The sequence below is a fragment of the Gavia stellata genome, chromosome 23 (assembly GCF_030936135.1).
Source record: "Gavia stellata isolate bGavSte3 chromosome 23, bGavSte3.hap2, whole genome shotgun sequence".
NCBI lineage: Eukaryota > Metazoa > Chordata > Aves > Gaviiformes > Gaviidae > Gavia > Gavia stellata.
The window spans coordinates 4812986-5955166 of NC_082616.1; the positions used below are offsets into that span (position 1 = coordinate 4812986).

At 39.7% G+C, this 1142181-nt stretch overlaps 5 protein-coding genes and 1 non-coding gene across 10 annotated transcripts; 3 read left to right on the forward strand and 3 right to left on the reverse strand.

Moving 5' to 3' along the window:
- Positions 1-41753: 41753 nt before the first annotated feature.
- MACROD2 (mono-ADP ribosylhydrolase 2) lies at positions 41754-926157 on the reverse strand. 4 transcript variants are annotated; one of them, XM_059828570.1, is made up of 20 exons: positions 926018-926157; positions 921665-921781; positions 902251-902358; positions 737531-737560; positions 658923-659039; positions 413482-413603; positions 332925-332955; positions 304606-304679; positions 127341-127422; positions 113265-113306; positions 105817-105897; positions 93374-93436; positions 89886-89954; positions 80356-80433; positions 79656-79730; positions 79024-79121; positions 67001-67016; positions 49630-49713; positions 43797-43865; positions 41754-41842 (listed from the first exon to the last, which is right to left on the reverse strand). In XM_059828570.1, exons 1-19 carry the CDS (start codon positions 926061-926063, stop codon positions 43804-43806), a joined length of 1395 nt encoding a protein of 464 aa, XP_059684553.1. In that variant the 5' UTR covers positions 926064-926157; the 3' UTR covers positions 41754-41842; positions 43797-43803. The 4 variants fall into 4 exon arrangements, with proteins under 4 accessions (XP_059684553.1, XP_059684552.1, XP_059684551.1 ...); XM_059828569.1 differs by lacking the exon at positions 67001-67016 and having other exon boundaries at positions 79029-79121; XM_059828568.1 differs by lacking the exon at positions 67001-67016 and having other exon boundaries at positions 41754-41838; positions 79029-79121; positions 105817-105900.
- Positions 526200-526389, reverse strand: LOC132319061 (U2 spliceosomal RNA). The gene has a single exon (XR_009484441.1). It is a non-coding gene; the product is annotated as a U2 spliceosomal RNA (small nuclear RNA).
- On the forward strand, positions 821194-823145 carry FLRT3 (fibronectin leucine rich transmembrane protein 3). The gene has a single exon (XM_009816952.2). The coding sequence runs from the start codon at positions 821194-821196 to the stop codon at positions 823141-823143; it is 1950 nt and encodes a 649-aa protein (XP_009815254.1). The 3' UTR covers positions 823144-823145.
- A 48582-nt stretch (positions 926158-974739) lies between the features above and the next one.
- NDUFAF5 (NADH:ubiquinone oxidoreductase complex assembly factor 5) lies at positions 974740-981668 on the reverse strand. The gene is made up of 9 exons (XM_009808990.2): positions 981581-981668; positions 980881-980928; positions 980678-980781; positions 980160-980199; positions 978181-978378; positions 977595-977655; positions 976227-976310; positions 975816-975898; positions 974740-975687 (listed from the first exon to the last, which is right to left on the reverse strand). The coding sequence occupies exons 1-9, from the start codon at positions 981665-981667 to the stop codon at positions 975601-975603; spliced, it is 792 nt and encodes a 263-aa protein (XP_009807292.2). The 5' UTR covers position 981668; the 3' UTR covers positions 974740-975600.
- An 898-nt stretch (positions 981669-982566) lies between these two features.
- On the forward strand, positions 982567-1013333 carry ESF1 (ESF1 nucleolar pre-rRNA processing protein homolog). The gene is made up of 14 exons (XM_059828537.1): positions 982567-982596; positions 983260-983956; positions 984729-985081; positions 985881-985994; positions 986789-986889; positions 988435-988587; positions 990063-990177; positions 991165-991303; positions 996156-996317; positions 1004415-1004536; positions 1005923-1006013; positions 1010944-1011011; positions 1011857-1012003; positions 1012589-1013333. The coding sequence occupies exons 2-14, from the start codon at positions 983287-983289 to the stop codon at positions 1012886-1012888; spliced, it is 2535 nt and encodes an 844-aa protein (XP_059684520.1). The 5' UTR covers positions 982567-982596; positions 983260-983286; the 3' UTR covers positions 1012889-1013333.
- A 13796-nt stretch (positions 1013334-1027129) lies between these two features.
- Positions 1027130-1107803, forward strand: TASP1 (taspase 1). Of its 2 annotated transcripts, XM_009808933.2 has the most exons (13): positions 1027130-1027274; positions 1029021-1029088; positions 1030668-1030736; positions 1039021-1039141; positions 1040611-1040695; positions 1046907-1046986; positions 1059367-1059473; positions 1064623-1064742; positions 1065650-1065728; positions 1081769-1081879; positions 1091123-1091233; positions 1096083-1096156; positions 1107577-1107803. In XM_009808933.2, exons 1-13 carry the CDS (start codon positions 1027130-1027132, stop codon positions 1107667-1107669), a joined length of 1263 nt encoding a protein of 420 aa, XP_009807235.1. In that variant the 3' UTR covers positions 1107670-1107803. The 2 variants fall into 2 exon arrangements, with proteins under 2 accessions (XP_009807235.1, XP_059684542.1); XM_059828559.1 differs by lacking the exons at positions 1039021-1039141; positions 1040611-1040695; positions 1046907-1046986; positions 1059367-1059473.
- The last annotated feature ends 34378 nt before the right edge of the window (positions 1107804-1142181 follow it).

The window sequence follows — 1142181 nt, forward strand, 5'->3', positions numbered from 1 at the left end:
CCAGTGCGAGGCAAAAAGCACCAAACTGCTCTGGATTGAAGGGCAGTTCAGTGAATCACTGCAGGATTCAGTCTGCCTTGCATAATCGCAAGGAAACCCCCCCATGTCATTTTGGTTTGTGCCCAGGATGTTGTTAGGTAATACTTACATCTTACATAATATTTGTATTTTATTACCTTTTATACATGTATCTGTTTAGCCTATCACGTAGCTACGTATTTCATCATTTAGCAGTAATTATGTCATGAGCAGTAGCAAAGTGGAGGTTGATAAATGCGCTGGAGTTGATGTGGGGGAATACTGCAGGTTGGATCTAATTCAGGCATCTAACTTGTGATTTGAAGTACCTGTTGGAGAGACACCTTGGTGTTTTGAAGGTGTGTAGAGGGAGAGCCTAATTTAGGCATTTAACCTAAAGGGGACAGGCTGTCCCTTTCAGGTCCGTATTTCTCTCCGTTGACTACCGAAGGTCCTGCTTCTCTACACCAAAGGAGTTTTTTCTTCGTTGACGTGGCACTTCTCATCACCGGCTCTTCCACTTGCCGCTACAGCTGGCTGGAAGATTTGTAAACCATTTGAAAAAATGAAGAAATCAGGCTCTGCTGAAGATCCCTGTTGGCCAGGTGCTCCAGGCATCTCCCAGTCCAGGTCAGGGGCAGATGCTCCTAGAGATGCCAGGATGTCTTAGATCCCTCTGCAAGCAGCCCTTGTAATTATAGAAGGTTCACTAAGTTCATTTTGTTTAAATAAAGCATTGGGCATCTGATCATAGAATTGGAAAACCTGTACAGAAGAAGACGAGGAAAATAACCCAACTTGCTTCTTCGGGATTGTTGCCATGTTTCAAACATACCTTTATTTATCTCCTGACTCAGGTACTCTCTTCCTGGTGAGGCTTCTCTTTTGTGTGTCGGCGTCTGCAAGATGTCGAAGACACCTCTGGGCATATCTGAGCAGTCCTTTCATTAGCAAAGGGGGATCCTGAGGGCCACAGAGCTGTAGGTGTAAACTTACATTATGACATGTTGCAAAGGAGACATCCCAAGAGCATCACATAGCAGTTTCACCCTCCCTGGAATGCGTGACTTGCAGCAGGCTTGTTATCGCAAGCGCAGCCTGCCACCGCACGCGGCCTGCTGTGGACGGCGTTACGGAAAAGCATTATTTACACAACCTTTTCCACTCTCTCAATTCAAGCTCTGTTGCAGTGTTTCCAAATAGCGTGCATACAATATTAATATCAGTTACTGACTTGGCTCACGAGTGCCTCAGGTTTCCCATTTGTAGAATTTAGGGCATTTTGCCACTGCTCGTGGAAAAGCTTTGGGACGCAGAGTCCTTTCCAGAGCTGTTCCCTCAGGTTCTCCGAGAGAATTACAAAATTATTATTGCATTGATGACTCCTGGGCCACATTTTCAACTTTTTTTGCTTTAGCGCAGTAAAGCCTGGAAAGCCATTTTCTTTAACACTTCATCGAGTCTCCCTGACATTTTCTTTAGCGCGATGTAATTATTACGGCTGCATGTGTTCGGCTGGCATTCATCCTTTCCCATAGCTGTTGTACACCTTGATGTTCATCTGCATGCAGCCATCGTCATCGTAGGACGACTGGGCATGTCGCTGGCAACAACAGCTTTGCACATCCAGTTATTCACAGGCTTTTTTCAGAAGACGAAACCTGAAAGCGCTCTCAGATACACTCGAAAAGCCGAACGGGGTCCTCTATTTCCAGGCTCTGAGAGCAGGCAGGGCTGTCTTTAAATCCTTATGAATAAGCTGGGAGCAAACAAACAATTAGCAAGACGGTGACGTGCATGTGAGTGCGGCGCTGAGCAGGCTGTGCTGGGGCAGAGCGCGGCACCGGGGCTGATGGCAAGGAAGGCTCTGGAGGAATGAAAGACCCTCGGAGGTGCAGGCTGCTGCCAGCAGCCTTCGCTAGACCAGGCGTTGGGGTGAAACCGCTCAGAGCAGTCGTACTGCAAGAGCCCACGGGAACTTCTACAAAGTGCATCTTCTACCCACCACCAAACGGAAACCTAAAGCAACCAAACCAGGTGAAACGGGAGCTGAGGGTATTCTGCCTCCACTGAATCCGGCCCGTCAATGAATACCGAGTGATGGAGACCGGGGTTAGAGATCGCCAGTCTAAGTGTGTGCTTGATAGGGTGCTTCCCACAGACTGCTTTCTGCAGGCCTGCAGATAGTCCCTTGGCTTATCTGAAATGGAGAAAAGCTTTGGAAAAATAAATGGCTCCTCTTCACAGCGCCTGAGCTGGCCTGTCTCCAGCGAGCATTTAAAGAGCAGCCTGGGTGCTGCTGGTGGCCTTGCTGCAGGCAGAGGGCATGGGTTCGGTGTTGCCATCACGGAGCATCTCGCTTATGTGAAAAAACAGTCTGGAAAACTTCCCAGATTTTGCATCTCCTCTTCTAACAGAGGTGATCGGCTGAAACAGGAGGAAGGGTGGCAGAGAAATGTCTTCAAACCCCTAGAAAAGAGTGGCTAGCTCGCCCCACAAAAGCCTGACTATTGTCAACATCTGGCCAACAAAAAGTGCCCACCTCTCCTGCACTTCCCAGGTTTGTACCCTTCATGTTTGCAGGGAAAAGCTTGGAAACATCACTGAAATAAATCCTAAAATGCAGAAACCATGTGGCAACCTGGCCCCTGTTGCCTTTCTTTAAAAATTGTTTTTAACTCTTTTTAGCTAGTCTTACGATGGTTTAAATGTCTGACTTGTGGGGTTTTGTGTGTGTTTGGGATTGGCAGTACGCCGCTGGACACAATGTAAAAGCAAGTCACACAGAACTGATCAGACTTTTCTTCTGCAGAAAATATTTGTGAAAAAACATACCATAAAAATACCCGCTAATTTGTTTTCAAATAAAATTTCACTGGGGAATGCTGATATTTTTTATCCAAATTTAAGGCACAATTTTCCCTCACCTACAAAGTTTTTTCATGAACTGAGAACATCCTTCTGAAAACTAGATAAACCCATACCGTGTTCCAGCATATTTTGGTTTAAAAGAAAAAAACAGCTTATCTCATGCTGACCTTGGGGAAATATGGCAAATTCTCTCAGGAATCTGGAAACTTCCTTTCCAATGATTTTTTAAAATGGGGTATGTGTTATTGAAGGTTCTCGCTTAAATTCACTGTCATCTTCACCTTTTCCGTGGCTCAATGCTGGAGAGACTTCGCAGGGGCATAGAATAAGAGGCTGTGACGGTGGCAGATGTCTCTGAAGAAAAGGGGAGCCAGGTAAGAAGCCCCAGGAGAACAAGGAGCAGCATCCGCTGCCCCAAACACTGGTGTAATGAGCTTGCTGACACCCGTTTTCTTGGGCTGCCAGTGTGCACAGCCTTTCATGGAGCACCCTTGGAGCCTGGCTGGACCACCGCTCCGGTCCCACCTGCACAGGGCACTGCTGCAGCCGCCTCCGCACGGTCAGGGTTACATTTCACTTGTAGTTTCCTCAATGAGCTGCCACTGTTGCTATGACAATGCTTCTGTAGCTTATTAATAAGGGAAGAGTAGCAATTAATTCAGGGAAAATGAAAACATGAAATATTTACAGCTGACTTCTGTTTTGTTATTGCTAGTTTTCTTTTTTTTTTTTTTTTTATTTCCGTATAAGCAGCAAAAAGAATGCCCAGTTTGTGAAAGGACAGATTGGATTTCTGTTTCAGGACTGCTTTATGTAATTAATTCATAGTCATAAACCAACAACAACAACAAAAATCCAACCCCCCAAAAAAGAACACAGAGGATCAGCTGAAGCCAAACTTATATGATGTTTTTCATTACGTAACCGTAAAATGCTCCTACTGAAAGGGTTTATTGATCACCCAATAATGAAGGAACAAGACTAAGCTTCCAGAAACGCAGCACCCAATCTATATGGACTGATAGACATAATTGATTCCTTTCAGCGTTGAGGTGTTAGCGCAGGAAAAGATTAGGTTATCTGAGAGGAGCAGCCTGAATGTTTAGATTGCTATTCAATAAAGGCTTTGTATGGTACCAGCACATCAAGGGGGCTGTTTCATATTTTCAGTCTTATCTGTCAACAGCTGTGCATAATCCGCCACGGGTGGATCAATACGAGCCAAAGATACTGCGTTACAGGGTGGTAATTCCTCAGAAAAGAGAGCGTGCATTTAGGCTTCTTTGATAGTATTGATGTCAATGGGCAAGCTAAAAGCTGGTAATTATCCCTCCCTCAAACATTGATTATTTAAAAGTTCCCATGGATTGGCAACATGCGGAGCACAGATCGTGCGGAGGCAAGCGGCAGAGGAGCGGGCGCCTGGCACGGTCCCCTTGCATCCGACGTGCCCTGTCACAGCCAAAGCCACCTCTGATGTTCATCGCGTCACAGGTCCATGAGCCGGTGGAAGAAACCTCACCCTGCACATCGCAACGCCCAACACCAAGGGGTTTCAGCTGTGTGACCTGCATCCTCCGGGCTCTCTTACTTCAGACCCAGCGCAGCAGTGCCTAATAGAGGAGATGGTTTCGATGCTTGGCCTCTCTTGCATGAGCGCTTCCGTGGGCCAGGAAACACCGCTGCCAGAGCTTCGCCCTCTGCCCAATGGAGCGATTCAACCCCGAAAAGGGCGACGTGTCAACCCTGCTGCCAGGCAAAGGAGGAGAAAGCAGCACTATTTGCATGCTGACTCTGAACCAGCTGTGGCTGAACTTGTCCTCCTGTGACCATCAAGACCAGTGAAGACAACCCAGAAATGAATTTTGAATCCTCTCCTCTGCAAATCCTCGCTCCAGCTACCTCTGGCAGTACCCTGGATCCCCCTCCCCAGCAGTCAGGGCACCATGAGTCGAGGTGGATGATGCTTTGTGGCTGTGGCAGAGGTAAAATACTGACTTGCATTGATCCAGCTATTGATTTTTTAGGCTTGTCTCAAGCATTCATGTGTCCAATCCACCCATGAGGAACCGTGTAATCCACAGGCTCACTCAGGAGCTGCAGTGTGCTGTAGTGTAAAGCACCGAGTTCACTGCTAAATTATAGATATCGTGTATAAAGAGGAATCACATGTGAATGCGTGTGTTTATTTTACACCATGAGGTTTTATTTGTAAGAATTGTGGGGTTTTCCCCCTCTCTTTATATAAGCAAAGGAGGCAGATTCCAAATGAAAATCCCTTTTTCAACGGTGACCATAAACCGTAATGAAATAACAGCAAAGCTAGTGGCTAAATCTTTCAAACTGGGGCTCCAAAGTGGATCAGAGCAAGAGCACCCTTTTCAGAGAGCAGCAAAGAAAGGGCAGCAAAAGTGCTGGTGCCAAATGCCACAACGTTGCCCAGAAAAGCCCGGGGACAGAATTACACAATCTGAAGAGAGCTGAGCTGTGCTGTCTGAAAGGAGACAGTCTTAAAAAAAAAAATCTGTTTCTGCAAGCTCCAAAATCCAAGACGGCATGATTCTGGCTCCTTGCTCCCGGCCAGGGGCAAGACAGCACCGAAAGCCCTGGCCATCAGCCAGCGCCGGAGTAATGAGAGGCAAGCCGGCTGCCTGGCCGTGCTGCGCTCCCTCTCCCAGCCCCGAGCAGGGATCCCTTCTGGCAACCCGCTTTCTCATCCATCAGCTGGCGTGGGATCTTTTGCATCCTAAGTCAGCTCTTTGGGGGGATTAGGAGCCGGGCCTTCTGCAACGGCGGGGAGAGGAGGGCGTCCCTGGTGAGATGTCAGGTGAGGGTTTATGGTAATAACTCATTGGCACCATGCATTTTTTGTCCAATTTTTTGCAATGTTATTCTGCAAGCTGCTTAGTTTAATTAAAGCTCCCCAGCATGGGCTTCTCCCTGCATGTACTAAGTGCTGCCTTTAGGTCTTTCAGCGAGCTAACTATTAATTTCTGTAAGTTAATCTGCGCGCCTGCCTGCTCTTTTGCCTCAGGGGACGGGAGGTTTCTGTGCTCCCCACCGTCCTGTCAAGCTACTCAGTGTCCCTCTGCGGATGGCCATGGCATCATCAGACCTTCATCTGTTACTTGGTGCCCGAGGGGTGCACCCAGCTTTGCCCAGAGGTGCTGGTAGAGAAGCTACAACCAAGTTTTCCTATGGAGACAAGAGACTTTAATGTGCAAATCTCTTTCTAAGGAGTCATGAGGTGGCCAAACACCCGAACGATAATTTGGTTTGCCTACCCGGTGTTCTAAAAAGCAAACGCATAAAGGAAAAGCCTTGCCCTGGTTATGTACATCTATTTACAGATTTAATACACCCAGCAAAGCGAGCGCGTACCCGCCCCGAGGTCAGAGCCAGCCTGTTCGCCTCTCCCCGCCTCTTGTTTCTGAAGTTTCCCTCATATCCCTGTTTATAAGTCCCACTGAAGAAGAACAGAGCTGTCTCCTTCTGTCATCAAGATGCCAGGAAGAGCCTCTTCAAAACCTAAAACCGATATGCTGGGATTGTTTCCCTCCCCGTCCTTCCTCGACAGCACATTAAACAGATGTCACAGCGTGCACCAGCGAGACGCACGTGGATAAGCAGCAACTGTCTGGAGTTTAACAAAACTGAAGGAGAAGGAAAAAGAAACGTATGGAGGAGCTAGTCAAAATCGGATTACCAGGATCTGGTGGGGACGCCTGCCGTCTCAACAGCAAAATGAACCGAAGCCTCAGAGGCACTGGATTCATTTCTGCTCACTGAGAGGTACATGCCCGCAGGAGCAGCTGCACCTCCAGTGCACAGTAATGCCTGTGTGTCTCTTTGGGAAATGCTGGGTACGGACGCGTCTCCAGGCTCTCCACTACTGCATTTCCCTTATGGCACCATTTTCCTTATACTTCTGCCCAAAGCCCACTGTGGCTTTGTTTCATGCCATGTCTGTGAGCAGCTGAAGCAGCAGAAATGGACTGAAAATACATCAGGTGAGGGCCCTACGCTCAGCGCTCCTCCTACTGCAGCGCAGGGTCTTGAATTTAATCTTGGAAGCAAGCTGGACCATGGCTTCCCTGATGCCTGAGGAATTCACCCTCTCCGGGGCGGGAGGGATGGCACCAGCTTGTTGAATTGCAGAAAGGTGCTGGGTGAGTGCCTCTTCTGGGAAATCAGTATGCATGGATCATGTTCAAAACTCGACAGAGACCTCATCTCCCTCTGGCCTTCACCCAGAGGATCTCAAAGCAACAAGTCTAGCAAAAGGAGGTGATAGATGAATGAGTGAGTGTATAATCAGGTTGCACCCTTGGCTAGAACGTACATAGAGGTGTTGATTAGGGGTTCATAGTTTGATTTGAGATACCGTGATTGTGATCTGATTGAGAGTTTGGGAATAAGACGTATTTTTGGCCAAGAGAAGAAGTCTTTCTCCTAAATGGCATCCATGCTGTTTGTGCCCATGTGAGGCTATGGATTTGATGTGATAAAGCTATAATATCGTAGGTCTAATCTGCTCTGTAGGTACATTGCATTTAGCACTTACCATTTCTGGGACATCTGTTCATGAATTCAAGCTCATCTGGAGAAAGCCAGAGGTGTGAGCGGCTGCGGCACTGAACTAATAGCAGCAAGGCTATTGTCCTGATGAGATACCAAATCAAAGTCTTTCAAGCTGCTTCAGGTGACCAGGCTATAGTGGTGTCCCAGAAGGCAGAAATAATTTACTGCTAGGGTTCCATGCTTGGCAAGGGAAGGCTCTTCTGGCTGACAGTGAGCTCCTGGTGCCCAGATAAAACCAAGCATCATCGTGCTTGGTGGACTCTTTTTCTGTTTAAGGACTTGGGCATTCACGTAGGGTTTCACCAAAGGGTTTCACCAGGAAAGCAAGGGTTTGCTAGAAGCTGTCTCCTCCTTCAGCTGTAGCATTTTGCTCTTGTGTCCGCACAATGCAAAATCCTCAACAGTCCCGAATATGGCTTTTTCTGAAGACATGATACGTAGCATCATTGTTGACAGGCCATTACTGTTTCCTCTAAGACATTTACTGGTTCTTCTGCCATTTAAAGAAAGGTTTGTGGTTATGCTTACCAGCCTCAAGGATGATTTGCCCAGCCCACCGGCACCTGCTAACTGGAGCAGTCTGTCTCCATGCTTTGCTTACTCTTAAATTTCTTTTTTGGCCTAATTTAGACTGATGGCCCAAGTAATGAGCTTTCTCAGAAAGACTCGAAAAGCTCTGGAAGCAATGTCAGTGCCAGGGAGAGATACCAAAAGAAAGGTACATACTACAGGCAATCTGAGAGCGAGAAGTGACACAACTCTGCCTCTTTATAATGAAGAAAATTTTAATTAAAATCCTTGTAAGCCTAGAAAGAGTGGTTTCAAAAATTAAGTACCTATTTTGTCATATAATTGAGGGACATGAAGCAATACTTTGCAAAGGCTGAAGAGCTGTTTCGGAATCTGCTTGCTGGGTTTGTGGCAGTCTCTTTTTGAAAACAGAACACCGATTCCTCTAATTCCCCTTGAATGAGAGAGCTTTCTGGGTTTTTTTTATTTGCCGCTGCTGCTGGACTGCCATTACTTTTAACGTGTCCTGAGGTGAGGGAAAGAATGGCTCAGGTTTGTCAAGGCAGCGATGGGAAAGCCTAACGTGGCCGTGCTGCAGCCTATTTATGCTCTTTAACGTTTCGGAGGCTTGCACACGGAGTGAATCACGCCAGAATAATAATGCCACATCTTGCAATTCATTCTCATCAGTTTTAATGAAGATAAAGGGGCTCACTTTATGAATCCACTTGGGCTTAACAAATTAAACATGCTGCTGAAAGGGTACATGTGAACAGAATATTTGTCCTTATAATGTTCATTTAGGCGGACAAAGTTAACTAACCTTATTCCATATATTTTTGTTTTCTTCTTGCTGCCTAAAGAAGGCCTCACAGCTACACAGCCGGCTCTGATCTTGTTCCCTGCTCATTAAAAACATTGTTTAATTATCATTTTACCACCATTCCCGATGATGTAGCATCGTTTTGCTTTGAAAAAGTATTTTGGGTGTCTGGCAGTCGAAGAGCGGCGGGGAGCAGGGGAGGGTGGGCAGCAGCACTAGGAAATCTCTCTTGCTTTCAGCAGCAGCAAAATCAACCACCAACCAACTGGTCCCACCTGCAGGCAGTTCTCCAGCTCCTCTGCAAAGCTTCATTTCATGGCCCCGTGTCTATCGATTGCTGTCAGGCTGCAGCAGCCACCTGGAAGGGAGGGAGAAACCCTCCCGCCTTGCTGAGGAGGTTGGCTTCAGTCTGCAAGTCCCTCAGGTTAGTTACGAGCAGATGCTATGGGGAACGCTTAAGGAACGCTCCAGAAACTCGGGGGCAAAGTAAGCGATATCCATCACCTCGAACACCTTCTTTCTGTAAACAGCAGAGAAGAATAAGATAATAAACATTGGAAAGGAGGTCAATTAACACCCTGACAAGATTTATTTTCAGCAATAAACAATCTCCTGCAAATAACCAGAGAAGAGTTGCAAATACTCATTCGCCTGGAGCTGTGACCTTGGATAAAACACAGAGAAAAGTGGACATGCCGACGGGAAATGATGCTGGGCCGTGCTGGGGATTAGCACTTATTACCGCAGTCTGGGCGGCAAGGCAGGCTGCGCACAGGCGGAACCAGGAGCAACGTCAGGATGGGTCCCTAGCGAAGCTGTGGCGTGGACCAGGTACAGCCGCACCCTGCCCGCAGCCTGCTTAAAGCTGCAGTGATGCCATTCACAACTTGTTTTTTCTGCCTGGTTAATGGTAGGGGATAAATAGTTACAGGGAGTCGCAGGTGATAACTTGACTTTGACACTAAGCAATGCCATGTAGCTAAACAAGATCTGTGATTGGCCGTGGCCTCTCGTAGACACTCACTGGCAGTAAAAATGTTATTTTACCTTTCTTTTTCTTTTAAGAAAAGGAGATGCTCCCGGTTCAGTAGTCTGTTGAGATGAAGAGGGGGCCCGAATATCTCCTGGGAGGACAGGAGGGCCAAGAGGGGAAGTTACCTGAGCTCTTGCTTTTGTTACGAAGAGCGGATCCTGTTTTCTTGAAGACAAAACAGTATATGCAAAGACTGAACAGGGGAGATGAGAACACCCACTCCAGAAAATGCAGCTCTCCTCTCTGCTGTTGTCTTTTCCTTGCAGCTTGATTGCTGAAGGAAGATAAGCACAGTATGTGGTATTATCAGTCACTCGAAACCTCAGTCAACATGTACCAGCATCTGTCTGTTCAAAATATATCAAGCTTTGTTTTTGGTCACGGACTCACAGCAGTTGTTAGGAAAAAACCTTGGCTTGGCCGGTGGCGTTGGGCTGTTACTGGCAGGAGGCAGAGAGGGAGGAAGAAGAGGAGAAAGAAAAGGACATGCAGGGCAGCAGCAGGACCACAAGTGTCCCACAAACCAACTTCAAAGGTCAAAATGGATTCAGTGGTGCTGACTTACACCAACTTACACTTATTTATAGGGGCTGCCTTGAAACACCGTCCGTCGCCAGCACAGGCAGCATCTGCAATGAGGATGCAGAGGTGGGCACCCCAGCCCCACAGGGTGAATTACCTTAAGATTTTCCAAAATAAAATCATACCCCTACAGAGCACGGGCAGATTTGTGTGGCCACAACACTCAAGGCAATGGTATTAAAGCTGGTAGCTCATAAAGGAGCAACTAGACCAAAAGTTAAAGTACTTATTAGCCTAGTAGTTATTTAGCTCAATGGTTTTCTCCTAGAAAGGAGCAAAGATTTTGAGGCCATTATTTAAGAAAACCTGTCTGCAGCTTTTAAGAAGCAACATTTGAGAAGAGACGATGGTGATTATTTCTGAAGGATCTGTAATAACGATTTCCTACCAGTCATCCACTCGTAAGGAAGAACAAAATTTTCATCTTTTATTGTTGCCAGTCTTGACTTTTCAATGATAAAATACTTCTTTTTTTTCTTTCTTTTTTTTTTTTTTTGTGTGTGTGTGCGGTGAAAAGCCTTTGTCGGCAAGAATTCCTCATTAACCTGATAAGACAGCTGTCCCTTTCCTGAACCATTTCAAATGTCCCCCTGCCTGGTTCTGAGGTGGCTTCAATCTCTAGGTCACGCCACAGCATTTCATCTTGTAGGCAAGACCATCCAATTTAGGAATAATAAAATAAAAAATAACGAATAATAATAATAAAAAAAGTCTGACTGAAGCCAGAAAAAAGCCCCAAGCATCTCTGCCTGGTGGGGTTAATCACAGTGCAGATCAACCTGACCAGCGTTGCACCTTCCTTTTCATTTCCCTTTCTCCAGCATTATCTCTGAAAGTACATCAGAAAAATACAGCACGGTTGTGTGCTTGCTGTGTGCTCTGGCTATCTTAGCTTTGCTTAACCGTCTTTGACCTTTCAGTCCCTTGTGACTGTGTCCGAATAGATTTTGCTCCGTGAACCATTGTGGAAAGGAATCGGCTCGCGCAGCCCCTCCGACATTTCTGAGCCAGGATGGAGGCGCTCTTATTGCCCTCCGTGGGGTGATAACACATTAAAAACCCTCTTTTGCCATCTCATTTATTACCTGAAATTGCACTGCACTGAAACATTAGAAGATCCAGCATCCACCGAGATAGGCTAATTTTAATGATTAACTGAGGAACTGTTAAATTTTACTTCAGTGCTCCACTGTCATTTATGGAATTAGTATTAACAGCCATGTACTGTGAGAGCTGTAATGAGGCTGGCTGGAAGTGACAGTGCCAGGGAGCTGGAGCTCTATAAATATAAACTTAGCACATATCATTAAAAAAGAAAAAAAATTAGGAAAAAACCCTCAAGAGCCTCACTTTGTTGCCAGATTGTGCTTGGGTCCCTGGAATGTGAAGTCCAATAACTTTATTTTTTCCCCCCTCTCCTCCTCCCTCTGTCTCTCTTGCTGTCTCTAGTTGCTTTTAATTAAGCCTGGATGAAATTAGTGGACAGAAAACCAACACTTGTAAAAACGTCTCATTACAGGATGATGGCGGAGCAGCTTCCTGAAAACTCCAGCAGTTTTTCACTACAGAGGCCGTAAAGCCTGTAGTGACGCCAGGCCTCCTAGTACGCCTGCCGCGGCCGCTTGGGCAAGCAGGTGAACAGAAGAGGCAAGTAGATATTAAATTCAAGACTTCTGGTGTCGCGCTTTCAGCCTTTCTGGCTGTACGTTGATCCTTTAAACTTTGCCGCTGGTCAGATGGTCTATTTTATCGCTGCTGCTCCGAGGCCTGCGTTCCCTCCGGTCTCTGCTCATATTTGCCTTTTGTTAATGATCAGCCTGAATTCGCTGCCAGCAGAAGTACCCACTGCCCTGTGGACGTGGACAAGCCACTGCTGCACCCCTTGCTTTGGTGGTGCTTCCCACTGCTACACACGAAACGTGGGCTCCCTTTGGTCTCTGCCAGCGCCGTGCTTTGTGTCATTTGTCTTTGGCCCCTGACTTCATCTCTGTCTCCTTCCCACTTGCTCCCCACCCCTTTTCAAATACCTTCCTGACTGTATCCTTTGCTTCAAAGCATCTCAGTCCTCCAGAGAATAGCCTGGCACTCTTTGAAGATCTAAGCTCCCCCTTCATCACTTGTTTTGGCTGTTTTCACTTTTCTGTCATGAGCATCTGATCCACCCACTGGAGCTTCCTATTCTCTGACAGCCATTTATGCCTCATTATCTCCTTGACGGTTGCATTTTTCACTCTGTCTTCTCTACTTGATCTTCCCAATCTTTTTCAAACATTTGTTCTCAAAGTTATTTCAACTTTCTCCGTTTGTTTGCATGTGCTAATGTCTCATGTCCTTACACCATCTTCAGGGCGATGCTCACCTTGACAGTCCTCCCTTCGTTTGTGGATAATCTACCTCTCATCTAAAGTCCTGAAGAACCTCCCATCAGTCTCTTGCACACCCGATAGCCAAGGAAGTGACCCTCTGGACAGATTAATCAAGCAGGAATGAAATTTCCATGGTGAGTCCTTGTCCTTTTCTGCCAGGAGGAAAGAAATCCTCTTGATGGCAGAGGGTATAAAATGGAGGCTCTTCCAGTACGAAGAGACATCTCAGGGCTTTTTGCTGTTCTCTCCAATTCCTTTCCCCAGGAAGATGCACAAACGCAGTTCTTGTTGTTACCATCAGTTTGTAGTACCCAGAGGGGCTTGATATGCAAGGCTGTCCACTTTCTGTGCAGAATTTCATTTTATCTGTAGTCCTGAATGGTTTTTGTTATCTTAAACACAAGAGTTATTTATCACTGACCTTGAATAGCAGCTTTTGCACCATAAAAAGTCTGCTGTTCCTTCCTGCAACCTTGTTTAAATTTCAGGGTTTTTTTCTTTGGTACTAATACAGTGCAAACACCTTCTGTTTACCACAAAACCAATTTTTTTTAAACACTTTTCCTTCTGCAGGGTGCAGCCCATGCACTGCTCCGTTACCTGCGGGGGATGCCTTTGTGATGCTCTCCCGTTCCTAGCTGCGCTCTCTAACATTTATGACAACCATGTCTGATACTGTTTTAAGGTATTCTTTTTCAGCTGAAAACATGGGACGGTGCTTAGCTCCAAAAGTTTTATCAAGTTCTCTTCTGTGTCTACTCTTTATGGAGAGGAGATCTCTTCTGGGTGGATAGTGTCTATAATGCATGCAGGAAAAGATGGCCTGAGACGTCCCAGAGCTTGCAGGAGATGCCACTGTGCAGCTTTAAAGCTGATTTCTGGAGATGTCATTCAGTGCCCACATCGGCAGAGTTGTTGAAGGGAGGGCTGGGGAGCTGGCAGCAAACCACTGCTCCGAACGATGTAGCCAAAACATGTTAAATGTTAGAGTGTGATCCACAAGAAATTAGTTATCTGAAGGGGTTTCTATTGCCAGGAGGTACCAAGCCAGCAAAACAAAGGAGAAAAAGTGGTTTATGTTGAAACCCCACCTCTAAAAAAAGAAAACAAGGCAAAGCCATTTAACCCAATGGCTTCCAGTCTGACTTTAAACCATCAGGGTACGCCACATCCCACATAACAAAATTGTAAGGTATTTTTGTAGCACAGCTGGAAGCCCTGATCCCCTCTTTCCTTAACAGTACGCCATAATGTAGTGCTTTACCATGCCGGGGATTTGTTTAGACCCAACCAAGTTGCAGGCTGTGGTTGATAGCTGGTCAGCACAGGTTTTTGTACCTTCTTTCTGTCGGTACTCGTATTAGCATGGAGAGGCCGCTCAGAAGCAGGGTCCCGCTTTCTTAAGTATGTTACGGACAAATACTTGGAGGTAGCGCTGCCCTCCTGGAGAGCCTGCAGTGTAAACAGAGAGGAGAGCTTAGCTGGAGAAGAAAGGCAGCGTTGCGGCCCCTGCTCTGTAGATGGGGAAAATCAACCTCACGGCGTTCGCGAGGTGACACTTGACCCTCCAGGATGGGCAGTGACAAATATCCCATGGCTTCAGTGGCAGCAGGATGTTTTCCAAAGCAGTCTGCCCAGCTGCACTTACTCTGCTCATGATAAGCAGAAACATCCTTCTTTCTTTTTTTTTTTTCTTTTTAATTATTATTAATGTTTCTGTAACTCTTGCAGAACCTCTGAATCAAAACAGAGCGGAGAACTGCACATGGCGAGGTGGTTAAATAGCTGTGTACTTTATCTCTTGAGTAAGAATGGATTGACAGTCTTTCTTTAGATAAATCTGACCCATGCCTCATCAGAGACAAAATTATGACAATTTTTTTCAAGTCAAATAGCTTCAGAACTTAAAATAGTTAATTGCCAATGGTATTCTAATCACAGCGCAAAGCCCCACAAGGACAGAAAAGGGTATTGGGCTTCATGAATTTGCGCCCCTCCTCCCTTTTACCTAAAAACTACTTCCTTACATAGAAAAAAAAAGAAAATTATACCTCTTTACTCTTTTCATAGAGATTCATTTGCTATCAAATACATCTTAGATTTGCCCTATTCCTGTGGTTCCTTGTAGAACCAGGGTATCACTACGTTAATTCTTTAAACACTGCAATTCAACAGAAGCTGAGGATTCAAATGCCTTAAAAAAACCCTTTAAAACTAATTTGAAAACCCAGCTTTAGGTCACAGGCATTTATTGATTTTTTTTCCTACATACCCTCCCTCTTGTGTTCCTTGCCGTTAGAAGAATTTTTCTGAAACAGTAATATCTTGCTGCCGTAATTTAAGCAGGCCTTTAAATTTCTGCAGGTATTGCAAACTTTCAAACCAATCTCACGATAATCATTTATCTTAATAACCTGCTAACTTTCCAGAGTATTGATCTGGCGTCGCATCCTCATGGGGCCTCGTGCATCCATACGTTTCTGCAGCACTTCTGCTGTCTCTTTGACTTGCGTTGGCGTGCTTGCCTAAACGTGACACTGTCAAAACTGACTTTATAAAAACAATACAAACGTTGAAACCAAGAAAAAGAGAAGAAAAATACACTCCTACACCCCCAAGCCTTGAGCTTCCTGTTGGGAACGTGAAGCAACTCAATTTGCCCAATTTTTACCTTCAGACATCTCCCTTTGGCTGCGGCCCTTACCTCCCAACCTACAACAATCACAACAGTCGATAAAACTTGGAGGTTTGCTTTTTATGTCATCTTTCGTTCACGAGATCTGCAGGAAAGTGGGCTTATTGCAGTCCTTGGGAACTTCCTCCCCCTGCCTTTCTGGAGTGATTTCATCTCCCGGTGCTGCCTCTGCCTGCCAGAAGCACTGCGTTGTGTCCCTCTGAAGTTTCTCCTGTGCAATTTTTCATACTAAAGGTGGTCCAAGACAAAATAAGCTGCCTGTGTTATTTCCTGGAATGTCCTGTATTTTCCAAAAATCAGAATTCTGTTTATAAGCGCATTGGAAATGGGTGTACTTTAGTAAAATATGTTCATTAAAAGCCCTTCCCTTCAGAAAACTGTCACGCTAGTGGATGCACTGCACCATTTTCCTTCTGAAGGTAGTGGCTATTAGGTACCATCAGGCATTGCCCTAGCACTTCAGGATAAATTAGCCAGTTGAAAGGATGTGGGAAAGTTGTGGAAAAAAAAGAGCTAGGACCTCATTTGAGATTTTACTGAGTCACTAGAAAACTTTTATCCATGTGCAACCATGACATAGTTTATGACAACACGCTTCCAAGATCCAGCTTATTTATTTTACTGACAAGGTGGCACCTCACCCAAAGGTGAGTCTGTGAGAATTGGCTTCGTGTTGATGAGCAGCGACAGTCTGAGCAAGGGACAGTGTTTGGGCTGCAATTACCATTTTATGGATTATTTTGTTTGCTCATTGAGCTCTCCAAAATCAGTTCAACTGGGGTCCAACCCTCCCAAATGCTTCCTGTGTGATTTACCAGGTCGGTTATGCAGCGATCAATAATGTCAGCTAGAGTGAAGAAAAGTCCAGATCATTACGATCTAGAGCTCAATATCCACAGGAGAGAAAAGAAAGAGAGGCAGATGTTTAGCTGTCATACTTTGAGCTGCAAAAGAAAGTGCGGAGGAACGGAAGGGTGTCTTAGGAGTGATGTCTGCATCCTTAAGCATTGCACTGTAGACAGATCGTGTGGGTCAGAAAGGAGCACGGTGGGAATAAAAAGATACATCCGTGTGAATGAAATAAGACATTGACTATTTTTTGTGTAGCAATTAAGAAAAAAAGAAAGAAGCGGGCCAGAGATATAAAACATCATAGCAGAGTGGAAATGATGAAATGGTCTGCAGCGGGGAAATAAAGAATGTTTGATAAGGATTACTGAAGAAGGGGATGGAACAAAGGCAGAGGGATAAATCAAGGTAAAAGAAGATCTGAGCTCCTAAAGCATGCAAGAAACGGGAACCCAGGCAACGTGTCTCTGGGGCTGTTGAAGAGCTGAGCAGAAGTGAGTGACAAATGAGCCCCAGGCAAATCAGCAGCTGTCAAATACAAGAAGGTCCTGAGAAATGGCTAATAGAGTGGTTGTATGTCCCATAAGACTCCAAAAATCCAGGGATCTCCTACAGGACATGTGGCCTCACTGATGTCAGGGGTTGCTTTGCCTTCAGCGTCAACTGAGCCAGGACTTCTCCTCTGGACTTTGAGTGGCGTGTACCTGAAGCAGGTACTTTCTAGACCAAATTGTTTATCCTCAGACATCTTGGCTCAATAACCAAATCTGGAGGAAAACATCATGACTCTATCATTGGTTGGTGTGTATTGGCTTGAACGCTTGCTGTCTCCAAAGGACCTGTATCAATTCAGGCCAGCCAAAGGGTCTACTTTGTCAGATCTGATGTACTTTGCACAGAAGACAGCAGTAGAGATAAGATTCAATTACTATAATAGATCCAAATTGGATCACCAGACAGTTATTGTAATGTTTCGACAGCTTTCTGTAGAACCAGAAGAGACAGTTTCTAGTCTGAGGATTGACACCTTTGTAATAAGGAATGTGGTGATGTCTTTGGGGTTCAGAGGAAGTCAAAACTCCCATTAGGGAAGGCTCCACAAGCCTTTCACCAACATTAACAATTAAGTGTGTTTTCTTGTGTGGCAAGTTATTATAGCTTGTCCAAAATCAGGTGGTTAATGGAAGGGTCAGAAATGAAATGGGAATCTCTTTGTAAGGGCCATGAAAAACAAAGCCTATTTCTCAATATTTTAAATACAAACCTTACTTTTTCTTACTGTTTCATATTTTTATTTGAAGATTGACTTTTCCAGCAGGAAATTCGTTAAATCATTGCAGGGTGTCTCATTTCAGCACACAATAGCTTCTCGATTTTCCAAAGGAAACGTCTAGAGGGGCTTTCTCAGAACTCAGAAGTTTTCTGGAACTAAGTGACATTTTCAAGAAGTTTTCTCAGGGGCTTTATCCAGAATGGGTGAAGTCCAGATAAGTCTGTCAGTTGCTTTTAAGATGCTCTGAATTAGGTCTGTCTTGCAGGATAGCTTCCAGTGCATCTCAAGCTTGGTGAGAATTTCTGGTCTGTGCAGGCAATGCATGCAAGAGCTTTCTTCCAAACTAAGCAAATTTATCCAAATTCTGTTTCCTGTAGGTTTCTTGAATGCACATCGCTTGGATCTCATGCTTGGTTAGCATGGAGGGCCTCTGGTCTCTTCACTCCCCACTTCTCCAGCCATCAGCTTTGCCCCCTGCAGATGCTCGCTAATGCAAGCAGAAGGGTTCTTTAGAGAGGAGCCTCTTTGGGGAGCTGCCATTTCACCATTTGGCCTTCTCGCTTCCTTGTTCTGCTGCAGGCTTGCACGCCAAGTATTTAAGGACCAGCTTTGGCTGAAAACGCAAGGCTTAAAAGTTAAAGAAAGTTGAGAACGCGTCCAATTTGCACCAGAGGGAGCCTATGTAATTCGTTTTGTTGGACGATGGCATCCAATCAGCAGTACACATATGGCGTAAGTGTTTGAAAAGTTTGTAGCCTGGCAAGCGGAGCCGCGCCGGTCTCGTCCAAGCTAGCGGCAAAGAGACCGGCCCATCTGTGAGCAAAGTCCTTGGGCTGGGGGCTGTTCTTCCCTTCCCTTTCTTTTTTCTTTGGTTGGTTTTTTCCTCCCCCCTCCTTCATTGTCATTTTTTAAAGGAAGTAACAGCATTTCAGGAAGATGGTGCAGACAGCACAATCGGATTTATAGCATTTCCACTATCTGCTTCTCATTAATATTGATTTTTTTATATTTCATCTCTGACAGCAAACATGACTTTAACAAAAAAAAAAAAAAATCCTCTCTTCAGTTCGCAGCTTTTCATGAATGGGAGATAACATGCCTTACTCACTCCGAGCAAAACATTTACTGCTTCTCTACATGGTTAATTACAATTTTTCGCTTTATTGTCTGGCACTCCTAAACAATTGCTGCAAGTTTTTCAGTGAAGTCTGCAACTGAGAAAATAATTTTTTGAGAGAGAACTGTATTCACTAAGTTAAATCGTAACATGCCGCTCATTTTTCTAGGCTTCCAGTCTTGTGTAATTCTGGGGCATTATAACATGCTCTTGTAATTAATAAGATTGCAGATTCCTGGGAAATGAGCTAGAAAGAAGTTTCAAATGGTAAATGATTTCTTGATGCCAGAAGGTGATTTTTTTTTTTGTTATTACCACTCCCATGTGTTCAGACTTAGGAGTTAATTCCCCTCCCCACCAAATTAAAGCAACTGGCCTCAAATGGTAAAGAAAGTTATGAGAGCATTTGGCTTTTTATTTTTTTCCCCATCTGATATCTGCAGAGCTGGAACAGTTTGAAGCACAAAGGAAACACCTTTTTGTCCACCAGCATGGGCAACAAAAGCTCTTCTGAAAGCTCAAAGCTGCTGTTCCTGCCTAGCAGACCACAGACTTGGGCGGCGTGAAGACTGTGCCAGCCTGTAGCTGCTTTGGACCCCACACCAGGTCAACTGGGTTTGACCATCACATGCAGCATGACCTCTTCTAGCCTACGTCCAAGAAATGCTGTGATCTGCCCTCTTATTTAAACTTGAGCTGGAAGGGAAAGGGTATGTGTGTGCCATCTCTTTAACCCCTCGTATATGTTTTTTAAAGAATGGAGTTTTGAGGAGGAAGGGGGAAATCTGTTAGATGGGAAACGCTGAGCTTATCAGCCTGTTTTTTTCCCCACACCAGGGCAGATGCATGTGTGTCTGGAGAAGTACGAGGAGTCTGAGATCATAGCTCTCCAGGAAATAAGGCCCAACGGATTGAAATGGGAACTCACTTTTACTGACTACTTAAGACTCTTCTTTGTTTTCCTGAAGGCAACTTGCTTGTCACAGGCAAAACGAAATAAGGACTAGGCCACCGTCAGCAAGAGAGCCAGTCCTCTTCTTGCTCCAAAAAAATCCCCGACCCGCCCAAATTAGCCAAATTGAGCAAGGTCAAGCCTTCTTCACAGGCTACCCTATGCCCGTAAGCCGGGGTGTCCTCCAGGGATGCTCTGTGCCCCTGCTCTGCTTGAGGGCTGGGGATGAGGAGGTGCGCACTGCACAAAGCAGATGATTAAAAAATAAATAAATCCCCTTCTGAGAGCTGATCCACTGCTTACAGCTGTAGTTTTTCTTCCAATATTGAAAAACGCATTTAAGTGCCATTGAAGCAACCACACACAGCCCAGCAGTCATACTTGGGTTTTCTCACCACATTTCAGGCTGATTTAGCATTGGGTGCATTGCAAATCCCCCAAAATAAGGGGAGTGAGGAGGACTGGAAGAGAGATGGGGAAACTGGAAGGAGCACGTGGCGATGGAGGACTGGAATGATGGGATCGACACCTTTTTGGTTGCTGGGTGTTTGAAAGGGGTTCAAAACTGGGTGTGAAGTTATCAATAGCTGTCAGGAAGCATTGCTCGTGTTTGCTGCTTCACTCGCAGGTCGGTACTTAAAATGGAAAGATTGATTGGTTTCAGAGCACGCCGTAATCAATACGGCATGTTTGGATGAATATTGCAGCTTTCCACTTAATTAGAGGTGACTCGGTTGTTCAGTATTTCAAATCAGTAAAATGATCGTGTCAATGCTGTAATTTTCTAAGAAGGGAAATTATTTTCTGGTCTTTGCTTTGTTTTATGCATATGCATCCTTATTTGTGCATTTACTTATGCTGTTTGCTTTAGTGAATATGCTTTAGTGTTTTTTTGCAGGCCAAGACTGAGCAGAATTTGTCTTTGAGCAGAGCTTGACATAAAAGCTTAATCTGAAGCCAAAACACTTATTTTTCTTTTTTCGCACAGGGATGTAAAAGGAGAACAGAGTAATTGCATGGTCATCGTACTCCAGCGCTCAAGCACCAGCGGTCAGCGAGGCGGGCTGCAAGCTGTCTTTTGGCAGCATCTTCACAAGGGGCTGGCAAGGGTCCGGCACTTGCACCGGCTGTCTCCATCCACAGCGTTACGGAGACGACATGTCAAAAATCAGGCTAACCCTTACTTAGGGCTTCATTTGTTCCATGATGTTTTAATGCCACTATAAAATGTGACGCAATGCCCTACAGCAATGTGATCGATGAGCGCACGCCTTGTGCCCCAAGCGGCCCTGGCACTCCCGGGGCTGCGAGGTGAGCTAAGGGGGTCTCACAGCCTCTCCAATTAGCCGTCTCTTGAGCACACACTGTGGGTGCCCGAAGGGGATTTGCCACTAAGGCCATCAGCTGTCCCTGCAGGGAGGTGTGCTAATGAATTAATCACTCAGGACTGAAGTACATGGGTACGAGGGAGGAGCAAAGGACCCTGCTGTCACAGGTACTTTCAAGGTTAGGGGCAGACTTAGGTGCCCCAAACCAGAACTTTAACAAATTTCAGGTGTCTAAACCCCATAAAATCCAGATTGGTACAATGTGATCCAGAATCAGGACAACGCAGTGTCTCTGACCTTCCCAACTGCCCACCAAAAATATTGGGTCCTTCCTAAGTGTCATCTGCTTTTAAAAATGCGATTGTCAGAGAAAGGGGCAGACCCGCCTCTCTTGTAGGTGTAGAAACCGAGAGGCCAGAGTTCACGTGGGGGGAGAGTGAGACCTGGCTCGTAGGCTTCACCGAGGCCATGCACGGCCACGCTTGCGCTCTCTCCTTGCCATCCCTAATCAGGTTATCATCTACCCCGTGGGAGCGAGGGGACAGGGAGGATGATCCCTGTCTTGCAGAGCTGAAACCGGAGGGCCGTGCAGCGCGGAGAGGGTGTAGATGCCCGAGCGGAGCTTTGCTGCCACACTGAGATGAAGGTGCCTAAAAATTCATCCTGGAGGCACCCACGTCACCACGTGGATGAGCCCGTAGGTCCTGTCCTTTCACACTTACCGGCAACCGGTGGGTCCTGGCATGGCCAGCGGTCATCTCGCCCAGGTGCCGAGATGGATACGGCTTTGCCCTGCTCGAGTGCAGGGAACATTTGCAGAGACACTGTCTGCAAGAGAGCAACTGATGAATGGACCCAGGGAGGCATGCAAAGATAAATGAGCTCCATAACCTTTGGCTTTGTCCACTCTTCTAGTCTTTAATAACACCCCAGACGAGGTTAATCTGCATCAAATGCCTCCAGCAGCAACCCGAGCATGCTGAGACAGCCTATCGCATAGGCTTTTAACACACCTCGTCGCGGTTTTTTTCCTGTCACAAGGCTATTTAAGCTTGATGCCTGGCAATTAGCTGCCAGTCTGCTGCCTGGAGAAGCAGTTCAAAACGGGACATTTGGTTGGAGGTCGAAGGAGCCTATTTTTATATATTTGGTTGGTGGTCAAAGGAGCCTTTTTTTATATATAAGGGTGTGTGTGTATATATGTATATGTCTGTATATATATATATATATAAATAAAAACCCTAAATATGCCCTTACCCCCTCCCAGCAGCTGGATCTGTCCAGCCGTCCCCTGTCTGCGAGTGCTCGCAGGGTCTCCCCCAGTGTCATCAGACCCCTGCAAAGGCATATTTCCTCCGAAGAGCATAAAAAAGGGCAATAATCCATAGCTAAGCTGTAACAGGAACCTGCCTGGGGGCACTCAGCAGCAGCCAGCACAAAATGCCTAAGCAAGCAGCCTGAGCTGCCTGCTGACTTCTGCCTTTAGTTTCACAGCTGAAGCTTCCAGTCCTCCCCAAATTGTACTTGTGCCTGCAAGAAGACATGGAAAGGGAAAAGGGAAAGTAGGAAACAACAGAACAAAAAGCTTTTGCCCATTTTGGGCTGGTTTTAATTGCTGATGTGTCAAAATGTGAAACACTCGAATTATCTCTCAGCAGCAGGTTGGAGATTCCGAGTGGCTCCTGCTGGTATTTAAATGTGCGTCAGGGTGGTGGGGGATCTAATTAGGGGCTGCCTAATTGTGATGATGTTGTCCCGAGAAGCAGCAGTCTCTCAGAGACCAGAACAATCTTTGAGGTAAGGAAGGAGAGAGGCTTGCTGTCAGAAAGGGGCTGCCATCGTTCCTCGAGAAGAGGTTAAATTAGACCATCCCTTGTTTCAAAATGGGATTCCTTCACCCGCAGGTTACCAGGACCGAGCCTGAAAGCGGTGAGCAGAGGAGGTGGGTGATGATGAGACGATGGCGACTTCGAAATGGTTCTTTCATTATAATGGCTTGAAAATCCTGTGGAGCTGCGAAAGCTTTTTTTTTTCCTGACTGATTTGGACTTCAAACCAGCCTTTTCTAAGAGGTTTTTTTATACAATTGTCCTCTTTTTCATCCCTTCTTCTCCTCTGTCTCTTTTCCCCTCTATAACCTCTCTCCTCTGTCTGTATTATCCACCAGCGTGTTGTATTTCCCCCACCGCGTGCTGCCTGCAAGGCAACGGGGAGGAGAGAGCACGGGTCTTTTCGAGGGCAGGGCTTGCCAGGCATTGCCCACCGGCACGACCAGACCTCTCTGGCTGTCCCTCAGGAGACCGTCAGAGCAGGTTCCACAGCTCCCAGGGCACAGCTCCCGCCGAGGCTGGAGGAAATCACACAAAGTCAAATGAAATTCAATTTTTTTGGTAGGTCTGCTCGCCTCCCCCAAGCCCTAAGACCTAAGCTGCCATCGACGAAAGCCAGGTGTAAAAACATCACGAAACATCCCTCCGGAGTGCGGCAGGTGGGCTGGTGCTGGGCTTTCCTCTCGAGGTCTTTCTGATACCGGTGGCGTTGGTAAGAATTAGATCATCTAAATTCCCTAGCGGTTTTATTTGCATGTATCGATTCCCAGAGAGACAGGAAGTTTAAATTGGAGTGATTGATCTGCACAGCGTTAGTTCTGATCAATATGGCACCTTTAAATGAATACAGTCATCTTGCACTTAATTAGAGATGACTTGGTTATTTCGCTGAGCATTTCATGTCAGGACAGGTACTCAATGCAGCTCTTCAGCTCGGTGCAAGGGGGAACGTGGCCAGAGGGTGGTTCTGGTTTGCCCATAGACGTATAAAAGCAAATGGAAAGAGAGCAGCAGAAATCTAGAAGGGAGGCATTAACCCAGCACTCGCTACTTTCACTGAGAGATGGCAAAAACGAAAAGCAAATTACCTTCTGCGCGACTAACTCGTGCATGCAGCGGCGAGGTGGAGCACTGCATCCCTGCTTCGTGCTGCGGTGAATATTCAAGCACCCACAGCGGAACGGCCTCCCCGGCAGCAGGGGATGCAGCTTGGCCCCCCAAAACCTCTAGGACATAGTTGAGGGCCTTAGGCAGGAGAGGAGAGCGGGTGTGAGAAGGGTACTGGATCACAGCCTCCGTGCTACGGTTGGTTAGCGGGGCAATCGCCAAGTGGACCTCCGCCTAGTTTGTCACGGTGAACAGCTGCAAAAGAAGATAGTGTGTTTTTCAATGAAACAAAAATTTATTTGACCCGTAGGAAAATCACTTTTTTAAGTGAAAAAAACCCCTAAAAAAAAGATAAAATAAAGTTAAGATGCCCATTTGTTTATTTATTTCCACTTGGTCTATTTGACAGCATTTATGAATGGTCCGTTTCCTCATCCTTGTGCTCTGAGGATTATTTATGTTGGGAGAATAAGTCTATGAGCTGCATCCCAGCATAAAGCTGGACACCATGAGAGATACCCCCAGCGCCCTTAAGCACGATGGTCCCTGGGGCAGAGGGATGTGGGGGACCTCGGGGCAGCCGTCCCCTCTCCGAGCGAGGGACGGGGTTCCCCATCCATCCCTGCCCCGGCACAGGCGCCTGCTGGTCCCTGCTTCCAGAGGAGCTTCCCGGGTGCTGGCATCCCCATTTCAGGGGTTTGCCCGAGGTGACGGGAGGAAAGGCCGGGTCCAAGCCCAGTGCCCAGGTCTGCCGGTGCTCTGCCCTGCTCGAGCCGGTTAAATTCCTGCGCTGCTTAGCACTGGGCGTTTAGTCACAGATTCCCCAGTTGCGCACAGGCAAAGCACAGCTGAGCACTCATCAGGCATCATTATTAAAATTTTATTATGTAAATTAATTGCATACATAAGCACTGGCATAGCGCACTGGCATGCAGGCTTTGCAGCCCCAGAAAATGCCTGCAACTTCTCTGGATTTCCACAGTTTGAAAACATTTCCTTTCCCTTCCAGAAACACCAAAGCACACAAATGGGTTTTTCTTACCCCGGGGCAAGGAGATCAGTCATCCAGCACAGAAAAAGGGCATCCGACGTAAGGAAGGAAGGATGCAGGGAGGCAGCCTGCCGCGCACACAGCTCCTTGGCGCAGCGGCGCTAAGTACCACCACGGCATCGCATCGCCAGTGTGCTTTCTGAGGCGTGTTCCCCCATTTTAGCACATAGCTAAAGGTTTCCCCAGATCCTTATTAACTGTTTTGAAACAAATGCTCAGTGTAGCTTGGCTGTGTTTATTAACTTTAAAATGTTTCTCCCCTCCCCATTTGCTTGTTGCCATTGGTCTTCAGCTATCGTCACCCCTGCGGTGGCTTGGGAGCTCTTTCTCTGCTGGCGTTTTGTTCTTCCTCCTGGACCACGTGTTGCGGGAAAAGGCTCAATCTCTATACCTGTTGGACTGAAAAATTCTCAGAAACGAGCTCCACAACATTTTTTTTCCTCTGCAGATGCAATCCCGTGCCAGGTGGAAACGGAGTCCAACTGCGCCACAGCGTCTCCCATGTAATGTCACTTTGATGCTCATTTAACTCCCCGGGAGCCTTTCGCAGACGTGGGGCGTGTGCGATGATACAGACCCTCGAGTGGAGTAACTCTTAACGTGTCTTCATCTTCCTCGTGCTCTGTGTCAGAAAAATAATTGCAGTTGGAGCATTCCTCATCAGTTCATGGAATTAATGAAGACTGGCATCTGCTAAGCTGATGTATGTAAAAAAAAAAAAGGTGGGTGCAGAGGGCGAGCCTGGGTATCAGGGGATGGGAGATGAGCTGAGGAGATGAGGGCTTGCGGGTGATGAATGAGCCCCTGGGTGGGTTTCCCCACTCACCTGCCTCATGCGCATCCCACCTTGGTGGGGAGCTGGTCTGGAGGTAGGAAATGGGGGACCAGTGTGTGCCAAGGAACCGGTTGGTTGATAAATTACCAGGCAAATTAAAACAATTAGACCACACTGCCTATCAGCTGCTTTCAGTAATGAAGTTTGACGCTAATGAAATTAGCCACTCAATTTTTTCCCCGCCCTGTCCTGGAGGAAAAGCTGCGGGAAGGCGCGAGGAGCGAACCAGGGTCAAAACTGACTCCGTGCACAGCTTTGTCCCGTGGCGCCGAATTCCCCTCTCAGCATTTGGGGTGGGTTTTTTTACTTTCTATTTAATACACACATGTTTTGTCATGGTGCCACCCACTTTGCCCTCGTGCAACTCAGACACAGCAAAAAAAAAGGAGCACATGCTCCCCATCTGTTGGGAATTTGGGATAAATAAATTTGGGATTTTGGAAAACTGTGATAAACGTAGGAATGTATGCGGCGCATTGTTGTTGGGGGACATCTTGCAAAGCCATGTAGCTGTTACTGGCAACTCTGTGGTGCCGTAGAGGATGGCAGAGGGCAAACTGGTGCAAGACCTGTTTCCTCTGTGCTTCAGGCAAAAAATTGAAAGATTAAATGAAAATTGTGAGATTAAAAAAAAAAAAAAGCAAAGGGTGTCCAGAGCCAGGCAGTAAATAAACCACCAACTCATGCATTGCTCCCGAGAGCTGGCATACGTATGCAGGGACGTGAAAAATGTGCCTGCACCGCTCCTTGCACACCCTCATCCCTCAAGGTCAAGTATTCCTTGTTGGAGCTATGAAATACTCAGACACACACATGCATGAGAAATGTATAGACACTGTCAGCTTTCATAAGTGATACAATTTTTGGACAGGTAAGAGGGACTCTGATACCATCATCCTCATGAACAAGGAGTTGCTCACTGCTCTGGGTCAGTGATTTTAGGTTCACTTCCGAACATCTTCCATGTGCTCTTCTGTCCCATCAGCTGAAATCCTCTCCCTCAGCAACAAAATCTGGTTCAAAGGATGGGTCTGATGGATGCCCGTGTCCTCTGATGGGCTGGGCTCCTGCTGCCCCTGTCCCGGAGCGGGACCAGAGGAGGTTTAGCTGCAGGTGGAGGCTGGTGTAAACCGAGGGGACCCAAAGCAAAGCCGAGCAGATGCTCCTGGGACGGAGGCGATGCTCAGGATATTGGCCCCACGGTGTGACCTCTGGTCACCTGAGGCTGCTTGTGGACAGAGACCCGATGTAGTGAGTGGCCTGAGTCAAGGTAAAGCACAAACCATGCAAACATTAAGAAACAAAGCACCTGGAAGGAGTCCCTTTCAGCACGCATGAAACAAAGCGTTTGGGATTTCTCTGCAGAAGGTTAACAGAGTTTCCTATTGAAACTGCTTGATTTTGGATAAATATAGCTTTTCATTCTAAAGATGTATTTAAATGCCTTCAGTGTGAGACTCGGAAGCCATGGCGGAGAGGGAGGCAGGAGCAGGAGGGGCAGCCAGGAATGCTGTGGGGCCGTCAGGTCCGTCTTTGGGAAGAGAAAGCCGTCCCGTCACGCTCATCGAGTAATCCCCTGCAGCAGCACCGCCACCACGGCTCCCCTGCACATGTCAGGGTGTGTTAAGTAAGCAGCAGATGGGCTCTAACAGAGGTTAGAGTCAAGAGGATTTTTTTTCAATATGCCTTTTTTTTAATGTCCTCTTAAGAGACCCACTCAAAGAAAGCTGTAATTATTTTAATCTTTTTTTTTTCCCTCCTTCCTACTCTGCAAATGCACTTGGCTTTGCAAGTCCTCAGAGGCAATTTTATGGAAGAAAACATGTGCCTTTTTTATATTTATTTTAGATACATTCCTAACAACATACTTGCGAGGGAGCAGGGGTTTTTGCTTTTATCCTTTTTTCTTCCGAGAGACAAAAATGCCACCACAGGCCATGATGGATCAATGAGATCTGGCATATAATTATGGCAGGCATGCTCTCGACCGCACACCAAACTCTCAGCTCTGTCTGCCCTCGGCCCCATATGGCGGCCATCTGGACCGAGATCCGTGTCCGTCAGTCCTGCTTCCCTCCTCCCTCGCACCTTTGATGGCGGCAGCTCCCTGTAATTGCAGACCAAGCGGTGCTGCCAGGCAGCAGGGACAGAGCGCAGGGTGCCCTTGGGGATGGCAAGGCAGGACTTGCTTTGGGATTTGCATGAAAGCCATGCTAGCAAACACTCCCCTTGTGCTTGGGGTTTTTTTTTAATTTTTTTTTCATTTTCCCCTTGTGTAGTTACAAGTCAAACCTTTCAGCCCCATCCTCCTGTGGGTTCCCTTTTATTAAAACCTAGAGGAGGGTTTCCTCAGGGCTCTTGCAGGAGTTCATGCCCTTTCCAGAGCAACGTGCTGTTTGTGGAGGAGCCTGAGGTCTCTCAGCCCTGAAGGACGCACTTGCAGTGTGCACTGCCAGAGGTGTTTGCAGCAGATTTTTCCAGATGCTGCCGGGTAATGCTGTAAAGGGAAGCTCTGCCTCCCAGAATAGAGAAAAAAAACCAAACCAAAACCACATTTTGGCTGGGAGAGCTCATGCCCCTCAGGTGCAAGGGGTTCTACCAAACAAGGTAGCACCGGGCGAGGCGGTGTGAGGCCAAATGGCCACAGCTGAGGGAGATTTCGCACCAGGCACATTGCACCTCCGGCAGCCTTAAAAGGCCGGTGGGGTGAGCACAGAGCATGCTCTCCTGCGGTGGGGGAGCTGGGGCTGTGTGTGCTCCCCTAGCAAGAGGCTCAGGGGAGGAGATGAACCTGGACCTGGGAGTCCAGGTTTGCTTGGGAATCCAAGGAGCGGGTGTGGAAACTGTATTTAGGATGGGAGCTGCAATGCTATGTTTCCTGCCAGCCTCAGGTAAGTGGCATCTGGCTGCTTCTTAGTGGGTTATGAGTGTTAAAACTATTTTGGTTTTGATTAAGAATATAGAAAGTACCTCTGTGTGTGCAGAGAATTTCTGCAGCTTTGCATGTCTATAGGTCCATGTTAGATTTTTACTGAGGCTTTTAAAGAAAAGGGCTGCAAACCCCTTCCTTAAAAAACTTGATTTCTCTGAGAACATCTTTTGAACTTGTGTCTTCCTCCCTTCCCCAGCTGTAGGAAAGGAGACAAGAGTCTATCTGAGGGTGAGAAAGTTGTGGTCCTGGGCACCTAAGCTGTGTATTTATTACTCTACCAGGGATCAGATGCAAAGGTTCACCGGTTACTAGCAGAGCTGTTGGCTGGTGGTTGCTGGAAATGACGGAGCAGGCATAGGGAAGGAGAAGGGACTCCATGGAGTAGCTCTAGGAGACACCTGGCTGTTTGCATCGCAGCTCATGCAGGCTGATACAGGGAGAGGTCGTTGCAGGAGCCCTGCGTGACTGATGGGAGAACTAGCAATAGTCTCTGCAGCCAGCTCTCCTCCCAGCTCATGTGAGCGTGGTCCGGAGCAGCCTGGCCCTCTGGAAGTCCAAAACGGGGCTTGGTGGGGTTGGAGGCCATCTGCCCTGCCTCATTTGTGAGTAATTTTCACACTGCATTGATGGTGTTCTTGTAAAAATGCCTGCTAAACACTTAGTGCAGTTTACTGATGGGAAGCTGGTTTCAGTGGTGTGACCCTCAGCTGTGGGGAATTTGTTAAAGCCAAGGCACAAGTGCTTTCCCCTCTGCTCCCACTTGCCTTTGTTGTTCTGCAGCTTGCCCTGACGAAGGGCAGTGGCAGTGACTGTCTGCGCTGCTGCAGCCCTGATGGCACTACAAACCTGGCCAGAAATTGTTGCCATGTTTCAAACACTTAATAAACTCTGCCCTCAGTGTATGACCTTACCCAAGGGCAGCTTGTCACAGTCATAAAGCTGATGCTGTAATTAAAGCAGAAGCGGCTCCAGATGAAGGAGCCCAACCCCAAGGCTGCCTTGGGGCAGGCAGACCCTGCAAAGACCAGCTCAGATGCTTGGTTACATCTTCAAACCCTGGGAGGAGAATACGCTTTTGTACCATGGGGAAGAAAAATGACCACCAGCCAAGCCCTTCTCCAGTTTCACCTCTCTTGCTAACTATATACTTTTTTTTTTTGGCAGCTAGTCCCTTTACGCTTTTCATATCCAAGGGCATGTGGCAGACCTGTTTCACAGACCGCAGCTCTTTTTTGTGCACAGTACCATTGATCTAAGCACCTGCTCATGCTCAGCCTGTCCATAACAAGGGTGTCTTTGAGTGGTTTGTTTAACAGTCATGATGCTGCTTGAACAATCTTTGTTTATGGCTTTTCAGGACTAAGGAGTGCTCCTGATTGCTCTTATGTCTCCTGGATATTTCATGCCCTTGAACTATGCTGCATTACAGAAAGGATGTAAAGGCACTATCAGGTAAATCAAAACCATGGAGCTGGGTCTTATTTTGGTGTAAAGCTGCAGCTTTACTGAGAGCAAGGGGTTTGTGTTTGAGCTGACTGTAGTCAGCAAGTATTAGGATGTGTCAACTGAGTGTCTGCAAGACCCACTTTTCTTTCTTTTCACGCTGGCTTAAATGAGACAATACCCACCCCTTCAACCTTGCTGCCTTCAACCCCTTCCTAACTCTCCTTGGGAGGTGCTGAGAGCTGCTGCTTTCCTGTGACACTAATGTCTTTTTAGACACTTTTGTAATTCCATGGGGCCAGAACTTCAGTAGCTGGTTGGTCTGCTAAGCATGTTTGGGTAGAAGTGGGTGGTATAACCTAACGCAAGCTGGTGAAAGACATACAGCTCCCAAAACTTTGGCTGTAGTTTTGGGTCTAGTGGTGGTAAAATAGCAGCAGAGCTGCACAGCAGCTGTGTGGGAAGGGCACAGGAGGCCTCCCGATTTTTGGGCAGGCTGGAGTCACCCATGGCTTGGGCACCAGGCCTGGAAACAACCCATCTCTATAAGTCGCCCTTTCCCAGGGGTTCAGCAATGCAAGTTGGAGCGTTAGCAAAAATAACTTCAATTATGGCATTGCCCTTGCTTGGCACAAGGGGTCAGCGGTTGTGGGGAGGGTCTGGCAGGTTGTCTCCCCCAGCAGAACTTGCTGCTGAGCTGGGTACTTTCCTTGCAAGAAAGGAAGCAACGATTCATCTCAGTCCTATTTTCTCCAACCACAGCGAGGCTAAAACAGCAGGAGGCATTTTCATTGCTCACAGCTCCAAATCCCTTTTCGGCTAATAGCTATTGAAAAGCACTCTGCTTTATCTTGGGGTCACGCTGCTGGGGCTGCCATGCGATCTCCAAGGCTGGAGCTGTCTGTTGCTGTCACATTTCCACTGTCCCCTCTCCTTCCCAGGCACACAGCCATCCACATCTGCCTCACACTCTAATTCTCCAGCCTCCTGATGGGCCTTTGGCCTGAATTTTGGGCAAGGGCTGCTGTTTCGGAGCCCTTGCCTCTGTGATGGGATTAGTGGTTGGCTGGCTTGAGCTCAAGGGCTGCTGTGGTACCCACCAGTCTAAATAGGTTTTTTGCTGTCCCGAAGTTTAATTGTGTATTAACTAACACAGCCTGGGGGGGGGGGAAAAAGAACACTCCAGGGTTTCCCCTTTGCAGCAGGAGAAGAAAGAGGTGTACAGCTTTGCCAGACAATTATTTCCTCTGTATAGCAGGTTTTGTCATACTCGCTCTGTATGACAGGTAAAAGCAGAGGGGGGTGCAGCATTTTTTAATTTTTTTGTTTTTAAATTAAGCTCTACTTTTATCTTTTACAGTTGTCAGTAGGTTTGACTGGAAACTAAAATCCTCAAAAAAATGCTTCTCGTTATCAAGGTTTTTAAAACTTTGGTTTCTGTCTTTCTTTATGTCATGGTACAAATCAACTTAGCCACTCAGAGGCAGACACAGGTCTCACTTCCAGAGACGTAAAGCAACAAACCCACTATGCCTGCTAGCTTTATTCAGCTCAAATACCCACTGTTCAAGTCCGTCTTGGGGCAATGACCATCAGCTGGGGGCTGGAGTTCATCTGCTGGTCCAGCTCCAGCCAGAGCAATGCACTTGATGAGCTTACAGGTCTTTTCCAACCTTAGTGATTCTGTGATTCTTGCAGGGCTGGCCAGGGCTCTATGAGGACTGGGGGAGACGCACAGTAGCAGCAGGGAGCAGTGCTCAGAGATGAAATGGTGGGTTTTGCGGTTTGAGGCAGGGGAGGAGGGATTTGCTACTGCACCAACTCCCCCCCCCACCCCTGCATGGCTGGGGGTGGCTGGTGAAGCACCAGGATTGTAGGGATGGTTTCCCTCTGGGCTGATGTGAGGCTGAGGAGTAAGTTTCTTTCGGGTTGTAAGCGGCAGCCTTGCTTACAACTTGTGCGGTAGGAAGGTTGTTGCACTATGCAGCTTATTTCTGCATCTGGCAGTGGAGCAGCTGGACGGTGTTGTGGTTGGTCAGGTCCTGGTGTGTGGACAGGGAGGACCACGCGCCCTGATGGGCTTCTCAGGAGTGGTTCTGCAGATGCACCTGGGTGGGTGCACATTCTCTCCAGCGGGTGCTGGATACGAATTAAGGACTTCACCATGGTGGCCAGCCAGTGGTGCTGTCTGATGGCTTTTCAGACAAATGCATGCCAGGCGGTGGGGTGGGGCTGTGTGATGTGGTGGGGCCTCTAGTCAGTCCCTCCCTTTGATCGAGGGGAATATGTCAGCTGAGCTGCTTGGGCAAAAGTCCTCTGCCTCCCTGCTCTCAGCTGAGGGGCCTCTTGTGCTGCTCCCAAAAGCCACTTGGCTTCATTACCCCCTGCATAGTATGCAGGATGGGGCTGCCTTGTGCCTGGCTCTTGTCACCTTGCCCAGCTGCTAGTGCATGGTGCAGGCTGAGGGTCTGCCACCACTGCCCGTGCTATTATTATTTTTTCTTTTTTTTTTTTAGCAGACATGTCACTGGAGGAATGAAATGGAGCAGCTCTGGGCCACAGCAAGAGATCGCTCTCCCTGTTCCAGTTGAGCCTGTGATGTGGACAAGCATGGATTCAGAGGTAGACTTTAATTGTTGATTTCTGCAAGTGCTTTGTGAAGAGGTTGCTGAAACGCAGCAGCAGAGCCTTCCTTCCACTCAGTTCAGTGCGAAGAACTGACTGTTCTGTTCGCAAGGTGGCTTGTTTCTTTTTTTTTCTCCCCCCCCCCCCCCCCCCCCCCTTAGACCATGCAATTGCTGTACAGCCCAAAGCTCTCCTCTGGATCAGTGTTACATGAATCTTGGACTATTTGTAGGATCCTTTTTCTTCCTATTGTTACCATGTAACTACTCTGCATGGTGCTGTCTTGCTTCCCACTGTATTATGTCTGCGGGTGGATGGAAAGGGATGGCATAGAGTCATTGGGGCATCCAGCAAACTGGACCTGTGACCCATCAGCCCCCAGGCAAGAAGGAAAACACTGTTGTGTCAAACTCTTGGAGTTTTTTGGTTTTGGAGTGGGGTTTTTCTGTGTGTTTTTAAGTAGAAAGTATTTTTGGGCAATGAAAGCGGCTTTATTTTGGAAATTGTGCTCAAGTTGTAATCAAAAGTTAATTGTACGTGGCAGCTAATGCATTGTCTGACTTTGAAAAGTTTCCTTAAGTGCATGCCCAACTTTACAGAGGGACCAGGCACAGAGAGAGAAGAGGCACCACATGTAAGCCCTGGGCCTTCTGATGGGGGCAGGTGCTGGTGCAGGAGGAACCTGGCAGGGTCCAGGGCTCTCGCCTCCTGCCAGAGTCCTTCAAACCTCCAGGGCAGAGTAGAGTAGGCGCTGGGATTTTGTCAGTGTTGGTTCTGTAAAACGTGGTTATGTAGGATGTGACACCTCTCAGGTTTTTCCATTTATTGGAAACTCATAATGAAAGATCATGAGATGATGTCCTTTGTGAAAGGAACCCTTGTCTTGCTGCAGTTTGCAGCAGTACTGAAGAACCAAGAAGCTGCTGATTGTCACATCAGTGACTCCTGTAAAAGGGTACAATTAGTTGCTCCAAAATGTTAGTGTTGTGTTTTGTACTGTTAAGTATTTCTCGAGTGGTACTGATGGAGTAATTGTAACACCATGAAAAACTTTATTGCTAAAGTACAGGTTCAAGTAGCTCATCTCCCGGAGAGCAATGGAGGTGAGAAAATAAACAGGATCTCTAAACAAAATGCATTTCCACACCCTCACTCTGACTGTCTCTGGGTCATCAGAAGATACTGACTCAACCACCCCTTCAGTACAATAGCACTGTGTAATTCAGTCCTAAGTTGCTGTTAATGATGCTAATAAGGGTAATAATGAACTGTAAAACCATACAGTGAAATCTGGGCTGAATGTTTAGATTACTGAAGGCTGTTGGGGGGGAGGTGTTAGGGAACAAAACCCCCTCCACTAATGGAGAAAATAAAGTACTAACAGTGCGTGAAGAGCAGGTGGGGGGAGGCTGGCCCTGCCCTTCCCTTCCAACCTTTCCCTTCCCCTCCATTGCAGGGGAAAAAAAAGCTCTCTCTCCCCCCCAAGTGTGAGCTGGATACCGGGATAACAGGAGGGATACTCTTGGGGCAATATCCCTCCCCACCCTCCTATAGATATGTACAATATATGTATATGCTGTGTTTATGCATCCAGTGTGGGCTGTATGTGTTCAGTATAGACTACATATGTATGTGTATAGTGCATACATATAAGCCATGTACAGTATGCACTCTATGTATAGTGTATAGCATTTATGCTCTATGTATATGGAGTATAAACCACAGACTAATTATTAAAATATCAACAGTGTATCCTATATGTACTACATTATCTGTACTATGTAACATATCATGTGCTGTATAATCTATACTACATATCATCTAGCAACTACCGTTATAGAAATTTCCTCAATAACATCTAGTATATGTTGCATATATGTGTGGATTGCATATATATGGGAGTATTCTTTAAGAGATGATAGTTGCTACGTAAAATATATTTTTTTTATTTTATTAAACAGATATACTACCTACAAAATGTCTACAACAACATAATATATGTGCCATAGATAGTATATGCAATACAGACCATATTGCATATAAGACAATTATATAATTACTGTATAATATGTCAACATAACATGTAATGGGTTTATACTAAATACTATGCATAGTGTAAGCTTTTATTTAAATGTCATGTATTATACCTCATTATATGACATATTACCTATTATGTTATGTATCTTGCTAATGACACACACTATACAGAGACTATAGTATGATAATTGCTATGTAGTATGATACCAATATAATATATTATGTATAGGAATAGTACACCTATCAGAATATTATAGGCTAGAGATTATATACTACATAATATACTGTTAGTAGCATTTTTATGTCATAGAATATATTTTGTTACATATGATACAATGGCTATTAAACAGTATAGAGTATATATGTTATCTATAATACGTGCTAGTATATTATGTTATAGAATATATTTTGTTACATATGATACAGTGGCTGTTAAACAGTATAGAGTATATATGTTATCTATAATATGTGCTCTGTAACACAATATTTGTAGTAGATAGCTGGTATACAGTCTCCATACTAGACAGTAGCTGTAGGGTATAGGTTACATAACATTTACATAAAGGTATTACATATTTACTTTATATTACAGCCTTTACTTGTATTGTTTACAGGGTGTATAATAACAAGTTTGTTCTAAAATGTTTTCTATAAATGATGTACTCTAATTGAATTAGACACAGTATATGTACAGTACATAATATACACTATACCATCTAAAATATATTAACTACACATTATCTAATATATAGTAAATACAGAATATATACCCTATTATGTAGTATATAACATACATGCTACATATACTGCATACTATATATACTACATCTAATATTCTATATTAGAGCATGTACTATCTAAATCATGTATTTTAGACAAATTGTCTTTTTTATATATATATATAAAAATATATTAAAAAAATGCATAAAAAAGGCCAGAAGTGATAGCACAACCAAGCACACACACGTATTCTCTTCTATCAAGGAGAGGGTGGTGCTTGACAGATTTAAACCTGGGGGAACCTCACCTGACTCACGCAATCAGAAGTGCCCCCCAAGCGACAAGCCCTGAGCTGCCACCAGACAGAGCAGCCTCCCCCACCAGCTGTGTTTTCATCAGGACTATTTTTTTCTTTTCTTTTTTCTACAAGAATTCATTAGGATAAATGTTTTATCGGTGAATTCCGAAGGACTTAACAGTGATTTGCCACTTACTTCAAGGGGTTGCTGATAATTCTAATGGAACAAGAAATTAGGGTATTTAAATGTCTCCCAACACTTTTATTTCAAGGAAAAAAAAAAAGCTCAACCCAAAACCCCAAGGCTAATTAAAATCCCAAAGCACAGTTTTCACCTTATGAGATAGATCAAGGTCATAAAGACCCCTTCAGAAGCTTCTGTGCAAGAGGAGAGGGAGGCGAGGTGTCAAAGCCAATTTAAAGTGTGCACAGAGCCCTCTGAGGAGTGGCAGGGTTCACATGCCGAAAGACAGCCCGATTCCTCTGGGAGAAGCTCTCCAAGAAGGCTGAGCAGGAAAAGTGGTAACTGGGCCACTGTTTCCACAGACTTACAGTGACCTCCGATGTTATCAGCTCAGCAAAAGGCTTCCCCAGGCACAAATCTACCACTTTTCCAAACGAGATCTGGAAAAGGAGGTGTCAATCTGGCCAGCAGCAACAGGAATATAATTAAGGATAGTTTATTGCTCATCTCATCCTAGCAGACTCACTCTCTCTTTGTCTAATCCACATCACCTGGACAAACACCCATCGCCACAAGGGTCTGAGCAGCCTCAAACATGTGCCCTTCTTCATCCTCCAAAACCCCAGAGGTTTTCTTCTCAACCCTGGGCTATTCAAAAAGGGTGGGGTGGACAGTACGTGCTCTTAGATGAGAGTTGAACTTATTTTTCTCCTTTTAAACACCTGCCGTAGAGAAAAATGTTTCCTTGCAGCAGAAACAGGCTACAGGATGGGGAAAACGGGCACCTCCTTCTAGGCTGTACCGTTCTTAAGACACAGGGAAAACAGAGTTCTTGATGATCTGAATCCAAGGAGATGCTGTGTTACAGACACTGCTGATATTTCTCTCTCTCAGGTTAGCTCGCTGCTACCAAGACCGTACATGACAGCCGGTCCTGCATCCAGCAAAAAAGCAGGCATTCCCCACTGCCGCACGTCTCCTGTGCCTTGTCCTCTTCCATTCGGCTGTCAAAGGCCTGCAGGCAAGGAAAGGTCAAATTTCAGAGAAGGAATCCATTCATCGGAGAGCTTTGAACACACAGAGCCAGCCCCCTAACTTCGGTTATCAACAATTAAATCCTTGGCCTCGGATAAGAAGAGTAAGGCAGGGTCAGTACAAATGTTTTCATCTATACCGGTGCCATGGGAATTAAAAAACCACCTTCCTGATCCTTGCAGTATCTTCTACCCATTCAGTCTTGAAATAAGTGACGGCAGGAAAGGCAGATAACATCTAGCATAGACTGCGTTTCTCTATTATACCTGTGGATTGCATATATATGGGCATATTCTTTGACAGATGGTAGATGCCGGGGATTTAGTACTGGTACAACTGCCGGGACCGATTTTGGAACATCGCTGGTGCAGCGATGGGAACAACCGAGCGACCTTTTCCCCTCCGAGCTGCAAAGTCCCTGTTCTTTCTTACCTTTCAGTGCTGCTGGCCAAAAATCCCTCCGAGGTACCCGTTTCTCGCAAGACTCCGCCATGAAGTGAACGATAAATTTAAACGAGGACCCGGCTGCGCGCGCTGGTGAGCGCGTGTCCAAACTGAAACGTTGACAACCGAAACAACTGCTGTGCGATCAGCACGGTTAGGAGGGAATAAACACACATGTGGCATTGCCTCGTCTTCAGGACGAGCTTTATTAATGTTTTGCTTTAACGAACATTGTAGCATGAAGGCATTGGTTCTTTAAGTTAAGTTTTCCAACGCGTGGCACAGACAGAAGGAAAAAATAACAGACTCGGAAGCAAATTCAGCATGTAAATGACAGAGTAACAGAAGAGGCATGTGTTAACTGATAGAGCTGCTAGACCATCTATTAGAAGACATTTTGCAAGCAACAGTCTGCACATCTTTGCATTGAAGTAAAAACATATTTTTTGGATCAAGAAAATTACCTTTTCTAATATTTAGTTTTTTTTTTTTTTTTAAACTTTCCTTTATATCACAAATGTCAGGGTAAGGCAAATCCTGGATGAATCATATGATAAAAAACCCCTATGCCCCGAGAAAATGGATCCACATACTCCGTTAAGTTTGTCATTTTAAAAGCAAAGCCAGCATGCACTGCATATAGAGAAAAGTTTTTTGTGGGTTTTTTTTTTTTTAATAATATATTTTTACTGAAGTGCCTAAAGCAGAACAGTGTTAATTCACAGAGAGGCTTTCTCAGTGCTGTATAGAAAGATTGACAATTAGCTGCAGCGAACGTGTGACCCACTATTACAGACTGTCTCAAACATCCCCTTTGGATATCTGTATGGAAGGAAACCCATTCGTCATTGGAGCAGTCACCAGCCTGAGGAATATCGTGCCTAATGGTAGGGATGAGTGCTTTCAGACATAGGAGAAACAATGATCGAGCAGAGCCTCATACTTTGTATGCAAACATCAGCACCAAAGGGCTGCTATTCCCTTTACGCCACCTACTGCAAACACATTCCGGGTTTAAACCAAAATCCTTGACATAAATCCCTGTGGGGTGATCCTCAGCCTGATCCTTGCTTTTCTACAAAACCAGCTCCCTGCATTTCTGCAGCTCCAGCAGGAGCAGCAGAGACTGCATCGAGAGGCGCGGGTCCAGCCTCGACTGCTAACTCAGCTGAAGAACTCACTCTGCCAAACTATACTCACTTCACGACTAGTGAAAAACCCCAACAACTCAAACCAAAACCCACCTGACAGAAGATAGATATAGATGCGGCTACAAATTGTCTTGTAAGGACTTAATCGACTCCTACGTTCCCTTGCTTTACACCTCCTACCTGGGCTTCACGCTCTGCCGCCGCATCCTCGGGCAAACGGTTCACGGTTTCAAAGACGCGCTGCTGTACAAGGACCAAGGTTAAATGAGAAGTGCAATGAAATTACTGTCGGGGTTAGAGAGCGTCTAATGTGACTCATCTTTGCAGTTAATTTTTTTTTTAACTATCGGTCAATCTTCACAAGGAGTTTAAGGAGTCTTTGTCTCCTTGCTGAACAGTCACAGCTCGGCAGCCAGCCTCCCGCAGGGCTCTCCCTTTGGCTCCCTCGCTAAAACCGAGGCTGGCAATGGCGAGAGGGACATCCGATACGCCGCTAATGGCAGCCTAATGTTGCCCATGGGCGAGCACAATGGAAACAAGAGCAGGACTACGTTCAGGGGACCGGATACTCCGTTGGCTGAAGTTATCGCAGCTCTGTGGAGCTCAGCTCACCCCGGCTGAGGACCTCGCCGCCTCGGATCTCCTTGATATTTTGCACGGCTCAGCATCGAGCTTGCCGAGTTCATTCCCGGCCCTGCGGGACCGGTTCCCTCATTTATCTAAGATGGAGGGAGCCCTTCAATCCCGGTCTTTTCACAGACACCACACAAAAGAGGAATTGAGAGGAGAGACACCTAATGTGTTTATTCCCCTTCCTCCCGAGCCATTTATCCACTCCTCCCCCATCTATTACGACAGGCCATTTCAATCAAAATCAGCGGGTACGGAAACCACGCAGAAACACACGGGATGCGCACCACGCAGAGGGACTACCCGCAAGGCCTCCCACTGCAAAACTGCAATCGGATGGAAACAAGGTGAAGGAACAGCAGGGGAAAAAAAAACATCCGCATTCCAAAAGACACGGTCTGTCAAGCATGACCCCAGGGATGGGAAAGAAAAGCAGCAGAGACACCTCAAAGGAAACAAGGAGTCCCTTCAAGGGGACAAGGGTGCTCCAAGGGGAACAAGAGCTAGAGGAGTCTAGCAAATTTAGGTAAACCTACCAATACTATAAACCCAATTCATAGGCTTACATCAGCTCATTTGCTCCTTCCGCAGTCCATCCAGTTCAGAGTTTTGCATCCACCGATCTCCGGGAGAAACGAGTGATGAAGAAGCTCCTCAAAATCTTCTCTGGCACTCGCATCACCCGGGTTGAAACACCACAGGAGCCGGCACACAGAAATACTCTCCTGATCCCACCAGAAGCAAACATGCTGAAGCTGCACATAGGGAGACAGGGTCCTGTCTTTCTAGGGGCTGTACCCTCTGGGTGAAATCTGGGGCTTTTCTTATTTTCCTTTCTAATCCTTGTTTGTCCTGACACCCTTTCAAATTAACCTGTGGCTGACGCCAGCCATCAACTGCCCTAGCCAGTGCTAGGGCTACGCATGACTTGCTGTTACACCAGCAGATGATTTATCACCAAACCTAGCTGGGATAAACCCAGACCCGAGGAGGATAGAGATATGTCTTACCTTGTTTTCTACTTTTTTTTTTTCCTTTTCTTTTGTTTTTTGGCCAGCTAGTAAATAACTATTTTGGGATTCATGCATATTTTTTTTTTGGGGAAAAAAAAGAACAGAATCAATTACTTTGCTTAAAATGATCAAATCATTATCAGCAGCATTTTAAAATACAGTTTGCAGCACATCACACCCTGGGCACAGGTTGCGTGCTTTTCCATCGAGTGTATCGTCTATTGGTTTTGGTTACAGCACAGTTGGGAAATGTATGTGAAACCCTTTTGTTTCTTTTCTAAAAATTTCAGGGCAGCATTTGCTGGCAGAACAATTGACATATGGTGAGACATTCTTATCCAAATAACTGTTAATTGCATTTTTTTTTTTAAATTAGAAAAAAAAGAAATCATGCATATGCAGTAGAAAATACAAGGAGGGCTCACACAAGATGCGGTGTGAATTTGTTGAAGCCGGGAGCTGTATTTAAAGATACCTTGAATGCAGAACGCCTGTTATCCTCCATCACCTGCAGGCTCGAGGAAATACCTGTTGCCTACCTGCACCCGAAGGTCATACTTACGGCATGGATTGTGAGGTGTGTGGAGCTAACCGCAAAAGAGCAGGACTGATTAGGGGCGCCGGCTGTTCGAGGCCATGCACGTTATCGGTGTATAGGACCCACAGCGGGACATGGCGCAGCATAGGCTGGTCTCGGTTTAGCTTTCTCATGCCGGCCCTGTGAAGGGCAGAGCTATGGGCAATCCCGAGGCACTGGGATCACAGAGTTAATGCGCAAACTCTGCTTCCAGCATGGACTCAAGGGAATCCGGCCAGCGCCTCTTCTAGCAGCCAGGGTTTGCGCACTACGACCGCCCTGTGCCGGCGGGTCCCGGCAGGAGCTGCTGATCGACAAGCCTGGAGGCGGGCAACGTGCAGGGCTGTCTCTATCAATATTTCTGAGATTGTGGAGCATCTAGTCTTTCAAATCCCTAGCACAAGGAGGGCGGTTGTTATATTAGTGTGTGCGGATTATAATCCTTTGTGGCAGTTCATGTTCTCGAAGAAAATCTCTATTTATATCCTAGGGAACAGTTTAAAAAAAAAAAAAAAGGGAGGAGAATCAGCTGGTTCCCACAGGTTGCCTGCAGACAGTACCATAACTGGGAAAGGAGATAAAGATGCTAGAAAAGGGGTGGGCCTGGAAACAGGCTACTGATGCTACGATGCAGGAGGAAGAGAGACCCAATATAAGACAGGGACACTCAGTTCAGAAGAAACTGTTGTAATTGCAGGGATAATTGCAAAACATTGTTAGAACTGGGAAGTTATGTTTCTTTCCAACAGGCTTACAGAACGAAATGCAATGAAGAACAAACAGAAATTAAAACAAAGAGTCATTTCCCCAAAGCTCCCTCCCCTCCCAACCCGCTGAGCTTCTCTGCGTGCTCTTTTCTGCCAAGAATGATGCTGTAGAATGTCAGCCCCTGCCCGTCGGGTTTCCTCGGGTCTCGTCTCTCCTGCATCCTTCCTTTGCCGCAGCGGGGGAGAGAAAAGAAAAAAAAAAAAAAAAAGGCAAAATTTCAAATGTCTGCACAGAACCCAGGTCTCATCTTTCTAGCACAGACGCCTATGGTTTCTCTTTCCGTCACATGCGCAGCACGTGCGTGCGTCACACGGTTTATATATAACAGCCATGATTATCTCTATAGCAAATTGGCTGTGCTCATTAGGGTTTCTTGGTTTTCCATAGCACCGTGCTACCTAGCTGGGTATCAGAGGCCCCCAGCTCTGGTGGGTGCTTCGGTGCTAGACCACAGAACATATGTTAAAAACAACACCTTAAAATACTAAACATAGTAAGCAAAGGGATCTCCTTGGCTCTGAAAGACCCTAGCGAGACCCTCTGAAGTTTAACAGGCTGATCAATCCTCCCCGGGGACTCGCTCCTTGCAATTAAAACAGTGGCAACAGCGTCGGGAGGACTTGGATAGAGAGCTGTGAATGATTTAATACCTGCTTCTAATCACGTGCATGCCATTAAAATGCTGCGCAAGACATGCTGCGCCCCAGCTCGGGCCCCTTTGCTTCAGAAAGGTGCTGGCAGAGCCAGGTCTTGCAGTGGGATTAAAGAGATTTATTAATTGACTGCTAGTTATAGTATTATTCCTGTGAACTCTGCCTTCGTAAAGCAAAAACGACTCCAGCCCAAAACATTCACAGATACTCATTTCCATGGGAAAATGCAGCATGAAACGCAGACTTCCTACAGGCCACGTGAAAGCAGTGATAACCGTCAGATATATTTTTTTAAACTGAGGAAGGGTATTAACCTTGCCGTGTATTTTTAACAGTGAGGATTTCATTAGTTCCTCTTCCTTTTTTGACTGAACAGAATATACAACCAGAAGCTAGGGAAGGAGGAAGGAAGAGCTCTGGAAGCCGTATTTTAATGGCGAGGGTGCCTTCTAGTTTTGCTTCAGTACTTCTTACCAGGGACCCCATCAGGCCTATTTCTCACTCCAGCAGTACGGCAGCACATCGTCTATATGCTGACAAGGACAAAGGGCTACGCTCAGTTATAAGACCTTGTATTTTAAATCTCTGTGATACAGCTGCCGCCGTTGTAAAGCCGCTGTATTTGGTCTTGAGCTACATGAAATCCCAATACAAGCATAAATAACGCATCTTGCTGTATATGATATTGGCATCCCACAATAACCCTAGGCCAAAGGAAGCAGTGCGCATTAATGCTTAAAAACTACTTTTAAGGGAGAAATGGCAACCAGTTCTTATAATTGGAGATGAGCCTCGGACTTCTGTCTTCCTACCAAATTATTGATTTTTATCTAGGGGAGAGGCTGTTGATGCCTATGACAAACTCTGTGGCACAACCACCATTGCACGTTCCTGCCATAGCACTATCATTTAGCGTATGAAGCCACAAAAAGCTGCAAAAGGTGGCAGAGCTCCAGAAGGCAGCTCGCTGACTTTGCCTTGTTTTTCAGTGGCATCGCTACAAGTGACGTTAGGCATCGGAGAGCCAAGGGCAATAAACCCCTTGTGACGTGAACCTGTTGTTCCCAGAATACAGATTGTACAGAACTGAGCTCAGTTCCAACCGGTATAAATTGCCTGTCATTTTCCTAAGCAATGCCAAAAATTGTTCACTCGGTTACTCTTCTGTTCCTTATCTCGGTGCTGTCTTGCCTTCTGATGATCTAAGACCGTGCACTGTCTAAATCCATTACAGCTGCAGACTGCTGCTATAATATTTACTTGACAAATCAAGTCTACTGGATATTTTCATTTTTTGGTGTTATACGGGCTGTATTAGGCAATTTCTTTTCCTTTATAGTCTGTCTTCCTTTTTTTTTTTTTTTTTTTGGTAAATTCTATCTTTAATTAAGGTCATTTTAAACGCAAGTTTTCAAACAGAAACTGAATAGAAAATGGGGAGGAAAAAATAGCCATAAAGGTCTCACCTGTTACTTAAGCTTCCCGCTCTGTTTCCGTAGGATCATTTACGCTTTCAACTTGACTATTCATTTCAGCTGAAAACAAAACAAGACAGTCATCAAATCCTATTCGTGATACTTGTTAAGTTTATCGCGTCGAGTAATAACCGCTTCTAACCCAAAGGGGACATCTATTGCATTAAAAATCCTACGCCGTAAATCCACAAAAAGGTCTCTCAGGCCAGCCACCCTAACCTGCGGTTCCACGGCGACCCTGACGAGCGGTCCTGCCAGGGTGGAGGCTTCAGCATCGCTAGAGATGCAAGCCTCTGGATCTAGATTTTCCCTTTGGCCCGCATCCTTCCAGTTTGACTTTGGCACCCAGCCCAAGAGCTCAGTGACCCTCCTCTGTCTCTGCAGGCCACAGGCAGAGATACAGGTATCTCCAAAGGGTGATTTAGAGTTTCGCTGGGCTAAGCGGTCTTGACCCTGCGATTTGAACATCCGCAGGCTTCTGACAAAGTCCCCGGCAGGACCCGGGGCTGAGCTGCGGGCTGAACGCGGATCCATCTCCAGTTAGAGAGATGCTGCCCCTGCCTCTGGGTGTCCTTGAGCTGCAAATTGCTGGAGCCTGGGAGAGGGTTCAGGGGCAACAGCACTATACTCCTACACATACTAGTTCGCTCGTGTACTATCCATTTACAAAACCAATCCTACTTTTTTCATTTAAAATTACTAAGAAATAAGAAATAATTTAAATGGAAGGCTTAAACTCATTTTAGCATGACCTTTGTCAAAGACACCATCTCAACTATGGCAGCTGTGATTGGTCCTATCTAGGCTAAATATAAAAGGGTTACTTCAGCACATGCACTTTTAAGATTAGTATTTAGTATTTGTTTGGCAATGAATTTGAATGAAGCCATTTATATTAAGACTTTTTTTCCTTTCTTTAACCTTGGCTTTATGTTGTGGTGTCAACTGCAGATGACGAGTCATTTGACACGGGTGATGGGAAAAAACCTCAAACCTGAATGGGAGATTTGGAAACTAAGGTAAGATGGGAGGGAGGAAGGAAAAAAAAAAAAAGCCCCAAATCAATAACTATGCTACTTCCAGCCAGGCGGTATGATCTCTTTCTGAGTCAATACCATGTCAATACACCTGTTAGGGTTTTGATGGATTATTTGTAAATTACTCATCATCCATATGCAGAACAGATGCTGTAATGGCTTCCTGAATGTATGCAATGAATAATAAGAAAAGTCTCCGCTCCTGATTACAGAGCTCTGATGCACATCGCATTTAGCGATGTGTTCTTTACGCACATTTGCATAGCAAAGGCAGGATGCTTAATAAAAAATCATTAAGGGGAGGCTGCTGCGCACTGACGACAGCAGCCCTTCTCAGCCTCATTATGCCGGCCAGTTTCACCGGCTGGGTTTTCTGAAAATATCGTAAGGCTTCGCTCCCATTTTACAGAGACCTCCTGCAAAAATAAAGCTTGATTTGAAACCTCAGGTTAGGCTCTGTCAGCATCCCAGATGAGTACGCCTCCTTCCCCTTCCTTTTTTTTATGGCTACGAGCAATCGACCCCTGTCATGCTGATAGCATGTCACATAGAGGGGGGCAAATTGCAGACTGCCCGGGAATGCTTTAAGGACAACGCAAAACCACGGGGGAGCCCCAGGACCTGGAGCTCCCACCAGCGGGGAAGCAAGACGAATCACCGAGTCCCACTGTTCTGCAGTGGAAACGGCAACCAGGCATCCTGCATCACCGGTGCTAAAAGCATCCGCCGCGCACGCCGCAGCAGGGAGATGGCTCGCAAGCGCTAAGGCACCGGTGGGTTTTGTTATTAGCTTTTTCCTATGTGTTTGTGACTGAACTCGGCTCTTTGCATTAACGCTGGTAGGGACAGGGAGGTCTAATTGAAGGATAAGCTTCTGCAGACCACTGGGTGAACCCCAACAACAGATGTCACTAGGAGGCCACCTACACAATCCTCTATATTTAGCTGGAAAATAACACGGCAGCGAAGCACCTACTGCAAGAGCAGATGGAAGAGCTGCCACCGAGTACGGTGAGGATGTGACTCACAGCCCTCGCTGCCTCCCAGCACGAGTTAGTGTCAGAACGATGCTGTTAGCCCTGGGCACGCTACGTCCAATCTCATCACAAGCCAAAACTGGCCTTCTCCCTGCTAAACAATGTTTTTAGAGGTGTTAAACTGCTAACTTACGTTACTGGTCGTTTTGCACCGACCATAACACGCTATAGCAGTCAGCAGCTCAGCAAAGCACCTGAAGGAGGCTGAACAACTCCTAAATTCAGTTTTAACTGCTCGCCCTTCTGCAGCTTCCCACGGGGCTTTTTATGCCAGAAATGGACATTTCTGTGCAATGGAAACGGATATTCCTCTGCACTCTCCCTGTGTGTTTTCCCTTAAATTCTGGCCCGTTGGGGATGACCCATCTGCACCTCCTCTCTCAATCTGCGAGCTGCTTAGCAGCTCTCAAATTATGACCGGGGAAGGATTTTCCCCCCAAAAGCAAGCAAGTTCCCCGCAAGAGGAGAAGAAATAACCCAGCATGTAGTTCACATCCGTCAAAGCACTGCAGTTGCAGCTGAGTCGGTGGATGTGCGTCGGCTGCAAGAAAGCTACGTGCTTAAAGGTCAGGTAGCCAAGAGTCACAGCATAGCATCTAAGTAGAGAAGACAGGCAAACGGGAGACTGGAAAACCAAGTTCAGAGTCATCTGCGAGAGAGCGAGTGCATTTCCCCACCCCAGGATATTATGCTGTAGACCTGGATGGCAGATGAAACCAAAATATTACTGTCTTGATTTAAACAGGAGCTCGGTCAGACACTTACTTGCAAACATAACCTATTTCTTCAGCCACTTCCTAAACAATGTTTCCCCCTTGCCTCTACACAACTTGACGATAGCACATTCAGCTATAACACCAGACTGCCTAGAAAGTAACCCATCTATCTTGAATTCAACCCGCTGTGCGGTGATGAAACACATGCACCCGTTTACTTGGTAGTTACTTGTTTCTCGGATATTACGTCAACACCATAAAAAGCATGAGGGTGTTAGCTGTTGAGATCTTGCTTTTATATTGCTTTGGTGAATCGCGTGAAGGTCAGGTTGCTGATGGCACATTCATCAGCCTGCACAAGCTTATAAAAAAAAAATGGGAAATTTCAGGTTTGACACTGCCTTCATCTTTTTATTTTCTCCTATTTTGTCAGCAAGTGAGGATGCAGCTTTCCACAGGCTTGAAATAAAAAAGGTGAATGAGTAACCCCATTATGAAAGGAGTGAAGAGTTTGATCCGCCTAATACCAGCTGGAAACTAACATCTACCATCTTTAAAGCTTTGGTGGCGTAAGAAAAAGAAAAAGGGGGAAAAAAAAAGAAGAATAAAATAAAGCTGCCAGCAGGGAAACACCGTCTAGGAAACCAATCAGCAAAGGTGGGGTTTGTCATCATTAAAAAATACTAATAAGCAAATCTGTGCTGGATACGAAAAATTTCGGTTCAGGTGGCCGATGGAGGTTGCCAGCAGCAACCTGTATCTCTGTACACGAGGTCCTTATTTCAGGCTTACGCACTCACCCTCTGACAGCTTTCCTGATTGAGGATCACGCCCAGCTTTCAAATAACAGTAATTTCTGAAATATATCATATTACGGCCCTGCCCACTAGATGAACCAATATCGAGATTCAGCTAAGCTGTCTAAACTCTCCGCATTTCTAAAGCACTTTTTGCTGTGACATGGTACATGAAATTAAAACACAAGAGCTGGGCTGCCAAGGGGTACCTGGTGATATATGCTTGTGCTTTCAGCTGTGAAGCGATGAGCTCTCCTGGGGCGGAAGGAAGGGGACCAGAGAAAAAATAGGCAATTTACATAAAAATTACTGTCAAAGGGAACCTTTTTCTTTTTTTTTTTTTTAAATCTCAACTAGTACCCAGTACATTTAAAAATTTTAGGGCTTTTTTTCAGCAAAACTTAACCCTTCAGATGAAATAAAGCATGGGGAGTTTGATCCGTCCTCTGTTCTGATTTTTTTAAACACATAATACATGTCCACAAGAAAAAACACCCTGTAATATAAACCCAATAGCAACTTAACCTGTAGAGAAAGGAAGACTTCCCTGAACAGCAGAGTACTTTTCTGCAGCCTTAGCAAACACCCTTTTCCTATCCTTTCATGTAACTTAGAAAGTTCACAGAGAAGGAAGTTACAAGATGAGTTATATGTAGAAGACCTTATAAGATAAGCAAGATTTGAAACAAAGAAACCTATTCAAGATCATCATTTCAGAAGCTGTCAGCTGATGCAGCTGTGCTGCGCTAAGGCAAACATTACAAGAGCTATACGATCGCTTTTCTTTCCAGCGGGAAATCCCTCAAGATATTCTTTTAGTAAATTCGGATTTTTTTTCACCACATAACCCAGACCATTCCAGGGATTCGAAATTCAAATATTTTAATGTGACTACGACTTTTTGGTTTGTTTGTTCAGGGGATGAGGAGAGAAGGCTGTTTTGGGTTTATTCTGCACACTTTGTAGTAATAGCATAATCTCCAGTATTTTTTAAAAAACAAAATCCATTATGCACGCGTTCTTTTCCTATGCTTGCAAAAACTTCCCTACAGGCCAGTATCTAAATCAGCAGCCAATTCAAACACTGCAGCACAATCTGACATCAGAGAAAGGAAATCAGCGTTAGATTCTTTGTGTAACTAATATCAAAAAGAATTGTTTTGCCTTTGCAATGTAAAAAATTATGCCTTGAATATATATTATGTCAATGCTGAAGAGGTTAAAGGAGGAGTTAAAAATCGGCCTTTGCTACAGAGAGCAGTCCATGATAATAAAATGAGGACTGGAACCCCAATTCCAAACCCACTGCTGTTTGCAGCAGTAAAGAGGACCCTTTGTGTGAAAACCAAGAAAACCCCTTATGTAGCTGTGTTAAGCTATAAGAGCCAATGTAGAGGAGTCATAAAGGGTCTGCTTCACCAAAACCTAAGCACAAGGATGCTGATCCCATCCATTATTTCTTTACACACAGGAAGAGCTTAGAAGGACAAATTTTTTTGATATCAAATATGTAACGCGCTGCAGAGCTCCAGCAGCATCCTGGTACTCAGCCCTTGCTGGGACTTTGCCAGACAGCTGGGTCATCTGCTCACTGAGGTCAATGTCAAAAAAATTCATTTCCAAGTCAGGAGATTTGGGTTGATAGGATCCGCAAACCTGACCAGAACTGCTGTTGGGTCACCAAATTGTGTTTTATCAATAGCATCACCAGTTTTATCAATAGTAAACGTCCTAGGGAGAGAACTTCCATCTGCTACCGGACTGAGCTACGCATGGACTCCAAAGGAGGAGGAGAAAGGGAAATCAGCTCCGAGCTAGAAGGAGGCCAACATACGAGTTCAGAGTGGTTATACAGCCAACGCTTGTCGCACAATGGAGTCAGGCACTAGCACAGAAATTTTCAGAAATATCTTCCGACTCCTGTGTGAGACCACACACACCTTGGACAATTCACTATCCAGACAGTGGGCCTAAAACATTGTTTAGTTAAAAGGCAGGTGGATTCAACATACCAACTGAACACATAAACCCAGTCAACTAGAAAAGCAGGGCTATGGCATTGAAAGGTACTTCCACCAGACTTCCAAGACAGTAGAGGTTGTGTAAGCTCTCAAGAAGACTCAGTTGAAGAGATTATAAATATAAGTCCTATTTTTTTGGAGGAAGTGTACTAATAAACCCCAGAAAGGCATGCTATGTATCCACTTCAGGACAATTAAAATATTAGAACAACATACCATCCTTATTTGAAACGCCTGCTGCTTCACATGCAAGGTCAACTTTCATAGGCTCTGCAGAAGTTTCCTCTTTCCCTTGCATCCCTGTAAGACAAGCCAAAGAAGGAGAAAAATCAATACTTACAGTACCTGATTAATGTACAGTTCTCACACTCCGTATGCCTGTTTTTTTTCTTTTCCTTCTGGCATGCTCTTACCTTTATAGACTGTGCTGCTGTACAGTGGCAGCCATTAGAGAAAAGGGCAGAGGATATAGGGGGAGGAACAGGGTTTGAAAATAATTGCTTGAATATTTGTAGCGATCTGCACTCTTTTCTAACTAGGATTGTTAAAACTGCATCATGGTGTGTGCTTCTGCCTCCCTGCCACTCTTTTCTCATAATTTTTGAAGAATCCCTTCTGCTCATAAAATGCAATATATGATAGGGACCTAATCACACTTACAAAGTTTCTTTAGCTAGCAGAATAAAAATAGCTACAGTGAGAGTTCAAATATACCAGGTAGTCAGACACAAACTAAGAATTTGAATTTAGGAAAATGCATTTTATCGCTGTAACTCAACATTTTTATCTCTTCTGCCTCAGACTTGTCTGGAAGCTGAGATTCAATCTCCTAACAACATCTGAAATGAAAAAAAAAAAGTGGTTTTGCTGTTTCGTACACAGTTCTCCTAATATTCTGCCATTTAGAGTGCTGAGAAGCTGATTTTTAGTTCATTTCCATCACGCTACTTCTCTACTTTTGTGGCCACTCTAAAACCTGTTGCACCTATCCTGCGGTTGAACTACAGGATGTCAGGCTACTGGTTGCTAAGTGATCCAGACATTTGGGTGGTTATTATGAGACAGCAAAGTGCAGCAAGGACCGAGACACTGCAAAACCAGTTTACTCTTAAGCTGAAATAATTTACCTCTTCGGCAACAGAGATGAAACGTTCACCATCCTACAAACACCTCCTTCCCATTTCTGTGGAAGTCTAGAGCGTTTTTTTTAAAGTGCTCTTGAGTGCACTACATTTATTGTGTCCATAAACATGTATCTACCACTGAAGTTTTCAACCAGTCATGGAGATTTTAGTTTTCTCTGTGCTCGCTATGTTGGCAATGCTATTCTCACAGGCAACTTCCAGCGCACTACCTATGGTCCTACCAAGCATCAAAATGCTAAAACAAGGACCCAGCCCATACAGAAACCAACAAAAAATAGCCACCGGAAAGCTCAATTGGCCATCTCGGCGAACGTGGGGTAAAGTGCGATGGATGACTTTACAGTGATGGAGATGTCACTCATCATTTTCATACATCTTACTTCTACTGCAGAAATCCTTCAGTGGATCGTCGTATCACCAGTGTCACCTCTTCCTCACCGGTTTAAAATCATCTCCACGTACAAACAAACAAAATGCCTGTAAACATCTGTGACTGTAAACCCCACGTGTCAGCGAATGCATGAGATGGCCCCTTCACGGGTGCGCGTCAAATCCCTGATGCTTCTCCAGGGAATTCAGGAGAGCGAGCGTGGTTTTCTCCCGAGGTTTCTTATGCACCAACAGACCTAAGCTTTCCCAGCACTCGCCCACAGCTCTTTTTTGCTCACGCAAAGGATAAACCCAGGTCACCCCACCGGAGAAGCGTGCGCATGTGGCAGGAACTTGTCAAGTACAAGGCTGAGGAGGTACTTTCAAAATCCCTGCCTGACTTCTCCTAGAAAAATCAATAAGAAATTTGGGTGACTATGAAAGCACTGATTAATCAAGGAAAATACACTGAAATTCAGGTTGTGCTACATTTGATTAGCTGGGGGAAGCAGCTCTACGAAACCCAAAATATTGGAAAATCAACTGTCCCACCACGAGTGCAGCCTGCAGTGGACGCAGCCCTCCCCACCAAGACATTCAGACGTCTGATGTAGGGATCTGGGATCCCTGCTAAATACCAACGCACTCTGACTGGCAGCTGACGCCTCTGAATCTGACTTTGCTTCCTCTAAAACACCGTCTATTAACCAAATAAAGCAGATACAGTATGACAGGTTACGTCTTGGCTCCCAGTTTCCCTAACAGCTAGAGATACCTAGTCGCTCTCCTGTTGTCAGCTCCTGAAGACGACCGTGTGAAGTTCCCAGGCCCTATCCCAAGATCTCCCATGAACTAGCCGGGATGCCTGGCTTCACCACGCTGCTGAAAGGTTTCTCGCTTTCAATTTCGGAAATCTCTCAGGCAGCTGACATGTGCAAAGGATTATTGGCACTGCGCTCGGTGAAGACAGAGCCTAATTAAAGAGAAGACATTTTGTGCATACGCGTGAGTGTGCACACGTGTGCACACGTGCTAATTAGGGCTGCCGTTGCAGGGACGAAAGCAGAAGGTGTTGAGGGCCCTCAATACCAAAAGCTACAGGTTCACCTCTTGGGGTAGGCAGCCCTAGAGAGAGGCTGAAAAGAGTAACAATAGCAGCAGCAAATCTGCAAAATTACTTTTTGAGAGGTTTAGGGCCATGAGCATTGTCAGAAGAGCACTAACGCGTATTCTGCATATTCACCTTCTTCCCAAGTCTGAATAGCTGACTCCCTATCCCTGCTAGGAGGGGATTATGGCCATATTGGGGTTTTTTTATAGCATATGTTGATTGCTGGATATTGTCAGCAAGAAAATAATAGTGGGAAACAATGTTCAGGGACAAACAAGGCAGAAGATATTTTAAACCTTAACAAAGCTGAGCACCACCGCAAACCTTGGCAGGAGGCTTGCACATTATATCATCCAATTTTTGGGAAGACTTTCAAACTCAGTTAATATAAATCTTCATTCCTTCCCTCACTATTATTGTGGGTGGGGGACCAGAGCATTCACTATACTGCCATGCACGTGGAAAGGGTATTATCCAAAAAGCTTCTTCGCCGCCGTGTGGTAAAAGCGAGTGCCACACAGAAATGAGCCCATTTCACATAAACAGCAGCACTCGATCTATACCAGAACCGCCTTGATAACCAATTTGTTCTAGAGGCCTCCCCTCACCCCCTTGTTTTGATTCCTTCAGGTTAGAGCACAAACAAGCGAGGTATTTTGGGTCTCCAAGCAGGAGCTGAGAGTTACCCGGAAGGGAGGGAGCCTGGGAGATACCACTTGCAATTTCAATTACCATTTCCAATTGCGCTCCTAGCAGAGCTCGTTACCTGAACCTGAACCCTTTGCGGGCTGGTTACACCACCAGCCTAGCACTAAGTGACAACAGGCTTCCCGCGCAGGCAAGGATGGCTCCCCAGCCTTTTGAAATGCGTAAGACAAGTATATACCAACAAGATAGAAATCTCTGTACTGTTATTTCACCTTTTTTTCTCCTTTATAGTCACAATCTGTCAATAGTTCCACTTGATTACAGCTAATACACTGTTCTTTCCCTAGAGAAACGTGGTTCCAGATTCACGTACGATTCACAAGATTAACATGAAGACGTGTTGGTTGTTGGTACATTAGCATCAGTTTTAAAAGTGCCCGAGTACAGAGGTCAGATGTCTCTTCTCCATATCCCTGCTAAATCCTAATAAGTAAAAAGTGTAACCCTCCTCCTGCTCCTCCCTTTGCACAAGATTTACACCTATTTCAAGTGATAAAAGCAGGCAACTATGCAGGCTTAGAAGCCGTAACACAGCAATCTTTGCTGTGTACTGAAGAGCGCCTTCGTAACCAGGAGAGAGAGGCAGGCTCCTCTCCCAGGTAATTCAAAGCAAAATCCCAACATAGTCTCCCTAGAATCGACAAATCATTCCTGGAAGGCACCTGAACTGGGTTTCTGTACTGAGGTGCCCACCCTTAGAGAGTTTCTTTCTCTTTGCTGACTATGGAGGGAGCCTGGGAGACTGGACTCTCTCAGCAGAGCCTGGCCTTCGAGACCAGCCTTGGCAGAATCCTCGCACCGGGTGTGGGTAAGGGATTGTCAAGTGGGCTCTGAATCAGGAATCTGGATTTCTGCTATTAGTTCCTAGCTTGTTATAAGGTCGTAGACTAGCTTTAAGACAAATGGAAAAACAGATTTCATGCATACATGAGTTCCGTCAGTGCGGGCAACACCGAGAGAACTTAAATTTTAAAAATTCCCCGATTTTAGAAGTCTTGCAACTAAGTGGAAAATCCTGGCCCTAAGATCATTCTGAATATTTGAGGAAGAAAAGGGTTATCAATAACACAGCAGTCCAGACAACTACTTCTATTTTTACAGGCAAAATGGCAAGGTCATTACTCCCGTAACATGTCTGCCCAGCAATTTTGGGTGTTGCCACAGGAATTCCAATAATATACCATCCTGCCCATGGACAATTTGCAACCAGGGGAAATTCATTAGCCGTAAATTATTTGTAGAGCAGTTGCTTCTACTCATGTTATATACTTTGAAAAAATCATTATGCAATATGAATACCACATTTCAGCTATTCTGAACGATCCAGATTTCCCTGATTCACACCCACTGAATAAAATTTATTATTTTGAGTTTAGCTGTACATACGCTTCCCCTAATTGGGAGACTCTGAGAGATGGAGGCTCGTTAAAATCCAAATTTCTCTGGTTAAAATTTGAAGGCACCATTTTTCATCTGTAGTAACATAAAAGACAGACAAAACTCTTCCGACCCACAGCTGCATTGTCTTATCTGTCAAAACCAGTACCGTTTTTCTTGCTCTGCAAATAGCCGGAGCTGTTTTTTCCTTCTTCCCAGTCATTCCACTGTAGCTCTTTGCTAATGTGACTGTCAAGCCTTCATGTACTTTATTTACCGCTGTATTTTAGTAGCATTATAAATGCTGCTTCACTTAGAAACTGAAGCTGTCTGTGACACAAGGGCTCAGTTTGACTCCTGTTCGACACCTCCATCTGGGATGACTGACCCTTTTAACCAGACCAGATTCTACCACATAAAAGATTTATGCTGTCGTCTTGTATGGCTCTACATGCAAAACCACCTAACCTGCTGCTCTTGGGGCTCTAAAACAAACACAGCAATCACGGTCCATCTGTACTTTGCTATGTTCAAGGCAGCGGGCAGTTTTCCCCCTCACCATCCTTCTGCAACGCACAGGTCGAGCACGACAGTGCCGAGTCTGCAGGAATGGCGCTGCTGCAAAGGTGCCTCTCGCTATTCAGCGTGGCTTCGTTAACAACAAACGTCTCCATCCATTAAATCAGGAATATTCTACTTCTATCAAAAAAAGCCCCAGCAATTAGGCACCACAGAGATGAAAAGAAAACTGAAGGATGCAGATTTCAGAGGAGGGTGTGCCGGCCGGGGCGCTAGCTTTGCCGGGCTTTTGAAGGCGTTGAGCATCATTTCTTAATGCCACGCGTGGGCTGTCAGGATTCACGTTGCGGCCCCTTCATTGTTAAACGGAGTGTTTACCCTCCCTTTTGGCATTTTGGCTTTGTCTCCCAGAGTGACCCAGCGCAATGAGGCTCCCCGTCCCTCCAGTGTAGTGTGCATCATGTCAGCTCTCTGTGTTTGCGCACGCAACTGTACCTAAAGGCATCGCACTGCTTCCAGCCACTGTTATTTCCAGCTCAAGCTGAACTGCAATTTTTTTTAATGCGATTTAAAAGTGTCTAAGATCCGCTTATCCCTATCCCCTTCCAGCCCTTTATTAAACATACTCTTAGTAAATCTCATTATGCCTCCTTTTCCCTAAAGGTGGGAATAGGAGTGCAGTGAGGATTGTCTCGCAGCAATACAGTCCATAAGACCCATACAAATTGGGCGTCTCTAAAATCGCTAATGCCCATCAGGAGCTCTTTGTATCTTTTGTCTCTCTGTAACAACAGGATAAACCTGCACACAGCAGGCTCTTGATGAATACAAGGGCATATCGTTTTAAGGAAAGCCCTTTTTGAATTTTTTTTGTTCTGACAAAGCCTTAGCTGCGTAAGAGGTTGCTGTTTTCCAGACGCTCTTTCTGTGAAACCTCTCATCAGAGAAGCAGCCTGCACCAGGGATTGTCCGAAATGGAGCACCCAGAAGCTTTCATCGCATTCCTCAATCGCTGGCTGTTAACACAACTAAAACGGTGCCTGGCTGTATTCAAACTAGTAGATGATCTGTCCCGAATGGCTTCCAAAGCTCTTGTGCTCCATTTCCCTGCCTACAAATAAGGCAGATAGCATGCTCAGCGGTATTCTGAAAAGTGAAGGGTTTCTGAATGAATAGAAACGGCACGATTATTTACCTTCCTTTCCCATTCCGTCATTTTCCCTGCCACCTTCAACCGTTTATTAAACTCGTAAGAGATTTGGTTCAGTTCCTGATCACTAGCTTCCTGATCTTAAAAAGCTGCGTACACGTGAGGAATTGCAGCACTGGAGGACCCTTCTGAGTAAGCTGCAGGCAACCTCCAGGTCTCCTAAGGCTCAGCTTTCGCCCGGGGGAATGATGTTGGGCACTCAGAAATGTTCTTCTGATTCCGCGGCCATGGGAGCAAGCCTGCTGAACGACCACCGGCTGCCAGAATGGTACCTGCACCTCCGCTCCCATCGCAACATCATTTTCTCCGCGCACTCACCATGCTCATTACCATGTACCTAGCCTGTCTCCGGCTGTCCTTGTACAAGTTTAATTCCTCTTCGCACCACTAATCTGGGGTGAGGACTCGGTCCTGAATTTTGAAGAACTGATCCAGGAGCCCAATGGCTTTAACAGGCCTTGCTTTCCCCTCCAACACGAACAACTTAATAGCGCGTGCTGCTGCTGGATTTTCCATCAGCACATGCTGTCCCCCTATTCCATTTCAATCTTGCATTCACTGTATTTTCTGAGCATTTCAAATGATCTTGAGGCAACCGCAGCAAAGCAATAGACTGTGAAAGCAAAGAGGTCCTGGATCTCCTAAGTAGGCCAGATTTATCAGAACGCCACACTATTTATTTCAGAAAAGGGAAGGAAACTTCCCGTTTCCCTCCAAAGGAGCCACTCCAAACAGAAGAGAGCATGCCAGTCCGCAGCCCTGAGCAGCTGCACCAGAACTAGGTGGGTGCTGGGAGTGACCAGAAACAATAATTATAAAAGAAATGACAAGGAAAGGGTGGGGAGGGAGAGGGTAAGAACGTGAAAGGACATAAATAGCGAATTCCCCAAGAACTGGAAGTTAGAGAAGTTCCTTTCAGACAAGCGCCCTCATCTTTCACAAAGCCCCCGCTGCCCGGCTACAGCAGAGAGGACGATGGGGTGAAAAAGCGTGCCATCCGCGTAGGACAAAAGGAGGCTTTGCCTGAGTTTCTGATAACGTACAGGCGGGGCTGCTCACCCTTATGGCTGCAACCATTTATTTCTGGGGTCACTGCTTCTGAAAGAGATTACTGCTGAGTCAAAGAGTAGCCTTGGAAAATATTCTGTTCAATTCCTTTTCAAGGAGACTATTGCCAAGTATATGAAGAATGAGCTTCAAAGTAGCTCAGAAGGGTAAATAAGGAGGGTGTACGGATCTACCTGAAAGGCAATAACAATATACAGTGTGGGAAAAAGACTCTTCCCTGTTATTTACCCAGAGACCCCAACCTAAATTTTGCAGCTTAAAATAAAACAGAATATTCCCAACAAGGAGAGGCACATAAAGCTCAACAAAGTTCTGCTAACAGATGTAACCTTACAGGTACGCTGTCATTTTCAAACATTTTGTGATATAACGATACAACAGCCAGCATGAAAGATAAATATTAATTAAAAAACCAAACCTCAATAAAAACTGGGATAACGAGAGGTAGAGTATACAACACACTCGGCTGAAATATCTTGCTCTTTGGAAAGAGTACTTGCTTTTCTAAAGGCTCATCACCTCCTGACCGAGCACTCTGTTTTGATTTTTAGAAACCTCTTAGCTTCTGAAAACCAAGCTGAACATAATATGAAACTAATTTGCTTGAAAATAAGTGGTAATTGGCAGCACTCAATAACAAAGACCTTACAGATGATACTTACCATATTTTTCCCCTACCAAGACACATGTTCAATAATGATCATTTTTCAAAAACACTTAAAGAAATGTACCTTTTTTTTTTTTTTACTGAGCTCCGCTCTGACTCCTTCAAAGCCAAAATTTTACAGTCAGCTTTAACTATATGGTGATAAACACAAATCTGCTATAAAGGACTAATTTTGCTACTGAGCTCCTCACCTATTCCCATTCTCAGGGCTGTTGTTTCAGACCTGGATGGTGACTCCTCAAAATATAACAGATGTTTAAATAAAACACACACACAGGCACACCTGCGTGCGCATATTTACGTTCAAGGGCAGTAAGCAATTTTTCATAAATAAATGGCTGGGGGTTGTCTTCCCTCTGTAAAGAAGGGAATAGCCGAATGATAGATGGCGATGCTGGATGTATTACCCAAGGTGATGCTCCCCATTCTGCTCAGGAAGCACCACGTGCCCCGTGGAGAGAAGCCATTGCCAAAATCTGGCTTCTGGAGAGTTGTGTGGCTTTTGCTGCCAGAGGATGTCATTAACGCTGATTGCTGCCCCCATTTCTCCGGTGAAAGCCTGGCATCCTCCTCTGCAGCAGTGAGTGAGCCAACACCAGCCCGCCTCAAAGGAACGGGAGGGAAAGCAAACATATTGCAAGTGCTATATGACCTCCTGAGTGTGGATGCCATTTCTAATTTCTACTGATAACTGGATGAATATACGAGCAAAATTTCACAACGATGACGTGGAGTAAGATGTTTCTCCAGGAAATAACAGAACTACATCAGAGCAAGGGGTGGTCTAACCTCCGGCTGCCCTATGCCAGCAGGCAATAACCACATCCTCCTCTCACACCGAGCAGATAGAAATAAACCATAAGAGAACCAAAATCCCACATCACAGCGCTGCCAGAGGGAATCGCATGCCACCTACTCCCAAACTGAGACAAGCCTAAAAGAACAACCTAGCTACTCCCACGGGTGTTTCACCTCCGTGGTGGCAATCACGCTCTCCACACATTTCAGTGGCATGTCTTAAAAGTCAGCTTTTACCACTGACATTTTGGGGAGTAAGGGAGGTGGAGAGCCAGACAGCGAGAGCGTAGCTGGTGTTTAACGCCTGAAATACCCACCCATCCTCCTGACATTCACCCTCCTCCCACGAAGCCAGGAGTATTTCCAAAACACTGAAAAGCACAACAGAAAAGATGACTCCTGTGGGCTGCTTTTAGAAAAAAATTCATCCACCAGTCTGGGTGTTCTCATCTGCACCTTAGGAGCCTATCGCTACATGATGATTGGCTTGGCCGGTATTTCCCGGCAAGGCTAAAGACAGGATTTAGATTACCAAATCAGTGAGGTTCATCTGCTCTGTTTCCTGGAGAAAATTTTAAGGCCAAATTCAAAATTCACAGTGTGGGGCAGAAAAATTTTGCCCACAACAGAGCTTTAGAAAAGCAATTTTGCAGGCCAGGAAAAAGCAAGTGTCAGTACTGGCAGTCATGCGCTTGCTTCTCTTCCTTGCGGAGAGCCATTATGCAGTGTTTTCTAAAATTGTAAATGTTCTTTCTGGCTCACAATGGGAAACAACACTAATATGCATCACAGGGTGTGAGATAAAATGTGCGGCGCTATTGTTGCCTTTGATTTGTCTTCCGTTTATATCAGCTCTCAGTAACAATTACACAAAGACAGAGCTGCAGATTTTTCTTCTCAACTTTTTCACATTTCATCCTTTGTTTGGTTCATAAATTCTAGGGTCTAACTAGGATGTTACATCAGAGACAGGAATTTACATTTAGATAACATAATGCAAAGAATACTAACAACCATGATCCTCCCCCCTTCCAAACAGCTCCAGAGTACTTCCCAACTGACCTCAGCTTTGTAAAACAGGGATCTGGCTTATTTGCTTTAAGCTGAACATTTCTTTTGCTCCAGTAACCTAACATTCAGGGTTTTTTTGGTTGGGTTTTTTTTTTTATTTCCCCCTTTTATTTTTTTCCACCCTTTTTCTTGATTTTAGCGAGTCTCGCTCCCTGTGCTGCCCCTGACTTAGTCTCTAGCTATGGAGATGGCTCCAGTGTCTATTCTGGGAAAAAGCCTGGGAAAAGACCCTGAGCACGGTGGGGGAGTGTGATAACTACAAGAGGAAGGCCACTTGTTACCTTAAAAATAGGTAGCAGACACCCCCAAAGAACAGCTTTCTGATTGCAGGAGGCTTAAGAGAGACAGCTTTTCTTCTTCAGGACCCAACACAAGGACTCACTAGTCATGGGCAAGCAAAAAGTCAGCAACATGCATTAGAGCTACAGTAAATCACTCTGGAGAAGTCCTCACTCAGGTTCATCAGCTCCGACATTACCAACGTTGACACCCAGGTCCAGCGATTTACCAGATTTGCAGCTCAGCCTAGGTGAAGGGGGCAAGTACTGGGGGCTTTTTTGTCTCCCAAACAGCTTTATTCCTAGTAACACTTCCCCTTACACGAGCTTGTTCCCACTGTTTGAAGAGGTCTATCCTGCTGTTAAGGGTCACTCTGGCAACTTTATAAGCAGCAGAACAAGGGAGTCAGAAATTTACTCTAGGTTTCACACCTACCAGAGACTTATTTGTATCAAAAGAAAGTAAATTCAAATATCAAGTTAGACCAAGGCTGCCTAGGCTGGCTTATGACTAGACCATTACTGTTACATTGGGTAAAAATTGGAGCAACTCATTTGGAAAGCTTAAGCACATCTTTTCCTCAATGATCTTGCCTATACTCCAAATTATGGAAGATTCCTCCAAGTCCTGTTATATCACCACACAGAAACCAGAGGCCAAAAATACAAACCACATAACACACAGTCTGAACAAAAGTCTTTAAGAAAAAAAAGGGGGGGGGGGGGGCGGGGGGGAGAAACTTTCAGTTTTGTCTCAACGTGTTTCTTACCAGAGAATGTGTTTTCAAAAAGACCAGGATTTTTCCCTTTAGCACTGGAGGATCATATCCCCTCGCTCCATCAAATGCTTTTTAACACAGAAGTTGTTCTCGATGCCAGCAGACATAGGTCAGTATTTTCAAAAACAGGTGACTAATATTAGGAGCTCTTTAAAACGGAGTTTAGATCACGATTTTCAAAAGCTCCAAGTGCCCAGCAGCTCCAGCTGGCTTCAAAGGGTCTCACTTCATAAGGTGTTTGGGACGTGCTCAGCATTTTTGAAAATCAGGCCACCTATTTGGGATCCTCTCTATCCCATGCTTAGAAAGCTCAGTGACATTATAACTAACAACATGGCTTTTGTCTTTTTTCCCCAAAACAGAATTTACAGTACTGCTACTAAACCAGCATCTATCATGAAAACTGGCAGATTCTTTGGTCTAACAAGATAACTATAATTTCCCTTGAAGCTATTGAGCAAGTCTGTAACATCTCCCCAAATCCTCTTAATAACTGACGGCTAACAAGGGTTCCTCACAATGAGGTGTCCTGAAGGTCGGCCAGAATACAGCAGCCAGTGCTGTGGGATACTCAGAAATGCCACAAGCCACATAAAAGTACTGAAACCCAGGCTGGCACGCTGCAGTACTTAGCCCTTCCCGGAATGCCATCCCCCTGCTACGGGGTGCCAGAAAACATAAAGGCTTATACTTGGGATCTTAGCACCAAAGTCAAGACCTCTACCAATTAAGCCAGAAGAGAATAATTTTATTAGCAATTGATAGCAGCAGACTTTTGTCCTGCTAAAGAAGGATGACATGCACACATTAAACACATTTCCTCAAGCTAAACTCCCTCAGATTGCTGGATTTGGACCACGTTTTATGATTTATTCATAATGAAGAGCTTAGCTTGTGAACTTGCAGATGCCCAAAGCCTTTTCATAATACAGTTTTCAACTATTCCAGGCTGTAAAAAAAAAAAAAAAGAAATTCATATAGCAGTTCCAACCCTTCGGTCAACCAGCAGCCACATCTCCATGCTTCTCCTCCCCTTGAGTACCCACAGCTGGGGAACAACACAGAGCTTTTGCCAGCACCTAGCACGAGGGTCAGAATTAGAGGCTACAGACGTGCACTATTTCTCATGGCCAGGTCTGAAAGAATTTGTACGCCAGCGTGAGGATTGCCACTGCCCAGAGTCTCCGCAGATGCCTCAGTGTCTGGTACTTTCATGGGAACTACTGAAGCTTTCAAAAGAATGCAAAAATTGCTAATCCCCTGGTGCAAGTGACTTCAGCCTTGACAGACCGTTTCCCAGAGTCACAGATAAAACTGAAGGATTCAGCCATAAAGGATTAGGAGTCGTGTCACCTAGAATTAAGTCACTGGCCTTGAACCATGTTTATGTTCAGCCCTGTCAATAGCAAATTTCACAATCTTAAAAACAAGGTTTATTGAGTTTCTTTAAATATATATATCTTGATTTCCTGAGTAGGTTTAAAGGTCTAGACAATTCATGTTACATTGTTTTATAGTTTCCATTTTTTAGTACACTTCAGTGCACTAAAAACCATCAATCTGACAAGCCTGAAGAGACTCAAACAACTTCTTTTCACAACTGTGCACAGGATGTGTCTTATGTATCCAATGAAAGCAAGAAAATAAACACCTTGCATAGCTCTCTTCACGCAGAATCTATTTTAAATACTACAGATCCTAAAAGGAAAGGGCCTGTTGCAGAGAAAATAGGTGCTCTTTGCCTAGAGAGTTTACAGGTCACAGCAAATCTAGACAAGTATCTTCCCTACTTAGCTACCCTGTTACTCTGATGTAAGCACCTAAAAGAGGTCCCTACATGAGATGTGCTTTAAGTTAGAAGTCTGTGGCCTTTCAGTTATCAGGTGCAGAGATTATTCGGGGTGGTGGGGGAGAAATAAGCCTTGTGCCTTAATGAGTTGTTTCAGTTCACACTGAATATCCGTGACAATGCCGAGCCCTGATTGAAAATCTTACGAGGGTCCTAAGCACGGAGTACCGCTGATCCTCAGCCTGGTAAATCCTCCTGAAATTTGGGAGTATCACGCAAAGCTGACTTGGATTTAAGCACCGTGCAGTACAAGTTGAAGAGGAATTTGCACGGCAGAAGCTAACCTGCATTTATACACGACAGCCACAGGTTTTAGGTTTGTTCAAGGAATACGGTCTTGCAAAAATGCAACGGCTGAATAAAACGAAACCTTACCTAAGCCTCAGATGTACCTCAAGCATGGGGAAGGAGGAGGAGAGGGAAAGTCTCCATGTCATGCCACATCGTGCGGCACCTTGCAGAAGTTTTGGCTGCTTTGCCTCCCACCATCAATGCTTGCGAAAGCACCTGGCTCAGGCTGGAGATCGGCCGGGCAGACCCGACACCGCGCCAAAGCCACCGCAGCTACTGCATCCCACAGGCAGCGAGCGGGTGGTCCTGCTGCACGGGGAACCGACTGGAAAGGCACATGTGGAGTTGATCAAAATATTTCTAACAAAACCTTTTCCTGAATCAAATTACTTTTTTTTTTTTTCTTTTAAAAGAACAGATAGTTTTATGGGAAATGTCATGTTTTCAGGGAGTCATACAAACGTAGCCTGAGAAGCCCAAGATTTCCAGAGAAATGTTGCTGGCTCTTGCCAAAACTATGAACTGAAGCTATCAGATTTCTGTTAAAAAAAAAAAAAAGTAAAAAACCTCCCAAATTTAAAAGGTAATGAGTATTTTCTGATTTCATAAGAAATTTTCATGGAGGGAGGAAGAAGAGGGAAGTGCTTCTGACTAGCTAGCGGGAAGCACCTATGAGCCTGTGTATTGGTCATTCACGCAACAAGTATTTCTGGCAGAGCTAAGCGAGCTATTTGTTAACCAGCAGGAGCTGGAGGAAGCCTGTTGGTCACAGATGATACATGTATAAGACAGCAGCACAACTGTGTTGGAAATCCATGAAAGGGATGCTCCAAGTAGGCTGATAAGCATGCAAAGCCATGATATTCAGGCTGCGCACTCCTTGGGTAGAGACAGCCGTGTACGGCACCTTGCACGATATTACCAGTTCAAGTTTAGGAACTGTGTTGCATGGCTATATGGCAGTAATGATTAATGATGATAGCAACAATACTAATGGTTAAAAAGATCCTGCGTATGCTTCTGCATGTTCCCTCGCAGCAAAATTCTTCACTTAAGTTTCATTTCCTTAACACAGTAGTAATTCATAACCCAAGAGACGACTTAATAGCGTACCAATCATGGTACAATAGAAAGTATAATGAAAACAGACCCAAATTAAAGCTCGCTAAGTTCAGTTTACCAACTCTTCACTCTCATGGCGTGTGGCTTGCTATAGCAAGCTTAACAGTTCAGATTCATTTTATTTTTGCCTGTCCTCCGGTTTACTATCTCTGAATTAATGCAGCTCCTTCCGCAGCCCAAACACAAGAGAACTCTGCAAATAGCTGAAAGAAACGATAAGGACTCCAGGTGACATAGATCACGTACTGTACACAGAATTACTTTCCCCAGAGCGAGCCCATGTAGCAGCGTTTTGTGACATTCATCATTAAAGTTCAGTCCTTGGAGTGCTGCCATTGTGGTCATGCGCAGCCGGCTCTCCGCTGATAGAGCAGAGCTTACAACCAAAGGCCACCCCTCCCGAGGGCAGCGCAAAAGTGATTTGAATATCAGGCCTCGGGAAAGGTGGGTTTATATCCTTAGCTGGTTTTATTTCAAACAGTATTTCAAGGGCTGCTAGTAGGCCAATCAGTTTAAGTGCATGACTGTTCATAGCAACAAAACTGTGAAGTCTCCGGAAACTAGAAACCGGTGAAATGTGGAAAAAGAGTTGCCTTCTTGCCAAAACAAAATTCCTGGTGATATACAGTGTTGGATGAAAGCCAAAGTATTTTGTAGAAACGCAGAACTTGCACAAACCTTGTCATGAAGGCTTTGGGGGCTGCTGGGTGGCAGCCTCTCTGGTGTCCTCGGCCACCCTGGCTGAGCACAGCCAAGGCTGGACCAGCCTCCTGTCCCTTCCTCCACCTCTCTACGGACATCCCCTCCCAGCTCTGCTCTATTCCCACGTGAGGACACACAGCACCGGCAGCGGGGCTGCTCAGTGAGCGACTGGGAAGCCCCTGCTGCTCCAGGCAACGCCGCCTCAGCAACTCCCAGCGGCAACACAGCGAGAGGACAAGCGACGCAGTAATTGCGAAGTGCACCCAGCGATTTGTACCTGCCGCAGTTGCTCTCGAAGGGTTAGAGCTGACTTCATTTCCGAAGCCTGCAGCAGGCCTGACTACTTCAAGCTATCAGACAGGACAGGGATACAGCAAAGCAGGGAGCAACTTCAAGTGGTGCAATTTCATTCTGCATACTTGTCCTTTGGGTCCTGGGGTCTTTGCCTAAACACTCTTCCACACCCCACTCAATTAAGAGAATCTGCAAAATACCAGAGAACTGGCATTTCCTAGCAATTGTGATAAACAAAGAATATAACCAGCTACTTTAAAAGCAGACTTTGAAATGCCACTGTCTTGTTTCGTTCTGAGCACATTCCCAGGGAGAATGTCAGGTCGCATAACTCACTTGTTATCTTTACACAGAGGAGCTCCACTAAGCACCAGCCGTCATAAAAATACTAACATTCCTTTTTGTGGAAAACAAATATAAAAGAAAAACGCAGCATCTCTCTTAAAAAAAGCCAGTTAGCACTTCAAAGATTACCACATGCTCTGTAAATAGCAATGTCAATACACCGGGGAGCTGCACTCCTCTTTGTTTAACGACAGCCTGAGTTACTCAAATGGAGGTAGCAATGTTACAGGCCTTCCCCGTGACACAGAACTACATCGTGCATTCATTTAGACACTCTCTTTGCATTTTATTTCCCTTGGTGGCTTAAAAAATACCAAGAATTGGAAAAGCGTAAGAACAGCATTTCAATCTAGCCTTATACAAAGCGCTGCTCTCCTCTGGGCAGCGTGCACCCAGCAACATCTACTTTATATATACCGTGAAGGGGAGTGCCAGGGAGAAAACTGCAGTAATTGAGGTCACGTCCTCTGTGTTTGTGAAGAAACCCCCTCCCACGTTTTTCCGTCATCCATGGACACCTTCAGGTACTTACGGCTAGCCATTTTAATTATATCTAAATATTTATCTCCAGAGTGGCTAAATTAGTAGGTATTTAATTCTAGTGATGCAAACACCTGATGGCTGGGTGCTCTCATTTGCCTGTAAACGCGAAACACAAGCCACTGAATTCAATTATGTGGCAAATGTCCACAGGTACCTCTGAGGTATCCGACATCCCACACAAAATCTGTGCTTCCCATGCCTAAACAGCTTGCTCTCGTGCTTTATAGGGAAGGAGGGAAGAAGGGAAAGAGTTGTTTTGGTTTTTTAAAATATCTCATTTGCAGTCGTACAGCTAAAGCTCGGAGATTAATAATAAAAGTGCGTATGTGACAATGCAGAAACAATGCTGTTCAATGTCAAATACAAAGCAAGATGCAAATGTATTTTTCGGTTAATTAATCAAGCTTTCATCTCAACTGCTCTGATCTGTAAATAAAGCTCACAAGCTAGTTTCAAACAAGTCTGGGAATTAAGCAAACAACAACAAAACCTAAACCAAAATACCCCAAACCCAACAGTATCCTAGCACTAGTTAGCTAATTATGTTTGCCATTTTTTATTCAGGAGGACCTAAACAGATTAAAACACGTTAAAAGCAACAGCACTCTGGTGCTGGCCTGAGGGCAACAGCCCTCCTCTGAATACCACCAGCCATCAGACGCTGCCAAACACTGCCAAGAACCAAGGGGCATCCCTAAATATTGTGAGAAATAAGAATGGGAAAGGAAAGATGGACAGAAGGATGGATTGGAGGACAGACAGACAGAAGGAAGGGAGAGAAGAAAGAACAAAGGACTGCTCCCCAACACTAAATAACATTACATTCTCCTGCAGCTATGCCTAGCCCCTAAGGATTTGCTTTCCAAGCTCTTTATTGAAATTGTTCAGGTCCTTAACTGATCTCCTGGGGGGGAGATTCGGGGGGGGACGGGGGGGACTGAAAAGCCTTAAGCTAATTAAGCATGGCTAAGACATGCTTGATGAGATGGGAAAAACACGAAGCTTTTGAAAGGGTGAAAAAGCTCCGACCATCTGGTAGTGGCGTTGTAGAGAGAAGAAAGAGGAAGGACAAAGGGGCAGCTCTCCACAGCGAGGAGGTACAGGACTCCTTTAATTACTGGGTCACTGAGACCATTACCGCTCCAAATGCCTGTGAAAGCCTGCGAAACAAGCTTAGGAGGCTCAGCAAAAACAACAGCTCTTAGCAAGAAAAGCATTTGCAAGAAAGCGAATCGGAGCAGCTTTCCCCAGGATACATCCACTAATTAGAAACGATAGGTAATAAATGTGGGCAGCGAGGCCCCCGGATCAGAACGAGACTTTTTCCGGTGCCCTCTCTACCTCCCTCCTCCGATTGCTGTTCTCCAAGGCCCTGCAGATGGTCCTCTCTTTAAATTAATACCACCCCGCCAGCCAGAAGGAAGCTTCTGTTGTACTTGGCAATCCAGGTGAACAGCCTGCATTTAGGTTTCAAAATGAATGCCCCAGGTGTTTCATCAATATGGCAAGCAGCTGATGTGCTCCAGCCTCTTCAGGCCTGGTTAAGGCTCATCTGTGTTTTCCCGTCTCTAAGACTGGCTAGAGAAAATCACAGCGTTCAGAGGGCAAACTTCGCACAGCGGAGCAAAATCTGAGCTATCTTTGCGCTAAATGGCTTTGTCAGCCATGAGCTGCAAACGTGCCAGTGTGATCCAACTGAAGAGCCCTCCCCTGCCTTCTCCTCTCAAATGCGCTGGATAGGGCTGTGGCTGACTACAGGTGCAGGCTAGCGAAGAGCAAGCTGGTTTCGACACCAGAAGCTGTGACCAAACCCCTGCCAAAAAGCAGCGCTATGCTAACTCTGGCTTCGGGATGCGTATACTTGCAGCTGATTTCCTTCCCTCCCAAACGCAGATTCTTCTCCAATTATTTCGGCTGTGTGCTGGGATCCAGTCAGATTCACAAGCTGCGCAAGAGCAGGCTATATCCGTCCTCGGATGGGAGGCCTCACCAAAAGAAGGATGTGGTATCGGCGATCTAACACATTGCACTGCACTGCTGTCTCCAGGATCGGGCATAAAACCCAGGCCTTGACTACTTGTGGTCGTTAAATATCCCGTAGCAGTCGTGATAAAAACAAATAGCATTAACCCTATTCTTCAGCCAAATCTCAACATGAATTTCTCTCCACGAGGCTCCCCTTGAAGGTTCATTTGGAAAGAGTTCCTGTGTCTTAAACTATCACACTTTTAATTCAGCACTGTTAAACATTGGCTGCATTTAATGCCAGAGAGAACAGTTTCACAAGCAGATTCTGTGATCTCTGTATATATTAGTTTCGAAGATAACTTGGGTTCCTTTAGATAGGTACCGGATATGTATGTATTTCTTATCATCTGCTTTTCATGCTCACACACTTCAAGAGCCAGCTGGATCTGCAAGTAGAACTGCATCCAGAAAATCTATTCCCTTCCACATCCTACGTAATGCTGGAAGCAGGCAATATTAGAAATATTGTTTAAGGACTTTTTCCTTTTTTGTTTCTTCTCTTTTTTAAGCAAACTTGCCCATGTTGCAGGGCCAGGAAATTCAAAACCAAACTAAAAAAGCATCCAAACTTTTGGACACTTACCTGAAAAGCAGCTCTGCTCCAGCTGGCCCCTGATGCTGGGGGGGGCTGCAGTACCACCATGACTCATCCCGGGCGGACCATGCAGTTCAAGACTCAGGTTTGTATGTGCAAGCAGATTTATGGTGAGACAGGCATTAAAAAAATTGACAATTGTCTAAAGTGACCACAATAGCTGTACTCACTACACACTGAGCAGTTACTACTTTGGAAGACAGAGAGATAAGACAAACAAAACCACAGAGGATGCCAGTTTTGCCACTCCGAGACCGGTGTGGGAGTTGTTAGCTACACTCATGTAAGAGGAACTGTGAAATATCTGCTGTCCCAGGGAGGAGGGCCCAGAAAATGAGAGCACAATTCTGGTCTCCTTTGGAGATCCAGCTTCACAGAGCAACGCAACCACCAGAGAGGAGCTCCTGATATCCAAAGGAAGGACTGAGTGTGCTGGCAGGAACCGCCCCAAGACACTGTGAACGCACGAGATGAGATAACAAAAGCCAGGGCGAGCGACTGAACGGAGACGCGATTGCAGCAGCCGCGAGTGTCCAAACCCAAGTGAGGGAGAGGGGCCATGCCAGTGCTTACCATTGGCCTCACACCTGGCTGATCAGAGCACACTGGAAATAAAATCGAGTTCAAGTCCCTCTCCATGCTGGAAGGGGTCAAATCCTTACCCTCATGTCCTAGACATCCCATGCAAGGCAGCCGTGAGGGAAAGCCCCTTCCATGCATGCTGGGCTACCACCAACAAAAATGTGTGACCTGTGGAGCCCTTTCAACGCTCAGAAATAAGCAAAACAAAAGGCAGTGTAGCTGCTGTACACTCAAAAGAGCAAGTCCTGCTCAGTTTTCCATCCTCTCTGGACCATCCGGGTCCTGGGCTGACGGAGGTGCCACACTTGGGTACCGGCTCCCTGTAGAGGGGAAGATGCTGAGACACAGCCCTGCGGACTACCTCCCTGTTTAGTCTGTGAGCTTTTCTCCTAATCTTCCCTGTTGCCTCGACAGCTGGAAGAATCAGCCAATTTAATTTCCTTGAATCGAGCTGCTGGAGTTAGGCACTGATTTTTCAGCACAGTGACATCTTATTTTGAAGCACCTGAGGTATCTCCATTTGTGCTCATTTGATGCTTTTGTGCTACATTTCAGGCTGACAGATCGTACAAACACATCCAGCGAACGTGTTTTAACTGATGAAACACCTTGTAACCATGATAGCATTTAGCCACAAATTGGGAATCTCAATTTTTTCCAGCCACTGAGACAGTGACTTTGCCACCCTGACCCCCTAACTATACACCATTTTTAGCTGTAACCAGGGGGCAATGGAGAAAAGGTTATTGACTTTTTCTTTTCAGAATCCAGAACACAGTTTAACTGATTTTCTGTCCAGGTAAGAATGGTATAGCCTGTAAGCGACTGCTTATTTCCTCCACAGAGAAAATGCTGAACGTGTAAACATGCTGTCTTTCAAGGGCTGTCAAGTAGTGTAGGTATTGAGTGTTTTTTGACAGGATGCTGTAAATGGAATAAGGGCCTTTTTGGCCTCTGCGGTAGCTATGATTACTGGCAGAGCTATGCCCTTCACACTAGCGATGGGGGAACAAACAAACAAACAAACAAGGCTGCACAGCTGCAAAGGGGAATAATGAGACAAAAGGCTTACGTGTCCCGACATTTCAGGGTAAAGACCCTGCACCAGTGAAACAATAACGAAGGGCATTTTGTGGTTGAAATTTGCTGGCTGAGGAAAGCTACGGATTCCAAAACTCTGGAAAGAAGTCACAAGTAAATTCTGAATTTGGGAGAAAAATCCTTAATAACTGCTTGAGCAAAGAACAGTGTTGATCAGGTATGAACAATTACGCTATGAGCATCCCAGCACGTACACGGGTAAGCAAGAGACAATGCCATTCTGTACTCTTCGTATCTCTCTTGGATCTCTCAAACAAAACCAAATGTTTGTGCAGTTGCCCAAAGACTGTCCATAGCTGCAACACAAAGAGCATCCTCCAGAGCACCTGCTCTGCTGCACTGGTGTAATTGCAGCTACGAAGACATTCACAGCACACTGGAGCGCTCCAGGAAAGGACCTCCAGAGCTCATGCAAGACTCCAAAAAGGAGACATTGAACTTTTTGTTAAATAACAGGAAGTCCCAAAGAGCTGCACTCCTGCACCAATATGTTGAGATACCACTACTGCATGATTAAGATACAGGTGCAGTCACAGAGATGTAAGAGGCGCGATTAAACGCTAGCTTCCTCTCTGCCAAATAATTCAGGGGGACTAGAGACAGGGGTCAGCTTGGGCTGTTGGGCTAACACTATGGGCCAGGTATACTGGTGGTGACCTCACACGCTCATCTGGAGGTGAATGTGATGAAAGCCAACCAAGCAGAGGAAAACTGTTCCAGATGGCAAGATCTGCTCGAGAGAACACTCACCTGTCAACTGCATTAGGAAAAGGTGAGGGGACAGAAAACCTTCTGCCAAAAAATTATGGGCAACGGGCAGAAAAAAGGAAGAGAAGATCCAGAGGTATGAGGAAAGGGTAATGCTTCAAAGATCTGAATGAGATTGGGTGGGATTTTTCCTGCTCAGGTTCTGCAGTAGTAAGAAGCAGATTTAATCTCAGTCAGGGTCATGCCCTATCAAGGCAACCTCTGCTTTACAAGTTGTAGACACATCTTTCCCCTCCCTGTGTAATAGTCCCTCCTTCTACAGCACTGGCCTTGCCCTCCAAGCGCCAGGAGCAAGGACACCTATGAAGCCACGGTGTACCTCCTCGGCAGAGCCAACACCGTGGGGATGCGCAGAAGAGAAAACAGAACAGAGCTGAAGCAAAAAGTGTGCCTCCTGACCCACCTGCTAGCAGGGTGAGTAAATGCCACCCTTCTCATATGAGAACAAAGTTAACCACTCACCCACACCACCGGGCACAACTACAGCAATAAAGCTACTGACAGAGAAGCGACAATGTCGTTCCCCCACTCCCACGAAGGAACAACTGAGGGAACCTTTTGATCCTAGGACATACATCGCTTTGATTTTCTTCCTGTTCTGTACTTGAAATAAAAGACAGCTCTCCCAAATCACACCCTCCTCCCCACTCCCACTGCTTGTGGGTTTTTCCAGACTTAGTTACGACTGCGCTCCACTCACTCTGTGTCAGGAAAATCACTGGCTAAGTGCAGTTTCTTTCCCCGCTGCCCTAAGCATCTGGCAATTTGCGTTTATGAAATAGCTATAAAACAGCGCAACAACCCGGGCAGCATGGCACGTTCTGCTTGCTGTACACCACCATACATAACATAAAGCAAGGGGGAGCACAGAATTCCAAATTCCCAAAGCCAAATCAGTTGGCTCTGTGCATATCCCGTCATAAACAAACTTTATTAAAGGAGTTAAGATTCCAAAATTAGCCAGTGCGTAACAAAATGAAGCCTCCTTTTGCAGCACACAGGGCACAAGAACATAAGATTTGTCCCCGAGAGATCAAATTCTCTCCTTGGGTAGCTCCCCACACTCCATCCGTCTGCTGGACCTTTTCTAATTTAAGACAGAAGTTCCTACTGTCGCAAACAGGAGTTAAGCCCACTGTTCAAACAGACGCCTCTGTAGCTGTATAGCATGTTTAAAAATGGTGCCGCTTCTCTGGAGGTGCTAAAGCTAATTTCCAGATATACTGTTAAGTATGATGCCATCTGCAGCAGCGCAGTCCTTGGCCAGTGAGCCCTACTTTTTCAATATGTTACAGGAAGAAGTTTCTAAGATATCGGTGTCTCTCCCATGTTCCTCGGGTGCCATTTGAGATGATGTGAAAGAGGTACGCGTTCCCTTTGCATAAGACACTGCTGCTTCTTCGGAGATTTGAGCTAAAACCAAAGCCTAGTAGACTTGGACACCACCACATGAAATATGGGTTCCATTATCTTTCCAGTTTTCACATGCTAAAAGGGCATTATCAGTATCTTAAAGCTCTTTAAGCCTTGTAGCTCACAAGTACAAAACATGTAGCGTCATGTAATACTATTATAAACATATGAGGACTTAGAATGACTTCACAGCATCTGCTTTTCAGTGGGATTTCATGACTTTATACTTTTTGGCATTCCTACCACGGAAAATAAAAATGAAAATGGCACTTCAAAACATTCCATTAAAAATATCCAGTTTCTTCTCCAGCTTCTCAGAAGATTTAATTTTTTTTTGTTTCTTTTTATTTTCTGGATATGGAAAAGAGTTCTAAAAATTATTTTATTTGATTTAATGCTGAGTGTGTTTCAATTCAGTACTGTAACATGAGTTAATTAAACTAAACAAAGGCTGCATTGTCAACACTTTCAGCAAGAACAAAGATGATTTTTTAAATGAAATAAAAATTGCCAATTCATAAGAGTATCTCTATTCTGCTTACTGAAAATGAAATGAAGAAAGCAATCAAATACACACAATAAACCTTAAACACTATCATTGTTAAAGTATTCCCTTTTCTTGTTTCTTTTTTTCTTTCCTTTTGGCATTTTGTCTTGTACCCTACCATCAAGCCTGAAAACATAAAGTGACTGTGACAGCGGGCAAAATGTTTAAGCTGAAAAATTTCTTATGTTTTCTACTTTTTATTAGAAAAGCACACAGAAAAAATATATCGTTTGTCATTGAAAGAGATGAAAAATAATTAAAACTTAAAATTGATCTTGCACCACCTATTCTTTACATACATTCAGGCTACAATCTGATATACGGAGAGTAATGAAAAGAAACAGATTCCTTCTGTGGCAGGAAAAAAATATGACTTTTTTCCCCCAGGAGATTGAAATCAATATCTGGAGCAGACTACTGACGGTATAACAACCACCCTGTCCTGCCAATGCACAGTGCTGCTCAGCATGGCCCCGGCAGCACCCTTAGGGAAGGCCTGCAGGGGGTCTGCATCCCATTTGCCGCCTCTCTCCGAGCCGGGGAGCAACATCATTTTGGGCAGCGTGTGCTGCCTGATGTGGGATGATTTCTGCACCGGCCCGTGCTTAGAAAATGAACGAACCCCATCACCTCCATGGTCCTGCTGGCACATACGGTCATGACAGCCCACAAGTGGTCATGGATCAGCAAAGCTGGTCCACAGAAGCGACGCTCCTTCCTAATGATCTTGCTGATCCTTCACCATCAGTGAAGGAATTGCTGATAGCAACCACTCTTTGCTGGTATAAGAGCCTGGAGACCTCCCAGTTCAGAACTGACAAAGCCACCACAAATATAACCACAGACACTGGGACCAAAACACCCAACTCCTCTTCCACAAGCTGCAACATCCAAGCGGAGCACAGAATACGCTCACAGAGAGCCACTCACAGGCTGGTCAGCCTGGCCTGTCTTCAGCTTTTAACAGAGCTACCCCAATTCCATACCTGTGCAGGACATTTCAAATGCATTCACAAAATTCAACGTACCGTTTGCAAACTTGGAAAAAAATGCCGCTGCCCCTTCCAGAAGTAACCCTTTGCTAGGCTAAAAGGTTTCTTTTCCCTGTCTACAGTTATGGCCTTTGCTACTTCCACAGAGCACAGAAATTACCTGGATATACTTTTCTGCCACAGCTATGATGCCTTCAGAAGAGCCAAGTGCTTTGCACTGGGAGGTACGGACCAAACTAGCCCTTGGCCCACCACAGATCGACCACAGCAGGCCGGCGAGCAGAACCCAGTCACACCAGCTCCTCACCTGGCTGATACTGCCGCTGCAAAGTTTGCTTGAGTGTCGTCAAGCTCTTGAGAAAATAAAGGCATGTAAAGTGAGGCTTCTTAACACCCAAAGGTATCCCCTGGAAAAAGGCACTTTTTTGGCTTTCCAGTGATAATCTTGTTACCGCGTACCTCCAACTAATTCCAGCTAGTTGCCGTGCAACAGTTCACCCCTCTGCGTAGCTTAGCGCTTTAGACATGCGCGTTTAAATACCCATTTGCAATTTTCTGGTTCCACAGCACTTCCAGCATTTCTGCAAAAGGTCCAAAGGTGCACCTTTTTTTTTCCTTTGCCAAATATCAATACCTGTCAAAAGCAGATTTTAAAGATATATTTCATATTTAGGGCCAGACTATTCCGTAACAGCCTAAAAAATCTCATCTAATCCATTCAGAATGGGTTGTTATCAAAGACCAAACACACTGTATCTGATTCGAGATATGTATCCCTTTCTTCTTTGGGTAACTGAATAAAAGAATTTGGAGCCTTTATACTAGCTCCTCAGAAGCCACAACGCTCCAAAATATCTTCGTATTCTTTTCTTTCCAAACAAAAAGAAAATATCTTTTTAAAGATCTATAAGGAAGACTTTTAAAATCTCTTTTTTTCCAAAATGTCTCATCCACCTCCATTTGAAGCTGAAAAGAAATTTGGTTAAGAAATAAAAGGTAGTTACATTTGCCATGACTCAAGAATAAAGATGTCAGATTTGTCCAAAAAGATCTTTCTCAAGTATTTAATTTCTCTATAGCCACAATGTCATAGCAAAGAAAGTTATTACTTTGATAATATTTACGACTGTACCAACACATGTAAAAAATTCTACAAATGCCTGAGACTGAAACTGTAAAAAAAATTGAGAGCTCTTTTCCTCTGGGTTTTAGAATATTTAATTCTCTCCAAGATTACGCCATAAAATTACCTCTCTTGCTAAAGTAGAGATGGGTAAATGACCTGAAAATCCAGCTGCTTAAGTGAAGAATGGATGAAATGATGGCTATGGAGTTACGCAGCTATTCATGTAACAAAGACTGGGCTTAGCTAGAACAGAAGTTAGGCAGAATTCAAATTTACAGTAAACAGGCACTGCCCAGAACACCAGGAAAGGCAATCACGTATACTGCAAATGATTTAAACTGTGAAACCTGCCCCAGCCTGTTCCCAACTCTGCCTTAACACTGCGTGGTTCATACAGAAAAAAAGACAGTTCATACAGTTCCCTAAACATGGCAATCAAACAGGCTAAGACGCAACTGCACAGAAATACTAATTGTAAGGGCTGTGTCCTGCTCTTAAGCTAAATCCCCGGACACTTTAGTATTACTTTTATGGGCATTAATTATGGCATTTTGCTCCTTGAGTGTGCTTCAGCAACAATCTGCTTCTGCATTTCTGCACTCTAAATTTGTTTCTTGGGTGGAGAAACATCCCAGGTCGAGCTCGAATCATGTTCCAAACAGCACAATAAACCAAAATATTTTAGCCTGAATACAGAAGAGAGCCAACAGAGAAATAATGGCTACTTCTGTTCATATTCCAGTGCTCTGACAGAAATCCTGTCCTCCAAAGAGTTAAGCAACTTCCAGAGATGATCAGTGAGGGAAACCATCATATCTAATGTCTTTACGAAGAGAGATAGAAAGAGGTGGGAAATAAGAAGACAGAGGGGAGAGCGGGCTCAGAGGAGGAAACGGCTACATATTCACACAAATAAACATGAGTTTTATTTCCATGTGCTGCAAATTGTGTTGTGGAAAAACTGTGCTGATTAAAACTACAACTAAATGCTGTCGTTACAACACGACAGGACTATTTCCAAGGGTACATATAAAGGGACTGCCAAACGGTCTATTAAAAGCGTGTACACTTACCTAGTCAGCAAATAGGTCAGTGATCACCACTTACTCTGCTTTTTAATAAAGGGATTTGAGAATATTCCCTAATCTTATAAGAAACACAGATTTTCATTATTCTTTTGTGAACTAGAATGAGTGCATTATAGTAGCTGGAAAAAAACCTAAAAAGGCATCTTAGTTTGTCTTTCTTCAGTTGCTCCCTGGTAATAAATAACTTGAAGTTACGGTAGGAAAAAAGGGAATAAATTGGCCCGTGCTATATTTTATTACTGATTTTGGAAAAAGCAACAGCAGGTTTTTATGAAACACACACAGTGCCTTACATTGTTAAATTCTTCAGGGTAATCTGGCTTGTTTCTTACTGCTGGCAATGGGAAACAGTAGTGAGATTGCCAAGACTTTGATTCTTCGCTCCTCTGGGCTCCCGACGCCCCAGAACCTCGAAAGCGCCAGGATCCACGACTCCTTGGTAATACGCACTATGGCGTGACCCTGGAGCTGTGAAGCCAAATGAGCTATATAGAAAGGATCCTGCAAGCCCTAAAACCCCCCAAAACGCATAGATGAGCTGGTAGTAAATCCTACAGAATTAGATCAGAAGCTTTACCTACGGTTTGTCAGAAGTCTGCAAAAACTGAGACACATCTTGAAACCAGCAAGAAACATTTTTCCCCAGAAAACCAGATCACTGAAAAAATTCCTAGCACGCTTCAAAGCCACAATCAGTAACTAAGCAGAAATGTAGCTTTAGGTTGGAAAAGGGACTTTAATCTTTATTGGTCATTTAGTGGCTTCCACAGCTCCAGTGCTGGGGACAGCACAGGTCACAGATGACTCCCATTAATCTAATGGCTCCGGTGAGAGCGAGGGAGAGGAGAGAGGCAGCTATGTGCTACCCTTTGCTCCAGGATGAGCTTGGTAACACAAAAAAAGTACCAGATGTCGAACAGAAAGATCAGGTAGTTTGCAGTTTAGTAGTTGCTATGTTTGGCTATGCATATCGATCTAGTACAGGTCAAAACCACTTAAGATCGGTGTACTTCTATTTAATGGGAACTAGCAGTCCCACGTTAGCTTTTTTCCACGTGTTCTTAGACAAAAATATGCCATTTCATTGTATGTCAAATGTATTGTGGATGCTGCTGGAAAACTATTTAACTGAATTAGTTTATGAGGTAACACTTGGGTTACATAAAATAATGTTACATATTAAATCTCTGGTTTATGCCAGGTAATCTCTTTCCATTAAGAGGAGTCTCTCTTTGGGGAATATATCTTATTTTATCAGCCTGAACTTCAGCTGATGTTCTTTTTTTACCTCTCTTTGCCCAGATCCACCTTGCTTTGTGGCAAACCTTCAAAACTCGCGTGGCACAGTATGTGCCCACCGGAACTGGAAGCACCTAGCAAGACGAGCGCTGAAGGTGCTCTACATGTTCTTATACCCATTAAGAATGAAACAAAGCAAGGGAAAGCCTTAATTTCCTCCCCGTCTCAAAACCCTGAAAAAGCACCCATTTATTTTCCCTAAGCCAAAGACCGTATCTTTGGAAGAAGCTAAACAGAGTACCTATGCAGTTACCTAAGTGCTGTTATCCTGCTTGCAGACTCAGCACATCACCTCCTCTTGTCATGGAGCTGACCGAAAGCTCACTTAAATCAATGAGAGTCCTTCTATGAACTTCAACGAGCTTTGGATCGGACCTGAGCCCCCAGGTAGGAACACGTTCCAAAATGTTTGGAAAGAACCTTTTACTGACTTAGTACTTGAACCTTTTAAATCAGGGGCAGGAAAAGGAAAAGTGCCAAGAACAACCCATTTCTGACATTACCTTCTTTTCCTTAATGTTGCATATTTTAATAGTAGGTAGAACAGATGGTGAAATATAATCTCTCCACTGAGAACTAAATGACAGTCACTAGCTGTAGGGGACACTGAAGTATTAAAGAGAAGGAAATGTACACATAATGAAAGTACATTTCGTCCAACTTGCTTTTGATGAGGCGTAAAATAAAATGTAAATAATTTCTATTAGGAGAAAATTAACATAACTACTTTGGTATTTGCAATCAGAGTGAGCTTGTATTATATAACCTGGATTTGCAACCGAGGTAGCGCAATACCATTTACCTGGATTTGAAGTAAGGATTAGATCAATTCTATTTTCACAATCAGTAATAAAGCACAAAACCGATACTGTTAACATGACTGATAATAAAGAGATGTGATTAGTCTCAACTTGGATAGGCAATTAAAAAAAAAAAAGAAAGGAAATGTTGTTTAGCTGTATACGAACAAAGCAGTTCTATTAACCTGGGTTTGCAGTGAAGAAAAGTGTCAATATTGCTAACACAGGTTTGCAATTAAGTTGGTGTCAATGTGGCTGGGAAAAGGAGTTCATAATTAGGACAACACAGTATTGAGCTGAATTTTCAATAAAAATCATGTCTGCATTTTAATTTGGAACTGTAAAATTCATCCATGTGCTCTACAAATGACCATATAATTATTAACTTGCAGTTACTTTACAATTAGAAAATTATTTACATAATATGGGGTTTTTTTATATAACCATCTGCCTGTTACAAATAGCAAGCTGAATGTAGGGTTCCCAGAAGTGTCTGACACAAACTTCTACATTTCTTTGCAAAAGCATTCCTAAGGATTTAAATACTTCGCTCCCCCCAAAAAATTACTGCTTCAGCAAGACTCTGTGTTCCTGCTCCAAATATTGGTTTCTTTATCAGAATTACTAGTTTTAGTTAATTACTAGTTAATCTCTATTAATGACCTCACAAATAATTATCATACCCATTTATTGTAAATAACTCTCAATGCTTCTAGTGAACATGATCAAGAGGGTACTTAAATGGACATAAATTGGTTGTTTAATCAGCCTTATGCACTTTAATGCCGAAAACCAACAATGAGAAGAATATTTTAAAGTCACTTTAGAACCTAAGTGTGCACTTTTTTGCATTTATTTTCCTATGTAAATCCAACTCCCATATATCAAAACAACACTCAAGAATATGCAAAAAAGGATTTTTCTTAGGAAAAAAACCCAACGCACTTGTTCCGTGTTTCTTCACAATAAAAAAGGAGAACATGAGCCCAGCAGCATTCTCTGTCTCAATCTATTTTATAAGTAGCCTCACCTCCTCCTTCTTCTTTCTCTCCTTCTTTTTCCTCTGCACCGTGAATCAAAGGTATCTCAACTTCTGTTGTGTCTTCTTGGTTCAACAATGGCTCTGAATAAAGTTGATAAAAAGAAGAACAGTAAGGCTTTTCAAAATGGACATAAAAGGATTAACATACACTAGTGAGATTACCATTAAAAACACTGTCAGAGGGAGAGGATCCTTTTCCCCAAGAGTACAGATACAAAAGCTGTCTCAGGGAAATCCAAGGGGCTGTAGTTGAGAGAAAGGCCTTGATCCTCCAAGATGCTGAGCTTTCTGGGATTTAGCACAAAACCCCACGTGCCTAGCTCCGAGCACGGGCCTTCACCGGGACTTGCGGCAAGCCCAGAGACACACATACTCGAGTGTTTTGCTGCACCGGGGACAGAACATTCAGTGCTCCGAACGTACGAGGTTGAAGTGCTTGTCAGCAGCTTTTATCACCGAGAATCCAGGGTTGAATTTAGAGTTACCGGCTCCCCAGATTTAGCTTAGTAGGTATGGAGAAAGAAAAGGAATTTAAACACTACTGATAATATCTGAGCAATAACTAGTGGTTTTGCCTGTTAATCTTGCTCTTTCGTTTCAAGGCACGTGCAGTACCTTCTATTTCCATGCAGGAGCTTTGGGAATCTGCCCCAGTTTTCATCTCCTCCTCTGCAGAAACATCCTGTTGTCCTGTTAACGTGACAAATTGAAAATGACATCAGCACGATGGCTGCATGCAGGCAATGGCAAGTTCGTCAGAACAGGACACAAACCTAACATATTGCACGGTCCTTTTCAGCCAAGTACTGCTTTTTTTCTATTAAACCAACAATGTTGGAATTATTTTTATACACAAAAATGTCATTTAACAAACTCTAAGCATTAAGTATGTTAAATGGGTGGTCAAAACTGACCCGGAATCAACAACTTTTTTTTTTTTCTTCTTTTGTAGCTCAGCCTTGACATACCGATTTGCACAGGAGCTGTCGCAAAGTGCTCGCACTTCGCAGAAGGAACAGAATAACCCCACAGGCTTTTAGAACAACAACAACAACAACAAAAGGACAATAATAACAATGCTATGCACACAAGATCAATATGGTTAAACTCACATATTTGGAGACGTGTGTCTTTTCCAGCAACACCAGAGATTACCGCACCACAACTGGTTGGCACACAACCTCTACTAGCCAACAGCGTTTTCTTAAGGCACCAGAGGTCAGGCTGAAAACCACTGGATGCTGGAACTGGAGGAACTAAGGTTCCCAACTGGTTCATTATCTCTGTCTTAAAGAATTTTGATACAAAACTTTACCTTCGGCTTGATCTTGTTCACATCCCACAGGATGCACTGGGTCACTCTCCCGTGCGCCTTTGGAGTCTTTCAGGGAGTCTGAGGAAACAGTAAACAAACAAACAAATCCTGCAGCGGTTTTCGTGCTGGAAAAGTCTGGTAGTTACTTCAGACACAGGTAGCCCTTAGGTGTTAGCTTCATAGCTGGCGTTCTGATACGCTGACAGATTTTTCCATCTGTTTAACTACAGACTTATATACTACAATAGTATACTCATGGGTTTCAATTATTCAAATTGTTTTCAAAATCTGTACCCTTACTGAGCAGTTTTTTGCCTGCAGTACAAACCTTAAACAAGGAGCTGGCAAGAAAGGATGTGTAAGAATAATCAGCAGCGCTGCTGAGAATTTTATTTCTAATGAACGGAGTGGCACAAAACTATGAGAAACAGCATGAACCACCTACTTGAGAAATAGATTTATTTAGAACAACGCCAGCACTTTTCATGGTTGAACTTCCACAAGCTTGACAAACATGAAGTCCTGTAAATCCCTGTGCAAATCCTAGCCTCATTTCGCTTGATGACAGAACTCCCAAGGTCGTTATAGTGGCCAAGACTGCTTTTCCTTTTGGGGGAGACCAGCAAAATGAACTGGCCAAAGCTGTACCCTGAACCAGTGGCACAGCGAGGTTTAAATTAGACGACGTAACTCCAATCGCTACGCTATCCGCAGTCGTCATAAACGCAGGGCATTATTTTGTTGTGTCGAACGACATTTTATGACAACAGCCACTCCTTAGTTTTTGCATGTGGATGGAGAAATGCATCATTCCATCGCAGTCAGGAAATCACAGCAACACATCCACCCGTTTTAGCTCTGCTCATCCACATAACAGACAGCTTTCAGTGGATAAAGAGCTCTCTTTGAGCCTTGTTAAAAAACACTGCTGATCTAAGCGGACGTTTCTGCAAACTACAGTGGTAAGTACACTTGAGGTCGTAACAACAGTAACAGATAATCACTATTTTTGTTCCAGAGTGAAACACTTTCTAAAATGCTGCTAGGTGGAAAACTTAAGTAACAGTGCCTAAAGATCTACGGTGCATGATAATAAATTATGCTACGACAGTCTTGTTACGGCTCTGCTTCTGGAACATCCCTTTCTACAATATAGAAGAGCAAATCTTACAATGTACGAAAGGACGCCCCTGTAAAAGTCTGTTCCTCAAACTTCCCGAGAATAATCTTTGATGCATAAGCGAGAAAGCTGGGTTGTTAATGTCTGATCCTAACTTAATAATCTGTAGAAAAGGTATGCAGTGAAAGTGTGTGGCTTTAATTAACTGCAAATAATCCCCCAAGGCAAATATTTAATTACCTGCACAGCTTCTTACTTCTTTTGTGGCATGACAATAAGTTTATAAATCCAAGTTTGAAAGCAGAATATCTCACTGATGTACCATTTGCTAAAATTTGCCCTTGCCGCACTTTTTTTCACCCCACTGTGGACTTGAAACGCTGCTCACTGCTACCAGTTGGACCACTGCGCTGGCCTTTCGTACTAGGATGCCACGTTGTGCTATGAGTTACATGGGATTACCCTATCAGCCCAAATTAGAGGAAAAATAAATTAGAATTTCATCAAATCCCAAGTTTAATCAAAAAATGAGTTGAAGAACCTCTTGGTATAAATGGGAATGGCACTAAAAATCTGTAGGGAATTTTTCAAGCAAATTTTAAACCCATTAAGTGAAATTCTGGCTTTCCTGAAGTTTTTGACAAAGCTTTCGGGATATCAAACAAGCCAAGATTTGTACCACCTGTAGCCCCATACCCTTAATTAATATAATCTTTTTCTGCATGATTTAGTTGCATGCTTGTAAAAGGAACCGTACTGACAAAGCTGGAATCAGAAGTCCTCTGCCTTACGGACCGTGCAGCCAGGGCTCAAACACAGCCCTTCAAACAGCCAAAAGTAATGATAAAGTGTGATATTACCTGCTACAGGCAGGAGAGATGCATGCGGCTCTGTCCCATCAGAGCCTTAGAGCTACCTTATCCTACACTTATTGCACAGTACTTCATGCTGCCAGACATGTGCCTTTAATCTCAGTTCACAGGTGCCACCTTTTCTCCTAGAATGAGGAATGACTCCAATTTCATGCAAAAATCAATCCCCAGCATCAGAGGAACAATTATGCGCTTTGGTCAATAATAACAAATGGAGTTTAAGGAGCCCCGTGCTTGGCTGATATATGTGCCCCATCACGCTGCTGTTTGTCGCGGAGCATCGCATAGCTTATGGCAAACTACGGTTACTGCACAGCGTGGAGAGTTGCGTCTACTCCCACCCTTTGGCACAGCTGGCAGTCTGATCCCGCAGCTGTGCTGGGCGCCAGCATTAGGCACCACAGCTAGAGACCACCTATGCTATTTGGCACATCTTCACACATTCCCATAGCTGGCTCCGCACAGTTTATTCTTACAGGATTGTAATTTTGTGTTAAACTTTCATTTTCATCATAAACAGTTTTCAAGAAAGCAATTTAAAAATTGCACAGGATTCCAAATTATCCCAGGCAATAGACAATGATAATTTTGCACAAGTTATTTTCTGTAAAGTGTGTTTCTGAAAAGAGCAGAACATGGACAGGAGTTACTGCCTAGCTGTAAGAGTCTGCGACTCTTATTTCAGCAGTAGAAATCAGTCGTTGCATTAGTATTCAGATTCTGAGGTTCAAAATCTTTAAGGTCAAGACCATATCAAAGATTTCTTCTTTGCAAATGCAAATATTAGATCAAATATGCAAGCCAAAAGGTACAAAGACAGATTTACTTTTAGGATTAACAAGAATAAAATAAAGCAAAGGAATAAACCCAGATTTATGTAGAAAATCTCAGCCAAGCAAGAGTAAAAGTGTAAGACCAAATGCACAGGTCAATAAAAGCTGTTCCCAAACTGGGTATGAGGCAAGAGTGCTACCTCCATTTCAGTTGGCAAGCAGTGATGGGAATCCCACAAATGCTGATGACATACTACTTTCTCTATGCAAGTTTTCAGCAGGGTAGTGGTATTCCTCGGGCACAGCTGGTTCTCTGTGCTGGCTTAGCCCTTTAAAGCCTTACGCAACCAGGCATAAGCCAGTACAATAGTCCTAAATGATTCCAGCATCTACAAAAGCTCTGGCCATCCCTAAAGCCTTCATCCATCTCTAAGTGGTGAGGGAAATAACTCTGATTTTTTAAGTGGCATAAAGCAGTGTTAGTCTTCTCCTAGCACAACTACTTATCTGTGAAGTCGTGCCGGAGAATCCAAGTCAGGATATTATCTCACAGCAGAGTATGCTTAGTATTTTGATAGCACATGCTGGGCACCATTTGTCTCGGGCAATCACAAACTGGTACTGTAGGAGTTAACATTCCTCCAGGCAGGACCAAAAATCACCAGTGTTTCTGATACTACACTGTAGCACAGTTCTTAATGTCATCATTGATCGCACATGAAGGAACCAAACATGACATTTAATGACATAAATGAACCAAAGATAGGCCACTTTTATCTACTGCACATTAAGCACCGAAGTGCTCACTGAAGTCTGAGCACCCCTTAGTTCCTTCAAACCTGCTTTTACTTGGTGGCTGCAGTGACAGTGTCCACGTCAGGAGCGCGTGGCTCTGCACCCCTCCATTGTATTGAAACAACTGTCTCGTGGGGCAGCATGGTTGAATGTACCTGGGAATTAGCCCCAACCTTTAACAACCCCTGAAGAAAATATCTGGACTTTAAGCAAGCCGATCAGAATACTCCCCATGTATACTCACTGTTCCAATAGATCAACTGCATGTTGAATTCAGCTCCAAGAAAACCGTGTAGCTTGCAATAAACCAGCAATCCTACCCTTCCTGCCAATAATCAGACACTATTTTGTCTAAATGCTGCATAAACTCCCATGCTTTTCCATGCCATTCATATTTTTTTTTGACGGTATAAAGCAACGCTGCTCAAACAAAATTTTGCAAATGCTAAGGAAGAGGAGAAATGGTAAGATCTGAATGTTAAGTGGTTTTAATGATCTTTTAAAATTCACTTCCCCAGCTACTCTCTGTACGGCTTATTTACTGAGTCGTTTCTAATGTGCAACACACCTGGGTCCCACATAGAGCATAGATAAATCACTGTGTTTTAGGGAGCTGTAAGAAGATTAAAGAGGGAAAAAGATGGTCATTATGAAAGAAACAGGTTCAGTGCATTTTATTTTTTAAGCATGATACTGTGAAAAATGACTGGAATATTTCCAGAGTGAAAGAAATCAAGCAGGCGTCTAAAATTACAGGTAATGGTGTGCACGGAGGCTGCCACATGATTAGGGTATTCTTCTGCCTCATAAACCGAGGAAAATGTGTTAAAATGAAGTACTATAAAATGGTGATTTATGAGAAGTTAGGGAGATATTCTTGAGCTTTGACTTTAAAATGTTATTTTTATATCCACCAAGATTTCATTTTAATCTATCTTTATGACAGATTAGATTTATTGGAGTCCAAGTTTATACGGCTTGGTAAAACAGACCTTTTTAGGTGCAACAACCTGTAGAGATATTTTTGCAAGTGTTCGAGTAATAGACCAGGCAGTTCATCTCTGCAGGTGGGGTCCGCCGAGTAACGCTCCCACCCGCTCGTGCTTCGAGCTGTCAGAAGGGCATCTCCTCTAACCTTCCGTCCACAAGAGAAATTCCAGGCGCAGCTGGTGAGATAACCGTGGGCATCCTGCTGCTGCCATAAGGGGCAGGGCTCGGGGAAAGGAAAAAGCTGAGAAAAACCTGACCACCTGGGTTAGACCCTTCCCAGGAGAAGATGCCCCACAGCTGAAGGTAAGGGTTGAGGGGGGGAGATGGAAGGAGTAGGCACTCGCATCGGACTGACGGGAGCGCAGCTGGATGGCTCCAGGTCAGCTAATATTTAAAAATAAGTAGGATCTAAATAAACCAGCTAAGTAGATTAGTGTTAGCTCTTGCAGCTGCCTGTACTGGCGAAGGGCAGAGCAGAAATACCTCGAGTAGTTTATGGGCTGGACCCTGTCTGGATGTGCAATGCTACAGATGCGTCAGATTAAAAGGAAAAGCGAATAACCCACATTACCTACAGCTTGAAGTGCCCATTATGGAGGGTGTTAGGAGAACAGGCACTTGGCTGGATGGTGATGGTTATGTACCTGGTTTAAAAAAACCACCCAAACCACACTATTTAGCTTGTGTTAGCCAATTTGCTTTCATAGAAGTCCTTCTAACCAAGGGAGAGAAAAATGTTATCGCTGTAGCTGGCATGCAGAGCCACAGCTACGGTTGGGGGTGTTGAAACTCTTCCATTAAAAAGGTTCTTTTTCCGTTACCTATAATTGAAATTTTTCAGGCTGAAATTTTCCAGGTCTAATCATAGCCCAAGGGTGAAGTAAAAACATTTCATTGGTAGCTGCCGAGCGCTCAGCACTTCTGAAAATCAGGTCATTCATTTAGATGTCTTAATATATACTTAAGAGTATATTGGCTTTTCAGTCAATCTTTTTCACCCACTTATCAATGTCTCATTTACGTTGATTTGCACAGCTCCCCTGCATTTGAAATGCTCTATCTTTCAGTTTATCCCTTCTCAATCATTTATGTCTTTATGACATCAAGATTTTTCCATGGTGAGAACTACAGCTGGCCAAACAGGAATTTTATATCCATTATGTATTACAGGCAGGATACTTGCAGGCTTCTGGGTTGCACGAAGTGAGTTTTTAGGGCAAACCCCTAGCCAAGGCATATACCTAATTCTGTTTCTGACAACATAAGCCCTCCAGCTGACTGAATCTGACTCCATTTCAGAGAATGTAGAAAAATAGTGACTTGCTTTAAATGGCACTCCCGCAGGAGCACAGACTTTGGTGAACACCTGGAAATAATTAATCGCTACTTTATTTTTAAAATTAATTAGCGTATGATTTAATTTAGTTGACCTTCAAATGAAAATTCAGTTCTTATTAAGTGCTAATGAATTAAAATCAGCGTATTGTGCACAGAAACTTTGCCATGATTGCATAATGGGGAGTTAATTCTTCACCTGTACTAAATCCAGTTCCTTTTTTCATTTTTCTTCCAGAAAGCCCTATCATTAAATTAGGTTAAATAGTAGTTGGTAGGTCAGGTAACTGAGACGAAGCTGCAGAACACTCTTTCTCTCTCACACACACATGCATGTGCACAATCTTTTGGAAAAAAAAAAAATAATCACAGGTTCAAACCAATCCACAGCTATATACAATATAGACCATTTAAAATGAGTCTGTCGTCTCAGCACAATCTTGTATGGACAGGCATAGCGGACTGAGTGTAGCCTGTCTGATACGTGTTTTATCTGCTGCATAAACATTAATGGCTTTAATCACTTTGTTCTGCCCTTACACTTCATAAAAAGAAGCGTCTCTAACTTGAAATACGCTGTGTATAAAGGATCTACTTCCATATGCACAGTAATGAAACGCTACGAAGGTGCTGCCTAGAGATGCCAGCTCTCCTCCCAAGAGCTAATAGTTATGCATGCAAGTTTTCAAGGGTAAAATTGCAACATTTCTTTGCGGTATTTCCAGACGGTGGAAATAGGAACTTGGCACAGACTGGAATAAGAGGATACCTCCACAGCATAACATCAAACATCTTGATATTCTTGGAATATGACTGTTCTGCTCTTTTTTTTTTTTTTTTCTGAGGACAGACAGAGCACTCAAAAAATTTGGTCCACTCAAAGGCCACATGCAAACAGGGCCCATGGGGACTTTGTTTCCTGGACAGTATCTCTTCTGTTGTGAATCACAGAAGAGATATACTTTCACATGAATATGAGATTTGTCATCTCACAGAAGGTTTTAATTTTAATCAGAGCCCCTCAAAACACAATTCCTGCACTGTTGCATGCACTTATCACAAAACATCTCCTTTCATGCTCCCATCCTTCCCCTTTTCCTTTAAAAAAACACCCAAACTGATAAAGATGACTCAGGTAAGACAAAAATACTAAAACTTCACGGTAGCGGAGGTGGCATGTGCTCCGTTTTGAGTATCACCCCATTTTAGAGCGAAAAATAACTATTTCAATGTGTTTGCTATATTCTAATCCCAGAAATATGGGAAAAAATAAGCTGAAAAACCACTAGTCAACTCTAATTGGAGTCAAAATACTTGTTTTGGTGCGCTCACCAGAACTGATGTTTGAAAGACTGCTATACTGCCACAGTAGGCTTGGAAACCTCCTATTCCGAGTGGTTTAAACTATGCATTTTGGGAATATGTAGCCTAGACTTATTTGCTGCAAATCTCCTTTCACAGTAATTAGGTGGAAGGACTGGAAAACCGTAATTTCTTTCAATGCTTTACATCCAGTTCATTTAGTTGAAGATAAACTACAGAAATTAGTATGTTCCAGAACCTGGCAGGTTTTAGCTGTGTTAACTCAGTGGGCAAACAATTTGAAGGCTGAAATTTATTTTGGGAGCAGCAGGTGTTTTCAGAAATGCCAGGATTTTGTAAAAGTGCCATTTCCCAAGCAGTAGCAAGTTTTTTGTAACACTAATATTCCTTTTAAAACAACTCAAAATCTAAAATCTGAAAAGTTGAAAATCTACTAATGGAAATAAGGATTAAAACCATGGCCTGAGGGATGCGGCAGCCTCATCATTCAAAATTCTTGGTTACATTAAAAAAAACTAGCAAGCAAATCCGAAAACATGTTCTTTTCCCCACCCTTCCTTTTTTCTACTTGTACGACTTTACAAACAAAATATATGGAGGAGAGTCTGTCTCGCTCCTTTCTCCCTAACCAGATGCTTTCCGTCTTACTTTTGAGGAGAGGTAGGACATCGAAGAGAAACTACCCTTTGGATTTCTCAGGGCACTATCTCTTCTGTCAACCTCTCAAGAGAAGAGGGGAAAACACTATACTTTTAGCATATTATAGGAAAAGACATACAGTACCAAGATGGTTGCTTTCCTGAGAAGAGACAACTAATACAGTGGGTCAAAAAACTGGAGTGGTCGCACATTGAGATGGTCACTGAAAAGTGTATCAGAAGACACTGGCTTCATAGTCAGAACAAGCACTCAAAGCAATAGCAGAATGTTGGGATCTTCAGTAAGACTGCAGACAGCCAAAAAAAAATCCCCAACCCAACCCAAAGCCTCACCGTGACCCTCACATTACGAAACATAAAACCCACATCTGATGGGGGATCTTACAGATACAGGATTCATAAACAGGCCAAATGTCAGCAAAAAAAAGAGAAATGAATGACAGGCAATCACCAACTGTGCTGGAGCTGAATCTATCACTATTTTGCCTTCCACTAGCCTTGCCACGACCTTAATCTGTGAAGATATCAAAAGCAAAAGCCAGTGCTCCAGCAAGGGTTTGTGGTCTTTTTCTCCCTGCAGGATCAATCAATCAGTTACGAGAGCACTTAAATCAACCTGCACAAGGCTTTGAACTCATAATCAGGTAAGTATGTGGGCTCTCTAGCATGTGTCTTTGGAACAAAAGGGCAAGATCTCACACCCCGTCACACTTATCTAGAAAAATGAGAAGAGAGTCAAGCAGCGATGCTGAATTAAACATTAAATCTTTTAAAATAAATAAGTTAATGGATGTTAATAATTATGTTATCTCAGTAAAATGCATTAAAATTTTCTATTAGTCTTTCTTGAAGGCTGTACTGATGGACTGTATTTATTATAGATAGCATAACTCCTGTTTTGAATTACCAGTAGCGAACATTTTATAAATCACCCAGGCTTTTTCCTGACGTACCCCCACAAAAATGCCAAAAACCGTAGACCGGCACAAGCAATTAATAGCGTGATATCATAAGAGTATCAAAAACAGTATGTCTGTTCACTGGTTCCTCTCTGTAAACCAACAACTCCACAGGAAAAATCTCAGCTTGAAACATTTAAATTAGATCATCTTTCTTTCTTGTTTCCTAAACTCCCTGTCATTTGGCCCTGTGACACTTTAAAATATTTATCACAAACTAAATGATCTGAGTGCCCAGCACAGTCTGCACAAGATAAACATTACTTTCTCCCTCTCAATTATGACTTCATCTCCTCCTGTCTCCTCTTGATGTGTTTATAGCTATTGTGTTTTTCTTTTTGCCCATCAGGAGAGCACCAAATAGGGAGCTAATATTGCCGAGATAGATATGCACGCTTAACTTTACGCCTGTGAGTCACCCCAGGGAGCCCAAGCTTTGGGCTTATTTCTGATATGTCATGTATGATATTTTAGTATTACCTCTATAACAAGGGGACTTAGGAATTCATGGCGTCTCTCCTACCAGCACAACAGCTGGTGCCAAGTACTTCATTACAAAGACTTTTGTAAATGAAAACCCAAGCATTTACCTATTTCTATATTGTTTAACTGTGATTTTGGCAATTTCCAGACAAAGGAAATTAAGGCTTTACAAAACGTCCTCTTGGGATTGGATATTTTGAAACGCAATTTACAATCTGTACCTTTATCCTCACTCAGCTCTCTTTCTTCTGATGATGATGGGCTGGCTACAGCTGAATGTTTCACCTCATCTATAAGAACGAAGGAAATGAAAGAGAAGTTATTCATTAGATAGCAAACTGATGAACCACTTTACTGAAAAAAAGTGTTACGCCTTATTGAGGCAAGATACTAGACCTGAATTTGATTTTCTGGGCTTCCATCCATTCACATTGCACTCACCGGCCATTACTGGTCTGATTGTCTTCCCTAAGCCAGGGGTAAACTTCCATTACAATACTGCCAGATCAAGTCTATATTTCTATTTCTCATAATACAGAGAGAGGAACAGCTATTAGTTTCATGGGTAGGCTGCTGTTGCTATTGCTTTGAGATTCCTTTTTTCATTTAATCCATCTATTTTGAGAAAAAACAATTAAGCCATTCTTAACTTTAATCATGTCCATGAATCCCATTGGAATCAAAATGATTACATGCAAATGCTTTCCTGAAAATAGAAGCTTTCATGAATCAGGCCTGAAATTTAGCAAGTCCCTGAAAATCTGCGGCTTGGAGTTTTTTAATGGTAGAGCATGCAGGGAAAACTGTTGTAGTTAATAGATAAAACTAGTACCCAAATGTAATAGAATTTTGAAACTTTCACTGTTGCTTTCTTTTGTCAATTTTTATAGTTCTAAAACCTTTATAAGCCTTTGTTTTCATTTCTAGCCTTTCATTTCTTCCAAAAGACTTGCCTCTGATGGTTCTGACAGAATTTTTTTCCTAATATAGTCATCGAGTATTTTTAACTAGCTTGAAACAAGAGCTCTGAACCACCTGCCATTTTGTTTTTCCACGTGTTAACTGTGGAGTTCACCGATGATAGACTGGAGGCCAGACTTTAAAAAAACCACACAGTAATAGCTGAAAAATTTCAGGACAGTCTTTGTACACTATAACTGGCTTTTTTACTACTGTCTAATAAGAACATATAAATCTTTATGTAATGGACTGGGTAAGAATAGAGTGTCTATTTTTTCTCCTACATTTTCTTTCACAATATCAAAGTACACGATTTGTGGTTTGTCACACTCAGATGAAGGTTATGCCTTTTGGTTTACAAAATACAAATAAGAACTTTAACATTTGATGGGATTGCTCCTTACAGTGATCATTCATAGTGATTAGAAATGTTTTAGGCATACAACTGCGTATCTTAGAAAGTCAGGTCATTTCCTACTGTCAAGAAAGGGCACAGAAGCAGCAATCTAAAAGTTCCTGATGATGTTTTGTCTCCACGATGAGCAGAGTGGAAAGCAGCAGCAACTCATTAGCTGAATGTAACTAACTCGAGGTAATTGTATACCTCTCTGCTCTTGTCACTATGTGAACCAGCAGGGATAAATGTTAAGCCAAATAATTTTTTCCTGTAACACTGTGTGCCCGTGGCCGAGGAGGTGATTCACGGACTATGCGTAGGCACAGCGCTATCTTTAGGCATGTACCTAAAATGCGTTCCTGAAGTATGACATTTTCGAGATGTGGGACCTAAAACGTCTGGATCTTTTCTCTGACGCTCTTCACGAGAGTAACAAAATACAACTACCAATACGAGATAGCAAAAGAATGTACATCGTGGCTCTGATAAACCAGCTCTGACAGCTCGTAATGTAACAAGTCATAATGATGGTTTTGGGAAAAACACAATGCATTTAAGACACCTCCAGTAGCAAAGTAATAATTTAGAGAGGTACATATTCCTTAATTCTCTTGGGAAAAATGAAATGTATCTCATTCAACCGAACTGTTTTGCAAATCAAAATACCAGGGAAATACACACTCCATCAGAGTGAATATAGCTGACAAGCACAATGGGCTGTATTTGGCATCTGTTGACAGTAGTACAACCGGGTTTAACAGGAACCTCTGCAGTTGGAACTAGGAGCTCCTAGCAGTACTAGCTCTTAGGCGAGCTAGCAGCCAAGCAGTACTTGGTACAGTTAAAAGCTCAATATTGCTTGGGCAAAGATACGCCCCTGCCTAGTCAGAGATTCAAAACAGAGTCTAGATTCAGATAGAGCAACTCATTCTTCCCTTCTCCCTGGTCCCCTTCACCTGTTTAAAATATGAGTAGCATAAAAGTGAAAAACCCAGGAAACAAAACGTGGTTGTCCTCCAGCACTTACTAAATACCACTGCGTGCCTATCTTAGGGAGGATAAAGGGCCTAAGTCCAAAGTTTGCTGAAGTCCATAGGAATCTTTTTTATTCTATAATACTGTGTGTCTGTGGCTTCACCTCCCACTGCTCGCCCTGTGTGAGGACAGAAAGAAGAGGTGATAAAGAGGCCATGAAACATAGAAGGACTTCAAGCACTTGCGGACAGCATCAGCTGTTAACACCTAGTTGCAGAAGACTGACCTGTGGAGTGCCGGGAGAAATTCCAAATACACAGTGCCCAGTGCATAAGACAAAAAGAAGGACCTCATCAAACACATTCCTCATCTGGTAATAGCCACAATGCAGTAAGCAAACCAGATAAGTCAAGAATCTAGGCCTTCCAAATTTTTTTGCTGCATTTACTGGCTGGCTTTCTTCAGCTCAACCTTCCACATATTGAAAACAACCTTCAATTCTGATTAAAAAAAAAAAAGTTCTGAAGAAAACCGCTTCATGCTCTCTGGATTAAGTACGTGTAGGCAACATCCTCCACTACAATGAGAAAAACCCCAACCAAACAAGAAAAGCATTGTGTTACATGTAATACTACACTAAAAGAAATCCTTAAGAAATAAGGGGATTTACAGACATTTTGATTGTCACTTCAGCTCTTTTGATAACCGATTAATTCTACCTGTCTTTTGCATTGAACAGAGTTGGGTAGGATGAAAAATACAACCATAAACAGAAAAAAGTAATAGAAAATCTATTGTGAACACAGAGTGACATTGTATTTTAAAATACTGAACTCACGACAATTTATAAGCATGCCATCTGCAAAACCCACTGCTCGTGAACTCTAACATTCATTGCAGTATATGCAATGTCTTTCTGTATGGATTTAAATCTTCGTAACCCCTGAGACTTGTGTAGACAATTCATTAAAACTTGAAAATACCCTTTAAAGTCTTCAGAAGAACAGTTTTCATCAAAAGAAGCCTGCTTCCTCCTTCTCCAAATTTCCTTTTCCCCCATTTCTATTCTATGCAGAGGGCTATTCTGTTCTAGACAGAGGGAAAATGATTTCTTTCTAGTTAGAGGATTAGCTAGAGGTAGTCCACCTTAAAGGGGGAATGTAGAGCTGGTAAGCTAAAGAGGGAAGTCTGCATTCCTGCATTGCAATACATTCATTCATAATGAATGGAGTTGGTCTCTAATGGGAGAATTGCTCCAGACCTGAGCTAATCTGGTGAAAACGTACAAACATTCTCAGTCAATAGCATTGACTAAGGTTATTGTTCACCAAGGTGGATAAAAATCTAAGAAAGTCCTTTAAGGAACTTAGCACAAACCTGCTTCTCGGCTCTGGGCCTCGGTTTCTTCGGTGTTTTGCTTCTCTTCTGTGCCGTTACCACCTATCGAGGAAAACACATAAAAATTATTCATGGTATCTCTTTTTATTGGTAACAGCAGCAGCAATATTAATTGTAACCAGTTCAGCACACACTGCTAATTTACAGCAAGGCGCCATGATAAAAGAGGAGAGATATAAAGGTAAACTGAAAAAGCCTGCAATCATAACCAGTTACTTTCAAAACAGTCACATTTTCACATCTCAAGCTGAGGAAGGGCGTTAGATTAAAGATTTTACCTCAATAGGCACACTGGAAATATCTGTATACCAAATAAAGGTATGTCCCCTAAACACTGCCTGCAATAGATGAAATTGTTGCTTGATCTTAGTCTACGTATTTTATGAAGATTTTTTTCTAAGATTATTTTCCTCCAGCAACATTTCCACAAGATCCTTGAAGCAGCTGTGTTTCTGACTTGCAGAACCTACTTTAACGCCTATGGAAGGTAAGAATAGGAGGGGGAGAATTGCCCAAATTTTATTTTAAAGCAAAAGGTACAACATCACTTAGCATGAAGTATAAAAATGCATCACAAACAACTGCAAAGAAGAGAGCAAAATAAACCATAGCAAGATTGCTAGGTTTGAATGTATTTTCCCCCTTTTTATGTTCACATTCATTCCCAATTTTCTCCACTACTTTGCATTCACATTCATTATCCATTTTCTTCCCTCCAGCTCCCTTTCTGAAGGCAGGTACCAAACGACGAATTACCACTGAGAAAAGTAATACCCTGGGGAACGTCTACGGACAGGAGATCAAGCTCTCTTAACCTTTGCTTGGCCCGATCAGAAATATATCGGGAAGTCTGTATTTTCAACGATGGAGACGTCTCTTTTAGCTTCATAACAACATTAGAGGCTGCAGTGCAGCATGCTGGATCAGATGCGATGGCTTCGCTCCCCCTTTTCCAGCATGGTGAGAAAGACGGTGAGAACAGCTGAGCACCAGCCTTAATGAGGCATCTGAAAAACTGACTGCTGAGCTTATACACCGGGAGAAAGGAAATTCATTCCCAGGCCTGTAAATGGCTTGATAATGATACACATATTTTTTGCTGTGATCTTTTCTGGCTCCTGGGTTTTTCTGATTACAGCTTCTCTAAAGCAACACGGTTCCTCGCGCCGCCACCTTGCTTTTACTTAACACATGCAGTCTGTTGAAGAGAACAGCAGCAGCCCAAATGCAATTAGGTGGATGGAAGGAAAACAGAGACAGCGCGTGGTTTTCGGAAGCAAATGTACATCTGGTGGCACGCCGCATTCAGCTAACGTTTAAAGGCTGAGGTGTGATGCTCTCCCTCTTTCCAGCAGGCAATACATCCTGGTATCCAGCAGATGGGACTAGCGGAGAAGTATTTCCAGGCTGACCCTGCACAGAGCTGCTCTCAGGAGGAGAGGAGATGGAGCAGGAGTTTGACACCCCACCTGAGAGGGGAGAGGTGGGCAGGGAGCGGCTGATGGCCATCAGCGGGGACTCGGGCCTCCTGCCTGCTTGGTAACTCTTTGTACCGATTTTAACCAGCCTGAATGGATGACTAGCTATAGGGATTTCTTAGCACAATCAGTGAGCTCTAACCTGTAAAAAATTGCATGACATGGATGACCAAAATGGCTTGATAAAACCAGATGGGTTTTTCCTTCCCCCGCTTGAAATCAAAAAGTATTCTTTTCAAAATCAGCGTTCTGTCTGTCCACACACAATAGGACTGTACGCAAAACAGAAAGTTAACTGTACTAGAAGATAAACTTTTCTCTCCCCCTCCCTTTTCTTTTAAAACATGGGCATGGGACTTTGCAAGCTTTGCAGCAAGCAATTAATAAATAAGGAAAAAAACGCTTTGCATCACCAGGATACGTTTCAAAGGGATAAAGTCACCTAGCTCAGGAGCTGCAGAAAGGAACAGTACGTTCAAGACAATCCTGTAACACAACAGTGTAGTGACACTTGAAAAATCTTTACCACGAGGTCAGCTCCAAAGAGAATATTGCATCACTGAGAAACAAACGGTGCCAAAGCATAAAAGATTTCATTATGGCCAAGTGCAACATGATTCGCTTTGCACAGAAAGACTTTACATTCAGAAAAAGCAGGTCAGGCATAAATGGTAACTACCAATAGATCACTGAAAATCATTTCAGCAATTACTGCATTCACAAGGTAAAACTACATTTCTGGCCGATACTTGTTTCTACATCCATTATAACAAGTATTACTATAACAGTGAGTTATTTGGCTAAAACCAGGTGTTTCAAGGATTCATTCATGTTTATTGCCAAGGGACTACATCTCTTGTTAAAGTCACTTACTCAGAGCAAAATAAACTACAAAAGAAAATTTAAATGATCATCTGGTTCATCAGATTATCAGATAAAGCACATATTCAGAGTACATTTTGTCAACCCTAAGTCTATTATTTCACTGGAGATCCACTGTTTAAAACTGGTACAATAGAACGATAATTACAGCATGATATATTGGATTCTCAACATGTTTTCCATCTAACACTTCATTTTGTTCCTTTAGAAAGAAAAATGTAAAAGACTTTAAACAGAAGCTTCACCTCTTGTACTCTGACCCAGTCCAACAGACTGACTGGATCGTGACATGAAAATTAATCTCGATCAGCATATTGAAAGTATGTGTTACACATGCGAAATGACTTCGATAGAATGAGAGAAAAGGAAATAGTAAAAAATTGAGAGTGGGCAAGTGATCCTCAAGTAAATGACTTGCAGAAGGAAGGGTTAAGCTCTGCTTGGCCTGGAAAAATCTCTTCATCTCAGGAGAAAGGGAGGAAGCAGAGTACGAATATACCAATAAGAAACCAAACTATAGGGTGAAGTGACTAATCCCAAAGCATCTGACAAACGGTTCTTTCTGTTTTTTGAAAACCCTTTTAATGAGCCTCTCACCAAGTGTCTTCTACTGATGAAGAGTCTTTCTGTAATTATTGCTCTCCATTGGAGCTGGGTGCAGAGCAAATGGAAAGGCTTTAAGCAGCACATGCTCAAGGCAAAGTGCTGAAAATATATTTTACAAGAGTAGCAAGCCAGTTTTTCACTATCTTTTTATTCACCCCTGGCTCTCCTTTTCTCCAGGCAGAAAAGCCAGATCCAGTGCATCTCCCTTGAGTCTTCCCCATGACATTATTAATAACAAAAACGTCTTTTCCACTGGATGGCTTCTACAGTATCTGCCATCCTTCTCTTTCCACTACTGCAGCAACTGGCAATTGCATTTCTTTCAGGTGAAAGCTGTCTTCACAATATCTGCTTTTCTATTATACTAGTAATTGAACAGCAATCTGTCACTCACTCCAAAGGAGATAGAAAAAGTGGCGAACGACATGTCGTGTCATTTTAGGCCAGCAAATGTAAATGATTTTGAGCCACATCAAAAGACAAATGGGAACATCTGTTTCTCTTCCCCAGCATGGCAGTCAGTTGAAAAAAAAGGAGTTTGAGAATTACAGTAGCACCGTACAAACAAAATAAGCACATCAGACACTGAAATACCTTCTTCTGGCCATATATTTTGCTTTCCCTTGCCAAGCTGACTACTGCCTGATAGGCACTTGCTCTCACTTCTTGGCCTTTTTCTTTGAGATCAGCAAGAAAATTTCCCCCCAAATGATATATACCCTCATTTATATTTGGTAGAAAACAGGCTAAACAGTGATCAATCAGCACACTCAGCAAGCTGGCAGTGCAAGCGGCACTTCTAACTGAGCTAGAAAACCGGATACTCTGCGAATGCCTGCCCACTTTATGTCAAGGAGAGGTATTTAGCATGCACAGTGATATGCCAGCTGCAGTAGCAGCCCCAAAACGAAGCAGATGATATGATAAATAATAAGCCGGCAGTCAGATGGGAGAGGGCTGGGACGAGATCCCTACGGAAGTCCGGAGGACAAACTCTCAGCAGCAGCAGCACCAGAGCAGGTTTTAGTATTCTTCCCATTTTCTTTGCGAGAGCCTGGAGGCACGTGGCTTTTTACATCTTTCACTGCTCTTGCGACAAACATGGCAAGTCAAAAATATTAATAGCCTGCTGGCCTCTTGGCTCTTCCCATTTCAGAGCTCAGTAAGTGCCAGGTTCGCTCATACACCTACTCCCCTTCAGCAGTACCTTTCTTCACAAGCAGTCAGCGACATACTTGGAGCTGAGGCTAAAGTCAGTGTCTCAAAAAACAGTGCAAAAAGACGTCTCAAAAACTGGTGCAAAAAAGACATTTTCCAGAAGAAAAGAGAATTGCAGATAACGTATTTTTAGTTAAAGGAAGAAATTCTGCATAACCAGTACAAACCAGTCTACTTCTACCCCTCCAACATAGACGTTATTAATAATAAAAATTGTTTTCACTACTGAGAAAGCTGTACTTCTATCACCCACAGTGTGTCAACAGTCAGAGTAAGGTTCCTTCAAACAACCTCCTCCTTCCTGGAGAAGAAATAAGAGAGACAGAGGGCCAGCGCCTCAGGCTCACGTCTTGTTTGCCACTCTCACATACCTGTCTATGTTACCACATCCCCGAGCACCAGGTTTGACCCTGTTACATCCCCGCATGGCTCTTGCCACGCAAGCGTGGGTGCATCCTCTGGCTCTCCGGCTGGCCAGCCACCGTGCATCCCTCCTGCGGTGTGGCCTGCCAGTCTCTCTTCAAGCTGGGCCACGCTTCTATGACAAATGCAAATACAAACCAAGATCTGGCAGATAATGGATGCCAGTTTTGAATTATCTTTTTTACAACACAAAAATATTGCCACGGTAATCATACTAATGATATGAAGGTCCTTCTAGGATAACAGGGATATTAATTAATGAGAAAATTAAAAATATAGGCCTTGATCTTACAGCTGTTACATTCTGCACACATGAGTAAACATGCTGACCTCAGTGAAACTCCTGAAACGCAAGAAGAAACCACACGTATATCCATATATACACTCAAGATCACACAGCCTGCAACCATTTTCAGACTATTCCAGTGGCAAAATGGTATCAGATATAAACCAAGAAGCACATACACACAAAGGCCATTATTGTAGAACTACAAACACATTAAAATGAATCATTAGGGTGGTGGCCTGAGGTTACTGAACATTTTCAGTTTGCATTTTAATTTCTTTTAATTAAATTATGATTTAGGTCAGTTTTAATCACTACTTGTATATAACCCCTTTGGGGTAAATTTTAAGAAGGGTTAGTAGAGAGTTATCTGCAGTAATTGTTTAATGGAGTTATGACACTTCTTCCCTCTGCGCTGCTTCAACAATTTACCTCACCGTAGACGCAGACCTGAATGTGCTGCTGTCAACGCACCCAGCCTAGCCAAGTTGTCAGCGGAATAAATAACAGGTTTTCATTTTCATGCAGCATTTTGTCAAGAATTGTCGAGGAGTGTGGGAAAAGAATGAGAAAACTGTAGCTCATGGGGATTATCTCAGAGGTTAAAAATAACATTATTGTATTTCACCTATTTAACGTCCTGAGGAATATAGGAGCCTAATCTACAGCCCACTGAAGTCACTAGGCGTGTTCCCCTTGCCTCACTCCCCCGTGGATCACAAGGCAAGTAACTCAGCTTCATTATACCTTTCCTGGCTAGGGAGGAACCAGGGGACAACAGCTACAGCATCAAATTACGTGCTTGGAAGGCATGAGCACTCAGATTTGTCCCAACCCACTTCGTACATAACAATGCTGGGAATGTTGTGCTAGGCTAGTTTTTCACTGCGTGTAATTCTTCTGTCTGACATACAGTGTGACTCAGATTTTGCAATACAGGTGCTTGACAAGAGACATCTAAAATTTCATTGCCAAAGATGCTGATCATTGCTATTTCTGACAATCTGCAATTGTGACTGTTCAAAATGAAAGCTGACATCTCCTGGAAGCTTGAGCTGTCCAACATAACCAGAATGTGGCCATCACAGCCTACACGTCATACACACCCCGTACAGAGGACAAAGATACAATTGGCATTTTGATGCAAAAAATACACACACTGTGCTGCGCAAGTAGTATCACTGTTATCATGCTTTACACAAGTGGACAGAAATCGCTCGTGTGAGTTGATACATGTTGAAGAGCAGGCGGAGGCAGAGCTCAGAGCAGAAGGGAGGAGCTCTGACTCCTAGCCCTACAGGCAGTCCTACCTAAGAGACAGAGAAGAAAAGGGACCCCATATGTGAAGGTGCACAATACTATCACAAATTTTATCGTTACTATGTCAATTTACTATTCGTTCATACTTTCCTGGTGTGCCTAAGGGACTAGGTTAACTGCACACCGTTAAGGACTGCAGCACAGCTTCTTTTCCAAGCCACAGTCAAAGTAAAACATGAGACCTCCTTCAATTTTTTTGCATACAGGTCACAAAATCACATGGTGCGGCAATGTAACGAAGTGAAGAAATGGATAGAGAAGCCACACAGGAGATCACACTTGTTAAAACCAGCATAAAACACGAACCAGAACATGTGCTATTTTGCATTAATATTTCAGAATTAAGGGACTAGCCCTGTCTTCTACACTGGACCTGAACAATCACAACGGTTTACTGTTATTCACGTCATGGTTAGAAATGAGAAATGAATTCTCTGACAGATGAGTCCCCTGCAGGTACGCTGGTTTGTCACTGTGTATAATTCTTCTCTGACAACATTGCATTAGTCACTTTAGTAACTTAGTATTTTGCACCTTAGCTCATCTCAGGAGAAAGAAAATCTACTCTGAAGCGTCTAGTGTGAAAACAGGAATTGCAACTGTTTGCCTGATACGGTTTACACACACGTACGTTTGCCTGCTAAAAGAAACCCAAACGGGTAAGTGGTCAAAGCAACAGAACTGCACGTCACCTGCGGAGGCCAAAATGAGCTGCATACTCAAAACTGTCTTGTGCGGCCACTGCACGGCAATTTAATGAAACAGTAGAAGCCACTTCAGCAAAGAAAAGAATCTTCTAAGAAGAGTTTGCTCGGAGAGCAAATACAAATAAAAATACAGATAACGTCCAGGTTTTCCCCTGGCTAAGTGGAAAGTGATGACCCGATATTCTGAGAGCTGTAATCAGTCAAGACAGATGGCGGACTTCAAAACAGAAAGGAAAAAAGAAACTATCAACTGAAGTGGAGAGGGGTTAATAGCATCACTTTAAATATAACCAATCTGCATTAAGGTGAAACATTTTACAGACATGTTTGATACACATGCTTCCCAGGGAAATTCTTCGTTAGTACTTTATCTCAATTTAAAATTTTATTTAAGGATTTGGTTTGGTGGCAAAAAGAATACAGTAACTTCTAAGCTATCTTAATAAGTAGCAGCACTTTTAAGGCTGAATAAGAGAGCATGTGTTTTTGAAGTATAATTATGTGTCTAGATGGTCATTTTTAGTAGATTATGAGTGGAGCGGAAATTTATTGAAGGATATTACTGCCTTGTGGGATGCAAAGAAGAAACGAAGCTACAATTTCTCAAATGATAAAAGAATTGCTTGCTATAAACTGAGGAACGTTTTAAAACTAATCGGAAGTCGAGTCTGGTTAATATTAATCCATACCTTAAAGAGAGAGACAATCAGCTCTGCACAGTATTAGCAGGCCCTTAGAAAAGACGCTTTGAACATTGCTGTGTAATGGTAACGTGGTAACACAGAGCTGCTGTTGTACGCACCCCCCAGACCCAGGGAGGCTCAAGCCCACCTCAGAGGAAAGTGGCACAAGACAAACACCGTTGACTTTTGTGGGTGCGTACACTATATCCCTCTCCCTGAAGCTAGGGAGTGAGCAGCAAAGCTGCAAAAATTGTGCTCTATAAAGGACAACCAGGAAGGGGAAGCCTTACGTTAATCTCACCATTAAAGGACTAAGCTGTAAAATAAAGCTTATTTTCTAGTCCCAAGACTATGTGCTTTTTGTCATTGGACAAAAATGTTCTGGGAGAAAGGATGAGAAGCCAGGGCGTCTCCCTCTCAGTGAGCATCCTACCTATTCACCGTGACCTGCTGAACCAATGAGTTGTCGAGAGAAGATGCAACTCCGTTTTGCCTCATTTCTACTAGGTACTCCAATCATTAGACTGACATCTCTCGCGGACAGAGCACAACCGATTCTGAGTGAGGCAGGAGCCTGCTGGTGAGTCTCGACTCCTAACACTGCCGAGCAAGATTTCAGACATTTGATGTTGCCCTTGAAAGCTAAGGGGTCGATAGTGCGATGACCCCATCAGGCAAAGGAACCAACTCTACCCAACTATCTTAAAGGTGATTTGTGTTCATTTTGACCTCCCTGGCTTGGCTTATCCATCAAACTGTTCTCCTTCCCACCAAGTGAACAGAAAGCGGACAAAGTTCATCCTGGATGAGCAATTCCAACAGACCAGCTCCTCGTACGTACAGTGGCCTCAGCTAAGATGATCGCGTGAGACCAATCTATCAGGAAGAATCTGGTCATTAGTTTTGGAAGAAGCTTATGAGAAGAGCTGGAGCAAGACAACTTGCAGAGCTCCAGTTCTGTCTTCGCATCCCTTGAGGGAGGGAAAGGAGGATCCTGACCTCAAAAGGCACAGAAACAGCTTTTGCTGCATGGATTGATTATCCTTCTCCTGGAGGAGGAGAAAGATCAAGCATTTATGCTGCTGTTATTAGATGTATTAGTCATCTTTGATACAATATTGATCTCCTGCAGACCATGGTGGGAATGGATGGGGCAGCTCTTGGGCAGGCTCCGTCTTATATCTTGCTGAGAAATCCCGTAAGGAAGGAAAGGGCAAATGGTTTTGTTTCTCCCAGTATCAAGAAAATCTATTGCACACACCTCGCCGTGCAGCACATATAGGAGCACATTTGGGGAGCATTTTAAATTTTTGTTTTGTTAGACTTTTGTAAACAGTTTGCTTTTGCTTGGTGACAATCAGCAAGGATGACAACAGGTGACGTGTGGCATTTGTGCTAACTCATGGCTGCTATGCTGTGACAAGTACTGCCATTTTGTCTATGTAATTACTTTAGGATGGTGCTATGAAGCTACTGAACTAAGACGTGCTAAGTTTTGTTTAGAGCCAAACATTTTTTTCTCACCTGAGACTTTACAATCACTCAATCACTGAGTGCACCTGACGAGGGCAAAGGCAAAATTATCACTGGCTGATTTTACTCTCCCAGGACCCAGGAAAGGGGGGTAAGAAAATTACACTGTATGTTTGCACGTGTCAAACATGAAATACTGCAGGGAACGTGGGAGTAAAGAATGTTTCTCCATGTATCCAGTCTATTCATTTCCCCAGACAATAACCTGCGCTACAATGAAAAACTACTGAATACAACCATTGACAGGAGAATCTGCTATGCAGTTTGCACTTGCTTTTCTCTATCAACGGTCTGAAGGCAGAGAACAATATATCTAATAGCATAATAACAGACACCATTAATACTTCAGAGGTTCAGTATAAAATTGCTTTCATTAGCATGTCAAGTGTTTATTTTAGCTTACTGCAAAACAAGCTCCTTACATACAGCCACTTACTCGACTTTACTTGATTGCAGAGAGGGTAATAATGAAGGAGCCTACTTTCCGTGATCTTCTGTGGAGATTTTTACATGCACTGAAAAGATATTGCTCCATTACCTCGAGCCAATGAACTAGCTTGGTGTGCTGGAGAAAAATATTACAGCAGAAATATCACTGAACTCAGTGGAATAGTTTTTACAGACTGCCACAAGGGCATGCATGAGGCTGTTAAAACAGCAAGTTGTATTCCCATCTTCACTCTAAAAGGACATTGACAACTAAGCAGAGGAAAAAATATCTGGTTCTTCCCAGGCCTCAGTGTACAGTTGTTAAATATTTTATATCTGGTCATGTTACCAAAGGGGAAAATAATACCTTATGTTAAATATAAGTATCTTTGGACTTGCTTTTATTGCTGAAAGCTATGGGTTGGTATTTTTTTGTTTGCTGGTGGCTTGTTTGGTTGGTTTTTTTGAAATTTGGGGTACCTAAAGCATGCAAACTATCCCAAAGTTAGAACATGCCGAACACAAAGTACTTCAGTTTTACCATGAGGAAAATTCAACGAAATTGACCTCAGGCAGAATTCGGCTTTACTGTGTTTTATTTGAGACTGTTTATATACATTTGCTACTTAGAAGTTCTTTTTAAAAGAAAAAAGGCACTTCTTTGGAAGTGAAGACAAACTCCTACCTAAATAAAATTACTCAGATATGTAGTTCTGGTTCATGTCACATATTCACAGCTTTCATATTCTTCAAGGTTCCCCATTAAAAGTTCTTTTAATTAATCAAAACCAACAGCTAATAATTAGAACAGTAGAAACTAAATCCTGTTCTCAGACGACTGTGTGCAAATCCCATTTACTTAAATGGAAATGGCTCACATGTGTGTTACATTAGACTCCAGCCACTCAGCAACTTCATAGGAATTCAGTGTCTGGAGCCCAACGGTTTGACTCCTCTTCAAAACTGAGGCACAGGTAATGCCACAGAAATCTGATCCAGGTTTCTTCCCCAGTCCCCCTCAGCAAACACTTTAATTACCTTCCCCCCCCCATCACAACCACTCTCAAGTCTAAATTTAGACTTTCAATCCTAAACATTACAGGCCTGATTCCTGCCTAAGGAGAAGAGGACTCCGTCACCAGCCAGATTAAATTCTGCAGCAGTGATTATGTGTTTCAGGCCTCAATTCTGCATCAGCAAAATCTCCCGTACGGCATCAAATTCAAGGAGTTCAGGCATTTTACAGCTCGAGGGTAATGCAATCATTCTATTGCCATGCTATTTACTTTACCCTTCCAATGCATTTGTTTGTGCTCCACAAAGTGAACTGTAGGTCACCAGGAAACGTTGACAGGCATAGTAAACTAGGAAACCGTATCTAGTAAGCCGCAGAAATAGTGGAACATCAGTTACTTTTCCAGTGGAAGGAAAACCTTACAGTTTTGAAACACTTTTTTTTCCCCCCCTCTTTTTTTGACACTGATACAATGAAAGGTTTTATCCACACTCCAAATAAAAATATATCGTAAAAACCCATTACTGTTTCGCCTATTTAGGAATATGGAAAATGACACCGCCATCCCGCATGCGGTTTAGCCTGCATACAAATCGACATGTGGTTTGTCATCACTGAATTCTCTAATCCAAACATAAAATTGGTATTTTAATTTCAGCTGGGTTTAGTGCAGCATAAAAGGAAAGAAGACCAGTCAGGATGAGATTTCTTGGGTCCTCCCACACCTTCCAGGCGATGACAGCTATTGCTTTAAGTACTTGCCATTAACAACCAGTCACAATGTTAGTGACAGGATGTTACTAGCAGTTACTTAAAGTGATAGATGTTAACATTTTTCTGCTCTTTATGACTCACGCTATACCCCAGTCAGAATATTTTAGGAGCTGAATGCACACTGCTGGGTCAAAACAATGAAGATCGTGGAGCCACTGGTTGAGGTGCGGAATGAGACGTGTCATTTGAGAAACATTAGGTCAAAGAGAATCCATGATAAGGAACTGTCATGGATTAAAGATTAGGGTTCATCCTTTTAACTATTTCACATAAGGGGAATTCTCCAGCGTTGGGGCATTTTGCTCTTCCACACATACAAGAATGTGAAACCCCGCACTCTGAAAGTAAGTCTCTGATGTTAACATCTTTTAACAACTCTCCCAATGAGATACAGATTAAGAAAAGATACACTGATCCAATTTTAGAACAACACAGACCACATTTACCTCTGAACACATGGACAAGCTGCCCTGTGAAGACTCAAGTGCAGGAAAGCACTCTTAGAGGAACACCACTATAGGTATAATGTTAAGCACCTGTGACTTCTGACCAAGGGTAGATGTAATGCACTGCATAAGGTCTAAAGCCATAAACACCGTAACCGGAGTGGAAAAGGATACAGCAAAAAAGCAAAAATTTCTTGTAGAAAAGGAAAGCAAGGATTTTATTGCTCCGTGTTTTGCAGCAGGTAGCTGATTTATCTGGCCAACTTAACCAACCAGACTATGACCCAAGCCCTGCACAACATGCATTACATTTTGTATTATTAATTACGTAAAGTCAGAACAGGTTAGAGATAAAACAGCAACAATTTCTTATTACGTATCAGCAATAATCAGTAGCCCATCACATAGAAATAGCATTTGTAATTCTGATTCTACCTTGAGATGAAATACTCTTCAGAAGTATTACAATCTCATGATCTAGGCCAAAAGGAACTTTCCAAATGTGTGAGAACAACATTCTTAAATGAACATTTTCCAGTTCTTTCCCAAGAATTCAGAGTAAATCTTTCCCCCCAAAATGCAAAATTGATAAATAGCTCTGAAAAGCTGTCAGACCACCTACCTTCAGCATCATCTTGCAGGTCCTCAGGCTGCTCTGCTTTGCTCTTTGTGGGAGATGGAGGCTGGCCTTTTTGTTCCAATCCTTCTTTAAACATAAAAAAAATTTACATGTATTATTTTGAAATTGTTCTGCTGTATCAAATATTACTATGTATGATACCACAGCTGTGAGGACATTTTATCTCAGCACTCCATTCGGTACCCGATGCCTATCTTTCTATTATTAAAATTAATTACTGCATCATCTGTTCTAAAAGTCATAATAGGTATCTTTCAGCTTGGACTGGACTTTCCCTAACATTCACATGAGAGCAGTGAAGAAAGCTCATACTAAAATAATGTACTTCTTCACAAGCTCTTAATCTCTTCAGAAATAAAAAATTCATAATGTTTTAATTTGTAGTTTTTAACATAATATATATTATACTGCATTATGGAACTGTGGAGAAATAATCTGAATGGAATGATTTTTCTCTCTCAGCTCAATTCTCCATTCAGTGTTATAACACAGTAGCAAATGAATATTGACTGAAATTAGTACTGAAATGAAAGGTAGGGAAGCAAGTTTGATTGTGAAGTAAAGGTAAGGACATGAAAGCTTTACGAGATAGAAATGTTCTGGGTGAAAAAATCCATCCAATCTTTTAGCCAGAAAGCAACAGGAAGATGGAGGAAAAGGAAAACCTCCTAAGTAAAATAATTTACTGAGGCCAGTTAAGTTTAAGACCTCCCCTATTTGTAGGGACTGAAGTTCACAGTGTTTAATATCAGTTGGTTAAACTTAAGAAATCATGAACTTTTTCTACAACATTTTCAAAATATCCTGTCATCTTAACATAAAGGATGAAATTACTGTTTGTTTGCTATGATAGACCTCAAGGCACAAACTGGTAGCACAGAAACCCTGTTAGTACAAAAAGGAGGCCAAGCTGGAAATTAATCATAAAAGGTATTTGTAAATTAAGACATTTAATGAAAGCAGGTTCACTAATTAAAACATTCTTCAAACATTGTTGTTTAACCACAAAAGCAGAGAATGGCAGACAATTAAAACTCAATTCATTGCACCTATTGAATCTATTCAACCGTGATGGGAAAATGACTTTCTGTCACTTAACTTTCCATCAAACCTCTCGATTCCCTGTGGCCAACTGAGGGCTTAGGTGAAGGAGAAGCCTAAAGAAAACATACTTTCATGCGTGCTGGAAAGAAACCTTGACCGCTTGTAACGAGGAAACTCAGGAAGACATGTGCCCTTGCTTAATTTACCCCTATTGGGTGCTGTGAGAAAATAAGAATCATGGTATTACCTCAAACTGATTAGCTAATTAGCAATTGGGAAAAAAGCTATCTACGTGTGTATTATAAATTGCTTAAGTGTTCTGAAAACTCCCGTCTCTTCTGCTGTCATACATACCCCACACAATCATCTACTCTGTATGTTGCTGGATTTTTAAAAAGCTCTCGGCAATCAGATGCCCAGTTGTCATAAAGGACTTGGCTTTGCTAAGAGCTGTAGGTACTATCCTTTCTCTTCTACCCTTCCACAACTACATATATCTACAACCAAAATGCTGAAAGTTTCCAAACAGGAAGTATGAAGAAGTAAGTGAGGATGTGGGAAGGGAACTTGCAGGGTCAAGGGAATATTGCGTTTGTTCAAGAGACAAAAAGGGAGAGAATTGTTGGCTTTGCATGGAGCCCAGGAAACTCAGAAACATTCCCTGCCTGCCCCCTTGGGAAACTGGTTATTCTACTGTACTTACATCCAAAAAAAAAAAAAAAAAAAAGCCACAGATTGGGAAACTGGCAGGGATTTACATGAAGCAACAGCTCAAAATGTCAACAAAAATTCCAAAATGGAGATCTGTGAGTCATCAAATTCCATCTCACTTGCTTAATTTTAAGGAATGAGCATTACCCAGAAAAGTCAAACTGAATATTGTTCTTAAAAATTTCCTCTAGAATGGAAGTTCTGTTTCATTATAGAATTGCACATAGTTCAGAGCATGAAGGGCCCTTAGCAATCAGTAAATAAAGCTAGTTACTGCAAAGTAGGGCATGCTTTGAGGTTTGGCTTGGTATCAGGAGGTAGCTTTCCCAACAGCACTTAACATAGCACATGTCGTGCGTCATGTCATCACATTTGCTCATCTGAGCTTGAAATTCAAATATAATATTTTGAGGAAAACAAGAGTTTTCGAGTGCTAAGATGAATGTATTTCTGGAGCAGTGAGAACGTAGGAGTAACCACAAGAAATACTGTGGGGAAAAATCAAGGCAAAAACTGCCAAATAAAGACACACTTTGTCAACCCTTTAAAGGGGTTACTCAAGAGCAATGGTGATAGAGCTCCACAAGAACTTCAATACAAAAGAGAGATCCTGAAAATAACCAGGCTTTTCAAGACTGATTCCTGCCAACACTCTCCCATTCTTTTAAAAAATAACTTGAATATTTATAGTGGACCATATCGACGTACGTCTTCTTCGGTTCTAATGACACTCTGAACTACCTGCTACGTCGCCTTTTTTTGGTTGACAATGATTCACATGAGGGGACCGAATCAATAGGAGTGTTTCAATCAACACTCACCCCTCTAGTGACAAATTTTATCCTCTAACCAATCTGCAAGGCTTCCTCCAGTCCCACAAGACAAATGTCAATCAAGTTTAAGTGCAAATGTCCAGCCAGGTCCTTCAAGAGTATCTGAATACATTAGATAATATAACCAACACCTTAACTGACAGCACAAAGACGGAGAGGGAGGAGGCTTACATTCAGAGAAGTCAGAACTGTTACTATCTCAAAAGAAATTATCTTTTTGCACTCTGTAAAGAACCTTAAAATGCTCACAAAAGGATGTAGAGGCACTGCCCCAGGAGAACAAGATTTCAATCACAATTTCACTGCTTTTTAGCAGTTTCTCCTTATTCCAGAGCCAGAAAAGGATTTGTGCAGGCTTCGAAACAATGTCTTTTTATTATGGTCAAAATACAACTCTTAACCCTTTCTGCTCTCCAGCAGTATGTCTGTCTTTCAGAATAGTTAGCCAAATATTACAGAAACTTTGCCTGCAAATTTCTTTTTAAAAACAGCACACCTAGACAGGTGTCTGAACTGATCGTACTAAAAGCTTTTCTAATCGTGATCATCTGTGCATAAAAGTTTCTGAGCTCTAACACTGGGAGAAATTATTCTTCTTTATAGGCTAATTCAGAGGGTCAACAACCCATTTAAATCTCACAGTCTGTCTCCAAATAAGCTGTTCCCCAAATCCCTCAAAACTTCCAAATCTCCCTGGTTACAAGTGATTGCTATTTTCATCTCAGAAAAAAAAGAGAAAGTCTCCCTCCAAAAAAAAGTATCCAAGTATAAGAGTGGGCACACAGTGGAACATACAAAGAAATTCTATATTTATACAGCATTGTTTATACGAGGGCTTCCCTTGTTAGTGTGAATGAGATCCGTCGTCCTGCCATTCTAGCTGGTTGTGGCTTCTGAGGCAATGAATAGGTGGTGCATTAGGATGCTCAGGATAGAAACAGGATAACCAGCAGGGCATTTATTACGAACAACAGTTAGATGGGAACTGAGAGACAGTAGTGTGGCAACACTCATACAGGTGAGGTCAAAAGGTTTTGGTAGGTGGTGGAGAGTGAAGCTGACCAGGTTGAGGGAGAATACAGATTCAGAACTGAACTTCTTTTCTACGTGTTTCAGGTTTTTTGGTTTTGGGGGGTTTTTTTTGGTTTTTTGGGGTTTTTTTTGTGTGGTGTTTTTTTTTTTTTTTTTTGAATGGTAAGAGAACTAACTTATGTCAGTGCATAATAATGCGATACTATTGTGTAGGAATCTGGACCGTGCTTCTCACAATAGCACGTGCTTCTATAATTCCCACATGCAATCACTGCAATTACGGCAGTATTAGGGCTTATTTTGCACGCTTCTGTGCGTGGATATGTGAATCTACGGGTATAAAAGCAAAGTCCTTCAGAAGTTAAAGTTTAGAATAATCTTCCCTTAATGGAGCTTAAAACATTAAGCATCATGACTCTGCAGTGTTAAATCACTGAAGTTAAAGGTAGACAAGACTTTTAGGTCATCTGGTCCTTCTCTTTGCTTATGCAGGAAATCATTCACAAAGGAAAGCTGAGATGTAGAACTGCACAGGTCTGTACCCGCTATTACTCTATCTGCCCTTTTGACTCAAGCCATTCTAACAGCAAACTGTATGACATACAATAACACCAAAGCGCTTCGAATTAAATGGTGCTGTTAAGTCAGCAGCTGCTACAAGATACAGCATCCAGAATAACAAACCGATGGGTTAAAATCCCGTGAGTCAAACACCATTAAAAGAGTGGTCTTGAGTGTGTGTATTTAATAAGACTAGGTTATTTTTATTTTTAAATGTTTTTCTTATTCTGGTACATCCAATATATACAGTGACGTTATGTGATTCACTCGCTAAAATGATCATTCATGCTTGTTGATTTTATAGCATTAATGTAGGTATTAATGGCCATTATCTGGCAGATGTAATTAAGATATTTCCTTTTTTATTTTGAGAAGAAATCACAGAAAGAAAGGTCTTTCTGCCTGTAATGAGTTATTTGCACTTCAGGGAGGCAGAAACACAAGACAGATTACTTTCATAATGTATCCATCACTCAATAACACACACATTTGGTCATCTGTTATTCCTTACTCCCAGTTAATTCTCTAGCTGTTCTCAAGGCTTAATCTGGCATGCGCTGAAGTCAATGGACATATTCCCACTGACTTCAGCTGACACCAGAGCAGGATCAGGATTTTTTCCTCTAATTCTTGCCACCAGGTTTAAATTAGGACCGATTCTGTAACCTCCACCTCATTCTGCTACATTCTTCAAATGGAAATTGGTACAGATACCATGAGTCTACATCTTATTTGTGTCCCTGTACTTCTCCGTGTTTTCTCTTGGTTTGATATCGGCCCTCAGAAACACCTAGCCAATAGGAACCTGGAGGCACAGGAATTTAGGTGAAATTTAGAATATTTGAATCTTTGCCAAAGGTCCTACACATGTGTGTAGTCTGCAACATATGCTCTCCAGGAGTCCAACATTTCTTTTTTCTTTTTTTCCTTAAGCACAGGAATTGGAGCAATAACCCCAAAGCAGATTGGATATAGACAGCTCAAAAAACTAGGGTCATCAATATTGGTGCCAACTGCTGACTCCATCTGCTGGAGTCATGACCCATGAAGTCAAGTGGAATGAAGAATGATTATTCAATTAGTATTTTGAAGTGGTGACTAGAAGTCGCTACTCTATTTTTCTCTTAGAACAGTAAAAAGCAGGTATCCTTCAAACTGATAAAAATCTGAGTATAAAAATGAAAACTCTCCTCAATGCAGAAACTATGTATGTATTTATAGTTCCTGCAAATGCATCCTACAATCGTTAAAAAGTCCATACACAAATAGGTCAAAAGGGCATAACTTCTGTATATCTGCCCCACTACTGGGGTAGATATACAAAAGATGCTTCTCTTTATCCATGTAGCTGTTGATTGCTGACAATCAATGCACTGATTCCCAAAATAGCTCCAAGGGATAAAGAAATAACCAAGTACCTGCTGTTGAAGCTCATAGCACCCTACAGGCAAACCTGTGAGGGAAGCTATGATCTCATATGCACAAAGAAACAGACAGGTAGGGAAATAGCTTAATTTAGTCATAATTTCCCAGAGCAGCTATGTAGCTTCACCTAAATTAATAAAGCTATGAAGGATACAAAGCAAGAAAGAAGAGACCGGCAATTAAGTGGAAATGTACTTCCTTTTAATTCTAATTTAAAATGCTTAAAAAAAAATCAATGTAATTTGCATAATCTCCATAAAAGCAACAAGACAAAAAATGCAAAATAATTCGGCTTATAAAAGTATACAAGCCATGATAACTGTAAAAAATGAAATTGGAAGTGTTAGATGAATACTGCAAATTCAACTGTAGGATAATCTTTGGCAAATGTTTGTTGTATAATGACGGTCTTTATTTTTCTACTTTTATGTATGTGTGTACAACTATATCAATCACACTAATTGTATTAAAATTTCTAAAAGTTCCTATCCAGTAATCCTGACACCAAAATGTAATTATAATTATATGTAATAAAATCAACAGGCCAGAACAGCCATAAAAGAATGTGCTAATCCATCAGTGTAACACATATCTATCTGTGTATATCCATGTTTTCACATCTATGCATATATACCATTCTTCAAGTATTTCTAATTTCTAAGCTAATTAACTGGTGGCATAAATCATCATAATCCATTTGTCTTTAGGATAATCTTGCAAATTTCAGCAGCCAACATACTGCTTCAAAAGCTTATACCTCTGTTTTCTGGTTGGTATATATCTGCCTTTCTCCCTGTGGGTCTCCCTTCTGATCCCGTACCTCTTTGCAAAGAGAAGAACTGGAAGTTCCTGCACAGTCACTGGGCTACAACAGGATCAGGGTCACAGAGCCCTGGGGGACAGCGCACATGCCTGGTGCACTGTCACAGATGGGTGCTATCTGGCTAGCAAGGAGAGGCAGAGAAGAAGAGTAGGGGGAGCTACGCTGCAAATAAAAGGCGGTCCTTCTTCCCTGCACAGAATTCTCTTACGGAACAGGAGACGTCCACTGAGAACCTGTAGATGAAGGTCAGCAGGGAAAGTAACACAGGGTGCTGTGGTGGAAGCCTGTTACAAAAAGCCTGGTCAAGAAGATTAAGTGGATGAAGCTCTCTACAAAAAACTAGCAGAAGTCTTCTGACTGGAAGCTTCTGTCCTCACGGGAGATATCTAATCCTCTGCCCTCTCCTTTTCTTGTTCCTCAGGCCTTTCTTTCCTTTATACCTATCCATCATTTCCATTTCAAGTCTATCCACATCCACAAATCCTAAACATTGACACTTCTTTTAAACAGCAAACTAGGAGGACCAGGAAAAAAGTCCTCTGAAATATTGCCCGATCAAGTTCAACGTATTTAAGAGTTTGCAGGAGAATTTTTCTACCGTTTTCATTGCAAATAAATCATGGCCACTAATCAGAATTGCAAATGACTCAAGAATCGCTGTATCCACACCTTTTTACAGACAAAGAGACTGCAGAATTTTAATTATTTCCCATTCATGTTCAAACTAGTTATTAATAAAAAAGCAACTGAGTACCACCCAGAGGCTCATAGCAGATGATGACATTAAAAAGGTAGTGTCAGACATTCTTACCGTGTACTATTTATTACCAGGGATGGTTTACCCTATGGTATGTTAAAAACCAGAGATGACTGTTGTAACATTGGCGATAAACGATTGGCACTGCTTATCACAACCAAGGCAAATAGTTTCAAGAATTCTTTCAGTTTGGTTGATGCTTTGGAGAAGTGATATGTTTTAGTGTAAATTATTGTTTACTCACCTGTCTCTTCACTCAGCTCAGTCCCTTCTTCATTAGCATCATCTGTCAAAAAAATTGAAAGAAAATGATTAATAAGAATACCAGGAAACATCTAAAATGAAATATTCCATGTTTCAAATTGTCCATATCTTGGTTTGCCTCCTCTCATTTAACATTTTGCAGTGAGATCTGGAGGTGGATAGGAAAACAAGCATTTGATACCAGACTGTTACTACCAGATAGAAGAAATACAGGGAATAAAGACAGGGAATAAAATTCTGCATAATTTACACAATTCTGCAAATTATGACTTGTATAAAATGAAACTGCATTCTCTTTTCTAGCAGAGTTTTTTGTTTACTTGTCAAGTTTCAGTTTGCTTTGTTTCCCGGGAACAGCTGGCTATGTTAAGGAGAGAACTAGTTATCCAGAAATCATACCGCATAAAGAAGCTACTATAAATTTGCCAGACAGGACTTTGGCTTAAGACCAAACTTGGGCTAGCCAGGAATTGAACACCTGTAATTATTAAGAATATATATGAAGAATGTAGATTCCTTTTGCAAAAGGCTGCATTTTGGTAACAAAGGAATTTCTTACCGCAAGTTGTTTTGATGAGGAAAAAAAATAATTATTAGCCTTAGTTAACATCTAGGTAATTCAATGTTCCAGAGCCTTTATCATCTAATGGAGAGCTCACTGACCACAGAAGTTTAATATCAACTATATTCCTCATTCATATAGACTCCATTCATACACTTTTAAATGGACTTGGGCACGTGCAAATTCTGTAGCAAGCCTACAATTTCTGTCTAAAGCTTAACATCTTTCAAACTTGCATACGTGCATATTATGACCACCACTTGAACCCAAAGGAGTTTTACAATACTATGATCAATGGTAATGGACATTAACAGTAGTATTTAGTTCCTAATTTACAGGGTCAGATCTTTACACTATAAACTCCGCTGAGATCCAATGCTGTGACACACGCTGAGGGTTAAGCTCTGCTTTCACCAAGATTTGGAGCCTGAAATGTTATTTTGAGTAGCATGAGAACAGAACAATTTGTTAATAATAGAGGCCTCCACTGGGAATTATGTTTGCTATAAGCATTAAAATCATGAGCGTAAGAATTTTCATGGATGCTTGTGAACGTATAGTAGATGGATCTATATCCATCCTTCTCCCCATTCCATCTCATTCAGACATGATCTGGAGGGCAGGACTTTCAGAAGCCACTAAACGACAACAGGTTACGTTTCGCATGAGTACGCTTTAGTCCAGCCCAAGGGATCAGGACTGGAAAAAGTCACTGCACATTTTGCTTCCTTTCTCCTGCAAACAATCGTTTTGGAGGTCAAAAAGGCACATGGACCCCTACTGTACAAATATAAATTTATACACAGAAACTTTAAGGAGCTTTGACAAGTAATTTTTGAGATAAGAAAATGAAAAATCTTGTTAAAGCCAATGGGAATTCTGTCATTGACTTCAACAGAGCCAGGATATTCAACTGGAGTCCTGACATTTTTCAACAAACCTCTCAGAACACATTTGGTTAACACAGAGATTATTAATTATTCAGTTTCCAATAACATGTTCTTTCCATGGAAGTGTTTATAATGAAACCAGCATGATAAAATTTCAAATTAATCTAAGACTTGACACTAAATCAGCAGAATATAATATCTTAACATACATATATCACCTGGTCTTCTGCGGAAGCTCTTAGAGTTCTGTAAGTGACCTGGAATACAAAATTCCCAAAGCAACAGAATAGCTTCTAAGCTGGTGATAATGGACACAGATAAGAAATCTGATGTTATTAAAAAGTAGTGAAGTCATTATGCAATATAATTATGAAGAGGCAAAGACTGCTTTTGCGAACTGCTTGTGAATTAAAGGCTGTTTTTTCTGGGAAAAGGAACCTAAGCCTCACTGAAAAGAAGTGAAGTCCTTACGTCACTTCTGAAAACGGGAGTTGGGCTCCCAACCGCTTGGTGATGTGATCTCTAGGTCATTGTGGTGCCTTTGAAACTTCTACTCCAATCGAGATCTGAATCTGAGTTTCACTTTGGCACACAGAACCCCCCCAGTCACTTCATGTGTCTATAATTCTTACTCTCACACTATTAATGCATCAGGTGGAAGTGCTTCCCCGTCAAATATAAAGCGGTTTCTTTCACTGACCTTGGTGTGGCTGGCTGAAGTGATAAACACCACGTTTAGTTGCCAGAGCTTTGTGCCAAAACCAATTATTTGAGATAAAAACCAGTGTTTTAGAAATCTATATCCGAAATTCATTCACTTTCCCCCCAAAAGAATAATATTACATGCAGTTTCTTGATTGCTTTTGCTTCTTTAGAACCAGTAAGTAAAAATATTTTTTACTAAAGCTCTACATGCCTAACATAAAGCAAAATCAATGCCAAGATTGCTGTAAATTAGATTTGTAATAGTTTTTTGGGGTTTTTTTTGTGGTCCCTATACATTTTTTTACCCCATCTAGAGGAAGCCTTCTAGAGGTTTGCTTTGGTTTGAACTATGCACCACAGACAGTCAATCCCAAAGCAAAATTGAGTAAAACCACAGAAGAACACCCAAGGGTGAATTTTTGACACCAATAAACATTTCCTGAACAACATATCGTCAATATTTCTCGCCCAAACTCCCCCATTTGAAAGACCAGAGGTGACGTCCTCTGTAACCCTCACCCCTACTCAAGAGCTGTTGAAAAATAATTGACCAGGAAAACATGCTATAGTGTGTGCACACATGTACCCACTCTTAGTTACTCTTTTGTCCGGCGAAGCAGAACAGCGACCTTTCATGCTGCTTCCCCATTAAAGCCCTGGATTCTGGAAGCTCTACCAAGATGAGCTTGCTGGAAAAGGAATGACTGACCTTGCAGCCTGGAGTGAGAGGAAAACTGACAGTGATCCCCTGCGAGGGTCAGCCCACCCCCAAGAGAACTCACATCAGTATTTAGAAGGCTTAGGTTACAAGGAAGCTATCTAATCCAAAATGTGTCATATGGCTGAGAGCGCAAAATTTTCCAGCTTATAAATTGGGCTATAGTATATAAAATTAAGGTATTAGATGAGTGATGTATGGGAGAACAGTTTCCAGTCAAGTATAAAATAATTTACAGTTGACAGTCAACCTATGATTGAAACTCTTCCTCTAACTCTCATGCTATCTGGGGTAACTACATCTCTAAAGATCACAGACCTTTGCATTTGGGAGCAAGTTGCTCAGAGCATACACATAAGTCACAGGCTTGCTGGTAGAGTCATGTACCAAGTGATGCCTGTTACTCTTTCGTTCCCCTCTCCCTTGTTACCTGCTGAGCTCTGTGAAACAGAATAATTGCACCATACCTGCTCTTACTGACACTGGAGAAGAAGATGCCTTCTTCTGTCATATACTTTTTTTTTTCTTTTGCTTTGCTGGTCAGGATCTTTCTCTGTCTCGCCAGTCGTTGCATACAAGCAAACACAAGCCAGATGGCTAAAACCATCAATCTGTGTTAAGATTTATGTTAGGAACAGAGAGGTGAAAGGCTCTAAATACCGCTGCTAATCCCCAAAGCCATTAAACCGCCTCCTCCTTGTTGCTCACACTTCTATTTGCATTCTTCTTCACGTTAGCACGCCGAGAGTCAACGCTATACAAACACCTTTTATTTTTAACTGTGCATGCATTGAAGAGCTCTTACACAAGAGCCAGCTCCCCGCTGCAGGAGGCTGCATTCAGGGCCTGCACCCTGGGCTGCCGCGCTCCCCCAACAGCACTGCGTGCTTCTAGCTCCTCCCTGCCTTCCTCTAACCTTTCCTCAGCTGCCTCGTCTCATCCTTCAGGATTTGTTCCTTTTCTCAGCACTTTCTGCTGTTTCCCGATTTTCAGATATTTCCTTATTTCCAGCCAACCCACGTGTCTCAGTCTGCTCCTCCTTGCAAGTGCGGCTCCACGTACTGAACATAACCACGGGAGGGGCTGGGAGCGCACTGTGGGGCCGGACCAAACTCCCCTCTGCAGCCTGTATATCCACACACTGGCAAACAGAGCAATGAGATGGGCAGAGCTGTACAGGAGGTTGAAGATGGTGATCATACTGCTGATGCGGTATGATAAAAAAAAAAATCAAAACAAAAAAAAACCACCTAAAACCTTTTAGCACTGACAGCTGCAGCCATCCCGCTGAGCTTATTTGCTCTATAAAAACAGCTGAAAAAGTTCCTGCCCTCAAGCATTTGCCTAGCAGGTAATTCATGATTTGCCTGTACAGTTTCCACTACAACAACAGAGGATGTGCGGCACAACAGTCTCACAACATTGTGGAAAACGGATCCCATTTGGGGGCAGTCTCTGCTTACGCAAATGAAAAGCTTCTCGTGTCCAATCTTGGAGTGGGCAGCAGTGTGGGCCATGGCACCCGCTTGATGCAAACTGTCTAAACCATGATAATATCAGGTTAGCAGCAGCTCAAAAGACCACGTGGGTTCTCCCTCTCCGTATTTCTCTCCACCACACTTGTCTTTCCGAAACTTTGTCCCAAAGCGTCACCCACCTATCCATGTAATCACCTTAACCTCCTTAGGAAGCTTTCTAATCATGTGTCTCATGTCTATTTTCAATCCTTAGTAATTTAAAAATCACTTTTTGATTGCTTATGACCCCTGCTGCTACCCAACAGGAGCTTCACCACAGAGTACAGGCTCTCCGTCCATCTCAGCCTAAAAGTCTTGACATTTTTGTAGCATAGTAAACCACAGAAGAACACCCTAGGGTTTGATGAAGCCCAAACATACGCATGAGGCTCACAATAACCTAGGAGCTCATGACCATTTTGGGTTGTTATGATCCTTCCAACTCAGTTCTCCACTGGGACAATACAACAGACTAACCAATAGCACAGAAAAAGGGAACGTTTTCTTTGAGGAAAAGCAGATTTGGAAATCTCTGCCAGATGAGATCAACTAAACCCAGGCCTGACTCTTTTCACATCTACTTGTAAAAAAATTGTATTTTCCATAAAGCTTTCTCTCATCTTCAGTGCTCATAAGAGGAAGAAGAAAAAAAGAAAAAGGTAAACCAAAAAGATCCTTAACAAAAAAGCACATTCTTCTGCTTTGAAAGAAGAAATAGGACTTCTTTTGGTTCTGAACATTTGTATCCTTTAATCATACAATCCTGCATACAGAGCAATAAGCACTATATAAACCTCCACCTGTCACTAAGCAAGTTTAATCAAATTTTTTAGTCTGATTATAAAGAAACTTCCACTGACACACTCTGTACATCCTGGCCTTACTGCAGCACTGGTGCAGATTTTCTTCCCGTGTTGCTTAGTTACACCAGTCCCACAACACCAGAGTCTCACTGAATGTAAAATGTGTTCGTAGCTTTTGAAGCCATATCAAATAAAAATCCTCAGTACCAACCTCCTAAGAAGTTAGGCACTGTTTTTTTTGTCACCACATAGATGGCTTCTTTTATGTACCGTATCACTTGATCTGCTATAAAATACATATACTCATATGAGCCTTAGCTGCATATAAAGCTACGCAGTAGCTGCTGCTCCCACTGCGAGTGAACTGGACAACATTGTTCCAGTGCAGGAAATGGTGCTCACAGCCAGGATCAGATTTGGATTTCTATTTCCCAGATGCTTCTACCTTACACAAAAGGAATGAGGCACTTCTTGGGAAAATATACATCATTTTTTAAAAAAGAACCTATTGCAAAACTTCCTTATTTCCTCCCTGCCCTAAAATACTGAAAACAACTGAGTTTTGTTTACACAAGTGCTAAAGTGGATTTCTCACCCACATGTATGCTAATGCAGCAGTCACACACAAAATGGTACGTTTTGCATGTGGCAACACATTTCTAAATACAAGCTTCTAAGAAAATCTCATCAGTAACCTAAAGCAGAGGGAGTCAAACGAGACAAACACAAATTTAACTGCATCCTTTGCAACTAGAAGCCCTCCAGCACGTGAAGTGATTCAGTGTCAGTGACCAGAGAGGACAGGTTCTTTTTGAGCGTGACACAAAATGCATTGGGAATGCTTTACATGGGATGCCACAATATGCAACACGGCAAGAAGAAAAGATCCCTGATCAAAGATGTATTCACGTAAGGTATTATACAGAAAAAGATTCTGTTTGTTCACCTTCTGGTGCCAGGCATCTGTGTGTGAAGGACTGAGTGCAGAACAGAACAGCAATACATTTCCCTCCCCTACCAGCCTCTCCCTGAGCCTAAGGTTACATGTAGACCGTGGTGATTAATAGCCACTGTTGGACCAGTCCTTTGTTGGTTGAGCTAATCCTCGTTTTAACTATATTTAAGACCTAGAGGCTCCGTGGCACTTCATAGCAAGCGTTCTTATACTCTAACTATGTGTCAGATGAAAAACTACTTCCTTTTGCTTCTTTTCATCCTGACCCATCATTTCCTGGGACACCTTGCACTTCTTGCGTTCCATATTCACCTTTCTAATTTCCGCACTCGTCACCTTCCCTGTGCGCTCCCACTCAGTTAACACATGCAGCAGCCTGGTCCTTGCAACTGCATGACCCCCGTGCCTTCAAGGGCATCCTCATCGCCTGCCACTTCGCTCTTTCACCGCAGTCTATCCAAGTGTCTCCCAGGAGCTGGGGAGCTCAGGGATTTGGAGTGAGTGGACAAATACATAGAAACAGCCATTTCCCCTGACTTCTGGACTGATCGCAGGCTCCATCATCAGTCTTACAAAAGGATACAAAGAAAATGTCTACAAGATGCTATTGGAGCAAAGAAGAGGAGGCTCCACTTAGCAAAGCAAAAGCTCCTGACAACAGCACTGAAGTAGGTTATGGTCCCATCGTCTGTCCATACCCTGCTCCAAGCAGTGCCATTGCTGCTATCAGGAATGAGAAGGCAAACAATTTTCCAGACCATATAGCAGACAGTATCTCAAGCCTCTGTCAAACCATGTACAACCAGAAGATCCAAGCCCCGGGTTTGAGGCGACCAACAGTTGTAATACACAGAAAAAGTCTAGAGCAGCATTCTGTCAGCAGTCAGCCAGGAAATAATTCAGAAGGGATCATACCGGGAAGTTTTATTGTGATTCAAACTGAAGCAGGAAACTGTGCATTAACATTCCATTAGATACTGGAAACCCACTGCCATGTTAGAAGGTGCTAGGAACCTCTCTTGCTCTGTATATCTCTTATGCTGAAAATAGTAGCTGAGCCATCAATTACATACTCTGCCTCCCAAGCACTGCTTCTGAGCTGCCTTTTGTTCATCCTCCTGCACTACAGACCATCCTGAGGACTGAGGCACTGGCAAAAGGGGCTAAGAGAGACAACCCCAATGAGTGGTAGGACCAGCACAGTCATTGCCATGGCAAATGAAGACAAAAAGCTATAGAAAAATTTAGTTTCACAGTTTTACGAACACCTTTAGCTTTTACTTAGCTTGAGATTTTATGAGGTAAGTTGTTTCAGACACATTTTGAAATGGACAGATATTTTAAGCATTATGGCTACATGAAACTTTTGGATTGAGAACAATTTTTACAGCACCCTATTTATGTTGGAGTGTGCTTTATCAGGATCTGCAGGTGCTGTGAGAGAGAACTAGAGCAAAGCCAGCATCCTATTCTGGTGCGCAGGCTCCTCCAGCTCCCCCGTATGGGTAGCGCTTCCTTCAAAGCCTCCGCTACTGAGGGACAAGGAACCATCATGGGAAACAGCGGGGCTGTGCTTCTCCCCAGCTGTTCTGAATTAAGTTCTTCAGCAAAGGGTCTTGCAGAAGCCATCTGAGGATGACATCCTCCAACATAAAGACAGCTCAAAGGGGTGCAGAGAGCATTTCGCACCCATGTGAAATTGTCAGTGTGCCACAGCTTCTCCAAAACCACTGCTGCCTTCCACCCACCAAAATCCTCACTCATCTCTGCCTGAACACAAGACTCCCCCCTAGATTTCCAATCTGGGGTGAACATTAAATGCTGGCATGGAGTCCAGAGCAGGCCAGATGGCTGTGAATGCATAAATAACGAGTGGTGCCCTGCTAGGCTCTCAATGCCTTGATACATAGCCCTGGAAAGGCAAGGGATGCATGGTCATGCACCACCTCATCGCACATTCACCATTTGAAAAGCCAAGCAGGATCTCCAAGTGACAAGTCAAAAGTTTCACAAGCCAGAGAAACCAGAGAGTCCCCTGAGTGCCCCAATACAACAGCAGGGATTGCAGCTCCATCAGAGCTGTGGGATCAGGGAAGCGAGACTCGTTTCGCTCCTTCCAGCAAACAGGCCTGGGTTGCAGGTGATCCTGCCCACAGCCAGGGCACAGGCCAAAGACTGTGACACCACGTCCCAATCGGCTGCTGCTGTGGCCGGTCACTCCGGCTCTGTCCCAGCTTCTGCTCAGCCCCAGACTTGTTCATGTACCCACAGCAGGTGTCTGGGCACAAATTTAGGCTCCCTGTCATCGGCAGGGACCCAGCCCATCCACAGTGCCTCAAAAGCTTTGTGAGGGAAAGCGGTGAAGAATGGGAGATGACAATCTGACTGCCTCTAGTTTAAACCTGTGAAAGCACCAGTGGTTATCAGCTGTGAACATGACAACCTGAAAACTCTGCACAGAGACAGGAAAAGCAGCTGCAACCAAAACCTTCAGGATAGCCCTCACTGATCAGGAGGAGAAGGCCAAAGGGATTTCAAACTCACCCAAATCTTAATCCCTAACGTCCATTTCTGGGGGGCTCCAAATCCCCGTGGCCTTTGCACGCCTGCCCGAACCAGTCAGAAAAAACAGAGCCTCGTGACTTACGAGGCAAATCACTACCCAGGTGAAATCTCAGATAAAGGATATCGGGTACTTCCAGTAAACTGCTTGGCATCTGTCCACATAGTAAAATAAAGCCCATGAAAAATATTTTGTGGAATACATTCAGGTGATGAATTAAGGAAACGAATCGGCTCACGAACACTGCAAATGCAAACAGAGAGGCTAAATTTATCAAATGAATTACCCATTTGATACAGGATTACTTACTAAGGGCTAACTTATGATTCCTTTGCTTACACTGAGGACCGCTTCAGCCCCAGTGAAGTCTGCCATATTAAGTGGAGAGGGCGATGCTTCTCAATACCAGTACAGAAATTACAATCTCTGCTTAAGAGTTCACTCACGTATGAGTGCAGGGATCTGCCTTGTTAATACAAAGCCCTTCATTCAGCCATTTAGACAGTTTCCAATTTGATTCCAAGCCTGGTAGATCTCTAACAATGAATTTCCTCCGTAATTGTAATATATTTGCACATTTATGCACAACTAGGATGCTGTGCATCCTCCTGAAGTAACAGGAGGATTAATATAAGACAGTAGCTCTTATCCATATGCTTTGGGTAGGGGGGACAGTGTTTTCGTTGACCAGGATAAAAGCAGAAAATGCACTAAATGTCATAACCTGGAATAGAGGGGAGAGAAAGTTTTTTCAAGATGAAGCAATTTCTCTCTCTTTTTCTTAAAACCAACTGATATGGTTTAAAAAAAAAATGAACAAGCTCTTAGGCTCAGCATCCTTTCATTAACTCTGAAAGGACACGGAGTCTAAAAGCTTGCATCTTCCATCTATCAATTGGTCTAATAAAAGTGCAAACCTGTCCCCTCTCTAACAATTTTAGTGATGCTTTAGTGAAGTAATTTTGTTACTCTGTTTAAAGTATTAAGAATGTAATGTAACCTTGAATGCTGCAGCTTCACAGTCCCTACCCTTTATAACATTATTTTTGTCTAAAGAACATTTTCAGAAAAAATGACTCCCCTCTCCAATCCACTGATAACAGGTGGTAGATTTAGAAATACTTTCAGCATTACAATTTAAGATAAACCTTTCATAATATACAACAGCCACCATGAAAAATAAGCATTTACCAAAGGTCCTTACAAGATTATTTATCTGACATATTAAATAGCTAGGTATACACAGTATACAGGAGGGAAAATAAAAAGTACCTCTGCCTACAGCTGGCAACTGTTTACACATACTCTTAATTTTACTCCTATGAATGGCATCCTAGAAGTGCGTATCACTGTAAGATAAATGTTGGTAAATCTAGCTTTTCAAGGGGGACTGTTTCTATAGCATTTCCTGGTCAGTCTTATAAATACATATATTTAGGAATAAAAGTAATGCCTAGTATCTAGGCTCCATGTAGAATGGAGAAACAATGAATTCCAAGAGAAAAAATGGTACAAGTATCAGCTCCTTTCCCGGAAAGCTCACTCATAATACTAGTAGCAATGAATGCAGCGACGTAAAAACTACACATCTGAGCCAGAACTGCAGGCAAAGATATTTTATTTGCCTGAAAGATATGTAGGCAAGACATTCTCTCAGATTAAGCAGAGAAGATTTAACAACACAGCTGAAGGGAGAATGGGTGGGCTATCTCATTCCACTAGGAGACAGGACTCAACTGGTAAAAAGAAAAAAACCCCATCACTGTTTGTTGCACCTAATAGGTTAAAACAGTGATCCATCTTAAGCACAGAAGGTTGGTTGTTCTACAGAAACAGTCTTCCACCTTTGCACTTTTTCTACCAGGACACACAAAAACTTCTCAGCAAAACCCCAGAGGTTCAACAGAAAATTCTGCGTGGACCAGGACACTTTACCTTCTAAACCAGGGCTTTTCTGGAGAACCGCTAGGATGAGATCCTAAGTCTGAGTTAACGACTAAGTGGCGCTCCCCCTCGGAGCACGCTGGCTTTGGCTCGGGTTCTGTACAGGCTACTGATTATTGAGATTACATGAGAAATGCTGAGACTGTGACAACTGGTCTGTTACTGAACAGATTTGCTACACTCCTAAGATATGAAATTACTTAGAAGTCTGCCTCTTAGCCCTATATATTTAAAGTTTGCAAATGACAAGGCTCTTGGCAGTTGTCTTAATATCAGTACTATTACTCGACTAATTTCCTTGGCATTCCACTTGCAAAATAGGCCTAATGATATGTTCAACTAATGGAACCATTTCCCTGTATCTATATTCCACTCACTCTAATGCACTGAGGTGTAACTCTAGCTTCATTTCATTATCACTTGACTAGCTCAAGCACTTGGATGTCTTTTTGGATTTATTAATGCACCGGGCTTAAAGTAATAACTATTTATGTATATAACTTCATGAATATATTCTTCTTTCTAAGTATTTTTGTCCACTTCTATTAAAGTAGATATATTTCATAATGTTTCTGAATGTGAGACACACTTTCAGAATGTCTCGATGTTTTTTCTCTAAGCTTACAGTAATATCTCAGTGTTATTCTCTCCTGTGAGTGTTCAGATAGTGTCCTATCAATTCAAATTTAGAGCAAGTCTATCCTTAAAGACTTTCATTTCACTACATTAATAGATTAACTTAAAAACAAAACCAAACCACCAGAGTTTTGGCAATTCCTTCCACAGTCTAAATATCAGGAATTTATTGCCAAAGGTAGAGACAGTTGCTAATTCCTTGACACAGAGCCATGTTGACTAAGTCCTCTGTGCAAGAAACCAGTCCTGCAGAGATGGAATATTCCTACAGTAGCAGCGTCTGCTGATAACTCATCAAAGTCTGCTACGTTAAATGCAGATGGCAATTCACAAGAGACCAGAAAAAAGGAACAAACAGCAGACATGATGGTAATCTGGTGATCACCATCCAGACCTTCAGCTGATGTTCTCACCAGCAGGCTATAGGCAATTTAGGATGGGGCTGACTTCAGGTGACATCTGTTGAAGCGGCAGTACCCTGCAGAAAAGTACCAATTCAAGACGGCAAAGAAAGCCTAAGACTGTACATTAATCGTTAGGCACTCCTCCAGGAGAGAGACCCAGATACTGATGATTTCTCCAGGGACACTAATGGAGAGTCATTTGGGTAGCATGTATCTTTCCTGGCTCCTCACAAGTTGAAGATCTAAGTTACTCCTATAAGGGCATACCAAACATCTGCGGTGATACATTAAAATCAGATCTCCTGAATCACTGACTACTGATCTAACCTCAGGAAATCCTTCACTGAGTCAGGGATAAAGTTTTAGATGTTAAGCTGGTTCCTTCTAAAGCTCCAGCTCACCAGCCAGTAGGTGCTCAGGTCCTTCTGGAAACCAGCATCATTAAGGCATAGCAAAACTGGTATTCAGAATCATTAATTATGAGAAAATTGCAGCGGGGAGCCTATGAAAATGAGTCCCAAGATCTTTTAGCAATCTATACCATGTTGTGGCTGCTCAGACCTAAAACACCTTTCTCTGGACAGCTGGCCGCGTAAGCATTGGATCAACCTTTGCTGCACCTTAGAGGGTCCCCACCACGACCACCTCTCTATGGTCACGTATCAAATTCCCAATTTTAGTTCAAGCAAAAAAAACTGTAAAAACTTTCCATGCATGAGAATAAACATACTTTTAAAACTATGGTATGAGTGATCATCTATATAATGTGGCGTAATGCAATTACAAGTCTTTATACAACATGACACCCAACCACACAGGTTCTCTGTAGACAGGCGTTCAACAAGGTCAGATTTTGAAAACCCCAAAAAAGAAATAAATCTCCCATCTTCCTCTCTTCTCCCCTTTGGGCTTGCCATGCTTCAGCTCTGAAAGCATCTTCTTGTCTCTCAGGCTTTCAAACCCAAGTGAGCTTTACATTTGTAACAACAATACCAGGCTTTAATCCATGACCTTAATGATGAAGGTGAGTATTAATACTCTAATTTGTTGACAAATTGACACTGTAGTCTACTCTCGCTCAATCTGAAGGGCAGGGACAGAGCCAGCAACAGTAGGCAGGGTACTGCCACTTTATCCTGTATGTTGGGGTACACTGCCAAAAAAAATAAAATCGTACCATGAATGGATTAGACATGAATGCCGTCTTTGAAACGCATGTTCAATGTGCTCCAGACAAAAATATTATTAAGCAGTTAGAGACCATTCTATGCTACCTGAATTATTCAATAGGTCTTTAAGTTTCAGCTGCCAATCATTGCAAACTGGAGATTACAAAGTTGTCCACAAAAAGCTTTGTTCTAGCGAGGTGAGACAGAAACACCACAATTTCCATACTACAGCCAAAGCGAAAGGAAAAAAACACTGCGACAACACAGTCCTGTAGAATTAATGGAGGCACACAACACACCAAAGCTCTGCTTCCTTTTACTCAAAGGCCCTTTCCACCAGACAGACAGACAGCGTGGGGATTATTTAAGTGACTGCCGCTTCTGAAATGGGTGATAAAACAAAATACTAAAATCTGGATCTTGTCACATATAGTAGGACTGATGTCATAGAAAACAAAATAAAATGGGAGAAGGTTAGGGTTGATTAAAAAAATGGAACATAGATTTCTAATGATATACCACAAAAATAAATCACAGGCATATGGAGAGGGAAGCGGGATTAACAAATTTACTATCCACCAGGTTTTCTTAAATTCTAGAAAGTAACCTCCCGTGTGAAATGTAAGATGAATGGCTAACATTTCCCAAGTGCTCCGGCGAGAGCCATCTTTCTCCCATTCATTCTTGCACAGGGACAGCTCAAGTTTAAAGTTCTCGTTCAGACGCAGTTGGGCTCTAACCCCTGCGGTATCTTTTCAGACCCAGAGAAACCCTACCAGCATCATTAATGAAAGAGCAAAGCATGTACAAAGTGCATGGAAAAGCAATATACACTAGGAGCTATATACATTAGTGCAAATCATTTTCTTCTCGGAGTCAAGACAGCCGGTGCCATGCACCAGGTTTCAGGAGGAGATACGGATAGAGCAGAGAATGACGAAACTAGCTGTACTGAGCATACAAAAGCAGGCCTTGATTTTGAAAAAGCAGTATCACAAGTAGTTTTACCGGTTCACAAATTTTAAATGTCTGCATTTGTCCAGGATCAGAGCCTCTATGTGCAGCTGATCTTTAAAGAAAGTTCACATTTTAATATTTGGCTTAGGCAGGGAAAGAAGAAAGGATGCCAACTGTTGTCTTTTTGCTGCATCATTTTTTGAAGTCAGATGGCACTCAATTACTATACCTACCTAGAGGGAAAAACTCGCCCATTTTCTTCTTGAAAATTTTGTAGTCAACCTCCAAAAAGACGCAGAAGATGATACGATCCACCTGTAAGAAACAAAATTATTCACAGTGAAATGATCGCAACCATAAACATTGGCAATAATAGCTAATAAAAGCAAAGACACTTTTAAGCCAACATGCTTTTATGCTCCAGGCAAGCAAGAAAACATCATAGGGATGCATGTTTTGACTTTATTGTGCATCTGTGTTGTAATTTATAAAATAACATTTGCAATCACAGCTCACAACTGTATTCTTTGTTAACTGCCTCCTGTTTATGCAAACCACTCTTGAGCATAGTATAAATGACTTTTGGCATTCTAGATGAGTACCGGGATGCAATGTTTGATGGAAGAGTCACATGGGGGGCTTCTAATAAGCATACAAAAGAGTAAATGGGTAAGCAAAGAGCTCTTTTTCCAATCTTTGTCCGACAAACCTATTTGCAAAACCATTTAGTATTTTAAAATGGCTTTAAAAGGTTTCATGCGGTTTTAATTTACATGAAACCACTTACTCTTGCTATAATACAAGCAGAATGCAGCAAAAACAAAAGCTGATTAGATGACAGGTAGCACACGGGGTAAATAAAACATTTAATATGCCATCTACTTAGTGAGGCTGAGCATACCAATGAAACCACAACCCATAATGTATGCGCCACCCACCAATGTTTTCAAATAAATTGTTTGGGAGATCATTGTATGTGAAAGGCTTTTCTAAAAGAGACCAAAAAAAAGCCAAACAAAATAAAAAAGAAACAGAATTCCAAAGCCTTTAAGATTGAAAAACACCCACACTGGACTTTACTCTAGCCTTGCTATTTCTTTGTTTTATCTGTTTACAGAGCCCAGCACAAATTGCCTCTGCAGCCAAAACCCAGCTCCAGGAGGGAGCTGTGGAAGTCAAAAAGACTCTCCCACGGCTGAGCTGAGGGACCCGCAACCCCATAATCAAGTTTTTCTCTGAAGTGCATGAGAGCTTAACCAGAAAGGGATGAAGCCCAAGCAATAGGAAATTCAGTATCTTGGCTGGCATTATGCTGTCCTCGTGTCTCCACGGGCAATAAGCCGATCTGTCGTAGCAGAGCTCCTCACGAGTGCCTTTGCACATGCTAGAAACAGCACCAGCCTCCCCCCCCGCAGGGAAACCGGTGGGAGGAACGCTCTCAAAAAAAAAAATGCCTTCTTCTCTTTATCTTCGGTAGAAAATGCTGTCCTTTTGCTAGAGCTGCTCTTCGAAGCAAAGTACAGGTCTTGGCTTCAAAGATAGCATTACGCTGAGCAGCTCAGGACTTGGTTTTAGAGCTCATTTTGGAGCAGCCTGGTAGAATACAGAAGGGAACGAGAGCAGGCAATGATCAGTTATGACGGAAAAATGCTAGTAGTTGCTAACAAGGACATCTCAGAATCACAGCTGACTACAAAACCTGAAAGAGCAAACTAGATAGGAAATATGAGACTGAAGGTACAGGTCATGTGGGCATTAAGGAATAAAGAGGCTTGTGAGCAGGAGAGAAAGCAGCGGGGCAGAGCTTGGGTGGACACTGCTTGCCGAGGAAGCATATCGGCAGATTTGTGAGCAAGAAAACTGCCTGTTGCTGTCTGCTCATATGACGTTCACAGAAACAAGCTGTTCTGTGCATCCCTCGTAAACAAACCAGGCTAGACCTTAAAAATATGCTGGACTGTATCATCAGCTACTCTTCACAAGGGATATAATAAAGAATACTGGTTAAGTGCTCAAGCCAAAAAGCCATACTCATCTCTGTACTCACAGATTTATAATGTAAAACACCGGCAGCAAGTGGTGCCACATTTTACCCGTACAAGAGTTTCAGCCTTAGTAAAGTTGTGTGTTTTCAGGAGGGAAGCTTTAGACAGTGAATGCTTAAATTCCATTTACTGTGAAAATTCGTTTAGGATAGTTCTGGGGTGATGCTAGATTGTCATCTTCTATCTCCGCCTCCCGAGCGAAGCAGATATTCCCGCATTCCAGTGATAGGCCCAATATGTGAACCAGGACAGAGAAAAGAGCAAGGATGGAAACTTATAAACCAGAGGAGGGATGACATTCCCACGCAGAGAAGTTCTGAGTCATCTTGCTCTTTATATAGTCTCATATCCTCTGCTGCAAATACTACAGATATTTCCCTCTTTTTACAGAGTTCAACTTCTCAAGGTGTTCCCTTTGCTTTTATTTATTCTGTGCAGTTGACGATGATAAAACTTCTGCAATCCTGAGAATTTCTACTACTTCTAATATAATTCCTTAATTTAAAGATAGGGAATCTCTCTAGAAACGGCAGACTATTTCAAAATTTCTAGCCTCCTGACTGTATACTTCCTATATATAAAAGTGTTCAACTTCTTGGTGTGCAAAAAAGTGCTCTATTTTTAAGTATGCATAAGATATTGTGATGACAGCTGAAATCCTGTGTTTATCTGATTGAATGACATGTGTTGGCAGATAGTAAATCTCAAATTAAACCATATTCTACCACCCTGCCAGTCATTGACTATTTTATCTAACATCCCCAGCTAAAATAACTCGAAATTAGGTATGGAAAGTAACCCTTGTCCTCACTGTTTCCGTTCCAGCTACAATACGGAAAGGTTTAATCCAAGTGACTCCAAACCTGCCTTGCCTGCTGGCTCACAAAAGCTCAGCAGGCCTTTTGGGATGCACAGTTATGAAAGCCGCTCCTTATTCAAAGAGGAAATCTCTCCTCTCATGTGGCTAGGAAATGCCAACTTGATTAGACGTTTCATGCCGCCCCTTTACAGAGGGCAGGGAGCAGCCCCCAGGCACTCCCCCTGAGCGTGCCCGAGGAGCCCCCGGCGCCTTTTGTAGGTGCCTGGCTCCTCCACAGCTGACCAAGCACCACTCAACTGCAGCAGAAGTTTAAAGGAGTTGCAAGCTGAAGGTATTAAAGCTCATCCTTGATTGACAGCTCTTTTTTGGAGGCCGGTATTAAAATCAACCATCCCCTGTCAGAGCCTGATTAAATTCTGCTCGCTTCACAGCTATGAATAGGTGGATCAAAGAACCCCAAAATTAAGAGTGCCGCAACACAGGAAGAAGGGAGTTAAATTGCATGAGCTGTTCACTTAGTAGGCAGCTTCACAGCTCAAGGCTGTGAGTACATTGATTTTTAAATACATATACACACATATTTTTCTTGGGCCCTGCTCTCCTTGCCAGGTTCCATTTAATTTTGAAGGGGATACCTTCCCAGCGGTTTTGTTATCTGCACCTGATAAGGATCAGCAAACTTCTGGGGCTCTGCCTGGCTCACAAGGCTCAAGCTCTTTTGCAGTGGAATGGACCCAGCGTCAGTCATTAACGCCAGGATTTTAGAAGGATACAGTCAAATCTCATGAACTGAAAACCCCTCCAATGGGTATAAAAGCACTGCTAGTCTTAATAGCAGCAGCGTTGATCTTTCAATACAAAGAAGCTAGCAAAAATATTTCCTCCTATTTTTTGTTCAGTGGGGTTTTGTTTGTTTGTTTTTTCCCCAGTGAATTTGAGAGCACTTTCCATCTAGCGAGTTTTAAGTTTATTGGTGGGTTAATGCACCTTGGGTTAGTTCACTCATAGACCACTAATGGTCTAGAAGAGCTCCACAGGAGGCTGGGGCGGGCGGGTGGATGCTCAGGGACTGCACTGTCACCGCAGCGCAGGAACGATGAAAAGCTGCCGAGGGTCCCACAAACCACACGGCAGAGCTGGGAGCTGCACCCCTCCGCGGCAGCCGAGCTCCACTGACACGCAGCCACCGCCGACCAGAGACAGCTCTGCCCACAGAAGGCAGATGGAGCAAGAAGATGGATATGCATCACTTGGCGAAATGACCACAAGCCTCGCCACATTCAAAGCCACAATAAAACAAGAGTCTGCTGATGCTTTCTGGCAACTTGACACCCTTTTTTATGGATTCTTTGAGAAGGAAAAAAGCCCTGCCTTTCCAGCAAGCTAAAAGTACACACCAAGTTCCCTAACGGACCCTTCCCTCTACTGCAGCGTGGGGAAGACGCTGCGTGTGTATGCGCACATCTGCACGTGCAGCCACTGATACAGGAGGAGTTTATACCCTACAGCTGTACCTATATACATTTTAGGATTGAAAATGTCTCTGTTTTTATCTCAGCTCTTTTGCTGTGGCCTCTGGCAGGTCGTCCGATTCCTCTGACTTAATTTCCTTATCTGTTTAGGGGACAGGAATACTTAGTTGTCCACCTCTGCATTGCTACAAAGAGGTATTGCCAAGCACAATCCACAGGACATGCCAAATGTTGTCATACGTATAGCTGTATGTATACCCAGGTGCCAAGCTACATATATCAAGTGCAGATTTGAAGCAGAAAACTGATCAAAAGATATTCTAGACTATTTTATCTAAGGAGTGTTTCCACGTCATTGCCACCTTGTGTCCTAACAAAATAACAACTCGCAATGAAAATAAACCCAACTGCATTTCAGCACTCCCAAGTATTTCATGTGTATCCCCCGTACCAAGACATTTACCCAGCAGGCAGTGACTGCTTTTTATTATACGTGACAACAAGTTTCATCATAATTTAAATCTTACCAGAAAATACACAATAGAAAAACAACGCTAACTTGTAAAAAATGTTTCCCAATCCCAAATGAAATTAATGGTAACAAACAACAAAGAGAATGAAGCAGCTTTCTGCTCTTTGTACATGTAGCAAACCCCTTTTGTGAAACGCCCCTGCCCGATTCCACCAGGACCTATTGTCATAAGGCAATGGCGAACACCAGAAGCTTGCTGTAACATTTTTAGTTTATCAAACATTCTGTGGACTTAATTCAAAACTCAGTGAAGCCAAACGGAGGCTTTTTATTGACTTCAGCGTGCTTGGATAGGTGCCTATACTCCGTAACGCCAGAAATAATATTTGCCTCCTTCAGAACTAAAGTTCTTCTGATATTCAAATTTCATTACCCTAAATCTTCAGATACTTTCTCAAACATACCCTTAACAGTCACAGTTCAGAGCTGCTTGTACCCATTAAGACCCCTTGACTACAGTGCCCGTAAGGAAGAAGCCCTGAACCTTCAACCATGCCGCATTCTCGCGTTTTCCCTCTGTTCAGACCACGGTTGCTTGGACAGCCCCGTTGGCTTTCACTGCCCGACAAGACTTCCCTTATAGAGACCAGTGGAAACAAAGCTACCTAAGTCAGGTTTCCAAGGTATGCTCTTGAGGAACTGAAATCTCAATTGTGGGAAGCAAAGAGGAAGGAGGAAAAGATTTTGATGCACCACAGAAGCAGGCTTCGAGTGTCCTAGCTGGTCTCTGCACACTGTGTAGAATTTCTTCTATTTCTGTGGCCACATCTCTCTCTCTTGCTTGTCTTCAAGGACCTCACTTTCCAACTCTCTCTTTTCTGGTTTTCTGACAGAGTTCCTCCCTGTCCGGAACCGAGCCGACACATTGAATTGACAACATGCAGAGGTACGCTTCAAAGAGACCGACATCTGTTTCTGCCCCCTTAAAGTACCGGTAAATGATGCTCTTGATGCTCACAGTCGCCCCTTCAGCCTACCCTCTGCCCAGCCTGATCCTCTGGTAATCCTGTTGCAACCAACTAACAGATGGAAATACCAGCTTTGTAAAATAACACAGGCATCTGCCATATCCCTCGCAGCAGCTGTGATCCACTTCGCCAGAGGCGCTGCCTTTCCTGAGCACCATGCACATCTGGCCAGCTGTCCAGATAGCAGTCTGCCTGACCGAAAAGAAAGAGCAAAGAGGACTGCATCCCACTTGGAAATGAGCCGTGGTTGAGGCCAGAAGTTTTCACACACTCCTTCCAAAGGTGAATGCCCCAGGCCCTATAAAAACTACTCATTTCATAGCACTGTAAATTAAAATTCAGCCTCCTAATATTATTACTAATTTCACAGAAACCATTAAAGCATAGAGCCTAGCTGACTGTCTGCTCCTTTCAGCATGACATCATGGTCTATAATTGCAGAATTACTCTCAAAAAGAACTTCAGTCGAATATTTATGGCAAGTGCAAAGCTTTGGTGCTGCTTCCATCCTCATAACAAGATTTAAGCGGGGCAGAGGTGTCAGACTGGTGATACGGTGAATTTGACAATCAACGAACTGCGTGATGATGTTCACAAAGCAATTCACCTAGCCTTAAGATCTTTACACCTGGCCCAGCTTCAAGTCTACTGCAGACCTGAGCTAAAACACACCCCCGTTTAGTTGAACTTGCAGGCACCCCAATGAGCCCAGCTTCAGGCCAACAGGCAATCTCTAGATCATCTTTTGGTCCCGCTAGTGGAAGGAGAAAGACATAGTCTCTCTCAGGACAAAGCTCTTGGGTTTTTATGGACTTGAGTTTTGAGATTCTTTGAATCCGAAGTAAAAATCTAAATAAAAATCCACATTACTGTAAGCCTCCTGCAAGTAATGGTATTAATGGAGCATTATGATATCACATCAAGAGCAAATACCCGTTGAGGACTAGCTGTGAGGAAGCAACTCTTACTTACACCAGTATATTACTTAGGCAGTCATTGAAAGGAAAAATAATACAAAACACATGAATTATAAAATGATTTATGCTTATCACAAATACAGTGGAATGCTTTCTATGTGGTCCTACTGAAGTTCAAAAACAGAAAGTTATTATTAGTGCTTTAATATCCTACTTTATAACGGAAAGCATACTTTGCTTGGAGTGAAAGATAATTAAAAGTCCAAAGGCAATTTAAAAAACAAAACCGAACCAAACCCCCAAAAAACAAAAAAACCCATCAGCAATTTATTACAAGTTTAAAATATTAACACAAACAACATCCCAAAGGAATGGTAACTAAGGCTTTGCAGCAATCCCTGCCTCTAAAACAAAATGCAGTAGCAACACACTTAGCAATGAAACTCAAGATAAATTTAAAACACGGTCAGAACGCCTCTCCCTGTCTATCGTGCCTGTTCTGACAGCTCTGCTTGTATTCTACAGATGAGGGCAAATTCCTCCCTGTGCCACATGGCTGCCAGACACACCACTGCAGTTATCACTGTGGCATAAGCCTATCTCCATACTACTGAAACACATTAGAAACCATAATACTTTCCAGTGGAGAAGCACTTTTACCCACAGATCTCAAAGGCAAGTAAGCATTACAGTTCTGTGGTAGTTCTCATAGATCTCTGCCTCCAGGTGGAGATTTGATGTGCCCAAGGTCACAGGGAACAAGAGCAGCAGAACAAGAGTAGCAGAACTAGACCAGGACCCTGGGATTTTTTTTTCCTGTTCTCTCTCAAGCAAAGATGCTACAGAAAAAAAAATAAATCCTATCAATGGTCACAAGCTTCACTGCACACCACCAGTTTTCCCTGGCATACCCTTTCAATGTACCCATGTACTGTGAGAATCGATAATGATAACTCTTTTTCCCTAATACACTGGTTGTTTTTTAAAGGTTACTTACTCTCCTTGGGAGAATCCACTCTCTGCTTTCAATACCTTTTTAAGGCAGTGTATTATTCAAGGACAGGTAGAGCTTTCCCTTTTGGACCCGGTGCCTCTTTGTGCTGAGCTGTTACTTTTTCGTATGAACAAAGCACCTGCCAGACAAGCAGAGTGGCTGTCCCAAAGAACCGATTTGGATCTAAAATAGGAAATTATGACAACATTTTCTGAGGAATTTACAAATCCTCAGCAACAAAACCGTACATGTCCTAGTTACTTATATATTGCATGATTATATGACAAATAAGACATGATAATCCTGTAGCGCTAATATAAACACAGACTCTAAAATAACCAGTAGTTAATAGTCCACATGTGGTTTTTTTGCTCAACAACAGAAAGTTTTTCAGTTTCCTAAAGGTGAAAAAAACTGTAAAATCAGCCTAGGATTTAAGGCAACGTCTCAGTGTATTTCTTTTGATGGTCACTACAACTTGTCAGGAAAGGGGCAAGAGAGTAGTTTAAAAATGCATTTGTTTTTACCAAGATATCCATCAATCTGCACAATTCACTTTTATGCCACACAAACACGATGACATAAAGCCCATTAATCTTTTCCAGCTTAATACCTACTGTCCTTTGAAGATACATGTTTGGAATATCTGAAGGCGACCTCCATTTTTCACAGTTACCAGTCATAGGGCAGCTGACACAGCCAAGATAATCCTGTATTCAGCGAAACCGGGGGAATGAATGGATTCTGATGAATGTAATTTGCTATCTCAGTGACAAATGGCAAATGTGAAGAGAGGGTATGCATGCAAATATAACTGCGTTAAATAAGGGCTTGTGAAGGATAGTACTCTGAAAATATCTGATAGGCAGTTTTACAACAACCATGCGTTTTTGAGGAGATAAATCATCAGCTTACTTAAAGTTATCATTATATCCTCGTTGTGGATCTCTGCTGAATAAGATGGTATTGTGGCATACAATCAAGCAGGGCGTTGTAATCCCATAGGCCAACTTTTTGCACCACATTTTACCTTACAACATAAATTTGTCAGCATCATCTTAGTACAATTTGGACTTAAATACCCCAAAGTTCCCAGTAATTATGAGCATCCTAAGCCCGTTTGGGCGTCCAATCTGTGGTAGACTAATTCCCAGAAGATGTCATGTTCCACCAACACCAAAAGCTCTTTGCTGGATCCCCTGAGGCTGAGATGCCACTTTGGAAAATTCTTGTATTCTTCACATTTTTACCGGTTTTGTCGTAGCACCACATAATATCTACCAATGCAATTTCCACTCCTTCCCAGGGCCAGCAGGAGAATCAGCACTACTTGCTCAGAGTCCGCCACTCAAGAAAAAAGAATATGCTTGAAAACAGAAATGCAATCTCCTCCTTGCCATCATCTTTGTGGCTGCTGCAAGATTCTGAATATAAAACAGCCCCAGGTTTTAAAACCACACAGAGAGACCAAGTGATGGTACCTCCTACCCTTCAGACAGGTACGAGTAATTTAGGTTTGGATGCTAAAGCCAGCACCAGGAGGAGGCAGAGCTGCCTGAGGCTGGGAACCAGCGGGGAGAGCAATGGAGAGTCATGCCCTGGAAAGCAAAGCTCCCTACTGCTGTGCTGCCGAGGCAGGGGAGGGCAGTGCCTTCGAGGCATTCTGAGAAGTCACCAGGCCCCTGAGCAGTGGGAACCACATGCCTGTCAGTCCCCAACAGCTCTGCCTCCCGCGCTCTTCCCTGTGGCAGGGGTGGGCGTCCCCTCCTGCTGCAGCAATAGAAGCACGCTGGCGTCTCGCGGCTGGGACAGAAATGTTTGTTTCTGGCTGCGCTGCTGAGAAGCCCTGAGCAGGCTCCTGAGGATGCACAATAAACACTTGAGCTGCAGAAAAAAAAGCAGGAGAAACAGCTCCTAAAAGCAGCAGATGATGGCTTAAATAACTTTTTAAGTGTGCTGTTACAGGCAGGGTAAATTTGCAGTCATGATAAACTCAGCAACAATTTTCTCACTGAGGTCGAGCAAAGGTTTCACCTTACCTCAGGGGCTCGGGTACTTTACAACTGTTGACTGCTGTCACTTGAGCTTTTCACGTTATTTTCTAAATTACTGACAGAGGAAAAAATTCTGACTTGATCTTACAAAGGTGGCTTCAAATTCAACTTATTTAAGTATTTCAATCAAAAGAGGCCAGATGACCCCCACATACAAAATTATACACACACCTAGAACCTGGAAGGTTTCACCTTAGAAACCTTTGCAAAATACATGATTTGATGTAGAAGTCCCTCAAACCTAATGCAATTGAGAGCAGTCCCTGAAGGAAGCTCGCACGGGGTCTTTCCCTTGTTTGCTATCGCCCCTTTAATCATTCTCACCTTCATCCTACATTAACGTTCATGTTAGTTCCTCTTTATCGAAAAGCCGTTGACTTCAAAGGCGTTTTGGATCAGCATACCTAAGCGTTTCCCGCCCTGGTGGGAAGACAACAGCAGCACTTTGAACAGCAAGTTTGTCTGACTACAGCTAGGATTCCAAAAACTCAACAAGTGTCATAAAACCTGCACTTTTAGGGGTCAAGAGTGCTCACTTAACCTGTATTAGGCAGCACTACCACTGTGATCGCCTCCAGTGTATTGCAAGTTCTCCTCCCCAGCACCTCCGTATATTCTCTATTCTTTATTTGAGGGAGAACATGGGTAGAGATATCAGCGGTGTGGAAAGTTAGTAATTACTCCCCATTGAAGGGATTACAACTCCTGTAGTAGAAGCAAAGTGAAGGGGTAACATACCTGCTACCCAGGTTATAAAGGAACAATATACACACAGAGTTTGCAAAACTCTTAGTGAAAAAGTTTGTTATAGATAAAAAAGAGCCCTTCTAAAACAAAAAAATAAATAAATTGCTTTCCCAAGAATGTAGGCCACATCGCATAACTTGGAACACTCTGAAATCGTTGCTCTTACTAAAACCTGGACGGAATCTCATTTATGTAAATATTACCTTATCTCTCTCTTTGAAGAAAATGTTTTATGATTAAGTTATCTGTCATTTATAGATCAAATTAAACTCATTAATGCAAGCTGTTAAAGACCCCTTTTAAAGGACAAAGGCTGATTTTCTCAAAGACTGTACATCTCTCGTTCTAATGCTAGAGATAAATCTTTTTGCCACCAGAAAAAGACAGAACCAGGCAGAAGAGGAGTCTATTAAATTTCCAGTACTGCTAGAAAAAACACTTCCATTCCCAGGATGGTCACTCCAGTGTCTCTTCCGAAAAGGAGATCAACTAAGGATCACTTGCTTACTGTGTGTCAGATAGATGCCAGGTAAAGTATATGTAATTTTTTTTAAAAAAAAAAAAGTCTATTTATCTCTTTCCTACACAAAAGTTCTTTTTTCTTTTTGTAGAAAGTCACTTCTAACAGTCACAATTACAAGCCTATTCATGCCTGAGATGCTTAGGTAGGTACAACAAAATAATGTGTGTCTTTGTTAAATAAGAATGACTGTAGAGTGATGAGTTATTTTCACAAGATTTCGCAATGGTGGATACCCAGCATCCTGAAAGAAACCAAGTCAGGAGTCTGTATGATCTAAATGCAACCTCTGCACATTTCTTGCTACTCAGAAGGGAGATCAGGAGGAACAATGAGCAGCGAGACAAGAAAATTTGATGTAAAATACTTACTCCCCAAGAACTCAAGAACTTGAGCTGGCGGCTGGGTCAGCTCGGGGAATGGCTGCACTTCAGAGCCTGCTTTTGGGATATTTGCACCTGTGAGAGTCTGGGACCGGTAAGGAAGATCTATGCTTAAGAGCAGACGTGATTATAGATTTGGCATATGAGCTCGGTCTGCGACTCAGCCAAAATGTCCTCATGTGAAAGGTCATTAAGCCAGCTTGATACAATTGACGAATGTCTTCCACAGAGGATATTGCAAGTTTAATACAGGTTGTTCAGGAAAAAAATATCTGCCGGGATATAAATGTCAACTGTATGCCAACATTTTTCACAAGGATCGGGAAAGGAAAAGAGATTCATCTTTAAGGGATCACTTTTAAATGAATTTTAATAGATGGTAATAGGCTGACAGTTCTCTGAAAATAGCCAGCAGATGTTCCAGCGCTTTACCAAGCCCCGATGTCTAACCTTGGGTACACCAATTCCACAAAATCCATCTTTTGGATGGAGCTCTGTTTCCGCAGCTGGAATGCTAATGATGGCTCTTAGCGGTTTCTGACTTCTAGCAGCGTGTTTATTTCTGCGGCAGTTCACAGCGCACAAGCCACAGAGGCGAGTAAGCGCTGATTTATGTTTTATTAGAAAGGACAAGAACATACCTTATTTATGGTACATTGCTATCTACAGATAACCTTCGGTCTATCTATCTGCTCATCATAAGATAAAAAGCATCTAAATTACTAAGATGTTGTTCAAATACAATTGAGAACATTAGCACAATTTATATGAGCCGCTCAAACGCACTGATGCATATAAAGTCTCCAAAACCAGTTATTGTCAAAATGTCAATGCTAAATGCACAAAAATGTAACTTACTTTATGCCATTAATTAACTAATGTTTGCACAGCACTTTGAAAATGTAAAAGCACTTTGAACACTGAGAGCTAAGCAGTATTATTTTTACTCGTGTGGACTCTACTGTATGAATCATACATAATAATCACCTCTTGTGGAAAGTATTTTTGGTCCACAGCCAAAATCTAACCTAAGATTTGGCACTTCTGTTCAGTAAAGCATCTGTAAATGGTCCTGTTCGGGTTTCAGCTGGAAATTTTCTGCAACACATTCATTACTGAGTTCTTCACAATATATACCAGGCATAAGGTGCCTTCACAACTCTGTAATTAATGTTGTGTAGCGAGACAGCAAACATTTTATGGTATTCTCATCTGCCCAAAACATTTAAGAATAGCGTCTCACTAGTGTTAGCTGTGACTTAACTCCTTCTCTTTGATCTGTACAAGATGCAACAGGCTTAATGGATATAACACAGGATTGGGATTCCCTTTCACCTTTGTGAGAGCTGTAGCTCTCTATTTTGTGATTTGGTGAAAAGCATTACATAAGAACTAGACGGTATCATCATTCTCTCTCTCCACACTGTGATTTCCTCCCCTCTGATCACCCTCTGTCTGAGCTTTTTTTTCCCCCCTCACCCTTTGTGACTGAAGAGATGCCATGACCGTGAGTTTTCCTTCCCAAGTGAGAGCGCAGAGAGCTTTCTCAAGGTCACATGTTGTACCTACAAGCACATCTGTTGCATCAGTCTTTGAAAAAATACGCTTGGCTATCCCATCCTTGCACAAAATTGCTTCTCTGTGATCGCATTCATGGGGGAAATTTAAGTCTAAAATAACCAGAAACCAACGAAACTTCGCCATTCTCCCATACTGATTAGTTAACAAGAATGGTGATGACTTACAGCTGGCCTGAGTACCACCTGCACTCAGGTCAGCCCAGTGTTTCCAAAGGTTTTGGCTTCCTGGCTGACCTGGTGGTGATATGCTCCATCATTGTTATAACTCTCAAATCAGGAGATATTTTATGCATGCCTTGTATTTGTTTAAACACATGTCTATCCATAATATAAATTAGTCTGTGTGGGATTAACCTAGCCAAGAATTTATCTTCTACAAATCTGTCCGGATGTTCAGATTTAAAGAGTTTTAAAGAACCTTGTCTGTAATACACCACACCCATCTCCTATTAACAACTACCCTACTATACCCTTGATAGCTGGTAAGTATATTTATTCAGCATCGGTTTTTATTCTTGAACTAATGGAGAAAGAAAAACAAGAATGGGAAATATCTGATGTGGTTAACATTGATCTATAAAGCTTGGACCTATTTTCTCCCCTTGAAATAGAGAAACTAATTCAGAGATTTTAAAAAGAAAGAAAAGAAAGAAAGGATATTTGAACCGACTGACTTTGAACAGATGAAACATTTTACAGTGTTTACAGTGTAAGTTTACAAACCACTCCTGGGGCAGCTACATTGCATATCTTATCCATAAGGTAAACACAGCGAGATCATATACTGGCTCCCAGCTTTGTGCGGCCTTACAGGACTAGCACTCAATTCGGCGCAGCTGCCAAGCTGGGCTCTGGAGGGGCCCCATGCTCAAAAGCGAGGGGTGCACCGAGCCCATCGAGAGGGAGCTGAACTGCTGGAAACGCTGCTCAGCACCTGCTCTTATTCTGCCTGGCTCCGTGGTGAGCTCTCGGTCTTTCCCGCTCACAAAGCAACATCTTTATCTCATTTTAGCTAGACAGAAAAATGGAAAACGCAGGGAGGGCAGGGGAGAGTTGGCTGCTGTGAATGGAGCGAGCTTGGCCCTGGTGTAAGTCAGTGTAGCTGCCAGGGGGCTACAGCGATTTACAACAGCAAAGACTCATCTGGCACCTTGCTTTCATGCAGTTGCTCTCCAGGTTCAGTAATTCTTGGTGTTAGAAATCTGTATGGTACAGTCAGGATTCCAGATATATACATTATTCAACAATAATAAGCTACAGACTTAGGTAACACTCTCCACTGCCTTTTAATCTGTTGTAGGTGGAGGAGGAACAAAAGAATAAAAGCACATCTCATGCAAGTATTGTAAATAAACCATTTCAGCTCAAACAACCAACTCCCATAACAGACATGAGTCTACCAGGCACCTCTTTTCAATAACTCCTACCGATTCCCAGTTCTCTGCAACCTTGAGCACCAAGAGGATGGGGAGTCCTTGATCTCATAGCCGAGGTAATTTGTGGCACTTTTCCCCATTACACAGCCAGGACCGGAGTATAACGCCTAGAGAGATGAGCGGCTCTATTCAGATTCGTTACTAGTGACTTCATCTGCAAGAACTCATGGAGTGCCTGCAAAGCTGATCTTGGAGAAGACTCCAACTGATTTAGCTTCTGACTCTAACGTTCAGTAGTCCTGTGTTAAAATCCACATGGCTTGTCCCTGTAATTTGCATTATTCATGATTATCAAACCCAAATTATTACTTGCTGCAGATCACGTTAACACGCACCCAAAGCTCCATGTTCTTCTATCTGGTAACTCACCAACAAATTTTGCTTCTGTAAGTCTAACATGCTGAGTGACAACTTGAACACGTCTAAATCTCTGAAAAGCCAAATCAATTTTCTCACGTATTTTCTCTTATAAAAGTATCTGCTCCAGGGCTGTGATTTTTATGCCAAGTTTCAAAGCAGAATGACTGTATACAGTTAAATTACAACCCTCTAAAATGTGGATTTATAATACATATAATGGAAGTCCTATAACTATAACACTTCAAATGTGACATTCCTACAAATGCCAGTTTTCAAGGGATGTTATATGATGGTTTGAACTGCCTCTTGATCCATGGCAAGATGATGCTTTCTTGGGGGAGGAAGACTTTCATTATTTTCCAATTATTGTGCAGAACAAAGATGACATCTTCTTCCTTAGAAGGCAACTGTCTACTAATAAGAGATCCCATTGGAGTGATAGATGATTGAGCTTCTGTGGGACTAAAGCAGCTTTCAGTTAGTACCTGCCTCATTCTGTCTGCAGAACTGAAAACATACTGCTGCTGTAAACACCGTATTTACATCCTTAATCATCCAAAATCATGACAACAGCTTAAAAATTATGGCATTTCACAAACTAATAATTGCATATATCTCTTCTGCCTTATCATTTCTGAGCTTTTAGGAACTCAGGTCACTTTTTCACCTGTTTTTTCCAACTACAAAGACTAAAAACATATTAAAAGCACACACATGCAATAGCTTAAAAAAAAAAATCTGCATCTTGTATGCCTCCAAAGCTCAGTCTTTGAGAAAAACATCAAATATCACAAGAGTTGGCAACAATGTAGACTGCGCTACCCATTCTTCAGAAGTACAGGAAAATGAGACAGCCACCAAAGCAGAGGCATATGACCTAGTTGAAACTCCCTGATATGATCTGCAAGGTTGCTCTGGCTCTGACCTGTTCATACAAGTTGGTCTCCTCTCCCATGTAACTAGCGATAGAACGAGAGGAAATGTCCTCAAGTTGTGCCAGGGGAGGTTTAGATTGGATATTAGGAAAAATGTCTTTACTGAGAGAGTGGTGAGGCACTGGAATAAGCTGCCCAGGGAGGTGGTGGAGTCACCATCACTGGAGGTGTTCAAGGAACGTGTGGAAGTGGCACTGTGGGACATGTTTTAGTGGGCATGGTGGTGTTGGGTTGATGGTTGGACTTGATGATCTTACAGGTCTTTTCCAATCTTAACAATTCTGTGATACTGAACTCAGTCAGGCTCCTTTGGTTATGAGGGGACTTGGGTCAGGCTTTCCGTGACAGTCCTTGAACACTTCTGCCTCCATGGAAGAGAACAATGGGTCACATCCCTCCTGCTATCATCTGTATATAAGTGTCTCTGCATGGATATTTTCTCTTTAATGTGCTGAAAAGGGAGCTGGCATTTTTTTTGTAGAGTGGGTCGTTTTCTCCTGAACCATCCAAGAAGGGGCTCTGAGGATTTGAAGCAGCAGCAGAAGGAACAGCTCCGGGAATGAGCTTTTTCTCTGCTGCACTTTTTCTTACCACGTGCCCCAGGACATACTGCCACTTGGATCTGTATTTCTAGGCTTCACTTCCCTGCAGAGCTCTTCCACTGGAGCCTGTAATGCGGCACTAGGGAATAACACCAATGATATGGAGGACCTGCTGCAGCAATGCTGCCAGGCATAGAGTGAGCAACATAGCAGCAATCGGCTGTAGCTCACACTCAAAAAGCTACTGCTATCCTAACCCTTCCTTCGCTAAGAAGAAAGTGGCAAGAAAACGCCAAAATAATCTTGAGAGGATCCTGCCTTTGGCCTTGGAAGCCTTCTGTGGCACTGTCTGTACGAGGTTTTAACCTGACCTATTAAGTTTACCTGGAAAGCTGATGACTTCAATAATATTGCCTGTTGCAAACTCGTGTGAGTGCATGTTGCTTGATTTGAGAGTCCATGATTCGAGGTGGTGAGGGGGGAAGTGCTGCAGACAGGATTCCTTCAGTTAGTATCAGTACAACTCGAAACGAAAAGGCTTGCTTTACAGTAAACAGTATAGCCACGGACAGGTTTTAAAGCCTGCTACTAAACACGTTCTGGCAACAGAAAGTAGCCATTAAAAATATTTTCAATCAGAGGAACTGAAACATGCTCTCTGTTGAAATGAGACAAGTATACAAATCACTGTTGTTAGGAGGTTTTTTGCGTTTTTTACCCCATCGTAACATTCAGAACCGTCTACTTCCCTCTTATTCATGTTGTGTTTATTTAAAAGGTTCAGTCTGCCTTAATTCAGAGCAATTTTGATTGCAAAATGGTTTTTTTTCTCATTCTTTCATGTGCTATTCTTTTTCTTTTCTTTTCTTTTTTCCTCCTGTGAAGCCAGACTACAGCAGCTCATCAAAAGGAAGCGAGGCGGCCTGAATTTTATCTTACTGTTATTGTGATATAGCTGCAGTGGGCAATCTGATCTCATCAAGAAACAATTGCAGTAAAGATATCTAAGTGGATGTCACAGCTCTGCTGAAAGATAATAAAGTGAAATGAACCAAAAAACCAATCTTTCCAATACAAATCACATAGTTAAGTTGTAGTGATTTGCAAGCAGAATATGAGTGCGGGAGGTATAGCCAGAAATGCCCAACTAACACTTTTAAATGATTTTTAACACATTTGGTGAGTGCATAATTAAGGGACTTACAACATTAAAACCTGGAGCTGTTGTGCAGTACTACACTAAGTGAGACAATCAGCAACAAGGGAAAGGGTGAATTACACCACCTTCCACTGCAGTTTGAACTACTGTCTCCTAAGATAAACACTATTGATTGCTTTTAAGCCTCCTCTCTATTAGAAAGAGACTTCTAATTTTGGGAAATCAATAATAAAAGATAGCAGAAAAACCCTGATTCTCTCCACATAAGCCTGCAAACAGGAAAGGGCAGAACCTCACATTAAATTGGAAGATCATCCCTGATTTGCAGGGTGGAAGATTTGCCCCTTGGGCCATGTTCTTCTTCAGTGCTGAATCTGCATCAACATCCACAAACTATTGTTTTAATTTCCTGACAGAACAAAAATGTCTGGCCACACGTATTTTAACATTATTTTTTTCTTTTTTTTTAATGACAACTCTGCCCTCAGTGCCTGAAAATTAACTCCTTAAGTAGTTTAACAAATATCTTTTCTTTTCCAAAGCAAAGACTTTTGTTAGAGACCAAAATAGCATCAGCTTTCAAGCTGTGGGGTCCTTTCTACTTCTTTTGTCTATTTAACAGCAAAGGAATGGCATGGTGGTATTGAATTACCAATGCTGATGTGTTGGGAGACTGTTTGGGTCTCTGCCTTCTGGTGGGGTTTTTTGGGGAGGGCTGTTTTGAAAGGCACATACTATATAAGCCCAATAGACAATGCCAAATCTCTAAGAACAGATATACACAGAACACTTCATAAACCACATTAGACATTGTGTATTATATACCGTGCGAGATGCCCAACACGCCTTCCAAGAAAAACACCAACACCGACTGAACACAGGCCAAGGATTTTTCTCATTAGCATGAATAGAGGTTAGGCAGACACACAGCGTTTCCCCCTTCTGTTTTCCATTTACAGAGGCAACCACTCCCAGGCATATTATACCTAATACACAGCTGGATCTTCTACAAAGAAATAGTTGTGGTTTTTGCCTGACTTTTGCTGCTGAACCCCTGTCTGCTTGGAATTCACATGATTTCCTCTGAAACTGGTGAGGTTTACCATAATATGACACTGCTTTTCCTACAATCTAGCAGGGAATGGTCATCCCAGGCTGGTATTAAACCAGCAATTTCACTGGTGACTCCCTTGTTAAAGCAATTACCTGTAGCCATTATCGAAATGCATCACTTAGTCTTTGATGGCAAATTGTTTAAATAAATAAGAGGGAACAAAACCAGCTAGCAAATACCAAGAGATAATTGGGTGGTTAACCCTATAAATGACACTCTTACGAGAACAGCGGAGGAATTTTTAATAAAGTAATCACAAACAGATTAATAGCTTGGAAAGCAACAGGGGATTTTCTTTTCCACAGCAATGGGATTTTCAGCAGACCCAAACCAGTTCTCGTCTAAGTAGAAATGTGCTTATCTATATCCATCTCCCCTGATCGCCTCACTTCTCACCATAAAGGGAAATCAATATGAGGACTTGTTATTCAGAAGAGTCTCAAGAGTCAGGCACTGTGATTGCACCTCTAATCCTGCAGGAATCTATTTCCAACATCTCCATCAAATCAAATGCAACAAGCACATTGTTTACAGCTGCTTTGCAAAGCCTGCAATATAGGGAAGCAAATAAAACCAGATATGGGGTATCCAAGCTGACCTCCTACCTCTGGGTCTGACTCTTAGTACTAACAGTAGTTGCGCTAAAATAATCCTTTTGACTACATGCATTTCTAGGACTGAGACCTCCGTTGTTAGAGAAAATAGTTTGATTCTCTGCCCAGTGCCTATGTGTGGATTTCTCTTGCACTCATTTGGCTGACCGATTAGGAAAAGAAGGGCAGCGCAAGGGTTAAACATCGATCTCCGGGTTCCCTTGCCATGCTATGGGGCTGCCGCTAATAACAGGGGTGGCAGTTTCCTGAGCTGTAACTCACAGCGTGATGAGAACAACTTCTGATCTGATGAAAATTCCTCCCTCACTGCAGAAAAACACCCAATCGTTTAAAGTTTTGAACGTGCTAACAGCTAATTTATGAAAGGAACTCCTGCAGTGTCCATGTTTACTGGGCTCAGGCTGCATACAAAGGCAAGGCCTATTCGATGCACATAAGGGGAGCAGAATCGAGCTGTACTTTTGGAAAGGCAACACAGTGTGCCAGAAGAAGGGCTGGACTGATGAAAGGAACAGCTATGATGTTGTGCTGAGACTTCTTTCAGCCTCGACTAAAAAGAGCACAATTATGGATTGGAAAAGAGGAACAAATAAGAATAAGTTGTATTTTACAAATGTCGAAATAAAGTGAAACGAGTTCAGGCCAGATTACAAGTACTGAGAAATATAAAATTTTCCTAGCTGCTCAGATATGGTAACAAAGGGAAACATACATGAGGGCAGACAGACATTTTAACTGATTCCTTGTTGTAGAGTGTCTTGTCTCCCTAGGAAGCTTTATACTTTTCCCTATAAATCCCAAGCTAAAATTTCTCAGCCCAAAAACTAGTCTCTGCCCCCAAACAAGGGACATAAAAGGGATGGCGGGGGAGGGAGGCTGCATTTTCCAAAGAATTTTCCTTTTAAGCAAGAAAATAAGATACCTTCCACAAATTTTAAATGAGACAAATCCCCCTATCTTCTGCACAAAAAACGCTGTAACAGACATTTTCAGCCATCTCCAATAACAATCACATTCCAGATGTCTCTCTCTGACAAGCTGTTAGACTGCCAAAGCCTGAAAATGGAAGAAGTCCAAGAAAGAATTAGGTGTCCTCTACATCTAACAACATTACCTCATTACCTGCAAGTAAATATTAGGCATAGCCTGAGTTTAGAAAATAAGGCTAAGTGCAAGGAGCACCTGGTTAACAAGCTAATGGGCTAAATAATTCTGTATCATTTTCAGACGCTAACACTTATGTGTTAGATTTCCTCCTCCCAGCTGTGTCGCTTTACTGAGAAGTATTCATAAAATAATCTTAACAACTTTGCAGTTTCATTTAAATTAATAATAATTATGAAATGAAACGCATTCATTTAAATTAAATACATACACTTCAGCTTTCACTAAAATAGCATTGTTAGAACTCAACCACTTGATGTGTTGTCAAGTGACACTCTAATGAGTATGATATTTAATGGGCTTTAAGTAGCTGAGGGGAAAGAAGTAAAACCATGGATCGAACACCATGCCGAAGGTATGTGTGTCTGTTTGAGGTACTGCATTGTCCCTGTATACTGTATGAAAATACATGTTTCTATAACACGTATGCATAAATAAATATGTTGACACTACCTTTTCCTTAATTCATTCAGCCTATTTTTAAAGTATCCACTTAAAATATAGTCACAATATTTTTGGCTCTGTGAACAAATTTACATATTAAGTTACACTCATTCTAAGAAGCAATGTTCTGCTCCTTGCTACGCACAGTCCATACAATCCACATGTGTCTAGATTAACAACTTCCTTGCCTTGGTGGGGCCCCAAAACAAAAGGCATGGGGCGCTTCCAGCACAGCACAGTCATATGTACAGTGGGCTGGCCTGCGCACAATCTCTCCCTCGCTCAACTTTACCTTTTACCTATCCCTTACTATTTTTAGCTCCTCAAATCTCCTTAAAAGAAAAAACAATGCTCCTAAATCCTTTAGTGTTTACTATGTTTAATCCTTTCTAACTTCAAAGAAAGCTGTTGGCTGTTAACCACCCTTCCTCCCAGGCAGCACCACTCCATCCACTGAAGTCTTGTTAACACCCTACTTACCCGAGCTGCTACCCTACCGCTGTCTCGTGGTTCCCCCAACCTTTCAGAGCAGTCATGCCACAGTGTGTTGGCTAGTTTTATCATCTGAATTACTGTTAATCTCAAAAAGCGTAACAGTCGTCATCCACCTGCAATTTTCCTATGAACAGGGTATTTCTGTGCCTCTGGCCCAGCCCGTGTCTCTGTGTGGCTGGCTAGTTCCACCTCACATGCCCTGTAAATATTATATCCAACCTCTCCACCAAGGACTCATTAATCTCCTGAAGCTGGTAAGCAGCTTTTTTAGTGCTTTTGCTCCCTGCACCAGAAAGGCACCTAAACAACATTTTCTGCCACCATTCTTCTCAGGGAGGCACAGAGGGAGAGTTTTAAGATGACCTTAATGCCCCGCTTTGGATGTCCTGCTTGCTAAGCTTCATTAGTGCCTGGCATGATCGACCATCACCACGGGCAGATGTGGCTCCACGTTGCTATCAGGAAAACCAAGTGGTGATGCCTCACAGTGGGGACATTGAAAAAAAAAAACCACCAAGCCAGGTACAAGAAAAAGCGACAAGAAAAAATTAGTCTGGGGGAATGCACAGAGAGCCCACAGAAGAGGATTAAACCTCGGGTTTTAATTGGTATGAGATCAGTATGCTCTCTACAGTAGTGCCAGGGCTGTGAAGTAACTTGAGGGGTTATTTTCATGCCAGTGGCTGCTCAGCCTATGGATCAGTGTGCATTTGCAGCTATGGATGCACGTATATCTCTCACCTCGCCCGCAGCTCATACACTGTGATATTGGCTGGTAGTGCTATTGGGCTCATCATCTCCTTCAGTCATCACATTACTGTCTCTGTTAAAAAGCATCCTTTATCACCTTTCTGAGGCTTCTCAGATTGCTCAAAATATTTTGCTTATAAACAAGTCTGTGACATTTGACATGAAGTCATCCATAATTATAAGGCACTGAAAAGACATTAAAAATAACCCAGCATGGTTTTTTGTGTATTTACTCCTGCAGTGGTGATAATATGCATGCACAAGGCTGAGAGGCCAAAAATATTTTAATATCCATTTGCAAGAGGCCAGAAAACTTCCCTTCTGAAGGTTAGGTTTTAAATTAAATTAAGACAAATTCCTTATTTATGGATGACAGTCCCATAAAAGTCACCACAAGGCCAGAGGAAGAAGGAAAAAATATTTTATATATTGCTCTTCTTGAGAGTAACAAGGAAAAAAGTCTTGAAGCCAGAAAGGACAATTTCCTTGCAGAGTTAACCATCCTGTTGAAACACGCACATCTAAGCATGTGATCCAGTCTGAGGTCTCTCAGGAGCGCAGCAGGAGTGTCAGCGTACGTTAAAAAGACTCGCAAGCTGTGATTCACAGAGGGGTTATGAAAGCGCCCCAGTCCTAAAAGCACACGGCAGGAGTGGGGGGGGGCCCAAAGGCAGCTATGGTGTTTCTGAGCTGCGGGTCTGGCTATGGGAAGTTGGGGGGGGGTTTCAAAGAGCACTACAGAAATTCTGCTGTCCCCTCCTACTGCATCACCTCTGAGGACTATCGTAATTTTACCTGATAATGCATGCGCCAGTCTGAGATATTCAAAAGAGTCTGAATTATTTCAGAGTACATATCTGATACGCTTTCAGAAACTCTGGTACTAACAAGCTGCTTCCTTTGATGCTTTTGATTATTTTTCTGAAGCTGCTGGAGGTTTTGATGGCAGTTATGAACCAGATTCCACAACAGATTTCAGTCCATAAAACCAAATTAGGCAGAGAAAAATTCTCTCTACTTATTTGTACTACATTTCCCTGTTTGTCCCATATATTCCAGGAAATCCTGGTCATCATATGGATCATAAAGGCTAAGCCAGTCACCATGTAAGGACATAGACATCAGCCTCCAAAGCTGATTAGGAGCCATAATACCGAATCCAAGTTGATTAAAGGATGCCAGTGGGGTTTGGGGGTGTTGGGGTTTTTGTTTGGGTTTCTTTAAGTTCTACCTTTTGTTGACCAAAAAAAGGAAAGCTCCAGCAGAGATCAGTTATTTCTAGGTCTATTTAAGTTCAAAAGTCAAAGCACTGATTTTTGACAGTCTCAAAAAATGATACTGCTGCAGGATTTGCAAACAGAAACAGCAGAACCAATAAAGAACCAATATCCAGGGCAGCGTCTCTGAAGAGACATGTCAAATTTGTTCGCTGGCTAAGTCCAGCAAGTTCTGTCATCATTTGGTACCACAGAAATGTCTGTCAGAAAACAAAGAAAAGCCTTCTCACAACAGTTAAAGGATATTTAAAGATTTGTTACTTATGCTCTCTCTAATCATCTGCTCTGAGCCTGTGGCTGGGGACTAATTACAGTAAATACTGAAAAAACCAAAACATATATTATGCTGTGTATTTTACTGAAAGTATACTATAATGAATTTCAGTGGGAGAAGAAAAACAGGGTATTTAAATCTCCTAGCAGAAATGTGTATTTATGAAAATCAGCCCCTAGGATGAGGCGATGAGAAGAAAGTATTGGTACCTATATGCTAACAAGATTTCTGAGATATATATCCCTGTAGGTCAAATAACAGACAAAAAAACCTCCATCCTTGGGACTAAACGTGCCCTTTAACATCCAACGAATTGCAGACTAATTCCAACCTGACAAGTACAAGCTGGACAGGACAATCATTCTCAGAGAACAAACAGTAATTATGAAACTTAACACTGCTTTAAAGGACCCACGTGCAGATGAGATGGGGGTTTCTAAGATTTTCTCTATTTTTTTTTTCATTCCTTTTTCTTTTCCATTAAATAAAAGCAGGACCTATTCCTCCCTATTCCTCTGTTTTTAGACAGCCATAGCTTTGTTTTGGACATGATCGAAGGAAGAGCACTTCTAATTCGTAACATATTGTTGTCAAAATCTTTATGCCATACCTGGCAGATGGCTAGATAAATAATCTAGGAGCATCAGTAAACACAGCAAAGAGATGTTCTTTAAAGCGGAAAGTATGGTCCCAATCCTTGCTAATGTACACAGTGCAGCTCTGGCATATGCAGAGGACACCCGTGAGATGCTCTTGCTTGCCCCAGCAAGGAGCTTGGCTCGCTCTTGGCTTCCTTCGCTCGGATCAGCCGAGCTGCTCCCAGTGCAGGCAAGGAGAAAACTGCCACGAGAGCGGGAGTCCTGGGGCGCTTTGAATCCCTCTCTTTCTGCATAGGGATGTGTTCGTCAGGTACCGGGTCACGCGTGGCTCCCTGAAAGCGCCTTGCTCCAGAGGCTGGGGACTCACTGATGTGACCCGCACCACCCCTATTTCCCCATTGCATGGGGCAGCTTCTCTGCATAACCATGGTTTCTTTGCCTCTCTTCAGGCACCAAAACGGCCCCAGCCTGTAACGCACTTTGGCCATGCAAACTGGGAAAAGCTTTTCCTTAGCTTCTGTGCCGACCTGCATGGAAAGGAAGGAGAATCTGCTGATGTGTCAGCTGGACACGAACGTGAAAAGACCAGGCGATTCTGAAGTGAGGAATTACAAACAGAAAAGTCTCTCCTTTTATCTAACACATTTGAGAAAAAGAAAAAGAGAAAACCCGAGAATAAAGAAGGAATCATTTCAACTTTCCTGCATAGAAGGGCAAAAAGCAGCTTCAGCTACCAACTTCATTATTTTTGCAGTCTTATAACTTACAGCTCAAACAAACTGCTCTCAGTTCTAACATTTGTTTCTGGTTTCAGACTAGTAGAAATCTAATTTCCTTCTCCCCAAGAGCAAATGTCAGCACAAGCGGGATATGAAATTTGTTGCTTGACACCTGCAGCAAAGAGCTAAATTGAGAGTAATATTTCAAAGAGGTACTTGGGAGGTATGCGCTTAAATTTGGTTAACAGACAAGCAGACTTATGCATGTTCCTCCTGCATACTGCCTCGAAAACGTATCCCCCATCACTCTGGATTGACGTAAGGCAAGGGAAAGGGAACTGCTAGAACCACTCTGACTGGAACCATGCAGGCCAAATTCAGCATTTTAGGAAACTTTTTAAGTCTGGCTTCAGAAATGAGAATCATGATTTTACGCTTCTAAATGCACCAGCCAATAGAGCCTGCCTAGCTTTTACATCATTTGCTGAGTTAACAGTAAAAACAGTCTACAAATAAAAAGAATGTCTGATAGTTGCAATTCAGGCTAATTCCAGATTAAAAACCTGATGACTATAGACAATCAGCACCCTCTCTCCTCCTGCCCTTGCTTTGGTGTCTAGATTTCTACACCACTGCGGGCAATCTGCCTATGAGTTTTGCAAGAAGAAAGCAGCAACCGGTACTGACTGTGAGCTACTAACTGCAACCCAGGGATTTCTGGAGAGTTTATGACACTCAGTGTGCTGTGAATAGGTATTCAGAAATTCAATATTTAAATGTAGCAAATCAGCACATTTCTGTAATGTTATTTATTGATTCCAATAAATAACTATTCCAACACAACAGTTAGGTAGTGCGGCACGTGAGCTACCTCTAGTTTGGTAACTCACTCCAGGCTGAGAAACCAGGCTAACTCCTACCCTATCCAGGCCTGATTCCATGTAGCAGAAGCTCGCAAATTCACTATATTTTACTGCTTAACTGGTGCACCTTGTATAAACCTTTTGGTAGAATTGCATGGCACAAGTCCAAAATTCACAGTGCAGATTTCTCTTTTTGGGAATGGGTCCCTGAGCGGGAAATTGATAATGCTTTAAACTACGCTGGCAACGTCTGTTTGAAGATGTCAAAGTGCATTTTGAGTTGTCACATCAGCCTGAATAGACGCATCTCTTATTTATATATAAACAAACGCACACACAGAGCAACACAACTCAGCCACAGAAATGTAAGCAGGGAACCACGTAAGATTAAAAATCAAATTGCCTGCCTTTTTGTCCTCTGCTACCAACACAGGAGTACAAGAACATATATGGCATTTCAATTTAATAGAGCATAAATGATGTAAATTAACACTGCTTCCACAATGCAAAAGAACAAAGCAAAACTAAAAGGATGCAACAGATCTTAAATCGATCTAAATTGGCATAGCTCCATTAAAGTCATAGGGACCGAGGTTGTAATCCATTCATCTTCAATACAGAAATAGTAATATTTGGATAGGCCAACACTTATTAGAAATTCTACTGGCATGGAGTTTCTTTAATCTTAAAATCAAGCAATGTCTCAAAGGCGCTAACTGGAAGATTGCCATTACTTTCAGCGCTCTCTTCTAAAGCTGCTACAGAACCAATAATTAATGCAAAGGGCAGATTATGCACATGCAGTAGTACAAATATATTAAAAGTTCTGATTTAAGTAAGAAAAAAGATTGCCTGTAGCCTGCCACCCACAGGGACCATTCTACTATTTTTAAGTCAATTAGTTCAACTTGTCTCAAAAGTGAGCCCTCTCTATCCTCGTTAGCAGTGACAAACACAGTTTACTGCACTTATTATTCCTTTAGCAGCTCATTAGAACTGGAATATATTAGTGCCAAAGGATCTAAAGGTCATTTATAAGCAATTTCTTTAAATACAAAAGACGAAAGCCATCTAAAATCTCCAGAAGGATTGCAATTACTGTAAATAGGATAACTTAGAAAACTGAAACAAAAACCCAGCAACATCTGTATTTGTTGATCATTACTTCAGAATTAAAAGGAAGTGGGAATCACTGTTTCCTAGCTCCTACTGAAAAAAAAAAAAAGAAAGAGGTTATTGTATTTTCTTAACTTTCAAAAGTAGAAACACACTCAAAACCCAACAGGACGATTCTCAGACACTGCACTGACGAGGAGCACTGATGTAGCAAGAGCAGGAAGAGTCTCACCGACCGGTACTATCAAATGCAGTATCTTCTTACAAGAGGCATCATTCAGAATGTGCCATATTCACCATTAAATCTGGTTGTTTTCCAGGATAGCGACTGTACGGATCTAGTAAATGTCCACAGAAACCATGCATTTCATTATTACTCACTTGTATTGGGCTTTTCCAGAATTGTTGTATTATGATAAAAATCATCAGATGCATTTTAGGAAAAATAGTTAAGCTTTCTGCATGAAAAATTAATCATTATGTACAATTATGACATAATAATAGGAATTACCAGATAAACAGTCTCATCAATTCCTATAAGGAAAATGCCTCTAGATGCCTTTAGCTGAAACTAATTGAGTTGAACAGGAAAATAGTCTGAAAAGCTGAAGAATTTATCAGAAAATGACAAGCTCTTTATATATTTTTGAACCATCGTATGATTTCTATCCCATGGGCATAACACTGTGTGCTTCATTTTTTAAAAAAAAACCTTCACAGAAATATTATCATTACCTCTTAAAATTTACAGTAATTTTTCATAAGGGAAACACTTTTCACATTTGGGGAAATCTTTAGTACATAACAAGGACTTAAATGTGTATGCATTAGTCTGGGGGAAAAAAAAAATGAAACACATATTTAAAAACAGGAGAATCAAAACAAACGGAACTTCTTAAAGCCACAGTGCAACAAAAACCCTACCTAAAATGGATCAAGGAAAATTGTTTATAGTCTACACCTGAAAGACTGTTAAAAATATAGATATAAAAAAAGACTGAATAAAGACCCTTCTAGACACCCATGCAGACTAGCTCTAGCATGGCTTTGCGTCATGAGTCCTGCCAAGGTCAGAAGTGAGAGCCAAGAGAGGAATCCCAAATGCCAGTCCTAAAGAGCGTCGAGTGCCCTCTCCCCTTGGTTAGCAGGAGCAGAGGGTAGCTCAAGGTTCACAGCCAGCGGGTGAAAAGCTGGCAGAGGGCTGAAGTGAAGCTGAGAGATGTCCTTCAAGAATTTGGGGATCTCAGAGAGCATCGCTGTATCCTGCTGAAAGCATCCTCTGCAGGCGGGAGGAGGCTGACAGGCAAGACACGATTTACTACCAGGTTCCTTTCAGTCATAAAACACAATGCTTTTTGCCGAGGCTGGGATTTTACATTTGAAATTTTAGGTTAGAAGCAAAGAAAGGCGATCAAGTTAATGTAAGTTATCAATTTACAGCTCCTCACCCGAGCACAGTAACCTATCACTCCCAGCACTAAGCATTTATAAGTGAAACACTTGCAGCACAATACTTTAACCCCATAACTTTATTTCACACAGACTTTTTAAGCAGCATCATAAGCCATTTAAGATGGAGCATTACGGAAACACTCGCAATTTTTTCCTATATGGACAAATTAGAGCCATTGACGGTAGCTTCTAATTTTACCCAAACCTATGCAGGTCAAAAAGACAGTTTTATAAAAGCATTAATGCTTTAATGCTCTGAATTAATGTAGAGAAGCCTCAATTAGTCAACTTCTTTCCTTAGGGAGAATCTCTCCTCTCTATGTTCATTTTAATTAAATACGAAAACAATGTCACTAAAACACATCCCCGGCACCGTGCAGGAAACAAGGTAGTTAATCCAATCGTTTTTCTTTTTGAGGATATAAAGACAAATGCATTCAGAGAAAGGGATAACTGCTTTTAAAATGCAGAATTGATATTCCCTACCTAACATAATAAATTGAAAAACACAAATGTATCTAATGCATATTTATGAAAGGCAGCATTTAACTGCTCTATAATATCCAGACTAAATCCCTGTAGAAGGTGTGTGCAGCTTATTCTGGAGGCGGTCTCACATGTACGCAAGAGCAAAGGTGCAGACACCGCAGGTCAGGTGTCGGGCGCAAACCAACAAACCTCTTTGCTCGCCATCGAGTAATGACGAAGGATGGCGAAGGTCTCTGCGTGGGCACCCGCTCCTGCACCCACCTGCGCACAGCTTCTCAGTGCTCAACGCCGCATGCAGGCGAGACAGTAACAGGTACACTATGTTTTACAGTTCTTATCTCAAGTATTCACTTTAACTTCATAAAAAAAGGAGTTTGTTGTTCTCCAAAACAGTTTGAAAAGTGCACTTTTCAAGACAAGTAGTCCGAGACATTTTACAGGGCCCGAGTGTTCAGCATTATTAATGCTCTATAAGCTTTTTCATCATGTCATTACTAAATAAAGCATCAGCTGAACCCTTCTAAAGTTTTACAAATATATGAGGCAGTTGTTAACTATATTTATATGGGACATTTCTGCCTTGCTGCTATAAACTATGCTTACTGCAGTAGATTGTGATTCAGCACTTCCCTTTCAGATGTAAAATTCATGCAAAAAGGAGAAAGTCTGTTTTGTTCATTTTCTATAGAAATGCTAAGGAAAGTCACACTTAATTAACTTAGGTGCAAACACATTAATATAGTAAGAGTATGCATCCATACCTGATAAATAGCTGCACGTGATACCGGCCAATGTAAGGGAAAAAAATAATCTCTTTTCAAAACGAGTGTAATTAGTAATAAGGGGTCCCCTGTAGTTAAGCCAAATTACTGAAAGCGTTGCAGACAGGTACCATTTTTCCCCTGTGCTCAGCCCGTTCAGCCACGGCTAGACACCGCATGTGCTCAGGGAAATGAAGGCAATGCCTCCATGCCATAGATACTCTGCAGCAGCAGCTTTTGCTGGAGGAGAGGGATGTATAGGGTCTAATCTACAGAGCTGGTGGCTGGGGACAGGATGCAGCTCCCATCTGGCTCATGCCTTCTGTGCAAGGGCATCCAGGAAGAATTTCCTTCCCTTCCGCTTCCCTTTCCCAAAAGTATAACCCACAGGAGGACAGAGATGATGGGTGTATCAAAATTAAATGCTTGCCACCGATTTCAAAGGAGTGAGAGGGCCAAAAGGAAAATAAATATAGATCAAAAGAGAGATGAAAAAGAAAATAGAGCAGCTGAAAGAACAAAAAAGAACAGCTATGATGGTAAGGAGAAATATTTCTTATTTATATATGCTAAAGACCATTTTCAATAGCAAATAGAGAAAGCCATCCTGGGTTATAATTTCTCCCCTCCAAATACACGGGAGCCCAAGGGGCTTCCCATCGCATTCTCTGATCTGGCCAACCAGCCACAGGGCTCTCCACTCTGCCCGACCGCTGAAGAAAGCGGGGAGGAATTTTTTTTCTCTTGTAGACTGCAGGTTTGGAGTAGAGACGGAAGACAAAAGGCAATGTTAGCAAATGCTAGATGGAAGGTGAGATGTCATAAGCTAATAAATTCAGAATTAAGGCTTTTTGCTTGTTTCGGATCGTATTTGCAGAGCTTTGTGCAGTGGGAAATCTCCCGAGACACACCTAAACGTGGCTTTGCAATTAGGCATATATGTACGAGTTAACGGCAGTGAAATCCCAAACTCTGAATTCTTAAAATGTCCTGAGTTTAGTTCAAACCAATTTTTAAACTAAAGCATTTTTGCATTTAGCAGTAATCTTGCTAATAGATGGCCACTGACCATGGGCTCACATCCAAAGTACGTTAACTTCGCTTCAGCTCTGAAACACAGGAACATAATTCTATGTTAGAATAGACTGAGGGTCCAGTATCCTTGTCAGTGCCAGATGCTTCAAAACAAGTTAGATTAAATTTTGCTGCTAGCAAGATTAATTCACATACTAATCAACTCAGCTGAAACCAAGATAGTGGTGAGCCCTAGACCAGATTTTGACCCTTACTGTACAATTTGCAGCATGGGAAAATAAGAAAGATTTCTTCTGACCACAACAGATGATGCCCTGGAGCAAAGTGACTGATAAAAGATTGGCACGCAGTGGTAATTTCATTTAAGCTAGTGTATCCAATTTGGTGTTTTGATCTTTGAGGATAATGTTACAGGATAACATTTTCAGAAAAGCCCAAGCAACCTTACCCTTCGGCTCCACTCGCTTTCGGGGGGGTTTATACACTAAATCACTCAGGGACATTTGAAAACTTTGACAATACACTTGAAGCTCTAGACATAAACCAACAGAGGTAGCCAGGCTTTCTACTGTGAGCTCTACGGGGCTTTTTTTGATGGAATAGAAGTAGCTTTTTTTTCCATCCCTGGTCCGCACTGATTTTTTACAGTCAGCAGAGCAGCAGTTGTCACGCCTCTGTGGCTTCACCCCACTACATCAGGAAAAACATGAGAAATGTCAGTCCTTTCCCCGGCTGACTCCCAAGTCCCCAGTTTGTGCTCATCTGGCCAGTTCCAGAACAGAGCAAACATGCTCCCACTTCCCAAAAGTTAGTGGCAACTTTCCCTAGGGCAGCCTGGCTTTTGTTTTTCTGTCCCCTCTCCTGGCATGAAGAGCTTTTAACAGGCACACTGCAAAGAGGCAAAGTATTTCGTGCTGAGTGCAAGGGTAAGAAATGCATCAGAAATGCAGGTCAGTTAATTTTGAACACTGTTTTTAATTACAGAAACTTCATTATTTATTTTGTACTCTGAACAGCTTATCAGGATGGTCCATTCCTTGTATCATTAATTAAATTCTGTTGGCCTAATACAACATTTCAAACCTCTCCTTCTGCTCACAGTGTGGCCATATATATCACCTCATCTCTTTGAATCTTCATTTCCTTGGAATTATAGGCTGTTTTCTTTAAATCTCCTCTGAGTTTTCTTTTTACACTGCATTCATCCCAGGATGTTAAAATGACATACCCAGAACACCGCAGTGCATGTCACTGATGTAATCCTGGTTTGGAAAGTATGCTCCCACTTTGATGGATGGGGTGAAGCTCTCTTTTTCAGGTGGGAATGTACTCCTAAGTCTATGCAGATGGACTATTTTTTCTGTGGTAGAACAACATGAATATGGATATCCAGCTGTAGTGCTTAGGTGTAATCAGGGAGGGAGATGCAAAAACACAATGACAAGAAGGTCAATATGTTTTGGTCTAATAACAAATGCTACTGTTGGTGCAGCTGAAGGGAAAGGCAGGCATTAAGAGAAATATATTTCAATAATTATTTCATTCCAGGAAATGTGATAATTGTGTATGCACAGAGTAGCCACCAGGGACCAACTGCAGAAGGTATGTTGATTGGAAATGCATTAAACAACAGATAAATACACAGTAAACACTGAAAAGATACATTAAATGATGCATCACTTAAAAGAAATACATAACTTATGTGCATCTAAGTGTTCTTAAGATAGGGAAAAGCCTGTCACGTTCATACGCGCACACACCTCTGGTTGCAAGTATACTCACAGCCAGCCTGTGTGTGTGTAGACGTGTTAAATATAAACTGAGGCACCAGAGCAGGCTCAGCACAGGAAGACTCAGCTGTGAACAGCCAAGTCTTGGGGTTGTGTGGCCAATGCCATGGTGTGGCCATTGCCATGAATGGCAGCAGTCCTGGGAACAGCCCCATCTTCTCACCGCCTTCGCTGAGACGCCGTCAGCCAAGTCTGTGGCCCATGGTGGACACAAGGAGGTCAGTCCTATGTCCTTCTCTTTGGGCCATCATATCCAACCCTGCAGTTCCCTGCACGGCACCACCGGGCAGATGCGGCAGCAATCCCCTGTTACAACCGCCTGCATGTCCACCAGATGCGGAGGTGTAGGGTCCTTATGTTGCACCCCTGGTGAATACAGCTCTTCGCATCAGCACTGAACAGCACTGTGACCACAGGGGAAGAACGGGAGGCTTGAAAGCAAGCAAACATCTTTATTTGCCTGTTCCCATGCCTACTGCCACAAGACAAATAAAAACTGAGGCACTCCAAAGTACAAAAAAGCCACGCTTTCTAAACTATTATTTGGTTTGGAGAGTTTTCTTGGTTACTACTTTCGGTAACACTTTTGCCTGCAAAATCTCTTCTCCAGGCCTGCAGGGCCAATGAGAATGATAGCACAACAGCATAAGCCACCACATTCCTCATTTTACCATTTCTATGCCATATCTGAATCCTGATAACCAAGAAATATGGAAAGATGACACGAAAAGCAGAATCTGTTTTAAAACACTGAGAGAATTAGCAGCATAACTAGCCCATGTGAATCTCCAGCGTTCATGCAGGCACCGCTACACGTAAACTGTGCCTGCTAAGTGCTGCAAAAGGCTAAATTGTTGACAGCAATTTACAATAAATCAATTCATTGATCCTTCCACTGTTGAACCAATATATATTTCCACACAACTTCAATTAGCCCTGTGAACAAACTGACACCTGGCAAACAGAACCATAAATTACCCTTTGATGTTACCACATCCTAAGGCGAAGCACACAGGGTTGTTTATTTTACTAGCTGGTCAACATTCCTGAGCATACTTTTGAAGAAAAAAGGAACGAAATGCACTATTAACACCTTTGTCTAAGGGACACTTCTGTAGCTGTTAAAGTCCCTAGTTGTTTCTTCCTTAGAAAGGAAGAGAGCAATAAGGAGGTGTCTGAAAAGACTGGAAGAGATGTGACAAATATTACTACATCATAAAATAACAGCAAATAGAAAATGCTGAGGTGTTTTCTCAGCACCCCTTCTAGTCAGCAAATGCGTAATGAAATGCAAAAGTGAAAATACAAAACCAAAATGCTGACCGGGGAGCATTTGAAATGATGAAAGGCAACAAAGCATGCGGTTCAGAGCCCACAGCCAGGAGAGTCCTGGATTCTGGCACTAAATCTTTCTTGGGGAAAACAGTCCTTAAGCGTCCATCTCTTTATCTGCAAACTCTCATAACAGCAATTCGATTGAGTTTGGAGTAAATCACTTAATATTCAAGTGATATAAAGTCCTTTAATAGCGTGAAGTAATACTATAAAATATCACGGTTGCACAAACAAATCGTTAACCTGAATAAGGAAGAACAGCCAAAGACTATATCAGGGAGATGGCAGTCCAACACAATGAAACAATCAAAATGTGCTATTGATATTTCTGAAGTTCTTATGTTCTGACAAACAAAGGTCCAGAAGGTCTAAAAGTTTGGAGTTGACATTTGAGGCTTTCACACTGAATGCTAAGTGAGCAAATAAGTTATGAAGCTGTAACTCAGCTTTTACAATGATGGAAAGTTTCATCTATGTTGAGCACTCTCAAAGCTGCTTCCTAAATCATCCACGGTGATTGCTCCCTAACCAACATTTTGAACAATTGTTGTTTAAAAAAAATAAAGTTATTCAGAACAATTTTTTAAAAGCATTTAAGTGTTAGAAATTCTTGACCTACATCCAGGATTTTGTCTCTTTCTGCTTTGTTTTGTCAAGTTCACTGTCAAGGAGCCTGAGACATCAAGGATCCCCATCAGAGACCGAGATGCCCTGGCTAGATATTGCAGGTTTTCTCTCTCAATCAAATCAGCTTCTGGCATAGTTTAGCATTAGATTAAGTGTGTCTTGCAAGATAAATGTAATACACTCAATAATTGATAGCATGTTATGCTAAATTTGTTAAAAGAGAAACAAGCAACTAAAGCATTAAAACTCACAATATACATTGAAGGTGAATAAATAGAGAAAGTAATTAACAGCATACTCTGCTAGATATATTCCAAATCTAATCGACCTAGAGGACAAAATGGCAGACAGACACAGTACTTCACCAGCACTTCACAATCAGAATTTCTCCTCCAGGACAGGGTGTTCTGCAAAAGTCAGTGCCAATGAAAAGTACAACCTTTCTGACTTTAAAGACTTACCTCAACTATACAATACCCTTGGTTTTTAAAAGCCCAACTCTCTTTTAGCTTCCAGCTGAAACAGTGCAGGCCAGACCCTCATCTGCAGTTAATCAGTGTGGCTCCACCAAAATCAACAAATCTGTGCTATTTAACACCAGTCCAAGAACTGACCCTACGTTATTTCCCAGCGTATTGTCTTCAGTTGGGACTGCAGATGTAATTATTTTGATTCCAGCATCTGAAATATTTGATCAAGAGTGAGTTAATTAGGTTACTGCCAGTAGAGTGTCTTAAACTCCCATCATTTTTGATGTTCGCTAAAACAATACATATTCTGCAGCTGAGTAAATATTTCTTTGGGGAACGTAACGTATGAATTAGTTCTCACTCCAGATGTAGATCACATTTATACAAATTTGCACTATGGCTTTGATGTGAACCCTATCATCCTCTGGTCTGTAATAACTGAATGCCTGTAGACTCGCAGCTACATCAATAGTGATATTCTAAACTTCTGTAGTGCCTTTTTCTATTTAGTGCTTTATACACATTAATGAACTAAGCCACAAGGATCCCTGCGGGTAAGAATTATTCTATTCATTTTACATATGGAAAATTTATGATAGAGAAAGATAAAGCCACTTGCCAAGGTTGTGTGAGAATTCTGGAGCAAAGCTAGAGAGAACTGCAATCAATGCGTAAGAAAAGTTCCAGCCTTATTGAACAATGAGAAATGTTTGCAGAATTCAAGCGACATTTTAAAATGTTGTTAGGTAGACAAGTGTCATTCTATATAAGAGCAAGAAAGAAAAACTTGTTATGTTATTTTGCGGAATGAGAATTAAATGCAGTGCATATTTATTGAATATGAGAAGTTTTTTTCTCCCCAGCAAATCATTTTCCCAGAAGACTTCAACTTAGATGTATTGGAATTTCCTTTGCTGGGGAAAAAGTCTCCCTTAGTGCATCCAGTAATAAAATAGCACAAGGAATAACTATTCTGGGTGGAACTTGCTGGCATTCATTAACAGTATTGGCTCAGATGTGTGGCATTTCTGGAAGTGCTTGAAAAAAAAGGGGCGTTTCATCACTAACAGCAAAGGTAGACCAATCCTGCGCTATTTTTAAAATCCTGCCCTCTGCCATGATATGTTGAAGTACAACAAAAGCGTTATTCCCTGATTGCCCCATAAGAAATCCAATTTTGATACATAGATTGCATTTTCAGGTTAAATAGCGGAAAAGGATTGTAAACAGATATTTAAGAAGATACTACAGATCGTACAGCTCAAGTCAGACAATATTTTCAAATAATAATGGTTAACTTGACAGTCAGTAAGACAAATAACTCTCCGTGGCATTAATGGCTGCGGCAGCAGAATGAAATGCTTGGGGACCAAACAACTCTTGACTCCAGAATGGCTCTGACTGTAGAGGTGAGTACAACAGTATGTCTGAGAATTACTTTAGGAAGGACTACCCTATCATTAGCCATATAGGCTTCGGCTCAGCGGTTATAAGGACGGCAATGCAAGTGCTGATTCAGGAAAGCTTCCTCCATCAGGAGGAGAAAAAAAAACAAGTCACACCTAGCTGAAGGCAACAGACTTCGTCTTGTGCCTTTGAAGAGCTTTTGGTGGGGGATGTACTAAGTGCCTATGTCAGTGTTCTAACAATACAGAAGAAAATGACAACATCATTTGTTCAAGGAACAATAAGATTAAGCAAAATAGACTTTCTAACAAATATCTTGCTCTACCATATATAAAAAAACCCAGCCTGTATATCAGATTGAAGTAAAAAACTATTGAACATTTTAATTACTAGATAATATTCTCTCTTTAGTATGGAACTGTCTTTTCCTGGCTAATGTTCTGTATTTCCAGCGGAAATATGACAATTTATTAAAAATGAGACTCTGGTTTTGTACATTTTCCTATTTCAGAGGTCAATTTGCATAATAATCATGCACCTCTTCTATATTCCACAATACAAACTAGTTCATTCGCAATATGTGGTACAAATTGACAAGGCATAATAGTTTCTGTTAAAAATACAAATACACGAACACTGTTGAGTTACAGCTTAAAGCAGATCTTTCTTTTTGGCAATGTTAATTTGCAAATAGGGTAGTCACAGAACTGCTGGAATTCATGGTACAGGCAGGTTTCAGAAGAGGAAAAAAATTAAAAAGTGGAGAAATAAAGATGCTGGGCAACACTAAAAAGCAGGAAATGGCACAGAGAGAAAAAGATGGAAAAAAAAAAGAAGTGGAAGGATACCCGTGCTAAGAAGAGGGTGACAAATGAAGGGGAAATGGTAATAGAAACAAGGCTGATATTCAGCACAGAAGTAAGGATCTCGGAAATAGAAGCTCTTTCTTGACCGCTAAATTTTGCTGTTAGATAGAACCAAATAATTCACTAACATTGCCTGCTCCGTAAATAACTACTTGCAAATGTGTGCTTTCATTTTATTTAATTTTTTTTTACCAACTCTTCTGCTGGTGATAAACATTGGGTAGACCTGGTTTTTCTAATGCTCTTTTCTGACAAAAAAACATAGAAAAAGAAAATTTGGAGTTTTTTCTTTACTCATTCTTCAGTGACACACAAAAACACTAACTGCTCATAAAACACTAAAAAGAAAGCATCGCAGGAGAGTTCTTGCATGGCTGAAAATAAAACCTAAAATCACATCAAAAGTGTTGGCCCAAAGTCATTTTCAGTGAACCACAACTGTTATTTCTTATGCCAGCTGGGAACATAAAGACATTTTATTAATGCATGATTTCTGCGTTTACCTCATATTTCTAAGTTGGAATAAATTAGAAACAGACTTAAAGGCCCCATTCCACAGCATGAAGTAAACAAATGTGTTTTACTATATATGCTTTTCAGAATGAATTAAATTCGCACAGCATTTGTTCTACTTGCTCACAGCAGACAGCTTTCATTCTGTACAAGTTTGTAAGAACAACAGACACCACAGTGAAGGCTGGCACTTAACCTTCAAACAAGAACAGTCCCATCTACTTCTGCCTTGTTCCCACCACTGCTGGGTCACTGCACTGAACGGCAATGGAACTAACTATATTTTTTAAACAGTAAATACATTTCTGTGACTGCCAACTGAAAAGATAACTTCTATTCAGCATTGTGTTATCAGGCAAGAACACCAATAACTCAAAATGTAACAATACTTTAATGCGGGAAGAAACATGGGAATTAAACTTCCTGCTCATCCCCACCAAAAGCGGAGCAGTAAACAGACGCAGTACGAGACAGGATGGGGCGGCTCTGGAAGGCTGCCTGCTGCCCGGAACTGGTTACATCTCATCCTTAACAGTTTCATCTCATGGGTCTCTCAGAGAAGGACTGTCCCACAGGTCAACACATGTGATCTGTTAACAATACCTAACCAGAAGAGCTTCCACTTTTATAAGCAAGCTGAAATTGGTCTTGACCTTTTTGGGGGTCTTTTGTAAGTTGAAGAAAAAAAAAGAGCACTAGTGTTCCCAAACTTCAAAACACCAGATTCTTTTTAATTTGTTCAAAGGGGAGCACCAAATTCTGCTCCAAATTCAGCCTCACGGATCTGAGGTTGAAGTGAACTGAATGAAAGTCGGGTCAGGAACAGGTTGAAGCTTCTGCCTTCTCTCTGAAGAGAAGTGCCCAAAGAATCACTGAACATGCTCCTCAGGCCACTTTTAGCAGCCTCTAGATCCACCACCAGGACAAGTGCTGCATGAAAATATAGTTTAAAAATGCAATAACTACCTTATAATAACATCTGAATTGCTTCTGTGAATGACAAAAGCAGGTTATGCTACATCAACTACATTTTTCCCAACCTAGATTTTCAAAACTTATTTCTAGCAAAGAGACTAACTGATGATGCCAACCTCTCACTGTAATCGAAAGCAACCACTGCAGTTCATATGCATAGGATGTCTAGCTATCAATCAGGTAAATAACTTTAAAAAAACTTCACCACTGGAATGGAGTTTGGATTAAACCTTTAAAAGGGAGCTAGCAAGTCATTATTATGCACACCATTTTGGTATTTTTGCTGAGCAGCACTTCACTCTTCCAAAAGACCCTCAAAAGTCAATAAAGTTGAACTAAACAAATTTTAAAAATATACTTATAATCTTACACCTGGGCCAAACCCGCTAAGGCCAAGTAACATCTCTGGAACATCGTTTACTTGAAAAGGGAGGCTAAAAGCACCATCAATGCTCAATTCTTTTCTCATTTGGTGTGGTGAATACCTAAAAAGTCTTGGTGTCTATCCAATGGAAATAAAAGTGAACTCTTACTTAAGCTAAGCATGAGAATTAGCTTAAATTCAGAATTTTCCCACTAATTATGGTTTACAGTGAGACCTTAAGAACATATGCAATGAACAATATGTTGCTTATATGGCAGTTACTATTAAGGAAAAATTGTACGGAAGAATTAATAAATATGAGAAACAGAGGTGTTTGAAGTTAAATACACAAGCAGTCCTTAGAAAATATATTTTCCAAGCTGTTTTTATGACAATTTTTACAGACATATGGGAGTTTTAGTAGCATAAGCACAGATTTCCATAAAGAAGTTCTTAATCAGATTTACCACGCCTTCATTTCTGTTTCATATCAGTTTTTAACATCAACGAAAATAATCCAGCTGTACTGGTGAAAGACTGGATTCATATACTGGTTTGTCTCAAAGCGAGTTATTAATTTACTGACAGCAATTTATGTTCCAAAGGAGATGCAAAACACATAATAAACATAACATGAAATAAAATAAGACAAAATACTAAATCTTGAGTTAGCCCCTCTGGGATAAATATATTCAGACATTCTGAACGATTAATGAATCGGGTCATCTATACAAATCTCTCATTTCTTAAGTGAAGTGTCTGTTTAGGTCCCATGTATGCTGCATTTATGAATAATGGAAAGGATTGTATATCTTGTCCCTTCATGCTGTGTCTGACCTCGTGTTTTCACTGACAGGGATTCTAGCTGTAGTGCAAATAAGATACATCCCAAATGCAAAAGCAAACACATAATAGAACTCCATCTATAAGCACAAATCGGAAAGAAAGATAATCACATTTTTAGCAGGCACATCTTAAGGTCACTGAATTCAGGTGTTAAGCAAACATTTTAAACAACCTTTCATTATTACCGTGTTACACATATCCCTCCTAATCATCACTGGCATTGGCAAGCTCCTAAGAAGGTTAACTAATCTGCTCGTCACTGTTAGAAGTATTGTGAAAGTCTAACGCCACTCATTCAAATCAATATCAGGTTACTGTACATTTCGAAGGCAGCGCTATTTTTCTTGGAGGAAAGGAGGTGGCATCTTTCAGGTGTACGTAACCTTTTACCGCTACGTATGTTCAACCAACATGCTCAGCAATACAATTAAATTAGTGAAATACTGTCAGTCAGAGAACATTTCTATATACAACCTAGGGGCAAAAAGAACAAGGGTGTTTGGGTACAAATTCTGGCTCCAGTTCAGAAAAGCACTTTAGCATACTCCTGAGCTAAGCACTGACGGTCTTCAAAGCCACTGGACTGTAAGCAAATACTTAATTACAGAATTAACTATTTTCAGAATTCAGTCCAAACAGCTTGATCCTGCAGTAGATAAACACTCTCAGCTGCCATGATATTGAGAGTTGGTAATGCTCGGTGCTAAAATGACTGAAAAGTTTGGGTGTGCGTGCGCTAGCTGGAAACCATGTCTCCAACATTACGGGAGAGAGGCAGAGCTGTGCTAAGGCTGAAGATCGGTCACTGTTCTTCCCTTACAACAAATTCAGCACCTTGAAATGTGGTACACCCCCTTTTTTTCCCCGTGAATATAAGAAATACAAATAACCTCCAGGGTAAACCTAAGGAAGGATGAAAAACTCAGACAGAAATCCAAAAAGAGAAAAAAAAGTTTAAGATTGTAAAGTAGGTTTGAAAACATCATCCTCTGTGGCCACGGGAGTTTGTTTGGGGCGACTTCTGCGAGCCGAAATGGATTGTAAGTGTTTTAAGTGAATTCTAATGAAAGACTCCTTTTCAGCCCTACCTTGCTTTTAGCAGCATTATTTCATTATTATTAGCATTCAAATTTATTAATTGTCCATTGTATGCCTAGAAGTACTTTTGGGGAGCTATAATAGCAGCACTTTCTGTGATGGAGGGAAGACTTTGTTAGCACTTAGGCACTTGAAATGTGTTAAGTGGTTTGAGAGTGGTGCAACTTGAGCCCGGGGTGAAAGTGTAAGTAGATTCCAGAATATCTGACAAGCGGGATTTAGATACACAAGTTTAACAAGTGTACACTAATGCAGATGAATGTCAAAACAGAAAGGAAATCTGTCGCCCTAAAAACAGCAGATTTTTTTAAACTGCTTGAAACTTTAAGAATGCACATTTGATTGCTCATTAAAGTGATTATTGTCATAGAGTTTCTTAAGTGCTCTGCCTCTTCGCAAGATTTTCTATCCAAACCATTCAACTGTCTTTGTTTTCTGTTTAAATAACATTTAAATTATTTAACAGAAAACTGGTGCAGTCTGGGGACCAAAAGTTCAAAAAACCAAGCAAAACTTCTAATGAATAAATTGCAGGAGCAATTTGAAAATTGTAGGGCTTAAAGAACATTACAAGTCTCATTTGAGGAAAAAAAAAATCTCCTCAAAGTATACTATTTATCATTTCAAACACATTTCTTTGCCTGCTGAGAAAGGAAGGAAGAATTCCGAGATCTTTAAGACTGAGCAAGTGGATGAGATTTTATTATGAGAATAGATTGCACAATTGCAGTAGCCCCAGTCTCAGCCTTCAAAGCTCCAATGTTTCCTGTTGACAATTTATGTACATCAGAAAGGCCAAAAACTTAGTATACAACAGCAAAAACTAGGAACAGAAATCCAAATTTTTAAGATTACGTATACATCTTTCTCTCCTTCTTCATACATATCCATTGTGTCAGAAATGTGTTAGCCTATAAGATGATACAGTCTCTAGCCTAACTAAAAAATAATTTTATCCTCCATAGCTTGCCTAAATAGGAATTTTTTTAAAAAACTGCCTTTAACCATGGAAACCAAACTGTGAGAATCTGGCCCTTCATGCCTGTTAAATCACTGGCACCAAGACAGGTCAAGGAAAAGGTAAGGAACAACTGAAAACAATCTGAGGATACTAATCTACAGAAGGTGGTTTCTATATATTTTCTCTCATGGATTTCTTGTTAATAACTTACAGGAACTACAGCTAAAGTTCAGTATGCAACATATTACATGCAAGCGTACAGCATTACAAAATCTGCTTCCATTCTAGGAAACGTCAATGAGTCCAGCAAGGGTCGCTCATTTTAAATGCAAAGATTAGTTACTAGAAAGTTTCAAAATAGAGGAAATTTTTGCAATATGTTTACATCTTCCTCCTAAAAAAGTAGAATTAGTCCTCCACAAAAGCGTAGTATCTCGAGTACCACTGAAATTCAGCCGTGGCACTGACATAGCTTTCCTAGCCAAGTAAAGGTTATAATTTTTCAAAAACCAGCATTCATACAGATGGCAAGAAAGAAGATATTTACTTTCAGATCTCTAGTTTCTCAATTACTTTGAATACCACAGACTTGGATTCACAAAGAGTAAGACACTTGGCTTTTCCTCGTATTTCCCAAGTACATACAAAACAGGTGGTTATATTACTACACTACCTGTCAAGTTCCTTGCAATGATAAAATTTACTGTTCCTCTACTTGTAAAAACTAACATTACTCCAAAGACATGTTTATTCAAAACATTTATGTTCTTCATGGAGATACATTTTTTATTTTTGTAATCATACAGCTTTTCAATTTAGGTTGCACGGAAATTAGAGGGAATTTTGTTAAGTGGTGTCTATAGTCCCATAAGCTGACCAACAGCCACACGCTGAGCTTGAATCCAGTGGACTATAGTATCTTATTTAGCCCTTATTATCAGCAGACCTGTATGGATACAGCTTTAGGCAGATTTGTAGCAGCTAAGGATTTGTTGTTTACAAAGTAATACTTACATTAAGTTTCTGCAATTTTTACTAAATCATATTTTATAGGTTGGAAAACAAATCATCAGCTAATTAAACCTAGAGACCAAAGTCACCACTCTAGCAGTGTCACTACGGCACCCAGAATGGCATCGTCACATTGTTAGTAAAAGCACAATATGGAATCTTCATTGTAATTATTTTAAAATATTCACGACTAGAAAGAGAAGGATATGGATAAAACTCCTCTGTGTGCGTGCGATATCCAGGGCGTTACTGTTTGTCAGTTTGCTGTTGACAAGCCAGGACAGTGACAAGACAGGCCCCTGACTTGCAGCATACGTGTAATGGCGCCGAGTCCCTGTCCTCCTTGGTTTTAAGCTTCATTATCCACAAGACAGCCATGCCATTAGCATCAGTCTTTCAGGAGGCTGCCGACTATTTGACTTTGTGTCTTACAGGGGTTATTTCTGAGCTATGCGCTGTTTTGGTCACGTACTGGACTTACCGAAACACTCGGGCGTGGGGCCTAGAGGACAAGGCCTAGCCTTGCACAGCCACGCCACGTGAGTTTAGCACTTGGAGCAGGTTACTTTGCAAGGCAAGCCTAACACAAAGTACAGTGAAATGATACGAATGTGCATTAAATGAGACAAAACATCTTTTCCTTTAAGGAGTTTTCCTGAGGAAAACAAATAGATTTAATGACACTTCCCACTAGTCGGGGAAACAAAAAGGACCAACAGCCTGAACATCCCTAAGGCAGGCCGAGGGTGGCAGCAACAGAAGCACCGCTTTCACTGATTCTCCCCCTCAGCCACCACGATGACCTCCACGCTTGCAGGGCCGCGTGCGGGCTGCGGCTTACGCCGAGGCAGGCCGTAGGGAGAGGTGCAGCTCCGGGCCCGCCTGCCCGCAGCACTCGAAGCTCACAGGGACACATTCGAGCTCGGTCCCAAATCCCGGCTCTGCTGAAAGGCTGTTTTTCACATTTGGTGGCAGTGTTTCGCAAGTCTCTCACCATCCGCCTCCCAGCCCTGCCCTGCACCACCCTCCGCAGCGAGCCCAGACGCTGAGCACAGCGAATGGCATCAGGGAACAGATCCATCACAAGACAGACACAGGGAAAAACTATGCTTTTCCAGCTGTCGGGCATGCAAATCGTCTGTCACAAGAGGCTGTGCTGGCCAAATAGGTTCTCCCTTTCATTCAAAAGGTGAGATCTCCATCCAAAGTGGAGACCTTCTGCAGGGTATTCCCTGCAGAGTGCTGGCTACAAACGGCACGGCAGCTGCACGCAGCCTGCTCTTTCCCTTGGTAGTATGTACAATCTGGGTAGCTGGCTTTGAAGGAATAAAGAAAAACTTGCCTAGCTACAATCTGGCCTTTTATTTCTTTATACCATGCACCATACAATAATAGTGGTTTTCACTATCACCTTCCCTCAGTCAGGGCTTAAACCTTTGCAGATGCCAGCAAATCTTCCGTTCCACTTCCACGTGAACCGCAGAAGCCGGCAGTCCTACCGTAGCTTGTTACACATTTCCCAATGTTAACCTACACGGTTTTGAACACCAGCAGAAATTGTACATGTGTGTTTGAAAGGAGGCTGCAACCCACCACCAGCTCCCCATTCGGCTGAAGGCAGCATGGTCTGTCCCCACGAGGACCTCTGCACACGCAAACCCACGCTCAGATACCGACCTGACACACAGAAGATGGGTCAGAAATACCACCTAAACACCAGTTGTCTTTATTTCTCTATTATCCACTGTGACTTCCTTTGCCTCTGTGCAGCCTGTTTTCTTTTCCTAGCTGTAAAATTCAAGCGAGGGACAGGCTTACTGAAATCTCAGGCCTCTCTGTCAAACAAACCATTTAAAGACTTGTTACTGTACGGCACGATATCAATTCAGTAACGTTCCTTCAGCTCCTAGAGCTTACCTACTTTGGGTAAATGAGACAGACTACCCACAGGTTCCCAACACAAAATCCAAACTCTTTCAAAGCCTAGTGCTGCCATGATAAAATGCACATGATGTAGGCACTGTTCAGTAAGGGGGAAAGCCCCGTAGCCCCAGTCATGTGGAGGAACTTCTATTTTAGAACCAGGCAATAATCAACAGTTACCAGAAGTGATGTCTCCTTGTTATTGTGCTTTGCTTTTTTTTTGCAGGCACCTCGGTTTGCCTTTTATATGATACCATCAGCTGTAGAGGATGTCACAATAGTTACAGGCATCTTTGTTCTCCCTGGACATGAATACTTCCTAATAGTTTAAAAATTCTCAAATCCTAGATAAACCTTAGCCCTCGGAGCATCCTTCTGTGCTCTTATCTATGGCCTATCACATGACTAAAACCTGCTTCAAAGCAAGTACAACACTCCTCCTTAACAACACACTCCTGCTGCTTTTAAAAGTGGTTTACATGAATTTGGGACCATGCTGGAGCCTGTGTGACGAGCCCCCACGCCTGGGTGTAGGGGGATGCTGGGGCTGTGGCAGCTCAGCTCCTTCCCTGTGCAGAGACTGGAGCTGACCCGGGTTGTGCTGCGGCTGCAGGCTTCACGGGCCCTGCGGGCTGGGCCTGCGTTAGGGAAATCGGCTCTGCTATAACTGCACGTCAAGAAATGGAAAGTAACAAAAATGTATTAAAGAAACGAGGAAAAAGCGGCCTCTGCAGCAATTCAAGTTCTCCTTAATGGTGACCTCAGTTAATAGTCCCAGGATGTTCACATACAGAGATATAGGACTCTCCGGCACAGGAAAGTCTTCATTCTGTGTTCGTTTCTGGGTTTGATGCACTGCTGTTCTCCCAAGAGAAAGGGCAGTTATTTTTTATCTCGTCCAGGAGAGCTGTGGCTGAATTACTGAACTACAATACAGGCACTTGCGTGAAAAGAGAGAGCTCGCCAGCCCCCAAAGCAAGTTTAAAATGGCTGGGGATCCCTGGAATCACTCACTCGAACCCCAGCAGGGCTGCCTCAAGCCTCCAGCCTTTCTAGGCAAAGTAAATTGCAGAGGGTGCGTTTTAGGGCATGGGGTCTCCCTCGCCGAGATGAAAGAGAGGAGAAAGGCGGGGGGCTGCCAGCCGCTTCGGACAGAGCCGTGTCAGACCAGCTGCATCCCCCCACCCCCTGCTCTCCAACTAGGAGCAAAGTCGATTCCTTTTCTCCTGGGTAATCCAAAAGGAGATGGAAAAATCATTAAAAGATGAGAGGGATGGGGGGGAAGTAAATACGTGTTATTACCAAACTCTATTTAGTGGTAAAGAAAAAAGATGAGTAAATCTGAAGGTTTTACGCATCTTTAAAGCCAACACTGGTGTCCTCCAGACTCTCATAAGCCAACCCTGGTGTTTTAAACAGTCATAATACACCTATACATTACCTCTCTGTCACTTCATCTGCATCATTAATGTCACGATGAAGAAAACAGTCTTACTTCCTAGGTAATTACTGTATATCTACTAAAATGAATTAAGTCTCTATTGAAAATGCTTGTTTGTTCCGTATCCATCCTGTTAATGTACATCTTCTCCTTCATTATATCTGCTAAAATGTCAGGCCCGCTATGTTGGGGCAATCAATAATTAAATAGCTTTACAGTAATTACTCCAATAACACACATTCTTGCCACTTAACAATACAAATTAAATCCACTAAATTAAAATTTACACTAACAGACAAAGATGGGCATGTCAAGCGCTAGCCCTCAAAGAGTGTCTCTAGCGGTCAGAAAGTCATTACACCGAGTGACAAGTCTCCTGCAGAATATTTTACGGAGTATTTTATTTGCTCATTTGTCTTTATCGTCAGCTTGTTTCAAGGTATGAGAAGCGAGTCAATACAAAAACATGGCAAGAGCAGCTGTAAGGAAGAGAGCGTGCTTTTCTTATACGGCACAAACAAATCGAAATCATTTGCAAATAATTTCAGTGCAGCTGACCTCCCTGCACCTGATCCAGTATTTACAGTAAATGTCTACATAGAGACATATGGAATATAAATATAATTTTTAATATAGACATACAAGTAAAATATTTTCATATATTTATTTATAAGCATACATTCACTGCTTTGATAACATGTAATCAGATGCATAAGATACTAGGCATTTTTCTTATTTCAGGAGTTTTTTAAAAAAATGAACCGAACACTGCTCAATTTCATTATTTACCTGAGAATTAATATTTTGGCATATTCTAACCGAAGAATACCAATGTGTGCAAACAGGTGTAGCTGCAGACATGTAGGCACATTCATTCCGGATTACACCAAATGCTTAAATTGCAATAGCTCACTCCACCATTATTAATCCCAACCCGTAGGGGAGATCGATGGCAAATTTTTAATACCAGAGTTGCACAGCTAAAATAAGGACGCCTGTCCTCTCCTGCCCACCCTGACTGCTTCCTTACTCCTACCCTGATGCAGCCTCACAGTAAAATTGATTTGGGATCGGAAAGGCTAATTTTTATCTCCATTATAGCCATTCTCCATTTCCCTGGGGCTGGAGCGAGCAGAAGGGTGGGCAGGAGCCAGGAGCATCAAACTGCTGCTTTGCAGGGTGGTGGAGACAGAAATTATGATCTGGCAATCCAAAAGCTGAGGTATCTGGAGTCTTGCTGAAGGACCAGCTACAGACACTGTGTTTTCCTTTAGGCCAAATTCTCTATCCAAGAAGTAATTTTAATGGCCTAGTCATATCTGCTGAGATATGAACATTTTCAGATTCTCATTTTAGAATAACCAATATTTTGGCCTTGCCTGCCTCAGGGAAAATGCTTCTTTTTTCTACAAGAAGAAAAAAATAAATAACCCAAACCCCCGACTGAAGTCATGGCATAGGCACAAATCCTGCAATTAATTTAAAAAAAAAAATCTGACGTGAGTAGGCTGTATTCAAACCTACTCTCATTTTAACTATCACTTCTTCATAGATTGCAATAGGTATCTGTGCCCCACACGTGGAGTTAACCAGCAAACCCAAATTTCCCAGTTGCACTGCAGTATGTATTAACATTATTTTGGTTTTAATATTATCATATATATGGAACAATTTCGTTTATTGAACATCATTACCCAGGCTTGAGCACTGAGCACAGATGGATGCAGGGGTGACTTCAAGCTCTCTGTTCAGCGCAGTGCTGCTCGCAGGGAAGCTTTGTGACGTGCTTCTACAATGAATTGGAGATCTGGGCCCACAGAGTTATTTAGGGCTTTTCTCTCATTAATGGCAAAAATTACATTCTCCCATTTTTTAGTTCAGCTAAGCCACTGATATTCAATTTTTGCTGAGAAGTTTACAAAATAATCACTTGACATTTCACAAAATATCACAGTATTCTTCCTTATAAAAAAAGCCTCGCTCAAGCCTTAGGTAAAGGAAATGGATGTACTAGACCAGTGCTGCCTAAAGACCAAAGCCTTCAACCCACACACCCTTTGGGGAGCCAACCACAATTCCTTCTAATCTTATTGACCGAACCTTCACCAACAACCACCGAGTTAAATTGCAAGGCCACTGGTTCATGCAAGCATATACAAGATTATTTTAGATGTCGACATGCAAAAATCTTTAGGTGAGATCGAGTGGGACATAGAGGAAGCAGGCAGAGCTGCTGTCTTTTCTCTACCACCAGCCTCGCTATCCCGGACGTTTCTGTTTTCACTCCACACAGGACTGCTACTCAACCTTAAAAAGTCTGTTTTGGCAGCAGGGAAGCAATTCTCTAGAGGAGTCTGAGAAACAGCTCTGCTGTCATTGAACCTGAAGAAAGTGCTCTGCATTAGGGTGACTGATCCTCGAGATGAGGGCGTTTCAGATGCTAAGTGTAATTTCAATATCACACGGGTCAGGAAAGGCTAAGAGGTGTGGAAAAGACGAGAGAGGGAGTAAAGTGTAATCACAGGGAGAAAGGGGGGAAAAAAGAAGCAAAAAGATCAGAGATATCTACTGTGAAAAGTGCTGCGTTATCTACTGATGCTTAACACAGCTATCACACAGAGCACTGCTCATATCTTTCTTATAATACATATCTTTTTTTCTTTGTATGCTCCAATTTATATTTAACAAGACCTTTCATTCACCCTCTCTGCACCCAAATAATAAAAATAAAAAAAATGAGAAAGCAAGCCCCACTGGGACTCAAATAAGCTAACACTTATATACTTTTGATGTTAGGGTAAAGAGACCAACAAAATCATGGTCTCTTGACCTACATGGGAAGCACTGCTATTACGCTGAGGCAGCATAGGAAAAAGGATAAAATGCTTTCCCTTAAAACAGCTATGAAATAATGCAGACTTTGCTGTGTGCTAAGTGTACAGCTACTGTTGCTCTGGCAAATGCTGGCATGTTTTTTTCCCCACATATTGCTTCGCGAGATAAAGATTAAAAAATCCAGGAAAACACTTGAAATGAAGCTGAAGTTGAATTTTTTCTGCCTTTTGAGTTTTGTTGCTAGATAGATGTTTGACATCTCCCTTGACTGCATCTGTGTTCATCTAATCCATTATTCTCACCCAGATTTTAAATTGTACATTAATTAAGAGGATATGGCAGCAGCTTCTGAACTGGTGCCCTGATTGTATTACAACTGGGAAATGGGATTGTATCAGCCTTCAAAAAATATAAATAGTGTGTGAGATTTGTGAGTCATGAATTATCCACGGATACTAAATGAACAACAGATAACCGAAATGTACCCTTTTCATCATATTAATCCAAAACAGGAAAAAAAAAAGAGTGTCAAACTGCCATCAGTTGCATGATTTTCAAAACAAAAACAGACTTTCTGGATGTCTGATATTTGTGTCACATCATGCTACTTGTAAGCTATCTGTCATTTTGGGCCATGCTCTCCCCAGACTGCAACACCCTCTGCCCTCTCCAGATAAAGCAGCCCTCTCTGCACATACACGCTTATTCTCAATAGAATGGTCATTACTTAGGAGGGCGAGAATGTCTTCTTGAATGTTGTTCTCGCCAAAATAACAGAAGTAGTTGTGGGTAAGCATCTATGCTAGCAGAGAGATGATAGTAAAGACTGCCATTACTTGATATGCATGTACAGGACAGACTGATAGGTTTTTTCCCTTGCAGGATTATTGAGACTCCTGGAATCATTATTTAGCCAACTTGAGAACAGAAGAACTATTCACAGAAGAACTATTTAATATTTATGGAAGTAATGGACAAAGACAACAATTGCATCTCATTAACTCTTTAGATAATGTTTATTCCAGAGCTGGGAATAACCATATGTTATTGTCCCGCAAATGAGATGCAAACCCAAAACGCTGAGTGTAAATTCCCTGGCTGTTTAACTGAGCCAGTTTCCAAATCCTGCCCCAGGGAGCCCTCCTGACATGTGGCTGACAGGCCCATGTCCTCAACTATAGCTCGATGGGCTGGAGCATGGCATCAAAGTAAGTGGCAGGAAGCCGGCTCAGCCTTCCTTGGAATTTGGCGTAGTCGGCCTGCTACCTAAAGTAAGGATCTCCTGAGCACATCCCTGCGCTGGCATCTGCTCTAGCACATGCATGTAAAACATGAGGTCAGTCATATCAACCCATTTCCCAGCTTGGTACCCAAATCTCAACCACTATCACTGAGCGCTAGACACCACAGCGCAGCTCCTTGCTTTGGCTGAAAAGAAAATTTTCCAGCTCTTTTTTGAAAAATTAGGAAAGTTATACCAAAAATGAATATGCCTAGAAATATGGAGCATATTAGTGAATATTAAACTTCTTTAAAAAAAAAAAGATAGGAAAAAGCAATTTTTCCATATTTTCTGTGCATTTATTTAGGGTATCCATTTTCCATGTATCACAACAAATACCAAATATAATTAAACCCTGTGATAGTCCTGCAAGACATAACAAACACCTAACATGGCATGCTCTCAGTTTTTATACTGGTAAAGAATAAGTTCATTTTTTAACTACACCATGTTATTTATTTCAGAGGCAAAAGAAGCAAAGAATAACATGTGCTCACAAAAGCACACCAAATCTATACATTTTCAGTCCCTGAGTTGGTGGTTATGGCAGGTTCCCAATAAAGGGGATTTGTGGGGTGATAGCCTCCCTAGCCACAATGTAGAGCTACAAAGACCAATGAAAGAGATTCTTTGTTCAAGCCAGTTCTTAAAAGTAACGATTACAGAAAATGCAATCTTGCTTTTTATATTATTAAGTGGTCCCTTCGAGCAGTGGGATAGAGCTGTAATTTTTTTCTAATTAAAATATCATTATTACCCTATGCATACTGTTTAAAGGAGCTTGAAAATTTCAAGGCTTCTGAAGAGAATCCCTTATTCTTTCTGCCTACTAACTGACAGCAAACTACACATAACTTATATTGCCAGCGAACACCTAGGATTCATTCAGTCCTAGTGAGCAGCAGGCTTATACCGACTGTCCAATTTTTATAGTTAGATGAATATTTGGGTAATAGAGTTTGTCTGAAGCCAAATTAGAAATCAAATAAATGATAATATTACATGTAATCATTTTCTGTGGCTGATAGCTTAATAATACGGACCCATTTTAATGCTATGCCAACTCCATAATCTCACAAAATTGAATACATTGAAACGCATACCTCCTCTATTATATTTAGTTAGCAACTTGCTAACACTGTTCATCTGTTCCAGTATTTTCCCAAAATCCTCTGCTTGGAACAGGGCATTATTTTACGACTCAAAAATCAGCAAAAATAAAAGGAGCAGCTGTTAACCTCCGCAATCACAGACCAGATGCAACTATAAACGCATTAAGTACTCATTTTTTAAAAATCACTTTTTTTCATTTCTCTCTATTGAAATCCAAGTTTGGATACACCAAGATGTTGCCAATTAATCTAACACACACAGCAGAATGATCACTTAGCTTTAAGCAAATTATTCATATTACACATTACAACCCCATTCATATTTACTCTACAGCTTTACATTTGGACATAGCCAATAACCTCCTCGGTAACATTAACTGCTCTGATATTTATAAATCCAGATCAAACAGGATGGACTGCAGTGGGAATCCACTGAACCATCAAAACACCACCAGGCTTCACACTTCTACTGTGCTCGGTGGTTTTATCAAATCTCTGCCAAAAACATTACTTCTAAATGTCGATTACTGAAGAAGGTTTATCTGGTGTCAGAGTCACCGGCACATAAGTCATTCTAAAATAGCTATTTGCCTCTCATTTTAAACAGTGTTAAAAAAAAAATGCTGATGAGAAACTAAAATGGCATGTGGAAAATGAGTCTGTGAAAGAGGAGGGGAGGAGGTGGGATCTGCCAGGGCGGCAGGTGAACTTGCTCCACATAAATGGGTAAACCCTCCATGGGTAAATGTAAGCTGGGAGAGGAGAAAACAAACAGGTGAGACGGACTGGTATCACATTAAAACTGGGTGAAGGCAGCGGCTACAACAATGAGGCTGGAGAGCAAGACTAGGATTGAGTCTGAGTACAAAGACCATGAAGAGAGTTGAGAGCCTCACAAGCAAAGGCTTGTCTTGAAGTAGGCAGCGGGAAAGCCAACGGGGAAGGAATAATTAGGGGACACCAAGAAAGCCCACGTTAGGGGACCAGGCAGTTTCTGCTGCAGGGTGCCTGGAGGAGGAGTCACGGTGGCATCTTGCCGTGCTCGTCTACCGGCAAATATCCCTGCGAGGCTCTACGGTGCCTCTGTAGTGCTGCATCACGTCAAGGCTAACATCGACTTCTGCCACCAGCTCCTCTCTTAGAGAAGTACAGAGGGCCCTGATGAGTAGCAAAAGGCATCAAGCAGATGCCTCAACAGGGTTTCTTCTTTTAAAACCCTAGGCAGCTGCATTTAAAGACCTACACAAAACAACACCAGAAAGGCTGTCATTACTAAAAAGTTACGCAAAGCGTGATGTAAATGGCCCGTACAACCTTCCTTCAGCTCCTTTCTTCATATACACATGCTGTGGCAACCCAGAACATGAGCAACACAAGGCAGCTGGATTCATACTCTTAATGTTGGCATTTCTTAATTTTTGACTGCTTTGCAACCCTAATAAAGCTTGCTTCTTTTAAACATTGAGTGCCATTTTTATGTTCTTTAGTAGGGGGCTGCTGAATGCCATAATTACAGTGTGGCATGCGCAATACCACATTCGTTGTACCTGCTTCTCTGAGGCTTGGTATTGAAATTGAAGCCCCTCGAGATCTTCAGCCTTTTTGTTCAATGTATGTAATCTTTTCTAATATGAACTTATATGTAGGTTTTGTAGCATGAAATTCCTTCAGGCACACACTAATGCTTTTTCCTGCTGGACTAAATTGTTGGAATGAGCTGCTTTGAAAGCTGTCACAATGACATAAAACACTTACTCTATCTGCCTCTTCCTTCACCGCCAGTGGGCAATATTATTTCATAAACAGTCTACTTCCCAGCCGATGTTGCCCACAGTAAAAAAAAAAAAGCCACAAAGCCAAAAGGCAGTCTTTTCAAAACATACATTTTAAGCATCCCATAAGGTCTAACCACATGTACAGTGTCACATAAAAATAAATGGGAGTATTTTTACAGTACAAATTAAGTAGCTGGTGGAAGCAGAGGAGAAACAGTGGCAGAAGACTTATGGCATCTTGCTAGAGACGCAGAGGGTTTTTCCAGACTCATGGCAAAAATATCCCCCCTACCGACACAGCTGTGATAGGCACACGTGTCCACGGCCTCACAGAAGTCATAGTTTAACCAAGTGAGATGGTCTACTGCCACCTCAGAGGCTTTGACCTTCTGATCATGAATGCAGTGTGGGAGTATTTATATTTCAGACTGGACTCATCCTTGAATATGAAAAGTAGTTTTCTGCCAAGTCAATGATTCTCCAAAAGTAACCATTTTGTAGATATGCTCCACTTTTTGTGAAAAAGACTGTCCTTCTGAGAGTGGAAAGCATCAACCCAAACCAGCCATGGAGCATCCACAACTCCAGCGCCTTAGGGGAGGAGCTGCTCATCATCTCCTGCTCTCATTCTTTGTGCTCTGGACTCCCAACCCAGAGTGCAGCAGCCCTGGCTCTTCAGAGTATTCCCTTTTTTCTAGCACACTATGAAAATCATGGGGCCATAGCATAAAGAGGCATCTGAAGGAAACTTGTTATGAAGAGCATCACTGACTTTTCTGACACAAAGCCTTTTTCCCTGAGCTGTTGCCTTTTTCCCCAGAGAAAAGGAACAAAAAAAGAACAGAAACAAAAACAAATAATACATATTTTCTCAGTAACTGCTACAGATGGATCTTTAACCAGATCATCTGAAATAGTAAATCACAGCTGAACTTTGAAAATATTTTTCCTTTACGATAATATACCTATCTTCACGCTCTTGCTCATGAATGTATTATCTACCTGCAACGGCACAGAAACAACTTTAAAAGCCAGCCATACCTTGATCCTGCTTTACACAAATGACTGCTGCAATCAAAAGGAAAGCCAGAAGTAGATGAAAACCTATTTTCACTAATGCAATAACGATAATTCTATAAACATATTAACAATTTCCTGCCTCACTCTTAATTTTATTTTCTCTCCGTTATATTCATTTAGAAGGATAATTATATCATTTGTTATTCTGTCTAATCTTTGTTGAGCATACAGGCTAGGAGAAAGACAAATGAGATTGTTGGCATTTAGACAAAAAGGCAGAAACTGTGGGACATAATTTGGGTATAACAAATTATTAGGCAGGTAGATACTTGTAATTGGTACTTAGTTCTGCAAGTTTATTACAAATGTGGTTGCATTTGTAATGGGTCCACAATGTGCTTCCAGCTATGACTCGAGAGAGTAAATATTACTCAGCTAAGTTCAACAGAATTCAAGGCAACCTCTTCCATGATGAAAGTTTGCCAGTGCTGCATGAGTTGGGACTGATCAATATGTTCGGTGCCATTTATGGGGTTTTGGTTTGGTTTTGATGGGTGTTTGTTTTGGTTTGGTTTTTGTTTTTACTTTATTACTTCAAATTAAATTTATCTGTAATTTCATTTGTAGAAAGTGGAGACAAAACATTAAAACAGCATGCTTTCAAATAAATCCTAATTACTAACAAATGCAAATGCATCAACTAAGCTTGGACATGCAATTAGATAGCTAATTATTATAAAAAAAGACAATTACAGATTGTAATACATGCTGTCAGGTCTTGCGTTCACAAAATATAATATCATCTTCCAGTGGCCTGGGAAGAAGCTTTTGCTATTTTTCACAGGATGTAAATGATGGATGGAGTCACCGGGGGGATCGATGAAAGCCTGCCACGGTGGGAGGTGGTGATGTGTCACCTCGCGCTTTCCCTGGCGGGAGCTTACAAGAGAAACGGCAGGACTGGGGGGCTAGTTAGAAACATTTCTAAGTTGTGGCCTTCTCCTGGGCACTGCCAGCTGCACCCGGGCTCCCACGTGAGCAACGGAGAGGTTGTAAGAAACGGGCAAGAAGCACATTTGCCAGTTCCACAATTTCAGTATTCTCTTTGCTTGGGGATTTTGAAAAAGGAGTTCCACAGAAATGAATATATTTTTACAATTCTGCTTGTCTGCAAAGAAACTTCTCTGTGAAATCTTTCCTGTATAACAGCCTTATTCAGATCACAGGCCTACCACCCGTAATCCTTCGAAGGCCTCACGTCTCTTCTTACAGACACGTAGCCCGACCCCGCAATGCCACTCCAACAACCACCCGCCGTGAGCAAAGCTAGGAAAAGGGGAAACCAAAGCTCTCCAGACTAAATTTCCATTCCTAGGCTGCTAAAAGAGCATAGAGCTGACACAAAGGTAATAAAGAAGAAACCTTCTCTGCGTGAGCCACCAATCAGCAGAATATGATTAGGCTGAGATCATGATAAAAATGGATTTGCCCAAAAAAATATTTCCTCAGATGCAATAACTTGCTAATGATACACCTCACGAGCTGCTCACTTGCTGATGTAAGAGAGATCTTAATCCTCCTAGAAAAATCACCAGAGATAAATAAAAAGCTGTGTTCATTTCATATGTTATTTTCAAGCATTTTCCTGTTGATAAAGTCTCCACATTTCCAGATGCTTTTGAGACTTCATATATCATGGCTCTGATAGCAATTAAGAGAATGCTACACAAATCCATCTGACATAAGTTATCTTTTTGTGCCAGGATTTTGCCATGTAATATTTCCAGCTGCATTCTTTTTGAAATGCTATTACTGCTTACAGAAATGTAAAACAAATCTGTCATTTACCTTTTTTTTTGACTGTACCAAACACACAAAAAGTATAAAAACACTGAAAGCATTTTAAAGCATTCCCAATTCGCTTTGCCTACAAGAAGCTAAAACAGTTTTCCAGATCAGCCCGTGAATCGAGCAGCGATATCAAATGCAGATGGCAGTGCTATTCAGCGTGCATCCGCACCAGCCAACTTCCCCGTTGGACCACTCCTTTCACTGAGTATTTTGTAGCCTGTGGCACTGGCATGAGATTGCTTCAACTGATTGATTCAGCTCATTCCTAGAGTTACACATTAGACATGGCAACAATGGTAAAAATCATGAGCAGAGACGGGGTGGGAGAAGACGGGAGCCAGACGGTGAGCCTTGGTATAAGAGTAGGTTTAGCCCAGCGATCTCAGCAGAGGCAACTGTGGCAAGATGGGATTTGTCATAAATCCCTTCAGATCCCGAACAGCCGGTGTGAGCGCATTCAGGAGAGAGAAACGCTAACGTCATCTGCACGACCCAGGTTGCACTCAATGTACCTGACTCTGTTTCTGCCCTTTGGGATATTTTTTGAATCGCTCTCAGGGATTTCTCTGTGTATAAACCCTGTGCTTTGAAGCAGCTACTCAAAATAGGTAATATCCTACTGAGTAGACCCGTTATAAGTGAGAAGACCATACTTAAGGTGTATGTTTAATTACAATACCATTGTGATTAAAGGATTGCAGCACTTTTTCCTTCATCAGCAATTCACGGTCCCTTTTCTTTTCAGGTGTAAAGTACCATGGCTACTGTAACTGCAGCGTGAGATACTTTTCCTCTCAACAGCTCCTTTACTTCTGGTTCCCCTTTTTTCTCACTCACATGCTTTCATATTATTTGTATTTTCACAAAGCTCAACTTGGCTATGAGACTAACTTCTGTTCTTAGTCCAATATTCTGGGGTGTCATATGATTTTTTTGTTTTTTCAAGATAGAAGCAAAGTCAAGTCGTACCAATTCCAGCCACCACAAACATAGAGGAAAACGCTTACAGTTAGGAGCCACGGCAAAAAACCCATGCTTGAAATGCTATATAGACAGGATATATACACTGTGCCCTATCCCTGCTGAAATCTTTGATAGTTTAGGCAGCAGTCTATGTCAAAATCCATTTCAATAATATCCTAACTGGCTCAGCAGCCTCCTCTCATTTAGTAGATTCAATCATTTCTTGCTGATGGAAGGCAGAAATCACAACTAAAAGATGCCATTTACAGTACATTTCTCCCATGACTGTAATGTTTTATCCCTTACAATCTGTTGGACAAGATTCCATATCTTGCTCAATGTGTCATGAAAAGGGAAAACAAACATGAGGCAGCAGCAGCGGCAGCTTTGTCACATCTTTACTGAACTCATTAATCAATGTTTGTACCGTTAGTGAACCAAAAACCAGACAAGACAGCAAAGGCCCAGAATGCTGCCTGCAGCCTTGGGGGTTCCCCACCCCCCGCCCCCCCAAACAATTTGCCTGTATTTCATACTGCTAAGAAGTCACATCTATTATTCAATTATTCAAAATACTTCAGCATAATTCATACTTTATGAGCCCAGAGTAAAACCAGGTTAATTGGTTTGTGTCAGATTATGAGTCTAATCCAGGAACTCCAAGCAGTCAGGTCAGATTAGCAGTACTTCATTCCTTTCTCAGAAAAATCCCTTACAGTGACAGGTCCTGATCCTGTACAGTTGAAAAGTGTGGGAAAACTGTCATTAAACCGAACAAGAACACTTCCAAATAATAAAAACCATTCAATCTTTGTTGTAGTAGGATAGAAATATACCTAATCAAAAGTAATTTAAAATGTTTCACACATCTCGCTTCCTAAACCCACCCCCCACCCCCCCCAAAAAAAAAAAAAAAAAAAAACACCAAACCAAACCAAACAAAAAGAACCCCATAAAATATTTGGAAAACACTCATTTATAACAGAAAACATTGATTTTCCGAGTCCTTTGGGGCTATATATATTTCCGTCTGGATAAGTAGATCATTGGAACTAATTTTCTTTCCCTGCACATTCCGTACGCTAAATTGAGGGGAAGGGAGATCTGGTGTGTTTTTGCAGCAAGAAGCATTCATTCAAGGAATGCCCTCTGATGTGTTTATGGCAACATCAGCTGATGATTATTCATTACATCAAGTGAACACCTTTACAACTTGCTCCCCAGGTTTGCTGAAAAGAGCAACAACAAAGTCATTAGGAAGAGTCTGAAAATCATGCAAGTATACCCCCTCTGGAAAGCCCCGAATGATGTAGTCTTCCCAGATGGTTGCCTCATTTCTCACAGGGAAAGGCCCTGGTTGTCAGAGGTGTTGAGCACCTATAATTCAGTCATTAAAATTTCTGCTGTAGGCTCAAAACTGAGAACTGATTTTGTAAAACTATTTAAACCCCGTAATATTCACTTTGCAAAGATTGCTTTTCTTGTTACCATGTTATATCTTCAATTTCCATGACAAAAATGCATACAAGACATAAAGGACGCAATGGATTTAGACCATATCTTCCAAGGACAGTACCTGGCAATAAAACGCAGAGCTGGATATTGCTTATTCATTGAGTGTGCACAGTGGCTTGAGCTGGCTATGTTCGACCTCCCCTTTCCGACTTCACCCCAGCTCTGCTTTGCCCTTTTTGTAGCTCGTTTCTTGCTTACCTATTATACTACCTATGTCCTTTGAACTAGGTTGTAAAGCCAAAAAAGGGGTGTTTTAAAGGAATTGACTTCAACTTTTTCTTGCAAGAAAGTTATGAGAACTCCCTATTCACCCCGCATAAAGACTGTGAGTACTTACTCTGTGAGGGATTGGAAAGACGTTGAAAACTCACAAGAAAATATCAGATTCCTAGTACTGCTGTGAACATTATTCAAGCTCAGATTTAGACAAGTAAAGAAACTAGAAATAGCAATTATAGTCATCAATTTTTCTACTCACACCTAAGGCAAAAGCGTTTGGATCACGGATGGTCCTCAGTATCCCCCCACTTCTTAGCCTCACTCTTTCAATGACTAATTCTATTTGTTCACATCATCAGAAGTCTCAGGGAACATTATTTACTACTATTTCATCAATTGCACCTGAATTCTTATCATCTTCATACATCAGGTAAATCAAATAATAAGTAATCAAAACTCAGCAAAGGCTGATGGGTCATGAAAGGACAGCCATTTCTGAACAGAATCTTTCAGCATCATTTATATTGTTAATTGACATAAATGAAGACAAGACCGAATGCTTGAGAAACAGCCACTCTTTCAGAAGGGAAACAAAATGAGGATCTTCTCACCTTTACGTTTTGGTGATGCCAGATGAAAGGGGACATACGCCCAATAATAGCCAACTACACACCCTATATTTGCTGTAAGCGAATAATTGACCTGCAAATGTGACACACTGAAATCAATAAGTCCACCTGGAGGGATTCTGTAATTTACCCTGCTGCGAGACAGGGAGTACAGGGCAACTGGTTATCCACAGAGGGTATGATTACCCAGCATGAAAAGGAATTTAATGACCTTGCAATGCCCTCTCTTTGATAGCCACTTGCTCTGTGTGATCAGAAGTATGAAGCTGCATACCACACCATAGAGTTAATAAACAGTTTCTCCAGGAAACCTTTTTCTGAGCACCAAGAGACTACAGATTTCTACAAATACAGTTGACCTTTATATAACACTTAATTCCCAGGTGGCATCCGAAAATGATGGACCCATCTGTAAAGTCATTCTTTCATCAAATTAAATGTTTGACAGCATCCAGCAGATTTAACTTTCATCTAAGCAGAGATATAGTAACTTGCCCTGTTTTCAACAGCCTGAAATTTGAAGGTGAACACACTGATTAATTATCTCTCTTCTTAAACCATTGCCATTTTTAAGATAGAGCTTCAGCTATCTAGTGGGGAATATGCCTATAAAGTAAGGATTAAAAAAACCTCAGAATTGAGTAGACGCTTTATTTGCGATCAAAAGATAGGCAGGTGTCAAAATTCATCTTTGATAACACACCATCCATCAGCTTTGAGTCTCTTCCTAAAGTTTACATTTTTCTTTCCACTGCTACAGTAATGACATTTTGCACAACACATCATGCTACACTTTATATTCTCCTATAAAAGCGATTTTCATTCTTGTTTCTAAGTCTGTATCCAAGCTTAACTTAAGCTTTGCATTTTTGATAAAGTCATATAAAAGGTAACACAATTGGCAAAAATGCATTCTTTCCTATTTTAAACTCCCCTGTGATTACTAACAAAAGCCAGCACATACCCCATTAAGAAGTGTTATGCTTCTACATACAAACTTTACTCCTGATGACTTGTTCTTTCAGAATAAGATTACCTCATTAGCATGGTGGAATGAGTTTGGGTAAATGAATGGTACCTACATTGTCAGTAAAGCTGAACTACTATTACATACATACTTCCCTAGGGAGATTCAAGTAAGATTTAAATCAATTCACAGCACATTTTTTATGATATTAAAAGGGGGAAGAAAACTGGTACATCTGGTGTGAACTGACCTTCCCTTGGGACACAAAACTATTGATCCCATTTTCTCCCAGCATCTGTTAGATGTCATAGTAAATGCAATTAAATATGTGGTATGCTGTAATTCTCATTTGTCATGCTTTCCTGTAGGCAGAAAGCACCTTTCCAAATTCTAATACTTAACCCTTATAATATCTGTCCCCACTGTCAAGTAATAACAGCTGGACTTCACTAATCAGGAGGAAAGTTCACTTCACATTCCCTTCTGAACTCAGACCTCTGATGTTTCTCTAATAAAGAGATGACAAATTCCTCTCTTCTTCATCTTCCGATTTCTTTAGCATCTATAGGGCACTGACCTGCTCAACAGTCAAATTCACAGGTGCTAAATGAACAAGCTCTAATTAAACCATTTACCACATAGGTAACATCAGAACAGGGTAATTTAAATAAACTGAGTATACTGACACAGAGAAAAAACCATTGTTAATATGTTGGAAGAATACCTGCATTCACTTACGTTTCACATGATGCCTTTCCACAGTTTTAAAATAGACTTGGTATCACAGATCCAAAGGATTTTAAATGCAAACTTTGTTTCACTAGCCAGTTCAATGATGTGTGCATTATACATGTAATACTCGGTCTTTTATTGTGTTCCAAACAGAGATCATGCTCCAGATAACTTCTTCATTATTAGCCAACAATACTCACACTGAGCTTTCTAATTTTCATACACAAATGAAAGACTGAGACCTGTGCTACATACCCATGGCATTCAGAGACCATAACCTCATTTTAATCTAGCAAAACCCCACACACTTCTTAATATTCAGTAGCCACCCAGTCCTGAACGGACTGAAAATCAACCTATACTTTTCCTATACCAGCCACTTCATCACCAATGAATAAGTCTTTTATTAAAATTTACAAAATATTATTTTTTGGTGCAATTTTGAAGTCATTCACATAACTCTGTAGAAAATCAAGTCAATAGGAGGAAGCTTTAAAAGGATCAGAATTTGGCCAGTTTTTGAAAGAGTTGTTGGTCATTGTGAAGAACCAGAGCTTAGAAAAAGTCTGACCACTTGTTTTCAAATTAAAAAAAAAAAAGCTTTTTTGTCTATGTAATATACATATCACTTGCACGAGGGTTTTAGCTAAATCTTCATTGAATTTTGACTGCAGTAATTACAAACCAATTGATTTTACAGGTGACTTGCTTAAGATTCATGACTCAAAAAAACTCCAAACAACTCCTCCTGCAAGCCCCCAGCCTCAAAATCTTCTTTACAGGTCTATCATTTGGTGCCACCATGCACCACAGCATTACAAGCTGAAAAGCAAACTCCACACCACGAAACCAAACCACCCCCCCTCTGACATTTCAGCAGGAACCTCAGCCTGCATTTCTGTGAGCACTGGAACAAAGGTAGAAAAGACTGGCCACATAGGTGGCATAAGGAATCTTCCAAAATACATTGACCCGCTCTAGGGCAACCTCTGAGTAAAACAATAATTCTCTCTTAGCAATAGCCGTTATTCACAACAGCTTTGTTCAGCTTCAGGATGAACTTTCAGAGAGATTTACCTATAGAGAAAATCTGAAGGTTGAAAGAACTCAGACTTCAACATAAAAATTCCAGTTTCCAAAGATGCCAAATTTTAAGATGCACTGTTCCTTCATATTTTAATAGGACCTCAGATTTAATAAATCTCAAATAGATTTCTGAATGAAGTAGAGCACCACACAGCAGGAATAAAGCTCTGACACAGAGTGACCTGTAATGTAAAAAACTGTCAGACTTTGCAGGTTTTTACTAAATCTTCAGCCTAAATTACTTTATTAGTCAGAGCTACAGAGAGATTAACATGGTCTTAGAGCCACAAAGTCAAGTTAATTTGGTACTATCATCTGTACTGGCTAGTTAAATGTTTTTGTGTAGTTCTTTTTCTTTCCCCAGCTCTTTCAGATGCTCAGACCATTATGGGAACCTGAGCAAGATTACTACTTCTATCAACCCAAAGTGCAGAAGGCCTTTGTGTTTCATTTGGTGGACATTAAAATCTGAATTTGTCGTTTAAGAAAACGCCTCCGTCACCCCGACCAGCGCTTGCCCCATTTCCCATTGTTTTTGGGACAAAGACACAAAAGAAGTGGGGTGAAATTACTCCTTTTGGAGAGGGGTTGCAAGTAAACAATTTTGGCGCAGGGGCAGCTGATTTTATCCATCTGACCAGTACAATGCAATGACCATACATTTAATATATGTGCTATAACTAATTTTCTCATATAAAGAGACATCCTTCCTTCCTCTCTGCTTTTGCAGCAAAGAGGTTTGAGAACTTGGCACATTTGGAGCACACATTTGAACAACTTCTTGGCAGTCACGCAGGTTTTGAGATCCAATTTGAACATGATGGAGGAGTCCCTGACCTAGGAAAGCACTTAAATGTATGCTTTACTTTCCAGTAGTAATCCTAGCAGTTCAGTTTTAGTGAGCTAAGACTTCACTACTAAACCCCATCTATTTCTGAGTATGCAAAAACAGAGAAGGTGCGTTCACGAATCTGGGTTTTGCTCTGCAAGGGTTTGGGGAGTTTTTCCCTTTGCTGATTTCACAGCTCAGAAGTAGAGGAACAACTTTGCCTCTTGACTGAAGAAGATGACTGTCAACTTTGCAAATAGAAACACACGATTTTCTCTTTGCTGCTGAAAAATAGTTTTCAAAAGAAGTGGAAAGACTGGAAAAAGCTGGTTTGGTATAAAACATTAAGGCTTTATTCTCAATCACCAACTTGAGTTTTTGACAGGAGAGGAAAAGGGTAGACTAGCAGCCCCAAAAGTGATAAACAAGTGGGAAACTCCTCAGGACAGCTGACTTTATGTTTAAGTGGAAACACAGGCTTGACTGTAAACTCTGGGGACCCTGATCAAAGCAGGTCACCCGCCTTTGCATAACAGACCATCTGATCTCCATTTTATATCAACAATAGATGAACTGACGAACTAGCCACAAGTCTGACATAATAAAGGCAAAAAGCTTTCAGCCTACAATAAACTTACCTTAAGGCTACAAGAATGTTGTCTTTGAATGTTTTCTGGCATTACTTGATCTGTCTCACCCAATTAATACCAATACGCTAATACACTACCCAGCTAATACAAGGACTTCAAGGATTTGTTGCCCATCATCATGATGGTAATGAAGCACTCAGCACAAGATAAGAGTTGTAAGGGGGTTTTGTTCTGTTTTAAAAATGTATTCCGTGAAGTAAAATTCCAATATTATCCTGCAATACACTTCTATTATGTGGAGGTTTATAAATTCTTCTCCAGCATCCTGTGGCTCAAAGCTTCTTAAAACTGTTATTTAAAAACCTTAAAAATTCACCTGCCATTCACTCTCAGTGTCTTTTCTTTTTTAGGATACTCATTTTTAGATAAACACACAAAAGTATGTATATATAACAACATATAGCTATAAAGATACATTCAAAAGCATGGTTTCTAATTCCCAATATTTCTATCAGCACTATCACAAGTTAAACATTCTGAACAGTTTCATTCCTGAAAGAAAAGCATCCATATTTCGTCTGTATGGGAGAATGTGAGATTTTAAAATTTCTTCCAGAAACATGCAAGAGCTAGCAGTCCCAGCTACATTGGCATAAAGGTTCATTTACCTTGATGAAAACCAGGGTAAGGGAATCTAAGCAGAGCCTCCACACACTTCCAGGGCTAAATAGCTCCTCTAAAGCTTTTATCTACACTGAACTCCCACTGGGAGTGTCAACATACCTTGATCTCTTTGTACTCTATTCCCCATCTATAAAATGGGGATATTAGTCAATGCCAAAAAGGAGCTCTGTAATATATTAAAGAGTGTCAGGTTCTTCAGTCACATGAACCACAAATTCCTAAGTACCACTGCACAAATAAGCTCACTTCTGATTCCAGTGCAAAAAGTTTTGGGCTTTCATTCAGTATTATATTTTAACATCTCTTTTTAAAACACAAAACCTACCTCTTTTGCAGAATCTGAACAAAAATAATCTCCTGAGATAGCTGCAATCTCAGCAGAGTAATTACTGCATCTTTTACTATGCTGATTTTAAAAGGCACACTTACTGAGAGAGAAACTATGTGATCCCCTATGTTCGGCAATACCATAAACTAAAAAATAGTGATAAGTCGTCTACAAATGCATTTTATGGGTGGAGAGCAACATATTCCATAAAAATTGATCTTATTATTTTGCATATCTCTAGACACTGGATCCCCTCTGTCACAAACGCTTTTACTGCCAGTTAACCTTCGATTTTAACAGGCAGCCCATGCCTGACATTTAATTAGTGACCCAATTAAATCTTTTGCTGTTCTCAGCTTATTTTATCATTTAGAAGCAAAAGAAAGAAATCAAGACAGACTTCCATGAGAAAGAAATTACAACTGCCTTTATTAGCTGTTAGAATAGTCATTCTGGCAGTATAATGAGATAAGGACTTTGACCATTTCCTTAATATTGGTATGTTTGTCTTAGATCCTCAAAACCATTCCCAGGGATTCTTTCAGAAGTTTTATGGGAATAAGGCAATTGTAAGAAAAAAGAAGTATCAATGTGTTATGCACTGGCTATACTGACACAAACAACACTAACACACAGTTCACCCACCAAGGTACGATAGAAAGATGTCCATGGGGACAATGGGCTGCCGTGAATGGATAATGAGTACCTAAATGCTGATCTGTGGAGTTCTGTGTCCTCTCTTCAGTTTCATTTTACTCACGCTAAAAAGTTTTCGCTATTAGCTAGCTATACATTGTGAAGTTCTTATGGCATCTGCTCAGGGTGGTTTCATTAGGTTTCTACAGCACAGTTAACAAGTAATCCTGCATAGCTGCAACAATACTAAGCTCCTTTCCCTCTTCCCAGCCCAGGAGAGGAAGGATTTTGTCCAACTGTTCCCTTTTTGGATACCTTTCCTCTGATGTTTTGTTTCTGGTAAGATGCTCCCACAGAGGAAAAGTTTTCTGGAAGTTACAGCTTTTACTAAGAAGTCATTAGGAAAGGGTGGTGCAACGTCCGTGCTAGCAGCAACGTCCCTAGCTGGCTGCCTGCCGCCTGCCTGAACGAGCTCCTGTGACAGTCTCGGGACTTACTCCATGCAAATGAACCAATTGAAGCCTAATGCCATGAAATCTCTCCAACTGTTACTGTTCTTGTCCCTTCGATGTACATCATATCCTTCATCTAGATCCCATCACGTATGCCTGGCATTACAGTGGTACCACAGGGTCGGCCCAAAATGCAACAGACATCGAAGATCTCCAAGAACTGGACCCCTCTGCATCGTCAGACTAATGGAGGCAAACTGAAGTCCCCCAAGTTAACTTACAAAATCCAGCAGGCCACATCACACAATTGCACTCTTAGTGCGCATCAAGTGTGTTCACATGAGAGTTAAAGCAGAGTAGCTAATGTTCTGTTAAATCCCACCTTGAATTACTGCACACAACCATCCCACGCAGGCGAACCCAATTAAGGGCAACCGAAATCAACCATTCCTCTCTTGCTAGCGGGGATCGGGGATCTGAGACTGGTGTTCATCTTTAGCGCGGAGGGAATCAATCTTTGTACCCAATCCCACTAACTTCAGGTTTTATTTATGCCACTGCATTTGTTTAGAAATCAAAGACAGTTTTCTGGTTTTAATAATTAATTACGGAATTGTTGAGGCAACAGCCAGAAATGTCATCAGTAAAAGTCTGTGCTAAGGGTGTCTTATTAGAAGATCTGTTTATAGATTTTTTGAAATTTATTTATCTTTCTTTAAATCAATTTGAAAGTGACTAGCGACACACAATTTTCTATTTTTACTAATTACAACTAAAGAGCAATATTAGGATGAGACAATTATAAATAAAGCTTGTTGAGCAGCATGTTTTCATTATTTTATAAAGCTTAAGTTGTGCCAAGTTAATAGATGGAACTTAGAACACATGTGGAAAAACCAGATTGTGTTAACCCTTGCTGTGCTAATAGCTGAAGACCATTGTTATTTCATTAAAAAATGCTGTGCTACATCAATATTTACATCATGCTTTTGATGGTAGTCACGGAGTTCACAAACATCTGGAATGTGCCTTTTTAAAGATCATGAACACATTCAAACTACTTTTATCTTGGAAGTGATTTGGTGCATCTGATCTACTGTGGTATAAAACTGGAGGAGCTGTCACATACAGTAACTGAACGGTTTGAAGGGAAAAACATTTCCAGCTGTAACATACAACAGTTTCCACATAACTTGGAATACATTTAGTAAATTATCTTTTTCAGGAGAAAGGGGCTAAGCTGTATCACAGAATTGAAGGACAGCCAATGAATATACACTAAAACTAGGATTTTAAATTTATTATTGAGGATTTGACAACTGGATTTTCTGAATTATGAGCTCCGTCCTCCAATTACTGAACTAACCCTTTTTCCTTTCTGTATCATGAGCAGTAATAAAGTTTTGGGTTTGAGTGGAAGAGTTTTGTTCGATTAATTTTTCTGTTGCCAACACCACCTGTATTTAATATGCTTGGGCAGGTTCCAAGAGGCAAGCAGCTAGATGATGGTAAATTCACAAACCTACACAGGTTAGTGAGACCTGACAGAAGAACAAGGGGTCCAGCACTGAAACGAGTTGTATGATGCAGAAATACATCTGTAGACTCACAGCACTGAAGATCCCTTGAATCACACCCCGGTGAAGTTCTGGCTGTCAGCTTCCACGTGGTTAAACATTGCAGTCTTTGACAGAGTGTCAATGAATTTTGACTACGTATTAGTCTGTGCACATGCTCTCCTTTGCCTACCAGGCAGATCTACAATCTGCAGTTGAGTTGCAAAACCATTAAATGATGTTGGAGTATAAGAAGATAGTCCTGTTGCTTAGGGTTGAAGTAGTAACAAGCCGACCACCGGGACAATGGGAAATCTTTGCCAATATGTGGTCATGGGCTAAAGCAGCTAGCGATAAGTGTATGCTTTGGCGTGGAAACACTGGGGTCTTCTAGCTATGTGCTTGGTGGGGAAGAGGGGTGACCCACTTGGAGGGCCTATCTTACAGCAGGGTATCTCTGCATCGGCTGTTCACAATTAATTTACAAATAATTAATATTTGTGACATTCTACAATGTACTAAGGAAATAGTTTTCTACTGAACTTGGTCATTTTTTCTATTCTGTATTTCAGAATGTAAGAACAAATACACTGCACCAAAATTAAACTGTAAATAAACTGAATGCCCAGATGAGACACACATGGCCAGAAAAGCTGTGTCTGCTTTAATTTCTTAATATTGAGGAATACAACCTCTACAACACAATACTCTTACCTGAAGCTAATCTACTTTATCCTCCTGGATAACAAGTACATATTATTTCCTCCCAAATATTTTGGAACTGCTTACTTGGTCATACAGGCTTATGTCCTACCTGGAACTAGCAGGTTGGACAGTCCTCTTCCACTCAGTTTTCAAGATAGGAAAGTAGATATTCTTGAAAAGCATTTCACCACCCTGATCCAATATTAGGCAACTGATGCATTTGAGTATATCCTCAATGGATAAAGAATATTAACCTGTGGAGCTTTCAGTACGAAAACTACATGTCACCTATTAAGAGGTTTTTGCAATATGGCTTCTTTTGTAACCCACTTTCCTCTCCCATACTGTGTGATGTTACCTACTGCAAGAGTCCTAACGTATACTAATGTATACTATTGCAATTGACTATGTCATATTTCTGCTTATTGATTCTCAGTTTTGTGCAGTTGATGAAACATGTCCATCTACCGTGACAAAACAGCTTTTTTCTAATACTTTGTCTATGTGAGGAAAAAAATGCATGACTTTGTCACTAAAGACTCCCTCATAATATTCCTTAAGACTAATCAGTCTGTATTTTCTCCCATTCTTTATCTTTATTATACGCCAAATTATTCCATTATACGTAACTTTTTCTTTCTCTCTAGAATCTCCTCCCCTTGATTCGCCATATTCTTTCTTTTCATTGTTCCCTCCTCCCTTCAAATCGCTGCTTGTCTGCCTATTCAAAAATTCCTATTGTTCCTTTGTTCTCATCATTTAGTCTCTCACATCTGCACAGTGACATGCATCTGCCAGTCCCAGCCCTGCCCCTCGCTCCAGTGTTGCTGTCCAAATTTTCCTCCCTTTCTCAGATACTTCCTGCAGACTAGCAGACTTACAGCTCCAACCCTCAGAGGAAAGATGTCTTCAATTCAAAACTAAGGCATCTATTACCCAAGTTAAATAATTTGCTTCTAGCTATCAGCAGCAGCACGCTCCCTGCCTGCACACAGGCCAGCTGATAGACAGCAATATTGCTCATTTTTCTCAAGCTAGCAGGGCCTGTATTGAGCCCCAAGTTATACCCTTCCAAACTCTACCTGTCTTACTGTACTCCCAGAACCCGGAAAATATAGTCACTGATTTCCTAGAGCTTTACTTCATCCTCCTTTTCCTTACTGCAAGACTACTTCATCCTTCCCTGAAAGGGGAGCAGGGTCAGGTTGTCGGTCCACACACGCTGGGAAATAGTCAGCCACATGCATTTATGCATTGATGGTTCCTGGAGCTTCGCTCAGCAAATCAGGCACAGAGGAAGCTATGAAAAACCAACTTGGCATCTGCCATACCTAGAGAACATCCTTCTCTAGCAGACATGTAAGACAAGCTGCCAAGTCCACTGGAACACAAAAAAGATGTTGAGCAAGTTTTGGCCCATGTCCTCTAGTAATTAAAGCCGCTGTGCAGCTTACCATTTGCCCTCCACAATTACTAAGAAAGAAGCAGTATCATTTGCTGCTCCACAGGCTGCAAGACGCACAGAGAGGAAATAGCAATTCCAGCCTACCTGAAAGCAGTGTTTTTACCCTTTATTCCTCGGTACAGGTATTAGCCTATTCTTTTAAATAGGAGCTCTTTGCGCTCTGCACACACAGAATTGACACAGAAATGAGGTTCCAATGCACTCGAGGTTGGCATAGCAAAGAGGTGGCCTCTGGTCCCCCCAGCATGCCAGCACTGCGAAGAGCAGTGTATCTGCCTACATGGTTCAGAGACTCTTCAGTGTTTTAATTTTAAATAAAAGCTTAAAACAGTCCACACTATTCTTCCAAATGTCTTCTAAAGAAGAATGAAATTTATCTTTTAAAGACTATTTGTTTTCATGTCATTCTATAATAACAAAAAGTAATTTTTAATCTATGCATGAAATTAAATTTCCCTGACAAAGGAAAGAAAAAGAAATAGTTAATCTTCTTTTAAAACATTCCCATTTCTGGTTGCCCTGATTTCTAAATGGTGCTTGTACCACAAATGCACTTCACTATTTGAATTCAGGCACAAAAAGCACTCTCGCTCTTTCCAGGAACCAGCTGGCTAACAGGGCCTGTACTGCTCAATCACACAACTCCCTTTTACAACCTTGAGAAACATTTCTCCCCCCAGTAGCAGCAGCCAGGTCGCTCCCTTTTCTTCCCAATTATCATGAAGATACCAGCGCTAAGCTGAGGTCCTTCTAACGCTAAGGATCCATTTGCTACTGGGTACACTTCCTCCTCCTTAAGGTTATTATCTGCCACGATAACAAAACAATTGGTGAGGAAGCAATAATGCTGTCACAAATGGACAGCTTTAATTACATTTGGAACAATTTACAGGTACCGAGGAACTTAAAATTAAATGCAGACAGCCTAAAAATAAGAACAGAAATGAAAGTAAATGAATATCCAACATAAAATGGATACAAGATTTACCCAGCACATGCCTATACTGCAGTTCTTTAGGTCAATTTTGCACCTATATACTATTCACACCATTAAAATGGAAAACCAGGCAAGATAAAAATAAGAAACATTAACCTGCATTTTAAAAAAAGAACAAATTGAAGGATTTGCATTAAAATAGCAATTTCTAAGCACTTGCTTGTAAGGATTGATCAAAAAAATATACCACTTTAAGGCAGACGGTGACAAAAAATACCGACTGTTAGTCCCTTTTGGGAAATAGTTGATATATAACTTGTCAGATGTCACAATCAATAAGATATCTTTTATTTTAACATGTTACGCACTAGTGTTTACAAATGTAATCTTTTGCTGTCTCTTTGGAAAAAGACTCAACAGAGAGCGCGTTACACTGTAATGCAGAAACCGGTATAAACTAGGTCTTCTGATCCAGCTGAAATGAAAACATTGGCAAAAATATCCTTTAAAAAAATAGCAGTGTGCAAGTCCACCCACAAAATAAATACTCTAATGCCTTATTGTCTGAGAGGAACAGAAAGTCTACATATATAAAGCTAATGAAAGGATTGCTCAATTTATCCGAGCAGAAGTGCTTTTAAAACCTTGATAGAACGTGCAGATACTCATTAAACATTGCAAGTAGCTCACAGGCAAATGGGCATAACTTTCTCCCATGGGAATATGCAGCAGATGATCAAAGACAAGCAATGAAGAATAAAACTGGCTAATATGACAGTCAAGGCTGGAAGGATTTGCTGAGATAAGAAATGGTTCTCAGCGCTCTGGCAAGTGTATTGTTGTCAGGCGTTCAGCGCTTTCCATTTACAGAGAGTTTCATTGCTCTTTTTTATTTCAAGAATTAGCATATCAGAAGATGAAGCCTGGAGCTTTGTGGTTTTTGCTTATTAGCTAATCAAAAGCATGTGTTGCTATACCTTTTAATTTAGAGTACAAAGAAAAAATGAAGAAAATAATTCTATCCATCTTTCAAATTTCTTGCTTCCCTGAAAATACTTACAGGCTACCTTGGCTGAGGAAACGACATAAACCCTGCTCAGGTAATCAGAAAATGCATAATGCTGAGCACTAGATGAATGTAATTTCACAACTAATATTACACAGTCAATTTGTGATAATTTTTTCAATACAGCCATAAATTGTAGGGACAATTTCCTCCAGTATTTCCAAGACCTGCAGGTGAAAATTCTGAGTGTCTATACAAAGATAAGTTCAGCATTAGATATCATCTTGAAAAATAAAAATAGACTGACCACATTTGAAAGTCATGAGTGCCTTCATGGAAATGATCAAGAAGTGTTTATTTTTATTGTACAAAGAAAATAATCTGTAACGGTTTGAGGCTTTTTAAGGAGAGTGATTTCACCAAAACCAAAAAAGTTTATGTACCAAGAAACAAAAATAAGGAGTCTGAGTAAGAAATGTGTCAGATAATTAAAAACTGTTTAAATACATGTCACCAACTGCCTCATAACTTGCAATCAAGAAAGAAGGCTATCTAGATGCAGAAAAAAAAAATTGGCACAAGGAAGAGAGAAACAGCCTACCATGAACAAACAGGCACACATACTCAGAATGGTTTAAACAGGGGAAAAAGCAATGGCTATTAAAAACATGGAGGAAAAAAAAGATTCAGTCTATGGATATATACAGGCCCTGCATCAACCTGCAATGTAAACATGTGTAGAGATATGCATATAAATAAATTCTATTACTTTTGTTACATGATATATCAGTAAGGCACTTAACAGAGGTGACGATGCACTGCATTCCACTGCAAGCAGGAATGAAAGGAAAAGTCAGAGGAGACAGAAGAAATTGGCAACTATTGGAGATGGGAATGAAAGGGTTTTTTTAAAAAACTGCGTTAGGAACAAAGGGAGTCACAGCAATTTTCTTGTTGATTAGCAAATGAAAATGATTAGTTGTCAATACTGATGTAAAAGGGTATAAGCATTCAATAAATTTCTCTCTGCTGTATCTGGAAAATAAGGCAGAAGAAAGTCATACCATTTAATGATGATGACATTTACTTTTTATTCTAAAAGTAACTGAGGGTGATGTTGAAGAGAAGCTTCTGAAGTTAGAGCTTTTTAAAGCAGCAGGCCAGCATAAGTTTCAGGCCAACACCTTCAAAGAATATTTGTCAAGGAGCAATTTTTACCATCAACATCAATTTTGAATAACTCTTTGAACACTAAGGAAACTCGAAGAGGTTTGGAAGAAAGTAAACATACTAATATAGCAAAAAGAGTACTTGGTGATGTAAGTAGGCAGAGACCTGCCACCTGAAATCAGTCCTGGGCAAAATTACAGAACAAGCAACACAGATGTTTTCAGTAAGTAATTAAAGAAGGACTATATCAATCAAAAGTGTTTATGGTCTGGCCAATCTAACTCAAGATGTGTGCTTATGACATAATACACTATAGGGTTAATAAAGTTAAAGGTGCTGAGATGATAAACTTCCCTGAGGTATGCAATTCGGTGCTGTGTAATATTTTGTTTAAGAAATAAGAACACTACAAATTTAATGTAATACATTATATATATGAAAGATCAGCTAACTGACAGGTTTTAAAATTGAATTGGATGTTTTCCAAGCAGAGGCCAAAAAGTACCAAACCTCTATTCTACTGCTACTGAACATAAATCCAGAAACAAAGAATAAAGACTGTATTTAAGGAGTAAGGACTTTGTACTAGAAAGCAGCAGGTGAAAAGGACATGCTGGTCACGATGACTAAGGGTGCTGGGCAGCCACCTGATGCCACTGCAACATCATCTTCAAAAACTTATGACAAGTGTGCCCACGTCCAACAAGGAAGAGGAGGAGGATACAAAAAACTATAGGCCAGTCAGCCTCACCTCATTTCCTGGGGAAATCACGGAGCAAATCCTCCCAAAGCCATCTCCAAGCACATGAAGGACAAGAAGGTGACTGGAGAAACCATCAGGGAAGCAACCAAGGGCAAATCTTGCCTGACATACCTGATTGCTTTCTGTGCCTCAGAGGACAAAGGAGGACTAGGCAGATATTGGTGACCTTCATTTCAGCAAAGCTTTCATCACTGTCACTCACTATAGTATCCTGTAGCCAAATTCTTGTGATGTGGTTTCGATAAATGGTCTATAACATCAGATCTTGATCCTTGGAGAGATTCAAAACTCAACTGGACACAGCTCAGAGCAGAGCTTTGAGCAGGGAACTTGGACAGGGTGTCTCCAGAGCTCCTTTCCACTCTGAATGACTCTTTGATTCTGACTCTATAATCAACCAAACATGAGCTCCTAATACAACATTAGAGAGTCTTTAACCTTGCAGAATAAAGAAAATGGATAGAAAAATAAGATAAATTTAGGCTAGAATTAAGGTGCAAAAGTTAACAGCAATGTAACTGGAAATTTAGTGACACAGTGATGGATTTTCTAAGACGTATTCCAGTTCAAAATTAAGACATTAAAATCAGAGGACTTCTATATTTGTCTCTTCCAGGAGGCCTATGAGTCCATCACAGTCCTCTTCTCCAGTCTTATAATCCATGCATATCTGACAAGAAAACAAGATTGTTTTTTTCCCCATTCTAATTCTTAAGAGAATTATATTCTATTATCCCAGTGATGGAAGGAAGAAATAAGAGGAGGTGAAACAAATGCAGCACAAATAAACCAAGAGTAATGTTCCAGCATTCAAGAATCCAAACATTGAAAGTAGTCCCGGCAGAACATTAAATCACGGCTCCAGGATGCCATCAGAAGTATAAAGCTGGGTAAACTATTAGGAACTCTACAATTGCAAGTATCACTTGGGGAGAAATTCTGACAAAGAGAAGTGATAGATACATCATGTTGTGAATATACAGCATTACTTCTTTAATGCTTATATGCCCACAGTGTTTTGAAACCAAATGCCTTGTGCATAAAGAGACATAATAAAAATTCTTACTATTTCACAAGATCTCATTTTTTGTGAAAATATTTTTTCCTATAAACATTTGATGTACACATCTGCTAGAGCTAAAAAAGTTAGAAACTTTTTTAAAAAGAAGAAAATAAAAATCACTAGTAATAAAGTCTGCAAAACACACATATCTTAGTCAGGGACTAAAACTTTGCCTGTTACGTTTCTATACACCCAAAAGTAAAAGATTTACAGAATTCCTTTTCTAACCTTCTCCACTGAAAACAGTATTTTGAAAATTTTGGTTTTAATTGTGCAATATCTATGATGTTATTCAATGCACTAAAGTCCATGGATGCAATATTCAAAATAAAATTAATTATAATTGGTCATAGTTTCATAGGCAATTTGAAGAAGTTAATTACACATTCAAAGTCCTTCTTCCTCCTTTCAAATTAAAAACAGAACTGACACCAGCATTACTTAACAGCTTATATAACATAATTATATCCTTTTATTCATGCATAGGCTACATTTTTATATCACTGATTTTATCCAGTGTGTAAGTTAGTTCCTGTGATCAAGACAGTTCCATCGTAAAATTCTGCTGGGTTTTTTTTTCCAAATAGCGAAAGCAAATCTGAATGGATTTCAGGTATGAAACTCCAAGAAATTGCCAGATTTTCAGAAAAGAGTGCTATGAAAGCTGATGCAGCTTCACCAGTTCACCCCTATTTGGATCTGCCCTCTCCTACACTCGACACTTAGGAATACAGTTTCCACTTTAAATATAGTTAAAAACTCAACTGTCATTTACACTTATCTTTTATCCTCTCTCTGCAATCGGATCATTCTTTCATCTCTGACCACCCACACAGCCTGATGGTTTGGATTTCAATGGAACAGACATTCTGTAATGTCCACAATATATATAGGTTTTGCCATATGCACTTCTCTTACCGCTTCCTTTTTAAGGACTTTTCGAATGTCACTTTCTGACAACAGGCCAAATGTTTCCCCTTCCATGGAGAAAAACAAAGAGGAGACGGGAGAAAAACAAAGCCAAAGTACCCTTCCTAAATAAAATGGAGATGATTTCCCTGTAACAAGTAGCAAATTGGCAAACTGAAAGGGTGACGAACCCAAAGCAAGGGTGGAAATGGCAGCCCAGAGATGTCAACACCTGAAATGCCAGAGAAAAACACACATGGAATTATGCTCCAGGTCCTCAAAACGTGCAGAGCTTGATCCAAGAGTAACACTGCCCAAATTGCAAGTTTAGAAACATATTTCCCTCCTTTTTAGTGCATTTATTTTCTAGCATACTTGTAGGCCAGAAAAAACACCAAGCCAACAAATAACAGAGAGGTAGAGAGCATCTTCTATGTGTCTTTTTCAGATTTGCCTAACTGTCATGCAGAATAAACAACAGCTACTGTTTGGTTACAGTTACTGAACTAACGGGTTATTAGCCTGACAGTGATTTTTACAACATTCTGGTGTGAGGATCTAAAATGCTGCAAGAAAAGATGCAGTAAGAAAAGAGCTTGTAAATACATTAGGAGCAATAAAAATGAAGGAAAGGTAAGGTCCTTTACTTATGAATGCTAAAGTAATGGACAAATGGAGATGACTGATGCCTTTGATGCCTTTTTGCTTTGCTCTTCACAAAAATGTTCCATTGTGATCAAACCCTTAACATAATTAATTTCAACAACAAAGAAAAGGGATGAAAAAACTGAGAAAGAATACATTTGAACATATTTAGGTAAAAGAATTGTCTGTGGAGCCTGATGAAATCACTTCAGAGAGTCCAGGGAAATATTGACCATTCTGAAGAATTCATGGATGATGAGAGAAATCCCAAAGCACAGGTAGGAAGCAAGAAAAGGAAAAATCAAGAGAATGAGGATTTAGGAAATTACAGAGCAATAAAATAAATTAGAAAGGTTCTAATCTAGAAAAAACATGTAACCATCCCTAAGCAAACATCTAGAGGATAATGAAACGCCTGAGGATGGCCAGCATAGAACTGCTAAAAACAAACGCTGTCAAACCAATCTGATTTCCTATAGTCATCTACAGTGGGCTAAAGAGAAAGCATCGGATGGGATCTACCTTGACTTCAGTCATGCTCTTGACATATCCCACATGACATGCTCCTAAGCAAACTGCAGGAATGTAGGTTAGCACGAAACCGCAACAGAACAGTCAGAGGGCTACCTGAAAAACTACTCTCGGAGACAATTACCAGTGACTTCCTGGCAAAACTAGAAAACATATCAACACAGGCATCAGTATCTCTGTTCTGGGCTCTGATGCTTGACTGTTGATACCATCCATGACGGAATGAATACACGTAAAAAACTGGCCAATAAAAAAACCGAGAGGAAGGGTAATTACTTTAAAGGATGAAATTAGAAAACAAATCTTGCTGAATTGGAGAAGCAGTCTGAATCAAAGGCAAGTGAGAAGCACTTCACCTACAATACACAGGTCATAAATACAAATGGTTAGCGCCAGACTATGAAAACAGGATTTGAGGAATTTGATGTGCATCACAGGATAAGCAAATAAACAATATGATGCAGAATTTGCCACAAAGGACGAAAACATTATTCTAGGAATGCACTAACAGAAGTGTCATTTGCAATACCCCAGAGCAGTTAGTCCATTGCTATCACTAGTCCAACAATGATGAGGTCTCAGGTGGATTACAAAAAAGGTAACATCAGGCAAACTGGTGACAGTCCAGAGAAGAACACAGAGGAAAGGTTTAGAAATGTGCTTTTAGAAAGGCTTAGAGAAATACGTGTGTGTGTGTGTGTACACATGTGTGTTCAGCCTGCAAAAAGATGACTGAGGAACATCGACAGCCGGCTGATCGACAGCCGGCTGAATATGAGCCAGCAGTGTGCCCAGGTGGCCAAGAAGGCCAACGGCATCCTGGCTTGTATCAGAAATGGTGTGGCCAGCAGGAGCAGGGAGGTGATCATGCCTCTGTACTCGGCTCTGGTGAGGCCGCACCTCGAATACTGTGTTCAGTTTTGGGCCCCTCACTACAAGAAGGACATTGAGGTGCTGGAGCATGTCCAGAGAAGGGCGACGAAGCTGGTGAGGGGTCTGGAACACAAGTCTTATGAGGAGCGGCTGAGGGAGCTGGGGTTGTTTAGCCTGGAGAAGAGGAGGCTGAGGGGAGACCTTATCGCTCTCTACAACTACCTGAAAGGGGGTTGCAGAGAGGTGGGTGTTGGTCTCTTCTCCCAAGTGACTAGTGACAGGACTAGAGGAAATGGCCTCAAGTTGCGACAGGGGAGGTTCAGGCTAGACATTAGGAAAAAGTTCTTCACTGAGAGAGTGGTGAAACACTGGAATAGGCTGCCCAGGGAGGTGGTAGAGTCACCCTCCCTGGAGGTATTCAAGGAGCGTGTGGATGTGGCATTGTGGGATGTAGCTTGATGGACATGGTGCTGTGTGGTGTTGGGTGGGTTGTGGCTTGTTATTGTTGTTGTGTGGCGTGGGTTTTGTGGTGTTTTTTTTTTTTTTGTGGGTTTTTTTGATGTTGTGTGGGTTTTTTTTTTTTTTTTTTTTTTTTCCCCCCCCAGGTTGGACTCGATGATCTTACAGGTCTTTTCCAACCGTACTGATTCTGTGATTCTGTGATTCTATGTTCCAGCAACATGCTCAAACATGGTTGAGTGGACAGTGATCATCAAATGCTCCATGCATCTGGTCTGCGGAAATCAGATCTCATCAGCTGAACCTACAGCAACATAAATCTAAGGTACTAGATCAAATTACCTCACTGCACATTCACTTAAGCATTGGAACAGAACAACCTGAAGAAATAGCCAAATCCACATTATTGGAGGGTTGTTTCAAGACACAGGTTAGACACATCTCCCGAAGACATAAGGATACTCAGTACCAACTCAGATCGAGAGGATTCACTAGACACCTTTGTGAAGGTCTTCACAGTCCTGTCTGTAATCTGCCTTTACATTTTCTTATTGCCCATCCACACATTTCTGAATTGCCAGCTGCTTTAATACTCACATTACTCAGTAACAACTACATTAGTTGGATGAACTTGAATCTAGCTTTAAGAACAGTTCAAACTGAGTGACCAAGAATCCTAATTATTCACTTTTTTTCAGCTGAACTATATTTTGTTGCATTGTGGCATGTATAAGCCTTCAATAACTATGTAAAAGTGTTTGCACACCCACCTACCATCTCCTCTGACAAAATTACAATGAGATACAGCCATACAACACATGAAGTGGCATGCTTTAATGGGGCTCCCTATCAGACCAGCTCACTCTCATGAAACGGTAAGTCCAAAACCTGTCCTTTTCCTTGCCCCTTCAGACTAAAGAGAAACTCAGATCTGAGTCTCATGATTAAGTGCCATTTCTGAAGAATAGCTCGGACTCAGTATTTACTAATACTGCACTTTCTGCTTGAAGCACTGTTACAGATACAGCGGCTGGTGTGTTTGAGTTTATTCCCTACTTCAATGGGACAAACACATTAATCACAAAACATACCTGGCAAGAGCTCAACATCAACAAGGCTGACACAAAGCAAAAGTCTGAAAATAAGATGTGGGGCTGTCAGCGTGAACGTGTGGCACCTTAGGTAACTATTGGATGCTTGAATTTTTTCAGCTTGAGTCACAAGTTCAGCCAGCAAAATCTGCGTACGGATCTTAGCCTGTCTCCTAAGGGTGAGAGCTGTTAACTGTGCCTTTTTGGGCAAAAGGCAGTAATATAAAGCAATGGTTATTTTTGCTCAAAACTTTCTAAGGCTGCTTTTTTTTTTTTTCATAAGACTGCAGAACTAGGAAGCTAAAATGAGCATGTGTCTAAAGCAAGTACAGAAATAGGATCTCTCAACCAGTAATTTATACCATACCAGTCTTCTGCAAGGGATGTAAACAAAATACAAAGTGCTATTTTAGCATACATGCAGCCTCTAGGGTTTGTTTGTAAAACGTTCTGGATCAGATTTTCAGTATCAGATGCGTACGTTATGCCAGGAAAAAGAAAACTGAGTGCAAAGCAGACTTCACTGCATGTAGTTGTCCCTTCCAGGCACAAAGCAGATCCTGCCTCATGCAGCGACCTGTCTTCAGTGTGTCATTCTCTGCTTCTCGCAATTAGCAGGGCATCAGGCCAGAAAAGCACAAAAACGTGTACTTCATCCCATCGCCTTTGTATTTTTGTATATTGGGCTGGTGAATTTGAAAATATGCATGCTCAATTCTAAATATATGCTGCCATAGATAAATTCGCCAAAGAATAAAATGCAAAGTGAAAAAACCATAAACCCCAGAAATGACAGAAAATATGCATGCTTACTTTAGCTTTCAAAAAGAAGAGCAATTGTAATCAGCCTTTTCCCTTGTTCTTCCTCCATGAAAAAACGTGTTTTAACAGATCTTAAACATCAACCAGCCGATCCTCACAGTAAATTGCGAGACAGGTGAGTATCCCATTTCTTTTTATAGAAGCAAGCAGAGACAGATCAAGGTCCAGGCTGTAAGCATTTACTCACCAGAGTCATCACATTGTTTCAGTACTAATTCTGTGAAATAGCTGCTCCAATATGGAAGTAAAGGTTCACAGGTGGGCTTTAAATGATTCTCTTAAGTTCACAGTGCAAATCATTATCAGAAATTCAATTTAATCACAGGAGTTCCCAGGAGTGTTTTATATGCTCAGTCCATTATAGTAAGCTACCACTAGGAACAATGATAAGGTAATAAAGTGGCTCCTGAAAAACTTATAAAATGTGCTTTTTGTATTACCGATACCCATGGAGATGACTGAGTTTTTCAAAATCATCATGCCATTCTACAGATTGCTTTACACAGAAAGGGTCACAAATCCACTTCAGCTCTTTAGCTTTGTGTCTATAAAAATTTGAAAGTGGAAAGTTTCCTTCTCGTATTATGGTCATCAGGGACAGGGCTATATAGAATGAATATCAGGTCTCCAGAAAGCAAATGATGAAGAAAATGTCATGTGTGAGGGGCACAAGCTAAAAATATAAGGGGAAAGGGCTGGTTCATAGAGACCACATTATGTGCGTGCCCCATATGTAATCCATTTGGAAAACAGAGTAGGCTAAAGTCAGGCCAAATTGCAGCAGATGTGGAAAGACACAAGAGAAGACTTCTGGCCCAAAGAAAGTTCAGACATAATTCTGGTGCTAGCATTTAGATGAAATGCAATGGTTCCTTCTGAGCCAGAAAGCCCTAAAGAGCTTATATGTGCAAAATAGAAAGACCCGCTGTATATACAAGCGATTGCTCCACATTTTCGTAGCCTTCAGAGATGCACGTGCCTAACACTATCCCCAGACTTCATTGCTTCCACTGGGGAGAGGCAGCCTCCCTTCTCCTCTCTCTTCAGCTGCCTTCCTCATTTCTAACACCATCCTCACATTCATTTCAGCTAATTGCACTCTGGCCTGTGTTCAAAACCACGAGCTTGGGTAAGCAGGCAAGGTAATGGCTCCTAAGCGACACCTGAATTCCTGAGTATATATACATATATCTTTTTCCGCTCGGAAACCTGCTAGTTCTTTGGATGTAGCTCTTGGCAATTCTCTTTCCAACATTGCTGCACCTGAGAACGGAGGCTTCATCAGACTGTGTTACACTACACAAATGAAAAAAGCTGCCAACAGTTTACCCAATTTGCACACCTAACAAAAATATTGCTTAAAATAATTAGTTACAAAGTTATTAAAAAAATTATCACTACAACTCAGGCATACTATCATTGCAGTAGTAAGTACAGTATGTCGTTGTCAGGACTCTATGTGTTTTAAATTAGGCCTGCTCTCTACAGGAAACCTAGCAGAAAATGAGTTAGGACAGTAGTTTACAACATGCTATTTCACGCCAATCTCAGTATGGCTATTTTCTGTCTCCACAACGAGCATCTTTCACAGGTGTAGCTTAATGTGTTTGAGAACAGGTCAAGCATTGGAAGTACCTGAATCTACACAGGTAATAGGGTCTCAGGAGCTGATTTTAGGCACCTGAAGTCTCTTTCAGCAACCTGTACCCAGATGGGATAGTCCCTTGCAGAGAAGGCATCCACTGGAGAGCTGAGGGCAGGTCCTTGCTCTCCACCACCACAAAAGTCTCTCCACGTGCTAAAAAAAGCACCTAGGCAAGCAGGTCCACACCACAAGGCAACAGAGAGCTGCTAGCAATCTATAAATCCACATTCCCAATCCTACCCTCTTTTACACCCTTGAGGAGAAAAGTCCATTAGAATAAACCAGCTTTCAGGCAAATAAAAGTCGCTCACAGGGTGACTATTCGTATAAAGAATTTTCCCAGTGACTGATGTCCTACTTCTTTCATGCTGTCTTGTCTGTGCTGCCTATACCCTATCTAAAGGCACCCATAATATTTAAGTCTTGTAATAAAAGTTGTGAAATGGGGATTCTAGACGCTATTATTTCTTAAATCCTGGATAGCATACTCCCCCAAACCATTTGAACAATTCATTCCCAAGTTAGGTATGCCCTAAAACAACTTAAGACTGTTGTCAACAATTACAATACAAAATTACTCTCCAAGAAGCTCTGCACTCTATGATAAATGCTGAAAGGAGATTAAGTATCTGTGCTGCAGCATCACTCCTGCCTGAAAAATCATGGAGAAAACCATTCATTTATTCTTGGCATTCTAACAAATATTTATCCCTGGTGTTCAAATAAATTCAATACTAGTTTTCAAGGCAAGCAAAGCCAGTGACTTCTAAATATTATACAAGCTATGACTGTTCATTAAAGATGAGTTTTATTATTAGACTCCAAAGAACACTGATTATTGTCTCCACTGGTCACTTTCAGAAGGAAAGATGCAGTAAGTTAGTAATAGGGCATCAAGATGATGACAAGAAAGCTCTGACTTATGGCTTTAAATAAGATGAATAATGTGAATTAGCACCAGGATTTAAAACAGTTGGCAACGACAGAGTTTGCAAAATTTAATACCTTTCATTTTAGATGTGCTTATTATAAAATAATGATCTCTTTTGAAAACTTACCTAGATACAAGTGCCAGTAAGCCCTCCACTACACACCGCTGTAACACAAACAGGAAAGGCTACAGGAAGAAAGGTTTCTGACAGTAAAATAAGACAGGCAAATTTTTCAGCATGTTGTTTACAGTAACTCAAAACTGTCACAGACAGTGAAGTCCCAGGAGGAATTAATGAGGCGTCAGTCCTTGGACTGCAAATGGTAAATGTCAGATAGGCACTCGCAATTTCTTACAAATCTGTTACAGGTAAAGCAGACATCTTATGGACAGGTGGCAGAGCTTAGACAACTCCTTTAACTGTGTTGCTACTAGCAACACTATATATCTATATCTATATGTTCTTGAATCTTGTCCCATCTGAATACAGAAGACTTAGTCAATAAATTTTTATGATTCCGAAAGTGTTATGCTCTACGTGATAGAACTAAATCTTAAGTTGCTCCCTAAACCAGACTATGAGATGCTGTAGTAACTGTTGGGAATGCCAAGCTGATAAAATAACACACTTTTTGTTGCTAAAATGTCAAAACCCCAAAACAGACAACATTCCCCTCTGTCATTAATCTAATCAGTCTGCACGAATCACACAAAATGAGATTTTATTCATTTTCCCTATTTCTGACCCTCCCTCCAACAAAACTAGTACATTTACATGCCTGCAAAAAGTTCATTGTTTGTATCAATTCCAGATTATTTTGTACTTTTCTGTATTCACTCATCTTTATTTAAAACAAAGTAAAGGCGTAGTTTCCAGTCATTACACCCTGGAAACCTCAGGGTGGGAAACATCGGTTGGAAACACTATTTTCATGACACAAATCATCGCTGCAAACTATTGTCAGTTATTTTCCCTCTCCTCCCTTTCTTCAAACTGCAGTTAATCCTCCACACTATTTCTTACATCCACCCATTCCCTCTTCCTGCCCTAAGGATAAGTCTCTCAATCTGCTTCTAATCATCCATCATCAAACTCCTTCACTTGGCTATTTTGTACCAAACCGTTCCCTACCCAAAATGATTTTATCAACATTTTCTCTCTTACTCAACACTTCGTTGACATCAATCTCTATTTCTCTATCTATATTTTATAGATCCAAGCAAAGCTATGGGCACATAAAAATTAAATTCTGCTTTGTTCTCTGAATTTACTACCCAAAATGGTAAGCATAACTTTGAAGTAAGTGAACTCAATGGTTTGGGGTTTTTTTCCTCCATCTCTAAAATCTCTGCTGGTGTCAGAAATGGTGGCAGACACCCACGTATGGGGAAATCAGGCAAAAATACAAATCATGCATTTCTAGAGAGACTGATAAGTGATGGTGAAATGAGATCAAAAGGGCTTCCGCTGAGATCCTAAAATTGCACTAAGGTCCCACTGACCTTTTGTGCACCGAAGTCAACCGCGGATTGCTGAGGGTAAAGGATGAACTCTGCACCCATTTCACAAACGCCCTCCTGTCAGCTAAATGGCAGCAGTGGCAAAGTCATTTCACTTCTCTCAATCTGCCATGTCTATCAACAAGCACTTTAGTAAATTCACCTCCAGTTACATTTTTTCTCTCTTTCAGATACTCAAAAATTATGAATCAACTTTAGCCAGCAGAGTGTTTTCCATATAAACTGTATCCATGACCACTTCACAGAATTAATACAACCCAATGACCAATCCACGGCCCTGCACAAATTGCAGAAAACAGTAAAAAGACACATGGCCATATCATGCCATTGATTTTTAAAATGAACTCCCAATTGGAGTCAATAATGAAATATGCTTAAAAATCAATGACATGCCTACTGGGTGGTGATTAAATCTGCAAAATGAAGAAAATCCATTACAACTTTGATACTTAAATGCTCCCAAGTCAGTAACATCCCTGTTTCTGAAATTCGTCTTGACTGCATGTCAAGACAATATATTTGACTCAACTGCAGCAGTAAGAATTAATATTACAACTCTCAAAAAATCCCAAAAAGCAATTTTTTCCAAAAGCTGCAACATAGAAAGGCAGTGTATAAGTGGCCTCAAAGTGCCTCAAGGTCACTATTTGTACTTAGAACCAAAACTCTTGTTGCAATATCAAAATGCAAACGCAGATGATGTCTGCAATGATTTCTCAGGATGAAACTGTTAACTGAGTAATAGTAGTTGCAGCTCTCTGTCTTAACACCCATATCTGATTCCATCATAACAAAAATTCACAGCAATCTTCAGCCCTCCCCTAGGAGGTTGTTAGTACAAATTGTTGACGTTATACTGAAATGGCACACAAAAATCTTGGCATTGCCACTGAGATAAAACCAGGTCCTGCAGGATACACCACCTGCAGAGGAAGCAGCACTGGAAAACACTGAATATTAGCCAAAATTAGGGATGGAGCGATTAGTTTGCATTGATGTCCCCATGCTTAAAAAGAGAAACAATCTTTAGTTTCAGGTTCTGCAGCTGTCAGGGATGAAAGTGAGATAAGCTGGACTACAAGTTTGGTCCAGATGGCAGTCTCTGTCCCTGTGGTTTTTGGAACGTCACTGAAAATAATACTGCGTTGTTTTCTTGTTAACAAAAATGCAGGTAAAAAGCATGGCATAACTGTGATTTACTGTACACATGCATACAGCAACCATTAATTACCATTATCTCTGGTTGTTCCAGGTGCAGTCAGTAGCAAGAAGAGCCATTTTCAATTATCCAGGGATTCCTCCTTAAAAGTTAAATACCACCACTCAAGTCCCCACCCAGAAATGTGGGAAAAGTTGCTAACTTCCCTTAAGCAATCTTTACAGGTAATGCTACTTTACTGAATTGTAGGGTTGCTTTAATGAATTGCAGGGTTTAAAACACAGAGAATTCTGCTGGTAGGTGGGAAACATCAGAAGAAACATCAGGAAAAAGTTGGAAAATTAGTAAGTAAGTAATAAATCAGCGTAGGTCTTTCAAGTGAGATTCTAATCCCCAAGGGCATCTGGCAATTGTCTTAGCTTCAGCTCTCCTCCCACGATTTTGGGTGGTTAATGATGCTAAACTTGTCAGTGTTAGCTGCTTTTCACCACTCTTCCATGCGCAGGTGCATTTACAGGTTGGCAGAAGCCAACTGTTGGAGGAGCCCAGAATTCCAGCAGGTAACTCTGGCCTTAAGGGGTCTGCAGCTCCTTTACCACCTCACCTAGGGAAGCAGCTACAGGATTAAGCAGCCCATACCAGAACAGTTCAGATACACACATCTATTTGTAGCTCTAGTCTCATACTTCGGAGAATACTTCAATATTTTACTGTACTTCACCCTAAGCTCAAAGCTACCTAGCCACTTTGCCCTCCCCTGCCAGGGCTGAAAAAACAGCAGTTTCTGGAAAAAAATGTCAGTGACAGCACTGACAGTGGGAACCTTTGCCACCATGGCAACCATCTCAAAAAAAAAAAAAAAGTATGTGCACTGTTAGTCATTTTCTTGCCATCTTTCTGGCTTGCAATGGTTATAGTCATGGACATCCAATCTTGGCTGTCTCTCATCTTCACCTACACGCACTACTTACTCTCTAGGGTTTGATACCCTCAGCTGACCTTCTGTCCACTTGATCAAGAACACCAGAAACTGATTCTTCACTTACAAAGCCAACGGACACACTGGATCCTTTCCGGGTCATACACAATTGAAGACAGACAGAAAATTAAGCCCTGGGTTAATTTTCATTCAAATGCAACAGATTTGTGTATTGCTATAGACATCACATTCTTAACCAACAGACATCAGAGCCCAATCACTGAAAATATTGCCACTATAGAGCATGATTCGACTTGGCTACAATGGTTTCTTTGCATGTTGCTTAAAAAAAAAAAGAACCCGTATTTTACAGACTATTTCTATGCCTTCGCAGTTATCTGCTGGCTGATCTTTCTTTCACAGCTTTAAAGTCACAGAAAAGGGTAGTTTTTCCTCAAGTTTACCACGAAGCAACACGGCAGGAAATGAAAGTTTACCTCTTGAATTGATTTTATTCCAGTGCTTACATGTATGCATCATAACCATCTAAAAGCATGCATATAAACTGCAACAACAATTCTGATGCTGTTTCAAGAAACACTAGAGAACGTGCTTAAATCCAGGCCCTGTAACTAATAGCATGCATAAAGCTAAGCAGTGTTGAAGTGTTTGTGAAAGAGCACCATGTACAGGTACAGACAAAAGACTCGCATCCTCCTCTTCCAGTCAGAAGACACATCTACTTACCACCAGTGGCCCTAAAAAGAAATGAGCCTTTGCAATGTGCCCCGAAGGTCAATGCAGCAGATAACAGCAGGAGTATTTTAAACAACATGCTTTACAGTGAGCTATTAAAGCACCTGTTCAGCATTCGCTTCTTCTAACTTAGTTTAAATGATTTGTCAGGTCTCTAATGTTTTCAGTATATATATTCAAAACTCGGTTAACATCAAACTTTGGGGATGGTACTGATACTGTGCTTTTCTCTTTGACCGCTCCAAAAGCTTGGGACAAATTAATAGTTCAATTATATAAATACTGAGTGGAGCTTTGGTATTTAAGGTATTTTACCCCTGATCTTTGTAAGACAGATTTATATTTGGGATGCATCATCTGACTTAGAAAACATCCAGAGTTAGGCAGTTTTGTCGGCATTAACCAAAAGATTGGGTAAATTATGGAACCAATAAAATTGCCAAGATTTGTACTTTTCAAAACTAGTTGCTGCATTCCTGATTTATTAGCTAGAACTTCAAAGGTTTGTCATAAAGATAAATAAAAGAACATGGATGGGAGCATAAATACACAGACTCGACAGCTCTAAAATACACTGTTTACAGTGAACTGGGAGAGAGCAGCATTTCAGGTCATATTTTATATCTAGCAGAGCGAAACATCAGAACTGATATAACTGATAACTGCTGTAGAGAGTGCAAAACCGTTTTCCCAGAAATGGAAAACCTTTAGATATAGTTGACCACTGTCCAGCTTTAAAAACTGAAAACAGCCAAAGTGTTAGAAACAGACTCATGTTTGCTATGATCCCAGACCCTTCTCAACAAAAATTTATAGCCCTTTGGGAAGAGGAAGAAAGCAAGCTATCTCTCTCGCATATGATAAACAGAATGTAAAAATGCAAAAAGTAGCACAGTTAATTGATTATGAAGATTTATGCATCAGAAAAAAAATGCCCCTTGTCCACCACCTCGATAAATACAGGACAACAAAAATGATGATACTTTATCCTTCAAAACTCTCTGTATTTGATTCATATGCTGTAACAGATAGTACTTACAGAGCCATGTGAGCGGGTAACAGACATATGAAACAAGAGAAGCAGTTCAGCCAATTTTACTCCACAGAGAAAAGAATCAAAGCAGACAGTGGCTCACAAATGACGTCCTGGTACTCTGGTAAGGTCAATGCCAATTCTGCCATTCAATTTGCTGAGGCCAGGCTTTCGCAATGTCCCATCACATTGTTTCTTGGCCACACATGCCAAATACTTTTTCACTTTGAGGACCGAGCTGTCATTTTTCACTTTGTTACCCTGCCCTTTAACTGTCACTGAAGTGACACTGATGTATATCCCAGGAAACAGAAGGACCATTTTTTAAATTATTACGAGCCAGGAACTCATTCCCTTTTAAATATTACAGTTGCTGAGCTGCTATTGCCTTGTACCTTATTAAGGCTAACATTTACAATGTTGGCATGTACACAGCACACTCATTAACTGGTTTTGCAGCAACTGAGTCTGAAGTTAGTATTGTCTGGAAACACTGTTTTTTTAAATTCAAGTTCTTCTCTAGTCATACTAGTCCTCTAAAAAATGAGTATGTTTGGTATATATATCCAGTTTCACAAACGTGAGGTTTGTTGGTTTTTTTTTTTTAAAGTAACTATAAGCAATTAACTGGGAATATATAAACTAATACTGAATTTTCAAATTACTGATTAAAAGTGAAACTTTCCCAATCTTAAAAAAAAAAAAGGCATCTCAAGAAATACATCTGTGATTTAACAGAAAAACTCTAGCTAAACATATTTAAGCCTTGGCACAGCACAATTCATTTCTGGACAGAAATAAAAAAGAATAATCCTAAAATAATGAAAGTCATTGGCTGAAAAAATACATATCAATGAATTCAGTGAAGGTTTACACTTAAAGGGATCAGATTCCAACCAGGGACAATCTTGTCTTGGGACATGAGAGCACCGCAAGGCTCTTGCGGGCAGCCCAGCCGGGGTCAGGTTGGCGAACACAGCAGATGTGTTGGTGGCTGCAGGGCATGCTCTTCTGCAGCAACTGCACAGCGCTTCCGATTTGCATCCGCACAAACCAAGACTTTCTCCAACTCTTTAAGAACAATCCCCAGTTAGCCATTCCCTGCCAGGTGTGAGACACTGTTAATGAAGTTTTTAATAAGGCAGCAAAGGTCAGTTCCCAGAATTCACGCTCTAGGGGATCCAACCTCTAAACTCCTTGGCGCCACACTAGATATTTTCTTTGAGAGAGGCGCTCCCTACCCGCTTTTATGCATCAGCAAAGCCTCCTATACCTTTCACAGAAGGATGAACAGCTGTCAACTTGGTGGTGTTTCAAACAACATTTTCATTTTCTCTAAAGTCTTTCTGTGCACCTAGTTTTCAAATCGGTACTTGCCCTTCTTTCTTAATCTAAAGACATCCCCTCAATACTTCATGCATGGAGAATTTTTACATCTGTTATTGCCATACACCAGCAAAAAATCTGGTACAGTGGGTTGCTCTCACAGTGGCCACAGAGCTCCTGTGCATGGCATGGACCTCCAGCGTCACATGGCACAGCAAAGAGAGGCCCCTGCCACGCAGAAAAACGTGCTCCTAAGCCCTGCTCCTGGGAGGGCCAGTTTCTTTCAGCTCCTCCAGTCAGAGCCACGGGATTAGGGAGCGCCCACAGGAATTGGGAATATTCCTGGGGAAATTCAGTCCCTCCCCATACTTCAGGCACCGAGGACTCACCGAAGAGTGACACTCCCTCAGGCTCCCTCCTAATTTCCCCCTTATATCAAGAACATTTTGGCCTCTAGAAAGGAAAACTGACTTCCTGGCTCCGACGTATGTTCTAACAGTTCATTTCAACATGAGTTTTGACAATTCACAAGATGTGGAATCTGCTTCTGCACACTTCTTATATTCTCCATATTTCAGTTTAATGGGGACTTTTTTTTTTTTAGGAAAAAGAAGGTTTCAATGGCTCTTTTATCTGAATAATGATGGAAATGGCATGTTATCATTCTGGCCAACATTTGGAATGAACAATGGTGCATTTACTTGGCCAGAGCCTCACTGTAACCCAGTGAGCTGATGTTTTCAAACTTCAGAGTCCATAAATATGTGTGGATGTTCTCAGAGGCTGCTAGTGTAGCCAGGCTGAGCTCATGATGCAAACCAAGTGAGCAAAAAAACCCAATGCTTAAAAAGAAGTTTTAAGTAACTGTTCAGAGACTAAAAGCTATATAAAAACTCCCAAACTCATTTTAGAGTAAGGACTCAAACTGAAAAGTTTAACTGATGACAAATTCAGTGAAAACTAAACCAAACTCTTCTAGCTGTCTTAGCCTTGCTTTTTTTCCTCCTTTTCCTAAATAGTTTTAAAATGTCACTGCTCAGAAAAGCCAAATTAATGGCCCCAGATCCTGAAATCCTCTGCCCAAACTTTCTAACAATGCCACTGCATTTCAGAGCAAATAAGGTTATCAGATTTTCCACCCATTTCACCACTGACCTCTGTCAAACCTGTACAGAAGGGAAACACAGAAGAGCAGAAAAAACCACGTGCCCACTCTCCAACAGACTGTTCACTTCACAAAATTGGCCATCCAACAATATCACAATTTTCTCTAATTACCTGCCTGCACTCAAGTTAAAGTGGTTGAGTCTAAAGCCTCTAAAATTTTAGTATTTCTCTTGCATGTCTAAGACCAAATATACAATTTAAACCAAAATTTTAGTATCGAAAGCTGAAGTTAATCTTTGGCTGTGATTAATAAAATAAAAAAATATTTTCTGAACGACCTGATATAGTAAGTGTAACAATCCCAACTGAAGTTTTAATTAAAAAATCCGAAATCTCTTTGTACTTTTTTCCATAACAGTGCAAACCTCAATGACCAGTTCTTTGTTACAATAAAATTAATGCTCTCCAGAAACATAACAATTTTGCTCAACTTCTGACAGTGTTCTCACCAGCCTGAGGTGTTCTGTGACACAGAAACAGTACATTGCTCCCACCTGAACACTGTACAGAGGACCACAGATATTTTAGAAAAAGCAGAAAAGGAACTGAACTAAACAACAAGACATACTCTAATTTGAAAACTTGTAATTTCACATTTGATTAAACGAAAGGATAGAAGTAGGTAGTGAGAGAAAATGCAGTGTTTGGAAACTAGAATGAGCAATACCAAATTTGCCGTCACATCTGAACTTTTAATAGAACTTATAATACTTTATCTCTTGATATGTAGTCCTATATTCTGTAGCTTATAATTGACACAATTCCACTCAAAAAGCCAGACACAGAAGAAAAAAAAATCTGATTGCATAGAAGCACCATATAGTTTTCTCTTGTGCTCAGGTAATGAAGTGGGATGACACCACGATGATTTTCTGCCTGCCAGTATTGCTGAGCAACACATTGTCTTCTAATGGCTAATGTGCCTGTGTCCTTAAAGCAAGGGAATATACTGACACTCATTGCAGAAATACATATTTTCTTGAAATTGAGCCATTTTGCTGTCTCTCAACCTTACAAGCTATATCATTAGTTATTTTCAAAGCCACAGGATTTAGGGATTTATGTAACTTGGAGAAACTTGAACTCTAGGTGATGCATATTTCTAGGGAATTGCACGCCGCGCTGTTCTCCTCTCAGTAAGCAATACCCATAAAAGTTCTATTTCATGACATCTCAAACACATTCCCTCTAGTAGGTTGGAAGATTGAAATCTTCCTAAATATCCAATTCTCAGCAAAAAATTATATCCTGCCTCAAAGTTAAATGCAGTAAAAATATGATATGAAGAAGTTGCAAACATTTATGAATGTATTCTCAGTTACATACGCCAAAGACACTTTGACTTCGGATCAGCTAAATCCATCTGACAATGCAGTAAGGTTTTCTTGTTGCTTCCTCAGGCAGCAATCCTACTGCAGTCTCTAACAATGCTACACAGCCAAGTTGCCTATGCAAATTAGCACATCCTAATTGGCAGCAGCTGAGCTTGACTTCTAATGAGCCAATCCAATTGTATATGTAAATGTCTTCTGGGATTGATTATTGGAGCTAACAGCATTTGGAGTTTGGGCAACTTGTTTGCCTCCCCCTGCCCACAGACTTTTAAGATAGCCTCGAAGTAAGCAACATCATCTCAATGTGGCTACAAGCTATTTGGTCATGAACCATGAATCTAGAAATTTTTATTTCAACAGTTCTGAATTCTGATCTAAGTGCACACGAAATAAGATAGCCATGCGGTAGCACTGTACAATCACATTTGTAAAATATACCAATGCCCTTCTCAAGAATCACTCATTCTTACAACCAAATTGACTATCTGTCCTTGTTCATGATCTATCTCATTTTTTCTGAAACAGATTAAAGAAAGCAGCAGAATTTCTGTCCTCTATTTACAGAGCCCACAGTCTAGCCTGGCCTAGAGCACGCAGCTTCTGTACCCAATGGCACTGCAGTGAATAATGCAATCACTACCCTCCATGTCAGCTTTGGCCTCTCAGCCTGTATTGGCCAGGTAGCTATCAATACCCAGCTCAGAGTGGGGTCAGCCTTCAGCACAAACTGACAACTGCTTTTTCAGGGTGCCCTAAACCAGGAGCTGTTTATGTAAAAAAGGCTTTTATATATCCATTTATATTTGTATATGTGCTCTTTTTTACATATAAAAATAAGACTGATATAAACACTGCAGCATTTTGAACTTGCACCTTACCCATTTTGGCAAGATCCTGCCCTGAAGTCTTTGCAAATAAACCCACAATTCCAACGTAAGAGCAGTTACACTGGAGCAAGACAAAGGTCTACCTGGGATCCAATTAATTGCCTTTATCACCAGCTAATAATGGATGCTCACATAAGAGAGGATGACCTGGGCATGCAAATAGTGGTACCTCCCCTGAACGCCGTTTCATTGTCAGGGAGAAAGTGTTTCCAAAGGCCAACAACTCTCAAGGTAAAACCACTCTGCACCAAGACCTCGAGGTGACTTGGCAGCAGCAGCTGAATATGCAGACAGTCAAAGTGGTGATGACTTATCCGTGGAAATGTTCCTCATCTGTAATCACATCTTGAGGCCACCAAACCTTGACCACTTCTTTCTAGGATACACCGCATGCCGCAATCTGCACTCGAATCTTTCCACTAAATAGCATTTCACTGCCTCCCCAGGACCCAAAATGAACCTGTTCCTACGCACTTCCCCACAAGCGGGAAGGATTTTGCTATCTGCTGGGCAGCATAGCATCAATCCAGATAATGTCATCTACACAGCACTTGTAAGCTGAACAGTGAAATGAGTCATTCATTCTTTCAGGAAAGAATTTCACAGTCTGTAAGTAAAAAGCTCTGTTTGTTATGAGCATTTGCTTTCTGATGCTAAGAATTTGGAATTATGGAAAATTCAGATTGACTGGTCCCTGGAAGAGGAAAATGTCTAATGTAACACTGGTAAATGGACCATGGGTAGGGGGAGAAACATCTGTTATTGAGCAACTTGGGCTTTATTTTTCTTTCAACATGGTAATGTGAAGCGCCAAAGAGAAACGACATCTGGCACAGAATATTTCATTGTCAGCTAGACCTTTTGTGACTTGTAAATGCACTTAAACTGCGGATGCAGAAAACAAAACTAACAAATAATTTCTGGAGCAAAAGCATTGAGAGGAAAACAGATTAAGAAATAGGTATATGTATTTTATTTTTCCCCTTTAAAAAGAAGAATGTCTTTCTCCTTTCATAATCCAAATGAAAACATAAAAATGTTCTGGAAATCAAAACATTCCTGATGAATTTGTTTGTGTAAGTAGAGTAGGCAAACCTCAAGTGACAGCTGGCACCTGAAATTTTGTAGGAAATACCAATACTATCACTCTTCTGTATTGTTACTTACCAGATGGTTATTTATGGGCCTTTTGACCTCAATTTCTTTTAAACTGGGAGTAGTAGAGTTGAACAGAATATAAGATAAGGGTAATTATTTTTAAAGAACTGCAATGTAAAACCAGAGCATTATTTTTTTCCAGACTGACATCAACTTCAATACAGACCAAAGGCAAATTGTCTGGCAGGAAATGAGACCATTTCAGCTGCTGATTCCAACTTTTACTTCACATTTTTTATTTCCCTAGGTAGAGTATATCAACTATAGAAATCATCACCAAATTTTGCTAGAAATTACCCCAGAGAGTACTCCGTCTATATAGAGAAGTAAAAGATTTATCTTGATATCATTTTGAAACCACATGGAAGTGATATGTTTTAAATGCAACTTCTGTTAAAGGTGGGGTTTTAAGTCACATCCATGCAATAGATATTCAAATAACAGAGCGTGAGTAACTATGTTTTCTCTTTAAACAAAGGCAGCATGGAGGTTGTAATCTTTCTAAACCCACCTTTTCAGACCCAAAGCCTGGTGCATTTAAAAAAAAAAAAAAAAAGTTCAAAACAGATCGCAACAGAGCTAGATAATAAAGCCCGCCTGGATATCTTACCTTTTTAAGCAAGAGAGGAAAAAATGGTCCTGAACACACAATGCCACTACCAATTACAAATATGAACACCTACACAGCTACAGCTCCACTAAAATCATGCATATTTTTACTAGAAGTAAATGTAGTTTATGATATTTCACCTTTCCTTTTGAAGAATTCCAGACTTCACTGTATCCCCTACAGCCTTATCCCAGAGTCTTTTCAGTTTTGTCTACAATGGTATTTTGTTATTTGTTCTGTAAATCCAGCACAGAAGACCTGTTAGCTCCGAGCTCCCTGCAGGCATCGCTTTGGACAATGATATTCTTAAAAAGCTGATATTCATTTATACTGCGACATGCCCATTTTAAAGGAGGCCAAAACTGTCATTTCTGGTTCATTCTGAGAGAGGAGGGGCTGAAACTGTTTTAATGGTCTCTTATTCTGAAATTTAATTGTAAGAATTTAGTATTAAGCCCTTTAAAGATGTATAGAAACAAAAGCTTGATGGAGGAAGGTATCAGTAATGTGCTATCTGGACTCTGCAGAAGGCAGGGATGCAGTACACTTTCTCACGTACCTTTATAGGTCACATACATTTTATGCTTTCTGTTTGAAAGTGACAGTGTACAACAGTATCCAAAGAGCGTGTATAATTGGTATGGCACTACGCCCCTACAGCCTGCCTTATGAGCAGAGATAGACAGATGTGGGAAAAGTTACCCAGTATTTCACTCGCAGAGGTAACAGCGAAAGAGCTAAGGAATGGATAACACCAGATGTGCTACACATTGCCCATGTCCACGGAGCAATTTGTTGTGAGAACTGGTGCACTGTAGCTGGAACGGCAATTACAACAAACACACATCCACTGAAACAATCTGGGCCTGTTAGTCTGCTTTATGGTGGCTCCATTCCCTACATTGTTAGTGAGGAAAAAAGTACTCCATCTGACATGCCATAAAGAGGAGCACACAATATGAGGAAATAACGCACTGTGTGCCTTATAAATAGGTGCCCTTCAAGATTTTGTCAGTATTGAAAAACCCTACTGAAAGCAAACATAAAATAAAGTGGAGGACATGGAATCACAGAGAGGCATGGATAAAACAAGGGAAACTTGTTTGTATGACAAGTAATGAAACCAACCTCCAGAGACAGAAAGGATAGCCATGAAAGAAAGACAGCAACAAAAAAATGCACAATATAAGACCACAAATACTTGCTCCCCCATAAAAGTTCCATAGCTAACTTTATCATGTTTACATGGGATGTTGGCTTGAGTTTAAAGGAAACACTCACTATACTATATATAGTTGGCAAGAAAAAAAGGTTCTCTCCAAAGCTTCTGGGAGTGTATGTTTTTCTGAATACATGGAATAAAAGTAGCGATTTGTGCCGTTAGAACATATATTATTCTAAAATGTGTCTGCATGGCTCAATCAGATTTCTTCATTTAAAAATATAATGCAATGTAATTTTATTCAACTTTTTAGAAGTGAAATACAACCCATGAATAACCTCTTTCAAATCTCTGCCATGAGAGCAAGTTCTCTAAATGTTATTCTGAAGCACCAGATAATGACTCCCAGCATCTAAACCCCAAACCACTTGTGAAAATTCAGCTTTTCAAAGTGCTCTAACTCTATTACTTCCAGCTGCTTGCATCTGCCCAAATGTACTGAATCTCACACACAAAGCCAGTAAATCAAAGGAGGAAAGCGGAGGAGAACGAGAGTAACAGAACTCTAAAAGACACGTACTAAAAAATAATTTGCTGCTATTAGGGTCTACTGAATTCTACATATTTTCAAAAACACCACCAGCACTGAAGTTCCTAGACAGCTCTTTCCACAAAAGAAGCCATTTCGATCTTAAACGTGCCTTATATTTCAAAGTAATTTTTCCTCTAAAACTGCCCATTACCACAGTCAAGAAAGATTCTCAGCGAAATCTCACAGTAAACATATATCCTAGCGCATGACGTTTTAAATATCTGCATATATATAGCAAGTAGCATAAGACAGCTGAAATTGTCTTTTAAACTACAAAGACAATACATTTTATAGAGGAAGCCTAAATACATGTATAGCCAGTTCAAGTAACCTGCACATTCCTCATCAGATGCAAAGGGGTCAGTAAAAATTAATGTCAGATTTCAGTAACTTTGAAGAAAAACAGCTTAACAAATGGATACAATTTCTGATGCTGTATGATTTTAAGTATCAGACAGCAGACTGGCAAATGCTCTTGATTCTGTTAAAACACTTAATGTTTTTTTGAAATGTTAGAGCACTTTTCATTTTTTTAAAAATACTTTTCTAGCCTTCCTGCTTATTTGGAATGCAAGAAATTGTGATTGCAGTATTTCTTTGCTCCCTTTGGTTAGGTTGATTTTTAAGAAATACGTAACTGAGATAAAGCTTATATGCAAATGCACTCACTAACAAAGTCACCAGTACTGGACACTCTATCCTTTATCTCTAAAACATTTGTCCTTCCACCACCAGAGCTAAAAGACACTTGTTCTGTTTGGTAATAACAACAGTACTCTCTCATCCTTGCCTTTTTACTTGGCCACTGGAGAACAACCTCTCTCACACACGTGTAAAAGATCAACATTTGACCTGCCCCTCCCTACCATAAAATGGTACAGTCCTTCCTGTACTGCTTTCAGTTTTTCAATGGAACTTCATCTTCTACTTCAGTCGAAGGAAAACCTCAAATACAGCAAAATGCAAGGCTGGAAACATCTTTTTAAGATAAAGATCTTCATAGGTCTAGTTTAAAAAAATCTTAATTGTACCTTTTATTAGCCAAAATTAATTAGTCATTTTAATTATATAACTGTCTTCAGGTGGGAGGCATGTATGTCCATTATCTAGATAAATCATACAGATGACCTGGTTTCCCTTTAATTTCCCTGTATTTTGCCAAATCTGGCAAAACACTTTGAAGTACAGCTAAACACAGGAAATAAAACCACAGTTTCACTGAAAGCAAAGAATTCACTATAAAATCCAATGGGAATAAGACCTCTGTTTAAGGGCAGGCCTTGAACTGAGAACAAATTAAAAGCACAGAGAGATTTAAGACTGAACCAAGTTGAGAACAGAACAGAATACCCCTAAGATGACCAACTTGCTTTGAAAATATACCAGCAGACCTTACCAGACCTCATCGCTAGCTCCTGTGCCTCAATACACTGTGTGTATACATGAGCAAAAACTCATTCTTACAGATGCTCATCCCAGTTAGAAATGGGATCATTTCACACAAAAGGTGGTTGGTGAGGAGCTCAGACCTGACATATTCCTCACCTTACTCTTAACTGTTGCAGATTTTCCCAACTACTAACACACCCAGGTAGAGATGCTCCATACAATCTATTATCTTGGAATCTAAACAGTAGGTAATGACAAAACCACTGAGTCTTAGGACACACAATTATTAAACATTTGTGCTGATTCCTTCCTTGTTAAAATTGAATATATCAACGGAGTTGTGGTTACAGAATCCATTTCAACCTGAAGTGAGATTGTAATCTATGAGAATCTAACTCAATGAAATAATTGGACTCAGTGAATCAGCATCAGAAATACAGGTTCCTCTCCAAGCTGCTTGCACATACCAGCCACAGGCCCTACGGCAATGATCCATCCTTCCCTTCACTTCTGAATGGTCTTTCCACATCTTTCCACAAGAGGACCATTTTAAAAACCTGTGCACTTGAAGAAAGTAAAATACAGAAATGACTTAGACCATTTGCCCTTTTTTCCCCTCACGTTAATATTTTAGGTTGTTTTTCACATGAAGTAATTACTGTTTCTCTAGTTAAAAAATAAAAAAATCCCTGTCATCCCTATCCCAAGCATTACATATTTTGTTTAACAGCTTTGAACTGTGGTAGAAAGTAGGGCTCCATTATCTTACTAGTCCCATTAGTAAGGGCTAGTAGTTACAGTAATTAGGAGACTAAAATACTGGGGAAGAGAAAAATCATCAATTTCACCCTGTTACACCACTGAAACTCTTAGACTTTCCTGCCAATAGCTCTGTCGAAGAAATCTGTATGTCTTTGAGCCTTGGAAGGAACTTTGAGTGAATAAAGAAGGTACATCACAATCTTTCCCAAATCCATTACTATGTGCAGAGCCATACAAACTCGCGTCTGGGGCTTCAGGAGGCTCTCAGTAGAGCACAGCTAAGGTCCGCCAGCGAGGCTGATGATTTGTATCAAACATGGTCAAAATTTCAGTGACTCACACTGATGGAACTGCAGAATGAGCTGAATCCTCAGCACAGTTGAGCTGATGGGATGTGACCTGTCTCTTTGATGGCTTGATCCTGGTGTTGAATTGGCATGACTGCTCCCACGTGCTTCCTATCCGGGCAGGACGAAGAGCAGATATCACACAGCCAGTATGCTCGGTGTGCGTGCTGCTCGTGAGAAGACTCTTTGGTAGCCACATTAGGTATACTAACCATGAATTGTGCTTTATTACAGACACTTTCCAATAAATATTCATGTGGTGTAAAGCAAGTACTTAGAGAAGTGGAGGAGAATAGCATCTTTAGAGGCCAGCCCAAATGGCATCCACAACAAATTGCTCAACATTGAACAAAAGACACACTAAAATAAAAGTAACATATCTCAAAAATTATCAGGCCAATGGGTTAAATTTGAAATTTTATGGGGGGATTCGTAATAGAAAAATAAGTAAAGTATCTTGCCTAGGTAAACTAGACTAGGAGGTAAAAAGAAAGTTCCAAAGACACAGATGAATGATGTAGACAATATAAGAGATGAAGATTTTAACTAGAAACTCTGAGAAAGGGTAATGCTGATGCAAAAATTGACTTTCAGAGTCATTCCATAGAAATGGCTGTGGTCCACAGTGTTCAAGACTGTGCTGAAAGAGGGAAGGATAAATATTTGCAGGGATCGCTGATTGACAGAAAATGGAGAAATCATTTTTCATGCTGATAGAAGTATTCAGACGGGAGGTATCGGGAAAGGTGAAATGGATGAGGGATGCAGTGTGTGCTAAAATGGTTGAAAAAGCAAGGCCTTCTTCAGGACTTGGCTAAGAAAGCACGCGTTAGAGTTCCTGGGAGTATGAAAAAAAAAAAGAAAGGGTTTCCTCGAAGATATAATAGTTTAAACATTTTACCTAATATTGAACTTGAATCATTACTATTGTGTGCAACAAACGTCAGCTTAAATAATGAAATCAGCACTTGACTGGTTTTGAAAAAAGTTGATGTACTTAAGCTTAAATCTTTTTTTCTCTTCTCATGCTCTCTGACCTTCATATTACTTGCAGTGTTGTTACTTAGTAGATAGGTCATCCTTTTCTTCTCCACTCACTTTTTTTTTAACATTCCAAGTGAGATATATAAAAGGTGCACTTTGTCTTGTCAGTTTGTGTCTTATCCTTGCTAACATTCAAAAACTAGAGAAGTCCTGTCTAAAAGAAAAAACAAATGGCATCAAGTGAAGCCTAAAATGTCAGCATGAAACATGAAGGCAACTTCTTTTTCACACAACTTTGACCATAAGACATCAACACTTCCAAAGCTTGCCATTTCAAATAGAAAAGGAAGGATTAGAGCCACAAGATAGCCAACTGAATTCATTCACTTGCAATCTGCTTCCGTGTTCAAGATCTCAGGCTTTGAGAGTCTATGTGGGCAACATAAATGAGCTCCTGCAGGGAAAAGCCCACATTGGACTGCAGAGGGTGATAAGACAACGTTCTTTATTTAGCTTCAAATGTAAGGCAGATAAATATTTACAAGATTAGCTCAATACAGTTAACACAAGACTTCTGGGAATTTTGTAAATTTAAAGTTACAGTTGTCACTCTGGACAAACAAGTCCTCAAGTGGAGGCAAATTAAGAGAGTCTTTTCACTCTGTATTAGCAAATTTCATGGTGTGCTCATGGCACGCTTGCTTGATGTTTCAGAGCTGCTCTAAGAGTTAAACTACTGCTTTATTCAGACTTACTTACAGCCTCTTTCAAAATACTAAATCCTTTTCAACCATATACATATGCAGCCAAACATCTAATTATATTTTGCCAAACAAAGTAGTATGAAATAAACATTCACTTTAAATATCATTATCTTAATTATGGTAATGGCTTCAGGAGAAACCCACAGAATTATGGCTGATGATATTAGCCTGCTCAGTCTTAGAAAATAATACACACCCAACAGCTACGTAAATCTAATAAAAATGAGAAACAGCAGAGCAGAAAAGTAACTATAGCTGAAACCATCCTGACACATAAAGATGCCCTGTTTTCAAAGGAATCCAAGTTCAGCCTAGCTTTTTAAGTTTAGTCAAGAGAAGAAGAATTCTTACTTTTATCCTGATAATATATATGTTGGTTTCCTAGCTAGTACATGCTCCCTGCCTGATTGGGATAGCTCATTACTGAATGAGGTAGACTCCCATAGACTAGAAATCCAGGGATACTTTGCAAGAGTCTTCCAGCCTGTATGCAATAGGCTACACTCCACCATGAAAAATGATGGAAGAAAAAACAAAAAGAGGAGAGCGAGATGAAAAAATATGGCATACGGATAACATAAAGGATCCATAACTAGAGGAAAGATGGGGGGAAAGAGAATTAGGAATGCCTTTACTCCATGTAGATGATGTTACTTTGTCCCTAATCTAGTACCATTGTACCATGTCTCTGGCAAATGCCACTGTGGGATAATAAAGCATAAACACCATGAATGATGCAACCACATCTCATTTATTTCAGACTGCAGTTTAAGACTTGACTTCTTTTCTTGTAATAACTACAACAGAATTGGCTGCAGTAGGTCTTAACAAATAAGTATCACTTCAGTTCATGTTAAATTCATGATGGTTTCTTTGCTCCAGCAATACAGGTACAGGACCACTGTCTGTGCACTACTGAGGAACATGCACTGGACAACCAGTGCATGCCTAGCCCGGCTGTCCCACGCTTACAGAGTAAATCTGATGTTCTCAGGATGCCTCAGAGGAACTGTACTGTTCATACAAAACTCCCTCGACCGTGTGCTGTTACTGGCAGTTAATGAAAAGACGCAGATGTGACTCTTGCTGGTAAAGGGAAGAGGCCTTTGATCATACTGTACAAATGGATGGCACTGTTGTCACTTACATTTCAGACAAAGAGATCAGCAGTTTTCATGCCATGTGGTTTTCTGAATCTGAGAGAATCACCACCACTCTGTAAACACCTCAATTTTGGTGTCACCTGCAACTGACAAACGCCTGCTTATTATAATAAGGGCACAATAGCTGCTAGCTAATAATAAATTTTTTTGGTTTGTTTTGTTTACTTAATGATGAATATCCACCAAGAACAGACTTCTTCCTTCTCTTCCTTCCAAGGACTTGCACTGAATTGCAGAAAGTAGACTAGACTGTGCCTCATACAGATAATGATGAGATTTTACGCTTCTAGCAGCAAATCTCAGCCTGTTGTTCTTAGAACGAAGAACAGCTGGTTATCCATGAGGTGTATTTTCTAGATTGCCAGGGATGTTATGTATAGTATACTTCAGCAAAGCATAAGGAGATACAGAGTCTTCTCACCATCTGGGAACATCCCCCTAGTGTCATGTAAAAATAGGTTATACAAAGGGGATGCTAATAGCAAAGACTGTGATAATAACACACAGGCAGAAACCCCCTCAGTTATCAACAGCCTGTCTGGCCCTGACAACAATAGCTGCTGCAGTATTTCAGAGGTCATTGGCATGGGCAAGGCTCACTTAAGAAATATTGTGTGAACATGAAAAAAAATAGTCCTGAATTTAACAGCCTCGTTATAAGATAAGAGACAACAGATGGATGCAGAGAGATGTCAACTATTTTGCGAGTATTATGCCAAAGGATATTTTAAGGAAGGACTTCAAGGGTTTAAACAAACTTTAACAAATGTTTTCAGGAAGGACAAGGGGAATAATTTGCAGGACGCATAAAAGGTCTTATCTCAGAATATAACAGAGAGGCTGGCCCAGCTGAGGAGCTGACTTCTCAGTGTGGAATCACAAGGAAAAAAAGGCCACGGAAGTGAACACATCCATCTGTTGTGACAGAAAAAGGCAGTGCAAAAAAAGGAGTAAGATGGTTAAGGCAAGACAAAGACCTTTACAGCAGCATCCCAAACAGACAGGAAGAGGCCACAATTGAATTTGGGAGAGCCAGAGAGAAAAATAAAGATAGCTGGAAACAAAATGTGAGATGATGTTTGGACCAGAGTTTCAGTTCTGTGGCTAGCTAAAAACAACAAAAAAAAAGTGTTTATCTTAAAAATTTTCCAGCCTTAGACACAGAATGGATATGAGGCCCTACAGAGAAGTAGCAGTGGCCCCTCCTTACAGGATGAGGGGCAGCAATTTAGGTTGCAGTGACCAATGAAGGAGACAGAGAGAATTATTCTGGGAAATGTGACTGTTGAGGAGCTGAAGCAAGGATTGAAAACAGTAAACCTCATGCTTGGGTAAGAAAGAGCTCACCCTCACTTTAAACAGGTTTCTGAATAGCAGACAAAAAAACCCCACACCAGTTTAAAACCATTGTTCCCTCTCTCTCAAAAAATAATTGGGGTAGCAGCAGTGGTGCAGTTTTCTAACTACACAGAATTGTAGTACTTTATTCTTATGAGAAATGGTTTCCTGAAAGAAACTCCCTTAATGCATTAAGCCTTAGGTGCTTCAATCATAAAGATGCACAAAGGAAGTGAGGGGAGAGCGATGTATTTCAGGCAATTAGATACAAGATGACATAGCTGTCATTGCTCATTGACTTCCTTTGACAATATCTACTGCAAATGGCACAGATCCCTATGGAAGTCTTTCAAAAGCTCACACTATTTAATCTGCAGGCATTTTAATTAGAAATAAAAGTGATATTTTCTTCAAACAGGCTGAGAACAGGATGAACAACAATGATCCAGACAGTCTTGAAGCACTTGAGGATAAGGCTTTCCACAAGTGATATGCCTTGCGCACGCTCACAAGCCATGTATGTAGCTTGGCACTTCAGAACACTGAATGGCAAAGTTAGGAATATGTTTTCAATGGCATGAGAAGTGGGTGTGGTTTGATTCATTCTCCAAAGAATCTGAATATCTTGTTTAGCTCAGAGGCAAAAACTAGAGGTGAGGAAAAAAAAAAATAACCCACAAAAAAAAAATTACCAACAAAAAAGCCCTGTTCCAGGATGCGTCTAGACCATAAAATCCTGCCTGGCATGTGTTATGGCATGTCATTGAACAGAAACATGCTGTGGCCACCTGCAGCTTACAAAGAGATGACCCTACCAGTAATTTTGTGAGAATGCCTCTTCTACCATCCCGTGGAAGAGCTCCGAAAAATCAGCTTTGGGAAAACATCTATTAGGAGGTGAGGATAAAACCAGCAGCAAAAAGCTCTAACCTACAGCACTCAGTAATCAGCAAGAGGGTTTTCCAGGCTGAGGATGAAACAAGTCCCCATCTTCCTCCCACACTGGTAGCCACGGTTCAGCATTGTGGTGTTTACGATACAGAGCACGTGCCTCGGGCATTCAGCCACGGTCCTGCCTTTCTGCTCAAGTCAGCCCTCATGCCTGCAGAAATCAGCTGCCAGTATTTTAAAGGAGTATGTACTGACTGTGTTCAATTTACATGTCTATCCAGGTTTTGCTTTATCCAGGCTACCCCATCCTGCCAACACTCCTGGAGAGCCCAGAGTTGTCTTAGGCAGATTCTCCCAGCAACTCGCAGCTTCGACAGCAGCTGGCCATTGCCAGCCCAGGCAGCAAACAGAGAGAGTGCTAGTCTGCCAAACTGAGGCATTAGCCCTTTATCATTATTTGCCACTTTTCTCCCATTTTGTAAGAAATTCCAGACAATCAAAAACATATTAAGCAGAGACAAAATTTACACAAGTCACTATGTTTATTCCAGCTGTGTGCCTCCTCTAGGAGACGAACTACCTCACTTCTGAGCAAGGCGTCAAGCGAACACAGAGCTACTGACAGTGCTATGGCTATGGAAGTAAACAACATCAATGCACGAAAACGAGGGTAGGAAGGTAACGTAGTATTGATTTTGCACCAAAATTCCATCTGGAATCAACTGTGCGCTGCAAGATGAACCAAGGGAACCACGTAGTTTTCATAAAAAGGTGATTTTCAATAAAGCCACAAGGCTGCTGCTCCTTCTCTGGTTTGGGGCTCCAAGATACAACCTCTGACACAGGCTTTTAATAGTTAAGCAATTATTTTATAACTTAAATATTGAGAAAGTGGCACAGATAGATAAGCCAAAGTCCAAGCAGCTGAGAAGTTTTGTGGCCGACTAAAACTTAAATCAAAAAATGACCAGGTTGTTCCCATAACAGGCCCAGTTGTAAAAGTTTTGCAGACTCCACTTCTAGCCCAGCAGAATATTCATTTCTAACAGAAAAACGCTCCAGAGAGGGATGCAGGCTGAACAGAAGAATTACAGCTGCAGCAGAATGCTCTGGGATCTGTTTTTGTCTTAAGCTCAGTATAGGTTCTGGTTCTTCAACAATTTTCAGTTTGCCACTCTATGCCATGTTTCTCAGCAGTGTGAGTCTCAAGATTTTTCCTCTGGAGAAATCTTGCACAGATTGCTTGTACCAGTCCAGCCACAGGCTGAGCAATCTGTTCCTCGTTTTTTTTTTTTGTTTGTTTTGTTTTTTTCCCCTTCTTGGCTTTACCCCAATGAGCTCTTCAAAGGTACAGCAAGCCATTTCCTTCTATACCAGAAAACAAAAAATTGTCCTGAAATTTTAAGTTCACCCTTTGAATTTTTATGTTTCCCACCAAGAAGTACATGCGCTAAGTGGATGTTTAGCTGAGCAGGAATACAATAGTGGACATAGATTGCTACCAGCTATTTGAGCATTTATCAATTTTTGACACAAGACCTTGCAAAAGTTACAGCCATACAGGAGTATAATTTTGATAATAAATTGCAAAGTGACTTTCTAAAAACATCTTTTCCTCTGTTATAGACCCCAGACTTTTTAGGAGTTTTAGGTACTTGTACCAGGCATCTTCATGCAATCCAATGACAAGCATGCTTAGCTCATGTATTTTCTTAGATCTACCAACAGAAGTCTGGTAGCTTCTTGGTACTACTGATCAACAAAGAGGTTTGCCCTGCTGTAGCAGTCCAAACCACCGACCCATTGCATTACATGTGATGCAGAGAACCTCCCATTCATTCCCATAAAAGAGACAAAAAAGGCTGTCAAAAATTGCCTCAGAAGCTTCTAGAAAAAAAGACCTGAAACTCGATGTATCCCCGTTTTCTAATGGACAATCGACACAACATTGTCAAGATATGAAAGAGTTTTGATCACCTTTGGCTTGTGTAAGTCTATACTATTTCCATTTTACAGACAACAATGAAGCAGTGATTATCTGATTTAGAAACCCCAACAAATCTGGGAGAGAGCCAGAAAGGACCTCAGCCTGCCGGAGCCACAGCTCCACACACTTGCCATGAAACTTCTCCTTTTATCGTCTGCTGTCTCTCAGAACTGAGCTCTTAATACACAGTCACAGAATCTTGTTTCATGCCCAATAAAAAGTATATTGTTGTTGCCAGGGATTAACTGCTCTTGAAAAATGGAAGGATGAAAAACTAGGTAGCAAGAGAACAAACAACATTTCTAAGTATAGATGGCTTGTTCCTAATCCCGCGCACCTTAGGACATCTAACTGTCTTTACTGATCTGTGTCAAAAATGGGGAGGAAGCTGCTCCAATATTGCTGACAATAAGCACGAGCTGGTTTTTAATGTAGAATCACAGAAAAAAACCAGTTGTCTTGACTAAATTACATTAACTTCAGATAACAACATGTGCTCATCAGGCAATCCTCAAAGCCACAAATAATGCTCTTTTTTAACTCTTCCTATGTACATTGATACATCTCTGAGCATACAGTTAAAGCACTTTTTACGCTGTACATTTGTAAATGGCAGATTCCTTCACAAGACAAAATTTATTTCTTTCTCTCCTGTAAGAGGGAAGGGTCAGTGATTAAGCATTCTTCCAGAACAGAAGGGTAAGTTATAAAGCTTACTTGTTCATGGGGTTTTTCTTGGTGGGCTTTTTTTGGTGGTGTTTTTTCTTTTTGTTCCCTCCTTGGGGCAGAAAAATATATGCTTTTAATGGAAACGAAATGGAACATGGATTTAATAATATGAGAGAATGCATAGGGAGAAATTCACATAATTCAAAACTCATTTTGTGATATCCAAAACGTTTGGAAAATGTTTTATCTGCATTACAGAACTTCAAGCTGTACTAAGTTCCCCTATCCCTAACTTCCATTGTTAGCTCACTAAATATTTTCCCAGAAGGAATATGAATTAAACATGAAAGGAAAAATTCCACTAAATACAGCCTAGAGAAAGCAGGTGCAGCTCTTAGAGAAGTGCCTGGCCCTAGTTCAATTTGATGGTGTAAATTACATCTCCAACGTCCATGTTGTTGGCATTAGATTAAATTAGGAGTGGATCCTATGAAATCCAAAAAGTTATGCTAATGTAAAAATATGATAAAAGAAGGGAGAGCTGGGAGTGGGGAAAGAATGATGAGAAAAAGTGAGTGAGCATGGCAGAGTAATGTAATGTATACGAACAAACAAAACCAGTATGAGTTATAGTCTCCCTTGATTCCTCTCCTTCCTATATTTACTTTTTTGCCTAGAGGGAATGTAACATAAAGGAGAATTCCTTGTTTTAGATTATGCTTCTACTATCAAAAAAAAAATTTCCAGAACCAACATGATGAGTCTGGAGACTTCAGTAATTGGACCCATACATCACAGCAGGCTGTCAAAATAAACTTCTATTCTGCTTTGCAGAGCTGGTTATTTCATAAGTGAAGACCTAGGAAGGGACCAATGCTAAACAGGGCTGTATGCCCCCTGCAAGGTGCTAAGTGCCTTGAATGTCCATTAAAGTGAGTGAGAATTGAGAGCAGCCAGCACTTCACAAGAGATGCTAAAATGCTTTGCAACACTGAGCTATAGATATGTCAGATCATGAACACCCCCCCCCCCTTTTTTTTTTCTTTTTAACAAGGTCTGTGTGATGCCACTTTCATTCGTGTTCTTTAGAGGTGAAGACAGCACTTTGCCGTCTTATAATCCCCTCTGGCTTTGTTCTAACTGGCACATACTGATGTGAAGGAGCAGGGCTCCTGCACCACTGATCGGCACCATGGGAACCTGCTGAGCCCCGACAGCAGCCGAAACAGTCAGGAACCTCTGTCCTCCCCAGCAGCAGTATTCGGCCTTTTAGAGGAGCAAGGGCTCCCACTGAGCTGAGGCACGTTTCTTTGCTCCCAAATGCCGGCGTGTGCAGCAGGCACCCTGCGGGAGCCAGGCTGGAGCCAAGCACACCCTCCACGCTGCAAACGGCACCTGCGACGCACACTCTCCCTCTCCCTGCAGAAGCCGCGAGTTGGCGACAGCCCGCTTCATCCATCATCAGTGCCAGGCCGGGGGGAACTTTATTTGAACACATCTGGGACATATCTATCCTATTTACACAATGGCAAACAGCATGGGAAGGGTGCTCTGCATTAAAAGGCCAGATATCCAGGCACTTCCAACACGGGAATAAGTCCCTATTTGGGACATGGTACAACTTCAGTGGCTGGACAGTGGTTCCTTACCAGTCCAAACATACAAATTGGCAAACAAATGAATTTACTCTGAGAGTTATAAATGCCTGGCTATAATGGAGTGGGGGATTCTTACAAAGAGATGCAGAAACAGACATTGGCTGTACTGGACAGCAAGGCACTTTCATCTCGTATTATCACAGCTTGTCACATTAACAGAAGTACTTATTTCAATTTCCATGGTTTGGAGCAGCCAAAGGGAAACTTGCAGCTGATATAAAACCATGAAGCAGTCTGAGTAGCTTTAGAGCAGGCACAGTATTTTCACAAAGCAAGCACAAGTGCTTTCTGTGAATATAAAAAATACTGCCATGACATGACAGACCTCATCTTTAATTACCTCTATTCAGTACACGAGCACTTGTCTGACATAACGAACATCAGGAATAAAGCAAAGAGGAGATCCTGTGAAACAAGGGGTATACACAAAAACTATTTCAATGTGAATAAATTGACTCTGAACAATTTCTTGTCCACTGCTATTTTAACAATCAATTATACATTTCCTGTAGGATGCTGTAATACACAAAACAAAGGCAGCAGCAGTCAGACTCCCTAAGAGAAACAGACCTTTAAAAAAAGAAGTGACACAATCCATTCCCTGAAAACACAGGAGGAGGAAGGGGAAGGAAGAGAAAGGACAGGGGCAAAAAAAAAAAAAGAATCATCTCTCCAATTTGACAACATTTCATTCATATAAAGTTAGAGCTAAGCAAAATGTAGGATGGTATGATTTCAGCCTATGATTCAAAATCACAGGCTGCCTGATATAAAGTGATGAGGCATTGAAAATATCCCTTTCTGAAGCACTGGTTCTAATTAATTGATTTTCATTTAGTGCTTGCCAATATAAAGCTTTGTTAAATCTCTTCCCCCCTCAAATATCTGCCAAGGAACAGAAAACTGCTCCTATGCTTTTGTTCCTCTTTAGAAAACATCCAACTTCGAGTGGTAAATGGGAATTGGTGAGACAAGTGCAAAAATAATTGGGACCTGCATGATCTCTGTCGGTATGAACATCCCAAATCACAACCCAGCCATTAATAATGTAAACTGCAAGGCTTTGGGAGGCCGAGAGCATCTCCTAGGATACATCCCGGCATCCAATCACGGCCATTTTGGAGACGAGCACCACCGGGAACGTGTGGATTTGGGAGGCGTATGAGTGCTGAGGCCGCATGAGTCTGCTTGCGATTTTGAGTGACATCAGGCAAGTGCAAACTTGCAAATAGAAGAGACGGTGCAAACAGAGAGAAGCTGAACATGATCAGATGGGAATGGGTTTATAATGCTTGACTGCCATAATGAAAAGACATGCCAGAAAAAGGATTTGTTAAAACATATAAGGAGAAGGACTACGTTTCCAACACCAAAACACAGTCCTAACCTCTTTTAGATTAAAAACAAAAACAGTGGTGACATCGCCCTTCGAGCAAGACCCTAATCCAGGAAAGCAATTCAAATGTGCCATAGCTGTTCTGCGTGTTCACAGCCTAAGACAGACATAACCAATTTAAATAGTCAGAACGTAATAGCCTACAACACACGAGCCCTAACAGTTTACCTACAATACTTTAATAAAAGTCCTAGGGTGCTTTTAGAAACCTTTAGCTACTAAAATCAATTCCCTGATTCTCTTTAAGTCAGAATCTGATACCTGGCATCGCACCTGTAATTGCCCACAAACCCTCAAAAAGCACGCTCACTCTGCGGCACCAAGAGCACAGCTCGGCTGTTACTTCTTTCTCCCCTGCAGCTAAGGAAGGATAGGCATAGCTCTCCGTAAACCTACATTATCAGATTTAATTAAAGCTCTAGAGGGCAATTCCGCAGCCAGATCCTGACTAAGTGGTTGGAGACCAATGGATGATGGGAAAAAGAAGGCCCCAACCTTACTGCTTTACTTTCTCCACTAACCCAAAGTAGGATGTGGAGAGTTCTGATAAATAAAATAAAAATGAGAGAAAAATAATCTAGCTGCATGGGTTTAAAAATTGTATTTTTCAGAGCGCTCAGACTGCTTTACCAGGCACTGACCTTCAGCACTGGGAGCTAAAAAAACAGGAAGGATTTATAGGACTAAATACACTGCAGTGCTGTGGAAGAGGAGGAGGTGTTCTGAAAAACTGACGGCATTAGCTATGGTTTTAAGGACAAGTATTAGGAGCTGCCTAAACAGGGGCTCGTATCCCATCACAACACAGCACAAGAAAGAAAACCTCTCTCAGACTCCAGAGATGAACTAATACAAATGAAAGCACCAGCACCATTTTCTCCTTTGTGATTTTTTTTTTTTAATTATTTTAAAGGCAAGTCACCTCCAAATGCATGAAAATAAAATCCAGGTATAAGACACACTGAATACAGGATGAATGTCAGGAACTCTCAAAACACTAGGTCTGTTTATGATGAGTGGCATAAGAAAAAAGTGTTTTAGCGATTGCTACCACATCCAAATACACAAATCAATCAGAGACTGTGTTTACTATCATGCGGCAAGTGTCCTCATATCAGCATGGGAGATATAAGTTATGACCTTACATGTACACATTTCTACACATTGGTATAGTGTTATTGAGATTACACTGGTAATCAGAGGTTCTACAACACAGGATGCTATTTGTCGAGACAACAAAAATAGTAAAGGTTACGAAGTAAATCCTGACCTACAGGAGCCAATGACACAATCCCCACTGGAGTCGACAGAACTGGAGTCAGCCTACAGTCCCTGCTGCAAAACCCTTGTGAATTAGACTCTTATCAACAGCGTAGATGGAGTGGCATAAAAATGGTTGGACAGTAGGATGAGTTGAATGTAAAATGTCTGCATAATAAGTGGGAATCTAAATAGACTAAACTAGCAATTTTCAGAGTACTAGTATTTTATAAATCTTCTAGGTGAGTTGAGTTCAATGGGTGTATTTTACCTCCTAAGCAATGAAAGATAAGTAATGGATTATGAAGATATAAAAATTTTTCAATTCACTTAAGTTCTTCATGTGATAAGGTTAAAGAAAGAGTTCAATTACAGTGCAACATTCAAGTTAACATGGAGATAACAATGGGCAGGTACTTGTTACCTGATTAGCTGAACAGAAGAAAAATGAATATTTGCAAGAAAAAAAAAAAGGCTAAAAAGTAATTAATCTTGAGTACCTATGCAAGTGTAGGTGACACTTGATAAGCTCATTCATTAGAACTGCAGAAGCATTCATTTTTAAGGAATTTATTTCACTGGGATTTCTAGACTCACACATCCCTTATTCTCCCTTTCCCTTAAAGAAATGTGAGATTTTTCACAACAATCTACTCGCTAATGAGAATTTAACAATTTAATACTATTTGTTGCTTGAGACCGCTCTAGTAAAGCGAAGGATAGCAGTGAATCTAATGCAGAAAATAAGAGTGATAAATTCCTTTGCATGTTACTTGTCAGTCTTTTTACTTTGGTTAGTAGAAAGTAAGAAAGTTAATTAATTCTCACCATCTATACCCACATATAAATGACATATTGCCTAGGGCAAATAGAGAATTTATCAGTGGTGTTCGTATTTCTCTGTTCACGCAAAAGGCAGATGTCTCTTTTCAGAATGGCTATGCAGCAGCAAAACAGAGTAATCACTATTATTTATCACAAATACTAGAAATACCTCTTACACAGAATTACACTGTTCCTAATGAACAGTAGTTTCATTTCTCGAGTAAGTGCGGGAGCGTGTTACATTCTTCTGGATATTGACAGAAATGTATGTTACCTGCAAACAAAAACATTGTTGCTAAATACGCTTCCACAGGAAAAGATATTTCTAGGAAAATGTTTTACTCAAACTATTGTTTCTGCCACTGTAAACCTGAATGGGAGATAATAATGATAACACAGTAACGATAAGCTTTTTAGCTGAGATGAATGCTGCAGAAGCAGTACAGTAGCATACGATCTCCCAGTAAAGCACGTAAAGCCGGGCTGTCGCTCTAGTACTTGGGTTCTTTCCAAGCTCTACATATTTCCACACTTACAAGTTGCTAGATTCTTAAAATCACATGCTCTTGTCAGGTGACTTATGTTATGAACAGGTAGGGCTGGAGGGAAGGCAACTATGCAAACTATTGGGTTATCATCAGAGAGAAAGTCCTGTGTGTTCTGCTTACAGCAAAGCCATATTCACTATTGCCTGCACAGGCTTCTGTCTGGCTTAAAAACTGTTACAGATTTTCAGTGTTCACTTACAGTAGTCTTATTCCTCTTCTTAAAAAGCAGGGCAATTATTTTCTAGCATCAGACTCCTCACTCAACACACCTGATAAAATGACGATTTCGGGAGCTGCTATTTCTGGGGATAACGCCAAAGAGCAAAACCACCTGAAATATCTTGGGATTTTCCATACTCTGTGCTTTGGGTGTTGGAGTGCCACATTTCAGAAGCCCAGTGGCTGGAGAGTCTCTGACCACCTACTAGTTATTAAAACCTCTGCTTCTGTGTGTTTCAACTTCATTTGCTAAGTTTTGGGGTAGAACAACGAGAATAGAATATCAATCACGTTTAGTGTTGCTTCCCCTCATCAGGAATGGAAAAATCAGCTAGTAAAAGGTGGTCATTTCTAACGGCTTGACTTGGGAGAAATTTCCTCAAGGTTAGTGGCCCTATACTGGTGTAAAATATTTTAAACATTAAGGGTCACTCCTGAGTAAATATTCCATCTTAGATGATATGCCAATCAGCTGAAAAGTATTTGGTATCACCTTCTCAGTTCTTGGTGCTGCTACGTGTGCCTGTGACAGGAGCTGCTGAGCTAACTCAGCATACAAAATTAACTGATAATTCTAAAGACGGGTAGGATAGAGAGCTAATTGGAAGGTCCCCTAGCATTAAATAATTCCCATCTGTCTTCAAAAGCATAGTATCAGTCACAACGACTGTTGCACTGGTCTTCCTTTTCTGGCATTTTCAAAGAGGAAATGGGAAAAGTACAGAACGTATAAATCATTTTGATATAAAAAGAAAGTGCTTAGGCAGCCATGTAATGAATCCCCAGCACTGTCATCTAGGTTAAAGGCCATGAAAAGTTTTGTAAGGTCCTGAGTATGAACAGCATGGCATAATGGAAACCTGGTTTACAGCCTCACACAGCAATATGAAACTATCTTAAACACACAGGCTAAATTCTAAGTAATCCCATAAACCAATAACCATAGTAAGATAAGGACTAAGCTGTATGTCCTACTCTGAATCTTGCTTTGGTTTTTGCATTTTAGCAGCAAATATCGGATTGCCAATTAGATTAGCTGCTTGCAATTATTTCGATATTGTGAAAAATGTCAGGATTGTTTACAAACAGTCCTCCTTCCTTTCCCACTTAGAAAGTAGGAGCTCAAGCCTTCAGTGGAACTCAAGATCCAAAGGTGATGCTATCTCACACAGTACAGAAAGGCTGCAGGTTAGCATTAGTCATGAAAACCATACAGAACAATTATCAGATAAAGAATAAAATGGCTTGTGCCTTGTTCAGAAGAGAACCATGTTCCCCTCTGTTAAAAAAAAACCAAAACAGGTAGGACTATTTTTAGAAATGAACAGGTTTTCTCCATCCTACTCAACACATGCCATCCTGGACAACTTAAGTCATGTCAGCAAATGTTTGCTGTGGACTCTGCAATACACTGTGTCTGCAATTGCATTCTGATTATTTGTATATTTGCATTTTGTATGCTTACGTTTATCTAGAACCAGCAGCTTTTAATGTGAACTTGGAGAGAACAGATACACTAAAATACACATGCACTTGCTTGAGGTTTTTGTAAAGAGAGAGAGTTGATGTCAAACGAGATTCTGAAGAGATCTGCAGATCGGAGGTGGGCTGTGCCCTCCCATCCACGGCCCTTCGCTGCTATGCCTGCCCCGCAAGGGAGGGAAGGAATGGCTGACCTGGGTGTTTGGACTCACTGCCAAGATCAGCCTCTCCTTTTTACATCTAAGTGGGCATCTGAAACAGCTCAGTCTGGTCGTTTAACCCTGTATGCACCAAGCTGGATATAATGAGATAGCTACATCTATATGCATGTATGATGTCCTCAGTAATAACGGTTTGATATTTGCCAATGAAAATTAAAATATAAAGTTTGCATATTATTAAAAAGTAATATAATAATTGGATGTTGGCTTGTAGGATCCTTGGCCAAAGTATGATGCAGAACAATAGACAATTTCAATAAGCATGAATATATTGAAGAGAGCATTTTAAAAGATACAAGAATTTGACTTTACATAAAATTATCATGAGACTAAGTACTGATTAATTTTTTAAAGTTAATTAATATAATGACACTGATTTCTAATATACTTTCTATCAAGCTGATAAATATTCATGTTACTTTAACGCTGTCACACAGCGACAAATGAACATGACATACAGCTCACCAAGAAGCAAAATCTGAGCATTAAATGTATGCATTAGAGAAAGGATATTCAACTACGACTATATAACTCTAAGCTCCATTTAGTGTGGTTTAAGAAGAGATAGGCAAAAAGCCAAGGATATTTAATAACAACATTAACAGGGGCAACAAATTTTATTTCCATTTTGTGCAACCCAGCAGCCAATTCCATATTTTAGAAGTTATAAAGATTCCTCTGTCTAAGCTGCGGACATCAATATAGTGCTTACAAATCTGCAGATTACTCATATTAGCTTGTAAAATTTACCTTACACTTTCACCAGGCACCATTAGTTCTTCTGAAACTTTAGATATTTTTATGTACCTAATCTTCTCTCCTGATTCCTCCCTGTAGGATTTTCAGTAATTTACCTTTAGTATACCATGAAAGTGAATATGCTAAGTAGATTTCCCAAGCTTTTCAGGAACTTCTTTTCTCCTTTGTCAGACAAGTGAGAAAAGACTTAAAGCACTTCTGCTACTGATGAAATGGTGACATTCAAAAATGGGACTACCTAATTCAGATCTTAGGATACAAATGAAAATAATGCTAGTAATGAGGGATTAAAAATTGAACTAAATTAGTATTTTTACTTAGCAAGTTTGCAATCTACAAAAAAATTAGGGCAAAACCAAATAAATATTGATAAAGCAGAAAAACCTCAAGGTATTTCAATTAATGAAAAAAACCCCAGTTCTGTTTATTTGGTTTTGAATTTGCAGCAACTTTTCCTGCATGCAGACAGCAGAAATGGATGATTTCGTCATTCTCACTAATGCTCTCCACAGTAGTAATGCTACATGTCTGTTTGTCTAAGCCTTTTTGCACTCCTAATAAACCTAAAAATCTCAGTACCTCCCTTACTATAGCACTCGAAGCCCACATTTGCTTCCTTTAATGCAAATGTGCAGTTATATGGCACAATTCTACCAAATGCGGTGGGGTGGGGTGTCACCTTCGACTAAATATTACGTGTAGATCTTGTCCCAAGATAGACAGCCCTGCAACAGAGCCCATCTGACAATGAGTTTGGGGAGACAGATCCCCGAGAGCTGTGGGATAAATAATACATTAAGTTAAGAAAGTCTCCAATTCCATGATGTAAAGATTGACTGAAATAAATTTACTCTACAAGATCACCCTAGTCAAAAATTGTTTTGATGGATTAACAGTCCCACAGAAGGCATTAAGCCATGTTGGGAATTATCTGTGTTTTCACCCTCATTCCTAATAATACAAGCTATAATAAGCTTCATATCACATGCTTCAGGAAATTTGATCATACATCTACATCAGATCAGATAAAATCTGTACTTCTATTTGATGCAACAATGCATAGATCTAATATTTATAGGCATAAAATTGTGGTCTAAATTTTTAGTTCCAATTGTTATATACCCAGCCACCAATTTCTCTTGTCTTTTCCTTATTTCTTCAGAAAATCATTGATAATTTCCATCCACATCAGCAGTAACGATTCTGAACTCCATCAGACACTCATTTAATGCAAATGTCCGCATAGTCAGTCTAAAAATGGCTCAGCGTCAGGTAATGCTTCCATATGGAGAGACAGGTCCACATATAATTCCTGTTCTAAACTCTCAGGCTGAGGGTCACTGAACTAAATGCACATAAGTACATGGAAGAAATGGGTATTTATGATAATTTTAAGTCAGGTGGGTTTAAACCTGACACACTGCATGCCTTTCAAAGTCATAGGCTAAAAATACTGTATCTCACTTGGAGGGGACTTTCTGAAGAATAAGCAGTAACTTTTACTATTAAATAAAACCTTTAGTCTATAAAGCTTTTGTTATACCTTTCAAGATCTAATTTTTCCATGAGCGTACTGCATCAGTAGTTACCCATTGTTGTGGTTTCTTTTATTTAGCTGAAAGTGGTACGGGCCTTCTCTGCCAGTATTAAAGGCACCACAGTAATCGCTGTAGCTATGTAGGATAAACATGAGAATTGTCCTCAATTTTCAGTGCCTCTTACTTGCATTCACCTTTAAATTTGGCTTTTGATAGGAGCATCGCTAACTACACTTTCCACTATTGCTGGAAACTTTTAAAATAACTATATTTTCTTTTATTTTCATTCTGATTTTCACTATGAATTTAAATTTTGCCATTGATGAGTCTTAAAAAGAAGCAGTCCCAATCCTGGAATTGCCAGATTGAGATGAACAGAACTGTTAACATGCTTTAAGTCAGGGACACGTTTCAGTACGTACATGGCTGTGGGCTGTGATGATTTCGCCAACTGGGACATTTGACTGTTCAGGAAGGAAACACAGATTTCAGATTGTCACAGGGTGAGTTGTTATTCTCCCTCTGACACTCAGGATCCCAGAAAAGAGGTGACCAGTGAAAGGAGACAAGCAGAAGGGCTTGTAACTCACCTGGAGACTAACTGAGCAATCATCAGTCTTTTGTCTGTTCTTGACAATGTTGAGGGAAAACTGGAGACTGCAACTGGCTGTCTGCAGTTGCAGAGCCGATGAAGAATTTTTCCAAAAAAAAGCTGTCTTGCCCCAAAGCAAGGCAGGTATTTCACATTTTTCTTATAACAAAGGCAAGAGATACCACACGGGGAAAGCAAGCTTCTTGTGCACTCACAGCTCAAGAGGAAAGGCGAAACTATGGGAACAGGGCTCAGGGCAGCCAGACAGCTAAGAGTCAAATGACAGAGGTAAGAGAGAGCAGTAGCAGCTTGGTGGCCCCTGAGCCAGGGCCGGAGACCAGCCTGCCACAACACTGCTGGGCTCTTGTCCTGTCCGAGACCTACCGATCCATCTGAAGGATTGTCTAACTCTTTCCTAAAGGGTCCTAAAGGGACCAGAGAATTTGGTTTCTCTCTGTTATGGAGCATGTACTAAGGCCTTCTAAGCCCTGCGGTGGACAAAGCTTATGCCAAGTTATGGGCACGTAATATACAGTCTAACCTGACATTTAATCCCATATGAGATACTCATATAGGCCTCTACCCGAGCACCCAAACCAATGGTCTCGTAACATCTGGCTGCAGTCTGGCTTCTGTTATCACAGTCCACACAAACAAGAGCAAAGCTTATTTCATTTGGATGATGGGGTCACTGGCATTTGGCAAATGCTAGGCTAAGAGTTACTGATCGTATGCAAGGAAAGTGGTAGAAAACTGCTACAGTCAATAGGGTGACACCTCAAACTTTTTGGCAACTGGACAAATGCACTGCTTTTTTTTGTTGGACCCCTCATCCATAGGTGACATCTACACACACCAATACCTGAAGATATGGATTTTGACAAGATGGCAACAATCTTGTAAAGAATACTACCGGTATTTTTGCCTCATCTTTTCTTTCTCAAAAACCGTATCAAACATACAAGTGATCCTGAAACAACAACTGCATTAAAAGTCTGCTTCTACAAATTCCTATTGCATACAGCCTTTCTCACCATTTCTCATCTTTTATCCATTAGTTTAACTCATTTATAACTCCATGTTTTAAAATATTCTGAAATAGGCAAGCAGCACTATGCATTTCAGATGTCCAACCGAATGTGTTACTTGAAGAATGTCTTCCTACTTATATTGTTCATTTTTGTAGTAGCTGTGAGAAACAACCAGTCTTAACGGTTTATTTTAAGATTTAGATGTTTGGTGTTAAAAGATGCTGGGTTTAGAAAGTGAGAAGGTTATTGAAGAAGTTTATAAAATATGTGTTTGCAATTATTAGGCAAAAAATTTCTGTTTACTATAGTACTTCTGATAATAATAAAGAATAGGGGAAAACCTCCTGAAACCACAAAAAGTCATTAAATTGTCATCTTGCTAAAAATCCCCATTCTCAAGTATGTTTTTCATTTGCCAGCTTTGCCAAGTGGAAGTCATATTATTTGTTCATACAGCTGGATTAGAGAGCTATATCAAAACACTTATTTTCTGTGGGTTTTCTTATCCACATTCTTTTACTGTACCTTAAAATATTAGTTTATACCAAGTGATTGTTGCTTAAAACTAAGTTAATGGGTGTCATGACAATTTCAGGTTTCTTGTTGCGAGCTGGAAATTCAGATCCTGTTAGTGTAAACATACAGACATACTGCAAATGTTTAGATAAATCAGAATCATTAAAAACAAGCTTGGAAATGAGGAGGAGCATTCACCATTTCATGAATCTTCTTTGGTTTGGGATCTACAAGGGAAGAATTACCAAAGACTCATTTTGCATGTGTAGCGCTTAAAGACTGGTGGGATATACACAGGGCTGAGAACCGTATATACCCCAAGGCACTCCTAGATGCTTACGCAGTCACTGAATAGAGAAATATGAGTCCATATGCTCACCCTAGAGATCGAGCCATTCATAACAGAAGCAATGTTCTAGCTGTCTTACAACCATTTTACCAAGCGCACTTCAGTAAGAGCTTTTTAAAAATCTTAGTGCCTCTCACTGGACTTCTGACAGTCCTTTGATAGTCAGTGGGAAAATGTAGGTGCTTAGCCCCTCTGAAAAGTAGGCTGTTCCTATAGGTGTCCAACTTCAGACACCCACGTCAAAAAAACACCTATAATCTCTCCCAAAGAGAGAGCAAAAATGTTTATCATAAATCTTCTATTAACATGTTACGTATTCTCTAAAAGTTAGAACTATTTTAAATTCGCACAAATGCTCAGAAAGATGTTTAAATTTTGTCACGTATCTCCATTGAACAAGATTAGTAGCTTCATACAAGCTTTTATTGCAAAGAACATGATTACAAGGATATTTTTAAGTCAAAATTTCACTACTGTGCCTAAAATTCTTACAGCACTACATTAGCTCTGTGATCCTGAAGAGATGCACATATTTCTATGCTACATCTGTCACCCAAGTGTAGCTTTAAGTCCTTTGATCTTCCACAGAGTTACGGTCATGCGAATGACTTAGGGAAGCCCTGGCAGGTGTAACAAGGCTTCAGTGCCTGAGGGTCAGCCTGCCCCACTGTTGCCCTTGGTACTCGGATTTCTTGGCCATAAATGTAATCCTCTGGCCTTCAGCAAGGTGTGAGAATGGGTTCCCTGCGCTGCCTTCCCAGGCTGGTAGCAGTGGACAGTGCTCACTGTAGGCTCACGGTCCTTAACAGCATAGAAACAACTGTGCTGCCACTTGCAGCAAGGCAATAAAACAGCTGAAGAGGCACAACTATTTCATTAAACCTGACTGGAGGAAAAGGGGGAAGGTTTTCTTCTCTGCTTCATTGAGAGCAACTTGCACTTTTGTTCCTCCACTTGACTCTTGACATGACAGAGAAAGTGTTATGAGAGGAACAGCACATAAGAAGTGCTTTCTATCAACAAAGGAGAAACAGCAAACACTTCCTGAAGAAAAACGCTTTTCTTCTCAGTAATGAAGATGATGACACAACTACTGCAACTTAGCTTGGTGGCTTCTCTAGAGTAGCTTCGCTTGTCCTGCTGCCACAGGAATCACGGCACAAATCAATCTTGTGAATGACAGGACAAAAGTCTCATCAGGACACGTATTTAATAACGGCTGTAAATATCAGAGATTCTCTTTCTAACACAGTGAAGATTAAAACAAGCCTATGTTATCCATCTGCCTGGAGAGACCCAATGTGAGAGAATTAGGTGGTGCAGTCTCACTGTGTGAGATGATGATAATGTGCAAAGACAACCTGGACATCAATATTGAAAAAAAAAAAAGCAGCCAATCGCTTCCCCTTGTCTCATAGATAGGGTGATGAGCAACACCGGACTAATCCCACGACGAACTCAAGTTACTTGGCGCTGCCCTTGTACCCTGCCCTACAGGAAAGACAGACGGACCCACACTCCCTGCACTGGGACACAGGAAACCCCACTGCAGCTCCCAAATCCCTCCCTGAGCTCACCAGAGCTGCTCCTCTTTTCTCATCCTATTTCTTTCCTTTCTTAAGCTTGAGACCTCCAGAACAGGGTTTATGCTATAAAGGGTGTCCATGCAGCGTCCGACGCTTTTGGTAGGGAGGGCAGGTACTACTGTAAACTGAATAATAAGCAACTACACAAACGTACCCTTAGAAATCCCATAGCCTGGCTTGCTGATTTGGCCCTGAGGATCCAAGTCCATTACAAAACTTCTTCCTCTTTTGCCTTGCAAGCACCCATTTAATAGTAGTCACAATCTATTTTTTACTGCAAAAATAGAACAGAAAAATTTGTCACGGATTCAACTGAAAACTACGTTTTAATATGAATCATACATTTTCTAATCCCCCCTACATTAAATTATTCTCTGGATAACGAATCAGATATTCTTTTATTAGCATATTTCATTTCTAAGCCTTTCAATACATAGAAATAATATTTTTTAGTAAGAGACAGCTCTTAGACAATGAAAAGATATTAAATCATAGGTTTAAAAATTTCCTTTCTACTGGAAGTCCACATATATTGAGAGGGTAAAAGAACAATTGTGCTACCTTGAGATTCATTAACTGCTGATCTCACTAACAGACGGGCAAGAGAGAAAACGAGGAAAGGAACCTTTTGAATATTTCATTAACTCCAATATTCAATTATTATAACAATGCCACGCAGGAGGGTTTGCACTGAATATCTGTTAGAGATTGTTATTTTAAGAAAATGATAACTGATCAATTTGAAGACTCACAAAATTGTTTTTCAGTTTCATTAATAACATATATTACTCATCCTCCGTTCGGAAACAGGAAAAACCTGTTTAATTGCACCAAGATTTTTGTAATTTGAAGCAAAGTCACTTAACAAAATTTGAAACTTACATATTTTTACATGAATAATGACAGATGTATATACAATTTCTGTGTTTTACGTAATGGAACATATACAGCAAGAGGACTAATATTATTTTCTTTCTTTAACCTCACCAGAGCCTACTTATATGATATAGTGGCTTTTTTCAAATTATTCCAGTTTTTCACAGTCCTATATTTCTTCTCAAGATTTTCAACATTTCTCAACTGTTCTCCTGTAGATTTTGGTAGCTTGCAGCAAGTCTTTTCATGTTAATTATTTAATAGGCACATTTTTATTTTTCATTAACTAGACACCTACAACATAAACGGGTCCTATGAAATACTTGCCACGTCATTAAAAGCCCTCTGCAGAAGTTATCTTTAAAAGGCTCTTGTATGAAAGAGATGTGGCATTGTTTTGCCCACTCTACTTCTCACCCTCCTTAGATATCTAGAACTGCAAAGGAAAAAATCTTGTTTTAATGCCTTTCCATTAAGCTAATTAGAAGTAGAACTGCTTCTGAAGGTAAATTAGTAATAACATCTCAACAATAGACCGAAGGAAAGAAATCCTGTATCTCAGCTGATAGAAAACCACTTGCCAGTTGGAGGCATGGCAACTGAGTAGGAAAAAATTTACACATTTATTTCTGAAACTGGTAAGCAAAAACCAGTAAGATGTTTTCAAAGCATGTACGTGCCTAAGATCCACGGGAATCAGCAACTGTTTGGCACTTTGTTCCCTGCAAAGGAGGAGGTGGAGCTGCCCTTAGTATCTCGCTTTAAGCACCAGTGAGACTCTCCCATCTCTGCAGGTGACGCGACAGCCTGTGCGCCACTTTGCATTTCACTGTTCAAACAATGGAAACTTGGCACATGCGTCACCTGAAAAATTCTCGCTTTGGGAACTGTTTTACTGAAATCAGTACTAAGATATGATTCACGGATTAATTTTGAGAGTCATTTGTAATATCAGAATACTCTATAGCTTGTCACAATTACATTTCCACAGTTATATTCAGAGTTCAATACGCATATGAGAAAAGACAGGAGGTTGCTGTTCTGCACATTAATCTTTACTTTTAAAATGCTAATTATTTTGCAGTCTCATATTGCATCTTTGATATAAAGATTAGATGTCACAGCCACAAGTGCTGGTTATCCAATTACACACAAAGCACATCTCTCTATATTTTGAAAAACACAGTTAATGCACACATTTCTCTTGCTGAAAGCCAATTTCCTTTAATTTCATTGACTTCAGCAATAGTGGATGAGCAAAACTGTCCCTAAAACACAAGCAGACAAAACCATCCCAAGACAATCCTTTTATCTGCAGCTAACAATTATGTGCCATTAACATTCTCTGAAAAAAATTCACACAAAACCCACACTGAAGCTAACAGAAGACATCAATTATGTTCAGCAGAAGGTAATCCACATATGAAAAATGCGTCTTTCCTGCACATAGCTCTAGCCCCAATCCAAGCTGTTGCAGTGTGGTCATACAGATAGCCATTTGTAAAACTATTGCTAATGTTTAAAAGGTTTTAGAAGAAGATTTATTCCAAGATTCAGAAATCCTGGTAATACTTTCGACGTCTGTCAAAAAAACCACCTCAAACCAAAAAACCAAGCACATGGGAGTTCATATGCTCAGTTAGCTTTAATGTTACGTTCCCCATTTGTAAAACTAAGATGATAATACAATGTCACCTACCAGGGCTGTCAGAAATTTATTGGCTAATATTTGTGAAGAGCCAAGTGCCAAAGCTGCTCTTGGATGCTGACTTTGTCAAGATTCTTACTGTCCAAGGCCACAGTCAAATAAGGCTTGAAAACCAGCTGACCGCTACCAGATAGGCCACAATACGATAGACTGCACTTGAAAAATAGTTTTAAGAAACAATTATGTTTGCAGTTAACAGGATTTCTCTATATAGAATAGTTATGATTAATTACTGTTAAATATAATACACGTATACAGAGAAAATTAAACACGTTTAACTTCAGCTGCTTTTATCACAGGAAAGGACTTTGTTCATATAACATTGAGAAAGACTATTTTCTTATTTTCCTCAACACCATTTATTGGAAAAGATATTTAGTGTGAAAATTAGATACACGTTCAAATTTTTTTCTCTCAATAGATAAAACTGACACAAACATATAAATTCCCTTTATTTTCAATATAACTATTTTACTTCAGCTAAAAACATGTTTATTAGCGGTTCAATGATCAAAGATAAACTAGTCTTTAACTACTGTTGACAAACGATTGCTTGGGGACTCCTGCTCATCTGATAAAGTGAATCTGTGCTCCCCACAATTCTCCTTGCTATCACACCATAAACTATTTTTATAGCATCTTCTATGCAATGCATCACCAGGCACTTTACATTGTAAGACTAATCAGCAGATAAAACACCACTGGAGCTTATAACACTGACATAAAATTCAACATCTAGTAAAGTCTAAATCAAAAAGATAAGTTTTCTGCATTGATTTGCAAACTGAGCGAAACACACACTCCCTGCACTTGAGGATGGGAGAGAAGTCCAGTGATGTGGAGCAGAGTAATTCAAAGCTTACATTTAATAAAGCTTGCACGCAAACCTTAGAAGTTACTTTGGGAGATTTCAAAGAGCCTAACACACACAGAATGAAAATGTCAGATGCTAAACCCATGTAATGCACATCCAGTTTTCTAAGAACACAGGTTTTAAATGTGCGTTAGAGTCTTGGCCAAAAGCAATTCCAATTCTTTCAAAATTGTCTGATGATCGCTTGTATTATCTCCATTTTGGAAAGTAATAAGCAGCTGTTTCTCTCACTACAGAAGCGGTCAAATTATTTTATTGAACCACTGAGAAGGTAGAGAGGTAAAAATAGTTTGGAAGGTAAACTAACTCACCCAAAACCTGATGAGAAACACAATGATTCAACACTTAAGATATTTTGAAAATAACAATCTAATCTAACAGTTTAATTCAGAGATATTTGTCGGGAATCCAGTACTCTGACCCTCACTTATCAGGATTTGTGTATATAATTACACAAAGTCAAACCAATCATAGATATCAATGAAGTATATATAAAAAAAAACCCCTGTGTTAACACAGTTGAAAGATTGCAATACTTATCTCAGTATTAGTAAAAATACTCATCTATAGGAGCAGCACTCCTGCAATAGTGATTATCAACCAGATTATATGGGCAGAATTCAAAACTCATATAAATCAATCTTCAGTGTATTTCAGGGAAGAAGGAGCTTTAAGAGGCTGAAAAAAAATCAGCAGTGAAATAGAAGTCAGGACTTGTGAAAGTCCAGAGCTTAGATGCAAAACAACTCTATTTCATAGTGAGCTGATAAAAGAAGGGACCTTTAGCTAAAATGCCCTGAACTATACATTTTAAAATAAACAGTAGCAAAAGACACACTTCATGTTCAAAAACAACAGTGTAGCAAGTTCTCCAGTGTGGGATGAGGATACATCACAAGCATCATCATAGGACTTTATATAGAGAAAACACCATTAGGTGAGCTGTACGTGTTAACAAAACCAGCCTGACGAGTTTTCATACAAGTTGTTGCATGGAAGTATTTTAACTTGCAAAATCAAATTAAAAGACTTCCCCATAGGAACAACTAATAAAGGATCAGAGAGGGAAATGGGGTTTGAGACGGTGCAGCTAACAAGGCCAAAGGATGGCCAAGCCTATTAGCAATGCTAGAGCCTGTAATAATAAAACAAGGTCTTCTGAGATCCACGTACAATTCTATGTATTATAACCGGATTTGCCACTCAACAGTCAACATCTATTCAGTCATACACTATGAAAAGGAGACCCCCTTATAATTTTATTCTTCTAAATCCAACTAACATATTAGCAGGTACCAGTTAAGTCCCAGTGCAGTAAGAGTTTGTTATTGCTGCAGTCACTGTAGTGCTTGGCTTTTATTAAAACCCCAAACCCTGTTACTTGCAACAAAACCAAAATGTATTAGCCCACCTGATATATATCACTTAGATTTAAAAAACACGAATTTTTGCACTCAACAAAAGGAGTTACATATCCATTGTGGTTCACAAGCCCTAACCCCACCTGGAGCACTTGCGTCCTGGCAGAGGTCGCATTAACACTAGCTCATATGGGGTACCAGCACATCGCTGCACTGGTAGCTGCTGCTCACTGTAGTGAGACCAGGTATTATATATGCCTGCAACAACATAAATAGGCATAGAGAACAGTCTGCCTTGCCCATGCTTCCCTTTCCTCTGGCGGAAAGAGGTGACACAGTAATAAACAGCAGTCTGCGAGGAGCAAGGGAGGATGACACCCAAGATTAATGTTTGAGCATTTGACTGGAAGACAGAGAATCTGACTCTATTCTGGGCAGCTGCTCCATAAATACACTCAGAAATGAAAAACAAGAAAGCATTAAAAAAGTATACCTTGGTATGTGGCTTAAAATCCTTGCAAAATAATCTCCAATCCTCTTATATTTCCTAGTCCTAATCCACACAAATCATCAAGACAATAACACAGAGGGAGTAACCTTGGATATGGCCAAATGACCTTTCAAGATACAGCAACGATATTCACACTATTGCTTATGACCTCGCAAGGTCAAAAATGAAGTGCTTCAAGGTGCTCACATGGCTCCTCACTGATCCTAAACCATCGGGGCAGCAGACATAGCAACTGCAGTATCATCTGCAACAGATGCGGTATACTGTATACTCGGACAAATTCCCTCACAAAGAGCCAAAATAGGGCTGTGAATAATTATAGGGGAAGAAGTAACTATTACAGGGAGCGTGGCCTGCAAGTTGAACACCAGTAACAAAGAGCTAGATTGCAAGGCTTTGTGATGAAAACCCCTGCTCAGTGGATTGTGGTTTGAAAAGCTCTGCCTGAATTGGCCAGAAATTTACATGATGATCAAAGGTAAAATAAGTTTAGCTGAAGAATAGCAGAAACGCACTTCCATTTTTATAGGCAGGATGGGAGATGGCACACTGCAGGCAAAAAGATGGAAAGTAGCCTATGTGTTGCAAATCAAGGTTGAGACATTTGTCAAAAATTCAGCTGCACTTAAGATTTTTACTGATATGCAGGTGTTCGGTCACTGTCACATTAAGATGCCAAGTAACGTGCATCCCCAATGGTCTGACAGGACAGAATTGTCATCATGACCCTTGTTTACAGAGGATATAGGGTGCAGAGGCAGCAGAAACAATGAACTGAAGATCCCAGTTACAGAACTGGAGGGCAACAGGTCCTGAGAGTATTTCTGCTTCATAACTCTCTGTATTATCACTGCCACAAAAATTGACCTAATCGGGGCCTAAACAGCATAAATACAGATAGCTGCACGTATGTGCATATACATGTGAATGTGAAGAGTCTAAAACAGAGCTGCTCAAACATCAGCCACACACATCCCACTCCTCTCTGCATTCAGGACTTGCCTTGGTGTATTAGTAGGCCATTTCTAATAATACGCAGATATATCACATTCAAGAATTCCCTGTACCTTTCATCAAACAAATAGACAAGAATTTTAATACCTTAGGGACAGCCTCAATCTTAAGTACCTCTCTGGTAACGTAGAATGAAAATAAGAATCTGTTGCTGACACAGAGCTGGTTGTCTTTTACATATTCCAGATCCTAAGTTCACTAATTAATTAAGCACTGAACTTTCAATAAAGCTGGTGTTCAACTGTGTCAGGTTAACTAGTAAGAGGAAGTCACTTAGCTCACCTGTGCTCAATAAACTGAAGTCCAGCAAAAGACAGAATAGATATATGCAACCACATGGCAAGAATATGATGGAAGGCATTAATGGTGCTATTGAGAGGCGCAGAGGATACCAAAAGATTAACAGATTGTCATAAACTTAGTGTCCTTGAGCAGCTTACAATTAGAAGGCCTTAGGCAAGTTTACAAGTGCAAATAGTAAATCATTACTTATCTGAGCAGCATAAGTAACTAAACACACTCGCTTCCTGACTTAATTACAATCTAGTCAGAGAAGTACATTTTTATATATCAAAAAAGTCTATAATCAGTAGAATCATTATCTGGAAGTACACTGTTAAGTGGGAGATGGCAGCCAATAGCTATATACATAATTCAAATAGTGAGCAGGGATTACTCACTGGTTCACATCCTCCTGGGCCTGAAACATTAGCTCCAACAGTCATCAAAACAGCGATGCAACAATACAAGTTGATGAACTCACAAAGGAAAATCATCTCACAACTGTGAATAGACGTTTACTAATAATAAAACATAAAGAAATGAAAACTCAGGACACTGTTAAGACTAAAATTTGCAGGGAACATAGATAGGGGAGAGGAAGCATCTCCAACAATTCTACTTCTCACAGAAGAAAAATTTCCTGATATAGGTTGTTTCTAATTTCAGCTGCTACCTTGTTCCCAGTATTTGACACACTCTGAGCAGACGATGAGGAACAGACACTCAGCCCTAGTTCAGTACTGGAGAATTCAGCAGTTGCAAAAAAACGCACGTTCTCTGCAAAAACACTTATTCCTGCTTGCAAACCTGCAAAATTTTTGACAGAGTGAAAAAATGTCTTTCCAGTGTAGACAGATGAGCTCTGACCTATGACTACCAAACATAACATTTCTCTACTCTGATGAAGACAGCAGAGTGGAAAAAGTGAGATCAGATTCTGATTTCAGTCACAGGAGTACAATCAGAACAACCCCACTGAGGTACTCTATACAGCTAGTGTTCGGTCCTTTGAGTCCAGAAATAAAACCTGACAACAGTCTCAATCATCCTTCTGGAAATTATAGTCTCAGTGTCTTCGAATGAGCCAATGCTGACCAAAGCATGGGGCCAAAGACAAACACCAGTGGTTTGACAGTGGTTACATCAGATTTTCTGATGGAAGGTGATGGAAACGTGATGCACCTAACGGAAAGTCCTCTACCTGCATGCAGCATTCATATAGACAGCAACATGCTGTGAGAGGCATTTGGGTTCTCAAAATTACCTAGGAATATGAGAAAGAATACTAGAAAGTTGTAAAAGAACACATGGAAAACAAAGTTTAATCTTAATGAAAGAACAGAAGCAACATTTAAAGCAATCAACGGTGAGCAGTTACACAAAAAAAGCTGGAGAGAAATGCAAACTAAAGCCTTCAGTGCAATGTGAGCTGCCTCTCAGCTGGATTAGCAGACTATAAAGAAGAGGAATCAACTTCCAAATTACAATGCAATTATTTCACCAGGTTCTTCCTCAGAAAAGATAATTATACTCTTGAAAATACTGAAGGGACACACAAAAAAATCTGAACTTTGGTTTTTCAAGAGACATTTCATAGTCCAGAAAATCAACAGGCAATTCTACCTTCATCTGAAGTCAGAAAAATATTGACAAGCAAAGTAAAGGAAAAAAATAATTTAAAAATCTCATATTAGCAAAACCCTGATTCAACCAACATTTCATTTTACAAGCATGGAGTTTAATTACATGCTAGGCTGAAGAAAGTTTAAAATAAGTTACTATATGAACTTAATGAAGAAAACAAGCCTGGTTCAATGAGGAGATGGAAATCGGGAAGGTTGGCTAACAGTTGTACCATGAACAACTAAATTCTTCCATGCCTTTTAGCTGCATTTGCCAGCAATAAAAATAATCTTATTCCAGATTTTAAGCATGACATCCTGGAGAGCTTGGCCTATCCCTCACAAGAAGTTAGGTTCTACTAACTGCATCATGTATGCAACATTAGGCAAAACGCAGAGGGGGGAAAAAAAAATGTAGACTTAGGGTAGTTCACAACTCCTTCAGCTTCAGATGCTTCCAAGCAGAAATGATGCAAATAATAGAAAAAGTCCCCTGTAGATTTTTAGGATATTTTTAAAGTCATGTCTTTCGCTCTTTCCATGACTTCAGGCATATGCCGATAAGTTCCTGTGAAATCCACTTAAAAATCCATGCTCTGCACCTAAAACCTGCCAGAGGTTGGGGAAAATAATCTTCAAAAAATAGATAATAATTTAAAAAATAAGCTCCCTCTGTATAACTCTTCATAAAAGAAAACAGACTGAAAAATGAATTTCTGAGATTTCCTTAAGAAAGGGAAATTAGGGTCTTTCATTACTTCAGCCTTTGCTACTTCACAGGTTTTCCACACTGTTTGTCTTTGCTGCCTTGGGGAACAGTAACTATGATTATACAGTGCAAAATAAGCAGCATTAGCCCTAGGGTTGGATGAAACACCTAAAAATTTCTGACTCCTTTCCGGGTTATGAAAATGTACACTGACTTTCCCCCTCCTCCCTTAATAAGATGAGTAAGTTGTGCCTGAGGCCAGATGAGTTCCAAGCAGCTTAACTAATGAGCCTTAGTATGAATGTGATTACCCATGGGTTTCTTCCCGATGACCATTTCGAGTTCCTCTGTACATATCAAATATGCCTTAAAAATGTACACCTATGTTTTTTCTTCCAATAAACTTGCCTTTAAGGTAACATTGCAACAGTGCAGGTGCAAATTTACCAGACCACATCACGTTATTCGGGAAAAACTGACCTTTTATATTCTTCCAAACTTCCCCAATATCCTCCAGTAAGAATAAAAAAAAGAAAATAAAAAAAGCTGTCTTCCCTTCCCCAACTAGCAGTGTGCATCTATGTAATAATGAATGCCGACTGTCCTTTTTAAAAACAAAATATGGAGAAAAGCAAAAAGACTCAATAAAATGTTTGGCTGCACAGGTTGATAAAAGATTAATATTATAAAGAAACAATAATATTATAAAGAAACAATCCTAAATGCTTAGGATTTATAGCTGAGCACGTATCGATTTAGATAAGTGGGTTTGGCAAGCATTAACAAAAGAATAGCGCTATTGTCTCCTCCTACAACTTAATGACACACTGCAGTGAATACCTGCATGGTGGAAGCCCACATCCCTATCTGTTTTACTGCCATAAAAGACAGTTTTAGCTGAAGAGATGTTTACGATGTTATCCCATACATATCTGTTACAACCCTAGGGATGCATGGTGCAATGAGGACAATAGATATTTGCAAGTCCCATCACAGGTTTACCGTATCCACAGGCACCTAATAACATTGCTCACTATCTTTGGATATTGTACTTTATCATCCTAGGCATCAAAACAAATATGTAAGGACAGTCCACAGCATATACCTAATGCTGCATGTAAAGCAGTATTTATTGTTTCAGAGATCCGCTATTTTACTTTAAATTAAGCGTTGGTTTCAGTGATCCTGCTGTTTGCCCTAGGGAGGAAACTTGCAGCATTTTTAAGAGGTTATCAGAAGAACTAAAAATGAAATGTTAGGGTTTGACAGGCAATTAGCACAAACACCTTTTCCAATAAAACGAAAAATGCCCTTTAAGTAAAGAAGAAAACATACCTTATTACGTTAATTCTTACAGCTTCATAAGGTAATACTCAAATCAAAGCAACAAAAGTGTAAATTACAGCTAATACTGACAAAACTAGGAAAGGACAGTTGTTTTTGGCAAATCTGGGAAACCAAGGCTTGCAAATCCTAAAATCTTTTAACAGAATGACATTGCACACATGCAAAGTGAGGTTTGACAAGGCAGACTAGAAAACAATCAGCAGCTTGTCTCAGCATTTCTAGGCTGAATGAATTCAAACAGAAAACAGCATGATAAGATTCTACCCATGTAGATATTTTTCACTTCAAGGTCCTACCAACCACTTTCTAACAAACTGTGAATTGTAGGTTATGGCTCTCCCCGCATAACAGGGCTCGTAGGTAAAAGCAGAGCTTGCCTTTTACTACATTCAATTCAAACTTCTGTAATGAAACTATAATAGAATCAGGCCAAAAGCTCAGTCCATTTAATCATCTTTAAGTCACACTTGCTGGAACCAAATCCAGATAAACCACAGAATATCCCCCAGCTCAGTGGTTTGGCCACACTGTGCTCCTAAAGTACAAGAAAAAGATGAGTAAAATAATGTTTAGACTAGCAGCATGTGCAGCAGGCTCCCTGAAGACTTTGGTTTCATGCAGGCACCCTGATATTTTACAAACATGTGCCTGGCTCATTGTACGACACTCCTTCCTCTCCTGACCCCCCTGGTGCCAAGCTTTCCATCTGTCTCACGTAGCTGAAACAGTGCTACAGCTTAATGCCAATTTAAGATGAACAAAAATAAAAGCATTTTATTTGGAATATCCAAAATAAGCAGCACAGTTACACAACTTTATAGAAGACATAGGTGAAGAAATCAAAGGAAACCAATACTTCAATTATACTGTCTCCTTTATACATCTCTTTGCTCATTGCACAGTTTCACTTCCTGTGCATAGTTTCTGCCTGGGGTTGTATCTGTTAGACAGTGCCTACATCTGAGTTTTGTCAGAAAATTTCCCTGTAAGGGAGAGTTTCCCCATGGAGAGCTTCCAATAAAAGAAAACCCTTGGAAGTACCTGTCAGAACTCACCCTCACATGGCTCCACCTTCCCTGGGCATGCCAGCTTTTATAGCTAATCTCTCCTTTGAAGCTTCCCAGGTGTCCAGACAGATCTGATCTTCCATTCCAAAATGCATTCTAATCTGTCCTTATCCAGAAGATAGTCTTACTATTTTTTTTCTAAAAAATCATCATTGCTTTTCTCCCTTAGAGATACAAATATCTCTGTAAGACACAATGCCAGTACTGAGCAACTTTCCTTGCTTTCACAAAGGAAGGAAACCTCTCCCTTCTTCCCTTCTGTGACTTACTGCAGTGCTCCTGTATCAATCACTACAACTACATTAGATATCAACATCTAACAGGTACATAAACATGTGTAACTCCTAACTTGACTCTGGACAAACACAATGCTAATAAATTTCTCTGGGGTTATAAAGGGCTTGTAGTGACTCTTTTTTTTTTTTTTTTAAATACTACATGATATCTTTATTTTCATATGTAGAATCATGCTGGTGTAATGCCCACATGGTCAGAAGTGTATTCTCCCACATCCTACTTTGTATCCCCCATTGCCTTTCTCAAATTTTGGGAACAGCACTAAAATATTTCCCACCTGTCCCAGGAGTCATCTGCTTGGCTTCTTCTGAACAGAACACACTTTTGAAGTAAACACCCCGCAAATTCATCACGTCTTTCAGACACTTCTCCAAGTGTTTCCAGAGACTGAATACAAGAAGTTTCAGTGTAGATACCTGGTGGGTACGGATGTTTAACTAACCGCATGGGCAATGCTGATCTGATGGGCAGTAAGGTACATAAAGCATGATACTTGCTTCATTCTACCTCCCTCATATCAGATCAGTCCTTTCCCTGTAGCTTGGGAAATAGGACTCAATGCTCATTCAGTATCCAGGAAAACATTTTTGTAGTTGAATAGGCAAAAGATAATTGGAGCCATTCAGAACTCAGATCAGGAAAAGTGACAATAGGCACTAAATGCACAAATCCCTTTCTATTGTCCTTGTGTGTAAGCACAAGCTTTGCCATGCTGTTAAATTCCCGCATGTCATATGGACTCTCCCTAAGGTGAGTGAATTAATTTCTCATTCTTGTACCCAATCATTTCAATAGCCTGGAAGTTTTAATGCAGCCACACGGTTCTTGCATATGTCCCATCATTCAGCAAGACCATAACATTTATTTGGCAGCCCAGATAATCCACGCCTTGCCTGCAAGAAAGCACCTACACAAACCTTTGGTAACTTGCTCTTGACATTGTCCTCCATATGCTACAATCCCACGCAGGGAACGTAAAGTTTCCTGCTTGCTCTGTTCGCTGCCTTAAACACACACAAAGTCTGCTAAAGCACTCAGATGGAAAGAGCTAAATAAGTTGAATCATACAAGTATATGATCATATAGTATATTTTTCCACATTGTTCGTTCTTTAACCAGTACACAGAATACTAACGTTCACAAAACAAGCACAGGTTTAATATTTTGTACCTCTGAGCAAAAGGAGGAACTAAAGAGGTACGTACTCTTTCCCCACATCCCCATCTCCTAACTACATGCTATTAAAAATATTCTTAAACAATGTTAACTTTTCCCTAGTATCCAAGTATGGTGTTTCTCCAAGCTGTACAGACATTCATGGATTTAAGCCAGCAGGGTGAACAAGCAATGCTGCAATACAACTTACAGACAGGGAACTGGGGCCAACAGGAAGGATGAGCTAAAGAAACGTCCACTATTTCTGAGCATCCTATTTGAGGTAACTTAGCTTTCTCACTAATGCTGACTCTAGTCATTTAGCTGCTGAAAGCCAGATCTTAGTATTACTCCTCAGACACGTGAAGAAGTTCTGTTAAAGTCATGCAGGATGACTCATTCACAGGCCCAGACAGGCACTAGTTCTCAAGGCAGCTTTCTTGGCCACCATATGATCCTTCCTCTCTTTTACAAGCATCCATCATTTTTTTCATCTTCTCAGTTCTGCTACATATGGTATGACACAACATCCTTATGAATCTCCTTGAAACAACAGCATCTTTTTTCTACTTAGCTGTGATTTGTCCAAAGCACATGCCATCTGTGCATCCTGAAGAAAAAAAAAAACCTGTAGCTAGTGAATTCTTGGCAAACTTTTAAGCAAGGAAAGCAGGTCATAAAATGGGACATAATGGGCTACATCAACTACAGATATATGAAATCAGTCCTCCCTAAATTATACGTGCTAGGACATTATATGTTAATCTTGCTGTTGCATATTGATGTGATGCACGAATCGAAACCACAGATCTAGACAACAAGCCACCACCATCACTACTAGATTTGGCTCTGTTGGACATTTGGAGAGGCATGAGAGCAAACTCCAATGCCTTTCACAACACAGCAAACACCCAAAACATCTACCACAGATCTAGATGACCTGGCCCTTCTTCCTTAATGGGTACAGAGGGACTTCTATGTAAAAGCACAAGTAATTTCACTCACTGAGAATAGAGAAGGGGGAAAAAAAGAATCCCCTTAATGCTGAAAGTTAGAGACAGGCTTTCAGGATGCAAATGGACCCCGGTTAACACTTACTAAAGCTTTCTCAAGGTTTTTATTTTCTATGCATTTTAAAAAATTACAATAACTAAAATAAATGACAAAAGCCTGGAGAGGAAATACTGTTCATCCACTTTTATGACATGGAGCTTAATGCTCTGCCAATATGCCTCTCCACAGAGACCTCAAGGGGTGACCATTCCCCCCACCCCATTCAATCCTTCACATCTCCTGTGAGGCTGCTGACAAGCACACTAATTACTGCCAACGACGATAACACTTTCAGCGTTGTGAAATGGATACCTGGCACTGGACTATTCGACTAATTTCACAGAGGCAAACAGTTGTCAAATCACAATGACTTCTGGCCACTACAGAAAAAGCCTCTGTGGGAAACTCTAGAAAAAAAGTCGTAAGACAACGACACAGAAGGAGAGAGAATAACATAAGATGTGACATCATCTTGTCACAATGTTATGTCTCTTTTCTCCTTTCCTCTTTTAAATGTGTAGCACCAGCAAAACCCAAGTGCTCTAATCATTTTGCTCTGCTGCTCCCTAGGGCTTGCAAGAGCACAGCTGGTTGTGCTGCCACCTCAGCTGAAAGTAGAGGTCCTGGAAGGAGCAGCCTTGAGACCCTCCCACACCCCTGCCAGTCTCTACTTGTTTTCCTGATGCCAGTCCTGAGAGTGAAATGGGAAGGGATGGGAGAACATAGCTCAGAAAATTAACTGTAAGACCTGTGAGGATTTTAAGAATAACTGTGGTCCTCTCTGTAGCTTTTTTCTTGATTATATTGAAGTATTTTATTTGGGATGGGTCCATAAGAACCAAGGAACAGAGTAGAGCATATGTCTGTAAGGTGAAGTGTGCTGCATTTTTACCACCAGACTGAAGGAATTCAGTCTTTTCCAACTTTTTTTATTTTAAATGAAAATGGTTTAAACACAATGCCTTCTCAAATTTTTACTTTATCAAAAAGCCCTGCATATGAGCAAAGTTCATTCTCATTATTGCTGCTTAAGTGTACATATGTCCTTGACATTTTGCCATATCTGTGCAATAACATTTATTTTTTATTAAAGTCCCGATGCCATTTTTCAAATACTTGAGCCAGTTCTGTTCAGATTCACAAGAAAGCCCTTTTCAGCATTATCATGCAAGATGATTCACTTACAACACTGCCTTCTGTTAAAATTATTCAATTCTTCCAAAACAAAACAAGCAAATAAAATCCCTCTAGAACACCACCCAAGCTATTAGCTTACATAATAGAAACATTTTAATGAGAACATCTCCATTTTTCTCATGAAAGAGTTGATTATAGTAACTGTATGTGGGATTCTATAGCATTTAGCAGATTTACAAGTTGTCCTCGGAAGCATCTTTTACCATTGTTTCAGTTTTCACCTATAGGCAACCTCTCTCAGGAATTCTGAAAGGAAATTTGCATTTGTTAAGCCTTCTGCTCAGAAACCTTTATTAAGGAGGTTACAGGTTAACCAACAGGTTAAGTGGAGCTGCTGACAATTGGAAAACATTGAATCATTTACAAAAAGAACTGTAAAAATACTATGTGTAAATAAAGATTTTATTACAGACTACAGAGCAATCTACTCTCTGTTCTCTTGATCTGTAGCTCTGCTAACCAAGGATTATGGTACCATCTCCCAGCTTTTTACCAGCTATATCAATGGTACAACATCCTCAACAGGACATGAAGCAGTTTAGAGCTTTGTTCTGTGGAATGCTACAGCATGATGCACGCAATCAGCCGCTGCAGGAGTAGAAGGAAGTCTAAAATAAAAATACAGTTCAATATGCAGAGGGCGAAACGATACTGGGGAAAAGGCAGCAGACTCATTCATATTCCCTCATGGGATAAGATACATCCTTTTCATCATTTCTAATTTTTTTACATATTCTACAGCCTGTAACAAAAGATGACCTGCAGGCACTTTCTGTCAAATGCCTGTCAAAGTTCTGTTGTGTATAACAACCTAGAAGGATAGCAACTAAAACGTGCTAACGTTTCTTAATGCATTATTTGAAACTGTTACTGGTTTGGGGCTGTATTGTAATATACTTACTGAACAGCTTTATTGCTACTATTTAAAGTGATAGCAACTGACAGAGCAACTGGTTTAGCAAATACCCGTTCAGTGTCACTCGCCATTGACACTAAACTGGGAACACATAAACCATCTGGAATAAATGTACGCACAAGGAAGTTTAGGGGAATCTAGTCCAAGCACAAGTTTTGGCTGATTTAAATGAACTTATCCAAATCTCCTTTTTAATACCAAGAAATAATGCAGAAACAAAAGGAAAGAGGAAAAAAATGCTGTCCTTTGTTTCAGCAATGATCAAACCTGACCATGTGAGTGGAAGACAGCATAAACTTCTGCTCTTGCCACATTCAGCCCAGGAGGACAGACATGGCAGTGCACCCTTTTTCTAGCTAACTACCATCTGAATAGCTGATTGAGATTCTGTTCCAGTCCAGTACAATGTTTATTTTTAAACTCTGGAAAATGATAAAGTATATTACCTTATCTGTATAATCACTTCCTTATTTCTTCCACTCTGGGAAGAAAACTTCTATTTCTGGGAGTTGGTTTTTACGGTTTTTTTGCGCATTTTCATTTTTTTGGGGAGGGAGGTGTGTGTTTGTTCTTTATAGAAAGAGATGGGGGAGTGATGAAAAATATTTTTATTTGTTTATCACACTTAGGTATTATTTTACTGTTGGGGCAGATTTTACAGTGGTGTCTTGTAAACTTGCTTGAAATACATTTCTGAATATTTCTAAAGCATGTCAGCCTCACCCATTACATGCGTTTAAAAAACCACAAATACTGAGAATGTGGAATATGGACATTCAGAAATGTCAATGTATACTTAAAACCGGTCCCTCTGAAAATTACAACCTTGTGCCAGTATCCTGTGCAGATGGGAACAACATAGGGAAACTGACATACCTATTTTAGTAACTGTATACAGACCCTAGAAATGCAATTATTTATAAATATTAACTAAAGAAACAACAGAGTAGATAGAACATTTTTATTTCTATTAAAACACCGAGGTCAGATTCTGAAAACTCACATCTGGCTTCTGTATATTTCTGATGTTTAAATATTTTGCTGCTGCAGCAGCTCTTCTTGGTGTTAAACTCCTCGATGTGTTTAAATACTGAGGTAACTATGTGAAAGTCCAAGTTCTACAGATAATCTTACAAGCAGATGGCAGTACTTCCTGGAGAAAGCAAATCCAAAAACCCTAGACTATTTTTGTTTGGTTGATTAAATACAGAATTAACACTGTAGCATTAGGTGTTCCCGTTTGAAAATTTAGACAAGGAACAACTTGGACTCTACAACTCTACCTCTCTGAGCTCAGCCTCCTTTGTCACCGGCAACCAAGTCATGAACCCCCTTCCATAAAGCGATTAAGCTCTGTCTTAAAACTAATGAAGCCATTTTGTCCACTGCTGGACAGGTTGCTCACCATCTCTCCACTCTGACAGTTAAACACCTTCTTGTCACCTTCAACTCACTTGTGGCCAGTTTATCTCCATTTTCTCCCGTGCCAGCATTACCCTCCAACTTCAGCAGCTGCTCTTGCTGTTTACCTGCCTGATGGATTTAGAGAAAGCAATGATATCCCCTCTCTCAGCTTACTTCTGCTAGGTTTAACAAGCAGACTTTTTTTATCCTCCTCTCAGTAAGCTCTTCCTGCTTTTTTTCCAGTTCCAGTCTGTGTTCATCCTTCTTAAACACAAGCGATCACAATGGTACACGGATTTCAAGACCAGGTTTCTCCAGTGTCTTTCACATCATGACTGTGTCCCTATTTTTACTAGAATATTTCATACCATACCTAAGACTGCATTTGCCTTGGCCACGGCTTCACCGCATTGCTCATTCTCAGCCATTATGTGATTTAATAATCCCAAGTCTTTTTCCTCTGACATTTCTAGCTGATGAACCTACATGATATAGCAGAAGTTTTTACTAACCACAATGTCTATTACCTTATAACAGCCCTGCAAATTTAATCATGTTTCTGCTACTCAGTCTTCAACATTATCCATTATTATTATGGCTAGCAAAAGCCCCGCAACTTTCATCAACAAATTCCATCAGTTTCATCTAACTCTCATACTGAAGCCATCAGTGGAAATAACAAAGAAAATCAAAACCACGGCCAAAGTTTGTGAACTGTGACTTTTCTCTAGCCCACTACTTGTTGTAGGCATCTCATCACCTCCACAACCTTGGCCAGTCATCATACAATTTTCTACAGATCTCCACCTTCTTCAGCTAATGAAAATTTCCTACATAATACTGCATCATGTGCTTTATCAAAATGCAGGTAAGATCTAATGTTTTCCCTTCAAATAGGAAGTCAAGCCCATTATCAAAGAAAGGTATTAGGCAATATCTGAAACAGTGTCTTTGGCAAAGTCACGGTTGCATTTTATCCCAGTTCTCCATTAACCTCAGTGCCTTTAATTATTCTTTATTTCCTTTCTTGCTCAAAAAATCTGCATATTGTTCAGAAAAGATTAACAAGTTTGTAGTGGGCTAGATCACTTTGTCTTCCTCTTTTGATTGGTCATCCTTGATTTGAACGATTTATCACTAACCCTTGCTATTAGAGAAGTTATTTCATATTATCACGTCTTTCCGAATTCTGGAAAGGAGATTATGTTGGCTCCCATGACTTCAGGGCATTTATGTAAGGACTTTAGAACTTGGCTTCCACCTTCATTATGATAATATTCCTTTCCATATACTAATTCCTGTGAGGCATGCTGTCTCTGCTCTACCTTCTCAGTGAATGTCTTTATTTGAACCGTATCTGTGCTAGCTTTAATTTTTCAGAGAAGCATATTTCCATGATGTAGTCAATATTAATGAGTGCAATGATGCTATGCATGTGCACACTGAGAATGTATTACTTTGAAAGTGATGCGGAAATTGGTGGGGTTTCTCACAGAAAAGAAATTACTTAGTATGAATGGAGATGGCATAAGGCTTTTAAGACTTACTCTAAGCAACAGACCAACTGAAGAGCATCTGTAGGATTAACCTAGAAGGAAAAAAATTCAGTCGCTGGGAGAAAAAAAAAAAAGCAGAAGTGTAATTGCCTCCACACCTCTGAGACAAGCGCAAGCAGAAACGGGGAGCCTTCTACCAGATTATTTGAAGAACGGGTCAGGACAGGAGACACTTAACTAAATCAAGGCCTGCACCTCTCAGAGATAGGAAATAGCACAGGGCAACTGTCAGACTGCGTTGCTCAGGGGGAAAAAAAAGCAGCATCTCCAACACTGCCTTGGCTTTGCCTTCTCATGGTCACCCGTTTTTCTCCCAGGAGAGAGGAGAACAGAGAGTACGACAGCAGCCGAGGACAGGCAGCGTCTTGCTGGGTCAGAAATATGAAACTAATCTACACTAAGCTGAGAATCTGAAACTAATCTATACCAGGAGAGCTGACGACTTGGGCAGCTAAAATTGACAGTGTGAGATAGCTTCTGAATGTGTGAACTAAGCCGGGATGAGAACCACTTTTATAGTGAAAGGTGTGATCAGCCATTGCTGGGAAAGGAAGGTTGAATTGAGAAACAGGAAACACCAACCCATTATGGCAAGAAAAAGCTGTTTAAGATGTAGGAGGGCTCTGAGCTACTGCTACCTGAGTAGGAGTGCAAAGCCTGGCGATAGCAGCGAGGATGGAGTGAGAGGAAAAAAGTGAAGTAACAAAGGCAGAAAGTCAGGAAGTTGCTCCTACTAAATAAAGCAATATTTCCACATCTAGCTACAGTGTTGTGAGATGAAGCCTATCTGGAACACAACAGGATAGTCAAATGAAACAAATTCCTGAAGAGGGTTTATTATCCTGGCCTTGGTCAATAAGTAGCCCTCCCCAGGGACAATGATGTCCATACCACAGGAAATCCAAAGTACTTTTCCCAATTTGCTATCATAGTTTCATATGTCAAAGACATACAAAAAGATAATTGCATCAGTATTCCAACCTACTGTCCCAGCATGCAGCAAATAGTGATGCCATGGTCCAGCACAGGCCTCCTTTCAAAGCATTGCTGGCCAGAATAGAAAACTGCCTCTGAACTGAATCAAGCTGCACTACCTCTCTCCCACTTCAGATGCGTCCTCAAGATTCACCTCTACTTTGAAGCCAGAAAAAAAACCAGCTAACCAATTATGTCTAAGTAGCAGCTAGGGATAACTAATTAAAAAAATAAGCTTTTTGCAAACTATCATGCAACAAATAGCCAGAGTAGCAGTGCAATTTTAGTTTGCACTATTCTGTTTTCCTTTTCTCTTCCTTTCGTTTGTTTCACTTCAAATTAGACTGTTACCTCTTTAGAACAGGAACGTCTAGCTATACGGCACAATGATCTAAATGGTGATCACACTAAAATAATACATAATAATACATGCTCAGGGCATTAAACAGGTACTTGTTTAACATAAAGATGTCAGGAAGAGATTCTGCAGTATCTCTTACAATATCATGGTTTGTCTTGATATTTCTTTTAATCCCCTCATCCTCTCCCCTAGGTTTATATTGTTACAAAGAAAAAAGCATCTCAAAGCTACTGTATGTGCCAGTTTAATGATAAGTACTGCTAAATAATTTACTGCAAATAACAAAGGCTAAAGAGTTATCTGAAGATGCCACGGGAGCATTCTGTGCACTTTCACCATCTTAATTTCAGTGCCAAATGATTTTGTGCGATTTTTATCCAAAGGCAAAACCCTGTCACTGACAAAGAGGTGCAAAAAGTGCTGATTTCAGAAAACAAAGCAATCATGGTGATGACAGCATTTAGCTTTGGTCTACTGGTGGCAGATATGTCACTTTTATGAAACTTCATATAGAATACACTAATAAAACATGATAAAAGTCTGCTCTACTTACAGAGAAATGCAGCTGATGATAACCCACAGTGGAAAGCTAATTTTAAAAAGTCAGCATTTTAATTCTGCTAGCAATTTTTAATTCTCCATTTTAAAAAGTACATCTTCAGAAAAATATATTTGATTAGTAAAACTATATACTCTGTGTTGTTATTTGGGTTGAGGTTCTAAAATATGCTGTCATTGAAAGCCAAGCACTCTGAAATTACAACCTTCTGAACATTAACAAGTGTACTAAGATTTATTTTTGAAAGCACTAGTTTTTGAAAAAGCAGCATACACTGAAATAACACCGTTGAAGGGAAAGTTTGTGTTTGAATACAGTTTAGCATATCGTGCCTGACACAATCTATAGGCACCAAAACATTCCAAACTTCTTCAAAGAAAATGCCCAGAAGTTGTAACTTATACTATTTTCTGAAGTGAACGGATATCTCGCTAGAATAGCTCTTCTTATGTAGTTTGTCCCTCCTGCTTTGAGCTCTAGCCGGATCCCAGAAATTAAGAAATTCAAGACATGTAGGATAATGACATACTTTGAAAGTGAGATTGACTGCATGTTTTTCTGTTCCCCTGATGTTCCTTCTTATTTCAGGAATTAAATTTAAAGACTATTCTTATGCAATGTGAATCACATCTCTAACGTTTGCCTATCTGCAGGAGGAAAAAAAAGGTAACATCTAGTAGTTTGGGGACGACTATCTATCTGGCAGAAATCTCTAGCTGGCAGAATACTGGCAATCAAAAGTGGATCACGCACGCTACATCTTATATAAAAGAGCCCACATGCCTCTTCGCACTAAAGTAACAGCTACACTATACTAAGTGCAGTGTTCGTCGTTTTCTTCAGCAAAGCCACAACTGCAGAAGAAAGCTGAGCGTGGCGTGCTTTTATTGATTTATATGGAGTAAACATGTTTTCGGTCACAGCATCAGAGAAAACTTGCTTCTAATACATCTGGGCAAATGCTTTAAACAAATAAATAGCTTGCCAAAGCCTTTAGAGCACCACAAATATCAACTCTGACCTGAAAACAATGGAACAAACTGCAGATTTCTTCAAGGTGAACGGGTATTTGTGATCACTATAAATACAGCATTTAATATTTTTCATTCATTTCTGTCTTGTTTTTTCTTTCCCTAGATCTAATCCAATTTCCCAGAAAAGTTCTTCTTTTTCTGTCTCATTCATGATCCACACTCCAACACTCAGAAGCTAGGAACATATAGTATACGCAGCATATGCTGACACTTGCAAATACCAGCATTGAAAGCAGTGTACTACACTGCATGTCTCTGAAAAGAGGCTACAATGAATCATTTCAGCATGCTGATTAGCATTTTTACTACTTTTAAATTACAACTTTTTTTTTTTTTTACTGCATCTTAATGCACTGTTCTTTCCCTCTTTGGCTGCCTGCAACTCACTGTTTGTAACGAAAGAACTCTTTTTCTGGTTTATCTCTGACTGTAAAGTAGTTTACGATGTTCTACATGGTGAGCAGCATATATAAGAAAAATTGTATGCTGAATATGCTCAGAAGATAATATGATAGCAAATCAAGAAACAGGAAGATTTAAACCTCCCTTGCTGCCCAAAAGACAAACAGCTTAGCAGAGATGAGGGATATCAGCTTTGGTTCAATATTCTGCTTCACCTGTAGAATAAATATTTATATTACATATATGGATATTACGTTTTATAACAATAAATAGTGTTTCACGCCACTCCAGAATACCAAATAAGGTAAAAGGCTGGACAGGGAGCTGAATTTCAATTCTCCATACAAAACTACTGCATTTGATTTCAGCTTTTACTGCCATCCAACATCTAAAGGAACGATGCAAGCCTGAAATTACATTGTGCAATGTACTCTATCACATGCTCAGAGGGGTTAGCAAGGCATCCAGGCATGTGCTAGAAGCTATACACATGCTTTAGTACTTTGCTGGGTGGGGGACATAACTGTGGAGCAATGCCACTGTAAACACCGACTTTCCAATAGTTATTCCTGGTGCACGTACAGCTTCATGAGTGCTCACTGGAGCAAAGTGCTCTCCCCACACTGCCCTACCCTCTCCCAAAACCAAACAACTGAAGGAACTCTCTCCACCCCTCAGAAATAACTTTCAAGAGGGCATAATATATATTCCAAAAGGTTATGAAGTGTTTGTATATCTGTATACATACTATTTATCAAATTAATTACATTAAGAAAAAAGAGCTTTAACTTTAAACCAGGTCTTCAGAAGTTGAAAATAGCTATTACACTGTGCTACACACTTTACTACTCAAGATCACTGAGGAGGAAACATGTAACCATAAATAACATACTACATCTAATAGGAAAACTATAAGAGGGCAGTATATCAAAACCTGCTATTTACTTGACACAACTCACACAGTAAGCTCATTTTTGTTGTAAGTAAATCACCTCAATATAAACAAGGACTTCAGAAAAACAAGCAAGAATTCATAGTCTAACTCAGGAGAACCATAAATCTGAATGTTTCCATATGACAAAAAAAATGACACAAATCCACTACTTGCATCACAGCTTCAGCATCCAAGAAATTTATCTTGTTAGCATGCATCATATCATTACAGCACTATTCATTGAGAAGCCAGAACTGAAGACTCCCCAAACAGTCTGAAATGGACAGATGGGTAAAGCTTTTATGATGTTCCCAGAATGGCTGTTTTCATGACATGCCTGAAAGAAAACACAGACATATATGACCCTTTTTAATTTTCCTCCTCTGAGTCAGTATGCTTCGCTGAACAAGACATAGTTCAGTAGCAGGTCTCAAACAGTGACGAAAGCGAGTGCTCCGTTGATGACTCCTGAGAAATAAAGATCAGGGCACTGGATCCCAAGTAAACTACCTCCAGTCAGAAACAGATACTTGTTCTCCATCTGAAGACTCTGCAGAGCTGTAAATATCACGCTTGTACACCCAAATTAATTTGCAGAATTGCTTCGGGTGAAGAATCCCCATTGAACAAGATAAGCATAGGCCATAAACCTAAAATGTCATCAGTCTCATCAGCATCTCACCAGACTTTCAATGCTCACAGTAATTTATTTTTAGCTAACTAAGAGCAAACCTCCCTGGTTATGATACCATCTTCATACCACCATCCAGTAGGCTACTTCACTGCAATGACTTTTAGATTAAATTGTATTGATAAAACACGGAATTGTTAATAGGATCACACAATGAATTTATATTTTGAATAGCTGAAACTACAGAAGCAGAAAACTAACTATAAATCTGCATTACACGATTTTACTTCTCTTTCTACAGTTGGAAATGTTAATCAGAGCGATCCAACACAAATTCTTATAGCCCAAGTAGGAAATAAGTAATGGTGGAAAACATTCTCTGCAAATATTCATTCCACGATACATTTCTGAACATCTATTTTGTGCTCATTACCCACAAAAATCCAAGGCACATGTGTTTACTCACAGTGCTACTCACCAACAGCACATTTTGGTCTTACTTACTAATTCAGAAGAAAATTATCTACAGTATGTTCACGTGCTGACTTTCTGATTCATGCTGAGATGGCTGTTCATTCAACCCTGTAACATCGACATCACCATGTGACTTCTAAGTCTAATTAGCACTCCACAAATTATGAATGGCAGATATTCCCAGTGAACCGTTCCTAAATACTCTGAAGACTGAGAAAAAAATACAGGACAAGTTTTTTACGACTTTTCATATTTAAGGAATTTGTCATTTCAATATCAGGGGGAAAAAGTACTCTCTGCTATTTATCAATGGAGCAATAGACCTGACTACATCAACAAGTACAAAAATAAGTAATAAGCAACAAGAGGAAGCGACTTCTGTTTAGCTTTGTGACTGTTTCTCACTTTGCCTTCACAGCTAGTAAGAGCTTAGCGTCCTGTTGGGCATCAAAGAAAGGCATGTCAGAGGAGTAAGACTTAGAGTTGAAGGTTTTACAATGTCTAAGGAATTAGGAAACTATATAAGAGCATCTGCTTCCCATGCAGAAGAACTCCATATGTAACCGCCATTCCCCAGACTAGCTGGCTGATGGGATTAGCATTTTTTTTTTACTTAAATTGTATCAGCCCTTGCTCTCTCCTCTTGCCATCAGGGCTCCTTAAGCAAAGCTTTAAAGAATGAAACTTGAAGGGTAAGAAATTTGTGTGAGGACTGTTCTTTCAATGCTGAATCAGCTGATACATAACTAAAAGTCCAGTTCTTGGGAGTGAACTGTGAGCAGCTTCAGTGAGGCATTTAATCATTTCCTAACACTAAACAAACAAAAATTAACATATTGAGTAAACCAGAATAAAATTCTATTTACTCATCATGTAAGTGCAAAAAGTCATATACAGATCCTGTTGAGGTTGGAGGATCTATTAGTGTGAAGAGCTGTTTGTGAAAATAAACAAACATTTGTAGTCAGATGCTCTTTGCACTACTCAGTATTCACTGAGTAAAATCCCCTACAATTAGAGTAAGGAATAGCAGGAGACCCTCAGTTACACAATGTGTGAAGTGTTTATTTACCGGTGCTCATCTAAGCTCACATCTAACTTGCCTATGTCAAAACTCTGATTGCTCTGGCACATACACAAATAAATACTTAATATTCTGTTTACAGCAAAGAAGCTTCATTAGTGGCACTGATCAGCAACAAATAAATTTCACGCTGCCAACACAATACAAATACATATCAATCTGATTTTTGCAGGCAGGACTGCGCCATGACAAAAGACTCAAGGACAATCTTAAACCTAACATGGCACATCTAGTGCTTTCCTAAAAGTTAATTATCATGTGATGCCAGTCCAACAAAAATAAATCTGAGAAAGTACAGAAAATAATGACTGCTAGAATCTGGCAGAAAAGGACAGGGAGGTGGGGGAGAACACTTTGTATTTAGCCTATTATTTCTCCTTCTTTCCCAACCCCCCCACCCCCTGCTTCTCAAAGCGTCTAGCATTGGTTGCTCGGAGAAACAGAACAGGGCCAGCATGACACTTGGTTTTAGTCATTGTGACCATTTCTACATTCTTATGTCACGTTTTTACAAGACGGGTTTCTTTCTCTGTCTCCAGGTTTGTTAGCCTTTTAGATTGAGTCTTCAAAGTTTCCTCTATAGCAACCAGAAAAGGAAAACTCTTTCCTTTTCCAATGAAAGCTAAGATTCTTGTGTGATCACATGATGCCAGGACCTGAGGCTTTAAGGCAAGCAAGCAAGGCAAAAGTCGTAATAAAATTGTGTTAGCAAAAAGCAAAATTATCAGAAGCAACAATTACAAAGTATTTTTCCTGAGGCATCAAGGTCATTTGGCATATATCTTCTGTGTGTGCATACTGGGTAAAATTCATTCCTGTGCAGAGGGACGGCATAAAACCTGTGAACCACTTCAATCTCATTTAAGACTTTAAATCAGGACTTAAGTGATGCATACGCCTTCAACTGGATGCTAGCATGGAAATGAATTTTATCCACAATGGATATTGATCTCATCACAACTGGTGCTGCTCTTACATTAGGTGTCAATTCATGCATAATTCATTTTAGATAAACAAAATGATTCTACAGCTACCAGGCATTAACTCTCTTGCCGAATAAGCCACATGAAAATTTCATAAAAAAATGAAACCAATTTTTCAAACCCATCCTCATATAGAGAAAACAAAGCACTCTGTACTACATTAGTTTCATCTTGTGATTCCTTAAAAATACCTGCCTATTAGCACATGCTAAGGCAATAAACCCAGAATTAGAATTTAGTAAAAGAGTAAGATATTTCCCATTGATACGCCTATAACAACTAAGCAAGCATTTCATAACAGAAAGCCTTTGCTGCCACAACTAACACTGTTGTGTGTATTACCAAGGTTAGTTAGGGATATCAAATGGAGTAGTTCAAGACCCCTTGCACGTATTATACAGCAGTAGGTCACTTCAGGGTTTATTTGGGGCAGCAGAGGAAAAAGTACTGTTTTTATCAGGAAGTAACACCATGTAAAAGCAATGCAGAAATTCTGACAGCGTTCCCATGGTTCTGAAGAGATCTTTCCATATACTTTGCACAAGAACATGTGACCTGAACTCCATGTGGGATAGCAGTGTGATAGGTAAAAAGAGAGGATCCTCCTGAAAGTTAGACTCTCAAAACCTCACAATACGGAGACTAGAATTTACTGCAAATTTAAAGGTTGCCTTTGGAAACTGCCAACCAAGTGCACAGCAGTTGAGAAGACTAATGGAAGATAGCCACATGTTAACTGTGTGATATATACAGAGGCAAGTTCAAAGCTGCAAATATAGTGCCTGAGGAGAGTGGCGAAGAGCCAGATGCTGCTTCTGGCAAAATGTCTAGGAATCATTGCACTGACGTCCATCAGAAGAGGACAGCATGTCAGGAGATGGCAAGTGTATACTGCACTTCCTCACATCAAACACCTAAAGCTGATTCTGCATTCAGAAAGATTAATTAAGGGAAGGCTGATATTTGGACAAAGAAAAAGACAGGCAGAGAAAAACGTGATATCAAATTCAACAAAAAGGCACTGTAAACAATGGCGCAGGGACTGCTCATGGCAATGGATCCCACCAGTATACCTTGTGGTGGCCCACCCCACCTGAGGAGTGAAGACCAGCTTCATAAAACCAGCTAACCAGATAACACCTGCAGAGATATTGGAACACCACAGTTGCTTACCACTGAATTAGGATTCATCAAAGAAATAGCCAGGAGGGCATGGAGGAGAGCTCACACATTATCATGACACAGAAAGGAGTTGCACTGTATTATTCAGAGATTTTGCTGTAAACAGATACATCCTAATGGGCTCCTGATCCAAAGTATCTGGTTATTTCCTTTCTGGGTCCAGGATTGTATTTCCATTGACACATCCTTTTTCTTGCTTGCAATGGGTAGGAGGGAAGCTAACAACGTTGCTGATCCCCTTCAGCAACAGGAGGTGGGCAGGAAAAGGCATCATGGTGCTAATGCCTTGTGGTGCAGCTCTGCTAGTTGACTCTGCAGGGGACTGGGGATTGCAGGGTGTTGAGCTGAAATGTTAGTGGGATAGATTTTGCATTTATTCTGAAAAGGATGGGGACATTTAAAAAGTCTTTTTCTGGCTCAAGCTAAGAATTTCTGGGTTCTTCCACCCAAGAATCTGACTCATTTTGCAGTCTGGGGAAAGACAGAAGTAAGAACATTTGTAGCTCCTTTCTCTGTGACACGATCCGCAGTTGAGTCTTCTTAGTGGCAAGAAACATTTGGCTGGAAGTCTGCCTGGGAGAAAGGAAGTGAACATTATCTAGCCAGAGCTTTCTGTACCATGCCTTAAAAGCAGCATCTAGACAGAAGAAGAAAAAAACATCCAGGGTTGGTTCAAGACCCTAGAAGCCAATTTAATGCTGTGGATTTTTGTTTTTATGCCATAACTTAAATTCGGTTCAAGATCTGCAATGGATTAGAGGTAGCAAAGGAAAAGGAACTTAATACCAAAATATAAGATCTACTCTGAAAATGTCCAGATAAAAAAAAAACAGAGCTAGAGAAAGAACCTTAGATGAAGACAGGAATGCAGCTACCCTAACACAGAAAATTCAGTATCAAAAAGTCATTTACTGAATAGGACAGATAGAATAGAACAGAACACCTTCTAAGAAACAATACTCAGAAACAGAGGAAGAAGGGAGGAAGAAACTTGGAGGATAACGTCTAATGCAACAATCTATATCATCAGATTTTACAGATGGTCATTTATGTAACTGCTACGGATGTTACTGGATTATATATTCCAAGACAGAGAACATAAAGAGTACTAATAAATTCATGAGAAACGGGAAGCCTATATCAAGTATTTAGGTCCAGCAGTAGCATACAGCTTTGATAAGAACCCTCAGAAAGAAAAAGGAACTGTCTCTGACAGATTGTTAACAGCAAAATGCAGGAGATGGCCGTGCTTTGGCACAGAAACTGTTAGAGCAGCTATTACACTTACAGAGCTCTAAGAAACGCTACAGCTTATTTAGCTCCCAAGGCAGCTTTCATAATTTCACTTCTACTGATAATGTTTAAGACTGTGGACATTTCTTTAACAAAGCATTCACTAAAAAAAATATAACTTTGCCTTTTACTTTGTACGTTAACATTTCTGAACTGGTGTTAAATGCTAAAGAATCAGTTACTCAGTGTGAATCTTTATGACAGTGGCATCACAAATCAATCAAATCCTTCTTTCTATGCCAAATCCATAGAACCTATCAGCTTGAAAGCACAGATAATATACAGATATAATCCAAATATTTGACAAACACACATCGCAAAGTTACAAGCACATTTACAAAGACTTGCTAACTATTTTTTTTTTTACTTTAGCGTAGCCAATAAGGCACAGATTGCTAAATCATGATTTTTCATCATTTCCTTTGTTGCTAATTCCCAAAAGAGGGCCAATCCACATTTATTATCAAATAACTTTATAAAATGTTTATCCATCTATGCACGCACACTTTTCTCTCCTCTGTGAAGCACATTCAGCAGATGGCTTCATCTAAGCTTAAAGGACCACTGCAGAGTGATGGACTTAAATAAAAAATTAGAGAAGAGTTAAACAGATGTAAAAGGCTGGCCACTTCTGCCTGCCTGAAGGCTTGATCCTGCTGAGAAAAAGCGACAAGTGCTCCATGGATTCATAAAGGCAAGAGATTTATTCCCGCAAGCTGCTGTGCATGTGCCCAGCAATCCTGAAGGGTCAATCCTCTGAGCAACCAAACTCAGGAAAACAAAAAAATAACTTATTATTTTATTTCTTCTTAAAACTCAGGAAAAAGAGGAGCTTGGATGACAGTCTAGGAGAGAGATCTGCTTACAAAACAGAACTAAACAGTTTATCAGGATTACATTAGATGATCAACAGGGGTCTCATGTAGCCGATTTACAGCTTAATATTTACCTTGTACCACTGATTTACAGGCACAAAGGTATTAACTGGACTGGGGACATACCATGCAATTCTTTCATCTTTCAATGTGCTTCTTGTACCTTTGCCAAAAGTCATAATTTTCCAGCATCCTGGATAGTTGCATAGCCAAATGATAAATGCTTTCTCAATGAAAAGAACACCATTTGATTGGATTTCTCCTTAAGCTCAAGCCTCCCTAATAATAAATACATTGATTAAAATTCTGCCTGCTTGGAAACAAAGGACAAATTGAATAACTGCTTCACTGTGAGAATATATGTTTGTGGGAATCTCCATTTCTATACACAGCTTCATTGAATTTGGTGAGACTTCGTTATAGAAAAAATTACAACATCCATAGACTCATGCCTCTGCAATTCAGGAAACCATAAATCAAGTAAAGAAACCTGGAAGAGGCACAGTGCAATGGCAATACACTGTAGTCGGTTAAAAAGCGTATCAGCTGTCAAATATTTTGCATGTATTCTGCTGAAGAGATGCTGTTTAACTGTAAGGTTTTTAGATATAGCTCTGTAAGCTGTCCTGCTCTGTAAGTCATATAAACAATTCATTTTGGTTGAGTCAAATCTCCAGTTGCGTTGCATTGTTATGCACAAAAAGATACAATATACTACTTCAGGGGGTCTTTACTTTTAAAATAAAACATATTTGAATGAGTTGCTTCATATAAACAACGTTGATTGTTCCAGTACTGGAAATGGGCTGTGGGTAACCTGAGAACAAACCTGACACAACAGATTTACACCAGGGATGCCACTGAGACCATCCATGATCCAGTCACAGCTGTTAGCCCAGCCTTATCTGCTAATGCAAGCAGTCAAAAACGGTGATACAATACCAGCTTCATGCCACCCCAAAGCACTCACCCATGCCAAGGGACCTGACAGTTACCATCTATGGATGTCAACCACTGCGATGGCCCAACGGGGCACTGTGTACCTGTCACCACAAAACCTCCTCTACAAGTTACAACCATTTTAGGAAAAGCACTTACTAAACTCAAACCTAAGAAGAAAGATTTGGAAAAATCTGCCTTTAGGGCACCACAAAATAATGACTTCCAACTTGTCTTTAGTCGAAGGCCTGAATTTCTGACTCTCATGGTTTCATAATATCAGGTCTTAAATGTCACTGATCCTACAGAAAAGCACTGATGTGCTTTGGCATTGGTTCAGTTCTGTATGGGTATGTACCAGGCCTCACACTGGTTTAGTTTTCATTACCTGAAATGTCATTTTGAAGGGATCCCCATTTAATATATAAATGCCAGATGCCAAAAAGATGTTCAGTGACCTTCTAAAATAATAGCACTATCATTTTGCTTTAAGGTACGCTGATTTTCTCCTAGGCACAGTGCCCACAAACCAGCCTACAACATAGTAGCACCATCATAGGATGATATTGGTGGAAGCAACCTTAGACTAGAAGTGACAGTGGACATATGGCGACAATTGCTCTGAGGCACAGTCTTGGCAGTTCAGGATTATTTGTATTTCCATGCAAGGTATCTGAGTCCAACTGAAGTAAAAGTGTCAGAAGTACTACACTGCCTATGAGCTTCGGTTACATTTCCAAAGGTTATTTAGTCATTCAAGATACTAACTGTCATGGAAAGCTTTTGAGATTTCTCACTGAAAGTTAATGAGATTTTGGCTCCTAGGTGTATGAGATATGCTTGACATAAGACTTAAAAATTTGAGTAACATAGGCATATGTAAAATATCTACCTGTATGCACCGCATTCATCCTGAACTTAGGGACTAATGGCAAAGTTTCAAAACCACTGGTAATAAATCTGAATTTTGGTAAGTTTTATTGCGTCACTGAATCACTGTGTTTTTATAGATGTTACTCCCTATCCCTTGCATCCTGGAAGATAACAGTATTATAAAAGCATCTCAAACTGATAAGAGAATGAGAACATAGAGTAAAACCAGCAGGGATTTTACTAAGCATACTGAGGATAGTGTTGACTCTAGATGCTACCTGAATCTCTACCTGAGAGACTCCTCTCTGACTGAGATGCTTCTAGAGTTCATGTTAGTCTCAACATGGGGATGATAAAAGCGTGAAAAAGAAAAACCCAACAACCAACCATCTGGCAAGGGAAGAAAACAGACAGTATTTTCAAGTAAATCATCCCACGGCAAGATAACCTAACACATTGCTTCTAAACAGAAGTGAAAGGTGGCACTGCAGGAACACTTTTATTTGATTATCCTCCAACAGCTTGCATGCCCATCTCATGTAGCTCAGTTCAGGAAAATGTCTACAGTGGCCACAGTCTTGCAGTTCGCCTGTTCACAAAAAAGGGAGTCTCTCCTGAACACTGCAATCCAATACAATCCTCCCCAGCAATAGGGAATGCTCTGAGGCACAAGTGAAAATCGAACCCTCTGCAACAGACTATTTGATGTGTGAACTGATACAAAATGTCAGCTGCAACTTTCTCCTCAGACATGGGCAATCACCCCTTCTGCTGTTCCACATGTGCAAAAAGTGTCTTTGGCTGCAGGAAAGGGAGATGTGTGTACATGTGGCCAACACTAATAAAAAGGCAACTGAGTGAGTGTTTGGGGGAAGATCTTGAACTAGTGGGGAAAAAATTAACACTGAAATAGCTATTTGTTTCAACCAAACTTTGCCTATTAAAACCATCCTCTATCTTTGGAGCATCATGCCTATACACGTATATTCTAAGAAGAATAGACAATTTTCAGAGTTACCAAAACATATACACAACACACTCAGATCCACAGAGACTTTCAGCATAGAAAAATAAACTATTTTTAAACAAAGAACTGAAACCACAACATCCTCTGCCCCATACAATCCAGATGTAACTTTTATCTATTTTTCAGATAGCGTTACAAGCTGTATCCGCCTAAACCAATGCAGAAAAAAAGGATAGAAAACTATCCCAAAACTTCAGCAGTTTCCTCTAGGTCTCAAGGGACGTTTTAATAATCCTTCAGGAGATTATAAAAATAGTGTGACATACTTGAAGCTAAAAGAGAATAATTCACTCATGACTCCACTCTATTGTCCGTTTATGACCTTTTGTTACGCTGCAGGGATATAAGTACCAAGAGGAAGAAAATACTCGCAGACAACATCCTTACCATTAGCCTAGTAGTGCAAAATGTCTTGCCCGCCTTGTCTGGAAGCATGGAGAGCTTCCTACAATATAGCAGTAATAGCTAAAATACAAGTAAAGTTGGCAAATTTGTCAGTGTTACGTCCAGATTCAAAGGGTTCTCTCCCAAAACCATGGTCTTAAACAACGTTCACCACCATCACCAAAAACAAGAGAAAATGTGCTAAGCTGTATAAATATGCATCTTTTTTATTTACTCAGCTGTTTATTAGCTTAAAATAGAAGCTATGTTGCTTTTGAACTCTGACCTTTTGATTGGGCAAATTCATTAAGGAAGATAAAATTAATCAGATGAAATTCATAAACCTTATTCAAGAATGGCCCTGAACACCTAAATATGTCTCTTGTCACAAATAAAAGGAAAAATTTTACAAGATTATAAAAAGAAAAAATACTTAGACCGTTCATTCAAGTTGTATACTCTGAGAAGTGAAATCCTAAATTATCTGTGCCTGAGCTGAGATGGTTAAACTGAAAAAAAAAAAAAAGAAAAAACTGGGAAAAATAGCAAAGCCCCATGTACTTGTTAAAGGAAATTTACTTTCCAAGACAAAACCCAACAACACACCAACATGGTCCAGTTCTCTCAAGAAATTTAGTGGTATACAGTTCTATAACGGGAATCTGCAGAGATATAGACACTACCATACTCTGATAGGGGATAAGAGCCTCTAGCTGTATGTATGGGCTATATATTAGATGACACATAAGGCCAGGTCTTCACATACGATAAACTGTCCAAGCTTCAATAACAGGAGTTGGGAAATGGCACTGTTGTTGTAATCATACTTCAGTGGTGAGAAACTTTCTTCACTTGTGTATTGTCTCCATATATTTTTTTAAAAACTATTCTTTCATATATTTTATTCTATAGTTAAAATTTGAAGTCAAATCCTTCCACTGTTTGGAAAACCTACTTTTCTATTACAAGTAGACTGGGTACATCTAGATTTAAATAGCTTCCCTGTCAACATATCTCTAGAGATCTTTGATGTTACTCAAAAAGACATATCCAACATCATGTGTTTTCACAGAAAAGCTTAGTTTCTAGGTATGATTTTAAATTGGCATCTGCTAAAAATATTTTCTGTGTCGCTTCTGAAAGAATCGGTATGTGAATTAAATTCTAAATCTGCCTGGACAAGTAATTATCAGTTTGTTGTAGCATCCTTCCATAAAAATGACAGTACGGGAGGACTTCATTTAGGATTTCTTCAGAAGGGAGATTGTGTTTAGGTTCCTTACAACTAACACATTTGTTAAAGCTTTTATTATGCAAGTGTTGCTGCTGTAAAATGTTGAAGGTATCTTTTATATATCTATAAAAAATTGGAATTATACAGAATCAATAAGCTAACTCATTACTTTGCACTACATGAATCACAGTTTGTTCCCCAAAATAACTTTTAATTCATGACTGAAAAGATTTTGCCTTGCCTAGGCAAGAAAAGGAGGTTTTGAGATAAAGACCTAGCCACTACACGCTCCCCAGATATATTTACCCACAAGTAATTAAAGAGTGCTTTATGAAATAAAATACTTATTCCAAAATCAAATGAACACTCTTGATGTGTACTTCCCCTCACTTGCTGACCCAGTACTCCTACTTAACCATATCAATAATGAACCATTTTCAAAAAGCCAAAATGGTTAATACATTCCTCATAATCTCCTAGTCCTGGAAGCCAAAGATAGTAGTATAATTAATGTTCATGATGAATGTCAGAAAGCTGCTGCTTTGTTTCTTTACTTACATGGGGTGAAACGGGAGAGGAGGGAGGTATAGAAAAACACTGAAGAAAAGCCATTGAGCCCTTTAATATGTAGTCATTTTCTTCTTTTTCAAGTATTCTTACAGAAGACCAGCCCCTGAAGCATTGGAAATAATTGACTCTTTTTGGTGTTTCACAAAATGAGAAACGAGCGCCCAGTCTTGCAGTGTTGTCATTGTACAGCAAAGACAACCCATGTGGAAGAGATAAAAAGCCTACACATTGCCAGTTCACCTCCACGTGGATGAGGAAGAACAAAACCAGAGGGTGATGCATCTTTATCAACAACTGCCAGTCACTACTGGTTTTGCCGTATGCAAATACATTAGCGTTCATTTGCTGAATTTGTTCATCAAAGCAAAATGTTTCTGGAAACAGAACTGCTGACAAATATAAGGAGCTGTCACATAGAGCACTTGGGCAGACCTGCCTTAAACTTGTTCTCTATTGTCATTTTTATTGTGCTTATAATTGCAATAATAAACAATACCTCATGTTCTTCCACTTTCATCCTGAAGATGCAAATTGTTATTAAAATCTTGAATTCCAGAGAATAGCTTTGATTTCATTTTCTAGGGCTGCCTTCTCTTAAGCATTAAAGTTCTTGCCATATTGTGCCCATGATAAATTGTATTTTTAAATTTTTTTTCCATTTAAGATGCAAAATTTGTAGGTATTTTGGCCACAATCAGACATAAAATCTCAAAACCATCACCGAGAGGCTTAGTACAACAAAAAGTTACCTATGTCTGCATCTTTGTCCAAATCCACCCAAAACTGCAGGCTTCTGATTCCCTCTCCAAAAGGCTTTACCAAATGCAATCGCCAATGCTCCGTAGTGAACATGCCTATGACCTCTCTGTTGACGTATTTTCCTTGGAAGTAAAGCTAATCTATATCTACTGTATTCTAAAGAACAGCTGAATATCACTGACCTCAGAAAACAGATAAAGAAGTTCACAGAAAAAAAAGCCATAGAAATAAGTACCTTTCAATATTATATTATTTATAGTCTCCTCTGTTTGCCACTGTCACTTCTCTAATCATTCAAACATACATCTAGAACTGGTACTTGCAGACTAATCAGTTAGCACTGCTTGACTGATTATTATTGCCCCAGAAACAATATAATCTGTAAAATTTATTGACAAATATTCTATAGAGTCACCAACCTCGCACATGACTGGTACTACAATGATGGAGTGTAAGTTTACATCATTACTGAGAACTGGGTCAGTTTAGTCCAAAAGGTATTACTGAAGTCATGTAGATAAATCAGATTGCGTTTAGTGAACCCATAAATCACAAAAAAAGCTAATTTAACATAACAGGTGTACGTGGCAACTGTTTCAGTCTTGCTAGGGCTGAGATGAGCTGCAGTTTTTACTGTGGTGTATGCAAGTCTCTCAAACCACCTCAGTCATACAATCATTTGTATACATGAACCAGCATGGTTTTCACTGGAAAACTCTAAATTTGTTCCCTTCTGAAGTTTGCACAACCTCCTCACACTCCTTCTCCCACATGACAAGCTCAGTCAACAACTGAAACACCCGTGTGCCCACCAGAAAGGTGAAATATGTTTAACTGTGCTTGCAATGGAAGTTACAGATGGCTGATTGTTCATAATCATCCCGAACATGTTTAGGTCACTTTTTTTTGTTTGTTTTCTTGATACAACTCCAAGTTTTGTAACTTTTTTTCTTTATCAGCACCCACAAATAAACAACATAATTTGGCTTTTTTCTTCTTTTTGAGAAAACCCTTTTCTACACTTTTGTGAAATAGGAAGAGTCTATTAGGGGTTGAGACACAAAAGACCCAAACATCCATACAACACCTTTACACAAGCAGTGGGATGGACCGTCACAGAGAACATAGGTCTGACACTAACCGAGAGTGCAACACCCTATGCCCAACAAATTAATTTCCCTCTTGGCATAGTACAAAATCATAATTTCAGTATTCCCTCGCCTCAAAGACCTGTGTCGTACAACACAGACTTAGCAAGTACTTGGGGATAAAATACTGTTAAGGTTCCTGAAATTTTAATTGGTATTTGAGGGTAAAGAGGGATCATGCTTGACATATTTAAAAGTCATCAATTTTAACTCTTTACATATAAGCACAAAACATACATAGATGTCTATCAAGTATTAACAACTCTTCCCTCATTTTTAATACAGTGTATGTAGTAAAAATTAAAAGAGAGGAAATGAGGACCTTCTTCACCCAAACTTTGTATATAGTGTGTGGGTATATGGAAGGCAGCTAAGCTAGGGAGAGGCAGGAAAAAAAGCAATAATACATACATAGCAAAGAATTAACCATAACCTGGAGGCCTGGTAATGCTTCCCTACCTTCAGGACACAGCGCTGTTACCCTTGCAGCAGCAGCCGCCTCTTGGGAAACTCAGCTCTAACACCTTGCCTTAAGCCTGAAGGTTTACCATGTCTTACAGGGACACAGATTCCCTGTGCAGGGGACCACATGGGCCAGGATCCTCACAGAGAGCTGGCAAACTGTCTGCAAGGCACGGATGGTTGTAAAGAGGGCAACCTCATTTTCACTTGGCAAGCAAATGTCTACATTGGACTATCTGAACCAAATCCTTATTTGAGGTGTCAAGTATCATTCATCTAGGGAAAGGAGGATCGCAGCTTGCTTTTATTCAGTAATACGCAGAGCATCTTTCCACAAATCTCCCAGACCTTCTAAGCAGGCAATGTCTCGTACGAGACAGTCAGACATCAACAACCATATTTTACAAATACTTCAACTGAGAGGTTGCATACAATCCTTTCCAAACAAAACAAAAGATGCATTTCTAATACAGCACAACACAGACTCATCTATACTGCCTTTCAGAGTGAATCTAGCAAAGTAACTAGGTTGCCAGAAGACACTTCTGTACACCACTGCAAAACCCTGCCTTTGTCCAGTACTTTAGCTATCTCAGTAGCACATGGCCCCAGGCTAGCGATCCACAACTCTCAAGCACAGTACTTCAAAGCTAAACTAGAAACAGGGAGCAGGAGAAGAGCACGCTGTTGCTGAAACACAGAACTATGATCTCAGCTTATAATTTTACATCCAGCTTTTCAATTACAGAAACGATTAGCAAAGAGATAAGACATAAACGAAAGACTTAGATGAAGAACAGATTTCAACCTGGATCTTCTCCTGAACTTTTGAAGGTTAAACAAAATGTCCTGAAGACATTGTTTTAAACCCAACTTGATATGATTTGAAGCAAAATGACAAGAAATAGAACCAGCCAAGGCACCAAGCTAGACAACCAATTTTTTTTACATGCCACTTCCTGTATTGCTTTTGTTTTTAACTAAAACGTGACCCGCCAGTAAATGAACAGCCAAGAGTTTATTGTCACCAGGTCTCTGAAGTGACAAGTCTTTAATGAGACTGCCTTCTGCAATAAACCTTTTTTGTAAGAAGAGATGAAAATTGTCCCTCAAAACATATTAGTTAGACTGGATTGATTTATATAACAGCACAATAGAGTAGCAAGTCATGAAGGATAAAATAATTATCTTAATAACGTCCACTACAATGATGAACTGAAGCAGTTTGTACATTAGTAGGCTATTTATGCACACTTTGATTGCATTAGGTTTCTCTCCCTACAGTCACCTCAGAAGCGCACCAACAGCTCTCTGATTCACATCACTTTGTGGTTTATTACTGAGAGTGCAGCAACTAACATTTCACTTTCTTCCCAATTTTTAAAGCAAACATTTTTGCCTTTTTAGTAGCTGCCAGTGGAAGTATGACAGAAGGAAGACGGTAACATATACCATTTTTTGTATAGTATTTTGGCATTTATGACAAAATAATTTTTGTTGTTTGTTTAACCTTTCCCAGATGGGTCGCTTCCAGACACAGCTGTATCACATCCTCTTTCTTTTGTCAAAAAATAAAATCCAAAAGTAATTCCTGGCAAACAGAGACCATGTTTGGACTCACAGCATTACTGAAACAAGGAAATGCCATATTGTCCACTCTCCAAACAACTTCTTATGTCCGAACTTAGCCTGGCGGGCCAAGAATCTGAAATAAGGGGAACACTGTCAAAATCCTACAGCAAAGGCTATTTCCCAATTGAATGATTCCTCTAGCACTGATAACAGCTGAATAGAGGCAGCAAAGACAATCAGTGCTTTCCATTCAAAAAATCACACCTCAGCAAGAGAAGAGCAGAAATAATTGTTTCCTCTCTTGGCCTATCTGCAGCATAAGAACAGCAGAAAACGACCAGAGAAATGTACTGAGGTCCTCAGAATGAGGGATAAGGAAAGATGTGCATGAGGAACTGTTGGATTCACACAGGCTTTTGGTGGGGTTATTTTTGGGTTAGTGATTTGTGTTTTTTGTTGTGGTTGTTTGTTTGTTGGGGTTTTTTTAATTAAGAAAGGCATTGCCATCCAAAACCGCAAACGGTCCTGCATGCCAGTGCAGATTATGCATATGGAGCAGTTTAAAAAAGTGGAGCTATTATGAAGGTATAATCAGGTTACACTGAAACCACTGGATGTATTTATCAGTGGTCATTCAAGATTGCCTGTTGCAACTTCAGTTTTTCCAGTGTATTTCATTCTGCATCCAAAATGAACAGTCTCTCTTTACAGACTACAAATAAACCTCAACATGTGGGAGTCTCCCGTATTTAGCAAGGCATTTAAGGTACATCTAGTAGTACAACATTTTTTATATATTTATCATGTTATCTTGTATTGCCTTGACACTGCAAAAAAACAAATTGATATGTTTTGTTTAAAATACACATACCTTGTTTGTCATGGTTTTATGATGATTTCTACCTCTGTTTTCATTTAAATACTATTAAATGTGTTTGGTTTTAAACAGCCTTTGTGAAATGATTAGTGATAAAAACATTTAGATAACGGTTCATCTATTTTTGTTCACACTGACATATCAGATATGCCATTCTGTGCTGGATTCTGAAAGGATGGAAGCAGTGTTACACAATATCCACCACCCCCCTAGTCTTTTTGTTAATCATCCCAAATCAGCTGTTGCTTCACAAATCAAATTTTTAGTCCTTTCAGGCATGCGGCGTGATGCTAATGTGTGGCAACAGAATGTTGATTATAGACCACTGGGTAGCACTAGCTGCCCCATTAGTGGCATCCAGCTGTCCAGATTCATGCATGAGCAAGAAGGATTTAATAAGTTAAGATGAAGAGCAGCGAAATGCCTGTGATGCAAATAAGGACAATACAGAAATAATCAGTGTGAGGCAAACCATCTTTTCAAAGCAGAATTAGTTCTGAGGTAAATGACTGTTACCTCATTAATCACTAGGCGTATTGTAAACTTTTAAACTAAACGGCTTTGACACCACAGAGAAGGTAGGATATTACAGAATCCCCATACATAATTATGGAAAGTGAAATTAAATTATTTCAGAAGTTGTATGAACAATTCCTATCCAGTGCATGAGAATACAATTCTGACAATCGTGTGACTATTCTGAGATTATTTAAAAGCATCAGCATTTAAGAACTAACAAAAAATTGACTATTTATGCCATAAGGAATGATATTTCTTCTTACTCTGAATGGAATGAAATGAGCACAGCCATTATTTGTGGATGCATTAACCTCACCACACAGTGCCAGACCCAAGCACTGACCACAGTCTGCAGTTCTTGTCCTGCCCAGAAAAGCAGCAACTCATCGGGTGTAGAGTGCTAAGAAAACAATCACACATTCTCCACAGAAACACGACCTCGTGTATATTGATGACAAAGTGTCTCAGCCGAAGGAAGTCTGCAATTCTTGAATTAAAGTCTCTCCAAGACAGGACAGCCACGTTTGTTTCAGTTCAACAAAACAGGACTTTCACTCCCAGTGATTTAGACATTGGTATTTTCTAAAATATTTTTAATGTTTCTGTTAGCCCTGTTTCTAGCAACAATGAACATAAAAACATAATGCAAGAAACTAGGCATTCCAAGACCTACAGTGCTAAAAATATCCATGAACAGAGCTTGAGCACAATTTGAAGTATTAGCTGTTTCAAAATCATTTAATTAATACAGAAGACTGCTACTCTTTTGGGATCCCTGTGTTTTCAGCTATAGGAAGCATCAGAGTATTGCTGGCCTCATACTTAAATTCTGATAACACGGGAAAATTGTTATTTTTAGTGTCACCTTTTAAAATCAGAATCTGGAAGCTTGCATATGGGGAGTTTCTGTATTTTTCAAATGTAAAAGGCATTTACACAAAAGAAAACAGAAAACAGGAGCATCCAGAGCGCTGTTATTGTACCCTGGCTGCCCATTATCAACTACCATTTCTTCATTTACTATTTTGTTCTTCTGTTGCTCAGTGATAAAGGCTTTTCTAGAGGTCAGTCTTTTTGTGGTTGTTTTTGTTTGGTTTTTTTTTTCCTCCTGACAAACTTTTCCATGCCTGCTATTTTTTGCCTTCTGATCATAGCCTACAAAGACCAAAATCCCCCACCACAAGTTTCTTTCCAAATTGCAAGTACATCCCCAAAACATCATGGTAGTTCTTTACTTCTATATCCAATTGCTGTAAGTTCTAACAAGCTTCAAATAAAAGTGCTGAAGGTGGAGATTAGCCCACCATTACTTTAAAAATGAACACAGTACCAGTTTTCTTACTTTATACATCTTAGCCTAAATTTCCTTAGGGTACAGAACTTGGCTGTGTGTTACTCGGGTATAATAAACAGCCAATAGTTCCATAAATACCAGGGTCCAGCTTCTCAGTTGATGCAAATTGACTTAAATAGAGCTTAGCAGACTGACACTAGCTGAGGAAACAGCTCTGTATATCTAATTATACACCCAGCAAAAAAGTCACTAAGAGCTCTATCTCAGTTCAGCCTATTTTACGTAATTAACTGTACGGTAAAATGTTCCATGATCAAATAGCTCAGTTCCTTTGAAGTACTCACTTTCCATTTCCTTCCGTAAGCACATCTAAGAAGAAATTCCTTTATACGTCCATGAACATTTGAAACCATCAGCACTAGAGGCTGCCGTTCTCTATCTTGTGCCTAATCCTAGCTACTCTGGAGAGAAAAGCAAAATTTCCAGCTGGGTGCCGTGTCTGCAGATCAGACTCTTTAAATACATAATGTTCATCAGTACAACTAGAGTCACGTCAGATGTGATAGGGACCAAAGCCACGTTCTCCATTTCATTCTACACAGCGAAGGCTGAAAAGCTCTCAGACACGAACAAAAAAAAATGGTCTGGATTTGAATCGATGACCTGGGGGTGAAAAGCTTGCTAAGTAACCTCCCTGGCTTCCCTCTGGCTCTCTTCTTTAGTCCTCATTCTAAAAGCGAAGATGCATTCATTTTAAGCTCTGTTAACTTTGGGGGAGGAGAGTAATTAGCATGCCTCAGTTACATATATGGTTCATTTCTTAAACTCCTTGTCAATTCATTAGTTCAATTTTTGACGAAGCAGTCTGGATTAAATCCATAAGTAAATGTATTTATGTTGTTCAGTCACTCAGATTTTAAAACACTCCAAAGGCTCAGTGTGTTGCTCTACTCCGACAGGAGCTTATATACTATCCCCACAAACAAAATTTATTAAGTCCATTACATCATTATTTTCTAAATCAAAGTTCTTCACGTATTTTAGTAAATTGCCTCCTGTAACCAGGGTATACAGAGTCTGAGAACTGTTAAGTTAAAATAACTCCTCTTTGGTTACCTCTGCTTTATTTCTCCCTAGAAGCCTTTAAGCCATTCACAGCAGTCCCTGACAGAATGTGCTAGAATACAATAATATGTCAATTAACTACAGTCAACCAGCTGCTAATACTATTTCTCCAAAATGTCTTCATTATTAATGGAAAGCACTGTGGTGTGGCAACGTGCTAGAAGACTAACTGAAAAAGAAATTATGACACAGTTCTATGACTAATTATATTGCATTTCCTAACATTTTCCTATCACCTTAATTAGTACAGTTGTGGTTTTAAGTTCACAGATCCAATGTGACCTCTTTTAGCAACAGCCCACAGAGGCCACCCAGCCAGTAAAACCCTATACTTGTCATATATTTTCATTTGATGAAGCTTTATAAATTATACACCGTCTATGGCTTTACCTTCACAGATGTTTTCATTAACTACTGAACATTTCTTCAAAACCGCTTTCTAGAGCATTTAGAAGAAAATAATCTGGAAAAAAGGTAACAGCTCTAAATGACTGTATATGAAATTACTACATGGGTGCTAATTAATTTAGTCTAAAACTGGGATGTGACAGCTCTGGAGACTACTACAAAATATAGAACCTTTTTTGCTTGAAAATCATTAGGTCAAACACAGCCCAGGTGACACATGTCTGAAAGCAGGTAGCAGCTGGGACTGGGGCTGCTTGGTGGCCTGTGTGAAATGCACCGATTGTCTCGATCCAGTTCCAAAGAGACACACGTCATCACCACAAAAAATTCTCCAGGAGCTGGCACAAATTGACACCCTTGTTGGCAGCCTCAGCGGTGGTGCCAAAGGCTGAAGAGCGTTTGTGATTGCTCTGTTCTTTCGCTCACAGGCTTTGTCATTTCTGATAATGCTGACATCTCAACAGACCCACAGCCCAACACCCTTCAAAAACCCTTCCTCCTCGCATCCTGTCGAGCAGGGTCACTACCTTGGGCAGCAAAAACCATAAATTACCAGAATACCTTAGGCTGGCACACATAGACTGTTTCTAGAGATACACCATAATTAAGTTCAAATCTCATTACTTTTCTAAACAAATTTAAGTTCGAGCAGTAATGCAGTGCATGATGAACAGCAATACATCATTAAAACATAGAACTGCTGCATTACAGTTCAGAGATAGTAAATGATTTGATAGCATTTCATGTCCAATTTTGTTTTAAATAACAGCTGTCTGTGCTTCTCAGTGTCCCCGCAGGAGGAAAAAATCAAAGCTAGTGCAGAAAAAATATTACCCCCCTCCTCCTTTCCAAAAGGAATTCTTCAACTATTCAGTCAATTCAAATCTAAAAATAACAGGAAAAAAAATACTTGGAAAGAAAAAAGAATGCCTTCCTAATTGCATATTAATTGCTATACCCAACTATAACTTTCTTTGCACTAGCAGGTAACATCATTTGTGCCAGTATAAGGCTCTCAAGAATTCTGCCAACAGAGAATGCGCGTGTCAAATAATTGATTCAGCCTGCCACTTCCCACAGGGTCAATAAGGAGCAGCTGGACTTGAAATCCCTACCTAAAAACAACAGCTGCAACGCGCAAGATAGACCCAGAGCAGAGGTACAGTCTTTGGTTCCTCTCTCCTGATCCAAAGCGCTTAGTTAAATGCCCAGGCAATAGAGCAGAACATAAAGAGACAAGTTCACCACTCACGCAGGGGGCAGAACAGGGATGACTGAAAGGGAAAAACTGCAAAGGGAAAGAAGGTACAAATGAGGGGAGACCAAGACGTACTGAACCTGCCAGATCCCTGTATCAGGAGCTCCTTTTTGCTCCATGCAACTGCTCTGGATATGTAGGACATCCAAAATCAACTTCTTCCACCAGCAAGCTTCAGAAAACCCAATAGCTAACGCTGCACTTTCAAGGTCTATCGCAGCTTTCCCTTTCAAGTAGGTTATTTGGGAGCTAAGAAACCGGATCAAATAGCTTCTCAGCACTTCACTCCTAAAGTTCCCGCAATACTCTAGGTAAAAGAAAGCATCAGCCCACCTTGCTCCTGCTTTCTCCCAGTCCTGACCAAAGGGAAAAAAAAAAACATACAATCTCTTCATGGCTATCCACGGCTCGACACCTGCCCTCTTTTACCAGACCTTAACTCATTGGACCACAGCAGGATCCCTTTTTCCCCCATATACTAAATATAGAAGGTGATCATAAATTGCCAATAATGACAGGTTACTGACCATTTATGTGGAAATCCCAGTTCGCCGAGCAATCTCGCACTGAAGCAATATTTATACTTGTTATTATCTGCCTGTAAAGAAGGTCTTTGTTCTGTTAATAGTCTCTGAAAAATCTTACAGTTACTTATTTCCCTCTCAGCTTCTGCTATTTGGAGGCATCGTACAAGCTAGATTTATTTTTGTAATACCATGGCTATAAATTGCACGTGATGGGATTGTCCCTCAAATACATCTCTGTCTCAAAGTGAGCCTGGCAGAATCTGCAACACCACGCTCACAACAACACAAGTGCTAGTAAATATACAACTATATTTTCTGTAAATACTTGTACTTTCAACATGGGAGCGAATTCAGCCTTTTCATCTACCTCCTGTAACAAACGCTAACACTGCCATCGTTAAAGATACTAATGCCTGCCCTTCCTCGTTAGCAACTGTGATGTAAAAATTCTTTCACTGCAGAAATTCTCTGTCTGCTAAAATTTAGGAGAGCTTTGAGCACTAGTGTTAGTCTATAGAAGCCTACCCTCTGGATTTACACTCAGAGCTTTGAATTACAAGTATCTTTGATCATCTGCGATATTGCAGTTTCTTATATACGCAATTCCACCTTGCTAATAGGAGCTTCAGTACCAACAGCATGCCAGGCACTTCCCAAATTCCCATGAAGACCTGGACCCCATCCTGAGGAGCATACACATAAGCAACCTGTAGTTATAATAAAATTTTATTCCCATATGATATGCCCCATAAAAATCACACTGGAAAAAAACGCCTAGGGTATTCTACAAACATAAGTATGCATATTAATTAGATATTGCACTTATGCTATCTAAAGCTGTGTCAATGTTCATACAATCCAACAAAAATCAAGGGCAGTTGTGCCTCAATTGTCTGAAGGGAAATGTATTTGCTTTGTAAATATTAATGAACTTAATATGGTGTCTGTAGGGAGAGATTTTAACAGGGAACACAGAGCAGTGAGGCAACAGAGTCGTAATGAAAGTCAGTAGGACTAAAGCATGTAGTTTCTGTTGTGCCTTTTGAAATATTTCCCCATCATGAGGTTATCATCATACAGATCATATATTATCAGTATGCAGCCCCAAAGGAAGATGTTTGTTTAAATGTCCACAAGGAAGAGGTTATCATCTGACAGGTATCAAGATTAAATTCAGGGGATTCTAAGTGCTATGTGGTAAGTTTCTTTCAGATTAGGGCAAGGTTTGCGCATTCACTACAGAACAGTAAGCAGCAGTGCAAGTTCAAAGGCTTTTTCCACACGTGGAAGAGACATTTGACACGCACACTTGTGAAACAAGGTGAAAGTAAAAAGGATTAACGAAATTAATCAAATATAATGTATTTTAGCAATAAAACAATAGTTACACATTAACATCTCAATTAAAGGATAAGACTATGAATATGCAAATAGCAGACTAAAGCTTTATAACCTTTTGGCTTACAAAACCCAAAGGGACTTTAAATGAATGGTGAAATTTCCAGCAGAAGAGGCTGAAAAGTCACATATAAAACCTTTTCCCCCAACCTGAGAACATGTAGCTGGATTGAGGCTTAAATACACAGTCCCTTGTAAGTGTGTAGAAAAGCTGGATGGAAGAAGCCAGAAAAGAATGCGGAACCTGAAAAATCCCTTCTTCGCACCTCATCAAATCCAGGACATCTAGAGTTGGGCTCATGAAAGGCCCTAGTTTCTTGCAAGGGGGGAGAAATGAGAAAGACACCTGTCCCCCTGGATTTATTGTGCATTGATCACGTGTATGAACACATCGCAGCTGGTTCTTAGGATTTTATTTCAGACTGCAGTACTAAAGAGTATGGTAGTGTATTAGCATGTGGTATTTTTAGCCCAATAGCAAAGACAAGACAAATATACTGGCTCAGAGAAGTTCAACACTCCTCATTCAGAAAAGCATCCCAACTTCAGTTCTGGTAATATTAAAATGCACTCCTGAATCAGGATGAAGACAGACAGAAAAGCAGAGAGACATGGGCAACTCCAACCTGGTTATTTACAAGGCATAACTGCAAGTCAAATCTGTGCTCTGTGCCATGGTGACTTCCATTTCAACTGTAAAATTACACTGCTTTTAAACCTACTTAATTCTGCTTTAACCCTCAGCCAGTATTTATCTTCTTAACCACTGATGGTTTTCCAGTTATTTTACTTGTCCCAAAGTACATTCATCTTTTTTTTAAATGTAAAAAAGAAAATAAGACTTCAATAAATGAATTCAATTTAGATTTAGTCGCTGTAAACAGCCTATGCTAGTAAAAATTAACCTTCACTCTGTTATCTCATGAGAGATCAGGTTAGAAGCAAGGTGAGAAACTGAGCAAGTCTTTTTGTAGCCTTTGTTCAAAAACTCTTCTCAGGAAGCACTGTTTATTCCTACTGAAGTAAAGAATTTTATAGCTCACCTAATTTATTCTCCCTTTTTTCATTAATCCCAAATAAATGAAAGAATCACATAATCTGTCCTGAAGTCTAAGTAGGAAGGTGATACACACCCTTAAACTGTGCATACATTTGAATTTAAGCAAGTTGTTCTGTATTAGTTATCAGGTATTTTATCTTGGAAGCCCGCCAGCCATTCCCGTGTTTCCACAGGTTCTTCTTGTCAATGCTCCCCACATCCACAGTGCTCTTCTCATCTGTGCTGTCATTTCATATATAATAGACAGACCCATTTTTCACCTTCCCAAGAATACAATATGATACAGAACCTATGAAGTATGTGGCCAATATCATCTAACCTATTAAATGTCAGAATCATATATCTCAAACTATATGTCAAGATGCTGTAGTCTAGCAGCAATAAACTCATTTTGTTCCTCCCAAGGAACGCACTCCAGCTATAAGAATCCACGCGGGTTTCCTTCTGTATAAGATTTGATTGTGACCTACTGTTGATGGCTAACATGCCTAGAGATGATGGTAGGAGTTGGCCAGATAAAAATCTCAGATGGGAAGACAGAATAAAACTTAACAAAATATTGCCTTTATAGTTAGCTAGCTTGTACCAGTTTGGTCCCTTGTAGGGTGATCCAATGCTTGCTCCAGCATGAGACTCACCTAAGGTATTTTTATATTTTGTCATTATTTCACCCTCACATGCCATGCTGGACATTCTACTTTGGGGAAAATTGTAGGCAACAGAACTGAATTTAAATTGAACAGAAGCTGCAGCTTTCCAGAAGCAGAACAGCTACGTGAGTTTATTGGAAACAGAACACCAAAAAGCAGACATCGTACGCTCTGCAGGATGCCAGGAAAGTGCCAGCAAAACAAAGCATGTGCTCTTGGCTCGTGCGGAAGGACCGCTGCCCATGCCAGCAGAGTGGCTTCACTTAGCACCGTATTGTGCACTGCGGCTGGGCAGGCAGTGCAGCCGTCAGCTGGTAGCCGTCCGCTCCGACCTCGTGTGCTTCCAGCAGATGCTGGGCTGCACAGCTAAAGCACCTCTGGGGTACTTGGAGAGGCCCAGGTCACACGGACAGACGTTTCTCATCTGCAAAGACCGATGAACACATCACTTGAGAGTCAGTTCAGAGAAATGAAAACCCTGCAGCTGAAGGAAACGCCCAAATCAAAGACATCCTCTGCAGGCTGCAGCTGTGGAGCAGGAGGTGGGACACTGGGCTGCCTGCCCCAAGGCTGAGCCAAAGGGACCCTCCCCTGGTTTCTGCCAGCACCCTGATGAGGCCTGGGTGGCTGACTGGCATCAAGAACAGACTTCAGCTGGCCACCTGGTTTATCTGCTGCTGGCGACTGCCTGGCCATACCCATCCTTGGCAGACAGCTTCCACTGTGAGTCTCCCGAAACTATGTCTTCATGATGGGAGCCTCCTTGCAAACCTCCACAGAGCAAAAGGCCAACCTTCTCCTCCTTCTCCTTCCTCTTACCCCACCTCAATTACTGCTAAGAACCAGCTGTAATCCACAGATACAATTCAGTCGGATGTGAAAGTACAGCAAAACATAAATCACAACAGATTTATTAATATGAAGAGCTCAGAAGCAAAACAAAGATTATAACAGCAATTTCTCTCTTGCTCTTGGAGTATTTTATCCATGTATCTAGAACTACATGGATTGCTATTCCTCATTTATTTGTCCATTTATTCCTACATACCCATGGGGTGAGGAGCACAAGCTAATTTAAAAAGAAGACTTTCCAGAAGGGCAGCAACAATAACTGAATCTTCCCAAAACAAAGGCTGGACCTCTTCTGCATTGGGCTGATTAGACAAGCCAGTTGAAATTACTGAGATTTCTGGCTGAAAGACAATACTGAAATAAAGGGATGTTATCATGATCTTTTTTGTCATTCAAGAAGTAACAGGAAAGAAAAAAGTAACATTGTTTCTATTTATTATTTAAGGTCTTTTTCACACAGCTCACTACAGTTCCTAGGCCCCTTCAAAAGTACAGAAATCAGGAGGGGAAAAAAACAACAAAGAAACAAGACAAATTATCAACCCTGAACTAGCAACAATTTTGTTAATTTAGCTACATGCCTGTAGAATTCTTGAGCTAGTCAGGTTCCTGTTATCATAACTTCCATTAAATTGTAAGGATAAAAAGAATAAATGCTTTGATTAATTATAATTATTAGATAGTTAAGTACTGTAAACACAAAAGAACCCATGCAGAGACCCGTCTTGTATTAGTGACACTCATTAGCTGTAATGGAGTTACAGGAGTCATTATTTATGCAATACACTAAGCGTACATAAAACTTTACAAAGATGTATTCATTGAAAACATCTACACTATGCATAGAAGCAGATTTCCTTGATCCTCAACAAATTTTAGGGGGAAGGGGTGACAGGAAGCCATGTTTCCAACTCTTCCCCCCCCCATTTTTATTTGTGTCACAAGTGAGTAACTCAGAAACCAGTCACAGGGGACATTGGTCTCACGGGACATTCACAGCAATCACAAGCTCTAACATTTTTTCCCAAGAGGGTTGCTTTCCTGCCTTTCTCTCAATAGCTGTATCAAAAATAACAAAAGCTTTTTAAGCTTAATAAATAAAGTATCTTGTGTAATGAATACAGGCTTTGTCCACTTTGCTTTATCAGCCTTCTACCTGAATAGCAGTCTGAAGAACATATAAGAAAGCATTGCTGCCTTGGCAGCTTACTTATCATTTCAGAAAATGACTTGTCTGTTGGGATGATAGTTAGGTTTGGGCTTTGGGGACAGCACTGAATCTCTTTGAGCCCAGTGAGAGAGCAGCTACACAGAGCAAGTAAATCATTTTAATTTTGTACAAGTTGAAAAGCTTTTTTTCCTCGACTTCAGCTAGATGACAGTGGCATGATGGCTGATTTTCATTTCAATCAGAGCAGCATATGATTACCACCTAATTAGAATGTAGAAATAGAAAGGAGATCATTTTTTAACCTACCCAAGAGAACAGTGCTGGGGGAGGGGAGGAGATTATGTTAATCAAACGATACTGGCATATAAGAGCTTCCAAAATAGCCGCCTGAATTTTTATCGGCACCCTTACTGTCCTTGAGGATCCTGTCAGTGGCTTCAATCAAAACCTGTATTTTCAGAGCTTTATTCCTGAGTAATAAATATACTTCAATATAAATACATGTCACTGCAGGCCCAAACTTGTTGTAAAAGATATCACCTTAGGCATAAATACATATATCTTTTTCAAAATTACGCATAGTTTTATTGACAACTATAAAACTGTAGGCATGAAAACTACCCAAGCAAAAACAAAAGTAATACTATCTTAGCGGGAGTTGTTTGCATTAGTTCATTTTTTTGCTTTCATTAATTATTGTCAGCTAGCTACTCCACTCCTTGTTGGAATAAACATTGAAACTTAGTTACTCTGCCTAGGGGAATACAACTGAGGTGACGGTAAAGGAAACTGCATCAGACAACGTTTTCCAAGACACACTGTCTCCATCTGCATCCTTCTGTAGAGATAAAGACAAGGCCTCATCTCAAGATGCCACTTTGTCTAATTGTCTCTGAAGAACGAAGAACCAAAATTAGGTTGGTGAGACCACCAAAGGGAGGGGCAAGAGGAATTTTTTAAAAAAAATTAATAATGAAATAATCTTTCAGGCAAGCAGTCTGGAGAAATACTGAAATTGGGTTGCCCTGATGTTTTCATGGGCTCACGAGGTAAACACAACTTTTTGTTAGCTGCCTGACCCGATTTTGAAGGGAGAGACATGAGAAATGCTCCTACCCTCCTGTCTTACACCTCCTAGGTATACACCTATGTAACATAACACTGCATAGCATAGATACTGCCAGACTAACGTGGTACCCAAACAGATACCGTGGGGTGCCATGCTTACTCTGTGGAGAGCTGCACATAACACAAAGCTGCGATCATGTTAGTTCACCCCAAAATAAAGCTCTAGTGCTTTTAAAAGCTCACTGAGGCGCACCTGCACTACCCTGCCTTGTGCAATACAGTGGCAATTCCCTTTGCTCTGTCCTCCTAGGCAGTGGCCGTTCAGCAGGACATCTACCTCTCTCCAAACTAGGCACCAGTACCTAGCACCATTTTAGGTGCTTGGGATATCCTGCCTGGCACACAGATATCCCTCTGGAGGCCAACGGCACTCCTGTGGGTCCTGCGCCATATCTGCCAGTCCATGTATGTCCTCCCTCAGGCACCTAAGACCAGTGCTCTTTCTATTTCAGCAACAGTAACTCTTTTGAGACAAGATGCCTCAAGCAGGCTTAGGGCTGGGCGCCCAACATACAGCACAGCTGGTTTAAGTCCTGCTGGACCTCTCAGCTGCGTCTTACGCTTGGGGAAGCTGCTCCCTCACTGTCCTACTCAGGTCCTTCCTGACCTGCTTACCATAGCATCAGGGTGATGAGCTCCATGAGGACAAGGAAAACAGGATAATCCCTAAAGCTCTGCTTTCTCATCACAGATCTTCCCTTCCTCGAATTCCTACACACCCTCCCCATCCTTAGAAACTCAACTGCTCATGCAGCTTTTATCAGCAGGATAAAAGTCCCTCCAGTCACATCCACTGTCCCCATCACAGGGAGCACTTCCTCAGCTCTCCCTGCTTTCATACACCCCCAGCTCCTGCTGGCGAGGCAAGGCCAGCCCAAGCCCTGCGTGCCACCGAAGCACAAGCGTGTATAGGAATCGGTGCACGGGAAAGGTAATTCCACTTCAGCTACCTCAGTAGTGGAAAATGTCATCATGATTTCGACAAAGCATAGTACAAAATGAAGCACAGGTGCAGGGCACCCATGCTGTGGTGTGCCTAACTTGACAAACCAGGTGTTTCCTCCTGAAAATTTTTGTCATGAGGAGTATAGCAAGTGTGATCCTGCCCCCCGCCCCCCCTGAAAACAGAGTTCCGCTAATTTCAACTGTACCAGGATTTTGCTCACCCTGTTTTGCTGGAAACTTACACATTTTTTTTGGCAGTGGGATGATGCATAACTACTTGCTAAAACACATGGACCTAAATATCATGTACTTCAGGCAAAATAAGAAAAAAAATATCTCTTCAGTAGTGATTCTAATGAAAAGGAATCAGGAATGTGCTGATTTATTTTCCATCTATGTGCTTTTAATCTGCATCAGTTATTTCAATGGAACACACATTGCAATTGTACTTTCCCAGTTGTTGTTCTGCTGGGGTGCGTAATAAATGTTGCGAGATATTGTGCAAGAGAAAGAACAATACTTTGAACTAAATGTGCTGTTAAATTAAAGTCTTGTCTTGAGCAGTGAAAAAGTCCTGAGGCTTTTCATGTCAGTGACATAAGGTAAGGCATACATTGAGCATTTTTTATTTTTCACCCTTTTGAGAAACATAGCATGGTACTAAAGTAAAAGCAAATAACAATTTCTAACACCGCAAATGTTCGAAGATACCCGCCACAAAAAGCCAAACATTATCCTCTCCTCACCACTGCAAAAATATAGGGGGTCCAGTATTTAAAGGTGTCATAATTCCTTTGTGATACTGTTATGGGAAATCAGGTGGCAATATCTCAGACCTTGCCAAATTATCCCAGAAAGAAATGTTCTGAACTGTTCAAAGAGCTTAATGCACATTTTTAAATGAATCCTAGTGTATAATTTCCTAAAGGATGGGATCCAATTCTATTTTGTGCTCTGAAGAATTCTATTAAACCTCTAGAGCACTTTGTGAAATGTGAAAATGCAGTTTACTAAAGAGATAGCCTAGGTGGTCTGCAGTAAATTAACCCAGTACTGCTGACTGTGGCCATTCTTGTGAGTTTGCTCCAAGGGATTTCTACGCTTACAGTATAACACCATTTACCAGCTTCTAAACTAGATTTGCCCTCTGGCTGCCAGTCAGCAGACCTTGGTGTAAAACATGGCCAGAAATTAGTTTGACTAAGAGTTGCATTTCAAGACCAGAACAGTGCTGTGTGTTACATACAACTAAGTCCAAACCATTACTTACAATACTGTTGTTCTTCCCTAGCGGACTTTATGTAGTTAAGTTTTAGGCTGCTAGACTATGATGGCTGCTGCCCTGCCTAGCTGGTGTTCCCTGTTCAGTAAATTACAATAGCGCTCTCTCTGTGTTGCTTTGTAACAATTAACCTCAGAAAGGAGCTAACTCCATTTGCATGGTAATGAGACATTCATATGAGTGATTGGAGTTAAGCATGCTAATAAGTTTTTATGCAAACACCTGAGGGGTCAAGCACAACAATGGACTTGGATAAGAAAACCTTTTATTAAATGCAAATCACTTCTTGTAAATACTATGACAGAGAACTTCGTAGGACTCTAACACAGCTTGCAAGAATGGAGTCATTTAGGTTATATTTTCAGGCCCCCAGGCTGACTAAGGAATATAGCCACTGATTTATTTATATTTTGAATTAATATCAGTGTGGATAAAATCTTCATTATAGCATCAAAGGAGAGAAGTATTACAGGAAGGTAGAGAGGAGAAAACAACAATATTGCCTTATCTTTCACAAATTTGTCACAGTTTCCTGGGATACAGGCAGGCAGATAACACACCGCTGCTGTAGAGCACAAGAAAAGACTTACAAATTTGTCAGGTTTCCATCTTAATTCACCTATGTGTCTTTGCCAAGTGTATTTTTATGTAGGCAAACTTCCTAGCGAGCAGGCTATCATTTTGGTCTCCATCTTGCACTAAAACTTCTTGAATTCATTCAATGAATTCACATTCTACACTCTAAGACTTTGAGATCTTAGGACAACCAGTACCAGACATTACTGGGGGATAACTGCCTGCCAAACATCTTTGGGACTAAAGGAGCAGAACCTCGACAGGATTTCTCAAAGACAAGGCAGATTGCACAAGAAGGGATGAAGGCAGAAAGCTGACTTTGACTCACTGAACCCTGGCACAGCCAAGTGCAGGAGGCCTCTTTCGTTCAGGAGAGGCTGTTAGCAGGACACATTGACTCATTTTGACAGCACATACAGTGTCAGGGCAGTGGTTCTGGTTAGCGACAACATGAGCGAAACATAGGCAGCCCTCTGAAAAGCTGGCCTCGTGGCAAATCGTTAGAGGTTTTGCTCACGGACCAGAACATGTGAATTTAAATATCCAGTGGGTCTAGTGGGAGTTGCTCTATCTTTATGACAGAAGCTTATAGAAAGGACTATATCACATGGTTATCTGCAGTAAGAGGAGACTATATTGTTGACACACAGAAACTCCCTTTCATTTCTGTTGCTGTATGATGAACTACTTTTGGGAGAAGTTTGGGTGATGTATAATATTACTACTCAAAGCCCAAAATCTAATCCAAGGGAATAAGTGTACACAGTATAAAAGGGATCAGATTGACACCTGGCACAGAGCTACACCAGTTCATTTAAACCAGATGAACTACGCTCACCTTGCTATACATATTAAAAAACAGCAACCCAACAACTGTATGCTGCTCAAAGGTCTCTTTCACTGCATAGTTACTGCTACCTTCAGTAGAATTGTTAAGTATCTTCATTTTGCTGCTGACCTATTTATGACATGTAAAACATGCTAGTATGCCATAGGATATGGCATACTAAAATTCAAGCCAGTAGATTGCAGAAAAACTTTATGAGGAGGGAAAGCTTTGTACAAGAAAGTACAAAGCTATGGATAACTGGACTCTCTAAACGTATCTTGACTGAAATCTAGCACTCCACTTCCTTTGAAAATTAACCAAAGCTCTTGAGGATTAACTCTGAATTGTCACATTCACTGATATGTGATAATTGCATCAAATGTATCATATGTATGTCCTCAAGCACATCAAACAGCATGAGATCTCAGCTTGGTGAGTTTGGCATTCAGGGTGTTAGGAAACACATAATGTAACAACTATTAGCTACACTACTGCAAATTCAAAAAACAGCTGTGATGTAAGCTCAGTAGGATAATTTTTAACAATTGTTTTCTAGTCACGACAGCCTGGGCTCCTTTCACTGTCCAAACATTGTAAACTACAGCTACTTATGTAAGAAGAATTCAGATTAAATTGGAGTTTGTGGGGAGCAAGACAGGAGGTGTAGAGCTAGGCAGCCAAGACTACCAAGAATTATAAGGAAATACGTTACAGAGAGTGAGAAAGGAGGAATCATGCATATTCAGTGTCCATAGTTTATGCTATGGACCATAAACACAGTGGCATTTTGCAAATGCAGGTCAACATACATCTAAAATTATTATAACTCAGATAAGAGTCAAGAACATATATGATAAACACTGCCACTTGGATCACTATCTGCTGTGAACCTCAAGTCTTCTTCCAAAACAGACCTGGAGCTTTCAGGGACAAGGGGAGGAAGTCAAGTGAAGTCTATGGAGGGAACTAGAAAAACATGGAAGCAACACACTAACTAAAACAAAGAAAGATGGAAAGGGGACACACAGGGCATATGAGAGTTTCCAGGCCAGAAGCAGAAAAAGGGAAGACTCAAAGTGTGTATTGAAAGTGAAAATCATCTTATAGCTGAGAAGCAATGGCTAATCCATAAAGCAAAATACTTCAGAAAATAGTTTTCATTGAGAAAACTTCCACACTTTCGATAGGCAGTCTACCAAATGAAGTCAGGTTTCTTGTAACACCACTAAGAGAAAAGTAATTAAGGGGTATATATACAAAACGTACTCAGCTTCTGAGGGAGAGAAGTTTAATTGTGGAGCCAAAAAAGATTTTTAGCCTATTTTTTAAATTATGCAATAAAACACAACTAAGAAATAAGATGGTAAAGCAGCGCAAACATAGAGGTTCTAGCCTTACAGTAAAGGGTTAAAAATTACATACTAACAGACCAGGCTCCCAAAAATATAAGCCGAGAGCTAGGCTGATAAGATGACACTCAGGCACCTGTAGTGTTAATGAAGACTGTCCATCCAAAACTCCTGCTTCTCACTGCTCAGATCTCTGAGTCACAGGAAGCTACTAAGTGCTCAGTGCTACGAAGAACCAGTGTCCGCACACACACTCCTTAGCGTACCTTTCGGAAATCAGGTTTGAAAACCTCACCTTACCATTCAAATCGCAATATAGTATTTCTTTTCAGTTCAAAGTCGGTAAAAAACAAAACAAACCACATAAAACTGCTAAATTCACACTCTCATGTATCACACACTCTTGACAAAAAGGCCCCCTGAATATATTGCTAGAGGAAAAATACTACTAATTATGTCCCTGTACCCAGTGCTTCTCCACTGGATGCTTTGTTAAATATTTTCAGACAAATATACTGAACAACTCTCGCTGTCTGAAATCTGCTGGCTGTCATCATGAGGAAACAGGCATCTCTTCAGGTTAAGACATCATGATTATTTTATTTGTTCTGTCACTTCTTTGTTGCATTTCTCCCATTCAACACTAGGAACAATCAGCCTGCTAAGAACTTGAACCCGAGAAAGACAAAAACTGGAAAGGGAAGCTATGGAGATCATTCTGTCGAAAGCATTTTTTTGTCTTGTAAAAATAATCACCATCACGTTGTCACTGGAAGACAACCAGTCCTGTTAAAAATTCACAGCTGTATCACATATTTAGTGAGTGTTCCAGGGAAAATGAACACTTAACTGTGAGCAAACCCAAAAATTAATGAAAATAGAAAATACTATCATACAGCTCTTTACTGTAAAGTGACCCCCGGAATACCACTGACCTTTGGTGGCTGTTTCCACTGACAACTGTTATATACATTTCCTTTCCAAGAATCTCCTCATTATTACATGAAAACTCTGACGCTCAGAAACAGCTTAGGAAGAGAATAGTCTTTTACTTTGCCAGGAAAGATTACAATGTACAGGAAACACACAGTATGGTTTCAAACAAAAGGTATTTCCCTTCAACTCCAGTGTATCTTTTAAATATAACAATCTTCCCCAGCTATATTGTCCTGACCTGATTTCATTGGTCTTAGACTAAATAATAAATAATAAAAGACTTCAAGGCTCAAGCCTATGTTTGCTCTTTTCACAGTTTTGGGAGTCAAAGACCATAACCTTAAACAGAAATTTGGGAAATTTATGTTTTATTCCATACCTCATTGTGATTCTTGCTTAACCATTCCTTAATAGTGTTAAGGGCAATGACAGCAGCAGGCTCATTTGGAAAACCTAAAGACAGAAGAAATGAGAGATAAATAAAAGGCACTCATTTTTCTACACATATAAGAAAACAAAAATCTGAAGGTTTTTTTTTCCTCCTATTTTTTGGACTATTTTGGGATTACAGTTGGTCAACTCCCTTCTTCACAGATTTGGATGAAGGTTTTAGGTGACATCAATTACTTCTTTTCCCCAGCTAAACAAATTGAAAACAGGGACAGTGATGTTTTATTAGAAGGTTGTGGGTTTTTTTTTTTAAACTCTAGTTAGAAAAGCTCGACAGCTCAAGAGAAGTAGAAACACTAAAGAGCTATACACGTCATACTAGGCAGACAACAATACAATGCATATATCACAGTAACAAATACTAGGCTTACATTTCATGGCATACAAGAAAAAAAATCAGATGTTTCTTAAGGCATAAGGGTTTTCTTTCTTTAATCCATCTGTCAGCAAAACTATACAACACTATGACCCCGATGCCATAGGCCATATAAGGATAGAAAAGTTTGACTTGGAAATCTCTCAATTTATAACTTAAAGCATAATGAACAACTTTGGAAATTAAGGAATTCACGAAGCATAAGCGTATGAATTTAAGGCCTGATGCTGCATGATATACTAGCAATAGTAACTCCCCCCAGCACTAAACAATATCAGAAATCTTTCCAGGGATACAGACTTTTTGCTTTGATGGTCTCTATCTATCAAATCTAAAGATGCTTTCATTACTTAGGCAGCCTTAATTTAATTTTCCTTTAAATTCCTAACTTGAGGGCAGCAAATCATTTTTGTGAGGATTTAAAAATAAAAACCCATAAGCTGTATGAATAGCTCTCAGTAGGTTAGATTAGTAGAACAGTCTTTGAAGAGGTGGAGCTGCAGGCACACTGTACAAGCAAGCAACGGGGCTAGACAGAAACACTCATGAAATTTGGCATACAGCTGCGTACGTACAGCTTTTTTTACATCATACATGACCTCTCACACCATAAACTGAAATGCAGATACTGCAAAAATTAGTAGAGGTGTCCAGTGTTTTGACCTGGCACATTATCCTCCAAACTTACATCTTCTTTAACCCTTTTTCAGAACTTGTGGGCTGCTAGATTAAAATAAAAAAACAAAACAAAACATGAAAAACCACAAAACCACTAAGTCCCTCCACCCTCTGAGTCACATCCCCAAAACATTACTCCCTGTAACTGGACTCTGCAAGGATTTTGTCCAGCAGCATGCTTACTGTTTTTAAGTGATAAATGACAACTATCCAGCAAGAGTAGCAAGTAAAACAGTCAATGTTTGAGTAATATTGACATTTAGGACGTGCTTCCTTTGCATCCATTTCTCAATAAAGCATATTTTTAAATTTTTTGAAATTTTTTTTTCCAGGTCCAAGATGGAAAATTAGCTAAGATCCTACAAGTGTTACTGTGGATACTTCCACTGCCGCTGGGAAAATATATTCTTATGACATTTAATAATACTGCTGATATCATCGAGGCATATGTGTTATGACACAAACTAATGAACACTAACGAAACCCAAAGCAGGGACTTCCAACAGCCTAATTTTTGTCATATAAAATAACAGACCTCTATGCAGACCGTCTGCTTAAATTAGTAATATCCTATCTAACAAACGGGGACCTTGTAACAGAAATTCTATACTCTGAGCATCGTCGATCTGCCTGGACATACAATGAATGCCATGCAGAGGGAGAAATGCATATTTCAGACAACTGATATACCATTGTTTATGCACTGAATGGTTTATTTTCAGAACAGTTCTCCCTCCAGCAAGATTCACTCTTCAGGCTTGTTCTTCACTCCCTTGCAGCAAGGTATTTGTCCAAAACTGTGATAAAGCACTGGGAATTCTATAGAATCTCTCCATAAATTGTACATTATTTAGAAAGCTGCTACCATAATTAACCAATCTTAAATAGAAGCTTATCTAGAAAACTGGTGTTCAACTGCTCATAGGTAACCACAACGTAAAGGAAATAGTTCAGCAACCAAAATAAAAAACCGTGAATTCTGTGTATAATTTCGGAAAACATCTTGAAATCCATAGAAGGCTTTTATGACCAGTTACCAAAAAAAAAATCTAATTAGTATTTTACACACATTTCTGGTAATTTTAATGAAAGGATTACCCTATTGACTTTATGCAGAATCAGGATGGAATTTAGCCTCCTGTTCCATACCCTGCTCCAGTACAAAAGGCCCTGTGTGCCTCCGATTCCAAAAAAGAAAAACATTTTGTTTTATAGGACTGGGTTAAAGGGAGATAAAGTGAGATGGGATCTTTTTAGACACGGTTTTGCATTGTTTTTATCTCTAAGCTACATTTGTCTGCCATAACATTTTTGGTCTGCTTCCATACATGCACCCATCCCCCTTCCCCGCTTTTCCTTTCAACAAAAAAGCAATCTCAGTGAGCACGTGGGAATCAAATTACTTGAGAGAAATGAGCTCGAGGAGCCTCACAGTTAACCGACTGCTGGAGCAGCAGCTCAGGCAATTCTGGCTAAAGGCTCAATTTCACAAAAGATAAAACAGGTAAAGTAATAAGAGTGACACTGGCCCATGTTACTGCAGTGAGTGCTCCTCCAGAATACTGAAAAGGACAAGGGCACAAAAAGGCAAAGAAGCATTAGCCGTAAGGCACAGGCAAGCGGTGCCTCTGTAGGACTTCACTGGGTTTATCTGGCTGGAGAAAAGGGAGGGTTGACAGGCTGTATGTTACGGATAGGTATGGGGTGAAGCATGTACCTACCCACACACACAGGCCTCTAACTTGGCCTAGGCTTCCTACACCCTCCAGTGGCAAAGCCAACATTTTGGCAATAAATCCTGCTATACCACAAAAACGGTACAGGCTATCTTTGGTTCCTGAAGAGCTGCTTCAGCAAGTGGGAATTTTACTGCAGCATTTACAGTGCCTGCTAATCGCATCTCACCATCTATTACCAGGATCTACTCCCAACCCTTCAAGTACAGCAAATCCTAGAAGCAAGCAGCCGCCATCTCTTGTGCCCCTCTCAGTTCAGAAGCCTTCCTTTAAAGTATAGTTTTATTCATTACAGCTGATGCCACAGTGGGTGCAAGCCTGATAAGTCAGTAGGAACAAGGGTGTGCAGAAAGTCCTGCATGGTTTGAAAGATGTGGTGGGTGAAGGAGAGATCCTATGTGCATGCATGGCCATGGCTGAGCTTTCCTCTGCTCATTCAACACTACCGTCTCCATGTGCCTACCCCTCTGACCATATGGGAAAAGGCTGTATCGCAGCTGTGTCTCCAGAAACACTTGTTACTTCAAAATCTTTGTAATTTGCTTGGAAACTGTTATGAAAGCTCTCACATCTTTGCCCAGTTGCTTCACAGCTAAAATGTCACTCTAGACAGGACAGCTGCTTTTGTATACGCCTTTAGAAAAGCGAGTGCCAGCTTTAACACTGACTTGGGTACCAGCATCAGTCAAGCCACAGCTGAGCTTAGAAACTTCCACTCCTGCTCTTCGCGTGTTGCTAATAGATGTATATACTACTACATTCACTCCCTAAGATGAATGACTATGCCTTCATACTCCCCCCTACAAAAACTCCCATCCTTCCACCATCACATAAAATATACCTCATCTGAACTCTACTGCTTTGGTATGTCCTTGCACAGGTATTACCCACGGTGACGGCCTACGAAAGCTTTTAAAGGTCTTCAAGCTTATGAGCTTCTGCACCTCTTTCCAGGACTTTACCATCTTCTTCCTGGAAATTGTAACAATGACCTGAGAAACAGCTGCTGAAACAAGTTGTACACTGCAAGTTCTCGAGTGATCATCATGGCCATAATTCTGCAGAGAAGGCATGGTAAGATCTGGCAGAATTATTTTGAAATATTTGATATTAAATAAATGTGCCATTTTAGAGGAGGAGAGTGTGGAGAACTGAGAAAGATAGTAACTGTAGAGATACACATTGAAGTTCCCCTTACATTTTTTATTTATTCCCTGGAAAGCAACTGGTGAGAACATTAAGTCCTCCTGTTTCACCAACATACAGAAAAAACGCGATGAACTCCCTGTTGTTAGACACTCTAGTGTAAGTGCTAGCCTTTTGCGCTTGGGGGATTTAGCAGAGAAACATTCACACTATTGTGAGTGTCCGTTACTGTATGCCTAATTTGTCCGTGCAGTATCTGAAAAACGTATACCAGAACTTCTTCAATGAATAGCAGTGCAACAACGATTTTGTGACATAAAATTAACAGAAATCTGTTTAAGGGACTCCCAGATTGTATGGAGATGCTGGTAGCTTTATCCGCCTCTCTTACTGTGCTCAATCCAATGCTGCATCTTATTAAAAATGTCTAACTTACAATCAGGTAATGCCACTTGCCCATGAAAAGCCCATTAACACAACTTAGGTACTAAATAATCAACCTTTAATATGATATAGCTGAAGATGATGATAACAGATTATATCAGTTAGGTTATAATACTAACAAGCAAATGTCAATCCAGAAAATCACTTCAGTAGCTGCAGGGGTAAGTGCTATAATTTGTCAGTTTAACTGAGATGCCTAATGTTTTCCGTAAATCAACTCACCTCGGTAAAAAAAGGTCTGAATCTTTTTTTGTTAGCACAGCCTAAATGCTAGACAGGTTTTTATTAATTTAAAATATGCTCCTGTCTCTATGGTTTCTGAAAGGCTCATCACAATCTTAATATTCTTATTTTCCAGTTTTAATGGTTTCATTTTGAAGCAAATAATGAAAAGAACGAAATGCACATCAACACAAATACTCATTATGTGTTTCTCATACTTTCTTAGAAAAATATCTACACTGGCATGTTTGTGCATCTATCAGGATGCAACAGTTTACAGACCATTCCCGTGTTCTAAAAATCAAACCCTAGACCCATTGTTTAATCAACATGACTGTCAAAAAGTAATAACTTCCATTTATTCAGTTTATATATTTGTCAATGATGTTGAATAATATATAGAGGATGCTCTTCAAATAGTAGCTCAACAGTCACATTTTTAAACTGTGGAAGTGTACTGGAGGCTCTCTCTGCAGTCAGTATGACAGGGTATTTCCACCATGCATCAAGTATTTGCTGTGTGGGAATCATCAGCACCAGATGGTGTGGAAAATAAAGACATTTCCCAGGTTTGTTTAGGAAAAAAGGCACTAAGCATTTATTCCATATATGTTCTGAAACCCAGTAGTATTATTGGTGCTACAAATGCTTTCTGAATCACAACAGACATGTGAATAACGGCACTTCATTGTGGTCATGTGGGTTAAAGCTAGCTATTGACAACACATTAATCATAACACTTCAGACTTATAGCTTTATGACAATAAAAAGAAACAAATGAGATGCACAGCCCAGCATGCCTGAGGTGGGCTTACTTGATATATTCACTTGTCCTTCAGTCATGAAACTATAATCTTGCAACCGATCCCATATAATCATCTTGTCAAAGACACATTTCAGTCGTCAAAATGAATTCACTCATGCTAGGTTGATTCCCACTACCATGGCACATCTGGCCTGTTTAGAAGCCGAGATGGTAGTATTCTACCAGCAAGCTTCGGTTATTGCTATTGTTGAGCTTTTTTCCTCCCCTCCACCCCCTTTTTTTTCTTATATATAGCCATGGGTCACGTGGTGATTGGCCAAACAAGCTGACAAGTTGCTAGCTTGATCATTTTTGTGGACACTCGCAACCTGGAAAGCAAGTGCCCTCATTTGGATCAGCTGCATTCAAGACCAAAGAGAAGAGCCATGAATCTTCTGCTAAATAACCTACCTTGCCCTATTGAACTCATTCAGCCAGAGAAAACCTTCTTTGCTGTCCACTCAAAAAGTACCTCTGAGAAAGACAGTGAAATTAAGTACTGTAAAAAGCCAGTAACCTTTCTGTTACCCCAGTTACCTCAAGAAACAAAGCTGCATATATTCACTGTACCCCTTATAGACTATGCTAGAGTAATTAATTAGCATACATATAAAACAACGGAAAATGTGAAATTTTCAAAACGCATAAACAAAACCATTCTTCTGAAGAAATCATTATATGTCTCTCAATTCCTCTCAAGCAAGGAACATGCCTTTTCATTTTCCTTGAGTGAAAAAATTCAGCAGCAACAGGAAAATACATACAGTTCCTGAAGAATGATTGCCAATTGCATTCAACCGCTGACATGACAGAGAGGCAGATGGTAGAAGATGGTTAATAAAGAAACCCAAAAGAAGCATCTAGCAACTAATGCAAGAAACAGAACGTCTCTGCTATGATGCAGTGACACAAAGCAGGTGGAGTATTGAAATGACGGAGAGCCCTTCTTCATTCACAGAAATGCATTGGGTCATATTAAGGCACCTTAAGCCAACCAGGGTGAACGCTGGCACCAGGGCACATTTTAAACCTCATGCAAGTCAGCAAAACCAAGACGTTGCAGGCCGAGACGCACTGGCTCTTTTGACAACAGGGCTGGCTCAGCCTCGGTTTGTCAGAAAAGATGCCCAGTGTGCGCTCGTTGCTGTGCTGACAGCCAGCGGTCTCCTGTCTGATCAGCACGGCAATCCACCCTCATCTACAACTCAGCCGCTTTTTCTGTACAAGTTGCAAGTCTGGACTCAGCTTATGGTTGCAGTTGAAGAGAGGTCAGTTACAAGACGACAGCTAAGATGCAAGAAAAATCGTGTCATTGCTGTTTCTGTGAAATACACGATATCATACCATGTTTCACTTCACACTCTACTACATTGGTATCACCGGAAAAATACCTGCCATATAATTGTCTTAAAAGTGTCAGCTGAATATAGGCATATACTATAATTATTTAGGTCATGTGAGCAGATAGAGGCTTGCACTAACAAGTCTTAGGATTCGACTAAAGAAAAACTAGATTTCAAGTTTACCAAGCTGTTTGACATTTATTAGCATTGGGAGGAAAAAAAAAAAATTTACTGAAAATGCATTTACACTGGGGCTGCTGAAGAGGAATAGAGCTTCCCTACGAGTACCTTACTGCAGGAGGTATTATACTGCGATTCTGCAGCAGTGCTGCGTATTTGCAAGAATTTCACTTTTCTGCAGCAGTCAGTACATTTTTGTTAGAAGTCAGGATTTTGGTTTCATTCTTTTTCCAGCACTTACAGGGAGGATGCTTGCAGAGGGACCACATCATGGATAAATGGGTTCTCTAGCAGTCTTCTAAGAAAAAAAAAAAAATGCAGCAAGCAATACTGAGAGACTCTCTGGGAAGCAAACTGCTCCAGAGCTGTGCTGTTTACTGTGCTATGTGATGGAGCTTTTCTGTCTGCCAGGGTATTTCTAATGCCCATGTGGATCATTAAGGCTTCAAGCTGAGCATAATAGGGGAAACAGCAGAAAGATACCACCACAACACTGAACGGGAAAAGATCTCACTACTCTGGCAATTAGCATTCTCATATGGTAAGAGAAAGTATACACAATGCAAATGCAAGTGAAAGATATACTTACACAGGTAGTTTTGCAATTATAAAGTCTACCTAAGAGCGTATATGCAACGTTTGCATAAATTACACAGCCATTTAGACACATGCATGCAGCTGTTCATGAGCTCAAGTACATCATTCTTCTTAAAACACACTATACACCATATCCAGAACAACTATTCCAGAAACAAGTGTTTTACAGAGAAACGTTAATTGAAAGAGGTTTCAAAGTGTACATGAGCCCCTTAATGCAGAGTATTTCATCTTCTACTTACCCATATATAGCAAGCAAGTTGTTTTTTTAGGGTGGCAACATAATACAGCAAAAGTAATTTGAAACAAAGTGTAAAGCACTAGTCAGCTGTGAAATCTCCCATCATACACTGAATTGAACAGCAATGGGATATTGGCTTCATTGTAGTTACAATTCCAACAAGGTTAAACATTTATTCTACCCACTGATTTAAATAAAAATGCCTTGTTGTTCTCTACTGAAGCAATGTATAGGGAATCAATCCTACCTTCCTGAAGTGCCTTGCTAATGCTGCAAAAGATAAAAAGCAAACAAACCAATCCCCCACACACTCTGAATTCCACCTGAAACTGGTAGTTTTTCTAAAAAAAGTGGTCCAATGCAGTGACGTTTAACCTTTACTGACACTATCCCAGGCCCTCCTTGACACGCAGTGCCTCTAAGTGCTGAGGGAAGCCTAAGCATCCAGCTATCTGCTGTTCAGCAATAGGAATAAAGTAACGATCCCGGACCTTGCAAAGCCCGGTTCCCTATGGAAATGCATCTTGCAATTGATTGCAAACTCTAATTGAAGGCTCGCCTGAAGTTGAGATATTCTCGACGTGTCTTTCCCTGCTGGAGTCCCTGATGTCTACTAATGCATCTGCCACTACAAGCTGGGCAGGGAGAGAAGGGGGAGAAATTGCCATGAGAGGCTCTTTCTTCTTACTGACAGGATCTTTGTGCAGAGAGTGGGAGCCAGGAAAGTGCACTGAAGTGTAGCAGGTTGGGGTGGAGGAAGAGGAGGAGAGGGAGGGAGCACAGGACCTCTTGCTGCAAGATGGGGTGCAGGGTTTTGGGGAGGAGGGCTGAATTTGGCAGAGCCAATATCAGGGCTCTTGGCTCCACTGGGGCTCTCAGTGTTTCGACTAGAATAGGCAGCACATTGTGACAGGAGTTACAAGTACAAGGACTTGGGGATACATGTGTATGTAAGGGATACGAGGGAAGACAAGCTACCGCAGCAAAATGAAGGGAGATGACAGTATAGAAGGTCTGACAAACTTCAGAGGAATAACACACACATAGGCAGTGGACAAAAATACAAAGTCACATAAAGAAAACAGCCAGCGCTGCCAGCCCAGCTCTATCCTTTAAATCAGTTCCACCACATTCAATTGCTCTGACAGATGCAACCCAAAGACCTAGCTGGATTATCCAAAAACAACAGAGTGCTTGGTGAAGGCCATACACGTACAAGAACAAACAAAATAATCTCACGTTATTTCCACTGAAGCACAGTTCTTACCTCCTCTCTAAGGGAAATCAAAGATTTCCTAAGAGCACATAAAGAAAATCAGCCAAAACTACATATACTCACTCCTTATGGAAAAAAAGGGGAACCAAAGATGTTCTTTTATCTTCTTCCCCAAAAGACATATATGGAAAAAAGTTACAGGGCAGGCTGGGTGAAAAAGCAAGATACTGCACGAGACGTATTTAATCTACTTAGTTAACTCTTTTTAACACATACGTTATTGATCCTTGGTTTGTGTGTATTATTCACACTGTGGATTTTTTTCCCATTCTTGCCTCAGGCAGTGATAAACCATACTAAAGGGTCACACAGACCAGCAGCTCTATTGTACTCAGGAAATCTACAACAGCTCAGAACTGAAACATTTCCAGATAATCTGCAGTTCAAAAATGCCTGTACATTTTGGAGGAACAGAGAGGGGGATGCGTTTTATATTTGATGCTTAATGGCTTCTGTTTTCACTGTACAATAGTGCACTTCATACTACTTCAACACCCACTACGTGAATGCTACTAAAACAAGTGCTGGTGCAGGATGTTTGACTTGACACATCATTGCACTATCTCAACATTTTATGCATTTTTTTTTTTTTTTTTAAGAGGAAGCATTTTTTCCCCCTTGCCTAGATGCTGCTTCATTTCTGTAGAAGTCATTTGCCTGGCAAGAGATGAGCTTCATCTGAAAATACATATCCTTCTTTTTATCCAGCAAGGGTCACAAGTGTGCCTTATTTGATTTTACGCTACTGTATGGATCAGCAACCAGCCAATCTACTCTAGATGCATAACTTCATTTCAGACTGTATTGCAGTAACTTTGTGAACAAAAAGTACATGGAAGCGACTAACAGCTATTCAAACTTCCTCCAAATGCTGCACTAAGAACTCTTTTTGCTTGTTCTGTTACCTGAGATCACAGCAATATACACAAAAGGAGAAATGCCAGTAGAAAGAGTTTTAGGGATTGGATTATTGGGAAAACTGGTTTAAAGCAAGGATAAGGAAAACTTGAAATTTAAAACTCTGATTCACAGCAAACCTGACTGGTTACAACTGTGCATCTCATACTTCGATGCTCTTAGCAAGTCCTCATATGCTAAAGAGAATAGAACAAATGATTAACAGGTAGAATTCAAAAATATAATCTCTTGGAAAACCCTGACCCTTCTTCTACCTTCTTTCTGTTTTTAAGGACTCATTGACTCACATGCTAATTATATATACCCATGTTAGCACTCCCTTATTGCAACACTTCCCTTGACTGACAGTCAGTCCCTATAGCATCATTTGCCTTTTAAAGCCAACAGCAGTAGTCGATCAATATCCCAGATCTCATCAGGCTCCTCAGCGTATCAAAAGATCACAGCATTAATTGTCAAACAAGTATTTTTTAAAAATACGATTTCTGCTAATATCTTTAATTTGCTTTTAACTCACAATTATGCATTTATTTAATTTCCTTTTTGATTGAAGTACACAAGACTCAGTAACTAGTTAATGGCACTTCCATCCCACAAATTCAAATCCAATTTAGTCTTGATATGAACTTTGGGTCTTATTAACACTTTTTTAAAATAGCATTTTCAGCATGTATTCTGACAAGTTGTCAGTGTGATTTTTTTTTTTTTTAAATCATTATACAAGCAAAGGTGTTTTGCTTTAGCAGGTAATGGAAATTCCTAATGTTTACAAAGGCTTAGCAAACATCAACATTTCTGGTTAGACCAACATTGGTAAACCTAGCTTTAGAGAAAAATTATTTCATTTTGTGAGAGACCATTCTTCAGGGGGAAAAAAAAAAAAAACAAACCACCATGTCTTCCATGTCATTTTGAACAATATTCAAATTGATATAGGAGAAAGAAATGCCAATGCAAATGACAATTAGTCAGAAGCAATGCCCATATTTGAAAAGAAGGAGCCTATGCTATGGTTGGTTAGATCACACAGCAAAGGATATGGAAGACTAAGGAATTGCTTTTGTCCAACAACCCAGTACAAACAAGAAGCTGATGTGGACAATTTAAATGTAAATTTCTTACCACCTGTCAGACAATTGAGATTAAAAGACCTCCACTTAAAAAAACAGGCATCTCCAACCTGAGGCTTTAAGTAAAAATTGACCTCCCACCTCAATTTCCTTGTAAATGTGGCCATGTGGCAGCAAAAGGGGTGGCTTATTCCAGCACTTTATTACATTTAGCTTGTGTTTACACTCAGCATGAGATGACCCACGCTACGCCTGGGGAAAATGACACTTTTGAGGCAGAACTCCACACCCCGTGCACAAACACAACTAATCCTCTTGGAAACACGACAACCCAGGTAGATTAGTGGCAGGCATATGGAAAAGCATTTAAACTTACTGGACAGAGAAATGTCATTGATTATTAAGCAATGAAGCAAACTAGGGGAAATAAAGGATCTTTAATTAGGGGAAATGTAAAAAGAAGGTGGGTCAGTTCGAAAGAGCTTTTTACATAATCGAAACCGAATGTAAGCATTAGAGTCAAGCTTACGGAGCGGCTTTAGCGAATGTGATTTCCATTAATTTTATCAGATCAAAGGGTCCTCTCTATATATACAATTACATTCGAGATAGCTTGCATTAACACAACAGCTGTACATCTCCAGATTGTGAAAAATACCACTGCAATATTGCGTCGGGTCAGGATTATTTCAGTGAATTATCAATACGCAGTCACCACCCTCCACAGCACAGTCTTCCCCACATCTCTGGGGACAGAAACCAGTGAAAAAAACCCCCAAAACTGCACGGAGGAGGGAAAATTAACACTGTACGGGACAAAATCTAGAGAAGTTGGGGCAATTCAGGCAGATTTATAGAGGTTTTACCTCAGCTCTCCTCACAGGATTTACCCCGTGGAGGGGAAAAGAGCCTCTCCCAGCTTTACACCTTAAAACTGAAAAAGGCATTTCACAACCTCTCCTCCTCCCACTGCAGCTATCACGGACAAGATGACAAAGGATGTGTCTAAATTAAAATAAAACTTGATAATATTTCCTGGTCCCTGGCTAAGTTTTTGCTCTTGTATTGTGTGCAGGCATCGAGGCGCCGGCAGCGGGGGGCCTGCGGGGCCCCTGGGAGGAGAGTCCGGACTGTCCCGTGCCAGGCGCAGCCGGTTCCGGCCGGTTCTGGCTGACTCCATGGCCCAGACCCTCCGCAACGCCAGCGGCCCCTCAGGGGAAGCCGGTTTTAGGAAGGGCAAAACAGCACCCGCAGCGAGGAAAAAAAAAAAAATGTGAGAAACAGCTCCCTGAACTCCTCTTGCAGGAGGGGGTGGAGGAGTTGGGGGTGAGGGGGGGACGCTGAGCCTGGGAAAGGAGGGGTGCAGGGAAGGCCTTTGTCTCTCACTATCCAAACCTATTTTAACTGGCAATAAATTAAATTAATTTTCCCCAAGCCAAGTCTGTTTTGCCCATGATGGTACTTGGCAAGTGATCTCCCTGTCTTTATCTCGATCTACAAGTTTTTCATCTTATTTTCCCCCCGTCCTGCTGAGGAGGAGTAAGAGAGGGTCTGGGTGGGCTTCTGGCAGCCAAGGTCAAGCCACCACACTACCACAGAGTTCTCTCTCATAAAATACTCTAACTATTCTATTTTTCTTTCACCCCAACAAACAATTTGAAAGCCTGCAAAACGAAGTCACAAGAACATGCAGAAAAACTATAGAAAAAGGCAGGGAATGGAAAATTAAGGCATGAGAGTACTTATGCTGGTGAGACCAGCGTAAGAGTTTGTTCGAAAACAAAGGAGGATTTTGGGGGGTGGGAGAGCAATTCTAGGTAGGCTTTTCTAGGTAGGTGTACAAAACTAACAGACTGTCATTCTACACGAAACAAGGTTGATTTTTATAAATCAATTGCTGAAGAAAGAACCTCCACAACAAAGCAAGAAAACTCACAGTACTGATGAGTCAAAACCAACGGGATCAATACCCATGCTTATTTGAACTATATATATTTATATATGAGCTTTGCAAAATAATCTCATGCAGCTTAATGCTTACATAAATAAAAGCTACTGAATTTACAGTAACTACCTGGAGACAGGAAAAGAATAACGGACTGAAATTTTGTGGGGTTATGCCACTGGAAGTCTGAACACGACTACTAAAAATTATTTCAAAAAGCAAACAAAGGTGCAGTCACTACCTAAAATAGTTAAGAATAAATAAAAATAAATTATACTTGCACAGTAATAGATACTAATCAAGCCATGTTAAAACCACCATATGTCCAGCCCTCGGTATTTAACTTAAAACTACTCCAGCAATAGAAAAAAAAAAAGCAGTGAACATCTGAAAGAAGGATCTCCAAAATTCAGAAGGGCCAAAGGAGGAGGATTTGGATTGCTTAGGAAATAGGAGATTACAATTAAACCTCTAAGACACAAAAGAATTTGAACAAACAGAAAGACTAATTGCTGCAAGGTTTACACAAACACCAAAAGGAGGAAAATGAACATGAATTAAGAATTCCCCTCTGCAGTAGGAATTTGGGAAAAATTTCTCTATACAGATTGAAAAAGCAGGAAGGGGGAAAAAATGCCAAGAGCAGCAGTCAGACTAGCTTACACAAACAGTTTCAAAATTAGTTAGAACACTATTTGAAGAATGAGCTAGTGCTAAGTCAGAGGAGGAAACGATGCATGTGTGAGGTTCGGAAACATTTCTTGTGATGATATTTTAATACAGATCTTATTTCCTATATGTTCCCATCAGATTCCACATATACCTTTCTCATGTTCTGTGTATGCGAGAGTGGGATAACACCACCGGGTACACACTAAAAATAATGGATGATTCAAAAGGATTGAGGTACTTTTGAAAATTCAGTAAACAAATGGAAAAAGTCCCCACGCTCGTTTTAACAAAGCAAGTTCAGAGAGTGGAAAGACATCACCTTCTAAATCGTTTTAACAAGCGAAGATGCTACCTCCTCAAGCAGCATCTCTGACCCCCAGGAGTTACTCCACACTCAGATCTGCTGGCCAAAATGCTTGTGTGAACACCCTTTGTGTTGGTCCAAACCAAGCAGGATGGGTTAGCTTCAATCTAGACTGTTTTTTCCCCAGCCACGCTCCTTGGGATTGAAACATTAGAAAGCAGTCACACAAGCAGGCAGACTGACAGACCTGAGGAGGCTGTGACTCCTGGCATGGGGCAGCTGAGGGAACTGGTGGAGTGAGCTGTTGGAGGCCAGGCACCCTCACAGCAGGTGGAACTGAAGTAGCCAAATAGTGCTTAGATAGGATTGATTGCTTGGATGTTTTGGTGGTGGCGAGTTTGGCTTTTTTTAAAGCAAAATATCTTTTAAATAGCTGCATCCCATGTGTATTAATGTGATGATACTGTCTTAAGCGCTCAAAATTATAGACAGATAATTCAGGATTGGATTGAAGCACAAGATTACCTCCTAGTATTTACTAAGTGGATATTCAGATTTGTTGCGAAGGAAGAGGAAGAGAGTTTCATCATCAGTTCTGACGTTTTAGGGGAAGAGAGGAGCCTTATAATTTGGAGATCCACAGACATTAACGTATTTAGTAGGCAGTGACAAAAACAAGCAATAAATACAGAGTAACCTAAAGAGCAGGGATCGTACATTAAAAGTTACAACATTAAGACTACACATGAAATTCAGGCAGAACCATTTTGTTTAGTAAGTAGAAAACCAGTGAAATATGTTGACAGTAAGAGTCATAAAAACAAATAATAAAAATAAGTAGATTAAAAAAATTGTGGAGGTAAGAGAAAACTGAAGACACCAAGAATGATAAAATGTGGAGCCAAGGCTGAAATATATTCAGTGCAAATGTCAAGGTTACCTCTTCCTAGCCAGAAGCTTTGATACCATGAAACTTCAATAATTTGTGAAAATTGGTCTATTAAGTAAACATAATTCATTATCCAATGTAATTTTTAAAGTAATTTCTTGAAATCATATGTAATTTATACATAACATACGCTTAAGAACTACCAAGTCTATGTTTTATTGGTGTAAGTGCTGATAGAGAAACATTTCTCTATTCCTTTTCAGAAAGCGTTTAGCTTAGTTAAGGTCAGCATAAATGCCAAGTAATCTACATGGGAAACTCAGAGGAAGGTCAACCACTAGGAAAAGAAATCTTGAAAAGATGAAACAAACTAAGGAAGGATTCAGAAGTTAATTCTTTACCATCAAATGCATGAAACTCCACAACTAGAACATCACTGACTGCCCTTGGTGAGACAATTTTGAATATGTTGGCATTATTAAAGAAATTCAATAGTAGAGCAGTTAAATATTTCCATGTCACTTGTGCACAATTTTTAAAAACATCAACTGAAAACATACATGGGGAGTTGATAAAACCTTGTGTATGCACGTAAATTAAACAGTTAGAGATTCTTGTACATTCAGTTTGTCAGTTGTGCATTCTCCACTTCTTGGTTGCCAAGCACGGTAAATACAATCGCTGCCTCCGATTACCTATATTCAATAAAATGGTGACAACTCATTAATCAGCCCACACAATGGCAAGACTGATATAAGGTTCCACAACCTGAAATCCTCATTAGGAATGACACGGAAGCATTGCCAATATACACCCTCATTACCCGCATCAAGGCTGACAGCTTCGATTAAAAGGGAGCTTTGAATCTCACATCTTCCTTTGTGAAGAGCCTACTATACATCAGTAAACTATTGGTTTACTGAAAACTAGTAAATTATAACTTATGAAGTCAACAGCAAAATAAAATATAAGATTCCTAGAGCACTGTCCAGCATAGTCAGCATGTAAGTAGCATCACTGTTTTCTTCTATATTGTATTTAGTACTGTGGAAAATGCAGCAACCTTTCCTTTCTTTCTCACTTTGGGAACTAGGCTTTATTTTTCCAAAAGGGACAAAAATCATCTTCTCTTAATTAAGCAACGCCTGTTTAGCAACTGAATTGTTCTTTTCTCTCATTCCTAAAGCCAGAAGAAAAAACTGAAGACTACAATCAGCTAGCAAATATAGCTCAAAACATTGTTGGCCTTACAGCAGTAATGTTCCTAATGGCACTTGGCTAAAAAAAAAAAAATACGTTCTGGACTCATAATGGCCTGCCGTATTGTGTTTACTAGCTACAACAAAAAGAATGGTTAAAAACCTATCAGTGGAATAATGTTTAGCACCTATTATGAACACAAGTATAACTACCTTACGGTAATTAAAGGCATAAGAAAATGATTAATGTTCTGAAGCCATAAAACTGCATCAGTTGAAAAGCTATTATGATTGCGCTGTCTACAGCTCACAGCCTACACTGGGCAATTTACGCTGATATGCATTCTGCATAAAACTGATACTCATTTTTTCCAACACTGGATAATGAACTGGTACATAAAGCTTAAACTATGCACCACACACTGGTCACTGTTGGAACAGTCGATTTACTCTTATCCTAAGGATGCAACTGTTTCTTGTTTTGGTTTGGTTGGTTTTTTTTTTTTTTTGTCCAATATTAGGTTCTAGATCTTCCTATTCTGTATTTTTCTCATCAGAATGCCCAACAGTTCACACTGTCATCTTCCCCATTTTAGAAATATGCTTTTGATCATAAAAACTGAGAAACAGGAAAATGGATACAGAAAACTTGCTACCTGGCTGCCAGCTGGAATTTATACTGGCTCTTATTTAGCTCAGGGATGTCTGAACCAGGCCCTCCCCATGCAGGATCAGCATAACATTACTCACATTGAACAGAACCTTCCTCAGCAAGTGACCTGTAAGCGCTACTCAATTTGACTAAGCGAACCAGAATTTCTTTTTTGACAGAACAAGTCACAATGTGTGATGAAAGATGGTATTTTCCATATGGGATACTTCCAACTCCTTGAAAGTGAAGCTTTAATGTTCTTACTCCGGAGAGAAATGAAAATAGAAGGGGACAGAAAGTCTTCCACTGCCACAGCATCACATACAGTAAATTATTACCCTATAAATAGTAGTATACATTATTTCTGTTAAAGGGTTCTTTCAAACATCACAGAGAGAAGGGAGAGGGGGGAAAAAAGTGATATGCTGCATTGTCTAAAACTAAATTGGAAAATGATAGATACAGTTTATCTAGTAATATATAGGAAAGCAAGCACTCCACTCACTCGTATATAAGTAAAATATTGAAAGGAATAAAAAGAGAGACACACAAACCATTTACAAATCAGACTCTAAAGTAATGTTCTTTCCAAGGGGCTAGATACTCTTTCAAGAAAAAGATAACGAAGTCTCCTCTGCCCCAAATGAACATTATAAGAAAGGTATGATACATCGGACCAGATATCTCCTCTGCTGAAGTCAATGAAGTTAGAGTCAAAGCGAACAGCGTTAATTACAAAAAGCTAGATCTATTCCTCTAAATGCAATGGAATATTTCACAGCCAGTGCAAACCACTATAGCTTCTCTGAAACCAAGGTATATTGGCTTACTCCAGTGTGAATTTAGCTCTGTTTCCATTTTAGTTACCAGATGAAAACCTAAAGTCATAGCAGTAGACAGTATCAAGTAGGTCGGTTAAAATAGGGTCTCATATTCCAAATATAACCCTAGGAGCCACACATGTGCTGCACCATTCCAAGAAGTACATAAGAAGAAAGCTAACTAAAACATCTACCAAAAGATCTCAAGTTTCTTCCATAGCTGACAGAGTAAATTAGTTCTTTAGGCTGCCTTTTTTCCCTTTCCAACTGCAACCAACCTAGGTCCTATTCCCTGGGACAATTTCACAACTAATTGTTGCCACTTAGACCTGCTAGCAATAATGGTTGCTGTGACAGGCTTCTTATGCAGTAGCCATAACACGTCGACCCAAACCAAGGAGAGATTTTGGTTTCTGTGGTATCAGACACGAAATCAAAAATCACTCCTCACAACATAATTTAGGCTGCGCTCTCTCCAGGGATCTTGTAAGCCACCACACATTGACTCTTCCTCCTCAGGACTAATCCAGGTGATCCCCGTCCCACAGCAGTGATCGACGAGGTGCTGGCTGGCACTCAATAACCTTTATTGCACCCGCCAAACCCTAGCACCGAGAGTGAACAGTTTGTTTATGGGTGGCGCTGGTGACAGGCACAACAACAAGTCCCGTCGTTCAGTCTAACGGGGTGAATTGAAAGATTAGTCTGTCATGCCAGCATGAGGCCTCATTTTTCTTCTGTGCTGCATAGGTCGCCCCCTTCCCGCAGCCTGTATTTGATTGTGATTAATTTGTCAAGGCTGGCTATAGCATGGAAATGAAGAAATGAATTGCCAATTACAGTTAGTCTTCCCACAGAATACCCCTCGAACCGCTGCTATTCTGCAATAGTGACAGCTCAGAAATAAACTGAATTCAGCTCTATTGAGCAGAAACCTGACCCAAAGCATATTTTAAATCAGAAGGTGACTTTTCCCACCCCCCTGTAACCAGGTCTTCAGTAAATGGTTGACTTCTATCGTGCCTGTCTGGCAGGTACCCAAAAAGGCCATCCACATTTATTTTTGTAGTCACCTTGTTAAGACGTACTGAACTTCTGACTTAACACTCTTCAACAAGGTGCACATTTGTTTCTGAACATCTCACCCTGAGTAAGCCTGAAGGGGAATTTAATATGTATACCATTACCGCTAAGTAAACTAAACCAGCAACGATTCTGCTCTGTACAGAATCTCTTAAAAGCATTCAAACTTTCTCCTGAACAGTGTTCACAGAAAGGTAAATTTTGACTCTTGCTGCATTTCCTCTGCAGTACACCTCACATGTTCTCACAAGCTGTTTAATATTTCATTGACATAGACAACTAGCTTAAATTGAATAATCAGATTTGATAGTTTAATGAAATAGGAAACAACCCTACAATGACCTGATTTTTTTATTAATAATTATTAATATGGAATTTCAGAAAGAATGCCTCAGTCCTGACGATGCAACCACCAGCAAATTACTCAAGTTGCATAAATTCAAAGCATGCTTACAAATCTAACTTTCTATTACCTTAGAAATTCAGGTTTTTTTTTTTTTAAAAAATCCCTTTTCCCTTAAGAAAATTCAGACCACTGCAATAGATGCTTCCTTCTGTTTTCGTAAGCCACTGTATTTTACACTATTGTCTTAGGTATCACATCTTCAGACAGAAGAAAGGCGAATGTGTTTCCAACAGTCAGCGGCACACAATAGCTTTAAACACAGTCTAAAGACAAAAAGGCACAACACTCTTCCAGACCCAAGGTAGCCCTCCATTGACACAACCACCACCAAGATCTGTAGCATGTAGAACTGCAGAATACATCTTATAAACAGGATCCTGGCTTAGAAACAGGATTAGTCATTCATTACACTGAATCATCTGACTTTGCTATTCTTCTTTGGCCTCAGCAGCAGTTGCCCTTTCCAATGATATATGATACCATTCCTATCTAACAAAGATGCAGAAAAAAGGACAACACAGCGAATGACCCTTGGAGGCAGACACACCTTTAAATTGTCTTTCAGGTACTTCAATAAGACTCAGAATAGCAAGTCTATTCTGTTGATCTTTTCTTTCGTTTTAGGAGAAAGAGAAAGTACGTTCCCTAACAACAATACGTTTTACCTTTCACGGGCCACCCAAAATCCCCTGTATTAACACACACTTCTTTCACACTTCTTGAAGTGGCCGTCAGATACCAAACATGAATAAGAGATGCTCTTGGTAACATGGAGTAAATTTATGCATATTGTGACTTTCTGTATTTGTTCTGGAGTAGTATTTAGGGTCTCCAACACTGACTAGGCCCATTACGATAAGTATTGTATAGATACACAGTACGAGAATATCTGCTAAGGAGAACAAAAAACAGGAGAAATAAGGGGCAGCTCCACAATATTCTGCGGCCAGACCTAGCCAGACCTGTTGCTGTGCACTAGAAATAAGGAAAGGAAAACAGCTCCTCTTTCTCATTCTAAGCCATTTACTATCTAATGCAGTCACAGAAGTTCAAAAAGATACAGTTAATACCTTTGTGGTAAAACTAATTGATACATGTCACACCACAAATATTATTCCTAGTCAACTTTAATGTCTCAGGTCTTTTAAAAGCTACTTAAGGACACACAAGCACAGACTAGTACGTCTACTCTGTTCTCATGGAATAAGTTTTAAAACTGTGAATGGGATTCAATTTTAACTGAATACACTTAAAAGTTTTCATTTGTAAACATCAGATAAAACAATTCTACAGTATTAAAATGATTGTGGGTGATGATTTAGGACTAAAAAAAATCTCACCCTAGGCACTTTTTAGATCTTTTTGTAGCTGCTAAAGTATAGAGAATGTGTGTTGTATAACTAAGATGACATACAAGACTAGTTATGCCACAGTGCATGGGTAAATGAAGTTGCTGCTAATAGAACATACATCAGCTCTAGTGAAGTTTTCAAACCCAGGAGTAGTTTTACAGCTGTCAAGATGATACCTATTCTTCTTTAACTAGATTAATTTTATATTAAGTTCCTCCTTTCAAGGAAGCTCAGTTGCATCATGAAATTTGACTGAAACCATTAAACTAGCTGTCTGTCTTTTTACAATGTGTTTAAAACTCAGAGGTAACATCCTTCATATACAACATTTTCTGTAGAAACGGGGAAGGCATGAAACAGATGTTCATATAATTACTAAGTTGTCACACCACACTTAATCATGAATATGGTTAAAAGACAGCCCCAACAGCACAATGTTCTTCTTTTGCAAAGAAAACCTGCTTTGCTATAGCACCCGATGAGATCTCACCAAGCAATCTGAGGTAATGGTGCGATTCCCTGATATGAATCTCGCTTGTCAATGAAGAAAACATCTAAGCAGCTTAGAATCACAGAAAACCCCAGGTTGGAAGGGCCACGGCACCTCCAGAGGTCATCTGGTCCAACCTTCTGCTCAAAGCAGGAACAATTTCAAACTTGGTTGAGGTTACTCAGGGCCTCAAAGAACCCTAAGGGAGCACATCTTTGTCTTTGCTTCTGAATGCTGACTTCTCAAGGTGAAAAATAAATGTAGAAAAGTAGTCATGAATAGCAATATACACACTTAACTGGTTGATTTAATTGTCTGAATAGGTATCCAAACAATTAGACTAGTTGCTAGTAGCCTCAACTCTTTGAGACAGTAATTTTTAAGTTATCTTGGGCCAGTTCATTCCTTTATATACATTTAAAGCTAAATAAAGTGAAACTGCATCATTTTGAACTTGGGCATCCTTCTGCTGCTGGCTTCTTCCACGATGCTGTGGTATGTTCCACACTCATTAAAGCCAATGCAAAGTAATTATTTCCATAAATACATGGAATTCACTAATGGACTGGGGTCCAAGTTTAGTTTTAGAGGCATGCTCTTTTCTGGGGGAAGGGGTAAGATTACATGAAAGAAAAATTTTGGATAGCGATAATTGGGCCTTTTACCAAGAAGTATTTTATACTTCATGTATCATGTTAATTTAATGTCTCCAGGACAAGGTCCGTATATCTTTATTTTCTTACTTAAGGTCATTTCTTAACAAATTAGCTTCAAAGAGCTTTAACTTTTCCTGATTGTAAAGCCATAGAACAAACACGTAAGATTATCTTGTTGACATCAGCCAGGAAAATTTAGAAAAGGGAATTAAGTGATACTGTTGGTATATAACAACACAGAGTTTTAACTTTCATCATGGTAACTGAGACATTCTTAATTCTTTGAATGGAAACCCACAAATATCATAAACAAACATTATATCTGACCAGCTGAAGCCCTGTTTGTGATATCAGCAATATGTTTTCTGAATACCAGAGATCTTTTCCATCTCTTTTATGCTTTGCAGAATAGTTTGCCTGGGAAAAAATTAATATAAAAAGTGAAAGGAAAAAGGGGGAAAGCGCCCAAAGCACAACGTGTTTTTGATGCCTTTGAAGAGGTCACTGGCTTTTCTTCAACAGTTTGCAGATATTGATATAGCTTATTGCAAAAGCAACTAGACATGAGCCATGCTAGGAGCTTTAAGATGTAAGCCGCTATGAAATTAGAGCAATAGAGCACACAAACAATTGTTTCTTGTAAAGTAGAACCAAAACAGTGAGGTTAAAGAGTGTGGGCAGAAGTCGCAAGACTGAAGGGGGCAATTAATATATGCAAATATAAACTCAGAGCAGTGAGCCTAAGAAAGGAGCCAGGCTTTCCAGGCTTCACAAAGCCTTAAGTACTTCATGCTTCTGCCGATTTTAAAAAGAAAAAAGTAACTGCATAGACTCTCTATCTCTTCCTAAAATGAAAAGGGAAAAGACAAAAAGCGAGGCCATGAAGCAACTGAGTATTCAGTGCTCAAAAGTCTAAGCTTTCGAAAGGAAATTTTTAAGGACAGTCACTAAACGCCATTTCAATGAAGGACAGGATTTGTCCTCTAGTATTCAGGGGAAATGCTGTAATTTGTACCAGTCAGCAAGAACTTCAGAATAGATAAAATTCTATCTAGTCTAACTACAATATCCATAAAATGCCAATTTCCACTGAAAAAGAGAGTTTAAGTCTCTCATCTGAAATCAAGTTTGAGCTTCTCCTTGCTAAATATGTCATATGAATGTTAATTTTAGACTGTTGAGAGCTCATCGATTTACACTTTCCAGTAATAATTTTTTTAGTATTTAAAATATGGGAAGAGACCAATTAGTATCATGGACACTACACTGTCTGAAATAAGAACACTGTTAAATAATGCATGCAACAATTTTTTATACAAGTAGTAATTAGATTTCTAGGATTACTTGAATATTATAATAGTCATTTCATAGCTGTTACTATTATTAATTTTAATAATAATCTCAGTTAACTGGTGATCAGTCCCAAAAGAAGCATCGGCAGACGAGTTATCCTATATCCACATTTTCACTAAAATATTACATTACACAAATTACAGAGTAAATAAAGTGCAATTAACTTCCCAATGAATTACAAAAAATGACTGTTAAAACCACACAGTAGTGTCAAAAATGTTGATGCAGTCTGAGTTGAGGGATGAGGAGCTGCTGATCAGGTTAAAAAATTGGCTTAGTTAAGAGACATTCTTCTTAATGGGAGCTTTCTTTATCTGACCTACAGGATTTATTTTTTTTTCCCCAACCACAGAGAATTTATATGATAATATCCGTTTTCCTAGGTCACCGTAACTGACATCACAATATTCAAATGCCAATGATCACGTACAGCATCAGGCCATTGTGATTGTTACAGGGACTCAAAGCACCAGACTGGAGATAAATACAAGACTGCTTCATCGTTACTTATTATACGTTTGTGTATAGCGGCCCTGAAAAATTTGAGGGTAACTCCTTCCTTGGAAAGATGATAGCGCAAGCCTTATTAGAATTGGTCATTATAGAAATACGTATCTTAGGAATGAAACGCCAACAGAAAACGAGAAGAAACAGATGGGAAAGATGGAAACAGATTGCCTCAACCTTTAGCCCTGTGTCAGCAATTTATTCTGCCTTTGAAAACATTCTCACTCAGATTTTCAGAGGGCTTTTATAATCCTTCAGTAGTGCACCTGACTGTTAATCCCTTGTTATAATCTATCTCAGATCACCTCACAGGGAGAAGAGCTGATGGATACGCTCCCAGCCCTCTGCAGATTGGCAGGATGAATCATTCTTTGGATACTGAGGAGGACATGCTGGAGGTCAGGACAGCTGTGACATGAGCTGGCACTAGACCAAGGGACCTCTCTCCCCAGATAAAGACAGAGCAGAGGATCTGTATTACCTCCCCTGCATCCTGTCTTGAGAATGTATATGCTTCTGTTCCTGCACACACTGCATACTTTACTTTTATTTCCCCCTTGCTTTCTAAGCTTGCTTTTCAGACTCTCCTTTAGCAACACATAATAAATTTAACCTTGCAATGTTTTGCCATGACCAGGCCAAAAGCTACAAGTAAGCATAAGTGTCCCGATTCCAAAAGAAACAAGTCTTACTCCAATGTAATAAAGGTGTTCAAAATGTGGTGAACCTGGGTGTTTCCACTGCCTAAATCACTGCAGACATTCTGCACTTCCATGACTCTTAGTGTCTTTTTAACTCTTTTTAACTCTTTTTAACTTTTTCTCTCTCTGTGTTTTTAAAAGAAATGCAAATATACATTCATAACAAAACCTGAGAGCTGCCATTGTCTTTTTTTCATCAGAAAGGATAGATGATATCATTTTAGTGAAAGTCAAGCTAAGGTAAACCATACAGCTATACTGATGTATAGACAAAAAGAAATACCAACTGGAGATGTCTCAAAGTTTTATCTTTTTCTCTCTCCTTCCCCCGCCCCCCCCCACCTTCAGTTTAAAATAACATTTAAAGTCTTGTTTATGTTGCCAACATAAATATCTAGGAACAGAAGCCAAACCCTCTATTACTGTAAAATAACAGTAAGAAGGTAACAGATAGGTATGCATAGACCATAATATCTTCAAGTCCTTCCATATGTAGTCCACCCCATAATTACCTCTCAACAGAGTATTGTGACAAACATGAAAATTCCTGTATTCTCATATCCATCTGTAGAGCCTTGTTTTAATTTTGCAGCTCGTACGGTTTGTAGCACCATATCAGATATCCCTGCTCACTTTGCAGGCTGCAAACTCCAGAATTTGTGGATAGCTTCTTAAAGACATGATAATGAGGTGCTCTTCCATAAAATCTACTGAAGAAAGTAGCTTTTTTTTTTTTTTATCCTCCTTCTGGCAGTACCTCAGACATAACAAGATGGTAATTACGGGGCAAGTAGATGTGTAAATGGTGATTCACTGTGAATAAGGTGAAAATCTGACACATTACAGCCTAAAATAACACTTTTTACCCTCTGGACTACAGATTTGTCTTGTAGATTTATTTCTATCACTTTTTAATTTTTTTTTAAACAGATAGTAAAATTGCTTTGAAAAAGGGAAAAGAGACAAAATGTAAGAAAACCCCTTAAAAATCTAGCTGGCCTACAGAAAAGCTGTGATAAGGCTAAGATTGCACTCTCACTCATGTTTGAGTTGTATTGAACAGCTACTGAGGATCCATTGCTTGACACTCCAGTACCTCCCCAACGATACGGGAGTGACGCAAGTCCTCGGTACTCCTCCTGAAGCAGTTTTGTTTGTGAAACTTCATGCCCTTGTTATAAAGGAAAGCATTTATTGCAACAGAAAAGAGTAACCCAGGGATGCGTGGGGATATGAGTCTTCACAACCTTTGCTTTCTTAGACTGATTATCAGTTTATAAGCATATTAGAGGTGACAGGGACCTCTTAGGAAAAAATAACACCTCTTTTTTTTTTCTTCTCCAAAGTGCCTGTGGGTAGACCCTTACTTGTTTTGCAGACCTTACAAACATTCAGCATTGGTTGCTTTCCTCTTCTTTTTTTTTTTTAAAGATTTAATCCCTCATTTGAACCTATCAGACTTCGAAAACAAAGATCCCTCATGAGTGAATTTGTTGCCAGTGCTCTTTAAATAGGAGCACGTTAAAATCAAAGTTTTGACTCCTGGCACAGTGCCTTAATGGCAAATGGCCTTCTCAAAGTTTTAACTCGTTCAAGCTGGAACATCCACAGTGCTATGGGTGGAGACAGAGTGTCAGGAAAGTGTTTGGGGAAGAAAGGCAGACCTTTCGTCTATCCAACACCCTCTCATGAAAAGCAATCTGCCCTTAGCCAAAACCTCAGTAAGGTGCTTGCTTGCTTGTTTCTTCCCAGTTTCCTTTTTATGGGAGTCATGCAAATAGGATAGGATTGCTCTCCAGAGAACTGTGACTACCCTCTCCTAATAATAATAGAACAGGGAAGCAATCTAAGCTTTTACAAGATTTTGGAGCAGAACGCAGTCCAGATTCTTAAATTGGATGCACTCAGTTGATCTCTCGCAAATTTGTCCACTTCCGTTCAGAGGTGAAACTCAGTTCTCAGCCAAGGGTTTCTGAAGGGACAGCATTTGCTCATACAGATCTGAGGTGAGAAATCAAGGCTGCATGTTCCTTCAATAACATTTTATTGGGATAGTCCAGTGTTAACTGCATGATGCATAAAGCAATATAATCAGCTAGGCCACCAGGAATGAAGTTGATCTACTCGCTTGTCTAGACATTGACTTTATCTAAAGGAATGTGCATGTATAGAGAGGAAAAACCCAACAAAACCAGAAAGATGAAACCATGGCTTTGCGGGTTTTGGGAGTACTTTACACCTCAAACACATCAGATAGCAGTTGCAGTGCTAAAATTATGCTATCAAACATTCTTGAAAATATTGGCACCTGAAGCCTGATGCAGGGTTGCCTGTTTAATTACTACTCTCAGGCAGTACATCAGAGCCTGGAAAGCAGGTTCTTCCTCCTCTCCCCCAAGCTAAGTATTTTTTTTCATTGAGGAATCGAAAGTATTTATTAAAACGTAAACAGTAAAGTCAATTAGAGATTATATTCCCAAAACAAACAAACAAAAAAGCAGCCTCAGAAACCCAGAGTATTTTAGCAGAAGTGTGCCTTAATTCATTTCCAAAGGTGAAAACAGCAAACAATTACTGAAAAAGCATCTGCCACACTATATAATGTTTCAGTTATGCCACAGCTTTCCAGTTAAAATCAATGCTAACTTCAAGAAAAGCATCCGTTACCCTCAGGAAAAGAAAACTCAAGATTCCTACCAGAGACCCTTTCCAACTTTCTTTACTGATTTCAGGAAATCATATTCCTCACCTGCTGAGACCTTTCCTATTAACTAGGTTAATTCTAAAATAAAATGAACTATTATTATTTGTACAGTCCACTTACTAGTAATTTCCATATATTTACACCATGCCTTGCCTGTTTTTGTAAACTAATAACAAAAATGTGTCTATGTTAAGATTTAAAGATCAAGATTTTAGTCCAAGAGTCCAGAAATAAAACACAGGGACCTCCGCCCCCCCGCTCCCTGAAGGTTCAAGAGGGGGACCTGAACTGAGGACCAAGGCAGAGCTTTATCTGAAACCTGATTCACATTCAGTGACTTCTAGTGTTTGTGGAAACAGCATCCACATGTTCTTCTGCAAAAATGAAAGTGCAGTTAAAGCAGAAAAGGATACAGCACACAAAGTAATTTAGATTCTACCTTCGGAAGCCTAATTCAAATTTACAATCATCAAACAATCAATTTTAAATAAGAGGTCCTTGAAAAAGAAGAAACAACACTAAATATTCCTGTCACTTTTTCCCCTGCATCTGCAGTATCTGATTAGTCAAAACTCAGATTAACTTATCTAAAAGTTACCATATTTTATTTTCATGCAGCAGCAGCTATGTCATACTATGGTGGTACGTGATGACTGCATTTTTTATTTATTGCTGCTTAGCTTGTTTCTGTAAAACCCTTGAATTGTACAAGTAATCCAACCTACCACCATTTGTATGCGTTTACTGAACCTAAACGAAAGGAAAAAAAAAAATCAGCCTACGTTATTTTTAAATGAAAAGAATTTTTTTTAAATTTGCATGTCCTCTCATAAACGTCTCCACATTTTTTGTCTCCACATTTTTTTCCAAATGTTGAACAGCTTGTCTTTTTCCTCCTTGAGATATCATGCCCACTTCTTCCACAATGTCAACCAAAGAGCAGCTGACTATTAGTGATGGATTGCCTTAACATTACAACAAAGCAAGTGATGAACTTTTATAAGAACCCTTTCCCTCCAGTTCTTCAGGCGGTATTAATTTGCATGTAAATTAATAAACTAAAAATGTGGGAGCTAAGACAATTTCATCTTATTTTAGCAAGTTTGCTTGAGGAAAACATACTTTTTGCCCAGTCTTGGGCATTAAGGAGTCTTGCTTGCTTGCCTGCTGGATGGAAAATTTTGCCAAAACCCTGTTTTTCCCCGAAGCCACAGCAGTGTGTTTAAGAGTTACCAGAGCTGCAGAAGCATAATCACAGTTGTGGGCCTTGGCTCACGGGCTAAGGGTTGTACAACAGTACCCTACTGATCAGCACACTAGTATCCAGTCACGGCCAAAGGCTTGGGTCTCTGTTATTCAACACAGTGTCAATAGATTCACAAGCCAAAATGGCTGACGAGACATCCAACATGAAATACGTTTAAAATAGTAATAATAGGAAAAACTGCATAAGCAATAAGCAACATTTAAGGTCTTACTTACCATAAATTCCTGTTGAAATACAGGGAAATGCCTGTAAAACAAATGAAAGAAAAAAAAAAATCAGTAGGATTTCGGTTGCCGAACTTTTTATCAAAACCAAGGGTATTTTTAAATGCCTGTTTTTCAACACCCAGAGATTACATGTTGGAGCCTTCACTGTTACGGCAGTCAATTCACAGGCGTTTTCATGTCATTATATGAAACATATTCCATATGTTTTCCTTGCTGCCATGTTAATAAAGCCGTATTCTTTTTCTCATCTTGAGCTACGAGCAACATTTGAACCCAGAATCATTATTAAAACTGCCATTTGAGCTAAAAATTAATACCATGAGCTTAAATTTAGTGCCATAAGCTAGTATGGTAGATAAAAGTCATATTCTCTGGGTAGAGTTAGACAATGTTTCTTCAGTAGTAAAATAAGCTTGGGCAACTTAAACCCTGCCCTGCCCTCCCCTGCCTCTTTGCCGTGCCCTCATTCACTGTAACCTCCTTTTTTGTTTCAGAGCCTTTCATTTTTAACCTCAGTTCTTTGAGACGTATGGTTTACGGTGTGACCCAACCCAGCTGTACTGGTACAAGTCAAAGGCTTGCAAACTGGTGCAGGGAGAGGAACTAGAAGGTGCTGGGTGAAAAGAAAGGGTACATTTTTGGGTCAGCTTGGACACCAAAGAAAATGCATCCTGCAATAAAAGATGGTTATAGACAACACTGTGCTAGCAGGGACAACAATTTAGGTTTCTCCTAGCTCTACATGTTGTCTAGAGATTTGCATTTCCGTGAGCCAGAGTCAGTTTTCCACCAGGAGGAACCAAAGCTGTACATGGTTTCACAAGAGAGACAATTTTCTTTGTGTGCAGTTGATATGTGATATCACCTTTGCCTCTCACCTCTGGACTGACAGCCAACACAGCTCAAAGGTACAAGAGCACCTGGGACGAAAGTCTCAAATATCCACCCTCAGGCTCCCTCCAGGTCCCCTGGCGATGAGTCATCATACAAAAGAAAGGAATTCTTCTTTACTTAATCACACAGGAAAACATTATTCAAAGCTAGTGCTTGCTTTATATTTAACCAGGGAATTAATTAGGGAATGGTGATTAAGAAAGAAGAGGTCTAATGGAAAGAATACATCCTCCCCTCCCCTCTGAAAATACTTAAGTAAAATAAAGTGGGGGAGAATTATAGTCTAGTTCCTTCTCACAACCACTACAACTTACATCCTGAAAAATACTTAGCTTTGTAGTTTGTACCCAATAAATCAGCTCTTTAAGGAAATGAGGAATGGAGTAGGAAAAAAAAAAAACCAAACCAACACACACTGTTACAGAGCCCAGGCTGAGGTGGCAACAGATGCTCCAGCAAGGAGAGAGAGGCCTAAAGGATGATTTTATCCAGTTTAGCCACAGATTTTAAAATTCACCCCTGTTGAATTTTCACATGTTAAGAGATAATTGCTCCAAACAAATGTTTTGTTTTGCATTCTTTTCCACAACTTGAGTAAGAGCACATGATATAGGTACTCTTATCAGCCACAGGGAACGAGTAACAGAGTCTTCAAGGTCCCTTCTCTTATTGGCCCCACAACTCTGGGCAAGGGGAAACAGTCCTGCAGCACCTCCGAAATCCCATCAATCCTGCAGCTTCCTGGGCAACACCACACACAGTGCCTACAGAAAGCAGCACCACCGCTGACGACCTCAGATCCCCACGCGCCTGGCAAAGCCACCCACCTGGGGGACCGCGGGCTGGGGCAGCTCTGCAGCCCCCGGGCAGTGAAAGAACACCATGCACCAGCTCCCCCCATGTCACTGCAGATTTATCACCTGTGCAAAGCAAAGGGTATCTGGCTGATACCACGTCCAAGCGAGATGCATCTACTTAAAGCCCCGATGGCGATCTTGAAGGGGTTTACAAACCAACCACCGTATTATGGGATGGGCTCAGCACACACCCTCAAGATCTGGCACGGCAGCTGTGTTTATTGGGGCTGAGCCGGAGCCTGAAGGGAAGCCTGGGGGCTCCAGGGGACTGGGCTTCCTTTTCAGCTTTGCTTAGAGGAAGAGAAGATGAGACAACTGCATTATCAGCATTGCATGGCAGGCGCTTGTCGCGTTTGCTCATCTTCATTCACAGAATACACTGCTCTGAGGCTGTTTAGCAAGCTACAGCTAGCAATGTGTGTGTTGTGCGTGTTTCTTAATACCTACTTTAAAATTACTGTGTAGACACGTCATAATCATTACCTTGCTTTCAGTTTCTGTCATGCACCTGGAAACATAACTGAATGGAGCTACAAGAGTGTGTAAAATCCCATCAAGCTCCTTCTGAACACCGATCTGTGGCATAACTTAGATGAGCTCTGCCCTCTCCCTCATTCAGAGATGAACACGGCACATAACCAGCAGACGTAATTTTGTAAAATGTGACAGTGCTTTTATTCATTCAAGAAAGACCCGTGCCCGAGATCACATATCAACTGTGTTTCCTCTTGGCTCCTAGGGAGACAATTTAGTCTAGATGCCAGGTTGAAATTACTGGCAGAGCAGTAATGGAGAACTCACAGTGTGGATATCAACATACTACAATATTTGGCTTATGGACAAATGATGTTAAGGTTTCTAACCTTTTCTGTGCATAATAATATCTTAATTATATATTTGATTTCAATAAAAAATTCAATTTCACAGTGGGAAACATTCATTCCTATTTCCACAATAAAACGCTTCTCATCTTAATTTGTTGCCGGTAACTGCTATTTATTGACTAACCTTTAATTTCTTTGCTACTGAAATAGTGTGTTTGCTTTACTTGGGGGGCTAATAAGAAATGCTACCCTGACAGCACTCAAAATGGATACAACTCTGGAGTAAAACACATCTAAATAACGGCCAGAACTTCCTACTACTACATTGCTGCCATCATCCAGAGAAAGAGGCCAAATTAAATCAGCTGTGTGAATACCATAAGACTGAAATTGATTTAATTCCTGTAGGAGAGGATGTGGGCGCTCAGCCTCTGGTCCTTCTTAATCTAATGTCTCTTTACTAAGCCTACAGAAGCAGTGATAATTAGAATGAAATGTAATGCAGTTTCAGGAGGAAAATTTACAATAGTCACCATGCAGAGGCCAAGTTCGAATTTAAGACATTTCAGTAAGAGGGACCTGGGTATTTAAATACTTAAGGGCTTGTCTACAACAAGGGGTCCTAGTTCACACTGAGCTGCAACGTCTTAACTGCTATACATTAGATTAATACAATTGCTATGTCTACATGACCAGATGCCTCCTACTGCAGTCCTAATAATTGCTACCACAGAGCAAGGACTTTCTTCAAATTAAGCTCTCGGCATTCTGCACCGGCATCCCAGTGTCATTTCTGCCACGACCAAGCCACATACAAGGTAAGCGCTTTTCTTCCAGCACATAACACAGCAGACAAAAATAATACAAAAAACAAATGGAGCTTTCTCAGACTTCACTGAATCACCTCATGAAGCGGACTATCTAATACTCAAGCTTGAGAGCTGTTCCTTCACGTGACTTTCACTACTGAATCTTCACAAAGAACTCGGGAACTTTTAAAAAAAGTCTTTCTTTTTACTAAAATTGCAAGTAGAAGCTCCTGAGCTGTCTGCCTTTATCCCCTTGACATTGCTCGGAGTTACCCGTTCACAGCGCCTCTTTCCGACCTTCTCCCTCTTACTTGCCAGCAAGTAGGAAGTCGCCCTGGGTCTTGGCTTTAAGCACTGTACCAGTGCAACTGTATTTGCCACAGTGGCCAAGAAAATGATATGCAGTTATTTCTCTTTGCCTGTTTTTTAAGGATCAAAAATAATTAACTTGCCTTCCACGATCACAGAATCACAGAATCACAGAATCAGTACGGTTGGAAAAGACCTGTAAGATCATCGAGTCCAACCTGGGGGGGGGGGGGAAAAAAAAAAAAAAAAAAAAAAAAAAAAAAAAAAAAAAAACCACACAACACAACCACAAAACCCACGCCACACAACAACAATAACAAGCCACAACCCACCCAACACCACACAGCACCATGTCCATCAAGCTACATCCCACAATGCCACATCCACACGCTCCTTGAATACCTCCAGGGAGGGTGACTCTACCACCTCCCTGGGCAGCCTATTCCAGTGTTTCACCACTCTCTCAGTGAAGAACTTTTTCCTAATGTCTAGCCTGAACCTCCCCTGGCGCAACTTGAGGCCATTTCCTCTAGTCCTGTCACTAGTCACTTGGGAGAAGAGACCAACACCCACCTCTCTGCAACCCCCTTTCAGGTAGTTGTAGAGAGCGATAAGGTCTCCCCTCAGCCTCCTCTTCTCCAGGCTAAACAACCCCAGCTCGCTCAGCCGCTCCTCGTAAGACTTGTGTTCCAGACCCCTCACCAGCTTCGTCGCCCTTCTCTGGACACGCTCCAGCACCTCCATGTCCTTCTTGTAGTGAGGGGCCCAAAACTGAACACAGTATTCGAGGTGCGGCCTCACCAGAGCCGAGTACAGAGGCATGATCACCTCCCTGCTCCTGCTGGCCACACCATTTCTGATGCAAGCCAGGATGCCGTTGGCCTTCTTGGCCACCTGGGCACACTGCTGGCTCATATTCAGCCGGGTGTCGATCAACACCCCCAGGTCCTTTTCTGCAGGGGAACTTTCCAGCCACTCATCCCCAAGCCTGTAGCGTTGCCTGGGGTTGTTGTGGCCGAAGTGTAGAACCCGGCACTTGGCCTTATTGAACTTCATCTGGTTGGCCTCAGCCCATCGATCCAGCCTGTCCAGATCCCTCTGCAGAGCCTTCCTACCCTCAAGCAGATCAACACTCCCTCCCAACTTGGTGTCATCTGCAAACTTGCTGAGGGAGCACTCTATCCCCTCATCCAGATCATCAATGAAGATATTAAACAAGACCGGTCCCAAAACCGAGCCCTGGGGGACTCCGCTTGTGACCGGCCGCCAGCTGGATTTCACCCCATTCACCACAACCCTCTGGGCTCGGCCATCCAGCCAGTTTTTTACCCAGCGAAGAGTGTACCTGTCTAAACCACAGGCCGCCAGCTTCTCTAGGAGAATACTGTGGGGAACAGTGTCAAAGGCTTTGCTGAAGTCCAGGTAGACAACATCAACAGCCTTCCCCTCATCCACTAGGCGGGTCACCTGGTCATAGAAGGAGATCAGGTTGGTCAAGCAGGACCTGCCTTTCATGAACCCGTGCTGGCTTGGCCTGATCCCTTGGGTAACCTGCACGTGTCCCGTGAGCGCCCTCAAGATGAGCCTCTCCATAACCTTCCCCGGCACCGAGGTCAGGCTGACAGGCCTGTAGTTCCCCGGATCCTCCTTCCGACCCTTCTTGTAGATGGGCGTCACGTTGGCAAGCCTCCAGTCATCCGGGACCTCCCCCGTTGACCAGGACTGTTGATAAATGATGGAGAGCGGCTTGGCAAGCTCTTTCGCCAGTTCCCTCAGCACCCTTGGGTGGATGCCATCAGGCCCCATAGACTTATGAGTGTCCAGGTGGCATAGCAGGTCGTTAACTGCTTCCTCCTGGATCATGGGGAGCCTATTTTGCCCTCCATCCCTGTCATCCAGCTCAGGGGGACGGATACCCTGAGGATACCCGGTGTGGCTGTTAAAGACTGAGGCAAAGAAGGCATTAAGTACCTCAGCCTTTTCCTCATCCTTCGTGACAAGGTTCCCCGCCGCATCCAGTAGAGGATGGAGATCCTCCTTGGCCCTCTTTTTGCTGTTAATGTATTTATAGAAGCTTTTTTTGTTGTCCCTCACGACCGTGGCCAGGTTGAGCTCTAGCTGGGCTTTCGCCTTCCTAATTCCCTCCCTGCATGACCTAACGAGGTCCTTGTACTCTTCTTCACTTGCCTGCCCCTTTTTCCAGAGGTGGTAAGTTCTCTTTTTTTCCCCAAGCCTCAGCATAAGCTCCTTGTTGAGCCAGGCCGGCCGTCTTCCCCGCCGGCTCTTCTTACGGCACACGGGTACTGCCTGCTCCTGCGCCTTCAAGATTTCCTTCTTGAAGTACATCCATCCTTCCTGGGCCCCTTTGCCCTTCAGGACCGTCTCCCAAGGGACCCTCCCGACCAGTGTCCTGAACAGGGCAAAGTCTGCCCTCCGGAAGTCCATGGTAACGGTGTTGCTCACCCGCCTCCTTACTTGGCTAAATATTGAAAACTCTATCATATCATGGTCGCTAAGCCCAAGACGGCCTCCGACCTTCACTTCACCCACCAGACCCTCTCTGTTTGTAAACAGCAGGTCAAGCAGGGCACCTTCCCTTGTAGGCTCGCTTACCAGCTGCGTCAGGAAGTTATCTTCGACACACTCGAGGAACCTCCGGGACTGTTTCCTCTTAGCTGTGTTGTACTTCCAGCAGACATCCGGTAAGTTGAAGTCCCCCACAAGAACAAGGGCTTGCGACTGCGAGACTTCTGCCAGTCGCTTGAAGAACACTTCATCAGCTTCTACGCCCTGGTCGGGTGGTCTATAACAGACCCCCAGCAGGATATCCGGCTTGTTGGCCTTCCCCCTCATCCTTGCCCATAAGCATTCAACCCCGTCGTGACAATCATCCAGCTCTATACAATCAAAGCACTCCTTGACGTACAGAGCCACCCCACCGCCTCTCCTTCCTTGCCTGTCCCTCCTGAAGAGCTTATAGCCCTCCATCGCAGCACTCCAGCCATGCGAGTCGTCCCACCATGTTTCTGTGATGGCGACCACGTCATAGCTGCCCCGCTGCACGATGGCTTCCAGCTCCTCCTGTTTGCCGCCCATGCTGCGTGCATTGGAGTAGATGCACTTGAGCTGGGCTATCGGTCTTGCCCCCGGCAATGGCATGCCACCCCTAGGCTCACCTCTGGGTAGCCTGGCTTCATCCCCTTCCCCCTTCGAGTCTAGTTTAAAGCCCTCCTGATGAGGTTTGCCAACTTAGGGGCAAGGATTCTTTTCCCCCTTGGGGACAGCTGGACACCACCTGCACTCAGCAGGCCCGGTGCCACGGAGACCACCCCATGGTCAAAGAATCCAAAATTCCTCTGGTGGCACCAGTCTCTGAGCCACGCGTTGACCATGTTTGCTTTCTTATTCCTTTCAGTGTTCCTCCCCGCCACTGAAGGGATTGCAGAAAACACCACCTGCGCACCCGATCCATCAATCAGTCTCCCCAGCGCCTTAAAGTCCTTCTTCATCCCTTTCACGCTTCTTTGCTCTATCTCCTCGCTGCCAACCTGCAGCCAATCCTACAGAACCTTAGCAGCATGAAGAAATTGTAGAAGCACTAACACACAGACCAAAGAAAGACCCAAAGCTCCAAAAACCTAAGGGCCAAAACACTCTCCATGTCAGAGAAGCAGAAACTTGAATCCTTTCTTCAATAGAAGAATGCCACACCCCACTCCTGCCACTCGGAGGACCTGGCCCAAAACCCAGCCAAACTGTGCTCTCTTAGAGTGCCTCCGTTTATTATTTCTAAAGTCGGACCCGAGTTTTTGTTTTTCAGCTTCCTGCATTTGTATCAAAATCTTATGGTCAGATGAGTTCCTCTGTGCAGCAGGCATTCTTGTCTTAAAAGTAGTACAGTGAACACCTTTGCTAGATTGTTTGTCTTACAGCTGGTGATTGCCTCATGAACTGAAGTGGCAGGTGAGTGGGCAGAGAGAAAATGACTTGTTTAAGAGCAGCCCTGACAACACTGCTCTGCTGTAATTCACGAGGGTGAATGCCAGAGGGAGTCTGCAGAGGTACAGCAGAGCGTTATAAGGTAAAGCTGCCTATGCTACAACGAGCTCTGCTGCGTACAGTTAACGTGCTAATATGGGACCTAATACAGGCCTTTTCACACCTTAAGTTCCCATGTGTGTTTTCAAAAAGTTCACTGTAACATAAATATATATTTGTAATAACTTTGTAGAACACCACAGATTAATAATGTTCTGGTTTCCTTGGAACTTTACTACCTCTATGCCTTGTTGTGTCCACCTTAAAAAAAAAAAAATAGTATTTACTGCCTGAAGCCTATGCTTTCTGCCAGAAAAAACCCCACGTGTTTAGATAGCATGCTATGAATATCTTTGAACGTGCAACACCAAAACGCTGTGGCACATACATCATGGCATTATGAAGTGCTGTTACCAAGACTGTGTCACAGCACTATGAAAGCTAAGTATCAGCTAAACCACAAAGTAAACTAATTTAAATGGTATCAATTGCTTAAATAATGAATAATTTATTTTCACAACAAGATTTTATCATCTGAATCTAGTGGGTGGTGAAGAGGTGTGGTGGGGAATATAGTGGTGTATACATTTATCACTCGGAGCACATGGTCAAGGTGCTACAGTGTCAGGGAACGCACAGGACCTCAGCCAGGACATGGGAAGATGGGAGAGAGAGCTCGGTCTGGTTTGACATAAGGTGTTTCGCATTTCCCTTGTTTGGCTGGTGATGTGCATTTTGTAGTCCTTATTCCCCCTAGGCACGGCTGACATTTTGAGATGAATTACGGTTGTTGAGATGGAATATGAAATGGCAGAGAGAGTATAGTCCTGGATGAACTTAGGGAAAACCTTTTAATTCTTTTAGTGCCAGAAAATTATATTTAACCATCAGTTGCACATACTCCAAACCCACTGCAATCGTTATTTTCAATGTACAAGCAGAGGGATTCAAAATTGGAAACACTTCAAGCTCATCCATGCCCATCCTGGCAGCTGGTACACACAAACATAACACCAGGTGTGCACAACAGTACCACTCCTCAACCATTTCAGTACAGCATTAACACCCGGTACTCCTATACCCCTTTACATTAAATCACCTCTGTTGCGCAGAGACTGACCTGTGGTATGCAACCCCAAACAGCACCATCTACGCCCACAGTTCAACCGGAGGATGATCTGTAGAGCTCAGGGACCATGAGAGGGACATCAGCGTACTAACTAGCCATCCCTAAGCCTAGCATCAAGGAGTGCGAGTTAGCATCAGGAGAACCAGCAAATTACTGTTCCTTTCACCTTGCCATGACCATTAGTCTGCCCTAACTTAATTTCTGTGAGACTAAACAGTCTGAATCAAGTTATAACACTATTTTTCAGTGTGCGTCAACTAACTTCAGTATCAGCTACACTGATATTCCTGTTGATCAGCCAAAGCTCCTAAAAAAATTGGGTGCCTTAGATACCTTTCAAAATAACATGCTCTATAAAATCACTTAACTCCAAAAAACACATAAACCTATAGACTTCAGGGCCTCCTGTACCTCTTAAGCTGCACAAAATATTCACAGGGTACATATATACATATTTAAGATACCAGTAACATCACATGTTGAGTCAAGTTTCACTACCTTTACTAGATTAAACTTATAAACCATTTAATAAGCCACTAACTATAATACTATCCTGTTGCCTCTTAAAAATCCTTATACTACTATTTGCAAGAAAAATAAAAACTTATGCTATTTTCCCAGTCAATCTCCTGCCATAAATTCTGTATTTGTCATAATTCTGAACTGTAATTTAACGAAGAACAAATTTTGCAAGTAACTATCATTCAAAGGAAACTTATTAATAGAAAACTCTAAGGCAACTGCCTGCACTGAAAATGAAGAGAAACAATTAAATGGAAGAATTGAATATGAAAATGTTTAAACTCAGTTTTCATTACAGACCATATTAGCATGTTTATTAATCTGTCTTTAATGAATACCAAAGTAACTATTGCCTCAAAAAATGAGTCTCTCGAATACGGCAGATCACACACAAACCTTTAGGCATTCATACGAGCTTCCTCATTCACACACAGGCAGGTTCATGAGCTACAGCTATTCAGCACGGTCAAAAACACTGGGCATGCAAGTGCCAAAAAAAGTTGAGGGGAATTTTCTGGTAGGAACGTAAAGCATCTGGCTATTTTACATACCTAAAAAGTTTGCATGACAGCTATGTGAAAGTTCTCAAAGGATGCTGATAGCTAACAAAACGCTGGTCAAGCCACTACAGTTGAAGTTCAGATTCAGATCGAACGAGAAACATAGAAAGACTTTTCTATGCACCTTTGTTTACCAAAATGTAAGTTAATATTACACAATCAAAGGACAACGGGGTTTAGAAAAATGATACACAGCAGTAATTAAATTTAAAATAAAAATATAACAGCTGGGTGGCCAATGACTATTGAGAGCGAGGACCCGTCACAAAGCTACTGAAAGCTCACTGAAGGACTGCTATTTAGTAAAAATGTTTTGCAACAAGTGCGTAGAGAACTTCATCATAACTCAGAAAACACAGAAATCCAAAACAAACGTGTGTCAGTTTTTCAGAGGACCTCCACAAGTTTTCCCTGGTGGTCACACTTAAAGACTGCTCCAGATAAATATTTACCACAACGACGGCACTACTTCTTTAAGTCTGTTTATCTATACAAAAGGGCACTTACTGAAAGAGGCCACCTAAGAGGTTAAACGGGCCGAAAGAACATCTTTAATATTTCCTATAACCAAACTAAATAGATCAAGGGGCTGCAGAGGAGGCTCTTCCTTTGAGGACCTGTTTGCCACAAAAGCGGCAACGTTCTCAGCATCAAATTGTGTGTCCCCTCTCACACAATGAGTGACAATTTTGTTTAATTTTTACTGAAATAATTAAAATTTCAACCAAAGAACATTCATTCAACAATAAGGATGTGGGAAAAAAAAATTGAGGAATCACTACCAAGATTTACAAATTATTTTTAGCAGCTGTGTATTCTAACTTTATATGAATTTAAAATAGATTTTTGAAGACATTGAAACCAGCTGCTATAATGAACTATGCAAGATAGTAGAGCATTGTAGTACGGAATTAACTTAAGAAGATTCACTACTTGAGGAATCTCACCAAGTTTTTATTTTAAAATTTTCCAATTTCTTATCTTTCAGTAATTCAAAGTAATTAAAGCTCAATTAACTGCCTGGATAAAGACCTGGACTGAAAGTTAGTCAGATAATTTGTTTGATTTCCCCAAGTATAAACTCAGTTGTGGGGTGGGGGTTCTCCGGTTTGTTTTCCTAAACTATTTGCACATTTGTAGTTAGAATGAAAAGCTTATAGGGGAACTACGGACTAACAGCTTGGTACACGTTTTTAAAAATCATAAACCTTTTTTTTGTGTAGAAATCCTCAGAAACGAAATTGTATGTTTCAAACAATAGCTGAGGTTCTAAAGCACCTCTAGAGATTGCCCAGCCTAACCCACCCGCTCAGAGCAGGGCCACCTAAAGCTGGTCCCCCAGGACTGTGGCCAGTCAGGTTGGAGTATCTCCAAGGATGCACACTCCACCACCTCTGTGGGCAACCTGTTCTGCTGTTTGACCAAGCTCAGAATAAACAAGTGATATCTTACGTTTAAATGGCATTTCCTGTATTTCAGTTTGTACCCACTGCCTCTTGTCCAATTCAACGGGCACCACTGAGAAGAGGTACTCATCTTTACTCTCACCCATCAGGCACTGAGACATAACACTAAGATCTTGCCGCTCAGCCTTCTCTTCTCCAGGCTGACCAGTCTCTCAGCACCTTCTGTGAAATGCAGTCCAAGCCCTTACTCATCTTTGTGGACCGTTGTTGGAGTCGCTCCAGTATGTCCTTGTCTCTCTCATACTGGGGAGGCCCAAAGCTGAGTAGAGGGGAAGGATCACCTCCCTTGACCTGCTGGCAACAGTCTTCCTACGGCAGCCCAGGAGGCTGGTGGCTTTCTTTGCCTCAAGGACGCGTTGCTGGCTCACGGTCAGCTTGTTGCCCACTGGGACCCCCAGGGCTGCCTCTGCAGAGCTGTTTTCCATCTGGTCACCCCCCAGCATGGACTAGTGCAGAGGGCTATTCCTTGCCAGGGGCAGGGCTTTGCATTTCCCTCCACTGAACTTCATGAGGTCCCCTCTGTCCGGTTCTTCGACCTGTCAGGGCACCTCTGAAAGGCAGCACGACCATCTGGCGTATCAGCCGCTCCTCCCAGCTTTGTATTGTCTGAAAACTCCCTGGGGTGCTTTCTGCCCCATCATCTAAGTCACTAATGAAGAGCTTTAATAGTATTGGCCCCACTATCAGCCCCTGGGGTACACTACTAGTAACTGGCCTCCAGCTGGACCCTTGCGCCACTAACCACAACCCTTTAATCCCAGCAGCCCAGCCAGTTCTCAGTCCACCTCTCACACACACACAAAAAGACAGAAACATAATAATTGGGTTTATAAGACAGCATCTGCCTAGAATGTTCAGAAGCCATTCCAGTTGAAACACCAATTAAAGCAGCAAAAGCACAGATGATGAGGAAGAAAGAATAAAACATCAAATAAGAACTTAAAACCGATCTAATTATTTTTTCTTTCTATACCAACCCATGCCAAAACAGGCTTGAAATGAATGACAAAGTGATTTTGAACTACATCTGTGATGCGCTTTTAGCCCCAGTAGAGAACAGTTATGAGTTTCCTTCACGCCAAAGAGCAATAAATTAAAAATCCCCTCGCCTTTTTCAAAAAGAGAACAGGACATTCACTTATGCACCCCATATTGCGTCAGCCTCTCGGCACTGCAGAGCATGGAGCGGTTGCTGGGTTTGCCTCTAGAGTCCCTGAACTATCAGTGTCTAATTATTTTCTGAAGAAGAGCTTGAATATGCAACTTCCTTCACAAGAACAACACAGATAGAGCCCTTATGACTTTTTAAAATGAAGAATATCAACTATTTTCAGAAGATTAGTAACACTGCTTAATCATACTCACTTCAAAAAACCCCTGTTGTACTAGGGGATTCCATTTCTTTAGCCCCAGAGGCCATCTTCACAGCCGTGTTTGGGCATCTCACCCCCACCAGCATATTTCTACTCACAAGATCCTTCAGGACCCACTGACCTCATCCTACATGCGTATCGCTAAGAGGAAAGCTAGGATCCAGCTTCATCTCAGTTAAGCCATTTCAAGGCTGGACTTCTGGTCTAAGGTTCTCTGTACAGTTAATAAAGAGGGTAATTCAGCTGTTTCAGGTCAGATGAATGGCTCTCGTGGGGAACTGCTGACTACAGAGAGAAGCTAGATACCTAAGCTAAATTTAGGTGAAACAAATCTCTCCCTGAGCACAGGAAATCATACGTGTTTGCCAGAAAGCATATTCAGGAACTCTCTTTCTCTTGAGTCCTAACCACAGGCATATTCTTTCCATTGATTCAATACAAAATTACTTCTAATGAAGAATGATGGGCCAGACTTCTCCGGCTTCATGAGATCATCTTGTATGGTCGTCAGCCTCACGGGTGTGATGGCAAAGAAGAGCTTAAAACAGCCCAGTAAAAGGTCTGTCTGGCACAATCCTGCCTCAGACAGAAATACTCACACGCCAGCACCGAGCAGGCACCTCCAGGCCTGCGAATACACTCTGTATCTCAAAAGGGCTAATTAAGAACTAACTACACAGCATCCTCAGGCTTGTGCACTGGTCTCATTTCCAGAAGCACAGCTGTGTAAAATCAGATCTGCTGGCCACAGCAGACTCCTGGTACTCCAGGGTGATTTCCACCCCGGGGGATGTAAAAGCTGAGACATACATTGTGCTCAGAAGACACAGATACTGCAAGCCTGGCCCAAGCCCATGCAGGCTGATATGAGAGGACATACCGAATGCAGCATTAGTGTTTCCAGCATACAGGTCGTTACACTTACTAATACATTCTTAAGGAGCTCAAATTTAGTATGCAGGGCCCTGATCCGAATCAATATTGTGCCACATCTACGGATCAATACCAGCTTTATATTTATAATATTTTCAAATGAAAAGAAAAAGGAATAAGAACACACAAGACTATATTAATATAAAAACATTTGAAAGGAGATATTCAGCGACAAAGGTATTTACTGACTGCAGTAACAATAACTGCTTCATCCTTAACACTAGGTTAGCCTGTCCTTACTGCTTCATCAAAACCAACATACCCAAGGAAATACCGCTGCACATTTACTGTGGTCTGATTCAGACCTGAGCCAACCTTGCAAAGAAAAGCCATTAAACAACATTAACATAGTATTGAGATCATTCTCTGACAACTAAGAATAATGAGGTAAATTAAGGGCAGATGGAGGTTGAGGCTTTCCTCTAGATGTCCTTAATTTTGTAGGTTTTAGACATACTGTCTCCCGAACCTCGGTGCAATTTTAGTTTTACTATTTGTGATATTTATAGCTCCCATTTATATAAGTAATATGTAATTTTAATGCAGGTCTAATAGGTCCAACTGCCATTGACACAGATCGTAAAATGAAAAAGGGAGAATACCTTGTTGAATAAGACACTATTTTATCTCCTTCCTGACACCTTAGCCACAGCGATACAAGGGGTTAATGTCTTATTTGGATTCCAACCTTGTCAACACATCAAAGATCCTCCCAGGTGAAGAGGAGCAGGGCTATGCAATTGATCTCCCCTAACCTGTAAGGTCTGTGTCACTCTGGTCCAGGGTGAGCGACTGAAATGCACATTTCTTTTTGAGAGAGGTAAGAGAGCCACTGATTGCCTTGAAGAAGTACATGATGATGAAAGGTATGAGACAGAAGGAGACCTTGGGAAATGTCAAGGGAGATCACAGTCAAAATTGCCTTCTTTATACAGAATAAATAACAGCAGTTGTGGATTACGCGACTGTAATTCTGTTGAGGAGGTCTGGTAACATAAATCACGATAAAGACGACTTGAGACTCTTTTCAAAGACCAAGGAGGTTATTTGTATTTTTTAACTTATTTTCTACTGTTCCCAGCCACAGTCTCTACAGATGTTTCTATGGCTATTGTGAGTTCCCTCAATGCAGTATTTTTCCCCTCCCTATTTAGTCTCTTCCGTCACCACACTCTGGCTTTTTCCTTTCCATCCTTCCACAGCCCCCCCCGCCCCAGATGACAGATTGCTGCCATCCACCCTGTTCTGAATTCACTGCTTCCATTATCACTTCCCTTACAGCTGTAGCACATCTGCTTTCAGATCCACTTTACAATTTTTCCTAAGGCCCTGCCTTGCTTTCAGCATTGCTGGAGCGCTTGTGCAAGGAGAGCAGCAGCTACAGGAACCTCATCACCATCTGTGGCTTGATTCAGAGCCATAGCAGGCAGCAAGAAATCCTCAACTTCATCTGCAATCCAAATCCTATTCCTAGTGTTTTTCCTCTTTCAAACTGCTGTTGAATGACACAAATAAACAAGTTCAGCTGCACCAGTATTGCCAAAAACAGGTGAGCAACTCTGGATACCTCATTTCTGGTACAGTGCGGTTGGTTCAGAAAATGGAAAACAACACACTGTCTAAAAGGGTTTGGAACAAAATCGGTGGCAATGTGTTCAACAGGGCACTCAGAAAATGAGGAGTCCTGAAGAAAGGCCAATCCAGGTTTGCAGGTTCTGACACATTTCCCCATTCTGAGTAACCCCAACGGTGTTTCTACCAAGTTGAATGAATCTGCATAATGCTTCACTTGACATCAGTAAACGCATCAGGATACGTCTCAACAAAACTTCAATGGCAATGCAAGAAAGGCCATCACGCACATGGGAAAATTTAAAAAAAACACCCTGAGAAAATGTCTATTTTGTCTAAGTTCTTCCAGCTTTCATTCTCTTACAGACATTTATTCTTTCTCTCGATAGGTGCTGCTGCAAAAATACAAGATTAACGATTTTAAATGGAAGTGCAGCTTTAATTTTCTATGTCCTCCTGTTTAATGTAATGATCCAGACAGAATTTTGTGTTGGATTCAAGCAATGCTTAATGCCTTGTCAAAGTCTTCCTATTTTCAAATGCTTTGTATGGAAATAACTGGTACGTCCATTTTTAAAATAGTAGAAGTGGCAAAACTGGAGAAAAGGCATAAAGGTTACTCTCTTTTTTAAAATACGTATTTCCCAAATGAAGAAAACTGCACAGAGTAATCAAAATGGAACAGAAAAATATAGCTATTGCTTTGATTTCCCTGTCTTCTGTTTGAGTTGCCCCCAGATGCCCCTTTCATTTTTTAAAAAGCATATTGGGATCTTTGTGCTGTTGCTTTGAATTTTTTTTTTCTTGAAGGAAAGACAAGACATGGAAAGGTCTAAACCAGAGACACATTATTATTCAAGAAACGTTATAAGGAACAACCACTTGCATTACTAATACTTTATCATTCATGCAAACCATTTAGCGTGAGAGACAAAAGCAGCACATATACATCTAAACAGCTACGTATGCCAAGTAGATACCAGTTCTGGAGAGCAAATACAGCAGAAGGCGAAGGGGGGTGGGGTGGGGTGGGGACAACAACAAAAAAACACACACAAAAAAATCCCAAAGCAGTGAGGAAAATGAATGAAATGAAGAACTTGCACCGGTGGACAGTAAAGCTTTAAGGTTTAAGAAACTGGTTTTACAATTTCTTGTTTTCAAACACTTTGAAGAGAATTAAGAAGTAACTGAAAGGTTGTGTACCATGTGCTACGGTAAGGACTGTATAAAAGAAAAAGGGAAATGTTAGTATTAAGGCCCCAGTTCTTCTTTCTGTCTTTTCTCCAAGCTCCCATTGATTTCAGCGAGAGTTCTGCACATGCAGTGACTCCAAAACAGGGCTCTAATTGCTTGTGTTTTCAGACTGATGCAAAGGCATTAACACAGAGAAATTTCCATTTGTGCTAATGGGATCTGTATGGCCAACAATACTTGTTTTTCTTCCTGAGCATATTCCCCTGGTTCTTGTTCTTTTGAGATCTGCTTCAACAGAACACTTCTGCCTTGCCTTAAAATACAGTTATGAAATTCATAACTAAACAGTACTTTAAACCATATTGTTTAATCTACGACTTTTCCTCTGACAAGTGTGAAAACGTGTGCAATGTGACAGAAGGTTTGCTATAGTAATTGCCTGTTGTGATTGAATGATAGAGTAACAACCACGGAAATAACTGTCTTGCTGAAATTGCCACAGAAGGTAAGTTGCTCCTGTACAGTATTAACTTATGCACCATCTGTTTTGCCAGTCCTTTAAACGTTCCTTTAACTAGTTAAGGGATTTTATTGTTGTTCGTATAGGCACAGCCACTCTTTCTCTGACCTTTTGCACATTTTACTTTGGAAAGAGTGTCTCTCCGTCGCTTTCTGTCCCTCACTGTCTCTCTCCCCTCAAGCCCTTCTCTCCCCACCTGGGACTCGCTCATCTGCCATCCACATCTGACAGACCTACCCACCCATGTTTTCTGAATTATTGCCATGTTAGCTAGCAAAGAGGAGATTATATATAGGCAAAACGTGTAGGTCCCTTTGAGTATTCTTCCAGTAGATGGAGACACATCCACAAAGTGTTTATTTCCCTAAAAGCTGACATTATTAACCATCAGTTCAAGAATAAAGTAATATTCCAAAATTACTTGTATAGTCAAGACCTACCCAGTTGTGAGAGAGGAAATACATTTGGATAATAATCACATTGTGGACTTGAATTAAAATGCTAAATCATTTGCAATATAGCACTAAATAACACTACATTAAACTTAAGAGAATATCAAGACTCTAATTCTATATTAAAAACCCCAAACAGCTGAAGTTAAAAAAAAAAAACTGAACGAAAAAAACCTCTTCAGCTCAAGTGTATGTATTGTCCCCTTTACACATCAGCAAAACCCTACAATGAAATAACCAACACAATAAAACTGTGTTATTATAGCGTGGCACACAGTGACAGTACATTACATTACAACAATAAGAACTAAGGATCCTTCAAATCAAACTTGGAGGTGGACAAAAAAATAGGGGATATCAAACGAAACCAGCATGCGGCAACTTCAAAACAAACAAAAGGAGATGCTTCTTCACATAAAGCAGAGTGGATGCCACACAAAAGAGAAAAGTTTATGGGAGTTGAAAATCAATATTACAAATTCACCTAAGAAAAAGCCAATGAGGGATTTAAAGCATGAAGATAAAATCTGTGGATCATAAAGTCCCTGGACGATGAAAAGCCAGGGCTAGGAAAGCGTTCTAACAACTGCCATTAAATGCTTGCCCTGTCCTTGCACTCCTCACTAAGCATCAGCTCTTGGCCAAAGCAAAGGCAGGGCATCAAACGAGACAGACATTTGGTCTGACCCAGTGCGGCCATTCATACAGTCTTCAACAAACTTTCTGCATAGCTGTCCATAATTTTCTCGATAAGCTGGCAACAGGAGGGCTTTTTTTGTAGGCTAAAATCTGTGAAAATAACAAATTACATCAGGACAACAATAGTTGCCAAATAAGAGGAGAGGCACTGAAGCAACAAACAGCATGCATGTATCATCGAGCCGACTGCTGGCTCAGGCGTACACAGCTCACGGAGCCCTCGGCACGCCACCGACAGCCAAGGAGAACAGCACACATTGGCCGGACACCAGCTAGCGCTCACCGCACTCTCCCCCCTCCAGTGACACGAGACTCTTCCTACTCAGTGAACATCATCTCCTCCTTTTACCAAGACTTCACCGAGTCAGCAAAGGTCAGAACCAGAAACAGCCTAAAAAGGACCTATAGAAGAGGCAGAAGACTGTTGCAGTACCTTTTTGCAAGGGGAAGGAATGTCTCCATCACACAGAAGCAGCCCACCAGCCGCCTCTGCCCTGCCCAAGACACAGGGTTTTGGAGAGCAAGTCTTTCATCCCATTTTCTGCCATGGATGTCCTTTAGAGCAACCCTCACCTGGAAAGAAGGTGGCAGGCACAGGAACACCTGTGCAGCGTGCTTTTCCTTCCCCATGGCATGAGCAAAGAACGTGTATCACACTACTCAGTGCTAATTGTAAAACGGACTACTGACCCTCTATATCCTTGCTGGATTTGCCTCCAGCCACAAAGAAACCTTCTCAATTCCCCTGTGAAGATTTTGTCTCTTTGGCCTTCATTGTTTCTTCAATGCAATGTGGTGCTGTGGGAGGCTTTATGAAGGACTTCATCCCTGCACAGCGAACAGCTCTCCGAATCAGGAAAATAAAATACTATATTGTCTTACGTTGTTACAGCCCTCTTCCTCTATGACAGAATAGACGTGTGTAAGAGGCATGTTTTAGACTCTCCTTTCATGAACATATTGAACACACCAATTGTCATAATATTTTAAATATTTGTCAGATCTTTACTACTTCTGCTATATCCTTTTTTTGTAACTCAGTGTCCCACCTGATAGCAGCATTCACATCATCCACCCCGCTAAAAATAATCATCCCCGGCCGCATCTTAAGAGCTGAGCATTTTACTTGCCTTTTCAGCCAGCACTGTTTTCAAGAAGTCATCTAAAAACACTTTCAGAAAATTTTTCCCCAAGGAGTTACAACTAATTAAGAAACCATTTACATGATTCCATGTTTTAGTCATTTACATGATTCCATTGTGGATCCTGCAATTTTTATCTAAAGTCTTTGACGTTTATATGTAATGTCAGTCATTCTGAGTCATCAGCAAATTACAGCCCTCTCTACTGCACTGCTGGAAACGCTGTTAAAGGTATGGAGCAAAACTGGTGCTGACACTGCTCCCCCTAATACTACTGTTAACCTCTTTCATCAAGAGAATGGCTTTTTTTATTCTGTGTATTCATTTCTCATCTGCTAATTGATTTTGAAACCATAACTTCCAAAGGCTATCAAATTACCCACCTCATGATTTTTTTTTTTTTCCCCTCTATTGTCAATAAAAAAATTTCTCAACAATACCTGGCAACAGAAGGGAGGTTGTCATTGCAGCACAAGCCTTCCTAGACTAGTTGGTGCCAGAAACAAAGCAGGAGGCTATCTCTGGGGTTGCCAAACAAGACAGTCAAGGCTTCCATCCTTAGCTCGGTGAAGGGGGGCACACACTGCCCAGGACAGATAGGTAGAGCTGGGCAAATACTAAGCACAAGTGGAAGGGAAAAGAAAAGAAGGAGGCCAACGCATGTAACATTTCAGTCAAGTTTTGACCTGTTCTAACAGTAAACAAGAGAAATAGCTTGAACGCTACATGTTATTGAGCAGTGGTCCCTGACCTTTGTTAGTCCATACACCACAAGCAACATCAGCCATTGCTTTCCTTGGCACCCGGACCACTGTGACAGCAGCCCTGGCTTCAGCTTGCTCCTTCCCGTGGCCACAGGATAGACAGCACTGGTAAAGGTCTTCGGCTTTGCTTCTTAAAAAGAAAAGATTTTATAAATGTTATGACAGTAAGCACCACTCAGAAAAATAGTGGCATATTGATTAATGCTGTATCAAAATACTGTGTTTTAAGTTGTTCCTGGAGTATATTTGGGGTAATTCAGCTGACTACCACAGTACCACAAGTGAGGCACAAATCTTGTCTCATTTCTCTCCTTCAAATTATTCCTTAAAACCTTTTCCTTTTACATCAGCATCTAAAAAACTTAACAAACCGTAAACTGGTGTTATGCTGAGCCTACTTCAAATCATGACAGCTAAACACTACCTCTTCAGGGGGCTCCTGGTCTTTAAGCAGTACTCTTAAATACACCAGCAATAAAAAAGCATCAGCTGTGACTGATTCAGACTCTTCAACTGCTGGGGTCAGTAAAGACAACCCATAAATTCTTTATGGACTAAAAAGCAGAACATTAAAATATACAGATTAAGCTAAACCCACCTTAATATAACTCAGGATTTTGATTGCCACTTCACCCATAATTAACATCAACACTAACGTGTTTTACTGTATTAGAACAAGTATAGCCGTAAGTCTAGCCTTATGGTATAGAACAGAAAGTGGCCAACTCCATAATGCAACTCTGAGAAAAACCATATGTGATATGGCAAATTGTAGTCCCTTCTCCTATGTCCATCCCTGCAGCTGCAACACCCACAATGTCCTGAGCCCCAAGAGTTTCTGGGACGTGGCTGTGCCATCGTTCAGGATAGTGAAGGGTCGGTTACAGGTCACCTGCAATGGATTGCCATTTCTAGAAAAGCCTTGTCTGGGAATTGTAATATTATGCCCAATTAAGGAAAACTGGGGGATGATGGAGCATAGAAGGGGAAAGCCCATGAGGATACGAGTCTTGCTCTAAGAACACTTGTCAAGTTCAATGAGATTCAAAGAGCATTTGGCTGCAATTGCATACACTATAAACCATAAATTTATCTAGTATTTTAATGCAAAAACTCCAAGAACAAACAAATAGCAAGCCTGATTCATAAAATACTAGCACGTTCCTCCTGCAAAATAATTTACCTTGCTACATGTATGGGCAAATAAGAGGAGAAGGGGGAAAAGGGTCCACCCCCAACTCAAAGCTTTTTAGAAAATTTCTAGAAAGCAATATAATTAGACATGTGTAAGGGAAAAGATGACTTGTTTCAAGCTTTAATTGTTTCCTTGTGCTAACTTCACTATGAGTTACACCACATTTCCTTTTTAACTATTTTAAGTGTTTATACTCTTAAAACATCATTAATCACTGTGAAATTCTGCAACCCAGAGTTTTTTATACTTTTAAGAAACAGCAAATCACACTGAACATGCACCAGCCATACCCTTGCCAAGTTATGTTTTGACCATCTCACCCCTGCTGATACACAAATCCAGCCAAACTATCACATTATGCAGCTGAAGTTGCTGAAATTCTTTATGATCGTGGTTATTCCAGAACAGCTTGAACTTCCTAGAGTGTTTGGTATGTTTTTCTCCACATGTTGATTATACAAAGAAGGAGCCTCAAAGCCTGCTCGTGCCAAAATGCTTACGGATCAGTCCGCAAAGGTAGTCTTTGCTCTCTTGAAGTTGATGGGAGGAGCTCTTTGGGCTTTTTTTTTTTTTTTTGTTCTTTCTTTTAACCATTCCCTTCAAAGTTGAGCCAGCAGCACCCACGGACCAGCCCAGCATTCCCCGCAGCTTTCCAAACATGACAGCCGGTCAAATTTACCCAGCATTGCAAGCTCTCCTGTGCAGTTACAAAGCACCTCCAACAACAGGTGAGCGTTTGCTGTGTTACCAATTCCCATGAAAATATAACACAAGCTCTTACTCAGGTAATTAATAGTTTCTCCTGATCATTTTAAGTTAATTCTCAAGAAGCAAGTTAAATCCAAAAAGCAACGGCCAAACCCAATAGTTTCACTATTTTTCCTTATTGCCGTGAAATAACTACCCCCAGAAAAGACAGATGATGCACATTAGCACAGATTTAGTACGTGGTTGTACACAAAACTGAAATAAATATTTTTTCTCAGTATCATCTCCAATTTCCAAATCTACTTTAACAACGGAAGAAATTTTACTGCCAACAAATAATTCAAGTTACAGCACAGCTTCAATGTTTTTCTACTGCAAAATAATTTACCTCACTTCTTGAAGGGCAGGAAGGTCCATTCTTTTGTATTTTAAGCCAAAAAGACAACATTTACCTTACTCTGTTTCTAATTACTTAAATGCAAAAGGAAACTAGTAAATAAATAAATTTTGCTCCACAAAAAAAGCTGATAGACAATACTTTTCACCACAACCTAGATGCCACACTTTGCCATGAAATCCACGTATAACAGTCTAAATCCCGAGTTCAGGCTATGAATTACTACGAGAAACACAGCATAAACTTTATCATCGTTAACTAGAATAAGGCAACGCTTTGCCTTAAAAAACAGAACAAAAAAAAAAGCCCCATCAGCCTCTTACTGCACAAGCCAGGAAGGGAAAGGATCCATATGTGATAGGGACCTGCTATTGGCAGTGTATTTTACACAGACTGTGCTCAGAGTCTAGCGCTGGAAGGCAATATGGCACTCAGAGAGGGACCCCAGACCTTTGCCGAAACGGAGAGGCTGCAGGATCAGCACCGCAACGACAGGACGCAGAAGGGCGGCGTTCCCAGTACTCGCTTCTCCTGACATTGAGGCTGCTGTGTCGAAGCCTTAAGCGCTCGAGTTGTGCGATATTGGCTTTTACGTAGTAGACGTAGTGATCTGCTCAAGTAAAAAGGAGTGCACATTCTCCTCTGTAATTGTTCCTGTTGTGGGGACAAAGTCAATCCTGTCACTCATGGGACCGCCAGTGGCTGTGCCTACATGGTGTATTCAGTTTCTGATATCACTGAAACATTTTTACTTTAGCTGTCTTTGTGTTGATACCATGTTCACTTCACATACATTGAATACACGGCGGTAGTTTAGCCGCAGAAAATATGACTTTCAATCTCGCCAGTACATTCACTTCTTCCCGACAATAATTGAGGAAGAAAAAGTTGAAAGTGGATTATGCATACCATGTGAAAATCAGCTTCACATAGGCATGGTTCTATATTCAACCAAAATTTAAGGACAGCCAGTTAATACTTTGTTAAAGCACAATGGGATAATAAACACACCAAACTTGTTGCACATTTGGACACCCTACAGAAAAACCTACCCTGATCTAGGAGCAATTTTCCCAGTGAGCTACTGTCTCAAGTGGTCCCTTACTGAAGGGAGGGGGGGGCAAGTCAACATTTCAAAGGATTTAAATATTACAAATATGCCACTCAAATGAACCTATCTGCAGCATATCATGATAAGAGATTTTATTTGCCTTGTAAAATCTGCAAGCCCTGGGAAGGCCGCTGCATATTCTTGACTAAGCCGATTTCTCCATCAAGGAACTATTTACATATAAACAAGCTTTGCTGTAGAGCATGCCATGACATTAAAGATAGAGAAGGAAACAAGTGTCGGAGAAGTGTATTTGAAGCTTGCAAAGCATTTCCTTCAGCACACAAAACAATTTTTATTCAGCCATCTCTCTCATGTACATTTTTAGAAAGATAAGCTCTCTGAGCTACGAATTAGACCATTTAGTTCCTGAGAAATAATGTAATAAAGCTCTGCGTATAAAGATAGGTTTAAAAAAGTCTTTTTTTAAGGCTGCCAATGCAGACATTCAAATATCACAAAACTCTAGAATTAAGATTGTTCATACAGTTTTTCATTCACTTACTCTTCCTTGCATATATCTTTCACAATTTAATGATCAGTGCACTTCTTTCTGCTGAGCCCTACCTCGTTCCGTTCATAAAAGCACAACTCCAGTCATCAGCACGAACTAGGTCATTTTAAGCATCTTCTGAAGGGTGTGCCTCAGCTTCCTGGGCCTTCCTGACTCTCCAAACCATGCATGCACCCACGCAACACTCCCTGGAAAGGCTTTGTGAATGTCTGGACCCATCAGCAGTATAAACTGGACCAGGATTCAGATGGACTCACGACTGCATTTCAGCTGAAGGAGCCAGAACGCCACATACAAAGTTTATGTTGGCTTTAAGCTGGCTATACTACAGCAGACGGACTCTAATCCAGCATAAAATTAGTGAGGTGCAGAGAGGTAACACCTAATACGACAAGGTTTTCAAAATTGAGCCAGCGTAATGATTTTATGCCAGAACAGTGTTGTTCACCACGTGGCTGTGGCTGCCCTACCGCAGCAGGGAGAGCCCCCAAATAGATTTACTGTATCATCAAACCACAGTTGAAATAGGAGCAACTTGATTGCTTACTGTGGGGTATTCACATGTAAAAAAAAAAAATCAGTATCAGAGTTAGACATATATGTCACAGCTGGAGAGAAATCTGCGCATTTCTTTTGATCACCGATGAGCTCCCCTTACATCCAGCCTTTTAGAACTAGATCAGAAGAACAAATTTTGGGAAGAGCACACACCTGTCCCTCAGTTTGGCTGACCGAGAAGGCAACCCTGCAGCGCATCACACGGCTGCTGCTCGATTGCTGGTCCAGCCAACTCCTCCGCTCCCAGCAGTGATGAAACGAAATCTGTGCTCGTGTACTGACAGCGGTGATGCAGAGGAAACACACTTCTTGCCGAGCCCCAGGTTTTGTTTCCAGACTCAGCCTGAGCACCGACCCAACACTACCTGGCTCACGAAACCTGGCTGTATCACCCAGTCTGAGATGCTCAGGCTGCAGGCAGCCTTCAAGCAACAGCAATGCTGCCCAGGCTCTCAGCTCTGCTCACTCAGCACACCTTATCCAGCTGCCTCCTAACAAGCGCCAGTTTTCCCATTTTCTGCTGTTGAAATAAATTCTTTCTTTACAACTTTGAAATGTTTACTTCAAAACTATTTTCAAAAGAATATGATTTTCAGAGCAAAAGTAAATTCATGAGACGCACAAATAGCTGAGAAACAAAAAAAGCACAAGAAACAGGTCACTCTGCTGAACCTCTCCCAAAAGCAATAGTTTTTCCTCTAACAATTTAACAAGAATTTCAGCTCCACACACAAAGGTGCTTCACCCATGTTACCTCCTCAAGGATTTGTGTCTCTACTGGTGTGAAGTCCCACTTCCAGATGCCCAGTTCCCATTGCTTGTCAAGCAGCAGCTTGTAGGACACAGGCTGGAAGTCTGGTATTTCTGGTGATTCGAAACACCAGTAAACCAGTTTATCAGCTATGTCTTCCACAGTATCTGTGAAGCTCTACAACTTTCCTGTTTCTTCAATAGTAAAACTTAATGTCCATCAGCTGCTCGTTAATGGTAGCCACATTATCTGCCTTCTGTATTGAACGGCGTAATACACGCAGCCCTCACTGTGAGAAATGCTTTTAGTCAGACAACGTCTGGTTACAGAGCATTAAAGAAAGCATTCAGCTGTTTACAAAAAGAAAAAAAAGCAAAATTCCTCTTACCTGTTAGCAGAATACAGAGGCAAGAAACCTTAGGATTAATTTGCATTTTGGTACGCTCCCAAGTGCAAAATTAAATTGCTTTTGTTTTTGCTACCCTGATCTTTATTAAATATTCCATTTCTATTTGCATCCTTGAAGCGATGACATCTTACTGTATATCAACCTTTGGTTGGAGACAAATACAAAAACCAGAACTAATCCTACTGGGATCTAATTACCACAGCTGGAATACGTTTCATCAAACAAATGCTTGTAGATTTTTTCCTTCACTGTTTCTTTCTGGAAAAGACCACTAATACCCTTTAGGAAGTTTCCCACACTTGCTCTACTCTGCTAATCGAACTTCATGGGGTGTAGAAATAGCCTTGTATGCTCTACCTGTGATAGTTTTCTGAGCTTATATATTTTGAAAGCATCAAGACGAGCAGCTTTTTCAGAGAGCCCTTGCTCTCAGCAGTCTGCCCTCACAGATCAGGCCAAGGCTGGGGCTCCACAGAGTCATTTTCATGATGTAATAAATCAGCAACATGAATCAGGTACATCATTAACATAATCTTGTTAGCTTACAAAAAAACCCCACGCATTAAAATCCTGTTTCCCTAACAAAGCAGAAACAAACAGCCGCAGGCAACTTCTCAGCTTGGCAGTCCCCGTGCCTGCAAAGAGTCCGCCAAGGCTGGAAGGTTGAGCCGGGGATTGGCTCTTACTCCATGGCAGATGAGAGCTCCTGTCCTAGACAAACAGCCAGAGTCACAGGCCAAGGAATAAAAGGCGACGCAGCGATGGAGCATGATGGCTTCTGCCAGACAGACAACTATTAGATGTTCTCCACACAACCCCAATGCCACCCTGGTAAACCCTGTGGCAAAAAAGTCCCATCTGCCTATTTCCACTTTTGGTCACACCCATGAGTTTCTCTCCAGCTCTCCTCACCAAGCACATCCACGTCTACCCCTAGTACAGTCACCGCCTGCATTTGCACATAGCACTTCTCCCTTTTTAACAATGAGAAGTAAAGGAAAAACAAGAATTTGGGACAACATCATCTCTTCAGGATTGAGCTCACCTGCAACATCTCTTTTGCCCCTCTGGTTATGAAGCCCCATGCTATAAAGCTTTCCTCCCCTACCCCAGGAGGCATTAAGCAATCCTCCCAGGCTTTGCTGGGTCCTGAACTACGACACTGAGTATCATCAGTCACCAAACTCCAGTTATTCCTTCTACTCCTCCTTGCAGGTATTGTGGCCAGTTGGAAGACCACCAAGAGAGCTTTCTTAGAACAGATGTGTTCTTCAGCTCTAGATCTGGGAACAATACACAAATGCACCATCAACAAGCATTTCCCTAGCAGAGTAGGTGCACCACAGCTAGTTGATACAGCAAAGCCAAAGCTGATGTGCTGCTGACTGGGTCACAGTGAAAATCAGAAGATGCCAATAAAAATGAGCTGAGAAAAAACCTGGCAAAATGATTATTTATCTCCTGCTGCTCTCCTATTTTCTTCGAGCTCAGCCAGGTTGGGCTGTCTAGGCTTGACAGTACTGCACTTCCCTCATCTGATCTGCTATTCATGGGTTCAAATTTAACAACAGGCATAAAAATCACTAATCTTACATCAGCAGCTGAAGTTTACAGGCTTCGTATACACCCTCCAGCTTCAAATATTTAAAAAAAAGCAGAATACCTCAGAAAAAACTAACAATGGATAGGGTAAAATGTGAATAACTCCAAATTGTTGACATTCCTCCCAAAGTATCTTCCCATTGTTTTGACGCAGTGGGCTTCACCAGATCCACCTTTGTAATCTGACCATTGTATGACATAACTTGCCATAACAACAGATATACCCATTTATAAAATTATGATAGTGATCAGAAATCCCTACAATTATAATTGTGGAATGCACTATTACTAAAAAAAAAAAACACCAAAACCCAACACACACACACCCCCCCCCCCCCCCCAACATATATATACAGATACCATCCCAAAAGACTTTGTGCTGGGGAGTGGAGGCGGACAGGGATGCACGTCAGCTGACCTACAACTCTCTGCACTCCTGAATTATCTTTTTTTAACCTTGGGGAAAAAATGAATTCTGCTACTGAATAAATTTAGCATAGAGTCAACTTAATGATCACATTAGTCCCTGTCTGTTCTCCCAACGCCCATTCACTATTTAATTAACCTATTTTTGTAGGTTACTTCTTAGATTAAACGACCTAAAAATAGCTCAAAGTTGTCCCCTCTCTAAAGATGGTTACACGAGTTACCTTTCTTCTACCGTGTCATCGCCATTTGGATGTTAGCAAGAAAAAGGTTATGCCAAAGCTTGCTCTGACATAATGTGCCAGTATACTGCTGCCCAAACTTCATGAGGTTTTTTTTCTGGTTCATACCTAGGACAACAGAAATCATTCCTGCTACCTTACCAACCTGCTAGAAGATGGATTTTCTTCATTCAGGCCAATAATGCAATCACCATCATGGGCTGATTTAATTACAGGGAGGGAAAAAGGACCCCATACGTCATTTTCCTGGAAGCAAGACCCACACACCAGAGATCTTTTATGACAAAGCCCTCGCGTGCCAGCCCGCACAGATTGCGGCTGTACCAGCCAGAGGGGTGTCTGGTGGTGAACACGCTGACAGAAAAACCTCATTATACAAAATGGGGAAGTGACGCGTATATTCCTTTTGTCTGCAAAGGGTGCAGGATGACATGACTAACAAGCGAGAGAGTTGTTATCGTGGTTTATTTGCTGCAGCTCATAGTTAACTGTAAAGCTAGAAAATAGGCAGCTAAAAAGATATTAAAAGAAGTACTAGGACAGGAGCCCAGCAAAGGCTTAAAAACGTATACAATTGCAGTTTAGAGCCTGGGATTTGCCTGAATGGTTTGAAAAGGGAACCTCAATGAAAGAGATCCTATTTTCCCAGCTGATCCATATAGAGACTGGACGTCTTTTGGAAGGAATTTGTAATTACCAGGGTAACTTTTGTGAGCGATCGTGATATTGGCTGTCAAGATCTCACATGTCTTTAGCTGTAACAGATTGCTGTAGACTAGTCTTTCCCTTTGCTGAAAGTATCATATCTGAGATTTTAACTGGGAATAACAAACCCGTTTTGTTCTGTGTTCTTAGTGCATCTTTGACTAATCGGTTAGGGTATCAGCCTTCCCGCTCTCCATCTCTGCCTATCGAAAACACAAACAATGCCTTATACCTCTAATGGGTAACAGATGATGACTAAGGCTTCCAAGTTCCTTTTCCAAAATACCCCATCTTTGGTTTGGTGAAAAAGCAAGCTTTTTGGACTTGGGAGAAAGAGGGGTGTCTCTGCAGAAGTCCTTAGCTGTCTCTATTATTTTAATAAAGTCAGATGAAGTCCCTTGAAAGTAAGGGGGAGATACAATGCAATCTGTGTAGTAGAGAATCTAACTCCATATTCTCTACGCTCTTCCAGCAAGTAGTTGATGTAAGAAGCAGAAGATAAAGGTTTGTCTTTAAAAAGTTAAGAGGAGTAAAAAAGTTTTCAAGTAAAAGTCAGAAGCATGTTCAACAAACACGAAAAAATAACAAGGACAACAATAACCAAAAGACAAAGTAATCAAAGAGGTTATTAGTGATCACAAAGCCTCACCTGTAACTAGCTGCTTTCAGATTAACTCAGCATAAACGTCAAATATTTGCATTTTCTAGCCTTCCCCTTGCAAAAATAAAGCTCTGTTCTTTTCTTCTGAAGTGTTCCTATATAACGGTTATATATCATTGTTAATAATATAATTGTTATTTAATATTACAGTTTCTGATTATATATCATTGCTAATAATACATATTTGTTATTTTATATAAATGTTACATATCATGTTGGCAAGAAAACAGTTATGGTAAATCTTGCTCTGACTTAATTTACCAGTATACCACTGACCAGTATTAATGAAATCATATAAATTGCTGTATAAAATAACAATTATATATTATTAACAATGATATACAATTGTTATTTTTTTTTATATATATATATGTGTTGTATAAAACCATTCTTCTAATATACATAAGGGGAAAAATGTGCCATATGTTCAACAACACTGGAGACCTGCAAGATAAGTAATTTTACAACAAAGATCTTATCAAGTAAGGATACATTCAGCTATTAGGTTTTCTCTAAATATTAGCAACGTTTTGGTTAATAATAAAACAAAAATTTAAATACAAGGTAAATGTAGTACAAATAATTAAAATGTACAGTTTACTCAGGCTGGGAAGTTTACAGGAGAAAGACAAGAGTGTGCACACCGTAAGTGTCCGTTCCTTTTGTATTGACTTTAACTTCCAGTATTCTACTGAGATCTTTTTAGACTGCCACCCTAATTCATCTTAGCAGACAACATATTCATTAATATCCACACTGGATCTAGGATTTGTTATTTGCTTAGCATACTTACTAACTGCAGGTAGTAAGAACTGACTCACAACCTGTAAAGCTCTTGCTGGATACTTGGTCTGAGTTTGGGGTTTATTTTGAGGGTACAGTGGAATGTGTAGCTGGCTGCGGCTTCTTGGGTATCTGACTGCCCCAGTAATGGTCTGCAGCAGAAAACACCCTTAGTAATGCAAGATCTGCCAGCAGATACAATCCCGGCTGGTTTTTTTGCTACATCTAGGAATAAAATTAGCTCTTCAAAAGGATGCCTGTGAGAATGAAGAAAAGTTGACACAGAACAGAAGCCAAAAAGAATAGCAAAAAATGGACGGGAATCCTGGACTTTGAGGTCTTAAACTTCATGGTACCCTACCAGTAGTGTTGGCTCTAAGCATTGCTACCCCCCCCTCCAAAAAATTCATACTGAATTTGATGAAGACAAGTAGTTAAAGAAAATTAAATAGCATCTAGTTAAGGAGCACAGACATATTTTAACTTTTCCAATTTTTGTCCCTGAATACCCTTCTCTTTTAAACATATATTTCTTCCTGATAACTGCCTCAAAATATTGTAAATATCTTGTAAAATCCCCATTGAGCTGTAAGATTACCTTTCAGCTCTGCTGCAAGTTGATATGCTAACAACCAGCAAGCAGTAAGCTTTCTTGACCTTGACAGGACAAGCTACTGCAATGAAGTGAAAGACTGTATTTCACCAGAACTGTGAAAACAACTCCACATCTTAGATTTTCCCATCCCAAGCCCACATCTGAGGTGGTGTCTCAATGAAATTTGGAAATTACATGTCAAAAGAACTTTGCTAAGCCTAACGTAAAGACAAATTTCTCTTTTGTAGGAACTGACAGAGAAAACATACAGTGTCTGCAGTGCCAAAACTGGCATGTGCATTCACCATCACGAAAATCAGTTAGTAACTACTTGTTGCTCATATTTTTTGAGCTCTTCTCCAAAGGGACTTCTTGAAAGTAGATTTTTAGAAGGTGGGGGGGGGGGGAATCCTGAAAACAAGTGTTTGGAGGTCCAACTGAGAACTGCAGCGATGACAAAGAAATCTTTCATTACTCTTACTAAAATGCATACAAGTGTTGCTCAAAATCCCCTATTCAGGCTCAGCCTAATGACTGTGACTATTTGTCTTCCAGCCATCAATCCAGACTGCGGAGAAGGTTAAGGGGATTAGGACTAAATTTGTCATGGTCATGACAAAGTCGTGTTCAGTACGCTTCTAGAGGTACTGGAAGAGCTCTGGCCTTGTTAGGTGCTAGCTCTTTGTGGCTAGGAGAAAGTTTAAGGGGATTACTGGGGCTATTGTTGGTTGACTGAAAATATTGATTTCTTTCTATGGGGCAGGAGTTGTTGAACTTATAATAGTCAGGTCCTTACTCAAAATGTAGTATTCTGGAGTCCGTACTGTTACTAATGCCTGTTCCTACCGCTACCATCTCCTTTTTTGATTCAGACTACGAAGAAAGGCTGCAGAGAGAATGGAAAGCCTTCACATCCTCACGGGATACCATGTGGCTCTGCCCATGCACAGATAATGCTGATTCTCTTTCATCCTGGCAACACCCAGGGGCTAGGAGTTTTTATTTGCTTTTTTTTTTTGCTCACTGAGAAATGTCTGCACATGACTGAATTATTACTATTCTTTGTTTTACAAAGTTAAGCAAAACATGCTACCGCGCTAAAGAGCTGGACTAGTATCACGATTGCTGCAATGATTCTGTATGCTCCTCTGACAAAACAGGACCGGGCACCTCTGCAATCCTCGAGGTTCCTCTCTGCAAAGCTCCCCGGAGCCTGCTCTATCACACCTCAGTGCACATGGAACACCGAAAGGAAGTACTGAGATACTCTGGGTGCTGATCCATGTAGCAGCCACAGCATAAAATAAACTACAGAGTTTCATGGAGAAAACCATAGTTGCTAAAGTAACCACACATTTGAATGTCTTCTTTTTTCCATGCGCTCAAGGCAAATTACTTTCACAAAGTTTACAGCAGTCCAAACCCAGAAATAACCACTATAATAATGTATTCTGACCATACTGCAACACATCCATAATACTTTTTCAAGTAATATTTATTATGTGCTCAGTAATTATAGCTTACCAGAAGACATTTCTGGGAAGATACTGCATCTTGCTGTAAAAACTTCAATGGATAGAGCTTAGAGAAACCCAAAACTAAATTTGAAAACAAAACCAAAAATCTTAGCAGGGAACCATCCAAGTTCATTTTATACTGTTTCTCCCCCTGTTTCCCTACCTCCATGTCTGAGACTCCCCTCCCATCCTCTCCCTGCCCACCAGCCTGGGGGTTATCCTAGCTGTTTGCGTGCCAGAGGTCTGGTGTAAAAGCCCACAAAGTTGAATAGGCATCCATTTCATTCCACAGGTTTTCTTGGTTTAAGATTTGTTCTTAAAGAAAAGTGGAGGACAACATCCAATTTTTTTTCCACACTGCTGCCTCCAGTGATTCAGGCTTGTGTAATGAATGAGGGTTTAGTCTATAAAGTCTATCAAAACAATTTGCAATCTCTATGTCAACCAATTTGCCCTATCTTCTAAAAGAATCAGCACAGAGGTTAGAATGATATTGCACTATTACAACAATGAGAGTTTTGCCTCTAACTTTAAGAGGGACAGATTGTACCTCTTTCTCATTTTTCCCAGCTTCCCCAAGGGGAAAAACTCAAAGCCATGTAAAATTTCAGACAACTGGCTTATGTAGACAGCTAAAAGAGAGAGACAGAGAGAAAACAGATGTTATACAGAAAGCCAAATTCATCCTTAGTAATGCAGCAGCAAACTTGTCCCTTAAATTTAAAAACAGGTGGGTAAAAATAATTAGTTTAAATGTAAGGATTTTCAGTACGCTCGGTTGAGTAACACTTTTATATTTACCAAACTTTAAAAAAATACTTTAGTTGCAAAAAGACAAAAGCCAAAGCACGTCCACGGGATGCATGTGTGACCCATGCATTGAATCATAAGAACCATTCATAACAGGACAAAACAAAATTAGGGAGGCTTTTATTTCGTTTGAGTAAGACTTTATTCCACCAATAGTCCTTCCAATGTCCAGAAGAGGCAGATTGATGGAATCAGTACCCCAAATGGCACGTAAACCATTGACTTTCTAGTCTGAATAGCTCACTACATACACAGTCTATTCTTTAAGATAATTGCCACAGGACCTCTCTATAAGATCTCTGCAAGAAGCCTTTAGAAAGCTTACCAACTCTGACCAATACATTAGCTACAGTTTCAATACCCTGTTAAATGTGAAATGTCCTTCAGCATGCAGCCTCACAGAAACCAGTTCACAATACTATTAACTTCACACTTAGCGGATGAAGAATTGAGAAAGATTAACATTCATGCAAAGAAATGCTTGGCTGACTTATGCAGGTAATAATCATGAGCACACAATTATGCCAAATGGAAAAGCAAAGAAAAAACACACACAAAAAAGGAGTGAAAATGCCAAATCTTTAAAACAATCCTATAATGAATAGTAAGGCACAAGATATACTATTCGTAAGCAATGCCGGCATACGAATGAAACGCACTGAACGAAAACCAGCCAACACAGAATGCAGTTGGAAGTGTTGGTAAAGTGCACTCCATAAATTCATGCAAATAAAAGAAATCATTAAAAACAACTTCGCTCGCCAAAACCAACCTACAATAATATATCTCCTTTTAGATAAATTCTCCTTTGCTATAACGAATAACTACATTAGCCAGCAATACAATGAGGAAAAGAACACGGTAATCTCTGCAACCCCAAACCCACTGGTTCTTGCAGAAGAAAATGTCCCTTTACAAGGTATCTTATTTGCTCTCCATATTTAAAATATAATATGCTTTTTATCAACTACAGTATTCTTGTAATAAGTCTTTTGAAATGGCTATATTTACCATAGCAACTGAATAACTATGAATTCATAGAAGTTGCTGTTGGTATTTTTCTTCTTTTGGTAAGAAACAACATGAGCTCTGATTGTGAAAATGACTTAAATTCCTGCACTATGGCACACCGCTGAACAAAGCATTAAGGTTCTTATGTGATTTGCTAATTCGTGATGAAGTTAAGCACATACTTAAATACTTTGCTGAGTCCGAATACAATGTTTTGCTAAGCCCAACTGCACAAGATTGTATACTCTGCCAAGCTAGTACAAGCTGGCGTACAAAACTTTGTTCATGTGCCAAAGAAGGTTTGCTACAGCATGAACCTTAGACAATTATTTAGAAAACTTCATGTACCAAAGACTAGGTCTTGCTAGCTGCAGAAGGCCTTTGGCTCTGTCTAAAGTAAACAGGAACAGAAGATGTTTGAAAGGCAGCCAGTAGCCTGGAGATTACTAGTACCAAATAACACGGGCACAAGAACCCGTTCAAGGGAGACATTTGACCTGAAAGCCAGAGCACCATTCACTTTCAGGAGACCTTGATGCAAATTCACAATTCTGCCTGGATACCTTCAAGGTTGCCATCATCCCCTCTTCTTTTATAGGTAGGAAATGTCCCTTGAGCTACTGCTTTGATGTAAAGGGATGAACAACAAAATACAAGGCATCAGTAGTGTTGCTTACTACAAGGCATCGACTATCTAGGATTTGCTAGAAGACATCTCCTCTAAAAAACGTTTTGGACACCACCAGAACAAAATTCCTGACATTTAAAGATAACTCAGGACTGAACTCCCTACACCACTGAAGCCAAAGCTTTCAGGTCCTTGGCCTCCTGGGATCTCCTGATTTTCAGAAGAATCCAGCTTCTATGGCACGTGCTGGCTGGACGATGCTATGGTTGCCATCTTCCACCTTGTTTCTTATTTATCTCTCTGCACCCATGGTCTCATTACCCCACTTTCTTAGCTCATCTGTCTGGCAAAAATGCTCAGTTCATCTAGAATTCAATCTGCTCTCTTGGTAATCAATATCCAACTCTAAGCAGCACGATCTCAGTAAACCCAGGCTTGGCATGCTGTCGAAACCTGCTGCCCATATGGCTTGGGGGACAGACTCCAGAGGAAGGAGGACTGCCTACCGAACCGTCCAACCCACTCTTAGTGTGCTTGCAAGTACACAGATTTTTCCTTGGAGGACTTCCATCAAGGCCTCCTTCAAGGCTCAGATTGCTTAAATCGCTGCTTTGCACCCCTGCTGCAGGCCATACACTGTGCAGGAAACTACCGAGCATTTCTAGGAGGCAGAAATCAAACAGAATTGTATTCCTTTGAAAAAAAATAAAATTCTTTTCCTGTCAGTGAAACAGTTTCAAAATGTCTTCAACACTCCTCTCCCCCTCTGCCTGCAGCTCTGTTTTTTGAATTGGACTTTCCAGATAATTTGGATGCCAGCACAAATTATTTGGCAAAGGCTGGACTGCTGGCAGGTGGGCTGCTACTTTGGCAACTTCCAGTTTAAAAAAAAAAAATAATCATCAATCTACAAAACACAAAACGGCCAAACAGATTACTCATTGGCTGGTAAGCCATATCCCCTTGAGGCTGCTGATCAAGCTCTACCCCTGGCTGCCAGCCTGCTGTAGTACAGATGGAAGAACTGGCTGCTAAAACGCTTCCCTCGCCCACAGCTCAGCAGGAGAAGGGATCCCAAGCCCTGCTGGAGAATATTTCCTTGGTAACTTATCGTGTACTTATCAGTGCCTTTCCCCTGCAGCAGCAGTATTTCTTTTCCTTATATGAGATCTGAAGGAGATTTTTCAGGTATTTCATCCAAATCAGTTACTCCTTGCAGAACACTGAGCGCAGTTAATTGAAATTGTTTCCTTGCTCAAAGATTTCATTTTCACTACAACACAACTGGAGACATTAAAGATAAAAACTTTGCAGCTGTTATTTTGTGGGCTGAACTTCTTAATTTCCAAATATCACGTCACTCTCTCTCAGTAGTTTTGACAAGGTCTTACCTGTGCTTATACCGAATTTGCAGCGTCTGTATCTTACACACTACCTTTATATTTCTGTAATAAACAATAACCTCAAACCCAAAGAGGTTCTGTATTACATCACGATGAATCAGTGGATTCAAATGTAATTTTCCTCCACAATTCCCTAGGTGTATCTAGGAAGTGCTGTATGGTAGTTTTCAATCACAAAGCTTTTTTTTTTTTTTTTTAACAAAAGCTTTGGTATCATGTCATGTGCACTCTGCAGATGCCTGGGAATGGAGCAAAACCAATCCCCAGTTACAATATGCCACATTACGACATGGATAGAACTATGATGTGTAGACACAGAGATTAATCTGTATTTTTTCAGTGTTATGAAATCCTGCAAACTCAAACAAAAATAAGTGAAAGAGAAAGTTGGAAGCAATCAAGATTAATTGCAAATAAAAATAACACTGAAATTAAATACAAGCTAAGTGAATCCTGCAAGCACCAAAAGGAAAATCGCACAGACTTCAAAAGTTAGATGTGACATTGCTTTGTTTTTTATTTAATTGGTATCATCCCTTCCATTTCCTTAGCACACAGTACATAACACACAAAACACAAACAAGAGTTTGTTTTTAATTTTCCAGTTTAGTGAGTTCTCCTAACACTCTCACAATCTCTCATCCCCACCGGCTTGTTTCTCGTCCGCTCTGACGCTGTCCCGTGGAACAAGCGATCAGCACAAAGGGAGCGTTACGCAGGTCAAAATCCCTTCTCCCAGCCCCATCATTTGTTCCAGTTAACTGTCATGTTTAATCTCTGCACAGTGCCAAGGGCATGATACTAATCAGCTGTTTGTATAACTCTTGCTTCTTAAATTATATTCTCCGCTTTACCCGGACCTGCTCAGAGCTGGCAGTTTGATTAGATGACAGCTGGGGGTCCCTCGCAAGCGATGTGACTCTGCGAGTCCTTCAGCCCGCGGTTTGGCGGTGGGGACGTGCCAGGATGCAGGCGCAGCCAGCGAAGCAGCAGGACGCCCTCGAAGAGCCTGCAAGGGACTTGCCAGTTACTGAGCTGACAGCAACGGCACATCACGTTAACGTCTTCTTGCAGCTTTATCTCCAATTAAATACCAAGTATTTAATTCTTCTGTAATCAATTCAACTTCATTTCGTCTTCACTCGCAAATCCTGGATGGCAACAAAGACGTCTAAGAGCAGGGACAGGTGGAGAGACCTCAAATCCCGCAGGAGCTGTCACAGGACATTGAGGACAAACGGGCAGAGCCTGGAGCACCCACCACTCTGCACATGTTGGACGGGTCTCTAGAGCCCGGGCAGAGCCTCCCCACGAGCTGCCAGGCTTCGGCTGGGGACTACTGGTACCAAGTGCCAAGCGTGTGAAGAGCAGCATCCCTACGCAGATGTCAGGCTGGGCCCCCCTGGCAAAGAGCTGGGGAAAAGGAAGTTTACAGGTCCAGGAGTATTCACATTTGGGATGAGTTTCTCCCTGCCAAGAGTTATGAAGCAGAAGGACAGTTGCTAGCAAAGGGGAAAACACTCTGATTTCTTGGCTAGCACCGGTATGGCAGAAGAAAGCAAGCAAACCTACCAGAAATCGCTGAGGCAGTGATATTGGAGAAAGTAACAGTCCGTATTTTCAAAGGGCAAGTAGAAGGGGGAGGAACCAGGGGACTGTCATAACCAGAAAGGTGAGGGAGATCATAAAACACTGAAGAAAGCTGTTTCTGTACTACAGCCAAAACTAAACCCAGGCTGTAATAAATCTTTGGGGAAGGTGCCCAGGAGCAGAAAGGAAAAATACTTCCTCAATCATTTTCATTAGGAAAGGCAACATCAGGACTGGATAAGGGGATTTTTATTATTATTTTTAGCCAAACAGAATCAATTGTAAGGAGTAAGGGGAAAGTAACATAAGAAAGGAAAAAATAAGATTCCTTCAAACGGTAAGGAAGTGCTGACAAGAGACAAAATGATGAGCATGAGAAGAGCTTGGAGTTCACACCGAAGCAGAAGGCGGTCAAGCCAGAAAACTGTTAATCTCCTATTTAATATTTGTAAAGGTTCAAAACCGCCATAAACAGCGGGTCCATCAATATAATTTGATCCTTTCTTAAGTGGCAGCTTCACATTGAACTACAAAACTGGTTTTCTTACTCTTTGGTATTTTCCTCCAGCACCCGCGTTTGACTCAAGTCATTGCAGTAAATACATGGCAAGCTGTGGAAAGTATTTCTGGCACATAATATAACTCGTAGGTACTTGGCAGGCACAGCAGACAGTTGCACTGATTGCCTCGGTGTTGCCTCTGTCACTTAGTAAAGTCAGTGATAGATTTGGCCAAGCTGCTACATCCTCCTAATGCCGCGCTCGGCTCGCTCGCTCACCATTCATTCTTAAAAACAACATATTCAAAACCAATGCGTGAGACAAAATATATCACCCAAGATCTACACACAATGTACTTTTGCTACTGAGCATAAATGTATTCCACCATAAAACAGCAACTAACAGCAGTTCTTGGTGTGCCATGCAATTGAAATGCTGGAGCTGAAAATGAAGTGGTGGAGGAAGAGTGGTTATAGAAGAGACAGACATTAAATGGGACTATTATTATGAAGGTCTTTTAAAATAACTTGTAAACCATCAATCAAAGAACCAAGCTGGTTTAGCCACAGCACGCCGTTCCTGATGATTAAGAAGCTAGATATGTGTCTGTTAAGTCTGTCCTCTTCCGCTCCAGATGCGAAAGGCTTTTTCTTGTCCACTATTTTTCGAGTTTTCCAGGTTACCCTTTTGCCTTTACTGCATGGTCACTTAGGCACAGCATAGGCAGGACAAACAGTTGTAAAAAAAACCCTCAATAAACTGTTTGGTACACTGTCATTTCCCCTCCATTTTTTATGGAGAGGAGAAAGGCCCAGAGAAGCATTACACAGTCATGTGCTGATATGCACCCAGGGCAGCAGAGCTCAAGAACAGGCTCCTTCATCGTTTTAACACCTTTAATGAGAACAAAACGTAGCTGGCCATCACAGGCTTGACTCTTGGCAAATACATGCAAAGGATATTGCAGAATTTAATAGTGGCAAGTTGGGGTAAGCAAGAATGTCTAGTTCAAAAAGAAAAACAAGATTTATGTTCATACTAATGTATAGCAGCATTCCAACAGGGCTCAATATGTACCATAAATCAAATCGAGCTGTAAGAAAGTAACAGTGAAGCTAGACAATATAGGTACTTTATGGTATAAAATAATTATAGCAACTGACTGACTGTACTTTCATAACAGTAACAAAAACACTCTACACTCCTCATCTTTATTTTCTCTTGCCAACAGCAATCATTTGTAACACACTATTGATGAGAAAGATACCGCTTAAAAGAAAAATCCAAATATCAGACACACATCTACTCTGCAATAGAACGTCATTGTCCCACGCAGAAACAATTTGTATGTTTTGCATCTCAAAACATGATGCAGGGAATAGGCAGAATGGTCTACTTTAATTGAACTGAATAGAGCAGTTTCTTGCCTTAGAGATCTGCCTGCAACAGACTCCTGCTGTTGTTTTTGACTTGCGTGCATGACGTAGGTTGCATGCCAGAACAGGAATCGTTTTCGCTGCTCCAATCTGGTATGACCCCTCTCTGATCGCTATAGTGCTGGACAGCACAGGACGCACAGAGAAAGATGAAAGCACGCAAACCTCAAGATGGTATAAGAATAAATTACAGAAATATGTACTAGGAATTTCTAGTCCCTCTCAGAGATCAAAGTGGCAGTGAATGAAACTGAAAAATAGTTGAAAATGCAAAAGGAATCGGTGCTTGTTTGGTTGTTTTTTATGCAACACAGAATTAACTATGGAACTAACTGCAAGATAATGAAATTGAAAATAACAGGTAAACAGCATACAGAAAGATCAAATAATAAATTTGAATGCAAGATGCAATGTCTTCTCGCCTGAGAGTTGAAGCCAGCCTCTGCTAATAAGGGATTAGCAGTAGGTAACGGGCAGGATGTCCCTTAACCGTGTGCCACAGGCTTTTTTCCTTGCTCTTCTGAAGAAGCTGTCAGACAGCGAACTCTGAGCGAGATGGACTCCCGCTCTGATCTGTAAGGGCAATTCCTACACAGCCCTAGGCAGAGTGCCAGCAGCTATGGGCGAACTCTTTGTAGAGCCTTCCTTGTACATATAAATCTTGATCTAAAGTACGGCCGTTATTTCAGTTCTAAATTGCTCTCAAATCAGGCAAGCAGAAAGTGTCAAACTAGGTGGTAGTTCTGCAATGCCGACAAATGCCAGCTTGGGCTCAGGCTGACATTGCTGAATTAATTTTCTCTTCTGATCAAAAGAAGATTTAGTTCCTTGTCGTGAAAGACTAACAACTAACCTAAAGTTTCTGGAAAACCTGGCAGTACCAGGTATCATTTTGGTAGCTCGATCCCCTCTCTCAAGATCAAAATTAGGCTAAACAAAATGGGAGCAAACTGACAAAATCATGATACACAATCATTTTAAATGTAAAGCAGAAACCTGAACTAGGTTATTTCTGCATATTGCACAAGTCTCACTATAATTCTATATTAAATGTGCTTCTGTGTATATATAAAGCTATCCATACATAAAAATCCATGTATGTGTGGATTTATAGCTCCACAGTAACTGGAAAGCCTTAGATTGAAGCAAATGAGGAACACAGGAGTTATTTTAATAACGTACACTTCTCTGGCTGGCTTCAACAGATTAAGCCTTTTAAAAAAAGGTATAATTCTTTAACCAACTCATAACAAAATTGTCTCTTTTGCTCACAAAAAAGCCATTAAAACTCTTCTTCTAATTCAATCAAAAATTTCAGCACTGACAATGCCAAGAACAGCATACTCTTCAGATCTTTTCCAATTTCCTAAGCTATCACAATCAATTTCTTCAAGACCTGGAACTTATCCTAATTAAGATCTTTGCTTTGATATGCTGAGAATGACCTCAAGGATTCATTCTAATAAACAGAAATGATTCTTGGTAGTCTGCAGTCCTCATAAGCTTTGCATCAGAAATCAGTTAACTCATTCCATGACAAAATAACTTGTGGTTGATCATTCTCTCCCGAACAGTATCTGTAACACGCTGATATAGACTTGAAAAGACAGACATGGGTTGCTCGTGGGGAACAAAAGTTTCTCAGGAAGAACTGTTTTGATGATTTCTTCTTTCAATGCAATTTTGACAAATAAAATGAATCAGCCTTATAAGTGGAGAGGGGAAAAAAAGCCATTCTAAATTAAATGACACCTTGCTGAAGCAGGTATCCTGATTCATGCCCCCAAAAGACCACAGTGACTCAGTTATATCTCCACAGGCTTAAGACTTCTGATCTCACCCAAGTATCCACCTAAGACGACAGTAGGCTTTTCACAGATGTCAGCTGGAGGCAGTTTACAGTAAATGACCACAATGGAGATGTTATACAGCTCTGAAGAGTTATTTATGAACTCCTATTTTTAATATATTTTCTTTTTTTTTTTAAATGAAGTCTATGTTGTCTTCCCACCCTAAATTAACACTTTCAAAAAATGTAAACTTTGCATAAAAATTCACTGGTTACCTGCTCTAACAACACTTACTTCCTGTGAGGGTGGTCAAATGCCAGAACAGGTTGCGGAGTCTCCATCTTTTAAGATATTCAAACCCCAACCGGACACAGTCCTGTGCAACCTGCTCCAGGTGGGCATGTTTTGAGTAGGGAGGCTGGACAAAATGATCTCCAGAGACCCTGTCCAACCTCAGCTCTTCTGTGATTTTGTGGCACATATTCATGAATTATAGAGCGGGAGATCACTGCACTGTAGTCTACGAAAGATCACATTAATTTTAGTCTGCATGTGGCTCATTAATAACTAATTCAAAATGTAGGCAGATATCATAGGGAAAAACCCCATGGTCACAGAAATATCCTCCTCCCTCACCACAAAACAATTCTTGATATCAAGAAGCTACTCAATGCGGTTGAAACTTCAGTTTGCTTTTTATGCATGTAATAAAAAAGTCAACACTGAACAAGGCTTTGTCAAACATCTTTCATATGCCACTGGAAAGGATAAGGTCATATTACTAAATAATAAATCTTATCTGCTTTTACAGATTCCAATATATTACCAAGAACCGATATCAAAACGGGAGTACTTTGAGCCTCTGTTAATGAACCACGCTACTGTGCTAGGTCAGCACAGTTCTGCTGTGCTTTACCGAGGTGACTTCCCCCACCCCACTTTAAAAAAATGAAACTCAAATAGTCTTATTTTAGAAAAGAAAGACATGACAGCACTCTGGAATCAGGCTTTTATGTAATCCCCAACCCCCATATTATTATCAGGGGAGCATACAAATGTGCTAATATGAAAAATCACCTCCATTTTCTACTGCCTCAGAGAAAAGCAATTTTATTCTGAATACTCACTCAACTCTTGGACATGTCCAAGTGCACAAACGGACAGTAGTATATTCATCGATTGAGTAGAAGTGCCAGAACTGCTTCTGGATGGTACCATGGATCTTATAAAGTATTAGGGAACAAGGGGAATGCAAGTCTTTTACTCACTATTGCTTATTTCTCATGTCTATCTCAACAACAAATATATTCTTTTGCCCAACTTTGTGTTTGGTCACTGAATTCCCTTTTATAATCTTCCATTTTCATTAGTGACAGTTACATAAATATTTTAAAAATAACTAATTTAATTGTCCCTTAGAGAGACAGATAGTTCAAACTGCTCTGCAGATACTTTTTCAGACTTTCAAGCCGTTGACCTCAATAATGATCTGTAGCAAATTTATTGTAAAGTGGAGAAATAATTTCACTTTCGTAACGGCTCATAGCATAAGCCTCTAATGAACACAGAAACCCACCAGTTCTGCTCAAGTATTTGAGGTAGTACAGAGGTCAGAGTTGTGATCTTCAAGCTCATTTAGCATGGTAATATATATTACTACACAAACCACATATTTATCATTGAGATAGGGTGCTATACAAGCCCATTCATACTTGCGTCTCTGCGGGGCAGTTTACCTATTGCAGCTTTACCATGTGCAGGTAGGTGAGCCTGACAACAGGAATAGAAGAAACCAGCACCCACTTAGATAACAAAAAGCTCAAACCACCAACCAAGCCAAAAATGAACTATAGATTTCCTTCCCACACTCCACAGATTAAACCTCAGATTTGCTGAAATCCATTTTGAGATTTCAGCAAATCCATTTATCTCCGTTATGCACCCTACTGTCTTCCCATTTTACTTACTCCATGGGCTAAGGTTAGGATGAGGAAAGGGCAGACTTCTTTAGCTCTCCACAGAGTGTACAATGGAGCACATAGAAGACCCCAGCCCTGCAAGGAACACTGCAGAACCGCATGTCCAGCTGCAACATCTAAGAGAATATTACTTTCACAGCCATAAGGGAATTTCTGAAAAACACCATCTTCCCCATTGACCAAAAAAACATTAAGAGAAGGATTTTCAGTAACTTCAGAGCACGACTCCATCCATTTGTTACGAAGTCAGGATAGAATTGCAATGGACTTCAGTGAATTTAACATACTCGAAAACCTTCAACCGGACCCTTGCCTGCAATTATTTTCTAAAACTGATCTAAGGTAAATTAACATCCACTAACAGTAGAACAAAACATGCAACGTACAGTTATGTTCATGCATGTTTTTCCCCCATTCCAGGTACATTGATTTGTATTTTTAAGCTTCTTTCTCTATGTCTGTAGTGTCTACAACAGTTTGACCAAAACAGTTATACAGAAGTTAACTAACTGTGCTTGCATCAAACATGGCTAAAGTATTTGGGGATGGATACGTGCCAAGCATGAAGAGTAAATGCAATTTATTGTCACTACTACAGTCACAGCTAAATCTAATGGAAAACAATGATATGGTGCTATGACACCTGCAAGGTAAAATTTCACCAGCACCTTTTTCTGCCCATTTGCCATAAATGCTTCTCTCACACACAAAGTACGCATATATCTAGTAACTTTATTTCAAAGGGAAGAGCAATGTTCATAAAAATACCAGTACTTTTACTTTCAACACCACCACCACAAACAGTCAAACAAATAGTACTGGACTAAAAGTAGCACAGCACGTGCAAACCGCCAAGTTAAGTGTTTCACGTCTACAAAACTGTTTAGACATTGCTTAAGTATTACTTGATGGGAGTTTGACTTTTTTGAAAGTCTGGAGGAAAGTCTTTACTAAGAAAGCTACCTCCAAAATTAGAGAGAAAGTAGGTAGGTTGTGGCTGGAACTGCAGGAACTGGCAGGAACAGCATGTGTGTCTCCACCCGCCACTTCCAAACAAGTTTTGAAACACAAAGGCATTTCTTTTTCCAAGCCAGTCTATCCTATTGTATGTAGTGATGAGATAGATTAAAATCCATATGGAAGAAAAATAAAAATCTAATTCAGCTGAATTGAGCATAAATATTCCTTTTTGCCTGGCCAGTGCCAAGGTCTCCCTCTACATATGTCCTATTGCAATCGCTTGCATACTTTGGCCACATAGAATAAATCTGCTCATGTTGTGTTACATAGGTAAATGGTAAACCCATACAGCCAGAAAATATTTCCTCTCCTGAATGCTTCACAAAAAGGAACCCGAGTCAATCAAACTTGCTAAGCTTCTTCCAAATGTTTTATTCCATTTCTGTTTGCTTCTGAATGATGCCAGCATGCACCCTTTGTCTGAAACAGGGAGAGGGAGGTGAACTCAAAAAACCTGGAACAGGTAAGAAACTTGCTCCAAGTATGCACTGAAACATTTCCTTGCCTTATGTGGCATTCTGTTACAGGACTAGAATATTCTTTTTTATGTAATAGTGTTTTAATACTTCAGTAGATACCTTTCATTTGTCAGAATGGCACATTAGTAAAACACTGGTTTAAAAAAAAAATCAGTCCATCAGGCACAATCTCATTCATATTATAGATAACATTCATAATCATATATCACACATAATGATGTACAGATACATAGACATTCTTTCAGCCTGAAAAGACTAAAGGAAGAGAGAAAACGTAGCCTTTGCTAATTTTGGGTTCACAATGAGCTTCATAAATGAAAACGATCAGAATAAAAGTTACAGCAACCTTGGCAGAGAAATTCTCAAAACTGATGAGAAAGATTTGGAACCAATTTTACTTCTGCATGTTCTGCTTAAAATAGTGTCCACGTCCACCCACAGCATTAACACAGCTGAATTTATGGGTACTCTTTACGCAAATTTTAGCTCACCTCTTTTTCAGGTTATTTGGTCAAGATTTGTCTTATTAGATAATGGCTGATAATAAAAAGTCTTGTCATGGCAAAAAAGCCTTTGTAGTTAACAGAGATTGGTGATTTAAGTAACGAGATACAATTATGCATCTGATTCACAGTGTTAAGGTCAGAGCTAAGATATACAGTAAGTGAGGACAAAGAAAAAGATGTTTGGCCTTAGAAATAGGTGCAGCAACATCAGCAAAGTTGCCTCTGCAAGCAGAACAACATCAAATGAAACAGCCAGCCCAAGCACAATCAAGTGAGATAAAAAAATAAAGCTACATATCATTTGTCAAAGGCTAACTGCAGGCATGCAACTGTTAAACATTTCTTAGCTATTGGAATCATTATTTCTTCAGGCATAAAATACAAAGAGAACTTAAAAAATATAATCACTAATTCCATCTCTGAGATACGGTAAGTAATTTCATAAATAAAAAAACTGGATCAAAGAAAACCAATGAAATTGAGGATCTGAAGAGACAAAGGCACTAGCAGAGAGAAGTACTTAAATATACGCTATATTAGCAACATCTTCATTTTTAAGGGAAAGCAGGCAAGACCTCCCTCTGCCCCCAAAGTTACTCATGTGCTGGGTCAGTGGTTCCCAGCTGATGGTCAGTGAGGCACAACCAGCAGCTGGCAGCTGCTCCAGCAAACCACATTAACCATTAAACCCGCCAGGTCTCAGCTCTAAAACATGCGACAATGAAGAACGATGATGTTTTTCCTCCAGCACTGAAAACCTGAAAGTAGCCATTTCCTCCAAAAAGCTTGTGAATCACCATCTTGGGTGTCTATTATGTGAGTTAAGTCAAAAGTGGAGGGAATAAATGTACTTGCTTTAGTTTATCCTCGACTCCAGCGCTTCCGTCATTCTAAATTCAAAATATAGCACTTGAGCCTAACAAAATCTTTGTTCCAAAACAAAGGTTTAATGCCTCAAATGAAGGTCATAACTATTTGCCCATCTCTAACCTAGATTCAATATTTTCTCCATGTGATTTGAAAAGATCAGAACAAAGGTTCTAGGGTATATCATAAAAAAATGCCAGACATCACTAAAAGACATCTGCCCTTTACCCAAATCTATCTAATCTCCACTTGTGTACAATAATATCTTAGGGAATTAATATTCTGTGATAACCAAAACAGAATCCTACCATAATTGTTCGACAATAATCCGAAAATATTTGCCCAGAACCAAAAGCAAATGAAAGAATAAACAAAAATTGGATTCATTCTTTCCCTGAAGAAAAGGTTTTCTTAAATGTCATCAAAACTGCTTACTGCAGTCAGGATAAAACATGAACTCCTCCCAAATTAGTAAAACAATCAAGCATCACATAATTTTTAGTAATTAGACTCATTAACATTCCTTAGAGACTGATTTGATTCACTGTATGAAACACACTCCTTACAAAGCTTGTTCTTTCACCCCAAAGGAAAACTCTAAACAAGTACCAGAGATAGTGAATACTCCATTTTAGCATCTTAAAACTAACTTCCAGTGAGAGAGTAAAACAGTGCCATTAATACACAATAGTCTTCAATTAAACCCAGATTAAAAAGGAACTCAACATCTAACAAAAAACCTTATGCATACTTGATTGACACGATATTGAACTCAGGAGATTAAAGAAAAAGAACCTGTCATGGAGCAAGCAATCATACTATATCCAACTTTGCCAAAAAATAGCCATTTTTTCCAGCCAGACGTAGCCGTAACGACAGCATACACCAGAACAATAAGGTGGTTTATTGAAGCAGACCGATTTCAGAGGTGGCCCATTTGACACCTTTTTCCAACTCATATGTTTCTCCCTCTTCTGTCACACAGAGGATAAAGCTTTCTGCTATGACTGACTAGAAGCTTTAGATACACAAATCAAATAATGCAAAGGAAGGGTCTTCTAAAACCTGGTGAGAATCAATAGCTATTTCTTACATATTCTCTTTGTAAATGTTCCTTCAGCATGACAGAAGAGCACATATGGTATAAGGTGATGAAAGAAGTTGAATTCCTTTTTCCACATATTTCAAGAGCGCTTCCCTACCCAGCAGATTGAGGAGCTGGGGTCTCTCTCTCAGTCTGGCCCACTGACGCTGCTCCAGTTTATACAAACAACTCAATATTCGTTTGCTGAGAGAGAACTGGACAGACTGTTACATGGAACCTGGGTCTCCCACATGATAAAAAAAAACCCTAATCTTCAGCATCAGTCTCTCTCCACGTCCATATCAAATATTCATCCCCATGAATATTTAATTATCTGTAATAAGTAAAACAGGGACATGAGGAGAAGCTGAGGAAGAGGCTGACAAAACCACCTGAGGTTTAGAGAAAAGCTGCAGCGCCAGGGAAGCATGCACTTTTCACAGCTCAGGAGACTATCTTACCTATGAGGCTCTTGCTTAGCCTAAAGCAGGGTTCCTACATCTTGCTTTCTTTGGGGGGAAAGGTTTATTTGGTCATAAAAAGATTTTTGTTTCATTCCAAACAGACCCAGAAATTCTCTGCAAAACTGGTCTTCCAAGCAGTTCAATTATTAACATTTCATTATCCAAGTGTTTTAATTAACCAACCTTCAAAATTAGAGAAAAAACTAATAATATCCTCCCAACCTTAGAGCTAGAAATTGTTGGCAAGGAGGCTTAGACAAACTATTAATAGGTTTGTTAGCAGGAGTTTGTCAGCAATCAGTTGCCCAGTTGTCTATACATTAAATAGTGTCAGGTTTGAAGTAAATGCCCCTGCCCCTCTATTTAAGAACAAAAAGTAAAGAAGTATCAATATCCTCGACTTGATCTCCCATATCATTACCAAAGGCTTTTGCCTCCTTTTCAGTATCTCGATACTAGAACTGCCTCTCTGAAGCCCCCAGACACATCAGCATTAGCGTCGGGGATGGAAGGACATCAAGTCTGACGCAGTTAAGGCAAGTCCTATCTCAGTACTGAATCTAGGGTGAGGGACAACAACTGAGCTATGACAACCTGGTTGTACTTCAGTAATAAAAATAGTTTTTACAATCTCTCAGGCATTACAGTGTTGAAGGTTGTTGAAAAGAGAAATAAGATTAGAAAGAAGTTAAATTATGACAGAAGAGATGTTAAACGGTATGGGCTGGAAGACTGCCTTAATGGTCAATCCCCAAGACATCTGCAAGTTACGCTGAGACCAGCTTTGTGAAGTGTCAGCAACGTAACGCTGTTCTGAAGAGCTGCAATGCATATTTGATAGTGGCAGTCCATAAAATTGAATCCTCTGTTGAGACTCTGGAAACGTGCTTTTGTGAGTACAAGTCTACAAATACAAATAATGTGCAGGTTGACTAAAAAAAGCTCTTCCTCATTTCAAACGGATTTTACAGTAACATCTACAGTAAGGTAATGATTCAGCACCGAAACCGTGTGGATAGAATAGCGTGATGCATTTCATGAATGTACTGATCTCATAATCCCCCAGGTAGCGGTGCTGGAGCCTGCAGCTCTTGCTCCTAGACGTGTGCGTCTGCACCAGAATGTCAGCCTCACTTTTTTCCCTGAAGAAAAGCTTCCTGCAGTTGTGCAGAGAAACAGTTCGACCATAACTGACGAAGCAATTACCTGTGCCTGCAGATCCCCCAAGAAAATATTCCCGAGATTCAACCTACTTCACTTATGTCAGTAGTTTGTAACACTGCAACCTACTGCTCAGGCGGTCCTCTTCTAATCCCGTGTCGGGGAGCAGCCAAGTCTATTAGGGCTGAATTACTCACTGAAGTGGGTGTCTCTCTAAAGGTGGGGATAAGTGGTGCAGGCTCCTGCTGCTAAACATAAACACCCCAGGAGCCGGAACCTCTCCTGCAGGCTGGAGTAAAAAAGGGAGTATTTTGTTTTTCTAGTAATTAAAGAGATTTAGGGTGTACAATCTACGTGCACCAATGAAGTTTCAGCTTTTGAGATGGAGGATCCCTTCATACCATGAAGCTCACTTATTAAAGGATACGTAAATCATATTAGCTACAGCAAGAAACTATCAACTACAAAAATGGCTGTAAAAATTTAGACAATTTGAACAAGTAGAATCTATGGCCCGCAGAACTACTGTATCAAAGAGATATTGGCAGTTTCATAGCAGGCTGCAACTGGCAGAAAGGGAAAAGGGCAAAAACCATTAAAAATTTGAGTTTAAAAAGTTTACCCTACATCATCTATTGCCCTTGTTCATTTTTACCCATTTAAGTTAAAAGAGTTAGTTTTACTTAATGTTTGAGTCCCTGATTCAGCAAGTTCTTTAGCTTAATGCAATCCCTTCGCAGACCTACGCTCTTGCTAAACGGATCTTTACAGATTAATATTACACCAATTCTCTCAGACTTTCTATAATAGATGGAGGAGCATGCAGAGCAGTAGCTTTAAGATTGTCTAAAACCCCCAGCATTTCTATTTAAGACTATTTCAGCTTCAATATGGTCTGAAATTTCCACCTATCAGGCTGTGTCCTACGCTGAATTCTTCTAGGTACTTTGAAGAAATTGATTCAGCCATTTTTGCATGAACAGTCAAAACACATTTGTCATGAAAATATAATTAAAAAAATCCTTTTGTTCAACTTCTTCAGTACTGAAACAGCTGGGAGTTGAAAAATGACATTTTTCTAGAAAGTATCCTTCAGCAACAAGTAATTAATTTTTCCAGTGAACGGTATTTTGATTTCAATAAGCATTTTGAAACTATTCATGGAGGATGTACAAAACTCTTAAGAACAACAATGACAAATTAAATCAAGTGATTTTTCTCAAGGAAAGAGTGGTGTACTGCACAGGTAGGTATGATATGATAACCAAAGGCAGTTTTCGCTGCCTTGTAACCTCCAGCCTCATTTTCTCCACTCCTCCTTGTACGCAGGCAAGGGGTCACTGACCGAAAAATCATGCAATGCCCAACTAAACACAGGAAAAAAGTCACCAGGAACATGGAGAAAAAACCCCCATAATCTGCATTTCACCTTGATCCCACCCATGTTTTTTAGTTTCCCAGTCAATTCAGAAATCTGGTTTTGAGGTGAGGTGGGGTTTTTTGTTTGTTTGTTGGGGGTTTTGTTTGTTTTTCAACCCCTTCAAGAGGAGGAATTTCCACAGTGCAGACGTTCACGTTTTCTAGATTAGCAGTGAGTAATGTGTAATTTTATGTCTCTAATCACTTCATTTTGCTTACTATGTTTGTATTTATATGCTTTGCATAGGAAGGAGCTTCCTCTCTTCCTCTTCTTCACCTCCTCCAAAAGACAGAGGAGAAATGAACACACCTGCCTAGCAAGAATTTATCCGTTGTATGTCCAGATGCATCAACTGTGCTGAAAAGCAGACACAGTGACATGACTTTGTTCATGTCCAAACATGTCACCGTGGAACAGTTCCCAGTTGTGCCTACAGCAAACCACTAAGAATTTAAGAATTTTCTTATGAATGAATACAAAATGTTAGAGGGAGCTTCCCCAAGAGTTTAAATCATCGTTCACTTCCCAAAAGCACTGCAACCCTTTAAGCACTTCATTTGGTTCAAGCAAGACCTTCAGCAAGGAATTAGGGCACAACAAGGACATATGCTAGTACTTCATCCTCAGGTTCCTGTTACTCTTGCCCCATCAATGTCTGACATCAGAACAGAAAACGTGACTTTAATCACGCGGTATTTATAAAGATGACTTTTTTCAGCTCTCACTGTTTTTTTTCCATTGTGAAAATCCAAAATGTCACTGGGAGATAACAAGAATATTCCTCCTGGCTCCTAGCTTCAGGATAGCTGGTCTACACGGTAAGCCGAACAACAGTCATCAGCTGCTTAGAGGAGACAGAAGAAACTAGAACAGGCCTAAGAAAAGGTTGGAGAAAGAGCGGAGAAAAGCTGTAACACGTACAGAAACTTTTTTGGTTTGGCCCACTCCCAGAAAGAATCACCTCTGTAACTCCTATGAACTACCTCAGCTTCTTCAGAAGTCTTCCCGTGTTACAGCAACCAGTCATCCTGTCCTACTCTGTCATCTTAAGCTGTGCGGTGTTGGTATAACTAATGAAGAGAATGATCTATTCCTTCTAACGTGTATCATCAATAACATCATGCCAATACAACTCTTCTGTTTCTCATATCGTTAAGTGGCCACAAATCATAATTATAAGTGTAATTCTTCCAAACTATCTATTCGTACAGAACACTGCAACTTCAAACAAACAATCCTTCAACCTATGTATTAACATTTTACATTGTTCTTCTATATTTTTGAAATGTTCCGAATAGAAATATCCATAAAATATGCTTGATCATGAGATGTGCCTTACAGCATTTTAACTAACCTCATTTTCCTTGCTTCCAAAGCAGTTAGAACACTGAAACAACGAGACGAATGTTGTCCACCTCTCTATACAAAATGGTCTCCAATAATGTAACTGTATTGTCACACCTGTAAAATGACATGGTATTTTCTGAGTAACAGTCACTGTATTGTAATGCCTACATGTAAAAGAAGGAAGTTGGTGGACCATCTACTTGTTTACCCTTGCTGTACCTTTTCCCCCAGCACAAAACATGACCATTACGTTTTAAGTACATTTAAATACATGTCTAAATAGGAAAATTAACATGTGCTATGATGTTTAAAGCACAAGGGAGCTCACCAACATTCGCTACCACTCTAAAAACCAAGAAGGATAGTATTTTTGAAAGAAGGTTCCTTTGATAATTCTGTCCTCACTTAAATCATAGTTTCAGCTATTGCTCATTGGGAAACTCCCGTTCTAGAAATACAGCAAATTGTGACAAAGGCTTTCTCTTTATTACAAATGCCTCTAAATCTTATAAAACCTAACTTGATAAAGATCTTCCCTTTGTTTCCAGTCCTATCCTGCAGATTGTTGTGCATGTGTGAGTGCACACTGACCTCAGAGCATAGGAGAGCATCAGCTTTTCCAAACAATTCTTTGGACACAGCAGAATAGGAAAGAAAGCACATGTAGCCTTAAGGAAGGGTGAGAAAGTAGAGGAATAAACTACCTGAGGATATTAGACCGCATTAAGCATTCGACTAAAGTTCATGGACTGACATTAATAAAATCAAGTTAACCCAGAGTTAAAGACAACAAATATTTCATAACAGTTCCTATGTATTTTGATATTGCAAAAATATTAACTAGGATCACTGCCATAAGGAAAGCCCAAGATACTGGAAACAACGGGGCATGCAGTAGATAGGTGTCAGCACGGATGATTTGAGAGGTTATGAGCGCACCAAGTACCAGCAGGAGTATTTTGTAGAATTAGAGAAGGTTCAAAGACTCCTGAAGTGCCTAGAAAAGCCCTCATGAAAAGCAACTGAAAAGACTGGAATCATTTACCTTACATTTACCATGATTGGAATCATCCACATCGCACAGGGTTAGGGTGAGTGAAGCAAATCAGCCTGTGCCAATGCCCAGACGGCACTTCTGTACTGCTTTTGGTGTCCCAGCTGGCTCATTTTAAACTGATTTAAATATTCAGGGTACTCATATGTCAGAAGGGAGATGCATAACAAAGAAGAAGATTGAAGTATAAGAGGGTGGTTAATAGACAGAAAAAGCAAATTATTACTCCATTTCCTTTCTCCCCCCGCCCCGTATTGTCACAAGCACTCTTATCAATAATGCAGGATTGAACTGTGGAACTCTCTGCCACAGGACAGTTCAGAAATAATTTTACACGACTTAACAGCCTTCTCGCCAATGGTTTCAGTAAAGCTTGAATTTTCTTCATATTTAATAAGAGACAACATGTACATCTCTCTGGGAATGAATCGAGGATGGGGGTCTCTTTTGGAGGCTAAGGAATTAGAAATCTCTGAAGCTGTATTGTCTCAAAATGACAAGGAATAATAAACCCTATGACATTTCTGAACTGAAATGGGATATAGTGCTGACTGTTTCTCTCTCACATTTGAATGAGACAGAGAAACACATCCATATGGGCCTCCTCATTATTAGTAGATAAGATTATTTTTTCTGTGATGCTTATTCATGAAATAGCACTATGTAGCATTTTCATTATGTCTTTCTTACTCTGCTTGACAACCACTTTCATTCTCCATATTTTTTCAGTAAGAGACCTCAATGGACTAGCATGACATTTTCAATCACCATTTTTTCCTTCCAAAAACTGAATTAGATCTCGAAATAGTTGATTTTAAAAAAATAACGAGGCTTGCATAAACCTACCCCCTCTCAAGTCTTTCAACACAGAACTGTAAATCTATCCATCACTGGAATCATGAGGCAGTTAAAACTCCCAAAGCTTTCAGCTGGACCAAAACGTTAACTGTTAACACTCAAGCCCAGCAAAATGGGAGCCTGTAGTGCAAAAACAGCAAGGCAACTCTGACTATCCCAGTTCCAATGGGTAAAGCAGCAGTAAAGTCCGGTTAATAAGGCAGTTAAACTGCTGCATCTTTCTGTGGTCCTTCAAAAATCATTCAGAAATAAAGAACAGCTTTTCCCTGCCTGTGAGATCAGATTTTGAGATTTTTAATGAATCTTCCAAAATCCAATATTCATGCCAACTGCTTTGTCACAACCTGTTTCTACTTCAAAACCTTCTGTCTGTCACTTTCTGACAGTGAGCAAGGATTTATATGCATCTTAGAAAGCTGCCCAATCACCAGTTTTGCAAGATTTCTAAGATACAGACAGATTTAAACCAGCATGTCCTTGACTACGAGCATTACACCAACCTCCTAGTTCTCTCACATCATTCCAGGAGAAATTAAAAGTGGTAAGATTATTAAATTTGTGTTTAATTATCAAGAAATGTAACTGCTAATGATTTAAAAATCTTTATTAAAAGTTCCCAGTAACAGGAATAAAACCAGGAAAATTATTAAAACTATTTATTAAAACTGACATTTAAATTGTGTTCTCTGGCAAAAGATAAATTGTCAAAGAAAATAAAGTGTAATAATTATTGAGAAAATAAGCTGTCCCATGGTAGTCACTTAAATGACTAAAGCACTCATTAAGTTTTTTCTCCCAAATAAAACCTCTGTTAAACTTTTCTTTCAACAACTTACGAACAAATAAAATCTCATACAACACCTTGACAATGTTTTGAAGCATCAGTTAGCCTGGGAAGAGGGAGGACAGGGCTTTGGGTTTTTATTTAAAGTTAGTTCTTTAAGAGCAAGACATCATCAATTAGACACAGTCCCATGTCTCAGCCACATCCTTTCTTACTGGTTTGTATTTTATGTCCTGTCAACATTCACATGCTTTCCTTAACCCCCCTCCTTCAGGGGAAAGTTTATTTGGAAGGCACATAATAAAATAATTTAAAATACAAATACTCCTGACAATCCTCATCAGACTAAAGAAATTTTCTGTAACGAAGTCAAAAAGTGCTGCTTCTCCCCAGGCACACATTGTTCAAAACATAGCCATATCTGGGCAGAAGATTTACAGAAAACATCTAGACCATCTAAAACATCATATTTAAAAAAAATCAGTTAAATAAACCCCAAACCACCCAAACCCTACACTCTCCTCCCTGCTCCCCCAAAAAAACCAAAACCACCCAAACCCCATATTAAAGAGGCTGCCTAAGGGACATAGTTCATTTTTTTCCCCAAGAACACACCACCACAAACGTGTGGCATTTCTTCTCAGGAGACAAATAATCTTTTGACGGTAATGTTCTTAAGACAGTAATGAAAGACAAAGAAGTAAATGTTAAGCAGAACTCCTTTATTATCTTCACACCAGCACTCATTTGTTGACTCACGCTCCCCGCTGGGAGCCGAGCATCCCAGTGTCTCTCACCGGCATCTGTCTAAAAAAGCTGACAGCAGTTTAGTTTCCTCCTACCAAAATTGGCAGCCTGTTTGCTGTAAGTGGCTCCCCAAAGATGCCTTTAGCCAGCGCCATGGAAGAAGGATGTGCCGAGAAACATTTTCTGCAACCCAATGAGAAGGGATCCTTTCCAAAAAAAAAAAAAAAAAGGGATGGACAACAATAGCAGCACAAACACTAATACACTAATAAGAGCAGAAAAGGCATGCTGCTCTCTCAGAGCCAACAGCAGCGCAGCTGGGAGTACGATTTCTGGAAGAAGTGTTAAATTGTAAAATCTGGCAGATTTGGACTATGACCTGTCAAAAGGAGTATCTTTAACCCATACAAAAACACCCCCAACATTGGCAAGGGTGGAGCGTTTCTGATCCTAAACGTAGCTCCTATAAAAGCAAAATGAGACTAAGCCAGCGGCCAACGCAGCTGGGCACGTCAAATGAGAAGGACTTTGAAAAGCCAGTGAGCCACCTCTAACACCGTAAGAAAGCTCTGACGAACCCCTTCAAAAACTTCAGCCAAGAAATGAAAAAGCAAGCAAAGGAAGCTCGACCAAAGCCCAAAAGCATTTCTACAGTGCTAGGTGCAATTCAGCCCTCACGGAAATATTCTGGAGAGTCACAACCTTTAAAATTAATGTCTTGGAGAGTACCACCACCACCACCGCCCTCTTTGCCCATTCCTCTAAGGCTCAGCGCAGACTGCCAGCAACCAAGAAAGCGCCTGTAAGCCCACCAACAACCCTGTCCTTTGGCAGGGATCTGCGCCTGGGCAAAGCTGTTCAAGACAGCTGAAAAACAAATCCCACTGCAAACAGCTGCAGAAAGATGCCACAATAATTGACTGCTTAGGTGATGAAATGGCAGATGAAATACTATGTTGACAAATGTAAATTAACATGCATTGAAAAAACATTCCTGACTTGACTTACACAATGATAAGCTGTAATTTAGCTATTAGAACTCAGAAACAAGAGCTTGGAGTTATATGTAATTCTGCAAAAACATCAGCTCAGTGCTTAGCAGAGATTAAGAAAAGCAAACAAGGATCAAAATTTTCATGTCGCTGCATGCTTCTCCTCTGCTCATACTTTTCTCCAAGTATTTGCTCTTGGCCACTCTGAGAGCAGACACCAAGAGTTAGCTCGAGTTCTGACTCAATAACACCGTTCTGGTGCTCCTGCTACAAGAACAGCACAATTTGATAAAGGGACTATGAACTAAAACATCATTAAAATTACAAGAATTTCAATTTAATAGCATCAACACTAGATAGACTATAAATGCCTTCCTGATTGTTACATATTTTATTTACAGGATGAGCCAGATGGCTCAACAAGAACTGATACAAATTTGGAAAGGTTTATTATTGTATATTGCCATTGCAGGTCTAAAGGAAGCAAAATACAGCGTGTTAAGTTTCAAGGTGCCTCAACACCCTAACACCGTGCTTATTAGTTGTGACCAAAATAAGCAGTATATACAAGAGGACAGTGCAGATCTCTTTTAAAGGACTTTAAGCTTAATATGCACTGAAATCAAATCCCAGTGAAGTCAACACCAAAATCCCATTAATGAAATGGGTTTCTACCCCAGTGTTGACATTTGTTCCATTAGTAGTAACGACATACAGGGAACAGGCAACTTCAATCCACCTCAGAATTCATCCATCCCATACTACACAGTAAGAACATCTCAAGGAAAACGCATAATATTTTAGTGCCAGTCTTCTGATCTGAGTATGGATGGCAAAACTGCACACCTACAAGTCAAGATCCAGAGAACATCATTGTTTCTGAGCACCAACACTGTGGCCACCCCAAGGAATAGCTCATGAACTGCCTAAAATAAAAAGAAAAAAAATAAATAAAAAGAAGGGGGAAACTCTTCTACCTGTATAAAAATTCCAAACATGCAAAATTGTTACAGAGGAGAAGGAACTAAAACTGTAGTAAAATAACTCAATCCACAGTGTACAACTGACAACGATACGTCACTACCAGCTTAACGGCTTCAATTCTGACGTTAGTAGTTCAGGAGAACCACAGCAAGAACACGTATGCTTCCTGGCAAATGCTCCGGCTACCAACTCAAACCAAGAGCTAATTACACATCAAATGCTGAGCTCTTACTGCGGTAGCTGTAAAACTAATTTTTTTTCTCTACTGTAAAACCCTCAGATCACTTCTGTGGATTCCAGAGCTCAGATACACTGAGGGGCAAAAAAAAGAAGGAAAATAATAACATTATGAGTGAGACACTATATCAAAGATACCCAGGAAAAGAAAATTTTAAAAATGGAGGAGGAAGGATTTAAACTCCATTTAAATTCCTTAGTGCTCAAGAAAAGAGTGTGAAGTCCTGTGAAAACATTTGACTACTGTCTTTCAGCAGAAATAATTCTGCAAGTAAATCCTAAATAGGAGCACTATCTTCACAAGAGAAATTTGATCAAAGCTTTCCTTTCAGAAAGCATCTACTCTATATCTTTAGTATTATTTTGATGTGAAAAAATGAAATTAATAGAACAATTATTTGACTTAGTTGTGATATTAAGTGATTTTTCATTACATTTATCTGTTCCCCAAATATTTTACATCAGGATATACAAGAAAATGCTTAGGAACCAAGAAACATTCACATAAACAACTGATCTATTAAGAAAATCTCTTGGGAACGTTTTGCTGTATCTCTGAAAAATCAGCATTTTAAAGATAACACGGGAAACAGTTTGCAGTCATCATGTTGCTACAGGTGCTGTTGCGTTATTTGTTTGCTCAAGAAATTCTTTTCTCACTTCCAATTTTACAGCACACGAATTTCAAAATTACGAATCTGAGATTCAACTTTCTAATGTAATAAGAACAAAGACTCTGCAGCATCACATGAACGTTTTGACTGGCTGTCATTTCTGTCCTTCACCACATCCAAACAGACGTACCAGGAATGATAACTAAAGCATATTAGGAGCTACAACTGTCAAGACTGAATGAAATAGAGAAAGACAGCTTTAGTCCTGCAACATTGTCCAGGAAAAAAAAAAAAAAAAAAAGATCATGGAAATCCTACCACATTCTTCAACAGCAGAGTTCTTCTGAAAAGCTATTAGCTTTGATAATCTTCCATGAAACCACAAAACTCTATTTCTTACAGTACATGAGAAATCAAGCAAAATTGCTAGGCAGAAGTTAGTCATTCAAAGAGTGTGACTAAGCTTGATTAGCTTTCTGCTGAAGTCATTTTGAAATGTACACATTTTCTTGGTAAGCAATACTGCCAATGGATTATTAAAAATGATCGCTTAGCTGTGTTACTATTTATGAGCTCAGGAATTCCATTACAGCCTTTACTAAACACGGAATTGGTCTAAAAAGTCAAACTAATTTCAAACAAAAATGATGCAGACCTATGGGTTAGGACATTTTTTGAAAACTTACAATTTTTTAATTTGAAAATCCCAGATTTTTCTTTTTTTTAAAAATAACATACTAGTTGCTCAGTGGTTGGCGTATTTTAATGTTTTTATGTTGAGGGAGTCAGTCACATGCCAGTTCTTTATTCAAAGTTCACACACTGCAAAACATAAAGGAGACCAGAAGGTACCCCAGCCAGTCGCGCAAAGACAAAATGTGTGACTTCCTCACATGGGTGTTGGTGCTCCAATATCCATACGGGGTGGTCCTTTTTCTCTTGGAAGGGGCCGTCTCTTAGCAGCCTTTCTCAGTTTCACCGCCTCGCCCGGGTACATCTGCAAAGCTAATTGCCCCTCCGTAATGCAGAAACAGCCAGCCAGCCAAGGCTGCGTTAATCAAAAAGGGAAATTTCTAGCAGGATTTTTGCTCTTGCCCTAGACAAAAGAATCAGAGCTGGGGTAATATAATATCCTGGCAGCCTGAACAGACACCCCGTCTCCCAGATTCGGATTTACAAGTAGACTTGACTAGAACCATCCCTTGCTGAGTGCAGAAAACAGAGTTCCTTAAATAGCTGATCTGGCAAGCACCACCCATTCAGCCTCATCTGGCAGAAATAGCATCTGCAAAATCACTGGGAGTTAATAACGCATTCATCGACACTGAAAATGACTGAAAATTCCCTTTTCACTTATTATCCTACCTCCCTAATATGTTTTAAAAGGAACTGTAATTACCATTGTGCACTGTTGTTAGGAAAGAGAAGATCAAAGCCGCTCTAAAACAGCCGCACGGTCCCATCTCTCTTTTGCTCTTTGCTAAATAACAAACGCCTGCCCTGAAGTGATTACTCCACAGCGAGAAGTGACTTGTGGGAATGAATTGCAATGACCTTGGGTTGTTTACTGGGGAACCTATCAGAGCTACCACTTAGGCGAGTGCAAAAGAGATTTGATGTAAGCAAACCCAAAGAGTTATATCTAGAACAAATAACACTGTATCTTCTAAAACGCCCATGGCACCCTAGCAAATACAATCCCTACTTCCAAACTTCATTATGTTCGGAGTGATGATTGTTTGATACAGTTCGCATCTGATCAGAGAGCAGGCAAAATCTTTCCTAAGAGAAATGCTAATGTTAAGCCTACTTCCAATTTTCAAATAAAACATAACAAAAAAATACCCTAACCTCCTCCCTCCAGGTTCCAGCCACCAAGACTTCAAAAGCGCAAATGAAGTGGGTGAAACGTGAAAATGAAACGACACACCAACAAAAAATACTGCCGCTGGAAGGCTTTAAGAAATGTTAAATGTGTCACCTGTTTGCAAAATTTTAGCAAAGCTGTTGCTGATGAATGGCTATAAATATTAGAGTAATGGGACATAAACAAGAATAAGAGCCCTAAACAACAACAGAAACATTGCTTGACTGGATGAGTAACTATGGCTTAACATGGTTTTGATTTACTGGTAATTTATGGGTCTTTTATCTTTATGAATATAACAACTAGTAGGAATCATAAATAAACAAATATTAAATATGTATTACTATAAGTTCTGCTATACAAAAAAATTAATATATAATGATGGTAAATGGTCTGCATGCCAAAAATACTTAAAAAGCTTAGCAGCATTTAAAACCAACAAAAAACAGTTTCTCCTTTTCTTGTAACCACATATAACCTTCAGAGTGAATTAGGGCAAGACTAAATCACAGTCTCCTTGCTGAAAAACATGGGAAAAAACAAACCTTTGAAGAATGAATGCTGTATGTAATTTAGGTACTGAAAAATGCATATGATATTATTATAAAGTTAATAGCAGGGAAAGTATCAATAAGGAAATGATACATGCAGCAATTTTTGAATTTCCTCTTACGCCAGAGGGTAGAGGGGCAAAATGGATCCCGTTTTCACTGCTTAACAATAAACTGGCAAAGCACAGCTCAAACAAGCCTCATTAAGGTGAGTAACTTATGTGCTGTCTTTTATCCTTTAGTAGACTGTGTGGTCTGTTGCTTAAATCAAATTACCAGACACCGCGTGAATTATAGATTACTATTATGTATGATTATGCCAAAGTTGGCCCCGCTATGGACAATCTGAGCAGTGACTCACAAGCCAGAAGTAGAAGGGTGGTTATTTGAGAGTAGTTACTAATTAATGGCTTCTAATCAGCCAGCTGGATTACTTATTTGATGATCCCGAACTAACCTTTTCCCAAAGATGAAATAGCTAAGAATATCACTATATAGTACATTACCTATACAACACTGCTGCATAACAAACCAATGTAATAAAAACAATTAATCGCCTACGTGATATAGCATCAGTCCCTTAACCTCAACTCTGTTCACCTAGAGAATAAATTAAAAGCATGGTGTCACCATAAAGCACATGGCTTAGAAGCTGGGTTTTCCTAGAGGAATAAATTGGTACTGGCATCTCCGTATCAGATTCATAATTCTGCTCCATCTAGCACTAGCTGGCTTACTTGGAATTACAAACAACGGAGACTCGGAGTGTTATTTTCCCCGCAGTATTTAGCTGTCAAAGATACTGATCTAGAGCATGCATTGTTATTTAGCTTTTTAAAACTTTCTATAGTTGTCCTTCCCCCTGAAAAACAAGGCTTTCTTTTTCAGCATGATCCTGCCAACGCTAAGCGCGTAACCAGGCTTTGTCTTGTGAGTGGCAGCGGGTCTGGAGCAGCACGGGGACAGGAGGCAACCCGAACCCACAGCGGAAGGAAAAACCCACCCTGCAGCGAGGGCAGCAGCCCCCGTCCGCACAAGAAACCAAACGCACGTCCCGACGGCAGGGCAGGACCCCCCCAAAAGATGCTTCCTCTCCATTCCCAGAGCTCGCCCCGCCTTGTGCTTTCAAACTTGGGGCTGTTCAACAGCACCTCATAAAATAATGTTCTGTAAATGCTTCCAGTCTCTCATCGCTGTCGAAAAAACTACAACCTCTAGCATTTAAATGCACATGTGACTAAAACAGCATTTCATGCCCTGGCGGTGAGTAGTTTAGATGGCATTGCATTGTCATCCAATATGGCAAAGCTTTTCACATCCTAGGGAATACCAAGAGATGCTAAAAAATGCCATCGGTGGCTTCATTTCAGCCTCACCTGCGAGAGCACAAGAAAGTTCACAATTATATTTTGCTGTCTATCAAACTACAATAAAAAATTACAAATACAAAGCATCTATTACATGTAATTTTTTATATATACACACCTTCATAAAGTATCTATTCTAATTGCTTAAAGGCTTGTGGAAGGGAGAACTGTTTCACAAAGACATAGTCCAAAACCAGAAAACTTTCAATAGTGTTTACCAAAAGTACTAACTTCAAGTGATATTTTCTAATTTTTTTCCCTCTATATAGATCTTCTGGGGAAACATTTTACTTCTTTGACATAAAAGCTGCTCTTTCAAAACAAACCAACATTAAAGAGGAGCAACAGAAGTCACTAATGGTTTGTGCTTCCATTGAAAGTGAAATAAAAATCATTTAAGGGGCTAAGCATTATAAGCTTTTGCTCTCTTTCCCTTACATCTCTCTTGTTGTCCTCTACTAAAACCAGAACGTGAAAGGAAGTATCCAGCACCATCACATAAGAGGATACATCAGCTAATTTTGTGAGGAAACTCATCAGTCAGTTATTGTAAACTGTATTATTCGGATGTCAAGCAACTAAATTTTATATTGCAACCATATAACTGCTCTTAGAACCATTTTTTTTTTTTTTTTAAATTTATTGGCAGCGTATGCCCTAAAAGAAATTCTCTCATATATTCTCAAAGCATCAGGCAGAAAATAGCAGCTATACAAATTTATAAGGACTTGAGTCTTTCCAATGACTGGAACTAACGAAATGTATGGCATACTAAATGAAATGGTTTTGCTTGACGGAGGCTGCAAGTTCTTTGAACAGGGAACCAACTGGGATTCAATATTCTAATTCTCAATCATATAAAACACCATGATGGACAGCTCTGTCAAGCTCATTAATACTAAAGCAACTGCTGATAATTGCTCCAGGTTTCAACCTCTAATTAAAGCTAAGTGGCTAGATTTGCATATAGTAAACAATAGAAGTTTCTTGCAACCACAGTCCCAGAGGCCTTATCAGCTTCACAAATACAATATCATTAAAACTTGAATGCTAATTACGGTTAATTTCTCTATGCAAATAGGAGTAATTCACTAGATATTTAGGTCTTTCTTGCTCAGACTTAGCACTGTAGTTTATCTAAATGCACCCAAGACACTTAGCAAAAATAACACACCAGGAAGAAGAAAACATTCCACCACTCCCCCTTCTCCATCATGTTTAATAAAATGATGTCAAATGTTATCAAAAGCTTTCCGATAAATTGAGCAAGGTAAGTCAATTAGCCTTTCTCCATTTGTTCAGTTTATCTGGGTAACGACGTTAAAAAAAAGCCCTTATTAAAAACACATCAGGCTAAGCTATTCTGCTCACGTTACAAATTTTGGTAATATCATAAAAAGACTTTTCAAAACCACCCTTATTTTAAACAGTGTCTATATAATGACAAAAACCCCAACAACGTGGAAATCTGCATCTGTTGGGAAAACGCCTAAGAAGCATTCAAGTGTCTTACCATAACACACTTCTAATGTATTTGCAATCTCTCCTTCAACCTCCTGGGTCAACTGTAAGAAAAGAGGGAGCAGGAGAACAAAGTAGAAAACGTTTTTCTCCCCGTGAACTAGCAGCCGGCACTGCAGCAGCCTCAAGAGCAGGCTAAGAAATGAGCTTCGCGTGCAGCCTGCACACCGAGAGCCCCTCGGCACCTGCAGCCTACGAGTGCAGGGGAGGGCGACGCGCATCACCGTGATGTTGTACTGAGGCTTGTATGAACAGCACCGAGAGGTGAATCACTCTTACTCAAAGAGCGAGCCCCACCGCTCAGCAGCGTGCGCAGTTGTTGATGCTTGGGACATGCCATCCTCTTAGCTTAGGCTTTTCCTATCCATCTGCTTCAGAAAAGTCTAGATTTTCTCTCATTTGCCTCATCTCAAAACTCTGCATGGACTAAAAAGCAAGCTTCTACAACGGAGCAACGAGTCACCTAAGAACAGCTCATCCGTAGCCACTATAAAAATACTAGTGCAACACTGACTATGTCACTGGCTAATTACTGGCTCTGAACGTACCAGGGAAAAGTTAGTTTTCTTCCCGCTGCATTAATGAGTCAGGTTATGATTTCCATTGACAGTCTCTACTATTTTTACATGCATCCCACACGTAAAAGGACTTCCACACTCCTCCAGCCCATACCAGTTAAGTTACAGGTGCAAAGCGAGTATTTAGGATTCAGAGATACCTGTTTCACAACAGCTGTGTCACGTAGAGAGGAGAAAACTTCACTCTCCATGTAAGTATTTATGTCTGTGTGTACATGGCCTCTGTAGGGTCACCAAGGCACTCCTGCCACTGCTTTACATGGAACCTTCTTCTCCTCCAGCCTGCCTCTGTCCACGCCTGCCTATCTGCTTTTCCAAGGGAAAAAATAAATCTCCAAATAGTACCATGAAAATATTTACTTGGTAAAGCTTTACTGTCTTTTCCCCCTTCCTTTCTTCGCTAGCCTCTCATTCTGACCTTTTTCAGAGAGGCTGCAACCTTCAGGTCACCTCCAAAGGCTTCTCCCAAAACATCCAAGATTTTGTTTTACCTTGACCCAGAATTCATTTTAAAAATAATAATAAAAAAATAACCAACACTTGCTATCTATACTCTGCCTCCTTCCAGTTCTAAGGTACTGTGACTCAAACTACGTTCTGCAACCAGATCATCTACCTAATCTGATAACCTAGTTTGGGTTTTTTTTTTCCAAATCTGGTTTTTTTTTTTTTTTTTCCATTACATTACACTTCACTCTTTCTGCTTCTGCCAGTGATTCCATAATCAGAGCCCCTCTAGATTTAATTTCCTATCCCCTTAAGCGTGTCTTTTTCCACGCTGGACATGACTACAGGAATGTCTCCAAGTTCATAGGGTGCCAAGGCTTTTGCTCTCCCTCAGTCAAACAGGACACAAAGCTTCCCCCATGAAGCTCGCACACGCTAGCCTGTCAACACGCTTTCCTGTTACTTTGGCAGGAAAAACACGTTAAAACCAAGGCAAGCAAAATAAAGTAAACATAAGATAAGCCTTGGTTCTCTCTACACGCTGTATTACCTGCTACAGTTTATGAATCTGAAACCCACCCATGTCAAACATTTCCCCACGGACAGAGCTTCACACTGAACCGGGCAGGCTTAACTCCTGCCGTTAGCCCTTGCTACACCTCCAATTATTTGCAACTCTTCCACTGCTGAGGCACTGCCCGTCACTACTCCTTATGGCAAAAAAGTTGCCTACTAGGTTTCAAAGTATACCAGCATTTTTGTCTTTGAAATTACTACTTTACACCAGCCTTTAATCATTTTTGGTACATTGAACTGATCAGAAGCCAGGGACAATCAGCTGCAAGAAACACATTTAAATGGCTTGCAGCAACAGCTGAGCACTTCTGCAGTGAAACCCCAAGTATACCATGATTCGTGTCACATTAGAAATGCAAATTTATAGAAAATCATGTAAATCTTTTTGCAGAAACTTAAAAGGTTTTGACACTTCTGCTGCAGAATATTGCCCCACTTTGATTGTTTCCACTGATGCTGTTTTCTGACATCAATGCAGGATGTACCAGTACATTTACAGAGCCTTCCCTTCTCCCATCTGAGGTTTGCTTATTACCTATTGATTGCAGTCATTATGCCAAATGAAGTCGTTTTGGGTGCTGAGAGTTTATGAGATTTACTTTGGATACACGACATGGGAGCCTGACTCCAATAGCTTCAGCCGAGTCCAAATTTTTCACCCACAGCAGTTGGGAAAATGCACACTTATGACCAGTCTATTTGAAAGTCAAACCATTTAATATTTTTTGGTTTTTCAAAAACAAACATTTCCTAATGTGTACCCAGTAATTGCTCAATGCCATTGTGTTCAAGAGGCCTTGAAAGGTTTTATTTCTCCTGATAATACCTGAGAAGAGGATAGTGGTATAGCTGCAAGCCTGCTCTTCACCATTAAGAAAGCCTGCTGCATTAAAGGGGTTTGATTTATTTATTCTTCAGTATAAAATGTCAGAACAATGTATTCTGGAAGAGCTTAATAAACACACTAGAAACATGCTAGAAAAACCTTGGGGGAAAACAGGAAAGTAGTCCATTGGACACGTACCTTTTACCTACAGATTTCATGCCTTCCAAAATTTTACAGATAAAAAGCCATTCTTACTTTAAGTGAGCTATCATTTGACATGAACTTAGCTCATTGAGTCTGTCTTTCAGGACAGTGCTTTCCTTGACATCCACAGAACCCACAGGATTTACCAAAAGAAGATCTCATAAGCCATCCAAAGAAAGGAAAAGAAAAAAAAAGATATAACTTGCAGTCCAGAGGCACAGAAGATTGCCAGAGACCACTTTAAGGCAAAGGTCTGGAGACACATTCATAACAGTTAATAGTTTTTTGTCGATATAAACCAGTTCCTCCTACTGATGGAGAGACTTTAAGACTATTAATAGTACCCACTATTGCTTACTAATTTTTGGAGGAGAACTTAATCTTGACGACTTGCCATTTCTCTCATGAAGCTCAACCTCTTTTGCAGACCAGAAGACACTAAGATGAGACATGCAAACATCTCAGTGAAAACTTCACTGCTGACCTTGGCACTGTCACGCTCTCTGCGCACCCCGAGGTGAAAAATGTGTGTACAAAGAGGAAGCACCCAGTAACCCTTTCTAGGAGCAGTTTAATTAAACATCATCACCTGTAGGTTCCTAACTTAACAATAGGTGGAATGGTTATATGGCCGATTTATTCTATATATACATGTGCTTTTAGGAAGTCTTTGACTTCAAACCTTCCCAACGCCTGTCACCAGTCCCAGTGTAACTCCAAAGAACTAAGCATCTGCTTCTAATTAGCCCTTCTCCACAAGTGTTCATACAATTCACAAGTCTGCTTTGGGTAGGATTCTTCATGCTCCTCCTGACCTATGCGTATTGTGGCATGTACACCTGAGTACTCCTGCCTGTTCGCGATTCTCCCTTTTGGACTAAACTGCTGAAATAGGTACTATTCACAAGTCAGAATTACAAAGGAATTTTATCTTTAACTAACAAAATCTTTCACGGTTCAGCCCAAACCAACCAACGTCTTATTAGGCTGGAAATGCTTTCATTCAGTCCAGGCTGTTATTTAGGTACTACTGAGAATTTAACTTTGTATTTTATACTCCAAAGCCTTTTTTGGAGCCTGTCATTTAACCAAAGTCTCCCTGACACTTGTGTAGCATTCCATTATTCTCCCCAAACTACCTCATAAAGACTTGCAAGGTGCACACATTTGTTTTAGAAACCGTCTCGGCTCTCCCTCCTCTGGCAGGACTAAGTACAAAGGGATTCGGTAGAATGTCATTTTGCAAAATGATACTTTGCATATTTATTCAGAGAAGCCTTACACTGGGGGAAAACACAAGGGTTGGTTTTCTTAACTAGGAGATAATAAAGAAAAATGGTTTCATTTACTTAAAGTGCTTCTGCACTGCAAAGGCAAGGTACGATGATAAATTGTACTAAGGCATCCAAGCTGCCCAGTTCAGGGACTACAGGTGGTGCAGCCCTGACAGAGCTCTTTTTGGTCGAGGTTCACGAGTATTCAGCCAGAATGGGATGGCTTATTTCAATTGTTTCTGGTACCTGCAGAAATCCTGCAGCTGATGTTGATGACACTGGACTAGGCCTTCTACAAATGAATCCAGCTTAGGCCAAATACAGGAGAAAAAGGCAAAATACTCCCCCCAACTATAAAGGGGGGAAACAGCCATCCCACTGAAAGAATGCACAATAAACAGTGATGAACACCGGCAGTTCCTGCTTTTAAAAACATCGATCACTAGCAATTTTAATTAAAGTCAACAGGGCAATAGGTGATTTGGCTCAGCGTCCTTGAATTTATCAAATGGATTGTTTCTAACACCCGATTACAAGCTGCAGTCACCGCCACCATCAGGCCTAAGTAGAATTAGCTGTCATTAACGTCATTAGCTTCTGGGGGTGAAGTCGTGAAATATGATGGATATACACCCTCTCAGATGGCAGCTTATTTGAATGAACCAGTGTCAGACTGCGTCACTACCTTGCAGTTTTTTACCAATGTGCTTCTTGGACCACCAAATGATTGGTGGTCTAATGAAACTACTTTTTATAACTCCCATCTTTTAGCAACATTTTTTATATTTAATTTCAAATATACCTGGATATGGTGCTATAGGCTGGCTTGCTTTCCTAAGAAAACAGGGAGCTGCATTTTCGGAACTGGGGAGCCATGAACATTCAGATATCAACACTGCATAACGAAATTCAGCTTATATGCCACACTCCTCATCTCTGTGCCAGGGCCACGGAGAAAAGACACACTCGTGAGATAAATGAGAATCTGTATCTGCTGTCTTAGGTCTGGATACAACTTTTCTTCCACATCATGCAACTCAGCAGCTCCGATAGTCAAAGACCCTCGGTAATTTTGCCAACGATACGAAAGGGGTGAAATAACGAAGATACGTGAGAACACAGAACAACAGGGAGATGGGGAGAGATTAGGAAAATGGATAAATGAATGTCCTATGGAATTTAACATCACGAAACACACTTTGAGGGATCAAAGAAGGTAAGTACGTAAACACTTAAAAGGAAAAAAGCTACAGACAACAACAAACAATGACTCAAGATTGCAGTAAGTAATAATATGATGTTTGGAACACAGTGTTTGTCTGTTAAAGTAAGCAAATAGGGCACCACAGTACATAAACAGGGGCATTAGAATGCAAGGGAGACATTAATTCAGCAGAAAGAAAGAAAAAAAGACAGTTTGATGACTTACATTTGTCTTGAGCTTGTCCTTGTCACCAAACTTAGTCTCGGTGTATTTGAGAATGGAAAAATAGATAAGAAAAGGTCAAACAGGAATGCCCGCATGTAACAGATGTATGAAGAAATGCTCTGCACCATTGTGCATTTTGCTTTGAAAAACAAAATTCTGACCTGCAATGATCCAGTTGGAAAAGATCCTCACACAAGGACTTAGAACATAAATGAAAACTGAATAGGAAATGGACATTTAAGATCGATATCAAAAACATTTTGGTAATCCAGAATCATTAATCGCAACATTTTCTCCTTCTGCAGGAGGCAGGCAGGTACAAAGCTTTCGGTATCACACAAGCATTGGGATGTTCAGCTTCAGAGACTTGACGAGGCGGGGGACATTTCAGCTCCAACATGCCAAAACATAAAGAAGCACATTTACAAGGGTGGCCAGAGAGGGAGATCCAGGGCAGGCAAAAACCAGAGAGCACAGAGCAGTCATATTAAAACAGCATCACCTGCTTACAAACCAGGAGGATTAATCCCATCATTGCTCTGGGTAGCAACATTTCCTGCACAAAGCCTGACTGTCTCTGCTTGACTCAGGGAGGGATGCATTCCACGACAGGGAATACCAACAGGTAATAAATATAAAAACTTGTTGGGCTTATGCTCTCTCACCTTTCGTACAGGCTCTGACACACTTGCAGCTTTCCCCTTTTTCCCCGCGAGCAGGGGAAAGAACTGCAGCATGTCTACGCAAGTGCAGAGTCAGGATCAGCTGTTCAAGGAGGACACGTTAACGGATAATTCTGCCCCAACACCATCTAAAGTTTTCTCAATTTAGATCGTCATCCAAAGTTTCTGTCCAAACCATGTCATTTGGTATGAACTAAAACCTTTGTGTCATGTCTGCTCCTCTCCCGGAAGCGCATGGTTGCGTGGAATAGACACAGGTCACGATTTAATTCATAAAGATGTAATCCAGCCACTACACGCCACAGAAAGTTCAGAAAGGTATGACAACTCAAAAACCAGCAATGCGCCGATTTATTTCCTTAGAAAGAGAAAAGATTTGCAATGTTACACGTTCTATATTCCAGTCTGAATAGAAGAAATAATAAATTTTAATAAGACCACTAGTACAGGTAAAGTGAACTGCAGTCTACAGAAATGTGTGCTCTTGGCTTACAGCTTTAACATAGGTAGTCATCTTTTAGGAATGCCATAACAAGAGAAAATGAAAAATTATTTCACCTGTAATTATCCTAATTTAAAAAAATTCTCCTGCCTTGCAGTAAGGTCCTTCTATGCCAAACCACAGGAAGTCATGCTACAACACACAAGAGTTTTCTTTACCAAAACTAACAATATTTGTTACTTTTCTTTTCATCTGTGCTATGAACAAATCTCTAAATCCTAATTGGCAGATGTCACTAGGAGTTGATAAGCAAGTCAGCTTGGAAAAAATATGGCTGCTAAACTGTTTACTTGAATATGGAGTGTATGTAGTTCATAGTTGGTGGGAACAGTTTTTCAGATTAAAGAAATGAATATTTCATCAAAATAAAATACTGAAGTACCAGTCGTTTTACGTTAATTAGACTATTCAAGTTCTACTGGTTTTACTCTGTACAGGCCTTAAAAAATAACACAGCATCATCATACTGGAACAATATTAGAAAACCTTTCAGGTAAGGGTATATTGTAGCTAACTACTGATTATTGCTATTTCTTTATATGTAGCTATAACATAATACATCGTTTCTGTATAATGCATGTTGCTCCAAGTGACTAGAAGCAATTCAGAGAAAAACATATTTAATGACCTGCAAACAGGGCTCATGAAAGCATGCCCTTCCTGTTTATTTTTCAGAACTGCTTTCCAATATATTTACTCTGATCCTAAATAGATATTATGCTGTAATGAAATACTTTCTTTAATCTAGTTAAGTATTATGATCTGATACACAGAATAACTTATGCTTTTAATTTTTCATTTCTTTGCTTTATATTAGCTATGTAAATATAAAAAACAATGTTCAAAATAATCAATTTTTTAGTTTACTGTTTTTTAATTTGCTATTTGAAAAATGGACTTATTTCAAGTAAAAAAGCAGATACAAATTTCATGCTATAGTTTGTTCTTTCCATAGATAAATCAAGGCAATGTTTAAAAAACCAAATGGGATGTACAGAAGTGTCTCAAAATTATCAGATGAAAAACGCCAAGCGACAGGGACCTTACGAGCACCACGCAGTGCTAAAACGCAGCATCACGCATTCTTCTCCTCACCATTAAATTGCGAGGAAAAAATCTGGTAGTGACAAGTCCCTATCTGCCAAACAGCCTTTCATACATTTCCAGGCGTCACGGAGGGTACCTCCAGTATGAAAACCTGTCAATAAGCAACTCCTAATTCCAGCAGAATTTGACTCCACTTGTGGTGATGGAAAGAGTCACTGCAGTCCGCGTCCAAAAAAAAAAAGTTTACCCTGTTGCAACTATTACTTTCCGTTACTGCTGTTGCTGTGAATTCCACGAGTCTTAACAGGGATTGCACCTTCACAGCACAGACAGACAGTCCTTATAGAGCAAATAGAAGCCCTCCCAAAGAGCCTACAAACTGCGAACAAGGTGACAGGGAACAGGTCAACGAAAGGAAGTAAAGTAGAAGGACAGTGACGACTTTGCACAGAGCCTGATGGCCACAGCCCACCAGCTCTATGGCTGTGTTAGGAATTTATATATGCCATCCATTTTTACTATGAATTTCCATTACAAGAGCCTGCTACTCAAATAATGACAAGCATCTTAAACACTTGACTCCGGACAGCTGAGATCTGCATGCAAATAAGAATTCCTCTAGTCTACTTTTACAATTTTTTTCTTTTTCAATCAAAATGAAGATTATTTTTTTCCAGTACAATTTCCTCTGTACAGAAACATAAATCATTCTCTTCCCCTGTACTTTGTGGTGTAGACTTCCCAGCAATCCCTAGTTTTTATGAGCTGTCTCATAACTAGCATCTTGGTCCACTGTCTGACAGATTTGTACTTTGTCCTTCCCTAATGAGACAGTTCCCCAATTACCGAGTCAACAGGCAGTGTTTCTGGAAAGTTCCATCCTTTCAAGCACAGGATTCCCACAGGGTGATTGGCGAATTATCACACGTTAAACCCATCACATACAAACTTGCAGAATTTATTCCTGAACAAGCTATTTCCTTTTTTATTCCACCAGTTCAGGTTATTTTTTTTTTGAAGTGTATAGTCAGTGTTTCATTAAACCCAACAGAAATAACTAACCTTTCTCCCTCTTCCCATTACAAAATCACCATGTTGCAGAACAGCTACAACAGTAACGTCACAGAACAACAAAACAGAGAACTGAGACTCCCTAGTAATGCTATCTGCTTATTAAAGCACCGCTGTTACCTCTTTATACCATCTAGACAGTTGTTTGTGGTCAGGCAGGAGATGACTAACACTGCACGGGTGGAAGGGCTGGTGGGTTTTGTCCTCTGCTAATGCCGCTTGGTGCGGTACCTAAGCCCCCGCATCCCCAGACCTGTCTGCCAGTAGAAGTTCAAGCACTTGCTCAGTTTGGGACTGTACCTGTCCCTGTCTGTACTCAAAACACTTCCGAACACCGAGGATGGGGCAGGGGAAGGGATAGCCCTATTCAGGAGTCATCACATCATACTTAAAAAAGGAAGAATCACATCAGGTCACACCATCATCATTACTGCAAATAATTTCTATGCGGTAGGTTACCATGAAACATATTCGCGACTGATCCATGTATCCCTCTGAGCTGCTCCTGCCACTCTTGGCTATAGAAAACAAACACTGTAATATGCTTCAAGCATCAAATAAAACAAATCCACTTCCTCTTAGGAAATATATACTGAATATATAACTGTACAGTGGCAGAAACAAAATTTAAATGGATTATTAAAAAAAACACGGAAGTGTACACAAGTCTTAGAATGTTATTGCACATGTTGTATGTGCACCCTAAGCTGGTTATCTTCTCAGTGTCTGTACAAAACCCTCCGTGGTGAGAAGGAAGAGTAGCCAGACAGCCGGTGAACCAGAAGGCAAAGGCATTTATCTCAACAGGAAAACCATCCCCAGTGGCACACTGGCAAGGCTGAAAAAACAGATTGGCAAGGAGGAAGGGAAAAAAAAAAAGAAATTGTGCAACTGTGTGACCAAAACAAAAGAAAAAAAACACAACAGCATTAAACCCAATTTTTTTTTTAAAGGAATCCTGTTTGCAATGTAGAACAACCTGTCTGCCTCTGCCCTGTGCAGCCAGCTCCCGCAGCGACCAGGCTACCTGCCGACTTCCCCAAGGCTGCAACAGCCTTGCTGCCGGAGCTCAACCTTTTGGCACCACCTAATGTGTTACGAGCCCAGGTTTCAACAAATGCGAGTGATGACCCATGTACAGATACTGGTGGAGCCATAACTTTCCTAAACAATTTTCACATTGCTTTACCTACCAGCTAGGAAATTCCCTGTAATCTCTCATCAAAAACTCCGCACCTATAAATTCAGACTGTTAGTTCTACTCCTTGTTCTCTAGACCTAAAACCCCCTCTTTTCTGTCACACAATTCTTGGTGCCATTTCAAACTCCCTGATCATCCCCAGCTGAATAAACTGTCGCCAGTTCCCCACGTTGGACACAACAGTCCAGTTTGCTCTACCGAAGCAGAGCAATAGGTAACTCCACAGACCTTTCCTGTTCAGCTGTCACTCTACAGCTGCTCCGTTCTTCCTTTTCCCCACAACAGGGTGATGTTGTCAACCCACTTCCAGTGCACGATCTGCTACAAACTCCAGCTTATTCTCAAGGAACCTCTGCCTAGGGCTACGATCATTCCTCAACCTTTCTCATTTAAATGAGCATCTTTGTTTAGGTGTAACGATTTACACTTGATCTTGTTGAACACACCTCATTTAATGAAATCCTTATTGAAGGAACAGGACTGTGATTCGATCTGCCGAGATCATTTTGGGAGAAATGGCTGGGAGCACATGCAACACGCAGCAGCAGGTTCACCTCGGGTTAACAAAAGCATGGCCAGCTATAGCCATTTCTGTAACCAAAAGGAAAGCTCATAACCTCCTCATCTGATGCAGATGTAAAAAGCCAACGTGGTACTTAAGCGAACTTAGTATCTTTAAAAATTGAGCTACTGCATTAAGTTTTTATCTGCAAAATATCTAAGAAAAAAATTAACAAGCAAAAGAAGAGGAAGGCTAAGCTGGAGAGAAAACTCAGTTTGAAAATGTAAGATCAGTCATGTTATATCTTACAAGTGTTTCCAAGAAACAAATTAAGTAGATTTATGATGCTGCGGAAATGTCCTTCCAAAGCAACTCTTCTGATTGATGGACATGAATCTATATCAGAAAACCAGATAGAATAAAGTCAACCTTTAGGAATTTCAGACTTATAACTCATTGTTATGGCAACATTCTCAGCAGGAAATAAGTTTCCTTAAAAATAAATAAAAAAAAAAATCACTTGACTTTTCCCTAAAACATAACTCTGCATCATGACAGAACATGGCAGGTAAAGGCAAGACTAAAACAATCTGTTACAGTGCAGCACTAAGTGCCTTTCTACAATTCAAGCAAAACTCGTCTTTGATGAATTTTATAATTTCGAACAGGAGGAGCCGAGAACACTCTGCGTTTGAAACTGACATTAAAAATTTAAGTCCATGAGTTACAACTGAAGATTCAGGCAGCACAGCAGCTAAATATGTCTCCACCCAAGCAAAGCCCAAAGAAACAGCGCAGCCTATCAGAAGTACACCGTCCTTTTAAAGGTAAATACAAATACCAAGTGCACAGCTGCAAAGTCTGTTCTTAAAATTCACAATTACAGGTGAGGACAAATATTTAAATCAATTAAAAAGACAACAGGGTTATTTCTTAAGTGCTATAAATGGATAAGTGGCAGGCACCTTTCTTGATGTATTTTTACATGTTGCTCTGAATAATTAATAGGTTGTGTTTCTGTACAAATGAGTTATATTAGTATCGGTATTTACTTGGCCAATATCAGTAATAAGACAACAAATAAAACTAAATGACCCTTGTTTGTGAAAAACACCTACAGAAGGATATGAGTTGGAAGTCCCTGTATATTAACTTAAATATTTATGTAAAAGGAATATTTATCTAACAAAGCCTCAAATAAAACTTGAATTTAAAAGCACTGCACATGCACAGCGTTATATGCATTGTGTACACTGATTTAAGACCTCAGAGATGGATGCACAATGTGGATTTCAAAAAGCGTGTCCCAACTTTATTCAGCATACTTCTGTAATAACCCTAACCAAAGTGCAGCATAAGCTGCGTGCACAGGAGGGACCCACTTTATCCAGAGCCAAAAGAGACAACCTCGTCTCCCAGAAATATCCCATCGTTACAGGTCACTAGCCATCCCGCTGCCAAATGATGGCTTTTCCACTCGACCTGAAGATGAGCAAGTCAGCCCTTGAATAGGTCCTCTCACTTCTGAGATATTTCTAGATGGCCTTTTGCCTTTATACCCTTTAAACAGAAGGAACAGGGTGGTTGTGCTGAGAAGTCCAGCTAAAAGGCTTTCCCTGGAGCAGGACTGCTTTTTGCATTCATAGCACAAACATCCAGGCAGAAAGACAGACTAATATTTTTGGTGTGGGGTTTTTTTTAATGCAACAGCAAACTAATCTGGTAGGGCTCTAGAAGAGCATAAACTCTTCCCTTTCTGACTCTAGGGATCCGACAGAAAAATTTCGGTATTTTGTATTTAACCCTGTTATGTATTTGTTGGCAGTAAGCAGGCCTCCCTCCGCAACTCACAAAGCCGCATTCTTTGAGGATTTCCTCCAGCCCCCACACTCTAGCCATAATTCTCCCTAGAGGTGGAGGTCAGAGAGCACGGTCTAAAGAAATGCTTCTTGTTAAAGCTTTACAATTCACCCCCTGCCAACACGAAGCCATCCTGAAGACTGCGATGCCGTACGCAAGTCCTGAACAACAGCAGAGCTATAGTCCCAAAAAAACCTTCTCCATTTCCGTAGCCGTCGGAGAGGAAGCCTGCCCTGCCTTCTGGGTGAGGGATCAGCACCGACTTCCCTCTCTGCAAACACGCTACAGCCCTTTTGACTTGGATCCCAGCCACAGTAATGCACAGCATCTTTTTTATTTTCTGTGTTGTTCAGAACGTGTCCGTTTAACTGCAATCCCAGCTTCGACTGACATCAGTTGATTGAGATTTTTTCAACCACAAGCAAAGTCTGAATAAAGTATGTGGCAGGGAAGTGCTTGATGTTCAGAAAAGTTCCAGGGTATCAGATGGCTTCAAAGCAGTGTATGCAAAGAAAAGTAGGACAGAAGGTCCTCCAAAAAAGTCAGAGCACACAGAGTAAATAGTTTCAAACAATGTGTACAGGGAACCAATTTAATCCCTGAAAGCAGTGATTACAACTCCCCTGGTCTGCCTGATAACCTAACAATTAATTGGCCTGTAAGGCTCTTATTTAGAAAACCAATACAGGAAACAGAAGAGTCATCTATTGGAATATTTTCACCATTTCTTCTTCCAGTGAAGATTCGGTGCCTATAATGTATTCCCGGTGTTTCAGGCAGCGGAGGTTTAATTATTGCAGGATAGCAATTGCTACTAGTGTGTTAAAGAGACCAACATAAAAATACAATTTTTTACATTCTCAGGAAATTACTTGAGCATTTAAAGAAACTTAATTTGCTTAAATGCCTACTACTTACTCCCAAAATAAACTTCTATTACCTTAAATATTTTTCCTCCTGTTGATCTGTACCAACTTAAAGTGGAGAGAAACAAGAAACAACGTCTCAAGTATCCTCTTAACCATACGAGGAGTGTATAAATAATAGATTCATCCAACACAAAAGGTTCACCAGCACCAATGACCGCACAAATAGTCAGAGAGTAGCTCAAGTGTCCTACAGCGGGGCACAGCTACATGATCAAGCGCTAAGGAAAAGGCGATGCGTGTTTTTGGGAACGCCGGAGAACAAGCACAAACACAAACTTTACTTTGGTAACCTAAAAGGTAGATGGAGTAGACTATCTGAGAGAGACGAACTCCTGGATGAAAACAGCTGATCCAGCATTTGGAACCTCGCATTGAACATAAAAGGTTTGAGAAAACCCACAGGCGTGGGGGACAAATGGCAGGGGCTGTTTTGATTTCTCTGAACAATCCTGCAGACAGTCCAATTTGTTCCCGAGGCTCTTCTTTCTGCTTTAATGGCTATGCAAACCCTCACCCATGGCTGGGCTGCTCGTGAATTATGAACCTTGGCAATCAGGTTGACTTGACTGGCATTTCATTATATTCCCTCATCTCATTTCTGGTTTTACCCACTGCATTTTTTTATTATTATGTTTTTATATACTGAGATCATAACGTTTTCAGATGAGATTTCAGTGCTCCCCCAAGAGTTAGCACAGAGTTGCTTTCATCCATGCCTGGATACCTTGGATACAAACACAGCCCAAATTAATACCGCTACGCCATTTAGCTGCCATTTTGTCACACACACAATGACCTTCACCACCACCCCATAACCCCCCCAAAGCTGCATCTCACAATTTACACAGTATTTCACGATCATTGCTTCCCTTCCTCGGTATGCAAAACATCTACATACACACACAATGCGTGTAAGTGAATTTTGATCTATTCCGAATCCTATTCCTGTTGTCCCCAGTCCATTCTGAACAGAAATTACAACCTCGATGGCATCCATCATTTCTCTATAGGCAGCTCAACAATACGTAATACTGAAACAAAACAAGCGACTGCTGTAAGTATATCTAATTTGAGGCTTATTATTCAAGACTATTTCCTCATTATGCTGGTTTTCCAGCACACTTCTCCCTTTGACTATTTGCGAACCGGGTTATTTTTCCCCACCATATGCTACTTCATCTTTTCCCACGCCAAGACTGTAGCTGCCAGCTCTGGTTGTGACCTATCTTCCACTACAGTGGAGGCAAAAACTCCCTTCTGGTGCTGTAGCGGATGCTGGATGAGGTTATATTCGCAGTCTCTGGAATCAATTGTCATCATATATCTCTGTCCTTTTCTAGTGTTCGCAACACTGCCTAATGTAGTATCATTTGTAAATGTAATTAATGAGCTGTTTATGTACTCTTCAAAAATCATTAATAAAGATGTTAAATTAAACTGCGTTTAGCGGTGCATCCTGAGTCACCCCGCACACTTCTGTCCAACTTGATACACTGCCACTCATCATTACTCTTCATTCATAATGCCTCCAGCAATTCTAATTCCTATGATGCAGCTCATGTTCAAAACAATTTGAATTGTGGTGGGTTTTTTTTCCCCCCATTTTTGCATTAATCCTAGACTTGGTGTCCTTTCTGTTTTGAAGATAAGCAACACATTAATGTTGGTAGAATCTTTTCATGCCTTCTTGCTTCCTTCTTACTTGCTACTACTGCTAGTTCTCCAATGCTTTCTTGTTTATTTAATTATTTTAGTATAGTACAACTTGCTATCATCAATACCTATTTATTTATAAGTATACTGCTTTTCCTCAGTACCTATTTTAAAATTCCTCATTTTCTTCTTTCCTATGCTCATTTCATCTTCTTGTTAAAGAGGCCACTAAAATATGCCATCAATCAGCACAGCTGATTTTCTCTTACTTATTTTACGCGGGTAAACTTTTTTGCCCATTTTTTGTTTGTTTTATCCTTATTGTAAATATATCTGTAAATATATCCACTCCACACTCGGATGTTGCCAGTTTGAGTACTTCTGTTCTCTCTACCGCGTCTCCGCAAGCCTCAGAAGTCTGTAGATATTTTTATTCATTTTCTTTCCTTCTAAGTCTACTGTACTAGATCTTGTGAAACCCACTTGCAATTCGTATTCTTTTCTTCAGACTCACAGTAATCTACTGCTCCTTAATTGAATGAATTATACATTTCCCTTTGCTCCAGGCTTGATTTGTTCATTAGGGTAGACATTCAAGTAGCCTTCGCTTCCCAAAGCATCACTGAAATCACTGGACTTAGGGCTTTTCAGAACAGTCCATGATCTGTCATGTGGACTTTAAAATCCATATTGCTTGCTAAGCTTCTTAATGCTGGTATGACTGAATGAATGGCTCTTGGCTCCTGTTCAGCTTATGCAGCTGTGTTCTGCAAGTCTGGGTGTTATTTTTTATCTCAAACCAGGTGCACAGTCAACAGCTCTTAACCAGCAAGGAAATAATTCGTGGATGATTTCTCCCGTGGTCATCTTTTCTTAACTAAACTATCAGGCTAGCTTTCGTGAAACCCGTAAGAATAACCGCTCTTTATTATTCCATGTCAAATACCAAGCTACTACCTAGAATGTCCTAAAATTGAAGAACTGCAACAGAGGGAAGCATTACCAGCATTAACCAATGCCCACTATAGTTTTTCCTTTGTTATTTCAGTATTGTTTTTTTTTAATACCATTTCTTTCCCATCCATGTTAGGAATTTAATTCTCACTAACCTGAAAGCCCCAGAAGAAGCATGTTAATTGCCCAGAGCCTAAAGGCAAGAACAAGGAAGAATGTCGGGGCAACAGCACGGAGGTCTTACTGCCTCCAATGACAATCACAGCCGGACGGAGGAACATCTTTGTTTAAACAATCCCAGAGAGGTGTTGAAAACATGTCCCCCCACCCCAAGGTTGCTTTTAGTCCTAACTTATGTGCATAGAATTAAAAGGAAAAAAAATATAAAATCAAGTAACAACTAAATTGGGTACCACCTCTCTTTCATGGCTGGATAAAGGCAAAGAGAGGGCTCACCAGACAGCGTTTTGAGAAGCACAGAGAGGACTTCATCAGCAGAAGTGCGACGAGCATGGTTCACTCCCAGAAGAAAGAAATACGCAATATTCACCAGCTTTGGCTCTGAAGGGTACATCTAACTCAGGCTCAAAGCCCTACACCTGTCCTGCCCCTCTCCTCAAAAAGCTTTACTTTCCGCCTGTGATTTTTTGATATTAATTGCCTTCCCTTACGGAGTATTTCACCTGGATATAACACCAGTGGTTCAATTAACATTTTTTAGATTAAGTGTGTGTTCTACATTGCCAAACACACAAGCTATATCACAACCAGCCAAAATGACCCAAAAGGTGTGAAGTCATGCCCAGGTGTTAACCTTCTCCTTGGTTAAACATTTAGGGAACTAACCTCAGGATATCTAAATACTTCAGCTGCTACAGTTTGAGCTACAGATTCAAAGCTCCAGAGCTGGAAAGAGAACAGCTCCTTTGCTCTGTGGACTTCGAAAATCCAGCCTTTTGAAGTACAAAAATGTAAAATATATTTCAAGCAATCAAAAGAACCTTTATCATTCAATGGAAGATCGTATAACAGGCTATTTTATGATGGATTTTGGTGAGGGAGTGCTATAAACATTGCCACTTGACCAACACCTTTATTTTTAGGAAGAAACATTAACGGATAAAACAAGCAACAAATTAATCACTTCTCAGGTATTTAGGAGGCAATATTGCATGCAGTTATCCACCTGACCAGCGGCTTCTTAGGTCGGTTTCAATAAATAATACTGGGTAAAAGCGAGCCACGGAAACAGCTCCCTCCCTTTCTTATTGGTTCAGTTTTTTTACACCTACTAGAAGGCTAACTTTCTTATCTCCTAAAATAACCATATGCCTTTCTCTAGCAACTATTTTTGGTCAAATGGTAATTTAATTTCTTGCTTCTTCACATCCCATACAGCAAGAAATCCTTCTGGAAGCCGACCGTTATATTTATAATTATTCTACAGCAAGGAGACAAAGATCCAAATTAGAAAAAAAATAATGTTTTCTCATAGAGTACTTACAATCGATCTGATGTTGTTTTCTTTTGCCAGTTTCAGAGAGGATTTATAGCAATTTGCCAAGTTTTCCTTATGAGTGTCGGTGAGATGGCCTCTTGCGATCGGCCCAACAGTATGGATCACATCTGCAAGAAATAAAAAAAAAGTTAGAGATCCTAGGGTGGTTTATTTATCGCAAATCCATTCTGGTATTGTACCTAGACACAAAGGGAGGAATAATATTGTAAGAAAATTATTATAACTGGAAACCATGTAGTAACAGGTATCTTTAATAATTAAATAAAAATTAAAAACAGTAAAGACTAAATTTTGAAGTATTTGGGCTGAAGGAAAAAAATGAGGAAAATGCACTAAACGCTTGTTATACTACGATCCACAGGCAAGATAGATGAAACGTTTTCAGAAATACCCTAAATCTTTAGGGCTGTACAACTGTAAAATATTGTACAGCTGTTTGAAACCCCCAGTTGTTCTCACCCCTTGAAGGTCCTCTCACTGGGAAAGTTCACTACACAAAACCTCAGAACTTTGATGGCGATACACAGGAATCGTTTTCATCTAATACCTTAATTTTTTTCCCAGCAGCCATTTTAAGAGGAGAAAAGTGGTGACCTGTGGATGTGTTAGTTATATAAAGAATGTGTTTCCTATCACATCAGACCAGATGGAGACACCATGCAATAAAACAAAAATATTTTATTTGAAGAAACTTAATGAACAAAAAGAGAAAGTACAGTCAGAGAACATCTTGGGTACGATGTTTCCGGACTCATCAAAATCAGATGCTGCAATCAAAGTCTGTAAAGTGCTATAAGAAAAACGAAGTAAAAAGCCTGGAGTAAAAAAACCTTTAGAAGAAATCTACTAACTAAAAGGTGTCACAGTATTTTATTTTTTTTATTCCCCACCCCCCCCCCACTTGACTAGAAGGAAGGACGCTGACTTTTCAAACATTCTTCTATAGCATGTATGAACATGCTAGAATGAGTTACGGTGGCAGGTACATATCTTTTTTTTTTTTTCCCCTTCCTCATCATCCCCCTACAACATACAGCAGCAGCAATAATAAACAGTGGCACTATTTTTTGCAATGTAGCCACAAAAAGGTATAGGCCAATGCTTTCAATTCCAGTACTGCTGGTCCCATTGGTTAAGTTGTGTTTCTGTCCCATATGGGACAGGTTTCCAAGCAACATCCACTGTTACTACACTCCAGAATATTTTAATTTACTCACAAATCCTACAGAATTCACACCATTATTCTTTGTCCAAGCTGCCTTTGATTATTTCCCTCCAATCTATACCGAAGCACAAGTGAAAGTGGTCAAACATTAAAATGCATGCTGTCTTTTTTTATCCCAACACCATCTGTCAAGTCCTGGTCTCTACTACTTAAAAGGTGGCTGATGTTCTGAGGCGTGTTTTGAACATTTCCAAAACTTTCTTTGCATTAGCCAGAAAGTATCAATATTCAGCAAATAGAAGCACGCCAGAGAGTCCCAGTGCCCAGAAACAGCGAGGAATCGGCTGTGACAGGAAACCGAAACCCACAAGAGCTAGACACTTCTCAAGCACTACAGAAAAACACCCTACTGAGAAGTAAATAAAAGGTTAACTACTCTTCTTTCCGTTTTGATCACAGTAATTTTCCCCAGTTGTGGGAAGAAGATGGACAGATTGGATAATTTCTGTTGAATGTCACAGCTGCCAGACAGTGACTCCAGCAAAGTCTCCCTACAGCACTTCAGGCCACTGACCCATCAAGTAGGTGTTGAGTCTTTACCCACTGATGAGCAGGATGATAGCAGGTGATTGAAACAAGCAGCATGGCTTCACCCAGGAATTCAGAAAAGAAGTTGTGGTTTGGGTTTTTGTGGGTTTTGTTTTTTGTATTGTTTTTTGGGGGCTGTTTGTTTTTAGCACACATTTTAGCTACTATAATAAACTGAGAACTATTAAGACCTAGAAAAAAAGAAATAGCCTAGCTAGTTTAAAATTTGCTTCTGCTTATGGAGACAAGGTTGTGAGAGTACTTCCATTAGGAAAGACCGTAATTTCAGACCATGACTACAGCAGTTTCCTCCAGGTTGAAACTTTCCGAGGAAGGTTTCTGTCTGCAAGTGTTGGCACTTGGCTGTTGGCAACTTCAGAGAAAGAAAAAGATTCTCTTGACTTTTTTTTTCCCTTCTTTGTTTTTGAAAGAGGCAAGCTACAATTACTGAGCAAAGGGGAAGGAATATACTAGTGAACCTGATCTCAATCAAGGTCCTTCTACATTTGTAGACACTAAGATCAGAGGTACCGTGATGCATTTCAAACCCACAACACCCACCAACCAAGAAGCAAATAAAGGAATGACTGTAAAACCAACTTAAAGTGTAAAAGATGAATAAAAGAATCATAGAAGATTTCCCTCTTTCTGCTAAGGCTGAGTTAACTTGTATTTCAAGGGGCAGCTGCTTAAAAGCTGAAGCTTAATGGCTTAAATTATTAATTTATTACTTAACAACAACAAAGAGTTTTGGAGAATGGTCCAAGTACCAAATTCTTGCTTGGGTCTTTCTGTATAAAACTCCCCTTGGTATAATTTCTAGATGCATTTCACTCATTAAATGTTTAACTCCATTCCTTTAGTCTTCCATTATTAAACACTAATTTTAAAAATTCTCAGCTCGATAAGTGGGAAATGTTTTTCTTGTCATCTTTTTTTCAGAACTTCTTTATTTAGCATTTTCACTGTGCCTCGTTAGCAACCCTCTATCACTGCACCAGATACGTCACAGAAATAGGTAACATTTAATGCAGTTATTAGCTTTTATGTTTTAATTTTTACAAGCCCATCATAGGTGGCTCTTTCGACAGAACAATGAAGATGGTTATGAATTGGCTTATAAAATATCAAAACTATTGTAATTGTTTACAGCATATCATGGGCAAAAATTGCTTTTCTTAGGCACATTATTATTCTGAAATACATGACAGAGTAAGATTTTACTAGCAAAGCAGCATTAATAATATGCCAGTGTTTCATGGTCAGCAGACAAACAGGGAAGTAATAATTTTATTGTCGTACTTTGGCAATAAAATCAGTGTTTCCATACATTGCCTAAACTATACATTATTCTGCTCAAGCTATTCCACAATACATTAAGGTTTGCAGGCAGGCAAAACCCTTTGAGATTATACAGGCAGAAAAGCAAACAAACCAGAAAATAAAACAGCTCTCCCCATGCCCCCCAGCCCACGGAGTTAATATATGAGAATCAGATTTCACAGGCTGAAGCAGAGCCATTTATTTTTAGTATATCTACAAAGACTGTGTCAGTCTTCCAGCTTGTCTGTCACAATAAAGTTTCCTTTCTACTCGCACATTCCCCCCTCACCCAGCTGCGCAGAGCCGGAGAGATCTGTACGCTACGGGGCTGGAGAAGGGAGGAGGGGGGGTGTGCTGGAGGGGGGAGGCCTACAGGCATTTCTCTGCAAGAAAATTAAGGGGCAGAACCACTGTCCCGCTGCTCCGGGCACCCACTACAGCAGCCAGCCCCAAATGCAAACCTCCAGCACCGCTGGCGAGGACACAGATGGATGTGCAAGCCCTGCTTATCACCTTCCACAGCAGCCTACCCACGGCCAGAACGAGCATCCACCCTAGAGAAGCACACAGCCTTTCTGAAGCAAACGGGACTCCCAGGTTGGACTCTGACGACGGTAAAGGACCATCCCAGGACACGTGCAGGGATGCGCTTCACCGCAGGAGAAGGCAAACTGACTGCAGAGGGCACCGCAGATGGGAGCGCCAGCCGTGGGGACGAGCACGGCGATGGGCTGAAGACACACCGTGCATGCAGAGGCACGACAGCATGAAACAGAAGCGGTCTCACCTCCTGAAGATTTTTAAACTGGGGGAAATGCAGCGAAACTCCAAAAAGACTTAGTCTGGCTGCAAAAGCCTGGTAGAAAACCCTGCTACCAAACAGCTCCTGCTCCTTCTTGGAACTCCTGCACCGCTTTGCTGTCTGAGCATTTCTTAATGAGGTTAAACAGGAGCAAGGGATACGAACATTTCCCCAAAATGTCCTCAGTATGGTTTTTTGTTCTTCAAAACCAGGTAAAGAGAGTAAAACTGGGAACAGTCAGCTCTCAGAGAATGCCACACTTGCCATTTGTAGTATTTTAATTTTTACGTCAAACGAAGCTGCCAGCACTGCTTTGAAGCTCCTGATTTACTATGGTCAGTCTTCCAGCCAAGCACGTTGATAAGAAACTCCATTAAAAAGAAAGCTGCAATCCATATGTTTGTAAATCACTTTCTCCATGTACACAGAGCAGAGATGTTTTGCTTACCATTTTTAATAGTACACTGAGGTGGAGAGCCCCAGAGGAAGGTATATTCTCATCTGGAATTTGGGCCACCGCAAAGGATCAAACTGCTTTCGTTGCTAATGAAGCTGCTTAGTTTTAAAGCAATATTTATAAGGGAAGGAGGTTTTTTTTTCCCCTTACAGAAATGCTTCCCCAAGAGAAGGTAGGGGTGGTTGAAAGAAAGCATCAGCACAGATACACTGTACAACCCTGTTTTGGAGCTCCTTTAGGGCTGGAGCAACGTTTTATTTTTACGCTGGCTTTTCTAAGATTTGCATTGCAACACATGGTTGATCCAAGGAGAGCTTACAGGATCTGCTGCTCTCTTTTTGGTCACTTGACTTTCAGGCATTTGGTTAGAAATTCTGGCGGCCAAAGCAAGGCCCGTGACCATCACACCCCGATTCGTGTGTGCGCACCCTCTGTATCACCTCCACTTATTTTCGTTCAGTTTTTTCTTCTTTTTCCCCTAAAGCACTATAATGAAAGCAGACAACTGAATCTTGTGTAAACCACAAACTAATCTGGAGGTATAACACCGCTTGGGCATTTAAAACATCCTTGTCACTACTAAGCCACCAGTGAAAAAAAAAAAATCAATATGATTTGCACATTTAATCAACACTTCAAAAGCACAGCAACTCTCCCTTCAAACTCCCATATAGGCCAGTCAAAAATGAATCTACATCTGCTGTAGTATACAAACTCTACCTGTAAAAAAGGCCAATGAGGCTTGTTTTCGCTGGTCTTTTTTATTAAAGAAGTCAGTCCATATATCTTAAAATGCTGTTTGTCACACAAATTTTTTTACCTACACTGCTATGAAGAAAGGGCAAAGCATGGGCAAAGACAAAACGCAACTTCTAATTGCAAAAGGATGACGAGAAGTGAATGCACCTCAAAAACCAGCCTGGAGGACTGATGTAATTTACTTTTGATTCCATTTACTCTTCCCTTATTCTTCCTAAAAGTGACACTAGATGGTAAAAATATTAGCATAATGAGTTTTTCCAAACAACTGAAGAAGTACAAATAAGTTTCTCTCATTTCTTCCCTTACGGGCGCAAGCGTGGCGCATTCACACCGTTAATGAACCAGCCGACCACAGCTAGAATCAATTACACATTTCTCTCATTCATCCCATTCACGCATTCACAGCCATAATCGGCCCATCTAGCAAACTGCATAATGAAGCTGTACCCTGTCAATCACAGCAGAAACCGTATGAATTTTAAGAAGGAAGCTACCGCACTGCGTGTGCCATTAAATAAAAAAAAACCTGACAAAAAACCTCAGAGCATTTAAGGCTCCATTTGTAAATCTTATCAGTTGATTTACACAATAAACACCCACCATATTGGTGCTGAAAAGGGATAGCCGAGGTTCAATTGATGGAAAATGGAGTTGCCTCCAGATATTGGTGCGTACTGAATATTGCTGTTCTTAAGGAATGCATGTAGCCTAATACTTTGGTATACAAATTTTCTCGGCTTGTTCATTTTCTACTTCTAGTTACATGCACTTGCACATAGAACGTGCATTTTCAGTGTGTAACAACCAACTGTTAATTTAAGTTCAGCTTAAATGAATCCCCCGGGACCACAGCCTAATTTATTTACTAATAATGTGTCTCCAAAACTAGATTAGCTGAGTTGAATATTTTAAATGCAAGACAACATCTTTTATAGATCATGCAATGCTAAACTTGACTATGTATGACACTGCTCCTTAGTTCAGAAGTATTTATGTGCTTTACATAGATATATATTGCATTTATCAGCAGTTAAAGAGACAGTCTCAGTTTTTTAGGCTTGAAGCAACAAGCACTGCTCAGACTGAAGTTTGTACCTTTTATAGCAGCCTTCAGTGATTAGATAGCTGTTTTGGGTGAACCAAAAAATACTTCATTAGCTGCAAAAGCTATGATATCTAGAAGTCACGCGTGTAAAATATTTAAGCCACTTTTTACCTAAATGGCACTGTCTGCCCAAGAAAAGGTAAAGAATATGTTTATCGTAAATGATTAACCAGCATCCCTCTTTGTGGGTTAGGTGTATGTTTTAAGTACAAGACAGCAGAGACAGTCAGGAAACAATATTCCCAGAGGGAAAGGCGAAGGATTTGCTGAGTACGAAAGATCCTTTGGGGAGCCACAGAAGTCTGAGCTCAATAGCCGGCATTTAGCAGAGAGCGATTGCTCGGCATCCGTGGGAAGCTAAAACACACAGAGAGCTTGTTCGCAATGGTATACCGCTGCCTCAACAGCCGGCCAGAGAATTCAGTCACACAAGTCAAAACGCAAGCCTTTTTGGCACTGGTGCTCGTCACAAAAATACAAGGCCCAAGTATGCCCGTGTAATCCCAGAGCAGCTCCCCTCCCATCAATGAACTCCCAGCATCGCTCTGCCATCAGGGCCTCGCCATTAACGTCGGAAACAAAAGTAGGCTCTGTTCAGGCAGGAGAAGCAAGTGGTGCAATTAAGAGACACTATACTATATCCCAAAGTAATAGGTTTTACAAAGCAATTTAGTACTATGATGACAGATGTCAAAGCAGCGACTAGACAGACAGCCCCACAACTTCGCTGGAAATAATTGCCTACATGTAAAGCTAAAAGGCAATGGCTCCATTTGGGATGTTCATAACATGATGTGATACAAATGAACACGACATGACTTAACATGAAATTATGACATCCATGACTTGCTATTTCCATTTTCTTTTTTAATCTGGACTTAAAGCAGTTGCAGCAGAAATGCTCAAATGTTATTCTTGTTCCCCTCTACAAATCATCTACCCAAATAAAGACCTCAATATACATATGAAAACAGAACAGATGAAATGAAATTATGTTGCCCCAAGCAGATTTTGCCCTCATCACACTACAGCAAACCTCATTTTGCTGTAGCACCAGAGGAGCCCGGCCAAGCACCCTCCTCATCGAGTGGCTCGGGAAACACGTACCGAGTGACCTCCTTGACCCAAGTAATGCTCTCCACCTTTCTCTGACTATTATTCCTTGAAGTAGACAAGGCTATAGACAAAGATGCCTTAATCTGTCTTTTGGTTTATGTTTGCTACATGTAGGAAAGCATGAGAGACAAAGATTCTCTCTCCTCTCTCTACTGAAGAGCAAATGTTTGGGAAGGAGTTTGTTTTTAATTCGTCTAATAATTCAGTCAGTTGGCTTTTCAGCACTCAAAAATAAACCTGTTTGCCCCTAAATTGAGAGGGCTTATTCTTAAGACACTAAGAGAGAGTTTCAGACTGCCATTCCACAAGAATTTCAAACCAAAGTACACAGCATGGTGAAGGATATAACACTAGCCACATCAATTCAAGATGTATTTTACCACACTTGATTCAAGAGAGAAGCCTGCAAATATTACCCTTAAAAACGTGCAACACAAATCAAGTCATAAAATATGCAAAAAATATTTCAAATGTATTGGGGTTTAAGTTAGCCTCAGTTCTAATTTTGGAATTGGATTAATTACGGGGCGCAGAAATCAGAAATGAGCTAATGCTCTCAGCTTCTTAAAGCACAGCCCCCGGCCACGCTCGGGCTGCTTTCAGCGTCCAACCCAGTTCCGTTCGAGCTGATTTTGTTACCTCTGCTGGTGTACCACACAGTTGAAGCGTAGATATGCCCTTTGGGGGGCAAGAACAAGCACACACACACACAGCCTCACTACAAAACTTAGTACCAGACCAGTACGCAGAACTGAAATTCTTCCACTTTCCTCTGAGTGCCAAACAGTGCTACAGAGCGCTCTAATAATTTAACAACAAGCTATAGGAAAAGCCCTTTATTTCCTGTTTTAAGGATTTTTCCTGTGCAAATTCTGTTTTGATAACATTACTAACATTTCTTATTGAACCTCCTTTTATTATTCGGTTGAGATCTTTGCAGAGACACTGAAACAAAAGAAGGCATCCCAAGAGACCTACAGTAAAAGGACTTACAAAAAACCCCGACACGTGATGTTTGCCATGGCAATGGGAAATCTTGAACTGGGTTTTGAATACAAGCAGGTCACCAGATCGTTTGCAAGGTGAGTGTCAAGAAACAGGGCTCACTGTGCCAATACTTCAAGGCTTTCTTTCCCTTTATGAAATTACTGAATCACTCAACATATTTGTTCTTCACATGGGATTTAAGAATATCAGCATAAACCTTTACAAAACACTGATCTTCATTTGAAGGACTGATGATGATAGCAAAAAGTTCTCAGAAGACCAAACTAAACAACCCTTAATCACATATAAGCAGCAGAATAACCTCAGGTGCCATGCGAGGAAACTGCCAGCACCATTTTTATCTGCATAGTGAAGAGATAGACATTTTTTAATCAGATCACTTCAGGTAAAAAGGTTTTTTAAAAATCAGACTGAAAGAATTGTTTCCTTAATAGGAAGTTTTATGGGCTTCTTAAAGAGGCAATAAAGTATGATTTAGAGTTTCAAGGAAAGTTTTATTACATTTATAGCTTCACTGTGGTGCATCTACTCCTTGACAGCGGCACGTTACAAAAAGTTACCATGCTCATTTTTTCGTTTACTTTTTCTACACATTCTTTCCTTGAGAATAAACAAACTACTTCTACCTCCAAAATCAGAGCACTTCTCTAACTACATAACCTTCACAGTAGAAAAATACACACTTTTGCTAAGAGTTTTGCTCATTTTCTTTAAGAAAAAAGAAGAAAAAAGGTGATGAAATTACAGGCTGTCCATGTATCTTCTAAAGAAACCAATGATAGGCTGAATCAACCTGATTAACTTTAAAATTTGAACACTTAAAACTTAGAAAACCATGCTAGGAAAGTTTCGGTTTTCCCTTGCACAAACACACTGCTCCTGGAATACAGCTAGGAAAGCCTCGTGCAGCCTGTTGTTACCATTTATCATCTCTCAAAGCGGAGTGGATTCAGAGGGAGAAGAAAGTTAGAACCAACACGACTGAATCCATAAATTTTTTTTTTTAAATAACTGTTCCTAGTTTAAAAGGACAGAGCTAAGGAGACTCATGAACCGTGCTACGGGGGTGCATTTTATACAGGGGCTACTGAATTTTCCTCATAGCAATAAACAGTGTTTATAGCTCTGAACTTGCAAACCTCTTTCAAGCCTGCGAGCAGTCCCACTAAAATCAGTGAGACCATTGCTAAAGATAGCAAAAATCCAAATACCAGCAAAGGAAAATGACAGTGAATCTTCTCCATGAAGGAATGCACATTTTAAGTGGTATCACTGGAAAAAAAAAACCAAAACAACTCACTTTTACTACTTTTTTATTGTAACAAGAAATAAAAAAAAATCTAGATACCCTCTCCAATTTACTTCATTTAAAGTAAGTCTTTATCTTCCTGCACTTTCAAAACTTCCAGCATTTCACAGACCTTTGTCTACAGTCAGTTCCTTTAGAAACTGTTTCCCTTGCTACACCTATAAGTCCATCACAAAACAACGAAAAGAGGAAAAAATTGAAATATACTATTGCCACCTCTCGCCCAAACTCACACAACAAATGCAGTCAATGGAACAGGGACATATGCCATACCCAAAAGTAAGTTCAACTCATTTTTACAGGCTGACTAGATTTCAAGTTGGCAGTGCCGCTTTAATTGCTTCATATAAGCATGATAAGCAAAATAACTGGACAGCTCTTTGAACCGTAACATGAGACTTCATGCCTAGAAGAGGAATCTCACTTTCTATCATCAATTTTATTTTAATTTAGGAGGCTGAAACCACGCTAAAGCGCCCTTCTGATATCAACATATTCCAGATAACAACTTGTGGGAATGCAGTGCATGCCAAGCATCCGTGATAAATTCCTTTGACCGTTTCCTCCCAGTTTCTTCCCCAGAGATGCTCTCTAGTTTGAAAGATGGTTTCATCGGCTGGCAACGAAACAAACATTAGCGGTTGGAATTCGCTGCTCTGCAACCCATCTTAAAAGCAAACACAGCAGATGTCGAAGGCATGAGCAAGCCTGAACCTAAGGGGTGGAGGGAAAATGGAAAGACATGTATCTACACAGACAATACTATACCATAGATGCAGAGTAAAGAGAAAATGACAGATACAGAGAAGAACTTCAGTGCCTCAACCCTGCTGCCTACATGCTTTATCAATCAACAGCTATTACGCCTCCAAATACTTCAAACAAAATGAGCAAACAGGCTAATCTAGGTTATTAATAAAGCCAACAACTATTTTAATAGAACTAAGTAAACATAAGGCTTGAATCGAGACTGAGAGCAGATCCTTTGCCCAGGCGAGCGAGGGTACGGTTGAGGTACGGTTGCCCTAACAGCGCGCTCTTCTGCGCACATGCAGCCAACTGGAGCCTTTGCCCAATGCAAACAGGCCCCCAGCCCGTGACTTTTCAGCTACGTCTTGCTCAGTCTTGAGACTCCATAAATTTGAGCCCAAGCTTACAATTTGCACTTCAGTCCATACCTCTGCAGAACGTGCCTCGGGGCAGGCGAGGGGAAAAAGAAACCGTTGTTCCGGCTGATAGGGCTGCGCCTGAACACGACGAGCTCTCCTCAACACTGGCCCTGCTTTTATCAGCTTTCTTTCAGAAACCTCTGCAGAACTAAGCTTTCACAGATACCACAGAAACGTCGCATTGAAATCTTCCGATCTCTACTCCCTTCCAGCTCGGAGAGATACATGCACCAGAGGAGAGGAATAGCAAAACGTAAACAAAGCACTGACAAGAAAAAACCACCCATCTTCACTCCACTTACTGTCTGGATTGCATTCACGTCACAACAACATCTAAATCAGCAGTAATTCACATTAAGGCATATAGACCCTCTCATGGGCTATGACCAGCTCGGCCAGGCTACCGGCCCACTGCGGTACAGACGGTACCTGCTTACGTCACAGCTTAGCTCAGCAATGACGCAGGTAAGCACCGCAGAGGTGGGAAGGAGCTAAGAGTCTCCAGCAAATGCGCGCAGAAGTGCTGGCAGATGCAAAAGCTGAGCAGAGAAATGAAATGCATCCATTGAGAATATTTAACGAAAATTGTGGTATCATATTTTGTACAATACGTAATGCTCCTGTGGATTCAAGTTAAAAAAACAAGCTTTGACAAACATCTTGAGTGTTTTGCATCAGTCGAAGTTGTAAACAATTGAATTTGCAGCAGGAGTAAATGCACCAAAGTAAGAAGCCGAACTCTCTTTGTCTAGGGAAAAAAAGTGCCTTGCAAAGCAAACCGTCAGCAACTTGTAGAGACTTATTGCATTGCTGAAGTTCTCCACATCAAACAACATCTCTAGGAAAAGCCCTTGGAAGAACACTGGTGCCATACCTTCCTCAGCTCGTTTGAGAAAACATACACAAACAACCTTCTGGAAAGTCATGTAATGACCTAAAAGAGCTGCTGAAGGACAGACTTGAGCTTATCCTTGCTGTAGAAGAAACACAGATGTAAATACAGTCAACTTACGCTCCAAGTAACACCGTAGCATCCCGCTGGCCTGTCACCAGCATTTCATGATAAGCAAAAGTAGGGAGTTTGAAACACAAGTCTCTTAAATAGGTTGTTGTGGTTTAGGAACTAAAAACCAGAAAGCATGAGGCCAGAAATGGGAGCAATAGTTCGTAAACACAGTAAGGCCTTTGAAAAAACCCTCATATAGCAATGGCAAAACTTGCAGGGGTGACAAAAGCATCGGAACAATATACCGTTTCCAAAGGCAAGGCTATGACTTGCTGAGGGGAACTGCTCAATTTCTGGGAAACCACATTGAGGAAAAATATTTGTAAATTTTATTGCACTTGTTATTGAAGTAAAAAGGTTATTTTGCCACCCGCAGTGCCCACAAGCAAAATGCATCATTTCTCCAGGAAGAGAGGAAAACATCTGCAAACTCACATTACCCACTTAACACCATCCTGAGGATGAGGTGGGATTTTTAGAAGTCTGCATGCAAAGTTGTACTTCACAGCATCGTCTCCCCTTGCGTGGGTTGTCAGAAAGACATACTGATATTTTCACAGTGAAAGCATTCGCTTCAAGAATAATATCAGCTCTTATTGTTTACAAAAAAGCCAAAAATCAGAGCACATGAAGGAGCAAACAATTTGGCTGACCTTGCCAGCTGAGCAATATACCGTCAAGCAAGCAGGAACATGTTCGGCAAGACAGCAGTAAAGAAAACAAAACGCAGACATGTGCTTTCACATCGCTTCATGAAACCGCGGCTAATTTTTTTTTTTCAAGGCAAGGCAAATGCTTGATACTAATCATGGTAAACATCCTAACCTTATGCACATGAATGTTTTCAATGTAGTTCCCATATCCGAAGGCAACGCATTGGAAAAAGCTGAATCCAATGGCTTCACCCATGCCATTTCCAGTGCTTAAACATGCCCGGGCTGTGGTATGACTCAGGAGATGACTTTGCAGCAGCGGCCACTAGTGCTTTGAGAAGTCCGTAGATACCACTGGTGCTGCCGCAGCAGACGGAAGAGACGAAGGATGGGGACTCTAGGATGATGATTTCACCATGCTCGTGAAGTTTTAGAAAAAGGCAAAGCTTTAGCGTAACCACAAAAGCATCTTTCAATTTTTAAGAAAACTCAAGAGGAAACATTTATATAATTTAAATATTTGTAATACTTGAGCATAGTAGAAACTTCATCTTTTGGTGAAGCTAGCATTTTTCTGCATGTGTGCAGCAAAATCTATTAAAAATTACTAATCCAGAGCCTTGTGACCTTTAGTTATACGATTGTGGTTTCCTCCATAGCTATCTTCAGCTACTTTCAAGATAACTTTTTCTAAACTGATACCCTTGCTTTGGGGGAGCAAAGGCAGAAAAAGGACACCCAACAAAACCAATCCCTCTCCCTGATTTCCCCCAGAATGCAATTCTAATATATCCAAGTGCTCCTTTTTCTCCTGCTTCTCAACCACTGAAGTTTTTGTTGGGAACTTCACCTCATTACAGAGTCTTCATCACCTAAATAATGTTCAGCAATAATAAAGAGCCCTGTCATAAAGCTTTTGATAGATGTTTTGCAGCCAAGACATTACGGTCAGGATTTATGGGAACGATTTGGAAAAGTAAAAAACAAAGAAAAAAATAGGACTGACTATCATTTAGCAGAGAAATTACAAATGCAAATTTAGAGGAAGACAGCATCCTTTTCTTCATGGAGACAAATTTTTAAACTAGGTTCTGGAAAGGGGGACCGTATAATAAACTTTTAATTCAACAGTAACATTAGGTAAGGAAGGAAAATTACAATAGGCCAGGTACCATGTCAGCCCTGATATACTACTACACTTCTTTATGAGCACATTACAATTCAGAGAGCTAATAATAAAAAGAAGTGATGCTGAGATGATGAATTGATGCTATGCAATTAGACCTATTAGAATTCACAAGAGTCGACAGGCAATAATCAAACCACTTTCATGCTGCCCATTGCAATTATCTTTGCACTTAAGAATCAACAAAGCACATAATGACTTGCTCTCGATTAAGGAATTCATGAGAAATGGAATTTTAATTAGTGTGTAGAAAATTTGGGCCATTTATTACTTTACAGGACAACAGATTGTGAAAACTAGTTGAGTAGTTACAAGTGTTCAACTGTGGTTCAGGTCGAAGAACACCACACTGATGCTTCCAACAAGAAGTTCCTAATAACATCCCTTGAAATTGGATTGCCGAATAAGTGCACGTTCACTTCTGCTAATTTCTGAAAAAAGGCACAAACAAAACTGTAGGAGCTTGAGACTGAAATGGAAACCGTTGCTGATGTTTTCAATTACCAGCCGATGAACAAGTCTGATAGAATTACATTTATTTGTGGTACGACCCACAGATACCAGAAGGTCTAATTCTGCATTCCCATCACAACACGAGTAGGACAACAAGACAATGAAAATGCATCATCAGTTAAAATAGTCAGGGTCTGTTTAGTAACTTGAATGCTGATTTAAGTTTTCTTTTAAAAGCCTTTGAATAGGAAGATTACTTAGTTTCAAACAAAGTACTTGTCTTCATCTGATGATCTTAGTACAAAACAATTTACTAATAATTTGAACAGAAGCACCAGTTCACAAATTCTGGAAGTGGAGCTCCTTGATAATCTGAAATAGAGGTTGATGGGGAAGTTGAACAGTTATACCGAACTCAAATGCTATGAAACACAATTTCTAAAAAATGCAAACAAAAAAATCCATACTTTAAGTGTAAATCCTGGCAGTATAGAGATTAATATAATGTTATCTGCTCAAGGAAGTGAACGGTAAATCAGTATGATATTAAGTAACATATCCATGTGTTAACAACATAGTATTTATTCTTTAAAAATACTACTAGAGATCCAAAATAGCTAAAGAACAGTAAATACTGGGGCATTTGGATGACTGTGTGATTATTATCTGAAAAAGTGTCCCGATGCTTTCAGCCTTCTGAATTTTCTATTTTGCTATGGATAAGCAATGGGATATGTAGTGCTTACAAACTGTCAGAATTATGCATTTTATTTCCATCATCAGTAAACTATTTCAACACTTCTGGTTCTTGGTTTTGGGGGGGAGCCCCGTCTTTCTGATAGCCTCATTAAAATAACATTCACAACTATCTGTATGGCTTCTTGCAAGTGAGGATACTTCAAAAAAAAGAAAAAGGAAGAAATAAGGCACACAGGTGAATATGAGAGTGAATCCCTACGTGCTCTGTGTAGCGAGGACTCTGGGAAACAGCGGGGAAGGCAGCAGGCGCTGCTGCCCTGGGGCCATCCCTCCCACAAAGGGAACATTTACACACTGCTGTGGAGCCATCGTCTTCGCCCCATGCAGCATTTTCTGGGAAAGGGCTCTCATGGATACATCTTTCTGCCCCCAACATCCCCAGCGCTGCCGGAATTGCCCCTCGGGAGCGGGGAGCGCTCAGCACAGGTTAAAGCAGCTCAACCTGCTGCTGTCACTTGTGATCAGACGAGGACTGGCGACCGGCTGGCTCAGACGCAAGGATGCAGAAAGCTGGCACCAAACCCTCCCTGCCTCACTCCCCACCTTCTGGTCTTGTGTCAAGCGCAGCATGTTCAGACCAGCGCATCTCAGCCAGGGTATTAAACGCGCCGCTGAGAACTGCCCTTTCTTCCTACCCTGCGCTCATTCCGGCGGTTGCAGGAGGAAGAGGTAGGGGGAAGCGGCATAACCCGTTTACTTTGCTGCAGTTGTTAAACGTGAGTGGTTTCTGTGAAAATAATGGAATTTGACTGGTCTAGGTGTTGCAGCAAAGATGCTTTTGGAAAGGATTTAAGAGCAGTAAAGCCGCATGGACTTCCAGGGTGGACACAGGGTGAATAGTTCAGGCGTACCAGAAGTTTTTATTCAGAAGGCAAGCAACAGTATCATTGCTTGAAAAACATAACACAATTAATTCAAAATATGCTTACAAGGAAAAGAATACGGTTACTCCAAAAAGGGCTCCTAGATTAACATCAAAATCTGTTAAACAATGTCATAAAAAGCACAGTGCTGTTGAGGATTGTTACAAGTGAACCTGAACTAAGTGATTCTCTGTACTGCAGAATTTACAAGATCATGGCTCAGTACCTCATTAAAATTAGGGTTCCGTTAATTAAAGCTTTCTTTTAAGTGATAGATGACTACTGTGGATATAAGCTGTGCATACTGTTGAAACTTCACATTAGGAACAGATAACGCTCATAAAGTGTATAGCTTTGGATGGAAATAAATTTGGAGGACTGCTCCTATGGAAGCAATGTTTCGTTACATCACAATACAGAAAGGAGGGGGCAGTAGGCGATTCTGTAAAATTCACAAAAGGCTTAGTAGCACCCAACTTCCTCCAAAAGCCTCTGAACTAACAATATCCTTTTCACAGGTTTCCAGTCTCGCTAAAAGCTGCAGAAAGGTTTACAAGGAGATACGATAGCCTTAGGAGTGAACTTTTTTTTTTGCACCTTTGCCCAAATCCTTCCAATTTGAGAATTTAGAAACTACTTACTTCATTAAAAAGCACAATGATCAAGGAAAACAATGGCTAGAAGTGTGCTTAATATACTTACGAAGAGAGAGTGCAATTTATTTTATCCTGAAAACTTCTCACCTAAAAATACCTCGATTTCTAGGAAATCGTAACACTACATTTTAATGCTGAAAGGGACTTCTGAGAGAAGAAGGATATCTCCTTCAGAGGATGAACCCAACACCCCTTAAAAAAAGCACAAAAAGTCTTAGGATTTTTTAGACATTCATCAGAGATGACATGGAATGTCCACTGACTGCAAGAAAGTCAATGAGGCACCTCTAAGGTCATGTAAAGGGAAGGCATCAGCTGTGCTATAAGGATGAGAAAACAAGCAGCACACTTTAAACGCTGTTCTAATTTAACCAATGAGTAATAAAATTACCAAATAATAACTTCCCATTAAAGGAGGCATTTTTCCTGCTTTGGTAACCTCTTAAAGAAGGGAGTGTTTGAGAAGAGCATTCAGTGTTATTTGGATATTCAAGTCTAGTCTTATACAGCTGACCCTTCCAAACGCTTCATTTGATTCTTTAATGCTATCTGTGGTTTCAGTGAATTCAAACTCCTTCCTTATTCCCATGACTAAAAGTTAAGGTTCAAAACCCAAAGATTTGGATTACTTATAAATTAAGCATGTGTAGAGTCTAGATTGTGTTGTAACAACACAGAGAAATTATGGAAGTCAGAACACACTGTTTCCCTTCCCCTCCCCATCTCAAAAAGAGTAAAGAATAAATCATTAACCATATTGATAGCTGCCAATAGCTCTGAACCAAGAGAAACCTATCTACAGAGACATCAGATCCACGAGCACCTTCCACAAATAATATAAACTGAATATTTGGATAAAGTTTCCAGAATTAGCTACAACTGAGGAGACTCAAAACCATGGGTCTTACTTCCAGTTTTGACCCAGTAAAAGCAAAAGGTGGAAAACGGTAAACACTTACATACAGCATGGGCTCAATTTTAAGCGTAAGCATAATCTTATTTCTGGGCAGTGTTTCTGTGACTTCAATGGGAATTAAGCTAGCAGGCAAAACCACAACTGCAGCATATCCTTAGCATTTACTTGCTTTTGACCCCTACAAGTGTCAGCAGTGGCCTACGGAGTAACTAACACAGCCATTGCAATAGTTAGCGTGGCAAAACGATAGCAAACAAACTGGTGAAACAGTGTTACATGAATCTTCCGCCTATAATGGAGGGAGCCATTCCCAAATAGGACTTAGAAGTTTCTGTACTTTCACCCGGTATCATCTTGATGAGAAGCTGTTCCTCCCCTGCTTTCCCCCAAGGAAAGCATCCTCGCTCTGGGGAGCTCATTCCCTGCCATAGCTCAGGGCTGTGCAGAAAGACACTCTCAGCAATTAGGCACAGCTATACGAGCCTTTTCAAAGGGATGATGCTTTCAAGAAAGTAAAGAGGCAATTGGGCCTTGTTGACCAGAAACGAGGACAGTAAAACCCTGGAGAGTTTGTACTGATTGGCTTTTTATTTTTGCGTTTTATTGCAAGGAAACCAGATGAATGAAACGCAGCCAGACATGTTTTGACGGCACAACAAATTCATTTAAACCCAAAATTTCTACCTTATATTCATTCATATCTCTTCTGTATAATAGCGCCTCTCCCTTTTTCACTCTGCCCCTACCCTTCTTCACTAGCGTGCTTATGTATGATAATCATTTTCTGAAATACAGAATTAAATCAAACCATATTTTAATAAAAATAAATGGAGCAGAAGATAAACAAATCAATATTGAGTAGCATTTTTTACAACTTCCCCAGAAATAAAACAATTAGCACATTAGCTGTGAATGTAATAATAAAATTAGCCAATTAGGATATTTAAGTGATTACCACATTGAATCAAAAGATTAGCTGAAATAAATATGGATAAGCTCTGCTGAGATAGAAGAGGACAGTGCAGACTCTCTCCTCTGTGTCAAATGGAGAGTGTTTATGCAACACCATAGATTTATTGCCATACATGCAACCTAATCTCATCTGTTACTCTCACTGCACCAGTGTTTGAAGAAGATACCTTAAAAGCAAATGAGATTATAGTTCTGCTCATGTTAATTGCTGCTATAACACTATTTGCAGCATCCTTTGACACCAAAATTTACTACAGAGTTATAATCATTTTTTTAGGAATGCTACCAACTCTAAAAAAAAGTCTAAAAGGTTTAAATATTAATAGCACTTCAATGCTTCTCTCCCAGATGGCAACACAGCTGACTGCCATTCCCTCCTATAATACAGCACTGTTTATCCTCTGAATGTCCCCAATATAAAACCGTTTTAATCTTTTGTTGCTGTTGTAAAACTTGATCTACTGTGGGACAACATAATTAAGTGTCAACTTTTGGATATACGGTACAAAAAGTAGATAGAATAATCCAGCCTGTACGTCACCAATAATTCAGTTTACGGCTCAGTGATAATGGGATTCCAGATTATTAGCTGAAAGGCGCAGTATTTTACCCCTCGCAGCACTGGACTAAGGTGTACTTCTGTTGCACTGGGTGCATTTTCAGCGCGTTTTCTTGCTGCTCCCTCTTCTCTTCCATTAGCCTGTTAAAAGCTTTACGATACTCATGCTGTATGACTGCACTGTGTAGCCAACTGGAAAGAAACAGCACTTTGATTTCAAATGTCTGATGATCTGTTAGTTCTTGTAAAAGTTATGGAGCGGTTACAAAACCTAATAGAGGGTGTGCAAGGAGATTAGCAGGGGAATGGGATTTTGTATCAGTATCTTCAGGAAGATGAATGAAGGAGAGTGAGCAGCTAAAGCAATTGTTACTGTCTGGGGTTCGAACACACGTATGTAGCTGGACATCTACCTATGCCTCTCTGCCAACACGCACACAGAGGACCGAGTGCCATCGACAAGCTGTTATTTGCCAACGTCTGTCCTTGCTATCCCTACAATAAAGAGTGGGAAATAATGACATACTGTGTTAGGAAATATTTGAGACTATCTACTATGTGTCTACTAATAGATGGCTATAAACGTATGCAACTATAACAAAGCTACATGTAAGCGAGAGAACAAGAGGAGTGGGAGATTAAGGAGAAGCAGAAAAATTGAAACTAAACATTAACACCGAAGACATATTTGTTGAACTACTTGTTGGCTTGAAGTGTTACATTAAGCAAATAATTCATTCAGAGAGTAGGCAGCGTGCTGTAAAAGTGCTTGGCCATCAGAATAGTCATTCACCTCTCTGAGCAAGTCAGAAGTGACCGTAAGAGGAACGGAGAAATTCACTCTTCTGTGGCCACAATTCATCTGTGGGCCCTGACCCTTCCAAGCTGATCACACAGGCCAGGTTTGTCCCGCTGGGTCCTGTGCCGGCGTACTCAGAAATACCAGCTGAGCAAACAACACAGCCTTCCATGTGCCAAAAGGCATCAAATAGAAACCGACATCCACGTGCTCTCTCAAAAATGGGATGATACTAAAGACAGAGAAGTCTTTGACAAATGCAACCGGTACTGCACTGGCTATCGCCTCAAGGACTCACCCAGCAAACCGCCCCACATCCATCGTTACAGCCCTGCCACTAACAGCGCTTCAGCGTGCTCCGCCGCAGTCGTCCCGTGACTTGCGAGAGGGACCGCACACGCACGGCGGCTTTTTTCTTCCCTTTTAACTGCAAAGATGAATCTCTGCTCCTGAGGGCAGAATAGCGTCATGTGAAGTAGCGCAGCGAGACTGCGTCCGTGAGGCACTGCCACGTAATAAAGTTACACGAAGGACAGAAGGATTTGCTTCGTTGCCATATAACCTCTATCTACAACAGTTAACCTGATGTGTTTACTTTATTACCCACAATATGCATCTGTCTAAAGATGCTGCAGTGTGTTATTTAAACACAAACCATTATGAATATTTTTTATACGGCTGCTGTTCCCCCCAGCGCATATTATTTCCATTTTAGCTTGATAGTTTTCTCAATGAAGGCTCCTTGGCATAGGTCCACGTGGGAACATCAACTGATAAGACTTTAAATCAACCTCCTTGTTAGTGGAAGCACACAATACTATTATCCAGCGACTTGATATTCCTGCTGAAGAGCAGGAGGTCAATTCTCTTCACTGAGTTAATACCTCCACAGAATAATTCCCCAGCTGGCACATCAAGAGAAAATCGCTCACTGTGTGGCACAGCCCGGGCCACCGGGACTCCGCAGTGACCCCGGGCACGACCAACCCTCTGGCAGCTGCCACCGCATTCAGACCTGGGCCTGACGCTCTGCTGCGTTTCACCACCTCTCTACCTGCATTAGCCCAAAAAGCTGTTACAGAGAAAATAAAGCTAACTATGCTAGGGTAAAAGCAGGGCAGGATACCGGGGATTCAGGCATGACACTGTATTTCTTTGGTACTTTGAAGCCAGCAGGGTTATGCATTTTAAAAAAAATTGTTTCTTTGCATAAATCTAGTATTCAAAACAATAAATCAAAATTAGTTTAAAGAGCATCCGTATACCAAAACAACCAAAGGGACAAAATAATTTCTTGTTTCTTTTGATTATGCGTGAAAAAACTAAATTCGACACTGCAAGCAACATGGGAAGCGGTCAGTTCCACAGATTTCATCCACGTATTGAAATAGATGCTCAACTGTAAATACACGTGTAAGTTCAGCAGAGCACATAACCCTGTCCTTTCCTTTAAATTCTACTGGAGTCAATCAGATGCAAGTATGAGTATCTGTCAGTGACACTGATATCAAAATGAAATTCGATGTTAAATTTAAAATCCAGTTCAATACTGACCAGTTTCATACAAATTTAAAAATAAAATAAACCACACCCCACACTTTTGTGGGCTATGTATACAATAAAAACAAGTTTCTGGAGAGCAACATTTTTGTACCAGCTTTGAGCAGTTCAACAGTAGCAAAGTCATTCAAAACTATGTAGTAATTTACTACCCACTCTTGAACTGTTGTCTTTTTGACTATTTAACAAGCCTTACATCAAAAAAGCGTTACGCTGAACATAAATCAGAGAAGCTTGACGTGATTAACAAAACTGGACCGGTAGCCCTGACAGAATGCAAATTCCCATTATTAAAGCCAGTGATGAACAATACAGTTTTCCTCTTCTCGGGTACTAACTAGTATTACAGCATTCCCACACCACTTACCAAGAATCAGACTCTCAATATTCAACTGAATGAACTGAGATCAACTTGATACCCACTATCTGATTTATTAGACTACATATACTGAGGATGTTTATAAAAACTATTTTTAAAAACTCTTGTGCATTTATGCTCGCTTCAAAACGATATTACAAATAATTGCACGGCAATTTCATCATGAGAAACGGAACTACACAGTTAGAAGAATGAGGTTTAAAGATAAAAAATTTTGAGCATATGGAAAAGAACACCATCCTAGAGATGATGACATGGTTATAGGGTTGACAGATGCTTAATTATAGGGGTCAGACATCAGGGACTGACCATGTAACACATGAAAGGTTGCCAGTATGGTAAACACATGACGCATTTAAAAAAAACATGTCATAAGATGTTGATACGCCCAAAACCAAGAGAGAAGAGTTTCTTTCCCTTATTTTTAGGCAAGATTTAAATTTGTGAACTTCAGTGCTCGCAAAAGGACTGAAGCATTTTGCTGAATTACAGGATGAATGACCAGTGACAGAAGATGGTTTGTTTTTTTACTATCATGCCCATATCCCAGCTGGGATCACTTGAAGCACCCGAGTCTCAGCTCAGTTCTGTAGCAATTAGTCCTTGGCTTTCTGGCAGCATTTTTGCCAGATGTCATTGGTTTTGAGGGCTCTCTGCATGAGTTCGCATGTTCACATGTTGTGAACGTGTGCCACTTGGAAACCGAGCTGGATTCGGCCCTCTCCAACTTCAGTTTGGCATTTGCAAAAACATCTGATCTTGGGGAAGAGCTGAACATCTGTTGACTTTCAGCAGAAACAGGTATTTATGCTATCACGTCTTTGAAAATATCCTCCATTCTTCACACCACCACCCCCATCATTTGGCCATCCCTTTGGAAGAACCTCACCACTATTTTGGGAAAAGAAATAGTATTTCCTACTATAAAAATAATCCAAACAAGAGCGTTCTTCAGTTCAAGATTTCTTAGAGTGATAGGTATTGACTGGTTTTATATTCTATTACTTAAGTGAACCTTTGTGCACCAGCAGCACCGATTTTAGCAGAACCACTGAAAAACATCCACAGACCCCATGTCCAGCCACATCCATAGACTCCAGAATTTTTCAAGCAGTTCCCAGAGAATCTACCCGCCTGCTGTCAGGACCAGACTTTTCATTTTCATTTCAAAACTCAAAGCACTGCCATGAAAGGCAAATTTAGAGGACCAGCTGCCTTGGTGCAAATGCAGAGCTGCTTGTTCTGTCCACGTTGGAGGAAGTTTTGTGGACATTTCCAGCACAGATGGATTGAAGCCAAGACAATTTATTTTGTGAATAAGTGGAACTAAATAATGACTATAGAAAGTCCCTGACAGCACCACCATGAGTTACATGCAAGGCGCTCTGGATGGCTCGCAATTACAGATTATTTGTGTCTTGCACTACACTTCTGGTCGGTACAGACCCCTGCTCAATGCCAAAATTATTGGGAAGGGTTAGACGACAGATGTTAAGATCCCCAAAACCCTGTCATTGGAGCTAGAGGGATGATCATGATCTTTGATTGTAATGCTGTTTTACTCGGAAAGATCCCAACATGCAGAGAAGAGGGTTGTTTCCATACTTCAGAATGGCAATAGCTTTTTTGAAAAAGCTGGCCACTTATTCTCTGTCCCAAAGCACAGGGTAAACTGAAATCCCAAGGAAAGTTTGCAAATACAACCATAACAATGCACCCGTATAGAGAAAAATGTCAAGAGTCACTAAAGCCAGAAAGCCACTCCAATTCAGACATCACGTAAAAGACTGTGTCCTTCCAAGTTCAATGCACCATGGCATTCTGGCAGTAGTGTAGATTTAGTGGAAATTCCAGTAAGTCCCAACACAATTAAAAACCAAATAACATTGCTATGTTTATGAGCTCTTCATCTAAGCCCTGACCCCATCCTAAGCTTCTCTTACAATCACCATGCCACATGACAGCGGGCTGGTAAACATCACACTCTGAACAATCTAGATCCAAAAAACCCCCAGGATTTAACGGTCAAAAGAAAATATGTCTAACCAAATTTATACTCAATGGAAATTGCTATGCTATCATATTCTGCAATTATTTTATTTTTATATGGAATACTGAAGTGTTGCAGGGGACCGTTGCCTGCAAATGTGTCACTTGCAGATTTCATGAATTCATGTATATTATCAGCAAAAAGTATAATTTGCAGGCATAAAGTCAATACAATAGATGAATAAAATCTTTTCAATGGAAAAGAATGTGAATGACAATTACAATGCTTAAGGCAAACTATGGTTAATATTTTTGAATACTTAATGACATGTTTATTCTCTTCTTTCTCACCAGCTAGTATCTTCATAGCAGGTTGGGGTGGTTTTTTTTTTTGAGAGACAATCTTGTATGTTTTGAATAAAGATGGATTTTATTTCAAGCACAAGAAGCCAAAATAGGCAGTCTTGTTATAAGCTGGGGGAAAAAAAAAGTGGGTTTTGTTCGTTTGTTTTTAGTAGGTGAGCAAAAACCATCAAAAGGTAAGCATGCCAGGACTGGAATGCTAAACTCTTTTCATTACTGATTTGTCTGTATGAAGTCTTTACTTTTTATTAAGTTTTGTTTCTCTAACAAGAATAGTATATTCACCAATCTCAATTTGCTTGGTGCAAACAAAGTAGCAAAGTAATTTATAGAAAATATATTGTGCAAAAAATTTGCAGAGAGTCTGATGACCAATAAAAGCTAAACTACAGTCCCTTAAGATATAAATCATGCTGTTCTGTGTTCTTCATTCAAGGAAAGATTGAAATACATGGTTTTCCACTAACAAATACTTTGATCGGCCTTTATATTACCTCTGGTTATGCCAAACCAACCCAATTCTATCATGTATTCATTATCTCTTATTTTACATAGCCAAACGCAAAGCAGAGAATTTAAATACTAACTTCAATTACTACATATGTTACAACAGAAACTTCATTTGCATTTATAGTAAATTCAGCTGCGCTAATTTGATAACACATGAACCACAAAAGTTACTTATCTCTTATAAATTGAAAGAAAAACAAAATTTCCAAGCTTGCTCAAAATAAGTGTTTTTTAGTGAATAAAACTCAACTTTGTCTTGTGTATGTTCAAGTACAATAAGACACGAGAGGTTTTGCAAGTGTTATGTATTGCACAGAATGGCAGACCTTCTTCCTCAACACAAACAGCATTCAGAGTTAAAATGAGGGTTTAAAAAAGAAAAAAAAAAATCAGAATAGGGATTTGTTGCAGAACACAATCCACCTGAAATTTCTCAACATAGGATTTCAAAATGAACTTCTCACTCTGGCAGACCCTACAGTAAACTTACAGTGAGGAATTCGCAATTTCTGTGGTGATGGAAGATTATATAGTCTCAATGCAGAATCAGAAAGCAAGGGGCAGAGCAGGGGGAGTCACACGCCAGCAGACATCAGTAGGCAAGAGGGGTCAGTCATTTAAAAAGTATCACCAATGATTAAGCTATGAAATAAGCTGGAAGCCCCTGTCTCCCTACCATTTAGGTTTTGAGAAGTCTCAATATCTACTTGCCAAGTGACACCCAATGAAAGCAGGGATAGCGCAAAGAAGAATATGAGGCTCAAAGGGTCCAGAGAAATTCAGACTGGTGTTCACACAGTTGAAGGGGAAATAATGGAGCAGCAAGCTACGCTCTGCCAACCTACCCTGCTCCACCATGTTATTTCTTTAATTTGTTCTACCTGTCTGCTCAGATTATCTAATGTGAATCTCAAGCTGCAATTACACTGCTGGCCAAGCCATTGGATAAATTACTTTTGACGGAATTAGGAAACTTGTGCTGTAATTGGGTGTTCTTCAGTGATCAACATGGGGCTTTGCCTGATCTCCATGCTGAGCCAGAAAGGAGATTTCAGGCCTGGTGGGTTTTCCATAGCCAGAAGAGAAGATTTCTGCAGCTCCGTGAAGTTGGAAGCAAAATTCCTTTCTCACACTGTTAACCAAGTTGCTTACAACACTTCCAAGAAAATAGACCTAGCACTGCCTACAGATGTTGGGGATCTTTGCCAAAGGCTTCAGTGGGGAAAAAAGTGAGAATTTTAGAGTGATACTGGTCCAATGTAAGACTACATACCCGCAGAGACCACAGAAGGTAAAGGTGTTCCGCAGCCTGGGGGCACCCAGGAGCCACAAGTAGCAGGGAGAGCAAGACCCCAACCATCCCAGGTTATTCACATCCTGCCACTGCTTTCCCTACTACAGGAACTGAGTCCATCCATGAAATTCACATCAGTACCTATTTTCCTAGCCATTTAGTAGACACATTTCAGAGAAATACACTTCCCCAGATAGCGTATGGGCTCGTGCAGGGCAGAGCAGAGTCTGGGCCAAGTTTTCCCCATAGAGGAACACAAACAATATTGGAAGACTCAACTAAAAAGTTAGTGTTATATAGTGTGCAGCTCTACACTACCCATCAGCATGCATGCAGCAGATATGCTTTTTCTTTCCAATTAGTTTGGTATTGGAGGGAGAGGTGGGAGAAAAAAAAAAATCAAGTGCACAGAACCTGCAAGTGGACTCTTGAGTTTTTTTGGGCGATTTGTAGCTGATCTCTTGAAGGAACAGAAAGTAATGAGAAAAACAAAGTCCCTCTAATCTGTCTTTGCTTGCAAATTCTTTCCTATAATCCCAGTCTTTGTTCCCTCCTGGTAGGCTGTTCACCAAATTTACATTTCAGAGTCTTCCCAAACATTCCTTTCGTTCTGCTACTGACACAACATATAATCACCCTACCTGAGCCTACTACTTATAAATAAACAAAAGGATTGCCAGCTTTTTTGTGTGCCTTTGAAAAACTTAAGTGATTAAATATTGAGAACATTCAAATATTTAACAATACTCTCCACTCAGCACACAGAAAGAAACCTGGAAATTTCTTTTTTCCAACAGGGAGTGTCACCCATTTGAAGCAAATAGGATGGAGAAGAGCTACAGGTGGATTTTAGTATCTTAAATTATATTTACAGAGTAAAGAGGAAGCAGTAGGAAGTGAAAAAAAAAAAACCTACCATAGAAGTAAAAGTAAAGGGAATAACCAGATCTGCCCTGAGCAGACACAGGGAGATCGGTTGAAAAAGGGAGGAGACCCAAAGCTGAACATAGAACTCAACTATTTATATTCCAGTAGTTCTGAAATTCCAGGTCTGTTATAGGGGAAAATCATGTAAGACAATATCGCAGTAGTCTGTAAAAGATCTACAAATCAGTTAAATGAAGAGCCTTATTTTCATACATATAAATACACGAAGAAGAATTAACCCATCTAGTCAGATCCCAACTGAAAAGGGGCAAAGCACACAGTCGTCACTGTGCTGGGCTCCTTACAGGGACAGGTCACTGAACCAATCTATTCCCCAAACCCGCAGGGGCTGTCTGAAAACACACAGACCAGAAAAGATTTCCTCAAAATAGCAACACTCAGCAAACAGCTTGTGTCCTTTTGTCTCCCCTGCACTTCAGCATCAATCTTTAAGAATGGGAGAGGGAAAAAAAAAAAAATAATAAAAAAATCACATTTCCCTGCATAGCAATGGTATTGCAGAGCTGCGTTTGAAATCCTTCCCGAGATACCTTTAAGATTGAGGGGGCTGGAACAGGTCACCAAGATAAACTCTGTATAACCATTTCAATCACAAAGCTGAGAGAAAGCAGTAGATGAATTTCAAATCCCGACCCTCGCCAAAAAAGAAGTTTTTCTCTCTCCATGACTGCATTAATTTTCTAAATTCACTATTTAGGACTTTCAGCCTCCTCTTAGGAGTCAGGTACCAGCTAGGGCCAGAGGGAAGGAGTTTTCCAGACTCGTGGCCCAGCAAAACTTACAGACACGGTTTAAGTTACCTCACTTTTTCTGACATACAAATCAACTACGCTGACAGCGTCTTTTTTGGCATTAAAGTGCCTCTGTACAAGAGCCATTAACAACAAAAAGTTACTGATTAAAAGAATCTCTTTATAAAAAGATACAATTATCTTCTAGAAATGACTTATTAATGGGAACTGTTAATTTTTACAAGGTAGAAAATCAAACTTTCAAGGAAAGCTCTTGTGATTTTCAATACATTGTTTTGAGGGAAGCGTTCAACATACACTAGAGGTTCATTTCTTGTTGAGGAGCAGGGCAAGCGATCACTAGGGAATAAGCATTAGGTCTATTTGCCAGGATGAATATTTAGATTCAGCAAGAGCACTAAGGACTGCTGGGGTTGTGCCACAGCCCCATGTTAAACCTATTAAATCTTTATAACAACTGGCATTAGCAGAAGCATTTGATGAACAGCCTAATGAATACACTGGCACTCTCTGGTATTCTGGTTTTAATCATCAAAAGGTAATTCTTATCCCAATTCCCAAACTTGAGGATACATCTATGTTTGAATATTAGTGCTGGTGATCACAGCAATATCAAACAAAATCAGACAGCACCATAAGCTTACAGGAAAATCAGAATAACGAGATTTATGTCAGTGTTTCTCACAACGGTTTCAATTAAGAGTATGCAACAGTGATACCATCAAACTAAAAATCGGTTCTGCATGACCGAAACAAAGGCCTACTGCACTGACTGTATTTATACTCAATTATTGAGCGGTGACCCTTGACTTTCCGAGGAGGCAAGCAGCCAAAAAATTGCATTAAAACATAGCTTGAAATCCAGCCAGTTTCCAGAATTCTCCTGAAAGGGAATGAACTTTGTGTTGTGCAGAATTAGATTAATTTGATGACGTTCTTTTCACCCATATTCAGTAATTGTGGCCCTTTTTTCTACTGGAAAATAATTGCCTGAGTTGCCAGCTCTAGTAACGTACTGCCTTGCACATAATAGAAAACACACAAAAAATTTTAATCTCAAATCACCCTATCCCACCCATGGCGTTTCTCAACATTTTGCCCCCTTCTGCCTCCCCAGACTCAAGGGATTTTCTGGCAGGCTCTCAGTTTAGTTGTGGTGTTTTGGTTTTTTTTTTTATCGAGCAGGTTACTCTTGGGTGTAAATAAGCCACACCTACAGAATCCATTTTTAATCACTACACAGGTGTAATCCAGGAATTAATATCCAGGTTCCCTGTGCAGCCAGAGTCCAAAGACTTAACAGAAAAAGCAAACACTTTGTTATTGACATCCGGACAATTCATACGTGAACTAGGGTTTTAACTGAGACATAACTAACATGAATTGTGTCCTAGGTTTATAGTTCAGCTGTTAAAATACAAATTAAATTAGCAGCCACCACTAAAAACGTCTTTGACTAAGGCAACGCACGCAGGTTACATATCACTGTCAAAGCACATTGCACATTTAACCACTGTTAAGTTTACAAAGCCTAAAAAGAACCTTGGTTGCTTTTTCCAAAGCCTCCCATAGTTCTGAAAGGTTTCACCTTGAAACATTTCAGATTTTTGTTACTGCCAGAAACACAGGATTTCTGGAAGTAGCAAATATATTTAATAATATTTTAAGATTACAAACACCAAGAGCCTACACTTTTTAAAAAAAATGGCTACAAAGCATTGCAAATCAATGGAAACCTGCTGATGCTATCACTATTAAAGACAAGACGAGCTTAAATAGCATCTGAATTAAATGCTTTTATGTCATATTCAAATTTAATGCTCAGACTGACCATGGGGATTGGATGTTCACATTTCATTAGAAAGTGCCAACTGAAATTGGTTAGGAGCATTGGAAAAACACCACGTTTCTAATGTTACAAGATTTTTTTTTTTAATTATTTTTTAACACCTCATTTTTATTGAAAAGGAGCAGCCAAGCACATATATTTGGAAAACTGTTGTTAAAATAGCCTGGCATATAAAAAGCTAGTAAACATACAAGTAAATACTTAGCTATAATTTAAAAACATACTTCAGTGACTACATCTATAAATACACTTAGGACATTAACAAACACGTAATGAAGTATTTAGTCCAGAACCATGCAAGTCTATCTCATCCAAAAACATACCGTGATGCTATCGGAACATAAAAGAAAGGATATATAGGAATATAAGTACGTGCCTGGGTGCTTGCCTCAACGTGTGTGTTCATTCTTCGTCATACACAAACACATATTTATTAAGATACGCAAAACTTTTCTTCCTAAAAGCCTTGTTGACTGAGCAAACATAATGCAAGAAGTTCACACTCAATGTTTCCCATTAAAGTTCTGCAGAAACATTAATAAAACATCAGGCTGCCAAAATTCCTGAGCAGTGAGTTCAGCTGCCCAGGGCGCTGGAAGGGTTTAAGCGTTGCAGGTAGACCTGCACTGGGCTTCGCAGGGCCCTGACAGCGTCACACCTGACAACAGAGTCCCAGGTACGTCCTCCCTCTGATGCAAGCTGGCGTTCGGGGCCACAGGCCTGCAGTTATGACGGGATAAACAACCCAAAAGCTTTGTGATGGAGAGTGCTCAGCATGGTTGGGGGCTACAAGTCAAACTGGGACCACGCAGAATCCAGGGATGCCACATCCAAAGGGAAAAAACCACCCCAAACCCCGCCCCCAGGATACTTCTTCTCCTTCCCTGTGATTCTCATGGGGACATGGGCAGCTGCTGTGTTTTGCACGGGACTTGGGGCACGGTCTGAAGGTGCCTGCTGGGCTGGGCCCCAGGGGCGACCGCGGTACGGACGTGCCCGATCTGCGCCTCTGCAGTGGGCTTAGGGGTAGGAGAGATCCCGAGTTATGAGAACAGCCACACGGGAGCTGCCTCCCAGCAATACACAAGCAAGGATGCAACTTTAGGCATCGCCTACCCAGCAAAATGGTATTTGTTTACAGAAACTACCTCACGTTAGTTATTTCAAAAGTTCGTGAAATCCTGATATTGTGAGCTCCTTCAAACTATGTCTAAAGCTGCAAGAATACCCAGGGCTTTACAGTTAAGATTTGAGGGATCTTTCTCAAATGAATTATCCAAACTTGAATTATCGCCGCACTGGCTGTTTATTACTTTGAGTCAGTCCAATGCTGTATTTGGCCTGGCATCAGAAGAGAGCAGGACTACAGCTGCTTTCTTCTCATTTAACTCGCATAGTTCAAGATTCAAATAAACGGCAGCCAGCTTGGTCCTGCAATTCAGAAATGGTTGGAAGTAAGCTTCTCTCTCTCTCTCCCCCAAATCGGAGAAAATTCTTGCTGAAATAAAGTCAGCGAAGCTTTTGCCAATAGCCCCTAAAGTTCACCGGGACCGTTTGCTCTGCGGCACAGAAGAGCAGTTTTGATAGGGCTGATGGCAGGCACAGGGCACTCGGGCAAAGCCAGTCCAGCTATCAGGCTCGCAAGGGGATGGGTTAAGCCTGCTCAAGCCTCTCTTGGCAACTCTCACCCAGTCAGCTTTAAAATGGAAACACCCACTTAAATGATGCTACTGGCAGTGTTATAATATTTTTTCATATATTTCAAAACAGATCTGTTTATCCTATTACTGCTGATCCAGCTTTTTTTTCTATGTACGTCAGCAAAAATAATTCTTTTCCTGTAAACGTGGTACATAGGCAATATTAGAACAATTACAACTACATTATTGATTACAAATAGAAGTCTTGTTAAATCTCTTTTTAATCGTACGTTATCTTATTCAAAGAAACACACAGGTGTCTCAACAGCAGACATAGCTATCCCCGTTAACCTCGCACCTTACTGTTGTCTGGTTTGTATCCTCTTCCCCATCTGCTTTTTGTTGCTGTGAAATAAAGCAGATGTCTCCCAGAAAGTTTAAATCTTTTTAGCCAAAATACAGAAGCCAATCAAGTCTTGTCGGTTCTCCCTCCCTCTCCACCCCAATCCCCTGATGATAATAGTTGCAGGTGAAGCCCATACATATAAAATGCCAGACGCTAGTCCAAATTACTCGTGGTTACCTGACTGCAGTCCAGTTTGTTCATGTATACTCCTCTTCAACATGAAGCCATCTATGCCCCCTTCCCCCGGCACGCTTTATTTGAAAAATTTATTCTAATATTTGTCTGTGGAAGGGGAATGGAAAAGAGAAGACTGCAGACCTCTTTGGAGACTTCCAGTGCAAGCTTTGAAGATATTATTTTTGATCTTCTGTTATATCTTGTTACATCTTATTCAATAAGGTCAGACTGTGTTCAACTAGGAGGCAAAGCAGCGTGCTGCTAAATAATACAGCTGCCCTCTTAAAAACACAGGATTTGGCCAAGTTTGGCTCAGACTGGACACCAGAGAGACCACAACAGAGCTTTCCTGTGATGAGTGGACATCTGTGACTCCTCTCGGACTGTCACAGGACACATCTTGTATGCAAAGATGATTGTCCAAAATCATCCCACTATTGAGGGTGATGTCTTTCCTTACACATACGGTTTCTAAATTGTTTTGTAAAGTTTATAAATTGTTTCAGACATGATTAAAACACATAGAAAAAAGCATACCAAACCATTTAAAAGGCTAAATCTAAACATTTGAGTTATAAATTGCCTGTGCAAAAATCAAAACTCAATACTTCAGAGACAAATTAAGGAACCAAAAATATTGTAAGCGCTGCACATTTTACCACGCATGTCAGCTAAAACTGCTCTCTGATTTGCCTCGAGTGTCATGTAAATTACCATGTAACATCCTTTTGACCACTGATAGATTGTAATTTCATCAAACAAGCATACAAATCAAATAGCCTCCAGACTTTCTCAGTATTAATGAAAAAAGCATTTGTTTCCAGGCACATACAGTATTAACTTATTCACATTAACAGTGCAACATACAAGTGACAGTTGATTCTAAGAAAAGCTTACATTTCTAAAAACCCTCCATTTCCTTTAAAGCTTTAAAGAAAGCCCCTGTGCTCTGTGGCAACGTTGATAAGGAAAATGCTTTGCCTGCGGAGCTAAGCCCTCCATGGGCAGCAATTAGCAGCAACTGACAGACCCGAAACGCTGAGAAGCCCAAAACAGGCTTTTCTTTTTCTTTTCAACCTGTCTTCGGGTTGAATTTTAACTTCTTTTTCCACCCTCACATCACTTTTCGGGGAGGGTAGCGGGCAGTGTCCCATGTGAATGATGTATTACTAGATCCTAGGCAACGCCGACCCACCAACTGGTTCCAATTGAAGTGCTACCCACGTGTACGGAGATTTCAGATACGGGGGACAGACAAGTGCGGTGGTTCACCGCCAGAAAAAGGGTGTATCTGTAGGGTGATCACTATCAACGCAGGAAAACAGAGCGCTAACAAATACTCGTGCTGCAAGCAGAAAGCATCCTTCCTGTTACCCGTTCAGGGAGTTCGGAGTGCAGATGTTTTTCTCAGAGTCAAGAAAGCAATCTAAAAACCATCCAATCCAACAAAAGCAAAGCCGGGGCCACCACCCCCTACAGAGCACCACACACAAATCTAAGCACTTAGGTGGACTCCAGCAATAACATTATCATAATTAATTTAGTGTAAAGCATCCTATACACTAGGAGCAAGAGGGCCTCGCTCTTTCTTTCTGTTCACATCCTCTGGCCCCGTTTCCTGGAGGGAAAGGAGCTCTGTACATGCTGACCTGCGCCCATCTGTGGCACAGCCTGATAAGCCACGTCCAGCGATCCCGGCTGGTGAGCTCACTCGCAACGCTCACCCTCCCTCCTCCGCTGCTCTCTCCCGTGATCCTCTGCATCTTTATTCACAGGGCGCCCTGCAACTGAAAGACCTTTCACTGCCTGCCCCAGCTGGCCTCTCTCTTTTGAATCCCCAACAAAACATCTCCCCCCGCCCCCTAAAAAGATTGCCATGGTTAATCCTCCACTTGCAGAACTGCATTATCTCTTCAATGAAATAGCAAAATTTCTTCCAGCCTGAATCATGATGCAATTGTTTCATTTCTTGTTCGCTCAAAGCTGATTTTCACAGGTCTAGAGCACATGATCGATCTGGAAATTTTAATGAAAACATTTCATTGAAGCTGAATCATTTCAGACAGACGTACTTTTTCTTTTTTAACCTAGCTTTCAGGGGTAGACCTAAAGTATTTAAGTCAACAAGTCAGTAGCTAAGAAGATGGGAGGGCTAGACTCAATTCTATACATTGTCTAATTTTGCAACTTGTGAAGAAAAAACTTGCTCTGGTTGACACAGACCAGGAACTTGAGTTTTTATTTCCCAGCTCAGTAATGTCACTGTCCGTCTGGAGGGCTTACGCATCTTCTGCACACAAAGAGACTTCTGTAGTTCACCAGAGGATGAAAGGCAATTGTGATAGTTGGAGAGGCACTATAAGAAATTCTCCTCTGGCCTTGGGTTTTGTGGAGCACCCCGGACTCCAGGTGTATTGCTTTACAGCCGGAAGGGTTACATTACCGTCTCCTGTGACCTCCCGCATGATGCGGGTCACAGCCTTTCTCCCTGCCAAGCCTCTCTGTCTAGCCCAACTACTCGTGATTGCAATAGAGCGTAAGATGCGATTTAAACGCTTGCAGTGATGGACAGTTTCGCCACGTCCACCGGCAAGTTGTTCCAAGGACTAATTACCCTCACTTAAAAATATGTCCTGCATTTCCTGTTTGATCTTTGCTGACTTCAACTCACAGCCGCTGGATCTTGTGGGTTTTTTGCCTGCTAGCTCAAAGAGTCCTTCGCTCCAGACATCTTATCCCTCAGTGGGTACTTACAGACCATGATTAAATAGCCACTTAACCTTCCCTTCATTAAGGTGAGTCCTATGAGAGCAGATGGTGCTGAGCACCTCTAAAAATTAGCACCACAGCTATTTATGTCTGTAAACTGCCAGCCGATTGTAGCGTAAGGCTGGTTATGGAGAGCTGCTGGCACCATCGACAGAAGTTACAGGTGCTCAGCATGGTCCGGCATTTGTTTTTCATACCCCGGTTCCTAAAGGCAAAGGACGCGCAGCCTCCTGCGTTAGCCAGCCCTGACCTAACACGGCAAGAACCAAGCTCTGCCATAGGAGGTGCACACTAAATAGGACTAAGTGCCTCAGGACTGAGACGGCTTTACCGCCATGGTCTCTGCAGTGTTGGTACCAAATAAATACCCAAACAGACTCTCGTGCCAATTTTTGGCACTCTGAGGAAAGAGAGATCTCATACTACTGAAGGGGGGAACTGAAGCTGCTCTGTGCATTGAGGGGGACACCAGGTCCTGGTGGAGCACAGGCAGGAGCACTCGAGTGACTGACTGAACAACAGCACCAGCTCTCCCCTCTGCAGAAACACCTCTGCAGCAGCAGCCCGGGAAAGGCGTCGCTCTGTCAGGAAATTGCTCTGCAGCTTTCAAGCTTTTCAGACCTTTTGGGTCTCTCCTGCCCAAGCTGCTGTCCTTTGGAGAGCAGCTGAGAGAAACATCCCTCACCTAAAAGGGCCCTTCACCACAGGGGCATTCCCATTGCCCCTTAGCTTCTCAGAAGTCATCGTCGTACCACGGTGAGTGCATCATTTTTGGTAGGCTAAGTACTGAGACAGTTACCTGTGTCTTCTGCCCAGGCAGTTCAGTAGCAAGATTCAACTGTTGTAATTTCTCCATAAATAGGCTGGGGATATTGGTGTCAAATATATAACAAAAAAAATCTCCAAGTTCCTTTGCTACTGGTGCTGGCCCATACACATTGTGCAGCTGCAAGGTATTCCCAATTAAGACCTCAAAAGCTCCAAAAGAGGAATAAGTAGATGGCTCTGAAGAAAACCTTTTCATTTACACAATACTATAGAGATGGCCTTCTTACTAGGTGATGAAGGAAACGGCATGAATTCCTGGACACACGGGGAACAAGACCCAGGAAGATTTTTGGGGTGTTGGAACCTACAGCTTTGCACCAGATGGAATATGCAACTTCCCAGCCATGGCAAACTCCGGCCTTGAAAAATTTTAATCAATAAATAAATCCAAAAACATCACGCTGATTCCCCAGTCATTCCTCCTTCTGTTATCTTTACCTCCCTGTGGGAAATAAGCCCAACGTTTGCAGTTTTCTGACAAGTGCCTTAATAAACACTCGGGAAGATGGGGAGAGAGGACACCAACATTGCACACTTTAAACTGAGAGCTTCCCCCGGCCCCTGCCGTTTAAACCACAGATAACTGACGGCACAGAAAGCACAAGAAATGTCAGAATAGGGCCTGTGTTGTTCTCATAATTGATAATGACTTCCAATGAACTGAATTCAGTTCTAATCTGAATGAAACAATCTTTTTACATCCAGTGAAAGAAGAGGGTTGCAGCTTTTTAAACCCACCCCCCCGAGAGAATATGCATACAAGTGTGCATACATGAAAGGGACGAACGAGACCAAAAGACACAGAAGAGACAGAGGCAGAAAATGTGAAAAAGGAGAGGCAGGCTATAGGCCTGTGAAATACTCTCCAGATTTCCTGCCAGTAAACATCAACTGAATACAAAGCTACTGAAGTATAATTACCTCCTTGTCAATCCTGACATTAACATTTTTCTAACTCTTCAATGACAATCACTTCTTTCAACACTCCTTAATAACAATTCATTTACTTATCCTTTCACAGATGTGTAGGATTGTCAATAACTTCACATCCTTAAAGCAAAACTGGAAGGCTGTGGATCAAATAAGGCTCCTGAAACCAAACTGGATTTCTGAACAGCCAAGATTTTTCAGAGGATGCTTTCCACTTTTTTCAAACATGAAACACAGGAGGAACGTTTTTTAAAAGTTACTCTATTCATTCTTTTCTCTTGGATTAATGAAAACTGGAAAAAAAAAAAATCAGTCCTCAAAAGGCAAAGGTCATTATGAATAAACAAGTCTGTAAGACCCCTCCCCTGCATTTAATTTCAAGCAGCTTAGGAAGTACTTTTCACATATATAGGCACATAAAGAACACAAGACAATCCAGTTATTGTTCTAGTCTTTAGCACAGACAGGTTGCATGTCTTGGGCAAGTCACTTAGCAGACACCTGCTTATTTTTCCAATAAATGAGACACTATAATGGTATTTACTTTTTTCAAAATACCAGCAAGAGTAAGAAAAGAAAAACCCAATACAGTGCTTGACACAGCACCAGGTCCTACCGATCAGGTCACAGCAGCAATAGGATGCAACACTTGCTGATGCTTTCTACAGTCCCTCTGAGCCACAACAAACGTGATTAAAGCAATCTACTTTGAATAAGAAAGATTAACATCACATTCTTAGGTATAGCACAGTCCTCTGACCTGCCTCCCCCCTCTTTTTTTTTTTTGTTAAAATCAAGTTCTAGTTCTTCTGACAGGGCGTCCTCAAAATATAAACCCAATGAATAGACTGCATGGGGCAACAGAGTTGGCTTTTCCTAGTTTTTCTTTCTCCAAATGCAGAGTTATCCTTAAAGGACTGTACAAGATCCCGCGTCCACACAGCACAAAAGGGTATTCGATCACAGAAGATGGCTGTTCATCGAGGAGCTCCCGCAGTTGGATGCAAAGGCAAAGGAAGAGGCGTACCAAGTAAACAAATAAAACAGAATTGAAGCAAGATACAAAGGAAACTGCGTATTAAACCTTCTTTTGTGATCACCATGAACTCAGAAAGCAAGTCTATATGCAGCCAAATAAAGACAGAATATGAAAATACGAATTGCTCTTTAAAAACCCCAATCTTGTGATATGAACAATATCTGGTCGTCGGTCCATTAGTCATACATGGCCCCATACCCTAGCAGCAGGATAAGGACCTAGGATGAATCATGATCTCATTATAATTATTGCGCTCTCAATTCTATCAAGTCTCAGGTGGCATATTTAGACCCTTAATGAACAACTTCCAATATACCTAGAGAAATACTAAAACACCTAGCCAGCTCTCCACTGCTCTCTCAATGGATCATCTCTCTGCCAGTGGTTTATTGGGGAAAAAAAAATAATCTTGGTTCTTCCTGCTAAACAGGCCCCTGGAGGGTCATAAGAGAATCCTCACGTTAAAAGGTTAAGTTTCCAGAGGACTGCAGGGACAAATCACTGGGAGTAAGCCTGTCCTCATAACTTGAAGAAATCTTTAAAACCCCCTTCAGAAAACGATTTCTGTTCTTGATGCACAGCTCCAGTGCACAGACACAGCAGTGTCCTACCTCTGATTCATCTGGCTACTTCTTTGCCATAGAGATGGGCCTGATTATCAGGAACACTAAGCAATCAGCAGTGCTCACCATCTTTAAAAACACAACTAGTACTATGTTGTTGGGAAGAAGCTTTCAATAAATCTCACAATTCCTCTGCATCCTTCATTTATAACACCTAAAATAATAATGCCAATTAATAAAATCTCCTTATGAGAGCAGCCGAGCAATGTTGTGCAACACTATATAAGTTCAATTTTAGTCTTGCACTGAACTCCCAGAGGGAAGAACTCTCTTTTCTGTGTAGATGTCAGAGACAGAAACCTAAACAGTTAAATATTACTCAAAAGAAATAAGGAACATTAGGCTTTTTCTATTAAAGATCTGCAGCCGGTTGTCTCACCTTGGACTCGTGCTCTTGTTGAAGTCAACAAGAAAACTCCCATTGACTTCAGCAAGAGCAAGGTCATGGTCCTTCTGTGCTGCTGACTGGGTGATAGCACGGTCATAGGTCCTGAATTTAAAGAAGGAAGAAAGAAATCAATAAAACCAGCCTACAGCTGCCTGGTTACATCTCCCCAGCTACCTACAGACTCACATGGGGGACTTTCAGTTTTTACTTTCCGGACAAAAGGTTCATATGAGAGCGTACGTTACGTTAGGCTTTATCCAGACTCTCAAAGGGGTTGTAGCCAAAACACCATGGAGATATACGCGACTTGCCAGTGTCTGGGTGCCCCAGTGATGAGGCTGTTCCTTGTATATTATATGCAACCCCCTGTGAACACACAGACAAATATAATGCTCTCTTTTATGGAGCAGCTAATGTCAACAGTGGTGCCTGCACCACGTGATTTTCCACATCAGGGAAATCCAGCCCAAACACTTCCTATGTTGCACAGAAGAGGCATAAAAAGTCAGACCAGATGACCACAGTGATTTTGATATCTGCTTGCATTCATGCAAAACTAAGCACAAAGCTTGCCCTCAATATGTCCAAATACAAAACTACCTTGACTTTTAAGAGAAAAAAAAAAATAAAGGCCATCTGCACGAGCATTCATAAAAACGCATGTCCTCAATAAATATACATATATTACGTTCACAAATATACAAAAACACATAAATATATATGGGGATCTTAATCTTCTGCCTTACAGAGAACTGAGTTTAGTTTACAGGAATTTCTGTTGCTTTCAAACACTTTAAATCCCTCATTACATTTAGTGTTTCCTTTGCTTGGCATCTGAACTAAGTATTATAAAACCAATAAAACCAACAGCGTAAGAACGTTGCTGACTGCAATCTAGAGATACAAATGAATCTTTTATACTGCCAGCATCAACTATCCCTTGCCTAAAAAAACAGCTGCTTAACAAATGAATGCTTAAATGTGCTTTTACCAAACTTTAGCATAAACTATGCAGTGTACATTCGGTAAACTTTGCACTGGGATTTTAATTAAAGCCACTGGCCCGATAAACTGCATTGTTTCTACCTCTGTCTTCCCTATATTTATCAGCTTTCTCTCTCCCCGGCGTTAAGCAAAGAGGCAGATTTGTCTGAAGCTACAGCCAAAGCCAAAAATCAAAGCCAGTTCCATTTCCTGGGATGGCTGTGAACACAGTTTACAGCGGGGAAATACACCCACGCGCATTAGGGATGACCTTGGGAGCATCAGCTCATTGACTACGCTTCTGGCAGCCGAGAGCTAGATCATCAAAAATCCTCCTGAACATGGAAACACATGCAGCGCTGGCAGGGAGACAGCGATCCAAGGCACTCCGCAAAGCAAGGTTCAGGGAAGGAAAAAAAACCCCAACCCCTCATGCGTACGGTCAGAAGCAGCCAATCGTCTCTCATTCCGCTTTGCAAACTGGCAAAACCAATACAACATTTACCTGCTGCATATTTCCTTTCTGAGAAGCTTTCACCCTAAGGTATAAATACTGTTTTATAATCCATGACAGCTGGCGGAGGGCGGTTTCAAAGGAACATAGTGGCTTATCTGGAGAACTTTTGCCAAAAAAGTGCCTTTTTTTCTAACCATAACAATGACATTCTTACAGCGTTAAAAATATGACAATGCTATATAAACGTTTACAGAACATTATCCCCTAGATAATTCATGGCAGACTAATAGAGAAGTGAAAAACTTAAGTGTCTGGGAAAATACTGACTGCAAGAGCTATACACATTAAAGGCAACATTCAGAATTTTAAATAAGCAGCTACAGAGGCAATCCGGGAAAAATCTATCACGTTGGGATGCACCAAGAATACAATTCTTTAACTAACTAGAAACAACACATTTGATTCTTTTGCAAAGCTATTAATTGAATGTTAACCATCCAAGTAGCAAACTGTTTGCATTTTTGTCAAAAGTCTTAACATATTGCCCAAAACTTTAAAAATTCCATATTAGCAATACCCATCAAAAGACTTGAACTTTCAATCAAACAGTGTCTACAGAGGAGCGATGAGGCAAATTACGCAACGGTAATTTAACGATCAATCCTTGTCATTTCAGGATGACAGTACTATTTGGAAAAAAGCGAAAGGAAAATGAATCAAAATGCTAAAATAAAGACGCTTTGTTCATCTGAATAAAACATTTGTAACTCTGGTCTGAGAGGTTACTTTCATTTGCAGCCAGTTTGATTTGCCACTCATCTTCCTTTGGGAATCATTCTGTTTCAAGTGCATTAAGAGATGATTTATTTGCATAAGCCAACAGAGGGTTATTCTTTCCTCAAAAAAAAAACAGAGAACGACATTGCTGTACAAATGAAAGAAATCGTTAACAACTCCTGAAAGTTCTCATAGGTGATTAAAGGCATCATGCCACATATCACAAAATGATTAGCGCCAATGTGGCATATATTACATTTTAAGCACAGTTGAGCTTTTGCACCATCTCCCCAGCTACTAATAAACTTTTTTTCTGAAGATACATTAGAAATACTTGACCTTGAGCATGTTTCAGACTGAAAGCAGAAATTACTACCCCTCGTTTAAATCTTTTCCGTATATAATTAGGAAATAAGTAGCATCCCCACACATTTATTTTGTCATCCATCTTGAAAGAGGAGAAAGCGAAGCTGAAGGCGTTCTTGGGTATTATTACGCCTTTCCCTCTTTCTGGGGGCAGAGTTGCATCATGGCACAGCACAAAGGTAGATGTCACAAATCTACTGTTGCCATGCCTCCTGTCTGTGGATGTCACTATTGCACTTTGTAATTACAAACATTAAGGGTGACATTCTGTCTCCTGGGGCAGAGGATACGTCCACAGCAGCCTCCAGAGCGATCTGGTCTTGCTTCAGCAGGTCTGGGCACTCTCAGCCAGCGCCTGCCGTGGTAGCGATGCTAGCCCGTAACGAAGCATCAGGTATTCGCTCCATATCAAATAGGCTTTGAAAGTCAATTTAACAAAAGTGTCGGCCCAGGGCTTTCTGCCCCCTTCCTCTCACCTCCCTGTAACACCGCTTCTTACAACAAATGTTTTCAGGAGCTTCAATTCCACGTATGTCATCCTTTCAGCTTACAGTCACGTTGCAAACTGCAGAACTGGGGTACAATTTGACTATCAGCTTCATCACGATGCCATCCATTCCCCCATTCCTATCCCACATCCCTCCAAATAACCTTACCAAACAAACCCTCGCCAGCCTCGAGAAGGGCGGCTTTTCAAGCACATCCAGAAGGACCGCATCGGGGACCAGCTCCAAGACCAAAGGTCTTTGACAGAGCAACGCACTACAGAGCCCTCACACAATGCACAACAAAACCCAAACCAGAACACAAACACCCTCCAGCTGACATGCTTCTGCTGAATAACATAAATAATAAATGTAATAACTTTCTGAGGGAACAGGAGGGATCACAAGGAAGCTGCAACCCTACTTATTTCTTAGAAGCTGAGACTAGCTCCTTGAACCTCACTGGAAGTCTACGAACAGCAGAACGCAAGACGGTGCAACACAGTACTATAAATCTTCAAGCAATAACTGATCCCCTCTCATTTCTTAAGGTGCTGGCAATTCTTTTTCATTTTTCCATACCACCCAGACTACCGTTCCTTTCCCGGCAAGCCCAAGGAAATGGGCTCCTCCTTTCAAGTAAGGATTGCTTTATGGTACAAACTCAAGGTAATACTCCCCCACGTTTAGGTCCCTGACTAGGGAGGTATCATTGCTGTTTTTCTTTGGGTTTCATAAGGAAGACGACTGTCAGTCAGCCACTACTTTCTCTAGGGCTGTTTTCCACACTGGAGAACAAAATCTGTATCTTACATTGTTTCCCCTCCCTCACCAGGCCACGTTAAAACCAGGAAACAGTAGGGCAACAAGTAAGAGCTTAATCTAAAAATTTTTAAAAGCCCAATTTCTTTGCAAATAAGAAAAAAACAAAAAAGGAAAGAAAAAGGGGCACAAGGATGAGAATATTAAAAATCACAGTTGCCACCTCCTAACTCACCTAGGGCACAAGCCAAAGCAATTATGGAGAGACATATGTTGATAGCAGTGAAACAATTACTTACATTCTGTGCCTATTTTAAATATTAAGTGCTAGCAGCATGTTGCTTCGAAATTTAAAAGGCTCTAAATTTTAGTTTCCGAATGTGTGAATAGAGCACTGCGTATGGAGGAAAATCGAACCCAAACATTTCTCTGGTTGCATATTGAATACCTATAATACTGTGTAATGAAAAAATTATGGTTTAGAGCAAGTTTAACACTGCAACCGATAAGCAAAATTTGGCATTGAGGATGACCATTTATACGCTGCAGTCTGATTGTACACTAAAATATGTAGATGCATAACAGCTTGTCTTTTAAAGATAATATACTGCACAAATAAATGCAAGTGCTGGATCTAATTTAACAAGATTTGTGGTTATGAACACATGGACACCAAGAATCCAGAATGAATGCTAAGTTACAGTCCAATGCAGTTCCAGCTGGCTAAGATATAAACATTTCTTCCCCAGACTGCATTTACTAGTAAAATCAGTATAGAAAATTTGATCATACCTACAGCAAATGCTAGTTTTATATTTTACTCTTTCCTAAAGTAATGCAAGGAACTATCTCAAAAACCTATCAGCTCAACAGCATCCTTTCAGCCTTCCTCCCTCAGCTATAGGGGCAGTTTGTCTGTCAAAAAACAACTGGTGGACCAAGACGACAGTGAGTCTGGAGATCAAGTCTGTGACTGAATTTGATCTCACTTTTATGCTTTAGCACAGCATATATGTATGTAAAACAGAGAGGTGGAAAACTACTGCAACAGGAACTCGTGTAAAAGAAGAATGCATTATTGTAGCAGTAAAAGTACATTCAGGCAGTAACGAAAGCAGCACCAATTACTCATGCACGTAACAGGTACGACACACACTAACTTGTCTTAGTGTAATGAATAATAATTAACTGGCACATTGGGGTCCACGTCGAAGCAAAATTCAAAGCATTACAAGAGACTGCCCAGCAAAATTGATGTCACATTGATCTTCTATTAAGAGAATCTTTTTTAGAAAAGCAATAACTTACCAGCTTACAGTTAAGGTTTCTTACTTTGTTGGTATCACTATAGCTGTAAATTGCAGCATGTTGAACATTAAATTAATCACAGCAGCACAAGCCAAGTCACAATGGCTGATCTTTGGTATTGACTTCTGGCTGTTTCAATATGCATTTAATAAAACCAACGCTGCCTTACTTTAGAAGCATTATGGTACTATTGCAAGACATCCATACTGGTAAACCCACCAATAACTCAAGGATTTGGTACCTACAAAACAACCTAATTTGCGTTTCACACTTACGAAAGAGACCCTTGTGAAATATTGCCTAACCCAAATTTAACAAACAAAAGTTAAAATATTTATAAACAAGTCAGATTGAAAGCACAGGAAATCCTTATAGAGGATACACTCCAATATGATTGACTATTCATGTACAGAGTATGACATATGACGGAAATGAATAAAAAGTAAACAACATACTCCGTTACTCCCAACATCTGCAAAGCCTATTTTCAACTTCCTAAATTACACAGATGTAACAGCATGGAGCTCTTAAGCCTCGAGTGCATATTGATGAGATCACGTTTCTGTGATCCTGAAGTGAACAATTAAAGAACACACATTTCTGTACCGCAACTGAACAAATCCAGAAGGTTAGTATTTCTATTTGCAAGGCCTTCTGACGTGTACATCTGAGAGACAAATTAGCAGCTTGCCAGCAGTTCACAAGGAATACCTCATTTTATTTTTTAATAAAGCGGAGTGTGGCTAATTTGGGAGTATAACAGAGGTGTTATAACAAATGCTGGGATTTTTTTCTTCTTTATAATACACATCATCTCACCTTAACAGGGGTAAGAAAAGTCTACATAAACAACAAGGAGCAGCAGAAACTAAACAAATGACACCAACTTCAAAGGGGAATTACTCAGCTCTGGAAAAGAACCCAAGTTTTTCCACCTCATTCCAGACACACAGACTCCCCCCACCACGTTTCTCTCTTGCCAGACCACGTTCTAGACTATCCTGTCCACCGTCTTCCAAGAAGAAATCTCACATTCCTGCCCAGACACTGCAACATGGCAGAGGTGAACAGGAACAGATGATCTCTGTAAGCTCTGGAACTACCGTACTTACACAGGTGACAAAGTAAACCCCGGAGCTAAAAACCAGGGCAGGCCTTTACCAAAGATCACCCATCGAGCAACAGCATGCAAACACACCGACCCCATTGCGTCTTCTGGTTGAGGTCATTAACATCTGAGGACTCCAGAAAAGTGCTATTATCACAAGGACATTGCCCACAGAGAAATAAATTTTTAAGTTTTTTTATTTTGTTTTAATTTTGGTCCTAACAATGTTTAAATAAGAGCAAAGCACGGCTTTTGCCACAACCAACACATTCCCTCCTCCTCTTCTGCAATTCCCCGATGTCAGGTCTAAAAGAAAACGAGTTACTGAAAGAGAGGGTGACATGAAAGCAAATCAATAGGAAAAAGCAAGAGAAAACACTGCCAACTTATGTGTTCCTTCGTAATGGAGTCCAGAGTCAAGCACTGCACGCGCTATCCCGCTAGGAATAGAAGCAATGGTAAGCGGCACCTGGAAGAAGGAGGAACAATCCTTAGTGGAAACAAGTTTCTGGAAGCCTAGGTTCAAGGCCCTGCACTAAGATCAGTTAAGTCAGATGTACCTGGAGGCCTCAGTGAAACAAACTCCTACAGAAAAGGCAAAAATTCCCCATCTGTCAGTAGTTTGAGGCTCTGGGTTTTTCTGTTGTTTTGAGAAAGCGGCCGAGCGGCTGATATATTGGCATCAATAGCCACAGAGCCAAGTTAAGCGGCTACATTAATACTATTACAAATGAGAGATATTATGCATTACAGTTAAAGATCAGTGCAACAGCTTTTTAATTGCTTTATAACTGAGATCCATGACAACTATGATTGGCAACACAACCAAATCAATTTTTTTAATCCAAGTATTCCCTTTTCCATCATAATCATTGATTCAGCTCAACATTGCTCCAAAGACAGATCATACCAATACTAACAGACGAAGATGGCACTTGCTTATCAAGTACTTCCCTCTGTAAGCCTTTTCACTTAAAAGGAAACACAACAACCACCCTTCAAAGATAATCCTCTTTTTCCTGTAAGAATTACTCAAAAACTAAATGTCTAAATACAATAAACTAAAACTAAATGTCTGTGCTTCTGCATGCTGTTTGTCTCTAAAATGCAATGCTACTATGATGTCATTGTTAGCATCAGAGCTCTAAAAGCCCGACAGAAACACTGTTTTCAATTTCATCGCAGATTATTATTTGGAGAACACCTAGGAAAATGTAACGAGCCCAACAGGAGGCTCAAAACCTAACAGATCCTGTCACCCGCCTTTTCAAACAACCTCCAAATCTCAAAGCTACTTGCTTTACACTTCTCATCCTTTTTTTGGAATGGTTTCTCATGTTCCATACCCCATTTCTATCTGTAGATTTTTCCATTCGGTAAACAAGGAAGCTACTGTTTACTTAGAAAGTGACCTTCAAGGCTAACAAGAAAACCTACAGCTACTAGACACACAAAAGCAACGCTATCCAAGTACGAGAGTACGCACGAGGTCTTTTTTCCTAAGAGACACCTCAAGACTGTAAGTACCAATCACCCTTGTGACAAGGCTTAAGAGAAGCCCACACATAGGTTGACAAACCATTCTAGAAAATCCTATACTGCATTATTCCTGCTCTGTGTCCCTCATGTACATGGGGAGGAGTAGAGATGAGACAGCCCTCGGGGAAGAGCACACCCACATGGGCAGGTTCATGCTTTACCCTTCAAGCGGTTTTGAGCAGAGCTGCTCAACTAGAGGACAGGTCAGCATGTCGCAAACCGGCGAAGGTCAGGAGCCAAGGGCCAACGTGAAAAGACAACATCTGTGAAGTATTCCCAGGTGAAAAACATGCTCATGAGATAGAACAGCTTTTTTATTTTTTGTTCTCACAACTATTTCATGAACATTTTTCTAAGTATTTTCTGTGTGACTTGCTATCGAGTACGTTGTTTTAACGCACGCGTGAAGGCAGCGTGATCTTTCTGCTTCACAAACCCACCGCACGTACGTGTTCCTGAACAACAACATACTCGGACAGGTCTGGCAATATTTCCAATGCCTGTAACATGCTGATGAACAGCAAGTTCACTAGCAACAACAGGGAAGTGAAAAAGCAAGAAGAATCATTCCGTATACAAAACTAATAGTCAGTGTTCAGAAAATGTTGTTAGCCTTATAACATTAGTGTCAAAGGAAACTACAAAATCAAAGATACAAGCGGACTTGCCAATTTAAAAGGAATTAAAACTGCTGGATGGAGTGCAAGGGGGAAGAGATGTTTTATTTGTCTTTTTATTTATTTTACATATTTGATTACATGAGTGGGGGCCTATAATTGAAATAGTTTCATGGGCAAATTAGAGAACAACATTTTGTTCTATAAATTAAGCATTGCATTAATGTGGAAATTACTTCTATACTTTAATATAATCTGTACTGCAAAAGAAATACTGTCCTGCAAGAAATTCAGGGGCCACACAGTGCTGCTTTTGCAAAAAGTAATTTCCTGTTGATCTTCAGCAATTAATTACATCTGTAAATATTGCTTCAAAAAATGCCAAACCTAAAACTTTTAAACACAGAATGTCCACTGGAAATATCTGTCAGGAACAGCAAATATTAGTTTTAAAGACATAGCAGAGACCAGAAATTAAAATACCTAGAAATTCAAACATGAACGGTACAGGGTCCTGCACTGTGATGACATAATGTGCCAGAGTAATTTTTTCCTTTTTAATGAAGGTAATGTATTATTAAGGATTCCCAGAGGAACACACTTAAGCCAGACATCTAACTATGCCTTCAAAAACGTAATTACATGATTTCCCCATGTAACAAGACAGGCGGTATTCCTTCCAAAAGCGAAGCCAGCTTTGGCACACTGTAGCCAACTTTTACAAAAGGCAAACAAAAACCCCACAGTGGTTCGACTTTATTACCGACTCATTTCCACTCCCCTGTAAACACAGAGTTACTGGAATTAAAACCAAACGAGGCCATCTGAAACGTCAGCCTTGAAGTGCCACCAACCCGGCCGGTGTCCGTGAGCGGCAGGAGCTCCCCAGGCCAGCGCGGGCCCCTGGCAGAGCTCACCCCCCGGACAGGGACCATGCACAGGCTTAACCAGCCCGACCGTCCTGACGCTCTTACCCCAGCGCTGCTGCTGGCCTCAGATCTTTACCTTTCCTGCCGAGCTGTGGCACAAGTACAACACTGCTAGTTCATTTACAATGCGTCTGTCCTGAAACCAAACCTAAAATGCAAGCAACAGCAACTTTATTAGCACTTACTGATCCCAGGGGTGATAAATATGTTTGTTTACTTCTGCGCGAGCAAAGCTGGTGGTGAAAGGGAAACCGCTCAGACTGTTAAGTGGCTGAAACTTGCATTAAAAAATCAAATGATAATATAAGCCCAGGAAATTGCCAGGATACAGAGATCGAAAACGCTGTAGTACCCAGGGCCACGCGGGTGTCTTGCCAACAGCCTGAGGGTCAAATCTATTCTGCATGTATATTTACATAAATTTACATCTATTTTGCATAACAAGTAAACCTAGTATTAAAAGCATTTTAGAGAGGGACCATCCTGAACTAGCTCATCTACTCTTGCAAGGGCACAAGGCTTTCCCTTCTTTATAACTTCCCATACAATAACTAATTTGGTTTTACAATGCAATCATGTGAGAAGACACGGGTGCTCATCACAGGGAAGGTACACCTCGGCTAACAAGGTTTTGCGCAAGAGGATCAGTGCGACAAACAGGGATGCGCTACCCATTTATTTTACTAGGAGTGCAGCTCCCTTTCTCCTATGTGTGGCATTAAGGAAATTCTTTACTGCTTTTCCCCTTTACTCCCTCCTAAGGCTCTTCCGAAATTCAAGCTGTGGATTCAGACTTTCCCTTCTTTCTTTACAGAAGGGGTCAAGAATCTTCCTATCAACATTCAGGATGAAAGGAAGAAAAATATATGGAAAAACTTTTTCCCCATCCCCCTACGCACAGAAACACCATCCTTACTATGGTATCGATGGTCATATACAATCACATATACGTGCGCTGGGAGAGCCAGAAAGCACTTCCACAGTGAGAGATGAAAAAAGCAATCACAAACATACTTTCCTGGAATAAAAATGTGGATGTGCCCTTGCATTATGACACATAAGCACAATCAATTCCTCTGCAGCTACAATCCAAGTAATTGCTTTCAACTGGTTTTGTGGGATGTTTTACTTTATGAAACTATCAGAGTCCAAGGATGTCAAACCGCCAACTACGCAAAAATGTGAGTTCTATTATTGTTTGCAAAATGTTGTACCATTTCAGAAAGGAAGTAAACCTGAGCTAGGCATAATATTTTCTTTAAAAAAGTTACTTTGTGCCACATTTCCAGACTCCCCTCTCATCTCAATTCGTCTCTCATATTATACTCTTCAGTCATAGATTCAGGATTGGATGTTTCATAAAGCTGTCCAACTAACTCAGATGGAAATTTCAAACATATAAAAGTAACCTGATGCTTTCTGATATTACTGCAAAATTGGAACTAATTATTTGGAACGAGATAGGGGAAACTTGCACAAGCAGCAAAAAACAGCAGGGGAGCTACAGTCAGTGTGCCTTGGGCTACACACACGTCAAAAATCCGGACTTAAACTATTATCCCCTTTCCTCATTTACATCTTTGGAGAACATCTCCCAGTTCTAGAATATCAGAAACTTCTAATTATGATTAAAAATTGTAATCCTGCAGAAGGATCAGACTACCTTTACAGTAGAGAAGTCAGATTTCCCAGTGCCAGGTCTGCCCCCTCTGAACCCATTCTGCCTTCCGTCAGGGAAAAAACAGACACCAAATGCCAAACAAGCATTAGAGCCTTCAGGAGATTAAGCCTAGGCTACCATTTTTCCCTTCTTTCTTTTTTTTCCTGGAAGTCTATCTGATTTTGTTTAGAGATTCTTTTCGAAAGCTGATGTTTTCACACCGGCTTTCGCTTTGCAAAACAGGCAAGTGACTAAGTCAAATCTCTTCAGGAATCCTACAATAACAAACTATGGACACAGGAAAGAGGTTGGGAAATTTCATAGAGTAAGAGATTTCATGTTTAAGCTTCCAGGGAGTTCGACTAAGTCAATCAGATTTATTTTGTTTCCTTAATTTTTAAAGACAGTTTCAGATGTTATCTGTAGTAAAGTAATTGAAATACTTTGCTTCTCTGAACTGATTGCTGCTGGGAAATGAAACCAATACCCCTCCGTACAAAACCGCATACTTCGCCATACTGCCATACATCCCCCTCATCCCTCTAATCATTTTCTTCTCATCTGTCCAGCTACACTTCTCATCAGCATCAGCTGCCAATTTGTACTGTCACAAGCTCAAGCTGTATTACTTCAGCAAAGTTTATAAACTCTTATGCTTCCTTATAATCTCTGCAAAGAATTAAAATGAGATTTGTCTGGACAACCATCACATTTACCATGTTAGCACAGTTCTGCTCGAGACAGCAGTTCATCTTTTCACTTCCAGTCTTGTATTTTAAACAAGAGAGGATGTCTTAATGTGACTGCATAGTCTCACAAATGCAGCAGCAGCAAGGGCTTTATTTTCCTTTATGTCAATCTATGTAAATAACATATAATCTGGGTACTTAGTTCTCTTCTGAACGCTGCAGCTGAATGCAGTGCAAGGAGGGGAAGGCAGGGGGGGCAGATAAATCCTTGAAGCATGATGGCTTGTGATTTTCTTCTGCTACTTGTACGTACATGGCAAGAGACACAAAAGGCTAGCTCACTGGAATTTAATCTTATTATCATCCGTTTCCACCCACACTTCATACGCCTGGCTGTTAAAGAGACACTTATCCGAGCCGCGTCAGTCCCCTGCAGTCCACCCGCACTTAGAGAAGCGGCAATAAGACACACTGGGCTCACCGAGAAGCCAGACCGACCGCGCAGTCGGCAGCGACAGCGGAGGCAATGCTGGCTGAACTACCACAACATAACGTGGACCCTTCACTCTTCCATAACCCGAGCTGCTGAAGCGCTTGAGATCTACCTGAAGTATTTTTATCGCTATCTGGGGGTGTTAGAATAGATTACAGACTGTATTCAAGAGTGAAAGATGGTGCACAGGCTGATTGGCATAAAAGCCCAACAGACTGTTTGGGGAATAGTTTGTTCTTCTAATGTTGATGTTATCTCATTTGTTTTTGGCAGCTCAACACCACCGACAAGTTTCATCTTATTCAAATTGTCTTGAAAAGCTTAATAACTCTCTTTATTTGGCATATCTTTCAGAAGAAAAAGAAAATAGATACATTGTTTGTAAAGCAACATATGTCTGATGACTTTGATCTGTGCTGATGCAATACCCTTCAAGGATGAAAGCAGAGCTGTTTAAGAGGAGGAGTCATCACGTGAATATACACTTCCTAGCAGCTTTTTGAAAATACATTTCTACTCAATTAGCACTTACAGCGATATCTAATTTTAGATATTAAAGCATTGAACTTTGTTGTCATGCTTTCATGCTACAATCCTCTCCAATTAAAGCAGAATTTATTCTAAATGTTTCCCTAACATGTTTTATGTATTTTCTCTGCTTGACTACATTAATATACAACACAGAGGCTGAAACACAGGTTAATTATTCATCTGTTAAAGTCCTACAGAAAAGTGAAATTACAAAATGGTGTAGGTTAAATATATACTGTGGAGCTACAACACAGTAGGACACACATTCTTACTCTTGATTTGGTTGTCTTGAGCCAGGAACTAGTTATGTGATTCAGCCTTAGGTATGTAGATGGCTGTTTCAGGATTTCTGACTATATTTAATCTGATGTCAACTTTGACTTGTTCATTATGCATATGTATTTATACTAGTTAAAATGAGAGATTCAGGTTTAATGGGTTTTGGGGGGGAGGTTTGTTTGGGTTTGGCTTTTTTTTTTTTTAAATGCTGTAAAACCACATGATAAATAACACATATTCCTGTGGAGGATACAATCCAGCCACACATGTGCTTGGCATTCAAGTTTACACAGATGCTGACCCTTCATCTGGGTTATGCTTTGTTTTTCATTTTGATCATCCCAGACTGTTTATATGAAAACTGAAAAGCATTTTTAAAAATAAATCCTGACACATTTCTCCACTATCTGTGGCTGCGTAGTTTATGTATGTATACACAATGAACTTCATTTGCACCGTACAAGATCAAGAAGCACTTATAAAACCAGAAGCAGATCAGCACTTGAAAAAGCCTGGGGCACCAGGAGGCTTTTGTGGTGGTCAAAAGACTGGCAAACTGAAACACTTCAGAACAACTATTTCTTTCCCAACTGCAATTACGTTTTCCCCTTAAAATTCAAACTTCAGTCATAAAACCACCTAAAACCTGTACAATAGTCTAAGTCCAAATCACAAACACGGTAGGCCTCTCTGACCATACTGGCTGGATGTGACTTGAAAGCAAAATCCAGATTCTCTTAACAGTTCACAGAAGAACCGATTTATATCACATCCTTTTTTCATGCAGTGTATATTTATGCAATTTTACAAGTCTGTGTGACACTAGCCTTTTAGCAACTGGGTACAGATACAACAGTATCTTTATTTTGGGTTAAGGGTTTTTTTTGTTGTTGATAACTCAGGGAGATGGAGAGAGAGAAGATGATACCCAATTTTGTTACCTGTGATACTGAAGCCAGAAAATTCAGGAGTCTTGTGGGAGACCAGCTATGTTGCATGATCAATTTGAGAGAAAATGAATACATAACTTCGAATTTTTAGGCTGATGATAAAAACACTGACAATAAAAAACGCACCTCTGACTGTTCCTTGCACTTTGCCACCTTCTTCTGAAAGGCTGCCATACCATGTCCCGTGTGGCATCTCATATGATGGACATCTTCCCCGAGCAACTTCAATCACTGTTCTCGGAATTATCCTCCGATTGTGCAGTCAAGTTTGTAGGAAAACTGCTCCACCCTTCTGCATACACAGCGAGACTATAAACTCAAAGTACATCTCTGAGAAAGCACACGCGATTCACTCATCGATATAACCGACTTGCCTGAAATTGTGAGATGCCACATCAGTTTTTATTTTCACCCCAGGAAAGTCAATTATATTTCTAAAGGTCATCCTTCCCATATTCAAATGCTTTACATTCTGTAAGCCACGTGTTCACGGGTTCATAATGGGTAACAGAAATTTGCATCCTCTCTACAGCTGCCTTTCAGCTATTTTCAACATTTCTTTGGAGTTGACATTGTTTTACTGTACTCAGTGATACACTATAATGGACTTTGATTGCATTTGCCTTTCAATACACATTACGATCAAGTAGCATGTTCACGTTCATAGTTTTCTCTTAAAAATACTTCGGAATTTTTGGACTTCCAGTCATTACATACTCAAGAGTGGGTTTTTGCAGAGAAACCTTAGATACTCAGTTCCTGCTTTCACAGACATCACAGAACACTTTAGTTTATTTGACCAACCACCAACACTTCTTTTTCCATAGGAAAACGTCTTCGGTATACTTGAGAAGTCACAATTCCGGCAGTATTTTTTTCCATTATGGTTTCTTCTTCTGCATTGTTTGCATTAGCATTTTTTTCACAGGAATGTTCACAGCCAGCCAGTTCATTTGAATCAGTTGTGCAGCTTGTCCTTTTGTGCTCTGTTACTTTTTCCATCAGCTGTTCCACTGAACTTTCATTTCAAGATCAATAGACTTAGTTTACTGCAATCTAAGACTTTCCTGCTATCACCACTGTCATTTTAGCCACCTTTACTGGCTTACAAATTCAGTTCATTTGTTGAAACTCAAATAGCTTAGCAAGTAAAATACGAATACAAAGTGTATTTTCTTTCTAATGATACATTAGGAATACAAGTCTTAAAAGGGGCAGAGTTAGTAGCTGTGCCCTACAGTAAGGAAATGGATTAATCTCATGCATTCCATTATGCACCACAGCTCCAACACAGTAGCCTTGAATTTATTTGAACAAATCTAATCAGGACTGATGCTACAACCTGAAAAGCAATAAAATTCAAATATAAAATTTGAAACCGTTCTTCTACGCTTTATATGGGCTTTCTCACTGAAATGATAACAGCAGAATTTTCCATGAAGCCAATCTGATTATAGTATAAACTTTTCAAGAAACCCAAACCTAATCATGAAAAGCAATGGCACTGGGAAAAATCAACATACTAGAAAAGCCATGTGTAACAATGGCGTAACAGAAAAATTCAGCCTTCACCTGGACCAGAAATAAAACCACAAACTTTTCTCTCCCCCCCAACTGGTGTGGAACATCATCAATGATGTGCTTAGTAAATCACTGACAGTTAAAAATCTAACTGGAAATACCACCCCACTCACAGCGAAAGAGCAGCTAACATACACAACTGCCTACTAAAAATCAATTGCCTGAAAACTCATAGGGATCCATTTAGTTACTGCAATGGTTTTGCATTGATTTCTTCCTTTATCATCTTTTGCATGTTAGCGCGCGAGCAAGAGTACACTGAAGACAGCACTACATATGCAAAATTGCTCTTTCTTCTATTATCTAGAAAACCTCCTGATCAAATTTTTTTTGTAAAGAAAAACCAGACTGAATTCTAGCCTTGGATATGTATAGGTTTAAGGGGGTCGTTTGGGGTTTTTTTAAGGTATATATTAGTGAGAAAAAACAATCCACACCCCCCCCCCCCCCCCAAAAAAAAAAAAAAGCCCCTGGTTGATTCCACATGCGTTTCCATTAAAGCTGATGTTTGCTGGCCTAAAACACAAAGCTGTTGTCATTTCCACACAGTGTGACTGAAGTTGCTAGCTGAACACTACAGGTGGACTGGCACACATGACTGACTCATCAGCCACCACCACCCCATGTCTGAGTCAGCACAGAGGGGGATTTAACCTTGCAGTCGCAAGGTCAGCAGACCAACATTCCCCTCTTCCCCCTCAGCCCAGCAGCAATAATCACACAGATTTGTTGAGCAATTTAACTCAGTAGAATGTCAGATCTGCAACCTTTTTTGACGTACGCCAGATTTGGTGTACATTGCACAGACATAACATTTCCGTGCTTTCCCCAGCAATTCTATTTCAATAATGATCAAGAAACAGAACAAAGTAGGGAAATAGGAAAAAACCCAACCACAAAACAACGTGATGTTAAGGTTCACCTTTAACTCATCAGCATAAGACAAGATGATGTATTTAACCAAAACTGCAAAAAAGCCTTCCCTAAACAGTGGAATGAGTCGATTATACAATGAATCACATTTTTATGAAAATGAGAACCAGAAAACTTTCCTATTTAAAAAACATTACAAGAAAAATCTCAACATAGCTGTTCAGGCCTACCCACCTTAAATTTCAAAAGAAAAACGTAAAAAAGGAAGGAAGAACCAGAAGTTATCAACTCCAAACTACTACAGCCCCTTAGGATGCACAACTACTTTATCCCTATTACCATAAACAGAATTCTTGGCTGAAAAACAGGATAGGAACCATGATGGAATAAGGCATGTTGCTCAGTTAAGCAATCACACATCACACTGAATTTTTATTTTAGTGGGATGTCTTGAAAATAGAAATTAAATATCTACAGCTCCAGAGAGGTACAGCCAGATTTCATTTCAAATAACATCTGCAGCTACAGAAAACAGTAAGATAACAAATGTCATTTCACAGAAAAAGGTATCTCAAAGTTTAAGTTTTAGGCAGCTGCATATCTTAATATAGTTTAGCAACCTTCTATACTGGCTGAAAAAAACCAAACCAAACCCCACACCAAGAGCCACTGGGTTTGCTGTTCACGCTGTATTTGAGTTAGAGAGAAATTATACTTTTTGTGTTCCAGACAGTAGATAATTGTGACAATTCAGTGTCTTAATTTGGAATCAAAATAGGAGAACAATTCACAGTAGGACTGGGCAGAATAAGGCTAAAGGGAATCCGAACCTGAACACCACCACCAAGTAGCAACTGCAATAGTTTCCTACCAAACCCTTGCAAAATAAGGACTATACAGCTGCAGACCAGACCAGTACAAAACCTATCCCACTTAAAAGCAACCCATGGCCGCTGCATTTGAGGATTTCCAACTGCGTGATTTTAATACCAGCTCATAGGTGTAAGAACTATTTAACATCAGTTGGCTCAAGTCTCAGAGCCATTCATTGTATTTCACTCCCCCCACACCCCACCTTACGTACTAGATCCATCACACTGGATGGCTTCTCCTTGTGTTAGAAGTTCTTGGAAATCAGTCACCGAAACACCACATAATACTTCCCAAAGCTTAGACATGCCAGGGCAGTGAACTGCTGAAAAACACTCTAACAAGTAAATTGTGAGCTCTCACCATTAATCCACCAACCACTACAGCTACAGGGAAACAGGAACCTGGAACCATGAAATCTCGCTGCCCTGAGTCAGTCCGTACAACTATCTTCCCCTGGCACTTGCACACAGCTGTGAGCACGGTCTGTTCTTTGATCACCTCCCGCTCTGTGACCTTTAAAGATATTTGCATACTTTCCCTCCCTACAGAAAGTGGCTTAATCTAACCTATAACTGACAAACTTCAGTACAAAAGTGTGTTCACTGTTTGATATCCTACTGGAATTTAGCACTGTTAGATACAGGGGAGATAAAAGGTACAGAGCTGGCAAGTTGCATCTCTAACCCACCCACTGTGGGCATAATCCCTAAACTATGGATAAAGAGCTGACCGCTTCAAAATCCCTTTCCCATTCCCCCTCAGCTCTCGTAGGGCGCCTATGCTCGAGATGGTAACTCATGCATACAGAGTGGCAAGCAAACAGCAGCTTCTACACCCAAAACGTCCCTTCTGGATTCACACAGCAGCTGCAAAAACACTCGTTGGCCAACCCCACTGGATGTCTTGCAGTTGGCAAACAATCACAAACACAGGGAGCCGCTGGGGAGTAGGGAACAGCCAAGGGAGATGCAACAAAACACAAAAAAAAAATCCCCCAAAAGAGAGGAACAATAGAAAAGGGCAGGAGGGGGAAGATGAGAAGGTCATTGCAAGGCAAAGAAAGAAAAGGGCAAAAGAGTCTGGGAAAGCGGTGAGATAAGTGAAGCATACGAGGAAACAGGCTGTGAGGAAGATGTCCCGCCATCAGCACATAAAACAAGGCTCCTGCTGGAAGATAGCTGGGAACAAATGACCAGCAGAAACAAAAAATAATTCTGCAAGACACAAAGAGAGCTCAGTCACACATTAGTAACCAGAAAGCCTTTCCGTCCACAGCTACTTCTGTGCTGATAACTGAGAAAGCAACATTTGGACACTGCCACTGGCTGAGTAAGTAGGTTAGGCTTGAGAAGAGATGATGCATATCAAATGCAAAATGGACAAAATTAAACATTTATTGACAACAGAAACAAAGCTGGACGAAGCTTCCAAAAATACTGAACACTACCAAAATACAAGTTAAGTCCTGAGACGGAGAGACAGCCAATTGAGCCTCCTACAGCTTTTAGCTTAAATGGCTTGCAAGCTATTCCTTCAGGTCTTTCATACAGCAAAATTAGTGCTTCAGTTCCTGCTGACTGCTTTAACTGCTGCACCTGTGACTCTCTAAATTTGCCACAGCTGGGCTGCTCACTGCATAATGGCAGTCTTCATCAGGGAGGGGCTCGGCACATAACATGCCAGATCACCTCGGGGTCGGGGAGGAGAGAAAACACAATGTTGTTTCTCAGTCAGGTAGGATAGCTTTTACATCCACATGTTCCTGTTCAGAAGAGGCAAATAAATGAAAGCTTTTCTCTCTTTCAGTGAGAGACACCCATCTGCCTTCCTAGCTTGAAGCTTGCTGGGTTCAAGCAGGGCAAAGAAAAAAGAAATTGTGGAGAAGGCAGAGGAAAGAGCCATTTCTTTTCTCTGCTGGAGCGGGAGATGCAATGGTTTATAGGGAGGTAGAGGACAGGTAAGAAAAGACTCATTTGTAAGTTGTATTCACACACTATTCACATTACATTCCCTTCTACATTTATAGCAACTTGGAGTCACAAAAACCCCATAACCTCAAATTGCATGTTTCCTGGGCCCAAGAGAATAGAGATAAAGCTGTTCTTCAGCCGCCACAGCGCAGCATTACTCCTGCTCCCAAGCCACACGGCACTTACGGGCACACAAAACCATTCGGGATAGGAGGTAGCACTGCATTTGTTTGCTGCTGGTTGTTGGGTTTTTTTTTTGAGTTTTTCCCCCACCAGAAATGGTTTTGTCTTTATCACCAGGATAATAGCTGTGGTTGCACTGTAAAGATGCATCACACTGACACAGCTTACGCCCCTTCCTGCCAGCACGTACCCTGCAGTATAGGAACATCCATACTGCCAAAGTCCAGGAGGGCGACGTGGTTGTCACCACTTATTTAGCTAACCAATACCCTTTAACATAGACAAGGCTTCATCTCCAAAGCAAAAGTAACCTGCTCACAAAAACCAAGTTTAGTTCGAATGTAATTTGCTAGGGAGGATTTCCTTCTATACAATTTTTTAAACCGTGTGATTTAAGCTTACTTACAGTTAATCCATTTTTCTAATTACATTGTTTCTCTCACTATAGATCGACAGTTGATTAATCAGACTCTTCAGTGAAGCAGCAAGGTATCTGACCTTCTTACTCGCTGTATTTGTAATGAACTTCATCTCATATTCTTCAATGAAATAAAAACACAATCCATTTCAAGCTGTCTTTAGAATATTGGACTGGCTACGGGGAGCCCATCAGGAGCTCACCTATGGGCAAGGCTATCAAATTTATTCTCTGTCAGCACTTCTTTGCATGTCTTGTAGCTTACCACACTCTCTTGGTGTCAACAAAGATAAATTTCAAAAGCCGGTTTTCCATAACATAATCTGCATTTGCATGCGACAGCTTCACAGTTCCTCAGGACAACCACACACAAACATCAGGGCTGTAATCCACTGCAGCAGAAGGCTCTCCTATGAAGCTACAAGCGATCACCTTTAGTTGTGAGACAAGCTGTTACCACTCACAAGAGATGTAGGCACTTGGGTTTCTTCTGCATCTAACCTGCAAAGTGATCAAATACACAAAATCTCAGGAAGTCTAAACCCAGTCATTTTCTCACACTCCCAGGAATTTGCCAGTGCACAAACCCCATTCACACAGAATGGAGGCAGAATATAGTACCCAGTCTGAGAGGAGGGCTGCCGGGGATTTGGGGGAGTTATTTCCCAGCTTTAAATGATCAACTAAACAAGTTTTTCTAACTGTCCTTGAAGATTCCCAAAGATGGAAACTCCACCACCTTCCCAGGTTGCTTTATTCCAGTTTGCTATTTTTATAAACAGGTAGTTTTTCCTAGGCTTTTACTTTCTAGCTTTTACCCTGTTGCTGCTCATCTTGTTCTTCACAAAGGCAAAGCCGATTATTCCCTTTTTCTTTACTGTAAGACTACATATTAAAAAAATTCTTACATCTCCTTTATTCTTTTCTTCAGGCTAAAGATCTCCTGTTCATACCTAGTGGAGTCACATTTTCTAGACCTCCAATCAGTCTCCTTCAGACCTTCTTCAAATGGCTATTCTCTTTCCACACTGGCACAGTATGCTAAGCTGAGACTTTATCAAAGCTGAACAGAGTTTGGGAGAACTACTTAGCACCTCTGGCAGGCCATTACCCCATTTATACTTTCAAACCAGGTGTCTTTTTGTGTAAGAACAGGATCTCATTGACTCCTCATCAGCTTGTGATCAGCTATAATCCCAAGAACCCTGCCTGTAGCCCTCCTGCCTGTCTGCTATTTGGGTGGCTCATTTCTGCTATTCACAGCTGGTAGCACAACACCCACCCCCACACTGAACGTCATCCAACTTTTTGGGTTTGTTTCTCTAATTCAAGATGACTTTGAATTCTACTTCTGCCTTTCACTGTGCTCACGGTCCAGCTGAAATGCTTGCAGATTTAATAAGCACACACTCCATTCCATCATCCAGGTCATTAAGGAAAATTCTGAACAGGTTTACACATGATGATACACATTCCCGAAAGATCAATAGGGAACAAGCCACGCCCAACCCTTGACTCTTACCAGTTCATACAATCCAACTGTGTTATATCTTTCAACACTTCTCAGAGAAACAGAAGTTGGGATGTCATAACCGATACCCCTTCACTTTGAGGCTTACACTATGTAGCCCCATACAACAATAAAGAAATATGGCATTGGTCCAGTGTCTGCCCAAAAGATGCTATGCAAAGCACAGACTCTCAAAAATCCCATGGAATTCAAATCCCTTTTCCCCAACAATCTTAAAAACATTTTGGTGTTGGTAAATACCAACACTAAATAGGGCCAAGTTCCTGTGAACTTCCACAATTTGAACTGATAGCTGAGGTTACGAGTACTGCAAGTGAAGAAGCCTACAGCCGGAGTGAATTACATTAATCCCACTTCTAGAAAAAAACAATATTGAAACTACTCTTGGTTTTGGCAGACTTATTTCCCAACCTACTAAAGGAGTACTAACTGCATATGTTATTTAAACAGAAGAATTGAGATTTACATTTTTTTCCCCCAAAAAAGATAATGCATGTGTAAGGAACAAGCACACTGAAAAAGAAATAGTCTGGTCTAGCGTGCTGCTTCATTCATAAAAGCTGTTTTATTTTAAAACTTTCTTCTTCCCAGGGCTTCCCACTAACATTTGGCTAGCTGACTCACTGAATGTTCCCTTTAAACTTACATGGTATCAATTAGTAGATTATAGCAGCCATTGATTTACCTTTAAAATTCTAGTTTATGACCTCTGATCCTCTGGGAAGCGAGTAGGTACCTACACAGTGACAGCTCCCATCTTCAGCAGCCTACAGCAAAGGCTTTCTTCACAGTCACTGAAGAAAGACTAAGTAGGACAGGGAAAATACTATACAAGCTTCAAATACCTGGGTCACTAACAAGGAGTTTGGCTCGCCTAAAAACCGCTTGACCATAGGCTGTTTGTTTAGAAAGGCCAGAGGCTACAGAGATGGTACTGCTGAGGTGCATCTTGAAGCGACAGGAATATTTATTTCTATTGGCTCAATATTTCAAATTTGAAATCATGAAAGCGTAAGAAAGTTCTGCAAGTAAACTAAAGCACCACTAAATGGAACAATTGGTGGACTAAGTCCAAACTGGACCCAGGTTCAAACCAAAGTCTTCCTCAGACATCCAGTCCACTGAAGGTACTCCAGTGCAATCACACTGCTTCCCAGTCATCGCCTGACTGTGGGATGACCAAATGTTCTCGGTCTGGACCCTCGTGCTCCCACAGACACCCACGCTACCGCCAGGACTCGTAACAGACACCAAGCTTCACTACCATATCAAGAACAAAATCTTGGTGCCCCGTGCCAGACTAGTTATCAGGACAAAACAACATCTGAAAGTTACAGAATGGCCATTTGGAAATGTGAGTGATATGAATGCTAAAACGTAAAACAATAAAGGGGGTATTCTAAATTATGTTCTTTATTGCTCTTCTTCACTTACTAAGCACTTTGCAATCTGCATGTTAGCCTTCATCCAACCTTACAGCTTCAACTTCTTGAGCCAGGCTTGGCAACAGCATACTGAAAGCACAAGTTTGCACCAAATCCAACATCTTCATATTCTTACATTTTTAGTCACTTATTATACTGCTTAAATCATTGCTCCAGCTCACACGCCATGGTGTCTTCCATAACAGTGAGCATTCTCTAACTGGTCTCCTGATAAGCTTCAAAAATACCATGTTTATTAGTTGGAAGATTAGTATTTTCAAAAGCTTTGTCCTTTAACCGCAAGTTAGAAAACTCAGTGAAGCATCTGAAGGGATGCTATATAGAAGGGAAAGGCATCACTACAGTATAGCACACCAGCTGAAGAACCTTACTGGACTGAATGTTACTAAAGTCACTTAGCTATTTTTAAAACTCTTGAAAGATACGGAAAGGGCGATTACCCTTTCCTTCAAAAACCCATCTGCTTTGAATTCTTACAGCTTCAAAATAAGCACACAGTTCTAATTAATTTTAATGATCCATGCTGAATTACTTATCATCTAAACCAAACTATTTAATTTGCTAGTGTTTTTGAATTTTCTTGTTTCATCTTTGCTAATTTATAAATATTTTTCATAAACAGAAGCTACAGTTCACCTTGAAGGAGACACTTTCAGGTGTGATGTATGGCTGCATAAGCCTGTTGTGTTTAGGCATGCTGGCAGGACAATGCTGAATCCAAATATACAGTATTTAAATACAGATCACTCGGTGCTCTCTTTTTGAGGAGGTTCTCAAATGAATGCAGATCTCAAAGTCAGAGCAGGGATACCACAGTCAAAAGGACCAACCCACATTCAAGTGAGTTGAGGGCAAGGAAGGAGACAGTCACCATTTAGTAAACTTGCACATCTTTCTCAGCTAATTTAATCGTTTATCATCAAGGAAAGCCTGCACAGTAGCATCATTTACAATGGTTTTGTTTTAAGATACACTGTATTCAACAGCCCAGTTTTCTATGGCTGTAGAGGGGTACAAGAAAAAATGAAAAATGAAAAAAATGAGAATGAAATTCTGACTTCAGACTTTACACAAATTTTGCCGTTTAACTCAATGGGACCAGGGTTTCCCCTGAAAACGCTTTGTAAAATGAGAAAATAGCTCAGGAACTTTAAAGAGTTTAGTTTATATCCCTGACCTTAAAAAGCTTGTATACTGCTCAACTCCAAGGTTTTTCCCCATTCAAGGTAATATGGTGAATATTACAACCAGAACATTTGCAATGTAATCACTAACAAAACACTGTCTTATTGCCCTATCGAATTTTGACCTAAAAGTCCCTCCCCAGAACAGTTCTTTAGAGGTCTGTGAAACTTGTATTGAGAAAAAGTATATCATGCAGAGTTCCCAGATGAACATTTCTATTCTCCCCCACCTTGAACCACTCCCTTTCTTCCTCTCAATACCCTCTTTTGCATCTGCACAAAAAATGTCACAAGGCATAACTGAATTCCATTAATTAAATTAATGTCAAAATACTATCAAACAATGACCTTTTTTCCCCTACTCCCTTTCAACTCAGGGTTAACTTTGAAACATCTGTCGTGTCCCACTCCGTGTTGTATTATTAGAATCTTGTTCCTCTTGCAGTCTTAGAGTTTGCAGCAGTGACAACTGGCATTTAATAATTAGTTTCCCAATTTCCACAAAAGCACTCAGATTTCAGAGAATATGACCTGTGGATAGTTTGCATACAAACACTTTAGCCTCACTGACGCTTTCTGGAAAAGGAATGGCTCATTACAATGCAAATTAAGCTAACCCATGTCATGGGCTATTATAAATTATAAAAAAAACAAAGAAAAAACGTACCATCCTCATGGGTCTGTAAGATTCACTGCAATGGACATGTTAGAGTGGAGCCCTATGTACAACAACAAGACCACCACATATTTTCTTGGCCCTAAAAATTTAAGTTTTCAAGCATTACCAGAATTCAACCTATTTCCACTTCCCCTCCCATCCCCGCCAAACCCATTTAGCATTCAAAAATGTTTCTTCTCCCCACATCAGCTTCAGTGTTTGAGCCATGCATACTAGAAAATGTAGACGTTTCTTCACTGAAAATGCACCAGAAACCCTAACATAGCTACACATCTCATTTCTCTAAGTTTATTTGTATGCTGCAAAGGGAAAGTCATCTACATACTAAATTAAGACCATCAGAATACTGGGGGAAGAGGTTATGTTTGTATAATAAAATGTTCTCTGCTTTCAAAATATGCTATATTAATAATACATTATTCTATTAATAATATATTAATGACCCTCCTCCTCCCTCTCGTGGAAGCTTCAGTCACTAAAGACAACAGTCAGAACGTGGCAGGAGCTAGCAATGTGTTTTCCATAATTTCAGTTGACTATGCAGAGTATAGTGTAAATGTGGGTGATCTCTTATGATTAAGATATTTATCAGCATTTTACAGGGAAAAAAAGATTTGTTACAATTTGTTTGGTATCTGGACAACCTCCGTTCAGCTACACAGACTAGATTTATCCTACCTCAAATCAGCTAAAACTCTCAGTATTTGTAGACAATTGATTTAAACTGTTAGTAAAAAAAAAAATTCTTATTTCTCTGCAACGCTCATTTGACAAGAGCATCACTACTCATCTTCTCCCTTGCAGGTGCCAAGGCTATGTGGACTTGACACTCAAGCATTAGAGATTACAGCGTAAGTCTATTACTGGCCTACATTTTCTGTTTTCCAGAGGACTATGAAGTAGCTCTGAAAACAGATTCGGGGCCAACAACCAGAAATCTGAAAAGTGAATAACTCCGTGCTGTATTCAGTGAACTTAATTTACAAAGCATGTGCTCATTCCAGCATCTAACATACTGCATATAAGCATCCGAGTTTCATCCTTATGTTTTTTTGGCGAGGTTCCCCCCCCCCGTTTTGTTTTTTAAAAACCTTCTCAAGCTGGAACCATGATCAATTGACTATTATTTCTCTGGTGACTTGTGCTGCTCAATTATGACATTTCATTTCAACCTTACACTCCCAACACCTTGCATTAATCCACCCAAATAACTACTGCAGACGTTTTTGAGATGATTGATTTTTCACATCTGAAAGACATTTGTTCTGGTATGCTAACAGTAATAAATGAGAGAGGGGCCTTCAAGAGTACAGAATGAAACTGAATGCCAAGATAAATGTTACATTTCAAAGTATAATGATGGAAAATTTCATATAAACATCCTGCTTTTTTTGAAGAGACTTCTTTTCTTCCACAATGTACATATCTGTTTGTTTGTTATCAAAGTTTTGAATACTACATTATCAGCATGATTAGAAACACAATTGACCTATTTGTCATATCAATAGCAGCTATAGCCAGAGGATCAAATATCCAAATTTGCCCTTGCACCTCAGAGAAACCTCAAGAAAGCAAACTAATATTTCAAGAATTCAGGAGGGAATACATGACAAATTAAGTCTCCAAAATAATTACAACATCCCAAAGGGAAAGCGTACTTCACTTGCAAATTACTCCTAGACTTCTACGTATCTTTTAAAACACATTTTAGAAAGCAGTACTGTCATAGTTTATAATAGATTATGTTTCCAGGATCTAAGGGCTCATGTTCTGAAGACCTGAAATAGATCCCCAGCACAGGACATACTTCGAAGTAAGATCAGAATTCTTTGCTCTGAAAGGCCATCTACCTTCCCAGGAAAGATATTTTCTATGGGGTTTATTTTAAATACCTTAGTCTTGATATTTATAATCTTTTATACTTGTGTTTATACTGATAATAATATTGGGGACCCAAAATACGGGGTTCAGAAACGCGCGTCTCCATGCGCACACATGCAATTCACACCACTGGATACAACAGCACGGGCAGCTCCTGCAGAAGGACCAACTGCGGAGAACAGGAACATAGGTGGTGGTCAGGAAGAGAAAACAAGGGTACAGAAAATACTGCAATTATGGGGGAAATTCCTAGAAATCCCTCCTACTTCAGATTGTGGCAGAGCCACATAGAAAGTGATGATAAGCTCTCTCTCCCGCCCTCCAGTGCAACCGTGGCATAGATCTGACACTTAATACTTACTATGGGGAATTGTATACATTTTTCAAAAGAAAACCATTCATTTCTCTGCAAGACAGGTCAAGCAGTATTCTCATCTCTTCAAAATGAATTAAAAATAAAAATAGAGAAACAAAAAATAATGTGGGTTTTTTTTAAACGAATCTGATAGATCTAATGTCTATGTACACACGTGCAACTACAAACTGTTTTCTGTTATTCAAGCTAGAAAGATCTCTGTTGTCTGAACCAGAAGTATGACACATTAGCAAATTCTCAGTCAATCACTTCTCTAGCTTTATACTACTTTTTACTTCAATATGGAAAAGAAAAAAAAAAATCATTTGGCAATGCCAGAGGCACCTTCAAGTCCAAAAATAGTTAAATCTGAAAACATCTTTTTCTACAAGTCAAGGAAGAAAAGCTAAAGAAAAACCTCAGCAAATCCCACTGGCAAAATACTGAAAGCAATGAGTAGGCTAAAGTGCATTAGTTGTTAGTTGGAATGCACGAACAGACAAAAGGTTGTGGTAGCTTTCATATGTTCTTCTATTAAGAGACCTTAAACACTGTGTTGTGGTGCCAGCTTATAAAGAGCAGTGAAACTGAATTTTTGAAAGCTATAAAAATGAAGTAGGTGAAGCAAGGAAAATGTTACCACATCTGTCAAGGTTTTTTTAATACAAAGGGATCTGATGACTGCCAGGAAAAAAAAGCAATATATGTAACTAAAAAAGCCATACCAATTTTTCCATATAATTCTATGGTTTCTTATGTTCATCTCTCTCCCCATTCCCTTTAATGGCTGTGTTTCCAGAGAAAACGCTCTTCATAGAAGAATCAAGTATGAACACAACATCCACCAAAACCAGCAGCCTTATGAACGGATTGCTCAGGTATCACAATGCTCTATGAAGGCCTGAGAAGCTTCTGCATAGCTTCAGTATAATAACGAAGTCTTTAAGGAAATCAGAATAGATAAACATACCCCAAAACATATCTCAACATATTCCAGTATTCAAATTCAGCATCACAGTGCTCAATAAAGAAAGGCACACCGAGCACCGCAGAGTACATCCCTGATGTTCGGGCCAGGAATCCGACAGCTTCCGAGCCGGATTGAGGCTTGGGGTTTTTGTCTTGTTTTCACAATGGTCAATCCATAGAATTTCCACACAACTCCAACCATAGCACCATCAGCAAAGCAAAATTTTATACCTACCAAGCAGCTTAAGCAGGAATTTAGGAAAACCTCCTATTCAACCACAGGTGCATTTTCCCAAAAAGAATAGCGTCAGAGCCATTACAACCTGAATCAGAATAAGTTTTGGCATGCATTTTAGTATTTTTTAAATGAAAAAAATGCTGTAAAATTCACAGTGAAAATGCACACATTTTCTGACATCTACTTCCATTCTACCAAATAATACCCTTTACAATTTTGAAACGAAACATCAGCATACTTTCAATGCTCTCAGCACAGGACTATTTTCTAACTACTCTCAAGCTACAGCCATCCAAGTTTCTAACAGCTTATATTGTCTTAACAACCCTACAGACCTGTTAAATTTATATTACAAAGTGATCAAACAATAGTGAATATTGTGTATAAGGCTGAAAAAGTCAAGTACATCAACTCTAACACTGTTCCATCTGCTATTCATAGCTCAAAGCAAGGTCCTTGGTTTTTTTTTTTTAATATAGGCCCAATCTCATTCATTCAAGCACATATAGAAAACCAGCATCCAATAGCATATATGCCAGAAATGGCAGGCCATATACTTAAACTGCCTTTTATTACAAGTTAAAAGCCACTTCTACACACAAGCATCACTTCATTTAAAGAGACTTAAGTATTTGAGAATGGCAGGACTGAATCTGATTGGTAGAGTAGTAGCTTTAGACAAGCTTTTTATTTTTTTGTCATTAAACACACACACAATCAGTAGCAACGCACAGCCTGACTGAGACACAAGAGAAACACTCAGATATGCGACTGTACAGTTCGAGACATAACTGCATCACACCCTAGGGCAGGTCAGTTATCCTCTACCTTAACTTCTGCTCTATAAACAAATGAAGTAAGAAATAATACTCATACATTTCCCAACCTTTCTTTGAGAATGGATGTCCTAATTTTTTCAAGATGCCACATCTTCAGGGCCATAAAATTGAGATGAAAGAGCCAGAACTTGTAACACTGCAACTGCTGCACTGATCCTGAGCTTATAAACTTCCTAATGTGACTATAAATACGGCTTTGTTTGTCATGATATGTATTGCTATCAAACAGTTCAGTCAGCCTGGGGACAAAACCAAAAAGTATCAGCAGTGAACATCATCTATTTTGCTTGTGAAAGACTTCATTGCAGCCTCAGAGGTCTGTACTTCACCATACATGTGCTTAATTCCCATCAGCATTAGTGAAGCTTAATGCAGAATTTATGGAGAAAAATGAAGGTTTTGTATTAGCTCAAGTAAATGGCTTGCTTTATCTTTTGGTCCCTCTTAATGTAAAATAGCAGTTGCTTTTAAGCATGCTTTGTAGTTAGACAAGTCGTTGCTGCAGAGAAATGTAAATTTACGGGAGTAACAAAACAAATTGATTAGTGACATGGAAACCACTTAATTCTTGTTTCCCATATGGGAGACTGTTAAGCAACCATTTAACCTATTTGTATTTTGTAAGGAAGATACTGCAAGCCTTCAGCTGAGATGCTGAAAATTCAAAATTATCATCTTTTATTTTCACCTGCCTGCAAAACTACAGTCTCCTTACAGCTCTACAAGGGGCTAATCGTCGTTTTTAGAGCACAGCTAGGTTGTGGTAGGAAAGCAGGAAAGGGTGCAGAGATCCTCATCTAAAACAGCTACTAATTGTTGCTGTACATTATCCAGTCAACACAAGGCAGATGAAATGATCTTTTTGGGTACAATCTATGCAAACCCAAATACCTAAAGAGTCCAAAAAGCAGACTCACGTGTGCAAGCCACGTATATCTCTAGCTACGGCATTACACAGTTGTGTACAGTAACATACACAATTACCCGGTCCCCATTTTTACATACAAAAATCATACACTGGACACCACACCCTAAATGCCACGTACATGACACTCCTATTAGTTCTAATGCAATACAACCTGCAGTGATCAAAAAGGCTTAATAGACATTCAGATACACTTCCAAACACTCTTTCCAACACATCTAAATGTGATAAACACGCATCAGCCACTTTGCTTCCTCAGTTTTGCAATTTCATAAGCAAATAAAGTAGACTGAATCCACAGGCATTTTAGAGCAGAACGTAGAACTACAGTCTATAGATAATTTTACAAAACGCCAATATAAAACTGTCCCTTCCTGACCAAACTGCTATACATTTATCATTCCCCTACAAAAAGCTCAGTATTTTAAAACAGAAATACAATAGCAAAATATTGAATTGACACTTATGATAAAATGCATTTGATTAAGACTTAATAAAGTAGTCTGTATATTACCAGTGAATAATGCATCATAAGATAAAGCTAGACATAAAGCAAATAGAGTGTCAAAGCTAATTCCAATGTGCATTTTTCAGCCATATTACTTACTTTATTACTGGATTTTAAAACGCACAGATGCAGTTATCTTCTTTTTTTTAAGCAAATAACAATAAATCCCTTGAAGAATTTACCTGACTTAGTCACGTTGCTAAATTAAAATTAATGCAAACTTTCCAGGAAATTAGTTAGTTCCTTGTCTGCCTTCATACTCTGAAAAGCATGGTTTACAAGCAGAACACTTGAAGAAAACTTTCAGAAATAACATTGGGGTGGGTGGTGGTTTTTTTTCCCTCCTGTGCATCAGAATACCAAGAAAGAGTATCATAAGATGTGACTGATTAAGTATTTTAGCTGAAATTAATTTTCCTAAAATATTTTCTTACTATTCAACATGAGTCTTCCCAAACTGACAAGCCATAAACTAATTGTCTCGATAAATGGTATTGCACACACTGGATGTCAAAGCACAGAAGCAGACGCTTGAGGCTTATGTAAATGTATCATTTTCCATACCAGTAGCAGGCTGGCCTTAACTGAACCACAACAGTAAATCCAAAAAATACCTTTCCAATAATTAAAGTTTAAAGATATTTGCAAAGGCAAGTATTTATATGCAAAGCCAACAGCACACTGCTTGGAAAATACATTTTATATTCAAGTTGGAAGTTTCAGAAGTGAGGTGCGCAGAACGTCTCTAATTTCACCAAGTCCCCTATACAGTTCCCAACTGAACTCTTCACTAAAACCTGAACCCAAAGTTTACAGTAGTATATAGAAAGATAATTGTTAGATTACAAGATTGCTAGCAATGCAGATGGTTCCTCTGCAAGCCAACAAGAATCGGAAACCACGTCCCACGGCACCGAAGCAGCGCTGCAGCACAGAAGAGCTGAAAATGGACCTGCCTGGCCCAAACGCTGCCCTGCTGCTTCCCCTGGTTTCCAAACTCGCCAGGAACAAACCCCTCAGGAGGAAGGATCTCGGTGGCATGTAACTGCCACGTTCCTCCCTTTGGTCCTCAGGGTCTGTGGACTGGGGTGAGATAAACATGCCAGAGAGGGAATTCACCCTTAGATCAGCTATCAGAGAAAAATCAAGACAAAAGCACTGACACTCTCAAGCATTAACACTGGTACGAGGCTTGAACTGCTTCTCAATGTTTTCACTCCAGCTATTTTCTCCCTTGTTTTTCCAGCCCAGCGGGCTCCCTCCCCATTGTTTTCCATCAGTGAAATTCCATCCCTGCCTTTCATCTTCCTTTTCATTCGGTAAGTTAGAATTTTCCTCTCCCTCTCCCACACGTACAGATAAATACAGACAGTAACTGTAAACCACCACTTTGCTCACATGTTAAAGCCCTTCCTTCCAGCCCGTGTTTAATCCTCCTTACTACAGAGATATGTCACCATATACATTATTACACTCCTGAAGCCACATTCAAGAAACAGAAGACAGGAGCAGCAGTTTAAAAACATTTAGAGTTCAAGAAAGTCCCAAAGTTTCTGGATAAGACATTTTTATTTCCCTTGAATTGATGGTGACTCTTTCCATTTATGTTAAAACTCTAATAATCAAATGTGATACTATGTTAGAAGTTCTGATGCACAGCAATATGTAATTTCTAGAAACCTTACTTATAACAACTCTTAAAGAGCTTTAAAAATGTTTAAAATGATTAAACATCGTTCAATAGCTTATGTTGTCTCACAAAAAGTTAACTTCCCTTTTCTCTGAAAAAATCTCAAAACACTACAGGCAGATTACTGGAAAATAATTATCAGGGTCTCTGCTTCCTTTTTGTTTTTAAAGCATTCTGTAAAACAATGTGTTCCTAGTCTTTCCTGGTAAAAGTAAACACTGTCCCATATCTAGAAGGGTACAGGTTATAAGAAAAATTAAAAACATTTTTGTTATGAGGCTGAGGCTTCCAGAGAGTGAGCCTCTCGTCCCAGATGGGCACAGGCCACTCCTCACCCCCGAGCTCTCTGCATGCCACCTATTGCGAATTTGCATTTGATTCCATGTACAATTGCAGAGAAAGCCCCAATACAACTCTTTTCCCGGGCACTGTGTTGAAATGGAGCCTTGTAGTGATCAGCAACGCTCACTCAGGATATTTCCACATTTTAGTAAGAAAAACTTTCTACTGGTTCTCTCTAATCTGTATAATGGAGGAGTAAGAGCAGCCCAAAAGTGTGATTTATAAGCTGTGCAAAATGACTGCTAGTCCCTTAAAACTCCTAAGGAGCAATAAAAGCATCACTGTTTAGAACGATTAGCTCTGTAGCAAGTATAGGGTAGATTTGCTTCTGGCTGGTTTGCAAGGAGTGCCGAGTGCTACGCACGCTTCTGGCCCAACGAGCGACTGAGCCACATCCTGGGAAGTCCTGCTGACACGGATACTGCCCGATTTTAATGAAAATTTAAAACCACTCTCTGCAAACCAGACCAAAAAAGCCTCTTTTTCAGAAAGCTCCTATAAAAGTAAAACTCACTCTGAAGAAAGAATAGGATATCAAAGAGCTGCATATGTAAACTAAATTTGGCTGCTGTACAGTAACCCTAGAATGGTTTGGGTTGGAAGGGACCTTAAAGATCATCTAGTTCCCAACCCTCTGCCACAGGGGCAAGGACACCTTCCACTAGATCACGTATCTTCCTTCTGCTATTTTTCCAAAGTACATGAATACGTTTTGAAACGCGGTAACGCATTACGTTTTGATCACTAAACCCAGCCTAGGAACCAGTAAGCACAGGCTGCGAGAACAGCTCTCTTCCCCTCACCTCGAGCACTGCCAGCGCCAGCCTAGGAGAGCAGCGGGGTGTAGCCTGAGGCTTCCCTTTCCATGCACAGCCTTATGCTCTACTTCAATCTCCAAGGTACCAGGTCCAGTGAACTTTAACATCTTAAAGGCAAAAATTACAGCTCAAAAATCCTAACATGTTTTTTTCCTCCTCCTAAGTTTTCAGAATTAAAAAAAAGTATTTCAGAATTCAGTCAATGAATAAGAACTTCGGTTAAAAAAAAAAAGTCTCCTTTAACAGTGTCCTAACTCTCCAGCCTTCAGGATTTACATTCCAAAAATGTTCTTTCCAATTGGGAAGATGAGACACTTTTTGCTAATAAAACATAGGGCTCTAAACAACTACTGTAAAAAGCCTTTTTGTACACAGGAGCTCACTCCCATGCTGAGTGATGATTGCTCTCCTTGCTTGCTCTCCGAGTCAAGCCGACTTTCCAGGGAGGGAAGAAAAGGATGGTAGATCAGGCCCTGGCAGCAAACTAGCACTGTCGGAGAGCTTCTAGCCAGCTCCGAGTATAGCCAGAGCTTGTTCAAGTTTGCTTGCAAATGACCATGAAGACACACCCTCAATAATACAGACTCAGACCACTCTGTCCCAATAGCAACACCCAGAAAATCTGCAAAAAACCATCTGTGGCCCAATTCCATGTGCAGCATAACTGAGTGCAGCTCAGCCCAGAATGATCCAACCAAAAATATTTCATTCCTGTTATAGTAACAGTTGCCAAGGTTCTCAGTGAAATATTGGGGTCTTCCTAGTATTTTAGGCACAAGAAACATTTCAAGGTACGTTATTCACCTTCTGTCCCCATCCCAGATTTATTATAGGGGCAGAAGAATCGTGTAACTGGAAGATGATGGCTTCCCAGAGAAAGGGAAAACAGAAAACAGCCAGGAAAAGGGCACCTGGTTAAAAACCACAGTGCACAGAAGCCAAGGTAAATGCACGTCACAAACACTTATAGCAATGCTTGCTTACACAGTAGCCAGGACACTGTCAATTTTTCTTCCCATTATTAAGAACTACTTTTATAGTTTTATTATTTACTTAGTTAATCTCAGTCAATCTGAAGACTAGAAAGTGAGTTCAAGAGTGAATTTCTTGGAAGAAGATTGGTTTGCTTCATTATAATTTTCTCTTCAAACAGTCTGTTTAACCGGTTCTTTATTAGGATACAGCAGAAATTACAATAGACTTACAAATTGCAGATTGTAGTACCTGCAGCGTAAAATGAATTTCAGTACATTTTCTCAAGAACCTACCCCAAGAAATAACTACTAATGCACATTTCAAGTAGCTGTCTTGGTCAAAGCAAGAAAAATAAAAATCACCAGAGGATCAGAAAAATAGGGAGCTGGAAGAGATTATGTAGTCCCAAGCCTTCTATGGAAATACATTTCCATATAACTTCTACAGAAACACCTTTGCATATCTACAAGGCTGCTTTAGATAGACAGATAAGCATATATGAATTCTCTTCTATACAGGAAATTCCATTAAAAATTATTTTAAGCCTATGACTTAGAAAAGGTTTTCTGACATGCAAGGAAAACCATCTTTGCTTCAGATTAAACCAACTGCTTCTTGAGCTTCCCCCACAAGCCACAGAAAATGAATGATTACTATATTTTTAAATAGAAACCTTTTAAAATGAAAGACCCGACCCCCACTCTTGTCTTACTTTTTTAATGGAACTAATTCCTACATTTTTTTTCTTTTAAGTTGTGCTTTCTACACCTCCTCACACTCATTTCTTCTTTGGAAGAAGAAGTGCCATTCTGAGCGAGTAGCCTCAGAAGCACTGAAACAGAACTGTCATGCCCCCATCCCCCCCCAAATTAAGGCAGAAGATTCTAGTCATGTGCTCACTTGTGCACTTTTCTGGCATCTTCATCACGCTGATGATGCAGTGGTGGTCAGCAAAATGTAATGCCTAAATATCTTTCATTTTGGAAGCCTTTACACACTAGCTCCCTGCCTATGGGCAATTGTGACGACTCCGTACCACTGTAACCACTGGAGAGAGTTACCTTGATGTTTCCATGCTTTACATCCTTGTTGCCTTTGCCCTCATGGCAGCTGCTATGCAGTTCAGCAGCTCACCCAAAATTACTTATTAATATAAAATCAAATTATATTTGTAACAAATTCACAAAGGGGATCACATTCTACTCCCAACTCTGTCCTAAGATATATTATTTGGGGTCTCAAAGGAAGCAGCTTTGATGTTTTCCAAGTTTTAACTCATTTATGTGTAGCTCTTCATATGAAACACTCTGAACATAGCATATAACTTGCTGGACAAGACATATGCTAGCCAATAGATAATTCCTTCAATCTAGAAGTTTTATTCCCAAAAGTAAACTTTGTAACTTGCCACTACCATACCAGACTACTAACACCCATCCGCACTAACCTGGCTCACTCACCTTAGAAAGCCAATAAAGAAAAGTTATCCTAGTAGAAATACACACGCATTTGAACTCCAAATGGAGATTGTACTATTTGGTCCACTTAAAAACCAGAGTACTTTGCAATAGTCCAACCAATCTGTTTAGCAGAAACCTAACAGAAAAATCATAGAGTATTTCCCTTCCAAACTTACACCTAAGTATGAAAAAATAAAAACTGGCACTTCTAGCCTCACCCACTTTCACCACAAAAAAGTAATTTTTCAAACATAGGTCATTACTGTTTTTAACCAAACACTACTGTACTACTCCAGAAGGATGTGCTACAGAGCTGCTTCAACTCCCATTAGTTTACAAAGGAGCTGGACCTGACAGGGTGCGTGGAGACCCCCAAGCTCTTCAAGAGATGTAATCTGGAAGGGAAGTAAAGCTTGCCATCGATTTAAAACTGTGTAGTATAACTTACACTTAATATTTCAAACCTTCACTAATGCAATCGGATAAACAGAATATTTCATTAATCCCATCCCTAACACAATTTTTTCCGAGTTGTCAGGAGCAATCAGCAAATGACAAGTTCTACATCATTAGTCTTTCTTGTGATTGTTTTCAAAACAACTAAATTGTGATCACCAGAGGCCTAAAATACTGCTGGTCTTATTGATTATTGCTGTGCAAAGACATTTTTCTTTCCTGTGTTCTCTTTCCAGCTTTGCACACAAAGATAATTAAGCAGCAAGACAGAGTAGTGCTGATAACGCATATCCCCAGTCGGGCCCGGGTGAAGCCGAGCGCCTTCGGTATGCACTAGTGTGTGTTAATCGGCACTCGGCTACCGCATAGTCCAGCACATCGCCTCTCGGACTGCAACAGCTTGTTCTGAATAATAAGGACACAAACCTGTATTCCTATGCCAAACCTCCCCCTAGATTAAGCAACTGCTACTGGAAACAGCACCCTACACCTCCAAAGTGGTTTATGAGCATTAATTCGTCAGGTTCCCAATTGGATTTTTTTATTTAATTATAATTTTCAAACAAACATTGTTTGAAACAGTAAAAAAAACCCTGGGGTTTAATATTCTGGGAACTTAACAGTTTTCTTCCTGAAACGCAATTTCTGGCTAGACCCAGCCATGTTCCTACTCCATTGATTGATAGTTTAAAAAAAAAACAAACAAAACCCAAAACATTGAGTAACTACACAGAAATGTCACTGGGATGTTCCTTAGGCACAACGAATAAAAGAATTACAGTGCAATAAGCCAGGCTTTTTTATGAGCTAAGAGAGGACAAGGAGTCCCAAGATGAAAGAAGGGCTTTCTGTAGGAAACATTTTGGTGTTTTGGGTTTTCCTCTTCTGTTTTAATAATGAGTTGTGGCTACATTCACCCAACTTATCTTCTGGTTTCCACTGCAAATTCATGTGGGAGCTGCTTAATGTCGCTGCAGCCCACAGTGTGGAAATGGACAGGCCTCCTCAGTGCTCTTCTCATGTTTAGGAGTGGCACGAGGCTCACCCACAGGTATTTCTTCTGAAGGTCAAACAACCGCTTATTTTCAATAATCGGAGAGTTAATTAGTGGGAATGCCAGCAAGATGACCAGGAAGGGTTCATGTCCAAACCCAGCATTATACAAAACATTAACAGGTTCTGCATATCATGTGAACCGCACAAAAAATAATAATGCTTTGAACAACTCCACTTGTCTTTGCAAACACAGACCCAAACGAGACGGAAAATCTTTCAGCCAATCCAATGCCCACTGGATCAGGGGACCTTAACAGTTCGCCGATCTGCTACAGGGGACATTTCTATAGTATACATCAAATAACTGCCTGGCATCTATACCTATACATTTTAACTAGCAGTTGATCTACAATGTACTTGTGTTAGCAATGCTAATTTTCTTAGTATCTACATGTGCATAAGCTATTAAAAGTGTATATGACTTATCAAAATTATTCTCCTGTGCATTTAGCAAGCAAATAATGTGGCTGAACAGGAAATAAATCTGACTAAGTGTAAAACTGAAAAAACCCAGCTACTTAGCAGACCCGATTTGTAATTTTCCAACCTCTACAACTAAACAGATTTCAGTGCAATTTCAACTCTTTTTAATTTAAATTTCATACTAGCTTTAATAAGTTAATAGCATAACTGTATGCACAAATGCTCTCCAGTATGGCATGACACCACCAGAAAAAATACTGCCTCTTGCAGATTGCTGTAAACATCATTAAATTGCAGCTTCCTATAATGTTTTATAAAGCCATATGCAAATTTCACTCATGATACTATCACTAGAAGTTTCATCAGTAAAAGCATTTGACTTTACCTGTTAAGGACAGCACTTGTTAACATGTCATCATACAGCATTAAAAATTAAGCAAATGTACATTTTACAATACTTGCTCATCTATAAAATAAGTTCATATACTAAAAATCTGACGGAAACATTGTTGTCTGCAATGTTTTAACTCATAACCAAGAACGCTTCCCACCCAATCCTTTTCTTTAAATATGGTCACCGATTTGGTAGAACATCCATGAAAAATGACAAAACCAAGAGACACCCAGGAAAAAAACATTATGCATCTATTGCAAATGAAGTATATACTGGACATCTTACATACTTCCACTCTTGTCATAAAACATCAAAAATAAGAACACAGTATATCCTGTATTACATGTTAATAAGCCAATCCAATGGGATCATTCCTGTCATGTAAAGGATGACCACGATAACATTTGTGCATGCATATTTTGCAACAGGACAAGTGCAAGAGCCTCTTCCATTTGAATCACAGAAGCAGTGATGAAGAATGTTAGCTCAATGATAGATGCGAAGAGAACATATGCAAGACCTAAAATACTTAATACTAGATGAGGTGCTCAAGTGCTCAGGAATGTCTGCAACAGCATGAGACCTTGTTTAGCAGATGATACAAAAACTGAGCACATTCTCTGCCACCTCTCTTTAGCTATTTGGCTTAATACCATCTCCATGAAAGGGCCTAAAAAAACAGAACTAAGGCAATACACATACAATCTTCCAGGGAAACATTGTTTGGAAATGGCAACGTGTTCCATAGCATGGGTCTCCTTGCAGCACAGTCGGCTGCAAGGAGACCCAAGCATTCTTCTTTTTACTATGTAGAAATTACCTGGACACAGCTCATCTTTTTTTACGTATGCATACACATACATACATACTTTAAGTGTTGCAACACTGTCCTTAACAAAAAAAAAGGCAAACTAAAAGGATGATGAAATGTGAAACAACATCTTGATGTAAAAAACAAGTTCATCCACTAAAGGGAAGACCAACAGATCAAGGCATAGAAAGTTAATGTTGAGAAGAAGGGAAAGAGGAAAAAGTCAGTAAAGGAGGAAACGGAATTCTCTTCGGTAACAGAACAAACATACATGGCACCGGGTGAAGTCAGACTACTTTCTTCCACACAACTGACATTCTCGATATCCTCCACAATCCATTCATGTGGACCAGTCAATGAAAAAAAATTACAGGGAAAGCAAGAAAAACCTCAGATGATAATCCAACCTTGCATTATGGCTCAAAGAGGGAGATGTAAGAGACAATTCGTGAAGCCCACTGGATAACATTAGTGACAAGTTATATAGCAACTTTTGTTATATTCTATTTTAAAATATTTACAGTATTTTTCAAAGGCTTAAATGAAGTTTGGGTATTTTACTCCTGAAACAGGATCTTATAAGACAGTAAAATATAATCTACTTTTCCTCAATTATTGCCTTTTAAAATCCTCTCTCAGGAAAGCTGTAAAACAATTGGCTCAGATTCATACGCAGGGAAGTCAGGAGCCATGTGCAGACTGTACCACATTGCGACACTGCCCATCAGAAACATTCAGGTGCTGCACGCTTCAATTATTATTCCTGCCCAGAAAAGCGCAATTAAGAGGAAAAGAAGGAAGAAGCAGTGAAGAGGAGAGATGAAATTCATTTGTTGTCTGTCAATAAGCCTATAAACCCAGCAGCCTTGTTAGTGTCTATTTAAAAGTGCATTTGGAAACAATAGACCTGATATCACCTGTTTTGATTTGTCTTCCCTTATGCAAGCAACTGAAATAAGTCTTCCTTGGAACCAAGGAATATAAGACATTACAAATGAAATGGAGTTAATAAAATTTATTTTCCTATGATAGAAAGCACAACAAAATGAGAAACAAAACACTCAAGACTTAAAAAAACAACAACTTGAAACTCCTTACTTCAAGGTTAATGTGAATGAAATCTGCTCAAGTTGAACATCACACCAATTACAAAGCAAAAAACCTGTAAGCTCTGATTTCTAACAGCAGAGGTAGACACGCTGTTTCCAGAATGCTCATTATATATAGATTTAAGTTGCTCCAGGGACTGATTAAGGCTAGAGAAGTTCTATCAATACCATTAAGCTCACAAAGATGCAGTTCTCCCCTCTCAATGCATTTATACCTTGGAAAATGAGGACACAACTACAAATGTTTTAAAATATCATATAATGTCATGGTTGCTCTTTCTTAAGCTATAATAAGGTAAACTGTTTTACGTATCAACTACAGACACAAAATGATCTAACCTAGATAAAAAACCTGCAACGCATATAAACAAGCCCTTCACAAGTTACCGATGTAGCTAGTTCATTATTTTAAATGTTGAAATTGAGAATGTCAGAAATGGAGAAAAGTGTATCAAATTGAACAGTGTCTTAAAATGGCATCTCCAGAAAGGCTGTGCTCTTTGAGAGTGTTACTCAGCCCAAGGTAGTTTTTTTAATTATTATTTCATCTTGCACTGATAAAGGGACTTTTATACTCGACTACTACAAGGTTAGCCTATGAAGTGGCACTTCAGGTTAAACAAAACACCATCAAAAGTATGTCCTTGTGCAACTTGAGATTAGTTCATCTCTATATGCAATAAATTTTCATTACTCCTTCACAATAAAAAATTAAGTTAAACAACATTAGCTTTCCTTTCCAAGGGACAACCATAATCCAGTTGAAGACCATGATCATTTTGCTGGTGACAAAAAGTATTTGTCTTTAAAAAAACAAACCCAAACCACCCAACTTTAATCCAACAGCAACATTCATGACAAGTCAGAGTATCATCCCAACAAGCTTTCCAGCCAGATGTTGTATTGAAAAACTTACTAAAACTTGCTTGCCAGTAACTATTGCATTTACTCGAGAGTATTATTTTTTAACAGTAGAGAAAGTAACTTACGTACTGTGAACAAAGCTTGCTTTATAGAAAAATTCTAGTCTTTTCCCATTGATGATACCTTTTCAAAAGGAGCTACAGACTTACATATGCAGAGATTCAAAAAACCACTAGTTCAAGTTACTTTTTGTATTAACCAGATCATACTATTAGGATTGTCAAATTTGGACCTACTTCTTTGCATCCAAATGCAAAGATGCTGCTACCAATTTAGGAGTAACAGCAAAAGCTATTTGCACTTGCATCACCTTTGAGATATGACCGCTCCAGAGCATCTGCCTCATTCATCTCGAGGTGCCAGCACAGGCAATAGCAACAAATTACATGCTTATTTGTTAATCAACCACAAACTATTATCCACCTACATGAAGTTCAGAAACATCCTAAATCGATGCAGCAAGCATTGCTAGGTAAGGATTTTTGATTGACACAGCTGGATATAGCTGTAGGTCTGAGTGGATGTGTACACACGTCAAAGGCTGCACGCTCAGACTGCCAGAACCCAACATCTTCTAATGATGGGTCAGCCAACTAGAAACACCCAAAGGAAACCAGACAGTGCTGGGAAATCTCTTTAATTCCTAGTTAGTTGACATTTCAGTCCTTTCAGCTGGACTGTTTAAGCAGTGGTGAGGAGCCACCAGTAGCTTCTATCTTACATAGTGCTCTGCTGGAAGAGGTGAACTCTCTAACATAACATGACACAAGGGAGCTGGTTCCCGTTTGCTGGGTGCTGCTGGAGAAGGCGCTATCATGAGTCTTGTAGAACAAGACCATCTAAGCACTAAATGATCCGAGAGGCACTATCAATGCATAATCTTGGAAGTTACCTCCTACTGAAAACATTCATACAGACTTTTCTGCTCACACCCACGCCATAAGCAGAAATCGAGTCAAAGCAGACTTCATTCCTCACAAAACTTGAACCTCTATGAACACCAAGCCATCAGCCACCCACAATCTGGAACCAAACAGCAGGAGTCCAAACATGTCACTGCAATCAGTGCAAAATAATGACACCAGGCAACCACAAAATTGGTTTTGGCAAGTCTGAAAAATACGTTCAATGTTTGAGCTCATTCTGACCTGAAAAAAGTGCTGCAGTAGTTTTAGTAGTGCTATTTACCCTTCATTGGGCACAGGTAACCGTTTTTTATTTAGAGCATCATTTCCCTGTTATTCTTCCAAACAACGTCATTTTAATCTTTATAGCATGCATGTGAGAAAAATACATAGGTGCAATAAGGCTAACCGTACAAAAAGCAACACTGCCCTGGGATCCATTCCAGGACAAAGCATCGAGTGTATAGGTGAAGAGCAGAAGGGAAAATTCATTAAAGAAAATTAAAGTATTTTAGGCCCAGAGAACGGTGCAGTTAAGTCTCCCAGTTTCAGTAAATTGTGTCTATTCTTAGAGAAAACAGAAGCTACCTCAGATGAGCTGTTTCCCATTATCCTTGTGAAAAATAAAATAGGATCACCTTTTAGCTCCCAATATTACCACTATCTTCTTGGGAATGTTTAGTTTCTTTAGTGAAATCAGATGTCTTCTTGGATCCCAAGTCACTTTAAAGACATACAGATGGTGTAAATGCTTGCTTTTCTTTTCATCTTCTTCTCAACTAAGACATGTCAGCCCTCTGATGGCCAGATCATTATTGATAGTATCAAGCATTTAATTCCCCTGCATTTAGATAGGCTTTCCTGGCTACTAGTTTTTCCTCTTTTTTTTTTTTTAGAGCCACAGGGTTTAGATATTTATTTGCTAAACGATTTGTTCACAAATAATAGGCAGGTGGGCAGCAAGAAGAAAGAGTAGTAATCTAACATCAAACAGGTTTGGACATCATTGTGACTACCTATACGAAAAAAAGTAATCAAAAATCTTGTATCACCAGCTCCCTACCTTCCTTCAGACTGTCAGGTTGCCATTACATAAGGAGGGACAGTAGTTGGAAAATGGCCATGTTTAATGTATTTAAATAAAAATGACAAGAATTTCAAGTTGGATACAGCAAATGTACTAATTTTCTTAGAATTATGCACTTCACTAATGAGAAGATGGCTTTCTAGCACATCAGGAGGGGCCATTCCCATTAAGAATAAAAAAGCTGGTCCATTAACTGCTCATATAAACAACCAACACTGAATTCCTAAAAAGCTTGGAAAATAAATATAAGTGAATGTGTATATTCTGAACAATGCTCGGTGCTACAGACATTACAAACACATCAGCTAGCAGGTTTTTTTCCTCCCCCACACAACTTTCCCCACCAAAAAAGGAAAGATTATTCTTCTGCAAGAGATTATCATTAACTAGTAAGAAAATTACTGCAAAATGCTGATGTAGTAAAAGGAAATTATTAATAAAGAAAATAATTATTGTATAAACAAATGCATTCCTCCTTTGGCCTCTTATCAAAAATACTAATTAACATAGATACTACATTTTAGTCACATTACGAAAACTGGAGAGGCAGCTAAGCCTTGCAGAGGTTCTAAGAGCTGCTCAGGCTGGATGAACAGATGAATTAACTGCTTTTAGATGTTTTCTGTTCTTCATGTCTCTATCTGCTGACTAATACGAAGCAACCCATTAGTCATCCAACAGCTAGTCCAAGCAACATGCTAAATGAATACACACTAGGCATTTACATGCAGTTACCTTAATTTAATATACCAGTAGCTACACTCCTGCATTTTTTAACAGCGAAAACATCACTTTTACATTTTTAACTTGCCAGAATCATTTAGCTCTCATGACTTACATATAATCAAGGCAACCGCTCTTTCAGAGCAATAAAACTGCAAAAGCACCGCCAATGATGCATACCTAAAAATGCATGGCCTACAGTTTCATCTTGCATTCTGCATTTATTTAAAATCTGAGTGCCTAAAAAAGGCATACACATGCACCCATTGCATTGCAGAACTGAAATTCTTCTGAATTTCCATGGCCTTGACGGAAGGGGCAAGGAAAAATATTCTTTAACTTCATCTCCAAAACATGTCCCATTTACCATGCAACGATTACAGTTACATTGAACAATCGGATGCAGCTGACAGAAACAGATTTTCTCAAGCAAGTACCAATACATTTTACTGCAGAATCCAGCATTTTATTACCATATATTAGTAAAACACACACTAAAAAAATTAGATTTCTGTTTTCACATTCTAATAGCAATCTATTCCATTAGTCACACACAGATATTTTGTCAAACTGGGGAGCTTCAACAAAGGCACAATAGCATCCTGAAGATATTCTCTATGCTTGTTATTGTTAAATATTTCGATCCTTTTAAATTTTTAGAATAATGTAGAATGTAATTAGTCTGACAGTTTATGAGTTGTACATTACTGTATGTGAATTACAGCTATCATGAACTGATCAAAAAAGGAGGAAAAAACAGAAAAAAAATATAGTCAAAAGCCCCAATTTAGAAAGATATTCCTATTCAGGAATTCATCTTAAGCAACTATGAGTAGATCGGGACCACAGGTCTCGGTAACTGAGATACATCCCAAGGATTTTTTAAGATATGCCACAAATTCTTCTTCTGTAAATATGCCAGAAGTTACAGGTGACACCAGCTGAAAGTATTGCTCCTGCTTAGGTAACAAAGAGCAACAACAAAAAACTGTATTAAGCTCAAGCCATGCTCTCGTATTTCTACTCTCCTACTGTTTTGTAGAAAACAGCTGTATTTCACAATACAGAAACTTCTTGTTTCTATTATTTTAGGATTAAAAATGTCTACGCTTTGAAGTGTTTTTAGTTCTCCTTTCTATTTTGGTATCTTTAGGAAGACAACCACATGTGACGCTGAAACCTAAACATACTATCACATAAGGAGCACGTACTTTCTAAGTTTACTCACAAAGAGAACTGTTTCATCTATTACTACAATGGAAGTAGAATTTCAAGCTCAAAAAATAAAGTGAAAATGTTCTAAAGTACTTAATTTCATCTTCTGACACATCCTCACAAGAAAACAATCAGGGAGCATATGTCAAGTCTCTACCATTACTTGTCTTCACAAATATCTAGAATTTTAAATATATAGCAAGACATGGCAAATTACATTATTCAAACACGTTCCCATCATAACCCAGCTGTGACTGTGGGAATGTTCCAAAGCCCAGTGAATTCAATGGGGAAAAAAAAGTTAGAAATGATCACCAGCTTCCAGTGGACTTCATATCAAGCCAAAGAATCATTACTACAGGATATTTTCAAGTCACATGGAAACACTCTGAAGTTATTACTTCCGAGATGTGCTTTGTATCTTCTTACTCCTGGGAGCTCATTGCCTCCCATCCTCCAAGTCCTCTTCTCTTCCCCTTTTCACCTCTAAGGCACTCACCACAAAGGGAGACATAAGAGATGTCGAACCTGATCCTTTCCCCAACCACACACAAGCACGAGCTTTAAGACTGCTTGCCTTCCAGTGCTTTTCACAACTGCGAAGGCAATTCCAACACTTCACAAGCAATCTCTGCGAGATCTACGACTCTGATCCCAAGAGCTGCTTGATAGCAGACAACCCTCGCCTGAGAGGCATTCCCAGCAGGCACAATTAATCAAGAGGATGAGTGGCAAGCAAGCACATTCAGCTGTGTTCAAAAGCGTATTTCAGAATATCTGATCACACAATAGAAGCAAGCCACAGCTTGGGGCCTGAGCTGGGAGAGCCCGAGCTGCCATCAACATCGTGGAAAAGTAACACAGAAAAGAGACTAAAATCCCCTTAGAAAATTAAGTTTTCCTCTGCTATTCAGTGTCACCCCACCAAGTTCACTTGGTCCTTGGAAGAGAAATAGATGGAGGTACTAGCTGGGAGAGGGAAGGTGGCAGAACAGTTTATGAAAGCCCACACATTACATTTTCCCTCACCGAAAAAAAAATAAATATATCTTTACTTGGACCTTTCCCCTGCCTTCGCTGTTGCAGTTCATCTTCATCTCAACTTCATTCTGTCTCCCCCTGAATATTCCTTCAGTTTTCCTCCTCTTATTTTTAAACTTACTCCTTCCTCCTCTTCCTTCTTTCTCTATTTACTGAGCTTCTCCTATTAACCCCAAACAACAGTAATGAAACAATCAAGCAACCACCTGCCTCATCGTTAGGTCAAAAGCACTTTGAGAGATCAGCCCTTACTTTGTGGTAAAACACTCATCTCAGACTTCTTATCTTGTTGACTTCCATTGATCACCATTAAACAAGCCAATGAGCACACATACATACACATGTATTTGTAGATTAAATACTACTTAGCTTTCCATAAACTACAGAATATTTAGGTGTATTTTTTTGGCCAATGCTGCTTTTAAAGACAGTAATTCTATTTGGAATTGGACCAGTGATGCGCAAAACTGAGTGGTCGCATGATGCTAAAGGTTTTGCCCTTATTTTTTAAGCCAGGTGACTTCTTAAACAGAAGACTAGCTTACATTCAGCTTCAGGATAGCATTTTTTCCATAGATCCCCTGGGAAGTCCCACTCCATTTTTGAAATAAATAATTTAACTTATTGTAAGGAGCAGAACGTCAAAGAACAGCAGCATCCTATGGGCAATACCTCTGGTGTTCTGCAAATACACGCTTCAAAATCAGTAATTGAGGAAATTGAGTTTTATATAGAAATTTTCCTAAGAACAGCACAGGAAAGTATTACTGAGGTACAGCCCATTCACCAAGCAATAATGCTGCTAACATGAGACTCAACTTTTCTGAAAGAAACGAGCAGCATAATGGAAAAGTGCACACTTGATCATACATACTGAAAGCCACTATATAAAGTAATTTGGAATAATTAAAGATATAACAACCTCTGACAGCTGTGCTGCTGTGTAGAAGGAAAGAGAGAGCACACGCTGTCTGGCTTTTGGGCGCCCTCCCCACTCCAGGTATATAAGCTTGTTTTCTCTCTGGATTTAAAGCAGAAATAGGCTTGCAATTTTTTTTTTGGCTTTGTTTTGCTGCAGGAAGGAGCCTTACAGAGCAGCAGATTTACAGCACCCTTTGGGTGCATGACACGGGACAGCGCAGGCTCGGGGCGCTGCCGGGGACAGGGGCACACACTGAAGAGCCACTGCACACCCAGAGTCACCAGGCACGGCCAACACACCGATTTCATGCTGAACCATGGTGTCCAACTTTAATAAGCATTCACTTAAACATCAGTCTAGGAGCATTTTAAACGCTTCCTTCTCCCTCTCCCTGTGGGAGGCTCGAGGAACTAAGACTGGAAAAAGCCTCTCAGCAGGACACTGATGTAGTTCAGCCACCTTGCTGCGATCAACAGAGCACGGGTGGCACTGGCACAGCTCTCCCCATCTGCCAAGCAACAGCCAACGGAACTGACTGACATCTTCGTTAGCGTGAACTTCTCAAAAGAGGGACTAAAGACTATTTTTTTTCCTTTTCTTTCACAAGTTTGGGCTAGCCTGACTCTTCCCAGCTGTTATCACAAGGAAAAAAAGCAATTTTTTCCATGGGAGCTCCTCTCTCCACTGCAGGAACAAAAAAAGCCGAAGTATTTCGGTTTAGATCCTAACAGCTCATGAAAGCTCCATTTTCGTAGCTCTCTCCTCTATTTATCCTTCATCTCTTCCCATATGCCTGAAGAGGGCCTCTGTGATCCCAACTGACTGAATGACTTGCACTGACACTCCCTTTATCCTGAGATACTCCCTGCACACACGAAATGGAGATGGTGGAGATTAAGAGGTAAAAAGAAAAAGATTTGGAAAAAGACCCAACAAGCCAGTGTACCACCTCTCCTCCACCTTCCCAAACAAGCCAAGTAATTCTGAATGCACCAGAGCCTCCTCGCCAGCCTACTGAGCTGTGATGGACTCCGGTCTCTTAGAAGTGGCCAACAAGTAACAACATTGAAAATAAGCTTAATATGTTTTTGAACTTAAAAAAAAAAATCTTTTGAGTTTCAAATACCAGTAATACCTCAGGCTTAAAGAATGCACTTTACTTGCATGATAATGACCATAATTAGTGTGAGCAATCATTTACTGTCAGAAACTAATATCTCCAACCAAGTATATTAAATTCAATATATTTTCATTAGTTGTAATAGACAGAGACTTGGCTTTTAACCGACATTCACAATATATTCATTGTTATTACTAGCACTATACAAGATAATGGAAAGTGGGTGCGGAGAAATGGAAGATTTAAAAACACCACAAAAGGAAGGTCTCTGTTTTCTATGTAGAAAGCTGCCCAAAGGCCGTGTAAATCACCTCTCACAGTCTTACAAGCCCTCTGCATTTTTAATCAGGCCTCCTATTAGCTATTACAGAACATACAAGGAACATGAATATACTGTAAGCCAGAAGACTTATGTTTTAATGAAAAAACGTTATGTTCAGCAGCTTACATAAGTAAACTTACTTCAAAGAATTCTCATGTACTGTGATTTCAAAGTGAGGTAAAAATAATAAAAAGCCAAATTCTTTTGTGACTCAGACCCAGTAAGCTCCAAAAGCCATAAATAAAAACATACCTCGACCCAAAGCACAAGTTCTTTGGCACTCCTAATAAAGATCTGCTGGAAGAAGCCCTGCACTGCTTCCTAAAAGAGCATGCAACATTTCATCTGCCTTATTCCCCCTACAAGAAGCCATTTCTGTATGGATCTATTCTCCTTAAAGAACTGAAAAATTAGCCATTTATATTTTCCAACTACCATTCAGAATATTTATCTTCTTGGGTGATATAATATTACATAGTAATGCAATTATTGGAAATTAATTATATTAAATGGCTCCCATAAGAATTACTCCATGCATCACACATTTAATTATGAATATTTTTGTAGTGCCACTAAATATGGAAGATACTCTATCTGTGTATGCTGAGGTATTTCAGATAATAATCCCCTGCAACAAACCATTTCTTTCTAAAAATCTCTTTATAAAGACAACTCTGTGCTTAGAGTGTTTCAGCTCACTTCCATTAGAGCACATAATGATTGCCAAATAATAGAAGTGATTGCATGCAGAAAGAAAAATACAGAATTAAGGGCATAACACCACACTTAACTCTGCTGGAGAAGTCTGTGTTGTTATTTTTGGGGTTTGTTTTTTTTTTTTATTTTTAAATCTACACTTGTTATATTCCATGATAAGTTGGGAACTTTAAGTACAGTATGAAAAAACAGATGACTCTCCATAACTGCATTGAACTAGATTATATCTAATTTACTTTCACCACTATATCTGAAAACAATAAACAGCACATACCAAAAATAAATAAATCACCATGTTATTTTTAGTATCTATTCTTCACCTTATCTTTTGCTCACTAAACTCAAACCATCTTACTACAGCATCCAAACCAATTCAAGCTTAAGTTTCCTCAGCAAAAGTTACAGCAGAAAACCACAGATGAAGAACACATTCATGAAATATTGTGCAGTATGTACAAAAGGCTTTCCCCATTACCTCCTTGGAAAGCACTTTTCCCTTAACAGCATGGTGACTGGCAGTAGTAGTAAGTACTACTATCCAGTTAGTACATGGGAACATAGAGAAGAGGGGCCTCTAAAAATCTGTTAGTTCAAGGACAGTATCACATAACCCCCTTCATAAACTTTTCAAGTTCAGTCTTCCCTCCCTCCCTCCCCAGCACCCCCAGTCAACACCAGAAATGAATTTTTTGAGTCTCTTCCAGGTTCAGACAAACAGGGCCAGCTCAGGCTGCCATCAGCATTTCTCTTCCACCTCCCTACCTGATGCACGTCTGTCCTGCACTGAAAGATAGCTCTCGTTTCTCCAAGCAAGCAATGCTCGCTCTCCTCCAACAGTCCAGCAACTCTTTACGCATCCCAGAGAAACCGCTCTCAAAGGCGGAGGAGCAGGATCACACACGCCATTGCAGGAGCTCACCTCCAGCAGCACTGGCCTGGTGCTCCCTGAGGCACTGCAGCCTGCTCTTACCTTCTTGCCCAGCTGCACAGTATCAGCTGCTGATCACCATCTTCTCCTCACTAATCACCTCTGAAGCTAGCACACCTGCCTCCTTCCTTCCTCCCCACCGCTCCTTCCTCACCACCGCTCCCTCCGAGTAGTCCACACCCCACAAAACAGCAGCAGCCTTTATTATTCCCCCCATTCCACAAAAGACCCGTTCCCCCGCTTTCTCTCTTCTTACTTGCACAACTCTATAACAGATTTTGCCAAGCCCCCCCCATATTTAGCTTGTCTCATGTAACTCATGACACCCCCAGGCTCCTGCACCCACCTTCCAAAACTTCCAGGGAGCTCAGCTACATGGATAGCATGCAAAGGGCTTATAAGCCAAAGTGACAGATCAGAATATATTTTTTTGCCTGATTTTTTTTCTATTAACAAAAAAACCCTAGGATAAATACAAAAAGCCCCTCAGTATTCTCTGATTCCACAAGATCCTCTACGCCATTCTTTCCATCATTGCACATAAGGAGAAAAACTTACTGTTGATTTTTTAAGATCTATTTTTAAAGAAACACTGAAAATTAGTCCATTTAATTAACTTAAAAAGTGGGACTTCTACCATCGAAGCCTTAAAATTCTTCACAACTATTTCCCTGGCAAGAATGGCAGAGATCACGCTAACTGAACACTCATGCAATGAAGAATCAAACTTCTTTACATGCCAGTAGTCAAACCACCTTCCTCTAAACTAGCCAAAGTGAAAAATGCACAAGCTCAGAAAGGAAGGACTTGTATCGTCATGAATGTAACATGAAAAACTATGCTGTAGCTCTAGTCTCGGAACAACGTCCCAGTCAGATGCATTTCTGGGGCAAACCAAAACCAGCCCCCAAAATAACGAAGTTAGGGCCACAAACGAAGCAAAAAGAGACCTGGGCCGCCACTCAGGAGGGCGCTGGCTGGGACAGGGAGCAGGCTGTACCCGTGGACCCCAGAAAGCAGCCCACAGAGGGAGCACAAAGCCACCATGTCCAGTGCAGATACTGCGTTCTGCAACAGTCATGTTGAAAACCAGTCCACAGTTCTCTGAAAAGCAGCTCTTCATACCACCTCCTTCTTTTGGATCAATCACCTCCTTTGGGTATGGGGGGTCCACAGTCAACAAAATGTCCCTACTCAAAAACCATCTGAACGTGAAGTTAAGCAGAGACACGCTTACAGGCTATTGATGACTGGAAGCCATTGCTCGATTTAGCAACGCAATTAAATACATGATTATTCAGAAGTGAACTTACATTCGAACCATCTGAACCTCCCTTATGCTTATCGTTAAGCAGATTCTAAAGAAGTTGTCTGAAAGAAGTCATATGGATCTGATTTTTTAAATTATTTATGAGCAAACGTGTAGGGCTAGCTGTCAAAACAAAGGAAACAAATATGTCACTTGTACATAAATCTAAACAGTCCCTGACTTGCAAAATCTTTGCAGTTTTTGCATTTCTGAACATAACAAAATTCAAATCACGAGCCAGGATGATGATGTTTCACACGAACATTGAGATCATCTTTTGTCATTCACAAAGTTGTCATCTACATAAGATTTTATTTTCAATCTACTAAGGATTTTGCTATACCCTGAGTAGTACCTTCAATGTGCAATACCACCAGGTGGCAATTTGAAGCACTAATGTTTGGCTCCTTTTTCAGCTGCACATTATCATTCTACAACCAAGTTACACTCGAAATTCCTCGCACCAGAAACAAATCAGCTACTTACTGCTAGAAGTAGTAGCTGATAAGAAACTGTATTTCTATTTTAGACAACATTTTCTATACAAGAACTTTTAGTACTCCATTACCATTTGTGAAAGTTTCTTACTAATATAGAAAAATGGGTGCAAAAAATGTTCAAAATCTTTTATATATGGAGAATTTGAAAGATGAACAACCCCGTTTGAATCTAATCTAATAGAAAATGGATTTTGCTACTAAAAAATCATTCAACTTGGAAGTCTCTTTTTGGAAGCAGATGTGGGGAAGCGGGCTAAGGAGACCCCCGTGGAAAATCCGTTTAATGCCCTACCCCCAGCTGTCTTCTTCCACCAAACAGAAATGGTAAGAATTGCAAAGAAGTTGTGGGAGATAGAAGAGAGTATCGCTATCTGAGTGACGTTTGAAAGCGGCATTAAAGGGGAGTATGGGCACAAGAGAAATTTTAAGAAATCACTATGCTGCCTAAGGAAGGGAGGCTGGGTATGGGCATGAACGCTTGTCATAAAGGGAAGGAGCAGGGTAATTTTGCAGATTCTGTAGGCTGTAGATTGAATCCGTTTGGATAGAAAAGCTGGAAAGTTTAAAGAGACTTCTGAAGTCCTGAACGTTTCTTTGTAGAACACCCTCTGTCATTTTCTTATCACTGATTTCAGGCCTGCGTTGTCTGTTACCAGGTAATTTTACAGTCCTAATGGCCTGAGTCAGTTGGAATCTTTAGTATCACATTGATACAAAATGATAACAACAGGCTCCTTGTTTTACTGTTAAACTTCATCTCAAAGGCAGAGAAAACCTATTCGCATTAGAAATTCCACTACATCAAGCAATAAAACACATAGGATCTAAGCTTCATGCCTCCTGAAATTAAAGACAGCTCTACAGGGAGGTCAGTTTTAAAAGAACTAAAAAAGACAAATTAAAAAACTTTCTTTACCCCTCTCCAAAAGCCTTTGTGGAAATTTAGTCAGGAGAGTTACCCAGAGGACCATCAACTGGCATAAGCTGAGAGAAGATATTTAAGTTCAAGGCCTGGTCATCTTAACTGGGAGAAAGTATTGAAAGTTAAAAAGCCAAAGACACTTAAATTTAAAAAGCCCCAATATGCACCAGATGTCAAATAGGGTCAAACACAACAGAGAGGACTCAGCCATCACCCTGTAATGGAGGCCTCTTCAAAAGCTTCTTTTAAATTCATTTATTGCACTTTGTACTGCTAGAACAGACTGGAACCAGGGACTGCACTGAAAAAAGGCTATTTTGCAATCCCTTCCTTCCACGTCTTCACTCCACATGAAGGACGACCCTGAAATACTCCAAGCATGTGCACATCTGCAAGGCAGCCTGCGTGTGGGTCTTGAAATCGAAAATGAACAGACACAGCCAACCTTCTAGGGATTCCTATGAGCAGGGAGGGACAGGGGAGTCCCGTGGCCCACTTTGATTTTGGGATGTCTGTTGCAGATCATCGCATCTCTCCTTTAAAGTATTAAAAGCACCTTAAAAATATGCAAGTTAGTAACATGTGAAAACCTTTGTTATGCCACATAAGCCCACGCCAGTCTCTCGAACACCACCTATTGTCACTTTGATTTTGCAAAGCTCTTTACAACTCTAGCAAGAGAAGACCGGTTCTGCGGCTGTCAGCACCCTGCCGGGTGGCAGGGAAGTTCCTGCATCTTCGTAACTCTCCCAACAACCCACCAGAGGAGAGCACCGGCAACGCTGCTCATCCGTGACAGGGAAACCCAGAACAGTTTACTGCGCAAGCGCATGGTGCTTTCTCACTGCAGTATTTACACCCTGCTCTAGGCAAATCATTTCAAGCAAAATTTTCAAAGGCACAATGGATGCAGGGAGGAATCTTAAGAGGGAAAAACACAGGACATTATCACCTAAAAATCCCGGGTCATGAACAGATCTCCCTTTATCTGTGCTTCTCCATCCAGAAAACAAGAATATTGCTAGTTGCTTAAGTATCTTTAATGATGCTTTAACAATTAATGTGTTATAGTGCCATTTAGGTATTACTAGAGATAAGTATAGGCCTTTGAAAGATAACAGAGTCTGACTGAATATGTGGAGACCAGATCAACTGATTCATTCAAAAAGGAATCATTTTGACCATGTAGTTTAAAGCTGGCAGAGCAAAAACCCTAGAGAAGGCTGAGCAAATAAACCACAAAAATACTTGGACAAAAAGCAAAAGACAACAGAGTGTACAAGAGAGTACAGAGGCGAGCAAAAGAATAGCATCAAGAGAGATGCAGTTACTTTTCAAAGAAGTCAAAAAATGGAGAATAGGAAAGCTGGGAGAAAAATAAAAAAGTAAATTAAGGCAAGAAAAATCAAATGTAAGGAAATGGATAAATTGTATTAGAGAATTGGGAAAAAAGTATAATGGAGAGAAAAATACAACTAAGCAAGCCATGCTGCAAACAGAATTAAGTATCAATGCGCTTCCATTTTGCTGAACTTCCTGGGGGCAGAAACCCAGGGATTTTTACCTTGAATCTAGATGGGGGTAATACAGGAATGCAGTGAAATTCTCCAGCCTGAATGATGCTGTCTGAGGGTAGAAGATCCCCCTATGAAACTTTTTGCTGCATCTGACTGAGGTTAGGAAATGGCTTTACATCCAACCTGAAGTTAAAAGCAGGAAAGGCAAATCAGACCTTCCAATTTTGAGATTTTTCTCACTCACATCTCTTTCTGAGGCAGAAGCATAGCTATTAAAACCCAAGTCAGTTAACAGGCTGTTAATGACTCAGTAGAGCCTCCTTCATAAAAATTTTGGAGCAAAATGTTAAACGTTTGTATTTAAGGAGTAGTCAAAAGCTGAGTACTTTGTACTGGGTCTGGAAAGAATGGTCTACCTTCCTTCATCCCTTCAGCCTCTCTTACAAGGAAATAGGAGATATATTTAATTCTTTAACCACCACAGATTTTCTGTGTAGATTTCTTGACAAACAAGCGTGATCTACTCCGAGATTATCTTCAAGTACCTATACATGCAAGAAAAACATCTGTATTAGCCTCTGAGGTCTCTGAACTTTAGATTCTTTCATTTTATTCATTTTTATTAGACTGGACTTTTAAAGGCACTTTATGACACATCAGATTGCATAGCACAATTTGTGTTACGTGAGTCAGGAAGCCATGCAGGGAACTTTTGTATAGAGCCACGGTGGACCAGTGCTGAATATTACCTGAATTTTGGCACCTTTTGGTTGGTTGGCATGCTTTAAGGGAGCAATGGCACACTTTAACCCCTGGATTCTGGCTTATTTTGGATCCTTGCACAGCTCACCCAGGTGACCAACATTTGCTTTAGCATATTGCAGTTGATAGCACACTTCAGTTTATAGAGGCTAACTACATCAGGATCTTCAAGCTATCTGCCACAAGACATGTAGGTCACAGAACACAGTGTCAGATAAAAAGACCTAAGCCTGATCTCTCTTTTGTCTCACAGATTATAAACTATTCCAGAGTCTAAAAGAAGATGTGTAAATCCTGATTATTCAGGACTGCCAGGAGTATCAGTTTCTTGCACAAAGGAACAGCTGGCACAAAATTAATTTGAGCAAGTCTGATGTGAATGTTTTTTTAGAGGACTTCCTGGGGAATGTCTTCCCTTTCCAGCTAGTACCTTCCCCACCCTTCCTTCCAGTGTGATGGGAAGCTTAGAATCATGCTTAAATCAGAACTTAAGATGATTGACTAAAATAATTGCCTACAGAAAGCTATCCTCCAGCCTGCACATGGCTTAAAACTCAATCCTTGACTCACAGACAGGGTCCCCTCAATGGTGATTCAGACACGCACCGTATTGATTCTCCTGACATACATGGGCATCCCTAGAAGTAATACAGATGTTCAAGCTTGTGCAAAATGTGGCTGCTCAGAAACATTCATTAGCATTTCTGCAACTAGAAGGGATTAATTTGTTTCATAGTCCCTCATGGATATTATCTTATGCTCCTAGTAGATTCCAGCCCACATTTATTGAAGCTGAAAATCTCGACCCTGACCTCCAGGTCCAATCAACAGAACAAGTCCTACCTGTATCAATCAGGGATCATATATCCCTTTCCACATGCCAGGCTGCTGCACTCCTTGGGGACTATGCGGTCTGTAAAGCCCATGGATGACTGCACGTACCATTCTTGTTCAGAAGGATTTGTCAAATGAATTTTTTGAGCCTGAACACCTTCGCAGCTTTCCTATCCAAAATAACACCTTCACAATACGTGGCATGTACAAAACTATTATTCCCCAAGCTTAGATTTCTTTACCTAGGGGATAGACACTGCCTCAAATGCTAATAGCAAGTGAGAAAATGTAATTTCCTTAAATAATACTGAAGTACTGTTTGGGTAAGAATAGAAGAAAATTGCAATATTCTAAGTTAGATGAAAATAATCAACATATTTACATATTTACTTTACAGGAAAATCTTGTAACTTATGTGGCTCTATTTCATATGCCTGGATATACAAATCTAAAAGACCTGGACATAAAAAGTCCATTTCCAACAAAACATTATTTACCAAACAATAAAAGCTGCTAAATTCAAAGGGAACATCAACAACATGATTGGCTTAAATAATACACTATGCAGTTTCCCTTCCTAAATTAAGGCTTGAATACTGTTTGATGTACTTCCAGCAAAACGCAACAAAATTAATTCTCTACTTGTGCCCTGTACAAGCTATGTGATTGACTTAGAGGAAATAAAAGTTTTCACAAAGTGTTTGATAATGGACCACCTTCATCAATCACTATGGCACTGCCCTCCCGTGACTTCCTGCAAAGTCTCTGAATGATCCTGCTTCCCCTCCATCCAAAAGGCAATGTGAGTTTTGTTTAACCTCCCTAACCATAAAACACAGCTCTTCTGTTAATCTGTCATCTACTAATCAAGATTTCATCCGGAAGGGCCCTGAATATCCATTAGCAGCTGGAATGCTGCATTCAAATCCCGGTTCCTAGCAGAAAAATGACAGATTTTGGAACTATTACTGATCTAGGATAATTCTTCCACAGATGCAGGTGTTCGTGTGAGTAATTTTTAACAGTCATAGTGCAAAATACAGCATAAATCCCAGAAGTGCTAATGTAGAACCATGCCATCCGCTACTCTGATAGGAGAAGTTTCCAAAACACTTCTACTAAAGCCAAAGCTTTTCAATAAGTATAAAGTGTATTTATAACAATGTATGTCTCCGGTGTAACAACTGAAAATCTTCTACCCGTTAGTTACCAACACAATGAAAATATTGCTTTTGACACTGAAAATCAGCTCGTTTTCTGACAGTTAGAGATAAAACATTGGGAGAAGCAAGCTGCTGTTCCTATGTAAAATGACAGATAAACCTTAATATGATACATTATAGCTCAGCACGTACTTAAACAAGATTTACCCATATTTTTTAGCAGAAGAAAGTGGCATTTCTTAGGGTGGCTAGGCAACTACTATGTATTCCCAAAATCTCTGCGTATTTCAGAAGTTTCTGAAGGTTGGCACAAACTAATATATCTTATATAAACTTTATTACCAGCATCTTATTCATAACGGACTAATTTTGCTCTGTCCCAACATACAACATGCAGGGTAGGTAGTGGGACAAGTTTTGCTCAATTCAGACTTTTTTCATCATCTGTCAAATGAATTCAGAACGTCTCTGCTCTCAGTGTTTTAAAGAGGGAAGAATGAAATTTTCCTGTGCTTTCTACACATTTTAAACCCAGTTTTCGACAGTATCATTTTTTTTCAAACCTGTTTCACATAGCTGTCCTAACAGTTCATGCTACTTCACAATGGAGAAGCAGCTGCGAACAAACATATTTTACTACCTTACATAAACTACCATGAAATGATGGCATATACTATAATGACGTTGACGTATTAAATGTCTTTTAACTTCCAAAACATAAAAAAATCCACCCAAAACCCCCCACTCCCCCTCCCAAATGTCTGCAATTTCATCAGCAGGTAACAGGCTGAAGTACAGACTATATAATCAAGTGCATGTAGCGAGTACATTTCAGGAATTTCACCAATATGAAGATTTACGACTGTCACTTTACCCCAAAATTCTCCAACATCAAAGAGTGGTGTTAAAGCACGACTGACAGACAAGACAACAGCTGTATGGATAAAATACGGTTTCTGTAACACCTACCCCCTTGATGTAAAAAAGGTCAAGGGATGCTACTTTCATACTAAGGTGTTCTGGATGAGCGTAAGTTCATCAGTAAAGCCCATCTTCAGGCAGTGAGTTTCTTAACAGTGACTGTTAACTGTGCAGAAAAAAGTATTTTAGGGGTGACATATGGGGCGGGGGGGGCGGAATCTGAGCTTGCCTTCACTGACGTCGTGAAGGTTAAATATTGGGAAAAGCTGCTGTCAGAAGTTCCTGCTCATTGGAATTCCACACATCAAAACCAGGAGCTTTCTGGAACTATGGAAACTTACTCCCAAATTCATAGACAAGCACACAATATTGCAGATGAAAGACTGCTGACTGCTGTGCAGTTAAAACTACTAATTTACTTGGCATATTCTCTCTTTCTGAGATCTCCTTGCAGCTGTTCATTGCAAATGATCCAAGGCAACATTCACATGCTTGAGACAAGCATAGCAAATTTGAACTAAGGAAACACTTTTAGGAAGAGGTGAAAAAGGATCTGAACTCAAGAGAAAAATATGAACACCTCCTGGCTCTAAAGCATTCAAAATGCATGCACTGATTTTGTAGTTTCTACAAAAGCTAAAAGTTTGTGCATGAAACTTAAAATAAGAAGGATTAAAGGGTAAAGAAATTATGCTCTTGTTTTAGAAATACGGGCAAATGTCAGCCAGGGAACTTATACATGTTATTTTGTCCTTGTTGCATTCGCATTACACTGTTGAGAGTTCAAATTTACTTTGGGAAATAATATTAAATATAGGTAAGTGCAGTTATGAAAAAGTGGAACAATGATGGAATCTAGTCTAGAGAAAGTGGATTCTTTGATAAAAAGCCCAAATTAAAGGAATATGAGAGAGGGGGGAATGGGGACAGTAGGAAGTCACCTGGGAGCACACTCTTTTTTGCAGCTCCTACTCAAAGGCTTGGAGATCTCCACACAGACAGCTCTGTAAAACCACACCGAGGCCCACCTGGGACCAGGGAACACATATGGTGAAACGGGACTGGGAAGCGGCCCAGTCAATGGAGCAGGACTTAGTGAACTACAGTTGGTAGACTTCACTGATCTACAACGGGTTGAAGGGTGCTGTTTTCTGGCACTCCCTTGAGCTCGGCACATACTGTTTGGATTAATAAAGTTTTGGTAACAGAGTTTTGTTTCATTTTGCTTTTGTGAGCTACAATTCAGAGACTCAAGAGACAAAGTAATTAATAACTGAGATTCTAAGGCTTGAATTCTCTTTGAGTTTTGCTCATTTCATACTGTATAATTTACCTTCTTTCCTCAAATAAAAACAGTTTTGTGCATTCTTGCTTTCAACTAATCCTGTCTGCCTATTAACAGGAATGAAACGTGAAATGAAACATAGTTGAATATTAGAGTTTGAAAATCTGGGTGTGCTTCAGGTAGAGGCTGATACTGACAATTTTATTTAATTCCTAGAAATCTTCAGAAGAAACAGCTGTTATTGTTAATGACACCTCACAAAAAAAAGACATGTATATGCCACCATATGCGTATACATGCTCCATAGCCTTCGTGCATGTCTCATGGTGAAGACTTACTGACATAAAGGCACTGATGCAATCAGCCATGCAGTGCTTTGTACAATACTTCTTTCCACTCTTTTCCTAAGTCTCCCACTGTTATTTCAACCTGTCAAGTTTTCAGGGAAAAAGTGTCAGCTGCAGTTCTTGAGTTGTAACTAGACATGGTATGCACCCAGGTGCTCTCAAGTTTCCTTTGGTGTAAGTTAGTACCAGCTCAGTCTCTTTCTTCTGGCACGAGTTACTGAGGGATATAATCCTCAGCTTCCCCAGTTCTTCACAACACCTCTCATAAAAAATTAACAACCTGATAGCTTAAATCTACCCTTTTCTCACAGCTCCTTCCTTCTGGACACCCTGGGTTACAGTGGCTCTCTCTCCAGCGAACAGGGCTGGATGACGTATGTAACATACAGCTTTGTAAAGAGGTCCTATGAACCTCTACTTTAGATATACCGAGAGATAAAAGAGTCTAGAAAAAAATAAACCAAACACCCCTCCATCCCAAAGCTTCACTTCCTTCACTCCCGAATGCCTTTTGGAATTTAGCAGAACCCTCTGTGATGTCCTTTGGCACATGGTTTTCCTTCTACGGAATGCTGTCCCTCAGTCCTCCAGCCAGAGAGCTCCATCTCTCCAAATACTTCTGAACTATTTGGGTGTACCACTAATCCTGGTTTCTTTGCTCTGCTCTTGTCTCAATTCCCTTTCTTCTCAAGACTCCCAGTTCTGCAGGGGAAGAGGACACGGGAATCTCAGGTTTTAAGCAGGGCCCACATTTTCTTTTGTTCTAAGTAAATTATTACCAGCAATTGAGAAGACATCTGATAACAGTAAACAGATCAGAGGCTGACAGCTTGGCCCCGCTCTCTGAATGAACAGCTAACACTGAACTCAGTTAAAAAGCTGTCATTCAGCCCAAATTAATTATATACAAGGCAAGGAGCAAAGAGGAGAATGATCTACTGGGAGCTCCTGAAGGAAGCTTGGCTGACCCGAAAAGCAGCACTGGTGAATTTTCCCCTGCCCTTGCCCTTTCTGGCCAGGCCGTAATTGCCAATGTAGCAATGCAACTAAATGCTAAGTGCCTGACCAGTGCCATTGTAAATACCTAAGGAAGAGGGAAGATACAGGTTTCTAACACTTGTCCCCATGTTCACTTGCCCAGAAGCGGCAGCCCTACTCTCTCCATGTAAATTCATCCTATAAAAACAAAATTCCAACATTTTAAACGTAATTCTCTAAAAAAAAAAATTTCTATGGAAAACAAATATGTCCACAGAGGCCAACGGAAAAAAGTAGGCACCATGGGATAATTGATTCTTTCAAATTTTCATGATACTCTGCTATTGCTCCTGTACCTAAAAGTGATAGTGTTCAAATTAATACAAAAGCTAACACTGTAGGCTAGCTCCCCACGCAGCAGACGCTGTAAGATACACATAAGACTTATTTTCATGTTGTTTTTCACATCCACCTTTTAAAAATAATTCCCTTAAATCTCACAAATCTTATAGAGATATCAGGTCATTACACAGTGAGTCAACTGCCTATTGAAAATATGATTCATTCACAATATTGAACAAACCCCTGCTCTCTTCTAAAATTCAAAAGAAGAAGAAAAAGTGGTACTCTAAGAGCTCCCAACACCACCACCGTAACACAACAACGTGTTTTCTCTGTACCTTGTCATGTAGGCTGTGAAGTCATTGGACAGGACACAGTTTTGCATTCACCTCTTGCACAGCCCCATGTATATTGAAGGCACGTTTCTATAAACGTTTAATTATTGCAACAGCAGACAGTTAACTGCAGATGCCCAGTCTCTCACCATCATTTGGCCTGGGGGAAAATTTTCAGGGAGAAACCTCGCCACTCTCCAATTAGTAAAAGCAGCTGCAAAAGCTGCCAAAAGGAGATATTTCTGGTGCTTCATACATTTCTGAAGTTTTGATGTGTTTTCCTGTGCTAACTGCTCTTTTGCTTAGCAGATCATCTTTACTTTCCCTCCCTGCCTCTACCTTTCAATTCAGTTTCACTGTTTATTCATTTCTCCCTTTCCAGTGTCACACTTCCTTTCAACTATCTTGCATCTTCATAATCAATTTTTCTTCTCCCTTTCTCTTCTCACTCCCATATTCAAACTGGAACTAGTCTGATATTTGCTGATATCAACTGTTCATGGATTTTGCTGCAAACTTCTATCGATATCACTCACGCCTGGCTACTACAGGAGATTATAAACCCGTCCCCATGTGTTTCTACGTTACCAAACAAAGCTGCTCTTTATTACCAAAATGAACAGTATTAGCAACAATTAAATCTACTTGACTCAAATCCCACTACGTATGGTTACACCATAGATTTGCTTCAATCACACATGCAAAAGAGCATCTAAATTTTCCTTAGTTCTACTGATTTAAAGACTTACACTTTTTTAAATGCCATTGAAGAAAAAACCCCACAAACACATTTCTGAGGTTAAATACTGCAGTTAAAGTAAACCAGGCTTAAAATAAAAAGTTGGCATTTTAAAGGCCTGCAAACAGGATTAGATCTACCCAGTCTGTATAAACACTCATAAGAGGAGCTCCATTCAGAGCTGATGTAAGATGTATGCATCTGTGAGTCACGTGAGCACCGGTGTGAACTCTCTGTAATTTGCCACCAGAAGGTCTGGAGGTTGAAAGAGGTAAAATAACTCAACGGAAAGGTTCACCAGGACATAGATTAGGATCTTACACTTCCAAACCTCTGTTTCTGTTGGCTGCAGCTCTGTCTGATCACTGCTGAGCTTGAGCACTCGCCCACTTTACATTTTTAGCACTCTAACGATATAAAAAATGGAATTCTTTATTCAAGTTGATGCTCAGCCTAGCACATCCTAAGCAGCAGGTTTCTGGGCTAGGATATTTCTCCCTCCCCACCCACTCCCAACCCCCCCAGTGCTGAAAAACGACAGGACAGAAATTAATTACGTGATACTCTTGTTCAACCGTTCCTATTTTTCAGTACTACAGTTCTACTTCTGAGTAGTCCTGGCTAAGGTTTTCTACAATTCCCCGCTGATACTCTGTGGAATGTTATCCTGCTGTAAGCTACTTGTATGAGGAGCCTTTGCCCCTCTGCGTAAGCCATTGGCACCGTAAGTCACCGGACACAGGGAAGAAAGCAGTTCTTGGTGGAGAGCTTTGCCCTTCCTATCGCGCTGAAGGACACTGCGGAGTGGATGCATTTCAAACACATCTCTCCCCTTAGCACAGCAAAGCAGAGATAAAAATCAAGAACAAGAAAAGTTTCTTTTGGATTTTGGGCTTGTTTGTCTGGGACTTTAGCTTTTTTCATGCTAAGCAATGAGAAAACCTGCAGTAAGGATCAAAATCCCATCTCTTGGTTTCAGTATGGTTCCTGTGCTGCCCCTTGGGCAGCCTAATAACACCATGCTTTCCACGTGAGGTAAAATGCAAGGCTGCAGTCTAGACTTACAGCAGTGACATTCCCGATGTGTATAAGACCAAAAGAAATGAACTACAAGACCTGAAAAATAAAACTTAGCATTTGCTCAGTTGTGTTTACAGCCATGCAAAGGCTACAACATACAACTTTCCGTATCTTATAATCTGTTCAGATGAGCCTATCATAAAATGAGGATTCACCCTTAGAAAAGAGGAGTAAAAGTTCAGGAGTTAACAATTTAGCGGAAGTTTATAGAAGAAAAGTCTAAATGTAGCCTGCAATATATAATGTGAAAACTGACAAAGAGATGGTAGCAATATACCATCAAATCCCTTGCCAAAGCAAATGAAAAAGTCACCCGGGCAGATAACATCTGGATATGTGCAATCTCAATTTAGTCAAAAACCCAATGTAAACAAGTCCACTGATAGCAGAAGGGTAGTTAAACATTCCACTAGCTTTGGATAATTGAAACCATCTTCCTTTTCTAAAAAAATAACAGACCTTTCAATTATCAAACTCTGAGGAAGAAACTGACAGCTATTGGAAGGATTCCATTAAAATTGCAGTTTTTCACTTTGCAGACATCTCGGCAAACAATATTTTTGTTTATACAAGTTAGACATTGCCATAGCTCTCAAATGGCTTAATACTTGTAAATACTAGTAATATACAGTATACAGATTATTTATAATATAAACACAACATATTTTGCTCTGATTTATTAGACTTAGACAGAGATACATGTTCTGGTAATTCTATAATGGTATTATTATTACCAGTGATATAAATATTAAAAGAAAATTTGAAAGAAAATTAATTTGTAGCTGTGTAACATGAAGTTTCTTTAACGTACTCACACCACTCTGCAAAAATCCTAAAAAAATGGTAGCAGTCACTCTGGGAATGATAACAACACAGCAAGGGAATTCAGTCTTAAACAGATTTCATTTAAAGGCTGTGTAGGATCAGTGGAAATGTATCATATTACACCAACCTAATTATATATTGCAATAGTCATTCAGTCAACCCCTATGTCAGCTTACTGCATTAGTATTTTATCACTGATAATGAAGTTTTGACAGTAATCTGAAACATCTGCAACAAGTACCACCAAAGCCATTGAATACAGAATAGCATTAAGATAATGCTCCTTTTTTCCAGGGCTAACAACTTAATATAGTTCTGGGGTAAATGTCACAATAGAAATAACTGTAATCATATATGAATCAACTTTCATGCCTATTGCTTGAATGCATGTGAAATGGAGTAATCTATACATTCTAGCAGTACCCAAGCAATTTTTATGCAACAAAGCTGAAGGCTATACAGCAGGTCAAAGTCAAACACTGAGGAGCCCTAAGAAGGTTAGGAAGCACTAGGGGGTTACGAGAAGGAAAAAATTCCACTGAGTTCCACTGCAAAAGATAACAATTAAAAGGAAAATATCATCCATGTGTGCCCCAGTGAATCCTAATGGCAACTGTCTAATTAAAAAATAAATTCTAAAAATTCTAAAATTCTGTGTTCCTGTAGCTAACAAAGCTAAAAAGCTCATTTTTTAAAAATAGGTCAAGTCTCTCATCTCCATGTAACAGGGACAGAAGCAAGTATTAAACTGGTTGATTTGAAAAGAAAGGGATTATCAGAACACTTATTTGCACACAGTTATGCAGAAAAAAATCACGTCAAATGAAATTCAACAGAGCCATATTACACTGAGTAAAATACACAAGTAAACCTGATAAACAACAGACACAACTTGAAAATAAGCTATGAAGTTTCCAAAAAAATAAATCAAAGAGGAAACCGCATATTTCAAAAGTTAAAACATGCAAAACTGAAAAGCTTGCTCACCAAAAACCATCCAGTTTACGTGAAAATAAAAACGTTACACGGTGCATGCGAGGTTCATTGATAACTTCATTTTAAGATATACCACATACTGACATACTCAATCCTCATGTAGGGTAAAACAAATATGAACTAGCTTTTGGGTTAGGGCTGGAGATTAATTTCAAAATATGGAACCCCTGAATTGATTTGCACAGTAAAAATCACATTCCAGTGCCATTTAATAATGAAGTAATCTGGAAGAGATTACCTGACTTTTCCTGAGCACACTATACCCAAATATCTATGGACAACATTTTCATAAGTGCAAAGATATAGGGATTTAACTTTCAAGACAGTCACTGAGACAGCCTTAAAATTAACCATTTTGAAGGTGTTACTCTATTGCCTTGCACTTTGTATAAACACAGCCTGGGCACTTTCTGAATTACTGCATCAATTAGATATGGGGGTGTTAACTGTGCTGCATTAGACATGAATGACATAGTTCCATCAATCTAAGTCTTTGTGCTTAGATCCCATTTTTCTATTGTTCTCTAACATTGGGATCCTTAAATATTATCATTCTAACCACAAACGGATACACAGAAAGAGGTCTCAGTGTATGTTTCAATCATTCATACTCCTGCTACGTTTTGGCAAGGTACAACTCATCAGCTGCCATATATCATAGCTATACTTGAGGAATGTTTTGTTAATTTTAAATTATTTCTCTTCTACTAAAGAAAATAAAACTCATTCTAAAGTTATCTGATCATCCAAAATTGTACTGTCTATTAAAAAGGAATGACTTATTTCTCCTGGAATATAAATTTCCAAATAGAAAACCTGAAACTGGAAACAGTAACTCAGAATTATCTGATTAGTAGACCTATCAATCTCTGGAATCATGTTTTGAGAAAGAGAACACGTGCAGAGTCCATGCTTTTTTCAGCTATTACACTTCAAATCTTTAAACTACATTAGTGTGTTTATTCATTCGTAGTTTCAGGTTAACACAAAGGCATGCTGGGGTAGTTAACCTGCTGCATCATGTTGTAATTCAGCCAGCCAACAAAGACTTTCGTTTAAGTGGCACCCGCAAAATAGCACTGCAGCGTGCCCCTCTAGGGGCTCCGTCTTTGGAAAATGCTCAGTGTCCTCTTTTGAATGTACATTGTGAAAAAAATACTCCGTAACTTCACCCAAACGACATGCTTCCAGCTTAGAGATTCAACACTCCAGAACTGGAACTTCAGATCTCACCAGTGGACACTCCTCTCCTCCCTCTCCAAATTCTTCCAGGAAAAAAACAAAACACTTGTCATACCTAAGATACATCAGTCTGGAGGATATTCATATACCACAGAACTCATTAACTCTCTATGCTATTCTTCAATAGTTGCACTGCTCCATTTCAAAAATAACATTTCTGGAAGGTATTTATACTATGTTAAACTTAGATCCCCTGAGCAAGGCATTGAAGGTAATCACCGGTACATCTGTTTCTGTCATATTTAAATTCATAGCCTAATTCAATTGCAAATAATTAGCTATTTATCACCATGAAGTTCACATTATAAAATCAGAAAGGGCCAACATGATCACAACCATTTAACAAAAGATAGAGGCCTTAAAAGGAGGAAAGGGGAGAAAAACAAAATAAACCCTAGCAATCAATCCCCCAGTAAATCAAACACAATCAGTTCTGCTTGCCCATCATACCCCTGCACAACCCAAATCCCTTTGTTTTTTTTACAGACTTACAGAATATATTGCCATACATATCAGTTAAGTCCATCTTTCATTTTTATAGCCTGAAGAGGAGAATTATTTAGTCAAAATAACATGAGTACACAGCTCTTGTAATACTGTTGTGACCTCGGTTTCTAACACCTACTTTGGAACATTACTATAACTCAGGAACTTTTTTCACTTGCAAGGACATCTTAATTATCCCACCCATGACATGAATGTTTTTGGAAGATAAAGTCTGTAATTAACTTGTTGCCAAACAATATGTTTACTGTCCCTGAAGGTCAGTTCTCATATAAAGACATAAGGACGCTTAACTTTGGGAGATGTGTATTGTAACTGCCGTCAAACATTAACCAAGTGGTCATCCATTATCTATAGTAGCAGCAATGCAGAGTATGAAGATATTCCAAGCACCATAAAATAGCTGTGTTAAAATAAACCTCTACTGAGGCTTGCAACAAGTAAGTACAACTAGAGAGACAGTGCTTGACCCATTGTAACAGGATTTCTTAGAAATTCCACTTAATCTCAGTAGTCAGTCAGTAGTGGGAGAATTTGCTCAAGACAGTCAAACAAGATTGCTTCTGTACTATAGAAATCTGTCTTTGCTGATTGTCCTTGTCAGGAGAAATTAAATTTTGAAACTCTCTTAAAAGATTTTACCAAAACAACTGCAAGGGCTCCTTGCCTTGTTTAGTTCTGCATTTATACTAGAAATTTGCACACACCAGTTTGACCAAGAAATCTGTGACGTGCAAAGGGCAGTGGGAGGGGGGGTATGGGTATAACAAGAGGTTTCATTAGCCCTGCAGAGTCCTGAAGGGCAGCTTAGCACTCCTGGTACAATTCCTCTACCGAAGGAGCTCCCTGTTCCAGGCAAATGAGTAGATAACCATGTTTGATTAAAGACCTCCTATAATATGTCAATTAGTTGTATACATGAGCTAGGTGAGCTACAAAGAGAAAAAAAGAAGGACAAACAATGGAATAAAAAAAGGAAAATTATTATGAAGAAATACATGTAAAGTACATCTATGGTGGTGTGCCCAGTGTTACTCAGTCTCTGACTCACATCCTCATCATTATTCTGTACTTCAACAGGAAACCTAACAGAAACTTGGCCCTTACTTTGCCTTACACTCTGCTTACACTCAGAGACAGATGGAAGGTACGGAGGGCAGAGAAAAGCAGCTACGAAAATCAAGGACGAAGAAAATAATCGTTATCTAACAAGACATGCTCTCCTCATCCTAAGCTCACAGCACGCACTCTTTCACGTGGAGGAATAGGTAACAACTGAGAACGTGTGTTTCCCTCAAAGTGTTGGACAATATGGGAACTACTTGTGAAGAAATGGCATATGGAAGAACCTAAACGTGGCAAACAGGCAAGAGCGAAAAAAGTAAACAAGAAAAAGAAACTCAGATGAGAAAGAAGGAAAAATGGAAATTATGAATATTCAAATAAGGAAGGGAAAGATTCAATTATAGAAGGGAAAATATTAAAAATTTAGAATGGGAAAGAAATCAGAAATTAGGAATGCCAAAATCACTGCACATAAGAACTGGAGGAGGAAGGGGAGTCCGGAGACATTTATGTACAGGTGTGGCCATTAGCACTGCAGTGAACTAGTAAACAAAACAGTTCTTTTGGCATACCGCAGTCCATTAAAGAAGATACTTTGTATTTGTACCTTTCATGCAAAAGCAGTTGATTCACAGTCTCCGTTATTTGAAAAACTCATGTATGTCAGCACTTTAGATACTGGAATAGCTTGTTCGTGTTGAAACATGGACTATTTGCTGTTTTTCCGTTGAGAATAGATTAGATTTCAAATTCCCCCGCTTGGTTACCAAAAGCATTTCCATCAGCTGGAAACACTTTTCAATCCATCTTGCCAACTTTTGACCTATGCTAGTTTCTTTTGGAAGGTGAAACCAGTCAGGATCAGGCATGGATAAGCAATTCTCCACTGAGAGCCTGTCAAATAGACACACAGCCTTCCCCGAGCCAGAATGCAGAAAACGTGTATTTCTTGAGAACGGACACTTACTCAAAGCTGTTCATATGGAAGCAAATAACAAGAACCTATGTCACGCTGCAGTTTCTCTTGTAGATGAGCATGGGCATCACACATGCTATTCATTTTCTGAAATAATATTGGAGAGTGCTGTTTATATGTTGCCCTATAGACCATCTAATTTAAAAAATGTAGCATATTAAAACAATTGAAAAAGGCATCTGTTTCTGCAGCACAAAATGAAGAGTCTGATTACTGGACAAAATAATTGACATACTGTTACACTATACACATTTGCCTGAATACTATGGAATAATAAGCCATTATATGATAAGAGAAGACTTCAGCTAATCTCAGCCCACAAACATACAGTCTTACTCCTTCACTGCTGTCAGTGATCCCCCTGAAGTGCCAGCCAGCTGCAAGTTGATTTTTGACTGAGTTCTCCCCTTTGTATGTAAAACAGAAGACAAAGATCTGTTGCTACGGCTGGCTGGCAGCTCATGGCACCTAATACCATAGCAGTATTACCTTTACAATACTGCACACAAAAGTATACCAAAGTCCTTCGCGTTCTTCCCATCATTCCCCTTCACCATCCGTCCACACGTTTTATTTTTTTTTTAAACCAGGTCATCACAAGTCCAGCTCCGATGTCTCTTTAATTTCCCAGATGATCTGCTGACTTACTTGTGGTTTGCAGGAACGAAAGCTTCCTGCAGGCTGGTTGCACCCAGCAGAGAATACAGATGCCTTGTTGCAGCAGAAGGAAGAAAATTAGAGCTGAAGTCGTTATCCCCTTCACCACCACCACTCTCCATCCTCTGTGTGAACTCTCTGACAGCATTCCCCCCCTTATCTTCTTCTAGAGTGTCAAGTAAAATGAAAAGGTTAAACTTGAAGGCTTGTACATGGCCTTTGGGTTAGCTATCCACTTTTTTAAAAAAAGCCCTACATACAGCAAAATATTTTTAAAATCACAGAAACATTAAGGTTCAAGGTCTAAATTTGCTACCTTAGCTGAACTACATGCAAAGTTTAATACTGCTCCACAGAGAAATACTTAATACATGCTTCCCAAACTGACTATTGGAAGCCACCTTCAGAACCAAAATCTGTATCCAACAACATCTCGCAGGTGCAAATCCCCATGCTTTGAAACACCATACTTCTTTACGTTGCTCTTCATACAAAAATATAGGACACTAAAACTGGAACAGGTAAGTATTCTTAACTTCCATCTGGTCAAGGTTTCCCTTTTCGTTTTCTATATTTAGCATCTCCCTGTTCAATCCTCTTTCCCTCTTTCACATGCCCACATTTCCTTTCCTTGCTTTAACAGAGGATATTGGGACAATCCAGCAAACAGTAAGAAGTACAGACATAGTGCTGTGAAACCCTCTAACTAAAAAGCCTGCTGTGAATCAGCCTCGCTGGAATCACAGGCCACCACTCTATTTCACTCCCAGCCAGAGCCACAGGTAAAGCTTCATGTGGGGGGGAAAAAAAAAAGGTGTTACTAAATACTCAGCCTCTAGTGCTACATGCCAGCGAACGTCCACTGGGTGATGGATTGCCCGGCAGACTCCCTCCACATGCAGTCACCCGTGGCTCACCAGTGGTTTGTTACCCCAGGCTCAAGCCTACTGAACGGAACAACTTTTAGAGTAGTTTGTAAGTCTTTGCAAAGCAGCAGCTTTTAGGCTTTCAGTCTTTTACAGTTAATTCTGAGGAACAGGGTCAAAATATATGAGCCTTGGTTTTGCATTAACACCATAAATGCTTAAAACAACTCGTTAGCTATGATTCATCTATTTGTCTAGAAACAAGTAAATGTCAGTACTGCCAGGAAAGGGGAAAGTTTATGATTAAGCTCCGGCTGTAGTCATTCCTCCTAATAGCCGCTTGAAGATAGCATTCAAAAGCATTTCTAAAAGATTCAGCACTTGATTTTCCATCCACCTCACTGAAATAGTATTGCAGAGAAGTCATACAAAAGAACATCTATGTAGAAACACATACCTTTATATTCAATATTGTTATATGAAACCATTTTGCAATTAGCTTAATTTTAAGGCAGAAAAATAATTCAACAGAAAATGACACCGGATGACTGGAGTAAGCACAGAAAGCAACTGTTCAAGCACACGTAGACATCAAGTCAACGATATTCTACAACTCAATGGAAAGCTCACGTGCAGTTCTCTATTGTCTTAACCTACTGTTTCAAACACTGACAGTCTTAACATTTCTGCTGCATGAATTTTTGATCGCCCCTCAAAGAGAAACTTGGAAACCACCCAGTTTTCCAGCATGTAAAGAGTAGCTAAGTAATTCATATCATGAACCCACTGATGAAACCTCCAAATATGTCCTCCCCATCAGTGAAGATCCCTGAGAGAACCACGAACTGAGAGTCATTTTAGGACACTTGATTTACATGATGTTCATCTCTATTTGTTAAAGTCAAAGCACGGATAAAGTAGTCAACCAGGTAGGGCACAGTGCAGAGAGACCACCTTCCTGTCTCATGAGAAAAGGCTCTCAAATGAGGAAAGAGCTGTTACACTAATGCAATCTAAGTTAATAATAATAAAATATTATACCTTTGGGTATATTGAACATGGAATTAAGTCATTTATTTAAAGTATCACATAAGAGCTCTAGAAACAATAGACACAGGCACTTTATTTTTTTGATGTATAAATGAGTTTGGCATGTAGATACCTTGTGTCTTGCCATGTCATGACTGCAGAACAACAGCAGATACTTTTCAGCTCAGCCTTAATTAATTTACTCCCAAATGAATACCGCATTTAGAAGGAAATAAATTGTAATTTTATCCTGGAAGACCACTTCACACAAATGGGACAAACCGTACCTGATTTCCATCTATTCTCTAATCATGCAGAGACTTACTATAAAGAATTTAAAATAATTTTAAAAATACCCAGCTGCTATTGCACATAAATATTACACCTTCCTCTCTGGATAAAATCCGTCTGAGGGAAATAGCAAAGTTGCTTAAGGCTTGTTCTTCTTACAACTCACACGGACATGCCTGAAACACTCATATCACTGTTCCATCAAATTTCAAATCACCTATGTGGAAATATCTACAAGTTCAACAACGTTCCACTGCTTGTGTTCTGCTATTTTGGTATTTTAATTATGTTACTCCACACAGCAGAACAAAGTTTGACATTAGTAGTGAATTGTCACTTTAACAAAATGCGTTCCCTTGAGGAGAGATAATACAGGTCATATGAAAGTCCCCATTTTAGCTTAAAACCTTCTGAAACAATCCTAATTGTTTTCGGAAAGTCAATGGCAGGATTATGCTCTGTCTGAGGCACAGAAGTGAGCGAGTTATAAATATATGTTACCTCATTTTTGTTTGTTTTTTATTGTGGTGGAGGTTTTTAAAAAAAATAATATGAGGAGTCAAAATAAAAAATGAAACGTGAATTCAACATTAATTCAACAGTACTGACTCTGGAATAAAAGCATGATAGCATCGTGCTGGAGACGTACAGTTAACATTGTGCTAGAGAAGTACAATCCTTATCATTTTTCTTCAAAACATTTTACTAAGGAAATGGCCAATATTACAATACAAAGACCAGGGTACAGCACACAAACATCAAAAAAATAGTTTCACAATAATATCCAGTGAGTCAGCATGTCAGAAGCTTACACAGACTTTACAAATACCAAAGCTTACCATGTTGCAATAAATTCCACTAAACTAATTTATAGAATGTTAATTGTTGCTTTTATAATGGCAAAATCAAGACACCATAGGTATCACTCTCTAAAGGGAACCCAGCAAACTGGTCTAATTGTTAATTGACTAATGAAAGTTAATTATTAGGTCAGGGCAGTGGAAGTTTCGCACTTGCATGACAATTTCTACAGTAACATGCTTTGAATCTGATAGGGACACACATGGACACAGATTGATATCAAACACCATGAGCAACAGGTACACGTAGTCATCTGCACAGGTTCAGATGTTTCTCACAACAGCGTCTTCTTAAGAGAGCTGCAAAGAGAAGGAAGTGGAAGCGTGCGAGTCTTTAAAGAAATCTATCCAACTCTTCCCATTGCTCTTGCCTATTCTTCCAATTCGTGTTATCAAGAACATGCCACTGAGCCCCTCTCCAAGGAACAGCACGTCCCCTGACAGCTGAAGAGTGGCCATAGCACTGGATGCTCAGTTTTGTAAACATATTCCCATGCATTATCTCAACACTCTAAGTTCTCTTTTCTGTGTTGTCAGCCTATTTACAAAGGGAAGACTTGGCTATTGCCAACCTCTCTACTTCTCCACCAATGCACTGTGAAAAGGATTTCCGCGTGCTAAAAATCAGCACAGCAAAATGCAGATCTTTATGTTTCTCCAAAGGCTGTCTCTGGAAGGCACAACACATTAGTACCCTTGGTTTCACCTAGACCACCTGGTCTTAGGGTCCAGAACCACTCAGAAGTGGGGGAGGTGGACAGGAATCAAGGCAGATAGATTCTACCACTTTCTGGCTAGAAAAAAGAAAGCCTGTAGTCCTATTGCTATAGACAAGTGGCCCTCGAATCCTCCCTTGCTCTGCCCCAGGAGACACTCTTCAAAAGAACTAGCATATATGTGCTGACCTAGGGGTAATGGAGACACTTCTTGAATGCCGGCCTGTGTCACAGGTTTAAGTATCCTGTGGGGTCCTGAGCTGCCCTTACCTCACCTGGGTGAATATAACTCACGCTAAATTAATTTTTTCAGAGAGAGAAAAGAGAGAATCAATATTTATTCCAGGATCAAAATGCTTTTCGCTTAAAGAACTCAGCAGTCAAGAAAAATGAGGAGCAATCATTTTGTTCCCATGACAAACAAAAGCTTCCTTGCCAGTAGACACTGTATATTGACAATAACCTGTAAGCATCGTAGCACGCATAGTAATAAGATGGTATTTTGCTGCAGTGGATTTCTATCTTGTAGACACTATTTTTGGTTCTAAACAGAAATTGCAAAGAATCAAAATATTGTATTTTCCATTAAATAGCAACATTAAAATAGTTACAATTAAGACACACTTCCCCCACCCCACATAAATTTTATTTAACGTCCTAATTTAAATACAGAGGCTATAAATTATGACTAAGAAACCATGAACTGATTCAAAATGCAAGGAGGCAAGGAACAGGAAGTTCAGGGGTTTTTTGGAAACTTTTATTGTATTGCAATTAATTTGGTAGTGCACCAAGCTACTACCAAAAATGTCACACCAAATTAACTTTCTTTTTATTAACCACGGCAGGTCAAATAATAAAAAAACTGAAGGTGTCTTGGTAATTAGACTTAACTCAAGGACACTAATTTACAATGACACAGGTTCCTCCTTTCTGTGTTACCTCACATACTTCACAAGAAATCCTTGAAGGGTCAAATTCTTATGTCACCTAGAAATGATTTTGATCACTCCCTATCTGAACTGTATTCATTTTGCCTCTAATACAACTTCCAGTTTTCAGCCTGTCACATCAACTTGGCCTTTAGTGGCTTGATTCTGTTTCAAAAGATGTCATAAACCATGCTTGTCATCACCTGCTGCATTACATAGACCTCAGCGGTAACCATGTCACAGGCCAAATAAAACCAGCTTTTGTTAGCCACCCACTGATTGCGACACATATGAACAGTTCTGGACCTCCAGTTTATAAAACGGCATAAGATGGTATTGAATCCATCAAAAACGCTCAAGTGAACACCAACTCTCCATAGTTTTTGGCAGATTTCTGCATGTATTTTAAACAATTGTAACAGCAGCGTTTCCTCAAAGGTATCGAAAATAAGCAGCAACAGTGATGCAATAACTTGCTCTTCAACATGGATGAGACTTAGTGTAGGCTCACTGTATCTGCTAAGTACAAATTACTGCCCAGTCCTGGAGGTGATAATCTAATGTTATAATACCGGACGTTACAAAATGGATATTAATATGGATTGAGAAGACAGTGAGAACAAGATTAAAATGCAATCAGAAGTGCTATTTTATTTTTACAGGGGTTTTATCAAGGCTCAGGAAAACCCCTGAGCTGAAAATAGGTGGAGATTAAAAGAATACTTTAGAGAAGCATAATCTATGCTTGCTCTGTTCCTGCTCTTCCCTTCGCACTCATTTATGGTCTTTAGGGGACTTAATGCCTTTTTTTTTTTTTCTTTTGACACCATTCTAGAAACGCAGCAATACCCGGCTTCATGCACGGAGAGGATGGCGTAAGCTCCTAGTACATTTCCCAGTCCCCAAACTCATTTAATATAAAATCCTCAAGTTGAGGACCTAACAGATATTAAACTGATAAAAACATATGCTACACTTGATCTTTGCCAAAAGGTCAAGAAGCAAACACGAGTCAGCACACTCGATGGTTTCTCGGTCTGACTCAGTGAGCACACTGAGACTGAATCATCATAAGATTTTAACACCGCAGTAGCAATAATTATGTAGCTTTATCACTCAGATTTATTTCAAGAACCTGCAGACAGACTACAGACTCCAAATAACTCACTCCAGGATTTCAACGAGCTCATGATTTTGCACACACAGTAACTGTTGCAGGACAGGAACTTGGGAAAGCTAACGATGCCACGTCCAGCCTCCCAGAATATTCCAGTCTTGGTCTGATTATTCCCTCCATGATAAACTAAATAAAGTGAGAAAACACCCAAGAACCTTCCCTTTAACCTCCTGCTGCTCCCCTACCCCCCTGCCCCAAACACTTACGCAATCTTCTGGTTTCTGAATCATTATGGGTTTATTTTAGAACCTTCTCCCCATGGATTAGAGAGCAGCTCATCTCCCCTACGGAAAGTATTTCACAAAATTCTAAAAAGTTGAGAGACCTTTTATAGATAACATACTAAGGACAGAATTACAAACTGCAGTGTATTTTCTTAATGCTTGCTGGACTCATTAGAGCATCTTACACGCTAATTCAAAGACTGCATCTCAGTCTTATCAAAGCAGGATTTTTAATTACTCTGTTCCAAACTCCACAATAAATTAACACAGACAATGTCCACACACAGACAACACTAAGACAATATTGCTAATGCTTCAAAAAATCATCCCTGTGCATGGAAACTAAAAATGTCTTTTGAAGTTAATGAGTAATAAGAAAAGACATTTGAGTAACTTGGAACGGGACAACAATTTCTTAAAAATTATTTTAAGAACACTTTGTAAACAAGCTTAGAAACCTTCTTACTTCCCATTGTATTTTCAATCACTCGTTATAATCACTAATTATTTATAAGACTACAACAGTAGGTCAAAAGTAAAAGGAAATGTATTGTCACAGCAGAAATACCCAGCTAATATACTGATGCCAGCGTCCCAAGCTGCGCAAGAGAGCCAGCCAACTCTAAGGTAATTGTTTTACTTTCAATACAGAGCATTCAGTGAATCAGTATCAGCAAATCTACTGGATTTTAATGAGTTAAAATATTTTAATAGCATAGCTTTATTCTTTAGTTTAATCACCTTTCCCTAAGGCTCTGAACAACATTTAAGCATGTGCTTAATTTGCTATTGAAGTCAACAGAACTTTCAGTGAATACTGAAAGTTAAACATGTGCTTAATGAGATTTACTGAATCAGAATGCGTAAAAACCGATGTGAGCAGAATCAAAGCCCGGAGGCATTAGTCAAGTCCACCCTGAGTCTCCCTAAAAATACAGGGCCTCCAAAATGAGAATTAGAATTTTATAATTAGCATGACTTGTCTACTGTACATCTGTATTTCTGAAATACTTATATGGCAAAACACATACCAGACTTCATAGGTCTTTGAAGTAGAAGGAAAGAACCCTTGAATCTACCCTAAAATACTAACTGGAAGCTTTTGTGGAATTCTGTTTGGGATCAGTAGTTCAGCAATACCCTTTGACATGAGGCAACTCTTGATTTGTCTCATGTTTCTTCCCAAAAGAAAATGCAGTACAATTAAAATGTTTTGATTGGGGGCGAGGGAACGAAGGGATGGAGTTAACATGTCTATTTTAGCTATCTTTTCCTCTGTGACAAAGAAGGAATGTAATCCAATATTAGTATCTCACTTCCTCAATCATTCAAGCAAACTGCATAATCCTCTCAAACCCGCATATGAACATCTGCATTATACCAGATGATACTCATTCTCAGATTAAATTAAATTACCTGCATGCCTTTAAGCCCCCTTTTTTATTACCAAAGACTACCATTTCTTCCTAGTGCCGATTTAGTTTAACAAATAACAACTCAATGATCTTTGAATACAGCATATAAAATATAAAACCATTCTTTACTATTCTGAGTGACATTTAAATGGGTTAAATCAACATTTAATTGAATTGCAACTAATAAATATTTTTCTTGACAGTAAATATTAAAAAAGGATTTGACTCGGAGAGAAAAATTCTTCACATTGACAGTCACTATAAATGTTCAAATCTGACTTAGCAATATTTTACTTCTTTCTCTTCTAGCTTACATGGAGGATCTGGTTCTGACATCAAATGTCAGAGAGACTTTTTTTTTTTTCTGCCCAGAAAAACTAACAGTGTATTGGAGAAATGTTTAGCAATTTCTCTTAACAACATACTGTTACCAATCCTTTCTCAAATATGCTGTCAAAAACACCAAATCTGTTAAAGACAAAATTTTGCAAATTTAAATTCGGAACAGAAACATTTGTTCCTTCAGTATGGCAGTCATTAGCATGGAAGGAGTTAATCTTCCCTACTCTTTTAAAAAGTCTAGGAACAGCTGTCACTCAGGTGATGAATACAAGCTGCCAGCCTTTTAAACAGCAGGTACAGCATTTGAGCTCTGAATTAATTAGCATTCAGAAAGCCTAAACACTGCTTGATAACTCCACAAGATAATTTTTGTCCCTTCCTGCAAATTAATACTGCTATTAAGATAAGCAAGGACACAATGCAGATCGTAATTGTACCCATTAAACAAAGTTTCACAAATAACAAATTAGAGGTCCCAGCCAAGAATGCATCAAGTCAAATAAAGCATTGCTGCAAATAATGTGCAGGAATTCATCTTCACTTTTTCATGGCATTCACAAAACACATACAATATGAATTCCTGCGTAAATGCATGAAATGTTTTCTGCGTATGAGCACAGGCTTCTCAAAAGTTCAAGTTTCTAAATGTTTAAATAGTGGCTTTGTCTCAAAAGCACTCGGGCTACTTCCATACAAGAGCCCCTTTTAACACACGCATGTACACTGGAACGACAAGTTGGCAAGGCCTCGGAGACTATACTTAAAACATCTTAAAAACAAGGCCTCCACCAAATACTGTTTCAGCACTGCATCAAAGTCTAAAGAACCCAGTGTGAAAAACCTTCCTCCTAGATATATCATTTCATTTAAATGACGAACAGATTTTAAAAAGCACAAAAATGATTGATGTCAGAATTTAATGATGTTTAATAAGTGGCCATCTGTCAGCAGTCAAGGAGTAAAAAAGCAACACATTATTATTTCCCAAAAGATTAGAAATATTGATGCTAATTAAAAGGCACATTATCATTATTTCAAAGCAATGTCTAATCAGACTTCCAAGTCCAGCGAAGGGGAAGGGGGGAGACCTATGGATAGCAGTGCTCCCCAAATGGGTCATGTGAATTGATCATCTCCTGAACTGGTATTGTGATAGCGTACAGATCAGAACTTGGCAAGTAGCAGGTAACCCCTGACTGGGTGGGCAAGCAATTAAACCCTGACCTGATGTATGAAAGATTACTGATTTTAAACTCAACTCTTTAGAAGAAATCTTTGGTACATTTTTACAAAGAATTGCAAAAGAAGAGAACTATGCTAAACATGGCATTTCACTATTTATTTTTTCCAGTTTTCCACACACAGTATTTCAAAACAAAATAAAACTTGGCATCACGGTGCCCAAACATATGATTAATTGCACCATACTAAACTACAATGTACTAGGTATTTTTAGCTGAGAAATGGATTGATGTCACATGCGCATAAGGGACCTGCATTGTTAAGCATGACTGAAACCCACACAAAGGAACAAAATCCATGACCATGGTGTCTGTGAAGCACTTTTGACTATTCGGGCCTTTAAGAACACCCTTCTGGGGTCCAGGGTGCTTCGGCTCCTCATGCCGAGTGCTAGGGAAGAAGAAGGTACACAGAGGTAGGTGGTTCAGGCTGCTGCTAATGTTTGCCCGGACCTCTGCCTTCAACATTAATAGTCAGTTTATTACCTTTTAAAATGTGGTATTTATTGACATTTTCATAATTCATCTTGATCAGAACCTCTTTTAAGCAAACAGACCTCTAATAACCTCAAAATCCATGCTTCATGTTTGAACAGAAGCAGCCAGCAGGACATAACATGCTTTTTCTCTTAGTATGTAAAAAGCTGACAAGACTCTTGGCATTTACTGCTTACAGAGAAGCAAAGTTATAGGCCACTGGAAAATGTTTCCCTCCCCTTGGGATACAAGAGATGTGTAAGCAAGATATGACTGATCACACCTCCCACGTTGTGGAAACCATATGTACGGTCCCAGGTACAGCAATACTGACTCTGAGTCTTGCTTATTAGTTTACCAACTTTACGAGGCCAGTTGAACAGCTTTGTGGTGCCAGAGGAAAGGGGCGGGTGAGCGGTACAGCATACTCCAGCACCGAAGATAAGTGAAGCACAAATGCAAAGTAAAAGGCATACTGGGACCAGCTGGAGAAAATAGGGATGGGAGAATCACATTGAAAGTATGGGAAAATGGCAAACTGGAAGCATCACAGCCATTGTTGCAGCAAAACACAGCTGCCCAGGCAGTCAAGGCCCAGGGGCATGAGTACCCATACATAATTAAGACCAGCCATTTTTTCCACCGTATTTTTAACAGCAAACTTTTTCACCTGTAACTGCCACTATCAAATTACCATCTCCACGGTACAAAGCCATCTCTAGTCTTCTTCCTCAGGTCAAGGAACCCATTCATCACCGTCAAGTGAAGCATATTTCTATTTTTACTTGTCATTTTCAAACCATCGCTTCACACAGGTGCGACCTCTGATCCTGATTTTCCTTCCAACACTCCCCTGCCATACTCTCACAGTCCTCCATTATCTCCTCCCTAAGAAATATTAAAAAACTTAAGAAAGATGTCCCTGGTTTTGATTACCCTATTCCAGTCTAACTCCTTGATCTTCAGCATAAACACTTCAATCATTCTGGCATTTTCATTGACTCAAATTAAATGCAGAGCCAGTAATTATTTCACAATCCCCTTGCCCTTTCATACACAGGTCTTCTGCCTTACACAATGACAAAGTATTACCTCCTAGATCCTTAAATGGTTCAGATACTTCAGATACGCTTTGGATATGAATCTGACACCAGGGAACTCTTAAGTAAACCTTGTGAGGCTTACCCAGTACTAATTATTAGCAATTACAGTGCTTTTCTAATGTTGAGCTCCAATGCTCAAACATGATGCGAGCCATATAACCATACAATTGTTCCACTGATTAACAGGTTCCTCAGGGTGATCACGAGCACTAGGTACAAGATCCCCTGTATTTTGCAGCCTGCTAAATGTAAATTCAGTGGAGCTGACAGCAAAAGGGAAATTCACAGTACTGTTCAGGTACCTTCAAGACAGGAGGTTTAGGCAGACATATAGAAATGAAAAAATACCATCAGTATCCAGTTTTACTTCTGTTATTTACTTCCATATTCACTACATTTGTTTTAAGCTGTCACCAAATCCTTTATTCTTTGTGCTTCACAGATTTGCTTTCTGACTCTGTGCAACTGTTGTACATTGTATAGCTGTCAGAGCAGAAGTGGAATGTATTAAAAGCTGGATAATTATAAGTTGGGGCATATGGCACTAAGGAGAATGTAGGAGTTAGTGGAAAGAAGGAGGTTTTGTTTTGATTTTTTCAAGAGTCCGGATATGACTAAAGCTTTTTCCGGTGGGCAAAGAAAATATCCCTTGTTTCTTTGTTTCTGCACAATTTGAAAAGTTGCTTGCCCTTTTTTTTTTTTTTTTTTTTGGGGTTGGGGGAGAAGAAGAGAGGATGGGAAGTTTAACTTTAATTCCAATTTACACGAAAAATAATAAACCTTCCTTCTGGTTCTCGTCTTCTGTCCCAAGAAAATACTTTCTCAAACAGCATGCATTACGTTGAGGTTTTTACAAAAAAAGCACAGAAATGAGCTAGCTGCTGTGTAAACATGGCAGACTTCATAGCTCACATGCACTGAAATGATCAGCGCAGTTCGCTCTTCTCAAAGGTATTGCTTCAAGCTGCTGACTCAAGACAAGAACACAACTCTGGTCACAGTTTCTGAGTATTTTCTCCGCAGCTGCAGGGTATAGAGGGTTTTCTGTTTGTTTTGCCTTTTTTCCCCTTTTTCATATGAAACCTCAGATTCTGAAGTACAGTTTGGCAGCACCAGACTGAATTAGCTGCCAGTTTCCTAGGGTACAGAACCTCTAATAACACAAAGCCCTGACTATCTTCTTGCCCAATAAATAATCAAAATTTTGCACCACAACCTTCCTTAAAAATATGACTTCTTGTTTTCATCTCTCAGTTACCGCTGATCTTTTCTGTCAACAGGGTTTCATCCATTACAAGTCTGCTCGTGACACGTTAGGTCCCAATGCATCTCTTAACAAATCCCCCACGCATGGCGTGGTTCACAGAGTGCACAGGCTGCAAAAAGGACCGCAGAGACAGAGCCTCTCTTCTCTAATGGGATCAGAAAGGCTGCGCTTTCACATGGAAGACGCTCATCAAATGAGAGGATGGGAGACGGCGCACTGTCAGGGAAGTCCAGGCTTACGTACTGCATTTTAGGCGCATAAGCAGAACAGAGCATTCGTGGTATTTGTATTCTTGAACACCTCCTCTGTCGGCTTGAATTATCGGTCACGTGTTTACTGCTGTCATGCTGGAAAGCTGACCCAGGCGATGTTTGCTTCATACTCAGCAATTTTAAACAGCTTTTTTCTAGGCTGTGTAACTTGCTCTCTAGGACTGGTCCTTCCTTTTCTCCTCCCATCTTCTGTCCCTGCTTCAATTTAACACTTGTTCACTTTGCCCAACATACCAAAAGAAAGCGCACGAGGCAGTAAAATCTGGACAAACATTTTTGCCAGGAGTGAAGTATCAGAGGCTTCCCTTGGTTTTGCAGAAGTAATAAAGGGAATAAAGTCAGTGAGAGCTATTCGCTCTCCCCACTTATTTGTTTCTTTTTAAAACCTGCCTGCCCCTCTATCAGCAGCAGCCTACATTTAACTTGCAGTTGTGGAGGGGAGGAAGGTGACAGACACCAGCGTGCTCCCCCGCTCCCTGCGGCACCCTCGCCGACCTCTCTTGCAAAATGCTATTCCACTGCGCAGCTGCTTTCTTCCACTTTCTCAGGGAAGCGGCTCCATTTTCATCTCATTGACAAGGAAACAAAAAGTGTGCTTAAATTCACTATAGGAACCCGTGACACCTGGGGGGGCGGGATTTCTTCCAGTTAACTGGGATTTTAAACCAGTTCCCACATGGCTCTCTGGGCTTCTCTGAAATCTTCTGTCAAGCCAGGAGTTTCAGTTCACTCAGAGACCCAAAGTGCTGCAAAAGCTGCTCTTGATGGGTGCCAAACTGCTAATAACTGAGAGATTACAATGGCCGTGTTACCGCTACTCCAGTTTCATCTTTTGAGATATCTGAGAAAAAGAGTAAGCCTGCGGCTGTGTATACACACACACATTCCCTAGCAGAGCGAAACCATGTCACTGAGGGTACGTTGAACAGGAGTCATCTATATATTCTGTTCTTGGATCAATTAGATGGTGCAGCAGAACCAACACAGCTAAGCACAGTGACAACGTTAGTACATGTACCGCATCATTTTATAGCTATCTGTAGTAACTTTTCAAATAATTCTATCATTTACATTATGTTCTAGGTATTTTATGTTATAATGAGTTGAGACACCCGAAGTACACTCTCTAAAATTTCACCTTGGGCTTTCTGCTGAAATGCCAGTATTGCAAAACCTCCACTGGATGTTTACACTTAAGTAAATACTGTTGCAGACACTTTAGAAAAATTCATACACATAAGTCTCTTAATATTGTTTCCTATGTACAAAAATCCCAAATGAACCAGAGGCATTCATTAATAACATGCATTAATGGGCAGAAATTTCTTCACATGGACTCTATAAACCTTCAAATACTTGCAAGATAAATACTTTGCTTTTGTGTAATAAGAAATGTCAGAATTTTGGTTTCGATGAAACGCTTGGACCTAATTTTCATGATGAGTATATCAACGCTTGTACCAAGCACAGATGGGAAGAAGTATGAATTTATTTTATGCTCCCTTTCATACCTTCATAGCAATATAAATTTAGATTTATTGTATTATTGCTAACTAAACTTGAGATCCATCCATCTGGGGAAAACATGTGAGGAACACCCAGATTCCTGAATGGATGTTACTTGTTTGGGTAAAAGAAATTAGGCCACAGGCACTCCACACACCTGGTAATTAGGTGAGATCCTGAGAACTTAAAAAAAGAAGAAGAAAAAAAGGAGCACCTGAACAGATCTTTCCCATCTGCTTTCAGAACGGCTGGTCAATCAGCTGTCAGCTAAACAACTCAAAAAAAAAAAAGTTAACTGACATTATTTACTAACTGTTCAAAAAGAGCACAACAGCAGCAAAACCACACAACTCCTCCTCTTGTCCAAGTAGAGAAGCCAGCATATGCTATTATTTCAGGGGGACACTTGTCTCTCTGAACAGTAACCCTGCTTCACCTAATAAATTGGGTTTATGTGCTTTTATCCAGGAACTTCAGCTGAATTTAGACACCTGTTTAACTTTTTTTTTTAAACCAAATATGAAAGTAAACAGACCTACTTAAAGACAACTTACAAGTGAATCAGACCTCCTGGAGGAAGATAATACTACAAAGGATGAACAGAAAAAATGCACAAATTCCTTATAACGGCCAAAGGGTTTGGTTTTTCAAGGCATCTGGTGATCTAAACAAGTCCACTGGGACCACATGGCAGGTAAACAAATTAACATTTTGTTTAAACGTTAGTCAACAAGCTCTTTCCATTCAAACCCAGGTCAGCTGCACTGGCAGCTGTTAAAAGCAGTGACACTCCTGTCTTACACAGAGGCTAAGGAGTGGGTGGAAACACCATTCTACTTTTAAAACACCTCCCTAAAACCTTACACTTCACAAAATTTATACATGTTACATGACAATTCCTGGGGATAACCTTCCCAATTCCTTCCTCCATCCTCTTCTCATTCAAAATGTTGGAGGTTAAAACCCAAAATCATTCACTCTAAACAGCAACCAATGCAATTTTCGTACATCACTCTGCGTTGCTCATCATCATTGCCGTAACGTACTTTAGACCCAGTTTTACAGGGTAGTGACATAATGCAAATTCTGAGAAAAACACAACAGGAAAAATACTGGCATAAAACATCAAGCACCAGATGAGAGGATGCTTGCAGAGAATTCTGTTGGATTACCCTCTACAGTTCATGGAATTTGCAGCAGGGTAGCACCCTGCCACTCGGGCAGCGCAGTGTGAGCCCAGGAAGCCAGGCAGGTAATGCCGTACGATTCCGACAGAACAGCACACGGCCCATCAGAGTGAATCTTCAAAATCTTTAACTGAAGGTGCCACATACAACCACAGGCTGAAACACGCTATGAGGGCACACGTGGGAGGGAGGTGGGGAAAGGTGGTGGGGCAAAACCAGGAAGACATGAAAGCCACTCACTAAAACAGATAAATTATTGTCTTGGTCTTTTCTTTAACTGTGTGTCAAAATTCTATGTAGCTTTCTTGAATGAGATTTCTTTCAGTGTGAAGAAACAACACTGAACTTTAGTAAAAAGTGTCTCAATTTGTTAAATAGATTAAGAACACACACAAAGACATTCTTCCTCTTAGCCACGTGAAAACACATGATCAAGTTGCAGGTGATAAACAGTCAAGAATAACAAAATCCGGTCCACTTCACTGCGAGTGAACAAGTTATGCACATAATCCCTTTCCTAGATATTCCTAGCACACTGTACAAGAATTTTAAAATGTGTCACACATGATGGTTCTCCTAATACCTTTAATTAAAACACTACCAGAAGTTATAATGAAAAAGGATTACTTTTTTTTTTTAATACACTAAAACCTCAAGCTCCTGTTATTTTACATTCTGGTAAGAAGGAAATGAACAATGAAGCCACATTTTGGGATTTGTGATAACCGTAAGATTTTAAGTTGAAGGGCAGGAAAGAGGCTTCATTTTTAAATTTGCTTCTAACAGGCACAAGCCTTGTGTTGCTTTACTATTACAAAGACTCTCATTTAAAATTTCACCCTTTTAAGCTCCCAACATTTGTTCACAAGCTGCATCTTCCCTCTGCCCCAACAGAAAAGACAAACATGGGCTCCCACGGAACGAAAGGAAGCTAGTTAATAATTGGCTTTATTGGCATTTCTGGCTGTCTTGTAACACCCTCTGGCTTTTGCTCTAAATGCAAAATTCTTAATATCATCCTAGTTTTCATGGTGCTCAGCGCACTAGCATATGACTACTTAAAATAAAACCAGGCTATTTGCTGTTTGCAAACTCTCCCACTCCCATCTGACAAAGGCTTTTATCCTCTCCCAGATAAAAGCTGGGGTACGGGCGCACAGCAAGATGAAGGTCAACTGACCCCAAGATCCTTGCGTGCCCACGTGAAAAGCTGGCAGGTCCACCCACGAAGGGTATTCAGCACTTCTTAGTGCGTTACGGGCTTCAGCACGTCGCTCCCCCGATTTTAGTGGCAGCTGTAAGAACTGTAGTTGCCCAGGACTCTTTGCTCCAGGCAGGGGGGCATTGGCAGGTGCTGTCTGCTTGATGGGATGATGCCAGGTCCTCCACCGAGGAGACAATGATGGTGGACATGCAACGAGACAAGTAACGGGCTTGTCTCTTCTCTTCGCAAGACTCCACCTCATGATTTTGGCAACAAAATGAGACAGAGAGTTCCATCGCAACACAAGCCTGATTCCTAGAGCTGCATCATCTGCAGTCAAAAAATCTTCTGGGCTCCATGATCATATCATTAAAAACTGAATGATGATGATCATACACAAAGGAGAAGACTTAAGCAAAAGCACGCAAGTGACTGTAACTCTCTGACCTTCTTTTAATGCATAATCTCTGTATGTAATTTCTGAGGTTTGGATTTTTTTTTTTTTAATGTAAATGGGTTGTTTGGAATTTTTTTTTTTTTTTAATAACGTAAACTGGAAAGCCAAACTGATATACCATTATGGAGCAGGATGTTGATGCCGACAGGCATATCATCAGTTCCAAAGATCAACTTATCAAAAATCTGGTACCTAAGGAATTGAAGTAAAAGACAGAGGTAGCAGATTATCTTCTGTGATAACAGGACGATAACACACATATCTGCCACTGTGTTTCATAAAGTATTTGCTAACAGCAGAGAAAAATCCTGAGTTCAATTCCAGATTCTTGATAAAGGTGCTGCACTTATTACAGATCCATCCCACCCAGCTCCATTCCTCTTACAGACACAGCTCCAAAACGTTAACACCTCTGCTGAGCATGAGACAACAGGGGTTTTCAGTGCCTTGTAACTTTGAATGACTTAGGCAGATGTTTTACAAGAAAAAACAAAAAACTACCCCTTAAGAATTTTCAAATCCTTGCTCAAAGCATGAGCTTTGCTCTCTAACAAAAAAAAAACCAACCTTTTTTTTTGTTTTAATACAGACAAAATGGCATTCTGCTTTACTCTTGGTCTCATAAATGTGTCAGCTGTTTTCAAATGGACTTTCTGGGGGAAAAAAAACATGCCGGGGCACACAATGGGTATCAAAATGTCTCTAATTCAACCAAGTGAAATATGAAGAACTTATGAGCAGCTGACAAAAAGCATTCAAAATGAAAAGTAATAAACAACGTAAGGTAAAAATGCTACCTGCTCCACCCACAATTCTTTATATTACTGGGGTGCTTGGAGACCCAAACTGGCACAGTGTTCCCCACCAGGAACTGTGGGAGAGCAAAGTTCTTGCTCTGAAAGGATTTCAGAGCCCTGATAATACTGCAGTGCAACTCCAATGAGAGCTCGAGTGTAACTCTGCCACATGAAGAACTATGTCCCACTTACAAAAACAAAAATTGATTTAAGATTTAACAGATTGGAATAAATTTGGGATCTAACTGCAATATGATGTAAGACAGAATATAAATTAATTGCTGCTGCCAATATATTTTGCCCAATCGCTCCGCCAGGTCATATTGACCTGAAAAAAGAAGTACAAATATGCGTGCAAATCTGAGTGCATTACACATGCATCTCTCTGAGAAAGCATACCTATGCAGGATTGATGGCGACAGACAGTATTTCTAATGGCCTTTTTAATTGGCACTATGATGATTAATTGAGGCCTTCACCCAACTCCAGGAGTTCTCATTACCAAACAGCATGGTGTCCCGGCACACTGTGTGGGTGATCGTTATTACTAAATAGTCACCAGATCATGAGACACAGATAAGATAAATTTTATACAAGTCTACAAACCCCAGAAATGGAAGCCTACTACTGAGGCTGCCGGAAAATTCTGTTTCCTTCTTAATATTTTATTTCAGCAGTGCCCATATGCTCAGAGAAAACAGACAAGGCCTTGAGAAAGATATTGAAAACAGGCTACATATGTAATAAGGATTAAATACTCCATGCAGTATTTCTTGCCATTGTAAAAGTTTACATTTGCTCATGGCTACACACAGGCTATTGCAGTTATCCCCACAGAGAAGAGCAGGAGCTAACCAAGCTCAGCCTGGTTACTGCACCTCCGCAATTGCTGGGAGAAGAGCAGGTATCTGGAGGAATGGCCGTCAACACAAATACCTCAACTACACCTCGTTGCTGCTGCCTTTCACTGAGAGAAAAGCCTGATGTGCTGCTTTCTGCACCAGACCCTACTTAAGGTGGTTGGGGCCGGCTAACCTGCTACGGGCAGCCTGACAGCTCTCCACAGAGCAGCAGCACGGGCAGCAGGCGTGTGGGGCCTGGCAGGAGGAGCCAACGTGGAGAGGACCTCATGGGTTTCTGCTTTCGCTTTTGAGGTTTAGAAAGCTGTCACCCAGCCTCCTTCAACTGTCCTTCTGCCATTTCTCAGCACAGCCCGAGCACAGCATACAGCACTGCCCTCCACGCTCCCCACAGCCCATCCCAGCTGGTGCCTCGCTGCACTGGTTTCACAGTTAAAGGAGTATTCGCTGCCTCAGGGGCCTCCAGAGCCGCCCGCTCCACTGCCCGCGCGCGCCCAGGCTGTGTGGGGGGGCCCGGCAGGGCGGGGCGGGAGGCGGTGAGGGGCGGCCCCAGCCGGTCCCAGCCGGATCCCCAACAGACTACACAACCGCGCCGCGCGCCAAGACCTGAGGGGGGCGGAGCTTGGGCCCCGCTGCGCAACAGCCGCCCGCGCCACAGCGGGGGCGGGACAGGCTCTGAGGAGAAGCCGCCCCGAGCGGGGACGGAGAGGGGCTGAGGGGCGGCCGAGGAGCCCGGCCCGCCGTCTCTGCGGCAGCAGTGGGCCGCTCACGGGGGCGTTCGCGAGTGCTCGGCCCCGCGGGGAGGCGCCGGGCGGCTGCGGAAGAGACTGCCCGGGGGGGACCTCGGCACCCGCCGCGGGGACGGGCGGGGGGGACGCCGAGTGCTTCCCTCACAGCCGGGTTACGGAAAGGAGCAGCGCTGGAGTTGGTTTCGCTTCTCAGTACCAGAAGCGGCGATTAACAGCTTCTTAACTGACAAAAAATTAAACTGATTGAAATTCTCCCGCCTCAAAGCTGTTTCGAGGCGGTGACAGCACCTACACGCAAGTTTTGAAGTCCGCCGTTTTGCCTCGTGGCTGAATAATGAGTAACGCTGCGGTGACTGTGCCCAGCGCGCCCCTAACAGTGAAGGCTAATGGGCTTGGGGGCGGCCACAAACTCGGCGGGCAAGACTGTGTATAAGACCCGTCAATGTCTCCAATACGCTATCAAGAAACATTTAGCGATTTAAAAATACTCTGTAAATAATCGTGGATAATATTAACACCATCTGAAAGTCTGTGAATGATTTAGGAATTTGTCGTGCACTGACAAAGGACTCAGATTCTCATTAGAATTATGTAAAAATCTTCTTACACAAATCTCCTGTCAGCTTCAATCCGTTAAAAATAATAAAGGTATGCTCAAAATTAGGGACCAAAGCAAATTTTGTTTAGACTTAACAGATTCAATTTACTGTGCTGTTAATGGGATAGCGCTGATACGCTTTCCACTTTGTCTTGCCAACGTGATCTAATATGACATTTGACTCCATTTACATCACATGGTGAATCTGTAAAACGCTGGTCACAATTTAACAGATTCCACCCCGTCTGCAGGTCAAAATTAACCACTTGGGCAGTTACCAGGCAAGCTGGTGCTCCCAAAGCATCGTCGGGCCTGCTGAGCATCCTGTGTTCATACCTTTGCAACATCCTCTCCAAAACCAGAACCTGAAATACCAACTGCCCGCCAGTCAGCAGAGGAGAAAAATGGAGATGTTTTGCCCTTCCTTGAGGATCTCCTGCCTGATTAACTGTTTTTTCATTCTCATTCTCTCTTCTTCCAACTCAAAAAAAAAAAAAAAGGAGGCTTTGCTGCCTCTGAAAAAGCTCTCAGCCTAACTGGAAGAGAACAGGGAATAGATGTGATGACCAGCAGAATATAAGCCCCATGAAGAGCTGGGAGTAGCCTCCAAGAGTACATGTCTTAAAAAAAAAATAAAAAAAACAAAAAATTCACTCTTCTGGTGAGGACAAAGTTCAGGACTGTTTCCTGAGCGGAGCCCATACTGCTAGAATCCAGCCAGGGCTAGGGGCAACGCACTGTTAGGGCAGTTGGCTGTGCACCCCAACACCCATGGGGCAGGCAGTTGCGTACAGGCAAGTTTGGCGGTTTGCTTTTAGTTGCAGCTTTCTGTTAAGAAACACACTGATTTTTTGAGAAACGGATCTTCCCAAGTGCAGCTCCAGCTGACTTGCACCAAAAGGATATATTGCAGTAATATATTTTTCCATCTCATTTTGTGAGCTAACTAAAGGCAATGCCAAGAAAAACACACCGACCAAACAGGCAGTTGTCAGGAAAGTGTGCTTTTTTAGCCATGACAGTAATGCTGGAGTAAACTGGCTTTGAAAGATTTCCCAGTTTTGTGTTTTTGAGGATTTCATGAACTGGTTTTAAATGCATTTGGATCATTAAGAATTAGTTTAAGTTGTAGTTGCCTGGGAAAGAAACTACTGTAAATCAATCTTATTTTAAATACACATGAACAGCTTAAGATTGCATTGTATGCTGTCACTAACATGCGTTAGCTTCCGACTCCAAAGTAGATTTAAGTCTCACTACAGAGCTGAAGATATCATTCAGAAACAGATGTTAAAGTGTCATGAAAAGCAGCTATCTTACTGAACAAATGAACTTCTTTACAGCATAAAAAAAAAATTAGACAAGTTAAATAATAGATGCCCTATTCAACATTTTTAGATGGTGTAAATAGCCACTTCTATGAATCACAAATCATGAGAAATTGCCATGTTTCTGGAAATGGATATTAATCTCTGTGAAACACATGCCCTTGCACTCATGACGCATGGCAAGCTTGTCCAGTAGAAGCTCACGCAAAAAAAAAGAAAAAGAAAAAATAAAAAAACTGAGAAGAACTGACACACACGACACGTTCATAAGGATAATTGAGCTGCTGAATCACAAATCCCAGCCTTTTCCCCAGGAGCACTTCTTCTACAGAAAAAAAAAAAAGGGAGGAAAAAAATCAAACCAAAAAACCCGCAACAAGATGTGTCTGTGTTTTGAAGCAATGTAGATTTTTTTTAGAGTATCTTTAAATTTGAAAATTCTTCTATTTCACAATTCTAAAGAAATAAGGGTAATAGCGCACTAACTGTTGTTAAAAGCAACCTTTACTTCAAGTTTGATTTGATAAGGAGTTTGTAAAAATACTGCAACACAAATGAACTCAGTCATGTTCTCTTCCCTGGCCTCCAGTAGACAGAAAATTATATTTTCAAAGTCCATTGACATGAGTCAAATTGTCTTGCCTCTAGAATTTTTATGGTTTCAGACATATCTGACATACCATTTTTGCTACCCTCTTGTTAACTCTCTTGAATCATTAGCAGCATTTCAGTGTACAGGTGGAGAACGCTAAATTAAAGAGTAGATTTCAGTTTTTAAGCCCCAGGGCAGAAAAAGGTTGAGCACATCACAGAGAAAATGTATTTTACTTCCAACTCGGATTGCCTGTGCTCTCATTATATTACCTCAGCACCCCCTCAGCTTCTGCGTGAAGCAGAGGTATATTAAGCTCTGAAGGGAGCTCATTCTTCTGTCCTATAAGCTAAAGAAAGACATTTCTGGAGTGATGAGAACTGCTTGAGTTGGATGGAGAAGATACTTGAAAATGCCTCGTGGGGTTCCAGCCGTACAAGCCTAAGCATAATAGTACTGAATTGGGGGTGTGGCACACCAGAAGTTTATAACTGCTGGTGGACAAAGCTTTTCCTGCCTTTAGAAACACTGAGATGAAAGGGAAAAACAACTCTACAGTGGAGGGGGGGAGGGGTGGAGGGGGGGGGGTGGGGGGCGGAAAAGGTGACTGCACACAATGGGGTTTTATATATTACCCAGATGGGCTTCTATTGCTGTGGGACTTTTCCCATTCATTGGACTAAGAGGATAATTTTGCGGTGTGTCAGCAGACCGACTGAAGGACTTAACTGCAGCGAGGAGGCTGGTTGGTTCATGCACACCTTGACAAATGGCTAATTGCAGCTGTGGGCTGTTTTGAAATTCTGAGCATTCATATGTTGGCTAAAGAAATCGCAAGTGAAATCTGGTAGAAAAGGAGAAAGGAAAAGCACAGCACAGAGATGGGGAGAGAGGGAGGGTTCATTACACACAGCAGCAGAGTAACTACAAAAGGAGGTGCCAGAAGAGTACCAACGTGTGACTGGTGCCAGTCACAAGAGGTATCCAGAGACATTCAGCACAGAAAGCAAAAAATACAGCGGAAAAATTAAAGCAAACACGTATCTTTTTCGACAGTTCCTAAAACTACAGATTTCCGTTCCAAAATAATTGGGATTATGAAAAAAGAAAAAAAAAAAGAAAAACAAAAAAACCCACACAACAAACAAAACTAACCTCCTTCCTACCCCAGCTGTCTCTTGCTTTTCTAAAAACAGTAACTCTAAAATGAAAAAAAAAATAAAAAAATCAGTTCAGTTACGTGAAGGCAGGGACAGAGGAAAAAGCTTTGAACGTGGTGAAAATCAGGGATAAGACGACTGCATAGAAGGCAAAAGACAGTTGCACCAGCAGAGTAAGAAAACATAATTAAGTGTAAGAAATGTGACTATTCACAGAAACCTCACTGCTACATTAGTCATGGAGGACATCCTCTTGTAGGGGGCAAGCTACCACAGGGAAACTGTTGAATTGGCTTTCCTCAGACTGGGACCTCAATGTGCACCTTCATCAATGTCTTTCAGATAATCACTCCTCATTCTGTAACGGCTGAAGATGCGCTGTGTAATTTCTTTGAGGACTGATAAATTACAGGAGGTGGTTGTGAAAGAAGGCTGCCCAAAATATTTCAAATTCGTTTCAAAAAGTTCACTCAATACACCCCGCTTTTCAAAGTACTGGCTTTTCATGCAGTATTTTCCAGCCTAACTCCTCTGAAGAAATAAATTCAATTTAAGAGGGGAAAAAAGGTATAATTTTCTATAACTGGAAAAGGCAAATCAATACTTCATAAGTATGGTATGTGCTAAGATAATTAATTTTCCACAATATACTCAAATCTCAGCAGTGAAAACAGTATAAAACCAAATTAATGACTAAATATTCTACATACTACGAGCAAGAAAACACTTTTTCATTCTAATTAAATAGATTAAATGGGAAATGGTTTCTATGGCTGTCAAACTGCAGCCAGTTGGAACACCTTGAATTCTGAACCCTATGGATAGTACCGTAATTGTCTTTTCTTAAGGGTTTGTTAGAGGCTTCATATTGTATCAAAAACCTTTTTGAAGGGAAAGGCAACCTTTAAAGGTCTCATTCATTTGGACTGTGCCTCATTTCCATTATTCCCAAAGCTCATGTAGATTTTATCCCTCTTGTTCTTTGCAAGGTCATATTCTTCTGTCATTTTACTCGTTACATCCCGAGCTTCAAGATCAGCAAACACAGCCTTAAATGCACTTCACCCTCACACTAAAAAAAGAAATCCTTTAGAAGAGGCGATTTTGACATTGGCTGCCTGCAGTTTGACTCCCTACCGCTTCGCAGTGAGATCAAGAATAATACTTCACTTTATAATGCTCACCTCGAGATTGCGTCAGTAATGAAACACTCCAAGCAGGGATCAGTTAGAACAGCAAATGGCTTTAACATTTTCAGGGAGCAAAGGAATTGAAACATACCACACTCCACATTTTCAGAACAAAGAGGGGACTAAAAGACACAGAATTAAAAAAAATAAAAAAAAAATCTTCTTGGTGGAATGTCTTGAAAGAGTGAATGTGTATGGTGAAGGAGCTGCTGTGCTCTATAAGGCACTATGGTTTTGTTAACCACAGCTTAAAATCAACAGTAAGTGCAAGATAAAGTCTCACCAGAATATTTTCCATAAGTATTTCAATCTATTTCCACTTTTTCATAAAAGCAAATATGTGACCAAAAAGCCTTCCTGGAGCAAAGCTTTGCACTGCAAAAGGTTTCTTCAAGATTGGTTGCAAATCTATTCCCAAATTTCTTACACCATACACAGATATGTATAGGAAGTTCAAAAATATAGAGAGCAAATGCACAAGCAGAAGCAATAAAATAAAATCCAGTCATAAAATCTGCCCCCCGAGTGGGATTTCACAGAATCTCAACTGAAGGAAAGCAGGCAATAAAAGCAGATCTGTGGGTGTTCGCACCACACACAAGAATGTATGCAGGCATATCTCACTGCATGATATACAAGTTATTTCACTGGAAATTTCACATCTTCTGACATGTCATCCCTACAGACCACGAGTCTGATCTAGTTTTGATCATTTCTGACAAAGTATTTTTATATAGCGATGCATGGACAGAATCCAATGCCAGCCTTGCCCCATTAGAGAGCAGGGGAGAATTGTTACCTGCACCTCTTCTGGGGCCAGATTCTCTGTGACAGACAGAGGACTTCTCCCCTTGTTTGAATCAAAGCAAAAACATTAATTTGATTCCCAGTTTTTCAAAATTTGCAAGTGCAATTCGATCCTGAAGAGCGGCAAGTTGAAGATAGTTCCTCCTCCACGTACCTTTCAGTATTTCGTCTGAAGCTAGATAGGGAGATGATAACTGGTTAGAAAGCATGAAGCCTGACTTGCAAACTCTTGGAAAAACAGCCAGCTACAGACAAATATTTTTATTTGTGCACATGACATTTAATCATTGAGACAAATGAAATGAAAAAATGTCACGTCTACAATTATATCCCTTACATTCACTTTTCAGAGCATGAGTATGTCCCTAAAATAAAAAGGCTTAGGATTTGCAATGAATTGTTACTAAGCTAAAATGGGGCTGCAAGGATGATAGTCTGGGTGTGTGAAATGGTTGCTCAATGGGATGAGGCCTAAGAAGATCATAAAAGGCTGCTGGTGACACCAGCTAATGAAGTCACTCCTTCAGCTTGAGGGCTTTGGTACTGTCAGTCTTGCACTCAGTCCTTGCTGAATATGTATCTCTATCAGTTTAGACTTTAAAGCTTCCATGTATATTTTAAGCCTCCTTGAGGAGAAAACGATAGTATTAAGTTGTTTTATGTAACAGTAGCACTGAGAAATAAAACCAACAACCCATTTTCTGAGAAACCGTGAGTTCAAAGTAATTCAGAGTGATCACTGGAAACTAAAAAAAAAAAAACCTATTTCTTGATTCTGGTATTTGCAAACTTGAGCTAATACAAGCACCACTATATATTGTCAGCCCCTCAGACTTGCCAGTATTCTTAAAAGGCATGTAAATATTTTAAATTATCGCATAATAATGTAATATAGATGTATTTGCTCTCTTCTGTTTATCTCTGTTTTGTAGTTACAGTAGATATTTTGCCATGTTTTAATTTTAATATAAGATGGAGTATATACTAGCAGGAGGGAAAGTTTTCCATTAAAAAACATAATATTGGAAAATGTAATTAAAAAAAACCTTCAGAAAGTCCACAAGGATTTTAGTTCAAGGCTTTCTTATTATACTATTAAATGATTTAATGTCCACTCTGTGTATGAAGCAATGTTATTTATTGCATACCTTCTTCCAGAAGAGCACTTGAATATTTGCAGAGAAGTACAAATACATCATAAATTTTCCTGTAACTAACATTAAAAATGAAAACAACTGCGATGTATTAAAGAATTACACAGTGCCAAACAATGAATCTGGAAAAAAACCATCAAAATTGCTTAAACTGGATCTTGACTGGTACACTTCAATTGCATTTTGTCCCAGGGTTAATGTCAACCATCCTAGATTATGCAAGAGTGAAAAACTACATTATTTTCCACTGATCTTGTGTTTCTGTTCCCACTGTTAGACAGAGATACCAAAAGTTTCTCTGTCTATTGTAGACAGTATGCCAGGCTCCCATCGCACTGGTTTGGGGCAGGTTATTGGAAAATCCAATATTTTCTCTGTTGACGTAGCAGTGGGAAGCAGCTCCCCCATGCATCAGACCTGGACCACCAAAGGGGCAGAGCTGCGTGCCCGGGAGGGTGTCAGCCAAGCGCAGGGCTGCCTTCGGCTGCCGTGAGATCAAAGCCCCAAACAGAGGGGATGCATCACTGAGCAAAGGCAGCCCATTTTTTTCTTTTAGTCTGGTTTCAAAAGCCCTCGCTTTCGTCTCAAGTTAGGTGGCAAGTGCTCAGATGGCTCAATGACACCTTCTGTACATGAACGGTGCTTCTGTGTGTATAAAAGGAACAAAGATGGCATTCTGAGCAACAAAACTGGTTCAACAAATTTAGGAGAATTTCTTCAAAGGCATCTTGGGAGTTTGGTTTCCAGACCAAAAGTGAACTTCAACATAATAAAACTTATCAATGCATATACCAGGGTCTGAGTCACACCAGCTACATTTCAGAGTTAAAACTCGGCTTTCTACAACTCAGATATGGTATAAATCAAGAAGCAGGAATAACAGAAGTAGAAACAGTAGAAAAAGCTCAGAATGGTACAAAAGAATGATTACGGCCAAAAAACAGACAGAACTGTTGTGTTACAGTATCAAAATCTAAAGCATCACTTCCAGCCCTGCAAGGGTGAGGAGCACCTTCACACAGAAGCCATGCCTTGTGAAATAACTTGTACTAATGCACGACACCAGAGAAGAGGACAGGATAAGCCCCAGCCCCGGAGAGCAGAGGTGGGATGCCAGCTACTGGGGACTTCAGTGGAAGACATCAGTCCGTCCAAAACCAAGGGAGGGGATTGTCTGAGTATTACTGGAATATTCCCATCACACCAGAAAGTCTTCTAGGGAGGTTTGGAAAGGACAAGCCTGCTGTGTGAGGAGTCGGATTTTGGGGCTGAGCAGGAGCCTAACCCGAGCCCTGGTGAAGCAGTTTGAGTTGACTCAACTTGGAAGTGCAAAGCAGTTGGCAATAGGGACAGTTCAAGCAACAGGAGCCTGAACTGAGTCTTTCCAGCATACAAATGAAAACCAGGGACTGCAGCAAAAGATGCTCAAGAAAGTAGATTAAGAAAACCCATAGCCCTTACCCAACCTCTGTGGTCCAGACCAATAAATGGTGCAATGATACTAGAGGAATTGTGACTGTTGTGTTATTGTTGAGGAATGTATAACTATAACTTCCTAAAAGGGCTTTGCCTGGTCTCAGGGCTTATCCTGCTTAGCTAAAGGGATTATTTTACCACTCAAAACAGTACCCATTCGTAGAGTCAGCTCCTGATTTCTTAAGAGGGTCAGGTACTTGACTACAGAAGGTTATCTCTGGGGTGGGCAATTACAAGCCGGGCTCACTTAACCAGCCTGCTGAGACTCCTACCTGACAGAGGTATCAGCACACAAACCGACTGTCAAACACATGCTGAAGAATAATATTCACTAACAGATGGAAAAATTTACCCATAAGGACTGGGCACCCTTGACATTATTCAACTTCTACAATTTTTAAAATGAAGATTTTTGGACAGTTGGAGTTTTGGCTCAGTTTACTACCTTTTACTCCGACTTTTAGGAAGACAAATTATAAACAAAGTTTCTGAAGAAATCTCAGAATACATTGAGTCACTAGAAGGAATCTCTTTAAAAAAAATTAATGAAACTTAACCTGAAGATTTGATTGGGCTGTAATTATCCTCTTGAAACTCAATTTTGCCGGCATCCCACCTCAAAGATGAGCAAAACACAACATGATTCTGTGATTGAAACCTGTCTGCCGTCAATCCACATAACTGCCTTATACTTCACATGGACCTGCTCATCTTGTCAAGCAAAGAAAAATCTCATAATCAGTTTTAGCACCCCGGAGCCCTTCCAATTCTCAAAGTAATATTCCAAACAGCTCAAGTAGAGCACAGTAACGCACAACTCAGCAGCCAACCTATTGTAATGCTATGAAAGAATAGAACTTCAGATGATAGAGGCCATAAATTTATAAAATCCTTTTAAGGCCATCCATACCACAGTATGAAACTCAAATGAGTACTTCTCCCATCTGTTTGTTACAGGGTTTTTTTCCTGGAAGAACTGGGAAGCAACAAAAGGACAGACAGTTACCGAACACTGTGAATCTCTACATTAAAAAAAAAATATATCATGTACTCCCTTAGTCTATGCAGCATGCTACAGAATGAGCTATAAACAAATATGAACAGCTCTCGAATCCTACTTTACCTCTGTGTGTGCACACACATGAGCACAAAGGTTGTCCTTGGAGTGGAGATACACCTGATTTCCTACTAACCAATCCCTAGAACAGCATCAAAAGAAGGAATCCATAGCCTATAATTACGCTACACAGGCAATATAATTCGATTGTCTTGGGGAAAATCTTCTGGGTATTAAATGCTCATTTAAAGCGATCTAGTGTATTTATTATTAGATATAAGTATTCTGAATACTTAATAATAATTCAGAATTATTAATGTAATTTTATTACTGTCTGCAAGTTAACTTGGAATCAAATACATACAATGAACAACTTGTCCACAGGTTTGGGAACACCTTCATATAGGAAAACTCTTCAAAATACCTGTTTTCTAATGCTTCTGATACTTCTTAAATCAGCCTGTACTGCATTTTTTAAATTGATCTTCAAAAGCATTATTACAACAGAAGTAGTAAAGGCACCTGTTAGTTGAGATGTATGGGGCAGAGAAAAAATTTGAGTTCATGTCGCTAAGGAGGTGTTAGTTTTGCATATAAACACAATCATATCAAAATTAGGGTGCTGGGACAGGGCATTGTTTACTACTGATGATGTTCATGAATCAATAAATCATATCTTAGACGAGAAGATGGAGTTCAAAACAGAAGAGAAAGAAATGAACTCGGATGGAAAATAGGCAGTGCTGTTTTAACACATTATCTTCCACATCTGGAATCCAGCAGTGGCAGCCCGAGGAAGGGATTAGGAATTCATAATTCTAGATCAATATTTCAGCATAACAATGAGCTATATCATCTGGGTAAAGAATGCCTTATTTAGGTAAAGCTTAAACATCTGTCACTAACATTGATTTCTGCACATATCTTGTAAAGCTTCTTTGAACTTTCATCTAAAAGGAAGTTTAGCACCAAATACTTTAGATATTTTTCTAGAAAATAAGCTAACAGCTCTCAGGCAGGCAGAGATAAGGGCTTGGGGGTTGGGGTTTGGTGGGGGGGGTTGGTTCGTTTTGGTGGTTTTGTTTGGTTTTGGTTTTTTTGTTGTTTTTTTTTTTAAAGGCCATAAAGTGGTGCCAGACTCTGGCCCAGATGATGAATACTCTGGCCTTCACATCCCACTTGGATTTCTCTGTAGCTCAAACCTGCCAGCTCTTTGCATGCTGAGTCTGCTGCAGAGAGAAATGGATTTGCCAAGTCCATTTCTCTTCGCAGTAGGTTGTGTGAGCTTTACACATGAAAGGGTTGCTGAGGGGAGCTCACTGAAGTGGTTGTCTATGTCCTTCCCAAGGCCTTTTCATGTGCAGAGCCACTTCTGCTGCACGTTGGAGTGCGATAACAGGTGAAGTTGCACATCGGAGTGTAAATATGCAAGCCGCAGAATGGGGTGAAAGTAGTGCAAAAGGAGATTCACTGCTCAATGATTCACAGTTACGAAACTTCTGCAGTCAAGAAAGCAAATTAAAAAGAGACAGTAGGAAAGGAAAAAGGGGCAAAAGAGAGACAAGAAAAAGTCAACAAAAAGGAAAGAATGGGTGAAAAAAATAGTAAAAAAAAAAAAATCCCATTTTTTGAGGACACGGTAAGATGTAAAAACATTTCCAAAGATTAAGTTGCCCATTTGCAAGCATCTTAGTCTCCTAGAAATCTGCATTTCATTCCTATTAAAATACAGTAAATCTGACTCAAAGATTTACACAAAGTCTGAAAAAGGAGGCGAAGAAGCCCTCAATGGGGAAACAAAAGCTGAAAATTCCTCTGGTCCTCATAGGGGAGCCACAGCATTTTCCTACTGAGTAACACTGAAAGCACAGGTTATCTCTCTACAAATCATTCAGCATGTGCTTAATGCCTAATTTAGGTGCCATTTCAATGCTGTTTGGTAAATAATTATACTTCACCTTTGTTAGCAGTGCCAAACTCTAGATTAAACCCTGAATCAAGGTTCTTGCCAAAGAATGAATTTGAATCACATGCTCTAAAACAATTCCCACCACTAACTGTTCTCTTAGTAAAATCAAAGACAAGGACTCAGTTCAAATACCCGGAAGGCAATGTTTCAACTTACTTTTATAGTTCAAATTAAAAGCATGCTTCTGCCTTTACAACACAATGCTAAATTTAAAGTTTACCACAATAAAACAAGAGTGATACTAATATTACATAGCCATGGTATCTCTCCAAACAATTACTGTTTACACGTTAAATTAATTGTCTGAACTTTTAAAATGAAAAGTCTTTTGCAGTGTTTCACAGCTGAGATACTAAATTAATCTTACCAAGTCTTGCAGGTATGTCATTTAGTAACAACATAATTGTATTTTTAAATGTGTGTGCAAAAGACTCCCTAGTCCACTTTACACTGAGGCTTTACCTAGATAATCGTATCAACTAATAAGGCAAACCTGTCCTGACTGGAGACAAGACCTCATTAGGTTACATTGCATTATAACAAATCCATAATAGTTCCTAATGAAACACTTGCCATCCAGCAAAGCAAGGCGATTAAGTAAACAGTGCTGCAGCATGACATCATGTGGTAAAATGCCACAGGGAAGGGTTTAATTGCAGAAGCTTGCATTAAATGCTGAGCTCCAAGCGAGCTGATCTGAATCCGAAGTGATAGGAGAAGAAATTGAGCACTCAAGTATTTCTGGACTGTACATCTAATTACTTGTGGACAGAAGCTGAAGAAGTCCAAAATATGCACAGCAAAACAGGAAACATGACAGTGTGCCTATCTACATGTAATTTTTTTAACCTATATAAAATTCACATCCCAAGGTTGCATGTAGAGGGCATATGTTAGGTCATGTACATGTATTGTCACAGTTGTTACCAGTCAGGTCTCCTGTTTGCATAAGCAAATGTTGAAAGACTGATCCGATGAGAACCTCCACCCAAATAACTACTAGGCAAGCCCTGCTCATCAGGCACCACGTTTTGATGGAGGAAGTTTATGTCACCTTTGGGCGCATACTGACTCAATGGAAGGGAAACTCTCTGCTTCTTGGCAGAAAACAGACGAGTTGTTGCGTTCCCATCCTGTTCTCCACCGACAGTAGGTCAATGCAGGCCAGTGCACACTGAAGCTTCGATGTGAAGTTTTCATAAAGGCCTAAATAACTTGGTCCTGTCTTCAGAGTGATAGAGATGCCAACATATTATGGCAAGCCAAGAGGACCTGAGATTCTATGAGCTTCAGTCACTTCATACTTTGAAAGATTTGAACATTTTTCCTCTCAGAAAAGAAGAATCTTCTTCTTTTCAAGTAATTTGATGACTTGAAAACTTGAGAGTCCATTGAGCTCCCCAACGAACTTTCTTTTAGCACAGCAAAACATCAGAGCATCTGCAATTTTATGAAACTTTGCAGAACACGGTTCACAAATGACAGCTCAGCTACTGTAGCTGCTGCACACCAGCAGCCAAGCTCTGATACTGTTTTCCCTGAAATGTAGAGCCAGACTTCCAGACAGACTTGGCCCTTGGTGCACGCAAATACTGGACGGCAGTAAAGGAAACTGCTCTTTGTTAAACAAAATAATACAGCTCGAGAAGGATGTTTTAAAAATAAACAAAAGACTGAAGACCCAAAGAGGCGCCGTGGTTTTGGGGGCTGGGTTATCCTCTTAACTCTGGATAACGACAAGTCGGAAAATCCACCTCACCTGCCTGCCGTGCTGGACAGTCCACCTCAGCATCCCCAAGTGGGGTGAGCCAAAGGGTTTTCAAGCATTGGCTTTAGTAAGCATCTGAAGAGGATCTGTGGAAGAGCCCTCGCAAGATGGGCGGACTGACCGCCTACCAGACCACCCAAGCAGGGCCTGCTGAGATAAGCCTGCGCTGCCCCGGCTCCTCTGCCTGCACTTCCAGCGCAGACAGCATGTGCCACAGACATCGCAGAGTTATCACAGGGGAGCAGGGTCCGGGTTGCCTGGGCTCTGTTTATTTTTAAGCGTAGCCTGGGAGAATAAAACATGCCATAAGCTAAACAATTAGCCTTCCAAGACAAATGGTATGGGTCGGACAGATACTACAGTGTAGCTTCTGATCTGCCAATGAAGTGGGCTACAGCTGCAAGTCATTACACTGAAGTGAAAATAGATTAACTGAATACATAAACTGCCTGATCCTTCTGTAAAACTGAGCAAAGGATTTGTGGGATCTGTAATCCCAGTATTCAGGTCTTTCCTTACACTCAGCAGAGACGTCTGAATCTGTTTCAGGCATGTCACACAGCTATTTTCAGCTGAGTCCTCGAATATTGGAGATTTTAAAAAAGGTCTTTGCAACAATACTCAGCTACACTAGACACTAACCGTCATGGAGTTTTAGGCATATGCCCATACATATTGCCACTATCCTTGCAGGGGAATATTTATAATGCAGTATATACGATATTACATAGTATGTGGAGATTGTACTACTGTGACATTACTGTTTCCTGAAATTGTCACTTTTTCAGTTCAATTTGCAAGCGTTTGTCTCTATAAATTAAAACCGTCTATATTATAGAAAAAAACCACATGTATTTCAGGGTCATCACTGCTTTGATGTTAAGAATACAGATCTCTCCATATAGAAAGGAATGTGAATATACATGGTGTTTGTGTGTGTGTGTATACAGATAAACCCAAGTACGGAGGCGCACATTTAAAAAGCCACCAAAATAATGCTCTCGTCTGAGAAATTAGAAGGGAATTTTGCAAGTATTTCACTAAATCTAACCAATCAGTCTACAAATACATGCAGAAGAACAAAAAGCCAATATCACAAAACTGTTCTAGATGGTAAGGATGCTTGAGGAACCTATGACTCGCGGCTCAAGCTCTGGAACCCAAACCAGGTCTTCAGTTCATCTTGCAAGGAGGGCAGAGAGAGGCTCCCTATAATATGACATCCTTAAAGTTGGATGTAGTTTTAAAATATATATTCTTTTAGCCATATTGTCACTGAAGCAGTGGGTAGTATTAAAATAAATAGCATTCTTGAAGAGAACTGCCTTATCAAAATGGTTACCCATCCAGGTCTCGCTAATATCAAGTGGAGTTCTGTTCTACATAATTAACCTGCAGTCTTGGCAAAAATCTGATTAAACACACCACACTTAAGCCATGTTAAGCCTATCTGTACTTTTATCTAAACTCTCTCTTAATAGTCCCAAATGTTCTCTCCTGGACTTTCTAGAAGCAGCGAAGCCATCCACACAATAAAAATTACCTTACAATAAAAAAACTATTTCCTTGAAACACACAGTTTTATGAAGTACAATATTAACTCTTATAAAATTATAATCTAGCCTGGTTTTATTAGTATTCATGAATATGCTATTCATTAATATGTAGGATATGGAATTTATATTATTAAATGATTCTTTGACAGTTTCAATGCAAAAAATCAGCATTTTGGTCAGATTTTAACATTTCTTTTTGATTTAAAAAAAAACTGCGCACTTGTAATACCAAAACCTACATTTGTAAGCGACAATCTCTAGATTTTTTCTTACACTGTTAGCTTTCAGTAATATTATGCTCCAATTCCAAAAGCAGTAGATAAAAATGTGCATGAGAACCTGCAAATAGACTGGAGTTTTCTTTGAAGAAAAAAATGAATAATTAAATTATCATAAGGAAGTGACAGTTTTGAAAGTATCTTTATCAAGTTATTTTGAAAAGTGTCACTTCCAGCTTACCATCAAGAGAGGAAGCATATACTTGTGTGCCAACGAGGGCGAACGAGGGAATGCAAACTAGTAAAATGTTTCATAAGAGATCTTAGACCTCCTGCCTCTTTGCTAAGAATCCTGTACATCACAGAACCTAGTATTAGTCCATAATCCAATGTCAATATTGCTTTGGCAAGTAATTATTAATCCATTCAGAAATAATAAAGTTCAGTTGAAATCTAGCTGCTGCTTTGGATGTTGAAGAAGGAGCCTGACACTTCTAAAAGACAGAGATACCGAAACTATTGGCACGTGTCTTGACTGAAGTACAAATTAACCGCTCTCTTAATGGGTTTTGCATGAGTATATAAAAAACCTCCTTTAAACCAATTTCCTTTGCTTCTCCATCAAACTCTCAGTTTTAATCATTTTGTTACACAGAATAACAATTTTCTGATTTAAAAAAAAGACTTGTAGACAAGTATATTTTAGGAATTCAGAATTCTGTCATGCCATAGGATCATTTGTTCTTTCTTTAAAGGGATATCAAGTTAGAAGAAAATTAAAAAAAAATAAATCACAATTTATATTTTTATCTCCACTACCAGCCAGGTCATGGAAAGATCAAAACAAAACTGTATTTTCCCTCTATGCTCAGTTAATGTTGTGCTCTTGACAGGCTTATGCAGATGATCAGTTCTGAAACTTGCAGTAAATTATTCTGTATGTACTTTGTACGCAAGCAGCATGAAAGGCAGATACCTACAGATTTACTTATTTTGTGGGTATCTTCCTGGGTTGGTTTTCAGCACTGAGAAAAAGTAAATATTTTTTATTTACCTAACCAAATTCTTTGTTTTCTTCTTCTATTTGTTATTTATCATAACTTGTAGAATATTTCTTTCTCTCCCTCTTCCATGATTTTGCTGGTACACTCAAACAAGACACTTTGCTATGAAAAAGGACCCGTTTGCTTTTTTTCACCTAATGCCTCAGCCTGCCTCACCCAAACCATTTTCTGTCCTTTTGCCAACGAGGCTTTTCCACTCTTCCAAAATCCCTGCCTTCAGACAGGACTACAGTGCGTAGTCACAAGAGTTATTTGATCAACCACAGTCATAACAGTTACTTGATCTGCCATGGGTGTTAAAGTAAATACATTCCCTTCGCTTTGCTCTGCAAAATTTATGTCTTGGAGGCAACGGGAAGATAGTGGAGTCCACATATACTGTAGCCTCTTGTAAGACATAACCAAAGCCCTAACCAAAATCCCTGCATGGTACGCACTCTCCAGTTTCATGCAGAAAACGCAACTGAAGCGCCCTACTAAGAAAAGTCGTTCCCTACAATTGCTCGTGGACATTTCAGATGAATGAAAGGTTCCATTTTAATTTATTTATCTTTCATTCGGGGGGCGGGGGGACGGGACGACGACACCACTATCTTTATGTCTTTATGGCAAATTATTTTATTACTTAATTGAATGTATTTCCTCATTCTCTTCACTTTCTCGGAAAAATAAAACAAAAACCCACCAAAACCAAATTTAAAACCCCAGCCCTACCGAGCAGCTTCACATCTGCAAGCACAATCCAGTCTCTCTCAGATCTGTTAACTTTGGCAAGGAAGCATAATGCAGTCCCAAAGGAAAAAAGAAAGTCAATACAACTCCAGAGACAATCAAGTCCTGTACAAAATACTAACAAGGTTTTCAAAATCTTTTGGGACCTACCTAAACCAAAAATCATTTGAGATTATGAATACTATGGGATTTTTTTCCCCTTACCGGGAGGATTCAGATAGTCAAACACAGGAAAAGCTCTGATTCCTAAAGCCTAAGTAAAATTGTAAATAAAACGCAGTGTGAAAGCACCACTACTTTATAGTACAGCAAAACTACAGGCGGGAATCATGGACATAGACATGAAAATTAATACAACAGAAAAAAAGATGTTCACCAACTCTTTGGCTAAAATGGATCCCTGTTCTTTTCTAAGGGTGATACTGATGCCACAAGTCCATCTGCATCCTGAAGGACTTGCATGTCAAACCAAAATAAAATAAATATTCTGTGAAACTGGTGCGCATTTCTGCTTGAAAACTCCCGGTCTGAACTGAAAACAGCACTTGTGCATTCAGATGTTTTTCCAGCCTACTTCGTATTTTTTAAACTATTTTTTGGTTGTTCATTTGAACAACGTACAAGAACAGTGTGTGTATCTACATATATATACCAGAAATGGCAAAGTATTAAAAAAAATCCTCAGTTTTTAGCAAGCCTGCAGTAACTACAGTAAATAAAATCTTATTATTTGTGAAATGTAAGGTCAACAGCTGTGGGCTTAAACAATTGCTCTTCATTTTCAGGCTAGTTTAATAAAACTGAACATGTCAATTCCTAAAATATAAATGGCCACCAAGAGACTGGGTCCACAGAAAATATGTAGAGTTTCACATATGGCAGATTTTGTTTTTAAACATTCTTTCTAATGGCAATAAAAAGAAATTAAATAATCCAGTGGAGTGCATCTACCTGATGCAGCCTCTGATAGCTGCCCCAGGCAGGGGGAGAGGAGCACACTTTGGATACCATCAATTAAAGGGAGGTGGGTCATTAATCTTTGCTGTCAAAGCCAGAGTTCTGCTCGGTTGGCTTCTGCCGCGTACAACTTGCTGGATAGGCTTTAAACCAAACCAGCTGAGTTCACCTTGATTCTGTTTCAAAGCTTCGAATGCACTGATTAATTACCATCTATACTACAGGAATAATTAGAGAAGCAACTTTCCCATAGATACGTATCTTGACCCTTTTATGCGCACACACACACCTTTTATGTTCAAAAAAATCAAGTTGCCGAACGCCTTCCCTCACTGCTGGTAGCAGTTTTGTAACGGTTTTCCTTGCTTCTTCATCCAGCCTAACCTCTGCTATATTGTTCTTCTTGCATACAAGATCTGCTAAACAGTTTTGCAAATTCTCTTGTTACTATGTTTTTTTGAAAATTAATGCTAATTTATACAATTATTACTACTCAGAAGTCAATTCCTCAATAACAGGATGCTTCCTTGTAACCAGAACAGTTTATTCATCTGACCTAAGGATCAGTGGAAGTCCCAGCTTTCAATAACCAACCCTCAGTAGGCAGCAAAACAGTTGAGAATGAATTTCCTACCACGCACGGGACATGCTAATACACTGCCAAGACTTGAGTCTACAGCAGTCGTGTTCAAAATGTGGAGTCATGACACGAAGGTTGCAACTCATATTGTTGGAGAGGGAAGTGTTTGGAAGGGACCTATCCCTAGGTGAGACCCAAAGCCTAGATTAATTCTTACAATGCACATATGGGCTCTGTTTTGATCCTGGCTTCCTGGAATAAACAAGGCGCAGGCAATTTCCTCTCATCTACCTGCTTCTCCATCCCTTTCTATGGAAATTGTCTTCTAACACATTTGGAAGCCATTAATCAGCTTCAACCAGACCTGGAAGACCAGTGGAAGATGGCAGGCAATTAATTTCCCTTCAGTTTGGGAAAGGAACAGATGGGCAGAAGGGGGGCCCCTGAATTCACACCCACACGAAAGCAGACGATCCTGCCGTTGCCAGCCCTGCCGGGCAGATCCCAGGTGCCGGACAGCTGTTCGGGTGGCTCCTGGCTTTGAGCTAGCTGCAGAACACCAAAGCGGTCCAGGGACCAACAACAGAAGTTTTAAGAAAACTCAGGTTTTTTTTCCCCTGCTATCCACAGGACTATCTTCTTCACTAGTTGTCATGATTAAGGATGCTTTCTGAAGTTTGAGGTTATGGATCATACTGAGCACAAGCAACCACTTCATCTACCCATTCCCACCATGCATCAGTCATTCCGAAGGAAGCTGTATGCCCTCCTGTATATGACATGCCAATCAATTTCCAGTTATTTCATTAGCTTACTTTATGTGTCTTCCCCTATAAATTACACACAAAACAAAGCAGGTTGTTAAAAGAAAAACCACCTTGTTTCTCACAACACATCCTACCTGCAATATCCAGACAAGGGGCTTTTTGCTAACAAGTTTAATAAAATGAGGAAAGGTGAATAATTAAAATAGTTAAAACATTTTTCATAAAAATCTTTCTAAAGACAGTGTGTTAGTGGTTTGTTGCCTTTTTTCTAAATTGGAAAAAAATTAATTCTGATTTGGCATCTATGGCTTGGGGTTGGATTCCAAGTTTTATAGTTAAAAACTCGGTTCCATTGCACATGTGTGCATCTGTGAAAAAGAGCATTTGTATATCTGAAGAGATATTAATAACAGATTAACTTTCACACTAAAAGGCAAAAGACAGATTAAATATTTGAAAACATGTTAAGTCACGAATAAAATTATTAAAAGGGCATTTTGACAGTAATCTAATATATTCTTTAACACATTAAAGTATGAATTTTGGCTGTAAAAAAAATACAAAATCCAAGTCTCTACATATTGCACACATTTGTCAATGGAAACTTCAGCCTTTGCCAGTGGGCACAGAATCAGTTTAGTTTTGCAGTTGAGAACACCACGTTCCTTAATAAGCTTCTAGTTGTATTTGAATGATATGGATGGAGTCCGTATAATAAACAGCAAATATATGTAAAGACATAATCAAATATATTGTTAGCCATTTCCTCCAGACAGAAGATGCTGAAGAACCATTCTCATTTTTTCCTTTTTATCACATTATGGTGTGGTGCAAGCTTATTTAAAAAAAAAAAAGTTGCAATCTCAGCATAGTACTTAACTTAGAAATTTTTTGAAAGGAAGTCTCAACTCTCTGCATGATGCATGTAGCACTGCATGGGTGTTTTTAAACATGGTATGAAGAGACATTAGAAGCAGTGAAAAACATGCCTTACTTGGTGTTCCCATATACCCATGTAAAAGCAATTAAAAAAAAACAACTTAAAAATTCAGAGTACTGCGTAACAAAAAAACCCAACAAAAACGTGCCCGCAGCATTCATACTGCAGCAAACCAATGTATCACATTCCACAGGCTTCCCAACAACTTCACTGCGATTAGCTGGGTTTGTATAATTACTGTTATTTTAGTAAACACTTCACATTCCAACTACTTAATACATTATTCACTGCAAATGGCTCCATTCTGCTCTTGTTAAGTCACTATCAATACTCAGCAACTGTTTTGGATTGAGATTAAACTCAAAGTATATTTTTGTATTATATGTATAAAATTTCTCTAGCTGTCCTCTCTACAATATTTTTATATAGAAAACAGTATGTGCCAGCTGGGGGCATTTCCTAAATTCATTTGCACAACAATTCTCAGAACATAGATGACCACAGTAAGGGAGATCTGTAGTCCCAGATCCTGGTGATTCCCAAATTAGGATTGCATTTCAAGTGTGGTGTAATGCACCACAACTTGGGTTTAGAATGTGACAGAACCTTCATCTTTCTATTAAAGACTTTTTTTTCCCCCCTTGATTTGAATTGTTTCAAAATTATGGTACCTGTATGCTTCAGAGAAACCAAAGCATCTTTGCAAATCTTATAGGGCATTTTTGCATCAATACCTCAACGCATTAGACTTCTCTCCAGTGCTAGCTTTTATCCTTCAACATGTTTCCTTTCAATATTCTTACCTTATTTTTTCCTTCACCACTTTTATTTTTTTAACCAAACTGACATTCTTGGTCAGTGCTTGCCTCTGCTCTGCCTTGCCTTCAATCTTTATTTTCTTGCCCTGGTTGCACACATCTCAGGATTGGGTAGTTTTGAAGAGAAATTCTCTTTCCATGGTTTTGTGAATGCAGACGTAGGATTATTTGAATTCTTCCTTTTTCTGTCTGCCACCTCCAGCTGTTCATGCTGAATTGCAGTAGTGAACACTATTTGATCTTAGCATTTTTTTTTCTCCTTCTCCACTTAAGAATGCAGTTTCCGTTTGTCTGGCATATCTGTAGCGTTTCTAGCTTTGTGGAAGTGAAAGCATGGGATGAAGTAGAGGGGGAGGGTTTGAGCACTCCCAAAGGTCTATCTAGCACCAACTGAGAGCAAATATAAACCCTTCACTTACAAAACCCCTGCCTGCCCAAACATAAATCAAACTCTGCATCTGTGGGAAGAGATTGAACCTTGGTTTGCAAAGGATAATTTTCACTAGAACTAGACGTTTTGGAAATTTTACACATGCTAGCAAATGCTTTAAGAGGAATACGGAAACATATGTGACGGGAACATTTTGGGGGAAGAGCCGAGTGATCCTGAGGCAGAGAAAAAGAGAAAAAAAGAAAGAGAGAGAGAAAAGAGAGAGAGAAAAAGAAAAAGACAAGAGAGAGAGAAAAAGAAAAAGACAAGAGAGAGAGAAAAAGAAAAAGACAAGAGAGAGAGAAAAAGAAAAAGACAAGAGAGAGAGAAAAAGAAAAAGACAAGAGAGAGAGAAAAAGAAAAAGACAAGAGAGAGAGAAAAAGAAAAAGACAAGAGAGAGAGAAAAAGAAAAGAGAGAGAGAAAAAGAAAAAGAAAAGAGAGAGAGAAAAAGAAAAAGAAAAGAGAGAGGAAAAAAGAGAAAAAGAGAGAGAGAAAAAAGAGAAAAAGAGAGAGAAAAGAAAAAAGAGAGAGAAAAGAAAAAAGAGAACCACTGACTTTTTCAAATAAAAAAAATAAAGTATCATTTTGTGAAAAAGATACGTCATTGGGACAAACGAATTTAACTTGCTGACTTTAGGTGAGTGTTTTTGTCACCTTACCTTTAGCTGAGTGTTTTCTTCCCCTACTGATTAAGGGTCTTTCTCTCCATGAATAACTCCAATAGTTGTGTGCAGCACGAATCTCCCTACACCACTCCCACCCCCAATTCTTGTCAATTCTACAGCTCTCCAACAAGACTCCAGTAGTACTGATTTGTTTTTTTTCGTTCTCTGCTTGGGTAGGTTATAAGCAAAGAAACATGGAAGCCATCTGTTTGTGGATGTTTGATGATAATCTCCCAAATGTAAGCCTCTACAGGCCTATCTCTAGGAAAATAAATTCATTTTATTTTAATTGAAAACTTAATTTCCTAAGAAATTGATGAAATGGATCCCACTTCCTATCATGCCCTTCCAGATACAATTTCCTACTCACCAGTAGCAAACTGATCTTCCAGTGCCATCATTAGCCCAGATATAAGCCCTACTGAAAATTTAATCTAAATGAGTCAGGGAGGAAACTAATTGGAGGGGTTTCTTTTGCTTACCAAAATCTATTCTTAGCATGACTTTTCTATCCATCACCTACCTGTTCAATATATTCCAGCATTCCTGTAACTTCAGGATGAAACTCATGACCATACTTTTATGCTTTCTTTCCCCTTTGGTCTAGCTACTACCTTCATTTACTAGATCCCCGTCTGGCTCTGGTTGGGGCACAGTCAGGGTAAATAAGGTATTTCAGATCCTTTTTGGTGTCATGATCAGAATATGACAACATCTGTCTTTCTTCCCACCAGTCACAAGTCGGACTAGAATTCAGTAGCCCGCAAAGGACACCGGTCCTTGGGTTTTGGGCCAACCTCTGTTGCAGCATCAGACACATGGGGTATCATATTGGGAATATATAGGCATTGTTTCATTTTCCTTATTAGCCTTTATACCTGGAAACAAAGCAATGCTCCCAGGAGGGCAGCTAACATAAATCAAATTAGTCCTGTTTCTGAACATTTAACTTTCTGAAATTTCACCTTCATCAAACAATGCAAGCACAATTTTGAATGTGTTTTAATTTCAGAAAAAGAGAAGGAAAAGTAATTGGAAACTTAAAGTGATGGCAAAAAAGGACTTTCTGCTCCATTACTGACAAAGGGCACTGGGCTTTTATCGTTAGCAGAGAAATGGTCTCTGTTTTTCCTTATTCGGTGAAGATTTATTTAAAATAAGCCATATGACCAAACTATTGCCAAAAGGTGAATGTTAATAACCTGGCTAAGATACTGTCCTCTCAAGCCTAAATTAAAACTTGCCATATTTACATATTTTCCTCTGCTCCCAACCCACCCCACCCCCAATAAAAAGCCATTCGGAGTCAAGTTCTGAACGTCTAATAAGAATTCAGACTTTGAATATGTTGAGTGCCTCTCAATTTATCAGCTTCCATGCTGATTATCTCTTTGCTCTCCACTGGCTTTAAGGGGAGCTAGGAAAACTTCCTAGCTCTGACTCTCAGTGACACTATCACCACTTTATTGCAGGTTCCTGACTGAATTATTTTTTAATTGTTAAAATAAATTACTGCAACCACCTAAGAAAAAGTGACGTTGATTTTTCACTTTATTACAACTAGCTGTGCTAGCATTCCAGCTGCTCTTCTCTGATTACATTGCATTGAGTCTGGCTTCTGATATGGGAAAAGATCCCATTAGGAACTGACCTAATCCAATCATGCAAAGAGCCCACAGGCTTAACGGAGAGGTTGGCCCCGTATCATCCATCTATCAAGAGTCCTGCATAATTGTTGTCAAGTAATACAGGGCATCGATAGAACCACAGATTCTGAAAGCAGCTCAGGTATAAAGCACTTCACGATCAATAATACTGCAATTATTTATCTCGTTAAAAAAAAAAAATCCTTATTTAGTTTCCCATGTTGGAAACCTGGCCAGACACCTGACAACACATGCCGCTGTTACCTTTTGAGTAAAAGGACAGGCGAGAGCAGAAGCTACATCACTGCTCCTTCTCGGTCAGCCAGTGGAGTTGCTGTTGTGGCCAGGCAGTCCTCCCTTCCCAACCTGACAGGCTGAGCTAGCTGATCCTCCCATAGCTCTTTCAGCTGTTTCGCCTTAACGTGGAAGCCTGCACAACCCTGCTTCCACTGAGCAAATGCATTCAGCTGTCAACTCAGTAAATGATCAAAATTCTGGCAGTACTCATCTGTAACATAATTGTTGACAGAGCAGCATAAAGGCTGAATCTGCTGCCTCTGACCCAAGGAGACCGTTGTAACGAAGCTGCTGGAGGCAGTGGCAGAGAATGAAGAAACGTAACACTGGGTGGTTAGGGAGGCTGCGCAGTGCATCCTCTCGCTTCCACCTCTCTTTTTTGCCTTGCTAGGTAAAGCCCTGTGAGAAGTACGGCAGGTCTTTCACAACAGACTGGAGCTTGCTTGGTGCTCCGGTCCAGGTGGGCCTGGAAACCTCCCCAATGCAGTGCTGACGTTGAGCCCTTGGGCCCTGCTGAGGAAGGCGAGATCACGCTAATACAGCCCCCTCCGGATTTGGAGCTGGGTTCTGGATGCCTGGTTTGGAGAATAGGCAAAGTGAGCAGGTCAGCTTGCAAAAGAGAGAGAAGAGAGCCAGGCAGGATGAGAGCCTAGCAAGTTCAATGTTCTGCAAACAGCACTTCCAATAGTGAGTGTCTGAGGCCAGGCAGGCATTTTTATGTAACGCAGAAAAAGTTCATGCTCTTACAATATCTTTCTGATCAAAAACCAGATTGCTTCTGTGGGCATAAAGCAATTAAACCACCAGTTTCCTTCCATTAGTATCAGAGCACTGAGGTGAAGGAGGTGCTTGTGTGTGTGTACACATCCTATCCTCCCTCCAGAAGACACTCACAGTTAAAGTAATTCCCTCCCAGCACCTCTTGCTGTGATAGTCATGACCCAATACAACTCAAATTATAAAGGCCAGAGATGCCTGTAGTCATAAAGGAGAGTTGAGTTAGGGCTCCAGTACATCTGGATATAAGAAAAAAATTCTTCACCGTGAGAGCAACTGAGCGTTGGAATAGATTGCTCAGAGAAGTGATAGAATCTCATTGCGGGAAGTAATCAAGGCTCAGCTTGGTCATGTCCTGGATAACCTAATCTAAGGCCTGAAATCTAAGACTTGCAACAGAATGTCAGACCAGATGATCTCCAGAAGTCCCTTCCAACCTAGACTTTTCTGTGGTTCTAATTCAAAATGAAAAACAAAGAAAAAAAAAGCAACATTTTTCTCTAAATGAAGGTATTTCCACAAATTAATTTCCTTCACTCAATTCATTTAGCAACAATCTTTCTTAAATAATACAACTCCCTCTCTCTCTCTCAAATGAAATAAAAAAAGAGGACAGCAAAAGCAATCAATGTAACTTGCCACATGCAAATTAAAGTAAACAGCTGGGTTGTAAAACTATGCGGCTTGTTGAAGCTACATTTATTTTTAAAATGGTTAAGATCCAACTCAACATCAACGGCGAAGAGCTTAAGCAGTCATGAAAAGCGCAAATCATTGTTTTATCCTAAATGCCAAATTCAAGTGACTCTGCTACTAAAAAAGGGGAATTCCACACGACTTCCCTGCAGTATTGTAAGGGAAATCAGAGGATGGAGCTGCCTGGCACGCAGCAAGCCTTGGCTTGATTGCTGAGCAGTAATCCACAACCAGATAAAATGACAAGTGGTTGTCTGAGACAGAAGGCCTAAGAAATGGCTAATAACAGGCTTTTGATGAATTACCTAATCAAAATCAACACACATGAAAGGAAGAAGATTGTCAAGATGATTTACTAACAAAGATGAGACTCCAGGACCATCTTAATAGGAGGAAATGTTATACATTATTTCTACATTCAAATTGGGAGGGAAAAAAATTCTGCATAGAATCTTAGAAGAAACAAGATGTGGAGTTATGTTAGGTTCTTGCACAGTTTGATCACAATGATCCAGCCCCATACCAGAAACCACAAGCAAGACAGCATTAAGACACAAAAATTAGAACAGATTAAACTATTCCTAATCCAGTGCTTCTCCAGGGACAGTAAGGAGTTTCAGTTCTTCCAAGGTCAGGTCGGACGGGGCTCTGAGCAACCTGATCTAGTTGAAGATGTCCCTGCTCACTGCAGGGGTTTGGACTAGATGACCTTTAAAGTCCCTTCCAACCCAAACTGTTCTATGAATCTATGACTGTATTATTCCACAGCTCTTAAATTTTGAAGTTCAGTTGTGCCATCTGAATGCTTATCATAAGCTGAACATATTATTTAAATACTGTCCCTGAAAACTCAGTTTGTTGTTGCCTAATGCAGTTAGGAAAAGAAATTTGACCAGCAAAGCAACGCTCAACTGGAATCAAAACCGGGCAGAGACTTATGCTCACCAACTGCCCTTACTGATGCTCTAAACTTAAAGCTTAATACAATGTCACTCCTGTTTCTCCTCTAAAATCAAAGCAGCACAACACACATTGCATTCTCTGAAGTCGCTGTAACGGGAATAAAAAAGGGCAACCAATAGCTCCTCACAGGTGTCTAGCAGGGGAGGAAAGATGTACCCAGTGTGGAGTGTGAGGTAACTTGTTGGGTCTCCCATTGGGAAACAGAGAAAAAGGAGAATAAAAAAAACCACACACTGGGGGAAAGCAAGATTTGGGAGATAAGGAAGAGAATAAATTATTTTTACAATTAAATAAAGGACAAGAGGGAACGGGAGGAAGCTTTGGCAATTAAAAAGATGACAAAAAATAATTAGTAAAAAGCCTAAATGACATATAGGAAGGAGAATGCAGTTTGTTTGCTCCAGTTGCTCTGTTGCCATGTCTCCCTTGCAGAAGCTAGGGAAGGAGAAAGGAGAGCAGAACACATTACTGAGAGCAGTGCGATGGGGGAATACTCTGGCTGGCTGATGCAGTCTGTGGGAGGAACTGCACGGCAGCTCTGTATTTCCCCCGGTTTGATCTCTGAAAAAACAGCACTAAAGTAAATATATGCTCCTGTGGAAGTGCAGCAATGTCCCTGGAGCTCATTCATTTTCTAACCTTTTACCAGCTGCTGGCCTGAAATGGTAGGAGTTCACTTTAAGCCAGACTGGATTTCAAAGGAAAGGTCCCAGAGGTGACAAGCTGCTCATTAATTCACTGTAATGCTTTAGTGCTGGAGGAACTGTTGTAAATGCACAATCTGAAACTATTTAGAGCCACCAAATAATTATATCACAAGAAGCCACCACACACTTCACATTTACTAGTGTTAAAATCTAGCTATGTAATCTGCTGATAGAATTAATGCAGAAAAAGGAGGAGACTGGCATTTTATTAAGAAATGCTAATCAACCTGTTTTTGAAGTGTCCCTCATTTGCATTACAAACATTATTATGAAAATTCAGCATTATGCTTCTCTGTGCAGCATTGTACTGCTCTACTGAACATCAGAAATATTCGCTTCCTTAGAGCGGGGAAAAAAAGCGAATGAAAAATCATGATCAAAGATAACTTCAATTACTTGTTAATTTCACCTTAATTCCACTCTTGGGATAATAAGCCTTCCTCATAAGTTTCCTTCCCTGTAACAAATTCTGATATATGCTTACAGGCCCCTAAATACATTCCCACAAGAAGTACATGAATAAATATGCATCAGTGTAATTTACATAGCCTTCACCACGAGCATGGTAGGACTGTTCATAAACTCACTACTGTTTACTGTGTGAAAAACTCATTAAACTCCCCTTTGAATACAGGAATGAAACTTATTTTTTAATTTATTAGACATATTCTCATAGGTCTTGCGTTTAACATCATCAAATGAGGGATGCACAGAGACACTTTCATTCTCCAGTAAAAATAAAATAACAGCACAGAAAAATCAAGTATATACTTTTGCTCACGTACCAAAAACTTCACACACTCATTCCTGAATAAAAGACTTCTTTTGCTGTTGTATAGATTTGATAAGTTGATAAGAAGAAAAACTAAATCATTTTTAAGTTGGTTTCTCTACCAAGTATTTAGCCACAATTTATTACTAGATACACATACTTCCCTTCTCACAAAGCGCTGAAATGTTAACTGCAAAGACTCAGGGAAACAGACCTGACTCACTGATCAACTCTATAAACAGGCAGAAAATTAAGAAATTATTAAACTTGAAAAAGCAGGCAATAAATTGGTAGATCTCAGCTACTTATTTAGCTCCATCAGCTGCATATAAAATAGATTTCTTTAAAACATTTCTCTTTTGAGGAACCGGTGAACTCTGAAGAAAAAAGTTTATCTTGGAAAATTCTTGACCGCCTCTGCCTAAAACCACAGACTGTATAATGTGATTTCCCGAATTTTCAGTGAGGCCAGACAAACTCAAACTGGAAAAAAATTATAAAAGATACCTCACCATCAACATAATGTGTCTTCTCTGGCTGTGCCTCTGAAACTTAATTGATCAGACGGAATGACAAAACAGCTAAAACCCAGCAAACATGCACAACTGCTTCTTAAAACACAAATCTTTTGCAAGGAAAGGTGAGCTCATCTCAACTCTTGAATAGAAAAAATACCTATTCATCTTTCGTTTTTTGTGTGTGTGCGCGCTTGTTCAGAAAGCAGAACCTGAGGACCAAAGGTTGCCACAGTCTTTCCAGAAATGAAAGCCACCAAATGTTGGGTATCAAAATGGGGGAAAAAGCCCCCTATTACAGACACATGAGATAATGAGAACAAGCTGTCTCAGGCAGACTAACTGAAATCATAACATGCAAGTCTTCTGGAGACGCAGCAGGAATTGTCATGGCATGTAGAAGAGGCCCAGCCTGCTGCAGTCTTGCAGATAATACCTTTTTGGAGCAGTTGCTGAAGCAGGTTAGCTCTCCAGCCAGCCCCAGACTTGGTCTTTGAGAGTGCAAGTTGGAGCAATGCAAACCAGAGCTGGGGGAATGCTCAAGGTTGCTTCATCACCCTCTCTACCTAGCAGTGTAGATGCACCCAGTGACACTGTGCTTTTGCTTCTACATGTCTACTATTAGTCACGTATTTTCCTTCTTTCTTTGGAAATAAGGTTAATCTCAGGGATAGGAGAAGAAATCTGTATTAGATTCCATTTTATGTTTGGAAGAGTATGATTATGTCTCCATTAAGCCAAAATGTGGATGTTTCTGTAGGATATTAGGACCCACACTTTAGTGATGGGTTTCATAATTTGTTAAGCACATACACGTAGTAAAATAGCATCTCACATTGGCCCTTCATATGAGCAGGACTGAACTTTAAGCCTATCAAATGCATTTTGAAGATATGGATAGTGATTTGAGACTGACTAAACCATAGGGTACATAACTCTTTCCTCTTCTCTGTTTGTCCACAAACTCTATTCCCCCATCATTGTAATTTCACCAGTGGAATGGCTGACCTAATGAAAAGCCAAAATATATAGTCTACTGCTGTTACAGATGCTTTCTCTGCACAGCCAGAGTATTCAAAATTTTCTTCCTACCTCAAGACCAGGCCAAGGATCATTCGACCTCAGCGTGTTAGGAAGGGGTCTCACCTGCAGCCTAATGAAGTGACAGATTCAGCAGCAGTCTGCTTCTCTGTCAACAGGGTTCTAGATTATCCTGACACAGTAGGTCTGCCAAAGGGAAAAGGTACACAGGAAAAAGGCCATGTTGTCTAAGAGAGGGAGCACTAACATCCCTAAAAGGCATCCTTCTCTGCTGTATTTCTGGCTGTAGATTAAAAAGTATCATATCCCCAGCGAGCAGGGCTGTGATGAATAATACGTTCATTACTCTTCTTTCTACCTAGGCTGCAGTTTCAGACGTCCTCCAAATTTACTTTTATTTGACTACTCTGGATGGCTGAAATGTCAAACGCCTTAATATAAAACATTATTTACTCAATTGAAATTTAGTTTCTAAACCACAAGCATTGGTCTGTCCAATCAACATGACTTGAAACACAGCACGCTTGCACAACAAAGTTCTGCGATATTTTTTCTGGATTTATATTATTTGAGTTGTGTTCTCTGCCACATAATCCTCCCAAGGATATCAAAACCCAGGTAAATCAGCATATGATTTGTCAAACAGGTTGCATTCATTTTATTCAGCAATTTCCATTCACAGTATTTAGATATGGCAGACCTTGGGGAGCTGTTTGAGAAGAGCGGTTTTCCCTTTTCCTTTTAAAAACATGCATTTGTATTATTGAGGACTGTGATTTAGGAAAGGCAAGACTACAGCAGACACCTTGAACCATCCTGATTTTCCCTCTTAAGCTACCACATTTTAAGTGACAACACCGGTTCTTCCAGTGGGCGCTTTGTCTTTTATTGAGGTGTCTGACAATCGTCACTACTACAGTATTTTGTCTTCTAAGGTTCAACAGCTGTAGCTGTCCTTACATCTCCTTTGTCCATATTTTTTTACTGCAATCTAATAAATACTAGGAAAACAAAATCTATTAAACAGAGTTATTAGAAAAACAATAAAGAGGAAGAAAAAAAGCATTTGGGTAGGTACAGGCAAAGCCACTACTCAGATGGCTTTTGAATAAGCACCTGGAACCAGATTCATCAAATCAAAGGAATAAATTACATTTGTGGATGTAATCTTTTGGGAGCTGCTTTTTTTTTTTTTTTGCTAATTCACCACATTCACTGTTTTAATTCTCTTGGCTTCCCATTCATATTGAGTTTCTCTTTTAATCAATATGTTAAACCAAGGGCTTGATCCAAAGCCAACAGGGACCAATGAAAAGTTTCTTCGACTTCAGTAGAGTGCAAGCACCAGAATTACGTTAAGTAACTAGTCTTCACTGTAGACTGACTATATGCGAAACAAAGCATAAACTATTTGAAATTACAGCTTTTTAATAATGCCTCAATACCACTTTAATCACACAGACGTTTCCTCTGGGACTCTTACTTCATATACCAAAATTCAAACAGAAGCTATCATTTTTGTCTCATTTACCCAACAGTGTAAACAGAAAAACATGTATTATAGGAACTATATTAAAACTATTCTACAGTACTTCAAAAGACAAGTCTCAATTTAAACCTCCATTTCTTATAGTCTGGATTTCAACCAGGATACCTGGGGCTAATAATTAAACTCCACAGAAATTACAGAAAGGGAACACTGAAAAAAAAGTCAATAAAGAAACCTTTTAGAGGAATATATCTCTGGAACAAATGGTTGCAGTATTCATTCTATTAAACTGTACCTGAAGGAGAGAAGACCTTAAGCCAGTCCTTAGCATAAATGCTGCAGGTGCTACAGAACAGCTTCCTATCACTTGGCAGATGCAATTTCATTGCAGGGGGCTTTACTGCCTTTTGAATGACCAAAAAAAAAAAACCCACAAAGGTCAAGTTTACTGAAAATCATGGCATTAACTTTCATTCACAACACTGCACTGCAGTAACCACCAGTGATGGATGCTGAAGTTGAAACATCAAGACTTTCCTGTCCTGCGTGCCTAAGAAAGTCCCATTATATTGTCATTCAGGGGATCTAACACATGGCAAGTGGCACCTCACTTTATTCTTTTTTCATTCTAAAAATAACTTTTCAAATTACAATCTCAAGGTGGTACCTCAAACTTGCGTGAAACTGCATGGAGCTAGGATAACTATTCACCCCATTTATCATTCCTTTGTTTCTTGCTTGACAGGGATGATAGTCTAATTTTTCCTCTGCATTAATAGAACATTCACATCACATCAAATTCCAAAGTCATTAGTTAGTATATTCACCAGATCTACATTAATAAAGCTTGACTTGATCACTGGCTTCTAAAGTGCCAATTCAAAATAGAAAAACAGGTGCTGTTTAAACAGCATAATCATTATTCTAATTGATATCTTATAGTTAGCACTACAGAAGAGGGAGTAACTACGAGCACTGAACTCCCACATACATTTTAGTTCAAGCAAGTGTCTCTCACTCAGCGTTTAAGGCACAAGAGTTACTGGTGTGGGAACAAGAACTGCTCCTGCTAATGCTTATGGATCTCTGTCCTCATGAATGTATGCTATTGATTTAGCTTCCAAACGCTGAACTATCAGACTTCCTCGCTGTGGGAGAGTTGTAGAGGAACAGGAACTCCAGCCAGAGACAGGATCATTAAATGAACCACCTCTGAATGGACCCGTTGCAAAAAAAATGAAAGAGCTTGCCATGATTCTGTCCTCTGTAGGTCTAAATCTGCTCCATGAGATTCAAAACCCTTTGAAATTGTAAGGCATGTTGACCTAAATCCCAAAGCCTGTGTAGCAGAGAGATAGAGAGAACCAGGGTTAAGAAGAGGCTCCACCTCATGCCCTGGAAGCTGAAGGATTGCAGAAAACGTCTAAACCTCAAGAGAAGAGCTTAAATCACTTTTCTAGTAATCTCTCGTGGAGTCTGCTGATTAGGCCTGGAACTCGTAATAGGCTCTGGACTTGAAGTAAACATTTCTCCAAGTTTTATCAGGGACAGTATGGAGTACAGACCAAAAAAAAAAAAAAAATGAAGTCTGAAGTTGTCTAGCAGTGAGGAGAGATGAAAATTAAAAAAGCTTATTTCACTGTATCTGCCTGACTGTGCGCCCCGTTTACTGAATGACCAGGAACAAGGAAGTTTTCACCTGCAATTCTGATTAATCTGTCTCTAGTTATCATCAGTACATTTTAAATAGGCATAACCCTCACTTAAAATGCAGCATAGATTAATCTCCTTAAAACTTACAAATATTTGGAATATTTTATTCTATCATTACAAAAATAAATACCGGGAGAAGAGCCCCAGATTTACTGCAAAATACCTTTGCAAGACTGCAGTTCACGTCCCAAGTACAATGAACTAAAAGAAGCAGCAAATCTAACGGGTTTGTTATTTTAACAATCTATTATGCAAAATAAACATGCAAATAACAATAGTACTCAAATTTCAAGCATATTCATTTTCACACAACCGTTTATTCATCTGTCTTCTACATAATCCCTGTGACAGGCACTCACGGAGGAACATAAAATATGTGTTCGCTGATGATACAACTGCACAAACAGGCACATTTTGAAGTCGTTCAGGTAAGCAGACATCTCTGCTCTACCTCAAAACTTATGAGTTTTTACTTTGTTTAAAGAATAACTGCATATTTGTAAGAAGGTAATTACTAGTGAACAATTGACTGTTCCCTAACTGAGAATATAGTACAGTTTCCTAGTGATGCTTCTTACACCAACATGAAAAAGTTAAGCAAAAGAAAAACTACAAGTAGGATATCTGAAAGGGCACCACGTCTTTGAACCTTTATATGAAAACTTAACTGAAAATGATGAGGTTGGTACTAACAAAGCAGAAACACATTACACAGCTACAATTTTGTAAAGCCTGGACAAAAATCACCAAAAAATTGCAGCATAACAAAATGTTCTAGAAGACTTTACAAGAGGGGAGTTTCAGGATGACCCACACAGTGACAGTTCACAAGCCAGAGAGAATTAACCTCCACTACGGAGAAAATAACTGTGGTAGAAAATGGGTAGTGGCCACTGAGGGAGAAAAGGGGGGGGGGGAGTGGGGGGGAAGACCCCAAAGACAAAGTTCAATATAGAAGTGAATAAAGATAACAGATACATAAGTAACCAGAGAAACCGATAGAGGAGCTTTCAAACATTTTAACTTTACAGTGCCTCTGAGGTAAGTAAATATTACCTCTTTTTGCTTCATAATTGAGGCAATAAGGGTAAATGATTTATCAAGATCACACGGGAAGTCTGAGCCAGAGCCAGGAATCCAGATTTATTACCTAACCTCTACACCACGCTGACTCCCGCGAACGATGTAGACAAACTGCAGGGAGTTCAGAAAGAAAAAAACTAAGACTCCAGGCTGGCAAGACTAAGGTACAAAATGAGATTTAAAAAAAAAAAACAGTGGGGTTGGCACAGGTTTTCGATGATAAAGTGAACAAACTCGTAACTGCACACCGAAACTAGCTCTTAATTAGATACACACACTAAGAAAAAGCGGCAAAAGACCCAGCAGAAACAAAATTCTGTCCTGCACACATTCCTCCCACTGGTGACAGAGTAAGGGAACAAACAGGAGTGACAGGGATTAGTCACATTGCTCAATTCAATGCTTGATGAAATGCTGGACATTTTTGACATACTTTGGTGTAGCACAAGACCCGTACAGAATAGCGCATCTAACAATTCTTGAAAAAATTCAACCCATGCCTTGGCTAAGGAACGATTAAGTAGGCACGCGGCTTAACCGTTTCCATACTGCAAAGGCTATCAATGGAAAGGACACAGATAAGTTATTTGGGTTTATCTGAGGGTATATATTATTGGGCGTAAGGGGTTGAACAAAGAACCATAAAATTTAGGCCTAATAAGTAACACCACCTATAGGTAGAAGTAGTCCTCATAGAACTATTGAGGAAAAAAGTAAACAAAATAAACATACTAGATAGAAACCCTGTCCTGATAAATAGTCTGAACATCTATTCCAGCTTTAAAATATATATTTGCTGGGAAATGGATCAATGGACTACTTAAGGGGACTCAGTTTGACTTATCTAGAAGCTGAAAGTCAACAGCCCTGTAATTTCCACTTTGAATGTAATATTTCTATGAGGCGGGTGAGCGTTATACAGAAGTGGGAAAGTAGTGCTGCTGCAGCAGTGACCTTCACTTGAGAGGACCTGTCAACACATGGAAGATTCGAACATCAAACAGATTTAAGGTCAATTTTAGCTGTAACCTTTTAACTATTCCTTTAGCTTTAACATACATAACTGAGATCACAGAATTGACATCTATCCTCCATGTCCTCCAGAAAAATTGATGAAAACAAGCCTAACTTTAGCACAAAATACCCTGAAGGATTCTGTTCCAGGGATACCACTTCGAAGGAGTTATTTTACCTATTTATTTTTAATTAAAACAACATTTAACACAGCACAAAGCTGAAATGAGAAAGTATAATTAGTGCAGCCTCAGAGACAGGGCAGCACTTGCTGGTCAAGCAGGATGAAGAAGGTCATAGACCTTTTCTGGTTTATGGTTCGTGTCCTCAGGTCCTATTTAAGTTAGTCAGTTTTGAAAAAGGTCTAAGTAAGGCAGGGCAGCATCTGTCCCAGCTGAGAGGGTATATGGTACAGGTAGGTGTTTTTTCAAGTGCAACCCACTTTTGCAGCCACAGGCTCACAGTAAGATACAATTTCATTGTGCTTGATGGGCTTGTCAGGATAGGGAATGATTTTCTGTTGCATATTCGAATTCCTTTCCCCACCATCACCATCAACACCAGCAGCACCACCACCACTTCCAGTATCTATCCAGGCAGATTAGGATGTTGCTGCTTAAACTAAATCAGTTAGCAAGCGGCAGATGCCCAGGGCAAGTATCTTTTCCATGAAGTCTGGTTCCTTGAAATCAGTTGAAAGGTGAAGATGACAAAAGTTAAAGACTCTGGCTGGGCTCTAATGCCTGTCACAGGGATGAGCCCGACCACAGACAGAAATCAGATCAGGAAGGGAGAGCAGATGAAGGCAGCCCTACTAAAATCGTCAGATACAAACAGGAACCTACAGTGCGCTATGCAACTTTTTGCCAGATACGTCTCTAAACAAATTAGCTTAGCAAAGCTGACATCTAATTAAATCTACTCTTTAGTGTCTGTCATTCTTCTTGCAAGTCCATGCAAAAAGGGTTATAGGAAACTTTTCAATGACATTAAACATTAATTGCTAGCTGTAATCTTACATCCTCATTCTAACCTACCAGCTCCTAAACCAAAATTTATGCCGTGCGTAAGAAAATACTATACAGCACATGTGAACACATCAGGATCTTGTGCTGTAAGAAAATCTAAAAGTAAGTCTGTAAAGATCTAGCATGCATTGGGAAAAACATTATTTAAAATTAAGGGGGGGGGGGGGGGGGAATCAAGACCCATACTTTTAAAGAGCAATGTGTGGGTACTGAGGGATTTGAAACCATTCTGTGTTATGCTCCATACACGCTGCTGACAGCCAAAACTCATAAGGAAACCTATCCTAGTGCTATTTGATGACTGACAATCTCCATGCAGCAATATTTTCATTGGCAGGAAAAGGAACATAAAAAGGACAGAAAAGACAACTTTAAATTTCCATTGATCTGTCAGACTAAGTTAGAATCCTCATCTTATCAAGCAGATTTTTTTAAAAGCTGAACATGAAGTAAAAAGGAGACGTCAAACTTCACAGGACTTCAATCTATTCACAGTAAGAAAAACTTAACAAATGGTTCTTGACATCGCACAACGAAGACATGATATAGCGGGAAATTGTCACCTTAAATCGTCATTATACATCTCTGTACATTTATCTTTTAATCTGTAAGCTTTGTCAAAATTTTTTTAAAGTGCATTTTAAAAGGAATGGGAAATACAAGGCTATGAAGATGAATACTCAGCTAGAATTTCTTCAGAGCAGCAGAGGGGTAGGGGACTCATTTTTGCAGTGGTTTATTTTGACAGTGTGTGACTACTCTTCCTTGAAGATCATGTCCATACAAGCTAACTAAAAGATAAATATATTGAGTAAATGAGACTTGCACAGTTCTTCATAATTGCAAAAGTGACTGCACATCATACACACTTCAGGCAGCTGGAGAGCTGAGTGTTTGCCACTTATTTGACTGAGTTTAGGCAGCAATAGGGACATGCATGTTATTTCTTCAATTTATAAACATTTACTGGTCAAAAAGCACTATGAACACCCTTAATTGCATCATGACTGTCTTCTCAGTAGGCTGCCACTATCATGTATTGTGACAGCTTTATGTTTTGCTATATTTATGGTTTTCAAACATCGCTAAAAAGAGAATTATGAAATTGCCCATTATACGTAGATAAGCACACAGACTGCCATGTTTATGCTGTTTACGGCATTGACTCTAAATGGTATACATGTTTATCCAACCACACGTAATGTTGCACCTAAATATTCCCAACATTGGAAAACACTTAAGTACTGGAGAATAAAAAAATCACTTCTTTAAAAAAAGCCTTTAGAGAAACCTCAAAACTTCAAGAGGATCACATATGCAAAACTTAAAGTCAGTGACTTCACTGACATTAGACAGACCTGCTTCAGCATAGGACAATTTGATGGCACAATTGAACTTCATCTGTTTTCTGAAATGCCACTTAAAGCCACCAAAAAAAAAAAAAAATCAGAATCTCTATTTGTTTCAAATACTTTTTAAAATATACTCAAAAAGATGTCTTTATATGTTGCATGATAGAGAATCATCTTCCCGAAAATATAGTCTCAGTACTTGGGCATCTCTCTGAGTGAAGGCTGAGGAGCCCGTCGGGTAGCTATGGCTGATGGACAGAAATTTGCTTCTGATGCTAAAACTAACTGAGAATCTCTTTCCCTACCTTGCTGTTTCCATCTAATACCAAGAAAATACATCTCTTTTCCTACCGCACTGTATTTCTTCAGGTTGTTTTCATAAAAGTAAGAAGATTCTGGGCCCCTTTTGTACTATAGGGGCTGTCAGAAGCCTCTGTTTCCTACTATCTCCTTGATGGCCTTTGACAATCTGTCAGCCATTATGGGATCCAGGAATGCCGGCTGCCCCCCTCATAGCCACATATAACCTCTTGGTGCCCGGACATATCAATTAGATCTGCTCAATGTATGTTTAAACAGCAGAGTGTTTCATAAGATGTGGCAGCAGACAGTCCATCTTTATTGCTGTTTTCTATGCTATTAGCACTAGAGAAATCAAAACAAAGCTAGCAAGCCCAGGTTCACAGCACTGCAAATGTATTCCGCTACTTCTCCTCTCCATAGGTTAACATAGGAGTTTCTCATTCCTTCAACAAGTTGTTTTCCACGTTAACAGAAGTAGACCGGAGAAAACATAAGTAATTCCTAGCTGGCTCTCCCTTCTTTTGTTTAAATCACTTTTTCTCTTTTCCCATTTCATTCTCCTGACAATTATCTTCTCACTTTTATTACTCCATTTATTTTCTTCCCCTGGTGAATGTCCCCAGTAGAAATGTGAAAATGCTAGTGTCGCTTGTAAAAAATGTTCGGTTCGGCTGAAATAAATGGAAGGATTCCTCTGACTCATGAATTTGGCCACAGCTGTAAAGAAGTAACTGGGTCCCAGCTGAATGTCACAAGATATGAAGCTAGCGTATCTCAAACTAGGTAAATTCAGACGAAGAGTCTAAGTCAGCGTGTCAAAAGTTCACCCTTCGCTCTGCAAAAGGCAAGAACCATAAGTTTTCCTGGCTGCTTCCTGCTTGTTATATAACCTCCAGTTTAAAATGTTATGGTCTTTGGGGATTTTTTTTTTTTGTATTTCCTAGTTATTACCTTAGTTACACAAGTCACATTTTAAACTGCTGCTGTTGATGGAAATAATCAAAGCTCCAGATGACATACTTCTTATTTTTGCTGCTGTGATTGTAAAATTGATTAATGAGCCCTGAATTTAGAAGCATCTATACTAGTAATCTTGTTTTTTAAATAGCCTTATCTTCCTCAACTAAGACAGAGCATTTTGTTACTTCCTGACAGTGAATTACGTACTTGAAGTTTTAGTAGATAGATATTTTCTGTCTACAAGCACATCTTGTTTAGTAAGAACCGCATAACCTCCTGTGACACAATTAAGGTAAAAGATGTTGGTCAGACACACTGACTGTCTAATATCCAGAACATCCAGAAAAAACCCTCACAATGGTTAAGCCCAAGGTCAAAAGTAAGCGTTCGATGCTCAAAACTTGAAAAGTGGAGCTAATTCAAATTCTTATTCGGGAGATGTCAGTCTTGTTCATGTAAGAACACTTACGCTGGCTCCAGTTGCTAGCACAATGAATTGTTTACTACCACAACCCTGTACATTATCCCAAAAGCCACATCAACAGGTACCAAAAATTATGACAAATCTTTGATGAAATAAGGGTGTCAGACCTCAAATATATTTATCAAAATATTCTGTTTCTTCTGCAGATTGACTCCTTTTACAACTGAAAAAAAATCAAATAACTACTTTATTTACATACAGATTTAATGGTCCATACATGCAAAGTAAACTCATTAGCTTTAAATCCATTCCTTTAAAAGTAAAATTAGAATATACCAGCACTCGACCCAGCATCATTTTAGGCAGAATTTGTCACTAGGGAACATAACTGCAGGAAGCTGTGAACTGGCATTTACTTGACTGCTCAGCTTTGAGCCCTGGCATCTCTCAGCATTAATAAGGAAAGAGGAAGTCCATCGTGGGGAGATGGGGTTCTTGTTACCAAACTGACAGCAGAAACTGAAGAGGGATGATCAATATTAATCATAACTAATAAATATAATTAATAATTAAGAAACAACATGAGGAGAGAAACACTCCCTTCCAGAGCAGCAAGACTCAAAAAGTCACGTTCAAAAGACAAAAGTGTGTTTCTGACTGAACAAATGTATTGACACCTCAATACCACAAGACCAAGATATACCGCAGTGCAGTATTTTCGGAAAAAACAAAAGTCACCCCAGCAGCTTTGGAAGTCACTCATGAGGCAGCACAGACGAAACTAGAAATTCAATATCTTGTTTTGCCCCTAACTGGGGACTAGGCAAAGAAGGATTTCCTCCTCTTTTGAGAAGCGAGCAATTGCAAAGAGGGCTGACCCTTCACCCCTGCTGAAGTCTGTGGGAACAGGAATCTTTAAGACTGGACATGATTTATTAAAAGGGCAGGATCAATTAAAAACTCATATTTCCAGCTGAACATTTTATTACCAATAAGTCGTAAGACATTATCATTACCAAGGGGTAATAAAAACTTGTTTTTCTCCAGTTCTCCGACTATGTGCACATGCCAGTTTGGCCAGGTAGCTCCCAATAGCTCACGAGTACTTCGTATTTCAGAATGCTAAAAAAAGGCCACAACCGTGCAGTTTTAAGGCTCAAAATTTTCAAGAGGATGTAATCAGTGAAATACCTGAAACTACCCAAACTCCCTCTTTAGCAAATTAGAAATATATAGCCTGTATTTAAAGAGAATAAATATACAGGCAATCTAAATGCTACTTAATTACTATGCTGTAGGTAATCTCTGTATGTTGCATGCTAAATACACAGCTACTTATTAAAGTTTTAAGTACAGCCGGCTTCTCTTCTAATATTAGTGTCTTTCAAGTCTCTTTCAGGTTGTAGGTTTTATATGCGTCTCTTCCATCTACTGTGTGTTATTTCCACCGCAGCAGACCCCTCTAGTGAGAAAGATCTTTAACAAATAAGTGAAAATTTTGCTGCCAATCTTGACAGCTCAGAAGATGATGCAGGTGACATCTTAGAGGCAGTTCTCAGATGGTAATGTGGTGGGTTTTTCCACACACACTTGTAGGTGGTGTGACACTAAGTAAAAATTCCCTCAAGAAGTTTGTGTACAGGCAGTTTCTTCAAGTCTTTCCTGAATTGCGATCAGCAGAATGGGTGTCGGTGTTACAACGACAGCAAATCTGAATCTCAGGATTGTGACTTCTATCTTAACACTGCCTGGCCCACAAACTGGAACCAGCAGAGAAGTCACAGCTATATCATCATCCCTCATCTAGCCTACACCTATCACAGATCAAGAGGAGAATGGGAAAAGCAATCTTTGCTGCATTAATATTTCCACTCAATGCAAATTCATGCAAGAAACAAGCCTCAGCTCCAAACCACACAGCGCAATGCAAGCTTTACTTGCTCCAGAGGGAGACCACGTAGCTGAGTCTGGAGGTATCCAGCTCAAGGTTACTGACATCCCACCCATCGGCATTGAGCAAGCAGAAAGAAAAATACGCTTCAAATCAAACCTGCATCCTTGAGACACTTTTGTGTAGTTCCAAAGTTGGAACAGGAGTTTGTGCACTGCCAATATAAAATAAAAACGTTACAACTCGCTCAGGTACACGTTGTGCTGAGCCATAGGCTATCAAACAGCATAAGCTTCTTGGGTGCCTCATGCACAAACTGAGAAAAGTGTGTGCTCTGAGAGAACAAAGAGGTGAAACGTGTGGATTTGCAGTTACCCATAGTATTTTCTTAGTCAGATTCCTTGAATTTATAAAGTATTCACCTTCAGAAGACTCTACGGTGGTTATGCTGTAGAGGGCAAACATCTATTTAAAACTGCACAAAGTACAGAATAGTTTGATGAAGACCAAGTGTGTGCAAATAGGTAGCAATAAAGTAGAGCCTGAGAGCTAGTTTTAGCATTTTACTGATTTATAGTATTTTCACTTTTTTTTTTGATGCCTCATTCTGAGTCCTAAAAACAAAAAACCACTTGAGTCAGCACAGAGGTCAGCAATCATCATTTCAACTTAAAATATCTCCATTTAAATGCAAATACTAGCCTTTCTTCCTGACCTTTAAATGCTCATTTCATAGAAATGGAATAGAAAGTATAAATTTTGTGTCTTGGTATCTCTAAGCAGTTCTCATGTCATTTAGTCACATTTTTTGTCACATTTTGTCCTTCTTATTAAATATATTCCTTCTGATTAAATATATGTCATTGTATCAGTGTTCTCTACCTCCTCAGAGACAAAAAACCAGTAATTTTGCATGATGTTTCATTTCACAGAGTACATAGATTAAAATGGAGATTATCATTGCTTCTTGCTCTCTGTTATTTGAGATAAACCCAAGTTTACATGATACCAACAATAATGCTACAATATTCTTTCTGAGGCTTGATAATAACAAATTTAAACAATACTGATATTCACAACAGAGGCTTGCAAGCTCTCCTCGAACCAGCTTGTCTGACTCAAAAACTCACTCTGCAGTTTATCTACACTTATGTATTACCCTTAAATTTCTTGGCAATTAATAGACTATTATATTTATAAAAACAAGAAAATAAATTAATTAGTATTTCTTTTAATATCATGGTGGTGAATCTGGTCATCGGCCATTAAGTTATTACAGCAAAGATCTACCAGATAGGGCAGGACAAGGTCTAGCCACTCGGATGCTGTGTGGCATGATTGCCTTCATTACCTGTGTTGCGGTACCATCTGAGTCAAGACCCGGACTGGCACATTCAACCAGGTCCCACTCAAATAGACCAAAGAGATTCCTCCTTGCTCCTAGGAAGAGCCGTCCTGTGTTTCTCTTCCACTGAAGTTCTTCTGGGGAGGTCCTCTGCACCTCCAGAGGAAGGCAGGGAAGACCTTGTTCCTTGAAAGAATGTTTTTCTGCCTGTTTAAAAACCATTTCAAGGAGCAGTAACTTTGTAAAATGTCAGATTTTTAGCTGGAGGGCAAAAAGGAACCTAGGTTCCTAGGCCAAATACAGTCACATCATCATCACTCTAGAGCAAAGGTCAATTATTACCTGTACCATCATTCCACATTTTCACTCCCCTCCCTGTTTCACCAGCAAACCATGTTTACAGGTACAACTGTCCTCTCAGGGAGGCAAATAGGATTCTCTGTGCCTGCACATGAGAAAACGTTTCTGTTGTTGCTGTTTTCACCAATTCAGTCATTAGTTTCTTAAATTAGATCCCATCCCTTTCTGTATATTTTACTTTACGATTCAAATCACGACAGACTTAATTTTACCGTCAGTGAATTACAGAGGCAGAATCACATTGGTGCTCTGGCAAACGGTGACTCTAACTTTGATTAAAAAAAACCATAATTATGCTTTATTATTCCATTTATTAGGGGATGGGGAGAAAAGTTTTAAAGACTGATTTTTCATGATGGCGTTTGTTCCTCTTTGACTATCAATCTGGCTAACGGCAGTAGCAAGTCTAAGGAATTGTCAGATTCTTGTCTCTCAAATCAAAAAATAATGAAGAAATCCTAAATGTGAAAATTACTGTTTTGTACAGATTATCAGAGTAATTTCCAAAAAATATTTCAAAATGAAATATCATTGCTTATATTTTTTGTCATTGTATAAAGAATTTCTCTGCTGATTCTGCAATTCAGAGTTTCACTATTAAACAAATTAACTCTTTAACAAATCGTATGGAGTTTAGAAGACTTACGCATGCAAAGGACATAGCGTAACGTCAGACGATTACTAATCACAGCAGCTAGAGAATCACAGCATAGTCAATTCAATTTTCAGTGATGCCTCTTTAAGCTCTAATGAAGCATGGTGCCCTAATGAGAGGTTTCACTGAATCCTAGCCAATCAAGCAGAAATTTTATGGAGAAAAGGGAAAAGCTAAGAAGCAAAACCACTCAATAGCTATATTTTACAGCAATGTATTCAACCATGGTTTAATGGTTACCCTTTAAACCTGTAAAAACCAATCATGTTTTAACTTTGCAGTGTAGGTTTAGCTTGTTTCTTCCCCATTCGTGCCCCTCTCCCCCACAAAAAAAAGTGGTAGACAGCGAGCTGTATGGAGAGAAGAAATAAATGCTGAAAAACAGTGAGAGGAATCATGACACCCTGGTTTGTCAGACACAGTCACAGTATCTTTGGCCACCCTCATAACGTGAACCACTTTGATTCATTGGGCCATTAAAGTTCTGGTAATAATTCCAGCAAACTTCCACAACTAATGGTTACTGACAGGAAGAGTTTCTGTCTTTCCACTTAACAGTGCTAAAAAATAATAGATGCAATCCTGACCTCGCTGAAGTCAATAGCAAAATTTCCATTCAGCTCTGACTGATGGCATTTTACGCAGGCCTGTCTTCCAAGACATGTAAAATGGTTTTCTGAAAGAGTTATTAAAGTATGCCAAGTGAGTGTTGTCAGCTGGCAAATTCTGTGCCAAAATGAAAACTTTGATGAGAGGGATGGGTAGTCTTCTACTGTGCAAAGGACAAAAATGGATGACCTACTAAGTGTTTGTCTTTCAAAATATTCTTGAGTTTGACTATGTTGCAAGATGAGATATGTTTCCACAGTAAGCATCTTTATCTGCTGAGGAAACAAGAGCCTTAGCAACAAGATTTAGCTTTTGTCTTAGTAGAGCAAATCAGAAGAAAAAGAAAGGAAGAAAAGTAATCCATACCTCTGAACATTTTCTTGTTGAAAGGGAAGAATTTGGATGTTGCTGACTTAGCAAAGGTTGTTCTCCTTATGAGAGTTCAAGCTGGGATGGAGGAATAGGCTCTTCATGAATTTCAAGACTATATAAGCTTTGTCTTCAAAGGATGATGATGGAGGACAGTAAAGAAAAAAAAAAGCTTTCCTTTCTGGCTTTAAGAATTACAGTAAAGATCAGTGTGTCAGCAAATCTCTCTCATCCTTCCTCCTGAAGAAGCAGGAGCGAGACATGTCATCCTTATTCAAGCTCAAGAGCAAATTAATGGCTTTTGGGCCTTACTCTTTGCAGACTCCCAGAAAAACCCTGTGTTAGGGGAAAATAACTTCTACAAAGCATCTGACTGAGGTTCATGGGCAAAGCGGCACAGGAGTTTCTCTGAGGAAAGGATACAAGAAAATAATATAGTTTGCTTGGCAATGGAAAAAAAAAAAACTATCTGAGAAGTCACATAGTGGTCACCAAGATGCTGCCTTTCGCCTTTATGTTATGTCCACTAGGTCAAACTTGCTTTCCATTCCTCATCTGTAAGATGGGAATGATATCAACAGAATAATATCGTGGAATAGTATCAATGAATCAAGGAACTTCCGATCCTTTAGGTTCAACCTTTCACACATGGATGGTGGATCATATATGGATATTAGCACATTCCTTCAACATCTTAAAACATGTTTCACTCTGAAGCTACAATTGCTCTGTTTATAAGAAGAGATCATCATATGGCTGTGATGCTTCTAAACCACATAACCTCGTATTTTAAAATGTGCTTTAGAAGATTCTAGTGCTTCAAATTCTAGACTAACTAGAGACAAATGTGTGAACCAGAGGAGCAAAAACTGATTCCGCTGCTTTTATATGAGGAGCTAATGAAAATTTAACTGAAAAAATATTGTTTCATAAAGGTCCTGAAAATTAATTGTATCAATGAATTTTAACAGACAAATGTAATTATAGAATCTATATGCTTGGAAGCATTAAAATTAAAAACTGAATTGAGAGCTGCTTTATTGTTTTTTGTGCCAGAAAGGCATCTACCAGATTCTTCCCTTTTCAAAGCAATGTTTCCAGTTTCCCAGTTTTTTTTTTTAATTTCTAGACGTTTCATTATAAAAAAAAATAAGAATATTATATAGAAGTTCCTTATATGTCAATGATTTCCTCTCAAAAGTTTGGTGGTTTTGTGGACACCTAAGTCCATATACCCTGAAGAAACTATAGGATTTAACAACAGTTCAGTTTAGTATGGTCTAGACAGTATAAAGGATTGACATCAAAATACAGAATTTTTCACTGCTATACCTTCATCCTGACTCTGACCCAAGCTCATAATTACCTTCATGTCAGTGAATCAATTCAGCTGTGCTGCTAGAATTCATAAGTACTGACCTTTGATAAATGTGAAAGCAGATGGCTTTGTTGGATCACTGGAAATTTGGCACATATCACACACCACAAAAACTATGCTGGCCTGTCATCATCTTTTTTAGCGCCCCCCCCACCCTTTTTATAAGGGTAGAGAGCTGGATCAACACAGAACATATGTTACATTCAAACGTCAGTGACGGCTGTTCCAATTTACTCTTCAGGCATGTTTAGGAAGGAAGGTAGCAAGATAGCACTTTCCCATCCCGTCACAAGCCATTCCTGCTCTCAAATGCAAGAGCATTTTGGTTTGAAATTTACCTTTTAGTATCTTTTGGGAGGAATAAAAAAAAACGTCTTGACCACACAGAAAATAAATTATCAACACGTACAACAAAATTACTTAGAAAAAGAAGAATATCTGTAAGTTATACTAATTAGGATAACTAAGGACAAAGTGGTAGATGAATGACTTAGCAGTCTAGGAATTGCCAGACAAGATCATCTCAGTGATTCAGCTTCTTCAGTATAGTTTCACCAACTGTGGCCAATACCAGATGTTTCCGAGGAAGATACAAGAAATCCAGATGGACACAGTTAAAGGATAACATTATGCTTAAAGATAAATGTTTTCTCCACATTGCGAACGTAATCCGAGTTTGTCTTTTGCCCTGAAGTAGGGTCATTTAAATTACTTCCAAAACCCAGGTTTTCTCATTTAGGTCTAGTTTCACGTAGCAAGAAGGCTTAAGTGACTGCACTGGCCATGACAGTTTCTCTTCTTCCACCACCAAAACGTGACTTTTGAACCTTTTGGCCAACTTCATCAAAACTAAAATGAAAGGGCATGAGAGTCTAAGAGACACTTACATTCCCAGAGTATCATGAAAGCCAGCTGACACACCTAAAGAAACACCTAAATTCATGCATCTGCTGACGGAAAGACAGGCCATAGCATGCAGCTATACATCCCGTTCGGCAGCACCCAGCCAATCAATCACATCACACTTATAGAGGCTGATCAACCAAATCATGTCTAGCCCAAGCCATAGCCTTTTGACCCAGGAGAGGCGAGAGTCTCCTGCACAGTCCAGGGGAGGAGAAGGAGAGAAGCTGGTGTTAATTCATTGGGGATATTCAGGTGACTAAGGACACGTACCCAGAGGAAATGTGGTTTCATTCATTTGACTGAACACCAAGTAACTTGAGCAGCTTTTCCCTCCACATGTAACTATTGACCCTACAAAGGTCTAACCCCAGCACCTCCCCACAACCTTTTGCTTTTACTTCTTTTAAAGGCTTGGCCTAATATTTTAGAGCTGTAACTAATCAAACATTATGTATTTTTTATATCAGCTTTTGCTTTCTATAGCTTGTTCAGTTTCATTAAACTTCTCCCACCTTTTTCCTCATGCACCACAAACCAACCAAGTTCTTACCTCTGTGTTGTGTATAACAACTATTCAATGTTTTCTATGCCTTCCTCTACAGGGAAAACAATCTTTTGAGTCTTTTTGTAAAAAAGATATTTTCTGTGCCCCTAAATTATTTTCACTGCCTAAATGTGGATTTTAAGTTCTGTGACAGTTTTTCTCTGAGAAAACATGCCTAGAAACATCCAAAGTACCAACACACAATTAATTCATCATTACAGTATCTTCTGCACACACTTGCAGTCCATGCCTTAGACAAGCTAATAATTTGGTTCATTTTTTTAGATGCAATCATACGTTGGTCAACAGCCCATGATAACAAACATTTTTAAAAAGGGGACATCCAAGAATAAACATATGTTTACATAGAAAACCTCTATATCAGCAATACAAACCTGTACAGGATAAGGAATTTAGAGATGTCTGAAACTCTAAGATTAATTTCAACTGCATTCCCTCACAGATGTTACAATGACTGACGTAATACTACAATAATACCAGTAATATATACTATCTGTTAAAAAGCACAATAAAGTTATTTGCTAAAAATTGGTCTAAACTTTCAAGGATGAAATCGTCATTGGAAACCTGTTTTATGTTAGAAGATACACACACAGAGTTTGCACAGCAACAGACAATAAGAAAAAGCAAGTTAAAAAATAAAACCAGAAGTGAACAATGCCACAGCATTTATTTGACTGTCACTGATTCTACTGAATACAATTGCTACTAACAGACCTACAGGCAGAAAAAGACCTGGAACAGGAGGAAACAGTTCACCCATACTAGAACATAAGCTGAACTTTTCATATAACCTTCCTTGGGTGCATGCCAGGGCACAGGGATCGACTTCATGTAGCATCTGAATGATACATGCTACTGCGACACATCCAAGCACAGACACCACTGAAAACACAGCATAATTCATCATGTAGGGGAAGGGCTACTGTACCTCCTGACTGTAAAACAAGGGGCTGATGAACATGTCCTAGGAAAAAAAAAAAAAAAACACCAAACTTTTGCCAACCTTCAGCTTTGACATTATTTTATCCTTAAAAGCCTAAATAATGAGCATTGATGCCTTAATTTGTTCATTTGAACATTAGAGGCTTCCAGATCTATTAATTTGATGCTCTGTTTAAACAGTCTACTGAATTGCTAAACTTAACTACATTAAATTTGAATTTTAAGTGATTAATTTAAAACAACTTTTTTCCTGGAACACCAATTGGTATTTAAGCTTTTAAACTGCTGTCAACATTTAATTTAATCATATATAAAAGCGTTTCAACCTGAAGGGACAATAAATTAATTAGGAATCATTTACTATGCCTTATCATGAGCATGTCACAAGTGTAACCTGGCAGTCCCAGGGCAGTATTTTAGTATTTTAAGTGAGAAAAGGAGCGGCTACAAAGCAGCATGTGGTGGAGGCACATCAACACAATGCAGCACGCTTCAGAGACACCAAATCTGCCAAAACCAGAATAAACTATTAGAATAATGAGGAAGAGGACAGTAAAGTGTCAGAGAGAATGTGTCTGTCATAAGATCTAGGTGGACGCAGCGTAGGCAGCGCTGTGTAACAAACAGAAGATACAATCGATGGAGCAAAACCCCTTTCCCCTGGGAGGAACCAGACTCCTGGATTTTTATGGAGGTGGTCTGGAAGTCTTTTAAAATACCTCTATGCATCCTTCTTTTTGTAAGATTTCATTCTTTTGAAAGCACATCTCTCACTTCTCTATCAGATTGCACACGATTCACATTCGCTGCAATGAAGCTACAGGACAATAATTTGCTCTTGTAATGACTGTCCCCTCAGACTGACATGTAATTCAAATACGTCTTATTAGAGTAGTCCGACTTCATGTTGTCGGAAAGAGCAGACGAGAACCTAGCTCTGTGACTAACACATGAGGACCAAACTGCTGCTCTCAGCTGGCCACTCACTGCCTCTCCCTGGTTGATCTAGCAGCAGCAAACAGAGGTCAAGGGAGGCACTAAAAGCATTTGCTCTTGGACCTGTCCCAATCGCTACCTTCAGTAAGAGCTTCTATAGAGCAGGGATGATGCTCTGATACCACACAGCAAGCCAGGTTACGCATCTTTTTTCTAGTCAACCAACTGTCTAGCATTTATTCTAGAACCTGGATACTCAGCGCAAAAGCATCTTCTCTAAGTCATATCCCACCCCAGATTAAAAAACTAGTAATATACAGATCAGCAATGATCAGTGATATAAAATACTTAAACAATGACCATTGCTTGAGTCCATGCACAAAACTCAACAAGCTGTGCTTTGTCATCTCATTTGCTATTTTCTGTCACTGGACTTATTTAATATTAAGCAGAGAGTGAGTCACGCAAGGAAGCGGTGCTAATAACTTTAGTATGTCCAGGAGTAGGTTCTGGCAGTTTTTGTTCCGTTCCTGAAGCCCTGGTGACAGAAGTTACTGCCCTCACAGAGACTGGGCAGGCTTTTGCAACCAACCCCACTGTGGTGTTACTTGCAACAGAAAACTGTTTTTTTTTTTTTAAAAAAAAAAAAAAAAGAAGAAAAACAAAGACTGATAAGCAAAATAAGTCTGCACAGCAAATACTGGGAAGCCAAACTAACCACAGCTAGTATCCCAAAGCTCATCTCAATTTTACTTTTTTCTGGCAGGTGGCTCTCACAATTATTTCCTGACAAAGAAAGTAGTACTAAACCCCTCTTCATGTTACTGCTGTTTCTACAGGAAATTTGTTTAGCAATATTAAGGGAAAACAAATGTTCTCTCAGAGTAAGAAAACAGTACGGACAAAAAGCAATTGAGTGGAGGAATGAGTGACTCCACCAGATTTGGACTGGCTGGTCTGAACTGGCTCCTTCTAGGGAATGAGATGGAATATCCAAAGGTCACAAAAGGAGTGAGTTGAATGGTAAATCTGATTTTCTCTAATCAAATTTTGTGTGTACAGGTATGTGTAATCTAATTCCAGGCTGCCAGATTAAGATATTAACCCAATTATGTTCATTTTATCACCTTGTAAAAATGAACCATCATTTTATTTAAATTTGTTCAACTGTTAAAGGCTAAGAGAGTAATATATTCCAATGTCAATACTGTGCCAAAATACCTTTCATATAGAAGGCATCTATTTATATGAATCTTAATCAGTCTAGACAAGTGCAGAAGCACTTCTTAGTGCAGACCCAGAGGCATAGCGGATAGTAAATTGAGTGGGCATAGAGAAGATTTACATGAGCGAAACTGAAAACTCATTTCCTAGGCCCATTCATAATGGGGAAATTATTGTCCCATTCCCTACAGACTTTCCATTACCCCATTATAGGAAAGCCAGAACTTCTATCTGTGCTTCCACGCCCATGCACATATTGCATCAGGAGAGTATGTGAACTTAATTTGGCCAAGGGCCATAAATTCACTGTGAAAGGCAAATGAAGATCCACTCAATCTGGTCACCAAGGCGTGACATCCTAAAAATCCAAGTAAGAGAGGGCTCGAAAGCCTTGTTGAATACAGCATGTTCAACCTAGGTGGTAAAGACCAACTGTGCTCTAACAACGTGGGTGTCCCAAAATTAACAGAGTAAATACATATATCCTCGGGGCCCAATGACCAATTTTCAAACTGCTAAGCACAAGCAAATTGCAAAAGCAAAGGGCACAGTGCTGCAGCTTTGTGGCACTAAATTCTTCCAATTGTATGGCTGCAAAGCCAGCCCAAACACCAATTCTTCTAATGCTACAATGTTATATTGAAGGCAAGGGAACATTAGTGCTAAAAGATAGCAATTTGCAGGAAAACGGGATACCAGCAAAAGGAAAAATGGATTTTTAAATCAGACCACTAGACAACTTCCCTTATCAGCCATTTGTTCACCAGGGCTCTTCAGCCCATGCTTAAGTGCTTTGGTGAACTGGGGCCACATCACCTTATCAATCACATTCACGTTTAAAAAAAAAAAAAAAAAAACAAAACTTAAAAATATTTACTGGAAATTTTGAAAAAAGTTTATCTATGAAATAACACACCATATCCTTGTCAGGGGCAATCTGTTATGAAAAGAGAAGTATCACAGGGTGAGGAAGATAACCATCAGAACTTCTGAGGTCTGTTTCATGAACTGTAGACTAGCATTCTCTTTTCTCAAGTGTTTCTTTTCCCCTTTCCTGTTTTGCCTGCCATCCCTCTCAAATAAACCATCATCATTTGTTATGAAGATTTTATGAAAACCGCTGTTTTATCCTATCTTGTTGCCAGTTTCTTTTCTTCACGAAACCAGCCGGATGGAGTCACCTACAGGTGACTGAAGTTTACTCTTCAGAGAGGGGTTTGAGAAGGTTGTGAAGTTTGTATCAACACTGTCTAAACACGCCAGGCAGGACACGGATGAAGCATACAGGTCAGAAAGAGGCACGCACGTGGCACTGACTTCTCTGCTGACTGCTGTCTAATGTGCCATTTATTTAGGCGGGTTCTTGTACAAGTTATTCAGTGCCAGCTGGAAGGGACAGCTTGTCCAGTAATGGAGGTTTCAGTATGTTTCTACCAGTCCTCAGAACTACCCCATCCCACGGAACATGCAACTATTAGGGTTCACTACCCCAGGAGATAGGCCATAATTACATTAAGAGGGATGCCTGCCTCTCTTACAGCCAACATATTAAGGCAAATGTAAAGCAAATTACATTAAGGCAGATGTAAAGCAAAACATGCATGATGTAAAATATATGGAAATAAACTATAGCGTACTGCCCTTTGAAAAATGAGTTATCTGACCACATAAGCAGCACCACTGCCTTAAGAAAAAAGGGTGCTTGCTATGTAGATGGTGAACGTCTCTCCCAAGAGCTGCACAGGTAAAGCTCACCCTGGAGAACAGAGCGCTGGCTGCTTCCTGGGTGCAACATAAACCACAAGAGCAGATCAAAGGTATTACCTCGGAGTTGTAAAAAAAGACAAATCAAAACAAAGAAAATGCAGCTCTACGCACCCCTTCAGCAATCTAGTAATTACCTGTGTTTATATGAATGCACGGACACCACCCTCTTCTCATAACAGAGAACTCCAGTAGGTTTTCCTGCAAACCCCACTAAGGGCTGCAGGAACTCAGCACATAGCCCTAACTGATAAGCAGAAACCATTAAGTATACAAAAAACCCCACTCTCTTTCATTAAGCAACATAAAATATTATTTAAAAATATCAACTCTAATAATTATTACTTTAAAAAATTGTGATGAAGGATTGTAGTAACTTGAGTGGCCTGGAGAAGGTGATTAAGTAGCAGCTGTTCACCGCCTCTTCACATACAAGAACCAGAGTCAAATATAACAGGCAGCAGGGAGGTTGGGGAAAAAAAAAAACCCCACAACACACAACAAACCACACCACCAAACAGAAGAAAAATAAGGGGACACAGTTCTTCATTAAACATGCAATAAAACAGTGAAAAAACGTGACAGAATGCTGCAAATATGAAGCATTATGCGAGTTCAAAAGCAACAAGAGACATTCAGGAAACTAAAATCTTGCAAGAGTTACTAACAAAAAAAAAAAAAAAAACACTACTGTTGGCTGAGGAAGTCTCTGTTACAAATACCTGGAAGATGGGAGAATATTCTGAGATTTGGGAATATTCTCATTGGCCCCTGACATGACACTGGGCTAAACACATCTTCAGTCTGATCCAGTACAGCCAGCAGCATTTTATTTTTCCAAAACTGGAAAAATTTGTAGATGGTGGTGAGGGACTTCAGCCTTTAAACTCCACTTCCAAAATTGTGACATAGGCACTTCTGATACAAAAGGCTACAGACTGCTGGTGAGCTGTTAGCTTGTATCTGCCAGTTTTTCAGGCTCCTTCAAAATTAAAGTTGGTTCCTTTTAGTAGCCTTCCAGTAGGCTGGATGTCTTCTATCAAATATCTTAAAGTGAAAACCTATTCAACTCTGTGGATTTTCTGCGTTTGTTTATTTATGTAACCAGTCAAAATGCACTTCTTTTTTTCTTGTTTACACACTGTAATTATTCATTTGTTTTATCATTTTACACAACTCAAGTGCAATTTTGTTTTATCACCAGGCATAATAGAAAGATCACTTTAAGGCCAGCACCCCATATAATGTAATTTACCTCCATTACCCAGTTTGCTTAAAACATTTTGCCTGGGAACAGTCAGTAATAAAAAGCACTTCAATCCATCTCATCCTTGAGTTATGGCATAATTTTGAATTCAGGGTGTTAGCACCATGAAAAGAAAGGTAAGCTAGAGTCTGTTATAAAAATATCAAGCACATTAAAAAAAAAAAAAATCGGTGAAAGAACTTGAGATCATTTTTCCCCTACTTCTTCAATCATTCTAACAATTTCAGTCTGAACCCAACTTAAACTTATTAATATATGCATTTACAATATCTACACCACATACAATTTTAAAGGTATCTTTTTCAAATGCACAAGTCCAACTGACTTTCAACAAAATTCATATGCTGACCTCATAGAGAAGTTGTGTGTTGAGGTTTTTAAGCTTTGACTTCAGAACAAGAGTCTTCAACAGTTTTCCCCGTAGCTGCTCTAGGATGGATTTTAACTATTTTACTAACAGAGTTACTTAGAATTCACACCACTGCAGACAGTTTTATTTGATGTATCAAGGATTCTAAAACATAATGTTTGCCCTTTCCTATTTTCTGACAAACTTAGATTTTCTTACAAGGTAAAACTACAGCTGTGTATAAATATGAGATGTAGATATACATCCCTCTTTTATTTAAAAATTACTTTGATGAACAAAACAAGGAGATAAGGGTACTACTGCAAACTCTTAAAGCACCATGCAAGTCTGTGACCTAATTGTATGCTTGCAAAATCTCTCTCACATTATAGAACCACAAAGTGCAGAGGCAGTAAGCTCAACTATAAGCAAAATTATTGTGGACTGCTGAGTAACAGCACAATGTTATTGCGCAAAATAGCGGATTCACCCTCCTTTATCAGAGTAAAGGGAGACTGAACTGATCAGATCCACCTGTGATACTCACGCAGCACCTTCCTACCACCAAAACTGAACATTCTGGATCCACGAGATAGATGAGGCGTGAGGATACTCAGAGGAGATAAAAAAAATAAATCACTTTTTGCCAGTGTAGGGAGACTCACAACATTCCTTGACCCTCAGAAAATAACGAATAATGGCTTCACTGATGTCTGGTCAAAATAATGGGGCTCAGTGAGAAATTGTAAAAATAAAACCACAGAAACAAAGAAAAGGTAAACAACAAAGTAATGAAATGCAAGACAGGCAAAAATGAGAAAAGGCCAGGTTTGCTACATATTATACATGTCAAATAGTCCCTATTATCCACCCTTCTCCTTGCCATCTCTACAAGACAGCTCATAGGGTATAAAGTTACATCAGCAGATGTAGGAAAATCCTAACACAGATTGGTTGTTTTTCTGTACAGACCTAAACTCACGCAGAGACCATCCAAGACTGTAAACAAACATTCTTTCAAAGCAGATAAAAAGAAAAAACTCAACATTAAAGTACTGTGTCCCTCTGTGAAAGAAAGGCTTGATTCAGCAAATGAGTAAGAGGCACATACCTGTAAAGATTTACTTCAATAGCTTATTCCATGTCCTTTAAGTAATAAACTTAGAACATGTCCTTTAAGTAATAAACTTAGAATGTTTTCTTAATCAGGCCAGTATTTTCCTATCATTTATCAAAAACCAAGTTTTGTTTCTTTCTTTTCCACTTGTTCTCTTTTCTAGAGGTGAGAGCTTTTGCAATTAATTTAAAAATATACCTAAAACCAACTTACAGACAGTAATATTGGTGGCTTGGTATCTGACAAGCCCCTCATCAAACAGTCACAGTTAAATCCAAAGAAAGAGTTATGTACAAAAATAAATTTTCTAAGAAACGTTTGATAGACCTTGGAGAGCCACCCCAACCAGCAGAAAATCTCTTGCAGATCTGCAAAGAAGTCATTAGTTACTTGAAAGTGGATTATTCATTAGTAAGTTGTTTGCTGTGCTCCTCTCTTTTTCCAAAAGTCAATACATCGTATTTCACTCAAGAAGCCGTTCTCTTTTCCTCTAATTCTTCCTATGTCTCTAATAATTAATTCATTTTGCTTACACTGCAGCAGCCTCAAAATCATGGTTTCACTTTCTCAGTAATAGAACTCTGCCAAAGGCAATATGCCATGCCATAACCTCAATCACAACTTACACAGGAGAAGGCTCCACTTACTTTCTGCTGGAGTCACTATTTTGTCTTAAACAAAATTCTCTATGGGTTATTGGGTGCCAAAGATGTACGGAAAAAAGCATACCAGATAATATGAAAAAATCCATTTCAGAGACAAGATAAAAGATCCATGTCAGAAAACACAGATTAGAGAAGTGCATCACTATTAGTAGTTATCCTGTCAGGTGCTTTCACAACTACAAAATACAGCATCTACAAAATATTTGTGATTTAGCCTGCAACAGAGACTAAAAACAGTACAGGTAATAAAAAAATTATTTCCAAAATGTATGACTCTCCTACAAGAACAACTGACAACTTTGTGTGAAAGGGTTTATTAATAAGATAAACTTTTAAAAATACATAACGTAGCAAAGATTAATTCTGATTGTCCTGAGGTCTTATGAATTCCATTTCAGCATTTGAAAGAGCAGTGCATTTAAAAAAAAAAAAAAAATCCATTACTCCACCCCTGCCTAATCTAAATTATTACTCCACCCATACCTAATCTTGCAATCCCCTCAACAGCATTTTAAGGGATACTGTATTCTTCCGCTTCTTGCTGCCAAAAGCTAACCGGGTGCTCTGCCGCATCCTTTGCCCCTCTTCCAAGGCTATTGACAGGTATCAACATTCAAGTGCAGGTTGTAGGCTATGGCTAATCCTCCCGGAGCCACTACTCCCCCAGTAAGTCTTTATGGGGCTGCAAAAGCACAACGCTCTCATCTACCTCACTGACAGAAATTCCCAGCAGCCGCCTCAGTGCTGGCCTTTACAATCCCCAGTTCTCTCTCTCATTTGCCCAAGAAAGGTCCTCTTCGGCGGCCACACACAAATACTTTTGACAGACTTCATGTGTGTTGTTCCTTCATTTATGCATCAGTCACAAAGGTCACCCACTCTCTATGAAAGAGAAGGCAAGTTATTGGAGGCTCGTGGCCAGTATAATTGAAGTAGGTAGAATTAGCTGTGCAGTTTTCAGAGACAGGCCTAAAAATCATTTATTCCCCCAACCCCTGAAGTAGGGCAAAAAAAAAAAAAAAGTGGGTTCCCTGAATGAAGTCTTTTTAGAGATCTGACATTCCAAGAGAAGTTCAAAGACTTTCCACAAAGTGAAAAATCAGATAGAAGACTTTGAAACGTGAATGAAGAAATGCTTTGTCCAATTAACCTCCAACCTTAAAAAAAGACAAAGTCTGCTGGCTTAAGATCAGAGAAGCCAAAATAAGTGAGAAAGGATCTTTTACAGGGGAATGAAGGAAATGTTTAAAGACTTTTAAAGAGCCAAGAATGACTCGGCGTGAGTTTTATTTATTAAATCACCAATGTAGTGACATGAAATTAATTTTTCTTCCCTTGCAATGAATAACAGTGAATTAATTGTTTATCTTAATGAACAGTATTTATTCACCTGAAAAGACAGAAAACAATTTTGTTAGTGAAGTTTATGCAACTCCTATTGGACACGCACAGCAAGAAGTAACTCATGGATGTGAATATGACAGAAAAGCCTCAAGCCTGTTTTCCCTTGAACAATTAAACTAAACAGTTATTAGCAGTTACATGTTTTTATTCACAAGCTGTATGTAATCTGCTGTCAAAAGAAGCATTATGAATCAAAATAAGGAAAGAAAAAGACTAGCATTCTGTTACAAATAGAACAACAGCAGCAAACAAAAGAGAAAGCTGTTGTAAGAATTTGCACTAACTCTTAAAAAATGCACAATTGTTTAACAGAACTCATCACAAAGTTTATTTTTGTGCAATGAAGTAAGAAACCATACGATGAGGGTCAAACTGAAGACAGCGTTTTCAACAACTGTTTACATTTCACAAGTTTAGTCTTCTCTTTTAATTGCAATTGGGAATGGTCTAATGCTTTCCCCCAAAGTGTCTTCTGTGCTTAGTATAAGTTTAACATGTGTGGCATGTCCCTTTAATCACCATATTCATTGTGCAGGAATAAAATAGTCAAGGCACTTGCAATTTTAAGAACTGGAGCATTTAATATATGGGAAGTGATGCACTGGAAAAGTAACAGTGTAACTTGAAAAGAAACTGAAAGAAAAACTGACAGGTGAAAAAGACAATAGCAGAATTTTGCCAAGTATTTTCCACAGCAGGGCTTTTACAAACAAGAGGGTGGTCCTGTTCACTAAGGGATCTTAGTGAAAAAAAAAAATAGAAAACTGAATTACTGTATGACCCAAAAAAGAAGCCAAACTGAAGCCAAAGGGGAAAAGGATAGAGCTGTCTGGGATAAGACAAGGGCAATTCTTCTTCTCTTTGTTTTATCCAAACCTGGTTCTCTTATAAGAATTAGTGAAATCAAGTGACAGCAGTAACTGACGCTGTCAACAACCTCAAGCTAACTTCAAAATCACACAGTCTGGGGATGAACAACACAGCTACACAGCTGGCCAGAATACATAACGCCTTGGGCATAATGCTGGTATTTGGTTTGTTACCTATCCATCAGCCTCATCACGCCCTACGACCCCTTACAGATGGATGTACATAAAGTATTTCTAGCCAGAAGTATCAAAAGGATACTTGTACTTCATTCAACTTAGAATACAGCTTTGTGAACAACAACATCAGTGATGACTCCAAACAGGTTTAGACTCAAAAACCCAAACCAGACACACTCCTCTTTTAGACTGCTCTTGGTAATACGCTTCATATAAACTCTCTCTACATATACGTAATTGCATATATGTAGTTTTAATCAATGCATTACCATCCACTTTTGCCTACGCATTCTAATCTGAAGTCAAGATTGGTTAACTTACTCTAAATATGGTTCTAAGCCGGATTTACAATAATACGTAGACAAATACAAGAAATGCGGTTCAGAAGCCGAACTGAGGCTATCAAGAATATCTTGATGTTTAGCACAGTATTAAAAATTCCATTAAAAAGTGTTACTTGGTATCCTTTGGACCAAGAAACTTAAACTTCATGCATCAATTCAATTTTTCACATCCACGCTGAATCTCTCTCATGTGGCTAATAACTCAGTTCACATTGGCTGTCACAAGCCCAATGTGATTTACAAGCCTAAAAGTAAAGATGGAAAAAACCCCAAACCATCTGTGTATCATCTCTTTATACCTTCCGTCTGGACTCTCCCCTTATTTTTGCTGGCTTTTGACACCTCTGTCGTTCTCACTCACAACTGTTGCGAGGGTATCTAGAATTGACACCAAATGCAACACGGATGCCGAAGAGTGACTCTAATCTTTCTTGCGTAGCATCCTCCCTAATTTTCTGATATATGTCACCTTACTGACTTATGTTTTGCTCTATCAGTGAGTGACCTTTTAATACAACTTATCATGGACTACCTTTATGATTTGTATTTGTTTCTACTTTTCCAAAAGACTAGTCAAGCATCAAAACTGAGGTTATAAGAAGCATTAATAATTAATAAAAGAATTTATAACACGTAAAACAGCTTCACGAGATTTCTGAACAGAAAACCTTCACAGAGGCTAAATATACCTATTCCTGTCTATTTAAAGAACCATGTGTGTATCTTGGAGAAAGCTAGATGTTTTGGTTTTAATGCTTTCAAGTATTTTTCAAGCACTCTGGAAAATAATTTAGTTGGTCAGTATATCACTGATACGACACTAAGCTGAAGTTTTCTGTTTATCTGTCTCCATGTTCTGTCTTCCATATATCCAAGTCCCAGAGAGAGTAAGTGCTCTTCTCCTGGAGTACATGAAAGGATAACACAAAGAGAAAGTTAGAGATTGTATTGCTTAATTGCCTATGACCTTTACTCATCTAAGAGGAATTTGACCTGATGCTACCGAAGTGGTCATTTAACGGAGCGTGGCTCTCTACTGGCAGTTTGAGCAAGTTCATTTCTGTTGGCCTCCGTATTTGCATTTAATCTTTTATTTAGTCACAGAACACTGAGGTCACCTTTTTAGAAACCACCTACAGAAATAGGGGAGCAAGTGTTATCTTTCTCTGGTTGCCACAGAATGTTGGAAGATAATGGCAAGCGGAGCCTATTTCTTCCATTAACCCTTTGACCCTTCCAGTTAATGGTCTTTTGGTTCCTAGAGATACAACAAACAGAGCTCCCTCCGAGATCCTAAGCTATAGGTAACCTAAGCAAGTATGAGCTCCACAGTTACTTGAAAAACGTCCTAGGTCTATATATATGCTGAACATAGACCACACTTAACCGCTAAGTTGGAGGTTCACAAGTTGGCCAGTTTAATCATCTCATGCAATAGATCATTCCTAAAAAAAGGCATACACCGAAACATTTTAGTTTTGTACGTTACAAAGCGCAAATAGTCAGACCAACAAAACTATCAATGAAAACGGTCTTCTTCAAAAAAGTGGTTAAAAAATGATGGTAGTAGTCCCTTTTCACTCAAAAAGAATACATTGTTAAATATCTGAAGAATATGTTTCAAAGTTAAAAACAATGTCCTTGTGATAAACAAGCACTTATAGCTAGTCAAATTCATACAAAGTCTTAATGAAGTGATAGAAGCAATTATTTTCACTGATTTCATGCATTCTTATTAGTGTTTTGCAACGGACTGAATGGGAAACCTTTCACACAGCGAAAATACCCTAAACCATTATGAACAGCATCACTGGAAGAGGAAGGTATTTCCCAAGGCCAGTAATATTTTTCATCATTTGGTGAGAATACTGAGTTAAGGTATGCCAATGTTTCTGCTACCACCTTCCCTAAAATCTAACTCATGACACTAAGACCGTGCCTGAGTACAAGAACTTGGCTGCAAGTGTAATCTTGCATATTTTGCACAGGAATTACAAAGTGCTGGGTGCACTTAGGATTTCATAAGCCCAGAAGCTGGCATTCCTGTGATTTGGAATGAAAAAAAAAAAAGTAATTCTAAAAATCTATTCCCAATTTTAAAGAAATCTATGGAAGTCTGTAACATTTTGACTTCTATAATGATTATAAAAATACTAATACCCTATTTTAAAACAAAGCTACACAAACCCATTAGACAAACATACAGCCATAGGAGTGCCAAAGCAGCCAGAGCAGGCTGCAAGTGGAAGAGTGTAGCAGAGATGTAGAGATGGCTCATTCTACCACCTGAGAAAGAGACCTTTCAAGTGTCAGATTTAAGGGCTACAGAAGCACAGGGAAGACAAAGTACAAATAATCCTGTTCTGATTCCCTTCTTCCCTTATACATCCCCATCTTTCTATTCTTTTCCAGCTGTTACCACATCATCGCTAAATGATTTTTTTTTTCCATACACAAGTGATGTGTGGAATTTGTGATCATAGATAAGCGCAGCTTTGCTGACCTGCCTCATACATCTAGTACACCTACATAATCTTCGGAGGCATCAGGATGTAGCATGTGGACTTATTCCCACACTCTTCCAACCTTAGGCTCACCTCATGGGAATGGGAAGGTGCCATGGAAGACAAAGCTGAGAAAAACAACACAGAATTCCTAATTAAAATGTTTTTCTGTGGCACGCAAGGAAGTGAATTTCACCCCCAATAATCCTCATTAAAAACCAGTAAATTAGGATGGATACCAGATCCAAATTTCACAACTTGGTAAGACTTTTGTGGGTTTTAGATGAGTTTCTGCACAAGGACAAAAGAGATCCTGATGCCCAGTCTTATGCCTGAGAATGAATCAGGGCAGAACATCTGCCTAAGTGGACAGAAAAAACACATTAAAGCTCAGTAGCATTTTCAACATTAAAGTTGATGACAGTGTTTTTATGTACAAGTTAATTTATATTTTAATTTGCGCAGAAATGGTTATTATTTGTAGGCATTCCCATGGTGATTTTCAAAATAGCATCAGGGTTCCGATTAGCTGCACGCTCTGAAATGAGAGTCCTTAGGACTGCCTTGTAAATAGAGAGGCATACTGCACATGAAGTCACACTATACTCAAAACGCTCACTTTTTCATTGAAAAACTTCTCTGCTAACAGATTAGGGGGTTTTGCCATTCCCTATTCTTAAAGTGTCATGAGGGAGACTACAGTTCATTGTCCATAAATACAGTTGTAAAGCTGAGACCTGTGGTGTAGGGTGGCCCTAAACACACTCCTAGAAGGATCCCTTTGTTTGGGGCAGACAGCTGTTAGGGTTCTTTCTGGCAGACACATGATAGCTTAACCACTCGAGTGCTACTGAAACTTTATTCGATTGTCATTTTCTCAATGAAAAGCACTTGTGAGGCACATCACTTCCCATGTTTTAAAACCGGATCAATTTTCTCTTATGGGTTGCAGTTGTTTCAGGATCAGAACACTCCCCAGAGCCATGCGGATCAAACACTGTACTTAAACCAAAGATGAGGGAGGCTAGCAGATGATTCACCTTATCCAGAAATATGGGTTATTTTTATTCTTTTTTTTGTTTTGGCAACTGGCACTCATAAAATATCTGAGAAGACCACAGCTACGTATTGTTTAAAAAGAAAAAAAAAAAAAAAAAAAAAAGAACAACGCACTTATAAAGAATCAGACCTTTAGGAGACAGCGAATTCCTCCTAGAGCCAAGAGAAAAGCAGACTGCCTCAGGCAATATGTCATCTTCTTAGTTAACACACTGTTCTTTTTCCCCACCCTTTTAAGTGAACTGTTGGAAACGTTTTAGATCTTGTCTAGAGATAAAAGTTAATTTTACACGGCGCATCAAAGATGCAGTATAAACTCATAAATGAAATAATATTTTTCCAGTAAGCCTTCTGCTGGCAAAGCAAGAGCCTGACTTTGCACTGTTGCAGAACCTTCCTATAAGAGCAAGTTTCTACATATAAAGGTTTAACTTATTTGTCTATCAGCAGTATTTAATAAAACAAGTTCAGATTTATTAAGTGAAGTTCATCACTGTTTAATTTCAAACGCTGTCTTCTTCCGCTAAAAAGGCATTTAAAGTTTGAAAACTGTCAAAATTATCTCCCATTGCATGAGAGTAGAGCACAGATTTTCCTTTCTTGTACTGAGAACAAAACAGACACAAACCCAAAATGAACTATTAAATAATAGCCCTTGTCTTAATTATTAATTTCGTTATTATTTAATTATACACATAAATGAGTTATTATATTTTTTCCTTGCTTCAGTAGATTGTTTTTAATTCTTTGCTTTCCCTTGCACAAAAAAAAGACGCATTCATCTTTTGTGGCACTTTCTGCATGCATTATGGATTTATTTTGATTGAAATGATACTTTTGGGTAATCCATGAAGTTCCACAAGATGAAGAACAGCTCTACGTATGTGGCTCCTGTTTTACAACCAGTAAGAGCTACCAGTTACTATGCACTGAATGAGCTGTTCTTGTCAAGAGACTCATTTATCAACTGAAGAGGAAAAACCATGAAAAGAAAGTCCAAAACAACCTCTGATGATGTATTTGTAAATGATAAGGAAGAATGTTAACATGACCTCAAGGATTAAAATACCAATGTTTAATACGTCAGCACAAGTATCTGCTGCACACCAGGTAACCCAAGTGTTTTGAGATACAGGTGACCTAAGCCAATGACTTCGTGGACCAAAGATAGCTGCACAGAAGGCCTGTTTATCAGAGGGGTTCTTCAGTTTGACAGGAAAACCTCCCCTCACAACAAGAGAGCTTTGGCAGATTACCAAATGATTCTTCGTACCCAGACAAACAGTTTTAATCCTTAGAGGCTATCCTAGCCAATCCTCCGCCAAATATAATGAATGCAATTAAAGTCTTACCCTACAGCACTAAAGTGATAACCTGTTGCTGTGAGAAAAAGCCTGCTGAATACATGTAATAAATGTCTTCATCTGCACATATTAAAAACTGAGGCAAACAGCCTTCCCAAACAACAGTCAGGATTTCTGCTCTCTTCATTTTTTTTTTTTTTTTTAGAAAAACAAAACCAAAAGAATACACTATAAATATGAAATCATTTCAAAGAAAAAGCACATAAACTAAGTGGTATTAGTTATTATAAATGCAGAGCAATATGAGAGGGCCTGGTGATGAACTCACCAGTATGACATAATAATACCAGTAAATTGAGCATAGAAAACATCATGACAGTAGTACTTAAATATTTCCCATGTGTCTGAACAATTTGTGCATTAGCAGTCTATTGCCTCATCACTTACCCACAAAACAATCTGGACTAGTAACTCTTTCTGACAAAGACTGCCATTTATTATCCATTCTTACAGCGCCCAGAATAGCGGTACTCAATTTATATCAGTAATAATCAAAAAGAAAACATCCAGTTTGCGACACAGAGCTGGTGTCCAAGAGGGGTTACAATTCACAGCCCATCTGCCAATAAAGACGTCAGAAGAACCTACGCTGGTAACCGCAGCTTCACACGGGGCACACGAAAGGACACATGTAGAAGCCTGGTGCACATGGGACCATGAAGAAGATAGTCTTTCCTTTCTTGGTGGAGACCCTCCGTTATTTAACCTCTTGACTTAAGGCTAGTAAGCAGGTTACACGCCCCAGAAGAGGCTGCAGCAGTGAGGTAGAGCAGGCAGGAGAGATTTACTGGCATTTGCAGTAAACTCAGACCAAGGCAGGGAAACAAATCGTACAAGGTTTCGGTTGTGCCCCAGCTCAGCTCCCCTTGCCCCAAGTGCTGTACAAGACAATAAAGAAGGACGAGAACATCACAGCGTGATCAGTAAGGCCAAGACACAGACACGTATGCAGGGGTCGACTTTCTCATCACCACTTGGGAATAGTAGTTTTTACCCATCTCTCTCTTTCCTTTGCCTCTGTCTTATGCTCATCTTTACATTACAAAATGGCACCAACTGAGATAAGACCTTCTTCCAAAAGGGATTTTAGACACGGTGTTTTTACAAATATATATATATTTATTTTTTTTTTAGAGTAGATAGAGGTTGATAACATAGACAGATACAAAGTAGTTATAAATACAATTATACAACCAGAGGGTGGCCACCTGACAAGAAGACTCTGAATCAAGCTGCTAAGAAAATAAATACCTTGTCAAAAATATGAAAATACTCTGCCATTAACAAAGTCTGGAGTGAACCATTTACACAAACCGCCACCAAGTCAATTAATTGACAACAACTTTGAAGCATCTCAAATTCATGTTTAATTATGCTTAATGCATCATTTTATTCTTCTAACATAACTGGTTAGCATAAGCACACAAAGTGCTGACAGTGACCTTTCTCTCTCAAATATGCTATTCACAGCCATTTAATTAATCCCTTACGTGTAGCAGGACATACAGCCTAATGTCCTACAGAAGGGCACTGAATTGGCCTTATTGTCACCATATGAGATGGCATTCATCTCCAAATGCCAAAGCGCAGCGTAAGGAATGCAGAATAATAGAAAGTATTTAAAAGAACAAGAGGAGAAGAAACTCTTGAATAGCTTGCTCTTTGATTATCATTTACAGATCAACTTTTTCAATGAAAAATATCCAAGAGATTGTTTTCCCACTTGTGCAGTCCAAGTCTTTAAACACAGTGACTGCTTTTGCACTTCAAAGGAGTGTTCCTTCACTAACCAGCAATTAGAAGTCCAAGGTCAATCAAGGCAAAATTCATCTTCTTCAGTTTTGTAATTTTTCCCTCTTATCAAACTGTGTATGTGCACAAAGCACAGATTGCGGTGGCTGTCATAAAACAGCTTGAAAGTTTCCGCAGCGAAGAGAAAGTGAAGTGTATTTAGCTGCTGGGGCTCAAGCATTGCTGGAAATTTTAAGAGAATCTACTTCTCCCTTTTCTGATCTGTAAGCCTGTCAAAAAGTAAGAGATTTTCCATTTGGAGATTTTTTACTTTTTTTCAGTTTTGGTCTGAAAAAGAATACATTAAAATGTATTTTAAATAGTTCCAAGCACAATTTGAAGAAAATAAAAAAGCCAAACAAAACAACCCCAACAAACTGTAAGTTACTAAAAATATAGAATGTGCTTAAGGTTAATAATATTACGCTTGAGAGAAAACTGTTTTTCTCAGTGTATTTCGATGTCCAGTTATTTTGCTTCAAAAGCACAATCTCTGAACAACAGATAGAAGTGCAAAAGCTTCTTCACCCACGAAAACTGCAGCCTGTCCTGCTAGTGCAATCTTGTTTAAAATTCACACCACATCTCACATGCTGAACTGTCAACTTCCAACTTTATCAGGAAAAACAACTTACAAGGGGTTACATATTTCTTAATAATGACAGCCATTTACAACTGTAAATCTCTATGGACAAATCAGCAGTTATTCTAATTCGTTTTGAAAAGAGGGACTGTTCCTCTTTCTTGTTTTGCTCTGTGAAGCCTTAAGCAAACGTCTTTCCATGGGGCACTAGGTAAACACAATTAAAAACAAGTAATTCAAATGTCTCTTTTACAATGGAAATTTCAACTACCTCAGAAAACACCATGAGATTTACGAAAATTTAATTGTATAATCTTTAAACAGTTCTACTGAAGTACTTTTACCAAATACAGTTCCCAGATCTCTTTCTAATTCATAGTTATTACCAATAGCATCTGCTCCTTTCACACACAGACTAAGCCATTAAAACGAATGTATGCTGTATGCAAAATCAATTTTTATTGATTGGGTTTGCAAAGCAAAAATACTCCTATGTTTATATTACTTTCTTCTTTGTATAAGGAGGAAAAAAAAAACAAACAAACCTTCATTTCTCGCAGCAAGAATCCATGCTACATTACTAAGAAGTTCTCTTTCCTGAATATGTTTGTCTGCTCTGTACCTAGAGGAAGCTGCGGGTGGGAGGAAGGGAAAGGGTTTGGGTTTTTTTTTAGTTTTGGGGTTTGATTTTTTATTGTTTTGTTTTTTAAGAGTTATAGACACTTAGGTTAGTCCCAATGCTTATGTTAAGTCAAATGTACCTACATATCTGTTTCAGCCCCTCAAGGAAAGGGATGTATATTTAGTCTGGAGTCTTTTCAGGCCCCAAAGTCTCTTTTTAGCTTAGCAGGACCTGTTAAATCTGCAGCTCTGAAGTTTACACTGATGTCACAAGTATGATACTTACTACACCATCAGACTTCTAGTGAAGAAATCAATAGAAAAACACTCTGTGTTATGTAATTTTTTTGGCTTCAGAAGTTATGCACTGAAAAATTATGGGATAAGTAATTAATTTATCCACGCACAGTACAAATTAGACTACTAACACCAGTCTACCTAAGTGTGAAGAGTACAGAAAGAAGTATTTCTTGGCACTTCTTATCCCTGTGCACTTGCCTGGCGTGATCCCTACTTAGTCTTTTGCTGTTCTTCTGCAAAACACCTGCTGATGTTTCCAGCCCATTTCACTGGGGTATAAATTTAAATTCAGAATTGTGCTATTCAAAAAGCACATTCTGTTCCTAAAATGAAGGGACACTCCAAAAACCCAAACAGTTCTCTGAAAAGCCTATATAAAAAGTGGTGAGGCACTGAAAAAGATATATGTACCAGGCCTTTGCTTTAAAGCCAGAAGGAAGAATTATAAGGTAGCAGGCTTGTTCAGAGAACTGATATGTCTTGAAATGTATTCACTCGGTACGATGTGCTGTGGGGATGCATGATCATATACTTTGTCAAGAACAACAACTCGAACAACACTGTCACATTAAAACACAGGACTACGCTGCACACTGCACTAAGCCTTACACTATTATTATAAAAAACGTTTCAAGCAGCTCATGTGCATTTACACTCTGTGTGTCGGAGGCATCTTCCTGGCATTTTTGGATAGCTGCCTTTCAGATTTGACAATTCATACTCTATTAATCAACATTGTAAATCCGAACAGTCCCTCATCACCCCTTGAGGGCCTTAAAAGTAATTTTTTAGTATTTTATCAGAAATGACTGTAGAAACCTCAAGTCAGAAAAGAGGCAGAGGTATATCACTGAGAATTGCAATCTACTCCTTGTAATAAAATTAAGATTCTGTTTTGGAGCAGCTAGGCTTCTGCAACTCCCTTTTCTCTTCTGAATCAATTAACTTTTACTTTTTTTCTTCTTGAAACTCCACGCTAATGCTAGTCTCCTGTTTGGGCCATTTTTACCTTTAAAGGGTCATGACACCTGGTTGGCCAGAGTATGCAAAGGGACAGTGTGAAAGCCCTCAGGATGGCTGGGGAGAAGAATATATAGTATAATTCTTGACAAATTGAATCGCCCTTTGAAGCCTGCCATTCCCTGCTTACACATCCTTTTAGTACTAGTCTTTCTGCTCTATCTTGGGTTTTAACAGCAGTTAAAGCCCCTTCTCAAAGGCTATGGATATTGATTCTAGATCAGTCTTCCATTCCCAAATAGTCCCATAATCTCTATTTACTTCCCTAAATTAAAACTGGCATGCTTTTCTCAGAGTTGCTATGCTTTCATTGTTTCCAGTGGAAATTGCAAGCGCCCAGCTTCTCTAGACTCTGGCTGTACAGCGTGAAAGGCCTGGCTTGTGACACTCTGAAAATGCTACAAAAAGAAGCCCACGTCAGAGACAGAAGTAGTCCTTTGTTCAGTCTACCAGATCACACAGCTTCATGTTATCAAGTCTCCTCTTGCTGCGAGAGAGATTATACTGGTGTTTTCCAAGGAAAATTGCTCAGTTCCAGACTGTCGAGTTGTAAGAAACTTGAAGCAGCTCCTGGACCACAAACCAATCAATAATGGTCCATTCACCTTCAACACGGCCAGCAGGGAAGTGGGAAAAGCAGGGCAGGTATCCTGCATCGTGGCAAGGCAGCTGCCAACAACCAGTCCCTTCAAGAAAATGAATTCTAAACACCAGCAAACATCCTCTATTTATTTCTTACACTAAAGGCTAGCAAACTAATGAAAGGATGAAACTTCCCCTGCTTTTTTAATTTTAAAATATGTGAGCATAGGTAACAGATGCTCCTTGATATTTCCCGTGTTGTCTCAATTAGTGGCCCAGAAATCCTGGGTTTTAGATTCAGGCTGAATTCCCCCTCTACTAGACTTGCAATCTGGCACACAGCAGGCACCAAAGAAAATGACTACTGTGGATAGGTATGCAGCAGAGATCAGAAGAGCGGATACGGTATACCTGTCCGTTCAAGCAATGTGTGTTTTCAATATCCAGGCATTCAAGTCTCACATTCATCACGTTCAGTGCAAGACAGAATACTTGCTTTTACCTGCAACCTATTCAGTGTGCAGAGAATCTATATCCACATGCATCACATTCAGTGAAACAGACTCTATCTGCAAATCTTAAGCTTCAATTTTCCTGCAGTGATCTGAATTACAATATGCTGCAGGTGAACATGTTAAATTTCTGAATTGGTAGATGTGAAAAAAGTTCTACCAGAGTCATTAATAAACGTGACTAATGTAGAAAAAGACTCATTTCAGAATGTAGCTGTGCACCATTAAGGGTGCTGGAAAGAGCTCTTTTTCAGTGAGCAAATATAATATTTATGGCAGATGTCAGTGTGTGCAATAGAGATAAAGATAGAGCATCTGCATTTATTACTATAACATGTGAAATGCCGGTATCCACAGTGTAATCTATCCAGGCAATGCTGCTTCTAAACCTTCTAAGGCAACATCATGCACTTTCAAATTCATTTACCATGTCGAACTTTTTTTTTCCCCCACTGACAACCTATCAGCAATGCCAAGTACCGATGATGAAAACCTGTTTTTGGAGGAGAAGTCTATGTAACGTATAAAACAGTGAACACCTATCAGACTTCTGAAATACTGTTATTGTTTTCAGGCACTGCTGGTCACCGCTATGCCACATGAAGAAAAGGAGGGCTTCAAGTGAAACGCATTGTCAGTGTGCCCTTGCCGTAAGTTATGCAAATACAAATCAGGAAAAAAGAAACATGGAACCCCACATAAAGACTAATTCAACTCACAAGTTATGATAATGCCCATAAGCCACCTGGATATGTGAGTACCTTTTATCTGCGATTTTGAAGAAAGAGATTTTGTTTTCTTGAAATGAACAGAATTAATGGTTGAATGCTGATTAGTTAGGTAAGAGCACCTTGGTCCCACAGCAACATACTGGTTTGTTTTCTTATTAATCTCTCCTGCTATACTGCTGGGAAATAGAGTATCTACTGGTTTCAATGTTTCAAATTAGTTTCCAGATGAAAATAAAAACTTCTACTGTATAAAGCACTATAAACAAATGAATCTACAAAGATGAGAATCAAAATAATCTTTGGACAACAGGGCTAACAGAGACCCTCAGGGAAAAAAAAAATCCCATCCTCACTGCCATAACCACAGCACATGTGTTATTCTTGAACAAAGGTCAGAAAAGGGTAATATGAATTGACTAAGAAATTCAAAAAATCTCTATTATAGCAAAAAATAAAAAAAAAACCCCAAACCAAACCCAAACAAACCCCAAATTCAAAACAGAGTAACAAAAGAGAGGATTCAGGGATGACTTAAATTTCAGTCTGCTTACCCCAGAACCCAGGCAGGTCCCCCACAAAGGCTACATCACCTCTTCCTCCACCAGAGGTTTCTGCTGGAGCCATCCTGTTCCACACCTTTGACTCTTGAATAAATCTTGATGGCCTTCAGGAGGGATGGCATAGATGCACTTCATTCTGCTGATTATTCCCAGCTGAGAAGTTGCTAATCATTCAGAGATGGGAACTGGCCCTGTCCCACTGACTGACTCTATCCACTCTCTGTGCATGAAGTTAAAAACTTTAAGAAAAAATATAGCTGTATTCTGCCTTGTTCCAGGCCAGAAGTTAGTTGGTTAAATAAAACACACTATTACAGCACAGCTATCTGATGCAAGACATTAGATGCATCTCTAACTGCTAGAGACCGAAAAAAAATAATTCATAACAGTCCTTTTCCATGATGGCCTGAGAATTTGATAAGTTCAAGTCTACTGATCCTGTGAAGAAGTACAGACACACCCAACTTTTACTGGGCTTAGCTTGAGAACCCTCTTAACCATGAAATAATGAAACTAAGGTAGAACAGTACTGAAATTGTATCAAATGGAGTGTGGAATGAGTATTATATAAGAGCAATTTTCTTGTAATAACAAATCTTACTTATTTTTATGGGACTCTAAATAATTTCTTCCTAGACTTTCTATATGGCCTTTCAGCACTGCATAAATGAATATCAAACAGCTATTTAAGGTCTTTCCCATTCCTTTTCTAGTTGCCTCTTGGCAACTAGACTTCCTTAATAGGACAGTATTTGATATTTATAACTGACATGGCATTTCTGTGATAAGAAAATAACTGAAAGCCATCCGTCTAACAAGAGAATGGGGTGTGAAAACACACATGTTCCTAAAACAACCTCTTCTAGACTCTCATATGTATTTTTCTCATCAAGTTTTTATGTTTGGAAAAGGTATTATTAAATACTGTGTTTTAGTCTACAGGCTACTCAATAAGAACATCCTTTTTATATTTTCTGAACTCCCACTGGTGCCACTTTATTTAGTGTTCCTGTTGACCAAAATATTCGTCATAATTGTGTGGTCTAAATAAGTCACTTCCATATTTTTTTCATTCATTACTAATGTTGTTTTTGTTTTTTTTTTTTTTTAAAGCATGCAGCTGTCACAGGCTAGCATTAAAACATCACCTGGAAACTAGCAGTAGAAATGGATCACTTAATATCTGCTTCAGCAAATATTACGCAGACACTATTTCTCATGGTCCCCTGGAATCCATGGTAAGTCCCATTTGTTTGTTAGTGGTTTATTATTACAAAGCTGACATTTCTGTTGTAAGGAACAAGATTTCTATCCTTCAAAGAAAAAAGAAGGGAACATCCTTTCTGCATTACGTCTTCAAACTGAAGATAGAGGATTTCAAGTTTTTCTCTAATTCACAACTATACAATTTTTAACTGGTACTTCTGAGATCATGTTTGGGCATGCAAGTTGTGCTGTCCGCTGCGCTCATCTGCTGGGTCTGCTTTTTTGTTCAGTGGTGCTATATTTCACTAAATGTTTCTTCAGTCTCTGTGGGAATTTGGTATTTATTTTAGTATACCGCATGCTACAATTTGACAGATTCATGCTTCTGTGTTTTTATTCTTCAAAACCAGTTAAGGTTTTCATCTAGTGTTTCTTGAAGACACTCTGTGTCATGACTGACAAATCTAAGACTGCAGGTAGCCCTAAGAAACTGGGGCATTTTCCATGAAAAAAGTTTTGCTACCTCTACCTTCCCCCCTTGATCCCCTCCACCTCGCCCCTTCCCTTCTTCATTCTGACCTTAAGTGATTCCTCTCAGCCACTACCGTACCACTACATACCCAAACTGATGGCATTACTTTTTTTTTATGTATTCCACAATTAACTGTTCTATGCTACTCTCTGAATGCACTGTAACATTTTCAACCTTCCATTATTTTCCATTTTGAAGAGTCTTGTAAGGAAAATTACTGGACTCATTTAAAGCAGGAAAAGAAGGTTTTCTGTTCACTAGCAGAACGTTATATTCTTCCATAAGCTCCACTACCTAACCTGCCATTTTCATCAACATTAGTACTGTAGTGATGCCTTTCCTTTTGGTATTCCTGCATCCATTGCTGCATCCTTTCTCTCACATGATTTCCTCTTCCCTTTCTTCACTGAAAATGTGACATCTTCTAACTAGTTTCTTCCCCTGCCTTTGAATCAAATACTTCAGTGGATAACACAGAGAGGTATGTCCTTAATGCTCACATAGTCTCCTTTCCTTCATCACTTCCCTAGGTTTCCATCTGAACTCTACCACTGAAGCTGAATTTTTAATTAAGTATATACTACCTCTTAATTCCTGCATTTAGTTTCTGTTTTTCCCCTCTCCTTTCTTCAGACTGCCTTCTTATTTTAATACATAAAAACCAAGGACTTCATCCAGGTTTCCCCACCTACCCAACATGCATCGTCTGGATTTCTGCTTCTCATTCACTGGCTGTTTGACTTCTCCCACCTGTTGCACAGGAGAGCTCTGCCCCTCATTTACACTCAGCTGCAATCAAAGTTGGGAGGTGCTCTTTACGCCCTCAAATGAACGGCTTTTCTTCCATTGCTGGCAGACAGCCATCTGTTTCCTAAAAAATCCCTCCCCACTGCAACCATAGCCACCAACAGTGTTCAGTCACTTCTGCTTCCTTAGCTCAATTTCACCTGCCCACTCAAAAGAGAAAGCAATTGGTGAAGAACACAACGGAGACAACACCATTCAGAAAACCATTACTCCCAAAGGACCAGTGGAGTCAAACCGGTGTTGTGCCAAAATGTGACACTGCATGAGTGTTTCTTAAAAGTCAGTAGTTATGAGAGACAATTAAGATATTTATCTGAGGAACTGAGACAAGTAAACCTCAGAGGCTTAATACTCAGATTCAACAACTTAAAGTGTCACCTAAATTTAACTACAAAATTTTGCATTACCACTTTGTTGTTTGGTTTTTTTTAACTACCATTCTTTCTTCCTTCCTTAAAGTATTCATGGCATATGTAAAACATGTTACAATCACATCCTTACTCTTTATTCTATTTAGAAGAGATACAAATCTAAACGGAAACATTATTATGTAGATATTAAAATACCAATTATTGGATCAGATATGAAAATCTGATGAAGAAAGATTCTACTTGCATGAGAAAGCAAATAAATGCTGTTTCCTTATAATACAGAAGGAAATTCCATGCTTTTCAGCAATAAAAAACACTTAATGATCCAGCGCATAAGTGTAATTTGTACAATGAATAATAAGTGAACCTCAACTGTATACACATGCTTTGAAAAATTCATAGTCATTTGAAATTTTTCTTTACAAGTATTACTCTGTATAGATGTGAATGTAATTTGAATTTTAGGTTCAAGGAGGATGTTAAGGCGCATTAATTGCAAAAACACCTGTACATTACTTAACACAGAGTAAAACAGTACAAATGCAGAAAAATCCAATGCTTTAAAGAATCTTTAAGCGGAGTATCTACTTAATTTCTAGGATGGAAATTAATAAAAAGGAGAAGCTTGAAAACTAAAGAGAAGGTCACATTATGGGATACAGCGGTATAATTGGTGTGAAGACAGTGTGCTGTGTTTGGACATTAGAAGTGTGAAAACATTTATCTCTTCTTAGATGTCAAACAGCTTTTAAAAATTATGCACAATTAGACCTAATAAACATCACACTTCTTTTTCAAGCTACTGCACTTTGACTGTAGGCAACACACATCCTAATGCTGGAAGTGTTAGATATTTTATAATGCCATTGCCATGGCATGTAAAGACAAAATCATTATGAACTAACATCTCTGAAAGTTACAGATAGTTGGAAGAGACTCTTAACTGTAGATGTCATATTAATAAATTGCTTTAATCTGAAATACAGCAAGACAGTCATCCCTGAAAAGAATTCTACTTTCATTTACATATTGTTGGTGCACTGTACTCTGCCATAGATACAAAGTTTATATTGGACCGCAAATTATCCAGAGTTATTCACACTCTGAACTGAAACATGTGATATGTTCGTGTCTGGTTAGAGCAGTTTTTTCACTAGACACTAACTGTTTTATTCACGAGCTACTAACACATTGGATTTATACTACTGACAGCACTCAACTCTTGCAAGAAAACTTTTCTTTCTCTCTCTTCATTGCTGGAGAACATTTGGAGAGGTAAAATCCCAGCCCCTCAAAAAAGTCATTCCTATTCACTTAAAACTGTTAACAGAGCAAAGAATGTGTTTTGTGTCAACGTTTAAAATCAATACACTTTCCTTCGTCATTTAAGATTTTTTTTGAGATCAGTATTTAATGATATATCAGGGACTTAAAGAAATCAAACAAAAAATCCTACTGAACGCGTTTAGCAGAAGCACTCCTCCATGTGCAACAAGCGAAGAAGCAGATGGTGAACAGGTAAGTCCAGCTCTCTAATTCATTTCAAGGAGCAAGTGTGATTCACATGAGGTTGTGATCTGACCGCTTTTGCAGGCAACTCAGTTCAAAGAATACTATAAAAAGCAGCCAAGGTGTGGGAATTCTGAACAGAAGAGACACCACAGAAGTGGAAAGATTAAGATAAAAATCCTGATAGTAACAACTGAAGTTGATACCTCTTGAGTTTTGTCTGAGTGAGCCATTGCCTCGTGCCAGTGCGTATGGATGCTCCAATGAACTGGATTCACAGGGACAGACTTTCTGGGGCTGCTTTCTGTCCAATTAAGGAGAGGGTTGTATAAACAATATTTATAAATGACAATTTGTACAACATTCCAAGTCAGCAAAGACTTACTAAAGTGTAGCTAAATTCATCTTCACCAGTGAAAAAAATAACACCCCTTGTTTTTAAAAGGTCACAGGGTAGCAGCACATGGTACTGATTTGGTTAATACCAAATACTTGTAATACTTCCTATATGAAGTTTAATGCTTCTTTGTGATAAATATTTAAGCATTATTTTTTTCTGCCAAAAATGATTTCACACTTTCAAATAGGTGACAAAATAAGAACAACATTGCCAATTTACTGAAGTTGTGAATTTTGTTTTCCGCCAAAGCAGAGAAAGGGCCCTAAATCACAAGTACACTGAAAAAATAAAGCACTGTAGATCTACAAAACCAACAAAAAGTGAAGTCATCAAGTTTTCCTGTGAAACCACAGAAGTACAAACACCCACTGTGTCTTTGATTTTATTGAACATTCAGTTTTTGAACTGAGCTGGGCAAACCATTCCTGGAAATTATCGTAATAAAAAATTCAGAAATTTTACATTGGAAATTTTCTTTTTCAAAAATGGAGTACTAATGCTGAAGAATTAAGCTCAATTGACATGGGATATTGTCATTAAAATCACCTGACTATTTTCCATTCAGGAATTTGGCAAAATGTCTCAAAGTACCCAGCTTTACAAAGCCAAGTATATGCAACATATAACATATACAGCCAAGAATGTACTAATGGAAAGCACGTACACTGCTTATTTTGTGATTAAGTTAGGACTGTAGAAATATGAAAACAAGGCACTGCCTACCTTTCAAAACTTGATTTTAATACCTTATACTATCCAGCTGGGGCTTGAGAGGACTCAAGGCATTGTGGGGGGAATAGCCACACCTTCTCCCCTCCTTCACATTCCCCCAGGTATCAGAGACCCAGAAAAGGCAAGAAGCTGGAACAGCAAGCCAGCTGATATGCAATCAAGCAAGTCACGCATGTTACTGAGGCATAAACTTAAGAGACAGAGGCTGCTCTGATCATAAAGATAACAGACAATTTGGCAGGTGTCCATTTACGCTGGAGATAATGTCTGTGGCATGGGAAAGAAGAGTTGTATCAGAGGAACCCATTTTTTTTCCGAAACAAAAACTATAGAAGACAAAAATTATAGAGCCTCCAAAGACCACTTTTCTCAGAGAACTCACTCTATGCAAGGAAGCTGGTACATTACAAAATGGAATGAATGTATGTATAGTATATAGGGTCCTAACTGCAGTTGCTATGGCTTAGACTAACTTTGCAAAGTAAAGCTACCTCATTCTGAAAAGAAGACTATTATTGAGCAACATGCTACATATATATATTTGCTTTCTAGTTCATTATGTTCTGCTTCGGAAGACGCTATTAGCATTGGTTTACTATGGAAGGAAAATGAGCGTATATCAAAAAAGTACATCAGTCCAAACCTTTATTTTAATATCCAGGTCTCAGCCAATACTGCTGTTACAAGACAATAGCAAACTAGATGTGCATTCTGGGTGTGGACATGCAAACAGCATAGCAAATAATCTCAGGTTGCTTCAGATTGCTATACCTGGGTCTGCCACGAGAAGTAGCTTTTGAACTAGAAAATGTACAACCATGGGAGCACATATTTTATATTCTTTGGAGGCTCATTAGCACATTTCAACAATCTGCCTGGGAAAATAAGGCTTGCTACAGAGAATAACAGTCAAGCCAAGAACGGGAGATACTTCCACAATTCTGGCTTGCAAAACAGACAAGAACGAACCATGTCATTCACATGCATGCCCAAACCTGTTTGTTCCCAGAGCTGAGACAGCAGCACTGCTCATAAAACAGCTGTGAGCGGGGTAATGACATGCAAACGCTGAGCAGGTTAGATTTCTTTACAAAGCAAAGGAAATATTTACTGTATAATACATACTGCCTTCATGTCTTAGGGTATCACAGCCTCAGTGAAGCAGTGATCCTGCGAAAAACCATTATAGAGAATAAGTTTTATGAAATTTATGTTCATACACAGAGCTGATTAGTGAACAACCAAATTTACGGCAGCGCATCCAATTCACAGAAGATAAACTCTCTTTCAGAAATTCTCAAAGGAATCTGTTGGGAAAATGGCAAATTCTGATTCACTCAATCATTCCACTTTGAAATATTCAATAATAACCAAGAAGCTTTATGTTTTAATAGAGAGGGTTCTTTAAGCAGACGATGATAGGAAATCTTTTCTATAGTCCTGCAACATTTCATAAGACTTAGTGACTAACAAGCCAGGATAGCATAATTGGGCATGCTTCTCCACTGCTCAAAAAATATTCTCATGTTTTATCCTAAAAGTGAGAATTGAAGAAGAGAAAACTTTTGTCTGTGCTTTACAGTAAGATTGCAATAATATATTCTGAATCCTGATACTCATGCTCTAGACTTCTACTCATGCTACAGTCCCAGGGAGGGGAGAAGTCCACACGAGGGAAGATCTCCTGTAATATATGCAAGCCATGATGTTTAGACATACATAGCATCTACCATTTTAAACAGGGAGTTGCACCATGTGATTACATAAACTACATTTTGAAAATTTAGTCCCCATTATGGCAGATCTTGGCCATATCTGCCAAATAAGATAAAAGACTGCTTTTGAAAAGTTTTTTTTTCCATTTCAGTGAAGCAAGAAAGCAGAAATGACAGGATTTCCCCACAGCTTAGCTAAAACTTGAGTTGTATTTTGTTCAGTTGAAGACAGGTGGTGCAGTCGAAGATAGGAGTCTCTTTTAGAGACTCAGATGGGACCCTGTTGAGCTTCATTCCTTGCCCACAAGCCATATTCAGAGAGAAGTCCAACATGCTGTACGCTTGCACCAAATACTTCAGAGGCAGCAAAGCAGAGGGGGTCTCATCAACCAAGTTAAGTCAAGGTATCACCCATTTTAGCCTTCCTAAAATTCTTTTTATGCAAAATTCTTTTGCATAAGCAGATATGTACACTTTGCAGAAAAATCCCACATCGTGCCTTTTACTGAACATGCTCGGTAGTCTGGGTAACTTGATGTTGGCCTGGTTTTGTCGTCTGGACCATATAGAAGATTCTTTGTTACGTTTTAATCTAGGAAGACATGCAATTATAAAATTAATACAGGCGAAATGTTTTTTTGACACAAGTTCACGCCTTTGATGACTTCAGACAGCCAAATAGATTACAAAGGCATCTGCTCAGCTACTCAACAAGTGTCTCCTCAGTAAAGGATCTCATGATTGGATCTCAAAGAAAATGCGTGGGTAGTCTTCAAGAGTCCCAAGTGTTATCCGTTCAATTAGAAAGGATCTGACGCTGCAGCTAAATTCCTTTGTAATGCTATCTGATGTAGGTGACATGAGGTGCATAGAATTTCAGGGCCATCCCCATCCAACTGCAGCATAAGGCCTATTTGTGGAACACATCTCATTTGCCCTCTACCTCAAAAATTGCACAAGAGGGCATGTCATAGGGTAGGAACTGAAATATTTTGTAGTATCTGTGCTTGGCAGAGTCGAAATAAAAAGTAGTAAGACTAAGATAATCATACCCAGTCATAAGTCATATGCAATCTGCAACACCCTGATGAAACCTGATGACTATGACCCAGTCTGAAAATAGGTAACACGTATCTGAAGAGACCAGAATGGATCAGCACTTAGAAGGCAACAACCCTCTGGACACGCTAGAACAGACTAGTTCTGACCTATGAAAATAGGATGTAATCCTTTGGACGAGACTGGTCCCGATGCGTGGAAAGTGTATATAAACACTAGTGACGCACAGTGGAGGTTGGGGAAGAAAGGTGACACCCCCTGGCTTTCCTTGTCAAAGAGCTCTCATGCTGAGCCAGCTTGACCTCAGCGATGAAGAGCCATCACTGTTTGCAGCCAGCACAGCCAACAATACAGCATCAGATGTATGGTACTGTACAGGTAATGCTTGACTAATATGTTTGATTAATGCTTGGTTTTTAGTTGTTAAGTGATAAATGGCATAGTAATTTAGCATAAATAAATGCTCCTTTGTGGTTCCTGAAATTTGCCAAAATATTCCCATCACAGTGGTCCCCAATTTCCTAATCAAAATAGCTGCTACACTTCCTAAATCACCCATATCTGCGCCACCCGTTTGCATACTAGCTCTAACAAATTACAAAACTTGTATTGGATTATTTCCAAAGTTGAGCCCAACGTACCGTTTCAGAAATCCCAAATTCCTTGTTGCTGAAAAGAAATGAAAAGCAATTCATTTACTTTGGAGACAGGCAGGATCAGCTAACCATCTCTGGCAAACATGCTTGAATGTTGGATACAGACTCTATCTACAAACCTACTATCTCACCCAGGCAATCAGACAAACACATCCTCCAAGAACACAAACATACCTGCTAGTCTGGCTTGTACTAAAGGACAAGCTTTCCAACTCTTGTATTCTCTTAGAGCAACTATGTGCACAGATAAAGACCATGGATCAATGCCCACGGGATCTCATGAGTGCAAAGAATCCCTTTCATGTGGTAAGATCACAAAACTGAAGCAAGCACAGAAAAGCTTTCTATATAATGCATGAATTAAACGCCCAAGACACAGAGGTCATTACTGCAGATGGCTATGATTTCCAACTGCAGAACATCCAAGCAGCAGTCACCCTAGCTGCTTAAGCGAAAGTTCACTGCTGTCTGCGATAAGGAGCGTAAACACTTCTTTTCTCAAGAGGCTGGAAGCAACCCAGGGGACACAGCAAGGCAAAGAAAGCTGTGTCACAAAGACATGGCTAGGTCTACAGAATGCAGAAGCATATAGAAAAAGAGTCTATGGAGAGAATGGAGCTGTAAACACAAAGAAACACAACGATACGCAAAAGGCAGCTAAACCCGCAATCTTGGTGTACTGAAAACAGGAACGTTACTTTTCCATGCAGGTGGCATTGCATTTCTCTCAATACTGGAATGCCATCCCCAGAGGTAGTGGTATGACAGTCCCCCAAGTGGGGGCGGTGTCTCTTTTTCTATTAATGCAACACGTTAAGGGTGTAAAAAACAAATAAGAAAAACTGAGACAAACTATACCAGCTCATGTCACATCTCTCCAAGTGAAGACTATGTGATGCAGTTGATTGACTACAGGGAAGCAAGATGTTATGCAGCACATGTTCTTTGATAATGCCCTACTTTAGAACCAAAGAGCAGGTTGATTATGTTTTGAAAGCTACATGATCAAAGGAATTCAGAAAAAGCCTTTTGAATCATTTTAGTAGATGCTTCTATCAAACTGTATTAGGCCAAATCCTCCCTTTCAGTTTGAACAGTTTGAGCCATAGCATTAGTCTTCTGCTCTTTAAATCTATTCATAAACAAAACCCAAAATCCTTCCCCAAAGAAATGACCACACTAACCCATTATCTTGTGTAACCAAATGCAATCAAAGAGCTTCATTTACTTTATGTAAATGTCCTCTCCCTTTCCCAGGCCTAATGTTTTCTTATTCTCTGTTGTGTCACCTCATATCTAACCTAGATACTAAGATCGCCTGGGTGGAGACTCTGGGTAAAAAAGTCACTACTAACTAAAAAAATTCAGCACCTTAGTAACTTAAGACACTTTTGAAGTAAATACCCTCATTCCTCCTTCTCTGTTTGAAACATTAATAAAAAAGTGTGCATGGAATATATCCAAATATTTCCATATTAATTGCAATCTATTTTCTGGCAATAAAAAGTTTACAGTTCCTTATGATCTAAAATCAAGACTGATTGTCAGTAGCCTAAGAAGTTTAAAGCAGACATGCATACAGTACGCTATTATTAGAAATAGAATGCCTTAATGCTTAACAGAGGAAGTGCTGTAATGTTAATAAACCAGGCGTAGAAGTCAGAATTGTTTCCTCCAAACAGCACCACTCAGTCTGCCATTGTTTCCAATTACGTTTCTGAATCAAAGACCGGTAGCAGAGAGCCAGCAAATGACAGCTGCTCCATTGTCAACGCGTCCTACGGTACAAAACCACAAGTCATGGCATAAAGGGGTTAAAGTGTGTGATGGCAGTGACAGGATTTTGGGGGGATATTAAAGCTCTCTGAAGCCTTGGTGGTTTATTGCCAAAGTGTAATGCATTCCCATGTTTCGTTCCACGGCTGGTTACGACAGTGTGAGGTATTTACTTGTATGGCCAACCTTACTTCCACTCTGCTTCTCGCCTGAAAACTACAGTATGGTATTGGCAAAAATAAAGGGTGATGACATTTTGTGGACCAAGGTCTCCTCTAAGATTCAGACACTAACATTCACTAAACAAATGCGAGAGGAAGACTTGCCTTATATGCTTTGATACAATAGAGTTTGATAGAAGAGATTTTATCTCAATTTTCCCTTTTCTGTTTTCACTTAACAGGAAATCTTTATGCATTGGCAGTGAGATTTCACAGCTATAAAATACTACCTGCGTTGAAAATTTGAGAGTCTCTCATCTATTTTCTTTTAGCGCACATCAATGAGTGTTTCATCTGAGATGCATCAGGATATACACTAAGCTCTTAAACACATTAAACCAACTGGATCAAGTCCTTTAAATGTGTTAACTTATGTCTGCCTTGCTCTTTCATTTTACATCATTATTTCTTTTTCGTTTATTAATTCTGCATGTACTGTACTAAAGCAGAATAAACTAGAACTGATTTTTTCTCGGGCCATTTTATAACCCTTTTCACTTCATCTCCTTGCCACTTTACATATTTCCAGTAATCAGACCCTAGATAGGTGACCAGTATCTCAAATACACGAGCAGGAAAAAATTCAATTGTTCCTCTTTCTTGTTGACTTCCTTCTGGTTCCAACTATCAGTCACATTCCCACTGCTCCACTAACCACTGATGTTCATACTTTCTTGTTTTTCAGTACTTTTTTTCCTTCCCAATAGTCTCTTCAGCAGTTTTTATTTTATTTACCCATTGCAGAGTTTGTAATAGCTATCTCTTAAACCCTTTTAATTTTTAAGTTTCCCATTCAGGGCCTAAGTATCTTTTATTAAGATGAAAGGATCCTCCTATTCTTAAGCTTCCACATGTCTGCTACAATTCCTTTTATACACATCCAGAATATTGCTACTCAAGTAATTTCACCTCTCCTGTCACTTTGGCTATGTCCAGCTTATGCTTATCCTTATTTAGCTATTAACTTTTATTTAAACAAAATACAACTATTCATTTTATTCATCTATCTAATAGTACATTAACCCATACTATCACTATAGCTGAAAGACAAAGATTAACTGCGTCATCAGCCTAAGCATCACTGTAGTATTCCAGCCTTGTACTGAAAGTTGGTGGTATTATTAATATTATTAATATTATTACTATTTTACTCTGGCATCCAGCAAACATTGTGATACAGCAGCAGCATGCGTACTGATTACAACAAGGTACGGGAGGTCATAACCTACATCTACTCCATGGCAAAGATCTGCTGACTTCGGGGAAATGCTTCTTTCCTGCTCTAAACTCAAGTAAAGGTGATGCAACATATGCCTCCGACAAAAAGGAAACTGTGAATCCAAACAAACAGAAGATGGAGGTTAAGTTCGTATTTTAATTTATACTGGTAGCTTCCAGAGGCTTGCAGTTTACAGCATTATAAAAGTTTGTAGATCTGGCTTTCACAGTGAGCTAGGTCACGTAATCGTTTTTATCTTTGTTTCACGGATGCATACTGCACACAATCAAAATAAGAAGAAAGAGGAGCCTCCACTCTGCCGTGGCACAGCCACGCATTTCAGCAAGTCAGAAACTACCATTTAAACAGCCAGGAGAACAATCTGTAGAACTTCTGAAGCTATTTCAATACCATCTCTTTTGGTAGCATTGCAGCAGAGCACATACAGCCAGAGCAATTTTTACAGAAGTGTTTCACATAAAGGTTGGTGGACCTTTCCTACCCAAAAGCACTTAAAAGAAGGAGAAGGAGGCAATTTCTTTGTATACATTGATCACATAATTTGGTCTATTTGTTGAAAGAGAGGAGGAGTTGATGACAGGGCCATCACTGGTATGACTTTTTACATATGTAACTCATCTCGGAAGCTCTTCATCTCTTTGGCTTCTTGCTAGCTTCAACCATGCAAACAAAAAAGGGAATGGGCAGAAATCTTAAACCCCTAGGCACTAAGCAGGAATCCTGATGAACAGAAACAGTAAGAAAATACACACATGTATGGCCAAACTTCAGACTTGACCACAACAGCCCTGTGCTCCACTGTGGCTCATCTGTAAGAGAGGAAGAAATCTGAATCTCAGATTCATTCCTAATTTCATCATTAAATGCTATGCCAGTAGGATACAGGCTGCACAAGCCCAGAGGATGTAAAGCTTGTGCTTAATACTTTTAAAAAATTATTTGCTTCTAGGGGATGACTTGTATCAGGCCTTATTTCAGGTCAGTGTATATAACATACAAACACTTTTTTTCTACTACACACACACTATATTTGGATATTCACCTCTCCCTACACTCAGTTCTTCAACACCTCCCATTCCATTGCAGTCCTAGATGTGACCAGTGACAAATCACTGGATTTTCTATTCCCAAGGCCATACTCAAAATAAAGAACTAGAAGGACAAGAAACTATCTGCATTTGAAACCTCTGTTTCTCCTATAAACAGGTTTCCTAGAAATGGTGGTAGAAACGTAAAGTACAGCAAAAAAACTAGAACACAGCTTTCTGTGTAATAATTTTCCATTCCAGTGCATTCTACGGTGAGCAGTAACAAGTGAGTTTGGGACCTTAAAAGCCATTCCCCTTCTGCCCCAAAGAAAGCCATTGACGGGTCTAAGGTGTACAAATGACAGCATGCTTATATGTTACCCAAACAGGAATATGTAATGGGAATGCAAATTTCGCATGGCTAAAAACGCTAAAAAAGACAGGGGAAGAAGGGTAAATCTCTAAAAGCGAAATACATTATTAAAAGATATCTTTGTAATATATGCAAAGCTGTCTTTTTGACTAAGCTATTGACCAGGGAAAAAGGACTCCAGGTCTTTGCTATTATAGTGTGCTGCCAGCTTTCAGCTTTATATACTCACTTCTCCAGTGAGATTTGAATATCCTAGTCCTTTGCCATTTTTACCCTCTCTCTCCAGCATTTGACTGAATTTTAAATGTCTAACACATTGAAATTCAGTGAATGAGATGGAATAAAAGTGTGCAGTGAATAATCAGCAGCGAATACATCCGGAAAGCACTTATGTATTTCTATCCTACCGAGAAAAATGTCCTAAACAACATTTGATTTATTTACCCTGATGTTCTCCTTACAGGGACTGACATTGCTGTTGACTGGGCATTTATTTATGATCAGTTGGTACCAGGCTCTGTGGGTTTCGTAGCAGGACATGTGAAATTCATTACTCTTATCACACTACACAGTCCATCTTTTATGTATTATATAGTGTACCGATCTACCACAGGTGTAGACTTGAAAACCTGAAAAATGAATATTTAATGATTATAACATTATATATGCCTGTATTTTGTTGTAAGGAAAATGCATCAGTGTATTTTGCTGCATATATTCCGATACGGTTTTCTAACAGGTCAGTATTTGCAATGGTATTGTCCAGCTGTTGGTACCAGACATTTATTTCTGCTTTACCTGGCATCACTTCTACCAAATTCTTTCTAGTAAAAGAGGTTCTACTAAAAATAGGAAGACCGAGATGACATCTCTTCAGTGAGCAAAATTATTGAATCTGATAAAACAAAAGCAACTTCCCCTGAAACAGAATTAGCCTATTTTCATATCTGTGCCTGGGAACCAAGCTGTCATCTAACTTAAATTAAATGACCACTGGATTCAGAATATGAATTTAACAGCTGAGTTCTGAAGTAAATATTTTTCAATAAAAAGCATTCAAACAGAATTATTTAAAAAAAAAAAGTTTCTCGCTAAATTTTCCTTCATAATATAATTAACATATAATGCAATATTGTGGTTGTTGACCTCAAATGCAACTTGCATGTATTTCTGTTTATAAGCTAAATAACTATGACACACAAATAAAGTAAATGCTTCAGCTTAGACTCTAAACCTTGAAAGCACATAGTACATCATATTAACTGTGCTTAATTCACTTGTTTATGTGTTATCACATGTTATTAAGATACATAAAACTTCTGTAACAAAAGTGAGCAGACTAACACTTCACATACCAGACTTGATGTCAAGCATATAATAGCTCAGCCAACCTAGCATTCTTAATTTGCTAATCTATGGCAATGAAATGAAGCATAAAGAAAAAAAAAGGGGGAAAGGGGAAGAACACACAAAACCTCAAAAGAAAATAGCAATTCAGTTACAAGATTTTCTATAAATCCATGAATATTTATGAAAAAGCTAGGAGGTTTTTTTTCACTTAGCTTCAAACATTTCCTTTAAAAACTCTTCTCAAATATTAAGACACGTATTAAAAAAAATAAACTGTGCATATAAAAGAAGGCCAGAATGAAAGACATGCAGCTTTTAAGATAAGCATGCTTTCAGTGCAAGCATCTGCACTCAGAAGAGCATTTACACAAATTAACATATTTTATCCACTGTAAGGACCATAAAGCATTTCCAATTCAGAATATAATTTTTATTTGAATTGGTATGACAAAATCTTTAAGAATAGCACTAGTAGAAGATATAAGAAGCTGCAATGACCAAAGGCAACAGTGGATTTCCCTGCATAAAGAAATGAATAACAATCAAAAAAAAGGTTTGGATATTTGGGGCTGGGGGAGGGTAGTATTCTCAAACTTACAGAATCAGCTCCTTGTTACCATGATGGTTTAAAGCACATAAAATCTCTTTCTGAGTGAAGACAGAGAAAAAGATTACATGATACAGTACAATCCCTTCTCTAGAAACATGGCGATTTTGTCATCAATACACGGGTGAGAGATGTCATTACTCCTGGAAAACAAAAGAATTAGAAAGCTACTATACAGCTATCAGGCACGGTGCTATGCCTAGCAAACAAGGTCACTCCACATTCAAAGCTCTATACCGTTTGCAGATTAAGGTCTGCTAATACTATGGCTAGTTCCTTCATCTACCAAAATTCAAATTGCAACACTTTGGTACATGCCACAGATAGGGTTGCCATGGTACAGCACTCACAAAGGCAATGACTGCTTCCAGCACTTTATTTCATGGCTGCAAGGACTTGTCTTCCTTCATCAATATTAAGTTAGTGATGAAAATACTAAGACGACTGAAATAGGAAAAGCAAATTTAGGGAGTTACACTGGCTCTTGGAGTGTGCCATGATGTACTTCTCTGCAGTAAAACATTCAAAAGAGATCGTTACTTCTCAGGTACATGTAGGAAAAATATTTAACTACCTTCTAAATATACAGTCTGTTTAGTTGTGTTTATAAAGCATCAATATAATGGATAATTATAGTTACTTGTAAATCAGCTTTTTCCACGTTACTCGCGCATTGATGCACTTAAGACGTCTTTCCAAAGTGGGTTCCATATCAAAAAAGGTATTTTATTCTACATTATAATTACAGAAAACAGACTTGGTTAAATACATAATGTCCAACATGTACTGCATTCCTCTAAAAAGACTTTTACAGTAACAAATTGTCTTTTGCCCATGTTTATGGGTGGCATTTATCCCACCCTACCATCAGACACAATGAATATGCCTAAATTACCAACTTAACTGGTAAGGGAGGGAGGAAGGGAGGGAGAAGAGTACCTCCTTCGCTCACATCTGCCGATACCTAGAGATAAGCACCAGATCCCTCAGTTAAGCACCCAAAGACAGACAGCACAAATCTGGGCCTTACCAGGCCACAGCCTCCCCAGTAGACTCCACGTCCTCACCTGAATATTTTTAGGGAACAGAGATATGTTTTGCCCGAGGCAAACTATGGCAGAGCTCCCTTTCGCAACCCTGTTTCTCAAAGGGTTCTTAGTCAATCAGAATATTTTTTTTAATAACACAGGTGCATATAATATGGTATATGCACAGTAATCTGTCTAAAATCTATTGCAAATTATTCTAATGTATATTACTTCTACTGTACTTCATTGCTTCATGAGCACAACAGTCTTACGGATTTAGAAATTGCTATTTTAGTTTACAAACTGAGAGTCAAGATCCTACGTAAAAGTAAAATCTCCCCAAAATAGGTGAAAATACTGTGAAGAAGCTGCCATTACTACCACATTTGAACCCTCAAAAGCAGAACCTCCACCTTGAACCTAAAGTCAGAAATCCACAGCCTGGACCTATGGAAGAAGCCTTGGCAGCTGCACTGTCAAATAAAAATCTCACTGAAATATGTCTGAAATTATACCGGTAATTTGTTACCCTTCTTAAACAATGTGGAGGAGAGAGAAGGCTCCCGGTGACTCAACGTGCAGGCGAACTGGCACTGTATTTACCCGTTGTCACTATCTGGAACTCCAGAGTAATAAATGGATGAAACGCAGCTCATAAAAATATTCATATGATGAAATTTATGGCTTACATTAAAGCATGTTTAACTTGAAAAATGACTATGTAAAGCTCAACTGATCTGTTCCCTGTGTATATTCACAGTCATATCTGTTTACTTTGGAGCTGCATGTTTAAATTTTTTTCCACTTGTGCATATCCAAACTGTGTGCCTGTCCCAAACAGTGAAACTTTTTCTCTTCTCTTTTTTTTCTTCTTTTAAATTACATGCAGGTACTATATTTAAAAGAGAGCCTGGTACAATTCAGTCTTCTGGACCATAGACATAGCCAAACGCTGAGATGGGTAGTGCAAAACTCTCGTCCCCTTCCCTCTGCAAAGCCAAGGCAGAAAGGACGGGAGAGCTTCGCCACTCGCGGTGGAAGTAGCCAGCCCTGCAAAGCCCAGCTTGCCGAGAAGAGGCCTGTATCCAGAGTGCAGGTTGCCCTTTCTTTTAACACACCGTTCACATGGGAAGAGACACAGCTATCCTCCATGCACAACACAGCTGTCTGGGACCACGGAGGCGAACACGTCTAATATCAAGCCATCTTTGCCCACCTCAAAGGCTGCGGGGGGAAGGAGGCAGCGGGAGGAGGCTGGCCACATGAATCGACCTGTGCAGGCAGAGCCAGCTGGCTGCCGGTTAGGCAACCCAGCCTAAAGCTTCGACCAGAAAGCTGTTGCACAGATGCCAGTATAGATTACATAGGTCGTCTTATTTATACCTCTATTAGCATAACTAACAAGGAGTAAGCAGGATTCTTTTCCAGCTCATAAGTAAAACAAGTACCTCCTTCAAGTGTTTTTCACTGTAGATATAGAGTGAAAAAAATCTTTCACATGCTCTTAAGCTTCTCAATTTTCCAGTAGCAACAACACACTTTTTCTTTTTGGGGCAGCAGCGGAAATACCATACTAGCACTTCTCAATTTAACAACCCCTATGGTTTTATTCTGTGATCTTTACTGTTGTATCTAAATTTGTAATATACTGAGGGAAAATAAATACGAAACTTCCACAATGCAATCTGCATGGTCTTCAAACAACACGCCACGTTCACAACACGGCTGAGTACTATCAGGGTGTCATCCCAAATTCCTTACCAACATACTGATAAAAGCAGCTAGTAATGAAACACCTATGGACAATACTACTTTTTGGACATATTACAATGTATACGCGAAAACGAAAATAGCTGTTCTAAAAATATTGAGGGGGTAGTAACAGGATGAGGTGTTTTGCAAGTGGACTTGCACTCGTAAGGACAGTACTGAACCAGAATGTTTTCAGTACAGAATTATTTTCCCTTTGTTTCATTTACGAATACAGGTCAACCTTATGGAAGTAATACTTTAAAGACAGAAGTACAATTTCCAGTATGTACAGATCAATTCGTGCTACAGTGCAATTCATGCTACTCATGTATTGAACTTCTTTTAGTTGATCTGTTTTGTGTAAAGAACTGCTTTTCCTTCTGCCTCAAAAAGAATCTATCCCTCCCCCTATATATATATATATATTTATAAAAACTCGAGTGCAGTTTTCTTTTTCTTTTCCCTTTTTTGAGACAAATAACCCCAACAAATTGAAAACCAACCCAGCAAGTGCAGAGGAGGACAATCAGCCAGGAAGACTTGGGAGCAACCAGATGATTTCACAAAACTATTATGTATTTAGATGTGAATATTCGCAATTAAATGCTATTATAAGTGAATAGCATGTACAATCTTTTAAAAACCAGCATCTATTCCCAATTCCATTACATCCAGTTTGCTAAAGAATAGTGTGACTGACCTGTCATTTACAGAATGAGTATTCCTCAAAGACAGACACATTTAACTGGGGGGGGGGGGGAAGACATAACTCAGAAGAGACATATGGGTTGAGAACCAAACTTTTCTTAAATCTTTTCTGAACTGTCTTTTATTGCTCAGTTGAAAGGAATCTGCAGTGCAAAATGATAAGAAATACAAACCACCTTCTTAATACATATGCCAAAACATTTACTTTTCTTTTTAATGCCACTTTAATTTCTGGTAAAATTCCAAACCAAGGGTTTATATTTCATGATATTGTCAACTTTGCATAAAACTACTGGTACTACTCATGACTTATACAGCCTCAGGGAGACTATTGATTTTTTCCCCTTCATAAATCTGAAAATGCTTTGTCTCTTCCCAGTGGACCCATTATATTTATTGGTATCTATCCCAAAACAACTGCTCAAGGTTATAGCTATGAAAACATTTGGGGTTTTAATTCACTATACAGAATCCAGAGAAGCCCATGGATTTGGCTCAGAACCCAAAATTTGCCCTGACTGCAAAAGATACAATTATTTTTTTTTATTGTGTGTCAGGACCACAGGGTAAAACTTCTTCTCTGGACTGGGCTTATACCCTCTCTAATGGAATATTGAGCAAATTTTAAAGGAAGGTGAAAAGTGAAACAAGCTCTTCTTTGTAGGCAGTCGAGATCAGACAATGACAGTTATCAATAAAAATTGGTATAAATAAATATTTCATAAATATTTGTTGCATAAATATTTCTCCTAAAACTCAAATTTTCTTAAGGAATAGCTAAAATAAAGAAATTATTCTGGCCCTCAAGAACAGACGCCCGACTTTTGAGAACCATTTGAATGTCTGACATCTCAGGTGGAAATAAAATATGTGGAGGTGTGGTCAAAGATGAAAAAGAAGATTTAAGCTCTTCAGGTCATTAAAATACAGTATGCTGTAATGACTGATTATGTTGCTATTGCTTTAATTGGCGTTTGAATCTTAAAGATAACTTTGCATCAACTTTTAAGCTGATTTATGATGGAACAAGGACTGGCATCATGCAATAATCTTCTACTCCCTCTACCTGTACTGAATCCAAATGGAAGATTTGCATGTGAATTTTTTAAAAACTATACTAAGCCACATATCCTGTACTATAATGATCTTCCAAGAGAGTATACGCTGACTGTACCCATGCCTGTGGGATGTTCCTCCCAACACACGAAAACTGCTGTCAATATACACCGAGGCACTTCAATGAGTCATGGTGCTACTTGTGAACTTAACCATGGCCACCCCTGGAGCAGGTGCTAGAAAAACGTAGAAGAGCATTAGAGTAATGATTTTGATTTCTTTCCCTATGTTATTAGTATGGACTTGAAAGGTGGGACGACCATCACCCTTAGCAGGTTATGTGTTTCACAAAGCAGCTGTGCACCGTGCTGCAAGGAGAAGAAAGTTGCCTCCAAAACCAGCAGTTACAGCAATGTCATTTAGTTTTAAGACATGTAAAAATACAGTCATCACAATAAAAGCTGTAGCCTTTGCCAACAGATTTCACTAAGTGGTATCTGAGATACCATAATTTTGATTACATTTAGAACAAAAGCATATGCCTGCTGTGCAGTTGAAGTACGCAAATGCTGACTGTATATTGCTTTGCACTGTACTTTAATAAATTAAACACAGAAATTGCAGTATGTTATCCATATTCTACATGAAAATACCTACAGTGTAATTTATAACTGGCAGCTGACCAGTTGGCAAGGCAGGCCTAGACTTTGCATATCACATGAATACATAGTCTTTCATTTGTAATCTAGCTTTCATAAAATGAGCAGTAGCAAATTTTCAAGTCTGTAAATTCTATGCTGAACCAACACACTTAACTATAAAATCTTGTGTCCCAAGAGCATGATCTGTTCCAGAAAAAAAACTGGGTTTACTTTAGATCATTTTACAGTGTCAGCTTTTATAAACATGTTTGGTAAATATATATCACGGCATATACTGTTTTGCCATAAACTTTTGAAAGAAAACAGCTTTTAACAACAATCCAAATGTGAGGGGTATTTCCAATAACCTGAGATTGTCAAACATTAACACCACGGGTTTACTTGCTTTCATGATGTGCTGGTTATTTGTTTAATGGCAATATTTCGTAATGTTGCTCTTTTCTTTTGCTCTTCACAATATTCAAGTTATTATCACCCTATTATTGTAGCAAAAGAATTATCACAAATCTTTCCTGCTTTGCTCGAGTTACATTTAACAAATTCAAAATGAGAAAAATGTTCCACGTGTCCATACCACTGACTGTATATGGAGTTTCTTATAGATACATAGTAACAACAGAAACAATAGCTTTCAGAAATTATTTACTAATACATTATCATTAAAACATGTCATATCTACGACTTAAAAAATTATTGTCATAGTAGGAAACATTCTTAGCCTACAATCACAGAAAAACTGTACTTCCTAAAATTTATTGAGAAATGTATACACTATATTTTGACCCACTCACATGCAGAATTAGTTTTTATATGACAATTTTTGAGAGGAAAATGTGGAATGTAAATTTACAGATAACTAAAATCTCTCAATATTTAAAAATAAAATCTTTATATATATTACTGAGGCTGTGGGTAGGGAGAAAACACAGATAGAATCCAGGCTTGTTTCAGGATTCAAGCGAGTGGCTCCAAAGTAAATAAAAACACCTCTGACAAGCAGAGAACATGATAAAATGCACCTTTTTTTCTTTTCTAAAGAGGACTCATTATTAAATAAAACCTCTCTCTCCAGGGGAAAGCAACCATGTTGCATGTTAAAAAAGCACTGGAAAGCCCTGCACTTGGCTGAAAGCCACAACCACCGTGCTGTCGCTTTTTCCTTTGCTATTAGAAGCAATGACATAGTTACTCAAAACACTGAGCTGATACGTTGTTCAGGGCAGGCTTCAGTGCCAGCCGTTCCCATCACCTTTAGGGACAAAGGGGTGTGATTTGGGACTGGAGCTATGTTTGGAACCTGCCTTTGGCTGTCCAAGAGATCACCACACAAATAGAAAAAGTCACAAGATAAGTAATGATGAAATGTGTGTGGTTTATCCCGGTATCAACGTGCCAGTGAATATGGCATGATTCATTTGGTCCTTACAACCTGATGTCTCCCTGTACAACTCAGATTCCTTGCTGCTTCCCCTTTTTTCTTCTGAGCACAAAGAGAAAAATGATGCCTATCATTTCCCATGATTTCCCATCCTTCCCAGCCTACCCTCCGCTGACCCCAACATAAAAAGTCATCAAGCAGATTATGCAGAATTCCACATTAACATTTTTTACATATATCTGTACGGCAAAATGAGCATGTGATTGAGCATTTGCTAGACTTATTTTACGTGTTAGATAAGTTACACTATTCTTTTGTTTCCTCTGCTAAGCAGTGAAACAACAAGCAGTGGGGCTAACCATGACAGCATCTATCTTTTGAAATCACACCCACTGAAATAAACACGACATTCCCAGTTACAAGTATCTAAAATTTCAAATAGAATTGACTATACAAGTTGCATTTGCTTCACAAAGAAAACTAAGCTTTTTCAACTGCAGAGACAGAGACTCTCTCACCACTCTCTTTAAGTGACAGTTAAGGCTCTGAGCAACAAGAAGTTAGCCTAGTACACACTTTAGGATGAAACACCACTATGTACTTAACCCTTTTTTCAGTGAATACTAGCCTGTGTAATACTTTTAGGGGAAAAGATGCAGCTGCATCATATTTAGATCACTAAGAAATTGTTGCTGTTGTAAGAAAGTGCTCCAAGAGGCCAAGAAGCAAGTCATGACACTGTGATTTTGCATTGATTTTACAGAGAGGGTGTCCAAATACTGCAATGGCAAGAGATATATTCATATCCTCAAGCCCATAAGACAAAACAGAAATTGTTTAATTAGTGAAAGTAATTAACTGTAAAAAGAGAATTTGAAAATAGAGTTTAACAAGAGTAAACAAGATGTGTGAGGAGAAATGTAAGATTTTTAGCAAAGATAGCAAATACTATGAAACACCTCGAATGCTGCCTGTAAAGATATCTCACTTTCACGTACACAGAGGTTACCTTTCCAGAGGTAAGGCTAAGGTATTTCATCGAATTACATTTCCTACTCTCCTGTCTCTGTGTTTACTGCAGTTTCAAAAGAATGTATATGAGTACCACATGAACAACAGCAGGAAATAAAATCTATTTTTGATGGGAATTACTTAAATAAAGTTTAAAAATAAAGTACTTATTTTCAAAACTAGATTGCTTAATTTTTTAAGGGCTTTGGCTCTGCAATGAACAAGGGTGCTCTAAGATGCATATACCCAAAACCCCAATTCACTTTAAAATTAGTGCTCACTTAGAAGTATGAATTGCTCCATCTGGAAGTGATTAGGGTTCCAAGGATGTGCAGCATTAAGTAGTTGAACTTACTGAAGTACTTCTTTTTTAATAAGCTCTTCAATTTAAAAATAAGAATAGTTTAAAAAAAAAACCCCTTCCTAGTACAGCTGTTCAAGTCACATGAACCACTTTATTCATTTAATAATCTGAAAGAGGTGGAGGAAGGAATTACTTGAAGCCAACAGTAACAATTGTAATAGCAACGACCTAGAGGTACAACTGTACAGGAAAAAGAAGTCAAATACTTGACCTAAAATGTTTGTCTGTGATAGTCACCAGGCTATCGCTTCCCACGGCTACCACCTGGATACATCTTATTTTCATTGGAAGATCTTGCTGGAAAAAAGTAGGGACAGCATAATACCTACCATGGGTGTCTGATCGATGAACAATGCATATATACCTTACACATGATAAATAGTAAACATAATTGTTGTGAGTATAATGCAAAGGCTAATATTTCAAGCACGGAAATCAACGTGTGTTTCATAGGGGCAGAGACTGATGCATGCTGACAGAGATGACTCTTTTTTCCCCTCTTAGAAGGCGGGTGGGTGTGTGGGTGTGTGTGGGGGTCTGTGTGTAAAAAAAGGACTTATTAACTTTGTCATTTGCTTTCACCAGTCTTGCTAGATCATTATTTGAAGCCAAACCCAAAAACGTGTTGGGTATATTCCAACTGGAAGAACCCACTCAAGCACCCCAGGCAAAGGGTGCGCATGAACAACAGACCGGGACAAATAGTGCAGCACACAACTGCAGAGGTCAGCGTTGATTGAGCTACTTTTGCTAAAGATCAAGTTTTCCTCCATCAGAAATGTATGGTCTATTTCCATGACTTCCCACTTTGGCACAATTGGTTTCCTGAAAGCATCACTACAGAAATGATTCTCTGTAACACCTGAAAACTCTTTCAGGAATATGCCCAAACTGGTGTTTTAAAGTTCATATCTCAGGCCACAGATTAAAACAAAATTAGTCATTTTATCTTCTGGTAGGAACTTCTTCCTGACTTTCTGTCTGTCTTTGAATTTTTTTGATGAATATTTCTTAGATGTTTTTAGGCGGTTTTAATAGAAGGGAAGGTAAAAGTTGGTATTTGACAACGGTAATTTTGACATTTTTCAGGTTAAACTCTGTTTGTAATTTTGAAGGGTTGAAATGTTAAAGTAAGAGATGCTAATTTCTCTGGGGAACATGAAAATTAAAATATATTTCTAACTTGAATGAACTGACATGCATCATCAGTTGTATTTTCAATTAAGGTTCTGCAATGTTGATTAATTCACTCATTTGAAAACAATTTACATACAAGATGGTCAGGGAAGTGGAATGTTGCCCTGAGGGAACTCAAGAGAAGAGTCCGGGACCAAAGTTTGAAAGCAAATTGACATAGTTGGGGAGCTTTCAATAGAGTGATAGCAGTGGTTGAATATCACAGCAGTCAGGTGAGTGTTTTATGCTTAGAAGATGGTTACTGCCATCACTGAAGATTTAAGCCTTCAGATTTTTCATGAACACACAGCCTTGTACTTCAAACTATCAAGAAAATGCCGGCCATCAGTCTAGGGAAATATTTGAATACTGAGATGGAAATTAGCTTTAAAATTTGCATTTGGGAATGTGTAAATGTGTGGATGGGCTTTTACGTTATGAAAGTATTTCCTTGTTTAAAAGACTGTATAACCTTTGCCAGCTGACTCCACAAAAAACCTGACTTGCCCTCTATACTTAGTTGTTACGATTTACCAGGAATATTAATGAGAAATTGACCTGTTTATAAAGAAATTTATATAGAAAGATTACCAATAGTTGCTGTAGCATTTCAGTGGGATGCCCTGAGTTAGATTTCAATTTGCCATGCTTAAATTGCAAAAACAATTCCAATTGCAATCAACTGCATGGTCTCTTTGAATTGTTTAGAAAACTCAGAGATGGAGCATCTGATGAAACTAACATAGCTAACATTTTAAAAGCAATTCAACCAATTATAAAATTTACTCACAACGCCAAAATACCATGCCAAGATTGTTGGTTTCACACTTCCCACGTAAGGAAATGTTTAGTAAAGTAAAAAGCACATATTATATATAAGCTAAATCAATGTCAAGCAGAAACAAAAAATTCAGTAAATATTAGTTTGAACTTAGAGACAAAGTATGAAATATGAAACCATGTGCTTTTTTAAATCTGTTCCATAATGAACAGCTAAAAGTGCCCTTCACCAGCTGTTGTTGGAAAGCTGTCAGTTCATTTTTAAATAGAGATGTCAAAGGTCTGCAAACCAGTTATTGAACAAGACTGAAAAGCATATGACTATGAACAATTGAAAATGACTGGGGTGATGGGGTTAGGTGCAGGGACACATGATTTTAGGCAACCTTTTGGCTTGCCATGTTCTTTGAAACTCAGTCCTCTGGAGCTTTCAAGGCTCTACTGTTACTCCAGTGATACATAAATTCAGGACCGCAAAGCATACCTCAGCCTGTCTGCTGTAGGGGCTCCTAATGACTTAAAAATGAGAACATCAGCACAGATGAACTTTCAGAAGTGAAAATTTACGTTATACATCTCTAAAGGTAAAAAGCAGACCTAAGTCTAAACTCAAATGCAACACACTTCTGCTCTAATAATACATTCTGCAAACAGAAAGCATCCATGTAAAATACCATCCAGTTAGTGCCAGAAACACACAAAGACGTTTAAAACTCTTACCCTTTATGACAAAAAATACAGTTCTTCATTAAGTATTTTTTCCTATGACAATGTGAAAGGTACATATTTTTACTGATGTAATTGTGTAATCTAACTCTGATGTAGACACTCGAAACAGAAAGCTGTGTTCATGTAAAAGTTCTACCTGTACCAATATATGTCACAGGAACAAAAACTTCTCTGTTTGCTTCAAACATCTAGTGCCAGAAAAGTGATTGTGCTTGGGCAAAATTAAGCATCCAACCTGAAGGAAAATATATATATATTAATATATCAACAGGTCCTCTTTAAATGAGAAATTAATAATACTGTGTGTAATCATTAACAGAAATCATGGATAAGCTTCCCCTACCTGCTACATTTAGCAATGACATCAAAGGCTCATTAATGCACTCAGTGAGGAACATATGCTCCTTTTTGCAGTGGGGGGGCGGGGAAAGTATGAAAAAGACAAATGCACGAAATGCAGAAACAAGTTGTTACATCTCATGCCACTGGTATCATGCAGATAAACCAATAAAGCAAAACCACAGAGAGGTGTGGCTGAGCTGGGTCTCAGCCAGGGGTCCTTCTGCTTAGTCCTTGGATTAGTGCCGTCACGTTCTTTCTGAAGCGCTCGTGTGTGGACCAATACACAGGGCATATGAAAGATGGCATTATGCTTTTAAAAATACAAACCCAGCATATGGCCAAACACAATGCACAGCGTTTCAAGAAAGTAACACAGTTCAATACAATTGTTTAAACGATGAAAACTCCACCACTTAATGTGCGCACAGAGACCAACGGATTATCCGAAAGACTAACTGGACAGTCATGAAGAGTGCACAGATTAGGAAAAACACTTCCTAGAGATGGCAGGTCAAAGTAATAAACTATACTGGTGTTATCAGTGTCTTGCACATTCTCAGCATCTCCACAGGCGCAGCAGAGCCCTTCCTGTGCAGACTGATGGATGACCACATGCAAGCCATGCAGAAGGGATGCTGTTACAGATGTTGTCACGAGGACCTTGGTTGCTGAGCTTAAAACTGCGGGAACGCAGGACATTAGCTCTTGAACTGCCTCATTCAAATCAGAGCGTGCCAGCTGAAAAGGCAGCCATCACGCATCTGCAAAACCCACTTCCCTCTGTGCACTGCTCTTAACTGGCCTCTCCCGCAAACGAAGGGCCGGATGAGTCGACAAAACCAATTCAGCAGAAATCCAAAAGCAAAACATTTTTCTTATTTTTAAAAGGAGTTGACGGAGGTGTCCATCACTTGGCAGCTCTGACTCTGGAACCTGTGCATGCTTCATTTTTAATGCTGTTTACTTCAAGTAGCTGACAGTACCAGCAATAATCATTGCTACTGTCTTTCAACAGGCAGCTTTGCAGCATCAGGGTCTATGCTAGTCATGCCCCCCAGGCACGGATCTTTCCCATAGCAAGAATTTAAAGGAAAAGAAATAATGAACAGGAAAATACAATCATTGGAAAATTTTAGAAGAAAAATGTGGAGGACACATTACAACTGAAGCTATTTTAACCATTCTTATTTAATGAAGGCAAGATTACTCCAAAAGACAGAAAGAAAAGACAGCAGACTGCAAATTTGTACTTAAATAAAAAGGGGAGAGCAAGCAGTTGTATACGTGGATATAAACCTTAAGTAAGGCAATGAAACATGGCTACATTTTCAATTTTGCTAATGCTATTGTCAGATTATTTATTTTCAGGGAAACATAACAGAGAGTTAGAGCCCATTTAACAAAAAAATCCTGTGCAACTGTATGACTGTAAGGATTCTTCTGTTAAAATATCAGAAACATCCACCTACTTGAAGAGCATACATTTTTAAAAGTCGTATTAGGCAATGAAAAGAATATGTCCTTTTCCCTTCAGAGCAGGCCTATTTATATGCCTAAAATTAAACACATGCCTAATAATTAAGCATGATTAGGTTCCAATTACTTCGTTTGTGCTTCTTTAGTGCTTCTTTCATTTCATTCTAGCTACATCAAAACCTGAAAACCAGAGATGTGAATGGCTGAGACTGACTGCCATCGGTTTCAGACACATTTCAGCCCACCCTGAAAAACGTAAGCTTCCTGTCATACGCTGTCAGTAAAACTCATGTCTTCCAAATAAAGGTCCTGAGAACAGAGCTTACATGGCACCTTTAGATTTTACATTTTGTTTGACATCTACCATTTGTGAGAAATGGCATTTTATAACCACTTTCCATCCCGTCTGTCCCCATCACCCCCACCCAACATAATTGCTTTTACTATAAATATCTGACAGTACTAGTGAAAGTAATAGAGAGTAAGATTTAGAAAGCTCTTTTTGACTGCCTAATAGATTTGTTATATAAGTGCAAATCTTCTTCTAGTGTTAGTGGTAAGTAGTTTCTTTTCTACCAAAAAAAAAAAAAAAGGAAGGAAGGAATAAATCATCTTTCACAAATAGATAGCACAGTCTGACCAGGAAAAAAATAATTCTTGTACTTAAAGCAGATTCAAAAAGTTAGCTTATCATCAGGCAGTGCACTACATACCTGCAAGTTTCATCTCAGAGGTTCAATATTAATGTCCTTTTTATCAGTTTCTTATTTGAACATAACCTAAGTTTGGTAGGTACAGTACATTTACTAAGCAAGAGGAAAAGGAATCAGGTTTGCCTAGGTACACCCCATTATTTTCTGACTCAAATACTCATTAAAGTAGGAAATAACTGATATGATGCCCTGTATCAGCTGCTATGGAAAAGGACCCTTGATGAATGTTCAATTTACTGAGCAGATCTTTAAAGTGTTCCAGAGCTGCCAATAATAACTGAGCGGCAAGCCTTGACAACAGAAAAGCAAATCAATCAATCTAAAATGACATACACAGAAATCAATCTTGTATTAAAAAGAAACTTGAGCAAATCAAACAGATGTTCACTTTAAAAGATAAACATTCCAACAGAGTTATAATTTTCAGGTATAATTCAGATTATAAAGTGATATTCAGAGCACCAGAGAGTTTCCAAATTAGAACTGCAGGCATGTCTCCCTACAGATATCGTTCTGGTCACATTTGAAGAGAAGATGAGGATCCAAGTCATTTTTTGCACTTCGCTTACCACTCAAGTAATTCTGTAAACTAGGAGAGCGAATCTAGATAAGAGCTATTGTGAAGACACAACCTTAAATACCAAAACTAAAAGACTTTTCTGAAAGTGTTCTTCATATGTTTCTTTCATGGAGCAAAAGGCCTGGGTTTCAGAACAGCTCTTCACAAACAGCCAACACTTGCTCCTTTGTGCTTTTGCAAAATTTCACCTGTGTAAAACATATTTTGCTCAACTCAGTGAAGAACAGGATCTCAGCCAGAAGGTCCCACCTTATCCCCAAGATCTTGGGAAATTATGAAGTCCTGAAGCAGCACTAGGACTGATGCATATCTAGAGATTTCTCACATGATTACGCAAAAACGTAAGGAGGAGGAAATACAATTTCACAATCGGTGTCAAAGTTCAGGAATAGATTATGGCAACCACAGCCCATGGAAAAACCACCCTTCCAGCAGTACCCTTAAGTGGAAGTGACCCCCTCACTGGGCTACCCCTTCACAGCCCAGCCCTTGTTCCCTGCCTGCTATCAACTCCCTGCCCCAAGCAGCATCCTCTGATAAACTCGTACGTTCTCAGATCATCCAACACGGTGAGTTACAGGAGGAACTAGCCTGAACGTGACGGTAATGTGCCTCTGAAGCACACGGGACAGCTTGTATCTCTCAGAGCTGCCGTTTCCTAACATCAAAAAGTAATTACTCTAAGTTGACTTCCATCACGGAGCAAACCGTTTGCCAACAGTTACCACATAATATATGTTAGAAATTATACATGTTCGCTACGCTGGAGATGGGCCTAAGGCATTAACTGTAAATGGTATTTTCAGCGGGGATGTGTATGTGGGCATGCACACTGGACTAAGAAAAGCCGTGGCAGTCATGGATTGCACAACGGTTTCCATAAACAGAATCTTCTGTTGAGAGCTTTTCCCACTGCTGTACTAAAGTTTTCCATGTTTGGCCTCAGAAAGAAGCAAAATTGCTCTAAATATTTTGGGAATGAAAGAACTGCTCCCGTCTCAAATCCATCACTGGGGAGAGAAACAGAAGTCTGATTTCACTGTGTTTGTTCCCTTCCAAGATCTACTTCAACACATGATACTTTCTCCATTTTCATCTTTAATTTTTGGTTCTTCCATTCAGGAAATACTGAGGCAAGGTTTCTTCAGATGGCTAAATGTATCTGAGCAGAGGGAAGCCCTGTCAGCGCTTTAAATCAGTTGGGACATCTAGGGATGGAGGGCTCATCAACTGAGCCTCGCGAAGTGTGGACCAGTAAGGAAAGGCTGGACAGCAGCTTATGCCCTGCTTTCTGTATTTTGGAGCCTGGAAAGGTACTGAAAAGCTGTAGTAGGCCTTAAACTACACAGTCTATAGACCTGTTAGGGAGGATAAAAGAGCAGCACTGGCAAAATTCAATCATAAGTATGGAAAGATCATGGCAAACAGTCTAAAGCATTATTAGCTAAATTCAGCGCAATGGTTGAAATTCATACACGGAACCAATTCCTGCCCTACGTATCATTTAAGCTGTTATTTCCTCAGGTAGTGCATAAACCCTATGATGGCATTTTAAGCAGGGTGATTTCACACTGAACCTTTTCTGGAAGTCCTGTGAGAGATGAAGATCTACTGGGTCATTTACATTTATTACGTTCAAAAGGAGGCTTTCTCCAGAAAGACTGACGACGTAAGGTAGATAAGCCACAAGCAAAGGAAGGTATCAGTCACCCACACAGAATAAAGTTTTCCCTTTACAATCTAACATTATCTACCTAGGCTGAAATATAATCTGTGTTTTCTTCTAAACATTAGGAAAACAAAACAAAAGCCCAAGCACACACATTAAATTGCTATCAAGAGGAAAATCCATACTATGCAGGTGACAGCTTCCTCTAACAAAGCATTTAAAATAGCAAAATACGGGAAATACCACTGCCTGCCTTCAAATACCCATAGAAAAGGTTAAGGAATACAAAAGGCAAAAGAGGAAGAAATATTAGCACACAACAGCATAAGCTAAGAGTGCAAAGTGTGTTAATTAGTGTATTATAATGACTTCTGACAGCTTCACATAATGCCTTTTCATCATCATACTGTTTCAATTAAGCATTCTCCACTTCCCGCATTAAAACCAGTGTCACTATTATTTTTCACCTGCTGCTTCAATACTAGGTCTAAGCACTTATTTTTTTCAAGAAAATAATTTTATTTTCCAGAAGTTAATCACCAATTCCCTCAATAAACACTAGGGAAAGAATTCCTCTGCTCTGTGAAAGCATAAAAGGAAAAGAAAGGGAAATGTTACGACGTTGTAAGCTTTGTTATCTCCAATACACCACGATCCTCTATGCTTCACAAAGCCCTTGGTTAGAAGCCAGTCATGCAGCTCAGAGTTGGAGCACATTGGTACAGAAACCTTAAAGCTGGACTAACTCTCCCCAAATGCCGAAAGAATAATGAAGCAGCCCATTTTTTTAACCTTTAGCTCAGCTATTAAACATGGAAACAAGCATTATGACAAATATCTGGAAGTCTGATCTACTAACAATATAAATTAAAAGATAAAGTTCGCTATTTCATTACTATTGTCCTGCTGGGGAATATGTAACTTCCAATTTATTTATTTTTTAACCTTGTGCCTTGAAGAATCACAAATAAGGAAATCCAAAATGAATGCATAAATGGGCCTAAATCCTTTCCAATATTTAAAATACTAGATTATTTCATTATTCCCATTGAAATGGGGCATAACAAAGACTGGAGGACTACCTCACTCCTTGAAAGGCCAAGCAGTACACCATGATGCCAATCATAAAGGCTGCGTACCATGGGACAGAGTGTGAATGCATTAAAGGAGCACAACTCCACGGCAGATCCCTCCAGCCACTTGCAGAAGTGGGCTCTGACAACAGACCTGAGACATAATGAATGGGTGTCCTCCTACGCACGCCTCTGAGCTCACTCTGGGGAGAGGCAGCAGCGGGAGGATGATTATTGCCTCCGGGAAACAATCTTTCCCATCCCAAACTTCATGGGACACACCCTATCTTCAGTCATGGTATGGGTGGAAGAATTTTTTCCATGCACTCATAGACCGCTCTGTTCCAACAAGTTTGGTGCATTCTTCCTCCATCCAATCCTGAAAGGTGCCAAGAACCTGTAAAGCAAGTTGAGATTTTTAGCAGCGCTCTAGAGGTACCCAGAGCCTTACAGGCTTTGGTGTTCAGAAAACCACCACAGGCAGAGAAGTGTTACACAGGGCAAATGATCTTGATCATTTAATGACAGTTTACTGTAGTAAGCGTCAACAGACCCACATTTTCAACCACTTCTCCACTCATTTTATGAAACAATCACTTAGTAAGAAAACTCTTGACACAGAGCCACAAAACAGAAACTCCTCCTTGACATTTTCATGCAGCAACTCATCACCCCATTTTCCTCTTCCTTTTACATTTCACTGAATTTTAACACTGAAAATGGCACGGAGCTAAGAGGCAACTTTTTGTCCTAAATTCTATATTTGGTCAAAGGCCTCAATTCCTCTTCTTTTCTGTCCCCTCTTCCCCCACAACATAATACTTTAAGCCCTTAATTAAAGTTTATATGGCTAGGGTGACAGTCCCAGGCAATGAAAATGTATACTTGGAGGTTTGACAGCAATATATTCTATCAAGCAATGCACCACATTAAGTAGCTGCAACCGTTTTTTAAGGCATTTAGATGCTTGTAGCAATCATGGATTGCTGGACTGAATTTTCAACCCCAGGCACCTTTTAAAGCAAGACTCTTCAGGCTCCACAGTGCCTTTTTTTTTTTTTTTAAATCTAAAGAATTATTTAGTGACCAGATTTTCCCATGTGCCTAGTACCCACGCACTCATTCTGCAATCTCTCTGAAAAGGCATCTAGTAAGATCTTAAATCAGCACTGGAGTGCTTAGAATTAGTATGTAATAACAGATTTAGGCAATAAAATTTTAAGCTACTGAAGCTTATTATTTTCATCCTTAAAATCTATTCATGTAAGTGCAGAAGATTTCAGATTTAAATGTAGGTTCACTTGAAGTGAATTTAACACACATAAAGTGACAGGAGTTGGAATACGACTCTTTTGTGAATTGAGGAAAAAGAAACCAAAGAATAGAAGCAGCAAACAAATTACAAGACCTGTCAACCTTGTTAGGTATTGTGTTGAGAGCAGTAGGGATGAATGGGGACTTCCCACTTCTATGCCTATCACAAACAAATGAAAATATATGCATCGTTTTGAATGAGGTATTTAGGAAGTGACAGATAAGTCTCGGCAAGGCAAGTTTGCTTTCCCTGCTGAGAAAGTAACATATCTCAATAACGCTACTTTCTTTCAAATTCCTCAGGACAATGATTCACACAGGGCAATGTCAATTTATTTTGACTGTTTGCTCTGTGCTGACAATCCAAAATTGGTAACTTCCAAAATTCTACTGTAGGAAGCAGTCTTAAATGTGACAGCTTAAGCTGTAAAGAATTAATATCTTCAGAATTATACATCTCTTAACAATCCATCTTTCTTCCCAGCTATTCCAGCCTTAATTCCAGCATTCCAGCTTTGTGTTTATTTTGTCCCAAAAGAGGGCATGTCATTCCACAATGTTATTCTTTCCATTATTTTGGAATTACACACATCAACCATGTCTGGGTAAGCCCAGAAAAAATGAGAAAAAAACCCAATTTGAATGGCAGAAATTGCTATCCTTCAGAAAGATCTGTGCTCATCTATGGACTTGAAAGATTCCTTCTCTTAAGATTTCCCTTATTTGAAGAACACGACCATATGCTACATGAACATACAGAATCATAGTGCTATCCACAGTATCAAAAGAGATTTATGCAGACAGCATATTTAACTCTACAGTAACCATCTTACGAGAAAGGGCACAAGCCAGAGAAAGAAAACCAATCTCTGCTTGCATAACTGAGGATTGTCACTGCCACAACCTAACCAATTGCTTTTAAACATCACAAGAAAACCTGCAAACTACATTGAGCTACCAAAAAAGCTTTCTAAGCAAAAATTTTCTGCCACTACTTTGTTCAGGTTTCTGAAATGACATCTTTAACAGAGGGCAAACTGAAATGTCTTGGTCTTAGAAGTCTCAAACAACAAGCACCATTCCTCTCAAGCAAGACACTATTTGGATTTTTTTAATTGTTCCATTCCTTTCCCTAAGTAGAAAAAGTACACCCTATTATTTGCTCACTATTGTCAAGTAATTTGAAAAGTACAGGAATGTAAAATTAAAGCTCTAACAAAACTGACATAAGCTTCAAAAATCATTCCACATGATTTGACGCTTCCTGCTTCACTAAGTTTTATTGTTCTCCAGTTTAGTTAATCTTCTGATACGTAAAGGTCATTGTTCCATGTATTTTGAAAGTTTATACTTATGCAGGAATGGTTGTGTAGGTAACTCCGAAATCAATCCCATTAGTGTAGAAAAAAGAATAGATGCCAAAACTCCTCTCTTACAAAGATAAAATGTAAATGCTCTACAGAAAGTGAAAACAGCTCCTTAGGGAATTGTTAGGAACTGGGCAAAAGAGCAATGCAAACGTTTCGTTAGTCAAGTAGAAACTTGAAGAAAGAGAGCTGGGAGTGCTTGTGAGAACAGAACAGCACTGCCAGCATGGTGCAGTAATAGAGAAAGCCCATGCCTAGGTCACTGACCTTGCATGCTGATGTAATGTCAATAAAAGAAAAGGAAATAGATAAAAATCTGTACATATAAAGTATATCCCATTTATTCCTTAAAGGATTTAGTAAATTCCACAAGTCTTCAGAAACATAAAGATAAGCTAGCTACTCATGAAGGGCAAACTGCCATCAGTTTTCAAGCCGACTTTACTGAGTTTAGCAAGGACTTCAGGGGGAAACAGCGTTTAATAACGTCGCTCGCTGCTCTTAAAAAAAGAGCTACCTAAATGGGACCCATAAATTAACCTTCTTCCCTTCGGAAAACTGGTCTCAAGAAAACACTTCAAAATGAAGAAGGAAAACTAATTTACTCATCTCTTTCTCAGCTTGTTAGTTAAGATTAAATTCTCCATACATTACTATTATGTTCTGAATGCATTAAGTATGAGTGATATTCAGGAAAAAAACCAGCGGGATGTATCAATGATCCACCTCAATTGCTTTTACATTTTTTTAAATTTTTGATATAATTTAACAAAATACGAAAATGTTAAGAGTGTTCAGCTGAAAGAGGAAAACAGAATGATAAATATATCATAGTCTCTTTAATCCAAATATTTTCTTTAAAATAAATCCACTTTCAAGCTTCATTTACAATCTCATTTGCACAGAGTTGCCAATCCTGATTAGCCCGAATGAACTCCCTAAACATGAAGGTGAAATCTCCCAGACAGTGATATAGGAGGAGATTAGAACACCTGCAGACATCCACTGTGCCACAAGAGACTTTCTTTTTACTTGGAATTACCCTCAAATGAATACCTTCAAACATAAATGTACAAAAGAAAGGATCTCGCAATCCTTGGTTACACAGAAACCTCGCATTTTAAAGACTGAAGAAATGCATGCTGTTTCAGACTAAAAGCTAAGAAACAAAAAGTCTCCCTAGCTTTCAAAACCAATGATCACTTAAAAAGGGAGACAAGCATGATTTTTACCAAAGTCTCAAGACATTTTTAATAGGATAACTAGTCATGAGTGATCTTACAGTAGGCAAGGTAAAGAAATATTTGTTCAGCCCACCAGCTGAATGCATAATTCTCCATTAAGACCCAAAACGCAACCATCTGAAAAGCCATGGTTTCTTTTAAAAACAAACAAACAAAACCCCAAAACCTGATAATGTTATAGATACTACACATATTTTGAGACTGAGTGCAGATGAAACTCATGTCATGAAAGTAAGTAACAAATGCCTTAATAAAGGAGGATTTTCACACCCAGCAAATCATCACATGCCATCTATTCCTGTCGATTATGGCATTTATTTGGTCAAGTATTCACAAGTTAAAACTCTGTGTGTTTAATCATAGAGTCTGGCCTGTTATACAGCATTATGTCTTAAGACTTTATTTGATCAGAAGGCAAGCTTAGACTAGTTCTTGCAACTTTGAAAAATTGCAATCAACCATTTCTCCACATCTGATAGGAAGGAAGCAGAATGAATGCATTTTAAATTGTGTATGGTTTGATCAATGATATACAAGCAATATTTCAATAGTTGTGATTGTTAAAAATGAAGGCGTATTCCCTGTATGTCTAGAAGTGAGTATTGCACATATCATACTTCATGCAGTAAAAAGAAATGTCAACGATCTTTTTAATGCATGTATTAAAACAGGGTGCATAACCGCGACAAAAAATAAAATATCTTTAGTTATTGAACTTGTACTGTGAATTAACTACAGCCTGAATTAACACAGTGGTTTAGATGAGAAAATAGTATTTCCAGATCAACTGTAAATGCTTGAACCTAGCTACACAGATACCTGAATAAAGAGGACTGGTTTACTTCTGGGATGATAGCATCTCCATCTCCTTATAGCCCAAGCTCAGATGCTTCTCTTACATTTAGTAGGAGTGAACCCTAAACCTTAATTCAAACTAGTCTGACTTTAATGAAACCCAAGATTTAGACCCAGCTTTGTACTAAGAGGAAGTGTTTCTTTCATTAGGTGGAAGGAGGAAATAGAGGTAAATACTAAAAATCAAAACATTAGAAAAGGGTTCACATCAAACAGAAGCAAGCTGGACAATGAACAGAGGAAAGACAGCTGAAAAAGGGTGAGAGACAGTTGGGAACACTCAACTGATGGAGGATGCTCTGCCAGTCTATGAAAAGACAAAATAACAATATGCAGAGATCACCACTAAAAGTGACTGCCCAAGAAAGTGGTGAAAAGAGGGGTAAAAGTTTGAAGAAGTAGAAAAATGCAGGGATAGGGGAGGGATCATATACTTGCCAGGCACAGCATTTAGATAAGAGACGCTGTAGTTAAATCTGTTAATTGTACGCCTGCCATTTTATCAATTTGGAGGCTAAAGGTGCAAGATATAATGGATGCTGGGCTTGGAGCCAAATCACAGCTCCTGCTGTTCAACATCCAGCCACTGTAAGCCAACAGGGGTGCTTTTATTTTTTAAAACACTGGTAAGTAAATACATTGTTTTCCAAAGATCAACAGAACATGTCCATTACAATTTCTCCAATAAAATACACAGTAATCCAAATGAGCATTAGCACTGGTTTGTATTAGGGATAGCCTGGAGCTAATAGTTAAACGCAAGGCCCAGTATCAAAGAAACACATTGAATTCCTCTGCCATAGGCTGGGAGATATGTTTGGCTGGTTGGATAATACGGAAAAGTGAGGGAAGCGTGGGAGGAGAACAAACATGTACCGCACACATGGCCAAAAACGGCACTACTGAGAGGCGACCACCTTAGAGGCATTCGTTTCAGAGCAGGGCTCAGTGCAATTGGCCCTGCCCAAAGCTTCCCCAGTTTTAAAGCCACTGAATTCACCTCCTAAAAGACTGGGCAGATTAGGAAATGATTCATTCACTTTACAGTGATACATCGAAATCTCAGGCTGCGCACATTGGCAGGCTGCTGGAAAAACACAAGACAGGGACTTACCACACCTGCGTCTAATATGAATCGCCATTCATTTAATAAAACAGGATTCTTATGAGGAACTAGATTAGATAATGGGTTACAGACCCATTTGCTTATACACTTCTGCTTCAAATCCGACACTGAATAGCAGTGACAGAAAATTATTACCAACTGATGCCGGTTCAACGGATTACGTGAAATGCACTGATACCCTCAGTTTATTCTCGATGTTCTCTAATACAAAAGTCACGTCCACAGCTGGAACTGATTCAAAGAATATTTTTAAAGCACAGAACATTCCAAAAACTGAAAAAATTATGTTCCTCTCCTATTAAAAGATAGTCAACCTAAGTCAGATTTGCAAACTTTCTCTTTCCCATTGCTGTCATGCCAACCCACCTGTCTAACGTGTGTTACACACAGGGGTGTTTTTATTTTTTATTTTTAAACAGGCTCTTAAAGTCTGCATCCCTGCAGGCATGAGAGCAGCTCTGAGCTGTCTGCGAGGAGAGCAACAGCAGCGGAAGGAGCTCTGCAGCTACAATTTCTTCATACGCCAGAGGAACAGACGACACAGCAAACAGCATCAGTGTGTGAAAAAAGCCAAAGTCCCCCAAGCTCTTTGGCATATGAGGTGAGGACTTGTCCCACCTTAGAGGATATCCTTTCAGAACATGCTGTGTCTGCCATACAGGGGATTTAGTCATTTGTGCTGCCCTGATTTCTTATTCATAGTCATTGGGCCCCTAAAACAGTTACCAAAAAAAAAAAAAAAAGTCCAAAAAAAAGTCCTCTCTCATTTTCAGCCTCACCCTCTACATATGATCACAAGAGATTCTCTGACCCATGAACTAACTGCTCTTTTCGATAAAACCATCTGGTAGAAAAGCTAAATAAAGCATTGCCTAAAATCAACAACAAAAAGACAGGGAAAAAATAAGATTAAATCTTTCTGTGCTTTTAGAGATTACATTACAAATTACATTAATTTGACAAAAAGTGTCTAGGGAACTTATATAGTTGCATATTTAATTTTTTTTAGAAGGAGTAAAACCCAGATACCCCAACTGCATAATTAAAGTTCCATAAAAAAAGAGGACTTGTGGATCTGTAGCTGCAATAGGACATCCAAGTATTGGTAAAAATCCCAGACCCCTGACGCTTCGACATGGATCTTCTCTGCCTCTTTGTCTTTGAATGTCTTTGTCTCTGATGTCTTTGAATTCCCCATGGGGGGAAACCTGTATATAAGTTTTCTTTACTGCTACCCTAATTATTCCCGTGATAACACAGGGGCATTCCAGTTGACCAAACATAATTTAGATTTTCTTTCACATCCCAGTCTGGGGCGTCGGATAGGTCCCTTCCCTTGCCAAAAGCAGCAAATTCAAGAGAGGCCAAAGTGGTGGCTGTGCCATGCAAGAGCTCATTTAAGTCCGGAGCATGAGCTAGTGAGGAAGGCAAGGACAATACTGGAAGCATTTTAATCATAACCACTGTGAAAATTTTATCCCAAACAAGAGTTTTGTGTTGTTGGGGGGGGGGGGGATTCTTTTGCCTTGTTTTGGTTTTCTTTTGTAATCTGGAGGGAAATACCAATCTTTGTTAAAACTAATTTTTATGTCAAATGCAGTCTCCATTTATAAAGTCCCTAAGCAAGACAGGTAATAAATATTCTTTAACAATAAATCACAACAAGAGGGGAGTTTTTATGCCCTTCAAAAAACGAGCAATAAGGAGGGTTCCTGGCAGTGACGGGGAGGCAGTTTTATTCTTAAGTTGTGGCCAATCGATCAAAGCCAAAACTCGTTTTCCGAAGTTGTCTTTCATTGCCAAGGGTAAGATTCTGATGTAAAATGACTTGTTTTGCATCTTTGTTTATGTTCAACTCTCTAAACTGAAAGAAATCCAACGACATTCATGACTTCCCAGTCAATTTTGCGTTAACTTCACTTTCAGCTTCTCATGAATAGGGCTGTATTACAACAAATTAATTTTAAATGAACAGTCTTGCCTGGAAACATTTCTGCTCCATTTTGTGAGAAAAAGTTGTTTTAAACAAGGTTACACGATTACACCTGACACAAATGCAATCTTTTACTTGAATGAATTGTGATTTTCAAAACTGTGGGCTTTCAGAGCGTATTATATGACATTATTTTGCTATCCATGACACCTCTCAAAGTCTCAAGGTTTTTTTCCCCCTCTCTGCTTCACATGTAACTTGTGCGGAACTTCCCAGTTCTGCTGGAGAATTAAAAATGAATAATGCGCCTGTTAAAACAAAAAGCTTCAACGAGAAACTGTTTCCTCCTTTGTGTTCACAGGTACTTTAAACAGTTTACAGTCTTGATGACCTGCTCTTCATAGGCCATGCAGGCTACAAGATATTAAACAATATTCTCACTGTATTCTTACTTTCTCAAAACTGACCCACATGTTTTAATTCTAATGCAAACACTGTATAAAATTATACTGAAAGCGTAACAAGCAAGTTGCAAAAAAAATAAAAGTGATCCAGACAGACGTGCATATAATTAGATATCAAAGGGGTTATTTTTAGCGTTGCAAAGCATTTCTCATTTATGTATTTATTTATTTACAAGCCTGGAAAAGCCTCAGAAAGCTACCAGCTGTTTTCATTGAAAACTAAATAGGAAGCATACTTAGAAGCATGCAGTGATATATCAAACGCATTCTTTTTTGTCACGTTGAAACATTAAAATGGTCAGACATTTCTCTGTCCATCTCTATGATACGTCACTAGAAAATATAAGAATTCAGACCACTGTGTCCGAGGTTAAAGGGAATTCAGTATAACTCACTTTCCCAAGGAGCCAGAAGAGAGATTTGTAGCATGACAAATAGCTAAGAAAGAGGATGTAAGAAGATGTAATTCAAAGTTGGTGACAGTTGTTTAATTAACACTTTCTTCTGGCTTCTTACTGTGTAAATTATATTATACAAATTATACTCACCTACAAACCAGCATGTGGGCAGAAACAGCTATAAAAAAGTTTACACTGAAAGTACTGTATTTTGCATTAACACACTTTCCTCCTAAACCTGGTCCTAGAACAATTACCAGTCACTTGGAGTGCCGCTGGGTCTTTTTTATTATGGTTTGGTTTTTTGTTAATATTCGAAGACATCCAGAAAGGTGTAAAGCCCAGATCAGAGTGACTGCTGTGGCCCGTAGATGATGCATTTCAAAATTTCTCTGTATTCCCAACAGTGAAACTTCAGTCCTAATCCAGCAAGCTAAGAGCCCCGTGCTGCAACCACTAAAAACTACCATTTCTTCTCCAAGTATTCTGAAAACAGCCAAAAATCAATGACATCCAAAACCTACTTTTTCTTGTCAGCTAAGTAACCTGAAAGATATTTCCATCTATCCAGAAGAGAATAAGTAATAAACATTTGCAAGCCACACAATGGTGTAAATAATCTGCAACATTGACTAGCAAGCACAGAGAAAATATAAACACATATGTAGATAAATAGATGCATAGCTACAGATATATAGTAAAGTAGATGTAACCCCTCCATCACTTGGTTTTCCTTTTTTTTTTTTTGTAAAAAGGTACAAGATCGCTGATAATAACTCAAGAATCTTCATAAGCATCATTGAAAACTCACAAATACCAAAAAAGGAAGGAAAGAATCTTAGAAGTCTAATAAGAAATTAAAAAATAAAGCCTAATGTATCCTCTTCAACTTGTACAAAATATTTAAAACAAAACTAAAAAAAAAAGAAAAAAACCCCTGAGTGTGAAGACAATGCTAAGAAAAGGGGAATGCTATCAGGAATCTAAAAAACCCGTGAAACTAATTTCTCACAAATTTCTAGTGCTGCACAACAACAAAAAAAATCCGTTTTGATCCCCATACTCGAAGGCAAAATGTCCTGGATGACAGTATCTTTTCACCAGCAGGGAAACAGCATCTTCAGCATGTAAAATAATACCAATTTTTTTTGGTTTTTACTATCTGGTTAATCAGTTTAGATTCTTTCCTACAGCAATTAAAACATTATTTACGCCCTGCAGTCTCACACCTGATGTCTTCTTCCTGAAGAGAAATGTTTTGAATGTTTGACCTCAGTTTTCACCAAAAAAACATGTTTTGGTCTGTGCACTTAATTTATGTGAAACAGCCTCAAGATTCCTCTGTTCAGTGAAACAAAGATCTTTTTGAAACCATTTTAAATAACCTTTCCATCCTATCCACTTTAGACTGGTCTAAAGGAATTAGATTACAGGTAAAGAACTCCTCTTGAAACAGTCCCACTTTTCATCTGTAAGATTCTTTCAAAATATATTCAGAAAAAATAAAAATAAAACCAACAGCTTTAAACCTCAAGTAAACAGCGAGGTTTGTGGGCGAGTGAAGGGTAACTCAAAAAAATCACAGTTCCTTTCACGTCCATATTATTCCTTTTGCTTTATTTCAAAATAGTAGAATGAAAATAGCTATGTCTTTATTTATTACCTATGATCTGATTATTTCCATTTGCAAATAATTTTTCATATTTTTGGCTGAGGAATATGCAGATTCAGCACAAAAAGGAATCCTATACTTCGCTTGCAAGAAAGAAAATTAGGCTGTACTGTTTTTAAAATATTCCAGTTACAATAATATAATTACTATTAATCTGAAGAAATGATATGAAGTTAATGACCTCCGAGAGGCTACAATTTTAAACCTTTTTCCTGCCCTAGGGAGATGGAGGATCAGCAGTTAGTGTTCCAATTCAAGCCCCAAGCCTGTGCCAACATATTTTATAAGCTAAATCCAGGTTTGGGAGACAGGCTGCATATTTTTCAGAGACTAAACCAGCATAAATCACGAAGTGCCAACACACTATGAGGTTAATGTTGTGTTTTACTACAGTAAGCAATTTCTATCACCATTTAAAATGAGACAAGCAAAATTCAGGCAGACAAAATCTCATGCATCAAAGATTAATTTTTCAAGTATTGAGCTTAGGCTTTGGCTACTGAGGGAACGTATTAGAGTGGAAGCAGCAGCAACCGCTGCAGTTTAAGGAGCACAAACATCTCCATTATAACCCATTATAACCCCTTCTCCTTGTCAGCTGACTCTAGCTGTCAGAATTTTGTTTCTTTTTCTGCTACGCATTAGACTTTTAATTTTTTTATTATTATTTGAGTAAAAAGGACCAACTATATCCAAGTATGGAGGCAATAAAATATATTAGCCTTAAGGGGCACAACGCCCTGCTCCAGTGCCAACACGCCTAAAGAATGACTACACACCATCCGTGTGGAAAGGCATATTCCAGTGCAAATTATTTTTCACCAAATTAGGAGACGTTTTAAATAGCGCCTTACAGATAAATTAAGCATTAGGAAAGTGTTTGCACCTTGTAACTTACTCTGTTTCATGAAGGGGGTATCCAGAGGGTGAACCCCAGCATGTTGGATGCTGACACCAGGGAACTGCGGTACTAAACAGCGTGGGCTCCCGTCACCGCCACACTACACTGCAAACTTAGCTCTGTAATTGCTTTCAGCAACACCGAGAATTAGACCTTTGCAGAAACTGTAGATGTCCAGAATTACAGAAATAAGCCCAGGGAGGGAAATTTCATGGTGTCAAGTTACAACTGCCTGCCATTACATTGTATTAACACACATGTTACAAGCCAATGGTGGACCCAACTACTGAGCAAATGGTTCAGTCCTCCTCTTAATTTTGTCTGTACCCACTCCCATCCTGGAGTTCAGTGTTCAATGACCAGATTGTAACCAGTGATGCTCAGAAGAAGAGGATTTAGATATAGCGGTGAGGATCAACAGTAAAACATTTCCTTTAGCCACCATGAATACATTTGTTAACTGAACAATTTGATGTGAAACGAGGGTTTCCAGCATGACATGCTGTAAGTTAACCACAGCACGACACTACACACTGACAAATGCGCACTCTGGTCCATTCACAAATTAAATTTTAAAGAATCTATCCATTAAAAAAATGTATACGAGCTAGGCTCGAATCCAAGGACAAAGACCATATACTTTTGTGATGGAAGATTCTTGCTGATTCATAACCACACATTTCAACTGGTAGCTACGGCACTTGTCCCTTTTCTACCCAGACTGATGACAGACCCTGAGCAGACTTGGAAGAGAAGGAGATGTTTGAACTTGTTTAGTTGAAGTTGATAAATGCATTCCCCATGAGTCGTAACTTCTCCCTTTGGGGGGGGGCGGGTGGGGAGGGTGTACAGAAGGGAGAGACAAGCCATAAAGCTTTACAATATACCATATAACCCTCTCTAAAATCTAAGCAGGTTTTAGGACCAAAGAAGTAATCGTTAATATTTCCCTTCCAACCCAATTACAGCATATGCAATGTATGCTATTGTTAATGGTGAATATAGCTGGTCATTAAGATGACTGGAGCGAATTAGACCAAATTAAAACACAATAAAGACATCACTGCACTTATTTTCAAAATGATCATAAAAGGCATTAATTGAGCTTATAAAAAAAAAAAAAACTTTGAAACCTAGACACAACTCAGAAGAAAAACACACAAATACGTAGTAAGTGGTTTTGTTAACCATAAAAAAAAAAATCCTTTCCCAATCACTCAAGAACAAGGGGTCTCAGACCTTTGATTAATATTAACTTGCTTTGCTCCATTTTAAATTTAGTTTTGAATATTTAAGCAATGATAAAGATTTAAGAAGTACAAAACAGGGATAGTAAACAGCTGCTTCAGCTCAGTGCTGTTTCAGGAAATACCTATCTAGAGCTTTTTCCGGCTCTATCCTTTTTTTGCAGTAGGTGCCACGCAGTTTGGGCACAATGCTGACAGTAACGTGATGCTACTCAGCTAAGACAAAGAGTATAAAGAAATCCCTCCTGGAAAACTATCATAACATTTATGAAGTTTCAATTATATTAATGATTGTGTCACCCTATGCTTCAAGCAGCCTTTTTCAACTGAAATTTCATCAAACTTCAGTCTAGTTATGCATCTGGTGGCACACCTGTTTTTACTTAAATACATAAAAGCAACTGCGGTAGAAGATCAAGGACCTTGACCAACTGGGAGTCAGTAGCCAAGTTAGTCTTCCCTAAGCAATCCTCTCTTGTCCACATATTGCTCACTTTTAATGCCTTCCTTTTCAATTCCCAGACTTATTTTCCAATTCCCAGAAAAAATAAGGGGGTAGCAAACTGAACAATCATGCACCGATAATGTTCTTCTGCACATCAGAACCATGCGGGAGGAAGTATCTCTCTGACTCTCACATATCAGAAATTTAGAATGGTTTGAAACAAAATTTACATATTATTATATCAACCAAGGTTTGAAAAGCAAGTAAACAAAGTTCTTTGTGGAATCCTGGAAATTCAGACAATACGCTTGAATATTATGCCTCATTTTTCCAATTGATCAGTTTTGGAGTACTGGAGTAGAGTTTTGGAGTTCCATTTCTGCATAATCAAGCTTTTAATTACAGCTCTGTAAGCGATCTCCAAGAAAATATGGAGAGATTTAAAAATCACTATCCTTACAGCCTTACTTTAAAATAATGCCCTCCAAATATTCATCTTTTAAATACAGAAAATTATATCTATATCATAGAAGCACACTTTTTAATATCTACTTTTTAAACTCCACTTTTTAATCTGATTAAACAAATTTAGAGGCTGATTCCTCCTACTGCGTTTAATGCTAGGCACTCCTCCTAACTACTTATTTCACAGCAGGAATTGTCTTTGACAGCACATGCACATTATTACTCCAGATTGATCTACGTAGTGACTTTGGACCAGAAGACTACGCTATATATGGTGTTTCCTAAAGGGTATTGCTTAAAGTACTAAAACCATCAAGCAGACAGAAAAAAATATTCTAAATATTACAGCTTTATTAACAACATAAAACAATGTATTAGAAACCCCCTAGCATTTCCAGCAAGGTACCTCCACTGAAAGTCCACCTTTCAGATGTAATCTACCAATGGTTGGCTCTGTCCCATATTAGAAGCTGTAAGATTTTATTTTCCCAGGTTTAGGTGGTTTATTATCAAACATTTTTCAGAAAAAGAAAGAAATTATTACTAGACATACTAACAACAGAAAAAAATTAGTTGAGGGGTCCTTTCCTGCCAAGGTTGGGGTACCAATTACCTGTGTTGGATGTTGTCACCATGTCTTCAACTGGTTTTAAGCCCGTTAAATACCTTGCAGAACGAGACTGTATTTTCTAATGTGTCCTGACAGGTTCTATAGCGAACCTCTGCAAGCAGATAACAAGCCATGAGGCTGTTATGGACCCTTGGTTCCAGCCATAAACACAATTTACATTCAGACCATTTTCTGCCAGTAGAGCCAACTGAGACTATTAATCAAATGAGAAAGAAAACAAGCATTTGTAGAGCTTTAAACAGATACTGTTCATCTGTTATTTAAAGCATGATGGTATCAGGGTACTGCTCAATGTTTGAAGACCAGTTGTACAATATTTAGAATGAACTTTTCTTTAAAAGGAACAACAATATGAAGTACAGAAGTTAAGTAATTGATGATCAGTCTGGGAGAGCATTAAAGGAAAATATCTCAGAGCAAAAAGCACTGCCTTTTTCAGCCCTCCAAAGCACTACGAAAACTTGGGTGCCTGCATAGGTGTTTGCTGAAAAACAACAATAGATGACATCAACCAAATTATGTATTCAGCAAATAACTTGGTTGGCATTTGGGGGGGCTTTGTGTAGGCTTTTGCAGCACAGAAGGCAGATGGTGATTACACTGACTTCTCTAAAACTGTACTGAACATTACATTAACTGGTAATTAGAAAACTCAATTTGATTTCACTTCTATTTTCATACAGACTATTTTTTGGCGTTCAAAAATATGTATCTTGAAAAGTTCACAAAGCAACATCTCTAGGCTATAGACATGTTAATCTTGGTCTGTTCACACTATTAGGATAAAAAGATGAGGAAAAAAAATTATTTTATGTATTCTCTCCCTGAACATTTACTGCTACCTGTGTATTTCACAAACTGATCTCTGAGTCAGATGCAAGAAGAACAAAGCGCAGAAAGCTAGCCTATAGCCTAAATCTTTGCATTTTTCAGTCAGACATTATTTTTCAATTTTTCCTTTGTGACGAAATTATTTATCAGACCTGTTCTTATTTAACCTAAGTAAATACAGCAAAGTATTCAATAAAAATACAATAGATCCTAAAGGAGATTGCCAGAGTGTTTTTTATTTACCAACTACCAGCTTCCTAACAAAGCATACCTTCCCTTCAAATGCCAAATTTAATTCCAACTTCCTCCAAGTTGTCTATAAAACAAAGCAATATGCTACATGATCTTTGAACACTAAATCTTCTTTAACATGGAGTCCTCGGCCTAAGCCCAAGTGCTGCATCGTACAGCACGCATGCAGGCTGCTCCGTCCCAGAGCAGCTTTGCTGATTTCAGCAAACTGCTTCCAAGCAAAGCATTTCAGGATCAAGAACTAGAGATGGGAAAATCCCAGGGGTAGGAAATACGATTGTAACATTTGACAATTTTGTTACAAAATAAAAAAACCCAATTCATCATTCTAGGAAATACATTTCATATTTACTATCATTATTCATCCAACTACAATCACGAGAAGAGCAGACACTACTCAAACTGTTAATGGATTATTGTAGTTGGTCTCCTATACACAAATAGATAAGTGAAAAGCAAACCCACTGTGAAAGCTGGCAGTCGTCCATTCACCTACAACCTTCAACAAATTGCTGACACACAAAATTGCATCACAGTGCATCTAGATGGGGAAGTCCGGATGTCCCATCATGTTGCTGCTCTTGTCACAAAAATCAGATGTAAAATAGTTTCCACAGTTAAATTATCATCCTATTATGACAAAGTAACACAGAGTGACAAAAGATATCCAGTGGCTCTATAGCTCTTTAAAATATGAAAACAGAGTCTTGCTTGTTTGATCACTTTCAGATGAATGGTCTAAAAGGTACAATAATTTAATGAGCCTACAACCAAAAGCTTCTAAAGAGAAAAGTAAAAGAAAACAACACTTGGTGAACACAAATATGTTTTAAGGAAAAAAATCTAAGAAATTAAGAGTATCTAATTCTCAGCCTCTGCATGCAAACTGTACATTTCCCTCCCTGTGCCTGTTTGTCAGTTAATGTATGCTTTCCCCCTCCTGTTGATGCATGATCAAATACAAATAGACATGTCTTTGATGCAATTGCAATTTCTAATAACATTGATTAAGCAGCATATTGACTTTTCTCTATGTTCGGTTACAGGTTTTCTTTCTGACTGCATGTGATAATGGGTTTTATCTTTTTTTTGTTTATTATTCCTACCTAAAGAACAAAACAAAAAATTTTCCTGTAGTCTTCAAACAGGATCCCGTTCTACAAACCTAACTTAAGCAAGACCCATTAAACTGCTATAAAATTGAAAGGGAGGCCACGCCTCAGACATGACCCTTTCTCTTTCTAACACAATTCGGTGCTCATTGCTTTGATATCTTGTATTTAATTTCTCCCATTAAAATACATGGGAGGAACTATGTATGCACCTATGGATGAGCAGCTTTTCTGTCTCTCCCAAGATATTTTTTTTAAAAAGGGGAAGAATTAAACATCAAAAATCACCAGCAGAGTAAATTACAATGTGTTATCTAACAATCCTACCTTTTATAGGAATCAGGTGAAGATCTTGGCCATATACAAACCCAACATAACTACCACATTGAATCTTCCTCAGAAATTTCCCTGACCTCTAGTCAAATTAATCTTTCATAAATAATCATTAACATGTGGTAAAACTATGTATAAAATACAGCAAAGTTTTCCCATATATAGCGATTATCACTGTCAAGGAAATAATTGGTAGCTCTCATCATCATTATAGAAGGTGCCAACAAATGACTGGGAACTCAATTTTCTTCTTTACCTGAGGTATTAAGGGCCACAGGAACCTAAAAAGATACCTGCTACTGCAGTAAGCATTTGATTGTACATGAAAAAAAGTGTAGAACAAATTAAGAGAGCAGATCTAAATATTCTTCAGTGAGCCATGTTCCTAGTGCAGACTTCATAGAAAAAAAAGAGCTTGAATTCTAGTTATATGCTGTTTGTAATGCTTTCTTGGTATTTGTATCATCGTATCTTAATATACTATTCTGTAAGTTTCTAACTTGCAGAGTTTTCCTACTTTTTATTCTTACATAATAGACTGGCCAACCAACATGCTGTCAACATGTTAGTTTTTTCCAAAACAAGCTCAACATCTACGCAGCAAGGTCAAATAGCCGTCTTCCTATTTTAAATAGGATGGGAATTTTGACAATTCCACTTTCAACATGCAAAAACATTCCAGCACTGAGCTGCACTCTGTTGAAAGCTAAAGTGTGACAGATGCCTTCACAGTAATTGCTAATCAGCCTGTACGTAGCAGCTGAAAACACAATACATCACTTTGATCTCCTGAGCTCTCAAAGTATTCACAATCAAGGAATCTGCATGAAGAATATGAAATATGCAACATTTCCAAAAACTGTCTCCATGGAACTTAAATATGATAATGTATATTTTGTTCATATTTCATAAAGCATTTCCAATCCTTTATTATGCATATGAAATGATATGTTTTAGCTTGCAAAAAATAAACATGAAAGATGGTTTATATTTTAGAGACATGTAGGTTTTCATCGGGTAACATAGGTGAAAAAATCATTTAGAAAAGCCTGAATTGCTTTGAGGGGAAGACATTATTACAGAGCATGCTTAATTAAGTCCCACTGCTAATTTTGTAAAATGAGTACCTTGTTGAATTAGACTACAGGGAAATAAAGCATGCATACCAGCTCCACGTGCTTAAAACAAAAAGAAAACGCTGAGAAAGGGTTGACTTACATTTTGCAGGTAGGTCATATCCACACGTAATTTTTGCTTGTCCAGTCTCACAGCCACTCAGGTTGCGACATTCAGCAACTAAGCAGGGCCCAGCAGCTCTGTGTATGCAGCCATCCACTACAAAAGCAAACCCAGAAATTTTTATTTATTAAAAGCCAGTCTTTATGTTGCCTTCACACAAATATATGGTCACAAGCATGTACTGCTCATTTTTACATTCTCAGCGCAGACCTACTGATCTATAAGCAGATATCCAAATACATACAAACATTTTTTTTCTGCCAAAATTAGTCAATGTGTTTATCAAAAAAATAATATTTAGTCAACTTCTGCTAACTGAAAAGAAAACACCCAGAAAAGGTAAAGCAGAATTAAAATTTCACTATTAGAAAGGGGTCTTACTCAAGGCTCTAAGAAATTCTCACTACAAATTATGAAAACAAATTTGATCCCCAGCTAAATGCCAAACTCTCTTTTACTACATGATACTTCTCTGATACTTCTACAATTATGAAGACCGTTTAATGTCACCATTGTATTAATGGCTTATACATAAATTCCAAGATATAATGCATATGGATTTGAAACATAGAAAATACCTTGTTTTGACCTTTTTTCTTTTTTACATTTTTAAATTTTGCATTATTCATGCAATACTTTGGAGTTAATTAAATAATAATTACTAAAGGTTGCAATTGCAGCTAAGTATGCATGAAAATTAGCAGAGTGCATAGATCTTCTTACCCTCGGGAGCCAGCAAAAGAATAGTAGCAGCAGCAAAGAATAAAAAAAAGGCTGCTGGCACAGCATTTCTGCCCTCTCAACATGCAATCACAGAAATAATTTACTGTAATTATGGCAAAAAGTTTAAGAAAAAGGAAATAAAAAAAATAAGGGAAATACTGTGTGCATGAACATATTAACTACAGTAAGGCCCTAAGTCAGCAGCAATGATGAAGTTCAACTACGAGAAATAATCATCATATAAACTACAGTATCAATTCAAAAAAGGTAAAATAAGCTCAAGTATAAAGGCTAAACAAATACTTATGGAGACAAGAAAGGAAGATTCTGTATGCGTATTGTTCAATATTTATTTCAAATTTTATTTCAGATTTAACCAGTTCAAAGTTACAGCTGTACCCAACAGCATGTTTGAAGCAATTAAACCAGAAAAGGTTTGAACAGCCAAGTGTAGGTGGGTTTTCAAGAGATGCATATGATCCATTCATACGTAAGCTGCGTAGCTTTCTACAGGCTAGCATAGCAAGGTTTGGGCAATACAAGGCTTGGGCACGCAGCATACCTACCCACCACTCTCGGCTCCCTGGGATGCAGGGAGATGAGGTAACTCCCTCACCCTGAGATGTTTTTTGAAGCTGGAATAGAAACGACGACTGGCCTTTCTGCATTAAGGGCGTAGCTGGTTTTGCAAAAGGTGTTCAGTATTTCCCTGAAGCTACGTATCCCCAAGTGGAGGGGCAGATAACATCTTTATCTGAATGAAGCCGCCTTCTACTAAGTGCTAAAAACTCAGTTGCCTTTTTTGAGGTGTTCTATGCCAGAGTTAATATTCAGATGACACAGTAAAATTGGATAAGTGGTTCCTTGTAATACTCCATGGTCGTCCTGGACATGATGCCATTGATTCTTAAGATGTCATTTTGAAATACTTTATATTAGACAGATAATTACAGAATCATGTGATGTTGCACTTTCAATGAAATTTTCTAAAATTTTCATATTGAAAAGAATGTGGATGCCAAACCACCAGCCATAAGCTCATTGTGCACTGTCTATGCCAAGATGCCAACTATTCTCACTCTACCTTAGCTGAACTTCTGGTTTTAACTTACCCAAAATCTCGGCTCAAGAGATTCCAAGATGCTAATGCAAGAATAATATTTTGTAACCTCGAGGGGAAAAAAGAATGCTTGAAATCTATCCTGTGCTCATAATACCCAATTTAATTATTTTACCTTAATTACTAAATGCTTTTCCAAACCAAGCAGGATAAGTAAACCAGTACACGTTGAAACCTCAAGTATATTTTTATAAGCACCACCACCACCACTATCTTTACCAACATTAGTATTTCCCGAGACATTAGCATAAAAAGAGCACTGATGCTTAGGTCTAGCACTTTCTGCACGATTTTTTACAGAGGAAGAAATCTTTCACCTCAGGAGTACTGGACAAGGGCTCAAGTCCATGCAATTATTCCCTTGGCAGTGGATTAATCATTTCCACCCCTGAGCTGCTTCTTGTCCCTAACAAGTAGGCACCCTCCTTTGAGCAGTGTCTGCACAACGATTTGTTCAGCTACCCTCTCAACCAGCTTCTCTGGATAAATCAACCTCTTTTCCCCCAAACTCCATTCATTTTAACCCAGGTCCAGCTCAGAGCACAGCCAAACAACAGAACCTGCAAAAAGAAATCACTGACTCTGGCAGGGAAGTGGAAGCACAGATTTGCCACTTCTAAATCTGCAATGTATTAACATACCCAATATGTTAACATACCACGTGCCAGATGAGCTGTGACGGCCAGTACATAGGCGGTCCCAGCTCCCCATCTATAAACCATCTCATGACGGAAGAAGCATGCTCTTAATGCACATACAGCTACAATACAGATGGTCTACCACTAGTCTCCTGGAGCTGGTTCCACACAGGTCCATGTCCAGTCTTTATAATCGAAGCAGCCTCCAGAAAGATGAAAACATAATTGAAAAAGATTAAATTCTTAACAGAGGAAAATCAACTCTATCGTAACCAATTCTGATGTGTTACAAGTAAAATGGAAGACATCTGCCAAAACCAAACAAGTAGACATGCATACTTCCCTTATAAAGGTGGCATAACAGAAAATGATTGAATACTCCAGACAGGCATAGATGGAAATGTAGACATTAGCATTTGATATACTCAGTGACTGATGACATAGAAGAATGAAGGAGAACAATCAACAAAAAAACCCCAAAAACCCAAACCACCCACAATTTTCTGAATAAGCTTTTTTCTACCACAGTTTATTAAATACTTGAGCAGAGATGACCTCTGATCTACGTACACATTTTCCATTTAATATGACAACTCAATAAATAATGCTAGAAATATTCTGTTTCCAATAATATATACAATCTATAACACAAGTTTGATAATTCTTAAAGCAAAAACCTAAGCAGTGAAATATCTCGCCAAATATAAGCACTCTGCATAGCATAAAAAAAAAAATAATAGGCAAACGTAGAATAGATTAGCAAGTCTAAATGTGATACTTCAGCCTCTGCTAAAACATGTCTTAGCTGTACTAATTCAAAAAAACATGGAACAGGCATGCACAAAACATTTACGTGAGGTATTTTGTTTTCTGGAAGTGTGCACTGACTAGTAATGTAAGTGTACAGAGAAGTAAGCATTGTTAACATGGAAACTTTATGGAAATTACAGATAATGGCAACAACCTCAGGAGGAAAAAATGATGGCCGAAGATATGTCGTTATTATGCAGTAAGGAGGAAGAGATTTACATGATAATAATGGCATGCTGCCAAAATACTTTTATAGGAAAGTGAAGAATCTTTGATATATTGGTTTCAGATACTTCATCTGTATCATCAGTTTGATATATAGATGCTCATCTGCATTTTTCAAAACAGATTTGGAAAACGTTAAACCATATCTCACTGTTCCTTCCCTGGAATTTCTTTGTGCAACTGGCTGAAAAACCCAGTCACTTATGGTCAAATCTGACTTGTGTCCTGTGACAGTGATAAGGAATTATGCATTATCACTGCTTTCTACAACCAATGAAAAATGTCATTTTACTTTGAAGCTACTACTCTGCTTCACAGTATGCCTTTTTTTTACAGGCTGCCTTCCTGTCCAGGTTTATGGAAATCACATATATACTTGGGGTCATTTACATACACAAGCAACCTGCCATTTCACAGCTACAGGAAAGATGTGGGAAAATCCCACAGACAAAACTATCAATCATAACTGACAAGAAATCCCATCTCCGGTCTGCATGCCGATTAATTGGCATTTCTAACTACTGGTAACACTTGAAGGAACTAAAGACAGGGCTGCTAACCATCCTTATTGATACTGTGCTTTTTGATATGAGTTTCATGCTTATAAATCAAGCTATTTCTAAGGATTTTTGACAGCATTAATACTAAATGAGTCCTCCCCAGGGCCACCAGTGAGGCGGCAAATATCCACAGGATGGTCCCTCTTCTCTTCTGCATTCCCCTCCCAACAAGCAGGCTGCCAGGCTGCCTAATGCTCCCCACAGTCTACCTCGAGGTAAAATAAATGCTTTGAAAAAGCACACAACACTTTTGCTTTCAGATGACTGCAAAGACTTAAGCAGGTCGACTTCTTTTTTGAAATGTGATCCTGTTATTCACTGCACTGTCATGTGCGGAGAGCCCATACAAATGGGGTTTCTGTATTTATTGTTTCACCATGGCTTGGCTGGATGAGCATGTGGAAGGGGTTTCTTAGTTTTGAAGACCTACATACATGAACTGTATTTTGAGGGCTGAAGAACAGCTCAAGGAGTTTCAGAGTCAGCTCTAAAGCTATTAAAAGTACTACTCCAACACTTTTTCATTAAAAATAATATTAGCAATCTCATTGCATGAATCTGTAAGTTTTAGGAGCCACTAGGGACAGCACTTTGTTCTCCCAACAATTCAGCAGAAGCCGTTTAATGAAGAAAAACTATTTTCAAAGCTATTACAGTCAATAGTATCGGTTGCACAAAGAAGTCACCTGAAAATAATTGCTTAAAATACATGGACAAAATCAAGTATCAAAATAAAACTCTTAGGCAAAATGACAGTGTACTAAAAACAATGCGTTAAACAAAAATACGGAAATCTGTGACAACATCTTTCTCACTGCACACTGAAGGATGCTGAAAGTTTAAATCCTTTCTTATTTAATTTATTGTAAAGCAACTGTATTTGCTCTCCAGAATTAAAGGGTTAAAGTTATATAGTAAAATCTACCTAATCTACTGATGTACAATATAGAATAATTCTATTTCTTATAGAAAATCTCTTAAATTTGCAAATGAAGCAAAAGCGCGGGAAACACATAATTAAGGGTATCATGGGATGCTGCTTAAAAAAAAAAAATAACCTCAGCAAAACTAGCCTTGCAGTGCAGATGGTAATAAAAAAGGGTAAGGTAATCAAACACCACAGCAAAAAAATACAAATTCCCCCAGGAATAATAAAGCCCAAATTTCTTTTGTGACCTTGTGTGTGAGTCTGGAGAAATTGAAGTTACAATGTAAACAACATATGCAGATTTATCATGTTGTATGTCAAGAATCTATATATTCTTTTCTCTGTAGTAATTCCTGTTCTCTGGTGCTTTTCCAGATTTTCATTTCTCATTTTCACTAGGAAATGCAGGTGATTTACTTATTTGAGAAAGTTAACTGTGCATGATTTATCTATGAAGCAGTACTATTCTTCTACCTGGCAAATGCCAGGAGTGAATAAAAACAGAGAAATGTCATTATAGCAGATATATTGCTAGGGACACACAAGAGGAAGCTGTTTTGCCCAGACTGTAGCACACTTCTGGTATACCTGTCCTCAGTCCTTGTGGACCTTTCAAAAATGCCCATTGCAAGGACACGTGTGGAAAGCAGAAAAAAAGAAGAAAAAAAAGAAAAAAACACCAACCAAACACCCCCCAAAAACAACAAAAAAACCAACTCACAACCAAAAGCAACCTCATTCTGCAAAACTGGTAAAGTACCTCTAGGAAGTTCATTGGAATCAAGTGCTGCCAAAGCTGCAACTGCACCTCTGAGACCAATGTCAAGGGGAAATAAATGCGGCCCAGTGAGAGACAACAGCTGCTGGACTAATGAATAAAGGTGGGGATCTTAAAAAAATTACAACACAGATGCCAGTCGGCCGCCACTGCTAGAAATGGCAGTTTATATTACGGAGATGGCCTCTGCCATTGGGAAGTTTAATGAACTGAATATTTTTAATCAATGCACTGGTTTATAGGCCTCCAACATAATTAATTTTAAATACTTCAGATTTATACAGTACTTTCTGGCCAAGATCTCAAAGAGTTTAAAAGCATGATCTGTTTTAGCCTTAAAATTCTCCATTTTAAAAACAAAAAGCACAGATGAACCATTTATTTTGAGATGGCTATTTCACTGAATTAGGTTCATGTTTCATCACAATCTAAATTTACAGTTCCTTAAATATTCTTATTTTCAGAAACTCTTAGTGCCTACACCTCAGTTAAGACAAAACTGAGAACTGAAAGTCTTGATGCTTAAGCTACTGATTACCTAATGTGTCAGTTCACATTCTCTGTATAGTGCCTATCTTTATTTAAGAACCAACATTCTGAGGCTGCACAAGGGGCCTCATTGCAGCCAGAATTAAAATTCTGGGTCCTCCAACCACTAACCCATGCTGCAGAGTGAGTTTAATGAAAAGTAATAATAAGAGGTAATAAAACCAGAATTCCAGTACAAACTGCAAGGAACACACCTACTCATAACAATGGCACGTGTAAGCCTTATTGTAAAGTCATACATGGGAAACTTGTATTTTAGAATATTGTTTAGCATAAATACTCCAAATTTAGCTTTAAAAACCATCAGTTATTGCCTGCTATGGTGAAAAGTGCTGGAAATTAAATTTTAAAATCAACTGGCTGTTTTACAAGAAGTCTGTCCTTAATCTGGATGCTGTTCACATTCAGGCATAACAAAAGCAGCTGAAAGATCCAATATAATCGATGTCGGTGCTATAAACTGGCAAAAAGACACAGGGAAATAAAGAAGTCAACAACGATTCAAAATAAAGCTCAGTTACCCATGGACCTGTTAAATTTTAATTGTTCTACATTTATTGAACACAACCCATCATTCTTACTTTGACAAAACCACAAAACAATAGTAAACTCACAAATTTTGGCAGATTTTTTATTTTAGTCAAATACCTTGGGATACCAGAAACTCATATTAAAAATGTATGAAAAGCCAAGCAAAAGTTGTTCTGTCACGTTCACAATGATGATTGGTAAATTCCTTCCATAAACGACTAAGCAATAAAGAAAGCATTCGTTTTATCTCACACTTAGGACGTCATCTTTCTTAGTCTCCAAGTGCTCCACTCCAATTTTGTAGACAGAGTTATAATGTCAATAGGATTCACACTTTTGTCAGCCCACTCAAGCAGCATAAGGGCTCAGAGAAACATGGGTCTGATAAACCTGTCTGAATGTCACACTTTTGGCAGGAAAAAAAGAACTAGGAAAGGCTCCAGTAGCGTTTTTCCAGTTTTTCCCAGTCCAAAACGCTGACATTAAGGCATGTGTGAAGGAACCGTTCACTTCCTTTTAATTGTGTTAGTGTTGAGACACCTGACACACCACACTCTTCTACAGATGGAAATGAGACAGCTAAGCCTTACACACCTCACTGCAGCAAGCAGAAAAATTGCATGTTGTTGTTTATTGAGAAGTGAAGCGATAAGCTGAAGTCTGGTGAAATTTCAGGCTATTCTATGCTATTAAACCAAACTCAGCTCATGTTTGTCTCAATGTGCTCCCCCAGCTTCCCAAACTGACTATTAAGAAGCTGCAAGTTTTTTTAATGTGGTATTACCCCCGAAGAAATGGGTTTGGTGATGCCAAAATCCTTTCCTCGGCCTCCTGGGCAGTCACAGGACTTCATTTCCAGCTGGACACCAGACAGATTGGAAGGACAAAAAGTCTTAACTACATATCATTGCTAGGATGCCTACTTTGTCCTGGACTTCTGTTCATGTTCATGTGCTATTATTACAGGACTATCATTCTTACAAATAATCAAGGAAACAACTCTGAAGTCCAACTTCATGCATCATAGCCTCTTCTTATGTCCACTAAAAGAAAATAAAAAGTGCGTGGAACAGCTGAAGAATAGGACCGTGTGAAAAAAGTTATAGCTGTGTCCCTCTGAAAGGGCAGGAAACTGGGCGGGTTAGTTACACTCTTTGCACTACTTAGTTTAGGGATACAAACAGAATTCTATTAGGTAAGCTTTAACCTACCATTTCAGGGTTTGCATCACCTTGAACTTAAGTGATGTAAATGTTTAGGGAGATGACATCAGAACTTTTTTTTTCCCCACTTTCACAGCCCTTTGCAAATTAGGCTCTGCTTAACAATTATTTCTAATTCCACGCAGAAGAGTCAATGCCCCCCTTCACCTGGACCAAGATGCCAGCGCCTTCAGCCCCTCACTTGTTCCTTTTCTTAAACAAGCACCTTTGTGCTTCCTCCCTCAAGCACAGGAGAAACTCACAGTAAATATCCACACTATTGTCTTTAAAATCTCACTGAAACTCTCTTTTGCCACGATGGCTATTAAGCTATTGATGACATTAGGCTACTACCGTCATATCCATCTCTGTCTAGTGTGTAGAACTACACAGTATTTTTCCTCCTGCACTGTTCGGAAACCTTAAGTTAAATTCTGAGAAACAGAATCTAAAAAGATAAAAAACATGTCTGAAAGGGCAATGAAACTCAGAATTTATTTTAAAAAGTGATTTAGTAATGTTTTGATGCTGCATGTAAATGAAATAAAGAATACAGAAATGGACAAACTGGTAAGACTCACTGTCATCTATTGCAGCAACCTATCTCACATGATGGCCAAAGGCAAACGCTTAAAAGAAGAGGACAAGATCAGAGAAAGAAATTACCAGTGCTTCCACAGAATATTCTTCCAAGCCTTCTGTAATGGTAACTCACAAGCCTGAGCAAGATGTCTTTTGTGTATCACTCTGGACATACTTTTTTCTTGGGTTATTTGGTGAACATCTCAGACTCATACAAGCATTTGGATTGGTATCTTCCAATTTTATGTAGTCCTCTGTGTAATATGGACAGCACCATTAGCAAGGAAATAAATACTGCAGATTATTCTGAGTAAAAGCATGCTGATAACCCAGAAAGAAAATGAAAATAGAAAAACTACTGCAAAGTCTTTAAGGAAGCTTTTTGTTTGTTTTTTTTCCCCATTTATAACACACACAGACAAGCACTTCCTCTCTGTTGTTCAATAACTGTTTTGCTTTGGGATTTTTGTAATACAGCTTTTCCTTCTCTGTAGGTTTCAGCATTTTAGGGCTCCGCATGAAAAGACAGGAGACTGCAATGGCATGCTCCATTACTTGCAAACCTTTCAAAAATATTAAGTGCATGGGCCAGTCACAGCAGATGAATTGCGTTAAGCCAGAATAGGTATTTGCATATTTGGAGTACAGTTATTAAGCAGTCATCACACAGTGATTATACAAATTTATTCACTATCATCAGCTAGCAGTTGTCAGGCACAGGTCAAGGATTTAGACAGAGCAGGCTACCAAGTAATAATTGTAAAATGACTGTGTAAAAGGGAGCCTTATAACTGTGGTGCATCTTCACAGACCAACAGGCTCTTGGTATGTCATTGCTAAGAGTTTTAAAGATATATTGAAAATAAATTACAAAAAATATTGAAAGTTAACCACTTTCTCCCCACTGAAATGCAAGGGGATATGATCTAAGACCTACTCTTCACAGAGAACATGGAAGCAAAGGCATTCTCACATAAGTCTTTGCGGATTTGAAGCCTGAAGGCTTCTGTAGTGAAATACAACTTCTAACTAAAAGTAACTAAACCAGACACAGGAGAATGTGATGTTTCTCTTTATCTATAGGGTGCACCAAGCACCAGAACACTATACATCACAGCTAGAATAAAAGAATACATTAAAGCTTTTGAGAAAACCTGTGAGAAGACACTGAGCCTGAGCCAGATGAAGCAGATACATCATGCAAGGTGAATAGCTCCACTTCCCCTAAAAATCTTGCAAAAGAAAGATGGGCCAGTCTGCCAAGAAAACGTTTTCGTCACTTATGACTTCAAATATTACGTTCTAAACACTTTTTATGAGCAATTTCTTTGTTTTCAAGAGTCATCTCTTCCCTTTCCCTCTAACCCACATGGGTTCATCTGGACTATGCGACAGCACTGACTCTTCATGCAGGTTTAAGTGATGCATTATCTACGAGAGAGAGAAGATGAAAGTAACAGAGGATAGGTTAGTTACAGAAGCAGAGTCCATCCAGATCTGAGCATACTTCAAAAGGGACTTAAAACACGGGTATTGTAGGAACTCTGAAGTAGGGCAGCAGCTGGAATGTACAAAGGACTAAGACTAACTATCAACAAGGAGATATTCTCTTGCTTGCACTAAGGCTTAACAGACTATAGGAATACTAGGAATTATTTACTGAGTAGCGGCAGGTTTTCTTATTTCCTGGACCATTTTCACTTGTGCTAATTTACTTTTATCATGAACCACTGAAGGGAGAAAACTTGGTTGAGATACTTCTCAGTCTGCAATCACAGAAACATCCTCTCAATTTGGAGTGCTGTGCAAGCCAGATTAATTAACAGCATCAATTATACAAAAATTTCCTTGCAAGAGGTAAATCTAATTGAACACATTACAATGTATTCAAATGGAATAAATACAAGGGAAGAAAAAGGTAAACATGAGATTAACTGGAAAATGATGTATGGACAAGGCTCTTTCAGACAGGGTTTTAAGACAAGCCTGAGAACTAATTACCCATAAAAAGTCTCAAATTTCTTTCCTTTTGTTGAGAGGCTATGACAAATCACATATGCAACACATCTAAGACAAATACTTGCCAAAAGATAACTTGAAAGATCTAGGACACAACCAACATTCAGCAATGTTGAAATAGCCAATGTTTTCCAGCAGCATGCAAAAACATCACAAGTACAATCTCCCCTACAAAAACAGTATCATATCCTGATACAGACTCATACTGCAAATCAAATACAGAAGAAAAACTATTTACTCTCACTAATATGTCAGATTGCATTGCAGAATCTGACAAATCTATAAAAATACTAGAGGTATCAGCACAACCTTCAAACATAATTAGCTGTATATGGAGTAAAGGGGGCAAGCTGCCATCAGCAGACCCTACCTTCCCCTTCCACTCCTGGACAGATTGTCTCTGACAGTAAAGTTCTGTTTCCAAGGTAAATGGAAAAGCATTATACTAACCTAAGATTGTCAGATATATTCATAATGATCAAGTGGATTTTAAGTGACTGCATAACCATGAATAAAAACAAAAGGAATAAAAACTCTTGTGCATTTGTTTATTTATTTACTGTCATAAATAAAAACAAGATAATGGAAAGAGCATGAGATAACAAAAAATGCCTTCCACATTGCCCACTGTACTTGGGGTTTTTTGCAGTGTAATCACTTTGAGTGAAAATAATTTAAACAAGGAGAAGGACACAAAGCCTGGTAATAGCAAGTGACCTTTAGAGTTAATGGAAGACTCTGAATCCAAAAGTTTCACAGGGAACTTCTCTGAGCTGTTCACTATCCAGCCCTCCACAGGGCCGTACCCCGACAGCCTGTTTAATCAAGTCCCACACAAGCTTTTTTAACCTACAAGAAAGGTAAGCCTGTAATTAATGAACTTATTACTTATCTGAGCTGGCTGCAACCCTCCTTATGCTCCATGAGTTGTGGGAAGGGAAATTAAAGTACTTAGCACAGCTTAAAATTACAATCTAATAGTTTTCGAGTAAGAAACAAGATATCCCACTCAGATGGCTATATTTACCAGTTCGGTAGTTCTGGTAATTCCCTCCCAAATAACTTTATGTTTGTCCTAAAACACTATTAAAATAGAGATAAGGAACAGAAGAACTAAAGAGCTGGTTAATCTGTCCAGCATCATTATGTATTATTTAGTTTAATATCTTCTTGTAGTAAATACAAAATCATTATATGCCATTTTCTTCAAGAGAACATTGTAGTAAATTTGGTGTTGCAACAGAACCATTAAAGTATAACAGTGTACACAGAAAAATTCTACTGATTAGCAAGCAAAAAATAGTAATTATAGCCACAGTGTGGGACTCAGTTGGCTGGTGTTTCATTGCATACTGCTTTGTAAGACTACTTCGCTGCCAAAACTAATGAGGAAAATACTGAGTTGTTACTTCCAGTTGTACTAGAGGTTTTTGTCTTGATTTTATTGACATTTATAAAGTGATCATCACATGTAACAAACAAGCCACAGTGCCAACACTGTGAGCTGCAGTCTACAGTAATTAACGAGTAAACAGCATCAATTCCATAGCAATGTTCCACAGATACATAATACATTAACTGAATTTTTAAGAGGTAATTCTGAACAACAATTTACCCAAAGCATCTCATGTTCTCCACAGCTTAAGCAGTATTAATGAAATAATACAAGAGCGCTAAGACATGACTTTAAAAGGAAAAAGCAGCTCAACATTAGCCCATAAAAGTTGCAGTAAACATATTCAAATGTGCATATGTCCAATATAAAAAATACAGTTTTCCAAGAAAACACATATGATCGTAAGTAGAAAGATTGAACAATATATATTCTATGATATTTGGTATTATGCTTAAGCCTCCAGATTTTCCTTTCCAGCTTTCATTAAAAGAGGGGGGAGGTATATTTCTAGCATTGTACAAAAAAGATGGAAAGTTCCAGTTTAAAAAGCTTGCAGAGAAATAAAAACAACAAAGAGTTAATCTGTTTTGAAAAAGTTATGTTGGAACCTTTAAGCTGGATTCATTAAATTTACTGGATTTTTAACCATACATGGTTCATATCTAAAACGCAGCCTGATACCATTAGAAGGAAGTAATCATTCTAATATGCCCAAGAATAAAGTGAGAGGACATGCAACACTGGCTGTAGATACTGAAGCTCCAAGGACTGTGTCAGTGATGGACCCGGGGCATAAATTCCACTTCTAAATCAGCATCCTTTCCAGAAACATTTACAGAACAGAATCTTTACCCATATTTAAAAAAACAAAAAAATCCCCAACAATAACAACAAAAAACCCAACAGCTTATGCCAGTAGTGTCAAACACAGAATAAATTTCAACATAATTCTTAATATTACTCCACTGACTGTCAGAAAATTATTATTCAAAGGCTTGCAAATAGGAAGTCGTACACAGAATTATGAAAACAAACTACGGTGAAGTTGGCAAGGAAGCATGGAGAGGCATTGTGAGATGCCATCTATCCAAAAGGTATATTAAGCCCCATGCTACATTTTTCTATTGCAATTTAGCACTTTGGATACATCTTCATTAGCAAATACAGAGGACCAATAAGAGCACATCTGTGGAGTAAAACAACTGTGCTGAGAACCTGTAGTATAAATACTATACACATTTCAGAGTTTTTTTGGTGGTGGGGATGGTTTTGTTTGTTTGTTTGTTTGTTTTTTATTATTTATTTATTTAGGGCTAGTTCTTGTCTGGTCCCTGGACTGAATGTCAGTTTTCTGATGGCATGCCTTAGGGACACATCCTCCAGTCTAGTTTTACCCAGAAGAAACCTAGCTCATGTGCTCCAATATACTTGATGATGCTAAATACCACAGTAGTGAGGAGGGTCAGGGGATTTCCTTCAAAAGCACCCTCTAGGCCCCAACTAAACCATCAATAACACACTAAAACACCCTTTAAATTTTTCAAGATTTTTAGCAATGCCTGAGTTAGTATACCTGCAAATAAAGGGGAAAAGCCCCCATTCTCACACCCAAGTAAAACAAATTTCTGCACCGTAAGAGGGCGGCAGTTTTATTACTGAGCCCTAGCAACCTGTATGAATCAAAGTTCAAAAGATCAAAGTAACAATTCACATCAAACTCAAACTCTGCACCAGCCACACACAGAAGTCAGCATGATAGGATATTCACCCCTTAAGGTTTTAGTTGTAAACAGGCACTAACAAACAACTGAGCAATGGCAGAACAAAAACATTCAGCAGTCACCCTAGGGTACAAGCATAAACAAGCCATGTCTTAGAATGACTAATACGTTCTGCTCGCACTGGTGATGTTAAGGATGAAGCGTCGGGAAGCAACAAGACTGAGGGAATGAGGGAGAACCTCTTTCAGAGCATCAAGACAACTCATGCAAATAGTCTAATGCCATAGTTCTAGTTACTTCTGATGGGAAAATGATCGAGAAAGTAATCTCCCCCTGCCTTCACAATATTATACATAAAATTTTATACCGCTAAGTACTTGGGAAATACACATCTCAGTTCAAACTGAATAAGCAAAACGCGTGAATACACTGGTGAAACACTTTATAAGACAGTCTCCAGAAGAGCTATGGTTAACTTTCAATCCCGCACCATAAATATTTCATATGTTTCAGTATTACCAGCATCATACTGTAAAGACAAGCCCGTCACGGTCCCATGGAAAGATGATGCTTTTCACTCCAATAAATGGGCATCTTAGATTTACTAGCTTTAATAGTATTAATACGTTTTATTTTCAACATACATCCTTTCATAGAATCAGAGAATAAGTTAGGCTGGATGGGACCCTGGAGGTTATCCAGTCCAACCCCCTGCTCAATTTTCCTTTACAAAACAAAAACATGGTTTAAACAGATCTGCCTTCCACCCTTCTGAAGTGATGAAAATCTACAGAAAAAGTTGAGAAGCTGTTCTGCCATCTAAAATCTTTTTACTGTTATTGTTTTTACTAATTATGTTTATGCTCCAGGGTAAAACAACACCCAACACCTACATGTTATTGAAAATAAATGTTTTTCAATTATTAAGATGGAAGACTGAAAGCTAAACAATAATTGGTAGAAAAGGCTCACTCAAAACCAGTCCCAAGATGACACCTATTCAGTCTGGCCAGGCACCTATTTGTGGTGATAGCAAGAACCACAAAAAAATAGGTGTAGCTAAAAGTATTAAGGAGGATGAAAGGTCTAAGCTGACAGCAAATACAAACCCGATCTGAATACTCCCATCCAGCCTCCACTTGTGGAGGCCAGATTATTATTTGTTATCTGACGATTGAGGCGTGCACAACATGGGCAGGCACTGCAGGCAGAGGGACGAGCGCAAAGATCCTTAATGAGGGACAATCTAAAGCCTCAAATCTCTATACGTAACGTAGTGTGATTCAAAAAAGAAAGAGTTGACTTTTGACACAGCTTTCAGCAGAGAACTGGGGTTCTGATTTCTTTTCCTCACATCTAGATTATTTTTCTTAATTTTGCTCTTCCTTTTCAAGAAGAACATTTTTTTTTATAACTACCTCTTCTAGTTACAAGGCGAACTTCCTGACCTATTGACCTATTGCACAATATGATTTTAATTAGTTCACACTGGCATGCAATACCTGGAGTTTAAGTATTGCTTTGCCTGAACAAATCTATTTGCCCATTGAAAGCATTTAGATAAACAACCCAACAAAAGCAGTTTTAAAAATATTATTGTATAAAATCCAGTGGGATATAGTTGATTACTGGCCCGACTGTCGTAAAAGGGTGAGAGTGACATTCACGACCTTCTGAAAGGCAGTTTTCTCTATTGAACTACACTTCCTACTTGATTTTTTTTTGTTTAAAATTAATAGGATTTTTTTTTGTCAAGTACCAACATATTGTTCCTTCTCCATTAATGCCTTATATGCATGTCAGCACAGATACAGATATTACAAGAATATTTGTTTTGAATAGAAATCTCATTGAGCAGCGTTTTACAGACCAGACAGAATTTGAATGCAAGAGTGTTTATCACATCAAAACAACTCCTCAAGGCTTTACGCAGCTTTTTTATTAGAGGGTTTTATGTACTTCGCAAAGGAGACAGACACCAAATAGGAAAACACAGAGAGGGAAACTGAGGGTAAACTGACCTGTAGTATTTTCAATACCTTCCAGACCAGAAAGCCCCAAGTCTCTGGTCTCCCTTCACTTACTCTACACTCAGTCCTTCCAAGCTTCCAACCTCGACCTTTTTGGTTTGCCAGCAGGGTAAAAGCCACATGTCCTACACTGAATCTGAAACACTGGCCAGGCACACAATGCCAGCAAAATATATAATGGCTGAATCTCCCTGGATTTCCCCACCTTAAGAGAGGCTTTAGCTTCTCTCGGACATCAGTTTTCAGAAATGTGCAGAAACCCACTTGTTTTGAAATTTGCAAGCCTCTGTCAAACACATCTGCAAATGACCAGTAGATTAAATAATATGTTGGGAATTAATTAATAGTAGGCAAGAGACAGCACAAGGAAACCAGAATAGGAGTGTTTCAAAATCTGCAGCCTGCTCATATAGGATGGGGCATAAACAAAGCACAAATGGATACTATCACACATTTCCTTTCCAGTTTGACAAGAAATCCCTGACAAAACTGTCTTCGGCTTCAAGGAGCCCCAGGTTTCACTACAACAATCTGCCCATCTGTGAATGAGTAAGTGAAGTGTGTGCACCTGTGGTCACAACATTTGTGAAATACAGCAAAGGTCACGGACGTGACTGACAAGATGACTCAGTGAACATCAGGGTTTGAACTTCCACCTCTAGCATTTATTGGTGGAATATTGACCGACAAGTCATGCAGTCTGAACATTTTCTCATGTTCAGCAGATTCCCTATCAAATATGAGATGAGTTAGTGTTGCAAGCCTGCTTGAAAGCAGCAAAATAGCTCCACGAGACAGCATTTGCACTTTGTTTAGATGCAGTAGAGTTAATCATCGTGAAACTAATAATGTTCTCTTGATACTTCAAATAGATACCCCAGGAAAGCACAGAATAAAAAATGAAAAGAAAAACAGTTTAGATAGCCATGTTCAATCTTTCCCTTCTATTATTCATAAACCCGTGGGTTTTAAAGGAGAATGCAATTATTAGGGGTTCTTAGAGAAATCTGGCCTAATTAAGTTTTAATTCCTACAGATCAGGAGGTATACTTCTTCCCTGCAAACACAGAGCCACATTTCAGCAGCATTTCCCAAGAAGACAACGTTCTTTGGTAACTTCACAAGGGATTTAGTCCAAAATTGGGCACCATCTGTATATCATAATAGGCCTTCGTGATTCAGGAGTCCAACCAGCCTGGTTGTCTACAGGACTCCAGATAGTCACCTTGGCCACAGGGACCTCCAGAATCCTGTGAGGAATTAAAAATCATTGCAGAATAGCTCCAAGAAAGCACCTTCCTTGCTCTTAAAACCTCTTTTTACTTATTGGCCTCAGGATATGCTTAAACTTAAACTGATGTAGAAGTACTTTAATAGTAAGATTATATTACCCAGGGATTGATCCCTTCAAAAACAACAACAAAACAGCAAAACAAATCAGAGGGACTGCAGTAGGGGGAAGGAAGAAGAGTAGAGATTCGTATATGAAGTTTTTGGTAGAGTAGAAATGCTAGGACGAGCCAGAAGACCCAAAAGACAGTGGCACTAGTCTCATTTCCATCGATACATTCCTAAATTAATCTCAAGAACAAAATAAATTATTCCCATCATGCAGCAAACAATATGAGAGCAACTTCTTGCAGTACGCAAGACTCCTAGACTTGGATGAGAACTCCACCCACGTTGCCATCAGTCCAGCATACTCTTTAACGGCACTTTCTAAACATATTCTGGTCTTGCTCTTTGTGAAAGAGTTAAAATTGAAGCATCGCTAAAGCACACTCAAAAATAGTGTCTGCACAGGGCAGAATCATCACTGCAGTCAATTAGGTATTCATGGCTCTGCTCCCATTTCTGCTGCAGTAGGTGTGATTGTTGTACTTTACTGTTTCCCCAATTCTTGCGCTCCATTTAGTTACGCTGGTCTGGGTACCGCTACACTACACGTCAAAACAAAACCTGCTCCAAAGCAAAGCGGAAATGGATTTACATGGTACAGAGTAAGGGTTAATTTTTCAAAAGCCCCAAAACTGGATGCAATGCCACATGGTACACTGCAGAGGGTAAACGTGGATATCCAAAAGGCCTCCTCAAAAATGAAGATTTTGCGAGCATTGTCTCCTGAATGCTGAGACACTTGGGCGAACACACAAAAGCACCATGCTAACTGCAGCACGTACTTTTCCTTGGCACAGGTATGAGAAAACAACAATTAAGCATTTGTCAAACATATCCTTTTTCCAAAAAAACAAATTGTTCCTAAATACCTGCGCTGCCAATGTCTCTCTCACGTACATAGTTACACAGTCTTTCTTAAAAGACTACAAACAAATGGCATTGTTAAATAACCAAATGTGTTCTCTCTGTCTTACTTTCGATTATTCAACATTAGCACGTAAATTGACAGTTATTAAGCAAATGATAAATGCTATCTGTTCATACAAAGAGTGCTTTAGTGAATGAAAACCATTAACAGTTCCCAAGAGCATAAATTATAAAATATTCTTTTATAATACTGAGCAGGAAAGAAAAAAAAAAAAAAAATGTGTAGATGTTATTACACTCAGGAACATATGCAGAGATTCCCCAGAAGAGGCAAGAAACATAGCTGACCTAACACAGTACAGCTTAAAAATCATTGTAAAAGGAATTTAATGTGTGTAAGATTAGAAAACATGAAATTTGATTTCTTTTCCTTATGCCTCAGAGCTTCTGTTATGCTTCTAGTCGATTTTACCAAGCTGAAGAAATACTACAAATGTTAAGCATAAACCTACCCTTACACAATTTTTTTGCTACACAATAAAATAAGCATCCTTTGTCAAGCACAATGACCACATTAAAAAAAGAGGAATTTAACAGATAGTTATTTCTGTTCAAATAGCATTAATTCAACTCAGAAGATTCAGAAGCACTGCAGAAACAGGAGGGACAGATTTTGAAAATTCTTCCAGGACGGGTAATAGTGACAAGTAATTGAAGTTACAAACTAGAAGATGCCCCATGCCCTTCTATCTTTTCAAACATGGTATTATGGTGTTACCCTGATGTCTGCCAGCAAAAAAAAATAGAAATATGCTGTGAAAGAATCAGCATTGTTTTTCTGCTTGGAGGAAAGAGTATCTCCTCATAGCTGTAAGATAACCCTTGCCCTTCAGATGACTTCTTGACCTATCAACACTGAAGTTACAAAAAGCCCATCAACGAAAATCAGCAAAGCCAAAGAGAAAACCCTTTTCTGTTGGCTTTGCCCTGTCACATCTTTGATGCAAATGACTGATACGAGGTCTCAGAACGTAAAGTGAATATCCTACAAGAGAGTTAGAATATGGTTTTCCCTAAGAAAGAGAACAGAGGTACTTCTGGATAATGAGACAGGAAATGTGTAAATCCCATCCCACTTTCTCGTTTAGAGAGTTTAATAAAGCAGCACTGTATTGTGGCACACCAAAGTATCTTGGCAGCATTTGGAAAGATAACACCTCCTGAGCTGTGAGTACCACATTTTACTGCACCCTGTCAGGTTAGATAAAAGCTGTCTGCAACTTTTATGTTTTTCCTAGACAGAAGAGTCACACACTATTGCCAAGAAGCTTTAGAACCATACACGCTAGCCTACCACTAATGCCAAACAATTTTTTTAAATTATTTTTCCCCCTCTGTCTAAAAGGTGCTCTGGCAACTCTACAAACATTTAAGAAAGCATCATATTCTCCAGTTACTCTGCAACACACATCGAGACAGGGCCTTAGAGAGCCTGACTTTGGAGACTGAAGTCTTACAAATTCTTAAACTATTTATAAACCAACCTTCAAATGAAATGATTTTTGGGGTTTTTTTCAGTTTCACCTTTAGAGTATAAACATTCTTTAAAAATTAGGTTCCCTCCTCCAAAATTAGCCCTAAAGGAGTAAGGCACAAAGTAAAAGGAACAGGGAAAATAAGGAAATAAGAGCATGCAGTAAATACATCAATTATTTTAGCATGTTAAATATGAATGGAGAGGAGAGAAACTTCAGTTAATAGCAGCCTGATTATTCCAGTAGGGCCACTTAGTAGTAGTGATGGAAAGATAACACTTGCTTAACTAATGTTTGTAAAGTACTTTACATTCCTCAGATAGAAGAACTATAGATACGCAAAGTATCATCATCATTCCACTGGCTGCTGCTATGACTTTTGTAAATAATTAAAGGCTGTGACATTACTCCTGGTAAGCATATCGTAATATAACATCTGGGGGGTGGGAGGAACAGACTTGACCAATTCCTCCGTCCTATATTTTATGCATGAGGAGTGATACTTCATCGTGTGGTCAAAGCACGACCGCCAAGAGGGAGAGCTTGTAGCTGGTAATGTTTCCTGGAGAGACTGCGGAGTTCTTTTTGTTAAGGCAATAAGTGATCAATAAGCTTGAGAGGTAAGCTGCAATAATACGGGTCAAATTTCAAGGCAGTCTTTCTTTAAAAGAAATTTGTTTTGTTTACTTTGTTGGAAGCTCTTAAAAACATCTTCCAGTCCAGTGCTCGATACCTTCAGGGGACAATTACTCCTTTACCAGAAGCATTAATTAATTTTAATTGCTCCTTCTGACAAATATTTTGTACAGAGTGTAACATAGGTATGTTTTCTTAACAATCCAGGAATTTAAGTATTTTATATTAGGAAAAAAGAAAGTTTTATTATTATAACAACAATAATTAAAGTAGAAAAGATAGGAAACATGCAACCCAAAATGCATAAAGTTCTGACTTTCAAACTAGGGAGGCGACTTTGTGAAACTCTCTTTTCAGACCATTTACAGTAAATACAATTTAGATTGACTTGTTTCTGCCCAAATGATTTTTGCTACTCATATATCAGATACTGGGCATCAGTAGTATACAGTAGCAATAGATAATGGTGCAGTGAAGATGGAAAGGCATGAAGTAAGAATAAGCCTATCCTAGCACAGAGAAGAAACACAGAGAAGTTATGAGACACTTAAGTTATGAGAGATTGCCATTATTTTCAATGGTGAGGTGATTCATTAAATGATCTTGAGCAGGCACGTCTGTCAATACTGGAACAAAGCTACATCTAAAAACATCATTTTAATTAAGGTCTTAGAGGATGTCCAGTGAGTTAACTGGTATTAAATCACGTACAAAGATTGTTCTTATTTCATCTGACATGTGTGTTTTCTTCCAGACATTCATCTCACAGAAGGAACACTAAACACAATGATAAAATGTTTTCTGTCTTTCTGTGTAGGAAAAGATTACCAGCAAGCTAGGGATTAACTTCCACTGGCTAATCACTGCACAGTAGATAATTTTATATGGCACACATGTGGCTGTATTCCAATTAAACATACATTTAATTCATCTAAAAATTCTAATATCAAGATGCTGCTTTAAAACATCTAAAAATATGTATGCTATGAAAACAGAAAAACACCACCAAAACAGAACCTTGTTAATTGCATCACAATCTGAAGTTAATTAAGTTGATGACACTCAGTGTGCCAAGAAGCCTCTCTTTGTGCCTAACGTGACCTTAAGCCACAGCTGGAGATTGAAGAATTACTAAAAGGAAAAGAGAATGATCTCCACTGCATGCCACACCACCACAGAAAACTGGTTTTATTCCACAACCCAAGAGCAAGAAGGGAAGCAAACTGCAACATGCTATACAGCAATCAGAAATATTGGTGAGAAGAAACCTCTGGAGGTCCTGCAGTCCAGCCCCTCACTCAGGGCGGGACAATCTCCAGACATCAGCCCTGGTCAATCGATGCATGTGACATTTCAAGTGTCTGGAAGGGATCTGGTTAGAAAACCCCTGTTTCAGAAGAAAGCAGTCTTACTGTCTCGTTGCTGTTTCTTCGTCTTATTTCGTGTCAGAGGTACCTGCACAGTGAGCTCTCACAGTCACCTGGGAGAGCAGGAAAGCATCTAGGTGGAGGCAAGTCAGCGCCCTGAAGCCAAGGCAGGGAAAATCTTACCCACTGCTTCTAGCAGATGACTTTCACCACACTCCCCCGACACATACCTAATTAGCAATGTCTTTCAGGCACCATACTTTCCACTTCAGTAATGAGGAACATTTATCAAAAATATTGTCTTATTTTTTCCAGTACACTACAGACTTTGTGAAACCAATGCTCTTTCTGCAAGTGTATTTTCCTCACCTTACCATAACATTTGTGCATTATTTATTAACATGATTTTTGCAGAAAGTTGTCTTTTCGAATGAGAAAGATCCGACTACTAGCATTGCATTAAATATGAGAGGCATTTTCCACATATTTGGGTTAGTTTTTAAATGCATGTTTCAGTGCTTCTCTGATTCAAGGCCAAACTCTTTCTTGTACATACATCCTTCAATATTACTCATGAGCTAATTTAAATGCAGGTATCACCTAGTTTCAATGAAAGAGTGAAATGAAAACAAATACAATAATTTAATACAAACTGCTATAATATGATGAATAGTACATTTTAGAAGAGCATGCTAGGAAAATAATTTATATTGTATACTAAATAGAAAGGATCATACTCTCAAGAGCTTTTGAAACGTTACTTTCCCCTTGATGAATTACAATGCAATTTTCTAGCCAACTAATTTCACTAAAGAAGATAATGACTTGAGCAAAAGGCTAATCAACTGCCAATCAGGATTCCTTGAAGCACAGAATGTCAAATATTGAAGCAAGTTTTTTTACAAGTCATAAACGCACTTAAGTTCCATGATATGTCATAAAACCTGTGATGAAAACCTGAAGCTGATAAAGCATTCTTATTTCTGCAGTGATATTCTTAAACAAACAACTTTCAACTTTAACCAAATCTTCAATTAATATTCAGTTATATTAAAGAAGCATCATCACTACACAATTAGCTGTGTAAATGTCAGTCAGAGAACTAAACAGATTAATCATCCAGGTTGTTTTCTCTACCAAGTGTCTGAATTGTCAATGTTATTTAATTTCTTCAGGAGTGGAAGGTGAGAAGGGAAATATTTTTTAAAATCTTCACTTATTAGAGTAGATTTTTAACATGATAGGAAGCGCTAATTGAGCATGACAATTTACTGTTAATTTAAATCCACTTTGTTTTTGTGTTCTGTAATATTCCACTTAGGCTTTTTTCCTGTAATTCAGCAGAAAATGTTTCAGAACTAAAGCTTTGTAGAAAAATATTAATTGCCGTCATCTTTTCTTCACAAGAAACACAGGTCACTACTCTTTTATGTGTGGATAAATAGTATTCTCTGAAGGCAGGACTTAATTATTTTTATGTAGCTTGTCTCTTCCTTTCTATTTTTAAAGTCAATAACTAATTATTTGTCCAGGCTTCTATTTCACCATCTTGTGTATTTTTCTGGGAAGAAATCAAGTCAGCTTGAACCTCTATTATCCACTTGATCTTGTTATGATGTTTTAAGTCAGATACGTATTCCACCAGCAGAATGTTAACAGTGATGAATACTGGAGAATGGAAAAGAACGTCTCTAAGCAATCTAAAGCAACAGTGCTTTCAAACTCCAAAACTTTTGAACACCAGGAAGGAGAAAAACAGACAGTCCAGTCTAATATCCTAAAAAACTATATCTGAAAATTGAGTACACTGCATAATCCCATAAGACACTGGAAAAAGGGTTCTAGATCGTAGATTAAATAGAACATTCTTAAACAAGACATTGTGTGCCAGCTAAAACTGTTACATTAATTTTTCGTCCTTACACAATTAAGAACAGTATCTAAATACAAGAAAATAAAGTCATCGAATGTTGGTTTAGACTACCATATTTCACTCTGCTTCCAAAATCTGCTTACAGCACAATGGCTGTATTGACTTACGCAAACAGAACTGGTGCAATTCCTGTGATGAACTTAAAATAAGAGTGGATACGATATATGTTTAACATGTAACTGAAGCCCACGTTAAGTACGGATAACTCCCCCAACCACGGCACCAGTTATTCTTGCCATTCCCCACCCTCAAGCGTCACATTGTTCCTCACACAAGTCCCCTCTCCTCTGCTGGGCTTTCCAGACCTGGAGAAAACATTTTCCCTCCTTTCTCGCACTAGTAACTGTTATATACAAGATTCATGCGGTCTTACTGCTATTGGTATTAGGTGTTTGATCCTGCTCCCTTCCCTTTGTATGTATTACATACAAAGACCTACAGCAGCCTGCTCTAACAAGCTAGCTACTTCCCGCTGCTGGCATGAAGAATTCCTTGACAGTGCCTTGGTAGCTGCTATGCTTTGACTATTGCCTAACCCAAAATTCATTATCACCTCTCCATTGTGCTGGGCTTTCCAGGCCTGCTTTCTACATCTGCTTTGCTGTGTCTTGTCCTCAGTGAGCTCTTCAGGGCAGGGATGGCCTTTTATAGTTCCATGCTGGCACCAAGAGAGAACAGCAGTGCCGTAGTCACTAATCAGAGCCACCTGGAGCTATAGCAATTTAAAAAAGAATTTTAAATCCTTATCAGACATTGGAGGCAGCAAAGCAGTGGGATAGAAGAACATCCCAGCAAAGCAAGGACCCTTGACAGAACAAAGCAACAGGTAAGAAGCAGTCTTGCAAGAGAAACAGCTGCATCCCCTGCTTATTGGGCTTACCATCGCAGACCCTCACTTTTCTATAAATTGGGGATGAGTGCTAGAAGAGGCAAAACACTTTCCAATGGAACAAAAAAGAGGAGATCTGGGCAAAGACAGGAAAATTTGGGTCTTTCTAAGGCAATAGGCCAACTCCTCAGCCAATGCAGCAGGGATGGGAAAACTTCATTCCCTTTTTTCAAGGGAGATATTTTTTGTGTATATATATATATATGTATGTATGTTTATGTACACACACACGTACAAAATCCAGGAAGAAAAAGATGTAAAAACAGTCCTTTTTCCAAGACCCTAGGTTGGGACCCTTAGGCTCCCAACTCTTCCTAGAAAAATTATCTCTCTATGAAACTACTTAATGCTTTGTTAAGATTTTTACCTCCCTTTCTTCTATCAATCACTTTGGAAACAATGGGTTCGTTTCAGGGAGGGAGGAGGAAGAAGTAAGCTTAGGTTTGCTGAACAGCCGTTCCACCCTCCGACTGGCCCCCCCAAATCCCCCAGGTCTGCAGAAAGCTATCAGGTGATGACAGAGTCAATCAGCTAAGCGTCCAGTTAAAGAAAATGTGTTAGTACAAATTCTCACTGGCCAAACAAGCACAGAGAGCGTACAGCTGGAGAAAGCCACTTCTGAACGTTGACCTGCCCAATGTACATGGCTTGCACCTCAGGAATTAACATCTCAGACCGGGGAAAAAACCAAGACGGGGGAAAAAAAAAAAAAATCTACAGGCAGCAAACTATAAAATGAGTTACAGCACTGTGAGCACAGTAAGACGCTACGTGTTCTATATTCTTTGGATATTAACTCCAAGAACATCCTTCTGTCTCGCCAAACACTTGTTGAATGCTTAAGTATTTTAACATATCAGGTTTATTAGATCACTGTTTGGAAGTCTTTCCAAGAAAACTGATCTGGTAAAGCAATCACTATTTCAGGGAGCATAGCTGAGCTGCGGAAAGCCACATGTGCTAGAAAAGCTTGACTTGTTTTAAGGCAGTCAGTGGAAGGGCAGGGTGGAAGAATAGGACAGAAATAACTTCCATAAAAATCCAGATCTAAGGAAATCAGGAGAGAAGTAAAAAGGTTCAGGAAGGCCTATCAGACCTAATAAAATTAGACTTCGCAAGACTTGAGTTATTTTCTAATCATTTATATGGACACTGTAGACAAAAAACGTAGCTGGGATGGCCTCAGACTTCCCAATGCAATGCACTGTTTCCAGATGCTTGTATACTTTTCTGGTGTTTTGCTTTTCTCACTCAAGCGAGACAGGCTTGTTCTTGATGGGAATATTTTAAAAATATTTGAACCAAATAGCTAATCTGTATCCATACAGAGGTAAAAAATGTGTAAATTTTACACTGTAAATTGCTGTCTCCTTCCTCACAAACTTCTAGGTTTATATTACTTATGTAGGGTTAGCCCTAACCGGCCTGACAACCTGTTCAGGTACGTCCCTGGGTGGCGGAAAAGGAGTCGGAGTGAAACAAAAATGCCAAATCTTTCTTGATAAACAAAAGTGTATCGAGAAAGAGACAATGGAATACAACTTTTCAGTTGACTGTCAGAACATACTGAACCCCAGCTCAGACTTTCCAATAGCACCGCTGAAAATTACTTGCACACAAACAAATTAAAAAGACTGTGATGAGACTTGTTATGGAGATATTGGGGAATCACTGAGGATTTTTTTTTTTCTTATATATATGTATTTATACAACTCCTCTGTTCCTGGATTATTTTATGAAAAGGTGAATCTCAAACAAAATCACACTAGAGAGTGATGGAGTGGAAAGCAGCAGCAAAGACTGTAATGAGGTGGATGAGGCGGCAGGCTGAGGCAGGGAATAGCAAGGCAGGTATTGGGAGCTGTACCGACAGTGGGATTCTTCCCATCCGTGGCACGCTGCGGAGCAATGAAGCACCATCTGTCCGAGGGGTTTGCAGTGTCAGGGTAGGGAAGTGACAAAGATACTTGCTAACCTGATGACCTGTGACTTAATTTTCTGTGACGACAGAAAAAGTAGTACAAATGTAATTTGCATGAGTTTATATAGCCACATATACTGCATCTCATTTATTAACGCGATTTTTGACTGCTTTTCCCATTTCTGAGGAAAATGCCTCAGACTTCCTGGAAAACTGAAGGCTGATGCTGGAGCAACCTTTACGCACCAGAGCACATCATCTTTACACGCAGGAAATTTTAACTTTCAAGGCCAGAAAGAAATACCGACATTGAGAATATTACCACTAGATCACCTGCCTTCAGACAAATGAGCAAAGAAAAACTAGTGGCAATAGAGATCTTCTGAAATCAATGGGGTACTTTAACCAAGAAACACGACACTGATTTTTCCTGCCTTTTTGACCCCTGTATGCTGTCATTTTCTGTCCTTCCTTGTTTCCCCATTGTACACATTTATATTGACACTTTCTCCTTCCATTTTCCTATCTCCACCTCAGCTTTCCTGACAAAAGAATGGCTTTTGCCATCTGTCTCACTCTGCTTCTGCCACCAGGGAACAATGTCACTGACTAAGCCTCATATAAAATGCCATAAAGATCTAGTGAGCCATGGGACCTTGATGATTCAGGGACGACGGAGCGGCATGCACCCTATTAGCATGATTCCGCCGCCTGGCCTCGCAATAAAAACACAGAAAGGGCATATATGCCCCGAAGACACATTGTTGTATGTCCTCTGACGTAGAGTGAAGGGGCTGTCATAAGGGAATGGCATTCAAGTGAACTGGTTGGATTTTAGTCCTACTTCCAATTTGTTATTGATTTGCGAGGCTCTTTTCTCTTGAACGTGACGTTGCACAGAAGTTATGGCCGTGATACAAACAGAGGCCCTGGTCTGAAAAAGTTTAACACACCTTTCTGAGCTGACCCTCCTTGGTGCCCCAGGGCTTTCAAGAGCCAAGGCTGCATGCTTCAGCTTTGCTCACAACGAAAAGCAGACACAGGCACATTTTGCAAACAGATTGGAGACAGACCTAACAATGCCTCCACCAGCAAAAAGAAAAGAGCCATATTCAACGTCAGACACTAAAAGCTACCTAATATAATTTCTATTTTTACTTGCAGTAATTTTTTTCCTACTGTTTTTCCTTGCTATGACTTTGCAACTTTTCATATTTCAATGTATAAGTTAACACTCTATTTAATCAATACCTAACTATTTTATACTGAGAAACAAAACTGAGAAACAAAACTAAACACTTAATAACAGAGCACTGCACTAATTTGTGCTTAAACTGGCTTCCTCTTGATGATCAAACATCTGGGCAGATAATTTTCACCAAAAAGCTCTAGAAACAAGGTGCAATGCCGAGCAAACCTAATATATGTTTTTGAATTTAGTTTCACAGGTGTAAAAGCAAGAGATCCACATGCTTCTGCCAAGAGCCCACGAGTGAAATTCTTTCTGTAGATAATGTTCTCTTTTCTGCTTTCTAAAAAAATCATTGATCTAGTTTATGATTCAAAGTCTAGATAAATGCCTGAATATTCTGCCTCACAACCCCACACCTCATTTTAAAATGTAGGCAATTTAGGAATAATGAAAATCTGTAAGTAGTCAAAACATACGGTGTATAACAAATCATAAAACTTGGGATCAGTGATGGGTATATTATGAGAAGCTATATAGTACCGTCTTACAACATAATAGGACAGAAAAGCTCTGTAAGGCCAAGCTGAGGCCAGTACACAGCAATAGTTAAATTTGAATTTACAATAAGTAGAAACGTCAAAACTCCTCTCTCTTCCTTTTACAGCCCTTTCACCTTTGGCTCCCTTGCAGAAATCCTTCAGTGACATTAATAGCACTTTGGGGGAGCTGCATCTCTGAAATGTATCAGTATGGTGATGCTTTTTAATAGTCCTCAACAAGGCACAGTGCTGGAATTTTAATCTGGACATCATTCGTAAGGGGTAGCAGAAGATACAATGGCCATTATATGCTTTGGGGCAAAACTCCTACTGACTACAGATGTAACAAAGTAGCCAGACACAGAAATTAACAGTGAAGTAATGAATTTCCGTCTCTCCAGTAAAGTAAAAATCTGTATTAGCCTCGTGCAACATATAACAAAACAGTAAAATAACCAAGGGAAACTAATTATTTGAGATACTTTAAGAGAAATGTCTGCCTCCCCCGCAACACACACAAGCCAAGGACACAGCCAAGAAAACTCTGAAATTGCACACATTCACTTGGAACGTCACGAGTATGTGAAGAACAGACACTAGACGTGAAAATTGGAATTCACAGCATTGAATTCACTCAAAATCGCGTAGGTTGAAACTACTGAAATTGGGGCAAGCAGGCAGTGAAGCAGTGCTAGGTTTGCAGAAGGCTCTTCCAGGACTTTTGTGATAAGAGGAAGCTGCAAACGGGTACTTGGTACAGTGGAGGCTGCTTGTCCTCTGAATCAACTGAGTGAGAAAGATTTGGACTTAATCTAGTAGCCAACTTGTGCTGCTGTACCTATGCTGCAGTGCAGTGTACAAACACCCGTGCTAGTCTTAAAAACCCTATGGCAGCACAGAGCTAGGTGTACGTTAACCAGTTCGATGTTTATTCTCCAGTGGATTTTGCAGGCTACACTGGACTCCAGGCTCCAGCAGCTCTCCGATATTGCTAATACCCAGACAAGATCTGCAGTGACCACAGTCCACATGCATCCTCAGAAGCAGGCAAGAACAGCAGACTTAATGCAGAAAAAGGAAACCACAACTGTGTTATGAGAAGAAACTTATTTTGCCAGAAATTTTAGTATCTAATCCAAACTTTAAGAGCAATCCTACTGCAGAACAATTCTGACAAACTGTTGCAACCTGAAAGCAGTTTTATACCAAAAAGTGGCATTTTCTCAATCTTTTATTTTGAGGCAGTATTTTATTTTGTTTTACTTCTCAGTTTACAGTTAGGGTATGTTGCCTTAAAAGGCTATGAAGGGGCACGGGAGAGGGGGAAACCAGCTCTCTGCTGGAAGGAGCTGGCCCTTCCCTGTGGCAGAAGGCTCCCCCAGCCAGCTGTGGCAGACAGAGAAGGGGGGACCCCCAGCAAGACCCGGGGAGCCCATGCTCCGACAGAGGCTGCTGCAGGAGGCACGGGGCCGGCAGCCTGCTCTCCAAAAGCTTCTTCCCATCACCCTGCTGCTATCCGAGGGCACCGAGTTGACTGAATCAGAGCCTGAAAGCAGGAAGCTGCCTCCCAGGACAAAGGGGGAGATTGTCTATAAACCCTTTTTATTTTTGTTCTGTCTTGCCTAATCACTTCAAGTTTTCTCTGTTTAAGATGTAAGATATTTTAGTTCACATCCAAATACAATGTGGCTTTTTGAGTTTAAAAGCTCTGATGCTGGGCAGATATCCTTCCCAGCTCTGGCCAATTCAAGGTCTTGCTTAACAACTTTGCCTCTCCTTTCCTCCAGTGTAATCCAATTTACGTGACCACAGTATTATTTAGGGTATCTTACCACCCTTAAATGCACTGTTCATTCTGTAAGCTTTTCTTCTGTCCCAGCAGATACTTATTTCTTGCAAGCCAGTGTCTTTCTAATGCATTACTGGGCAGAACATGAGAGCCAGCATGTGCCATTTGCCATCAGTCTGGAAATTCATAGCAGGTACAGACGGTGGGCTGCGTTTGTAAGGCGAAGGGCAACTTCATACTAAAGGTTGGCCAGTGGGTAAGACTTCTGGCTAACAGGAAAATGGAAAGCTGCCAGGAGCAAAACATCTTTCCGACCCAAGTAAACCTGCTTTGCACCTGTATTTTGTTGTCCAATGAACTGTTGTGCCTTGGAAACTGGAAAAGAAAAGGAGCCTCACCCTATGAGGGGAAGGGAGACCTAGAAGGACCACAACACTAGATGTTACAAGTCCTCTTGACATCCTGCCCCTGAAAAAAAAGCCCAAATAACACTGAGAATAGACTGGGAGTGGAAGATCAGTATTCTGGGAAAAGGAAATACACTTTCCATCTTTCAGAGTAACAACATTAATAAGAAATCACATTTTTCAGGTTGAAAAAAAGACACTGCAAAAAACATTAATCTCCACAAAAAATTATGTAAACCCCACTTCAAATAAACAGCAATCACCACCCATTTTGATTTTATTGTGAGAGTAACAATGTCAGTAGCAGTACAGCATAACAATATTTAAATGCCATAACATACACAGAAGAATTCTGCAAATATTGTATTTATAAGTTGGAGCTAACCTCATTAACTGCCTGCAGCATTGCTTCAGTTCATTACGTGACACAAACAGAACAAATTTATATAACTGCATCTAAAATTACAAACAGGTAGTGCTATACTTCCATGACTACGTCTAAGCAGTGGTATTTATGCAGCCATGAATAAAGTCCTGACAGCATTTTGATTATAAAACTGTATTTGTAGGATTATTTTTTTTTAAGTTGGTTGGAAAAATGTGATTTGACTTCAAATTTACTATTAAGATTTTATCTTTAGCGACCTTGTACAACTAATAAGGCCTTCACATCTAGAATAATTTTACAGGGGAAAAAAACCATATACTCAAATTAAAAGAAGTTAGTAGTACAGGAATGAGATTATTTCTCAGAGAGATATTGACAAGTTCACTAGGACAGAAATTCAAACTGATCACAGATTGTCCAAATGTAAAATGGTCTGCGGTGAAGCCAAGCATCCTCTTTTGAAATTGCAACATATGTCTGTAAGGGTGAGAATCCTTACAGAAATACTGTAACAATCTAAATAAATGCTATTAAAATGCCAAGAGATTAAAGGCTGAGGTTAAATACAGATGCAAAAAATATTTGTATCTGCAGATGTTGACATCAGATCAGTTCACAGCTGTACTCCTTTGTTGTTTTTAAAAAAAAGATAATTAAAAAAAAAAAAAATCAGACCCTGAGTACTTTTTTCTTCCATAACAACAATCTCTTTTGTCTTGGACACTGAAGCAGCAGCAGGGGGTATGGTTCAGTTAGGTTATAATTCATCTCCACTAGGAGTTATCTGACAAAAACGGTGTGAAGTGTCATTCTTCCCTTCGTCTGGGAGCTGGTGAAAGTGTTTTTGTCTTGGTTTTTCTGTCCCTTACAATATAAGGTGTCAGGAACTTCCAGTCTATTCCTCAGGTTTTTCTGGCATCTTTTGTCCATTTGTATCACTTGGCATTGTACCCTCCTACGAGTTTATAAATCTTTGATGAGATCACATGCCACTATTCGCTGGAGGTCTATATCTGGAAGGTGCCAAGGGTGCAGCATTGTGCGATACTCGTATGTCAAGAGTTACCCAAACATCACTTAACTCTGAAGCCACTGCCATTTACTAACTCCTTAGGGTCTGGATCACAACATGGCGATAAAAACATCAAATTAAGTTCTACGAACATGTATCTAGGAACCTCACTGCCCCTTCCCCCTCCCCCAATCATAATTGAAATACTTTAGGTAAATATTCACATAAATATTAGGTAGTTTTCTAGTCTCTTTTCAGAGAAAAAAAGAAAAAAAAATTAAAAATAAAATAGGAACATACGCCTGATGAAAACCAAACAAACTAGCAGCTGAGGCCTATGACTCTAGAATAGGCTCAGGTGTCCAGTGTCATGTGTCTGTTACTGCTTGGGATGCCACAAACCAAGACCTTGGAGCGTGCCTTTCCGGCCCCACACAAGACAGGGGATCCATCAACCTAAGCATGAGTCAACCAAGAGACTTCTGTCTGGAAACCACCACATCTGAAGCTAAGAGGAGAAACGGGTAACAATCTGGTAAACCTTTTTCCCCAATGGACATGAAAATGATAAAGAAATAGAAAGCACTCTGTCTTCCCACCAGTCCTTGCAACACATGCAGAGATACCTGACATTAGAAGACTCAAAGCAAAGACTCAAAAGAAACAAAGCAAAGGTCCAGTGGTTAAAATCTGAGTCCAAGAAAGTTCAGAGAGAAATAAGGTTCATAATTAACATATATAACTAACCAGCTGGAACAGCTTCTGACACAGGATGCTGTAAATTACTTAGGAGCATATAAAACAGATTTTTTTGGCAAATTTTCATTTAAAACTTTCTAACAGAAAAGGTATTTTTACCCCAAAAAAGTGAAAAACTAGCTACTTACTAAAACAGGTAAGGGTAAGAGGGGAATTTTTATAAACGTGTGACTGCTAGATTTTTTTTTTTCCTAATTTGAATTAAAGAGACACAAACCTCAAAACCTTTGCAAACAAACAAATTGTGCAGTTCAAGTGTTGCAGAATCTCTAAGGGAAACTGAACAAAACTAGTCCTGACTCCATTAATCCGTTCATGCCCTGGAAACTGTTCTAACAAGACACAGAACAACAGATTATTAAAGAGGGTTGTTTTGAGTTTTTTTACTTTTTAAATTGTTATTACTCATACAGGTAAAGTAACATCTTTATTTTAGATATGAATCATAAGCTGACACAGTGCATTAAAAAAATCCAGGCACTTATATGGCTCATCTCACAAAGTAGCTGCCACTGAGATGCATTAGACTATCATCTGAAGTCTAGTCTCCAGGGGGAAGTGGAGCACTAAATTGGACAAAAAGCTATCACTGCTTTTGTGGGACAATCTTGAGCATGCCAGGAGATGAAAGAGATGACCTAACAAGTTTCATCTTCAAAGTGAGAACCTCAAGGGATTTAAAAAAAAAAAAAAAAAGAAAAAGGCAAAAAAGTCTTAACATTTACTGTTTGAAAATTGTAAAAAGTATTTGTTTGCAGAAGGAAAAGGCTAATGGGAAAAACTTGGTGGTAGCTGCTTCCAAGAAAGGTGATGAACAGTTTTATCAGGAAATTATGCTTTCTTCACATTAACCTTCCTCATCACAACAGGGGAGAGAGCACAGCTGCTGGAGACTGCCTGGGGCACAAGGACTCACTCTTTCTCCCAGACAGACTCCCAGCTGAGGAGAAAAATGTGCAGTCCCCTGCTTCTGTCCACAGTGGAGATTCCCCAGAAAAAAAATAAAGATACTCTAGGGGAGGTTTCCATTCACACCCTCGGTAATCCTTGCCTTTTCCAAGTTTCCACTGAAGGCATCCCTATCTCAAATTAATTTTAAAGTTTATTTCTAATGGCAACATGACGTAAGTGGGCATCCAGCATGGCGGGAGGGCACGCCTCCTGGGAAACGTATAGTACCAAGGTAAAACACCATCCTCAGTCATGAGTGGGTAAGCAAGAAGCAGAAATATAAACACATTTTAAACATCAGAAGTTCTAAACAAAACAAACCCTAAAGACCACTAATGCACCATCCAGGGTTAGTTTGTGTGCATATGAAGTTGCAGAATGGAGCTAGTTAAGCAAGTGCTAGGGGTAAGTCTGACCACATTTTCTTGTCTTCTTCAGGTGTTTTCAAAACATAATTATCATTTGCCTGAAAAGGAAATTTTTTCTCCATCCCAGCCTATTACCTATACCATGAAGCTGTAAGAAGGGCCTGTAACAGAGTTTTCTGGTTACAGTTTCTCTTCTAGAAGCAAAGGACATTTTCATGCTGCTGTGGGCTCTGTTATCAGAAGTTCTGATTTACTGAATACAAAGTCAACGATATTTTAATTTTTGCAGGCTTACACAAGAGGCAGCATTCAGCTCAATTTAACAAAGCTTTTTCAACAATGAGGCAACATTTGGCTCTAAGTCTGCCATTCAAACAGCAGCTTACCTTTGGGAATGAAGAGTACATTTCTTTCCCAGAGCCAGATTTTTGTGATGATGAAAAAGTTCCTTTTAAGCATTGATGCATATAGCTTATTTAGACAATGTAGGAAACGCACTCTTTGCTCATTACCTGAAATTTACAGTATCTGTGGGAAAAATATCAGTTACGGCACAGATTCTCATAATGTCATCTATGTATCACCAGTGCTTAGCAAAGAATTTTCTAGATAAGCTTGCTATTATCTGATAGCAATGGGTCCCCTTCAACTGTTGAACTGCATTAAGAGGCACAAAATACTCCTGAAATATTTATTTTCCTTCTGAGCAACTGCTGAAGTATCGATCAAGAAGAAAGGCTATATATAAAGTCAGAAGTGGAATGCACAGAATCTACAACTTGAAGTACAGCTAAAACGTGGTCCACACTACAAAAACATTCACAAACCCCTGACTTGAAGCACTTGGAGAGTAACCGGACGTTCACAGACATGCTTTATAAGGGTAAACACTTACATATCGAGTGTAAACAGAAAAAAAGGATTGAGGTTACAAACAGGGGCAAAGCAGCTGAAGACGTGTAATAACAGCAAATTATTCTACACGCTTTCAGATATGGATCTCCTCAGAACACAGTTTGACAGAGATATCCCTAGCTACATAGATGATGTTTATCTTTATATCAAAATTATGTTTTAAGATAATTATTGTATGGAGAACCACTTGAGAGTTCAGAAATGCCAGTATGATTTTTACGTGTATAGCCTTAATTCCATCCGTAGTATTATACTACGTGGGTGGCTGCTTTTCCCCCAATAACACCTGCCTGACTCAGTACAAAGAATGGACGATGCTCTAACTACTCAAGTTTTAATTCTTGCTGTTCAGCATGAGGCCACTTCTTATTTACTTTTCAGTTCACTTTTTCACAGAATCACACAGAATCACTAAGGTTGGAAAAGACCTGTAAGATCATCAAGTCCAACCATTACAAAAAAATTTTTGCTCAGATGCTTCTCAAGACCAGTCATGAAAACCAATTTATAAAAATATCCTGGTAGGAGTCATGAGATTTGACACGGAATTATCTGTGTGCCTAATAATGCTCCTCAGCTTATTTTCATACTAATGAAATCGCACTATTATTTGCATTTGTGAACTGCTTGGTAACATAGTTGCCTAAGAAGTCTCTTTCATCTCTGAAGCAGACAATGTTCCACATGGATGCACTCTTTACTGAATGCATTTGTTAAAATGTTAAGAAGTCTGAAAATTCAACTATTGTTTAAAACTGGTCCAAGTAATAAAATACTATCAGAAGGCAAATGCTCATCCTGTAGCCAAATACCAAATTTGTACTCTAAAACTCAGGAGTACTAGAGCTATTTAAGGAGAAGGACGATTCTAGTCTTATTCTTGGGAACTGGAAAGCCATTTTACCTGAAAAATATGAAAAATGAATGAGCTTGGCAAACACCCAGTGATGAATATTTCATCTTGAACAAATAAGTGGGTAAATTTACAAGCAATAAGAAGATGGTTGTATGCAAAGGATAAAGCCATCTTAGAAGTATCTAGCTTTACTTATAAAAATAAACACTACTGCAAACTTTTTAACCATTTTCCCTTTGGTATCGCATAAGTAGGTAGGACCGTTGTTTAGTAATGAGAGAATCAAGTTTAAGTCGCCTCATCTCAGACCATCATTGGCCTTGTCCTTCAGTTCCCGGTGCAAAAGATTAATACATCCGAGACACTAACGTACTTCCATTTGTCTGGGATGGAAATCGCAGGAGTACCTAAGATAGCTAGAGATGCCCTGTGCTAACAGTGAATTTCAACAAATGTATTTTTAAAATAATTCATATTACAGCACGAAGAACTTTTTCCTTTAAAGAGACTATGAATGATTTAATGCCCCCCAAAATCCATTACTTTCATGCACTGTAGCAAAATAAATATTTTACAAACAATGAACTTCCACCTCCCTGCCTTTGAATTCCTTTTCATCTCCAGTTCCAAACTGTTTAAGCCTGGTTTCCTCTCTTACAGAGCTATACCATCCTGAAATGCCAGAATGTTTCAGCACAAATAAAGAGATCTTTTCACAGTATGCTTCCTGTTTAAACTCACTTAACTAAATATGTTAATCTAATGATTTCCCTCAAAAGTTTCTGAATATGCATTTTTAAAAATCCAACATACAGCAGAAGTCTATTTAAGATCATAACGCTGAAGTCAAAAACCTATACTCCCATAGAAGAACCCACGACCAAATAAATTGACAGGTAGACAAATAATTCAGAGAATGAGATCTATTTAATTAGTCCATTAAAACAATGTATACAGTTGTGAAACCTGTGTCATTAGAAGCCTTTTTCTTTATTCTGTTCTGAACCATTTTTCAAATCTTTTCCACAAGGTATCAGCAGGTCTTTAAGATCAAGTACTGTTAGCAAATGTCCTCCTGATACAACCCATCTGTTAGGTGTTAGCGTTGATCTTTTCTCAACATTCATAAAACAGTCTCTTCTCTATTGTAGATTATAAATATCAGCAACTGTGCAGAAACAGCTTTGCTTAGATCTGCCAAGACCCTCAGTCCTGCAAAATGTCGAGTATTAATTTCCAGTAAACCCAAATTTCACAGGATTTTTAGTATTTTTTTTTTAATTTGTGTGTGCTTTTTAATATCATTAAAAGCATAATCAGCAGATCATTTGTTAGGTAACACTTTCAATTTCTGTACATTGAGAACAAAACATAAAATTTATATTTTATAGTATTAATACATTTTGATGATGTTCAATTTATCAAAAAAGCTGCCAATTTACATTTTAGTCACTTGCAGTCTTTAAACCTTACAGAGAATCTACTTAGACGTAAACAGTTATATATCAAAAGATAAAGCTAAAATAGCCATAAAAAGGACAAAGGAGGAGGAAGCACGTTTTCTGCATCTGAGGCAAAGCAAACAATTGCAGCAGTAATTATAGCCTTTTTCTTTAAAGGAGACGTTAGACCAATTGTCCTGAGGCCACTGAAGGAAGAACAAGATTTAGTTACAGTGGCCATTTGATACTGCAATTTATTGCTTGCTGTATTTTCCTTGAAACAAGATATTTGAGAGAGCCAGTTGCTTGGTGTTAAAAGCTTAATTTTCAAAGCAAATTTGAAGAATGATTCCAGATTTTGACATGGCCAGTCTTCTTATTACTGCTCATTTATTTTCCTTTGGCTATGAAAACAATTCCAGATTCTTTTTTCATTTTGACCATAGCAAATGAATAATGCGTCCATGCAAGTGATACAGTTAAAACATCAAGGTCAGGCAATTCTGCCCCTATGTTCTTAACTTATACTCTATAGTAACATTATATTACTATTAAATTATATGCTGAAGCAAGTTTATTTTAAAGCCGCTATATGCTTTATAAAATATTCTATTTAGGATATTTTTCCATTATTAATTCTTCAAAAAATAACTTAGAATGCCCCAGAGTATTTTTTTAAAATTATTCTGTGTATGTAATGAATAAACAAAAGAAATTGAAGTCAGGACTATCTATAGGTATACTCACACACATTTTTAAAGACTCAGTACATATACGTGAGATCAAGATCATCTCTGGGAACCTGAACTACTAAAAATATATTTAACATTTATGGTTGAGATTTTTCAAACATCCTATACTGATTTGACTTTAAACGTATTGAAATAAATTGTCACCGTGAAGTGATCTGATGTGGGCAAGTTTAACCTGCTGCCTGCCCTCAAGTCAGGGAGAGCTGTCAGAGATTTGAGCCTTTGGAGGAACAGCTTGGCACTGCACAGGATTGAATCTTTCAAGTGCTTATGAGATAGAGAGTTATGAATACTCAAATACATACTGATGGATAAAACCTTTTTTGAAGTGATAGCTCCCTTTGCTAATGTTCGATATGCAGTAGTCAATCCTGGCTCCCGGAAGCTGACAAAACGTACAAGGATTTGCTAATACAACATACAAGTAGAGGGAATATGGTGGTCAGTAAATATTGAGCAAGCTATGCGTGTTCCTTCCTTACAGCTGGAAGGGGGCTTTGCAAGGAAATTATTAGGACAGCTAAACAATGAAGATGACATAAGAAAGGGCATAATCAGAAGGCCAAATTAAATGAAAAGAAAATACAGAAACTAAGACAGAAAAAGAGTACAGGAAAATAGCAATAAAGTTCCTATTAGACTAAAAAAGAGCACTTGAGAGAGGACAGATGAAAGGGAGCGTGTTGAACACACAGCTGCGGATCAGATCGGCTGGAATACAAAATGGTGGGAATGGGGAGACCAGGAACGTATCCAGCGTCTGAGAGCTCCACATGCAACTGGTTTTACAGGCTCCTGCCAACTCAATCTCTTCTGAGCCTGTTTCATCTCAGTGACATTCTTCTTTCCTAAACCCACATCACACAGAGCAAAGCAGCATGCAAAGTGTCCTGCTCCCTCTTCTCCTCCTGCGTTATCTCTGCTCTAACTGGTCCCATGCAGCTTCCTGCTGACTACCCATCCACACCCAATAGCCCACTCCGGTGTTAGCGAATACGTGTGCTCTGGTGCTGCATTTTTTTCCGTCCATCAATCTCTGTTCTCCTATCACAACTGGGGGAAATAGAAAAATCCCTGTACGTGCAGCTGCTAGAGGAACAGATGGGAAAGAAGAGAATTGATGAATCTAAGGCGAGCTCCCCAAACATCTCACTGTTAAAGACATACCAAAATTATTTTGCTTCGTTTTTCTTATCTGTATGCTGGGATTAACATTTCCAGTCTGTGCACAGTCCTTTGAGATACGATGATGAAAATTCCTTCAGCAATGCTAAATATTAGTACCATTAATGTCACGGCATGGTTGAGTAGAGGTATTATTTAACAACTGGTTATGAGCACTTGTCAAATTCCCATCTCACCTAAAATTTGAAATACTGGAATGGAAAAAGCCCTGAAAAATAGAGAGAAATGCTGATGCTGCTCATTCGAATAATATGAAGGGCTAAATATTAGTGATCTCAACTCAGTTTCCGATAGATGGTTCCTCAGAATGCACAGCTGCTCTTGATTTTCCCTATCATTACTAATAGTAGATGTCTTGAATGTATCAGATGAAGACATTAAATAAATTAAAATCTAATTTTCCCATGAAAGGTAATTAGCACATTTTTTGTGTGCTTGCCAGGTACTTCTCTCATTACTGGTTATTCTCTTTGGCATATACATTGGATAGTGCAAAGAAGTTTATATTTTCCACTGTCCAACAAGACAGATTTATTCTTCAAGGGCTACTAGCTAAACCATTTCATATATTTGTTAAGAAACAGATTAGCAAAAATAAATATGCAAAATCATCATCTAGCTGACCATGAGAAATTCCAACATAACTATTTTTGGCAGAATTACCACTATCCAAAATGAAGACATTAAAATACATTGCTGACATTAATAAAAAAAAAGTGGCGATGAATTTGCAAAGTGATGCTGTAATTAACATGGCCCTTGGGGTCTTGAGCTGACGTTCTGCCCAACTGCAGAAAAGAGGGGAGAAACTTAAAAGGCACCCAAATGCAATTCCAGCACTATCTACAATAGCAATAATTCGTGTCAATGGCTTCAGAATTACTGTCGCTGAGATCTGCTTTATTATGTTTCACCCCTCCTTCAGCATACTTTCAGTGCTATAGAGCAGAAGAGGAGCTAGGTCAGAAGCAGTAACTCACCACACAGTGAAATCTTCATCTTGATAACAAAAAAAAAGTCTAGTTATCATTTTCAGTCAGAAGACTGCCACTTTATACCACTTAAACAACAGAAAAAATTCAAAGAATATTTTGATATCTCTAGATTCAGTCATCTTAATATCCTTAAGACAGAAAGGCAGGTAATACATTGTTAATGATCCAGTTCATATTTCCAATTCCTGAATCATACAAGGCTTTTTGTCTCAGGTAGTATTCCAGCTTTCTCCAAATTTTTTCTCAGATTCTACAGCTTGGTTGTTTTTTAAGCTTTATTCATACGTCCATCCAAACCAGCTACACCTCAGACTGATAGGAAGTTAGTTATAAACATTTGTTTATTCTTGCCTCCTTCCTCTATACTTAATTTATGTTACAGTTTAGAAGCTTTTAATTAGGAAGCATCTACTGATAACAGGAAGGAAATGGTTTAAAAGTGCAAGAACAAACTCATAGATAGGAATCAAGTTAAAATAAAAAGAACACGTGAAAATGTTTTTCATTCTAACTCACAGCTGGGAAACATAGCAGTGACTTCCTTGTACCTTGTATCACTGACTACAATTTCTGCTTTAGAGAAATGTGTACTACCTGGAGATAAAATCTTTTCTTCTATCAAACAAAGCCTTTGTTTCATATATGAGAAAATATTAATATTGCAAATTAATTTGTATGCTAGAAGGTTTTTCCAAATTGCTTTAACATTGTTCAAAACATTTGCTGAAAATTACTGTCACCAGGTTTTGCCACACAAGTTTTTTAAACACCATTTGGGTATGGCATATTTCACAGGCGAGAATGGGAGAAATAAAAAAAAAAAAAAAAAAGGCCATTTGTGCAGAGATCAGAGCAAGGAGAGCAAATCTCTTGGGTTAGAGCAAGGGCTGTGAGACTTGCAGCTCGCCCGTGGCAGGCTGGTGAAGCTCCTCTCCATAGCTCTGCATCAAGTGGCCACTCTACTCTGAACAGATCCCAGAAAACCACTTCTTACTATTAGATGTAAAGCTGGTCCACAGCCCAGAATAAGCACTTGGAAGAGATCCAAAGCTCTTGGCTCTCACATCTGCTTTCTAGATAGTGGTCTTGCCCTTGTTCGGATATATTTATGACCTTAGTAAATTAAAGATAAGGTTAAGAATACACCACCCTTAATAATGGGCTTTAATAATTAATCTTTAGAATAGATTATTATAAAATTGGTATTATTTCCACAACACAATAAATCAAACACTCTTAGAACAGCGAATATACAAATCAGTAGAAAGCTGGCCACCAGTATTTGTGAGAATCTCTGACCTTTCAAGATGTATTTGTCTGTCCTTCTCCTCTCTCCTCCCTGCATTATTTTCTGTTTTGTAACATGGCTCTTATTTGTCTAAGCCCGATGAACTCCTGGAACTCAGTGTGACCTCACAAACAAGATTCCCAGAATGCAGCCATCACAAGAAATCAACATGGTGCATCCACAACCAACTAGTTTAAAAGTTGGGCTTATCACAAGCCATTTTAATTATCTTGCATAGCTCTGGTTACTTTCCTTGGGGATACTAATTACATGAGTGTGTTTTGTTTATTTTTCTTTCATAACATTAAAATTTTCAGTATTTTCAAGCAATACTCTGAGTGCACACTACTCTAAAATGGCACAACGCGCAATTCAAGCCTTAATGGTAGATTGGCTTTAATCATCTGAATCATGCTATGACACTTCTCTAGTGTCAGAGAGAAGTCTGACTTACTGGATCACTTAAATCGTACTACTAGCAGGTTTGGTACATCAATTCCCACTTACTTTTCAAGTTCCATTATTGCTATAAAAACGTAAAAGGATGCAGAATGCATTTGCAATTTGCAAAATAAATGCTAAGTGTAACAAATTTGAGTTTTCAGATTAGTTTACATAATTTATCATTATTTTTTCTGTGGTAAATCAATGATTAACTAAACCAAATCAGCCAACAGTAAGTGTTTTACTGGAGACAGATATCCCTCACTGTCAACAGTTAAGTTGTTATAAATGTTTTTTGGTACATAGATTTTTATTTTCTTTAGGAGCTCTCAGATTTATTCAGAAGCAAATAGGGAGGCCTCTGTTCAGCTCATAACCATAAAATAAGCCAATACTAGACTATCAAAATCCACAGTTGCAGACAAAGTGATATAACCAAGAAGATTAAGGAGTTATCCTGTATTACTCTCAAGAACATAACTTGTCCTCCAGCCTCCCTATTCTTCTCGCTCTGTCTGCAAACAAAAAAAGTCTGATACTAACAACTATTCAAACCAAGTCTAGCTAATTTTTTTCATCTTCAGCTGAAAAAAAATCCAATGCAAGTCAGAAAACAGATGTAAGCACATAAACAGGAACGTATATTTAAACAGAACAGAGGGTTCCTTATATTAGCTAACTTTATGTTTAATGTGGATACTTTGCAATGCCAGGTTTTGCCCCCACAGAAAGGCTTACAGCCTTGCCTGGGTTACTGAATGCCAACTCTTTCAGATAGGTAAGACTGCAGAAATTATCCTTGGCTTTTCCTGATTTAATCCAGATAGTTTACACGTAATTTATGTAGGCTATGTATAAGAAGGATCTGCTTTTATCAAAATGAGTATTTTCACTTAGAAAATACAAACCAACTTTGGCTTTATTATTCTTCTTAAACCTTTCTTCAAATAACAGGCAAACCAACACATTTGCCAAGCAACAAGCATCTAAAAAATTTTTTATTTATACTGAATGCAGCGTGCCCCCAACAAATACATACTCTCCATTTTCCTGTGACACCTTATTTTTTCCTGCCTATGAAATAGGTTGTGTAGGAACAAATGTCTTCCTGAAGCATGTCTCACAAAACCAATGAAAGAAAACTAATATCTTGGATTAAGTGGGGTTTTTTTTATTCTTTAGCTACAACTGTAAAAGGGGAAGAGAGGAATCCTCTACCCTGTTTATACTTCAGTCAACAGAAAGAAAAGGCTTTAAATGCAGAAAGAAGTAAGAATTAAGTAAAGTTGGGTCGTATCTACATTGCACTGAAAAGATTTATAGGCAAGTTTAATGTTAGCTTTGCAGGTAGAAGTCCTCCAACATGTAGCCACAAATGAGGGAAAGACAAATTTAAAATCAGGAATGGCACAATGCAGGAAGAGGTTCAAGTGCAGTATTCCAGGAACGCTGATAAGTCACTGACCTAAGAGGAGATTCCCATTCAAGTTGGAGTCACATGAGACAAAATCTCTGTGCAGACTCTCTGATTTTCCCTGAATTGAACACAGAAAGAGGCAGCAGCCAAAATCAAAGCAGCCAGTTCTGAAAAGGACTTTCAACTACCAGTATTTACAGTCCAAGCATTCAGGGGGGTTTGAATTAGCTTACATATTTTGGTCTTTGAAAAAACTAAGACAATTTTAATATTTTATCTATTCAGGGTTCATGTTTTTAGGATTTGCTGGAAATGGGTAAGGCCCAGGCAGAGAAGGACCATGCTATAGATGTTGTAATCATATCCAGTGGTAGGATGAAGTTCTCTGTTATAGCCCACTTTGAGAAAGCCACTCTGGCACTTTTCAAATGAAATATGAGATTTTCATGTCATCATTTGATTCCACATCATAATTTTAGAACAGATCCTCATTTACCATCACACTTAGGATCTAATTGCAAATGAAAATACTGCTCAAATCAAAAACATTTGTAAAGCTAGAAGCAAGCCACGTGCTATAATCTTGTCAAACACAAACATGCCAGTTTCCCTACCATTAAGAATAGCATGGGGTAAGGAGGAAGCGTATTTTCAAAAATAATCAAAGGTATCCTCCTGACTTCCCACGTAAGAGACACCTCAGGTAGAAGCACAGTGTCCCAAAGAGAATACACTGTTTCACCCATCAGCAGCAATGTCTTCTGAGACTTCCTCCTTTGATTGCTGAGCAAGGAATTGGGGCACCGAACTTCTGTGAAAGAATTTGTTTCTCAAGAAAAAGATATTAAAATAACTTTTGAAATGAAAATGGACAAAGAGAACAGGAAAGGAATCAGATCTACAAGGTGTTGAATGCCCTCACCTCATGCCATATTAGTAACAGTGACAGGAATCCAGTAACTTACCAAACTGGACCCAGAAAGAATGAAACAGAACATCTCAGTATCACTTACTCTTCATTAAAAATAAAAAAACCCCCACCCTGAAAACATATCACTGGATACATACAAGCAGAAGCAACAGAACAATCTTCCTAGCCCTTGTGCAATGTCAGAACGCACCAATACTTTAAAGCTTTATACTTCTCGGTACAGCAGAAGCGCTACCTAAAGACATAATTTTTCATTGAGCAAATGAATGTAGGAACACGGATTTCTCACATAATGTACACGGTTCATTTACCTCAGAAAAGAAATACGTTTTTACGGACATTAAATACAAACTACCGAAATGCATTGCATAGTTAGATACAATTGCCATTCTCATTCTTTCGTAAGTGATGCCATCTAAAAGGGTAGAGCCAGGGTTAAGACCTTCATTTAAACTAATTGGAATAAATGTCAACATAAGCATCATCAGAGGAAGGCATGCCAAAAACAATACAAAAATAGTAAAGACATAACAAACAATAAAGCTAGTTAAAATCTTGGATACTGAACTATCCTAAGATGCAGCGCAAAATATTAGAAAGTAAAAGAAAAAGGTTACTCAATTTCCATTTCTTTAAAGGATCTAAACATAGACACTGTCACTGTGATTTCTGCAAACAAACAATTTTTAAATAAGTCCTTTACATTTCTTTTAAGGAGCTATCTGTGTTAAGCTGAGACATTTCTGAAAACAGAAATACATTCAGTCAGTGCAAAATAGAGAAATTAAACAATAGGAAAGGTTCTTCATGCCCACCTCCTCTTGGGCATTGAGGCAGGGGTGTCTGTACAGACACAGATTAGCTGATGTTGATGTTGGGAAAGGCACATATGTAACAGAGGGCTGAATTTAGATGACATGCTCACAAAAACTATGGCTAGTAACTGCTACTTCCAAAACCAGCAAGTTAGCATTCTTTAATAATTGTTGTTTGCCTTAAATGTTCAGAGCTATGAAGACACCATCACGTCTAGCAAACTCATAAAATTGTAACTCCCAAAAATACAAGCCAAAATTAGGCAACTGATAAAGGAAGCATTACTCGGATCAAATTGTTCAAAACTCTGGCTGGCACCCATGAACATTAATGGCAGGATTCCTAGGTTAGGCCTCAGACCTGGGCCCACTCACTAACTATTTTGTTTCCATTGCTCAGGTGCTGACCTTTGCTAAAGACATCTCCTATGTCTGGACATCAACCCAGACACAGGTCAGTAGTCCAAAGCATTATGGGCTGCGTAATGTATTTTTTCTCTCCAAGCAAAGCAAATGAAACACTAATAGGCAGTTATTAAAAGAAGAAGGGGGGGAGAAGAGGATGATTCTAAGATTATTATGAAGTATGATCAACAAATGATGCTTTTTTCCCAAAGTCTTAAGTATTGACAAACTGATCTCTGTATACATGACTACATCAGCTGTCAGTAATCACTAATCAGATGTAGAATGTCGTGATGCATTTCACCATTTCCTTTAAATACCTAGCACTCATTATTCAACATGATGACACAAACCAGGCCTGTAAAATGACCTACTGTAGTCTCATTAGTCATTTTCTTCTTTTGCTCAAAAATGCAACGAGAATGAATCTGCACATAGATTGAAACAGACTGCTTTTAGGTAACTGCCCAAATACACTGTAAAGTCTTTTCCTCTCTGCTTTCACGACTACCAGCAGTCTTGCCGTTCTTTAACAAAATTAACCTTGATCTAAGGCATTTGTTGCTACTATGAGTGACTTACCGAACATTACTATCATACGCAAGATGTATAAAAAACATGGAATTAGTTCTGCTACTGGTAAACTTACACTTGCAAAACATTTTCTCTGTTTCTGTAGTAACAGAATAAAGTTTAATTAAATGAAACAAGAGACATGAAGCCTCTAACCCATTTCTGCAGACTGTACAAAGGCATTCAACTCTTTAAACCAAGAAGATATTTTGAATGGACTTTGATTCCAAACCTATGACAAATTTCTGAAACAGACCATTGCATCTGGTTGGAACGTCCTTCTATTTGAGAATATTCAATTGCAGGATCAATACCTCAATCTACAAACCTGAAAAGCCACCTTTTTTCCATTTTGTTTAGAAGTTAGGCATATTAGTAGTAATGCACAGAACAGTAGAAGATGACTGTCTTTGGAATTCTCATGACTGAGAAATAACTGTGTTCTGACCAAATAAGAAATTTTTTTAGACATGCATCTATGCTCGCATACTTTCCTCTATTCACTGCCAAGTTGATTCACTTGAAGAGAAACACATACTGGTTTGCTACCTGAAGGATAATTTGAGTGCACAGGATTTTAACAGCACAATAAAGGGTTAACACACATGCCATCACCAAGGGAAATCAAGAAATACAATCTCAAATGACCCAATATTTCCCCAAGGAGAAAAAAGACCTAGTAATTTCAGGTAAACAACTTCAGTAAAGTGCTACAAATTATAAAATAATCGTCTAGGACTTTTTAAAGTAAAGTAGAAGTGAGAATGAAGGGGTTTAGGTGGTCTAATGCCGATCATCCACCAACACCTCTAATGACTTTTGGCAATTACAGAGATTTCATGTATGAACAAACACCTTTTTTCTAAACTGCTGAGCACATACAAATGTGAATTAACCGTTTAGTGAGACAAGCAATTAAGACAAATTAGAAAACAGTTTCATGTGCTTTCTGCATCACAAATACCTTATAAATGCCTTTCAGTGACCCAAAAAGTGAACAATAAAGACTATGTTAAAGGCTACTGTCAGAGAGACAAAGAGCAAAGACATGCAAGCTTTGTCTACACTCATCCAGAGAAACTCAGCAAATTGCTCTGTCATGCATCTTGTACCCTCCCCAGCAATCATGCGAACCTTTGCCCTTTTGCCCTGACAGATTAAATCGAAGCATGAAGGAGTGGGATCTTAGCCAAAGAATATTACATTTTAAAAGCTGACCTAAGCTCTTTTTATTTGCCCTTTCATTTTGATCTCATGATGATGTTTGAGTACTTTCCTCAGATATTGAGTTCATCAATCCCTAACCCTCTCCTGATGTATTTTAGGTTTCTGCATTTCTTCCATTTCAGGGAAGGATACGGTGTTCTGCACTTTACAGATCAACTTTAATAAAAGTGCCTATATGATACAAGAGATCTGGAATAGTTAGTCATAAAGAAAATTTGTAATCTGGATTTTTTTTTACTTCTCAAATTATGAATATTTTATGCACTAAGACTTGAAATAGTGAAAGAATTATTACTTGTTTAAATACTGATTTTGTACTTGCATATAATTTATCACTAGTGAAAGGATCTGCCCAAGCATCCCTTTCACTCACTCACCCACCCACCATCACCCTTCCTTAAACAGTTGCATTAAGTACCTTGTAAGTACTTTGTAATTGGGTGTTCAGCTTTTCTTAAACCTCTAAAACTGACAGAAAGATTAATGACATTTGACACTGTGAGTGAATAACAGCATAAACTATCATACTATTTTATTTGAAATTAAAATCCTCTAGTCTGCTACAGTTACCTTTTAAATGTGCCTCTGGCATAAAGCTTTCAAACCTGAAAACCGAGGGTGCAGTCTGCATAGCTCAGGACTTAAGTAATGAAACACTGAATCTTCTAGCTCATTGAGTCCCAAATTTTTGAAAGGCTTAAGCATCTTAAAGAGGTTAAAACAAACTGGTTGCCTCAGTCTAGCTTTGACATGGATGCTCTCTACAATTACCTGAAAGGGGGTTGCAGAGAGGTGGGTGTTGGTCTCTTCTACCAAGTGACTAGCGACAGGACAAGAGGAAACTGCCTCAAGTTGCACCAGGGGAGGTTTAGGCTGGATATTAGGAAAAAATTTCCTTACTGAGAGAGTGGTGAAGCACTGGAAGAGGCTGCCCAGGGAGGTGGTGGAGTCACCATCACTGGAGGTATTCAAGGAACGTGTGGACGTGGCATTGCGGGACATGGTTTAGTGGGCATGGTGGTGTTGGGTTGATGGTTGGACTTGATGATCTTACAGGTCTTTTCCAATCTTAGTGATTCTGTATCACCCCAACTGTTATTAATAGGAACAAAAGCTCATGGACATTTGAACTACCTTCATACTTTAAAAAATATATCTCTAAGTTGGGACCAAAGTTTGTAACACCATTGTATGAGCTATAAAAATACCTGCTTGGGCGATTTTACTTGTGGGAACATGTTCAATTTATATAAAGCAAACAAAAATACCATTACAGAGAATAGTATTACAACATCAAAAAAAAAAAAAAAATCAATTTACAAAGCAGCACAGTAAAGCCACTAAGCACACAGACTGAATTTATGTAATTCCTGATGACTAAGAAGCTAATGTCTCTTCTTTGTACACGATGATCTAATATTACACACAAACATTCAAGTCTTCCTGACAATGTAGTAGACAAGCACACATATTTGTACACAAAGGATCTATATTTAGAGTTGAGACTGCATAATTTTTCATCTCTTTAGATGGGCCATCCTAGAAATTAATTATCTTTAAAAGTGATATTTCCAGAGAAAAATTATTCTTTTGCAGTGTGGAGATCGCTGTGATGGATACAGAACATTCAAGTCCTCTAGATACACTATGCTTTCTTTTTAATTAAAAAAGTCAATTTTTTCTATCCCATTTTTCAGAGATAACAGTATAGAAAGGTGGTAAAGTAATATTCCAGATAACAGAGGAGTTAAATTTGATTCTGAGAAAAACAACATTCATTCAGATTGTTTAAAATGCTACTTAGTAGTATTTTATGACAAAATCTCTCTTAATTCAAATATTCTATGAAAGCTGAAAGACATTGCTCAGCTGTTAATGAGCCCTTACTCCTTGATTTAAAGCCTGAGAAAGTTCACAAGAGATGCCCGGAACTTCCACTAAATTCAGTGAAGACAACACTTATACTTACTAAAAATTAATCTAAAAATTGTAAATTGGAAACTCAAAAATGAAAGATGAAAAGAGGGAGAGAAGAATATTATGGAAAACACAAAGCAAAACACAGAAGTTTTCAAACCTGCTTTTTGGCATAAGTATATCTTTGGCATATCAATTTTCACACATAAGAAAAATATTTCTATAGCACCTAAATCTGCTACTAGTTAATCAACCTTGGAACACATCAGCCTGCTCCTCACACAACTCAAAAAAAAGGGGGTTCAGGGCAGTGTTTAAATGGGCTTGACTTTGTCTGTTCCATCCATAACAAGACGCCTATGTTATGAATGCAAATTCAAAATTGTTACAACGTATCAATCCCAGCATATTACGGCTAGCAACAGTAATTTCTGTCTTATTTAAAGGCAACTGCTAACATTAAAGAACCTCCCAGAAGGATTTTGCATACAAGTGATTATCTGTTCACTGACAGTAAAGTTATTAGCAAAGTTATAGTCTATTATCAGAACATCTTTTATTATTATGCACATATTAGCACTTCACACTTACCAGAGGACTATGCATAGTGTTTCTAATATTCACTGAAATAAAACCATTTCAATTCCACAGAGGATGTTTATGTACTTAGATAGAAGCTAAAACTGTTAATTATACATATACTTAGAACGACAACTGAGACATCAGCCACTTCCATTATATGTAGTGGATAGCTTAAGTAAAGAGTCTTGAAATACCTCTCTGGTCTTACATACAGCTGAAGAGAATAAGGTTACGTATTTGTGGTCATGCCTGCACTGTTTATCAACATGGTTTCTACCTTAGCTTTTTACACTTTATACAGAAAAATTAGCTAGCTGGTATTCTATGCAAAGAGATTTGGTAGGCCTCTGGGTATTTCGTTCTACTTCACTGGAAAAGCATGCTGAAGATGTGGATGGCTCTAGATATGTTCCAGACAAAGCATTCTGAGAAAGCTGCACTTCAAATGGTTAACGCAATTCTGGCAATCTCTTAATTTCTCTCCTTATCCGGCAGCAATACAGCTCAATTATATAATCTTACACTTCCTATGCTTGGATGCCCAATTAGATAAATTGAGTAAGTGAAGGATTCCTCAGAAATTGTGGGTTCTCTACCCAAAAAAGAAAGTCACTCGTGATATGCTGATGTAAATAAGGAGGTATTTCTGCAGACAGAATTCATAGCAATTAAGAACAGACCTCAAGAAGTCACGCAGTCCATCATCCCCCACTTTCTGATGCTACTTAAATATCTATGGCATTCCTGCCAAATCTTTATCTATGCAATGTTTAAAAAGCCTTTCTGCCTATTCAGTATTTAACTGCTATGTAGCTGAGATTTCCTCCTATTAAAATCCCCTTGCTACAACTTTAAACTGTTATTTCTTCTACTGTAGCCACCAGGCATGGAAAACAATTGATCATTATTCTCTTTCAAACCAAACAAATCCAAGTCTGTCAGCCTTTGCTCAAAGATCAGGTTTTAAATATATTTGGTTTTGACACATTTCTCTGGACGCTCCTCTCTAAAACTGACTGTTGTTCATGAGAAACAAACTGAGAAATATGTGGTGCTAAAAAGGCATCTTGAACCCTTTTCCAGCATGAGAAAGGTATTTCACTTTAATCACTCAGACTCCTTTATCTTTAAAAACCCGGGGCCAATCTTCACAAAATCCTTTGTAGCTGATAGACGTGTGGAGGTTCTTAGTTATTCCAGACTACAGGAAAACCTTCAAAAGCCAATTTAACTCCATATCTCTCTTGTACTGGGGAGCCCAGAACTGGACACAGCACTCCAGATGTATATATACTATTTATCCTTCCTAAGCGAAGACATGAACTAAATAGCATAGCACTAATTCCTTTTTTTTTTAAAGAAAGTCTACGTGAAACTTCAACAGTGTAGGTGAAACTTCTAAAATGACAAGTATTTTATTTACTTTGCCCTAGTTTATACATTTGGCAAGGGCAGAGAAAGCTTCTTAATTGCCACTAAGAGACCAAAGGCAATTCCTGCAAAGCAGGAATTCCTGTCATCTAAAGATGACACACACAAAACGCATTACAAATACTTCCTTCTGTTAGGATTATGAAGCTAATCTAAATATGCCGATTATGTCTAGGCCATTTTATTAGATTTGAAACCAAAGAGAATATTTCTTCTATTTTTCACAATAAAATGCAAGAACTGAAAATAAAAGTGAGGTTGATAGGCATTTGGTTTAGTTATCAACCCCCAACCCACAGAACTGCCCAGAGGAAGAGGGATAAAAACATGAAACAATTATCATCCTGGAATCACAGTTTTGTATGATAATATAAACAGATAGATAGTGGTCAAAACTGACAGTAATTAAGTATTCAAAACCAAGATAGACAGAACAGAGATAAAAATCTCTCTTCAGTTCTGAAACTTATAATGCAAAGAAGGATGAAATGCATCAGTACAAAGAAAAAAAGATGTAAATCTGTTACCACGTCCAGAGTTTAGTTCATAACTTCACCAGATTTTAAATTTTACACTTTGCAATTCAAAAAAAAAAAAAAAAAAAAAAAAATTCAGCCAAGAAAATTCAATACTTTCAAGAACATGTCTGGACTATTTAATCTAAGGACTGAATCACAACAGCTTGGGGGCAGGGGAGGGAAACTAGACAGAAACAAGAACTTGGTAGAACTCCTAGTTGGAAGGATGGGAAAATAATCCAGGACAAAGGAGCTAAAAATTAGAGACAAGGTTACAACTGGGAAGGCCTGTGCACTGATTTGCAATTTTTTGTGTTCTGTTTAAGTTATTTTATTTCCAACTCTCAGTTTATTTTACCTACATACAGCACATGTAATGAGAACGCACCTTCACAATGAAATCTGAAGTACCAAGAACTAAGTTGTCCCTATCTCTAAGTTAACAAACATCAAGAGACTGAGATGAAAACCTTTTTTCCCCTTTTTTTTAATGTGCAAAAGTCATCAGAGGAGTAAGCACCTTCATGTTTACAATATGAAATACTATATTTCATAAGACCTAATGCCTGAAATAAGCACTACAGGCTTGGCCAGGCCAGAGTTAGAGTCTGAATGCACGGAAGGTATAGCAATAATTAGGTTTTTACTAAACAAAGCGTTCATTTCATTTCAGTTAAACCACAGAAATGGTGTGTGTTTACATTATCCACACCAAAGTCTCATTTCCTTTTCGCTTATTACATAAATGAGACAGGAACTTCAAATAACAAAACTGAGGTGCATTAATGAAATGGAGAATGACTTGCTCTTTGTTATTTACAGCACTTATGGAAGAGATACATGTATGTGCCAAAGAAACTTGGATGAGCATCAGGACTCTCTTTGCCTTTTAGGATTTAAAATAAAATACTCCAACGCAGATTATCATATGTATCACGAAGCATTATACATTAAGGTAAGGAAACAGATGCATAACTCTAATGAAAAACAAAACACACAGGAATTCTACATCTGATTTGGTCATCAAAATATCTGTATGGAGTAAAGGAGCAAATTATGCTCCCACCTGTGTTTCAAGGGATATTTTTATTTTTGCAAGTTAAGAGACATTTCTTTCCATTTTAGAAACTGCACATTCCAGACTGGCAATGAAGATATGTCTGCCATCCTCTTAATACACTATATTTGTTAAAAAAAATTTACCATAATATACAAAGGAAGTTATCTGTTTAGCACACAGCCAATGCAGAGAGAAATTCTACACACATAGGAAACGACCAGCAGAGACTGGGTTTGGTTTGCTTATAATCATGCCTGTTACTGTTTGTGAATGTCATTAGAGAGCTATAGATTGCTTAAAATGTACCACATTTCAGCCGGTTGCAAGTTTGCGCGACAGGCTTGCCTTCACTGCAACAACATGCTCTTAAACAAACAGTTTGTCAACAAAACGAAATGAAAAAATTGATCGCTTCAACATGTCAGTGATGTTTAAAAGAAGTTTAAAAATTACTTCCTGAAATATATTTCCAGAGACCATTCCAGACACAAGATGATGATCTTGTGCCCAGAAAGGCCGTATTGTCTTGCAGCTTCCACCCAAAAGGCCTCCCTTTCATTCCATGATCCAGCAGGAACCCAGATAACATTCAAGTACCACACATACTCCCTTTCATCTTATTCATGCCTTTCTTCTAGTAAGAATCCCATTTCCTCTCAGACCATGCAAACATGTCCCCTTTTCCCTACCCTCTCCTGCTCCATGGATAGAGAAGACACACTATCCTCCTTCGCTCTGTCTTGGGGAAATCAGAGCAACAATATATCCTTTAGTATTTTCTGGTATTCATCTATGAATTATCCTTGCTTCCTAAATAATGTACGTTGACATATGGACACCACCATAGCAATCTGGAAAGAATCTCAGTGTTTTATATTACCATTGGTATTTCAAGAGGTACCGGGAGAGATTGTTACAAAACGCAAGTAGAATACAACAGGATTCTGCTTTCTAAGTGGGTCCATGCCAGCACTGAGAAGATAATCCACTGAGGATGAATGTAATTTTGCCCTGAGAGGAGTTTAAAGTGGTCTTTTGACCTTTCAGAGAAACCCAGAACTTGGCTTCTAGAGATGGAGTAAACAAACAGAAAGGTCCCATCCCAAAAGCTATATTGTTCTGAGACTTCAAAAGATCAGGCCCATGCTGAGTGGCTTGTCAATCATTTTCGTGTCCATCCATCACCTCAAAATACTCAAGTTTTTTGTTGAACTGTGTTTGTCGCTTCCTGCAACATTCAGAAGTTAGCCATTTTAGATACTTGTAACCAACAGTTTTCAAATATTTTTTAAATTATGTGTAACATCTTTGTGGTAACCCATCTTTCATCTAGGACTGTAACTACTGCAACATCCCCTTGCAGCTATTACAGTTGTTAAAAAAGTGAGAACATGAAAACTGAACTGAAATCTATTAAATTCATATCTTTATATCTGTATTTATTATACATATATATACACAAACACATTTAGATAGGGAGAAAGCCAGTATCAAGGGATTACTGAAGCCCCAGGCCACTACCACCAAGTGACTTGCAAACAATTGAGAGATTCAGACAGACTACAGCTTAGCAGTCATGTTTTTAATTTGCACCAGTTCAACCCCCATCTTCATTGATGTTTCTACGAATACAGGGAACAAACTCAAGCTCATATTTAATATCTGTGTTGCCTTTGGTTTGCCAATCCCCATCTTTCTTAGCTGAAGACAATGCATCCCTTGCTTCATTTACAAACCCAGAAGTTTCAATCTGGTAATATCCTGTCAGGTCTCTGCCAAACAAATAACAATTAGCAATTATTTCTCACGTTTCAGATACTCAAACTGCAAGGGAAAGAGGTTTGGTTGAGCTCACAGTCAACTCAAAGACACAACTTCAAAGGAACTCAAGCTTTTATTAGTTCTAGTATTCCTAAAATAACTTGGGTTTACTAGTGGCTTGATGGCAATAAAACTTACAAAACTATTATTTCTGTTCTGGAAAAGCAATGTCCTTAATCAGAGAGTCACTTCTTGTGAACATGTGTGATTAATGTACAATACCAAAAAAATCCCCATTCCCACTCCCTGCTTTCACCAAAGCCTTCGCTTAGTAAATGCAATTGCTACGTAAGAATTATTTTAAATAGCCTCAACTTCTTGATTTTTAAAATAGACTCCAAGATTAGCTCAGAAATCACAACTTAATATATGCACTTCACATCATGACTATTGCTTCTTAAGATTCTCTTATATAAAAAATCCTCTTCTGAATTAAAAGAAAAAAATTACGCAGAGTATGTTATGCCTCAAATATTGAAAACTACTTTTCAGGAAACACACGTACGTTAGTAATCAGTAACAGTAGTATACAGCACCCAGGTACTGCCTAAGAACTGTGCAAAATGCCATCTTTTTTTAGATTTCAAAGCTTAAAATTGTGGAAAGCAGCCTCGTCTTAAAGGAGTTTACAGATTCCCCAACCATTTAAGTTCGACTCTGTAAATAGTGTGTCATGACAAGTGAAGAGGCAGACAGGGGATGGCAACACAAAATGGCCAGCCAACAACAAAATATGGGTAATTGGGTCTTGGGGGGATTTATTTTGACACAGAGAGAGAGCATTTATGTAGAAAGACAACCTTCTAGGACTCATATTCACAGAAGCAACATCTTCCATAGTATAAACGTGCCAACCAATCGAAGTATTTGTTTAAAGCTCTTCTTGATGAGTTGAAACCTCCTCATGGCTTAGGTAGATACTACGGCATCTGAGTTTAGAAAGGACAGATATACCCTCAAAAGGCAATTAACTTCGGTATTGTTTATTTAGAAACAGGTCCTTCTGGCCAACATTTCAACTGCAGCATTCTGGTTTTGCAAGCACAAGGTCAGAAAATTCGCAAAAAAGAAAACAAAACTAAAAGATCGATGCTGAATAAGGTTCTAAAAGACATTCAGAAAGGTGATTTCTATGTACACATCCTCCTACAATGACTACAATCTTCATTGTACTATATGAAGCTACTCCTAGGCATTGCTGTGGTGCTGAATACGAATCAAACTATACATTCCAGTATCTCATCTGAGCATGTAATCACTTGACAAATCAATCAGCACTCACTTCACTCAAAAATACAAAGGGACAGATTCACCCCCTGGTTCCAGCGGGACCTGCAATCAGAGATGAAAAGAGCCCAGGGCTTCTCCTGTTTCTCTGCTCTGCCTGTTCTGCTTCAGGCAGTTCCAGCAGGAAACGGACCGTATCAATGCCGCTCGCCAATTAAAAGGAGGCACACCTTTCCCTCATCTGGCTTTAGAAAAAGTTCAAAAGGCAACATGGGATTGGGAGATGAACTGGGGTCAAACTTGGTGCTCGGGTTTCTTGTCAGGTACCTGTCCTCTCCGCTCTCCAGCCCGCCGCCCTTGCAGCGGATGAGCCACATACCCCATAGCCAGCCAGGAAGGCATTGTATTCCTTCCTAGTGAACGTATAGGAGCTACAGAAGATAAGTAGGACAGGAGTAGTCTACCAAAGGGAGAAATAATTTTTCCACAGGCGGTCTTGAGGGAAGAATCGGCCTTATGGATGAACTAGACACGAGGTAAAACTTACAAAAACATAAAACAGTGCTGGAGAAGAAAGATGAGTAAAAAATCCTGTATAATGGAGACAGAGCTTTCTATTTGCGCTACCCAAAACTAAGGGGCAAGCACTCAACCCAGAGATCAGTTAAACCTTGCTGCACAATTCAATGCAGCAGACTGCATGTCTAAATCCTGTGAAACACGAGTATTTAAGGAATTAATTTAAAATTAATATATTTTTACATTGAAATGGGGAAAACAGCGTTTATATCCCTAATAATAAATTTTCACAGTGGAAAGACTGGCTCATAACAAAACCAAAGTAGCCATTAAAGTATCCGCAGAGATTGTGCCATTTTCCTGCATGTTTCAAAGTCAGTGTTTGAATCCAAAGCACTCTGGTCCTTCCCAAAGGAATTTTGTAGCAGGTGGCGTTAATAATCCTTGAAACAGGATTCTCTTTTGCTGCACCAGCTAAAAGTTAGGGGAAAAGGGATTATGACAAAGACTTCACCTGACCCAGTAATGCCTCTGTCATTTGTCACCTATCATGTCAGTTTTAGAATAAGCAGGTATAACATTTCAATCATAATACTGCAGATTTACTTCTACACCTGCCAAGGTTGAAGGCTAATGTGCTCTTAGAGAGCCATTCTCCTGCAGGAAAATATATGGAAATTAGAAAAAGCTACATTCTGCAAGGAGCTGTCAGTTTTCTTGAGGGCTTTTACAAACCCCTTCTCTGTTTAATCATAAAAAAAAGAGAGAAGGAATGGTGAGGTAGAGGTCAAACCAGAATGTCTCCAGTGAAATATCTGTGTGACAGTTTTCTGAAGTCACCTTATTGAAAGCAACACTGCTTCTTGTCTTAACATGAATGCTTTCCAGTTTTCATTTATGTTGATTGCTCATGCAGTAAAAAATGTCTGGGGCACCAATGTCACATCACATAAGGAAGAGTTGAAAGATATGATACCTTTCTAATATCTAATCCCAAAGTTACAGATACATCAGAGCCATTATTTTGTCATTAAAGTCCTATCTTTATAATAAATTAAAAACCTTTGGACCCATATTATACACTGGAGCTATATAAGTACATAAGCAAAGCATTTCACTATTAAATATGTACTTTTCCAAAATGCAATAAAAATAATTCATTTCACGTGGGACATTCAGACACTTTTAAATGTACCATACAAATTCTTGGATGTTTTCCCATAAATATTTGAGGTGTATATGAAAAATTATAACAGATATTAAATAACTTTAATTGGTATATTTAATTAATTTTAAACTATTCAATAGATTTCCAGTCTTCTTTCATCTTTTAAATGGCAATTTAGCACTTTAAAGTGCTACCAGATAGGTATATCCACATATTTGAAAACAACTCCAAAAGTCAAAATCCCTGTATTAACAGCAACTTTAGAAAATCTGTGCCTACAGATCTAATTTGCTGATTTTTTTTTTTTTTTTTTAAAAAAAGGAGACGCTAAATTTTCAGGAGCTGGGCCACATCAGAAAGAAATTTCTACTGCTACTGCCCAGAACCAGAAACATTAATCTAAAATACCCTTACTTTGATTTGTCAACTTTGATGCATTCAGATATAACTGGACAAGTTACTGTATGGATTAGGTTTATGAATAAAATTGTCGTTTTCAAAAATGGTTATTTCTCTGAAATTCTAGTCTGCGATGGTTACAGTGTCATCAGATCTGTTGATTTTCTATCAGTTTTTCAATTCAAAGCAGACTATCATGACCACCTTAGTCACTAAAACCAAATTTTATCCTAGAGGCAATTCACATTCCCATTTTCAGACCATATGCTATTTTCAACTCAACTAAAGTAGGTGCTACGATACCCTGTTAGAAAACCAGGGCACTGCTCTTTACATGTGCAAAGAAAAAAAACAATCGGCATATATTCAGTTTAAATAAGAGTAAAATGACTAGGAGGATTTCAACTACACAAAGTATATACAATTGTATAAGATTTTAAAACCCTTAATCCTTCAGCATTTGAGAGAGACGTTTGTTTAAAATATTAAGCTATTGAGGAATTAGCTTTTGGTGCTTTAGCTCTTCATAAAAAAAGCATTAATTTATTTTATTACTTGTTTTAAACAGATAATGTCAAGATCTGGCCCTCAATGAGTAAAGCGGAGGCTATCTTACTGTAATAAGGCTAGCATCTTTAAAGAAAACAACAACAGGTTTCAGGAGTTTTCTTCCCCCGTCCAATTTATTCCTGCCCACGTTTCCCAGTGCTCTCAATCCCACACTCAGATTTCCTGTTCTTCCCACTCCCTTTCACACACTCGTAACCATTCTTTTCCTCTTCCTTTTCAGCCCATCTCCCTTTGTCCTTCCAGCTCCATTGCTCCTACGAATCCACCTCTCCTCCCACCACTGCTATTTCCATATTTCTTTTAAAACAAAACAAAAAAACAGAGGGAGAGGGCACGAAGTCCCCAAAGAAATTCCCCCTTAAAAAAGGAAAAATAACCCACAAACAAAAACTCAGGGAAAACAATGACTAACCCTGCAACTGTACAGAGCTTTGTTGTTCTGTATCTGACATCAGACTCTGTTATCTTTTGTCTTTTTATTTATTTAGACTATAAACCAAACAAGTTAAGATCAGAGATTTAATTCAGTAGGTCACTTATTTGATTTCAGGAGGCAAAGATGGATGGCTGTTGGAGATTAGGTGGTTTAAGCAACTACTGCAAAAAACAGTCAAAATTAAGCTTCCATCAAGGAGATGCAAGATTCTTCCTAAACTCATCGTCTTAACAGCATCCTAGCTGCATCAACAGGATTACTTACATTTTGCACTACAACCAGTAGCAATCTGGAGGGCTCTGCAGTCTCTGGTTGCCATGTAACTATCATCTACATCCAAAGATACATGCATGTCTGGAATAAGAACTAAGCTTTTCCCATGTTACTGGCTTTAACCGGAGTGTGGCTTCCCCTTTATTCTCCCCTCTCTGACTTTACTTCTTTTCTCCTGGCGCTGAGATTAAGTGCCTATATATCAAAGAATGATTGCCAAGGAAAGCAAAAGTTTGATTATAATCAACACAGAGCTTGAGCCTCAGTCCTTACGCTCCTCATATGGCTGGTGTCAAAATAGTAAGTGCTCCATATGCCTTTAGACACGTTCAACCTCACGTACTCTGTCCCTTCATGAGGCATGTGTCACCAGCCTGCAATGAATAGTGCAAATGCACCTGCACAGACCTAAAAACTTAACCTGAAGTTCACATTAATAATGAAGCACTCCAGGTGGTCTGCAAGCTGGGACCGTAATGAGGAACTTTCAGTGACACACTAGTTATCAAATGTTGAGCCAGGTCACTACACATGAATAAAGTGATCTCCCTAGAAAGATGAAAGGGGAATTATTTTTTTCTTTTTAAGAGAGATTACACTTGCCTTCTGTAAAAAGTCTGAAGAAAGACAATGTGCTAAAACATTTAACTTGATTAGACTGGAACTGAATAAAACACATCAAGAACTATCAAAGGAGCAGAAAATTATTCTGAACTGTATATGCAACAGTGGCTAAATCCCGCCCGGTGCCCTCTCAACCCCTGCTGACAGCAGACCTCTTAACTGTGGTTGCACCGCTTGCAAAACCAGTGGAGGAATGACACTGATCATTCTTGTTGCTGCTGGGGGAAGGAAGCAGGGGCACAGGGAACGTCAAAGGTGACAGCACTGGCCCTGGGAACCAGGAGCACCTTTCTCACAGCCCAGTGCCTGTCTCTGCTCACCACTTACCAATTCCAGGGAGGAGGCTGCCCCCGAGCTCTGTAGGGACAACCTTCAGGAAGAGGCATGACAAGCATCTGAAGGAAAAATAGGGTCTCCTTCAATCTGCAAGGGACTGAGCCCCCTTTGCCCTGCTTCACACCTGCTCTGTTCCCTTGCAAGTAGGACGGATATGAAAACTCTCTGGGACTCTTCACAGGGAACTTGCTCAGGTCAGAGGATGAGGGACCGACACTGTCTGGAAGGTATTGTTCCTGCTTCAAAGAGCCCAGGTGGTATATGTGTAGGGAAAAACATATATAGGATACAAAACTGATGTCCTATGTTGCCCATGCATCAGAAGGTCTTCATACAGCCCTGGATGGCAGGTCATTATGGCAGACAGCCATATAAGGAGCTACATAACAGTTCTGATCTGCTCAGTCCCATGTGTGCACGACCCGTATAGCACATCTAGTACAAACCACTTCGTGTTCTTGGCTGAAACAAGGCTTTGCCCTTGCTAAGGAATGGCAGGAGGAAGCAAGAGCATACAGAAGGCAGCTCATTCGTACAGCCACCTCGGGCATCCCCTTTCATCCCACAAGGAGAAAATAGAACCAGGATCCAGAAATGAGAAAGCTAAGAAGGTCTTAAGCTTTACAGCCTTTTCTAAATTTTTACCCCAGTGGCTTGCCCGAAGGGGAAATTACTTTTAAAGCTTGGCCTCCTGAGAAAGAAATGACAGTTATTGTAACAGGGAGTGAAGAAATACTGGATTTCACACTCAGCAACATGTATAGTGACTGTATAGGAGTAGGTTGATGAAACCTGGAAATGGGGAAGGAATGAAAGAGACCAGGATGATCCCCTAAAAACTTAGCAACACTAGCTCTGTTTGAAGTTCCCTACGTATTGTAATATTTCTATGACTGAACACTAGAACAATACAATTATATTCTAAATCTACTTCAGTTCAGACTAGAAAAGTTCTTCATATATTTCACAGATGGCTACACTACAAGGACACAGAAAAATACAAGGAGTAAAGTCTCCAAATTTTGTTTGTACCTGATCCTTTAATCAAAGGCAAGCAAGCTTTTACTGTTTTCTGCTCTACTTCTTCACGAAAAAGGTATTTCAGTGAGATACCTGAAGATATAATAAAAAATATCCCCACAGATACAATAAATCAGTTAGTTGTTCTTCTCATAAAGATAATTAAAGCACTATACAGAAATTATGGGTAAGTTTCCTTGCCAATACGCACAATTCAAAATCAACACATTCAAACCTCTTCAGAAAGATGAACACATATGCAATCGTACCAGCTTGAAAAAACAAAAATAAGTCTATTTACTGCGTGACTCTGGAAACTAAATGTAAAGCTTTCCCTGAGAGAAAGCCAGCTCCAGATCTTATGAAGCTGTTTTAGCTTAATTGTTTTGAGATGTAAATGTAAACAATGCAGAGTGACATTCCTCATTTGGGAGAAAAACCCAAACCAAAGAATAAACACAGTTGCTGGATCTGAAGCAAGCTGTTCACTGTCCTGAAATAATATAACTTACTTAGACATGTTTTCATGCTGAGAAGCTGGAGAAGCCAAAGTGTTGCTTAAGGGCCATTTGAGACACTTTTGCACCTAATGAGGCCAGCATATTTTTTGCAAGATAGCCTTATTTTCTTTTTTTCCAAGCATCCCTACATGGAAACAGATCTCAACTTCTGAAATATCACAGCCTGTGTATTATTACCCAAATAAATCATTGAACTTCTGGGGAAAAAAACCCCAACACCTGGAAGAGGAATAATGGAAAAATTAATCCAAAAGCAAAAAACGTATAGGAACTAAGTGACAAGTTATTATTCCCATCAGTGTGCAGGCCTCGTTGCCAGAAACAATTAATCCTGATACTAATTTGAAGACTTCTATGAACTAACACTAAATATACCTATTTTAATCTTTTTAAAATTCATTTTTAGTAAAACCTGACCACTAACTCTAGCAAGCTGTTCTCAGAAGTCAAGCTTACTATTTTTCACATCACCTGAAAAACATGGTCTTTTGTCCCTAAAGGGCTCTTTCTGAAGAAACAGTATGTTAGCATTCATTACTGTAACCCACTGATGTATATTTTATTTGTGGTTTTAAAGTTTTCAACCACTTTTCTTTGATGCAATGCATAATCAGTAGTAGTTAAAAGACTAACTTAAAAAATGGAAGCCTCTGAACAAATTTTGTGATACACCATCAAAGGAATGGAGTTTGAATTAAAAGCCTGAAGGGTAAGAAACAAACCGAACTTGAAACAACTGAGGTCTCTAAGAACAATGGCAGTGATTGGGGGAAACCTCTATCATTAACAACATTGGAAAGCTTAATTCAAAACAACTATCAGGCACAGCTTCTTTGTTTACCTGGATCTAGAATTAAAACAATGGATGCTGTCAATCTTACACCAGTATAAATGTGAACCTTCATGTTTCTATACTGAAAACAGTTCAACAGTCAACTGTAAAATCATACTTCACAGCCCAATGAAAAGTGATCACAGAGGATCCTTAAATGGAAGGTAGCGTATTTCAATTAACTGCTACTGACTTGTGGTCCACGGAGGGCTTAAAATCCTACTTTGAAGGAATCCACGAAAGGTAACTAAGAGAAGAAGGCATGCTGGCAGCAGGCTTAAACTCACGGTACCTACAGGCCATACTTCCACTACAAAATGTATAGTCATTCACAAATCAGAAAAGGCTGAAGAATGCTTCTGTAGCCAGTTTTCACTCATTAGTAATGGGAATGTTTTACAAGTACCTTACGCTTTAGAACAAACACGTATCAATCATTTATCTAATTTTTCTATGATACTTAATGCCAAATTTATGTAAATATAGATTACTAATGAATGACTAGAAACTAGAAAATAGAAGCTTTACTTATTTTTACTTAATAGATTAAAACAATTACCAGTCTACAGGTGGAAAAGTTTACTGCAATTCCTGTTCACTTTATTTAAAAATTAACATTATAATTTCAAAACCTTCTGAGAGTTACTTGCCTCTGAGCAGTCTTTTACATCATTTCAAAGCTCAGGTCCTTGAGCTTTAAAAATAATACTTGAGTTTATTATTCCAGGCAAAGAATTCTACTGAAAACTCTTTTTCAATGTTGGAACAAGCATTGATGAAATGGTGGCATAAAGTTCACAGCCAGGGTAGCAGTTTTACCAGTGCTCCACAAAACTCCGATTCAGACAACAGACCCCTACATAGTTCAGACCTTTTCAAATAGACAGGGGCAGATCTGTCATGGAGTGTGGGAAGTCTGCCAACCCTCAAAATCAGCAGTATAGCTGGGAAAAGGAGTCTGAACTATTGCAACACCTGAAACCAAAAATGTAGCGCTCAAAATTAGTTCTAAATACAATTAAACTAAGAGTAATATAAACTTTTAGTCCTCATTAGTGTTTCCTATGTGTATCAATCAGAAATGTAAATGTAAGTCCTTGGAACAACTGAATACTGTATGCAATTTTTAACTGCAAAATTAAAGATAAAGAAAAAAGGTCTTGCATAACACAAAGATAAAAGGTTTCCTTCTGAATTCAGCTACTGTTAACATTTGCACCTGGTGCTTACATAATTAAATACAGAAAACAACAATTCTACCCGAAGAAAAACTTAATTAGATTAGACATGTAGTAACAAATGCAAAATTACCATCATTAGTATGTCAGTGTTCTACAAATGGAAATGCTTAACTGCCAAGCCTACAACTCTCATGTCTGATTTATTCCCACAGATGAGGAGGAGACAGCCATTTGCACCCTTTGTAATTTCAGGGCAACTGCATCCAGGGGAGATTTACTCACAAAGGAGCAGGCAGGAGTACTGCTATCTTCTTGTCTCTCTCTCCAGAAATTCAGAAGGTGTACTTTCATTTACAGACATTTTGCACTACAGAAGCAAAACCAGGTTGGGCAGCCTGGAACAAACTAACAATTCTACAAAGTTCTTCCGTGTCCTGATCCTTCATCATTAGACTTGCGGGCTGCTTCACAGGCACATGCTTTTCTCACAGAGACATTGTAAATGACATGACAGCTTTTTTTTCCCTCCCCCGCCAAAGCAACAGGAATCCTTTCATTTCAGGCTTAAAGCTGTAACAAAAAAAACCCCTAAGATTCCAGGGAAAAATGTTTCAGAGGCGTAAGGGCATAGATAGTGGTGCACTGGAAAAGATTGCCTACAGAAGTTGCAGTGTCACAAGCAAGAACACAAGGAAGAGTTTGACAAGTATCCACCAGGAGTGACCTAAGCAAAAGTGATACTGTCCGATCCAGCCTTGCTTTCCTGATTATATATAGGATCTTTTACAATAGTTGGAATACTCTTACCCAGACCTGCTAAAGATCAGTAGCTGTGATGCCTGTGTGCAGGGTCACATGAGGGAAAGAAATGATCCCCATGGTTATAAGAAACCAAGAACTTTTCCAGTTGCCTTCTACCATCTTAGGTAGGGAGAACGGTACTCAAAAACCTTCACATCCCACCACCATGAGAGATCAGACTCAGGATGACTAAATACAGCCATGTACAGCATAGCCTTGTGAACCCAAACGTTCCATTTCATGTGAAATGGGCATACTGCTGTAAGGCCCAAACTTACTGCTAGAACTTTGTAATTCTCTAAATGCCAAAATACTTCAATTTGTTGGGAATTAATGTGAGCTTAAAATGGGTATTTAAATGCTTTGTATATTTAATCAACTTTCCTCAATTATTAAACTGTAAATATTCCCTGAGTATTAGGGCATTAATTCGCTCTAAGAAGTGCCTAGAGACTACAGCAGCCTTCCTGGATATTTCATGCCTGCAAAGTTATTTAAACATTACCACTGAAACTGTAAAGCTAAACAAGTCTTCCTCAAAGTGTCTCCCCTGGCAGGGCAGATATTTAACTAAAGCTAGCACCTACAGCTAGATAATATTAAACTGCTATTTGATAACAGTTCCAGAGGAGACCTGATATAACTTGTTCAATAGAAGTATTAGGTTTTAAGTAACATAAATGAAAGAAAACCACGTAATTAAGAATTCAGATTGTTTTTAAAGAACATATAACCATATGCTTGATGGCAAACCTGTCACACCCACCAGCATGTACCCTCTGCCTTCCTTGTGCTGCAATACTAAAAGCTTGCAATCCCATTTGGTCTTGCAAAAAGAAAAAAAAGCCTTCCCTTTATTAGAAAACCCAGAGAAGCACTAAGCAACATTGTGGTCTGACCTTAAACTTTACCGTGTAGTCAAGAAATAAAAAGTAAGAAGTCCGTTTTATGAATTTTTGAGGCAAAATTCACATTAAGATAGTATGGGCCATAGATATGATTGTTTCTTGAGAAAACTATAGATACATAAGGTTACCCAGCTGTGCAGCCATGAAACATTTTTTTCTTGATTAAATAAGGAACTATGGCAACCAAGGGTACTATGGCCTCACATATGCTGTAATAATGAGACATAATGAAAGGTCTTCTGGGAGCTTTCCCACAACTGTTAAAATTTTATAGCATCAAATTCAGGAATTAATTTTGAAAAAGAGAGAATCCTATTTAATATTTGATATGCACTGGTACTTTTTTCCTTTATAATGAAACAATTTCCTCTAAAACATCCACATTCTTTATGTTTAAAAGAATTCAACTGCTCCTGCTGAATCAACTCGCAAGGGAGAAGAAGATAATAATATCGCATATGAACTTTACAGTATTTGCTTAGTATATCCTATTTACCGATACCATCTTATTTGAATAATCATATGTTTGCAATTTTCCAGCTCCCGATGAAAAACTGACCTGTCATCAGAGCAAATTTCCTTCAAAACTCACACATGACTCTTATCTGTACCTGGTGTTATTAAGAATATTCATTTTTTTGACACTCGTTCCACTAGTTATCTACATATAAACTTATACATATAAGAGGTCTCATCTCAGTCCATGGTGAGGTCATGCTACTTTTCTTTTCTGTAAAAAGTGACTCAAAATAATTGTCTGATAAATCTGCCGATTCTTTGTCCAGCTGTCATTTCAGGGGAGAAGTTTTCTGCTGAATCTTTTGTTCTCTGGGAGGGCAGGCAGTCCTGGCTGAAGTGCTAATTGCTTGTAAGCCCAGAGAAGAGGCTAAATTCCACCACAGCTGGGTTATATCTGGATTGAACAGAGGCCCCACCCTTGAACAAATAATCCCTGTGGAGAAATTATTGCCAAATCATCAAGGGTGAAGAAATACAAAGAAGGTAGTAACACCAGGGGTTTTATCCCTTTACACCGACAATACTGCCTTCATTCCTAAGAGCAATGGAACAGCAGATGGGGTGACCACCGTGGTACAGCTAGGTTGGGCTAACCATTTTAAATCAAACTTGTGATTAAAAGATAAACAAAGATGACAACCGTAACTGTAGGCTTTCGTGAACTTTTTCTTCACTTACAGGCACTCTGAAATTGGCAGTTCTCTTCATTTGCTTGAGTAATGAATTCATTTGGCTCGAGAAATTACTGCCTGTTCAGAACACTTTTCCCTTCATCCCAGTACAAACTGGTGAATGGAAGGAAAAGGGGCGCTACCTGCATGTAGGGGCAGATGGCATGATTCAAGGCGAGAGGGACTGGCGGCCGAAGCTGTGAGTAGGATATGGGGTAAGAGTGAAGCTGGCAATGAAAGGGCACAGGCACGTGAATTCAAAGAGGGAGAATCTGGGAAATGGACCTGGGACTAAACTAGAACCACTTCCCAGTAAAGAAATCGGACAGTGAGCCAGGAGCAGAGAGAAACCATGACTGGCTAGACACGGAGGCTAATTTTTAGAAGTGAACATTAAGGTAAGAAGTTAGAAAGGGGACACTCACTCCCCACACCCCAAATTTTTGAGAACAGGGTCTCACATTACAATTTGCCCAACAGCAGAGGAAGTTATCACTCATCTCTTCCCCTTCCCACTTGTTTCCACACCCATCACTCCTCTCTCAATCAGCTCTCTGCTCCTTAATCACGTCAAAGCAAACCTTTTTAAGACCACAGTCTGAAATTGTCTAAGCCACTGCATCTTTAACATGTAAATTTAGGCCAACAGACTTTTGAATGGATGTGATTAAGGGAGCAGTAAACTGTAAAATGCAGGTACTGGGACTGGGAACAAGAAGTAGAGAAGAAGGTGGGAATCTCAAGGTGAATTTCAACCTGACAATTTATAATGTCGCATTACATCCTGAGTTGATGTACAAGTTCCAGTTTGCAGAATCACTTGGAATTTACCAGACCTACTTTTTGACATTTAAGGACTTGCATTTCTTCACACAAATTAGTCCCCTGCTGCATAGCTTGGGCCTTAAAATTAGAATTCTGACCTGAAACTCGGCTGCTTTTTTTTTTTTTTTGGCAAAGATAACACCATTGTTTTGGGGAAGACAAATAAATTACCTATGAAATTTTTAGTTTACTTATGAAATCATATACCAAACTGGTAAGTGCCATAACAAATAAGGGTTTGCAGACCAGAGTTTAAGTACACAAAAAGTAAAACATGGGTTATGCTTTGAACAAAGAGGATGACTAAGATGAGGTTCCAGCTGGAAAAATAGTGCAATTGTACAGTTAGAGGCAATATCATAATACATATATGCATAGAGACTGCGAGCCTGCAGGCAACTTTAATTTTGGCACTTCCTAACTTTAAGCACTTGGGTTTGCACCTTAATAACATTCTTTTAACATTGTGTGCGCATAATACAGTCATAGATCACTCAGCCAAGACATAATTGATTTAATCATCCACATTTGTGAATGATTTGTGAAGCTTACATGAGTTTGCTAAGTTGCAGCCCTGCCCAATAAAAATTAAAACAGATGCCTCTATGAAGCCCAGAGAAACAAGCTGATAATGTAAAAGGAACAGACTGAACTGTAACAGTAGAAGTGTGACAAAAAATATTTTGTTCTTTGCTACTGTATATCTAGCCAAAACTACAACACTACAGATCTGTCAGTCCAAATGGCACAAATATGATTTTGAATTTTAAAAAGATAAATTAACTTTAAAAGAAACTTGAATGATAAACCCTACACAGTACAAGGCATTTACATAAGAACAAGGAAAAAGATGTAAGTAAGACGGCTTTGTAAAGGAAAAAAACCTACTATTTTACCCATAACTATAAGGTAGGATTTTTAATGGGAAGATCATTGAAATTCTTCTGCTGTTGGAAGAAGCTAGATTTGGTAGATAATAAAATTAGATACTTTTTTAATCCAGAAGACACTGTCTTTTTTGGTCATCAAAAAGATTTTAAAATGCTTTGTTATTAATACTATACAAATTCAAAATAGAAGCAAACAGCCCTTCTCTAACTTAATACAGAAAAGCCCCAAATAAGAACAGCGAATTGCTGTTTATTTAGAATTCTTAATGGTGGTAGCCTCAAATGTGTCACATTTTTCCTGTATTCAATTTTATCTCCATTAGTGTAAAACTGGTTATCTAGCAGTATCTTATTTCCAGTTGGTGGTCCTTTTGCCATTCCTTTAGAGAATTTGCTGTATAACCAATTAAGGTCTAATTGTCAGAAAGTTGCTCTCAATAGAGTATGTTTTCTCTTTTTCCAACTATCATCCTGTTTCTACCCATGAAACTGGTACTAAAATTAAAATTCCTCTTCCTTCCAGATAGGAATCAAAATTCCTATTTGCAAAACCGATATAGGCATTATGAAACCCCAGTGAGTTATGCTTTGCCTTCAGAGAGCTGATTTTTGCTCATTTCTATTTGGACCTTTTGCAAAACATACGGTTTCCTTGTCTCATTTTCCCAACTGTAAAATGGAGAAAACATTACTTCTCTGTTTACAGAGCAATTAGGATAAATGCACCAAAGGCCTGTGGAGGATTTAGATTCTGTGATAATAATGCTCGTACGGATGAGGTTCATCATGTGTTTCCTTTCATATCAAAGCCATCTTCAGCAGTTCGTGTCCCTGGTTACTTCAAACTTCAGTTTACTGTTCCCCCCCTACAACTGATTTTAAAAATAAAGTCTAAATCGAATCTACAAAGTGATTCAGGCTAAACTTGAAGCCCTAGAAAGGGCACGAGGAAGGAGGGAGTGTGTAAGCTTTTTTATTTGTTTCTTAAATCATAGGAGCATCATTTCTAGCTTGCCGTATGGCATGAGAATGAAAATTAACTGGAAGCTGCATTACCATCCAATTTTATCAGTTAGAAAAGACAAGCAACTGCAAAGACAGACTTGTACCTGCAGGTTTTCCACTAATATCTCTTAAAAATCAGTTCCACCTATATAAGAGTTTTAATCCTTCGTTAGCAATCACCACGTTTCTTTTTTTATTATGCTAAAAGTTCATTCCACTTTACACTGTCTGTTTGATAGAGGATTCTCAAAACTGTAAGGAAGAGAACTGCAAAGATAGGCACACAGAAAACAAAGGAGGACAGACCTTTCCAAGACTCAACCATCTTGCCAGCTGCTCTGCTGGAGATTTTCTTGGCTTTTGAAAAGCTGCATGTTATAATCTGTAAGCGTTTTTCACAGAACAAAGGAACTTTGGAAAAATGTGATCAGCAAAGAGCAACTCATAGATGAATAGTGAAGCTCTGTGGAAAGAGCAGAAAATTTGAAATAGAAGGTGAGAGGTGAATGCAGACCTGATTTCATAATCCTTCATACTATGCGGCAAGAAGAGAGTTGTAAACTCTTTCTATTAGATCAGTAATTTCGATACTTGGGGTTTGCTTGCCTCTATAGTTTAATCCCGGGTTTTATTCAAGATTTTCTTTGAAAATATAGTGACTAAGAAGTAATTGCTTTCATTTGAAACAAAAAGGAAGAAACTATTGTAAATTCTTTCCGTTACGGGAGGTGGGGCGTTAAGGATGATGACAACCTCCAATCTCCAATTTCTGGGGACTGCGAGTTTACATACCTGAGTACATCAGCAGACATAGTTAGAGCCATCTTCTCCCTCCTCTGGGGAGGTGCTAGTGTCATGCAATGCCCATGTTTTCATTTTATTGGACACGCAGACATTCTAGAAAGAATAACCAACAAGGATCAACAAATAGTTGTTGCCATTTTTCCATGCCTTGCTGCTCACACCTGTATCATTTATATACATTTGATGTAGAAAGGAAAGAGCTTGGGGCTTAGAGATACTTTTAAGGAGCTCCCTACCGATCAAGGACTTTGTTTTATATTTAGGCATACCAGCGTGAAAGCTTCAGTAAATGGGCTGATATTCAAAAGTGCCTCTATGTCTACAAGTCAAGTACCTCCATCACTCCTTTATTTCATTTGTTCTATTTCTTTTAAGATCAGCTGTAAAAATAAATAAATGTGTTTTTTAAATGTTTTAAATTGCATTTCGCATTTTCCTCCTACTGACTAGGCAGTACTTCTACAGGACCAGGAAAATAGCTGTAGACCTTAAATCCAAAAAACAGATTTAAAAACACCACCACCCCTGTTTGAGCCTAACAAAACATGTCTTGACTGCAGTGCTCGCTTCATTCTTACCTCAGCAAAAGGGACACTGTCGAGATTGTTAGGCATGAGACTGAACAACTTTGACAGGTGTCCCAATTTACAGATTTTTCTTTAAGGAAACCAACCAAATGCTTAATTTTAAAAACTGTCTTCTGTAGACTGGCACATATATATACTCGAATGCCTAACTTAGTATATTCTCATTGTAGCATACAGCCACACGCATCACTTCCTGCACTCCCGGACTCTATTTTCACCCTGGCAGCTGTATGCTTCACCTTCAAGGGGGAGAGTCTCAACAGAAGTGTCCTAAGATGCCTGAGCAGTACCTTGGTAAATGAAAAAATAATGGTATTTTCTGCATACAGGACATACAAGCGAGACGTATACGTAGTATTTGACTAGATACATGGAAAAAGTGTTTAACATTTTTAGAGCGTATGTCCAATTCACGTAACAAACATACCATGAATTGCCTTACACATCATGTGATAACTGTGGATTAGGGAAGGTTTGTGATCTCTCATCCTGATTTGCAGCTCTGTCCATTAGCATGAAACAAAAAGGAAAAAAAGAAAGAAATACATTCCTTACATAACTGCCTGCCTTTTCGGCTTGGATTTTTATCAAGAGCACCTTAAATTTTCAATGACCATGAACTAAAGGTCTTTCCCAGTCTAACAAAATGAATGCCATATTTTTATTTATTTATTTATACACATGCACAAGTGTGCGCACACATACACATTAAGCCTGACTTTCTGAAAAGACTGCAAGATTCAGTCACAAATATATATAGCGACATGTATAAATATAAGTATATATGAAAGCCACATATATCTAAAAATGTGTGTATATATATAAAAAAATATGGTAGAAAGTGCGTATGTTCATTTTTTAGGTATGGGTACATAACACTAATTCCCCCAAAACAAAAGTAAATAAAACTAGGAGAGGCAGTGTGACAATCTATCTGAGTAAGAAAAAGGCCTCGCAATTAAGTGGGAGCTCAGAGTGTTGTGGTCTCAGCATTCAGTAACTGATGAGTGAAAAATAAAATATCACTTTCTAATGCCTAATTAAGTCAACACAGCAGCAATATTAAAAGGCTGAGGACAGCAGTGAGTCAGTGTGCCTGGACACACTAAATTTTAGATTATTTTCATGACAGAAACATACAGTCATGTTCCTATACCACTGGCTGGAACAGGAAACCCACTTTAAAGGATCACAGGCTGAACATGTATTTTTAAGAAGTCAACATTAGGGAAAGTCATTTATGTGGATCAACAAGTATATGTACACGTGTGAAACTTAACACCTGATCACATACCTGTGTCAGTTCCTGTATATAGCAAAACATAATTTTATTTTTTTTAAAGTAACTGCTGGGAAAGTATAATTAACAGGATACAATTAGGCATCAACTAAGAAATACTTAAAATCAATCCAGAGACTTCCTGTTTATTATTATTACCCATAACTATAAGAATGTATAAAATGACTGGAGAAAGGTAGTTAGCATCCTGTCTAGCCAAAGAGCAAAATATATCACATTTAAACAATAACAACAAGAAACTCTATAAAGTAGAGCACACATTTAAATACAGTCATAGCAGTTTGGGTTAAGGGTCTTCTGAAATAAACTATGCTTATCTATTTATAGAGCTATCATCCCTATATCTCTAGATGCACTACAAAATGAGAAAATCCACTAATTTTAATTAAAGCTGCACTGAAACTCACATGGAAATATCCATTGCAATAACAGAAGGCAAAAGCAAACACATTGAAGAAAGAAATAAAGCACATTTCAAGAATAACTGACCTGTAAAGAAATACTTTGCTTACATAGGAAGTTTGAATAAATTCTATAAAAGCGGTTAAATTACAGAGAAATCTATTTGCTTTGATCTAATCCAACAAAAAGCTCATAAATAATAACAAGATTTGGGGCTGAACCAAACACCTTGAAAGGGTTACAGTCTACCCTGAGCTCCTGGGCTACCAATGGAACTAGTATTACAGCTGTACAGAAAGAAATATCTAAATGCATAAATATTAAATTTTAATTGGCTGGTGTACTGTCACAGTGGGGGAACTGGCAGACACAGCCCTCTCAAACCCACTCTATTTACAGAGATGAAAAAGAACAGCATGCAAATAGTAAAAAGAGATAAAACACTGTAACAACGCTACAGAATTGCAGCAGCAAACTTCTAGCAGAAAGGGATTAATTAGCAACAAAGGTAAACGGCCATTTGCGTTAAATTATCAGTTCTTCTATATGATCATTATTCGCTAGGAAAATCTTTGTACCTTCATAGCTATTATCTAAATACCTAAGATATGATGATGCAGTGTACAAAGCAACTGAAAGCTTTTGAAGCTAGTTGAAATCGCAGATGAAGCACATTTGTTCCACAATGCACATTTGTTGCAAGCACACCCCCATCTGACAAACGTATTTGACATGATACAAGAAAATGTCAACAGACCAACATAAAAAAATACAAAATAATAATGCTTATTTTCTTAATGAAAGAATCCTGTCACTGCTCCTTTCCCAAACTCTTTCTTCTCCTCTCAAGGGATGCACTCATGTTATGCACACGTCATGCATAAATTTGAACTTCGGATTTAAACCCTTGCTTCACTTGCATTTAAATTATGTAAATATCAAGCTCAAGCCCTGTGAAATCCAAAACAGAAAGCACCTCATCCTGATTCAGGATAAAACAGGCTTGTCTTCTTCCTGTTATACATTTTGAATGGGCTAGCTTAGGGCCAGTCTGATATTTAAAGTATTCTCCTTTTACATTGTTCTGTGGTGCTTTGCAAGTTGTGTCATTCCTCCCTCCAATTTTCACTTGTACAACTTTCACTTCTCAGTGTCATGAATATTCATTTGCCATGTAAATTGATGTCAAGTTACTATTCAGACAGTAAAAAACCTCCTTTTTTTAGTAGAGATTTAACTACCAGAAGGTGACTGGAAATGGTTCATAGTGTACCTAAGTCACAGCCGTGAGAACAAAAACTTTATTCCTGGCCAAGGGGAGGGATGTCAAGAAAAGACGTTTGTGTCAGCTGTTCCTTCCTGCCACTACTGACTGGATAATCTCTGGCTTTTTGAACTCATTAGCCTGCAATTAATTGACAAACAGACTGGGTGGCTGGCAAACACCAGTGACTGCAGCAGCACCCTACCAGCAGTTATCCTCGATTTCTGTAGCATTAGCAGCAGCCATGATGGTTGTGCTATACACCTGCTATACCCATGTTTGAAGACAAACAACTCCACCATCAATTTGGACCCAAGTGGTACAACCCAGATGCTCAAACAGAGGTACCTAGTGGTACTTCAGCTGCCCCAGCCGAAGTGACATATCTGACCTTCAGTTGTCATTCCGGAAAAGGTGCAGGTGCCCACCCAGCCCTGTGTCCTATCTGCCTGATCCACGCCTGTATCTCCAAGAGCCCATTGGGCTGATGCGGCACTAGATGCTTGCACGTAGGCGAGCACAGCTGCTGGTGTTTTGAAGTAGCATACTGACCCTCGCACAAAGTCCATCTCCTCTGTCACGTGATTTTGTGCCCAGCCTCAGCAAAAGACTCCAGCCATTGAATAGCTCATTTCCCTCCTGATAGACCCATTTTCCAGGATAGAAGTCAGGCTGTGGTAATTTCTTTCTAGCAAGAGAAAACACTTTTTTTGCCACTACTGTAATCTAACACAGAGGTAAAGGCGAACAAAGAAGGCAAGCAAGTCCCACTTTCAAAATGGAGTCTACCCGATAACGTAGAGAAACCCAGTTCCCTGCTGTGATCGTGAACACAATACAAGTTCCCCATGCCATAACAGTTGCTTAAAATGACATGCCTACAAACCCTATTTTGGCAGACTGGAGAGGTAGGTCTGGTCTACATTTAAGATATGCTAACATACTTATGGCTATATAGGAATTAATTTTTTCCATGCCAGCAAAAGCCCTAGAAAAGACATAGTTACACTGGCCAAAAAAGAGAGAGAGAGACGGAGGGAAGGAGAGAAACAGAAAAGCAGACAGATCTTTTGGGGCAACCAACTTAAACTGGGTCCAAACAATGCTTCTAAAAGACTGCAAATATAACCTGTCTCCTTTCACAGTTTTTAAAGACAAAATTACCATTTTCAAGTACAGAGCTGACAAAAATTATGTTCATAGCAGGACATACTAAACGATTATGTCTCCTTCCCCAACTCTAGCATAGGCAACAAAATCTTACGAGGGGAAAAAAAAAAATCCCTAGCCTGCTAATTTGAATATACCCTCAATTTAAGGTCAAAGAAAGCAATCCAATCCAGAAATCAGCATGCAACAAGAACTTGATTATAGTCAGCAAATGAAGTAAAGGAAAAATGAACCCCAAGGAAAGTAACTGAAAACGAGGTGGGGACAGTGGGGCACAAAACCCCCCAAACCCTCCACAGACTATCCAAAACTGAGGAGAAGAAATCTCAGCTGTTGTTCACTTTGCTTTAACAAAGTGCATGAAACCACATACTTTCTTTCCTTGACACAGCCATAAAAGAATGCAAAGAAAAAAATTGCCGAGCAAAATAGGGCATTTTGATTTCTCAACTGCTAAAACTTCATGATACATTTTTTAAAAGGGTCACTTTTTCTTAAAATATCAAATGTTTTTTCCTCACTCTCTCCAAATGCCACTAATCTTCTTAATAATTTTCACCTTTGCACTGTTTAACATAATGGGACAAATAATACATGATGCACAAATAACTCATAATGCTCTATGCAAGTTAACAGGAGCAGTGAGATGCTGAATGTGTGATAAATCTAGACCTGAAAGCGAAATATGCCTCCTAATTAAAAATCAATTATTAAACCCAGTAAAGAATGAAAAAGAAAAAAGGCTCACTCACCAAACTCATAATGAAATCCTGGAAACTCCAGAGTTATATGAAAAGCAGAAAGAAGCCTTCGACATCTATATTTAACTAAATATTCTTCTAAGACTCTATTGTGGGTTTCTCGATTTTATGATTAAACAGTTCTGTGAAAAATTGTTTCTGGTATCTTTTGTGCTTTTATCTCTTCATTCCAAATGGCCATGAAAATGAATAGACAGCATTTAAATGGGGAATGCAAGAACAAATCACTACTCTGGCTCTGGGAAATCAAAGTACACAGATGCCCTGATGTGGCTCCAAAGTGTCACAGGGATAACAAGCAGCCACCCAAAACCACCAGCACCTGAACTTACACCCAGGTGTGCTACGTTTACAGACTATGTTGCCCATTGGGTTCCTCAACAGTTCTCCTCCAGAAGATGGTTTTGACCTACACATTGAGTAATTCACAAACGTTAGATCAGGGTGTTCAAATAACTATTTCCAACTAATTTCTGTTCAATTCTGGAAAGATTTCAAACATAGAACGGCTCAAAAGCAGCTCAAAATCACAAAACCTGTTGCACAAGCTTGGACAAGCGGAAATTTCTGGTTTTCATTTTCCGTAAAACTGAGATACACACTCATACCCCCAGCAGTGACAGAGAGATTAAATTAACGAGCGTTACTGAAGAGATCTGAATCCCATTATTGAGGAAACTACACTGGTACTATGCATTATCATAAATATTCAGCATCTGCAATCAAAAGAAGGCTTTGGTGTTTACATATATAATAAAGTTTTAATAATTCACTAGCAATATTTCACGCGGAGTGCTGCCGCCACTTCCTTCTGGAAAAAAGAAAAAAAATATCTGGAATTTAAAATCCAAACCCATTCAACTGGAAAAGAAATGATCCCTTCTCCAGAGGAATGCACCTTGCCAGTAACAAGTCATTTTTCCAAGAGGTGGGGGCTCCGGACTTCATCTGCCTGCGGCAGGCGGGTGGGCCAGCCAGGGGTGCCTCCATCTTGTGCTCCCCTGAGCAAGCTCCAGCCTGCAGACCCCGTGCACCCTTCCCTTCTCCGAAAGGGCATGGCCAACACATGCAGCCAAGGACAGAGCCACAGACACCCCAAGGCAGCTGCCCAAACTTGGGAGTACTTTGGGAGCAAAATTCTCAGGGTTTTTCCTCAGAAGACTTGGAAAACCTGAGTGCACTCTGAGGATGCGTCGGCCACCCTACCCAAGGGTGGCTCATGGCACCTCCAGAGCACAAACACAGCCCCTCAACCATCAGCAGTCAAACTCTAAGCCATAAAACAGTCAAATTTGGTATGTTACCTGCATTGCAAGCAAGGGGGTATGTTGTTACCCTTCCACCGGAGATTAAAGGATCTGGGATTGTGTTTCGGAGGGTTTTGGCCACGGGGGGCTGCAGGGAGACCTCCTCTGTGGGCGGGCGTCGGGCTGCCCTGTGCCGCCCACAGCCGGTTCCCCAAGGGACCCACCATGCGCCAAAACTCAACCTGCCACAGGGGCCTCCTGAGACCGCTGAGGAAACTTATTTAAGAAATGGTGGTAAAAGCCCCACATGATGCCAGGGCAGGAGGAGAGGGGGGAGATGCAGAAGAGAAGGTGCAGCGGCACGCTCGCCCGGCGCACTCACCCAGCCTCCCGCGCCGCCATCACCTCAGCCTGCCCTGAGGGGGCAGGAGCCCAGGAGGTGGCAGGGTGGGAGGGCGACATGTTTCTCATTGCCAATAAATTAACTTGATTGAAACTCCCCCACTTTTTACACACAAAATACAGGAAAAATCCCGACTTGACTCACAGCGTGGGCTCATCCAGCCTGCCACAGAGGGAGAGCCACATTATCTAGTGCCACGCTGAACGGACATCAACTTTTGAAGTACGGTCCAGCTGAATAAATACCACAGAAAGTCAATAGCCAAATCCTTCCAGCAGCAGCAGTGCTCTGGGAACCTGATTGGAATTTGAACATTCGCATTGATTTTTATTTTTTTTTTGGACGTTACCAGCTGGGAGCAAGCGCCGGAGAGGAGGTACACGAACGGCTCCGCAGGAACATGAACAGCTAGCAAAGGATTACCTTTTAAAGGATTATCTTTTAAACAAAGAAAAATTTGGTATACTACAAACAACTAACTCGAATCCAAAGAAACAGATTAATCCAACCGGATTACCAGGTAAGGCTTCCCTGTACTTTAATGTCCAGACACACAGCTGAGAAACATGAACGGTTTTATTTAGACGCCCCGGCGCAGTTGTCAAGCACCTTTTCATAGTCCACAAATAAAGGTTGCTGGTTCAGTTAAGGCTGTTAAAACAAAAGCTTTGACGACTTATCCTCAAGCCTCACAAGCAACAGCGATGTTCTGTCTTTTTACAGAGCCCTTTCCTTTACCCTTGCATATGTAAGCTCTGATCATCAAGTCCTTTTAAGTCCAGCCAGGAAGGAAGATTAGTCGCTGCCTGTACTGCTCCTGCACTGTGAAATTTCCAGAACTGAGCTCTTTTACTTCCCTCTGGGAGGCAGGGGAAGTCACAGAAAACTGAGAGCAAGCTCTTCATGGGTTTTTTTTCCTGAATTGTTAACACTCATGTAAAGTCATACAGCCACGGTACTACAGTATTACAAAAAGCAAAATAGCATCAATCTACAGCACCCATATATTTGGAAACAATACCCACTATGTGCACTTGTGCCTCTCTGCCTTACTAATATACATGTTGGTAGCATCTCTTACATGCACCAAAGACTTGTATTGAAATCTACTTGAGTATTCTGGCAAGCAGAATGGGGTAAGCAACCAAGTTTAAAAAAAAAAGTGCAATTATAAAACCTCATTAATTTACTAAAATGAGGTTTTACCATGTTTTAATAATTTAACTTTTTCAAAAAACTATTCATTTAACATGCATTCAAGGTTCCCTTGAAGTAAATTAAATAAAAATCCTAAATACTTAAACGCAACATAATATAAGGCAGTTCAGTTCCTTTATGGTTCAGGTAGCCCCACATACAGGTCAGCCCTAATCTAATCCAGAGGGGAAACCAGATTCAGCAGCAGTCACACACCCTGCTTCTTGATGATAGGAAATGTTATTGACTTTGGTGAATTTTCCCATCTAATAATTTTACTTTTCTACCTTTTGAACTTATCATATATTGTTTTATAACCAACTAAACACTACATTTGCTCAGCATGTATTTCACATTTAAGAATAAATACAGCATTAAGCAAAGACTCACCTCCTCCACCTCCAAGAAGGCTGGAATTAGCTGCAAGAAGAACAAAAAGAGAATCATTAGCATTGAGCTTCCTAAATATAGATGGAACCAAAACAGAAGATGTTTCACAAGAGATTTTCCATTGTTTCAGTAACTTTGCCAGTCTCCACTTATCCAAAAATATTTCCTGCAAAAACAATAATTTATGTAAATTGTAATTGCAATCTTTACCTTTGCACTATTTTGCAATATCTTTGAGCATGTAAGCTAATAAATAAAACAGTAATACAATTATTAAAGCTTAATGTGTTGAATAGCTTATGAAATTACAATCTTAGAATTTATAATACTATAAACCACATTCCTTTTTGATTACCAAATGATGTAAAAGTCTTTCATTTTAAAGAAACTTAAATAAGCTTTGATGCAACTTTTGATTAGCTCTCCTTGTTTTCTATGACATGGGACCTTTGAGGATGATGATGAGAAACCTTGGCCCCCTTGATATCAAAGGGCGTTTCACCATTGTATGCAATTAAGTTGGGATTTCACTCAGTACGCTTAATTGCCTCTGTGCTGTAAGCATCCAGCTATCCATGCCAGAAATGGATAAATTACCTATGGAAAGCAATTTTCAGAGCATGGTGATACAAGATGGTCCTTCAAATTAAGCTAGCACAATTGGAGCCATGCCAAACATTTTCCTTTCACTGCCTAGGCAAAAACAGAAGGAAAGCCTAGGCTTCTAAGCCTGCCTTGAGTAAAGTACTTCAGATGTGTGGGAAACAAATCCCTGTCCTATCATAATATAGATAAAACACAGTATAAAATCAAGAGTATAAGGGATGGACACCGGTGTTTCTTTTTGCTTGCTGTAGGAGAAGCAAGACATCAAACCATTTCCTGCTCCAGGACAAGGGTAGATGGCAAGATACACAGCATAAATTAGGTATTTTCCAGGATCCAAACTTCCTACTGTTAGATGTTATTGATTCTATGATTTCCCTTTGCTTCCTACATAGAAGAATGTAAACAGCAAATTCCCTGCTGTTGGGTTTTTCTATCCCTTTCTTGAGACTCTCACAAAAAATCAAGTTACCTTGGTCTTCCTCATTTCTTTTTCAGATACTCTATAAACATCTTTGACTTAACATCCACTTTCAGCTCCACCATTTGCAGCCAGCTTTCCCTGACACTGCAGTGAAACTGTCTTCATTGAAAAGTTAAATTTTCCATCAAAGTAGCATACCCAAGATCTCTGATTTATAAAGCAACATATACCATTAATGCTATTATCTTACAGTGACTCAAGAAGTAGCTTCATATCATTCAAAATGCAATGCTCTTTAAAGAAATAAATATGCAGCTTTATATCCAGCATAGCTGACAAAATCAAATAAAAATGAACTGCAAACTACAGGGACAGTTATCCATGCTAGGACTAGCTGTTCCTACACTCATTGAGTGAGTGAAATGTTGAGACCAAGACCTAGAGGGATGTTCTTGTGCATCTTTCTGATCCAAGTCTGGTTCTAATACTCTGGAAGATTAGATGGAGGAAAATGGGGCAAATAATCTTTGTTTCTAAAACAAAGCCATTTGTAGCCATTTTCAAAGAAGTGCCTGACATCCTGTTTGCTGTCTGGATTCTTCCTTCAGATGCAATTCGGTAAACCAGCTGAAAACTATCCGCTTTTCCTTTTGGTTCAGATTTCTGACACATCACTGAGGTAATCTGGGTCATGGAGAGATGCACAAGTAGCAGAACGCAAGTGCAAGCAGGGAACAAATATTGCCATTTGTAAATTGCCTTTGAGAAAGATATAATGATAGCAATAATAAATGTGTGCAGACATATTGCAAAGAATGCCACTGAACTTCAGTCTTTCTATATTTACCTGCTTTTGCCCTCACTGAAATTCACCATTAAAGAAAGACACAAATTAAAACCAGCCCCACGTATTTCTACAGCAGCTTCCAAAGGACTCCTGTAACAGGTAACATCACCTTCCCTGCAGTAAAGGGAGTATATCTGAGACAAAATTCAGCATATTCCGTATCAGAAGAAAATGAAAGTAACAAAATGTCATCTACTGCCATAAGTCAGCTATTCAAGATTATTCTTTTTGGCACTGTAGAATGCACCTACAACTACCATTCTAATTCTTGAATGAGTCAAATTCTAGGATTTCAGTTATAATGTTTGAGAGGCTTCAGAGACACAGCTAAGACCTGCTATACCTCACTGTAATCAAAGTTTCCACTGCTAAAAAAGTTTCTTCTGGTACCCAGCCAGCATCCCCATTGCAAACTCTCATTCGCTGGCTTCTCAGAGAATTATGTTTCTCTCATTAGCTTTTCCTGACAATGTTCATCTTTCCAATACTTTCTAAAATTTGTTAATGACATACAGTATAACTCAGCATCACACACTTCTCTATAGAAACAGCAAAAACAGTTCAAACAGATTTTTGGCTGCAATGTGTCTATTACAGCTATTGAAATTGCAGTCATAATTCAGAGGCACTTTTTTTTTTAAGCATTATGCTTGACTATTAGGAGGAAAATCAAACCATTTTCCTATGATGCCAGGAAAGAACATGACTGAATTATATTTACAGCGTCCTTTCCAGAAAGATAATGTGTCACTCAAAAAGCAAGAACTTTTTTCAGATTTTTTGGATTGTACCCAGAAAAGTCAATAAAATATACCTCTCTTTCCATTTTTGGGAAAGCCTTACCATTAAAGAAGTAACTTGTCACTTACCACCTAAAGAATACTTTCCCCTGGCCAGAGCTGAGGATTTTCACCTGGATTCAGAGAGGAGGTCAGCGCAGCCCCATGGCTGTAATCATATCATATTATGTTGGAGCAAGTATTGCCTCTCTTCTCAGTACCCCAGTGTTAATCTACAGTGGTGTTTTGTCCATTAGTGCTCCCAAATGATCAAGTCTTGCAAAACAGTTTGAAAGGGGCTCCTGCTGCAGAGGTTCAACTATGGGTAGGTAGAGGCAACCAGCAGTGGGACCCTAGGAGCTTTCCACCTCCAAACTTGATGTAGTCCAAATTGCTCCCTAGGTTGCATCAGTACACTGTGTGCATGTACGACTCCCCCACCAGACTCAGGGCGTGCCCAGCCTTAGGTAGCACACGTTACAACATTTGTAGACAGCTAGTAAATCCATCTTGACTAACCTCTTGTCCTTATTTCTCTATTCCAGAGCTGAAAAAGATTCTCAAGTCAGAAGAGAGTTGGGGTGGAGGAAACCGGAAGACTGAATCGCTACCAAGTTACCAAGACAAAGAACAGTAAAAGAAAACAAACAAGCCTAAGAGGGGCTCCAAAGAAATGTGAGGTAAAGACTTCTTGCACCTCATTTCATTCCCTACGTTACCCTTTCAAGTTGACCTGCCCAACCTTTCTAAAATTGCCTCCTTACAAACTACAGTCTACAACAGATTCTTGGGCATTAATTCTGAAAATCCACTCACAGTACAAACCTTGAAATATTATTTTCATATGTACTCATTTATAGCAAGAGGAGCGATGACACAGAGTGGTCAGGCAGCCAGCAGACTAGGTACTTCCTTGTCAGACTGAAATATAACACGCATTGATAAAGCTCCATCCAAGACATCTCACTTAGCGATGGCCTGCAACAGGCAGCAGAGGTGAGAGCTCATCTAATTTTAAATATTTTTGCCTGAACAAGTAATGCAGGCTTCAATAAAAAATAATAATAAAAAAAACCCCAGCCATATTTGTGGACCAGTTTCTGTAGCGTATTTTAAATAGCGGCTTCAGGATGAGACAAATCACAGCACAGGAGATGCTGCACATCAGCACTACTTTAAAAGGAGTCTTGAACTCTGCATTTTGAGAGACCGATCTCACCCTCACAGTCTGCCTCAGTACAGCATACATCCAGAAGTAGTAATACGGCTTTCAGCCCTTTAGTTCTAGATTTCTTTTTATAAGATACATTAGAAGCAACAGCAGTAAAAAAGCATTTCTACAAAGTTCAGGCTCATCTCTAAGAAAAAATCCACTCAAAAGAAAAAAGTCTCTAATCACTGAGTGTAATGATTTAGCCCTTAATGAGATGTTTATGACCCCAGGCTCAACCAGAAATTCAGTATTTCAAATGATTTGGCACCTCAGCGGACTAGACTTTTATGCTTTTTAACATGGAGGAGCAGCACCAGGACAGCACTACTAAACAAACTCCATGAATGCTGGTCCAGAAACTACCCAGAATGCTACCCAGAAAACTCCACTCTTGCTCTAAGAAATAAAATTCCTTCCAAAACATTTCTGTGGGGAGAGAGGAAGAAAAAAAAGGACAGGACAGGACAGGACAGGACAGGACAGGACAGGACAGGACAGGAGAAAAGAAAAGAAAAGAAAAGAAAAGAAAAGAAAAGAAAAGAAAAGAAAAGAAAAGAAAAGAAAAGAAAAGAAAAGAAAAGAAAAGAAAAGAAAAGAAAAGAAAAGAAAAGAAAAGAAAAGAAAAGAAAAGAAAAGAAAAGAAAAGAAAAGAAAAGAAAAGAAAAGAAAAGAAAAGAAAAGAAAAGAAAAGAAAAATAAAAACCTGGGAGGAAAGAATTTAAAGTAAGCTTAGTTTCTCATTACAGAATACCCACAATAAAATCTCAGGTTACAAAAATGTACAAATTTGAATAATGAATATACCAGCATATTTGACAAATAAGAACTGGACATGAATCTTTTAAATCTCAGCCTTCTTAATGAGTTAAGTCACATAGCTTTCCAAGACTTTTTTGACTGAATAAGCAGACCAGAAACTCTGGCACAAGTCTTTAACATTTTCCTCAATGTTCTCTTTACAACAGCATCCTTGCCAAGTAGGATTATTTGAAATTTTGTGGAAAGCAAATGAATGCTGAAGAAGTTCACCTCAAATGAAACTAAAAATCTTTCTGTGCTGTAAGCCAAAAGGCATAAAAAGTGAAAAAGGATGTATATATGCGTTGCTTAAACAGACATTTGCAGACACAGAATTGTTTTTTCTGCTGTCAATTCTGTGGAATTTAGAAAATAGAAATGATGTGAATACCAGTTTTTGTGATGTCTCTGGAGATAACGTGCTTTTAGCTTTGTTAACAACATAGCTGAGTAACTCTGGTTACTTTTTGTTGGTATATACTCATCTGACAACATTTTAAAAACGTAAATTCTTCTGGGAGCATGTCTTTGTCAAGTATTAATGGCACTAGTAACTTAAATTGACATCTATGTCATGCAGCCATGCATCTGTCAGTATAATAAAAATATACTCTTAAAAGATTACTTGATATTGTCTGACTTTGGCAGCAGATGTTTGAGCTTATTTTGATGTAAAAAAGATTAAATATTTTTGTCAATACTTTCTAATTGTGAAATTTATTCAAGAAGACATCTTTATAACTGGCAGTGTTGTAAGATGCAAGACATTCTATTGCCTCAGACACCATTTTTATTCATCAATAAAACATCATAACAGGCAGCTGTTGAGCAGAGTACCAGTAATTTATGGAACGGGAAGCTACATTTCTTCTACATGTTTTGTGAGACATCCTTACCTGTCACTGCATTTTGTTTGATCTTTTCTCAAGAAAGCAGAGAGAACAAAGAAGAGTGAGCTAACAACTGCACCTTGTACATTCAATCATTTTTAACACGAGATGTGTCTTGGTGCCTTAAAGTAAAAAGCTTTAGGCTTAAAGATCATGAAGTAATTTTGAAGTATATATAATAACTAAAATACAGCCATATACACAATATACTACAGTATAGTCACCGCTATAATTAACTTTACTCAAAATACTTCCTTGCACACAAAGCCACAGCAACCAGGAGAGGTAAAATAACATTATAATAACAGACTGGGCCAGATTTGCAAAGTTATGTAAATGCCTAATGATGCAAAACAGAGACTACTGGAAATTAGAAAACCACCCAGCCTACCAAATAAGATCGACCTGAGACATTTAGGCACATCAGTAAGCACCACTATTAGCATCTTCAGACACCTGTATGCCTTCTGTAAACACAGCCTTCAGATACTTACTCAACATGGAGGGTGTGAGGGTAACCTGCATGCAGCCGTACACCAGAAGCAGCTCCGTAATATGGGTAGCAGGAATTTACTTAACTGTTTTTGACAGTGCAGGAGATTCCTGCAAACAAGTTGCCTCTCTCTATACCCGGAAAGGGCTTTTGCCCCTCTGGACTAACACCACTTAGCCGAACTGGGATTGAATCCTTTGGCGCATGCGGATTGAATCCTTTGGCGCATGCGCAAGCTGGAGCCTCACGCAGACAGCTACAGCATGAGTGCAAGGGCAGTGGGCCAGTCCCTGTTGAGGGCTGGCTGCTCTGCGCACCCCGGCCCTTACGCTGCAGCTCCTTGGAGCAATCTCTGCACTGGCCAAAGACCTGGCCTTGACCCACTCTGCTCCTGAAGGTTCCTAAGACACTTCTGAGTTTAGCCCAATAGTTTTGGGGTTTGCTTGCTTTTAATGGGTGATCGAGAGCACATCATATTCTCGACACACACTCAAAGACTTGAGGTTCCACGTATTAAGAAATCTCCTCCTCTTCTGCCCATAAAAAAACTCTGTAAATAGAAGTGAAGGTCTCCCAGTCTTACTTTATTGTTAGTAAAAAGTACGAAATTCAAGCTCTCTTTCTAAAAAGCCAAGATGTCCAGAAGCATGACCTAATGAGTCCAAACAATTCAGCTTATGTGTTAGCAAAATGGGAGACAAAAGAAGAGACCGAATTTTCCATGCCTTACTTTTTTCCCCAGATACTGAAAGTGCACACTGCAGATTTGTCCTGCTTTAAAGATAAATAAAACCTAAGGGGAGGCTTTGTGCGATTAAAAGTACAGGTTTTGTATTTGGACCAAATAAAATGGCTTTGTGGTTTACTCCAGTCAAACAACCTGTGCTATTCTATTCCCCCTTCACAAATGCCGTATAGAGAACAAATTGTTAAAACTACGTTTTGCCATCTATGCAAATAAAGTAGTCATTATCTCCAATTTCAAGCTTGTAAAGGGAATTTCACAGGTAGATTAAGGAAAAAAAAAAAATCAGCATACTAGTAAGTGCTCTGGAGTTGATCCTGTCAAGGAAATTGCCTTCACAACATTCTGAATTCAATAAGGAAACAATAACTGTCACAACTTTTCAGTTATTTTTCTTCTTCTAATACATTACCAACTCAATATATAATGTGCATTTATGCAAGAAAGCTATTTTTAAAAGTTATATATTACACCCATTAAGCTTAATCAGTCATATGCAAAGCATCTCTGAAATCTGATATGAAGAGTGGGGAAAAAAAAACCAACGAACCCACAAAAACCAACGTAGGCAAGGCAGCAGTCAGCAGCAGTGTACTGTGATAACAGTATAGAAATAGGCACACAGCTATCAGTCTGGCTTTTAAAATTTAGAGTACATCGGGGGCATATCGAAGGAGCAAAATGACAGGTTTTTACCTTACAGTGAAATACACTAATTGCTTTAATGCAGAGTGAGAGAAAATTAACAGAAATTGAAGTTGTCTAACACATACTGAGAAAAATACATGAGAGAAAGCGTTTAGCCTAGAGTACTTCCTAAACGCTGCTGTATAAACTTCCATATGGACTGGAGATTAGGCTCCAACTTTAAAAGGAACCTGAATTTTACAGTAGCCTGAGGACTCCAATCACTACAACTGCTTCTTGTCAGTCAAACACAGTAAAAAGTGTAACTTAAAAGAATACCCAAAAAACCAGATGAACTTGGTTTTAGGAATGGTATTCATCAGGAGATCTTCAGTCCCAAACACAACTCCGCACAACATTTCTAGGTGAAATCCTGCAAAAACAGCAGTTCACACTTTCATACCAATGAAATTCATACCCTTCATACCCATCCACTGGTATTCTTTTCAGCTAGACAGAAACGTCTATTCCCAATTGAAGGACAGAAAGTGATGCAAAAGGAAAAGGTTTCCCGCCAATGCCTCGTGAGGGACAGTTAGAAGAACCTGTTTGATGAGGCTGATCTCATCCTCGGGAGGGAGAAGACGACAAACTTGTTGAATCAAGCTGCCGTTTGAAGGGAAGGAGCTAGAAAAGGCTAAAACCAGCTGGTAAGCACAGAAATGACCATTGTCATGTTTTGCGTGAACCCCTGTGCAGAAGGCACGCTCGTTTTTCATGTTCCTCTCATTCTTTCTGGCAAACACGAGAAAGGCGCAAAGCAGGAATGATTTCATTCTAAAACACAGGTTGATAAATTTTCACACACGCTACCAGATGCTAAAGGGAAAGCTATGAATTAAGATTTCATCCATTTTGTGTGTCAATTTGTGGTTTGCTCAACCACTTAAAGTTGCCTTCTACATCATCAAGATATTTTAGAATATAGCCAAGCTGAAATGTAAAGCAACAGGAACTTATTTCAGGGCAGAATAATAAGGAAAAAAATATTCAGGTCTACTACAGCCAATTCTTCACCTCATAATTTGAGCCATTTGTGTGGTTTGTAAATGTAACATTAAAGGGAATCAAAGTGCTGCAGTATATAATTAATCCATTTAAGTAGAGTCATCATCAACATTTAAAAGCCAAAGCAAAATAGAATAAGAGGTAGTTCTAGGTCCTACCTGCACAATTAGAAAAGCAGTTTTGGTAGTAATTATTTCAAAATAATTAGTGAAATTTATATAATTCATGTATCTTTCCAATATCCCAAAGCTACTAGAACACCTTATCTGAAAAACAAAAAAAAAATCAGAGTGAAGTTCTTTGTGCTTTCTTTGCTTTTGTCTTTTCAAAATTACAACCAGCTCTGAACCTCCCAAAGCCTACCTGTACACAAGAACACTACCTTATAACACTACCTTATGAGCTTTTCCTTCTTTTTTTTTTTTTTTTAAACAATGGTATGGTACTTATGGTGTAGCTAATCACAAGATTTCATTTCAATTTCCTCCAGTAGGAAATAATTGCATAACATTTGATTTCAAGAAGGAAAAATGTCTGATTGCAAAAAGTTTTAATAAAGCAACAATTACGCTTTGAAAATCAAAAAGAAATCAAAAGGTGATAAAAACTAACATATTTCAGCCTTGAAACATTAATATTCAACACTCCGGCTTCAAAACAATAAAACCCCCTAACTCCTTATGAAATCCAAGTCCACTGCTGAAAAGAAGCTACCTGGGGCCTTGCCCTGACAGCAGCAAAGAGCATTTTTCCACAGGGCAACCAGCAGCAAGAGGCACCCCGTGGTGCAGGCACACCCCGTGGTGCCTCTCATTTACTCAAAGGCAGTCTAAGCAAGGTCAACCCTGGCTCCAGCTGCAGGGCTGACCTCAGTGGGCGTATTTTGGAGTAAGAGTAGTAAGTGCCCACACCACTGTTTTTTCTTAGAGTATTAATACCCATGAACAATATTCAGTTTAAAAAAAGAAAAAGAAGAAGAAAAAAGAAAAAAAATAAAAAGGCACACCTCATGCCCTACCAAAACAGCCCTCGCACTTTTTTCCAGCTATGCAGACAAGACTTCACTTGCAAATTTTGCCGCAAAGTTAGAAGGCGGCACGGTGGTGTTGCACTGTTTTTGCAAGAGCAGCCTGCAAAGAAGATTTTGACAATGAACTACAAGCTCCTGCAAGCAACTAGCGCAGACATGTAGGATTTGAAGAGCCTGCGAGTAAAGCACTGAAGTAAGGTCTACTTTAAAATGTATCCAACTGGGTGAATGTAACATGCTCCGCATATGAACGTGTTGTATAACCTCTCTAATGATCCTTTCTTTATATAGCCTGAAATTAGAAGCAGCTCCCACTGTGGTCAGTGTGAGCTGCATTACAGAAGAAACAGAGAATCTGATTATGTATTTTACTGTGCTTTTTTTGGTTTGAAATATAGGCCCAAACTGTTGCTATAGGGCCAAATACTTGTATAACGATGGTCATGTATTCCTTTGTAAGAGAAAGTAGAACTTAATAACCTCAGTATTTCAGTCAAACCAGGACTAATGCATTACAGTAAAATACAGACTGGACATCTTACACTGTCAGTAAGAATATTGTCCCAAATCTTTCTGTATACTGTTGTCAAATATAGTATCCATACTTTATCACAACTGACTGTTTCAAAAAGTTACCATCTATAAGCTAAAAAAAAAAAATTGTATCTTGAGAAGACCATAAAAGATATTAAGAATAAAGTGTAGCCATCAACTTACTCTATCAGAGAAATCAGAAATCGACCCTTTTATGATAAAAGTAAGTCAGCTTAGTCAGAGGGAGATGGATTATCCTCTCCATTTTACTGTTCCTGGAACATACAATCCATGACATGTCTTAAAATGGAGAAGCATAATCTAAAGTTGGAAAAAATACAGAAAAAAAAAAGTATTTTTCCTGTTAGCTTACCATTTTCGTATGCCCTGAAAACTTAAAAAACTTTATTCAGGAACTTTAACAAAAAGGGAGATCACAAGTAATCAAAATGATGTGAATCTTTTAGGTACTTTCAAAGGCATGGCAGAGCCAAGAGCCCAGATGAAATCCCTGACAACGACAGGATTTCAGATTGTGCGGGACAGCCCTTTGTTCCTGTCCAGTTGTTGGGGGTTTCTAATCTTTCCCAGCTGCAGATGCTCACAGTTCGTGATTTATCTCAACAATCGTCAAGCTGGAGCCGTACTGCTCAGTTACTTGCCTACCAAACAGTGCCCTGCACCCTATTTGCCTGGGTATCAGCTGTGTACCTGCTCCTTGGGTACCCCATGGCTGGGTGAGAAGTAAAGCAAGGAGTCAGTCTCAAGACACCTCTTTAATGCTAACATTACAGGCACCTCTTAATGATGAAGGAGATTAAAGGTATTATCAAAAAAAATTGCAGTAAATAGGCACTGCTGTTATAAGACTGTGTATTCAAGCAGATACTATCTGGCAGAAGCAGGATTAAGGCTTTGATGAAAAATTTACTGGGGTTAGGCTGCATAAGAATCTTGCATTTTCTCTGAAGTGCAACAGGAAGGTAGGCTGGCTGCACTGTCACACACCAATAATGTCATGAAGAAAGAGAAACCGTCAAGCTGCAACACCAAATCAATAACTTCATCGTATATGCACCAGTGTCATCCCTAAAATTTCCCATCCCTGCTTCCTGCTAATTCCATTGGTCAAATTAACATATGGAAAATGTCTCCCATATCAAGCAGGACTCCTGCTACCTTGTCGTGTAGGGCTATTCCCAGTTAGACAATGTATCTGAGCTCTCTAGAGCAGACACAACTTTTGGATGCAGACCAGAAGACCACATGTGGAAGACCAACTTCCCTAAATGGCAAAACAGGAGAGGTTGGCACTGTCAGGTGGCAAATGGGGACATCCGTGCTATGTGAACCTAAGACGGATGATGTGAATTCAGCCCTTTGTGGCAAAGATGCTTGTGGTTAATTTGCCATCATCACCACAAGCACTTCCACCACAAATCCTTTCAGCTATAACCACTACCCAAAACCACAAGAACTGCTTGTACTTGCTATTTTGCTAACATTTTCTTTCATTGCTTCTAGTAACAGTTTGCCCCTTGACTCAAGAGTAGTACCACCAGGTAAAACAAATAAGCAAACAAGTTTGCCCCTTTGCCTGGGCCACAACTCAATAGCGAGCTTTTTTTTATGCCATACCACCTAATCGTCAGAGGTATTCTCACTGAAAGCTTCAATAAAAAGGACTGTGGCTTGCTAGTCAGAGCTTAAGACAGATGAAACAAAACCAAAGAAATAATCCTACAGACAATTTCTACAGACAATTAGACTGAAGATAAATTTGGGAAAGCTGATTAATCAAAATACACTGCTCCTTCTTTTCCTGTTACTGAATATTTTTAAAGTGTTGATCAAATAAGCACTTCTATGGTTTTGGTCTTACCTATTTTTCTGTAAGGCAAAAAGGGAGACAAATACGTATAGCACAAAAACCACACTAGGGTGAATGTGTGCGGTCCAACTTTAGTCATTTTTCTCTCCAATGCTGCAATGTATACAGCTCAACTACCTAGAGACACTTTCTAAAAAAAAGTTCTCAGTAAGCTGTTATTTTAATGAGTCATTGTTTCTTCTCTACCTTGTATCAAGAAAATTCAAAATCTTAAGAAGCTCCAAGCTTTCATACGGACCTTATACATCCAGGATCAGTATGTACTCACAGTGATCTATTCAACATCTAGGAAACACAAACAGGGATACTATCATCTACTTCGTGCATAGCAAACACTTCATTTCATTATTCTAATACTACTAGTGTGATTTATGAGTCAGCTGAGTACTTCTGAAAAATGTATTGAGAAAACAAAGACAGAATTAGGCAAAGTACAAATGTTGCTTATAGGAATACAGAGACCAGTAATGTCAAAGGATATTACAGGCACCTTATGCTATATATAAGCACATCTGTAAGGCAGGTGAAGTATGTTTTTATAGCTGCTCAGAAAAGAAAAAGATGAATCATCTTTTAAAGCTCTGTATAAAATTACTTCTCCAGTGGCAATTAATAGAGAGAGGCCCCAAAACACCAGTCACATGCCCTAATCATCAGGGAGAAAGAAATTAAATGACAATTTAAAAAAACCCAACTTTATTGAATATGGAAAATTCTGTTTTCTCTTGGAAAGCAACTACAGCAATCTCATATTCTATAACCACATTAGCAAAGAAACGGTTCAGTGGATAGCTAGAGAAGATCACACGTCCCTGAAGCATCGGGCAGACAGATTACAGTACGAAACCTACACTACTAAATACATCGCACAAACTTATGGTCATGATTTGCAGGAAGAGATGTCCTGTTAACTTACTTCTAATAATCACAAGATCTATGCATATCCTACCGATATGTATAAAAGCCAGAAACAGTCCAAAAATTTTACCAGAATTTGTTATGGGAAGCAAAAAACATATTACTCTGACTGGAAGAAGTGACTGCGCAGGAGCATGACTCTTCTCTTCCCCTGAAGTCTCAGGCAGTCTGTTCTTTATACTTCAAACAAATTAAATCTACCGCAATTAATGATTATAGTTTTTCCTTCAATCAGCCCATATTCCTCTAGGAAATTAACTTAGCTATTAAAAGCCTAAAGGCTGAAAAGGAACCTAGTTAGATGAGTTTCACCTCCTCTGTATTGCCTGTGTAATCAAATGCAGTTTCCCCACCAGTTTAATTCTAATCAGTTTAATTACTGAAAATTACAACAAAAAAAAGCCTTACTTCTTACACCAGAACAAAGGAGAAAAGCTACACGTGGTAGCACAAAAATACCGGCTGGCAACAGTTTGATACGGCACGTGAGGGAGAGGAAATGACCAAAAATAAAGACAGATTCTAATATTCTTTAGACAACAGCTATCCGAATGAGGAGGTGGAAATAGCAAGCCACAAGCCAAGAATAAAACTCAGCGCAGACTACTTCCAAGGTGTGAAATTGGGGGAGAGTTTATTATTTCAGCCTTGATTATACAGGACCTGCTTAGCTCCACTGAGTCTTAAGCTGTATTTCCTACTCAGTCTTTTGCTCAAATGTTTGCTGCACAGAGCAATGGAAAAGCAAAACACACACCACTTGGGATGGCTTAATTCTCTCTTTCCCACCAAAAGAAAGAAGCTAATAATTCAAGCTTAGGAGAGCTGTCCATGTACACGGAGAGAAAACTAGGCTAGGAGCCACACTCTTTTCTTGCCACGTCTCTAAAACAAAATTATTCCAGTAGTCCACACTAAGAAAGGAGAAACCATGGGAAAACATGGAGATAAATGTCTCAAGTGTAGAAAAACACTGGTGGAAACAAAACTGAAGAGTAATACCAGGAGAATGGATCCCTGAAACAGAAAAGGAGTAAAAGAAAAAGTATAAGCTGCTTATTGAAATGCTCTATTTTATATAAAAATACTGAGATGAAAGGTCTCAAACAGGTCTGTTATACACACACTTATATAAAACTATTTAGAAAGAGTAAGCATGCATGTTTTCCTCTACTTGATTTCCACAGCAAAAGCATTTCTTAGTGTTATGAAACTCCCTCTTTAAAAAGTAATTATTTCATGGTATGTTTTTCTTATCTCCTGCCACAAGGAAACTTCTATGCTGATCAGAAAAATACAAGGTAATATTATGCCTTCATTTCTTTTGAAATACACAAAACATAAAACAAATCCATTCTTTCATTGCATCTTAATTTCTTTTTATCATTTTTCCTCTTTGACCATAATGGCTTTACTGTCTACTTCATAATTTTAAGGACCTCAGTCAAGGCCACTTTAAATCTTCTCTGTCCAGATGACTAATCCCAGTAACCTCATTTAAACTGCTGGTTTACATTCTACTAATACTGCAAAGCCACCTGATCTGTACAAGAAAGGGGTAGGAGTATGCTGGTGACTCTTACTGCAAGACATTGTGATCACCGCAGAAAGTGGAAAACCAACTGCCGTAAAGCAAGGATTCGTGCTACTAAGAGAGATACCAGCACTTTAAAAATATTGGAACAAATTATTTTATTTTTGCTGAATTCAGCAGTCAGCCAGCTTTGTATTTTGTAATGTGCACTGTGGAAAAGAGAAATTCTGGCTCACTGCAGACAAAAACTGTAATCCTTCTCCAAAAAGGAAACTTGTGAAATCCACGACAAGTTTTTAACTAATTGTTTTCACCAACCTTTTAGTAACGGAAACTGGGCAGGGGGGCGAATACCATAGCAATACTTAGCATCCTGGAATCTGCACAGAAGCATGGAAAGGTAAACTAACTAAACTTTACCAAAAGGCAAACCATGCATTTTCTTAGAGAAAAAGACCTTTTTAAAAAAGACCACTTTGTTGCAAGACAGCACACATGCTTTTCACAAGGTCTCCTTCTGTGCCCAGACGTCTGTAGCCATGAAGCCTTTAGAAATTCCCCTAGTTTGTAAAGAACTGCAGAAAGTGGTAGTATCTTGATGAGCAAACACACCAAGCCTGTATCTGAGTCTACCGTGCTCTTCTGAAGGGACTAACTAATCAAGGAGATCAAGATATAAACTCCCAGGGCGGAGAATCCTCGTACTTATGTAAATGCAAGTCACTTATTCACAACCTTTGTACAAAAATACCCGGCTTTGAACATTTAAAAGGCTGTAGTGTTAATGGGATCAAGTATATCTAACAGGACAACGCACCTCAATCAAAGCTTTTAAAAGTTCTAGACTTAGATAAGACGTCCTCATGTATCCTTACCCACTCCCAATTGCTTTATCATAAACACTTAAGAGGATATTTTATCCAATCCTTTCCCAAGCTTCTCCTAGACATCTCTTAGAAGATGGGGAAAGCTGCAGAGAAGTACCTTGCAAATCCTGAAGGTTCTGATTTCTGAAGCACTAATGAAACCCCCACTGAATAAAATGGGGGAAGAATTTAAATATTCCAGAAGCGTGGATCTATTAGCAGTAACTTCTTACTAGCTGATGGCTTTTTTTGCCTGCTCCATTCATGATAAAATTTGTTTCTCCTCTGTAAGACAAACAATTAGAAAACAGAACAAGAAGAGAGGACCAGAGGGGAAAAAAACCCACAACACCCAAAGAAACCCAACAAACAAACAAGATACATTAATCACAAGGAAGTGAATAAAGGCAAAATCGTGACAGAAGATTTGCCAAGAACGCCGTCTCTTTTTTTTTCTTCCCCTGGAAGGTATGCCAATGTATCTATATTTTTAATTCACATTACGAATTTTAAGCACACCTCTTGAAATGTATCTACAAAGCTGCGACAGGACCTACAAGAAACAACACAAAAATCAGTTGTACGTGTTAGTGGGGGATCATCTCAGCAGGCCGATACCACTACCATAATCATGGGTACCTCTCCTGTAACAAATTGAAGAAAATTTCCATCGAGGCCCACACTAACTGCATCTCATATGGCAGGATGAAGTCAACTGTTATTAATGCAATCAGATTATATGTTCCACCATTACAATTTCCAAATTAATCTTTAAAAGAACAGAACTGCATTTGTTTGAAGCACCTAAGAGAGTTCTTTAAAATGAAGAAAAAAAAGTTGAACTAGAAATGAAACAGTCCCTGTTAGTTGTGTAACAGAGAGGATATTAATATATACTCTATCACTGCCATCTCACTGAAGCAGAGATTTGAAATGCATTACGTCCGGCACACAAAACATCCTTTCATAAAGATAAATTCAACCATTGGTGGACCCAAAGGACTCTTGAGAAGAATAAATGCACTTAACCTGTATTTCCTGTTCTTCAAAATCAATAATTCCAGAGGATGTCCATTTGGAGGTTCAAGCCCCTTTCATAGAACCTACAGAGCTCCTCCTGTGGGACCCAGCCAAAATGCAGAGCTGCATGGAAAGCTCTCATGCCACAACCACCACGAGGGTCAGTACTGACTGAACAGCCAAGCTTAAAAAGATTAAATTCCCTAATCTGAGAAATAACGTAGAAGCAGAAGACTGGATATGTCCTAAGTATAGTTTCAGAAAACAAATCTTGCAGCTCAGCAATTTCACTTTTTACTGTAAGGGATGTTATGACAGCTTCACAGTGGATTCATATTTAAATATAACTTTAGTCCCCTCTTGCATCCTTCAAAACATCCATCATTGTAACTTTAGCCTTTTCATAATTTAAACGAATAATCTTCAGCTCTTAAGTACTGCTTTAGTCTGTTTTGACAGACAAAATTAATTCCTCTTGCAGTTACTGTTGGAAAGTACTAGAAGCCCCAGTTATCAGATGCTTTGACCTTCCACCTCCAGCCAGTTATTCATGCTGTCAGCTAACTTCCATGGGACTCCGCACCCAGCACCCTCGCCGGGAGCGGCCCAGCCCAGCCAAGCGATGCTGGCGAAGATCAGCTGCGACAGCCCGGTGCGGGACTTGGCAAACACCGATCTGCCCTGAACAGCGCCTTTCGAAACCAGGCTTCCAGTTACACTGTTGGCTCCAGAGCACAAGAGGTTTTATGCTTTTACAAATGGCATCTATCGTTAGAGGAAAGTAGGTGTTTTTACAACCTTTACAGGGAAAAATGTCCCAATGACCCCAGCGGGCTCAATTTAACCTGCTGCGAGAGAGAACTGTAGGGCTACTATTGAGAAGAGGAGAAAAAAAGCTCTTCATATCCTTCTGTCAAACCTGGGTTATTTGGGGGTTTTGCTTATTTATTTAGGGGGAGTTCTAGTTAATTTTAATATATGCATACTTTCTGTCTTGGGACTTTTGACCTACACTGAGCCTATAGATCAAGTGAAGGAAAAAAAAAACCCCGAACAAAAATCAGTTCTCCGCTTTTACAAGTCTCTCAGAGCCCCCAGTCACAAACCACTTTTCTGGCCAGTAAAAGAAAATGAGTACAGGAAGAGCAGTAATGTTTTGATACCGTTGCCATGGTGTAAAATTATTATTCCATATATGAACCTTCATTAAATTTGTCATCAAAATCATATTCAACAGGTAAACCCTAAGTACAGGCATGGGAGGCATAAGACCCTGATGGCCAGCAGCTTTAAGCGAGGTTGATAAAGAGCCAACAAGCTGGAACTGACTCTTGCATTATTTCCCAAGGTATAAACCAGGTTTTACCAATATTAATTAAGATGCTTGGTGAATGCATTAAGAATCTTCTATTAACAACATCTATTTAATAATGGACGATGACCATTTACGAACAGTATTGTGCTTGCATGTGAAAGCATTCTGTTAAAAAAATACAGTGAAAAAGGATCACACATTCCACTTTAACACATCATTTAAAAAGCTCATCAGAAGGAACAAAGTCCATGAGAAAAGACGCAAAACATTGTTTATTCACGGGACATCTTCTGAAAGACTAGAAACTATAACAAAACTCTCTATATCCCGAAGCAGTGTTTTTAAAAGCTAAATTATCAGCTTCTATTTTGTTAAGCAAGAAATACTTCAAGCATTTACTCAGCTGCAGTTAAAAAAAAAAAAGCTGTTACTAAAAATTCTGTATAGTATCACCTACTTATTAAATTCATTAAATTGAAAAAATACTAGTTTCTTTTGCTGAGAAAGAAACTACTAAAACCTATACTAGCTTTAAAAACTGCCAGGAACATATAAGACTTTTCCCAACTGATATTCCCTTCTTCTTTCTTTCTTTTTATTCTCTTTTTGTAAATGGCTGTATATATATCATCTCTAGAACATGAAGTTGAGATATTTTTATTACTATTCAACCGCTTAATGCTTTTACTTTTCCATGATTTACACTTGAAGAATGTAATAGCAAATATATGTAATGACAAAAAATGTTTGCTAAACCAGCCAACTTTAACTAATGCTGCTGAAGCCACATGAGTGGAAAGCAAATTGGGAATTTGTAAATGGCAGGGTTTGGACTGTTATATTTCAAAGGGTGTTCACAAATAATCATTTTAGCATAACGTACTGCTCTCCTTGGTTCCCTGTGTAATCACCAGTCCTTCTAGAAAGCAAGTTGGAGCATGCAGTGGATGTAGCCACCAAACTTCCCATCCTGTGGAGCAATCTCCCTCTTTCCACCGATTGTATGCTGGATCTAGTCAGCTTTTGTCAATATCCTTCCTTAGGTTCTGAAACAGCATTTGACCTATAAGCTTTGCAGCATTCACATCATGCATATTCAGAGCTGGAAATCTGCACTTTGGAGGAGAATAAGGGACAGCCAATATCAGTTTTCAAAATCTTGAAGAGTAAGAGGTTACTGCAGTTTGGGAGCGTGTCAGCATTTTCACTCTGGTACAATACAGTCAAACAACACAGCAGAAAAGTCCAGGTTTTCACCCACAGTAACACTCTTGAGCAGAAATCCAGAGTTAGAAACGAAGCGAGCCCTTAGCAGAAATGCTCAGCAGGTACAATGGGAAAACTCGAGCACTCAGCAGATACTGTCACAAGGAAGTGGAAATGCATCAGAGACTGATTCAGACCAGGTTTTCATCCACAAACACAAATTTAAGTCAGCTTGTATGAACCTAAAGTTAGCAGCTGTACTTTTACATTACTCATTACTTCTACCTGGCCCGAGTCTCCTGCAAGGGATTGTCTTATATGACCATTTCATCCTTCCATGACTGCACATATGTTTAAATAAAGACAATTATGCCCAAAATACCACAATCTGTAGTACTGAATTGAAAGCAACCCTTTGGGAACTGCTACTCCTGAGCAAAGAAATAATCTTGAGCCTGAGTGAGACGCTGTTACCAGGACCAACAAGCACTATTTGTCTCCAAGATTTTCTTTCAGAGGAAAGCCATCCCGTCCCAGCGCTCATGCCTCTCACGTCCCACTCATGGTTGCTTCCCACTGACTTAATCCCTACATTTCTCCTCTCTTTCCAAGGCCCTACACGTGACATTTTCTCCCAACCATGTCCTCTACCAGGTACTTCTTCCTTGTTTAATTTCCTCTCTCAGCTGCTTTCTCCCCCCCACGGGTCTATGTTGCCTAACCAGTTTGATTTTCTACACCCCTCTGCTCCATCTGCTTCTCTGTCAAGCTGCCCTCTTACCGTTTGCTGTCCAGCTTTCCACTGCAATATGACATTTTGCCTTTCCGTTTCAGCACATATGGTTTCCAGTAACTGGATTAAAGTGACTTAAGTTAGAAAGAAGGCAAATATGTAAACAAGCAGCTATTAGATGTAAATGCCTAAAGCAGGCTTCATCCAAGCAACATTCACATTTGAGAAAATAACCATTTATCATTGCCCCAATAAATATTGCCTACAACTTCCCAACTGCTTTCCGTCTTTCAGAGTCATCCTTCATAAAAGATACCTACAACACACCCCTGGGTAGCCAAGAAAAACTCAGATTCAAATGAATTTATCAGGGCTTTCTCTTGAGAGGGAATGTAGCTGCTAACTAGAAAACCTTATCTGATAGCTTGGGAGTTAAAAGGTCACATGAGAGCGGGAAGTATCTTGATTGAAGAATAGCCATTATCTTTTCATATGCATTATGCTAATTTTTTCTCTCAAAAACAAAGCTCTTAAGAACATTTTACTGGACACCATATAGATCATTTAAAGTTTGTTCCGCAGTGTCTCATAAACATTGGTAATATAATTATGAAACTGTAAACAAACGTGTTGCAGAATCATACTATCTCTTGAAAAACAGAAGTATGTAAGAGATAAATGTATATATGCACTATTAAGATTAGATATTAAACATTTTTCAACTACAACTCAGATGTATATGCAAAAAGTTTCACTTACGAAGATTCATCACGAGTATTGAATTATTAAACAAACAACCTAAATTGGATATCGAATACCAATCATTACCACAATGTGAAAAAAACTTGCTCCCAATTTAATCAGCCTACAGGAAATAAATACTGAAAAAGTTAAATTTAGTGCTCAGTGAGTACTATTTTAACCTTTCTGGTTCAGCAAGATTTAAGATTTGTCTCAGAAGAGTTATCTCTTCTCAAATTAACTTTACTCTCCTCATCCTTTCTTCTACTTGTTTATGCGATTAACAACAAATAAAACAACAAAACGCGCTATCGCAATTGCATGTCACTGTAGTAGGTCAAACACCAACCCTTCTCCTACCATTCACTGAAGACTAACCTTTAGATTAAAGCCCCAAATTTTTTTACTTATGATCATTTGTCTGATTTTTGCCCTGTATTCTCATGAAGGAATACCAATGGCAACATCTAGTTTCTACCCACAGAAGTAGACAGTGGAAACCTGAATTAACAGCCGAACTGGAGGCTTTATGACATAAATTCAGCTGCCAGTACCCTGCCACCTGCTCCACAGGAACTCCTCAGGGGTGAAGTTGGGCTCTGTAACTGTGTGCGGTTAAGATGTTTAAACCAGAAATTTAACACCATAATACGTCATCTGGAAAACAGCGACTGAGCAATCATATTTGAAAAAATAATTCCATTTAACAGTTCTTAAATGTGAAGGTAAAGAAAATACTGAGCACTTAATAGCACAGATCAAACTCTGCAGAAAACAGCATGCACAGTTTAGCTCCGGGTAGGGACACGGTATTGTCAGCCCCTCTAGTCCACCTCCAAATGTCACAGCAGATCTGGTTTATGGTTGTCAGTAGAGCTTGGGTATTCAAGAGCCTAGGAGCTTTTCTGAATGAAAACATGAGTAGCTCTTACTCAGAGGAGCTTATGGATCGTGATTATGGGAAAGGCAGTCTATCTTGAAAGGAAAGTCCTCAGGAGGCCTAGTTCAAATCCACCAAAGTAGTTTTATTTTGAGTGGGTGGGCATATATCAGCTATTTTTTTCTGCAATAGGTACAATAAAGATATTTTTCCTTTAAAAAAAAAATCCAGAAATAAAATTGTTCAGATACTCTTCACAAAACATGATGCTTTCAAAACGCCACTTGCGGAAAAAACGAGACAGAACGCAAACAACTTACACAAACAGAGAAAAACTCGGCATTTCACGACATGTGCCACAGCTCTCCGCACGGCTTTCAAGTCACTGACAGGCAAGTCACAGAACAGCGCGCGCTAACTACTGCTTTCCATGGCACTATCAACTCTCACCGATTAACCGCGACATGATGGCGAATACAGAAGTTTGTGTTTACACGGCGTTTGGCATGTTTGCTCCGTGCAGGATTTTGCAGCCCCGAGTAATTCTTTCACCAGAGTTTAGTCCTTCCTCAGCACTACTCTCTAATGTTACTTAGTTCCGTCAATATGGTTTGCGTGCTGCCCATCGGAGAGCAGGACGTGGAAAAAGTGATCAGAGCATCTCAAAACTAAACAGATAAATTACTGGCAAACCCGCTTCTTCGTCCTGTTTTCTCCTTGATTTTATCAATTTTACACAGCAAAACATGGCAATCTCAAGCACCCTTGCCACTGAAACACCATGTTCAGAGCTACGAAGAGCCATAATGAGGAATAAGCCATGAAGAAAATTGTAAGCAAAAGGTCCACCCAGCCTTCAGCTCATTCTCCTGCACCCAAATGCATAGCGTTTAGTCACACATACAGAACACAAAACAAGCTTCAATTATTTTTGCCTGAGTGCTAAGACTGCTAGAAAAAAGCTTAAAAAGTTCAGCTGTAGCTATTTTTTTGTTGTTGTTGTTTTAAATAATTAAAAGGGGAAACCTTTGGAGCACTTAAGCACTTCATCATTGCCCATTTAACAAACACAAAAAGATGCCTCTTGCATCTGGCAACAGCAATGAAACAACCTCATTCCTTCGAAACAAAGGTTAAACAACCGGGAAGCAAAAGCAAAGCACTAACTAAACACGGTACTTCCCGAATAAAACCACAAACAGCAGAAAGCATTAGCTGGATGAATTCCTGGCTGATATCTTGGCTCGCAAAAAGCATGACTTCGAAGGCTACAAATTTCAAAACCCCTACCTCTGAAAAGATTAGGAAGTTAACGACCATTTCTCTTAATACTATCACACTGCCTCATCCTTGCTGTCAATGAAAAACCTGCTTGTTGACTAGTCAGGCTAAGGAAGAGATGCTCAGGCGCAGAACTGCCTAGGCCCACTTTTCCAGAAAAAAAAAGTATCTCATGGGCCAGAATCATCTATCTTTTTAATTTAGAAGAGGGATTTAGATGAAAAAACAGTGAAGGCCAGTTTCTTCAGGTGGCTTAACCAAATAAGGATCCTATCACAAACGAGGCGATTCAAAAGTGAATATAATTTCTAAGAACTGGCAAGCATCTTTATCTCAGCAGCCACAGCAGCCTTCCTAGGAAACTGCCTGCTGCATATGTTGTTGGTTTGGGGTTTTTTTAATTTGTGTCTTTCCTTTCTCCTTTGATGTGGAGATAGAAAACGTCTTGCTCCAAGGCAGGTACTCTTCCCTTCATCCACACCTGGGACACTGGATGCAATGAAGGATATATTACAGAAGTTACACCTGTAACACTGGTCAAAAGCTAGCTATTTAGAATTATTTACAATATTGCTTAAGAATTACTCTGTTCTTATTAACATAATGTACATACATAAAACTAGACAGTGAAATCCAACTTGGGTGCCTAAAGAATCCATTAACTTCAAGTGACTCAATATTTAAGAGTCGCTAAATGAGTTATCAACTAAGTACCATCACATTCAGTGGAAACTTTGTTGAGGAAATCTCAGGATTATCAAAAGTGAAGTTCAGAAATTATACAGACAGAAATTAAAAAGTGTTACTTATGCACATAAACAGTTAAGATTTTTCTAAACTGCAACATATGATACGGAAAATATGCCAGTCTATCTTAAATTCTCTCTAATTAAAATGGGTAAACACTGATTGCCAGAGAATGAGCAATTTTTATAAACAGATATTCCCCCATCTTTCAGAGCCACCGAGGATGATTATTCATACACACAATTCCAGGAAGTCTATTTCAGCATCTTCTATTATGGACTAAAAACTGAATCCACACTCTGTAACAATGGAAAAATTGTTAACAATATTGCCTCTAGAGAGGGTTGGGTTTGGGTTTGGTTTTTGTTTTAAGACCCTAATTACTTGTTTCTCCACCGCACTATTTTTTGCTGTTGGCTTCAGTGCTATCAGTTGTAATTAAAGACATAAAGTATTATAACCCTGCTTATAACCCACCTCTACAATCATAATTCATAAATCATCACGATACAAGTCATTGGCCAAGCATATGTATCTTAAATATTACAACTGTTATCTGGGTTTCACTGGTAATCATACTTCTCCTCTGATTTTTCTTTCTAAAGCAACCCTGCCTTTCCAATCCTGAAAATAAAATACTTAATTGCCTGTGTCAGACTGAATGCCACTGCTTCCTCTGTCACTAACTAGAGGTCTAAACAACTTAATGGTCCTAACAGACTGCCAAAAATTGGTGTGGGAAAAAAACCACCCAAAACTAATGCTTACAATTAAAAGAATCACAGCCTTCTAAGTGCGACCGTATTGCCTGCTCCTCCACCGAGAGATGCCTGTGACAGCATCTATGGACAAAGCAGACAAGATTTTCATTCTCGGCAAGTGCCACGGGACCGCTGTATGATGCCTCCATGCCGCAGTGGCCTCAAACAGAAGACTCGTTCACACAATTCAATATAGTGAGGACCCACATAAAAACTGCAGTCTACTCCCCACCCGCTCCCCATCCTGCTTATTTAGACACGCATTTCTCTGATGTAAGGGCCGGATCAAACTGGACTCTGCCTGTACAATGAAGTATGGATTCTACATGGGTTCTGCAACAATTCTAATTTAATACGAGCTGAAAATTTGCAAAGTCACATCAATGCAATATTTTAATGTGGAAAATTTGATAGGATTTTTCCTAATTGTACTATTTCAATACTCCAATGGCTGGACAAATGGAAGTTAAAGACCTCCACACTTCCAGTTCCATACAGCGCTTCTCTGATTTACAGCCTCAGGAACTGAAAAATAAAATGATCCAAAATACAGCCTATTCTTACAAGAAGACAGGAAAGAAAATCAATACCTAGCCCGCCTCTAGAAATTCAGGTCCTCCAAGACAGAGGGCCAGTATCATAAGGCAACTGATTGAAGTAAAAATGAGGCTACGTGTGCCATTTATTCCCAAAAGGATGATCTGGTATGCATACTTCATACTTTTCAGTAAGGCTTATTCTGCAGTAATATGGAGGCTCACGGGGAGTTTGAAGTCCACGTTGCTTTTTAAATACAACTTCTTACTGGATCATGTTTTATCCTGCCCCCTGCAATTGCCTTTTCCACATCCTGCTTCCAGGAAACGAGGGCTCCTGCTGACAAGCTCGTGCCTGTAAATCTCAGCAAAAAAAGACAGCCTGCCACTTCGTACGGAAGCAGCAAAACAAGATCTGAAAGGTCCTGCCCTCAGGAGAAGCACCTCTTCCTCCCCTTTCCATACACCAGGCTGGGAACGGAGCAGAGAATAACCCCAACCCCAAAGAAAAAGCTAATGCTGCTCACAGGGCACAGAGCGCAGTGATGCACAAACTCAGGGGCTAATGACAGGTAATCAGGAGCAAGGAATGCAAGTTACCAAACAAAACCAAATACTATTATTTGACCTCCCACTCCCTTCCAGACGTTCCCACCCATGCCTTTTGTACCGTAAACGGAGCACGGGATAAGAAACAGACCATGCAATCCCTTTCAACCCTCCAGACGAGCACAAACTCCAAGGCCCTGCCCTAATCTGCCTTCGAGCATTTCTTTGCCCTCTTGTTGATAACTCAGCGTTGTTCCGCAGAGAGAAAGAGGAGTACAGTGAGACAACATGATGGATGCGTGACTGGTCTACTGACCTCTTCCCGCATACTGCCATGGGATTTTTCTAATAGGCTGTGTTTTCTGCCATTTGCTGGTTTATTTTTGTAACTAGCCTTTCGTACACGGCAGATGGTGTTCTGAAAGAAAAGACCATGATAACTGCAGTACTATTTCAAAGCAAAGATCCACCTAGCCCGAGATCCTACTTCTAACAGATGTCATGAAAAGATGACCAAGAAAAAGTACAAGATCAGGATAATCAAGCACAATATTCCCAAATATGGTTATTCTTCCTAACACTCCATATGCTTTCAGCTCAGGGAATTCCTCAGTTGGCTTCAGTTTCTAAATAATCCTCAGTGGCTTTCTTGTCTATGAACTCATCCAGCCTCTCTTTAAACCATAAGCATCTGCAATACCCTTTGGCAACAAGTTTCACAAGCCTAGTACCCATTGCATCGAAAGCCTGGCTTCTGCGTGCTCCGAACCTGGCGCTAGCTATATTTATGCAGGTGTTAGAAGTTTTATTTTTTATTACGCTTTTTAATAACTTACTCAGAACATACAAAGCTTGCAGGCTTGCAGTCCTCAGCTTTCCCAAGCTGTGTTCGAGATAAGGACGTTACATCTGCCACCTTATGCACCAAAACCGTTTTAGCCAACCATTTACGCCATTACTAATTCACCTCTTTCAATCTCGAGCACCTTCACAACGTTTGGAAACATCACCTCATCCTGGAAATGTGCTAACGCCAGTTTTGTGTTTGCTTCATAACCTCTTTCACGTTTGTTTTATATTCTGACACAGCCTCTAAGTCTCTGACAAGAAAGTTTTCTGTAGCACGAATCTCTCCAGCTTCTTCCAGAGACACAAAGTCACTCACCCTCCCTGGTGGGGCTTCCACGTTCTCTGCTCCAGCTCTCCTGGGCTGCACGTTGTTTCAATCGGTAACCACGTGAGACAGCAGCAGCCACCTCTAGTCCAGGCAAAGCAATTTTGCCAAACCTTAGGTTATCATCTATGATAGTTAGAAGCAAATGGATTTTTCACAGGGGCAGGAAAAAGAAAAACCAGGTTGTTTTTAAAGAATACTATAATCTCCTCTGATCCTTGTCTCTTTTGGTTTTGCTAAGCAAAGTCAGTGAAAAACAGTTTTGTACTTTGTACAGTTTCATTTAAAGTCTCAACGCCCCCAAAAAAATCCTTTACTTTATTCACAACTGAATAATCAAATCACTATTTTTGTCCATGGTTCGCAAACTCAATACTGATTTTAAGTGGTCAGTCTTAGACCACTTTAAAAGGTTTGAGGGGACTGTAAAACAGGGATTTCCACAATATGTTGTAATTCACAACCAAAATAAAATACAAAAGCATTAGAAAAATGAAACTCGGTGGGGAGCATTCACATCAATTTCTACATCCCCACCCAAGATTACATAGGAATGAGCTAGTCACTGACCTTCTGTAAACAAGGCTTTTCTGCTATGTGCCTTATTTACAGCAAATACATTAGAGATCTTTTTACATCCTTTCCTGCTTCAGCTTTGATATAAGAGTTTGCTTTTTCTTTACTAATCTGACAAACCTTCAATGGCACGGGCCTTATCCTGGAAGGCATCACGTGCAAAGCGTGCAAATGGAAAAACCTCCAGAAACGAGCGACTTAAAAGAAAGCCGAGTGAGCCTGAGTCAGCTACAGAAGTAAAAGGCACCAAATGTAATCAGCTTAAATTCTGCTTTCAGTATTTTTAAATTCAGTAGTATTTTTAGGTAATGTTAAAAGTAACGCAGAAGGGCTCTTGGGGAACAGAGGCTTTTGGGTAAAGCAAGTATTTGCCATAATTTGATTCTGATGAGAATAAAATAGACGGAATTGTCTGGAATATATTTATAACAAAAAGGCTTTACAAGTCGCAGCATTTTGACCTGATCATCTTGGCATACAGGTATGTAACTGGTCTCTACAAGCTCTTCTTTAACTGATGACAGAATGAAAACAAATGAATTTGAATAAGAATGTATTCCAAACAAAATGTTGCTTAATTAAAAAAACTCCTGTTACTTTCCTATTGCAGGAAACAAATTTCAGCCGACACATACGAGGTAAGACTTTTATATACATAAAATTTCAACATATTAAAGAACCTTACTTGAATATTCATACCAATTTTTAAACATGAGACTGGCAGAATAACGTATAAAGACAATTACTTTGCATTAGAAAATATTACTTTTTATAAATATCTTTTAATCTGTACAACTCTTCTTCTTCGTGCATTGCTGCTGCTACCAATATGCAATGTATTTAGATTGTATTAAATATTCTGTATATTCACCTGTAAGAAAACAACATTCTTTGTTTTGTCTTTTGAAAAAAGACTACGATGATTTGGCTTCCCCCAATGTTTAAAGGCTATCAACCTCTCTGGCAAAGTCAAGGTGATGAACACAATTAAAAAATCAATTTCTATTGAAAGCACCTACATTCTTTTGCAAAGAAAAAATATTCCGATCAGTGATCGGACGAATAAGAAACAGAAACAAACAGGTTAATTATTAAAATTAGTATTATGAGTCAAACTAATACAAATAGTCTAATCAACAAGCAAGAAGTAAGTAAGAATTACAAAAGGACTACGCTAGTTTAAGATAGGGTTTCCTACTTTCACATTAATGTTATGTCCAGAAAAAAACAAACCACAGGGGTCATACTCCCAGTCCTTCAGTTGTTTGACAATGCTGAAACTCAGACAAACCCAAGATCAAGATTGCAAAAAAGCAGATTTCTCCTCTGCTGTCAACACTTTTATATTTGTGTTGGTTGGCTTGACTCCTTGTTCTCCAAGGAATCGTCCCAAAGATCACAGGCAGATACAGAACCAAAAGAGCAAAGAATATTTAAAGTAGCAGAATTACTCAGTGGGAATATGCAGGTGTTTGTCTGCAAATACATTAAGATTCTGATGTTGTTTTATTTTCAAGTTTCTTTCTAGCCTAAACGGGTTAGATTTAAAAATGGGCCTTAAAACAGCATGCTATTTCAACTGATCTGATTCTTCTTAACATTAAATGATCAAATATTTAAAGTTTTACTTTCGGCATTCACCTGAAAGTAAACAAAAGTGCTTATACTGCACTTTTTTTTTTTGCAATACCTATGTCTTGAGGACAAGAGAGGTGTTGATTTGATCTCGAGCCACAAAGGCAAAAACCAAAACTCAGTTTGTATCGTGTCAAGCAGGCACTTCTTCCCTGCAATCCATGTTGGACCATCCCTAACAATGGAAATTGGAGAGGAAAACTCTCTTCTCTTTGTGGTTACCAGCATTCAGTGCGGATCCCTTCTGGTATGTGTATTATACCACAGCAATGTCATTCTTCATGTTCTACCAAAACTCTCCATGACACGCTCCAGAATTCAAGAGCAGACAAGCTTTGGTACCCAAATACTCACCTGAAAACTGATTGCCGATAACCAGTGCAATTTACGTAACATAAACTTCCCCTGTAATGTTTGGGACTTAATAAACAAATATGGAAAAATAATTAATCACTTTGGAAATGATCCTAGCTCTGTGCAAGGGTCTCTTACTACAGATGAAATACTGGAGTTTACAATATAGTCTGGTCCGACCCTATTGCATGTCCTTTCCTGTTGGCATAAAGGGTTGCTGTGTCACACTGCCAAAAATCAGCCTGTTTTCACCACCACAGAGTTTGCAGATGGGTCTCAGATGCAGGTGACTATGCCAAGAATGCAAAAGAGAGTTCAGCATTACGCTCATTTAATTACAGACCTGTGGAGTCTTACTCGTAGTACGAGCCTTACTCGTAGTAAATTCAATGTCCAGCTAAGTGGAAGGAAGTCTTCCAGCTGAAGTGGAAACCCTAGGAAGACCTGTATCAGCCTAACGAATGACATTACACGCCTACAAAATTTGGACAGATGTAACCAGCAAGATTTTTCTTCCTCTTTGAATCAGTTCCATCATTAAAAACAACTCTGAAAGACTGACTGTTTCCTAAATTAATTCTTAAAAAGGTTCATCACATTAGACGGCTCATTCACTCGCAAACATCAGCTTCATGCAAAGGAATAACAAACGGCAACAGTGCAGTTGCAATAGTTACAACGTGTTGGAGTAACTCCTAAGATGGGAAACCAGGACAGACAAAGTACTCCTGAATATTAGTAGTGCCGAATCAATGTTGGTAGAGTCCAGCTAACCTGTCATATCATCTTAGAAATACATTATTTTGTTTAGAATCCAAAACTTCTTTAAGTAACACAATTTATCGCCTCAAATCCTAATTAATAACACCCAATCAGCAGATGCTTCTATGACACTTTGTGAGGCGCACCTTACAAAGTCTGAAATTAAAAAAATTAAAACCAAATTACAATAGGTTATCCGAGTGCTTTGCAAAGACTAGATTTCAGTTGGAATTATGTTTTCTGTTATGCCAAATACTCCACATCTAAACCCCTTCATATTCTGAAGTGGAAAAAAGCCAAAAGACAGTCACAAGCTTCTGCAACTCATTTCTGGAAAAAGAAAAAAACTTTTTACTTTTTTAGTTTCAGTGTAACATTTTGTTCTAGATATACATATATATTTTTAATACAAGCTTATGTTCACAAAAATCAGAACTAGGAAGCTGTTTCAGATCCAAACATTTCATGCTAAAAGGGATTTTTTTTCCCCCTAGAAGAAAAAATTCCCCGTCAGCTCCAATTTTTTTTTTCCATCAGAACTTCAAGTTTTTAATCACACATTTTCCTAAAGGAAAAGCAGTCCTTCGGTCTTTTAAATTGCAAAAAGGATTCCATGCCACTGGAAAACCTGTTGATGTTACCATTGAAGAAAAAAATAACCACTTTTCCTGTCAATGCAACCTTATTTGTTGGATTTCTATGCAAAGCATTCTGGAATTTAGTAAAATAATTTCCACACAAATGCCGACATCGGAATGAGTAGGGCCTTGAAATTACACCTTCACATACTTAGGATGTACACATTTTAAAGATACTGCAGCCTGGTCGCAAAAGGATCAGCCATTATACTCGTATTAACCCACTACAGCATTTCTTTCCATCTTTAATTCAATGCATTAGGTAACGAGCTCTGGCAATTTGCAAAATGTTTTTTAAAACTTTGCTCTAAATCACATCGGAGACTACAGACAAAACTGAGTAACGCCATTATTATATTACAAAGCATTTCCATAAAATTATGAGACCAACAACCATTTCATAGCTTTGGTAAAAACAAAAAATTATGTAGCCACAGAATAAAACCCAAAACCATTAAACTCCACTGCATTTTATAATGGTTTTTCAGAGAGATTAACAAGATCTACACAATTTAAAGCTACTTAAGCACAACTATCACTGCATAAATAGTCAACATCACAGTTTCACACCATTGACAATAATTTCTACCACAAAAGAGATATGATACAATCTGCCAGTATTTGCTGTTCAAAGGATTTGGCATACCGTATGTCTAAAATGATCCTGAAAAGAACAAAAAAACCCCTAAAACTCTTTTTTTTTTACAAAGCCGGGAAGAGTCCTGAGTTTATGAAGTATTTTCAAAGCAAGCCATCATATGGTACTTCTTTCCACAACACCATCTGGAAAAATCTCTTCTATACAGAAGACAGATCTCTCTGCTGCCCATGTCAATTGTCAGAGCACATAAACTCTCCATCGCCGGATTTCAAAGCTGACGTTTGTTTTCATGACAGGAAGGCACCGGCAGCACACAGCCGGAGACTCCCGAGGATTTGCTCGCTCCGTGTGCAGTCCCGGGGGATGCCGGCGGGTGCCGAGCAGCAGCAGAGCCACGGGAGCGAGCAGCTTGGGGAAGGGCTTTTTAAGATACCTCTGCCTGTTAAAATGGCCATGTGCCCCATCTTCTACAGGCCTTCATCTTCACTTTGCATGGCTGCAGCCCTCAGAAAAGCTCCTCAAACCCAAGACCCCCATTGCACTCAGCTGCATACAAGGAAAGCAAATGCCAGTAAGGCACGAGAGTATAAATCTGGATAAAACCCAAGAGGTGAATGCAGCCTGAGCCTGGCCTCTGAGCCCATGCCAGCAACGATGCCTCCGAGGAACTCAAAACCTTGCCACTCCCTGAATTCTCCTTTTCCCCATCACTCCTCCTTGGTTTTCTTTATCATATACAACCCAGCAGCCCTCTAGACAACGGCCCTTCGTCCAGGGGGTCCACAGACACATTAGCTTCAGGAGTGCGGTACACAACCTAAGCAGGGATTATACAGAATTTCTGTTCACGTATATTTTTCCCTCACAGCATTCAGGATTTTCAGAATTGCTGAAGTGCTTTTTGTAGCCTAGTTATCTCTGATCAACCTTTTTCCTCTGTTACAGGGAATTTGTCCAACAGGTTGTCAGAGGATCACCGCAGGGTAAACCTGAGCTGTCACTCTTATTCCTAGTTTTAGATCTCGGTGAGACACAACCAATGGGACACTCACTCACAGCAAACACCAGAAATTTTACATTAATTTATGCTGGGGAACCAGTTTTTAACAGTCTTATAACATTTTGAAAACACCCTTTATGCCAAGATCCTTCACACGGAACGAAAGTTCCTTTTTGTATATGCAAGAGCCCTGGTTTGTATTTGTACAGTAGTTGTGCCTGAATTTTAATGCTTATAAGCCTTGCTACAAAATGCTTGTTCATCATTATTGCACACACTTTCCTTCCCCCTTTTTGGAAACCACACTCCCGCTCATCTGCAGCAATGAAGACACCCCTCTGAACTCCTTTCCCCCCCAACCTCCTCAATACAGCTTTACAGGTTCCCACCTCACCTTCCTTCAATCTGTGAGAGGGTGACAGTCTCTGCAGTAACAATGTGCAAACCAGTCCTTTTTACAATACTTTTGTTTGCAACCTATCCTAAAGACCTGGCCATCATTTCCAAGATTACAGCATGTAAAAGGCTTGAGGTACTTGAAATTTTGGGGTGGTACTCAGCACGCCTTCAGAGAGGCACAGGTTTTGAAAAACCACAGAAAAGTGAGAAAAGAGCACCCTACTCTGGAGTTAACCTTCTTGCAACCAATCTTTTCAACTCAGCTCACTCTCGTACCTAATGCTTGGGGTAATCGTACAAGGGCCGCTGCTTGCAGTCAGCGCTGTCCCTGCCAGACCGGAGTGCGGAGACTTTCCATGGCAAGATCCATACAAAATATGATGAAACTTCAGCAGCTCCTTCCTTCTCTCCCCTCTGTTCTCATCAGGGCCATACCCATCCTTGCTTCACAGAGGTGATGATTAGTAATCTCTTTTAGTTCAATGTTTTCCACTACAACTTTCCACCACTGAGCAATGTTTTCCAATTCTGAAGGAGCTTCCCCTTCTCATCTTCCTCCTCTCCCTCCAAGAAAAGGGAAAAAAACTTGATATTTGGTAGATTCTGCAGCTAGAGGCACCCTTTCGAAACATCTTATTTTACAGAAATACATTGTTTCCAACCAACCCATTCTTACTGTTCATTAGTATACAACTAGCTTTTTTATTGCAAAATAACACTTAGCAAGAAATAGTTCTTTTGCAGTTTTCATTCTTTTGCTATTTTTCGCCCAGCTCGAATGTATACACACAATAAATAAGCTATAATTTCAGTTCTAAAACAGCTGTCATCTCTTATGAAAACTTGCTGCTCACAAGCAATGTTTGTTGCACATTCAATCCTATAAAGATATAATACCCATAATTACGCTATTGTTATTAAGGCAATCATAACAGATACCATATGGACTTTAAAGTGGCTTCGAGTACAATTTTTTAATAAACGCAACATCGCTAACACATTTTGCAAGAAAAATCCATGCCACAAACTGCACACTATTGGTAACATATATAGTTTACTCTGTTTGGGTTTTTTTATGCTGTACGTACTGAGAATAACGATGCAACTCATAGCTTCTATTGATACCTCACTTTCAAAGGCTCTCCAGACTCACTGCACATCATGTTTTTAATACAACAGAGACTGCGTGCCAGAATTCAACGCTCCTGCAAATACGCCAACTTGTAGCTACTTTCAAAATGAGCTACTCACCAGGAATTAGTGCCAGGGTAAATCAATGGCACATTCAGCTAGATGTTCTAGCTCTACAAAATGAATTATACGCTATATACAGTCCTTTTGTACACGTCTGTCGTTTTTGCATCTTTATCAACGAAAGCTGAAAAGGGTAGAAATGAAGTTCCAGAAGGCTGTCAATTATCCAGCCGAGGATTAGCAGAACAGGAAGCAATTTTTTTCTACCTGCACATTAAATACTGGATTCATGTATTAGAATAAATTCTGCACTATCTAAACTATTTCACCCCTTCTCAAAAAATACCGCTTTCTTTCGATCATTGCTGCTGTAACATACAGAGAAGCTGGATGCTCATAGCTGAGTGCTGGGGTGCCGTTGGCAAAAAAAAAGTAGCTTAAATCGCAAAAGCTAATGGGCAGCAGACAATTGGGGGGAGCAAAACTGAACTTTTGAATGCTCAAACACAAACCTGCGACTTGCTAGCTGCAGCTGGTAGGGACATGGGGCAGAACCGCAAACTAGGAGGCAGCTCATACATTGCACTTCTGCACGTGAGTCAGTTAGACCAGGAAAAGGGGGGCTCGGGAGGCAGAAGAAGGAGGTGAAGATGCTGGCTGGAGGACAGATCCTGGAGCTCAGGCCCATGTACGGAGACAAATAGCGGGGGCCGTCTGGGGACCTTGGCCAGTGATGCCCAAGAGAGGCAACAGCGAGCAGTGGCACAGCACGGATCAACCTGACTGTCGGCCCCACCTCCCACGGCCAGCATCCTCCCTGCTGGGAGAGGAAGCAGAGACCTAGAGAAGGTGACGCAGGGAGGACACAATGTGAGTGCGAGATCATCAAACAGGGTAAAGCCTCTCATCTCGTTGGTTCTTAAATAAACCACAGTATCCAGACCCACTGTGGACTGTAAGTTTTTTCCCCCCCTTTTTTTTTTAATGTTTTTCATTCATGAAAGTTGCACACTTTACCAATACATAGTGCTCCCATTGCAAAATCTGTTAAGCCTGAGGGCTGTCCACTCTTACATAGTCAATACCCCTGACCAAACAGCAGGTAAATTCTAGTAGTAATTGAAGCTCACGGAGTTGTGATTGTGATAGAGGAGAGGACAGCCTTCTCTGCAGAGCTAAACATTAATTTGTGGAAGAAGCTTGATTGTGTCCCATTTATAAAACCTTCTTATTCATTATCCTTTCAGTCCCTTCAGACATTCAATCAACTTTCCATTCACATCTTAAATGTACGACTGCCTTACGCATTGCGTGCAGTTGTACCACGTGTTAATCATCTCCTCCTACAGAACCAGATTCCTTTATCTACTACAACCTCAGAGGAACATGTCTAATTTCACCTGACTTCACTATTCAGAGATAGTATATCGTATTTATTTTAGTATGGATTATGCACAGTGCCTTAGGTGCTTACACTATGGGCATTTTATAAGTGTAAACTTGATTGATTGGTCACAAGACTGTTTTGGATAGCTGTAAAATGGATTTGGCCCCCAGCCATGGTTTGCTCTGCACAGATACACTGTAGGACAGAGATAACTTAACATTTCAAGAATTCATAATGAATATGCTAAGAAGTATTACAAACCCGTATTTGTACAGTTGATACTATACATGCAGTTCTAAACATTTCTCAATAGCAGTGCATACTACAACATATAAGAGAATTCTGGTTGGATATTTATCAGCAAAGGAGCCTTATGAAAATGTGTTTTCAATAACTGGTGTGAAGTCAGCCCACTCTCTGCTGATTAGATACAGTCGCAGTTCAGAAACAGCCCTATTCAGCATAGTAGGAAGCAATCACTCGCTGTATGGAGGCTTGAATTGAGAGCTTCATGCTTTGTACTGAATGACTAAAAGCGAAAAGATCAAGAAGACTGCATTAATTGCCATCTTCAGCTTGAATGGCAAAAAGAAACCCAAAATTTCACTCAGCGTCTTCACCTGGATTCTCTTTACATGGCTTTTACAAGTGCTGTTTCAAGAAGTCCACTTTGTAAGATTAACTCACTATAGTAACACTGTTTTATCAAAGCACAAAAGCAACAACATCCCAAGAAGCTATGGTTTTTATGTAAACTATACAAGCTTAATACCAAGATTGTTTCTTACATACAGAACAGTCTCTTCATACCATTTTATGCTTCCCTTTCAGGTTACTGACTCGACTTTTCAGTCTTAGTAGTTATAAAGGAGCCCTCAGGTAAGCTGATGCACCTCTTCCTGAAATCTGGTCTTTAAGGGTATTAGTCTTGAGAGAATAACCAGAGAATCTTCAAAGCGGTTAAGTCATCAGCATAACCATTTCACATACGAGATTAAAGCAAGACAAACACTCTGTTTTTCCTAAAGCCATACCTTTCTATGACCCGTGCCATTTCCCAATACTGAATGGATAATGAAAAAGACTGCAGCCATTACAGCCAACCATGCGATGGATCATCCATTTTTCTATATCTGCACTATTTAATTATAATCATTTATATAATTTAAAATTCTCTTACAAAAGGGGCTATGTTACTAAAGTATTGTGTAAAATATGTACAGTCTGGGTTCTTAAAAACAGTTGAGACGGAATTTATTTTTAATCCTTACGCTTTGAATGATCCTTTCTATATCAACTCACAAATACAGCTTTCCTTATTGCTAGTATAAAGCAAAATCAGACAACTTAGGCAATACTAATAAGATATCTATGACATTTATAAAATAAAATTATATTAAATTATTTAACTTACACATATTTTTCAAACAGTCTTTGATACTAGAGTTTTAACTTCATATCCACAATAAACTAAAGACTGAAGTGGTACCAATACAATGAGCACCATTTTTTTTTAATCTGGTGTTTAATGACTCTGTGTATTTTATTTCAAGAACCACGCTATACCTAAGCACACAGCCAAACTCTAAAATATTCACACAGCAGCCAGGAAGCCAATGGAAACGGGGGATTATTTTCCCCAGGTCTTCTCAAGTCTAAAGAAGAAACATATGTTTTGAAAGTAGAAGAGCTAGGTCGCCTACCTCGATTACCCAGCACACAAACAAGTTCAGAAACACCAACACCAACCTTTAACCAGGAGAATACTTCCTTTTAACAAATGTACCATAAGCAGATAGAAAATATTTTGTGTTATAACACAAGAATGAAATTTGGCAACATGAGGAATATCTCTTTCAGAGGAGGACTAGCTACATATTTTGGGGAGAGTCTTACTTCTCTTTACAAAAGAAGCATGGGTCCAACCATAAACAGCATGAAACTCTCTCATGGGTCTCTAAACTTTTGACATAATAATCTGACAAACCTCAATCAAGGACAAAGCAGCATTTGTTGAAGCCAGAGGCAGGCACCTCTTCCTAAATTTTGAGTCAAGTCAGACTGGAATCATGAATCTTATCTGCAAGAAAATATGTCGGATTTTTCCCCTGTAATAAAACCTGAAATAATTTCCCGGTGGTGTCTCCAAATAGCTCTGCTGGACACCACGGAAGAAGCACTGCTAAGGAAAAGCCACCTTTTCCCTCTTTATGACAGTCCTGACATTAACTTACAAATATCCTTGCAGACTGATTCACTAAAGCACTAAAGCATATGTTCACCTTTAAGAACACATATAGTCACGACTGACGTCAATGAAATGAGGTCCATGCTTAACGGTTTGCTGGATCAGGTCCTAGTCCACAGTTGGTTACCCATAAGCAGCACTTAATCTGTTGCTGATCATCTGTGTGCTAACACGGCCTTAGAAGATGGCATGGGAAAGTAAGAAAAAAAGATACAGAGACAAGATGCACCATTATGACAATCCACTGAATCATCAAAAGAGCGGCTCACCAACCACAGACAAATAAATAAAAATGGGGTTTGGGGAACAATAAAATCATTTTGGTCAAGGTCATGCTGTTAACTGGCACCTAAACATAAACTAACATGATACAGAAACAACAGTTCAGGCTACCATTAAAGTTAAATTTCACTCCTTGGATTGCGGAGGTTTTATGACTGTCTTCTTTTTAACTTCCTTAAATTAAGCTGATTTTTAAGGTAATCCATTAAATCGTTAAGGTCAGAAAGCGTATTTCTCTCTTCTCAACAGAGAGCTTCCTTCAGTGGCATGGCAATGTCAGTTCTCCAACAATTAAATAGGCATCATTTATACAGTCTTAGTATCAGTGCGTGGGACAATGAAAAGCTTCCAGAAAATTGTAGGATTTTGTATTTTATATCTCGAGGGAAAGCCAATGAGACATGGGCCATCGTAGTTATTTGTCATTTAAAAAATGAAACATGGCACTTGACAAAGGAAAGAATATCTTCTAGGTAGGATGCTTGCTAAGTAGGCCCCAGCTCTCAAAGCATCAAAGACAATCACCTTTTCCTCCTCTCATTCAGAGTGCTGACAAGCTATGCGCTACCATACTAAGAGAGATACTACTGGAATTTAGAAAAAAAACCCAACACTGCAATCTTTTGGCTTGCGCATTACATAAGAGTCCATCAAAGGGAGCACAAGGAGGTTAACTTTCTTACTTGTGAAACTAATATTAAGAAAACATTTTTGAAAAATTCAAATCAGACATACCCCTCCACTGATTTCCCCAATTAAGTTAATCTTCAATAGCTTGGCAACTATCAAGTTTCAAATGGTTAAGTAGTGCCTTCTTAAATTCAAATGGTTAAGTAGTGCCTTCTTAAAATGTATATGCATATTAATGAAATGTTATAATATTTATATAGATTTTTTAAACTGTATAAAAGTCCAGTATTTATTAAACTAGAATTAGGGTGGTTTTTTTCTCCTCCCATTATTATCACTTTGGCTTCCTTGGGTGATCTTAAATCCAGTGGAAGAAGTATGTTTAGGAATTGAGTGGGCACTCGTGGCATACTGGTGCACAGTCCTCTGGGCAGGACACATCCGTTAGACAGCCGACACATGAATGCCCAAGAAGTGCGCTTGCCCAAAAAAATCACCTGATGATGTTTTTGAGTTCTTCGCTGGAAATCACAAGAGACGAGTGTGGGGAGGGAAGGCTTGGAGCTCTCTGAAAAGGAACAACATGGCTTGGGCAGATCAGCAGTGCAGCAGCAGCAGGTGACACAGCAGCAGAGCTCTTCACGATGAGTAGCAGCAAGAATTGTGGGAGAAATATTTACAGTGCACAGGCCTGTATAACCTCGTATATGCTACAGCCAGTTCAACCACCCGCTGCCAGGGCACTCTCATCCACAACTCTGAAGAGCTGACAAGCTGCAGCATCCAAGGCAGATCCGAACAAAAGCTCTTCCCTATTCATTCACTCAAGACACATACATAGCCTAAATATACACACTTCCCACTATCACGTATGGCTGCTGACAAAGATTGAAACTGAAGGTGATGCAGCTCCACACACACTTTTCATCACAATTGTATCCACCTGGCAAAATCGAGTGCTGGGGAAAAAACAACAGAGTTTGAGAATAAAGACCCACACTGTTCTGTCCGAAGGGTATTTAGAGGGAAAGAGGGAAACCATAATCTTAAACCTGCCATGTTTTCCTCCCCAGGCAAGCTACTCTCTTGCTCCTGCCAGACACCTCTCTTCTTTACGCTCACAGCATGAATCTTACAAGCCTCAAAATGTTCTTCCTCCGTTTGAGAATAAATCTTCTGTAGATCTTAAAACGCATGCTCTGATTGACCTAGTGTGGTTAACGAAGTTAAATCCCATAGCCTGGAGGGAAGCAGCTGCTCTGGAGCAAAGGAACAGCACTGCAGTTTCTCTTCACTCAACTCACGGTTCCCCTTAGCTCCTACATGTGTTTTGGCCCAATACCATCACCTTTGGTACAAGCAAGTAAGTCCAGGCTGGGGGCTGTGGCTTGGGCTGCGGTTCCAATTCAGATTTCTTTTTAAACTTGGGCTAAAACTTGTCATCTCTGCAGGGAGCACAGCGGCAAATTCATCGAAGTGTTCATGGTCCTCCGCTAACTTTCCCGCTATTTGCCCTAAAGGACATCCCTGCTCCAAAACTGTCACCATCAACTTGGGCGAGGGGGAGAGTTGAAGACTGCAGAAGCATCTTAGTAGAAAGAAGCACACGACATGTCCCAAGATGCTCTCCTGGGAGCACAGAAATAGCGCGCAAACAATAACAGGGGTGTAGCTCTGCTCCCAGCGCCGTCACACAAGCGCTCAGCCCCACGTTCCTCTGCTCACAGCCTCAGCTCCTCCGGGGAAATACACCCGCTTGGTACTCCGGGCAGCCCCTGTAAGGCAGATCTCTGCTTGCCTCGGCTGCAATACAGCCATGCTGCTCAGCAGCACCAACATGGCTATCTAGCTTCAATTAGGAGCCAGTTTAGGATTTCAGTTCAGCTTTATTAGTGAAATTGATGGACTGAGGAGGACTTGCACAAAGCCTCCTCCAAGCCACAGCCCTTGTAGGATGGAGGTAATTTTATTGACAAAATTGTCCCATGAGCTGAGTAAACTGTGGTTCAGGTAAGCATTGCTTAGTGCTGCTGTTTTCTTCTCCTGGATTATCAGAGAGGGAGTCACTCACCCCTTATGATAAGCATTTTAATGACAGTATCTGAATATTGTAGCCATTGTGACAGGTGAAGGAAAGCCATTCCCAAAAAGCCATCATCTAAGAAAAGAGGTGAAAGATATTTATATGGAAGGTTCCTAACTTATAGTAAAACACAATATTTACAAAAGTATTTTCGAAAGCAAGTAACTAAATACCAAAGTGCGAGCAAAATGGATCACCTAGGGGAAACAAAAAGGAGGGTGGGAACGGAGGGCATCAGGCACTGAGTTGCAGGGACGACACACAAGGATGTTTCTGCAGTTAAAGATTTTAAAAACAACTGGTGGGACAAACAGTAACCCAGCTAATCCTTGGTACTGGCACACTGCCTGTTTAGAGAGAGCAGCAGCTGGTGAATCTGACGTAAGTCTCTGCATCCAAAGCAGGAACTTACTGTAATGAAACCACAGCCCACATTGGAAAAAAGACTGTAAACTCGACAAAAAAAATCAGGATCTCAATACGTTATGTGCTGCATTAAATTATTTCCATCCAAATAAAATTAACCACATACTATCACAATTAAGCTGATTCCAAAAAAAGCCCCAAAATCAAAACCATCACTTGAACTGAACCTAGTATTTTAAAAAAAAAGGGGGAAGGATGAAGGAATTATAAAACTTGCATCTTCTTTGGTTTGAAAAGTACAAATCTGAGACCTTAAGTGGCATAAAAACACAGTTCCAGAAGCCCGAGGCGCTAGGCAGAACTACTCAGACTGGAAAAAATTAGTGAACCAGCTAATTCAGGATCCAGTTACTCTTCCACCCCCATTAGAGCACTGCAAGAATGTCAGTCCCTTTATCTTGGGCAGCGTGAGAAAAGCACCTTCCGATAAAACCATCCACACCTCTCCCCCTCCCTCCCTCTCCTCAGAGGAGGGCTAGGCTCACGCGCGGCTCTGAGCATCAATAGATACTAACCCTCTGCATTTCCCTGACCAACTGGTTTCCAGGATTACTTTTTTCCTTTCTTTCAGAGAATACAAGGAGGGAAAAAAAAAGGCTTTTTTTTCCACGACGCCCCTGAATCTCATTTCAGGAATTCCAGTTGCTGCACCTGGCAAGGGTAATGGAAGGTGCGGATTTCACAGACAAAATCCTTTAAGGTTTTTTGGGTGAAGGGAGGGGCTGAGAGGCACATGAAGGGGTGAACAGAGTTATATTTCATTTAGGGAAGATAGAAGAGGAACTCATCAGGTCATTACATCCTTTAATTTGCTCTATAAGCAACCATGTGCATAAACACCAGAGTTTTGGTTGTATTATCTCTCATTGACCTTCAATGTCAAATAGGCTCAGTTTAGAAAGAAAATGTTTTCTTTTGTTTGTCTTTAACAGCCAGCCTTGTAAAAATAGCTCTGGAGCTGAAAGTCAAGCTGTGTTCTTTTTTGTTCATGCATCACCATAGAAATTGGTGGTGGAAAACTTAACAGAAATTGTCACCGGAGTCAGCAGAAACAGGCTTTCAATAATCTTTGGCAGCGGACGTTTTCCAGAGCAGAATTCTTGAAACAACTCGATTGTGCCTGCAGGGCTGCGCTTGAAGCAAGGGAGCGGCGAGGTGCTGTGCAAGACTGGGGGGGGGGGATGTGACCGGGCTAAAATTACTCACTTTTTCTTCCCCCGACTAGCAGATCTTTAATGCAACGTACGTATCTCGTCCCCCTCGCGCCCGCCCCCACCCGCCGTGCGGAGTTTGGTCACATTGTGAATAGCTGTGGTTTGCTGTCGCCCTGCCAGTAGCTCCCTGCCTTCTCCCGCGCCAGCATCAGCGCTGTAAATGTGGCTCCGAAAACACAAGAAGCGCTATGAAAATTTTAGCTATTCCGATCAACCACTCCTGCATCTTAACCCTTTGCTAACTCCCTCCCGTACCACAGGCTGTGCTGCACATTTCAGGGAGCTGAACCTCAATTTGCGGTGGGGAACTTTGCTGAAACAAGATCAGCGTCGCTCCATTCAAACCCGGTCTTGACACCGAGCCCAATTCTGCTGAATGTTCAAAATCTTCACAGATTTCTCTGTGCAGCCAGGAGAGCCAAGTTCAACACTGAAACTAAATCTACTTTCTCCAGATTAAGATCTTTCATTTCCAGCATTTAATTCACAGCTTTTAATGCATAAGAAATAACACTTATGTGAATTAGCTTCTCCATTGCTTTTACAGACCGTATCACATCGATCCAGGCTTCCCCAATGTAATTTGCTTTGGGGTTGCCATCATCCAAGAGAAAGTTTGCCGCAGGATGGCGGTGGCAGAAGCAGCTCTTGCTGCGTGCTGGGCACACAGGGGTTTCAGGAGACGTTACAGATGCAGCCCAGACCCTTCTCCTCCCATGTAACGTAGTAACTTGCTCTGCCTAAGGAAAATATATGCAGCTACGAAAGGAGACGCTCTTCTTCCTTTCCGCTGGAGAAAAAGCAGTTGGATGTCTCCATTTAATTTCCGAAGCGCTTTACATACCCCTAGAATTACGCATCTCACATTTGGACTTCAGTAAGCTAGTATACCACCATTGAACAACATTATAAATCACATGTTGAAAACTAACTTAGAACTATAAATTGTATTGACTAACTCAAAAATAGTTGCTTGGGATGTCCCATGCTGTGGGGCCACTTGCCTTTTAATTACAGACTGCTGACCATCTTGTTAACTTTGTCTCCCACAAGTGTCGTAACAGGGAAAGTGGTGAGATACCAAGTATGGATTATAGTTAATGAAGTTGTTTAGCATGGATGAAATTATTTGATATTATATTCATTACAGTAATCTTGCATAAAATAATTTCTTGGTTTAATATTCACAGAATTTCAGCATTCTTTACACAGGCTTTGCTTTAATTATCTATAATGATTAACTCCACCATTTAAACGGTAATTTGAAACATTTCTGGCACTACGAGAGCAGAGGAAGCTTTATGATGATGTGATACGAATAGAACAAGATGCAAATAGGTCAATGAAACATAATAAATGTAACATAACTGACTAAAAGTTTTCATTATATTGTTCAAATATTTAAGTCTCCTTTACAGACTGATACCAAGAAGCATTGAAATAACATTCTGTGTTGTCCCTCGCACGAGAATTAGAAACTGAGCTATCTGCCTGGTCTGTAACACCAGCTGGAAGATGCTCTGGTGGCTGGACATGCCAGGACACTTAAAAGTATTCTGTATTTTGGACTTCTGTGGCTAGGGGAGGAGTACATTGCTAAATATCACTGTTGGTGGTAACGGATAGCCTCCTTCTGTTACTGTTTTTTAATCGAGCGATTTTTCTTCCAAGATGTCTGCTGGGCATGATTTCCTGGAAGGTAGCTGAAGTGGTTTGGGATTTTATTTCTGCAGTGGGCTTTGAAGGCACTCGTTTTTGAAACAGAAATCTGGAGACAAAACTTCCCTTTTAATGAAAAATGTTGGGTGGGGGAAAGGGGACTATGTTTTGTTTTTTGAAGGTGTTTAAGTGATCCCCCCACTTTTAAAGATGTTTTACCTCATCCCGGAAAACAAGAGCACGTCTCAAAAAACCCATGGAAACAGAAGATGTTTAACACCAAAAAAAAGTACATTTATAAAAGCATAGCAAAGAGATGGTGAGTGTTTGGCAGAAACACTCTGCTCCTTCTCCCTCGCCGGACCTTCGCAGAGCTGCACGCTGGTCCACAGGCTTCCCAGGGCAGCGGGAATTTCCCAGGACACCAGCTCAGCTGCGTGCCGGGCACAGAAGAGCAGAGGCTCCACACACCGTCACATCCTTCGGACTCATCCTTCCTCTGAGACGTGCCCCCCATCACCGCTGAGTCAGCGGGAGTCAAGCTGGGCGTCCGGCAGCACCAAGTGCCTGCGCTACGCTGGCTATCACACAGCTCGCGCCAGCTGACGAGGAAGGGAAAGGCTTTAGCGCTAGGAGATAATTCGCCAAGCTGTTTTGCTGCTCCTGAAGCTAATCTGTAATTTTACAGCATGTTATTATTTGATTTTTATAGGAAGGCTTCTATTAAAACAGAAAACTCTAAACTCCAGCCTGGAAGAAGCTCATCCACACATTCATGAGAGGAAAATCTCAGGCTTGAACACACTGGGCCAACTTTTTGTCCCTGGGAGCATTTTAAAGTAGTTTATGAAATCAGCCTCAAAATGTATACAGAAAGAAGTTTACAACAGTTCAAACAGTATTGTATTTCACTCCAATTTCACAGTTTTCCTCTTCTTCAGCATAATGACCTAAGTTTCCGATCTTGCCGACGGGTTTCTTTTTGTTTCGTATAGTACAAACATGGGTTTCTGCATAATAGGCCACTTAGGATCTGTATAGTGAGAGTATTTCCAAAAGATCTGAAATTCGTTCATTAAAATAGGTTATGTCCCTGGTAGACTAAACGTTAACTTGAAAAGTCTAAACAGATGCTGTAGGAGAAATAAATTTTTCGAGGCACATGGTGAAATAGCAGCACTGCTGTAACCAATTGATCCTGTGACTTTACAGCGAGAAGATGCTGCAGCTAAGAAAAACGTCAACTTCATTTCAGCCCCAAACAAGTTATAACAGCAGCAACAGTGGCTCAGGGCGTTTTTAAGGAATTAATAACCAGCCAGGGTTAGTAGCCTGAGGCAAAGTCAAGGATTAAGCACTATGAGGATAAACACATACAGCAGCTTCAAATAATGTAGTTGACTTCAGTTTAATCATTTTGTTTCACTTTCAAAAAAACTTATGATCTCTAAACAGAAAATATAATTCATATCTGCAAAAGAATACACACATACACACCCCCCAGGCAAGAGCTGAAGAGATAAATGGGAACACTGTAAAAAGTAAACATTTTCCTCTTACCAACAAATAGAAAGGGAAAGCTTCCATTGGTTACAATTAAAACAAACAAACAAAACCTCCAGAAAATAGGCAAATACTACCAAAAAATAACCAAACGATATGAACGACTGTATAGAAAAGAAAAGGTGACTCAAGTGATCCCAAAGCTCATCATTTTACCCCAAGAAGAATCATGGAGCACTCTTCTACCACAGCCTTCACCGCCCAGAACTGTTTACAAAACCAAGCTAAAATACCAAACTGCATATGCTTCCTTTTTTGCACAACCGGTAAATAAAAAATAATCTTTGCTATGTGTGTTGTTTAAAAGGAGTACCTGCTACTTTTCTCTAAACTAAATCAGCTCAATAAACTTAAGACTAATCTGAAAATGTGTAGTCAGAACAAGATTCAGATTTTGTTAATATGTAAATTAAAAGCATCTTTAAGGCATTGTCACGATCTATAAGTTCACAAGACAAACTCCAATAAAGAAACTAAACAACAAAAGCAACGCTTGAATTTTTAATAAAAATATTTCCTTCCATCGTTCAAAGTCAGGAAGGAATAACCATAAGATAATATGCTCCAGCAGCTTTTTATTTGAGAAGGTCTAACCAGCCGTTATCCTAACTCAGAGAGCCTACTGTTGGAAGGTTTAACATCTATTTATCTTTGCAGACCAAGAGGAGAAAGAAGGCTGCTCTGCCTGGATGACTTTTTAACACTTATGTCTAAATACAGTAGATGGCATTTGCTCTCCTGTGGTAGGTACTTCTTTCTTTTTTTTTTTTTTTTTTTTGAAGCAGTAAAAGGTCACTCTCCTACATCAGTGCAAAAATTTAAAGGACATCGCAAAATTCTGATGCTACTTAAAATTACTTTAGGACTCTTCTTCCAATATGAAGTACAGTCTAGAAAATTTATGGTGAGTAACTACGAAGATCCGGAGCTGAATCTTTCAGACAACACCTTTCATTTATTATATATACAAAAATCTGTGGAGTCAGTTAAATAGAAACATACAATGGAAAAGCTATCCATCTTTTTAATCGCTAATTTATATTGATATGGTGATAGAAATACATTTATTATTAACAATTTACTTTTTAAAATGTACAAAAAGATAGGGATTTTTAGACAGCATTTCAATTCCTGAAATGTAATCTGACCTCAGCGAAGTCAGAGGATGTTTTGTCATGGACTGAGTTAAGACCGCACCGTAAGCTTTTATTTGATCATTCTTCATTCAGAAACACAACGGTTATACACCCTTAGAGATTTGTTTGAATGGAGTTGTTTCTAGTCAAAACACTTTCTCATGCGACCAGCACGTCTTGACTCAGCCCAAAAAAGCCTGCCACTGCATAGAAAAGCATCACCTACCTCCCTGAGCACGAGCTTCACAAGGGACTCAAGAGCTTTAGTCCAAGCTCTTGCAACATCTTCCTGCAGCTCCACGGGGACAACATCCCGGTGGACTGAGGCAATACTCATGCACAAATATTACAGAGGGATGTTGGAAAGGTTAACATTTGAGAGCACAACGCTTCCTTCTTGGTGAAAGAAAACATGCACGAGGAAAAGAAAACAACCCACCTCCTTTTAAGTTATTGAAGACAGAATGGAAAACTCCAAAAAAATGAAAGCGACATAAAACTTTAAGAGGCCTTACATTCTAATATGGAAAAAAATCAGAGTATTTTAGTAAAAGTTACTTTCACAATTGCTGGTGATGAACTATGAATGAATGCAATTCCGAGCACTGAGACATGTTTTCATTGCCTCTTATAGATGGCATACTTCTGAATATTGAGCTATATTCTTGCAATGCTTTTCTATCTATAAATTCTACACTTAACGTAGGGTTCTCCATTTGGTGAATTGCAAAAGCACATAATAAAATGCATTTTATCACGTATATGTGACAGCCTCACTTGCTATTAAAGTATCTTCCAAATACTATCATGCTCTTGAAGAGCTCTAAAATAAACATCAAATCCCAACCACAAGTCAGAATCTCTTTCCTCTTGAAAAATCGAGCATTGACGCAACTTTACCCCAATCTCAAAGTACAAATATTCAGTTCAAGTCCAGAGTTTGCAGGGAATTACCTCATAAATTATCAGCATCAGGTGCGTCTTCTTTCTACCTCTGAGGAACAACTGGTCAGCTCATTTTTTTACTCCTTAGACAAAACAGTTTCCATGCCATCAATCCACAAAGTTTAGAACATGATGGAAAAAACCACCCCAACTAACTTGTAATAGATTCAGGCTTCTACACTAAGTTTTATTTCTGCCTTTACTCCTAACTCAAAAATACTGGCCGGTCTCCATCTTTCAAACAAGTATTTTTTTGACAGCTAGTGCCAGCAGTTCAGAAGGTTAGCCGCCCAAAAGAAAAAAGCAAAAACCACCAAACAAACAAAAAAACCCCTCACATCTTCTCTTTGCAGGTCATCTAGCGTCTTCCCAGACACTTGAGTGCTAGCCTCAAGTGGAAATAGCTTGGCTAAAACTGGTCTTATTACTATCCAGACCAAGTACAGTATTTCACAAGTACTTATTTTTAGGTCTTGTCAACATTTGCATAGTCTTTGTGTCTGGAAATTTCAGACCACCATGCACGGACTGTCAGCTGCCTTTACGCAGTGCTATCATTTGTCCTTCCTCATTATATTTTTCCTCAGAACTCAGAAAATACTGATTTCTAGTTAGACAACATAACTGGCACATCAAAATACATTCGATCATTTAAATCGTAACACATCGCTCACCCCAAAATCTCTTTCCAAAGCATATCTGTCACTGAATTTGTGACATCAAACAGACAGAACTGCTGCCTGCTAAAAGCAGCATCCATAATTAAGTGAGCGCAATATATGAAGTGCAGTACAATAACAGAAAGGGGGGATTTCAGTCACCTAAGGTAAGGTTTCCATGAGTTAATGTAATTAGCTCACATTTACCTGTCAAAGTTTCCTATAGACAATGGAAAGGAATAAATGGCTTAAGACAGCAATTACTCTAACTTATCTTCAATTCCTAATTTGATCAAGCTGAATCACTTTCTGTGATTTATTTCTCTCCATTGACTGTAACAGAAAGCTCAGAGATGTGCAGCTCACACATAGGTGTTTAAAGCTTAGACATGTAAAAGGAGGTAAGATGAATCTTACCTTGAACTAAAACATTTCATCCAAAAGTATGAGTTTGAGATTAGAGGTATCCTCCATAGCAAACTCAAGCTATTTGTGAACTGTGGAAACGCAGTTTCATGAAAACACGCAGTTTTTGCTAGAAAAAACCCAAGGTCTTGCTATAAACACATACACAGCAATTGTCTAGGTTTAAATAATGAGAGTGTGGAGAAGTAGCATCTACAGCAGGAACATGATCTGATCTGACAACTGATGACTGTCGTAGATAGTGCAGGCAGCAAAGTCACTTGGACTGATGATCAGTGGATCCTACCACTCAAAACCCAAAATTCTTGCAGGCATGTGTCAAGGACCTGATGCAGGATTCCTGAGTCCCGATGGTCATGCCTTCGGGAATAAAAAGGACATTACATTTCTGGTCAACTTAGCCCGAGTCCAACCAATCTTCCCTCCATAACAAAGAAGCCAAAAGAGCAGATGCTGAACACGGAATGTCAAACCATTTACCTCATTGCTCTGACAAGAAACCTCACACGCCGCACAGAATATAACTGGACCAGTAAGAAACATGCTAGTGTGCGTTTATCCATCCTCTGCACGACGTCCTGGCACCTACCACCTTAGATTTCCATTAACTGGAAATTCCAGTGAGATATAAGGCAAAACTTTTCATCATTTGGGCAGTTGAGTATTAGAAAAGGTTGCCCAGAAAGGATGCATCCTTAGAGACATCGGAAGCTGGGCTGGACACAGCCCTGAGCAACCTTGTCTAACTGGACCTGCTCTGAACGCGGGGTTGGCCTGGAAGATTCCAGAAGTCCCTTTCAACCATATGTGTTCTGTGCCTGTCCTTTCAGAAAACAGCATCACGTACTGTAAAACCATCGTCTGTGGTCACGTACAGGAAAGCAATCCCAGTAATACGTCATCCTGGTTTTGACAATTTACACTAAGAAAGAAAAAACTCACTTTACTCTCAAAAAATGCGTTAGAAAAATTGGCAAAACTACCACACTTTTAGCCAAACTACCATTTTGATTATATTTTTGAAGGTGTGAACATCTTTTATTATTTGCTTTATAAACCTGAATTTAGCACTTCTCCTCCTGCCCACCATCACACCACCCCCAGAAGGAAAAAAAAGTCACCAATACACACAGATCAAGCACAAACAAAATCATTTAGAGGAACACTGAAAATTCATCTTTTATCATCTGTGCCACCTAGCAACACACAGCACCAGATCCGACACGTTTGCAAATCTGACACAGAGGAGTGCATAAGCATGGGAACAGGAGGAGAGATAGAATCTCCTTTCCCATTTCAAAGATTCCACAGGCACAAGAGTTTTCCATTAATTTTGAAATATTGTCATGCTTACAACAGAATACTTAAGTTATTTTTAAATCACATACTCAAGTTTTGAGCAAATGCAGGGGGTTTTGTGTGGCTGATAATTTCACCTTCTATAAAACAGAATCAGGCCAGGTACTTCAGAGATACTGAAAATTATGCTGAACTGCAAAATTAAATGTAGGGCGACTATGCTTTGCCTGATCTGTTGTGTGCAGCAAGAGGAAGGGCAGTCTTTTCTCTTTAAATTATTACGAATAAATGGACAGACTTTAAGGCATTAACTAAAAGGTGACGGCCCAGTTCCCCCCTTGATAACGTTCAAATTTCATCTGGGATAGTGAGTAAAGTATTACAAAAAAATTAACATCATTATATGCACACATAATTACTACCCTGCTACTCATTTAATAAAATTTCTCAGTTAGGTACGTAAATTCCTGACCTACCCACAGGTTCCTGCGCCAGGGAAATAAACGTTAACAGACTGCACACAACAGGTCACAAAATTACAGCACATCTGGGGACGGACTGGACGCCTCCTAGCTTCAGTGTTCTAGCACTGGAGCAAATTTATTTCTGTTTTAAAATGAACTGAATATTTAATTAGTGTTATCTACACAGACAATGCATGTGACAATTCAATAAACAGCATGATGCATGTGATTTTAATTATTTTAAAAAATTGCAAGATTAATCTACTACAGTATTTTGAGAGTCAGTCTAAAAGAAATAAAGTATTAAACATCTCTAATTTCAGTCAATAGTCTGGAAACTATTACAGATTTTCACTTTTCAGGCATTCCTATTCATAATTCACAACTGGATACAGAAAAACAATACTTTATTTATAAGCTGCAGAGCAGGTTCTGTGATTTGTGCGTACAAAAATGTAATTCAGGCTACATCTCGGGGAAACTTTCAAAGACATCCCGCTCCTGACTTTTTTTTCCCTAGAAAAAAATTCAGCGAAATTCAGTTTATGTGATGGTCAAAGTGCATTTAAAAAATTGCTCGGACAGATACATACATATTCATTCTGACAATTTCATTTTGATTTTCAGCCAGCCATTTCCCAACTGAGGTATCTTTTATATATATATATATATATATCTACCTTCTATTAGCCATTCTGGACAAAGGGAACTTCATTATTCATCTTTAGACCGCTTTTTCAGATCTTAAAATATATCAACTTTCCTGCAGATTCTGTATTTTTTACGTTTTTTTAAATCAGAATTTAAAAACAGCAGCCTACTTATATCTTTGCACGTGGAGGACCCCAGGAAAGCGATGAAAGGTTTGCCACTCAAAAGGAAGAGGCAACATGGAGACCAGAACTTGGATGCACACAGGAGATGAAGCAAAAAAAAAAAAAAAAATTCAAAAAGAAAAATCAGAGATGAAAATCACTGAGGCAAAGCAGAGGTTCAGAAGCAAACATCAAGACTGACAGCTGTCAAGAACTGAGTCACCTGTTCAACCAACTAAGCAGCTCATCACGGGCAGAAATAAGCTCCTCCAGAACACTTCATCAGCCTCCCTCGAATACGAGCTAATGCAGCTCGGATCTCGCTGTTACAAGAAACCCCATCTTTGCACTGTTTCTTCTTAAAACCCTGCGCTGCAAAGCAATAATCAGCAGTGACTGGTGATCCAGTATAATTTGAAAATCCATGAAAACCTGGCAAATCATGGCTTCATTTCACAAACTGTCACACAGTAGCAATTACTGTTGTGAACTAGTACTTAAATGATATACGCAGCACCTTGTCACCAAAATGAGAGGGAATATTTGTTTCTGTTTAAACCGGGGAAAAAAGTCAGCCAAATGTCTGTGTAAAATTGCATTCTTAGCTCTGTTCCAAGTTCACATCACAATTACAAAGGTAAAGCTGAAAACGGGAGCAGTGCGTGAGCTTTGCCCAGGGTGGAAAGACTGGGGTCAACCATGCCCAGTCGGGCTTCGACTTCACAGAAAGCCCCTCCAAACACCAGCTTCAGAAGAGAGGGAAACAAGTATTCCATTTTCAAAGGCTTCTTAAAAGCAGTATTAGCTTTACTAAGACTGTAATAGGAGATATGCATAGATTAGTCACTTAAAAAAATCAGTTCTCTTATTACAACCACAGAAATCTAGCCTATTAATTTTTGGTTCTTTGGGATATGCAAATAATTTCACTTCAAGCCAGAAAGGTGCGAGAACCAAGTAACTCCTGCTCAGGTTTTGCTTCCACGTATACAGCCTCACAATCTCCACTCCTGCACACTGCTAAATATCCTTACGCACCAGAAACATTTTTTCACTTTAGCTTTTCCATTGCCACACAATCTACTTAATCAATATTTACTTTAGCATAGGGGAAAAAATATCTGTCCTTTTCTTTGTTTTAGAGAGCTGATTCTTAGGTTTCAATTACCAACAGATCTGTGCTGGTTAAAGAACTTAGAGAGGATTTTAATACAGTGAAGCAATAACGCAAGTCATAAAACAGACAACCTAGCACTATGCATTAGTTCATTTCAAAGTAAACATAGAAATTAAACGATTTCTCTATAATCTCTTAGAAACTGCAAAACAACAATAAAAGGGTAACTGCCATACTGAAGTAAATGTTTTTATAGGATCCAATTAAGATACTGCATTGTTGTTTTGCCTTTTCAGTTCTGTTCAATACTTTTTCTTTATCCATGTCTAACAACCTTCACCCTCTCACTTCTAAAGAAAAATTCATATTAGCTTACTTTTAGTTCTTGACACAAGAACTTTAATTTTCAACTTGATGTGAAGAGTCAAGAGCTGAAGCTCTTTTTCCAAGAGGGCTTCAGTTAGCAATTTTCCTTTCATATTCCACTTTCAGACCATCTTTCTCTGAGGAGAGACAGAGGGAAAGACAAGATGGTACAGCAGACCTTGGGGCTATGGTTGAATTTCCTGGTGTTTCGAGTCTGAGAGATGGGATGCTACAGAGGTTTTGGCTGGTTAGGGAGGCCAACTCCTACGTGCATTTCAGTAGCCCGTCTCAGCATGGCAAGCGACTGCTAGGTTTGTATAATGAGTATCTGATTTTTATTTGCTACGAGGGAAAAAAAAACAAGTTTTCATTCTTCATAGAACAACCAAGTTGAGAAGTTACTCTCATAATTTTTACTATTTACTGCCTAAGTTCCTTTTCACCATAACCACTTGCTGCCCTATTATTGTATTTACTGGGCACTTTTTTCCCCCCTGGATGCACAAAACACTTTCCACAACGGAAAATAATTTCATTTTTCTTTCCTTAACTTTGTTTTATACATTGGCTTTTTTTGAACTCTTCAAACTAAGTATTATCTTCAAAGTAAACAAGTTTACTTATCACCCATCATTTCAGCCTGATGCAGTGAAACAACATACATACTGATAATCTCCATAAAATGCAAATGCCCAATTGATTCATCGATTGACTGCATTGTTTTGAACAAGTCTGCTTGTGATTCTTTAACCAGTTTTCAATACATTGCGGAGTGTCAAACAGTACTTAACAGTAATTTATTTTTCAGGATGCTTATTTCATGTGACATATACAAAAGGCTTGGATTCATTTAGGCTACCCTATGTCCTTTGTGCAAAACTTTTATAATGATCTCAAAAAGTATTTTTTCCAGCAACGCTTAATTATTTTAAGCTCATCCCACTTACTGCTCACAGCTCCATTATCCTCTAGCTTCTTGGTTTTTCCTTTCCAAAAGCTGTTATATTTAGTTGGAAACTAAAGACAGTTTTTACCAGATAAAGACATTAAGACTGTTTTCTTCACTATTCATAAAACTCAAAATCCTAACCGCCTTCATTCCCTTTGCTCTCCTCCAACAGGATCAGCCTACAATGTGGTTGTGAAGATAACTGCCAAAATTGCATTAAATGATGAACTAATTTCTTAAAAAGTTGGTGATATTTTGCCACCCAAATATGTCACTTACTGCACAGAATAATTTTTCCACCCAGCAAAGCCTTCTATAGGTGTATTGACAGGCTCTTCATCACTTTCTAACTGCCTATGCTTACTTCTCGCTAAAAGCTGACCAAATTAAATTCTAATCTCGGCTCCACACCGAGTCTCTCCGTAGCACTGGGTAAGCATCTTTGCTTCTTCAGCTGGAAAATGAGGATAAAATATACCACGTAGGCACACCCCGTGTTTGTGTGTGCACGCACGCTGCATAAGGGCAAAGCGTTACGAAACAATTAACGACTGCATCCTTGCCTGCGATCGCGACTGAGCTGGCCTCCCGCTTCATTCTTGGCACTACTTGTTTAATTGTGTTTTGCTTCAAAAATCCCATTCTGTTCTCCTTGGGTTTTTTCCTTTGCATTAATTTGCTTTGCTTCTAAAATGGAATGTAACAGCTGGTTAGTAGTTCATAGCTCATTTATAGTTTATTCACCTTTTGTTGCTCTACGTTTTAGTTCTCCTTATTCAAATGAGCATTACGTGCTGGGATTTTAGCATTAAATAAATGCTTTTCTGCTCAGTTTCACCTCTTGCTAGCTCCAAACCCATCAAATATGTTATAAACAAAGACCTACAACAGAACATATAAAGCAGCACTTAGAAATCCAGTTTACCAGTGATGGATTAGGGATTTACATTCCCAAATTACCCAATACAGTGGTCGCCTTGACCACCCAAATACAGTGATTTATACACAGTGACAGATTAAGCAGTCTTCCTGGTTACATATCATTAGTGGAAATCAAAGTCCTGTCAGATATTGATGGTAATACCTTTCAAAGGTACATTACTAGCCAAGCTTTATGAGCAGTTTTCACATGAATTATTCAGCGAACAACAATGCTTAAGATATATACACATATATACCCTCAGATCCTTAGACTATATTAATCACTGATGATTTTAAAAGAATGGAGAATGTACTTAAACTCAAAGCTAACCTGTACACAGAAGCAGCAAGTTCAGGATATTCAATTTATAGATTTACTATTGTAAGTGCATTACATCGAAGTGCAACAAGATCTCTCAACTGCAAAAGAAAAAACTCCTAAACATCTAATTTCTAGCATTTAATAAACACAACCCTTTCTTACGTGTGCTGCTAATCTATTAAAATTACTGACTAAATAAAAAATTAAACTTTTAAACTTCCATTTAAAAGCATGCAGTCACTCTGGGTTACGTTATTGTGGATTAGAACTAATCTATTATAGGAACAGAGTAATCCAGTGTTGATGTTTATTTTAAAATTGAGAAGTGATGAAAGCAATTTTCATAGCCCATTTTAAACTTTCACTCAAAACTCGTAGGTTAATGGAAGTTAATATAAACAGCACGAAACAGAAGGACTAAAATCTGATGAGGAACAATCAGAATAATTTGGTCTACCAGCTGAAAGGATACACATGTACAACTAAATTGAACTTTGTTTATGCATTTTGATTTTCAAGCCTTCTCTAAGATGATTACTATCTCCAGTTCTATCAAGGGAAAAATGCCTCCCTCTTTCTTACTCTGCTTCTGAATCAACTCTTTAAATATTGTTTTTTTAATACTAGGTGTGTCACACTATTTAGCTTCTACTTTAAACGTCTGCGAAGAAATGTACCTACTGCAACTCCATGCCAACTCGTGACTTTCTCTAAATCTGCTACTATTATATTTTTATAGTCTCCGATTTGTTTTGGCCATTCTTGGATGTAAGCAGGATTAGGGGAAGCCCCCTTTTGTTTCTCCCCTTGTATACCTTTGAGAAATGGGATCATAATTACAGTGCAAAACCATTTACGCAGCTGCAAGTAGTACTCCCAAGCACTTCAAAAGAGTTCTTGACCAAAAAGAAATCTCGGATGCTTTACAAAAATGAAGATGTTGCCTATGAATGGATTTAAACTGAAACATTACCTAAGTAGAGGTGCACAGCAAATTATGAGATTTAATACAGAAAAAAGGGAGGCCTCAACAAGCAGTCTGCACTAAGCTTGTGTTTATATTAAAAAAGCTGCAGTACTTTCTACCCTTAAGCGCTCGTTTCATTTTTGTACACAAATTACATCCACTCTGCCAGACACCATTTATAATGTCAGACAATCAGATCAGACACGACACTCAAGGGTTTTTTTAAAATTCATATTACAAAAGCAGCATGTCAGTATATTTGGGTACTACAAGTTTCCCCCATCATTTAATTCACATTTGCCGTAAATTGGTAAACAGCTTAGAAGTTACTGTACATGATCATCTGTGTACCCGCACCTCATGGGCAGTGGCACAAGACTTGTTTCTTAGGACATCACTGTGAAAAAAATCTACTTTCGTGACACTTTCAAAGTCCAGGGCAATTACAATGTGCTTCACATGAGAAAGAAAAGTCTTCACTTCGAGCTTCCCAAACATCTGTTTTGAGACACACAAATCATGAAAACTTTAGTTCAACAGGTTTATTTTTACGCAGTGATGAGGATAGCAGCGGTTTGTTACATATGAAATAGAGATAATCGGCTTCGCTGTAGCCACCAACAAAGAGCTTAGTTTGACAAGGAAAAAGAAAAGTCACAGTACTTGATAACAGGGAGATATCAGAAGTCACTTAATTACAACACATTAAAATTGTTCTTCAGAAATAGACTAAAATCCACTGTAAGTTGTGCTTGAGCAGTTCTATTTTGCACAGTAAGATTAGTATAAAACCAAATACCCTGAAAAAATAATTATAATATTCAGTATTTTTTGAACAGTTCCTTCTCTGAATCTTCATGTTGACCCTCCCTTTTTCCAAGTTTTTTATTAAGAAAATGGATACCGAATCTAATAATATCCTGGACACAAGCGACTTCACAAATTATAAAACGTAAAACTAGAAGAATTGTATCTCACATAAATCAGAGTTCCTCTATTAACATCAGGGCAGGATTGTGGAAATTTTCATCCCTATCAACTATTTCCCTGAAAGAAACCAGACCTTTGAAGTGACTAGCACGGGCTGTCCTGGAGTCCGTAAGGAAGAAGAATTATTTTCGGACAGGGGAAGACGTGGGCCGGTAACAGTGCCTCGAGTTTCACTGTAAATGAAAGCTCGGACACAGGGACTACTGACAGGGCATTAGAAAGCATGAGAAAAACAGGGGCTTCGTGGAGGTGTAATAAAAGTAGCTGCAAAAGAAAGGACCGTGATTTTGTTCAAAGCAGCGGAGAGCCAATAAGGGAACGCACGCCCTGCTCCTAGTCATTTCAAGGGATCTCTTGAGCAGCACAAAGGGAGTTGCTTCACGCGGAGGTTTTGCAAAGGTGCTCACTGCCATTTCTCATGCAGCAGCTGAAGCCAGTGAAGGATATGGGTGTCTAACGAAGACAAAAAATCCATCAGAACATGTGGCTACAACATACGAATTAAAATCTAGCAAACAAACGCACTGCTAAGTTAGCAAGTTTCCTTGATTTTAGTGGTTATCTTGGAAGAATATGGTGCACAAATTTGTAGCCAGAGATCCCTAATACATTTTTTCCTCTTAAAGTATTTGTTTAAGAAGGTTTACAATTCTTTTATTATATCCCAGTAGTCTGCCTCCAGCAGAGAATCACTGTTCATCAATTAAGGAGATGCAAACCCCTTTAATACACTTCATCACTGGGACACAGAAACTAAGTCTTACCTTTTTCTTTGCCAGTGTTACAGAATAATAATAATACCATTTTAGATGTAGTTCCTAACAGTAATAATAAGCTAGCTAGTGAAGCACATACGATAAGGCTCTAGACATCAAGGGATCTTAGGTTACATTTTCAATGTCTAAATCAATCCATATACGAAAGGATGTAATGCTTACATTTTCCCACATCACAGGCACATTACGGTAGCTGGCTAGTGCTTGAAGTTTGGGCTTGGTTTTCTTTCTTTCTCAATTATGTGATTCTGTCAATCACATAAAATTGATTCAAAATAATGACCATAAAGAATAGTGTCATTACTGATCATCAAATGACCACAGCCAAATCAAACTCCAGCAACAGAATTTGACAACTCCCAGAGGACACAAGTGCTGTGAGCTCAGTACTTGCCACATTAAGAAATACCTCAGTTGAGCTCTTCTATCGATAAAGCACTGAAAGGTGCACAGAGCTGTAGGGAAACAAGTGGAAGAGTTTGCAGCAGCTGTTTTTTCTTCATCTTGCAAGAGAACACCTTTGCATTAAGAGGTCAACCCTGAAAACGATCCTCCCTGTCCCAGGACGGCACCAGTACAAGGACCAGCAGTGCCTCACTCGCTTAGTACATAGTGCTCTATCAACAATTTACAGAATCACAGAATCACTAAGGTTGGAAAAGACCTGTAAGATCATCAAGTCCAACCATCAACCCAACCCCACCATGCCCACTAAACCATGTCCCGCAGTGCCACATCCACATGTTCCCTGAACATCTCCAGTGATGGTGACTCCACCACCTCCCTGGGCAGCCTCTTCCAGTGTTTCACCACTCTCTCAGTAAGGAAATTTTTCCTAATATCCAATCTAAACCTCTCCTGGTACAACTTGAGGCCATTTCCTCTTGTCCTATCACTTGTCATTTGATTTACTATTGATTTACTATCAATGCAAACTGGGTTTCTGTGTCGGCAGCACTGCCCCTGCCCCCTACAGCATTGAGATCCCCTCTCCCACTTTGGTGGTATGCCACAGGCTAAGTCACAGGATTTAGTACATTCAGGTATGGCACATATATGAAACTCCACAGTTTTCCCAAGACAAACCAAATTATTCTTTAAGAGAAATACTCTTTAAAAATATCAGTTACCTTCTTAAACTCAGCTGACATAAGAAAGTCTCCAAAATACTAATAAGATTGCAAGAATTTATACAACAGAAGAGTTGAAGGAATTTAAACTTACTTCCAGAGCGGGCTGAAAAAATACATGCTAAACCAGAATGCCTTCACAGGGGAGAATGTGAGAATATCAGCAAAACAACTTGGGCTGGGGGAGAAAGGCACTTTGAACACAAGAAATGGGGGACAGCACTTAACCTGTCAAGTACCACATTAGTGTTCTGCAGAAAAGGAGACTGCACTGGGCCAAGTCAATGAGAGAGCTATAAAGAAACAGGCTGTAATATATCCTACACGGCTGGAAAGGTAGGATCAGAAAGTAAGGAGTCCCTTCTTCCCCTTATAGCAACAAAAAAGAGTATTTAAACCTGATTGGAGTGGTCTATTCATTAGCATTATCATAAAGACAGCTTCGCTTTCATAGAACTTCGGATTGAAAGGAACAGAATCTGTTAAATACCAAATACTAAGATAAAAAAGGTTTAGGAAAACTACCCAAAAAGCTAACAACTCACCTTTCAGAGGCAGAAGTAACGTATTAATGACTCTTATTTTAAAGAATGTAAATATTTGTTTGTTATTCCCCTAAAATGGCACAATAGAAGCAGCCCTGACAGTTCAGTGTTTATTTTGCTGATTGTCAGGTTTCCAAATTCTTCCGCTACAATTAATTTCAGTGGATTGACAAGGAAATATTACACGGTTCTGCCAATTGCATGAAAAGGCTGGGAAGCAGCCCCAGGTAACCGAGGCCCTCCCAGGACCGACGCTACTCTTCCATCCTCCAGCATCAGCACACTCTGTTGAGGAGAGGCTCTGACCCCACTCTTCAGCTGAATTAGTTTTCCGTCAACAGTCCCTACTTTTCCTGCTGTCAACTATCCCGATGATGAATTGATAATGCATTTTGATGAAGGGTAGAATTTATATGTAATGAAAAATATTGATTTTGCTTACATACTTCACAATAAACTTTCTTTACTCATTTCATTCATTTTGATTACTTAAACACACCATCAGTTGGATTTCCATCTCAAGAATAAATTCACGGTTCACACAGATGGCGTTTCAAAATCAGGGGTCTGCTGAAGATACTCGGATACAGTGGACATGACAGTACTTTGCTTGGTTTGGGGATTTCTTTTGGTTTGTGGGTTTTTTTTTAAACTAACATAGCAATGGCATAAAGTCATCCACAGCTCCTCATTTTTGTGTAACATGCATCATTCTCTGAAAAAAGCGCAATAGTGCAGGTGTGCAAGTAATAAGATCTTATAAAGGAAAAGGCTTCTTGCTTGTAAATTAAAATGATCATATGGCTACTTAGCCTTGTTGAATTCTGACACAAATGTGCTGTTAGACCAAACCACCATGGCCCATTCCATGAGGAACCCATATAATCCATCAAGCAAGCCATATTTCCTTTTTTAATTTAAAAAGCCTTATAATCTAGAGGAAAAACCTAGATATGTTTTTAATATATGTGTGACTATTATATGTATGAAGAGGGGCTTTTATTATTAACAACTAACAGAAAGCAGGCACGTAAACCACATTACTCTTGGCTTCCGCGTCACCTCACCGCTGCGAAGGAGAGAACACGTCTTTCAACAAGAATGCTAATATATTCTTCTAGCTTGCTATTTTACATCCTCTCTGGGGCTTTTAACCACTGGACTGAATCCTGGACAAAGGAATTGGATGCCCAGAAAGAAAGGCGCAGGGGAGCAGCGGCTATTTATCCACTCTTTACAATATTCTTCTGACAGTGTGAACCGAAACAGCCCTCCACCGATGCCGCTGACGCCCGATACTGAACGCCGGCACGCAGCGGAAAGGACCTTTCCATCTGATGCCTCCAAAGATCCTCCTATTAGCAAGACTTAAGAAGGTCTTTGTCATATCAAATATGCTCAGCTGCTTACCGCATGGCGAAGCGGTGTAAGAACCATTTAAAGATGTGTCTGACATCATTAATCTATTTGCCCTCTGACCCGCGGAGCCGAACTGTAACTATGGCGACCAAAGCTTGACCTCACAACGCTGAGAAACTTTAAAGCTCGGTAGTATTTTGGGTCACATTGTTAGGCCGAACAAAGGAATAAAGAAGAAATGTGACAGTTTCCTGGGAATTAAGGTCAGCAGGTCAATTGCCCTAAAGCTTTATTGTTATGTGATAAGCAAGACTAGCTGAAATAATTTTTCAGCTATTAGAATATAAAAAAATACTAGTGCTTTTGTTGTCTAAAGTAGAAAATTGGTCTCCATAAAAGCAATACAAAACCCATCATTGAGCAAAATTACTCAATAGCCTTCCCTGTACCATTTACAGCACAACCACAGGAAGAAATGGGTAGCAGATACCAATTTCATATTCTCACATCGGCTTTATTGTTAATTCAAGCTTTTGGGGGCGTGCAGAAAGTATTTATTAATGTGTTTCTGCGATTGCATTCGAGAAAATTGTCAGTGTTTTCCATCCTCCCTTTTCAAATGATTCATGAAAGTGAGTGGGAATAAGCAGTCTGAATACACTGATTTTGAACATCTGTGGAAAAACAGCATATGCCTTAGACTTAGAATAAATACAGTACAGGAACTTGCCCTAACAAAATGCTATGACAAATAACAATCCAAATATTTACAGTCTTAATAATTAGGCTTATTAACATTGTTTATACAATTGTGTACTGTGAAGCTAGCAATGTTCACTTTAAGGATGTGTCAGCAAAATTCATAGGAGCCTCCATTTTAAAGTGATTTACAATTTAGACAAGGAAATTAATTCTATATTAAAATTAGCTAATTTACAATCATATTTTCTAAGCCTAAAAGCTTTTCAAATTTTAGGTATCCCAACCCGTACCGTGTAGGACCATAAATGTAAACTATAGTACCAGCTAAAAAGCAGATAGATACAAAAGTTGTGTATTGATTTATCATGTTGGGTTTTTTTTTTTTAATTTCTCACATCAGTGCTGAAAAACCACTGTAATGCATATGCCCAGCACAACACGTACGTAACATAGAGTTTAGCTGAGCCTATTCCCCACAAAAGTATAAATGGAAAGTTTGTGAAGCAGTGTCCTCTTTCACAGAGGGTAAATTAAATATATATCAATATAGTCTTTTGGGGTTCTCCAAAATTAGTATATTTTCTTCAATTATCTAACAAATATCATGCCCCCTGAAGTAGATGCTGAAACAGTGGTGCTTGTTCATTAATAAACATGCAGGAGTGCCAGTTCAAGATTCTAAGATATTCTTGCACTTGTTAAAGAATACAAAAGCAAAATTCCACGCCGCCTGTAAGACAGCCCGTTTTGCTTTTCATTTTTTAATACTCCAGCTGTGTCTGAGAATCAGAATTCACAAAACTGGTTTAAAAAGGTCTGTAGACTGCCAGCTTGACAAGAAAGCATGGCAAAAATTATGCAAAAGTAGGGGTGCTATCAGTAAAGAATTCAAACAGTCTGTTGGTAGAGCGCTACCTGAAGCTATCACTGCTGCAGCTGTATCCACCCTGGGAAAAAAATGTTAATGGCTCTAGAAAAGCACTAGAAAAGCTCTACAAGAAGGAACTAAAAACCTAGAGAACTTGCTTCAATGGGGGCAAGAAGAGGAATGTAATCAATATACGTATCCAACAGCAAGTTAAGAGTGATTTACCTGCAGCCATTAAAACCCAGAATGTGTGAGAACTTTTATCAAGTAGATTACTCATCCTGTAGAGAATGTTCAAAGCCACTGAAGCCAGACAAATCACAAACTAGAGAGAACAGATTTTAATAGCGAGGGCAGTTTGGAGGGCAGTCATGCAACAGTTAATATTTAAGATATGCAGTAGATTCTTCATTTCACCTTGGAAGATCAGATGCTTTTTGAAGTTGTGCCTGTGACAGCTCTGATACCAAAAAATAATGCTGAGAGGTTATCTGGGCTCCATTGTACAGAAGGTCACGCTAAATGTCATAATGGCACACCAGGTTACTTTCATCCTCTCTGAACCTGACACAAAACATTTAAGAGTCAAAAAGCACTGGCTCTTAATAAACTACCCTTTTGAAATCACTGTATTTTAAGTTTAGTTTTAAAATAACGACAAACTAACTTGCCAACTTACTGTACACACACAGTGCTGAAGCTTGGCACAGAAGGGGGGCATTGCCAGGTGCCACACTCCTATGACCCACTCATGAACAAATACCTACTCTGGAAGACAAAAGAGGCTCTTTGAAAAACTCCTAAAACCTCAACAGTTATTACTTTCTATACAAGTGAATCCCATCTGAAGTCACACATTTAAGTACTACTGAGTTGGCACAGAAATGGATAAAAGCCAGGAAATTCTAAGTTTAAGCTGACTTGCCATCCTTAGCACACACTATTGTCCTTTATCCCTAAAATTTAATTAAAACCCAGTCCTGACCAGTTGTAATAAGTAGTACAGAAAACTGATTATCGGAATTGCTTTCCTCCAATGGTCTATTGTGCTACACTTCCTCTCTGCAAAATACAAAAGACTCTATGTACATTTTTCTTTCTCTTTGAAAAGAGGGCTGGAAAAAAAAAAAATCCAGTCTGAACTTTTATTTAGTTGCCAATTGTGCTGTGGAATGAAACTAAGCATTTTCTTTTAAAAGCTGATTCAAATTCAGTACTTAATCATGCCATAGCAGAGCAAGAGCAGCAACAAATTATGTTACAATTACATTAGAAATTCTTTTACAAGATTTTGTTTTCAGTCACTTCTAATCTTTCAGTAGCTGCCATTTCCAGGGTTGGTACTTTCCTAACAACATTTTTGCCTGAAACTAGCTGCTCTGATCAGAAACATTTGGAATGTAAGGAAAACATGTATGTGCACATGTGTGCAGAGCACAGACAGGAAGGAAAGCAGTCACACTTGATAAAAAAAATGTTCTAGAAGCCATAAAATATTTCCTTTATTCTTCTGGGTTTTTTTTCTTATTCTAGCAGATTATTTACTCCTGTACTCCTAAGCAATTTGTTTTCTGTGCTGTAGATCACTGCAACATAACAGTATAAAGTAATTGTTTTAAAATTTAAAACGGCATATTCTATTAACTCCATTTCAAATAACAGACCCAAAACACAGGCCTCAATTACCCACATTAAAGTAGACACACCACTAACTACGTGGATGACTAAGCCATCTAGAAAGAGGTAAAGGAGCCGGCAGGCAACGGGACACACAAATTGACAGCACAGGCTTTGAAAGTCCTCTTTGTCTGCAGCGTTCTCCCTCTTAACCCAGAAGAAGTCAGATGATTTGAAGATATCAAGTAACATCTGTTTTCGAAACAACACACTAATGCCTGCAAAATTTACAACACCCACTTTTGAAACAATCTTGAAAAGGCTTAGCTCAGTCTGCAAACCCAAAAACTTTAAAGGAACCTTAATTTGCAATTTCAAAAAGATGCCTATGATCCAGGCAACATGTTCCTGCCACGAGATGAAATAAAAAATATATGTAAATCTATCTACGGTATTATAAGGATATCCAACAGAATTAGAAAGTTTTCAGGTAAAAACTATTAAACTCGTATAGCTTCAAAGAGGAAAGGTGCAATCCTTCACAGGCCGGCAACAGGTCAGTGCCTGTTACAGCGATGCCTCACCATTATTCTTGTAAATGACTTATGGTTTGGCTGCCACGGCTGCCTTCGTTCTCATCTACCTCTGCTTTTCGCCGCAAACACAACACAGCAACACGTTTGCTAGCTGAAATGAGAATGCAAAACCACCCCATATCCTCCTGGCTCTCCGGCCCAGCACAGACGAACATGCTTCTCTGGTGTACAGTATTCTACAGATTGGGATCTCGTAGCAAAGGACAAACTCCCAGTTCCCTCCGTTCCTCCATAGCATTCCCGGGTTTACATGGTTACAGCGATGCTTTTCCAGCAGTCACTCCAAAAGCAACTAATGGTCAATGTTAATAACTTCTTTTCGTCTATAAGAGGGAAAAGAACCCAAACCACCTTTGGATGAGAAGGCGGGTGGATTTCATAGCTGGCTACATAGGATTAACGAACTGTACTGTCTTCGGTAGCTACCAAGCAGCAACCCCACTGCTCAGGTGACTACCAGAATAAATGCTGCACATTTCATCAATAGTTACTCGAAACTGTTTCTACTTGAAATCTTAAGTAACGGAAGCACCACATTGCAAGAGAGCAAAGGGTTGCTAGTCAAGACAAAATGAACAGCTGCCACACAATTTGACGAAAGTGCCAGTTTCCATGCCAATACCACAATCCCTTCCATGAGGCATTTTGCCAACATATTAAAATCCTTAAGACTATTGGGAAAACAACAAAGTAATTCCACTGTAACAGCCCCAGCATGTTATGGTATCTATCACTTTTGAAAATACAGTAGATGTAGCATTACAGCCCACAGGAAGAACCGAGTATTTTTTAGTTTCAGAAATTAAAAAGCAAAGAAGAAAACTGTTTTTGTAGTAATATGACAGGCGACATAAACCATAAGAAAGTTGATAGCTGCATATGCCAAACTCACACGTTCACTAAGAACAAGTTTATACGAGAGCTCTAAGGCAGAAGTTCACAGATGCAGTGTTGAAGTCAGGTTTGAACGGCGATGGTGGGTGGAAGACCACAGCTAACTAGCAGGCAGCAGGGCTTTGCAGTTGTTTTGCAGGCAGCGCAGAGTGAAGTAAATAAACAAATAAGTGAAACTAAGCCAGCAGCAATTTGTGACGTGCACTGTCACTGGCTGTCATTCAGAACTGGATCATCTGCTCTTCCAGCTTATGTATTCTACTTGAAACCGTTCCACGTACACGCATACACAGGGTTATTTCCACTAAATCTGTGGATACTAAATAGAGCCCCTAATGAGGCTTAAAACTTGACTTTTCAGCTTTCTGAAAAACATACTTGCAGTACTGTTAAAGCCAACCACAAAAGCCAACCTCAGCTCTGCAGTGCAGCACACCTGACCTAACCACCAAACCGCAGTGGAAGAGGATGGTCCCGCTCCCTTTTTGCAGTGGCGCAGGCACCAGCACTTGTCTGGCTCCGTCATGAGCTGGATGGAAAAGCAGCACCGGCAGAACATATTTTATTTTGGGAGGAAGTCTGATTTTCTGGCAGCTGAGCTAACTAACGGGTTGGCCAAACACAAGCACTGATGCAAAAGCGGAGACGGGGCTGCCCTCCGTGGTAGCAGCCAGCCATTGTAACAGCCCAGCTGTATTGTTAAAGCCCATTTTCAGATGTGCTTGCCTGGAGTATCAGGGAACTGCACGCAATAACCTGAACCCCTTTTGTTACATGCTTTTAGGCTCCACTGTGTGCACAGAGTACGGCGCTGACCCAGCACAAGCCTGAAATGACTGTGGTTGAACAATCCATAGCAATCATGACTTGTTCGCTAAAGAATTTACAATTGCAATCAGAGCCTCTCTACGTCCCCTGGGAAAAATGATCAAGAAGAAATGAAATAGGCTTTGTTATATCCACGAACACTAACATAAAATAACATAAAACAGAAATAAAGACAAATGCTAGGCAAGCTAACAACAAATAGAGTTTTCTTTTCTCATTGGGGTTATTTTTAGATGTGTTCATATTTAAATATGAAGGTAATTTCCCAGTGCAGCTGTTAACAGCTCTTCCTGAGCTTCTCTTCGAGTTTGGGTGTTGCATCTGCTGGCACGTGCAAGGCAAACTTCTGGTTTTAGTGCTTTAAAACTACAAAAGCGAATGTTTCAAGCATTACTTCCAATAATCATACTTTGTATCTCAGGGGATGCTGTGGTCATTTTAGTCGTAAAATGTTACGTTGCTATTCTAACAAGCATCTTGCGTTATCCGAGATATGTATCAGGTGAACAACACCTATAAATAATGTGCTGATGGTTTTAGAAATGCATGATTTTAAAGAACTATTGTTAAGGTCAAGAACTACTCCAGTTTTAATAAGGGCACTTGGTTTGTTTCTCTCATTCAAATGAAGACTTATTTTTTTCGTCAATAAGTGGAAATTAAATATTTCTCACACACATTACTATATCCGAAAGCCTGCTTATCTAGAAATAGAAAAATTAACGCTTTAATTAGGACCACAGACATACCGTATTTGATTCAGACCATAGGTCCAGCTAGCCCTGTCACACCACCAAGTAGTTTTTGCTTTCACAGCAACGTGCAAAACTGAGGTTTGCACCTACCAGTTTTGTCATAATACCTGAAAATTAGAAATTGATTTATATTCTGGTTTTATAACCCGTCTAGACTACCAAGCAAAGAAATGAAAAGCCAAGCCACCTAAGAGCATATATCACTGATCTCTCTATTCCGTGGCATCACTTATGCTGTAATGACTGTACTACAGGCCTTTCACTTTACCTGCTGGCTTGGCAGACCTAGGCCTGCCTTTGACCTTCTCTACAACTCCTCTCCAAAGGGAATGAAGATGAAGCCTCTGTCATTGATGCCAAAAGCTTTCAGTGGAGAGTTGTAGGTTTTAGGGTGGAGGAGCAGGTGGGAGAGAGACTGTTGAGCAGGTTTGAAAATCTTTTTCCCCATCAATGGATTTGATACAAAGCTACTATAATGTAGAACACTCTTAGGGAGACAAAAACGTGCTCAACTATGTATGTGAAAGGTAGGAGTTGTTTGTTTTTCTTAGTTTTAAGGTGAGAGGAAAACCAAGGGTTTCAGGTAAAATACAAGACCTTGATGAAAGCATTCAACAGCTGTCGTACCCCAAAATTTCCATCCTGCCTTCTGCAATCTCCTATTTCTCTGAACCGTCCAGATTCAGAAAGACTCCGTTCTTCAGTAACAAAGCCACTGCTGTCACCTTCTCAGACACGATGTCTCTCTTGCGTGCCGCACATCACGCATGGTCACATCCATCCTGAGCCCAGCCAAAATGCCTTCGTCTCCCTGAGTCACAGAGCTGAAGGTCTCTTATGGGTTTCTACAGGTTGCTTCTCTCTCTTCAGGATTCCCAACATTTACCCCAAGGCCTTGGGATTGGCAGCAGCAATTACTGCGTGTTCACAAAAGGCCAGAGAACAAAAACTTTGAAGAAGAAGATTAAAGATGGATTAAGGAAAAAGAAAAAATGTAGAACACTGCTCCAGATAGTAAGCTTGAAATGACTTTCAGATCCCGCTTCCCACGAAACTTCGTCCTCTCTACCATTTCAAGGAACTTCATCCTCAGTAGCGGCAAGCCATACCGACTAAATCACGTGTGCCCACCACCTGCTCAAAGTAATCTCCAGGTCTCAGGCCTTCCCTTCACTTCCCCGCTTACCAGCAAGCTCTGGGCAGACACCTGGTAGGGGAGAGCTTCTCTGCACTCATCAGTGTTCCTAGACATGCTCTCCAGGTATTGCAACTGGGACACGGGCGAAAACTGAAGAGGGTTCGCTCTAGGAATACCTGCGAAACCCTCCAACATGAGCGTGCTTCTGAGAGTCGACATATGCCTCTGCCAAGCATGCCAACGCTTTGTAAATGAGATCTCCTTTACAGTCCAGGTAAATTCTAGAGAAAATTTCACTGGTAAAAAGTAAAATCAGGATTAATAATGTATAACTAGGAGAAGCAAATGTGAAAGAATACACATATGCCTTACAACTACTTTTTTTTCTATTTAGCTTCAAGGAGCTTTCCACAGTACATTCAGCCAGCAGATGCTGAAGACAAGCCAGCTTCCACACCGATTCACGCAGATGGTGCTGGTGGAGTTGATTCTCGTACAAGAGCGGCTTGTCTTCTCAACTGAGATAAAGTTCCTGCATATGTATACTCTTTCTGAGTCAGAATCTCAGCAAATGTAACCACACTCCTCATGGCCAGGGAAATTTCAAAATTCCTGTTAACTCATCTTTAATCACCATATCAACTTGTAACTTTCTGCCAATGGCATTAACTGCTGTCGTGCAAAGCCATTTCTGAAATGCCTTCTCTTGCTGAGTAGACAAAGACAGAATAATCACCCCTACTTACGACTAAACAGATTTGTTCAGACAATGTAAACGTAGTCCTTCCTGAGAGTAAACACTTTTGAGTTATTCATATATTCAACACTGGCACATAGCCTTTCGTAATTTCAAAACCAGGTATTACATAAGCAAATCAGCAAACGCACAGAGTCCGGCTTATTGCTAGATGTTAATGCAGACTAGACACAAACAGCGCAAAGAGCCAGGGTGGTGCATTTGGCCAAAATAGCATGCTAATGCTTTCATATGATTTACATGCAAAGCGAGGGGTGTACATTTTTTTAGAGATCACACATCACCACCTAAAGCCTTCACCAGCACTATTATCCATGCAATTGCTTTAAGTTTACAAAGAATGCTAAGTATTCAAATTGAGTAACTAATTCATTATAGATGTGCATAGACCTTGGCCACTACAATTTTACAAGATTAGACCTATGTGAAACTGCTCACCTAATTTGGGACCAATAGGAGAATGAAAGAAAATAGGAAGCTCTTTAACATGTAAAAGGGGGCCAAAGGAGAAGGACAATGAGGGAGAAGACAGTTCAGCAGAAGCAGCTTCTCATGGCAGAAGATCAATGCGCGAAGAGCTGGAATGTAAACACTGCTGCGTGGGTTTGATGTGCAGAAGAACAGCTATTGGGCATCGCAGGAGGAGGAGAGGAGGTGGGTAAGAGGCAGGGCGTGTGCAGAAAGCCTGGCAGAGAGGACCTGACAATGGTGAGAAGAGAGAGAGAGGCGGCAAAAACTCTGGGGCTATCAGGAAGTAAAACAAAACAAAGAGAAAGGACAAGGAGAAGAACCATTTTGGTAGCCTGAAAATAAACTTGCGAGAGAGAACGTGAATTTCAAGTTTTCAGTATATAGCTATGAAGAACTAAGATTTATCAAAACTGCATACGGAAATACAACTGTTCTTTTAGCTACGTGCACTGTTTAAACTTCTACCTCAGAAGAGGGGAAATTCCACCATAAAAAACATCACCAGGGGAATGTTAGCTCCTCTGTGAAAATATTTCTTTGTCTGAGAGTATCTCATTTTGAGTCAAGATATTTAATGTGAGAGCTGGTCTTAATTTTGTAAAGTGAAGTCACACTCAAATAATCCTCACGTCTAGGCAACTAACGCTTCAAGATAACTTGTAACGTAAATGCACTTAGGATAACTTCTTCATATTTTGTTATTTAACTTCCAGCACACAGATTTTTCATCCAAAAAGTCTCCTGAAAACTGCCCGATTCCTTGAGTAATGGAGAAAGCAGATTTAATCTTCAAATGGATATACACCTGCTAGACCCAAAGAATCAAACAAGAAACATGAATTTTCACCAAACAGATGCCTATGTGGTATCTGAACAGTCAACAGTAGGAGCAGCAAAGAGTTCACAAACATCAACAGGCGGAACAGGAATAGGAACAGGAACAGAAAGGAGTCATCCATCCCAAGCCCCTTCTTAGCAAGCCACAAATCGCTACTGCCTTGAGTATCTCTCTAGTCTTGAAGGTCAGCTTTGGGCAACTGTCGCACAAGCAGCAATTAAAGCTCCAAGAGTCCAAGACCAAAACTGCACCAGAAATTTTCTTTTTGCCATTTCAGAAGGTTTCAGTTCTAGGGTTTTTTTAAGTATTTCTCTACTACTGAGAGCCCTTTATATAGAGGCAGGCGTAAAAATGCATTTACCGCTTTGTTTGGCTCAGTATAGGCTTCATCCATAAAAACTTGAAATTGCAAATGTAAGAAATACCCTCAGGGAAGAACAGCAGCTTTATCCTCTACAGGATTCTTCCTCGCATGTACTAGACGTTACTAACAATCTCTAAGTTTTCAAGGTTGTTTTCGAGGAACACCATTTTTCCTTCCCTTAACATACTTTCAAACCCACGTCAAGCATACAGGAAGTCTATCGCTTACTTTGTCAAGTTTGCAAGCAAAAACTCCATGTTCTTCATAGCTGTGAAGGAGTTAGCTCTGTTTCTCCTAAAAACTTTGTCATGGTGGCTTCATGGATTGAAAACTAACAAACAGAAGAAATTGCCTTCTAAGTACAAAAAGCAATCGGCCTTAAGCATTAGGAGCAAACTTTCTTGGTATGGACTTTACCCAGTCAGTTTTCTTTATCCATTTCTGTATGTTCTGTAAATAAAAAAATAAATACCTTATGCATAGGCTTTGCAATTTCAAGTACCCCATTAAGTTACTTAATTTTGCTCTCAATAGCACATGATCTGATAAGCAAAACTGTTTATTTGCCTTAGGAAAAATAGAGATGTGGTTGCATCAGGGGTGTTTCTGAGTTGACAGGGCTTTTCCCTGGGGCTGTTTAGGAGAGCTGGAAAGAAGAACAGGGAGAGAGCACAGAGAGAAGGGAGAGGAATGACAGAAAACACAGGTGCAGTGGTCTAATCTCCTGGCCCTTACAGACAGAACAAAAGAATAATCACAATTACAACTACTAGGTCTCAAACATTCCTTTGTCAGGGAGAAAAAGCAGAACTCTTGAGCCCACCTAATTTTAAACAAGTATTTAGCTTTAGACTCTTCATACCTTTTTAGCTCTACTGTGGACTGTCTTGCATGATTACATTCTCATTTTTGTCGCATTTGATACAGAGCTGCTGCACCAACTTTGACAAGGTTCTCTATGTACATACACAGTGCTGAAAGCTGAATTTGACAAGCATTTATTTTTGAAGGAATGTATCCAAAATTGGATTCTAATTTTGAAATAGTTCAGATCATTTAAAGATTAAACTCTAATACAAACTGCAATACGTATTTGCTGAGAAACTGTACTTAGTCAATATCAGAAAAGCTTATAGGACATGTATCATACAAAAGTTACAGTGTCTTCTTTTCTTAGATGACTCTACAAATCAACCAATGCCTAGCTTGGATTTGGGACAGCCTGCTTTGAAAAATCAATATAACCTGATAAAAGCCTAAAGCTAAAAACCACTAACGTTCATTTCAGGGTATTTTATTGAATATCAAACTATCACTCTCAGCTTTATCTGAAAGAAATCTGTCCTTGATAAGCTCAAAGAAGCAATAGTTCAGTTTCGATGCTTGAAGACAGCGCTCTCTCCTCTGCACTGAGGATGAGTGATCTCAGATCCAATTTCACTTCCCGGGCAATGCGTTTGGTTTCTTAACATTTCATAAATGTCCTGCCCAGAAACGTTTATGACTGAAACCTGATTTACAGGACGACAAAGTAGATCCAAAGTGCCTGTCTTGTCATAGGGAGAGTCATTCAGGTCAACCTTTGGCTGAGGGAGTTCCCAGAACTCTGATTCTTATCCTACCATCAGGGTGCTCAGAAAAAAACCCAACCAAGCGTCATCATTATCACGTTGACCTAATAGCACCTTGCAAGTGTGTGTTATAAACTTGCATTAAACTCTTTGAAACACATTATGTAGTATAAGTACTCTGAATTTCCCATCCACCACCTTTTAAACTCTCTCAGCCCATTAAATGTTAACAAGATCGCCATGTCTTCAGCAGGTAATTTCCCTATAGGTCTGACAAGAACTTTAATCTCCGTGTCATGAGCATTAATTAATTTTATAAACAAAACACAGGTAAAAGACTATTTTAACTTAGAAATTAAATTAAAATATCTCATTATATTCGTAGGGTTTGATACATCTGTGTCACGTATGCATAGTTTTATTCCCCACATATGAGTGACTCCATCAGTATTAACAGAGTTCCTCCATTCTCCCGGAACTCAAAAGGCCTCGAATTTCTGTGTTTTAAGAAGATGACGGAGAACGTGGTCAAGGTATCAATGTACAAGTTTTTTGTGGAGAATATTTTAAAGGCTACCCATGTTCTTAAGAAGAATATTTACAGAGTTTACATAAAAGAGTGCAGTCAAAAATCTGCTTGCAACAGCACATTAAAGACCTTTCAGTACTCTAGAGCAGCTGTGACCTGGTAAAATCTAATTATTTCTCACATGCCCTTTGGAATTCTCCAGGAATATTTACTGTAATTTCTAACTGGTGCCACAAGCACTGAGCCAGCCTAGGAATACAACTGAAAGATAGCTGAATGGGTACCATATACATCTTTTATGAATATCCCACAGATATATGTTAAGGCTTAGCAACCTGGCACAGCAACGTAACACTGGAATCTGTTAACTAATACAACTAAGTCAGGCACGGGAAATGCCAAATACACAATGTTTTTGAAAAATGCTACTATAATCTTAAGAGAATCTTAGTTTTAAAAAAAATCTACAGGATATTCGCAGCATCTCAAAATGCCTTCTGCATTACCACATCCCACTGTCTTGTCCCACACGAGACACAGACACGCTATAGTACCAGGCATGCCTATGGTTGTAAAGTACACGTACATATGTATCCGTACAGGCATGCATATAACATGTTACATATCCATTAAAACGTATACGCGATACATTTGTATATACTGAGCTGATTAGGGCACAGCTCGCTCTGCCCGGACTATCAATACAGACAATTGTACCGTAACTCAAAGTCAATTTATTACTAGTTTTCAGTCTCCTTAGGGAAAGATTAGAATTGAAGGGATAGAGAGAGAAAAAAATCCTTTTCCCTCGTTGTCAAAAAAAATCAATCTACGATATTTTTTTAATTAGTTGAATAAATACAGCATGTATATAACATTTCAAACATCTAAATACCAAATACATCAAGCAGCGTTCAAAAATCTATTAAAATTCCTTTCGAGAAAGGATGAGGTTTGACACTCTCTAGTTTGTCTGTATTTGTTCTTGCCAAAAAGTAAATAAAGGGAATTTAAGTATTCAAACTTTATATGGGAAGTGCAACTATCTGGCAGCTTCCATAGGCCTCAAAGAAATCAAGCTCTCTTTAAACTTAATGGAGCTTGGCCTTGCCGTCTTCTGACACCAGCAAAAAGTGGAACTGCAGGACAACAGGGATCAGCAGAGCCAGTTTTTGGAAACCTGCCTTCCCCTGGGCATCAGCTCCTTGTGCTGGCCAACGCGGGTGGTCAAAACGCTACAGGAGATGGCCGAGATCACCTATGCACCGCTAGCGAAGAAAACAGGATACTCATGAAGGCAGCAGCTGTCAGCCTTAAAAGAAACCCGTGTTTTGATGGAAAATTATTAAAAAAAAAAAACAACAGCAGAAACATCAACTACATCTGCCAAACCCAATGGTACTCGTGAGTTGGTAAGCTACGAATAAAAGGAAACTAGGTTTTATGAAAAAACATCTGGGGAATATATTTTCTAGCCTGTCCTGTGACTACCGTAAATTTTTGGTTTTGTCAGAAGAGTAGAAAGTTTGTTTTCCAACGAAAAATCCCTGAAGACTTGCAGACCGGCCGGGCCTCACTCGTCCTCACTCTCAGTCTCGCCGGGCACGATAAGGTATCTCCAAGTGAGCGCCGTCCTGGGTGGAGCATGAAAACCAAGCAACGCTTATCCACTTGCTGATTTTAAACGGCATTAAGCACTGATACCTCAAGAAAACCTTTAAACCCCCCGAAGCTGCCGCCGTCACCCGCGACGCCTCAAGCGAGGTGCTACAGCTGGGCCGTTGCTTTTGGAGGACGATGCTCACAGCTGTTTGTTTACAGCGGCTGAGGAAAGCGACACCGATTTATTCGTATTTTTCTTTTTAAAGCACTTGTGCAACTCGCAGCCACCCCTGATCTTTGGGCCAAAACCCAGGGGAGGGCGGCAGCCCGGGTTAACTTCCCAGCGCTGTCCGCCCCGTCGGGAGCCCAACCGACACCGGGGAACCGAAAACGGTCACTCGGGGTTTAACTCGCTGCGCTGAAGGGACGAGGGGGCCTCCCAGCACAGCCAGCAGCGGCACCACCGCTGTTCTGCCGACAAAAAAGGGGAAAAAACCCAAGAAACAACCGAGAAGCACCCCCCCGGTGCTGGAGCCCCCCGCTCTCCACAGGGCTGAGGCGCCACCGCCCCTCCCCCGCCCCAGCCCGGCCATGGCGCCGCCTGCTGCTCCCCCTAGCGACGGCGCCGCGCGCCCCGCCCCGCCCGCCGGCCCCGCCCCCGGTGACGTCTGGCCCCGCCCCCGCGGCTCGCCGCTGCCGCCGCGACTTGAGGGCGCGCGCCGAGCTCCGCGGCTGCCCCGCGCCAGCGTAGCGCCCGGCGCACCGCACCGCGCACCGCTCCGCGCCCGGCCCCGGCCGCCGGCGCCTCCTCCCCGCGCCCTTCCCCAGCTATGAGTGGAATTACTGCGGCGCCCGCGCTGTAGCCGGGATCATCCCTTTCCGCGCCCCGCAGGTAAGTGCGGGATAAGCTCTTTCTGCGCGGGAGTTGCGCGGATCGGGGTATTGGGGGGGGGGGGGGATGTGCGGGGCTGGAGGAGGAGGAGGATGCGGCAGGAAGTTTGGACACCCCTTAGCCCCGGGGTGCGGGCACGGCGCTGCGGCAGGGAGCTCCCCGCTGGCTGCGCGGCAGGGCGCGCAGGAGCGCGGAGCGCCGCGGACACCCCCGCGGGCACGGCGGCGGCTGCAGGCCGGCCTTTGCCCACCCACCCGCCGTATACTTGGGGTACAAGCCCGCTGCTCCCGAAACTGGCCGTGCGGTGCCAGCGTTGCACCGACCCCGGGAGAAGGAGCGCAAAACCGCCTTCCGCGGGGGCGGAGGGAGCCGCGTAGCAACGCCGCCGGGCTCCCCGCGCTCCGCCTGTGCTGGGACCCCAGTCCCTCGTCTGAACGGGGAGGGGGGAGGAATCTTCCTGCCCGTCCCCCGCGTTTCTCCCCTCCTTGCTGCATACACTAAAAAAAAGGCGAGAGCGTTGGTCCCCCGCCCCGCGCTGCCTCTCCTCACGCACAAAGTGCGGGCGAGGAGGAGATGGGGAACAAAATGGTTGCACATACGTTAAGAAAGAACGCAACAGGCCCCAATTCCCTCAAACCCGCCCCGCTTTCTTCGGGGAGAAGAGCTGGCTGGTGATCCCCCTGGCCCTGGGAAGGTCCTCACCTAGTTTTAATCAACTTTTCCGCTGTTCTCAGTTTATTAGGGGCTGCCCCCGCGCAAGCACGGCCGAGGCATTTGCAAAGGGCTCGCAAATAAAGACTGCGTCCCCTTACCGCTTTGCCCACCTCCTCCCGCCCCGCCGGCCAGACGTGCCCGAGGCGTGCCGGCAGCAATCCCCGCGAGGCGAGTGGGAGCTGGGGAGCCCGGGGAGCCCCGCGCCCGCCCTCGCTGAGGGCAGCTGGGTTCGCCTTCCCAGGGCTTGGGGGGGTTGGTTGGTTCCTGGCTAGTTTTGGAGATGACGCCCGTTGGCGAGGCAAAGCTCCGCTCGTGCAGAGACAGCGCCTTCCCGGCTCAGCCCTGCCCTGGGCGGTAGGCTCAGCTGTAGTCTCCGGGCCCGGCTGCGCCAGGGATGCGCCCAAAGTTGCGAGGAGTGTTGCAAACGCGTTAGGGCGACGAGGGGTGCGCGCCACCCACTAATTGGTGGAGTGCTGTGAGCCATGGGTTACTAATTTGGGCTGAAGGCAAGGCGCTCCCCTCCTTCAAGGGATCGGTTCTGGTCAGTTAACAGAGTACAGCGGAGCTTTTTGTACACCAGATTCACGCCGAAACGCAGAATTACTTTACAATTAAATGGTATTCCTGCAAAAGAGCACGTCGGCTGAATGCATTTTCTTATTGCCACTTAGAAGATTCACGTTTCGCATTTCCACGTAAATCCTCTATGCAGAGAAAAAGTATAGAAAGAAGCGGCTGAAAATGTTCAGACTTTAAAAAACCAACTCATTATCCTGACCCCAATTTCCTCGCCTAAAATATACTGCCCAAAAAGATAGAAGCATCAATTATGCTCACCGTCTATTGCCTGGGGATATGGCGTCTTAATGAACATTTCTTTGAATTAGAGTGAAAAATGCATTAGTCAATTCAAGTGTACAAAGAAAAGAATTATCTGCTATAAAACAAAGATCAGAATGTGTTTTCCTCGTCAATATATGCCACACATTAGGTCATACTTCTGAGGTTTCAGTGCCCTTCCCTCCCTCCCTCCCAAAAAAAACCCACCCTCAAGTTTCCTTTCATTTATTCCAAAACCATACAATATAGCCCTATTTAAGATCGGTTTTCAAATATTTCATAAACAAAAGGTATACCTGGGTCTGTAGAAAGCCAATTATCTTAAAATATACTGAGGTTATTCTAATCCTTCTATTCATACTGTTATCAAGCTTTTCTATTTTTTCCATCTACATTTAATCACTTCTAAAAGCTGTATTTTTTCCTGCCTTCTGTACTCCGCCTATATACCCGAAATAGTGACATATCTTTAAAATGCTAATTATCTTTTTTTTTTTTGTACATTCATACCATTTTATTTTAACTGGAGAACGACCAGATAAACACCGTAGTTAATACAATCAGCACGGGAAATAAGAGTCTGTAAACTCTCTGAAAGCATGATTTTTTTTTTTATTATTATTTTTTAATTCCCTCCTTTGGAGGCTGCCTCTGTTTTTCTCAACAGGAGACTTTGTTGTAATTAAAGCAGAGCAAACTGGACAGCAGCAAAAAACATCTGACTTGTGGCTCTCAAAAGCGGAGTTTTTGTAGCGTGTACCACCCCCCAGTGGGCAAAGCACTCTGGAGTAAACTCGCAGCAAGCTTTCATCTGCAGAAACAAAGTGTATACCTTTTACAGCAAGAACAAAATCGAGATGCGTGTCTGCTTTGTGGGCTTGTTTTTTTGGTTTTTTCCTTTTTTCCTTTGTCACCGATAGCTGCAAGTTGAAAGGTGGTACGTCAGGCGATGGTGACTAATCAAAGCAATTGCTGGAGTTTGCAAACTTTGCGCTGCAGTTATTTGAAGTGGCTTCAGTTGGTAGATGGCCATCTTTGTCTCCTTCCAGCAGGCACCATGGATGCTAATGGCTAGGTACTTCTGAAGTTTTTTCCTTAATCACTTCAAAGCCCAGCAATGCACAAAAGAATTAATATGTGATTGCTTACATTTGTTTTTAGTAAGTGACCAAATATCACTCAGGGCAGACGTCTTGAGCAGTGGTCAGTAAATATATCACCACCAACTCTAGTCTCCCTTTCATGAGCTGTAAGAATTCAAGCAATCTTACAGCTTCACGGTTTTTAAAGTCTTTATTTTTTGAGGAGCAAATTTAGTAATCGGGAGATAAGCAAACAACTGTTTCAAAAGGGAAAGAAACAAAACTACTGAAACTTTATCCAGTGTTTAGGTAATATTTTACATGCCTAAATGTAATGTTTTGTGCCAGGAAATCCCTATCGGGTATAATTCCATCTAAACTTGTCAAGAGGGAAAAAAAACCTGATTTTACCTTGAAACAACGGCAGCATTTGTTCTCTATTCTTTTATTTTAAGCACGGGCGAGTTACCTCAGCAGCAGCTCTCAAAAGAAAACGTAGAAGCCATAATTGGCTGAACTCAAAGAGCACTAAAACACAAACCAAAAAGGCACTGCAAAACACTCCCCCTCAAAGTGCTTTTTTAACGTGTGCAACCTTTGCAGAAGCAGAGTAGTCAAAACAAGAGTGAGGAGGAATAGTGGAGTAGTCTGGATCTTTTCAACCTAGCATCTTCCAAACCAGGCAAGGTTTTAGAAGTAGACTTCAGAAGAGAACAAAACTCTTAGTTCATGTCCATCCTCTGCAGCCAATACTGGTCTGGCTCATCTTAGGCGTGGAGTCAGGTTTTTACTCAGAATCCACTTCTAAGTCAGATTTACTTGTATTTGAGGAAGATCATATTCAAATTTTTTTTTAAAGACACTTGAGTTAGAACTACGAAGACAAAAGCAATATTATATTCAACTACTACACGAGGGGGGAAGCACATTTTCTACCAGTAAATAAAACCACCTCTAACAGAAGAAAACTCCCAAATTTCACCAAAACACAGAGGTACAACCTGACTGAAGGGCTCGCTCTCACTTTAACGAACTCCTTTGCATTCTTTACCCCTTGGACAGACAGCTTGAGGACCTTCTGCTTGCCTAGCACCAAACAAAAGACTGGGGCACCTTCCTGAAATATGATGATCGTGGAAATTGCAGCTCCTAGACAGGGTGCTTGGAAAGCATTTTGCTGTCACTATCAACTAACCCTGAGTAATACACTTAAAGAAAACAAAGTCTGGGCATTGTTTTAAGTGTAGATTAGCACTGTGGAACTTTTTTTTTTTTTAAAGTTGGTGAAGCTATTTAAGAGGCAGCATGACCTTTGTAAGCTAAGCTGACAATATATGCAACAGATAGACTTCACAAATATTTTAAAAGGTGATAAGCACATTTTATGTTTATAACCTGAAATGTATCAGAAACAAATACAGAGATAATTTTGGAATGTAAGTACACTGATTAAGCAAAATTGGGAGGCTTGTCAAATACGTATATTCAAATGTTAACTTTAAATGATACTCTTGTAATTTATAACCTAAAAATACCGAGTTGTTTCCCTTCCCCCTGGTACTTTGATGGTTAGAAAGAAGCCACCGAACTACCAGAGTTCCTGCCGGAGAACACAGAGGTGGATTAGAAATTCAAATAAGCATTGTGTGACCTCGGGTGAGGCAGGTCTTGATTTAATTCACTTTTTATCACAGCTTGGAAAGAAAAGATCTCTTTGGCACTGTTTTTAGACAAACTCCCAACTTTTCAAATATTCCAAAACTTTTGGTCTTTTGCTGTTGCCTGCCTACAGTACAGGGAGAGCAGCTGGACTCCATGCCTTATAGTAAATATAACATCATTCTTCGGTACGTTTTTCTTGTAGAGTGCAAATTACTTTGAACGTTTTAAAATAAGATGTCTCCCTGCTTAGCTGTACCACAGCGATAAGTACACGCGCGAGGCTCACGCATTACTGCTATCTGTAGTAATATACTTGCTCACACAATGTCCCAGGAAAAGTAATTTAACCATGCAGTTCAGCAAAGTTCATGAAAACATTCAACTCGGAAGAAAGATAAGCAAGAAAGCTGCTGTTCAGTTGTTCTGGCGTTACTTTCATTACAAAAAAAAAGTCATTTTTGCATTTAAAAATGAATTTTAGCACATACTTTCCAAAATCTGTTCTGTTCAAAAGTAATGGCTTCTTTCAAAGCCATGTGTCCATGAAGCCTCCCGGTTTGATGCTGCAGAAACCTGGACACAGTGTCTGTACCAGTGGGGGTCACTTTTCTTTTCATCCTGCCGGATCAGCTATAATGACTCGATGTCAGGGAATATTTAGAGACAGCTCAAGGAGGGGAGAGTTGGAGCATGGCAGCAGGATTCCCTTCTTCTCTGTAGACAGATCACTGGAGCCTTTGATATGCAAAAACATTGTTTTCAGCTATGTGTCTTGAGATATAAAAGGGAAGTGCGAGATATCAAACAATCAAAACCTGAAGAAAACTATTCTAAGTTTAGAAAAGGGAGTGGGGGGTATAGTCTTAATCCACATTTTTGAAACAGTGTCGTCTTCTCCAAAGAGACCTGCTTTTATTTTTCTCTCTCTTGTTTTCATGTAATTTTCAGAGAAGGGATAAAAAAATTCCAAGAACTTAATGAGCTTTAGTGCTTTCATTTTAATCCTACACATTACTGCTATTATAATAGCGGCAATAAATGAAGGGATGACTATCAAATGGAGCAAAGAGGAAAAAGTTTATATGCTGGAAAGGTAAAACAAATGAACTTACTTTCTCGTGTGTGGATGTATATATGTAATGTATGCATACTAGAGCCTCTGTTTTGCTTAATACCAGCACGTTTCTTGCAGCTCTGAAAGTTCTAAAGAACGTTTATGTGGGGGTTTTTTTAAGTACTTAAAAGTTATTGTAGCCTTCAAAGGTCTATTTAACAAATCCATATTCCTGCTTCACAAAATACTTCCAGAAAATACCCTCTGTCACAAGTTCACATTAGTTCCTAAGAGAGAGCATTTTTCGTACAGCTGTTAAGCATCTATTTTGAAGTTTTAGGAATAGAGCCTGGACTTCTTTCCCCAAACACTTCAGTAATACAGACCAAGAAAACTGGACACTGCAAGAATATGGAGCCTTTTTGTTCCATTTTATACTGATTGCATAATTTACCCACATTACATAAGTTACCAAAAAATATGCATTCCCTTGTATTCTAAGATGTGGCCACACAGATCGAGTTTTTGCCCTAAATAAAGCATACATTAAAATACTTATTTATGCCACAGTGGGGGTGTCTCATTTTAAGTTACTATTTTCATTACACAACTGCTGAAAACAAGGTGCAAAACCAAAGCTCAGGTGAGCATGAAAGCAGCATCAGGAGAGAAAAGGCTTTACCGTTCCCTCACTAGACAGTCACACCACCTCTAAAGTGCAGGGGCTTTTATTTTTTAATGGTCAACATTTTTCTATGAAAAAAGAGCAGCATAATTTGTATCTGTGTCAATAACTTTGTATCACTGCGTATTTCCTGTTGCTATAGGAGTATTACTGATCTATTTCATGATGGACCTGCTTCAAATTGCAAAAGGCAGAGTTTTAAACCAGACTGTTTCTGTTGAGGTCTAATATTTTATGAAGGACCAGAAGCTGCTCTAGTTAGGCTCATAGGAAGGCAGCTAAGCAAGCATTACTCAGCATGCTGCTTCTTCCTAGCACGTCAGTACTGAGGATTGTGCTCAGTTCACCAGACACGCGATCACGAAAAGGAGAAGCAAGTAAACGTTAAGGATTTTTTAATTGCAGATTTAACCATTTCTATTTCAGACATACTACCTACATGCTCTCGGGGAACACAGACTTGGTATCTCGCTGGATGCTTTCTGCAATAGTGACATGAAGTAGCCAGAGTTAAAATACACCATTCAAAAATAACCAAGGAATTCCAGTTCTTCAAGAAATGGCAACAGCCAAGATTGAGAATATTTTTCTTTTTTTGAAATTAGAAAAATCAAATTAAAATGCTAATCTAAACACAGATGCCACCGTGCAAAAAGACAAATACAAGGGCTTAAAAGTTCAGACAGCTTAGCATATTGAGCACATTTCATGGACAGAACCCACATACGTATCTCTGTTGTCAAAGAATTGATACAGATGACTAGCTAGTCCCCAGTTCAGAATCAGCATGTTGCAAATGTGAAATATTAATACAGTATTTTAGCAAAAACGTTTCCCCTTTCATCCAATAACTACTGAATGGTAATTAGCGCCTTTTACATTTAAAACCAAAGAAAGGATCATCTTCTACCTCAGTTTACCAAGAACACAAAGCAAGCAACTGGTTTAGCCTTAGGTGGAAAACATAACTTTCAAACGTTTTGTTACTGCCTATTAATTCAGGATAACTTTATTTTCTATTGGAAGAAAAGAAAAGCAAAACTGCGGTAACATAAGACTAAACAGCATAACATGTTCTTAAAGAGCTCTGTATTTTCCTGAAATACCAATATTTTGGGAAAACAAGGTGTGCTAGTCACGTATACAATAAGCATAGCATGATTTATATAGGAATGCAACACAACTCTGAATACTACTGTCCACCACTTATTAATTCCATTTTTTTGTTTGTTTTTACTTTCGCAGGAAATTAAGAGTTCGAGGGAAGCTTTAAAAAGGGAGTTTTCTGGGAAGGAAATCAAATTTTTGTGGGGTTTTTTTAAATGAAGAAAACTATCTGAATTGCCTAATGTTTCTACAGTAGAGTAACTTGCATCCTTGCAGCGCAGGAGGAATTCTTTCCTGCATTACAAATTTGGAAGAAGTGTTAAAAAGTGAGAGTCGGAAAATGGTTCTCTCAAAGAGGCGTGGATGTATCAGGATGTAGCTACTGTACAGAGTTTATACTTGGATAATTCTGGACAGGAAAAAGCAGCCCCGTTCCTGACCTCCTGAAGAGCCTACCATCCTTCAAGCCTCAGCATAATGAATAGTTTCCATCACGCGGCGCTGAAGTTACCACCTCTGACTACTACGCTGCACAGAAGAGTTTGTAAGAGTTACAAAGAAAGTAATTCCTGCTAAAGGCATTAAACCAAACAAAAGAGGCTCTTCATTCACAGACTTTACATGAGGACAAAAACAGAGGGAAGCTGAAGCTTTTCTACGCCCCGGCCTGGTGTGCTCATGTACCATGATAAATCTTGGTTGGAATGCTCATTGAGTATCGTGCCAGGAGCCAGGAAACACACACCACCGAGAAGGACCATCTGAGTAAACACTGCCGAGAACAACACAGCTCCATGGAGTAAACCGTAAGAGTGACTCGTGAAAAAGACGTTCCTTTACTGGATATCCTCAAGCACAAAATTTATTCATACCTTTAAATACGGTAGGATCAATATTAATTTATTTTCCTTTTCATGCCTCGGAGTATAAAGCTCAATTAATGTATGAACCCACAAGAGAAGAGGTCATGACACTGCTTAATGTATAGGTCATCTTGCAGAAGTTCTCACAACCCTAATTACAATGGTAATTGAATTATGTTGTCTTAAAAGCTATAAAAATGCTAATTACCTGAGCTCAGTGTACAAACACACTACCAATGCAAAGTACAATTTCAGTCTCAAGAGTTAATTTGTATTATCCTACCCAGCACAGTTTGAACTAATAAGATGGAAAAATGTGGTTAAACCTGCCAAATAGTCTCTTATTAGTGTACTGCTTAGTAAGAAGACTTTTGAGAATGACAAATATTTAAACATGAAATTAAGCATGTAATGAAATATTCCATCCAGTCAACTAGAAAGCCATACCTCCACCAGCTACGCCAGGTTGTTAGCTACCTACCAATTGTAACCTTCACCTTTCTAAACATTACCATTCAAAAACCAGAAAAGTAGGCTGCAGTATTTGTAAGATACACAACGTGACGTTGAGCACTTGGAAAACCTTGGAAAAAAGTCTTTAGCTGGCCCTTGCTCTTTTGTCTGCATTTTATGCTTTGCCATTAGGACTTTTTTGAACCTCCAAAATAGCTACCACTAAACTTGGGGGTTTGGTTAAGGATTTTATAGTTCACTTAAGGGCTCCTGGGTAGTTAGCTGGCTTAGGAATTACTTCTTATCTTTCACATATAAAATGATTTACTTGAACTCTGGTGTGACTTCAGCTCTGTACTTGTCTGGTATCTGCAAACAGACATAGTCTCTACACATGAAATGTGAAGGAATCCATACATAGAGCCTTCTTGCTTAAGCAAAACAACTCACAGATCAGACATACTTGATTATATTATTTTCAATTACTGTGTAGAATAACCTATTAACTTAATTGAATTAATACAAGAAGTAGTACAATTATTGATGTAAGGAAAAGAAAGTAAAATGTCTCTATGAGCTTGACTTTTAGTTTAATATGCATGTTTCAGATGTCTTCGGTAATGTTGAAGTTGAATTTTCATTGCAGTTTCTTCACTGATGATCTGGATAATTTTGTTTGTTTGGTTTTTTTAGATTGTTGAAGATCAGAACTGTATACAAATCTCATCATTCCTGACCATGATTAGTGTAACCTGGAGCATCTTCCTAGTTTGGACTAAAATAGGGCTGTTACTTGACATGGCACCTTATTCTGTTAGTGCCAAACCATGCCCTTCAGTATGTCGCTGTGATGTGGGTTTCATATATTGTAATGATCGCGATTTGACGTCTATTCCTACAGGAATCCCAGAGGATGCTACTACCCTCTTCCTTCAGAACAATCAAATAAATAATGCTGGGATTCCTTCAGAACTGAAGAACTTGCTTAGGGTGGAAAGAATATATTTATACCACAACAGCCTAGATGAATTCCCCACTAACCTCCCTAAGTACGTTAAGGAACTGCATTTGCAGGAGAATAATATAAGGACCATTACTTATGATTCACTTTCACAAATTCCTTATCTGGAAGAACTGCATTTGGATGATAATTCCGTTTCCGCTGTTAGCATCGAGGATGGAGCTTTCCGGGACAACATCTATCTCAGACTTCTTTTTCTCTCTCGAAATCACCTTAGCACCATTCCCTGGGGTTTGCCTAGAACGATAGAAGAGCTACGCTTGGATGATAATCGTATTTCCACGATTTCAGAGCTGTCCCTTCAAGACCTTACAAATCTAAAACGCCTTGTTTTAGACGGAAATCTTCTAAATAATCATGGATTAGGAGACAAAGTCTTCATGAATCTAGTCAATCTTACAGAACTGTCATTGGTCCGCAATTCGCTCACAGCCGCACCAGTAAATTTGCCGGGAACAAATCTAAGAAAGCTTTATCTTCAAGAAAACCACATCAACCGTGTGCCACCCAATGCTTTCTCTTACTTAAGGCAGTTGTATCGACTAGATATGTCCAATAACAATCTTAGCAATTTACCTCAGGGTGTCTTTGATGATCTGGACAACATAACTCAACTGTTTCTTCGCAACAACCCTTGGCACTGCGGGTGCAAAATGAAATGGGTACGTGACTGGTTACAGTCATTGCCTTTAAAAGTTAACGTACGTGGACTGATGTGTCAGGCACCAGAAAAAGTACGTGGAATGGCTATCAAAGACCTCAATGCGGAACTATTTGATTGCAAGGACGATGGCATGATCAGCACCATCCAAATCACCACTGCGGTACCAAACACATTATACCCAGCCCAGGGACACTGGCCAGTTTCTGTGACCAAACAACCAGACATCAAGACTCCCAACCTAAATAAAAACTACAGAACCACAGCAAGCCCAGTACGCAAAATCATTACAATATTTGTGAAATCCGTAAGCACGGAGACTATTCACATCTCCTGGAAAGTTGCACTACCAATGACTGCTTTAAGACTGAGCTGGCTCAAGATGGGTCACAGCCCTGCCTTTGGATCTATAACTGAAACGATAGTTACAGGCGACAGAAACGACTATTTGCTCACAGCTCTTGAACCAGAATCACCATACCGTGTATGCATGGTTCCCATGGAAACCAGCAACATCTATCTCTCCGATGAAACACCTGAATGCATCGAGACCGAGACGGCACCCCTTAAGATGTACAACCCTACCACGACCCTCAACCGGGAGCAGGAGAAAGAACCTTACAAAAACTCCAGCTTGCCCTTGGCCGCCATCATCGGCGGCGCGGTGGCGCTGGTGGCCATAGCGCTGCTGGCCCTGGTCTGCTGGTACGTCCACAGAAACGGGTCCCTGTTCTCCCGGAACTGCGCCTACAGCAAGGGACGCCGGAGAAAAGACGACTACGCCGAAGCGGGAACCAAGAAGGATAACTCCATCCTAGAAATCAGGGAGACTTCTTTCCAGATGATACCAATAACCAACGACCAAGTGTCCAAGGAGGAATTTGTAATACACACCATTTTCCCGCCTAACGGCATGAATCTGTACAAGAACAGCCACAGTGAAAGCAGTAGTAACAGGAGCTACAGAGACAGTGGTATTCCAGATTCAGATCATTCACACTCATGATACTGAAGGACATGAAAAACTGGTTTGGGTTTCGTTGGTTTTTTTGGTTTGGTTTTGTTTTTTAAAGAAAACGAGAAAAGACTGACTTAACGGTTGCTGTTCTACTGCAAAACACTGGATTAAAAGACTGACAAAGCAATGTACTGTACATTTGCCATATAATTTATATTTAAGAACTTTTTATTAAAAGTTTCAAATTTCAGGCTACTGCTGCGATTAATGTAGTGGGGATACCTGACCACAATTCTATATTTTAGTATTTTTTAGTAATTTGTACTGTATTTTCCTTGCTAATATTGAAGTTACAGACCATTTAACTTTTGTGTTCTACTGAGTAAGATGACTTGTTGACTGTGAAAGTGAATTTTCTTGCCGTGTTGAGCAGTCAGAACATTCATCTGAGATCCTTGTAAGTGTAAGCACAGGCCATTTTTCACTTTGGTATCAATAAAATAAGGTTGAACCTGGCAAATCAGGAAGATGAAGAAGTGGTTGCAAAAACTCACAGAACTTTCAATGCTGGGTCTGTTAAATCTGTAAACCACAACAATATTCAATAAACAAGAATGTGTGTAGTAATGGGCAATATCAGCTGTCTGGATATATCCATTCAACAATGGTGACATCCAATTTAAAAGAAAATAATCAAATCAATGACGTGCATGAGACTGAAGCTATTTGACACGCGTTAAAAAAAAAAATTGATCTCTGGAAGGAAGCATAATGAAATTCCTAACAAGGAATTTAAAAATATGTGCTAGGCTCTACAAACCAAGGAGGGAGATACGGTTTAGGGATAGATTTCTGGTTATCAAAGCCAGCGGTCTGCTTATTACAGAGAAAACAGCGATGGACAGTCACAGACATTTGAAAGGCAAAGGCAGGAAGACAGAGACAACACTTAGAAACTGCTTTGAATAGAAAAAGGGTTGAAAGTGCAGTTTCGTAAGGAAAAAAAGCAGGACAAAAACCCCAGGTAATATAAGCAAGGTCTCAAAAACTTTAGTCACGAAGGTAAACAGTTGGGAATACAGCTGTTTTAAAGCGTATACTCAAACAGTATACAGTTATGTGTTCGATACACTGCCATTACAGTCAGGAATACTGCCCATTACTGTCACAGTTTTCCAGAAATTCCTTGATAAATCTGTAAGGTAACATGTTTCTTTCTACCTTCCTACTGAACTATGAGCTATTTCATGTTTAAACCCCAAGCCACTCTTTGTTGCCGTAATCATTTGTTTCTTCAACTAAAAACCAAAGTGCTTTGTATGCCCTTTGGCTAGTCTTGTATGTGCCTTGATCCAACGCTACCATGTATCAAGCTTTTAAAAACTAAAAAAAAAAGGAAAAAAAAATAAAATACCCACTTTTTCATACGTAACTTAACTATGAAAAATACTGGTCTTATTGATGAATAAAGTTGGAAAATTAGTTCAAAATAATGACACACAGCTGCAGTGCACTGATAGGAAACCCACTCAGAAGCTACTACTATTCAGGTCATGAGCTTCACCTTTTATTCTGTGAAACTTGACAGTATCACACTTCCAGGGTTTTTTTATTATTAAGTACTTGGAAAACAAGTTTTCGCAACTTTGAAGTGTGTCGACAATGAAAGGAAGGGAAGGCACGGAGTTACAACCTTCTGAGATAGGATTTTTTTTTTTCCAACAGAAACAGCAAATAAAAATACTTAATATTTTGGACAGTATCTCAGACAAGAAGGAATGTATACCTAACGCAATTCAATTTCAAGAGAATTTTAGCAGTGCTTGGCCTGTCCATTTCCCTAAGAGCAGTAAAGGATGGGATATGACAAGAACAAACAGTGACAAACATCAAGACTGATGGTTTCAGCAGTCAGCCTGCAAACAATTCTCCCACCAGGGATCCATCTAACTGCACAGACCCAAAGCTTCCAGTAACACGCAGCTCTTTTCATCCTCATTTTCCAGATGTGCCCAGAGAAGTTCCTCTCCAAACCCCCTGTGCCATGGTACTGCTTCCTCAACCTCACCTTCCAAAGTGCCTCCTGCAGTTCCTGAGCAGTGGAGTCATCCCAGATGGAGGAGCAGCACTGTGCTTTCCCTACCAACCTTACATGAATCACATCATCTCCTTCACATGGAGCACTGATTGGATCCACGATACCAAAAGTAACAGAAAGGGGCATGTTACGCTGAACAACTATGTGCTCAGCTCAGTGTAATGCACCAAACAAGACTGTTTTGCTCTATTTTCCCATCAGGTACAAATTTAGGGAAGAGCGAGAAAGCCAAGACTAAGCACATGGAGCCTCATTACGGTCTTGTGCAAAAGGCTTCCTCAGCAGTAAGCAGGAAAGGAAAACCAACATGCATGGAAAACACGGACCTGTTTTTCATCTAAGCTAGCATATAGGGACCCCTTATATCAGAGATCGATTTAATGGCTGGGTCACTGGCAATAGATTACTAGTTCTTTGCCATCAGCTCTCCAATAACAAATTTAAATAGGTTTTGTTGGATTTTCAAGCTATTTATATGAAAACCTCTCTCCTAGTTGACTCCAACTTTGTGTTGTGAAAAGGGTAAAATAACACTCAATGAGTACTCTCCCATGCCTCTTCTGAGGCACCTCAGCCGGAGGTAGCCTGGTAATGGTACATACCATCTACCGCACACCTCAGGTGATGCCACGCAAAGGTCGTATGGGCTATAAGAAAAGTTGCGATTTGAGGAGGAGATAATTACATGTGAATCTTAAGTATGAGGACTTTTCATGTGTAATTTATGTACTGTGAGGCAGTAGTATGCAAATCCAAAGCAACTTCAACAAGTTGGTCCAGTTGTTCCTGGCTCACCTCCACCAAAAAGAGAGTGAAAACCTGGACAAGTGATTCTGTCCTCTGCAGAGGACCAAGCCAGGTTTGCAGGGAGAGCTGGTGTCCTCCTACCGCAACTGATGTCAATGGGAAAAAATGGCACATCAGGCATAGAAGATCTTCCTTAGGTTCTACAGCAACTTTTATGCAAAGTGCATAATATTAAGATTAATTTGACAAGTGGCAGATTGATTTCAAACTAAAGTCTGTATTTTTTCTTTTGATATTTATACAAATTTCTATTGTGCTCCATGTCATGCCTGTCTCTTCAAGACTCTTCTACTTACCATAGCACTGCAGTTACAGCGTGCAATGCTCTCTAGTACCATGCATAAATCCGTTCTATTAGACAGTTATATACGTAGGCAAATCGGATTACTACATCGAGCAGTTTACTCAACACATTTATCAAAATAACATTAATCCACATTACATTTATCTCCAATAATTTTCTACTTCCATGTTATTTCAGTGTACTGTTCAATATTTAACTTTGGAGCAAGGAGTGGAATTTTTTTCAGCGTTGCCTAAACCTATGTGCAGAGTTAATTTAATCAGCATCCTCCATATTAAAATACTATGCCAAGTATCTTTTACTTTCTTTATTATAGTCCCTTTTTTTGTTTATTTACGTTGCTATCCTGAATTGCTCACAGTTCTGTTTCAACCTGAAAGCTGACTCCAAAAAAAACCCTGGTACTTTGGAAACCATATTCATTTTGTCTCATCTCGGTACCCTCCAGAACTAAATTTGCTTCATTTATAAACTATTATTTTCTAGCTTTGTACAACAGCCTGAAATGCAACAACTGTTGGGGTTTTTTGTTTCCTTTTTTTTTTTTTTTATCCTGGCTTTAACAGTACCAATATCAAAGTATTATGGTCTTGGAACACAGTTACCATTTCTTCTGCTAATGCACTAGCTAGCATGCAAGCTATATTGTGCCAATGCTGTACATATTGAATGTAGAGCAGCAAATGCAATAAAGCAAGAGCAAAAGTAATAAAGCCTTATTTGCTATTAAAATAATTTACTGATGACATAACACACTAAGCACATATATAGACTTCTCTGCTAAGTAAAAGGATGCAATTTTGCATATTCACCTGCAACTAAAGTTGGATAAGATCTTCAAACGTGAGCTGGCAGATGCCATCTGCCTGGATTTATCCAAACCACATTTGTTTTGGATAGTTTTGGATGGAACCGTAATTTGCACAGACACCCTCTGCTTTCAAAACACCTTAACCTTGCTTCCAAATGCATGTTTTGTTTCAGCATCACCTTGGGACTGACTGTTTCTTCACTGACACCAGAACAAAAACAAAAGCTTCGAGCCACAAGTCAGCACTTAACCACCAGTGAATTTTTTTTTCTGTAATTGGGGAGTTTCTTTTTCCAAACTAGTCGGGAGTGGTTTAGCCAGAAAGGAAAAGCCCATTGTCTGAATTCAGACATGAGAATTTTACACTTGAAAGCATGTTTTTTCTTTGCAAACGAATTTAACTTTGGGGGTGGCAGAGTAAGAGTCCTGCCCTTGTGATGAAACTAGAGCCTTTTCAAACACTCTGAAGGTACAACCATGACACGGGTATCAGATTCGGGACACCATTGCTTTAAATGTTTTTTTTTTTTTTAAAAATATTCACATTTGATTTAATTTTAATGGATGTTTCATGAAATAATTTCCTGTTCCTCTCAAAAAAATCTAGATAAAACCACATAAAGTACATGGATCTCAGCAAAACAGTGACAGAGCATCTAGCTCAAAACAAGCATCACCTGCATTTTACCAGCACGGGACATCAAGCAAGATACTCATTTTATAGTAGTCTTTAAATGATGGCTGGGGAACATTCCTGCCCTAGGGGGAAAACCAAAACACTTCAACAAAACGGGCGTTAAAAGAAACAGCCATCCTCTGGATTATCGGTGGTCTAAGGCAAAGGCGCACAACACACATTTTGGAAACTGGGCAAATGTCCATCATGCATGGGCATTGTATATGTCCTACACCTGAAACCTGCAGGCCAGGGTTGCAGAAGTGTGTTATCCAACTGCTTTTCAGAGCCCCTTTGTGTTTTCTTAGGATGAAAATGTTGTGGAGCCATGGTATAAAACCCCTCAAGACTACTAACAACAACATGAGCTGAAAACGCTTCTTGAAATCTGAAGCTGAACCTTCTAAGCTTAGCAAGAGCACTCATAAATAAGTTATAAAAATAGAAGTGTCTTAATAGGGCTAATTAAATAATCTGACTTGTTCAAGCTGGTTGATAGTATTCATATAGGCTGATACTCTGTCCTGAACAGCCCTCTTAAGTAATCAAAGAAAGGGAGCGGATCACAGCCAAGTGCTAGCGCGCGCTCCTATCCCCTTGCCAAGCTTAAGGAATATCTATCTATAGATGCAGCCGCGGAAGGTTTAGTTGTTCAAAACCAAGAGACTGCGCGATGTTCTTTAATCATTAATTGTTAGAACATCCTTTACAAAAGGATGAAATTATGCACGCATTATGCATAATTTTTTAATTTATGCAAAATTTTTTAAAATCATTTAGATCAGAAATGCACATGTAATACTGATTTCCGCCTACTAGGCAACTGGCTTTCTATATGAAAATAGATGTTTTCTGGAGGTGTGGGGATTGGTTTTGTTTAGTTCAGGGTTTTTTCTTGTCTTTTTTTTTAATTAAGAGGCATAAAAATTTTCATTCCAAATCTTTCAGTTTTCACTGGATACAGAAGTGAATTGGTTGATGATTTTAAGTTAACGCCTATCCCACATCAACACACATTTAAGGCAGGTGCTGGGGGGGGCAAAAGAGCTCCCCACAAACTTTCCTTTCCCATCTCTCCTCACAATAACACTTTCCAGGATTTTAAGTTGAAGTCTTGCTTTTATTACAAGAACTGCCCTAGGGTAACGACATTGGTTTTCACCACTGTAAGATCCTATTCAAAATGTGGGGCTTTTTAGTTTTGAGAAGCACAGGAGCAGCTGTAGCTACATACGCAGCTATGGACTAGAAGCAGAAATCTTTCAGGCTGGGTGACACACCACACATGTCAAATCTAAGCCTTGTCCAAATCTAAGCCTTGTCCAGCTCTAGGCCTACTATATTAACATCGTCTCCTACAGTACTAGAACAAGCATTACCGGCTCCAACAAAAAGTAAGAGAAAGCGTCCTTACCTTACACATCATCTTAGGCTATCGCTCTGTATGTGTGAAGAGGATTCCTTTGGCTTCCTTAAACTTAAGTGTTGTTTTACCATGGATTCAATGGTAAAGTAAATAAATAAAACTTTCTGAAAAGGTAAACCCTTCTGCCCAGGAATGCTGATGTTCTGCCAAAGCAGAGGATTTAAGAAGTCACGTTATAACTCTTACTCCAGAAGTACCTGCAAAACCCAAGCCTAGGTAAGCCCTCCACACTTTTTGATTGGGTGTATTATATACTCATCCCCTATTTAAACTACATTAATCAGAAACAAAAGTTATTTGCATTGCAGTCCTCTAATAGGAAATAAACTAGAAACTCCATCTGTTTTCATTTTCTGCACCATTTGAACAACAACGCAAGAATGTGGACAACTACAGAATCTGGGGGGTTTTGTTTGTTTACCTGGTTTGAATAATCTTCACAAGAGACGCTTATTTTTGAAGCCTGACAGAATACTTTACTGCCCATAAGGAACATGAGCTCATTAACAGCTAGAAAGCCGTATACGGGGAAAGTGCTAACCCAGCGAGTAAACATAGTTTGAGGGCATCAGCTGAAACTGCAGAACCTCTGTGCCTAATGTCTTTAAAGCAATTATTTTACTCTAAGAACTCCTTAATGGCACGTTACCTACTTCATCCACTAAAAACCTTTTCATTTCTCCCTGATAAGGAAACAACATACAGCATACTAAAATACAAATGAAGAAAAAACCTCACAGTATTCCCAGATCTTGGAAGTTGTTTTGGTCGCTGAAATTTGGCACTTAGCAGCCAAATGAAGTGAAAAAGTCAGGCACAGGAGAACACTGCTGGGGGAGCTAAATCGCTGACCTCATGCAATTTCCGTAGGTAAATGAGAAAAGGCAGGGACGGAACTGCGGGGAGGACGTAAGCAGCTCATGCTGTCTCAGACAGACCCCTCAGCTCTCCCAGTTACCCACCTTGCTGCTTTTGGCTACAAGAAAATTTTTGTCAGGTACCTTCAAGGGTCAAGAAGGTTGAGCACTAGAAGGACCATAACTACCTCTAAGCTCTTCTTTCTCTTTATTTTTTTTTTTAAATAAACCTTATTGAGGGAGTTTGTTCAGCAAAGGTGACTGATTTGCATGTAAAAACCTCTTCATTGCTAATTGTCCTCGTTGATACACAGTGGAATGGTGGTAAACTCTCCTTAAAGAGTTTGCAATTAAATTCAAGGTAGGCATGTCACAAAATATTTACTCTGGAAACCTCCACTGTTATCTGAGCTTAAAAATACAAGATGCTAAGGGGGAAAGGAAAAAAATTACATATTTCTAAGAAGCTGCTCTCAATGCTGCCACTTTCCTCTGGCCTATATTTATATGGACAAAGTACAAACAAGGTCAATTAAAGAGAATTTTGGGGGAGAGATGCAACACCACAAAATAACATTTCTACTACTGAAAATTGACTTATACTGAAAATAAAAATAACTACTTGGTTTATCATAGCTTATCCATGTCAGTAAGTGCTCGGGTGTTTTTGATTATCTGCTGGCCTGGGCACCCAACGGATGATGGGGCTGCACTGATCAGTGCTTTCCTTGGGTGCCAACAGAGGCATTAAGAGGAGCCAAATGCACCCAAACAACAGTAGCAGGGACTGGTTTTGTCCAAAAAAATTTGTCCCAAGAATTTGGTTTTGCCCAAAAAATTTTGTCCCAAACTCTGCAATCTACTACTATCCTATGCTACGCTTTAAAACAAAAAAATCCCAAAGAACAAGTGACATAGCTTTCAAGCATAGATGATTTGATATAATGCCCAGTTTTACCTGTAAAATAAATTTTAAAGGTTTGGTCTAATTGAATTCATACCCAATGCTACCTATCATGAGCACATTCTAATTAAGGCCCTCCTCCCCCTGCCCCCCGTTATTTTTCAATACATATTCTGCATAGAAGTAAATGGAAGTTTGTACAGCGTGGTTCATCAACATCCTCCCATTTTCCCCTGTGTTATCAAATGACTTTTTTAACATTTGTATCATTTTAGTCATTAAATATTAAAAGCACAAAAAGTGGTTCATCAATTTAGTTTTTAGGCTATTAGAGATGGGAGAGAAGGGAAAGGAAGAAGAGGCATTACGCTAAGATGCCAATTAGGAAAGTAAGTGTGCTGCAATATGCTGCAGGTAGATGCCTTGTTTTACTGATAGGAAAAAAAAAAAAGGCCAACTTTCACAAACGCAGCTATATTGACAAAAGGACCCACTGAGCTGCTCATGCAAGAAATGCATCTTGTTCCCAAAGCAACTGTGTCAACATTGGGAAGGGAGAGGAAGGGAGAGGAAGGGAGCCTCTTTCTTTGATACTGATTTGAAGGTGATATTCTGCGTTCCATGAAGAAGCACCCTGCTGATACGGTAAGTATAGGCTTGATTGTCTTAATGTCCACTTTGAACTCAATACTAGTGTTGCCGCAAAACTAGATGGCATGAAGCCCAGCGTATAGTTCCAGAGACTTCAAAAAAACCCCCAAACAAATCAAAAAACAACCAGCCTTGCAAAATCCTCAAAAAGCACCTATCAAAGTGATTTCAATCCAGTGATCCGGTACAAAGTCAAAGGATGTAAGCTCTTCTAATCCCACGCTTTCAGCTCCTTCAGGCTCCGGCCACCGTTGCCAGGGCCCGGCTGACACCTCCTCCAAAGGACGGGAGCCCTGCAGCTCGGCGGTGCCTCACCACACGGCTCTTCAGCCGTTTGCAACCTGACAGCTGTTGGCTTTGGGTTTAAATGCTGCAAAAACAACTCAGGAGGCAAACAGCATGAACGGCATGCCGTTCCAGTCCGGGAGGTTTTATTACAATGAGTTTAGCTCTGGGCAAGCTGCCGTAATCAGCACATTTTTGACAGGTATTTTATTTTTCCCCCACAGAATACCTAATACTACTGAAAGCACTCACTGCCACATTCAATACTGCTGTTTTGTTAAAAATAAAAAAATATTAAAAAATTACCTATTGTTGTTCTCCTCCTGCAAATAAAGACTAACTTTATCCTTCAGTATAATCCCTCCAAATCAATTAAAACCCATTCAAAGGGTTGAAAGGATACTAGTGAAGTATTAACAAAAGCCTGGTTTGGATTATGCAAAACTTCTGCAGCAATTGGCTGATGCAAAGATTTCAGTGGCAAAATACTTTCAAGAGAAGCAAAATAAATCTAGCTCTTAAAAATATTTCTTATTCTGTTTTGCTCACTAGTTCTAGCAAGACATTAGGTCATATCCACACGTCACCGACCTCTTTCTAAGGTTTTCAAGTCAATCTGTGACTAAAATGTGTAGTCTCACAGAGTCATTCATAGAAATCTCTACAGCGCTGCCATACACTCGTGCTTAAAGACAATAAATAGGAAAACATCTTAAAACAGAAGCAGCTCACGAGTGGGTACGCTTGGGTCCATCAGCATCAACTGATGAACCCACCTAGGACGTGCTCGAGCCTTCCCCAGAATGAAGCGGCATTCCTGAAGATAGGGAACTAAACATGCCAGGCGTCAACAGGCGTTGGAGACCTGCCAAGGCATTTGTTCACATGTCTCGCAACCTGCTAAAATGTCAGTATGGAGGGGAAAAAATTTTTTTCCCCCTGCCCACAAGAAGGTCCAGCCGGTGCTGTTACCTGTGCTAGGTCTGGTCAATGGACAGCCATACTTACTGCTTCCTTTGCAAACAAAAAATTAGGATGAACTTTCATCTGACAAACAAGCCAGGGATCATGTTTTCTTCTGCTTTTGCATTTGTAGGAAGCTGCCTCTGATGTCTCACCCTGGGGCTTGATCAGACAAGGAAGAAAAAGCAGAGAATTTTAAAGACACTGGCAAGCGTCCGGTCTTTCAAAACGTCATCGCTAATCTTCACATCATCCAGCCTGCTCAGTAATCAAGATAGAAGAACTGTGCAAGTGCAAATTAGTGTCACTTATGTCCTGAAAACTAACAGGAGTAAGAAAGAGGATATGAATAAGTATGCCCAAAAGCAACATCACGTTTATTCTCCGCGATCAGATGAGGGATTACTGAAGTTTGCTTCACCTCACACAAAAAAAGCCAAACATGAAGATATCTCCATGACATCTACCATTTGGCTGAGCAGGTTAGTGCTATATTAAAAGGACCACAGGCTCAGTGGCAGTGAGAACAGGAAGGCAAGGAGTGGTCCTCAGCTCCTCCAAGGATTTTTAGACACTACCGAGATAGAAGACCCAACTCCTACAAGACTTAATTTTTTTTTTTTAGGTCTGGTCACAGAAAAATTAAGAGGAGCACCAAGGGAATTTTAGGGCATTATGCATCCGAATGACCTAATACATATAAGCAGTATAAATTTATGGCATGTCACCCATTCCAGTTATATGATAGATATCTAAAGAGCCCCATCATCAGTCCCAAGACACCACACAACAACCTGAACAACCTCACTCTTTTGAAAGAGGACAGCAGCACTGTGAGCCCGCAGACGAGCAACCTCAGCACAGGACTTGGAGAGCACATGAAAAGCTTCCAGCATTTCCCTGAAGCGCTGAAGCACAGCAGGGAGGTGGCTGATTGATACGCAAGTGCTAGGAAGTTGTCCAAGACCTTTAAACTCTTATTCTCCTGGGGGCTAACCCAGATTTGACTATTTCTCTAATGGTAAAAGAATCACTCGCTACTTAATACCTGTGGTACGTTATTACATGCTGATGCTGCAGGTTCTTGAACACTGTAAAGTGCTGGGGGATTTGTTGTTAAATTGACACTTTTGCAGGAGTAATCATTGTACCTGCCTAGAAAAAAAAACATGCTCTATATGGTGAAATGCAACAATGATAATTGCAGGTGTTTCCTATTAGAATAAAACTAGCAGGAAATTAGAAAAAAGAAAAAACACACTCCTGCCCACCATAGTGACCAACTTCCATATTCCAACTTGATTTTAAAAACCTGGAAGTATTCTGGGTCCAGAAAAATATTTTTTAAAAATATGCTTTATGAGGCCTTTTTGTAATATTCTTTCTTCACTAATGATTTTTAAAAGTTCTTGTAATCAGCTTGAAAGAGACCTTACAACTTGACAGTAATTCTTAGCTCACCTGTAGCAGCAATAGAAGGAATCAGCACAATATGCCAGAACGAATGTAAAATGTACTAACCAGATATGAAACCACCTATAAAATACTGAAATCCATACAAGGACATATCAGATCATCTGTTTAACACTGCAAACTGTGATATTTACTTTTCCATTCAAGAATGCTCTTCAGATGACACTTACCATGAACTCTCAAAAGCATGTATTACGCACAGCCATAATGCAAATGAGAAAATTAGGGCTCTGAATCCACCTAGTCTCCATATTCTTCAAAAGTATAATGTATAATAATTTATTTTTCCCTTTAAATTAAACTGTATCAGTCATTGTCCTTTAAAATAAAGATACAAACATATTGTCAGATATTTTTCTGTATACAGCATCATCATTCTTACGGTAAAATTAATAGCTCTTCCAAGCAATTTTTGCTAAGTAGCCAAAATCCAGAAGTAAAGACTGAGCAAATTACAATACTAATACTAATTTATTAAGCTACTTTCAAATGTGTTCAGCTTCCCCTTTTCTTTGTTTGCAGCATTATAGGACCATTTGATAAAGCAAAATTGCAAATGTTCAACCCTTTGTTTACTAAGATAACTGTGGCTGAAAAAGAAATGGAAGTGACAGCACTAGGGCTACCTCATCTTACCAGGAGTAACGTTGTGCTGGAGTGGTTGCTGCCAGAGGAAATTAAATCGTAGAAATTCTGAAGGATGACATTACTGGGGTTACTCTGCAACCCAAACACTCAAGAAGGCAGGGAGAGCCTTGGAGAGCTGCTACCACCTCCTCTCAATGAACCACTTGTGTACCTTTCCCACTACTTTGCTTTCTGGGCTATGCAATACGTTTTCTTATACCTGCCATCCATACAGAGACATGGACATGTTACACCAAGTCAAAGATACTGGCCACTCTTGGTGTAAAGCCAAGCCTGCCACATTTATAACTCTATCAGCACTAATTCTGCTGCCTCTTGAGGTGGTGATAAAACTCACGTTGCTCTGCTGCAAGCATAGGTTCATCACAGCCCAGCGCTTCTGAACATACTGTGGGTTCACAAGACAAATAAAAGCTCTCAACTTTTACTTGCAGGTTGTCCTGTAAAATTCTCTCATTACGGGTACACCTATCTCACAGCAACTTCATTTTTTTTAATTTTTCCTAAAGCAGGTGCTTTTGAAGGTAAGCACCACAACGTTTGGTCTTTGGGATTGCATTTTCAATGACAGAAGCTAAAAGGCTTTGATTAATCAAAGCATTTTTTTTTCCTATCAGAAGATCAACTGTTTCACACATCTACTGTTGGAAAGAAAAGAAAAAATCCAGGCAATATTTCCTATTCTCCACTCCTACTCTAAGAAACGTGTGTGACATTTATAACCACGGTGTAAAAGCTCATTAATACTATACGCTGACCTATATAAAAAGGGTTACTGGCTTAACACAATAGGAGACACTCTCATGGAAAACAGGCAAGGAAAGGACAGAACGGCTCAAGATAAGCCATCTCTCCACAAACACTGGCTCAAAGGATGAGATCATTAAATGACAGTATTAAAAGTGGCCAACATTTTTCACCTCCTCTCTGCTCATTTAAAAACTAGTTTAAAACCGCAGAATAAAAGCCCAGCGAACACATTTTAAAAGGTAATTCTCTCTCAAAAGGCCGATAGCAGGCAGGGAGTGGGAGAAAGGTTTATTTTAGTTGAGCTAATCTGACAGACTGGCACCTACTCAGAGGTGTCGGAAGAAGTCTGACGCGTCCATGCAACCACCAAGAGCAGCAGTAAATCCTTAAGGAAGACAGGGCTGCCTATGCGTTACGTTCACTTTTTAAACACTTCTCTTGTAGAAGCTTTGTTCTTTCTTTTCAAAGAAATCGTTTAAAGCAACCTCCCCAATCAATGTGCTCTGAAGAGAATTACTTCCAACGCTTGACCTTGGGGTTTGCCAAGACTAGTTAATGCTCAAGGCACCGTGCCCATGGGGAAGCACCACGCAGGGGGTGAGAAATAACCTGCCTGCCAGCCTAAGACAATTCCGTATTTACACCCAATGCCTCCTCCTAAAACCATCCTTTAGCTTAAATAACTGTGCTTTTTTTTTTTCTTCCGTATACGTATGGAGAGCAATCCTCTCCCCTCTCAGGTTTTGTTTTTCTAGGCTGAAGCCAAGCTCTTCCAGGTTACTCTTAAAAAGGCTGACCAGTCCTTCCACCATCATCCCAATTACCCTTCCTCGATCTGTGGCAGTTTAAACTCATCTTCCTGAATACAAGCAGGACACCTTCATTCTTTGCTGCTCCCAAATGATAAGGCTGAGTTTATATAGAAGGAATTAATATCATCCATCCTTAAGCACATGATATTCTCCTGAAACCAATTAACGGCAGAGGAAAGCGGTTCTTATCGCTTAATAATCCAGTCCTCCCCTGGCCTTGCCAACGTCTCTCAGCTTTGGAGTCGGCAAATTTATTTAGCATGCTTCTAATTCTTCTGTAAAGGCTGCTAATGAAAATATTAAATAAGGCATGATTTGATCCTTGAAGAACTCCAGCAGCAACTTCGTATGTTCAGCAGAATGAAAAAAAATAAACTCGCAGTGAGACAAGGTTATCAAGAATGACTGTGAAAGACTTCAGCATTTAAAGGTATTTTAACCACCTTAAAAACCCTTCTTGCAGGATACAGGATTACCATGATGCAATCAAATTATGCCCCATTATCTCAAGTATTTTGAGCATTTGTGCCAGCCACCCACCCTGAAGAAAAACAGAAACTGAAATAAGACTGTTTGACACACACAGATGCAGCAAGACCAGCAACTACTTTTATTCAAACTAAACCGAAAAGGCGGCCATCATCATCATCTGGTTCTCCCAAGAGGTCCCTATCATCCACACAAAGATGCTTTTTTAGCATCACAAAACAGCTTGCAAAGCACAGATCCTCTATGATAGCGCAATTAAATCATTTCCTATACTGAAATCTCTTATACAGTGAATGGCATTTTAATTAATTCTTTAAATATATATTCCTCCAATAGGTTAAACCTTAATTAAAAATTAAAACTGCCTGATAGCATCTTCTTATCTGGTTACAGATGCATTTTTTAAAAATTTGTGGTGATGATATAGCAACCACATTAAAAAGGATACATACTTAATTTTACTTTTTTTCAGTTCAGCATAACACCAAGAAAATTATTTAAATCTGCATTTGCACTCACAGAATCTGTCTCCTTTTTCTCTAATAACTATTTTTGCTTTGTTTCAAACATAAATTTTACAAAAGTGTTTTGGACTTTGCCCTGGGCACATGTCTCACCACCAGAGATTTGCTGATGCTTAATCTCGTATTTCATTAGTTATTGCTTAATTAGAACCCTATTTGAAAGACGTTGAATAAAAATGGACCATTTCATTATCGTGAGACATGAAAGAGGCAAAAAGTTCTTTGTAATCCAAGCTGCTCCTCAGCAAGTTTTTATCGTGTTTATCATGTAGACATCATACATGACTTTACCTTCTATCTATATTTCAACTCTTCATCTCCTGACGCAGCTCTTTAGTCAGCACATCTGCCACTACTCCTACAGTCATCTTCACACAGCTCTCCTGGCATCGGGGAACACCACGATCCCGCTGTTGGGAGACAGCAGCCCACGAACACCACCACCAGACACTTCCCAGGCCCCACCTCATGCTTTATCTTACATTTTACCCAAAACACCAGCACAGCAACCGCAGGAAAAGCTCCAACAATACCTTTTAGTCGCGTAGAGTACGCCCAGAGGTCCTTTTTAAACCTACTGGAGTTTCTTACAGCTCTAAAGCAAGCAGGGCTTCTCCAGAACTAGCACGACTCTTAAATATTGAACAACAAAAAAAAGTTTCGATTTCATTCTCATTAACTGCAGCCTTTTCTCTTTTTAAGCCACCTAATTAACGAAACCGGTAAGTTTACAATGCAAGCACAGGATAACCAAGTTTACCTATTACACGCACAACTAAATACTGAATCATTTCAGTACTTCCCCACCATCCTTGTTCAGGAACCATTTATGCACAAATGCCAAATTACGTTCTGTTTTCGGGCTTGGGCATCTGAATATAATTTCAGCTTCCCAATAAATAACAAAATGTGCTCAAAGCCAGCAATTTACTTGAGAAGCATTCACAAATTTCAGTCGTGTCTGAAACTACTGTCTGAAAGGCTTATTCATGAATTGTAAATTAAAGTGTTACTGCTTTATATTATGCAAATAGACAAATTCTAGCATTGTAACAGAAGCAATGAGCTTGTTATCCTGTCAGTCCTGCAAGCAGACAGACACCTTCTTAGCACATGATTTTTAAAAGTGCTCATGTGTTGCATTAACTGTACTACTTTTGATACTAATGAAGGATTTACCACCGACTTAAATGAGATGAGATTCACCCAACAATGAGCACGTCTGAAAAGCCGACCATTTATCTGTAACTCGGTATGCAAACAGTATTGTCATACTTCATAAAAATTCCCATAAGAGCATTTATATTAACAAATGCAAGATATCCAATGAAATTGAACAATAGAAAAATAAGATACCAGAACCTTCATCAAAAGAAAAAAAAAAGAAAAAAAAATGACACGATGCATTCTCAAAACGCAACATATAGGCTTGTTCAGGTGTTCAACGATTACCTTTGGTTAGATAAATTATATAGCTAAACAGTTGTATGTGAAAAACAAGATACATGGAACTGCCTTAAATTCAGATCATATACATCCCAACAGTCATCCTTTATTGAAAAATTATGCATATGGTGCGTGTGGGTGGACTGAGACCGCGAAGGGATGAGCGTTACTTCGTTGCGTCTCCGTAACGCAGGCCAGGGCGGAGGGTTCAAAGGAGGCTGGGCGCTTGTCATATACATCAGCACATAAATCAGTGTATCGGTATCAGCAACTCAAGTCACATGGATCCCATTAAATCCTACGATTACCTCATCCACGCTCTGTTCAAGAAGGCGGCTTCAGACAGATGCTGCCTCCCACCCGCTCCTGTTCAGGTAACCGCCTTGCAGATGGCGGGCAACATGAGGATGGGCTCTGCTGGGGCATGCCAACCGGCACGCCACGCCACCCGGCATGCTGGGGCACGAGAGATCCCCACCTCCCGCGGAGCAGATAGTGCCCAACGGCAAGTCTGATACCGGCTCCATTTAAGATATAGCCCTAAAAATACAGTACAGATGTGCCTCCTGACATGGTATGTCTGTAATCCCATTGCACTAGGGACAAGGGTGCAGTCCTAATTGCTCTGCTGTGACCGCACGGAGTTTCCCGGCCTGTCTGGAGAGCAAGGCATAAATAAATCCAAGAATAGTTTTGCAAGCAAACAGGATTCTGAAAGCAGGTATGCATCTGAGCACCCAGTCCATCCTATTTCATCCCAGAGCAGTTAGTATTATGTTTGGTTATAGTCAATCCTTTTTTTCCCCTCATTTAAATTGATTACATTTTACAAAGAAGTACTCAGTTTTAATATATTTATTCTTTAATATTTTCCACTGCAATATGCTACTTTCTTTATAACTTGCATTATAGAGCAGCTTCCAACATCCACGCGCTTTTGTTCAGAACAGACGTTTCAAACATATCTGTCGTGTCGAATCAAAATAGGAAAGAGCTGAGCTCTAGTGTCTTGGGATACTAAGACATTGACGGTATTTGCACGCTACAGCTGAAAACAACATACTGATGAAGCATCAAGTGGTATTTCTATCAGCAGACAAGGGGAGCAGAAATAAGGCTCAGACACAAGGCAAGGAACTGGTATGGATAAGCCACTTCTGTTTCCTCTCATTTTTCACAGATATAAATTAGATATTCATCTTTGTAACTTGTTTTGGGGTTTGCTTTAAAAGTGGCTAAGAGCATTTGCACGGCTTGCAGGCCTATGCACGTTACGCATGAACAAAGCGGTCGCCACCATCAGTATCACAGCGACATCAGAGGTACCATCAGAAACGATGTGGAAAAAAAAATGGTATCTGCATCTATTTTGTTTTCTGAAATATCAACACATGCAGAGCTCTGGCCTGCAATCTAAATGACACCAGGGGAGTGCTTCCTCTTAAAATGCATTGATACTGCTCAAGTGAAAAGTTTTCTGCTGATGGGTTTTATGTGCATGAGCCTTTAAGCTGAGCCAAGTGAGCTCAAGACAATCTAGCAATTCCATCATTTACCATGTTACAGTAAAATACGGCTTTTTGCTTGTTCCTAATTATATTCTCAGACTGCACAACTTATCTATTCCCAGTACTCTATAATTGACAATGCTGTTATAATATTTAGTAATGTATTTCCAAACTGAAAAAAAAATACAGAAAAGGAACAGCAAACGCAGAGCGAGATGATACTGTGCATGCTTCTACAAACACTTGAGCCGAGTGTACTTGCACACCAGCATAAATCAAACAGGCACAATCCAATTTAAATACGAGTCCTGCAAGGCTTTTTCATTAGTGCATTGTTTATGCTTTTGTCATCTTTTGACTAATTTTATTACATAATGCTGAGAGATTTACTGTATTACATTACAGCTCAGCTAATCATAACAGAATTTAAAAAGTTAATTTTGTTCCTCTGTTTTAGAAGCTTGAGAGTATATTACATCTTGCTGGTTTTCCATCAGTGCATTCTTCTCAAATTCCTCTTTTGTACCCTTTTTCCATTTTACATTACAAAATACATTTCCTATGTACTATTGCTATTTTAAAAGGCATACCTAAGAATGCTTCCATTCTTGCGTACACTGCCTATCAAAAAATCATATAGTTTTAAATTTTATAGCTGCTTCTCTCTTTTGCCCCAACCTATTTTTTCAGGGTCTCTGGTCAAGCAGTAATAGCTCAGCAGTTCAGCACTGACCTCATGGAAAAAAAGATATAGGGCCACTGCCTTCATATTTCCCTTACTTGAACCAGCACAAATAATTCCACTTAAATTGGTGCGATACATTTATGGCCCATTTTTGAAGATGGGAACATAATTCTAGTGAGCTATTACTAGCTTTTTGTCTTTTTTTATTGTCTTCCTTAAACAGCCGCTACTGAACACTGTCAGAGGCAGGATGATGCTCTGCCCCAAGACTGCTGTGCTTGGGAATGAATCACCATGTGCTCCGTCGCAAAGAGAGGAGCAGCACAAGGAATAAACCTGCTGTTGAACGTTACGTACACATTTATCTCCATTTCACTGTTTAACTGGTTTTTTTCTTGGTTTTATTCATGGGTATTTCATTCATATTTCTTAGTTCCTCAGCAGCAATACACAAAAGGGCCCAGAAAAGTGTCCAGAGCAAAGCAAAGGCTCCCATACCTACAGTCTTGCTTAGAAATTCAAGTCTAGTGTCCCATATATTAATGTTAAGAGAGGTTTTGGCCCAGAAGACTGCGTAACGTGCATCATGTGCAGAAGAACAGAATAAAACAGAACAATAGGAAGACAGCCATCATTGTCCAATGTGTTGCACATAAAGCTCGATGCACACAAAAAAGCACATTAAAAAAAACTCTAGAAGCCAAGTTACTGATAAAAACACCTTCCAACAATGCACAGCGGATGATACACCTTGTATTGAGGATTTTCTAGCCTTTTTATTTGCAACCCATGTAAAAAGGACCACTTGGGGGTGGGGTGGGGCCTGTTGGTTCCAGACTAATTACTTCCAGATTGTGTCAGATTTTCCCACATACAGAAACAAGCGGCATGCTGAATTTGGTCAGATCAAGGCGTTTCCACCAGCTGCTTCACAACCCCTTAGAGAAACCCATCTGGATGCAATTAATGACTTTACTGCGAAGTTTTTGTTGCGTTTTTTTAAACACTGGACCACAGAAATCATGTTCCTCATTCAATTCCCATTGAAGTAAATAGGGTGGTTTCCACAGACTTTGATGACTTTTGGATAAGGTCCCATAAAAAGATGAAAAATAAGAACTCTTTGTCTACCCGAGAAAGAGGTTAATCTCTTATCCTTAAAGGCTGCACATCAAAGAGCTCTGAAGTTGCACAGCTCTGCTGAACACAAAGTCCAATATATGGCCATATCGGCAGGTATATTTATAAAAAACAGTATTTTCACCAGCATTGTTTTCTAGGTGGCATATTACAATGTCCAGTCACAGTTCAAAATGAAAAATATTTATATAAAACACATCTCCAAGACTAAGGGCTTGGATTCAAAAAAACTAAGCTCTTCTCAATGAGGTAGCAAGTTGTCAATTCAAAGAGATTAGCCTTTCAATCAGAAAAAAAACCCCAAAACCGCTAATTTAATTCATGGATTTTCTTTTCTTCTAATTTCCCTACAACGAAGATATAGCAAACCATTATCTGAGTAAGCTTTACTTTTATACCTTCAATTTGTCACAAAGCATAGTAAGACGTACTCATGCATATTTTATACCCAGCTGATGCAGTTAAAGGCAAAACTGTTTAATCGCCCCTAGGGAGGGGGGAATCCATTAAGCCCTTTTCCCAAGGTGAGAGTTACAGATGCCACGCAGGAGGTTTTCAGCATGATCCTCTTCGGGAGATACTAATCCCAAGAGGCACTTTGAAAGAAAATACTCGTTTGCCTGAAAGACCTCTACAGAAACCTCGCTTCCAAATTCAGATGCAAGTTGTGCCCTCTGTGGTAAAGGTGTCTTTGCAACAGTCAACCCCAGTAAACTCTCTAACAGAGAGCATGGCTTCTAAGTCATGTGTGTAACAATCACAGATGCATATTAAAAAAATTTATTTCTTCTTTGCTCAAGAATCTACAACCAACAAAATCATTAAGGAAAGTGAGAAAGTTGTAGTTTTACAGTGGTTGCTAGCTATGGGTATCAATAATCAAAAGACTACACAGCTTTGCTTTTGCCCAGAAATATTTGAAGCTTCTTCTGGTTTTCCTATATAGCCATGATGATAGGGAAGCAGCTGCCTCAATGAACCTTATTATAGTGCACTGGAAAAAGAGGCTGGGGATAAGACTTTGTTCTGCCTCCTAAGAAGTTTCTCTGCCACTATTTTTCTCCTTCTCACACACTCAATCTCTGAAGTAAACACACATTTCACCTACTCGAGATACTTACAACAAAATATATAACAACACTATATTCTACCTTTCGTTAGAACTCTGTTGGCAGAATTGATTTTAACTGTATTATGTTATAAAAATAAAGACTGAGTAGGTTCAAACAAATATTCTTAGCAAAGCAGTCTTCCTTCAAAGTTTAAAAACCAACAAGTGGGAGAAGATTGCCTTAGCAGCCTTTCAATAAAACTAGAATCCAGCCCGCTTCTTTCATTGCTGATGGACCGATTCCCAACAGATTATTATGCTGAAATACAAACTGCCAGCATTCTTCTCCAGCATGCCAGCAATGATGCGGCTGTTTCATTCTGGATATGACAACTGATGTTTTGCATAAACTGGCTGAAAAAGGAAAGCCAAAAACAGTATGAAGAAAAAAAAAAAAAGCTCAGTGAAATATTTCAAGAGCATAAGTATAGTTGAGAATGTAGTGAACTCCACAAATGACATTAAGTGCATATTAGTAAAGGCACCATATATAAAATATTACATAGGAATTTGTAAAACCTGCCTACTTACATATTTTTAAGTTTCTGTAATTCTCATGTAATTCTATAATATGAAATATCAAATTAAATAAAGGATTAGGGCAAACTAAAATTGCAATAGTGAATAATCCTATACATAATTGTTCACTTTGGCTTATTCAAATCAGGCCATAGTTAGCAGTAATTGAGAGTTATCAGACTATGGGAAATTAGATGATGGTTCCATTCCTTGGTAACATCTTCCTTTTCACTCTAAAAACTTGGAGATTGCTATCTGCAAACCTCTCCTCTCCACGTGTTCTCCCAACTCTGTGAGAAATAAAAAAATACTTTGGGTATACTTTAAAATTTAGCTACAGCCTAGAGACAGACAGGTATTAGCAGAGGAAAGACCAGCTGGACTTGCATGGACCGCAGTGCAGGCTAGGATGAGAGTGGGGAAGGAAAAGATGGGTTTTATTTACAAGTTCATATAACCTGCTGTTAAGATTAACCTAAAATGAAGCTCCACTCTACACCACCAGCAATTTTTCAACCATCTTCAACAATCATTTATAGGATATGCCTTTATTTAGGGAACCCAAGCCTACTGGTTATCATGTCATATCCTGCAAATACTTGTACAGAGATTAGAATGTATTGGAGTGGATTTTTTTTCTGATACTTGGTAAGACTAAATATGTACTTACAGCACTAAGTAATTTACTACAAGTATTTCCTAAAAAAATGTTTGGGTGTTTTTTTCAGTGAGCAAAAGACAGCATCACACAAATACAATAACATTGTGTATACAAATACACAGGCAAATTTGCCAGAAAGCACATGTTTTAAAATGTAACAAGTGAATAAAATGTCATTAAAACAACGGCTTTTAAGAAGTGGAAACGAGAAAACGCAAAGTTGTTCAGTAACCAAGAAAAGCATGAGTGTAAAGAAAGTCTTAATGCATGCAGCCACAATAGGTTTTTATTTGCTTGTTTCTTTGCTGCTAGCATTGTAATAACATTGATGATGTTCAATATTATATCATATTTTCACCTGTGTATCATATCTGAAAAAACAAGAAACTGCAGAGGATGAAACCAAGTTTCACTGAAACCAAGGAGAAGTTTACCTTTGATTTAATGAAAACAGTAGTTCACTCTGAGTTGAAGTGATTTGTCCACAGTGGCACAAGTTAGGAGCAGAGCTGCTGGTTGTAATCCGAATCCCTCGACTCCTCTTCTCCTAACTTACTCTACTGGATGACTTACCTGCCCGGTTTTGTACAGAACAAGCCACATCGCACAGTACAGATTAGCTCTGCTTCACTGTCAGTCATATGTCCTCCTCTGAATTTAGTCCAATACTCCATGTAACTAAGAAATGACGGCAGCTTTAATATTTCGGGTGTGGAGCAGGAAATCAATACACACTGCGAAGAGTGCAGAAAATCCTTTGACCTGACAATGTTCAACTCATATTGAGAATCCTTTCACAGATTTCTCAAGAATTCAAGTCTTCAGTTTTCTCCCAAGCATCGCTGTAACTGATCAGAGCATCGCTAAAGCTTCAGCAGAGTAAGAATCAACTCATCCCAAATGTCCCGTAGGAAATGCGTTGACTTATCATGCAAATACCATTCCTTTCCCACCCAAATCTGCACCCAACAGTTTTCACTGCACTTGTCCACAGAGCACACACGTTTTGCTAAGAGTCGGTCATTTTAGGTTTTAGTGGATATCCATAACGGATGAAATTCTGCTTGCGTTTTTCTCCAGATAAGCAGCTCCCGTCACCACAAGGAATTGCTGACGGTAGAAAGCAAGCAGAACTTGCCCCAGTCTCCTTAACTGGCTAGATTGAAAATCTGTCCATTTAACCTCCTTTTAAAAAAAAAAAGCCAACTAATGCACTGAAAATTATAGCTCTATTGCATGTAGCACTGAAAGCCTGCCAGCCAAAGACTGCAAAAGATCCTTTAGGGAATAGTACTGGGGGCTTGGTTTTGCCGTTTACTTTCAGTCACTGTGGGGAGACCCTTTACTCATAGGGTAGGGGGTTTGGGGTTTTTTGGTTTGGTTCGGTTTTGTTGGGGTTTTTTAAGAACAATTGTGAATATTAATAGCTGTATACCTTCAAGATAAAAAAAAATGCTGGGGAAATTCACACCAAAGGACAAAACTTACTGTTAAAGAATGTAACTTACTGTTAAGCATCAATTTATCTGCTAAGTTAACTGGAACGTGAGCTTTTCAACACAGAAATAAAGGATTGAGATTAGCCAGTGCAAAACCACAATAACGATCAACTCAAACGAGTCCCTTCCCTGCATGGCATGGGGTCTGCTGTCCAAACATCCTTACTGATACATCTTAGGTACAGAAGATCTTGTCTTCTGTCAGCAAGCAGAAGCTACATAACAATTATCCTCCCTTCCCTGTAGCATCCACGTTTTCCAAATTCTCTGATGTCAGGGGACTGCTTTCACTAGCTTTACAAAGGATGTTTAGTTTTCACCTCTTAAAAAAAGACAAACTGGTAAATTAACAAGAAAATCTTAAGTAGAGAATGCAAGAAACCCTGTGTATTCTTGAAGATCCATTGAGCCCCACAAAACCAACTACAGGAGACTGTCAAGGAGATAATAAAAGCTGGCAAGCTTCTTGACTTCAACTGCCCCTTGGTGATGTGAGAGAGTTTTCATCTTTTCTCAAGACAGTGCCAGGTACGCTTCAATGCTTTTGAGTGCCAGCCTTATTAAAGTCTACGTTGTTACCAGCGCCCATAGCCAGCGCAAAATTAATATTCAAACTTTGACTGAGAAGATTGTCACAGTTGCTCCACCAGAGTTTGCATACAAGGAAAACAAGTGTTACAGAACAGGAAAATTACATTAACCGTGTTCGCAAATTGCCACTCTGAACATTGCATACTAATGTATTAATATTTGTTTTTAAAATAAGCATCTGCTACTGGAAGAGAGCATAAAAGCAGATGCTACCCAAAGCCACACAATAGTTCAGGAAAAGGAAGGCTGCAGGCCACCGGCATCTGTCCATCCACTGTAAGGTAACAAGGATGTTAAAACCAAACCTAGTTAGGGCAAGACCAAAGGAAAGACCTTTCACAAGTGATTGGAAAGAAACAAAGCTTGGAAATTTTTTCAGAGCAAAACATGTGGGCACGTATTTAAAAGTATTTAAAATACAGATCGAAGCCAACTCTCGATTTGATAGCAGCCAACGGATTCTGAGTGTATGGGGAGAAGAGACATTTTCATTCTTACCGTCAACCAGAAGATGTTTGGCCACCTGAAGTCAGGCAGCAGCTGAAACTGGAATTTGAGATGGATGAGTTAATCGATATTTTAAGGGCCTCCCATTCTCTCTCCTCCACCCCACATAACATCCCTGGGCTTATTGCGCCTCTAGCCCAGTAGCAAAAGCAGCAAACACATGCACAGAGGGTGCACAACTGTAAGCTGATAAAAAGCTGCTAATCTAACTGATCGCAAATCTGACCTCGCTGAACAGCTCGACAGGAATTAAAGAAGGTAAATATTATTACTTCAAGGAGTAGGATTCTCAGAGATACCCCATTAAACTTTAGGAGTAGAAAACCACGACAGGGTGCAGACTGAACACAGAGAGCAGGAGAGTGATGAGCATCTCTAACGTCAATGACAGAATTATTCGGGGGAATAGGTACATACAAAATATAAACCAGCTTCTTTATTTTTTAATAATATGCTGAATGCTCCCAGGTTCTCTGAGTAAAAAGCACTTCGAGATCATCATACTTCACTCCTCCTAATGTTTCCCTTAACTGCGTTATTAGTTTTTGTGCCAAGACACATCCCAGTACCGCTTCCATACTTGACACCACCTCCATCAAGGAACGTAAAAGTTCAGAGCCAATATAAGGAGGTAAAAGCAATCTTATTTCCACATGAGAAGATTCTGTTCTATGCTGTATTTATTTCGGAAGCCTCATTTTTAAATAAGTGAAATTACATAAGCAATAAAAAACTTTACATGGAGCAGTGCTAAATTCTTGAACACCACCTTTCCTATCTTCAGGACAGCACTATAATTCAGCTGTGGCCCAAGTAAAAATTACCTAATTCAGTTCTACTGTAGCACTGTCTTAAAACTTTTTTTTTTTTAATAAGTCATTTATGACTAAGTGGAACAAGAGACTGCTCATTTGAATGATTCACATATACTTATGTGTATTATTCAAAATAGTAATATTTTATCTAAAAATAGGTTAAAAATCATATTCCAGAATGCTAAGCTAAATACTGAAATTTGCTCAATTTCCCCCTTGTAAGAAAGAGAACTCAGTTGCTCTTTCAATTTTATTTAAAAGTTATAATTAATATTTAGCAAGCCCAAAAGCAATTTATCACTTAAAGCAGCAGGACTGAGAATTTACCTGCTGTCCCGAAAAGAACTCTTCCAACATACTAAGTTCTTTTATTGATAAAGCATGAAAGAGCTTTTTTTAATGACAAGCCACCAGGTCAGTAAACCACTACCACAGATACCATTATTCTCACCTAATGCCATTGGAAAGACCTAGAACAGCAGCGGACACTGTAACTCTGTGGCGGTACTCCAGGGAATTTACAGTAGCACAAGCAAGTTATTTTACATTATTATGAATCAATTCTATTTTTCTTAGGGACACTTTTGTATAAAAATCCAGCAACAGAAAAGCCAGACCCGTAATTATGCTCTCCAAGGGAATGAATGCTTTGTAACACAGAGACAGATGGCTTCGTTTCATATGCTGCATTCCCCCTTTTTTTAAAAGTTCGGCTACGATCTTATTGTATGGGCTTTTTAACTTGTTTGTTTGCATCTGTCGTCATATTTTGTGAGCTATGTGGCTGCTGAATAGAAAAAAACATTTTGTTTTTGAGTTGGGAGCAGATTTTGCCCATTTATCATAATAATCCTCTCAATTGGGATATGGCTATTTTCTCATTAAGAAAAACTCAAACTGTAACATGATTTTATTGCTCTGCAGTCAACATAAGAAAAATGGAGCATTTTTTAAAAACAGAATAATACCTCTGGATCAATAAAGGTCACAGCTACACAGGTAAACTACCTACGAAATGTGCTAGGTGGCCTTTTGTCTCCGAATAAACCTGTCCATGTTCACAGCTAATTGGAATAACCTGGTCTCAGCCAAATAAAACAACCTTTTACCACCGTATAAGAGCTCCAAGACCCAAGCTGAACATCAGATTAGTATTTCCCATAATAGTCTTGTCATGTATCTCACCTTTATTTGCTTTAAAATAATAACATACAGTTTATTTTGCACGTGCACTCCATTTACGTCATTGGTCTCCATGTGCCCATGAGCCATTAAAGACTCTTATTAGATACAAAAATTGAAATAAAAAAACAGAAATTAAATACCAGTTTTGCTATCAGTTTCAAGGCAGAGCAGTTCCTTTTAGAGAAACCATAACAGTTTTGTCTCTGCAAACCTCTTTCCTCCCGTTGCACCCATCTGTCGAGCCGTGGCAATCCTGCGGGCTCCCTCAGCAAAGCGCCGCTGCACCATTTGCAAGCAATTTCATACCGGGGAGGACGCACCGACCAGGGAGGATGCACCTACCAAAACCACAGCTCGTTGCAATTTATTTTTGGGCCCAAATTCTGCTTCTCCTCTTGACCTACACTACCCCTGAAAATTGATTTTCCTCCCCAATAGCACATGCTGACGTGGTGCCCGGACACTGAGTTTGCTGGGATAGATACGATAGAAACATTTAGACAGTTTCTCCTTCTTTCCCCTCGCCTGCCCCCAAATCACAGAAAAGCCAGCATGTTCAGGCTTCACAGCACTTTTAGCAGGAAGTGCCTCCCGGAGCTACCAGCAGTGATTTACCAGGGAGCCAGTCTCCAATGTGTATTCTGCATGTGCATGCACGGGCACAAACCTCTTGCTGGCAATGAGAAGGAAAGGTTTCACACCAACCACTCCACAGAAAACACTCATTTGCTTTGAGCAAAAATTTGCATTAACAACTGAAAGGCTGTCTTCTCCCTTTACCCAAATTTATGTGCCTGTTTTCATGATGTTAAAAGACACAGAGTATTTTGAAACATTGTTAGATCCCATAATCTCCACCTCCACCGCAGCTCAATATAAGCTCCATGAATAGTTTCAACTTTGACAAAGATAAATATTGACAAAGATAAACATTTCGGAGCCAAGAGAGGTGTAGAAAACCCACTAGGTGTAACACCAGGCAAGAACTAGCGTGGTGCAAGAGGAGTAACCCACGCGAGCTGCAGCAGGATCTCGCCTTCTCGAACCAAGTACAGCAAACAGGAGAGGCTGACAATCTGACACAGTTTGTAAATAGAGATGTTACTCAGAGATATTAAGTGAATAATATAAAAAACATCATTGCCTATCATGCAAACGGAAGTATTTCCTTAGCAACTGTGAAGGTAAAAAGCTTATTTATTGAAAAGAAAGAGGAAAACTTTAGAAGTTACAGCAAGTCCCGCAGCACCTAGGCATTAAGTTTATGCAGAGTACACCGTAACATTCAGATTTTGTAGTTGGTATTTCAACTAGTATGACAAAAAAGCAACTGAAGGGTTGCTAAATCACGTGTGTCTTTCTCTCGCGCTACATATCTATCTATATAAAAATTTTGTGCGTTAATATAAAGTTTCCAGTAATGCTGAAGTCCCACTTTGACAATTTTATTTTTAATTTCTTTCCACCTTACTCTCTCAAATCAAATAGAGGACATGTCAACTATCAGGCTTAATTTCTGTTCTCATTAGCTTCTACATTATGCAGATGTCAGGTCAGGAAAACCTGTATCCGATAACCAAAAATTAGTAATAATTAACCAATAGCAGTGCAGATTGCCCAAAGAGACCTATTCCTTCCAAGTGGTAAATTATTTTTTAATTATCCCATCGAGACAGAGGCTTCTAATTGCAAATACTCTAAGCAAGCAAAAAATGTACACTGGGGAAATCCCAGATTATTAGCAACTGTGCAACTTTGTACATAGGTTTTGCAAGTAATAATAGATCTTTTTCAATTAAAAAAAGAATTTCCTGGAACACTTCTTCATCGATGCAGATAAGCCTGAAATTGAAGTGCACGAGGAGGATAATGGAATTGACAATTCAATTTTTAATGTACAAATAAACAATTTTTTTTTTATATCAACAAAATAAATTGAAGCCAGACCTATTTAGGAGGTGCAGATATAAGAAAATGAAACGGGTTTTGAGCAGCAGACATATTTTGTTAGCTTAACAGTAGATGACGTCAATATATACCTATTTATTTTGCACTTGAGAGGCACTTCATTTGTTCCAATACTATTTTACAGATCCAGAATCACTCCCGAATCCTTTACCCCACCTTTCCATTACAGGGAGGAAAGAAGAGACGTTATTTAGCACCTGGGAACTTCCAGCTTTTTCCAGTATCCACAACCATCACATTAACAGCTCCTCACACACTAAAAGAAAGGAACTAAAAAAGTCCCAAAATGACCACCACTTCTCCACAGTAATCAACATTTTGGAAACCACATATTTGTGACCGCTACCAAGCATGGCAGCTTTAAATAGCCATATAGGTTTGCTTTCAGTGGTCAGCAAAGCATAGTACAGCTGTCTACTGCCGTCCCCTAGCCTGGCCCAGCCCATGGGACAAAACAGAGGGGACAAAAGCAGCTCTGACACTTGTTTTTTTCGGTTTCAACCACAGAACTGGTGCTCAACATCCTTATCCCATGCCCTAACACCCCTTTAGCTTGATCTTGCAAGGAAAGATATGAGCTCCCCACCTCTGTCTCCTAAACGAACCCAGCTGCCTCTTCGGGGGACAGGAGGTAACTGTCCCTCAAATTGAGCCAAATTAGAAATCTATATTGATATCCTGAGCGTCACTTTTAAGATGTTGCATCTAATTAGATGAACACTAATTTTTTCTTTGCGCCGCCCGCTCCCTCCCCGCCCAAGAATAACATTCTCAGGTGGCCGAAGACAGCAGTAACATTATACCCTTAGCACATCAATTTCTGAGGCCAAAACACCCTGCAACAAGCATTTAATAAAAACGTCGGCTATAAAATCCTAATGGCTAATTTGTCACTTCAGCATTTCATAACAAGCATTATCAACCTCTCCCAGGATCACAACAAGCGAGGTTAGTACTAACGTGGTTCAGCCACAAACATTTCTATTAATATGGCACATGCACACATTTTCTACCTCATCAGCCATCTGTCACCGACTGGAGACTTTCCTCAAAGTTTGAAGGCTAGAGGAGAATATTATGCACTAAAGTTAGAAAAATCAAAAATCCTTTTTCATGGCTGCATTATTTTAAACCAATGTCTTCGCTGCTGAAAGCTGGAAACAGTACCCAGGTGCAGAAGGTGCACAGATTTCAGCTTTGTGGGTGCAAAACATAGTTTATAGGCCAAGTGAAGACTATGGTCAGCATCCAGTGAAATGAACTGCTGGCCTTGCAAACAGCCATACTGCAAGAAGAAAAAAAGTCAAGTATGCCTCCTGAGACAGAGCCTGCGGGTGAGGCAGGGCATACAATAAATATGAAGAGATTACAGCCTTTATTTGGGGCTCCCAGACAGTTTAGGAGGACGATAGTTTCTGAAAGAATGCCAACAAGACATAGAGAGCTTTTTGAATATTCAGCCTACTTTCTTACCACCTTAATTCATGTTACTTTAAATTTCACATACAAACCCAGGCTGAAATGGCTGACAGCAAATCCCATACCTCAAAAAGAAATCTGGATTCTTCTCTAAATCTGTAAACAACATTATTAAAGCTCAGCTAGTTTTGAGGTTGCAAACAGGCAGGGCAGTACAGCTGCTACATCCATTCAGCAGCTCCTTCACCCAAAAGTTAAGTTATTAGAATAAAAAAAAGCTCAAAAACATGAAGTTTTCAATGAAGAGAAAAATAGCAATTACCCTTTGCAGTATTTTCTAAAAACCACTTTAATATGCAGATTCTTACCCATCCTAACTCCCTCAGTGCTACCCTTGCTTTTCAAACCTCTGTCCAGAAGAGAAACAAGGTCATTGCAAAGAAGTCACCATATGGCAAAAACCCTCCCGTACACAACAGACCCGTTTTAGCCTGATGCTGCAATCGTGACATTTAGATCCAGACCATCTTACTAACTTACCCCCACTCTTGCTGGAGTGCTTATTTTCTCATTAGGCTATTAGAGGAGAAAAAACTATCAAGAGGCATGAGCCACATCTATGATCTGACCTAAAACCACACAAGCTAAAACATCTGTAATTAATTGGCTATTCAGTGTATTGTCTGACACATGAGCAGAAGATGACATGTTAATTGGAGAGGTCCTTTCAACTCCAATTTGTCCAGCTCCCATGGTTAGAAAAGACCCCTGAAGTCAGAGCAATTTTTTTGATTGTCATTACTGTTATTCCAGTTCAAGCCCCCAGAAAGCCTGTAAAATGAAGAGAAAATTTGATTTTATCTGCATCAGATTTTTCCCCTTTTATGTAAGCTTTCATGTAGCTCATAATTAGGCACTGCTATTTAAGGGAAAATTAATGAAATAAGAACAGGCCTCCAGATGAAGATTTTTAAAGCATGTGTCAGTGACACAAAGTTTTTTGTCATGTTAACATATTTAATTGAGAGAAGAGTGGCAGAAACTGGCTAGAAACACAGATGACCTCTTACTCTGCTTCAATGCATCTGATATTTTGTGATCAGATATATTGAAGATATTAGTGTGCTTTTTCTCCCCTTTCCCAAATACGAATCAGACAGAAAAAAAAGTGCCTGTAGATTAGGGGGTTTGTTGTTGTTATTTCTTTTAAAGGAAAAATAAGACCTCATCTGTTGCCCTTTTAAAATGTATCATTTTACTTGAAAACACAAACATTTCTCTCCAGGTGCACAGAAGATAGAAAACATACATTTAAAGTGCCAAAGTCAGTAAGCCCATTTCAGAATAGGAAAGGCTGTATTTGTATTTACAAGGAATACAATGTATTTGCCATGTAAAAAACGTTATTTCCTCCAAAAATTCAACACATAAATAGAAATTTAATCAGAGAAAGACATTTCTTTTTCCTAGTATTTTAAGATTCAAATATTCACTAAAACCCTTTCGATAGAGTTTAACATTATATTAAGGTAATTAATTCTTTACTCAGCAGTACAGTTATCCTTTGAATACACCAATTATATGATTAAGCACTCCTCAGACTGCTTTGGACAAGAAGTCACATTACAGTATTGTCGCTCCAGTAAATGCAACAAAATACGTATTCTTTCTGAATACGGACACACTGTTGATCTGTAATAGCAAAGCTGCCTATAAGACTGCCATTTCACCAAGAAATCTGCTAAACAAATTATTTTAACAAGAATAACATACTCCAGTGCAAATATATACAGCAGCTGGCATTTAACAGAGAAGGGATCAAGTCCTTCAGAGAAGTCTCGTAATTTCCTATTAGGTTTGTGCCATTTGCATCGCCGCCGTGACACCAGATGCCTTTCCCATTCAGAACTGTACTTTGACATTGTTATTTACAAAAATAATAATCGTTTTCACCAATGAGTTTTCCTGCTTTCTAGTGCTGCTGCCCTATTTTTACATGGTTATTGCAATAATTTACTACTGAAGTAGAAAGGTGAGTCAAGGAGAAGAAATAGATTTCATCCCCCTTCCTTTCTGTCTCAATGTATTAGGTTTTCTTAATTTTCAGTCCTTTTAAAATGGCTGCATTTCCTGATCAACTCATGTTAAAACACGCATCGAAAACAAAGCGCCTCTCAAAAGCTTAAGAGCTAAACAAAGAAAGATCCATCAGAAGAAAATAAACCAAAGCCCCAAAAGGAATAAAATTAGAGATGTCTACTAATATTTACTCTTTCCTCAGCTGATCAGTAAAAACTGGTATAAAGCAAGAACTGTGTTTCTGGATACCACAATATCTTGTTTTATTCACTGAAGTCAAAGAGGTGGCTGTGGGATATAGAAGGTCCTCACAGGTATATCAAAGTATTTAAAAAGATGGACTACAGGCAGAAGTACAGAGCATGTGGCCAGTTCTCAAGGCCAAGAAAGGACCACCAGTGAAATCCCACAGGCAGGACAGCTAGGACATGTATTCTTCACCATTCACAGGTGACCTGGGGAGGAGGTTAAACAGGGACATGATTAAGTTCACTGACTGTTTTCAGCATATAGCACTGGAAATCTTCCACCTGCAAAGGTCTTACAGGTGAGACCGGCACAGAGGAGACTGCTAGGGACTGCTTTTCCCCCTCTTTTCCAAAGCAATTTCCTTCCAATTAGGCAAAGTTCAATGAAACTAGCAAGAAGCAAGTTCAAAAGAAACCACTGGGTATACAGTTAAGCTGTAGTACAGTTCAAACAGGCTCAAAAAGTGACTGGATAAAATCACAGTGGAAAAATGACAAATACTAAAACCAGAGAGACCACCTGTACTCAAAGCAGTCTCTGAGCTACCCGTCAGAGGAGGCTGAAAGAGTACTCTAGGAAAACATATTACTGCATGTTCACTCTGCTCAGCATCCCACTGCAGTCAATCATGGATGGACTAGTATAACACTTCTCATGTCCTTATTAAAAACTAGAAGACTAAAACCATGTCTTGAGGTAAGTGCTTGCCAGCACAAAGTCAGAGAGCAACTGAAATCAAGGCTGGGAGAATGAATCCGCTCACCAGGACACAACAGTCAAGGAAGAATTTGTATGTGAACCTCTTAATTTCTTTTACACCTTCCCATATCATTTGACTTCTGTCTGAACAGTCAATTATTCTAGTTTATAGCATAATAAAACCTGCCTTTTTTTTCCTGTTTCAAAGCCTTCCAACATTCAGAGTCAGTGCAGACCCACGTCAAAGCTCTGCCTGGCAGCAGGACCCTAAAACCTACTTCTAAAACCAACATACCTACGGCTTCTTTAGACAAAAAAACCAAAACAAAACAAAGCCTGACCCATCAAAAAACCCCATGAACAACAAAAAGACCAACAAAACCCAAACATTAATGGTAAGTTTTAAATGCATCCCGACTTCCCTTTAATAGGTTTTGCAGAAGAAAATTAACATTAGTTACACAATTTCTGCTGAGTGCAACCTAGCCTGTCCCTCAGTACCACTGTCTCCAAAAATCTGAAGGGTTGATTTTCATGGATGAAAATTTATGATGGAAAACCGCAAGGAAAATAAGAAAGGAGAAGGGAGAGAAACAACTTTAAAACTTGGTTACTTGGCGATGAATCTGTAAAATTTGTCTCTATCTGTGAGTAATTTCTATCCTATCTTAAAACAAAGGATGATAAAAGGTAGCAGATTTCTTCTTCGAGTTTTTGTTTTACTTCTATGCAAATCATCTAGAACCTACCTTCATATCCCATTACGTAAAATGAGACTCCACGGAAAAGCATATCACATTTTCCTATGTCGAGCACGTTTAGAAAAAGCTTCACCTGACAGACCAAGTGAGGTACAGGGCAAGGTTCTCCATTTGGGGAATCAGCGACACCTTCATAAAAAGTTATGAAGCTGAGCTGGTTTTCCACAGTTGCAGAGGTTCCTGGAGAGGCTGGACTCCGTTTCTGCTCTTCCCCACTTCCCTTGGGAAGAAAAAGCCAATCTAACATTGCTCCTCTGTAAGATTAGAGAGAAGTGGAGCAGAGCAACAGGAACCAGAGTAAAACAGAGTATTCGGAGCGAGAAAAATCAAAAGCGGTATCGATATACATGAGAGGATGCAAGCATGTTGAAGCCTGATGAACAGGGAAAGCACAGGCAACGGTAAGAGGTTAGCAAACATGTATTTTGGGAAAGTTTTAGAAGGTGAAGTATAAATTGCCAGATTATAAAGAAACAGAGAATGAAAAGTCCGATTAAAATCACTTGGAAGGCAGGAAAACGGAAGAAGTCACCGACAAAGAAAAAGACCGTGAAGGGAGAATAAATAGACAGCAAGACAAGAGAGGAAGTAAAGAGCGACAAATAGAAGATGGTTTAAGATAGGAGAAGAGTACAAAAAAACCCAAGGAGCAGATATAAATGTTGAAAGTATGTTTGCTAATCTGCTCAGATCCAGCATTATTGTAAAATGCAATGCACTAAAATGGTCCTAAGACGACAGTCACAGTCCCAGAACTCTGCTAGGAAGTTGAGAAGATACTTGGATGACACAGGAGCTTCACTCGAAATAGCTGAGATACCTGTCCCAGTGACCTGCCGACTCTCTTCATGCAGCCTACCCAGTTACAGTCATTGGCCACCTGGTTATTGGGATATAATAGAGATAAATTTAACAAAAACAAACAGAAAAGTCGTTTTTACAAGAGAAGGAGGACAAAAAAATTCAATTCTCAAAAAAATGCTAGTTGTAAGAATTGATGTAGAACTGTCCAAAAGGCAGGCATGTTTCAGACTGAAACAAAACTAATCATTTAAGCCCCAATTGTGCAACTGGCTGTGAATCAGCGACACACTCGCATGGATTGTCTACCTTCAGCAGACTGCGGCAAGACAGCCATAAAAGCTTCCCAGCTTTTCCTGTGCACATAATAATGCAATGTTTGATAGCTGAGGGACGTAATGCTTCTGGGGCAAAGCTGGGGTGGGGAAAATGATAGAAATGCCAGATGGTTTAAAGTCAAACCCAACCACTTCCACTTTGAGGGTTGGTTTGGTTTTTTTTTTTGGTCAAGAACTCTAGTGCCACAGAAGATTTTTTGAGAATAACTCAAGAAACACACACACAGTGGCTTAGCCTCACTCTTACATTACATTTTCATCATCTGAAATCTCTTGAGAATTTTTGTTAAAACCATTTTTTAATTCTTTACAAATCTCTAAAGTATAGCTCCACAAGGCCATTTATTCTCTTAGGTGAAAAGGTTTAGTCTGACTGCTGCTATGCCCCAGCAAACACTGACTGTAAATGCTGCTACGTCCTGTACACTACATAGCAAGCTATAATTTAAAACCTATACAGCTGAAAACATACACTCATGCAGTCGCATTAGGAGGAGAGACTAGTAAGGCTGGAACTCTCCACTCCAGAAAGGAAAAGGAGGAGGTGAGACACAATCCAGGTTTACAAAGCAGCACTGGTTGTGGAGAGGCTGAAAACACAAGCACAAAACTAAAGGGATTTAAAACTAGGAAAAAGTCCATTTAAAACAGGTAAAATAATTTTCCAGCCAGCAGGCAGAGGAACCCCGGAGTTTGCTGCCACGGGGGTAGCGGAGGCAGCCCGCAACTTCAGGTCAGAGATGGTCTCAGCTACCTTTGTGCAGTCTTCTCTCTTCACTTGCCAAAAAAAGAGCAACTGAGAAATTCAAGTTAAAGACTTTTCCATGATGGGGTGGGGAAAGAAAAAGCCATCAGAGCTACTGCACCTCCCCCTTGCACATCCAGAGCTCGTCACCTATCCCCAGCTAACACCCAGGCACGGAGTCCTGCGAGAGCCATATGTCCCACCATATGTCCAGAGAAACACTGACTTGAGGGAGGAATTGACCCATCTTCACTACGACACGCTGCTGCTGCTACAGTCGAGGCTCCTGAATAAATGTATTTGCTCTGATCAATTAGGCTCTGATCATTTAGGATTTAAGCTTTAATTTCCTGTGCAAGGATAGAATTAGGTTACTCTGATTTGATTCAGACTAAGATTTCTACAAGCTTTCTGGCTTCTTACATTTGTATTTCCTAGACATAGCACGGTTAACACAGAAGCCAGGTTAACAGATGGGAGGGAATAAAATTGATGATCTTGGATCCATTTCTGCTAAATTGACAAGCCCATTTCTACAAACTAGATATTATATACATCATACAGCCAACGAATTAAGGATTTTAGCCTCTAGACTACCTAACAGACAGAGCTACCCAGAGAAATCAGATGTACTGTTATCTTTGAATGCCTCGGGGGGGTAAAAAACCTAAACCAAACAGTAAATTCATAAACTTATTCATAACCACCTATTCTACAACATTACAGATACAAGACCTCAGATTTTTACAGTCTCAGCACTTCGCATAGGTAATAAATCAGCTTCAACAGTTTGGTAAAGGAGTTAATTCATAAAGCCAAGAGTTCCCCTAACACATCAACATGCTGCAGCTGTTTTATATTCAGGGTTTTGTGTAAGATTGTCAATTTTCCTCAGCTTTGTTTCTTCCAATTTTTCCCTCAGAAGAATAAAAGTAACTCTCAAGTGAAAAAAATAAAACATTCCTTAACTACCTTGAGAAATATATTGGCATGACTATGAAAGCCAAGCAAGCTTGAGGGATACAAGGTCTTGAGATATACAAATTGACACAGCTATTGAAAAAAACCCACAGATTCTCCTCAGGAACATCTGAGGAGAGAACATTCAATGAAATTTGATGATATCGGAGAAAACAATCTGGTTTACTAAGTATGAGAAATCTTCCTAAATGAATACAGAAAACGTCTGATAAACTTTGCCCTCAGAAAGAGAAATGGAGATTTTTATGCATGAGCTGGAATGAGACCTAGGGCCACAGCCAGTGCTGTATCCCCTGTTCCCTTAGGAATTACACATCAGGGAGAAATGAGAAATTTTGATGAATGACAAAATGTATGAGTAAAAGAGCCTGGAAGCCATGAGGATAGATCATGAACCTTACAGCATTAAGCTTTTTAAAATCTCATCTTCCTTCACACACACACACACTATCAAGTATTCAGCAGATTTTTAATAACACACATTTTGTTACACGTCTTCCAACTGTGATGACTTTTTCTCCAGAAATCATTTGCACAAACAGTAACTGTGTTCTTAAATGTAGAACTAAGAACTATTAGTAATGACCTTATTTTGCTTTTAAAAAGTAAAACATGAAATCCGTATTATTTTTGCATTTTCTATAACTCTAGCTACTGGCAGTCTTTGGGACCCCCCCATCCTCTGAAGTTACTCCACGGTAAGAAGTGGAAGATATTGGCCAAGGCAGCTCAGGAGCCAAAACCAGCTGGTTTTCATCATGCTCTTGAAAATAGTTGCATCAAGAGAGAAGCCAGGCCTAAGAAACAACCTTCTTTATTTATTCAGTTTGGAAGCAAGTACACCACACAAGAGCAGCAGCAATCAATATCAGTCTGGACTGAAACAAGCCTTCACATTCAGAAGTTCAGCTGCAACCAGGGTCGAAAGAGCAGAAAAAGAGTATTTGAATAGCACAGTGATCCACGAAACTAAAATCAAGGCGGTAAATAACATCTGTGCCTGAGCTAACTATAATACTTTATAAAACAATAGCAAATGGTTACACTAAAAGTATTAGTTACTAAATGGTACTAAAAGTATTAGATCATAGTACAGGCAGAATTGTTGCCAGTGTAAACTTCTCTTCCTAAGGAAAGGGACTTTTGTGACCATTCCTCTCTGTACTAACTTTCAAGCCTGTTAAGCAACTTCAGAAGCACAGAGATTAAAGGTATTTAGTTATATGTTTGGCAACACATCAGTGAGTCGGTGTGGATTAGAGAGTCCTAGGTTAACATCTTGCCTGAAAAAAGCAGCCTTACAAAGCAGCGCACACGCACCAGTGTCAGCCAGGGCAGAGAGACCTCTTGCCCAGCCAGTAGCCAGGGGAAAAAGAAAAGAAGGAAGGATGTAAAGGTGGGGGACACAGAGAGGGAAAAACTCACTCTGACATCTGGGTATAAGAACATATTTATCTTAATGCACATCTATGTGGACATTCCAGAGATAAATTCCTGGACACTTTAGACCGTTAAGAATTGGAAACTGGTTTCACTCTTCCAACAAAGCACAGACTAAACTTGTCAGGCCAAGACACAGTTTTACTGAGTTTATTGAAGACAGACATAAGGTTTATTCCTCTTGGTTGGTGTCTGTTGATGGGGATGAAAAACAGTCAGTAAAAAAAAAATCTGATGACTCTTGTGCTATATAAAGCACGAAAGACACAGGTTTCCTCTTACTTCATGACACAATGAAACTAGAAAAAAATACTATTCTTCATGCTTGAAGGAATAGTAAAATAGTGAATAGTAAATAGTGAATAGTAAAACAGAGGCTTTAAACAGGTCCAAACAATTTGGCCAAGATCATTATTGAAATTTTTTACTTCTAATCAAGATCCACATTTTACAAAATTTTGACTAAGTTTTCATATACAGTACCATGAGAACTAATCCATTTAAAGTTTGGTCATGTAAAGCTCAATCCAAGCTTAGTGTCTAGAGGAGCAAGAGAAAAAACCCCAATCTTCTACTATTTCTTCTCCTTCCTTTCTCTCAGAAAAGGAGGGTTTTGCATTACCCATTACACCTTGATTTTAACATCCTTTTACATACTGGGAACCGTACTTCTACTGCTGACTGACCAACTTTAAATGTTTCTAGAACAAGCTGACTCTATATATAAAACCCAAAACATCTGAAAATTAAAAGCACACACACAATCAACATTTCTCTCATGTTTAAGAGTCCAGGATATATCAAGCAAGCATAAATGCCAGGTGCTACTACCTAGGATGCTATAAACATAAGAATGGTCATTCCAAAAAAATTGTGAGAAAGTTAAAATATCACAGGTTTCTAGGATGGTTTTTACGAGTCCAAACATTATTTTTATAAAATAACTGATTTTTCTTCAACTTCTGAGCAGTCCCTAGGGGTAGTATTCCCTGTGTAAAGATGCAAAAGCAGTGCCGCAGGAGCAGTGTCACACGTGATCACCACGCATTACTTGCAGGTAAGGAACTTACTTCAGAGAACTTATTAATTTAGAACAGTAACAGACACCGCAGTAAAAATAAGCCGTTGTACACATGGTTTTGACAACGCTTATTATATAAGTGTTATCAAAATGCCTCACTTAATTGAGATCGTCAGCATGTGCTCTCGCAGAGGGGAAGCGCTGCAATGAGCTGCTGGTAATTTTGGTACCCTACGGATACAACAGGCAACAGTTCTGACTAGTCAGCCAATCGTTATTTACCCGATTAATAAACTCTAAAACAAATATTCACTCTCTGTAATTCATTATGCAGTCTAAGAAAATTTTAACACTTGTATCAAAAGGAAATTATTTGCATTATTTTAAAAATACTATCACACTTGTAAAAAAAATGCTGATACACATCTATCATTATTGCTAATTAGATGTGCAACAGAAGTTACATGTGGTAGAAAAGGCTACTGCTCTTCAAATTACACAAGCCCTTGTAGTAATTGGGCTTAATAAGAAAATAGCAATTACAGATGTATAGTACTGCCTTAAACATGAAGACTGACATCATATAAACAATTCTCTGCAAGTTTGCTATTCCAATTAGTACTCGTGCGCTTTGTGCAAAAGCAAACATTGCAGTGACTTTCTGTTTAAAACACTTCAAATGTACAAATATCAAGCAATTAACTGAGATTCATACCCATCATGCCATTTCTGGTTAATATAACCATTGGGTTATACGTTTGTTTTATATATATACACACACATAGATATGAATAATTAATTCTAAGATAAGCACTGCATAAGCTATCATTTGTGTGTCACTGACTTAGCTTACTTTTCCTCTGAGAGTTTCATTCTATTCTACTCATCTGTTTTATACAACTATTTCACGCTAAATTCAGCATTTAAGCATTTGCATTGCAACTGTAACATCACCTATTGCACAATGCATTAAATTGTTTCTTCTGAATCAATTTCTTTCAGAAACTAACCTTCCCTCATGTATTTTTCAATTCTAGTACGGTAATAATTTCATTATTGTCAAAGTATTCTTTATTGACTAACGTTTTACATGAAGTTGTATGCTATTAGGCTGTATTTGAAAAGCTGCATCAAGGACTGTTTCGTAAGGGAGAAGAGTTACAACCTGGTACTGCACATCCTGACTTGTTTGCTCCAGCCTTGAAATTTCTTTTCTTGTTTTGAAATAGAGCATTTTAAATTTCAAAAGCTTTTTTGCTTTTAATGATCACAATCATTTTGAAACTAAGCTGAATGGTGCCTTCAGGGCACCGTTATTAAGGGAGGAGAAATTCACTGATCCAGCACACACTGCCTCTCAGGCTCTCTTTTTATAGACCACTAGAAATCTGCCACTTTTTGTCCCATTCCCTAGATGTGGCACTGCCGGGCTTTGCTACGTGGGATTATTCTGTCAAACGTTATGAATACCTCGCTGACTCTTCAGGGATTTTGATAAAATTAAATTCTAACTTCAGTACCCTCCCTGACCGCCCCCATAAAGACACCCACTACATTCAACCTTCCTTGTGCCTGTCTGTAAAAACTCTAAGAAACTTTGAGTTAAAGCAATGTGTTTCTTAACAGACAACGGCAAGTCACATATACCTGTAATAGCATTTGGCATCACCACATGTAAACTGTGTCCCTAAAGCTGAAACAGTTTGGCCAAGGAATTTTTAATACTACATAGTCTTATTCCCTCCAAAGACAAATACTGCATCCACCTATATGTAGGCATTAAATGGATTCCCTATGGTTTCCCAACAAAAGCTGAACATTATTGAGGTATTTCACGGGGATCAGCATCACTGCACCATGTAGAACATCCCTGCCTGAAAACGTCCTCACCCAAGTTTGGGAGAGTTGCCTTTCCTTTTTATTACTATCATAACTTCTTCATCGCTATGAATCATCCTTTCTCTCCCCTACTGGTTTTGTTCTATAGGATTTGCTGGATCTTCTCTCTGGCACCAAGTTCTCTGGCACCAAGCAGTACCAGCTGCTTTTATGCGAAAGCAATGATTACTTTTATATTTCTATTAATATACAAATCAAACATTTTCATAACAAATATGATTTTGTCACCAATACTTTAAGTTTCTTCAATCCCCCCTGTTATTTCTTTAAAGAAAAAGAAAAACCACTCACTAATATTCCTTAATCAAAGTTTAAACATTGGACATCTGGGATGTTCCTCTTCCTTCCTCTGCTCTCAGTCACTGATGGGAGCATTTATCCAACTCCTACAAATGAAGTGCTACAACCACCAAATGGGTTTTTCTAATGTAAATTCTCTCTGAAGAAGGTTCAGCAAAGAGGATTATTTCCCTGGCTGGTAGCAGCACCATTAGAGACATCAGCAAGAGCTCTCAGAAAAGTATTTTTTTACCAAAAAATATACAATACCTTGAAGCATTATATGAAAACCACAACAATCACCAGTGAAAAGCTCTAACAGCTCCTCATGACAGCTTCTGCTCATGCTCACCAAGAGAAAAGCTGTCTGCTCCCTAAACTGTTTGCTAACTTTTATGCTTACTTGGCAACATAACAAGATATGTAAGAAGAGAACTCGGTTTCATTATAGCTCTAGGAAACAAAATATCCAAACAAACCTAAATTCAATCTGTGAAAATTACCATGACTAAGTAAAATGCCACTAAAAGCACCAAAAGAGAAAGCAAAGGCTAACAAATTCCTATTTCACATCCAAATTAGTAGTGGGCACAGACACGTGGCAAAACGCTTCCACAATAACTCTGAAGCCCTGATTCCTGGTGTCCTCCACAGTCTGCCTTTGGCTTTGTAACACCGTGTTTGGCAGCTGTTGAAAACAAGCAAGAGTAAGTTAGGGAGAAGGAGCAGGGGAAAAAATTATTCAAATGTTTTTTGAATACATGGAACAAATGCCTACTTGTGTATGAATTTATTTAAAGCTTATACAAGCTTTCTTTATCAGATTTTATTACAAGACTGAAAACTTGACCATGACAAGGTATGGAAAAGGTTACAAGTATAAGGCCCGCCGATGCACACATATACGCTGGCAGAAACCAGCAGGACTAAGACCCCTGAGATCCAGGGAAAAAATTTAAACTGGAGTGAGGAGAAGCAGAGACAGGGATGCCTGCCCACCTTCTCCATCATCTTGGATTTCTCACCACCACAATCCCCACTCTGAAACCCTGAACAAGTGAAAGAGCACTGCCATCCAGCACTGGTAGTTATGTTCCTGAAAAGAGCTAAAATGGCAGAAGAAAAGTACTCCCTGCAACAAGCTTCTCATTTCTTTGGATAATCTTTTCCAGTTCCAGGGTTTGGAGTTTTTCAATTTGTTAAGAAAGTGTTGCTTACACTTAATGCAATATACATTGAGCACAAGGTAGAAAAGAAAAATAAAAACCACAGCAGAAACCTCATGCTCTTTTGCAACACTGCAGGGAAGTATATGTTACATGGAGAATTTATTCACCTTATTTGAGTCTGCAAGTGCATACAATTGTTTAACAGAGGTAACTGAAAACTTAGAGATTTTTTTTTTTTTCCTGTCTGATAACTGGCAGCCCCAATTTAATCCTACCTATCATAACTAAGAATTACAGGTGGATTTTAGCTCTTAATAATCTGGAAATAGCAATTAAGTCAGGGCTGCCAATTACCAGCATATATACATCTGGATAAACCACTATATGCACAGCAAGGGAACTGAATTCGGTGCCAGTATCCATATATAAGCACAGTTTATATGAAAATACATTTCAAATCATCCTGAAAATGTATTTGTTTTCTGACCTGCTTCATGGGACAGGAGAAGCCATGGTGGGTCAAAACAAGCCTCATAGCAGGGTTTTTAACATGAAACCATTAGTCGCCCACAGGTGTTTTCAGCAGGATGCCACTGCATGAAGGTGCAACACAGCAAAGCTGACAGCAGGTATTACAGGTTCAACGGAGCAAGACCAAGACAATCAAGGTTACGCATGGTACTCGCAGAAAGGGAAGCAGCGTGCTGCAGCACTAGAAACCAGAAGTGCAGCCTGAGCCTGCAGCAGGCACAGAGTCGGGGACCTGTCCGGCCAAGGGAGGCAGAGCCCGAGCACAGTAGTGTGGCTGCCCAGCAAGAGGAAGCAAGGACTGATGCCTGGCAAACACTGACGGCAAATGCGGAGGCAGATCCAACAAGCCTTCCAGCCAGACTGCCACGAGTTTTGATTCTGAGCTGCCACTGAAACCCAACGTAAAAGATTTTATGGTTATAAGAGTTTTAAGAAGTTTCCTAATAATAGGAATAACAGCAAGAATAACAAAATTCAAACAGACTGAAGCTGAAGGCTGGAACTAAATCTATAGAAGGAAAACAAGGTCCTATTTTCACAGTGTTTTAACCTTTCTAGAAAAAAAATATTTCCATTTTAACTACATCAAAACAAGTTTTAGTTTCTTGGATAGAAACAAAAAAAAGGTAAACATTAATTATACTGCTCTAAGTGCCTTCCTGTTCTGAACATTTACTTACCCAGATTTTGTGCTATAAAAGCAAAGATACAGAAGCTTTTTGTTGCCTTTGAGAAGTCACTGCAATCCACTCTCTCATTCTCTACTGCATTAGACACGTGTTACTGCTCTACTGCTTTTTCCCTTTATGAAAAAATTTACATGCAAAAAATTGTCTCTTGCATTATTTCATTTGCATGGTAACAATAAGCATGAAGCATTTTAATAAAAGGAAAAAGTCTTTACACGACCATTCACAGCACCAGTATGTGTGAATTAAGTTAACTCAATGGCAGACAGATGTGTTAAAAGCACCCACCAGCACTGATTACTCCTGAGGGTTTCTAAGTGAGACTATTGTCCATTTCAAAAGTGTCTCAAATATCAACTTTCATTTAAGAGGAAGGTAAGTTGAAGTATCAGAACATATTTCTGGCCAGGAAAAAAGAACGGAATATGCCTAAAAAAAGACATGTCGTAAATTCAAGTTACTGGAAACTAAATGAAGAACTAAAGTATCTTTACCTACCTGTAGTATTTCTAACCTAATACTTCTAAAATTCAATGTGTGACATTACATTACAGAAATAAAATTAATTTAAATGCAAATCTTGCAAAAGTGAAGTCAGTTACTTCTTAAAAAGCATATAGCGCAATGCTCGCTACCAAGTGAAAAACACAGCAGACAACACAGGCACCCACCTGTCAGCGCTGAGCATCCTCAGCTGCTGCCTTACAGCTTTAAAGAACTTCAGCAACAAGAAGGATTGCAATGCAAGTATGATAAATTACAGTGAGGACTTGCCCATAAGCTAGATCAAAGGAGCTGCTACTACTCCCATTAGTTGCACATATGCACTGTTTTGCTCACGTGCGTGCATCTGCTGTACCTGACCTCAGGACTTAACACTTTTGGAGCAGCACAAACTCCTACAGTCTCCTCAGGGCAAAAACAACAGCACAGAGGCATCTCCAACCATCTGCTTTCTTCACTGCTTTTTCATCTGAACATGCCAAAAAAACCCAAGAAAAGCCCAAACCAAAACCACAAGTTCTGGGGGAAAAATCCAACTATCAACACAGGTCAGAGAAGGGATTAAGTGTGCTTATCTTTCAAAGTGTTAGATAATGATTGGAACTATAATGAGTTTCCAAGTAAGGCTGCATGTCAGTAATTTCATATTAATTCAAACACAGGCTTTTAGCAAAAAAAGAAACAAAAACCAAACCAGTCTATTTGTTAGCACACATTGTTCAGCCATGTTTCAAAGTGAGAGACTGACATTTATTTTTGCTGTCATGGAGGTGTAGTTTACAATTCCATAGTTAATAGCTGAAAATGTTTTCACTTAGCAATAAACCCAACATTTACTGCAGTCATAGAATCAAGATTACACCCGGCTTTTGATCGCTGTGTCAAGGAGGAGTTTCAACACTTCTGCAAGATGAGAAGGTCATCGCCTGCTTCCCAGCATTACCATACTTACTCCACAAGCTCAGAAAGAATAAAATTCAGTGCTGCGTAGCCTGTAAGATTTACACACCAGAAACCAAAGAGCATACACACACAAGAAGGGTCACACACAATTGTAGAAGATTTGTGCTATGTATGCATTTTGTCTAGCAAGTTAAGGCAAAAATGCAAGTTAGACTGCAATTACAGACAAGCATTCAGCATAAGACATGGATGTTGCAAATGCTGGCATTCTCTTCACAGCAAACAAGTCATAATTTTGACCTGTAACTTGACAAAAGCACCAAACCTAAGCAGATGGCAGACTGTAAATTAACATCTGGAATTCAGTCCCAGGAAAACAGATGCATTGAAGACATTTTTGTAACATTACGGCAACAGCAGCATTAGTTCTAATGATGTGAAATACCAGGTACCTATTTGCAGGGTATCTGTCATTTATATTCTGCCGACTCTTCAAGAAAGTGAAAAAAAAAAATTACACTGCTGGTAAAATTAAGCCTTCTTCAGCTGATTACAAAGACAAGTATAATGGCCAGCTTGCCCTTCAGCTTAACAGTTTTATCTCATTCAAGAAGGAATATAGTGGGTTCAAAAATTTAAACCTAAATCACTTCACACAAAATATGAAAAAGGAAGCAATTTTTGCTTTGTTTTTACACTTCAAACTGATATTAATCGGTCAACATTCAAATGGAACCCACTGATGGTCAAATTATGATTCTAAATCCACTTATTTGGTGGCTTTTCTTCCTGCATGATATATTCTGTGATATAATAATTTAAATAGCCTTGGCTGCTTCACAAACTCTTTTATTTAAAAGTAAATAAAGATGTTATTTAACAAGGTATTGGGGTTTTTTACTTCCTGCTTAAAGGAAGGAAACAGAAAAGATGACAAAATCATTAAGCTTAATCTAAGTTACAGAAAAAAAGTTTTATGTTAGCAATCACAAGAGCTAAATTGGCTTATGAAGAGCTAACAGCAAAACTACCTCGCAACAGCACATTACCAGGACTGAGCGTCACACATTTGTCTCAAATGTGATAGCGCAAGGCACATCAACTAACAAAGACTTCCAGATTAAAAACAAAAAACCCACAAGCCTTATGACCCCATGGACTCAAGTTCTCCAAAATCCTGCTGCGTCAGACAGCTTTACTGGTTACCACCAGCCACGTCTTTGGTTGAGCCCCTCTGTGACCCTGCCATGTCTGCTCAGCCAAGTCTACCCGGCTCACCTGGGGACATCACTGTTACCCTCTGGATACTCGGAGAACGTGCTGGGAAGCACCTTGCTAAGGCATCCCAGTTCAAAGGTTGCCCATGTTCCTGAACAAGAAGCCGCTTGTCTCTATGTAAACAGGTAGTAACAGCCATTAAAGCCCAGTTCAACTAAATGGAAATAACAGTCTGAAACAGACAGTTGTTGCCAACTTCCATTAAAGGTGATGAAAAAGTGAAAGAAGCTACATTTAACGTATTTCGACCAAGACAAAGGTCTAAATTAGATATTTTTCTTAGGTTAAACACTTTCCATCTCTGTCTACAGGGAATGAAGAGACACCAGTAACACCAAAAAAGAATCTACCTCAGCTGTGAGGCACCTGTTTTAGGAAAGGTTGGATTACCTTTTGGAGATGCACTCTTGCTCCACTGCCTATAGAAGAAGCAGAGGGCCAACTTGGACAGTTGAAACCGAGGCAAATTCCATCCACACTATTTTGTCTACAGAAGAAATACATTAATATAGAAACATCATGCCTTTGGCTCATTTAAATAAAAGAGGAAATGAAAATGTGAAATTGAGAAACGTTTCTTTCCCGCACACAGACAACTGAAATTCAGCAACTCTGTGTTTATTTTAAGTCAAAAAGGTTTTTCCTCAGAAGTCAAAAGTGCAGACTTGTAAGTGCGGACAAAGTGGACAAGAAGTTGCACACTCTCGCAACACTACTTACAATCGAAATACTCTCCGATGACTTGCTGAACTACTACGTTGTGTAATTATATGGGTATATTAAATCTGAGAACTACAAGCCCCATTTTGTAGAGAAAAAAAAAAATCAATTTTGTTATTACTTGGTTAGTTATGGCATGGTATAATTAGCCTAGCTCATTAAACCTAAGACAATGAGTACAGAGCATCTTGTATAAACTTTATTGCTAATACTGCACATAATTTTCATCTTGCTGAAATGAGTAATAACTGCATCAATTTTCTTTTAAAAAAGGAGAAGCTTCATATTGCTTAATGCTAAAAGAAATTAAGATTGCTACAGAAACTAAAGTTTCTAGTCATTATTCCCTCAGACAGAAGTCATACCAAAAATGGACTTTTACATCTTTGGCTAGAGTAACCCCATCCTGAAGAAGCAGATGAACTTCATCAACTCTTTTCTTCTCTAAACCTCCACACCAACATTCACCCTTTATCTGCCCCCTTCAGTTCTGCCCATTCCCCCTTTAGCCATTTTGCTTCATCATACCCACCACCATCCTGCCACTGTTTGGCAGGAGGGGGGTGCGTGTGTCCCTATTCACTTATATCTTCCCAACAAAACTATCTTCTCCTTACCAAGAGAAAAAGTAGTAAAAAATTACTCTGCTGTCATCACACTACTTTCCCTCTATTTCAAAATTTCTCTATAGAGGTTCCTTCTCTCTGCTTTTGAAAAAGGAGCTGCCTGTTACCTGCAGCTCTACGTGGAGTGTATTTCTAAGCACTTCCTCCCCACCCCCACTTTTCATTTTTAAATAAACTCTTCCTCTGACAGTGAAAAAAAAAAAAAACCAGCATAAAAAGTGGTAAGTAACTGCCTTAAGTCCCATGTCACTTATCTGTAAGAGAGAAAGACTGGGTTTACAACTACTACCAAGACACTCTGGATGGAAAAAGCCTTCCTTCAGCATAGAAGATTTACTAATTACTGGCCGTAAATATTTTTTCCAGGAATTGCAGCAGAGAAGGTCCTGGTTACTGAGGGAGAACATCAGTCTCAGATTTCCAGGGCAGGGAGTTCAACCAGTGATTTAAGGCATCCCTGAAAGAACTGTGAAGTAACTAGTATGACTTCTGAAAGACAAATAAAACACAAGCAGCATTCAGAAGAGTGGTTAGAGTCGCAAATGGGAATTGTTAGTTTATTAAAAATAAATTGCATCTTAGACATTAACAGTCTGTGTGTCGTATCATGCATAAAATTTCAATCCTGTTTTATTTGTTTCACAGTTACATGAATTGTTTACAATATTCACTGATTACAGTTGTATTAGAAAACAATAAAACAAGGAATATGAAAAACAAGTCCATTATTTAAACCTAATGTTTAATTTTGCTTTGCATCGATATTCAGCAATATCAATTGGGAGTAAATAGGTTTTGTGCATGCTATTTAAATAGTAAGAACAAAGAAACTTGATCAACAACAGGAAAGGCATACAGAAAGGAAAGAATGAAGTGACTACATTAAAAGTCATAAAGCATTTTTAAAAGCATCATTAGATTTAGAAATGTATCAAAAAAATCATCTCTTCTGGGAAAAATCTATAAAATTACACAATTGAAATTACAAAGCATGAGATCGCCTATAATGGGGGAGAAGAATGGAATCTGAAACTTCCCTTCACAGGAAGGAAAAACCCAACCTTTATAGAAGCGCACAGCTGCGTCTGAGTGAAAGAGATAGGCAGCTCAACATCTTGTATCAGTAACATATGGCTTAAGGCAGGTACAAAGAGATTTACTTCCCATGTGATCCATTAAAATCTCCAGATACGTTTAAAGCTCACGCTGTGGAATTACAGTAATGGAACCGTCCTGGGACCTCAGAGCTCCAGACCACAAGTGTCTTTTGTTAAGAAAGCCGCCAAGGCTTGAATTTCCATTTAATATCAGTTTTCTACAAAAATATAGATAGCCTATCTAAAACATATGGACAAATATGCTTTTTAACATAAAGCTTTTCGAAAAATGGTGTGGTGGGGGTTTTTTTTGTATTAACACTTTTAACATATCTTGAAGTGCTTTGCTTGTCCTATTGAGACAGGACTTCAGGAGAGCATTTCCTACTATTTTTTGGGTTTGGGCACTACGATTTACAAGTCCTAATACCTACTCTCCTAGAACGTGAAACATACACAAAATCACTTTGCCATGCAAGCTAAAGAAACAGCAGCTAGATCATCTAAGACTGATAATCAATATTGCAAGGGATTATTTTTTTTTAAAGTATTTGCATATGGATAGAAAATGCAGCTAACTTGTCCTATAATTCTATAGTGTACTATAAAAGCAAAAGCTTGCTGAGGTATTGACATAAAGACTCTGCTTTTCAATATTTCATCTGAATAGAGTCAACACAACAAATGAAAAATTCTCCTCAAGTGATTGTTAAAGATGCAGGCCAAGCATCTTACAATCATACCAGCTGCCCCGGTTGCTGTCTGCTCTCATCCAGGCTACTAAATGAGCAGCTCATAGGCTTCTAACACAGGAACCTTAAAAGCACATTAAAAGAAAAGTTTTCAGCAAAAGAAAACTTAACAGCTCTGCTTTTCCTTTGCATTCTATTTGCAATATTTCAGATGAGCTCTCCTGCTTTATAGGCTAAGTCTTACCGTAACAGAGAAGCAAGCTTAGCCGTACTTAGGCCAAGCTGACTGATTTGAAAGTTGACCTCTGTGTACGTCACTTGTAACAACCACTGCGCTTTTGTCCAACTCCACAAAAACATTGCCAGTACAAACTGCAGTTACCACTTGCTTAGTGACAGTTGGGGGGGGGGGGGGTGTATTTTGTTTTAAAAATCAACACATGACTTAAAACAAAGTTGGGGGGGTTTATTCTTTTATATGTGTGTGTGTATATATATATATCTCTATATATATGTAAAAATATGTATAACCTGTCCAAATCTCAGGATTGCCTGTGTTGACATGGAAGGTAATGACTAAGGGAGCATTGCTTTACTTCCATGCAAGCTTGCCCTAAATGTTCTCCCCAAATATTACCTTCCCCACAAGTCTCTAAAGAGACTTTCATTAAAATTAAACATCTGGAAAAAATTTAATCAGAGACAAGTAGTTAAGATGCTACATTAATTAAATTATCAGTTGATTATAAACCTATCCCATAAATTCCTTCAGCACTGCCCTGTTTCGAGACTCATTGAAGAACCTGGTGACTCACAAGAAGTCTGGCAAGTTATCTGGAAAGCGATACTATTCCTGCTTACAATACACAAAACTTCACTTGCTGTTATGCTTTATGAAGACCTGGCTAGTGAACATCTCATCTGCTGAATCAAGCGAGAGCTCAGTTCTGTAACAGGTTAATTGATGAATGAATCCAAAGCCTTGCATTTGAATTTCCTTCCTTAGAACAGCAGCATTTCGTTGCAAATTTCGTTCCATGAAGTAGTTTCGGCTCCATTACTATTAAGCGCTCCAGAATTATAAGCATGAACTTGCTATTCAAGGCAGAAAATGCAAACGCCCTCAGCCTTCCTGGCTGCTTTAAAGGCAGAAGCTGTACGAGATTGGGCCACGCCTCGGCTCAGAGCCAGCGCAGGCAGCGTGTTGCAGTTTCTTTCGCATTAGTGAGCTCAGCTGCTACGACTATTTTGCTCGGAGAAAGCTCCAAAGTCTTTTCCCTATGATCCATTTGACATTTTTGCTTTCTCAAATTTATTCCAATTTCCAAACCGTAATTTCTCCTTGCAGGCATGCTCCTCAGAAATGAGTGGATGTGCACCTTGGCTTCGTTACACCCACAGCACACCTTCACCCTCCTCCTCTCATCTAGGGGATGCCTCTCCAGGCTGTCACCCAGACAACTGCGTGTTTTAGGAATAAAACTACCATGGTGATTTTCAAACACTTGGAATTCAAAACAGAGCTATTTCTAAAGAATTTGCTTACTTGTATGAAATAGTTAAGATACAAGACGTAAGTAAAACCTGACAGAGGGAAATTTATCACCACCAAGGCAACAGGGAACTTCATCCTGAGGCTTACTACTGATGCAGATCACCGAGCACCGAGTCTCAGCTAAAAGCCTGCTAACGCACACCTGAAAGCTACAGTTTTGCTGTTATCAGCTAACCAAACGTCACTTAACAAAAGCTTTCCAGGAGCCCAGTAGGAGATTTCAAGGAGAATCAAGGAGCACCTTTAGCTTAATTTTAATCAAGCTAAAATGTTTAAGCATAAAGCAGCTACGAGAAAAATTAATGTCATTAAAAAAAAGACCAAGTTCTACCACTATTCCCATCCCTCTTCATTACACTGCAATCTCAAACCTAAATTCAGTCTTAAAGGAATTTTTTCCTTTGTATTTACATTCCAGTGCAGTGTTGGCCATAGATAAATGTATCACTTCATCATTTCTGCACCAAGGAAGAGAGACCAAGAAGAAAACTCTGGATCTATGAATGAAGAAGAAAACCTGGTCTGTATACAGCTGTCAAACAAGCTCAATAAAATGCTGCTATATCAAGGTATTTACGTTTGAAATGCCAACAGATACTTTCCTTAGTATATTAAGATAAAATAAACTATTTAATTTATTTCCTAAGTCCAAGAAGGAAATTTCCAGGGTTGCCCAAGACAGGCACCTGGAACTTCTGGGCTTTCAATGGAATATAACCTCATCCCAACTTACTTCACAGGAATAACCTTTTTTCCCTCCCTTCGCCTGGATTTTGATATCTTTAGAGAAGTGAAAACAAATACATTATGGAAAAAGCAAGTGTTCTCATTTACAGTAAGCTATAAGGCTTTTCAGTAGATTCACAAAAGAAAAACAAAGATGCCCATATGGCCAAAAGCGCAGAGAACACCAGAAGAACAGATTCAGCGTAACTCGGATCCCACACGTCTGGACTCAGATCACGTACAACGCCTAAAACGGCTGGGGGGGGGGGAAGAGTTACAGGGAATTAAACGCGATTAAGAAAAGCCTGATACAAAGATAAAGTTCAAGAAGTAGTCATTGTATCAGAAGTAAGTTTTAAATACTTTTTCATTTAAATAATGAGTTTAATGAATAAAAATGCATGCCATTTGTTTTCTTGCCTGTCAACTTCATTAGCAATCCATGGGAAATCATTTATGCATATTCAAATTTCTTACTTGTACATTTGGCATAACTGAATACACTCTTGAATTTGTTGATAAATTTTTCATTCTCAAGGAAAACAATTTATTCAAAATATCTGGCAATGATATTCTAATGACTAGTTGAGCATTACTATTGTGAGGCAAGGAAAAATAAGAGTTTCCATTAGAGAGAACAGGAAATATTTATGTAACTTTTAAGAGTGTCATAACAAAAGCACTACTTGGTGCTACCTTTCTGTTAACATAGGCTATAGACAGGATCTTGATATCCTACTGAACTTCTGCATTACAGTTCTAAGAGAATGATCTTGCCTTGCTACAGAAATCCTGAAAAGGAAATTGTCATAACACATATTGCTGTGAAAATGGTTTTAAATTATTCAGACATTTCTGTTGTTGATTTCTTGCAAAAGCACCAAGAAGTCTGAATTTGAAAAGATAAGATTTGACTAAGAGAAGCCCAAGCGTGTGTATTCACAAATTCTGTTCTCATTTGGAAGTATTAAATTCCTTATTAAGTCATATGAAACTTTAAGAAAAAAAAGGTCTTCAAAATTATCATTCCACTGAAATATCTCTGGTTTGATGAAACTGCATTGCTTAGACAGGTATCAAATTTTGGGCAGTCCCTCTCCAGAATATGTGACCAGACCCAGCTCCCCGCTTTCCCTAAGAAAAGGCAGAAACACGAGGGGAGCTGAGGTTTAAACCATATTTTTACTTCATTTTATTGCAGCAGCCTGCACTGGAAGGGAAACGGAGAGCAGCTCTAGCACAAAGAAAATTGCCAAGAACTACAGCGGATGCTTCCACTACTACATTTCTCCTTGTCTCCGTCTCATTAACTTCTCCCCTACAAAGGATTTCTGCTTCCAAAACCCTGGCTACCTGTCTCACTTCCAGAGAAATCCCATTAATTATGATATTCAACAACAGCAAGTAATTATTCCAAGGAATTCTGCTGAGCTAAAGTTACCACTACCAAAAAAAAAAAGTTATAAGGGCCTTCAGGAAAACCTACAGTACTACAAGATTTTTTTTTTTTTTTTAATGAAGTGATTGAAAGGAGGAAAGAAAGGTGAGAAAGTTAATGCTCACATGCATACAAATGAATTCATGCATGGCTAGATACAACCCTTTACTCTTCCCCTTCTTTCCCCCCATGCTGAAAGTTATATACATAAAAATAAGTGCAGCACCTCTCTTGAAGACTCGCACAGGACTGATCAAAAACTACAAGGCAGCCTGACATGGATACCCAAAGGAGTCTGCAAGGCTGGAAAGAAAGGGGACTTGGGGGGACCAGGGGGTGAGCTGAGCAAACGCATTTTCTCATAGAGTAAGTAAATAGGCTATGGAGGTAAGTAAGAAGTAGGTAATACTCCATTAAACCATTTCTCTTTAAAAAAAAAACAGATTAGACTTGCATTATCTCAGATGTCCTTGTTACCATGACAATATACATATACTGTTAATGGTTCTAATACCATTAAACTGTTTATTCCATAGTTTAAAATGAAGAATCAGCAACAAATCCCCTTTCTCCTACTCACAGGTAAATGTACAACACAGTTATGTTTGCATGTTCATTGCTGGGGAGGCAGGGAACACTTATTATACCATACGTGCTGTCACAGCCATTGATTAATCCACCAGATACTGCTGCTGAAAGCAGGCCCTCCGTTTGACCAACCTTAGAAAGAACTTAGCAGAAATATGAAGAACATCTTTGAGCTGATAATGCCACTGTGCAAAGTCCAAAACCAAAAAAACCCTAAAATATAACACACACTAGCAGCTAAAACTGAAGGAATTTCATTGCCTTCTCATGTCAAAATTAGAAAAAGTTCAATTTACAAACATGTAAGAACACAGGTACTATAACCAGGTGGGCATAAAGGCAGCAAATAAAACCTCAGCCTAAAGACTTCTTAGGGCTCGCTCTGTCAATCCTGTAAATCTAAATGTCACCAGTTAACAGAACGCAAACGATGGGGATGATGTTAAAACAAGGTCCACACTACCAAACATGCAAGAACCACTTCCTCAGCTACGCTTAACTCCAAAGCCTCCAAAATAATGCTTCTTCCTTTCGCAAAGCAACAAACATAATTTGAGCCTTGACCATGTTTACTGAAATTCATGTGGCAAACCTACTTACATTTTTTTTTTTAAATACCAGTAAGTGAGAGGCACTGACTCTTCTCCATCCTTCAGCCCATGTAACAGTTTGCAAGACACCAGCCCGAAGAACAAAATCCATGTGAATAGACGGAGAGAAGATGAGATCAAACCTAAAACCCACTAAGCTAATGTTTTTTTTTTTAACATAGTTTCTAAAACTATATTTTAGCTCTTGCCGTCATTAAAACAATGCTGGTAGGAATTGTAGCACAGTCTGCCATGTCAGTACATTAGCTGTTAAGGTTATGTATTTAAAGAGTTATTGGTTTAATTCAACCACTTGCTTGCCATCTGCTACTTACTTGTGGTTTATGCATTTTAATTATTCTGGAGACTTTCAAGATCTCTACTTTTTAATAACCTTCTGTCACATTCTCAGTTATCAAAACACTCAGAAAACAGCTTAGGTTTTGGGCAAGCGTTACATAAGACACAGATAATGAAGATAACGGATGAGGTTACTGTCCGTCTTCAGCATAAAGACGCTACTAGTTATAGCCAAGAAAACATTGCTCAGGTGCTTGAAACAGTTCCCTGTCTCCTCCCTTCTAATCTTTTTTTTTTGTTTTTCATCAGTGATACAGATATTACCATACTTCTGCCCTTATGTTCAGTTTTTTCCAGAAGCACCGAAGACTAGTTTCTTCTGACTTGTGCTTTCATAATCTGTTCTTAAAAATGACAAAAGCTTATATAATGAAAAGATTAAACCAAAAATAAAGTTACATAACTATAAAGATGCAGACAGAACAGCTGAAGGGTGTAATATTAACAGCCAAAATCAGAGACCTCAGCTTAGTTTCCCAGTAGTAACTGTTCAGGTTATAAAAATATATTCTAACCTTTGGGAAGAACAACCACTAATGTAGATTACTTCATAATGTTATAGAAAGTATGTTAGCTTCTTGTGATATGGAGTTTTCAGATGCGGTACAGTAAAGTAAAATCCATATACAACACACACGGAGCTAAGCAGATGCATTTGCAAGAACACAGTTTTTCCTACAGACGGTCCATGTGGAAGAGCAGTTTCGGCAAATACCAGTTCAGGCAAGACACAGCTATTTGTGAAACCCAACTCAAGACAAATGGCGAGCCTACATCGCTTCCAATACTTTTCAACGCTATATTGGTGGAGTTTTATAAAGTGATCATTCATCATTTTATATATGCATAATAAAGATGATTATTGAACTGTGGAGGAAAGCCACAAGCAAAAAGGTGGACAACAGTCTAGTCATTATAAGAAGTATAGATTGTACATTCATATATAGCGTGACTATGCAAGATAAACTTTTTAAAAAGCACTTTGTCTCTAGCTTCATCCATAATGCATCCAAAGACCTTTTTCAAAAGAAGCGAGGGTTACATACAGATGCATCTCCTTCTCAACTCCTCAAATGACCCAGGAAATAGAGGTACTCGCTGCAGACTCCCCATAGTTAAATTAGTTCCATATAGTTTCATGTTTTAAAACTAAATGCTGCACTTACAATAATGACACAAAATACAAAGATCTCCAAACACAAAAGGAGGAATAAAGAATTTTATCAAAAGTAACCACAAACTGGTTTAAGTCCTAAATTCTCAGAGGCTATAGCACACAATACACAACACATTCACAGAGGCAAACAGAGAGGAAACAGCTGACAATTATGAGAGCACAAACACCGAGATTTAAAGCTAGGTTTCATTTCATGCTCTATCCAGGAATACTTAAAGTCTCAAAGAAATCAGTCTCTGCATTTCCCATTTATTTCCTAAAACGACAATACTGCTCCCTCCCCACCCCTTCGCAGAGGGAGGCTGTGACCCTACTCTGTGAGTAGCAGAGAAACAGTTGGAGAGCTGCCTGGGTGCTTTGCAGTGAATTATGCAAATGTGTGTGCTAACCGGTCCTTACCGTCCGAGCAGCTTCCCATCAGCATGGGAAAAGCACACCTGGAGAGGAAGAGCCAAATGTTTTAAAAAATAAAAAAAATATGCTTCTGTATGCTAGCAGCATTTTTTCCAAGGTTGTGACTTGCAATGTTGTAAAATGTATAAATTATGACAGTATCTTCGCATACTACCAAAAAAAAAAAATCAGGGAAGTGACTTTTTCAGTCATTCAAGGAATGAAGAAGCATTTTAAACTTATTAAACTACCTTTCCTGTAAGCACAGCCATATGTACGTACACAGAAGGTATCTCCAACACGGCTTGAAAGAGACCTTTGCAACATCTTTTGCAGGTCACCAGATAAAATTTCTCCCATACAACTGAACAACAGGGTACCTTCAGAAAAATCTTAACTCTATTTTCTCATGGTACCCAGTGCTCCAGCACAAAGTAACCGAGCAGTACATTCTCAGTGCTTTTATCTTTCGAGTGGCTTTGCTATAGAGAGACATGGCTTTGCAGCACATAGAGAGGGACGGAGATGTGTGTGTGATTACAGACCGCTCTTCATGGAAACAAGTAAAGGGGACCTGTGTTTCAGCTCAGGCAAGATAGCGAACAAATAACCCAAGACAACTTTTGTTCCTAAAGGAGTCCAGAAGGCAGCACAGGCACATCTCATCCACTGTCAGAAACTTGGACAATTGAGGAAGAGGAGGGAAGTTTCTGATGCACAACAAAAGCGTCTGCCCCTAACCTTCATTAAAAGTCAATGGGATTTCAGCTCCTGAGTCTCATTACGGCTTTTGAAAATCTCCCCTTTTGTCCTTTGACTGCAGACCACAGATAAAAGCAAAAGCATTTCTGTTCAAGACAGGCAGCAGCCACTTCAGTTAAGGCTGACCTGGAAAAGCGTGAGTTTCACTTCTGCCTCAACTTGGGGTTTTTCTATTTGCGCAGTATTGATCAGCTGATGGGTAATAACCGAATTATAGGAGAGTTGGCAGTTGCCATTAATCTGTTCTCAGATACGAACATGACCTCTCTCATCAGCTGCAACCTGGAAGCTTTGTGGGTGTTTCATTGTAAAGTAGTAGATACTTATTTGTTTCAGCTCTGGTACAAAACATGAAGAGCGTATTTCCTGTTTACCAGTAGTAAACAAACTCCACTTTATTTCTCAGTGTGAAATACTCAATACTTACACTGAAGTATTCGGTGATAAAAACCATCATGCATGTGTACATACTATCACTCAAAAATGATCTTTTGATGTATGAGTACAGAAAATTCAAGAATTTCACTGATGGAACAAAACACGTAATTTAAACACTACAGTTACTGTTTTGGCACTGTTTGAAGACCTGTCTCCTTTATAATAATAATTTAATCCTAAAATTGCAACACAACAAACAAACAAATTTACAAAACCCCAGCATGCAGTTTCTGCTTCAGAAGTCTTTTATTTCCTACCTGGCATTGGTAGCCTTCGAAAACCCTAAATAAACCTCAAAGCAAACAAGAAAGCTATTAGAAGCTTTAGTGCCTTCATAAACAGATATTCACATTCATTTTAATTGTTCCATGATAAACAATAAAGAAAGACCTTCTGTTTTAGAAAAGGAGATTTAGTAGCTTTTTCCACCAAATTTCCATGTTAAAAACAGGATTAAATAACTGGTGGGCAGTAGAAACCAATCCCCATAAGCATACTGAAAAACAAGTCATCCAGGACAGCATAACAAGCTAATCCATGACTCCTTTGATTTGTTTGCTTGTTCAGGGGCTTGTGGGTTTTAGCGATTAACGTAAGGTTTCAGATATCGTTAGCAACTCTGACCGACAAGCGCAGTTTGCCATGGTGCAGTTTTGAAAGCGAATTGGGGGGGGGGGGGGGGGGGGGGGGAAGGAAAATATCTTGCAATCCACTGAGCTTCGCAAGAAAATACTCTAGTCTTAACCGTGCTACGTACACAGAAACAACTTAATACTTTCTCCTACATACCCTGTCCTAGATTAAAATGCTGTGGTAAAAAAACACTCGTGTGTGGATGCACATCTCTATTTTAATGGTTATTGCTTATTAATGTGCCCAACAGCAACTCCCCAACAGATATCATGTTCAGATCACTCAATTATAGCCACTTGGATATGCCTGTTTCTAGGAATACAGCGCACCACTTCACATCACTGCCTTGGTTGACTTCAACTACTAGAGTGCATGTATATAAATAAACATGCCACTCCATGACATCCCAAATAGCTACATGTTGCTGAAATAATTATCTGTCAGTTATCACAAGGCAAACTGTGAACACAAAAGGGAAAGAAAAACTATTTAGAGAAGGGGGACTTAGCTTATGACATTTATTCCTACAAGGGAAGAATGGCTGCGGACATCAGTGCTATCAAAAATAAGTGCAGAAGCTTTTCTTCCATATTTTATGCAAATTCAAACTTATTCCTGATGACAGGGGCAGAGAGGGGAAACAAACCTGTCCTGAGAAGCCCAAGCAGTTCAGTTTTTAAGAGCGAGAGATACCCATTAAAAAATACTATTAAGAGGAAGAAATGCCTTACCACGTAAGACTAATAGTCTGTCTAGCTGAGGATTTTCTCCCTGACGGGAGCAACAGGGGACCATGTTCAGGGAGAACATGTCAGCCTGGCAACTGACCGCGTTCCCTTCCCCTTGCATTCTCCCTGCATCCGTAACTGCTCCATTAAGGGTGTCAGAGTGTACATTTATGTCCAGTCCTTTTACTATCCATTTATGACCCGCTGACTATGAATCTGTCTAATCACTTTTACAATAAGAAGATTTAGAGGTTGAGAAGTTTAACACTGAAGCTACCTCCATTCTTCTGAAAGGCTGAGAGCTGCCAGCCCTCCCTCCCGCAGGGCGTGAGATGGCCAAAACAGAGCAGTTTGGTAAAAAGTTGGTCCAGGAATTTTACAGCAATAGCAGCAAACAATTTAAAACACCTTTTGCATTAAGAAAGTTGGCATTTAGAGGCTGCTGCTTGATGCTAGAGCCCAAGTTCCCCACACCCATAAACACGGGACAGCACATGACAGTCAAACAGTGCCTTTCTCCTGCAAAGGCAAGGGAAGCATGAGACAGACACAGAGGAACTGCCACGGCTGAGCAATGGGTAACTTTCAGTAGGGTATCACGTAAAGACAGCATCCAGTTTAATACGCCTCTAACAAATAATTTTTTTTTGTTAATAAATACTCTTAAGATTCTTTTCCCCAAAAGATGAAGTACAGTGATTGCACTTCCTTGCTTTCCTCAACGTTCTCAGCACAAGTATATTTTTCCCTTCTGGAAAAAACGAAAAAAGTTTTGTTCATTTTTAACATTGCACGTTGACCACTGGAATCATGTCCATGGAAGTTTTGCAAACTGACATTCTGGTCAGACGGGTTGCCTTCCTCACAGTTTGAGGCAACAAATTGCTAAACCCCGGCTTAGCGAGCACCTGCTGTAACTAAGAGTTATCCCGATCCCACGGGGTTCGTTAGCGTCGCTTTAGATTGCCATTCCAGTCCAGTTAAAAAAGTCTCCTCTGCGTGGTTGCTATTGAAAGCTTGTTGTGAACAGTTACAGATACATGAACTCGCTGTAAGGGTAAGGTCTACAACAACAAGAAGAAAAAAAAAAATAATCACAGGAAAGGAAACAGTATTATTTCATAATTGTGCTTAAACATTATCACTAAAATTATACATAGACGCTATAAAGTCAAAGCAAATATTACACACCCTGTTTGATCTCATATGTTTACAATTTTCATATACGGAAGGTATCTTGGCAACATAGTTAACAGCCTCTTTGCAACCTGCAATATCCACTAAGCTTTTTTTGCTTCTTAAGACTAATACGTGAAGTCAATTTAACCGAATACCTTTCATGAAATACCAGGGTTGAGACATCCCAAAGAACAGAAAGTCAACTGACATCCAACCCCAATTCATGTCTTCAAGCCTGTCTCCTCAGTGCTCCCTCATTATACTCATGCACAATGGATATCACATAGTAAAATATATATATACACACACATATACACCAACACACGCACAGAGTACACACCTAGAAGTACCTCTTCAAAGTTGCTCAGGGCAGGAAAAAAAAAAGGAATAAAAAACCCCAAATGAATTTGCAATGGCAAACTATTCATTATCCCAGTTGGAATTTAGCCAGTCAAGCCTGACATCTAAATTTCATGGTAAGTCTACAGTAGAGCTAGGTGTAGAGGTAAAAGTTTATTTATTAGAAGTGGTATGTAAAAGTGAAATACATCCAACGTTTCTGTAAGTAGCTCTGGCTGGTATCAGCCTCTTTATTCCACGTCTCCTCAGATCTTTTTCCTCCCCACGCACAAACAGATCCAGCTAAACTTAAAACTTTAAATGAGTTTTTAAAACTTATCAACATGATTTCTTTTTCTTTTTGGAGGGAAAACAGTTGGACAAGTAATGCAAACAAATTTATTTCTAGATAGTCCTTCAGGCAAAAACATAAGTTTCACCCAGATATTTGCCCAGCGCCATTCCTGACGCCTACTATGATAAAAAAACAGTGCCTAAATTTTACATCTCATCCATAAGAAAAGCATGAAAGAATGACCTGCTTGGCTATGTTTTCTCAACAGGCATGTGTGCGTGCGCATGGGTGCATAAGTGAAGAAGCTTCCAAAGGTTCGTGCTGTTTTGTGTCGCAGAAAGCCAGAATTGGGTACGTAATTGCAGCAAGTTGGACACTGGGAAACACATTTTCAAACACTTTCCACCTCCAAACTACAAAATGCAAGATTGCAAAAATTCAGTTTTAACATGCTGAGATCAAACCTTGAGTATATACACCTACCTCCACATCAATGAGCACGTGATAGCAAAAAAAATAAATAATCCCAACTCCATTCTTTTTAATAATTTCAGATTTTTAGGAACATATGGATAATGCATCCTCATTGTATCTAACATTATCCCCTATACAGATTCTTCTGAAAACCTACTACTGACAGTGAGTATAAGCTCTCCATTCCTGAGAGTGCCATAAGCATATTTTGAATGATTACATATCAGTATTTGCATGAGGGAGGCATACATTTAGCATCATAAAAAAAAATATCCAGAGTTTCAGGAAGGTTACACCACTTAAAACTGGCAAACTCATGACTATCTTCACGACCAACAGCTCATTCAACAGAATTTCTGCGGTCAATTGTACGTGGCATATGACATTTGAAAAATCAAGATTTTAGAAAATTTAGTATTCTATCAGACTTTACATTCTAGGAACCCGTATTTGTTGTTCTGAATCTTGTACAGGTGTTTTAAATATATAGAATGACCCAAAGCAGCTTTTCTGAAACAGAAAGTCTTAAATCAGCCTCCTGATGAAGTTTCTTCACAAGAATTCCTCCCCACAAATGAAATAAAATAAAAAAGGAGAAGGTGGGCTAGACAAAAAGACTAATAGGTAGAGCTGGCGACACAGGTAACTCCATATTATGGCCAGAATATACCACCTGACATGCTAAGAGAGACATACGGAAAGGTAAACATACATACAAGAACTAGAAGGTTCTTGGAGCTCCTTTTATTATGAAGACAGCTGCAAACACGTAGCTGTTAGCGTTACTGATTGAGAAAAAGATTCCTTTATTTCAAATAGCAGCTAAGCAACCTTTGACCACTGTAAGACCTGACAACTTTAATTAGTTTTAGCTTAAAATGAAACCAAACTTGGCTTTGGCGTCTCTCCAAATAATTTTATCCCAGACTGCTCTTTGTTGCTAGTGGACCATTGCAGTATAATTACTTTAATCTCTTCACAGGCATGTTCCATTTGCTTGCTTTCCAAGGAAATTTACAACCTTAACATATAGCTCAAAAATAAAAAAAAAAATTATTTCTCACATTAGTGAAGCAAAAATTAACCAGAAGCATTCATCCCTCACTGGCCTAAAAAAATAATTTTTCCTTTTCAAAAATTGGTGTGCCAAACCTATGTTCATCACGTTCAATTAAAGACACCAGACAAAACAGCTCCATGCATTGTATGAACAGTGAAGCTGCTAGACCTGTTTGTAGGGTTGGGTTGGGTTGGGGTTTCTTTTTTTTTGGGTTTAGCTTGTATCATTCTAGACAAGAAAATGACCATCTGGCACAAATTCCAGACATATTAGCAGCTGTAACTACTTCCAGATTAAACAATGTTATCACATTGCCATAAAACACTAACCCCACTTAAAGATTCTGCCAGTTTGATTTGGCCACTTCATCCACATGCTCAACGGAGACAAAAAATAGCCAGGCAACCTATTTTTGCATAAAATCAAAATTATCAGAGGGGAGCAGGAAAGGGGACCCTTCAGCAGAGTATTTTTTCCTAGCTGTCCTAATCTGCACTCATATTTCCCACAGTCTTCTGCTGAATTGCACAAGATGGCCTGCCCACTTCACAGAATGGAGCATGCAACAGCACACGCAGCTGCAAGTAAAATGAAAGAGGTTGCCCTGACAGTAGCTTGATGCTAGTAACCGCTGGTAATCCTGCTGTGCATAGAAGGGGTGCTCAGATAGACTTGGCCCTTGTATTAGATTGCCTTCCAGTAAAGCATTAAGCAACAAGTAGAAGTTTGCCATTTGTTTCATTCTTTGCAGAATGTATAGACATAGAAATGTATACATAACAGTGCTTTTTCTTAGCAGGCTTTTGGTTTTGGAAAGTTACGACTTCAAAATACACATTTACTTACATGGAAGCCAGGTTATTCTCACACCTCAGATGGAAGGCAATAGTCCTTCATTTCTGTATGAAGCCTCACAACTTTAGCCCTGTCCCTATGAAAACTGCTCCCTGCGCAGCTGAGCTTTTATTCTCACAGCAGAAACTCACAGTATGCCCGCAGAGGAGAATTGTCAACCGAAATCTTCATCCAAGAAGAGAAGACATTATGGATTTCCCACTGTATTTCAGAGTGCAATTTTCATCAGAGGATGAACTTAATTAAAATAAGACAGGACAGCAGAAGTAATATAAAAAAAATCTTTTAGTTATATTTCTGCAGTTTTGGATTTGTCCTCAAGCTAGACATCCAGACTGCCTCAGCCTTCACCAAAAATATGAACAGAATTCAACTGTACAAAGTTTTCCTGACCAAGCAGAAAAGCAATGAATGTCAAAAAAAAATTACTGCTTCAAATTTGTGCATCTCTATCAAAGAATAACTTGCAGTAACATAGAAAAGAGACCACATTTATTCTAAAGAGGCAGAACTAAGACTTTTTGATAAGGAAAATGAATGCATTTCCAAGCACTGCGTGCTTTCTTCCATACACAGCCCTATGCAGCAGGTCTGTGTTTTCTTCCCCACAAAGCTCAAACGCCCAACTCCATAAACGTTACTACATAGCGCCTATAAAGGGTTTAATTAAATGCTGTTGATACCAACTCTTTACAAGCCATCAGCGTGGCACCCTTGTATGGGCTCCTTATTCAGCAAAATAAAGGTGGCCGTAGGGACCTTCTAATGCTTAACGACACTACGCTCTCCTGGGGCACCCAGGTACCAGGCTAACAAGCCACCAGGTCATTCATTGGCAGGGAAGTAGGGTGTAACACAAAGAAAATAGCAGGGGAATTCGTTCAAGTTGCCCAGGCGACAGCAAAGCAACATGATGAAAAATTCAGGGTCGCCCAGCGGCAGGGAAGGCACTGGGGCGAGCTCGCAGCCAGCCCAGGCCACGCAGGGCTGGGCTTGCAGCACACTCTAGCGACCCAAAGTCTCCACAATAAAAACTAAATAAATTCAGTGCTGCGCACACTGACAAAAAACTAAAGAGCAGGGATTTGAACTCTGCCTCCATTTATAAAACATCGATGCTTATTAGGAGGCAAAGGATAGACCAGCGTGGGTCTGGGATCACCGACCTTTTGCTCTCAATATAATATGAAGGCAACTGTGGTTATTATATAGCTTGCCATTTCTTTGGATCAGATTTAAACATCGGTAGCTAATCATTTACCAACTATGGCTTTGCACTTTGTCTTACTGGCTGAGTACTGATGCGCGGCAGACCACGGTGTTGTACCTGTGGGCAGAAGCCACAGCAGCACGTGCAGCACACGAGCTCCAGCAGGACCGCACCAGGACACCCCCCCAAAAACCACCAGATTCAAGAGATCTTTGCACACCGTGGCATCTTCTCCCACCGTTTCTAGGTTACAAGTACAGTCTGCACTGTAAAATATAACTGAAAATCAGCAGCTTTTTTACAGGTGGTTGTTTCATAGATGGAGAATAGTTACTGTAACAGTCCCTTGCCAAAACAAAAGTAACTAAAAACACAGCCTACTTCTCTCCCTCCCCCCCAATGTAAGCATTTCATAATTACCTTACGCACGCTATCAACAAAAACTATTTACATACAGTCCTTCACTAAGGTTGGGAAGGTGAAAGAAATTTCACCGAACGGCTGACTTCCCCATTTTCAAGCACCTGCCCAGGACAGTCTTGGGTTGGCAGTTTCCAGGGGAGGAGTTAAAGCACACAGACAGACCCCTCTCCTTCAGAGTGAAGTGTTAACGGCTTTTATTGTTGAGAAGCTTCCAAATGGCTGTATGATTACAGCCCCAACCCACAACACCCTGGTCAAGTGACACCTTCCCGCTCACACCTTTAGCACATCTAAACATTCTCTCATCTTCTTATGAATTAAAAGCATACATTTCTTCATGTCCTACAGTCTTACTGACCAAACATAACAATCTGTAGACATTGTCTTAATCATGGAGTTTGGTCCATGGAGTTTCAAGAAGAGCTTCAACAATTCAAACCCATCAAATCACTAACAATTTTCTTCTGCATGTGCCCACCTGGATTTGAGTGCTGACCCCACTAATTTGCAGCACGTTGGTTTTATTTTTTCCCCTTTCCCTGTTTTCCTCAGTGTTCTCTGCGCCTTTGTTTCCCTTTCTCTTGCTTCAGTTTTTTCCAATGTGTTTTATTTAAAGAAGCTTTTCCAATCATTCTGCTATGTCCATAGTTGTTGTTCTTGCTCTTAGTGCAAGCATGAATTATTGGTAAATCCAAAGCCACATATGCATCCGTGCACACATTGCGCACACAATTCCTAATATTCTTCCCGTAATGACTCTGCAGAACAGCTACTATTACACCAAGACACATGGAATTGCATTTGGTACACCTGGTAGTACCGCTTCAGTGAGGAATATATATTTAAAATCATTCTGGAGAGTTTAAGTTTCAGACTGTTAAGAACATCATGACTAGAGCAAGTACTTACAATGGATCATTGTACTTACTAATGAACAAAGCCTGTTGAAATGCCAAACTACATGATTATTGCTTAATTTCTAGATGTGGATACACCTCATTGCCTCTCTGTACAGACTACACTTTGAAGCTGAAATAATGAACTACAGTGATTAGAGAGCAGCTTTTAAAGAGAACAAAAATTAGTGCCTTTTTATTAAATACTGGGAAAAAAACTTCAATGAGAAATAGCCCTTTAACACATCATTTTTCAAGACTTGTATATGTCCTTAAATTATGTATGAAAAATCCTTCCAAAGTGAACGTGACTATGCCTACACTAGAATTTAAGAACTTGTGCAGCTTTTTCCAGGTTCAGGGTTTAAACTCCAATCTATCCAGTGACACAAACGCCTTATTTAAAAATCAGCATTCTCATAAAACTTGCAAGCTATTACATACAATGCAGGTATTAAGCTTCAGAAGAATAATGTTTCAGCACCAAAAAGAGTCACCCGTGCACTCTAACAAGCAAACATTTTGGACAAAGAAGAAGAAAGTTGGTTTGGATGTACCAGATTCAGTTTTCTGATTCTTAAGCTGAAATAGTTCGCCTAACTTGAGAATGGAAATCCTACATCCGTTAACACATCAGCTTCTCCCAACAAGGTTTTCAAAAGAAAAAAGTGAGCCACCAGTTGCATCAGTATTGAAAACAATAATCCATAAACAATCTTTTCAAACGTCGTCTTTCTTTCCATTCCCTTCTCCCATCAGCTATCTTCACACACGCATGCATGTTACATGGCAGGAAATTCAATTATGATACTCTACAGAAAAAGAAAAAAGCCTTTAAAAGATTATATAATTGAAAGAAACTTCTGTAATATAAAAACAGTACTTTCATGTGTGCACCACTGAAGTTGTATTAATACATTTACTTCAATCTTGCTAAGAATTAGCCCACTGTGGGATACCTGGACCACTTTGTACAAAAGTTGAATTAAAAGCCTAGGGCTGTTCAGCAACTGATTTTATTTCCAGTTTATATGCACGTTTTCTTTCTTACCTAATTCACAGATTCATTATATGCACTCACAAGAGGTATATTGCAAGGGAACAGAAATCAGAATCATAACTTAAAACTCTTCCATCTCGCTAATTATATAGGATTTATCTTCAGTATTTGTACAATGCCAAGCAGATTGCTGACGGTGCAGACTATTTACTTAGCTAGTCTGGAAGAAACAATTAAAACTGCAGCTAAATTAAAAAAAATAAAAAACACAAAGAGCACAAATATACACACATATTACATATTGCAGTATAGGCATTGAGAATGAAATACTACACTAAAAGTATATAAACATCAACTAGAAAGATCCTGTGTCTAAAAAACGTAACAGCCCCAAGCGAAAAAATGTACGCCAATTCATAAACTGATTTCACCACAACTAGAAAGCACCCAAAATTCCACTTCTCAGCATTAAATCATCTTCCATTTCACCAGACTAACTCCAAATTTGCAGCACTGTATTCATGCCAGTATTGAAGAAAAATTAGACCCAAGGTAGAACAAGAAAATATTAACCAAATTATATATTTAGCAAGACTGTAAGATAATGTTGTTTACTGCTTCGGCTTTGATCTTTTGTTATTTCTAGCAGGAGGAATGTTGCATTTGGCCAGGGAATTTAAAAAATAATCCCTTGATCTAGTTAGAGATGACATTGGGCAAGAGAGAGACTACTTCGTTTGCACAGATCCAAAGTGCCTGTGCCCTTTTCCTAAACCCTGGATCTCGAGGCCGTGTCCTTCCCACACTCGCACACACAGGTCCTTAGCTAGAGTTGCAGGCTCCCCAGCTCACAGCTGGATCCTTTCTTTCTGAGGAGTCATGCTTTATCATCTTCTGCACCAAACTCAGTGCATGCCTGCCTTGATTCCTCCTCCCCTTGAACAAAAAAAGGAAAATAAATTCACGAGTAAGAAGTCCAGCAAGGGTGGCGATGCCACTGATAAATCTGATCCATGTTGCAAGCTTCAGTTTTCAATTCAACCAAAGCAGAAGAGTAAGCTTTTCACTCCATATCCTGGCTAAAAAAGGAACGTGCCCTAGCTTAGCTCCATCACGCCTGCACCAGCAAATTGACTTAATTGTCGGCAGGGGATTATGAAATATGAAGTGACTCTAGCGGCGCTCAGGGGAGACTCCCGAGGCATGGTGTCTATAGCAAAGACACCAAGGAGCCATCCGTCTCACTCTTACCCCCAAGCAAAGCAGGACAGCCTTGGATCTCTAGAAGAGGCCAACAAGAAATAAGAACAAAACTCTGCTTTCCTGGATGATTAGCACCGGCCCAAATAGAAAAAGTAGTTTTAAATACATCAGCACAGCTTCCCTGACTGCTGGTGCCCATGGCTGCTGAAACCAAAGGTTGAAGGTCATGATTTGAGACACCAATTTGCAGTTAGGAGGCTCCATCTGATAACAGCTCATAGGGGCCTTTCTAAGGAGAAGGGACAACACTGTATATGCTTCCCCTTTCACAACCTTCTCCCCGAGAAAGATAAGGGTGGAAAAGGGTAGAAAGGGAGGCTGCAAGTCCACGCAAGCTGCTCTAGTGGGTGCTAGCACTAGAGGATGGGAGAGAAGAGGAAGGCAGCAGAGATATTGCTAAGCTATACTTTCTGGCTCAAATCCTGTTTTGAGTCTGATGATGCCAGCATGAAGGAAGAGGAAAAGCCAGATGTAACTCAACCCCTGGGACACGGGCACTAAGAAAGACGTAGGGAACCAAAACGTTATGCTGTATCTTTGGTAAGAGTATATAATAGAGAGAAATACTCCCACCTGAAAACACTCTTTGTGCTGTCAGGGGATTTACTTCAAATTTAAGAGACAGGTTTTATTTTAGTCTAATCTCTTACTGGTGTTGGGGACTAGTCTGAACTAGAGTTGCAGCCTCTGACGCTGTAAACTCCTGACCTAAAGAGCCTTTGGGCTCTGAGCCCTACCAAAACACCAGGTTTGGGCCTCCTAAGCAGGTTCATTTCTGTCAGAAAGGAGGTGCAAGGTAGAGAAATCACTCTTTGTGGCGAAACAGACTTAATGCTGATCACTCAGCTCTCTGAAACGCTGGGTTTTGTCATCTAGTAGTGAAATAAAAAAAAATAATAAAAAAGAAACTATAATTAGCTGGGTCAAGGCCAAGGTTAGAACTGCTGGTAGGCAAAGCTCTGCTGTGACTCAAGGCAAAAATCGTCTGGCCTCCAGCAGTTGGAGATGCCTTCATCCAAGGAATCAAAGGAAAACTAAGAACTGCTGTATTTGTCCTAGTCCACCCTTTCCCCAGGGTAGATTCAGTTGTTTTCTTTAAGGTAATGGCCAACCTAAAAAGAAAATTGTCACAGAACCTCAGAAATAAGAAGTCATGCATAAACTCTGGATTTCTTTTATTTTTCCCCGATATAGTTTAGTGAACTCTGCAGGTAAAATCCACCATTTTTCACTGATTGACTATTCCAGAAGTCATTATAAAATTTTATTTTAATTTCAGAAAAAGTAGTATCAGGACTCAGGTTTGTAGAAATTCAGAACTAGTCAAGTAGTGACCTGGACCACACTGTTCAATGTAAACACTTCAAAGTGGACTGAAACCAACAGGATGAAAGTTTCTCTGAAATAGGCTCTACACCACAAATTCTCTAGAAATATAAAGGAAATGGGCTGCCAGTTAATATTATCTAGCACATCAAGCCACTAGGAAAACTTACATTCTTCTATAACCTGGTTTGATAGAGTTGAAAGCAATACCATCTTTCATAAATAAAAAGTTATTTCACATGACACAAGAGTACAGTTCTCTTGAAAAAGCTATATGGTTCACACTTTAAACTTAAAAGCATTTCTAACATGGATTTGCAATGCAAAACATTCAAAATACAAATCAAATATAGCTGACAGAACCATCTTTTTGAGGCAGCCTACAACTAGGCATACCAGATATTAACTATTCCTATTTATTACTCTACAGGAACCAACTTTAAAGCATAAAACAAAGGTGCTACAGAGACATACTTAAGTGATTCATGTTGTACACCAGATTAAAGTTACTGCAGCATAGACGTGCAAGTGACAAAAGAGAGAAGGAGCAGTAATCCTAAAAAGTTTCCTGAATTGGTGTTTTTCCACAAATTTCAACTATTCAAATGCAATAGGCAATAAAAGCCCCAGGCTTCAAGGCATCACTGCTGAAACCATCCAAGAACAAGGGCTGTGACAACGTAGCTCCTACAAGAGCCAAGTAATCTCTTCTTTTATGAGTCTGCCTGCCCTACAGCCAAGCTCAGGGGAGAAGAAACAAAGCTCCGAATAGCTCCCCTGCAGCCAAGGGGCCAGTATTCGGGACAGGGTACCCCAAAGGAGGAATCAACGGTACCACCCATGTCCCCTCTTGGCCATGTGAGCATGTTGGGCAAGCAACAATCCAGGCAGGAGATATTAAAATCGTGTTTGAACATTATTGTCACCTCTGAGTGCAAATTTTACAGAAATCAGAGATGTACGGGAGCACCGGTAGCTCATTGCCACACTGTTCTGAAGAAACCACAGGGCTTTGCAGCATCTTCGATACTGTAATTAAAACAATTCCCACATACATCCAACCAACACAGCATGTTTCAGAAACAACTCTGAACAACGGCATATAAACATACAAGTGTCTATTATTTGCACATGATGCAAACAACACTTGCCATTGTGCTTGGATTAACGAGCAAATACCACTTTAGCAAGCCTCCTCCGTGCGTTGATGTATATTTAGCTGCCATTACTAATTTTTATGACTGTGACAGCAGGTGACACAAAGGGGTTTGGAGTCCAGATTTTTAAAGAGAAGCTATACTCTTAATATTCATTTTTAAAGGAGAGACATTCTGAATTCCTAAAGAAAGCAACTTCTGGTTTTGCAACAGAAATGTTTTCCTTTTGTCAGAAAAGTCAGTTTCTAACAGCCATAGGTCAAAACAAAACCTAAACTGCATTTCACAGTCCATAATTATTTATGTAACAAGTAATTGAAACTGTATTTCAAGTGACTAACATTTCTGAAAAGCTTCCTCAAAATCTGCAGCAAATGGCAAAACACTAGGCAAATCTGAAATCGTAACAAAAGGTGGAAGACACAGCATCAGTCTTCTACTCAGCAGTTAAGGGAATTAAGCAAAAACAATGCCTCCTGCCAAAGGAGAAGGAAGAGGAGACAGACGGGGTTAGCCAGACTGCTACACAACAGCATTTTTGAACATCAACTCTCATTACCATTTTGGTGAGTAGGTATCCCATTTTCTACATCTAGTAAGTTAGAGGAGATAAACCTAAAGTTTACTTGCTCCAATCAAAGCAGACCTTTCCCTATTCAATACTTAACTGCCTATATTTAATAGGTTTACATTACATACAGAAATACTAATTCCCATGCTAACTTTACTGTATTACTTACACTGACTGAGAACGTGTTGAGCTAATATCTGTATAAACCCAGAACAACCTAGTCCCTCCCAATCTGTTTATAGTTACAACATAAAGGTAGGAAAGAGCAAACATACATCCAGACAGAGAAATATGAGGGGACAATATTAACACTACGCAGATAATCTCAGCGTACCAGCTCACCACCCACTGCCAAGATTTTGTAGGTATTGCAGGGAGAGGAGACTTTAAAGAAGTCTTCTCATGTGTCTTAACGCTTTTCCATTCCTAGAAGCTTGACTGTTTGGTTTTTTTTAAATGCAAAAGCTTGAAAAAGCACCATGTTGCATGCCTATCTTGATTAAGAACATACTGTTGCAACTGTTGGCTTAAAAATACCCACAATCCTTTGGATAATCCCCCACGAGTCCTGATTAAAAGTGGATTTAATATTATGAAACGAAGCATAATTGCTCAAGAAGACCTTGAGTTGTTTCTTACACCACACTGCTCCATCAGTGCACTCAAGATAACAGTTGCACTGTCAGATGTAGAACGAGACAGCCTGAAAGCAAGGTTCTTCCTAAATATATTCCTTTATGAAGTAAAACAGATGCTTACAGTTCTTCCAAACCACGCCTGTGTCTCCTGTTCTATTTCAAACACACAGTAAACACACATAATGAAATGGAGTAGACATTTAATAAGTATGAGCCGTACTTATAGGATAGGATGGCCTATCCAACAGGCAGTTCTACAACACATGCGTTTCTTTCCTCTGCTTAAGTCATTACTGATTTTATGTCCAGGAAAATTAAGGTACGCAGGCAAAAAGTGGCTTTGCAGTAACAGTGGCTTCACAATAACAGTGGCACTATTGCCACCTGCTGTCAGAAAGTATTCATGGCATCTCACAACACCTTGCACGTCGCAAGTGCAAGTAGTTAAAGACCTTTAAGAAATCCAAATTCGCAGGTGGTTTGCCTGTATGTTGCTAGTTTTCTCTAGAAAGGGCACACACAAAAAAGGTCCAGGGTAACCGTGGCATGAAGGATCAATAATCACATTGGTCTGATGGTTAGTAAAGTCCATGTTACAGTCCTGGAATACAGCAAAGAAGTTCTACTAACAGGAGCAAGGATTTTAAGTTACCACGCCCTCAAACCGCAAAGGATAAAACAAAGCAGTGTCAGAGGACAGAGAAGCTAAAATAGAAGATGATACAGTGAAAGGCCTGACATTTCACAGCCTGTTACTATTCCCCTTAATTACTGAACGCTGCTAGAAACCTGGATCTTGAGCAAAGCCCACACAGCTCTGGCTCCTGCTTGCAACACGCATAACCCCTGGTTTTAGGGAGATAAAATGTGCTAAGTTTGAGCAGCCAAGCACTAACCTGAGAAGCAAAGAGATCAAGTGAAAGCACAAACACTACAATACAATGAGTTACTTCTAAACCTGACAAGTCACAAACGATGCAAGTAATGTCCTCTACTCCTAACCATTCTTTTGCTACTCCAGAAAGTGTCGAAGTTACTTGAAATGTTTCATTTGTATTCATAAAGCTCCTAAGCAGTTTAGTTTGGGGGGGTTTTATGAACAAAAATACCAGCAACACATGGTTTATATAGACAGTTATTGCCCCAGAGAGTCTAGAAATAATCAGAGACAATAAATGGTTTCAACAATGGAAGAACAAAGAAGTAAGGAGAACATATTGGTCTAGGTAAAACAGACAATGGCCTGAAAGCATCAACACTGATGAAGACCAGATTGTTAAATAAATCCATGTACCATAGACCATCAGATTAGATTAGGCTACTAAAATGTTTACCTTGCCCATTTTATGTTAGATTATCAAAAGACTAACAGACTATGCTGAATCCCATCAGAGGAGATAGCTGGCCATCTAACTTTGTGCCAGGGTATTTCATAGAACCATAGAATGGTTTGGATTGGAAGGGACCTTCAGAGATCATCTAGTTCAACCCCCCTGCCATGGTCAGGGACATCTTTCACTACATTGGGTTGCTCGAAGTCCCATCCAACCTGACCTTGAACACTTCCAATGATGAGGCATCCACAACTTCTCTAGGCAACCTGGTTTAGGTATTTAGATATTAGATACTCAGATATCCTGCACCCGCACCTCATACTGCTCAGACTTCTATGCCAGCGTGGAATAACATGTGAAGTCAAATAGCATTGCTCTGAACCTCAACTTGCTGCGTGTCTGGTGACTCAGTTCACAATCTGTTAGTTTAAAGGAGCCTTTTGAGTGCATTGTTTCAATGGAAAGTATATTTTCTTCTCTACTGGTTTTTTTATGACTTCTCAGTAAGTCAGTGAACCCTCACATCCCACTGCATGTTAATATGAAGTGCCTATCTGTTTGCAGTATCTGGCCGTACGGCAGGTTGATCAGCAAAGCTTTCTTGTAGGCATGCAAGCTTTAGGTCTTCATTCCATCACCTGAGACTCTCAGCTCGCAGGCGCAACACACGATTTGGCAGGATAATGCCCAGGCCCATGTCTGAGGCACAGGCCCACCCAAAAGCCATCTCTGTTATCTCAGCGACATAGCTGTAAGCATGCTGGTGGAATGTATTAGCATACTGAAAACATTTCACCACAATTCATTTCCCCCTTCCAAAGCACCCCAGAACAAGGAAAAAAGTTCATTCCTGCCATGTGTCTGCAGCATTGCCAATCCTTTCTTTTTTTGTTCTTAAGTTTTGAGTTATAATTATACCTGGGATATTTTCAAAGTATATTGTGACCATCCTTGCTGCAGTGCAATTCCAAGTTAGCCTCCTCAATCTTAAGCCTCTGCCACATCCTTAGAGCAAACGGTGTTTGACTGAGACAGCAGCTAAAGTAATCCACCTAAATCAAACTGCATCGCTAGCGGTACTTTTCTTTGGTTTCATTCTCTTGATCACTGTCACTTTGCAGAGATTTATAGTTTTCATCCAAATGAGTATTACACTAAAGGGAAGAACTATACTGAAATTAGATTAGACCAAAAGCAGAAGGCAAGTTTAACCATGTCTACTACTCACCAGCCGCGCTTAAAAGTATTTTCCACAGAAAGCAGTAATAAGCTCACTCACAGATGTCATGATTGAGAATGACCAATTACCTCAACTATTAACACTGACTCTTCTGATGAAAAAGTGGAGACTATATATAAATTAGTCTGGAGCTTTACACACAAGTGTAATTGCACCAACTGTAAATTAACTTGAGAAACCTTTGATTAACACCACAGTCTGCTCACATGGAAGATGAAAACCAAATTAACAACAATTTGTTTGGTTCTATTGGTTCTATTCCTAGAGAAAATTACAACAGTGTAAGTTACATAGGCAGATGCCAAATGACTCCACGCCAGAGATTTCCATACAAGTTTTCAGTTTCCCTATCTGTGCACCGGAAATAAAACATTTAAAACATGCTTACAAAACATGCTACTAGACATCAAACTCACTACGAAGCTCCCAGCATAAGCAACCATTTGTGTTTAGCTCAGCTGCAAAAACAACCCAACAAAAAACCCACAAAATCAATGTTAATAAATGCAAACATCCCATGCAAAAATCCTATAAGCAACTTAAAGGCAGACTTTATGTTTTATTGATTCCACTTTCAATAGCAGGAACATTTGAGTTACGTGACTTATTTTTGTAGTGAATGAAGAGCTGAAGAATAATTTCAAATAAGCTCCAGAGTAAGAACTACTGGTCAATGTAAAATAAAAAGGGGGAGAGTAAATACACACACAATACTAGTTCAGGCCCAGTGACTGACTCAAATACCTTCATAATATTCAGACAGGCCACTTCTGAAGTATAATTTCTACTTCAGAAGCTACAAGATGAAAATTTTGTGTGATAAATTAAGTTGCCAAATGAAATGGATTAGCAATCAGTGAAATTGCCTGATGTCAGATCTGTTCCAGATTAGAATCCATCCTTTTTCCCCACCTGTTCATTAAGCACCAAGTTCAAGGCAACTGGAGTGACTGATTGCACATTAACAAGCTGTTTATGTGGAAAGGCATAGTTCAGCCACTATCTATACTTACATATTCGTTTAAGCATAATTCACTGATAATATATTCAGTTCCCAGTTTCAATACATAGTACTTCTACCTTGATGTGTAATTTTGGACTTGAGAAAAATGGGATGCCTCATAAAATTGAAGAATCAGATTATACTTCAAGGTCAAGGCCAGGCAAAGAAGAGTCCAGAAGAAAATCTGTTACTATCTCCAGTTAAGAAAACTGGAGATAAGATATTGCAGGTACACTAAAACACGGTCGTGAAGTCAGAAGCCTGAGGGAGGAAAGGCATATTTCACTAGGGAAAGTTGAGACTTAATATGAAAATGGCTATTTCATCCTCTAAGCTGAGTCATGCAGAGGCTCCAGTCAAAACCAGTCCGGCAACCAGCAAAGCAAACACAGCGTATTCAAAACCAAACGTTTTCCAATTCCACACACTTCCAGTACTGGGACAGGGAGGTACAGCAGGACAAGTGTTTCAAACTTACAAATCTGCTAAAAAGACTCAGATGTAATTCACTCCCTGAAAACACCCCTGTCTCTTAAAGAAACCAAGAGACCCTCCCATCTACGTACCTTCGCTCAGCTTGCCCTGGACAATGTGCCACGGAGGCTAAGAAACCTGTGCAGCCTATGTACGCCAAACAAGCATCCCCAGCTGAAGCGACTCACTGCAGATATGTAGGTGGTTTCCTGCAGAGGAAACAACTTCTTCAACAGTATGAGGTTCAGTAACTAAATTCCAGCATCAGAGGTTAGTAAAAAAGGGACATAAAAAGTTGTTTACTTATTTTCTTCACTAACTCTTTTCACTATTTATCAGAGTAAGATTTTACTTCCCATTTGTTTTCTTATATGGAAAAAATATTCCCTTTAAAAAGTGACAGTTTCTGCCCAAATCTGGGAGGATTAGAGATGATTCCAGCACTCAAGTACAGTTTAAAGGGAGCCACCTAGTTGTTGTAACTGTAGCAACTGTCTAATTGCTAATTTAGAAGCAACACTATAGAATTATTACCAGAAATACCTACTTGAATAGAACTGACCACCTTCCTTTTTCCTGTAGATTAAAGGTTTCTGTTCTCAGTACCATACTTTTGTACAGATATCCAAGAATATTTTTCAAAGCTAAGAAGTAACATTTCTTCTAGCGTTCTGCAAGTCATCCTCCTCCTTCCAATCCAATAAAAATAAGGATAAACCTTTTTTCCCCACATAATCGTTTCCCCTTGGTCTTGCTCCTAGTAAAAACTCACTCACAAGCACATTAGTACATGCCTTCTTATCTTAGAACTGGGCCGGTAAGATTTATTAACAGGTAAGAAGTGAATGAATACCTGAGGTCAGTAGTCATGAACTGCTGCTTAAGTTTTATCAGGTACATAGACATACATATCACACTCCAAAAATGCAACTCCTTTATCTGCTTCAAATTTAAAAGTTACTGCATATGATATAAATAGCAACATATTTTTCCCTATATTTATTAAAAATGCAGAGGAAATTTAGTATTTACTGCTTAGCTGATACTATAAATATTGCACAATTTCTTTTTCAAACCTTACCGAGACTTTTACTGCTTATTTCTGTATTTGGGATTAGCTGCTCTATAAAAACAACATACTTGAAGCCTAAAAGCAAGCAGAATAAGCTCCATGACTGGTGGACTAACCCTTTTTCTTTTTCCAATAGGCCCTGAAAACTTCAGCCAGGACCACTGTTACTGCATCAGACCCACCTAAGCCATGCGACCATCATGTCATACCGTCCAGACTTCAAATAAGCAGAGGCAGCAGGCAAGCAGGCTCAGAGGGGAATTTTTTTTTTTCAGAGTCACAACTCAGAACATACACCACTTATTTTGGACTGCTGCTAAATAAACCGCCAACAGAAAGAGTTGCTCCCTTAATCAATATCATACCTTGGAGAGAGCAGCTCAAAAATATTAAGGTAGAGGGAGCTGATGAGGTGCTAGGGTGGTATTACACATTTTGTGGCTTTAGTATTCCAATATTATCTGAAACTATTTTTCTCACTTAGCCCATTTGGTCAACAGAAATGCCTTCTATCAAGAAATGCCTGCAGTATGAATAAAACATGTGTTAAAAGAGCTGAGAGGAAAGGGACAGTAGCACTAAACAACCTCCCTCTCCCTCCCCTAAACACACACCCACCCACCCCCGAGCTCTGTTCCCACGGGTTATTTGGAAGTCGGCTAATTGTGGTCAATCTGGCTTCCAGGTGCTTGAAGCACTTTTGGCATCAGGATGAAGTGACATCCAGGAATACCTAATTTGTTAAAAAGGCCAGTTATCATGGATTTACACAGTAAGTACATGCCTCAGGGACAGCCTGTTCAAATTCTTAAGAGTGTAATACCAAAAGAGCAGAAAAAGATATAGGAGTAAAAATAAGATTTTTGTACAAATCTTCCCCAAATCCTTAAAAAAGGGGGACGGAAATTAACATAACAGGACACCTTAGGCAAAACATCAAGTTAAACTAATACCTGTCTGCAATGCAATCAATAGCAGGGAAGTTTTAGGGAACCGTTCTCAAAGGATAACACATTTACAGGGGTAGGTAATTGTCATTGATTTTAGCAAAATAGCACATCAGCTCCCTTTTTCAGCTACCTTCTCCATCACGCTGCATCTCAGGTTAACTCTCACTCCCTTCGGAGGCAAAAAAAAATATATATATCCTCACTCCAATCAAGAATGATTTCAAAGTGGCTGTTTGGATATGGTTGTTTTGACAATGAGCAAAGACACAAACTTTCACTTCCACTGCTTCCATAGTTGTCCTCTTTTAGTATAAAATATTTGTAAAACATTTTTGGAAAGGAACATTCTATTTACAGAAGATATGAGTAGAAACAACCTATATAGGTTTTTGGACGTTTCACGAGAAAGAGAAAAACCTTTTAAATCAAGAAAAGCAAAGTATTCCCATTCTGAAGCTAATCTGCAACCAGTTCCAGCCTGTAATTCAAGGGAGGCCTATGAACAAAGAGAATCTAAATATAAAACGAGAGAAGTATGCTAATATTGACTTACTGTAGAGTAATAAAGTGAGGAAGTCAGCAAGAGCACTACTGGAAATGTCATCTTGAAAGAATCGGGGAGAAAAATTAAAAGATTAAAGCTTCAGAGGCCCCGCCAACACAGTGAGGAGAGGATCACGTTACTACAGGGATGCTACCGTATTGTTTGTCTGTAATATAGAAAGGCTTTTGCGCACCAGTAAACTAGAAGATTAATTAAAAAATTCTGCATGGAATATCATCCTCATTACTTTTTGGAGTGCAAAAATGCATTTCAAGATAACTAAGGATTCTACCTGCACTCCATGAAATCCAGTAGCATGTCTCCACTGTAAAGTGGGGAGTTCGGCAGACAGAAACAACATCAAACAATCCAAGAGACTCTGTTTACTAACTTCCACACTGTATGAGCAAACATTTTTGTACTCTTTACAGACATGAGCCAGTATCTCCACACAGCTTTTTACTGTGGTAAGCAAACGCATCAATTTTGGCCAATACAACCTTGGGAATCTGCGCTTCATTCCATCACAGAGAAGACACTGTAGTGTGTTTCCTTCCAGTAAGTGAATACCACCGAAAATTAGTTCTTGAAAATGAATCAATACTCTTAACAACTACGGACAATGCCAGCCAAATACTAGGGTGGGAAAGATTTCCAGCCTCAGGACACACAAACCATATTCTTTTTGGGATGTGGAGTGCAGGTAAGATTTGGCTCGGGCACATGTGTAGGTGGAAACCTTCCCATAGTCTTTCCCAACCAGCCAAATCAGCTTATTATAACCTAATGAACAAAGAAATTAATTGCACAGGCGTTTCCCCCTCCTCTTTCATCACAAGAAGATGCTATGCACCTCAGTTGCGTACATGGAGACACGGTCACTAAGCGAGAGGAGGTCCTAACACATTTAGAACTCTGTAGGTCATGATCAAAAATTTGAAAGCTACAATCTCCCTGCAAGAAAGCAAATATTCAAGCCATGTAAAACAGAACTTCCGTTTTCCTATCACCTTATTGTTAAGGTTTTCACATTACCTAGCCCACAAATGGTTTGATTTATAAAAACAGACTGCAGTATAAAACCAGTATAAAAACAGTACTGCAGGAGTTTAGTACCAAAGTTCAGCCTTCTGCAGTATCAAGTGTGAAGTCTCAGCTACCCAAGTTAAGTCAAAAGATGGATGCAAGATTTTTTTTTTTTTTCTTCTTGGCGACTGTGCTATTACAGTTTCGCAATACTCCTTCTTACAGTAAAGGCACACAGGATGAACAGATGCAATATAGAGAAATTGGGGAAAAAAAAAATGTAGTTTCCAACAGACTTCCAGAGGACATACCGATTTTATGCAACTTTTTTCAAAGTTCAACCTTGTAACATGGCACTATAAAGGATCGTCGGGACATAACAACGTAAAACATTTAACCACCTACCAGCATTAACGATGGCATCAACCTCAAGCAGAGTAATGTCACCTCTATAGAGAGAAACTTTCTCGCTCAGACTTTTCTTCCCCTGCAGATCTTCTTTAGTATTTTCACCTACAAAACAAGAAAGCAGTAAAACCAGATTACACACGTGGGTCTGAGATCACTATTTAGAAATCCAGAGCAGGTATCAGCAGTTCCAGTTACCCTACTGCTGTCAGACTGCGGCATCTTTCAGTTTCTCCTCAAGAGGGCACCTGTAACCCACAAAGACGGCAGCATTTCCCTAAGATCACACTACTTGCTTTTATTTGTTTTCAAATACAAGCTACTATAAAGCACTAATTCTTTGCCCACATACCGTTTGATTAAAAAACTGTATACACATACACATTTTTTGGAGCTAGAACCATAACAGTTTTCTTTGGTAACCGCAAGGGTGCAAATTACGAAAAATGAGAACAATTACTTAAGATAATCCTCCCACTGAAGCAATAATTTATCTAAACTAAGACTATTCAGAACGTGTACAACAACACATGAGCATGCCATTTGCCAACGGCCCCAAAATTCAGAACTAGCCTCAGCAGCAGGTAGTGGTGAGAAGAAAAAACTGAACGAAAACAGCAGCAAATTTAAACTTGGAGCTTTGCCATCTTAAATTGCTCAACTAGAAGACACAACATACAAATCTTTTTGAAAGATAATGTAACTAAACAACGTTATAATTGGTCCCTTATTCCAGTAAACTCTTAACTTTTGCATTACCAATTCACTTAATTTGCATCGTACTGAATCTATATGACTGTTCAGTTACCTCAAACACTTCTACAAACGCATATTGGCCAAAAGCTTAACATAGTCTTGCATTGTTAGACATCCACATCATTAGCAAACAACTAATGAGAGAAGGAAAGATTGTTTAATTGACTTTTTTTATTATTATTTTTGAAAATTAATTCTTTCCAACAGAAGCCAAGCCTAAAGAGGCTTGTGTTCATATATTGGCCAGAAATAGAACTGAATTGCTAAAGTAACAATTTAAGTGGGAAACAGTTCTCAATCTCCAAAACAAGTGAAATTTTTTTGTAAGAAAAAAAACCTCAAGAGAAGATTTAGTGAGAAGGTAGGAGGAGTCCAAACAAATCTGGCCCACTAGTTTTCACATCAGCCTTTATTTTAATCAACTTCCACAAATTTGAGTATACCTTCTCAAATTTGTCATCATTACAAGCAATTATAATAAGAAATAAGAAAGCTACATTTATTTTAGGTGTTCCTCTTCTAACTTCAGCACAAAGGACTGGTATCAGAAATCGTCTATCTCAACCACTCCAAAATAACCAGTCTCACTCAATTCTACTTTAGATTGGCTATCACATGCCTAGTGCAAATTCCATGCCACCTCCAGCAAAACATACATTGCCACTGTGACTTATACTAGCATAAAGGTAGTCTTGTATTCAAGGGTGGGTATTCACAAGTTTAATTTCTATATTTGGCTCCTAAAGCAACTATGCCATTGCCACCAGATCATCCTCAGTGTCTTAGCCAAAGCAAAGAAAGTGTTTCTGTGGAAAGGTATCAAGTTTTCACAATCAATATTAAGAACCTTGTATCACTCTAACCTAAAAGTTACACTGTTCATCCATTTTTCCACAGATGGTAACCATTGCAGTTAGCTGTTGAGTTGTATTAAAATAAAAATCAGCCTCTGTGACCGATTTACAGAGTCTGATTTATTATCTGCTTTCATGTTAACTGCATTTTGCCAGCAAGTAGGACAGTTGTTTTCTCCATCCCTCCCCTGTGAGCATCCTACTGGAGCTCTGCCAAATTTGAAATGCACACCACCATCCTCCCCCTCCACCTTCTGCCTGAGTTACTGCAACACTAGTTAACATCAAATCAAAACATGTCGAATTCTCTAAACTAAAGCAATTTCAATTTAGATAGAAAGTACAGTTTGGATACTACAGTACTTGTGCCAATATAATACAAAAACAAATAACAAAAAAAAAAATTCCACCAGGAAGAGCCATGAGGAGAAGATACCACACAAGAAAAAAAAGCTAATTCTCATTATCACTACTTTCTGAGTCGGAGGGAAAGCAGAGGTGTCCCTTAGTCAATTCACCAGCAAGGTCATCTACCTCCTCTGTAGGGTGCCACACAACACAACATTGCACACACCACCACTGCCTCCCGGTTTTCCATCCTCCACAGCCTTCACAAGTTTGCTTCTAGTTCTCACTCTTTTCAAGTACTGAATATATTTGAGTGTGGTTCTCCTAGGACTCCTTCACCACAGAAAAGCATTAGTAAATTCACTACCTCGTGAGAAAAAAAAACAACAAACCACTCCTATATGATCTACCACATCCTCTTCAGTAAGCCCCTTACCTGCCCCACAGTTCTTGGAAGAGCCCTGATGACTGCTGTCTTTAATACAATTCAGCACTAAAAGCATATGCTGCCTTGTACATCTTTGATAGATAACCCTTATTTCTTTCAATAAAAGAGTCTGATTTAACACCGGATTTGAGCTTGCACTTACTTCATTTTGTTCTGGTTGTTACAGAAGGATGCTCAACGCTAATGGAAGTCGTGGAGAGCCAAGTCTTGTTCACAAAGACACTCAACAAGTCTACTAATATGCTGCTAATTACAAAAGTAATCCCAATATCATACAAATAGTTGTAGGAGAGATGACTGTTTTTCTTTTGCCATCTGTTAGATCTCTGGGGCTGGCAGACAACATTTCCTAACAAAGTCAAAACTGATATCTGATTTGGGATATTTTCTTCTCCTGTAATCAATTCAGTCATCTTGGCAGGGACAGTGAAATCATTCCTGGCCATTACCAAATAACTTGCTTCCCAACTTTGTCTCCCATCTCTTCCTACACCACACACATTTTTGTCTGCTTCTCAGATTAAAAAAAGCCTGCACTCATTTACTTTAAAGTCTCTTCCCAAGGTAATGATGAATCTCAGATACATGAGTTAGTATGTTAAGTCCTCAAATATGCCCAAGAAACTCAAGCGCTGTAGGCATTATTGTGTAATTCATGGTACCATAACTCAGCAAGGACAAACCAGCAATTCCAGGGCATTGTGTATTTCACAAAGGATGCACACCATGCATATATACTAGCACATTAATAAAAATCCTAGCAATGACAGATTTACCTTGTACTTGTAGCATAATGAGAATATTTCTTGCTCTCACTAACAAAACAGCTTTACATACATCCTCAAGAAATAAATCCTCTGAAGTGGTTGCTATGTAACCTAGTCTTCAATGTAAGATACAAAACAGGAGTTGAGTCCCTAGACTCAAAGGTGTAAGTTTTTAGAGATAAGAAAACCTGCTTGTCAAGCAAATCAAACTTTCGAGTCTGTCTCCACATTGGTTGTCCAGAATGCACCTTAAAGGAGAACAGTTGGAAAGCTAGGAAAATTCAGATAAATTACAGTCCTAAAGAAAAAAAAAAAACAAAAACAAAAACTAAAAAACCCCACCAACTACAACTAAACCCACACTACATCAAGGCTATGACAAAGTCCATCTCAGTTTTAGATGAAGGCATCAGAGACTCCAAGACAAGAAAATATTTTGTTTGGTCTGTGGCTGTGAATACGAGAAATTTTCAGAACAAAGCAGCAAGCAGAAAGACTGAATTTTCTGAAGTATTTCCACAGGAGTGCCAGCATAGCCACAGTAAAATTTAAGAGGCACTAGAAGATGTTTAAGATCAACCAGCTGGGCAGTTCTTCCATCCTGCTGGAAGAACCACTCCTATCTCCATCGCCACAGCTCTCCTGGCTCACAAGCAAAACCGAACACGTAGCAAGCACCTGTGCAAGAGGCCTGGATGCCTTCAGATGATCGTTTTCAATCAAGCCATGGTTATTAAAATGCTAAAATAGCTGTTCAAATAGGACCATGGCAGTATTAACTATGAGCAATAGCTTCTGCTTTATTTGGGCCTTTATCCTTGTGTACCCCTGGGGAGACTGTTTCTGGGACTTCCCTCTGCAGTAAGACTCTGCCCCCACCTCTACCCCATGTCCGTCTTCGTTGAGAAAGTAAAAATAGAGGCTTTTATTGCGAGACACTCCTTAAAAAAAAAGGAGAGGGGGGGAGAAAGAAACCCATGGTGAGCTTCACAAAGCAGTGATAATCAGCATTAGTTTGGCCATCTTGATTCCCCCCCCACTCACACAGTGAATTTTGTTATTCACTTTTCTTCCTTAATCTCAAAATTCGTGCAGTTATGGATGTTGTGTGAACAGTGAGGATTATAAATGGACTCAAACGGCAGTTTAAGCACATTAACATTTCAGCTATTTCATTATAATTATGTGTGCGTGTCAAAAGCAAACAAACCCGTTTCGTTTAATGTGACTTTTACAAGGAATGTTCGTATAAAGTCTGGCTATCCGCTTCCTGAGACAGTGTAATCCCAGAGACTTCATCCTTGATGACTTCGCAGGACTAGTTAATGCCAGCCCTGCTTCTGGAATAAAAGGGCCCTAATTAATTCAAGACCTTGGGCAAAAGCATCAGCAAAGCAATGATCTCCCATACAGATAGATTTCACAACCATTTACAGCTTTCAGGTTCAGATGCATTCAAAGAATTAATTGGCACATAAAGAAAACTATTAAGGAGGAGGGTAAAGGGAACATTCACAAACTTTTGAAATGCCTTTCTAAATTCCACCCACAGCACAATAACACACTATCATAAAGTGACTGTAGGCATAACTACATTCAGTTCAAGTCCATTCAGTCGAAAGAAATGAAATTAAATTTGCAAAGTGAGACACTTAAGTGTAAAGCAACCACACACGAACGCCAAAAATCTGCATATTCACAAGCAGGTGAGGACCTAACAGAATCCTAAAGAAACGCCCAACATGAAAGCAGTTCATAAGACTAAATTTTGAATTTTTTTCCCCAAGTGCCTACTCAGCCTCTCTGCCAGTTTTCTGACCTAAATAATTCTCAAACTTTCCTCCTCTGCCTAACTAGCCCTAATTTAGATCTTATCCATCCCTTCTCTGGGGTGATTTTGACAGGAAAAAAATAAATAAATCACGAAACAACATCTGCTAGGGAAATGTAGCAATATACTGAAAAATATCAAATACAGAAATAAGGCAAAAATAAAGACAGTTTTTTTTTTTTTAAACTTTAGTATTGTGAGCAAGTTACCGTAACTCCTATCAGAAAGCAAAGTCAATGGTCACTAAATTATCTGTGTACGCATATGCACGAAGGATAGAGTTGATCCTGTCACATCCTTCCCAAAATCTTTTTAGGCTGTTTTGAGATACAACGGTGGAGACACCACAAACGCTCTAGGTCCTCCTCTCTCCCCCCCACCCCAGCCTCAGGAATATATTGAGTTGAAAATCTTTACCATCAACAGCTGAAAATTTTTGTCCCACCACCATTTTTTCCTCCAGATCCACTCCATCATCTTCTATCCCTCTTGTCTACACAACCCAACCTCCTTTAGCTTTTTCTTCCAGGTCACACACCCTTTGAGCCTTTAACCATGCTCCCAATACCTCTGAGCTCTTTCTAGCCACATCTTTCTTGAAGTTCATCAGCTAAGGTCTTAATGCCAAGGACAGCAAATAGGCAGTCCTATCCTGCAGCTTTACTTACAACTCCTTCTGGCTCACATCAAAGGAGAAGGACCTTACATCTTACACAAATGCAGAAAAACATATCAGATTTAGCGAACAAAAACTGCGCTTGGAAAGAAAACGCATTAAGTTCTTCAGAACTAAGAGGAAAAAAGACTTTCAGAACAGCTCACTAGAGGGAGCCCCCATAAAGGGCATGAATATGATGGCACAAACTAAACATCCTTATAAAATCAACTCTGAAACTCAGTCACTGATAAAATACCTAGGATTTTCAAGTCTAGTACACTTTAGAGTATCTTAATTTTTGAAACAGGTCTCAGACATCCAGTTACAGAAATCTCTACAGCAATACCAAAGAGCTTGCAAGCAAAGGGAAGAGAAAAACCTACAGCTGGAAGAGCTTCTGTTAAAAACACATTTTTATTTTAAAACTATTTGATAACAAAAGAGTAGAGCACACAAAGTAGTAAAAATAGTTATTAAACCCCAAAGTATAAAGCGATATCCATGGCAAAGAAAATGGCTCTTGGTACTCCACGAGCAAAAGCAGATAAGAGAAGAAATCAAAGAATAAGTCAAAAGGATTTACAGCAGCTAGGCTCACAGGCTTGCAGTATTAAAATGAAATTTTGTTTAACAAGTGAGATGACTTAATGTTTTTTTTTTCTTCTAGTGCATAAAAACAAGAGTAACAGACTGAGTTGCAAGAAACAAAGCTGAAAATGGGAGAGTTTCATCATTTATAGTCAGCTTTAGAATTTACAACTGAAGGAAGTAAATTCAAAGTTAAAAATAAATAGTAAGTCTGCTCGCTATCTCATCCCTGCTACAACAGCTGCTAATAGAAACATGTAACTCCACAAGGAAGGCTTCTCCAACAGGAATCTATAACGTGAGCTGGAAACAGCCCTGGGAAAAGAACCTGAGCAAGGGACAAGAGTCCCAACATCGACCCCAGACAGGCAAGAGCCAGCCCTTCCACTCCTGGAAGGGTCCTCAGCAAAAGCTAGAGTGGGACACTACTCCACTTTTCTTGGGCTGCTGAAAAAACAAAGGAGTTGAGCGATCTTTAAGAGTGCATCTAACCAGAAGGAAAGGTAGAGCAACCATTCTGCTACATACTCTCGGTGCTTTTCTTTTTTTCTTTAATGCTTTGTTTTTACAAGTGTCTTGTACAGATTAAAAATGACAAACTATTAGCAATTACTAACCTCACATTTTAACACAGCTTTCCATTCCATTTGTTTCTGCATAAGCTTATGGAGCGCTGGAAAAGACAGATTGTAAGATCTGTTACATTACGTGCCTGCTTTTACTCCTACTAACTGCGGATGATTCTACAGGAAAGGCAATTGCTTATCTAAATCAAGATAAGCATTATTTCCATATGTTCCATCACCAGGGGGAAAGCATTCACAGATGCACTCTAATACTTCAGATTTGTAGTACAAATTTGCTCTATCACTTCTTGGACTTAAACAAGTTCAGAACCTGAGCACAAGGAATAAACATCTGTTGCAGACAAATCACTTCCTACCTAGCCAAAAATGCAGCACAACATGCAAGTCAAAGGCACCTGATGATGAGCACCAACACCACCTCCCTGCCTGCACACTCTGCCAATATGCTCTGCTTCAGCTAATTACAAAGTGGCATAATTGGATTAGCCAAGGACTATGGCCAAGTACGAAGCTTATGAGGCATACAGACACCAAGAACCACAGAACGGATGAGGTTGGGTGGGACCTCTGGAGATCATCAAGTCCAACCTCCCCACTCAAAGTGGGGTCACCCACAGCAAGTTGCCCAGGACCCTGTCCCAGTTGGATTTTGAGTATCTCCAGAGAAGGAAACTCCACAACTCTCTGAGCAACCTGTTCTAGTGTTCAGCCACTCTCACAGTAACTATGTGTTTTCTCATGCTCAGAAAGAATTTCCTCTTTCAATTTGTGCCCATTGCCTCTTGTGCTGTCACTGTGTATCACTGAGAAGAGTCTGGAGCCATCTTGTTCACACCCTCCCATCACATGTTTATAAATATTGATCAAATCACATCTGGGGGAGTCTTTTCTTCAGGCTAAACCACAGCGCTCTCAGCCTCTCCTTGCAGAAGAGATGTTCCAGTCCTTTAATCATCTTTATGGCTCATCTGGTGCATCAACTACACTTCCTAGTTTTGAACCACTCACAAATTTGCTGAGGTTGCACTCTGCCTCATCTTCCAGGTCAGGAGGTTGTGGTATCTCCCATTCAAGGTTTTTCAGGAGGTACGAAATATCCCCATCTGAGGACGTGAGCATCACTTGATGTCCACTGGTTAACTGAGGAGCCCACATCCAATGAACCACACCATAACTGAGTTCAATAGTGCTACAACACATCCCTCCAAAGCCACTGCAAAAAGCGCAGAACTAACTCATTTGGTCTAAGTTCAATGTAGCGATATGGCTATCAGCAGCCCACGACAGGGTTGTAAATATGAGCCTCTACTTTTCAGCCACATGATTGAATTGGAGCCATTGAAGGCTTTGTTGCACATTAAAGAGAGGAAAAGGGGTATACCATGAGAGTTGATAAAAAATAGCCAGTCAGTCCGAACAAGCCACACAACACTCATGCAAAATGTGTTTATTCCTGCGTTACAAAGGTCTTGCATAGTCCTTACAGTGTCATGTTCCAACCTTTTCCTCAGTCTATCCCACACAGCTCTGTATGTCCCCCAAAAACAAAACTGAGAGGCAAAAAAACTCTTTAAGTCTGGGACCAGAGGAAAGAGAAAGAATGGAGAAGCTTGCCCTTTTTCTGAAGTTTTTGTAAAATGAGGGAAGACTTGGTATGGAGTGCAAAAGTACCAAAGACCGAAGTTTGAGAAAGCAATAATAACAAACAAGGAGAACAAGAAAAGGAATACATTCTCATTTGTGATGCAACCTGGTCTGCAGGGACACACAATTGTCAATTCATAAATCAAAGTCTTCTCACTTCAGCAGCATGCACAGTGACAGCAAAGACACAACATAAGTAGGCTGAGGCCCTAGGGTATTTGTGTGTTTACTCAGAGAGTCAGCATCCAGCTGCTATGGTTGCTATGCTTGCTTCTGCTGGCTTGAGATTTCATTATTTAGGGTCTGTAAGAATGGCTGCTGGTTTAGCTGTGACCCAGAAGGAGCTGTGCTTTGTGTGTTTGAAGAACCTCATTCAATCACTGTCTCGTTTGGTTGGTTTTTAAATGTGAGCCTTCAGAGGGATTCAAGACTTTGTGATGACATACTGGAATAAAAATGCTGTTGGATAGCGTATTAACTAAGTTCTTCCCCAAGACTGATTACCAGTACCTCAGTCTGAGGGACACCAAGAATTTTGATACACAGATCCTTCTTCCAGAATGGCAGTGTGAGTTGTACTGAAGTACGTTAAATGGTCAGCCAAGGTCACATGGAGGCAAGAACTACACTGCACCATCTCCAACTCAATTCCTACTTTATAACTTCCCTCTGCTATAGAGAGCTTGCAATTCAAGTTCAAAGATAGAGAGAAAAACATATTACACTCTTTTAGACCACTGTTCATTGCCTCACAGAAATATGTTGATACTCTTCTATAAAGCTAGAAGACTACAGGTGATGCTGCTTTGCTAGATTCCTTCACAGACAAAGCAGATCACCTTCACTGCAAGAGTTGCGTCGTGGTAATATCACAGCATTCACACAACTATTCCTGGTATGTTGAAATCAATCCAGTACCTTCTGGGTTAACTATGAGCCTTCATCCAAAACTTACACTACCAGCAGCACAGTATTCCTTCACTCAGCTTTAGAATCTAGCTGGGGAAAAAAAAAAGTGCCTTTTCATGAGCAACCAGGTGTTCAGTCTTCAGCAGCATCTGTTTTATTTACCAAGAAGTGAAAACCCATTTTTAATAGGTGTGAACAACACATACAGCATCAATCATAATTAGAATAAGTTTACAGTGGGAAACCACAAATTCATTAGCTTTCATTCATTAGCTTACTAAGCAGTCAGACAATTTTTACTCTACATTCTCTGCTTTTTTGAATTCCCTACACTATTGCTAAGCAACAGCTCCTCTAGTTGAGCATTACAGCCTTTTGTAGTACTTACTGTAGAGCTCCCAAATAAAAAGTTACTACCAGCAAACTATGAAACTTCTACAAAACCATCAGCAAATATTTCACGGCATTGTCATTCAAGAGCCTCTCTGCATGAGATATAGTGACAACTGCTTACCAGATGGGAGCAGGAACTTCAGTTTTCTAGTACCAGGAAACAGATATGTAAGTTTTTATGCAAGTACAAAAGATAACGTTTTCCACATGACGACATTAGGCTTGGGTAGTGCTTACCTTACAGTATTTCACCTCCCCTACTCCCTAAGATACCACATGTAATTTGCTACCCTAAGCAACAATAGGGCTTCAAGCCAAACAGCAAGGTACAGAAGAAAATCTTCAATATTTGAAGAGGACTCTTCCAAAACCCATTAGTGTTGCGAGTCATACTTGCTTACCTTATGGACTTGAAAAATAGAAAGTAATACAAACTCACAAGCAGTTATAAGAAAGATTTAGCTCTATCTTCTTCTGCATGTCTATCTGGAAAAAAAGACACACCAAACCCCAAAGCCCTTAAGTTGATATAGGCGTATGTTGGTGTGCACTGCCTATTCTGTCTGGATTTAGTTATCTGCAATACACTTACAAAGCTTCTCATGTAAGAGCTCTGGTAGCAATGCAGAATGGGGCGGGGGGAAGGAACTCTACTTTTTCTTTAAATGTAACTGATCCATATCCTCAGTGACAGTTACCTAAACTCTGAGGTTTGCTTCCAGTTGATGTAGATTCGTTAAGTATTCCTACAAAAAGGACAGCACTGCAACACACAATATGTTTGTATGAGAGCAGTATAATTTTTTAAGAGTACCTTACTCACACAGAAAAGATGGCATTAAGCATACAGGAATTAATCCAATGCAGGCTGAACTTCAACTACAGGTCGTATATGTGCAGCAAATTAAAAACAAGTAACCTACAACACCTTTACAGACTAACCATCAGTACCAAAGAGACAATCAAAAAGGCCCATAATTGCATAAACAAGCCTCTGTGAAAAAGCAAAGGGCAGAATAAGGCAGGTAAATGTTTTAAAGCAAGACAGATGCGCATATCTGCATTATAGATGGACTGAGTCTTTTGGACAGGATCCTCTTGGTAAACTATAGAGCAGTCTTTTCTAACTCAGTGTTTGATCATGAACTCCTAGAGATGCTAGTAGTGCAAAGGTCCATGTAGAAAATGACTTCCACTTTCAGAAGTAGATGTATTGGCTATACCAGTACAAGGCTGAGAGGTCTAATCTTGCAAGATGCATATTCTGTAGCATCCTGTCCACCAAAAAAAAAAAAACCACAGCTGGAAACTATGGTAAAGGCCCTTGTGACACACACTTCTGCAAACATGCCAAGTCAACACACAAAAGCTGCATGTCTCCGTACCTTTTCTGTGCATAAACTTTATGCTTCCCCTTCCCCCCATTTAAATAAGAAATATTTCTTAGTCAAATGAAGCCACACATGAAATTGTAATTTCAATGGTTTTTAAAGCTGTGCAAAATAGAAGTTTATACTTAAACTGGATTGTTAAGCCTTGTCTCCAGCACAGAAGAGCATTTTCTGTGCATCCTAACACACGTCTGTATGCAGCACTTCCTACAGGGCTAATGAATTCTCTGTCAACTGGATTTTCCAATGGCACATGAGCTAGATGCCCCGGCACAGAAGCAGCCCACAAATCTCTTCACATAGGAAGTACTACAACAACTTATTCGGACATTAGTTGTCCTGTTAGAGACATTTTTCCATGGTGAGCAGTTCGGCTCTAGTGAGCCAAAAAAGGGAAACCAGGCTTATCTGGTTTCCAATGATTGGGTTTTTAACAGTTGTGTAATCAACCGTTTAATTGTGCATGAAGCAAACGCAACTATGCATGAAAGTTGGTTAATATGATCCAAACAGAGAGCTCAATGAGCTTAATCTGCATCAGTGATGCCCCTACCTTATCAAGGGACTTAAACCAGTACCTTACATGGCAGTTAACTTTCAGACTTGATGCAAGCCTCCCATATCCAGAGAGCAGCAGCTGACAGGCCCACCCTGTGTGATCACTAATTATTATTAGCCCAAGGCAGCAAATCCTAGTTGAAGCAATAGTTCAGCACCTTCATGTCTGTCTGTCACATCTAAGTTACAGTAGATTAAGACAAGCCATACCAGTCTCACTGTCTTATGAAAAGAGACTCCCAGTCTTCTGCACGAGGACATCAGCTTTTTCCACCTACGCTTGAAGATATCCAAAAGTCACGTAGCCAGTCAACAGGTCTATACCAGCAAGCCATGACAAGGGTACAATTTAATAACTTGATCTTGGCCTCAACCTGATCGTAGACACGTGGCTTCTAGTCAGGCTGGCACACTGGATCACATTTGTCTGCAAAAGAGTGTGAGGACATATGCCACAATTCATCATGAACTATAGATTAGGGCTTTAGCCAAGCTACCATACTGAGCAAAATTAGACTTGCACTACAAAGACAATTTCAGTAAGAAATTAATTTGGGTATTTGATCTTGCAATCCCCCGTGCTCAGAAGGAGCTCATCCTTTATACACAAAAAAGGGGAGGTAGAAAAGTAATAATCAGAGGAGAAAAGACAGACATATACATAAACACAAATTACTGGAAACCAAGATGTGTAACCTATTACTTTTTCCTCCACATATATTAAACTGCTATCTCACTCCAAAAGTTACTGTTCTTCTTTCCTTTAGTAGTCTTGAATATGAGACAAGTTAGCCACTGAAAAATGCTGTCCTGGAACTTTCCTTTCCCTACACTTTCTCAGCAATTTCTGAGAAACAGCACCCACTGACTTACACACAGCATCACTGCTGCTAAAGCCATCCTTCCTCACACTCTGAACGAGCCTACCAGCTGACATCGCACTGCATCATCTGGACTGTCTAACTCTGGTTAGTACTTCCTTAAGGACCTCTGTACAAAACTTCAGTGCACAGCAATGTTCAGTAGCTACAGAAAAAGGATCGTTTCTCATATTGCATGGGACAGAAGCTTAGGAGTTATTAATCTGGTCAAGACTCATGTCACCAGCACTTAAACATTAGAAATATTCTTTCTGTCAAAGACGTGCTTAACTTCCCTCTGCATCTCTACCTGCTATTACTCTCTAAAACACGTTGAGAGCTTGTGGAGCTTCAGTAAAGATACTAATTTATTGTTGAGAGTGGCATCCCTTCCTACAGTTAACTCTTGCCCCTTGAGGAGCTGGCTGCCACTGGAGATAAGAGGGTTCTCTCAGCTGCATGCAAAAGGGCCACAGAATTAAAACTCTACCAAGGACCTATATAAGCTTAATGCTGTGTGGAAGTTCACTTGTTAAAAAAATCATGGAACAGCAGCTTAAAAAGAAGTCATCGTCTTAATTACATCAAAGACAAGAGATTTACTTCCTTAGAGAGAGGATTAGCCACACTGGATTATGTGTTCTTAATCTATATAAACAGAGCTGAATTTTTGCTTTTTAATAATCATCTCTCACATTTGCTGAAAGCAAGATTTTTTTGTTTTTCCCCAAAACACTTTAAAGAAAACTGTAACACAAGCGTCATTTCTTCGACAGCTAATCCATCCTATAAAGGTTATATGCATGCAGCTCACCAGGGAATTACAAGGTCAATTGAATACATATTGCTTCTTTTTGTTTACCATAGTTTTTTCCCCCACCATATTAAACACACTGCTTTATCCACTTATATCAGGGATATCACGAACTAGATAGGAATACTTGCCTCTAAAAAACAAACCATACCACCCCACCCACCCCCCGTTATTTCTCAGTTTACACTCAAGTAAACTTGCAGCTGGAGAGTGTTTCCCATCTCTGTGCTGTGCAAGGCTATCTTTGGACAAGAAGAGCTGAGGTATATGTTTAGGAAGACAGAAAGTTGTTGGGGGTCAGGAGCTCACATGGGCAGATTTGTAGCACTCTGCAGCTTTGCATCTGTTCAGGACAGATCCCCAAAGGGCAGCCAAGAGCCTGGGAGAAGCAGAGCACACAGGGCTCCAGTTACTCCCTATTGCTCTGGCAGCCTTTGAGATTTGTTGCAGCCAAACATAAACCACCTCAGCCTTAAAGTCACTCCACTTTGTGCCATGGACACACAGACTCCCGGACACCTTTAGAACAGACTAATAAGCTGCAAACATGGTTTGCTGTTGTTGCCACTCCAATTCCTTTGCTGCTTCCTTAATATACTCATAACATGGACAGACAACAGAAATGAGCGAACAGATTTATAGCCACTTCCACAAAAAGCATGTAATTTCCTAAGTATTCAAAGTACTTCATTACCATGATCTTTACACAATTCATAGAAGCCACAGATATTAGTCTTTTAGCGGAGCTCCCCCAGCTATTATACACAGCAATTAATAAGCAGTGATCTCCACATGCATCTAAGTGACACAGCTTTCTAACCTTAAACACGCTAGTCTTCAAGAGACCTTGTGACAGAATGTTTACCATGAGTAACAGAGCAGCATGCCAATATATGAGAAGTAAGGACAAAACCAAAACCAGCATGAGTTTAAGCAAAGCTGGAACTTGCATTCAAGGCCACAGCTAATAGCCGGAGATCCTGAACTGTGGCACCCAAGTTCTTGCTGTTTTGTCTGTGAACTCAGCTGAAAAACTGCTGTACTGTGAACTTAACCAAAGAGTTTCAGTAGTGAAAGCACCCTTTTCATTGACTGACAGATAGCAAGCACCACACTGAGCTAAGTAAGATGTCTTGATTTACCTTCATCCTTGTCACTCAGCTACAAATCTGTTCTAAAGACGGTTGTTAAAGTCACTGTAATAAAAAAGATAATGCAAGCTGATGGACTTGGTTTTTTGGTGGGGGGATGGCCTTGAAGCGTACTGGTTTCATGTAGCTATTACAGACAGAACTCATTGATTGTGGGGCAGCTTTTGACAATCTTAATGTTCTAGTAGAACATAATTTATTTTTCTGTATAATTCAATGAAAATAATGAGTGGTTTAGAGGAGATGCTATTTCTCACTGAATTTCACTGCAGCTTAGTAGTGGCATTACTTCCCAAAGGCTGTTGGATGACCATCACCTTGATTCCTGGTTCCTGCAGGACAGATACTCACATCAAACAGAGATGCTCTGAAGAACCCAGTACTACCTGTGGTTAGTTAACCATCTCAAGAAACACTGGTCAACGGACCTCAGTACTACCACACATTTTCTTTTCAGCATGAAGCATTTTGAGTGGCTTATCTAGATGCTTTGTCTGTATAATCTTGTGTCAACTCACTGTGACTATTTAGAAAGCTACAGATTCATAGCACAAAGACACTTTTATTAAACCCAAACCTTACTATTATACATAAACCCCTCAGTGTTAAAGTAGATTAATTTGAATACAGTTTGAACCGTATCATTTTCTAAAAATACAGGTTAAGAAAATCCAGAGGCTGCCAAAACACCTAAACATACTTCAAGACTTGCTTAAAAAAAGGACTGCAGAACTTTCATATCATTTAATCTCAAACAAAAATCAAAAACTCAGCAGTTACTGTGTCCTTCCATTTTTAACTTCATCCAATCAAAAGTAGTTCTTACCATTAGCAAAGATCTTAAACCGTCACCTGAATTTGCTGTTTTCTTGGCACCACTGCTATACCAATGAATCCCAGAGGCCGTTAAGAATCAGCAGGACTGTCAGCTGCCTAAGTGATATAATTTATTCCATTTTCTGAATTATCCCATAAATGCAACAAAATGTTTGCCTACCAGTGACACACAAAACTCGGTGACAACAGAATACCCGAGACCCTGATTTTTCAAAAAGCTTTCAAGAAAAAGTTTTCTGAAGTAATTTCTCACATTCTCCACTTAAGAGTAAAGACATCTTTGGGAATAACTGTGTAGCCAAGAAAAGGCTAATATACATATTTAACTTCAAAAACCACTCTAGTTATTTATCTACATGGTGGCATTTTATTCACCAAGCATCACAAAACATAAGTTACCATTTTTGTACAGGATGAGTGCCTAGCATAAAGTTTTATATAACAAATAGCATTGAAATAAAGGTATACAAATTCCAGAGTTTCAGAAAACAAGTCCATTACTCGCACGCTGTCAGGAGGGAACGCTACTTCAAAATATGTAACAGAACAGATGAGAAGTGTCTTCCTCTGGTATATTTGAAGGATAAGAAGTGGGAGGAACGATGGATTACAGTATACATGTACTATCCAGCCCTGCATGACAGGATTATTCTTCACTTCCAAAGAGGACAGTTCCTCGTTTCTTTAATAAACTTGGTTAAAACAAAGAAAGCTTTCACATTTACAGAACTACTTCAAGAACAAGATTTTTTTTCCCTTCCTACCATCCCCTCTGACATTAAAGAGGACCACTTGTCAATAAGAGCAGTGGAAGGAAAATGAACAGTGTTATGATACTTGATCTCTGAGGTCCACTCATGCAGCCAGGCAAACTGTATGACAAAACCCAGCGGTGTTGACAACGTAGTCCTTCTGGAAATGCACATGCCCACAACAGCTTGCTTCCCGCAGTTCAAAGCGGCGGGCACCAGGCTTAGTCCCCTCATTCCACATTGCATTCTCCTCAAAAAATTGAAGTATGAGAAACATTGACCAAATTCCATGCCAAAACACATGCCAACTTAACTTCTTATGGCTAGCCTTTACATTGTTACACATCCCTCTGTTATAAAGACTTCCAGCCTTCCCAAAATTTACCTTAACATCAACTTACTCCAAGCTTTACTGGTTTCCTTCAGAATTTAGTTCTGAACACATCTTCATGCCAAAGGAGGAGTGGAAGAAACACCTTCCTCTGCAAACTAAGGTATGTTCTCCAAACTCACCAATAAAGAGCATGCAGAGGTAGGCTGGAATGGTTGGTTCCTTCTCAACAAGAACCTTTTAGGTCATTTCAGTTTCAGCAGTTCCCCACAGAGACTTCTCAATAATCTTCTGTTAAACTTCCATATAACAAAAGTGTGCCTAACTGGAATCTCCTAACACCCTCCAGTGATTCATCCGCATTTAACAGTGGATACCATAAAGCTTTTGTATTGTTCAAGCAATTTTTCCCTAAGAGTTAGTACAGAAGTTTGTGCAGTGCTGAACACCCTTAATTTCCAGTTGAGTATCTACGGGGACTATTGCCAGCCCAGATACTCTCCCCTTCTCCTACAGCTTCTTACTCCAGTGGCTGATTGATTGCACCTGCTTCACTTTATTTGTTCTTGGTTCATGTCTTGATTTCTCCTCATCACTCTTCCTGAACAGCCACTCCACACTTTACTAATCAATCTGTCATTTTTTCACTGTATACAGTGTTGGAAGTAAATGGTAAAGAACTTTTTCCACATTCCCCATTAGCTGCTGTTTTGGCTTGTCAAGCGCACAGATCATTTCCTCCCCTCCCCCGCCCGCCTTCAGACCTCTTTAGTTTGTCACTGCAAGAAGTAGCCTTTCACTTGAAGAAAATGTCAGAACTTGGGCACGGCAATGTCAAGTCATCACCGATTTCATCATACCTGGGGCTTCACTTGCTCTCTCCAGAGTCTCACTTAGGTCGTACCACTTGCCCTCCATATGTCCCAGTATATGGAGCAGAAGTTCTCATCAGCAAGAAGACTTAAATTCTAATTTTTCGGTATTTCAGCTCAGAAAGACAGTACTTGCACACGCTTGATACCTTCAGGGTTGGGTCAACATTTAAGGGAAATAAAGTTTGAAACAGATGCCGTAACAGTCACACTAACGTATGTATTTCTTTTAATTGCACTGATCAATTGAAATGTGGAAGCATTTCAGCAGTCTAGCCTTGTACAAGTTGTCTATTTCACATGGCTTATTTACAACAAATACATCAAAGAAAACAAGTGACTATGGATATTTTCTCCTGAATGTACAGCATAACAAAAGCTTCACGTAGCAGAGAAGAAATATTTCAGCACAACTTTTGCCTTCCAGCATTTTTTGCAGTGTACTGGGTACTAACAGAAAGAATGCAAGAGCAGCTACAAGAAAATAAATTCACTACTGCCATGATTCAATACCCACATATTAGACACTGACATTTTGCTTATGTGAAGTGTAACAGCAATCACAACGTAAATCCACGCCTTGTCACATTCAGCAGCCCAAGTAATACAAGATCCATGAATTTTAGCACGTTATACAGAATCTGAGAGTAGTTAGAATAAAAACAGTTTAGGCTAGGAAGGATCAAGAGCCTTCCAGTTAAACTACATGATAGACTGCATATTCCCACGTACCGCAGGCCTCCAAAATCAACTTTGGAGAAGTCAGGTAATCTTTTTGATTTTTATGCAGCCTTTGTTTTCTAGATGGACAGGCTTCTTGATGTTGTAAGATATAAAAGACCTACTCTAATGGGACAAAGGGGTCTATGGGTACCATTAGACTACTAGACTACTCATCAGCATTGAAGAGCTCAGCAACCTCTGACACATTTTCACTTCAAAAGTCACTAAAGATGCTTTTAGGAGTAAGTGATAGCATTAGTTGTTTATGACAATGGCATTTGCAGATCTGTCAGCTCCTCCAGATTGTGCTCAAGTAAGTGTTACAGCTTTCCCATCTGATTAAAAACAGCTGATTAGTTCCAGGCCTCACCTCACCTGGAGTATTATCATGAAGACCATGTTCACCTGCAGCCATAAGATTACTCTACACACCTGTTCACACAGGCCAGTATTTGCCCTTAATGATAACAAAAGGGTCAGAAAACTAGTCCTATACCTGCAGAAAACACTTTATGTCTCATAGTTAGATCCCCCTTCAAAAAACACAAGCTTCAGCCAGGTAGGATAACAAGACATAGAAAGAAAAAATGAGGAGGAAACCAGCTCAGAAAAAAATCCCTCTTCTTCCACACGCTTAGCTAGATGAAAGAGAACTAGACAAAGAACAAGGCACTGTTACAGAATTACGTACAGAATGTAGAATTCTCTAAGTGAATCAGATTCTCATTTTTAGTCAGCCTTCACTGCAAGTATTTAGACAACTCTACTGGTGATCATAACCGCGGTAACACTGCACATGCTAAGAGAAGAGGAGTTAATCCAGGCCAGGCTGATGTTCCTTAGCCCAAGAAAGCAGGCAGGACCATGAGTAAGAAATGCCATTTTCAAAAGAGGCTTCAAATCCAATCTTCTCCCATTTCTGGATGTTCAGAAAACACCACAACTCGCGCAATTCCCCTCTGCTTTTCAGCCACCTACAAGAACAACACTATTTTGCCCAGATTCCCCATACCATTATGCTCGCTAAGTTTCAAAGACAAAGTTCATTAGGCATGGCTGACTGGCAGAGTATCTGGAAAGTAAGACTCATGCAGAGAATAGCTATTTTATACACTTAAGGATATCACTGTTATTATTACTCTGTCTGGGGATACTTACAGTATTAGCGGACACCAGTGAGGCTTTAAGGAATTTGCTGGGGCTAGCCCCTCAGCCCCAAAGTGCTCTTGGCCCCATGTTAGGCTACCACTGTTAGTAACAGCATGGCCTTCCTAAAAGTAACCTCAGACTGAGAAAACAGAACAGTCTATATTTAAAGAGATTCCCCTGTTTTACTTACCATCACTTTCGCTCTTACTTTTTAAGTCTTCCATCCAAGTTGGAATATTTTTCAATGCAACATAATCCCTTAAGTACTCTTTGCGTCTTTCTTCCAGGGTCATCTTCAGCAAACGCTCTATTTAGGGGAAAGAGAAATAAAAAAAGTTTTGCAAGCTTTCATATATTCTTGCACGCTGGCCAGGCAGTGACCAATTCAGTGTCCTTGATGCAATTAAATCCCATTTGAGAGAACCAAGCATGGGTGATTCAATGAGTTACAAGTAATAGGAGCTAAACACACTGCATCTAAATAACTGCATGCGCCTATTTCTGGATATCCCAGTTCAGCAAAAAGAAATGCCTCTTCACTGCACTCCCAGCGGTCCAGACTTCCCCACATTGCAACTGTGCCTCTTCTTCCTGACGCTTTAATGCAGGGATCAGAGAACTAACAGCACGTTTATGAAGTAAAGAATTGTTTTATAGAGAGTTTTCGGTATTAAAGTCTATTCTTTAGGTTCTGCATTTGTAAACAAGAACTTTAAAAAAAAGTTAGGAAGATGAAAATTAAAACATTTTTACTGAAACAAGTTTACCAGTGACAGCAAGTAAAGGCAGAGAGCATAGCACAAAATTAACAAAGTCCTACTACATTACAAAAGAAATTAGAGCCAAGGCAAACGTTACATCACTTTCTAGATGGCTGGGGTGATAAGAAAGGCATTTTTGTTTGGTTGGGTTTTTTGTTCTGCAAACAATGTAATTTTCAGCACGAAAAAACAACTGTCATTTGCTTCAGACACATCCAGTGGCATTTAATCCCATTTGGGGGCAAAAAATCAGTAGCTGTAGAAAATACTAGGATATCTGTTAGATACATACTTGTATTACTCACTCTTGGGTAAATTTGACAAACTTTGGCTGAACATAACCCCAATTGCTAGGAAAGCCCACTGCCATCCACCAGCTAAGCATGTTTCTAGAAAGCAGGCCAGGACCAGCATGAACTGCATCTGCTGGATTTAGAGTGCTGCAAAACAGAACCTACGTTTAAAGTGAGCAGCATGGGTTAAGCTTTAGAGATTTTTATTTGAGCATTAATATGACACACTTGATTACCACACTAAAACACATATGGATGGTTGTTTTCTCCTGAGAAAGTCACCACGTCTTTTTTCAGACATTTAGTGAAAAGTAAAGCCTCAAAGACTGTACAATTATGACAGCTACTGCCAACTTCACTCTTCTTCAGAACTTGCTATAAATGGACTAAGTTCTAAGACAAGAGAAAAAACATCCCAATGACCCAACACCGCAAACAACCCCAGCATTTCAGCAAGACCCTGTACTTGATTTTTGCAGCCACGTTCTCAGATCAAACCTTAAGAAAAAAAAAAAAACCAAAAATCACTGTCACTGGCTTTTAGGGTTTTTTTTTTTGCAAAATAGTTTCCTAATTATGCAGGCTGCAATCATCACAGTCCAATAACCAGAGGCAGGTTTTGAGCACAGACTCCCTTATCAAAATAAACTTATTTTGATTTTTTTTGGTAGTATTACCAATTTCTTCCATTGACAAAAATATCTCTCTCCCATTATTCAGGCTTGGTATATTAACTGGATATTTACAAATGCAAGAGTAAAACTAACATGATTAGGATCGCCATTATGCACAACAGATATGCACTTAACTCCATTACGTGATCTTCAAGCCTACAAAACACAAAGTATTTAACGTGCATGTTAGAAATACTACATAAAGACAAACTTGAGAGACTGTGTCTCTGCACGTCAAGTCTGAGGTACTAATAAGCAGAGGAAGTTTGACTGCCTTTTGCTGAAGGGGTTACAGAGCCAGTTCTGTGCCTTCAAAACACAAATTCCTCTCCATAAAAAGGTTTTATAAAACTTTGCTCTTGCGAGTCAGCAGTGAGAATTTAAACTGAGTATTTATTACACACACACCCCTCCTGAAAGATGCTTCCAAGAGCCTTAGCTGCAAGGACACTTTTCTGCCTGTAGCTTTATGAAGCACTTTTGAAAGTTTACGGGCAGACCAGTCCTGTGCCGTAAGACTCTGAAGTCAACTCCAGTCCCGCTCCTACTCCGTTTTATCAGACCCCAAGCAAGATCTACCCTGGGAGAACGTGGACCAGCCCTTAATTACCAAAAAAGTAATTAAGAAAAGCAAGCGTATTGTCAGTGGGTTTGAACTCAATATTTAGCTAGGAGTGCTTTTTCTTTTTTAAAAAAAGAAAGTTCTTCAGTATATAAAGGTTGAGAACAACTGCACTCAGAGCTTCACAGGAAGAGTTGAACTGGCGAACACAGCCAGCTTTACAGGGGGTGGGAGTACCTGGGAAAGGCAAATGCAGACCTAACAGAAGATTTCATTTCAAAAGTACAATCCGAGTAGAAAGAAAAGAAGTTGGGCTTCTATAGTTTTCCTCTCTAATAAAGAAGGTACTTGCTAAGAACAGTCACACAGGGCTACAAGCTGAAGAGCAATGCCAACAATAAATGCCGAAGCTTTTTCTGCCCTCCTCACTCAAAATACCCAGGGCCAGCATAACCAGCGTGGTGCTGGAAAGCAGTTACTGGAGCAGAAGACTGGCAAATGCTGTTCATTCTCACTAGACAAAGAGACACCGAGTTCTGGCCAGCTAGGACTCACAAACATGCTTCCCTGGATAGCAAAATCTCCCCAGCAGTCATGAGCTCTGGTTTGCATTCAGTAACATCACTGTACTGATGGAGACCACCATCCTCACAGCTGACCAAGACAACAAAAGCCTGCCTGCAGCTCGGGTTTCCAGCTTACCCTCCAGCCCCTCCGCTCCACCCTCCTCACCGAGGGTTTCAGTTCCCATGCCAGGCTATGAATTCGCACAGACAGCAGCAGAGCTGGAAAAAACAAGTGGGAGTAACGGGAACACTCGCCAGAGCCTACCAGAAACCTTTCCCCATCTACCCCCAGCACAAAACCAGCTTTTTTTTTTTTTTTGAAGGTAATGACATACAGCATTAAGGACTTGCACAGGGAAAGTCAGTTATAGTTGATCACATATAAGCAACACCTGAAAAAATTTAACTATAGGTTCTCTGTTGAAAACAGAAACTCAGATGTCTAGTAGAAACTTGATGCCTCACCTTAACCTCAGAAACAAGGTTTGTAAAACAGTCTGGAAAGAAAAAAGTACATAACAAAACTCACTTCTTTTGAGAAGAGTTTGACAGGATCAGCTAACCTACAGAGAGACCAATTTATTTGTGTTTTAACAGTTTTTCCTTAGAAATATGCACTTGATTTCTGCTACAGACAGAAAGGGTGAGTCCTACCCTTCCAACGGGTCTTCTGCCTTCTTGGCTTGAAACACACAGAGAGCCATAGGGGTGAGGGAAGAAGAGAAAGAAAACTTAAAATATGACCTGCTGGTGTGCTTTTGTTTTTCTTCCTCTCCTCCTTGTACATTTCCAGATTGTTTGCAACCACACCAGGCAGTTTCCTCTTAACCGATGTAAACATTAAGAGAAATTTGTGGAAGTGTAATCTTTACCTTGTTCTCCATGCGATCAATAGAAAGTATGAAAAATGGCAAGGTTTGCATAAAATGCTTGTCCCAGGGTTATCACGCTCTGGAGTTTGACATTGGGGTTTTATAAACTGAGACTACACAGGGTGGGGGGCCTCAAAAAAGAATAAATATTTCTCGCGGGGTGAGGGGGAGTGCTTTGAGAGTCCCGTACCCCAAACGTTTCACCCCGGCTGATCAACACTAGAAGCTAAACTCAAGCGCATTACACCAGCGACACCAATAAACCATCATTTTCCAGGAAAACATACGCATTAAACCGAGAAAAGGCACGTTTTGACGGCATGTGCTTAACTTTTCGGCCTGAAATACTTCCACAAGGTGACTTGGGGGCGGGAAGCCCTCAGGAGAGGGGCTGTTCCCCCGCGCTCCGCCCGCTCCCCTCAGCCTCAGGGCTCCTCTCTTCACGGGCAAAGTTCGGCAGCGATAACCGAGGTGGGGGGGAAACACCCCCAAATCCCGCACCCCCGGCGTCCCCCCCCCGCCTCTCGGCAGCCCGGAGGGCTGCCGAGAGGCGGGGGGGGGACGCCGGGGGTGCGGGATTTGGGGGTGTTTCAGGCGGGAGACCCCGGGGGTAACGCGGAGAGCGCGGAGCACCCCCCCCCACCCCGTCACCTCAGCCCCGGGCGGCGGGAAGCGGCACCGAGCACCCCCCAGCGACGCGGCGGCTCTGAGGGGACAGGACCACCCCCCGAGCCCCCCTCATGGGTCAGCGTGAGGTAAAGGCGGGCGAAGCGGGGCCCGGGCCCGGTACCGGGCGGCGGGAAGGGCGGTAATACCTTTCTCCTCCCGCCAGAGCTTTTTCCGCTTGTTGCCGGGGTACATGGTGGTGTGGCTGGCGGCGGCTTTGAGCTGCAGGTTCCCCAGGCTCACGAGGGGGTGGATGAGACGCCGCGCCAGAGCCGACCGCTACCGACGCCGTGCGCCGCTGCCCGCTGCTGCTACTGCTCCCCGCCGGCTCCGCGCCCGCCGCCCGGCTCCGCACGGCGCCCGTCAGCTGGGTCACGCCTCGCTCTAACCCGACACCCCCGCAGCGCCCGCCCCCCTCCCCGCCGCCCGTTGGCTCCGGCAGACGCCGCTCAGCAGCCCCCTCCTCCGCCCGCCGCCGCCGCCGCCGCCGCCGGACCGGGCCCGGCGGACGCACCGGCCAGGAGGGGCGTGAGCGCGGTGGCGGGGCGGACGGCGGCGCTGGGTTGTGTGTGGCCGGGGGGGTTGCGGGGGGCTGCCGGGGCGGGCAAGTATGGTGGGTGCTTGGGTACGACCGTGGCCGCTCTGCGCGGCGGCGGCGGCGGCGCCGCGCTCGGTGCCCCCGCGGGGAAAGAGCGGGCGCGCGCCCCCCCGCCCCGTCCCGCACGCCGCCACCGCCCCCCGCCCCGCCTCCTCCGCGGGGGCGGGGCAGAGCGCCCTCTGCTTCCGGGTTGCCGGCCGTTACCGAGCGCGCCGCCGATTGGCCGGGAGGGCGGGAGCCGTTGCTAAGCGACGGCGTCGGGGCCCGGCGGGGCCGCGGCCTGCGGTCGGGGCCGGGCCCGGTAGCAGCCGCCCCGGCAGACCGAGCGCTCCCTCCCGCCGTCGCCTCCCGGGCTGAGGGGTGCCGTCGCCGCAGCGGGAGTGGAAGCGCAGCCGGCCCTGGCGTCTCGGGACGAGGGGGAAGCAGCTGCCACGGTCCGCCTGAAAATAGGTGCGGGGTGGCGTTCCGGGGAGCGGGGGGGCTCTGCTGGCGTGTAGGCCATTGCGTCCCCCCGCAGCGCTGCTGTGAAAAACGCCGCTCACCGCTGCAGCCCCGCAGCTGGAGCGAGGTCAGCATCCACCCGCCGAGCGAAGGGCGCCTTCTACACTCTCCATATTCCTTATTCCCACTGAGATCAATTTTTCCTCGTTTAAATAAACACGCAAAGTTCCGTAGCCTAAATAAATAAATACAACAGCTTCCCTGCAGCTGCATGGATCCTCTTGGCTTCACTTGCGTCCACGTGGAGATCAAGGCCCTTCCTCGTGTGGGTGAACAGATTTGGCCCTGGAACACGGTGGGTGCTGGCAGCCGCTTGGAGCTTCGCAGGCGTTACAAGGGGTTGGGGCAACAAAGGACATCCTCCCGGCCTTCGGCTGTCGCACAACTTCACCTATAAAGAGTAGTTCGGGGGGGATGCAGATGTCTGGTTGGAGTCAAGCACAGGAAGGTGTCCACATCTGTCCACAGGAAAAATGTACCATCTCGGCTAAATCACGTAGAGAGTATCTCACGTACATGTTCTGGTCAAGGACAGGCTTTTCGTTGGTGATGCGCTCTTCTGCCTGACCTGTCACAAAGAAAGGTGGGGCACAACATAGCAACGTTTCAACTTCTTTTCTCATAGTTTCTGATAAATACATTGGCACCTCTACTATTGCCATTAATCTTAGGTCACAGCACAACTCCTTACAGCAAAATCCTTAGTCTTATCACGATTCCTGATGGGAGGGAGCACTCGGAGTTTACCTTTTAACCAGTTAAAAATCAGACTAAGATTCCTTTTGCAAAACGTATTTTAATATTCAGATTAGATCAGCTTCTAAGGGTACATTATCATCTTCTATCTTTACCCGATTTCTTCACTTTGCCCAGGTGATGTGCTTTGGTAGCCCAAGCAGTTTTCTCATTTTGATAACAAAAAAGAGAGAGAAGCCAACAGGTAAACAGGCATTAAAAAAAGACATCTTAGTTTAAACCATGCTTGCTTGCACAATGTGGAGCAAATATTTGGACCCATATTCTAGATGACTGCATATTTACCAAGCTACTGAATATTCTAGTGTCCTGTGGGATCTGTTCCACATTTTACAAATCAATGTTTATTGGACCAGAAGGGGAGAGAGAGAAAACTTAACTCTCTTCCTGTAAAGACCATCTGTATGCATTCTTCAGTTTCATTTGTAAAAGCTGCTACAGCAGCCGTAACTTTGGAAAATATGTAAAGAAAGTATGTACATATATAAAAGGAAAAAAATTATGAAGCCTGATGTTTACACCAGCACCAAAATGGAAGAACAGATAAAAGATGGGAGTAAAACTTTCTTCAACTTAAAAATAGAAATGTTCAAGTGTTCCAATGCCAGTAAGAAAATTATTATTGCGTTTTACTTGCTCCTCCCCTTCCCGTTGCTGGTGGTACAATTGATTCTACAGAAGCGGTAAGGAATTACATCACTGACTTCAATATGAGCGTGACCTGTCTTTCGCTTCCTACACTTGTTGATTCTGGAGGCCTTAAACCTTCCAAAGATCACTGATCCTCCAGGTCAAGTAAAATCATAAGTCCTTTCCCAGCTAACTCGGGCTAGGTCTTCCACACTGCTCCAAACAGGAACAAAACATTCAGCTTTGTAGATATGAAACATGAATAATCATTCCACAGCTGCCTGCAAGCATGCAATTCCCCCAGCCAGAGCTCAAATAATATATGGGAAATCAGCTGTTAGAAATGCTGTTTGGGGAACACACCTCATTCCTTTATAAAGAAAGATGTTTTTCCCTGGTTGACTACATGTAATGCCTGCCATGAATGAATTTTAAAGGGACAAAGGTACCAATATATCAGACTTTCTCTCTGACAAGTTTGTGGCTCTCAGTCAGCGGATAAGAGAAAACGTCCACAAGATGAGAATAATAATCCTGCTCCCTGGATGCTGGCAGCAAACTAACACACTGCAACGAACTCCAAGGAAAGCAGGGAACAAAATGTAGACCATGTCTTTTTCTTCCTGCAACAGACTAGCCGGCACAGGGGCATAACATTAAATATAAACACATTTTATTTTCTTTTTCATAACATTGCTGATCAGAGATTTTGCCTGAAGTGGAAAGTTTGCCCATTGTTACCAAGAAAGGAATGTCTCCCAACAGATCATGTCCTAAAAGTGGAGTGATGCTTAGACACAATACTCATTTGTATAACACACTATACAGTAATTAACTTCTGCCTCTAGGCAGACACTTAACTGCCCATGTAAATGGATGAGATTGTTCAAGGAGGACACTAGATTTGCAGCAAAGCCGTAGAGTGAGTGTGAACAAAAATCCCAGGAGATGCTAATGGAGAAGAACGGAGGACAAGTCTACACAAAAACCACCAGCGCAATGGCCAGAAAAGTAAAAGCAGAAGCACTAAGATGGAAGCACAGAAGTCAAAGACAGCAATCTTTGAGAGAAGCGATCGAGAGACGTGATTGGAAGTATCAAATGTGGTGGGAAAATTCATCTAAAAAGCAGCATTTCAGTACTTGGATGAAAACGAATCAGGCTGCAAAATAGGAGACACTTTTTCTGCGAAAACTGTAGTGAGCTGCGTACATGGTAGGCTAAAGCAGTGCTCAGAAGGCTTAAAAATGTTCAGTTGAAACAATGAGCATGAAAATGAAACTGATAGGAAATTGGTATTTGTCTAATGATCCGGGTGTATTTAGTCCATCCAAGGCCTAGGGAACACAATGGTGACATTCTACAGAGGAAGACAGGAAAACTGGGGAACGTCCAAAAATAGCATTTAAGAGATACATAGCCTGGGCAGAATATAGGTTTCTACTAATAGCTGTAAAATGAACATTTAACATATGGGTAAAGTAATGACTGGTTAGAGAGTTCCTGTTACAGTTATAATAGGAAATGTAAATTAATACGAGGGTGAATACTACACTATGTAAGTGAACAGATGTATCAAAGGAGAGCTGGAGCTTCAATTCGAACTGCTGGATCATCCAACCAAACCAGCATTAAGGCACCTACTCACAGCATTGCCATCGCCATCAGCCGTCTTGACCAAAATAAAGGCAGTGTCGTGGCAGATTCCCAGCCGAGCCGAGAGCGGAGTAAAGCTGAGCGGATTTAGGCCCCTGGAGGAGGAGGTTGTGGCCGCTGGATGAGCAGTGGCTCCGGGGGGGGTCAGTTGTGGTGTGGGGTACGCGGCACACCAGAAGAGAAGAGGAGACGGTTGGTCCAAGACGCAGATCTTAAAGGAAAGATAACAATAACAGTTGCTGGAGAGATGGTGAGGATGGGAACGAAGTCGGCTGTTCCAGATCTTGGTAGTCTTAAAAACATTTGAAAAATTCTGTGGAAAAGAGGGAAGGGCACTTGGATGTGGCAAGCTGATGCCACCATCGTCAACACAGCACGATGCAGGGCCAGGGCTTGCGCTTGGAGACATTGAACCGAGGGCAGCAAAACTGAGCCCTTTGGGGAGAAAAGCCTTAATGTTTAACATGAAGTAAATTCATTAACTACTTCATGATGGAAGCAACTGTCAGAAACTGCTGCCACACAAACGATTTTGAAATAAGCCTGTGAACTACACATTACTCATAAAGTAGGTATGTTCATTTCAAAGGTCACGTAACATGAGTTACCTGCAATGAATCCTTACTTCCTTATACTTAACTTCAAAAAGCGTGTTTATACAGATAAAAAAACTCTTCCATTTGCAGTAAATGCTATTAAAAAAATTGTTTGTTTCTTTGGTTGATTTTGGCATTTTTTGGGTTGTTTGTTTGTTTTTTAATAATAAGCAGTAATGATTGTACAGCCATGTTTACCTTGTTTTTCAGATTTTATATTTTATTATTTTATAAAAATCTAAACCAACAAAATAGTACACAAACTGCAAACAGAATCCATAGACAAACTAATTTTTCAATCTTTTTACCTACAAGTTTTTTTTATCTCATCTAACACAAAATATTTGCATTTCCCTGTCTTTTTTTAAACTAGATAACTAGATGTCTTGGTTATGAATTCATTTCAAGAGCTTCTTGTACTGCTACAAAGTTAAATGCTGGAGCATGAAAAAAAAATGAAATTAAGAGAAATGAAAATGGCAGTAAGCAGTCCTTTTCATTGTGTACAATGGAAAGCAGTCCTTTATTTCATCAGTATTTACACTGTTTATTCAACTTTTCATTCAATACAGTGAAAAAGGTAAAGATGAAATTAAGATGTCTTAAAAAATCTTAAATATTTTTTTTAATTTTGATAATATAAATACAATTTTAATTAATTGGTAAAAATTTTAAATGCAAATTTAAATTGAGATTATTTCCTCAATTTCTACCTCAATTAAAAAAAACCAGCAGAACGTTATGGACAGTTTCACATGTTAACAGAAAATTCCTTCCTCATGTATGTGAAAGTACATTTTTAGATGTATAATTTCAGTAGCTATTAAACAAAATTGATTTATTATACCAATAACAGAGCAATATAAAAATCTAAAATGGGTTTATAAATTATTTATATTTAAGAAAAATGTGTTTCAACCATCATTATTCTTACTTATCAGAGCTTGCTTGTGTAGCAAACTGTAATGCATGGTCTTGTTGATTTTGATTAAATCCTGTGCACACTTCCACCGCAGGAAAGTCATATGCAAACTTACAGCCCCTGTACATTAACCATGAAGTCTCTCCTCCTGTCCATTCATATCACATGCTAAAACTGTTCCGAGTTCTTTTCACAAGGCTTCCACAATATCGTTGATAAAATGTCACCTTTTATTAGCACGTTCACTCTCAGATACGCTAATGTGCATTTAAAACACAAAATGCACATTATCTATCTTTTATTTGACAGTTGCATCCTTCCTTCTGAACTTCCAAGCTACTAGCACACCCGCATCAAGGTTCTGTTAACCAAATGATGCCGAGTGACAGGTAGAGAGGGAGTTAACTGACTATAAGCATTCGATAAACTGTTACCTGTAATTTCTCTGGTTTGTTGCCTTGGGCAAATGAGCTAAGGAGGAGGCAAGTAGCTACAAGCCCCATTTGTCCAACTGTATGACTGGAGAGAAAGATGAAAGGCATTATACTCACGTGTTTCTTACAGCTCTATGATTTTAATCCATTTTCTCAGGGAAATATATTTTGGTCCATCAAATAATGTGATAACTAAACTATTCAAACACAGAGAAAAAGAATGTTTCTGTACTGTTGTTCTGTTTGTTTATATGATTTACTATGGGCATTATTTCATGAGTAGTCAGATGCATAGTATTTCAGTTTAACGTCTTTTATCCACTAAGGTTATACTCGTATCTAGAAATGGTCATTTTTGATAGTAAAGAAATAAAACATTAAACACTTAAAACAATTAATTTGAGATAATTATTCAAATAATCTAATACAGACACATTATTAAGGGACTCTTATTTTCTAGTCTTTAGATATACCCTTGTCTTTATTTGATTCATTAGAGCATCACAAACACTTCTGGAAGAGAAATTTGTAGATCCTTTGAATTCAGACCTGTTTTTAAGTCAGCTATTTTGGAAAACTTTGTTCCAACACAGTAGTATCCTAACATGGTTTGGCCTTACAATATAAATGAAGGGAGCATGTTCCCAAACTTAGCAGAAGTCCCAAAACTTAATTACAGTTCAGAAGTATCAGGTGAGATTACGTACACCGTGTGAGACTGATGATGATTTAATTATTGCAATGGCTACCATGTTGTAGCTGAATGCTGCAATGTGGTGAATGTTACTGTTCATACCAGCCATATCCTATGATGGAAATCCACGTTTGCAAAGGAGAAGGAGCTTTTGAGAGTTTCCAAAAGAACCCCAGTGACCTGAATTTTTACGTGCAGCAGCAGACCCTGTCCTTTTTTTCTGGGGCTCCTATCTGGGATCAGCATCATATGGAAGAGAGAAAAATACAAGGTAAAAAAACCCAGCAGTTGATCTAGACTGAAACTGTCTTCTGCCCCTGGAACTATTCCTGGCCCAGAGAGGAAGGAAAGAGAAGTGTCCCACCTTGGAGCTGACTCAATGGAGAGGGGAGTGGAATGCCAAACTGGCACACTGGTCCCAGCTCCCAGGGAGTTTGCCACAGTTCAGATGGTTGTAGTTGTGATGGCGGTGCTTGCACAAGCGCTTTCAGGCCTCTGCCAGTGGCTGCTGGAAACAGAACTACCTTTTAGCCTCAGTCATTCTGTAACAGAACAAATAAGATGTATTCCGGAAAGTACTTAATAAAGAGGAAAACTTTTAAGCAAGAAATCACTTTTCAGAATGCCACTTGAAAATGTGGAATTCCTGCTCAGTCTACAATGTCCTCAGTAAAAAATGGAGACTGAAAGCACAAATATAATGAAACAGTCAAAGTGACCTCAATACAGAGGAACAGAGAAAAAAAGAAAAAAGCAGGGCTTAACCATGTGCTCAAACTTAAAGTACATAAAAGTAATTCTATTGACTTCAACTGGCACCACTGACGTACTATACGACCGTTGGGAACTTGACCTCCGCTGACTGTGTACGACCTTCTTCTAATCAAGAGAGTCACATCATCAAGCGGCTTTGCAAGGACAGAAGATAATTAAATGCGATCAGATCTAGCAGACAAAAGCATAGTATTAATCTGCAGTGGTAGCAGAAATATTTCCTAATTATGAAATTCCTTAAACGATTGCTTCTTTTCTTTCCAGAAAAACAACATCCTGGCATTAGAAAGGTTTACGTGGGGTGACTATAAGAAGAGGTAAACAGATGCATTTTGTTCTTTTGGTTCTTCCACGTCACTGCGCACATCTACATCTATGCTTTGATTTGTATTTTAAGACTGCAAGGGGCGGAAGGCGAGTGATTTATTCCAACATGCTACGCCAAATCTCCAGTATACAGCTGAGCAACTGGGACTAGTTGGGCTGGGAATTAATTGGTTGCTAAAAACAATAAAAGATGGGCGGACGTTTTAAAAGACATCTGACATGCCGACTGTATAAAATTAGACTGAAATGACATTTTTAAAGAAAGCTTTCAAGTGTCAAAAATGAAAGAAGGTCATATATACTCCACTGAGGAAATCTAGATCTCACCAGAGGGGACATCCACTCATTATTCTGCTATTTTATCTGTTTTGTCTTTTACAACAACTTTGTAGCCAGACAGGAAAAAAAGCTGAGAGATATGGTTGAGAGTTGAAAGAATGAGCACAGAGAGTAGATAAAAGATGTAAGAATTAGAAAGACAAGTCAAAATTTTAAAATTACATCTAGTGCAAAGCTAGTACAAAATAGTTATCGATGAAAAGCTAGGCTATCTTGAATGTAAATGTTATACATCTTACTATTTTTGTTTTAATGGATATCACGTATCATCAAAATCAGTGGAATTACACCACTAAAAGTATGTTTAGTTCATATGCAACAAGATGATGTAAATCCACCTTGTACTTACATACAAGAAGTAGTACAGATAAGGCTGATAAACAGCATAGTCTCCAAATCATCTATTCTGGGGAAAATGCAGACTTTCTGCCTGCTCATGCATAGCAGTCTAGGGGATAAATGGCTGGCTAACCAGGGAAACACTCCTTAATTTATGGTTATTCATGTAGGTGGTTACAGCTATGTATTACATTCTGCCTTTTTTTATAGGTTGGAAAATGAATTTAATCTTTTTTTCCTATAGTGAACCCTTCCTGGAATCCCTTTCAAGAAGAGGTCTGTAGTGTGCTCATTAGAATTTAATCTCTTGTATTTTAATAAGTATCCTAACAAGGTTATTAAGGTGTTAGACTTATCTCTAAAGATAAAGAATGACATTATTACTTAGCAAATTAAGAAAATTCATCTCCCAAATACATTCTGTTTGAACAGAAACAAAACAGTTTTACAACAAAGTGTACCCTCTTACTGATAACTTGTTCATTTTCAGAAGCAGAAAACATTTTTTTGAAAACCACAGAGAAATAGTGTTTCAAAACAAGTAAATGCACCTCAAAGTGTAATTTATCAGGGTGAAGGTTTAGTCCCTCCAACGCAGTCACAAACTATGTTACATAGTCATTATAAATGGGGACATTATCTCTCAATAAATTCGAAAAATTGTCTTAAATACCATTATTTTTGGCTAACACCTGCACTGCATCCACCCAGTTACTTAAAGGTAGCATGGATAGGCAGCACTCCCGTGCATTCACTGTTAAGGGAACCTTTGGAGCTGGGCATTAAGTGCCTACCTGAGGAGCAGCTTTTGGGAGGCTCAAGGCAGGCTGTGGTGGTATCTGGAAAGCAAAGCAGTGCTGTGGAGGCCAGCAGGAGCTGAGAACCTGGTTTAATCGTCCTCTGGGTGCCACGGTGATGACATTGGCCAAGCTTGGCAGAAAGGAACATACACTGTTCACATTCATGCACTGGATCCTGCGCTTCCTGGATGCAGGCATCCCCTAGCAAACAGCGTGGTTGATACTCGATTGTATGAACGCCTTGCAGAGCCTGCCACAGCTGGAAGATTACAAAGCAATGACAGTAATTCTAGTCGCTCTCTGAGGCACGTGTAGGGACACGTGCTTCTTGTTGAGCCCTGACTTAGAGAGTTATTGGCCCATCTGGACACTGAGATGATACTTGGGGAAATAGACAGGAGCAAGAGAGAGATCAGCTGATAGCCTTGGAGACACCCACAACTGTTACAAATGACCCAAGTAGTGGGAGAGAATTGAAACAGGTCTCTGGAGGGCAGCTTCCACAGAGCAGCTTACATGTGCAGAAGGTGCTAAAGAAATAAGCCTATGCACTTGAGCGCGCAGCGTTCACAATTTGGCTGTCCAACCCTGGCCACCACAGATGCTGAGGGCCACGTGTTCCCAAGTGATTCATCGCCAGAAATAGCAGGAGATGTCAAGACTGCACTTCACAGCAAAGTCCAGCCACTGTGTCATGTGCTCTGGAGGGAGCAGGACCATCCGTGGGATACATCACCTGGTGTTTGTCCCCAGGACCTCACAGAAACCATGCTGCCTCCCGCAACTGCACGTCTTACTACAGATGGATTTACTAGTAATTAGTTGAACCACAAACACCTCACATCGGCCGTCCATTTTTCTGGTAACTCGTCATTAGTACATAAGTAGTCAGTGAAATACATTTGAACACAGAGCATCTGAAATGGGTAGAAGAAATGAGAGCTAATTTTTTAAGTCCTGAGTCTTAAAAACCTGTTTCTTATACTAAGTGTTCTCTCGTGATCTTTGAAAACTGCCATTTTCTTAAAATTATAATATGATTATTGTGGTGAAATATATCATCATTATTGAAAAAATTAAACAGCAATAAGCTGCTGTTATATGCAATATCATATATTGTCAGTGTCTTGTATCTTGCTGCTGATCAGGCAAGAAACTGAAAAGTACTTCCAAGACTGATAAATCAATCCAGATTCTTAAACTAGCAATCAGGTGGAAATGGAAGTTCACCAAATACAGGTAGAGTTGCCCCACAATGTTTGAGTACAACTACATTTTGCAAAGTGGTCATTAATTTTGGATCTGCTCATTTTTAGTATCCAAATCAATATTGCATAGATGTGATTTGTGAAGATGCCGCTTATTAAATAAGTTCAAGTGTTAAGCTAGAGCTGTGATGTATGTAAGAAGTGCGTATCAAATATTTGATTCCAGATACAATTACTTTAGTAGTGAATTTTTGAAATATTATCTCATTTTATGCCTAAATCCAGTTGCATTTTAATGTTTTTATTTGAAATAAGAAGCTATATCAAAGAAGGTTCTTATCTATGAACAGTATTATCATAGGCTGCTCTCCATAAGCTTTTTATTTCTAATCTTTTTCTGCTGGAGACTTGTGCATATTTTAGGTTGAACCTTTTTTGCTGATGCTTTGCATGTGGCGTAATAAACAGGTTTATCAATAAACAATCCACCTGAAACCAGTGTGTATTTATGAAATAATTCAGTCAGTTCTTTGGACAGTGCTTAAGTTGCACTTGAAAACAATGTTAACTTTTCTGGATAGGTAAATAGTATTTTTCTTTCTGTTTATCATGCTATGTTCATCATGAAGGACGGTGGTAGTTCGTGAAACAGTAACAGCTTTCTGTGTTCGAAATATGTGTTCTAGTTTTTAAAAATGTTATCATTACAGACTGCCTCCGTAAAGGCAGCAAAACAGTTTTCATGACGATTTCTGGTTTTGACACTCATCTTATTTGTTGATCATTTCCCATATTTAACTTCACCCTAAAAACTAAGTAACATGAAATGTTATAAAAAAATATTTAATCATAGCAGATTTAAAAACACAAAAGAAACACCTTGAACATGCATAATAGAATGCTCCTTCTGCCAATGTAATCGGACAACTTCATGAGTTTCTTGTGCAAGGAAAGCTACCTACTTAGACAAAAAAAAAAAAAGAGTTAGATAAATTAGTAGTTCATGTCATAGACTCAAGTCTTCATGTTGCTCTAGTTGTACAAAATGGGGTAGAAATAGCCTCAGGGAAGAATCCAAGAGTAATGAGGTTAGTTCAAGTAGAGCTGCCAGAACAACTCTCTATCAGTCCCCCAACACTAAGCCATGTATCTAAACGCAGCAGGTAAAATTCACCTTAAACAATCACAAGATCAGCTACAGTTCACCTATGGATAAACTGTGTTTCCTATTTCGCTTTTTCTGGTTAAACATACAGCTTAAGATAGCATCAGAAGATATGCACCGTAACATTTATGAGAAGTTAAAACACTAGATTAACAGTGGACTTAAAAAGATATGACTACATCTGCCTTAGCAGAGTTTTGCAGTAAGTTTTCACAATTTTCCCCTTACTATAATAACAATATCTGCTTAACTTTACAATAGTTTCTGTACGAAATATGGAATAACAGAATGCATTTTAGTTCGCCCTGGCCATTTCATAGTAATATACATGCTAGATATACAATGTCACAAGGATAATTAATTGTGACATTGCCAAAAGGACCCAACACTTTCTGATAAATTCTTCACATCTTTCCAAAGGGTCACAGTCAGTATTTCAGCTTTAGGCTGGTTTATTGCCTAGAGCAAATTTCATTTTAACAGACTTATACAAGCCATGGAAAAGGTGATCTAGAATGGTTACACGTTTAAAATGTGAAAAAACGTTGCAGGGAAAATAGAAAAGCTGCTGCACTTGAACTTCTTCATGCAAATAAAGTCTTACCTGAATATAAATGATGTACATTTTTGAACAAGACTGCCAAGCTGAAAACAACAATGCATATTAATAATATAATACCAAGATGAGATTGTTTGATCTTTGCTTGATAGAAATGATTTAAAGACTAGATTAAGGAGGCCAGGAGAATGCAAATCATGAATAGGAGGAGGAAATGAAAGCCCAGAAAATAGAAATCCTAGCAGTAGTTATTTAGTGAAAAATCGATTTAAACCCACTCTAAAAAAAGTTTCAACTTAGAAACACTAGTGAATTTTACTTTTTTCTTTTTAATTAATTCTCCACTATCCTTCCAATATAGATGCAATAAGGCTGATATCAAAGTGCTTTTGTTAGTACAACTGACTTTGCTTGATGAACCAATAAGATGAGTTCTTGCCAAAATGTTCATTCACTGATATAACTCTGCCAGCAGACTTCTTCATATGTATTATCCAGCTTCATACAAGATCTGTCTCTACCTTTCTTTCTATGTTTAATTGGCCGTCACCTTCTATATGCAGTTTCACATTATGCTATTCAAATGAAATACTGCAGTGACTGAACAGTGATATCTGCAGGTTTATAATGTTTGCATTAACCTTTTTTTTTTATGCTAGCCTAATGTAAGCTGTATAAAACTGTCAAAATTGGTCTGATGTTGGAGTCTTGTCAGATTCTTATGGTGTAATTCCTGCATCCAAGCAGGATTAGAGAGAAGTCTGAAGAGGTTTTTAGCCCCAAAGGATAGCTGCTGCAGACAAAAGTGCCCGCCGCCTTTAATGATGATTGAATACCATCCATGGTCATAAATGGCATTTCAAAAGTGATGTCAAGTTCCAATTGAAAAAGTAATACCTTGAAAAGGAAAACTAAAATGGGATAAGGAACTACATGAACACAAGAAGTTGCCCTCCAAATTCCAATGAAACGATAATGAGGATGCTGAAATTTTATTTTTTCAAAGAAATACAAGATTCTCCGTTTATAAAGAAGATTTTTACAGACGTTTCCTTTTGGAATAAAAAAGTAGATCAAGAATAGCTCCAAACACGAAGTAACAATGGGGGGCATTAACAAGATTTATAGCAGTAGTCACAGACAGTATTTGGGGGGGGTGGAGGGGGGTGGGGAATCATGTGTGTGTGGTTTTTTAATAAGGAAAACCAGTATGCTTTTCAGAAACCACAGAAATATTTCAGTAGTCAGCTCATATATGAGAAAGAAAAGAACTGTAGGGAAAACCAGAAATTGGGTTCCTTGGCTTTAGAAACAGCTTCAGCAGGATAAAAACCCGAAGGTTTCTTCTAAGTTAAATTCCAGCAATAATAAAACAAGGCACATAGCTACTTTCACTAGATCTGTATCTATCCCCAGGCTGTCAGTAGCGGCTATACTGACTTACAGTGAATGAAGCCCGACAGGACCTTTCAGATGTGGGTAAGTTAGGTCAGGCTAATGTGAAATACAATCGGGCAAACATTTAGAAAAAATGTTTAAGTGATTGTGATGCCCATGGCAATTACACCAAATGAAACAACAGTTTGAGAGAATTTCAGTGGATTTCTATGCACTTTAATCAGGAATGTAAGACTCGTCAAAGTACATAATGAAGGATGACACCAAATGCGGTCAATGTTAGCATAAGATGGAACAATCATCCCTAAGAAAAAACGCTTTCATGCCATGCCTGTCATGCTTGTAAGGACTGATATAAGTCAACGACAATAGACTAGACCTCAGTTATTCTGTCTTTAAAAACTGCCCACCTAAGAAATTTTAATTCACAGCCATATGGTGGCTCAAAACACGATCTCTTCTGCTTTAAGTCAGAGACTCTTGACAGGACTGAAAAGAAGATACATAGTGTTTTTAAGTAGAAGAAAACCGTTCATAACAGAAGTGATCTTTACTTTTAAGTACACTATTTTGATACTGTGTTTAGCAAGATTAGTAATTGCCAAAGAAATCCTGGACACTACTCCAAAACAAACTCTCACTCTGAAGTGAGGGCCTTTCACATCATACATTTAGCTGAGTGGTCGACAGCAAAATCCTCTAGATCTGCAAACGTTAACTACAAGCGCCTGGGCTAGAAGTCTGATTTGCTGTGAGTGGCCAGGGCTGTGAACCTCCACCGTGGCCCAGCTACAATGAGATGTGGAACAGCTTCACCTGGGGCTTAAAATTTAGGTAGAGAGATGGTAAGATTTAACACCACATTAAGTAGTAAATTCTGACCAACCCACCCGCTCAGAGAAAGGCCCCCCAAAATAACTGTATTCGCATTGCATTTGACAGATACTACACTTGGAAAGAGCCTATCAGATTTACTTACTTATTGAGACACATGCTTTGGTTCCAGGTTTGCAAATTCTAGAAACATGTTGACTTGGGTGAAATAATTGTGGTGCATAAATGTAAGCAAATGCATTAGTCTGGAAAAGAGCAGGCTCCTCAAATGAGAACAATTCAAGGCAAAAAAAAAAAGCAGCACAGACACAAAATTATTAATAGTAACAAATGGAAGATGTAAACATTTACTACACAACCATTCCTTCTTTTGCTTTTTGTTTTCTGCAAAATCTAATATTAAATATATCATTAAATGAGAAATCATAGGTACCCACTGGAGTTCTCATACCTGTTATTACAACATTCCTAGTGCTGATAAAGCAGCATCTTTAAATACTTATTGTCTTCTGCTAAACAGAGAATTGGCCATTAGTCCTGTTTATTAGATGTCAATACATACAGTGTACATTTTCTTGATGATCACACAATTTGCTGCTACCAATTATAACCTATTTTTCTTCGATCTAAGAAGCCCAGATTCCTTCAGCTCACACAATATGTGAACATATTCGTGCCATCTCAAAAGTAGATAAGCTGAATTCTTAGATGTTTTATTTATGGGATTTCAGTCTTAACAAACGTTGCAAATACAGCTCAGTAGGCTCACACAGCAGCATAACAAGACTATTTAAATTATACCCTATATATTAAGAATAAAAGTAGAGAATTGAGTGACATCTTATTTCAGTTATTGCTAATGTGACTGATGTATGATATCTAGAAATACACATAAATATGTATACCTCAAAAATAAAAATGGTTTTGAAAGAAATGCTGCATAATTTCTTTTCTTGTTATATCCAGGACACACTGAATGAAATTAAAAGATTTAGAATGTAAGACATAACCTCTCTGCAAGTTAACAGCCTTGGCTGTAAGTACTTGTTTTCCCCACATGCTGTTTGCCTTGTATAAAGCATGCTGACAGTGTAAGACAATGGAATCGCAAAGCTTTTCTAGAACAGATGTCTCTAAAAGATTTAAAGCACAATCTTTAACAAAGTTTCACTTTCTTCTACTTTCACTTGTTATATCATGTCCACTCCAGATGTCCCTTGTAGTTAATTCAATATTAATGAACAGTTTAATGACACCGAAATGAGGATTGTCACCATGGAAATCGTAGTAAAAGGTCATTTCTGCCTCTCATTTCACACACGGTATAAAAAAAATTTCTCATGCATGCACCAAAAACCTACAAATTGCAAGTAAATCATATGTATAAGATGGGAATACCTCTTTGCCTGCAGATCAAGAGTGGAGGACTGCACTCCCCAATCTCATCTTCCTTACTATCGCTATAAAAGAGGACAATGGATCAGTCAGTAAACAGAAGTGTTACACTTGACTTCTGGGCGCTCACATTTTTGTCCTACAAACATGACCTGCTTTCCCAGTTCAGCATGTTAATTCCATACAGGGTTAATTTTGAATTCATGCTTAAAGGTACTTCCATATGGTAAAATGTTTGAGCATTTGCTTAAACTTTAATTGAGTGGTTTTTTTGAATGTGGGCCCAATTCATCATTGTTTACTTAATTTGCATTCAGGAGTAGTTTATATGTTTTACAGAGAGGTTTTAAAAAAATAAGATTATAGATTGTTTCATGATATAAGTGACTCAGTGGGGGAAAATGTGTAATTAGCACATCGAAATGAAGAAATCGTCACGGTTAGAGGAAAAACATGACAAGTTTAAGACCTCTTAAACAGTCCATGTATTTAAACTGTGAAATACACAGACTTTAGATCTACGTTGTCATCAAAAGTAATTTTCAGTGCTGTAGTATGTGTCAGAGGGATTTGTGAGGCAAAGGAATTTTCTGACCTAATGCTTCTAGAGCACTGAACCATCTATACCAAATATTTTTTTACTGCCTACTCAGAAATCAATTAAATATTTATAGTTAGCAAAGTTTATATTAAATACAAGCTAATTCTAATAAGCTATGACAATGACATTTTGTCTCCTCAGGAAGCATTATACATTCTTTTAAGGGCAAAAAACAGAGGCTGACAGTTTGAACCATATAACAAGTTACTTCAGTTTTCATACGGGTTATTCCATTTCTAAGTGCTTTGCCAGCTATACCAGGTCCAGAAGCGTCTGATTTGCTTTGCTGGCAAGAATTAATTTGAAAATAAATAGTCTTCCTACATTTCAGGAAACTGAGGTCCAAAGCAAGAATTGCGTTGATTTGGGAATTGCAATTTTACTTTTCGTAAACTCCTGGTTCTTCAAGTAATAAGTAGCATCTGTAAAAGTCAGTCTTGAAACCTCTGCTAGAGCCAGACTAATTTGCAAGAGGCTTTGGAATTAGCTAAATCTATCTAAAAATCATCTGTTACATTTAAGCTGAGGGCCATCTGGAGTTGAATCTGTTGAAGTATCTGAAGTGCAAAAGATGGGCTTCTACAAGTAGATCAGCAGCAAGAAGCAGTCCAGGGAAAATGTGGGCCCGATGCTGAATGGGACGGGGACCTGATGACAAAGGACACAGAGAAGACCAAGGACCAATGCCGCCTTCACTTCAGTCTTTCCTGTTACAGCTGACCTTCAGTAAAGGAAACCGCCACACTCTTCTTAGTGGTATCTAGGCAGGACAAGAGGCATATTAAAATATAGGAAACTCCAGCTGAATATAAGAAAACACTTACTTATGTGAAGGTGTTTGAACACTAGAACAGGTTGCCTGGAGATGTTGTGGAGGCTCCATCCATGGAGCTATTCAAAACCTGATGGTCCTGGCAGCAGTGCCTGAGCAGGGGCGTTAGACTAGGTGATCTCCAGAGGTCCCACCCAACCTCATCCATTCTGTGATAAAATTAAGCAAAAAAAGCCAATTGCCTCTATTACAAAACACAAAAGCCAGAATCACGGTATTTTTCCCTTAATGTAATCTAATCTATACTGAAGTACCCAAAAAGAATAATCATCTCTTATTTAAAGTAACTGCTGGATTTTTCCAAGTAGTGCATTGCCAGTGCAATTCTTCTGACTGTGTCAAGTTGATGTTGTTTATCTGCTTGTTTCTACTTTACTGTCGTGTGCTGAGATTGTAGATTCTTTCTAAGTTTGGCAAAGACTCTTACTTTGTGTCTACAGGAAGATTCAACGAATGTGTAATTTTCTGAATGGTAACTACAGATAGTAGATAGAATGACATTACTTCCATTGTGATTGACAGTCCTTTTTAAATACATTGAAAAGTCTGTTTCTGTTAACTATTTATTACTAAAGCTGTTTCAGTAAGGTATTAGATAGGAAAGAACAAAATGTCTCTTACTTATTATTGGTGCTGTAATTTATTTGGGTGGTTCTGTTTGCCTGCAGAACAGCCTGGCAGACCACAGTGAACCTGATTATGGTAAGGATTAATACCATGCAAGTAAAGGGACAGTCCTCTGCTAGTGATGATAAAGGCATACCAAACATAAAAGCAGATAGCTCAACCATCTATTAATCACAGAGCAAAGCAGAATACTGCCCATCATTCTACAGAACGGATGGTGGCTTTTCATAAGCAGCAGTGTTTTCTGCAAGTCTTAAAAACGTTTTTATAAGCTTTTTTTAAAAAACTTGTCAAATACATATTTTTCTCTACTCTGAAAAAGTGATGACTAAAAAGGGGTATGACAAAGATCTGCAAAATCATGCGTAGTATAGACAGGTTGGATAAAGACCAAGTACTCATTGCCTCTTCCAAAACAAAAACTGTCGGGGATCAAATTAAGCTATTAGGAGCTACACCGGAAACAAACGAAAGAGTTTTCTTCGTGTAATGGACAATAGATTTAAGGAACTACTTGCCAAAAGGTATGGTAAGTGCCAAAAGCTTACACTAGGGGAGTCTGGACAACTTCATAGAAAATAAAACCACTGAGGGTTATTAAATACTCAGGCACCGTATCTATGTCAAGAAGTCTCTGAGCTACTCAGCAGATGGAGGCTAGAAAGCATCCCATTTACTTACCCTGTTTCTAATCTTTCAGAAATATTCTCATTTGGCCACTGTTCCTTTTGAGTCTCCTTTTAAGGACAAGCAGAAGTCCGCTCCTAAGGCTGAAGTGTCCTCCCTAAGCAATGCAGGAAGAAACAAATAATTACAGAAAATGGGAAAGGTGGAGGGGAAGATCAAACAGTAAGAAAAAAACAAAAGTAAAAAACTGGGAACTGGAAGAGAACTAGACCACCCTTGACACCACTCACTGCTCTCTTCAAGTATACACGAGCTGGTGAACACTGGACAGTGGTCTGGGACCACACGATCTGCGCGCTGAACTGTATGGCCATTGTCAAATGTCAAACACAGTATAAACTGCACAGTAAATGTGGTAATAAGATGTATCATTTTACAATATTATTGCAATAAGATAATGTTCCTTTATGCAGTTATATTAATGCAATTGCCCAAACTATAAATAATGCTATTAATTTGTATCACATAATGCATTACTATTACAAGTTAAATAGCTCTATAAAAATAAGATATTATATACGTCAAAGGCGTTACGTATTGAAATAAAGCTTTTAAAACCCATTGACATTCAATTAGAATGTAACTTAGCTAAAAACAAGCACAGCAATACCTGAATAAAATACTACATTTAGCTTTAATAGATTTTGTAAGTACTAATCTTTGATATAAGCATCTCCTTAAAGCAAAAACAAAAACAAAGGAAGAAAAATACAAGATAATGTTAATTTTGATTCTTAAAAACACACACAAGAATAGCTGAAAAATCTCATTTAGAACTTGAGGGAAGGCAGGTTGAGAAAGGTGTTCTTCATAATGAGGCAGCAATTTGTACTTCTCTAGCAGCCATTCACAGCACAAGTGTCTACTAAACAATTCAAGAAATACCTTGTGGTGGCTTACCCTTGCTCACCTTTACTATGGAAAAACAAGCATCCAGCATGCTCACTAAGAATATAAGTCACATGCACTGAAAGAGTTTAGTACCGAAGGCACCTTCCTATAAAAAGCTGCTGTCTGCTGCACAGCGCACTCTCCAGAGAGAGCGCCTGTGGCTGTGACACCCTAAAAGAGGAAGAACACTCCTCCACTTAAACTTCTGCAGTACCTTTATCAAGTAGTAACAACACTGAGCAATTTTCTTTCAGCTAGTGACAAACATTTGAAACCACCAGTTTCAGGGCATGCGTTTTTCCTTCTGAAGTAAGCACTTCTCCATTTATTCCCCAGAACAGCCCAACTGACAACCAAGGTGCAAAGCAGTTACGTGGCACACACGCAGATGCACATGCACACACGTGTACATACTCCGTCCCTCCTCTTTCTGCTCAAAGGAAAGCTCCATGGGGCTGGTAGAAAGAAGGCCTTCACACCCCCCTGCTTTCTACCCAGAAGTCAAGCCTCAGAACAACGCATTTCCAGCCAGAGGGACTGCTGGTGACAGAATGGGGGAAAAGGTTGTTTTCTCTTCTGCTTAATCCTCAAGCAGAATTTCCTTTACACCGAAGACAACTACCTTATAGTTCCCCATAAAGTTTAAGTTGGCAGTGCTGGTATTACCAAGAGCATTGGTGCCAAAAGAAAGAATCATCTCTACCTTGGTCCCTTGATCTTCCCTCGTGCCACCCTCCCCTTGCACTGGCACAAGTGTTGGTCTGGGTGAAGAAACTCATCTGGGTTATCAGTGACCTGACAGTACTTTACTGGCCCTTCTTCTGGTGGCTTCCTTCAGGTTTCTGCAGCTTTCAGTGTAAATCCAACTCGGGCTTTAATAAGTACAAAGGGCTTTAGGAGCCCTCTCTCTCACCAAAGGCTTTATGTAAGCCTGAACTAGAGATACTTATCTCTACAAGTTAGCTTCCTTTTTATCCCTTAGCATCTTTTTTATTCCTTTAATGTTATTAACCCTACCATGATGTTAATATTAATGTTACCAAGTAACAGTCACCTTGAGTTGAAACTACTGCTCTGAGAGTGTGGGAGGAGAAACAGATCTTGAAAGATCTCTGTTGCCAAAAAAATGTATTGTAGTTAGCTTGCAGACAGTGGAATAACAGCTATTGGTGTTCAGAGCGGTGCTCTACGCTCTCTGTAAGTACTCTTAAAGGCTTTGGGAAACATTCAAATTAAATAATTAAATTTGAACGACACAATTCTGAATTAGACTCTACCAATGCCAACAAAACACATCATAGGAAATCTGACCGCAATGGGAACGGTACCTCCTGATTTACTCTTCAGGGATGACGGCCTTCTGCACATAATGCCACTGCCGCTGTGCTGCTGTATGACACCTTGTTGAAAAAAAAGATTTTATAAAAGCCAAGCTAAAAGTACTATTTTAAATTTTCTTTTTAAGTGTCTAAAGCTTTAATTAGCACGGCTCAGCTGGAAAGCTCATAAATATTTGAACAGCAGTAAGATGTAGTTTACTTTTACATACATCTTAGCATAAATTGGGGTCACGTGTAATTATCAAAATGACAGTATCCTCTTTGAGATCGTTTTAAGAGGATCACATTTCCTGATCAGTGTTGGGAATAACTAATTTTAATGAGAGCCACTGAACCTTTAATATACTTCCTTTTTATTCTTTAAAAGGATTACTTATGTTCAGAGCTTCATTCATATTGGAATAGGCTGTTCCATGTCACTTTTTGTGACAAGTACTAGAGTTCTGTTTTATTCTGTGGTTCCAAAGATAATTGGCAATGTTTAACTAAATATCAAATATGATTCCCCATGAAGGTTTTAAACCTGAATTTTGAGTGAGTGTATAATGTGAGCATTGTTTTGACTATTTTATTTCAGATGTTCTACACTACCACCGAAAACTATATTTAGCTGTTGAAGTTATAGGTTTGTCTTTAAATGCTACCAAGGTCAAAATGTTTTCTTGTGGGAAATGTTTTCCAATGGAAAAACATTAGCTATAATTAAAAAATAGAAAATATTTTAACTTACCACAATGCAGTCCGATTTGCTTGTTTCTTACATACCAGATGTCATTTAGAAGAATTTTGTGCTGAGTAACACTCCTTTGTGACTACATATGCACTAACTACGTGGGTTATAGGGATTCCCTTAAAAATACTGCATTATTCCCAGTTGCTGTTTTCTGATGAGTCAAACAAGATTCATCTCCCATTACAATTCGCTGTAATTTAGTGTACCTTCAGCTCCAGAGCCAGCCAACATTACCACTGTGAACACCCCACTGGAGATCTCATTACAAAAAGAAATCAGGTGCTCCAGATTCTATTAATTTCATTCATAATTATCAGTGGATGAGATCCTCAACCTTGTACATCTGTTAATACCTGCCTGGATGTTTCTCACCGTACAGTTTTGTACAGACTAATATTTAGTCCAGCATAAGCTAAAGTGTTTTAACTGATGCCTGATTTCAAGTAAAGGGGGAATCTCCAGACGCTAAAGATTTACTTGTATAAGCACGCTTATTTGGTGTAAGATACAGAGCAAAGTCAATGTGAACTAAACGTGGCAGAATTCCCTGTCACTCAAGAGGGTATTTTAATTGACATTACTATATTCCTGTTATGCCCTGGTATTGCTCTTATCAAGGTTTTGCATTTTGATTGCATGAATTTCCTTGTGAGGAATACTTTTCTAATTTGCTTCAGATCCCATGGCAACAACAGGATGAGCAGACAGGGTTTTCAGTTCGAACTAAGCACCAAACACAATCTCAAATCTGTTATACATCTGGAAGGTAGGCATTTGAAACAAATGCTTCATATGCAGGGACTATATCCTACACGGGACAACTTCCAACTTCTACTGAGGTAACACATCTGTTCTTTAAAGCATTATCTACAAAGATGTTCAAGAAATACTAGACTGATCCAGCAGAAATTCACTGCACAAATGCTGACGTTTTACATCACTGGTCTAAAGAAACTGATGTAGCAATAAGGTCACTATAGTCATTAACATAATTGCATATTACAGACATCTCCTCCTGCTTTCCGTAACCTCCTCACATACCCAGCATCGCAGTGAAAGTCACTCAAGTTCAGTAACTAAAACCCTACTCCAAATGCTTGGTTAGATCAGAATTTCTGTATTTCTAGGTAATGATTAATTATTGAAATAAAACCAAACAGTCAGGAACCGTAAGCAACTTGATATATTAGAAGCCCTTCAAAATGGTAGGTAAATGCCATTACTACAGGAGTTGTTCATACCTCTTGAGTGACGATAGTTGAATTTAGAATGAAAGTAGTACTGAAGCACAAGACTTTTACCCATTGTGGCAGCTGGGGCTTTGCTTTTGACTCCAGTAGCTCCATAAGCCTTTGCTAAGCTCACTATGCACTATTTTTCCTTTTTTTGTTTGAAATGTATGTTTTCCCATTGGGGAAAAAGGAAAGGATTGGCATATGGGATATGCTGCAACTTGTTGCCATCCTCCTGGGTTTAGGATGGAGTGTCTTGCACTGAGGAAGCATCTGTGCTGTGCTCTTATCAGAGTGCAAGCTTTCTCATTCAGATTTAAACGGCATATTCCTCAACGTTATTACTAGGTACAGTGTCCCGAGAGTTCAATACAAGTCCCAGTCTTGTAACACTTACTTTGCTGTAACTTCTGGTGCTGTCACATACGTGTATTTCCATTTATATTGCATCCATTACCAATATTAGTACTTCACTTACAAATCTCTACACCATGAAGTATCATTGATTTAATTCCAGTCTATTGGAAGCAGACAGTTTATATCACTAGCTCCTATCTGGGCCTCCATTCTAAAACCACCACTTCCTACATGGTGCAATCTGAAAAGTAATTTGGGACAGAACCCCTCCTTCCAGCAGACGTGGGTTATACTGTTAGCTGAAGAGCTGTCACTCTTCAATGTGGCTCCCAACGCTTAAATGAGACTCTAGCTCCCATTGGAACCTTATTCAGGATGGATTAATTTAAAATTTTTCCTGTTTGTTTAATTTCTGCCACAGTAACCATGGTGATAAGCTCTGCAGGAATTAACAGAATCATTTGAAATATATTAAATAGATAATGTCACCCAATATCCATTTTAATGTATGCCATCCTTCAGATATTAGCTCAGAATACTGCTAATGTTGAGGTCCAACGGACTTCCGTAAATACTATTAAACTAATTGATCCGTCTACTAGCAGTATCAGGAGACATTTGCTACCACTTAAAAGTATAGTATTTCACTTTTCTGGACCAGTTCCAAAGTATAGTATTGCATATGGGCAAGTCCCATAGTTTTCTATTTATTTATTTAAGAGCAGAATTAAATCTTAGAACTAGAGCATTATCCATGGCTATTAGTAACGCACTTCTGCAGAAAAGGTTTTAAGGATTTATTCGGCAGTATCAGTAATAGTTCTATAAACTGCTTCTCCATTTTATGTTCTTTGCGTTGGTGTACAGTGTGGGGTTTTTTTCATAATACTATTGTGCTATTTGCATTCACTTGAGTCAGTGACTACGTGGTGAATTTTAAATATAAAATTATTCAAGGAATGTATACATACCTTGCTATATTTGGAATGAAAAATGAGAAACAGAGTTTGCAAACAAGAAAATAAGCTAGATCTATCATAAACAGAACACAGGGAAAAAACACTCTTTAATCACAGGCAGCAAGACATCATTACCTTGGAGTTAAGGTTGCTAAGCAACTTAACTGGTATAAAACCTACACAGCAAAAACATTACTGTTAATGAACTGTTAAGTATGGTAATGTCCAAAGTAACATAGATTAAACTGATAACATTGTATTTCATATAGTCCTTTATCTGTACCAACCAGCCAAGTCATAGCAAAAGTACATAATCTTATTCCCATTTTTCATTATATTAATTTTTAATTTTGTTGAACCATTTATCACTGTGCAATAATACGGCATAGAAAAATATAGTCCTAACGACAATGCATAATGGAGAGTAGAATAAATATCAAGCGAGGGCAGAATTTTCAAGACACATTTTCACTTACTACACAGACTATGGAAAGTGTCTTACCTGAAGACCTCCTGTGTGCTGCTCCTTATCTCATTCATAAAAATCCCATAACTGTAGAATTTGAAGACCTTTTAGGAATTTTGGTCTTTAGAACTAAATCCTACTTTTCAATCCATGTTCATCAGTTAATTTGTCTTAGAGGGGTAAAAATCACTCCAGAAACTATTAGCAGAAAGACAAACCAAGTAGATTATAATAAATCCCCTTAAAACACTTTGTGGACATACTGAATCCGTCCCAGTAATTGTGTTCCATGTATTTGCTAAATAAGCATTTAATGTGAAAGGAGCTAAACACACCAAAATGATGACTAGAGAAGTTCGTCATATAGCTCTTACTTACAATAAAATAAGTCAGGGTATGTGAATCACAGAACAGGAGTGGGAGAGAAAGGAGACTACGCTAAAGTTTTATTTTTTCCAGGAGAGGCAAAAACTGAGATCCTCCTCATTCTCAGCAGAACAAAATCCTGCAATTTCAAGAACAACCTCCCTGGCTTCCTTCAGCATTGCCCACATCCTTGCACATTAAGTTTGCATAGAGCTGACACTGGTGTCCCCAGAGCTTGAATCTCACCGCTCAGGCTATGGCGCGGAGCTCTTCTCAACGAGTAAGCTGCTAAGACAACCATTACTTGTCCTGGAGCACAGCTGGGTGGGCTGCGGCTGGACACAGCCTTTCTTGTACCATGTGCTCCTCCTGCTTCTGTTCCTTACCTACAGACTCTATTCTAGGTTATTATTATCAGTCTTTGTGGGGAAAATAAGGCAAACTCAAGACACTGTTATCTACTGAAGGCTACGTCTCAAGCAAAGAATTCCAGAAGTTCAAGCAATGGCACTTACACCTTCAAAATTCAATTGCTTTACCTGATGAAATACGAAGATTTTTTGGGTCAGTGTTCAGCTTCTTGGGTGTTCTGTTCCGCAGTTCAGATTATGGGGCTAAGTGTAACAAAAGTAAGAATAAATGCATTTCAAGTTGATTTAGAGCTTAACTTGAACAACCTTATTTCCCTTACACCTTTGAACCATCACGGCTGCAACAGTACTTACACGAACACTGTCTCTTAGCTGTAGGCTACGATTACTTTTAAACTACAAACTATGTAACTCTTCAGATCAATTTTTCTGGATCCTTGTTGGCTCAAAACTCATCTCAAGGGCTTTTACTCTTGAGCATTTTTCCTCAGCTGGTCCACTGACCATAAAGCATCACAGCAAGACAGGGAGGGGAAGACATTAAACATCCAGTGAAAGATTTCTGCTGACTTCAGTAAACATTAGATCAAGCAAATAACCATGCATCAAACTACGTTTTGATTAACATGTTTCAATGAGAACGTATTTCATAAGCAAAGCTTACAGAAAGAAAACATCCATTCTTGTTTCTCTGAACTATCTTTTAGTGGACGAGGCATGGAGTTAGAGGACCTTAGCAGTGATCTTTCCTGTTGATTACCAGCACATGACCATGAGCAAAAGAACTATTACACCAATTTCTCATATGGGAACCACAGAAGAGTTTGAATAACTAACTGTCTAGGGAGCATGGGCTGTCTTTGTAAAGCCTGAAACTGAATACAAGTCTTCTGCATCCCAGTTGAATGTCTAAGTGAACAGATTAGTCTTATCAACACAAGAACAGCTCTCTTTTTAATGGGTATCAACTGTCTGGCCTCTTTAACCTATCCTCTTTAATCACGCAGCTTTGAATAACCTGTTTTGACTGTTGTGCCAGGTTGTGTTTCAGGCAGTTTGAACTTCAGATTTCTTTGGCATGAGTCTACCCTCCATCAGATGACATCGATCTGAATGCCCATCTTTCTTCTTTTACTCCTGTGCTCAAAAGCAAAGACTATCAATCTCTTGTGACATTACTCACTCAAATGTAGCAAGTTAGGTTAATTTGGAGCAAGAACTTTCCAAATCCCTGAGTGGAAATAATTTGTGTTAATAGCTGTAGACTGTCCTCTGTGGATTTTTTTTCTTCTTCAGTACCATTTATAAACACTACTTATAACCAAGCTCATTGTTCCACCTTATTTAAGAGCTATTTGATATAATGGCTTTCCTGTTTTGCTCTCTGTATGCTCAGGAAAGGGAAAGAAGCCCATGAAAAGAAGGAAAAAAGAGAACCATCATTTTGATAGCTCTGCAGTAATGAATAGTTATTGCTACCTCCAGACTACTTAGGTAAATGACCCATCTAGTGATTACCACATCTCTGGAGCTGATTGAACCTGCGATCCCTGTGTGGTCTCCCCTCAGGGGCACCTGTTTAACTTTCAGGCAGAAGCAGTTATCTTTCTCTGATCAGAACCTCTTCCTTCTCTTCCTCAGCAGGGTATTGACCTGAAGCCTCCTTGTAAATCATGGTGATCGTTCTCCACTCTTCTGAGTGCAATTCAGCACCTGCAGAACTCTTCCCTCAAAGGATAACAGAAAAGCAGCTGATCACTGCCTCACTTTCGCAGAGCAAAATAACAAGTTTAGGACAAAAGCACTAGGGAAAAAGCTGATAAATTACTGTAAGTGACTCATATACATGCTAATCAAACCAAGTTTTGTATCAACTTGCCCACTCCTGGATTGAGCAAGAATTTCTTTTCCAAACCTAGGGCTCTCTCCCCACTCATTTTGTCTTTTTTTATTTCTTCTTAAGATGAAAGAAACAAGTATTTGAGGTTGAACTAAATCCACCAAGTACCCTGGCAGGATCTCTGTTTGCTCTTCCCCACAAAGTTTACATTTCAAAGGAGTGGGATACCACACCTGGCACAGTTTGGTACCTACCCAGTGACTGCATCCCACTGCAGAGGAGTTAATGCAAACTACCTTGGATGGCATCAGGTGGAGAGAACAGGCAGCTGTTGGCCCAGCACCATTCACCTCTTTCCCTTGTCCCTAACAAGTCAGACCTGCTCATTCCACTTTTTGTGTGCCAGGTTTTTTTGTCAGTAAAACAATTTCACTCACCTAGATTTCATTTGATGCACCTCACAAACAGACACCTTGGGCAGCTGCCCCTCTTCAGTTCATCCTGCCAGAGATCAGACACTGGATGCCTTTTCCCACTTCGCTGTGACACTTCTTTGTCACACATATTAGGCATTTGCATTAGCTCATAACTTCAATTTCTACAAGAAACCTGTCTTGTTCAGCCAGGAACTAGAAGGCTTGTATAATAATAATTCCCTGTTCCTCAGCTGCTCCACACTCCTGTAGCATCTCACATAGCAAGGCTTCTTTTGAAACTTCTGCCTGGCAGCCTGCTCCAGTCTCCCGCAGAAAACCTGAAAAACACGTTTCTTTTCCTGTAATTCCTTTGCAACATTTCCTGTAGTTTCACGTAGACAAGATTAAAAAGAAACAAAATGCCATAGCCAACAAGGAGCTCTGTACTGGGTAACAATTTCGGCTGCAATTGTACAATAAAAGATTGTTAGGATAGAAGTTTGTTACAGCTTTGCAAGGAACAGTGCGCCACGTTGCAGTCATATCTAGATATTGTCACTCTTAACTGTGAAGCTTCCACTGCCTTGGTCAAAAGTCTCTCAAGTGCTTCAGCATGTTTCTCCTTTATACTTCACTAACATTTCAGAGTTCAAACTGTGGAAGAGAAGTTCTATTTTGTCCTTATTTAACATCCCAGCACCTTCTTTTAAACTGTACAGGTGTTTGGGTTTTTTCCTCTGAACCTTCCCTCTTGCGCAGGATGGTGGGCTGCAAACGATACATGAATTACGCACTCATCTTTCCCCTTCACCCATTTTAAAGGCTCTGAAGAACTGTTTCTTCCTTACAAAAAACACACTATATACATAAAATTAAAATAAATTAAATCAAAATAAAAAATCAATCTCCAATAATATTTTACACATGGTACAGTACTATTTCCTTGGGTCCATGGAAGGAACTTTGCTATCGTATCTGCATGAGCTGCTGTAGATTTTTATCCTTCTAATCTCATAAACATCATTTATGTTTTTAATTCCAGATGGTGGCTACCAATGAACTTGGAATACCCACCAAAAACGACGTGCCCCGGATTCTGTATCTATTTCCATTACAGGCTTGATTTATGGGTTCCCAGCCTTTATGATTACGTGCATTTCTGAGCCATTGCCACCAGTTTACCAAACTACGTCCAGATCTCAGTAGCCTACACTGGAAAAAATGCCGATGTTTTTGAGATATCAAAACAATTTTTATTCTAGACTCAATCCAAAACTTGAGGTTTTGAGGTGGTTTTTTGTTTGTTGGTTTTTTTAATGAAAAAGATGACTTACACAGAGGGGGAACTTGGATTTCACCACCAGCTAATTAACTCTTTTCCCATTCTTCATCGGAATTTCCAAAGTGTGCCTACAAAATCTTTACTAAATCAAATGGGTATACTTCTTCCTGAAAAATGTTTCTGGTTTGAGTAGGTGACATATTCTAAGAAAGAAATTTGCAGAGCTTCCACCAGATATAGCTGGATGCATTTTGTGCCACTGTAGACTTGCATCTCAAATTTCAACTGTGCACTAGTGCTTTAAGCCAAGAAATGAATCCGACTGTCGAACTTTACAGCTTTAATGGCCTCACATTTGATTATACTTACACCCTATTTAGTCTTGCAAAGCATGACAGCACTACATTTAAGATTTCATAGAACTCAAGCTCAGCCAGCAGAGCCATCGCTCATGAGACCTGTACTGCTTCACTGACATTATCAGCAAAATCAGCTCAGCCATTTCAGTTAAGAGTTCCCCAAATACTTTTTTCTTTACAAATGACTGTACCCTACATTAACTGCAAGAGTAGGTGTTAAGTTTTATCATACAATTTAAAACCATACTATTGCAATTTATTTAACACAGCTGACTAAGGTTCCTGCGGGAACTGGTGATGAGCTCCATCCTGCAAGTGGCAGGTGGGTAGAAATAGGAGCAATGTTGACCCTGATACTGAAGTATTAACTGGAAGTTTCCCTAATTCACAAGATTAAACTGTACTTAAAAAAAAAAGTGTAGCAATGTTGTACCTTAAGTCATATTTTTACTTTTGTTTCTGAAGTATAGTGAGCTTCATAAGAAATTGTATTTACAATGGCTGAAACCATATTTTACTATTTGAAGTTAATAAAATCAATCCAAGTTTTCTTATATTAATCTGGTTTTGCAGAAGATAATTTTATCCTTAATGTATCATCAGTAGAACATCAAGTTTACCTGAGTGATGGTAAAATGAAAGTATCTTATTTTGCAAGCCAACAGTCTTGAAATAGTTCCATTAGTGTAGCAACAGTAAATACAGAGCTCACAGAAACACCCTACGTTTTGGTAAACATGATCATTATTTCTCACTTCCTGTTGGCCTTGTATCTGCAGCGACATGAAGGGTAAACTGTTGATAAATTTCCAGTGTAAGCCCTGGCACTGACTCTTTTTCCAACTTTTAATTCTTACCTTTTACATCATAGAGGGCAAAACAGTGGAAGCTCTGTCTGCTTCTCTCATTCTTAGATCCAGCTCCTGTTGCGTCATTAGTAAAACAATCAGTATGATGATTTGTTAGAGGCTTTTTGGTAGCTTTTCACATTTCACCAATATACTTGGGTACACAGGACCAGGAGGCAGGCCAGTTATCCTGAATCATACTACAATAATAGTAGAACCAAGGCATTATTTCTTAATAAGAAATCTATTAATGTATCTTCCTCCATCCCTCCCGGAACAACCCACTCTGTGCTGACTTGTTCAGGAATTTTGCCATTAGTAAGAAGTGATCTTACACAAACACACTGTTCTTGTTCTTCTGAACCGTCCAATAATTACTAAAAGGAGAAATGAAGAGCACTGGATGTTTATTCTAGTTAACTAAACTCTGCATAAACTTGTTAGGTATGTTTAACATAAGCTGGCTGTTTTGATATCTTTGTTTTACTATATACTGCTATTTCATCTCAACTTTAGGTCTTACAGTTGATTAACAGCTGCTGTTAGGTGAAAAAGATTGAAGCTATACCAATTAAAAAAGTTGAGCCATTAACCACTAAGCTATGTGTTAGGTAACAGAGGGTTTGGGGGACACTCATATTTTGTTAAAATTGTTCAAGGGTGTGGGGCAAAAAGAGAGCAGTACAAAAGGAAACAATGGTTTGGGTGTTTATGTGGATGTGTTTCAGTCCTCTGCTCTAACAGTGTTTCCTGAGTTTTGCTCAGGGTAGTCAGAGTCATACACAAAGAACCTTTGAGTGTTATTTTTTAAATCATGAGGGCCTGTGTTTTTTGGGCACAGACTAGAAACCAAGGATTCATTGGAAGGTGTTAAACCATTGGTTTCAACTGGATTGCATTCAGATACATGGATTCATTAGGCACTCAGGATATGAACTTCTTGGACACAGATAATGTGCTTGCACTACTACAACAGCATGTTTTACACAAAAAGTCATGGGTGTGCTAATTTTACTCAAGAATGTACTTTCAAAGTAAATCTCCTGATTGTCCCCATTTATCTGCTTTGGTTCACATTGTGGACCATTTTTGGTGTGCACTAACTAGGCTAGTTTAAGATGAAACTAAATTGGAAGTGCACATCAACATTAATGGGCATTTAGTTCACACAATGAGATCTTAACTAGTCTGATGTGAACACCACCCCTTCAAAACACATACAGTGAGTACATTGAACCTGCAACACCACCTCTTTGTTCCTGCAGATCCACATCCACTGCTCCACATTATTTGCTAACAGACACAGCCTACAGAACTGAAAAGCTCACAGAAGAGCAGACTGCATTTTAAGACTTCTTGGGGTGGACGCAAGTTCTTGTACTTGCTTTCACTGTGCCCAGAATGATACTCCAATCTAGATCCTAAGAATTGCTAATATTGCAATAGTTATAAAACCTAGAAATATGACAAAAAGATAATAAGCTGCAAATCTGGAATCAAAGTGGGTTCTAGGTCTCCAACTAAAGGGGGACTGAGGCTACCAGACAGAATGAAACTAGAGAAAGTTCCTTCCCACTTCAGTGTTGTAGGAAAAGCAATTAAATCAGAAGATGAGTCTCTTCTCTTTCTATTCCCACTGTCAGGAGAGAAGATGGAACAACTTCTGACTTACTAGGTCAGCATAGTCCGCAAGGCTTTGCAAAATAACAAAGATGCAAGTACTTTTTTATGCCTAAGGCTTGCCCTCTCAAAAAGACGTAAATATAAGTCATACATATATTGATTACATTTTATACTTTGCTGAGCATTTTCAGAGATACTATCATCAGCTGGGCAGGGGATGTATTTTACATGATAATACTTATGAACACTAACACATTTTTTTATAAGAAGTAATGCATCTGCCATATACACTAATTCACTGCAATAAGCATTTCAGATTGCTGGTTTGTATGGTTCTACTAGAGTTAACCTGACCTTGTTCTTTACAGCGAAGCAGTTTCAGCTGAAATATATAAATGTTCTCATATGACCTCAAATTCAACCACTTTCCACCTCCCACACTAAACTATGGCTATTTTGTCATCATGAATCTCTATTCAGTGGGCCTGAACATGCAGTAATCACTTTTTACACAAAATTACAGATTAAGAACCTAATCAGGGAAACCCATTTTTGTGCATTTTAATACTTTTCAATCTATATAAAAGAAAGTGAAAATGGACAATATATCAAGCTTGTTTCAGCTTTTGGGGGTGGGTGGAAAGACTGTCTTATTTTAAAGAAAGCTTTCTACTATTTCATAGACAGCCAAAATAGGGCATGCTAATGATGCAGCATTTGGGAAAAGGTATGTATTACTTTAAGGCTAATTTGATAAATTGCCATAATTAAGGACTTCATAATGGCTAGGTCTAATGCAGCTGCTCAGGTAAATAAGAGCAATACGATGCCTGCTCTTTGTTCTTTTTGAGAAAATGCTGTAGCTTGACTCACCAGCTGTAGCACTGGTGACAGAATGGGCTGATTGCCACTACATCACAACCGTCTAGGATGGAAAAAGGTACAAAAGAGTAAAGGGCAGAATTGCGCCAGCACGTATGCATAATGGGAATTGTTTTCTTATACATGCAGTAGTAAACTAGCCTTCTCACCTCTACTTACCCTTAGAGCTGGGAAACACAATTTAGCTCATAGAAATCATGTAATTAGTGACTCAGTTTGAAACCAGGTAAATTAGAATTAGTGACAGTATTATCCAAAGAAATCTCTCGAGGATACAGATTGAGATAACTAATAACATACACTTAGTTTATACTTAAATCATACCTGAACCAAACTCAGAGAAATGCTGTATATTTGCCTACTACTTCACTCCAAAGATAAAGGACCAAGTTACACTGACCATTCTGGTTACATTGAGCTCAGTGGAGGTCACTGAGCTTATATCCCCCAACTTTAGGCACCTAGATCAGGAGTGTGCCTGCCTTGCGCTGCCTTATGGTCAATAAAGGGAGAGAGGTGCTTTCAAGGGTGATGCAAGTCTTAGGTGGGGATTAAATCTCTAGAGCCTATTTATTTCTCTAAGATTCTTAACTGAAGAACCTTAGTTATGTGACTGATGTTAAATGGGTTGAATTTAGATTTGGGACTGTGCAAGTTAGTATGAAGAAAGGATTGGGTCCACAATGCTCGTCTTGATCAAATTTTAAAATATGCAAGAGTATTTTTATAAGTAATTCTCACAGATTGATTTGACCCTAAGTAGCTGGTGGAAATAGAAATGTTATTTTGTTATCAAATAAAACAAATACTTACCAAATCAATACATAAGCCCGTACTAGATTTACCTTTTTCTCTCTGTTCCCTGAGCTCTACTAATATTTAAGTTGCTGGTGTCCAGATAACCCATATCCAACAGAAATGTTTGAAGGAAGTCATTATTACTCAGAGACCGAAAGGATAAAATAGGCAAAGAAAGAGTTCTCTTCAAATGGAATTCAAGTGGGAAAGAACAGAGCATGTTTAATCTGTGATATTTCTGACTTTACTATCACATCTATAAGGAGAAGATACAGTTTTTTATATTGACCAGATGTTTCTGGAAAAAACATCAGCATCAGAGTAGCTCTTCTGTCTTTAAGAACTTCAGAATGGCAGCTGAAAAGGTGTCATTTCTTATGTTTTTAATGTAATATTGCAATATAATATTTGATCTGCACTTAATTACGAGAGGAAACCATGTAATCCACTTAATGAGACAGAGTTAAATAGAGCAGAAAGGGGGACTATAATATATAATGAATTTTGGTAGCTGCTTGTATTTAGGGAAATAATAAATTCTATCTAAGATGCTGAAGTATTAAAAGAGGAAGCAAATTCTCATTGTATGCCTGAAGTCTGAAGGGCTATTCACCAGGGTACTAACAATCTTCAGAGCCAATAGCTCAAGTTCTCATTAAACCATAGAATAGATTATGCATATTAAAACACTAAGGTCTGGCTAATTGCTTAGATGTGCTGCAGAAGTGTAAAAATCTCAGTTCTACTGCTAGTTTTCTGTCCAGCTTTACCAAAGTGCTTTTGAACTCGAAAGCTGCTCTAAGAACTTCTGTACTGCATATTTTCTTTCCCAAATTGGTGAAATCAATCCACATTCAGTTTGGTACTGAAAACTGCAGTTATTCTACCTTCAAAGGATTTATTCTTGCATCAGTTCACAAAATAAAATGTACTATAAAGCCTTAAGCATGTTAAAAATGATGGACAGATAGCAGGTTTTCACATCCTCAGGTTGTACAACCATACTACTCATTTACATAATCACCATACATGAATATTCCTTGCATCGAAACATGAATATTCCTTGCATCAAAAATTATCTACCATGTACAGTCTGTATATCTACAATCAGTAAAACTGTAAAAGAAAAAAAATGTTGTCTTTAGCTAAACGAATCCTCTTCCAGAAAAAATGTCATCTTGTTACCTCAAAAAATTGAATGAAATTAAGCATAAAAATTGAGGGAAACAGGTAAAAAGATGTTCCTTGTCAAATATACAGTACTTAGTTCAATTAAATTCTATTTCAAGAATAAGCAGTTCTAAAAACCATTTACTTGATTCTTCATCCAAGTGTTTTAAAATATAATTTGATCACCATCCACTCTTGGATAAGTTTTGACTCTGAAGGGCTACAGTCTTATATAGCAATCCACAATCAATTCAACAGCTGGAAGCTCAAGATTTAAGGCTGAAGGTAAGGCTGACCTTTTTAAAAAGTGAAAATAATTAACCATTGCAAATAAGGTCTGTGGTAGGTTCTCTGGCATTTGAGCTCTCAGATCAGGATTAGATGTCTTTTGGGTCCTTTACTGAAGACATTCAGGCTTCTTTGGTATTACGAATGATGCCCCTGTGAGGTGATGGCACAAAGACAGATACCAAGCCCCTGAAGTAGTCAAGACCCTAGGCACAAAAAGCTTTACCAATCAGCATGAAAAACTCTAAGATGTTTTCAAGCAAACAGGACTCCACTGGAGCCTTTGAAAACTAACAGACCGTATCATATGAAACTGCCAACATGAGACTAACAGATATCCTTAAGAACTTCCTCACCTATATTCTTAAATCAATCCGTAATAACAACTCCTACTGCTGGACTTAACTTTTCCTTCTAGATAGTAAAATATTTACTCCGGAAACAGAAACATGCCTTCTCATCTGCCCATTAAAACCAGTCAATTTTGCTGTTGATCCCGTGTCAGGTGATTTCATCCCTGTGCATGTTCTTACCTTTGTCTAACAATTTGTATGACATCTTGCCTCATTTTTATTCACTTATTAGCAAAGCAAGCAATTAAGGGAGGCAGGGGCGGGGAGAAAAGAAAATAACCTTTCAGACCAATGGGATGGACAAAGCATAACATAAGGCAAGAAGAGACATACTTGCTAGGTCTCGTAGCAGTTGTCATGGCACTGTGTCTGACTTCTTGTCTATGATGGCTGCAGACTTACTCTCTCTCAGGCAGGTAGAAGCAGCCCCAGGAGTCACTTTTTGTCCTCTCTGGGAGAGGAAATTTATTTTCCCCTCACCTCTTGGGCATTAAAACTCAATCTTGTTCACAGTGCCGAGAAATACTGAGCTTACCCTGAATCTCGCATCCAGTAGAGTCAGCCTACACCACTCTCCACCTTGACTCTTCCCTCATTTTCAGCCTCTCATCTTCACTACCGAACCTGTTCCACTGAACCCCTCTCCAAAACTTTTTCAGTGTTTTGCATAGTGAAGTAATTCCTGCTGCTCCACTATTTCTAGACCTTTTGAATCTACAGCATACTTTTCCCTTTCCTTCACCGAAATTTGACTTAACCAAGTGACCTGGAAGACACTGACAAAGTCCAAATCTTATCTTCATAATATTTTAAAAAATTTTTTCGATGATTGCACCTATCAATCTATATAATGTCAAAGAAAAAAAGCAAAAGTTGTAACTCCTCCTCCTACAACTTAATCTCATTGCATAAACTGATAAAAGACAATTTCCTGCAGCCTCGAGGGGAGCTCTTCCAGTGCACTTTGTCTCTTTCGCCTAAATGACATCACCTATTCTCAGTACTTCCAAAAGTCATTTTTGCCTTTGAGTGATCTAAATCTCCGCTGGCTGTACTCCCAGCTCCCATTTTTAGCAGTAGAATCGAGGGTGTGCCTTGTCACCTCCAGCTAACAAAAAAAAAATGTTTCAAGTTTGTTAGATCTCTTTCCCTTCTGTCAAACTTTTCTTCCATCATCAGAACACTCAAACCTATTTCTCCTTTAGCTAAGCTATTGCTAAATCCTGTCTGCTTTCCTTTCACGTTGTTTTCTAAATCTGTTTTCCCCTCTCTCTGATCCTGAAACCAGAGCAGATACTTTTGACATTACCCCTTTTCCTACTTGTCACCCTGCGTTCTTTGGTCTATTGGGAATACAGCTGCTAACCACCCCCCGCCCTTGGCACCTAGTTTTGTCATTCCTTTATCTTTCACATCACTCAGGTTTTTCATCCTCAGCTTCAGAACTGTCCAACTCTTACCTAAACTGACATCTCGGGCTTTAGTTTAGCCTATGGTGCCGTCTGAGTTCTCCACTCAAATACCCTGTTTCCAAGCCCTTTTCATAGTGTTCTCTGTCAGTACTTTGACACCTTTATCCAATATTATTCTTCTGCTTGGAATAACCTCTACAGATTTTAGGTTAAGACTTTTTTTTCCCTTCAACTCTCTTCTATTGATTCTAAATCACAGGATTCTTATCATACAAAGTGTAATTCTTCATGTATCTTCATTTTAACACCAGATGTAAGGAAGAAAACTTTGGTAAGTTCTGCAGACAAAATATTTTAAAACTTTTTTTCCCCTCAGAAATACTTTCTAAATTTGATATCAGCAATTATCACTCCTACATTTGCAGAACAGATTATATTACAGCTAATCACAGCAGGACTCAATCCACATTCAGTCTGGTATGTATCAATGAACATGGTTTAGGTTCTTCCCTGAGTAACATGGGACCATGGTGAAGCTGAACATATATAAAATTAACAAGGAAAAAAGCAGTAATAGATAATTTTAATTTTTACAGCTGATTTATTATTATGATTTAAGAGGCTTGGCGAGGCACAATCTCCCATACAAGGGAAAAATTAAAAAGGGAGGATGAAGTGGCTACAACAGACAGGTACAAGTACACACCGAAATACATGTCATAAGGAAAGTCAGTTGTGCCAAAGTCTTTTGGCTCTTTGGTTCTCTAATGCTCCATGGACTATCCTCTCCCTTTGACAATTCTCACTTAGCATTTCCCTAAGAAATAAGGTAATCGCTGTAGAGTCAGTGTTAAATAAATTGAGACCAAAGGGGATTGGATGGTTTCAGAGTAACCCCTGTACCATCAGCTAAGTAAAATCTAGCTTAGTTGCCTTCCTCTGGGGAACATGGGGAAAACGGACCTATCTTGACCGTGTCTCAACCATCTGTACTCTCAAACTTTTGTATTAGTCCACTTCCAAGACCTATGTGCAAGGGCAGAGAAGTCACTTTAAAACAGAACTGTAAACCCACAAAATTTGAATTCAGAGTTGTGCTCTGATACATTTTAGTATTCTGGCTCTACTCACCATTCAGTGATGAAAGGGAATTTTCTGACTCCTCACTCCAGTTAGCCTTGTGGGGCTAATGTAACTATGATAAATGGAGTAGGATTCCATCCACTTTTAGTTTTTTCCCCCCGAGCTTTAAGTAGTTACACACGTGCAATCCCATGAAAGCAATATAGTTTCCCTGGCATAGCTGCAAACATTACTAGTTTAATAAGACTTTTTAATTTTGGTAATAAGAAGATGAAGCAAAAATGCTACCTTGAGTCACATCCCAAAACAAAGGCTTTGCCCTCAGAAGTCCCTCTACTTTCAATCTGAATACACAAATTCTCACTATAACAAATATGCTGCTCTAGACAGCTACTTTCATTCCATTTTGGGGGGGAAAAAAAAATAGCAGAAACTTTCAAGCCACTTTGCAAGCTTTGCACTTCAGGGCCTGAGCAACAAAGGCAAACAGAAACTATGAGTAAGATTCATTGTTCAGTTCTTTGTGCCTCCTGCTCTTCCTTTGCAGAGGCATGCTCATTAGGAGCCTGCTGCCTGAAACTGGAACTTCCAGCCCTGTAACTATCTACGATCACTTAGAACAATGATATTATTTATATACTGGCCATAAATGTCAGCTTCACTGTTTGTAGCTATACCCTTTATTCCCTTTCAGAGTAGCATATGGTAATAACCACCAGCTTTAAAAACCAGTAACAAATTCATTCAGCAAAGGAAGACACAGATTGCGATAACTCAGTAATCTGGAGGTCAAAGTTCCAGACCTGCTCCAGCCGGACTCGTGTGACCTACTGTCAGATTTTACATGCAACTGTGCAAGTAATTTCTGCAAAAGTAATAAAAAACCTGAGCTCAAGCTAGCTACAAGGCTTATTTCCATGTCTAATCACATTCCAGTTCTGTAGTAAAAACTGCAGATGTGCAGCCCTTTTTGTCATTTTCCATTAATTTTTGAATTAAAAAACCCACCACGATCACTGTTGCATTATCAGTTAGGGAATTTCTGGTTTGTTGTTAGTTCTGGCTGTGGCAGAAAGTACTGAAAAAACATCTATGGACTTACATTTTTCAGTGAATTTGCTTTAGCCATACTGGGGCACTTCTTGCATTTACTTCCCATGAGTGCTCAAACCACTGAGTTTTCCTGACATAAATGCCTGTGGAGAGGGAATGAACGTCAAGGTCTTAAGCCAAAGCATTTGTGGCAACCAAACTTATCATTCAATCCAGAAATGATGTGCACTCTTATTAGTACACGGAAAGAAACACACCATTGTGATTTATGACTGAGTACCTATAAGCAACGCAGCTTGAAAATGAAAAACTAGCAGAGAGTTGTCTACAGTATATAAAGGGGAAGGCAGGGCATGAAAAGGTGAAATGGAAAAATAGATATGGGAATCTGCATTATTAAATAAGGTCAAAGAAAAATATGACTTTTTACTTCTTTTAAACGTGAGTTGGTAATACCTTTGCCATTAGTTTTGAATGTGAAGTTCAATATAAAAGTTGTGAGCCATCTTCCTGTCCTTAAGTTTCCTTCTCTTGTCTTTGCTATTCCAGTTCTTGGTGAAAGAGGCAGGTCTTTGTGGTTATCATACACATTCATCTACTACAGCTGTACTTTTTCAAGTTACTTTTCTCTTCCATCACAAACATCATTCTCCTGTGGTCAATTTATACGGCATTGTTGAGTAAAGTTACCAGAACAGGGATTTTCACACTTTGTTTTAAAAGTAATTATGCCTTTTTGCCTTTCGAGAAAGAAGTTAAATATAAATAGTAGGCAACATAAGGTTAGCTGTATTCCACAGAGCTGGGCAAGCTGCAAAACAACTTAATACAAGTGATAATAACTGCAAATAGAGACACTAAAAAAGAGTAATTGCATCCCATATTTCTGCAAAACGTATTATAAAAATGAAATATGCACGTTTTACTAAAATACAAACTGTGCGTGGCCCATGGAATACTGATTTTAATGTCCTCATTACTGTTAAATTATTTTCTTCTCATGTGTACCATTTAGTAAAAATAGTCAGTTAATGGCACTGTATTGGAGTTTAAATTATTTTTTTTTATATGAAGTATGCTCACAAAGTCTGTTCCATAAGACCACGGCTGAAAATATGATTACTAGGAAGACACTAAGATCAGATTTATGTAAGACTTTCAACAGGTGGCTGATGGGGGTCACTGTAGGTCCCTATTCTGAATGTCAACTGTTGCATGAAGAGGATTGCAGACACGTACAGCAGCGTGCCAGGATTTACATTGCAAATCTTGAGCCACAACTCGTATGCAACCCAAAACCTATGAGAATGACTCTACAGAAAAACTCTGACCTAATAAAGTTATATGGACATAATTATTTTCATGTTCCCAACATTGCAACGCTGAAGCATCTTTCCCAAGCAGTATCTCCTTAACATCACATTCTCATTTTCACTTAATAGTTAAAGTTGTCTATAGGATTTAGTAACTTTTTCCCCCCTTTAGTTATAATTTCTCTGTTACGTAAGAGAAGGCAAGTGGAAGACAGTACTGACGCAGCACAGGCCTATGACATGTATTTCAACAGATATTTACATTCATTACATAGCACAAGTGTTCTACTTCCAATAGAAGGTGAAAAGCTGTGCTAAAAAAATATCACAGAAGAGAAAAATCAAGTATTGGACTGCAACACAAATAGTCTTATAATGTTGCTTTACTTACCTGGCCTTGCAGCCAGCTTCCAAACTTACCCATGTGTCCATTTTTTACATCTGAAACTTCTTGGGAAACAGGGCTTTGCTTTGTGCTTACATCCACTTCCATTTTGTCAGTCTCAAGGCATTTTACAGGAGGAATACACGTTTTAACTTCCACTTTACTAAGATCTTTACTCTTAAGCTACTAGTGAAGAGAGATGCACTGATTTACTGGATAAGATATGAATACACTCTCTAAAGAGATTTATTTAAAACTTTGACCTACCTACCTTTTCAGTGACCCTCTCTGAACAAAAGACCTGAGTACACTTCTCCTGCGTACAAATTTCTATTTTAGAAGAGTACAGCTCAGTTTGGAAGAGGCCAGCAATGGACTGCTCCACGCTTTTCTCCCCTCGCTGAGGGGTTCACGAACTGAAAAAATACATTTTTTTTTATTTTAATACCTGCTTTTAAATACTATTTCTTCAATAAAGTTAGAAGTCCCACAGGATTAAAATTCTTTGGGTCTAACCTGGAACGCAACTGTTAATCCGAGACCAATATGAACATCCACCGTTACGTACATAGGAAACTGAAAGATTGCATTTCTTTCCATAATGTAGGCAAATAATGCATTTTAATAAAATAATTTACATTGCCCCTGAGATAAACTCTAGAAATGTAAAAGATATATCTTTTAATGGACCTACAAACAAGTAAATTGAACACACTGCCTGTTTTGTTTGGCAGACTACTAGCCACAGAGTGCCCACAGTGGCCCACCAGCCCACAAAAGCGGCCCAGGATCAGCCACACTATTCCATTTGCTCAGTTAGCACTATAAGGCAAAAGAGGAAGGCAGGCAAGTGTGCTGTACAAAATTATCAGGTAGGAAAAAGTGTGGTAGGGCATAAATCCCTAGGAAAGTCAGTGCCACTAAGCCACTGTTCCAATGCACAAGAAATAACTTGCTGCTACTTTCACAGTCGCAGTTATAATTTTATTCATTGTACTTAACAGAACAATGTGCTAAAAGTACTTTTAAAATGGATGTACTGTTGAAGTAACTAAAGCATTTTCATGATCAAGAAGTCCGTGATAGGGAAAAGTCTCTTACATTCATCCCTCTTTCTAGTAATGCCTGCTTGCATAGGAGAGGTGAAATCAGAAGTCCATCATGAAAACATACTTTGAAAAACTTGGTTCTGTTCTTCAAGCCTCGGAATTTGTTCGTTTATCCACTCTCTAGGGAACAGGCAAAGTAGAAGAAACTTGATGTTTTATTAAGTCTGTGTTCTCATGGCCTGCAATTTTCACCACCTTCGTCTCGGCAGGTCACTGCAACTTAGCTATGACTTTCTCAGTTTTCTTTACCATTAACAGTTTTCTGTGACCATTAACAAATCAGCTCTAGAAGGGAGGGAGAAAGGTCCTTTGGATTCTATCAGCTAGAAATTCTGAAATGCCCCACACCTGGTTACATCCAACAAACTGCACAACTGTGGACACCCATGTGCAGCAGCAGCTGCCTGAATTGGGGTTTGAGAATTTCTGTATCAGCTGTGGGACTCCAGCACCCCCTTCCCCTTTCATTAACATGTATTTTTTATCATTATCATCTATGTGTATATTCCACATTTAGAAGAACTCATGCAACTGTTCTTATGAAGCTGCACATACAGAACTGGCCTGATACTAGCCACACCCTGACATATATTAGAAGTTTGAATCTACAGTCATAATGTCATGGTAAAAAGGGAAAAAACACTACTGCTAACCCAGACAAAAGAGAACTTTTTTTCTTGAAGGAACTTTCAACTCTACTGCCAGCCCTGTTTGAGCCACTACTTAAAAAACTCCCAGTACTGAACAGATTTGATTGATATTTTACAGTAATGCATTTTGCCCAGGAAGCACCCAATGGGAGCAAGTTACTCTATAGACTCTAACATGGCTTACCACATTTTTTCTAGTGTTTTCAATGTCCACACAACAAGAAATTGCCCATTAAATTTATAGACCATTTTTATGCTAACTGTACTCATTACAGTCTGTGAGGAAACTAGGTAATTGGGTTGTTATAATTCTATCTTTAGAAATAAATTAGAAATACTGCTTAGTTAGAATAATTTAAAATGTCCGACTGTGCCTGTTCTAAGCATCCATTAACAAATGCTGGCTTCTACTCGACTTCCCACTGCATTAAACAGGCCATTTCTGTACACAAGACAAAGCAGCTAATCAACTGGAGGTTGAAAATAAATATGCAGGAAGCAGGCATACAAACTGCAGCGTTAAAATACATTTGCCTTATGCCAAGATTCATTTGTAAATTCATCTCAAGTATTATACTTACTAAGTCATGTTGATGGGTTTTCAAGATGGTTAACTGCTAGAAAACAAATAATATTTACAGTACAGTTAAATGAAGTTACTCAGCAATACTCAAAAGCAGAATCTGGAAAAGATAGGTGTACAGAAACATTTGTATGCTGCAGCAGTCAGTACTGTAACATCTAACTCTTCGATCCTTTTACAGCTAAGTGACTCTGACTGCCATGCTCAAGATTTCTAAAATTATGCACTGCTCAGAGACCTAGGAAAGCTTGTATAACAAAGCCAAGCTGTCCAGTAGAAAATACCAGCAAGGAGTGCAGAGACAGAGTAATTTTGTATTTGTGAAGATATATTAAGTCTCTGCAGGGAAACATTTCCCTGCACTTATGAAACCTTTGGGTTCACAAACCTGAATCCAATAATTAAGTCTACTCCAAACACATCTCAGAGGCCAATAAATAATCATACTATTATCTTTTAATTCTGTATCTTTCAAATAGCTAACCACAGAGCTATAGAAGCTATAAATTAAATTCCATCATCTGAATAAGGGATACTTAACTGCCAGGTACCAAACAGTACCAGCCACCATGCTGTAATATGCCCTGAATATAGATGCAAACACCCACTCCAGTCAGTCTTCAAAAGTTCCACTTTCCATACAACAAAGATTCACTGAGCCAGGAGAAAAACCCACAAAACTGTAAACTACTATTTGGAAAGCTCACATGTAAATAAAACAATAGATGCTTTAGTTTGTTTTGTGAAAGGTGGTAATCAAAGATCAGTCATCCATGCATCAAAAAAGTGCTCTAAGTCTGTTGATTGAATGGTACTGTGACAGCACAGCAGCTCCTCCAGAGAATGCCTTCTAAGTTGACTCCTGGAGGCAAAATAATCTAAGGAATGCTTTGTTTGAGATCTGACTGACAAAACCTTTTCGCAGTAGCTACATCTCTGCTATTTTTTTGGAATTCCAGAAATAAATATAGGTAACTTAAGAAATCTGCAGGCAAAAAAAAAATCAGGCATGGATGGGATGCCAAGCAAATGCATGTTATGTGGATACTAAGCTATGACTTTGGTTTATATTTTGAACCTGGCTACCTACCTGGCTGGTATGCCAGCTAAATCTTGCTACAGCTATTGCCTCAAAACAGCAATTTTATTCCTGTAAGACTGGGCATTCTGCTGCTGAGTCAGGAAAGATACTGACTGGGAATATAATTATCAAATCTGAAGTGGTTCTTTATGGGAATTACACTTTTCATTACAAAAGTGAAAGCAACTCTGGTATTAGGAAACAACATCAGAAGTCCTGTATCAAATATAAGTTCTGCATCAAATGAAAGCAGTGAATAATTCTAGAACTGGACTAAACTAACAGATCTTCACAAAAACAGAATACATAGTAGAAAAGAAGTGGGAGACCTAACATCCTTTAAGTAGCTTTTGGTAAGAATGGATGTACCTGCCACCTAGATGCTAAAGCAGTATATACTTTGTAGAGACAACATGACAGAGGGGCTAAAAAAGGGGTGTTACATACATCCACCTGTGGCTCAGTTCAGGGAGAAACCAGAGTACAGCAATTCCAGTACCAACAAAAATTTGAAGTTACTACTTATTAGACCTGTTACCCATTAGATTTCCTTAGTAAATTGTTCATTTTGGATAGTATTTCCACAGAATAAGTAATTTCTTAATATTGAGGCACTTCACCTTAGAAGTAAACAGTTTAAGATTAGAGCTTCAAACCATTTCAATTAATGCATACACTAAGTAAAACAGTCCCTTTTTTAAGGTTGTTCATTTGGCTAAAAAGGTGGTATTATATACAGCAGAAATGCATCCAACATGTTTCTGTCCCTGTAGTTTTGTCATCCATGAAACCAGAAATTATGTTTCATCAGAAGTATGGAAATTTTCATGTTAAATACACTTATTCACAAGGGTAGTTTTACTCTTTGATTTCTTAATGTAGCCACACAAACCCTGGGTGCAATATTAAAAGAACAGGCCAATGATCAGAAGTCACACATAATGTGCAGATCCCAAATTCGGGTTGCACTTCTATTTGTACAAAGTGTAAGGAATCCCTACAGAATGCAGAAAACCAAACGCATGAATTGGGATTCATTAGTGTGGTAAAAATGAAGCCTCCTTATTCTGTGCATTATCATTAGAAAACTGCTATACTGTGATACATTCCAGCCTACCACGAACACTTCGAGGCCAAGTAAGGTTCCCCGGTATTCCTCATCGCTGCTCCAACATAAGGTTCCAAATAAACATTTTTTTCTGAGAAGGACTTTGTCTCTTTAGGAATGTACCTTGTACCCCAAGAACCAGCTCCAAATAGTGGGGGATATCCACATAGCTTCCTCTTGGCAAAAAAGCCTGGACAGTATCAGCTGCTAAGATAGAAATACAAGTGCAATGTGTATGAACCAAATATCCAGAACTGAGAGGGTGTTTTCTCAAAATCTGGTAAGGCTGAAAACGAAGATGACCGTCAGCCACATTAAACAGTAACCAGGCAGTTACCAAGAGACCTTGGGTGCGAAAAAAGAGTCAGCCTAAAATGAAGTCTAAAAAGCACTAACATTTCTAACAACGAGAAGCAGTCAAAAGCTGGTCTGACACTGAGAAGATGCCCTCCTGGCATCTCAAGCTCTGTTGAAGCCTGAGGGAGCACCCCCCCAGCAGCAGCCTGCATGCCTGCCAGCGTGCTGACAGCACGGGGTGCAACAAGCACTGATTGCTCCTGGGGTGGCTGCACATCACCTTGTAGGGTGCTATCCCAGCAGGTGGGTGCCTTAGTGGAGCCTAGGGAACAGCACAGGTAAGCATGCAGCTACAGCATCCACTTCTCCAGAGAAGATGGATGTAAATAGGGTAACATACTCCTAGAAGGGTGGGCTCTTATAACCCAAACCTCCTGTTAAAGGCATAGCGGTGAGCACGTAACTGCAAACTTGTGGGGGATTGCTGTAGAAGGGTGTTCAGATATCTGAAGGTGTTTACTAATGTGTTGTAAAGGTCTAAGTACAGTCAACTATCTGTTATATTGCTGCAATTAATCCTGCATGTATAGTTCATGGACTAACAGTTAATTACAAACTATTACTAAATCAACAAACCACTTAATTCTAACTTGATTTAAGCCATGAGCTGTTGTCCCCTACAACAAGCACATGCACTCTTCAGTGTTTTCTACTTCACACTTAAGTTTTAGCTGAAGGCTGCGTATCACTGTCTCACATTTTTAATTCTCTTTTTCCTTTTCCTGCACCTGAGGGCACCTAAGATATTCAGGAAATCAGCCAACTAGGTATACAGGTCACATTTGCTTCAGTACTCAGACCAATTCCAATCAAACTACTACAGTAACTGTACTCCCCCAAAATAACGGCTCCAAAACCTGGACCAAAATAGATCACATCTTTGAGAAGTGGGTATTGAGTTCCTAGATTAGACAAATGAAAATTTAAAAGGTTTAACATATATGCTAGCTTTCTTAATGTGGCTTCTTGAACAAGAGATGCTCTAATGAATTTAATCTACTAGATCAGATCTTTGCATCAGGAAATCCAATTAGCCACCACATGAAAGATTGATGTGCTTGTCCCCCTGCAACTGATGAAGTTTGTTTTAGCTCACTTCTAGAAAACATTGAAGAAAGTGTCATTCATATTTATTTCTTTTTTAAGCAGAGTAAAAAAAAATAGTTAAATTTAATTTTGTATTGTTCACTTCTGTACTTCTGCTGGTAACATTTTTATAAATCAGAGGTAATCAAGAATCCCTTCCCATGTTTTAACTCCACAAATTCTCAAAAAGTCTTCTGAAAGCATAGGATCTGCAAGATCTAACGCTTGGGTTACAAAATGTAGGGCCTCATTATCATCCCTATATCCTAAGTAGGCTAGCATAAAACTACACACTGACAGATCTTGCAATCAAAGACACTGAACAAGCATGCCCACTCAGACCCTCTGAACCTTTCTGAGGCTCAAAAATACTAATGTTCATTAAGGGTAAATGTGCTGCATCTAAGATTTTATTTATGGGCTCCTAACTTTTGATTAGTCAAAATAATTATCTCCCAGAATTCTTTTTTCCATTCTTCTACAATCAGGAGAAAAACATTCTGTATTATGCATATTTTTAAAACTAACTAAGCTTACAAGAGACTGTGTCACCTTAGCAACTACTTTTTAGAAATTACTTACTCTGCAAAGGCTGATTTTTAACATGCACTTACAGTTTAAAATAATTTCTAGACTAGCAACTGGCAACCACATTCTTCTTCATTACAATTTTAAAAAGCCATAAAGACTTAAATCTGAAAAAGAGAATTAAAACAGACGAGCCTTATGTGACAAAAACATCTGTTCATAGTAAACTAACTGTTCTCAAAGCTATTCATTCAAGTGCCATACAAAGAAAGTGACTAGTGGGAACCAGAGTAACCTAGAATTCCAAGAAGAAATACTACAGAAAAAAAAATAATTGCAGTTAAAAACACACATAAGAGGCAGTTATTCAAATGTAGTCAGTCAGGGAAATGAACACCTTACGTGTTAGTTGCATGCCCCCTAATTCCAACCAACACTGCTCCAATGCCATATTTATTACTCCTTGCTTCTACTACTCCTCAGCCCTTTTCCAAGTTAACAGAATATCCAAACTTTCGTTTTCCAAGTGCTAGGAAGAAAACTACTCCTCTATTTCTCCCTGTTCAGAAGTTACATTTTCCCATCACCAAACCACATTCTTACCTACTTTACTGTTTATATATTCCATCTGTGGAATAGGAATCAAAGAACTGGAAATCCTTCCTTGTCTCTGTAACTTAACCAAGTGCTTCAGACAAGCTCAGTAGGAGCACTTCTCCAATTAACATTTACCCAGCACATTCCACCTCCTCATTCCCTTAACACATCTGAGTCACAATCACCAGCTCAAGTGACTGAAAATTAACCTACTAAAGCAAAAATGCATAAAGTCAGAGTCATTTGACACATAAATTCATAGAAACCTACATCTGGGAAACTGGAGAGTCTCCCCTTGAAATAAGTGAATTTTATTTAAGCCAGAAAAGATCTGTAGAGAGATGCAGTATCTTAAGTCAAATTATGTACTACAAAAAAAAAAAAATGGAGGCTTTCAGACAAACAAGCTCTTGTTTTAGCTTTAGTCTTAAGATAAAGAACTCCAAAGTTTATCAGACGACTTGCAGCCTCTCACCCTTTTTTCAGAAGCGTTACTGTTCTTTTCTAAGGAAATGAATGATGAACTCATTTCACTTGAACAATTACGGATTAGGCTTGTAAGTAAAAGCAGGACAGAATATTCTTACCCTCCTTATCATGATGTTTTGTACCTTCTCTGCCCATTTCTTATTCAAAGTCAAAGCCTGGTAGATAAAATAAACCCCCAAATTAGGCCCTTAAATTGATCTTCTAGCCAGCTGAACACTGCCTGAATAGTTTCTTTTTAAACAGCACTTCTGTTATTTTGAAAATTGAACATTGGTTAAGCAGTAGGAGGTAACTTTAATATCTGTACTAGTCTTTGAATCATAATTCAGTAATCTTCGACAGAATACGAAGACTTCTGCCTACCTTGCCTACTTGGTCTGTGCCGCGCCATGCTGCCAAACTCCATCTGCTGGATTATCTTCTTAAAACAAGGCTAGAGAAGCTTTCCTTGCACCAGTATTGATACAACACCTAGATGCAATGATGAAACTGATTGAACAGTATACCTGTTTATATACTTCTCAGGCTTTTCCTTTCTACCATTCTCTATCAATACTACCATCAAGTGAAATCTCTGGGTAGATACTTTTACTAAACACCTCAGGTTAATGGGCCATATTTGCAACTAATATCAATTTCTGGTAATGCAGTTATATACGTGAAAAGTTATAGCTGCGTGTCACAGCTAAGGAGAAAAAAGTATACCTCAGGCTTTTCAGCCTCTGATAGTAGAAGACCAGGAAGTAACATATAAACATAATTTTTAACTAATATTTGGATAAAACATCACCTTTAATTTTACAAATGCTATGAGATAAAAGAACAGGTAAAAAAGCCATGGAACTCCAAAAGAGTACCAACTCCAGAGAATGCCAATTCTCAGCTAATTACCTAATTTGAAACATACACATCCATCCCAGTGCTACATGACTTTTCTGCTTGCTACTCCTTTCAGTAAATTAAGTCAAAACATGATACGTACATTCAGTTAGAGCTACAATGAAGCATCCAACTTTATGGCTGAGCTCTACTATTCATGTTCAGAAACATTTCTAGCTTTGGGGGTGGCAGGAAAAATAATACAGAACTTACTTAACCACTTCCTTATACACAAGTCAAACATTCAAATTTCAAACAATAACTGACAGTAACTTTTTACCCATAATTTCCAACCCACAAAAACCATAATTTAGATCTGTGTATTCGCTGATATGTTCTCTTACAGGATGTCTTATAAATACATTTGCCACTAAGTACTATTCTTTATTATGATCTACCACCCTTTAGGAATAATTAAAAAATAACACAGGTTGATATACACTCAAGACTTGCAAATCATACCTGGAGCAGTCTGTGATACTGAAATGCTGGAAGAGGCATTATATTTGAGAACAGTAGTTTAACCAAAAGTTGGAAAAGCACGTATTCACTTAGAATACTGCTCAAATTTTTTTCTAGAAACAGAAAATCAACCCCGTTTTACACAGCTGATGTTATAGCACAGGCAGTAAAAAAAACAAAACCAAAAAAACCCTGCTGTGTGCAGATTATGATGATTTCAGAATGTCGTCACAAAATAAGCACAAGTGAAGACTATCTGCAATGGTAAGTTTTATAGAAGGTTCAAGACAACTATTATTTCTGATGAAGAACTATTTTTTTCCTCTTGAAAGAAGCCCATTTATTTTTGCCAGATCTCCAAACGAAACTGTTGCAGAACCTCTCTGGGCTGGTCTTGCCTAAGAAAAAAAGAGAGGAAAAAAAATTACAGGGCTAATTTTAAGTTAAAATACTCCATAAAAAGCTTTTTAAGCATCAGTAATTTAAAAAGTACCTTCAAACATAAAATAGTTCAGCTTCACATTACCTGTGATTCATGGAATTTCCAGCCAATCATGTAGTAGATCTGAAATGTGGCAGGTACTGAGCCATCGCTATTTCCATACATTTCTGTCAGGGTGGGAAAGGAGAGAAAAAAAAGGTACACGGAACATCAGTTTTAAGAAATACTTAGTTCTCAGAACATTAGAACTAAGTATGACATATTCATCGTAATGACTCTTGGTGAAAGATTTGGGACAATAAAAATATCTCATACTGGTGCATCAACATAGTTCAAATCCTGTCATTATAATTAAGGTTAAAAATACCTGTACAATGATGGTATTTTGTTCTGTTCCAAAATGTTGGGGTTTTTACACAGAGGGCAGAGAAAAAGACATAGAAAATACATTCTTAAAGTCATTTCCGATTAACTCATTACCTCTCAAATACTTACCTCGGTATATTGCAGCAGCTGCCAACATAGTCTCCCTGTGTAGCAGAGGTTTTCTATTCCAAGAGCAATTACTCTCCCCCATACCTAAAAATATGTTTTAGCTTTAAGAAAAAGAAGATACAGCATATGCCATGAGTTAAGTGTCATGCACTAATGACAGATTTTTACTAAACCAGATTAAGTATAGAATCCTCTGAATTTCACTGTAAGAGAGAACAACGTACCACAAATAATTAGGTGAGTTTCTTAACAATAAGAATGCAAGACTTTTAATGGCAATGCTTTGCAATTTACCGTTTGTATTGCTAGGAATGATTCCAAATTATTACTTCTTCAGTCCGAGTCTTCAAACATTTAGGTTTTCTAGTATAATTTATTTTAAGCAAGAGTACAAAGTGTTTATTCAGACACACCACTCCTATGTATTTTCTCTGAACAGATAAGCATCAAAATTACTACCCCAATAGATTTTTAATAAGAAATAAAATAACCACAGTTCTAACCTCTTTAATCACTTACTGCATCTGAATGTTTCTGCAGAGAATGAGTTTTATTTTCATTAAGGAATTACTCCAAACAACTGCAACCGATTCAGAATAAGAAGATGCCCTGAAATGCTCTGTAAGTAACAGCTGACCACATATGAATGACTACTTTACAATCCACGACAAATGGAATCAGAACACTAACTCAACTGCTAAGCATCTCAATTGTTTTTGCGTTCCTCACCAGACTCCAGTTTGAGGGCCTATTTATTCTCATTCCAAAGCAGTTTCCTGAATGTCCTGATAATTAGGGAGGCTCAGAGAAAAAGTTAGTATGTGGGATATATGCTTCTGTCTCCCTTTCGGGGCTCTTCAGCAGCTTACACTGAACAGGCTCACAAAGAATGGGAATACAAAGGAAGCAAAAAATTCATAGCAGACCATGAAGTAGCAGATCTTTGACTTCTGCTTCCCAACACAAATCTGCTGACAGGCATAATTTCCCAACTCACTAGAGGTCAGGAAAAAAGTAATGCTTCCACTGTTACAATAAGCGTTATTTATTGTTTATTTTTTTTAAGGATGGAATTTTTTTATGATGAGGTGGTGAAACACTGGCACAGGTTGCCCAGAGAGGCGGTAGATGCCCCATCCCTGGAAGCATTCACGATCAGGTTGGACGGGGCTCTGAGCAACCTGATCTAGTTGAAGATGTCCTTGCTCATTGCAGGGGGGTTGGACTAGATGACCTTTAAAGGTCCCTTCCAAGACAATCCATTCTATGATGCTGTCATTTGGAGTTAAAAAAACACACAGTGAATCTCTCCTGTGTCTGCATCACTGATATAGAAAACATTTATGTTTCTGTAAAGTATATACTTGCCTTGCAAGTCTTCCATAACCTCAAACAATCCTGGGTAGTTGACTTGAATTTCATCAGTATCCTAAAAGAATTGAGAAACTTCGTTTTAGAGCATATCAAGCTAAAACAGTAGCATTATGCTAGCCTTCAGAGCTGCTAACGGACTACTCATCTGCCACTTCTGTTCAAACTACGTATTTCACAGAAGAATATACTGTCTTAACACTCCTAAAAAGTTTTATTTAGTAGCCCAAATGCAACCAGATTTTAATAGAAATGCCACTATTTTCTTCTTGGTTTTAGAAGAAACAGCAAGAGTGTCTAAAGTTTTTTCAAGCAGGTCTAACATTCTCTGACATTTCGCCAAGACAACCATCCAAATTCTACTGGGCCACTAGCCAAAGATACACTTCAGTTGGTTTCATTAATCACAGTGAAGCCGAGAATAAAGGCAGTCCAGGCTATTCCAGAAACTTATTCAGCAAGGTGCACGACATGCAGAAGGAAGCAGTACATTACTAATACATTAGTAAATAGTATTTTTTATATACTGGCAGCTCTGATGTTCTGGATAGTTCTGTCTGATTGTTCTCTTATTTATAATTACCACAGTCAGGGTGTTAAAGCCAGCTCTCGATAGCAGATGTCCCAAATCAGAGACAGCAGTGAATGGCGATACATGAGGAGAAAACCCCCCTTCCCTCTCCAATTCTGCTAGCTGCAAAGAGCAGCGAAGCTCATACAGAGTGTCTCCCCCAAACATTGCACCAATGAACACACCATCTGGCTTAAGGACTTGGTGAATCTACAACACAGAAAAAAAAAATTAATGTGTTTTTTTTATTAAGCCTATGTAACTAACAAGTGCTTAGGACTTTTTTTTTTAAATCAACTTAAAAGCAATCATTGTAATAGTTTTAACAGATTTTTAATATTGACTGTATTCCACATGGAAAGCTGCGCCAAAGCTTTTGGTGACCCTGCAAGATAAATAATCTGTCTGAAAAGAGACTATTTGTTCTTAAGAAAGAGTGAATCCCCAGAAATTGCACTTACAGTCAGGAAACAAAATGCACTGTGGAAATCTAGGGTAAAACTATTTTCAATAGGATACTCCTAAAACAACATCCTCAATTAATTTACTTCTGAAAATAAGGTCAATTAAGATAGCCTCTGCTTACTTTTACTTTCTCAGATGAGGGCAGCAAAAGTACTTCTTAATGGCTTGATTTAAGAGAAACAGAGGCCTTAGTTTCTAGTACTGATCTTCGCACTTCTGAACGCACAACACAGTAATTCAATTCTTATTTCGTCTACCCTGCTTATTTTTAACTAGCCAGAACAGCAGTATCGTGGTTCAAATGCCAAGGTTGACAAGCTGGTTTCTTGTCTAGTAAGTCCTGGCCCCCCTTTCCTACTGAGAAGGCCAACAAATCCATACTTTCTTTTTCCTTAAGAATTGGCAATGATCCCTGGTTTAGATATCCAGAAAAGCCATATTACATAAACAATACAGCAAAAGCTTCAAACAGTTTACCTTACTGATTGGAAACAAATCTTTTAAACTGATTTTTCATTAAGTGTTCATCAAGCTACATTTTTTATGCTAATAAAGTAGCCTTTAATTGACAGGTAAGAAACATAAGCAGTTGAAGGCAGTTTCCATTAGTTAAAGGCAGTGGTCCCAAAGTAGGAAATGAGCATTCACAATGAGAGTTGGCCAAGAACCCCAGTTCCCTCCCTTTTGTGGGACATTAAAATGTGACAAGGTTTTTTGCTGTGGAGGTAAAAATATTTGACACTCCACAGAACACTTAAATTATGGAGTAAATTATATATACATTTTCCAAGCCTTTGGGGTTTTTTTAAGTATTGAAGGCATTCTGATTTCTATTTTTATTATTTCCATAACAGCAGGGTACTCCCATTCATATCAACAGGTGATAGAATAGCACTGTAATGACTGACCAATTTGAAATAAATGAAAAAACAGCAAACCGTTTAAAATATTCCTTGCTCTTGCTCCCATGTTAGCCGATTTGAAAAAAGTTTTCACCTACAGGAAGGAGCTGAAATAATCCAAAATCAGATTTTTTCAGTAACAGTTTCAGTTTTCTGTCCTTAACAATATTTGCTTCATTTAAAAACCACAAAGCCTTTATTTGATTAAAGTTGTATTTAAAAATAAATAGCTAAGACACAAAAATAATACAAGTTCCATAAACTAGTTCTGGAGAAGTTCGATTTAGAAAACTCTTGTACTACAAGTAGTAAGAGCTAACACACAATAAAATCAATAGCATTGCCTCAGTTTACATTAGTTACCATGATCTCAGCTGTTGAAACTATAAAATAATATACAAACATGTTTTTTCACTGTTATTTATTCCAATTTGATCTGAAACACTAAATTTGTAGAAATATCAACTGATGCTCCCCAAACTGCCAAAAATACTGCAAAAAATACTTGTGTGCAACATGAGCTATTTCTGCACCTCTTCTTTAAAGAAGACCTGGAAATACAGAGTGGTCTAAATGCAAGTAATGGCAAGTGTTGATTTTTAGTATTAAAAAACAGTTTCTTACCTCTCTAAAAGCTCTAGGAAGGTCATTCACCCAATGTAAACTGAAATAACAGAAGCGTACATTTTATAATTGCATATTAAATAAAATTTAGGGAATGTAAATAATTCTTACATTATCTAAGTATGCTTCAGAAGCCAAAGCAACAAACTAGTTTTTCAGGCTGCAAAAGTTCTGAAATGCCTGCCTAAAAGTGATACTAAAGAAAAATAATAAAAAAAAAATTATTTGTATGAACTTTCAAGTTGAGCAGGTGCAAGCCCTGGAGACTAGTTTGTCAAAATGCAGAGAAGAGAGAAACTACATGTCTTTTGAAGGAAAAGAAACAAACAAAACAGTAAGAACCACCAGGACAGCAGTTTTTCTTAATGTACATTCATGTTAACTAGGCAAGTATATTTCTTAATGCTGGTTAATGGACTATTAATCTTTCTCTTTTTTTTCTTAAAATTACTCTGAAAAGAACATTATATAACATCTTTAACCAAAAACTAAAATGTAAATAAATTATTAACACATACCTTAAGCTGCTAACAACAAGATCAAAAGTATCTTCTCTGAAAGGAAGGAATTCCTCATCAGCTACAACATTGACTGTAGGTACTTCAGATTGTACAGCATTTTTCTAATGTTGGGTTAGAAGAAAAACAACGTCAGAAACTCACTTCTTTGGCTTTCCTGTATTATGGAATTGAAGCACATTAGCATTCAAAAAGCTACTTACTAAAGCATTCTCCGCAATATCAACTTGAATAAGTTTTTCAACCATTTCCTAAAACAAAATTTAAAAAGTCTATCAAATATTTAAACTGTTTTGTAAGTTGACATTAGTCATTTGTTGGAACGCTTACAGATATTTATAATAAGTTAGTAGGAATCTCTTCAACACTTGATAAAAATTTTATATAAAGCAGAAAGCATTTTTTCCCCCAACGCAGCAATTGCTCCCAGGGAGAATAACTGAGGTAGAAATAGTAACAGAAAACACATTCTGCATTTTTAGGTATAAGTTCAGTCAAATATAAAGCACAGATTAAAAGCCAATTAAGTACCTTTACTTACAGCGCAGTTCATGAAGGCTAAACTGTTCACTGCTTACAAGTCTCCATAATGATACTTTTCTATCACAACCAAGTGTGTCCAACAGATTGATCAAAACACATGCATATTCCTACTGAAGACTAAAGGTTAACTGTCATACAACAGCCAGCTTCCCTTGCACTACCATTTGCCTAGCCTTCAGTGACAATAAATACAGAATAACAGCCTGCACCACACACATCTTTGGCCTACAGCCATAGATATGAGGGGAGGGGGGGGAAATTACCACATCAAGATTCAGAGGACTGTTATAGTAGAGCCCTATTTGAAAACAGGAATAAACACGTACTTATTTTAAACACTTAAGAATGAAGAGCCAGTACCTTGGTTAAATGTTGAGCTATGTAACCTCTTCCGGAGCCAATATCCAAAGCAAGAGGAAATGTTCTAAAGGATAAGTTTAGCAACATAAAACACAATCAAGACTTAAAACTACTTTGAGTTTTAGGCTATCTTAAGTTCGGCCTGCCAATTTCCCGATGCCTTTTCGAACTAAACACATGGAGCACCCCTCCGGGGTCACCGCTGCCGGAAGGCGCAGAGAAGGCCGCCCACAGGCCAGCCTTTCTCCCGGGGGCCACGTCCCCTCACCGCGACCCTGCGGCTGCAGGGGGGTGCGGACACGGCGCGGTGCCCCGCTTCCCCCCGCGGGAGCCTCACCTGGGGATGTCCAACACCCTGTCCGCTATCCTGCCGCCGACCTAGGGGGAAAGCCGCCCGTCAGCGCCGCGGGGCATGGCCCACGGCCGCGGGGGTGCCCCCACCCGCCTCCGCCTCCCCCACCTCGCCGAGGGGGCCGCCCCGGGCCGCCGGCCGCCGCCCCCACCTCCTCCCGCAGGTAGTCGCACTTGGCGGGCTCGGCCTGCAGCGCCGCCCAGTTCTTCTGCTTCCGCTTCAGCCGCCGGTCGAAGGGGCTCAGCGCGCCCGAGCCCGACGAAGCGCCGGCGGGAGGAGAAGCGGCGGCCGCGGAGCCCCCTGACAGCGCCCAGAGCCGGCGGCAGCCGCCGCCCCAGGCCGCCGGCAGGGCGGGCCGGCCGGACCCCCACAGGACTCGCGCCCCAATGGCCACCGCGGCACCCGCAACGGCCGCACCAGCCATATCCTCCGGCGCGCGCCCGGCGCATGCGCGGGAGAAACCCGCCCCGGAGCCGCCCGGCGTGCCCGCGTCCTCCTATGCGCATGCGCGCTGCCGCACCGCCACCAGCCTTCCGACGGTCGCGCCGCGTGATTGGTTGGGAGCGGTTTGTCCTGGCGCGGCCGCCGTAGTGCTGCCGGAAGCGGCGGCGGCGCGTGGTGGATTGTGGTTGCGGGCCTCCGCGTGAGGGAGCGCAGACGGGTGGTGAGGAGGCGGCGGCGGCTGTTAACGGCGGGTGGGCGCGGGCTGGCCGGGCAGTGGGAGCGGGGCTGCTCGCTGGGGTGCTTCCGCGGGGCCTTGTCCGCCGCTGGGGTCGGGGAGGGAGCGGGCTGCCGCAGCCGGCTGGGCGCAGGGCAGCGGGCGCCTCGGGGAAGGCTCCGGTGCTGCCGTGCTGCTGCTGGGCCGCGCTGAGCCTCTGCCCGCGCCGGAGCTGCTGGTGGCGCCGGCCTGTGCTCGCCAGAACGCTCGCGCTCTTGCTGACTTCGCTGATACCTGGTGCTTTGAAATGTGCCATGCCCTAGTCCCGTGGGAAGCCAGGGTCTGAGGCCTGGCTTGCAGCGACGCTGCTTGAGGTTCTCTTCGGGACCGACAGGGAATCACTTAAAGCTGCACCTGCAGCCGGTATGGTCTTTTTCGTTGCGTATCCGTTATCCGAGGAAGCTAAGATTTGTGGCCAAGGCTGTGGTACTTACTGGATTTTTTGTGACTCGTTTAAACTGCTCTATGTGCTTTTGGAAAAAACTTTTTAGGTATAGGTTAGAAATCTAGCTGTGCTTAATTCTTCAGTTTTTCTCAATTACGTATCTAAATTTATGTTAATCAGCTTTTCTAATTGAAGCGTTTGGGTTTTTTTTCCCCATATTGTAGAGGTCCAAGTCTTCAACAGCATCAAAAATGTCCTCCCAAGAGGAAATACTGAGCGATGGGCGGTTTAGCTGCGTTACTAGGGATCCCAGATTTTGGGAGATGCCCGAAAAAGAACGTAAAATCAAGATTGACAAACGATTCCGAGCTATGTTTCACGACAAGAAGTTTAAGCTGAGATATACAGTGGATAAAAGAGGTCGCCCTGTTAACTACACTTCTACAGAGAACCTCAGGAAATTTTATGCCTTGTCAGAATCTGACTCTGATCTTTCAGAAAATGATGCTAAAGAACATACTGAAAAGAAAATAAAGAAAAAAAAAGCTAAACGTAAAGGAGAAGCAGATTCTACAAAACTACTTCCCGATGGTCTCCCTAGAGAGGAGAGCAAAATAAACAAAGAAGGGGTGGACCAAACATGTGAAGCAGTGACAAAACTACGTGACGTTAAGAATGAAAGACAAAAAATTACAACTAAGTTCAACTTGAAAGAGGATTCTAAGAAAACTGCAACAGAAATTGATCGTGCTCGGGGAGACAAGGGCCTTTTACGCAAAGGGGAAAACAAGCAAGGAGGTGCATCAGAAGGAAAATCAATTTCAATTCAAAACAAGCAAAAGTCTTCACAACCAAGTGGCACTAAATCGGTTAAAGCTCCCAGAAGGGACCATTCCCTAGGAGGAAAAATAAAAGAATCAGGTTAGTTGTTCAAAAAAAAAGTAGAATTTACCTATGTTTGCTTGGATATTGTTGTTCTCGTTTTATCCATGGAAGATCTTTCGCAAGATCAGTCATAAGATAGCTAACTGTCTGGGATTCAGTGTTGCTGAAGGATCGGAGTTGGTCAGCTCTTTATAGAATCAGTTCTGATTCTTCAGTAAGATTGTGAACATCCATGTCCTTTTAATTGCTGGAGCTGAAATCATTGGTTAGTTAAAAAAGTGAAATAGGTAATAGCATATACGCTACTGTATTTATCAAACTGAATAGCAAATATAAGGTCTGATACCATGAAGGCTTCAGCATATCAACGTTTGTTGACTGAGAGCGTAAGGATGGCAGCATCAAGCCGTTAATATAAGAGGGCATTAGTGAGAACAGGTGACTTGAAGAAAAGGTTTCTTTATATTGCTTGTGCATGCGTATAGCCTACATTATTGAAACTTAATTTCTACCTGCTGATGCTATACATATAAGTAGCATAACAGACTAACATTTCATTAGAGTTTGAGATTGATAATACAATTGTGGGCCTGAAGAGCGATTAGGTTAGATTATATTAGACAAGCTGAAGAGGCGATACTGATGATTTATGTTGTTTGCACTTCCCCTGATGTAATTTGTTCCTGCATTGTTACACATTTCAGGAGTTCTGGAAATCTGCATGAAGAAAACCTGAGGTTTTTTCCTCTTTGTAAGGGATCATATGTAGTTCCAACATAAAAATAGGTATCTAATGTTTGTCTTTCAGTGACTGCATGCACAGACACCTGTGATCAAAGTGACATTAGTAAAAGCCTGTTAGAGGAGGAAAGTTCTGCAAGTGATGCTTTTGAGTATGCAGAATCAGAAGAAGAAGAACCAGAAGATGATGGGGAAACAGGCGAGAATGAGGAGTCGGAAGATGATGGGGAAACTGGCGAAGAAGATAGTGATTCAGAAGATGATGAAGAAAGTGATAGTGGGCCTGATCTAGCTAGAGGCATAGGGAACATTGAAACGAGCTCAGAGGATGATGAGGATTTAAATGATCTATTCCCAAAGGAGCCAGAGATAGAGCATTCATGGCGTGAGCTAGATAAAGATGCCCCTCGTGGAGATGAGGTAACAATACTTTGCGTGTGAAATCTTGCTACATGACAAACTCAGAAATGTGTACTGTTACGAGTTCATTATAGACCTTCATCTATGAAACAGTTTGTGTACGTATTTTTCATAAAGGTTTTTCAGCCTTTTAGTTACAGAATGCAAGTGATGATGAAATTGGCTGAGAATGAGAGACTTGCAATTTTTTCTTGCCTTCCTTCTAAGCAGAGGCTTACCTGTAGATAGATAAGCTATCTGTAAGTGAAAGAACAAACTGAATTGAGCTTTTCAGAAATTCCAGAATTTAAATAGTACTGCTTTTGTTTACTACTGGGGTTTTTTTCCACTTATTTTAAAATTTATTTCTTTAACTTGCGCTTTAAGAAAATACGAAATCATTAGACATTGAAATAGGACTTTAAAATGGAGCACAATTAGTGTATAAGAAATCACAGTACTCTAGTGCTGTTATGGTACTGTGATACTAGTTGCTATTGTGACTAATCATATGATGATAACAAAACCTTAAGTGCTGATGTTGTAACTGCAGTCCTAAATCTGTGATTGGTGCGGTCCGTTCTGTGGTGATTCACAATATATGTCCTTTTTATCTGCTCCGGTGATTGCTACTTTTGACTTTGCTAGTTTAAGTGATACAAACTCACTCTTGAGGAAAATGCTTCTTTTATTTTTTCAGCAATTTGTTTCTGACTTTGATTTTTACCAAGCATAGCTGCTAGAGAATTATCTGTTCCCCATAGCAGTCAGGAATTAAACCTATGAACTTTATGTTCTTTTTATTTTCATCTCTGTTCAGGTTACGAGTAGATTGGCAGTTTGTAATATGGATTGGGATAGGTTGAAGGCTAAGGATTTGCTGGCTCTATTTAATTCTTTCACGCCCAAAGGAGGAACGGTATTTTCTGTTAAGGTAAGACCTGATTTCTAAAAGGAGTACTGGCTTTTACTGGGGGGGAGAAGACTACAAAATGAGAACAAAGTAAGACAGTTCTGTGGAGAAACAAAAGAGATATTAACATGTTAAATGAGAAGCTGTTGCCATTTCACTTGCTGTGTTAGAAATAAACGTGTGCAACAGGCATGTATTTGGTAGAGTTAGATCCCAAAGCTGTTAACTCCTCCTGTTTATGAGGTTGGCTTAAAGTGCTGTTTTTCTGAGACTAATAGCGAAGTTCTCAAAGTCTAGTAGGGGGAGACTACATTTCCTTGACTAGTTTAATTTTCAGTGGTCTTTATGTTAGATAACCCAACCTTAAATCTGCCTATTTCTAAATACCTTCCAACCACTTTTACCATTGCACAACACTTCTTGTTTTTCACCACTTCTGAGTTATTATTAAACTGTTGGAATTCTGATCAGTTAAGTTATATTTCTCCATTTTTAGTGTCTTTCTCCAGCTTTCTGAGTAATGTTGGTCAAATACCCCTTTCTGAAAAGGGCCACAGTGAAATGAACAAGGTCACGGTTACTGTTGTTCTTCATTTGTCTCAAAATATTCTCATTCCTAACAGGCAGTTTGTTTATTCTACTGTCATTTCTGTAAATTAAAACTAAGAGGGTATTAAAGTTTATGGAATTGATCCCTTTACTGATTTTAGATTAAAAACATAAAGTCTAAAAGGCTTGGTGAGGTATTTTTTCTTAGCTGGTGTACATTATCCCGCTACAGTTAAAAATTTACTTTTATGTTGTTGTATTTGTAGATTTATCCTTCGGAGTTTGGAAAAGAGAGATTGAAAGAGGAAGAGCAAAAAGGACCTGTGGAACTATTTGATCTTCCAGAGAATACCACAGAGAATGACGGGTATTAACTTTATCTTCAAATGAGAGATATAATATGTCTAATCCTCAGTGAAAATCCTGATCAGCTCCTGTTTCCAAAAGTTCATATGTGGAAGCGTCCTGAGGATGCCTTAATTTTATAGCTTTTTCAAGGAATGTTTTACAACTGGCCCTGGTTCATTGTCAATGCATTGAATAAATGCATTATGATGAAACTTGAGAAGATTTGCTTGTTCATGAGTGAGTTCAAAATTTTTATTATGTAGCTCATTGGAATAATAAATGGAACAAATGTGTGGAGAGCTTAACATAACATTTCTCCTCTACAAATTGCCATTCATGCAGTAGACTGCCTTTGTTGCTTACCGTCAAAACTTTTATCTGCATAATCAACATAATTAACTTAGGCCAAGAATTCCCAGATTGAGATTTCTTGAATGCCACCAGCAGCAGCCCTGGCTTACTAGGCTGAGCTCATCAGGCCTACCATTGTCCAGGCTTCTTCAGGCATGTCTTTTTATTTTTCCTTTTGTTCTGCTTGAAAGTCTTGTCTGTGTGGAACTTGAGAGGTTTTGCTTTTATATTTTTCTAGAATTTCCAGATGTTTGTCAGCCTAACTGGGGCCAGTTTTGTATAATACATCCTGGTGGACTGCCCTATATTTGGAAAATCTGGATGCTTCTAAAATAAGTGCGGATCCCTTTGAAGAAAGTCTCTAGTGGGAACTGTATGATGAATTTACAGTGCATTTTGAAGTCAGCTTCGTTGTGTGCATCAAGGTGCATCCTGAAGCATTAGATTTACTGCTCAGAGGGCTCTAGAGCATCTGGAATACAACAAACACAAATCCAGATATCTCAGAGTTACCTCAGTGGTACCTGTGCTTGTACCCTTCAAATTCACAGGACGGGACCTCGGCCCTGTGATCTCTCTCCTGTGTCCTTCCACCAATTCATCCACTTCTCAGTCTCTTTTCTGCTTTTCTTTTTCTCTTGCTGTCATCTTCTGTGACACCACCACCACCTGTGCTACCCAAGTTAGTATCCTGATTCCTTTCCTCACCCATAACACCTTCGTGCTTATCTCTCCTACACTGCCTCTCTCTAGCACGAGGATCTGCAATCCTGTCTGTACAGTCTCCCAGCTTCTCTTACGTTCTTAACGTGTACCCTTACTTACATATGTAACATCCTTTTCATCAGCCTTGTTAGGAGCCAGGATAATTGCAAACAACTTGATAGGAACTATCAAGTGCTGCTTTCTGTGGCCTGCACAGAGGCATACAGAGATGCTACTATTCCCTGCACGTGGACTCTAACCTTACAATGCCTGTGGGAAGCAGGGTTAGATACAGAAAGTGTACACTTAATAAAACTGTCAGTTAGTCTTTTTAGTTGAGTAAAACTGAATAGATACTGGTGGAACATCATGCTGTTTAACATCTAATCTTATAAGATTAGGAGGGTGTTTGAATGGTGCATATTTTTAATGAGTTGAATTAAAATATTTTGCAGATGAGAAGGTGCTAAAGCCAGCTCACTTGACTGTGGTGTTTTCCACTTTGCAGACTTTATAGGGAAAAACTGCGGGAGTATCAATTTAAGCGACTGAAATACTTCTACGCAGTTGTAGAATGTGATTCTCCTGAAACAGCCAATAAAATCTATGAAGAATGCGATGGACTGGAATTTGAAAGTAGCTGTTCTTTTATAGACCTGAGGTAATTCCAGTGGTGACTTTTTTCATGTTGGGCCGGGGTGGGGAGGGAGAATTAAAGCTGATTTAAAATAATTTGGGGTAAACTATATTGCCTTTATTCTGTAACCAGAATGAGATATGTAAATAAATGAAGCATCCAGTGAGTTGTTACATTTCCCTTTGAATCTTTTTTCTTCTTTTTGAGCATTTTTACTGGAATATGGAAAGATTGAGAGGATCTCTGTATAGAGAGATTGTTCTCAGAGAAGTCAGGTAAAACGTTCTGGTTGCATCTTCAACCTTTTGGTACAATTAAGTAAAATGGTAGGATTTAGAAAACAAAACAACATGCTGCTGCCTTTTTTTTCTTTTTTTCTTTCCCCAAGGATCCAGAAATAGCTCTTTTTTCATGATTGCTTACCACAGGGCAAGAATATTGCTGCTGTTGTCATGAAGCTGCAATAGATTACTATGCTAGCTCCTATGAATGAGCTGGAAGCTCTAATATTTCGAAAGTCACGTTTGGGAAAGAAAGAATTTTAAATTATAGTTGTGCTTTATTGTTAGTATTTCCTTTTATTACAAAAAAGCCTTCCAGTCTGAGCAAAAGAGAAGTTACTAAATCATAATAAGTTTTGACAGAAGCTGGCTTTGTCTGCTCGGGCCTGTGTTATGGGCATTCTTGGAAGTCAGTGAAAGATAAGTCTTGTGGTTTGAATCATTTTCTAGAGGAACTTAGTTCTTTTGCTTTGAACCATTTTGGAGAAGGATGATCTCTGCCAAATGGACATGTAACTTTTCATGCTTTTAAACATAGAAAGATAATGTTTTACAACAGACACAGCTGTTTAAAAGTCTCCGGTGCTTTTCCTAATCTTCTATTTTGTTAAATTTTAATGTTGAATAGTATTCATCAGATTACATTTGCAATGATTTAAAAAACAAAAAGCCTAAGTAATTTCTCATATAGTGTACAAAGGGTTGGCTTTTTATCTAACTTCTTCCGTTGTTACACATGACTTCAATCTTTTTAACGTTTTTTTTTCTGCTAATTGTAATGTTAAAGATGTACCAGGCTTTCCTAAAACGTTTTGAATTTTTTAATTTATTTGTTTCCAAATTCTATTTTATTCACTTTTTTCTTTTGAATTTTTAATATTAAGCTTCCTGAAAAGATGATTCCTCAAACAAACAAAAACACCCAAAAAACCATCCCTGACCCTGCTAATACCAGGCTGAAAGTTGTTTAGTTTACTTCCCCGATGTGGTGTTGTTATACATTGAAAACCTGTGGAATAGCTGTGCAGAAGCCCGACAGTTAATCTTACATGTGTGGAGTACTTATCCATTTCTTTTGTTTCCTTTTCAGGCTTACCAACTTCTTATTTTAGCAAATTCTTTTGTGCTGATGTACCATACTCATGAAAAGCTTAGACTGTTTATACTATGAAATTTCCCAGTGTATTTGAGTAATAACATGTTTTATTTGCCTTTAAGATTTATTCCAGATAATGTTACATTTGATGATAAGCCAAAAGATGTAGCCTCAGAAGTGAACGTAGCTGTATATAAGCCAAAGTACTTCACATCTGCTGCTATGGGAACATCAAAGGTATCTTTACAATGTTTTTGTAATGTTTTTCTAATTTGTTTAGTTTTATTGTCAGCTTATAAATTATGTAAGTAGTGAGGGAAAGATTCCTGGTTATCTTCACCATTTCAAAATAAAGACATCAAACATATTAAAAGATGTAAACGTGTTACGGACCCACAGGTTGCAACCCCATAAATAAGCTCGAGGTTTTTTGATTTTGAAAGAGATTCGGCTTCTTTGTTACAAATTAAATACTACATTTTGACCTTATTATACCTCTATTACAAGTTGCACATGGAATTACTTTGTTATTCACAGTTAAATCTTCTAAATTGCCTAAAATGGGTATTTGTGTGTAGCTCAACAAGAGCCTTTTTGGTGGCAGTGCCAGGCTTAAACTGTTGCTTCCCCGCCTTGTAGCTATTCATTCCTACTCTGTCTTATGTGACAGCCAAAACTTCCATCTGGCCGTGAAGTGAACCGGATTGGAGAAGTGATTAGTTGAGAAATAAATAATTTCTGCTGGATCATTTTTCAGTCAGATCTGTTTCACTTTCCGGTTGAGGGTGCAGTTGTGCAAAGGCTTTCATTGTCCCAGTTGCAATCCGTGCGTGATTCCAGGAATGAGTTGCTGCTGGAAGAGGAAAGGAGAGGAGTTGGTAGCTGCTTCAACACCAGTATCTGCTGCCACAAAAGAAACTTGGCTTACAGAGATCTCGTGTTGTGTGACCTGCTGTTACAGAACCCTTCAGTGCATGAGGAGACTTCTTCATTCTTTCATGTAGTTAAAACTCCTTGAAACTCATTGTAGAACAAATTCCAAAAAGTTGTAATTAAATTTATTTTAGTAAATCGTTATTATAGCTAATCGTTGTAGAGAACATTAGTAACAGGTTTACATTGCTTCTTAAATTGAAGGTATCAAATAATTTTCCCTAAAAAGACAGAGTTACAGTGTTTTGTTTTAGTGTTTCAGCTTCTACAAGTGGCATTCTTGTTTTTAAGGTAGATATCACATGGGATGAGACAGATCATGAACGAGTAATGTCACTTAACAGAACTTTTAAAAAAGAAGAACTTCTTGACATGGATTTTCAAGCTTATTTGGCTTCGTCTAGTGAAGAAGAGGAAGAACAGCAGCAAGGTACTTACGTTAATATATGTCCACAAAGTCATTAGCTGCAGTGTTTTGAACACAAGTTATTTAAATATGTAAATTCCATATCGTTAGAAAATGCTTTGAATGTGGTCTTTTACAGAGACAATATTATCCTTGTTGTATAAAAGCTGTGGTCAGGTGCTACTATGAAAATAACCTACCTTTCCTCCAGAGCTAAACATGTCCAAAAGTGGCATATATTCACTTTTTGTGTGTGTGACCTAAGGGTGGAGGGAAATTCATGGTGAGCACATTGGTATTTTTTGTTTGCTCTGTTCAATTAGGAAATAAATGGATTGATGACAGAACACAGACAGATTGACAGATGCTAAAGATTTTTTTGAAAAGATAGATAGGTTAGGCATGTTAACATGGAAACTGTAGAGTTCTATAAATTTACTGGAACTTGACATTCCCTTTTTCTTTATTTCTTTTTTTGTTTGTTTGAGTTAAATACACTTTTCCAGTGTTTTTTATACATGACAAGAAAACACATGTACCACTTTTTAAAATGGTATCTCTAAAACCACACTTGAGATTCATTATGCAAACCTGATTCTGATTCTCCAAATAAATAATATCACTAGTATGACTCCAAAATTACTACATTCTTTTTGAAGACAAAGTGTGTTAGCTGAATTTGGAGTTACAGCTTGCTTAGAAGATTCGTTGGTGAGAGTTTGACTTAAGTATTATCACCTTAGCTTTAAAACAGTTTTCTGGTTTTCATTTCTGTACTGCAAGATCTCTTTACCAGGTGTGATTAATGTTTGATTAAGCCAAGTATAATGATTATAATTTGAGTGATTTTGAGTAGTAAGGTCACAGTGATCTCTAAATCATGGCATATTTTCTTTATTGCTGATATGATAAATCTGTTAAAGAAAAATTGCTTTTCATCATACGATTGAATGATTCATGTAGAGAACGTGGTAGCTATTCTGTTTATTCAGTGCTGAATGAAGATCTGCTGCCTTTCTGTGAAGTCTGAGTAACACTGATCAAAAATTACCAAATGGTAGGTAATTAGGAGTTATCCTATGTTTGAACCCTTGAATAGCTGCTTTCTGAACAGAAGCCTGCACCTCTGAGTGTAAAATAATTTTCTTCGCCTTTTTTTTCCTCCTCCTACTCCTCTCTCTCCTTTTCTTAGGGTACCTTAACATTTCTTTGTCAAGTTTGGCAACACGTACTTTAATCTCTTCATTTCCGAGATAAAATTGTTTTCAATAGAACTGGAGGTGCTTCCTTTTCAGAGGAAAAGTCCTAGTTTGAAATGCGAAGTGGCTAATGACTAAATCAATTAGGTGCGATGCTCACTGCATTATAGGTTAATATAGTGTTTTGTCCTCTATACACATACGAAAGTCTCTGCAGGGCAAGGAGATACTGAAGCTGCTCTAAGACTGTGCTTGTTGGGATGGCCTAGGCAGGATGTTGAATGCACTCCAGACCTTAGAAGGTCCTGAGGGAAGTGCAGATTGTACAGAGCTTCCAGCAGTAGCTCTTCTTGGGTAAACAGGGGAGTGTGAATGGCAGTGGAGAAAAGTGGTGCTACAGGCCTTCTGGTACTCCTAAGCTATAGGTCTTAGATAGTGAGGGGAAAGGTAAGCAGCAGAACATGCTTTAGGGAACTTCAGAGTGTAGTAGTAACATCTTTCAAACGCTTTTTTGGTTCATGTACTTAAGAATGTAAAGAGAATGTCATTAATATAAAGAGAAAGTCACCTAACTTCATAACGTATGTGAATCTTCTGTATATGGTGCACCAACATGTAAATTCCTGAATTACCTTGCTTGTTTTCACTCTAAAATTTGATCTGCTCTTAATTAATAATATATATATAGCCTAAATTACGAGGCAAAGAAAATGTCATTAAGACTTAATCAGGTCTTTCAAACAGATGTTAAAATTGATTTATACTGCATTAAAGCAGGTTGCTGCAATCAGAGATGAGTTTGGAGCCTGCAAAAGAGCGTTACAGACTTTTCTGGTTATAGAGTTGGGAAATCTTCTGGCGGCAAACTCAGCTTGGCAATATCTTAGCAGGGTTAATGTCCATTTGTTTCTCATCTTACATAAAAACGCACTTATAAACTGCACCTCTGTGACCTTTAGTTTCTCTAGTAATGCTTAGTAAAGTATCTAAATGGGAGCAGTAGATGCAGAGGAGAGCATTTCCATCTTCTTATTATGTACAAGACTACCGCTATGTTAAAGAATAGCATCTGTAATAAGGTGGTGATGAAAGCGAACATCTATAAGTGAGCAACACTTCAGAAATTTTAAAAAGTAAACTTCCGTTGCTGGGAAGGAAAAGAAATTGACCTTAAGTAATCTTACCAGACTAATAAATTTCAAACCTGGAAATGTCTAGATTCTCATGATGTTTTTAAAATTAAGTTATTAATAGAGGAATTATGTTGCCATGTCTTTAATGTGTTCCTGACCTTTTATCCGTTCAGTTTTGTGATACAAAACAGGATTCCAACTGGCAGGATTCCATCCAGCAGAATTATGTGGAATGGAACACAATGATTTTTTCCCATTTGTACATTTCCCAATGTCAGCTATTTGAATGGAAGTGTAGGAGTGTGATAAGAAGGAAAAAAATGTTCTGGGCTTTTTTTTTTTTGTTATTATTAAAATGTTTTATTTATAATCAGGGTTTTGTTGGGCTGTTCTAATCTGATTTCTATGGAATTTTTCAAGTTAAAATATGTGTGCCATGAATGTCGGTATTACTGTTATACAACAGTTTTGTAATGTCAGGTGTTTCAGTGAGCTGGTACGTTGTGGTTCGTAGCACAAAGTACCTCCTTTACATTGTCTGAAAATTCAGACACAGTGTCCAGATCAGTAGCTGAATTTTTTGGTGTGCAATTACATCATGAGGGGGAATTTTATCTTTCTATCTTTAAAAGAAACTCAGCTTTGCAGCAGACCTCTTGTCAAATGTCGTGTCTGCTGTAATTTTTCTACTCTCTTTAGTTTGTAAGGCTGAGTTAAAAAGAAAACAAACAAAAAAAAAGGAATCATCTACTCAGCCACTGCAAGATAATCTTAAACTAAGAATACTTCAAAACACTGTAATCACAGGAATGTGATCTCAGCTAACACAGCTGCCAATCAGCAATTTAGTATCTTGAGCTTCTGCATTTGTTTATATTTTTGATGAACTACAGCTTTTAAAAACAAACAAACCCTACAAACTATGGTATTGGAATGTTTATGACCTGCCTCAGGATTTTAACTTTTTTCTTCTTAATTCTTTTAGCACTTCTGTTACTACTCTCCTTTGAAAACATTAAGTATATACTTGTATTTTATACTGTAAACTTCATCAGCTTTTGCCTTTTTTTGCTTAACAGGTTAAGCTTTTTCCTCTTAATTGTATTTCTCTTGCAGTGCAGCTATTAATGCACCAGAACTTTTTGTATTGTTTGTGTGTTTTGTTCAAAAAGTCTTTGAACTAGCTATTGGCAGAAAGCATTACTGCCTTAATATCCATCAGAACGCGGTTCCTCATGTTGTGCAATACAGCGTGATACTTGAAAGCCAGTGACAAGGTTATTTGAACTCTGAACAAACTTTGAGAACATATTCAGCTCATTTTCCTTTCTTACAGCTGTTGTCAAGTGTTCTTCATTTGTTTACAGAATGAAAAGGCTCTTAAGGGTTTTTTGAAGGCGATGTTGAACATTTGACAAAAGAAATGCATGTCTTATCTAAATGAGAAAGTATGACAATATGCATTGCCACTTAGATTTCTCCTAGCAAAATTAGCAAAAACAGTCGTAAATACAAATCAGTAGCCCTTACTTATCCAGTTCCCATCCAGTATAGCTTGACTTCTCATTTCACATGATGCCAGGAGAAGAAACAATGAAATGGCTTATTTTTCTTCTCAGTCTTCAAAACCGAATGCCTTTTGCTGCTGCGTGAGCGGATGCTTTCCTCTTGGGCGATCCCAGCTACTGATGAGGAAAGTGGAAAAGCAGCTGTAGTTAACTGGACAGTAAAGATTTCTGCTCCCAGCCAACAACCAGCTTCTTGTGGTGATGGGATGTGGAAGAGAGTAACAGTGTCCCACCTAAGTTTAACTCAAGACCACAGGTCACTCTGTGTTAACTTGCAACTGTGATCTGTCTTTCTAGGCACCTGTTATGCTCTCCATGCTATTGGGTACTGTAGGAAGCATGGCTTCACTGCTAAACTAGAGAGAAAGAGAAAAGGAGCCTGCCCCAAACCTGGTTTTCTACAGTTCAAGGAGCTGCTGCATCTTTAAAGCCTTAAAAGCCTTTTCTCTGAAACATTTTTTTTAAAAGCTTATTCTAAGTCACATTGTAATGGTGTTTTTCTGAGGGGTAGAAGAAAAAAACCTCTTTCTATCTTGCTTCATTTGTTAATTCAGCAAGTCACTGAAGAATAAGGCATTGAATAATTATCTCTGTTACAGAATCTTGCAAGGTTTATTTGTTAAAATACAGCAGCCTATCTTCAAAATGCTTTACACAAATATTTTTTGAGATTCAGGTACTACCCTGCTGTAAGGGACTCTGAAACTAATAATTTTAAAATGCAATAAAGGATGCTGTGTCCGATCAGTGATATTCTTTCCTGGAAAAATTTTCTTTTGTCTTTTCAGCTATTATCCTTTTTTCATATAAGTATGGGAATCCTAAAACTGGTTACTCTTTGGGGGAATAATAGATGAAAATATTTTAGATTGTTTTGTTAGAAACAATGTCTGTGCCTTAGGTGTGTTTCCTGAACATTAACTTTAAGGTGATCACTTTCTTGAGGCTGTCTGTGAGCTTTACTCTCTCTTTCTAGGTGGTGATGTAGCTAGTGGAATGGAAGATGACAAACCCAGAAAAAGCCAAAAAGATGATGAAGAGCAAATTGCCAAGTACAGAGAACTTTTGCAAAGTATCCAAGAAAAAGAGAAAAAACAGGAAGAAAAGGATATAGGAATGGAGATTAAATGGGTTCCAGGTAAGTTGGTTTTTTTTCTTTTCTTCTTTTACTGAATTGGAGGATATGCAGTATTGGCTTGCTAATAGGGATATAGTGTAAGCTGTTGGATGTATAGTAGTAGAAATCCAGATGGATTACAATGAGGGAAAATAAATAATGTGACTGTTCCTCAAGCTGTAAGCTTCTCTTTGTAGCTTATTTTTTGCCAGTTTTTTTTTTTTTTGTGATTGCTTTTTAATTCATCACTTTATAGATTTTCTTTAATAGAATTCATGTGTGTGCCATAGAGTCATAAAATGTACCTACGCTTTAAATGTGCCTAGCATAAAATTAGAGGAGAACGGTTTTAAAATCTTGCTTGCATAATGCTGAAGATTTGGGGGAACAGAGAAGGGAGAAGCCTGACCTTCCACTGAGACTGCTCTGTGGGAAAGAAAGCTACCAGGAAGAAATCCCAGCTACCAGGGATATTTAGGTGTATTTAGCGACATCCAGATTTTCATCTGGAAATTAAAAGATAACTTCACCATATAGCATCCCAGCAGAACTCATCCCGAGATCTGAAAACCAATGTCTGTGTTTTTTTTCCTTTATGATGAAAAAAAGACAGTCAGACTGATTGGTTTTGGTTTTTTTAAGTATTTTGTTTATGGGTGTGTGCTTTCCTTGAGATGTAATGAGCCAGTTTAACAACTCGCTACATCCACAAAGGGAAAGGTTCTCACAGTGGCCTCTCCTCCTTGGTCCTGGCCCAGAGCTCATTCTGACTGCCTGTACCAGCCCTGGCACTTGTTAGATCTCTTTGCAAGCTTAATTTCCTTTGCTAAAATGACAGAACTACTGCAGAGAAAAGAAGAAAAAATCTGGATCTTTTCCAATGAGTTACTGAGTCAGGCAAATGGAGGCATTTGGTGAATACTCAGAGGGTTGAATTATGCAGCCCAAAGACTTGGGAAGCATGACATTACCTTTTCGGGGGTGTATTGGCTCAGGAGGTGTAGGACTGCAGGCTCTGTAAGGACACAGCCTGAGCTGTCACTGTAAATACTGAGATCAGAGACATACTAGAATCCAGCCCCTTCACCACTGATGTGTTAATTCCAGCTAGGAATGCATATGGAATTATATCATTTACGTGATTTACACTAATATTACTCTGAATTCACTCAGGTAACTTCTGTTGACTATAAATGCTCACTTTTTAAATCTTGTTCTGGTCTGTACTGATTCACTGAAATTGATTGAACTGAGGGGAATAGTTTTATTCCTAGTTCTTGATAAGGTCTGTATTCGAAAGTATACACTGGCATTAAAAATAATTGTGTGTTTTCAGTCGTGCTTGTATAATTCCAATCATTTCTGGCGTGAATTCTCCCAAAACTTTTTAGAGAAAGCATGCATCATGCGTGGTAGGACAAGCACTTGCTAACACAGCTGTATTGTCATGTTTTATATCATATGTCCACAGTGTGTCAGTATTTGCATTCTTGATGTTGCTGGCTTAGTAGCTTTAATTCATTGTGTCACTGAGCATTCAAGGCAAATGAGTTTTCATAGGTAGGTAGGTATTACCAGATACTTACAACGATTTGTTGTTGCCACCTTTCAGACTGAGGGTGGAAACCACAGTTGAAACAGTTGCTGCTAGGAATGTGTTCTGTGTTTATATAGGCCAGGCATTGTTTAAGCAGTTAGAAAAGCTACCATTTTTTGTGTTGGTTTGGAAAACACGTTTGGGGTTTTTTTGTTTGTTATACAGTCTGTCTTCTGAAGAATCTTGCAAATTGTATAAATGAAGTTCTGTAAATTAAAAAAGTCTAAGCAACGTAACATGGTGACGTAGTTGGGAATCTAGAACAAACCATTCATTGGAGGAGATGGAAAATTGTTTTAAAAGAGACTAAAGGAAACTCTTTTTAGTCTCTCTTGCACAGGGAGAGCAAGAAGTTTTCTGAAAGGCTCTGCCTCTTAAAACTGCCTTGCGTGTTACAAGTAAATTATAGTAACATTTAGGAACTGTAGTAGAGATGGAATCCAGTTCCCTAATATAGGGGCTCCCTGTTTCTTTGCAACTGAACTTGACTTTAGAAAATTGGATTTGTTCTGTATTACATCTAGTCCAACCGCTTCCTTACTGCACATTCTTGCGGGCCTCCTAGGACTTTTGCTATATCCTCATCTCTTTTGAGGGAGGGATGGAAAAAAAACCTCAAAACAAACAAAAAACCCCTGTGCTCATAAATATGACTGCCTTTGTTTAGAATCAGTTGGATGTCTGTGCACTGGGCCATATTTGTTCATAAAATGATGGGTTGAATATGCATGTGTGCACAATGAAGTTTACATTGGTACTTTATAGTATTTGATGTCAGTTTAGCAACTATGATTTTGCAGTATATGTCAGTTTCCTCATTTCTCACCCTGAAAAAGTTAGAGTATTATCAAAGAGCAGAGGTTCTGGAAATCATAGAAGTGTTCACTTGCCTTTGCTAGTTAGACTGTTCACCTCCATCAGGTCAGTCAATACCGCTGCTAGCTATTAGCCTCTGGAATATGGTTTTGTCCAAAACAAAAGTCCTAAAAGTGAAGACAACTGTCTTAACTTTGCTTTTGAGTCTAATCTATGGGAACACTCTGGAATACAGTTTTGTCCAAAACAAAAGTCCTAAAAGTGAAGACAACTGTCTTAACTTTGCTTTTGAGTCTAATCTATGGGAACACTTTAGCCGTTACTGATTTCAGGCAGCATTTGGAGAAGAGGTCCTGCACACCTGAAAGGGAGATTTTTCTTTGTATTCTTTTTTTTTTTTTTTTTCTTACAGTAGAGCATAGTCAGCACATGCTGAACAGTAGTTTATAGCTCTGGCAATACAGACGCAGTTGAGGCTGTGCTTTCTTATGGGAGAGAAGTACATTAGTTATTATGTAATTTTTTTTAACAAACGTGCTTATTTAAATTCCAAACCAATTTAATTATGTTCAGTTGGAGCATTCTGGGAATTCAAAAATAGTTTTTGTTATAATCTCTTAAGATTCCTTAATTTTTTCAGAACCAGTTTATGTCTGCTGAAATATTTTTATTATCAAGCTCTGCCTTAAGCTGCTTGACTTACTGCAAAATCTTTTTCCTGCCCAAATGTTTAATATACAGAGAGTTACAACAGTTAAATCTAGGAAGCTTTTCAATTGAAAGGCAGAGATTTGAATTAATTTAAAAATTTGAGTTTTGGCACAAATATTTACACATGGTTATAGAAAGCATACTTTGTGAATGATTCAGTTATTCTTGAATCATAATAGTTTTAAATAAGCCACAGTGCCAGCAAAAATAAAATATATGTAGTTCCAACTCTCTTTGGTCTGTTTCTTTTAGGCACAAAATCAGTGTTATATTTAAGCATCCCATCTGTTTTCTTAATCATATCTGATTTGAACAACAATTACTATGCATCCTTATCCAGCTCCCAAAGCTCCCTTTAGAAGGTGAAAAGGGAGAAGACCACAACTGCATTTCTTGATGATATTCAGCCAGTTTTTCATACAAGTTTTTGGGGTTTTTTTTATTGTACTTTAAAATTCTTCCTTTGGGAAGAATGAGATGTAAATATTTAGCTAGGCTTAAAGAAAAATTAAAATTTGTTTTCATGAGAAGCAGAATAGCAGGCAATCACATCTCTGTAAAGTGCATAGTAAACCCCAACTGTATGTTGTTACAGATTATATGGAGCACAACAATGCTCACGGGGAATATATATCTCAATCTATAGCATTGCTTAGCGTGTCCTCTGACTGAAGCAGTCTTACCTCTTGCAGCAGGAAGCAGCACATGCTCAGCTGCACATGGGCTCAGCACTGTAGTTCTTCACACTTGACATTGTAGCTGCTAAGTGTGGTGGGGTTTTTTTTTCAGGCAGTTATACTATGTTAGGAAAACTGTCTTGCCTTAAGGTGCCTTATCTTCGGGGGTGACAAATTCTAATGTTATCAGAATATTTTTGCCTACCATTCCTTTTAGCTACCTGCAACAAGGCGTTTGTTTTTCTGGTAAGACATCACATGCAAGATGAATTTGCTCATTTAGGTGTTCCAGAGAATAGAGAAGTATCTTCTTAGCTTCTAATAACTGTGATAGTTGCATGCTGTTTAAACTTCCAAAAGTTTTCAGAACTAAGTGTTTAGAGAAGTAAAAATTCTGGCCTGCCCACCCTCCCTCACTGTCCCACCAGTGTAAGAAGCAATATCCTTAAGTTTGTTGTAGTATTTATCATACTTTTAATCCTTTAGCTCAGGTATGATTTAGTTGTATGCTAATATAGATGACCTTTTCCCCCCTCTTTTCCTGGCCCTTATCTGTGAAGATTAAATAAAACTAGTGTGATTCATTTATTCTTAAAAAAAAAAAAAAAATTATATCGATAAGGGTATAAATTAGCCTTTTCTATGGCCAGTTAATAATTCTACCGAAAGTAGACAATTTCTTTCTCCTGCAATCAAAAGCCTTTTGACCACTTAAATATACTCTCATTCTGGGGAAGTGGTCTGGACAGTAGTTTCTAAGCCATTCTAATCTGTGGAGAAACTCTTAATGCCTTTCATGAGACTGCCAAATACCACAAGAAAGGGCTGTATTTTCTTCCAAGTCCCTCTGTGCCAGATGGATCAAATGATTCCATTTTCCAGGCAAATAAATCAGAAATCTTGTAACCTCCTTTGAGATTTTCGGTCTCTCTTTTTCTGGAGATGTGACATATATTTTTTAATCCAGTATTTACTGTCTTCAGAGAGGATCTGCAAGGTTGCTACCTGACCAGTAATTTTTTCCACAAAAGTACTGCAAAATAATCTCCAAAGTAATAGTAGTTCAGTTTCTGGGAAGCTGATGACTCTGCTTTCATTGACTTTGGAGATGAAGAGGTGTACAGCTGGAAATAACAAAATATTTGTTCTTGTTGTATGAGAGGGTTTCTTAGTGGCACGTTTTTAGTGAACCTATACAATATCCTTCCTTTAAGTTTGCCACTTACTGTTAATTATGGCTTCTTTCCAGGATAGAAGAAGGACGCTTTATCTTTTTTTTTCCTTTTTTTTTTTGCTTCACCCTTTTCTATCCTATAAGGCATGGTTTAATTTGATTTTAGATCTTGTCCACACTTTGTGTTTCAGACATGTTGTAACCAGCTCTCCAGCCTTTGAATTATTTTTGGAGTTTAGACAAGCGCAAGAACAGGAATTGGTGTTTGCAGTTTTTCAGAAAAATGTTCTGCCTGCTTTTCTGAGGACGGGTAGAACTGTCCACGAAGGCTGCCCATTTTTTCCATTATGAACTCTGTTTTCAGTTCCTCATTACTGAGGAGAGCTGGAAGGAATGATGAGGAGCAGGGACTGGCCAACCGAGAAACCTGGGAGTTGGGAGAAAGAATGGGATCTAGTCTAGGACATCTGGAGAGGTCAGAGTATGATTTCCAAGCAATAAAACTGGTATGAGAGGTGGGAGAGTAGGATTTGGTTAGGTGAAGGCTGGACTGGGATGGTAAGAAGGGGATGCTGAAGAGAGACAATGAGAACAAGTAGAATTGGGGAAGAGACGGCAAATGTCAGACTTGGAGGGGGAAGCAGAAACACGATTCCTACACACTCCCAAGATCTAGCACTCATGTCGTAAAAGAGGACGTTAACTATAGGATATCTGACTCATTTGTTACAGAAGTTTAAAAAAATAAAGTGTGTAGTGAATGAAGCAAGGAATTGAAGGTAGGAGAAAAATACTTCATTTCTCAGGCTGTTACCTCCTGCCAGGGAAGTGGATTCTGTCTTTCTGCCGCTGAATTCTGCTCCAGTGTGTTGCAAGGCAAGTCAGTTAATCTTTACATCGTGAGATGTTGTTTTTGCAAGTGCCCATCTTGTGAAGAAGGGGTTGAAAGTGTATAAGTTGCACCTGAAATCAGTATTTGTCCTCATAACATGCAAGTGCTGTGTGATGTAAAGACTTTTGAAAAAGCATTCCTTAAGTGTATGGAATTTTTCATCAAAAAGACAAAGATTGCTTTTAAATGAAGGGCTTATTCTGGATTTAAATATTCTAGATGTCAAATGGGGATGGTCCAGTTATTTAATGGATTCTTTTTTAAGGTGATGTTTTTGCACCATGGAATACTGTAATGATACATATTATAGAAAACTCCAGTCTGTTTCTAGAGCAGAGTTCAATTATGTTCTGTAATTTTGCTGTACATTATTATGTTCAGTAACTTAGCTATACATTGAACAGTGACAGAAAATATTGAGTAGTTACATGTTCGTGATCCATAGATCAAATTGTTAAGATCCTCTGGAAAAGGTAAAATGCGATCATGTGCTGAGAAACCATCAGAATGCATCTTTACAAAAAGGCTAAATTAAAGGTTAGGACATAGCAGTGCATGTAGCTTCAAGTGCTAGACATTGAAACAGTGGCAGTCACTGCTAAATTATTGAATGTAATGTAAGCCTAATTAACACATCCAAACTTAACTGTTTGATTCTGTTATGTGAGAATTATTTAGAGCCAGGTATGTTGCACTTCTACGGGGTTTACTTTTCTAGGACCCTTGGAAAACTGTCACGCTCTGAAAGTAAAGAGGAAGCTTCCTTCAGCAAAGTATGTAGCCACCTTTCCCAGCTCTTGACAGGTCAGGAAACAAACTTGAGGACTTCTCTTACACCATACCCGTAACAAAAGGATATGGAAGAGGTGCAGATCTGAGTTAATGGCCTAATAGTTACAGTTCCTCACTGAGTCTAGTGAGAGAATGGTACTCTTCTCTTTTAATCTTTCAGTTCACATAGCTGTTAAGTACAAAAATTACTTTTGGTAACTTGGTGTGCTAAATAAATAAGAGGATGGTTTATTTCTTTTGCGGCTTTTTTTTTTTTTATCTTGGGTCACTACAATCTGAACTGGTAATCAGTAATAACAGAAAACAGTCTTTCAAATACTTTTTTTTTTGTTTCTGTGAGAGACTGATATGTTTTAAGCAGTCTATGGCCTTAATCTCTGCTTCTTGTTAACAAGTACTTTTAAAAGAAAAAAAAGCTATTTGTCTTAAGCATTGAATCTGAATCTAGGCTTACTGTCATACTGGGTGTGAACTGTTTTTTAATTTTAGATAGTTCTCTGTTGTTAAATCAGACTGGTACTAAGTAGCTTTAAAAGGCTAGATGACTTGAAAGTAACTTGTCTAGTTTAACTTAATGCATGTCATGTTATGACATTAGTACATAACACAAGAAATTATTTGGGTTTTTTATTTACCTTTTTCTGTGCTTTCTAGCTGCGGATTTATTTTTACTTTAAATTTATTCAAATAATAGCTTATTGTTTGCTTTTACAATGATGGACGAAAAATACACTGGTTATCAGAGATACTGCAGCATTGTCATAGTATTATGACAGAGGCACAGTTTCGGCAGTGGAGATGCTGTATATAGCAACTTGATCATGTGAGCCAGGCATACGGATACAGCGACAACCAGATAATATCTCTGTGTGAAACGGAGAGCACCAGCTATAGAGGTTCAAGCCAGCTGTGAGATGACCCTATATTCTGATAGTGATTTAACAGTTCAGAATCATTATCAAGTCACTTCATCTTTTGTACTTTGTTTTGCCATGCACAAAAAATGGGAACGACTGGACTGTATTCAAAGTGTTTCTGTGAACCTTAACTAATTATAGTAAGATACATTAAATATAAGGGCTCTGTATATGTCTGTTGTTATTTTTATTGTGTTACTCTTATCCTTAAAAAGTGGCATCTGTAGACTGCACAGTCTAATGTCTGGAGAGGAGACCTTTCTGAGGAATAGCAAGAGTGTTGGGAATCAGATATTACATACGCAAGCTCTTCTTCTGACTCTTGTACAATTTATTACTGAAGGAATGTTTTATTTGGAAAAACACATCCTGTAAAGTGACCTGATTTATAAAGATGTTGTTTTAAGCAATATTTATGTTGTTTTCACCGACTTGTTAAAGAAAAACTACATTATTCTTTTACAAAGGAGAAAACAGTTGATTTAAAAAAAAAAAAAATTCAGATTCATCTCATTTCTTTAACTTACTATTTTTTGTTCTAGGTCTCAAAGAAACTGCTGAAGAAATGGTCAAAAACAGGTTGGAAGGAAAGGATAACTTAACTCCATGGCAAAAATATCTAGAGAAGAAGAAAGAAAAAAGAATTCTTAAAAAAAAGAGAAAGGTAATGTTTGCATTGGCCACTTGGGGGGAGTTGTTTGTTTGTTTTCTTAAGTTTCTGTTATTGTTTGTTTTGGAAAAACTAAATAAAAATTCTGTAGCTTCCAGTACTGTTTTAAGGTTAGAATGTGCAGTGGTCACTCATGTGGAAAGACCCCGAATGCCTCCTCAAACTTACAGAGCAAAAGGATATTCAGGATACTACTAATCACACATACGCTTAAACAAAATTTTGTTTATCTGCTTGTGTTGCTTTAAAGGTAAATGAGTTATAATAACAGCTGGTTTTTAATTTACATTTTTGAATGCATTAGGAAGGGTCTTTTTGCTACTGTATGCGTATCAGTTCAAAGTTGCTATGATAATGATAATTGTAGTTTTTGAAATTTTTGGCCTAAAATAATACAGACTTGCTTCCCAAAGGTCTAACAGCAAAGAATTAATAGCCACAAAGAATTATTCAGATTTCAAATTGCAAGGGCAAATTTGGTAAATAGTTCTGTGCATGAATAACAAAATGATCCTATAGTAATGTGAAAATTGCCGTTGCTTCATCTTTCCACATGCAGAAAGTAATTGTGAAGTAACTGACTCCTGTGGCAGTAATGTGCAGAAATAGGCAGATAAATTAAATGTTTGTGCATATGCTAGGAAAAAAAAAAGCATATGGCATACAGAATCTAGCTTCCCTAAGTTCCTGAATTGCTCTGAATATAATTCATGTTGCAGAAAAATGTTTTTAAGAGTAATCTCTACAACTTGAGTTACACTGTGCATTCCAGTTAGTTTTAACTGGCATTTGATGAGTAACTTCTTAAACCTTACAGAAGATGAGTGCTCTGAATAGAATAAGTAGCACTGTTAAGTAGTAGAGCAACTTCCGCTCGCATAATATTCTTGTTCAGTCTGATAAATTAAATCAAGGGGCAAGGTTTACGACACAATACTTCCTGTAATTGAATTTGTTCTTTTAAATCCGAACTTGGTCTTTTTGAATTTCGGAGCCCAAAATGAAGCTCCTTGCTCAAGTTTTTCCCCAAGTAGAGCTTTTGTGGAACATAAATTCAGGACATAACAATGCTGTGATCCTGTAATTTGTGGGTATGGTTAGCTAGTGCATCACAGTTTGTGGGTACATCTAATAAAGATCCTTGGAATATGTCAGTAGTCCTTTTTCAGGTACATAAAAATCTTTCAATCTGTAAAACGGGTTTTAAATTGTTGATTTGTCTTTACTAACAATTTTAAGTGAATTTTAGTTTTATGATGTTCAGCATACAGTATTTCATTTTTCATCTTCATAGTTACTAACAGAAGGAACATCTAATTCCAGTGAAACTTAAGTAGTAGTTTATATGTTGATGGAAGTAATGTTTGTGGTTTGTTACAGGCTACTGCTGAGAGAGAACAGAGTGAAGATGAACTTCCATCTGATGTTGATCTCAACGACCCATATTTTGCTGAAGAACTTGAGAAAACAGGTGGGTTGAGCCAGGTTACTTCTGGAATAAATCTGCCCTTTCTTTAAATAATGAGCTTTAGAAACAAAATCGGGTTAGAGTAAATGGAGAGATAGCATGTTCAGAATGAAATAAAGTAGTTGTCATTTGCCTAAAATTGCAGATGCTGTTCTTGTAAAATGATGCATATATTGGAGTGGTAGGAAACATTGTTCTCTTAGCTTTCACCAGAGATCATTATTTAGCCAATTTTTGGGGATGGCTGTTAGAAACAAGCGGACCATCTGCTGTTTAAGTTAGCTTTTGCTGTGGTAACAGGAAAAATATTTTAAGTATGATTTTGCTGGTTAAAATTTTAAGGTAGGGATAATCGATAAGTGTGAGTTCCTGGCTTTCCATGCTTTTGGGAGCCAAAACCTAAGACTGGCTCATACTATTGTATATTAAAAGAAGAAAAAAAGACAGAAAGAAAAAAAGAAAAATAAGTAAGAAAACAAACAAACAAAAAGAAGATAGTAACAGATTTACAAATATCGTCAGTCTCTTGGTTTGGTTGGTTTTTTTGAGTATAGCAGTACAGATCCAAGTTCCATTAAAAAGAGTAAACTACTTTTAATTTGATAACAGCCAGTGTAGGCTTCTGTCCTGATTGTTTGAAGTTTATGTTAGGAGACAGTAAATCATTAAAAAACAAAACCTGGACTTCTTTGTGTCTTAATGTGCTGATGTATATGTCTTAATAGTCTGAAGTACAGAACAGTAGGGTGAGTCCTATCCATGTTTTATAGAAAATATCACAATTTAAGGTGTCATGCAATGCTGTTTTCACCATGCTTTCCTGGTGAGTTGTGTATAGGTTATTTCAGGACTCATTATAAAGATGCCATTCCTTCCACCACTTCTTTTTTATTTTTCTTTAATAGCAAGATTGTGTAGGTACTTGCATAGTAATGTTTGATGTGTCAATGTTCTGTGTGAAACCTCTGAAAAAACGATTTCTCCTGTGTTACATAAGAAATTCTTTGTGTCATGGAGAGGGCTCAGCAGAGAACGATCGTATCTGCAGATTCTTAAACTTTCTGGTCCATAAGGCTTTTAGTGTGCGTGGAGTCTTTGGGGATAATAAAATAGACATAAAGGTTAAGAAAATGAAGCTTTTGTCTGCAAGATTACTGATAATGTACTGAGAAAGAGGAGAAAAACAGAATGTGGCTAGCCCTGGAGAGGTTTTAAAGGGAGAGTACAGTGGTTGGCTGCAAGCCAGTTGACACTGTAACGATGATTACACAGCACAACTTTGTCTGGCTTTCACCAAGTTTACCCAGAACAGCCTCTGTCTCATAGCTGGGGTTGGTTTTAAGCACAGCTAGCTTATCCAGTTGGGGAAAATGGGTTACAATCTTCTTTGAACTGGACAGTAGCTCTGCCAACTTTTGTTTTTAGGGTACAGGCAGCAATAATTTGAATGATCGTAATTTTTCATAAGTCTTTCACAATTCCCCTGCAAGATTTAAATTTCTCCCTTAAACTGACTGTCAGATGATCTTCAATTATGCTGAAAAAGCATATGACAGGATATGTTTGCAGACTCAGGTGGACCAGAGCAGAAACTGGTCTTGCAGTGGTTAGGGTTTTGCAGTGGTGTGTTTGCTCTCATGCTCGATTCACTTCTTGACTTTAATGTGTATGGGTCTTAAGTTAGTTTTTGACAAGCTGAGGCAATTAAAGGGAATCAAGAGTGTAAGGAGCTGTTAGACAAATGGAATAACAGATTTGAGTGCTGTGAAAGGAAAACTGGAAGTTATGGGACGTCTCCTTAAGTGTATGTTCATCAGGTTTGTCTTTGCTCCTGAAAACTGTTTGTAAAGCAGGCAGCGATTCTTACACTGTGGATGCTTCATCTTGGGAGAGGCAAGGTAGAGCAAATTCTGTGTGCCTGCTATACCCCAAGAGAGAGTGTGCAGGGTGCAGATGTGTGCAAATTAGCACTCCTGAAATTCATGGTGGTGCTTGCTTTGTACAAAGTTTTCATATCCGCATAATCCCTACGTGGTTTTTCAATAGTACCACGGGCTAAAATGTAAAATGCTGCATATATTTGAGCCTTGATGTTGCATTTCAGAAGCTTGATTCTAGTTTGATATTGTCAAGAAAAAAAAACCGCTTGCCACTTGCATTTTATATTGTTTCAAAAAGTATTGTAAATCTTTCATTTGGCTTGGCCAATTTCAGTCTTAACCGTATCTGTTTCTGTGGGGTCTCAGAAAAGGTTCACGTAGGACAGAGTGACTTTTGTAGCTTAAACTGTTGGAAGATTAATAGCTGAATAGTGTAATTGCTTATTAACGTGAGAGCAGTGTTCTGCTTTTGGAGATCACTGAATAGTTTCAGAATGCTTTAGACTATTAAACATAATTTCTGTTGATCCTTCTTTGAGAAAAGGGCTACATGTCGTTACACATTATTACAACTCCTGGAGGTGCCAAACCATTTAGATGCTTTCTCCTCATCTAATTTATGATATATGTAGAAATTGATGGCTTTTTAATGCTGGAAGGTAGCAGGGGGTTATAAGAGGTTAACAGCAAAATCTGAGTATAGTTGTAGAACCTGTACTTCGAAGATAAAGGTCTTAGCTGTATTACTGATTCATTTACTGTGTGTCTTTGCAAGGCTTTTGGGACTGACTTTCAAGTTTCTGAGTAAAACAGACGAGAGGTCTTGTGAGAGGAGTTTTTGGCCTGGGGTCAGTCTCTGTATTTGAAGTCTCAAAATTATGATTAGCCTTTTACTGTTAGCACTGGGAAGTTGTTGATGTGCAAAATCAATGTTACAAACTAAATTCTTGAGCTGAGAAACAGCGGAATGGCAGCTTGAGAGAGGACTCGCAGCAGAGACTAGAAGATTTTCTCACTGGCTGGTGGCAGCTATCAGTTCTGTATAGCATTGAAAACAAGTATCTGCTGCTGTAGGGTGGAACAAATCTGATTAAAGGATGGCAGTAGGGATTAGGTGCTAGGAAAAATTAAGTTTTGGAATCAGTTTGGGAAAGACTGTTACCGTAGGTTTTACATTCCTAAGTGTGCAAAATGGGGACTTCCAGAATGTATGTGGGAAGAGGGACTGTGTCAGGAGTATGTTAAAGAGACAGAAAATGATGCATTTGTGAATTCTGAAACCAAACTGTTTTCCGTATGATGCAACATTTCTAGTGCTAAGAGTGATTTTAGGTCCCAAGCTGGGTTTATTAGCATAGTGTCATAGTAAGAAATAAAGATGTATTTATTTACTTATTTTCGTGGAAAAGAGCTTAGTTTGAGACTAGCTCCTGGTTCACCCCCATCTGCAGCACCATAAACCTCTGAAGGCATGAAGATAAGCTATCTTCACTTCTGTGATTCTACATACAGTGAAAGATGAGGGAAGATGACTTGAGGAGCCCTTCTTTCGGGGATGGGTGGAAAGGCTAAGAGATTTACTAATTTCACTTCTAGAATAATTGTCTCCAAGTCGTATCTCTCTGCCCTGTTTCCTTTTCTGTGGTTTAGCCCGTTCTGGGAAGATACAAAAGATTTCATGGTTGTTGAAGTCTTACGTAAAACATTCATTTCTCCCTTCTACGCATTAACATGAATTGTGTAGGTTAGGTAACAATATTATATCTGAATCTGATTTTCCTGCACATTTTCTGGAATGACTATATCAACAATTTAGTTCTTGAACTGATGACATTGCGCATCTGGATAGTTTATTATTTGGTGGTGGTGGTTTGTTTCTTCTAGAAATCCATTTCCAGCTTGGAATTCATTTAGAAATAGTCAAGAGAATAGTCAAGGGAGAAAAAAATGTTCTTCAAGAAATGTGACCTGTTCCAGAGTATACTTAGTGATACAACTTGACATTTTTCTGGCGTGTTTGTATTTCTAGTCTGACTACAAATCTGGCTTAACAAAATGGAGCCAAATATCTTCCTTAAGAGTACCCCCAGTGGACTGTAATAAATTGCCTGGAAATGTAATTCCAAGCTCAAAGGTCAGAGTGTGTGGTATAGGTCAGGAAACCTTCTGCTTTTTCTGCTCCTTCTTGATCAAGGTCTACAGGCATTCCAAAGAGAATAATTTGATTTTGTAGGATTTATAAACTGGTCTGTTTTCATTAAAATTTATGTTTGACTAATGTCTTATGCTGTTACTATTCATTATGTCTGTCTAATCAGCACTATGTATCTAAAGTAAGAGAGTAAGAAAGCTTCATCAGAAGACTATTCAATTCAGTCTGAACAGAGTCAATCATATTTTCATTCCTGTGAGTCTGTTCAGGTCTTTTTTGCAAGGGTTTTTTGCGCTAGTGTGGCTAACAGCACAATATGGTCTTTTAGCCTTGCATATCAATTTTAAAAACCATTTGTTTGGGTTTTTTTTAACAACTGATAAACTCTGTCAGTTGGCAGGCTTGTATTCTGGATACAGACAAGAGATGCACATTTTCTTTTTATTCTGAAGCATTCACTACATTGTCTACTTAAGTAGAAAGAATGCACAATTTGAGAACTGCAGGACACTTCAATTACATTTATAAGTATATAAACTAATTTCTCTTTAAAACACCCTGGGAGTGGAGTAATGTCATATGTTTGCCTGCACTGTTGTGATGCTTCTCTCTACTGCTCTGTGAAAAATACAGTAAAACCATTTTTTCTAAGTGTTCTTTTCTGTTGACTTGTTTATGCCATTTGAATATTGCTGCCTCCGTAAGGTAAACAAATATTCAGCGGATTTTTATTGCTTTGGGTCTAGCTGTTTTTTCTTAGCTTTTCAGCCTTTTTTCACATCTGACATTAAAGTATTGACTACAAGAAAACGAGATGCGTTTAGAGGTTCTATTCATAGGTAAATCATGCTCTCATGCATAAGCTTGAATAAATGTGTGCATGTCCTATATTTGCACTTAGGTTTAAAGAAGAAGCCAGAATCAGTTGAAAGTACCTCAGAAGATGAAGATGAAGTTGAAAAACAGAAGGTAAAGTGGCTTAAAATGTTAAGAATTACAGATGTTGCATTGCCTGAATTCTGCAAATATTTGTGTTACCTGTTTGTGAGTGGAACTAAAATCCATAGGACAGCAGTAGAAGGAAACTGTATCATTTTAATAGCGAGAGCTTTTGGAACAAAAATTACCAAGAAGAGTGGTAGACGGTCCATGCTTTGATGTTCTAAGATTACGCCATGGTATCTTTCTGGGAGATTATAGTTGAACACAGCTCAACACTGAAATGGAAGGGTGCAGAAGCCATACTGGTGGAGCTGATTGTCCCTGTAGCTTTAAAGCTATCCCAGTATGTTTGCGTGTTGGGCAGTGCTGAACGTTTACTTTTAACATCAGCATGGTATGAAACATTTGTGTGTTCAAACCTTGTCCTGTAGACTTTCAACCTTGAAGATTGAATTGTTTGCTATTGAATGTTTGCTTTTCATTCTTTCTCAGAACAAGTTAACTAAATAAATGTATTAAATTCATACATGTTAATTTTTATTTTGCTATGTAAATATCAATAGAAAATTGTGTCCGTTCGTGATTTCTGAGTTATGGTCTACAATTTTTGGATTAGATTATTAATACGTTTAAAAGTTGAGTGTGGATATTTGCATTTATTTTAGATCTAATAAAAAGGAAATCAAGTATTGTATTTAATATTACACCTCAAAATGTTAAAAGAATGTTGTTATGGATGAAATAATACTGCCCTGACAACCCTATTTCAACTCATTTATATGTGTGTAGACTGATACAGACTTTATTAATGGGCTGCTATATTTTCCATAGAAAATTTCATTGTGTACATGGACTTTCTTATTTTGTAACAGGCTGAAATGGCCTTACTTATGATGGATGACGAGGATGATGCCAGAAAACATTTTAATTATAAAAAGATTGTAGAACAACAGAATTTGAGCAAGAAGAAAAAGAAGCTGTTAATGAAAAAGAAAGAACTCCTAGAAGATGACTTCCAGGTAATGGTATACCCTTGATTTTGAGGCTCAGCTAGAACCTTTGGTAATATCAGTTATTTTCAGGACAAATTTGGTGGTCTCATGTCCTTTTCCTCCCTTACTCTTTCTGAAGGAGAAGAACCTAGATCTACCTTTTTAGGGAGTTACAGGCTGTTTTCAAAAAGCAAGAAATATTCTGACAGAAGGTTGAAGGGGGACAGTTTTAAACTCTGGGTAAGATAACAAGAGACTATTTATGCAAGGCCTTGTACAACTCATTGCCTAAAAAACTCATTTGTATGTTTGTTCTGATGGGTATCCGCTGCTTCTTTCGTCCTGGTCAGTTCTCAACAACAAACCTTTCCTTGGTCTGTCGATAGAGGCATATACAGGATTTGTACAAGCGTTCACTTGCCTGTTTTAACAATAGTATCTTCTGGCTCTCTACCTCACACTCGCTGGGATTTTGAGACCGGAGCAGTTCCAGGAATTGTGAACATTCTCATGAGCTATGACTCCTTAAGCAGCTCATATTTTATTGTGTTTAAAAGCTTTCCTATCATGGGTAAAGGTTACCTAAAATAAATACTCCTTTTCTGCCTTCAGGTAAATGTTGCCGATACAAGATTCCAAGCCATGTTTACTTCTCCCCTGTTTAATTTGGATCCTTCAGATCCAAATTTCAAGAAGACAAAAGCAGTAGAAAAGATCTTGGAAGAGAAAGCTCGCCGAAGAGAAGAAAAGGAGCAAGATCTTAAAGAGACAAGCAAGGGGCAGGAGAACAAGACGGCAAAGAAAGGAGAAGTTGCTAGGAAAGCCATAGATCCTGCCTTGTCAATGCTAATAAAGTCCGTCAAAAATAAAACGGAAGAGTTTCAGGCAAGGAAGAAGCAGAAATTCAAATAACGGAACTTTATTTTTACTCAGACTTTACTTTAGTCTCAGTTCTTCTAACTGGTGACGTCTATTAAATTTACTACAGCCTGCTCTGATTCCTATCCCCCTAAAGTTTCCCAAGAAGTCACTTAATTATGGTGGTGAGTTTTTAAGTAACTAGAGTGATAATCACTCTTTTCTTCTGCCACAACAAATGCTGTTTTGTACTATTATTGAAAAACTACACCTTGAAAACACGTAAGGAATTTATGGTTTTGGGGCAGTTTGGTTTGTATCATGCTGTCTCTTAAAGATAACAGAAGTGCTGAAGATGGCTACAAAACGTGGTCGTAATTACGGTTGTATCTATAAATAAGAAAAACACTTCTGCAGAAGTTACAGAAGGCTGTAAAACATACCTCTGCTGATAAAGAAGGTAGTAATATAACTAAGAATGGAAGAAATTTTATATACAGGGTTTTTGTATATTTTTAAAAGATTACTTATATGCTTCATTAATTTCTCCTTTAAATACTTGAGGACTTCCTGGATAATAGAACTAATTAACGGACATATTGCCATTTAGAAGAGTTGCATTAATATATATCGGAAATAAATGGTTTAAATTGGCCTGAAGGAATTTTAGGCACTTAACTGTGTTTTCTTCTTCTGCGCCTAAATGAAATTATGTCAAAATTAAACTTTTTACTATTAATATTGCATTCCCATTAATACAGTTACACTTACACAAAGTCTTCCAGCATTGCAAGTGTTTAAAAAAAAAAAAAAAAGAAATAAGTCAAAGGCAGGTCTAGATGATACAATTTTAGAAACCCTGTTGTTTGACCATGTTGGTATTGGTGTCACTGATGAAGGTATCAATGGTGCAGGGAAAATACAGTAGGTAGAAAATTATATTTCTTCCCTGGAGTGTGGGGATTGATTTGTTGTATGTTTTGGTTTGGTTTGGGTTTTTTTAAGTGTTTGCTGTATCAGCTCTAATGGAAATACAACATAGTATCAAAAAAGAATGAAAATTTTAGAAACAAGGAGCTGAAAGGTAATTTGTAATTTAAAGAAGTATCATTAATTACTAAGACATTCTACTTATTTAAAGAAAGAATTCTATTAACACAGAGGTTAGAAACTATAGATAATCAAAACTGGTGTTTATATGAAGTAAATATATGTCAATGTGTCAAGGAGATTATGGAATCAGATGCAGCTCATGAGATGCTCTATAGTTAATGGCCAAAATGGACAAAGTAATTAAGGGACACAATATAGAAATACAGGTGGAGATGGTTTTTACAAGAGTGCTTTGCAATGATGTGCCTGAGGAGTACTTGCAGACCTCAAACATTTTAAATGGAATTGCTCTTCATAAACATTTGAACATCTTAGATTAATTTTCAAGTAGCTAACTGAAAAAGTCAAGGAGATACTGCAGTCTTTTGTACGTAACTTTGACCCAGCTTCTGGGGCTTCTTAGCCTTTCAATCAATATGGCAGGACCTGACAAACCCATGTTTTGTAGTTTGAACTGACCAGCTGTGACGGGGAGAACAAGGAAAACTTGTCCCACGGGACGTGGCAGGAAGCTTCTGAACGTGGGTGTACAGTGGAGAACAGCATAATGATATTCACCAAGATAGGAATTTACAAAGAAAGAGGAAAGAAAGACGCTTTGGGAAACAGAATTTTCCACCAAGGGAAGTGTTCCTGCATCTCTATCAAACAGGAGAGCCAGTGGTTACTACTTAAGAAAATGTTAAGTGTCTTAGAAGATGAGATGCCCCTGAGGGGACACCTTGGTTGGGAAGAACTGCAGGATCCATCCCAGCATGCATTTTAGATGGGAAATTTCTGGTCTGTTTATAAAATGATTACGTCTAAATCCTCTCCCCCCCCCCCTTTTTTTTTAAACCAAGTTACTAAGTATGAATTGCTAATGGCTCAAATCTCATCATCTAATCTCCGTAATTCCAGAATAATGCTAAAAAAGTCTGAAGTAATTTCTTCTGTGTTTTCAGCAGAAGCGTATCTCAGAAGTCCGGTAAGAAGTGGTCATGTCTCATCTAGAATGCCAATGCCCTTGGTGCAAACAAAACAAAGGATGTTTTTGACTGTTGCATCCTTTTAAACATGAAAATAGGATCTACAAGTTCTAACCGCTGAACTTTAAAATGTGATGTCATTTTTCCCTTTCATTAAATGTCATGTCACCAGCAAAAGTGACAGCAATTAAGTAAAATAATACATTAAAAAACAGGACTGTTAAAAGTGAGACAGAACTAATTTACTAGCAGCTTATGGAGGTCTGCTATAAAGTAGTTTGTTTCCAAGTTGGCAGCTTTCAAAGCTCATACTAGAGTGTAAGCCAGACATTTAAAGATCTAACATTACAAGTGGAAATCACAAGAGGGTTTGATTTATTTAAAAACTGAGAAAGATCAGACAACCAGAGATGAAGAGCCACGTATGTTTTCTATTATTCCTTCCTTCTAAAAATTAAATGTATTATTTCCAATTAATAGCAAGTTGGCTTTTTGTTCTTTTCATATTTCAGTAGTGTCCAAAAATAACAGTAAGTTGTGCCATGACATATTTTTTTAGCAAACAAAACAAGCAACCAAAATACTGTGAGGTTTTTTAAAATAAAGTCTTAGAAACTTATGTTATATACAATACATATTTAAACTACTAGAGTAATTAGGTTGTTTTGCACTTGTCTTAAATCATGAGTTAAATATCTCAACCTCAGTTCTGTAGCTATGATAAGAACAACAAAAGTAATAGTTCTGATAGCACAGTAATATTCATTATTCTTTATTTCATAGAATACTTTAAAAAAACTGCAACCTTCCAAATGTAAAAATGTACCTTTTCATGCACAGGACTGTGTTACTGTATTCCTGTAAAAAGCAAGACAAGGTGGCAGAAAGGTCTATCATCTTGTGTATTTTTCTGTGCTTGACAAATGGTGTTATAAATGGGAATATTTTTGTCTGGGCTCTGGATCCAATCTAGATTAATGTCACTTAAGGTCATTATTACTTTATATCCTCATCACTAACATATGAGTAATCCCTGCTCGGTACTGTTCCAGCTCTGTATTTCAGCCATGCAATAGTACGCAAGTTTTAAACAACGTTGCTTCTAGCCTCCAGTGAGTGCCCTGGCAAACCTTGCTCCTGTCCTGTTCTCAGAGACACTAGATCCAAAGGCTGGTTGCCAAGTTTTCATGGGCAAATGCTCTTGGATTGTGTCCCATGCGCTCCTCGGCACTGCACGGATTCCTTGGCTTTGCCCTCAAACCCTGCCCAATGCACTGAGACCTTTCTCGTTTTATATTTCTGGGACAAGGAAGGAGGGAAAGGACAATTGAGGCAGATAGGGTTTGTATTGACTTCCGACAGCATGAGTCAAAGGTTGACATTGTAAGTCGGAACTACAACAGAAAAACTGCCCATCGCAGTCAGCAACGTGTGTGGCTGAACTGCTGCTCAGATGGGCTGGCAGTTTGTCCATGGAAAATATATTTAAGTCTTAACAGAAGTGGTTACCAAAAGGACTAAGAATAGCAAAGTGACTGTTTTAGGATGGCTGTGATTTGTACAGGTGATCAAGAGTTAAAATAATTTCTGTGGAGTGCAAACCCCCTAAGCATAAGCTTCTTCCCCTCCTCATTCTCCCATCTGCTTTTCCCCTTGGGTTAATGCCTGGGCAATCAGAGGGGGAGTGGGTGTGTGAGCTGCCCCAAGAAGGGATGCCTTGGGCTCTAGGAGGATTTTGGGGCAGGGCAGGGCAGCCTGAGCTGTTGGTCCTCTTCCTGAAAGAGTTCTGCAAAAGTAACGGCTGAGCAGCACCATCAGGGAGACAGCCTGAGAAGATGCACGGTGACGCACGATGCCCCTCGTGTTAACCAGGGGTTGTTCTGAAGGGTGTCCTGACAGCCAGAGGTGGGAAAGGTGGTCAGTAATTCCCAAACCAACTGCAAGTTACGCATTTTTTTTTTTCACGTGTTTCTCATTTGGTGAATTTTGGAGCTCTGTATGAGGAAAATAAATATGAATGCCTAAGAACCAAAACATGTCAGACAGAAAATCAAGCACGGTATGTGTGAAATCAGCTCTGGCATTTGTTTCAGCTACATAAACGTATGCTCTTTTGTGAGCTGTAGTCTGACAGGAAAATGCCATGAAGAGAAGCAGTCTTCATTATTCTCTATTTTGGTGTCCAAGTGCTCGACTTTGCAAAATAACTGTTTTGTTAGCAGAGTTTTAATTTTAATTTATTATAATTAAATAAAACCCACAACCCTTCTGCTCCATGGAAGCCCACTTGCCTCATGTATGGCTCATCACCTTCTCAATCCAGAGGACCAGACTGACCACTCCAACACACGTCCCAGCTGTTAGCAGTGAATGGCAGTGTGCTGCGTATGGCCTTCTGTGGAGTTTACTGAGTCAAAGGGATGCTGCACAAGGTGATGGCTATAAAGCTACTTGCAACGCTCTTGTTTTAGCATCAAAACAGGTGTGGCAGACCGGTGACACCTAAAAGGAGACAGTAACGAACTTAAATGCACAAAGTACAAATTCTGTCCTGCAATAAACTTGCATCAATTTTTTGCACGGACTTCACCTCTCCAAAACATGAATTTGCTGATAGAGCTTATGAGCTAGTTGGAGGGATGAGAATGGATTTCTTTTTCTCCTCATTTTACATCCTGAAGATCAGAACTTCCCCAATAAGCGAATGATTCTGCCAGTTATTCTTATAGCTTCACAGTTAATTTAAGTATCCTGAACTCTCTTTGTTGCACTTGGATCCATATCACAGAATTTGAAGAGGAGGATGTTGCGAAGACTGCCCTACTGAAATTGTGTCACACCTTGAGTGCAATAAACCAACTTTGGTTTGGACTAAATCATTACCGAGGGAGAGCTGCGGAAAGCAACCATGCAGGTCAAAACCCATAAACATAGCGAGATGATAAAACTTGTGGAGAAAAACTAGTCCAGGATTTACTTAGTCATCAACTTGGCCCGTTTTGCCAAAATATGTACTTTTAAATTGTCATATTTAAATCTGCACCATGCTTTGTGTGGGCATGAAAAGAAACAATTTCTGACTCTGAAAACCACTGTTCTGTGAGTCCTGGCTTCCTGATTTCCCGTAGCGGTTGATGGGGAGATGACTGTCCTGCTACAGTGGCCAGTATGTACCCAGTATGCATATAACTCACTTTCCATCTCTGAGGAAAAAAGACAAAACCTTGCAGGGGTTTACTAATAGTGGTTATTTTGGCAATGGCTGAAGAATGCATATTTGAAGTTTCATTTTTTAAAAGTCCCATGTCTTATGATTTGGCCCCCATCTAGTTACAACTGTGAAAGCTGGCTGAGGGAAGATCGCAATCACACTGAGTTAAGAGTTTTTTGAGATGCGATGGAACAAGCGTTGGAAATAACCATGTGTGGGTGTTGAGCAGCCAGGAGTACATGGAATGCTATTTAGACAGGTCCAGGACGCTAGAGTATTTTCCTCATGTAAAGCGGCTCATTATCTGGAAAACACATTATTTTACTGGCTGGAAGTCAAAGAAGGGGCCTTTTCATAGGCAGAGGAAACAACAAGCGTGCCTGGAGAAGACTGCAGGCTTATTTATGCTACCTGCAAAGATCAGCCAGTCTTTCATGGGGATTAATAACGTGGTATCTGAGTGGATTGATTCTAGCCTTTACAATAGCCTTCAGGGGTTCTCCTTTTGCATACAATCATTCAGATAACAATTCCTGTTCATATTTGTTGGTGCATTCAGCTTCTTTTACTGTTGACTGTAGAACTGAGTTGCAAAGTTCCTAAATTAAACGGTTGATATAGGGCTGTATTTTTATGTGCTTGCCTTGTTGTTCTCACCCCCCCACCACTTCCCAGACAAATTCTTCATTAAAGTGTTAAAGTTGTTTTGAATTGATTGTTTAAGCTTGTCCTCTCATCTGGGTCAAAAGGGATAGGAAAGGGATGTGAGTCTTCTCCTCTTCTACTGCCTTTACTCAGCTCTTCTGTCCTTCAACAGATGTCCTAAAGCTCTGAAACCTCCCAACCCAAAGGTTCAATTATTTGTTGCCTGGAATGCCTTCTTTTGTAAAGCAGGGATAGAGTGGTTTTGTGAGGTCAGGATGTCTATTCAAAGCAGCTTTCCTGCTGCCCCACAAAAAAGCTAAAGGAGATCTAAACTGTGATGAAAAGCCTACCTTTCTTGTCTCCCACTATTAAATTGAATATTCTGTGTCACTGCACCTGAGGGCCACAGCTTAGCATCTCCAGCTCCAAATGCTAGTCTGCCTTGAAGTGAAGTAGCTGAATTACTTCGCTATAGGTTTCTTAATGAATTTGTGTCATCCTACAAATAAAACCCAGCAGTCTTGGATGGGTTGTAACTAGCGGAGGTATCAAATGGTTTCTCTCTTTTCTTTGTACTTTGTCCACATCATCTCAACAGAGTATGGTATCTGAATGTATGTTGTCAGATACGTGGGCCTGATTTGACAGAACCTCATAGACGCATACTGTATTGCCTCAACTTACTCAAAGAAGCTCCAAAATTTATCTCTGCAAGGAATTTCCTCAGTGAAGGAACTACAGGACACGTTTAGAGCATCCACCCTAATCTCGTTTGACAAGAGTTTATACTCCTGAGTCTGAAACAGGAGTTGTGAGGCAGCAGAGACAGAGGTGGGATTTCGTCTTGTTTCCCTTAGCTGAGGCAAATAATTTTGCTTGGCATGGTGTTAAGCAACTTACTGAGTTTAACAGCAAATGCATACCCCTTGCACATGGCTCCTAACTGAGCGTCGCTTCTGAAAAGTCTTCTCAAAATCCTGGTCAAAGGAGAAGTTTCCAGCTGTGTTGTGTTAAAGTGCTTCTTGTAGGGATGTGCTTGTACCCACGTGAATGTCCATGGGTCTGCCTGGCTGCAAACACATTTAAATTCTTCTTTCTGAGCACATGGGATCACCCCACTCAACGTTTGGTCAAAAAAATAGAAAGTACCCACTCTTTGAGCTTCTATTTCAGGAAATGGAGGGTGTTGGTATTAAAATAATCACTTTAAGTTCCAAGAAGTAATTAAGCAGTGGCATATATGTCTGCATTCTTACCTCAAATTTTATTTAATTAATGGTTTCATTATAGCATAGCATGTTAGATGAAGCCTTACTGAAGCCTCTGAGCTTGAACAGCCACTTTTATTCTGAATAAATTAAAGCAGTAGATAAAAATAAGCTTTTTATCAAATTAGGAAGTAAAACGAGTAGAGTCTGCTTCAAAACACAGGCAAGTGCAAGAAGAAATCTAAGATAATCAACAAGAAATAGAACAAAACCAAAACCAGGCATTAAAACACAGCTGGAAACTTTGTAAAAGGAATACAGGAAGCCTTTCATTTCAAACCTGTATGCTGAGGAATGATTTACAGAATGAGATCACCTTTTTATTGGAGTAGCACCACAAATCTAGAGAAGAGCGAGGACCAGAAAATAGGAAAAACCAAGAAATACTTGGCCAGTTTGGAAGCTGTCACCGGGAGCAAGAGACAAGTTAAGCACAAGCATCAAAAAACAAGGGAAAACAGACATTTGGATTTGAAATCCAGTTCTCCTGGAGAACAAGGTAGCACCAAACACTGATGATGTTTTTAGCTTCCCCCCTAAAGAAAGAAGGGCTCTGTGATCACGCTGTCCATCCATCAGTCTGTCAGCTTACTTTCATAATTTGAACCTGCTGGCCAACTTCAAGGAGATTTGACGGAAGGGTCAAATCAAAATATGTGTAGCTCGGAGTCAGGCACATGTTGTGCTGCCTCTTTCTTAGCCGACAGACAGGAGAGGTGGACAGAGAAAGGGAAAACGAGGGGCAGAAGGTCCATAGGACCTTATACAGGACATAGAGATGAATGCACAAGGTCGAATCGAAGCTGCTTGGGTGTAGTGGCCAACACTGTGTGTCGAAGAAAGGCTGCAGCCAGAAGGCAGGACAGGCTGCAACACTTCCACACAACACCGTCCCTTTCCCCAAAAACCACGTTGTCCTAGCTCAAATGTAACTATTGCCATCTGAGAGGCAAAAAAAGTACTTTGTGGAATCTCCTTGGTTCATTTCAGCATCACTGTCAAGACTAATGAGGACTTTTTAAAAAAAAATTGGCAACAGAGCAACTCGCAACTGGGATTTGGACCTCACGTTAAAATCTGTGAAAGGAGGACAAAGATTTTCTAAGGTTTGTGGACTTGACATTATTTCCTTCTAGTTTTATCCAACAGAAGAGGAAGCACCTGGTAATGTGGAAGACAAAAGCCGATCTCCGTAAGCCACATAGTTTTGTGTGCCAAAAACGTGTGTTGAAAAAGGAGACTTGCATTTGTTCTTGACATTTTTTGAATCGTTAAAAAAATTTAAGGCTGCTCTGTGAAAAAAAAAGTCAATAATACAAAAATTAATGGAAGCACATTGTTATTTATTGGGGAAAAAAGCCATAAAAGGGGTTTCTGTGATTATAAGGCAGGCCAGGAAGGAGCCTCCTGAATGCCTGGGGAAGATCCTGCATAGGAAGATTAGGACACAGTGGAGATGGAATAAAGTCTGGGGGTAAAAAGGTTAGTTTCCAGATTTTTTTTGTTTGGGTCTCAACAGTTCAGTGCTCAAATTTCTGTTGATGTTTAATATAGGATATAACTTCTTTACAAGATGGTGGCCACAGGCTAAAATGTATTCACTACAAATGTGAGACCAGATTGCGTTTGTCTTACATGGTAATGATGGTAAGAAGTGTAACTGTTCTATTACTAGTTATTATTTACTTTGAAATGTATTTTGGCTAGTCAGTGAAATTCGTGCCAGAGGAAGTAACTGTAGAAACTTAATTTGTAAAAATTCCCTTTAAAAGATGTAGTTTGGCTGAAGCAGGTGATTTTCTGACAGCTTGTTTGCAGAGAACGAATGATACTGTCCACTGTGGTAGGAACCATTGCAAAGGCTACACGCTAAGCTTGTTTTTAGGAAAAGAAAATGGTAGAGGAGTTGAAATCTGTTTCATCTAGAGAGGTCAGGAGAATCTTTTGTATGAAATATAACCTATCACTTCTCACACTGGACCTTGAGCAAGAGATTGGGGAAAACTCTTTACCGAATTCTGCAAAAGGAACAAATGTGTTCTGATCTTTTAAAAAATTTACAGTTTAAACTTGAAAAAGCTGACCTTTGCAAATGAAAATTTGAGGCATCAGCTAAGATGTAAGCCTGTAAGAACATCTAAGCCTACAATGTAAGCCTGTAAGAACATCTGGTCTAGTTTCATAATCCTACAAAGAGCAGGGGCCGTAAGTGTGAAGGCACTTTGGGAACTGTAGACAATGTGGACGGGGATAAATGAAGTGGTACACACGTACGCAGCTGGTTTCCAAGACTGATGGCAACGATCATTGGAGAAGGTATGAAGGAAATGGTATTTAGATGTAGCTGCCCTCATTTCTGGGAAGGCAGCTTTAGAAAATGACACTGGGAGAGCTGATGTTGAGTCCCCTTTACAGCAAAATGGGCAGAAATTAATAGGAACTCAATATTCCTGTAACAGTACACAAGACTTAAATGCCCATTGGAGGAGGGAGATGCAAAATATCTGACCGGTGTGAAGATTTCCTGACAGGACTACTATGAAGAACATTTATTTGTAATCAGTCAGTTTTGTTCAGGCCAGGTATCTTAAGCGGTACGTCTGCTGGGAGCAAGGTTAACAAAAACTACCCAAATTCTTACGCAAGATGCATCAGACGTTGGTCTCATTTTTCATTAGGTTTTGCTCGGTGGCAACAGCCACCTGAGAGGAAATTACCGAAGGCGAGGGAAAGAAAAGCAGCCGGACGGCCCAGCAGCCCCGGAGAAGGCCGGGAAGTGGGCTGGGGGCTGGCGGGGCAGAGCTGCTTCACAGGCAGGTGCGTGCGCCGTGCCCGCCTCCCACCCTCACTCCCCACAGCCCCGGGCCCGGCTCCTCCTTGCCCGGGCAGCGCCTTCACCGGCGCCTTCCCCTCGGGGAGGCTGCGGCCGCCATTTCCCCCACCTCGCGGGGAAGCCGCCGCCCGCGCTCCCGCTCTTTCTCTCCCTCGCAGACGCCCCCTGAGCCCTGACAGGCGGCAAACACACACTGACGCCCCTCAGAGCCGGTCCGCCCAGCCTGAGAGAGAAAGCGGGGGCGCCCTGCCCTTTAGCTGCAGCTACAACGCCCTCCCTCGGGCCGAGCCCCCGCCCCCCGCCGCGATTGGCCTTCCCGCGGCAGCTGGCGAGGCATTCGCCTTCCGAGCCGCCAATCGGCGTTACGATGTTTCCGGTCGCCTGGCTCGTCTCGCCCAATCGGCGGGAGGCGGTGGGCGGGACGCCTCATCCTCACCGAGGCAACGGGCGGGCGGACGGTTCCGGGTGTGCGCGAGGCTGACGGCGGTGGAGGGTGAGTGCTTCGCGCCTGGTTCCGCCCTGCCCCGCCTTAGCCCGCCGATCTCCGCCTCTCCCCGGCCTGTGCTCTCCCACCTCCCCGTGCCCGCGCTCTCTTATCCTCCCTCTGGGGCTTCGCGGGCGGCGGTGGGGCGTAACGGCCGCGCCGCGAGACGGCTGCGCGGGCTCGAGCGGTCCGCGCGCCGCCGCCGGCGGGGGCTCCCCGGGGTGACGTCACCCCCGCCGCTGCGGCCCCACCTCCCGGGGGGGGAGGCGGTGTCCCCGGGCGTTGCCACGGCGATGCCGCGGCCGGCGGGGCCTGGCGGTGGCTCCCCGGGGGCTCCCCGGGCGGCGGCCGTTGCCTCCCTGAGGGGATAACGGGGCTGGGGGTGCGGCGGGCTGCGCCTCCTTCCCGCGCTGCGGCCGCCCCGGCCTCTTCCGCCGGGCAGCCCTGCGCGCCTTCCCGCCTGTGCGGGGTTTCTGCTGCCGTGCCAGCGGGGTCCGCCCGGCCCTCCGCGGGGGGCTTCGGTGGGGCAGCCGCGGCCGGCCCCGCCGAGGATTTTTTCCGAATAAAAGTTTCTTTTCTACTTTCGTTTCGTGGCTGCTGGCTGCTCGTTTCCTCGTCAGCTTCTCGGTTGCCGCCGTTCGCTCTCGGTGGCCGAAGCGTTCCCGGGCGGGGGCTGGGCTGCTGGCTCGCGGCGTTAGGCGCTGTCCTCTCGCCCTGTCGCTCTTCGCCCTCCTCCGCTCCCCCCCCCCCCCCCCCCCCCAGGCCTCTTGCTGTAAAACCCCAAAGCTCTTAAAAACAAACTCCTCCATGTTGCTAGTATTGAGACAGAGACATCGGTTCGCACGTCTCTTCCTGCCTTCGCCCCTCTGCCGCATTTGTGTGTGTTTGCTCTGTAGCAGACACTAGTTTCTCTGCAGTGAGCGTTGGGCAGAGCTTTGAATCTTGGGGAATGGTGAGGGTCGCCTCTTGGCTGTGAGAATAGCCGCAGCGTCTATGGCAAGTGCACTGAAGGACTGAGCAACTTTTTCTACATTGGGTGTGACGCTCCAATTATTTGCATCTTTCTGAGTGCCTGTGTAGGATTTGGCATTACTTTTTCAGTGCAGTAAGTGCTTTGGTCTACTTTGGTAAAAGCACTATGGTTCATGTTCTTCAGGAGTTGAACGAGAGTATATTCCTCCACCATTTCTGTAGCTGTACAGATGTAAACCAGTGAACTGTGTAACAAGGAGGGATGAGATCAGAAGTGGTGAATGTATGACAGCCAGGAAAGAGAACAGATAAATCTCAGAAGAAGCTAGAAAGGCAAAGGTTGGTTCCAAGGGGAGCTTACAAAGTGGAAGCAGCAGGTTTGTGAATGAAATTTGAAAGGACTTGGAGAACAGTTTGAGGTGGAAAGGGTTTGACAAAATCGAGTCAATGTGGAGGAGGTGGAGGAGGTGTTATAAACTGAAGAAAATTATTGAGATAGGTTGACTATACGTTGTCTGGTAAAAATAAATGCATCCTCAGACCCAAGTGTACGTAAAGGCCTAATTAGGGTTTTCAGTCTGGAGTTATGCTATTAGTTAGTCTTTAAGTGGCATCTGTATCTTCATTTTCAAAACCGATTTAACTACCATTGTTATTACTTTCCCTACCACCACACTATTTCTTCCATTTCTGCAAGAATACAGGTTCCTTACTTGCTCCTCTGTCATTTTACTGAAGTCTTTGTCATGCCCCTGTTGCTGTAGTGGCATTCTGTGTGATGTAATAAGATGCAGCAAAGTGGAGTTTGTAGGAAACAGACCGTATTTCAGCTTACTGCCTGTACCAATGGCTGCTGGAGCTTTCTTCATTATTATTAGCAAAGAGGAAGTAAACACAGCGATTAGAACTTTCATTTTAGCTCTGAAGTTTATACAGGGGACCATTACAATTGGATGTAGTCCATAAATGCTTTTTCTCTCTGTAGAGTCTATCTATTGTAGCGGTCTTTCATTTTGTATAAATATATCTATATGTATAATTATAACAGTAACTTCATATTTAATTTTAAAACATAAATTTATAAATATATGAAGATACCTATGTACATTTAGCATCTAAGAAAAAATGAGTGGAAGTAAATAACTTCCTAGAAAGCCGTGCTAATTTTTGGTATTGAAAGGATGATTGTGGTAAACCAGCAAGTTTGTCTGTTCTGTGCCAGTGCTGAATCTTGCTAAACATCATTTGCATTGTTTTGGTTGTTTAAGTGGAGTGGTATTTAATTACTGGAGTAAGCCATATAGCATTTGCAAAATCTGTGGTTTAAATCCTATTTATTAAACATCTCTTTTTTTTCACTTCTATTCACTTTCTAGTGTTCTTAGGTTACAAGTAATCCCTTTCGAGCTGGTAGGAGTGATAGATATCATATTGGAATATCTTAATATGTTGTAGAGGTTTTCTCCATTCATGCATTAACACTATATGCTTTTTCACTTCCTGAATTAATTCAACACGTAGAATGTCTCTGGTTTTAAATTTGCCTGCTGAACTAGAGAAACAGTATTGTGTCAGGATTAACATGTATTAGGCTGTGGATAAGAGCAACAGTAAATACAGTGAGTTTGTTTTCTGACTCCTGAAAACTACATAGTTCTGTTCTTCAACTTGGGAGCTTTGTTGTTTTGTATACTAGAAAATACTGACAGCTTTTCCATAACATTAACATTAAATTCTATAAACATCTGAAGGGTTAAGATCAAAACCAAATAGAGTTACTAAATTATTTGAGATCTACTTAAGCATGTTGTGGTTCACTAGTAATCATGATAGCTATCCTTACACTTACCTAGGCAAACTTCCTTTCACTGTTTTAGGCTTGTTTGGCATTTTTTTAAGAATACTTTGCCATAAAAAACAAGTTAATTTCTTTTTTTCTCCCTTCCCATGCAAATTAGTGGAGAATAATAAGGGTAAGGGATGAAAAAGTATGGAAGAGTAGGAGTTCATCATAGGATCTTAAACAGCTATTTCCTGCAAAAGAAAGGAAAAGGTATGGCATTTTTAAGCGTTACTCATATGCTACATTTCTCTGGAACACATGTTTGTAACTTCTTATATGACTATTGAATTTGCATTAATGCACAGATTCTACATCCCCTACATAAAATGTAGACACAAAACCACGCAGGCAGATGCCAGTATGTGATGTGAGGATAGGAGATTCTGCTGTGCAACCATATATACTGCCTTTCAGCTTTTGCCAGCATTGCTACAGTACTGCTTAGGACCTTCCACACACAGAGGGAATGACACTTTTTAGAAGTAAATATTGTGGCTATGGAGCATCATCACATTAAAAACTAGTTAGGCATGATGGGTGGGGAAATAAGTTGCACTGTTGAATAAAAGGACGCCGTGGAAAGTAGCTTTCTCTCAGTCATGGGCAAGCCTTAGATCAACAATTCCCTACAATGTCTGCAAAGATTATTAGGTTCAAGTAAAGTCGTAACAAAAAGTCTGCTTTCAACTTGCAACATGGACTTTGATTATTTTAAGTCTCATTAATACTGTTAGCTAGGGAAGAGGCAGAATGTAGAAGCCCTTCTTTCAAGAGGTGTACTTTCCTTGTTTCAAACTTCTCTTCCAAAAGTTCTTTCTGAAGTTATTTGTATGAAATTAATCTCTTGAAATCAGTATCTAACGTATGCGTGTGATTTGGTTTTAGGATGATTCCTCTCCAGAGTTTATTTCTGGATGGAAGGATGCTCTTTTCCAGTAGAAGATGGTGATCCTAATGTATGATCATGGAGAAGGGGATAAGTTCAGTAGAAGTGTTACCTTCCAAATCGCCTCAGGTTACAGCTGTAAAAGTGGTGGTCAAGGAGCCCGAAACAAAGCAAACCCAAAGAGGGAAACGAGTGGGATTTGTGCTTGTCCATGCAGGTAAGATGCAGAAGCATAACAGCTGGAATGGAAATAGCGCATATACAAACTAAGTACCAACTAAAATTTTATATTGGCTTTGGACTACTAGTATGTTAATGAAGTGACATTAACTTTGGGTGTAAATCTGGGAGTGGAGAGTTTGATTGGAAGTTGCGTTGGCTGGAGGATCTTGCAAATTGTTAATAAAATATAGGAGTTTGGGTATTCTGAATGGTATTTTTTTTTCCTCCTTGACAAAGAAAACCCTAAACAAAATCCCTATATTAAATGGTTATAAAATGCCAAATTCTGCAGTTATCTGCTAAGCTTGGGAAATCTACAAAATGTGAGAGATCTCTCGGTCTATTTCCTCACCCTGCAGAAAGATCAATTACTGATAGTTTCGTGTCTAACTTGTCTATAAGAACAGTCTAGTTAAGACTGTTTGAAACCTCCTTAGGCCATTTGTTGCAGAACTTCACTTTTTTTACCCTTTTGAAAGTTTTCCCCCAAGTCTATTTTTTTTATATTGTTCGTATTTAAGTGAATTACTGTTTATTTTTTCCACACGTAATGAAGAAGTCATTACTCAGATGTGATACAAAAACGATGTGTTATGTGTGTCTTGTTCATAAATTCTTTTCTAATATGTTCTTTCTTAAATTCTGTTGAACTTGAAAATATTATTGATGCTTGTATCTGGCTGTATACTTGTTTTTAGCATAGGTGTGATGACATGAGGTGAAATTGAGCAAAGTAGCCTGGTGACACCTGAAATATTTGAGAAACCAACATTCTACTTGGTTTATAAAATCCTTAAGGTAAAAAAAAACCCAACCCCTCAAAGAACTTATTCTGGGTTGATATTTGACAACCCTGGTATTCTATGCTAAGAACAAATAGAATTGTTCAATATTTTGTCCTTTAATGGGTTACTTTGCTCTGTTTAAATTTCTTTTTCTTTCACTAGTAGTGTTAAAACTTATTTTATTGGAGTTTCTCAAAGATAACATTTCTAGAGGTTGGGAAAGGGAAGCTGAGATAAATACAAGCATATTTTTCAAGTTCAAAAAAAAAAACCCAGAAGGTGTAATTTAAATATCAGTGTGCTAGCCTTCTCTGTTATTTTTCTGATGCTGTATTTAGTCGAATAGTGGGCATTGATACATTTTTCAGGTATGGGGGCAGTGGCTACAAAACAGGGCAAAATGGTTAGATGCAACAGGATAGACATAAAGACTGAAAATGAGAAAAAGGTGAAAAAAATTGTATGATATTTATTTTCAGGAACTCTCTTGGTTGCAAAGCAGGAGTAATGAGCTCTAAAAATGTAGCATAAACATGAGAAGATGAACAGAATGGTAATTGCAAACTTGCAAATGAGCAGTAAAAGGAAAATTGGAGTTTGACTTAAACTAAGGGTTTTGCCCAATGATGGACAATAAATAAAAAAAGCTATGCTGGAAATCCTCCAAGAACAAGCAAAACTGAAATATCTTGGAGAATGTTTATAGGACAGATTGTATGACACTGAGATTTATACCTGTATGCTTCTGCATATTTGCTCTGTATCCTGTATTTTACTGAGTGAATTTGAATTAATGTTGGAATGCATAAAGTTGTCAATCGTTGATACAAAAAGGAAATCCCAATGTAATCCAGAATAAGGAAGGCTGTATCTGTCTGTATCTTAATTCTTTATGCAAACTATAGGTTGTAGTTTGGCAGGTAGTATAATCTCTTTTCCTTTTGCCTTAATTGTAGGTGCAGGTTATCATTCTGAATCCAAAGCTAAAGAATACAAGCATGTGTGCAAAAGAGCCTGTCAGAAGGTATGTCTTACCAGCTCCACGGTCTGGTAGTAGGTATACAAGAAAAACATTCAGTAGCTCTGTTCCTCCAGTATGAATGGGCATATCTGCGTTTAGCTACTCAGGCTGTATGCGTTTCTAGAGGAAAAATGGAGCAGTGACAGTTAACATGGTACAGAGTTAATGGTGTGCATGGTCATGAGGTGCAGCAACGTTCCCATCAGTGATGGCAAATAGCAGACACCAAAGGAACGGTGCAGGAACAGAAGGTCACAGTGGTACCTACACGGAGTATTTTTACAGCTTCCTGCACTGTTCTGGAGGCTTTTGGGTTTCTGGAGCTAAATATGGTGTCTGGATTTTTTATTTTGTCAGTGTCCACTCTTTTTGGAATTTATTTGAACTCTAGCATTCAGATTGCTCTGTGAATGCAGAGATTTTTAGAATTTTCTTGATAGCTCTTACCTTCTTGATAGGAGGGGAGGTAGAAACAGGAAAAACAAAACCAAAAATCAAAACTCTCTTCCCAGAGCTGGAAAGGGAGAAATTGTAAGACTTTTTCATTTCCATTGAAATTAATTTTTTTTATCTCCTCCAAGAGCTTAGCTTTGGAACTGACCAGTCCTGTCTACTAAGTGTTGAATGAGAGGCTGGAAGACCTGTCTCAAAAATTTCTGATGCCTTTTGCTTTCTCCAGGGAGAAGGAGCTGGAGAGCTTGGCAGGCTTTTTAGAAGTCTCAGAGTTGTCCTCTGAGGATTATCACTTCATCTTACAGTTCTGTTGCTCAATCCTAATACCGATGTAGTTTTGTAATGAGAAACCTCAAAAATCATCCAAACTTAACACTAGCTTCATTAAAGTTGCGTACTAGCGCTGATGATATTAATTTTCCAGCTAATTATGTGTGAAAAAAGGTTGTTTGCTGTTGGATTTAAATCTAATTTGAGATTCCGTTTGGTACGTTAAGCTAGGCAGCCAACATAAATAACTTGTTGAAGAACACACAATCGCAGGTTTGTCTTGCAACTGAAGATGCAGCCATAGTTGTTTTCTGAGGTTCCCTGAGAGAACTTGATTGTAAGCTCTTGTCCCGTATGGATCTAAGAAATAATATTTGGCTCTAAAAGTTCATTTTTGCTTGCGTATGTAGTTTGAAGACAACATTGTCTTATTTGATTTGTTTTCATGTGTTGGCTTTGAGATGAGCTTACTTGTAGATTCTGTTAAAATTTCGTGACAATTGCCATATATGGTACTAGGGATTTTTGTTGAATCTTGGAAGGAAAATTAGAAAATTCTTGACTGAAATGTTAAGTGTTTGAGGACACCAGGTATAAGAATTTATTTTGCTATGAGTTTGACTGTGCAGGAATCCGCTACTAAATGCGGTGTCACAATGTCAGAGCAGCAAAACTGTGCCTTCAGATCTGCCCTTGCATGGTGCATACTGACTATTGCCGGTGCCTCTTGGTTTTATGTCCTTTTACATTTTAAACTAATTTGGTGAAGATTTTGTTTTGTACAGGACTAGGAAAATGTAGGGCTTAATCATGGAATATTAGAATTTCCTAATCATCCACTAAAAATTCTGTTTTTCAGGCAATTGAAAAGCTACAGGCTGGTGCTCTTGCAACAGATGCAGTGACTGCAGCACTTATAGAATTAGAGGTATGAATTTCTGACTAGTACTAAATATGTCTCTTGGGTACATTGCCAGATTTTTCTGTAGGAAGGTATTAATTCAAATGGGAAATCTACTGAGATTTCCATTTTTTTGCTACGCTAATTTTACCTTTTGCTTTTCCACTATATTTTGGAGTAAATTTATTTAAAGACTTTCTAAAAATGCAAACTGAATAAAAGTTGTCTAGTTAGTGCAGTTTGGTTGTCATCTTAGGTATGCCTTATCAGATAATCTTTAACCTTCAAGAATTTATTTCTGACTTACTGAGCTAGAGGCAGACTATACTGGCTCTGCTTCTTAGATAGGGAGAAAAATCGTACTACTGGTCACATATGTTAACTAGAAATTTGAGGGTAGGTCCTCATTCCTTTTGTTTGCATTAATATCTCACACTGAGTTATGTTTCATTTCATGAAATTATCATCCAAAGAATTTAGATGTAGTTAGTCTTTAGTAGTTCTATTAACACTCTCATGTAGTAATTATATTGAGGTAACCGTCTCCGAGTATGCTTTCTTGGGTTGTGTTATTCATACCTTTTTCAGTTCTTCGGGATAATTCTACAAAAGTGATTGCATAAATTTAACACTGCTTGTCTCTCCATCCAATTAAAGGACTCTGTGAAAATGAAGTGAGAATTTTAAGTTCTCATTTGTCCCACAACATACTTCTGCTATGCGCTTAAATTAATGCAGTTCCCAAAGGCTTTTTTTCTTTTTTTATTTTGTGTCTGTATGAACTCTCATAGGATAAGAGACTAGAAGCAGGTTGTTCAGAGAAATGTGACTTCAGTGTAAGATAATGCTTTTTTCTGATTTTTGTGACAAAATATATGTAGAAGACTAGGACAAGTAATGCTTTTATTTCAAAATGGTACTTGATAATCATAAAGAGAGGAGCAGGTGTTCGTGAGCTTTTTAGAGAAGTATCTTTTTGGAGTGGTGAGATTTTTATAGCATCTGACTCTCGTGAAGGGTCCCTATGAAATAATGTAGAAGAGAGTAAAGCTAAAAGAATTTCTGGGATATAAATGAGGCAGTTTGGTTATTGTCCCAGGTCCACTAATCCCTCATGGCAGTGATGATTGAAACAGGTATTCCTCTTCTCCTGTAAGGAGTAATTGCTTCTTCCTCTCTAACTTTATTAGTAAAGAAGGAAGGCAAGGTAAGTGTTGTGCTGTAAAAATAATTTCCTGGGTTTGGAATTTATGGTAGTATTCTGAGAGGATTAGCAGTGGATTTACTTACACGTATGTTGGGAAAGTGTTAATTAACATAGTTGATGGGATTTGCGTAAGGCAGGAGTACGTACTTTAAAATGTGTTAGACATTCTGACTAGGAGCCAAGACATCAGTCATACTTTCAACTTGGCAAGCTTCTTGGCTTTAAACAGTACTTTTGGTCTCCACTGAACTCTTCAAATATGCTTTCATATGTTATCTTACACATTAGAATATAGCTAGGTGAAAACAAAAGGTGTCTCTCTAATGGAATTATTTATAATGCACTTCCATAAACTAACTGAGGCTGCTGTTACTCCACAAGATTGTTTTGTGTGTCCGTTCCCTCCTCAGTGGGGGAAAAAAAAAAAATCTACATTGTGTTGTGATTTTTATCGTGTTCCTGAGAACAGGAGAAAACATATTTTAAGAAGCTTAACGTAACAGTTTTTTATCTCTTTGCAGCTGTGCCTGGGGTAAATGTTTTAGCTGTTTTTGTTATCCCCAAGAGACTTGTCATCTTTTACTTTTGTAGATTTAAATACTCTGAAGTGACATCTGTGTAAGAAGTTATGGCTTTAAGATGAAATTAAAATCTTTTTATGAAATTACTCCAATCAGCAACCTTTTTCGCCTCATCTGTCTTGTACTATTGTGGTGATGCCTGCCATCATTCCACTTTCTGGTTATATAATTGTCTTAGGTAGTATTTTTATGTGTACTGTTGCACAAACCCCATTTTTTTTCCTTTTTCCTGTTTTTAAGATTAAATATTATTTTGTTCAGGTCGTACTGCTGCCATTAATGTAATTATTGTCTTTCATTTATTCATTAAGAGATTTAGATAACCTCTTAATTGTGGGTTGTTCTCTCTCTTACTGGGATAAAGAATACTGGGTTTGGGATTTGGGCTTCTTTTAAATTAAAGTACGTAGCTATGCAGTTACATAGAGGAAAAATCAAAGATATATTCAAAACAGAAAATGGTGTGGTTTGCAGTGGCATTTTTTTGGATCTGGTATGAGAAATTCCAAAGTGTGAGACTGTCAGCTTTCAAAATGTTGAAACGTTTGTATCTACTTATATCTCATTCTGAACACCACCTGCAGACACCTCTGTCATTTCTGGACCTGCATCTTCAGTTTTAATTCTGATATTTTTCCTGTTGTTGTATGGAAAACAAACTGCATGTGGCAAGTCAGCAAAGCAAACAGAATAGTTTTTCTCATCAATTACAGAATTCTATAGGTAAAAATGTGGGTTTGTATGTTGACTGTCTCTGTAATGAGCTATCACTACACTTTTGTTTATGCAGAAAAAAATAGTGACTTTTCATAAAGTACTTTAGCATTTTGAGTTGGCAAATAAATAGCAAAAATCTGTATAAAAACAATGTTTGTTTACATGTGTCACTGTAATACAGATTAAGATACAGAACAAAGAAAGTATAATGTGATAACAGATTCCATTGTGGAGTACTGTTTGTAACTTCTTGATATTTTGGTTGCTGTAGAACACATTGCTGTGAGTTTATCTGAAATATTTAACCACTTTTACAGTTATCTAGGATTTTTAATGCTGTATTCCACAAATCTGTAGTCTTTGCAAGGCACAAATATTTTTTCGTGGAAGTGTCACAAAAGATGAATTTTTTTGCTCGGTTCCGCTCAATTACACAACTATTACGCAGAATTTCAGCTGATCCAAGAGGCATCACTTCAAAGACTTGTTGAGGCACAAGACTTGCTCTTGATCTTTTATGAGCAAGCTGACAGTTTGCTTGTGGTATGCTGTCTGTTTTTTGTTTTATTTTTGCAGGCTCTAAATGGAGATAGAATAGCCTTTCTTTGTTGGACTATATGAATCTCAAGTGAAATAGTGTTCTGTGATAATAACACTAATACTTAACTAGAAAAAAGGTAGATTTCTTTTGCAAAGTAACAAGAGCAGCTGACCCAGAATACTGTTAAGATAACTGTGCTGGTCTTTGTAAGTATCAGCTGTATTTGTTAAGTTGATTAAAGGCAGTTATGTTTTCCAGTTTGTGAACTCTGTTATTGCAGAGAAACAAATGAACATGTTGCCTCTTTCAGCTTTTGGTAATAAAATGGGTCTGGACAAGGTGCTTCATAAGACTCATCATTTACACTGTATGCTTCTACAAAGACATGCTTGCAGAATTACTGCTTTTTGCACTCTTGCGATCAGCCGCCATATGAAGTCTGAATTTCTCTTGAAACACAAAGGGATTTGGGCAGCTTTTTTTTGGAGGGAGGGCAGGGAGGTGTCATCGTCATCTCCACCCCCCCACCTCCCCGCTTTAAAACTTGCGGTTTTCAACAAAGCCACATGCTGATTGCATTTATAGCTGGCTGGGAGAACAATGTGCAATTTCAAGCTTTTCTTTGACTATAGAGCACTTCAGAAAGTCTACTGTTCAGGTACTAGAGACAAGAACATGAGTTTGTTGTAGAGGATGATGATGATTTCAAACTTTTTCTAAGTTTAGTTTAAGTTTATTAATCCTGTGTGTATATCACTTGTTTCTTTAACCTGACTTCAGTAGAATGTTCTTTATGAACATCCTTTAAATTGGAAATGAATATGATTGGTGGGGAAGTGGATGTTACATTTTGGCTTTTGCTCAATTTACTTTGCTTTTTTTGGCAGTGAAAGAACTTGTTTCTTGTTGGATTGTTTTTTCTTTCGTTTTGTTTATTTATTAATTTTATAGTAATTAAGATCTTTGAATATACAATTTTAGTCCCTGGGACTTCTCTTTAAAGAAGAAAGCACAATGCCAGCAGCCTTATTGTATTAAGGCAGTCACCACAGATGAACTTTTAATGTGTAATGAACTGGAAGTTGTTAATTCTAGTTAAAAAGCAATACTGTGGTGTTTTGCAGCAGAGTGGTTAACAGTAACCTGTGACAAAAGTGTTCTTTAAAAATATTTTAGCTGGTTTAATTGAAAGGGACATGACTCCTCCTTGTAGACTGTTACTTCTTGTCACTAAATTCCCTCAGAAAAATAAATTTTAAAATTACAGTGTGTAAAAAGAAATGCCTGTAGGCTTTGGATCCCTTTTAAAAGTTGCAAATAAACCATGGCCAAAACTGTATCGAAGATGGATGGAATGTTCTTTAATGCATGTTGAAAATAGAGCATTTTAACTATTTGCCTAGATGTAATTCAGGACTCTTAGTGTTACAGTGTTGAGTAACTTCTTCAAGCATTCCAACTTTGACCACAGCTAGAAACTTCAGCGTGCCTGTGTTTGCTGCCAGAACATTTATAAATACATCTTGAAGTAAAAAGGATTCTAAAAATAAAAATTATACCCTTGGTAGCTTGAGAGTTTTTACAAGATGGGCTAACTTGGGAAAATAAAACTCTTGGTTCATGTCTTAAAGCTTCGTATTATCTCCTTTGCTACAGATTTATGTTTTAAGTTAGAGATACTTCAGTGGTGGAGTAATTGCCAGGTAGTCTAGTATTTTTCACATAATTGAAAGCTTATGTTTTGTTAAAATGCTTTCAATAGCCATTTGTTTGTCTTTTCCCTCTTTTGTTTTACTTTTCTGTGTAATAGGTCTTGCTGTTAACATACAAAGCTCATGCTTGGTTTGCTTTGTTGTCATTTTTCAGTCTCCTTAGAAATATAAAGGCTGATCTTTGCCTGTGTTTTTAAATAAAAGTATATTGCTGAAGATTACCTTCTGTATTATAAACCTTTTCGTCCTTTCCCTTCCTCCCTGTTCTTGGATACATGCTTTGATTGGGTTCTTCCCCATCCTGTGGTAGTCGTATAGTTCTTGCAGTACTGCATTTTTCTGTCCAGGGGTATGAAGAGACTGGTTCACTTAGCTGTTTATTTTCTTCCCCCTTTGAAAGCATGCATGCTTCTGTTTTAATAATGTTTCTGCATTCCTTGAAGGTTTTGAATTTTCATTTCAAAATACACCTTAATTTTCGTAAGTTGTATTCCTCCATTTGTGTATCAGTCTTGAAACCTTTTGGTCAGACTTTGCACAGAGATTCATGTTTTCAAAAAGAGATGTATTTATGTGGTGTATTTCATGTCCTTGCCTATTCATTGGTGTGAATCTCTGTTTCCATTTTTTATAAAGGTTTTTCCCTGCCTCATGTCAAAGGCTTTATGTCTCGTCTCAGAGACACTCAGGTAGGTATCAGAAATTCCATGTATTCAAACCCAGTTCCTGCACTGTCTAAAGTGTCTGTTATCAGATCACCTTTCAGATCTGTGAACTTAGAGTAGACCAACTTCCTCTTGGCAATTCTGAGACCATCTTAATTGAGTGCAGTCTGACTGTAAAGCTAAGCAAAGCTTCACAGAAATTTTGAACAGGTGCTTGGAAGCTTTTTACTGGCGAAGTTATTCATGTTGTGACTGATTGTACTGGTAAGATTCCTTCTGAATCCTAAAATGAAAGAGTTAGGCCACCAAAGAGGCATCTATAATTTTGTTGGTGTGGAGTTCTTATTTATCCAGTATCCTGTAGTATTCTGATAAATATTCTGTAGGGAGAAACAGGTGGCATTCCCTTCGTCTTGAGAACCTCTGAAGAAGTTGTCTCTTGGTGCATCCTTGATGTTGTGCCAGTGAAGGTGCTATGCCAAAGCATCAAGCACATCTTGATTTTTAGAAATAAAGTGACCTAGTGCCACTCTGTACCCTGTATTTTTTTTCCTTACCCTCTTTTGATTATTAGGTTTATCAGATGGTAGAGAGCTTAGTCTTGACTGCGGAAGGATTCTGGACAGTGTTACTAGGACTTCTGTTCTGATGGGTCCTTCTTACTCCCTTTATTTGGCCATGACATATGCTCTTAAGATAACAGCTGTCTTTGCTTTGTGGAAGTGACAAATCTGTAAAGCATGAAATTCTTCCTCTTTGCTAATGCTTTTGAGTATAATGCACTGAGAGAATTTTTTTTGGAACAGAACATTAGAGATTTGTCTCCAGCCTTGCAGGTCTATGCACTCTGATTACCCATGGGCAAGGAACTTGGACAGCGCTAGGAGTGAACATCATTCATCCTAACATATACCTTTCACCGTTCGCGTTCAGATTCCTTCCATCACTTCTCTGCTCCTTTTGTTCTAAACTTCACTGACTTAATTTTCTTCATACTTGTAGAGCCTGGGGAGCAATGGAGTTGGTTAAGCCTGCGGCTGCTCTGCAGTCTTCCACCTTTTCAAGGCCATTATCTTGGTAGCCTTTTTTAAACCATATTGCACCCCTCCTCCCCCTTCTAGGGACAGTTATTCCCTGTGCACTAAATGGCAAATGTTTCATTATCCTAAAATCTTTTCAAATTTACTTATTTGCTGTGAGGCATAGCTGTCAAAATGAACAACACAATGAATATACACAGTGAATGTGAAGATCTGTTGTGGAGTGGGATAAAATAGGGTGGGATAAAATGGGATAAAATCTTATGCTGCTTCTTGGATGCAGAAGGAAAAAGCAGAAAATATTGATGAGTAGTATAAAATGAACATGGAGAGATTACAGTCTGTTTCATGATTACGTGTTAATCATGTATTATGTATTCATGATTCTTCAGGAAGATAGCGTTTTGGTGACTCAAATACTAAGAACACTTTAAATATATCTGTAAATTAGAATCAACATCTTGCAAAACAGGTTTTGAATTTACTCACTACTTGCGCATTTGAAAGTTAACAAAAGCTAACTGACTTACTAACATCTAATTTATTTTTCCTTTCTGTGTGCTCTCTCTCTCTTTAGTTTCCTTGTATTCATTACAAATTAGTAGGTACAAAAAAGAACCATCTCATTTAACATTTAAGACAGAACTTTGAGCTGTTTCCAGTAGAATTGTTTCCTGATTCAGCTGTTATTACATATACTGTAAAAGTATGACCATCTAATTTCATTGACGTGTTCACCTGTGGTCTAGACAACCATTTTTCTTTGTCGCATCAGGTTGTTAACGCTGTTGTAATAAAAACAGATATGAAACTCTGAAAGCATGCAGCATCTCTCCGAAATTCTTCTTTGTCGCATCAGGTTGTTAACGCTGTTGTAATAAAAACAGATATGAAACTCTGAAAGCATGCAGCATCTCTCCGAAATTTTACTGTTTGGATGTTCTGGGCTGTTACCTTTCTTTGTCCTGTACTTGTTTTGTGCTTGCATCTAGAAAGAGGGGATTATATTGAGCTGGCAGTGAGACTCCTGAACTGTACTACTTTGAAATCTTGTGGTTTTAAAGTCATGGGGATGCTCTGATGAAATGAGGGGGGCAAAAATGGGTGTGTTTAATTCTAGCATGCAAAACTTCTTGTTTGAGAATCTTGAGTTTGCAAAAAGCTACAGAAGGTGTTAATAAAAGAGGAGTTAGGTTTTTAATTAGTTTATTAAATGTTGTTCCTTACTTTCTATGACATATGTCTTGGTTTTTAGTCAAGAAACTTCCAGGCCTCCGTAATGATTGCCCTTAAGCTAACAATCAAATAGAAGTTTTACAAAGTGAATTGTTACTGATGCCGGTTCTTTATTTCTGCATGCAGAGCTGCAATCATAGGCTTAGAATGTTAAGGAAAGGTACAGTTCTGTTTTGCTGCTGTGTCATACTGAAGAGTTTCAAAGGTAGACTGTGGTCTGTGCAGTGATTATTAGATGTTGCTTTCATGTTACTTGCTGGGTTAGGGACCAAATAAAGTGTATATTTTGGGGGAGGGAGGGAGAGGTTTTCACTCATGTTGTAAGGCTTTTGCTTGCATATAAATGATTGTCTTAAATCGCTGGGTGATTGGTTTTTATATTAGCGCATTATTACATTTGAGATATATCACACCCTATAGAGGGTGTAAGGTATCCACTATAGTAATTTGAGATGCTCTGTTCAAATTGCTGTTGTTTTTGTTGTGGAAGATTAAACTACTAGAATAAGAAAGTGCACTGCACCAAGATCAGAGTCATCAGATCAGTTATACAAAAGTTTTGATCTAGTCTGTTATGGATGTGGCCTTATAGTGTTTTGTTCTTATTTTTAGGATTCTCCTTTTACAAATGCAGGATTGGGGTCTAACCTAAACCTTCTGGGTGAGATAGAATGTGATGCCAGTATAATGGATGGAAAGTCATTAAATTTTGGAGCAGTTGGAGCACTGAGTGGTATGTTAACTACCTATTATAAAGCTAACTACTGATTTAAGTGCAAAGATCAATTTTGTTCTTTATTGTTACTTTTTTGGAGGGGAGGGACATTGTAAGTACTGCCCTGTTTAAATAAATTCTGCCCCATTTAAAAAAGGGGGAGGCATTCCTGCTCTCTGAAATACTGTTTTTTGTTAATTTGCTTTGTGTAACACATTGTCTTATTAGTTCACTGATAATCCTTTGATGCAGAACAATTGTGTGATACTGTACAGTATTGACAATGGGAGTGAGTTTGCTCAGGTGAATTTGTAGAATGATAACTTTATAATAAAATGCAATTATTAAAAAAAAGGATTGTGAGCTTTTAAGTTAGGCTTTATATTTGTTTTTGTTCTCTGTCTCCTCGAAGAACTTACTGGTATATAATTCAATCGTAAGGTCAATTTTGGTCTCTTAGGTAAGTTGGTCACATTAGAATCCTAGGGGCCAAAGTTTCCTTTAGAGTGTCAGAAGGCTATGTGGGGTGCTAGCCTCCACGCTGAAGCCTCTTATGTATTCTTGAGAATGGGCGCAGCTGCTCATCTGTCAAGGTGTTTGCTTGGGACATAAAATTTCTGTATAGGGTAGATTTTTTTTCATTGTAATTTCTCTCACGATTGGTAACATTTGGATTTATTTTGTGTGTTACTGTTATAAGGTTAGATACATATGCATATGGGACTTACTTAATCTGAGAACTAATGGGCTTCTCTTTTTTGTCTAGTTTTAGCTTTCAGTGCAAAACAAATACAGGTATACAGTCCCAAACAGGGATTGTTGAGGTTTTGTCACAAGTACATTGAACAGCCTTAACTGTTACTATTGAATAGCTTTTCTGACAACATTTCAAGCTTTGTTCTTTGTCCTAGAATAGTTCTAAACCGTGGTAATAACTTCCTCATGTAGATATAAATCTAAAATAAATAGTAAAATTAAGTGTTTCAAGGCTTGTTTGTTACAAAATGTATCCTTCCAACCATGGGGAAGGAGGAAATGAGGGAGTGAGAGAAAGCTAAGCCTGAATCCTATAATCCCTGTTCTGGCAAGAAAGATAGATCCAAATGAAAGCTCTTTCCGTCTTGAAAAATTAATGCTCATAAAACATCTTTGGCCTGTGGAATACCATAGATTTAATTTGAGATTTCTGTGGTAGGAGATCACTCCTAATATTTCAATATGCTTCTTTCTTTCTTTCTTTCTTTTTTTTTTTAAAAAGGTGGGGCAGTGTTGATTAGAAGGCTTTGTCACTACTGATAGGACATGTGAAGGAAAAACTGATAAAGTTGTTATTAAATTGAAACATAACATAAGGTGTCTCTTAATGACTTGGCAAGGCCTTGGAAATTAAAGGAAGCTGACTTCCATTGCCAAAATGAACACTACAATGCTATGTGGAAAAATATTTTAATGTTTTGTTCCCATTTTTTGCTAATTTTTCTTTTCAGGAATCAAGAATCCAGTTTCAGTTGCAAATAGATTGTTGTGTGAAGGGCAGAAGGGAAAGCTCTCTGCTGGCAGAATTCCACCTTGGTAATTGCTTTGTTCTGCTTGACTTTACTTTGGTCTTTCGTCTCTACTGCATGCAATATTTGAAGGTTATATATTATCCCAAGAAGGCTGGTGCTGTTTTACATGCCAGTGATAGTATGCCTTTAAAAAGAAGATAAGCTTTGTTCTCTGATCTTGAAACATCTTGTTCACTTGACGAAGCGGTGGGTAGAATGAAGTATTGTGGCAACATCATTTTGTGATAATTTCCATCTGTGTGATTATTTCTGGTTGCATCGTACTGAATTCTTACTTTGTTACTGTAGCATTTTGAAAAATCCCTAAATACATCAAGATTAAAATGAAATTCTACTGCCTTTGCCTCTGTCTACCTTTAAAAAAAGCAACATAGTTTTTAACAAGTATCTAAAAGAATCCTACTTTACTGCCTGTCTTTGTGGCTTTAATTTGTAGCTATAGTGTGGAAACGTGCAGTGTTGAGTAACTTCCTCTTATCTTAGCCAAAATGGGAAGTTATTTTAAAGATAGATTGAATAGTATTTAAAACAACAATGCAAGCATGCACTCCTTTATTGGGATGGGTATAGTACTTAGATGGAAGAGGTAACTATTAAATGCATAACAACTTTAAATATTATTGCATCATTTTGGAAAGGATCCAAGAAATGTGTCAGAATTGATTGCTCTTAAAACCATCTTATTTACATTAGCAGCTTAAATTGACAAGTAGAGAACTTGAATGATGCATTCATATTAATTGAATGCTATCCTTGGTTATCATACCTGTTGCAGAAATTTGCTACCATTTGCTAACTAATGGACTACAGTATTTGCAGATGTATTAAACCAGCATTTATGTAGTTTAAAATATGTATATTTAGATTCACAAATTTTACTTTCCTTACTATGTTATTCTGTAAAATTAGCCAAATAGTCTGTAGCTGGCTGGTATAGTATTCCAATTTAAACAGTGAGGAGAAGCAAAATTTGTGTTCTGTCATGCTGTAAAGGAAGTTCATAGATCAAAAAAGCCACCCTGAAACCAAACCATCAACAAGCAGATTTTGCATTTAAAACTCTTTTCTTTAGTGAAGAAAGGAAAGAGTAATTGTAGTTAGTGAGAGAACTTCTTTTTTTTTTTTTTCAGAGGAGAAGTTTACTAAGGAATAGGAACTTGAATTTTAATTGCTGTTAGAGCTCATTTCTTCAGATGTCATGAGAAAGCGGGGCTTAGCTGAGTTACATTAAAGAGAGTGTCAAATGAGGTGGGTTTTTTGGTGTTCCAGAACTAGTACTGAAGTCAGCTACAGGAGCAAGCACTTGTGATTTAGTTTTGTGTGTATCGTCACAGTGTTTTATTGAATTATTGTAAGGAAGAGCACTTGGGCATTTTGGTATGTTTGCTGTAACTTCATGACCTAGTTTATGCTGCTATTGCTTTAAAAATAACTGAATGGAAAAGAAACTATATCCTCTTGCCCTCAAAGGACAAGACTAAATCTTACAAACATGGTGCAAGGTCTTGGCTAACAGATGCTTTTAAAGACAAGGGAGCTCAAACTCTCGAGGCGAGAGGTGAACTGTCTTCGGAGCCAACACGTACAGTGTATTGTGCAAATGTTGTGGACCTGAGTTACCTAACACATACTTTCATTTCCTTTTTCCCATTCTGGATTTTGAACGTCTGTTTTTTTTTTTTAGAGCAAATTAGTTACCCTGGGGACAATCTATATTAGTGGGATATGATGGGTTGTGCTTTAGACTTGCTTTGGTAGATGCTCCTGTACACGGTATCCCAAGTTCAGAATGATAGAGCTCGTGTTCATTGTAGGTGATGACTATTGACAATTTCATGCCTTGCCTTTCTGGCAGGGTTTGGCATGACATTTTGTTTTGGGGCTGAAATATATTCCTGCACAAGCTGGGAATATATATAGTCAAATGACAAGAGAGCAGCTGCATTTTGGCATTCCTACATGTGTCAGGATTTTAGTGACTGATTTTTATTTGTAATGATACGCAAGTTTCATCTGGTTTCTCATTGGAAAATAGTGTATTGGGGAATCTTCCCTGATACAGCGTAGCCTAAGAACCTGTCTTGTTAAAGAAACCTAGTGGTAGCGACTGTTTCTATAGCATGATCTAAACTAGCTTAATGTTTTCTGGCTAGAATGTTTGGCACATAATGACACAAGAAAAATTCAGGAACTGTGAGATTAGTAAAAGTGGCATTATGGAGATTCTTGTCTATAAAAGAACACATGGAGGCAGTTAGTTTGGCCTGTTTACCCCTGTTCAACACCCATTTTTATAGTGACAGTTTGAATCCAATTTGAAGTGGTCCGTTTCTAATTTTCAGTAGAAGAAATTCTAATGAGTGTGAATTAATTTATTCTGACATGGTAAGCTTATGGCAAAGGAGTGATCAAGTGTCCTAACTGATGTATCCAATTTGCTGTAAATTGCTCTGTAGAGTGTGTCATTCTGGATCAATATCTTGTCGTCTTGTTTAAAACACAGAATCCCACTATCCAAATGAAAATTTAAAAAGTTTCAAGTAGAGAATCCCTGAATGCATGAGTACATTTGTTGAAACTTCTAAGGTCCTTACATCTTTCTGTCATATTTTATCCTGCTCAATGTTGTCAGGATTTTCTCTGCCTATGTATGCAGGAACAGAAAATACTGAACTTAATGTTGCATATTATCATATAAGATATTCCTGTTCATTGTATAACTTTACAAAAGAAAGCACTATTATAATTGCACAATTGCGTATTGGATGGATCTTTGGAAGTGGTTTTTGGTCACAGAATAATGGATTAGTTGTTTTATAGTAATAAATTTGAAGATTTTCTGTTTCTTACGTTGAAGCCTTGACCTTCCTAAGGGAAACGGCTTATTTACATCTGTTTACTATTAAGTGTAGTTACGTAATAATTGCAGGACGGTACAAATACACCTAAATGTCTCCTTTCTTAGAACTCCTTAATCTAAGTTCATGTCTGTATCCCTTTTTCAGTATTAATAGTAACCTATCTGGGAAAGAATCCCCTTCTAGGGTCTTGCTTCCCTCTTTTGGGTATACTGGGATTTGTAGTTGCTTCACAGTTTTATAGTACTGTAGGCAGGGTATGTACATTGTGTAACTTGGAGGGCAGTGCGGAGTCAAGAAAGTGCCTAGAGTAAAGACTTGCACCACTTTGTATCTCTGTTCTACATTTCTTCAGAACAATTTTTTTCTTTGTAGCAGTGTTTTCAGGGTGATTGCTGCATTTTATAGTAAATATTACAAATTGAGTTTGTTACATTCAGGATCACCTTAACCACCTTTAATGAACTCAAGCATCTTCTGCTACTTCTATTTAGCTTGGTGTGGCTTGTCTCCCTACAGCCCATATTAAATGGTCCTGTTTGGGGTGACTAGCACCAGGATAACCGTGTTCTTGGAGAAAATTGCCTAAAAAGACCATTTCTAGAAACCTTTACTTGCATTTTCCTTTGATATGGTCTAGTTTGCCTGGAACTGGAAAGCGCATCCAAGCATTGACTCCTTGCTGGGAGGATGTTTTTATCTTTTGTATGTTCTGAGCCTGTAATGACTACAGAGTACTCTTCGTTTGATATATTTGCGAGGAAGATCTTTTTATCTTGTTTGTGCAGAACCCACTTCCAGAGTAGCAGAGCACAGTCATTCATCCTTTGGTTTTGGGGTTTTTTCCCCGCTTTGGAAAATTGTATTTTGAATTAGCCTAAAGGCTTTTGAGACTTGGTGGGGTTTTGTCTGCTTTCTATAGCCCACTGGCTTTATTCCCTATTTTCCCTTTCCCCCAGTAAATCAAGCTCGGTGGTAGCTGTTTAGAGGTAGTTTTGGTTTTATGTCAGCTTAAAGTATTGCCCTGTTCATTCTTGCCTGCTGCAGCTTTTCTACATGGCTACATGGATGAATCTCATGCAACTAAAGCAGTTCCCTAGTGCCAGACTGCTGGTTCCCACCCTCTTGCCACCCTGTCATCTGTGGCTGGTACGGTTGTGTGTGTGGCTGTGTGCTGAACCAGATCACAGAACTTGCTTTTTGGGATGGTGTAAAGACTGTTTAGTCTTGCTTAGATTTTATGTATTTGACTACCTGCAGAACTGAGTTAATGCTGTATGTCCTGTAGGAGTCTCTTACCAACTAATTCTATATCAGTTTAAAGGAGATACAGTATAGGTAGTACAGACAACAAAGCACTGAGATCCTGATTTTTATTTTTTTTTTGTAAACTGTTTGTTTTAACTTTTCTGTGATTATGCTGTCCTTTCAAGACTTCTGAACTGAAAAGTTTAAAAAAGGTGGATGATCCCTGTGGTGTTATGGGGCCTCAATTAGATGTCAGCAGGAGATGTCTGCTTCAACTAATCTAACCATTCTTTGGGACCAGAACTAGAAAATACTTTGTGCCTGTCTTATAGGAGGCAGAGGAATGTAGCAATTAAGGACACAAGTGTGAGCAAAGTAAAAGTCACATCACTTAAGTTTTGAGACATTCTGGGGTGCTTTTTTTGTACTGTTTCTGTGCTTTTAAGTATTAAAAAGGCAATTGTGAAATTGCTTGTAAAATGCAGTGTTTCTGACTGATCTGTGCTGTTCAAGTTATCGTATATAAAACTCCTAATGTTTGAGCTTGATACTTTTTCCACCTACCCTTCCTCTCGGTGTAAATTGTTTTATTGAACAGGAAGTGCTTATTCACTTCCTGAGGATGTATTGTTGATAGAAGACTTTTCTTTTAAAGATCAAAACCACCTTCTTTTAGTCAATGGAGAATGCTACTTAATTAGGTTTGGCTACGGTTTGCATTTCTCCCTTACCTTAATGAAACTGGCAGGTTGTTTCTTGAGCGCTAGCTTATCTAATAGGAGATGCTTGACTTCTCCCAAAGTACCCAGTAACTTATTCGACAGTGTCTTGCAACATGAACAATATTTTTCTGCAGCTGCACTAACAATGGTAAGAAATATGTATTTAACAATTCAAATTCTCATTTAGATAAACTTTTTTTTGAGACTTTTGTGAGGAAAGACTGGACACACCTCTTGTATTGGTTAAGTCATAGAGAAGATAGAAAGCACCACCTCAAAATACTACATACTGAAAGCTGCAGGTGTCAGATACAACACCGTCAAGAAAACTTCCAACAGCATTAATGCCAACAAATTTGCTATATCAATAAAGTTCTCAAAAACTGTAGTACTGTGTGGCCTCAGGGACTTCTTTGTAGCTGAAATATCTTCTTTAGCCTCATATTCATAATGCTGCTATTTCTGTAAAACTTTTTGAAATTGCTGTAAATCCTCAGTCTTTACTTTTTGTGTCTGTTAGGCAGTTGTTTTATTCTTGTTTCAAAAGGGAGGTATGAAGTTAAGATTGGGAATAGTTGTCCTTTACTGTGTTGCTGTTGCTGATACTGTTGTGCAGCAGCGTTTTGAAATGTGTGATTTCCAACTACCACATTCTCCTCTTCAGGGAATCGGATTAATTTATTTAAGAGGAAACAGCATAGATAACTGAGGTGCTTCCACCTCCTCCCCCCCAAAGTTACCTGTCTATGTATAATTTTTTGCTATCCTTCATTGTCACAGTAGTGCGTACTGTCTTGCTACTGTAAAAATGTTCAGTACTGACTAGAAAACAACTTCTCAAATTGCTGGGTATTTTTGCAACTGTATTAAAATTTTGATAGACTTGATTCATTTGCAAAAGCTTGATAAAACTCCATGAGATAGACCTTTATCCATCTAAATAAGGCTTATTTTTAGCTTGTGTTGTACTTCTTAAAGGACTTCTTTGATATTCCTGTGACATTGGCTGACTTTACTGGAAATACTTTACCATTCTCGCCTCATTCATCCCATGTTGTTGGTCTTCAGGATCTTACTAAGTTGTTATAGAGAACAAGACTCTAGGCGGCTTTGTCCTGTTTTAGCTGCAATTAAAAGCTGGTGCTATTTGGTAATTAATTTGAAATTTAATAGCACGTGTTTTTATCCAATGCTAAGCTTAATATCAGAGCTGCATAGTCTTTTAATGAAACTACATAAGGTTGCCAATGTAATTATAGCTGACATTTCTGTGAAAGGTAGACAGCTAACAATTTTAAAATGACCAAACCAAATAGAAAAAATAATTGCAAGAAAAGGGGGATTTGTTATATGGTTTTGTTTAAACTCCCTCTTCTGTGTCTCCTAGCTTTTTAGTTGGTGAAGGAGCTTACAGATGGGCAGTTGATCACGGGATACCAGCATGTCCTCCAGGTATCATGGCTACAAGTGAGTAAACTGGTGGTGTCAGTAGGAAGAACAGGACAGAGTAATTTTACATGGTGCCTCCTATTTGAGGTGTACATCACTTCACTGTTCTTAACATTCAACTAGCTTATGGTATTATGGTATGTAAGGATGGTTTAAGTTTACTAATTTTCTCTTAAGTATCTAAATAGAAAAAAATATAAACTATTACTTCAGCTGCATTTTAGCAACATCTAATTCAAGTGACTTTGTGATTCTAGGATTAAATCCAACAAAGGACTTTTTTTACTGAAACATAGGCCCTTTAACAGCTCAGTCCTGCAAGTCTCCAGTTGTGGTCCATCTTGGATCCTAAAAGCACCAACTCGCCACGTATCTAAATTCAGCAGGTGCCAGTTTGACTGTCAGATTCTGCAGTTACATCCATCTCTGAGTCTTTGTCCAGAACTGCTCTGGTCTAAACAGCCTGTCAAATTAATTTGCCTTTTTTTTTAATCTAGCTAGGCTTTGCTTCATCTAATATGGTGGAGTAACCCGATCTAGAAAATGGACTTGGATTATACTGTATACTAGGAGTAGTCAGGTCACTTAGAAAATTTTTTTGTCTTAAAATAAAAGAAGTTGTTATATTATATTGATACACCATCTACAAACTAGGCTAAAAATTAGTGCACTTACCTATGGAAAGGAGGATGTGGTTCCCTTTCCTTCTCTTCTTCAGTCCCCCTCCCTTTTGGAAAGTGCCGTTACTACTAGTCTGTAGTTTGCTATAGGTGAAAGCATGCCCTACGCTTCCTGTTATGCAGGAAAGAAATCACAGGTCATTACCCGAAGAAGGAGAACACTGAAGATTACAGAATGTTTCTTTCTTTTACAGTAAACAGTATTACTGCATAAAATACATGAGTAGTTCCTAAACCAGAGGCTGAAACCCAGGGCTCCCATTAAGGCTTTTATTGGGCCTAGTTCTAAATGTAGATAAATATCCAGAAATTACAGTTCAAAGTTGCTAATACTCAATGCTTAAATGTAACCCCTGAAACTGTGGCACCATTTTACTTGATCATGCCAATTTTCTTACATACTCATGATACATTTCATTTTGAACAGAAAGTTTTGATTTCTAGTTCCATATGACTGAAACTTTTGCCCTATCCATCTGCTGTCCAAAACAGCATTTGCAGAACAACTTTTGGGCTCAGTTAAGCAGAACACCTTTATTTCTGTGACTCTAGAAAGAGTAAAAACACTTAAAGGTTTGGGGTTTTTTTGTGGTGGTTTGTTTTTGGTTTTTTTTAAGAAAGTAGTTGCTACTTATGTGTAGGAGATACTCCAGAAGGAAGTTTCCTTGACTAATTCTGTTTGCATGCACAAAAGTTTCCATCGTTTCTAGTACCAGTGTGCTTCTGTTGTGACAGAGATGATTAGATTGTAACATTAATTGCCAGATGATATCTTACTAGCTAAACTGTACACTGGGTGGAGCAAATCTACATGTTATGGCTTAAAAATAAGGATGACCACTGCTAGTTTGATTTACCTAACCCAGACTATGAATTTACATTGGAGAAACGTCAGAAGAATAATCCCAGCCAATATATTTTTGCAAACCTCCAAAACACCAGGATTTCTTTTTGTTTCCTCAGTACATTCAGCATACTTCTATTTACCAGAACAATTTACGTTAAAACAATTAAAACAACCAGGACTGAGAAGTTAATCCTATTGCAAAGTCGGTGCAGAAATGCCATTTGCTGTTGCAATGTCAATGAAAAAAATATCGGTATTAAAGTTGCCACCCCCCCTCCGTTCCCCACACCCTCCGCTTTCACCCAGGTTTATACGTACTGAAACACACACATATATGATTATATGCTTGAGCCATTGCACAGGATGGACTGATGCTGTGAAGGAGGCTGTGACTGTTAAGACTTGAGTGTAGACTATGTGAATGTTTTGCTGGAAGAATGATTTCAGATAAGGGTAATTGAAGGATATGCTGAAAAAATCAGTGACTGAGAATCAATCAGATATTCTTTGTAATACTGAGCAAATTGCTTAAAACTAGATTCTTCACAGACGTTCTCTAATTCTGTTGCTTGAACTTTGCATAACTGACAGTCTGTGTCTAACTGGATTTACAGAAAGGAGGTATTTGACTATTATAGTCTTGTGCTTCAGTTTCCTTTTTAAAAAAGATGAGATGGCAGTGTCTGCTATTTAAGTGCCTAAAAAGGATATGTAGGAAAACAATACTAGTTTATGTTAAGACTGCATTATTAGCCATTCTGAGAGGCATCTGCGAAAAGATTGCTTGAGCAACTTAAAAGTTGTTGTTTCTCCTAAGATTTGAGTACGCATAATTTTGCAGTTTAATCATTAATGGTAGTATATATGATTTTTTTTCTTTAAAAAAAACACCACCACAACAGCAAGAAAGAGCAAACAAAAACCTGAAAAATCAGTTCCAGAAAATGTAATGCTGATTTCCATACCAGTCCTTAGCAAAGCTAGTCTTGTAATGCGTAGACTTCTGGTCAGTGAGGCTGGACAGTAACCATTAACACCGTGTGTGAGAACATGGGATTGTTGTATCTGAAAAGAAATTGGAAACTGTCTCACAGGTAACATGTAAGAAAGCCAAAATAGTTTCTCCAGTGTTACTGGGGGAGGGAAAGTTAGTCGTGCTTAAGAAACAATTGAAGAGAATGTTGTTTCCAAGCAACCACAAAAGATCTCATCTGAAGCAAGCTATCGCATTAAATGACGTAACAAACTTCAAAAAAATGGGAGGCTTTTTGATTATGCTTGCTACAATTGCTATGGTAGAGTTTGCATGGGGAATTGGGAGTAAATTAACTTGAAATTACGTGACTGTTTGAATAGCTCTGTAAAATGAAGAACTGAAGTAATTGCCAAACATCAGGAAAATATGTTTAGTAACTTAATTACAAAACCCTAAACCCAACCCTCAGAAAAACCCTAATCCAAATCTTAGACATGTACTTGCAGTAAGTATTAGCAGGGAGAACTAGGTGCATATGTTTTGGCTTTTCTGTGCTGCACATGGAAAATATATTCTTGAAGTCGCATTATTCTGTCTCCCTTTTCCCGGACCTGAGATGGCAAGAGTAATGTTATACATGCTATAAGGCTGTGGGATTGTGTGGTTGGTTTTGCACGGATGGAGCTCTCCATATGATCAGTTACAAAGCAAGCTGCACGATCAGCTTTGTGGTCACACTCCATAATTCTCTCAGAACTATCAAAGTATCTAAGCACCAAACTGAAGTGATGTTTTAAACCCTGTTACTTGTTGAACTACATCAAGGTTATGTCAAGGCTCACCTGCTTTGTCTTCTTCAGTTTGCCAAGTGTGCGAGGAAATGGGATTTCTACTGTTTGTAGAAATCTGGTGGCTTTCCAGTGTAGTGAGTGGGTGTTTTTTTAAAAAAAAGAACCTGAAATGTGATCTGCCTGTATTGCCTACAGTCTGCAAGAAACCTGAATATATTAATTCCTGCCCATACTAGAGCTTAATTCCTGCCAATACTGGAGCCCATACTAGCTTATGCTAGAGCTTTGTTACCCTGTGCTAGAGAGACTGCTTTGAAAGTGTGATCGAAGTTTTAAGAGTGTATTTAGTTTAGAAATGCTAATTTACTGTATCATGCAACCTCTTATAAATGTTAAAAGGATACTTTACTCTAAATAGGCAATGTAAAATTGAGGTACACCTTCAACTGTCAATATCTGTGCCTGCACTAGTAATAACTAAACAATTTTATGTGAATTTTTCAGTTCAGCCTATAGTAGATGCAAAATAGTTGATTTGGCAGAGATAACGTGGTCTAAGACAGCATCTTACAATTGCTTACAATGTGAAGTCTTCAAAGGGAAAGAGAAGGAAGGTAAATACTCATGCAGAAAACTTGTACCTCTAACTCTGACAATATGGAAGTGACCATAAGTACTTCAGTAAGTTGTATTACATAACAACAAAAGCAGCTGCAGTAGATCCACATAGCTTGATAACTGGAACCCAAGAGTAGCCACAAATGATGCTTAAGGAAGAATATAAGAACAGTGGAAATATGTACTTCCCTTTTCCTACCCCACTTGCTATCCCAGACTTCATTCCTGAGTTGTGAGTCGTTCCTGCATACATGGAGGTAATCAGTGGCATTTTCTGCCATGAAATTGTTGTTTCCTCTTGAGCCCATATTAATTTCCAGCATCTGCAAAAACCTTTACTGCTTAACTATGGGTTGTGTGAAGAACTACCTCTTTTTCATTATTTTGAGACTTGCTGATTAAAATCTGCTGGTTTATTGTCAGGTCACTACTCAGAATCCTTCTTCAGCCGAGTCCTCTTATTACCTTGAATAACTTAGTATCATCAGTAAAATCACATCATGTTGTGGAACAGAGTAAGTGCTACTGTAGGTTGGTTTGGCATTCCACTTGTAACAGGCCATTTATTTACTTGTACTTTGTTTTGCATTTTTTTTAACCAATTTTGTGTATGCAAGGAAATTCCTTTTTATCTTATGGCTACTTGGATTCTGTAATGAGAGAGAGCCTTTTCTAGATGTGTCACGCAGATTGTCATACTTCTAGTGACACTGTATGTCTCCCTGACCCCCAGTATTGCCTACCTAGCCTGCCTCTCCTCCGAACCCCCAAACCTCACCCCACTCCCAGTTCTCTCCTCCACTTCACTATTACTTCATTAAGAAAAACATTTGTTTGCCATATTGCTGGAACTGTGCTACAAGGTTCAGTCAGTAGCTCAGGGCAGTGGCTTAGACCGTGTTTTGTTCCTTTGTTTTTAGGGTGGGAATAAAAGAGATCTAGAGAGAAACTCAAGGGGTTTGGGGATTTGATTAGGAAGCTTGGTTAATCTGAAGACATATCTGGTTTTAGGAAATTGAGGGGTATTTTTCAGATAGAAGATGCTTGTCTTTTAACAGTAAAAGTTGCTACCTCTGTTCCATAATATTCAAAGTAAATGAGCTCTCCTAAGTGCATGTTTTTCATTGGCATTAAAAAAATAAAAGGAAAAAAAAAAAAGGCCAGACATGATGCAAATTCTCCCTGGAATTGGACATAATATTGTAGGTTCACTTGCAGTTCTGAAATCTGAACAGATAAGTGCAGCCAATAAACTGGCTATAAGTTAGCTAGGAAAAAAATTTGGGCTGAAGTACCCAGAAGATGCTTTGAATGAAAAGCTTCCAGGGAGCGGGAAACGCTGCTTGATGGAAAAAAGAGATTTCTTCCAGGAAGTAGTAAGAAATGATATGTCCAGCAACAGTTTACCCTGAGTTCTTGTTATGAAGAACAGATCTATATAGTAGCTCTCTGAGAAAGAAAGGTTATTTTTTTAATATGCTTTTGATGCTAAGTGCATTTGTTTTCCCATTCATGTTGTTCTCTCTGTCAAAGTATGGCAACATGGGAAGTAGAGCTAGTAGTCTTTGGTCCCAGCACAAGCATAAGTGGTGTTAATTTGTCATTTAAAATAGCTTTGTTAAAATGAAATTTATTTTCATCTGTCTGTTTTCATTTGTGCCATTTATTGTAGCGACTGCTCAACAGAATTCTTCACTGGATCATTTTAATTCCTGTGGGTTAACTAATTTGCTAGTATATTCCTTTTTAATTTGTTTCCCTCCAATGGTTTCATTCTCTTTTAATATGGAATAGAAAGATAAAATGCAGAAAGTTCTCCTTTCTAGTTCTTTCAGTTGACTAGAAGAAATGTCTGCCAGGGGGTGCTATATGATTGGTCAGAGCTCAATCTGTACTTCAAAGATTTAAAAATATTCTTAGACTTTTCCTAGTATTTTCAATTTACAGTTTACTTTTAAACAAGGATTGCTGAACACTCATAGGTTGCATAATGTTTTGTTGCATAATAATTTATTATGCCTGTAGTAGAAACGTTGGAGTTAGTGTTTGTGTTCCCAGCTCGCTGTGCCACCACTGTAAATAGGAAGGTTTGAGTATTGTCCTGAACTTGATTTGTGATTTAGTGGTGCTAGAAATTTGTATTTGTTACTTCTATTTGAAAACTTAATTGTTCACTTAAATATTTTTTAAATTTTCAACCTAGCCTGAAAATATGTAAGGGAATAGATATGGCTTATAAAAGCATAGGAATTTTAAGGAAACATGGACTTTTTACTCAAAATGTTTTGCATTAACTTTGGGCAAGAAATGTCAGTGTATTATAATAAACAGCCTGTCAGCTACAGGCCCATTTAAAGTACACAGAGCTAGAATTAACAAGCAGATATGTATCAATTTTACCTTTTTTTTTTTTTTAAATAAAAATGCCTTAGTCGTACATTTTGTTCTGTATGTACAACTGAGTAGTTTCAAGGACTCCATGAATAGGACAATTCTAATTTTCTCTCTAATAATTTTTCTCTTAGCTCTGTTCTCTGGATCGTTTCTAACAGTCTGTGAAAGGTGCCGAAGAAGAGCTATGTAGAATGGGGAATACAGTTGTCTTTCATCTACTTAGTCACTGTCTCATTATATAATAGAACTGTCAAGATTTTTGGTTAAATTTTCACTCGTACATAGTACAACGGTAAAAGGAGTTACGGGAATGACCAGACTGCCAGAGTGCCGACAGGATTAGTACAAGAGACTACTAAATGATGTGGAATTTTTAAGCAAACAAGTGGCACACAGATGACATCGCTGAACTGACTCAGAAACCAAAGATCTCTTTCTTTTTCTTCCACTGACCTGCTTGCTGAAAATCACTTTCTCATCTTTTTCTGTTAAGTGGTGATAAAGATATAAAAACTCTGGTAAAAGCTGCATTTATTGTCTAGCCACGATAATGTAGGAGTTGGATCTTGGGCTAATGAATTATGTAATGAAGGTCTTGTGCCCCTTTTTCATCAGGGTACCCAGTAACACTGGAACATTTTGAAAATGGGAAAATCTATAACAGCCTTAACTTTGAGCAAGGTGTGCCTGTGAGATTTTTCTTCTGCATTTGTAGATAATACGTCATATTATCAAGCACACATTCTGACACCATGTCCACTAATACCAGCCTCTCATGCAGGTGAGTGGTGTTGGGCAGAAGCTACTTCTACCTGTTCTGTGCTCAACCACTGAGCCTTCTCCATGGCAAACCCCTACACCTGTCTCAACTTCTACAACTCCATTGTGAGCAAGTACTCTAACCAGTGCTCCACCATCCAGCACAGTTAGACCCAAAATGCAGTGCATTTAAGGACAGAGTACATGTGGGTAGCTCCTGTTGAAGGGAGAATGTGAAGGACTGGAAAGATGTTTTCAGGTCCTTGAAAATTATTCATTCTTAAAGAGGCACCCCATGCTGCATTGCAGGGACGTGTGATAAATAGCATAAATGTCAGACTGAAGTCCTGAGCTTTTAATAATGTTGTGGTTCTGATAGGCTTCTGTTGTCAGTCGTTACATGTCTTTAATCTGGATGAGGCCTGAGTATGGCATTTAAACACTAACAGACAATCGTTTTGTAAAGCTGTGGGTTTTTTTGTTCTTTTTTTCCCCTCTCCCAGCAGCTCTGAAGTAGTTTTATTTATGACAGTATGTACATAAATGAGAAAGCAAAGCAGAATGGCTGGTTGTACTCTGTGGCTTCCAAGATGCAATTCTTTTAAGAATGAGTTTGAGCGTACAGGCTATTACTGTGTAGGGTAGTAATTGTCAGGGACTTTTATCTGAAAGCACATATTTGATTTTCATCTAAACTTCTAAATTCTTCAGCAAAATCAAAGGATGTTGTGCTAAATACCTTTCCATAGATTCCAACAATACCTCTGGGCTGTGATCCAAGAATTTTTCAAACTAAAATTCCATCTAGTCCTTTACCTCTCTTTTTCTAGCTTCCTCCCGTCCCCCATCAATAAGCTTTACCTCTCTTGCTTCCCTTTCTCCTTGGCCCAGGCGACATCAGGCTGATGTAGCTATATTGCATTTGTTTTAGGAAAACATGCCTGTCTTTAACACTGTTTTGTGTGCCTGTCTTCAACACTGTGTTGTGTCCTTTTCCTCTTCTCAAGCTTGGAATATGCTGTCTTATTGGAGAAGATGAGAGTGGTTTTTGTACTGTCCTTTAGGACAGATGAAATTTCTTAGCATCCTTGCACCACAAAGTTGAGGTTTTGTTTAGATTTAACGTGAATTATGAACTTAAATTGTGTATAGGCATTTTGCTTCTATGTATAGTGCTTATTTTCAAAATAGTTTTTCAGTGGGTTATTCTTCCATGTTATGTGTGCATCATTTAACCAAGCACATTTGAATCCTGGATTTTTTTTTAGTTCATTAAATTGAATATTGAACTTAAAACCCCATAACATATTATTTGACAAGGACCAAACTTACAGGATGTTTTCAGAAAACTTTAATGTCATCTTTCATTTGTTTAGTGTGAAGCTCACTTGTGTTTTCTAGTTTCTTTTGTCACTTGTAGAGCCAGACAAAGCAACCAGAGCACTAGCCAGTTTAATGGCACTTATAGTGGTTTTACACAGATGGAACATCACAAAGGCAGGAACAAACTGCGGGCAGGCAGCCTTTCACTTGCTATTAGTCTTTATTCTCTTATTCTGGGGAAAAAAAGTCAAATTTAAGATTCAAGACACTTTAACTGGTCATCTGAAGTTGGGCATAAATCTATGTGAGAGGTAAAAGGGGAAATTGCTAGGTTTTGTTCTACAAATTAGCCCTTTATTTCATAATTCTTCAGTCACTTTGGAGATATTAGCTGGTTTATCCTGCCAAGAGGAATTGATAATCCCTGATAATAATTATTTCCCCTAAATAATGAAAGGCAATTATTCATCAGTCCTTGCTAAAACAAAATCTTCAACTTCCAAATGAAAGTTATTCCTAATAACTATTCTGAAGTTGAATGTAGCCTGAGTGCAAGAATTTACACTCTAGGGGAAGTCTGAATAGACTTTCTTTCCCTCACAGTATTGAAAGGTGTGACGTTTCATGCTAAACTGAACAAAACTGTGTGATTGAATAACTGAGTGATTGAATAAATACATTACTTCATATAAGTAACTCTGGGAAGGGAGGCATGATATTAAAAAACTACTCTCCTCCACCCCTGAAAAAGAACTTCCCCATAACAATCCCTCCCCCCTCAAAAGACCCTCAGCTGTTTCTGAGCAAAGTTCATGTCATATGGAAGTACAGAACCATGACTGGCACCTCTCTAATATCTCTCTCTCGTGTAACAGTATGAACTTTCCAATGTGACAAATATTACAGTATCTGTCACGATAGGAGCTGATGATTAAGTTTTGTAGATATTGTGATGGAGGAAGCCGGGAAGGTTTGTGTATTTTGCTAGGGAAACATGCTAGCTTCCTTATCCTAGACTGTTCGGTGTTTGTGCATTTAAGTGTTGTGTTACTTAGGTATGGTGGTGTCTGATGCACAGGGATACTATGAGAGAGGACTGACATAAATTAGAATATGTGAGATTTTGACTAATTTAAAAAAATGGGGTATTTTTTAACATGAGATTGATCAAATATTGGAACAGGGGCCCAGAGGAGTTTTGAAATCTCCATCCTTGAAGGTTTTCAAAACTTGACAAGTTCCTATGCAGCCCTTTCAAACTGGACTTCCTTTTCCTAGGAGGTTGGACTACACGACCTCTTAAGACCCCTTCCAGCCTACATCATTCTGTGTTCCTAGAGAACTTTCTTTGTCTGTCTGATGTGGTCTAAGATAGGTAAAAAATGCATGCCACAGCATCTCCTGGAGCTCTGGATATCTCATCATCCAGTAAAAGAGTCCTTGATCCATTGCACCACTTCTCCCACATACGAGACTAGCAAAGGAAGAAAAGCAATAGAGAGAAAATGCATGACGAGTCTGTATCCCAGCACAGAGCTGAAAGGCAGTAGGGGTACCCAGGAATTGAAAATATTTCTGACACCTGAGGACTACGCACCGTTTTTTGTTATCCAAAATCGTTGCTTTATAGGGTAGTGTCATCCATTCTGTAAACATGGACAAGGTGGTACGTTGCTAGCCTAATTTCATACGTAGTGTTTCTTATTGCATTGTAAAACATGTACTTCTTTGTCAATAATGACCTGTTTTCTTCCCTATATTTCCTAGCTTACTGATACTGCTTTCAATTAGCAATACAGATAAGAAGTTACTATGAACAATTAGATCCTTCAAAGCAAATCTTCATGTTTTTTCTTGCTTTGAAAAGACAAATAGAATCTTAAAGCACAAGGTAAAATCTGAAAATTGTTTAATTACGTAGCTAGAGACTGAGGACTTACGTGAATGAAACATCTCTCTTAAGCTTGGAGAATTTCATATGTTATGGAAAAAATGGCAGGATAAGTAGCAACCAAGGTATAGTTGGAGTGATGATGCTGAGAGGCCATATAGCAGCACTCTGTGTAGCTGGCAGGGTAGCTTGGAACTAACACACGTGTTCTCTAGTTTCGATGTGATCTTTGTGCATATATTTGAACTGGTGAACATGCAAATAATGCAGAAGTTTTCAGGACACCGCTAGCATTGGATTCTGGAGTGCAGGGAAAACTTCTCGTGTTCAGGTTTTCACGTATGGGCTCTTGCACCCTTGTATTTGTCTTGCTTCTCTGGGTACACCTTTTTTCTAAATTGGCAGGAGGCAATGGCAGCAGTAGATGACAGGCTTAGGCATATTTATTCGCGTGTAATACCTACGTTTGATGAGTACCAAGGCCAGGCACCATTCTTAGTCACCCATATTGTGGCTCTGCCCGTAGGTATTTGCTATATTTATTGAAGTCATGTCAACTTAAAAGTTCTCCTGTTTAAAAAGTCTATTAAAAACAATGTGCTGGCTTGGTTTATTTTGGAGCACTTCTGTTTAACAAATTCTTGATCTGTGTGGGTTTTTTTTGTTTGTTCCTCCCCACCCCCAATTAGTACTAGACTAAAATGATTCTTTGCCTGCTCCCCCATATCAAGTGTTTGTTTTTTACCTCCTGAACCTCATTTCAAACATGGAAACATGTTGTCCAAAGCAGCTGCATTAATCAGCTCTGTATGGTAGAAAGAGTTCCTTTCTTGGTGATGGCAGATTAATATGTGTTTACAGTTTTAAGAAACTGGTATTCATTAGGTTTTTGGAGAGAAATGCCAGCTTTCTCATTACTTTCAGGTTATATACTTGAATAACTGTGGTAGTTTAAGGTCCAGTTTTATGTACTTAAAAACAGGTTTAAAGGAGAGTTCACTAGGTGATTTTGGCACCTGCATGGGGAAGTTTCAAAGAAGTAAAATGCTCACTGTCTGTGTACTTTGAGAATTGTAAATGAAAGCTTTGTATTCTGTTGGCTCTGCAATATTGATTTTATTCATAGACTGTTCTTGCAGCTGTTCCAGTCTTCTGAATAATAGTGATGTAGCTGTATTCAGAATTTCATTTAAAATGACAGTTTTTAAGGCTTATAGATTAAATACAAAACCTGTGCTTTTTAAATTCCACTAAATTTGTGACTTACCTGTGTATACCTTTTCCCTCCTAATAGCTTGATTTTGCATGACTAAACAAGTGATAAAAGACATTTTTTTTCCCCCCTCCTCTTTTCTCTACATTTCAAAGGGGATGTTAAAACAAATCATGGATAATAATAAGTCAAAATTAATTTAAACTAAAGATGCCAATTGCTGCAATTTTTTCATGAACTGAAACTTCTAAAATGGGAACATGTCATTTTGGTCTCTTAAGCATAATAATTTTTTTCTTACTCCACTTTAGAGAACACTTCCTTTCTGAATGTGGGACTTAGATGTGGAAAATACATGTTTGTCTTTTTCAAGACCTAGGTGGTCTTTAGACTGTGTTGGATTATGGAACATAAAGCCACACAATAGTCTAGCAATATTTTTAAATATATGGGTAAACATACAGATATGCAATTAAGATAATAAAATAGTAGCCTAATTTTATGGATATCAGAACGAGCTCACATGGTATCTATTTACTTGTCAGCAGTCAAAAACAATAATTTTAACACAAGCTGCTTACTCTGTTCTCTTCTGTGTAGTGCTGCTTCTTTGCCAAACAGAGAGATATTTAGACCAACATAGCTTCCATATGTGTTCAGCAACTTGTTTCTACTAGATATTTTACTCATTGCTGTTGCTGAACGACAGTAGAACTTTTTTCACTTACGAAAATATGTAAACATGTTGTACTGAAACTTAAATACTTTGTTGTTGTTTTTTTAATTGATGCTTTTTGCACCAATAAAAATATTTGGGGAGCATGACCTCCAAAATGTAAACTTACCAATATTTGTTTAAATTAAGTGAATTTCACTTAGTTAAATGCTTTTTAATTGTTTTTATAGGATTTAGTTTAGCAGCTTTTAAGAGGAACAAGAGGAAGCTGGAGTTGGCTGAAAAGGTGGAAACAGATCTCATTCAACTAAAGAAAAGAAGACAATCAAATGAAAAGGTTAGTTCCTGTTTAAAATTTTGTTGTGTCATCCTAAACTTAGAGCTGATTGCTCATAAATGTCATGTCATATATAAGATGAGACTAACATAGCATGAGAAGCCACTACTTCTTGACCCCCCCAATGATATAATGATAACTAAGTGCAATTAAAACTTTCTGCCTTGCTATTTGAAAACCAAACTGTCATTTTGTATCTTGTTTGTGCTATGAAAAATATTTTGCTCATTTTGAACTGGAAATATGAAAATATAAACACAAACAGATAATTATTTACTGAAACATTTTCTTTAGCTTGGGATCTCTGTCACTGTTTCCCACTTTTTAATGTTTCCTGAGCGCACTGCATTATGGAGCTGGAATTGGTGAAATTTGAAATATCAGGTAGGTAAACATGTGCATCTGTGCATGCATCTAGCATTGACCTGGCCCATATTACTTGTACTACAAAACTATTAGGATTCCCTCTGTTCCCCTCACTCTTAGTTTGAATTTAGAGCCTTCGTTACCATTTCAGAATGTCAATCATGGTATTTGTGTTTACTGTTGAATATCAAAGTATAGCTCATTAAATTAAATGCCTATGCTATATTTGGGGCCTGTGGGCTTTCAGATTGGCCATTTCTCTTGCTTTGGTAAGCTGACTGACCACTGCCTTATGTAGTTGCATATGTTGATATAAATACCATGTAAATCCCAGAGAATTGGCAAAAAAGTCTATTCTCTGTAGTTTGTGCAAATGCAAACCAGTGATAAATTCGGCATTTTTCTTCTGTGTTCTTAGATAAGAAGTTTTCCCTAGCAGGGTGAGAATTTTTCTGTTTTCAAGGAGATAAGACCTGTGAAGAAAGTAAGGATAGAGAGGGGGGAAATAGTTATTGATTTTGGAACTTCTCCTGTTTACAGAACTTCATGTACCTCCTTGTGAAACTACTGGTGTTAAAACGTAACTGAGGGCGGAGGGGTCTCTGTACAGTATTGATGTTCATGTAATAAGGGGCAAGTCAATGCTTGAAACATATGCCAATGCATGAGCTTACCGACCTGCAATTTGAAATTTCAAGGGCTCCAGAGTCATGTGCAGCGCTTGTGGGAGACCCCCAAAGGCCAATGATGGTAGGTAAAGGAGGTGATCAAATAGAGCTCTACTTACCGGTAAGTAATCCAGTAATGTAACACGCCGGTTTTGTCAACTTTCTGGGCGCATCCTGTCCATGGAGGGGGGATGAAAACCAAAGCATGCTAAAAATGTTGACTGCTTGTGTTATCCACAGAGTGTAAGATAATTGCAGTCTTACAGGAAGTTTAGTTTTTCAAAATGAAATAGAAATGAAAAATCAAACCCTACAAGAGCCAATTCTAAAAGAAAAAAAAGTAGAATAACTCTCTCTAAGCTCTTAGAAAAGGGTCATTTGGCAAGGATGAGGCACATGATCTGTCATCCCAAAACTTGTACTGTCAAAGCTAAGCTCTCATAAAAGGTTTAATAATAATTGTTTAAAAAACATTTAAATACTTGAATAATTAAAAGTTAATAATCTTGTCAAAGTTAAGCTTTTAATTGATATATACTCATGTAATTTTTTTATCTGCTGTGTGTTTCTGAAGCTGCAGACCTGTCCCTTTCAGCAGGACTTGATAGCTGTTTCATTGTCTAGTTTGACTCTCACCTGCTTCAACCCTGTGCTGCAACTTAGCTTATGTGCTTCTGTTGCCAGTATTGCACAGTTGTTATAAATTCTGCTCATTTTTTTCCTATGAAATTGTAGAAGTTGGAAGAAGAGCAAAGTAGAAAGGATGTTAACAAAGCTGAAGTTGAGTGGAAATCATAACTAAAAGGCCTATGTAAAGAGATAGTATTGCAGACCGAAAAAAGCTGAAATTAGCTGGAAGTTTTAGCTGCTGATAAATTTCACTAGCTAAAAAAAAACCCATACGGTTTTAAAAACTGCTTTTCAATAAAAGTTAAATTATACTGAACTCAAAAAGAATGAGAGGCTGTTTACATTTAATAAAGATTATATGGAAAAACTAGGCAGTGTAACTTACTAAAGGACTCTTATTTTCCAAGTAAATAGAATGTTCTCTTTGCTGTATTTTTCATTGTTTACCCAATGTAGGATTTGTAGAGGGTTATGCGATTGCACACAGGAAGTTCACTGAATTTTGAAGATGTGAAAATTGAGACTTCTTTTTTTAAGTTGTAGTGGCTTATATATTGATTTACATAGTTAAGAGATCATTTTTGTTTATGTGTTAATTAACTAAACATATTCATAGGGGGCTGGCTGTGATGTGTTAATTCAGCCAGATGCCATTATAAAGTTCTCACCTCAAGCACCAGGAAACATCAGAAGTAAATGTTTGTCTTCTTACTGTTAACCTGTCTTTTACCAGAGGAAATTGTCATTGAAAATAGCTTAGTAGAGTTTGGCCAAAAGCCCTATTTTTAGTTTGTCTTCTGCTATTACAAACTTTTTTTACAGTTATGCTGAAGTTACTTGTAAGAGGAGTTGTCCTCTCCTTGATTTGAATACGAGGCACTAAGAATTTCCGGTGCACATGAATTTTTTTTTAATAGGTTAGTATTTATAAGTTTGTTTTTTATAGGCTAGTTATTTAACTCCATAAATAACATTATTTAGTTTGAGGTTTATTAAAACTGATTTGTTTTTTTATCTAGTTTAACATATGTACTCAAGTATGTGTACAACAATTTGAATTATATGTATGGAATCAGCAGTTTCATATTCTTCAGCTACTGTATTGAGACAATAATGCTGAACATACTTAGAAAAGAAAAATACGTCTATCTTTGTTCAACAGAAAAACATTATTTTCTTTGAAGCATTTTGTGCATTAAAATTTTTGTCATTATCATCTTGAATGTACCACGTGAACTTTTAGTCAGTTCCAGCTTGAACTCTTTGGGTGAGCAACAGTCAATGCATAGCAATATCCATTGTTGCCATTACGTATGGTGAATTTTAATCACTTAACGTCTTCCTCAAATCAAATTTTTTATGGACATATAAAGGTAATTGTAAGTGTAGCAGTCAACTATGGCAATCCTAGTGTCGGTCTTATTTATTCTTGCAGTTTGTACAGGAATTTGTATTTTATGCATTTCCTTTTCCTTAGCAAAGGAAACACATTTCCCACATTTATGCTGAAACAGTCTTTGATGTTAATGATACTTTTTTTTACTTCAAAAGTATACTTCAATATCGGTTTAATATAGGAAAAGAAATCCAAATACTTCTCATCCATTCCAGTTAAAAAAAAAAACAACCAACCAAAACAAAACAACAAAACTCTTCTGTGGAATACAGTATGAAATAATTCCCTCATCTTGAACATGGAGGTCAGACAAAATGTTCTGTTTACGTACCAAACAACTATTAAACTGGAAAGGCCAGGGCTGTTTATCAAGCTTTGTATGTTTAGACCGTAACTGCCCCTTTTCAAACATAGGCATGTTGCACCAATTGTGCATACTCTGTTAGGATTAGATTGCTATTAAGAGTACATCATGCTACGCTGGCATCCATCTCTTTGATTTAATATTGAATATGGTTAGTGCCAGATTCTGAGCGTAGAACTTGTTCAGGAAGATCTAGGTGTATGTGAAGAGAAGAAACTTACTGTTACTCTGGGTAAAAGCCAAGGATGACACTCCTGATGAGGAGTTCCAGTTGCTTGAAAAATACTGTAGAACACTGTAGTGCTGCATTGCTTATTTTTCCTTGTAAGACAGGCACAGTATTAACCCCAGTGTTATCTCTAAAATTAAGTGTGGCCAGAGTATCATCAGCATGAGTCTCCTAAGAATTCTGCTTGACAAGTGACGTTGTATGCCCAAGGAGATTTTAGTAGATGATGGGAACTTGATAATCTGAAGTTGAATAGTTGGGTGTAGATTTTTTTTTTTCTTCTTCTTCCTCCCTCTGGATCCTAGTCCAGAAAGTACGGATTTATATGAATAGCTTAATATTCTTCAGTATTTTTTGCTTGGGTAAGTTTATGTAGGATTTTTTTAATGCAGGTAAGTTTATATACAGGAAAGATTGATCAGCTAAAGGCTCGAGGGCTTGTGCAACAGCAGCGTTCATCTTTGGAGTATGTGACGGATGATGTATTGGTTTTGTTTATTCATTTTATTTTATGTACACTGCATGCTGTGTCCCATCAAAAGTGTGTGATTGGGCATGAAGTCAGAGCGCCTTGCCCTGGGTTCAGCAGAGAAGGGAATCTAGGGCAAGCCTAGGCAGAGAGAGGAAAACTGCTCTTTCTCTTAGAGTGACTGACCGTGGTGTTTTAAGGAAGGGGCGAAGGATGGAAGGATCCAAGGTGAGACAGCTGAAGTATTTGTGAGACAGTAGGCAGAGAGCTTGCATCAGGAATGAATGCTGAAAGACCCCTGCTCTTAGGGGAGCAAATCTGCCTGAGAAGCGATTGAAGTAAGGATGCTTTTGTAGTGACCCAGAGGGAGCGAAGGGTGATTTGTTTCAACCAGGAAGCCACTAAAGATTGCTGAGCTGAGAACAAGTCTGGGAGAAAGAATCTGTCCTGGGGGAGATTTCTTCTCAAGCCTTCTATTTATTGTCTCGCTCAGGATATCCGAATTTTCTCTTTACATGGTAAGCTGCTTCTTGTGGGGTTTGGTTGTTGGTTTGTTTTGTGGTTTTTTGGTTTTTGGGTTTTTTTTGAATCATACATAGCTTTAAAGATCGGAGTCTCTGAAAATGCCATGTTGAAGGTTTTGGGAAAGGCCTTTAGGCCTTTTGATATGGCATCTTTGAAATGAGTTACTGAATCATTTCTTAGTGGACAAGTGCCCACCACTAAGAAAAGAGCATTTTTGGCATTTTTGTGAGTACAGGCAGGTAATCTAAGCATTGGATGAGTTCCAAGATGTTTATTACCTTGTTGTTTCCGGAGAAGTTTTCTTCAGGCCCTGTCTGAGGCAAGAGAGTGTTTTGGGAAGATTTATGGCAGCACAATCAGTACAATGTGCATGATATCAAATTCATTTTGTTGATCTGCCTGTCACTTGATTTTGCGCACGTTAGTTTGCACACTCCTAAGAAGTATAATCTGACTTTAATATACTATTTTTAGTAGTTGTTTCTGTTTGTGTGTCCTGCAGGAGAATGACTCAGGAACATTGGATACAGTTGGTGCAGTTGTTGTTGACCAAGAAGGAAATGTTGCTGCTGCTGTCTCCAGTGGAGGTTTAGCACTAAAGCATCCTGGAAGAGTTGGTCAGGTGATTATACGTTTTCAGTTGGGAATGACTGTTCAGCAATTGTGACACTAAGCAAGAGCTGTGATAGCAAACTGATGTTCTCCCTTCCCATTAAACCCTGAAGGCATTATCACTGCATTGGAATGCAAGTTTTGTTTTTAGTGTCCTCCATCAGTGTTACAAAACATTGATAGGTAAGATGTTATTCTGTAGTTAGTTACCTTTTGCCAGAGCTATTAATAAGTTAATTTCTTGGGCTTAAATACCTCCTTAACATCACAAATAGTCTCTTAAATGCTTTTTAAATAAGATTTTCATCAGTATTTAGGGAAGCTGTCCTAATTAATCTTTAAATTATCTTGCGAATTGGTAGAAGTGACAAAGGCATTAAAAGAACACATCAAGTTTAGGCATTCCTTATTGTTATTAGGTGAGGGAATTTTGAGGTACCTCAGAAATGTCATACTCTGTTGCTGTACAGCTGTATTTTTGGTTGACTTTTGCCACTGTCCTAAAAGCAGTTCTCTTTTGAAATGTATTTAAGATTTTCTTTTTGAATAGCACAGTGAAAGTGATTTTATATAAATAGGGAACAGCTGGAATTATTTTGTCTTTTGATACCTTTACCCTCATTTTCTGTAGTTAGGTTAGAGTACCATACATTCATGATAGACCCACGGTTCTGAAGAGTAGTAGAAAATGTAGCAAAATGGATTGGAATTGCAATTTTGACTGTTATCATTATCATTTCTTACTTAACTTTTGTATTAATACTTGGATTTTTCTTTTTTTTTTTTTTTTTTGTTGGATTGGGGTTCTTTAGCGGTGTGGGGTTTTTTTGGGTGTTGTGCTTTTTTTTTTTAAGGGAAGGGAACAAACAAAAAACCTTGTATACTTAAATTTATGAAAGATGCACTTCTTTCCTTAGGCAGCTCTTTATGGTTGTGGCTGCTGGGCTGAAAATACAGGAGCTCATACCCCTTATTCCACTGCTGTGAGTACTTCAGGTATTTACTACTTTTATAAATATTTCAAAAAGTTGCTATCTTTCTCTATAATTAGTTTACAAATTCCAAATGAAGTATTTCTATGAACAGTGAATTAAGATATTACCATTATTTCCAGACTATATTCTACATGTGTATCATTTACATATAAATTTATATATATGTCAGTACTGTCTTTAAATCCATGAATTAATCTCTGTTGGTTGCTTATATTGTTTTTTGTACTTAACAACCATGTGAATTTGTATCCTGTTTAGAAGATTTTGTACTGCACTGAAAGGATGTACTGTATTTATTAGGTATTAAGGGACCTGTACTCATGTAAAGAAGTGCTGTTATAAGCCTAATATTGTGTTAACCACAGAATGCCACTGTGACTGGAAGCCTTCTGTAAAGGACTGAGATAATTAGAGGGTCCTTTAACATAAGAGGGTCCCTTGGATACAAAAATGCTACAAACACCATTTTTCCCTTCAAAATATTTAATTACTATTTTAAGTGAATATTTAAGTGAATTTGTTCTTCATCTCCCTTTTCCTCTCAAAAGGAAGGGGAAAAGGCAAAACCAAATTACTAGAATAGGTGTCTTGGAAAACATTTATTCAGAAATTGTGAAAGTAATATAAGAATTAGGGTAGCTTCGCTTCTCTTCTTTGGAAGTCTCGGGATTCTGGATGCACAGAAGTATTTTGTTCATTTGATGCCTGTCAGCCTTCTGTCACACAGAGCTGTTCTGTTGGTTGGCATGCTGAGCACTGGAGATACCAATTGTAAAAACAGATCTACTAAATGTAACAGGACTGAAGAAATAGTAAAAATTAGAAAGAAAAAAAAGCCCCCAAAAACCAAACAAAAGGTAACTAGGAAGATAGCTCACACTGCAATGTAAGATTTGAGAATGTAAGCTGGGGTGTTTTTAACTTGTCCGGAGCAGACATTGAAAAGATAACTGTTACAAAATACTGGGTGAATATAGTAGAACACAAAAGCCTTAAGGTGAAGTTATGCGGGAGTTGCTTTTACTTTGCAACTCTCACATAAAAGCAGTTGAAAGGACTGCATTTAATATCTTATTTTTTTTTTCCCCCTAGTTATATGAGCAGTCTTAAACAGAAGAAACTACTTGTAACACTTTTTTGTAAATGCTTATGTCAGGATGCAAAATTTATGGTTTGGACCACTGCTTAATGGTCAGAGTTATTAGTGTTCAGTACAGGGAGAGATGAAAAAAATCTGCAGCGTTCAGATTTAGGTAATGTAAACTACATCCCGAGAGTACTGCAGAGTGAGAGTCCTGTTACAGAAATAGCGGAGGGAGCAAGGTAACAGGGTGTAGAACTAAAATTTGACAGAGGCTGAAGAGCATCAGAAATATCCTGTGTTGCTTTTGAAATCATATACCTTTCTAATTCCCCCTATATTAAAGTCTGTCTTGCACTGTTGAAAATTTGTGTAGATGTTCACCCTTACGTTCAATGTTAGTAACAGCAAGTGTCCTTTTTAGTACTTCTGCAAAAGAGAGTTCTACTGAATGCAGAAGTCTCAGATGATCTTTCTACTCAAGGAACACCGTATTGATTTTAGTTTAATAAATGCTTACCTGTAAGCAAATATATTTAAATAATGCAGTATTGGGGACCATAATAATTAGCAAATGTAAGTCCAATATTAGAGATTGTGGAAAAGCTGAGGACACCTTTATTTAAATTTTTAAAACTGTTCTTTATGAAGTCAGATGGATTTGAAGTCTATCCAAGTACCGGCAAGCATCCTGATACACTTAAAGGAGACGTCTGGGTTTAATGATGCCCTTAAATAGAAGCTTCCTTTCTTTTTGCTGGTACCAATTTTATATAGTGGTAAATACTTTAATGTTATACTATTTATAACTATCACACATATACATATATATATGTATGTATGTTTCTTCGGTTCAAATCTTCTAGCTTCCATGACATTACATTAATACCAATCCCAGTTAATTGAAATAGACTGCTGGCGGTCTATGAAGCATGGCCATCTGTTTATTCAGTGATTTGAAATTCAGACTAGCGGTGTTTAATTAAACTCTTGTTTCTGGTTTTCCTTTAAAGTGTGTGTGTGTGAGAGAGAGAGGAAGATAGAAATGTTTACAGGAAGTGAGAACTCTTCTGTAATCAATACCATTCTTGTTTCCATTTTCAGAAGCTCATAATGTTTTATTTTATAATGTAATTTATGTTTAGTGCAGTTTAAAATATATTGATGCCTGACTCTTGTTTAAAATATGAGCATCTGACAATATGAACCATGAAGTTAATTAAGAGGTAGAAGGATGGAAAAATTAAATTATAGGAAAGGTTGAAAGAATGAAACTTGAACTTGGCTGGATCACAACAGGAGATGGGAATGGGGGCATAAACATCTGCAAATATTCAAAAGGTGGAATTGCCAAGGCTAAGCAAGAAAATAATATGTTAGCATACATAATTGTTGGATGAAATTTTTAGAAAATAAAGGTACTGCCTAAACTCTAGAAGATGCCTTGATTTGGAAAGCTCTAAGATTGACAGTGCTTCCTAAGAGAAGGTATGTGTTGTCACTTGGTGTACCTAAAATCAAACTAGACAGTGTTTGTAATATTGATTATACCTCCCATTATATGTTTCTAAATTGTTTTTTGTGGATGTATATTTAAAAAAAAAGCAACAAATGAAACTTGCATGTTATGTATAAATAAAAACTGTGTGTGCATGCACATTCATTTCATGTTTCATTTTACATACAGACATATACACTTGTATGTAAAAGCATTTAAAATATGTACATAAAATAACTGAAATTTACAATCAGTTTAGATTTCTGTGTTTTTCACAATATAACATTTTATTGTTTTAATTTCACATGTCTCTTCATTTTAATTTGTCTTTAAGTGGTAAATTTGTCACACATTTTTCCTAACATTTTCTACTGGGAATTTTTTTTCTGTTGTATGGGGGCAGGGGGAAAAGAAGAAAATTCGGCTTCGGTTGCTGTGTGTATTGAGTACTCAATATGTGTAAACTACTAATATTTATTGTTATATGACTTCACAGAATAGCTGATTCATCAAATCTCATTTGGAATTTAAAAAAAAAAACTTGAATGAAGAGAAAAGTTTTAAACTATGATTCCCTTAAAGCTTATGGAAAGTATGCTCAGAATTATTAAGTATTAATATATTTTATTACTTAATTTTAACTTAAGGATTCTTTGGGAAATAAAAAGTTTGACATTTATGCTAGTTTAGACTTTTTAGGGTTTTTTTTCGTGACAGCTGGGGATAGAAATTCAAGCCTTGAGAGTTTGTTATATCAGGCTCTATATTCAGTCCTGAAAAAGGATGTTCTTTGGCATTAGTTTCCTCCAAGCAATTTTTAAGGGCCAGGTTTTGTAAGCTATTTTGATTCCATACTTACGAAATTGCTCACATCTTTGGGTTTTCGAGGCTATGATCAGCAAGAGATTGAACAGGTTGGGGAAAACCCCTGGTGTGGGGAAAGGAGCGTTTGTATTCTGTATGCTTTGAATTCCTATTCCAAACTCTTGCACATTGAAATCTGTGCAGAATTGGCAGGAATGTAAGAATGGACACATTGGGTCAAACCAGAGCTCCAGGTAGTTTGGTGTCCTGTCTCAGATGGAGGGTATTTGCTTGTCTCCAGGGAAAAGTACGGGACTGAGAAAAGCACCTCCACTGTGTTATGCAAGCTTCTAGCAATTTGTGATATTGGGACTTTATGAGCTGGAGATATCTTCGTTTTTAATAGGTCAGGATGACCTTCTCAAGATTTCTCATTTGTTTTTGTACTTAGAAGCCCAGTTATTTAAATTTTACTGGGAATGTTTTTCTTATTCTGTGATGGTTTACCTTTGTAGAAGCTTTCTTGGAAAAAGAAAAGTGTTAGTTTAAATGCCACAGTTAGTAACGCAGTAGGTTTTATAGTTGATATTTTATTATTTTTGTTCTAAAATCCTTCTATTGAAGCTTCAATTTGAGACATATCTTTCAATAACTTCCTCATAAAACAAAAGAAGACAAAGAAAAAAAAAGGCATTGCCATAGAAGTACTTCATTAAAAGTATTTCCAAATTCATGTAGCTTTCTTTCAATGGTTATGTATTATTCAAAGACATGCTTTTACATCTTGATCTTCTGTTGGCCCTGTGGATGCTGGCAGGCTTCCTGCTTTTGCGTGTTCAAGGAGGATTTGGTATTAGTTCTTATGCCTTTAGCAAGTTGTTTCTCAAATATTTTTGGCCATTTTTATTGTGATTTTGTATTGAATGTGCCAAAAGTGGTGGTTCTGAACTTGTTTGGGCATGACTTCAACTTTTTGAACAGTATTTTCTTACCTCTAACAGTCTCTTGGCCTTGTTGTTTAGCCACACTGTCTTTCGTTTTATTTTTTTTGGCTTTTCAAAAGTTACTTCATGGTTTATAAAATATAGAATATTGTAAAACTCGTATTTTATGGATATAGTTTAACAGGGGGTGGGACAACTGAAATCAAAAGATGAAGACTTTCTAAAGACAGGATGGGGGAGATGGTGGAACTTAGGAATGACTGAATATAAAGGGCCTTAAATTCAAGGTTTATTCTGTAATTCTTAGTCTAAAATTCAGTTTCTGTGTAAACAAGTAAAATCTGGGGTTTTTTAATTGCTTTTTGGAGACGTTTCAATATATTAACTCTGAATTATATTAAAATTAGTATTTTTTGGGGGAAAAAAAAATACAGTTGTGGGACTTCATTGGGAACTGAAGGATAAACACTACAGGAATTCTGTAAGTATCTCAAAACCAGTATTAAAATTCAAGAAATTCAGAGAATGTTGCAGTTGCAGGCATAGCTGAGGTACCTGGGCAACCTTAACTGTGACATCTAACAACAGAATGCAAGCGCCATTCCATGCAAGAATGATGGTAGAGACTGAGGGAAAGTTTGTTAAATGAGGTGAGCATTACCAGTGGCTCTTAATTAGCATAAATGTAAGTAACAGCTAAACTGGTTTTTGGATCAACATAGTAGAAGCCAAATCTTTGGTCTTTAAAAGCTCCTGCATGCACGTGTGCACACATTTGCACACGCACACAGACACAAACAAAACAGCCTCCCCTTTAGGACCCCTACCACCTTCCAAAAAAAAGAGGCCAAAACCACACTCGTAAGGCCACTTGGAACTCTTTAGTGAATGTTTTTTGTTGGTATATGAATGTAAACACAGGAAGATGGATATTATTTGGAGGGAAAACATTTGTGAACAAAACCCGACCGCAGGAGAAACAATAGTCCGTTTTTTGGCTGTACTTTAAGAAAACATTTCCTATTTTTTCTTGAACATAATAGTAATCAAAGACTTTGTGTATATTCTTCTCATTCAAAATAATACCAAGTGTGACACTGAATCTCCTTCCCAGGTGGAATATTCATGATGATTGTGAATATTTGTCTACTAACCGTGCCAAAAGTAATACTACTGGGGTAAGAGGCAGGCTGTGGTTTTGCTGGGAGATAAGTTGAAAAGTAATAATTTTCCGGGGATATACAGAACCTTAAATGTAAAATATAAAGATAAATACAAAATTTACAGTAACAGCTAATGCAGGAGGCCTTGAAAATCCAATTATAAGTGGAATTTTTGTGTGGAAATGTGGAGACTGAGAATGTGTTGCATTTCTTTTTACATCTTTACAACAGTAGGTAGTAGAAAGCGTACTTACCCATTCTTCATGCATGGGTGCTGTGCTTTGTGTATGTGTATCAGCTATTGAAAGCAGGAAACCTTTTAATATTGCATTTCTGAAGATAGTCAGAAGGTCTTACATTATTTACAAACTGCAGAAATTCTGTACCACAAAGCTGCAAAGTTGCCAGCTTTTACTGGAATCCAATTGAGGAGAATATTTGATACAAGAAAGGCACAGTGATGTCCTAGGATGAATTTAAATGGGACCTAGTTATGATTTATAATCCTAAAGAAAAAGGAGTAGAATCTTTAAATATGATGAGTTCTTTCAGAAAAATTAAGCATGTTAACAAATATAATTGGTCTCAAGGACTCAGCCCAAAGTTGTGTTTTGCTGAGAAAAAAGCAGGGCTATCAGATTTATGGCCCTAAACGGAGGTCTAGTTGAGGATTCAGTCTGGGAAAAATCTTTCAATAATTTTTTGCTCTTCTCTGCTGCCCAGAGTCTATTCCTGACTGAATGAAAATCAGATACAGCTAACAGCTATGTTTTAGGATTGCATACAGAGACTGTATGTATTCTGTGTGAATAAGCAGAATGTGCCTGACTCCCTTACCAATTTCTTGTGCTGGTGAATTCACCAAGATCCTAAAGGACTGACTGTTAAGGTCTCTGGTCAAAAGCAGTGGCCTGTGTTCTCATAAAGGCATTTTAGGGATTACATCAAAAAATGTTAAAAGCTGTGTTGGGTATACACATATGTATATATATATATATATGATGCATCATTCCATGAAGTGAAAAATAGCATATTCTGTATTGTGAAGAATCACAGAATTGTTTAACTTGGAAGGAACATCTAGTCCAGCCCCCTGGTCCAGGAGTGTTCTCTTGTTTTCAAAATCCTTATCAATAAGAAAATAAGTGTATTCACTCTTCCTCCCCCTGCATTTTTTTACTCAAACTTTTACTTTTTGTTCATAGCTCTTCTTCTTTCCAGTCCATTGTGTGCCTCATGGGTGCTTTTGCTGCCAAAATGGAACAGATAATGTGGAATAGGAAATGACACCTATAGAGAGATGGCTTGTGCTTGTCAAACTGGTTGTTGAGCTATGCCCGGAGCCAGCGTTTCCCCCTCTCCTTTTGGAAGCCACTGAACCGTAGATTCTTACTTGAAAACTCATTTTTGACAGGAACTACAGCGATGTGCAAATCTGTGGATTAAATATATTTCAAGGAAGCTTTAATGCTAATAAATTGACTTGTGATGTAGGACTTGGGCTTTGTGATCCCCATGTGTTGAGGGCAGTAGTGGCTGCGCTGGAATCCAGTGAGTGCCGATACCTGGGCAGGTGCCATTTGTCTGTCTGGCCCCTGTGTCCTTCTGAGTCCATGCCCCAAACGTCAGGAGGAATTTCACATGCAAATCTTGTGTCCTGTATAGATTGCTTGCGCTACACTGTGAGATAGATGTTATGATGCAGTTAATCTCTTTGTAGAAATATGTATTATCTCTCAAAATCAGTCTGGTCCTGTAAGATTTGGGGAATAATAGGTAATTTAATGCATCACAGATGAAGCAGCTGCATATGGAGAAGAGTTATGTCATTGTTACAGTGAACCAGAGGGTAGAGGAAGAAAGAGGTCTATCTCCAGATAGATCAGTACTTACCTCTGAATGCTTCTGTCAAGAGTTCAGCCTTTGTGTCCAGATGCGTTCGGAGGCTTCAGTGCTGTAGCACGTGGTGTCTGAACTAACTCACTACCACCACAAGGCTGTGTGACGAGAGAGGAAGCACTGGCCAGAGATGATTTGTGGGAATGGTAGCGTTAAGAAGCAGTCAATTAAACCCAGTACCACAGTGTTCAAAGCTTGAGGGTTTTGTCCACAAAATAATCAGAATGGTTGTTTGAACTGCCTTCGGACAGGTTGTTTTGAAGCAGAACTGGATGGATGCAAGAATCAAAGAGTGCTTATTGCCTCTTGAAATTTTAATTTGACTTAATGTAATAATATGTTGTAAGCATGAAGTTGCACAGGCTTTTTAGAAGTGGTAGTCTCCTGCAGAAGGTCCACTGCCCAGAGTGGTGGCTTCATAACCTGGGGCAGCAGCCAGCCGTGCAGCACTGTCTCCTCTGAACACTGTTAGTCCTGTTCCTGTTTGCCATACCTTGCCCGAATGGCTTGAACCAGATGCAAGGGTATCGAGTGAAATGGAGACTGCGGCAAACTGAACTCTGTTTTTATGTCTTAAACATTTTTCTGTGATTGAGAGAAAATAATTGTATACATTTAGTTAGCTACTATCTTATTTCCTTTTCTGTAAATTTTGTATGACAAAAGTGATGTAGTTTGGAAAGGTGTAGTATTTTTACAAAGAGATCAATCACAACAAAGCTTTTGATGAAGGCCTAGGAAAAATAGCTTGCTTTTTCCTTTTCCGTTTAACTGAAATTAATTTTTCAAAATACATTAAGTGTAAAGAAGAATGTAAAATGCACATCCACTTTAATGGAATTACATTTTTTCTTCATTCTGACCTCTCTTGGAGGTATAGCTGAAATTGTTCTTGTTCATGACAATTGAAACAAATAGCTTTTTTTAATAGTTAAAGTTATCTGATGTTTCCCACTATTTAGAAATGAAGGATTCATACATTTGGCATATTTTAACTCTAGCCTTTTTTTTTCCTTATCTGTAAAATTGTAGAAAAGCTGGATGAGTTGTTCTTCAGAGTGATTTTAGTTTATTTAGCCCATATTAAAACTTAGGTGGGAAAACACTTTCTATATCTTTCCTTAGAGAAGATACTTTAGACACAGTTTGTCTGGATGTTGAATTTGTCTTTTGTTATCTTTGAAACCTACCCAAATTTACTGAAGTTACAACCTTTTGGAAAATTTCCATTTGCATAATCTTAGTAGGTGTTTGTTAGTTTGGAATTTAAATCATCTAAGAATTTTCTGTCTGCAACAAGAATGTGCTCCATTGATCCCTCTAGGATCAATGCTTTAGGAATTGGACAGGACTTTGTTTGCAGGTGTTCTTCCTGGCAGCAGGTCAGTAAGTTAAAAATTTCCCCTGCTAGTATGAAGGCAAGATGCAGCAGCTGATAGGAGTACAAAAAGTTAAGTTATGCAACTTTAATTTAGTACTGTAGTGCATTATGCTAGACTGTAGCATTTTATGTCTTTTCAGAATTAGACTTTAAATTTTTATTTTAATATGTAACTAACAGTATCAGTATCTTACCAGCCAAATACTTTTATTGTACTGTATTTTGTTTTTTAAAATCATTGGCTTGCAAGTTTTTAGTCAGCTCTTTCTAGAGATGCTGGTAATGACAACCAGAGCTTACTAAAATACAAGTTTCACTGTGTTGCCATTAGGCATTACTAGAAGTTATTCAGGAAATAAAGCAGAAATAGTATTTTTTTTTTTTTAAGTCCTTAACTGACACTTCTTTTTGAGGCTCTAGTATTTAATTGAAAATAACAACATCAAAGTTGAAACAACTTAACAGGACCAGGTTCAGACTCTGGTGTATGGAATAGATAATAAAATACAGATAACCTGTAACTTCTATCTTTAGCTTCTGAAAAGAGAAGAGTCATACTTTGGCAGTGGAGTAAACTAGATTAATTTTTCCGTTCTCAAATGAATGTGAGTAATGCAAGTTTCCATTTTGTACTCCTTTAAAACAAGTTCCAACACTTTTTGTGTTGAGGTACTGTACATTTCAATAGCTAGACGGGCTCCGGCAGCTTGTCAAAGCTCCATAAGCTCTCTGCTTATGGCTTGCAGAAAGAAAGCTAGATTTTCATTTCTCCTTCCATTCAACAGGAGTCTCTTTCATGTCGGAAAATTGAAAACGCGTGTTATTCAGTGTGGTGCATGGATGTGTGTGTGCCCTCTGGCACACCTGTTTCTAATTTCCTGACTTGAAAGCATCGCCCATCAAAAGAAGCAAAAAAACAATTTCTTTCTGACACGCTGCTCAGAGGCCCTTGCTTTGCAGAAGGCCTTCCTTTCGCTTGCCATCTTGGTTCCATTGGTAGAACATTATAAGATGCAGAGCACGCATTGTATGGGACGTTGAGCTTATATTATGCTGGGTTCTTTCCCTTCTTTTTGTGGTTATTTCAAGCATTAGAAATCTACTTGAGAAGTCACTATGCTGAGGAAAAAACAGTGATTTAATCCTTAGTTTCTTGCATGAAGCTCAAATTAAGGACCAAAGTCTATAGCAAGTTAAGGTTTGTATAACCTATGAATTAAGTAGAGTGTTAGTTACTGTTTGGTACAGAAAGTTAGATTAAAATTAAAATATTATAGCTCAGATTTCTTACCTTTTCTTCAAAATCATATGCAGTGTAAAATAGTATCAATATATAACAGCTGAAAATTAAAGATGTTAACAATCTTAAAAAACCTGAAAAACAAACCCACAAAAAAACCCTGGTAACGTGGTTGTTGTGAAAGTTGTGCGTAGGCTAACTAGCAAATTACTACAGAATAGAGCGATTAACTATTAAAGATCACTTAGGAAGGAAAATGTTAAAATGTTAAGCTCTAGCTTCAATGTTACTGGCTTGTCTGTTTTCTCAGTTCAGTAACTGACACTTTCACAAACAGCATCTGGACTGTCTCTGTAGCTGCTGTGCTGCAGTATGTACCTATCCGGTGGTATGCCATTGAATTACATTGGTTTCATTTACTGAGAATCTAAACAGAACAAAACGTTCAGAAAGACTTAGAGCTTAAAAAGCATTATATGCATACAGCTAAACAGTACTTGAAATGCAAAGACTGGGCCTGGCTCTACAGCATAATGGTCATAAAACTTGCCTTTGCTAAGCTTTCTTCATTGCTAAGATGATCAGGTATATGAGAAAACACTAAAAATGTGAATCAGGGTATGTACTTCTATATAACTTTATGGCCTGTAACAAAAAAATACATCTTTAAATGGGTCAGTAAGGTGTACAGTTCACATTTATACCTGCTAAGGTATGCAGCCCTGATACAGTTCTTGTCTTGTGCATACATTGTCATTCAGGTACCAAAGAGTTGCTTTCTAGAGTATCTGCCCACTGCTGGAATTATGAATGACAGTGGAAAAATTACTGTAATTTGTCAGCAGAGCATGGTAACAGGTTTCCATGATGGGTTTCTGTCTTATTCCTCTGCAAAAAGGCATGTATCTCACTTGTACGGCACCGTACAGCATAACAGCTACTTCTGGTTTCCCTGATCTGATTCACTCATCAGCAATATCTGATGCATGGAGTGCAGGAACAACCATCTTGCTGTGCTCAAAGCTCGAAAAAATGCGTGTAGGGGCTTTGTGCTTTTCTGTGCTATTTTTGGCTGAAATAGTAACTTGAGAGAACTACTAATACGTATATAACTGTTATGTTGTACTAGGTTAACAGAAGAAAAAGAGACTATGGAAAAAAAAAAAAGAGGTTGTAGATTCCCAGATTGTTCTTGTGGGGATCTTGTATGAATCAATGAAGGGTGTCTGAATAGGAAAAGTGGTATTATTCTTGGAAATTACAAATCTAAATTCCCACAGAAGAGGGAAGTCATATTTCACTGTTGGTCAGCTTTGCACTTTGAAAGAAGCACTGCATTAGAAGCTGTACTGTGGTGTGATCCAAGAAGGTATGTGTCTCTGAAAATCAGTTCTGATGCTTTCTGTATGATCTCCAAGTGGTTTTCAGGCAGGGTTAGAAGCTTCTGGTTGAAGACAGTTTTCTGGTTCTTTTTGGTTTGGTGGGGTTTTTTGGGGGTTTTTTTGAGTTTTCGTTGTTTGGGGGTTTTGTTTGTTTTGGTTTTGGTTTTTTTTAGATCCTGGTTCTCACCAAGCGTGTTGGTTTGAGTGCAAAATAAGTGTGTTAAGACTGTTGAGCCCTATCCTTCTTTGCTTCCTTTGTCATAGGAGCCTGTTGCTGCTATATAGCTCTAGAGCCTTTAGGAATCTGTTTTTTTAAACTTCTTTCCCCCTAACCTAGGAGGCTAGAAACTTGCATCGAAATATCTGTCTTTGCATGTCTGTATGTATCTACTTATTTATCAAAATAGACTATACATTTCCTGTAGAAACATTGCTCACTTTGCCAGTAGTGATCCTAGAGGAGGACAACTAATTGTACTTACCTCTGCAAACATGGACAACAGTAGTTCCAACAATAATATTTTTGTCAGCGGAGGGGTTATGAGTGGGCAACATGGTGTTTGCACAATATTACTATGTTAGGAAAATAGTTTGTTTACTATATGAAACAGTTATTTCAGTGAGAAGCACTAATTTAACCCAGTAAATTTTTCCAGATAGTCATCTCCATTTGAGTCACTCTTGTGTGAAGGCTCATGGAAGCTTTGGTCTATCATTGCCAAATGTTTGTCTCTGAAATATAATGAGCTTCAGGTTACTGAAGAAGTCATCATCTTAACTGGGAAAGGATAATAAAATGATTTAAACTCTGTTTACAGGAAAGTTACTAAAACAAGTGCATTTGAGACTTTAATGTAGAATTGAAAAATTCTTATTACGGGACCCTGCTGGTTTGGTTTCAGTATTTTTCAGTGACAAACCGCAAAGTATAACAACACATACAGTTAAACGTTGTATAATGTGAGATAGTTAAGCAAATGAACCAGATTTACATTTTCATCAGCTTATGTGCATGATTTGGAAATGTGTTAAAGTAGTTCTGACTGTAGTTGCTGTCTTGAGTCATCTTAATAAAACTTTTTCGGAAGCTGGCTAATGCTGGTGGTTAGATTACAAGTGAATGGAACTATAAATTTGAACCCACAGCTTTATATTGTAAGTTATAAATTAGGTTTCGATTACTGTAATTCTTTATACATTTATTTTGTGTCTAGCCCTAGTATTATCTACAGTGTTTTCCCAGTTTGAAACTACAGGTCTGCTAAACCTGCAAGACAGTTCACACTCTGGTATTTGGTTCTAATTTGAGATAATATGAAGGGCAATTCTATTGGAATAATTAGGGTAATTCTTTTTCCCAGTCTTTATCTGGTCAAAATATGTGAAATACTGCTTAGTTGTTTTTCTTGTTCAAAAATAAATGTTCCTATATCAAAAACTGCAGTAACATTTTTTTTCTTTTCAAAACGGGGGGGATTATTTTTATTAGTTATCTGTCCCTGCAGATTGCTGGCATGTGATGTGTTGAAAGATCTTTACGTACACTGTAAGTTTGCTGCCTTATAGGCTGACATAAATATGACAAAAAGAAACTACCTTGTCTGTGGGGATGTAGAGATGTGTGATGTGTTAGTAGAATTGCAAGGCTGCTTTCCTTGTGGTTGATCCTGGATCACATCAGTGAGCTGCAGCTGTTCTTAACCCATATTAAGTTTTCTCTCTCTTAATTTTTTTTTGTAGCAGACTTGATGTTATGGGAACTCTTCAATAAAATCCTTCTTTTAGGGGAAAATAACATTATACATCATGCTAAAAAATGGCTATTGTCTTTTTGATGCCAGTTTAGGAATTACTTAAAAATTGTGAAGTACTAACATCTGCTATTACTACTAGATGCATAGGAGATGCGTAAGCTCACTCTGATTTTTTTTTTTGTCTCATTTGCTTGAGTCACATGCTAAATCCCATGCTTCTTACCTCACGTAGGGTATAAATGTTATATGTAAAGGTGTTAACAGGTTCTTTTCAAGAAAAAAATCAACTTGCTAAGTTTTTGCTGGAGCATATGCTGATTTAGTTTTATTCTTCACAGCAAAACTTCATAATGATTAAGTTTTCTTAGTTTAAAAAAAAGTGATAGCCATGTTGAGATCTATGGGTAAAATGCATCTTGCAGTTTTTGCATATTCTTTATACATTACTTTATCTTGAATAAATACTAGATAACTCTAAATTTTATTGTGGACAAAAGCTTTCAAGCATGGAAGTAATGAGGCAGTGAATGGACAGATCCTCCTGTAAGCAGCTGTTGAGGACACTATTGTGTGAGCCTCTTGAAGATAAAATCCTATCCAGGACACTTTTCTCAATAACTTGAAATCTTGACAGTCTCAGTGAAAACACTTTTTTCTTGTGCTCTCAAGAACTGCTTCCCTTTGCAGTGTAACTGTCATAGTATTTCAGCTCTTTCATTTTCCTCTAAATTTATAACTGGTTTTTACTCAATCTGTTTGCTATACAAAGAATTTCTTGTCTTTCTGCTATGCCAATTATATGTAGATTCAATGCCAAAGTACCCGACTTCAAACAATTCAGTTTAACTGCATTGTATTAGTCAGGAGACACTGCCCATTAGGAGGAGTACGTAACTGAAGACTAAGGTGTAATTTTGATGATTGAAGATACCAAGACTTTAGGACATGTGTACACAATTCTTCTGCAGTCTGGTCCCTGCGCTTATTCTCTGACATCTAATGCATATAGAATGCTCCATAGGGGTTTTTTTGTTGTTTTTTTAATCTTGGAAATGAGGAGTGAGGGGTTGTCTTTTTTCTTCTTTTCTTTTGTGTTAGCAGTCTTTGAAGAACAGCCTTAAAGGGGAAGGGTGTAATTGTGTGACAAGTAACCAGAAAGAGAGATTCTTGGAGTAGGTTGCCATGTTAATTAGGGCTTAAAAGTGATGGAAAGAACAAAAAGCCAGTCTGTGAGTAGCTCCAAAACACAGCGCTAGACCTGCCGGTGTGTGTTTGTGCAATGTTGTGCCCAAAACCAGTCAGTCCTCTAAACTCAGCATATTGGGAAGCACAGAGATGAGACGCTCAGCAGGCTGCACTGGAGCCAGTTTGGGTTGGGTTTATTTATTAGTTCTTTATTTGTGCCAGATCTAGGCTGGCTTCAGCCAGAGTCGCTCAGTTTTCTCTGTTCTGGGCCTGTTAGTGCTTCCAGTAAAGTGAATGTTATCCGTGAGGACGAAGCTGCCTTTGTCTGAAGCCAGCTTAGGTCTGATGTCTTACCAGCTCCGGTACTCTGCCATGTGAAAGCAGCTAGATTGTTTCCAGCCATAAATTGTCTCTGGAAGCTGTGTAGGTGTATTTATGTGGTTCTGCACCTGAGCTCTAATAAGTCCAACTGGATTTTAGCTGATTTTTGTATGGAGCCAGCACAGTGCTTGCACCTTGTCATGGTTAATGAGAAATTTGCTAGAAATATATATATAAATAATTGGGAATTGACTATATTTGACTTCTCCCTATATATTCTGGTGTCTAATGCAGTTTTAGGCCCTGATATACTCTGAAGTTACAAGTCTGATCAAACTGTAATCACCTAAATTTAGATACTTAAAATCATTGTCATATTACAGCTGTTAGTTGTGTTTTTCCTTTTTTCCTAACTGGATAACACATTTCAGCTTAACTGGTGCTTGGTTAGACCTCTTCTGCTTCTTCATCTGCTTCCTTGCCATTGAGGAAAAATGTCAACAAATGGGAGGCATATAATGACTTTGGTATATATGCAGAAGTTATTACCAGTGTGTTTCCAAGAAAACACTGATCCAACAAACACGCACTGTACCATTTGACCACAGCTGTATGTCCCAAAGCACAGGTCAGGAATGGAGAAGAGCGTGGGAGAAAAACAGCAGGTGTGAAAGCATTCCTACGGAGTAAGGGTAGCACTAATGACCTGTTTGTCTTCATCAACAGGTTTCAGGAGACAGTTACAGAAAGTGCTAAGGCAATCAGTGGTTGTTTGCTGGAGGTTTTTTTTAGTCTCTTAAAGACCAACCTTTAAAATTTACAGGAATTTTTATTAGGAGTCAAATGAGCAGGCACCCTGTCAAAACAGCATAGTTGTAGGTAAATTCACATATTCCTTTGTTGACAAAAGGCTAAATCAGCTGGACTAAATTGAAGATTATGTCATGCAAAGGAGTTACTGTGGCATTCACTAAAGATGTTCTTGGTTTGAAGAGAGTTGCATCCAAGGATCATTCCTGTGAGAATGATTAGTAAGTGGATTCTTTGAGAGAGAATGGCAGGATCTGGATAAAGATGACAAGTCGGAGACAGTCTCACTGTTTCCGCTCACTATTTCTGTTTTTTCTTTCTGTACTTAATCTGTTTTGGTTTAAGACTTTGTGCAGTAGAAATTTCAGGAAAGTTGTGAGAAAAACTGCTGACGTCGTTGAATTTTCATGTGACTCAGTGTCACTCTCTTTAAAAAAATAAAAAGTAAAAAAATATGACAGACACCTGTCATGTGTATCTTGTTTTTTTTAATTTGCCTGTGATAGTGTAAAGTAATGACAGAGTTTCTTCATAGTGATATCTATATTTTGGCTATTCCCGATCTTAATATTTCTTTAGGTTGTGGAGAGCACCTTGTCCGAACCATACTGGCCAGAGAATGTTCATGTGCTTTGCAAACAGAAGATGCCCACCAAGCTCTCCTAGAGACTATGCAAAACAAGTTTATTGGTAAGTTTATGGTACTAATTGCCTGAACATTGCATAACATTGTTTAAAATGCAATTAACCTTATTAAATAAAATTAAGATACTTATTTTTGTGATTTCTGTCGAAGCCTTATGTTGCAGTTGGCTTCAAATTTGGTGGTGTGTTACATCTAAAGAACGTTAAATCAAACTGTGGAAGAATATTTTAGGAAACCTAAAGGAAAACCCTTGGAAATACCTCAATTGTTATGTGAGTCATAGAATACCCAGAGAGGTTTGAAGAAAGAATTTCCTGCCTGAATCACTGGCTGTGGTGTACAACTGAATATTTTAGAATTGGTGGTTTAGGAGCAGTAATAAAAATTATTCATCATGTTAACCCTTTAAATATAACAGACCTCAAAACCACTGCATGTTCTAATGAAATGCTTTGGACAGACAGATTCTGGTTTGCTATTTACATGATGAAATTAATTCCTTGAGAAAGTGAAGTAGACTTTATTGAAGACTATTGTAAGGTAAAACCAATTTTTTTCCTTGATTTGAGAGAATTACACGTGACTACTTAGACCTGTTTAACTTTTTGTGCATAAAGATCTTGTTTTCTTTCTTCAAGTCATAACCAAAATATGATTATGGAAATTTAAAATATCTATATATGTTTGAACTTTTGAAGATGACATAGATTCCATTGAGGCTTCTGGCATATGTGTTGACTTGCATTGTCTTTATAGCCCTTAAAATTTTTTTAAGCTTTAGTACCCACAGACAATTTTGACCTTCAAAATTTCTTGTGGACAAGACAACATAACACTTCTTGTACACTGTGTTGCCAAAGTTTATTTTTATGGTATTTTAATTAGAACTGAAAGACACACGCATACCTTTTCGGGACCCAGGAACCATTGTCCTTGGTCTTGGCAAGAAATGTGTTGCAATTTCTTTATTTCTGTTTATAATGTTGAATCCAAATTAAACTCTGCTTCTGACAACATTACATTTGACTGAGGGTAAGTCACCTTTGCATTGGAAGGCTGCACTTGATAATTTACTTGGGAAATCAGACTAAAACCAACAAAACAGGGGAAAGTGGAAAGAATGAGAGGCAAATCAATGCTTTTTGTGATAGAAAAATTTGAAGACAAGTATTTTATAATTACTTTTTAAAATTTCATGTTTTAATTACTGATGGGTCATAGTTGTATTTTCAGAAATTTACCACTGCAGGTTTTTGTTATCTGACAGCAGGGATGTGTATTCCCTTCTCAGTGGTACTTCAGGGCAGTGTTGAAATGGAGAGAGAAAAAAAAGAAAGAAAAAAATGTAAGATACAGCCACCTTTTCTATGTAGGTGAAGTGCTTGAATTCCATGTCTTGATTAGAAAATGTAAAATCTAATTTGCCCTCAGCTGTCCTATGAACGATTGAGGAAAACCTGAAAATCCAGATACATCTTGCTGTTTACATGTGACATAGTACTAAGTTTGTAACCAGTAGTGTAATTTTGGGGGATCTTGGCAATTCTGAAGATGGAATGCAAAGTTACACCTTGCTAATATAGTGCAACAAGTGAAAAATTACGCTTAAAACATTAGGCTTATACTAAATAGGTTTTTTCCCTCTGAATTTGCATAGATGTTGATGTGTTAGTTGATAGCTCAGGATGTATGGTATGACGCAGGATTTCTTGTGTGAAACAACGGGATAAAATGGGCTAATAGCCTACTCACTGATGGCATGGAGTCTTTCCTTGCTACTTTTTCTAAACGCCCTATTTAGTGGTCATGTCAAACTTTCACCAGAATTATAATGGACCAAGGCCAAAAAAAAAAAAGCTTTGACAAAGCAGAGCTAGAATGTTTTGTCAGAAGTCAGAATGTGCGTTACTTGTGTTGGAGGGATGAACAGCTGATTTTGGCAGTTGCCATCAGATTGGTGGTTCCTGTTTACAGAACTTTCCGAGTCTCTGCAGAGCCCTGGGAATCCTTCCAGCTAGGGAATGCCTGGCTTAAACAGTGAGTGCTGTTTAAACAGCAGGTGATGAGCAAACTAATGGCAGATGTGCTTCTCTCATCCTTTCTCAGAGCCAGCTTACTGTGGATAATGCACAATTGATGGTTGAATTGAAGGTGAGAGAAATTAAATATAGATTTATTTTTTTTGTGAATCAAATGGACTTGATATCTTTAGTCGAAGAGTGCTAAAGGCTTGGTACGCAGGCGAAGAATGGTGTTCTGTAAACACAAATACCTTCCAAACAGAAGAACAGAGGATTTTGTTACTCATCATTCCTTTCAAATGTGGCCAAGTTTGTGGAATGTAGACTTAAAGTAAATGTTTGTGTCATATCACTGGCGGGAAATCTGGGCTTTTAACAATGGCAGTGTTACGAATTGTACTTTAAAGCTTCTTATAAAGCATTAGAAAATAATGAGCCGAAAGACATAGTTGGAATCTGATATTTGTTCTTTCCTTAGCGGAAATATGTTTGTCTATTTTTGTATTTTGAAGTTGTGCTTCAGTTCACAAATGAGCAATGTCTGCAGAAAGGTAAAAGCAGAAGGATAACGCTGATACTTTCTCTTTTTTAAATTTTGTGCCAAATACCTCTCTTGGGAGCTGCAGTTTGGACAGTTAGGAATCACAGAATATTAATTTCCCAATTACGAATTATGATTGTTGGAGGGGAAAAAAGCCTCATACGTAAACAGTTACAAGACTGCCGGTGGCTGTTGTTGTATAGTATTATTGTTACTTTATATTTTGGCGCTGCATCGCTCTAAGCTTTGTAGTATCCTTTTGTAATGGTGGAAGAATGCTATGAAAGCATTATTATGTCTTCTCCATGACACAGAGGAAAAGATTTAAGAGAATGAAGTGATCCTGAAGTTTCATATTTCATCCACAGCAAGTTTACAATTTCACAAGTTTGTATTTGATGGTAGACAGAATTGAAAGGCCTATTCATTACCTGTATGATAAAACCAGCTGAAAAACGAACACAACGTGGTGATTTTACATGAGGGTTTGTCTAGGTCCTGACTGTGCTTCTCCTTAATCAAAGCATTGGGATTTTATTGGACAGCAGTATCCTCAGTTATTTAATTTCTTAAAATCGGACCTGTGAAGTGTGAAAGTACAGGTGCTTTTCCTTGCAGCTTCTGTAAAAAATTCTAGACATAGATTTTAAATTACTTATCCTAAAATATAAAGATTGCTGGTTTCAGACAGCTTGCTTTTAAACATTTAACAAATAATGGTACATGAAATTAAAAGCAGGCTTCATTTGGTGCTTATATATTGCTCTAATGTTTATTTAAACAGTTAGCTTGAAGTTTAGTGGGATACACAGCAGAAGCAAAGCTGCAAACAGCTTCACTTTAAACACGTTCTATACACAACCTGACGAAGTCCAATGGCATAGGTGAGCTACGGATTAGTGACCTGAAAAAGTCTGAATTTCACTCACATTACAGCATGAGAAACTTGAGGACTGTTTAGCTGCACTCTGTTAAAACTGGGGGATGCTCAAGCACTTACTTGGTTACACCGTGCCGCAGTCAGTGTTTAGACCAAAGTTCTGAAGACTTTGAAAGCTGATGTAAACAATGAAACTGGTAATGGTTTCTCTACTGTGGAAGAGTATGAACGTAAAACAGCTGATGAACAGCTGGTTAGTCCTTCAGCTGGGTGAGTGTAAATAAACCACTTCTTTTACAGTTTGGTATTGAATCTGTGCTAGAATGGATCTGTCCAGTAGCTACAAATGGGGAAAAAAGCACAGGATCAGAAATGAACAACTCCTATCGATTGCATACTCTGGAGGAAGCAATCTTCATCATGAGAGCAGTTTAATTTACAAGAAACATAGAAGAAAAAATGTTTTTCACTTGTAGCTGTAGTTCCTCCAGAGCAAAGCTGAACGTTGAGGCCATTATTTGCCCTAACACTTGTGAAATCTGTATACTCTATCCCTGGTCTGAGGCTGAACCCGGGTCTTGGTGTTCAGTTGTGGTTGCTTTTGCAGAACTTGATGAGATCATTGAATGTGGAGCTGCTCTGAAGATGTATTTGCTTATTTTTAAGAGACCGTTACTACAGATTAATAACATACAAAATTGATAAATAGAAACTGGATAATGCTTTCTATATGTCAGATAGCAATAACAGAACAATTGAGCTTTGAAGGAGGGAAATGTGTATTGTGAAATATAATTTTGTAACTGGGGGAGGTGAGGAGTAAACCAAAACTATTGAAAGATGTTTTTTGTTTGTTTTTTCCTACCCTTTCTCTCTGCTGTGGCCAGTCAGTGCTATCATTATTAGTTAATGCTGTAGTTGAAGTTTTGCTTTGGATTTTTCTTGCCAAATTCTTCAGTGTTATACTAGTGTAACTGGGAAGAAACAATGAGCTTCATGAGACTTAAAATGGTTTTTGTAGTTTTGTCATTAGCAAGCTATTAGAGCAAAGATTTGTCTAGCAATTCTATCTTATTGCAGTAAAAAAATTATTTTTGGCTAGTAGGCATATTTTGTTTTATTTTTACTGAATTTTTAATTGCACAGGCAGATCTATCGTTCTTAAGAGTACAGAGAGAGCAAAAATTATGTAGGAGTGTGGGAGCCAGATTACTTTTTCCTTCTAATGAGAAACCATTATGACTTGAATATACATGGCCATATTTCAGTTGCACCTTTTCTCTTCCTGTTTAAATACTAATTAAATATAATGTATATGAAAAAATGCCATTACCCGTATTGTTATTTTTTTACAGAAGTCTGCACTGTTAATTTTTTTTCTCAATGGCTTGGCTGTAACAAAATGATTTTTAGAACTAAATTAATGAAATATGTTCCTAACCTTTGAATTCACAGTGTTTTGAAAACACTCAAATTAATTCCTGTGTACAGTGCATGGATTCTGTTTAGAAATAAAGTATAATACTACTTTTGTGCTCCTACTAATTTTTATAGATTGAATAATGGATGCACAGTGTTCAGCTGTCTAGAATCTTGCTTAACATAGACCTACTCATTTGCACTGTATTACTGTGTTAAAATACACTCTTTAGCATAATTGTAATCCTCAGTAATAAGTCTGCATATCCAGAAATATCTTCGTTTTAAAAAATATTAATATATTTGAATCCCTCTTCTAACTTTTTTTAAATTGCTTTAATTGGAAAATAAAATACATTCTCTGTTTTTAAAGAATGTGCTGTTCAGCGTGTATTTAATTTGGCTTAGAGTCTGATTTTTAAGGGACGAGAAACAGTCTCTCTGAATTTAGTGTAGAATACTGTAATGTTATTACTGCAGGCAACTGTTTTTTACTGACGCTATTTAGAGATTGATTCCCCACAACTTAGCCAGCGCAGTGAGTTAGAGACACATTCCATATTGTTGCTGATTTTGCACTGAGATTGTTTAGCTGAAATTGCTGCTGAAAGCAATTGGCATGGATGAGGGAGTAGTCACACAACTTGCTTCGGATGGCTCTGTGGATGGCAGCCTCCAGCAGAAGTGGGGAAACAGGCGGCCCGTGGAAGTGGTGTGGGTGAGATGATCATGAACCGTTGCAGGGGTTTTGCAAGTGACTATGTCATCGTTTGCTGTTTGTGTCTGGAGGTGAGAAGAAGGGACGTGTTCTGGTTTCAGGCTTTTTTTTTCTCCTTCCCAGAATAATGTTGAGTCTGCAGCTGATGGTAAAATGGTGTGGAAGATTAAAATTTGACTGTGGCTTATGCTTTTTAAAAAAAAAAAAAAAGAAAAGAAAAAAAAAGAAAAATCTTCAGTAGCTCAGCTGGAAGTACTAAATGTCAGTCATTTCTTGAGTTGCAACTGTATTTTGGCTCAATCTCTGTTGCTACGGCTCCAAAGCATGGCTGGCTGCAACACAAAAGCCAGAAGCATAATCCCCTCGTATTCATTGTTTTGTAGTATATTGATCAAGGTGCTGCAAATGAGGACAGCCTGTAGGTTTTGGGTTTTGATGTTGTACACCACTGGCCAAGTAACCCTGTGTTTTCACCTGCAGGAGAGACATAATGCAACCCATCTTCTTTGCTTTGTTTGCATAACACAAACTTTTAAGACATTCCCTGGTTTAATACTCCATTCAAATTACCCACTCCACGTCACTCTAAGCCATTTTACTCATCGCTGTATCACCCCGGTACTACAGTTATAGCCAATTCTTACAAAGGTAGCGTAGTAAGACCTGGTCTTGTTTGGCGTAACCAACATTTGTCCTTACTCCATGGGCCCAACTTGTGTTAATTCTTAAAGAAGCCAGCTTCTTGCTTATCTGGTGTCTTTCATGAGTGCTGAAGTTAAAACTATACTTTATCATGCTTTTATCATGCACAGTGCTGTTAAAGGAATCCTCTTCTTGAGTTTTCTACTTGAAATAAGAGTAGACTGGCAATGTGCTTCAGGAGAGGCTGAATTAATACAGCCAATTTTCTAGCTTTTGAGAGTTTAGCTTGGACTTCAAAGCTTTTGAATTTTATGGACTGGTAATAAAGCTTCCGTGGTGCATAATCATTGCAGGAAGTAACTTGGTTCAGAAAACAATTGTGTACATATTTAGGGCAATACAATGGACAGCATGTTTTAAGTAAGTAAATAAATAAATGCTATTTATGCTGGCAGAAGTGGGATTCTCATGAGCATAGTTGTACATATATAGGTAGAGCATCTTTTTTGGATGAAATTGTAAGCCTAAGGGTTTGTTTTATGTGCTTGAAGCTCAAGTTTTAAATTATTCTTTTAAAACCCTTTTTTAAAAAAAGTCTCACAAAACATATACTGTGAGTGATTACTTTTCTTATTCTGTACTCCACTGGAGAAGATGAATGTTTTGTTCTTGCAAATAAATCCCTGTAAAAATGAAAGGATTCTGATGAAAATGTAGCATTATATGTTTTGCTGCAGACTTTTTACATGGAAAGAAATATACTGCCAAGTTTTCTCTTAAAGTTTGAAAAGAGAGAGCCTAGCATGTGCAAGTTATTCAGATAATTGAAAATTTGGTCATTGATATGGCAGATAGTTGACAAAATACTGGGAAAATAAAGAAATTCTTGATTGGTTTATTTACAGACTTTTCTTTCATCTAGTCTTTCCCGAGTGTAGAAGGAAGAAAAACACTAAAAAAAAGTAAGCAATTAACCCAACATAAGCATTTCTAGAACCAGACGTTAGCGGCATCAAGTCTATAATCAGTAGTTGCTCTCTGTTTTTATGCACATTTATACAGTCTTAGTGTTTTAGTATGGCCTTAAATATGCTATCTGCTTTAAATAGCCAGTTTGCTGGCTGTGTTCTGCTGAAGTAGAACATTTTTAACTATTCTAATTAAAGAGATTATTAGTGTTTTTCACTAGAACCTTGAAAGAACCTTTCACAGGCCTTGAAAGAGAAGAAACACTACTTATTAAAAAAAAAAAAAAAAAAAAAAAAAAAAAAAAAACCACAACCAAACCCTAAAACTTTTTCTGTCTGTTTGCAATGACTTTTCACCACAGTGTGGCTTATAGACTGAATAATTTATGCAACTGAGTATAAGATTAGGTCTACAGACCAAGTTCAAGTTAAGACATTGTCTTTGAAGTACCTGAGTTTCTGAAGTAAAGATTAAAGGATGCATGTGCCCTATGAAGAAAACCACTTTTTTTTTGTTCATTTGCTTGCAGAAATCATACCACATACTTAGCCAGCATTTGGTTAATGCAGTGAAAGTATAAGAGATAAACTTAACATCTTGGAAAGCACGGAGTAAAAGATTTCGATTTGGGTAGTAAAACTCTTTACAACTTCTGAAGCCTTGCATTTCTATTTTAACAAAACATTTTTTCCTGTTTTGTTATCTATTATGTTATGATTGACTGGATTCATGGTTCACAGGGATTTGGTCGCAGTATATGAGTAATACAGTAGGTGTAGTTGGCACCTAGTAATAGTTCTCGTGCAAAACAAATGGCACTTTAAAGATAATATCTGTTTGTATTAGGTCAAATAAGATATTATTGTTTATTAAGCAGGCTACATTTGTTATCTTCCTGTGATACGGGCTTCTGTTGTTATGACCACCTTGTATCACTTCTGAATACGGCTGCTCTTACGTTGAGAGAGAACATAGTAAAGCTTTTAGTTTTCCTTACAGTAAAGCTTGAAGTGGGTTCTTACTGGGTTTTTTTGTTGTTGTTATTTGCATTAAAGGTGTAATTCTAATCATACGAATAGCTGTGGGCAAATTGAAGGAGGCAGATGAGTAGGTCTGCTCTAAAGTTCTTGTGGCCAGCAAATCCTTTTACAGTGTCTGTACACTAGACATAGGGTACTGATTTATTTAAAAGAAAATAATTGAAAAGAAATATATGAAATGTCTGTTGCAATTGTATGTTCAACTTTAAATCACAGTGTATTGCAAATGTGTGACTAGGGTCTATTTGGGCTTAAATGCAAGAACTTGGTTAATTTTGTGGCTCAAGACATTTTAAATCATATGTAAGTCATACCATTGTTTCCACATTTAAAACTATAGGAATCTCATTTCAAATTATAAACCAGAAAAAGAACACATAAGCTTGATTCCCTTCGAACCCAAACTATTCTATGATTCTACACATCAGGTACCTTTAAAACTTTTCCAGCTTCTGATAGAAGATGTTTTATATCATATGTCTTAAATTAACAACTGAAAAGCCACTTTAAAAAGTAGGATGTTTTGGCTTTTCAGCTAATATTCATAAAACAGCAAGGAAGACAGTCCATAGCAGTTTGATGATGTCTCTGTATAAAGTGCTTTAAACTGGGAAAAATTAATAAACTGTAAAAGTGAGCCAAAATTGCTTGATTTTTTTTTATATGTGGCCATCTTTATATCAATTATAGTACAGAAAGAACTAAATATTGAGACATTATTTTTTTCAACTTGATGCTTCATTTTTCATTATTACATCTTCTTTGATCCAAGAATAAATGGGTTTTGCACTCACAAATGTTATTTCCATTTTTTTTTTAATTCCATATAGCTCCTTTTTTGATTACTGGTAGATTAGTAGCTTACTATTTAGAAAGTTACCCATTAGAAACACTAGAAAAAATAAAACTGATGCTTTTTTAAAAGCACTGATTGACCTGACAGTCTTTTCAATGCTTAGTGACAAGATTGAAGGGTAAAGGCAGGAAAGTGAAATTAAAAAAAACACCCAAGAAACTATTCCTAATGCAAATAATTCTCCCCAACGATTTTACCCAGGTTCACCTTTTCTAGCCAATGAAGATGGTGTACTCGGAGGTGTGATAGTTCTTCGATCTTGCAGGTGTTCAGCAGAACCTGAATCATCACAGGAAAAGCCAACTTTATTAGGTAAGAAATTCTTACTCATTTTTACTTGAGCTAGGTGCTAACTCAAAGTGAAAGATGAAATAAAAACTGTGCGTATTTGCCATTGTTCAAAGGCCACAGAGAAAAAGGAATTGAAGTTGTTTGAGATGATAAAACTCTAGAAAGTGAAATCGTAGTATTAGCCTTGTTCTCTAAAACTGCAGAAAAGAGCATATTTTCTGACTCATTATTTCTGAGCAGAACTGTGGTTCAGGGGGTTGTGTGGGATCCTTCTAAAACCGTGGCATCGGAATAACGGTTGCTTGTGGTGAGACAGAGTATGCTCCTCATAGAAAGATGAGCATTTTTAGCTAGGGATAATGCATATGACTGTTTACTGCTTCTCAGTGGTTTATATGCAAAAAATGCTATCTAAGAAGTTCTTTGTTCCTCCTTTTTGCAGGATAAAAGGTGGCAATTTGGAGGATAGACTTAAAATTTGGAAGGGAAGTTGTTTTATGGTTAGAAATCTTTTGCTATGCCCAGGAAAATCTGTTCAGATAGGTCGCAGTTAGTATTTGCGTGTGCAGAGAACAGGAGTATTTGCCTTTTATATTGAGATCAGCAGAATACTGTACTTCACCTCCATCAGTAGCTGACTGATTAAAAAGGCTCTGAGCTTTACAACCTTTCAGCCCTGTTTATGTCCTGGAGAAAAGATCCTCATCTGTCTTGCTGTGTTACAACGGAACAAGAGTATTACAGTAAACTGTCACGCGGTTTGTTGTAGAGTTGAAAAACTGAATGCTGTAGGCTACTAGCAGAGGTGGGTGGAAATACAACCAGAGACAAAAAGCCCATGTTCCTCTTTGAAGGCAGGGTTTTGGGACTGGGGGCATATGAATTACTTCAGCATGACGCTTGTACCATCTCCTTTCTGTGGTGCTCCTCAGATGTGGGCATATGTGTCTGGTCATGCCATGTGCTTATGTATTGGGTCACATGGACCTGTCTAATATATATTTATATTATGCTACCAGAATTAAAGTTGTTTTTCCTTTGTATAATCCTCTGCTTTATTATTGTTTCCCCAAGTGTTTAATGAATCGCTGTCAGTAGCATTACAGATTTGAAGTAGCTTTCATATCTTTTAAGATCTGCCATGACAAATTTGATCACCTAATTTAACTTTGTGTATTAAGGCAGGTCATAGCATCTCACCTGGTAATTCTTGAATTGCATAATTTCTTTTTAATCTACAGGCTGTTGTTTAGAAAGACACCTCACCTTTGTTTTAATTCATTACTGCTTTTGTCTCACTAAATCCTAACATTTTGTCACCAGAGTTTGCCTGCTTACAGCCAGCCTGGAGTAGCAGGCAGAGCATGTGCTAAAGTTTAGCAGGCAGATATGTTCTTAATGATGGATTAACCTCCCCCAAACTCCAGTATTTATTGCTGTCTGTTCAGTGGCTTCCATGATGCTAGGGTTAAGTTATTAGAGTTGCACAGGATGAGGTGTACACTATCTTTCAATTTTGTTCTCGTATTACACCGTGCTGGTTTGCATTACAAGAGTCTTTAAATATCATGTACTACTTTGTCTGTGTTGGTCGGTTTGAGTGTGATCGTACCCTGCCTCCAGACATTTACTCTAATAAGTACTCAATACAGGTAATAACATTCATGTTTCTCTACCCAACAGTCAAAGTTTATGTGTGTTTTATGCTTTTGGTAAACATCTCATCTTATCCGTAAGAGTTTCATATACGTTTAATTTGCTATTGCAAAGAACCAGAGATCTGGGAGGTGAATCCTTACAATTCTGAGGATGGTTCTGGGATTATCCTGATGGATTACGGAGGAATTTTGGAAGGCTTGGATGGGGAAAAGGTTTTAGAAATAGCTTTTGTATGTTACATTTTTTGGAGTTATTCTTTGAATAGCTTGCCTTTTTGAAGAAGTAGACTATCAAACAGACTTTGACAATCATCTTACTTTTGTCTTTTAACTATTTGAAAGCCAAGACTGTCTAATCCTGACTCCAGAACCAGGGCATGGGTTGCTAAACATACAGAGAATGTTGCAAGTTTAGTTTACAGTTTTCAGATTTAAGAATGGAATAATTGTGACATTATTGATCTAGTGGAAAAGCATCCTATAACATAAATTCTATCCCTAAAAAAGAGTTAAGAAAATGAAAATACAAGTTTGATTAAATAATAACAAACAAGATCAACTTAACCTTCCATTTCTTATGTTTGGAAATGAGGGAAATATTTCTATTCATTTTATGTTTGTCACTCATGTAAGAAAACATGTTCCTGTTAAGGAAGATTTCGTATTTTTTCCTCAAAAATTAATAAAGAAAATCCCCATATATCATACTTCATAAGTAAAGACTATTTGTCTGTTGATTTTTGGTTTTCTTTCCACTAAAATAAGACTCGTGTAGCACAGCTTATTCTAAAGATATTTTTTCTTTACCACAGAAATTTTCTGCCTTATGGTGTATAATATATAATTAAACATATATAGTATTTTGTGTTGTTTGGACTGAAGATAATTGTTGTGTGATACTGAAGAACTCGGTATATAGAATAATGAAATCTCATGTCTTTGTTGCAGGGATGATCTTTTTTATTTTTTTTTAACTGTTGAAACAAATTGCAAGAAAGTGATTTATTAAATGGTTGAAAACGTGTGAAATGTCTTCAGATAAGTATGCAATTCAGGATTTTCATTGTAATTCCCACTACTTGTAATAGCTAGCAAAAAACATGTTTCATGCTAGTACATGCTACCTTTGGTGGACAACGTAGAAGGAAAAAATTATTAAAAACTTAAAAGAATACGCTTAGAGTTATCAAAGGCAAAGAAGTAATATTTTGAGGGTATTTGGCCTGAATGATTGCCCAACTTCTCAAAATTGAAAGATAAGATTAAATTTGTCTCCAAAAAAATAAATGCTTTCACTGATAGTTGAACCTTTAGGGTGATAGCGAGAGGTTGGCCTCATCGAACGCAGTTACATTGCACTAAATATGTTTCAGTCTCTGAAAGCTTTTGACTAACCTTTGGCGCTATCAGTCATGAATTTATTACGGGGGAGCCAAGTGCATACCTAAATGAAGTTCATTTTTCTTTTATGATGATATCTACATATCTGTCAGAATCTTCAAGTCTTGCTGGGGTTGTCTAATCTTTGATCTTCTACTCCGGGTTAATTGCTATGCAAGGATAAATGGTTCAAAGGATAAACATACTCAGCATGCTGTGACCTTCGTCAACCATATTAAAGGAATGTGAGGAATAGGAATGAGTAAGAGTTTAAAAACCATCTAATGATGCTTTTTGCAGTATGCGAAAGCCTCTCTCCAGAGAAATAGCTGGAAATAGCTTTTCATGACATCTTGTATAATTCATGTAAGACTGCTCCAGTAATCCAAAGGAAAAATTTATACTCCAGTGCAATTTGTTAAACCTTTTACAGTATTCTATGAAACATCCTGATTTCTGATCAACTACTCTTTCTTTTTCCCCTTCCAAATTATGTACTTAATGAACACAAAGAAGAATGGCTGTGACATAGAGCAGGAAGAATACAGTGTGGCAATTTATAAAGCTCCACTGGATGGGAGCTAAACATGTGAATAATGATGTGTTCTTTGTCTGAATTTTGTGTTGCAACTGAGTAGGGGGTGTGTGTGTATACATAAAGATACCTGTGTGTCTATCACAGAATTAAAGATCACTGTAATGGGCTGTTTAAACGACTGATAAATGGGGCCACTTTTGAACTTCAGAACAACACCTTACTGGATTGACATGTGTTAACTAACCACTGCTAACATGCATTGTTTTCTTAATCATTATCACTACAAACACAACAGAAGGTCTTTAACATTTATATCCTAAATTAGCTGTGAGTATACAGTACCAGGGAGCTGATCCTGTATAGCAGGGTGATCAGACCCGAGAATGCTTTGATGGGGAAGCCAAAGTCAAAATGGGCTCACTTCTTCTCCATCTTTCTTTCCTCTCTTCTTACCTTTGGTGCTCCTTACCTTCTCTCCAAAGAAAGGGGGTGATTGCATATGCTTGTGATGTAATTCAGCGTACTTCTGGGACCAGGTCTTGCTCTAATTTTGCCAGGCATCTTTCTTCCTTATTGTGTAGTGTTACTCTGCTTCCATCGGACATCTCTCCTGCATCTTCTGCAGGATTATTTTGCTTTCAATAGATGTCTTTCCTGCCTGCTCTGTATCTTCAGTTCTCATCTTGCAGACTTTACTACTTCTGCATGTTTTCCTGTATCCTACTCATGCAGCTAAACCACAAATCTCCATTTACCCATTGGCAGTTACATATTATGTATGTATTTATGTTCCATTCTGTGAAAAAATGCTTGTTACTGGTTATTCTGTTGCTAGTGTTACAATTCTACAGAACCCCTACATGCCATCTGGGTTTATGTTATTCTAGTGTGCTTGTATCTGGGTTCAAGGCAAGCAAATGCAAATTATATCTGCTTCTACTTTATGGGTGGAACAGGCCTCTGCTTTAAAAGTTGATTCTATCTTTTAACTATAGTTGTAGTTGATATTCTTCTCATCTTGGAGGCTCCATATCATTGAAGTAACGTTCTCATTCTGGGTGTTAGTTCTGCAGTGTGTGTGCAAATAGTGCAGGAAAATCTTGTTTGTTTGATAGCTTTTTCTTTTGAGATTGAATTATTCCGGTAAGTAGGTTTTGTTCTTTGTTTGTCTTTTGTCCTTTCCCAAACTATATTTTAAGCTTTATTTGTTTGTCAAGGTTCCAGTCTTGTTAAATTACAACTTATGTTTTAAACCAACGCATTTTTTGTGACTTCTTGCATTTTTCCTTTATAGTGGAATTTCTGTGGAGCCATACAACAGAGAGCATGTGTGTAGGATATATGTCTGCACAGGATGGCAAAGCTAAGGTAAGCCATGAAGAATAGGTTGTAATGCAGTAGAATGAGTGCAGAAGCTAAGGTGAATATGAAATAGTGATAATTAAATATATGATATTTCTGTCATTAAGAGAATGGAAAAAATAATGGGTGCATAAGCAGTTAAATGTATCTATTGATTGGGCATTTTTTTAAATTGCAGCAGTTGACAGCCCTACACACAGCAGTTAACAAACCTACACTAACATATGTATTTTGTCAGGAAGAGGTGCCACAAACACATTTCCTTTTCCTCTGCTGACAGTAATTGTATTTGAATAACTTCAGCTTGATTCAGTTACACTGGCTATTTAGGGTGGTATGTTATTGTTCTATGGGCATGTCTTCCTTCAGTTAAAGCATTTGCACCAAGGAAGAAGGGAGAGGGTATAAACCAAACTTCAAGGTAGTTCCTAGAATAGTCTCTGTGGTAAACAATTTGGGTATTAACATCCATAGTTCTTTTAGTTTCTTGGGGTCTAATGATACTTGTTTTTCCTGCATGAGAGAAATAATACCTAAAAAACGAGTTTAGCAGTCAAATAGGAGAGATTAACCAAGAGGATGAGAGCCACCTGCTCTTAGGAATATAGCATCAAAAGGAGAAAAAGGCAGGTTTTGCGATGTAGCAACTAGAGCATTTAGGAGAGGTGTTTGGACAATGAGAATGAACGTGGGAGAAGCTGCAAGCAGAGACAAACCCATAATTTCTGTAGACATATTTATAAATGTACAGCTATCGGTATTCAAGACTGAGTGAACAATCAGAAGTAGTTAAAGGAAGGACTTTGAGGGCCTGGATTTGTTGGCTGTCTCCAGAAATGGCTGCTTGTGTATCTGCTGAGGAAGAAAGTTTAGTCATCAGCAATGGAGGGGGAAAGGAGTACAAAACCCAAGTCTTTCTCCTTTTTTTACTCCCCAGAAGGAGGAGGAAGATAAAAAGCAGCTGGTGAAGGAAGTGCTGGTAGAGGTGTTATTGAAGTAGTCACTTTCATGGCTTATGTAGAGTTCTTTCCAGTTGATTATCCATGGAATAGGGTGTGTTTTTACTTGTGTTTTTAATATTTATTTTACATTTATTAGAAAAGAATCCAAACTCAAGCTAAAAGCTCAGACTGAAATGAGTGAAACAAAAGGAAGCTCAGCTGCAGATGTTCTAGTATTCGCTAGTTAGTTTAAAAGTCATTATATCGTGTTCACAGTGAAATAAGGAGAATTATTGGAATGCACAATGTTAAATTATTACAGTGTGCACACCTGCCTCTGGCTTACACTGCAAGCTCAAAAGCTGTTTCTAAGGAAATATTATTGTTTCTTCCTGGTAGTGTCTGTCTACTTAATAAATAAATGCTAAATATGAAATCTGTCTGGTAATGAGTACTAGCATGACAGTGCCATGCCCAGAGATGTTTTCCTACTCACAGTTGCAACATTTGACATCTGGTGTGCATTGTTTTCATACTGCTGGTAAATTCTCCAGCTGGCAATCTTGATTGCGCTGACAGACACAGCTGCTCTTCTTGGTTCACTTTTAAATTATGTTTTTGACCTTCATTGAAGAGTTAATCCCCCTCCCTTTCTTCCTCCTTTGAGTCTGTGGCCACAAATGCTTTCCAGAGAAAAACCACAAATGCTTTTGCTGCTGACTTCTATTGATCAAAAAAAGTCTTCTGTCATAAAAGCTGGAATTTTATTCTACAACTAGGGCTAAGTTATAGATGGAAAACTGGGCTTGAAATAGAACACAATGCATTGCAAGTAAAAAAAAAAATAAAAATCCCTTTTCTTTAATAGAGTAACTGTTTTGGTACAATTAATTTTGAGTGCTTGCCACGAAAGAATAATGGTATAAGAATTCGTAAAAGTATAAAATTTCACTTGTTTATGAGTAGCACAGGAAAATGATCAGGCAGCGGCTTGTAGGGAAACATCTTGCTTTCCTGTTTTTCTAGGTTGGTAAAGAGCTTCAGTTTTTATTTCTTTCATCAATCCAGGACTCAAGTTTTATTGTTGTGACAGCAGCTGATTTTGTGCTGGTTCAATTTAATGAACATGAAAACATACTTTTATAGCAAGACTTTCAGAAAGTGAGAAGGTTTTTAAGTGTCTACTGTTATGAATTAGACTAATATTAGAATCATAATTATACAAAGGAGTACATACTAAAGAAAAAAGCATCCTGCTTTATAATCTTAGTGTGATTCTTTTTGCATTGGCAGTTAACTCATTTCATAATAGGACCTAGCTCCTGAACCCCACGTGAAGATTGTGGCGGTATAGGAGGCCTTTCTTACAAGGCACATAGACACTTACAGGCTAGATACCAGCTCACCTGCAGACCCTGGTATGCTCGAGAGGTGGAAACATTCTCAACCAATTAACTATCAGTAGCTCCTTAAAAGAACAGTGGGACAGGAAAGTGGGATCAGAGACTTGAAGTGGTTTGTACATCCTGACCTGCCGGTGCTTCTGGCTGTTAGCACTGTGAGCTCTCCAAGTACTGATTTGGAAGTAGCCTTGCAACAGGGTTTTATTTCCTCCCGATTTAGAAAAGACTGGGTTCTGCTGCCGGCCACTCAACTCCAAACTAGACTGCCTGAATGCTAACTCACCAGCATAAAATGGCTGAGCCTGCAAGAGCTGTGGAACAATTTCGCAATGTAACTAATAATTGTTTGGTTTAAAGCATACTTTCTGGAAAGGTATCCAGTCTTTTTTTTGAAAACCAGTTGCCTGGAAAAGTCACTGTATCCTCTTGAACGTTGCTTTAAAATGTTTGGTTGAACATTACTTTAAAAAAAAAAAAGTGGAGGCTTGCCAGATGAACTAAGTTTACACCTTATTGCTGATACAGTAATCTCTGGTTGCATGTCTTATTACTTGTCTTTAGCTCTCTCTCAGCACTGAAAAAGTATTTCAGCTCCGCCACCACTGATAGCACTGGCAATGCCATCTTCATTACCTGCATAGCGGATATCTCATTGACTTCCCTCTGATTCTTATGCCCTTGAACCCTCACATCACTGTCACAAGCAGCTGATCAAAGTATATCCTTGCTGGTTCAACTGTACTCTTCTTTGTTTCTTGTCATCCCTCTTGACACGAGCAGTTTCATAATCACTTGGTGCCAGTGTTTGTCACATATTGGATGTGGAAGGAAACAAACTTTTTGTCTGAACAGCTGTGACTTCTCTATATACTTCTTGGAACTAACCTATACCACCTATTGCTACAACTTAACCAGGCTAGTGCATGAAAGCCTCAGCTATAACGAGCTTAAGGGACACTTATATTCTGTTTTAGAAGTTGCCAGTCCCAGACTTCCTTCCTGAAGCAATACCATGACAGATTGTTCCAACATGAAGCCTGTTCTTTGGGAGGATGAATGGACTTCCCGAGATCTCCTGGAGCAAGTTCCTGCATTGCCATCTATATGATGGTGGATTTGTCACATAAGCTGACACTCAACTATTTCTAGCTGTTTGTGAGGCTGTAAGAATATCCTAGGCTGCTGTGGAAGTTTCTGGCTGCGGCCATGAGAATAGATAGGAAATATTAGTCTGTGGACTTCCTTTGTACTTACCCAGCTCCTTTTGTAGCACTAACTGCTGCATCAGCAAAAGTTAAGACTTCTAGATTGAAGGACTGGGAGATTAAATATCTTCATAAACTGAGGACTTATGCTTTTTCTTTTTTGTTATTGTGGTGTTGACTCGTGAATTACTTGATATGAATTCAAGATCTTTGATAAGCAGTTAGCTCTTTTAGATTTCCTGCCCAAACTTCTTTTTCTTTCTGAGACACTATAACCTTCCAGATGTCTTTTTTTATGGATCCATAATAGATCCAACAGCTGATCACAGCATCAGCTAAGAAGGTCATCCTGTTACCAGAGCTGTGACCTCTTTAAAGATACTATGGAAGCTTTCAGTTAATCAGTTCCAATTTTTCTGAACTGATTAGCTTACATTCTGAGAGCTTAAGCAATTGTGTTGTCACCATTGGGAAAATAGCTCTATTCTGACAACAGTGTTGCTTCTTGGAGCTCTGTCCATACTATCGCAGGCGATGTGCAATATTTGAGGTCTTAATGCTTGGTGTAGCATTTGGTAGAGCAGTTTAAAGGTCAGTTTGCCTGCAGGGCTTCGAGACCTTCTGCCTTGTAATTTGGGAGTGGGAGAAATAACTCCTTGAATTCACCTGTAATATGATTTTAGATGTAAATGGAGAACAGGAAGGAAAGGGGGTTAGTGGGTAGGTTACAAGTGACTCCTTTTAGTTATATAGTCTTTGTATTTTCTTGTCCCTTGTGTGCTTGCCCAGTGGAGGACACTGCAAAGGAAAAGAATTTATTCAATCTCAAATGACAGTGCAGTGTATGCCTGTAATGTGAATTCACATACCAACTGCATCTCTTGAAGTTTCTGGTTATGGGTAGGCAGCCTTTCTTTGATTTAACGTTGTGTATCTGTGCATAATCAAGCAGGAGCACTTTTATATCAGGCAGGGTCTGCAGAGTATTTGTTCACTCGAGACCCACAGTATTCTGTGTGCAGAAAGTGTAAATGGGCAGGATGTGCCACAGAACTTCTTCTTTCCTGGATCTCCCAAGTTTCTTATCTTGGTGATTGAGAGTAGTTGGTGGTAGATGATGGGTTTGCTTGAAAATAGGTACTTCCTCACTGTGTTTTCAGAAGTGTTTGAAGTGAGAGTGTGCTTTCTTTGCAGTGAAAGATCCAATCTCAATACCAACAATGTGCAGTTTTGGTCCTGTGTTATGTGTCAGCATTTGAAATAATTTGTCAGCTCACTATGGGTCTTAGTAGGTATAAATTTAGTATATGATTTGTGTATAAATGTTGCTACTTTTGCAATTATTGTAAATGTTGCAATACTCTTGAGATATCCTTGTAGTTCAGTTTCATAGGTTTTAGTTTTTGTAACAGCTAGATGACCTAGACAACGAATTTCTAAAAATCTAGTTGTAATATTGAATGTGATCGAATTCACTTGCCAGTTTAAATCTCTCCTTGGCAGATACTCAGTTCTTATAACATGAATTACTAAGCTTTATGTTATGGCAGGTTTTAATATTGCAAAGCTACATATGCCATTCTTTCCATTTTCTAATGAACCACATTCAAGTTGCTTTGCAAGATATGGGGTAACAGTAGTGGAGAGTGTTGCATATTGCTGTGTTTGAAAATATCCATCAGCAGCAACCGCTGTCTACACCAAATGTTGTGGTTGCAATATGCAAACAGAAAGTTTATCTTTGACAGTTGATTTCTTTTTCCAGTATGAGGAGACATAGTGGACAGGGAGACCATTTCCAGTTCACTTTTCTTGTTGAGATGTTAGGTGTCGTAAAGAGATTTATTTGCCTTTACTAACACCGTAAAATTTAGCACAATTACTTCCCTCTATGTTTGACGTGATATATATGACAAACACTGATTGTAGATATTGTGGTTGGTTCTCTGATGATGGGCTTCTATATTTTACTTTGTGAGTAAAAGGTCTGTGAAGGCCCTTTTTCAGGAGAAGGGCAGTTATCCAGTGCTCATTAGGTGAAGAAATACATCTTGGAAGAATCCTAATTCTAATTTGAAAATTAGTGGAAAAATTTACTGAGCTTGTTTAGTTAACAGAAATACTAAGTCAAATAATTCGGTCATTCATTTCAGACTACAGAGACAGTCTTTTAACTTCATGAGACAGGAAAAGTATATGTCACTTATACTTTTTTTTTTTTCTTTCTTTAATCTGCACTCTTGTCTGGAGGCTGGGGAATCAGTCAGAAATTTTCACTTGAAAAGAACTCTGTGCATACAGTAGAGCATCCAGTTCTCATAAAAATAAGGTATTTATGTTTGTTGGAAATAACCTTCAGTGCTGAGATACCAGTTAAAATACTTGGCTTGTAGACCTTCATGGAAATTATGGGCTCTGAGATGGGAAGATAAGTTCAGTTGTTTGGGTTGAGTTCTTGCATAAAGCCAGTAGTTCTGGAATTCTCCTCATATTTGGCCAACATATTTTAGAACGGAGCAGAGAAGATGGGATTATGTATCCAAGTATACAAATATAAATGCAATAACCTGACTTAGCACCTGCAGTTCAGAATGGTAAAAATCACGTTTTAAGATATATGGCAGTATTTTAGAATACCTCTACAAAAGCCTGGGACGCTGAGCTGAACAGGTGGTTGGTTGGTACATGGCTTTAGGCTGTCTACATACATGCATGAATGATTTAGAGAGATTAAAATGCTTTAGTTGTCAACTTTCTTAAAATACGATTTTTTTTTTCCTCATGCATTATATTAATGTTTTTAGATACATAAATAGCGTATTGTAATATGCTTAACCCACAGAATGAATTTGAGCTCGGAAAACCATTAGCTTCCTAAGCAACCTGTATGTAGAATCAGTATTTTCAGTGCCTGAGAGCCAGAAGCACGCCGTCAGCATGTCTGTCTTTCTGGTTTTTGCCCACAAGGACAATCATTCTGGAGCCGCTCTTTTTTCCTTTCTCCCCCCCGCCTTTGTTTTTTTTTCTTTTTTAAGGTTTCACCAAGCGAGTTGCATGTGGGATATTCTGATACAGCAGTTGCCAGTATTTTGTGGGGCACCTTCTCCTGTCATGTGGCACGTGTATATTCAAACCATGTTGGAGGAGAGCTGCCCGGGAGACAGAGCAGCAGAGGATGGCTATTGCTGCCGAAATGGGCTATTACTGCCTAGAAAATAAATTGAGACTAGGTGGCCAGATGGTTGTCATGGTGGAAGCGTGTACCGAGCTAGAAAGCTTGTAGACCTCTGAGTGATTCTGAATTTCTAAAGAATGTGTGGGTTTCGTGGTACTTTTCTTTAAGCAGTAAGGTGGTAGAAAGCAATATCATTAAGTATATGTGTCCTTGGTCTTTCATTATATTTTGTCTCAATAGGGTAATGAATGGAAAAAATTTCTTTTATAAATTATTCTGTCCAAAGCACATCCTGAGCATGTAATAAGAAAGCTAAACACATGAAGTACTCCCTAGATTTGCTTAAGAACTGAATGTGCTGCCATCTGGTAGTTGTACTCTGTCCTCTTGGCAGCGTTTGATTGACTTCAGTTTTCTCATGCGGCACTGTCTGTCTTTTGGCTTAAACTTTATATTCATTTTACATTGTATTTGTGCTTTTAATGAAAAAAAAAATGAAGCTCTTCTGACAAATGAATACTTTTATGTGAATAAAAGGAGGAGACTAGCTCTTCAAAGACTAAAAAAACCTTTTTGATATTAGCTGGTCTCAAGGTTGTTTCAGGATCTTTTCTGTGAGACATGAAGTAAAGTAAGACTTGGCACAACTTGTAGTATTTATTTATTTAAAAGGTATACTAAAAATACGTAACTTGAAAAGTAGATCAAATGTTCATGACGAAAAGATGAAACCATATATTGTCCCTGTAGCAGTTAACACTTATTCCAGGGCAGGAAGAAGTATTAGTTTTGGACTTGAAGGGAAGTAGGAAACTTTCCAGTGTGTGCATCAAAAGGGACTGAGAGATAGGAACGTTCCACGGGCAGTGTCTGCAGCACTGGGGTTGGCCGAGTTGGTTGTTCCGTGGTTTTGGTTTGGTTAGGAGGGAAAGAGGGAAACGTGTTTGGATGGCAAGTACATGGAGCAAAAATCAGTGTCTGAAGGTTGGCTAGCTTGTCTGTGCTTTATGGAGGGGTGGGAAGCAAAATCAAGTATTTCATCTTGCATTTACCTTTATTCTACTTTTAACTGTGGGCACATTAAAGGTTCCTCCTTTAAGCTGCGGACAAAGATGTGTGGTGACTAACTGGTTTCCTAGCTGTCAGGGCCTCTGGTCCTACTAGGCCCTCACCAACGTCATTTTTCTCTAGGAAAGCAAATCAATTCAGAATATTCTCAGGGACAGTAAAATTTCTGTTTATGGAGCTGAAGATATGGATGGCCCCATCGTTCTTAATCTACCTTTCCTTGGCATACGGTTTTCTCAAAGAGAGGCTTCCATGAAGCTGACTGGAGGATTAGTTCAGGAAAACTTTTCTTTTCCTGTTTTTGTGCTCCCAGGCACAATTTCACCCAGATGTGGGTTCATTCAACTTGTAAAGCTGACGGACTAATCGAATTCAATTAAAAGCTTTCCAGTGTTGTTCTTTTTTGTTTGCTTTTTATTTTTGTTTTTTTAAAATCTAAACCTAATCCACTGTAAAATCTGGACTTAATGTAAAATATGATGTTGGGATATAAAAATGTAACAAACTGTACAAATAAGTTCTGTGGTTGCATTTAAAAATATTAAATGTTCTTTGATCTTTCTTTTTATTTACTAGAGTTTGTTCTTATGGCTGAGAACAAGGGAGATAGAATTGTAAGAACTCTCTTGGGAGTTTATCTGAAGTTGTCTTGACATAGCAATGTTATCCTTTCATATTACTTATTAGATAACATTTTAAACACTATCATCTTAGATCTGTCTCATTTTTGTTCTACATAAGGCAGCCATTGGTGAAAGTAATAAGGAGTATATGTAAGAATAATAATAAAACACCATCTGTATTTGCTCTGTCATACAAAGTATGCAAATAAACAGGATGCAAGTAAAGGTTTTAAGAAAGGTTTTGTTATATGTGGTTTGGGTGTTTCTGTAAATGGAAATGTACAGATGCTAGTGTATAGTGGTTTGGGTTTTTCTGTATGAATAACATGTTTTTCCTTTTATAGGAAATGAGGTTTTGTATAGGAAATGTGTTTTGGACAGTTATTTAAGCATAGCTACGTGATAATGTATTGATAGATATTGACTATCTGCTTATCCCCTCTTGTATTTTTTTCCTTTCCTTGCTCAAAAACTTGCTGGGATATTACGCTTAACTAACTTTTTAAAATAACAGGATTTATAAATTTCATGTGGATTCAGTGAAGCTTTACACTTTGCTCCTGCAATTACGTATGGGTCTATTAGGCATTTAACTTTCAGTTGTGGGATAAGTCAAACCTATGCAAAAGGTTGATCCATAACTTGGGTGAGAAAAACTAATTTACACAAATCAGGTCTGTTGTAGTTATAATAGTAAAAAAAAAAAATCATGATAATCATGATAGTGCTAATATTTCTTCTGTTTCAGCAAAAAGTTTCCTCTCTTATGCTTCTTGGCAGGATTCTTGGGCCTCTGTGCTTTTTATTGTATTGCTACAATGATCTGCTAATAATTCTGACTGATCACTGTCTGAGCGATCTCACTTATAAATCATGCCTGCCTTACAGTGGACCACTGGTTTGCTTTGATTGCAGTATCTCACTAAACAATCAGTGGCGTTCTTCCACTGAGGGAATTTGCTACTGTGCCCATTGAACAGTGCTGCTTTTACACTGTCATCCTATCCCACTTTTCATTTAGAAATTTTCACAGACCTGGAAAAATGTCTTGGGTCTGTCGGTCATAAAATAAAAAATACCCTTCTTCCACTTGTTTTTCTTCCTTTTTCTTTTTTTTTTTTTCTTTAAACTTACAAAATAACATCTCCAAAAATTGTCAGTTACATTTTGGGGGAAACTGTAACAGATTTGAAAGGAATCTTTTGTTCTTGAAGTGGTAAATCACAGTCGTAACCAAAATTGTTCTGAAAGTAGGAAGATGTTCATATATCATGCAGGAAGGCCAGGGATCAAAGATTTAGCAGTAAAATGAAAGCCTTTAAATGTTTTTAATTAAATCTCATTCTGTAATTTAACTGAAAACAAGACCACCTAAGAGCAGACACCAGGATACTCTTATCAAGAAAGGAATTAAAAGAAGCTGCCTCTGAGATAGAAAATGTCTCTTTGATGCAATGAATTGTGGTTACAGTCTCAAAGCACTTTCTGCTCAGTGAATGCAAGTTATTCTTGCTGAAGTTTTACAGCTATGCTTTTTGTCACAACCCGTTGCCTCACTGCAGGTTATACATTTTGCAGCACTTACATCTGTTAAATGGGATAATGTATGTACAAAAACTTAAGTAAGCAGTTGGCTGCACTTATGGGAAGCTGCAGTTTCTAAATGCCAGCAACTTCTATGTTGTGAACTTCATACTGTAGTAGGAATAATTTCTAGTTCCTAATTTAATAATTGTTTAAGCATTATATTATCTGAGCATTAATGAATGACCTGCTGAAATGTGTAACTCATGAGGGGAATGGAGGCCAGCGCTCCTGCTTCGGTGGGAAGGATGGCTGGAGCGTAGCTTGAGCTGGGAGTCCCTGCCATTACCACTTTCTGCCTCAAGCCCATGGAAAAGCTGTTATCAGCCCTGTTGCATTTTAGAGTTCCACTAAGGCTCTTTTATGTTTTACCAGAGCCCACTCAGCAGCTCTGAAAGTAGGAAACAGTAAAGTTTGTAGAAACATGCTTCTGACTCCTTTTGTTATGTTTAAACACTGCTTTAGCCACTTGGCCCTGTATGAAAGCAATCAATGTATCTGTAAATGGCTCTTGCTGTAGCTCAAAATCAACAGTGTGGATGAAAACATAAGCAGTCATCACAGTATAAAAACATGTGCAGGGGGGGGGAAAGTCATTACTTGTAACAGTAAGTCAAAGTATCTTTTAATAAGTGAATGCTTTTGCCCATCAGTAATAAAATGCACCTCAGAATATAAAGGATCTTTAACAGATTTTTAGTGTCACTGAGTTACAGTAGAGTTATAAGCTGAAGTTTTCTTTAAGCATGCACGCACCCACATTCTGGCTTTTACTTTCTGGTTGAAATGTTACAGAGCCATCTCAAAGGCCTGCTTTTAAAACTTCTCCATGGAAAAGATGCCTGTTGACAGAAACACAATTGCTCTTTGGGGCCGTTTATTTGACAGTTGGCAACAAATAGTTTAGAGGAAGTCTTTGGTTTTCTTAGGTGGACGAGTAGGTGTTTTATGCAGAGAAATTTCTTGTTTGCATCCAGGTCATCACAGTTGCTTTACATTCTGAAGTGTTAGTTTATCTCTGTCAAATAGTTTATTGTGTCTAAGGTTTCTGTGAGGTATATTTCTGTATGCAGTTCTAAACTCCCTAAGAAATAGACTTACAAACAATGGAACGCCACAGTTATTTTGCCTTTGTCTTCACGCTGGATATTCCTTTCTTCTATTTTCAGTGAACTAGGTCATCCAGTTTACCTTTTCTACACATCTGTCATGGTCCTTCTCTTCATGTGTTAAACATTAACGCAAACAAAATAAAAGAAAGAAAAAAGAATCCCAGTTGTTTGCAGCTTTTCAAGTTGCTTTGTAGTTTGCCCTCAGACTTCAGTGATGGAACAGCTTAATTGTTCAAAACTTACAAGCTTGCTTTGTGTCCTGAATAATTTTGCCTCTCTTTTTCACTCGATAAAACTCTCTTGACTTTTCCACAGACTCACATTTCCAGACTTCCTCCTGGAGCCGTGGCAGGACAGTCCGTGGCAATAGAAGGAGGAGTTTGCCGGCTGGAGAGTCCAGAAAGCTGAACAGCTGATTCCTCACTTCATTGCAAAGAATGTGAATGACTTTTTGTACAATAAGTTTTTTGTGTTTTAACAGATGTTGGAAATTCTACTCTTGTTTTATACCCCGTATTGCAACCATGTGCACCATAACTTGAGACAAGTGCTGCTGTAGTTTATGTTCTCACTCTGTGAATGGGGGTGTGTGCATGTTCATTTTTTCCCTAATAAAATAGGAACTCTTCCCCGTCATGCAAAGATTATGTATGATTAATGATTGTGTTTCATTGTTTTATGTTTGAAAAATAACCGAAAGTTCAAAAAAAAAGTTTAAATTAAAGATATGGTCACAATTGTCATTCATGTTCTAAATTTAAAAGTAATAGGCCTTTGAAGTGGCTATATAATTATGCAAAAATGATTATGGTTTCTAAGTTTCTCAGTGGTTTAAGGAAATTCAGAGGTGGTTTAAACATGGGTTGTTTTTTTCCTCCCCAATAAGGAGGAATTTTTTGTCAAAGAATGGTTTCAGTGAAACAAACTAGAGCAAAATTAAGACTAGAATTGTTTTTAAATAGTCTTATAGATCATATCTCTGTTCCCAAACTAAGATGTTAATAGCTTCAAGCTGTACGTATTACAAAAAGCTATATGAAGATAATGTATCGTAACGCAGTCTTTATGTATAATGGAATATTACAATGTAAATAAGAAAACAAAGTTTATGGAAAGATTCGATATTATTCTTCGCTTCTGTTTTAAATCTATTTTTGAGAGAGGTACAGAAATTGAACATATTACTGGATGCGAAGTGCAATGTGTATTAAATGGATGTTGGGAGGTCTGATACTAGCTTTCTTATTGATAAAGCAACTTCCTAAAGTCCAGCCACCGCATGGGTATTTATATAACTGTGTGTAATATGTATGTACTGTGCATAAATATACTGTAATTCTTTTTATACCTTCAACAAAACTGCATTATAAAACAATGTAATCCTTGTCTGCCTTGTGAAGCATTGGCAGCTGAACTGTTGTTTGTCACCAGTTCTAGTATGTTAGCCAGATCACCTGAGTCCTAAAAATGAGTTCTGACATACAATCTTCCATTCAGTACTTTTTTTCTTCACAGCACTGGCAGCAATAGTAGACTTTTGTAATTAATTCATTGTCCTGAAGTATGCCAAAGAGAAACTAAAATAGTTCATCTTTTTCCCTGGTGGATATTTGATAATTCTGTTTTCAGAAATAGTGGATGAATAGATATTCAGACTGTATTCGCTTAATCAGGCATCGTACTTGCCTGTTTTGTAATGTTGTGCCTGCCTATAACAGACATACTTGACTGATTAAATGGTTACATTGATTGTAGTACCAATCTTTCATGGATAAAAATCTTAATAAATTTTTTTTAATAGCCTGAGTTCATTTTCACTCTTATGTTACAGTGTACATTGAGATACTGTCATCTTTGTGTGGTTTTTTTTAACTGTGCCATCGATGTAGTCCTATAGTTGAAGATATTTCTATACAGTTATGTAAATAATATGAAACGGGCTTTGCGGGTTGCAGAAACAAAAAAATGGAATGCATCTCTTTGAAATAGTTTGTGCTGGGATATCAGGCTGGATCCTTGGTGATACACTCATGGTCTGATGAAATGAAGAACTGTACTACAACACTTGAGAAATGTTGCAACAAAGAAGCTGTGTTGTCACAGCCATTAAAATTGCTCTAACGTGCAGCATTAAATGATTGTGTGGATGCTTCACTGTGTAGTGAGTGAAAAATTGAAGATCATGTGTATGGGTTTGTACATACCCACATTTGAAAATGGCACTGTTTTTGGAAAAGCTAAAGTAACAGTGTTAGTCTGCTTTCATTCTAAAAGTGCTTTTCGGTGTCGACTTCATAGAACCTTTGGCATCAATTTACTCTTTCATGGAATAAGCATGGCAGAATGGCTTGGAAAATGTAAATTGATAAATTGTTTCTTCCCCTTACTTGCTTAATATATCTCTTTATGGAGATTTGGATTCCAGCATATGATTTTTTCCTCACATTATCTCAGAATTTTATTCGTGTGTATACATACATATATATAAAATCATAACTCAAACAGCAGGTAACATGTTTTGGTTTTACTTTGCTTTTGTGTCTATATAATACTCAAAATTTTTTTTTTTTTTCAAAAAAAGCCAGGCTTCTTCAGGAAGCTACTTAGGAATCTTTGTTTGAAATTGAACAGTGTGCCTTTGCATTGTCCAACTTTTCCTCCTTCTGTCTAGGTTGAGGAAAAAGGAAAAAAAAAGATTCTCTTGAGAATCATAAAAAAGGTGCAGAGCACAAACCAGGTACAGAGCTGACTTTCTACCTAAGGTACTTATGAGAAGAAAACTGTTAGCACGGGTGAATTTCTGTATCAGTAATCATGAAGACTGGCAGGAGCAGAATTTCCTATGTTCCAACTCCCACTTAAGCCAATGAAAGATCTTACGCTACTTTAATTATGGGTCTAATTCTGCCACTAATTCTATTTTGAACTTAAAAGGGGCTTATGAGAAATAATTGATGAGAATGGACACACTTTGCAATGATGTGGTCTATCAACTCTTGTATGTGATGAGTAACTATTGCCACTGGTATAAGCAGATACAGTCCAAGAGGAAATTACACAGTTGACAGCAATAGCTGGCTAAAATTTTAAAGGAAGGGCAACCAGATGAAATGCATATAAATACAAACAATTTGAATACTGTTGATTTTATACTCAAACACACAATTATGTGTCCTAGAGTATTTTGTAGCAGACAGGTTGGTGTCAGAGTAGTCAGTCTTCTGCCATAATAAACTCTGCTGCTAAAAGCTTGTAATAGCCTAAAACAAACCTAACATATAGCCCATTTTTTGTCTTCCTTTGCTCCTGTGCCTTTATCTTTGCTTCTGTACCTTAACAGAGTGACTTCAGAGGGCTGCAACTGAGCAAGTCATGGAGGAGAGGTCTGTTAACACTAAAAAAAGTTGAGAGGTGTTTTGAATTCCATTTTGTGTATTCTGTAGGTATGAAGAGTATGCTTCTCTGCTTGTGAATTAACCTCCGGAAGCACTGTGAATGTAGGAGATTTGACTGAGGAGGAAGAAGGGGCCTGAACTAGGGAAACTGCAGCCATTCACCTGCAAAGGACAGTATGGAAGATTCTGTGAAAGGAGAAGGCAGCCCAAGAGGAAGCAAAGCCGGTAATAAATCCAGGGGTATTAGGAAGGCTGTGGTAACTGCTATCGTTACTTAAAACATAAGTTAATAGCAGAGTCTAGCAAAAGGAGCCAATACTATTTGTTATTATGGTATTACAGGTGAAACAGGTGCAACATTTCACAGTGGCATGTGGTAACGGTGCAACTGGAGTGTCTTTCTAGCTCAGTTTTGAGCAGAATGATGCAGAATTAGATGGGAAGTTCTAGAGTATGTATTTACACATTTTAAAAATGAAAACTTGGAATTCTACCATAATTGCTGTTTCTTCTGGTTGTTATGTGAGCCATTTCCTTTGAGTCAACAAGATATACTAAGAATTGTAGTCATTCAGTGGTAGCAGGATTCATTTGTTCAAAGACATTGAATTGCATGGAAAGTTTTTATAGTGCTATGTTTGTAAATAACTGAACACCATCTGCAGTTTAGATGCAGCCCTATTTCAAAAGCATCTCCCGAATCTCAAAAAGTTTGCCACTCTAACAGTATTTGGACCTGTGTAATTCTAGGTGACTGCAGTCGCATCCTCTAATTCAGTAGAGAGGCACCTTTCAGGTTAAAATATGACTTGGGAAAGAATCTGTTTTTCAGGTCAGCTTGATCAGCAGAAGGCTGAGAAGAGAACTGGAGAGTTGAAGGGAAAGTTTATAACGTGGCTAAGTAGGGAAAATAAAAGCTCTTGTTAGAAAGCAGAGTATACAAAGAAACTTCTCTAACAACGGAAAACAGGAATCAATGTAAAGTAGGTGGAGGGAAAACAAAATTATTTTTAAGGAAAGAAGAGAAAGAATAAGAGGAAGTAGTTGTGAGAACTTCCAAGAAACCTGGGTAAGAATTGATACATCCTTCACAGTGCTAATAAGGCTCATCTTCCAAGAGGTATTTGAAGAGATGAAAGAGTATAAACTGTTACCTTATACCTGGCCAGGATTTTCATGTGAAAGACTCATTTTGGTTTATGGCAAAGTGAGGGCTAACACAGAATTTGTGTGGCTTTTAGCATGGAGTGTCAGTAGAGGTTTTTGTAGGTGCCTTGCAGGTGAGTTGAAAAAGTGCTACTGCCTCATATCAGAGTCCAGATCTGCCAAGAAATGCTGAGAACCTACGCCTTGCAGGAAATTGTATTGAGATTTTATATGGAAGTTGACATCACCGATAGCTTGTGGTAAAGGACCCTGTAGTGGGTCTAAAGATAGCACTACTGCTTAATAAAACTTACCTTTTTCCTCATTTTTATAGGAAAGCTTGTGGGAGGTGGTTCTGCTCTAATAGCCCTGTGCTTAATTATTCACTCCCATTACCAGATAACACAGAGATAAGGAGGACTTGTACACTGACTTCTATTGTTTTAGATCCCATAGTGACGTGGCTTTTATCTTCCACATAACCTGGGCAATAAATCCCCATAAAGACCATAAGCATCACTTAATGGTGATTTGAACACAATAAATGTCTGACTGCTTACCCACTCCTGTCTGCCTCATGAACCAAATAAAATATGTTGGCGAACACATGAGCAACAGATAGAGTGAGACCTGCTTTCCTATGGCTTTATGCCTTAACCGTAATACCCTCACTTACCTTAGAAGTCTCCTGTGTGACAGATGCAATGCACTTACCTCCTGTGCTCCTTTGCCAACTTGAGTTCGCAGTTCCTTGCAAGGTAATATCCTGCCCTTCTTCCTACGTTCCCTACCCCAGTACACAAGTGTCAGCTACCCTGCCCCTCTGCCTCCACCCGCTGCAAGACTTGTAGCCAGCCCTCGCGTCCCCAGTCTTCACATATGTCTGTTACACAAGAGGCAGCGTACGTGAGTGGTGACTGTGTACACGGCTCCTACCTCTTGGCTGCTGGTCTCAAGAGTTGCCTCTAATCCCCAGCCCACACTTTGTGCAAGCCTCCCGTAGGCAATGAGCATCTTTCCGATCTGTAGTCCTCCTCAGAGTTGTAGAAATTGGCGAACGGGCGCAGGGATTGCTGAAACTGTACAGATGGCAAGCGTGAATGTGCAAGCATGGTTTCCTTAGTGTCCAGGCTACAAGAGTTTGAAGCAGCTGCTTTTCCTTGTTTCTTAAACAGCATCTGAGAGACACAGAGAGGTATGTTCACCAGTCCCTCAAGGGTGATTGCAGGGTGTAAATGTGGCAAAGCTGGCAGGCTCCAACCTGCCCACAGTGTAATCATCCTGCAGAGAAAACAGCTGTGAAGTTATGGTGTCAGTACTCATCCTGGAGGTTGTATAAGCCTGCTAAGGACTCAAGTGTCATGTCCTCACATGGTTAACCCTCACTAGACTCTGCACCTTCAGGCATGCATGGCTGTTCCTATGCACACGGTGTGGCTGTACGTCAGTCCGATAGCAAAGTGAACTTGCAGAGGAGGAGCCCCCATAGCTTATCACATTATCCCTCTTGGAGTCTATCGGCTACAATATATCGTAATAGATATTTAGGCTAGAATTTCCCCATTTGTTATACTCAGTTATAGTGCTGTAAATATTCACATAGACATACAGAACAAGACCAGCTAAACTCATCTTTCTAAACCAAAAAGCCTTTCAAAGTTGTTAAAATGCAATTTTCAGAGAGTACTGCGTGAAGGCGAGTGTTTGAGGTGAGATCCTGTCCCCAGCGAGGTCACTTGGAGCTCGGCCGTCAGCTTCGGTGGAGCCAGGACATCACCCTTGGAGATATTTCTCTTAGAAGACTCAAAAATTATGAGTCCCTTAACGTCAACACTGGAGACTTCAGAAATGAGATGGTGTGAGATGTTTTGATGACTCATGCTTATTTTTTGGATTATCTGGGAATATCTGGTGGGCGTGCAGGGCTCAAAAAACCAAGTGGAAGAATCAAACCACAGACTCTTCCGGGGAAATAATCTGATGCAGCCAGGCGATGGCCACTCCAAAAGGAGTGCTTCGCTAGCCGAGGGCTCTTGGCATAGTTTTACCATTTAAACAGTTTTCCTAAAGGTGATCATTCCTACAGCCCTGGTCTCACTTTGGGTGCATGTGTTTCATGCACATACCATCGCAGCACAAATGTCAGCAAGGATATTGGTTTGCCGCGATACAGCTCACCTGTGGCAAAACCACCGTGTTCAAGGTTCAGTGCCAGTAAACCACGATACCAGCCTGGATTGTAACAGCTTCTGTATGTTGTGTACCTGGGATAGAAATCCTATTAAACATCTTTTTTAGAATTGTTTCCTGAAAACGTGATTTGTATCTGACTGGTACGGCTGGGCAGCGTGACGCTGTGCTGGAAGTCTCCCGGCCCCGCTGCCTGTGGGCCGGAGGAGATTCGATTTAAAGTTGAAATCAAATTGTCCATGTTTGAGAACGCCGCTGCTTTACTTTTTGTGGCTAAAAGTAAGCTCCCCTGCCCCTGGTACTCCCTTGTGTGCAGGTGTCGAGGCGCTGGCAGGCGGCTGTGAGGAGAGGCCGGGCTGCCCCGCCCCAGGCGCGGCCGGTTCCAGCCGGTTCTGGCCGGTTCCACCAGCTGCGCCGCAGGGCACAGCCCAGCCCCTCCCCGAGGCCGGCGGCACCTCGAGGGGAAGCAGCTTTGAGAAAAGGGAAAACAGCGCCCGGCAGCGAGGAGTGAGGGGAAGAAAAGTGAGGCACGGCTCCGTGAGCCTCTCTTGCAGGAGGGGGTGGAGGATTTGGGGTCGGGGGGTGACGCTGAGCCTGGGGACGAGGAGGTGGGGGCGAGGTGTTGTTTAATTAGCCTTTGTCTCTCACGATCCAAACCTATTTTAGTTGGCAATAAATTAAATTAATTTTCCCCAAGTTGAGTCTGTTTTGCCCCTGATGGTACTCAGCAAATGATCTCCCTGTCGTAACCTCAACCCATTAACTTTTTCATCTTAATTTCTCCCCCCGCTGTCCTTTTGACGAGGGGGAGGGAGAGAGCGGCTGGGTGGGTGCCGGCAGCTGGCCGAGCCCAACACATTGCAGGTGTTAATTACAATTGCACCCAGAACTCCCTTCAGGACTAAATCCAACAGTAAAACTTCGGAGGGGATATTCTTCTGGTAGGTTAGTTTTCTCTTGGGCTGGTGAACGGATCTTTTGTGCCCTGCAGCTGTATGACTGTTAGAGCTATCGCAAAGGAAACACAGGAGCGCACGGCTGGAAGAGGGATGGGGAGGACGGGAAAACCCGCTTTTGGCTGATGTTAAATCAGATTAAGTAAAAAATGAAACTGCCCCCTCATTGTGCTCACTGTGATTATTCATCTTGTTGGATGTTGCTGTTACTGCTTCCAGTCCATCTCTGGAAGTAACTGCTACAATGCACCGTGGATGTTGTTGGGAAAAATTCACCATGTTTATAAAATTGCATTTGTGTCTAATTTTACAGGAAGCAACTCCAGCTAAGTGCAATTCTGAATATGATGAAGAAAGAGTTTCTAAAGTTTGGAGGCTTGCCCTTTCGAAAGGCAGCGAACTCCTCTGGGGAGATAGGAGCATGCCAAGTCTCGAGGTAATTAACAGTCAATGTTGTGACATGATGGGCTTTGAAACTAATACTGTGTCTGTCTGAGGAGGGAAGGGAGTTTGTTTCAAACCCCATGTTTATTGTATTAATGTGTCATGTAATGTTCATGAAAGAAAATCAGCAAACCAAAAGACAAACAATGCCATGGCACAGCAGAAAATGCTTTATGATACATGATTTGCAAAATGTTACAATTTGAGAACTGCAATCCAGTTCATTTCTCAGGGAAAAGGATGAATGGATGGAAGCAGCATAATTTTGAGTGTCTTCTTTGCACATCAGAAAAATAGTTATTCGCAGGTAAGTTTCAAGAATCTTGACCAACATAAGGGAGTACCTCCCTAAATTAGAAGAGAACTCAAAAATAAGGAAACTCCCAACTATAAATGATGAACAGAAACCCAGGATAAAGTTCACTGTTAAAAACAGTACACAAGGGGCAGAAGGTAACTGAATTATCCGTTTGACCAAAATGTGACTCAGACGGAGTTTTAAGTTCAGGTATGAGCTAATGCTGTTTTCTTCTTTTGGTACTTTTCTATTTTATTTGTTTTCAGTTTTGAAAATAAGATGCCTTTTTGCCTTGCTAGAGTAAAAGTACTTTCATTTTAGGTATCTCTAAAGTCACACAAACTCATTTAAAACAAAGATGCTTTTACTTCTGTGGAGATGACAAGCCCAGATAAGGTAGTCAGTAGGGACTAACCTTGCAGGGAAGTGGCACCCAAAAGTGTTCATGTGTCTGAGGAAATGGGGCAGGTTTTCAACACTCCCCTGTTCTTTGTCTTCAACCTAGTTCATATTCTAGTCCTTCATCTATTTAACTGCAATAGAATGAGCCACAGACATGTCAGGTGGTCTCATAAATGACACTCACAAAGAGGTAAAAGGCTTCCTTTTACCCCTCGTGGAGAGGTAATGAAGAACACAAGACCTATTGAATTTTTTCCCCCAAACTGAACTGTACCACTCACCTTGCCTAAACCGTGCCCCGAGGATATGTCACAATTTCTTCAGAATGCTTTCTGAATGCCACAGCATGATGATTTGCAGTCACGGTACTAGGAGTACTAAAGCCTGTTTCCACCACTCTGATGCTGTTGCCCCTTCTAGCAATGAATTACTGTCAAGGGTCAGCAGAATAATTTGGTGCCTGAGAAAACCCTTGAAGCCCCCATTTTAAATAAGTCAAAGAGTATTCTCCATAAACTACATTTTAATGGGATTTAGTAATAATGGTGGCCAGGCTGGCTACTAAGTGTGGTTACTTATTCATGTGGAAAAACTAGGTGCGGGTGGGTGTGTGCTCCTGTAGATAAGGTTTGTATGCACATGTGCTGTCTTTATGTATGTCCATCTTTATGTCCTGTTCTCTCCACTCTTCTCTGTTCCTCTTTCTTCTCCCTTCCCCCAACAGCATCACTTGTCTCAGTTCAGTACTATTAACAGAGGGTAAACGCTTAAGTTTCCTCAGTTAAATTAATGTATGTGGCTAGAAAGAATAAAGAACTACAGTAAGTTCCTGAATTGAAAGGAGACTAATGAGTCCCTTGAGGATTCATGCAGGAGAAAGCCTTTATACAGGATTTTTTCCCAGTTAGGGCTAAAATGTAGGTTGCTGTGAGCTCCTGTTGGCATAAATCTGGAAGAAACCAGGCATTGTTTTTTCTAGTGATTACAGAATAGCTTGATTCACAATTAAAGAACCTTTTAGGTTGGTGCAAATTTTTTTTTCCATTTTCACCAGTTTATTTGCCTTTTTTATTTCTCAGATTTTTCACAACTGGTAAAAATCACCTGCACAGTAATGTAGTGCCAGGCTTACACTGAATATCACCTGAAGAAGCCAGTGCATCCCTGCTGGCAGTGGTGGAGCTGGTGAGGGTGACAAAGGATCCATATCTGCTTTCTGTACTGATGCAGTTTATTTTTTCTGCCCACAAATTCTCCATCAAAGATGTCCCTCCATTAGTGCACATGCAGTCCTTTTGCTAAGAACAATGCAGTGTTCAGGTAATTTTGCCATGAGAAATCCTGTATCCATTATATAAAAATAGATACAATGGCTTTTTGAAACAGGGCTTATAACAGAAAGACCACATAATCTTTTGTTTCTTTTTTGCTGAAACCTTTCATGTGGCTGGAAAGAAGACATGAGCCCTTTCCCCCTGCCTGGTATCTAATCGATTCTCCTTACCTGAAAATAACCGAAAGGCAAAGGTCTTTCAAATGAGAGCTGACATCTCCTCCTCATCTTAAATTTTCTAGTTATTTATATTTCACTGGCAGATAGGCTGCAAGACCTTGTTCTTTGCTAGTCATGTGCCAATAAGGATACCAAATACATTTTGGGTTGGTCTCTCTTGCCAGGAAAAAAAATGCACTAACACTTGACAGTGGATCTTTCCTCCCAGTTTCATTGTCCATACACATGCATGCACAAATCCAAGACGGGTCACCTGTTCTTTACTTTTTCCTCTTTCCTGTCCTCCTGAGAGCACGTAACACATCCCTGGTTGCTGGTGAGCTGTGGAGGCTTCATGCTGTGCTTGTGGCCTCAGTTCAGGGAAGAGGGTTGAGGACTTTGATCCAACTCCAAGGAGATGATGGGGGAAGCTCTGTGACATGCCGATGTGTCCTGGCTTTGAAGTCTGGGATTAGACTGGGGGGAAGGAAGAAGTCCTGCACGACACGTCCTTTTGATTTGAAGCTCTGGTGAGTGATGATGTGAGTCCAACACAGGACTGTGAGGCTCCAGCCCTCTGCTGAAGGGGTGTGATGAGCCCTTCCTCTCTCCTGGGACAGAACATGCTCACATGCAGAGATGGAGAAGTCCTGGGATTCCCCCGTTCTGGTCTATAGCTTTGTTGACAGACTTATTTTTCGCTTTAGCATAGTAAATAGAGTTTGTCTCCTGCTTGGAGATGATTCATCTCTCATTATGTTTAATAATTAGAATTCCACGCTTGTCCGCTGCTTCATCCGTGCTCTGCCAAAGTGAGCGGTCTCTGCTCTGAACAGCTCCATCTGTTGGCATCGCATTGCCATATCGAAAATAAGGCTAAAAAAAAAAAAATCCCCCCCAAAACCCAGCAGCAACAACAATAGCCTTTCCACTTGGACTGTAAAGAGAAATGATGGGCACGGGGCCTGGTGCATCAGCTGCCTGCCTCTGAAACCCGCTGGCTAAAACTCCTGCATCCCTGGGCTCCCCTGTGTCTTCAGCATCCTCCAAAATCAGGAGTGCCACGTGTCTGCTGAGCACGCTGCAGATCTGGGCAGAGGTGAGGAGGGAAACCATCTGCACCTTGTGTCCTCACACCATTGCCTTTCATGTCCCAGCCCAGACTTGCCACGCTGGGTGCAGGCAGCAGCAGCATGCCAAGGGCTGGCAGGGGCTCTGCTTGCTGAAAAGAGAGGAGAGGAGGTGGCTGGTGATGCGGTGTGGCCGTGGGGGGCTTGGGGACCCTGTCTGCTGCACACAGACAGCTGGAAGGGAGCTGCAGGAGCAGCTGGATTATAAGATGTGAAAAGAGGCAGGAGACATCTGGCAGTTGCAGAAAGGGCAGCTCCATTCCTCTGGGCAGTCTCCAGTGAGCAGTAGAACCAGGGGCTGCTGTGCCCTGTGCCAGGGCAGGTCCAGCCCCGTGGGAGCTCTGTGGTCACAGAAGTCTGTGCTCAGGAGCCAGGGGCCAATGGTCAAGGGCGGCGCAGGGATTGCTGGGGATGAAGAAGTGCCATAAGTGGCTTGGAGGTTGCTATGGATGAACACGTGGCATGGAGATGGTGAGGGATGAAGAAGTGTTGCGGGTGGTACAGAGATTGCTGTGGATGAACATGTGGCATGGAGATCACTAGGGGTAAAGAAGTATTGTGGGTGGCACAGTGGTCGGTCTGGATGAAGAAGTGCACGGAGATTGCTGTGGAAGAAGCGTCGCAGGTGGCATGGAGATTGCTATGTGAGACCTGGCCACAGGGGGGTACCACAGACAGGGACACGGTTTCAGTGTTGGAACTAACATGTGGTAATATCCACATCTTGCTATTCCATATCCCCCCCTGCCCCTCCGCTGCAAGTGCGCTTGAGAGCGAAGGTGTGAGCACGGCTTGCGTCCGAGTTGGACAGAGCATCACCCCGCTGTGCCGTCCTATATAAAGCCTCCACGGTGTTTTCTCCCCTGGGCTGTTGGGAGTGCATCTTCAGGATTAAGCCTTCATGTCACTCTTGAGTGTTAGCAAAGAGCTGTGACCGCTGTGTGATTGCCTGGCACACCAACAGCGGAGAGCGAGGCTGCTTCTCAACGTGGCTTCGTAAAGACGCTGAAAGTAAAGCGGTCTTTGCAAAAACTGTGTTGCTCAGGGAGGTTGAAATTCAACACATACTTCTTTCTGGATTTAAGGACCTAGAGCCCAATGCTGAGTGCCAGTAAATTCAGTCATCTCCCTGGTGGCTCCGTACACGCTGGGCTCCACTCTGTGGCTGCGTTTGAGCAGCTGCATAGCTTGCACTAGGCACGAATAAGGCTGGCATTGACGAGGGCAGCTTCAGTTGCCTGTAACGGTCCAAAGCTGGAGCCATTTAAAAAATTAAAGTTACAAACATGCTCACAAGCAAATAGTTTTCCATTGTATAGTTTATATGAGTTTCTGTTTCAAATAATTATTATCTGCTTTCTTGAAAATGTTGTCTTCTTCCAGCTGCTTGTGGTGTAGGTATGAACAGGTTTACAGAGCATCCAGTGCTTGACATCAAATATTGGATGTTTTCAGCATTGATATCTTTTATATGTGGCCTGGTCCCAAAGCAAGAATGAGGCTTTATTTATTGTACAGGCTTATAATTTGTTTTTTAGGTATCTTCTTCTTTAAGGGACATCAGATGTTCAGAGTATCAGAAAGAATATCAGAAAGTATTCTTCATGATAAGAGTAAATATTCTGATTTTTTGGCAGAGGCTTTTTTTATGCCTCCATAAAAGGCAAAAGTAATCTGCTAGCTAAAGAAATGCAAACATTTTGGTTTTCATGCTATTAAATGCAGCATGCAATATGATCCTGCCTCATTTGTGAAGGAACAGTTCTAGTTACACAGATGAAAAATTATACTTAAAAGGCAAAACCAAACACAACTGTGTAGCTTGTTTGCTTATCTTCAGTTGTGATTGTCCTTTGGAGACTGAAGCCTGGCCCAGAGCTGACATAACAGAAGATAGATTGCTTCCATGGACTTCAGTGGGAGTTTGGATTGGGCTTTGTGATGTTGCAAAACTATAAATGCCTCTCAGAAGGACATGAGTATAACTTATTCGTGATGGAAAAAGTGGGATATGAACACTGCGGCAATCGCTTCAGATTCCCATATTTCTCTGCCTTGAAAAGGTGTATCTGCAGATTCATGTTGAAGATGGTCGCTCCCAGAGGAGGATGGGCAAGCAGGATTTGAGGTTTCCCCACAAAGGAGGACACATCTGGGTGCTCCGTTACTGCCCTCTGGCATGGTTTGAGTTGCCTTGGCTCGAGCGTGGGTACAGCCATCCCAGGAAGAGCGGGAGCCCTCAGCAGAAATCCTCCCTGCACTAATCAAGGCATCAGCATTTAGCAGACACAGGGCTGCTGTGGGCGCTGGATGCTCACGCGCAGGGAACCACCCTGCGGCCTCGGCAACACGTTGGCCGTGTAGTTGAGAGTTCAGAGAAGAGCAGTATCCCTTCTTTGGCAGGTGGGAGGTAGAGATTCAGCAATGTCAGACAGAGAAAATGAAACAGAAGTTAGCTGGGTGCCCCAAGAGCAACCTTCTTTTTTTTATATCCCTTGCCGCAGCACTGGGACAGTCTCAAATCTGGCACTAAAAACCAGCGGCTTGTCAACACTAAGGCAGCAGCACAACAGTTTGGTCTCCATGCTATTAAAGCAGACTTTCCTTCTGGGAATTAAAGGAAAAGAAGGGAAAAAGAAAGCTGCTCCCCCTGCTCTCTTGCTGCAGCCTCCCCATGTTGGGAGGCAGGCGGCTCTGCTGGGTTTTGACTGCAGTAGGTTTGCTGGGTGCTTTCACAGCTGCCTGATGTTGCTGTGTAATTTCCAGCCTCCTGCAGGATGCTCTGCACTTCTGCAGCCTGAGATGGCTGTGGCCATAGGGTTCAGGACTAATTCTTCCTGAAAAGCTGGGTTATAAATAGACAAATGCCAGTTGCAGCTGTGGGTGCATTTCTGGAAGGTGCTTGGATGATGTTGTGTTGGAAGCTTGAGAAGAATGAGGAGTGGAGTTGGTGGAGCACCTTGTAGATGAGGAAAAAAGAGAAAAACTAAAACCAGGTTGCTTTCACTTCAGAAGCTTTGGGGTTGTATTTCTAACAAAGTGAAGTTCAGATCAGAGAAAGCAGCTATGTCCTCCAAACAGCCCCAAATGCTGCCTCTTTGCTGAGCTACCCTAACCAATTTGCAGCAGCCTTGAGATGCCTTCAAGTTTGAAGAAAAAACGCTACCAGGGCTTGGGAAATGTGAGTGAGTCTGACTTTGGTTATGGAAAAGCTACTAGGCAGAAGTATGAAAAGCTTGCTGGTAAATCATTTACAAGAAAATATCTTGCTCAGCATGGGGTTTGCAATGAGGGGGTCATATTTAATGACCTGCTTCAAATGTTATTATAAATCATTACTTCCTCACCAGCTAAATCACGGCTGCCTAATTCTCTGTGTGCTCTCCCGTAGAAATGTCACTAAGTCGTGAACATGTTGGAGTTTGGAGCCACGTGGCCCCGTGGGATGGAGGGAAGCACAGGAAACAAGAGGGGCTGTCAAGCATCCCAGGGGGTGATGCCCGTCCCTGACTCGGCTCCGCAGCTCCTGTGTTTTCATAGCACCGTCCACCTCTGCAAAATGCAAGACCTTTGGGAGCTTTTTGACAAGACGCAAAAGTTGAGTAACCTAAATGAAAGCATGTCCCTGGTGCAGAAGCAAGAACAGTTTGTAGGGGGACAAAGAAGGCAAGTGTTTAGCTTGGGTTGAATGATGCCTTTGAGTTATGCAGGGAAACTTCTTCCAAACTGCTTAATAGGCCTCATGCCCACCTGGGATGGTCAGCAGAGCTTCGCAATAAACTGCTCCAGAGCCACCCGGGCAAAACCTCCGAATCCTCCTCGGGTTATGCACAGTCTGCAAAAGTTAGAGGTGCCGGAGTGATGGCAGCCCACAGGTGCATGGCTGCATGGCCAGAGGGATCTCGATGTATGGGGGGGAAAAATCCCTCCCCTTGGAAAACAAACATCTCACCTCTGAAAGGCAACAGCCACTGCAAACACAAGGGAATGCAAGTCCCACATCCATTTCTTGACTGAGGATCCTCTTTGTGCTGGAAGGAGGCTATGGGCTGTTTTCACCTATTTATTTTACACAAAGAAGTGGGGGAGAAAAACGTCAGGGCAGTCTGTCTGTGGAAGCAGTAACTCCTTAGAAAAGTGTACAGCAGTGGGGATGTCAACAGAGAATTGGTAGCTCGTCACCTTTTTTCTACCTTTAGATCATGACTTTAAAAAAAATCCCCATGCATCGCATACTCTTTGTCCTTGCTGTCTGTGTGAGAGTCACAGTCAGCAGTTCTGTCGGTCATTTAGAGAGATTTTATGGTAACAATATGCAAGTGAAGGCAGTATTTCTTTTGATGGTTATGTTTAATGAAATAGTGCTTTTACACTTTAAAAAATGAGAAGAAAGAGCTTTAATATTATCTCTTCAGTCCATAGTAAGCACAAAAAACAAAGTCAGAGCATATTTAAGGTCTTACTCTTTCTTAACAGAACTATCTTAGCCAAGGAGAGGAGATAGGGCTTGTGATCTGGCTTCAAAGTAAAAGGACAATTTCGGATTTAGGGTGAAGGTGGAGTAAGGAGGTGGGGAAGATTATGTGAATGGGAAAATGAAATCTTCAGCAGAATCACAACTACCACAAATATAGCTGTAAGAGGGCCTAGAGACCAGCGAGGGACTTACCCTAGCTGGGCTGTCCTATTCCTCACACAGAAACCAAGACCGGTGTTTGCCAGGTCTGTGTACATCAATGTGTATTTTCCTCAATCTCTTTTTTTTTTTTTTCTCCTTTATGCATGAGTAAGATTTTAATTTTAGGAGAAATTCTGGTAGACTTTTGTGGGCAGTTTGGAGGAGGGGAGATGAAAGATGGTATTTTTGTTTCCACATTCAAATGCAGGGAAGTTTGTTTGAGCTCAGCTGGCAAGGCCACCATCAGACAGGTGTCACAAGCCTGGTTTGCGTTTAACTTCCCAGGGCTTTACTGAGAAGAGAATATTCGAAGTCACCGTGCATGGGCAGGCACAGAGCTCATACCATTCATACAGGTTTGTCTGTACGTGAGTTGTACACTGGTACGCTGTAGTCTGGTACTATTCACCCAGTTTTGGCTGACCATGCCTCCTCCTCCACACCACGCTGGATCTGCTTGCGTGCCTGTCACGCCAGTGCCTCCAGAAAGTGGCTTTGCAGCCCCAGGTCTCTTCCCTCACCCATGGCTGGACAGGAGGGCTCCCAGGTCCAGCTCCTGTTGCGATGTGGCTCTGTGTGAGCAAAACCTGTTAAAAAGTATGCAACTCTGTTTATACATTTTGCAGCTCTGGATGGGCCAGCATCTGCCTGAATTGTAGAGGAATCTCGCTGACCAGAGTAATTCATCCAGAGGTCAAATTTCCTTCATGTTGTACTTCTTCGATACTACTGCAAGGACCTCGTCTAAGAGTGGGATGATCTTTCAATGAGTTTAACCACAATGAAACAGGTAACTGAACTGATCTCAGTAGTCCAGACGGGGACCCAAGGCACCCGTACCAGCGCCTGGTGCGAAAGCAGAGAGAAATAGCACAGGGTTTCTTTTGACTCCTACTCCACTGACCAGTGCTGGAGTCCAAAAGACACCCCTGCCTGCTCTGTTTGTTTGTTCAACACTCGTACACCCCTATTTACATACTGACACAAGGGACATTGGCTCATTTGGCAGCCTCTAATGACAGCTTAAGGCTCATCACCCTGTACTAATCTGTGGTGTTAAAAATATAAGTTTTTCCAAGTGAGGAGCTGCAGTAAGCGAATGCAGGGAATGGCTCTTCTCTAATTCACAACATGTTTGCTTTGTCCCACACCTTTGTTTTGGGAGATGCTGTTTTCGTAGAAAATGAGTACAAAGCTGGGTAAGTCTACCTCAGCTCTTTCTAAGTATGTTTTCTGGGGATTATCAGGCTGGCTGAAAGACAGCCCACTTCTCACAGTTGGAGATGTGAACTGAAAATGAGGTCAAGAAACACTGATTACAAGATGCATGGAAGCCTTTCAATTAAGATTGGCCACACTGCTGTAGGATGGTAATTACTGGTCAGACACTTCCTGAAATGCTCAACAACTCCCAGAGAGTGGTGTCAGGAGCTAAAATTACCAACATTTCTGTAGGGTTTTTAAAAGTAATTCTTATTCTGTTACATCAGCCACAGTATCAATGGTGGTCAATATTTTTCCCTACATTGGTACAAGGGGAAATAACCAGAAGAATAGTAAATGAGGTATTTATAAAGATGTACTGCAATGCACACACATCTGCTTCGGATGAGAGGTTCTGGCCATCAGCAAAACCATGAGGGGTTAGAGGAGAAAATAGCTTTGTGTTTAATTTTGTTCTTTGACTGTTAATCTGCAGCATTTGACCTAACACTGTTCCAATGTCTGAGACAGATGCATTTGTGCGGGCAAGGCTTTCTTTGGTTGCTCTCGCCTGATTGCTCAGGTCAGATGGATGGATGGAGAGGTCCTGTGCAACATGTTAAAATAGCTGTTCTAGCTGTACATGGTGGGCATTCGCCACTTCCATTCACAAGCAAAAGCTCTTTGGTTTAACAGAGGATTTTACATGCCCCTACCTTTAACTCCCCTGTAAGTAAATAGTATGCAATATACATTTGCTGTGGACCTGCGGGCTGCAGAAGGATTAATCATACTCTCATATTTTCAGCTGATGTCTGCTCTATTGGTATGGTGGTCTTGTAACACTTCAAAAATACTTGGGAATATTTGGTGAGGTTTTTTTTTAATGGAAGTAAATACTGACTTTCAGTGGGAATAGACAGTCCTTTGTGTTGTCTTGAAGTTGAAAGTCCTTTGCAATGCTAAACTAATGGTGTAGTTGAACTCCTCTCTGTGATTTATCTAAGACAGTCATTTAAAGTTGCATCACCGTTGGGTAGTCCAATTTATATCCATCTTTAAAAGTAACTTGCTTATCCATTCAGGCATGAATTGGTTAAACCAAGTAGAAATTAGTTGTGATAAAGCAGCAGTGTCAGGTCCTGGCCATGGCTGGGACCTCTCTAGCTTGGTATATGGCTAGTGAGGGCCCTGCTGGGCTCTCATGTTTATGCACACTCAGATTTATCGAAGAACAAATAAAAGTGCCGTTTGGCCTCCAGCGCATTCTGGTGATTACTATGTGGTTGTGTTTGAGTTTGGGATGAATAACCACATAGAGCAACTTGCTCCCCCTCACTGAAGAATTTCCTCTCCAACCCCAGGTGTACTTCTGCCAAAGTTAACCTGAAATAGGCTTACAGTGGCTTGGTGGGCCTCCAGATTGTAATATCTTCTCATGATGAGATGGAGAAGCATGGATGGTTGCTGAAGTTTGCTATGGGAGCTTGCCGTATGCGGTGGAAAGTGTAGTCTTGTGTCTATAGGTCCATAATCAGGAATGCCTATTAACACTGCTTTTGGGGAGTACAGGATCAACCAAAGTAGCTGTGACCAAAGACCATAACTAGGTGCCTCTGTCTCACGCACACTTCCTCATCTTGGACTTGGGGCTTTTCTTGTCCTAGCGTAGTGCGAGCAGAAACTAATTAGTATTCTGTGAGGCAAATAGGCATGTATGCACACATGTAAATTATATGGTGAACTAGATGCCCTTCAGACAGCTTTCTGAAAAATGACTTCATGTAGGAAATTTGTATTTTTCACGTCTGGCTCTTGAACATTGTTTTTCAGTTACATGGTACTTTCTGTAATTAGCAATGAAAATTCAGGCACAAGAATATAGTGTGTGTTTGTTCCATGAAGAGCTGGGACCATTTTGATATTTTGCAAAAAAAAAAAAAATGAAAAGCTCATTTAATACCAGTCCAGCTATTTATACCTCTTGCACAAACTTAAACATAACAAAAAATGCAACATAACTCATGAAGCAAAGGAACGTCTTTGCCAAGTGTAATATTTGTATTTGGAAACATGGTCTATATTGTATGAAGCAGTAGCCTTCTAACTGCCTCCAAGGTTTCTTTTGGCTGATGTTTATCCAAACAGTCTTGCTCTTCATTCATTTTAATGGCTGAGAGGGAGCTGAGTGTTTTTACACTGTGAGACTGGCATAGCTCAGTCTCTGCTTTTTCGGCTGGCGCCGAATGCCCTCCTCTGCTCGCCCAGGCGAGCGTGGTGCAGTGAGCCCCACAGCGTGCTGACAGTGGGCTGATGTGTACAGCCCCCATGCACAAGTGCCTGCCTGTTCTGCCACATCCCAAAATTTTGCGCACTGATGTCTCTTATTCTGCCTTTGATTTTGCTCTACGTGTCCTGCGGATCTGGCATGATGGAAACAAAAGAGTCACGGCACCCTTGTTTACAGGAGGCAATGCCCTTTGTTGTCATGGCCATGGGTGACTTGAGCAAAACCACTGGATGTGGGAGAAGCACTTGCACCAGTGCCGCCAGGGAGGGGAAGGCTTCAGGAAGTTTGGAAAGTTTGCAACTGGGAAGCGTCCATGGGCTCCTGCTCTGAAGATGATAGTGGTCAGGTAGGGAGCGGGAAATGTGTCCTTGCTTTTTAATTGCCTGATGTTGTAAAATGTGGGCACTTCCTTACCTCATATGTGAGGCTGGTATCTTTGTCACTCTTTTCCCCTCTAGAAGAGGTTAGCAAATATTCCCAGCTCTTTTTTTCCCTCTTTGAGTTCTATTTTAAAAATAGTAATAACTAATAACAATAATAGTCAAATCCAGTAGATGTATTGTTGTCTGGATTACTGGGCTGCATTTAAGCCTTATCACTTTGGTAAGCTTAATTAATTTAGGGACCTACATATGAAGTTAAGCACATGCCTAAATGACTGCAGGACAAGCTTTCCAAATCCTTGCCCTAAAGAGCCCAAGATGTCAGGATGTATTTCAAGGGGTCTCTTAAACACAAAATAACTAAACTTTTGGGAAAGGTACAATTAGGAATAAGGTACAATTGCTACACAAAGCAGCGGGAGCAAGGGGTGGGGAAGACATGAGTCATTCAAATGTGAGTCAAAGAGGCATATTAATAATGGAAACTTTGGAAGAAACAAAGACCAAGCCACATTTCTCTCTCTACTTTTCCCATCTGTCAGTTATATAGCATGTTACCATAGGCCTCGCTGATCCTGACACTATCACAGCAGCCATTTCTTCATGTGGATGAGTTGTTCCTGAAAAATGCAGTTGGCACAGACCACTCTTATTTTTCACGCAAGGAATGCAGGTCTTCCTGTTCCACGTATTTTTCTTCAATGAGCGTAGTTATTGTTGTCACTGGGAGGAAAATCCTCTGTCTGCCTGCTGAAATACTTGAGAGGGGGAGATAAAGCATGAAATCTTTTTGTTGTGGCTGAGGATTTCCTCTGCAAGCCTCCACTTCAGTGAGTCACTGCTCTTTTCCTAAAGAAAGGCAAAGCTGGGATGGGTATTAATGACGATTTGCAATCCTGGGCTAAATCCTCAGCTGGTGTAACTCAAATGTTCGCCGGCACCTATGAAGGAGATTTAGGCTGGCCTTGGTGGTCAGAGCTCAAGTGTGTGCCACCTCCTCATTCTGCCCTTGCCTCAGGGATGTGCCATCATGCAGCATTGCGAGCGCTGCTCGGTGCCGTTGGCGCTGAGGGGCATTGCCAGGTATGGGGCATCGTTTGTGCCCGTCCCCTTTGGTGTTTGCATGGCAAAGCTCAAGGCATTACCTGGCAAACTCTCTTCAGAAGTCACCTGCCAATCCGTATCTCAGCATGGAGCTTGCTTTCGTATTTTTTTCTTTTAGTGCAAGAAAACTATACAGCTGATGGAGTCATAATAAATCTTGGCAGGGTTGAAGCAAAAAAATAGAGGCAAGTGTTCTGATTTTTTTCTAAAGTTAGAGCTATTGTTCATCTGGGCAACTTTTTGTGTATGAAATGAAGGCAGAAGTCTGTGTTTTGGGGGAGAGCCACACTGTGGATAAGTGCAAAGGAATTCTGCCACAGCTTTGCCATGAATTATATGTTGTCTGAAGGATTTAACAATATCACAAAGTTCATCAAGAACAGGAACGCTCATTTTCCTATCATTTTCTGCCAGCAAAATGAACAAGCGATTTAGCTTCCTTAAAGAAATTCCATCCGGTAGCTGTGCCAGCTCTGTCTTCCTCATGTTCGTGTGCGTTTGCTTTGTTCCTGAGTCCCAGATGGATTTCTGAAAATGGCACAGAGTTGCCAAAATGCATCTGAAGACACATATCATCAGTATGCACAAATTGTAAAGAATGCAGCCCCTGGAGCGATGTATGATTTCATCAAAAGTGACTTTCCAGCTACGCTGAAACCTTTCATGTCTCTTGTGCAATCTGCAATGCTAAAGCAAACAATTCGAGTGCCAGATTGTCATAAGTATCTATCTGAATACTTCAACTTATTAAAGGGCCACAATCTTATCAAATCAGAGAAAATATGAAATCTCAAAGAAGATTAAGCTGCCATAAATACACCCAGATAGATATAATCAATTTCTTTCCCCTACAAAAAAAAAGCAACACCCAAACACTTTTAAATCTATCAAGGATTTTTAATTAAAGCACCAAGGTAGACTTGGCAAAACTTTGGGTTTCTGGAGCCCTTGGGCCATGTTTTTTGTGCAGTGCTGTGCTTCTGGTGGTGTCGGTGGGGGTTTTTCGGTGTCTCACCTGGGAAAGAGCGAGGAGATTTTGGATTTTTGATGGAGCTGTATAGTGTTGTTGCCTATTTTTTGTTTTGGATATGGCAGCCTATATAATCTTAGGTTATGGAAATAATAAAAAATAACAGAGGAAAAAGTGGCTTCTGGATGAGTTACGGTAAGTTTTCAAAAGGGTGGGTTGGCAGTAGGGAGGTGTACTCTGTAGTATGTATTAAAACTGAAACAAGTGCAGGCGTTTGTTGGAGCTGGGGTGCACAGGGACAAAAATGTGCACACGAAAGTGTACCCTTGCAGAGAAACCCCCATCGGGTTTGGGCACCGCATTTTGTGGAAAATGAGAAGAAATGAGGAAGTGAGAAGAGAGCAAGAGAGAAAATGCAAGCCTAGGAGAGACAAGAGTAATGGCTTGGTTCAGTAACAATGTCCGGCTACGTGGTGGACAGCTGCAAGGAGAAAGGGAAGGTGTCGCTCTCCGTGTTTGTTAGCCGTAGAAAAGGGTGCATGGCCTTTGAAACAGAAGGGAAGGAGGCTTATGCAAAAACTTCCTGGTGAGGAAGACAGCTTGCTCAGGTGTGGAGTAAAACCTCCATCAGTGGAAACTTCTCAAAATATATGGAACAAATCTCTGCTAGAAACACTGTGTTTGACCTGCTTCAAGGCAGGACAATGGACTGGACTTCCTTGTGAGGGCTGCTGGAGCCCGATTTTCCTCTCATTAGTAGCACTGCTGCAGCCACCGACTGCTGTTGTGGTGCCTTTTTATAGCGTCTAAAAGAGGACGACGTCTTAACTCAGGGATTTGGATATGGTGCCTGCATTTTTCCCCCCCCACACTCCTTTTCCAGGCTTTGGGAACAGATCTTAAATGCTCGTCAAGTTTCAAGACAACAAATTAAGTAGGTCACGTCATAACTTTGCCAGCTGATTTATTTTAAAAGAGTGAACCAGTGATGAATTCCATACAGCCTGATGTCTCTTTTGGTAAAGGCACCATCTCCTCTTCAACTCAGTTTATGGTGTTAGGAGGTTGGTATTTTCATGGCAGTTTGCTTCAACTTAAAAGGAGACTTTTATGAATACAATTCAGTCTCTTTCTTTCTTTCTTCTATGTTTTTTTCAAAACAAATTAGGAAGGTTTTTGTGTTCAAAGGCACTGCTTATATTCCGGTTGGAAACTTCTTTTTTTTCTTGCTGAGGATTTCAGCTGGACCAGCTTCCTGAATTGAGTTGCTGAATTAACACCAGGGTGAATGCAAGGGCTGGCAGGAGAGAGGCAGTGCGCACATCTGGCTGGAGGCAGGGGGTAAGGAAAAGAGACAGTCTGGGTGAGGAAAACAAAGCCGATCCGACCCCTGGTCGCTTTTCCGAGGGTCTACCTACACCACCAAAGGAGTTCACAGCCCTGGGGTGGAAACTTGTAAGCGATGGCAACGTAAAGGCACAGCTGCCCCCGGAGGTGATTTTAAGCCGTAGCTTTTGTTTTCCTTCCAGACCCTGGGGGGATACGAGCAGGTCCCTCTCTGAGGTCGAGACATCTCTGCTGCTGCTGCAGCAGCAGCAGCAGCAGCAGCAGCACCCGCAGGTGTTTGCTCCCCCTTTCCTCTCCCCCGGTGCTGCTCCACAGGCAGCCTTGTTTTTCCCAAGCAAAAGCCTGTTGCTCAGACCCAATGCGGAAGAGAGGCAGGGTCCAGCCCTGGCGAAAGGCCGCCCACCCCGCCGCAGCTCTTGTGGTCGGGCAGGTGTTTGGTCCTGGCGAAGGCTTTGAAATCTGCTGAGCAGGGGAGGAATCAGAAAAATGCTGCCCAGCTTGAGCCAGGACATGGTGCAGCCCTTGCTTCTGTATGTTTTGCATCCCGCAGTCAGTGCTGTTTGCAGTCTGCTCGCTGGCAAAGGTCTCCTGTGCCAGCAGCTTTTGTTGGTGGAGCTTTAGGAGTGCTCATTCCTCTTCCTCTCCCTTCCCTTTTCCTAATTTATCTTTTAAACAGAGCTAGGGGACAAGGGGAGTGAGAAGGTGGGTTGGGAGCTGATGTGGCCAGTGAGGCAGGGGTAGACAGCACTGTATCCAAGGGAGGTAGATGGGACTCACAGCTCCCTTTTTTGGCCAAATCCTGGCTAGCAACAGAGAGAGCTGTATTGCTGGTGTTGCAGGGGAGGTTGCGTGCCAGTGTGTCCCCACCAGTGTGTCCGTACCTGCTGTTTGCTCTGTTGCTCGGTGGCTGGTTTGTGGCCAGTACCTGCACAGGCCATCATCTGCCTGAGCCTTCTCTGGCATCGGGTGGGAGGTGATGGATGGGGGCTATGCCCCAACCACCCGCCCATGCCCATCAGAAGGGCTTTGCAATCCTTCGTGAAGAAAATGCATGTCCTCTGTACTTTCATCATATGCATGCTTACACAACTGGCTTTGTGACTCATCCTTTTGGCTTCTGTGATTGCATTTAATAAACTGAAGGCTGAGGTTTCACCCCACAGAGAACAAAGCCCTCCTGGATGCAGGACGGGGTATCATCAAGCTGCCCCGCGAGCACCACATTCCTGAGAGCCGCTGAGAGCAAACGTCTGCGCCGTCTGCACCGTCTGCATGCACCCTGTTTCGTACTCTTTGAGGTGCGGAGGATTTGTGTGTGTGCATCTTTGAGGTGTGGAAAGTGTTTAACATGGGCACAGGCTTCTGCCTTGCACAACCTGGTGACTGCTCAGTTTCTGTCTAAACTGATGGTGGAAATGAGACATAATCACTGAAATCTTAGAAAAGATCAGCATTAAAACCACTTATGTTCCAGTGATCTTCCCTAGTAGTGCTTATGCCTTTAGAAGTAAGATGGAGATCTATGGGAAAAGTGATTTACAGTCAGTTCCCAGATTTGCCGCAGCCCTTCCTCTCTGACTTTGGTCAGGTTAATTCTCTTGATGCCATGAGTTTCCCTAAAAATAATGAGGATAATATTAATTTTCACGCTTTAAAGCTGTGGGGAAATTTAGCCCATGAATATTTGTAGTAGCCAAGACTCCTGGGAGGGACTTAGAGAGGATTTGTGTTGTGGCATAGAAACATTATGAGTATGGAGAGCAATGCAAACCATACTGGGTATGGTTGTGGTCCTGCTGCCTAAGCCTGCCTGTCCCACCTGAAGGTGTGTAGGGGCTGACTATTGCTCATAAGAAGCATCAGCCGATAATCAATTTTGTTTTTAACATAATACTTATGTGAGAAAGACTGTATTAGTGGAAGGGCCCCAGCTCCTTCCCCGTTTTGTCTGGAAATTCTGCCCGTGGTGGAGGAATGCTCTCAGGAAGGGGTTATATGAGCTTTGCTATATGGGTATAGTTAAGCTAACAGCTCGGAGTCCCCTGAAGCCCTTTAGTTATGTGCCAATAATCTAATGAAGTTTGCATTACCATTGCCTATGGTTATAGGCAAGTTCCTTTGCATGGAAGTACTAAAAAGCCTCACCCATATGTGTTTGTGTGGGATCACCAGGAAGCAGCACAGCCTTTATGTTTGCTCAGGCTTTGAGCTCTTTGTCTAACAGTGCCAGTTACAACTGGCTTTTGCAGTGGGGCTGCTTGTCCATGAGAATTGAACTGGGACCGTCAAATGGTCCCAGTTAGCTATGGTCCGGTTAGCAATGGTGCCAAGATAGCTGATGCTGTTTCCTTCCCAGGGAGAATCTGAAATAGCGCAAAATGTGCAATGTTTCATTGGCCATTTCCTACTTTTTCCTCACTCGATGAAACCATCTCACCTTTCTTCCCGAATTTCTTCTGTTGCTGGGGTGCAGTGCAGCGTGGGTGTGCAGGTGAGGAGCTCCAGCACCAGGTGAAGGGAACTGGTGAGTTGTCAGCAGACATCTGCCCAAGGAGGGAAAGAGCCCGTGGTCCCAGCATGGGACTAGGGAGGCCAGATTGGGACGCTGCTTCAGTTTTGTTACAGGCTCCTCTGTGACCACCAACAACTCTGAAAACTGCCCTCTATTTCCAGTTCTTTGCTTCCTAAACCATTTGCTTTGCAAAACTATTGCAGAGTTTGATTCACAAAAGTGCTCTGAGGCCTTGGGTGTGAAATATTATGACAAAAGAAGGCATTCCAGCTCTTTATTACATCGCACATTTTAAATCATGGAAAATTGGTCTAAAATACAATAAAATTAGCATGAAAAGGAATGCTTTCCAATTGCCTGTCAGGATCCCTTCAGCCTCATAACTGTTTTCGTGTGAAGCAATGAGTGTAATGCTTGTTGATAGTTGTTTGTTCCCTTGTTGTCTCGAAGTTGCTGGAAGCAATTTACAAGTTACTCTTGCTCAATGTCTAGGAAGAGAAGAGAATGGAAAATGTTTACTTGTTTCTTTTTGGTGGAGAGTTTATTCCCGAAACAACGGACTGGGCTAAAGATGATTTGAGCCTCAGTGTTGACTGTGGAGGGTGAAGGATCTGGCCCTTTGTATCCCCATCGCCTGCCATAGGTGGCACTGAGCAGAAATGTGGGTGTCAGGCCAATATGCCCATTGCTGTGCCTGCATGTTGCAACGTCCGTTTGTGCCATTCCCATTAAGGAGAAGGTTGTTACAGAAAGAGTCATTATATGAAGGACAGGGTCATTTATTGTTTGATACTATGTGTTGGTACAGAGTATCTTTCCCTCCAGTGTGCAATACTGTCCCATTCATCCAACCCGCTCCTGTGCAGGCTGTGCCACTGGCCCTTTACTGCCCAAACCAGCATTTTGCTCACCTTGTGCAAATCTGAAGACAGTGTTCAAACACTTTTTGATTAGTCAGGGTTTGTTTTCACATGTTGTCTTCATGTATGCATGTCTCTTCCTTGAATGAGGGATGGCATTTGGGGTTGCAACGCAACGACAGAGTTTCTGAGGGCATTTTAAACCGCGCTCTCGCTTTGCAACCTGCCCAGGGGTGACAACCTAATGCTTTGGGGAACAGATGTGACCATCTCCTGGGGACTGCACATCTCCCACAACACTGAAAGCATCACAGTTTGTTCTTTTTTTACTTCCTGCAGCCTGTCTAATTATATGAAAGAGCATCGCTCTCCATTTGGTCAGAAGATGTATTCTTAGCTAAGTTTACCTAATGCTTTCCTGATTTGTGTGGGTTTTGCTCTTTTTTCCCCCCCCTTGAGCTGGACAGCAATGTGATCTTAGTCCAGCAATCAAACATGAAAGAGAGCCCATATGTATAAAGTACCCTCCTCATACTGGAACTCGTCCAGAAGAGACAAACTGTCTTCATGCAGGAGGTCTGGTTTTGCCTCTTCCCATTAAAAAAAGAAAAATCTGTCATGAGAAGAATCTTGGGATAAGTCAGGGCAATGAAGTGGCCATTGCCAGTGGTGCTGAGCTGCGCTGTCAGACCCGAGAGCTCAGAGATGCAGCAATGCCTCTGCCGTGTGTGACCGCGTTCACGCAAAGGTGACATGGAGCAAGTTAGCGGTAGGAAGGGGTGCTGCCACTCGTCCCCTGCACCCCAAGGTGAGCAGCAAACGTATTGGCATTGGTGTCTTTCAGAGGAGGCTTTCAATCGGTCCTTGCTGGTTGCAGTAGCGTTCACTGAAGTCCACAGCTGGCTGTACCTCAAAAACTCAGCCAGTGGGTAGAAAAGCTGGGAGTGCTGGTACAAGGGAGGGCCTGGCAGCTCTTGACATTTTTTGGGGTGCAGCAACATGGTGGATGTCATTTAGCTGTGTGTGGGGTGATAGTGCTGCTGTTCCCCTTCTTTGTTTTGCTGCCAGAAAATGTTTTCCTCTGGAGGGCTCTGGCTTTGAAGAGGTTGGAGGGCAGCTAGATGTCTGCTGAAAGCGGTGGGAAATTTTGCAGAAGGCAATCTGTGGGAGAAACAGGTTGATATTCTTGGAAGGAAAAATCTCGCAGTTTCTATCAAATTTGCTGTTCCCTATTCAAGCTCTGGTTGAAGAGACTTTTGCAGCTCACAGTATAATTGCCAGCCTGGAAGTGTCAGGTGGACCAGATAGTCCTGGGGGACTCCCTGGCCTTGCAGATTTCCTCTTCGACAGCTGTAGTTATCTGGTCTCATGTCCTTTCTAATGCAGAGCAAACACCCCCTGACAGTGACTTAGATGTCAAAGCTTGGCTCTCCTTTCGTGTGTCCCGTTGGTGTGGGTGAGGCCCAGCTCCCTGTGTGGCTGCCTGGGTGCTGTTTCTATCCCAGGACTGAGGTTCAGCTTGGCAGTGTTGGATCGTGTACGTAGTTGGCTCTTGAAGTACGTAGCTCTCAGGGCTTCCCACCGTCCTGCTCCCCATCAGTGCTGGTGACAGTCAGACATGGACCACGCTGCTGCTTTTCTTTTGGCTCACAGACTGAATCCATGGGGCAGTCCCGCCGGCTGCAAAAACACTGCTGTATTTCTAACCAAGCCACCCAACCTAGCAATGACAGATGTGGTTGGCTGTGTTTGAGGTTGAGGTTGGGACAGCTTCCTCCTCCACCTCCAGCCAGTGCATCTCTGGTGGCTTCATGCATCCTGTCTGTGTGCTAGGAAGATGAGGCCGGGTGTCCCTTTCCTTGTGAGGAAAGAGGCTAGTTGCAAAGTGACCCAAGCCAATGCCCCTGCCCTGTTGTGCAGCCAGTGGTGCTGGGAGGGGGGCAAACCCACTGGCCTGGGTGGTTGATATGGGCGTGAGAGAAAGGGGGTTGACCTTTCAAGCAAAAGCCACATTAAATTACAGAATACTGACAGCTGTGCCACTATGGGCAAGGGCAAAACATAGTTATTTGTCAAGGTTAACCACTGCCATCGACCTCTCGCAGACAGCTAAAAGCTGTGGTGCAGCTACCACTGTGCTGCAGCCTCTGTGAGCGTGGGGCCATGTGCGCTGTTATTTAGGAAAAAAAAGCTCAGTAACGTTTCCTCCCCTAACACCTACTGTCTCTACCTTTTAATTTGGCTTTTCCAGTATTGTGTACCTAACGGTGATTAAACACGTGGTGAAATAGTTGGGGAGTGGGTCTGTGAGTGTATAGCCAGGCAAGGGAAGCCCTCAGCCTGCTGGGGACGTAGGCCCTGCTTCAGCATTGCCTTTGCTAGGCTCCTTTTCAAGACTTGCTTTGTTCCTTCTGACTTCCACCTGTCTGAGGCCATCCTCCTTCAGGACATCATTTCCCACACGCTGATTTACATTTTGGTGACCCTTAATGAGGCCACTTTGTAACTCAAAGCACTGTTGTTTCCTCTCAGCACTGGCCAGAAGTCGCTTCCATTCCTGTTACTGCATCCTCTTTCTCAACCTGAAGAGACTTCTGTTTCTAGACTCTTTTTCTGTGTGTTTCCCAGGCAGGTTGTAAGATGAGGGTTGCGTAAGAGAACTGGTGCATTGAATTCAGTTCACCATTGCTTTCAGATGTGGTTACTGCTGCAGAAGCGGTGGCGGACCTTGCTGGGTCTCCAAGCCATCACTCGCTGGCATGCCTGGATGCGCTGGAATAGCCAGGACATTTGCACGTGAAATGAAGTTGTGCTTTTGCCTCCTGGTGGAGGCTGGCTTTGGACAGAGTCATCATGGCAGGCTGGCTTCCCTCTCCATTTGAGGGGTGACAGGGACTGTGGCAGCGCTGGTAAGCTGCTTGAGATTTGCCCTCATGCTTCTTTGGCAGGAGGGAGGTGTATGAAGTCAGGCAGTGTCGTGGTTTGAAGGTGCTTCGCATTGACTGCCTGATGGTAAACACTGCCGAGGACAGTGGGACACACGAGTCCCTGTGTCTGCATGGTCGAGTACATTTGCACCTTTGCCATCACCTTACCTGACTCAGAGCGCCCTACACAGCCAGACAGGGCTTTTCCCAAGGCCAGCTGTGCCCTGGCTCTGCTTTTTTGCAGCTGAGCAACATCACCTCAAGAGCTGCCCCGGGGAAGTGAGGAAGCCGGACGGCTGCAGCTTGGCTTGGGGACAAACGAATGGGTTCAGCACAGCTGTACAGAGGCAGGAGCCAGCCCAGAAGATGGTGCCTGGAGGGGGAGCTGGTTCCCAAGCCTCCTCTGCCCCCCAAACTTTCTGACTCACATCCTGCATCTACCACTGTGGTGTGCAGATGCTGTTCCTTGCTTCAGGCATGTCTCAGAGTCATACCAGAGCCCTCCTGAAATCTGTAGAGTGAAGCACTGTTCCATTCTAAGCAAAGCATTGGTCAGGTCCATAATAAACAGCAAACTCTGACATTTAACACATGTAATGTTGTTTGCCCAGTTTTAAAAAGGAAATATTATCTAAGCGCTCCTCTGAAAACTAGAGCCACCCACACTTAGTTTTGTTAGGTTTGGCTGATTTGACGTGTAATATCGCTATCACTTCCAGAATACAACGTTCTGAATCCCTTATAAATTGTGCACTTTTACTGAATGAAAAGGTGCTCTGTGTGTTTAAAAATCCCCCCCCCAGCTCCTTCTTGTGATAGAGAACAACCAAGGAAAAAAAAATTTAGAACTCCCTAAACTGATAGAAAATTAGCACAGTCATAAAAGGCATATGTGGCTTTAGCAATGCAGCTGAAAAGGGGAAATGAATAAACCTGCCACTCAGAAAGTAAAAGGCAGAGCCGAAGAATGACTGCTGCCATTTCAGCTTCCCGGCCCTTCTCCCCCCCATGCAAGTGCAAAAATAGCCTCATCCCTCCGTGCAGGCCAAAGGGAAGTGCTCTTCTGTAGGTCCGTTCCTGCAGACACTACACTCGGCAACGTACTGCTATAAAGTGCATGACTAGAGGATATCCTAAATTAATTTACATAGATATATAAATATATGCATGTGTGTGTGTTTTGTATGAAATATGAAACCGGTGATTTCTTAGCCAACCCCTTAATTTGTCTGAAACAGTGCAGGCATAATGGAAACTGCCCACACATTTTTCCATTAAAAGTTACAAAGGGAAGGGAGGGGAGAACTGGTGATAGAAAAACACATGCTCTCTCGGCTGTCACATAAATGCCATGCAGCCAGGCAGCAACGTACACGCACACCAGTTTGCCGGAAAAAGTGCCATCTTTATTCTGGTGCTTACTGCTGGACTTCCTCCTGCTCATGCTCTCCTCCTAAGCGCTCTGGGCTCCGTGGGTATGGAGGGGAGGGACATGGCTGTGCTTGTGCAGGTGCATGCAGTAAGCATAAAGAGATCCGAGCTTGTCCATATCGGTTTTGCAGGCTTCCTCTTCTGGATTAAGAAGAGATAGCCTTGCCATGCCATTGCCCCTCACGTGGTGTCCGATGATTGTGCGGGTGACTGTATGGAGCCTGCAAGAGTAACTTTGTCTGGGTGGGTAATAAACAGGCTCCCTGCCCTGCCAGCACCCTGACCCTGCTAGGGCTGGCACTCGCCAGGTTTCTGTGCAGTCTGTCCAGCCCAAACGTGAGTAATTTTCTCCAAGGATGGATGAACGTGTGACTCTGAGCTGCTGAGCATAAGCCAAGGCCGTGCCGCCCAGCAAGCACCCACTGCAACGAGCCACGCTGGCTGCTGGGAGGCTCCAGGGGCGCCTTGATGGAGAAAGCAGGAAGGGGGGCAAGGGGAGGCCTGGGGGAGCAGCAGCAGTTCCTCAGCCTCGGGCAGCTCCCTGGGCCATCACCACCAGGTGCAGGCGCGCTCCCTTGCTGTCTTCCTGCTGCAGACCACAGGTAAGAGGCTGCGGCATCAGGGCTCTTTCTTTGCAGTCTGGCAGGGCATCCCCTTACTAAATGGCTCATGTATATACTGCAGTCCCCTGCCATGAAGCAGTACATTCTTCAACTGGGAAAGGTTACTTTTCCCCCTCTCCTGCCTTTGACTCGCCTGACCTCACGCAGTTGAAAGTGTCAGGTGCATCAGTTATTCATTGCAACCAACCCTACAATCTCAATGAAAATGCTATATATGGAAAAGGCAGTCCTATGAACTCACCAGCATTTTTTGAAAGAATGTGTTGCGTTGACAGTGCTAACCATTTTGCACAGTGGGGGGGGGAAATGCAGCTGGTAACTAATGCAGGACTGTGGGGATTCGTGAATGTGTGTATGTTTTTGGTTTTCGCTATATTGTCCTATAACCCATATGCATCACTGCGGGTTATATTAGTGGAATTTTGCTGCTCAGCAGCTGTCCAGGCAATGTGAAGCCAGGCCCACTCAGTCCTTTTAACCATCAAAGGTACGCATTCAATCCCTTTATGGCTGCCTCGGGGCACTGCTCCACGCATCTTTCTCAGCAGCAGTGCCAGCTTAAGGCGTTGCCGCCAATTTGACTCTAAAGCCATGCGATAATCTGTATCTGTTGATTGATTTGGGTTAAAAATAACTTGAATCACTTGACTGGGTCCTTTTGCTGCACTCACAGCTGTGCTTGCCCAAGAGAAAGGTAGTGCAGAGGAACGCGAGGCCATGAGGTGAAAACACCCTGCTCTGGCTTTGCTGATGAGAAACAGGTAAACGGGAACTGCTCAGATACGGAAAGGTTGCTGTAAGTCTGTACTTTAAGTTTCCTTTTGGGAAGCAGGATGGCTACGCATGGGGTACTCTCTGAGGACTTCTCAGTGTTGAGTCCACGAGCCCTGTTCAGTTCTGCTTGTTTCAATCCCCCTCATATCTTTGGCTGGATCTTCTAATATGTCCGCTCTGTGGTAACTTAGAAACGTAACAGCTTCTTCGAACTACCAACCTGTGCCTAGGAATGTAAGACCACAAACCCTTCCTCAGGTCTTATTCTAATAGGAAGAGCTCTGTGTTTAAGAGACTGAGCCAAATTTGGCCATGGTAAACTCCAGCACCTTCCTAAGGACCTCTACAGAAGTCATTCCAGGTACAATTTTAGTCGTTGGAAAGGAGATAAAGAAATTAGAAAAGAAAAAAGCAACCCAACCCTGAATGAATCATAATTTATTATAAAATAGGACTGACTTTGTTTTTAATAAAGACTGTTGCTTAAGACTGCAAAAGCACAAATACTGTCTTGATCTGTGCTCCAGGACTCACCCTATGAAAACCCTGGTAGGTCCTTATCAGTGGTTACTGGGCTCCCTCAGAGCTTCTGCCCTTGGCAAATTGTGAGTGGCAACACTTGAAGCTTTGTGCGTCGTTTCATTTATTAGAATAATTTTTCCTCTTCCCTGACACTTTGTTATGTTCAGTATTAATGGTGTAGTAGCATTTCTCAATAGCACCATAATTTACTAATCCATAAACGGCAGGGATGTGTTTTGTATTTCAGGAATTGTGACTGCCCTCTCATCGCCCTCCCAGAGAAACCCGAGACTGTTGTTTCCCCCCTCCCAACTGCTAAGTGAAGTAAAAAGCCCAGCTTTCTCCCCCTTGTTGCAGAAAATACCTGTCTTCCCTATTAAGTGACCTATCCTGGAGTTGCTTATGCCTTTCATCCATCTGCTGTCAATTTAACCGGCTCCGCTAGCTAGTGGCTCCTTCTTATGACCTTGCAAGAATTTACAAAACGTGGTTTCTATAAAAATCAAGGGGCGATCCCCATGTTTACCCTCTTGCTCAACTAACCATGTTTTGTTACTACCAGCTAGTGCTAAGAGTATATCCACATCTCCCCCCACCTCCAACTCAAGCCTGCATCTGGGAAGATCCGATGACTTGGCCAAGATTTCCAGCTGCTGAAGTTACCTCAGTAGATCAGTTGCTGTTGCATATGTGCAGTAGCTTTGCCTGGACCGCCGTGTTTCTGGAAACCTGGAGCGTAAGTACAGCGCTGAGGCTCTGCAGCCTGTCAGACTAGGTCTGGCAGATCTGGGGAGAGCCTTTGCAGCGTACGCACCACGCGTTTGGTCAGAGTGGGTGTCCAAGGCCCAGGCTGCTTTTTAATCCCCCGATTCACACCACCTGGGCTGACCAACACAAGCCTGACATGTCCCAGACTCAGAGGACCTATTATGCATATGATAATGCCGGGGGGACCATGCACACGTCTGTCCAGGAAGCCGCTATCAACCAGCACCTGAAAGGCCAACAGAGCTAGAGAAAAGATTTACAGTATTTATGTGTGTACATATATAGCAGAAGGAATTGTCTTTTGTGGCTGTCTTGAATCTTTCAGCTAAGACTGCAACCCAAGATCGGCTTTACTGCTGTGTGAGGTTCCACATGCAGTGCACATGTGCGTATCAGACCACATAACCCGAAAATAGGCATTTCTCTAGTGACATTTAGCTTTCGTTTTCCAAATGAAGACATTGACTTGCAGCAAGACAGCCTTTTACAGGATGGAACTGTAAGTATTTATTTACCCATGGTGCAATTTTTATCTTTCCTAAGAACACAGGTATCAGCTGCTTAATTACAGGATTATGCATGTGAACTTGCACTTTATAAAAATTTGGAAGTAAAACCTCTGCCTAACAACAGTCTTATTCTTGGCAATCAAGTTCCATCTACAGAAGCCTTTCATGTTACAGACATATCCCACATGTGAGTTATTGTTACAATTCAATAAATACTTTACAAAAATAATGCTAGCTTTTTAAAAAAATTAAGACATTTTTAACTCACCAATAGTTCCTCCCAGACAGCTTCATTAAAGAATAGCTTCTTCTGTAGGACACTGTGCACTCAGCATATGACAAATGGGGGAAAAGGGCTGGTTGCATGCTTTGTCTCAGGGAACTTAGAAATGTGTATTCCACTTTTCCTGTTCCTTAAAAAAATAAACTTCTTTCTTTTCTTAAAAGAAAGAGGCAAGCAGATCTAAACACTCTTCACTCTTCATCAGGAAGTAACTTTTTTTTTTTTTTTTTCCTTTGATATGGTTTCCCTCTCTGGCCTCACTCCTCCAAAGACTTACAGCATA

What these genes read in the sequence shown, in the direction of transcription:
- FLRT3 (XM_009816952.2), top strand. Translation starts at nt 821,194, where the DNA reads ATGATTAGTGTAACCTGGAGCATCTTCCTAGTTTGGACTAAAATAGGG.
- ESF1 (XM_059828537.1), top strand. Translation starts at nt 983,287, where the DNA reads ATGTCCTCCCAAGAGGAAATACTGAGCGATGGGCGGTTTAGCTGCGTT. An exon ending in GAACGGTATTTTCTGTTAAG is followed by an intron (nt 985,995 to 986,788) that starts GTAAGACCTGAT and finishes TTGTATTTGTAG; the next exon opens with ATTTATCCTTCGGAGTTTGG. An exon ending in CTGCTATGGGAACATCAAAG is followed by an intron (nt 990,178 to 991,164) that starts GTATCTTTACAA and finishes CTTGTTTTTAAG; the next exon opens with GTAGATATCACATGGGATGA.
- NDUFAF5 (XM_009808990.2), bottom strand. Translation starts at nt 981,667, where the DNA reads ATGTTGCTAAACTTATCCTTTAGAACATTTCCTCTTGCTTTGGATATT. An exon ending in GCTTTAACACCCTGACTGTG is followed by an intron (nt 977,656 to 978,180) that starts GTAATTATAAAT and finishes CAATTCTTTTAG; the next exon opens with GATACTGATGAAATTCAAGT. An exon ending in AGCTGCTGCAATATACCGAG is followed by an intron (nt 975,899 to 976,226) that starts GTAAGTATTTGA and finishes CCACCCTGACAG; the next exon opens with AAATGTATGGAAATAGCGAT.
- TASP1 (XM_009808933.2), top strand. Translation starts at nt 1,027,130, where the DNA reads ATGATCATGGAGAAGGGGATAAGTTCAGTAGAAGTGTTACCTTCCAAA. An exon ending in AGCAGTTGGAGCACTGAGTG is followed by an intron (nt 1,039,142 to 1,040,610) that starts GTATGTTAACTA and finishes TTTTCTTTTCAG; the next exon opens with GAATCAAGAATCCAGTTTCA. An exon ending in GAAGACAATCAAATGAAAAG is followed by an intron (nt 1,059,474 to 1,064,622) that starts GTTAGTTCCTGT and finishes TGTGTCCTGCAG; the next exon opens with GAGAATGACTCAGGAACATT.
- MACROD2 (XM_059828570.1), bottom strand. Translation starts at nt 926,063, where the DNA reads ATGTACCCCGGCAACAAGCGGAAAAAGCTCTGGCGGGAGGAGAAAG. An exon ending in AAGTAAGAGCGAAAGTGATG is followed by an intron (nt 902,359 to 921,664) that starts GTAAGTAAAACA and finishes CTTGTTTTGTAG; the next exon opens with GTGAAAATACTAAAGAAGAT. An exon ending in TGATGCCATCGTTAATGCTG is followed by an intron (nt 737,561 to 902,250) that starts GTAGGTGGTTAA and finishes TTCTTCTTGCAG; the next exon opens with CTAATTCCAGCCTTCTTGGA.